The 847,460-nt window shown below is 39.6% G+C and overlaps 2 protein-coding genes, 2 long non-coding RNA genes and 1 other non-coding gene across 13 annotated transcripts in view; 2 read left to right on the top strand and 3 right to left on the bottom strand.

The window, feature by feature from the left end:
* Nucleotides 1-10,275: 10,275 nt before the first annotated feature.
* Nucleotides 10,276-138,308, bottom strand: GREM2 (gremlin 2, DAN family BMP antagonist). 3 transcript variants are annotated; one of them, XM_051821477.3, is made up of 2 exons: nt 137,099-138,308; nt 10,276-13,215 (listed from the first exon to the last, which is right to left on the bottom strand). In XM_051821477.3, exons 1-2 carry the CDS (start codon nt 137,176-137,178, stop codon nt 12,708-12,710), a joined length of 588 nt encoding a protein of 195 aa, XP_051677437.1. In that variant the 5' UTR covers nt 137,179-138,308; the 3' UTR covers nt 10,276-12,707. The 3 variants fall into 3 exon arrangements, 2 of the variants coding, with proteins under 2 accessions (XP_051677437.1, XP_051677438.1); XM_051821478.3 differs by lacking the exon at nt 137,099-138,308 and adding an exon at nt 136,286-136,888; XR_016219023.1 differs by lacking the exons at nt 10,276-13,215; nt 137,099-138,308 and adding exons at nt 92,044-92,145; nt 136,286-137,092.
* A 40,457-nt stretch (nt 138,309-178,765) lies between these two features.
* On the bottom strand, nt 178,766-766,855 carry RGS7 (regulator of G protein signaling 7). Of its 7 annotated transcripts, XM_089311637.1 has the most exons (18): nt 766,621-766,853; nt 765,487-765,610; nt 513,365-513,461; nt 405,509-405,559; nt 361,956-362,062; nt 355,910-355,961; nt 326,984-327,048; nt 326,067-326,143; nt 325,880-325,961; nt 305,999-306,073; nt 297,281-297,379; nt 295,993-296,054; nt 293,628-293,738; nt 292,022-292,147; nt 289,292-289,478; nt 285,529-285,618; nt 283,383-283,463; nt 264,349-265,057 (listed from the first exon to the last, which is right to left on the bottom strand). In XM_089311637.1, the coding sequence occupies exons 2-17, from the start codon at nt 765,562-765,564 to the stop codon at nt 283,389-283,391; spliced, it is 1,434 nt and encodes a 477-aa protein (XP_089167763.1). In that variant the 5' UTR covers nt 765,565-765,610; nt 766,621-766,853; the 3' UTR covers nt 264,349-265,057; nt 283,383-283,388. The 7 variants fall into 7 exon arrangements, with proteins under 7 accessions (XP_089167761.1, XP_089167757.1, XP_089167758.1 ...); XM_089311635.1 differs by lacking the exons at nt 264,349-265,057; nt 283,383-283,463; nt 766,621-766,853 and adding exons at nt 178,766-178,979; nt 766,151-766,606; XM_089311631.1 differs by lacking the exons at nt 264,349-265,057; nt 283,383-283,463 and adding an exon at nt 178,767-178,979 and having other exon boundaries at nt 766,621-766,855.
* Nucleotides 245,583-245,685, bottom strand: LOC127483616 (U6 spliceosomal RNA). Its single transcript, XR_007910056.2, has one exon. It is a non-coding gene; the product is annotated as a U6 spliceosomal RNA (small nuclear RNA).
* LOC103350924 (uncharacterized) lies at nt 766,625-816,138 on the top strand. Its single transcript, XR_016219022.1, has 3 exons — nt 766,625-767,208; nt 772,548-772,640; nt 815,269-816,138. It is a non-coding gene; the product is annotated as an uncharacterized LOC103350924 (long non-coding RNA).
* Nucleotides 816,139-837,603: 21,465 nt separating this feature from the next.
* LOC149122605 (uncharacterized) overlaps nt 837,604-847,460 on the top strand; it is a 15,951-nt gene continuing 6,094 nt past the window's right edge. The window contains exons 1-2 of the long non-coding RNA XR_016219021.1: nt 837,604-837,931; nt 839,969-840,042. This is a non-coding gene — a long non-coding RNA (uncharacterized LOC149122605). The remainder of the gene's footprint in view (nt 837,932-839,968; nt 840,043-847,460) is intronic.

Below are 847,460 nucleotides of genomic sequence, written 5' to 3'. Positions count from 1 at the left end.
TTACATAAATCCTGCATTAACTTGTGTACTATAAAAAATTAGCTAAAGTGGGTGCCCCAGAATATGGCAAACATACAGCAATATAATTGCATGTGGCAGGGGAAAGTAGACCAACCTGGAAAAGCTAACTTGTTGATCCGTGCCTATACTTAAAATATCTCCAGTGTCACTGCCACACAGGAACACAGTGCCACCAATAAGCCTAGTTTAAAACTGGGAATGAATGTATGTGATAGAAAACAACAGATAAAGAAAGGTGAGAGGAAAAAGAGCATTAATATCCTCTCGAGTCTGCTTCCAAATTATCCCAAAGGAAAATCATCAATAAGAAAGAATGAATCAGGTCAGCAAATGGAAAAATGAATTTACCCTCAAGAATGAAAACAAAAAGGCAAAATTTGGTAATAACTACATTTATGAATTCCAAAGGAATTTAAAATCTATAACCAAGATGGAAAAATAATACAAGTAGAAGCTGAATTAAGTCTAGATGGATGAAAACAGATAGACAGTTGTTGATTTGGAAGATAGTGCTAAGGAATCCACTGAGATTATACCACACAGACAGAAACTATTTTAAAATGTTTAAGAGAAGTTAAAGAGATACAAAATAGACTCCAATTTAAGAGGTATCTTGTAGCAAGAAAGGAAATTATACAGAAGCCAGATAATAGTTTTAAGAAATACTGTTTTAGAATTTTCTAGAGTAAAAGACATATCCTCTGCTTGAAAGTGTGTTACAAGTAGCAGTCTATATAAATACCAGTAAATAACTAGAAAGGTGAAAGTGGTAAACATATGAAAGACACAGCCAGATATGAAAACATGTTTCAAAATGTCTGTAAGGAAAGGACCCAACACCTGAATGAAGTGACAATTATCCTGAAATCCAATTTGTTTCCAGCAATGGTATTTTTAGAAAGCAATAGTGTCTTAAAACTGGAAGATAAACATTGAATTGAGGCCATTATACCCAGTTGAAGTGTTAGTCTCAGAGAAAAAGAGATACATACATATTTTTAGACATAGAAAAACTAAGAGACTTTATTGCTCCAAAACCTCACTGGAAGATCTGCTATCAGGCACATTTTGGCAAGAAAAAAAAAAAATAACTGAAATGAAAGAATCACAGAGGGTCTAGAAATTGGTAAAGTCAACTCTAGAGTATAAGAAATGCTCATTAATTTTTGTGTTTATTAAGGGAATAAAACTTTAAGTAGTAAGTGGGAGAAATTTAGTAAATAGTCCAACTGAGGTCTTTTGCATTTGTTCTTCATTCTTTTAATTCAATAGGTGTTAGTAGAGATTAGTATGTGCCAGAAACTGTTACAGGTTTGAGGAGTAATGAACAGAGAATGTCATGGAACTTACAACTTTACAGGGGTGACAAACAAAAGCTGAAGTAAGTAATGTTGGGTAATATGATATTTAAGAAGAGGGCCAAATAACTTATTCCTGAAACCAAAACACATTTGATGGTGAAAATGTGTGTTATCATGCCTGGAATACTCCATATGCTGATACTGTCCCATGAGAAGCTGGTGGGCTCTATATAAATGTTCTATATGAACCTTGAGTGCTCTCAAGAAGAAAAGTGATATTGAATATGTTTAGAGTTTGTTATAAAAATGCAAACTTAAATATATTAAAATCTTAGGGGTGTTCATTAAAAAATAAAAATTACTAAAAGAAAGGGAATTAAACAAATTGTATCATTCCAACTAAAGGTCAGAAGAGTAAGAAAAAACAGCAAAAGAAGTATGATAAAGAGAAGTGACTGTGGATAGTTGATGGGAGAATTTGGAGTTGGGGGAGAAAGAACTATTAGAAGCTATGAAAATTCTGTACAACCATTTGTTAAATTATGCCAGATTATCATAATCATTTCTACTTCCCAGTCAAGTGGTGAACTCAGATTTGGGAGGTTGTAGTTTTTTATTTTTGTTTCCCATGATACACATCTTGAGTTATATAATCAAAAGCAATAGGAGGAGGTTTAGCATTTTAACATGATGTCATAAGGGAGGCATTTACCCCTTCTCTCAGAAATCATTCCAAAGAAGTAGGAACAAAAAGGCAAATTGCATTTTTGATTGAAATTAGAGGTATGGAAAACCAAACCACAAAATACATGGAAGATCTTCCAAATTTTGGAGCATGGGAGAAGTCAAGGGGGCAGAGGGGACACAGATGAGGACACATTTCAGAGGCAGCTATCAAACCTTCCATCTTCAAGATGAAGATAATATCTAAGGTACTATCTGAAACTCCTTGGTTCAACATCAGGTATTAGATGCCAGCTATGTGAAAAAAAAGTCAAGAAGCAAAATCTTGTTGGTAGTGCCCTCCCATTTGTGTAAAAATGATGCAATGTGATCACTGAATTTGCAGGCTCTAACATACATAGAATATCTCTGGAAGTACTTGCAAGAAATATACTGATTGCTTCTGAGAGAGAGAAGCTGGTAGAATTGAGAATGGGGAGAGAGAATTTTATTTCCTTTGATTCGTTTAAATTTTGTACAATGAGAAAAATAATGACACCCACAGAATCTGTTATGTTAAATCAGACAATGTGGTTTAGGAGGTTATAGTGCTCAAATATTACTATAGCCATTCTATCAGACTTCCTCTCTAGGAGAGTTCTAACACTAGACCACTATAGAGAGCTGTTTGTTTGTTTGTTTTTAAGATTTATGTATTTGAAAGGCAGAATTACATACACAGAGAGAGAAACACACACAGAGAGACAGAGACAGATAGAATCTTTTATCCACTTGTTCAAACCCCAAATGGAAATGGCTGCAATGGCCAGGGCTTTGCCAGGCTGAAGCCAGGAGCCAGAAGCTTCATTGAGGTCTCCTACTTAGGTACAGGGACCCAAGCTCTTGAGCCATCTTCTGCTACTTTCCCAGGCCATTAGCAGGGACCTGTATCAGAAGTGGAGCAACCAGGATAGGAACTGGCATCCATATGGTATGCAAGTGTCACAGACCGTGGGTGGCTTCACCTGATAAGCTGCAATGTCAGATCCTAGGGAGCTATTTGTAAGTGTAACCATCCAACCTTGTTTCTCTATTGCATGAATGAGATGAGAGAAATAGTGATCTATGACCACTGGATACATTCTCTCTGCTGTGGTCTCTTAGATAAGATTGGCCTTTTTATTTCACAATAAGACCACTGTGGTTCTCCTTATACAAAACCCCCCTTTCATCTCATTTTTGCAGTTGCCTCATACTGCCCTCATTGATTCTATATGATTCTATATGAATATTTCTAGTTTATAGCCACAGCCTATCATCTACTCTTAAGTTTTCAAGGGATTAAGATCTTATCGTGGGGACTAACTTACATCTTACAGCTAATCAACAATGAAAATTATCTGTTGATTTTAGGCTTTGAGAGTTAGAAAATAGCAACATGCTGAAAGCATGTCACAACAGTACACATTACAGTGGGGTCCAATTATTCTAAATTGGGTTCATGATACTTATGAGTTTATACCCATAAACTGCAATTCACCTTGTTAAGCTGTTTATAATTTGTCAGCATATCCTAAAATTAAAGACTTCATTTTTCAAGCGAAGTGATAAGCAAAACTTTTAATAGTTAGCTTACAGAATTCTGGGATAGATTCAGAAATAGACACCATCAACAGAATGACTTGTGGCACATGGGAAAACAGACTTGTGATGCCTATAATAACTCGAGTTGTATATGCAAAACAATTAAAAATATGTATACCAAGACAAAAACCAAAACAGAAAGCAAGAAACTCCAGATGTAACTATCTGGACAATTCTCAAATCTTTTTGCTAAATTTTCAGACTTAAATTTAGAGTTTCATGCCTTATTTAGACACCTAATTCATAATTTAATATGCAGGACTTCCTACACACAAATTAGCAATCACATGCTTTTAAATATCATTAAGCTTTGTAGATGAAGAATGTCCTGGCAGCAAAATCTTACAGCTGAATTTGATGGTTAGGAAGATTTTATGTGAGCCAAGTTTATTAAACAAACTCTACTTCCATTCAGGAATAGGAGCTGGGAACGGCACTTAGACCATCAGTGCTTTCTCAGGAAAAAACTGCAGGGTTCAAAGAGCAGAACTAAAAAGGCTGTAAATAGGGAGAGGCAGAGGAGCTGAAATTCTCTGTGGCAGCAGAGATTTCAAGGGAATATGAGAGGGTTAGGGGATGGGATGGTGTCCACAAGTAGGGAGCAGAGAAATGGAAGAGAGTAAGGTCCCACTTTTTGTGTCCAGCAACAGATGGGCATTGACTGAGCAATATCACTCATTGCCTCTGATGTTTCCACTTTATTTTTTAAAAAAGTGCTTTCTAAAGTTACTTTGCCCTCTATTCATCTATACCCTCTATCAGAAGTTTTTGTTTTTTAACAATTTATTTGAAAGCCAGAGTGACAAAGTGAGAGAGGGAGAGACAGAGAAAGTTCACTTCCCAAATGGCCACAGTAGCCAGGGCTGGGCCAAACCAAAGCCAGGAGCCAGGAATTCCATATGGGTCTCACTCATGGGTGGCAGGGGCCCAATCACTTGAGCCATTTTCTGCTGCTTTCCCAGGCATATCATCAGGGAGAGAGTTGGATCAGATGTAGAACAGCCAGGAATTGAACCACTGCTGCAATATGGGGTACAGTGTCCCAGTCTTCATCCCAATGGTGGCCCCTTGAAGTCTTATCTATGTTCATGACATTAGTCTTGATCTGCTGTTCTATATAAGTTTCTCAAGATTTAGCTACTCCTTCAAGTTTCAATCCTATTTCTTCAAATGGGGGAAATTTTATTTAGATTACTTCACTATTACTACAGACTCAACATCTATAACTACTCAAATCATCATCATCTAATACTAGACACTCACTTAAACTTGGATCCCCATCTCTTGCTCCAACATACTTCTCTTAAAAAAAAAAAAAAGATTTATTTATTTATTTATTTAAAAGCCAGAGTTACATAGAGAGAGGAGAGGCAGATAGAGAGGTCTTCCATCTGATGGTTCACTCCCCAATTGGCCGCAACGGCTGGAGCTGCGCCAATCCGAAACCAGGAGCCAGGAGCTTCTTCCGGGTCTCCCATGTGAGTGCAGGGGCCCAAGGACTTGGGTCATCTTCTACTGCTTTCCCAGGCCACAGCAGAGAGCTGGATTGGAAGTGGAGCAGCCGAGTCTCGAACCGGCGGCTATATGGGATGCCGGCGCTTCAGGCCAGGGTGTTAACCTGCTGTGCCACAGCACCGGCCTCAACAACATACTTCTCTTTAATCACCACATTCTGTGAATAGATTTAACTTATTTTTCTCTTCTTTCCAGATCTAATTCTATTATCTAATCTGGCCCTAATCATCAGTCTATGTTCTTTCAGGATCCACTGAGCTGGCCTGAATGAGTCCAGATTCTATTCCTTTCAATCACCTGGCCTATTGTGACCAGAATAATCCATTTTCAAATCCATCTGTGTTTTTTTTTCTTTGTGAGCAAGTGAAGCTTTCTTTGCTTCTCTTTCAAGGTCCTACATGTTCTTTACTCTCAGACTCTTCTCTCATCTCATGCTCCAAGCCCCCAACTTCCCAGCACACAAAGCTATTATGGTGCTCAGCCCAAATACACTCTACAGAGCTGATGTATTCATCTCATCCTCAACCCTTGACCCCCACTGGACAGATAAGCTGCTGATGACTCATGGCTTGTCTCTCACTGAGAGTTGCCCTGAATGGATGGAAATTCACGGCCACTTCTGGTAATGGCCAGTGACAAATCAAAATTTCATCCCAGCTCTAAAACTTCTTATAGGATAATACAGGATATTAATTGCAATCATATTGCGTTTTCAGCTGCACAGTCCTATTTTTCTCACTTCCTTATGGGTCTATGCTCTGCAAGCATTTCCCTTTAGGCTTCTGATCACCTTTTGTCCCAGCATTTGGGAAAACAGTCTGGGACAGGCATTTTGAAGAGTGGTCCAAGGAAGAATAACATGTGATTTGGAGATTAATCACTTCCTGGTCAATTGCCAATGGTAGTCCCTGGCGTGCTTTAGCAGTGTATTGTTAGAACCTTCTCCAGGGTGAACTGGGATTGGATTGGATTGGATTGCTGGAGGGGGGACTCACCAGCTGGTACAATAATAACTTTTGGTACTTAGAGGCTATGTGGGGCAAAGTGACTATTGGGACTTAGGGATCGGTGACCTAAGTGGCATTGATTTGTTGAAGAGATAATAGGACTAAGGTGATTAATCAACAACTCAAGAAGGATGTGAAAGTCATAGATAACTTACATTGACAGCATTTATTTAAACTCACACAGTCTCCTGCAGTCAGACGAGGCATTTTCCCTAAGAGGAATGCTATCTGAGAGAAATTTGCATTCTCAGCTCTGACGAGTCTCTCTTGCCAAATTCGGTCTCTAATGGGGGAGGGGTGGAACCCTGAAAATGGGGGAGGAATACATGAGTACATGCAGGTGAGAATCTCAAACTCCCAAATTCCCTTGAACGCATAAGAACTGCTCTTGAGCTCACACCCTACTGGAGATTTGCTGGGTTGACTAAGGGAGGACCGAGAGTATACCATGAAGTCACTACAGGAGCCAGGAGAAGCAGCTTGGGAAGGTGTCCTGAGGCAGCTAGATCAAGGAAGGAGAGCAGAACAGTAAGTTGGATAAGGGATGCTTTTCACCCTGGAGCACGTGCTCATGATTCAGGATTTAACACTATGGCAAATACCCAAGATAAGCTTCTGCGGGGCTGGGGGATGGGGATGGGGATTGTGCAGTATTGTGACATGGTAGGTAAAGCTGCCTGTGATGCCGGTATCCCATATGGGTACTCATTCACGTCCCAGCTGCTCCACCTGCGATCCAGCTCCCTGCTGATGTGCCTGGGAAAGCAGCAGTGCTTTGGTCCTAGTGCTTTGGCCCCAGCACATGGGACACCCAGAAGGAGCTCCTGGCTCCTGGCTTCGGCCTGGCCCAGCCTTGCCATTGCAGACATTTGGGGAGTAAGCTGTATGGAAGGTCTCCCTCTGTTTCTCTTTGTGACTCCGCCTATCAAGGAAATAAAACAAATCTTAAAAGAAAAAAAAAGTAATAACCTGCTATGATGATTCTTGGAGGATCACAAAAGCTAATATCCATATTCACTGTAATAAAAATGCTGAAGCTTCCATAGTGTATGGTGGAGAAAAAGATCCAAAGGATCAGAGAAGTGGGCATGCAAAGGTAGATTTGCCATGTAAAGCTAAAAAAAAAAAAAAAAAAAAAAAAAAAAAAAAAAAACAACAACTACATTTCCAGGTAGGTCTCTTCTTTCCAACACAATGGTGTCTGTGCTTCTGAAAGTGAAAGAAGCAGCATTACCGAGAAGCTCAGTAGTGCCCATTGTTGGTAGGTCAGGGCTAATTGTTGAAAGAGATTTTGTCAAAAAACTAGGCTCCCTAATGGACAAGAGAGTCACAAATTCTCAAAATAATATATACAAGGCTGTAATGCTTATATAGGCACAAAGTATGCAATGCTAAATATAGTAACATCCAGTGGGTACCAGCTTGGAGATGGTTAAGAAAACCATGGTATTCCTGGAGCCAAAACAGGTGAGCTGCAAACAGAGGTACAGCTTAATTTACAAATTAATTTCAAAAGAAATAAATGGGAGATGATCAAAGGCAGAAGGCAGAATATGAAAAAAGCCACAATGTCTTGCCAAATCAGACATGGAATCAATCCATTGGCTTAAGGAATAACGGATTCCTTATGAGTAAAGACCCTGTGATGCTAATGAAAACTATTCATTTATTATTTTCCCAATCCTTAACCTATGTTTTGGAGAAAAGAACAATACTCAACACTGTTGAGAGTTTTTAAGTACTGGGTCTGAATTGATAGAGATATCTGGAGACTCAATGAACCACTATGACTTCCTACAAAAGTCTGAAAATATAGGGCCTACTAAAATACTAGCCAAAGTCTGGCTCTCAGTGGGCACCCTGATCCATGACCCACCCCAGTGACCCTTTCCCCATTTCCAAATGAATGAGTGGAATCACATACTTTGTACCTTGAAGAACCCTCAAATTGAGTCTTGATGTCTTAAGTAAGAGGTATGGTAGTTGAGAGGGAGAAGTATAGACCTCTGAAGCTGTTCCCCACCCCTAGCAAAAAGAATAAATCAGAAATAATACCAAAATTCCACAAGGAATGGGTCAATTAGCTCCTATCATAGTCCCATTTCCAAAAAGGTCAAAAAATGCATGAAATTAAAATTTTTACATCAAAATAAACATTTTAATTCCATTTTTAAAGTGCCCTCATCTTCACCATGCTGGCTTCTGCAAAAATTAAATGGAACATGGCAGAAGACGGCAACAGCTTCAGTTGCTACTGCACTTAGTATGATCTTTGCTAGAGTAGGTTAAAATAACCTTCAGCACCTGACCTAGAAAATGTACTATTTTGTCATACCTATCAGGAAGGAGAACAAGATATACTCTGCCTTCTCTTGAGATGAAAAACAGTTTATGTTTATGGTCTTTCCTGCCTTCTATGCAAGTTCTTATATGCTTTGCCAAAATGCAGACTGTAGAACCTGAATTTTGTGGACATATTGTAAAACACTACACTGACCCAACATTTGATTGACATGATATAATAGGACAATACGGGAGATGTGAAGCAAGTATGTTGGAAGACTTGGGAAGAACATGCAGCCCACACTTCAGAGAGATGGTGATAAATCCTTTTAAAGATTCAGGAGATTTGTGATTCCAGAGTAGAATACACACATTTTTCCTATTTCTCCCTTTTAAATCCTTTTTTTTTTTTTTCTAAAAAAAAAGGGATGAAAGGGGCCGGCGCTATGGTGTAGCAGGTAAAGCTGCCACCTGTAGTGACAGCATCCCATATGGACGGCAGTTCAAGTCCCAGCTGCTCCACTCCCAATTCAGCTCTTTGTTATGGCCTGGGAAAGCATGGAAGATGACCCAAGTCCTCAGGCCCCTGCACCCATGTGGGAGAGCCGGAAGAAGCTCCTGGTTTCCTGGCTTCCTGCAGCCAGTTGGAGAGTGAACTAGTGGATGATAGACCTCTCTCTCTTTCTCTCTCTCTCTCTCTTTCTGCTTCTCCTTCTCTCTGTGTGTAACTCTGACTTTCAAATAAATAATAAACAAATCTTTAAAAAAAGAGGCAGACCAGATAGGAAATTTTGGGTTTAAGCAATGATCTTACAGTGAATTCTCTGATTGTGTATTGTCTAATTTTCTCATACTAGAAAAGCCAGTAACCCAGAAATAGTAATAGATACAAACAACAGCAAAAACATAATGATTTCCCAGTCTTCACCTTCTTAATGAGCGGTGACAGTCAAATTGTGATGAGGGTGGCAAGGGTAGGGGTTAAGGGGTATTCAGAAGATAGCCTGATGAACAAATGGTAGTTCCATCATTTATGATTTGATCTTATTGTCATCTCTCATGTAGACATGGGTAATCAGTGATGACAGGTCAACCATTAAATAGAGCTTTTCATGAAGAGTTAAATTCTGGGTTATTCAATCCATAACAAATTTTCATTTGTTTTGACTTTGTAACTTAAAAATCAGTTAACTTCAGAAACAAGTGAATTGGGATATTATCATCCAAAGTGGAACATTTTGTCCCCTTTAATAAACTCAGATAATTATTCATGTTAAAGTAAATTAAATTTAATTCCTTCAAATTCTATACAGTGAATCAATCATGTGTCTTTGAGGGACAGATAAATCAATTCAAAGGAAAATAGAAACACTGTGAAACTAAGAAATATTTAAATTAAGAAATGGGACACTATGAGAAGAAACTGAACAAAACTCAGGACACGGTCTGGCTTGCTGTTGAGACTAGGGCAGTGCAGCAGCTGCTAAAAGGAAGGCAAGGCTTACAGCAGGCGTCTATTTCAGCAGTTTCTCAAGGAGTCCTCATTCAGTATTTCTAATTCGAAGAACAGTGAGAATATTCTGTTCTCAGCTGGTGTGGGAACTGGAAGGTGCCTGGGGCTTCAGACACCAGGATTGCGAGACACTCCCACCACCTCTACTCCATGGATGACAGTTTCTGATTCACTTTGTAAATGCCAAACCCCAAAGTATACCATTTAATATAGGTTAGGGGCTGACCTCACGGTGGCTGGACAAAAGCATTCTGAACGCACAGTGATCCTTCAGTGCCCAAAGAAACACCTGCAGGATCCACTCTGCACATCACACCAGGGTCACATATAATCCTAAAGTATCTTTATTTGTTCTATAATTTAATAGTATACCTATAAAATAATTACATTATACTTATAACTTTTCTTCATTTATAAACAAAACAGAAAAACAATTAAATACAATTTTAGCCATTATAAGGTAAACTTTATACATACAATAACCCCCAGAAGGAGCTTCACACTGCAGCATATCATATTGCTTCCATTGCTACACCCACACTTGGGTTCAAAGACAGTGTGCTTATGTGTGTGTTCTGTGAATTCTTAGCGTAATCCTTCCACTATCTGTGTGGGTTCTGTGTCATTAAAATGATAGAGCTTGGCTTGGCAGTTGGGTCGGATACTCCTGTCCATTACCCTCCTACTCATTTCACCTCCATGTGATCACATGGATTTCCTTCCTTCACTTCTTTTCTGCCACATGTCCTGCCACTAAATCTTTCTTGAGATTTTCCACTAAAGGTGGAAATCAGCTTTGACCTTGGACCTCCTCTCCATCCCTAGGTTCTAACCCTCAAGGGTTTCGTCCTAATTCTACCTCCTGATACCAGGCTGCCTCTACCCATTGCTGAAGCCAGGGCCCCCTATACAATAGTACATTCTATTCAGGTCTCATGGTGTTATAAATGCAGCAGAATGAAACTTGCCGTGCAGACACAGGAAACAGATTCACCAACATGCTGCACCCCGATCCTTGTTCTCCTGGTGAATGTGTCTAGATCGACTGTCACTGCCTGGTGTTAAGAAGCCTCAGCCAGCAGAGCAGCCCGCACAGGGTCTCTCCCACACTAGAGAACCGATCCCTCAGCAGGAGCACTTGCTTGGAAATTACCGGTGAAAGCTTTTAGAGGATACTGATCCCCACCAATGGCATCTCATTCACATTTGTCAGATTCCATAAACACCACTCACAGGGAAGCCTTCCTGGGGCAATTTAGCAAAGGGACCCAAAATTAGTATCATTTTGCAGGAAAATAAATTAGGCCAACTTCCTTATATCATGAAACCACAACATGAGAACTCTCACAGTTCATTATAAAAATGAAAGCTGAGCTAATGTTTGCTTTTGAAAGTTTTTTTTTTTAAAAAAAGGGAAGCTAGTTGCTTTCAGTAGGACAGTTCAACTAGATTACTATTCTCTCTATATTTTATCCTTTATCATCCTACGCCACAAAATGACACACTCCTTATATTTTTAAATATTTCTTATCACAAAAAAATTTCTTTTTGCTTCATGTCACGTTAGTGAAAATAATACATCTTCACCCCACAAGTGTCTCCTAAACATTATCTGTACTTTTCAGTTTCAGGTTAACAGCTTCCCACTGAATTCCCCCCTACAGCCATGCATCTCAACGGTTTCTCCATTGTGCTGCAATATTTTAGTACCTTAAGTGAAATAGTATTCAAACTATAATCATGACTCCTCCCATTTCTCTGCCCAATCTACAACAGGTGCAAGATACTGAATTGCTAACCAACCATTATTTCTGAGTAAAAACACCTTTTGGGCAGATCATCATCTGCTCTCCTCCTCTCTCGGAATGGTGCTGCACAGCCAGCGTCAAAACATGTGAAATAATACATGGATAGGTCTATAATACTTTTTTAACAGCTCTTTACAATATAAGTCAATTATAAAACCAGCCTTAATATAGAAACATTGTGTGTGATAATATTCTAACTGCAGCAATAATAGCATGCACATCAGAGTTCATCTTTAGTCCATAGATGGGGACTAGGGGGCTATGGAAGAAGGGGTGGTAGTGGAGGAAGAGGTGGTCTGCCGTGCACAAGGTTCCCAGGGGAGCCCACTTTGATCCAAGTGGCTCAAGCTCTCTTCTTGGCATCAGGTTCGTCAGGAGACCCCGCTGTTGGCACACATCTTTAGGGACGTCGACACCCAAATCACAGCAGTGGACAAGGGGAATCCTTGAATCACAAGAATTAAGGTGCCCCCACCCCCAGCCCGGCCCACCCGTCGGTTCCCCAGTGGTCCAGGGGCCAGCAGGAGATTTGGACACGGAGTGAAACATCCTTTACTTAACCCCGGAAAGGGGTGAGTTGGAGTGTTGGGTGAGGCCAGAGAAGTTCTCCCTTTTCCACATGGTGGAAACATCAATGCCGGATTCACAGCACAACACCTGCAAGGTCCTTCCTGACCACTAAGACAAGACGGTGGTCGCTTCCAGCACCTTCCTTCGGGCTGGACCCACCACCTGGGTTTCAGAGGCACAGGTGGGGCCTGAGGTCGGTCAGGAACATATCAGCAAAGCTCCCCTTGCGGTCCACGTTTGTGACACGGACACCATCAGCCCCCCCACCGGAGACGTGCTTGGGACACCAGACAGCGTGTGAGTGAGCTCGGAGGACAGAGACAGAGGCGGCGGCGGCGCGACCCGGGGCGCGCGGTGCTAAGCTGCGTCCTGCCCGGGGCGCTCATTGCTTGTCCGAGTCGCTCAGATTCACGGACATGCAGCGACACTGCTTCACCTTCTGGATTTTTTTGAGTCGGAAAGGTGGGTCCAACCCGGGGCACTCGAGCTCCACGAGGACCGAGGTGACGCGCTGCGGCTTGCAGAAGGCGCACGACTGGAAGGACTCCTCCTCCTTCTTCACGTGGCGCGGGATGTAGAAGGAGTTGCACTGGCCGTAGCAGAAGCGGTTGAGGATGGTGCGGCTGCGGCAGCCCTCCTCGCTCACCGTCTGCCGCAGTGGCTGCGTCTTGCACCAGTCACTCTTGAGGTACTTGCGCTCGGTGACCACCAGGGCCTCCTGGCTGGAGGCCAGCACCTCCTTCATCTGATGCTGCCATCTCTCCGAGTTATTGCTGCTGCCGTCCTTGTAGGGCGAGGGGATGGCGCCCGCCGGCCGGTTCTTGCGCGCTTCTGCCACCTTCACCAGCACGGCCACCAGGAACAAGGACAGGGAAAGCTTCCAGAACATCCTGCAACGAGAGAAGAGTCGGGTTGGTTGGGAAGCGCGATCGACTGCGGGATCTATCGTTTCCCAACGGCCGCCAGGTGGGGCTTGGCTGCCGGCTGGCTGAGATGCTCCGGAGCAGCTGGGGCTAAGTGATTAAACAGTACCCTTGGGGACAGCTGTGACAGCCTCTAAAGAGCATCTCAATGGCTAGGAATTGGACAAAGTGTAAGTACTTTATAATACAGTTAGAAAACACGCATACCTTGAGCAATTACAGTAGCAGTAATAATGTCCGATGTTTACTGTGTTTTCGAATGTCCCAAGCCCCCCCCCAAGTGTTTTATATGCTCACCCCATTTAATCCTCAAATAGAGATGTTATCAACAGAAACCTGAAGTCCACAGAGTTTGCGTCTTTTGCCTAAGGTTGTGCAACCACTGAGCAGTGCCCCAGAACCGGGAGTTGCTGCCCTACCTCCGTAGCCATCGAAATAACTTGCTTTATATAGATATTAGAAAAATTAATTACTAGAAAGTGAAGGAAAGCTGGGGCGTGGGTCAGAAATTTATTAAAAATCAGTACCAGGTAGAAGGTAAGCTAAAAAGCAATAGCTGCATCTAACAAAGAAATAACTTATCATTATGTATGAATGACAAATAGCACCAAGCATTTAACACTTGCACACATTCAGCTCATTCAAATGAGTCATAAGTTATATTTCTATAGTGGAAACTAATCCCTCATTTTTAATCAAGACATTACTAAGACTGCATTAAAACAGGTGACAACACAGAGGTTACCTATATGATGGATCATCTTTATAGTCTGTGTATTAAGAGTCTATGGCAGAAGTCCCACAGGAATGGGTATCAGTGAGAAATTATTCTTACTCTGTCTGAAACATGTCTCATAGAAGTGAAACCAAAGACTCTAGAATGAATGATCACTTCAAAGTTTAATCCATATGTTTTCATTTTATATTTTCATGAATTGTCTCAGGAACACTAATACCCAGCAACAGAGATAACCCCTGCCTCACTTTATAACTGTAACTCAACAGAGTCATTGTCATCAGTGCCATCATCTTCATGATTGCTCATTACTTGTCTACACATTGAAAGGCATAAATTCCCATTCCTTTAACATGTGTACTCTAACATGGACATGCAACAACCATGTCTATATCTATATAATTATGTAATTATATGATGTATATTAGTTGAATATTTGTCAGATATGAACATACAGAAATGATGAAAAATTAACTTTAAATGTGTTAAATTCCTTATATTACTACAAATGTCCTAAATCTATCCATGTTACTGATAATAGCTATTGTTCCCAAAACACACAAGACATTCTAACAGTTTCCTTTCATGTTTAGAAGTGTTCAATAGATCGGAGTTCTGTGAAATAGATACTATTATTTTTCCCATTTTATAGGTAAGGAAACTGAGGGATGGAGAGGTAGCATAACTTGGCAAGATCATACAGCCAGAAAGTGAAATATTGGAGTTCAGGCAGCCAGGTTCCAGAAACTGGAATCTCAGTGAGTGCAGCTGCCTCTTTGACAAAAATATTTATGTTGCAATATCTATACTAACATTATCTCTCTGTGTCACTGCTGTTAATCTAGGTCTATGACAAAAGGAGACTTTGCACATCACCTCTAGGCTGATTTCTTCCTTCATCAAGTATGCATGGAAAACTTATACTGAAATACACACCGTGATGGGCTTTGTGAATCCCAGTATCTCCTTCAGAGATGAAGGTGATGTTCTTACAGGGTCAGATGAGCTCTTAGAAGATCTATACCCTGGCCGGCGCCATGGCTCACTAGGCTAATCCTCTGCCTTGTGGCGCCGGCACACCAGGTTCTAGTCCCGGTCGGGGCGCCGGATTCTGTCCCGGTTGCCCCTCTTCCAGGCCAGCTCTCTGCTGTGGCCAGGGAACGCAGTGGAGGATGGCCCAAGTGCTTGGGCCCTGCACCCCATGGGAGACCAGGAGAAGCACCTGGCTCCTGCCATCGGATCAGCGTGGTGCGCCGGCCGCAGCAGCCACTGGAGAGTGAACCAACAGCAAAGGAAGACCTTTCTCTCTGTCTCTCTATCTCTCTCTCACTGTCCACTCTGCCTGTCAAAATAAAAAAATAAATAAAAAAAAAAACAAGATCTATGCCCCTGACTCTGTTCACTGGCCTCCCTACTGCTCTGCCCCCATGCTCGCTCTACTCCAGAATGCTATCCTTGTTTCTAGAAGATGCTTGGCATTCTTCTGCTCTAGACCCTACATCTGTCTTTCCCTCAAGTGTTCCCAGACTTTCTCCCTCAGTCTTCAAACTTTTGCTCACTCATCACCTCCTTAGTGAGGTCTTGGTGTGTAACTTCTCCATACTCCTAGCGTTCACCATCTCCTTCTTCCTGGCTTGCTTTTCTCCATGGTACTGATCATCAGATAAGATTGTATTCAGTGATCTGATTGATTTTTATTGTCTGACTTCCTTGGAATGAAAGTTTCATAAAAGAAGGTCCTGTTTTGTCTATTGTTGTGTTGCCTACAATTAGAACTGTTCCTGGTAAATAGTAAGCACTTGTTAAATTTGTGTTGAATGAGATGAGAATATCTTGTATCCCATTGCCTTCAACAAGCTTGTCACTGAGAAGCTACAGAAAGGCAAGCAAATACCCGAGTATGCAGTTATATAGAAACAACTGCCTGTGTTCCCAGGGGAGTGATCCTAGCACCAACAGCATCTGAATCACCTGGGCTGCTCTAGACACAGATTCCTGGGGTCCTCTCAGAAGCTTTCTAATTGGTAGAGTTGGGCTGGAGTTTAAGATCCTTATTTTTAAGAATTGCCTTGTGTAATTTCAATGATACCATTTGTCCTGAAGGATAGAAAGGGTAGAAGTAGAAAGCACCTGTTCTTGCTGGAGAGGAAACAGGAGGTTCCTACAATGTAACAACTAAGTAAGCTCTTCAAAATTCAAATAGCGGGAGCCGGAGCTGTGGCCTGTCAGGTAAAGCTGCCACCTGCAGTGCCAGCATCCCATATGGACGCCAGTTTGAGTTCTGACTGCTCCACTTCCAATCCAGCTTTCTGCTATGGCCTGGAAAAGCAGCTGAAGAGGCTCCAAGTGCTTGGGCCCCTGTACCCATATGGGAGACCCAGAAGAAATTCCTGGCTCCTGGCTTTGGATCAGCTCAGCTCCAGCCACTGTGGCCAACTGGGGAGTGAACCAGCAGATGGAAGACCCCCTCTCTTTCTCTCTGCCTCTCCTTCTCTCTGTGTAACTCTGACTTTCGAATAAATAAATAAATCTTTAAAAAAATCAAATAGAGGGGCCGGTGCTGTGGCACAACAGGTTAACACTCTGGCCTGAAGCACCAGCATCCCGTGTGGGCTCCAGTTCAAGTCCCAGCTGCTCCACTTCCAATCCAGCTCTCTGCTATGGCCTGGGAAAGCACTAGAAGATGGGCCAAGTCCTTGGGTCCCTGCACCCGTGTGGGAGACCCAGAAGAAGCTCCTGTCTCCCATCTTGGATCGGCATAGCTCCAGCTGTTGTGGCCAACTGGGGAGTGAACCATCGGATGGAAGACCTCTCTCTCTCTCTGCCTCTCCTCTCTGTGTAACTCTGACTTTTGAATAAATAAATAAATCTTTAAAAAAATTCAAATAGAATTCCTCAAGGTGATGATACTGTTAAAAGCAAAGAACTTAGATAATATTGATGACATTGAGTAAGGGGAGTAAAAAAATTGAGAGCAAGTGAGGTGTAAGGGAAGACTTTTCTTTAAATATAAAAACATTTTGTCCAAAATATTTATTGACATTTTATGGCCAAGGTTTTAAAGGGATTTTCTCATGCTTCCTTAGTCCCACACATAAAGTGTTATATGAAAGTGGCCATGTTTCCACAGAGTCATGGCAAGCACTAAGTGTTGGATACGCTCAACTTACACAAGTTATTATATTTGCTGGATGATTTGTGATCTCAATAGCCTCTTAAAAAGAAATTATTTTGTTCCATTTTAATAATTTCTGAAATTATTAATAGTCTGAGTAAACACAACCAAAAGTTTGCAAGTCCCAGCCAGGAAAGATTTACAGAATCAGCTTGCTTCCCAACCCCTCCTTTCAGTTAACAGCTCCACACGCACCTCTGATAGACTCAAAACTATGTGCTTTCATGCAACAGACCATAGTCGGTTGTCAGGAGAACAGAACTAAGACGTGCAGAGAGATGTAAGGCAAAAACCCGTTATGTCAACAGTTATCACACATGGTGATGGGCAGCATGCATGCTTTGAAGGTTTTCAAAACATCTGGCAATCATCCTTAAAAGTTGTTTCTCACAAGAACCAAAGAAGAAAAGCAAACTGCTGATGAACTCTAAGTGACTGGGGCCAAGTCAGGTTCTTCTCTCCTTTTCCCATCATCCCTTACACCTGACAACAGTAATACTGCCAAGGAGCTGGTGTCTCAGTGTTAGAACAAGTAGATAAGGCCAGCGCCGTGGCTCAATAGGCTAATCCTCCGCCTAGCGGCGCCGGCACACCAGGTTCTAGTCCCGGTCGGGGCGCCGGATTCTGTCCCGGTTGCCCCTCTTCCAGGCCAGCTCTCTGCTATGGCCAGGGAGTGCAGTGGAGGATGGCCCAGGTGCTTGGGCCCTGCACCCCATGGGAGACCAGGAAAAGCACCTGGATCCTGGCTCCTGCCATCAGATCAGCGTGGTGCGCCGGCTGCAGCGGCGGCCATTGGAGGGTGAACCAACAGCAAAGGAAGACCTTTCTCTCTCTGTCTCTCTCACTGTCCACTCTGCCTGTCAAAAATTAAAAAAATAAAAAAAAATAAAAAAAAAGAACAAGTAGATAGGCAAGAAGGGACTGCTAGGCTATATGCTCTTTAGAGACTCTACAGCAATGCAGCCAACTACTCTGCTGGTCCTTGGTTGTGGAGGGGGCATATGGGAAAGAATGTGCATGGCTCTGTCTGCGGTTCACTAACCATCCTGTGCACACTTGTTAGCACTTTGGAGTCTTACTCTGTCCCAGACCACTTTGCCACTCAGAGAAATGGTTGGCATACAATTAATCTCTCAGGAATGCTGCCACAGCTGCCAATAATGACAGCACCAGGGTACTTGCATTTTACTCTCACATTTGTGTTTGGCTTGTTTCAGAAGAAACCATAAATAAATTCTGCTGTTTTATTTTAAGCTATCCTTCTGGCCTACCAACACTGTCCATTTGTAAGGGGTGTCATGACAGTAAATGCTGATGACCTAAGCAGACTGGGTTAGCCAAAGCTGATTGTGCAAAGAGAGAGGTAGTAGAAGTACTTTTCTCATACATGAACACTCTCAGGCCTGGCATTTGTAAATACCAAAGACTGCAAGGTCAAAGCAGTTTAGGATCTTTGAATTTAATAATTATAGGCCTCTTTCCCTTTATCAAAGTATCAAAACCTGGAGAAGGGTTCTACATTAAGAGATTAAGCAACAAATGTTCCTGATTTCTAGCAGAAAGGATACAGCAGAGCTAAATCATCCTTAATAGATGTATGCAAGTAACCAAAGGTCAAGGGTACAGCTAAGCTGATGAACTCAGTCTTTGAGTAATCTTGTTCAGTTTTGGAGTTCAGGTCAAGCCAGTACTATGCTATACAGGAATGGTGAAGAGAAAGAGGCTGAAGCATTTTCTGTTACAGAAGAATTCTAGAACTTCCTTTGAAGGTTGAAGGGGAGTGCCCAGGCCTGAATATTGATAAACTTGCTTCCACCACCCAAAAGAAAACAGACTGAATACCAAACAAAAAACTCAGAAGCAAAGTTCTCAGCATTGTTAAATGTCAGAGATTATTTTTGTGAGTTGTATTGTCGCAGCCTCCACAACCAAAGGAACTTCATCCCTAACTTCGAGTCTTCGGTAGGGAAGCTCTAGAGATGGGTGTGGATGTTCCCTGGCCCTGGAAAATCCTCACAGGTTAAGATAGCTTGTCTGTTGAAACCATGCACCTCACCTCCAGCAGCTATAAACAGAGATAACTTACAGCCCACGGACCAAACCCAACCCAAGGTTTGTAAACAAAGTTGTATTGGAACAGAGCCACATCCATTCATGTATGTTTTGTCTATGGCTGCTTTTGTGCTCCAAGTGCAGAGTGGGTAGTGAAGACAGTGACCATAAAGTCTGCAATATTTGCTATCTAGTTTTTGACAGAAAATATTTGCCAAGTCCCACACCAGGCTTTTTCTGCTCAATTCAGTCATTGCCTTTCCTTTATGGTTGTGCTCTTTTGCCAGAAAAGTAGCTTTCAATTTTAAAACTTCTAACTATGAAACATCTCAAGATAGAAAAAAATGGCAAACCCTATATACACCACACTGAGCTGAAAACAATATTGATATTTCCCATGTTATTTTGCAGTCTCTCCATTTTGAAAATAATAACATAAATATAGGTAAGGCGGTATCCCTCCCTCCATTCACATACTTCCTTGAGATGCTCAGCATCCTGAAGTTGGCATCTGTCAATCCGGTTGATGCTCTTGTGTATGCAGGTATAATTGTGTGTGCAATTAGTCTTTACATTTACACCTTTCATCCCCAAATACATGTTTGAGATTTGAAGCAGGGACTAGTCATAAAAGGAGCCTGTTCATACCTACTGCTGAATATCAAAGCACAGTTCATCATTCATCCTACTGAGGAACAGTTGCATTACATCTACTTTTTCACTATTGGGAATAGTGCTGCACTGAACATTGTTGTATTTATTTATACTCATCTGTTAAGGGTGTGCCTAAGAGAAACACAAAAAGGTAGAAATGCCAGGTCATAAGATGTCCAGGTCATAAGATGGTGAAGGTAAAGAGACTGAAAAAGTTTGACAAAGTTTTCCTAAGTTACTTTACAAGTACTTGCACAGTCCCCACCACTGAACACCCTTGCTAACACCTGGTGTTACCTGATTCATTACTTTTTGCTTACCTGAAAACTTTGAAATGTTATGATTAATTTAATTTGCATCTCTCTGATCACAAGGAGATTGTACATCCAGCTCAAATGCAGTGGTCATATGACTGAAAAGGAATGATGGCAACTTATTTGAGGTGGGAACAATTATACTATTAGGTAAGGAAAAACAAGACACTCTAACTACAGATCTTCTGAAGTATCATGAAAAGAATTTTCAAAAAAGAAAGGTTAGGGCATCCCATATGACTCAGAAGTTTGAAATCCAAATGGCCTCATTTACTTTTCCAAGTGGCATTGCCTGCGTGGAACACTGATGATTATTTTGTTCCAGGAAAATTTTAATTTCATGTGGAAAAATGATATTTTTTCAAAAAGGTTTTCAACCAAATTAAAAAGGATACTATCATCATGTACTTTGCCTTCTGGGTGCCACGTGTATCATTTGGAAATTTGTAATCAAAGTTCTGAATCTTTGGAGATATCATTGGGATAAATTCAGGACAGGAAATGGAACACTGAGACAAGTTGGCAGCAAAGCATTAAATTAAATAAGGACTTGGGGAAAACTCTTTGAAAGTTGTAAGTTTGTCCACATGGGGTTACTGCTCTCTAGGTCATGTCCACTTGGGAAGGGGAGGGAGAAGGTGATTTCTGTGCCCTGAGTTGCTGGTGCATGACACTATGCAACTCACTCCCAGGCTTCTATGATTCCTCTCGATAAAATGGTGTTAATGGCACTTGCCAACCCCTATTACCATGTTGCCATTATGAGGAATTGTGGCACCAAAAGCGAGTCCTAATCTAAGAACTGTCTGAGAAATATTACCATGAGTTTTATCTGAAAGGAAGGAAGAAATTATGAGTGATCCATTCAGGGTTTTATGGCCAGTGACATTGTACTCCACAGCCATAGGCAGTCCTTAATTTTTTTTGAAATAGGAATTTTCAGGTTGTTGTCCAATACAGCTCAGACATTGCCCTCCAGCGGGTCTGCAATGATTCCACATTTCAAATCCCCTTCCTCCAACCATCCCAGGCAGAATCATGTGATAAGTGAGAGGTCACATAGCAGTCTTCTATTTCCCTGGCAGCAGAGTACAGATTTTCTGTCCATGTGTGTATAAAATTTAGAGTCTTATCTAAAATTTTTTAAGCAAAATCAAAAACACCCTGTGTATGGACTCCATCAACTTTTCCTGCTCATTCTTCCTTCAAGCCACTTCATTCTTCTTGTCTGATAGTTCATAGCAAAAGTGAAAGAGTAGAGAGTAAAGCCTTAAAAAACTATGTACCCCCTCTTCACTTCCTCTGGAATTCATGAGAAACTAAGGCTCCATTCGCTTTAGTCCATTGATCTTCCTAGATCTTTCTTTCTGTGCTCTCCTCTGAAAAGTTGGTATTCCCAAGGATCTTTTCTATAACCTTGTCTTTTCATTCCTCACATTTCTATGACAAATTTCATTCATGCTGATGGCTTCAAACACCAACTCTTTACTCATAGCTCCTAGACCCTATACCCAACTGTTTATCCAACCTTATTCAAGTGACCTATCAGCATACAAATTCTATTTGTTCTACATCTCATTATATTTTCCCATTCACCTACTCCTCCTCCAACAGTACCTGTCTCAATGAACAAGACATTTCTTGTGGGGAGCAACTCGGACTAGACTAAGTTACTGGAATTAAGACTTATTCTATGCATCTGCTTTCCCACAATATGGCGCTGAGAAGGGAAACAGCTTCTACACAGCTGCCTCCAGTTCAACCAATAAACTGTAGGACCTGCTCCTGATTGGAAGAGAGCAGCGTACTCGGCGTGTGGGTAGCAGAGTTGGGATTGGTGGAAGAGGACTATAAAGGAGGAGAGAGACAACATGCACGGGGAACATCTAAGGGGAACATCTGAAGGAACATCTGTGCAGCCCCCGAGAGAGCCGGCCGGCGGTGTGCCACTCCCCCGCGGAAGTGGGGAAAGTAGCTAGGGGGAACCGCCCTTCCACGGAGGTGGAAGGGACGGTAGCCAACCCAGGAAGAACCAGCAGCAAACCCGGGGAGGGCCGAGCAGACGAAAGAACAGCGCAGGGTCTTGTGTCGTTCCTCCACGAAGACGGGGAGCGACATAATGGTGCCGTGACTTGGATATGAAGCCTAGGCAGGGTTCAGTGTCGTTCCTCCACGAAGACGGGGAGCGACAATTTCTCTTTAACCTAAGCCAGAAAGTTGAGAGTTAAGGCAGACACTGTTTAATGTACCACCTGAGAGCCAGTGTCTCCATTCTTTCTTAACATAACCAACATTCTGCTCAAGTATTGCATTCCAAATTCTTCACAAACCCTTCCACATTCCATGGAGGTGAAAGATTGCTGGCCCAAGCCAATAGGTCATCTCATTCTCCTTGCAGATGATTGATTTAGGCATAAGCAATGACATAACTGTGATGAATAAGATGCAAGGTACAGGTTGCTGGGAAAGCATTTTATTCCCTGATTAAAAGAGACACGCCAGGAGAAAACACTAGTCTAGGTTTTGGTTATGTTTATAAAGAAATGTAATGATTAAGGCTGTTACAGCCTCCACAGGATACAAGAGTGGCATAAAAATCACATACCTGCAGTACAGAGTCCAAACTGGAAAGTAACTGGATTGTTGTTTATGTTGTTAAGTCACTGAACTAGTCAGCCCCCAAGCAACTTACCTATGGACTTTATGTTTGTTAAACTCTTTAAGAGTCAAAATACTTTTGCATAGTTACTGAAGAGTATCTGAGCTGAACCTCTCATGTATTAAATCCATTAACAAGATATCATTGTCTTTTGCACCCCACTTTTCAATCCTGCTGTCACTACTTTAGTTCAGGTCCCTGTCACCTGACCATTATGATCGTCTCTTTACTGACCACCCTGCCTCTACACTCAGATCTGTCTCAGACTCACACGCTGTCAGATCCATCATCTAGACTCCTGGCAGGGTGAACAGCTTAACAGCCAACTCATTCCTTTAAATTAAACCCTTTAAAGAATTCCCATGAATTACAAGTTCAACACCTTTGGCTCCTATATAAGTCTTCTGTGGACTTTGCTCTTGGATTTCAGCATATAGTATCAGCTCTTTACCTTCTACTTTATGCTTGAAACATATAAACCATGTGTTTTACCCTACTCCAGGCTACTTCTCTCATTCAAACATTAGCCCAATTATTTATTTTGGCTGAAAAATTGTTTCTCAGACCATTGTTAGTCATTTAGGTTTCATTCAAATGCTAATTCTTTTGTGAAATCATCATATCTTCTGTATTCTTCATTTTTGCTATTGTCATAACTGCTTTTCTATAGCCTATAGACATTGTATGGCCATTATCTGCACATTTTCTATGAGTGTAAGTAAACAAGGGAATTTAATTTAATTGTATTTACAATGACTCATGGTAGATCCAAAACATAGTTCTGAATGTTTAGTATTAAAGAATGAATGAAAGACTGGGTGATTGCAGATGTTGTGGAATAGCAGATTAAGCCATCGCCTTGATGCCACCAATATGGGCACTGGTCCATGTCCCAGCTGCTCTACTTCTTTTTTTTTTTTTTTTTTTTTTTTTTTTTATTAATAAGTTTTTATTTCAATTTATTAGAAACATTTCTATACATTTTTTTTTATCTTTTATTTAATGAATATAAATTTCCAAAGTACGTCTCATGGGTTACAATGGCTTTCCCCCCCATACCGTCCCTCCCACCCACCACCCACCACCCTCCCCTTTCCCACTCCCTCTCCCCTTCCATTCACATCAAGATTCATTTTCGATTATCTTAGTATACAGAAGATCAGCTTAGTATACCTTAAGTAAGGATTTCAACAGTTTGTTCCCACACAGAAACATAAAGTGAAAAATAATAGATGATTTTTTTTTAAATGATGATGAAATCAGATCAGACCTATTGTCATGTTTAATCCCAGTGAGAGTCAAGTTGGGAATTGATAGTTTCTTTTCTTTTTTTTTTTTTTTAACAGAAGATCAGTTTAGTGTACATTAAGTAAAGATTTCAACAGTTTGCACCCCCATAGAAACACAAAGTGAAATATACTGTTTGAGTACTCGTTATACCAGCTGCTCTACTTCTGATCCAGCTCCCTGCTAATATACCTGAGAAAGCAGCAGAAGATGGTCCAAGTCCTGCACAGGTGGGAGACCTGGAAAAAGCTCCTGGCTTCCACCTTCTTCCTGGTTCCAGTCCTGGCTGTTGCAGCCACTTGGGGAATGAGTGAGTGGAAGAAGAAGACCTCTCTGTCTGTATCTCTGTAACTCTGCCTTTCAAATAAACAAATGAATCTTTATTTTTTAAACATTTATTTTCATTTATTTGAAAGAGTTATAAAGAGAGGTAGAACAGAGAGAGAGGTCTTCCATCCTCTGGTTCACTCCCCAGATGGCCACAATGGAGAGAAGTCTGGGTGACTGAATAGATCTTATACTGGTATAGGTGTGATTAGAGGGGAAAAAAAATCCATAGGGCGATGCTATGGTGTAGTAGGCTAAGCCTCTGCCTGTGGTGCCGGCATCCCATATGGGTACACGTTTGTGCCACAGCTGCTCCTCTTCAGAACCAGCTTTCTGCTATGGCCTGGGAAAGCAATAGAGGATGGCCCAAGTGCTTCGGCCCTTGCAACTGCATGGGAAACCCACAAGAAGCTTCTGGCTTCTGGCTTTGGATTGGCCCAGCTCCAGGCACTACAGCCATTTGGGGAGTGAACCAGAGGATAGAAGACCTTTCTCTCTGTCTCTCTCTCTCTGTCTGTAACTCTACCTCTCAGATAAATAAAAAACCTACAAAACCATAATAAAAAGTTTGAAAACTATGTTAACTCTAGAAATAAGAAGTGTTCATTCACAACAACAAAAAGAACCTCCGATCATGGAGCATCTCCTTAAGAGAGGTAACTAACTGATATTTATATTCATGTATTAAATAAGTATTTACCAAAATGTGAAACAAATTTATATTATTATATCCAAATAGTTATTCACTTTAATGAGTTAGCAATTCACAGGAAAAATGTAAACAATTTGAACTTTATGGGCACAGAATTAAAATTTAAGTTTACATGCAAACTTTTTGTTACAGAAAAGAATGATAGGAGGAAAGTAAAATATTCAAAAGTAAAACATTCAAATATTAAACCTATTAGGAAAAAGCCCTGTGGATGAAACAAGAATGAAAAATGGATTCAAGGACAAAAAGAAATGGTATAAAACTTCCTTTTAAATGAGTATTTTAACATGGATTTTTAAAAATTACATAATCCTGAGCATAAAATAGTGACAATATTGAGATCCCTCTGAAGACAGTAAAAAGAGTGTTGTTGACCATTTTATTTTGAAACTTTCTGTTTGTGATATTTTTTAAATGATATCCACCTCAAATTATAACTCAGTTAAAAACATTTGTGATAGATAGTAAAGCTTGAGAACTCGAAATGTTTAGACAGCAGTTCCATGAAGCACAGGGAAGTATACTCTATATTATATCATAATTACTTGTGAGCACAAGAATTGCACTAATGATGCTGGGTGAGAAGAATCGTTGTCCTTGAACTCCTTGATGCATAAAACTGTTAAGGCCACACGTAAATGCTGTGAAGAAAGACCTCAGGCTTCATTGTGCTCTGATTGACTCACTCACTCATGTCTCTCAGATTCTGCAACCTCTCTTTCCTGACAGTTTTTCAAAACACTCTGTTGGCTAATAGGTCCAGTAAGGACTGGAAAATCCCATATTAAGTAATTTAATTGAAACAAGAAGTCTGGTTTGGTTGGTGTTAAGTCCTATGTAGTCAACCTTTTCCAAGTTAGCTCCTATTGACAACGGATGCTGGATTCAGACAAATTAGAGGGCAAATTCAAGGCTGTCAACCAAAGAAAACAAACATAATCAGGGACAACCAGGAGACTTAAAACATGCCAGTAGAAATGGAACTGTGGAAAAAATGAAGAAAAAAGTGTTGAAAACATTAAAAATGAATACAAACACCAAAAGCACTCTTCCTTTATGAATCCATAGTAAGCAGCACTTTTATTAAAGTTGCATACATTGATTCATTCCTCCACTCTACATGCACCATGTACTTTCCTAGGGGTTGAGTTACAAAGAAAAATCAGACAATGGTTTCAACCCAGGAATGAGACAAATACACAAAAAGTGATACTAACCCTGAAATAGCAGACTAGCTAATTGACTCTGAGTAATATGTGAAAGAAATGATGTGTGCTTGAACCAAGGAGTGATGGGGGTGGAGGAGAAGGGAACATGTCAGATATTTGGCTTTAACTTGTTGGAGTGATTGATTGAATGGACCCAGAATGAGGAAAGAGGGGAAATCTAGTCATCTGCTTTGGGCAACTGGATGACAGATCTAGAGCTAGGGGCTGCTATGCCCTGGGATAGAGAGGATCAGAAGAGCTGGCTGATGGGGTCAAGGGCTCTTTATGGTGCAAGGGGTAAAGAAGACAGCCCTCAAGATGCAGATCAGAAGTGTTGTCCTGCTCTGTGGGGACATAAGATCACCCAGGGGGAGGGTAAGAGCAGAAATGGGCTGCCACTGGGGCTCAGGAAGATCAGCTTTTCAAGGAAGGAGAGAAAGGAAACTGCAGAGGTAGCCAAGGGGAAAAACAAGAGCAGCAAAGGTGGAGAAAAGTCAGGCAAAGCAAAGGCAGAAAAGTCTTTCCTGGATGGGCAGAGGTGAGTGTGGCAAAGGAGTGCCAGGAAAGCCAGGAAGGTGAGGGTGGGGGGAGGCAGGATCGCAGTGTGCAAGACCTGGGTGCAAAGCCTACGGCATTCTGTTTGTAAAGTTTTCAGAGATGGCTGATGAACCGTAATTCATCTAGCCTTCCAAATAAAAGATCCACGCTGAGTGAGGTAAACGGAGTAACTGGAAAGGATTCCAAGTGTTTTCTTTCTTCAAATCAAAGCAAAGCCAAACAACAGCTTTGTTGAGACAGAATTCAGGTATCTTATCTCAGGGTTTTCCTCACAGAGTTATGCAATCATCACTGCAATTCATTTTAGAATGTTCTCATCACCCTAACAGGAAACTCCATGACCATTAGCAATTATTTCCCATTTCTCTCTCCCTCATCCACATCTCCCTACCTCTGGCCTAAAGCAATGACTTATCTACTTTCTGTCTCTCTTTGTCTATTCTGGACATTAGAAGGAATTTTAGCATTCTCTGAACCACAGCATCAAGAACCCAAATTATACCACCCCCGTAAAGCTAAACAGAATAAGGCAAGTGCCATACTGGTGCCCGTGCTTGAAGATCCCTGTAACTTTTCTGAGATTCCCCTTGCTTCTCAAATAATTAATCTTTACCCCCAGTGCCTAACTCACTTGTTGTCTCCATTGGAAATTCTATCACTGTACAAACCCAGTCTGTTTTGATCACCACTGTATCTCTGGATTTTCAGCCCAGGTCCTGGCATCTACTAGATAATAGATCACCAATAAATATTTATTGAATAAATGAATAAATATCTATTTCAGAGAAATGACAGATATTGTGTTTGCTAGTGTTCAAAAAGCCAGGATGTAGCTGATATTTGAGAAGGGGAAAGACTGAGAGCGTGGGGAGTCATCCTTTGCTTTTTATTTGGGAAATAAAGTAAATTTAAGTGTACCACTCATGCAGCAAATATTTACTGGATGCACATGTGCTCATGATGTTTGGTGTCCAGTCCACTCTATATGACGCTCTGTTTAGATCTTCCCTTGGATCCGCCTAATTATAAATAATGTGAAAAAAAGGACTCCTACTGAACTTCTGAAGTATTTGTGGAGAATGTTTCTTGTTAACATCAAAGAGATAGTTATACCTTAAGCCAAGATTATCAAATATTTTGTAATATATTGTTTCCAAGCACAAGTATTGGCATAGTTTTCCATGAAGCAAGTTCTATCAACTATATATTATTTGTATTCAATAAAAATCAATAAGGTCCCTTTTTTTCTTTTGTAAATGGTCCTCAAATTTTGTTATGAATCAGACACACCTGAGATAATGTGATAACTGTAGATTCCGGGATCTCATCCTGTGTGAATACTCAAGATCTGAGCTGGAATATGAAAAAATAGCTTTATAGTATGATGAGTCACTTAGTAACAGGGAGGCCGACCTTTGGAAGCTGGTTGGAGCTTTAGGTCCCTTCCTGAGTACTTCCTGCCCTGACTTCCCTAAAAACCTTCACCTAGGAGCTACCAAACATCTAGATCAACTCAAGTACAAAGAGCAGATTTTTGTCTCAGTTAAGAAACAATTGGTTGGAAGATGGCGGAATAGTGAGGGCGCGCACCGATAGTCCGGGAAGATAGTTTAATAAAAGTGGAGTTACTGTAGCTTCAGGAAAAGGCTCAGGAAAAAAATTGCAGAGGAAACTCTTCCGGATCTAGTGGATGTGACACAGAGGACCTATGGGGAGAGCAAGGTCACCCACCGCATGGAAGCCGAGCCACAGAAACTGAGCCGCAGAAGCCACGCCACAGAGTCTGCATGCCAGCGCTGGAAGGGGAGGTGAGACAAAAACCTCGGTAACCCGAGACATTGGCGGGGAAAGGCAGAAAGAGCCTACAGGGAACGAGGCCTGAAGCCCCACTGGGGAAAGTTCACCAGGCTGACTGGAGGAGAGAAAAAAACCAATAAATAAGGGGAACCGGCATGAACATTAGCCTCTCTCTCCACTCACCTTACAAAGCCGAGCAAGACAAAGAGCAGGTGCCATTTTACATATGTAAAGCAGTGCCCACCATTAGCCAAGCAGAAAAACCTGACTCTGGTGGGGAGAAATAACAGGAGGTTAAGACCTAGTGAAATTGTGGAGCTAACGAACTGAGATTGTGAAAATCTGAGGAGGAGCCGAGAAACTCACCAAATACACAAACTCAGTAACCTTGGCAACCTGATGAGAGACTGTGGAGAAATTTGAGACCACACTGAGGGCTGCATAAACTCTTTGTGTGGTCCCAGGGGTAAGTAGACGAATACCCACAGGGGCCAGATTTCATACATCAACTACCCTCAATTCCACTGAGCTGTGTGGAATTACTTCCCAACTGAGTCAAAAAAAAAAAAAAAAGAGAGAGAGAGAGAGAGAGAGCAAGCAAGAGAACAATCTGGGTGAGTCGCCTTTGGCACACCCTTAACCCTGAAGAACCAAACAGAGCTCTCTGGCCACACCCATCACAGCCTCTAAAGATCCATCCAAAGCAGACAGTCCACTTAATCTAGAGTCACAGTATAACGAGAAAAAACAGCACAGTGAAGAAACCAAAGAATATCTCCAATATGCCAAACAACAAACGCAGAAACCAAGGTAACAAGAACAAGGAAGACACTATGACGCCCCCAAATGAAAAAGACACCCCAATTCAAGATTATGAAGATGATGAGGTAGAAGAAATGCAAGAAGCAGATCTCAAAAATTGATGAGAACATTAAGAAGTTCTCAAAAACAAATTCTTGAACTACAGAAATCCTTAATGGACAAGATAGAAAATCTCTCTTGTGAAAATGAAATATTAAGGAGGAATCAAAATGAAATGAAACAACTAGTAGAACATGAAACTGTGATAGGGATGAAAAATCATAATGAAATGAAGAATTCAACAGATCAAATGACAAACACATTAGAGAGCCTTCAAAACAGAATGAGTGAAGCAGAAGAGAGAATATTGGACTTAGAAGACAGAGAACAGGAAAATATACAGTCAAACCAAAGAAAAGAAGAGGAAATTAGAAATCTATAAAATATTGTCGGGAATCTATAGGATACTATTAAAAAAAAAAACAACATTCGGGTTCTAGGAGTTCCTGAAGGCATGGAGAGGGAGAAAGGATTAGAAGGCCTTTTTAGTGAGCTACTAGCAGAAATTTTCCCAGGTTTGGAGAAGGACAGAGACACCCAAGTACAGGAAGCTCATAGAACCCCTAATAAACATGACCAAAAGAAATCCTCATCACGATACATTGTAATCAAACTCACCACAGTGAAACATAAAGAAAAGATCCTAAAATGTGCAAGAGAGAAACGTCAGATTACTCTCAGAGGATCTCCAATTAGACTCACAGCAGACTTCTCATCAGAAACCCTACAAGATAGGAGGGAATGGCGAGATATAGCCCAGGTACTAAGAGAGAAAAACTGCCAGCCCAGAATATTATATCCTGCAAAGCTCTCATTTGTGAATGAAGGTGAAATAAAGACCTTTCATAGCAAACAGAAATTGAAAGAATTTGTTGCCACTCATCCAGCCCTGCAAAAGATACTTAAAGATATGTTACACACAGAAACACAGAAACATGATTATCAATATGAAAGAAGGTAAACGAAGGAAACCTCACAGCAAAAGATCACAGGAAGTTCAAAGCATATATTAGAAAATATCTTTGGCAAATGGCAGGGCAAAGTTACTACTTATCAACTGTCCAGTTAAAAGACACCAATTGGCTGACTGGGTTAAGGAACAAAACCCATCTATTTGCTGCTTATAAGAAACACATCTTTCCACAAAGATGCATACAGACTGAAAGTGAAAGGCTAGAAAAAGATATACCATGTCAACAGAAATGAAAAAAGAGCAGGCGTAGCCATCCTAATATCGGACAACGTAAACTTTACCACAAAAACTGTTAGGAGAGACAAAGAGGGGCACTATATAATCATTAAGGGTTCAATTCAACAGGAAGATGTAACTATTATAAATGTTTATGCACCTAATTACAGGGCACCGGTTTATTTAAAAGATATGTTAAGGGACTTAAAGGGAGACTTAGACCCCAATACAATAGTACTGGGGGACTTCAATACTCCACTCTCAGAAATAGACAGATCAACAGGACAGAAGATCAACAAGGAGACAGTAGATTTAAACAATAATATAGCCCAAATGGATCAAACAGATATCTACAGAGCTTTTCATCCTACACATAAAGCATTTACATTCTTCTTAGCAGTACATGGAACCTTCTCTACGATTGACCACATACTAGGCCATAAAGCAAGTCTCAGAAAATTCAAAAGAATTAGAATCATACCATGCAGCTTCTCAGACCATAAAGGAATGAAGTTGGAAATTAGCAACTTAGGAATCCCTAGAGCATATGCAAACACATGGAGATTGAACAACATGCTCCTGAATGAACAATGGGTCATAGAAGAAATTAAACGAGAAATCAAAAATTTTCTGGAAGTAAATGAGGATAACAGCACAACATACCAAAACTTAAGGGATACAGCAAAAGCAGTGTTAAGAGGAAAGTTTATATCAATAGGTGCCTACATCAAGAAATTGGAAAGGCATCAAATAGATGAGCTTTCAATTCATCTCAAGGATCTAGAAAATCTGCAGCAAACCAGACCCAAATCTAGTAGGAGAAGAGAAATAATTAAAATCAGAGAAGAAATCAACAGGATTGAATCCAAAAAAATTACAAAAAATCATCCAAACGAGGAGCTGGTTTTTTGAAAAAATAAACAAAATTGACACTCCATTGGCCCAACTAACTAAAAAAAGAAAAGACCCAAATCAATAAAATCAGAGATGAAAAAGGAAACGTAACAACAGACACCACAGAAATAAGAAGAATCATCAGAAATTACTACAAGGACTTGTCTACCAGCAAACAGGGAAACCTATCAGAAATGAATAGATTCCTGGACACATGCAACCTACCTAAATTGAATCAGAAAGACATAGAAACCTAAACAGACCCATAACTGAGCCAGAAATTGAAACAGTAATAAAGGCCCCCCCAACAAAGAAAAGCCCAGGACCAGATGTATTCACTGCTGAATTCTACCAGACATTTAAAGAAGAACTAACTCCAATTCTTCTGAAACTATTCAGAACAATCTAAAAAGAGGGAATCCTCCCAAATTCTTTCTATGAAGCCAGCATCACGTTAATTCCTAAGCCGGAAAAACATGCAGCATTGAAAGAGAATTACAGACCAATATCCCTGATGAACATAGATGCAAAAATCCTCAATAAAATCCTGGCCAATAGAATGCAACAACACATCAGAAAGATCATCCACCCAGACCAGGTGGGATTTATCCCTGGTATGCAGGGATGGTTCAACATTCGCAAATCAATCAATGTGATACACCACATTCACAGACTGAAGAAGAAAAACCATATGATTATCTCAATAGATGCCGAGAAAGCATTTGATAAAATACAACACCCTTTCATGATGAAAACTCTAAGCAAACTGGGTCTGGAAGGAACATTCCTCAATACAATCAAAGCAATTTATGAAAAACCCACGGCCAGCATCCTATTGAATGGGGGAAAAGTTGGAAGCATTTCCACTGAGATCTGGCACCAGACAGGGATGCCCACTCTCACCACTGCTATTCAATATAGTTCTGGAAGTTTTAGCCAGAGCTATTAGGCAAGAAAAAGAAATTAAAGGGATACAAATTGGGAAGGAAGAACTCAAAGTACCCCTCTTTGAAGATGATATGATTCTTTACTTAGAGGATCCAAAGAACTCTACTAAGAGACTATTGGAATTCATAGAAAAGTTTGGTAAAGTAGCAGGGTATAAAATCAATGCACAAAAATCAACAACCTTTGTATACACAGGCAATGCCATGGCTGAGGAAGAACTTCTAAGATCAATTCTATTCACAATAGCTACAAAAACAATTAAATACCTTGGAATAAACTTAACCAAGGATGTTAAAGATCTCTACGATGAAAATTACAAAACCTTAAAGAAAGAAATAGAAGAGGATACCAAGAAATGGAAAAATCTTCCATGCTCATGGATTGGAAGAATCAATATCATCAAAATGTCCATTCTCCCAAAAGCAATTTGTACATTCAATGCAATACCAATCAAGATACCAAAGACCTTCTTCTCAGATCTAGAAAAAATGATGCTGAAATTTATATGGAGACACAGGAGACCTCGAATAGTTAAGCAATCTTGTACAACAAAAACAAAGCTGGAGGCATCATAATACTGTATTTCAGGACATACTACAGCACAGTTGTTATCAAAACAGGATGGTACTGGTACAGAAACAGATAGATAGACCGATGGAACAGAATAGAAACACCAGAAATCAATCCAAATATCTACAGCCAACCTATATTTGATCAAGGATCCAAAACCAATCCCTGGAGCAAGGACAGTCTATTCAATAAATGGTGCTGGGAAAATTGGATTTCCACATGCAGAACCATGAAGCAAGACCCCTACCTTTCACCTTATACAAAAATTCACTCAAAATGGATTAAAGACTTAAATCTATGACCTGAAACCATCAAATTATTAGAGAGCATTGGAGAAACTCTGCAAGATATAGGTACTCGCAAAGACTTCTTGGAAAATAGCCCAGAAGCACAGGCAGTCAAAACCAAAATTAACATTTGGGATTGCATCAAATTGAGAAGTTTCTGTACTTCAAAAGCAACAGTCAGGAAACTGAAGAGGCAACTGACAGAATGGGAAAAATATTCACAAACTATGCAACAGATAAAGGGTTGATAACCAGAATCTACAAAGAGATCAAGAAACTCCACAACATCAAAACAAACAACCCACTTAAAAGATGGGCCAAGGACCTCAATAGACATTTTTCAAAAGAGGAAATCCAAATGGCCAACAGACACATGAAAAAAGATCACTAGCAATCAGGGAAATGCAAACCAAAACCACAGTGAGGTTTCACCTCACCCCGGTTAGAATGGCTCACATTCAGAAATCTACCAACAATAGATGCTGGAGAGGATGTGGGAAAAAAGGGACACTAACCCACTTTGGTGGGAATGCAAACTGGTTAAGCCACTATGGAAGTCAGTCTGGAGATTCCTTAGAAACCTGAATATAACCCTACCATACAACCCAGCCATTCCACTCCTTGGAATTTACCCCATGAAAATCAAATTGACAAACAAAAAAGCTGTCTGCACATTAATGTTTATTGCAGCTCAATTCACAATAGCTAAGACCTGGAACCAACCCAAATGCCCATCAACAGTAGACTGGATAAAGAAATTATGGGACATGTACCATGTACTCTATAGAATACTATACAGCAGTCAAAGACAACGAAACCCGGTCATTTGCAACAAGATGGAGGAATTTGGAAAACATCATGCTGAGTGAATTGAGCTAGTCCCAAACGGACAAATATCATATGTTCTCCCTGATCGGCGACTACTAACTGAGCACCAAGGGGGAAACTTTTTTAAATGAAATGGACACTATGAGAAACAGTGACTTGATCAGCTCTTGTCCTGATGGTTGATGTACAATGTAATACTTTATCCATTTTAGTATTTTTTTTGTTCTAGTACCATTGGTTGAACTCTGTAATTAACACACAATTATTCTTAGGTGTTTAAATTTTAACTGAAAAGTGATCCCTGTTAGGAATTTGGAAAACATTATGCTGAGTGAAATAAGCCAGTCCCAAAGGGAAAAATATCATATGTTCTCCCTGATCAGTGACAACTAACCGAGCACCAAAAAGGAAACCTGTTAAAGTGAAATGAACACTATGAGAAATGGTAACTTCATCAGCCCTTGTCCTGATTGTTGATGAACAACTTAATACGTTATCCCTCTTAGTATTTTTTTGTTTGTTCTACTTAATACTTTTGGTTGAATACTGTAATCAATACAGTTATTCTTAAGTGTTGAAACTTAACTGAAAAGTGATCGCTGTTAAATATAGGAGTGGGAATAAGGGAGGGAAGAGATGTGCAATTCGGGACATGCTCAAGCTGACTTGCCCCAAATGGTAGAGTTAGAAACATACCAGGGGATTCCAATTCAATCCCATCAAGGTGGCATGTACCAATGCCATCTCACTAGTCCAAGTGATCAATTTCTGTTCACAATTGATCATAATGATAGGACTAAGAGCCAAAGGGATCACATAAACAAGACTAGTGTCTGCAAATACTGATAGAATAAAAAAGGGAAAGAACAATCCAACATGGGAAGTGAGATACACAGCAGACTCATAGAAAGGCAGATGTCCTAAACAGCACTCTGGCCTCAGAATCAGCCCTTAAGGCATGTGGATCTGGCTGAAAAAGCCCATGAGAGTATTTCAGGCATAGAAAGCCAAGACACTCTGGAAAAAAAAAAAAAAAAAAAAAAACAACCACCACCACCTAAATGAAAGATCTCTGTGAATGAGATCCCAGTGGAAAGAACAGGTCATCAAAGAAGGAGGTACCTTTCTCTGAAGGGAGGAGAGAACTTCCACTTTGACTATGACCTTGTCTAACTATGATCAGAGTCGGTGAACTCAAAAGGCTTCCATAGCCTTGACAACTCATGACAAGAGCCTAGGGTGATTACTGACACCATAAACAAGAGTGTCAATTTGTTAAGTCAACAACAGGAGTCATTGTGCAATTACTCCTCATGTAGGATCTCTGTCCTTAATGTGCTGTACATTGTGATTTAATGCTATAACTAGTACTCAAACAGTATTTTTCACTTTGTGTTTCTGTGTGGGTGCAAACTGTTGAAATCTTTACTTAATATATACTAAACTGATCTTCTGTATATAAAGAGAATCGAAAATGAATCTTGATGTGAATGGAAGGGGAGAGGGAGCGGGAAAGGGGAGGGTTGCGGGTGGTAGGGAAGTTATGGGGGGGGGAAGCCATTGTAATCCATAAGCTGTACTTTGGAAATTTATATTCATTAAATAAAAGTTAAAAAAAAGAAAAAATAGCTTTTTTATTTTTAAAGATTTATTTGAGGAATGGCATTTTCAAACAGCACTCCATCCCCTGCATAGCAGTGAAATTTATTTGTCTAAAATGTAATGATCTGGGCTCTGTCTCATTGCTTTGGGCAAATTTCACTAATTATACCCTCATTAATAAGGACCAGAGACCAATGAACACAGTGATACACAGTAATCAGTGTTCAACTTAATTAAAATTGAGATCTAACATCTCTTCGTTCTTTGAGCAATTTCTCCATGTTTAGAGTAGAGGTCTTCTTTAATGATTTGTGACAGGAAGATGTGAGGGAGATGATTGGCAAGTAATTGTGATGTGTGTTTCCACTTAGGATCCTTTTCTTGTCGTGCCTGTGTGCCAAAGCAGCTGCAGCTATGGAGGGTCATGTCCAGAGAGGCCCCTGCACAGGGGCCTGGGGAAGGAGTGTGAACGAGAGCCTTGGCTCACTGCAGTTCAGATGCAGAGAAGGTGGACGCTCATGGACAAGCAGATGCCAGCCCGGATGCACCTCATTCCATTCTCCTGACTTCCCTGTCCCTCTCTCATTTTACTTTTCCATGATGTTCAGGTGTCTTTTAGAGGGAGACTTATCCTGCTGCACTACCATGCCAGCCCAAAGACACCCACATGTATTTTGTGGTGGTAAAGGAGATGAAAGAATTCGTGGAGTGTTGAGGGAGCAATATCTCTGAGAGTCCCAGGCAGATATTTGAAGGGCTGCATTGTGGAAATTACAGTTAAGCACTCCTGGGTTAGTAAGCCATGGTGGAGTATTGGCACTCAATACATACATTTTAAAAATTGCAACTTTTAAAGGTTTTAAAAAATGAATGATGTCCATAGTATGCAAATCCACAAAGACAGCAGGATGGTGGTTTCCAGGGGCTAGGGGTAAAGGGAGGAAGGGAGAACAATGCTTTAATGGGCACAGGTTTTCCTTTGAAACAATGACATCTACAGAACTGGTAGTTGCAAAACTTTGCTAATGTCCTAAATGCCACCGAATGAATGGTACATTTAAACTGGTCAATTTTATCTCATGTGAATTACACTTCAATTAAAAGAAACTAGCTGAAGAATGTATTGCAATGGAGATTTAAAAATTATCCACTTGTTTTAAGATTATTTGATGAATAAAATTCAGTTTATGGTTAAAATGTAAGTCAGTAAAAATCAGACATCAGGGGCTGCCACTGTGGCGCAGCTTGTTAAAGCTCTGGCCTGCAGTGCCAGCATCCCAAATGGGTGCTGGTTAGAGTCCTGGCTGCTCCATTTCTGATCCAGCTCCCTGCTGATGCACCTGGGAAAGCAGTGGAAGATGGCCCTAATCCTTGGGCCCTGCACTCACATGAGAGAACTGGAAGAAGCTCCTGGCTCCTGGCTTTGGATCGGCTCAGCTGTAGCTGTTGCAGTCATTTGGGTAGAGAACCAGCAGATGGAAGACCTCTCTCTTTCTCTTTCTCTCTCTCTCTCGCTGTCTCTACCTCTCTGTCACTCTTTAAAATAAACAACATAAATCTTTTAAAAAAATCAAACGTCAATCTTATGAACAACAACAAAAAAACTATATGGATTGGGGCTGGCACGATGGCATAGTGGATAAAGCCACCACCTGCAGTGCCAGCATCCCCTGTTGGCACTGGCTCAAGTCCCAGCTGCTCCACTTCTGATCCAGTTCTTGGCTATGGCCTGGGAAAGCAGTAGTATGATGGCCCAAGTTCTTGGGCCCCTGCACCTGTGTGGGAGACCCAGAAGAAACTCCTGGCTCCTGACTTCAGATCTGCCTAGTTCCGGCCATCGAGGCCATCTGGGGAGTGGGCCAGAGGATGGAAGATCTCTCTCTTTCTCTGTCTCTGCCTCTCTGTAACTCTACATTTCAAATAAATAAATAAATCTTTAAAAAAAAAAACACACACAAACATGGAAGAAAAATTGGCTGGTGAAGAATAAAGGATGGGCTGGCTCCGCAGCTCACTAGGCTAATTCTCCACCTGTGGTGCCAGCACCCTGGGTTCTAGTCCCAGTTGGGGCACCAGATTCTGTCCCGGTTGGTCTTCTTCCAGTCCAGCTCTCTGCTATGGCCTGGGAGGGCAGTGGAGGATGGCCCAAGTCGTTGGGCCCTGCACCCGCTTGGGAGACCAGGAGGAAGCACCTGGCTCCTGGCTTCGGATCAGCACAGTGCGTCGACCGTAGCAGCCATTTGGGGGGTGAACCAACGGAAGGAAGACCTTTCTCTCTGTCTCTCTCTCTCTGTCTAACTCTGTCTGTCAAAAAAAAAAAAAAAAAGAATAAAGGATGTATGTGAGTAAAGCACCCTTACAAAAATCTCTGTAAGTGTGTTCAATAAATATCTATTAATAGGGGAAAAGTTTTGATTATTGAATGCAAAAATCTCCTGTATTAATACTACCTATGAAATGCATGGAATGAGTTCTTTTTATATTAGTGTACAAACAAAAAGTTTAACAAATAATCATATTTCAGGAAAGCAGGTATTATCCACTTCCTATATAAGATAAGTGGTTTTCAGAAAATTTTCTAGGGTTGGAAAGCTTCAAGGCCCTTGATAAAATGGCAAATGTCAATTTACTTCTAACCTGAAGGATATTTTTCTGCTTTTTTCCCCTAAACTTAAAGCTAATTTAGGCTCTTTTAAATGGTTTTGAATTTAGATCATTTATTAAAGGTAACATACTGTAAAAGAGATAGAAAATGTGAAAAGGAAAAATTGATTTATCTGGATAACTTAGCAATAGTCTCCTAGAACAATTCTGTATGTCAGAGCTAAATTTTCTCCCTATAGTCCTACAATTAAGGCCTTTTTCCTCTTACCGTGATTAATTACTTATCAATCTTAATCAGAGTTATTTAAGGTGTAGTTCCCAGATGAGTAGCACAGCATCACCTGGAGCTTATTAGAAACACAGATTTTATCCACTCACTCCAAGCCTTCTGAATCAGAAACTCTGCAGAGGAGGTGGGATGCTTTGGAATCTGGCATTCAGTGTTTTAACAAACCTGTCATATAATTTTGTAGCTTTCATTACATAACTTATAAACATTTCATTGCATCACTAATAGCTTTCATTACATAACTTATTTTAATGGTAATAAGTTTAATAATTGAATGAAATTCACTCTGCTCCTTTCTAATTGCAATGCATCCATATTAACCTGACACAACGATTGAAAATAATACTTACAAACTAATGAAAATTATAGTTCTATATAATTCCTATCAATTTGCTTGAAAAAGATTCTTAAAACAAAGTTTGACAAAACACTGCAGCAAAACTGATACGGGCATTTCTCTTTTTTGTGTTGTTTTGTTTTGTTTTGTTTTCAATTTTAGCTCCCACATACAAGAGACAACAGGCAGTATTTCTCTTTCTGTGTCTGGCTTACTTCACTCAACATGATGTCCTCCAGTTTCAACCATTTACTGCAAATGATAGAATTTCATTCATTTTAATAGCTGAATAATAATTCCTCTCTCTCTCTCTCTCTCTTCTCTCTCTCTCTTTCTCCCCCCCCCCCCACACATACACACCACATTTTCCTTGTATATTCTTCTGATGATGGATGCCTTGGTTGATTTCATATTTTGACTATTGTGAACAGTTCTGCTGTAAACATGATATTTTTCCTTTTATTTGTTGAACACTTTATTTAGTAGATCTATTAAGCTTTTGACCATAATACAAATTAAAAGTTATCTCAAAATTAATAAAATATTAAGTTGAAAAGATAAAAATATAAAAATGAAAGAATTAGCAACATCCAAAATCTTACCTTTTTCAAAGCATTGTATAAAAGGAAATGCTTTGTATTATTCTATATAAAGTTTTCACATCAAATAAATTCATTGTTTAGTAGAATTTGTTATAAATTTCTCTTTTATTTTTTGAAAAGTTAAGGCCATGATAAAATATGAGTGAAAATTTAATATGCTCTATAAGGCAGATTAATGTTCTGAATGCCCCATTAAAGTGTTCTGCTTCAGCATATTTACCTGGACTTAAATTTATTCATTCTCAACAAATATTTATTATGAACCTACCAAGTACTAGGTGTTATATATACAAACATATGATCCCACTTTTCTTGGAAATTACATTCTACTGAATTTACACATAATATGTAAGTAGATGATATAAAATATATTTTCAGATAGCTGAAAGTTCTATGAAGAACACTAAGCAAGATGAAGAAAGAATAAATGATTTGGACATAGACGTTATTAGACTGACAGGTTAGGAACAGCTCTCTAAGGACAGGTCTATAAAATGAGACCTGAATAAAAAGAAGAGATGATATCTAGATTGATGGGAATGCACTGGAGTAGAGACAATTAACCATGCTCTTAGAAAAGGAATGCCCATGTGGCTAGAGCTTACTGGTCGAAGGGGGACAATATTGAGAAACAGGACTGAAGTAGCTGGGGACCAGAATCAAGTAAGGCCTTAAGAACTCTGATATATCTTTTGGACTTCATGATTTGTTTAGTGAGAGGCTAACATAGGGTAGATATGTGATATATCTATTTTTATGTATCAAAATTTAGAGCTAGTGTTGTTCTGTAGAGAAAGGAAGGTATGGTGTGTTGATGAGAATGTAAGTGGAAGACCGTTTAGGAGGCTACTGGGATAACCAAGATGAGAAATAATGATGGTTTGGGCTAGGCTAGAATAGTGGTGGAGAAGATAAGTTAATGACAGGATGACATGCTTTAGACATTAAGACAATGTGATGTATATTCCACTAGATGTAAATGTGAGGAAAAGTTTTTGAAGGGACCGGTGTTGTGGCATAGTGGGCTAAGCCTCTACCTGTGGTACCGGCATCCCATATTGGCGCTGGTTTAAGTCCTGGCTGCTCCTCTTCTGACCTAGCTCTCTGCTTGCCATGGCCTGGGAAAAGCAGTAAAAGATGGCCCAAGTGCTTAAACCCCTGTAGTCATGTGAGAGACCTGGAAGAAGCTCCTGGCTCCTGGCTTTGGATCAGCTCAGCTCCAGCCATTGCAGCCATTTGGGGAGTGAACGAGCAGATGGAATACTTTTCTCTCTGTCTCTCCCTCTGTCTGTAACTCTATCTCTCAAATAAATAAATAAAATCTTTTTTTAAAAAGTTTTTAAATAAAGACTAGAGGAAGAGGAGAGAGCAAAAAAAGAGAAAGAGAATCCAACAAAGAATGAGAAGAAACATCTAGAGTTAGGAGACAAATCATGAGGGACCGATGCCTCATAAACCAAGAGAAGAAAGTGCTTCTGTGAAGGAGTAGTCAACTCTTTGGAATGCTATCAAGGTCAAGCAGGATATTTGACAAAACTGGCCTACGGGTTTGGCAATTTGGAGGTCATTGTTGTTGAATTTAACAAGCCTACTCTCTGTGGAGATGTTTAGAAAAGAAGCTACATTCTATACATATGAGGAAAGAAAGTATGAACAGTAAACACAAACAACATGTTTTGGAAATGTTGCTGTTCATGCACACCTAGGAACAGGATGGTAGCTGGAATACAGAGGTGAGCAGATAGTGAGGGTAAGGAAGAGTTCTGGATAATTTCTGTGCAATTGTGGTGCAGCTGTGTTCTTTTCCTGCAGGGAAACAACCAAAAATGGTTCCAGTGAATGCCATAAATCTTCAACACATATCATGCACTTAAAAGTCTAAACAAGAGAACAACTTCCACCATTCCTGACTTAGATTTATTCCATGGATCTATTAGTACAATTATTTTTGCCTCATTTTATTTCTCCATAGTTTACAATATTGCTCTTCATTACTCCTCCCACCCCCTTTAATCAGTTCAATATACATTAGAATTAGATAATATCTTGGAAGTGCTTTAAGTCTCTTGGAGGTACTCTTTATCAGCAAGGCTTTTATTATTTTTCTTCGTTTACTCATTTCCTTTCTCTCTCTGGGAGGGCACTTTAGAGATTACATGAGGTTGGGATTTATGAGTTAAACAACACAAATTCTTAACACAACTACCAGCACTTAAAGAAAAAGGGATAGGGGTCATTGCTAAATATTGTAAATTTTGGGACTAACAGTTTGGTTTTGTGGGTTTTCTTCCTGAGGCTGTGTTCCAGAGAGGGCAATAAAGGGTAAAACTCATTAGTGCATCATTATCTTTTGTCTGAAGGAAACAATGTGTGGTTTCTAGGCAGCCCACTTGGTGTTTGCATTGGTCCTGGAAGTATTTCAAACCAACTATAGTGTTTGAACAATTCCCCCTCTTGTACATGAAAAGGACCACCACTAAACCACAAAGTTGATGCTAAATTACTAGGTGATGACTCTTCTGGCTCCTAAAGGTTTCTAGATCTCAGTCATTGAAATCATGGATCTTTCTTCTAATGAGAAAGATCTAAGCCCTTATGGTAGACCTCCCATGTAGTCCGCCCTCAACATGCCCTCAGTATGCTCCACAGACTTCTGAGAAGTTTGGTTCAGGATCAAGGTCATTTAGTTCCCCCCAACGCTGATTCGTCTTAATAGCAATTCTTTAGAAACTATAAAATATTCCCAGTTCAAATCTGCAAATTCACATTTATGAGAAACTATATAATCAATTCATCAATTTGATCATGAAAACCAAGTCTGTTTTTTTCTTTATCAGAATGAAGCATTAAATGGATATTGGTGATTTGATTTGTATGTTCCTTAAGCTTACTTACCTTCTTGCTAGGATTCATTAGACTCTTGTGGAGGAGTGATATCAGAGGAATTATGAGGAAATCTTAAAAACACAGTTGGAGTCATCTGGGAAGGAAATTCCTTTCATAGGGACTTCCAGTCAATATAACACCATATACTGTGTCCCACTTAAACAGTTTATTTGATTTACCTCTTCTTGCACTGCAATCTCTTATCTAAATTTAAACAACAATAAAAACAATTACCTATCTCCTGATTTATATCAGTTCCCAACAGATGTGAAAGTTTCTAGAGTTTAATGTTGGAGACCCAGAGGACTATAGGTATTAGAGGAGTCAGAATATAGTAACTGAGCCTCAAATCTGAACCTCTTATTACTAACTTCAAATGCCTAAAGGATCCAGAAATGGAGCAGTATGAGAAGATGACAACCAACTGATGTAAGTTGAGTCTGGGCACTAGAGATTAACAGCCTGAACTTCAACTCTGGCTTCAACTTACCACTAGTGAAAATTTTAGCAAGTTTTGAAAATCTCCTTGTGTCACAGTTTTCTCATCTACAAGAGGGAAAGGACTCCTACCTGCTCATAGTGTTGTGATGGAGAGCAAGTAATTCAATACATATTAAGCTTCTAGAATAAGTAGATTTCTCAACAAATATTGCTCCAAGAAATAAATTCCCATTTTCCAGACAGAAAAAATGAGCTTCTACCATTATTAAGAGCTATAATTCAGGGGCCAGCGCTGTGGCGCAGAGGGTTAACACCTAGCCTGAAGCGCAAGCATTCCATATAGGTGCTGGTTCTAGTCCCGGCTGCTCCACTTCCAATCCAGCTCTCTGCTATGGCCTGGGAAAGCAGTAGAAGATGGCCCAAGCCCTTGGGCCCTTGCAGCCACGTGGGAGATTCAGAAGAAGCTCCTGGCTCCTGGCTTTGGATCAGTCCAGCTCTGGCCATTGCGGCCAACTGGGGAGTGAACCAACAGATGCAGATGGAAGGACTCTCTCTCTCTCTCTCTATCTCTCTCTCTCTCTGACTCCCCTCTTTGTGTAACTCTGACTTTCAAATAAATAAATACACCATTAAAAAACAAAGTTATAATTCAATCTTGCATCCTTCTCACAAAAAGTGTCATGCTGTTCCCAAACATAGTGCAATGATTTCCCTTTGTCTTTTTTTATATTTGACAATGTTCCTTTATAATCATAATACTTTACATCTAAGTAAATTTACAAATTGAAACAATCTATTGTGTCATCTTGAAATTCTTGGAAAATTTGATACAGAAATTTTCAAATTTTTGTTTTTTACTGGGTCCCACAAGCTATGGAGGTGGTCCTACATTCAGTCTTATTTATTTTTAAACTTTATCTGACAAACACACAAAAAAAACCACACTTCCTTTCCTCTGAATGGAATTTTAGTAGTGATGCTGTGAGAAACCATAGCATGGTTTCATACTCCTTATTGAGTTTAAGATAATACATGGCATACTATTTTAGGAAAATGAACAATAAAATTATTTTAAATATCTTACACATGCCAACTTAAGAGTTTACAATATGTTTAAAGCAGTGGCCGCCAAATTTTGTTCATTGTCCTGGCATGTGTGAGCATGGATACAGATAAAAAAACACAAATCTCTCTTGGGGCTAAATGCTTGAGACTGTTCATACATGAAGGCAAAGAATTCAGGGGACGGGGCCAGCGTTGTGGTGTAGTAGATAGAGCCGTAGTCTGCAGTGCCAGCATCCCATATGGGTGCCGGTTCTAGTTCCAGCTGCTCCACTTCCAATCCAGCTCTCTGCTATGGCCTGGGAAAGCAGTAGAAGATCCAAGTCCTTGGGCCCCTGCAACCACATGGGAGACCTGGGAGAAACTCCTGGCTCCTGGCTTCGGATCGGCCCAGCTCTGGCCATTTCGGCCAACTGGGGAGTGAACCAGCGGATGGAAGACCTCTCTCTCTGCCTCTCCTTCTCTCTCTGTGTAACTCTGACTTTCAAATAAAAAAAAAAAAAAATTCAGGGGCTTGTCTGCGTAACCCCATCTTGGCCAACTTGAATTTCTGAGAGGATTATATCAGCATGTGTATAATCCACAGGTGCACTGGTTCACCCTCCAACGGCCGCCGCGGCCAGCGGACTGCGGCCGGCGCACTGCGCTGATCCGATGGCAGGAGCCAGGTGCTTCTCCTGGTCTCCCATGGGGTGCAGGGCCCAAGCACTTGGGCCATCCTCCACTGCACTCCCGGGCCACAGCAGAGAGCTGGACTGGAAGAGGAGCAACTGGGACAGAATCCAGCGCCCCAACCAGGACTAGAACCGGTGTGCCAGCGCCGCAGGCGGAGGATTAGCCTAGTGAGCCACGGCGCCAGCCCCTCAACTTTTAGAAAAGAAAATTATGAATTTGTTGCAAATAATAAAACTTTCAGAACACATTACAGCTAGGAACCTACTACACAAACCCATGGCATAATCCCCCAGATTTCAAATCCCACATAGTATCAATTAAAGTCTCCAGGGATGTTGAGATAGTGAAAGCAGTACCATGGGGAACAGCAGGCTTTGTCATCAATGTGATTTCTATCCACATATGTCCTGCAAATCATGAATGTTAAACTCTTTTCATGTAAGCCAAAAAGCCAGTTTTCATATACGTAAGGGTGTGAATTCCTCACAATTAATTTAGGTTGTCATTGATCTCTTGTGTCCTGCAATGGATTACATATATTCTTGGCAGGGCAAAGGAATGGAGAGATGCTGGTGTAGACTCAGAATGTGAGTTTTGAAATATTATCACCTATCAGATTCTACTACAGGTTGGAAAGACAGGGCCTTTTAAGTCATTTGTAAAAGTCTTAATCAATGACTTTGCTGTCTACATGTACTTTCTTTTTCTTTAAAGGATGGCCAAAGATTTTTAAAGAAAAACAAATAACCTTGCTTTATATTATGTGAAGAGAAATTTGATTTCTCCTTTGTTATTTAGTTAACTAATAACTCTTCTCATGGCTAAAGATCAGAGTTGACAACTGAAGACTAAGAGTTTCTGCATTTGCTGTCCAGATGCATTCATAAAAAGGTAAATATTTGAAAATCATGTTGTGATAAAAGAATTATATATCATTCAGGAGCTTTCATCTCATACTAGGAATCACCCTTTTCCAGGCAATGCATCTGACTCTGTTCTTTTGCTCCAAAGAGATTTTGGATTAAACTATGTACGTGGTTTGGCACTACTAAACACCATTAACTGGAAAACAAAAACTCTCAAAATATATATTGTCTTTACAAATGACAACATGTTTTTATTCCTTGATTAATTTAATTTTTGACATAAGGTCGCTTAATTCCAAAGACAGGTGTTTTTTTCAGTTTTCAGTATGCATTAAATTATAATTGTTGATGGTGTACTCTTAAAAAATATTCCTGAATTCTGTAGAGGAAGCTATCAACCTCAACAGACAAGAGAGAGCTCAGAATGTATTCTTCTTGAAACATACTTAAGAATCACTCTCAGGTTTTCTAAATGTATGCTAAACACATGAGGGGGTTTTCAGAAAGTTTGTAGAAAATGCATATTTGAAAAATTATGAGCAAATTTTGAGCATGTTTTGCTCAATGAACTTATCTTTTATTTTCCATGAACTTTTTCATGTCCCCTCTAAAATAAAGGTCGGTGATGTGTATGGGTCCATTTGCTAACAAGCTGATTGTGATATAATTTTTGTCCCTGTCCGTGACAATAGCTCCTTTCTGGTTCCACTGTTTGGATTAATTCTGCTACTACAACATTCCTCTCGCTTCATTTTTTCCTTTTCTCATTCCTTTCTTCTCTTTCTTTGTTGCCTTCTTTTCCTCCCAAAGATTTATTTATTTATTTGAAAGGCAGAGTTACACAGAGACAGAGAGAGAGAGACAGAAAGAGAGAGACAGAGAGAGAGAGAGACAGAGAGAGAATCTTCCATCTGCTAGAACATTCCCCAAATGGCCACACAGCCAGAGATGGGCTAGGCTGAAGCCAGGAACCAGAAGTTTCTTCTGGGTCTCCCATGTGAGTACAGGGGCCCAAATGCTGGGGCCATCCTCTGCTCTTTCCCAGAAACATTAACAGGGAGTGCCCACATAGGTTGCTGCCATCTAAGGCATTGGCTTTACCCTCCATGCCACAGCATCAGCCCCTCTTTGTTGCCTTCTTTATTTTGTCATGCTTCTTATCTGTCCTGGTAACAAGACTTAGCTTTTATTATCACTATTTTCCAAAAATAAAAGTGTGTTACTCCCATTTATAGTTCTACCAGTAATATTGAGTTTCTATATTTATTATAGACCCTTAGTCAAATATATTTCAGTACATATGAAAGTCACTTAACACTTATTTTTTTAAATATAGAACAATATTTTGAGCAATAAAGATTAAATATTCTTTCTTCATCCTTTTACCTCTCATAGTTTTTCATTATTGTTTATTTGATATACAGGGAGCAGAAAATACAGTTTCTTGATAATAGAATAAACTTATTTCAATTTTTCACAAAAGGAACTTAAAAAATAAAAAGGCTTAACAATGCTGTACAAGAGGTCACTGACTGAAGCCAGCCTTATGGCCTAATGGGTTAAGCTGCCACCTGTAATGCCAGCATCCCATATGAGCACTGTTTGTGTCCTGGATGCTCATCTTCTGATCTGTCTCTCTGCTAATGCCCTTGGAAGGCAGTGGAAGATGGCCCAAGTGCTTAGGCCCCTGCATCCGTGTGGGAGACCCAGAAGAAGCTCCTGGCTCCTGGCTTTGGCTGGTTCAGCCCTGGTTATAGTGGCCATTTGGAGAGTGAACCAGTGGATGGAAGACCTCTCTCTGTCTCTCTGTCTCTTTCTCTCTGTATCTCTCTCTCTCTCTCTCTGTGTGTGTGTGTGTGTGTGTGTCTCTCTCTCTCTCTCTTTGTATGTGTAACTCTGACTTTCAAATAAATAAAGTCAGTAGATAAATGACATCTCTCTCTGTTTCGCAACATAACTCTTTCTCTGGTTCACTCTCCAAATGGTCACAACAGCTAGGGTTGGGCCAGGCCAAAGCCAGGAGCCAGAAACTTCACCCAGGTTTCCCACGTGGGTGACAGGGCCCAAGCACTTGAGCCTCTTCCATTGCTTTCCCAGGCACATTTGCAAGGAGCTGTGTCATATGTGGAACAACCAGAACTGAAATGGCATGCATATAGGATGCTGGCATCCCAGGCAGTGGCATCCACTATGCCACAATGCTTGCCCTGATTTTTACATAATTTAAAGATGAAACAGAGGCTGACACTGTGGCATGGTAGGCTAAGCCTCTACCTATGGTGCCAGCATCCCATATGGGCACAAGTTCATTTCCCAGCTGCTCCTCTTCTGATCCACCTCTCTGCTTATGGCCTGGGAAAGCAGGGGAAGATGGCCCAGTGCTTGGGCCCCTGCACCCACATAGGAGACCTGGAAGAAGCTCCTGACTCCTGGCTTCAGGTCAGTCCATATTCAGCTGTTGGAGGCCATTTGAGAAGAGAACCAGTGGATGGAAGACCTTTCTCTCTATATTTTCCCTCTCTCTGTCTTAAAAACAAACAAAAGGTGCAAATGAATCAGAAAAAGTACCCAAAGAAAGCACAATGGTAAGTGTTGGGTGCTAATGACACCTGTGAGAATCTTAGCTTTCATCAAAGAGAGCTTGCCTGGCACTCCCCTATTGTGCTGAAAATGGCTAACTCACTACCTGCAGCACCACCAGTGTTTAATACACACAGGTATTCACATACTCCTGTTTTTGTTTTTTTTTTTTGTGATTGACTTTTTTGATATAATTTTAAACCCAAAATAACAGTTGAAATTTCAAAGAAAATTCTGAAATGATCAAGATATGGAGAGAGAGCTCATCCTAAAATCAGAGTAGATCTGGTGGACAGACTCTTGAAATTCCCTCACCAAGAAACCCACATGTATATACTCTGGACAATATCCTACCTTGATCACAATTGACTTGTCTTCCAGCACACTCAAGGCTCTACTGAACTCTTTACTTGGTAATTAAGAGGTTGGATAGATATGTAATGGTAAATACAATTTTTCCATCTTTCTGCCAATAACTAGTGGTGATATGGACAAGCCAATAATGACAGTTTATAGTACATCAATGAAATGATTCTAGAGAAATCTTTAGAGGTCTTTAGAGAAAGTCACCATTGTCAGGAGTTCTAATCAAAAGGCACCTTTACCCTATCAGTTCTTTTTACAGGAATATCTGCCCTTGCCAGGAGAAAACATTGACTTACACATTTGTAACTTCTAGTCATTGAGGTTACAATTTTCTCTGGTGTTTGCTAAGACCAAAGTCTGCATGGTCAGATACAATACATTGCAACTTCATACTACTATTTATTCTACCATTTGGAGAACATTTCCAGGACAGAAAAACGTTATCTATGTTGGAACAATCAATACATATGTCCTTGAGCTTTTCCAGAGAACAAGGTGCCACAAACAATGAGACAAAATAAAATAAAATAAAAGATTTTTTTTCTTTTCTTTCCCTGAAAGCCTCACTCCTTTTTAAAAGATCAACTATTACTCTTTAAAAGAAAGACAGTGCTATTTATTTTTTTAATCACTAGCACATGCATATAATTCAGCAATTACAAAATGGCATACAGTGAAAAATTTCTCTCCACCCTGAATCATTCACCTAAAAGGTTTGTCATTGATGAGTTTCTGATCATCATTCTAAAGTAGTGTTTCTCAACGCCAGCTCTGTTGACATTTTGGGCTGGATGAATCTGTGCAGTGGGGGGCTGTCCTATATATTCCTGAATGACAATGTTCATGACCTCTACACAATAGATAACAGTAGCAGTCCTGTTCCACCTCTCTAGAGGGGACACCAGAAATTTTACCCAGGTATTCCCAAGTGTCCCCTGTTGGCACTTCTAATAATGTATCTTTTTTTTTTTTTTTTTTGACAGGCAGAGTGGACAGTGAGAGAGAGAGACAGAGAGAAAGGTCTTCCTTTTCAGTTGGTTCACCCACCAATGGCCGCTGCGGCCGGCGCACTGCGGCCAGCACACCACGCTGATTCGAAGCCAGGAGCCAGGTGCTTCTCCTGGTCTCCCATGGGGTGCAGGGCCCAAGCACTTGGGCCATCCTCCACTGCTCTCCCGGGCCACAGCAGAGAGCTGGACTGGAAGAGGAGCAACCGGGACAGAATCCGGCGCCCCGACCGGGACTAGAATCCCGGGGTCTCGGCGCCACGGGCGGAGGGTTAGCCTGTGGAGCCATGGCACCGGCCAACACTTATAACAATATATCTAAAAGACACTATAAATGTATACGGAGCATGTTTTCACTGTTTGGGAAGCTGCATAGTCACTTGTTAAATGTACTGTACAAATTTATTTTTTGCTTTACCTTCCTGATGACTCTTTGAATTTTTTTTTAAAAATTACATGCAAGATTATAATGAAAAATCTTACACATAGGTCACTGAAATATTTATAACTTCTACTTTAACATAAATTTCTAGGAGAAAAATCGCTAGATCAAGGGCTATGTGTATTTGTAACTTTGATAGGTATTGCTAAACAACTCTCTTTACAGCTATATCAATTTATATCCTCAAGAACAACATATTCCTTCCAACATTCTGTGTTAATAACATTTGGATTTTCACCAATCTATCATGCAAAATGTGTCTCAGAATTTATTTAATTTTCATCCCCACACTAAAAGGTTAACTTTTCATTTAAGATCTATTTCTACCCTCAACTCATTTTAATGGATTTTGAAGGCATTTACATGTTATGCTCTGTATCTATGACACATATTGCATTTTTTTTTTAAAAAAATACAGTTTGCAGCTGGCATTGTGGCGTAGCGGGTAAAGCCGCCACCCCCAGTGCCAGCATCCCATATGGGTGCCAGTTTGAATCGCAACTCCTTCACTTTCCATCCATCTCTCTGCTATGGCCTGGGAAAGCAGTAGAAGATGGCCCAAGTGCTTGGGTCCCTGCATCCACATGGGAGACCCAGAAGAAGCTCCTAGCTCCTGGCTTTGCATCGGCGCAGCTCCAGCTGTTGCAGCCAATTGTGGAGTGAACCAGCAAATGGAAGACCTCTCTCTCTCTCTCTTTCTCTCTCTCTCTCTCTCTCTCTCTCTCTCTGTATGTGTGTGTGTGTGTGTGTAACTCTAACTTTCAAATAAATAAATTCTTTTTAAAAATACAGTTTATTGTCTTTTTATTTGCTTAAAGTCAGAATAGAAAGGTCAGAAAGACCATAGTATACACATGGGAATTTAAGAAGTGATTGTGGTGGCATTCTGAATAAATGAAGAATTACACAATAAATGGTGTTGGGACAACTGAACGCTCATCTAAATAGAGTTGACTCAATGGCTCACATTTCGCCAGTGTAAATTTTCCATGAACCTGAGATTTAACTGAAAGGAAGTACATCAGGATAAGCCATAGAGGAAATATTTTTTAAACCATCTGGTTGTGAAGAAGGTTTTCCCAAGCATGACACAAAACAAAAAAGCCATTCCTGATTAAAATATGTTTACTTTTTGATGACCTTTGCTTCGCACCCTTTTTTCCATCATGATTTTCTGAACTAACTCCAAGGCAAGAACAGACATATCAGCAAGCCTCAGCCTCCATAGCACGAGCCCAACATGACCTCATGATAATAACGTTGAAGCAATGGGATTTAAAAGCTAGATCAGGAACAGCTCAGGGTTGTGGAAAGCCTATGAGCTTTGGGGTCATGCAGGCCTGCTTTTCACAGAGTGTGCCATCTACCAAGAGACTCTGTGACCTTGGGAAGCTCACATAGTCAGTCTCAGTCTCAGTTTTATCCATTTTCTCTGGAATATTAGCTGAATTAGGCATGATAAACATTTGAAACACCTGCTGGGCATAGACACTGAATAGCTACTACTCACTCCTCCATACTCTTTTTCTCTTTAGCAATAAATTATGTTTAAACTTCTGTTTCCCAAGTACACACCACCAAACAGGAAATGCCAAAAATCTCTTAGCCGCACCCCGGTACTGAGTTTCCATTTAGGAACTGTGTTGCATGTAAGTCTATAGTTCCTTTCTTGTCTTCTCTCTGGAGTCCCTTCTTTGATAGATGAGCAGCAGGCACCAAGGGTGGTTCTCAAGGCTCTCCTAGCTCTTAGCCATGAGAGACTAAAATGCAGAGATGAGCAGGGTTCCGTGTCTACAACCTGTAACTCTTCTGTTGGCTTCCTATTGCTGCCATAGCAAATTATCACAAAGTTAGTGGTTTATGACAATGCAAATTGTGGCAAGCATGTGGTATGGCAGGTAAAGCCACTACCTGCAAATCCAGCATCCCATATGGGCACCAGTTCATGTCCCAGCTGCTCTGCTTCCTATCCAGCTCCCTGCTGGATGGCATAGTAATGCAGAAGAGAATGGCCAAGGTGGTTGGGCCTCTGCTGCCCATGTGCAAGACCTAGTTGAAGCTCCTGGCTCAGCACTGGCCATTGTGTCCACCTAGGGAGTGAACCAGCAGGTGGAAGATCTCTTTGTCTCTCTATCTCTCCCTCTCACTGTAACTCTGCCTTTCAAAAAAAAAAAAAGCAAATTTATTAATGCATAGTTCTGTAGGTTCAAAGTCTGCCATGGGTTTAACAGGGCTAAAACAAGTTGTCCACAAGGTATGTTCCTTCCTGGAGTTCTAGAGAGAATCCATTTCTTTGCTTTTTCCAGTTCCTAGAGGTTGCCTGCATTCATTAGTTCACGGTTGCTTTTTCTCCATTTTCAAATCCAGGAATGTTGCATTACCCTAGTCATCCTCTAGCACGTATGTTTCCCTCTGAATACAGTCAAGAAAGGTTCTCTTCCTGTAAGTGCTCATGTGTTTATATTGGGCCCACCTGGATAATCCAAGATAATCTCCCCATCTCAAGGTCCTTGACTTAACCACAACTGCAAAGTCTCTATTGCCATGTAAGGTAACATATTCACAGGTTCTGGGGATTAGGATGTGGGTATCTTTGAAGGAGGACGTTGCTTTTTCTCTAACACCTCTCTAACATGATTCTGGGAACTCAAGTGGTTGGCAATTCATCCTGAGACTTTAAGAGTAATATTTTCTAATCACATCATGACAATAGAATTGGATGGGTTGTTGCGATGATTATTTTGTCAAAACTAAGGCCTTTCTTACATATAGCAAACCAGCTTACCAAGCTGGTTTTGCAGAAATCAAAGCAACTCTATCTCCACTTTGCCTTTATCACTAATCCAGCGAGCATTTAAAGCTGTGTTCTCTCTGGCTCACTGGGCCATCCAAGTGAAGCAGGCCAAAGGGCCCTCAGTGCAGCTGCTAGCCTTGGTGCCATGGTTTGGATCAGGTTACTCCTGCTTTCTTCTCTAACTTGAATCCCTCCCAAGAAGGACTTTGATTTAAATATTCTATTACTGATCCAGCAGGCACTCTCTGACCCCTGCCTGTCTTTGAGGCAATTCCAAATCTCTGTGCTTAGGTGGACGTGCCTTCAAGAGCATCTCCTAGACAGATGCATATTGTTCTTTCACTGCTCCCCCCACAAGTCTGTGCTCTGCTCAAAGTCCTTCAATATGTGTACTCAGCAATAAGAGGGGTGCAAGTGCTGCCAGGTTAAAAATTGTGTTTCTAGACTACTTTTCTAGGCTTATGAAGAGATGGCGTAAGTGCACTGGTTGGAAAGAAACTTGAGACTCTACGATGGGGTCAGTTATCTTGTTACCTTTTAACCCTATGAGCTATGTTCCACTAGCTAAGCAATACTTACCACCAGCAACGTTCAAAGCCCAGACTAACGATATGGTTGAGAATTAAAGAGGAGAAATAGAAAGAACTGATAAACAGGAAAGAAGAATTAAGTCCATTTTGGGATGGAGATACATCTTCAATGTCAATCATTTTTATCTATGGCATGTTGGTTAACCCTGTTTTAAGTCTGGTGGCATTTTTTCCCACTTATCTCAGTAGCCCAGATGTGAAATTCTATTAAAGAAAAGGAAATAAAATATTGAAAGGTTTGACAAGATGCACAACTATTTATTATCATATAACTCAATTTATAACTTCTGACCATTCACAAATCTCATTGGAGGATCTTAAAAATAATGCTGCATAATAGGCAAATTTTATATCACTAAAACAGGTTAGCACTAATTTTAGTGTCTTTGCTTTTAAACTAACTTCTTAAGATGTATTCAAATTTTACAAACATAGAAACATTTTATAATTCCATTCTTATTGATAGTAGAAAATATTTTAGACTTTTGTTCTGGTGTGTTTATAAGAGGTCTAAGAATAAGAAGAGCAAGGAGTCAGGTAAAGAGGAGGAGAAAGGGAATGAATTCAGCCAAAACTAATGGTCATTTATCTAACATCTAACATACATCTGAAATAGAATGCTCATGATCTCTAATCTTTCACTACAGTACACAAACGTGGTATTGTTATCTATACATCACAGATAAGTGCACTCACCATGTGTATATGTATTTGTTTAAAATCACACAACCCTTAGGATGTGGAGAAGAGAAGTCAATTTCAAAGTGCCTGCATTCTGTGTTTTTGTTTCTTCCACTATGTGATATACAGAAAATAAAATCACCATGCCTCATTCTGGTTTCTTAGCACAAAATGAATATGAAATTACAGAAAGGAAAAAAAAGATGATGTGGGAAACCCTGAGAACAATTTCCAGGGATACAGAAAATGTAGGTGAAGAAAATATACCTAAATTTACTAATCCTTGAAGCTATTACTTGGCACTGTGCTAACATTTTTATTTACTTCATCTTATTTAACCCTTACTAGGAAGTATAGTAAGCTTTAATTCCTTTGTTATATTTTGAGGACACAGAGGCTCTTAGAAGTTTTACCTCTATTTAAATAGTTACATGGATATCAAATTTTACTCAGTGGGATAGAATTGCCTTTTAAATAATGAGATTTTGTATGGAACTTTGAAAATGCTGTGGCTGATTTTCTCTATATGAGTATAATGAAGGAGGTGCTCAGTAATATTCGTAACATCAGTACAAATATTAGTACAAATAGATCCTCAATGACCATGCCTCTCACGAACCAGTCACTCTTCACCTGTCTATAATCCCTAATACATGTTTTAAAAATGTTGATCACAAGAAGAAAGTTTTCTCTGAATTGAAAGAGAAATATTTTATGAATAGGATATACTGTTTTCTCTGGATTAAAAGAATCCCAACACTTAACAGCCACAATTATATTAAATTAACTTAATCAATTTATTAAGTGATTAGCTCTGGGCCCCTTCTCATTACATTTGGTGAGTGAGATAAATCTGCACTGGAAAACATACCTCACTGGCTCCCTCACTGTCCAAGTGTTCTGGTTTCTCAGTTCCAGTATTACCAAGGACTTGCCAGGGAAATGATAAACAGCCTGCCTGCTGGGGTTTTATGACTTTCTAGCCTTAGAACAGCCCTTTATATCCAAGTAGAGCTTTGGATTTAGCATGAAGCTCTGCCAAAGCCACATCAAGAATAGTTTAACCTGAATTGTTTTCCATCTCTGTCTCTCCACATCCCTGTGAAAGGACTCTTGGGGCTTTCTTGAAGGGAATATTTGATGAATCCCTATGTTCAGCAGCCAAAGTTGCCCAAAGGTAAAATGTCATCAAAACTATGTGGATTTTGCTTTCTTTATTATGTGACTACTTCTGATGATGACATGAAGCATCTACCCTTCATTCAGTATGTATGTAGGGGTGTTGGGTAAGAAAGATCTGTAGGGCTTTCTGGTAAGGTCAACAAGATAAACAGATGGATTCTTAAGAAGCTGGGGCCCAGTGATGCCATTGCAATTCATTCTGTGCCTTACTGATCAACTCATTTGAAACACTGGCTAGACTTTTCTTTTTCAAAATTGCCTAAGATTATGACTTTTTTATAAAACTTGTTAAACTGGTGATTGCATATTTTCACCAAAGAATTTAGGAAATGAAAACAAGCCATGAAAAGTTGTAACCAGAATCAACATAAAAATATAACAGCTCCTTTAACAAGAGAACCACCCCACATTGTTCTTGTGGCTCTGGGCTAAAGCATCATATCTCTGGGAACTGAGTTTCCAGTAAAACAACACATATGGGCTTTTACCCTCCAGTAAGCTATTATAAATATAAACCTGACATACTTATTATACAATACAGTAAGTCAAGAGATATATAAGAAGAATTTTTGAAAGATCACAAGTAACTTAAATCTGCTCAAAATTCTTTTATACATGAGATTCTAAGATTACCAGCAAGTTCTACAAATATCTCTTGAACGAGTTAGAAAAATGGTAGTGGAATGAGTATTTTAGGTCTGCAAATTTCCTTATGCTCTCTGAGAGTAGATGCTTTGGTATTGCACTTCCCAAGTGATGTCATTATACCTTCAAATTGTCTTTCCCAGGTCATCAGCACAAACTCTAGAACATTGACAGTTGTTACTGGTGCTTGGATAATGATGATTTATTCAACAAGCACACACCCAAGTAGCTCTAATTTTCAATACTTGAGGGCTTTGGAAAGGTCTTTCCTGCTCAAATTTGATAATCATTGGTTCACACACATGCCAAAAAAAAAAAAAAAAGCTTTTCTCAAATTATTCCTATAATTCCTATACACCTAGTTCTCAACATTCCCTTCTAAAATATATGACCTTTTAGTTTAGGGACTAAATTGATTTTAGTAAAAGTATTTCATGTGGCTTCCATGAAAAGAAAGGTATCTTAAAATTGTAGTGCACAAAGCATGCAATTCAAGAGTAGCATTACCCACAGTTTTCAATAATAATTATCATCACTAACCTCTCCATCGTAGGGCAATCTAAAATGAAATCACTCTTTTATAAAATAAAAAGATCAATGGTACATAAGGCAATGCAATGATAAGGCACCAAAAATCCCAGAGATTTTTTTCTACAGTAGTTATCATAAAGGGCCCCATGTCAAATGCTGTCCCTTATGTTTTTTCTTAAAACATAAAGGACAAAAATAGGGCCCCATAGTTTGAAAGAATTGTTCACTTTGTCTAGCAATCAAATGGTTTTGAACAATAATAAAAAGGAAATGAACTGAATGAAAAAGCACAATGCTTTCTAAAGCTAATCTTTGCTATTTTGTAGAAGTTTCAGAACAAAAATAGACAATCCTATAAACTTTGAGATGATGACAGACATCTAGAAGCTTCAGTTACTAAGGATATTATTTTATTCTGTTAAGTCTTCAGATTTGGTGAGAAATAATTGGGATAATTGGATTTATTACCATGAAATAAGGAAACTTCCTTAACTGAAGAAGCTCCTGTTTGAATTCCCACAAGAGGGAGAAATAGTCTGTTATATACTAACTTTCCCCCTTCTGACACAAACTGATATTTTTATGTTATGTTTTATCTGTGGCATCCATCTTCTTTAATAGAGATTTCCTTTCTTTACTCTAACCTGCTGGAGTACTTCAAATAAATTGGTGATATGATTAAGCCTGACTGTCCTGGAAGATCACTTAACAAGGGAAAGCCAACATGGTTAAAGTTAGACAGAAATGGTGAGATTAAATGTGATCAGAGCTGCATGCCAGCCTGGGGAATGTGTCCATCTCAACTTAGAGTTTACAGTCACTGTAATTTTAATCAAATTTGTATGTAATGGTATTTCATAATTTTCCACTGAGTTATTTTGCCTTTATTTGGAAAAGAATAAGCCTCTCAAACAAAGGAAATTAGGAAACAGAATAGTCTAGTTGGTGTGTGGTTATGTGGCAAGGCCACTTCCCCACCCATATTGAGATCTGCCTGCTCCCTGACATAGACTTGCAGCTCTGGGTGCTCTCATTTTCCTTAAAATCTAATCATCACATGGGTTTCTTCAACCCAGGCAACTGGATGGTAGCCACTAATAGATACTTTGGTCCCAGTTTTGGATCGTTAACAACTATCCTCTAACAAGCTCTGTGACTTAAATCTTAATCTTCTTACGCCACTCTTTTCCCTATATAAAAAGTGAGGATTTCAAAGAAGTTATCTGGCCTAGTGGTTAAAATGTCTTTGTCCCATACCAGTGTCCCTGGGTTTGAGTTGTGGCTCTGCTCCTGATTGTACCTTCCTGTCAATGCAGACTCTGGAGGGACCGCTGATGGCTCAAGCAGCTGGGTCTCTGCCACTCATGGGGGAGACCAGGACTAAGTTCCTAGCTCCCAGCTTTGGCCCCTGGCATGGGGTAATTAGAGGTATTTGGGGAGTCAGTGAGCAGATGGAAGAACTCTCATTTTGTCTGTCTGTCTCTCTCTTTGTGTGTGTGTGTGTGTGCTTATCTAATAATAAAAGCAAATAAATCAGTAATCACAGGCTTTTAAAAGAATGAGGGTTTTGAACTATGTGATCTTAACTGTCACTTTTATATCTATAAAAATCTGAGTATTGAATTTAACGATAATTTTCCAAAGTTTAACACAAATTATCCATTGACTTTTTTTTAAGATTTTTATTTATTTATTTGACAGGTAGAGTTGCAGACAGTGAGAGAAAGAGATAGAGAGAAAGGTCTTCCCTCCATTGGTTCACTCCCCAAATGGCCACAATGGCCAGAGTTGCGCTGATCCAAAGCCAGCAGCCAGGAGCTTCTTCCTAGTCTCTCATGTGGGTGTAGGGGCCCAAGCACTTGGGGCATCCTCCACTGCCTTCTCAGGCCACAGCTGAGAGCTGGACTGGAAGAGGAGCAACCGGGACTAGAATCCGGCACCCATGTGGGATGCGGGCGCCGCAGGTGGAGGATTAACCTAGTGTGCCACCGCACCGGCCCCAATCCCATGGACTTTTATTCTTGCAGTGATTTCTAAATAAAAGACACATCAATTGAAAAGTACAACTTAAAGTAACTTGCTAGAACTAAAGAAAAAATAGTGATAAGTGATATTTACTGAGGGCCAATCTCATTTGTCAAGTTCTGTAATAATCACTTTGTATAAGTTTTGTTCATTGATCTGTGCAATAACCACCTCTGGTAATAATCACCATCATCACCATTATCAATTTTCAGATATGGAAGAAATGCTTGGATAACTTAAGTGAATAGCCAAAGTAGGAGTCAAGCTTAGGATTTTTACTCTTCAAAGTCATGCTCAGAACTTACGCTATTTGCTGCCTTATAGCATTCCACTTTAAAGCATACACCAATATTCTTCAAGTCACTTAACTTTCCTGAATTTAATTCGTATTCATTCATTCAACCAATAGCAATCAAGTGTTTTTACAATAGGTACCACAACTGGTGTTATAATGCAGAGGAAACTATAACAGACACACCATTCAGAAAAAAACTCAGAGTTCGTTCAGGAGCTGGATGAGAAAAGTGACACTTATTATACAATACAGTAAGTACTATGAGAGCTACAGCTCAGCCATGTCCGTGGTATGGAGAAAGGGGATCTCAGAGGAGAGTAGGGTAATAAAAATCAGTTTCTATGAGAATGATGGGGGAATGAATGAATTGGCACTTCAAGAAACAGAAGAAATGAGCTAATTGTGAAAAGTCTGGGAAAGGGAAAGGCATTCTAAGAAAGGAGAACAGGTGAGTTTAGGAGTTCATAAGTGTACTACGTGACCCGAGAATTGAGAGCAGGTCTCCATAGTTGAAACACAAGGTACGTGATAAATACTTGGAGATGAACATGGTAAACAGGAAAGCCTTTGGATCTCATGATAAAGATAATGGAAGTCTTCACTTTTGAAAATCTTAGTTAGCAAGTCCTTTGAATATTAAAAGCAATATATTATGAAATAGAGAGGTCCCTTTGGAAGCTGTGAGGAGACAGAACTCAGGCAGAGAAGTTGTGTGGAGCTGTCTAGATTTAGGAAGGAAAGATTTGAAATTATAGCAGGGCATGCAGCCCCTTCCAAAACTCAAAGAAAGAATCAATTATAGGGATAGAGAGGAGTGTGGGAGTTAGAAACATTTAGGTGGAGATGAATTTTAGGTTGATTATGAGGGGCAATGGAACTCTTTGGCTCTGAGAAGTAAGAATAGTATATTTGTAGTTAAGCGAATATACTAGTATGGAAAATGAATTGAAAGGCAGAATATTAAAAATTTTAATGATGGAATAGACATTGGAGGTTGGGTTAGAAAATTGGGTTTTCTAACTTGGTTGAAAGGTTAGATGATGACTGGGTTCCACTCTTGGGAAATTAATCTCCAGAAAGAGAAAACATTTTGAAGACATGCTCGCTTCAGCCTGGAACATGTCATTTTTAAGTTGCCTTGAAGTTTAGATCAGATGACTAAATGTCCCAACTGTACACCAAATAAGACCTGGTGCGACTGTAAGATAATATGTATTTGTTGGTAAGATTGATAAACACAGAACTTGAATCTAATGTGGATAATGCACAAAATAATTATGCATGGCTGATGTGGAGAGTGCAATTAGATCAATCTAGTTGAGTTAGGAAGCAGAGAAAAACAAGTAGGCTCTCAGATGTACAGATGACAGACAATTCAGGATAAAGAGAAGTGAGGCATTTCAGAGAGAAGGGTTGCATGAATAAAGATACAGGGCATGAGAAACAACGTTTGAGAATGAAACCATGATTTTTTATTGAAATATAAAAGGAAGGCAGGACCAAGAAATGTAGAAATCAATATATCCCATATGGAATAATTTGGATTTTATGTAGATCATACAGTGTCATGGAAGAGTTTGGCTCTGAGAAGAGAGAAAAGCACATTTGCAATGAAGAGAATGCATTAGTATGGAAATGGGGGAAAACTAACAAGAAAGACATCAGTTAGGAGTCAATTGTAACTCCCTAGATGAAAGAAAATGAGGTCCAATGGGACATTGGCATTTGAATGGGAAGAAGGGACAGAACTGTATATTTTAGAGCAGCAAACCTTTGAGTTTGGGAAACTTTGCAAAGCCAGATACTCAACTGTCAGCTGAGAAAGAGAATGTGGCAGAGGAGCAGGCCTCCAGGCAATGTCTGCTTCTATTCTTTGAGGTGCATCTCAGGAGAGACCTGTAGTATTTACTATGTCAGTCCGAATGCCAGAGAGCAGGGCTCTGCTGAAGACAACAGGTTTTGGAGTCTGTAACATCTGGGAGGACTTAAAAAAGAACTCATGGAAATATAGTTAGAAGATAAGATTATTTTGATGCAAAAAATTTTGAAATCCATACATATTCACAGGGGTCTTCAAAAATTTTACGGAAAATGCATAATGATGAACAAAGTATGCATGGATTTCAAAATTTTTGGCACCTAAATAAATTTATCTGTTAATTCTAGTTTCTGTGAATTTCCTGAAATACCTTTCTATAGGTATTAGTTAAAAATAATTACTATAACAAAAAAATAAAACAATAATTATGTTCAACCATTGAGTAATGTGTACTTTGCATTTAAAAAAAATATTTAGGGGTCAGCGCTGTGGCATAGCCGGTAAAGCAGTTGCCTGCAGTGCCCGCGTCCCATATGGGCACTGGTTTGCATCCCTGCTGCTCCACTTCCGATCCAGCTCTTTGCTATGGCCTGGGAAAGCAGTGGAAGATGGCCCACGTCCTTGGGCCCCTGCACCCGTGTGGGAGACCTGGAAAAAGCTCCTGGCTCCTGGCTTCGGATTTGTGCAGTTCCTGAGGCCAACTGGGGAGTGAGCCAGCAGATGGAAGACCTCTCTCTCTCTCTCTCTCTCTCTCTCTCTCCTTCTCTCTCTTTGTAACTCTAACTTTCAAATAAATAAATAAATAAATTTTTTAAAAAATAGTTTCTTTATTTGAAAGGCAGAGTGACAGATACAGAAGGAGAGACACACACAGGGAGGGAGAGATCTTTCATTGCCTGGTTCACTCCCCAAATGCCTGCAACAGCCTGAGCCAGATCAAGCTTAAGCCAGGAATCAGGAACTCCATCTTGTTCTCCCACATGAGTGGCAGGGGCCCAAGCACTTGGGTTATCTCCTTCTGCTATTCCTTTATTAGCATATTAGCAAGAAGCTGAATCAGGAACTGGAGCAAGCAGCAGATTAACCCCTTGCACCACAACACTAGCCCCAGTTAAGGAGCAAATGTGAAAAAGAAACATTTGTCCAGGAGACTTGGGTGAAAGGATAAAAGGCAAGGTCTAGTCAACTCTTTCATGAAAACCAGAGAAAAAATATCAAGAAGCGGGGAGTGACTCCTGTGTCAGCTGTGGTTATGTGGAACAAGATAAGGACTAAGTTTTGGAATATGAATGATATGCATGATCTTTTTCAGAGCATTGCAGTCTAACAGATGTGGAAATCAACTTGCAAAGCGCAGAAGATCGATGAGGATATGGAAAAGCAGAACCATAGTACAGGCTAGTCGTTCAAGAAAGTTGATTAAGAAGAGAAAGCAAAAATATCAGACCTCAATTAGATTGGTTAAAAGGAAGTAATTACTTCAATGGAAGTAATTTTTATTATTTATTCACTTATTTACATGGATGCAGTATAACTTTAAAGTTAAGTGGGAACAACTATCAGAAATTGTGAGGTTTAAATCATATAATCAGGGGAATATAACAAATCCAAAGCAAGCTCTATATTGACAGAACAGGAAGGGGTATATAGTCAAGTGCACAGGTTGACCTTAAATTGGCCAATGTTATTTGTCCCTGAATCTAGCAAAAATGTGCAACATTGGAATATTACATTTGTAAAGTGTTAATGAGCAAGGTGAATCACTGATGCTCATGCTTTAGCAATTTGATTTTTTTTCAGTGTGTTTGGAGGTTTGGCAATTCTTCCTAGGATAAGAGAATATAATATGTTAAAAATATTAATATGGGGCTGGCACTATGATGTATTAGGGTGCTGATTTGAATCTCAGCTGTTCCTCTTCTGATCCAGCTCTCTGCTAATGGCCTGAGAAAGCAATGGAAGATGGCCCAGGTCCTTGGGCCCCAGAACTCGTGTAGGAGACCCAGAAGAAGCTCTGGCTCCTAGTTTCATATCAGCTTAGCTCTACCCATCGCGGCCATTTGAGGAATGAACCAGTGGATGGAAGATCTTTCTGTTTCTCCCTCTCTGTATGTAACTCTACCTTTCAAAAATAAGTAAAATATTTTAAAAATATATGAGTTTAGTGTTTAAGAAAAAATATCAGTTGATGCTGCAGATCTGGAAACTATCAAAAGTGCTGTGTACAATAATTTCTCTAAGGTGTAATGTGAGGGTTAAAAGAGGCAAACTGAATCTTAGAGAAAATTGGTACTTGGGTTGAACAGAGGAAAATAGAACTTCAATGGAAATGGAAAAGTCTGGAGGAGAACCACAGCATCCCATTAAAGCAAGAGCACCAAGGAACTGAGTTTTGAATAAAATGAGATGCCATGGCATGATAAAGACAAGAAATTAAGCAACTAGTTCATAGCAGTTAGATACTTTAATTAAAACTTGCTTTGGTGAAGCTTTGACAGAGAGAACAATACAGACCCTTCCCCACAGAAGCAAGGATAGTCATTAAGAATTCCTTCCTTCCTTCCCTCCCTCCTTCCTTCCCTCCTTCCTTCCTTCCTTCCTTCCTTCCTTCCTTCCTTCCTTCCTTCCCTCCTTCCTTTCCTTCCCTCCCTCCTTCCTTCCCTCCTTCTTTCCTTTCTTCCTCATCCCTTTCCTTCCTCCCTTATTCCATCCCTCCTTCTTTCCCACCTTCTTTTAAATTTAATTTTTTTAATTTAAAATGAAGAAACTTGAATATATTTTATCATTGAGCACAAAATAGATAAAATAAAAAAGAAAGATCATAAAAAATATTGGAAAGAAAGAAAATGCTAGACAAGATTAGATAGCTCATTTTCTGAAATGAACAAAAAGGAGAAAAATAAAGTTACAAAAGGAGATATGTTTTAAGGATGAGAAGATTCTTGCCTGGTATCCCTTCTGTTCTCTGAAGCTGTTATCCAGAGATCACAGAGATGGAAATGAGTCACCACTGGATGGGATAAAGCTTAAGAAAAGTGGTAAACTCAGGAAACAGCACTGGTAGGAAAGAGAAAAAGCAGGTGAATGTCTAAGGAAACAACAAAGGAATTGAGAAACTTGAAAAAGGGAGGGTATGCTATTGTAATTTTAATATATACATGTACATATATATATTTATATAATTATTTGAGAGACAGAGAGAGAGAGGGAGAGACAAAAAAGACAGACAGAGCTCTCATCTGCTGGTTCACTCCTCTAAGTACTCACATGGATCAGGACCTGGCCAGGCCAAAGTCGGGAACCAAGAACTCAATCCAGGTATCCTACATAGGTGGCAGGAACTTATTCATTTGAACCATCACCTGCTGCCTCCTAGGGTTCACATTAGCATGAAGCTGGAATTGTGAGCCAGAGCTGGGACTCAGTCCCAGCTACCCTGACATGGGACACAGCCATCATAACTACTAGGCCCAAACCTGCCCCTGTTGTAGTACCAAAATAGAAAATATCAATACTACAAACCCTGTAAAATACTCATGATTCATGCAATGATATTCATGACTCTCTACAGAACTTTGCTTCAGATGTGGAGCCCTGAAATGATCAACAGAATCCCACCTACCATAAAAAGACTGAGCTTTGCTTAATAGAAGCAAATAACATTAAGCTTCAATAAATTTTATATCTCTGAAAACAACAGAATCCTAAAAAATGAAAGTCAATAAATGCAGGAACAAATTACACTACGTAGGGTTGTCTAGAAATAAGATTTCTTGGGTACATTTACCTTTAATTTAGTTACTCTTAGCACTTATAATCTATCCTAAAGTGTTCAGGGATTCAGACTGGATGCACCCTCCCTCCAACTTCAATGTTTTGCCATTCTGTCTTCTCTCCCAGGCTTTTTAATCTTCTTTACAATGTTGCTCATTTCTTCTTCACTGATTATTCCCCCTAATAATGCAGATCCCTTTAAATAGAACTAACAATAAGTATCCTTGTTTTGTTCCATAATCTGGGAAAAGATTTAAGTGAACATGTAATTATCCAGAAATTTCCTCCTTTTATGTTTTTAAAGACATGTTGAACAGTGTTTGGTAGACTGTATGTACTCAGTTATTATTAACTATCTATAAGATATTACATTTAATGAAATAGTATGTGTGTGTTTGTGTGTGCACCTCACAAAATGAATCTGAAACGTGGCATGCTGGCTATAAATACTTAGAAACATCTCTCAAATGAACAATTTTAAGATATTGTGTTTTAAAAACCAAATTAACAGTATCAGTTCATTGGCAGCCAAGTCACTTTCTAAAGTACTGATGCCATGCACGTGGCAAACTTCCTTATGGGTTGACGGAGATCAGAAGAGGTGAGACACCATCTCACGCTTACAAAATTTCAGAATTAGAGACATTAAGAAGGGGAAATTTAGCATCACTTTCCATGTTAGAGCCAAGCCGTGTGCTCTGAGCACCTTTCCCTCACAAGCCGCTTCATATTTATTTACCACCACCTTTGAAATTCTTATGATAGCCTGATGCATGCCAATTACAATGGCTGATTTAGGATCTTCCTGTTGCTAACAAGCCTCTGGCCTATGTGCTTACCCAGCCAGGATTTTACCCTCCTTTTCCAGACCCATTCTCTGGGCTTTCACGAGTGAACCATCTAAAAGTATTTAGAGAATAGAGAAGCATATCTACCTACTGATAAGGAGACAGGAATCATACTTTTCCCCCTTCCTGGATGTCTGCCTCCCAAGGCTCTACCTTTTTTTCTGGTATTAGATTTTACTATATTCATATCCTTTGATCATTCAGAACATTGGGCTCCCTAACAAAATGAATTTATGAATTGATATGTTGGTTTAAAATATACACGAACAGTTTCCAGGACTATGAAGGACTTTCTTGAAATAATGTATTCAGACTCCCTGGAACACATAATCCACACACACACGGTGAAGAAATGAGTTGGAGCTAATAGTAGGTTTTGAAGGGTAGAAGGAGGAAAAGTGCAATTGACTCCTCATGTTAAACTCTGTGTAACACGGATGGGGTGAAGATTTTAAACTACAATGTTATTGTAAATTTTCCAGTAATCTAGATCCCTGAATTGCAAATACTGGAAAAACCAATTCAGCCTTCCTGCTTCACACTGACAGCAACACTTTGCTTGCCCACATCTGAGATCTTGTGGCTTTTGATTCATTCTGCTGTTGATGCCTCTGCTTTTGTTTTCTGAAAATGTAAATATTTGTTCTGTCTACATTCTAATTGCTGGTCTTGGTGTCTTATTGAGTACGAGGGCTGTGGTCACTGAGCTGCGCCAGGATCCCTTGCTATGTGCTGGGATTTCATGTTTGATGACATGAGCCTGGTGGAGCTGACTGCCACCCTGTTCCTATGCCCCTGACTAAACTGCAGTTATGTCTCTAATTGAAACTCAGTATTATTTTATTCTTTTCTACTAAGAGGAAACCCAGAACTATCCTTCTGTACACAAACCAAACCACAGGAGCCTGGGTGAGGGTCTGTAATGACAGGGCCTCCTACACAGCACATTTGCTAGCTTTCTACTAATTACCTTAATTTTCTTTGTCTAGACTAACTTATTATATTGAAGAGCTCCTTTTTCTAAAAAGGGGGTGGGATGGGGAGTTAAGAGAGCATCGTTAGTCCTTCAATTCCTGCCAAGGGAGAAGGGAGAAAAACATGAATAGAACCAAAAAAGCAAACGAAATGGAACCAGCGATTTGTCGTCGAATTGGCTATTTCCTAGAGCACATATGGTTTTAAAATGGAGCAGGAAGGTTGTATTCTAGTAAGACTGAAATCACTATCATTTAACAGCAAAGGACATTTTAAACAGTTTATAAGCAAAGAGAAGAAAGGTACCTCTTAAAAGAAGGCAATTAATAAAGAGGGAAATGCCACCCAGCACTTCATTGCCTTTCAGGATCTGAGCATTGCCCAGCAAACAATGAGAACTCCTCTGCATATGTTCGGCTTCTGTGCCATCTTCCAAGATTGGCTGTCCAGATCGAAAGAAGACAGTCTTGTTTGGAATGCCCTGGCTTTTCTTTGGCTCAGGCTTGTGGTGAACATTAAGAGAAATTTAATATCTTGGCTTTAAATCCTTTTGAAATTTTCCTTGGATAAAAGGGTGGGATTAGCTCAAATAATGGCAGGTTGCATTGTCACCATTCTTAAAAGAGAATGAACATTGATGCTTGTAGAAAACAGAGCTTCAGGATTGGGAGGAGAGAACCACAGGGGCCTAGGGATAGACTCAGTGGATGCAAAGGCTGCTGAACAAGGCTGGCCCCTTTTGGGTGGGAGATGCCCCTTTGGCCCCACAAGCCAAAGCCTTGGGAACACTGGTCACAGGCCCTGGAAATGCTTTTCCTGGGGGGCATTGTCTGTAACCAAATTCTCTAGTCCCCGCTAGCTGACTTGCTTACCATGCCTCCTCTGCTCACCACCCTGCATTTTCTCCCCTACTTGCTAGGTATAAAGACTAACTGGTTTTCTAGCATAGGATGATAGGTTTCATTTTACTCGTTTCTGCCTCAATTCTGTTTCCCTTGATGGGCCTATTTTTCCTTTTAGTTGAACTCTTAGTGGGCCAAATATTTTGAAGTTTTGTACTTTTTTTGGCCTCCTTACAAGTTGTTTGTGGATTTTTCTTTAGAAAAAAAGATTTATTTATTTACTTACATGAAATGCAGTTACAGAGAGAGAGAGAGAGAGAGAGAGAGAGAGGAGAAATTCTTCTAGCTGCTGTTTTTCTCCCAAAATGGCTGCAATGGCTGGGGCTGGGCCAAGCTGAAGCCAGGAGCCAGGAATTCCCTACAGATCTCCCACATGGGTGCAGAGATCCTAGTACTCGGGACATCTGCTGCTTTCCCAGGCACATTAGCACGGAGCTGGATCAGAAGAAGAGCAGCCGGGACTCGAACCAGTGCTCATATGGATGCTAGCACTGCATGCGGTGGTTTAACCAGCTGCACCATAATGCCAGCCCCTGGTAAGGATGTTTTTCTGGAGTAGACTTGGTATGAATTGAAGAACTGATTTAGTTCATGCTTTCTAGCAGGGAAAAGAAGTCTTGGGTTTCTGTTTCTAAATCCGAGGAAACTTTGGAAGGAAAGACAATAAAAGGCCAGGGTCTGCTTTGTGCTTCTGCTCTTACATTTGGGGCAAATAATCTGGATTAAGGACCAGCAGCCCACTGTCTTTATCACTCAGTTTCCCACATCTTTACTCTCGGCTTCACTTCTCAGAGAGGAAATTATGAATTTATTAGATCTGCTGTTTTCATCTGGGTGTGATATGGATCCCCAAAGGGACATTTTTCAGTAATTGGAGGCAATTTTGTTGTCACTACTGGAGGGAGAGGGTGCTGCTGGTAAAATCTCTAGAAGGTGGAGGCCAGAAATGCTGACAAATGTCGCGAAATAGACAAAATAATCTTCTCCAACAAATGATTGTTCTGCCCTTCATCAACAGAATCAAGGTTCAGACAGTGGGTTCGAGGGAGTGAGTGCCCCCACAAACACAAGTTTCTAGGTCTGTGGGTTTAGAGCCATCTCTAGCCACTCTGCAAAAGTTGCTTCCGTATTTTCATTTCAAAGGAGATAATTCATTTATATTTCTGTTTTTTTTTTTTTTTTCACTGAGAATTATAAAGCACCTGATGCTTTGGCTTAGGAAGTTATGAACCAAACTAGTCTCCAGTGACACTTCAGTTATGCTTCTGATCTGAGACAAAAATGTCTCAAATATCTTTTTTTTTTTTTTTTTTTGACAGGCAAGACAGAAAGGTCTTCCTTTGCTGTTGGTTCACCCCTCAATGGCCACCGCGGCCAGTGCGCTGCGGCCAGTGCACCGCGCTGATCCTATGGCAGGAGCCAGGTGCTTCTCCTGGTCTCCCATGGGGTGCAGGGCCCAAGCACCTGGGCCATCCTCCACTGCACTCCCTGGCCACAGCAGAGAGCTGGCCTGGAAGAGGGGCAACTGGGACAGAATCCGGCGCCCCAACCGGGACTAGAACCCGTCTGCCGGTGCCGCAAGGCGGAGGATAGCCTAGTGAGCCGCGGCGCCAGCCTCAAATGTCTTTTGTGCAATGGAGGTTTCTATCTTTCATAGTATATTTCAGCATCCTTTAAATTGAATGTCCTTGCAAAATGATTCATTTCTTTGAGGAAGAACTCCCTCCACACTTACAAATTCTACAAGTTCCTACCAAAAATACCACCTTCCTTGCAATGCCTCCTACTTTCTTTCCTACACATTCTCAAGTCCTACTAAAATATCAGTCCCTTTGTGAAACCTCACAAAATATCTTAGTTTACTTTTCAGAGTTCAAAAGCATTCTCTAGATCAAACTATCATGGTTATTTCAATGTAATTTTGTTTCCTCTGTCAAATTGTAAATTACTGAAGACTATGGCCAGATTTGCTTCACCTACAACCTTGGAGAATCAGCATAGAAAACACACTGTAAAATTGTTAGGTCCAGAAAAATTAGCACCAAAATTCATATCAGCTTTAGGTCAGGAAGGATCCCATATCAAAGTGCAGTTCGAGTCCTGGCTGCTCCACTTCCGATAAAGCTCCCTGCTGGTGAACCTGGGAAGGCGATGGAATATTGTTACTTGGGCCACTGACGCCCCTGGATGGAGTTCCTAGCTCTTGACTCAAGTCTGGCTCAGATGTGGCAATTATATCTCTGTGTGGAGTGAATCCAATGGAAGATTTCTCTCTCTTCCTCATTGTCTCTCCCTCTCTCTCTGTTGCTTTTCCTTTCAAATGATTTTTTTTTTTTTTTTTTTAGAGAGAGACAGAAAGAAAGGTCTTCCTTTTCCGTTGGTTCACCCCTCAATGGCTGCTGCTGCTGGCGCGCTGTGCTGATCCGAAGCCAGGAGCCAGGTGCTTCTCTTGGTCTCCCATGCGGGTGCAGGGCCCAAAGACTTGGGCTATCCTCCACTGCACTCCCGGCCCCCAGCAGAGAGCTGGCCTGGAAGAGGAGCAACCAGGAGAGAATCCGGCGCCCTGATTGGGACTAGAACCCGGTGTGCAGGCGCCGCCGGTGGAGGATTAGCCTAGTGAGCCGCGGTGCCAGCCTCAAGTGAATTTTTAAAAAATCTTTTTGAAACAATGTTTCACAGAAACACAAAATACATTATCAAGGGCAACTTTGTTGGCATTGACATTTCATAGGAATTATCAATTGATTACATTTCAAGATGGATTGATGTGTAGGCCTAATACTATGTCTGAAACTTAATATCATAAGAGAAATATCACTTACAAAGTGAGATTATTGTAACTGTAAAAAACACTCTATCTGCTTTTCTATGGACACAGGAACAGAATTGTGTCTTGAAAAGCTTTTTCATCAATGAGGGCTATGTACTTTAGTTTGGGGCTTGTAAAAATTCATGTAAATTATAAACTGATTTTGGCAAAAATTAAATCTGATTTAAGATACTGATACCTTGAAATAATTGCAGGACTTTATGTAAGAGGTATCTAATGGACAAAGATGAGGAGTGAGTTCAAGACTACATTTTTGCTGGCACCACGGCTCACTAGGCTAATCCTCCACCTGCGGCGCCAGCACACTGGGTTCTAGTCCCTGTCAGGGCGCCAGATTCTGTCCCGGTTGCTCCTCTTCCAGGCCAGCTCTCTGCTGTGGCCCGGGAGTGCAGTGGAGGATAGCCCAAGTGCTTGGGCCCTGCACCCGCATGGGAGACCAGGAAAAGCACCTGGCTCTTGGTTTCGGATCAGCGTGGTGCGCCGGCTGTAGCGCGCTGGCCGCAGCTGCCATTGGGGGGTGAACCAACGGCAAAAAGGAAGACCTTTCTCTCTTTCTCTCTCTCTCACTGACCACTCTGCCTGTCGGAAAAAAAAAATACAGTACATTTTGGGCTGGCACTTGGGACACCAGCATCCCATATGGATACCAGTTCATGAACTGGCAGCTCAACTTTCAATCCAGCTCCTTTCTAATGGTCTGGGAAAATCAGCGGAAGATGGCCCAAGTGTTTGGGCCCCTGAACCCACATGGGAGACACTGATGAAGCTCTTGGCTTCTGGCTTCTGTCTGGCCCATCGCAGACAGTTGCAGCCATCTGGGAAATGAATCAACACATGGAAGATCCCGTGTAACTCAGACTATCAAAATAAATATATTAAGCTTAAAAAAAAATAAAAGACTGAACATTAGAGAAAGGTCTCCTTTGAGCCACTATAATGGATAAGATTCCGGAGAGAAAAGCAAAAATTTCTCTATAAATGAAGTTCAGGTTCAAGGAAGCAATGAGGAGGAAAAATGAAATGAATGACTTCATTTAGAAAAGAAAATTCAAGGTTGGCGCTGTGGTGCAGTGGGTTAAAGCCCTGGCCTAAAGCGCTGGCATCCCATATGGGCACTGGTTCTGTTCTAGTCTCAGCTGCTCCTCTTCCGATCCTGGGATAGCAGTGGAAGACGGCCCGGGTCCTTGGGCCCCTGTACTCACGTGGGAGACCTGGAAGAGGATCCTGGATCCTGGCTCCAGATCGGCACAGCTCTGGCCATTGTGTCCATCTGCGGAGTGAAATAATGGATGGAAGACCTCTCTCTCTCTCTCTCTCTCTCTCTCTCTCTCTCTCTGCCTTTCCTCTCTCTGTGTAACTTTGACTTTCAAATAAATAAAATAAATCTTAAAAAAAAAGAAAAGAAAATTCAAAGACAGAAAGAGTACCAGCTCTATGTAGAATATTAGAAACTAAATAAGGAAGGGATCTTAGAAGAAACTGCAGAGTAATCCCAAAGAATAATGACAGAACAAAAAATCTTTAGATTTGATTTGTAGGAGGTCACTGGTGTCTGCTGGGCAGGAGGGAAGGAGGCAACTGAAGTCAGACTGGAATGTTTAGAAGTAAAGCAAGAAGCGTACATAAAGGAGAATACAGGCAGGGAGAAGTTAGTGTGTTAACTGCCTGGTCTAACCAAAAATAGATAGATCACAGCAGGGCTACGGGAGAGGATTTTTATTTTATTTTATAGGGGATTTGAATAGATTTACAGGGTAAAAGTCACTATGGAGTCAAGATTAAAGATACAACAACAAAAACATGTACATCGGAAAGAGCAGAGTTCAAGAACAGAGGATGGATTCATGAGACTGAGACGTCTTGGGAAAGAAGAGAGGCAGATTCTCAGAGACAAGCTGGAAGAATGGGAGCTTCCAGGAGGCTGTGGCTTGTGCTTAGAGGCTGAGAAAGATGCGGTCCTGAGTCACTCTAAGGTGGCAAGGAGGAAAAGGGGAGGTTTAGATTCCATTTGTGGAGAGCAGTGTGGCCCTTAGAGCATTAAAATCACACAGAACAGATACTGTGGGCAAGATAAAAATGATTAAAGCTGTGAGGACACAGGTAAGCTTACAAATTAATAATTTGTGTAAAAAAAAAAAAAAAAACTTATGGCCAGATTTCCTGCTTTTCTCTAGCCCAGGTCAGAACACTTAGCCAATGTGAATGTGACTCAAGACTGGGGACAGCCCAGCTAAAGGCCAATTGGTGAGGTGTGGTGTGGGAGACTTGGGGAATCATGGGGAAATGGAATGACACAAAATTAATCACCTACTAGAAAGCAAGAAAGGATCGCTGTGTGTTAAACACAAGAGGTGGTGTTGGTGCTGTGGCATAGCGGCCTAAGCCTCTGCCTGTGGTGCCAGCATCCCATATGAGAGCCCTTCTTCCAATCCAGCTCTCTGGTAGGGCCTGGGAAAGCATTAGAAGATGGCCCAAGTGCTTGGGCCCCTGCACTCATGTGGGAGACACAGAAGAAGTTGCTGGCTTCTAGCTTGGGATAGGCCCAGCTCCAGCTGTTGCAGCCCTTTAGGGAGTGAACCAGTGGATGGAAGACCTTTTTCTCTGTCTCTCCTCTCTGTCTGTAACTCTACCTCTTGAATAAATAAAAAAAAAAAAAAAGAAAAAGAAAAAGAAAAAAGAGGCAGAAATAGACTTTATTAAATATTTTATAGTTTATATTCCTTTACTTTCTTGCTTAATAATGGGTTTCCTTTTCCACATTTATATTGAAGACTGCTCTGCTTTGTCAGTCTGAGAAGAATTTAATGATATTTTTGTTAGAAGTTGAATGATTCGAAATGGCTTTCCTTGGATATTACAATGCTAATGATCAAAAGCAAATATTACTCTGACAAATGCAATAAATAGACATTTTCAAATATCCTCACACTGTAGTATTTAAATTATACCCTTCACATATTTGGACATGTTATAATTATTGTAGTCAGACCATGAAGCTCAATTAGAGTGGAAACTTGAAATTTAAAAGAAATAATAATTTTGAAAAAAGAAGTCATTCCATAACCAAAAAAACTCATTGAAAGTTTTCTCTAGTGGGCTAAATATTCTGGATGTTCTTTAATTTGATTTATTCTGTTATATTCTGCAATTGGGCTGGTTTCTCATTTGCTCCACTCCATGCTTTCCGTGGAGCCGATCCAAGCACAGAATCTTCCTTAGCATTGGAAGAGACTTTGCATTTGGATCCCCTCCATGAACATTCAAAGCAAGATGAAGCACTGGTTCAGGGGATGAAATGACTGTGGGTCTTAAATCCCTGGCATCTGACAAAAGCCTGATTTATTCTTGTTGAAAACTGAGTTCAGTGAAAAATACGTATTTTGAATATTGCAGTCCAATGGTCATTAAGTTTATTTTCTAAATGAATAATTGAAAGAGATACACGTATCTATTAAGCACAAATAAGAATGAAAAAATCCACAAAAATAAGGTCTCTGTTTCATTTCTTTCCTTTTCTCTTCTTAAATGCTGGGCTTGACATTAGATGAGGATACTAAAGGCAGATATTTGATGAGTTAACAGAGAAAGAGGAAGACCTCAGAAATTCAGTTTCTTAGAGTAAGAAGGGAAACGATGCCACCCTTCCTTATTGATTTCATAGAAGAGGAAAACTGTGACTTGATGCAATTAACAGGATATGTCTATGATTACAGACCTATTTAGTGGGTAATTCAGGATTAGAAGCCAGCACTCTCCTTATCATAAGTTTCTGCAAACCTACATAATTCATAACTTGATGGATGACCTTCTGTAGAAAGCATAGGTTTTCCTTGAAGCAATAGCATTAAGATCCTAGGATACAGGAAACTGTGAAAACGTATCCAATTCAGTCATCTGCCTTAATTGATTAAGTTTAAATCGCTAAACAAAAGACGTTTCTTACTGTTGTCTTTGAAGATCATTCCAGGTTTTAGGGGCTTTTTTTAAAAAAAAAAAAATTACATTTTTCGGCCAGCGCCGCAGCTCAATAGGCTAATCCTCCACCTGCGGCACCGGCACACCGGGTTCTAGTCCCAGTCGGGGTGCCGGATTCTGTCCCGGTTGCTCCTCTTCCAGGCCAGCTCTTTGCTGTGACCAGGGAGTGCAGTGGAGGATGGCCCAAGTGCTTGGGCCCTGCACCCCATGGGAGACCAGGAGAAGCACCTGGCTCCTGGCTTCAGATCAGCGCGGTGTGTTGGCCGCAGCACGCTGGCCACGGTGGCCATTGGAAGGTGAACCAACGGAAAAGGAAGACCTTTCTCTCTGTCTCTATCTCTCACTGTCCACTCTGCCTGTCAAAAAAACAAAAATTACATTTTCCTAGACAGGAAAACGCAGTTTTTGGAAAAGCAAGAGGAAGCTGAGGGAAGGTATCCAGAGATTCGGTCATGTAGCCCAGCTGTCAGAGTCTGTGTGAGGCAAGTTCCGGCCTTTCCACATCTCAGATCCTTTGCAAGTGCAGAATGAGTAAGTCCTTCTAAACTGATGTGGATACGAATCTTATCAGATGCCATATTTGAAAGTAATGGAGGTGCCTGCTCTGTGGCATAGCTGGTAAAGCTGCCGCCTGCAGTGCCAACATGCCATATGGGCACCAGTTTGAGTCCCAGCTGCTCCACTTCCAATCCAGCTCTCTGCTATGGACTGGGAAAGCAGTAGAAGGTGGCCCGTTGGGCCCCTGCACCCATGTAAGAGACCTGGAAGAAGCTCCTGGCTCCTGCCCTTATGGCCATCTGGGAATGAACCAGCGGATGGAAGACCTCTCTTTTTCTCTCTGCCTCTGCCTCTCTCTAACTGTGCCTTTCAAATAAATAAATCTTAAAAAAAAAAAAAAAAGTAAAAGTTATGGCAACAGTTTTTTTTTTTTTTTAAAGTAATGGATATAGGGGCCGGCGCCATGGTTCACTTGGTTAATCATCCGCCTGTGGTGCCGGCATCCCATATGGGCGCTGGGTTCTAGTCCTGGTTGCTCCTCTTCCAGTCCAGCTCTCTGCTGTGGCCCAGGAAGGCAATGGAGGATGGCCCAAGTGCTTGGGCCCCTGCACCTGCATGGGAGACCAGGAGAAAGCACCTGGCTCCCAGCTTCGGATCGGTGCAGCGCCGGCCATAGCGGCCACTTGGAGAGTGAACCAATGGAAGGAAGACCTTTCTCTGTCTCTCTCACTGTCTATAACTCTACCTGTCAAATAAAAAAAATAAAAAAATAAAGTAATGGATATTTGCATATGTAAAGTGATAGAATATTAAAATATCCTTTCCTATTTGTTAAATTCTTCTTGTGTGGTGTTCTATGGATATTAATGGTAGTGGGTGAGTACATTCTAGGTAGATATTTGAAGGTTTTTAAGCTAATTTTAAGTATTTCTTCCCAGTATTTTGTAGACCTTAAGTACCAGCAAAATATTGTCTCAGAAAGAAACTCAGTGGTATTTATGGCAGAGAAATTGTATATGGCAACCTGATCTCACCATGCTTTGATGCCAATGAGCATCAGAAGTCCATTGGAAATCACAAAGACTTTGAAGTGTCTACACCCTGACACTGAGCCAAATGACTCTTGAATCAAAAGTAAGACAAAAGGGATTTTTTCAGACATCACTTAAAGCTATACAAACTCAATGGATTTTAGCAGAGTGTGGCACAAGCAGAACAAAAGGTGCTTTCCAGCTGACCATTCTATTGCCTAAAAGGGGAAATCAGCCTGGGTGTAGAAGACTTAAGCTGTTCTTTGATTCTCATGCATTTTGGCTTCATGCAGTTTTCAAGTTCACAGGAAAAGTAATGCACACAGTTTTATTGCCATTCCCCCACTCCCCAGGAGTCAGGTTATTTGAATTTCTTTTGATGCCATCACGATTGCTTCCTACACACCTACCAAGTTGTCAGGAGAATAAAGATTTCTTCACCTCCACATGAAATATGGATGTTGACAGAATCTCACAGGCCTTTACATTTAAACAAGCACACTATCCCAATTAGCAACCATACACATGCTCACATCCTTTACCCAGTTATTAACACTTCATGTTAAAAAGCAATGTGGGGTCTCAAGATTGCCACTTTTCGTTCACATTATCAGCATGTTTAAGACCAATTGAGGGGCCAGCGCCGCAGCTTAATAGGCTAATCCTCCACCTAGCAGCGCCAGCACACTGGGTTCTAGTCCCGGTCGGGGCGCCGGATTCTGTCCCGGTTGCTCCTCTTCCAGGCCAGCTCTTCGCTGTGACCAGGGAGTGCAGTGGAGGATGGCCCAAGGGCTTGGGCCCTGCACCCCATGGGAGACCAGGAGAAGTACCTGGCTCCTGCCTTCGGATCGGCACTGTGTGCCGGCCGCAGCGTGCTGGCCACGGCAGCCATTGGAGGGTGAACCAAGGGCAAAGGAAGACCTTTCTCTCTGTCTCTCTCACTGTCCACTCTGCCCGTAAAAAAAAAAAAAAAAATTGAGGGCCGATATTGAGGCATAGTAGATTAAGTAGATACTCGCAACACGAGCATCGCAAATAGGAGTACAGGTTCTAGTCCTGGCTGCTCTGCTCCTAATCCACTTCTTTGCTAATGTGCCTGAGGAAGCAGCAAAAGATAGCCCAAGTGCTTGGATCCCTGCCACCCATGTGAGAGACTCAGATGGAGTTCCAGGCTCCTGGTTTTAGCATGGCCCAGCCACAACTGTTGCAGCCACTGGGTGACTGAATCAGTGGATGGAAGATCTCTCTCTCTCCCTTTCCCTCCCTTTCTCTTTACTCTGCTTTTTAAGTAAGGAAGGAAATAAATAAATAAACATATCTTTTTAAAAAGACCAATTGAAATGGAATGTATATGGAGAAATACAAAAAAATTCTGTGCACACATGTGTAAATAATCGAAAGCAAAACTTACATTCCACAATGGATAAGTAATATCTCAACTGTTATGTTCACAGAGTTTGGTGTTCTTAATTCTCCTCTTAAAATTGCATAAAAAATATCTCACAGATTTGTAGAGAATGGGAATTTGGGCCCATGCTCTGGTGTAGCTGGTAAAGCCGCCGCCCTCAGCATCCCATATGGGTACTGGTTCAAGTCCTGGCTGCTCCACTTCCAATTCAGCTTTCTGCCATGGCCTGAGAAAGCAGTACAAGATGGCCCAAGTCCTTGGGCCTCTGCACCTGTGTGGGAGACCTGGAAGAAGCTCCTGGCTCCTGGCTTTGAATTGGCCCAGCTTCAGCCATTGTGGCCATCTGGGGAGTGAACCAGTGGATGGAAGACCTCTCTCTCTTTTTGTCTCTCTCTCTCTGCCTCCACCTTTCTATAACTTTACCTTTCAAATAAATGAGTAAATCTTTAAAAAAAAAAAAAAAAAGAATCTATTGACCAAGAAGAAAAATAAGAACATGTATGTCCAGGTTTGATTAAGCCAACGTCTGAATTTCCCCAGCTCTATCATCTTCCCTCGTCTATATAAAGATGCATCTCCCAAGTCCCATTGTGTAGTCCTTTTTGCCAAGAGTGTTCACAAATAATTGTGTTTCCCCTTCTTGATAACACATTTCAATTTTTAAAACTAACTTTCGAGAGAACAAAAAGCAAACAAGTGTTTGGTGACTCTGGAAAAGCAATAAGAAAGATTCCAAGGATTAGGTGGATAAAAGAACGAAATAATGAATTGATGAATTAAAAAATATTTTTCAATCACCACTTTTGTGTAAAAAGTGCCAGGCACTGAGTTTACAAAAAGGATCTAGGCATAGCTGGTTCTGGGCTTCGTGGAGCACACTGTCTTTTCTGAGGATAAGTGATGCCAAGACAGGCAAACAATTTCTCTGCTTCAATTAGCACAAAAGAATTGTAGGTAAGCACTCCTTCAGTATATCTCAAGTGAAGACCATCATCTTGTGTCTTCAATTACATCTCCTTTTAGATATGCCTTAGCTATTCTCTACTTGACTTTTCCTTCCACTTAATTTTAGATTCCTTTTAGAGTAGTAATAGATCTGATTTTGTCTATCTTTTATTATAACTATCAAGATGTATTGTAGCCCAAAAAGATAAATATAAATTTGAACATATTGTTTCTAATTCAAAAGAGTGATCAAGAACAAGAAGTGTACTTGTAGGAAAGGTATATTTTAATTTCAATGCTTTCAGTGACTAAAACTAACATTTGGATTTTTTAAATTACTAATTGATTTCAAAAGAAAAGTAGGATTTCAGGTAATAATTGAATAAATAAATAAAAATTAATGTTTTGATATTCTATAATATTTAGATTGTTCACAATTCTTGAATTCTACTTGTTCAATTCTTTTTTTTTAAGATTTTACTTATTTATTTGAAAGGCTGAGTTACAGACAGTGAGAGGGAGAGACAGAGAGAAAGGTCTTCCTTCAGTTGGTTCACTCTCCAAATGGCTGCAACAACTGGAGCTGCACCGATCCAAAGCCAGGAGCCAGGTGCTTCTTCCCTGTCTCCCATGCTGGTGCAGGGGCTCAAGGACTTGGACCATCTTCCACTGCTTTCCCAGGCTATAGCAGAGAGCTGGATTGGAAATAGAGCAGCTGGAACTAGAACCGGCGCCCATACAGGATGCCGGCGCCACAGGCAGAGGATCAACCTACTGCGCCGAGGCGCCAGCCCCTACTTGTTCAATTCTTTAGGCAATCTAAGAATTTTCAAACTTCATCCCAGGAATCTTAGGCACACAAACAGGTAAGTAGACAAGTGTTGAATTAGTTCAGTGTTCAAAAGCTTCTTAAAGATTAGCTTCTCCAAGGAGATAGGCACAATGTTTATATGCATGCATGTGTCTGTGTGTCTGTGTATGTGAATGTGTGTATTTGGTGGAGCCCATATTATTTGATTGTATCAGTGATAGCTCCCAAACCTAATTGAACTCACCCATGATTTTCATGAGTGACTGTTGACATGGACAAGTACACTTACAGAGGTCGAGTACCATTGATTATTAAATCATTCTTAAAAAATACCATTTTTACACTGTTTTAAAATAAACAGAACTGACACTTAAACTTCCTAATTTGCACAGTGGATTTTATGTATTCTTAACAGTTTTTATTTAATTTTAATAATTTCAGTACACTTTCCTTCTCTGGGATTCTCAGTTGCTGTATTTTGTTCATTTTCTTTTACTGATCCCCATTAATTTTGCTAGTTACGAATTGATTGCAATGTAAGAACTGTAATCAATTCCTGAGAAGCCTTCTTTTCTTTTTTTTAAGGATATATTTATTTATTTGAAAGCCAGAGTTACAGAGAGGCAGAGAGAGAGAGAAAAGTCTTCCATCCATTGGTTCACTCCCCAAATAGCTGCAACAGCTGGAGCTGAGCCAATCCGAAGGCAGGAACCTGAAGCTTCTTCTGGGTCTCCCAAGCGAGTACAGGGGCCCAAGGACTTGGGCCGTCTCCCACTGCTTTTCCAGGCCATAGCAGAGAGCTAGATTGGAAGTAGAGCAGCCGGGAATCGAACCAATGCCCATATGGGATGCCAGCACTGCAGGCAGCAGCTTTATCTGCTATGCCACAGCGCTGGCCTCGCCCTTATTTTCTAATGCTGAAGAATACAGGATTTGGGGGCAGATAGACCTTGGATCAATTCTTGTCCATTTATTTAATAATTATATGATCTTGAGCAAGTTATTTCATCTCTTTTCACAACCATAATACTGGTGTGTTAAAAGGGTTGAAAACAGTTAATACATGTGAAATACTTAGCACAGAGCCTAGCTCAAAGTATGTGTCCAAAAGCATTATCTATGATTGGCAATATGGAATGAATGATTAGATGTGGCTTCTAAAATTGGTGTGGATAATTTATATTTACAAAAAAGAAAAAGTTTAGGACCAAGTTAAACGAGAGTTCAATCACATAAGATGAAACTGTAATGGTCTTCTATGTGCTCTCTTATTGCCTCTGAAGATGGAAATGCAAGTTGTATATTAATTAGAATTAAGTGTGCACACCAGGCTATGTTGGTATCACGTGTATTTTTGATGAAGATTAGCTATTTCAGAGAAATTTGCCTGGAGATCAAGAGATAAGTGTAAAATGGACTTTCAGTGATTTGAGACTTTATAAAATTTGTACTAGTAGATACTGAAGGTACATTATCCATTAGCCACTCACCCAAGCTCTCCTTTGAGAATAACATGATTGGAAACAGATGCAAAAACTTCAGTTAATTCCTAATTCCCATAGAGTTGACAGAGTTTAATAGTCAGGATATTTTGGTCACATTCAATTTAACAGCCCTTAGCTTTGTTTTCTCTACTTGTTTTCATAAGATATGACAAAAATTAGCTTTGTGGTAGCTCCTTAGAGTTCTTTATGAGTTTCTAGAATATATCTTACTATGTATGCTTAATAAATACTGAAGATATTGACAATAACCATCACTGATTATTGAACTCCATTTTTCTTTGTCAGTAGACTCCTGTGGGAGGGGACTGTCCCCCTCCAGAAGGTGTCACAGATCTATTTACTGAACACAGACATTTATTATATATATACACACATATGTATGTCTGTGTACATATATCCATTTTTGGGAGAAGGTCAAAGTAGTGACATAGGACTCCAGCTAAAAGTGAGGCTATATGCTACAAAGAGGGCTATTGAGTGAGTGAAAATTAGAGTATCAAACCTCCATCCCCAATTCATCTCCCAGACTTAACTGCATCTTATAATCAACAAGTCATTTATATTGTGCCTCAAATCAGGCTTTAGGGCTCAGATTTTAAATTCAAACACACACTGACAGGCAGCAATCGGCAGTTGAGGAAGTTCTCTAACATTAGAGACAAAAAGCCAGAAACAATTCAAAAGACAGAAGGAATATTCAGAGTGAAGAAAGCGTCAAAACTCTCAGATCGGGGAAGTGTTGCATCAATGGGGAAAATGAAGAAACCACAAAGATAGGATTACTCAGATAATATAAGAGTTTTGGGGATTTCAAGATAAAATGGCCTGAAATGAAAAAAAAAAGGTAAAGTTGAAGAAATCTTGACAAACTCAAATGACAAAATACAGAACAGAGACTATTTAAAAAAATTAAAGAGTCACTCCAAACAGCCTGATATCTGAATGAAAGGAATGACTGAAATAGAGATCTAGGAAAACAGAACGAGGAAACCATGAGCATACAGAGAATGTTGACGCACTGAAGCATCCACCAATATCCAGCACAACAGATTACAAATACATCCCAAGGCTTAAAGTAGGGTCAAGGACAGAATCTCAAATTCTTCCAGAAAGGCAAAGCAAACAAATAATTAAAATGGCTTTAGTACAAGATGGAAACAGCATTGAACTTTTCAACAGCTCTGCTGAAAGCTAAAGACAGCAAGGACCTCAAAACTCAGAGGCAAAATTGTTTTCACACTGAAATCCCCCTCAACTTACTATTAATTTACTCATTTTGTGGTTTGCCTAGCCATATGGTTTTAGACAAGTACATTCCAAGAAATCTAGTCTTCCCACTGGACACCGTGAAGGAGATATGGACCGAGGTCCCCAAGACTGGCAAGGAAAGAAGCAGCACAAGCCAGTCAACAAGGACCGCTACATCTCATCGTGGTCTGCCTACCTGCTCATCACCAGCAAGTAGGGCCCTCTCCCGCTGTCGGACACATGCCTGGCACCCTGAATCCCTACCTTGTGTAGCACCGCATGAAGAAGGAAAGAAGCAAAAAGTGGGACCAGGGATCAGTGGCCCAGGCAGCATTTGGTGGGGAGAGCTGGATAAGCCGTGCCAAGATGGCCACTGTCCAGCTTCTCGGACAGCAGCTGCCCAGACTGGAGCAGGACAGAGGGCGCCCAGGCCAACTACCTCAGGATGATGGAAACAGAACAGGCACTGTGATTTAAATGAAAACAAGGGATTGGGGCTGGCACTGTGGCTCAGCGGGTTAATGCCCTGGCCTGAAGTGCCAGCATCCCATATGGGCGCCGGTTCTAGCCCCGGCTGCTCTTCTTCCAATCCAGCTCTCTGATGTGGCCTGGGAAAGCAGTAGAAGATGGCCCAAGTCCTTGTGCCCCTGCACCCGTATGGGAGATCAGGAAGAAGATCCTGGCTCCTGGCTTCAGATCGGCGCAGCTCCGGTCATTGCAGCCATCTGGGGAGTGAACTATCAGATAGAGGACCTCTCTCTCTCTTTCTGCCTCTCCTCTCTCTGTGTAACTCTTTCAAATAAATGAATAAATTTTTAAAAAAAAGAAAACAAGGGATTATGCAACAAAGGGAACATTTGAAGCTGAAAAGGTGATATGCAGAAAATAGAAAATAAAGAGAACTACTTATCTAGGGAAAACAAAAAGTTGAGGAATGAATAATTTCACTACAGGGTTCTTTTGGGAATTATATATACATATTTGTAATAACATAAGGAGTTAAAATTTATCTAACCAAAGTTTGGTCTGATGAGGATGAGGGCATGAAGAATGTGTGTGTGTGTGTGTGTGTGTGTGTGTGAAGTTATTATGATTGGCTCAGGTAGCAGAAAGGGAAAGAGAGCTCAAATTTACTTTCCACAATGGGGAGTCCGTAGATAGTCGCAGCAATTGGAACCTTGAGATTTCATAATTTAAGTGTGTGACATACAGGATAAGGTAAACTTCAAAAGAATGAGGGGAAACATTGAGAGCAATTGCCTTAGGAGAGCTGAAAATTTAAGGCTGAGTCAGCAATTGAGGAAGATCTGATTTCTGGACAAAGTTTTGTAGAAAAATTTACCTTTAGACACAACCAAATGAGGAAATGCAAAACAGATTTTTAAAAGAAAAATAAAAGCCCGAAAAGTATATATGACATTCAAATTATATAAACAATATTAACTTAACAAAGGAAGTATATGACATACACAAATGAGAGACACAGGAAGCTTAGCAAGTTCTGAATTATAACTACGGCTTTGATAATTAGTGAGGTACATTGATTGCTAATCATCAGAGGGAAGAGACGGTGCCTGAAAATAGAGAAAAGCCTTCCTTGCAGAACCCATAACTGTCTAGACAAGCAGTTCTTAATTTGGTCTCAGAACACATTCTGCCCTTAAAAGATAACCCAGTGGGTTAAATCACCACCTGCCAGCATCCCATTCAAGTCCTGACTGCTCACTTTAAATTCAGTGCTTGGACCCCTGACACCCACATGGGAGATCCAGATGCTGTTCAGGCTCTTGGCTTTGTCTGGCCCGACTCCAGCTATTGAGGCCATGTGGAGAGTGAAACAGAAGATGGAAGATCTCCCTCTCTCTTTCTCTGTCTCTGTAATGCTGTCTTTCACATAAATGAAAACACTTTTTATAAAAAGATTTATTAAGGACTCCAAAGGGTTTTTGTTTCTGTCAGTTCTATTATAAGTAGAAAAGAAAAATTTTAAGTATTTATTAATTCATTTTAAAATGATGATAAAGTAGTGTTGTGGTTTTTTAATAGTAACTCAATTTCCACACACACAAAAAAGTGGGGAAAATGGAATTCTTTTACATTTTGGCAAGTCTTTTGTCGTATTTGGCTTAATAGAAAACAGCTGGTTGTCATGGCTGCTTCTGTATTCAATCTGTTGTTTTGTTATTTTAGTTGAAGTATATAAAGAAAATCTGGCCTCACACATATGTAAGGATCTAGCCTTTCTAGATCAAATTGTGGATATTTTTTGGTCATGCAACAAAATTTGACAGGAAATCATCTGTTAAGGGTTTGTTGAAATGTGGAATTTAAAAGTCTACCAATGATCTTCTTCAACTCTGTTATATCAAATCCATTGGTCTACTGTGTGCTTTGGACTTCATTTTACTCAAGTATGATTTTATAGTCTCATACACTGACTCATGAATTGTCCATGTCTTCAAAATGTTGACACATATATTATACAATATTTTTAAAAAACGAACCATTAATAGCACCACTAATCTTACTGGAAAAGGTTTTAAGCATTGACAAGCTGTCAAAATGCTAGTGGTGGGTGAGATTTTATGAAATTCTAATATGTTCTTGGAAGCCTGAATTTTTTTAAGGCAAATACTGTCAGTCACTTTTCTTGAAGTGTCAGGTTTGTTGTGTTAAATTTTGGGAAAATTTCTACAGGATACCCACATCGAACTAAACAAAGCCTATCCGGTATCTTTTCTTTCTTTTTTAAAGATTTGTTTACTTATTTGAAAGGCAGAATTAGAGAGAGAAAGGGAGAAAGGATCTTCCATCTACTAGTTCATTCCCTAAATGGCCTCGACAGCCAGGGCTGAACCAAGTTAAAGCCAAGAGCCAGTAGCTTCATCTGGATCTCCCAGGTGGGTGCAAGGACCCAAGCACTTGGGCCATCCTTGCTGCTTTCCCAAGCACATAAGAAGGGAGCTGGATAGTAAGTAGAGCAGCCAGGACTTGAACTGGTGCCCAAAAGGGATGCTCACATTACAGGCTGCAGCTTAACCCACTATGTCACTATGCCAGCCCTGATCTGGATTCTTTTTGTAAATTAAAATGCTCCGAGAAACATGGTGTCTTAGAGTGCTCACTGTCTTCAACTCAAACAATTACACAAGTGCTCTCATTTTGAAGCAGTCATGGTTAAGCAGAATGCTTCCCAGGTGCTTCTCAGTTTTTCACAGTGATATTAAAGCGACATCTGGGGTGTGCATTTAGGTACAGCATATAAAGCCACAGTTTGGGACACTTGCATCCCAAATCAGACGGCAGCTTCCAATCCTCACATTTCTGATTCCAATCCAGCTTCCTGCTACTGCATACAGGAAGACGGCAAATGATGTCCCAGGTGCTTGGGACCCTGTCACCTATGTGGGAGACCTAGATGGAGTTCTAGGCTCCTGGTTTTGGCCTAGCCTAGCCTAAGTAGTTGTGGACATTTGGGGAGTCTAGCAGAAAATGGAAGACATCTCTCTTTCTCTTTCTCTCTCATTGCTTTCACTCACTCTTGCACATGAAAATGAATAAACATTTTTAAAAAGACATCAACTCTAGGGCTAAGATTTAATAAAATCAGAAATTTTTACTGCTATGTGGAAAACCTTCTTAAGTGGCACTGCAAATTTCCTTTTTCTGTAGTTGCCTGGCAGAACATGTCAACCATCACAGCTGGCTAACACTGTTGGGATTGGTACTCATGCGCCTGCAGGGGTAGCCACCACTACTTTTATATCAGTACTCTTACAATTGGCAAGTCAATGGTGATGCAGAGAAAAAGACAAATGTGGTATGATTGTTATGACTCTGTGGACTCCTCACAAAGTGTCTCAGGATTTCTGGGCTAAATCTTAAGTCCTTGAGAGAGGAGATGAGGTTCTTTTTTTGTTTCCCTAGGACTGTGTTTAGAACGTAACAAGTAGCCAAGAATTATAATGAAGTAAACTGAATGAAGGGCAGCGTTGAATGAAATAGTTATTCCAGTGGGGAACAAAGTGAGTAAACTCATGGTAGAACAAGAAGTGGGCCCTTGAAAAGGAAACTGAAATTTCTGTATGGTGTTGTTGTTGGCTATTCTGAAAATCCATCTTCCCCTCCAACCCACCCCTCCCCCAACTGACCTCATGTTGGCCTATAGAATAAAATAGCATAAAGCTAAGCCTTGCATTCAAGCCCTCCCCATCTAGCTAAAATAAATGCTTCTTTCCATACCTTCTCCTCCCTGGCCACCAATTCATCATCTGGCTCTTTTCAAATATCTAGTGATCTAGTCCCCCTGCAGGGACTATTCCATGGTTGGTTTGTTTGTTTCTAATGTCCATCTAAGATCCAAAGAGATTCAGGATACATCTCTTGGTTACTTTGACCCTTGTGATATATCCCATCTCTGGTCAACTATTTAGAAAATTTTGGGTCATATGGCTTTATAAAAGGCAATCATCATTTGCTTGTTAGCTCAATCATATGTGGTAATCTTTTTAAAGAGTTATTTATTTAAGAGGTAGAATAGCAGAGACACTGGGAGAGACACCGAGAGAGAAACAGGAAGAGAGAGCAGCAAAGAGATCTTCCATCCACTGGTTTATTCCCCAAGTGGTCTCAACAGCCAAGTCTGGGCTAGGACGAAGCCAGGAGCCAGGTCCACCAGCCTGGTCTTCCACATGGGTGGCAGGGACCCAAGTACTTAGACCATCATCCTCTGCCTTCCATTTGCAGGAAGCTGGATTGGAAGTGAAGTAGCTGTGACTCAAACCGGCACTTAGATATGGGATGCTAGTGTCATAAGTGGAGGCTTAGCTGACTGTACCACAATTCTCTCCTTCCCTACCTGTCAAAGTGTGGTAATATTATCACTCTAGGTTTCAATTTTCTGGATTGTGGAAATTAACTCTTTCAAAGTGAGACTAAGAAGTAACAAGACAGGTTCTGTGTGTGGCTTGTCAACCAATAATTACTATGTACTCTGTCATCATTTATTTTTTGCTGTAGACCCCATAGTGTTTAATGTGGTGCAGGATCACTGTAGGTCTTCAATAAACACTTGTGAATTAATTGAATGCAGAAAGCAAGGGTTGTTATTTGGGAGAAAGATTACTCACAAGGGAGTTAGACTTGAAGAACTGCATGTGGTCAGTTTGAATAAAGCAAAACCAAATAAAGTTTGCTGAATTCCAATTTTCCAATTGATTTCTATTAACAATTTATTTCCCACTGTAACAGGCACAGGCAAAAGGTAGAAATGGAGAGGGCACTTAGGAACAATAGGATCTTAGGTTCTACAAATAAGCTACTTCCCATTACATAGCTCTTTTAATAACAAAATCAAAATTTCTCAGAATCAATCATTTTAATATTCTGATAAGAGGCTTTCATGGAAAGAATTCATTAAGACACTGAAAACTGAGAAAAATGTGACATTAATTACACAAAATAAGCTTGCAAACAGAAAACACTACCAAAATAATTGTGAAATGGTACTATTTATTTGGTACTTATCACTTGTCAGATACATGGATCATGTCATTTATTTAAATATCCAAAGAAATTTTCAACAGAGACACAATTATCCAAATTCAGAAAAAAACTGATACTTAGAAAGAATGCAAAACATGTTCAAATTTACAAGGTCTCTAAATTGTGGGGACTATTGTCTGAATCACAAATCCATGCTTTCTTATCCTATTTATAAAGCCATTTCTTCTTTTAATAAGATGTCCAGAAAATAGGCTGATTAAAAATTGGCTAAATGCATTACAAGCTACTGTGTGAGTATCAAATACAACATTTTCTTCTTTTTAATTGATTGTTTGCAAAAAGGAAGAAAGTGAAACGCTTTTTGGATGAAGTGCGCATGTAGGGTGATAGTGTTTCGGGGCAGGTGATGCAATCCCCTGTTTCTTGCTGACTCAGAAATGTAGGGCAATGGTAAATATAAACAGATGATCTCTGAACTCCATTCCTTTTGTGACGTTTATGACCCCATTCAGTAAATCTACAGCAGTAGCATTGGGTGCACTTTTTACCATAGTCCTTTTACCTTGTCAGGCTAATGAAACACCTGAAATTTAAAAATGGCAGGATAGTTTGTAAACTTTAGAAGCAGTCCTGCCTCTGAGATCCAGTCATTTTGTGCTCCCAGGGATTATGATTCCTATGCTAACAGGTGGTGTCAGAACTCAAAACCTAATCCTCCAGGGGCTGCCTTGGTGTTCAGTTTCACCTTTCACTGTAGGTGTAATCCATGCCATTAGTTTAATGTTTCTTTGTGGGAAAGATGCCAAGAGACAGGATCCTGGAGAATGTCCTGGGATTTTCAGTATCTCTGGAGGAAATTTCTGACATAGGGCTTTCCCTTTATGACCTACTATATAGACATTTGGGGAACTTAGGGATGTAACGTGTGTTCGTGGGTACGTGCACAAAAACATATTTGTTTTTTAATTTAATGTCTCTTTACACACCCTTTGCAGTGCACCAAAGAAACATGAAGACTTGTGACTGAAGAACACAATGCTCCCCAGGCTAAGTTCACAGTAGATGTACTTCTGTCTGCTTGTTACTGCATATTAAAGGGTACGAAGTAAGTTGGCAAAACTTGCTGTATGAACACATTCTATAACCAATAGCATAACAAATTGATTTAGACAATAACAGAATAGCTGAAGCTGAAAAAAAAAAATGTTCTGCACCCAGCTATTAATCCAAGTATGGCATAGGGTTGCCTCCTTTTGTATGAGTTTTCCAGGACTTTAGTCAAGGAGATCCATGTGAACCTCAGGTGGTTTCCATGGCAACTGTGTAGCTGCTTAGTGAGTGAGAGTCAGTGCGTGAAGCTAGCATGACCAGGTAGACCTGTAATCCTAGATCATTTTATAAACCTCCTGTTTCCTTTAACCTTCCCTCCTTTGTATGTTTTTATTTAAATAGGCAGAAATACATCCAATAGCCTTTCAACTTTCAGTATTTGGGATATATTAAAGACAGGATCCCAATAACTATCCAGTGCTGAGATTTAGTTACTTGTTTGGAGAGAGATGCAGATGTGACCATGTTAAGCCTTATCTACCTGTCCTTCCACCCTACATCCTCTCTTCCCACAAAGGTGGATTTAGGATAAAGCTTGTGATGCTTTGGTTCTTCCTTGGAGGCTAGCAATAGAGATGCACGATCATATGGCTAGTACCATCTGCAAGGGGAAGGTACATAAACTAAACAGATGTGTGTTGAATGGCTTTCCATTTCAACCTGCTCTCCAGCCCTTTTCTCCTCATATCAGTTGGCACTGGTGTGTCCCCAAACATATTTTGCACTTTTCATCTACAGGGCACTTGAGTTGGAGATAGTCGGGCTTGGTAGGATTTATCTATGTTAGTCACAGACGCTTCTGACCAAGGGTGACTCATCTTTTTGGTAATGGATTGCCTTTCTGGAATATTGTATCAACTTCCTTTTTGTAAGAATTGCATGTTTATAATTTTAGATTTTGTTCCTTAATGAAGAGAGATAGTCAATATTGTAAGGCTCCACCATACCTGGATCCGTTCCAGGTTTATTTGATTTATATTTCTCTTGCTATTTACCATTTGTTGATATTTTATTCTACATGAATAATAAGAGATAATGTATGACTGAGAATTTTGGGTAGCTTTATGAAACTTTCTGTTCTTATTATATATTTTTCTTTTTTAAAACAGGACAAAATTCTACTCAATTTTTGTGCATAGTCTGTATGTTCTAATCACATATTGTCATTTACTTCTGAAATGGTAGCGTGAAATTAGCAATATGAATAACTAAAATTGAAAGTACCCACAATTTGCCAAAATTTGACTAAGATATTTTCATCATAAATTCCTGTTAAAAAACCTTGAGATATCAATAATATTTCACCAATAGCTTTGCACACTATGTTTTAACAAATGCATATGTTACCAATTAAAGCAATGTTTTAGGGCTTTCAATCCTATTTCCTTGTTGGTTTAGCAAAATCACTCCAGAAAAGTTTATAAGAAGTTATTTCTATTTATTGTGTCCTCCTTAAATTTAATGTCATTGAATTATTTTACACTTTAGGGAGAGTCATTCTTAACAAAGAGAAGAGACCTGACATGATCAAGTCAGATTTTTCTTCTCATTGGTTTGGGTTAGAGTCACAGATGGACACTAACTCATTTAATCTCTTTGAGCATTTCTATTTTTCTCTGAAAACAGGGAACTGTTTTTCCCTTTGATATTTGCACCATCAAGCTTTAAATTAGTGGTTAAAATATAAATACATAATATATTTCAAAAGAAAATGGAGACTGGTTACAAATTAAATTGAGAACCTCTGAATTTATGTTCCTGCCTGAAGCTACTAAAACCAAAGCCTAAGCCAAAACCAAACCAGAGAAAATACTTGAAACCATACTTTTGAAGACACGTGAACGTGAACGAACAAAGGGCAATAATCCCTGGCAGACAGAAGTACACAAAGCAAATTTGAGGACTGCCCCCGGCTTTCTGCTTTGAGAGAATGCTGTGCAGCCCTGTAAGGAGGGGCCTCAGGTAGAGTGTGATGGACTTCTGACCTATGGAGATGGAAATGTGAGTCGGAGGTGATCATGGTTGCAAGAGTCTCATGACAGAGGCTGTGAGAAGAGAGAGTATCACAGAAAGAGGGGTCCGCAGGTCTTCAGAGGGAACCTGCTCTGGTATTCAGCTAAGAACTGATCAAAGAATTCACCTGAATAAGCTGCTCAAAACCAAGAAAAGAATTAAGTCAATGGATTAGAAACTTGCTGTGGTTTGGATACTCCTTCCAAAACTCATGTTGAAATTTAATTGCCATTGTTACAGCATCAAGTATTACCTTCACGAGGTAATTAGGCAGAGCAAGCTCTGCCCTCATGAATGAGCTAATGCTCTGCCCTCATGAATGAGTTAATGCTGTCATTGTTATCGAGGGGACAGAAAAGGGTCAGTCCAGCCTCCTTCTGCTCTTCTGTTTGCTCTGGTCTCTCTCTATTTTGTGTGCGTGCATGACGCAGCAGGAAAGCCCTCACCAGATGCTGGCACCATGCTCTTCATCTTTCCAACCTCCAGAATCTTGAGCCAAAGAAAGTTCTATTGTTTATAAGTAACCCAGTCTGTGATATTCTGTTACAGCAGCAGACGATGAACTAAAATAAGCACTAAAAGGATCAAAGTGTTTCCGTGTAGCTTAATTGCTCTCCAGAAAAAAACTCAAGAATATCCAACAGATTATAAAAATATCCTGTGCTCAATGAGGCAAAACTCACAATGTTTACATCCAATCAACGATTATCAGGCATACAAAGAGAGACGAAAATATAAACGACAGCGAGGAGAAAAAACAATCAACTAAAACTGGTGAGGAACAAATGATAAAATTAGCAAGGCGTAACGTTAAAATTTATTAGAACTATAATCCATATAGTCAACAAGTTAAGTAGAAACATGGGAAATGTAAAAAAGACCCAAAGAAGCTTCTAGAGATGAAATCCTTAATAGTCCTGTTTAAAAACATGTTGAACAGGATTAATAGATTATATAATATTTTTTAAAAAAGAACTTGAAGACATAGCAATGAAAACTAATAAAAATAAAACATACAGAGAAAAATGTAAAAAAAATCCTGAATACAATGCAAATTAAAAATATGTTAATCTCAAAAATGTAGAAATAAAGGAAGGAAGGAAGGAAGGGAGGAAAGGAATGCCATTATATTCTTAGAGTTTTATCTATGAACTACATTGAATCCATTTTTTTTGCATTAATACCACATTAACATGAGAAATACTAAAAAGGTTATCTCAAAAACAAAATTAAAATGATAAGTTATTAGAAAAAAAAAAAAAGAAGGACCGGCATCAAGGCTCAGCAGAGCCCTGGTGCAAGTCCCAGCTGCCCACTTCTGATCCAACTTTTTGTTAATGTGCTTGGGAGAGCAGCAGAAGATGGCCTAAGTACTAAGGCCCCTGCCACCATGTGAGGGACTCAGATGGAGTGCAGGGCTCCTGCCTTCAGGCTGGCCTAGCTCCGGATGTTACAGTCAACTGAGGAGTGAACCAGTGGATAGATCTCTCTCTGTCTCTCCCTCCCTCTGTCACTCTACCTTTCAAATAAATTAAGTAAATTTAAAAAAAAAAAAAAAAAAAGCAAAAGAACACCCTTGAACTATGCAATAAGTTCAGTTGGACTAATATATGCACAATTGGAATAACCAACAGAGGGATAGAAAGAAAAATATTTGAAAAAATAATAGCATAAGTTTCCCAAATTTCGTGCAAACTGTAAACCAACAGGTCCAAAAATCTCCCTGAAGCTCAAGCATAAGAAGCATAAAGAAAATTATATCAAGGAGCATAATGATGGAATTTTTCAAAATGAGTAATAAAGAAAAACCTATGAGAGAAACAAGATTAAAAATACATTAGGTACAGAGAAACAAAGATAAGGATATCTCTTTGGAAAAAATACAGGCGAGGAGATAGTAGAGCGACATCTTCAAAGTATTGAAGGAAATGAATGTTGTGAACCTAGAATTCTGTACTCAGTGTATCAGTCAATCCTTTTTCTGTTGCTATAACAAAATACCTGAAGCTCAGGACTTTGTACATAAAAAGAAATGTATTAGACCATACCTTTGGAGGCTGAGAGCCCAGGATCAGGTGGCTTTACCTGTTCAGCTTTGAGGAGGGCTTCAAGGTAGAAGACACCACAACGGCAGAGGTGTTTCTGGAAAACATCACACGGGGACTCCAGAAGCCACCGACTCAGGGACCAGACTTGTGAATTTTATAACAACTCGCTCTCACGGGAAGTAACCAGGCTCCCAAAAGCCTCTCTCCCTTCTGAGAGAGGGGTGCCTCAAATGACCTCAGTGCCTTCTTCTAGGCTCCACCTCTCAATGGTTCAGCCATGTGGCAACACTGGAGAGCTGGGCTCCAGCACGTGAACCTTTGGGGGACACACGAAAAGCATATCCAAATGACAGCACTTGGCAAAACAATCTTTCAGAGAGAGAGCACACTGTGAGGAATGTTAAAGGAAGTCCTTGCAGCAGAGGGAAATGACATGAGAGAGATACTTATACAAGGAGACACACAGCATCAGGAATGGTAAGTAAATGAGTCAGTAACTATTTGACTCCCTTTAAAAGATAACTATTTAAATAGAAATAATGCATTTTAGGATTTATAATATATGTATGAACACAATACCTAACACCTATAGCATAAAGGCCAGAGGAAAGAAGTAAAAGTGCGCTATGTCTTCAAAAGTATGCCAAGTCATCAAAAAGTGCACAGAAATTTCATAATATGAAAATACTATGCACAAATTTAAGATTACATTTTCACTAAGATAAAATTATACTTTAATTTCATTTTACCACAAACTGTTTTGAAGTACCCTCATATTTTAAAGATCTTACACCATACATAACGTTGCCCATTATCACTTGAAGATGGACTGTGATACATTTTAAAATGTACTAGAGGAGTCAGTACTGTGGTGCAGTAGGTTAATCCTCTGACTGCAGTGCCATCATCCCATATGGGCATTAGTTCGAGTCCCGGCTGCTCCTCTTCCTATCCAGCTCTCTTCTATGGCCTGGGAAAGCAGTAGAAGATGGCCCAAACACTTGGGCCCCTGCACCCACGTGCGAGACCCAGAAGAAGATCCTGGGTCCTGGCTTTGGATCATTGCGGCCATTTGGGGAGTAAATCAGTGAATGGAAGTCCTTTCTCTCTTTCTCTCCCTCTCACTGTCTGTAACTCTACCTCTCAAATAAATAAATACAATCTTTTTTAAAAAATGAACTAGAAATTCTAAAGCAAAGACTAACACAACAGTTAGAGAATTAAGTCAACATGGAAGATAAAATGGACTCGTAAAAAATTTTCAGTCCAAAAGAAGGCAGAAAAAGAAGTAAACAGGAACCAAAAAGAGATGGAAAAATGCAAAATAAATGATCAGACAACAGACTGAACCTAACCATAGCAATAATCACATTGAATGTAAATGGTCTAAACCACCAACTAAAAGAAACATTTTGTCAAAATGGATGAAAAATCATATGCTGTTGTATGGCAGCCATGATTAAATATAAAGACATACATAAATGTAAAGCATATAGAGGAAAAACAGTATACCATGCTATGTTAACTCATCAGAAGAAAGCCAGAGTGCCATTTAGATTAAAAGAACCAACATTGTCTTTATTCTCAACATAATTTTCTAATTTAGAGAATCTGATCAAACTTACTAATTGGCACTAAAGTTCAAGGAAATTGCAGGATAAAAGATAAATATCTAGAAATCAATTGTATTTTTATGTACTAGTGAAAACTTTGGAGCTCAAAGTTAAAGTAACATCACTTAATAATTACAATAAAATATTTAACATTTTGGAATAGGACTGACAATGTATTTATAAATATGCACACTGAAAACCACAGAAGAGTTCTAAGAGATATTGAAGAATACTTAAATGAATGGAGAGGCATACCTTCCCATGAGTTCGTATTCAATATTGTTCAGATATCACTTCTCAATGGATCTACCAATTCAATCCAATTTTAGTAAAAACTCCATCGGTCTTTAAGTGGATATTATTGATTTTACAATTTATGTGGAAATAAAACAACATATAATAAACAAAAGAGGTTTTAAAAAGAACAAAATTGGTAGACCAACACTAATTTTTAAAAAAAATTGTGGTGTTGTTAGATACATGCTATTGTACATTAAAAATTAATTAGTTAGGATATGAGGTTTTGTGATCAATTTTCAGAAAGGTGAGAAAATTCTAGCAAAGAAAAAAAAAGCCCCTTTTAATAAAAGGCACAAGGTACACTTATTATCCATGTCCTGGCAAGTTAGCAGTATTCTCCTCCAGGGATCTTTACAGTGTTTCCCTAGAAAAAGGTCCTCATTTGATAAGGACAAATCTATTTTGTAATTTCACTTCTTCATTTATTATTCCCAGTAAAATAATTTCAAAAATAACCATGTCATGTGAATATGATCCAAGTAATCAGGTATTTTGTAGATCATGTTAAAAAACCTAAGTGAACACTTTAATAGTAATATGTACACAGATATAATAACCTTCATAAAATTTGATATTACATTCCTCATTCTCTTTTATATTAAATCATCACTGTTCTGCATTGCTGCTCCATACCCTGTGGGCTCTCATGAAGCAAAGTTAATTGTGTGATTTAGGCTGGAAACTGCCTACATGAGAGAACTGGTATGTCCAGTTTAAACACCTATATATTACCAATTTTAATCAAACAGTATTTCAGCATTAAAAACACTTTCAAATTATTATCTTTGACAAGTAGCATTCTTGATAGGCAAGCAGAATCAAAAAATAGAAAGAACTCTGGAATAGGAAGTCCATAATTCTAGGTTTATTTAAACGATGGGTGACCTTTGGCAAATTTCATCATCTATAAAAACAGAACTGTTTGAATTGGCTGATTCCTAAGATTCTACTCAAGGCAAAAATGTCTGATTTCAACCAATATATGGAGAAAGATTCAGGTCACTTTCTCATCTGACATGCATGGTCAATTACTTATCTGGCATCTCATTTCTGTCCTGTGCCAAGCATTTTAAGGGTGCTAAGTGGCCCTTCAAATGATATAGTCAATCACTTACTGGTTTTCAAACAGGGAAATTTGAAATTACCGACTTAAGAATGCAAGAAGTAAGGAAGCCAAATGCCAGTATCGGGTCCCCATCAATTCTCTCATTGTGGAGACAGCCTGACTGCCAGGACCAGTCACCTACGTCAGCACGGCCACTTGGAATTGGCTGATTCCAGAATGGAGTCCGATTGCACTCACAGGGCCCCATGAGGATTTTGGCACCTTTCGAGCCAAGATGTAATTGACACTGAACTAATGATAGATAAGCATCTTCTTCTCTGCCTCTTGTCTTTTCTAGTTTTAATTACAGCTGGAATATTTCAATGTGTTTATTAAAATCAAAGGAAGTCCAGCACTTTAAAAATGTACTTTAAAAGATGTGTGTATGTGTGTTTTTGTCTTTGTATAGCCAGATAATTCTTTGCAGTGTACATAGTCTGTTAAAGAATTCCAAGCAGTAGTTAATCAGGAAATCGATTTATTTCACTGATGTGTTCCCCTCAATTTATAGTTCTGAAACAATAATTACAGTAGTTGGCACTACTTGACAGATGAGACATAGAATGTCTTTTCTACATCTTTTCACATTATATGAAATTAGACAAAACACTGGTAACTCAAATTACGTTAAAGAAGGTAAAGTCTTCCTCATCTGCTAACAGATATATTCTTAGGTCAACAAAGAGCAAATGTTGCCAAAATTTATTCCATTTTGTCCTCTTCTGGACTTTACCTTTGAATTAATGATTATAGGAAGTTAAAACTATTTTTCTTCTGAAATTGTGAGCTACTCCTGTCCCGTAATCTTGTTCCTTGTGGGTAATGCCCTGGGTTTTATTTCTTTGTTTTTAGTGAGTTGATATGTGGTAAACTTCCAGTTTATGTGGAAAAGCCTACATATTTCAGGCAAGCAGATGACTGAAGGGGCTAGCTGGAGAGTGTCATTGGATTATGCATTTCTCTTACCTGTTTGTTAGTAAAGAATAGTCAAGGAACCTCACTGACAAAGAATTATCATTGTAATGTTGCAGCTGAAACTACCTTCAGCTTTTTTTCCAGGTGAAGTATCTTTCCTTACCTGAATAACAAACTCTTTAATATTGTATTAGAATTAGTCACTGGAATATGCAAGCAAAACCAGCAGAATTGTGCTGACCAGAGTTGAGACTAGGATGACACAAAGTGAGGCATTTGCCTCCATTCAAAATTCAACTTGGAATAAAAAATATTCAATAATTGAGATAATACTAAGAAAAAAAGAAAAAAAAATCACCAAATCAATGCAAAAACAAAATCCATGGTGAATAAATCATCAAAATTTTAAATAAAGACAGAGTAAGCATTACTCACTATTTTTCCCTTTTGCTTCAGACTTAGTATATATTGACATGCTACAAGTGGAAAATTTCACACTTGACCTCATGTAATAGATTGCAGTCTAAATATGTGTGCACTAAAAAAATTGTACAAAATTTACCTTCAGGCTATATGTAAAAAGTCTACATGAAACATAATGAATTTTGTGTTTAGAACTAGGCTTCATTCCCACAATTATTTTATATATAATGCAAATATTCTAAAATCTGAAAAAAAAATCTAAAATCAAAAACCTTTCTGGTTCCAAGCATTTTGGATAAGGGATATTCAACTGGTATTTAAAATTTTGGTATGTTGGTCATGATGATTTTTTTGGCATTAATTTTGATTTTTAAAAATATTGCATTAAAACTTTAGTTATCTTGGTTAGGCGTTGGAATCCTCTAAAGTCTTATGCCAAAGATATTCTGGCCTTACCTTTGTACAAACCTTGGCTTTCTACAATCTCTCTATTTAATATGAAGTATAAAACTCAAGATCACATAAGTGGTGAAATCTGGATTCAACACCAGGTCTTACAAGGCCTTCCACTGAGGATTGTACTTTCATGCTTTCCAAATGTCTATAGAATCTATCAGCTCTGGAGGAAGCCTCTCTGTTCTTTTCCAAGCTAGGGGTGGGGGATGCTAAATCCTGAGCTAGGGATCTTATTCCAAGACAGGAATTAAAGTTTAGCAGAAATCTACAAATGAGTGAAGGTCCACAAATGACAGATATATTTAAATTTCTTTGTTAGAGAAGACTCAATCCTAAAAAGACAGAAAAAAAAAAAAAGAACTAGAAATACTAAAAGATGTAATTTAAGAAATAAAATTTCAGAAAAGACCTACTTTTGTAAACTCTAATAATTTCTCCTATACAGTATGCCTACTTTTTTGTAGTCTCTGCTTATTTATTTATGTGATACAATCAAGAGTTCTGAGACACAGGTATCTTAGAGGAAGGGATGCTGTTCCTGTTAAACATGACAGGAGGTGGCAGTAATGATTGCATAAAAGTATGGAGAAATGCAATGAAGACATGACCCTGGGATTAACTGATGGGAAGCTGGTAATGGTGAGGACATGGATGAATATAGTAAAAATGGATAGATGGTTTTATGAGTAGTCAGCATGCCCTATGATCACCAAGATACATTAAAAGGTGTTCCCTAAAATATAACAAGATCTACCAAAAGGCGAATCCAAAATTAAAGTAATATTTTGTCATTATCCTGCTATCAAACTCTATAATGTGTTCCTTGAACTGTCTTCTTCCTGGATTTATTTAATTGTATTGGAAAACAATACAACAATATTGACTCCTCTGACTTAGCTTGTAGTCTCAGGATAAATACCAGTTCCATCCTCTACCTTTCTCTATCACAGCTAAAAGTTATTCATGAGTTTTGTCCCTTTTTTTTTGAAAATGGGAATTGCAAACCCAAATAGTTCTCAAGAATTAGGCAAGTAAAGTAATGCAGGCTGGGAGGTGGTCGCTGTGTTGTACTGGAAATCTCTTAGACTAACTAAAGCTGTTACCACCAACTCCAAAAAATGTATAAAAGTGGGATTAATTTTCCCAGATCTGCTGTAGGGTGTGGAATCTTTCTGTTGGCCAATGTATAATGTTCAGAATGCCTCATATTTTTCATTGTTTTTTCACTAAAAATCATTCATGGAAACAAATATGAGATTTCATAGTGATAGTGAATATGAATCTATAATTTACTTACTAGCAACTTTTCAGTAACTTACTGGGAATTCCTAAAGGTGAAATCTTATACTTTTTTGAATTTATATTATTAATATATTCCAAATACAATAATAGATGAATAGTTATTTTTTTATATGAAAAGCTTTCCCAGAAGGAGAATGAAGAACTTAATCAGGAATGAGCATTCTGGCACACTGGTTAAGACGTAGCTTGGGATATCTACATCCCATGTTGGAGTCCCTGGGTTTGCATCCCAACTCCATTTGTGATTGCAACTTCCTGCTAATGCACACCCTGGTAAGCAGCAGTGATTGTTCAATTATTTGGGTTCTTGCCATCACGTGGGTGATCCGGATTGAGTTCTGGGCTCCTGTCTTTGGCCTGGTCTAGCCCTAACAGCTGCAGGTATTTGGAGAGTAAACTAGTGGATGAAAAATCTCTTTCTCCATATCTGTCTCTCTAGATGCCTTTCAAATAATAAATAAATAAATATTAATTTTAAAAAAAGAGGCGAGAACTACATTAGGGCTTGTATGTTATGTTTTGTATTGGGGGAAAAAAGAGGGAAGAGCAAAATCATATCTGCAAAATCACAGAACACTATCAATTGAAGAAAAGATGCATGTCAAAAATAAGAAGAAAGATTCATCAAATTGCTGCTTGTCCTATAGGAGTAACTTTTTCAAACATTTTTTTCCAATTTCCTCCTGTGGCAAACAACCATATCATATACTTCATTTAAAAATGAACTGTCTGACGATTACAAGCAACGAAGATACCCTATGAGTTCAATAACATGTATCAGCCAACATACCAAGTCAGCATCAGATCTTAACCAGAAATTCTAATTTATAGGTAACTCAGCCAGTGACAGAATTGTCTCTGTTCTCTTTGTGTTTTTGTCCGCTGTTCCACTTCCTTCCCCTCACATGTAGCCATTTACTAATCTTGTAAGTGAATCTGCCTTTCCATCTTGATTGAGCCTAAAGATTTCTTTTGGGGAGTGAAATGATGCTTTTACGACAGCTGGCACGCTACTAGCATCACCAGTCCACATTTCCTATTCAGATTTCAGGCAAGCCACAAACCCCTGAGATTCATGGCTTTGGTTTGGTTTGGTTACAATTTTTTTTAAAGAAACCATGAAACCACACTACAAGTCCATGATCCCAAAGACTGCCAAGCAACCCTGGTTGACCTAGTTAGTGCTGTAGTGGAAAATGGGGGTGGAGAAGCCAAAGAGAAAAATTTTACTAAAAAATATGCAGAAAACTAAAATTTAACTCTTTGTCTGCAGTAAAAAACAAAAAAACAAAAAAACAAAAAAACAAAAAACCAACAACTAAATGTTTGAGCCTGATAGAGAATATATCAAAAAATTTTAAATTTCCTCTTTAAAATTCAGATACCCAAATTAGAATATAATCAAACTCACTGAATTGAAATTCTCTGAGCGTGGCTTTATTAAGTTCTAGTAGTTCTTGTTACATTAGCTTACAAGTTTTATTTTTGAAAACTCGAGTAATTAATATTGTGGGAATCCGTACATAAGAATTTACTTGGAAAAGTTTTATATATTGAGAGGCAGAGAGACAGGGAGGGAGGGTGAGAGAGAGGAAAAAAAGGAGAGAGAGAGCTTCCATCTTCTGCTTCATTCCTTAAGTGCCTGCAATGAACAGGGCTGGGCTAGTCTGAAGCCAGCTGCCAAGGAACAAAATCCAGGTGTTCAAGGTAGATGGCCAAGTATTTGGGCCATCACTGCTGCCTCTTAGGATCTGAACTGGCAAGAAGCTACAGAAAGGTGCTGGAATTGAGAATAAAACCCAGGCATTCCAATAAGGGACATGGGTAACTTAACCACTACAATAAAATGCCTACTCAGAAATATTTTTCAATTTTGTTTCTAATATATATTTCTTAGTAAACTGCTACATAGTACTCCTTACTCAATTTCATTATTTATTTAATAAGGAGATCAATAATATTTATATCTGAAATATTTATACAAATTTTCCACATTATTATTTACTTTTATTTACAGTAGGTACCAAAAAAAGTTTTGGTTTAGAGTGAATCTTTATATTTTCCTTTACAAAGTCTTGCAAACCAAGATCTCTTCTTTAATTGAGCTTTTAAAATATTCCTGGCATTCTCAATATCAAAATAAATAGAAGATCCATTCCTGAAAACTAATGTGGAATTGAGTCGACTATAAAAGTGATGTTGTTGCAATTTATTTCAACAAAGACAAGTCCTAAAATGAAAAACATGTTTCTTTTGTCATGTGTCACATACAAGGAAAAAAATGGCAAAAGAAAAGGAAATCTTAGTGTGTTCCTAATTTAGATTCCTTTTCTTTAGTATAAACATAACTTTCTCCAACAATGACACACAAAAACATTTTGTGCCACTCTTAAGTATTAAGGACATTTGTTTTTTCAGTTTTGGTCCCTACCATTTGGACATTTGAAAACATGAAGGTTATATATGCACATGTATGAGTAATGATGGGAGGTGACTGTACTATTTATGTGCATGTTTCTTACCCAGTCTTTTCTGCTTATCATTATTTGAAGGTCAGAAAGACACAGAAAAAGGTCCCATCAACTGGGAGTTGCTCAAATGCCTGCAGCAACTGGAACTGGATCAGGTTGAAGCCCACTAGGAACTCAATCTGTGTCTTCAACATAGGTGGCAAGGATCCAACTCTTGATCCATCACTTGCTGCTCTTCTGGTGCACTTTAGGAGAAAACTGGAATCAGGAGTGGAGCAAGGACTTGAATCCTGGTGCTCTGGAATGGGGTGCTGGGATCCTAAGTGACAATTTAACCACTATGCAGCCATCCACCCCTTGCTCTTAGCTTAAAAAACAGAGCTTCATAAAACATTTATTTGAGAAATTACAGTTTAGGATGTCAGTCTTAATATCAAGTTTCATATGTTTTGATCAATTCACAAACTAGTGAATTGCCTAGTTAACAGTAATAGGAAAGTTTAAACCATAACATATAGTTGCCTACACATATATTTTGTATAAAATATTTTGTAACTTTATCCAGCATGTTTATGGAAATTGGCATTGAAAATGAATCAAGTACATATTAAATCTAAGGGAGCAAATCTACACATTTAAAAGTATTGAACTAAATACGCCATTTATTTAAATAAAAAATATCCAAAAATCCAGTCATTGTCTCCTGGAGCTTTTCATGAGCTTTGCCAATGGGTGGCATTTTATTGAAAGACCAGGTTGTTGAAGGTGGAATGGTCTCAGGACTGCTGAACATTGGAGTGGGAGTGGCTTACTCTTCATCATGGCTGCTTTTCTCCATGACCTTTGGCAAGGCAATTCTTTTAGTTTCCTCATCTGAACAATGGGTATAAAAGCACTTGCTGTTCCACTCTTCAACCTTCCAGAGGCCTTCTGAGCAATATTTCTGATTAGCATATCATTTTCCCTAATTACTTTGTTTTGATTTGTTTCCAACTTGACTCCACCCAAACTCTGAGACCTTAATTACACTGGTGGTAAAATAAATAAAACTGGAATTATTAACAGATGCTATCCCCTGCATTCTTATGGGTTCCAGCCAAAGGCATGGCAAAGTTTAAGACTGCTTTTGGGAGTTAATAAGATAATCATCTATAAAAGTATTTGGGGGATAAACAGCAGGGTTAGAAATGACCACACAAATCATCTACATGGGTGCCTACTCACAGAACCATGACATCTCATTATTTCTCAAATTCTGATCTACTAATCACCTTTATCATAATAAACTGTGAGTTTATTTTAACAGCCGATCTTGAGATTCTTCAGTGGATTATAATGAATGACGCTGGGTTTGGGGAGTGGTGGTAATGGTGGTGTTGAACGTATTGAGAATTTTGTGTCAGATTCTCCTATGCAATAGAACACTGGGCACAGGCTGGAGCAAGAGTTTCAGGAGAACAAGTGGCTGCTCCCACCTACCCTTATTCTCCTTCTTTCCCCATTTCACAGCTAGTTTACAGCTCTCAGTTGAGATGCTCAACTACAATTATTTTTATGAAGATACAGGCAATTGATTATAGGGGTGATATTGTTCAGAATATAATAAATAACATGCATCCCATTCCATAGAAAGGATTGGAATTGGAAGGAAAAAACCACACTCAGGTGGGGGATTCACCTGCTATTTGGCACTTTCTCGTCTAGAAGATCCTTACTCCTTCCCTTTCAATCATTGTCAGGACACCACCTTTAAGCCTTCAGGTTGGGGAAGGGGGAACATGAGTTCCCCAGGCTCCAACTGTCAGATTCTACATGGCATCCCTTTCTTTCTGCCACTATTATAGATGGAGAAGAGTAGAGCTCTATGGAAGTCTTCAACATTGTGGAGAAGCCAAGGAAGGTTGTAATGTTGACTTAACAGTAGGATCCTTGGCTGTTCTCAAAACTGAGTAAATTGTATTTTAAATTAGCCATTTCATTCAATAAATATGAGGACATACACATTAGAATAAGCAGACTTAGGGCCGGTGCTGTGGTGTAGCAGGTAAAGCCGCTGCCTGCAATGCTGGCATCCCATATGGGTGCTGCTTCGAGTCATTGGCTGCTCCACTTCCGATCAAGCTCTCTGCTGTGGCCTGGGAAAGCAGTGGAGGATGATCCAAGTTCTTGGACCCCTGCACCCTCGTGGGAGACCTGGAAAAAGCTCCTGGCTCCTGGCTTCAGATTGGCGCAGTTCCAGCTGTTACAGCCATTTGGGGAATAAACAAAGGATGAAGGATCTCTCTCTCTCTCTCTCTCTCTCTCTCTCTCTCTCTCTCTCTGCCTCTCCTCTCTCTGTGTAACTATTTCAAATAAATAAATAAATCTTAAATAAAAAGAAGAAGAGGCAGCAGACTTGAGACAGAAGGCTCAGCAGGATACCATACAAAACATTCTCTTGTCTTACTTTCAGATTCTTCGTGTATGACAATGAATAATAATTATACCTACTTCACAGGGTAGTTGTGAGGATATCGTAAGATTTGTAGTGAAAGCATTTTGTAAGTGGTAACAGCAGAGAAAGCATTTTTGTTTTCCTTGTTGTGATAAAGATTATTGGAATGCAAATGTATTTAAGACAGTGTTCTGTGTTCCATGAAATGAAAGATTTGCAAGGGTGTTGACAGCTGCATGAGTAACTGTAACATAAATGCCATTGGAATGGATGAAATGCTGGAGAACATTTTTAAGAATTTTGTATGGGGTCACCAAGAGAGGTATAACATTTGGGATTTGTAGTGTGTTTAGGATTTCAATGGACAGGTAATGCCAAAAAAAGCGGGTACTTCCGGGGTAGGGAAGACAGGAAGAGTGACATAAAGCTTAAAAGACAGACAATGTACCTGACAAAGGACACCTTAACCCACCTTGCACGTAATTCCATCCCTACTTTAGGGTCAAATCATTACATGTGGCAGTGTGAAGATGCAGTTGTGAAAAGCAGAATGGCAGGGCCGGTGCCGTCGGGTAGCAGGTAAAACCACCACCTGCAGTGCCAGCATCCCATATGGGCGCCAGTTCAAGTCCCGGCTGCTCCACTTCCAATGCAGCTCTCTGCTATGGCCCGGGAAAGCAGTAGAAGATGGCCCAAGTCCTTGGGCACCTGCACCCGTGTGGAAGACCTGGAAGAAGCTCCTGGCTCCTGGCTTTGGATCGTACAGCTCTGGCTGGTGAAGCCAACTGGGGAGTGAACCAGCAGATGGAAGACCTCTTTCTCTCTCTCTCTCTCTCTTGCTCTTGCTCTCGCTCTCTCTCTCTCTGCCTCTCTTCTCTCTGTGTAACTCTGACTTTCAAATAAATACAAAAATCTTTAAAAAAAAGTAGAATGGCTGCGTCGGGCAACATTTTCGTCCATCCTCCATGATACATGAATCTCAAGCCAGAACACCTCCGGGGATGTAGAGCATTCTCCAGGATGATGAAGTTGGAACAATTTAAAAATGTTATAAAGAAGTGCATGCCAGTGCTATTACATATTACCTCACAGTAATATGTACAGAGATGAAGCATGAATAAATTAGGATTTTGTTAGGTTTCTGTTCTTAGCCTGTTGAAAACAAAAATGAATTTTCACAGGCTTTTCTCTTCAGACCAGCAACAAATATTTTCACCTGTTTACATGCTTCATCAAGATATAAGTTCTTGTTTAAATAACTGATGGCTTGCTTTGACAAAGTGTTTATGGGAATGCTTCCTTTAACCTGCTTAATACTTCTCTATGCATCATATTAAGTGCAAAATTTAATTGCAGTATATTCAGGATATTGTCTATTTTAAGTAAACAATTATGTTTAAGAAATTGGGATGGGGAGGCTATAGTCTGTTAGTTATCAGCTGCAGTCAGTCTGCCCAGGTTTATACCTAGCTTTGTCTTTCAGTAACTGTGATTTTGAGTCAGTAACTTAAGAGCCTGGAAAGTGATTCTGCAATATGTGGCTCTCCAACCTCAGGATGACTTGAAGATGTCAGAAAGTGTAGACTGGTGGGCTTCATCCTGACTGTATGTGATTCAGAGCTGAGAACTTCCCTTTCTAATAAGTATTCAAAAGATGTTGCTGCTGCCCATGGAGCCACACTTGGAGGACCACTGTATAATATGAAAGTTAAAAATGTTAGGTTGCAGGGGCCGGCACTGTGGCATAGTATGTTAAGCCTCCACCTGAGGTTCCGGCATCCCATATGGGCACCGGTTCTTGTCCTGGCTGTTCCACTTCTGATCCAGCTCCCTGCTGATGGTCTGGGAAAACAGTAGAAGATGGTCCAAGTTCTTGGGTCCCTGCACCCATGTGGGAGACCCGGAAGAAGCTCCTGGCTCCTGGCCTTGGCCTGGCCTAGCTCCAGCTCCATTGCGACCATTTGAGGAGTGAACTACTATATGAAAGACCTCTTTCTCTCTGTGTTTCCCTCTCTCTACCTGTGACTCTGCCTCTCAAATAAACCAATAAATACTTGTTCTCTTTGATAGGTGACAACTAACTGAGCACCAAAAAGGAAACCTGTTAAAGTGAAATGAACACTATGAGAAACGGTGACTTGATCAGCCCTCACCCTGACTGTTGATGAGCAGCTTAATATGTTATCCCTCTTAGTATTTTTTTTTGTTTGTTCTACTTAATACTTTTGGTTGAATACTGTAATCAATACACAATTCTTCTTAAGTGCTGAAACTTAACTGAGAAGTGATCGCTGTTAAATATAAGAGTGGGAATAAGAGAGGGAAGAGATGTGCAATTCGGGACATGCTCAAGCTGACTTACCTCAAACGGTACAGTTAGAAACATACCAGGGGATTCCAATTCAATCCCATCGAGGTGGCATGTACCAATGCCATCTCACTAGTCCCAGTGATCAATTTCTGTTCACAATTGATCGTAATGATAGGACTAAGAACCAAAGGGATCACATAAACAAGACTAGTGTCTGCAAATACTAGCTGATAGAATAAAAAAGGGAGAGAACGATCCAACATGGGAAGTGAGATACACAGCAGACCCATAGAATGGCAAATGTCCTAAACAGCACTCTGGCCTCAGAATCAGCCCTTAAGGCATGCGGATCCGGCTGAAATGCCCATGAGAGTATTTCAGGCATGGAAAGCCAAGACACTCTGGGGAAAAAAAATAAAACCTAAATGAAAGATCTCCACGAGTGAGAACCCAGTGGAAAGAATGGGTCATCAAAGAAGGAGGTACCTTTCTCTGAAGGGAGGAGAGAACTTCCACTTTGACCATGGCCTTGTCTAACTATGATCAGAGTCAGTGAACTCAAGGGACTTCTATAGCCTTGGCAGCTCATGACAAGAGCCTAGGGTGATTACTGAGGCCATAAACAAGAGTGTCAATTTGTTAAGTCAACAACAGGAGTCACTGTGCACTTACTCCTCATGTAGGATCTTTGTCCTTAGTGTGCTCTACATTGAGATTTAATGCTATAACTAGTACTCAAACAGTATTTTTCACTTTATGTTTCTGTGTGGGAGCAAACTGTTGAAATCTTTACTTAATGTATGCTAAACTGATCTTCTGTATATAAAGAGAATCGAAAATGAATCTTGATGTGAATGGAAGGGGAGAGGGAGTGGATAAGGGGAGGGTTGTGGGTGGGAGGGACGTTATGGGGGGGGGAAAGCCATTGTAATCCATATTCTGTACTTTGGAAATTTATATTCATTAAATAAAAGTTAAAAAAATATTGAATTCTTATTTTCTGTTTTGAATATAATTTTGTTAAGAACTACGTTATATACTTTTTCTCCTCTTTCATCCAGGAGGAAAATCTTTTTTTTTTTTTTAATACATAGGAGCAACTGTTTGGTACAGCAGATAAGCCATTTGTGTGTTCCATATCCCACACTAGAGTGCTGGTTTGAGTCCCAGCTATGCCATATCCAATCCAGCTTCCTGCAAATGTGCACCCTGGCCAGCAGCAGGTAATGACTCAAAAACTTGGGTTCCTGCCACCTAAGAGGGAGGCCCAGATAAGGTTCTGGCCTCCTGACATTAGCCTAGCCCAGCACTGCTGTTGCAGGCATTTGGGGCATGAAAGAGCAGATGAAAGATCTCTTCCCATCTGTCAATCTGTCATCTGTCTCTCTCTGACTCTGCTTTTCAAATAAAATGAAAATAAATTAATTAATTTTTAAAATTTAAGTGTACAACTGGGATTCTCAAGGACAAATAACACCTAGGAAACTGCCATTTAGGAAACTGTTTCTGAATTCCATTGCTTTTTGTTTGTTTGTTTTAGATTTGCTCCACTAAAATCTCTTGCATTTCCTTTCTCCTTTTTATAACATATTTATTTATTTTGGTGGCAATGACTCTCTTCCTTTATGGGATTTTAAGATTTACTTTGCCTATGTGAATCCTAAAAAGATCATTTCCTGTATCTACCTGCACATAGTTGTCATCTATAATTACACTGAATCACCATTTGAAAGTACAACTTCTGGAACATGACACTCTGGAAATAATCCTTAATTGCAGAAAATGTTGCTTATCTAACATAGTAAGTATTAATTTTGTAAAGGGAAAAGGGGGAAAAATGAGAATGTGTCCAGCCTCAGTAAACCAAATTATCCAATCACATAAAAATGCAGACATTAGTTAAGAAGAATATAAAGATATGAGAAATGGATGAACTCCCTGCGTCACCATGCGTGTGGTGATACCATATATCCCTGATGTCACTCCCTTACTCAGAGGCAGTGCTGCCTTCATCCAGCGGGACTTCAACTGCCTTCTGTAAGCTTGCTCTGATGACCAAGTACGCTCTTTATAAATTCCAGTTGAGAAATCCCCTTCTCCCATCCCTTTCTCCTCTCCTCTTGTTCATCTCTTTTTTACTCTGTGCCATTACTCCTTCTGGAATGCCCCCCACCCCACCCCTGGCAGCTGAATCCTTTACGAGGTGGTTATGCCATGCAGCAGCATACTGGGCTAAAACAAGAATCAGTGACAGAACGGTAGTGTGCGTCATTAGCGCCAGCCTTGCTCTTTACCCATTCCCATTTGTGTGGCTTCCTTTACGCCTGCAATACAGAACATGGTTGAGAATAAAGAAAGGGTGTTCTTAAAATGAACCTTTGAGTTCCAGTCCACCTATTGGCTACAAGACTTTATCTAAAAATTCAGATTCCTTATCAGTTGGGGGGAGGGGAAGTTATTGTAAGTATGGTGAGAATCAAATTAGACAATGTAGGTAAACAGTGCTCTGTAGGATCTGTATGTCAGGGCCAGGACAGAAGCAAGCCTATGTAGGTGCAAGGGAGGCAGCACTTTCAGGGTCCTGCACCAGTAGGAGTGGTTTGAGGGCCACATTGCTTTTCTTGCCTGTGACTGTTATTGTCAATTTGCAACTCAGTTGTGACCCAAGAGTTAAAATCTTAGCATGAATTACATAGAATGAATATTCCTATTTAAATGAACTCAACTGGCACTTACTACATTGTTTCCCCCTTGAGGATTTGTACTTAACAGAGACCACAGTTTTGTGATTAAAAAAATAAAGTTTCAGCTCATGGAGGCCACCATCAAGCCCTGAGAATAGAATGAATATGGCCAGTCTTTGGCTTGAGGAGAACTGACTGCAGTCTATTAGAAGAGAAAAAAGTGAAAGTCATAGGTTTTTTTTTTTTATTAATGATATATTTATTTATTTGAAAGGCAGAGTCACAGAGAGGCAGAGGTAAAGAAAGAGAGAGAGAGGTTTTCCATCTGCTGGTTCACTCCCCAAGTGGCTGCAATGGCCAGAGCTGGGCTGATCTGAAGCCAGGAGCCTGGAGCTTCCTCAGGGTCTCCCACATGGGTACAGGGACCCAAGCACTTGGGCCATCTTCTACTGTTTTCCCAGGCCATAGCAGAGAGCTGGATCAGAAGTGGAGCAGCCAGGACAAGAACCAGTTGCCCATATGGGATGCCAGCACTGCAGGTAGTGGCTTTACCCACTGCACCACAGCGCCAGCCCCAAAAGTCATAGTTTTCAAAAACAGAGAGGAAGGTGGTGTTTGGTGCATGGTTAAGATGTGCACATCACAGTACTTGGGTTCAAGTTCCTGCTCTGCTTCCAACCCAGCTTCCCACTAATGCAGCTACCTCAGAAGCAGCAGGTGATGGCTCAAGTACTTGGGCCCTGGCTTCGGCCTGGCTCAGCCCCAGATGTTGCAGGCTTTTGAGGAGTGAACCAGGGGATGGAAGGTCTCTTTCTTTTTGGTTTTTCAGTGTCTATCCTTCTGTCTCTCTGCTTTTCAAATACTTAAAAAAAACATATTAAAGTCTACTATGAGGAAGGAAGCATGCACATTTAAAAAGAATTTGCATTTAATGATCTCCTCCTCCCAATAGGGCCCTCAAAATAAGCTTTGAAAGAATTTTACTATTTTTAACTCAGAACCCACATTAAAAACATAAAAGACAAACAAACCCCACACACAATTAGAGTAGAACATTCCTTTCCATGACTTACTCTAGAAACTGTTATGCTTCTCAAGCGTATTTAAAGAAAATTTTTCTCTGTCTCAACATAACATTAAGACAAAGATTACTACCCAGCGACAAAGCTAAATCATCTCCGGAAGATAGAGTTACTTGCACACTAATGACTATCATCTGCCAAGAACTAGTAGGCTATTAATACTTGTAAAGCTGCCTGGACTAGAAATCCATTACTAGCAAAAGTACAAGTCCATTTTTATTCGAGGTAATTAATCTAATTTGACTTTCTCCTGATCATTACTTAGCAGAAATGGATGCTGTGAAGACCAAATAGATCTTTAGAGAGACTTCTCCCCTGGTGACTCTCAGCATCAGTTCCTCCTCTGATTCACACCTCTTCTGTGTGCAGTAAATTCTTCAAGTGCAGAAACTTGTCCATGACTAAGCTCATTAGCAGAAAAGACACCAGTGCCTGATGCCGGTGTGAGGAAGGAGGTGGATCTGGGGAGAGGAAATGAGAAGAGACACACGAGCCATTCTCCCGACCCCAAAAGAAAACAATAACCATCCACACTCCATGTGTGCGTGGTAACTGTACACAGAGAACATAGAATTGGACTGTCACATTTCACTCTTGTATCTCTGCTCCTTCCTTCAAAAAGAGCTGAAAAGGCATTTATGTTGCTATAGAAAGTCCACCTTTAAAAAAAAAAATAGAGTTGAAAATTGTTGGTTTCGGTTCTTTACCCAATCTCTACGCAAGATATCTCTGGCAAAGCAACTATTTGATTGAAGAGGCCTTTCTAGGGTTCTAGCCAGTCCTCCCCTTCTATTGAAAGTGAATTAAACTGGAAAAATAAGAGACGGCAGCAAAGGGAGGGAAGGGCTTACATACCTCATCACCAAAGCAATCAGTGCAGGATTCTTGGAACTGTATAGGACACACATTACAGACACTTCTGGATCACATTTATTTTATTTTAGTCCTTAATAGGATGATTTCACTGATCCACCTCTCAAGTCTGATTACTTTCTCCTATTCTGAAGTTAAATCTTTCTAAGCTGTATGGATCAATTAGTGAGAAATGAAAAATATAGATCAGTTAAAAATTTGAAATCATTGAGAAGCCTACCACTCAAAGATAACACCTGACAAATTTATGCTGTATATACAACTATTTCCTTTCATATTTCCTTGCATGTTTATATACTCATGCCTTCTCAAAAATTGTATTACATGTTTCCACATCCATGAGCGTGTTTCTATGTAAATAAATTAGCTTTAGTACATAATTCTTACAATCTAAATTTTGTTATATTGTGTAGATATACAGTCAGTCCTCCATATCTGTGGTTCCCATGTCTGTGGATTCAACCAACTTAAGATTGAAAATATTAGGAAAAAATTAACCTTACATCTGGACTGAACATGTAGATGTTTTTCTTATTATTTTTCCCTAAACAACACTAATGACAATAATTTACATAGTATCGACATTGCATTTGCTATTATAAGTAATCTGGAGAAATGTTAAATTATACAGAAGGAGGTGTATAGGTTATAAGAAAATACAACATCATTTTATATAAGGTACTGGAGCATTTGATGATTTTGGTATCTGTGGGGCGTTCAGAGACCAACTCTCACAAATTTTGAGGGGCAATATTAATATAGTTCATTAATTAATTAGATCAGCTTAGAATATACTATAATGAATGGTACCCAAGTCAGCACAGATTGATTGCAAAATATTTCATTTTTATCATGAAAAAAAATACCTTGCCTGTGCAAATGGGATCTTAAATTCAAATCCACTGGGGTTAGTACAGTCTCTAATATTTGCCCTGACCTGCAGGCCTGTTGCAGAAGCCTTCAGAGCTCTGCTATATCCCCTCCATCTTCCTTACCATCTCTTGTACTCTAGCCAGGCTCCCTATGACCAGCACTGTCAAACTGCCACCTGCAATCCACCATGCCTGCATTACAGCAAACTGAAAGTGCCTAGAAATTCATGTCCTCCCAGAGGCACGCCTTAATCAATGATTGACAGGCAGTAGATGTAAATATCTCACCTCTTTCACTTCTTGGGAGGTGTTTTTTTTTGTTTGTTTTGTTTGTTTGTTTGTTTTTTGTTTTGTTTTTTGTTTTTTTTTTTTGTTTTTTTTTTTTTTTTTTTGACAGGCAGAGTGGACAGTGAGAGAAAGAGAAAGAGAGAAAGGTCTTCCTTTGCCGTTGGTTCACACTCCAATGGCCGCCGCGGCCGGCGCGCTGTGGCCAGTGCACTGCGCTGATCCGATGGCAGGAGCCAGGTGCTTCTCCTGGTCTCCCATGCGGGTGCAGGGTCCAAGGACTTGGGCCATCCTCCACTGCCTTCCCGGGCCACAGCAGAGAGCTGGCCTGGAAGAGGGGCAACCGGGACAGAATCTGGCGCCCTGACCGGGACTAGAACCCGGTGTGCCGGCACTGCAGGTGGAGGATTAGCCTATTGAGCCATGGCGCCGGCCCGGAGGGTTGATTTTGAGGTGTGTATTTTGCACAATTTTTCCGTTTTGTACTACCAAATGAAGCACCATTTGTCAATTGGATTGCTGGCTTCAAATTTAGCCTTTATTGATTGCCTTCCTTTTTCAGTTCATTCTGTCAGCTGCCCCTGTTCCTTGCACTTCCCACTATACCGCTTGGACTTCAGTTGTTGGTTCAATGCCTGCTTCTGGGAATACTCAAACTAAGGCACCTATTCTGGTCACTTTGGCAACACAGATTCTGAGGGCAAGACCTGTGTTTCTTGTCACAGAGCAATTAGGGAAGTTCATCTAATAATCAGATGGAAGATTTATTTTACTTTTGGGTATTTGCATATTTTCATATTCACAGGAGAGCAGAACAGTTAAGATCATCTTTCTTTTTTCTTTTTTTTTTTTTTGAAAGATTTATTTATTTATTTGAAAGGCATAGTTACAGAGGCAGAGGCAGAAACAGAGAGAGATCATCCAACTGATTGCTCACTTACCAAATGGCTGCAATGGCTGGAGCTGGGTTGATGCAAAGCCAGAAGACTGGAGCTTCTTCCAGGTCTCCCTTGTGGGTGCAGGGGCCCAAAGCCTTGGGCCAGCTTCTACTGCTTTCCCAGGTCATAGCAGAGAGCTGGATCAGAAGTGGAGCAGCCGAGACTAGAACTTTATCCACTATGCACAATATCTGCCCCCTTGTCCTTATTTTTCATACGAAAAAATTGTAGACCTTTTGAGTTCAAGAATTTGGGGCTAGCATTATGGCATAATGTGTTAAGCTGCTGCCTGTAGTGTTAGCATCCCATATGGGCTTCAATTCAAGTCCTGGCTGCTCTGTTTCCAATCCAGCTCCCTGCTAGTATGTCTGGGAAAGTAACAGAGGATGGCCCAAGCACTTGGGCCCTTGAACCCACATGGAAGACAAGGAAGAAGCTGCTGGCTTGGCTCTAGCCCAGATCTGGCCATTGTGGCCATTTTGGGAGTGAACCCGCAGATAGAAGACCTCTCACGGGCTCTCTCTCTATCTCTGCCTTTCAAATAAATAAAATAAATATTAAAAAAAAGAATTTGTGTGTGTGCAAGATGATATAGCACACATATATAGATGATTTAGAAGTAACAGGACCAGAACCTGTGTTTTCTGACTAGACAATTTTACCTGTACAAAATGACATTTATATGTCAAAAATGAGGTTGAATTTGGATGGATATGCTGCCTGAATTAATTTTAGGAAACCAAAGTCTTCAAATAGAGACTACAAGAGTACCTCATTTATCAGTAGTGAGATCTTTCCCAGGACCCCAGCAGTAGAAACCCAAAATTGCAAAATATCAACCCTATGTTTATATGTATGTATATATATATACGTGTGTGTGTGTGTGTGTGTGTGTGCATGGTGTTTTTACCTATACAGCCATATTTATAATGTTTAATTTATGGAACAGCAAGAGAGCAACATAGCATAACAAATAATAAAATGGAACAATTATACCAATGTGCTGTAATAAAAGTTATGTAAATGTTGTCTCTTTCTGTTGAAAGAAACAAAAAAAAAGTGTTTTCATACTATGGCTGAACACTGGCAAGAAAAGATGGATACAGGCTGAATGCTATAGTTGAAGCATTTCTGAACGACTGCTATTTGTTTAATAGCTATGTTTCATGGGGGTGCCCCTACACAACACCAGCATTCCATATTAGAGTGCTTGTTCAGGGTCTGGCTACTTTGCTTTGGGTCCAGCCCCCTGTTAATGTAACTAGAAAGGCAGCAGATGGTGGTCCAAATATTTAGGTTCCTGCCATCCTCAAGGGAGACCTGGATGGAGATCTGGGTTCCTGGCTTCAACTTGGCCCAGCCTTGTTACCTTGCAGTCATTTAGAAGGTAAACTAGCAAAGGGCACATCTCTTTCTCTCTCAGTCTCTCTCTCTCTCTTTCTGCCAATCTGCTTTTAAAATAAATAAATGAATAAATAAATAAATATGCTTCACTGCTGATCCAAGTTTCCCTTCCATAGTCTCTTTTTAGTGTTAATTTCCCAGCATCACTTTCACTTTTCTTAGCAAGCAGTTGTGAACTGTTTCTATGAGGTGCTAGAAGGGATCATAAACTGAAAATTGTCATCTAACTGAACTTTAGCAGGCTGTGCTCATGGGGAAAGTGAAGCACATAAACAGGTATGGTTCAAGGCAGAGCGTGGTAAGCACTGTAAGAGAGGTGCAAAGTCCTTTGGGAGGACAGAGGAAGGGAAGATAAATTCTGGCAGAGGGAGAAGGGAAGGCTTACCGGAACAGGTGGCCTTTAAGCTGGCCTGCTTGGATGGATGGGTAGGATTTCAACAGACGGATGTCAGAGTGGGGGAGGAGGAGAAAGGAGCAGCATGGTCATAGAACATGCAATGCAGGGTTCAAGTGGACTGGGGTGATTGGCACGTGGGGAACTTAGTGGGAGGTGGGAGAGAAGTGTCAGTCAGACGGAGAATACTCCCCTTGGTGAACAGTCATCTATGAGCAGAACACTGTCAGAATTATATTTATATTTTAGGAACATTTATCTGGACACATTTTTAATTATTTGATGCTGTTGACTCTGTTTTGTTCAGCTATTTTTTTTAACATAGAACACTATCCGCTTGTTACCCATGGCTATGCCCTGATGACTATCTGTCACTGGCCTGATTTTCTACCTCCAATTGTACCACTATCAGTGGCACCCTTAAAAAGTGTATTATTTTTATGAAAGACAGCGAGAGAGATAGAAAGAGTTCTTTCATCTTTCATTTGTGGGTTCAATCCCCAGATGTCTGCCACTTCTACAACTGAGTTAGGCTGAAGCCAGATTTCAGGAGCTCCATGTGCCTAGCAAGGACCTGAGTACTTGAGCCTTCAACTGCTGCCTCACAGGTTAGGCATCTGCAGGAAGCTGGGTGGGTGGGAAGCAGAGGCAGAACTCAAACCCAGGCATTTTGACATGGGATGCAACTGTCCCAAGTGGCAGTAAAAACCATGGTGCCTCAATGCCTCCCCCGGCCTCTCCTGAGCTTATATTTCTTCCAAGGAAATTTCCCCATGCAATCAGTCTCAATTAGCAATCATGCTATTTTCTACACAGTAAATAATGAAATTATTTATTATGTACTTGTTTATTTTTCACTCTCTGCCACTGTAATTGGCTCCATGAGTGCATGACTCATGGAGTTACAATCCTCCAAGGTATTCCCAGAGCTTGGCTGAGTGACTAACACACACAAGAAACTCAATAAATGCTTGTTTGCTGAGTAAATTAACTGAGGAAAGTGGAATTAATGTTGCTAGAAAACTCGAAAGATGTTACATTACTTAGAGACAGGCACAAGTAAATGATTCACATGTGATGATGGAGGTGTCAAGGACCCTAGAACATACTAATTCAGCTATGTATGTGATTCTGCTAGGCACCCTCTTTGGCACTCAGACTAATTGGTGCATCGTTTCTGATGGAATTTCCTTTAGTACATTTGTTCCTTCTTCCTCACATCTACCACCTCCAACATTTTCTGGCCATTATTGCAACTAAGTGTTAGGCTTGGTAATTGTCCTAATGATCTGGAAATGCATTACTCTTTTGCAGATGGCCGCAGGTTGAGTTGCCCAAGACCTGGTCATAAGTCATCATTTGCTGAAAAGCAAGGGAGTTTTTTTGAAGTGGAAGGGGCCTTTGGAGGTCATCCAGCAGCTTTTGAAACAGCTCCAGCAGCCAAACTAGTAGGCCCAGGACCTGCCCTGGCAATCTGGTTTCCTGATTTACTACAAGGTATGGAGCTGTTTATGATGCTTTTCATAGAAAATAAATGGCTCTTAATTCTACCGTATGATGAAGTTCATATTTGAAATGTTTGAATAGGTTTTTCAGACCCTGGTTATACAATTGGTTATAAAATTTTACAATCTTGTTCCAAGGATATAAAAGTCTGTGATGGGAACCTCCACTCCAGGCTCCAACTCAAAGAATGCTAAAGGCTGAGCTTTAGAGCTCATAGACACTTTTTCTTGGCACTGGGACAAAAGTACTTTTAACTGAAGAGTCGATGTATAAATGTAGGTAGATTTGATTTGAGGCTACTTCTAAAATTAAATTTCACCTAGAAGTCAAATGAAATATTACTAATTAACCATGGTCCACAGTTTGTAGAATAAAATGAAATCAGAAATGTAAAACACCATTCATTTGTAAGACTAATTCACCTAAGAGGTTACCTTAGTTAAGTATTTGTATTGTACCAGCGGACACAATGAGACACCATGATAATGATGGGCTTTTGGATACCGCTGGGGAAGGAATCACTACTTTCTGAAAATATCTGCCACAAAAATATTTAAACTTAAAAAATAGCACTTAATGGAACCGATGCTGCGGCATAGCAGGTAAAGCCAGTGCCTGTGGTGCCATCATCCCAGCATCCGACTGCTACATTTCTGATCCAGCTCCCTGCTAATGCATCTGAGAAAGCAGCGGGAGACGGCCCAAGTACTTAGGCCCCTGCACCTATGTGGGAAACCCAGAAGAAGCTCCTGGCGCCTTGTTTCATATCAGCCCAGCTCTGGCTGTTCTGGCCATTTTAGGGGGTGAACCAGCGGATGAAAGATTCTCTCTCTGCCTTTCTCTCTCTCTCTGCCTTTCTGTCACTCCACTCTCTCTCTCTTTCTCTAACTTTGCCTTTCTAATAAAATTTTCAAATAATTTTTTAAAATAGCAATTAAAATGATGCTTTTCAGTTTTCTTCACAATTCACTTAGATTTGTCTCCGAAATTTTATGTCCACCTGAAAATAGGGTTTGCTGACGTCTTTCCTGATGCCCTGATTAGATGTTTGACGTGGAAAAACCACAGCAATTCTCAAATGTGATGGGAACCATTTCCTAGGGGCAGTAAAATGTGGCATATGATGATTTATTTATGTGACTCAAAAATGTTGTCAGCTTTAGGTCCTCTTCTGCTCTTTGTTGAAGAGACAGGCAGTCTTCATTACACAGGTTCCATATTGGCGTTCCTGCGGAGAAATTTGCTTTTCTGGCTCATGCACCAGACTTTGAGATTTGAAACTTTGCTTTATCCTGTCTGTTCCCTGATGAAATTGTAGATATTCTCTTTTTTTAAAGATCTATTAATTTATTCGAAAGGCAGAATTACAGAAAGACAGAGGTGGGGAGAGAGAGAGAGAGAAAGAGAGCGAGGAGAGAGTAAAAGTCTTCCATCTGCTGGTTTGCTCCCCAAATGGCCACAAAGGCCAGAGCCAGGTGCATCCAGAGGCAGGAGGCATGTGGGTACAGGAGTTCAAGGACTTAGGCCATCTTCTACTGTTTTCCCAAGAGAATTAGAAGGGAGCTGGATGGGAAGTGGAGCAGGCGGGACTCGAACTGGCACCCATATGGGATGCAGGCACTGCCAGCGGCGGCTCTACCCGCCACACCACAGTGCTGGTCCCTGTAGGTATTCATTATCTCCTTTGGGACTGTGTCCCTGCTCTTGTACTCCCCATGTTCAACTGTAATGGATAAGTGGTTTCTTTGTAATCCACTGTCACTGAGTTCTGATCGTGGCCTTGACATATATCTTAGCATCCTCTACAAAAGAGCAACAAAGTACGGTGTTATGAGCTCATGCTTTGAAACTCCATGCTTTGAGGTCTGAATCCTGTTTCCAGCAGTTCTACAAGGGAGATTTTATACGTGTACATCTTGGAGAGTCTTCAGTATTCCAATTTAAAAGCCCAGTGATTATACTACCTAGTTGACAGGATTAGGTGAGGATTAAAAAGATAATTTACAAAAGTCAATCAGCAGAGCATGTTTCATTTGGAAACACCCCAATAAACATTGATTGGTACTGTTAGTATTACTCATCTGCATCACCCGGGTGTCTTTTTTTCTCTGGACCATGAGCTTCATTAGGAATCCCTACCAGTGCCTAGCCTAGTCCTGGCACAGGGTAAATTCTCAGAGTCTGTAGACTAAAAGACACGATTCTCACAGTATGTGTTAAATGATACAGCTGATTTGCAAGGACTATGTTACAGACCAGATTACACTCTTTTTCCATGTCCTTGTGTGTCCTGCAATGGCCTAGCTTCTACCACTATTCCAAGGCAATCATTAATACCACCCTTGTTCACACTGAGAGCAGTCCAGTTTGGATGATATGGTCACTGCAGTGTTGAGAAGATTCTCATTAGCTTAATTCCCAGAAATTAAGATCCTTGTTATGCAATGCACACACAACATTCAACAGCATTTGAGGGAAGCAGTCAATCAATCACTGTGCGGAACTGAAGTTCTCCACACAAAGGAAGTGCTCAATAGATCCATATGATAGCAGAATGAAAGGATGGAAATTGGGTCATTTTTATTCTCTCTTTTCCAAGAAATAAACTAGGGAAGAAAGCTGAAATGGAGTCTTAAAGGGGAGAAAAATTTGACTGAGAACGCTTTTCTGCCATTTATTATGAGTAGTGGGATAATCTTACATGTGTAAAGTATTTGAGAATGTAGTAATAAATCCAAAACAAGATATAAGAAAAATACCCAGGCAAAAATAAGCTGCTCTTGATATCTGCTCTTTGGAATATGTTTATTTATAAATAAAACAATCACAAAATACTACAGTGAAATTCAAAGAAAAAACTTACTTCAGAGCATGTATATATATTGCAATTTAGGACAAAATGAGTTAGCCCTTAGCCAAGGTAAAACAGATGTTTTCTTTTCTTTTTTTTTTTTAAGATTTATTTATTTTACTTGAAAGTCAGAACTACACAGAGAGAAGGAGAGGCAGAGAGAGAGGGAGAGAGGTCTTCATCCGCTGGTTCACTCCCCAGTTGGCCGCAACGGCCGGAGCTGTGCCGATCCAAAGCCAGGAGCCAGGAGCATCTTCCAGGTCTTTCTCGCAGTGCAGGGGCCCAAAGGCTTGGGCCATCTTCTACTGCTTTCGCAGGTCATAGCAGAGAGCTGGATAGGAAGTGGAGCAACTGGGACTTGAACCTGCGCCCACATGGGATGCCTGCACTGCAGGCAGTGGCTTTACCCGCTATGCCACAGCGACAACCCCACAGATGTTTTCTTCATTAGCTCCCATTCTCCTTTTCTTTACTCTTTCTGCTGTCTTAGGAGGATTATACCCTTTTTCCTCCTCCCATGTTCCCTTCCTCTGTGCCTCTCTTCTCCTGTGAAGAATTTGGCAAACCAGGACTCTTTGGGTCAAACTTCAAATGCCCTAGCAGTATTTTTATTTTCAAATCATCTTCTAAATGATGGAATGGAAGGTGTTACTTCCTATTAATGGAACTTCAGGCACCAGAAAACCCCTGGGAAGAAATCTGTGAACAAGGATCCCGTACTGGAACCTGTTGGGAGGCAGTGTATTGAGTGGACAGAAAGCATGGACTTTGAGTTGGGTCTGATTTCTGGCTCCTTGTTATTGGCACTGTGGCTTTGAACCTTCATTTGTATGAAAAGGATCACCATAATACCCACCTCTTAGGCTTGTTTTAAAAATTAAATGAGATTGTGTTTATGAATACCTAATATTGAATAATAAGCTCAGGCTATAGTCTAGCATGCTCCTATAACAACAGTTACTAGCAGATGATTCTCCTATTGTTCGGGCTTAATAAATGATAGTCATCATTTTTGTCAGCATTATTATTATTGCATCACTGGTATTCTGAAATTTATTTGGGAGATGAATATCCTTCTTATTTAGATATAAGGTAGGAATTCTAAATCTAATCAACCATTTCATGGAATATTTGTTATGTATGGAAGTTTACTAAGTGTTTGAGAGATATATTCTATCTTTCCAGGTGGAAGCTAAGGAAGAGTAAAACCATGGAAGGATCACTTAATCTTCCCTATTACAATTACTTCTTACCAAAGGTGATTTGTGTGGGCACCTGCTCAATATAACAAGGTGACTGAAGCTGTCTTAACGCCATCTCAGGCCGTTGAGAACAGTTCAGAGCCTAGAATTTCAACTCAGTTGACTCCAGTCACGTAAATGTACACAAACTTATTCCCTGACAGAAAAACAAACATTTGGTTATTTCCTTGTGCGTACTTGTTGGGGAGGGGAAAGGAAAAGGATCTGACCTTCTGATAGTCACTTTCTGCATCCTGCATTCTGTCCAATGCACAAGTAAATGGAACTGGAAACTTTGGCCCTTCTCTGATGACTTTTCTCATGAATTAAAATTCAGCCATGAACTAAAGCTCATGCCAGATATGGAACCAGAAACAGAGTATTACTACTCCACTGTGGCACATTCCCGTCCTCAGTTCATATTTTCCCAAAGTATTACACCTGAATATGACTTGCTTGGATTCCAAGAACCTGTTTTTTATGATTGTGGTTATGATCCTTTACGAAAAAGCCAGGAATGAAACCACTGTCTCTAGTGCGCAGCAAAACCAAATAGCCAGAGCTTTCAGAGCCCAAAATGCCCAGGGCAACTCCTGATCCACAGGGAGGCCAATCAGCTGGATATTTTAGATGCTATAAAATATATACATTTACTTAAACCTCAAGAATCAAGGAAAATACTACACAGCAGAACTGCCTTCCTGTCACAACAGAAAAACTGAACTGTTAGAAAGATGTTTGTGAGCCATCAACTGTGCAGGATAATAACTACAGCATCTCTTCCAAGGTAACACATATTTCCCTGCCCCTTCTAAGCCAAAGCAGTGATTCAAATTTCCATTTTCATCCAGTTCTCATTTCATTTTGCTCAGAAGTTACCCCTACTGTTGAATGTTGCTGTTATTTGTTTATAAGTTTGTTTCTCCTAGTGAACTGGGAGCTGTTGGAAGACAGAATCTATCTAATCCACTTTGATATTGCCAGTGCCTGGCACACTGAGCAACTTAATAAATGCTTGTTGAATATATACAAGGGTATTTCAAAAAGTTCATGGTAAATGGAATTTTTAAAGAGTTTATTTTGGTACTAAAACTTTTTTAAATCGATGCATAGTGTTTTCATAGTATTCATTTCTCATGAACTTCTTGAAGACCTCCTTGTACAAATAAGAACTCTGAGAAAATAGGGCTAAAGTTCTAAGCTGATGGCCAATTTGTGAGCACCATCTATGACTTTGTTATAGTTAAATAATAAGAGATACTTATTTTTTATTTATATACTCAAAGCTACTCAGTTTTTCATTCACCCCAAAAACATTTTTTCTAGGCAACTCCCTTGTGCCAAATACTAAGGGGGTTACACAGAAAAATCTTTTCCCTTCTTTCAGTGAGATTACTGAGTCTCTGTCATGAAAAATACTCTATATATTCAGAAGCTACCCTAATAAATATTTTGGTTTTTTTTGACAGTCCTGGCTGTCATTTGAAACCAAATTTCAGGTCAACAGCACCACATTTAATATTAAATAAACAGCCCCAAGCCTCCACTGGCTGATGTTTTAATCATATGGAGACAATCTGAACTTTACTGCCATCAAGAAACAACAGGAATATCTAATGCAAGAATTAGGAATGCATATCAACTTTCACAGTCTAGTTTGATAATTATAAAAGTAAACTTTCTTGTCATTAAAGGGACTTTTAATAGCCATACTATTGTTCTGGTGTGTGCTGAGTCTAAAGACTCCAATGGCCTCTTTGATCTTTTGCATTTCTGAAGTTGTAGGATTTTGCATGCTACGTTGATATTCTATGAAAATGTACAATCACTATAAAAGGAATTTTTCTATTAGTCCAGGAATAATCTTTTAGAGCATAACCACCTGACAATAATATGTGAGTACATATCATCTGTATGAAGACCAAAGATATTTTTACAGCTAAGGATTATTTTCTTCCCTTTGTACAGATCCATATGGTGCCTATTCAGACATCAGTCATTAGCAATGTCATCTCATTCAATCCCAAGTATGGAGTTCAGAATTTTTGCTTCACATTTGGATAAAAATAACTTGGTATTAAGAGTTATTTGTTTTGGAACCAGCGCTGTGGTGCAGCAGGTTAACGCCCTGGCCTGAGGCAACAGCATTGATATGGGTGCTGGTTCGAGTCCTGGCTGCTCCTCTTCCGATCCAGCTCTCTGCTATGGCCTGGGAAAGCAGTAGAAGATGGCCCAAGTCCTTAGGCCCCTTCACCCATGTGGGAGACTCGGGAGAAGCTCCTGGCTTCGGATCAGCTCAGCTCCGGCCGTTGCAGCCATCTGGGGAGTGAACCAGCGAATGGAAGACCACTCTCTCTGTCTCTACCTCTTTCTGTAACTGTCTTTCAAAGAAATAGAATAAATCTTTGAAAAAAAAAAGAGTTATTTGTTTTATCTCCTACAGACCAATTACTCCAAAGTCAATGACAGTTTATATAAATGCAGGAAAGTATGTTGCATGTAGACTCAACTGGAGTAGGATGCAAGATAAATCAAATAGCTACAAAATATGGCTGTTCTGCTTTGGATAAACTCTGCTTGATCTATGCCCTGCTTCCTCCTGATTTCTGTCTTGGAGTCAAATATCTGATTGTCTATGCAATGGACAATTCCTGCCCCACAATGAGCAGTTCTGACTTCTGATTTTACATCCTTTGGCGGAGATTATGGGTGAGGACTGCTGCATGATATCCACTCAACCATTCATTCGCTCATTCATGCAATAGAGAGTGAGAGATGTGTCTACTATTTTGGGGGTAGTTTGTTCTAGTTGGATGTCTGGCTGTCTATATGAATGATTCCAGAAAAAAAAAAAAAAGAGGGATAGGGTGAGCAGGAGAAGCACTGTGCTAATGTGGGTCTGGCTACAGAAAAGCAGGGTGTTTTCCTCTAGGGGTGACTCTCCTCTGAAAAACAGAAATGTTTCTGTCCCTGAATCCTGTCCTGAGGCTGCATTTGTTGGTTAAAGGAATTATAAGCATGATCAAATAAAGCAGCCAGTATAAAACCCGAGTACACATATCACAGCGGAGATTCATCAAAACACCATTAGCAATCCCACGGTCCAAACAGAAGGGAGGAAAAGTCATTGCTATTACTTTAATAAGCCAAGGTGTGCCACAGCACTTGGAAACCTGGGAAGGTGAATCAAAGGCTACTGCTTCTAATTTGTCCATCAAACTAGCCGAAGGCATTGCTGGTTTCTAGAAATAGTTGGGATTATTTCAGCGAACCTTAGCCTTGGGAAGTCTAAGCTCTGAGATGATTTAGTACTGCAGTGAGTAGTAGGAAAAATGACCCAAATTAAACAAAAGCAGCAACATACTTTGCTGCATTTATACAAAATCCTTCTATTTCCCCCAAACAAAAGGATTTCTCCCCTACTTTGGCACATGTCCTGTGGGTTGAACCTTGCACCTTTGTGAAGTCTGTCTTGCAACACTTCTTGCACTGTTGCTTCAGGTTCGGCCTAATGGTGGAGGCTCTGGAGAAATGGAGTATTAGAAAGAGGGATAGAAAGTGAATTTGGAAATCTGAGATCTACTGCTAGCTCTGTAACAAGCTAGCATGTCATTTTAACATCCATTCAACTTTTGGGATTATCATTTCCTTTTCTGAAGAATGAAGACATTAAAGAATTGTTTCCTTATACCTCTAAAACTCTGAGAATCAGAAGACATCAAACACGGAATAGGTGTGGCAGAGTAGAGAAGTTAGAAAATAAATCATCATGGAAAATGGCACACTGCATGATGGACTCAGGCTTTTAGGAGCACATTCCTGAAATCTCCCTCAGAAACAGCATTCACTTCTTCAGCACTCAGAGTCCCTTATTCGTCCACATCCCTACCAATGCTATCCAGTTTTCACATGTGTCTTATTGCTGATATGTCTTCCCATTGAGCTATACATTCCTTAAAAACATGATACATCTTCTGATCTCCTGCCATTTCTAGTTCAAGCTCCATTAATACTGGGTGTACAAATCAGTGGCTCCATGAAGAGTGCTTGATTAGCTCTTCATCAACATTATAATTATTTCTATTTTAAAGATAAAATTAAGAACCAAGTGAAGTTTCAATTTATGTGTCTCAGTTTACAAAACTGGATTTGGAGTTTCAGTTCCAATGTGTTCATGGTGGTGAGCTATTCTTTTAGCAAAACTTTCATAGATATTCATCCTGATGTCCTTTGCTTCTCAGACTCAACCCACGGATCGCAAAAGACATCCCAACCTGCTATTACCAAGAAACTGCAAAATAGTTATGATGACAATAGTAACAATTGAATTTTTAGTCAACAGCTAAAAGGATTACCTCAAATAATCCTTAAAATAACACTCCACATTTTAGATGGAGAATATTGATACTCATTTAGCTTAACACAGATGGGAGTGGAGCCAGGTTTATCTGACTTCAAAATTCATACTCCAAACCAGCAGTGTACACCTCTCTGCATTTGACTATGTACTCAGTACAACCATGACTCTCATGCGTTCTGTCTCCAGTGTGAAACCAAGTCTGCATGAGGAGATATAACCGAAGTTATTAAGGGAAAAGTCACAGCTTTGGAGTTTGATAGTGAAAAGACAGTGATTTAATTACTTAGCCACTTAATGGTCATGTGAAGTAGGGAGACTTGCTGGATCTCATTAAGCCTCAGTTCACTGTTGGAAAAACAGTGCTTACCTCAAGAAGACATTATAAACATTTAGTGGGATGTTATTATATGTTAAAATAACTGCAACACATAGCAATTGCTCAATAAATCCCCCCTTGTCTCTTCCCCACTTCCCTTCCAACATAACCAAAACCTCCCAAAACAAATTCAATAACCATAGAGGAATAAAGGAGACTCTTGCAGAACACCTGGGCATCCTTTATTAAGAAGAAGTTCAGAGGCCTGTGCTGAGGTGTAGCAGGTAAAGCCACTGCCTGCAGTGCCGACATCCCATATGGGCACCGGTTCAAGTTACAGCTGCTCCACTTCCAATCCAGCTCTCTGCTATGGTCTTGGAAAGCAGTAGAAGATGGTCCAAGTTCTTGGGCTCCTGCATCCTCATAGGAGGCCCAGAAGAAGCTCCTGGCTTTGAACCAGCGCAGCTCTGGCCGTTGCAGCAAATTGGGGAGTGAACCATTGAATGGAAGACCTCAATCTCTCTCTCTCTCTCTCTCTCTCTCTCCCTCTCTCTCTCTCTCTGCCTCTCCTTCTCCCTCTGTATAACTCTGACTTTCAAATAAATAAATAAATATTTTAAAAAAAAGTTCATTCCTTTTCAGCTAAAATCCCAAATAAAACACTTTCCCTCCCTAGAAATCTTCAGAGCCTGCCAAAGCCCCAGCAATCCTGCAAGCTATTTGCTGTCAACACTTCCATTGGGTTGAACAGGAGAGGGGTGGATCCTTTTACCATTAACAGCATTCTTTTCTGAGGTTTTTATTTGGGTCCTTGGTGGCCCAGAATTTAACATTATGGCATTTGATTAATGTTCTCCTTTAACCTTTCCATGATAAACCAAGTAAAATCAGAAATATTCTTTCTCGCATTTTTTAAGTATAAATTTTTTTCAGCTATTACTCACTTATTTTCTTTTCATTTGAAAGAGAAAGAGAGAGCAAGACAGATTTTCCATTCACTGGTTCATTCACCTAAGGTTCACAACTATCAGTCGGGGCAAGGCCAAAGCCAGGAACTTGGAACTCAATCCAGCTCTCCCACATGGGTAGCTGGGACCCTAGTAATTGAGCCAACATCTGTTGCCTCCCAGAATGCACATTTTCTGGAAATTATCTTTCATAGTATTTAAAAGAATGGTGACCCCTGCAAGGGTATTCATTCACCAAGAATCATGATTCATGTCCATGTAACATATCAAAGACATACAAATGAAAATCAGCATGATCTGCTATAGATTTTATAGTATAACACAGGAAGAAAGAACTCGTAAAGAGGATTCCCATGCAGCATGGAACTTTAAATGGGAACTCCATACATAGTCTCTGACACTTCAGGTCTATGGTATGTGTCACTAGCCATACCTGCTTATCAATTGTAAGTTTGAGCCATTCATTTCACTCATCAGATAAGTAACTAAAAACATCCAATTACAAATACAAATAGGTGACATGAGAGAAGCCCTCAGGAACTCTATGCTGCTTAAAAAAACCCTACAATGCAAATTCAAGTAAAGAAATGCATTTTTCTTCCCTTTAAGCATATACAGCCTCAGTGTTTTGTGGTACCAACAAGGCCCAACTCAATAGCTGATGCCTGACTCCTTTTGATTAAATCCTGTCCATCCTCTCCTCTAGCACAAACTTTATGGAGGCCCACTCAATTTGGAAGCAACGTTAAGTCTTTGGAAGGTCACATCTAATGATCCAAATTTACTGCCCTGTTAGGTGGAATTTGCTTATACATTTGCTCCCCGTGGTTCCCTTTTGAGTCAGATGAAGCCTAAGGACTACATTCAGAAAAACGTTTTTAAATTCAGAAAGTATATAATATCAGGAATAAATGCAGCTGTTCCTTGATTTATAGTGGGGTTATGTCTAGATGAAGTAATAACAATTTGGAAAAAAAATCATGATATAAAAATGTATTTAATACACTTAACCTACTGCACATCCTAGCTTAGCAACACAGTATACCATAAAGTGTCAGAAGTTTCCTCTAGTGATCTTGTGGCTGGCTGGCACCTGTGGCCTGCTGCTGCTGCCCTGTATCATAGCACAATATATGACTCCATAGGGCTATTCCAGGAAAAGATCAAAATTCACAATTTAAAGTTCAAAGTATGGTTTCTACTGATTGTATATCATTTTTGCATCAATATCAAGTTAAAAATAGTTAAATAAAGCTACTATAAAGTGGGGATCATCTGTATTCATGAAATTGGATTATGGGGCCAGTGTTGTGGCATAGAGGGTAAAGCCACTGCTGCAGTGCCGGCATCCCATATGGGCGCTGGTTCAAGTCCTGGCTGCTCCACTTCCGATCCAGCTCTCTGCTATGGCCTGGGAAAGCACTGGAAGATGGCCCAAGTCCTTGGGCCCCTGCACCCATGTGAGAGACCCAGAAGAAGGTCCTGTCTACTGGCTTCATCCATTGCAGCCATCTGGGGAGTGAACCAGCAGATGGAAGACTTCTCTCTCTCTCTCTCTCTCTCTCTCTCTCTCTCTCTCTCTCTTTCTCTCTCCCTCTCCCTCTTTCTGCCTCTGCCTCTCTGTAATTCTGCCTTTCAAACAAATAAATAAATATTTTTTTAAAAAAGAAATTGAATTATGTGGGCTTCCTCATAATACACTGAATAATAAGACTTGGAAGCAGGTGTGATAGCTCTCACAACTTTGCAGTAGTGCTAAGAGTACCTGTGATATCTCTGTATCAACTCCAATGCGACATGAAAGGACCTCTGATTTCTTGATTTCTCTTGGTAATAAAACCATGTTTCTGCTAATACTTCTGTGGTTTCTTACTCGTGTTGACAACTAAAGGGAATATGCCTTTCCACTTATAGGCTAGTGGAAATCAAGATGTACTTCTTTTCCATCCAAGTTCGTTGATTCCCCTATATTTCCATTGACTTCTGAAATAAAGAACACTTATTATAGATATGTTTAAAAATCTGTCCTCTGAAACCAAAAAGAGCAAATTTTATTCCTCTGTTGTTACTTCTGAATTATCTTCCAATGCAAAGAACAACATAGAATTTATAGAATGTTTAGAAACCATATCACTTTCCTCTGTGTAACTAACTAAAGATTTGTTCATTTCCAAACTAAAGTACAAGCTGGGAAAGTTGGTGTGCCATCCAGATGGCCAGGACCAGCCCACCTAATCTGAGGTGAGCGAAGGAGGAAACTTGCAGCAGCTGCCATCCTCTGGTAACGAAGACAGTTTCTTTTACTTGGGGGAAGAAATCTATCAAAACAGTTTAGTATTTTAAAGTCTTATCAGTATGGCTTTTTAAAGAGAAATAATTTTAAGGATATATTGTTTTTGTATCGAAAAACAATCATTTTAAGTAGTTGGAAATAGGTAACACAAGGGATAAACAATCCAAAGCAAAAAGGAAAAAAAAATATTTTTCATGACAAATGATTGAATTTGTCATTAATTTAGCCCATGCTAGATGCATCAATGTAAAGTATTTGAAGACTGTGTCTTTCAGCAGATAACAGCAATCTCTGAGCCTAGCTCTAGATTACCTTTAGCTGGACCTCAAAATTCAGATCAGACTTAGATCTTTATGCACCAACTCTGTGCCAGGAAATAAAAAGAGGAACAATAAATAGACTCTGTCTTCAAGAGAATTTGAAACTTAGTGGAAGTAAACATATTACAAAAATAACCATATAAGGAAAACTAAAACCTATCTATACTGGAGATAGGGAAATAGCCTGAAATGACAAAGAGAAGACTTAATTATTATTATATTGTCAAGTGGCTTTGTTATATATGTATTATTTATTTATTTATTTATTCTATAAAGATTTATTTATTTGAAGTCAGAGTTACAGAAAGAGGGGAAGAGACAGAGAAATCTACCAGCTGGTTCACTTCCTAAGTGGCCACAATTGCCAGGGCTGGGCGAGGCCAAAGCCAGGAGCCAGGAGCTTCATGTGGGTCTCTCATGTGGGTGCAGGGGCCCAAACACTTGGGCCATCCTCCACTGCTTTTCCCAGGCCACTAGCAGGGAGCTGAATAGGAAGTGGGGGAGTGCAGGCACGAATCAGTGTTCATATGGGATTCCAGCTTCAAAGGGGGACGTTTTTCCAGCTATGGCACATCACCTGCCCAGATTTTTAAAACATTCTGGATTATAATATCCAGCAAACACCATTACATTTATTAGTTAGTCTTTCCCACTGGTATTGAACTCTTTAAGCTTTCCTGTCTGCCTCCCTGTTATACCTTATAACCTTGCACAGTGATTATTAAATAATTAGATGAAGTCACAACATGCTAGGATAAGTGTGGAGGAGTTAGTTTAAAAACCCAGTTCTGAAGCTTGCTTGGGGTGTAACTTTTAGAGAGCTCTTAATTTGAGGCCAGTGCTGTGGTGCAGCTGGTTAAAGCCATGGCCTGCAGCACCGGCATCCCATATGTGCACTGCTCGAGTCCAGGCTGCTCCACTTCGAATCCAGCTCCCTCCTAATGCACCTAGGAAAGCAGTGGAGGATGGCCCAAGTGTTTGGGCCCCTGCACCCACATGGGAGACATGGAAGAAGCGCCTAGCTCCAGGATTCAGCCTGGCCCAGCCTTGATCACTGTGATCATTTGGGGAATGAACCAGTAACGGAAGAACTCTTTCTGTTTCTCCTTCTCTCTCTCTCTGTAACTCTACCTCTCAAATATATAAGTAAATATTTTTTAAAAAGAAGAAAAGAAAGCTCTCAATTTTAGTAATCTCATCTGTAAATGGGAAGATAATATTAGTTAAGATTTTTGTAAAGATTAGATTATACTTATGAAATACTTAACAGTCATCCTTTAATGGACATCAGCTATTTTCACAGAACAGTACACAACTGATGTAGCTAGAATGAAGACTCACTTCCAACCTCTCATTGCAGAGTGGGACTTGACAGAGTGTTGTTTTCTGATAGTGTGAGAAACATGAAAACACATGTAAACCCAAGTTGCATGAGTTCTTTAGGTAAAAGCTTCTTCATAATAACGATGTAAGTCTTTTTTTAAAAAAAATATTTATTTATTTGAAAGGCAGAGTTACAAAGAAGCAGAGACTGGAGCAGGGTGGGGGTGCGGAGGGCCTTCCATCTGCTGGTTCACTCCCCAAATGGCCATAATGACTGGAGCTGAACCAATCTGAAGCCAGGAGCCAGACGCTTCTTCTGTGTCTCCCACGTAGGCGCAAGGGCCCAAGGACTTGGGCCATCTTCTACTGCTTTCCCAGGCCATAGCAGAGAGCTGGATCAGAAGTTGAGCAGCTGGGATTCAAATGGACCCCCCATATGGGATGCTGGCATTCCTGGCAGCGGCTTTACCTGCTAAACCACAGCACTGCCCCCACCCCCGTGTAACTCTTTAAGTTAAAAAACAAAGGCCAAAAACCACTTGACTTTCTGAAACAAAGTGCTGTTCCTTTTCTCGCTCCTCTGAGTTCATGGGTATGAGATGCCTTAAGTATATTTTTCATATTATTTATCAAGTTGGAGTCTTGAATACATATCTGAAGGTACACACTTCTATATCACTACAAAATTAACATAAGGAACTGTGGAGGTGGTATTTGCAGGTAGAAGGTGTGACTCCTCAGACATTAAGCATATCCTTACCGGAGAAGTTAAAAGTGAACACTTCTTTTTTTAAAAAAAAAAAAAGATTTATTTACTTATTTGAAAGTCAGAGTCACACAAAGAGAAGAGAGGCAGAGAGAGAGAAAGAGAGAGGTCTTCCATCCAATGGTTCACTCCCCAGATGATCACAACTGCCAGAGCTGTGCCAATCCGAAGCCAGGAGCCAGGAGCTTCCTCCCAGCCTCCCATGCGGGTGCAGGGACCCAAGGACTTGGGCCATCTTCCGCTGCTTTCCTGGGCCATAGCAGAAAGCTGGACAGGAAGTGGAGCAGCCAGGTCTTGAACCGGCGGCCATATAGGACACCGGCGCTTCAGGCCAGGGTGTTAACCCACTGCACCACAGTGCCGGCCCCAAAAGTGAACATTTCTTTCTTTTTCAAGGAGTAGGCCAGAGGAGGACTGTTTCATCTATTCATAGTCTTTCAGGTTGACAATCAACATCTGAGCAAATGCAATTCTATGAATATGAATCTAAATCAATTTTCAATCAATATTGAAATCATGTACGTAATTTCAATCATCTTAGGCTAGACTAATACTGTAGAAAGATATTTGCTGTTACTGCTTTTTCAAATATGAAAAACTGCAATTATGGGAATTAAAAGCTGAGATATATGTAAACTACAGGAAAAAGGATTATGTTTGTAATAACCACAGTAATATACTATCATTATACAGAGAAGATGACCAATAGATATCTGTTGAATGCATGCTGTATGCATGACTGAATGGTTAAATTTTCAGCTATCAAATGTATGGTAATAACAAACTCTCTTCATCAATAAAACTTGCAGAAGATAAACTGAGAATTTTGGTGCAAATTGTATTAGATAATATCTGTCAATGTATCTACTGTAATCTGACAAGTTACACATTCAAAAAATAGATGAATCTGAATTTTTTTTGGCAGGCAGAATTAGACAGTGAGAGAGAGAGAGAGAGACAAAGAGAAAGGTCTTTCTTTTCTGTTGGTTCACCCCCCAAATGGCCTCTATGGCTGGCACACTGCAGCTGGTGCGCAGTGCTGATCCGAAGCCAGGAGACAGGCGCCTCCTCCTGGTCTCCCACGCGGGTACAGGGCCCAAGCACCTGGGCACTGCCTTCCTGGGCCACAGCAGAGAGCTGGACTGGAAGAAGAGCAACCGGGACAGAATCCGGCACCCCAACCGTGACTAGAACCCAGGGTGCTGGTGCTGCAGGCGGAGGATTAGCCAAGAGAGCCGTGGCGCCGGCTCAGATGAATCTGAATTTTTAAAATGATTAATAAGAGAAAATTAAAAATCACTTGGAAATGTGATGAAATTTAGATGCTCAGAAATAAAAAACATCTGGTAGGAAAATCTCATTATAGAACTGTTGTGCTTCTTAAACTTATAAGTATGATGCCACACATCTATCAACTTTCACAAAATGCTACTACCATAACTAGAAAATATAATGCATTATCCAGCTTCAGGTTGTAATTGCATAAAAGCAGAGAGAGGTGGCTAGTTTTCCATAGATAAGATTGGCTCGTAGAGCCAGGTTGAATAATATTTTAATGCAGACAATGTTTGTACTAGGCAAAGTCAACTTAGCATTTCATATGAGCAAGTCAAGTGCTCATTCTGCTCAGTGTGTGCTCTTTCTTTCTTCTCTCACTGTTTAAATAAGTTATAGGAGAGGAGAATTTAGCTTGCAATGCTACCAATCCACAACATGAAAGTCATGCTTGGGAATAGTTGTGTTCTCAACCTCATGTCCTTCAAAAGTTGTCCTTCAAGAAACTTTACCATAAGCCATGTGTTTCCTTTGTTTCTAATTCCTATGTATTCGTAATTTAGACATGGTTTCTCCGCAAAACATTTGCTCAATTCTGTCTTCTTATGAGGGTTATTGTATATGCCAGAATACTATGATTTGACTTACCCTGTTTGATATCTCAGTCAGTGCCTTCAAAGAGATTCCCCTTTCAGCCATAGGCTACTTTGTTTAAACGGGAAGTAATCTAGAAAAGGGAGACCCAGGTTTTCTCTGACCACCTGAAAAGAGGAAGTGCTACACTAAAACCTAAAATCAGCCTTGGAAAATCTTGGTCTTAGACTTCAGATGATATATCTGCACCCACCCACCCTACTCTGTAGGACTTATTTCTTCCTCTTTTATTTGCAAATACCCTACAATTACAACATTGTGCTTGGTTCCATGATGACCCTGGATGAATCTCTCAGGTTCTTCCAAGTTTGGCTAACATCAGGGCACCACACAGTTCCAGACAGTTCATGGGAGTACAGCAGAGGCTAATCAGACTGAAAATGGAGGAGATACACAGTGACCTCCCTTTCCTCCCAGGCACCACAGAATCTTGACTTTGTCCTTGAAAAAATGATTTGCTTTGATTCAAGGCCACCACAGCTACCAGCAGCAGGGCGTGATATCAGAAAGAAGTAGCGATAGGAGCTTTCAAAGCACACAACTGCTGAGCCCTTGGTGGCAACCCCTGCCTCATAAACCCCAAAACCTCACTTACTGACAACGACCAATGGACTACCCTCACCCAGTGAGTCCATCCCAAACCCCAAGTCCCTTCCCCTTCTCCTCTCTCCGGAGTAACCTCAGTTCCTACCCACTCCAGAATTATTTCATTCTGGGCCTTTCAGGTGTTGTTTTAAAAGCTCTTCTCTTTCTCCCAGGACACTCATATTTAGTACTGAGGTATGCACAGCAGTCAAAACAAAGACAGCAGAGACCAGGGTGCTGCTGAAGCGAACACCTCCGACTTGCAAAACCACAGTTACCCATTCAGAAGTCATTACTACCAGTCCAAGGACACTTGGTTTGAGTGATTATTTCTTGCTTCTATGCACATTCATAGTTAGCATATTTAACATGACTTTTCTCTGTGCACATTCATAGTTTGCATATTCAATATGACTTTTCTCTGAAGGTAGCAGCAATACAAGGAAAGAGTCTATGAACCACTGGTTTTTAAAATGTTAGATTAAGATGTAATAGGTTTAACCATCTCTGAGCTCCTCAGAGGTAGATGCATAAGTCTTTGTTTGTTTGTTTTGTTTTGTTTTTAAACAATTGTCTTACACTCTGGATTCCATAAACGGGAGCTATTCCAGCCCTTTCCTTTTAAAACTAAATTTGTTGGAATTCTGAAGGTACTACTGATTGTTAGTGTACAAAATGTAGCTCTGTTTCCCTGAATTTGCCTTGGAGAGATGCTGGGTCTACTGAAAAGCATCTCATCAACACTTCCTCTGGACAATCAACTCAAGAAACCTCATTCTTTCTTTTTCCTCTTTCCCCTGATTCTGTTTGCTTTCTCTCATCTGTCTCCCAATAGAGATCAGATCAAAGAGTGACGCTAATTAAAATAAAAGACAAATTAAGTTCTCTGTTAAATATGTTGCTGTTTCCTTTATTTTGCCAGGCAGCACCAGACAGACCCTTCTGGAATGAATATCTTATTAGGACTCTAGAGTCTGTCTTGTCAAAGGAGGAGGTACATGAAGTGGAAAGACTTTTTTTTTTTTCCCAGTCATTTGGACATTGGAGTTGCTTCATGATCAAGAGGAGGCATCACTTTTTATAGTCTGCATGCTGCCCTCTCCTGGCCTATGTACAGGTGAGTCCCAGGATATTAACTATATTCATTTTAAGCCCACATTTGAGTGTAATATTCCTGTAACATGTGAGAGTTTGTTTTCAATACTTGGGACAGGTCATCATAAGTTTATACCTGAAGCTCATTTAAGGAGACAACTTCATTACTCCTTTAGCTCTCAGATTTATATTTAAGGATGCCAATTATTCTACCATCTCACTTTACACCTTTGTTGATTCAACTCCCTTATTCTCCTCTTCTTGACTCCCACATGGCTCTAGGACTGTGCTTTGCAAACCAGTGCTCCCTCAAGGGTTGGCTCTTATCAATATGCTGGACATCAAAGACATCTTCCCAGTATTAAGTAGTGCCAATGGGAAACAGAAAGTGTTTAGATGAAGGGTCTAAGGACCATAGTTTAGCCTGATATGTGATCATAATTAATTCTACACATTATTAGGTCCACATACGCAGTCACAGAAACAAGGGAATTCTGTGGTAGGAAGATAAGCTGTCAATCAATGAAGTAGATGGCACCATAGGTCTAATTTATAATTACACATTTTCTCCTTCAAAACATTTGTTATTGGTCCTTTGTGGGACTTGTTTTAATTCCAATGCTGTATATATATTTTTTTTTGGATGAACTGATTCATTACTTTTATCCTAAATACTTAAAGGACCCTGTTACTGAGAAGATTCCTACAACCTGGCACAGCTGCTGTAACAATACTGGAGCACAAGTGTGGCTGCCTGGGCCTCTGTGGTCTCTCAGTGTTTGTCCTTGACCTGGGCAGACCAGTCCTCCCCATATCAGTAGGAACTTGGGCCCAGCCTCAGAGTCTTACATCATTCCTTTGCATTAGAAGAAGAGGGCTAAGGAAGAAGTGTTTATTTTAAAGAGTGTTAAAGGCATGTACCTTGTTTAAACTTTACCAAACTTATAGCTTGAGGGTATCTAAAGCTCTGGCTGCTTATACTGAGACTTGTAGGGAATGAACTTTTCATTGTTTCCCTCAAGGAAGAATGAAAACATCAAACAATAAATAATCAAAGCATTGCTTATATTTATCTTTGAAAAGTTATCAGTGTCTCATAGTCTACATGAAATGAATATCTTCCATCTCACACTCATTTTGCCATTACCGGTATGTCCAACATTGCTTTAGTATTTGAATGGTAAGAGAAAAATTAGTCTCAAACTATTTTAAATATTATATTTATAGAAGATTGACCGATGCTCATAATATACAAAACTATCCTTTTAACTGCTAATAGAATTTAGTCAGATCAATTAATTTGTTTATATTTGAATAGCTAATTCTCGTGTTTCTGATGTAAAAAGAAAAAGTTACCAATAAAATCAAAATGTTCTCTCCTAAGTATACTGTTTACTTGTCATGTCTATTTGACAGAATTAAAAAAAAAAAACTTTTAAATCATTTACAACAGTAGGCAAAAATATGAAGTTTTCGTAACTCCGAGGTAGAGTTAAGCAGGCATTTCCCATAATGATGAAAAAACACATTTACTTGATTTTTTTAAAAAGTCAATATAAATTCTCACTTGTGATATGCAAAACTAGTACTTTTCTTATAATCTCCTTATCTTCCTTAGTCAGGCAAATGTCTTCAGATAAGGACTGCCCTGAAAAATCATGCAGCACTAAATGTTGAGTTGATTAATAATTATCAGCGGGTAGTTTAGACATATCTATGGAGTCCCACTGAGAAGAGTGCTAGTTAGACTTCAGATAACATATTTGATGGCTCCTGCACCTGCTGCAGTGCCATTCTCCTGTGAAACTAGATGCCTGTTCTATGTATTTAGAAATTGCAGAAAAAGTACTTTTTGCAGGGATTCATTTGAATACCAGTACTTGAAGATTACCCCCAAAAGATCTATCTTCTTTCAGTCTCCTCTGGTTTTTCCAGGGGAAAGCCCAAACTCATTAAGCAATGTTAATTTAATCATAAGTAATCAACAGGGGGGGAAAAGTTATATAATCATTTTCAAACTTCTGAATCAGACCTGGTAGAATTCCAGGAAACAGATTTTCTTTTTCTTTTTACAAAACTTATATTTCAAAATAAAAGTAATAAAGAAAGGAATAGACAGAAGTCTGCCAGTTTTAGGATCAAGTAAAATCAATTAAAATTGACATTTCCTTACAAGTATCATATTTACTACATGATTTCATCCATGATTATTTAATGTAGTAATATATGGAATCATAGAACCATCCTACCTGGGAGTATGGAATGCAACACTTTGTAAACTCGTAAGACAAGGTAAAAATAAATCAAGTACACAGTAGAATCACTGACAATCATAGTTAAAAGCAAATACCTCCTCTATTCTCCTTCAACGACAGCACCTTGCCCATGTGCTTCAAAAACCAAAAGCATGCACTAGTCGGCTGCGGTTCCTATAGGGAATCTATTAACCTGATAGAAAACGTTCAGAGACTGCTTTCTAACAATTTGACGACGTTCCACTCGGTATAGGTCATCATCATAACGGAGGTCATCAAGAGGTATTTATATGTTGGATGACACCAAGCAGGTACTGATGTTAAATGAGATCACCGTCAAGTTTGAAGGTCCCCGCTATACACCTACGCATAACTCAATAGGTGAATAAACCTGTGGCCCCAAATCACGCGCAAACAGCTTTAAAGAGCTAGCATGAAACAGGCAAAACATTGATTCAGGGCTTTCTGTTCTGACGAGCCCTGGAACGATTCATTATAAGTGCCTTGCAAAGGTAGAAATCAGAAACCGTGTCTGTGCCTGCTTAGTCGTGACACGCCGCGTACCTGCAATGACGTGATGGAAGTCTCCTCCTCGGGTGCCTTTTTCTTTCTCGCCCCTTCCCTCTCCTTTCTCTGGAGTTACACAGTCCGCAGCGGGGTCTAAGTTTGATCTCCCGCCGCCGCCTTCAGCTCGACCGCAGCCGGACTCCAGCAGACGCCCATAAGAGAGGCGCGCCGGCCAAGGGTGCAGGAGAGGCGAGAGCGCGCCCCGCGCCGCGCGGTCCCAGCCCGGCTCTGCCTGTAGATGGGAAAGGAGCCGGAGACTTCGCTCTGACTCCTCTCGGCGCTGCATGGGGATATTATCACAGTCTGGGATTTCTATTGGCTCTGCACACCAAACAAATCACACCAGCCACCCCCCCCCCCTTCTCTGTTTCACTCAGCGCTTGTTTCTCATCTAACCCACAAACATTGCAGCCACACACACTTCAGTCGCTTGCAATGTTTCTCTTTTCCTCCTTCCAGTCTGGGGATTTACAACCTTGTGGTCAGCTCTAGCATTTTTTTTTTTCAGACTTCCAATCCAAGCCTTCTTGTTTTTGCAGAGAAATTCTTCATCCCCTAAACCCGCAAAAACCACTCATTCCCTTCAGATCTTCTTCCCCCTTTTGTTGATGGGTTTGCAATGTGAAGAATGTGGAAAGCCCGTGTGTAATACATACGACATTCACGCGCGCGCGCCCACACATGGGGGCGCGCTCGCGCACACACAAATACACACACACACACACACAATCAGGGCTCCTTTTGTTTTGAGTAACTGAGGCCAGTGAAATTAAAAGCAAGCTGAGCCTAATAACCTAAGTGAGAGCTTACCTAATAAAATTTTGAATGAATTCAGTGCAAAACAGCCATTGCTTGAGTTTGTTTTCTGTTCCAAATAGCGCTTTGGTCATTATTGTCCTTATTTTTTGTTTATTGAATGCAGAGGTTTCTAATGGGAATCAGACTCGCGGCATCCAGAGAACATGGAACGACGACGCCAGGCCAATTCCTGTACTCCAAGGGCTTGGTGTGTGATGGCAGAAGAGTGTCGTGACGCCTGCGTGCTGCTACTTTCTGTTATTCTTTGCTCTTCCCTCCGCTGATCTCAGGATTATGACTGTGATTTGGTAGCCAAAGACTGTTCAGACAGGTTCCTGGAAGCTAATTTTCAATCTGTATGTGTCATCAGAAATAAAACTTTGGTCCCTCAGTGAGGAAGGGGCTCAAGAAAAATCTGAGATCTTATAAACTTGGCTAGGAAAATTCAGAATACAACAAAGTTTCACAGGGTTTTATAAAACAAACCCTCCCTTAGCCTTTTCCCCAAAATCATTTTCACTGGGGCTTATGGAAATTTTAATGACAGTTATTCTTGACAAGAAGCCATTGCTTCTGAAATCACTGAGCTCTGTTTTGATTTTTGACTTGAATTATTTTTCCCAGTGTTATCCTTTTTGTATACAACAGTATTTGGCATTTGATATTTTGGTTGCAGCCCAACTCATAGCACATTTTGTTGCAAAATCACGGGCAGTAATAATCAGGCTTTTGAAATTTATTATCGCCAAACAGACTACCTGTTTTTTTTTTTTTTTTCTTTCTTGGTCATATTCCAGGAATTCTGAAATGCAGCCTCATTTTCAGAATGGGCCAACCTGAAATCAACTGAAATTGACAAAAGAAATACAAAACAAACCACATTTGGCTGTTGATTCCTGCTAACATAGTCCGACTTCAAATGGCATATCCTTTTTGCTTTAAGAACTCCAGTCCATTCCATTTCTTTAGGTAGATAGTTAAAATAACAATTTTGTAAGTCTTTCGATATGTAGAGAGTGTTTTTTTCTTAAGAGCTCAACAGTCTTACAAAAAAGGGAGTCTTGGTAAGATATTCCAGACAGGTGGAGAAACAGTCTGAGAATGATAAAGTGACCAGCTGAAGGTAGACAACAAACAGCTGGGAGACAGGATGGCGGTTGTCTTTCTTATCTTTTTGAGATTACCTTTCCATTCAAGCTGTTCAAGTCCAAGGAAAGTGAAGAGTCAATACAGCAGATTCAAATTCCCGCCTGCCTTTGCCTAGAAGAGGAGAATCATGAAATCATCCACCCAGTCTGGTAAGTAATCATTTACACATTATGGCAGAGCAGATAATGATATTTTGCCAATAATTTTACTTAGACTTTCCTTTCTAGAAAAAAAGAAAAATAGCAACTGATTAACCACTCTCTCCTCCCAAAAAAATACAAACAAGTCATTATACTGTCTGCTTGTTATTTTCAGAGCTCATTATAGCTTTTCATATCATATTGGAAAAAAGTAAGTAAAATCACGACTAACTTAAAGTCACAGATAAATCTTGAGTTTCATTTTAGGTTATAGTCTAAGCCCTCTTTCCTTCAGTTAATGAAGAGCAATTCCAGATGATTTAAGAGACACCTCTTATACCCATTCACTTGTGTGATTAGGGGAATATAAATCATCAGTATTTATTTTACATTTATCTTTGTATCATTTTGCTACTTTTAAAACATTTTTTTCAAAAACATTTCCTAAATGCTGTAGTTCAATCAACCCTCTATGAGTGACATGGACATTGGTAATAATAAAAATCCTTGGATCTCAGCAAGAATAGTGGACCCCCATGAAGATCATGACACACAATCCTATTTTGTTTCCCACATATTCAGTCACATAAGAATCATAATATTTAGTTGAGTGTGATAATTTTTACAGAAAACATTCACGAACTGGCATGTGTTAGGAAAGTTGACAAGACAGTGTTGACTGTGATAATTTGAAAGAGATGATGGAGAGAATTGAGTGTCTGGTCTTGGAGAAGGGAATTGGGGAACGATGTTAATACATTTTCAAATGTTAAATGTGTTAAATATCATCTAAGTAATGCTTGAACTTTATGTAGCCCTGTGAGAAATAAAAAAGTAAATATTTTTGGCCAATTTTATAAAGAAAATTTGTATAACGAAGTCCTCTGTTTTAATTGTAATATTAGGGAATGAGAAGAACTTAAAAGCCAGATGTTCTTCTTGAAGCAGAGAGAGGATATGGACAAAATTCAGGATAGAGAAGGATGTCTCACAAATAAATTTTTGTCATTTGAAAGGATTTCCTGCAAACTGATGATTTGAAGATTCTAATGTAAGTCACTGCAGTGGTCAAGAAAGGGTTTCACAATCATCTGAGAGATTAATGTACTATACAGATCAGAAAAATGCTCCCAAGTTTATTTCAATTTGAAAGCATCTTTGAATTTATTATTGGCCTTTAAAATATTATAGAATTTGTAATTTGTTTAAATCATCTTCATGTTATTAAATATAAAAGTTGGTGATTACGATCCAATTAAATTTCTGAACTAAATAGAAAGGTCTTTTGGCCTTGTGGTTTAAAAAAAAAAAAAAACAAGATTTATTTATTTATTTGAAAGTCAGAGTTATGGAGAAAGAGGGAGAGACAGATAGAGACAGATCTTCCATCAGCTGGTTCAGTCCCCCAAGTAGCTGCAATGGCCAGGGCTAAGCCAGGCCAAAGCCAGGAGCCAGGAGTTTCATCTGGGTCTCCCACATGGGTGACATGACTCCAGGCATTTCCACTATGTTTCCCAGGCCATTACTAGGGAGCTAGATTGTAAGCGTAGCAGCTGAGACACAAACCGACGCCTGTATGGGATGCTGCTTTGCAGGTGGTGTGTTTAGCTGTCACACTACAACACGGACCCCTTTTGGCCTTCTTTTGCCAAATCCATATGTTCTGTGATTAAAAAGTTAAAAAACAGAAAATTAGACTCATATAGAGTCAAGATTTCTCCATGATTTGAAGACTGACATTGCACTGCTGGTATTAGAAGCATCATATTCTTGATCTCTATAACAATTCATTTATTTTCTTTCCAATTTAGATCAGATGCTATCCTAATGCTATTATGTCCCCCTGATTATCTCTTTCTTTCTTTTAATCTATCATTTAATGGATGATTCCATAATTGCTTATTTAATCCTTTTAAAAATATAATCATCCTCCTTAGGTTATCATCAAAATTTACATTTAAAATTGTTGAAATTTTGGCACAAAATTTAAAATTCTTTAATTTGCTGGTTATTCTATATTTATTTCACCCTCAGATGAAAACCTTTATTTTATAGAAAGTCAAAGCTTTATTAAGATTGAGCATTTACATCAAAATCTTCAAATAAAATATATTTTTATGGTTCACAAATATCAATTATTTGAATGTATGGAATAGCATTAGTCTCTCTTATGTCTCAATATTCATACACAAAATATATATGAGAAATATGTAAGAGTTCTGTGGCAAAACCCTTACTGTGTTGCAGAATAAACTCCTTGGCCATGAAAGTACCATCTGTCACGCTTGTGTCACCCTAGTCAAGCAGAGAACACAACTCACAGACAAGCTTGGGAAATTAATAGGACAAGGAATGACTAAATATTCAACCCAATCCCTATATTCTCCCTTAAGACCCAGGGAGCAGGTGGTCACGGGTGTTTTGATTCATTAGTCCGTGCTTATTAGATATCAGCTAGGCCCTTGCACTGTCCTCTTAGCTCTGAGATATGGATGGGAAGAGGTGAAAAGGGCAGATCAGAGGGGAAGGAAGACAGAGCCACCTTTGAACCTAAATATGCTTATGACACAGTGTAGGCAGTGAATATAGAATACAGACAGAATAAGATTGGTAATAACTAATGTAGCTAAAGGGAAGACCAGTACAATACTATTTGTATACTTGTCACTCCCCAAGGTCTTTCCCTTACCCAGTAGCCCACTGAAGGAAGCAGACCTAGGTAATTGCCTGAATGGGAGTAGATGTATCACATTTACTTGCCCCTATAGCTAAGACACAGGACAGGAAGAGCACATTAGACTCAAAGGCAGAGATAACGGAGACTGGTTGTCAATCAGATTTTCTCTTTTAAGGGTTTGAACTAGGGTGTTATCATTTGCATATGATTTGGCTACTGAACTAATGCACAATTTTAAACTCCAAAGTCATACTGATAGTAACAAGAAGATGAAAGTCTAATCCAATTATTGTGTTTGTGAGATGGGCCTATTCTTTAGTCATCTGAGAGTGTGCACTCAGAAGGAAGGTAGTTCTCACAAGAGGGTTGCTCTCAGATGGGCCCAGTAGCTCTCTCTGTTTCCTGGCTCACTGTGTAATCCTTTCTCTGCACAAGTTCTGCTACTGCCATTGGCTGCCCTCAACAGATGCTCACCTAAAAGGGCTTCCCAATCTTGGACCTGAACCTCCAAAACTGTGAGCTAAATAAATTTTCTTTTTGTAAAGTTAGTTGCCTCACGTATTGCATTGTAGTGCAAAAAGCTGACTAATATATAGGGCTATTCATCACCTGTCTATCACCTATCTAATTTATAGTGGCAGTTGATAGCAATAGCATAAACTTAAATTGTCAGAAAATCAGGAAAGGGCATATCCTAATGTTGTCCAGTATAAATACTGTCTGAATGGTTTAATGGTGCTTGATTACAGTATTGTTGGAAGTATTTCATTCCCTGTCCTTAAGACAGCCCTAAGGGGGGATGATGTTTGATTCTTCCCCTTACGAAAGCTCGGCGGCTCTTACTCTGGCCATTAGAACATGTTCAAAAGCTGTGTGTGTGGGTTCAAACAAAACTGTAAGATCAGTTGTGTGGAGCAACACTTCCACTCTTCTTTGCCTTCCAGGAGAAGTGCAATATCCTTGAGTCCCTGAGCGGAGATGGGATGCAGGGCCACACCGAATTGAGACGTGGATGTTATGAAGGTAAGCGGCTGACCGTAGTGTTGTCACAAGCCACGGATTTTTAATCATTTCCCAACTTAATGCAGTGCAGCCTACACTGATGAGGCTGTACATTCCTATAACCACTTTTCAGAGACCAGACCTGTTTGGCAGAGATAAGATCCCACATGTTTGTTAACAGAAAAGCATCCACTTATCTTCATTACACTGTATATTATACTGTCACGCATCGCTATTTAATGAAACGTCCACCCAAAAAGCAAACAAAAGTATTTTCAGTTTGGCTTCTGGTTCCCCTTCCATGCTCAGTTTTTTTTCACCCTGGTGCTGTGTTCTTTCTTGCTGTACAATTCATGTACACACAAGAAATTACTCAGTGACTGTGGCTGAAACTCATCTCCTCACAAATGACCCCAGAAGAGACACACTCAGTTGACAAGGACAAAGGGGTAACAGAGTGGAAGGAGCCCGTGATTCCATGGCTGAACCTCCAGTGCTATGACTCCTTGAGGTGTGTCTTACTTCATTCCTTTCCTTCTTCACTTGGATTCTCCAAATAGACTTATGCCCCCTAGGAGTACAGTAACAAAGAGAGGTTCTCATTCTTAGTGGCCTTCGTAGCTTTTCAGCCTTCTTCCTTAAGTCAGTTGCCACTCCTGTAAGATGACAATACCCATATGTCCTATTTCACTTTAAGCAGCAGCCATAATACGTACAGACATGTTGTAGTGGCACACACTGTGTGTTCATGCCTCTGTGTTTTTCCATGCTTACCTCTTTATTTCTGAAGTGGTTTTCCACCTTAAGAATTCATGTCATTCCTTTAGACTTGGCCTAAAGCCACCTTCTCACTCACCTTTCCCTGTTTACATTGGGTCAGGCTTTACCTCCTTTCTTCAATCCTCCTTATAGAAACTTTCTCCTTGTTTTGTCTTGTTACTCTCACCAAACGTAATCTGTTCTCCCCATGTGACTCTCAGCTCTCTAGAACACAGGAGTGGTCTCACAGTGAGAGATGGACTAGCTGCATCATTAAGACGGGGGACTCCAGAGCCAGGTGTCCACGTGTCAAACCCTAACTCCATCAGTGCTTGTCACCTCTCTGTCTCTTTTGCCTCCTCTATAAAGTAGGGTTATCAGGAATCCTTCCTTCTTGTGGATGTTAAACAGGACATTTTTGAATGTCGCCAGTGTGGTATGTAGGATAGTTCCTGGTGGTAGCCATCAAGTAGTCTTTGTAAGGTCGGTAGGGTCTTGACAGTAAAAACTACTTCCCCCCTCCCTCCTCCAGTATATTCTACTTAGTAGACATGTTGCCTGACCGCTGCAGAACAGCCATTGAGTGAATCTCAAAGCAATTTCTGGAGAAGCAGAGAAAATGTAAATGCTCTGGAGAGATTATTTTCAACATTTGTACTTTTAAATAAAAGCAGGTATTAATTTTTAATTCTGTTAACATCAGCAACCTGCCAAAAAAATGCTACTACTTCTTAAACTCCAGTTCAGGTTATTTACAAAGTAAGTCAGGTCAGCCGTCTCCAGTCCAGAGCCAGAATTACAATAAAACAATCTTCAGTGCAGCTTCTGTTCTCCCCCGCACACATTCCTGCTGGCTGGAAGGACCCGAAGCTAAAGTTTCTGATGTATTTGGAAGTGACCAAAAGTTAGTGCAGTACAGCATCTGACCTCGTCTTGTATTAATGTGAATCTTAGCTTGCCCTGCATGAGCTTCCTAAAGTGCCATATCTCCCTGCAGGATCAGTGACAGGGGGACAGCTGGCCAGCCTCAGAGCGAGCTCAGCCCCATAAGGACTGTAGGGCTGTCCTGATAGAAAAGCAAGGGCGAGGGGCTCCTCCCCAGCTGGTGCCTTTGAAGAGACTTTCTCATCAAGAGTCGTTACACAACCAGGGTCATGGAGTCACAGATCCACAGGGAATTGCTAACAATGGGATTCTGTCTTGTTAGTCTCATGATTTCAGAAATTCATGAATATTGAAGAAATGCATGTGGCTCACCATAAGAAAATATCGATTAATCTCCTTGATCCAGTGTCAGCATGTTAGTAGTTAATAAAGTGAACTAAGATGATAGGTAACATAGATCTCTATCTCAGGCAGCAGATTTAGACCTTGAATGAGTGAACAATTCAAACGAGGCAGAAGCACCCTGTTTCCTTATGAATTGCAATGAAATCAGGCTATTATTTTGTTTCATAATATCAGGAAATATCTCTAATATTTCTTCATTCATTTATCTATTTAGGTCTGTATGTATCTATGTATTGGCAGTCATTCTCAGAGGGCACAATACAGCATCAAGCTTCATGTGAGGACCCCAGGTCTTCATATAAATCGTGTTGTAAGCCTGAGCAGCTTAGTCTTCTGTAATGCTGAAGGGTTACACCATTCTGCATCTTTGACAAGAAGTCATTCTGCACCATCCTCCAAGCCCAGCTCATTCCCATGCAGACTCTTATACCTTCCAGGCCTAGTGAGCTCCTCATCCTCGACTGTTTATGTGTATGTATTCGGCTTTCCATTATGTGTGATCTTTTGGCATTACTTCGGTTTTTAGCTTTCTTATTTATATAAAGGGAACAAATTTCATTTATTTCATCCATACATTTTTTAAAGATTTATTTATTTATTTGAAAGGCAGTGTTGCAGAGAGGCAGAGGCAGAGAGGGAGACAGACAGAGAGACAGAGACAGAGAGGGAGGTCATCCATCCACTAGTTCACTCCCAGATGGCTGCGACGGCCAGAGCTGAGCCAATCAGAAGCCAAGAGCCAAGAACTTCTTCTGGGTCTCCTACATTGGTGCAGTGGCCTCAGGACATGCGCCATCTCCTACTGCTTTCCTAGGCCATAGCAGAGAGCTGGATCGGAAGTGGAGCAGCCAGGACTCCAATCAGTGCCCACATGCGACACCAGCACTGCACGCAGAGGCTTTACCTACTACACCACAACACCAGCCCCCATACATACAGTCTTTTTTTTTTTTATCTTTTATTTAATGAATATAAATTTCCAAAGTACGACTCATGGGTTACAATGGCTTCCCCCCCCATACCGTCCCTCCCACCCACAACCCTCCCCTTTCCCACTCCCTCTCCCCTTCCATTCACATCAAGATTCATTTTCGATTATCTTAATATACAGAAGATCAGCTTAGTATACCTTAAGTAAGGATTTCAACAGTTTGTTCCCACACAGAAACATAAAGTGAAAAATAATAGATGATTTTTTTTAAATGATGATGAAATCAGATCAGACCTATTGTCATGTTTAATCCCAGTGAGAGTCAAGTTGGGAATTGATAGTTTCTTTTTTTTTTCCTTTTTTTTTTTTTTTTTACAGAAGATCAGTTTAGTGTACATTAAGTAAAGATTTCAATCGTTTGCACCCCCATAGAAACACAAAGTGAAATATACTGTTTGAGTACTCGTTATAGCATTAAGCCTCAGTGTACAGCACATTAAGGACAGAGATCCTACATGAGGAGTAAGTGCACAGTGACTCCTGTTGTTGACTTTACAAATTGACACTCCTGTTTATGGCATCAGTAATCTCCCTATGCACCAGTCATGAGTTTCCAAGGCTATGGAAGCCCCTTGAGTTCTCCGACTCTTATCTTGTTTAGACAAGGTCATAGTCAAAGTGGAGGTTCTCTCCTCCCTTCAGAGAAAGGCACCTCCCTCTTTGAAGACCTGTTCTTTCCACTGGGATCTCACTCACAGAGATCTTTTTGCCAGAGTGTCTTGGCTTTCCATGCCTGAAATACTCTCATGGGCTTTTCAGCCAGATCCGAGTGCCTTTAGGGCTGATTCTGAGGCCAGAGTGCTATTTAGGACATCCGCCATTCTATGAGTCTGCTGAGTATCTCACTTCCCATGTTGGATCACTCTCCCCTTTATTTATTCTATCGGTTAGTGTTAGCAGATACTAGACTTGTTTATGTGCTCCCTTTGACTCTTAGTCCTTTCATTATGATCAATTGTGAACTGAAATTGATCACTTGGAACACCAGAAATCAATCCAAACATCTACAGCCAACTTATATTTGATCAAGGATCTAAAACTAATTCCTGGAGCAAGGACAGTCTATTCAATAAATGGTGCTGGGAAAACTGGATTTCCACGTGCAGAAGCATGAAGCAAGACCCCTACCTTACACCTTACACAAAAATCCACTCAACGTGGATTAAAGACCTAAATCTACGTCCTGACACCATTAAGTTATTAGAGAACATTGGAGAAACCCTTCAAGATATTGGCACAGGCAAAGAATTTCTGGAAAAGACCCGGGAGGCACAGACAGTCAAAGCCAAAATCAACTATTGGGATTGCATCAAATTGAGAAGTTTCTGTACTGCAAAAGAAACAGTCAGGAGAGTGAAGAGACAACCAACAGAATGGGAAAAAATATTTGCAAACTATGCAACAGATAAAGGGTTAATAACCAGAATCTACAAAGAGATCAAGAAACTCCACAAAAACAAAACCAACAACCCACTTAAGAGATGGGCCAAGGACTTCAATAGACATTTTTCAAAAGAGGAAATCCAAATGGCCAACAGGCACATGAAAAAATGTTCAAGGTCACTAGCAATCAGGGAAATGCAAATCAAAACCACAATGAGGTTTCACCTCACCCCGGTTAGAATGGCTCACATTCAGAAATCTACCAACAACAGATGCTGGCGAGGATGTGGGGAAAAAGGGACACTAACCCACTGTTGGTGGGAATGCAAACTGGTCAAGCCACTATGGAAATCAGTCTGGAGATTCCTCAGAAACCTGAATATAACCCTACCGTTCGACCCAGCCATCCCACTCCTTGGAATTTACCCAAAGGAGTTTAAATTGATAAACAAAAAAGCGGTCTGCACCCTAATGTTTATTGCAGCACAATTCACAATAGCCAAGACCTGGAACCAACCTAAATGCCCATCAATGGTAGACTGGATAAAGAAATTATGGGATATGTATTCTTTAGAATACTATACTGCAGTAAGAAACAACGAAATCCAGTCATTTGCAACAAAATGGAGGAATCTGGAACACATCATGCTGAGTGAAGTAAGCCAGTCCCAAAGGGACAAATACCATATGTTCTCCCTGATCGGTGACAACTGACTGAACACCAAAAAGGAAACCTCCTGAAGTGAAATGGACACTATGAGAAATGGTGACTTGATCAGCATAGCCCTGACTGCTAATGGACAACTTAATACATTATCCCTCATAGTATTTTTTTTGTCTGTTCTACTTAATATGACTGGTTTAATTCTGTAATTATCACACAGTTATTCTTAAGTGTTGAAAATTAACTGAAATGTGATCCCTGTTAAACATAAAAGTGGGAATAAGAGAGGGAAGAGATGTACATACAGTCTTAAGAGTAAACTGACAGTTCTCACTCCATCTCCTCCCTCCCTCACTCTCACCTTTCCTCTTCCTTTTTTTCTTATTTTTTTTTAAATTTTTTACAACTAAATAGTAATATTCAACTCTGCTTGCCTAAGTGCAGTGTACCATAACCTCTGGAAGGCCATGATCTTATATGGCAGAGGAGTCTCTGAGACACAAACGAATAGTTATCTCCCAAGAGCAACCAGCTGCCATAAGATTCTGAGTACCACCAGGACTGACATAATCTCAGAGATGGGTTTCATACCCTACTTCTCATTCTCCAAGTGTCAGTATCCTGCATTTCATAGCAAGATAACACAAGTGGGGTGACTTAAAAAAATTTATTTGCCTACAGTTCTGTAGGCTAAAAGCTCAAAATTAAGGTGTTATCTGGGCAGATTCCCTCTGAAATCTTTTTTTTTTTTTAGTTTTATTTATTTATTTGAGAATCAGAGCTATAGACAGAGAGAGAGAGACAGACAGAGAAAAAGATCTTCCACCTGCTGGTGCACTCCCCAAGTGGCCAAAACAGCTGGAAATGGGCTGATCCGAAGCTAGGAGCAGGGAGCTTCTTCCAGGTTTCCCACATGGGTGCAGGGGTCCAGGCACTTGGGCCATCTTCTGCTGCATTCCCAGGCCATTAGCAGAGAGCTGGATCAGAAGAGGAGCTGCTGGGACACGAACCAATGCTGCTAATGGCATGCCAACTCTGCAGGTGAAAGCTTAGCCTACTACACTACAGCATTGGCCCGTCCCTCTGAAATCTTAGGGACATCTTCCTTTGCCTCTTCTTGGCTTCGGGTGGTGGCTCTCAGGTCTTGGAGTTCCTTGGTTTGCAGTTGTAGCACTTCTGTCTGTCTCTGTGCTTACATGATCCTCTGCTTTCTGTGTGTTTCTGACTTCTTTAAAAATACCAGTTCATACTAGAGCATTCTAATGACCCAGTATTAACCTGACTACATCTGTAGAGATTCTGTTTCCAAATTAGTTCATGTTCATAAGAAGCCAGAGTTTAGGACTCCAGCATGTCTTTGGGGGAACATAAATGGACCCCTAACACCTAATAATTTCTATTCTGTGTCTCCCCAGCTTTCACAAGGCCTTTTCCATTGAGTCCCATCACTCCCCCAAATCTCTGAGCCACTCAGGGACCCCAAACCCACCAGCTGCTTCTCTTCTTTGCTTGTCTCTGACAATGCTTCCTAGACTATGTCTGGGAAAGAAATTGCCATTGAGAGTCGATTCCATTAACAGAACTGGACACACAGGACGGGACAAGGGAAAGGAGTGATGTTAAAGAGGCTATTTCTGACGAACTTACAAAGAATCAGTCACAGTATTAATAATAAAGAACCCCTGAGACTGTTTCTTTTTCATGAGAAAGATTTTTCTTCTAAAGGCATTATAATGTGAGATGATTTTATTTTGGAGAATGCCAAAAAATTGCTAGCTTTAGCTTTGTCACCCTATGTAGATTTCAGTAGTTTTTTTTTTTTTTTCAAATACTAAGAGTTGTGTTTGCTTTGTAGTGTATATTCCTAGTTTCAAAATCATTCAGACAGCTGGAGGCGCTCCAGGAGAGCATTGAGTGAAATTCACCAGGCATCTTCACTGTCAGCATTCTCACGCAGTATACTTAGCAGTGTTTTGTAAAAGAATGCATTTCAAAACTTGAGTCCATCGGCTGGGAAAACAGAATCAAAATTTTTAAATTTTGGTTCCTATCTGATAGTTACTGGGACTCCATGTCTACAAAACCTTCACTCCATGGGCAAATTACTGAATAATACAGCTTTGCATCTTCACTTGAAGAGGGATAAATTAAGAGTAAACACTAACATCTCTTTAAAGGTTTGTGGAGGCCTGTGCTGTGTCAAAGAGTTAGCTCATTTAAGTCCTGGAACACTTTAACTTGAAAGTAATTTTCAAAAAATATTTATTTTATTTATTTGAAAGAGCTACAGAGAGAGGTAGAGACAGAGAGAGAGAAAGAGAGAGAGGTCTTCCATCCACTGGTTCACTCCCTAAATGGACACAACATCCAGAGCTGAGCCGACCCGAAGCCAGGAGCCAGGAGCTTCTTCTGGGTCTCCCAAGTGGGTGCAGGGGCCCAAGCATTTGAGCCATCTTATGCTGCTTTCTCAGGTGCATTAGCAGGGGGCTGGATTGGAAGTAGAGCAGCCGCGACTTGAACCAGTGCCCATGTGGGATGCCAGTGCTGCAGGCCGGGGCTTTAACCCGAGAGCAACAGTGCCGGCTCCTAACTTGAATATAATTTTTCTAATTTTACAGCCAATGAAATTGAACCTTATCTGACCAGTAAGCTGAAGAACTAGAACATGACTTTGAAACTTTCCTCCTCCACAACTCACTCTTTGTTATACTCAATATTTCTCTATAAGAAAAATAATGCAATCATTGTTAAGCACTTTACAATACAGAAAAAATAGGATTAAGAGAAAGCATATCAGTAAATTTTAAAAGAAAAACTTTAGACAAATTAAACTGAACAGTTTATTTGAAAAAAAAAAAACTAATTGAAAGCACTCAGAGAGAGATTCCGATAATTCAGTTCGGAACGTGAGAGGTTGATAATTATAGACACAGAATGCAGAAGTAAAGTACAGAAAGAACTCGACTGATTAAAGTTTGGTGTTTGTGTTGTTCGGACATGGTCTGATTAGTTGGATTTCTGTCATTGGCTGAAGCTCAGCTGCTTGTGATTGGCTGAGACTGTGCTGTTTATTATACTTCTATATTAGGCTGCAGTTTGTTTACATAATAAGATAGGTTATAGTTTTGTTACCTTGGAACTCAAGGTATAGATTCAGTTTCATATGAAATTCAACAGTCAGAATCCCAACACCAAGCCCTTTTTTGTTTGTTCTTTGCTGAATTGAGATTGTATTTAAAATTTCCACATTGATTTTCATTTAGTATTATATCACAAGATTTTAACATTATTGACAAATCATTTCCTGGTTACATGATAATCTGGATTATGGCTATGTTTAAACAACCGCTTTTATTAGACATTTAAACTGCTATCACAGACTTGCTATTATAAACTTATGGTCCCTACAGTTCCGAGTGATATTATCATTCTACATCTTCTTTTCTCAGAAAGGAAATTTCAGATATTTTCCAAGCTCCAGCTCGTTTCTATGGAAGATTTTACTTGTCTCTATGACAGTTACTTCTGTAAGCAATTTAAATATTTTATGGCATTAATCTTAAGTATCTTACTAAAATAAAATGATGAAAAAGTGAACACTAATCTAGAAGGTAGAAGATGGAAACTATTAGATATGGATAAAATCACAAATTTTTTGCCTCATTTTGATCTTCCCCTTACTTTGATTATTTGATTCTGTGTTCAATAATGAAAGCAAAAAAAATTGAGGAACATGTACGAAGTGCTAAAAATACATTCTAAAAGATAGTATCTAAAAAGTAAGGTGCAATTCGGAATACTATGTTGATGTTAGCTACTCCGCAATAGAAGCTTCCTCCCAGAACTATTTCCTAACAGGAGGCCTGTGGCCTGTCTGCGTCAGAGTAACCTGGGGTGCTTTTCAAGAATGTAAATTCCTCTTCATCAACCAGGGATAAGGGCTGGAACCAGAAATGGCATTTAAACAAATTCTTCTGAAGAATCCTAGCCACTTTAAAATGTGACGACTGCCCTGAAACCTTATTTATCTGCTTCAGGCTGGGAGAGGAGGCACCGTTAGAAATTGTCCCGGGACTGCGGCGTAAACCTGGAGTGTGCCCAGATAAACTGAGAGATCAGCCTCCACGTGCTTGGCAGCTGAGCGGGTTTTTGGAAACACGAGATCAAGTCAAGAAATGCTGTGGGACACGCTGCCATTAAAAGCTAATCAAACACATCCAAGTTGCTTGAAAACTTACTTCCTCACGTTATGATTCCATAATATATGAAATTACTTGCTTCTTTTTAGCAATATGAATCACTGAAATGACAGTTTTTCTCTTTACCCCATTAGGCTTTGTTATATTTCTTGTTTTTTTGTTTTTGTTTTGTTTTGTTTTTTAATTTGACAGATAGTGAGAGAGAGAGAGAGACAAAGAGAAAGGTCTTCCTTCCATTATTGGTTCACTCCCCAAATGGCCGCCACGGCCGGCACTGCACCGATCTGAAGCCAGGAACCAGGTGCTTCCTCCTGGTCTCCCATGCAGGTGCAGGGCCCAAGCACTTGGGCCATCCTCCACTGCCCTCCCGGGCCACAGCAGAGAGCTGGGAAGAGGAGCAACCCGGACTAGAATTCAGCGCCCATATGGGATGCCAGTGCCGCAGGCGGAGGATTAACCTAGTGAATCAACATTTCCTGTTTTTAATGACTTGACCATTAGATGTGTGTGTTTTCAAAAAAGTCATCTAGAATGGGGACTTAGTTCAGCAGTTAACAAGCCCGTATCCCATATTGTGGTACCTGGCTTTGATTCTTGGCCCTAGCTTCTGATTACAGTTTCCTGGCAATGTAGATCCTGGGAGGCAGTAGTGATGGCTCAAGTCACTGGGTCCCTGCCACTCCTGTGGGAAAGCTGGATTGAGTTTCCACCTTCTGACTGCAGCCTGCCCTATTTACTGCCATTGCTGGTGCTTGGGGAGTGAACCAGCAGATGAGAGCTCCCTCTCTCTCTCTCTCTCTCTCTCCCTCTCTCTTTTTCTCTCTCTCTCTCTCTCTATATATATGGCACAACAGTTAAAACACCACTTGGGAAGCCTACTGTCCATATTGGATTGCCTGGGTTCAAGTCCTGGCTGTGCTTCTAATTGCAGCAGTCCTACTAGTGTGTACCCCAGAAGGCAACAGATGATAACCCAAGTACTTGGGTCCTTGCCACCCATGCTGGAGATCAGAGTGAATTCCAGGCTCCTGGCTTTGGCCTGAGCTCAGCCTTGGCTGATGAAGCATTTGAGGAGTCAACCAGTGGGTAGAAGGTTCTCTCTATTTAATCCTTTTCAAAGTTTATCATAGATATTTTTTCAGTATATTGCTTCCCTATGACCTCACCCATGCTATCTTGGAAAAAATCATTATTCAGGGTTTGAAATGTATGTTGTCAACAAATCAATATTTTTTCTTTGCTATTTCTTTCATTGTTTTGCTATTTGAAATTCATTTCCTATCCAGAGAAGAAGTCAACTTTTACAAATATTCCTCATCTATTTATTAATTTCATTGTAAAATACAGCATTTTAATTTAATGAAAGCAATGTACTAATACAAAGTAAAGTTTAGGTATTAAATATTGAGTGAATGTAACTTCTTTTAGGTGACATGTATTTTATTACATAATATAAAGTGATGGTGTCATATCGTGACCAATATCTCACCATTAATTTCAGTAGATTACATTTGTTTCTATATGTTATGCTATATAGGAGATGATTTTCTATAGATTATTATAAATACATTTATTTGCACTTGTGTGTGTGCATGTGTGTGGCTTCTTTCCTTAATCAGTCATCAACTAACAAAATACTGGTTCTGATTTTACCACCTATGGGGACTTGAGCAGTAACATTTGCATTAATAAACAGCTTTGATTGTTTTCCTCCTCATTTATTGACAATGACTTCTTACCACTACCCAGAGTTTTCCCCATTTAGTATACAGTGGGCTATTGAATTCATATAAATATTTATTAACTATGCTAGGAAGACATTCTTCCAAGGACAGAGAACATTTTAAAGTTGTAGTCAGCGTGTCTCTTCCTCACATTCAAGCTGCTTGAGCCATCCTGGCTTTAGGGGAAGGCTATAACACCAAGATGAGGGGAGAGAGTTTATTCAGCATTCATTTTTTGAGTTTCTAAATAGAGCTTCATTTATTTTCTGAACCAGGACTTTTTTGATTGTGAAAGGAGGCACCGTTAACTGTGCTGGGACAAAAGGCTTAAACCTGAACTCCCCCTAACAAACTGAGGCTTCCAGTTACCATAGCCATTGATTAAAGTATGACAAAGTATGAGGACATTTTTTCTGCTAAAGAAGAGAAACAATTCTGAGCTGGTGAGAGACAAAATAGTCTGAGAAAAATCAAGCAAGTGCAAAATTGTTCAGTATCCCTCAATACAAGTCTCAAGAAGATAAATCCTCCATTTCCATTCCAGGGATAAATGCCCTGAGGGCAGAGGGAACCTGAGCTTCCTCCTGCATGGATTCAGGCAGCAAGAAACATCCTGGGGTCACCCTTATCCTGTTAGTGTGATGCTGACATGGCTGAGAGAAGTGATCGTGGCTAGCTGGTTAGAGACGATGATAGTCAAAGGAGAAAAATAGTGAGGTCCAGCAAAGATATGTGCAACAGGATCACACGTTGTATGTGGAATATAGTTCTCAGAGTTGCAGAGGAAGTATCTGGAGAGGGATATTGATGGCATCTCTAGCCCAACAGCCCAAATGGCAAATCCTCAAGTCATCTTTGCCTTCTCCCTTGCCCTCAGCCTAACCTCCCATGTAGCTGATGTCCAAGTTTCTGTGATGCTCTTGATCTCTGTCTGCAAAACCATTGCTCCAGTTCAGACTTTATCTCTTTCATGAACTTTTATAATTACTTTATTTCTGACACTCCTCTCCTCACTTCAGTAGTTCTCAATCTTTCCACAGACCACAGAACCCTTTGAGAGTCCATTAAAATATCTCATAGTTCTGTGCTGTCCAGTATGGTAGCTGTTAGCCACACGTAGCTATAGAGCACTTCAACTGAGGCTCGCCCAATTGTGCTGTCACTGAAAGATGTACACCACAGGGTCAGTGCCGTGGCACAGTAGGTTGGTAAATCCTCTGCCTGTGGTGCCGGCATCCCATATGGGTTCTGGTTCTAGTCCCAGTTGCTCCTCTTGCAATCCAGCTCCCTGCTGTGGCCTGGGAAAGCAGTGGAAGATGGCCCAAGTGCTTGGGCCCCTGCACCTGTATGGGAGACCTGGAAGAAGCACCTGGCTCCTGGCTTCGGATTGGCACAGCTCTGGCCATTGCAGCCATTTGGAGAGTGAACCATTGGATGGAAGATCTTTCTCTCTCTCTCACTGTCTGTAACTCTACCTCTCAAATAAATAAATAAAATCTTTAAAAAAAAAAAAAAAAGAAAGATGCACACCTTATTTCAGACTTCAGGTGAAAAAACAGAATATATGATAAATCTTCGTTAATTTAAAAATATTGATTATATGTTGAAATGATAATGGCTTGAAAATTAATTTCAGCTGTTTCATTTAAGTTACTACTAGAAAGTCAAAAATTACATGTACCATCCACATACTTTTATTGAGCAGTTTTTATTTAGAAAAATGTATATGGTCACAGACACAATTGAAATCCCAATCTACTTGTTGGTGTCCCTGATTCTATTCAAGATTGGTGGAATGCACTTAGAAAACCATAGTTCTAGTCTGTTCACCAGAAAGCTCTCTGACAGGTCTTTCAAAAAAAAAAGCATAAAAATGTCATGGCTGTGGCTTAAAATATTGAATGAATATCTCATTTCCTAGAGATGAGGTATAAATTTCTGTAATAGTATACCCAAGGCTCTTCTCGGTATGACCCTAATTTACTTTTCCAGCTTTCATTCCTGAAACGTCCTGACCACACGCATACATCTATTCTCCAGTTCCTCCCAACAATTTGACCTCTTCTCAAACAGCCATGCACACAGCTTCTGCTCTTTCCTTGTTCTTCTTCTCTCAGGCTAGGTATGCCCTCTTTCCAATTTTTCACCTGTCTAAATCCTCTTCATTCGACAAGTCCCTTTTAAATATCATTTTCTCTGTTAATCCTTTTCTGTCATCAAAGATTGAGCTGCTTACTCCTCTATAGTCTGTCCCACTGCAGTTTGATCACATGGACTATTACACTGATTTATTTCATATTGCAGCTTTATGAATTCAGAAATGTGGTATTTCACATAGACACATGTATGCATCTGCTATACTAAAATATGAACACTTTTAGATCATGACCTTATACATTCCACTTTCCTCTGCAGTGCTTTGTGTATGGTGGATATTCCATAAAAATTTGTTTAATGAATGAAAGAAGTCTTAGAGGAACAATGACACACTGGATTGCTAGCTAAGTTAGTAAATGTCGAATTATGTCAGTAGAATGGTGGAAATGGGGAAAAAAGAATCAAAAAGGGGAGTTTAGATAAAGGAAGTACAGAAATGGTGCCAAAGAGCAGTTTGAGTGCACATGATGCAAGTGAATGGTGGTACAGGAACTGGTAGTGGTAAGGGATGAAGGGGAAGTAGGATTGATGAGAAAGGGTGGGTGAAGAAAGGTAGATGTTGAATTCAGTTGGCTTTCAGGTGATAGAAGCTTACATAGGAGGAAATTCTAGGAGATTCCAAAAACTTCACCCCAGATCTTGAGTAACACTTAAAAATCTATTTAAAAGTACTGGATAAAGCCTTGGAAATCAAGGGAGAGAACATGGGGACCAAAAAGAAAAGCATCAAAGCCAGAAATGGGTGATAAAATTTAAGAGTTGGAAGGAAGAAGAGCCAGAGTTGTGGCATAGCTGGTTGGGCCACTGCCTGCCATGCCAGCACCCAATGGGAGCACCAGGTTCTAGTCCTAGCTGCTCCACTTCCAAATCCAGCTCCCTGCTGACATGCCTGGGAGAGCAGCAGAGGATGGTCCAAGTGCTTGGACATTTACACCCACATGGGGGACCCAGATGGTGTTCCTGGCTCCTGGCTTTGAACTGGCCCAGTTCCAGACTTGGAAGCGTTTGGGATGAACCAGCAAATTGAGGATCTCTCTCTTTCTCTGTAACTGCCCTTCAGGTAAAATAAGTAAATCGAAAAAAAAAAAAAGTTAGAAGGAAGAAAGCAACAAAAAATGAAATACAAAGAAATCAGAAACTGAGAATTCCTAGAAGTCTAAATACAGTGGAGTCAGGTAAATGTAGTTTGTGTTTGTTCATCCCTCGAAATAGTGAACAAGGAGAAGTAAAAGGGAGAGGGAATGGACGCCAAATGCCAAAAACCTTGACTAGTGTTTTGGGACTATGAGTAACATTTGATCCCTGAGAAAGCAGTTTTAGCAAGATGGTAAAATGCAAACACAGATTGAACAGGTGAGAAACAGAGTGGGAAGAGTTGCAAAAGAAGTAGAGTATCCTTTTTAGAAGGTCACAGTATTTTCTTGAAGGAGCTGAAGAATCTCCTACTGAGGAGAGCGTCCTCTGTGTCGCTCCCCCTCTTCGTGGAGGAACAACACAGGACCCTGCGCTGTTCTTTCGTCTGCTCGGCCCTCCCCGGGTTTGCTGCTGGTTCTTCCCGGGTTGGCTACTATCCCTTCCACCTCCGTGGAAGGGCAGTTCCCCCTGGCCGCATTCCCCACTTCCGCAGGGGAGCGGCACACCGCCGGCCGGCTCTCTCGGGGGCTGCACAGGTGTTCCCCTTAGATGTTCCTCTTAGATGTTCCTGGTGCATGCCGTCTCTCTCCTCCTTTATAGTCCTCCTCTGCCAATCCCAACTCGGCTGCCCACACGCCGAGTACGCTGCTCTCCTCCAATCAGGAGCAGGTCCTGCTGTTTATTGGTTGAACTGGAGGCAGCTGGGTAGAAGCTGTTTTCTCCTCTCCCAGCGCCATATTGTGGGAGAGCAGATGCATAGAATAAGTCTTAATTTGAGTAATTTAGTCTAGTCCGGGTTGCTCCCCACAGATCCCCCTTTCTTTTTATTTTTTGGCGTTGATACGCGCCTGTCTTCGGTGTCCCGCAGCACACACTCTGCTCTACTTGCTAGAGTTGCCACAGGTTCTTACAAGTCCTATCAATCAGGCAAACCGAATCCGGGTCCTCTCTTCGCCATGTTGTGAGGAGGTTTTTAGGCGCTGATGCGTGCCTGTGTTTGGTGCCCTGCAGTGCATGCTCTGCTCTGCCTGCAGGGGCTTACAAGCCCTAACAATCAGGCAAACCGAATCCAAGCCTTCTCATTGCCATATTGTGGGGGAGACTTATTAGTGTTGGTTCGTGCCTATCTTCGGTGACCTGCAGCTCGTAAGTTGCTAGCGGCCCGCAGGTGCTCATCGCCTCACTTAATCAGGCAGACCGAATCCAAGCTTTCTAATTGCAGTATTGTGGGGAGGCCTTACTGATGTTAATTCGTGCCTGTCTTCGGTGACCTGCGGCGCATAAGCTGCTAGCGCCGCAGGTGCTCATCGCCTCACTAATCGGGCAGACCGAATCCAAGCTTTCTCATTGCCATGTTGAGGGGAGGCCTTTCTATTTCTCTATTTCTCTATCTCCGGGCATTCCTATTTCTCCAATTTTACTTCTATCTTCCAGCATTCCTATTTCTCTCATTTTACTTCTAAACTTCTGTTTCTCTTATCCCTGCGGCTTTCCGGCGGCGCTCGCCCCGAGGCTGCTTCTCGGCACCTCGCCCCGCGGCAGCTTCACGGCTCTGCGCGGCTTCCCGGCGCCTCGCCCCGCCGGCGGGTTCCCGGCTCTGCGCGCACGCTCCGCGGTCTCCACGCACTTCACGCCCGCACCACGGCCTCGCGCCAGCCCCGCGTTCCCTATTTATTCACGCCCCGTGCTCTCTCTGCACGCGGCGGCTTCCGCAAATGTTTCCGCCACCACCAGCATTCAGTCCAAGTTCCCCGGACTAACCTGGCGAATCCTGGCGGCCCACGTCTCTGCCTCTGGTTCCAGATCTTCGCCTCTTGCTCCCCGGGGTGACTTGAAGAATTCCAAGGTGGCTTATATCTCCGCCTCGGCCTGCACTCGCAGCTTCATCCTCCCTAACATTTTTCTCTACCCGGTATGTTTCCTTAAGTTTTCTTCCAACAATATTCCTCTCATTTCTCCTGGCTTCTCCCCACAGTCCGTATCCGAGTCCAAGCCTCCTCCAGGTTTCACTTTCGCTTTCAATCTCCTAGCTTCCCCGCCATAGTCCGCATCCGAGTCTATGAAAGCTTTCACTTTCGCTTTCAATCCTAACTTCTTTCCCACAGTCCATATCCGAGTCTATGCCTAGGCTTTCAATAGCTTCTTCCGGCACCTAGGCTCTTTGCTAGTCTCTCTCTCCGGTATTTTCCCACTTCTTCCCGTTTCTTCCCTCCTAAGTTTCCTATCTATCCTGGGTTTCCTATCCGAGCTAGGTTTCCTATCCGAGTCACGGCACCATTATGTCGCTCCCCGTCTTCGTGGAGGAACAACACAGGACCCTGCGCTGTTCTTTCGTCTGCTCGGCCCTCCCCGGGTTTGCTGCTGGTTCTTCCCGGGTTGGCTACTATCCCTTCCACCTCCGTGGAAGGGCAGTTCCCCCGGCCGCATTCCCCACTTCCGCAGGGGAGCGGCACACCGCCGGCCGGCTCTCTCGGGGGCTGCACAGGTGTTCCCCTTAGATGTTCCTCTTAGATGTTCCTGGTGCATGCCGTCTCTCTCCTCCTTTATAGTCCTCCTCTGCCAATCCCAACTCGGCTGCCCACACGCCAAGTACGCTGCTCTCCTCCAATCAGGAGCAGGTCCTGCTGTTTATTGGTTGAACTGGAGGCAGCTGGGTAGAAGCTGTTTTCTCCTCTCCCAGCGCCATATTGTGGGAGAGCAGATGCATAGAATAAGTCTTAATTTGAGTAATTTAGTCTAGTCCGGGTTGCTCCCCACACTCTGGACCTAGCAATCACCAGCTGTCTTATTCCAGGGAAGCGCTGTGCACTCTCTGGTTCTCCATTTTCTCCTTTGTAAAGTGAGGATAAGAGGACATAGAATGTACTATGAGAGTGAAATCATTTCACCTGTGTTGACTGCTCAAACAGTGCTTGGCACACTGCAAAATACAATGGGAGGGGACCAGCGCTGTGGCACAGCCGTTAAAGTCACAACCTGAAGTGCCAGCATCCCATATGGGCTCTGATTCTAGTCCTGGCTGCTCCTCTTCTGATCCAACTCTCTGCTATGGCCTGGGAAAGCAGTGGAAGATGGCCCAAGTCCTTGGGCCCCTGCACCCCTGTGGGAGACCTGGAAGAAACTCCAGGCTCCTGGCTTCTGATTGACCCAGCTCCAGCCATCATGGCCATTTTGGGAGTGAAGCAGCAGATAGAAGACCTCTCTCTCTGCCTCAACCTCTCTCTGTGGCTGTCTTTCAAATAAATAAAATAAAAATAAATACAATGGAAGTTGTTATTATAAAGCCTCCTCTGGTTTACCAGTTCCTTAATTTGTGCGAGGTGTTGAATTGGTTTGCTAGGATTGCTAGGAACCCTGGAGTGAGTGGTTTATGCAACAGAAATTTATATTTTCACAATTCTGGCTGCTGGAAGTCTGAGATGACAGTGTCAGCAGTGTCTGCCGAGGCATTCCTCCTTGGCTTGTAGATGCCATCTTTTCCTTGAATCTTCACCTGATCTTCCCTCTATGTCTGTGTCCTAATCTCTCTCTCTCTTTTTTTAAGATTTATTTATTTATTTGAAAGGCAGAGTTACAGAGAGGAAGGGGCAGAGAGAGAGAGAGAGAGAGAGAGAGCAGCCTTCCAACTGCTGGTTCACTCTCCAGATGGCTGCAATTGCCAAGGACTGAGCCAGATAGTCAGGAGACAGACCCAAACTCTTGGGCCATCCTCCGCTCCTTTCCCAGGTGCTAGATCAGGAGTGGAGTGGCTAGGACTTGAACCAGGGCCCATATGGGATGGATGCACTGCAGGTGATACCTTTATCTACTACACCACAGCGCCGGCCCCCACTAATCTCTTTTTAGGAGAACACTAGTTATGGTGGATTAATATTCTAATGATTCCATTTTAACTTAATTCCCTCTTTAAAGACCCAGCTTCCTAATATAGTCACATTCTGAGGCAGTAGGGGTTAAAGCTTCAACTTAAAAATTTGCAAATTTTAAAAATTCTGTTTAATGTGTTATTTGTTAAGGAGACAAAGTTTGAAACACATTAAAGAACTAAAAGAAAAGTTCTCATCAGAGGAAGAGCTCAGAAGCTCAGAGTTGTAAATTGATTTGCTAAGGGATATAGCTGATGAGTGGTAGAGGATTCCACCAAATTCCAGCCCAATGTTATTATCTCTTTGATCTCTCCAACTGCTTGGCATCTCTTCTTTATACCATTCTGATTGTGAATGCCTCTTCATATGCAAGAATGATTATTACATTTTCTGGTATTCTGATACTGGACCTTGATCAAGTAGTGCTGTTATTTCACTGGTGCAGAGAGAAGTAGGTGGTTTTACAATAGGAATTGAAAAATAAAGCAAAAAATACAAAACGGCAGGGCTGTCACAAGAGGAAAATTTGCCACTGTATGTTTCCTTCACTTCTCTACCAACTCCTCATAAAGCCTGGAGCTGGAATCATTCAGCTCAGATCCCAAGATTGCTTACATGACAGCGTATGCTCCACATGTGCCTGACTGATGTGGGCACATGCAACTTAACAATGAACTTTCTCTGTCTTGCAGATGCTTAGAAGATTCCGCCAACTACTTTGTTTACTGGACTCTTCCTCATCAAGTGCAGAAGGTGCAAACACTGCCATCTCTTGCCTACTCAATGATTGGGATAAAAGATTCTATTGGTGAAATGCACACATTCTTAACAAGTGAACTCTCACAGCAAAGTATCGAGCAGTACATGACTTCTTTCACCATTGTCTTCTGTGAGACAGTAGATTTTAGCCGTTCAAGGAGTGGACTTGAATTTGATTCCTACTTCTGTGTGTCTTTACTGGGTATATAACTTTGTGAAGTTACCCAATCGTGTGAATGCTGTTTTCCTTATAGGTAAAATGGTAATAGTAACAATATATTCTATTGAAAGTTATTGTGAGGATTAAGTAAGAAAAGGCAGGTGACACTATTATTATGTATCTGTAACACATAATATGTCTTCAATAATTGTGAGATATTGTCATTATTATTTTTCTTGGAAGAAGATGAGAATAAACTTAATAACTATGGGTAAAGTACCCAAGAATAAACTTTTGGCTCCCATAAAGCAATTACAGTATGGGGCTTACTTTTTCAACCTAATATGTCACATATAAAATTCTTTGTCAGGTGGTCATTCTCATTTTCATAGCTTATCATTATTAGATGAATGTATTTGTTATTTCTTTCCCACTTTTACCGTTTGTGTGTGTGTGTGTGTGTGTGTGTGTGTGTTTGACAGGCAGAGTGGACAGTGAGAGAGAGAGAGACAGAGAGAAAGGTCTTCCTTTTTCCGTTGGTTCACCCCCCAAGTGGCCACTACGGCCGGCATGTTGCAGCTGGCACACTGGGCCGATCCGAAGCCAGGAGCCAGGCACTTCCTCCTGGTCTCCCATGTGGGTGCAGGGCCCAAGCACTTGGGCCATCCTCCACTGCACTCCCTGGCCACAGCAGAGAGCTGGACTGGAAGAGGGGCAACTGGGACAGAATCTGGCGCCCCAACCTGGACTAGAACCCGGTGTGCCGGTGCTGCAGGTGGAGGATTAGCCTAGTGAGCCGTGGCACTGGCCACCATTTGTGTTTTTTATTATGAAACAATTCTAGCATATAAAAGTAGAGAGAATAATACGAATAGTAAGTATGTACCACAACCCACATTACACTGCAAAGCAGAATTGAAACCTACTTCTACCTACAATCCCTTGAATTTTTCTAGCTCATTCCTAGGCCTTCTGTCTAAAGCACAGTCTTTTTGCCTTAAAACTAAAATTCTACCTGGATCTGATCATGTAGATGTAACCTCCAGCAAAAGGGAAAAAAGGTGTGAACAAGGGATAGAAAAATTTGCAGTTGGAACCTAAACCCTGAACATTTTGTTTTCTTAATTAAGATTATCTTTTTATTAATTAGCTGGAAGAGAAAATTACTGACACCATGCTTATTTCATCAATTATATTTAGAGAAATATCTTTCAAACTCTATGCCTTTATACCAGAGTCTTGAAATCAATATACTAGCTAATGACCACCATGATTAAAAACAGTGAAGTCTGACAAGCTAGAACAAGGGAAAAAAGATGCAAGAAGGAATGATCAAGGTCTGTTTAGTAATGTTTTATATTTTAATTACAATTTTATTTAAATATATATTTATTTATGTATGTCATATTATTTATATATTTATTTTTATGTGATTATGCATTTATATAAATGCACATAGTTGCTAGATAAAATTTCTCTCTCCATGGGCTCTAGTGAAAAAACCCTGAAAACTGCGATGTGGAAGACTTGAGCATTTTTCTTTTTTTTTTTTTTTTTAGATTGGTTTGTTTATTTATTTATTTATTTTTTATCTTTTATTTAATGAATATAAATTTCCAAAGTACGACTCATGGGTTACAATGGCTTCCCCCCCCATACCGTCCCTCCCACCCACAACCCTCCCCTTTCCCACTCCCTCTCCCCTTCCATTCACATCAAGATTCATTTTCGATTATCTTAATATACAGAAGATCAGCTTAGTATACCTTAAGTAAGGATTTCAACAGTTTGCTCCCACACAGAAACATAAAGTGAAAAATAATAGATGATTTTTTTTAAATGATGATGAAATCAGAGCAGACCTATTGTCATGTTTAATCCCAGTGAGAGTCAAGTTGGGAATTGATAATTTCTTTTTTTTTTTTTTTTTTTTTTTTTTTACAGAAGATCAGTTTAGTGTACATTAAGTAAAGATTTCAATCGTTTGCACCCCCATAGAAACACAAAGTGAAATATACTGTTTGAGTACTCGTTATAGCATTAAGCCTCAGTGTACAGCACATTAAGGACAGAGATCCTACATGAGGAGTAAGTGCACAGTGACTCCTGTTGTTGACTTTACAAATTGACACTCCTGTTTATGGCATCAGTAATCTCCCTATGCACCAGTCATGAGTTTCCAAGGCTATGGAAGCCCCTTGAGTTCTCCGACTCTTATCTTGTTTAGACACGGTCATAGTCAAAGTGGAGGTTCTCTCCTCCCTTCAGAGAAAGGCACCTCCCTCTTTGAAGACCTGTTTTGAGCATTTTTCATCAGGCCTCCTGTCCGGTCTTCAGCTTCAGGGGGAGAAGAAAGTAATGAAGCAAGAGAACAAGATCAAGGCAGCCCTTCAAGACTCTGGGGTTAGCCTGGAAACTTGAGGCATGAAGCATACACCCTCACCATTTCTCTCTTTCCTCCCAAAGTGCTTCCTGGAACCCGACGTGAGCAGGAACATACCCGTCATGAGGAATAAGAACACTTTTGAGAACCAAGCTTGAGTCAGTCATCCATGTACTGTTCAACCCTCCTAGCGCTCAATGATTTTAAAAAGCAATATGTACAAAATATGGCCGGCGCCGCGGCTCACTAGGCTAATCCTCCGCCTAGCGGCGCCGGCACACCGGGTTCTAGTCCCGGTCGGGGCGCCGGATTCTGTCCCCGTTGCCCCTCTTCCAGGCCAGCCCTCTGCTGTGGCCAGGGAGTGCAGTGGAGGATGGCCCAGGTGCTTGGGCCCTGCACCCCATGGGAGACCAGGAAAAGCACCTGGCTCCTGGCTCCTGCCATCGGATCAGCGCGGTGCGCCGGCCGCAGTGCGCCGGCCGCGGCGGCCATTGGAGGGTGAACCAACGGCAAAGGAAGACCTTTCTCTCTGTCTCTCTCTCTCACTGTCCACTCTGCCTGTCAAAAAAAATAAAAATAAAAAAAAATAAAAAAAATAAAAAAAAGCAATATGTACAAAATAGGCATTGTGTGTTGAGAACACCTGGGATTTCTTTCCATCAAGTGTGGTAAGACACACAGATGTGGAAATGGCTGTCATGCAGGAAGATGTTTTTTATACCTACAGGTCCCTAGAAAGAGGAGACAGGCATGGGAAGACCGAGGTTAGTCAGAAAATGATCTGTTATCATTTCCATGGGAAGGAGGCGGGTGAACAGACTAAGTAAACTTCAAATTCAGTAGTGTGAACAATTTCAGTGGACTCTGGGATGTAGGGCCTATTCTTGGTTCCCCAAGACCTGGTCCTGGGGTTGATCAGGGCAGATAGCAGAGTGTAACAGCCCCATAAAGGAAGTGAGTGAAAGACTGGTTGGTTTGCATTAAGAAAGAGGAATCCTAAGAGGAATTGTTTGCTATTTGTAGGAATTTGCTAGCTCTGAGAGCGGTAGATCCTAAAGGGACACAATGGCCTTGAGATGTCAAAGCATCAAAGATACAGAACAGAAAGAAAAAGGTATGATTGAAGCTGAAACAGACAAAGGGTCTCTGATTGAAAAAGTTATTCTGTGTTAGCTATGCTGTGAGGCATAAAATGAAAAATATGCCTATATTTTGCTTTTCTCTCTCCAGTTAATATGCCTAGTTTACTGCTTGGTATATAATAGCCACTTAAAAGTGTTTTATTTTTGTCCCTTTACATTTAAACATAATTACAAATTAGTAAGTACAGATTACTTTCAGTGTGAAAGTCGATTCATTAGAATATAACTTTATCAAACCCACAGCTGTAATATTATTAAATAAATGTTTCTGCACATGAGGAAATTAGCTTTTTGGCCCAATTCAAGCAAAGATGGAATGATAATATATTTGTGAGGGTTGCTAGATAAATAAAATATAGAATGCCTAATTAATTTTGAATTTTACATAAGCAGCAAAAATTTTTAGGATCAAAGTGTCCCAAATAGTGCATGAGACATACTTTAAACTAAAATAATAATAATAATCTGTTTAACAAATGTTTTCACTGGACATTCTATACTTTGCATTGCTAAGTTTGAAATCCTCTAGCTATGGAACAACAGACGGTAACCAGGATGCCAGTAACAGCAAATGTTGAAGTAAAATACCTGAATCAAGGCCTGTTTGTGAAATTCCAGGATTTTCTGCTCACTCCTTCATTTCCCTTTCTCTTAATTTTCTGTGTATACAGTTATTCTTAAGTGTTGAAAATTAACTGAAATGTGATCCCTGTTAAACATAAAAGTGGGTATAAGAGAGGGAAGAGATGTATAATTTGGGGCATGCTCGGGCTGACTTGCCCCAATTGGTAGAGTTGGAAACATACTAGGGGATTCCAATTCAATCCCATCAAGGTGGCATGTGCCAATGCCATCTCACTATTCCAAGTGATCAATTTCAGTTCACAATTGATCATAATGAAAGGACTGAGAGTCAAAGGGAGCACATAAACAAGTCTAGTATCTGCTAACACTAACCGATAGAATAAATAAAGGGGAGAGTGATCCAACATGGGAAGTGAGATACTCAGCAGACTCATAGAATGGCGGATGTCCTAAATAGCACTCTGGCCTCAGAATCAGCCCTAAAGGCACTCGGATCTGGCTGAAAAGCCCATGAGAGTATTTCAGGCATGGAAAGCCAAGACACTCTGGCAAAAAGATCTCTGTGAGTGAGATCCCAGTGGAAAGAACAGGTCTTCAAAGAGGGAGGTGCCTTTCTCTGAAGGGAGGAGAGAACCTCCACTTTGACTATGACCTTGTCTAAACAAGATAAGAGTCGGAGAACTCAAGGGGCTTCCATAGCCTTGGAAACTCATGACTGGTGCATAGGGAGATTACTGATGCCATAAACAGGAGTGTCAATTTGTAAAGTCAACAACAGGAGTCACTGTGCACTTACTCCTCATGTAGGATCTCTGTCCTTAATGTGCTGTACACTGAGGCTTAATGCTATAACGAGTACTCAAACAGTATATTTCACTTTGTGTTTCTATGGGGGTGCAAACTGTTGAAATCTTTACTTAATGTACACTAAACTGATCTTCTGTTAAAAAAAAAAAAAAAAAAAAAAAAAGAAACTATCAATTCCCAGCTTGACTCTCACTGGGATTAAACATGACAATAGGTCTGATCTGATTTCATCATCATTTAAAAAAAAATCATCTATTATTTTTCACTTTATGTTTCTGTGTGGGAACAAACTGTTGAAATCCTTACTTAAGGTATAATAAGCTGATCTTCTGTATACTAAGATAATCGAAAATGAATCTTGATGTGAATGGAAGGGGAGAGGGAGTGGGAAAGGGGAGGGCGGTGGGTGGGAGGGACGGTATGGGGGGGAAAGCCATTGTAACCCATGAGACGTACTTTGGAAATTTATATTCATTAAATAAAAGATAAAAAAAAAAAAAAATTTTCTGTGTATAGAAGCCATCCTCTTGGAAAGAATTTCCATTACTTATTACTGTAGAAGGGTTTCTAAAAGAAGTATGCTTTCACAAGGCATTGAAAAGGAAAAAGAACACTGTGAAGGCCCAATGTTGAGAGATTAAGAAATCTGTGTACAAGATATGAGCAGAATACTCTCAACATTATTCTATCACTTTGGTTATAGAGCTAATTCAATGCTTTTTGTGTGTTCTATGGAAATTTCAATATCAGCCTGTTCCACTTTTCAGTCTACAACTGTGCATGGCTGAGGAATAGAATCAGGGGAAGATCCGCTGCTGTTAATACTCTGGCCCATAGGGCTGTGAGATGTATAAAATGCATGTTTTCATGGAGGAAGAAGTCAGTCTAGACTACTGGTTTACCTCTATAAGCCTAAGAACTCACACTGCTCCGAGACAGTGTTGCCTGAGCCACACGATATGATTATTCACCAAGGGTACTTGGGCGGCTTTTCAGGAGTTTTGCACCATTCACCACCCCCTGAAGATTCCTCTGATTCTACAAGCAAATCCCCTTGTTTTTATGATCAAGTTGATGATTCAGAGAGCTAAGCCCTTTTCTTGTGGTTCTTTTGACCTAGTAGTTAAAATCATAAGCTCTAGAGGGAGACCAACTTGGGTTCAAATCTCAAATCTAGAATTTTTCACCTCTGTGACTTTCAGCAAGCTGTTTAATTCTTCCAAGCCTCAGTTTCTCAGTATGTAAAATTGGAATAATAACCAAATGCATAGTATATAAGAATTAAATAATCTATAAATGAGGTTAGCATTGTGCTTGATTTGTATTACATTTTTAAATATATACATATACATATATATATATGTGTGTGTGTGTATATATATTTGAAAGTCAGCATTTTTTTTTTTTTTTTTTTTTGGACAGGCAGAGTGGACAGTGAGAGAGAGACAGAGAGAAAGGTCTTCCTTTTGCCGTTGGTTCACCCTCCAATGGCCGCCGCGGTCGGCGCGCTGCGGCCGGCGCACCGCGCTGATCCGATGGCAGGAGCCAGGAGCCAGGTGCTTTTCCTGGTCTCCCATGGGGTGCAGGGCCCAAGCACCTGGGCCATCCTCCACTGCACTCCCTGGCCACAGCAGAGGGCTGGCCTGGAAGAGGGGCAACGGGGACAGAATCCGGCGCCCCGACCGGGACTAGAACCCGGTGTGCCGGCGCCGCTAGGCGGAGGATTAGCCTAGTGAGCCGCGGCGCCGGCCATGAAAGTCAGCATTAAGGAGAGGGAGAAACAGAGAGTCTACCCACTGGTTCACTCCCCAGATGGCCAGGGCTAGGCCAGACCAAAGCCAGGAGCCAAGAGCTTCTTTCAGGTCTCCCATGTGGGTGGTAGGGGCCCAAGAAGTTGGGCCATCTCCCACTGCTTTTCCCAGCCCATTAGCAGGGAGCTGGATTGGAAGTGGAGCAGCCAAGACACAAGCCAGTACCCATATGGGATGCCAGAGTTGCAGGAAGTAGCTTTACCGGCTCTAACACAACACTGGCCCCTGTGTTAGGTGTTTAATAATTGCTACCTATTGTCTTTACTACTGCTGTTATTACTTTGTTGTATTGTCATCTGTTCATAAATGTTTATTTTCTATCAGGCTATGAATTACTTTGAAGAGAAGGAGTCATATCTCTCATTTCTTTTTTTTTTTTTTTTTTTTTTTTTGACAGGCAGAGTGGACAGTAAGAGAGAGAGAGAGAAAGGGAGAAAGGTCCTCCTTTTTATGCAGTTGGTTCACCCTCCAATGGCCGCCGCGGCCGGCGCACTGCAGCCGGCGCACTGCGCTGATCCGATGGCAGGAGCCAGGTACTTATCCTGGTCTCCCATGGGGTGCAGGGCCCAAGCACTTGGGCCATCCTCCACTGCACTCCCTGGCCACAGCAGAGAGCTGGCCTGGAAGAGGGGCAACCGGGACAGAATCCGGCACCCCGACTGGGCCTAGAACCCGGTGTGCTGGCGCCACAAGGTGGAGGATTAGCCTAGTGAGCCGCGGCGCTGGCCCATATCTCATTTCTATTAGTTTCCCTGAACATCTTCCATGTGCGTGGTCCATAACAGGCATTCAATAATTGTTTGCTGAATGAACGAGACAATAAAGCAGCAAATGCTTTGAAGTATTCCTGTTGGAAAATATATTTGGATGCTGTTTTTAAGAAAGGGAAAGCATGCTATGGGTTTGGGGTAAGGCCAGAGATTTTTCTTTTATGCATGCCTGGGACAACACCTTGTCAGCACCCCCGTGAACTTGGAGAGAGACTTGGATGGCATACATTGCCAGCTATGTGCCACTCTTGTCCTTTATGTGCTTTTTTTTAATTGACCAGCTGTGGCAACTGCTCTGTCCAATATCTCACCTTTTCTCTGCCCATAATCTGTTTCCCTAATTTTATCCCTACTGCTAAAGCAGGAAAACTGCTCCCAGATTCACAGCCATGTGGATGTGCCAGCACAGTGTTAGTTCATATTTTGCCTGGGGTGTAAGCCATGTGGATGTACATGAATAACAGAAAAGGCTAAATGGATCCCCAAGGAGTCCATAAATTACTTTTGAAAGCACATTTTTTAACATTCCCAAATGGGCATAGTACTGAAGTTAAAAAAAAAAAAAAAAAGCCTGCAAGCTTGTATGCCTACCTGCAAAGTTCAAGTCTCTCTAATGTAATTATACACTTTTGTGTTTGTTGTTTCCAAGTGTCTGGTAAACCAGACTCTGTGTATGTTACTATCACATATTTCTACATATTTTGGGCACATTTTCTACCTAAAAACAATTCGTATGTTTCCATGGAAATACTACAATTGTATTAAATCCCTGTGTACTTTTTATAAAGTGAGTGTCCAGGGCCAGCGCTGTAGCAAAGTGGGTAAAGCCGATACTTGCAGTGTTGGCATTCCATATGAGCACCAGTTCTGTGGGGAAATTAGGCACAGGAGGCAATTCAAAGATGGCGTCCAAAGGAAGTAAGGTGGGCGGTGCCCAAAGTCGTTTACAACCAAAGCTGATTGGCCACGCAGCATCAGGGGAGGTGACAACTGATGATGAATGTACAGACATATGGCTGGTCCTGTAAAAAGTCACCCCGTAAAATGACCTTTTAAGTAATTGGTTGGTCCTTAAGCCCTGCCCCAGTAATCCTGCAGTCTTGTTCTTTAAAAGGCTTTGCTACACATGCAATAAACCAAGTTCTTGCTTGCTTGACTTGACTCCCCGCTGCGTCTGACTGTCTCCGGGATTGGGAGGCTGGGGAATGGGCAAGCGGCGCACTTACCTTTCTTCGGACCCGGTCCCTCCTCGTTCAGGTGGACTAAGACCCAGCAAGTTCAATACTGGGCTGCTCTACTTCTGATCCAGCTCTCTACTCCAAGTCCTTGGGCCCCTGCACCCATATGGGAGACCTGGAGAAAGCTCCTGGCTCCTCGTTTTGGATCGGTCCAGCTCCAGCCATTGTAGCCATTAGGGGAGTAAACAAGCAAATGGAAGATCTCTCTACCTCTGCCTCCCTGTAACGCTGCCTTCCAAATAAATAAATAAATCTTCAAAATAAATAAATCAATAAATAAAGTGAATGTCCTACATCATTATCTTTGGAAAGAAAATGTGTTAATGAGCACATTAGTATGTGTGTATGTGCATGTATGTGAGGTGGGGAGTTAGTGTTTATGGCTAAATTATCAAAAGGATTTCAGTGATTTTTTTCTTATTTCTAGAAGTAGATCATGCATTTTGATTCTTGAAAGAACAACAACATGTCTATAGAGATATTTGTTCAACAAATTTTCATTGACTACTTTTATTCAGAGGACTCTGGTAAGAATTCTAGAAAAGTCAAAGTCCCATGAATGAATATGTGTACAGTTCTGTGTAATTAAACAAAATCCAAACAATGGCAGAAATTAAGTGGGCTGAGGAGTAATAGAGTGATATTTCTGGTTTGAGTAAACCAGGACGGCTGCAGGAGGAAGTGAAATTTGAATAGTCTTGAAGTATGGATAGGATTTTATTTGGTAGAAGAGAAGAATTATGGTAAAAGAACATTCCCCAAAGGTATATCAACAAATAAAAGGGATAAAAATAAGGCATATGCAAGAATGGCCCTAGGATCCATGAGGAATGTTTATCCAGAGTAGAGCTTTTCTGTTGGGAAGAAACAGGAGGAAAATCTGCCAAGTGGACATGGATCACCAAGAAAGGACAAGAATGACAATTGTATCAATCAAACCTCAATTCATAAGTAACTAAAAGTAAAATAATTAGTTACATAGAACTTTTCTGGAAAACAAAAAAACACAACAGAAACAAGAATACCAGACTTCAGGAAAATAAATAGGGGGGCTCATTCATTTTGGAAACACCCCTAGGTGGTTCAAAGAATAAAGAGAAGATTATAGAAATCAGAAGCATGAGTATCAGGGATTCTGTGGCTCTAGGTCTCCTAATCCCTATCCATTTCTTCCTTTTGTTTAGTTATATTCTCTTCCTGTATACAAGTCTTTGTAGCTGGAGCTACATGGATCCACAGTCAGGAGCCAGGAGTTTCTTCCGGGTCTCCCACACAGGTACAGGGGCCCAAGGACTTGGACCATCTTATACTGCTTTCTCAGGCTATAAAAGAGAGCTGGATAGGAAGTGGAGCAGTCGGGTCTCAAACGGGCGCCCATATGGTATGCCGGCACTTCAAGTCAGGGCTTAACCCACTGAGCCACAGCGCCAGCCCTTTATAATATTTTGTAATTGTGATCCCAGAGGCTAAGTTGCCTCTTGCCCTGTTCCAAATCAATAAAACCAGGAATTGGGTTCTGATTATTCTTTAGTCACATGATCACCTTAGTCCAGCCACATGAAAATGGGAAAGGGACGTTATAATTGGCTGGGCCTGTGTCACATGTGAGAATAAAGAAAGCTTTGTGAACAGATAAGTGCAATACTTCCATAAGAGTTTTATCTTTCATGAGTTACTGAACCCAGCCATATAATGATTTCTGACCTTCATCTTATAGACAGTACAGAATCATTAAAAGATCTCGTTAGTAAGGATTTCAATAAAAGAAGAGATTGCAATGATTTCCAAAACAGATTGAATTGGAAAAGAAACAGCTATGCAACAACTGTACAAAATGTGAGGGAGCCTGCACCAGGATGTGATAGTGTGAGGATCAAAAAAGAAAGCCAAAAAAAGGGTATTTAGGAGCCAGCGCTGTGGCGTAGCAGGTAAAGCCACCGCCTGCAATGCTGGCATCCCATATGGGCATCGGTTTGAGACCCAGCTTCTCCACTTCCGATCCAGCTCTCTGCTATGGCCTGGGAAAACAGCAGAAGATGGCCCACGTGCTTGGGTCCCTGAATCCATGTGGGAGACCTGAAGAAGCTCCTGGCTCCTGGCTTCAGATCAGCCCAGATCCGGCCATTGTGGCCAACTGGGGAGTGAACCAGCAGGTGGAAGACCTTTCTCTCTCTGCCTCTCCTCTTTCTGCATAACTCTTTCAAATAAATAAATACATCTTTTTTTAAAAGGGTATTTAATAAATAAATCATCATAGAACAGATAAGAAGACTATACTTTTGGGTTTTTATGACATGACTCAATAGCTTTTGGATCACTGAAGGTCTGATGTCTTTCTTCACTGGGACCTTTCCCATAACTGCAAAATTGGACTTGTAGTAAATTTTGTATGAGCCAAAATATTATGTAACAAGCAGTGTAAAGTATTTCATAAAAATCTTTAACTTTTCTTCAAATGTCTGTAAGTATCTAATGCAGTAATACAGATACAACAAGCATCAGCAAACCCATGATCTTGTGGACAGAACATCACTGCTTATCTCCAGGCTAGAAACCTGCACAATCCTGGCTGGGCTTCACCCAACATAACGTAAGTTGAATTTCACCACCCTTCAGGATGACCATACTCAGCGATTTTGTTTGAGCTTGTCAGTATGATGGCTGAATCAGAATGTTTCCTCTGGGATGTGTGTATTTCCTCTCTGAGTGAAAAAATTCTTCCATTGCTCAAGCTTTAGGAAATGGAATACTACCTCTGAGGTATTTCCCTTCAGTTTTTTCTGACATCATTAAAGAATTTCAGTATTCAGAGTTGAAGGCTTTTTCCTGAGTTTTCTGAAAAAAACAGGAAAGGTTATATTACCATTTGAAGTGAAAAACATTTTTCTCATTAGAAATTAGAAACTTTCAGTTAAGGTCCCACTGAATGTATTAGCTGTGTGACTCTGGGCAAGTCATTTCTCTGTTGCAGGCCGTGCATTCCTCAGATGTAATCAGCATTAGATCAATTCTGATCAGGTTGACTATATAATTTACTTTCTAGAGTGAGAACAAGCATGGCTCCTAATTAAACCAAGAGAGCTGGTGTCAACAGGGAAATTGGAACATGTGGTCACCCTTCTCTAAGGGGTTTTGAAGGAACTGTATGGTTTTTAGGTTCAGTCTCTATGCCCAGATCTAATCCTTGGAAAGGGCTTTATGTTATAAATTTCCTGCTGGGCAGGATATATCCATTGTGCTTTGGGGAATAGTTCAGCTTAATGAAGTGTTAATCTCTCTTTTAGGTACACCAGAAGGAAATGCTTACTCTTGGGTTGCTTCTGGGGAATTGTCAGCTCTGCTACAACTTATGTGAGCAAAATCCAACTGTAGACATACTCTTCTTATACAGGGGTTGATATTCAAGTCCTAAGAAAGAATGATTTTTCTCTACAACCTGGAAACTAGGAGATAATGAATAAGCTCTAATACTCAACTATTTGGAGAGTGCTGTTCAAAACCATGTATGGAAGCACATGTGCACACATCACTGGCTTTCATTTGTGGCAATAATTTAATAACCATGATCTTACTATCAGTTTGCTTCTCACTGAATGAATTACTGGAGTCTGAATGGAAACTATGAGCAGTTGTCTTTTTATCACCTGCAGATTGGAGGCAATCTATTACTCTCCTATTTCACTTACTTGCTAATACATTCATTCAGCAAATACTTAATGAACATGAACTATGCACTAAATATTTGGTTGGAGACCCCGCATGGACTGGGAAATGGATAAATAAAATAAATGGGAAATAGATGATTACAATACTCAGTGAAATAGAAATATCAACAATAAAGCAGTAAAAGAACATATGTTCTATGATGGTTTTGTCTTTGGTATGCTTTTCCTGTCTCCATCATCTAAAATCTTCAATTCATCAAAATGCAGGGATATAGTTAATACTCTTGTCATCCACTTATATCACAATTTATAATTCAGAGGTGTTATGTTAGATTAGGAGTAAATTTCATGTGGGTAGTATAGGATTGACATGCAGTTTAGTTACTCCAAAATAACATCATACATACCCAAGTCCTCTTTTGTTGGAAAGACTCAATCTTGTCCATATTTTTCTCCTCTCTCATTTATTTAATTGATTTTCCTCCTCTATTCTTTTACACACACACTTAGTCACACATATGGTGCCTCTCTGTGACACATATCCTTACTGACTTCGCTCACACGCTCATTGTCCTGGGCACATACGCATCCCTATCACTCAATCTGTCAGTGTCTTCCACACTGAGTTTCTCTCTCTTAAATTCCCATGACCTCAAGTTTGTAATTTCCTACAGATGCTCTCTGTCTCAGGAGGCACATTCTCCTTCTTTTGAGCTCACAGCCTTTCTCCAAGGCCATCTCACCCTCAAGTGCACACACCCACATCTGCAGGCACTCAGGCTTTTGTCGCCAGCTCCTCCTACACCTCAGGCGTCTCATTGGTGATCAGAGTAGGGACAGAAGACAGGAAGGGTGGAGGAGATACCAGTAAGTCATGTGTCCTCCACCCACATTTTCTCTTTAATTTGTTTTCTCTCATTTCTTTTTTCCTTTTTGGTAAGAGGAGAGAGAGGGAGAACTCGCTGAGTGATATGGTGTGGCTCCATCCCCAGCAGCTCTGGAACTAAAGATGAATGAGGGCAAGAATGCATTTAATGGCCCCTTAGAGTGACGTCATTGGTGGGGGGACAGGGAAGCATTTCTGTCCCCAAAGAGAGAGACTTGTCCCTCTCAATAGCTGCTCTCATAAGATTTCTTACCACGGGAGATATTTTGTTGAGCCAACCCACTGTGTCTCTACAAAACAAATGGAAACTCTAGGAAAGGCAGCATATCAAATTGTTAGAAGTGGTTCTAGTCCCAGTAGGGTGCTGGATTCTGTCCTGGTTGCTCCTCTTCCAGTCCAGCTCTCTACTGTGGCCCGGGAGGGCAGTGGAGGATGGCCCAAGTGCTCAGGTCCTGTACCTGCTAGGGAGACCAGGAGGAAGCACCTGGCTCCTGGCTTTGGATCAGTACAGCGTGCCGGCTGTAGCAGCCATTTGGGGGTGAACCAAAGGAAAGGAAGACCTTTCACTCTCTCTCTTTCTCTCTCTCACTGTCTAACTCTGCCTGTCAAAAAAAAAAAAAAAGTGGTTTAAAAAAAAACAAGAACCGACTTAGGGTTAAGCCTCTGCTGGTGATACTGACATCCCATAACGGAGTGCCAGTTTGAGTTCTGGCTCCTGTGCTTTGGTCCAGCTCCATGCTTATGTGCCTTGGAAAGCAGCAGAAAGCTGTCCAAGTGCTTGAAGTGCTGCCATCTGCATTGGAGACCTGATGGAGTTCCAGGATCTTGGCAATGGTTGCCGTCATTTGGGGAGTGAACCAGTGGATGGAAAATTTTTCTCCTTCCCTGTCTCTCTTTTGCACGTGCACTCTCTTTCTCTCTCTCTCTCTCTCTCTCTCTCTCTCTCTCTCTCCCTCTCTGTGTCACTCTTTCAAGTAAATAACTTTAAAAAAATAAGTGATTATTGAATATTGCATTTTGTGAGCAGTTGGCAAATCTTACCTAGAAATGGTCAAATAGTAAATATTTTAGGCTTTGAGGGCTGTATGGTTCCTGTTGCACCCATTGTCCTTGGTTGATACAAAGTCAAAGCATCCATAGACAATACATAAATGAGCATGTGTGACTGTGTTCCAATAAATCTTTATTTATAAAAATAACCGGTGGGCTGAATTTGGACCATGGTTGATAGTCGGAAGACTGTTAATTGGTAAAAATAGCATCATGTTTCACTCTGTTTTTGACTGGATGACTTTTTCAAAACAGATTAGGAAAATTTACTTAAAATAATTAGACATAAAAAATTAGCTATGTACTTTCAGAAAAATAAAAACCTCTTTTTGTGACCCTAGAGTCATGCCAAAGAGATGAGATAATTTGCTAAAGTAGTGACTATATAATAAAATGGAAACAGATAAACAGTTTATTCAATTATGGGTTCCAATTGGATTTTCATCAGCATCAGGCTGCTATTCCTTTTGTATGCCACTCTCTGTAGGATGCTCCTGCTGTATAAGAGGACACTGCATGTGAAAATGAGCCCTGGGGCAGAGGAATTGAGGTTGGATGTGGTTGAGGCCCTCCTTGCTGTGTGTGTGTGTATGTATGTATGTATACACACATATAAAAGGGGCACACTTCCAATATAAGAACTGGGAAATAGAAGCATGAGATATACAAGCTCTCAAATGGGAGTACAAAGATGAAGGGGTACCAAAAACAACATGGAAAGGCATCTAAGGGACTAATTGTGATTCCAGCCAGTGATGGTTCAATTAAGCTTTTTAATGTTTTTCTTTTGTTACAGGAAAATTTCATCTGCAGTTTTTTTTTTTCTTGAGCCAACTAGCCATAGGGTGTAGAGATGGACACTAGAGGAAAAAAAAATGTACTAAAGACATCCAATAAGGGCACTTGAATATTTGCATGTTGTTACATTCTTCATTAGCTTTCTTTTGCTCTTGAAATGCTATTTAAATTTGGCAATCATCTCTGAATAATAGAACACAGTGAAGTTATTACAAGGAACACTTATGCATAATGACATGTTTACATAGTATGTTGTGAAATGAAAGAGAAATACAGATTTGCAGAGAAATCCTTGTAGAAAAATCTCACAACTGTATGTGTGTGCACATGCATACACACACATTTGTCTAGGGAAAATGTCATACAAATACATACAAATTTTAAATAACAATCATTTGAGAGTTGATGGACCCACCAAGCTACTCTACTTTCTCCAATTCCATTTCTCTTTCTCTCCTTCCTAAGGTGAATAATTATATAAACATATAGTTCAAAATGTCAGAGATTTTCATTTCAAATATTTATTCAAACTGCAACAGTTATGACTTCAATTCTAAAAGGAGGACCATCCGTATGCTGGGGGATCTGGAGAAGAGAAATTTCTAGCCTTATTGACACAACCATATCTTCTTTTCCATTTCCACGTTGGTTGTTCACAATACAGTTCATTTCCAATCATGACACCAGAATTAATTTATCAAGTAAAGGGGTAACATTGTCTCTGGGTGAACAGTTGACTTCTCACGCTAAGGAAATGAAAGCAGTGTCCTGTGTAGTTTTAGGCAAATTCCGTAAATTTTTTGAAATCTTGCTTTCTCATTTCAGCAAGATTATAAATACACACCTTACAAGTATTATGGGGATTAAACAACAGTTTTTGGAAAATACCTAGTAGAGTCTGACATATGGTGAGCTAATGAATGTGAAACAAAATGTTAATCCCTTTCCCTTTCTCATTTTTCTTTCTCCTCCAGCACATCCTTCCTAAATTAGAAGAGAAAGAACTGGGTTATGCTGCCATCTTCAATAAATTCTATTACATGTTCCTCTTAAAGTCCCAAACAATTCGCTTTCTCTTTTTTCCTCTGAAAAGGCAAATACTCAGACATTTAGAATATACTAGAGTAGGGAACATGATAATCTAGCCTGTGTTTTGAATGGCCAATATAATTTTATTTCAAAATGAAACTCTGGAAACAATATTTAAAATAATCCAGTTAATCTTGATAATAAAATTTGAAAATGAAACTTGATTCAGGCAGGTTTTATTTTAAACTGAGAATTTGGCTTATTGTGTATATCGTTTCCTACTTATTTCCAAGTTTCTCACTGAATCACCATCACCTTGCCGTGCCCTTTTATACCTAAAAGGCTTCCAGGATTTATATAAGGTCCAATTTCTCCCTATCAAAAGAAGATTGCTATTCTATCTTTGGATATTTCCTAATTCTCAGTTCTCTACCTCATAGTATATGTATTCATGTGTCATACTTTCCTACCAGAGATATTGGTTAATTATAAGGGTATTAACATCAATTATGAGATATTTTAATACCAAGGTGAAGCAGTTTCAACCTCAAAATCACTCAAGATTAACTAAAAAATTTCCTTATCACCTTCTCTTCTTCCAGATGTTTTCTCTTGTGATGGTATCATATTCCATCACATCACCCAGTTATGAAGTCCAGCATTGTCTGTTGTTCCTCTGTGCATTTCCTATGTCCAAATAATTATCCAGCTCCCTCTGTCCCTGCCACCAACGTCTAATTCAGGCCCTTGTAAGAAACTGAAGGATCAATTTCCCAGAGACTTTGTTTTTGACGATTTTCCAGGAATTTAAATCCATCTTCCACCCATTCTTTTACCCAATGCAGATCTGATGGAGATGTTTTTTATTTACAGATACTCATTTGATCCTAAAGAACTCTAGGAAAAACTACAAATTGTCAGATTTGACATTCAGGACGCTGTTTAATCTGGAGTCCAGACATCTCCAGCCATTTTCTTCTTCCCACATTTCATTCCAGCAGCACTAGATGGATTCCTAGTTTCCTGCACACAGCACACTTTCTTGTGAATTCAGCTTTTGGCTTACGCTTGCTTCTTCTTCAGAAGCATTTTATTTACTAGTTGGCTAACTTCCACTTGTTGTTTAAGACATAATTCAAGTATTTACCAAACTCTCCTGGGTAGATGAAGTCCCTCTTTTTGCATGCTTTCTTATATAACTTTTTCACTGATCTCATCAACTTGAATTAAAACTATTTGAGCATTTGGTTTCAAAAAGGTTCTGTTAGCTCCTTGAGGATAAACATGATGTTTTATGGTGTCTCTGAAGTGCATGTCACAGAGATTGAATGACTATGGGCATCACAAAAATGAATTAAGTGAATTAATTCATGGGCAATGCATTTGCCATTGCTCCATAACAAATTGCTCCAAAACTTAGAGAGATAAAATAATGAACATTTATTATCTCGCATAGTTTCCAAGAGTTGTCAGGAATTCAGGAGCAGCTTGGCAGAGTGGTTCTGGCCCAGGACCTCTCATGAGGTTGCAGTAAGCTGTAAATCAGAGCTGCAGTAAACTGAGGGTTTGGCTGGGGTTCAGTCTCTACTTCCAAGTTCCGTCGTGTGACTATTGGCAGAAGATTCAGCTTGTTCGCAAAGGGCACGTTACATGGCAGCTGGATTGAGTGAGTGAACTGAGAGACAAATCGAGACAAAAGCAATCAAAATGAGGTCATGGTGACTACCATCGCTTCTGCTATATTCTGTTAGATGTTCTGACTGACCCTGGTGCATGAAGAAGGAAGGGGGACTATACTGGATGTGATTATCAGGAAGTGGGAATCACTGGGAGTCATCAAAAAAGCTGGTTACCACAGTCAGTAAATACCCTCAGTGTTCCTAAAATTCCCCTAAGTTATCATGCTCTTTTGCCTACTTCTAAGGCCATTTCTGGATGTAAAAGAGATTCAAAGAGTAAACAGGAGTGAACCATTCAGGATATGAGCAAAGTCTCTAATTTATGGAAACTTTATTTATTTAATTATTTAATTTAAGATGTATTTATTGGGGCTGGCACTGTTGTGCAGTGGGTAAACACCCTGGCCTGAAGTGCCAGCATCCATATGGGCGCTAGTTCGAGACCCAGCAGCTCTACTTCCTATCCCACTTTCTGCTATGGCCTGGGAAAGCAGTGGAAGATGGCCCAAGTGCTTGGGCCCCTGCACCCCCGTGGGAGACCCGGAGGAAGCTCCTGGCTCCTGGCTTCATATCGGCACAGCTCCGGCCATTGTGGCCAATTGGGGAGTGCATAATAGGATGGAAGATCTCTTTCTCTCTCTCTCTCTCTCTCTGTCTCTCTCTCTCTTTGCCTCTCTTCTCTGTGTATAACTCTTACTTTTGAATAAATAAATCTTAAAAAATATTTATTTATTTGAGAGGCAGAATTACAGACAAAGAGAGGGAAAGACAGAGAGAGAGGGGGTTCTTCCATCTGCTGGCTCACTCCCCAAATGGCCACAACGGCTGGAGCTGAGCTAGTGCAAAGCCAGGAGCCAGGAGCTTCCTCCGGGTCTCCCAAATGGGTACAGGGGCCCAAGCACCTGAGCCATGTTCCACTGCTGTCCCAGGCCATAAGTAGAGAGCTGGATTGGAAGAGGAACAGCTGGGACAGAAACCAGCATCTATATGGGATGTCAATGCCACAATGCTGGAATGGGAAACTTTAATTAATGAGAATTGGGGGGGGGGGGCAGGAAACATAACAAGAGGGTGAGATATATTTCTAATGAGATTATTGATACAGCAGAACTTGCTGAGTTGTAGTATTAATCCAACACATTGTATTTATTAAAACTGGTTCTGAAAACTCACCATCCTGATATTTATGCATTGTCTCCAACTTAGAGTCATCAGGAATATAACCTAAAATAGGCTGAATAAATGGACAGGTAAGGAATGACTCAGCATGATTATTAATAATCAAGAGACAGGCATTGGGGCCAGCGCTGTGGCGCAGTGGGTTAACGCCCTGGCTTGAAGTGCTGGCATTGCATATGGACGCGGGTTCAGGACCCAGCTGTTCCACTTCCGAGCCAGCTCTCTGCTGTGGCCTGGGAAAGCAGTGAAGATGGCCCAAGTCCTTGGGCCTCTGCACCTGTGTGGAGACCCGAACGAAACTCTTGGCTCCTGGCTTCGGATTGGCGCAGCTCCGGCCATTGTGGCCAATTGGGGAGTGAACCATCGGGTGGAGGACCTCTCTCTCAGCTTCTCCTTTCTCTGTGTAACTCTGACTTGCAAATAAATAAATAAATCTTTAAAAAAAGAGAGAGAGAGACAGAAGGCAAACAATGGAAATAACCACAAAAAAGTCCAATGGGGTCAAAAATAAATGATGCTCAGCTCAGGTGAAGAAAGGAATTCCATCAAAAACACAGCCAGAGGGTCAGCGCCATGGCAAAGCAGATAAAGTCAGTGCCTGCATTGCTGGCATCCCATATGGGCGCCAGTTCAAGTCCTGGCTGCTCCACTTCTGATCCAGCTCTCTGCTATGACCTGAGAAAGCATTAGAAGATGGCCCAAGTGCTTGGGCCCCTGCACCCACATGGGAGACCCAGAAGAAACTTCTAGCTCTTGGCTTTAGATCAGCACAGCTCCAACCATTGCTATCAATTGGAAAGTGAACCAGTGGATGGAAGAACTCTCTCTGCCTCTCCTCTCTGTATGTAGCTCTGACTTTCAAATAAATAAGTAAATCTTAAACACACACACACACACACAGCGAATGGTTGCCATTTGCAACATACTTTTTTGACAACAGTTCTATCAGCTAAGCTCCTCTGGCTTTTTTGCTTGCTCATTTAAAAAAAAGGTTTTACCTCTTTCACATATAACCATTAAGTGAGGGCTAGGAAAGGTAGAGCACAAAGGGATACAGGAGGATTGGATAATGGATACCAAACTATAGTTATATAGGAATTAATTCTGTTATAATCCATAACAGGCTAACTGCGGTCTAGATCAATTCATTATATATTTCAAAATAACAGGAGAGAAGAATTTAAGGCTCCCAACACTTGGAAATAATAAATGAGAAGATGGAAATGCTAATTATCTTGATTTGATCATCACACATTGTCTACATTATAATTTGTCATATTATACTCCATAAGTATGGGCAAGTATATGTGTCAATTAAAAATTGTGCATGAATAAAGAAAAGGCAAAGGTTTGAAATGATTATTTAAATGAAGGTGCAATCCTCACTTATAAACTTCTTTCTTTTTTAAAGACAAGATGGCCTATAGCCATACAGTGCAGTACAGAGTGTGGCTCCCCAAGTTTCACTTTATAGCCGAAGCCTTCTCTCTTGGACTGGATTTTCGTTTTCTCTCTAGTCTGACTTCCCACCAGGCTTATCCTTATCTTTTCAATCCCTTTATTTCTATTTTATCACACAATCTCGCTATATTGCCGTAAGGTAACTAAGTGTCTTCAATTTGACATTAGTGAACATCTCCATATCAGAGGCTTGTATCAACGTTTCAAGTGTTTTCAAATAATCTAATATTTGGGGGGAAATTATCTCAATTCACATTGCCATGTACTTTCTCTCTTAACTCAAAGACCTCTGATTACTTTTGAATGGAATTCATTCACTCATCTTATTAATTGACATATTCATTGACTCATAGTTTTTAAAGGTATTATCTGATTATCAATTAACTCAAGAGCATTCTGAAGAATCTTTGCTAATGTGTAATTATTTTCAGTAAATATTAATACTTGCTTATGGGTACCTTGTTATCTTCCACCACAACATTCATTTACAAACTACGTGTCTAATCAGGCAGCATTCCAGTATGAACTATGAAAGAAAACAAGTATAAGGCATGATCCTTGTTTTCAATTATGGAAAATTTATTTCCTTTTCTTTACTTTTTCATAGCCTTTTCAAGTACACATTTTAAATGATTTGTTCACTAGACCTACCTAAAAATTTCATCAGAACAACTATCATTTAAGATTTTTATTTTTGACAGTTTAACATGTTTCTGATACCTGGCAAATCCACAATCTCTTTCCCACCTTCACCCTTAAAGATAGCGTCTGTGTGTCTTCCAAAGGTCAGCTTAAACAGTGTTTTTTTCCTGTTCAGATGCTTATTTATTATGTCTCCCAGTTCTCTTTCAAGACAGAAGAATATTTTCTATTAAAATGCTTTCTGTATTCGTTACTTGTTTCCCTCCACAGGAGGATAATTGACTTGATCAGAGACTTTGGCAAAAGGACGACTGAGTGCAAAGCTCTCCATCTCTGGCTTTCTCTTCCATTGCTGACCACCCATATGGGCTACACCTGTTCTTCTCAATTCCTGCTTCCTCCAGGCAAAAAGCCCAGCATAGGGAGCACTATTAGCATCTCCTTTTCGACTGAGTGAGTAAATGCAATTTGTGATGAACGGGAGTCATTTTGCCTTCTGGTCCAAGCCACTTATTCTGAACCATCTTACACAAGAATGCAGCTAATATGTTGAAATCTATCAAATTTTTGTGTCAGTTCCTCAGTTGATTCCCAACACTCTAGAAAAACTCAGGTTTTGTTAGGTCCTCCAGCTATGCATTCTCATTACACCCCAATTCTTTCTCTCATCCCCCTTATTCTTTTTATTTATTTTTATTTTTTGACAGGCAGGGTGGACAGTGAGAGAGAGAGAGACAGAGAGAAAGGTCTTCCTTTTTTGTTGGTTCACCCCCCCAAATGGCCGCTGCGGCAGGCACACTGCGCTGATCCGAAGCCAGGAACCTGGTGTTTCTCCTGGTCTCCCATGGGATGCAGGGCCCAAGCACTTGGGCCATCCTCCATTGCACTCCCGGGCCACAGCAGAGAGCTGGACTGGAAGAGGAGCAACCAGGACAGAATCTGGTGCCCCGACTGGGACTAGAACCCAGTGTGCAGGCGCCGCAGGCGGAGGATTAGCCTATTGAGCCGTGGCGCCAGCCCCACCTTATTGTTTTGCAGTCTTTCTCTCTCCCTCTTTAGGCAGACAGGCAATATATCCAAGCAGTTAAGAAATACGAACAAGGGAGTCACATTTTCTGCATATGAATTGTAGCTATGCCATTTACTACACATAGAATTTTTGGTAAGTTATATAACTTTTTTTAAAAAATAAAAGTTACATTAAAATGAAGCAGAAAATGCAGTTACCATCCACTCCTTTTTTCTCTGCCCATAATATCTCCTAATGTGTGGTACATTTTTAATAACTGACAAACTGATACTGAATGCCTCATTATTAACTAAATTCTACAGCTTAATTTAGGCTTCACTCTCTGTTGTGCCATTCTTTGGGTTTTAACAAGTGCATGATTTCAGGTATCCATCATGCCAGTATTGTACAAAATATTTTTACTGTCATAAAAATCCTCTTTGTTTAACCTATTCATCTCTTCACCCAGGCTCTCCCAATCCTGGCAACCACTACTCTTCTGTCTTTATAGTTTTGCCTTTTCCAGACAGTCATTTAGTTGGTATCATATGGTCCGTATGCTTTTTTTGGACTGGTCTCTTCTGTCTAACAAGTTGCACGTAAGGTGCCTCCACATCTTTCTGTAGCTTGATAGATCATTTCTTCTTCTTACTTTTTAAAATATTTATTTATTTCAAAGGCAGAGTTACAGAGAGGCAGAGGCAGAGAGAGAGAGAGAGAGATCTTCTATCTGATGGTTCACTTCCCAAGTGACCGCAACAACCAGAGATAGGCCAATTGTAAACCAGGATCCTGGAGCTTCTTCTGGGTCTCCCACGTGGGTGCAGGGGCCTTCTATTGCTTTCCCAAGCCATAGCAGAGAGCTGGATCAGAAGTGGAGCAGCCAGGACTTGAACCAGACCGCCATTTGGGATGCCAGCACTGCAAGCAGAGGCTTTATCCACTACGCCACAGTGCGGGCCCCAGCTCACTTCTTAGGGCAGAAGAGTTTTCCACTAAATTAACATAACACTATTTTTTAAAATTCATTCAGAATATCTTGGTTGACTCCAACTTTTGGCAATTATGAATAAAACTGCTATAAGTATTCATGTACAGATTTTTGTGTGGATACAAGTTTACAATTCATTTGGGTAAATACTAAAGAGAATGATTGCTGTGTTATATGGCAAGAGTTTGTTTGGCTATGTAAGAAACTGTTAAACTGTCTTCCAAAAGTGACTTTCCCACCAGCAACGGAAGAGAGTTCCTTGTACAGTACATTCTTGCCAATGTATAGTATTGTCAGTGTTTTGGAGTTTTCACTAACCCAATAGGTACTCAGCAGTTATTTTAATTTGGAATTTCCTAATAACATTAAGCATATTTTTAAAGCTTATTTGTTGTATGTGTATGCTCTTTTGTGACACAGTTGTGCAAATCTTTTGCCCACCCTTTATTTAATTTGTTATCTTACTGTTTATTTTTTTCATATCTCTGTTTTATAAATATCTCTTAGTTTATGACTGATCCTTTCATTAAGCAAACAGTGTCTTTCACAAAACATTTTAATGAAATCCAACACATTAGTTTTTCATTACTGATCATGCTTTTGGTTTTGTATCTAAAAGCTTATTGACAGATGCAATACCTCTTACAAGCTTCTCTTGTGTTCTTCTAGATGTTTTGTAGTTTTGCATTTTACATTTAGGTCTATGATCTTTTTCATTCAATATTTGTAAAAGGTGTAAGGCCAGTGTCTAGATTCTATTTTTTCTTTCTTCTTTTTTTTTTTTTTTTTGAATGCAGATGACTAGTTGTTCCAGCACTGTTTGTTGAAAAGACAAATTTTCTCTTTTGTATTGCCTTTGCGTTTTTGTAGTTGACTGTATTGGTGTGGATCTATTTGTCGTATTTGTCTTTTCTTTCACCAATATCATACTGTCTTGATTAGTGTATTTTTCTTAAAGATTTATTTATTTTTTGAAAAGGAGAGTTACAAAGAAAGGAGAAAGAGACAGAGAAGAGAGAAATCCACTAATGACTGCAATGATCAAAGCCAGGAGCATGGAACTCCATTCAGGTGTCCCATGTGGGTGGCAGGTGCCCAGGCACTTGGGCGATCTTTCAGTGCTTTCCCAGGCTCATTAGCAGAGGGGGGATTGGAAGAGGAACAGCCCAGTAGGAATGAGCACCCATTTGGGATGCCAGTGTGGCAGGCAGCAGCTTAACCTGCTAAACCTTGGTGTCGGCCCCTTAATTACTGCATCTTTATACAGTAAAGATAGCAATCAGATAGCTTCATCTTGATAACTTTATTATTCTTCAATAATGAATTGGCTATTCAATCTTTCATCTACCCATATAAAACTTTGTCAGTTGCAAATACTTAGGATTTTTATTGGAATTGCACTGAATCAATAGATCAAGCTGGGAAGAGCATTTATCTTCACAATATTGAATGCTCATAACTATGAACATGGAATATTTCTCTACTTCTTTAGATCTCTGATTTCTTTCACTGGATTTTCATACTTTCTCTCACATAGATATTACATACATTTTCTTAGATTTATACCCAACTTCTCCCCCTCCCACATTGGGTTAACATAAAAGGGATATTCAAAAAGACCATGGAAAATATGTATAATGAAAAATTATCTTTTGATCAAATATTTTTGACCAGCATACATTTATCTTTTAATTCATATTCTCACAAATGGTTTTTTATTTCAAATTCCAAATGCTCATTGCTACAGTAAATTAATCAATTTTTATAGTAATACTATATCCTGAAAACTTGCCATAATTGCTCATTAGTTCTAGGAGGTTTTAGTTATTTAAAATTTCCTACATAGGCACTCATTTCAGCAATGAACAGATAGTTTTATTTCTTTGTTGCTCATCAGTATACCTTTTATTTTCATATTATCTTATTGCAGTACCTAGAACTTCCAGTATAATGTGGAATAGAAATGGAGAGAAGTTATATCCTTGCCTTGTTCCTGATCTTTGGTGGAAGATACCTAATTGCGCACTATTGGGTTGTTAGCTGTAGATTTGTTTGTGGATATTTTTCCTGATTCAAAAAAAATATTTATTTGGAGCTGGTATGGTGGCATAGCAGGTTAAACCTCTGCCTGCATGCCAGCATCCCATATGGGCACCAGTTTAAGACCAGACTGCTCCACTTCTGATCCAGCTCCCTGCTAATGGCCTGGGAAAGCAGCAGAGGATGACCCAAGTGCCTGGGCTCCTGTCACCCACCAAGAGACCCAGAAGAAGCTCCTGGCTCCTGGCTCCTTGCTTCTTGCTTCAGCCTAGCTCTGGCCATTGCAACCCTCTGGGGAGTGAACCAGTGGATGGAAGATCTTTTTCTCTCTTCCTGTCTCTCTAACTGCTTTTCAAATAAATTTTAAAAATCTTTTTAAAAATATTTATTTATTTATTTATTTGAAAGCAGAGTTGCAGAAAGAGAAGGAAAGAGAGAGAGGAGAGAGAGAGAGAGAGAAAGAGAGAGAGAGAGAGGAAAGAGAGCCCTTCCATCTGCTAGTTCATGAAAAACATGGGTGCAACAGCCTCGTCTGCTGCTTTCACAGGGAACATTAGTGGAGAGCTAGACTGAAAGTGGAGTGGGTGGTGAGTTATCCACTGTGCACTATGCTGGCCCCTGCTGTTTATTTTTGTCAATTTGTTAAGGTGATTTTTATGGCCAGAATATTCTATGACAGCTTGGAAAGAATGCATTCTGTTGTTGTTGGGTAAGATAGTCTAGACTTGTCAATTAGACCCAGCTGATGGTGCTTTTCAGTTCAATTATATTATATATTTGCTGAATGTGTCAATAATGGATAGAATGATATGGAAGGATGCAGTCTGCAATTATAGTGGACTTGTCTATTTCTCCTTGCACTTCTGTTAGTTTCTGGGTCACATATTTTGATGCACGTATTTTTAGAGCTTTGTTAAATACTCGATTGATTATATCTTCTTAGAGTAGTGATCTTTTTAATATTATGTAATGCCCCTCTTTATATCTGGTAATTTTTCTTTCTGTAATGTTGGTTCTGTCTCAAATAAATGTACTTATTCCAGCTTTCTTTCATTCGTGTTAGTGTGGCTTATTTTTCTCCATACCTTTGCTTTTAATCTATGTCTTCATATTTAAATTGGATTTCTTTTTAGCAGCATATAATTAAGTCTTCTTATACAAAATCTCTCCTGACAATATGTGTCTTTCAGCTGGTGTACTTAATTCACATATATCTAAAGTGGTTATCAATACACTAAGGTTAGTATTTGTGACCATATTTGTGACTTCTTTATTTATTGGCTTTTTTGCTCTCATTTCTTGCACTCATTTTTATCTTCATACCTTTTCTGCTGTGTCTAGTTTTAACAAAAGCATTTCAATAATTATGTTCTATATCCTTTCCTAGGAATTTATTTTTGTGGAAAAATTATATATAATTGTGTTACAGTTCACTTACATTTACATTTAATCCAAGTCATTTTTCAAATAACATTCTACTTTATAACAGATTATTTCCATTTATCACTTCTTTCATTTATAACATTTCTATCACTCATTTTAGTGATCCATGAGCTATCACTGAAAACAATGTTACCATTAATATTTTGAATATAAATTACAAAAAGAAAGAGTTCAGTTTACTTTCATTTATTCATGTTTCTGAGCTGTATCACGTACCTTTTCACTGAAGAATTTATTTTAGTATTTCTTGAAAGGCTTACTGGTGACACATTTCCTCGATTTTTATTTGTCAAAGGAATTATTTATTTCTGCTTTACTTTTGAAGTATAATTGACTTGGAATAACACTTTGCTTCACTGCATTGTCTTCTTGCTTCTGAACAGAAATCTGATGTAGTTCTTATACTTTTTCTATAGTTGAGATTTTTATTTTCCTTTAGCTTCTTTCAAACTTTGTCTTTTTCTTTGATTTTTTTTCTCAGCTTGGAGATGATATGCCTATGTGTAGAATTTCATGTATTTAACATGCTTGATGTTCTCTGGGCAACCCAGATCTGTTGACTGGTCTATTATTAATTTTGAAAAATTGTCAGCTATTATTACTTGAAATTTTTTTCTGTTCATGTTTACCCCTGATAGTATCAATATGCCTTGTTGCAATCTTGCAATGATCCCACATTCCTTGGATATTCTATTCTAATTTTTCCTTTTTTTTTTCTCTTTGTAGTTTTTTCTATGTCAGCTTCCAAAAAATCTACTGACATATTTTTGGGCTTACAGAAGCTTTCTTTGGCCATGTACAATAACACATTATTAATTTCTGTTACAGTTATTTTTTATTTCAATCCTGTCATTTTGGTTCTTTCTTAGGATTTCCCTTTCTTTGCTTACATTATACTTTGCCCTTCAATGTTGTCCACTTTTTCTATTTGGGCCCTGAGCATATAAATTATAATTATTTTAAGATTTATTTATTTTCCTTGAAAGTCTGAGTTACAGAGAGGCCGGGGGAGTCTTCCATCCGCTGGTTCACTCTGCAAATAGCCGCAACAGCCAGAGCTGGGCTGATCTGAAGCCAGGAAGCCAGGAGCCAGAAGCTTCTTCTGGGTCCCCCACACAGGTGCAGGGCCATAATTGTTTTAAATTCCTGATCTGATAATTCAAAAATATCTACCATATCTGAATCAGGCTTTTTGTTTCTTTGGGTTTTATTTATTCTCTTTAGCAGAGCTTTGAATCTTCTGTTGTTGTTGAAAGAAGAACCTAACACACCTGGTAAAAGCAAAGAGGTAGTTATAGAGATTTCGCTCTTGGGTTTCTACTCCTTACCAGCTGTGAGCTTTTGTAGTTGCCTGTCTCCCTAATTTTCAGGGCAGCTATTTGTGCTGTTGCTTCAATTCTCTGATTAATGTAATAAGAGTTGTTAACTTTCAATTTGTTCTTTTTTCCTAATTAGAAGGATGAGTATGAAGATTTTCTAAACTACTTACTGTTTGAATGGGATCCAGAAATCCAAATTATTTACTTTTTTGTGTTTTGTTTTTAAACATCTGGAAAATGAAGCTAATCATAATACCTGCCTCATTGGCGTGAGGTTTAAATGAGTTAAGGGATATATAAGTATAGTGACTGAATGGAGTTTGACATTGTGAAGTCACAATAAGTATTATTTTTCAGGACACAAGGACAAAGAACTGGTCTGTATTTTCCAATGCTGCTCCCCAGTGCTTAGCACTTAGTAGACTATAAATATTTGTTGACCAAATGACCTTGAAGCCTGATTAAAAAAAAAACATTAGGAATACCCATGATATCATGTGCTTTCCCTAACTTTCTAGAATAATAGAACTGTGCTCCTGTCGGTGATATGACTTCACAAGGAAGCGCAGTGATGCTGTGAATAAGGACACAAGGCATTAAAACTAACAAGTGAATAAAGAAACTCACATGTAATATTTTATATTCACCCCAAAATCCAAAAGAGTATACACTGTAGGCCTGAATCAACTGGAAACTCATTCCATAGGTAATGACTTCTGTCCTCAGTTTTGTATGAAGTCCCTGTGCAATGTTGGGTTGCTCTTTTCATTTTTCTATATGTTATCTGTCACTTATAAAATAGAGAATATTACATCTTTCTTATACAAAATTCTGTCAGTGTAAGCAATTATTAACGTGTCAAGGAACACAATCAGAATTCTTATCTGAATACATTTCACTATGTCAGTGAGAGTACATTATTGTGTGGCAAATGAGATATTCTCAACATTTCAACACCAATCAAATACTTTGGCTTTATCCTGTGCTCAAAATCATCAATATTTAAATTAAGTATTTTCCCTTCTCCTCTACTCTTTTGTTCTAGTCTCTTTTAGAATTTATTTTTTCTTTGTCATATGCCATCCAGCCTCGTCTATTACTTTCATTTTCAATAAATGGCAAGAATAACCTTTGGTTTTATAATTTTTTTATCTTTTGTTGGAAAGTTTTCCAAAATACAGACATGAAATAAAGATCAAAGCTAATTTATGCTTTTTTCAAAGATTTCGCACTTGTAAAGTTTCATTTTAAAATTTGTATCCAAAAGAGAGTGAAGTAAGAAGAAAAATAATTAACTAATTCAGCATTTCATTTCATTCTCTTAGTCATACTGTTACTTGTTCTAGATTATTGTAAGGTAGTTCACAAATTCTTATGAGTTGTGGGAAGATTTCATGCAATAAATAGAGAAAAGGTAAACAGAGGAAAGAGAAAATATGCAAGGGAATAATATAGAGGTTTAGACATAAATGTAACCAACAAAGATGGATAAGATCTTGGTGAGTCACTAACTTTATAATTACCTATCTGATTAAAACAAACCAAATATTCACAAATATTACAAATATTTCTAAGACATGAGAATTAAATGTCTGCTCAGACCTATTGTGCAATGAGATGTAGTGAGTCACCCCCTCAACAACATACTTAACATCAACACAGGGATGAAGTTCACCGAGCTTTCATGACATACCTCACTCTTGTCAGTCACATCACATATAGAAACAGTTCAGTCCAACCAGATCAGCTGAAGGGCCAGATAATATGGCTCAGAATTTCATCTTCTTGCTGGTCTATCTCCATACAGTTAGCAGAGAAAGGATTAAGTGGATAGTCTTAAAATTATGTATGTATCCCAGGAATTGCTCTCTCCACAGTTGTTTATGGATATTTTGTGGCAATGAGCTGAGATCAACAATGCAGTATCTAGCTGACTATTTACAATAGATTGGTCTCAAGATTCCTGGCCCCATGTGCACTTTACTGCCACCATTCCAGTTTAGAATCTGTTCTATTGTACCTCTATTCTGTTGCATTGGTTTTCTCCTGGGTATTTCCACCTCTAATCAGTCTCATGCATTTCTCCCACCTAACCTTGCAAAACTTCCCTTGGTCATGCCACGCTCTGTGGATCATCCTTAATAAACTCATAACTCTTAGTATTTAAGATCTTTCATAGATCTACCATTACAAATACAGCCATCACATCTCCCTGTACAAAGCTTTTGTTTGTCTGCTTGCATCCTAGTCTTATTTACCACCTCCTGTGTCACTGCAGTCTACAAAAGAACATATCCTATCTTTAAATTTAATTTCCAATACTATCTCCTCCATGGTATCTTCTGGATCCTGCTTCCTTCTCAGTCCTCTGCATTCTCATGTAAGGTATTCCTTTCATGTGCTTGATCTTGTTCCGGTTTACCTTCCAACTCACTCCACGGGGCCTCCCCACGCACATTTTGTTGGAGGCATGCCAGCTTCGCTTCCGTCTCCAGATCCACCAGGCACCTGCCTGCCTCGGAGCTTTTGCCCCAACTCTCCTGACTGCAGGGATGCTTAGCCCTGACTCTTCACAAGATGACAGCTATCTCAGTTCTCAATTCTCCTCAGACAGGTTTTACCTAGTAAGGTTTGACCTCAAGAAAATAACTTGGCTCTTTCAACCACAGTTTTCTTTTCCCTCTCACCTAGGATTGTTTAGAGAACCAAGCATTTGAAAAGATAAAGTGTATTGCCTGGCACATGGTAACTATTCAATAAGTATTATTTTTTTAATAATATACTATTAACAAAAAGAGAAACATAAATTATTATTGTTATTTAATAGTCCCCCACTGAGCAGAAACGTGCCAATTTATATGGCTCAAGAAGTAACTAATTCATATGTATTTGATTTCTCACCTGAGAACATAGTTACTACCTGGATAGATCTTCTTCCTCAAACCTTATCTTTAGTAATACTCTTTGGCATAACAACCCATTTTAAAGAAGACAACTAGAACAGTATATGAAAAGCCATCAATACCTCTGTCCTCAATTCAAGTGCAATCCATTCTGAGCCCATCAAATGCACACGAAGCAAGGTTTTTATCTGCAAACTGAAACATTTAAGAGTAGTTCTTTATTCTGATCAATTATTCAGAATGGCCTGCTAATGTCAGATGTGTGGTCCAAGCTCCAGTCAAATGAAATGAGTAATTTTCAGTTACTTGTCCCTTGGTTGAGCCAAAAAGATACTAAATATTTACAGGTTTATCCCAGGGTGCTGGCTCACAGAGTGCTGGACCTCCTCTTAAAGCAAATAAACAAGGATCCTATACAGCATTTAAACCTGTCCAAGCTTTCTCAGCCAGCTTCTCTCTTTCCTCTTCACAGTGATTATATACCACTCAATTCCAGCCACATTTTGATTGTCCTGTTGTTAAGTTATTACAAGTATTTCAGAGGGTACAAGAGTTGTTTCCCTTTCGTTTGACCACATGTTTAGATTATTTGAGCTATTGTGTTTATATCATTTGTTTTTGCTCCTTAGTTTGCTTATTCCATCTCAATAGGCCACCACAATGTTTGCTTTTGTTCATTAAGCTTTTTGAACATCATGCAAAGGATTACAACAGAAAAGTATTTTAATAGTAGAATATATAAACCGATTAAGTGATTTCATCATCTGAAATCAAATATCTAAACTTCAAGAGACTTGAAGTTGAGAGACAACAGATTTTATGAGATTCTTAGAACTCACAAAGAGTTTAATTTCCTGTATAAATACTTCATTGATTATGTTAATAAAATAATATCTTTTGCAAGCAATTTCTAACTAAGTTTCTTGTGTGTTTATTTTATTTTTTAAAGTTTGTATGTGAGTTTTCGTGACTAGTCCTGTAGTTTTACAGCTGGGAGTGATCTTAGAATTCTTCCTTCTAGTCCGAATTCTTCAATTTACAGATAAGGAAACTAAGGATCTGGGAGGTTAGTAAGGACATAGCCAGACCTGGAGATATTGTATACTTTTCTGAGATGAATCCCTATCTTTTTTGATAACATTTAAATCTTTATGTCATGAGCCCAATTCATCATTTCACAGTGATGGGATTGAGGGGGGAACCTTGACTCAATTTGAAAAGAAACCCTGGAGTATAGTTTTTTTTTTTTTTTTTTTTTTTTTTTGACAGGCAGAGTGGACAGTGAGAGAGAGACAGAGAGAGAAAGGTCTTCCTTTGCCGTTGGTTCACCCTCCAATGGCCGCCGCTGCAGCCGGCACACCGCGCTGATCCTGGCAGGAGCCAGGAGCCAGGTGCTTTTCCTGGTCTCCCATGGGGTGCAGGGCCCAAGCACCTGGGCCATCCTCCACTGCACTCCCTGGCCATAGCAGAGAGCTGGCCTGGAAGAGGGGCAACCGGGACAGAATCCGGCGCCCCGACCGGGACTAGAACCCGGTGTGCCGGCGCCGCCAGGTGGAGGATTAGCCTATTGAGCCACGGCGCCGGCCGGAGTATAGTTTTTAACTTTCTTTGCTTATAAATTCCTTTGAGAATCTATTGAAAACTCCAGACGTCCTTGCCAGAAAAAAACTCACATGACACACAAAGTCAAAATTTTTATAGAATCCATAGACCCTTGAAACCATGATTTTAGATCCATTTATGAGTCCTATCAATTTTGACTCACTCAAGTAAACAGATTTTGCCTGACATAATGGGATGGTTTGAATGTAGCACAGAATAAAGAGATATAAACAGAAAATGTCATTGATCAACACTTATGACCAGGAGACCAACTGCCCAGATTAACAATATGTTATCTGATAGTAAATGGCTAAAATCAAACTGTTGGTAGATTGTTAGACTTTGGGGATGGAAGGCTGGCCTGTATCTTTTCTTAGTGAAGCTGACTTGATCAAGTTTGTATTGATCAAAGAAAGATTCATGTCACAGATCTCAGCCACGGTACTCCTAGGGAACCTAAGAAGAAAAAAGTTCACACTTAAAGATATGGAAAAAGGTGTTAGGTTAAAAGGATCTCTATTAGCAGCCTCTAATCCCCCATTTCCTAATGATCATCCTATCAAAATAACAAAGACAGGAAAACCAGAATACTAAATTTAAAAAAAAAAATCTGGATTTCCCCTACCTGAAAAGTCAGTTAATTTTAAAATTCCTAATTTAGGAGCTGGAGCTCCAGGTTAAGCTGTTAATGGCAATAGTAGCATCTCATATTGGAGTGCTGGTTCAAGTCCTGGCTCTTCCACTTCCAATTCAGCTTCCTGCTAATAACCTGGGAAGGCAACAAATGATGGCCCAAGTATTTGATCCCCTGCCACTCACATGGGAGACCTGGATAGTGTTTCTGGCTTTTGGTTTTGGCCTGGCCAAAATCTGGTTCTTGTGGGTATTTGGGGAGTGAACCAGTGGATGGAGGATATCTTTCTTTCTCTCTCTCTCTCTCTCTCTCTCTCTCTCTCCGTTTCTGTCTTTCCTTCTCTCCCTCTCTGTCTGTTCATCTGCCTTACAAATAAATCCTTTAAAATATGCCTAATTTTTAAAATGCAGAGGCCAGATTATCCTACCAAAATAGAGCAAGGGTGATTGTCAATTCAATGGCAAATGAGAAAGAATTCTGTCTTCAAATGCATATTTTTTCATCCCACACCCAAACACAAACTCACTCAGAAGGGAAGCATTCAGGAAGAAGAAGAAGGAAGACATGTTTGTGCATTACTGTCTTTTTTTTTTTTTTTTTTTTTTTTTTTTTGACAGGCAGAGTGGATAGTGAGAGAGAGAGACAGAGAAAAAGGTCTTCCTTTTGCTTTTGGTTCACCCTCCAATGGCCACCACGGCCAGTGCGCTGCAGCTGGTGCACCACGCTGATCCGATGGCAGAAGCCAGGTGCTTATCCTGGTCTCCCATGGGGTGCAGGGCCCAAGTATTTGGGCCATCCCTCCACTGCACTCCCTGGCCACAGCAGAGAGCTGGCCTGGAAGAGGGGCAACTGGGACAGAATCCGGCGCCCCGACTGGAACTAGAACCCAGTGTGCCAGTGCCACAAGGTGGAGGATTAGCCCAGTGAGCCACGGCGCCGGCCACATTGTTGTCTTGAAGAGGAAGCCCTCATATGCAAAGGACGAGATATAGAGGAAGGAAAAAGTGATGGATATATTTCTTGGGAATTATGATTGTCAAGTAATTAAATACTCTCAAGTCAGCTGGCAGTGTTCTAGAAGATTCTGTGTCATATCACATGAATAAAACTAGGAACAAAAATGTGGGGAGCAACTCGGACTAGACTAAGTTACTGGAATTAAGACTTATTCTATGCATCTGCTCTCCCACAATATGGTGCTGGGAGAGGAGTAAACAGCTTCTACGCAGCTGTCTCTCGCCAACTTGAGTGATGACCTGCAGGAGCTGATCCTGCTCCTGATTGGAGGAGAGCAGCGTACTCGGCGTGTGGGTAGCAGAGTTGGGATTGGTGGAAGAGGACTATAAAGGAGGAGAGAGACAACATGCACCAGGAACATCTATCTGAAGGAACACCTGAGCAGCCCCCGAGAGAGCCAGCCGGTGGTGTGCCGCTCCCCCGCAGAAGTGGGGAAAGTGGCAGGGGGAGCCGCCCTTCCACGGAGGTGGAAGGACAGTAGCCAACCCGGGAAGAACCAGCAGCAAACCCGGGAAGGGCCGAGCAGACAAAAGAACAGCGCAGGGTCCTGTGTCGTTCCTCCATGAAGAGGGGGAGCGACACAAAAATCCTTCCAGACTTTGGAATTTGTTGAACAGTTTTCACACCAACTCATCTTCCCTTGATACTAGGAAAAACTCATGCAATCAGTATTAATACAAATAGAATGAGCCAAGAATAATCAAAGCTGATTATGGATTTTGAACTGGTGAGATCTTCTGTCATTCAGGAAAATTCAAGGTGACGTGTAATAAAGCAGTATGGGGCCAGGGAATAGAACTATCAGCATTGTCCAGAATCAGAGTAACAGCAGACCTTGGCCTGTGAACTGCTCCAGGCCCACGACATGTTTCTGGACAAGGTTGAACAGCTTGACAGGATGTAAGAAGATACAAGCTGCATGTAACAGCAGGTTAAGATTTAAGATTCAATGAGAAAAGTAAGGCAGACAGGTATCTATACCCAACATTGGATTAAAATTTGTATTGCAGATACCGAAGTAAAAATGAGACTTCAAAACAAGAAATCAGTGTTGTAGAGGACAACCTTTCCCCTATTCAGGAAGTGCAGAAGACTAGAGTTCATGAAAGTGATGGAGAGAAGACATTGTGAAGCACAGAACGGGCATCATAGCAATATGTGTTATTTGATTTCAAATGGCTCCTATATCCAAAAAAAAAAAAAAAAGATTTTTAAGGAACTGACCAAGGTTACGATTTCTGATCTACATCCTGTTCCAGTTCCCTTTCAATCTTATTTTATTCCTTTTGTTCTAAAGATAAAGTCTAAAACACTTATATTTCACATTTTCATTCTGTATTTGGAGTTGTTAGTAATCAATGGTTCAAAAGTTCACTTTCAAAATGCTCTTCATTATTAAACAGAAAAAAATAGGTCAAAACACTTTGTTGAGGAGTTTGAGGGGGTAAAGGAACTGGAAGAAGCACTGAGACTGAATAAAATACGACGTCCTTGGCCAGGATCTTCCTACTGTCACAGTTCCTGAAAAGCCAAAAAATAATATTTAAACAAAATGTGCTTTGTTGCCCTCTCCTAAATAAGCAACAACAACAAAAACCCACAAAACCTACGTAGGCCTGTATTTGTTTGAATTTTTTTTTGTTGAGTCCACAACTTTAAGATGCTTATGGACCTGGTTAGTGTTTAAAATCCTGTGTTTTGTCAAAAGCATTGAATTACTTTGAGGAATATTGAGGTCTATTGCAAGCAATAATCTTTCTTAGGGGTTCTGTGATCAGCACCCTCAGCTTTCAAATGAGAGATTGTTGTGGCATTTGTGGTAGCACTCAGTCTTTTCAGTCTGGGAAACTACTAAAGTCCAGTAACAACGTGACTTTTTTCTATATAATCACATCCATGCCATTGGTGCACTGTGGAGTCATTGGCCTGAAGGGCAGTGCACTATTTGTACTTATTAGAAACAATTGGATGTTTCAAGATAAGTCATGCAATTCTCAGACATGCTGTAAGCCACAAGAATACGTCCAGACTTTTGGACTGCATTTTTCCACACCCGTGGGCTAAGGCTAGACTTGTGTTAACATCACTAAAGTCTCTGCATGTGGAATAACAACTTTCATATTAGTTTAGAAAAATAATTCTTCCCACCTTATTTAAAAGTTAGCAACACTAAAGATTACTCTGTTGTCTTTTTATACAACTCATTTACTTTATTTTCCGATTTTGCTTAGAACAGAAAAACCTGTACATTAAATACAACTCTTTGTGTTAGCCTTTGTATTTTTGGAATCCTTGCTGTCAAAAAATAATAATTTATGAGAAGAGAGAGAAGGAGTGACAGATAGAGATCTTCCATCCTTGGTTCACTCCCCAAATGGCCCCAAAGGCCAGGCCAGGGCTGAGACAAAGCCAGGAGCCAGGAGCCACGAGCTTCTTCCAGGTCTCCCATTTGGATGCACTTGGGCCATCATCTGCTGCTTTCTAGCACATTAATAGGAATCTGGATAGGATGTGGAACAACTGACTTGAACCAGAGCTCATATGGTTTGTCGGCAGCAGCTTTGCCTGCTAAGCCACAACTCTGGCTCCTATCAAGCACTTTCAATCTTGACCTGACTGCTGCACTTTCTCGGGTGATGAAGTATTGACTGGGAGCTAATTCTGCTGTACTACAGGTGGGAGGTGGACAGTTGTAAACTCCCACAGAGAAGTCCCTGTGTATAAGTATTTTTGTATTGCCAGAACAGTGCTACATAACACAAATCCCCAAAATTGATTTCTTAAAACCATAATACTTCATTCTCAAGGATGCGATGGTTGAGGGTGGCTCTGCGTTTTGGGGCTGGGCTTGTTCATAAGTCAGTAGAGTGCCTGGGGTTTTTATATTGCAGATATATTGCCTTAAGATACAGGTTTGTGGATTGGACAGGAAGCAGAACCACACGTTGCTCATCCTTCTTGGAGCAGCAGGCCAAGGAGGCAAGGTCTTCAGAGGGGACGGCACAGACTGAGAGTTCATGCTGAGTCAAGCAGACACATCTGCATTTCCTACTTGCATCATGCTGCTAAGGGCCTCAAAGCCAAAGAAAGTCGCAAGACCAAACCCAAAGCCACATGGAAAGGAAGTATCCTTCCCACAGAGTAGTTAGGACGGGGAGCACAGCTTTGTGTATCCATTACAATTTAGAAGCCTTAAAAGCTGGTGGAAGTAACGTCTGCCTCTGGCCATGATGACACAGCTTCTATCCAGTTAACTCCCACACTGGGAACTGCTATGAGAATTGCTTGAAGTTATCAATGTATTACTGTCTTCTGTTACTATACTGAAATAGCCAAGGCTGGGTATCTTTGAAATTTGTAAAAAATGAGAAGTTTATTTACTTGCAGTTGTGGATGTCGCCCCCTTGCCCGCAAAGGAACGACACTGCTCACAGCTTATCAGTCTTCAGTAGACTTTTAATGAGAAAATAACAGTGACAGAGAAAGAATGAAGGGAGGAGAGTGGAAAGAAAAGCCCCCTCCTTCCTCAGCACACAGCTTATATACAAAATCCGGCCAATTGCAAGCAGGCTCAAGTCCATGCACGGAACACTCCAATCCGCTGTCAACAGTGCAAGCGTCCTCGGGCCAATCAGATGAGGTGTCACGCAGCAGGCAGGCTCACCGTATAGTCCTCAGCGCCATCTTGTTGTTTACCAGACAGGCTCAGTGCCTCTGGAAAGTCCCGACCATGAGAAAGCATTGCCCTAACCCAAACTAGCAACATCCGCCTTGTGATGAAGACACAGCAGCAGCTATCAGACCGACCTTGACGTGGGGGCTCCATGGCTGGCCATCCCATGGAGCCCCACAGTGGAGGCTGAAAGACCAAAGAGCTTGAGAGGGCTCGCTGGCTACATCACCTCATGCATCAGGCACTGTGGAGGGAGTGTGTGTGACAGGAAGAGATCACACAATGAGCCAGGAAGCCAGCATTTGGGGAGCTGCCAATAATGACCTCCCACAATGCCCTCGCTTAAAAGTTTCTGCCACCTCTTGACATCATCACACTGGGATCAAGCTTCCAACACATGTGTCTTTGAAGGACAAACCACATTCATATCCAAACCACAACAACTAGAAAGGAGCTAAGGCAGCTAGGACTTGCGAGGCCAAAGTCAACCCCAGGGACAAGAGAAGCACATTTTGATAAGAACCACATTGAATTTTTTTTTCCATTTGCATCCAATATCTCTTTGCTGTACATGAAATAGAGGTCAATGCAGAGCCCTGAATGGGGCTGGAAGCAATCTCCCTGGGCTAGAGAGACAGAGGTTAGCAGTCAATGCTTTCAAGGCACCCACCTTGTATGAAATGAAATATCAGAGAGAAGGAAATGGAATCTCAGAGGCTTGAACCTGTAATTCTGAAAGCAATCTTTCCTCCAGGCTTTTGTTAATGCTTCATATGCACATGGATGGAGCCAGAGATCCCTGGGAGGCTGAAGAGCTAGGTAGAGCTGTTGACGGTCCAGCAGTGCTGGAAAGACAGCAATGGAATTTAGAATATGCCAAGGAGGAAGAGCTTTAGTAAACACCCAGAGTCTCCAGCTGAATCCTCTGATAGACAGCTAGAGAATCTGCAAGTATTTAAAAATTAAGCAATACATTTCTGAATGATCCATGGGTTCAAGACAATGCAAAAATAGCAATTAGAGCATCAGGGAAGAAGAAAATAAATAGAAAAAAAAATAGTGACAGATGATATGCAATTTTTGAGATGCGTCTGATGGCCTGGAGGGGAATATAAGGCGTATGTTTGAAAAGAAGAAATGGTAAAAAGAATTAGTCTAATATTTATCAAATAAGTTAGGAAAAATAAGAAATAAGAAAGATATTGAAATGAAATAATGAAAGACAGTGAAAAATGAAAATAATAAAAGATAATGAGAAAACAAATGAAATAGAGTAAAATCACAAAAGCCAAAAGTTGATTTTTCTAAAATTCTTGTGTCATACATGAATTACTGAAATGATTAATAACATAAAAAGAGAAAGTGAGGCCGGCGCCGTGGCTCACTAGGCTAATCCTCCTCCTGCGGTGCCAGCACCCCGGGTTCTAATCCCGGTTGCTCCTCTTCCAGTCCAGCTCTCTGCTGTGGTCCGGGAAGGCAGTGGAGGATGGCCCAAGTGCTTGGGCCCTGCACCTGCATGGGAGACTGGGAGGAAGCACCTGGCTCCTGGCTTCGGATCAGCACAGCACTGGCCATGTTGGCCATTAGGGGAGTGAGCCAACGGAAGGAAGACCTTTCTCTCTGTCTCTCTCTCACTGTCTATAACTCTCCTGTCTCTCTCTCTCACTAACTCTGCCTGTCAAAAAAAAAAAAAAAAAAAAAAAAAAAAAAAGAGAGAGAGAGACAGAGAGATATAATGAAAATTGCCATAATAACTTAAAGTCTTCCAGATATTAAAGAGGTTAATGGGGACGAGCACTGTGGCACAGTGAGTAAAGGCCACCACCTGCAATGCCAGCATCTCATATAGGTGCCGGTTCTAGTCCTGGCTGCTCCATTTCTGATCCAGCTCTCTGCTATGGCCTGGCAAAGTAGTAAAAGATGACCCAAGTCCTTGGGCCCCTGCACCACATGGGAGACCTGGAAGAAGCTCCAGGCTTCTGGCTTCCCATTGGCCCAGCTCCAGCCATCAGCTATTTGGGGAAGGAACCAGAGAATGGAAGACCTCTCTCTCTCTCTGTCTCTCTCTCTTTCTGCCTCTGTAACTCCACCTTCCAAATAAATAAATCTTTTTAAAAATTTAAAAAATAAAGTTAGTGGATATAACGAACAACTTAGGTCAAAATGTAATAAGATGGTCAAATGGAAAAATTATTGAAAGATAAATCATAGTTTATTAAAATCAAAATAAGAAAAAGAAATTCCTTTTTAAAATAAGCTATGTTTTTCAGTTGAAGAGGGGGTGGGAGGAGAGAGAGAGAGAGAGATCTTCCACCTACTAGTTCACTCCACAAATGACCATCTGGGTCTCCCACATGGGTGGCAAAGGTCCACGTACTTGAGCCATCTTCTGTTGCCTTTTCAGGCACATTAGCCAGGATCTGGATTGGAACAAGAGCAGCGGGGGCTCAAACCAGCACTCTGATGTGTGATGCTAGTGTCTCAAGTGGTGGCTTCACCTGCTGTTCTACAACACCAGTCCCAGAAAAAGAAACCCTGAACAGTCTTTTCCTAAGAAAAAATGACAGAGGTGCTTATAAACCTCTCCATCCCCCTTCCCCAGATTCTAAGCCCAGATTTTCTTTCTCAACAGTTCTCCCCGTATTTAATGAAAACATAATGTCAGTATCTCGGAGCATCTTCAGAGCTTAAAAAGTGACAGAACTCTTCCAAGGTCACTTTGGAGACTATAATAATAACCTTACTACTTTACTCGAAAAAGTTATTACAAAAAAAGAATGTGAAAACCAGTTTCTCTCATGAACATAGATTAAAACATTCTCAACAAAGCAGGAAAAATCAGAATCTAGCTACAGATCATTTGGATAATAGATAGGGACGACATTTGGTTGATTTTGAGAATACAAGGTTGCTAAACATTCAGGAAGCAATGCAACTATGTCATTAAGGGAATAAAGGAGGCCGGCGCCGCAGCTCACTAGGCTAATCCTCCGCTTGCGGCGCCGGCACCGCGAGTTCTAGTCCTGGTTGGGGTGCCAGTTCTGTCCTGGTTGCTCCTCTTCCAGTCCAGCTCTCTGCTGTGGCCCAGGAAGGCAGTGGAGGATGGTGCAGGGCCCATCCTTGGACCTTGGCCCTGCACACACATGGGAAACTGGGAGGAAGCACCTGGCTCCTGGCTTCAGATCGGCGCAGCACGCCAGCCATAGCGGCCATTAGGGGAGTGAATTAACGAAAGGAAGACCTTTCTTTCTGTCTCTCTCACAGTCTAACTCTACCTGTCAATTAAGTAAAAACAAACAAACAAACAAAAAGAATAAAGGAGAAAAGAAAAATCAACTTCTCGATGGATTCAGTAAAACTTTGTTAAATTTAACACTTCTTAGCAAACTAGAAAAAATGAAAATGGGTAAATTTAGTAAAATATAAAACAGTACTGAAAAATTTTAACATAAAATATATTTATATTTCTTTTTAATATAAAGTATAATAAGATTATAACACATCACTAAGAAAAAATTTTAAAATATTGAAATACATGGAAGAACAAATCATACCTGCATTGTAAAAATATAAATTCTTCCCAGATTTGTTTATAGATCAAATAAGCAAATTTTTTTGTCCCTTTCAAGCATGTATTGTAAATAAGAAGGGCAAGAATAATTAATTTTAAAGGAAAAAAGAGAGTTAAGGTATTTGTAACAACAAATATCCAAAATTATTTTATAGCTACAGTATTTAGACATGGTGGTAGTGGTGGAAGTATAGGTCAGGTGAACCTGTGATACAATGGAGACTCCAGGAACACATATGCCGATCTAATTTATAATAAACTGCTTCTGCAGCATGGTGGGGAAGGGAGAGTCTTTTTAAGTACATTATTCTGGATAAATTATAGAACCATTGATCCCAATTTACACAAAATTCAAATCCGATGGGTCACACTTGTAAATATCTTTATAACTCAAGTGAGAGATGAAACTGTAGAGTCAAATCCTCAGGATTCATATCTCTACTCCTCTACTGTTACGTCCAGTCTCTTTATGCATAAAATGGGATATTTCTTAGAACTGCTATGAGCATTAAATCAGTTTATTATTGTGAAGTGCTAAAAAAGAGTATTATTGTATATCAATTTCCATAAAAGAAAAGATTGGTAGATTGAACTGCATTCAAATTGAAACCTTCTCTTCTGGGGATTGGCGGTGTGGTGCATCCGGTTAAGCTGCTGTCAGCAACCCCAGAGGTTCAAGTCCTGGCTGCTCCACTTCTTATCCGGCTCCCTGTTAATGCATGTGGGAAGCTAGCAGAAGGTGGCCCAAGTGCTTGGGCCCCTGCCACCCATGCTGGATACCTAGACAGAGTTCCTGGCTCCTGGCTTCAGCCTGGCACAGCCACTACTTTTGTGGCCAATTGGGGAGTGAACCAGCAGATGGATGATCTCTCTCTGTCTCTATCCAATTTTTGTCACTCTGCTTTTTAAATGAATAAAATAAATTAAAGAAATCTTTAGTTCATCAACATATACCATCAAGAGAGGTTAAATGCATGCCACATTATGGGAAAGGATTTTATAATGCATGTAAACTACTCACATATACGCTATATGATGAAACTAATACAGAAATAAGAAAAAGACAGACACAGAAGAAAAAGAAAACAGGTAAGAGGTTTATCTGTCCACTTCACAAAAGAGAATATCCACATGAACAATTTTAAAATGTTCTAAATTTATTTTCCTTTTATTTGAAAGGCAGAGAGGTAGAGTAACAGAAAAGAGAGAAATATATCTGCTGATTCACACACCAAACGTCTGCAACAGCCAGGGCTGGGTCAGGCCAGAAACTTAGAGCCAGGAACTCGGTCAGGATCTTCCACATGAGTGGTAGGGACCCAAGTACTTAAACCATCAAATGCTGCTTCCAAGCGTTCACATTAGCAGGGAGCCAGATCAGACGTGAAGAGCTGAGACTCAAATCAGGTGCTGGTTACAGGCTACAGGCACCCCAAGTGGTGACTTCACAACTGCTAAAAGGTAATCTACAGGACTGAAATAGACACTTTGAGATGTGATGATTTTTAACAGCCTTTTCTCTGAGGAACAATGTTTTCTTTTCCTTCATGCTATTTGTTGAAGTCTTTATTTTTTATAAAAAAAAAAAGTGATTTATTTATTTATTTGAAAGTCAGAGTTACAGAGAGGCAGAGGCAGAAAGAGAGAGGTCTTTCATCTGCTAGTTCACTGCCCGGATGGCCACAATGGCCGGAGCTGGGCCAATTGGAAGCCAGGAACCAGGAGATTCTTCTGGATCTCCCACATGGGTGCAGACGCTCAAGGACTTGGGCCATCTTCTACTGCTTTCCCAGGCCATAGCAGAGAGCTGGATCGAAGTGGAAAGCAGGGACTCAAACTGGTGCCCATATAGGATGCCAGCACTGCAAGCAGTAGTTTTACCTGCTACGCCACAGTGCCGACCTCATTGAACTCTTAGTGTAGGATAAATCTTAATGAGTATAATTTCAATTGAAAATAGATCTTTGGGGGCCGGCACCATGGCGCAGTAGGTTAATCTTCCGCCTGTGGCACTGGCATCCCATATGGGCGCTGGTTCTAGTCCCAACTGCTCCACTTCCGATCCAGCTCTCTGCTATGGCCTGGGAAAGCAGTAGAAGATGGCCCAAGTCCTTGGTGCCTGCACCCACATGGTAGACCTAGAAGAAGCTCCTGGCTCCTGGCATCGGATCGGTGCAGCTCCAGCCATTGCGGCCATTTGGAGAGTGAACCAATGGAAAGAAGACCTCTCTCTCTCTCTCTCCCTCTCTCTCTCTATAACTCTACCTCTCAAATAAATAAATAAAATATTTAAAGAAATAAAATAGATCTTTGGAAAAAAACAAAAATAGGAATAGGAGAGGAAGGAAGAAGAAGGGTGGGAATGTAGATGGGCAGGAGGGCAGAGTGGAAAATATCGCTATGTTCTTGAATCTATATATGAAGTAAATGCATGAAGTTTGTGTACCTTAAAAAAAATAAGAAAAGAAACAATTGCATGAAACCCTTCCCCTTTCAAGGCCAATTTTGAACTAGCATGATATGCTATAACTTATCAGGGAAAATCAAATGGAAATCTCAGTGCAACTCCATCACATACCAACCAGAATGACTAAAACAAAAAGTCTGATGGCAGGCATCAGCAAAGATATGGAGCAACAGGGAATATCACACCTACTGGAGTGCATAAGAATTGGTATAACCACTTTGGAAAATATTTTGACACTATCTAAAGCTTGATATATGTATTTGCTATGACCCAGTAATTTCACTCTGATACAGAAATGTTCATTATAGCTTTGTTTTTAATTGCTCAAAGCTAGAACATACAGAAAAATCCAATGAACAGATAAAGTATTCTATATTCACACAATGGAATACTGTAAAGCAATGAAAAAGCATGTATGACTTTCACACACAAGATCATTACATTTACAGACAGAATGTTAAATAAAAGTGATCCCATTTACATGAAGTTTTAATAGAAGCAAAACTAGTCTATGAGGACTAGTGTTAATAGTTAACTAGTGTTGATATTCTCTTTTCTTGTAGAGTATTAAGGGTGAACTAACATGAGGAGTTTCTAGAATACTATTAAAATTCTGTCTTGATCTGGGAGGTGATTTATTTTATTTTATTTTTTTAACTTTTATTTAATGAATATAGATTTCCAAAGTACAGCTTATGGATTACATTGCCCCCCCCCCACAATGACTTCCCTCCCACCCGCAACCCTCCCCTTTCCCGCTCTCTCTCCCCTTCCATTCATATCAAGATTCATTTTCAATTTTCTATATATACAGAAGAACAGTTTAGTATACATTAAGTAAAGATTTCAACAGTTTGCACCCCCATAGAAACACAAAGTGAAATATACTGTTTGAGTACTCGTCATAGCATTAAATCTCAATGTATAGCACATTAAGGACAGAGATCCTACATGAGGAGTAAGTGCACAGTGACTCCTGTTGTTGACTTTACAAATTGACACTCCTGTTTATGGCATCAGTAATCTCCCTATGCTCCAGTCATGAGTTTCCAAGGCTATGGAAGCCTTTTGAGTTCACCGACTCTTATCTTATTTAGACAAGGTCATAGTCAAAGTGGAAGTTCTCTCCTCCCTTCAGAGAAAGGTACCTCTGGGAGGTGATTTTACAAATGAATTCACATTTGAAAATTCCTTGAGCTTTCACTTAATATTTGTGCTTTTTTTATATGTTATATGCCAATGAAAATTTTGTCCAAATATGAGTTAAACAATTAGAAAATTATTATTATATGATATATCTATATAATTTTATAAAATTGCAGTCACCTATGTAACTGTATTAAATATACACATATAATATATTGCTATATTTCATACAGTATAACTTATATTGTTTACATATATAGTTATAAGGCTTGTTTACATAGAAAGACTAGTTTACATATAAAATTATAAGAATTGTACCAACAGATATCAAAACTTTGTTTGTATAGTACATATATGTGTGTGTGCATGTATTTGTACAAAATATTCTAATAAGAAGTAGTACAGCCATTTTTTTCTTATGCTACTTCAAATAGTGTAATTTTTATTACCTGATAGGTCATCATTGTTAATTGTACATAACTGAAGTTAGTGGTGAATGTGGATGTTAGTTTGATTCCCGTATGTACATCAAAATTCAGTTGCTGGTAATGACTATTGTGTGAAAATGAGCCCCGAGGTATGACCAGTAGCAATATACAGCATTATACCAAAAGGCAAGTTTTTCATGCTTATAAATTCACTTGTCTTTTGCTGTCAAAAACACTGACTCTCCTTTGAAATTGAAGGTGTCATTGTAAATACCTGCATTGTTCCTTCAGCTTTACAGAAAGTAGGTCACAATTGCAGTACAGTTTCAGCAACAACCAGGCATGCTCCTCTTCCTATGTGAGGATCACTTCTGTACCCTCACTATGGACGGCAGGGGCAAGCAGGCTCTCTAACACACAATGGATGCTCAGCACTGAAATGGGGCTCTCATTGCCCTTTGGAATGAAACAAAATGGAAAAACAAGAGACTTCCATTCTTTTGTTTTACAAGACTTATTTATTTATTTATTTACTTATTTATTTGAAAAGCAGAGAGAGAGAGAGAGAGAAATGTTCCATTTGCTGGTTAACTCCCCAAATGGGTGCAACAGCCAAGGCTGGGCCAGGCCAAAGCCAAGAGCCAGAAGCCAGGAGTTTCATCCAGGTCTCCCACTTGGGTGGCCGGGGCCCAAGTACCTGGGCCACCTTTTGCTGTTTTCCCAACCATTAGCAGGGAACTGGATCAAAAATGGAGCAGCGTGGACACAAACTGGTGCCCACACGGGATGTTGGGATCTCAGGAGGTGGCTTAACCCACTATGCCACCACACCAGCCCCTAAACTTCCATTCTGAAAGTGGAATACTTGCTCTGGGGCCATTTGATAAATTAATAAACAGTGTGATAAATTAAAATTCACCACTTGAAACTGATTAACTTTTTAAGCTGGTGTGAGGGGGAAACCTCAGTTGGCAGAGCAGGTATCTGACTTGGTCTGAAGGCCTTGCCTCTTTAGTTTCCAGTCAAGCAAAAAAGGATTTTTTTGTTGTTCTTGTTTGGTTTTTGCTTTTTTTTTTCTACTAACTGTAGCAAATGTTCATATTGACAGCTACCAACAGTACCCTGTAATTAGCCTGTGTCCTTGGTTTTAACTGCACAAAGTGTTAAGCAAACAGATCCAAGTCTTTTGTGTCTCAGTTTTGGTAAGAAATCTGTGCCTACAAAATGCCATTTTCTCTGAACTCTCTGTTAAGTCAGCTATTCCAAATCTATTTGCCTACCCTCAAGTGATATGTCCTCCACACCTAGGTTCCTTTCTTGTGTCAAAAGGCTTCATTTGGCCAGGATGCAAAAGGGAGATGGAGAATTGCTCAGTGGTCTCTTTGCTTGACCTTGTTATTTAGACATTTAGGTAGAGAATGGAAACTTGGAGAAGAGAACTACTGATGTTAAATTGGTTAAGCAGATCATGTTAAAGTTTTTCTCTCTGATCTTCACCGAGGAATCCAGTGTGTAAAGAGGAACTCAGTGAGAGAGGCAAGGATTCAACTATTTTGTGTTTTCAAGGCTTTGGTGGCTGATGCTAGCAGAAGCACGTTAATTCCCTGGTGCTCTGAGGTCAAGCGCATGACCTTTGTGTTCCAAAGTTTTGACTAATCTATATATTCTGGCGTTCAACGAGGGCATGTCCCAGCAGAAAAACACAGGAGCCATGCTGAGTATGAAGTCAGCTACAAATGGAATGAGTCTTTAGGCTTTTGCTGCCTTGCCATGAAATCTGCATCTAGCAAAAACTAGATCTGTGCTCTAGGCACAACATATGTTTCCTATTTGCCGAATAAATTTTCTGTACCTTTGCCTCTTGCTCACCGATTTCCCATCTGGGATGGGAATCTCTGAACGGCAGTGGTAAGTCACTGCACTCTTCCTGTCGGCATTCCCATCGAAAAGTGACTGGAACTCATTGGCCTCAGAAGGATTTGGAGTTTTTCTCCTGCCTCTGGAATGTGACCAAATGACTAGGCCATTACCACTGTAAAGTATGATTGAGAAAGTCATATTTTAGAGGCTGAGAGATATTTGTTTCGTGCCATGCTAGGTCATTGTCATAAGTAAAAGACCTAAGAGAGACACAATCATGTGAAGGTTTTCAAAGAGCATAATGATTAAAACACGCTACCAATAAGTAGAGATAGAAGAAGAAAGATACTCACGTGCCTAAGTGCCAGTTTGCACAAGGAGCATTTAGAGCTCATCACTTCTTGGTATGTCATCAACTTCTTGTAGATATTTTATTTATCTATTTTTGTTCTTTGAGGCAGGGTGAGAGGAATGATCCACCACTAACATTTCTGTAGGACGCACCTAATCACCTTCCTTCACTAATAATCTTGCTTCACCCTATCTTCCCAAGGATTTGCAATACTCATTTCAAAAGCAAAACTAAAACACAGAAACTCTGTTTTATGCAGGAGTTGTTAACCTTTTGTACCTGTAAAATAATTGCCAATGAAATTTCAAGAACTAAATGTGAAAATCATGTATAGGTCCATACATTTCCATTTCTGGGGGGAGGATACATTGCTTCCTTCAGTTTTTCAAAGCAATCCCATGGTCCCGAAAGATTAGGAGCCACTGCAATTGTAATCACTTTTTCTTGAAACCTACCCAGGCTGTTTTTTTTTACATAAAGTATTCAAGTTGTAGGCTTCTGCTGCTTGCCTAAAATACCATCATTTCTTTTTCTTTTCTAAATTATTCAAAGTAAAAGGATCATGCTGTTCTGCATTTTGAGAATTTTAAATTTTATTCTTTTGTATGTCTGCATGGCTTTTAGAAAAGCAGAAATCCACGTCTGGCCTCCCCTCTTTCTCTTTCAGAACTGGCAGAACAGTGTCTGCCTACTCCAGTAGGCAGGACTCTTCTTTTCTCACCTCTTATCTATTTCTGGGCAACTTTTTAAATATTCATTTTTCTCCTTCTCCTTCAAATACCCTTAGCCTCCATGGCTCAGAGGAATTCGTACATTTGGTATGTTTTCGAGGGACTTCATGCTGGTACATTCTGGAATGTACATGGATGGTTTGGGGCTTATTTTGAATGATAGTTGCTTCCATAATTCACTTTAATTATAGAAGCAAAATATGTAATGTTTTGAAATTTTGCTTTCCAGCTCCAAAGAGGTTTTTAGGATGTCAATAATTGAAACTATTATGAATTATTTTATTTAGTAAAGAAAGAACTTAGTCTATCCTCCACCTTTGATTTGATCGAGACCACAAAGCCACCCAAGTAGTCCACAATTGGCAATATTCACCAGGTTTATACTTGGTTTAGCCAAAGATACCAGCTGAGAGCCACCCATGACTTTCCCAACAGTTCCCTGGGGAGATGATTTGTCAACAACTGGGCCGGAGGACAATAGACTGGGGTAAAATTCTGGGTTTGAAAGTTACATTTTTCAAACTACTTTTTAAAATGTTTTGTAAGACTACTAGGGAACATCTCTTAGTGACTTGGAAATTTTGTCTCTCTCTTTTTTTTTTTTTTAAACAGACTCACATTTTTGAACTGGCAAAAAAATTGGTATTGAGTATCATTTCACAATGTGAGTATTAGCGTAGATGAAAATCAGTCGCTTAGCTAAGATTACTCATCTTCCTAATCAGTTAATGTTTGTTAGTGGGAAACCACAGACAGCCAAATGGCTCATTCTACTGATGAGGCAGGACAGAAAAGTTGGTTTAGAGGAAGGTTTCATTCCTCCCAGCATTTTCTGAAACTTGAAGTAACTGCAAGCACCTGAAATTTGCTTCACTTGAACATATACTTAAGAACGTTTTCCTCAAAATGATTTACTTTCTATTCAGTGTTCCATTGGCTGTTTTTTTTTTTTTTCAACTTATTTAAGAGGCGGAGTTACAGAAAGAGAAAGGGAGAGCAGAGAGAGGTCTTTCATCTGCTGGTTTACTCCTCAAATGGCCATAATGGCCAGAGCTGGGCCGATCCAAAGCTACGAGCCAGGAGCTTCTCGCAGGTCTCTCACATGAGTGTAGGGGCCCCAGCTCTTGGGCCATCTTCCACTGGTTTCCCAGGCCATAAGCAGAGAGCTGGATCAGAAGAGGAGCAGTTGAGACTTGAACCAGCACCCATATAGGATGCCGGCACCACAGGCAGAGGCTTAGCCGACTATGCCACAGCACTGGCCACTATTTGCTGGGTTTTCTGAGAATGAATAGTCAAAGAAAATCAAAGCAAATTGCAGACAGAAGTCTGAAGTTCAAGTCAAGAACCCATCTGGAAACATGTAAAGGTTACAAACACCATTCAGTAATGAAATTATGTTAATAATCTTCAGCTCAGGAAGTTAAAGTGTTAGGATCTGTCATCATAATTCCTCACAGGGCCAATCATTTGGAAATTTTAAGCTTATATAATTCTGTACATCTGATCACAAAACACAGCAGTTTAAGTACCACTTGCTGGTGAGGAGAAATAAAACTGGCTATAAGTCTGTTAGATTATGGAAAGGATGAAAGAACAAAACTAATTTCTAGATCTTGCAAGGAGACAAGTTATCTAATAACCCAAAAAGATAACAAAGCCTGTCTCACCTTCCACCCTCTGTTCCTGTTGGTCACTTGAAATCCAAACCTAATGAAACCCTCAAATCTTCCAGCATCACCAACAGTGCTTTTGGCTTACCGACTTCAACATAGATAAATGACCCCATTAATGTTGGGGCAGTTATGTTTGTCCAAAGAATATACGTCTGTATTTTAAATTGCATTATCCAGTTTATCCATGGATAAGAGTTGTTTACCTTCACAAATTCCAGGCTTCTGAGCTGAACTAAACAGGGCAAGTTTAAAGGCAGGAGCTCAGAGCAGTTCATAGCCTTTTGACAGCTCTGATGTGGTCTGCCAAGACCGAATGACTAAAGTTCAGGTTTATATCCGGGGTCCCTGGGCTGAGTCTAATGGGCTCTCGGGTCTCTTCTGGTACCTGTAGCCCCTGTGAAACCCCTGTAAAGTTGGTAGTTGCAAAGTGGAAGGAACAATGCTGTGAAGTATTGTCTGGAGTTGGATTAGCATTCACAGATGTGGGTCCAAGAAATTGCTCAACAGCCCATGAAGGCCAAAGAGGATCTGCCATGACATGAGTGCCACGCCTTAGTATGTCACCTCAGGCTCATGTCCAGTTCAGTCTGTTCAGAAAGCCCAGGCTTTTTGTTCATCCTCTGATTTCTAGTTTTCTGTGCCTCTGTGAAATGAGGGATTTCTTCATTTCCAGAGATGGCACAAAGGCAGACACAGAATAAGAGAGAACCCAGGACTCCAACAAACCAACACCCCTCTTTTTCTCCACTCAACCAGGCTTGTGTTGGCTTGGAAAGTTTCTGCCAAGGTTTGGAAAGTGCAACAGCTGCCTGCTGCCACCTGGTGTACTTCCTGTTGCTAGCACAGGACCACTGCTCACTGCGAAGGAGATAAAATGGAAAACAAGGAGTGGGGAGGAAATAGAAGATTAACAGCCTCTTTGCCACCCAGAAAATCTCAATAGTAATGTAACTGGATTCCTGTTACAAAAGCAGCCACCTTTTGCATCACAAATGAGTCACAGTGATTTTTTTTCAGAACTTAGAATGTGTTCTCCCTAACATCAACATGTGGTTATGTCTTCCTTAATGTAACTCTGAAGGAAGAAACTGCAAATATAGTGAGTGAGCTAGATTAAGATTTCTTCCCCCTTAAACAATTCCTCTATACAAGTGGAATCAAATTAGAGAGCAAAGAATTACTTATATGTCAGATTGTAAGAGTAAGTCTAGAAGACATACATCCAAAGATGAACAGGACTTCCGGAAGAAGTTATCACATCATTCTTTCTGCTTTCCAATAGCCCCTGTCTTTTTATTTTCTCTATTATCAGACTCCTTACGTGATTCCATTTATTTTTGGTGAACTTCCAGATGTTGACTATAATGTGTCTTCCAATAACAGTTGTCAAGTGAAATGGATAAAATAAAATTCACCAATGTTCTACTGAGTTGGTGACCGAATTTGTTCTCCTTGACCTACTCCAAATCCAATTTCCAAAATATATTCTGCTGATCTCCTAGAAACTCTGATCTCCCCTTATTTTCCTTAGTGGAATTTTTCCCCATTGCCTAATAATTTTGGAAATTCAAAAAAAAAAAAAAAAGGAGTCAATTTTATTTATTCTACTTGTAAGCAACAAGAATGAATCTGAGATTGGGCATGAGTATGTTATTTGTCTAACTCTGAACTTACTTTTTCTTTTCTATTCATTTACTTAGTTTCAGTAATGATTTTGCTAATGACTTACATAGAAATATTAAATCTTCCCTCTTAAGTGCTAAATTTCTCACTTTCTAGCAATGTGATAATGAGATAAAGAAACTTTGTCTCATCTTTCTTTCTCGCTTTGTCACTCTGCCAATCAAAATAAATAAATAAAATCTTTTTAGGGGCCTGTGCTGTGGCGCAGCAGGTTGAAGCCCTGGCCTGAAGCACAGGCATCCCATATGGGCACCATGGGTCCCTGCTGCCCCTCTTCCAGTCCAGCTCTCTGCTATGGCCTGGGAGAGCAGTAGACGATGGCCCAAGTCCTTGCGCCCCTGCGCTCATGTGGGAGACCCAGAAGAAGCTCCTGTCTCCTGGTTTCAGATTGGTGCAGCTCTGGCCGTTGCGGCCATCTGGGGAGTGAACCAGCAGATGGAAGACTCTCTCTCTCTGTCTCTACCTCTGTAATTCTGTCTTTCAAATAAATAAATAAATCTTGTAAAAAAAAATCTTGTAAAAAAGTTTTGTCCCATAATGATTCTAGCATAAGTGATACAAATTCTGAGACTACAGAGGATGTTGAAGAGAACAACCATGCACTGGGGACATTTGGCTCTTGGTAAATAATGATTTATATATTTTTTATCATTGAGTTAACATCCTCTAACCACATGTCTGGTATCCAGTAGAACACTCTTTAAAAAAGTATGCCCTCTTTAGGGGATTTACTTACAGTGAGGAAGGTGTTCTATTCAATCTCAGTCTTGCATAAAATGCTGTAAAATATATCTTTCTGAATATTGCTGCACAAATCTACCCACTTAAAGTTTACTCAGCAGCTCTCAAATATCCTGCAAATTGATGACAAAATATCAGGAACTTGATCAGCAATTGGTCCCTTTTCTGTAAAATCTAAAAGTGTTATAGAGTATAATTTGAGGAAATTGTGTTGTGATTAGCAGGCTTCTGTGATGTGTGCATCTACTAATGAGAAGGTGTGAGCGTGTGCACTGAGCTACATGTCCAGATACATTTAGGAATGTGGATCTTTAAGGAAAATTCTGGAAAATCTTATTGGGTGATTGCTTATTTTAAGAGTACCAAACCTTGTGACATGGTCTGATAAGAGCAGAATGGCAAATAAACAACACTGTTAGCTTTTCGTGAAACTTTTCCTTACAACGGCTATCTAGTAATATAGTTTCCCATTCTTTTGAGGCATCACTACACTCCATACACACTTCTACTGTAGATCTACAACAGTTACTTTTTTTTACACTCAAAAGATTAAATTAGTTTTTTTAATTTTTTTTTAAGAAAGCTTTTATTTAATGAATACAAATTTCATAGGTACAGCTTTAGGAATATAGCAATTCTTCAACCCCATGACTTTTTGTTGATGCATCTCTCTCACCATTAAACTATAACCTCATAGAAGAGAAACACTGTGCTTTAATCACTCTCAATTTCCAGGTACTATTGCCTTGCACATAGCAGCTGTTTAATAAATTTTCATTTAATAAATGAGTTAACAGTTTCTCACCCCAAACAATAGGCAAAAATGATCCAAGCACTTGGATTTCAAGAGGAGACAGAAAAGATAGGGTGCCAAATCCTGGTGTAGACAGCAGGTGTGAATATTGACACACCAAAGCAATTTCTATCACATTTTGATTCTTTGCTTAGACTCACTGATTCTTTAAGCAAGAAGGGCCAGCTGATTTAATAAATTTATTTTTTGGAAAGGGTAAAAGAGCCAAAGGTTAAGTTCTACCACTGTGTGGCTTTTCTCTCTCCCTTTTTTAAAGATTTTATTTATTTATTTGAAAGGTAGCATTACAGACAGAGGGAGGGAGAGACAAGCGAGAAAGGTCTTCCATCTATTACTTCAGTTTTGAAATGGCCACAGCAGCCAGAGTGGGGCCGATCCGAAGCCTCTTCCCAGCCTCCCACACCGGTGCAGGGGTGCAAGCCCTTGGGCCATCTCCTCTGCTTTCGCAGGCCATGGCAGAGAGCTGAATAGGAAGAGGAGCCGCCGGGACTTGAACTGGTGCCCATATGGGAAGCCAGCACAGCAGGTGGAGGCCCAGCCCACTACCCACAGCACTGGCCCCATGGCTATTCTGTTATAAAGGTTAAAAAGCTTATCCAGGGTGCTGGCACTGTGGTGTAGCAGGTAAAGCCCCTGCCTTCAGTGCTGGCATCCCATATGGGCACAGGTTGGAATCCCGGCTGCTCCAATTCTGATCCAGCTCTCTGCTATGGCCTGGGGAAGCAGTAGAAAATGGCCCAAGTCTTTGGGCCCCTGCACCAGCATGGGAGACCTGGAGGAAGCTCCTGGCTCTTGGCTTTGGATCAGTGCAGCTCCAGCAGTTGCAGCCAATTGGGGAGTGAACCAGTGAATGGAAGACCTCTCTCTTTCTTTCTCTCTCTCTTTCTGTAACTCTTTCAAATAAATAAGTTAATTTAAGAAAAAAGAGAGAGACTTATCCATGACACACACATGCTCTATCTGTTTAGAATTAGCACTAGAGTCTTCTCATGTGGAAATTCTGCATTTTTCATGTTACTAGTTATGTTACTTGCAATGTGATATTATTATACCTTTGCCTTGACTTACCCTCTTTACACTTTTGTGAAGTGTGAATACTCATATATATCAGCATCAGTTTGAAATTATAGATTTCATTGAATTAAATTAAAAATAATCAAAATCATTACTATGCTTTTCATGGTCTTTTCAAAAGACATGAGACAAATCTTCAAAAAGTTATGAGAAATGCATGCTATGAAAAACCTATACATAGATTTCCAACTTTTTTTTATAAAAATAGATTTTTTAAAATTCCATTTCCATGAACTTTTGCAAGTATCATTTGTATAATATTAACAACAATAATATAATTTACTTTTATTGAGGGCTTGCATCTTACAATAGGCCAAATCCTCCTCTAGGTGTTATATTATTTAATGCTGTTCACAGTTATGTAGATATATTAAAATGAGGGCCTTGAGGCACAGAGCTCTTATGTCAATTGGCCACTATAAAAATCTAGTGAATCTCAAAGGAGGATTTGAATCTAGTCTGATTACAGACTCAAATCATAGGGACTGTGGAAACCCATGAATATAATTCAAGGTAACAAATCCCAGGTTTAGATATTGGGAGGTCAGAGGAAGAAATAGATGGGTAATATTCACTGGACTTCTAAAGGTGCCTGGTAACCAGGACAGAGCCTCGTATAAATTTCCATCCATGGACTCCTAGGGTGATGAGACCTTTTATTTGACTACTCTTAATAGAAGCCCACTTTGTCTTCTTTGATCATCTCTTCCATGTCATCAGCTCCAGTATTAAATATGTCACTAGATTTGGAGGGAAACACCATCCATCCATGGGGTGTTCCTTTCACTAGCTCTCTGCTATACCAAATCATGTTCACTGCTGAGGAGCTCTGGCCCTTGGAAATAAGTAAGAGGAGATTTGACTACTTCCACTTCTCTCTAGACATGCCATTTATAAATTTCTTTACAGAATTGCCAACATATCACACTTATTAAGAGGTCTTCCTGATAGGATATCAACCAACACTTATGGGACTTTTGATTTAGCATTCATTAAATTCAGCATCTACACTAATGTAGTCTAACACATTTCAGAATTACTCAGTAGTGTAGTGGAGATCCTAGTAACAAGTGTTGTGAAGTTGTTTTGGTATATGAGCTGAGTACTCTCATCAGGAATGTCATTGTCAATTTTGCCTTCACTTAAATTTTCCCAATGGTAATTATAATTTCCAAAAAAATTTGAAATATATTATTGAAACTATTTCACATGTCTTTGCTTCACCTATGTTTAAAATGCAGAGCCATGTTATTGACAAAAAGCTTTACTGATTTGTTTGTTTTTCTGATGTGCTATGTTTATCCCTGAATGCCTGCACTAAGGTTGAGGGTGAAGGAATTGGGCTTGCAGAAGATGGATGAAATGGGTTCTAGATTAATGAGCTAAACCAAGAATTGAAATTCATAAAAGAAATCATGGCATCACATGATTTGCTGATTTTGGACTCAATGTGATACTTAATCAGATTCATTTAATTTACATCTCTTTTCGTATTTTATATTAAAATACCAAGGTGATTCAATGGGAGGGCCATGCCAGTGTTTCCCTAACTCCGCTACTGGAAGGATATGGCTTTGCATACATGATTTAGCCTAACTGTAAATAATTTTCCTTTGTGTCAGCTAAGGTTTGGTAGATGATTTCTGAGGAATCCACCAGCCAAGATTCTGACTCAAAAGATGTACCATTAAAAGCTTTCAAGATGAAATAAGGATATCACAAGTACCCTGTTAAAGACAAATCAACTAATATGGATATTGTGACACTGTCAATGATCCAATAAGCAATCAAAGTGAGGAAGTAGCAAAAATATGATTTTGAGTCCAACAAACCTGGTTCAGTCCAACCCTGCCACTTTCAACCTCTGTGATCTTGGGCAACATATTTTCCTGAGATATAGATTTTCCATCTATAAAATATGTTGAGCCCTTGCTCAACTCTATCACTGTGCATATCAAATTAGGAAATACAGACACAATCCTAAGCAAAGGATATGATAGGTAATCAATTCAAAAAAAGGAATTGTTTCCTTTTTCTCATCAGCCCCAGAGCAGATAAATACTCTTAAAAATATAGCCAGTTACAGAAAGTAATCAACTGAGAGTCAGTATCATTAAATGTTATTTCCATGGACTAGGGAACATAGTCTTTCAAGATTTAGTCATCCATTACTTTTGGCACAGCAGTTGATTCCACGATATCTGAACCAAGGCATAATCAGTATAAAACTAAAAACTTTGCATAAGAAATAACATGTTGATAAGTTTTATTACAATTTCCTTTTGGTATTTTTTATGAATATTTGAAGAAATAGATGTTCAAATAGTTATACAATGAAAACTTACTGTATCCACTACCTATAACCTTAATCAACATTATAGCATATTTGCTTTATAACATTTTTATCTATCTACTCCACTCTCCATCTACCTATTGATGCTGATTTCTAAATTAAAGTAAGTTATATTCATTAAAATCTTGCATATAAAAAGAGTAAGAGCTAGAAATACAATTCTTCCTAGAAGCAAACGCAAATAAGTAGCAAGTTTTCAAAATTCCTAAAAGAGATGAGATGTTCCATGTGTTATAAAATTGTTAGATTGTGGCCAGCACTGTGGCACAGCGGGTTAATGCCCTGGCCTGAAGTGCCGGCATCCCATATGGGCGCCGGTTCTAGTCCCGGCTGCTCCACTTCCAATCCAGCTCTCTGCTATGGCCTGAGAAAGCAGTAGAAGATGGTCCAAGTCCTTGGGCCCCTGCACCAGCATGGGAGACCTGGAAGAAGCTCCTGGCTCCTGGCATCGGATCGGTGCAGCTCCTGCCATTGTGGCCATCTGGGGAGTGAACCAGCGGATGGAAGCTCTCTCTGTCACTCTGCCTCTTCTTCTCTCTGTGTAACTCTGACTTTCAAATAAATAAATCTTTAAAAAAATTGCTAGATTAATTTTGTTATCTCTTTGACAACTACAGTATTTATTACAACTATTTTTAACAATGAAAGGTGGTTAGAATTGCAGAATTGGAGTGTAGAATTAGAGGGTTTAGCAGCCACAGCCAAAAGCACATGTGTGCTTTATTATTCTAATTTGAGAATAAAGCTAATTAATTACACATTCTGTATTCTGTAAAAATTATCTCTGAAAAAGTATTATTCCATGGGCTGGAAATGCCATCTTCCAAATGACATATTTTGACACTTATGTAATTCAAATACTGGGTGAAAAAAATCTTCTGGGAAAGCCTTTCTTTGTCAAGTTCAGGTTCAAAGAAAAATTTCATTAACACAGGATTGGACATATAATAGAAAGTGAGGTTCATATATTAGACATTTAAAATGCAGGATTTATAAATGGCTATGATAATAATAATATTAACTGCTATTGAGTACTTAAAATATGACAGGCAATGCCCTAGGAGGGTTATTCATGTACTTGTTGAAATTATACAAAGCTATCTGAGTTAGGAACAACAGATATGCATATTATACAGAAGAAACTGCAGAGCAAGACATTAAGCCTATGACTGTTTGAAACACAGAGATAGAAAGTGGCTGGCTACTTTACAAAATCATAACAAAGTGAGTGGCTAAGGTAGAGTGAGAGAAAGATTATTGGAGTGAAGGAGGAGGACATAGAAAAACCAGGGTGGAAAATAAATTATCTACATTGATTTAAGGTCAACAATAATTATGAGAGAAATAGCAGTGATGGGAAGAAAGCTAGCTTGGTACAAGCACTCATCAGTGCTGAGGGCAGTTAGCTAGGAGGCTGATAAATGATAATACTAAGAAGGGTAATGCGTAGAAGCTTTTGATCACCTGAGTTTCAGGGGGCCTTGGGGCTTTAAAGTTCACAAAAAAAAGGGGGGGTTAGAAGTAGCAGTGGGAACAATGGGAACAAGAAAAGTCTAGTCCACCTCTAGGGCATAAAGGGCTTGGGAATGTGCAAAACACAAATAGCTTCCTCTTAAAAAGGCCATGGAGAAAGCAAAGACGAAGGGGACAGCAAGGTTTGAGTTAGTGCAAGAAAACAAATACTCAAGGAAGAGTTTGAAGACTTTGGGTCGTTCTTCAGGACACGAAGGAAAGATTTGGAAGGATAGCTCAGTCCAGCGCAGGGGATGTATAAATGTGCGTGGATGGATTGGTGGAGATGTTGTAGTATATGGCCTGAGGTTTGAACTCCTGATGGAGTAGAGGAGAATGGGGGTGCCACAGGGAGAGAGAGACTGAGCACATTCAACGTTGTCTTAGTCTGTTTTCAGAACAGTTAATATCATGGCAAGAAACAATGTGTGTGTGTTTGTGTGTGTGTGTGTGTGTGTGTTGGTCCTTTGGTCTCTCTTGTATAATGCCACCAGTACCCAGTCAGAGGGCTCCACTCTGATGGATTAATCTAATCTCAATTATTTACCGAAGATCCCACCTTCAAACACCAAAGCTAGGTTAAATTCTACACTGTGAGTCTCTCATAATAAAGATTAAACTTCAATATGATTTTCCTAGGGGAAATATTTCCCACTCTTTTACTAAATCATGATGAGTGTTAAACTCCAACATAAATTTCAGAAGGGAAAAGCTATACTCATCCCATGGGGATGGGGCCTGCTCATGGCTTGCATACTAGACCTGAGTATTGGTTCTACCCTCAACCAAGTGATTGGCTCTCAGCAGGATATTTAAATTCTGTTTTATTATCTATAAACTTTTTAATAATACCTATATTTCTTAAGTATAATTAAGGTCAGAAATAATATATACAAAGTGACCAGCCCATGTTAGGTAACCTGAAGAATTAATTATCATTGAGATGAGGATGATGACAATGATAATGATGATTTGTGATATACAATACTCTCAAAGTCTTTAATATCTTCTTATTTTATATCATAATTCTTGGTGTTATGTCCAACTTTGTATAAGGAATCTGATATGAGGTAACCTTAAAATACATTTCAGGGGAAAAATGTACACATGAGCTACATAGTAAGACAGCAGGAATGGCAACTAAAATTTATGTGAGAAAACAGTATTGCCATTTTAAGGAACAGAGAATCAAGGAAGCAGAGCTAGTAAAAAGCTTAGTCCACAATTAGTAGCAAAAAATTGTATCTGCACCAAACACATGGCTTGTGGCACCTTTGCCTGAAGCCCTTCATGAAGATGCTAAGAGCAACCCCAAAATGTGCAGAATGCAGCATTTGAAGCCAGAGAGACCTCCGCGTTACCATGGCCGTGCTTCTTCCTGGTCCCCCGTGACAAGCTTAGAAGAGACACAGCCATAGGCTGATTGGAACATGGTTTTCCGCTTCCTGCCCGCTTGTTCTTTCTCCACACACAGATTTTATGTTTACACTATTAGTTACAAGCCAACAAAGAAAATAATTTTCTCTTAGGAGATTACTGATATTTTTGCTAACATTTATTTAGTATGATTTCTGTGATACATGGCTTTTCTTCATACATTACCTGAATGACATATTAAGTGTGATATTGGTAACAGAAACAGAGGTAGATAGAATAGCATAGTTTAAATTTTGGCTTTGCTATTTAGAACAGGGCTGTTCTTAGGAAAGTTCTTTAACTCCTCCGGGCTCGCTCCAATTCTTTGATAAAGGGAAAATTACAAGCCTGAAATATTTTTAATATTAATAAAGAGAATAACTACAAATTTTTAGTATATAAGTACTTGAAATATTTACTATTTATACATGTGTGCATAGATGCATAAATACATATAATATTGAAATGCAAATTGTTAAATGTAAAAATCAACAGGTAGCCACTGGTCCCTTAATGATGTCTAAGTAGCCCAGAATGACAGAGTTGATATTTTCTCTTCGGGTAGAACAGATTGCAGTTTATGTAATACATAAAGTAACATATATGCCAGGAGTAGAAACTAGAAAAATACTTACACTTACAAAAAATTAAAAAACAAGCAAGTGTAAATGAAGAAGATGAAAATGAAGATTTTTTTTAAAAAAAGCAGAAAATAATGAAAGGAATAAATAGGGAAATAACAGACTCCTAAGAAAAGGCATGGAAAAACAGAGTGTTAATGGCAAGAGAAAAGAAGAAAGGAAACACTTTATGCAGAAAGACAAGACCACAGAGCAGCCTGCCATAGTGAGAGGAGAAAGCATGTCTCAGAGGAGTGGAATCAAGCCAGTGGAAATGGGATTTGTGATAGGAAAACTGCTAGAGCAGAATCCTAAAGTGAGAATAGGAAACAGTAGTTCAGAGAAGGGATTAGGGGTAAAACCAAATTTGAAAATATTGTGCTTTAAACATTATAAACAACTTAAAAAGTGAAGAATAAATTTTTTAAAAAATATCTTGAACTGTTATGTATTTTATATCTTAAATTTTTATTTAGCAGTTGTCCTGGGTAAAAAGTTGGACCCAGGGTTGTCATCCACAAACACTATTTGACGTTTGACTCTTGAGGTCAAAATGTCATCAATTTTTAAATTTTAGTTTGATAATTTGGATCTAATTAGAATATTGTGAATTGGGTTAGACTAAGTTTGTTGCTCATCTTTAGCACTGTTGCCAGTGATCTCAAGAGTCCTCAACTGCCAAGATGAGATGTCAGCAGATTTTCTGACATAGCTAATCATGTCAGAAATTTGTATCCCTTTGCTCCCTCTCTCTCTCTCTCTCTTGCTCTGGCTCTCTCTCTGTAGTATGTAGTCATTGCACTTAGTTAAATAACTTAAGATGAACTTGACTGTGGACAGGATTCAGAAACGGATAGCTACACCAAAGGGAAGTGCTTTGAAACCATTTTTTCCATGATGCCAGAAAGCACTTTGACTAACAGTGGGTTCTAAGGAGCACAGTCATTCCAGACTCTTAATAATTCTTTACCTAATTCCCACTCATCTTTCAAGTCTGAGTTTGACTATCAGTTTATCCTGGAAGCGTTTTTCTGAATCCCTTCAACTAAGTTAGGAGCACCTGTTTTCTGCTTCTTCAGCATCCTGACTTCTTAAACAAGATTCTTATAAGGACTTAGTGTAGAAGTTCCCAGCCCAATCATAAGATGAGTAATAATAGATTCGGTGTCTTTCCTAGGTTGAAATCCCAGCACCTAGCGTATCTTCTTGATAGATGTTCAGCTTCTAATAAGAATATGTCAAGTTTGTGATTTAATAAATAAATAAGTGAAATAATAAAATCTGAAGAAAAATTTGACTGTGATAGGAGTCACAAGGAAGACTCTTTTATGTCCTTTTTGTCAATCTTCCTAAAAGTGCTGTGAGACTCACGCAGTACGTGATATAAGGCCACCTCACATACAAACACATGGTTGTATCACCTCATTTTTATGTGATTCTCATGCTTCCTACCTTTTGTGACAAAGAAAATATTCATTTCACAGAATTTAATCATTTGTTAGGGCATATTGTGACATTTTTATTTGACTTCCATTCTATGTAAATCAGCTCCTCATGATTGTTTTCTAACTTTCTAAATTTACTTTGAGGTCAGGTGTGTTAACTTCCAATCAGAACACTAAAGAAAATGGGGGTGAACTTTGAGAGAGTTGTAAGGATTCTCAGGACCTTTCAGGTTGATACAAAGATCAAATTGTGAGAGATGTAGATGATTCCAGAGTTTATTCACTGAAACTTATCTGAACACCAATGGAGAAGAAAATGGAAGGGACTGACAAGAGCTATTGAAGCTATTTTTACCACCACAATCAGGCAGCCAACTATCATGTCTGTAAATCTTGGCATATGCCAGAATGTTCAGTCACAATAAAAATGTCTGGTAGAAACCATCAACTGGCCACTTCACTCCCTGTAGAAAAATATCATCAGCACAGTATACAAGATCTTTCCCACTAATCCTGTAACTCACCAACCCCTTTTCTTAATCAACCAATCACTTCCAAGCATCCTGCACTCACATCACACTAGATCAGCTCAACATGCCTTTGTCCACTCAGGGTCTTTGCAACAGTGCTACATCCTTCCTTAGGAGTTTCTTTTTTGTAACACCCTGCTCTCCAGAAAAACTCATTCTCCTCTAAGAGTCACTCTAAATATTTAGGTGCTGAGGAAACGATCATTCTGGGATGACTGCAGAGAGGCAGTCTCAAATTGGTTTATGAAGGATGTGACGCCGTATCATAGAGGACAAGATCCTTTTTTCTAATGGATAATCTATAAAGCAAGAACCAGCAAGTATCATGAAGAAAGAGGGCAGAGAAGATAGCAGATGTGATGACTGCCCAACTAAAGAGAAATTCTAGTATAGTAGCCTGTTTTATTAACAAATTGAAAAAAAAATAACCCACATGGCATGACAACCCTGAATGTGCATCTTCCTTGGCACTCTGAATGTCATTAATAAAAGCCTGAGGACCTTAGTGCTATAGCTGATCGACTTGCTGTGAAAAGAGTCTTGCCCTTTTTCCCTAGATGGAATTCAGTAAGAATAATACCAAATCACCAAGTACACACACATTTATGGATTTAAAACCTCCAGAACATCCCTTAGAAATTACATAGCAAAATAAATGTTGTGTAAAGAAAACGAAAATGAACAGAAGTGTGAACCCCTTCTCCCCTCCCTGTGGACGTGCCCCTCCTCCCTTTCCTTCTAGACTGTTTGCACAAAAATCCTGTTTCATCTCCTTTGGGAATCTGGGAGTCCCATCTAGGGCCAATGCTGTGGACAGAAAGCTTGGTGAGCATCTAATGTAGAGAGGTCATCAGTGTGGACAGAGGTACAAACTGCCATATATCCAGCATCTCATCTCCAGAGCCAAAAGGAGTCATGTTCATAGGATTAGAGATCCCCTGAGTGAACGACTAAAAACAGTTTCTAGGAGGAAAAACTTATTTGGGAGAAGCTATTCTTCTTTGGAAATTTTTCTATCCTTAGCACAGACATGCAAGAAAACCGCCATGTATCTTCACTTGATGATGTCTTGAATAAAAGGAACAAAAGACAGAGGTAATTTTTAAGAGGCAAAATTTCCATTCCATTCCTTCCCAGACAGACTTACTAAAAACATTGATCATGAAGGCACCAGCCTTAGTTTTCTGAACTTCAGGATATAAAATAAACAACTATCAGTCTCCTCTCTGTCTCCTTTTTCACCCTCCTTATGAAGGAAAGTTAAATAGCACATTCTTCCCACTGAACCAGAAGCAACATAGCACAAAAATTCTACTCACAGTTTTAAAATAAATTACTGGATATAAAAATAACAGTAACAATCCTTTAGCTCAGCCAACCAATCAAAGGTTTTGCATGATTAAAATGCAGGCACAGGCTAAATCCCAGATTTAAAAGAAATAATATTTAGATGCTATTAGAATTTCCATTTCATGAAGAGTGTTAGTCTGTTTTCTCTTGTCATAACAGAATACCACAGACTGGTAATTTATTAGGAATAGCAATTTATTTCTTACTGTTCTGGAGCCTGGGCGGTCCAATATCAAGGTGCAGGCAACTGGTGAGGTTCTTGCTGCCTCATAGTATGGTAAGACGTCTTTCTTCCTGCTCTGCCTGCCACTTATCCCGGTATGGGGACCGCACTCGCAAACCTCATTTCCAACCCCAGTTAGCTCCCCTAGGACACACGTCCAAGCATCATCAACATATGAATCTGAAGGTTAAATTCCCACATGTGAATTTGGGATTGCACATTCAAACCACTGCATAAAGTAAGCTGCTTTACTAGCTGTAACCTTCAGGACTGAAGCTTTTCTCAATACCCATTGTTACATGTTTGTGCAGGCTGAGACTTGCCGTTTCAGGCCTTAATTACTGCCTTTTCATTCCAGTCTGGAGTCTTGTCTGCAAGCTTTCTTCATTTTCATTCCTAATCTGATTAATTCAACTGCTGAGCAACGGCAACCTACTTTGAGTCACATCGTCATTATGTCAGGATTCCTCACACTCTACTCCCTGTGTTGTTGAATATCTTTGCTTCTATTCTCCAGCCCCCAACAGCTTCCGATCCCCATACCAGTGACCTTGGACATATCCACCTACACACACTTGCACATGTCTTTCCCTGAGCCAGAATTTTACAAGGTTCCATTGTGCTCTGCCTCCGCTCAGAAGCCTCCCCTAAGGAAGAATTTGGTTTTGATCATTGCTTTCTTTCTTCTCTTGCAATTGTTAGTTAAACTTTTCTCATATTTTACTCAATGTCAATACCGTTTTCTTTTATGCAGCAATTTTATGGCTACCCATTTGTCACCATCATGAGACCTCAAGAGCCCTTCTTAATTTCAAAAATTTCCCTTAAATATACCTGCAAAATATAAATTGGTTCATTGGTTCACTAGAGATCTCCAAAGCCCTTACATTCCATCATTCTTAAACATTGCTGAACAGCAGAAATGAATACTAGAGACCACTTTTTAAAATCTCCCTTTTCCTATCATTCTCTTAAACAAGTTTTATTAAAGCAAATCAGCTAAGGGTGGTGCTGTGGCATAGCAGGTTAAGCCTCTGTCTGCAGCACCTGCATCCCATATGGGGGCTGGTTCAAGTCCCAACTGCTCCACTCTCTGCTAACTAGCTCTCTGCCAATGTGCCTGGAAAAGGAGTGGAGGATGGCCTAAGTGCTTGCACCCCTGCACCCACATGGGAGACCCAAAAGAAGCTCCTGGCTCCTGGTTTTGGACTTGTCTAGCCTGGTCATTGTGGCCATTTGGGGAGTGAACCAGTAGATGGAAGAACTCTCTCTCTCTCTCTCTCCAACTCTGCCTTTCAAATAAATAAAATAATTATTTTAAACAACAAACAAACCAGGGTTTGGGGGCCAGCGCCAGTGGCTCACTTGGTTAATCCTCCGCCTGCGGCGCTGGCATCCCATATGGGTGCCAAGTTCTAGTCCTTCTAGTCCAGCTCTCTGCTGTGGTCCGGGAGGGCAGTGGAGGATGGCCCAAGTGCTTGGGCCCCTGCACCCGCATGGGAGGCCAAGAAGAAGCACCTGGCTCCTGGCTTCAGATCGGTGCAGCACTGGCTGTAGTGGCCATTTGTGGAGTGAACCTATGGAAGAAAGACCTTTCTCTCTGTCTCTCTCTCTCACTAACTCTACCTGTCAAATAGATTTTAAAAAAGTCTTCTTTTAAAAAAAAAAACACAACAGTGCACAATGGAAATATTGAGAAGGAGATGATCTGTCCACATTCAACATCTTTGAATACATTTGTTCATAATTACTGACATACAATAACAAATTTTAGTCATTGGAACATTTCCCATAATTTAATCCTTTGGAATAGAGATTCTGCCTCCAACAGCTCTAAGGCAGTTTTTATGATTATACATGACCTCCTCATTCTCCTCCCTGCTCTGTTATTCCCTCTTGCTGGCCATCCTGCACCTCCTGATCTATAAATTTCTTCTATACATGGTGCTCTTTGCTGCTTTGCTGCTTGTTCAAGAATACAGTATTCTTTGGCTCCTGATATACCAATGGCAGGCACAAGGATTTTTTTTTTTTTTTTTTTTTTTTTTTGGCCAGGCAGAGTTACACAGTGCGAGAGAGAGAGAAAAAGTTATAGACAATGAGAGAGAGAGAGAGAGAGAGAGAGAGAGAGAGAGAGAAAGGTCTTCCTTTTCTGTTGGTTCACCCCCCAAATGGCTGCTACAGCCAGTGCACTGCACCGATCTGAAGCCAGGAGCCAGGTGCTTCTTCCTGGTCTCCCATGCGGGTGCAGGGCCCAAGGACTTGGGCCATCCTCTACTGCTCTCCTGGGCCACAGCAGAGAGCTGGACTGGAAGAGGAGCAACCGGGACAGAATATGGCGCCCTGACTGGGACTAGAACCAAGGGTGCCAGCGCCACAAGCAGAGGATTAGCCTAGTGAGCCACGGCACCAGCCAGCACAAGGATTTTTGAGAGATGGTTTTCACACTAGCATTGGAAGAAGGTCCATTACAGTGTCAAATCACAGTGAGTTAAGCATCTTTACATGGCCAATGTTGATAATTTTGATAAGGGAGAATCTATTGGACCTAGATTTTCCAACCCATCTCTGGGTAACTTAGATTATGTCAAATAATTGTGAATGCTATATGGATTTTGGCCAGGAAGCATAGAATTGTGCTATATATTAAGAGATTCTAGTCTAGAAGCTAATCCCATTGCCCATTTTCAAGTCACGTCAGTTTTTCTATCCATTTGCAGTCTATGCTATTTCATCCATGTGGCTGTATCATCTTGAAGTCATCATGATTTCTCATCCCTCCTCCCAACTTGTTAATTCCTCTGGGGAACTAAAAGAAGAGACAGCATCTTTCCCCAGAAGAATTCTCACATGCCACTCCTGATCCTCCCCAAACCCATGCTAGTGGACTTCTGTACAACCTCCTATTTAACCATATGTCTTTTATTCCAAGCTTGCTATGTTACTTTCCTCCAGCTCCCAAACAGCTTCTTAATCCAAACCTTCTCCAGAAAAATTTCAGGTAAACTGAAAGATCAATGATTATCTACTCTCAAATAATCTCATCCTGTCTCAATACATGTTAGCTTTCCGTCTTCTCATATATATATATTCTATAAAATATTCTTTTGCTTATAAATAGTTTACAGTTAGTAGTTATTTATTCTTCATAGTGGCTTTTCATAGAGTTCACAGGGATTTCATCTGTATTAATATTAGTCCCTCATCTCATGTCACGGACATCTTCCTGGCAAGAAGGGATACTCTACGGGTCTTGAAATACCACTGAATGCCAGGCACCACACTAGCACTTTCTGTGAATCATTACCTTACTTTCCATTGAATGGTTGTATGCTCATTTTATTTGCACTGTAAAATGTCCAGGAAATTACTTGGACTACTGTGTACTCAGTTCTTCTTTGTAGTAGAAAGAGGATGATGTGTGTGGGATGATTATATACTCTATTAAAGCAAAACTATCAACAACAGCAGCCTAAACACAGCAACAGGTCATCCCTCTCAGAACAGAGGAAGCATCTTTCCAGAGAAAAAGAGTCTTCTTAAAGGACTAGGACTATGAATGTTTACTTGTGACACAAATGAGACCTAAGTCCTCTCACTGCTTTGCATTCTTCACTGCCTTAAGCAAAAAAGAGAAAGAACAGAGCAATAGGTCTGTTTCCCAGAGCCCTCTGCCTTTATTCTTCAAGGTATGGTTTTCCCCAAATCCTTCCCAAGCAGGGCTACTCACATCTCATTTCACCTTTCAACATGTCTGTCTTGCCCCCCTTTGCCCCTGCCTCCCCAGTCTTCTTCACTCGTCTCTCTAAAGTTGGCTATAAAAGAGTCTGCATCTTGGTTTGGAGTCACATCAATTCCAAGCACAGCAGGCAGGCTCCAGGCCTGTCTATTTCCAAGGGGAGGCTGTCAGAAGCAAGACTGTCTCTGGGTAGGAGACCAGCGCACAAGAGGAAGCCGCATTTTTCAGAGCCGGAGGGGGAAGAGTGCTGGCTCCACAGTGAGGGATGATGAGATTCCACCGTCTGCTAAACAACACGGGGCCGGGTGGAGCTCGCACCCTGCTGCTCGGAGATGGCATTTCACACATTTTGGCTGCATTCTGGCTCTCCTAGTCTGGAGACATTGAAACCAGTGATTAATGGTGGGATCCAGGGATTTGAAAGCTATGCAAGTGCTCTGTGGTCTCCGGGGAGACTGGTGCCAACTCAATTAAAATCATCACATGATCTTCAGCCTCATTTAGGCACTGGCAACTGAGCTAGGTATTTTGTAGTTGAGAATGCACAAAAGGAACAAAAGATGTCATCTCTAACTTCCTAACTTTTCGTCTCTAACTAGTCTACTGTGCCTATTAAGGCTACTACATTTAAATTCTGAGATATGTAGAAGGCACTCCATAAAAGGGAGTTGTGAGGATCTAAATGGCACGCATGTTGACCAGGCTTATTCATTCATTACCAAGGTATGGATGAAAATACTGTCATATGTCCTTCATAATGTGGAAATAGAAAAAGGGATACAGGGGTAGGAAAAAAAATTCATTTTCAAAGCAGGGGGGGTTTATAAGCACGTGTATCTTTGCAAAATCATTCCCGATAACACAATGGGTGGAGAGCAAGCAAGTCAGGAGGAGACCTGATAAAATGGTTTGCAGCCAACTGGAATGGCTGGGGCAATCTGCTTTGGAGCTAAAGAGAATTGGCTTCCAGATTGTGTCCCAGTTATCTTCTCTTTTTGAGGCTCCACTTCTTCCTTTGTGAAGGCGGAAATAACAAAACCACACAGTGCTGCATGAAAATTAAGTGAAATAGAGTTTGCCAGATATCACACTGTCTGCTGTCACTTAGTGATCATTCTGGCAATAACACAGCTCAGGGCTGAACGAGAGGGAAGAAGCAACAGCCAGTTTAAGATGAAGGTGGAAATAAAGAGACTTGAGCTCAGGAGCTCTCACTTGCTCGTTAATTCCTATGGTGGTGGTGGGTAATTCATGTTGTCTCTGGGCATCAGTTTTCCCTACTGTGAAATAGGGGATTCGACTACTAAAAATGTTCTTTTTCGACTCCTACACTCTGGGTTTCTTCTAGTTGATGTCACTTTCCCTGGAATTCCACCCTCTGGTCAGGTGGAGATGGATTTCTGGGGAAATTCATTGGAAAGCTTCAGGAATTGCAACACTTCCCTTACTCGGCGACTCTAATGAGGATTTAGCCCTGTTTTCCTAAGAAAAGACTAAGCTGTTTCCTAATCGCCTCAAATTCTGCTGTGTTTCCAGGCAAGAATTATTATTATTATTATTATTATTAGTGCTGTCTCTGAATGTTATTAAATAGACACCAGATTCAACTTGGCATTTCCAAAAAGAGTTACAGAAATGCAGATTGCTTTGGGATGTAAGATTTTTCTGCAAATATAAAACATTAATACATTTCAAAACTTAAAGCATTGCAGTCTCCAGGACAAAAAGAGATTTATTTTTAGATGAACAATTCAGTGCTTATTTAATAAGTATTTAGTAACTAGGGAGTGGATTCTGTAACCCCTCTCTTTTTGTCTAACAGTGAGGAGCAGGTGCCAATTCTGAAACAGTCTTCTTGAGACCTTTGTGGTGAATGAGGATAGAATTAGTTTTCCTACCACCTCCTTGTGAGAAGCAAGCTTCCACCGAATAGCCCCAAGGTGAAACTAATTATGGACTGTGGAGGATGAGGCCTCCCTGTGAGTATGGCAGTTAGTACAGGCTTCTCTTCGCCCCCATCCACTTTGCGGAAGAGTTTTGACTTATGTTGCCAAATGAATGCACAGAAACACTGCAGCACTTCGCCTTCCCAAAGGTAAGTGAACACAAAGTTCACAAACCTAAAGATAATCAGTTTTTATCCTTGAGGTGAGTAAGAAGAATGGAGCTAAAAAGAAACAGAAAGGAAACAAGCAATTTTGTATGCCCTTCAAGGCCCCACAAAATGACAGATGCTCATTAGTAAGTCATTTAGCTGGTCCCAGTGTGTGTAGACATGGATAGGAGGGAGGTTTGCATGAACTCTCAGAACTGGGTGTGGGCGTAAATTGAGTCCAAAATAAAAATGTACCATGGAGGAACTTCTAATCACAAACTGGTATTCTCATGTAAGACAGAGTTCATTTATATAACAATTATTAATATGATTAATTCCTTACAGCAAGTTCGATAAAACAGAACAGTAAATAGAAAAAGACAATGGGTAATGCCCACACTTCAAAATAACATTTCATTGATGTAATTTTTGATATAATACATACATGTATTTCAGGTTATAATTAGATAGCTACATTGTATATGTATAATAAATATTTAGATTTATGTTATGCCTTTTCTATTTGTGTATTCTGCTTACACAAATGTAATAATCAATTATGGGCATTTACCCAGACACCCATATTTCACTGTAACATGTCCAGCAACTTTTTCTGAAGGCACATACACAATATTTTGGTTTTTTGGGCCACAACATCTGTCACTATCATTCAAATCTATTGTTGCTGTGAGAAAACCACCACACATAATATGTAAATGAGCTTGGCTGTATTCCAGTTAAACTGTATTTACTAAATAGGCAGCAGGCTGGGTTTTTCCTCTACTGGAATCTCAGTTTAAATGAGAGCATACTGTGGATGTGGATGTGCTCAAAAACAAACAAAACTCCCCTACTGTTGCACACTAGACTTTTCCAGAATATTAGCAATGTATATTTTAATAAATTTTGTGTATATATCTATACATTTCTTTTCTTGGAAAGGAAAGTAAGATGTTTGGGGCAGGGGCTGTGGGAAATGCTCGTGATACATACTGAAAGTGTACTCTTCAGAAAATACATGCAACATTCCATCAGAGGGAGAACAGCTGTGCAGATGTCCAGGAGTGACAGAAACCAGGACATCTGACAACAGGGAAGAAGCTCTGTATGACCAGATCAGCACATTCAAGGAGGGGTGGTTGTGGTGCAGCAGGTTAAAGGTGTCGCTTGGGATGCCCACACCCTATGTTACTGTGCCCACACCCTGTGTTACTGTGCCAGTTTCGATCCTGGTTACTCCAAATCCCAAACAACTTCCTGCTTATGTACCTGGGAAGGCAGTAGGTGATGACCTGCATGCTTGGGTCCCTACCACCCACAGGGGAGACTCAGATAGAGTTCTTGGTTGCTGGCTTTGGCCTAGCCCATCTCCGGTTGTTTTGGCCAATTGGAGAGTCAATCAAGGATGGAGGATTCTCTCTCTCTCTCTCTCTCCCTTCTGCCTTGCTCCACTCCATCACACTGCCTTTCAAATAAATTAATTTAAAATAAAAGCAAGTTCAAGGAGGGAAATGGCAACAAAACTACCAGCTGTCATTTTTCCTGCAAATATTTTTGATGTTTTTTCTCTATTTAGGAGGCTTGAAAAGTTTTATTTAGCTAGATTCACTGACTTCATTAATTCATGTTCAGAACATTTTTAGCTCCCAAAGTTAAAAACATCTCACAGATGCCTCAAGTGCTTTTTATTTTTTTTTTAATTGAAAACTTTAAAACACCTACAATATACTTTGGTGTTGATGTTAAAGCCAAACTTTCTCTTCTTTCTAGTCTTATTTTCCTTTCCTTCCTTCTTTATTTCTCCTTTTCCTCATCTTCTCATTCCTTCTTTCTTTCCTTCTTTCGGACAGCCAGTCATTAACAACCAAGTATTGAATAGTCCATAATTTGCCTACTACTAAGAAGTGATATGAGCTACATTCTGAATACTTGTGTGCCTCAATTACTCACATTTTGAAACCTAACCCCCAAAGCCATGGCATTAGCAGGTGGAGCCTTTGGGAAGTGACTAGTCGTGAGAACTCTGCCTTCATGAATGTCATAGTGCCTTGTACAATGGCTTGAGGGAGCCTGTTTGCCTTTTCTCAGCATATTAGAAGGCATCAACCTTAAGGAATGAGGTCTCAACAGATACCGAACCTGCCAGAACCTTGATATTGGACTTCCAGAACTAGGAGCATCTACTGATGCTTGTTATTACAAACTACCAAGTCTAAGGGATTTTGGTATAGCAGCCCAGAATAGACTAAGATGCCATACTTATCATTTAACATTGTATTATTGAACACTATATTAAATACATATGGATGTGTTTCTGAGTTATTCATACTATTCCATTAATTTCTACATAATATTTAATACTGCTTGGTAACAATGGCTTTATTGCTGTCTCTCAATATGGGCCAATCTTTCTGGCAGTACCATGCCTTCATTATCTTCACTTATTTATTCCTCAAGAATTTTGGGAAAGTTAAATTTCAAAAACCTTTTTGAACTCAATAGTGATATATTAAATTTATATGTGGATTATGGAAGAATCAAACTATTTCCAGAACTAATACATATCATCTTTTATATTCTATGTCTCTTCATTTGTTAATGCTATATTAAATATATTTAATAATTATTTATTATTTAATTTAATAAATGTATATTTTATTAATCAAAATTGCATATATTTTCTTAAATTTATTTATAACTTCACCATATGCTGCCTACAAAAAATTCACTTCACAAAGATATGCGATGACTGAAAATGAAGGGTTGGGGTCCAGCTCTGTGACATAGTTGGTTAAGCCTCCCTGCAGCGCCAGAATTCCATAAGGATGCTGGCTCATGTCCCAGATGTTCCTATTCCAATCTAGCTCTGTGCTTATGGCCTTGGAAAACAGTGGAAGATGGCCCAAGTGCTTGGGATCCTGAACCCACGTGGGAGACGCAGAAGAAGCTCTTGGCTTCTGGCTTTGGATTGGCCCAGCTCTGGCTGTTTTAGCCATTTGGAGAGTGAACTATTGGTTGGAAGACGTCTCTCTCTGACTCTCCCTCTCTCTGTCTGTAATTCTGTCTTTCAAATAAATAAATCTTTTTTAAAAAAATAAAGGAAAAAAACAGTGAGAAAACATAAACTTAAAAAAAAAAAAGAAAGTGAAGAGTTAGAAAAAGATATACCAGGAAAATGGAAACCAAAAGCGAGTAGGCATAGCTATTCTGATATCAAATAAAGCAGATTTTAAATCAAAAACTGTAAAAAGAGATAAAGAAGGACATTATATTTTGATAAAAGGTTCAATTCAGTAAGATGATATAACAATCATAAATATATTTGCCCCCAACAAAAGACCACCCAGATTTATACATAAAATACTGTTAGACCTCAAGGGAACAATAGACTCCAATACAATAATAGTGGATGAGTTCAATACTCCACTCTCATCAATGGACAGATTATCCAGACAAAAAAAAATCAATAAAGATACATTGGAATTGAAACATACTATCAAGCAAATGGACCTAACAGACATTTACAGGACATTTTACCTGACAGTTACAGAATACACAGTTTTTTCATCAGCACATGGGACATTTTCTAGGATAGACCACATATTAGGCCACAAATCAAGTTTAAGCAAATTTAAAAAGATTGAAGTCATACCATGTGTGCTTCTCATACCAGAAAGAAATAAAACTAGAAATGAACTATACAATGAACAATGGGACACTCATATATAGTTGGAAAGCAAACAGCATGCTACTGAATGATCAATGGGTCACTGAAAAAATTAAAAAGGAAATCAAAACTTTCTTGAAATAAATGAAAATGAAAACACAATATCAAAATCTGTGGGATACAACAAAGGTAGTATTAAGAGGGAAACTTATAGCATTAAATGCTTACATTAAAGATCTAATGATGCATCTTGAAGACTTAGAAAAACAAGAACAAACCATTCCCCAAATCAGCAGGAGGCGAGAAATAATAAGGATCAGATTAGAAATAAATGAAATTGAAACAAAAAAATACAAAAAAAAACAAAAGATAAAAAATTGTGTTTTTTTTTTTTTGAGAAGATAAATGAAATAGACCTCTAGCAAGGCTAACAAAGAAAAAAGAGAAAAAAGGCAAATAAATAAAATTGGAGATGAAAAAGGAGACATTAAAACGGACACCACTGAAATACAAAGGATCATAAGAAACTACTATGAAAACTATATGCTAATAAACAGGAAAATCTTGAAGAAATTAATAAATTCTTGTATTCATATAACCTACCAAGTTTAAATCAAGAAGATATAGATGACCTAAAAAGACCCATAGCAAGCAATGAGATTGAAGCAGAAATCAAAAGTCTTCCATCAGGGAAAAGTCTGGGATCTAATGGATTCGCTACTGAATTCTACAAAACATTCAACGGGAATAACTCCAATGCTCTTCAAGCTATTCCAAAATATTGAACAGAATGGAACTCTGACAAACTCTTTTTATGAGGCCAGCATTCTTTGATACCAAAACCAAATGAAAACATGACAAGAAAACTACAGACCTGTATCCTTTAAAAAAAAAAAAAAAGAATTTGTTTATTTACTTGAAAGTCAGAGTTACACAGAAAGAGAGAGAGAGAGAGAGAGAGAGAGAGAGAGATGTCTTCCATCTGCTGGCTCACTCCCCAATTGACTGCTGTGGCCAGAGCTGTGCTGATCCAAAGCCAGGAGCCAGCAGCTTCCTCCAGGTCTCCGACGTGGGTGCGGGGGTGCGAGGACTTGGGCCATCTTCCACTGCTTTCCCAGGCCATAGCAGAGATCAGAAGTGGAGCAGCTGAGCCTCGAACCGGTGCCATATGAGATGCCAGCACTGCAGGTGGCAGCTTTACCCACTATGCCACAGTGCCAGCCCCAGACCTATATCCTTAATTAAAATAGATGCAAAGATTCTCAACAAGATACTACCAAATCAAATCCAAAACCACCTCAAAAATATCATACATCACAATCAAGTAGGATTTATCCCAGATATGCAAGGGTGGTTCAACAGTTGCAAATCAATACATGTCATAACTTGCATCAATAGAATGAATAACAAAAACCATATGGTCATCTCAACAGATGTAGAGAAAGCATTTGATAAGATTCAACACCTCTTCATGATAAAAACCCTCCAAAAATTAGGTGTAGAAGAAACATTCCTCAAAATTATAAAGGCTGTGTATTGCACTCCAACAGCCAATATCATAGTGAATGGGGAGAAGCTGAAAGCATTTCCCTTCAGATCTTGAACAAGACAAGGATGTCCACTTTTACTACTCTTCTCAATACAGTACTAGAAGTTTTAGCAAGAGCAATTAGGAAGGAGAAAGAAATAAGGGGCGTCAAAATTGGAAAAGAGGAAATCAAATTCTTAATGTTTGCAGATGACATGATGCTGTACAAAGAAAAACATAAACACTCCACCAAAAAGCTGTTAGAATTGATAAGCCAATTCAGTAAAGTTGATGGTTACAAAATAAATATACAAAAAGCAGTAACTTTTTGGTATGCTAATGATGAACTCAGAGAAAGAGCAATCAAGAAAGAAATCCCATTGACAATAGCCACAAAAAATCAAATATTTAGGAATAAATTTAGCCAAAGGAGCAAAAGAACTTTACAATTATTATTAAACACTGATGAAAGAAATCATAAAATACACACACACACAAATGGAAAGATATTCCTTGCTCATGGATTAGAAGAATCAATATCATTAGAATGTCTATTCTACCTAAAGCAATCTACAGATTAAATGCAATCCCTATCAAAATACTAATGACATTCTTTACAGATTTAGAAAAACCAATCCTAAGATTCATATGAAATCACAATAGAATAGCCAAAGCAATCCTGAACAAGAAATACAAGCTGGAGGCATCACAATACCTGACTTCAAAGCATATTACACAGCTGTAGTAATCAAAATAGCATGGCATTGGCATAAAAACCGATACATAGACCAATGAAACAGAATAGAGAGCCTAGAAATTAATCCACATACATACAGCCAAGTGATTTTTGGCAAAAGTGCTCAGATCATACAGTGGAGTAAGGGTAATCTCTTCAACAAATAGTGCTGGCAAAATATACACATACATACACACACATAGAGTTATGTATATACACATATATATGTATATACATAGATACACATATATATGTGTGTATTACATATATAGATATACAGATATATGTATGCATAGAGAGAGAGAGAGAGAATGAAATTAGATCCACACCTCTCACCATATATAAAAATCAACTCAATATGGATCACAGACTTAAATTTAACACCTGAGACTACAAAGTTGCTGTAAAAAATGTAGGGGAAACATTCCAAGATGCTAGTGTAGGGAATGACTTCCTTGATAAGACCTACAAAATATAGGCAACAAAAGCAAAATCAAACAAATGGATCTATATATCAAACTCAGAAGCTTTTGCACAGCAAAGGAGATGATCAATAGAGTGAAGAGACATCGAACAGAATGGGAAAAAAAGATTTGCAAACTACCTATCAGACAACGTATTAATATCCCAAATATAACAGCAACTTAAAAATTACACTTGTTGGGGCCGGCACTGTGGCACAGTGGGTTAAAGCCCTGGCCTGAAGCGCCGGCATCCCATATGGGCGCTGGTTCAAGACCCAGCTGCTCCATTTCTGATCCAGCTCTCTGCTATGGCCTGGGAAGGTAGTAGAAATTGGCCCAAGTCCTTGGGCCCCTGCACCCATGTGCGAGACCCAGAGGAAGCTCCTGGCTCCTGGCTTTGGATCGGTGCAGCTCCGGCTGTTGTGGCCAACTGGGGAGTGAACCGTCAAATGGAAGACTTCTCTCTCTCTGCCTCTCCTCTCTCTGTGTAACTCTGACTTTGAAATAAATAAACAAATAAAATTTTTTAAAAATTACATTTGTACTGTTTTATTGTTTTATGTATTGTAGTACTTAGTTCAGATATTTGTATCATCTGTGTTCATAAATAACATATAATTCTTGAACAATGCAAAAAGTTAACACATTTGTTTCCACTATTTACATGAAAGAAACACAAGTTGCAATATTATATATAGTATGATAATATAAGATCTAGTATCAGATATATAGTAGAGCTCATTTTTCTTTACAGAAAACCCTATACTTGAGTATATTTGCATAAATATAGAAAAAGTGAAAGATGCAAATAAAACAATTAATTTTGTTTACCTTTGTTTATTCTTGAAGCGAAAGCTTGTCTACTTTGTATCCTTCTAATATTGTTTATATTAAATGAATGCATGACATGGTTCATTACTGTCATAAAAGAGCATGACATATTTCTTTGGGAAGGATAAAGTCAAATAATTAACTTGTGACAATTTTATTGTCGCCCACTCTGAGACTTTTTGCCAAGAAATGTTTAGAGTAAAACATTTACTCCCTTTCTACTAATAGAAACCTCTGAGATATGTGATATTATCATCTTTTTGTACGTTTCAAGCATGAATTATCCCCTGCATTTCCATCAGTATGTGATGCAAGCAGTTGCATTTAGGGTATTCCCTTTATAACCCTCTCTCTGCCATCCCACACCACCCAGATGACTCCACTGGCTTTCTGTGCCACGTGTAAGCAGATTTTAAATTAAATTTCTGTGTATATCTTGAGTCTGTCTCTACCTGTCTCTGACATAGTGGTCTAGTGGTTTGCAATTAAATGATCACATCCAGCAGTACTTTATAAATATGGGACAAAGTCTGAGTCACCTAATCTACTCTCATACAAATAACTCAAATAACTAAATTATAAAGGTTTCTTGTGTTGCCCCACTTTTACCTACCCCTGCTCTCTGAGGTAGAACTGTTGACTCTAAAACACGCAGGATTCCCATCCGTCAACCCTCACCCTCTTCTCACTCTCTCCTCCACCCGACAACTCGCAGGCTTCCAGTGTGACCCTCATTAGTTGCTCTGACCTCACAGCATCCCTCATTTGTTCCCCAGAGTATTGCCTTAGATCTGTAGATCACTTTGATTACTTCCACATCTGGGATTCGTCGCATGCTTGTGTTAACCATGACCATGTGCAGAGTTACCCAGCAGGATTTAGGAGACACTCAGTCAGAAAAATCATCCCTACTAAGAACAGCATCTGGAGGAGATTATAAGAAGATACTTTCCATTGAGAATCCTTTGGAAATATATTTATGATATAGAGACAGACAGACACTAGCACACAGGCAGAAGCCCTTTCTCTCCTGAGGGCTGAGAAAGAGTGACACTTTTTCAGAAGATTCCTAAACTAATTATGCACCATAAATGCAAATGCCTGGCAAGTTCACAAATAAACAAGGGATTTTCTCACAAAGTCTTGTTTAGACGCAGGCGTCGTCTTCAATAGACATGTCTTCCTGGCCTTCTGTGATACCATGTGTTTGAACAAATAAAGATTCTATAAAAGGGAGAGGGGAAGTGGGCCACGTTTTTCTGTGTTGGATCATAGAACATCTCCCACTATTTTTTCCAAAGCTTTGGGTTTGGCAAAAGCCAAAATTGGCTTTGCCGGGCATTTTTTCCTTAATTTTTAAATCCATGTGCATTAAGGGAAATTTAATCCGTATGTTTCTGATTCATTTACACTTAACTCATCAAAATATTGTTTTGTTGGAGTCATTTGGCCTTCAACAAGACTTAGCAGCACACAAATACACACATACACACTTGCAGATCACACAAGTTCATGTGCATACCTCTAGTTCTTTAGACCTAAGAGTCAGGTTGTCTCCCAAACTCACCTCAATGGTTGTCTTGACACACCATAGGTATTTAATTGCATTTAGGTGCACAATTACACTTAGTTTTTTTAAAAATTACTGTGCAATGACAAAACACAATTCTTGTGAGTATATTAGACATTAGCCACTTCAAGATTCCCCACATTGTTCTCCTCCATAGCCTTATCTATGTATATTTATACATCACTTGACATGATTGAATACTTTCATATCTATGGCTATGGAGAACAATGTAGGGAATCCTGAAATGGTTATTGTGGCTATGGGCAAGTGGCTCCTTCAAGGAACTAATGTTAGGCGGCTTACTTTCCCGTGTTCCTCCAATGTAGGATGCAATCAAAAATTGCATTACTTTTCCAAAGTGAAATATGATCAGTTTCGAGGAGAACATTGATGATGATGATGAAGATTTTGGGTAGACGTGAACAGTTCCAGGGAGACTGAGTTTGAGGGAAGTCAAGTAATGTGTATGAAGATGTAGAATTTGGAAAGTTTTTACTAAGGTTTTGCTTTTATCTTCCCAATTCCTGAACATGAAGAAATTATTTACTCACAGGCCCAGATCTTCATAAATCTTTTAGAAGAGCTCCTAAAATTAACAGTTGGAAACTATTAGAATATATTGCCAAGAGATGTAGTGGGATATTTGGGACCTCGTGAAAATATATCTCAAAGTATTCTAGGATCTCTGAAGGTGTGTGAAACTTTCATATAACATGTTTTTTAATGAACCTCATTCTCTTACATGACATATGAGAATCTGAGGTTGCAGTTAAGGGGGAAGAAGAGGGCTTAGCAGGTTTACTGAATGGAGGAATGACCCCTGCAAGTTTACTAAAGGCAATCACTAGAGATTTGGTGAGCTCAATTATGTTTTGTAAATCTACACTGGAAGCAACAGATTATTCGCAAAACCATGTCTGTAGCATCTTTTACAAAGGGATCTGCCTTCTTGTTGTTAACGTGACATCATTTGTTTTCCCTGCCTTCATAATCAAAGCGTTTCTCAGGGAAATGTCAATTGTTTAATTGTATTTTTCTAATTAGATAGCAGGTAGTCTTTTTTCTTGAAGCTGCTATTTTACCAATGAAAATTCTGTCAGACTCTGATAGAGTTTAGTTTTTTGAATGTTTAGTAAGTTTCTATAAGTATTCACTTTCAAATGACATTATGATATTACAATTTTGCTTAGGATTAAATATTATTTGTATTTCTTTTCTAAAACTTCAACAAATAGTACAACATGATGGCCTTTATAAAGGAATATATTTAATGGCCAATTAAACTAAATCAAATCTTATTCTGGAAAAAAAGAATCTGGTAATGGTTTGATTTCACCAAATTATTTTGTATATTTTCATTTTCTTAAAAACATCCGATTTCCTGAATCTTAAGTTCTTCAATTTTTTCCTCCCTCTTAATTGAAACCACTATTTTCAAGAGAAATGCAATTAAAGAAAGATATTTTCTCACTCAGTACAGCTTGTACCATGTGCACTACACAGATTCTCTGTTGATATAAGTCACCTTATTTTTTGTGTGTGATATTTTTTTAAACCATAGAAATCCCCAAGTCTTAATTTTCTTAAAAACAAAGACAATAAAAGATTCAAAGCATTCCATTTAGATTTTCTGTCCTCCCACTTTCACTCATGCCCAAACTAGGACAGTTATGTCCACTCTCTCTGCACACTGCATGTCCCCAGGCAGCCTGGCTCAGCAGCCAAACCTGTAATGCTTTTACTCTCCACCGTAAGTCTCTGCTTAACTCATGAAGACTGGTTCAAAGGGTCACACAAAACCTTTTGTTCTCATTGTTAGAACAATTCACTAATTATTTCTTCAAAAACAATTATAACATTAGCTGCTATTTATGGTGTTCTCTGCACTCTATGAAGCTGATAACATTTAATGCTCACCCTCTCACTGGCAAACACTGCAACTTTGTTGAATAAATGTAAAATAGATCTTTCTGTGTCTGGGTCCCCTTGTTTTTTTCACTGAATAATTTATTCATATTTTTGTGACAACGATTCTCTTGGTAGTGTTAGTTGGTCACCTGCTAGGTGTCAGGCACTGTTTCAGAGGCTGGAAAAAGAGTAGGAAACAGAACATAATTCTTTGGCCACATAGATCTTACATCCTGCTGAGAGTCAAAAGATTGACAGTCAAAAGATAAATGTTTATATCTATCCCTGATAGATTCCATAGGGAGAAATAAAACAGGATGAGACAGGAAAAAATGCAAAGCGTTGAGTATTTGAATAGAAGCATGAAGAGAATGAAGGGGTTGCTCATGCTGTTATCTGAGGGTTAATGTTCCAGACAGAAGAAACTGCACTACAACATCCTGAAACTGGAATATGACTTTGAGGAGAGGCAAAAAGACATAGAGAAAAGTGGAAAATGAGATTAGATGACACATGGACTTTTAGATGACAGGATGGAAAGATGGAGAGTTGTGAACAGGGTAAAGAACGCATGCCGTGGTATATTTGATGAAATCTGGTTGCTGGATGCAGAAAAGACTGAGGGGAATGAGGAGTTAGTCAGGGAGCCCATTAGATACTAATGCTATTTTTCTGGTGAGAGGAGCTGATGCTTGCACCAGAGGGTTGTATTGCAGGTGGTGATAAATAGTCAGATTCTGACTATATTTTGTAATCTGAGCCAATTTGGGAGATGTCGAAGTGTGTGGGCTGCGAGAGAAAGAAAGGAATCAAAGATGACTCCAAACGTTGGGATTGGAATGCTGGTGTTGTGGCTTATTGAGATGAAGAAGATTATAGAAGGGATTAGGCTGGGGTAAAAATTGTCAAGGTCACACAAGACCAGTCAAGGTTAGGACCTGACTTCACTGGTATTATTGGTAAAAATACATTAAATCACTTTTAGATACAAACAACTTGTTAGACACATAGATTGTGGAAAGAAGACAAAGTGCAGTGGGCAAGCTTCCTGTGATCTTTTTCTTATACATCAAAATAATGACCTAAAACAAAGGGGGGTCAGATGATGTGAGCATGAATGGGAGATGCTTCCTTGTTGAAGAAGCATTCTTGACCGCAGTACACTGGTTTCTGTAGCTCCATTCATACAGTGGCCGGCAAGAGTCTCATGTTTCATCACAGTCCAAGAGCTGATGAGAAATTGTCTCATGACAACCTCCTAGGGAAGTTAGGAAAGCAAGTAAGGGATGGTTTCATAGTTGCAATTTACATGTCTCCCGCCTTCCGGGGTTTGAGGAGAATGGTAAAGCATCTTTCAAAGCTCAGATTAACTGTGTCTTGAGCCATTGCTTATATGCCCAATTCTGTTACCTGAAAGGTCACCAGTGAAACATGATGTAGCAGTTGCCCTATGAGAGTCAAGAGCTTACATTTTGCATATGTTAGATATCTCTATGAATGGTTGAGACTGGGGAATAGGGCTGAGAGTGGGCATTGGCCAGGGGTTTATACAACTGAGAGTTCATTGGCATACACACTTTAAGTGAAAACCAGGAAACTTTGATGATTTGGCTCATCTAGGAATGAAATGAAGAAAATTGGAGTCTCAACTCAAGCTTAGTCACTAATTTTCATGTATTCAGTGACACATTTATTTTCCTTAACAAAAATATGAAGAATTTAGAAATCAGTTTTAAACTTGTTTGACTCTACATATTTTAAATGTCAAAATCAAAAACAGAGAAAAGAATTAAGAATCTACCAAAGGAGACATGAAGAGACATAAAGAAGCAAGTGTTAAGGATCTTTGTAAAAAGGAGGGAAAATTGAGTGGAGATATGAAGAATGCAGGTAAACCACCTGAAAGACTCAGACCATCTCATTTCACTGTGCTATCATTTTAAAGGGGATAAAATTGAAAACAAAACTCAGGAATTTTTCACTTCGTCTTACGTATTTCAAAGTATATTTCTTCAACATTAATGAGGACAAATTTAGTTGTGGTTAGGGCTGCATACTTTAAGAATAAAGGCAAATCTTTGGCATTTTTGAGAGAATGAAAACCATTTCTTAAAAAATGCCAAAGAAGACAACACATCTAGAGAAATATATTTCCTATTTCCATTCCTCCCTCCCTCCTTGAAAATTATGTTCTGAGAGTGAAAACCTTCTTGCCCTGATGTTTTAAGTCCCGTTTCCCTTCTTAATTAAAAGTTAAGCAGTAATTAAAATCAAAAGTACCTTCTCTGCTCTAGCTCTTCTGAATAAGCACATAGACACAGAAAGTCCAGAGAGGTAGAATCACAAAATAAAGGATTCTAACCACAATCCTGCTTCATTCAATGTATCTAAGCTGTTATTTTGTTGTAAGAATGACTTTCTTCCTCCTAAGAGCCCCAGGTTGCTATGGTTATGTGTGAAAAACCCCAGTGGACATTTCTGAGTCCAGATGGTCAGTCCTAGATATCACCATTTCTTTGAAGCAGTATCACCTCTCATGCTGTTGCTTTTGCTGCCACGTGGCCTTGCTATTGAATCCATGTCTGGCAGCCTGGTGGAATCATTGCCTCCAGGCTTAGCTTTCAGGTAACCTAACTACAATGTCATGAAACTCAACTTTCCAGGAGTGCAGAGGTCCATATAGCTGGAAAAAATGAGCATAACTTGCTACTTCTTGCTAGCCATAGTTTCTCTACATGTTGAAGGATTATGAAGACTTCCCCAATCAGTATTAAATTACAGTTAAACAACATTATTCTCTGATCACAGATTAGGCTCCCAAATCTGGAGCTTCTAGTTACTTAACCCGTTTCAATACAGATTTCCAACCTTTGACCACAGGGTACCAACCTGGAGTCAGGTGGCTTCCCAGCACCCAGAGTGAGTCTTTGTTGTGAAATCACATCCAGACTTTGGGCAAGAGAGAAAAATCTGGTCCCAGTCCTGTCTACTTTGTATCCTGATATTTCTTTCAAAGGCAAGTGACCCATCTTTAGACAGCCAACGACTTCTGTAAGAAGTGAGAGTCCAGTTTTATGAACTCCTGGACATCCACCCCCAGCCTCCTCCTGCATGCCACACCCACCCCCTTCCTTGAGATCACACACACAAACAGGAAGTCATTTGTTCAATGGGTTTCTTTGTTTTGTTTTGTTTGTTTTTGTTTTTGAGTCGTGTTATTCCTAAAAGCCTTACTCATTTATACTAGGATTTCTGACTCAGACAAGGAATCTGGGAGGACTCTCCAGATGGGTTCTTAGATATCATGGGGATTCAGAGGAGTTTTTCCAGAAATTATAAACTACAAACTGAAGAGTGCCATAGGTCATTTAAAGTGACTCAGAACTCAGCTGGTGAAGTAACTTAAGGTCTAGCTGTAGTAGTTTCCTGGGCTCCGTAATCTCTAGGTTTAAGATCTTTGAGCAGGAGCAAGTGTTGTGATGCAACAGATTAAGCTGCTGTTTGGGAGGCCTACATTCCTGGTCAAAGTGCCTAGGATAGAGCCCTATTGTTTTAAGTCCTATTTTCCTTCTTAATTAAAAGTTAGAGAGTAATTAAAATCAAAATACAGCTTTTCATTGTTCTGTGGTTGTCAAGCTTTCAATCCAGCTTCTTGCTAGTGCACACTCTAGGAGGCAAGGGATGATAACACAGGTGCTTGGGTTCCTGCTACCCACTTGAGAGACCTAGATGGAGTTCTTAGGTCCTGGATTTGATCTGACTCAGCTCAGGCTGTTGCACACATTTAGAAAATGAATTAGCAGATGGACGGTCTCTCTCTCTCGCTCATTCTCTCTCCCTGCTCATTTCACACAAACCAACCAAACTTGAAAAAAAATCTTAGAGGAGATTTCTGAGGTTCTGAGGGCTGGGCATATGTTGGAAGCACACCTAGATCATTGTGTCTATTTGACAACCACAGAACATTGAAACTAAGATGGAATGGGAGAGAGAAGGGCTGCAGATAATTCAGATGACAGCGATACATGTACTTTGCGAATTTGCTCTGTCACCAGAAAATGAGGATGGTGAGAGAATCAAAATTTCTTTGATTACCCTTCAAATTCTAATTTCCAGTGGAAATTCTGATGTTCTAAAGGGAAAAAAAGAAACAAACAAAACCAAAATAGGGCAAAGGAATTTGTGTGTCATTCTTGCCCAGGGGCTATGTGCGTCTTCTCTGTTTTGTTCCAATTTTAGCGTAAGCGCTGCTGAAGCAAGCAGTCTAATAGGATTGTCACACACACATGCCAACTGAACAATACAAACAACCGAGGGCTCTGTATTAAGGCCTTTAAAAACGTATTTTCCATCTTTCTGTGTAAATGACACTGTGACAATTTGGCAATTCAGAGAGGAAAGACTACTTTTACTTTCCCTCTGCCTGCCCAATAGTAGGAACAAAACAGTATGACGGGCAATTATGGCCTACTAAGAAAGCAAGAGACCTAGGACAGTGATTTGATTGAACTGACTTCTCTTTAAGAACTTGGGCATCTCAATAAGTCACTTAGCATCTCATCTTCTAGGAAATCAGTAATGTAATATTTATTTTACAAGGTTTACAGGAAGATAACAATGTTTGAAGCATTTTGTGTAACCCTTGCCATATAGTATCAAGTAACATAGCTATTGTAGCATTTACTAAGAAATATACATTTCCACAAACTCAGTCTCTTTCTCTGTCCCCATTTTTTTTGTGAAGTGATTGCCTAGAATCAAGTCCCTACACCCAACACCAATTAAGGTATCCAATCAAATTGAGAAATAATGAACTTCTGAATCACTTCCATGATTCCCATTCTTCTCCTTTTAGCCCAGTCCTACTGACCCTGGCAATTAAAAAGGTACCCTTGCTACTTCTACACAACACTTCCATCCTGATGAACAGATCTCCTTTAGGTACTGTAGAAATATTGTCTGGCCACTAGATGTCGGGCTTGTTAAACAGGTTTTACATTCATTCCCCAGGACTTGGAAATCACTTCTTTTTTTCTTTCCCTCTTTTAAAAAAACTTTCAGTGGTTTTGACAATGTTTCATGAGTGTCATGTTTCCACTGACTGAGAATGTGCCAATATGTGGATCAATTTTATTTGAGTCTGTGAATTTATGTTATATGGGCTTATGATTTGTCTTCTTCAAAGATAAAATGTTGAGGACAGATTCTGAGCCTGCAGCTATGTGATGGAACTGCTGACACACACTTGTCCATGGTGCCAGGTGATATTAAGAAGTAAAGACAACTTAAAAAGCCCTACGGAAAGTAAATGGTGACAAGAGAAGCCAGGCTTGGAGAATGGTCCAATGACAATGACAATCAAAACCTGGATTGCAAAGAAATCACCTCTAACGTTTTTTTATAAAACACTTCCAAGTTTATAGATTGGGATAAAAGGTATATTTTCCTTATTTAACAAGGATCCTGAAGCTGGACAATGAACATAGGCATTTGGAATCATGCAGGGGCTGGGTAAAGAACCAGTTCTAAGAGGACTTTTTACATAATTTCCTTACTTAGCAATTTTAGTGCCTTGTTTACAAAATCATGTAAGTGTTGTCTGAAAAACACGATAGAAATAAACCTTAATAGGATCTAAGAAAGGGTTATAATTGAAGAAATAAGAAAACAGGAAAACAACAGAAGAGAGACCTCTGGTTCAAGAACACACTTTGCTAAGGCACACAGAGGAAGAAAAATATATTTGATGAAATATATAGATTCTTAAGATCTAAAAAGGTATATACCAAGAAAATAAATAAATCTGATAGGAAATTATTCGATTGGTTTCTTCCTTACATATGTATAACTTAGCATACATTAGCTACATAAATATATTTAACATAAATGTATTCTTAATTTTAGACAGTCATAATCTTATAGTACAATTCAATGCTGACACAAAGTTGTCCTTTGCAAGGCAACATTATTCTGAATGGCACCCCAGTTCTCACAACACCAGAAAGCAGCCCGAGATGCCATCTTTCAGTTGCTTCAGGTATTCTGGTGTAGTAGCGCTAGACCCCATCCAGGACTCACAGGTGAACACTGCTTCCTTATTTTACCTTATTTCCTTATTTTACCTCCCTGAAACTGGAATGCATCTTGCAAACATTGACACTGCCTGTGTGTGTGGCCTTTGGTTGCCATTCCTGAATTAGGACTGGAAAACCTTTAATCATTTGGCCAACAGACCATTTATGGACTATTTGAGGAAAGAATGAGTCTTGATTATTATGTTAAAATCTTAGACTGACACATTCTGGTAAGATCAAGAAGAGGCTACAATCAGACTTAATACTGTGGTATGGTAGTAATAGTGAAAATAATGCACCATCTCTCAGAAATGCTGCCCACCATCTTCTTGATGACATCAGTCAAAACAGATGTTGGAAAGCCAAGGATATCAGTGGCTCTGGATTGCAAAGTGATTCTGTTTAATCAAATTCTGAATGACAAGAACAGTTTAGCATTCTTTTTCCAATTTCTCTGATATTTTCCTTTTTATTTATACAGAAGAATAAAATATAGCAAATCTTTGTCTAGAAATGTTCTTAAAATCTCTTTCAATAAGGTTGAAATGAGAATCTTTAGTAATAAAAAAGCACATCATTCATTTACTTGGCAATAGTTGGTTGAATTTGATGGTGATATATAATATAGCTGTGTATCTCATTGCTGCAGTGTCTTTGACATGATGAAGTATGGTCAGTGTCCCAATTCATTCTTCTCTTCAGGCGCCAAATTGCTAGGTCCTACTTTTAAATATAGAATTTTCTTTGCCTTATAAGAAAGTTAGGGGTTAGAATACAGAATCAGATTAGTAGCTAAGTAAATCACTACTTAAAGTAAATATTTCCAACTGTGGAGCAAGTGATCTTGAGCACTGAACTGGAGCTCAGCCTCACATAGCATTTTCAAACTTATTAACCAGGGCAGGCTCAGGAGTACACCAAGTCTGGCAGACATGAAATGCAGGAATGCTTTTAAGGCACCCAATGGAGTCCTGTATGGTCGCCATAGGTTCAAAGGAGCAGGAAGCACAGACACACTCTCAGTACTGGTTGTTTCATTTTAAAGGTACACAAGTGTTTCACAGCAGGTAATTAATTTTAAAAAACCATCCACCCAACTCTCACAGCATTCCAAGTACTGTGCTTACTGATAAATAAAAATGGGAGTTAAAGGGTAATCCAAAAGGAGAGTTAGGCACTCCAAAAAAGTAACACTGATGAATATGTCCATGATGCTAAAATGCAAGAAGGAAGATCTTGCAGGGCTCACGCAAAAAGATTCCTGAGGATATATATAACTATCTAACATATATATATATATATATATTAGGCATACAATATGTATGCTTTGGTGAGAGCGACTTCATTAGAAGTATGTATATGTTATACTTATGTATTTAAGTATATATATGTACATACTTCATTAGAAGTATTCATGTATATGTGTATATACTTCATTAGAAGTATGTATACGTTAGGACAGTATATGACTGCCTTAATGTGAGATATAAGACCCCCCAAATTTATTTTATTTAACCTATAATCTTAAGCATTCATTAGATAATATAAATATATTGCTTCCTTTAAACACTGAGGTCAATTTATTATGATCATTGTGCTCCAAATATCAGCTAAAACTCATTCTGATAAATGTGATATTGCTATTGATTTCCATGAGGTCAAACATCTACACAGTTCTTCACTGTGGCTTACAGTGACTGGATCCCATACCCGGGTGTCTGGGTCAAGTCCTGGCTACTGTACCCTTCTGATCTGCTTTCCTGCTAATGCACACTTGTGAAGCAACAGAAAATCACTCAAATACGTAGGTTTTTATTACCCCTATAGAAGACTCAGATGGAGTTCCTGGCTGCAGCCTGGCCTAGCCCTGGGGAGAGAAGCAGCAAGATTCTTTCTCTCTCCCTCTCTCCTTTTAAAATATGGCTATTTCTGCTCAACATTTATTATCTAATGACCTAGATGGCCTGCAATATGACACTTTAGATACTATATTTATAATTGAGTAAGGAACATGGGTTTTGGAATCATTGACTTTTGATTTTTTAAAAGGATTTATTTTATTTATTTGAAAGACAGTTACAGAGAGAGTTAGAGACAGAGAGAGTAGTCTTCCATCCACTGGTTCACTCCCCAAATGGCCGCAATGGCCAGAGCTGTGCCAATCCAGAGCCAGGAGTCTCTTCTGGGTCTCAGGACTTGGGCCGTCTTCTACTGCTTTCCCAGGCCATAGCAGAGAGCTGGATGGGAAGAGAAGCAGCCGGGACTAGAACCGGCACCCACATGGGATGCCGGCACTTCAGGTCAGGGCTTTAACCTGCTGCGCCTCAGCGCCGGCCCCAACTTTGGATTTTCAATCCTAGCTTCCACTAATTGCTGGCAGTGAGGGTAGATTTACCAAGTAGCTAATAAAATATGTATTTTCTCCCACTCTGTGACTTAATCTTTTTATCCTCTCCAAGTTGTCTTTTGAAAATTAGTTTTTAATTTTCATGGAATCCAAAATATTAATTTGTCTTTATGGATCATTCTTTTTTTAAAGATTTATTTACTTTTTTGAAAAGCAGAGTTGCTAACAGGCAGAGGCAGAGAGAGAGAGAGAGAGAGAGAGAGAGGTCGGTCTTCCATTCATTGCTTCACTCCCTAAGTGGCCACAGTGGTCAGGACTGAGCAAAGCCGGAGCCAGAACTCCATCCAGTCTCCCAAGTGGGTGGTAGGGGCCCAAGCACTTGGGTCTTCTGGTGTTCTTTTCAGGCCATTAGCATGGAGCTGGATGAGAAGTGGAGCAGCCAGGATACGCGTTGACACTCAAATGGGATGTTAGTGTCACAGGTGGTGACTTGACCTTCTATGCCACAATACTGACCCCAGTAGTATAGGTCCTGAAATTTCAATTTCTGATTGTTGCTACTATATAGAAATAAAATTGATTTTTATTACAACTATATATGTGTGTGTGTGTGTGTGTGTACAATTCCGTATGTCATAACATTTTTCCATTTAAAATGTATAGCTCAAATGATTTTTAATATAGTCATAAAGCTGTGTAGCCAACAGCACTCTAATTTTAAAACATGTTCATTATCCAGAAAATTCACTCCCACTTCCCATGGTTTCTCTAGCTCCTGGCAACCACTAATCTAATTTCTGTGTTTGCTTATTTGTAATATTTTGTTCTCTCCTTGGTGAGATATTATTCTCATCTTTTTCCTTTAATTCTTTACATATGATTTCCTTTAGTTGTTGGTCCTATTTATAAGAGCTGATGTAAGTCACTTAAGACTTGGTTCAGTGAGTTCAACTGCTGGGCTCCTTCAGGTTCAATTTCTAGTGATTGCTTCTATTTCCTTTATAGAGATCATCTTTTCCTATTTGTGTGCATACATCGTAGTTTTTTTAGTGTAGCCTAGACATTTTAAATGAAATGATATGGCAATGCTGGAAATGAGATTCACTCCCTCTTCCTCTGCTCTCTTAGTGTTTGTTGTTGTTGTTGCTTGTTCTTGTCATTGCTTTTGATGCTTGTTCAACACTTTCCTGGATTATATTACACACGTATTTCTTGTAGCAAGCAAGCACTAGAGAATCTATTCTGTTAGCCTAGTGGCCAGCAGAACATTAGACAGAGTTTTCCTTAAAATGCATTGAACCAGTAAGCCTCCATCTGTTTGCCAAGAGGCTTTTTTGTATGTTTTGGGCATGATTTTTGTGTTCCAACCGTGGTTTACACTTAACTTTTCCTTCCTTCTTTCCCATAGGCTAAAGGTCACAGATGATAGATTAGGACTACTAAGGGTTTTCCTGGGCATGGGCCCACACCTGTGGGTGGTTTTCTTGATTCAGAGCTTTTAAAACCTCCCTATGGAAGTCTCATTCCTTGGATTTTTTCCCCTACTCTTTTAAGCTAAAATTGGTATCACTGCTTTAAGCAGCTGTGATGGTAAGCAATTGCTACTAATTATTTTTTTAACAAACATCCTAGTAATTGGGTTGTTTTCCAGAGCAAGCTCTGAGTCAGATCAATTAAAGAGAAGTTCTGAAAATGGAGACTTTCAGGAGCTCCCAGCAGGCCTAACAGTGACAATCTCCTGGAGTGGGGAGCTACTGGGGAGATCCAAACCCATTCCATTTTTTCCAGTGGCTGCCAGGATGCTGGCTTTTCAAGGTTGCTATGAAGTTGGAAAAAGGAGGATGGGAATAGAGTAATTCAGAACACTAAAAACTCATTGTTCTTGTCGAAATGTGGTTGGCTTTCTTAAACACTCTTCCAGTTGTTGCAAGCCATTGGTTACTTTCCGGAGGTCAGAAAAAATTTATTTTTCTAATTTGCTATTGTTTTTGTTGTAGGCTCTGTAGTTCCAGGCTGGGCTTATTGCAGGTTCTTCCCTCCATGCACAAAAGAATTCAAAAGTTGTATAGGAAAGCAGGATTTATCCAGAGTGAAAGTACAAGTGCAAGAACAAAGTAGTGCACACCACAGTCAAAAACACAAAAGGACAACAAACAGAAAAACTCATCAAGGAAAAACATCCAACATTGAAAAATACCTCCACAAAGTAAAAAGCCCCAAACAAGACAAAGCTTCCTTAGCAAGGTTATGCCTTCAATTTACACACTCCAGAGGCATAGAGAGTGATGGCCAGAATAGAGCCACAACTGAATACTCGAAAGAGGGCGCCAGCACCACTCATTTCTGTATCCTTTTTAGAAAATATCAGACGTGCCATGGTGTCAGGTACACAGTGGAATTGTTCCCCATGATAATTATATTATAATGACATTATAATTTTGTAAAGGTCACAGGGAAGGGAAAACACATCCTGCGTCATGTTGGATTCCAAGTTCACAGCATTGTGGAATTTGGCAATTTCTGCTACTCAGAAAGGAACAAGGGCTTGCTGGTGCACAGACGTGGAGTTGACAGGTGGGCTGAACCAGGGTGTCATATAGATCAGTCATGGCTGTTCCACATCTGGTAGGCCAGGGCTGTCAAACCCAGAATCACCTGGAACTGTCAGTCACCAGGGTCAGCAGGGAGTTGTCCAGCTTCAGTTCAGCTGAAGCTGTCAGGCCTCAGCTCTTCTCCTAGCTACCTGCATTCTCCCAACACGTTCATTGCTTTTCAAGAACATCAGATATTTTGGAGATATTTATTCTTCTGGAAGTGCTTCCAATACAATTGGTTTTTTACATACACATCATTCGTCTTATAGTATCGCTAAACTTACTTATTAACACCAATAATTTTGCTTTGTCCAAAATGTGGACCAGTGAATTTCAGCACCTGACAAATCACAACTTCCAGCCTCCACTCAGTTTACTTGGTTTCCTGGATATCAGCTTTCCAAAGATTTCCCTAGTTGCTGACCAGAACTTTCAGTTTCGGGTTGTTTTGTATATCATGAATAATACTAAAACATACAGGTCACATGCAGTATTTTCAGTACTTGGAGCCCCCAGTACGCCCATATGAGAACTTCCTTCTTGGAGACACTGCGTTCTTTGTCAACAATCAAGGAGCTCAGAATTCAGGACTTTAGCTTTCAAATCTCAGGCAAAAATCACTAAGAGTCTGAGCAGGGCTCTGGATTATTCTCAACTGTCATGGCACCCTGAGATGGATTTACACTTGGATTCCTCAAGTTTGGCAAAGTCCTTACTTAAGAGGCTTTGCTGGTCTCACAATTAATTTATCACTCTTCTTTCAAAACCAGAAAGCAAGGGCAAAACGGGCATTAGACTACACAAAGATTTAATGTATTAAGTACTCAAGTGCCAGGCATGTGCTAAAAATGCAGTAAAGACACTTTGGGACACAGGCTGCCCTTATCTTTGCTACTTCAATTTACTTTTCTATACAGAGTACATTTAATACATAATTGTCTCTATTCTTCCCCCAACTGTCTTGGAAATACTATGTTTTTTTGCAATAGCTGATGGCATATCTTTACTAGCAATAATTAAAAATTATTTTTCATCCTTTTTTAAAAAAAAGATTTATTTATTTGAAACGCAGAGTGAATGAGAGAGGGAGCCAGAGAGAGAGAGAATCTTCCATCCACTAGTTCATTCCCCAGGTGAATGCAGCAGTTGGGGCTGGGCCAGGCTAAAGCCAAGAGTCAGCAACTCCTGGGTCTCCCACATGAGTGGGTGGTAGGGACTCAAGTACTTGAGCCATCATCTGTGGCCTTCCAGGTGCATTAGCAGGGAACTGGGTCAGAAGTGCAGAGTAGCCAGGACTTGAACTTGTACTATGATATGGAATGTGGAAATCTCAAATGAGGGTCTAACCTGCTGTGCCCCAATAATCACCTCCAATTTTCATTCTTATAATTCATCTGAAATGCAGCCTATTTGAACAGTAACACTGTTGCTAAAAGTGAACTTCTTTGGTGGTATCATATACCAGAAAGAAAGAATTACAGTAAATGAAATCGCTTAATAATTTAAACTCCCTGTTGAGTAGCAGAACTTCAGAGAATTTTTAGTTTCACAGAAAATAAAAGAATTTATAAAATTATATGAAACCAATTAATTATAATAATTACATGTTTCCAAACTTTATAATTTCATTTTTACTGGAAAATTTAATATATATTGAAATCAGAGATGAAAACTTCCTTCTTACCTACCAGTTGGAATTAACCAGGATTAACATCTGTCCCCATCTGCTTCTGGTCTTTTTCTCATGTTTAAAAAAATGACACAATTATTTATAAACATAAATAGTTTTTCTAAACATTAGAACGTCATTGGTAGAAATGAACTCTTACTTGCCTTTGATCTCTATCATGATCTACATTGACTCAATCTCCAAGGAGGGATAATCTCCATTATTAGCATTATTTTTGAATTTTGATCCACTCACATTCCCAGGTACATACAGCCAGAGAAAACACTTCATTCTTATAACTATTGCATAATAACAGATAATATTTCATTTCATTTGCTCATTTAGTCATTCCTCTGCTTAATCATGTGGTTACTTTCTTTTCTCCTGTTATGAAAAATACTGCAATATATTCATTTTACGTCTCCTTACCCACGTGTATTTATTTAACCTTAAATCCTGGAAGTTGGCCGGCACCGTGGCTCACTAGGCTAATCCTCTGCCTGCGGCGCTGTCACCCCTGGTTCTAGTCCCGGTTGGGGAGCCGGATGCTGTCCCAGTTGCTCCTCTTCCAGTGCAGCTCTCTGCTGTGGCCCAGGAAGGCAGTGGAGGATGGCCCAAGTGCTTGGGACCCTGCACCTGCATGGGAGACCAGGAGGAATCACCTGGCTCCTGGCTTCGGATTGGCGCAGTGCTGGCCGTAGTGGCCATTTAGGGCGTGAACCAATGGAAGGAAGACCTTTCTCTCTGTCTCTCTCTGTCTCTCTCTGTCTCTCACTAACTCTGCCTATGGGAAAAAACAAAAAACAAAAAACAAAAAACAAAAAACAAAAGAATTGCATCTACAAAGCACATTGAGTCTGTTAAAACTAATTAAAAAAATCCTGGAAGTTGAATCTTGAGAAATAGGTATGTATATTTTCACATTTAACAGTTGCAATCAAATTGCCCTCCACAATTGTTGTAATGATTTTCTGTTAGTCATTTATATCAGGTTCATTTTGATTAGTTTTTGTTTTCTCAACAATGTAGTACTGTTAGATCTTAAAATGTTGAGCAACTAAAGGATGAAAAATGATGCAACATTCTTTTCATTTGTTCTTTCCTAATAATTGGTAAAAATCTATTATCTTTTTATGTTTTTGCTGGTTATATGAATTTTGTGAATTGCCTCTTTATAGATTTTTCATGTTTTCTACTCAATTATATTTGTGTCATTTTGAATGTAAGAGTTCTTTTGGTGTCATATCTTTTAAAACCACTTCTCTGTTTCATATATTCTTCTACTCATATGCTCCTTGTCTCATCTTTGTGTATTCTATTTCTGATTAAGCAGAAGTTTAAAATTCTGATATAGCCCATTTGTCAGTACTTTTCTATTTTTTCTTATACAGAACAAATTTAATTAATCTTTCTAACCCAAGGTCATAAAGTTACAAATTTTTTCCTGAATCAAATAGTTCATTTTTCTTCCACATCTGTGGCTTTAACTATCAGGGATTTATTTTGTACTTATATTTCAGTTTTATTTTTCTGATTTTATTTTTCCCACAGAGATAATTGTTTCAGCATTATTTGTTCAGTTGTGCAAATTCTCCCCTATTGATCTATGATGTCTGTTGTAAAGTTATACTCTATATATATTTCCCTCTATATTGGGGCTATTTTAAATTACATTTATCTATTCATCTATTTGTGGGTCATTTTCACTCTTTGAAAGATTTTATTTATCTATTTTCATGTACTTGAAAGGAAAAATTTGTGTGTGTGTGTGTGTGTGAGAGAGAGAGAGAGAGAATAATATCTTCCATTTTCTAGTTTACTCCCCAAATGCCTGCAACAGTGAGGGCTCAGCCAGACTGAAACTTCATCTGGCTCTCCCAGGTGAGAGGAAGGAGAACATGCACTTGAGCCATTATCTGCTGCCTCTCAGGATGTATTAGCGTGAAGATTAATTGGAAGCAGAGTAGCCGGATCTTAAGCCATGAAGTTTGATGTGGGCTGTGGGCTTCACAAGTTGGCAGCTTAACCTGCTGCACCACACACCTGCCCTCCAGTCTTAAAATTACTATTGCTTCAGAGTAGTTAGGCAAGAGAAAGAAATACAAGACATCCAAATTAGAAAGAAAGAAGTTAAACTGTCTCCACAAATGACATATTCTTATTATAGGAAATACTAAACTCTCTACCAAAATAGTGCTAGAGCTAATATGCAAATTAAGTAATGTGGCAGGATCAAAAAAACAGCAACTGCAAACCTGTAGCATTTCTATATACTAACAATTTCAATATTTATTTGAAAGGCAAAATGATAGAAAGAAGGGGAAAGAAAGAGAGGGAGGGGGAAGGAGGAGAGAGCTTGAGAATCAGAGAGAGAGAGAGAGGAAAAGAGAGAGAATTTTTCATCTGTTTGTTTACTCTCCAAGTGCCAACAACATCTGGGACCCAGGACAAAAGCAGGAGCTAGGTGCTCCATCTGAATCTCCCAGTGGGTGCCAAGGATCCAAGTACTTGAGCCATCTTCTGCTGCTTGCCTGGGCACATCAGCAGGAAACTGGATATGAAGCAGAGTAGCCCGGACTCAACCTGGTACTTCGATAAGGGATACCAGTGTCATAAGCAGTGACTTAATCCACTGTGTCACAAAGCTGGCCCTTGGCCATATTTCTAAATAACAGCAATGATCAATAAGAAAAAGGAGATAAAACATATCATTCAAATTCGTTTTGAAAATTACAAGATAGTTGAGACTAAAAATAACAAAAGTGGAAGAACCTCACCAAGAAAACAGTAAATTTTATTGAAGTCAGACACAAATGAATGGGAATTTTCAATATAATGCACATATTCTTTTTATTGCCAATGAACATACAAAGTCAACAAAATATAAAATTTTTAATAAGATGTTTAATTAATTGTTAAGATGTTTCCTAAAGTTGTATTATTTTTCTTATGTAACTATTTGTTTATCTTAAATTGAAAACACATTACATAAGTGAAAATAAAGCCACAATGGATCAAAAATGTTAGTGGAAAATGTGTATTATGGAAAAAAAAAACTGTGCAAGCTTTCCATTTTTTTAAAGATTTATTTATTTATTTATTTGAAAGGTAGAGTTAGAGAGAGTGCAGGAGAGAATGAAAGAAAGGTCTTCCATCTGCTGGTCCATTCCCCAAATGGATACAGTGGCTGGAGCTGAACAGATCTGAAGCCAGGAGCCAGGAGGTTCTTCCATGTTTCCCAAGCGGGTGAAGGGGCCCAAGTACTTGGGTCCCTTCCACTGCTTTCCCAGGCACATTAGCTGGGAACTAGATTGGAAGTGGAGCAGCCAGGACTTGAACCAGTGCCTACTTGGGATGCCTGCACTACAGATGGCAGTTTACCCTGCTCTGCCACAATGCTGGCCCCTCAAATTTCTTTTTGAGGTGACTCTTCTTGTGGAAACTTCCCTCATTGTTCAGTCTTTTGTAGGCTATTATCAGCCTGCCTTTCCCATGGGGACATCCTGTACACCCAGTTTGGTCTCTGACATTTTATGATGAGCCTCCAATAACCATCCTGTGTATATATCTACCTTGCTCAACCCCAGCTAATGGCTTGAGGTTTGAATTGCTCAAGAAAGAAAGAAAAGAAGAGGAAGAAAGAAAAAATATGGAAAAGGAAGAGTTATTTCTTAATATTAATATTATGTATTTTTCCTATATCTTTCATTTTCATGACTAACCTCAAGATCTTTTCTATTTTGTCTTTTTTAAGCAACAGATTTTGATTTGTTGATCAGATTTGTTTTTATTAATTTGAAAGGAGGAGAGAGAGAGAGAGAGAGAGAGAGAGAGAGAGAGAGAGAGAATCTTCTATCGATTCACTCCTCAAATCACTACATAGTCAGAGCTGGGCCAGATTGAAGCTAGGAGCTAGGGACTTCATCCAAGACTCCCACAGTTGGGCAAGAACTTAAACACTTGGGCCATCATTTTCTGCATCTTAGGCATGTTAGCAGGAAGCTAGATCAGAAGCAAAAACGGGACTTAATCCCAGGCACTCTGATATGGTATGCAAGTGTCCCAAGCAGTGGCTTGACCTGCTACCCCACACCACCACCAGATTGGTTTTTCCCCCAGTTAGTTCATTTTCTCTTTGATATTTGTTTTGGCTGATTTTTTTGTTTATTGCGCTGTCCTATTTATAGATTTCAGAGTTGAACACTTGTACATATTTTCATTCTTTCTTGTTTTCAATGAATGCATTTAAGGTTAGTTCTCTCGGTGTTCTACCTCTCAATTTTCTCAATGTTCTCTCAATTTTCTACCCTGTGCTCCTGAAAGGTAGTGTTAGCTGAATCTACAGCCACAGAGATTGGAGAGATCCTGCACTGTATGCTTTGACTGATGCCAATGCCTTCTTTCCTCACATGAAATGGTTTTAGTTCCTGACAATTATTAAATAATCCCTTTGGTTATTTTCTTTCAGGAAATAGCTCTTTTCTTATTTTCATAAGCAGCTATATGTTTGTCAGTTTTGAAACTTTTGAAATCATTGCCATTTGGATAGTGTACATTTCAGAATGTGCTTATTCTAACTTGCTGCCTTGATAACTATTATAATTTCTTGAACCTAACAGAAGCTGGGAGGCTTTCCAGTGAATCTTGAGCTATGACAATTAAAGCTTACTATGAAAAAGTAGAAAAAGGATGTGTGTGTGTGTGTCTGTGTGTGTACTTGAGCACTTTAAGAGGATTGGGAAGGCCAGAGGGAAAAAGAAGTTTAATGGATAGGGATATTGTAATATTTTTACAGGGCATACAGTATCAGGGCCATACAGTATCAGGGCATATAAACCAGGACAAGAAGTACCATGAAGAATGTATTTGTGTACCTAGTTGCTGTATCATTCCAAAAAGCCAACTCAAATCCTGACTCGTAGGCAACTATTCTGGGTAGTCTCTCTGGCTCACACACTGGGTCTTCTCTAGCCTGTACATGGCAACCTCACCTGCCAAGTGCCCAGCTACCACTCGAGTGGGCCCATCACCTAGCCTGGCAAGAGCTCACCTGGCAAATTCTCCAGGTTTTCTATCATGGAATCAATAGGTTACAGAATCTCCAAGAACACTTATACCAAAACATTCATTTTGCCAATGGGATTACGAACACTTCTCCATGCAGACTAAAAGGTCTTTGGGCTGTCATTGTGTGGAGCAAAAATAAGTTCCTACACTTGTATTTTGGGGTGGTACAAAATATCTCAGACAGCTGGAGCTGGGAAAGATGTGTTATTTCACCTCTGTTACATTACCACTCAAGTCCATCTATTCATCCCTCACTTCCAGCTCATATTGACTACGTTCCCGTAAGATTTTCCAGTTTATACACAGCCAAGGCTACAGGTCCTTTCAAAAACCCTCCTAATTCTATTTTCCAGATATGCAGTTTGAAGAATACACATATTCAGGATACAATTTCCTAGACTTAGTGAAATGTCTTCCTTTTGATCCTTTATGCTTTGTTGACCCTATCTGATTACTTCCCAATGCATCATCACTGAAACTGATTGCTCTCCTTGTCTCTCCTCTATCCTGACATCCTGAACATCATCCTTTATTGTACCCAAGTTAGGAGGGGCATTTGGACACTTTTCTCGTAGTTTCACGATGAGGATGGTAAGAGAAACATTTATATATATATATATATATATATATATAAATATATATTTTTCAATTATGTACCAAGTAATATGCTTAGTGATTCACATTCACTATCTTAATCTGTTCAACCCATAACAGAGTTAGATTTCATTAACCTTTAAACAGATATCAAGCACACTCTAATTTATTAGATTTTCAAACAAGTGTGAAGTGATTAAGGTCCTATAACCTAATAAATCCATCAAGATTTATGACCCAATGAAGTATTCATGTCTACACAGTCACTAATGACCTTTTTGAAAATGCAGTTATAAACGCATTATGTTTCAGCTCCAGGGGGAATGCTTGCAAATATCCAAGAGAATAAACGTTTTTTTATTTAACTTAATTTAAAAATAACAAAATCTTATGTTTGATGCATTATTTAATGTCTTTTAAAAAGTGAGTCCTGGGATTCAAAATTCACAATAAAAGGCTACAAATGCATGGTCACACAAAAATGCACGAGATAGCTCTGTGAGGTACATGAGTTCAATTCCTCTCCAATCTTTATATTCCTTAAAATCTTCACTGTATTAAAATGACTTAGTGCTAGTAGTTACATCCTTTTAAATGTTTTCCAGGGTTGTTGAAATATGCAAAGAGGTGGTCATGTGCAAAAGAAAAACCACTGGATATTCAATGAGCTTTTCCAAATATGTATGAAAGAACACAAAATCCTGAGTGTAGAGATTATCAGTGAGTGGAACAAAATGTATAGACTAAAATCACGCTAGTAGCCAAGACTTGCTTCTTTAAATAGACCAAAATTATTTATAAACTCTCATACAAAGAGAAGTGAACACTCAACCAGGAGAACAATGAATGGTGGTGCAAGTCCGGACACCAAGATCAAGTCACACACCTATCATAATGAAGACAGAGTTTCTGCCTTCATTTATTTCTTTGGCACCTGTCAGTTTAGATAAGGTTGTTGGATGCATTTCTGTTATTCTGATTCAAGCACAAAATCCTTTGCAGATTCACAGATACTATTATTGTAACATTGTAAAGGGGAAAGTTGGGTAAATAAAATTTAAATAATAAATTAAATACTTTTGCAATGTGAGTATAGACACTCTAGGTCACTGGATCACAACTTTCAAGATGCTCATAAAGTAGAAAAAAATTTAGAAATAATTTTACACAGTTGCAAATTGAGAGATTTTTTTCTAGGCCTATAAATCAAATTGTCCTCAGATGAAGTAGGAGGCAGCTGCCAATGAAATCTAAAGTAAAGCTAAATCTAAGTAACTCCAGAACTTTTCTATGTGATTTTTTTTTAAACACCACTGTTTGGTATTTGAGTTTTTATTAGACCACATTACATGGAGTTACTAGGCCCTTAAAGTTTTTATGTACATGAACCCAGAAATTGAGTAACCTTTTCTCTAGTAGTTTCTGAAACAGGGATACTTGCTGAGTGTTTCCCTTCTGTGCCATTCTTTATTGTCCTTTTTCCTGTTGTTTCTGCTTGAATCCCTGATTTGGAATTGCCATTAACAGTGACTTTGAAGAATTGACAATTTATGAAAGACAGGCACAGAAATAGCTAATCATATCTATATAAGTCTTCCTGTTTATATCTTATATTTTTCTAATAGGATTAATTTTTTCCTGCAAGTAATATTTTTATGAACTAGAATTTTAAGCCAGCTTCAGTACTTATTGTTCCAGACTGTGATGAATTAATATCTTAAAGGGAGAAAGTCTATTAATTTGTATGCTTTTTCTTTGGTCTGCAATTTTGTTTGTAACTACCTTAAATCCTGTAATCTCATAATTTAGAAGTTTGTGCTGACAGTGTATCTCCTCTATTTTATTCCTTCTAACGAGTTGGCCAAGGCACCATTACTAAACACAAATAGACTTATGAGTTTCCAAATAGTTATGTATAGACAATCTTGACAATCTTGAATTATAACTGAGTTTAAGATAGTAAAGAATTCAAAAGTGGAATTTAACTTGTTACTCTACATGGTCACGATGACTTTCAAAGCACCTTTATATGTGATATAAAGATCACATATAAAATGTCGGAAATGTTAAATATTCTTTACTTGATATACATAAACTGCACTAAAATGCTTTTAAATAAGTAAAATTCAGCATTTAGATACAGGAATTCTAATGAGATTGACATAGCTAAGATTGGAAATATGAACTAGACGCTGCTACTTATATTCAGCTTTTTCTTTTAACAGGCTAAACAACACGAATCAGCACACAAGTCAGTCTTGGTCTGTTCTGAGACAGTAAAGTTGCTACACTTGATCTTAGCCATAAGGCTGAGAAGCGATGAGACCGTAAAGAAATTTTGCCAGTAATTAAATATAAATCCAATCCCCCAACAGGTTTTGAGATGACAGTCAACATTTTTTGAGAAAAGTTGAGCATTATTAGTTAAGTTCAATTGCATCTTTAGAAGGGGAAACAGTGAGAGCATTAACTAAACTGGGAATTATGATCAAAATGTCAATAAACCAAATCATTTATTTAATCACACGAGGCAAGCTTATGTAAATCAGGACTGTCCAACAAAAATATTCTGTGAGCCATTCACAATATGAAGTCTGGTATATGAGAATTAAAATATAGTGCACATTAAAAACATCGTGACAATTCCTGTTTTATATAAATAAGACAGTGGCCAACTACTACTTATTAGTGGGTTTTTTTGAGATATGCTATCAAGTCTGTCCTTCCCTTCTCTTCTTAAGGCCAGCAAAGATCATTTGGTTCTGGAAATTATTTCTTTGGATTTTCCAAAGATTCCAGCAGAGTGTCCTCTCCTCGGGTGTTGGCATCTGTGTAAGATAATCTGAGGGCTTGACCTATCTTTTGCTCAGACCATGGGAATTTGGTTCAGTCTTGTGATTGTCTCCATTTTCCTCAGTGTGGCATTGGGCACATCTCTAAACAACAATCTTTTCTTTTCTCAACTTCACCCATTTTTATTTCCACACTTGGAAGCCTGACATCCTGCCATGTCTTATGCAGTCTTCTTAAAAACCTACATCAACTTTTCTATTTTCAAAATAATTTACAGTGTTTAGACTACAGCCTATATACAAATTCCTCTAATCTGGTCTCTTCCATTTTTTACCAGTTTTGTTAGCCAATTAAAAGGCTATGGATTTACCAATGTTGGGAAAATACTCCAGGATTTTTATTTACTGAGGTAACTGATAGGCAATGACAATGTGATTTTTTTAAAAATAACACAATTCAGCAATACCTTGGTGCATATAAAGGCAAACAGGTCAGGCCCGTCTCCTGGCAATGCTTTGTGTCAAACCAATCCCTTAAGTGGGTCAGGTTTCTTACCTGAGGCCCATGGATGAGCTCCAGAGGTTTGTCTGTGAATGTCCTAAATTTCAGTACAAATGTTTCCTATATCAGACTACCTGTGGATTTTCCCATGAGTTTGACCAACAGAAGTGTGTGGTACAGCAGATGGTGTAGTATAATGGAGCCTGTAGTCAGACTGTGGATTTGCATGCTGGCAGGGTTTTGAAGAGGCCATCAAAACACAGCACCTTGGAATATGGAATGTTTTATGCTGAAGGAATTTAGGAAAGGCCAGGTGCAGGAAGACATTTTGATGTCTTCCCAAATCAGGTCACAAAAACCCAATGTGAGAATTGTTCTCCCTAGATGCAGAGCAAAGGAACATCCTTATCTCTGAAGTTGGAGAGACACTGAGGGGAACCTGAATGAACACGAGCCCCTGCCACCCCAAGCTTTCTCCAATTTACTATCTTGCTCCATTCTTTTCTTCCACAACTCCTCATTATTTGTCAAACGTAGTATAAGTATACTTCAGTTTAATCATTTTTTTCAGGTCTTCATTTTCTTATGAAGGCTCCTGTGTGATGTAAAACTTCTATTAAATAACTCTGTATGCTTTTTTCTCGTGTTAAACTATCATTTGTTACAGAGCTCCTGCTGGAAGTCTAGAAAGACAGAAGAACAATATTTCTTTCTTCCCTTATAACCTCAATTCACTACTTGGCTATGTGATTTCAACCAAGTTACTTAATCTCTGTATGCTCCAATTTTTTCAACATTGCAGAAATTATTTTTAGGACTGCTGTGAGGATTAAATGTAAGGATTTTTTGAGCATATAAAGACTGTAAGACAGTGGTGGGCACTAGGTAAACACTCATTAAATATTAGTGAACATATCACATTTTCAAAGAAATCTTTAACTACCAGAGAGGTGAGAGGCACCAACCTAAGCTGGGAAATCATGCTAAAGCTAATTCTAACCCAGATATTCATTAGCGCAACACACATGTTCATAGTCTTCATTAAACAGCTCTGAAAATGTGTAAGGTCAATTTGTGTTATATTTTCATGGAAGAAAAAGTATCTACTTGGTCCCAGGCTAGACCCCAAATACTTTCAGCTTGTTCCTGGTTGTTAGTCCAAGTTTGTCTTGAAACCTTGAAATAAGTTTCAGGGCAGTCCCCTAAATTGCAATTCTATGGTTGTGAATGCATTCTCATCATTTTTGTTTCAGTTACTATGGAAGTCAAAGTTACAAAAGCAATGAGATTCTGCATCTTTTAATGAAAGATAAAACAACAATATAAACATACACAAATTTACAGAGAAAGAATCAACTTTAATACATTTGGAGTAAAAGGTGTTTTTTGTTTAAATATGGTATAAAAATAAATGCCAGAAACATTAACTGAGAATGTCCAGACAACAGACAAAGACATGAGCTTGTTGTGACTGTGACTACATTGGTGAAATGAAACTTTCTGTGCTAATTTATTGTTTAATAAATGTGAAGCCATATGTATACTTATTGATATATACTTTTTTCTTTTATAATTCTTCCAGTTTGTGACTGAATTTCAGTGAACTGTGTGTCTAGTAGAAGCTTTAAGAGAAGAGAGAGGCAAAAACAAAACAAAAACAAAAAAAGGGTCTTACTTCACTTGAACTCTTTAAAACAGAAAAGACACAGACCCAGCTTAGTAGAAGGAGGAAGAAAGCAGACAACACATCGAAATGGAGGCATTGAGATGGAGGAGTCCTTTGGAGATGGCAATGCCTTAATGTACACACAGAAAAGTAACGATTCAGGTCCTTTGCTCATGCAACATCTTGGTCTAATGTCCTCTGCTCCAGGTAGCAACAAGGAGCTACAAAGTATGTGCAACAACTCCAGTCTGCTTCCATGCTACAAGATGATCCTTTTAGTAAGACTGAACAAGGCTTGTTAATCTCTTTGATGTGAGAGATTTCCCCTGAGGAAAAAATATAAAATAAGAAAATAAAGTATGATCACTGAAAATCTCCTAGTAGCATCTATTTATTGCCACTGATTTTTATGCAAGGGTCAAATCTGAACCCTTTAAGTACATCTTAGATCAATGTCATGACCGATCTTCCTCCCCATCCCCTCCCTCCACTGACACATCAAACAAAATGACCCCCACCCAGTCCTCCCACCTTCTTTCTCCCCACTGCAAACAGACTGATGGGTTCACAGCACAGATTAGCAAATCATAAAACATGTCCATAAACGTTCAATTGAGGCTTAGCAATGAGGCAACACCCAGGTTCCCAACTGGTTATAAGCATGTTAACAACAAAATTTAGTAAGCTGCTCTGAAAAATAGCAATGTGAATGCATTTTTATTCAATGATGTGTTGCATTTATAAACATCCAGAAATGTGGAAAGCATGAATTAATTAGAGAAAATCCATTTTTGAGGTGTGCTTTGTGGAAAATCAAGATTGTGTTTGCCCCTTTTCTTACTTTGTTAATACAGAAAAAATGTACCACCTAAAGATGTATACACTAAAGATAAAAGCCTGTTTTCTCCTATCTCAAATTGTTGACCTTGTCTGGTCTCTCCCACCTGACTTTTTTGAACCTTAATCCCAGGAAAATCCAATATATTCTGATTTCTTGAGTTGTGTTAACATAGAGACCACACATTTCATTTTGGGAATTCTTGAAAGTCAATGCTGTTTCTGTTCATTACAAGTATTCTAGAACAATAAAAAATCTGAAATTTTTAATTGGAATATAGGTTATTGATAGGTGGTTTCTGTTTCATTTCTTAATTTCTATTTTCCACAAAAATAGATGGTCTACTTATTTAATTGATCTTTTACTTATAGAGGATAAAACAATGAAAGCATAGCAATGCATTTTTTGAGAAATATGTGTTAGGACCAAATTACAGTCATGGCAATAGTTTTTATTTTGCTACCTAATGTGGCTAAGAGTTTGTTAAAGGGGTGGGCAGTTCTGGGAGAAAGCTCATCATTTGTTTTCATTGTCTTGGCTCACCTGGGCTGCTATAAAAACAAATCATACAATTGGCTTATAAATGATGGAAATTTATTTCTTGTAGTCTGACAGCCAGAAAGTCCAACACTACGATGCTGGAATACTTGGCATCTTCTGAGGGCTCTCCTCCTAGTTCACAGATGGTGTATTCTCTTGGTGTCCTCACACAGTAGAAGGGGCTGAGCTGTCTGAGGCCTATTTTACAATGGCATTTATCCCACTCACGAGGCCTGCACACTCAGGATCTAATAATCTCCCAGAAGCCCCACTGCCTAATACCATCACCTGGAAGTTTAGAATGTAACGTAAAAATTTGCAGGGTGGTGGCACAGGGAAGACCACAAACATTTAGATCCCAAGAGTTACATTTCTCAAAATAAGATTAATTTTAAGAAATGATTAATAATTCCATGATCAGACTTGCTTTATACACTGTACAACTGTTGATAAGGGCCCATTTGCTGACTTGAATGGTAGCAATGAAAATCAAGGACCATTTCCTCATAATTGTGAGAAAGGGTTTACAACTCAGCTTTGGGCATCTGTCTGGTAATATAAGGTGCCAAAGTTTAACAAAGTCATTTCCCTTTAGGCTGTGCCTTCGTCACTTTGTAGGAGGAAAATGATTCAAGTAAAAGCTGCTTGTTAAAGACAGCTCTTCTATTCTAAGAAAGATTTGCACTCCCTGCCCACTAGGTCTGAATGTTTGTGTCCCCCTCAAATTCTTCTACTTAATCACCAAAGTGAAGGTGTCAGGAGATGGGGCTTTTTTTGTGGGGGTAATTAGGTCATGAATGGGATTGCAGCCTTGTAAAAGAGGCTTGAGGGAGCTTCATCGGCCTTTCCACCATGGGACAACATGATGAGTCTGTGTAATCTACAAACCAGGAGGCAGGTGCTCCCCAGACAGAATCTGCAGCATCTTCACCTTGGGCTCACACAGTTCTTTTCCAGACTTGTGAAAATGGAAGTTCTCTTGTTTAAAGCCACTTATTCTGTGGTATTCTATTATAGTGCCCTAAATAAACTATGACACTGCCTTTAATTTTGTGCCTGTTTTATCCATAAGATGAGGATAATTGGGTGTTTTTAAAAAGCCTATTCTGAAGACTGATAAAAGTAAATTGTCTAAAGCTATTCTTAGAACAGTCTGTGTATCCCATTTATATTGATTAATACCTTATTATATTATTATTATTATTATCAATACTGTCAATATATGATTTCTTCATTAGGACACTCAAACTTAAAGTTACTATCCACTCTGAGAAGACCAGAAAGTGGCTCATAAATTGATAGTAAAAATTATACTACTTTTCTACTCCAAACCTGGGCAATACATTAATCAAGTGGTGTTGTAATAGAAATACTTTTTCACACTTTAAGATTACATAATTTCTTAGTGTCTAGTGTCTGCTACATACATAAATGCATGCATCTCTCTCTCTCTCCCTCTCTCTCTATATGTATATATACATATACAAATATATGTGTGTATATATACATACATATGTTCTTCACTTGAATAATTTATCATTAAAAAAGGTCTTATTCTTTTTAATGCCATTTGTGTAAAAACAGGAAATTGTTTCTGTTAAAACTACAGATTATTGTGATTTGGTTCATCATTATGAGACGACTGAAACTGTTACATTAAAATAAGAAGCCATTGGAGGTCTCTTTAAATTTGAACTGTGGAAACTGTTGTTATCTTTGTAAATTTAATTTTTAAAAAGCCACGATTCTCTTTCTGCTTTTTTAATCTTTGATTTTCAAATATCCTCAAATCCTCAGAGTTACTAATAGTTGGCCTAATCAATAAAAAATGAGATATGATACATGTTTATCTGGACAATCTTGTCCTAGAACATGGTTAAAAACAGGCTTTCTTAGAAGCACACAGAGAAATTCAGGGCTACAGTAAACCCAGGGGTTTTGAGATAACAACAACAACAACAACAACAGCAGCAGCAACAGCAACAAATACAGTAAGCGGAAATGGGAAAACATACATATACCTTTTAACACAGTCAAACACTAAAAGTTTTTGTGTTCTATTAATTTATCTAATAGGCAAGAAGAATATTTGCTTTGTGTGCTGAGACCATTAGGAATTGGATTTAGCTACAACAGTAACAAGAACTTAAGTGCTCCACAAGGTTAAATGGATGCCCAATTGGTCATCCAGATTTGAAAGTGAACATCACTTGGTTCTCTTTGCAAACCATGAGCACATTCTGCCTTCTTTACACACTGGAAAGAAAAAATACATGGGCCCTATTCCAGTGCACAAGAAACCCATTTTGTAAACCCTACATGTATCGGTTGCTCCCTCTGTTAGAGCACTGATCCCTTCCTTTATTGGGTATATGTACTGAATTTTCATCTCAGCCAGTTCAGGGTATTTCCTTGGAAGCTGTAGTATCAGTTTCTTCAAGTTGACAAATATAAGAAATTTTTATAGCTAAGTCTTGAATCTTAATTCTAGAAAACAAAGGGGCGAAAAACTACATAATAGCATTTTTAACCAAATTGCTTATGGTAATTCACTAATTTGTATCCATATCAATTTTTAACCACATGACTACACATGTTAGGTGATTTAAATTGTTTGTCAGATTCTAAGGCAAACTAAAGTGGGAACAGAAATGTATAGAGAAAGACAAATACAGACATTCAGAACAAAACAGAAAATCATATGAGATTATGTAATATGTAGATAATGGACAATATGGTGGAATAAGAAGCACATAATTTCAGGACAAAATAAGCCTGAGATTTGAGCTGGCATCTAAGTGAATACACAGCATCTTCCTATTTTAAAATACAAGACCATGCAATGAAGAGAGTATGAAATGTGTCACAATGAAACGTCACCTCCACCAAACCATTCCCTTCCTATCCCCAAGGTTTGTAGAGAATGCTATGATTTGGGGGGAAGCGGAAGGGGAAGAATTGCAAACCAAAAACAACAGCCTCTGTGTTTTTTTTTTGTTTGTTTTTGTTTTACTTTTCTTAGTGAACTATCAATATTTATAAATTTTACCTGATACCAAAAAATCACTCTTGGTCTTAAAGTGGTAATGGAAAATTGACAGTAGGGAGCCCAGAGAAGTAAACATGAGTCCAAATGCCAGGCCCTTAACCCCAGTCTACAGGCTTGCAGCACTAGGGAGATGGAAGCAGCTTCCCACATTTCTCTCCTGCAGATCTTTATTTGCAATGGAAGTAGAGAGAAGCTAAACGTATTTGAGTGACTAAGCCCACTTTTTTATTACTGCCCTGTGATACACAGCAGTCCAAGTTTCAGGACAGTGGACAGATCGAGGAGAAATAAAGGGGCAGATTTTTAGAAGAGGGCTGTAAAGGAGCTTATAGATATGACTCAAGAATTATCAGTATCTCTTACTTTTTTACAAATTTTAAATTTTGTAATACTTGCTATTCCCTTACAAGTTATTACCTGTCTCCAGCTGTTGCCTCCAAGTATCTCCCATAAGTTGATGTAGACTTGGAAGTACATTCTAGAAAGAACTATAGGCTAAAGAGGTCATGGAATGGCAGTGGTAATGAAAAAGGCAAATCGTATTACTTCATTTCCCCTGGTTTATATGATGTAATTGTACGCCCCCATGACAGGTCTCTCAGCTGACCACTTGCTGAGATGCTGTTGGATTAGAACTACAGTATTATGGCTGATCCTTTACTCTCATGTTGAAAAGCTCCCTTGTTTTACTTATAGATATGAATGTCTTAGCCTGAATTTAGAAATCCTTTAATATTTTGCTCCTCTGCCCTTTCAAACCGCCTATGGTCACTCTGCAAAATGGTTCTTAGGCTGCTCTTTGCACCTGTTGCTCTGTCAAAAAAGGTACATACCCAAAAGTTCTTCAAAGATGAGCTTTTGGCCCATGTCCTTGCTGATACCTTTTTTTTTTTTTAAACAAAACAAAACAAAACAAAACAAAAACAAACCGAAAACAACTTTGAGAGTTGGAGTTATGGGGGTGGTGGGGAAAGAAAGAGAGATCTTCCATCCAATGGCTCATTCCCCAGATGGCTGCAACAGTTGAAGCCAGGAGTCAGGAGCCTCTTTCAGCTCTCCCACACTGGTAGCAGGTGCCCAAACAACTGGGCCATCTTCTGCTGCTTCTCCCAGACCATCAGCAGGGAGCCAGATGGGAACTGGAGTGGCCAGGACAAGAACTGGCAGCCAAATGGGATGCTGGCATTGCAGGTGGTGGTTTTACTCACTATGCCACAATGCTGGACCCTACTGAAACCTTCTAACCAGCCCCTAATCACTACCATTTCCATCTCTGAACTCTTCTTGCTCAAAGAAACTGCACTAGAGTGTTTGCATTCTGTGTTGTATTACTTTGCACTTCTCATAGGCTGGTGAAGAAATCAATAGCTGTTAAACAACATTAATATCATAGAAGTCTCCGAATAAGCACTTGTGATGGTTTGTAGGAATTGAACTCCTTGCTTGAAAATCAGATTTTAAGAATAAACTTCCAGAAACCAGGATAATAAGATTCAAAAATCTTGTGATAGGTGAGATAAGTTAACATTTAACATTAAGAAAGAACAGCATGTTAGGATGAGAGAGGGAGGACACTGGCCACATCCTGTCTGTTAGCTTATAGATATAGCAGAATCTGTGCCTTTCAACTGAAAGACAGTAAGGATGAATTGAGGTGTTTACCTAGGTGTCTATCTATCTATCCTGATTTAAGTGAACTGAATTAATCTTAGGTAAACTTGCAAGTGAGTTTAATAAAATACGGTGAATAATTTTTGCAAAGCTGTGGAAAGTTGATGAGCTCCTAGAATGTTAAAGATAAGTTCAAATTCTTGAGACTTAAGAAAAAGGATCTATAGTTCATTTTGGAGAGCATACACTTAATGTTGAACATGGAAAAAATCTAATTTTATGTAAGTAAAATAGGTTATGAACATATACATTTAAGTTCTGATAACTAGCTCCATGTGTGGATTGAGAAAGAACAAATAAAACCACATATAATCATTTCTTTAGTTAAAAATATTTTACTATAATAAAAATTCTATATGAGTATTAGTAAAAATGAGGAAAATACAGAAAAATAAAAAATTATTTCAGCTACTATTTACATCCTAAAAATATCTTCCTACTTTTTAAGCAAAATACATGTTATTTGTTAATTTTACTTTTTACAAATGAAACTATATTGTGCATGTTATTATGGTTTATTATGGGTAACATGCTATATTTTCATCAATTATTAATATTCCACATTTCTTATAAAATAACATTGTTTCTAATCTCAATGCATTGCTTAGTAGGGATGTCAATTTGGAGAGATGCAACTAACTTTTAGGAGAGAACTGAATATTATAGAACTGATCAGAAAATATTAGACTGTATTGGACACATAAGGAGTTACATTATGAAATGTTATTTTAGTTCTATACACATATAAACAAACATAGTACAGTTGATACCATAAATATATTTTATATATGTAAACACAACTATGCACAAACACATATAAAATGTGTTGGCCAAATGTGGGTGCCATTTCAAAAAATAAAGTCTTGTGATCTAAAATCTGATTTTTAATTTTGAATAATATTTTATAAGTAGCTATGTCCTGATATCTTAAAGAGATCCACAGCTTTGGCATTCAGATTGTGTTCTACATTTGGCAATCCTGTGATGCAACTGATAATTTTGTACACGGAGGAATATCAGCATGTCTGCTTTTTTAGGTTTAAATTCCTAACAGTTGAATGACTGATTCAAAGTGAGAGAAGTTTTTGAGGCTTTTGTCACATTCTAACAATTTCAACTCCAGAAAACTAACTGTCATTCAGACTTTTATAAAAAGTACATGAAATCACCTATTTTCTTATTTCTTTCTAAATTTATATATTATTATTTAAATAACTAACCTATTTGAAGATGTTATTATTTGCTTTTTGAATTATACTTGCTTATTAATAACAGTAAATTTGTGTCACGTATTTGTCAAGTATTAGATTTTTTCTATATATTTATCAATTATTTTTATTTCTCCTATAAAAACAACCTAAATTCTTTGCTCATTTTTCAGATGGCAGATTTTTCTTTTGACAATGTGGTTGTGAAGAATTCCACGTATAAACTAGTAAATCATTGTCATGTCAAGATCATTTACTTGTTTTTAAAAGGGGTTTACTAGATTTAAGGTCAAGAACTTGCTTTAAACAAAGTTTCTTGGTCTAAGTAAGGCAAGTAGTAGTATTTCACGGATAGCATGGTGGATAAGTAGTCTTATCTATGGATAAGATAGAGAAAGGTGCAGTTCATAACCAAGTAAACAGCTATATTCTAGGTGCACTGATTGTTAGAGCAGTGCTAGTTTGTCTTACTCTCCATTCTTTAAGGCATGTTTAATCAGTAATTTGAGCAAACTGATGAAATTCTGATAAAATGCATACATGATACAAAGGTGTCAATCTTGATTAAGACACTGAAAAACAGAGATTACAAAAACTCATATTAAACTATAAAGATGAGCTATAACTTCCAAGATAAAACTTAGTTAAAGGAATGGCAAAGAGACAGATTTACACTAAAACAAACAAAAACTCTAGAAGAGAGACAAAATTGGGGAAATGCAATATTAGCACATTCTTGGTTTTGGGGTTTCAAATTCTATTTTAAGCCCCAAATGGCTTCTTAACATTTGGGGCAAATGTTTGCAAATCAATAGAATTTTAAGGCTAGGTTGTAAAACGTATAGGACCCAAAATCAAAGTAGCGATGTGCCCACACTGCATGTTCAGTATTTTTTTTTTTTTTTTTTTGACAGGCAGAGTTAGACAGTGAAAGAGAAAGACAGAGTGAAAGGTCTTCCCTCCATTGGATCACCCCCCAAATGGCTGCTATGGCCGGCATGCTGCGCCGATCTGAAGCCAGGAGCCAGGTGCCTCCTCCTGGTCTCCCATGCGGGTGCAGGGCCCAAGCACTTGGGCCATCCTCCACTGTACTCCCTGGCCACAGCAGAGAGCTGAACTGGAAGAGGCGCAACCAGGACAGAATCCGGCGCCCCAATCCGGAGGTGCAGGCACCGCAGGCGGGGGATTAGCCTACTGAGCCGCGGCGCCAGCGCGTGTTCAGTTTTGATTTAGGGACACTGTTCATGAACTGGAGCAACTGAGATAATGAAAAAAAAAAAGATTAATTTAGAAAACATTAGAAGCCCACTTTCCCAATGCAAGTCTTATTCAGATTTATTTTATAGCTGTTTTCAATATATCTTTATCCAGTCTTTTTAAGCATACAGCTTAGTTTTCATAGAAGTCTTTCTCTTCTCATATTCAAATTTCAACAGCTTGTATAATATTTTTTTTTTCCTGACAGGCAGAGTGGACAGTGAGAGAGAGAGAGACAGAGAGAAAGGTCTTCCTTTGCCGTTGGTTCACCCTCCAATGGCCGCCGCAGCCGGCGCACTGCGCTGATCTGAAGCCGGGAGCCAGGTGCTTCTCCTGGTCTCCCATGGGGTGCAGGGCCCAAGGACTTGGGCCATCCTCCCCTGCACTCCCTGGCCACAGCAGAGAGCTGGCCTGGAAGAGGGACAACTGGGGTAGAATTCGGCGCCCTGACCGGGACTAGAACCCGGTGTGCAGGCACCGCAAGGCGGAGGATTACCTAGTGAGCCGCGGCGCCAGCCTAGCTTGTATAATATTTTAATAAATTATGTAAGTACACTACATTCAATAATGAACAGCTATGGATACAAACGCAATTGATTATCAGTATCGTGCAACTCCACTGATGGTTGCAAAATTGTGTTGCAATAATAGGAGAGCAGACTTTCTCATCTGTGACATTGGGTGTGCCATTGACACCCATCAGTGGAGAGAGTGGAGAGCATTGGTTAGTCTAAGGCAGTAGTTTTCTAACTGTGCTCTCCAAAACCACCAGCACCAGTACAACTGAAAATCAGTTAAAAATTAAATGTTTCGCCCTTATCTAACTAGACTTTCTGGGAGAATTTGTTATTGGGTGCTGCTTATTACCCTTTGTAGTATGTTTGCCATACTCACTGGGTAATGTTTTTTATTGCTGATGAAACAGACTAAAAAACCTTTACTATCAAAGTAAGATCTGCATGACTTGAGATAAACAATGGATAGCTGAACTTTTTTTTTTTTTCCCAGAAATGAGACAGCAGTCTAGAGATTGTGTTCAAAATTTGCAATAACTTCCACAGTCTATTTTAGCAATGATCTCTGTTGTTTGAAATTACAGGTATAATGGGTGTATTTAAGCCAGTCTGCTTTTTGCTCCCATTGTTCTAAGATCCTGGTCATTGAAAACAACAAAAATAACAGTCATCAAAATGTCATGCACAATGCAGAGGACATGGGATTTTGCCCAATCTGGACATGCAGTCCAGTAACTATCAAACACATATGAAAAATGAAGCAGGATATCTGTAGACATACACAAATACATCCTTGTTTATGGATGAATGCAATTTAGAAAAATATGTCCAATTTCTAGCTGTTTTAAATTACCTATTGCAGTGTCTGCCTTTAAATACTAGTACAAATTATGGAAGAGGGAAAGCTGCATCCACAGTTTGTCATCAGTATAAAAATGGCTTTCTTTTTTGAACAAGTGTTTCATGAAGGGATGCTGATTAATATATGTAATGCAATATGTAGCTGAACAAGTGTTTCAGGAAAGAATGCAGATGAATACATGTAATGAAATATATGGCTTTAGAATGAGAAGCAGAAATTGAGAAATAGATGACTGGGGAATGATATTAAGCTAGCTACTAGGTAACCTAATAACTAGCAATAATTGATAAATGACTATACTTATAGTGGAAATTAAGTTTAGACATAATAATAAGCCCAATCTTTATCAACTTAAGTTCTATTATATTTTCTTAGATACATAAAATAAATCTATAAAGACAGGCAAACAGTTAGCCCCTAAACTGTTGATAAGATTCTGTTTACCCACTTAATTCTTTTTGATGCTATTTAATTCAATAAGGTAACTAGATTGAGAGTTGCAAAATGCTTTGTCAAATGCTGTAATGCTACATACATAAACACACACAAATATTCCTGTATCTTTTTGCTTTACTCAACTATAGTTTTGTATGTTAATATAATATTCAGGTCATATTTTGATAATTCAAGTTCAAGTATCTTCAAAAAATCAATGTGATAATACAAAATAATGCTGTTATATTACTCTTTCAATTCCTGAGTGAGAGGGCTTGATGTCTTACTTTTCTGCTGTCAAGTCTTCTAGTAAACTTGGTTTAAAAATGTCCTAGTAGGGGGCCGGCGCGGTGGCTCACTTGGCTAATCCTCCACCTGTGGCACCGGCATCCCATATGGGCGACGGTTCTAGTCCCGATTGCTCCTCTTCAAGTCCAGCTCTCTGCTGTGGCCTGGGAAAGCAGTAGAAGACGGCCCAAGTGCTTGGGCCCCTGCACCCCCTATGGGAGACCAGGACGAAGCACCTGGCTCCTGGCTTTGGATCGGCGCAGTGCGCCAGCCGTGGCGGCCATTTGAGTGGTGAACCAACAGAAGGAAGACCTTTCTCTCTCTCACTGTGCAACTCTGCCTGCCAAATAAAAAAGTCCTAGTAAATGGTAAACTTATTTGGTTAATGAACCTTGTTTCTTATTCACTTCTATTTTGCTACCCAAGTTTTTGTCATTATCATCTAATGTGTGGGTGATTGCAGTAGCTACTGATCCTGCAAACATTCCTCTCATCTCTGGATTCCCTAGCTTGCCCTCTGCTCTCATCTGCCATGTAGGAGTAGATGGCCCTTGTGTAAATTCAAAACCTGAAAACACAATATCTCCTTAATTACCTCTTTTGTACTTTCCTACTCTGTTACTGGAGATCTGCACAATAATCCGTGCCTCAGTCTGTCAAGTCTTCCAACCCTCTTTCTGGGGCTCTTTTTGTGTGTTCTTTCCTGTAGGGTCAGATTCCCCAGCTAGTTAGTGGGTGGGTCTCTAGCTTAGGCCTTCACTCTTCCCCTTGCGTACTCTGTGCCACTTTATGATTTATATTCAGAAAGCCAGTGGAGCCTTTGTTCTGTTCCTTACGCAGTTAACTTTCACAAGAAGAATGAATCAACTTAGATCCATGTTGGTCCTATGCCCAAAGCAGTGATTTTGGCTCATACCTCTCCTCATATACTTCCCAAGATTAGGGACTATGTCTTCTTATCTATGTCTCCTCCAATAGAAAACAAAATGTATATTCCATAGTAGGTACTTATATTATAGTAGTAATCTTTATGGAATGAAAGAACTCAGTAGTGCTTGAACACATGGGTATGACTGGGTTATCAACTTGTCACACAGAGGTCCCAAGATGGTCTCCAGCTGAGGCCTCTGGAGCCACTAGCACAAACCCAAGGTTTCATGTTCATGAGGACATTATGTTGCAGGGCAGGCATTGTGGCATGGCCAGTGCAGCCACTGCTTGAGATGCCTGCATCCCATATCAGAATGCCTGATTTGAATATGGGCCACTCCACTTCTGCAAATGTTACTGTTGCAGGCTGTTGTGGGCATTTGGGGAATAAATCAGTGGATGGAAGATCTTTCGGTTTCTTTCTTTCTCTCTCTCTCTCTCTGCCTTTCAAACAAATAAATAATCATTTTTTAAAGATTTATTTATTTGTTTGAAAGTCAGAGTTACACAGAGAGAGAAGAGGCAAAGAAAGAGAGGTCTTCCAGCCACTGGTTCACTCCCAGTTGCCCACAACGGCTGCGCCGATCCGAAGTCAGGAGCCAGAAGCATCTTCCGGGTCTCCCACGTAGGTGCAGGAGCCCAAGCACTTGGGCCATCTTCTACTGCTTTCCCAGGCCATAGCAGAGAGCTGGATTGGAAGTGGAGCAGCCGGGTCTCAAACCGGTGCCCATATGGGATGCCGGCGCTTCAGGCCAGGGCATTAACCCACTGCACCACAGCACCAGCCCCAGTAATCATTTTTTAAAAAGAAGAATAGAGCTTTGGGAAATGCTATTGAAACTTTTGCTTCAGGCATATGTAGCACAAAAGCGACATGTCCCACTAGAGACTGTCTACAAAGTAGTTACACAACATTTCTTAGGAACCCCCAGGGTTTCATCAGATGATCTATGACCAAAAAACCTGTAGACAATTCACATACAGAACTTAAGTGCTAATGATGCTACCACAGGAAAATATAAGACACATTGTCAGACCTAAATTAGGCTGTGTGGTCTGATATATTGACACCAATCGATTTACATCATGCTGCAGGGAAACTAAAATTGTTTTCTCAAGCAAACTATCGCCAGAAACAGTTTCAATAAAAGAAGATGGATAGCCATATCTGCCAACAATGAAATGATAAATGAGATGGGTTTCAGGTCTATAACAGAAGAGGAGAAAACAGTTCATCACTGACCAGACTCACTTTATGTATTTGCTGGTAAAGCAATAGAGATAACAGGGAAGCCCAATGACCAGCTTATAAATTATTTTCACAAGTCAGCTTTCTCTATGGATATTAAGGTGCTAAAAGAATTTTCCACTGAATTTCATCTATATTAATATACCTGTGATCAGAGGCAAAAAATGCATGGCATTCAACCAGAAAAAAAAATATGTACAGATTCTTCCTCAAGGTAAATTCATGAGGGTATAGTTATAAAACCAAAACTTTCTCTCACAGTTCCCAATCTGCTTGTATAGTATGATGTAAAGCAGGCATCTGTTTCATGATGATGGATGTTTACATAATTGAGGATTTGATAAATTCCATGGAGGTCTTCCTACACTACAACTACATTAGTATAAATGTAATTGAATTTGTGAATACTCTAGAATTGTCTCTACTTTGTTGTGGTAGAAATTAGTACCAATAGCAATGAAAGTAAGGTTAGAGAGGCTGCCTTTCATAAGGCGTAACACATAAGCAGAGACATATTAAAAATTAATATATGTTGATGAGTAAATGATCTAAGAACAGCATGATGGTATCGAAGAGCAATAATATAAATGTAGCATATGAGTATATCCCAGACCAATAGCTCGATTTTCCCCACTGGTATTATTCATGGTGAACAAACCTAGCAGCGACTTTAGAGGTACCTTTTCTGAGACTCCAAGACTCTTTTCAAGATAGCTTATACACTCTTCTGTGCCTAAAGCCCAAATAGCAATGTTCAGAGTGCTCAAATAAGAGTGTCATGACTCAATTCTAAACAGAGCTGAAGTCCAGCCCAGATGTATCAGACCTGGGCAGCTGAAGGCACTGCACAAGTAGATTTGACACTGCCCTGCTCTTCATTTAACATTTCTCTATGGTTAGACTAGGTCGGTATCTCCCAAATCTGACATCTGTATTGTTCATAGCATTACATTGGGTGGAGAGGGTGACTTGCAGGTTACAGTCAGGGTGAGTGGTGGAGTATGTAGAGATTTCACATTAGATGTTACATATAATAGAAAGAAAATTGAAATCATTTGACCAGAGACTAGAAATCATCCCTAGAAGATTTGACAGTGTATTAGAAAACAATGGAAGCCTCCCAGACACAGAATGCATTACTTTACAAAACAGGACCAATTGGGAGGGGTCTGTCATTAAGATGTAACACTAGTGGTTTTAGAAATCAAGAGTTCAAAATATGATTCTTGCCTTTCATAACAAATGTTCCATTTACTGTATGCTTTTGTGTTAAGGAAAAACTGAAGGTAAGAACAAAAAAGCAGATAGATTCCTACTCCCTTATAAATTTGCCTCCCATTTAATCAAACATTCAATTTCTATAAATATAAGAACAAAATCAATATTTAACTGTAAGGATGTTTATCATGCTTCGCTCTATAATAGCAATGAATAAATAAGCAAAGGTCCTTAAATTTCCATTAAAGAGGATTAAAAAATACATTCCAAGTTTTTTCTTTCCAAGAAATTTTGGTAGTTAATAAGTAGAATCATGTAGATAGAAGAATATGGAATGACCTGGAAGACATTCATAATGCATTTTAAGTGAATAACACATATTTCTAAAGCATATTCAACTATAATCCTATTTCCTTGTGCAAGTGCTCATTGAAGCTATATGTTGTTAGGTTAGAGATGAAAACACTGAAGTTCATTGATTTAAATAATCTCTAAAAATTAACATGGTAAGAAAGTACAGGACAAGTTTTGTAATCTAAATTCATCAAGTTCTCATGTCAAGGCTCTTCTATCATGTTTACTATGTTTGCATAAATTTTGCATAGTCTGTGTTAAGCAGGGCCTCCATAATGGGTTTAGATAACAATTTAACCAAAAATAACATTCTAAAGGAACTAAGTATTGCATCTTTCCCATTCTGGATACTTCGATGCAGTTATAGAATTCATATTTATATTTTTCCTTTCATCATATAACTGCGTTATAGAATTAAATATAGATTTAACCAGCTGATCAATTAATGACCAACTCAGCCAACTCAGCTCTTGTGTGAAAATTCTCTGCTGATGTCTTCACAAGTTTTGGCCATTTGCTGCTGTCTCCAGAGCATAACTAGAAAGCTAAATGCACTGGTGTGAGTAAACAGGGCACACGGATGAAGCAGCTAAGGAGGTCATCAGATCTTTTCTATAGATTCTTTTTTTTTAAATTTTGTTTAAGGAATACAACTTCATGCATTTAATTTGTGATAATTTATGAGTACATAAAATCTTCTAAAGCCTCTTCAGATAATTGTTTTCATTGAAATAAGGTCAAAAAGATGTTACTACGGGGAATTTCCATGTGTTCAACATTAACCTTCTCCAATATCCATTTTTACAAAATTCAGGCTAATTTAACTTTTACTCCACACAGACTGAGGAGAGGAGATGAGGCACAGAGTTGGCACTGGATATATAAACCTCAATGGCAAGGCCTGGCTGATCAATTCTCCTAGACTTTTGCTCCTTATTTCCCTATTTGTTCCTCTTTATTTTATTTTTCTTTATTTGACAGATAATGTTATAGACAGTGAGAGAGAGAGACAGAGAGAAAGGTCTTCCTTCCATTGGTTCACTCCCCAAATGGCCGCAATGGCCAGAGCTATGCTGATCCGAAGCCAGGAGCCAGGTGCTTCCTCCTGGTCTCCCATGTGGGTGCAGGGTTCCAAGCACTTGGGCCATCCTCCACTGCCCTCCCAGGCCACAGCAGAGTGCTGGCCTGGAAGAGGAGCAACCAGGACTAGAACCCGGCACCCATATGGGATGCCGGCGCCGCAGGTGGAGGATTAACCAAGTGAGCCACGGCGCCAGTCCCATGTTCCTTTTTAATATTTGTGTGGCACACAGACAGACGCTATGATATTTTAACAGCTGGAGAAATAGTGTCAGATTTGGTGATAGTCATAGAGGAAGAAAACTCTCACAATTAATAAGGTATATTAACTGTGTCAAAGAGATTGCATAAAACTTAAACAAGGCTTAAACATTTAATAATGTTTAAAGTCATAAAAGAACCTAGTAAGTCTTGAAATATAGACCTTAAGAGACCTCTCTGATGGCAAGGACAATAAAGAAGTAAAGAATAAATCACAGGAAATGAAATTCCTTGAGACACAAGCCAAGGTGAGATTATTACACAAAGGTCAGTTATTCTGATCTCACCTGTTTTGGATGTAATAAAAAGAAATAGAGTAATCTATGAAGAGTAATGAATTTAAAGTAAGAAAATTTTGCTTCTTGTCCTGCTTTAACACTCAATATCCAAATGATACTGGTGAGTGACTTCCCCTCTCTCTTCCCCCATTCGTTCATCTGTGACAGTCAAGTAGTGCCTTCCTGACTACCTCCCAGTATGGCTGTACATGTAAACAACAAAGCAAACACAAAGGAATGGATGTTCTTGAAATGTTAAAAATGTTATGTAACTCTTGGCTGTTTGCATAGTCTGAAATGCTGGCAAGGGTTTATTAGTCTGGGTAACCAAGAGAAGCTCGAAGGGTGTTGGAAAACACTAACAAAAGTTTTTTTGACTCTGGGGTTAAACAAAAACAGCAAGTCCATTTTGATTACCCAGCTTATAAAATCATTCTTTTGGAACATGTAAATAAAATTCCTAAAATAGGAATAAACTGGAAATGGGGAGGAGGACATCATCAGGTGACAGGATTGAGTGAGTGATTTTCTGTCCACTGCAAGGATATCGAGGATGGGAATTAGCAGAAAGACAATGAATTTAGGAGTCAGATAATGTTGTCACCAACATTCCTATACTATGTCAATCTGGGCAAACTATATGCTTTCTCTGGTCCTTCCTTTTTCTCACTTGTAAAATGAGTAAAATGATGGGTATTATAATAACCACCTTGCAAGGGGCAGCATATGAATTAAATCAGATTAGATTAAATAATATGAAGCCCCTAGTGCACAATTTAGTAGTACCCAGCATGTATTCAATGAATATGAATTGTCATTATCTCAGTTTTCCTAATTCCTTTCATGGTTTATATTTGTTTACTCATGTTCTTCTTTTTCCATTTCTTTCCTAGACATTGTCTATCTTGTCACCTTATTTAAACTCTACCTCTTCTCCATTAAATCTATCAGATTATAATAAAGTCATTTATTCTTTGCTTTGTTTTTATATCCCTTTATTGGTCCTATTAAGGTGTCCTATAAAATTTAGTTTACAAACTTACAGGATGCCTGACACAAAGGTTATCCTACAGATACTGATATGGAAAAATACTTCTGAAGGAGAAATTCAGAGATTCTCCATAATTTTCTTCTCCATTTCTGCAGAGTAACACCAAAACAGCATATTCAATGAAAAATATCATTTTAATTTTTCTGGATGGAAAAGGATAAATGTGAACAATGTGTTTAGTGGTTATCTGAAAATTACTACAATATTATATGTATGGATGTGTATGTCTATGTGTAAATGTTATTCAGCTTCTATTTCTTTAGTAATTACAGCCTATTTCCCCCTTCTTTTTAAAGGAAGTTTGCCCTTCTTGGCCTAATAAAATCTATTTATCCAGTAAATGGACGTTTTTGAAATTCTCAGATTGACTGTTTCTCTCCATTCTAACACCAAGTAGCAACAGTTTATCTAGCCGTCTTACATCATAACATTTTATTTATACCATGAAGTAACTTTTAACCAAGGTCTATACCTTTTTCATGGTCCTAAGATATAGCATGATGATTGAGATATAGTTGGCGCTTGTATAAATTTTGATTAAAAAATAGAAGATTATTCCTTTTTAATTTTTTAAAATTAAAATAAATTTTAAAATATATTTGTGCAATATAATTTGATAAATGTGTACCATGTGTAATATGTAATCAGATCAATTAGCATTTCCACCTCCTGAAGTAAGTATTATTTCTGTGTTGGGAAACTTCAGACTCTCCTTTTCTAGTTATTTTGAAATATATCAAAAGTTGTTGTAGAGTTTAATTTACTCTCTAGGGCTGTAAAATGTTGCAATTAATTGTGTTTTGGTACCAATTATCTGCATTTTGGGACAAGGTGGTGCTATTTTAAGAGTTGGGGAAGTGGGTCAGATTTGGGGCTGGTGCTAGAGAAAAGTCAACCTGCTTTGCTTCCTTTTATATCTTTCTCCAGTTGTATAACTATAATTATTTTAAATTATTTCACCTAAATTTCCATTCTAATCTCAAGAACAACATTCTGTCTGTTTTATTTTCATAAAGGATTCATTTGAATCAATTCTTAAACAATACACAGAAAACCTTGAAATACCCAATAGTCACTTTCTCCAGCAAAATTTGGGGGAATTTCTTTGACATTTTCTTTAACTTTGAGGCATGTTTAATCAAATTCTATACTAAAGGCCTAAGATTCAAATAAAGCCAATCGAAGTGTGAGGTTTATAGTGTGATTAATTCCTCGAGTTCCTCATTTTCCATACTTTTAATTTATGCAATCACATTGAATGTTCCAAGTACTCTCTGTTGTTTAAAATCTTTCCAACACTCTGTGTACAATCTCAATGGTAATTCAAAAATAGAATTGATTAATGTCCCCACCACAAGGATCCTGGAAGGAAACTACAAACAAAAATGGTTTATTTGTTGAATCTACTTTGTTTAGATTTCAACACTCATAACTCCATTTAATTGGCCATCACGGCAAAAGCCACAATACACACACACACACACACACACACACAGTAGCATGGAGCTAACCACACAACTCAACAGACAATGCAGACAAACTTGAGTATAAACCAAGATTTTTCTACCTCTTTTCATAACAGGTTAGTGCTGGCCCTCAGTGTTGGTGTACAGTTTTTATGGCATGGGAAAATAGGGATGTTTCTGCCCTATAAAAATAAATGTGTTGAAGGCTTTAGTTTGAGCTTACACAATGTCAGAAAGTTCCAAAGGCACTGGCACAATACACAAAATAAAAAAAGAACCCCACAAACAAATATATAAATATATATATATATATCACCAAAACACATGGCAAGGTACTAAGAAAACACTGGTGGGAAAACTACAGGTTTCCAGGATTATTTATACAATTTTCAACACCTTCCTGAAAAATAAAGAACAAGAGAGACATCCTAGTGGGTCTTTGGTGGGGCATGATGTGACCACCATTTATCACAAGTGTTTGACTTCAAACTGCTCCATAGATAATTTTGTCCCTGTGGAGACAGAAAGCCCAGAATCCTCATTTCTCTTAATTTCTTAATTGTTTAAGCCTAACAAAGAACTAAGGGAAAGAGCATAGAAATGCATGCAGTATCTTCAGTAAATACAGGGATATATGGGCTAAAATATGAATATATAATTATTCTTTCTTCATTTTATATATCATAATAAACATTTAATTTGATACATGAAGCTGCTCATGTGTGACATTTTTACTATATGTAGGACTGAGACAGGAAGTAGGAAGCATGAAGTTCTAAATTTGAAAACAGGCCATACTTTTGCTGTTTTATCAAAGAATGCAAGATAAGTTATGGGCTAGAAACAGGGGAAGTGGGAAAATTTCACTGGGCTTAATGATTTATAATTCCTAAAAAAATAAAACTTACCATATTCTGTGCAATTTCTCAAAAGATGTTCTTCGATCCATTGAGTTTCCAGACTTACATGGGGGTGGGGAGTGGGTAGGGTGAAGGGAAATAAGGGAACATTTAAAAATAAAAGAAAGAAAGCAAGGGAAACAGCAGAGATAGAATGATGAAATGATGTAACATCAAAGCCATGATCTAAATCACAGGGCCCGCAGAGGTAGGACAGTTGTCAAGCAAGGTGTCATGTCACAGGACCTGGGCGCTGCTGCCATTAGTGCTTTGATTTTTTAATACCAAAAACTCTTCTTGTGCAAACAAAAGTGTGATTTCAAGCAAACTGAAATCAAGCAGAAATAAAGCAGCTATGTGAAGCTTATATGTTGACATTTGAAAGTCTAAACATCTGAAACCCTGATGGCATATCTTCAGAATTTCCTCATAATTTTCTAACTGGGATAAATTTCTGTTTATAAATTGCACTTTCTGAAAGGATGAAAATACCATTCTATACTGTCCAATACAAACGTCTCCAGGTGTGGTTACTGGACACTTGAAATTTGGCTAGACTTTTATGTAATTTTGATTAATTAAAATTCAGAGATGAGATAGTGACTACTGTATTAGTGCAGCCACAGAATCTCTATTACAAGCTGCAAAGGCAATGGACTTAAAAAAAATCTCACTAGTTTTAAGTGATGAAAATTAATTACACAAAATTATGAGTTAATCTCAGAGTTTAAAGAAGTAATGGACTATTTTAACATTAAAAATAATGAATGATGTTGCTTTCTATGACCAGATTTTCCATATCCTGCTACATTGATTATTTAATGAGTTATGGATAGTGAAAATTTTATTATAAACATTATCTGACTAATGAGGTCTACTACAACTCTCACAAAATGTCTTGGTTCCTATTACAAGGATACTAAGTGATTTAGGATAAAAAATTATTCAGAAGCAATCATTACTATTCTTTGGTAGCTGTCATGAAGTAGTCTATTTTTAGCTACCAGGTTTGTGATATAAGCATACGTTCTAGCTTAGTAGACCAAAAGGAAAAAATGCCTCCTTCAAATTTTTGATGTAATGACATTTAAGGCATACAGAAGACTAACATGAAGATGAGAATTGATTCCAAAAACTTTGTAAAGCATAAAACAAATAATAATAAAATATTTGATCAATGAACAAAACAAAATCAACATAAATGACCCTTATAAAATGCAAAGGTTTGAGGGAGGGTCTTGGAGTATGTTCACTTACCTTTTGTCCAATAGCCTGGGCTCAGCAGAAGTATTCATGCGAGATAATTAAAAATCACAACTATATCAAAAAGGTCACAAAGCACCAATACCTTTTTCTTTGCCTGTAGAAGTTCCTGATAGGCACTGGATCGTATGAAACGGGGGTACGAATCACTTTTCATCAGTTTGTAAATGTGCTCCTAAAAAGAAATAGTGATTGAGGATCTTCTTTATTAATTCTTAGGAAAAAGAAGGATCACATTAGAGATACCATATGTGGTCAAAGAACAAATCTAGTAGAAACAAAAATAGTAATGATAATACTGATGAGAACCTCTATGTTGACAGAACAATTAGATTTTCAAATTCATGATTTCACTAATGTATCACTATTTAAATTTGTTTTGGAGCTACTGAGAAGGAAAATCATAACCACTCATTTAAAAAAAATGGAATTAGTTAATGAGATGTCATGTATAACTTGAAATTGTTGAATTATATAGACCATTTGAGTATACAAATAAACCTGCTATCTCTTGACTCTAGGACAAAAATGGATGATGTGAAATGAAGATTGAGAAATAATCCTGGATACTATTGGCCTCTACATTTATTCAGAGTGCAGACTGACCAGATGATTCATATCCTTGGTTCAAATTACATGGAAATTTGTCTTCCACACCCACTTTGAATCAGAGCACAAGTCCAAAAATAAGTTTTGTGACATTTAATTGCTAAATCTCAAAATTTGTGTGCTTGTTAAAAACTCATTCAATCACAGTTTGGATACATGTTTAATCATTTACCCCTAATAAGTCTGCAATGTCCTGTTTTGATGATGGATGATGGTGGGAAAAGAAGTTAAACACAGGGAAAAAAAAGTATTCCTTTGATTCAGTCTTAGGCCAGTGCAGAGAGAGCCTGCTTTGGTCTACTGCAGCTCAGGGAGCTTAAATGCTCCTGGGTCTTCCTAATTCGGGGAAACAACAGTTAAATGCAGAGTTTTGATGGGATGGGAGAGGGAGTGGAAGATGGGAGGGTTGCGGGGGGGGGGGGAGGTTATGAGGGGGAAAAAGCCACTGTAATCCAAAAGCTGTACTTTGGAAATTTATAATTATTAAATGAAAATTTTAAAAAAATGTAGCTTTTTGAGCTATTTGAGAGTATCCTGGATGTCCTAATCTCTTTGAGTTTGGATAAAGTAGATATTTTAAGAAATGACTTTGTTCTCTCTAGTCTTAAACACATCAGTGAAAATTTTAAGCTACTCTGAATCCACCTAATGACATTCTAGATTCAGCCTCAAGACCTAGCTCAAGGGTCATCTTCAAGAGAATGATGAATTTGGCATGTATCTGAATTTGTTTGAAAAGTAGAGTGATGAGTTTTGGAATTAAGCACTTTGGAATTCAGATCCTACCTTGCTCAAAAATCTATCACATACAAATGGTGTAAATTTAGGCTTATTTATTTATCTCTCCAATCTTTAATTTTTGAATCTATGAAATAGCAGTATTGTGAGGAATAAAGGAGTGACAAGTGTTTAGCAGAGCATGAGATGTGCATAGTAAATGCTCATATATGCTTGATGATATGCTGGGTACAAATCCAAGTGATTGCTTAGTTTCTTTAATCCTCATAAAACACCAGTGAGAATGGCAACCACTATTATATACATTTTTCAGATGAAGAAACTGAGTCAGGATGAAGTAAAGTATTTTTAAGAGTCACAGAGCAGAGCCCAGGCAATTTAACTCCAGAATTTCTGTTCTTAGCCATTACATTGCATTTCTTCTCACACAGTGGCAGGGATTTCTAGTATGATATGTTTGAAGGCAGAATTTTAAAAAAATTACACAAAAAGCAGGAGTTAAATATCTGAGGTTAACCAAAAAAGAAAAATGGGACCAGGTGGTTATGTTTTCTATAGAAAATATTCCCTTGTATTTTATTGAAGACCTATTAAGCAAGAATATTTTTCAATAACAGAAATGTTTCAATAATACAACAAAGAAATGTTCTAAGACTTCAGGAAGGGCATTCCAAACATTTTATACATTATAGACTCTATAAACATGTTTGACATTTTATCTTGTGCTAAAAGACAGATAAATCAGAAGGGGAGTGAACCAAAGGGCCAGAATTTTCATCCTGCTCTCCATCATGTGTGTCTGAAAATGTAATTACTACTACAGCAGAGACTATGATTGAATCACAAGGAATGGGGCATTTGATTAGCTGTTAAAAACTGTGTTCGTTTTCTTCACAATGGCTCATTTCTTTCAACTGAAGCCAAATGTTTTGACTACCAAGAGTAGAAAGAAGGAAGGGCATTTGTGTATCTTCATCTTCATCTTCTATATTTTATTTTATTTTACTAATGTTATCAAAAGCAAAACATATTTTAGACTTAGTGTTCTTCTCTAAAAAAAAAAAGTCTAAGAAAATGTGATGCATGTATGTACTCATTGACGAGACAACTTCAAAACATCATTTGGAGATAACATCCTCTCACTACAAGCTTATTTTTCCTCTTTGTCACCAATATGTTTGAAACAAAGTAGAAATTGTGGGGCCGGCGCCATGGCTCACTTGGTTAATCCTCCGCCTGTGGTGCTGGCATCCCATATGGGCTCTGGGTTCTAATCCTGGTTGCTCCTCTTCCAGTCCAGCTCTCTGCTGTGGCCCGGGAGGGCAGTGGAGGATGGCCCAAGTGCTTGGGCCCCTGCACCCGCATGGGAGACCAGGAAGAAGCACCTGGCTCCTGGCTTTGGATTGGCGCAGCGCCGGCCGTAGTGGCCATTTGGGGAGTGAACCAACGGAAGGAAGACCTTTCTCTCTCTCTGTCTCTCCCTCTCAGTGTCTGACTCTATCTGTCAAATAAATAAAAAAGAAAGTAGAAATTGCAATTGTTTTTAAGTCTGAGAAAAGAACATTAAAGCTTCATCTTTGAAATTTAAAATCACTTTCATTTGCTTCTGTACTCTACTAAAAAATTAACTTGAAAATGAATAGAAGGGCCAGCGAAGTGGCATAGTGGGTGAGGCTGCCACCTGAGGTGCTGGCATCCCATTTGGAAGCCGGTTTGAGTTCCGGCTGCTTCACTTCCGATCCAGCTCTCTGCTATGGCCTGGGAAAGCAGAAGATGGCCCAAGTTCTTGGGCCCCTGCACCTGTGTGGGAAGGCTTGGAAGCGGCTCCTGGCTCCTGACTTTTGATTGGCACAGCTCCAGCTGTTGCGGCCAGTTGGGGAGTAAACCATCAGAAAGAAGACCGATCTCTCTCTCTCTCTCTCTCTCTCTGCCTCTCCTTCTCTCTGTGTAACTCCGACTTTCAAATAAATAAATAAATCTTAAAAAAAAGAAAGAAAATGACTAAAAGCCTGAATCTACTATTTTGTTCTTTACCAGAGACAAAACTGGTTTGAGTTTGACATAATTTAAGCCAATTAAATAATTAAATAATAATCCAGGAATGTCAGAATCTTAAATCACCATATTGAAGATACTTTAAGATTTTAAATGCGTATGACCAGGATGGGGCCATCATTAGATGGAATTTGATCACATATTGGGTGACAACAAAGTAAAAAATAAAGTAGAAGTTTTTAAATGTTTCAACTATTGTACTTTATGAAATTGCCATATAAAAATACTGAAATTTAGAAAACATTCCCAGGGTTTAAAAAAACCATTCACTTTAAAGTGTCTTTGTCTTTTTCTGGATCATTTAGGTTATTTTACATACAATTACTTAAATTTTTTGAGAATACCACAAATAGTAGGCATTTATATTGAAAATAAAACTAAAATATTTCACCAACTTATCAACAGCACTTTTTTTTTTTTTATAAGAAGCTCAACCTTATACCAACCTGAGCATCTTCAAATGTGTATCGTCCAGGTTCCTTCACATTCTGTGTGGTTTTGTCATAACTTTTAGAATCCAAGTTAATGGCACTGGGAGCTCCTGGAGCCAGAAATTCTTGCCATATTTCCTGAACTCGAGAGGGCACTTCTCTTATTGGCCTTTTCTTCAGATCTTCCACTGCTAGCCAGAATCTACGTGAAAAGACACCAGTATTTACTCTGATAGCTCAAAATCCGAATATTCATGTAAAACATGTTTACCCTTGTCTTGCAGTGCTCAAGCATGATACATAATAGAAAACTCTGGGCTGGGGCTGTGGTGCAGTGGGTTAAAGCCCTGGCCTGAAGCGCTGGCATCTGCTATAGACGCCAGTTCAAGTCTTGGCTGCTCCTCTTCCAATCCAGCTCTCTGCTATGGCCTGGGAAAGCAATAGAAGATGGCCTTAGTGCTTGGGCCCCTGCACCCACGTGGGAGACCTGGAAGAAGCTCCTGGCTCCTGGCTTCGGATTGGCGCAGCTCCGACCATTGCAGCCACCTGGGGAGTGAACCAGCGGATGGAAGACCTCTCTCTTTGTCTCTACCTCTCTCTGTGACTCTCTCTCTTTTTTTTCTAAGAGAATTTTTTTTTTGACAGGCAGAGTGGACAGTGAGAGAGAGAGACAGAGAGAAAGGTCTTCCTTTGCCATTGGTTCACCCTCCAATGGCCACCGCGGCCAGCGCACTGCGGCCGGTGCACCATGCTGATCCGATGGCAGGAGCCAGGTACTTATCCTGGTCTCCCATGGGGTGCAGGGCCCAAGGACTTGGGCCATCCTCCACTGCACTCCCTGGCCACAGCAGAGAGCTGGCCTGGAAGAAGGGCAACCGGGACAGAATCCGGCGCCCCGACCGGGACTAGAACCCAGTGTGCCAGCGCCGCAAGGCGGAGGATTAGCCTGGTGAGCCACAGCACCGGCCTGTGACTCTCTTTCAAATAAATACAATAAATCTTTTAAAAAATATCATAATAGAAAACTCACTTTGTTTGAAGACTTTCAACATCAGGCCTGTACTGACTTCCCCCTATATGTTTTACTCACAGTGTAAAATTCATTAGAAAGAAATACGGAAAACAATCTCTTAAGTTCTGTTAAAAACACATCTGCCAGGGTTAAGCCATCACCTGTAATACTGGTATTGCATGTTGCTGTGCTAGTTCAAGTCCTAGATGCTCTGCTTCTGATCCAGCGCCCTGCTATTGCACCTGGAAAGACAGCAGCAGGTGGCCCAAGTCCCTACCTGTTGTGGCCACTTGGGGAGTGAACAAGTGAACAAGAAGATTGAGAATCTCTCTCTCTCTCTCTGTGTTGCTCCCGTTCTCTGCATCACTCTTTCAGATAAATAAATACATAAATAAATCTTAAAAATAATTTAAAACAGCACATGAGTCAGAGCCCTGATCCTATCTCAGTTTTGCTGAGTCAAAAGAGGCTACTAAACAGGCACTTATTAGAAAGGAGGAGGGGATTAAAGGAAATAAGCGTCTAGGACAAAAAGCATCCAGATGTCAGGGTGAAGCTGAGCATTCAACTGTACTCTTGGATCTTCTGTTCATGTGAATAATGAGGGTGAATATGGAGAAGCTGTGCTGGCATTTCATATGGGTGCCAGTTAGACCTGGCTGCTCCACTTCTGATCCAGCTCTCTGCTAATGCTCCTGGGAAAGGAGCTGAGGATGGCCCTTAGAGAACTTAGAGAACTACAGAAATGTCTACCATTCAATCCACTAAAATGCCAAAAATATATTTTTTTATTTTTCAATGCATTCTTACATTTATCATTCATGATATAACCTCAACAGAGAAAGTGATATTTAGTAGGCCAATTCAAATCTGCAGCAACTCCGGATCTTGCAAGAGCTCCCTCAGCAAAGGTTTCCATAAACTTGAGAGAGAATAAGAAGCTACATCCAACAATCTATGGCAAGCTCACAAAGAAAATTAAACTTCTCCAGTTTCTGTCCATGGTCACCCTGCTTCGTCCATGAGACATCTGTCAATGTTCTATGTATTTCTGAATGGTTTGGTAGTCGTACACGTTAAATCTGAAAAAATGTGACAATGCCTGTTGTTTTTTAAGTCCAACAAAAAATAAATATTGAAACCTTTCCATAATGAATTTTGCAGGACTGTACAAGTCATTGAAAAGTAAATACAAGGTATTAGGTTTCAAAAGAATAATGAATGAAAGAGCTCATGGAAAAACAGTTTCATGTAGTGGAAAGTTATCATTCATTCCAATAATCTCAAATAGAGCCATTAAAGCCTATTTTAATGTCTCATTTTTAAAATGCAATTTCCATGAAAATCAAAACCATGATGAAATATCACCTCACCCCTGTCAGAATGACCAAAATCCAAAGCACAGGGAGTAACAAATGCTGGTGAGGCTGTGGACAAAGGGGAACGCTTATACACCGTTGGTGGGAATGTAAATTAGTGCAGTCACTCAACACTGTGGAGAGTTCTTAAAAAACTAGAATTAAACTTGCCATATGATCCAGCCATCACACAACTCCTTATATATCCAAAACACATGAACACATTGTATCAAAGAGATGCCTGCATCACCATGCTTAGAGCAGCACTGTTAACAATAGCGAAAATTTTGAATCAACAATGGTGTCCATCATCAGATGAATGGATAAAGAAAATGTGGTATTTATCTTATAGTATAAGATCCAAACGTGTCTTACCTTAAGTTTTCTGAGCTGAATTCTGACTCAAGAAATTTAAGGAATTGTTCTCTTCCCACTGGATCTTTCAATGCTTCATCCATGCCAAAACCCCATCGTTTTACCCTCTGTTGGCTTGGTTCTTTGCTGTAGAGGTTAAAAAAAAAGCCAAATAAATATTATTTTCATTATAATCTCTATTGTATTACTATATTTCCCTTTAAAATTATATACATCTTGAAGTTTCTATCTTTATTTTTCAGAAAAAAACATATGATTGATTATCATGAAATCATCATAAGGCATAAGTTAGATTAATCATAAAGTCTAACATTTATTGAACATTAGGTGATAAATGCTCTGAATTAATTATGCCAATTTTTTCAACAAATTTATGAAACAGGTAATATTATCATCATTTAATAGATAAGAAAAGGCACAGAAGGAATATAATTTGGCAGTGTCAGACAAGTAATAAAGGAAAATGATCTAGATATTCTAACCCCACAGTCCCATTTCTTAACTCTACACAATACTGTCTCATGGAGCTAGTTGTGCTGGAAAAGAACATCTGTAATCAAAGGTCTTACTACCCATTCAAAGTTCTGCTGTCAAATAAATGACCTAACCCTGAACAAGCCATGGTACTTTGGAGTTCTAGCTTTCTCATCTCTAAAATCTATAACTTATGGCTGAAGAGATTTGGATTTGTCAGCTGTTTAAGCTCCATGGCTGGATGTTTACAAAAGAGATGGTCCAGAAATACAATCTACAGAAGTGCTATACAGTCCTAATCACTTCTGTGCAAAGTGACATGAAAGATTTTTCTATGACTGTTAAGACTGATGATAAATCCTTCTCCTGTGTATAGCTCAGGAAAGAAATCAGGAGACTTCTGGCTCGTTTTTAAGAAGTCTGTGTCTTGTCAGTTTTGTTTAGAATGTTTACAAGTAAGTTCATTTTGCTTATGGCTATGTAGAGTTTCAAGGAACATAATAGCAAAGACCTAAATTTCAAGAACCAAAGGTTCCAATGCTGAGTAATTATATATATTGAAACTTGTGGCCAGCGCCGCGGCTCACTAGGCTAATCCTCCACCTGCGGCGCCTGCACACCGGGTTCTAGTCCCGGTCGGGGCACCTGATTCTGTCCCGGTTGCCCCTCTTCCAGGCCAGATCTCTGCTGTGGCCAGGGAGTGCAGTAGAGGATGGCCCAAGTGCTTGGGCCCTGCACCCCATGGGAGACCAGGAGAAGCACCTGACTCCTGCCTTCGAATCAGCGTGGTGCGCCGGCCTTGGCGGCCATTGGAGGGTGAACCAATGGCAAAGGAAGACCTTTCTCTCTGTCTCTCTCTCTCACTGTCCACTCTGCCTGTCAAAAAAAAAAAAAAAAAGTTAAAAAAAAAAACCTTGTACCTCTATTTGTCCTTCTAGCAATGCAAATCTTAATGAAAATGCAGATGTCTGAAGTTCAAAAACAATTACCTTGAACAAGAATAGTAAAATATGGGATAGAGTAGATAAAGAGTAATATCACCTTTATTATTAATTAGCTACAAGATCCTTCCTATTTCACTTAGATCCTTAAATAAATGACATATTTAGAAGGAAGTAAAAATGTCACATACCTCGCTTCAAGTTCCCAGAAAGTAGTGTCATCAGATAACCATGGGTTAGAAGGGTCAGGTGGCACAAGAAATGGGTCATATTCTAAATACTGTTCCGTGTAACTTAGTAGACTAGGGAGAAAAGAAAAATTCAATCTCAGTTTTTTGGCTGAGGTTATACCCATTCCAAAGTAAGAGAAGCAATATAAAAATATCTGGCCATAGAACCCTTGCTCACTTATAAACAAAATCATTGGGCTGGCACTGTGGCACAGCGGGTTAAAGCCCTGGCCTGTAGTGTCAACATCCCATATGGGTGCAAGTTCAAACCCTGGCTGCTCTACTTCTGATCCAGCTCCCTGCTAATGCACCTGGGAAAGCAGTAGAAGATGGACTAAGTCCTTGGGCCCTTGCACCCATGTGGGATACCCGGAAGAAGCTCCTGGCTCCTGGCTTCCGATCAGCTCAGCTCCAGCCATTGCAGCCATATGGGGAGTGAACCAGCAGATAGAAGGCCTCTCTCTCTGTCTCTACCTTTCTCTCTGTAAATCTGCCTTTCAAATAAATAAATATTTTAAAAAAACCCAAAATCAATGATAATTTTTACATTTCAAGAACTTATATACAACAATTTATTGTGTATCTAAGGATTTCATCTCTCCACAAGCCATTTGGAAGAGGTTAATGAGTGAAGGGCAAGCAAGGGTAAGTTTCAATCCTTGATTCCAATCCACCTGTAGCAGAACTGATTTAAGCCAACTTCGAGAATGGATTAAAAAGGAATTTTTGTCAAAAGTATTCATAGATTAGGAAAAAGAGTAATCATTAACAAAAATTCTATTTTAAAAATAGGAGGAAAACAAAAACACCTGCAAGTTATGTAGATGTTCAGGAACAGGAAAATAGTTAAACAAACTAAGATACACCCACTACGCCCATACCATGGACTAACATTGAACACTCAAAAGGAGCAAAATTGACATATACAACAGCTTGGATGAATTTCCAGAATATTATGATGGGAGGAAAAAAAAGCCAACCTAGAAGATTTACATATTATTCCATTCTACGTATATTACCTTCCCGAAAGGACAAATGAGAGAACTGAAGAACAGTTGTGGGTGCCAGGAATGAGGGGGCAAGGTCAGGTGAGGAGAGTGAGAAGCAGTTGGAACTGCCAAAGGAGTTACATGCTGAATCCTTGTGGTTATGGAAATGTTATGTGTCTTGACTGTATTGAAAACAAGGTCCTAGTTATGATAGTAAGCCATAGCGCTGCAAGGTGTTGCGCTTGGAGGAAACTGGATAAAGGCTATGTGGTATCTCTCTGTAGGAATTTTTCCAAATGCATGTGACTATACTGTTGTCTGAAAATAAAATTTTTAGCTGAAAATTTTTATCTTTATAATAGGCTTAATCTAAATAACCAAGTTCATACTGTTTTGAGTTTTGGATTGTCTCTAATAAATAGTTATTAATTTCTTATAAAAATATATTTTAGGGGCTGGAGCTGTGACTTAGAGGATAAAGCCACCACCTGCTATGCCAGCATCCCATATGGGTGCCAGCTCAAGTTCTGGCTGTTTCACTTCCAATCCAGCTCTCTGCTGTGGCCTGGGAAAGCGGTAGAAGATGGCCTAAGTCCTTGGGTCCCTGCACCCATGTAGGAGACCGCAGGCTAATTGGGGAGTGAACCAGTGGATGGAAGACCTCTCTCTCTCTCTCTGCCTCTCTCTCTCACTCTCTTTCTCTCTCTCTCACTGTCTTTCTCTCTCTCTCTCTCTTCTGCCTCTGCCCCTCTGTGGCTCTGCCTTTCAAATAAATAAATAAATCTTTTAAAAAAATCTATTTTAAAACATATTTAAACACAAGGGGGAAAAGGAAGGAAGTTGGAGAGGTAGGAGTTGGCAATGTCCAAAAGCGAACACTATAAATATCATGAAGAATGGATTTAATGAAGAAAAGGAAAATATTCAAAATCTGAGTTTAATTAAAATTCTGAAGTCATGCAATAACAGAGCAGATTGCAAATGTTAAGACAAATTTACAGAGGAGCTCCAAGCTGACAAAAAGGAACTAGTAAGTTTCATTTCTTTCAGAAAGAGAAAAAAGATTCAACTCCTTGGAATTATTCTCTGTATCTGAGTCTCCATTGCATGATAATTTGTCATTTAGGGATTTACAACAATAAGGATCTGTCTTTTGAGCTAAAAAAAAAACTTCTTTCAAAGTTTTCTATGTGCAAAAAGGAAAATAGAAAATAACATTTCCTAAATAATTCCAATTGCTTATCTCAGCTCCCCTCCCAATAATTTTCTTACCATCTTTAACATATTTAATTATCAAATGGAATTTTTAAATTGATAGAACACCTTAGCATACTTACCTATCAGCAACCTTTGACATTTTTAACCGATGTCTATCTAACTGTATTTGCCAATATTTTATCTGAAAAGAGGGTTAGAGAATTAGTCCTCTAAGTAATGACACTTCTAGAATTTTCAACTGATATTTCAATGAATAATAGAATTTTTCATTTTGACAGACTAGGCAATTGAGAACAAAAATGCACACTCAATCAATAGAATTCAAAGTCAGCAAAAAAAAAAATTTAAAGGAGAAGGCTGTTAATAGTTAACAAAAAGCAAAATCTATTTTAATGTAAACATAACCAGCATGATTTTTAGAACAGCAATGAGTTTGAATGTGCTGTCTTACTTTACCAAAATGTAACTTCATTTTAAAAGTGTTACGGAAAATTTAAACATTTGTTTCATGGTGAACAACCAAATCCAGAATCACATTTTTCCCACAAATACGTAATTCAGAAAATAAATGCTTTTTATTTGTTACTATAATTTTAAAAATAAATCCTACTCCTAATATTATCCCCAGAAATCACTAATGACATGTGTTTTATGAATCATTTTACCAACTCATTACAAATATTCATGAACGTAAACACACACAGCAAACTTAAATTAAAAACTTTTCCTTTGTAATGATTATAAATGTACTAGAGAAGTATATATTATATTACTAAAAACTATATTATAACAAAATATTAGGTATAAAGAATAAATGAGGGAAAAAGTCCCATGACTATCAACCAAGAGTTATAACTATTATTTGATATGAAACATTATTCTTTGCTTTGAAATATTTCTTAGAGCCAAAATTCTATCAACCAGTGAAAGATAAGCTATATTCATCAGCGTTGATATGGAGAAACCTCAAGAGTTTGGAGAAATCAGTACTGTAGAAGAAAGAATAAGTATGTTTTCATCACAGTCATATTACTTCACCAGATTTGGGAAATACTGCCACTTCTTCTCTCATCTTTTAAGACCGAGTTCTGGAGTACAAAATAACTATTGATGATGGAAGCATCTATAAATCAGTATACATCATTTTTTAAAATTGGTTAGAAGAGAAAGAGAAAGGATTTAGGGACATATAAGAGTGAAAAGTTTTGAAAACCATTCTCAAGTATTGATACATTTTCAAGTGACTACATACCTTATAATTAGATAGCTTCATAATTACAAATGTTCTATATTAAACAACTGCCCATACAAGTAATCTTTTAAAATAACCACTACTGATGTCCACCATCTGCCTTTGAAGTTATTACTCTGTAAAACTTCAAAAAATCATTTTATGTATTGACTCACCTGTTGATTTAACTCATCTTCTGTTGGAGGTTTAGTTTCTGGTGTGGGAGTGTGAGTGGGACTGTGGCTTCTAATATCATTTTGTAAACCATAGACAGACTATAACAAAACAAAAAAAAAAGTCAGGACAAAATTTCATTTATATTCACAGACTTTCTTAAAACTAAATTTCTATTCTATGTTCCGTAAGGTAACTCAAAGATTATTCGATTAGGCTTCTTATCAGCATCCACAAGGAATTGCTATCAAATATTACATGAATGTAAAATAGAAGCAGAATTCCTTTAAAAACATGGCAAGATTATTAACTTGACAAAATAATTGAGAACAGGTAGGGAGATTGGTGATTGTGATAAAATCTGGAGGCTGAGAGTACTAAGGTGGGGAATGGCAACACTAAGTAACATTTAATGAGTATGGTTATAGAATAGGATAAAAATGTAATCACGGGGAGGAAGACTAAAAGTGGCCTGATTTTTCCATAGAATAGAATGGAGTAGTAAGAAGAACAAGTAAGCTAAGGAATCTGCTGATTTGGTTTCTTTCTTTTTTTAAGATTCATTTTATTTATTTGAAAGGCAGTGTGACAAAGAGAGGGAGAGACGGAGAGAGAGTTCTTCCATCTGCTGATTCACTTCCTGAGTGGCCACAACAGTGGGGCTGGATAAGAAAAAAAGCAAAGTCAAGACATTCAACTCTCCTATGAATAGGGAATTTAAAGCTCATGTGTGAATCTTATGCTAAAGATACCAGGGCATCAAGAATACCAGTGATGGGGCTGGCACGGTGGCATAGCAGGTAAAGCCGCCGTCTGCAATACTGGCACCAGTTCAAGACCCGGCTGCTCCTCTTCTGATCCAGCTCTCTGCTATGGCCTGGGAAAGTAGTGGAAGATGGCCCAGGTCGTTGGGCCCCTGCACCCCCATGGGAGACCTGGAAGAAGCTCCTGGCTTCAGATCAGCGCAGCTCCAGCTGTTACAGCAAACTGGGGAGTGAACTAGCAGCTGGAAGACCTCTCTCTCTCTCTCTTCTCTCTCTCTGCCTCTCCCTCTCTCCATGTGTAACTCTGACTTTCAAATAAATAATCTTAAAAAAAAAAAAAAAAAAAGAATTCCAGGTTTCATGAACCAGAAAATTCTCCTCTTTATTCAGTGTAGTTTGAGCAGTTTCTGTTGCCTGAAACTTTCTGAAACCCCTTCCTTGAAACATGGTTTTGTTACTCTATGATTATGAGTAGTTATCTGAGAAAACTGGGCCTGATGAAACTGGGTGCCAGTAGATAATGTAAAGACTAGAGGAATATTTATTGCTCTGGAAAGCCCCACTCCTGGGGACACTCCAAACTGCTGAGACAATGCATTGTAAGAGCGTTTCTGTGTGCTCACCACCCACCTTGTCAGAGTCCATGTGGTGCTCTGCCTGCTGCTCAGAGAATGAAGCCTAGTTTCAAAGCCCTGCCATCTGTCCAGGCAGGCTCAACCCCACTGTTTACCCACCCTTCTGTCACCTCCAAAATAGTCTTCTCTACTTTAACTAGCTGCCTCCTCTCCTTCTTTGAACCCTAAAATCCTAAAACCTAGTGGTTAGCTCTGGTACGTAATGCATTAAAATTAAAATTTACATATATTGCATACGGAAGTGAAGAACTGTTAAGGCTTTTATGTAGAAAAAGAAGTAACCACTAGCAGGAAAACTAGACATCCATTCATGCATTTGCTAATTGTTCTCACAGGCTTCGTATCGTAGCTGTTCACTAACACTCTACCTGTGAGATTAAGTGTTATAACATGCACATGAAGGCGATGGAAGAAGGAGAACAAGACAGGAGTTTACTGTTATTTTCAAGGTGAGTTCTGAGGTTAAAGGAGGCAATCCAAAGTGTGAGCTCAGTCACACACACACACACACACACACTCAAATGCTTATGTCACTTTCCTCAGGTTTGGTGTTCCAGGACACCTACAGCTATTGGTACATAGAAGGAGCCAGCTTGCGATGGCTGAATTTATGTGTCCCCCTTGTTGGGCCATGATGCCCAGATATGTAGTCAAACACTACTCTGGATTCTTTGTCTGAAGGTGTTTTCTGGATGAGATTAGCACTTAAAACAGGGGACTCTCAGTAAAGCAGATTGTCCTCCAGAAAGTGGATGGGCCTCATCCAATCAGTTGAAGGTCTCAACAGACAGAAACTAAACCTGAGCTCCCCTGGGCAAGACGGAATCCTGCCTTCAGATTCCCCTTGAATTTCAGCTCCGTCTCTACCTTGCTTTTCCGGCCTGTAGTCTGCATTATCAGATTTGGTCTCACCAAACCTCCAGAATTTTGTGAGAATTCCTTAAAATCTCTTTCTTCTTTTGTTTCTTTGTGTGTGTGTATGTTCAGAAAGGTAACTCAAAGATTATTTGATTAGTCTTCTTATCAGCATCCACAAGGAATTGCTATCAAATATTACATGAATGTAAAATAGAAGCAGAATTCCTTTAAAAATGTGGTACATTTTAAATGTACATTCATAAATGTACACACACACACACACACACACACATATATCCTAGTAGTTCCATTTTGGAGAACCCTGGCTAATGTACAATCTATTACAATACAAGTTTCATTGTCAGACTGAAGAACATCAGACATGTAGAGACCCTTAAACCTTTTCCAGGTTAGGCTAACTTTCTTCTGGCTATGCTGCACTAGCATTCTTTCATAGAGACCTGAGGGAATTCATTTTTACCTACTTTCTTCTATTTTAGCAAAGTACATTAAAATTGAAAAGGTTTTTTTTTTTTAACTTTTATTTAATGAATATACGTTTCCAAAGTACGAATAATGGATTACTATGGCTTCCCCCCCATACCGTCCCTCCCACCCACAACCCTCCCCTTTCCCACTCCCTCTCCCCTTCCATTCACATCAAGATTCATTTTCGATTATCTTAATATACAGAAGATCAGCTTAGTATACATTAAGTAAGGATTTCAACAGTTTGCTCCCACACAGAAACATAAAGTGAAAAATAATAGATGATTTTTTTTTAATGATGATGAAATCAGATCAGACCTATTGTCATGTTTAATCCCAGTGAGAGTCAAGTTGGGAGTTGATAGTTTCTTTTCTTTTCTTTTCTAAAATTGAAAAGGTTTTAAAACTAATTCTGCTGGCGCCGCGGCTCACTAGGCTAATCCTCCGCCTTGCGGCACCGGCACACTGGGTTCTAGTCCCGGTCGGGGCGCCGGATTCTGTCCCGGTTGCCCCTCTTCCAGGCCAGCTCTCTGCTGTGGCCAGGGAGTGCAGTGGAGGATGGCCCAAGTGCTTGGACCCTGCACCCCATGGGAGACCAGGAGAAGCACCTGGCTCCTGCCTTCGGATTAGCGCGGTACGCCGACCGTGGCAGCCATTGGAGGGTGAACCAACGGCAATGGAAGACCTTTCTCTCTGTCTCTCTCTCTCACTGTCCACTCTACCTGTCAAAAAAGAAAAAAGAAAAAAACCTAATTCTAAAATCCTTAAAAATATGTAAATTCAGCCATACATCTAAGCTTTTTTTTACATATTTTTGATAAACATGTTTGAAACTAAAGAAAAAAAATCCTAAAATGAAATGTAAAATAACTCAGCTAGATGGTTACTTTAGGAATTTACTGTAAATTCACATTTATTAAATAAAAAATGAAAAAAAAGAATTTACTGGGTCCTTTATACTTGTTATGACATAAAAAGTCTTCAAAAATTCATGGAAAATATATATTATAAAAAAGCTATATAATGATTTTTTTGCCTTGATTCCTTTTTTTCCCAAAGAAATCATTTATTTAATGAGTAAAGATTTCCTAAGTACAACTTTAGGAATATAGTGATTCTTCCCATCATACCTGCCCTCCCACCCCCATTTCCACCCCACCTTCTCCTCCCTCTCCATTCTCCATTAAGAAGAAGAAGAAGAAGAAGAAAAAAAAAAACTGTCCCTCGACAAGGGCTGGATATTCAAGTTACTGTTTTGCAAAGTGTCAATTTCACTGCTACAGATTTCCTTGTAGGTGCTCTATTAGTTATCACAGCTCAGGGAGAACATATGGTGTTTGTCCCTTTGGGATTTGGTTATTTCACTAAATGTGATGTTTTCCAGATTCATCCATTTGCGATATACATTGATTTTAAAAATATTTTGCACCAAAATAAGCATCTTTTAATTTAATTTTCCAGGAACTTTTTGAAGTTCCCTTGTATAATCACAATAAATATTGCTAGTAGTTCCCAAAGAAATGAAAGCAGCTCTCTACTAAAGACAGCTTCTATTTTCAAAGAAAAAAATCGTCCAGGGGTTCCACCCAACACAGTGCAGGCTGCAGGGCAATCACATAGCGAAGACAGTGGGCACAGGAGATGGCCCAGTTACAGTGGAATGCAAATGCAGCTTCCAGATGCAGTCGGTGACCTTGACTGTGTCTGTCTATAGTCCACAACTACATACAGAGCCTGTTCCACAGGTACAGAGTTGTGGAAGTTTCCGAGGATGGTTAAACACTTGCTTGCTGTCAACTTATTCACTGATAAAATGTCGAGACCCCTTAGAATCACATACTTTTAAAGGGAGGTGCCTTTCTCTGAAGGGAGGAGAGAACCTCCACTTTGACTATGACCTTGTCTAAACAAGATAAGAGTCGGAGAACTCAGGGGGCTTCCATAGCCTTGGAAACTCATAACTGGTGCATAGGGAGATTACAGATGCCATAAACAGGAGTGTCAATTTGTGAAGTCAACGGCAGGAGTCACTGTGCACTTACTCCTCATGTAGGATCTCTGTCCTTAACGTGCTGTACACTGAGGCTTAATGCTATAACGAGTACTCAAACAGTATATTTCACTTTGTGTTTCTATGGGGGTGCAAACGATTGAAATCTTTACTTAATGTATACTAAACTGATCTTCTGTAAAAAAAAAAAAAAAATTTATCAATTCCCAACTTGACTCTCACTGGGATTAAACATGACAATAGGTCTGATCTGATTTCATCATCATTTAAAAAAAATCATCTATTATTTTTCACTTTATGTTTCTGTGTGAGAGCAAACTGTTGAAATACTTACTTAAGGCATGCTAGGCTGATCTTCTGTATATTAAGATAATCGAAAATGAATCTTGACGTGAATGGAGGGGGAGAGGGAGTGGGAAGGGGGGGGTTGTGGGTGGGAGGGACGGTATGGGGGGGGAAGCCATTGTAACACATGAGTCGTACTTTGGAAATTTATATTCATTAAATAAAAGATAAAAAAAATAAAATAAAATAAAATTTCCTTTAGAACAGGTTATGTACTGAATTTGGTTTCCACCACCTTACTATGTTGAAGCCCTAACCCCCAGCGTTATCTGCAGATAGGACCAGTGAGGAAATGGCAAAGGTTGAGTGAGATCACAAGAGTGGGAACCTCATCTCATAGAACTGGTGTCCTCCAAGGAAGAGCGAAAGACCCTGGAGCTCTTTCACTGCCTTTGTGTATACTCAGCAGAAAGGCAGGGAGAACACAGTCAGAAAGAGAGCCATCACCAGGAAATATATTCACCAGCACTTGATCATGGCTTTCAGTCTCTAGAACTGTGAGTTAATACATTCCTGTTGTTTAAGCCACCTGTTCCGTGGTAACTGGTGATTGGCTGCCAGAGCAGACTAACACATAGAGCTTAACATAATAATATAATTCAACACACACGCAGGCTCCTTGTTCAATGTCTGCACCCTTATTGGACTTGGGTTGGGTTCTATTTACTGGGAAATACTTGAAGATCAGTACATGTCTGGTGTACAGTTTAGCTTCATCAATTTTGCTGACTGAATGGAATAAACAGTTCCTAAGCAAATATGAGTTAAAGCATCATTGGTGATCATTCTAAAAGACGAATCAGTCGATATGCTTTCATGTAAGGAAACCATTGTTACCAGTGCAGAGTCTAGCAAATTCAACATTTCTGACTCCCAGAAGTTGTTATTTATCAATAGGCGAGATTTCTTTTTTCAATTGTGGAAAAAGAGGGTATGCCTGCTACTTGCTGTGAGATTTTTTTTCAGAACCTTATCTTCCTCTGGTTAATTTAGCCTTGTTTTCCTACTATTATTGAGGCACAGGAAATTAGGCTACATCGTAGACAAACTGGACTAGAACTCATGGTTCTCTTTACAGCACTTCACCTTGTAGTGCCTCCTGTGTTTCCATCATTAAGTGCGTGTGGATGGTATGTAAAGGGTAGCACTAAATGAAAGCTTTCCACACTTTGTAAAAGAAGGATGTTAGAAGCAGAACAGGTAAGATATTGGTACGGGTTACAGTTATTAACAGGGCGTGAATGATCTCTTTATCAGGTTTAAGGTCTATGTTGTTAATCCATGCATTTCTCTCAATCACAGCATGTCTGAGAGAGTATGCATTCTGGCAAACACCACACACAATAAGGTATTCTGAAGAATACCTCTCAACAACTCAAAATAGTGAGATGGTGACTTCATCCACTTGGCAAGCCGGCAGCCTTTTTGAATTCTTTCTGGCCAAGCTAGTTCCCAGGGTACACAGGATGTGCTGTGAGCAGAGGGTGAAAGGAAGAGAGTACAGTCATCCCCACGAGGGACCAGCAGCTGGGCCTGCTTTGGTCTGCCTTTGCGTGTGTCTCTCAGAGCCTTTGAGCACTGCATCTGAGCGTGTTCTGTGGCACTTCCCTAGGGCTTCTTTATCATGATATCAAGAAAAACTGCCTGCAACTGAAACAGAAATAATAATAAAGGTGCTGGACTATATTGGGAACTTTGAACACGATGCCATGTTCAAAGTCTGGTGGTAGAAGACAAAGAACACCAAATAAGACTACAAAAACATGTGCAGTTTTAGTTTAGCCCAACGTATGGGCACATTCAGGAGTAATGTTATGGTTATAAGGAAAAAGACACAGAAAAAAATGACACTGAATGCGATGCCATGCCTTAATCCAACAGGGCCAACCTGCTGTGTGCTCAGTGACTGCTGGAGGGCAGACATTCTAATACGTACATGAATGATAAACATGCCTTCTATGTGCATGTGTTGCTTTAAAAAATGTAGAGGGGCTGGCATTATGGCTTGCATGGGGACATCCCATAGTGGAGTGCCAGTTGGAGTCTCAGCTGCTCTGCTTCTAATCCACCTTCCTGCTTATGTGCCAGAGGGTGCAGTGTAAAGTGGCCAAGTATTTGGGCCACTGCTACCCATAGATTTACTGGCTCCTGGCTTCAGCCTGGTCTAGTCCTGTGTTGTTGCAGCCATTTGGGGAGTGACCCAGGGAATAAAAGATTTCTGTTACTCCCTTTCTCTCTGTTGCTCTGCCTTTCAAATAAATCATTAAAAATATATAGATACTATCGCCATGCATTTCCAAAAAGATATTTGAAAGTAAGTGAATTCAGAAGTTTTTTTAAAGATTTATTTCTTTATTTTGAAAGTCGGAGTTACAGAGAAAGAGAGAGAGACAGAGAGATTTTCCATCCACTGGTTCACTTCCTTGGTGGCCACTACCACCAGAGCTGAGTCAGGCCAAAGCCAGGAGCCAGCAGCTTCATAAGAGTCTCCCACGTGGGTGGCAGGGGTCCAAACACCTGGGTCATCTGCTGCTGCTTTTCTAGGTCACTAGCAAGAAGCTGGACTGGAAGTGGAGCAGCTGGGACACGAACCAGTGCCCATATACGATGCTGGCATCACAAGCAGCTGCCTCACCTGCTATGCCACAACAGCGGCCTCAAGTTTTTGCTTTTTGTTTTTTTAATTAAGAATTCTTTCACAGTGCCGGCCCTGTGGCACAGAGGGTAAACCTGCCGCCTGTGGCGCTGGCATCCATATGGGTGCCAATTCGAGCTCCAGCTACTCCACTTCCGATTCAGTTCACTGCTAATGATCTGGAAAAGCAGCTAAGATGGCCCAAGCGCTTCAGCACCCGCACCCATGTGGGAGACCTGAAGAAGCTCCTGGCTTCTGCTTCGGCCTGGCCCAGCTCCGGCAGTTGTGGCCATTTGGGGAGTGAACCAGTGGATAGAAGAACTCTCTCTGTCTTTCAAATAAATAAATAAATCTTTTTAAAAAAGAATTCTTTCAACAGACATTGAAATACACTACCTATCCTCTTTTTTTTTTTTTTTTTTTTTTGACAGGCAGAGTTAGACAGTGAGAGAGAGTGAGACAGAGAGAAAGGTCTTCCTTCTGTTGGTTCACCCCCCAAAATGGCCGCCATGGCTGGCGCACTGTGCCGATCTGAAGCCAGGAGATACACTCCCTATCTTACGGTTACGTCACAGAATTGTGATGTTAAAAGGAGGACAGAGTTCTCATACTGTTTTTCCTTAGATTTTGTTCTAAAAATGTCCGTTCTGCATCAGTGTCACTGTTTCTCGGGTGACCTCCATCTCCTTTCACTCATCTGTGGGTACATGCAGGTGATGTGCTTCCCCATGGTGGAGAACAGAGGGGAGTTCTCCCTTTCTTTCATCTCCTCCTGTCAGAGCCAGTCAGCACCTCCGTTCTGCCCTGGGACCCTGACAAGCTTGAGAATTGGGTCAGGGCTATTTCCTGAGCAGACAGGGGCTGACAGGACATCAGGAAGAGCGTATGTGCTCTACAAAATGGGAGAAAAATGTTCTGGTGCCTGAAATTCTATAAACAGGGCAACTCAGCACCAAGATCAGCACAGCAGACATTGGTTTTACCTTGCGTGTTTTGTGTGGGTTTCTCATTCTGGATGACTTCTTAATGTCCACTTCAGTAGTATTTACACAGCCAGGCTGGAAATGAAAACAGAGACACAAAGGAATCTTTGAGTGTGAACGTTCTGACCGACCAGCACATTCATTAATGACTCACGATCCAGAACTTAAGCAAACTCCAACGTAAGGCAAGTCCCAGGGAGGTAATGGCTTGCGTCAGCACAAGCGAGTCATAAAATTCTAACACCCTTTCATCCCTCACATTTAAAAGTCTTCAGATATCATTTTCAAATAGTTTCTGGACAACACAGGAAAAAGAAATACTTGGGCTTTGCATGGGAAAAAAGGATGTTGACATTTATAGCTGCTGACTCCATGGAGAATGCAAGGGCATCCAGCAAGGGTGCTAGCCCTTGGTGATGTCTACACACAGCCTCCTACAGAATGTACCCTCTTTATGCATTGTGACACTATTATTAGATGGTTGCTTGATTTCCCCAAGTAGGAAAACGAAAATAGCATTGAGTCACACCAGCTCAAATCCCAGAGTGAATTTTCTTTATAGTGATTATGATATGCATTGACTGGGAATGCTTGTTTTCCAAAGACAGAATGTGCAGTAAAGTTTGGTTAAAATGAGAAACAGGAAGAAGTAAACTGGTAATAACCTACCATGCATCCTCCTACAAACATCTAATTTTTTCCTTTTCCTTTCCCTCAGATGGATGAATTCCTTTAAATGGGAATTGCATGAAAGCTATGGGCAGTCTACCTCTGGCTTTCTGACAATCTCTTGAGTCCCATTACTGTTCCTCTGCCAGAATTATTGTTCTGTTGCACAGAAACAATTAGCAATGAGCATCTTCTATATTTGGAGGAGAGGGAAGAAGATGAGAGAAGAGACAGTGGTGGGGAGACACTATGAATAAGGGACCGGAGAAGAAAGAAGATTCAAAATTGTGCAGTTTATTATGTCCAGAAAGGACCTTAGGACTTCACTTTTCCCTGAGACATGGTTAGAAACTGATGGCTACACGGTTTGTTTCTTACTGACTTTCATGTGGTTGGTATAGGATTTAGGGATCTCTAGAATTAGCCAAAAGCATCAAGTTGCACATCTCTGCTCAAATTCTCTATTTCTTTCCAAAGATTGCAAGAAAATTAAAGCATTAGATGCTCTTCAATGTGACTGCAGAGAAACTCTGAAGGTGGAAGTCCTTGTGGAATTGGGAAGGGGTTAGGAGGAGGTAAAAAGGCAGTGTTGATGTAGTCAAAGAAATGAGAAGCTCTCTACAACCACTGGTGGTCAATGGAGATTAGCTCTTTTCCTTATGATGACACGGGTATATTTTCATGCAAGAGCCCTCTCCTGATAGCACAGGCATTCTGACAAAACTAACAATTAAAGAAGAAACAAGGAAAGCACTATCTCAGAAATTTTTCACTAAGGTTCCATGTGAAAGGTATTTATATTGAACACACTTGTACCTTACACTATAAACATTAAATAAATTATATGTTTGGCTTGCATGCCCATCCTGAAGTAGAAATAACTGGTTAAGCATGGTGATCAGCTTGGCAGTGTAGGAGGAACTGAGTGCTCCCAGCTGGGTGGGATTTATTTACTGACACTGAGAAATTTGCTTAAACTCTCCCAACATCAGGTTGCTTGGTATCCAACATTCTGATTTGATTATCCTGTGGTTTGACTAGGCACTAGTTTTTTTTAAAAAATGACCCCTGATGATTTTAATATGCAGTCATATTTCACAACCACTGATGTAAATGTAACAAAGATAATGGTTTGCAATTGTTAAAGCATTGTGTATTCATTTCCTGTTATATTTCATTTCAGTATTCCATGCCTGAACCTGAGCCATTGGGCAAAGGGAGACACTAAAATTCTTTATTCTCCTACAGATATATCAGGAGTCAAGTATGGCAAGACAGGTCATCAAGATTCTCTTCTTTATGTTAAAGGGGGGAATGACTAAGAGACAATATCCAGGAAGAAGATGGCACATCCCTTCATGATCCAGTGAAAAAGAGAAACAAAGAGCTTAGTAGCTACTCATTTTTCTCCTCGAGGAAAAAAATTCTAGAAGGATTGGGAGGGATTGACACAAATGTCCTGGCAAGCATAAGGAAGCCCGAAGGGTAGCCATTCCCATACTCATGGAAGAAATCCCACATGTGATCCTATCTAGCATGGATCTCTACTATCAAGCTGCTGTTCATAAGGAAAGTGGCAGGCAAGGCATTCAGATTTTTGTGGCATGCCTCACAGTAATGGACACAAGGGTTCTGTAGGCAGGCAGATGCCTGAGGTGAGGACAATTGCCACAGTGCACAGGGACTTTAAGCTGGGGACAGATGCCTGGAACACAGCCTCCAGCAACAAGAGCCACAAGAATGAGATGGGTTTACAGCAGTCCTAGGAAGAGACCCTGCCGGCCTAGGTGACGTTAAAGTCAACAAGGATCTGAAATGTGTCTAAGGATGTTTGCACAAGATTCGCAAAACACAGTCTCTCTCTCTCCCAAACTGTTATCTATAAGCAACCTTGGAGAGCAGCAGGGAAAGGCTGAGGAAAACTGAGTGTGAACATCCATCCAAAAGTGACCACGACATTTAAGCTGATGAATTAAATTATGTTAGCACACAGTGCATGTCTTCAAGCAGGTTCTCAGGAAAACAGACCAATTGTACAAAGTACAAAAACTTTATTTTCTGTACACAACTCAACTAAATGAACTCTGAAACTTCTTCCATACTAAGCTGGAGTCTAAGTAAATTTTACTTCATGTCCCATGAGACAATTTAAAAATGACCTCAGAAATTGTGTTAACTATTGAAGGCATGAAATGGGAAAAAAATTTCTCCCATAGGAGCATATCTGACTAGCACTCTCAAAAAAGTACATTTTTATCCTCGAATTTCAAAGTTATGATCTTAGAAATACAATTAATGTACCATTAGTAGACATCTGAAATCCCTACTTGAGTCAATTATGTATACCACTAATCTGTAAATCAACAAGAAAGTATTGATTCTAAAAACAAATGTTAGTAAGTAATGATACATTTTATAATCTGACCTCCATCCCTAGAAAGCAAAACATACCAGTTCAAAATTTGTTGCTAATGGATGAATTATTAAACTAGTAAACTGGACCTCAGATGCTTCTCACTAGCCTCCAGCTTCCTGTCATATTTAGAGTTTCATGGGACAGCTAATTGTTATACAGAGCTACAGTATCTAAGTTAACAAGTCAATTCTTAAAGATTAAAAAAGCATGTATGCCCAAAATTATGGAATACACTTCTGAATGAGTTAAGGTCATTGCCTCATGCTGATAACCCCTGAACAACTACTTTTAGAAGTCAGGCACTGTGGAGAATGAAGTATGGCAATGCGCTTTTTTAAAAAAAAAATTATATTTATTCAAGAGATATTTCGTTCTGAACCTAATTGTCAGATCTTGTGATAATAAAGGAACAACTACACCGCAGCAAGCTTTCAATGTAGGACAACAGACACAAGATTAATTGCAATATGGGAACAAAATGACTAGGTAGAAGTTGATATGGAGCATTATATAAGAACAGAATATTCCAAACACCCATTTTTATGTACATTATGTTGTTAAGGCAAATAAATATTTTTGAGCATTTGTTTATCCCAATAAGATCATGCTGTCCTTGACTCTTTTTAAAAAAGTGTCAATTATCTTTTTGAAGTATATATAATAGGTACCACTAGCTGGCACCAGATCCACATAAAATGTTATACATAAATAGATTTTCTGAAGAACTAGACATTGCTTCCCAGTAAGATATAAGTAACATAATAACATTATCATTGCCACACAGGCTCTCCATAGAAAAGTCAAATATGTACTATTTACTGGATACATATTAAGTACATAGTAATGTTGAATTTAAGGAATAGTAAAATGCTATTTACATTGGCTTACAAGAGAGTCATAAGTCATGCCTAATGATTCAGAAGTGAATGTCTTTTCCACAGACCTAAGCTGTGTTGTAACATTATTATATTATTTATTAGAAAGTAGATTTTAATGTCATGAAATTCATTCTCAAAGGAGCAAAAGGAGTAAATCATTGAGAAATATTATTGCTACAGTGTTTGTGTGTCTTCACCAGGAGGAAAACAGAACTTAGAGTTCTTGCTTTCATTATGAACAGTTTTTTTTTTTTTAAGAGACTCTAAATACCATTTAGTTCTTTCCATGGCACAACGCATTTTTGTTACTTGTAGCAGACAGCAAACTTGCTGTTTAGCACAATTCCAGACTTCTGTGAAGAGCAGCAGAGTGGAGCAGACAGAACAGCTCTCTTTAAATTTAATCACTCTAGCTGACATGTCACTGAGTAAATATGTCCTAAATGACACCTGAGTAGAGATGTAAGACAGATTGGCAAATAGAGCTTATTGTAAGAAATATGCATGCTTTGGATGTTATTTGAAAATTGTGGGGGAGTGTGCTTGCACAGACATTAAGGCACCATTTGGGACACGAGCATCGCATATCAGAGTACCCAAGTTCTAGTCCCAGCTCAGATTCCATTTCAGCTTCCTGCTAGTGTGCACCCTGGGAGGCAGTAAGTGATAGCTCCATTGGATGCTTGTCATCCATGTGGAAGATCTGGATTCAGTTCTCAGATTTTGGTTTCAGCTTGGCCCAACATAGTTATTGTGGGCATTTGGGAAGTGAACCAGTAGATGAGAGATCTCTGTCTCTCTCTTTCTTTCAAATAAATAAAACATAAGTAAATTTAAAAAATTTTTAAAGTTTGATTTTGGGAGAATTAAGAGTTTATAAAGACACACATTAATAAAGTTATTAGTTCAATTATAATTAAATTAATGAAAAAGATTAGGTTCTTTGTAACAGTGCAATTAAAATTCAAAGTTTAGTTATTATACCTCAGTTGAAATGATCTCTTTTTCTCACATAAAGTTATAATAGATTTTAAAGTACTAAGTCTCAGGATATACTCTTTTGAAAGATCCAATTTAAGGTTTCCTGTATGTTCTCATGGAGTTTCTAGATTGGCTCAATCTGGGATCCTTCCAGCCCTCCTGATTCACCTACTTATCAAGTCCTACACACAAAGTAAAGGAAGTTGTTGGAGGAAATTACCCTGCAATTCATTCCAATCATCCCTTACTATATATTTCATAATTTTGAGTCTTATTCAGTCGCATTTGCTGATGACAGATTCTTGGCTATGTTATTCCAGTTCAGTGTGAGCTAAGAATCATTCTGTGTGTCCAAGGGGCAGAGGAAGAAAGCTGTGGCAAAGAGGAGGCACTCAAACTAAGTCAACCTGGAGTGTTGACCCCAAGCTGCTTGTAGTGGAATTCATAGAATATGCTAAGAGCTTTGATTTAATTTTAATCATAAGGGAAAGCCACAGGGGTGTACTTATTTATTTATTATTATTTAAATAAATAAATAAATATTATTTAAATAAATAAATAAATTTGAGAGAGACCATGTTCCTATTTGCTACTTAACTCCCCAAATGCCCCCCAACAGCTGAGGCTGAGACAGGCTGAAGTTGGAAGCCAAGAACTCAGTCCAGGTCTCCCACATGAGTGGCAGAGACCCAACTACATGAGCCATCATTGGCTTTCCACCAGGGTGCATATTAGCAGGAAGCTGCAACTGGGAGTGGAGCTGAGACAGGTACTCTCAATGGGATGCACGTGTTCCAATTCACAGCCTAGCTGGTAGGTCAGGCTTCAAAGAAGCCTGAGCTTCTTTGGAGAGTTTTAAACAGAGGAGAGACTTCAGGGATTTCTTTTTCTTTTTTTAAAAACTCACTCAGACCTCATATCCTTCACAAAAATTAGCTCAAGATTAATCATAGAACTAAACATAAAATGAAAACTCTATTATTCTTGCAAGTTAACACAGGAGATAATCTACTACTTCACTCCCAAATCCCGAATGTCCACAACAACCAGGACTGGGTAAAGCTGAAATAAGAAACCAGTAACTCCATCTGGGTTTCCAATGTGCATGGCAGGAACCCAAGTTCTTGGGCAATCACCTGCTGCCTTCCAGACCCATAGATGGTAAGATGGATTGGAAACAGAGGCTAGACTCAGTCCCAGATCCTCCCATGTGGGATGCAGATGTCCCAAGCAATGGCTTAACCTACTGTGTCACAATGCCTGCTCCTGGTGATAACTTTTTATTTACAACACAAAGGCATAATTCATGAAAGAAATAATTGATAACTCAAATTTCCTGAAACTTAGAATTTTCTGTTCTGTAAAATACACTCTCCAAAAAAAAAAAAAAAAAAGCATGATGAAGAAAATTTTCCAAAAAAAAAAAAAAAAAGATATATGAAAAGGGGTTGTTATCTAAAATATGTAAGGGCCACTTAAAACTCAACAATAAGAAAATGCACAACCTGATTAAAAAATGTACAAAATCTGAAGAATCACCTCACCAAAAAGATTTACAAATAGCAATAAGCATATGAAAAAAGATCAGCATACATGTTATTAGGTTAATACAAATTAGAAAAATAGGACACCACTGTACACCTATTAGAATGGCCAAAACCCAGAATAGTGACACCACCAAATGCTGATGCGAATGCGGAGCAATAGGAACACTTGTTCATTGCCAGTAAGAATGCAAAATGGTACCGTCTCTTTGCAAAGACACTCTGGCAGTTTCTTACAAAGCTAAACATACTTTTACTATACAATCCAGCAATCACACTCCTGGTATCTATGCAAAGGAGCTGTAAACTTAGGTTCATACAAAACCCTGTACTCTAATATAATGGCTTTATTCATCATTGCCAAAACTTTGAAGGAATCAGGGTGTCCTTTGGTAGGTGAATATATAAATTAAATGTGACACATCCAGACAACGGAATATCATCTAACATCAAAAAGAAACAAGCTAGCAAGCTACATACACAAAAATTGATAAATCTTAAATGCATATTACAAGTGAAGAATGCCACTCTGAAAAATCTACATGCTGTACCATTCTAATCATAAAACACTCAGGAAAAGGTAAAATTATGTAAAAATTTTAATGGTTGCTAGAATTTAGGGTAGGAGTGTTATGTATGAACAGGATGAACACAGGGGAGTTTTGGGGTATTGAAACTGCTCTGTTTGAGAGTGAAATTGTGACTACATGCTATTATACAATTCTCACAGCTCACAGAATGTGCACCACCAAGAATGAATACTGATGTAAACTATGGACTTTGAGTGATAATGATGGGTCAATGTCAGATCACTGATGGAGAGATAGACCACTCTGGTGGAGAATGTTGATAGTGAAAGAGACTATGCATACGTGGGTGCAGGCTGTATATAAGAATCCTTTGTGCGTTCTGCTCAATTTACTGTTAACCTAAAACTTCTTAAAAAATAGATCATTAACGGAAAAAAATCTCAGCAGTCATTTTTTACTTTGGTCGTGGATTAACAGGATCAGATCAGAGCAAAAGTAGAAACCAAGGGACCAGTTAGAAGGTTATTGCATTTATTCAGGCAAGAGACCATGGAGACACTGATTTATGTTGCCCACATTAGAGATGATATGAAGTGATTCACTTCAGAACTATTTTGAAGCTGTAATGATGATGATGATGATAAAACCATCCTCAATAGCCTGGTTGGGGAGCAGGCTGGGGAAAAGCTGGTGGTCAAGGGTGACTCCTAGTTTTTCACAGCACGGTGAAGTGGCGCCTTCTATGGAGAAGAGAGGAATTAAGGATGCCTCCTGAGTTGCATTTACATAAAATGTTAGTCTTTAATGTATTGTTTTATATCATATCTAGCTGTTTATACCACAGCCATCAAGATTCATGACTCAGACCATTTCCAACACAAGTGCTGGTATGGTAGTAATCTGTCCCTGGCCCATACTTCGGTACCATTTCCTTTTGGCATCAGCATTAGTGATATGAACATACCCTGAACTTGCAACATTAATATTTGATGATCTGGTTGAGCAATTTCCCATTACTTGCAGCCTCTACTATGCTTACCTAAATTCTACAGTGGACCTATTTCATTCTCTTAATGTTCTCTGATTGAAATCAAACCACTTCAGCCAAATATCTAGGAACTATCTCTGCATCCTTCTATGGCAGTCTCTTTTCATTGAATGTGGGCACAACCACAGACTGCCATAGTTCAAAAGTGTTACCAGGAGGTCTCCAATGAATGTTTGCCTATAGTTTCTTTACAATGGTCTTACCCATCTTTAGTGCTCAGTTTTAAAACAGATAAAATGTCCTCTGTTAGAACTGCTTCAAGTCACTTGGTAGAAGTGATGTTTGATGCTATCATAATTAAGATAGAAACTCCTGATGGAAAAAGTAAAAGACTTGAGGCAGGTACGCATGGATACTCCTTTTCTATTACACCTGGCCTACTGTGCACCTGAGTAATGATCTCCTTCACCTACTAGGATCTTTTCTTTTCCCTACCAAAATCTTGCTGCAGTGTGCAGACATGCAAAGTTCTCAACTGGGGGATAAAAAAAGGCCCCTCTTATATTTGAAATTCATCATATGTGTTCCCCCTGGTCCATGTCCTGAGTTGGAATATGAAGCACTATCATAGCCATCAGTGAAATTGCATTTTGATTCATTATATGTTCTTGCTCTCTGGTATCTCATTCATGGGTGAGTGAGTAGCAACACAGAGTTTGGGGATCATTGGTTCATGGGCTTAGTGCCATCAGATGCTTTAAACATTTTTATTTTGACCCATAATGTGTTTGCTAAATACAGGAGTTAAGGAGTGAAATCTGTATAATCTTGATGATAACAAAAATTTCTCTAGTGTAAAAGTGAAGCATCAAGAAATAGGAAAATGGGCTGATTGCTGAATTGGTGAAAACAATTTTTAATTTTGTAGACATTGCTGTTGTTAGTACTGGTGATCTAAATTGTATGTTTTAAGGACTTAACAGAACCAAACAAAATCCCTTAGAGCATTAAGTAAGTCACAGTTAATTCAAAAGGCCTACAATAATTGTTGTAATGGATATCAGTGGGAAAACTGGAAAATGATAAAATGAGTTTGTCAAAATCATCATATATTGGAATTTACCTTTAATTATCATAGCAGCCCCAAATTATGAAGGATACAGGAGGTTCCTAAATCATATGTTGCCAAGTGAAAACAAGTGTGCCTCCCTGTCTTAGTCTATTCAAACTGCTATAACAAAACACCATAACCTACATGGCTCATCTGCAGCAGAAATATATTTCTCCTAGTTTTACAGACTTGGAAATCTGAGAAGGATTGCTCTCTGTTTCACGTGGAAGGTGCTATGTTACTGCACCCTCACATGGTGGAAGGGGAAGGTGCTCTTTTATGAGGGCACTAATCCTTTTCATGAGGGCTCCACTGTTATGATCTACTCACCTTGCAAAGACTGAATATCTTACATCATCTTAGAGGCTAAGATCAATATCATCTTAGGGGCTAAGAATTCAACATGAATTACAAGTGCGGGAAGGGGCCCTACCATTCAATCTTTTTTTTTTTTTTTTATTTGACAGGTAGAGTTATAGACAGTGAGAGAGAGAGACAGAGAGAAAGGTCTTCCTTCCGTTGGTTCACTCCCCAAATGGCTGCTACAGCTGGCGCTGCGCCGCCAATTCGAAGCCAGGAGCCAGGTGCTTCTTCCTGGTCTTCCATGCGGGTGCAGGGCCCAAGCACTTGGGCCATCCTCCACTGCTCTCCCGGGCCACAGCAGAGAACTGAAGTGGAAGAGGAGCAACTCGGACTAGAACCCAGCGCCCATATGGGATGCTGGTGCCACAGGCGGAGGATAACCCAGTGAGCCACGGCGCCGGCCCCCTACCATTCAGACAATAGCATTCTCTTTACAGAACAGACAGAAAGAAGAGCTGTCTGCAACACCAAAGATTTAGCAAAATCTCTATAAAGAAGAAAATTAATTTCAAAGATATCTTCTTTTGCATTAAACTTGACTTCAAAAAGGAGTAAAATATAAGTATTCTAATCATTGGTGAGACTGGAAACGAAGGGTTCACATAAAGTTCTTTACAAGATAACATATTTATTGCTAAGAGCCAAAATAACATTTTATTTTCACTGTTGGGGAAAAAGTCTAAAATAATCCTCACATAGTCCCTGCATTCATACATAATCATATCCAAAAAGTGCAATCTTTTCTTGATGACTCAAGGTCATCATTAGCAACATGATTTAGTTTGCTATCCATATAACAGCAATGCCCATGAAGCTAGATGGTTCTAATTTCTAATACTTTCTGAACTTTTGGGTCATTTTGTGCAACTTTCAGTGCCGCTGCCTTCTCCCAGTTACTTGTCACTTCCATGTTCTCAGTGTCCTTGCCTCTAGTGACATCTCATCATCCCTATTTCATTACTTGGGTTCTGATGCATGGTAGGAAACCAGCCAAATACTACTTTGACACAGCATCTCACATTTCAGCAGATGAACCAGTCAAAGCACTTGAGTTAAGACTGTGGGAGTTTTAGCTACTTTGATTAAGAGTTTTCCAGTTTATTTCACTGAATTCTGGAAGAATTAGATTTTGAAATACGTGATGTAGGAAGTATAAAAACTGTTACAAATGAAATGTGGACAATTTCTCAGGGTATCTTTCAAAAAATTTACTGAGACATAAGTATTAAATAAGCCAGGTAAGGGGGTTGGAAGTAGATAAAGTCAACTGTTATCTACAGTTCTAAGATAGATGATGGCACAAAACTGGGAGGCTGGACTCATTCTGTGCTCTGAGGAGTGGGAAGAAGAGCCAACTGGAGTGACAGGCCCCATTCTCCAGCTGCATATCCCCAAATCCCGAATAAGTAATAATGTTACATACACTTTCTCTCATGGGAAAAGCCTTCCGGGCACAGCACTCATTTTGGTTCACTTTCCCAATAAAGACAAGCAATGTTCAAACCAGAAATTTTAATTTGTCTCATCTTCAATCCATTCCTTTCTCAGCTGTCTTTCTTTCAGTAAGTGCAACCATCATTCAGGATACTCAAGTCACAGCCAGGGAGTCAACACAGACTCCCGTCTCCCATGCCTCCAACACTTGAATCAGCAAGCCTTATAAACTTCACCTCCAGACACATCCTGAATCAATTTGCTCTCCACATCCATACTGCTACCACCATGGTCCAAGCTGCCATTAGCATCCTTCTTGATCTTCATCATTCCTTTCTTGCTCTCTCCACCCATCCCCAAGTTATTCTCTATACAGCAGTCAAAGCAAACTTTTTAAACCAGAGCCACATCATGGTACTCTTCTTTTCAAATGTCTAGGCATTCTCATCACACTTAGGATTAAAGACAGGCACCACACCAAATTCCATAAGCAATGAAAATGGACCTCTGTTTATCTTTGTAACCCCATTTGATACCTCTCTTTTCTTGCTCATGCCAGCCTAACGCCCACCCCCCCCCTTTTCTTTAAGATTTTCCTTAAGATTCTTTCCCTTTTACTAGCTGGTACCTCTTTCCCCTAATAGTGTATAGTTGGCTCCTTGCCATGGAGGTCTTAGAGAAGCCTTACTTGACTGTCGTGCCTACAGTACCTGCTCCCGGCCCCTCCCCCTGCCTGCTGATCATATCACCATGCTTTCATTTTTATCATAGGGCTTTTGTACATCTGCACTCTTCCTTTAATATTGTAATTGTTAACTCTGTTCCAGCACCTGCTGTGTGTGTGTGGTATGTGTGTATGTGTGTGTATGTGTTTGAAAATGTTGGTAACCATAATCTCCTGGCCAATTGGTCATTACCTATCACTATTGTCATATATTTCTTAAACAGGAATAAAACGATGTAATTTTTCAGTTAGGCTTCAAAGAAACACTTCCTGTGCAGGAAATTTAACTCAAATATTTCTTCCCTTGCAATATAATTAGTCCATCAGCTGATAACTGTAAGTGGCAGTTAGCAGACCTCCAGATTTGATGGGGTTTAGGAACTTATAGAAACTCAGTTTTAGAAAAGGCAGGATAAGCACAAAGGAAGCTCCTCTGCCCCTTCCTTTATGAGTTTTTTAAAGCTGTCTCCATTTTGACCTACAAACATCCAATGACAAACAAGAGCTAAGCCCCTAAGTATTTTCTTCATCTAGGTGTAAGGACACTGAAGAGTCGGGAAAATACAGATGAAACGTACAACGAGCACATCCTATCAATCAGTTCTTCATTTTCAAAACATGTGTATTATAGAGTAAGTGAATTAATTTCCAAAGGATTAACTATAGCATCAATGTTCTATATCATATTGTGTTACATAAATGAAGATTAAAACTGCAGAGAAAAAAATCTGGATTCAAGATGCAAAGAAAAAATATCAAATCTATCACTTTGTGGAGTATTAAGATGTTGTCCAATTGTAGAGTGATCATTTACTTTGACATTTCATAAACATTCTCTTAACTACACTTTCTTTACCCAGCTTCTCCAATCATTAACACTTTACCCCATTTACTCTTCTCTGTATTTAGGTTATTTATTGACCCTCTTTACTTCATCTATAACAGGAGTGGTCCTCAGTGTAATCAGAGCTAGTAGCTGCCCCTCCCTCCCTGATGTCTGTTCAGACTCCCTGTACTAGGAATGATAGTACTTTGAAATCGATCTTCTCTCTTACCCACCTCCCTGAGACTGCTGTTGGTACTCAAGACTTTCCTCCTACCAGGACTCTAACCATTATCCACATCCTTACCATTTCAAAAGAAATAGGACAGAAATTTAGGTGCATCACTTTAAGAGAACACCAAACCCTAGACTATAGAAGCACTGACTTAATAATAGGGAAAGCAGTTTTTATTCTCCCTCTGTTCATGGCTCACACAAATAGCATCAGATATTACATAATAATAGGACACTATATCTGCAAATCTATTCAGGAATAGAGAGAGCAGACAGGAGGAAAAAAAAGATGTAGACAGGGAACAAAAAAGAACAGCTTTACTCACAGAGGCTCATGATAGCCACATTGTCAAAATATTTTTCAATCCAAAGGAACAGATGGGAATAATAGACAGAAATACTTTCCTTTTTCCATAACACAAAGGAGAGGTTTAAATTTGGGTGAACACATTTTGGATTTTCTAAATCAGAGGAATCAGTATCAAGATCAAGGGCGACTGGTACAGAAGCATCATGAGCACGGACTGCTGTGATCATGCAGGACAGAAAACTGCACCGTTCTTATCCACGTCAACTTAATTTATTTCACACAAAATGGAAAATGCCAAAGGTTACACTAGCAATACCACTGAGGTCTTTCAAAGGAAATGTTAGGAGAGATATTAAATTTCTGCTGCAGTTGGAGTTCTGAATAAGCATCTGAAATTATGAATGTAAATTACACATCAGGTACAAAGTTATAAGGCAGCCTCAATTGTCCAATAATCTGTGGAATTCTAACCCCGTTGGTTGAAGCTCACAAGCAGACATGGACTGCTGTTTGGACAACTCCATTCTCACTTTTAAAAATACTTTCTGTGTTAATGAATACTTTCTGTGTTAAGTTATATAACTTAAAATACTTTCAATTAAGTTGAAATATTCAAGGATAAAAAAATCCATGAAATTTAAGTATAATCCTTTTTACTCTGACGAGAGCAGCCATCGCAAGAATTTAAAACCAATGGTGAGCCAGTGCCGCGGCTCACTAGGCTAATCTTCCACCTTGCGGCGCCGGCACACCGGGTTCTAGTCCTGGTCAGGGCGCTGGATTCTGTCCTGGTTGCCCTTCTTCCAGGCCAGCTCTCTGCTGTGGCCAGGGAGTGCAGTGGAGGATGGCCCAAGTCCTTGGGCCCTGCACCCCATGGGAGACCAGGATTAGTACCTGGCTCCTGCCATCGGATCAGCGCGGTGCGCCGGCTGCAGCGGCGGCCATTGGAGGGTGAACCAACGGCAAAGGAAGACCTTTCTCTCTCTGTCTCTCTCTCACTGTCCACTCTGCCTGTCAAGAAAAAAAAAATGGTGATCACATCTGTGGGGAGCAACTGAGACTAGACTAAGTTACTGGAATTAAGACTTATTCTATGCATCTGCTCTCCCACAATATGGCGCTGAGAGAAAGAGACCAAGCAACTCTACGCAGCTGCCTCCAGTTCGACCAGTAACCTGCAGGAGCTGATCCTGCTCCTGATTGGAGGAGAGCAGCGTGCTTGGTGTGTGGGTAGCAGAGTTGGGGTTGGTGGAAGAGGACTATAAAGGAGGAGAGAGACAACATGCACCAGGAACACCTGAGGAACATCTGAGCAGCCCCCGAGAGAGCCGGCCTACGGTGTGCCGCTCCCCCGCGGAAGTGGGGAAAGTGGCAAGGGGGCCCGCCCCTCCACGGAGGTGGAGGGACGGCAGCCAACCCGGGAAGAACCAGCAGCAAACCCGGGGAGGGCCGAGCAGACAAAAGAACAGCGCAGGGTCCTGTGTCGTTCCTCCGCGAATGGGGCAGCGACAACATCATAGTTGTTTTAGTGAGCTTTTGGAACAACCATAACAACCATAATAACCATAACAACAGAAAAGCTCCTTCATTATGTCGTTCATACATTAATAATTTCAGTCCACTAGATGTATTTTATATTTATAAAAATTACAGATTTTTATTGGAATAATAAAAATTATAGGTTGTTACACAAATTTATTGTATCTAAATATTGACAATAATACTTATTGGGCAGTGTTATTGGAATCCACCCTTTAGGGTGTATTTCGTGCAACCATTTCTGGCAGGAATGTCCTTGACATGGTAGTTGGGTTCCTTAGGAGATGGGTGTGTAACCTCCCTGTGCTCTGGACTTTGACAAAGCAATGAAAAAAGAATATTTGAAAATCATGAATAAAGTATGATTAGACCCCTATAAATATAACTTTATCCTATGTGGAATATGGTGTCTAACTACTTGTCCCTTCCTTCTGCAGGACAGATACACATAAGTAGCATCTCGTTTTTCCTGCAGATACTTTCTCTGCCTAAAGCCATACTACTCCCTGATTCCAGGCCTGGCACTGCCACTGCTAGCTATGTCCATGGGAACATAAATAACAAGAGCATTTGTATCAGCACCAAGAAAATCAGTAGCATGGCCTTATCTATCTTGGTGAGCTAGTGACTATGTCCACAAAGTGTCTCCAGTGGACTGCGAATTTTAGGAATCAAGGACTATGTCTTAATCAATCTTTTATTCCTAACCTTAGTACAATGTCTGATATATTTAATACAGGATAAATGGTATCATTACACAACGTTGCAGTTTTTGACAAGAGTAACATGTTGAGACCTGCCCTGTTTCATGAGTTTCAGCTTCAGTTTTTGAAGGCAACTGAGATTAATCATTGCATTGGTGGATGACTCCAGGACTAACACATTAAAAAATAACTGAGAACAAAGGTGTTCCCCAAGCAGTTCAAGCAGCTCCAGAGACAGATAAGAAATAATCCCTTGGAGGAGAGTTAACACCATCAAGTCCTTTCAAGTACACTTGTTGATAAATGCTAAGGACCATTTTGTTGTAATTCTTGCATTGCCTGAATCTAAGGTTCGGATTCCAAGTTCCAGAATAAAGACCTTAATAGAAATGCAAGCATAAAGAAACGAGTTTTAAATAAGAGATATTAAGAGAGAAGGACCCACAGATTAGCAATCAATACGATGATTACCAACTCAGCCTCGAAGTTAGCCCATTTCATGTAAAGTGTCCCCAGATGGAAAGATGGAATGATGAAGATGAAGGGAAGGGCCAACATCTGGTGGTGTGTTAGGAATTATTCTGGCTGGGATCTATTTCTGATTCTCGATTATATTCTGCTAGATTGGTAGATGTTTGTGAAATTGATCATGTGTGGGCTTTGTATTTGCATCATCTGTTGCCACGCTCTGTTTCTCTTGTGTTACTCCTTTTACTTGCAGGTCTATGCATTTTTTCATAAAGAAACACTTACTGTCATCCACAAGAAATGGGATATACTTTCTGCCTCTACATTTGCCTCCTCCCTTGATGTCCACATGACCACTGAGAAGTAGGCATGTTTCCATTTAAATAATGAGGCTGCTGAAAGTGAAAGATGAGTAGATAATGGACTCCAATCTGCGTGACATCAAGGCCTTGCGCTTCCCACTCTGACACAGATCTCCCATTCCCTTTGACTGCTAGCCATTGGCCAAAATAATTAAAACTGGAAGAGTGCCCAACTGGATGTTCTCCTAGAAATGAGACATACACAACAGTAGGATGGGACACGGCAGATGAAATCTCTGAACACTTAGAGATCCTGTCTGATATTTTGATGGGTACAGTCTAGGATTCAAGGTTGTTCAAGTGAAAATAATTTGGTGTTGGCACGTAAAGCCTGTCTTTGCTGATTCTTTTGAGAGGAAATTTAAATTTTACAAGATGACTAAACCAGGATAGAAAAAGTTTTTCATTACCATTACAGTCAGAAAGAAGAAACTCAGTTATAGGAATAACTGTATAGTTTTGACTCCAGGATACAGGATATAAGGCAAAATAGATTTACTTAGGGTTGATTACAACAGATACAGAATTCATTTATAGAGATAAATACAATAGTGTATGCATTATTGACAATTATCATAGTATTTCTGTTGTTTTCTTCTTTTTCTTTTTAAAATTTTTTAAATTTTTGAGGTAATATATATTCATTTTAAATTATAGTCAGAGGCTTAATGTGCCACTAAATAAAGAATTAAACAAACGAAAAGCAAAAATATCACAGTTCAGCAGGAACACGGTCAAGGGCCATAAGCAACAATCTAATGAAAAGATGTCAACTTCACCAATATACAGTAAACCTCAAGATAGTCACAAATCATCATAAACTAGAATAGTATATAATGCCTAACAATTTGCCCACAACGATTCAAAATAAAGTTTAGCAAAATGTATAGCAAAATAAAGTTTAGCAAAATGCTATACTTGCAGAAAAACTTATTTACATAGGATTGCTTTCTTTTTTGGGTTTTGTTTTTTGATTTTTTTAAAAAAATTTTATCTCCCACATATATATAGAAGAGAACTTCCAGAATTTGTCATTTTGTGGTCAGTTTATTAAGTTCTTCTTTTCATTGCTTAGTTAGCATTAGCTCTACAGCTACAGAATACAGTTACAGCTATTTGACTGAGGAAGCCACATTAAAAGCTTTTTGAGGAAAACTTGCCTCTAACACCCCTTCCATCATCATCTTTGGCAATTTACCCTTGGTGACATGCCAGAAGGCTACAGCAAGATAGAAGACAGCGCCTGCATGGCAGACATGGCCTTTAGACAAGGGGTTTGAATTTTTAAAATGCCAGTAGGCATTATCTGTAAAGTAATGTAAGAAGTTACAATGCAAAAGTAAGTGGCTGAAGGTAAGGTTGGTGTAGGTGAATGCCATTCTCAGAGGCAGACAGATAACTGAAGCTCTATTTATTTCTTCTGGAAAATAAAGAATAACAAAGTATTGCCAATTGACATAGAGTCCCTCAAAAGCCTCTTGAAGTTGAACATGAGAGATGGAGTCAATAGCTTCAGGGTGTTCCTGCCTCCAAATCTTCCTTGCAATGAATTTGTACTTGGAAGCCTATTGGGAAATGTAACAGGGGTCCCCTTGGAGAACACTCACATGTGCTTTTTCTGGGGGAGGTGTGGAGGACTGTATCCTGACTCCCAGTGGACACGAGCGAAATATGATAGACAGGTTCTGCCTCCAGCAGAGTGAAAGGCACTGGCTGAGTCACTCCTAGGCAAGGGAGCCAGGAAGTATATTGAGGTGGGATCAGTTTACAATGTGCTCACAAGGGAAGCAGCATGGAGGAAGTTCTCTTGGGTTGCCAAAAGGATCCAGGCCATGTAAGCAGAAAGAGACTGGACAAGAGCACCAGATATTCAGAGGGCATAAAGTGGTAAACATGGGAACTAATGTATTATCTTGTTTTCACAAGGTTGCTTCAAACAAATAAACAAACCAAAATCCTTTATATCCTTAAAATAGCTTTGTATGTGACCTCATAATCCTTTGTTGACCATGAGAAATAAAATTTAAACAAAGTTTTGAATAGGAAAGTTAGTTACCTCTCAATTTTAATCTTCTGAGAATCCAAAAGAGGGAGAAAGTTTGATAAAAAATTTAACAGTTTAACAAGTACATTGCTATATGAAAGTGAAATACATAGGTATATAAATAAATTCTAGACTCTCTATTTTTGTCTGACTCTGAAGGTAGCTGAGAGGATGATTTTTAAAATATCCTCATCAATCTTTATTTGTCTCTAGTGTTATAAGCCTGTTACTTATTCTATTAATACAAATGTAAACATTATTATTTTGTGCCTAGGCTATGTTTAAAGAAACCTATAGGAAGAAAAATATATAGCCTCAAAATAGAAATTGTGGGGAGCAGCTCGGACTAGACTAAGTTACTGGAATTAAGACTTATTCTATGCATCTGCTCTCCTCTGTGGGGAGCAGCTCGGACTAGACTGAGTTACTGGAATTAAGACTTATTCTATGCATCTGCTCTCCCACAATATGGCGCTGGGAGAGAAGTAAACAGCTTCCGCACAGCTGCCTCCAGTTCAACTAATAAACTGTAGGACTTGCTCCTGATTGGAGGAGAGCAGCGTACTCGGCGTGTGGGCAGCTGAGTTGGGATTGGCGGAGGAGGACTATAAAGGAGGAGAGAGACGGCATGCACCTGGAACATCTATGGGGAACATCTATGGGGAACACCTGTGCAGCCCCCGAGAGAGCCGGCCGGCGGTGTGCCGCTCCCCTGCGGAAGTGGGGAATGCGGCCAGGGGGAACTGCCCTTCCACGGAGGTGGAAGGGATAGTAGCCAACCCGGGAAGAACCAGCAGCAAACCCGGGGAGGGCCGAGCAGACGAAAGAACAGCGCAGGGTCCTGTGTCGTTCCTCCACGAAGGGGGGGAGCGACATAATGGTGCCGTGACTCGGATATGAAGCCTAGGCAGGGTTCTGTGTCGTTCCCCCATGAAGACGGGGAGCGACAGAAATAATATATGAGGCTAGATATTCTGTCTTAGGGGTGCTTATAACCATTGTTAATTACTTCTGTAAGTAAATAGAAAATAGATCTTTGTAAAAATTAAGAGTGGGAATGGGAAAGTGAGGAGGAAGAAGGGTTGGAGTATGGGCAGGAGGGAAGGTATGATAGGAAGTATCACTATGTTCCTAAATCTATATTTGTGAAATACATAAAACTTTTATAACTTAAATAAAATTTAAGAAATAATAAAAAAAGAAAGAAAAAGAAAAGAAATTACTCCGTAAGGTTTTCTAGCATTAATTAGGACATTTATTAATTGTTACTCTGAGGAAGCCAGCTAAGTTACTGGACACAGATCCAATGTTACATCCTTAAAAGTATGAGCTGATTTGAATTTGAGCCAAAAAACATGTTGGTAAAAGCCAACAATCAAAGCAGGTTATTGATAAGTTTTTTTAAAAAGAAACACTAGGGGACTTACACTTTTACTATAAAGTAGAAACCTTTCAAGAGGAAGCCATAAACAAATGGTTTTGTTGTGGTATTTATTCTTTCATACGGATATAGGAAGCATCAAGCACCTCAAATGCCAAGAATGAGTCAATGATGCTATGGCACGAACGTGCAGTTTTATTAATTAGATACTACGCTGTGGAAGTAGGGTCATCTCACCCTAAAGTGGCAATATTTTCTTAAGTAATTCACCTAGATTCTGTGGGACATGAATGGGGTAAACAAAGGTCTCCTCTTACTTTTACAGAGCTCCCTTTTAAGACCCAGACTACAAATTCAAGACATTATATGTCTGCTTACCACGGGTCTGTGCACATCCCAGAACGCCCTCTCTTGGCTATCAAGGATCTTCCTTTCGATTTTGTCTCTCTTCTTGTCCACTCTGTCAACATCACAGCAATGAATAATAAGTAGTGTTAATGGTAGTGCCTCCCTAAACCAAAGGCCACAACTTGAACAAATCTTCAAAAGACTCACAAGGACTCACTTTGCCTGTGCTTCTGCTTGCATGAAAATGAACTCCCACTTCCGGGCAAATGCTCTCTGCAGCCTGGCCAGGCTCTCCTGAAAAATATCCCACAGGTGAGCACATTCAAGTGCTCCTCTAGTTTATTTGCCATATGGATTTGTCAAGAAAACAAATATATAATTTCTAAAGCACTGATTGTACTCTCATTCTGAATGATAAATCGTGCTTACAGAATTCAGTGAATCTTCACATTAACAGTCTTAAGAAGAAGTAGAAAAACCTATTACAAATATTAAGTTTGTGAATAACTGACTTTAGGAAACACAACTAAAAATGTATTATGTATCTGCAAAATGCTAAAATTACATTGTACAAAAAAAGTGCTCAAGTCTAATCCATTGGATTTTTCTGTGGCTTCTTTATGGAGGAATAGGAAAGCAGCACATTCCTTCCCCTGACTTGGTCTATGCAGTTACTGACAAAAAATGTAATGCCCTGGAATACCAACACACATTTCTACACAGTGCTTTGAATTCAGAAAATCACCGTAAAGCAGCCATCTAAACAAATAATAACAAACTTTATCTGCTGATTGAAATCAACCTGAGAGCTTTGCCAAAACCATGCTTCCAGTGTCAATAATCTTTAATTCTCTGAGTTTATCTTCACTATATATCTGAAGTCTTTATAGCTATGTCAATTTTAGAAAGTAAGATATCTTTCCCCTTCTACATTCAGTTTGTGCATTTAGAATAACCATCCTTAATATGAGGGAAGAGAGGAAATTTATTAAATTTATGCTGCCTGAGTCTTGGAAATCTGATCCTTAAGATCTATGAACTCAGAACATTAGCAGAGTGCCCAGAAATGACCGTAGGTCTTATTCCTGTTCATTTTCTGACTTCTTTGCCGGTCAGTTAGTCCTTGGTACTTACAGCTTCATAGTCTGCTAGCTCTAGTCTTGCCTTGTTTTGCATTGTTCTTTTGCAGAGGTAAACCGCTGAAAGACAAAAAATAAAATTATGTCTTGCTTATTAACACCAAGACACTGTAAATGAAAATTCAGCATTAAAAATGAAGACAATTTTCACTTTTTGCCCGAGTTGTGATTTTTTTTATTTTTACCTTTTTTAGATGAAGAAATTATGTAACCTTATCAGTGAAATTAAAACATTGTGACATTCACAGTGTTGTAAGAAAATAGACATGTAAGTAAATTTGGTAACTAATTCTTTGTGTTTATTAAGTAGTTGCACAATTTTAGCTTCCTTAGCAGTGATTTAAAAAAATAAAGTCTTTTAAAAGAGATATCAGTTGAACTTAAGCAACCAGATATATAAATAAAATTGTTTTTAATAAAGAGTTTGTGTGAAGACAGAATTTTTCTTTATTCAATTATTTCCAGATTCTACTGTTCACTGAAAGGATGTGCTAAAACAATCTGAATGCTTCTTGATATCTTCTTTGCTTCATTTCACTAGAACCAATCATCAAGTAAGTATCACTTTCTGTAAGGCTAGCTCACTGGGGACACCTTATAATTATCAGCATTGCACTAAGCTGTACCATCCTTAGTTTGAGATAACGAAGTCTAGCTGGTATCAGTGAAGAAAAACTCTAAACAGAAATTATGAGACCACTGCACAGAAGAATGTTATTTACTTAATTTCTGCCCTGTAAGTTTTCCTGTATGAAAGGCAATGGAGTGAATAGCCACCAGCCACAGAATGATATTATCATTACCACCAAAACTAAGAATCCAGTATATATCATTTTAGAACACATTTTTCTACCATCCACTATGGCAATTTTGTTTTTATTCTAATATTGGTATTTTCACAAGTTGAACTTCTAGGACAGACTTGACACAATATTTTAATTGGTAATAGCTTATGCTTACTCCTAAATAAAGTTGTACTGTGGAGGCCACTATGGCTTTTTAACAATGTATCTAAAATATTCTCAACAGTGAAAGGATTTATAGTGTAGACCCAATACCTCGGAGGTTGTCTCTTATGAAAGGAGGATTGAATCTTCTTAAATAACTAATTAAATCATTTCAACTTTCCTGCAGAATTGCCTTTAATCAAATTTCAAGCAGCAGCCAAGCCCTCCATCAGTCACCCTTCTTCCGTGACTCCTCCTGTATCCATGTCTCCTTGTTTTCTTAGTACTAGGCATCTACTCTTTGTTGTTTTAAAAATCAGCCTCCTTGTGGGGAACATATTTCCAGTTTCATTAGATAAACCAATAAATTAGGAGTGGGATGATTTTTTTTAGTTGACTGATCACAGAGAAGTTATGCACCCTTTAATGCAGGTGACCTACAAGGCACGTCTCTTTAATTCTGCAGGGAACAAAGTGAAGGTGAGGAGGAGCAGCTCCAGGCAGAGAGGAAAGATTCATTCATTTAATGAATGAATCAATTCATTAATTAACAGGATATTTTCAGAAGAAGGTGTTTAGAAGTCAAACAAGTGAAATCTCCCGAATGTCTACCAGATGCTTTGATAGAGAAAGAGGGGAAAAGATGAAAGTCTAGGTTTGAGAGTAGTGAATAATCCAAGTACTGTTGAAAGTAGAATAAATATAGTCATGAATGGAAAGGCCCAAACCTCACAAGTGAGTCTGTAGGTATTTTTGTCATAGCATTTATTTTGATTGAGACCATTTCTATTATTTATCTTTCTTGCAGAATGATATTCTTGGCTTTTATTTATGACCTCGCCTAAGTATAATTAATACAAATATTTATTTGTTTATTTTACTCATTTGAGGTAGAGAAAGGAGAGGGAGAGAAAAGGAGAGAAAGAGGGAGAGAGAGAGAGAGTGAGAGAAGGAGGGAGAGAGCGAGAGAGAGAGAGCGAGGGAGCTTCCATGTTACTATTCCATTGCTGGCCATTACTGTATTTTTAATAAATGGTTTAATATATATTTCTTGAATTTTACCCTCAGAAATCAAACACTGCCTCATACTGTACTCCATAAATGATGAAAAATTAGCATATCTCCTCTCCTTCCAGTCTATTTTTTAATGACTAAAACTTATCATAGTTTCTGAAATAGTTTTTTAAATTAATTTTGCATTAAAATTGCATTTGGAAACCATTTTTTGTCACAATTATTTAGATACTGGAGGGTTTTTAGAGAAAGCAGACTTCTTGGAAAATTAAAGCCAGAAAATTTTCGGTTTTTTAAGTTTAAATTTTTTGAAACTCTTCTAAAAGGTCTCAGATCCTCCAAAAAACAGGTCTCTTGTTTATTTTGGATTCCTGTCTTATTTCTGGTTTCTCTTGGCATTTGCTAATTCATTAGGAAGTGAGTCTGCTACATTCGTGAAGTTGAACTATGGAAAATGCTGTTACTCCTGGGCTTCTAGTTCTCTGTTTCCAGCTGCTGATCAGCACTGAACTGTCCTTTCCTGTGTACTGCGTTGCTCCTCTACCAGTTTCTTCTCTTAAGATCGCGCCCAAATGTTGAAGAGACTGTGGTGCTTCACTACTTGGTCCTGGTCAGACCCTCAGGCAGGCTTCCTCTTGTAGTGCCAGTGCTCACGTCTTGGAAATCTTTAACCAAAATGGAGCAAGAACAACTTTTCTCTGCCATCCCAAGATTTAATTTCTAGCTCTCATGTATGGTTTCTGAGAATTAATGGGGTTGGTTGGGATTCATTCAATTCAGCAATTCTGCACTAATTCTTAAGAAACTGTAAGTCTGATATTGTTATGTCCTTTTCACACTGATATCAAAAAGACATTAACCTTTCATTATAGTGGTGTGTTGTACCATTTTCCAGTTCTCACTCTGCTCTAATGATTTCTTCTATTCATTATAGTTTTGCTTTCTTTTTATTTTATGCAGGAGGAGGGAACAATTTTTTTTTTATTTCTGAGAAATATGGGTTGTTACTTGGTATTTCTTACACTTATTCCTGTAGCCAGAAAAATGCTTCAATTATATCCCTTCTGAATGGAATATATTTAAAAATCTCAATTATTTTTACTTTCTAAAAAAAACAAGTACAGAAATTATCTTAATTTTACTCTAAAGAAAGCAGGTAATTGGTGTTGGAGCTGTAGCGTAGCAGGTAAAGCTGCCACCTGCAGTGCCGGCATCCCATATGGGCGCTGGTTCGAGTCCCGGCTGCTTCACTTCCAATGCAGCTCTCTGCTATGGCCTGGGAAAGCAGTAGAAAATGGCACAAGTCTTTGGGCCCCTGCACCAAAAAAAAGCGTGGGAGACCCGGAAGAAGCTCCTAGCTCCTGGCTTCAGATCAGGGCAGCTCTGGCCATTGCGGCCACTTGGGGAGTGAACCAGCGGATGGAAGACCTCTCTCTCTCTGCCTCTCCTTCTCTTTCTGTGTAACTCTGAATTTCAAATAAATAAATAAATTTTTAGAAAAAGAAAATAGGTAATTATCATCTCTAAAGACAGAATTTCCAAAATAATTTCTCAAATGCAGGTATTTTAAATTTAGTATATATAGAGTACTTTACATTTTAGCATTCATTACATCAGCAATGTACTCACAGCAATAAAAAGTTAAGGAATAATTTATAGAACTTTAGTTTTTAAATGTATGAGTCAACAGCAACTGAAACATAAATTAACTGCTAGAGAAATTAAATTTTAACAGAAAAATAACTAGATGGTGTGGGGAGCAACTCGGACTAGACTGTTACTGGAATTAAGACTTATTCTATGCATCTGCTCTCCCACAATATGGCGCTGGGAGAGGAGGAAACAGCTTCTACACAGCTGCCTCCAGTTCAACCAATAAACAGCAGGACCTGCTCCTGATTGGAGGAGAGCAGCTTACTCGGCGTGTGGGTAGCAGAGTTGGGATTGGTGGAAGAGGACTATAAAGGAGGAGAGAGACAACATGCACGAGGAACATCTAAGGGGAACACCTGAGGAACATCTGAGCAGCCCCCGAGAGAGCCGGCCGGCGGTGTGCTGCTCCCCCGAGGAAGTGGGGAAAGTGGCAGGGGGAACCGCCCTTCCACGGAGGTGGAAGGACGGCAGCCAACCCGGGAAGAACCAGCAGCAAACCCGGGGAGGGCCGAGCAGACAAAAGAACAGCGCAGGGTCCTGTGTCGTTCCTCCACGAAGAGGGGGAGCGACATAATGGTGCCATGACTCGGATAGGAAACCTAGGCAGGGTCTAGTGTCGCTCCTCCACGAAGAGGGGGAGCGACAGATGGAAACTTTAAAAATGAGTGTTAATTATTTCATTTTCTGATAAAAATTAATCATGAAAAATATGTTACAATAATGTGGGAGTAGAAATTAGCTATTATATGGGATCATAACTTTGAAAGGACACCACAATAAGAAAGAGCAACTATAGAAATTAAATACTTGGACTCTGAAAATGTTTAAATACATGCTTGGAGGGCTAGTCCTCTGGGAGGAAGAAGTCCTTTAGGACATCTTTGGATAAAGCCAGAAGCGGTAAGAATGAAAAGAATTAGAGCTGTGGATTTCTATTTCTCTTTGAGGAAGACGAAATGTCACTGAATGATTCTACTACGAGCCTTACCCTATCATAATATGTGTACTGTGTAATCTTTTACCAGGGCCTCAGATCAACTGTATTGTTACCTTCATTTAATTGATGGTAACAGTGAAACCCAGAGAGATGCACTCTTCTCCCAGTTTCAAATAAACAGGAAGGTGAGTCAGAAATCCTTGGACATCTGTGGTCACAGAGCAGATACTCATGCAATATATACCATATATATATATACATATATATATAATGTTACAAATTTTTTAATATTTGGTATAAATTTCATACCTAAGTGCATAACTACCATTGCTTCACATACAATTAGTGTGCAAGTCACTTTCTTTCTTTTTTTTTTTTGACAGGCAGAGTGGACAGTGAGAGAGAGAGACAGAGAGAAAGGTCTTCCTTTGCCATTGGTTCACCCTCCAATGGCCGCCGCGGCCGGCGCACTGCGCTGATCTGAAGCCGGGAGCCAGGTGCTTCTCCTGGTATCCCATGTGGGTGCAGGGCCCAAGGACTTGGGCCATCCTCCACTGCACTCCCGGGCCACTGCAGAGAGCTGGCCTGGAAGAGGGGCAACCGGGACAGATCCGGCGCCCCGACCGGGACTAGAACCCGGTGTACCGGCGCCGCAGGCAGAGGATTAGCCTACTGAGCAGCGGCGCCAGCCGTGCAAGTCACTTTCATATATTACCAGCTTTGAACCTTGCAGTAAGGTGCACATGGAAAAATATAGATTTATTTTATTATTTTTCTTTCTAGATATGAAATACAAAGTTCAGAATGCAAAATAGTTTGCCTAAAAATCTCAAGCTAGGAAGAGTCAAAGCCATGACTCAGAGGCCTTAGGATGAAAAGTTCCTAGGGGTCCCAAGACTCTGAGAGGATGCAAGAACCCACAGCTAAGCAAGGTATTGCCCCCTGTGGTGGCAGTTTGTAGTTTTTATTCCTCTAGTTAGTTTTCTTATAAGTTAATTAAATCAGATTCTGTATAATGCATCATAAAATTATGTTAATGGTTCCCATTGCGTATCTTATGTTTTTCTCATACACTTTGCTTCCATTCTCTTTTGAGGTTTATAACAATTATATATCCATTTAGAATATGAAATTAAAAACAAGTCTTCAATTGCCTGTATCCCTGACAATTTTGATAGATTTTTGATGTATTACAATTATGTCTATTATATCTCTTTAGAGATTCTAGGACAAGCTATTTTTGTATGCCCACCTTGACTATAATTGCAAGCTATAGAAGTGATCGATATCATTCTCTATAGCCAAGAGTCCCTAAGGATAAACATAATGCTCCTCAATGAAATTCAGAGATATTAATCTAAAATGTTGCTATTGACAACCCTAAACTGTTTTATCATCATTAATTTGAGTATAGACCATTAATGTCTATATAGCCAAGTATATGCCCCTGGACCACATCATGAATTCCAAAAGTCAAGACCATTCATTCATTTATTCACTCAATACATCTTGACTGAACATCTACTTGAGTGCCAGATATTGTCCTACACATAGGGAACACAAAGAAGAATAATATTTAGTCCTCAGAGTCTTCAGTGACTAGGAGTTCCAGGCTCCTAAGGCTCTTAGCTTTGTGGTCTGGACTAGCCCTGGCTGTTGTGGGTTCCTGAAGAGTGGACCAGAAGGTGAAAGATTCTCTCTCTCTCTCTCTCTCTCTCTGTCTCCCTCTCTCTCTGCCTTTAAAAGAAAATGAAAATAGGAGCTGGCACTGTGGTGCACTAGGTTAATCCTCCACCTGCGGTGCTGGCATCCCATATGGGTGCCGGGTTCTAGTCCTGGTTGCTCCTCTTCCAGTCCAGCTCTCTGCTGTGGCCCGGGAGGGCAGTGAAGGATGGCCCACGTGCTTGGGCCCCTGCACCTGCATGGGAGACCAGGAAGAAACTCCTGGCTCCTGGCTTTTGATCGGTGCAGCTCTGGCCATTGTGGACATTTGGGGAGTGAACCAATGGAAGGAAGACCTTTCTCTCTGTCTCTCTCTCTCACTATCTGTAACTCTACCTGTCAAATAAATAAATAAATAATCTTAAAAAAAAGAAAGTGAAAATAAATAAAAATTTTAAATTTATTATGTTCAACTTTGCTTCAAAGATGTCCTCTATATGCAAGTGATTGGTAAATGTTTCGCGCATATGCACCCACCTCAAAAAACAAAAAAACAGATAGTGGATTTTATTTTTTATTTTAAACATTTTCAACATAAATTTAAAAATCTGCAAAGTCACTTAATTTGGAAGTCTTGTAAATATGGACACTTAAAAATACAGATGATTCCCAATTTATGGTTTGCTTAAGGGTGTTCAACTTTCCAGTGCTGAAAACACGGTATGCACTGAGTAGACACCATATTCCGAATTCTGGATTTGGAGCTTCGCTGGGGCTAGGGATGTGCAGTGTTTCCCTTTGTGGTGTTGGGTAGCAGCAGCAGCCTCTGCTGTCAGTCACTCCCCCCCCCCCCCCCCCGCCCCCAGACTATGAGAAGAAATAGCTGATGCTCTACCGCGGACTGTGTTGCTGAACTGTGATGTTTGACAGGTTAGGTTAGGTGTATTAAACACATTTTCAACTTATATTTTCAATTATGATGGGCTTATCATGATGTAACCCCACTGTTAAGTCAAGCAGTTTTTGTCAATTGTTTTACCACTGTTACATGTATCCAGTGGACTCTAGATATCAAAGAAGATATGTGAAAAAGTTCTTCTGTGGAAGAAATTTGTATTCTTCTGTTTTCTTCTTGTTCTCGTAAGTCAGTAACACTATCCCTACAGAATGTATTCAGAGGATGACTTGATAGTCTTCCCTGCATTGGCAAAATATGTATAAATCAACCAAAATCTTTAAATTTCCCTGATACCAGAAGATTTCTTGTGATTCCAGTTATCATTATAATCATTATTAGTCTATAGTTGCCAAAATATCACAATAAATGTTGCAAAATTTTCTAAACAATTAGTTTTGAAAAGTGAAATTTTGTTAAAAAAATTTAATATGAAATCCTTCCCTTAACTGGAAAGCTTCCATCATGCTAAGAACAGCTACATTAAAGAAAAAGGAGAACTTGTAAGAAACATATTTCTTTAAATCTAACATTCCCTCCAAACATCTTGAAAGGTCTGGGAATACCCCGCAATGGAAAATGAAACCCAATCCTGTTTCATAATTTCTATACTGATTTATTCCTTCAGCATATTAGTTTGAAGTATTTTCTTTAGTTATAAAATACATGAAATTTAGGAGTTTTACAAAATGTGTATCTTATGGTTACCTGTAATTTTAATTCCACTTTAATTTCAACTCTGAAGTTAATCATTTTTAAAGAATCAAGCTTGTGTAGGAATTTGTTAATTTCTTTTCTTCTGACTTCTTCTTACATCTCATTATCTTAGTTTAATTTCCTCTTTATGGAAGGCTGTCCTTAATAGATCTGTTAGTCATGATCTCTGAATGGGAAACTTTAAAACTTTATTACACTATCCTATTTGAATGATATTATTTCAGGCTATGCAATTCTAGGTTAATTGGTATTTTCTCTCAGGAACTTGAAAATATTCCTCATTCCTGACCTTCAAAAGTACTTATAAATTCCTTTTTTTTTTGAAAATTTATGCATTCCTGTTTTGCTGCCTAAAACTCCTTTTAATAAGAGTAAAACCTCTTGTTCTTTGATTTTCTTCAAGTACTTTTGTGTGTGTGTGTGTGTGTGTGTGTGATGTGTATTAGTAGACTTTAAATTTTCACAAGTTGTAATCAGCACTTACTGTATTTTGAAATCTAAGGATTTATGTTTGTCTTCAGCTCTGAAAACTACCTAAACTATTATTTCATGGAAGATTGCTTATGTCCTATACTTCGCTCTGAAAATACAATTATGTGTCATTTTGGGGTCTTCTCATTTTTCCTCCTTGGTTCTCCACCCATTTTCCACCTCCTGAACTAACTGTCCAGCGTTCAGGATTTATCTTCCAATTCATTAAGTCAGCTATTTCTGATTGACTCTAACTTGTTCATTGAAGTTTTAATTATAATGACTGTATTTTTATATAAGAAGTCTTCAAAAAGCTCATAAAGCATGTGTATTGTGAAAAAAACCATGAAAGGATTTGAACATTATTTGCACCCAAATGAAGTATCTCAATGCCATTTTTTTCCACAGATTTTTTTAATATCCCCTCATACTATGAGGTATATTTGATCCTTTCTCAACATTTCCTAGTATGTGTCCAATATCTGTTTTTTCTGATACTTCCTGGTTCTCTTTTTATTAACAATTTAAAATATAATTTAGATTTTTCTAAAGTAAGCTTCTTGTCAGTCTCTTGACATTCCATTATGATATATTGTTTTCATGAGTGGTATTTCATTTTTCACTGGGAGTGCATGGTTAGCTGATTAGGGTTTTTTTGGGTTTTTTTTTTTTTTTTTTTTTTTGACAGGCAGAGTGGACAGTGAGAGAGAGAGAGAGAGAAAGAGAAATGTCTTCCTTTTCCATTGGTTCATCCCCCAATGGCTGCTGTGGCCGACCCACCGCGCTGATCTGAAGCCAGGAGCCAGGTGCTTCCTCCTGGTGCAGGGCCCAAGCACGTGGGCCATCCTCCACTGCACTCCCGGGCCACAGCAGAGAGCTGGCCTGAAAGAGGAGCAACCGGGACAGAATCCGGCGCCCCGACTGGGACTAGAACCCGGTGTGCTGGCGCCACAGGCGGAGGATTAGCTTATTGAGCAGCAGCGCCAGCCAGCTGATTAGGTTTTTCCATGGGAATTCAGTGTGCCATGGACTATGAAACAATTTGCTGTAGCAAATTCACTTTTACTTTTCTTATAGATTTTAAGGACTCATACATTTGAAGCCCATTGGTTAGCTTGTTAATTCATGATATCACATTTATGCTTCTTTTTTTAACTTTTTTTAATAAATATTAATTTCCAAAATACAGCTTATGAATTACAATGGCTTCCCCCCCCATAACTTCCCTCCCACCCGCAACCCTCCCATCTCCCGCTCCCTCTCCCATTCCGTTCACATCAAGATTCATTTTCAATCCTCTTTATATACAGAAGATCAATTTAATATATATTAAGCAAATATTTCAACAGTTTGCACCCACATTTATGCTTCTTATAAGCCTTAGTTTATATACAGGTTTCAGCAGGGAAGTTCTCTGTGTGTTCACTACAGTGGCCTGAGGCATAGAAATAGTAGATATAGATCAGGATCTGTAAAGAAATCTTTATAAAGCTCATCCCAGTGTTGTGCTGATTATTTTGAAAATAGACCATGGAACTTTTTGCTTTGATAACTCTTCATGTGTATATGTATCTGTGTTTTAGACAGCCTGCAGTTATCTTATTAAATGTCCGCTTAGAGTATGTTCCAGCATTGGACAGGATTTAACCTCCAAGTAACACTGAGCACGTGTATAGTGGTGTCTTGTTGATTTCATTCCTAGAAGTTGCTTCTTGACCCATTTTATGTCTGGTGGTTTGAACTGAGAATAGTCATATGAGCAGAGGAATTCTAGGTCCTCCCTATAACCTAAGCAGAGACATTTTTCTTCCTGAGCTAGCAAAATGTGTCTAAAACAGAAATACTGTAAGACATTTTTGCAAGCCTTACCCTTTGCTTCACCCTCCAGGGAATCCGGCCTGAGTTGTAGCACTCAAACTTGACAAATAGCACAGCAATCCAGGAGTATAATGTGTTATCATTGTCACTTTAATTATAACATCTGGGAGATGGCCAAAGCCTCACAACATAATCAAAAAGTAATGGCAGAACACTGGGGTACCTTAGAAAAATACTTCTTAGCTCAAAAAGAAATACATTTAACAAGAATCTGGCATTTCAGATTTGACAAGAAAGCACAGCCCAAGTCAATTATATGAAACACAGCTTGACAGATTTTGTTCCATAACAATGCCAGAAACACAACGATGTAACACGTTTGGTATATTAATAGCAAAAGAAATGTTGCAAGCTTTGGGACATGTAGAAACATACCAGGGGATTCCAATTCAATCCCATCAAGGTGGCATGTACCAATGCCATCTCACTATTCCAAGTGATCAATTTCAGTTCACAATTGATCATAATGAAAGGACTAAGAGTCAAAGGGAGCACATAAACAAGTCTAGTACCTGCTAACACTAACCGATAGAATAAATAAAGGGGAGAGTGATCCAACATGGGAAGTGAGATACTCAGCAGACTCATAGATTGGCAGATGTCCTAAATAGCACTCTGGCCTCAGAATCAGCCCTAAAGGCATTCGGATCTGGCTGAAAAGCCCATGAGAGTATTTCAGGCATGGAAAGCCAAGACACTCTGGCAAAAGATCTCTGTGAGTGAGATCCCAGTGGAAAGAACAGGTCTTCAAAGAAGGAGGTACCTTTCTCTGAAGGGAGGAGAGAACCTCCACTTTGACTATGACCTTGTCTAAACAAGATAAGAGTCGGAGAACTCAGAGGGCTTCCATAGCCTTGGAAACTCATGACTGGAGCATAGGGAGATTACTGATGCCATAGACAGGAGTGTCAATTGGTAAAGTCAACAACAGGAGTCACTGTGCACTTACTCCTCATGTAGGATCTCTGTCCTTAATGTGCTGTGCATTGAGATTTAATGCTATAACGAGTACTCAAACAATATATTTCACTTTGTGTTTCTATGGGGGTGCAAACTGTTGAAATCTTTACTTAATGCATACTAAACTGATCCTCTGTAAAAAAAAAAAAAAAGAAGAAATTATCAATTCCCAACCTGACTCTCACTGGGATTAAACATGACAATAGGTCTGCTCTGATTTCATCATCATTTAAAAAAAATCATCTATTATTTTTCACTTTATGTTTCTGTGTGGGAGCAAACTGTTGAAATCCTTACTCAATGTATACTAAGCTGATCTTCTGTATATTAAGATAATCGAAAATGAATCTTAATGTGAATGGAAGGGGAGAGGGAGTGGGAAAGGGGAGGGTTGTGGGTGGGAGGGACGGTATGGGGGGGAAGCCATTGTAATCCATAAATCGTACTTTGGAAATTTATATTCATTAAATAAAAGTTAAAAAAAAAGAAATGTTGCAGCATTTAAGAATAAAATATAGATAATCTTTATTGAATAACTCTCCTAAGCAGGGATTCAAATATCTCTGACTTATGAAGCTTTTCAGTGTATTCTAGACTCGGCCAATAATGGGAGGTGTGTCCTTGGTTTGGTGAATCTTGGAACTCTGTGGAACTCAGCTGCCTCATCTCTACCCAAGATGTTTGAATTGGATGACCTTTCAGACTCTCTCTAGCTCTGACATTCCATAACCAGAAAAAGTCAGGGTTTAACACTGACACTGACATCCTGGGGCAGGTGATGGGTTTAGTGCACACAAGTGCTATGCCAACAAAAACATTCAAAGCCTCCCTTGGAATCCTTATTTTCCTATATTTAGTGTGAAACAAAACAGTATAAAGTAAGAGTTTATAGCACAAAATATTAAAGTTTTCCCACTTACTCTTGAGCAAGAAAAAGATGAACTTAGACTTGTGACTCACTTTCAAGTAGAATTTAACTGTTCTTTTTTTTTATTATTTTGAAAATCACTTGAGCTTAAAAGTAGTATTGCTTCAGTGATTTGGCACAAAGAGCTTTTTTCCTCCAGTAAGGGGATATGCACAATATTTACCACTGAGGATATTGGAGAATGGCCATCTCTCTAAATTTACAGATTGAGAAAAATTCAAAGGATAACCAAAAATTAAATCTTGGCCTGTGGTAGATGAGCAATGATGCGTTTTCCCCTTTGCCACTCAATATCAAAGCAATGAAAAGGTAAGACCTCTCTTGTAGATGCACTTGCCAACTGAGACCATCTTGTCAGTTTCAATTGCCCAACCAGAGAAAATTGAGCCTTCTGGAAATAGTGTTGCTAATGCATAACATACAAGTCTATTCAAATTTATTTAAATTATAAATTATCTCACTTAAGGTCTTTTAAAATTTTTAAAATTTCCCTACGATTTTTTGACCTTCACAAAGTCTCTCTAAAAAGTCAGACCAGTATATTAGTATGGCCACTATATTAGTTATTTTTCTTTGTAAAAAATGCTTGTTTATATATTTTGCTTATTTGAAAGGGAGAGATGTCTCATCTTCTGATTCAATCTCCAAATGCCTACAACACCTGGTGTTGGGCCAGGCTGAAGCTAGAAGCCAGGAACTCAATCCAGATCTCCTATGTGGGTGGCAGACACCCAAGTACTTGAGCCATCACCTGCCACCTCCTAGGGTGTACATCAGCAGGAAGTTAGATTAGGGAGCAGAACTGGGACTCAAACTGAGGCATTCTGTTAAAAAATGCAGGCATCCAAAGCAGCATCTCAATTGCTACATCAAACAGTTGCCCTTGTAAAACTCTAAATGAAATTACTATGTATCCTGCAGTTATTAAGCCTAAAAAAAAATCAAACAAATAAACGTGTTATCTGTCATTCCTAAACCTCCATCAACACACTGACACTTTCAAAGCCCTCAATCTCATTTCCATCCCATCCTGGCCAGATTAAAGCACCCCACCTAAGCCATAGTATTTTCATTCTGATCCAGGTCCTCAAATAACTTCTCCCTCATCTGTGAATTGTCAGACTTAACTATTCTCTAAGTGTACCCACAGCATTGGAACTTGAGAAAAAGGAATAACAAGAAACCTAGAAAGAGTAGTTGCTTTACTCAACAAATGGAGACCAGGAAAGCTTGTTAATCCAAATCAGCTGCTAAATCTGTGATTCTCAAGCCAAGGTCTGAACTCTACTGCTCTGAATGATAAAGTAACCCAAAGCTGCAAGTTTTCCGTTTGTTTGTGTGGGGGCAACAGCAAGCTTAAAGGTTATGCTGAAATTTGGAGAGCATGAGCTAAAATTAGGTATAGAATTCACTAAGCCATCTAATTCAGACTTTTCTGTGTCTGACTGTCATATAATGCCTGCCAGCATCAGAAAGTTATGAATGCAGGCATCCATGGATAACTGAGATTCCAGTAATTTTCCATGGGAACATTTTGTTATTATGGCTCATTGGTGTTCTCAATTGGTCATGATTTTCAGAGACTGCTGCTCATGACTTTAATTGAAAACTAATGTTGGGGGCTGGCACTGTGGCTTAGTGGGTAAAGCTGCCGCCTGCAGTGCTGGCATCCCATGTGGTTGCTGGTTTGAGCCAGGCTGCTCCACTTCTGATCCAGCTCTCTGCTATGGCTTGGGAGGGCAATAGAAGATGGCCCAAGTCCTTGGGCCCCTGTACCTGCATGGAAAACCCGGAAGAAGCTCCTGGCTTCAGATCAGCTCAGCTCCAGCTGCTGTGGCCATTTGGGGAGTGAACCAAAGATGGAAGATCTCTTGCTCTCTTGCTCTCTCGCTCTCTTTGTGCCTCTCCTATCTGTGTAATTGTGACTTTCAAGTAAAATAAATAAATCTGTTTTTTAAAAAGAGAAAACTAATGTTTATTATGTGTTGTCCTCAGTTAGTTGGTTATATACTGTTTGATTAATTCCTATAGATTTTAATGAAGCTTATTTATATCAATGATATTCCTAGATGATAAGCTTTCAATATTTCACAAGTAAATAACATAAACATTTTACCATTCAAATGTTTGTTATCCATACTCCTTTTTCTGAAACAGATTTGTTTCCCTACTCCACAGTTTTTGTCTTCATAGTACCACTTTATTATTATCACTAAATTACATCTTTTTCTATTTAAAACTTCCTTAGGGTAAGGTAAAACCCACAGAGGTTACTATTCTATCTAACTGTGTTACAATAAGGAGTTTCTGAGACTCAGCTCTAAATTATGGCAGAAATGGGGAAACATCATCCAAACAGCCTGTTAAGAATTCTCTGCTTGTTCCTATTCTTTACTGGGCAAGAAGCTGTGCCAAATACACTGATTGCTCTCTCTCAATCCCAACCTTCATTGAAACTTTCCCTTAATTTCCAAATAAATCCAACTCTCCTCCACATTGAACACCACTGCTGAGCAGCATTATTTCCATGTTGCTAGAAGACTCTCTCTCTTCTTTCCCTCTCCCCTTCTCATTCCATCCATGCATCCCTCCACCCCTCCCTCCATCCATTCCTCTCTTTCTCACTACATTTGTTAAACATTTGGTGAAGCAGCCCAAGTTTCTTGCTAGGTTTACTTACTCTATTCTCAGACTCTTAAATCTGATCTTCTCACATCTCTCTCTTTCCCTCTTTCTCATTTTTCTTCTGGTAGTTTCTCCCTAAATATTATACCTTCTGTTTTCCAATCTGGGTCCTCTTTTGTCTCACTCCTTCCTGAATTACCTCACCCATGACCACAGTTTTAACTCTAATCTAGACACTAGTGGCACAAATCTTCCTGTCTGACACAGTCTCTTTTCTTTACTTTAGAATTCCATAGCCAGCTTCATATTAGACACAAATAGCTAACATCCAGCTAGCTGTAAATCTTACAAGCACTACCGTGACATACAAATTCCAACTCAATACACTGAAGTAAAATGGACAATGAAAGAAAAACAAGGCTGATACAGTAAGAAAAACATAAAACCCCATCAGAATCTCTGAGTTCCAATCCTGGTTCTTTCAGAAAAAGGGTAGGTCCTCTGCCATTTGTACTGTTTTTTTTTTTTCTACCTGTACAATATAATAACACTTTGAAGATTTTTTGTGAGGGGAGGTGGTACAAGACATCAGCTTACTAAGATATTCCAGAGATCTTCCCACAGAGAATTTGACAATTTGAACAGCCATTTACAAATCAACTCATCTTTAGAAGAGACAAGGAAGCCAGATAAGAGGATACAGGATCTGATTTCAGTACAAAAATAAGAAAGGATACATAAAAGAAGGCAAATTTGCCACATCATCTCTCCCCTGCTCCAAATATCACAGCACAGAGCGACCATATCTACTTGAGGGAGGGGAAGAAAATAAAGACAATACTTTTTACTTGAAATCCAGCACCAGATCTGCAGCAGTGAAACCTAGTGCTGGACAGTTTCCTGTAGCCTCTGCCCATAAAGCCAGTGCCTGCTGGCTGAGCCTTTGGCCTAGGGAATAATTTCAACACCCCTTCCAACCACTGGAAGATGACAGAACAAGACACTGTATATTGGAGCATAGGTTGGGAAAGTTAACTTACAACACTGCTTTAAAGCCAGTGCCAGGCCTGTGAGAGTGAGACCCAGAACCAGATAAAGCACATAAAGGTCATTTGTCATGAGCAAATGGGGTTCATCCCAGGGATGCAAGAATCTTTGAATATGTGCAAGTCAATCAATGTAAGGCATCACATAGCATAATAAAGGATAAACATCATATGATCATCTTAATAGATGCAAAAAATGCATTTGAGAAAATTCAATATGCATTGATGATAACAACAATGAACAAATTAGGAATAGAAAGAACATACTCCAAAATAATAAAGGCTATATATAACACAGATGTCTATTCTCACTGCTCTTATTCAATATAATACTGGAAGTTTTAGCCAAAGCCAGTAATCAAGACAAATAAATAAAAGAATATAAGTAGGAAAGGAGGAAGTCAGATTTTACCTGTTTGCAGATGATGGGGTTCTTTTTTTTTTTTTTTTTTTTTTTTTTTTTTTTTTGACAGGCAGAGTGGACAGTGAGAGAGAGAGAGACAGAGAGAGAGGTCTTCCTTTGCTGTTGGTTCACCCTCCAATGTCCGCCACGGCCAGCGCGTGTGGCCGGAGCACCACACTGATCCGATGGCAGGAGCCAAGTACTTATCCTGGTCTCCCATGGGGTGCAGGGCCCAAGCACTTGGGCCATCCTCCACTGCACTCCCGGGCCACAGCAGAGAGCTGGCCTGGAAGAGGGGCAACCGGGACAGAATCCAGCGCCCTGACTAGGACTAGCACCCGGTGTGTCGGCGCCACAAGGCGGAGGATTAGCCTAGTGAGCCGCGGCGCTGGCCAATAGGGTTCTATATACATAGAAACCTAAAGACTCCACCAAGAGTTAATTAGAATTGATAAATTAATTCAATAAAGTTTCAGGAAGCCAAATCAACATAGGAAACAGTAGTATTATTTTTAAGCAGTAATAATGAACTGAGAAAGAAACTATAAGATCAATTTTGCTCACAATAGCTACAAGGAAAAAAATAAACATTTTAGAGTAAATTTAACCAAGTATGTGAAAGTTCCTTGTAACAAAAATTACAAAGTACTACTGGAGGAAACTGAAGAGGATTAAAAAAACTGAAGCAACTCCCATGCTCATTGATTGGAATAATTAATATTGTTGGGAAAAGCATTTAGCCTAGTGGTTATGATGCCTGAATTCCATAGTGAAGTAGATTCAATGCCCAATTCTGCTCATGACTTCAGATTCCTGCTATCACAGACTCTTGGAAGCAGTGGTGATGGTTCAAGGGACTGGTTTCCTCCTATTCATGTGAGAGATCTGTATTGATTTCCTGTCTGCCAGCTTCTGCATGGCCTGATTCAGGCTTTTGTGGGCTTTTGGAGAGGTGAACGAGTGTCATTCTCTCTCTAGATATATATATATATATATATTTATTTATTTATATATAGATATAGATAAAGATATACAACATAGAGACACAACATACTTTAGATTCTACATGCTTAAGATGTGAAAATTCATTGATGTGAAATGGCAAAACTTTTTATCTTTCTCTATTTATATTTTTACAGATAGGTTGACATAAAGACAAGACTATAAGCCTGCCTACTCATTAGGAATTTTAAGGAAGGAACCAAACCGGAAACCATAGCATGTATCACTAGGCGTTAATCTCAGCAGGTTGATTTCAGTCATTACAGAGTCGAGCAGCAAGACCCTTGAAAGCTGATGCTCAATTAACTCGTGAAACTATTGCCAGTACCAAAGAGAAAATTTCCAATTGAAATTATGAGCTAGGGATATATTCCAAATGTAAGAATATGATCTTAATTTTATGGATACCATTTTTAGGAATATTTTAATTTCCATTTTGATAATTATTTTGTATTTGCACATGATGCAAATATACATGCAATACATTTATATGCATGTGAAATATTCACATACATCTATAGATGCATAAATGTGAATGTTTGGTTAAGAGAGTAAATCAAAGCTTTTAATTTTTGCACAAATCAGTCAAATCTAGAATTTTTAATGAGTTATACTTTTAATCAAGAAGTTTTGTGTCCTGGAATGATAAAAGTGTTGGATAGTCTATGAAAGAATAGAATAATTTGGGCCACAGTTTACATTTTTAAGATGCCATACATGCTTTAGTTCTTTTTAATGAATAGTCTTGGACAAGGAGTAAGTTATATACTCATTATATACATATTAGGTGTATTCCATTTTACTTTCATGTACATAGTTTTGATGTTTTGGCTAAAATTCATTCATGGTAAATATTTATTTTACAAAATAAATTATAATGCCAAAATATTCTTTATATCTACAATAAAATAATATAATAAATATGTTTTAAGTTTTTTACTGACATAGTATAGATATTCATTTCCATAAATTAGGAGATTGCACTATAGCAAACTGAATCAGTGGAAAAATGTAATTTTGTATATTTTGTGTTTTAAAATTTTAATTACATCAGAGCATTTGTATGGTGATGATAGATTCATGTTAAGATGCAACATTTTATTTTTCTTCCTTGAACCACCTCTGATCATGTCCAGAGCACTTCAATTCAGAAACAGAAGTTGATCATTAGAGCTTTGGGGAAAAATGTTGGAATATCAACATCATAATTATGATGTTTTCTGGTTTATGGTAGAATATATATAAAGTTTGAAAATATAGAACACTTATTAGGTAAACACTGCAATTTTTTGCTATTTTTTCTTTTTGACCCTTTTATCTTTTTTTTTTAGGCCAATTGAGAGGGCTAGGGTTCTCTTCCTTTCTGTTTCAGACTAGCTCCAAGGCTACATGGAAACCAAGGGAACAATAACAACCTGGAAATAGACATTTTCCATGACATTAATGATTGGATTTCAGACACTTCCCAAAACTCAGCGGGAAGAGAAAACTCATGGAAGAGAAATAATCAACTTGAAATATCCTATTACTCTCAGAGGTTGACTCAGAGACTAGCCTATGAAGAAATACTGAGGGGAGAGAAAAGCTGAAACAAAACTCAAAAAACACCACGCTTAGTCAGGCTTTGTTTATCCTTCCTTCTCCTGTGAAAATCTGCTCTCTGTTGTCTGGTCTGGCATGTGGGCAGCTTGACCCATCCTTCCAAGTGAAAAAAGCTGAATAAAGCACAAACCAACACGTCGTCTTAGATCTATGATGGGACTGAGGTCAGAAGGCAAACCACTGAGACAGGGATAGGAAGATTCATGACTTAGTGCAACAGAAACCTCTGACAAACTAGTACTGCGATAGGGCGACTTGACTACTTGCTAGGGGCTCAATGAGGATAAATCTGAGCATTACAGATTCGCTTGGCAGCACGGGGAGCTGTCTGTGTTCAAACATGGAAGAGATTTGGAAGTTATCAGATATGGATCGAAAACAACTATGATTGGGAACGCCGTCGCTCACTTGGTGAATCCTCTGCCTGCGGCGTAGGCATCCCATATGGGCACCGGGTTCTAGTCCCGGATGCTCCTCTTCCAGTCCAGCTCTCTGCTGTGGCCTGGAAGGGCAGTGGAGGATGGCCCATGTGCTTGGGACCCTGCACCCACATGGGAGACCAGGAAGAAGCTCCTGGCTCCTGGCTTCAGATCAGTGCAGCACCGGCCGTAGCAGTCATTTGGGGAGTGAACCAATGGATGAAAAAACTTCTCTCTCTCTCTCTCTCTCTCTCTCTGTCTGTCTAACTCTATCTGTCAAATAAATAATCAAAAAAAGCTATGATTAAAATATCAAAGACTCTAATGGAAAAAGCGAATGATATGGAATGACAGATGAGCAATGTGAACATGTGGATGGGAACACTAACAAAAATCAAAAGGAAACATGAGAAATCAAAGCCAGAGTACTCAAAATGAAGACTGTCTTTTATGGGGGTGGCGCTGTGGCGTAGCAGGTAAAGCTGCCACCTGAAGTGCTGGCATACCTTATGGGTGCCAGTTCGAGACCTGGCTGCTCCACTTCCAATCCAGCTCTCTGCTATGGCCTGGGAAAGCAGTAGAAGATAGCCCAAGTCCTTGGGGCCCATGCACCCGCCGTGGGAGACCCAGAAGAGGCTCCTGGATCCTGGCTTCAGATCGGCCCAGCTCTGGCTGTTTCAGCCACTTGAGGAGTGAACCATTGGATGGAAAACCTCTTTCTCTCTCTCTCGCTCTCTCTCTGTGTAACTCTGACTTTCAAATAAATAAATAAATCTTAAAAAAAAAAAGAATGTCTTTGATGGGTTCATCAATAGACTGAACCTGACAAAAAAAATCAGTGGAGTGTGAATGTACTCATATATCAATAAAAACTTCTAAAACTAGAATACAAAGAGGGAAAAAAGAATGAAAAAAGTTACAATTACAATTACAAAAGGTCTAATATATATATATGTGTGTGTGTGTATATATATATATATATATATATATATGACCAGGAAAAGAAAAAGAGAAAGGAAAGAGAAAGGAATAGAGAAATATTGAAACAATAAAGTCTAAAAATTTCTCAAAATTTGTGATAGGCATTGCTTTGAATTGAATTATGCAGCCTCAATTCATATGTTAAAGCCATAGTTTTCAATAACTTCAGAATGTGACTCTATTTGGAGACAACACCATTATAAAGGCAACAGGGTTAAGTGAAGTCATAATAAGGGTGAGGTTCTAATCCACTTTGACTGGTATCCTTATCAGGATGCCAGGGATATGCTTGTACAGAGAGAAGGCCATGTACAGTAAGAAGGTAGCCTTCTGAAAGCCAGGGAGAAAGCCTCAAGAGACACTGGCTGAGAAGCTCCTTGTTCTTGAACTTCGAGTATCCAGGGCACTTATAGACATCAATTTGTTAATGAGATAGTAAACCTCTGTTGTTTAAACTACACACTCTGTGATATTTTATTATGGAAGTCCTACCAAACTAAACCACCAAACCCACAGAACCAGGAAACTCAGAGAACACCAGACATAATGAATATTAAAACACACACAGACATGCACACACAAAACAAACTTCCCCTACATCTAAAAATATAACTTGGAGGATGGCCCAAGTCCTTGGGCCCCTGCACCTGCATGGGAGACCAGGAAGAAGCTCCTAGCTCCTGGCTGTTGCAGCCATCTGGGGAGTGAACCAATGGAAGGAAGACCTTTCTCTCTCTCTCTCCCTATCACTGTCTGTGACTCTACCTCTCAAATAAATAAATAAAATCTTAAAAAAAAAAAAAAAAAAGAAAATCTTGAAAGAACCAGAGGTAGGGGAGAATCTTGTCTAGAAAAAACAAAATACAAAAATCACACTGAACTTTTCTTATTAGCAAGAAAAAAAGTAGAGTTACATAATAAAATGTTGAAATAAAAAACCTACCAACCTATAACAGTGTCCCCTGTGAAATTATACTTCAAAATGAAGGAGCAATAAAAATTCCCTCAGACAAACAAATATTGGGGGAATGTGTTGACAACTGCTTATCTTATAAGAAATTTTAAGGAAGTGCTTCAGAGAAAAAGAAAAGGATGTAGACTGAAATTCAGATCTACATAAAGAAACGGAGGGGGCTGGCACTGTGGTGCAGCGGGTAAAGCCATCGCTTGCAGTGCTGGCATCCTATATGGGCATGGGTTGGAGTCCTGACAGCTCCACTTCCGATCCAGCTCTCTGCTATGGCCTAGGAAAGCAGCAGAAGATGGTCCAAGTCTTTGGGCCCCTGTAGCCTCATGGGAGACCCGGAAGAAGCTCCTGGCTCCTGGCTTCAGATCAGCGCAGCTCTGGCCATTGCAGCCATTTGGGGAGTGAACCAGCAGATGGAAGACCTCTCTCTGCCTCTCCTTCTCTCTCTGTTTAACTCTGTCTTTACAAATACAAAAAATAAGTCCTTAAAAAAAAAGAAACAAATGAAGAACAGATAAAGTCTCTTCTAGTTCTTATTCTTAGTTAATCTAACATAAAATTTTAGTCAAAATTATGAGATCAACAAAGTATTCACCGAATACAGCATAAATGAGAGGAATGGCAGCAATGTTAAAAGTGATAGGAGGGACAAATTAGAAATACTCGATTAGAGATACTTGTATTACAAATGAAGGGTATAATCTTATCTAATAGTGCATTTAAATTAGTTGTAAACGAATATTGCAAAATATAGGGAAAATTTTAAAATGTTAAAAAGAAGCAAAGTAATATACAAGCAGAGAAAAGAAAATTAGACTCAAATTAAAAACTCACTGAAAACCTGAAAAGAGGGGACAGTGCTGTTACTCAGAGGGTAAAGCCACCACCTGGGACACCGACACTCACTAGAGCACCATTCAGTCTTGGCTGCTCAGCATTGATCTCTCTCCCTGCTGACGTGCCTGGGAAATGGCATACGGTTACTCAAGTACTCGAGTCCCTGCCAAACACTTGGACGACCTGGATGGAGTTCCTGGGACATGGCTTCTTTGATTCATTTATTTGAATCACAGGACTTGTGCCATTTTATAATGCTTTCCTAGGCCATAGCAGAGAGCTGCATTGGAAGTGGAGCAGCCGGGACTCGAACCAGCGCCCATTTGGGATGCTGGCACTGCAGGTGGCTGTTTTACCTGCTGTGCCACAGTGCTGGCCCCAGCTTCTTTGTTTTAAAGATTAACTTATTTGGCAAATAATGATAACGCAGAGAGTGAGACACACACACACACACACACACAGAGAGAGAGAGAGAGAGAGAGAGAGAGAGAGGCAGAAAGTGATATATATGGAGAAATCATCCATCCCATCCATTAGTTCACTCCCCAAATGGCCACAGAGGTCTGGGGCTGGGCCAGGCAGAAGAAGTTTTGTATCGAAATGTCACCTCATTGCTCTGACCAAAGACTGACTCTTCTGGTTGTAACTCCTCTCTGCAAAGCATTTCCCCAACCTCCTTTCTGAAAGAAGACCCAAGGCAGAGTGGCCTTTACTTTCTGTTTCCTATTGATGAATAGACTACTTGGATAAAAAGGGAGTTTAAATGTGAACAGAATGTTTAGGATGGCAAAGTTTGATGGGCATTTTCAGTATTGTATTTAAGAAAAAAAATAGCACAGCTAGGAGCCTCTGACACTGTCTCATGTTTTATTGGTCTGTCCATAAAATTCCCTTTTTTGTTTTATAAGAATGTTCATATAACAGAAAAAAAAGTGCTGTAAATATTTATAACAAATTTTTTAAGCCAGGCCAAAAAAAGAGAAAAAGGTTTTTGGGAACAAGTTAACATATAAAATGATTTTATATAAAACATCAATTGTCTTGTATATTTTGATAAGCATCAGTACCAGCTTTCATTTGTAACACGGTTTGTGGCGTTGGAAGAAAAGGATTCTGTGATTGTTGAAGTGAATTGTTATAAATGCAAAGAGATGATAAAATATTAAAAAACATATTTTCTAAAAAAAAAGAAAAAGAGAGAAGACACAAAGGACGGTTATCACTATTGATATGATTGACTTTAAAAGGATAGCAAGAGAATATTTTGTTGGCCAAAGCTGTGGCATTGTGGGGTATATAAGCTGCTACTTGCGGTGCTGGCATCCCACATGTGTGCTGGTTCAAGTTCCATTTGCCCCGCTTCCGATCCAGCTTGCCTGGGAAAGTAGTGGAGCATGGCCCAATTGCTTGGGCCCCTGCACCCATGAGGGAGACCTGGAAAAAGCTGGCTTTGGACCATTCCAGCTCTGGTGGTTTTGGCCACTTGGGGAGTGAAACAGTGATAGAAGATCTCTGTCTCTCCCTCTTTCCCTAACTCTGCCTTTCAAGTAAATCTTTAAAATAAATAAATAAAGAATATTTTGAACAATTCTAGCCCACAGATTTGATAAACGAGGTTAAATGGACCAATTTCTTTTTTTTAAAACTAGTTTCATTTTTTCTTTTTTGTTTTTGAGGTAACATTTTAAATTTATATTTAGTCAAAAGCTTAATGTTCCACTAAATAAAGAATTTAACAAATAAAATGTAAAAAGACCAACTTTTTCAAAAAATATACTTTACCACAGCTCAAAAAGGGAGAAAGAGGTGATACAAATTGGCTGGTATCTACTAAAGAAATTGGATCTATACAATAGGAACTACCAAGTTCAGATAGCTTCACTGGTTAATTATACCCAACATTTAAGAAAGAAAATGTATTCTGTACAATCTCTTCCAGAAAATAAAAGTACATAGGGTACTTCCTTATTCATTCTACAAAGCCCACATTACCTAATATCATACTGCATAAGAAAAGATAATACAAGGAAAGAAAACTGTAGAATAATCTCTCACATGGATATTTCCATGGATGCACAAAATCACCAAAAATATTAGCATGTCTCTTCTAACAACATTTAGAAAAATTATACATCAGGAACAGATGATTTTTTTTCCAGGTATGTAAGACTGGTTGACAATTTGAAAGAAAATTAATGGAAACCATCACCTCAACAGACTAAAGAAGAAAAATCATACAATCATGTCAATACATACAAAGGACTTGACAAAAATCTACCAGCCAGTCATGACAGTAACTTTCAGAAAACTAGAAATATAGGGAAACTTCCTCAGCTTGAAAAAGAACATTTATAGAAAGATAAGGATGTGAGGATATTATGTCTCATCATTTCTATTAACATGAACTGCAAACCTAGGTAATGGAATGAGATAAGAAAAAGAAATGAAAGGTATACATATTGGAAAGGAAGAAAACTCTTTTTGTTCAAAGAAGACTTGTTATTTCTAGACAGAAAACTGAAGAAACAAAAAAAAAAAAGTATTCCCAGAACTAAATGATTACAGCAAGGCTGCAGAATACAAAAGTCAGTTGCTGGGGCTGGTGCTATGGTGTGGTGGGTTAAGCTGCCACCTGCGACACTGGCATCCCTTATGGGTGTTGGTTCAAGTCCTAGCTGCTCTACTTTCAATACAGCTCCCTGCTCACGTGCCTGGGAAAGTAGCAAAGGGTGAACCAAGTCCTTGGGCCACTGCACCTATGTGGGAGACTCAGACAAAGCTCCTGGATCCTGGCTTTGGCCCAGCTCTGCCCTTGCCATTGTGGCCATTTGGGGGAGTGAACAAATTGACAGAAGATCTCTCTCTGTCTCTCTGTAACTCTGTTTTTCAAATAAATAAATAAATAAATTTTTTAAAAGTCAACTGCTGGCTGGTGTCGTGGCTCACTAGGCTAATCCTGTGCCTGCGGTGCTGGCATCCCGGGTTCTAGTCCCAGTTGGGGTGCGGGATTCTGTCCCAGTTGCTCCTCTTCCAGTCCAGCTCTTTGCTGTGGCCCGGGAGGGCAGTGGAGGATGGCCCAAGTGCTTGGACCCTGGATCTGCATGGGAGACCAGGGAGAAGCACCTGGCTCCTGGCTTCGGATTGGTGCAGCGCAGGCGGTAGCAGCCATTTGGGGGGTGAACCAACAGAAGACCTTTCTCTCTGTCTCTCTCTCTCACTCTGTCTCACTGTCTAACTCTGCCTGTCAAAAAAAAAAAAAAAAAAAAAAAAGTCAACTGCTTTCCTGCATACTAGCAATGAAAAACTGGGATATAAATTCAAAAACATAATACTATTTATATTAGTACAAAAAGAAATACTTAGGCATAAATTTAACAAAATATTTATAAAATTATATTAATAAAGTATAAAATTCTGATGAAAGAAATCAAAGATGATCTAAATAAATAGAAATATATACCAAATATTTGGAGAGTAAGGCTCAGTATTGTTAAGATGTCAGTTATTCCCAACTTGATCTGCAGCTGTCATGCTATTTCAATCAAAGTCCCTATAGACACTTCTGGATATCAGCAAACAGATTCTAAAGTTTAAATGAAACCAAAAGACTTAGAATAAGCCCCACAATACTGAAGAAAATGATAAAACTGTAAAAATGATGACTAACACTGCCCAACTTCAAGGCTTACTATAAATTTAGAGGCAGGTATTGTGGCACACCAACTAGGACAACCATATCCCACATATGAGTGCCACTTGAAGGAGTGCTGGCTATTCTGCATCTGATCCAGCTTCCTGCTGATACGTCCTGGGGGGCAGCAGATGATGGCTGCCATGCTTGGGTTCCATGGAGGAGACTGAGATTGAGTTCCAGGGATCCCAGCTTTCGGCCTGACCCAGCCCTGGCTTTCGGAGGCATAAGGAGAGTGCCTTTCAAGTATATGAACATAAATAAACTTTTATTTTTTTTTTTTACAAAAAGTTTACTATAAATTTGAAGTAATAAAGACAGTATGGTGTTAGCAAAAGAACAGAAAAAATAAATCAATGGGATAGAATAGAGATTCCAGAAATAGAATAGGAAATTCAATGGTGAAGGGTAATATTTTCTTTTTTAAAAAATGTATTTTTATTTGAAAAGTAGAATAAAGGGGGAGGGGAGGAGAAAGAGGGATCTCCCATCTGCTGGTTCTCTCATCCACTGATTCACTCCCCAAATGGCCACAATAGTTAGGTTTATGCCACATTGAAGCCAGAAACTCTATCCTGTATCCCCCATGAGTGGCAAGGGCCCATCATCCACTGCTTTCCTAGGCACATTAGCAGGGAGCTGGGATGGAAGCACAGAGAAAAAAAAAAAAAAACAGGCAACTCTAATCCTGATCCAATATTACCATGCTGGGAAAGGAATGTTTTTTACACCTGCATAAAAATATCAGAAATCCAATGCAACTTGATTTTCACCTGTATACAATCCAAGAAAGCTAGATATACAAATAGGAATGTGTCTTTAGGAAAAACCTAAATATAATAAAGAATATGTCCATAGTTGGTTAACAAGTTGCAGGTATTATAGAATTAGGTAGAAAGTTTGTAGCTAATGCCCCTCTTAAATGGATACTGACCTGAGAGTTAATGTGAAACTAAGTGACATTCATCATTTGGGGGTGACCTACTTTGAGGGATGTTCTCTACATGATCTGCCATGTAGGCTGTGACATTTCCTGAGGCTCACCATTAAAACATCAATCTGCTATAAATTCATAAAACATGAACTTCTATTGTGTATACACTAACATATTTACAAAAAAAAAAAAAAGACGGTTCAACGGAAGCATGAGAATAAGAATTTCCTTTTCAACAATATCAGAACCAGTGTATCTGACAGGCAATAATGATGAGTTCAAAACAATAGTTTTGGTCCACTGAGTGTATGGAAGATCAACAGCACTTTCCCTAGGCATATTAATTTGAATTATTCCAACATTAAAAAGTCAATATTCTTATTCTTGTTTGAAAAAGGCAAGCTAAGGCTCAGAAATGTTGTCTGCCTCACATAAAGTCACACAGTTGGTACATGGTTTTGAAAGTAGTTGGAGTCAAGCCTGTCTGCACGCAAGACCTAGGTCTTTATCTACAATCTCTCTTTGAACTGCCGTAAGTGTTTCCTTCATGAGAAGGGTATACTCTTTAGAGAGACAGTTCCCAGGAACCATCCAAGGATAGACAAAATGCTCTAGAAAGTTCTCCAACTCAGGTCCACAAATCAGCAATTGTTTAACAACTTTCTCCAAGGCCTAAAGTTTTAAGGGATGTGTGGCTTGAATGAAGAAATCAGAATCCCCACTACATCCAGTGGCAATTTTAGATTAAAGTATCTGGGTTCTTAGATTTCATTTTTCTTCATGATTTATGTTACTATGAATCCTTTGCTAGTACCTGACTCTTTTGGATGAATTTCTAATTCAAGTTGCTAATATAAATAATATGAGATGTGGTTCCGTTGGTTTTCTTTGAACGTTACTATACTTTTTATTCCCAAGATGTCACTCCAAGAGCAAACTTCAAAGACAAGTTGCCATGATGCTTCTCATTGTCTTTGCATATTATGTTACTCCCTCTGCCTCAAACCCTTGCCCCGGCTTTTCATCTGGAAAATTCCTTTCTCCTTTAAAATCCAGTTCAAATACTATCGGTACTTTTGTGAAACCATTTTGGAACATCCCAAGTAAAATCAGTCTCTCAATCTTTTAAACTTCTATATAATTTTGCATGTACTACTGATCCCTGCACTTGCCACTCTGCAGTTGCTACATCTGTATAATTCTGCTTATCATGCAGCCTATAAACTACCCAATAGTGTAGATAAAGTCAGTTTGCTTTGTCATCCCAATACCCACTACAATACTTGACATATGAAAAAAAAATCCAACAAATATTTGTAGTAATGGCATTTTAAAACCCTATAATTTTGTCTTTGAAAACGGTCAGCTTCAGGAAAATATAAGAAGACAAGTAATTACTAGGGGGTTATTTTCTGCTTAAAAGGTTTACATGAAATCATGCTTACTGAATCATGTTTGCTCTGAGTTCACTGGACTAATTAGTGTGAAACTTCCTATTGTATATTTTATTTCACAATTGACTTCTCCATGTCTAACACAACATTCTCTTATAAAGATCATAAGATACTAATCCTCTGCCTTGCGGCGCCGGCACACCGGGTTCTAGTCCTGGTCAGGGCACCGGATTCTGTCCCGGTTGCCCCTCTTCCAGGCCAGCTCTCTGCTGTGGCCTGGGAGTGCAGTGGAGGATGGCCCAAGTGCTTGGGTCCTGCACCCCATGGGAGACCAGGAGAGGCACCTGGCTCCCGCCTTGGGATCGGCTCAGTATGCCGGCTGCAGAGTGCCAGCCGCGGCGGCCACTGGAGGGTGAACCAACAGCAAAGGAAGACCTTTCTCTCTCTCTCTCTCTCTCTCTCACTGTCCACACTGCCTGCCCCCCCCCCCCAAAAAAAAGATCCTAAGATAGTTTATATAATAGTAAGAACAGCAGAGCCTTGGGTAGTTAGGGGACTTAGCAAAAACCACACAGTTGGCTCTCTGGGACATTTAGTTTTTCTTTCTAGCAGAACAAGGTGCTATGAAAAAAACAATAATAATGTTTTAAAGCCTGTTTATAGCTTTGAACTTACTCAGAAGTGTTTCTGTAATAGATGCAAAGGGATTAATATGATGAAAGAGTTGTCACAGGGTTTGTGACTTTCCAAACAAAGCTTTTCATATGTGTTGGAAATACTAGTCCTACGTTAAAAATTATGGTTTCCCTCTCTCAATGACAAAAACAATGAAATGTAAGTACATGTTCATCTAGACATATTGACTGACAAGAATAAAATGAGGAGACATTGCACTGACCATAGTCTGTGTTTTCTGGCTCCCAACAATTTGATGGCCAAAAATAGGGTGTCTGCGGAACAAAAAAGAAATGGAAATCAGGTTAGATATTAAGAGTATTGGTAGAATATCTGGCTTGAGAAGTGTGTTTATATTCAACAATTATATAGACTATTTTGCTAATGATACATGTTTTGTAATCCAAAACAAGTTCCCAGAGAAACACAGTGAGGTTGCCATCTACATTTACTTTGCTGACCAATTGCTTGGTCTCCAAAGGAGCAGCATCAGCAGGTATTTAGAATGTTGTACATTTGCTGCAATTTTATGCAAACAGACATAAAAGTAAAAGGTATCATTGCATTATTCAAACCATAAGTGTCTATCCACAGAAAGGACTGAAAGTAGCCTATTATATTCAGCAAGGCTCAGAACAAAACATTTTAAAAGAAAACGAATTATTTTCCATGCATCCTGCATTTCAATGCTGCCTTGATATATCAAAAACCTCAACTAACAAAATCTTTCAGAGATCTGGCCGTGATTTGCCTGGGTCCATTAATTATATAATACAGTTCTCAACATTATTTGGTCAGATTAAAATAACTTGTTACCTCCTCTTCTAAAACCACCCCTTCATAAAACACTTACACTTGCTGGTCAAGAGTTTTAGATCATTTATTAAAAAACAGATAATGTTTCTGTTGATTGGTAAAAGTAATAAGAAGCAGAATTTTGGTCATGTGACATTCCAGATCTAATAGAATGAACTACAAAGAAAACATCTGATCAAGATGTTATTATTACAAACAATTTACATCTTCTAAAAGAAATCTTCTAGCCCTGCAAGCTGGACTTGCTAGGCTGCAGACCATCAAGGAATTTGATAATAACTCTCTGCTTATCTAATCCTTTCCTTTGAATGCTGATGACTCCCAGACTCAGAGAATCAGTGAATGCAGACATCAGAGTTGTGAGCTCAATTGTATTCATTAGCTAATAACGCCAATTCCCCTGTGCAATGAGCATATTGAGGGTAATCTCTGATTATCTGATAGTTCTATATCCAGAAGAGTGATTCTCCAGAAGGGGAAATAGCAGTTAGGGAGAACTGCTTGCATCTCTGAGGGAGTCTTTGCAAAATGTATGAGAACCCCCATGTCATTCTGATTTAACCTCCACTCCTTCTTGGTAGCTATTGACATATAATGCAGAACATTGCTAAAAGTCACTTTGTGCACATATGAACAGAATCACAGCAGGAATTTAGAAAAAGTAGAAAAAAAGACCATTAGATACAGGAGGGCAGTAAGGATTTAAAGGGGCCACTTTCATCACTCCAATTCCACTTGACTTGAGATGGAGCTCTGAGTATTTCATTTCTTAGAGATAAATTGGATCAGGATTCTAGGAAAACCACATGGGGACAAAGTAAAAGTTTGCTTTCACATGGGGTGCTGGCTTTTGAGATGCCTCTCTTAGAATATGTTGTTCCTTTTGGGTTGCTTCTATATTTTGTGTGTATATGTATCTGTTTATCTAGTTCTAAATATCTATCCAAAACTTCACAATTTTTGTTTTATAAATTTATGTACTTTTTTTAGATTTATTTATTTATTTGAAAGTCAGAGTTACACAGAGACAGGAGAGGCAGAGAGAGAGAGAGAGAGAGAGAGAGAGAGAGAGAGGTCTTCCATCTGATGGTCACTCTCCAATTGGCCGCATGGCCAGAGCTGTGCTGATCCGAAGCCAGGAGTTAGGAGCTTCTTCCAGGTCTCCCACGTGGGTGCAAGGGCCCAAGGACTTGGGCTAAATTCTACTGCTTTCCCAGGCCATAGCCGAGAGCTGGATCAGAAGTAGAGCAGCTGGGACTAGAACCGGTGTCCATATGGGATGCCAGCACTTCGGGCCAGGGCATTCACCCACTGCGCCACAGCGCCAGCCACTGTTATGTAAATTTAAAACTATTCTGAAATAAAGACTTGGAAAAATCTACTATAATCAGACTCATCAGACATAAACTTTTTCTCTCATTATGAGGCATGTTTCTCAGCTGTATTCTTACAATTTAGGGACTGTAAAAATGAAGAATGTATCTATTTTAGCTTGTACTACTATGTGAAAATGTCACAAAACCAACATTCTTCATTAATATTGGGAAATTTTTTCCTAGATAAAACCCTCTGCCTTAAGGTAATAGATAATATAAGAGCCTAACAGATTGAAAACCTATTTGTTGCCCTAAATAGCACTCTGACCTTGGAATCAGCCCTTAAGGTATATGGATCTGGCTGAAAAGCCCAGGAGAGCATTTAAGGCATGGGAAGCCAAGACACTGTGGCAAAAAAATAACCTACATGAAGGCTCTCTGTGAGTGAGACCCCATTGGAAAGAAGGGGCTATCAAAGAAGGATGTACTTTTCTCTGAAGGGAGGAGAGAACTTTCACTTTGCATATGGCCCTGTCTAAATATTGACAGAGTTTGTGGACTCAAAAGGCTTCCATAGCCTTGGAAGCTCATGTCAAGAGCCTTGAGTGGTCACTGATATAAAAAAATAAGAGTGCTAATTGTTAAATAAGCAACAGGAGTCACTGTACATTTATTCTCCATGTTGGACTTGTGTCCGTAATGAGGTGTACTATGAGAATTAATGGTAAAACCTGCCTTCAAACAGTACTTTATACTTTGTGTGCCTGTGTGGGTATAAACAGTGGAATTCTCTACTTATTATAGAGTTGGTCTTCTGTATATAAAGTGAATTAAAAATGAATCTTAATGAAAAATGGAATGGGAGAGGGAGTAGGAGGTAGGATGGGCATGGGGGTGGGAGGGGAAGAATGGGAGAAGAAACACTATATTCCTAAAAGCTGTACATATGAAATTTGTATTCATTAAATAAAAACCTTAAAAATTAAAAAATAAAATGTAGAAATGGAAAAAAAAACTATTTGTTGAGAATCTAAAACCCAGTTTTTATAATTTTACTAGACTTTAGTACATTTTAATGCATTGTGTCTCTGTTTTCCAATGTTGGCCTCCTTAGATATGATGACACTCAATGCAAACTTTCTTGCTCAATCACCTTTGGCAGATACTAATGTGATGGAAGTCATGAAAGATACCTGGAGAGTCATGTCAGGTTAATTCCAACCAGCAAAAAGAACATAATTAGACATCTTCAAAGTTATAGTAAATACAAAAATCATATGGTTAAAATCTATGCTACAAATTTGAGACAAATTTACTATTGAATATCAATAAAATGAAGAATTTTGTAATCTCAGTCCTGAAGCTTCTAAGATTCCTAATGACAGCTGGAATCTCTATCATTCACTGGGGGGAATTATAAATATGGCATCCTAAATTTTCTATTTTAATTCATGATTTTTAAAGTACAAGTCCATGGAAGTGAATTTCAGTTCAGACTTAAAGAATTTTCTGCTGCTTGGAATTAACACAAAATGGAAGTGAATAAAAATGAACTTGAATCAAATGTCTTGAGTTGTTCAAATATAGATCAATTAATGCCATCATAGATATTATTTTCAATAGTCAATTAACCCTGGCTTTTCTGTTTTGTTTTTTGATTTTGGCTTTAGGATTCAATGATTATTAGATTTACAGATATGTCATATTAAATATTATTTCAAATGTGGATGAGTTGCTAAAATATGGCATAATTGATATGTAACATTAATTAATGTAGTTTTATGTATATTGTGCACATGTAATGTAAATTATAGCTATCAATATATTGAGCTTTATAACCCTCTACCAATATCTTGTAGTTATATATTTCATATGTCATTTGGATCCATTCCATGTTTTGTTCTAATGCTTTAAAAAGTCTTCAGGGCCAATGTCATGGCATAGCAGGTAAAGCTGCTGCCTGTGATGTAAGCAGTCTACATGGGTGCCAGTTCACTGGTTCCTATCTCTGCTGCTCCACTTATGATCCAGCTCTCTGCTAATAGACTGGGAAAAGCAGTGGAATATGGTCTAGGTGTTTGGGCCCCTACAACCTACATGGGAGACCCTACTGAAGCTCCTATCTCCTGGCTTCAGCCTGGCCCACTGCTGGCTGTTGCACTCATATGGGGAGTAGAGCAGTGAATGGAAGATCTCTGTCTCTCCCTCTCTCTGTGTAACTCTGACTTTCAAAATAAACAAATAAATATTTAAAGAAAAGAAAGGTCTTCCTTTTCTCCTGAATGTAAGGTTGGTGAATTTCAAGCTTTGCTCATCTTTGACACATAAGCATGACTAAGACAGGTAAACCTTGTCTACTAATCAAACTCTGAGGATGAAAGAATTAGAGCTCAAGGTTGTAAATTATTACCAAGTCAAGTCATCATCACTAGCTTTGGCCCATGTTTAAGCTAGTTTATTTTATAAAAAATATTGAATTAGATAATTCTAGAGAGAAAGACAATGTTCAATGTTTTCCTAATAGGTATGTCTTTTTGCATATGGATGAGTTTATTTACAATATTTACTTTGAAAAATGACTGGTTTTGTTTTTGTAAAGAAAAATAAAACAGCTATATTCGCTTCAGAATTTGGGAGAATTTTGTTAGTCTTAAAGTTTACTTACAATCCATATAGGAGAAATATTTATAACAAAATAAGATTATATATAAAATGTAATTCTACAACAGTTAAAATACTCCTTTAAAATCAAGAAGTCTGTCACTTATAAATAAGTAATTTGCTAATCATCAATATTTCTTTAATTATTAAAATGTTAACATAAGGAGAGCAAGTTACCCTAACTTAATAATAACATATTAAGCTACCAGTACTCTAAGTTTAGCTGTATAACGAATCAAATGCCATTGTTTTAAAATGCTTTTAAATTAGGTAATCTAATTAATTTAAAATGCTTGAATGCTTAGGGCCATATCATAATTTCAGGAGACTGCATTATGTCTCAGCTATTAGGCACAAAAACTTTTTAGGATTTTTTGCCTTGGGATAAAATAGTCCGAAGGAAGACGAAATAGACTGTTCTAGGAAGACAATGCATTTTGAAAACAATTTCTAAGCATTTTTCCTTTACTGAGTTTTTCCAAGAAAGTTTTAATTACCCGAATTGCTTTCAGCCATTTATTCAAACACAGAGTATTTAATTATACTCAGCACAATTGAGAAGAATGGTCTTACCTGTGTCTAAGGGTGGGACAACTGGAGAACCTTCCATAAGATACCTTCAGGAATCAGTAAGAATTTGAACTCTGGAATTCTTAGGAGTATATGACTTAATTTTAGGGGCTAAAATCCCTACTCAATTATTAACTAACCATAATGTCTATTGAAATACAGAAGTATATTCAAGTAAGTCATTGTGAACTCAAGTGTCAGCTATATCCACAGTGAATGAAATTAGTGTTCAAAAAAATTTCTTCAAAGAGTGGTATGTAGCACCTATCTCATTTGAAAGTGATGAGAATGATGTTTCTAATTTTGCAGGTTATCTGTGGTGCTCCTGTGCCAGGTGAGTGTACACACACAGAGCATCATCCATATCAGTCCTCATGGCTTGCAGAAGGGCCTCAAAGGTAGACATGAAAACGACCTGTCCTAATTAGCTAAATTCTACCCTAAAATTAGCTACCGTGTGTTCTTTCCAGCAATCCCATGAGGGTTTGTGTGGGCTCAAGACAGTTGTGTATCATAGTCAGAGGCCAGAGTATAATAAACTTAGTTACACATCTTCCTAACTAGTTAACTACTAGTTAACTACTAACAAGTTATAGATCAAGACACTCCCATATTTCTGGAGTCTAGTAAGTTACTTTCTGAATTTTCCTTAAGCTTTTATGTAAAATAGAACTTCAATCATCACACAGGTCACTTTTCACACATCATCATAACTATGTCCACTCCTGTCTTTCCCTGTATTTACCACTTTTTAAGTGTTAAGTTTTTATGTATTAGTTTCTAACTAGTCAAAGTCAAAGTAAAATTAAGTCATTGTTTTCAGAAGTTCTGCAAAAATTTTTAAAAATTAACAAACAAAATGCAGGCTTCATGTTCACTGTTAAAGAATATTTTCATTAAACTTACTTGAAATCGGTAAAAGGTGCCATCATCCTTTAATGTGAGGACATGGTCTGAGATCGGAAAGAAGTAGCCATGTGCAGCCATTAATGTTCCTAAATGGAGCGCCTCCACTGGTCCATGAAAACAAAAGAAAATGAAAAAAAAATATATCAAAGCTTTTTAAATGTATCTTTCATTGCTGATTGATAGGATTATAATATTTTTTTCTGGTTCCCTTTGAGCACATTCCTGTATTCCAACACTTGTCATCCCACACCTAGCTTTGGACTTTTTTTCTTTCAACTCTTCAGCACAAGATACTAAGATGGATCTTGTTCCTGGTAGTGACGGTGCAGGGACCAACCTATTTATTCCATAATGAGCAGCCAATCAGAAGATAAAATTATGAAACTGGAAGGCTCTTCTGAATCTTTAAAAGTGGGATCCATTATTTTACAGATTGGATTTGTGTTTGTTCTATGTAAATGTTCTTCTACAAACAATGTTCTACTGCTGTTCAATTTGATTGTATATATTTTTTTATTACTCCTCTAAGAGTTACTCATGCTTTATAACTTTGTGATTAAGGAAAATTTGTTTTGATAATTTTGTATCATGTGTGATGGTCAAATCAAATCATTTAACTTAATATTTAAGAAAACTGACCTTCTAATAATGTCTATGAAATGAGTTTGAAGCATTTGTTCAAAGAGTAGACCAGAGAGAATGATATTATAGCCAGAAAAACTTGCTTGCATGGTATGACAAATGCCTAGGTGAAGTATCAGGGAGGCAGTTCTTCTGCTTCATATAAAACTTGTAAGATTGGCACTTAGTCTATCAATGACAAAGGTGGCTGTTGATCATATTTGCTCAATGGATAAACAAGCAGATTTGTGAAGAAATGACGGATCAAGAATATGAGAAACAGCACTGCCTGGAAAAACGCCAACCTAATTACTTGTGTTGTGATGATAAGTGGCTTGTTCTGCTCTTCCAGACAGTGTAGACGCTCATATTCTCTTTCCAAAATTCATTTATAAGCTTTTGAAGCTATCTTGTCATGGGAAGTGATATTATTGGTATAAATGCTAATGAGAAATCTCAGAATGGGCCTGAGATAGTGTTCTCAAGGTTGACTGGTTTATTGTTAGTGATAAACATTGAGCTACACTTTCCTGTGGTCCCACTGTTTCTAAATCTCAGCATCACCTTAATCTAATAAAAACCTGGAAGACCACTGACAGTCTCAGAACAAAGTGTTGAAAGAGTATAATGAGTAATCCACCAAGACTGCCCTTCCAATAAAGGCACACCAGATGGCTCAGCAACATTATGCTTCTCGGCAAAATAATCACCAATTAATCTTCTTGTGCATGTGTTATTCACTTCACCCACACAGCTAAAGTTCAACAAGAAACCTACCAAAAATTTCCAGTTAATGTTTCACTTGGAGATTTAAGCCATGTAAATTGAGAAATAAAAATTCCTCTCTAAACAACTGTTACTATGTGAACGGTTTAGTGCAACTTTAAGTCTGATACATTCATAGCCTCATTTTATCCCAAACCCTGAAGCAACAGAATTATAAATATCCTTTAAAAACAAAGGGAAGTATATACATCACAAATTTGCTTTTGGCTACAACTACTTCAAAAAGATAACAGGATAAAAAACATACTATAAAATAGGTTTGAGCTCTTCAGTGTAAAGTGTTCTATATTTATAATATAACTCCAAAACATGGCAATATTTTTCTTATCCATAAGCTTAACTCCTACTAGCCTCAGTTCATTCCAAATATAGCACATAATTAAAATTTTTTGGGTATTTATATTCATTTACTTGAAGAGTGGCAGAGAGATGAAGACACACACACACACACACAGAATGAGACAGAAAGAGAGAGAGAGAGAGAGAGAGAGAGAGAGAGAATAGAGAGAATATCTATCTCACCATGAGTTTACTCCCCAAATGCCCACAATACCTAGGGCTATACTAGGCTGAAGCCAGGAGTACAGAACTTATCCAGGCACCCACATTGGTGGCAGGGGCCCAAGCATTTGAGCTATCACCTGTTCCCTCTCAGGATGAAGCACAGCAGCTGAACTTGAACAGGCACTTCTATATGGGATGCAGGAGCCCCAGTGATGGCTTAACCCATTGTGCCACAATGCCTACCCTAAGCCCATAATTTTTTTTAACATTTTTTTATTTGACAGGTAGAGTTATAGACAGTGAGAGAGAGACAGAGACAGAGAAAGGTCTTCCTTCCGTTGGTTCACTCCCCAAATGGCTGCTACGGCCGGCGCTGCACCGATCTGAAGCCAGGAGCCAGGTGCTTCTTCCTGGTCTCCCATGCGGGTACAGGGGCCCATGCACTGGGGCCATCCTCCACTGCCCTCGCAGGCCACAGCAGAGAGCTGGACTGGAAGAGGAGCAACCGGGACTGGAACCTGGCGCCCATATGGGATGCTGGCTCCGCAGGCAGAGGATTAACCAAGTGAGCCACGGCACTGTCCCAGCCCATAATTTTTAAGTACTGGAAAAATTCCTCTGAATCAAGCAAATAAAACTCAAAAAAAAAGGTCTCACAAAATTCTCAATTTTTATTCCAGTCATAAGCTACTTATCTTTATTTTATATGTATGTACTAAAAAATATGGCTGTCTCATTTCCAACACACAGCATATATATATTTAGTGTATAGGGACAATTATTTTAGAAGTGAATCTAAATAGAAAAAAAATTATGCCGAGGATATTGTATCTAGGAGCTAGAAATGCCGGAAACTAGACAGTGGTGAGCTGCTTAATAGTAAAACAACAGACATTCATCAAGACAATTCTGAGTCATAAAGTAAAGAAATTTTTTGAATTGTTATTCTCTGTGTAAGAAGACATGGAAGTGGTCATTTTAGTAATCCTTCAAAACATTATACTTTTTTTAGAATTGACATTTGAAAAGGTAAGGTTAGTTGTGTGGAAAAATCACATATGCAGAACATTTTATTCTCCAACAAAGCCAAATAAAAGTGAACTAATACCAGAGTTAGGAACTTATGAAGTATGTCTACTTAACCAATAACAGGGCTTAGTGAAATAAGGATCTGGAATTTCAACTGTACTTTTTCGTTTTTAACATCATTTACACATGGGAAAAGAAAGTGACACTTGCTTTTTAGCAATCATAAATCAGGATGTAAAAGTGGATAGTGAATAATAAGGTGTTGTAAAATAGAGTCTATTTGGGAGAAATAAAAACAGAATGATAATTTAAATTACTATCGAAGAATGCAACAGATATTATTTCCAAAGAAAGGAACAGAGCACAGAGACTGTGCCATTCTGCTTTTTGGGTTCAGGTCCCTATTCCTCATTTGTTAGCTATGTGACTTAGGCAAGAGATTTACATTTTCTGACTTTGACATCCTCATCTGTAAGAAGAAGTTAATACAACGCTAATATCAAAGGTTTGTGGGGAGGAATGCTTAGGTTTATATGGGCAATGCACTTAAAATAAGATCTGCTGCATAAAAGTGCTTCAAAGATGTGTAATTATTAGTTAATACTTATCAAAGGACACATTCGGGGGCACTTAAAATAGTTGAAAAAGCAACAGGGAAATTAGTAGCCTGTGTTGGTCAAGGCTTCCTGCACATATTTAACACATTCAATTCAATTTCATTTAAAATCCCCAGGTGAGCAAACGAGTCATTTGTGTGCCAAAGATAATCTGCTCTGGAATATTCCTAGAACACAAAGAACATTAACAAAATCCCAAAGAGAGGTATCATCTCTACAGCAAAAACTCCAAAGACAACATCTTCTGTGCTGGGTTCACAAAACATAAATGCCAGTAGCCAATGAGAAATTGCCCCTGGATCAGTGGAAGAGTGGGAAACACTCTATGAGGACACACCAAACCTGGCAGTGTTGAGGGATGATAAGGGCAGAGGCAGCACAGGAACAGTGGTCAGAATGGAGAGGAATTCTTAGGGAGGTGTGATATTTGCCAAGGGCTAAAAAAAATTAAGGGAAAAAAATTGATCCACAGATCGTCATAAATCAATGGCTTTTTATTTTATATGAAAAAGCGGAGGCAGTGTAGTTGCCTAATATCAGCATTGTGACATTTGAGGAAATTATTCAGTAATAAAGAACAATGCAGGGGCTGGCGCCGTGGCGTAGCGGGTAAAGCCGCCGCCTGCAGGGCTGGCATCCCTTATGGGCACTATTTCAAGTCCCGGCTGCTCCACTTCCAATCCAGCTCTCTGCTATAGCCTGGGAAAGCAGCAGAAGATGGCACAAATCCTTGCGTCCCTGCACCCACATGGAAGACCCAGAAGAAGCTCCTGGCTCCTGGCTTTGAATCAGTGCAGCTCTGACCATTGCAGCCAATTGAAGAGTGAACCAGCAGATGGAAGACCTCTCTCTGCCTCTTCTTCTCTCTCTGTATAACTCTGACTTTCAAATAAATAAATCAATCTTAAAAAAAAAAAAAAAACTACATAACATTGGCATGCGGAGTAGATTTAAGATCTATGATATGGAAGCCAACGCTGTGGCATAGGTTGAGGTGCGGCCTGCAGTGCATCCCATATGGGCACTGGTTTGAGTATTGACTACTTCCCTTCTAATCCAGCTCCCTGTTAATGTTCCTGGGAAAGCAGGAGAAGATGGCCCAATTGTTTGGGGTCCCTGCACCCACATGGGAGACTGGGATGAAGTTTCTGGCTCCTGGCTTTGGCCTGGCCCAGCCCTAGTCATTGCTGCCATTTGGGGAGTGAACCAGTGGAAATTCTCTTTTTCTCTCTCTTTCTCTTTCTCTCTCTTGTATCTCTGCATTTCAAATAAATAAATTAATTTAAAAAAATCTATGTTACATAGTCTCTGTGATACCAGGATGTTCATTCTCCAGATTTAAGTATCTTTCTGCATACTTTGCAATTCCATGATTATCCAAATTGATCTGCACTTCAACAGAACTCTATTATATGTGTATGTGAAGTAAGTGCATAGGATAGTATTGAAATGAGAAAGAAATCGAGCTGAATTCATCCAAATACAGTAAAAGAAACTTTAACAATTACATGCCAAGGCAAATAATAAATTATAGTGAAAAGCAATATCCTATTTAAAAACCAGCATACACTATACTGAATTCCCTTCAGTTAATCTGGCAGAATAACCTGGAAGATAGTGCAGCATTGAGTTTACTTTGTTAATAGACAAGACTTTCTGTAACACGCGCTACTGCAAATCAGAGACAGTGCACAGGGCTAAACAAGCACGTGTGGGTCTCATGCTCAACGGCAAGTCTCTGGACCAGAAGTCTAACCTTTACTTTGCTCTGTAAGCGCTTGTTATGATTAAGTCACCTCATTTCCCTGGACCTCAGAATTGGCATCTGTAAATGCACAGGAAAGACAACAATGTTTTAAACTGTGATTCCGTTGACATGGTTGCCATCCAAATGCAAGATGGAATTTCTGGCAGAGAAATTGTCATCCTTACTTTCCTTCCCTATGTCAAAAAGAAATTGGATATCCTTTCTTCCTCAAAAACTACTGCCATTTTTCCATGTTTTCAATGCTCTAACAATGAAGAAAAAAAGTATAAACTATTAAATACCTGAGATCTTAATTTCAGTTGCTTAAAACTCCATCATTATCAAGGATTGTTTAATATAAAGTCTTATATGCACAGAACAAACGCAATATTTATTTCAAATAGATAACATCTATATTTATGTGTGTTTTCTACTTACATACTTAAAAAAACTAGTTGTAACAGCGTACATATGATTTGGAATTAGCTAATCACTCATCCCATTTGACAAAATGTCTTGAGTGCATTTGGTTTGAAAACCAAATGTTTTTCTTAAGGAATAAGCAACAAAGGCTTCTGAAAATATCCGTTAGTGGAACCTTTTTAAAAAAATCACCATTCCTTAATGACAGTTAAACTATGAAGAGGTATAAGCTTAATGTCAAAGTTGTTAGCCTTGTTCATTGAATCAATTATAGGCAAACAAAATCAGACAGTTGTAATTTTCTCTGTTTTTTTGCCGAAATAAATATTTTAACTGGGTGTAGAATGTAGAACATCAAGACTGATGTCTGCAGCTATTTATAGCATAAGCCCTTTTTAAAAAGATCTCAGTTTGCAGAAGTAATGTCATTCCCCCCCCCTTTTCTTTAACTCTGTGCCTATATGCTGTTGTAGGTATGTTTTAGAAACAAATTTGAAAATGAGTAAATTCTAGGAGACCTAGATTCTAATACACAACAGTGCTTCAAAAAGTTTGCAGACAAGGCCGGCGCCGCGGCTCACTAGGCTAATCCTCCGCCTAGCGGCGCCGGCACACCCGGTTCTAGTCCCGGTCGGGGCGCCAGATTCTGTCCCGGTTGCCCCTCTTCCAGGCCAGCTCTCTGATGTGGCCAGGGAGTGCAGTGGAGGATGGCCCAGGTGCTTGGGCCCTGCACCCCATGGGAGACCAGGAAAAGCACCTGGCTCCTGGCTCCTGCCATCGGATCAGCGCGGTGCGCCAGCCACAGCGCGCTGGCCGCGGCGGCCATTGGAGGGTGAACCAACGGCAAAGGAAGACCTTTCTCTCTGTCTCTCTCTCTCACTGTCCACTCTGCCTGTAAAAAAAAAGTTTGCAGACAAACTTTTGTTTCTGATTAAACAAAAGTTTATTTTTGATGGACAAAACCTGAAATTCAAGCACAGCTTTTTCATTTTATGCATTTTCCGTTACTTTCTGAAAAGCCATGTGTAATTCCATTGTCCAGCTTGTAGAGACTATTTCTTGTTAAAATTACTTAACAGAAATATTAGAGGGAACCAAATTATTCAGTAAGATGTATTAAAATATTTTATTTGCTGTTTCAAAATCTACTACAATCTTCCATCAACAATGATTTAATTTAAACGCCACTGTTAAAATTATGACTTAATAATCAATAAGGCAGGTTCATATGTCATAATGAAGGGATTTAGATGAGTTATTAAAATGATAAACTCTCATCCAAACATCTTTCTATTTTTGCAGTAAGCCAGTATTTAAAGACCAATTAATATTTTAATTTCAAAATTTACTGCATATGAGTGAAATGGACATCTTCTCCTTTGATTATTGTTTATAGTCTGCCTATATTCTCATTGAAGTAGGGTCTTTTTCCCTTTACTTTTTTGTTGTTGTTGTTGAACTCTTTATTTAGTGGCACATTAAACCTTTAGCTATAATGTAAACTTAAATCTTGTTATCTCAAAAATTACAAAAAGAAGGAAAGAAGGAAGGAAGGAAGGAAGGAACGAAGGAAGGAAGGAAGGAAGGGAGGGAAAAAGGTAGGGAGGGAGGAAGCAAGGTACTATTATATTCTCCCTACTGCATCTAGCAGCTACGTGGAATCTGATCGCTTCATGTTACTATCACATTAAGATAAGAATTGAAAAAAAATGAAAAAAAATAGAGATAGAAATAGACAGAGACAGAATAAGAAAGTTTTCATACTCAAATTACTGCAGTGGTATAAGCCAGGCCAAAGTCAGGGGCCAAAAATTCAATATAGATCTCCTATAAGTATTTGAATCATCACTGCTGCCTCCAAGGGTCTTCATTACATGGAAGATAAAGCCAGGAACCAGAACTGGACATTGAACCCAGGAATCCTGATTTGGAACATAGGCATCCTAACCAGCATCTTAATACTAGGTCAAATGCTTGCTTCTAAAGTATTACAATCAACTATGCTTTAAAAATGTATAGTTGCATAAGACTCTTTTGGTAAAATCTGTAGCATATACAACTCCAATTTCAAAATTCAAAGACAGTCTAGATGCTTTGCTGCATCTTAATAGTAAGTACTGAACAGACATCTGCACTCTTAGGTTTATTGCAGCAATATTCAGAATAGTCTGGAAAGTAAAAAATGTAAGTGTCCATCAACTGACGAATGGATGAAGAAAATGTGGTATACATATACAACGGAATATTACTCAGCCATAAAAGGAATGACATTTTGTGATTTGCAATAAAGTGGGTGGAACTGGAAGTCATTATGTTGAGTGTAATAAGGCACACGCACAAAGACAAATAACACATAATATCACTCGAATGTGGAGCCCTAAAAAAAAAGAAAACAATATCATAGAAGTTAAAAAATACAATTATGGTTGCTGGAGTATGGGGAGGTACGTGGAGCAGAGGGATTGGGAAAGATTGATTGACAGGTACTATGTTATAGCTAGATGGGATTAAGACATTCTGGAGTCGTATTACACGTGAAGATAAATGATGACAGATAATGGTAATTTACTGTATGCTTCTCTATTTACAAAAAAAACTACAGGTTAGGACTTCTGGATGCTTTTACTATGAAGAAATGTTAAATGCTTGAAAAGATAAATATATTTATACTGACTGGCAATTACATAATGCAAACATGTGATGACACATCACAAAGTCCCCCACAAATATGCAACTTTATGCCTGCTGCAGCTTTTAAATATAAATATTAAAAATAAATAGCACAACACTCAATGGGTTTCTAGTCTTTGTTTTCAGCAATTAAGTGCTTGCCCTTACCGGAAAAATATAGTATTAAACTGGGCAGTGGTTATGAGACTGGTCTTGGAGCCAGAATGCCTGGCCCTTCTGCACATTAGTGATCCCCTGGTTTCAGGCATTCAAGTTTTTGACATTTCAGAATACAATAAAATTTTTATAAATGTGATAAATATTCTTATGGCATGATCTTCAAATTGAATTCTCCCTTAAATTCCCCTATATGTCCATCAATCTTTGAGGTATCTTCACTTGAATATCAAAAATAAGAATCTCAAATTCATTATGTCAAAACTGAATTGCAGACTTTCTTCTCAAATCCACTCCACTTTTTTTTTTTTTTTTTTTTTTTGACAGGCAGAGTTAGACAGTGAGAGAGAGACAGAGAGAAAGGTCTTCCTTCCATTGGTTCAACCCCCAAATGGCCGCCATGGCCAGCACGTTGCACTGATCCGAAGCCAGGAGCCAGGTGCTTCCTCCTGGTCTCCCATGTGGGTGCAGGGCCCCAGAACTTGGGCCATCCTCCACTGCCTTCTCGGGCCACAGCAGAGAGCTGGACTGGAAGAGGAGCAACCGGGACAGAATCTGGCACCCCGACCGGGACTAGAACCCGGGTGCGGGCGCTGCAGGCAGAGGATTAGCCAAGTGAGCCGCGGCGTCGGCCAAATCCACTCTTCTTGCAGTCTCTCATCTCAGTTAATGTCTGTGATTTTCTTTCCACTCCACCATCCAAAAAGCTTGGATCATCTTGGATCCCTGCTCTCTTCCCAATCATCACATCCCATGCAAGGGCACATTCTACTAATTCTACATTGTTGAATATTCCCAGAATCTGACCACACATCACCCACCCAGTTCTATCAGCACCACCAGCACCACCATCTCAGTTTTACTTTGGCTGAAACACCAAAACCACTTTCAAACTACTTTGTACTCAAGTGCTGACCTTTACAAAGTGATTATCTTAAAATAAATCACATCATGACATTTTTACGAAAACTCTCCATAATTTTCCATATTTCTCAGAACAGATTTCAAATTCCTGGACATGGTCTTACAGGATCCCATGTGAACTGGCCACTAGCTGTCTATTATCCTCCCCTTCACACATTCTATTCTAGCACACAGACCGCCCTGCTTTTGCTCGAACACATTAAACATGTCCATGTTGTAGGCCTTTGTGCTTGCTGTCCTCTGTGGCTGGAATACTCGGGGCTCTTCCAAGAGCAGAACATCTCACTTCCTTCCCTCAGAGGGACTATGGTCAAATCCACTGCATCAGAGACACCATTTCTCATTGTGGCGTAGAGGGTGAACTTGCTGCCTGTAGTGCCAGCATCCCATATGGGTGCTGGTTCAAGTGCCAACTGCTCCACTTCGATCCAGCTCTATATTATGACCTGGGAAGGTGGTAGAGGATGGCTCAAATCCTTGGGCCCCTACACTCGCGTGGGAGACCCAGAGGAAGCTCCTGTCTCCTGGCTGCAGATCGGCTGGCCATTGCAGCCATCGGGGAGTGAACCAGCAAATCTCTCTCTCTCTGTCTCTACCTCTCTGTGGCTCTGCCTTTCAAATACATGGATAAATCTTAAATATATATATATATATATATATGTATATATAGGCAAAAATCGATGAGTGAGTCCTATACTATTTCACAGAACAAATTCTTAGAAATGAAACAATGAAGTAAAAATTTGCATATTTTTCAAAATACTGCTATATATTGTAAAATTAATTTCCAGAAGTGTATATTATTTAAATTCTTACAAGGATGATATAAATGTGTTGGTATCCCTAGAAACTTGTGAACCACTTATCATTATAATTTATTTTCTTATTTTTCATACATTGGGTAAAATATTGGCTTTAATTTGGATTAATTTGAGTTGTATGACACTGTAGAAATGTAGCTAAAAGGCACAGCATTTTCATACATAATATGAGAGAAAGAAAAAGACATTCAGGGAAGGCTTCAAAAAAGGGTGAGTTAGACTAGAAATGGGACAATTTTAGACTGGTGGTCAAGAGTGAGGTCCTTCAGCTCCTTTCCAGTTCTAAAAGAATGCTTTCCTTTCTAATTTTTCTTACTCTGCATTCCAGGCTTGTTTTCTAGGTTTGTCTTATGTACTTAAATAATAACAAAAAAATCCCTTCTTATTTACCCAAGTCCTTTGTTCCATTAATGATTCATTATGGGTTTTATTAATATACTCTATGAATCTCCATTTCTTCACTCATTCATACATCCATTCATCATCCATCATCCATTCTGTTATCCATCTATCAGACAATTATTCTTATTTTTAGATATTTAATTATGTGCCGTGGATATAAAAGTGTATAGGACACTCTTTCTAACTCACCTCTTAAGAGACTCACAATATAATGGAATATCCTGTCCTTAAAAGAGCAAACAATGATACCTTGTCTACATTTAGATGTGAAAAGATGTAGAAGTGGTCATTTGCATCCTTATAACAGTGGAAAAATGAACAAGCTGAAAATCAACTACATTTCATGGATCAACCAGAGAACCAAGGGGACAAACCTCTACAACAGATTCTGCAGGGACAGTTTCATTCACAGACATTATCAGTGTCTTGTTTTTTGTAGCAGAAGCTCTTGGATCCATAAACATGGGGGAACTCTAAAATAGTTATTTTGACAAAGAATTTGAGTCTGAGTGTGCACTAGCTTGAAAGTGAGAAACTCCATGGTCCTATAGTCTTAGGTGGATCTCAGGATTTTATGGGTTATATTACCAGAAATTCTAACACGTTATCAAGGTGAAAATCCAAGAATGATCCTCCTTTGCTCTGGAAGGGGTAGGGGATGCGTAATCACTGTGAAATATGTCTAGAGACTTCTCCATGACAAAGGCATATATTCAAGGAGGAGAGACATTGTGAGACCTTATTCCCAATAAGGAAAAGACATTCCTCAAACTACAGGACTTGCTAAACTTCCTGTATCACTTAAGTGAGGGAAAAAAGAGTTAACAGGAGCAGAGCTTTAATAACACCGCTTAGGGGAGGGACAGCTGGGCAAAGAAAACAGTAGTGGGAAGACAGAGGATCCATATCACTGGGAAAATTTGTGATGGTCAATGCTCCAAGATTCAAGTCCACCAAATATTGAGATTTCATTGGGAAGTGCCCAACACCTTATGACCACTGCCACACACATCACTATAAACAAGAACAGATTGCAGCTGAAAGACTTGGCAATACGTGAACACTCTCAGAGCTGGAATACTTACAGAACTCCAAAGCCAAGAGCAGGGAACAGAACAAAGCAGTAGAGGAACCTGAAGCCTCTGTCATTGGTAGCTACAGCAAACATTAAACGTAATCTAATTACTGATCAGATTAATCAGCATACGAAAAGGCCTGAGTTCCTCTTGCTCCACACAAGATGTCCAGCTTTCAATGAGAACTTATATGACATATAAAAATACATGTAAAAAGAGATAAAACATTCAAGAAAACAAATCTCAGATACAACATAAAAGTTGGAATTATATGGCAGAATAAATAAAATAATTAAGATGTTACACACCAGAAGAGAAAATATGAAATACATGCCAAAGTAGTTGAGTAATGTGAGCAAACAGAATTTAAGAAAGATATGCTAGGAAAGAAACAACAGGAAATGCTAGAAATGGAAAAAGAAGAGAGTACAAAAGAAATGAAGAATATCTCACTAGGTTCCATAGTAACTTACACAAGACTCAGGAAAGAAACAGTGACTTGAAGTTTCGCCAACTGAAATCTTCCAAACTGAATTGTAAATAGAAAAAAAATAATGAGTGAAAGATAAAGGGAAAAAAGAGCATACAAGAAAATTGGGGCAATATCAAAAGGTATCACCTAACATAATCGGAATACCAGGAAGAAAGCAGAGTGTAGCAGAAGAAATATTGATATACTGGCCAGGAACTTCATGAAATTGACAAACAGCAAGCCACAGATCTAGAAAGCTCAGAGAACTGTACGAATAAGTATAAAAAAATCTATCCCTACACATATATTGTAATTACAGGAAACCAAAGAAAAGAAAGTCTTGAAGGAAGACTGAAAAATAAATGTTCCTTATAGAGAAACAAGGATATAAATTAGAGTGGGGTTATCAGAAACTGCACAAGAACAAAGAGAACCTAGTGAGACATTTTAACTGCTAAAAGAAAGAGACCTATCAACCTAGCATTCTATAACCACTGAAATGATCCTTCAAAAAAAGGAGAAATAAGGCTTTCTCAGACAAACAAAGACTGAGGGGATACATCACTTCAGGATCTGGTTTGCCAAAAACATTAAAGTTTCTTCCAGGCAAAAGAAAGCAAGGTAAGCCAGAAACTCAGATACAGATAATAATGGAAGAACATCAGGAAAGGATATATGAAACTACAATAAAACCCTTTATTTTTCTTACTCTTAAGAAAATATAACTGTTTATCTAATAGAGTATACACTAAATACAGTAACAGTGTGTTAGATGATTCTAAAATATAGGTAAGCTAAATTGATAACAGCAGTGTTGTAAGGCCAGGCAAGGATGTAGTGGGAATATTCTTTTACAAGTGATCTGCTAGGCCTATGAAACACAATACCTGCTTTGAAGATGAAATTAAATTAGTGAAAATTTATACTGTAGCTCTAGAGAGAACACTAAATGTCTTACAAAAGAACAAGTATGATTTATATGTTAGAATGGGAGATAAAATTGAATCATTTAAAAGGCTCAAACTTAGAGACGCCAGTAAAGAGAAGTGATAAAGACACAAAGAAGAAATGCATTGAATACAAAACAAGTACAAAATATGGTACAGATTAATCCACATCAGAATCTTTCAATGTAGTAGCTATGTTAGTTTCAGACAAGGCAAGCTCCATAACAAGAAAATGTATCAAGGATAGTGGAGGACATTAAATACTCATAAGGCGATCAATTCTCCAGGAAAATATAATAATCCCAAATATATATGCAGGTAACAACAGAATGTCAAAATAGTAAGACAACTCTGACAGAACTGAAAGGTGATGACAAAGTCATTACAGTGTGAATGGGAGGAGGAGGGTGGAAGCATGGGTGCGAGGGAGGGTACAGTGGGAAGTATCACAAGGTTCCCAAATCTGTATATATGAAATACATGAAATGTGTATATCTTAAATAAAACAGGAAAAAAAGAGAAACTACAACATCATTCTCTTATAATTGACAGACCAAGCAGGCAAAGAGGCCATAGGCAGAATATAACTGACCTGAAAAGCACTATCAATCACTTGATATACATTTACATTTATATAAAATGTAGCCTATTCCACACCAGCAAAGTCCACATTACCCTAAAGTGTCCGTGAAGTATTCAGCAAGATAGAATTGATTCTGGCCATAAAACATACCTTAACAAATGAAAAGTAACAGAAATCACAGTATATTCTCATATAAAGAAATTAAACAAGAATCAATAAAAAAAGATTGTTAGAAAATCCCCAAATAGCTAGAAATGAAAAACACACTTATCAATAATACATAAGTCAAACAAAAAGTCTAAAGTGAAATTAAAAATAACTTTGGGCCAGCGCCGTGGCTCAATAGGCTAATCCTCCACCTAGCGGCACCAGCACACTGGGTTCTAGTCCCGGTCAGGGCACCGGATTCTGTCCCGGTTGCCGCTCTTCCAGGCCAGCTCTCTGCTGTGGCCAGGGAGTGCAGTGGAGGATGGCCCAAGTGCTTGGGCCCTGCACCCACATGGGAGACCAGGAGAAGCACCTGGCTCCTGCCTTCAGATCAGCGCGGTGCACCGGCCGCAGCGCACCAGCCGTGGCGGCCATTGGAGGGTGAACCAACGGCAAAAGGAAGACCTTTCTCTCTGTCTCTCTCTCTCTCTCACTATCCACTCTGCCTGTCAAAAAACAATAACTTTGGACTGTACTAATATGTAAATAGCTTATCAAACCATGTGGATTGCATCAAAGGCAGTGCTTAGAAATTATAGCATTAAATGCATATATTTAAAAGAGAAATATATAAATCAATAACATACTTTAGCACCAGGAGGATCTAAAGAGGAAAGAGTAATTTAAATGTGAGTAAATAAAATAAATAATAAAATTACAGCAGAAATCAATGAAATTAAAAACAGGAAAATATAGAAAAATCAAGATCAAAAACTAGTTCTGTGGGAGCTGGTGGTGTGGTGCAACACGTTAAGCAGCCACTTGTGACCATGCCATCCCACATCAGAAAGCTGGGTGCAGTTCCAGCAGCTCCATTTCCCATCCAACTTTCTGCTAATGTGCCTGGGAAAGCAGTGGAAAATGGCCCAAAGACTTGGGCCCCTGCTACCGAGGTTGGAGACCCAAACACAGTTCCTGGCTCCTGGCTTCAGCATGACCCAGGCCCTGCTGATGTGACTATCTGGGAAGTGAACTAAGAGACAAAGATCTTCCAGTTGCTCGTCCTCCCCTCCCCTCAACAGACCTGTTACTCAGCCTTTCAAATAAACAAATAAATCTTTTCAAAAAATTGGTTCTTGGAAAAGATCAATAAAATTGAGCTGCAGGCTTCTGACTTCAGCCTGCCCAGGCCCAGCTGTTGCAGGCATTTAGGGAGTGAATCAACAAATGGAAGTTCTCTGTTTGGTTTTGTGTCTCTCTGGCTTCCAAATGAAAGTACATAAATAAAACTTTTGGAAGAGTCACTTTACAGTGAATGTTATACCAATACTGATAAAGCAGGCACATGGGGTATGCCCTTAAGATATATTATTAACTGAAATAAATCAGTCTCAGAAAGACCATAGACTGGGGCCAATGCAGTTGTGTAGCAGGTAAAGCTGCCACCTGCAGTGCTGACATCCCATATGGGCCCCAGTTCGAGACCTGGCTGCTCCACTTCCGATCCAGCTCTCTGCTATGGCCTGGGAAAGTGGTAGAAGATGGCCCAGGTGCTTGAGCCCCTACACCCGCGTGGGAGACTGGAGAAAGCTCCTAGCTCCTGGCTTTGGACTGGCGCAGCTCTGGCGGTTGCGGCCATGTCAGGAGTGAACAAGTGGATGAAAGATTCTCATTCTCTCTCTCTCTCTCTCTCTCTCTCTTCTCCCTCTCTGTAATTCTGTCTTTCAAATAAATAAATAAATAAATATTTTAAAAAAAAAAGACCACAAACTGTATGGCTCCACTTTTTTTTCCATTCTGGAAAAAGTAAAACAACAGAGAAGGTAAACTCAATGATTTACCGATATGATGACAATGGCCCTTTACCTCTGTGGTTTTCTTCAAAAATCCCTAACTGTATTTTGAGAGAAAACACCCAGCAAATCCCCACACAGGGACGTTCTGCAAAATCCCTGATCAGTATTCCTTCAACCTGCAAAACCATCAAAAACAAGGAAAACCTGAGAAATTTTTACAGACTAGAGGATCTTAGGAGACATGACTACTGTAATGTGGTATCTTGGTTGGGATTCTGGGACAGGAAAATGATAGCAGGTAAAAAGTAAGGAAATCTGAATAAAGGGTGGACTTCAGCTATTATTAATAGTCAACATTAACTAGTATTAGTTTTGGTTTATTAGTTATAATAAATGTTTCACGCTAATGTAAGATGTTAATAATAGAGGAAAATGGAATGGGACATATAGAAAGTCTGCAATTTTTTTTTTGCATTCTGTTCAAAGAGAACCCTATTCTAAAACAAGAATTTTTTTTTTAAATAGAAGTCAAGTACAATCCTTCCAAACATCATTCTATTGAATAATCTGTAATGAAGCTCTTTGCAGGATCCGAAATAAATAAATATGATGGAAAAAGAGAATGGTCTACAGAGATGGGCAGCTGGAGAAGAAATAGGAGTCTAAGGAGGAAGAGGGCACTAAAAAGAAGAATTTGTGCAAAGGCCCAGAAGCATATGGTGGCTGGGCATACTTGTGGGATGGCAGTATGGCAGTTAATCCGGTCTAACTACAAGGGTGAAAGTATCAGGTTGGAGTAGGAGTCAGGGCTACATCATAATCCTTTCTCTGAGAAGGAAGAATCCAATAGTGATATTTGTTTATTTTTATTGAGTTCAGATGCTGCGTCAGAAACATTAGTTGCATTAGTTCTGACCTTACTACAAGATCATTCTGCAAATCTGGAGAACAGACTGGAAAGTAGCAAAGCTGAAGATTCCTTAGGGGAGGCGACTGATGCATCTTTTCACCTCTTCTCTATAGCCTCTGTTCTGTGGATTTCAAAGCAATTTTATAATACACAGTTATTCTTAAGGGTTAAAAATTAACTGAAATGTGATCCCTGTTAAACATAAGAGTGGGAATAAGAGAGGGAAGAGATGTATAATTTGGGACATGCTCAAGCTGACTTGCCCCAAATGGTAGAGTTAAAAACATACCAGGGGATTCCAATTCAATCCCATCAAGGTGGCATGTACCAATGCCATCTCACTAGTCCAAGTGATCAATTTCAGTTCACAATTGATCATAATGCAAGGACTAAGAGTCAAAGGGAGCACATAAACAAGTCTAGTACCTGCTAACACTAACCGATAGAATAAATAAAGGGGAGAGTGATCCAACATGGGAAGTGAGATACTCAGCAGACTCATAGAATGGCAGATGTCCTAAATAGCACTCTGGCCTCAGAATCAGCCCTAAAGGCATTCGGATCTGGCTGAAAAGCCCATGAGAGTATTTCAGGCATGGAAAGCCAAGACACTCTGGCAAAAGATCTCTGCGAGTGATATCCCAGTGGAAAGAACAGGTCTTCAAAGAAGGAGGTACCTTTCTCTGAAGGGAAGAGAAAACCTCCACTTTGACTATGAGCTTGTCTAAACAAGATAAGAATCGGAGAACTCAGAGGGCTTCCATATCCTTGGAAACTCATGACCGGAGCATAGGGAGACTACTGATGCCATAGACAGGAGTGTCAATTGGTAAAGTCAACAACAGGAGTCACTGTGCACTTACTCCTCATGTAGGATCTCTGTCCTTAATGTGCTGTGCATTGAGATTTAATGCTATAACGAGTACTCAAACAATATATTTCACTTTGTGTTTTTATGGGGGTGCAAACTGTTGAAATCTTTACTTAATGCATACTAAACTGATCCTCTGTAAAAAAAAAAAGAAATTATCAACTCCCAACTTGACTCTCACTGGGATTAAACATGACAATAGGTCTGATCTGATTTCATCATCATTTAAAAAAAATCATCTATTATTTTTCACTTTATGTTTCTGTGTGAGAGCAAACTGTTGAAATCCTTACTTAAGGTATACTAAGCTGATCTTCTGTATATTAAGATAATCGAAAATGAATCTTGATGTGAATGGAAGGGGAGAGGGAGTGGGAAAGGGGAGGGTAGTGGGTGGGAGGGACGGTATGTGGGGCAAGCCATTGTAATCCATAAATCGTACTTTGGAAATTTATATTCATTAAATAAAAGTTTAAAAAAAAAAGCAATTTTAGCGCTTCTATGTTACTGAGTAGGATATGCTTCGATTACTGTCTTCACTTTCTCCTCTCTCATCCAACTTACTCCTTAATGATGGCCTTAGGAACAGCTTTCATTCTTCCTCTCTAAAGAAGTTGCTCGTTGGGGCCAGTGCTGTGGCGCAGTAGGTTAATCCTCCTCCTACGCGCCAGCATCACATTTGGGAGCTGGTTCTAGTCCTGGCTGCCCCTCTTCCAGTCCAGCTCTCTGCTGTGTCCTGGGAAAGCATTTGTAGAAGATGGCCCAAGTCCTTGGGCCCCTGCAACCACGTGGGAGACCCGGAAGAAGCGCCTGGCTCCTGGCTTCGGATCAGTGCAGTTCAGTTGCAGCCATTTGGGGAGTGAACCAACAGAAGGAAGACGTTTCTCTCTGTCTCTCCCTCTCACTGTCTGTAACTCTAACTCTCAAATAAAAAAATAAAAAAAATTAAAAAAAAAGAAGAAGTTGCTCCTTGGGGCTGGCATTGTGGCTCAGTGGGTTTAGCTGAAACCTGGTATGCCTGCATCCTATATCAGAGTGCCGGTTCAAGTCCCAGCTGCTCTGCTTCTGATCCAGCTCCCTGCCTGGGAAAGCAGCAAAGAATAGGCAAAGTACCTGGCAACTTATAATACACATGGGGAACCTGGATGAAGTTTCTGGCCTTTGCTTTGGCCTGGTGCAGCCTTGGGTCATTGAAGCTATTTAAGGAATGAAATATTGGATGGAAGATTTCTTTGTCTCAGTGTCACTTTGCCTTTCAAATAAATAGAACATTTTTTTTTATAAAATTGCTCCCCAGGATGCACCCATTCCAAGCCCTGCCTTGACATTATTTTTACTGGTTCTTCCAAACTGGATTTAGTTAGTGACTCCTCGGTGCCTTTACCATGGCATTTGTGTACATAAAGAAAGCCCCTTCCTTGCTTATTTTTCCTAGATGAAATTCTGTCCAATATCCCAGATCTGCTCTAATATAGCCTTCCCTTACAAGGCCTTTTCTGATTCCACTCAAAGCAAATTCCCCATCCTATGATCTACAATTCTTGTCTTATACTAGTCTTAGGCTTGCATAAAAATCTCGAAAGACAGGAAGTTGGATTAAACTTTTTGTTTCCCTGGCCATACACTTTACACCTGGCACATGCAGAATGTGTCATCTGAGTTGAAAATAAAGTAAGTGAAAGTCAATTTAACTTTAACTGAAAACATTTTTTAGAACACTTCTTTAATGCTTATAACAAATACCCTCTTTGCTTTGATAATGTTAGGATAAATGTTTGTTTAATTTCACTGATATGTTACTTTCAACTGATTGAATTCAAAGAATCGAAACCTTGATTGATACTTCTCAAGAGTAGTCACTGGGAGAATGACTAAGAGGAAAATATGCCATATGTATATATAGATTCTTTTAAAGATTATATATTTATTTGTTACACAGAGGCAGAAGCATAAAGAGAAAGAGTCGTTCATCTACTAGCTCACTCTCCAAATGGCCACAGTGCCACAGTGCCCCCATTATATATACATTATTTTGTAACTAAAAAATAATACTGCTTACCACAGTAATGCTTGAGGATTTGTTAAATTTCTAGAGTAAGAGTATAAAAAATTCCAAATGTTATTTTCTCTGTATTTGTATGGGACCTAGTGAGCATAAAATTTATCTCGACCAGTCCATATTTTTTTTATTTTTTATTTATTTATTTTTTATTTAGTAAATATAAATTTCCAAAGTACAGTTAATGGATTACAATGACTCCCCGCCCCATAATTTCCCTCCCACTCACACCCCTCCCATCTCCAGCTCCCTCTCCCATTCCATTCACATCAAGATTCATTTTCAATTATTTTTATATACCAAAGATCGATTTAGTGTATATTAAGTAAAGATTTCATCAGTTTGCACCCACACAGAAACACAAAGTGTAAAGTACTATTGGAGTACTAGTTATAGCATTAATTCACATTGGACAACACATTAAGGACAGATCCCACACGAGAAGTAAGTACACAGTGACTCCTGTTGTTGACTTAACAATTTGACACTCTCATGTATGGCGTCAGTAATCTCCCTAGGCTCTAGTTATGAGTTACCAAGGCTCATAGTCAAAGTGGAAGTTCTCTCCTCCCTTCAGAGAAAGGTACCTCCTTCTTTGATGGCCCCGTTCTTTCCACTGGGATCTCACTCACAGAGATCTTTCATTTAGGTCTTCTTCTTCTTTTTTTTTTTTTTTTTTCCAGGATGTCTTGGCTTTCCATGCCTGAAATACACTCATGGGCTTTTCAGCTGGATCCGCATGCCTTAAGGGCTGATTCTGAGGCCAGAATGCTGTTTAGGACATCTGCCATTCTATGAGTCTGCTGTGTATCCCGCTTCCCATGATGGATCGTTCTCTCCCTTTTTGATTCTATCAGTTAGTATTAGCAGACACTAGTCTTGTTTGTGTGATCCCTTTGACTCTTAGACCTATCAGTGTGATCAACTGTGAACTGAAATTGATCAACTGGACTAGTGAGATGGCACTGGTACATGCCACCTTGATGGGATTATATTGGAATCCCCTGGAACGTTTCTAACTCCACCATTTGGGGCAAGTCCAATTGAGCATGTTCCAAATTGTACATCTCCTCCCTCTCTTATTCCCACTCTTATATTTAACAAGGATCACTTTTCAGTTAAAATTTAAACACCTAAGAATAATTGTGTGTTAATTACAGAGTTCAACCAATAGTACTAGAACAAAACAAAGAAAAAATACTAAAATGGATAAAGTATTACATTGTACATCAACATTCAGAACAAGAGCTGATCAAGTCACTGTTTCTCACAGTGCCCATTTCACTTCAACAGGTTTCCCCTTTGGTGCTCAGTTAGTTGTTGCCAATCAGGGAGAACATATGATATTTGACCCTTTGGGACTGGCTTAATTCACTCAGCATAATGTTTTCCAGATTCCTCCATTTTGTTGCAAATGGCCGGATTTCGTTGTTTTTGACTGCTGTATAGTATTCTATAGAGTACACGTCCCATACTTTCTTTATCCAGTCTACTGTTGATAGGCATTTGGGTTGGTTCCAGGTTTTAGCTATTGTGAATTGAGCTGCAATTAACATTAAGGTGCAGACAGCTTGTTTGTTTGCCAATTTAATTTCCTTTGGGTAAATTTGAAGGAGTGCTATGGCTGGGTTGTATGGTAGGGTTATATTCAGGTTTCTGAGGAATCTCCAGACTGACTTCCATAGTGGCTTCACCAGTTTGCATTCCCACCAACAGTGGGTTAGTGTCCCTTTTTCCCCACATCCTCTCCAGCATCTGTTGTTGGTAGATTTCTGAATGTGAGCCATTCTAACCGGGGTGAGGTGAAACCTCATTGTGGTTTTGATTTGCATTTCCCTGATTGCTAGTGATCTTGAACATTTTTTCATGTGTCTGTTGGCCATTTGGATTTCCTCTTTTGAAAAATGCTGCCTCACAATAGAAATTATCATAAATTAGTTCAATTTAGCTTTAAATAGAGTCTTTAGAAATTTGATGTTAATACACTCATATTTATTTTCACCTCAAAAACTGGAAACTGTTGAGGTATCAAAATATACCATGAAACAGACCAGGAATTTGCTATGCCACTTATTGACATTCTGTACCTAACTTTAAGTTTGAAATGTCTATTGTGATATCTACTATGATAACATGTAATTAGATACACAAAATGATTCAAATGTCATTGAGATGACACCTTTCTGAGGATAACATTCCATGGAAGGAAAAATATTCTCAAAGATACTAAAGCGCAGATGGCAGTTCAAAATTCATAAGTCTTTATATTTATTCCGAAGTTCCATTCTATTTTAATTGATTAATCTATTATTCAAAACTCTCCACGTTATTCTAGCTCAGATGTTAAGCTTGTTCCTCCAAATCTCTGCTTGTCTACATTTGATATTTTGTTGAAAATAGAATTCAACTGAATCGGACTCTATAAATCTTTTGCTCATCCAAATTGTATATTTTTCTTGCTCTAAATCTCTCCTATCTTATTTCACACAAAAGAGCATTTGTTTTAATTTCCAATGTTTTCCATTCTATATAAGTTTTAAATCCATTTTTTCTTCACTAGTGTGAGAACTTCGCTCACTCAACAATTTCAGGGACTGTGCTTCATCAAATAAACCCCTCTTTCTTGAGCATAATCAAGCTCTTTATTCCTATAGTTAATTGATTTTTCTTGGCATTCCTATAAGCATATACAAAGCTTCCTTGTTCTTAAAGGAGAAAGAAGAAAAAGGAGGAGGAAAAAGAAAGATGGAGGAAAAGCAGAAGAAAAGGAGGAGGATGGAATGAGGAGAGTGGAAAGAGGGGGAGGGAGGGAGGGAGGGAGGGATGAAGGAGAGAAGAAAGGGGGAAGGAAGGGGTGAAAAAACCATGTTTTTGATTTTGCTACTTTCCCAAGGACACATAACTGCAACTTGTTCCTCTTTCTTTTGAGGTCATCCTTCTTGAAAGAGTGTTATGCAATTATGTTCCTCACCTCTGACTCCCAACTTCTTTCTTATCTCACCACGTAATGTCCTCTGCCTACCAAACTCTCCTGAATCTGCTTTCTCATTGGTCACCAATGACGTTCTAGTAGAAAAGTCCTACAGCTTCCCTCCCCTCTCTCTGTCCTCTATAATTAAAAAGCTACCAGCATCTGCTAACACTAACCGATAGAATAAATAAAGGGGAGAGTGATCCAACATGGGAAGTGAGATACTCAGCAGACTCATAGAATGGCAGATGTCCTAAATAGCACTCTGGCCTCAGAATCAGCCCTAAAGGCACTCGGATCTGGCTGAAAAGCCCATGAGAGTATTTCAGGCATGGAAAGCCAAGACACTCTGGCAAAAAGATCTCTGTGAGTGATATCCCAGTGGAAAGAACAGGTCTTCAAAGAGGGAGGTGCCTTTCTCTGAAGGGAGGAGAGAACCTCCACTTTGACTATGACCGTGTCTAAACAAGATAAGAGTCGGAGAACTCAAGGGGCTTCCATAGCCTTGGAAACTCATGACTGGTGCATAGGGAGATTATTGATGCCATAAACAGGAGTGTCAATTTGTAAAGTCAACAACAGGAGTCACTGTGCACTTACTCCTCATGTAGGATCTCTGTCCTTAATGTGCTGTACATTGAGATTTAATGCTATAACGAGTACTCAAACAATATATTTCACTTTGTGTTTTTATGGGGGTGCAAACTGTTGAAATCTTTACTTAATGCATACTAAACTGATCCTCTGTAAAAAAAAAAAAAAAAAAAAAAAAAAGAAGAAGAAATTATCAACTCCCAACTTGACTCTCACTGGGATTAAACATGACAATAGGTCTGATCTGATTTCAACATCATTTAAAAAAAAAAATCATCTATTATTTTTCACTTTATGTTTCTGTGTGGGAGCAAACTGTTGAAATCCTTACTCAATGTATACTAAGCTGATCTTCTGTATATTAAGATAATCGAAAATGAATCTTAATGTGAATGGAAGGGGAGAGGGAGTGGGAAAGGGGAGGGTTGTGGGTGGGAGGGACGGTATGGGGGGAAAGCCATTGTAACCCATGAGTCGTACTTTGGAAATTTATATTCATTAAATAAAAGATAAAAAAAAAACCGTAAAAAAAAAAAAAAAAGCTACCAGCAAATCTCTCTTCCTGGGAACCCTTTGGCTTCCACTGCACTCCATTTTCTACACTGCCTTTCCCTCAGATCGCTGGCTGGTCTTCCCTAACTTTCTCCTCCCACGTTGTATGGTGAAACGTTTCTTAAATTCTGCCTCCTTAACAGCTCCTCTTTTCATCTGTAATCTCCTAGATTCCTTTTGTTTGAAAAGCTCACCTTATCACATGTTTGATTATCAGATATATATAGTTCAGTCATCATTTATCCAGTCCATGAGAAAACACTGTGCAAGTGCCATCTATTTAACAGGTGAAACTGACCAATAAATGTACATTTAAGCACCTAGTCTAATAAGAATTTCAACACAGGAATCACAGTGAGTTTGGGGAACACATTAAAAGAACATACGGGAGCAGATAGTAGGCCTGGTGGTGAAGATGCCTGCATCCCACCTCACAGTACTTGAATTCAATTCCAGCCTCCAGCTCCTGACTCCAGCTTCCTGCCAATGTTTACCCGGGAGGCAGTGGTGATAGATCAAGTAATTGGGGTCCCCGTCATGCACACAGGTGACCTGGATTGCACTGTTAATCTTGGCTCCAACCCCAATCCAGCCCCAGTCTTTGAGGATATTTGAGAAATGAAACAGAAGATGGAAGTTCTCTCCATCACTCACTCTCTCTGCTTCATAAAGAAAGAAATAAAAACATAGAAAATAATATCCTATCTCTTGGGAACTCAGGGAGTTTCCTGGAGAAACTGTTATTTAGTTCAAACTCTAAACACAAAAATAGAAGTTCTAAAACAAGAGGAGGTTCCAAGCAAAGAAAGAAACCTATGCAAATGGTCATGATCAAGAGTGTAACAACAAGGGGCCAGCACTGTGGTGTAGCAGGTAAAGGCACCTGCAGTACCAGCATCCCATATGGGCGCTGATTTGAGTCTCAGCTGATCCTCTTTCAATCCAGCTCTCTACTATGACCTGGAAAAGCAGCAGCAGAAGGCCCAAGTCCTCGGGTCCCTGCACCCACGTGGGAAACCTGGAAGAAGCTCCTGGCTCCTAGCTTCAGGTCAGCCCAGTTCCAGCCGTTGTGGACATCTGGGGAATGAACCAGTGGATGGAAGACCTCTCTCCCTTCCTCCCTCTCTCTCTCTCTCAGTCTCTGCCCCTCTGTAACTCTGCCTTCAAATAAGTAAATAATTTTTTTAAAAGGGGTACAATGTCAAATGAGAAACAGCCTGGTGATTGGAGGTATAGTGTGGGTCAAGGAATTGCGATCAGAAGAGATAATGACAAATAAAACTACTTTAAAAAGGCTTTATATTCAATATAAAAATGATGTCTATGGATTATCAGAACAGATTGTACTTATCTTGTTGAAATTTTTATTAGACAGCATGGTTAAGTGTCCATTAATTTTGATATTTTCACCTATTAATTTTTCAAGGGCAACGGGAAATCTGTTATAGTTATTGAATCTTTTAAGAGACACAATTGGATTTGAGTTTTGGAAAGATAATTTTAGATACATTGATATGAATTAACTTAGGTGGGAGAAAGGAAGAAGAAATATGAGTTAGAAGACTGTGCCAGTTCCCAGCGAGATATGACTGTAGTTGGAATGAGGAGAGGGATACCAGAGGGAGATACTGGTGGACAGATTTGAAATACATTTAGGAGGGGCCGGTGCTGTGGTGCAGCGGGTTAACACCCTGGCCTGAAGCACCGGCATCCCTATGGGTGCTGGTTCGAGGCCCAGCTGCTCCACTTCCAATCCAGCTCTCTGCTATGGCTTTGGAAAGCAGTGGAAGATGGTCCAAGCCCTTAGGCCTCTGCACCCACGTGGGAGAATGGGAGGAAGCTCCTGGCTCCTGGCTTCGGATAGGTGCAGTTCCGGCCATTGCAGCTAACTGGGGAGTGAACCAGTGGATAGAAGATTCTCTCTCTCTCTCTCTCTCTCTCTCTCTCTGTCTCTCCTCTCTGTGTAACTCTGAATTTCAAATAAATAAATAAATCTTTAAAAGAAAAAGAAAAGAAAAAGAAATACATTTAGGAGGCGAAGAATTTGGAGATAAAAATGATGAGATCAGTTTTGAATTTGTTGAATATGTGATGTTCATTTCAAATTCTACTTGGATTTACAGGTCACAAGTTCTTAAGAGAGTCTAGATGTTTATTTGTGGCAATTATCACCCAAGAGTGAGCAAAATAGGGAGCTGCAGTGAGTATAGAGAGTCAATACATAAGACATCCCATGGCTGGGCCTCAAAACGCTGATAGTTAAGGCTAACTCTGATGGAAAGGATACTAAGATGGTAGCAAAGTTATGGTACAATAAAGGACAGAAAAATGAAAGTCAAAAAGGAATGGAAAATGCTGCAATGAGGTCCAATTAAGGATCAGTAAATGATAACTGAATGTAGCAACAAGAAGGGTATTAGTGAACATAGCAAATAAAGTTTCAGTGTATAATCGGGAGATAGAAGCAACATTCAAGTACATTGAGAAATAAGTTGCAAATAGAGGAATAAGACATGTTATGTGCAACTCAATTTATGAAAAAGGAGATATATAAGGTAATGGCTAGAGTGGATTCTGGATTAATTTAGGGATATTTTATGATGAGAGAGATTAATGAATAAACTAATAAAGATACGCAGTTTAAGATAAAAAAGAGAACTATAAATGATGGGATAAGCACCCTGAGGTGATATGAGAGGATAGGATAATGAGCACAGGTTAAGTTCATTAGATGAGAAAGAAGAAAAAGAATGGGTGTACATAAAATCACAGTGTCCTTGTGAAGCAGAGAGAGAGAGATAATAACAGGAAGAAATTTCCTCCTTGATTTCTATATCTTCTAAAATATTATGATCTTATGCTGAGGATTACAGAGAAGGTAGCATGATAATACAGGGAAGTTGAGGGGATTTAAATAATTATCCCACTGCACAAGAAATAAATCTAACTAAAAATATGATTGTGAAGAAGTCTGGAAGGCCTGACTGGTGATAGGAATCACGAAGTCTTGGTAGTAGTGGTCTGTAACACTGAGTGACCTTTCAATTGCAATATACATAACTTCAGATAGGGATGGGAACACAGTCAGATTAAACAAAGATTAGATATTCTCTTGGTAGATACATTGGAAGGATAAGATAAGAGTAAATCCAGAGCATCTGTGAGTTGAAGCATCATTGTTTTGCTGTTAGTAGAATGATTTTTCCAATATTTGTCTTGCCTGCAAGAGGGGCATCTATGGGTGAATGAATCACCAATGTGCTTCCAGTAGGGGACTGGCATATTGGATGTGCATTAACTGGTCCTATCTGCAAGCTTGGTTTCTTTTCTTTTCTTTTAATTCCCTTCCTTCTTTCCTTCCTTCCTTCCTTCCTTCCTTCTTTTCTTTTTTATTTATTTATCACTATTTTATCATATTTTGGGATAATTTTTGGATTATTTACTTTATTTTTATTTATTTTATTTTATTTTATTTTATTTGACAGGCAGAGTGCACAGTGAGAGAGACAGAGACAAAGAAAAAGGTCTTTTTCCGTTGGTTCACCCCTCAATGGCCGCTGTGGCTGGCGCGCTGTGGCCAGCACTGATCCGATGCCAGGAGCCAGGTGCTTCTCCTGGTCTCCCATGCAGATGCAGGGCCCAAGCACTTGGGCCATCCTCCACTGCCTTCCCGGGCCACAGCAGAGAGCTGGACTGGAAGAGGAACAACCGGGACAGAATCCAGCGCCCCAACTGGTACTTGAACCCGGGGAGCTGGTGCCGCAGGCAGAGGATTAGCCTATTGAGCCGTGGCGCCGGCTGGATTATTTACTTTATAACCAATCAAAAAGTATTTTATTTTAACTTGAGAAAATATTTTGACCATCAGAGATGAAGGAATATCAAACACTCTCCCAGAGAGTTTATGAAAGAACATCACTTTGCCTCTTCTGACTACCCATTCAGTAAAAATAATTTTCTTTTTCAGACACTTGTTCTGTCGTCCTGGATAAGTTTTTAAGGCCTTGTCTATATCGTGGGTTCTGTTCTTGCATAGAACATCTAGTTGGTCACTAACAGATAAAACTCTTCATAGGAGGAAACATTAAATTGCATTCCTTACCTTTATACCTCTTAAAGAAAATATTTTTAACATCATTTTGTTATTTGCATACATCTGCTTCCTAACTCTTTAATGATCTCAGTGCCTCTCTTTCAACTCTCTTCAAGGTCTCTACTCTCCTCATTATTCACAAAATGTAACATCCTACAGAGGTCCTATTTAAGATGCTGGAGGATTTGTTCACACTGTGTGATATAAATAATTGCAATTCCTTATTTTGAAACTTTGTACTTTGCTGCCAGTTTGCTTGCATCTTTTTCTCTGCTTTTATGAGCCTGAAATAGATGTAGATCATTTGGTAAAATGCCTCAGTTTCCCATTGCAGAGATATTTTCAATCACACAGTGTTATGTAGCTTTAGCTGCAGCCCCTGCAGGCTATATAAATGATTGAACATTTGATAAAGTCAGCAGGATACAGGTGAAAAGTGAGCAGCCCCTGCTTCCAAGATGCAGGGTTTTAGAAGGGTCTTCAGCTACAAGTCTCTTCATGCTCCACTGCTCACTCACATTTTTTTTGTAAAGGGCTTTATGAAACAGCAGGGGTGTGATGCTGTGATTTCCAGTTAAGAAAAATTTAGTTTGTATTGGCTCCAGGCTTGACAAATAAGTTAAGACACTGGATTAAAAAAAGACCTTTAGGAATTCAATAACTTGTTCATCTTTCACATCCGGGACCCAAATTTACTAAACTGCCTTTGGGCAGCTTAATAATAAATTGAGGCATATTATTAAAGCATTAGTAAATCAGGCATATTTATCACATTTGAGGGCCCAGTTTGGAGCAGGAAAGCATTAAAGAAACTTACAGTGAATGTTCATGAAAAGGCCAGGCAGCATAAATTTACCTATTATAGAGGGACAAGGTACTCTCCTTTTTTAATGGCTGTTCATTGCACACCAGACTGAGCAGAAATATCTCAATAGAACAATTCTGAACTTTGTGTGATCCAGCCACTCAACATCTTTATCTTGTGTTCAGACATGAACATGTTATTCCAGAAAAGCTGACCTGCTCAATTCTTCTGGGAATATAGGAAAATAAACATCTAGAACACTTTTTTTTAATGCTGGAAGTGAGTGCTCTGACCTGGAATTCCATTTAAAAAGGGAATGTTTGTAATATGTCAATATACATCCCAATGGCTTTACAGTTTTGGAAAAACACTCCAAAAAATAAATGAAACATAATTCCAAGCAGTTGCTTCATTTAATATGCTGGGCCTAGAGGTAAGTTGCCAATATAAGATTTTTTTTTAACAGTTTAATGATATTCTCATTATGATCTTGCCTTTGTTTGAGTTTTCCAAATGTCACATCATTAAACTAATAAATCATGGTCTGTCTCCAACAGGAGCTACTATTTGCTCATAAAAATCATCATCCATGGAACAAAAGCCACATCCTTATGCTATTCTAGAACATTTGGAACATTTTCTTGTAGTTGGGTAACATCTCTCCTTGCTTTTAGTTGGAGAAAAATACATTATTTTAAATCAGTGGATGATAGCCCCAGGAAATTTCATTTTCTGTTCTATAACTAAATTTACTTAGTGTCATGGAAGGTCATGGGTACCTAGGGATTTTCACTTTGAGATAAACCTCCAACCAGAGCATGAACTACAAACGTGGAACTACCCCCTCATGTATTAAGTAAAACTCATAGAATAAATCACATTTTTCAATATTATTATTCCCTTAGGTAAGTGTATTCAACACAAAAATCACTTGTTACGCATCCAATATATGCCAGGCATTAAACAGAGATAGAGGCAGAACAAAGAATGAAATGAAATCTTTCTACTTTTAAAGCTCATATTCTAATGAATATGTTTTCCACCCGTTGAGCAATGTCCTGAAGTCAGACAATTGTGGGACATGGGGTGAACTGTTCACATTCCCAACAACAGGGTGGTATTTGTCATGTCAAGATGTATTAGAAATAAATTGATCTCAAAATTCCTTGGAAGACGTCAGTCTGAAATTCTGATATGAGAGTTAAGAAACTGAGGCTGAGGAAATGGTGAAGAAAAAATTTACCTTTTCTCTAAGAAGGTAAAATTCTCTGAATGGGTCACTTCAGCTCAGACTCTAGGCCTGAATATGCCTTAAGGATTTCTAGTGTGAAGGATTCTGGCCACTGGCGCTGTGATGTAGTAGGCTAAGCCTCTGCCTGTGGTGCTGGCATCCTATATGGATGCCAGTTTGTGTCATGGTTGTTCCTTTTCCGATCCAGCTCTCTGCTGTGGCCTGAGAAAGCAGTGGAAGATGGCCCAAGTGCTTGGTTCCTTGCACCCATGCAGGAGACCCAGAAGAAACTCCTGGCTCCTGGTTTTGGATCCACCCAGCTCCAGCCATTGAAGCCATTTGGAGAGTGAACCAGTGGATGGAAGACCTTTCTCTCTATCTCTCCCTCTCTCTATCTGTAACTCTGCCACTCAAATAAATAAATAAAAATCTTTAAAAAAAATTCTGGCTACTCTCCCAGATTTGAAGGGAGTCACAGAGAAGTAGCATCTATGGGATTCGAGGATAGATCTGGGCTGAAGGTGTCAGTCATTCTGTCTGCTGTATTCTTCTTTTGCTCTCACTAAGACCCAAGGAAATCTTGCGACAAGTTTGAGTCTGAGAGACCAAAAGGTAGGTCTGAGAAGGGGCACAGGCTTCATACAACCCCAGACAGGAGAGGTGCCCTTGGCTAGGGTCCGAATGATGGCAGCAGAGGGTCAGGATGCTAAGATGCTGCAATCTCCAAAGCGTAACAGAAGCCATGAAAAGGGTATGGATATCCTAAGCAGATAGGGCAAAGGGGCATGGGATGCTGATCGTGAGTGACCCAGGCAAAGTGTCAGATACAAGAAGGGGAAGAGTTGAGTGGGGCTAGTGTTACAGTGATAATAAAGTAAACAGAGCTCAGGCCTTCAAACAATACAGACATGCCAGAATTTTTGCCGTGGCTATGTCAGGTGCTTTTTGGTCTGTCTTTCATATTGTTCTTTTGCTTCTTTTCATATGTTCAAAATTGCCTATGGTGGACTTAACTGCCTTTTAAGAATTCAAAACATTTTAAGAAAAATGTGTGTAATATATATAAGGCATTACACATCTGGCATCTATTCTTAAGCAAGGACTGCTGAACCACCTACAGGGAAGTTATCAAGGGAATGTAAAGAAATATCCCAGGAACACCGGAGAGATCATACAGAGAAGGCCAGATTTTCATCAGCAAAACTACCAGGAGCAAAATAAAGAGGTACTGTGTCCATTTTAAGCACACAGAAACCCACGACTACCCAGGCTACACAACTTTTCAGGGATGCATCCAGCAGAGGAAGAGCCAAAAGTCAAGTTTTCTGAGGCAGACAAGTAACCGCTCCCTCCAGTTTGAAAATCCAACACTGCTTTGTAAGCACATTTAGTAGGGTCAATATCAAGGGAGACCTCTTTTAAACATGTATTTTAGATCTGAAGAGCAGTTACTGATAGAAAATGATACAAACCACAATCTGAGCATTTACCTCATGTGTAATGGAGTTAATCAGGATTCTACATGGTGGGCAAATGTACCCTAACAGGCCCCAGGGCACAGGTATTAGTGATCACAGCAGGAGGCAGGAAATTCTGCATAATTCAAGAATTTCCAACCAACTGCAATTTAAAAAAAATCATTTTGATCTTATTAGATGTGATGACTCCCTCAATTTAAGGGGAATTTTCAACATTTCAAAAATCATATTCTATGTTAACAATTGTGACTCCTTAGACTCACTAATTTTAAAAAGGTGATTTCTTTATTACTAAGACAATAATCTGTATGCATGATTTGTGATTGAATGATTGTGAAGAGCTGGGTACACTCGTATCACAGTAGGATCACGTTTAGATTACAACGCTTCTGTCTGCTCTCTTCTCATGTTCTCTGCACTGTGGTAGCCAGCTTTTGCTATCAGCCTTTGTTATAACAAAACGAAAAGCTTCATGAAATATGTCATAAAAATAGAACGAGTAGCATTGTTCTTAACTCAAATATATATACAGAAAAAATATTGAACTCATTCTACAACTGTGAAAAAAATAATGTGTTATCTTTAATAAAAGATAAGGGAGCTTGACTTCTCAGGCATCTCTTACAGATTGTCTGAGACCCCTTCTGAATAACAGATTTAATCACCTATAGATGTGTTCTGAGTGACAGTCCTAATGAATAGGCATATTTTTGGTTGATAGTCTGTGCTCTAGGGCTCATTAAATTTAGTAAATCCCGTTTACTTTCTTTTTTCTTTCCATTCTTATTTTTTCCATCCTTTTCCAAAAGGTTGTTTATATCCCAGTTCTTTCTCAAGACAAAAATCTAAGTTGGCTTATAAGAAAGTGAAGATCCAGAAAAAAACAAAAACAAAAACAAAAAAGAAAATACACTAGTTACCTACCAGAAGAATTAAACAATGTCATAGGATTGCTGCTCTTTTCCATCTGTCTTGGGATAATTTTCACTTTGGTTTTGGTAAGGGATATTATAGAAATATTAGCTTCTGTTGTAATAGGAAATGTTCCTCAGTAGAATTAAATAAAGAATTAAAAGTCCATTGAAGTCTGACTTTATTAGGCTTACTCAAGTTATACAAGAGAAAAGATGGAAGCTCTAATTAGATTTCCAGCTGTTTTTGATGTTTTCCTTAAGAGTAGGCAAGTCCAACAAGTAAAACATAAAAATTAAGCCAATAAGGTAAAAATGAGAGACATCACAAAACTCTACAAATGCCATCTATAGACATGTGGCTGGCCTAGACAAACCAAAATAAGGAACTAGGAGGACTAGATCACACACGGGATTTCTAACAAGCAGTGTCTGTTGGAATCATGTCCAATCCATGAGCTGTGAATTTCAGCTTTACTCCTCAGATCCCAGGGACATCATCTGTAATGTATAGAGCTGAAATGTTCAGGTTTTGAAACCAAATATATCTGAGTTTGAAATCTGCTTCTTTCTCTTATTAGTTTCATGATCTGAGACATAAATTTTTCCGTACCACCTACTTCATGAAGTCTCTCTCTCTCTCTCCTTGAAGACTGAATGATATATATAAAATTCTCAACTTCATGGTAGACACATAGATAGCATTCAGTAAATATGAATTTCTCACCCTCATTAGACTTAAAAACTAAATAGGAAGAAAATATATTGCATATGGTATATACAGGTGTAGGTACCCAATATTTTCATATATGATAGTTATTTTTCACTGGAAGTGCAATGTAGCAATAGAGTTGAAAAGTGAAGGCAGTCTGAAGTTCAAAACAGAATCAGATTCTATCAACAGGAAAAATGGCTGGCCTGAAAGAATGGTAAGTATGCACAGGGTAATACCCCAGTTTCAGCAATGAAAACTTCCATTACAGACTTCATGAAGATTGTTCATTCTGGGTTTAGAGTTTTAGTTGTATAGAGTACCTACATTATTATACTAGTCAAGGAAACAAAAGTCATTTGTTCTATACATTTATTAAATACATGCAGTACTTAAATGCAAGTGACAAACCAAAAAAAAGCTTCCTTGTGATGGTAAATATACAAGAGATCATTACTCTAAAAAATTGTACTAGTATATAGTCTGTCTGATTGTCTTTGTCCTTCCAAAATTCATGCATTAAACCATAATCCCCAAATAGATTAAAATCAGAGATGAAAATAGGGACATTAAAACTGACACTTCAGAAATACAAAAGATTGTCAGAGAATACTATGAACAATTAGATAGCAAAAAATATCCTAGAAGAAATGGACAAGTTTCTGGACACACAACCTTACCAAGATTGAATCTTAAAGAAATAATCCCCAAACAGACCAATAACGAGATTAAAGACTGAATCTGTAATAAAAATTCTTCAGGGCTGGTGCTGTGGCATAGTAGGCTAAGCCTCCACCTGCAGCATTGGCATCCCACATGGGTGCCAGTTCATGTCCTGGCTGCTCCTCTTTTGATCCAGCTCTCTTCTTATGGCCTGGGAAAGCAGTAGGAGATGGCCCAAGTGCTTGGGCCCCTGTACCCACACGGGAAACGCAGAAGATGCTCCTGGCACCTGGCTTTGGATCAGCCCAACTCCAGCAGTTGTGGCCATTTGGGGAGTGAACCAGTGGATGGAAGACCCCTCTCGCTGTCTCTCCCTCTACCTGTAACTCTGCCTCTCAAATAAATAAATAAATAAAATCTAAAAGAAAGAAGAAAGAAAGAAAAAGAAAGAAAGCTAGCTAATCACCTATGTGAAGGCTAAATACTCACTTAAGTTACAAGGGTACAGATTCTGTGAGTGGCATTAGAGCTTTTTTTATAAGAGGTCCTAGAGAGTTCCTTCTCCCCTCCAGCATGAAAGGCCACAGGGGGGCCGGTGCCGCGGCTCAATAGGCTAATCCTCCGCTTGCAGTGCCGGCACACTGGGTTCTAGTCCCGGTTGTCCCTCTTCCAGGCCAGCTCTCTGCTGTGGCCAGGGTGTGCAGTAGAGGATGGCCCAAGTGCTTGGGCCCTGCACCCCGTGGGAGACCAGGAGAAGCACCTGGCTCCTGCCTTCGTATCAGGGCGGTGCGCCAGCCACAGGGGGAAGGAAGTTGGCTATCTATGGATTGGTAAGCAGGCTCTCACTATACACCAAAGCTATACTCCATGCTTAGGCCTTGGCTATTAAAGCTTCCAGAACAGTGAGAAATAAATATTTGTGCTGTTTGAGCCACTTAGTCTATTACATTCTTTAATAGCAGCCTGAATGGACATAGATGGGTGTCAACAGAATGTATGCAAAAAGGAATAGTTTCTTTTCTGAGAAGCTAATAACACACTAAAGGAATACACAAAGAAAATTATTGCCCTTAACTCACGTGAAATAATTAGAACAACATTAAGATTCCCTGAGTAGACATAAAATTTTGGCTGTAGTAGCAGGTGTATGGTTTGGTAGCAAGTGCCCAAAGGTGTTAGGTTTTTTCTCTACTATTTATAACACAAAATATATTTCGTTAAGGTGAATGTTTGGGTAACATTTATTGTCTTGAAACTCCATCAAATTAATTAATCTTGTTAAAGGCTATGTGATAGCTCTGACCTATGACTTCTTGCATACTTTCAGTATTAAATGATGCCCTAACAACCCTGAGTGCTTTCATACAAGGATTTAATATTGCTACACAAATAACAAAGGGCTTGCTTTAATTATTTCATATTGTCACAACGGCCTACAGAATGAACAACATACATTAAAATGTATTTTATGTTTACCTATAATACATATGACTTGAAATATGTAGGAAATGGTTATAACAAAAAACTTTACCTAGCCCATAAACACAACATCAATATCGAGAAAATAAATTATTTTATCACAAAATATGGCATATAATGTGCCATCTATGCAGACTGCCCCTATCATGGTTACCAACCAATTTTAAAATAAAATATGGACATTTGGCACAGAAGCTAAGATGCCACTTGGGATGCCCACATCCCATACCAAAAAGTGCTTGGGTTTGAGTTCTGGCCCCATTTCTGATTCCAACTTTGTGTTCCCTAGTAGTTGTGTCCCTGCCACTCACATAAGAGACCCATGTAAAATGGGGTTCCTGGCTCTTGGCTCTGACTTGGCCCAACCTTGCTGTTGTGGGCATTTAGGAAATGAACCACTGGATGGAAGATTCTCTCTCACTCTCTCCCTTACAAACAAATTAAATTTAAAAACTGAAAAGAATCCAGGTCTGAAATAATTGTTCAAAAAGCAGCAGATACAGATGCAAAGGACAGCAGGTGCATCAGGAAAGTGAAGTCCTACTTCAAGGTTTTCATGTGACTTTGCACACTCACTAGCTTCTCTCTGTTGATTTTTAAACTGGAAATAGATAAAATGTCTGGTTATTTCATAATATTGATGCAATAATCAGGTGAAATAATCTATTTCAAATGACTTGGAAAAGCTTTTCAACATAAAACATTATCAAGAATAACAGAGACAGGTTATGCTTTATCAGTTCTAGAGCCTGCTTATATCCCTAGGGCTATGATCTCATGGGCAGTCTGATCAATCCATGGAAGATAAAGGCCATCTGAAATGGAGTCTGATTAAATTAACTAAACAGGATTTAGTGCTCTTTCTTCAGAGGACCTGTGGCAGCCCTAGGAGGCGGACAACAGACTCTGTGTAATAGTGGGCACAGTGGATTGATTTGATTAATTCAGCAGCAGTTAAGGTACTCAATTGTATGTCAAGTTGTTCATACCCAAGTTGTCTGATGATAAGTAGGAAAAAGATCTTACTGATCTGCCTGAATTTCTATTTTCCCTGGTGTTTCTACAACAGGTATTGCTTCTAGAGGAATAAATTTTTGTACCTATTTAAAATTTAGGGTTATGGAGGCCATTACACTAAGTGAAATAAGCTGAGCACATAAATAAAAGGACTGTATGATCTCCCTCAAGTGTGAAACATGTATAAGCTGATCTCACAGAGAGAATGTGTGTCCTCTGCCACTCTTTTGCTTATATGCAACTTAAGTGAAGACCAATATATGAGAAGTAAAAAATAAAATTAGGTAGCAAACTGAGTATTATCAAATTAAATATACTTGTTGTTCTTAAGAAAAGCCAATTGGGAGCTGAATTTTGGAGGAAAAGGTTCATGTCTGTGTTTAAAAGGTGCTATAAAATTATATGTGATATTCTCTCTGATTAATATGACATGATATTAGACAAAAAACAGGTTTCCCATGGAAAAAAACTGAACAGATTCTAGAGGTCCTAATCTAAAGATAGTAGGCCATCGTGAAAAGCAGCGTTAAAGGTAGAGGAAACACAGATGCAGGAGACTACTGCAACAATTTATTCATACACCTGCATCCATGTGTCCTTCCCTCTATTGCCTTTGGATTTTTACTTGGAATTTTCCACTGGTGGATGAGCAACTGTGAACATGACATAAGCAGAAACTTATGTCATGCTTGGAATCTTAGAGCACCATAGTAATGAAGCAATCTGACCAGGCTGAAGGATGAGAGATTGAGAAACATCTAGCTGAGGGCCTCGCAAGTGCCATATGCCACAAATCTGAGATCATCCACCCACCAGCTGGCTAGAGTGTGTCAGAGAGCAAAGCAGGAAACACAGGAGCAGACCCAGGTAGGAAAAGGTGATAAGCTGATCCACAGAATCATGAGCTAAATAAACTGATTGTTAATGTTCAGCTGCAAAGATATGGGGTGGTTTATCATATTGCAAAAGCTAATTAATAGAATAGGACAATTTTTCAGGAAATGAGGAAAACAAGAAAAAAATTATCACCAAGAAAAGAGAGCATCAGTTCTTTGCTTCACACAAAGAGAACTGGGGACCCAGAAAGACCACATTACAGGAACAACTGTGTCATGTGTTTGGGCAGAAGAGCTTTGGACAGCCTTGGATGGAATCTCATACCATAGAACAATAAGAGCGCAGCATAATTACATTCATGCAACTGAGAGTGAAACAGAAAATAACATAGGACATTAGGAAACATGGGACACTTTCTCAGTTTTAAAATAGAAATATACCCCAGGGGCTTTGGAAATATAACACTTGCCCAGCTGTTTTCCCTCACAATAAGCCTGGCCAAAGAAAGAATGCTAAAACACAGGGAACAGCTCTGGGAACAGGGAACATCATGGGAGCAACTGGGTAGACCACCAACTGCAGATGTTGGTGACAGATAATACACTTCCCAGTGAATGTGTGATGGTAAGTGTTCTATGTCATGTTGGGTAGACTCCTGTATCTAAATATTCATTGTTGGGCTGGCACCGCAGCTCACTAGGCTAATCCTCCGCCTGTGGTGCCAGCACACTGGGTTCTAGTCCCGGTCGGGGCGCCAGACTCTGTCCCGGTTGCCCCTGTTCCAGGCCAGCTCTCTGCTATGGCCCAGGAGTGCAGTGGAGGATGGCCCAAGTGCTTGGGCCCTGCACCCACATGGGAGACCAGGAGAGGCACCTGGCTCCTGGCTTCAGATCATCGTGATGCGCCGGCTGCAGCGCTCTGGCCTCGGTGGCCATTGGAGGGTGAACCAATAGAAAAAGGAAGAACTTTCTCTCTGTCTGTCTCTCTCTCACTGTCCACTCTGCCTGTCAAAAATAAAAAAAAAAAAATTAAAATTAAAAAATAAATATTCATTGTTAAACACATCTGGGTGTTGTTGAAAAGGTATTTTAGATGAGATTAAAGTTTAAATCAACAGACTTTGAGTAAAGTTGATTGTCCTCCATGACGTGTAAAGAGCTTCAATCCATCAGATGAAAGTTTTAGAGAAAAACAAAACAGACTTCCTCCGAGAAAGAGGGAAATTGTCTCAAGAATGCCTTAAACTTCAACTCTTGCCTAGGTCTCCGGCCTGCTAGGGTGCTCTGAAAATTTCAGATTTGTCTGTCCACACAATTGTGTGAGTGAGCCAATTCCTTAAAATCTTCCCCTCTCCACACACATACACCCCCCACACACACACATGCATTCACACACACACACTTCTTGGTTCTGTTTTTCTGCAGAAACCTGAAGATATAGAGCATAATGTGTATATGTGTTTACTAGGGTTTCAATTCTTTTTTACAACCCCATGCCCTTATCCAACAATGGATGTACCTCAATTTTCAACTCTGTCAAATCAAAGTAGTCATTGTGTTTAAACTATCAACTATAGTCTATAAGACCAATGAAATTGATTCTGTGTTTTGCATTTATATATAAATATAAATACAATATATACCTTCTAGATTCTTAGTGATATGGTTAAAAGTCATTGATAAAAATGTCAACTTCTGGCATGATGGCAACAAAAGGTTTATAACTATCAATGCCATACACAAATTGAAACTTGCATTGGAGCTAAAATTACGAAAGGTACCAAAGCACATGCCTCCAAAGTCTATCACTGTACAATCGAAGGGATCAGACTGCAGAGCTCTCCTGAGACAACACCACAGTGCTAAGCAGAAAAGATTCTAAGTAGATTAGCAACAAACCCCCAAAGCCAGGCTGCGAAAGGCAGTACACGGGAAAGAAGGCAGCACACTACTTTGGATGGATGCCATTCATTACAAGGGATCAGCAATACCAAAAGCAGTGGAAGTAGGGTGACAATAAAATTGCAAATATGGATAGTTTTCTTCCACAGTGGACAGCAAATATGAGAGAGGAAACCAAGCATGCATCGTGGTATGCTGGGCAACCAACAAAAATGAACATAGGACAGAAAAGCATCACTGTGAAACTGTCACACTCAAAGACAATATGATATTGAAATGAAACCAAACCTAAGGCTAGGATCGCTTAAAGTTGCATCTCACAACTGGCACCGTGGCTCACTTAGCTAATCCTCCGCCTGCAGCTCTGGCACCCCGGGTTCTAGCCCCAGTTGGGGCACCGGATTCTGTCCTGGTTGCTCCTCTTCCAGTCCAGCTCTCTGCTGTGGCCCAGGAGTGCAGTGGAGGATGGCCCAAGTCCTTGGGTCCCTGCACCCACATGGGAGACCAGGAGGAAGCACCTGGCTCCTGGCTTCGGATCAGCGCAGCGCACTGGCCACAGCGACACTTTGGGGGGTGAACCAACGGAAGGGAGACCTTTCTCTCTCTCTCTCTCTCTCTCACTAACTCTGCCTGTCAAAAAAATAAAAAATAAAAAGTTGCATCTCACTCCCTGCTATACTCAATCTGCTGAGATGCTAACATATCATTGCAAATTTTTATTAAATGGTATTCTAGCTCCAGGTGCAAAAGTGAGAAACTATGTAAATAGGTTATCCAAGGAGAATCCATCCATCTGGTCAATAACTAAAAATCAGGCCTAGATAGACACCCTCCTTTTAGAGAAGTAAATTTGGAAATACGCACAGGGCAAATTCCACAAATATTTCTAGCACATAAAACAACATGAAGTAAATTTATAACAATATCTTTTTTTTTTTTTTACAGAGTTAGACAGTGAGAGAGAGAGAGACAGAGAGAAAGGTCTTCCTTCCATTGTTTCACTCCTCAAATGGCCGCTATGGCCAGCGCTGCACCAATCTGAAGCCAGGAGCCAGGTGTGTCCTCTTGGTCGCCCCTGTGGGGGCAGGGCCCAAGCACTTGGGCCATCCTCCACTGCCTTCCTGGGTCACAGCAGAGAGCTGGACTAGAAGAGGAGCAATCGGGACAGAACTGGCGCCCCAACCAGGACTAGAACCGGGGGTGCCAGCGCCACAGGTGGAGGATTAGCCAAGTGAGCCGTGGCAACAGCCAATTTATAACAATATCTGCCACGCACCCTTAAAATTATTAATGTGAAATGACATGATAAATAAAATAAGAGATGAAAAATAACTATTAGATAACACATGATTGGAAGAGAACTTGCTAAATGGCAAGTAGAAATAAATAGATTGGAGAAAATAAAGATAATGAAAAGTTAAGCATATAGTAACAGATATATCCCTATCAGCTGAACTGACTGTGAATAAAATAAAAATGAATGCTTATGTGTATAAACTGAAAAAGTTAATCAATCTAGAATGAAGTATTTGGAGAAGAGAGAAAACAATTAAAAAGAGGAAGATTATATTCAAGGAGTAGAATAGACTAACATACATCAGTAAATTTTGTTTCAAAGAATAAAGTAGAAAATAACAAATAGGCACAGTGCACTTACTCCTCATGTAGGATCTTTGTCCTTAGTGTGCTCTACATTGAGATTTAATACTATAACTAGTACTCAAACAGTATTTTTCACTTTATGTTTCTGTGTGGGAGCAAACTGTTGAAATCTTTACTTAATGTATGCTAAACTGATCTTCTGTATATAAAGAGAATCGAAAATGAATCTTGATGTGAATGGAAGGGGAGAGGGAGTGGGAAAGGGGAGGGTTGTGGGTGGGAGGGATGTTATGGGGGGGAAGCCATTCTAATCCATAAGCTGTACTTTGGAAATTTATATTCATTAAATAAAAGTTAAAAAAAAAGAAAATAACAAATAGGCAAATAAGTAGGTACAATGACTACAAAAGAAGTTCAAAAGTAACTACAATTGTTAATAGTTTCCGAGCAACTACTTTGGAAAAGATTCAGTAACCACTAGCTTCTTTGTATTACTTATTAAATCCTTCAGAAAGTACTGTGTAATAGATGTCATTACTGTATTCATTTTATGACTGAAGAAAATGATACATATATAAAATAATAGAAAATAATTTATTGAACGGAAAAAAAATTAACAAATCATTCACCAAACATTATAAGTGAACAACAAAATAAACACTGAAATAAATATGGCCTACTTGTGTATTGCATTTGAGAGAAAAGACATTATAGGTATCTAGCCAGAACAAAAAAAAGCTTAAAATAGCATAGATGTACATATGTACAGGCATATGTAAAGAAATTTAATATTTTTCACATTTTTCAGAATATGAAAGGCACGAGCACAGTAAATCAATTTACTATAGTACTTTAAAGTGGAAAGTTTATCTCTTCTATTCAATAGCTAGCCAAGATGTTAAGACATACACAGGCCACAAATGATACTGGCAAATATTCAAAGGCTCAGAAATTAAAAAAAAGTTATTTAATTCTTGGAAAATGCTAGAGTTTTCAAATGAGTTAGTTAAAATACCTTTTTAATGACTTGTTTATTTGAAAGGCAGAGTGATAGAGAGGGATACACACACACACACACACACACACACACAGAGAGAGAGAGAGAGAGAGAGAGATTTTCCATCTACTAGTTCACTTCCCAAATGTCTACAAGAGCCAGGGTCCAGCCAGGCCAAAGCCAGGAGCCAGGAATTTCATGTAGGTCTTCGATATGGGAGGCAGATTCTCAAGTCTTTGGCCCATATCTACTGCGTTCCCAGGTGCATTAGCAGGGAGCTGGTTCAGAGGGAGAGCAGCTGAAACTTGAATAGGCCCCCAACATGAGATGTGGATGTCCCAAGTGGTATGGCTCAACACACTGCACCACAAAAAACATTTTTTGAAAATAATAAGGGGTGAGCAACAGGCATAGTGATTAAGACCCTGTTTATGATCCGAACATCTGTTATAAAAAGTGCTTGAGTTTGAGTCCACACTTTGTTCCCAATTTCAGTATCCTGTTGATGTGCACTCTGTAAAGTAGCAGGTTTTTATTCAGAGTAATCATTGATGTTTAGGAACACTTAGGATCTAGTATAGAATTCATTGATTTTTACAAACCCTACACACTGAAAACCAACTTTTCAACCTGTCATAACCATCTCTTCATATACCTTCTTTAAGGAAACTAAGAAGCTTTTTTAAAATGTTGAGCAAAAAAAAAAAAAAGTAAGCTTTTCATACACATTATAGCTAAAATGAGATCTCACATAATTACAAACAATGAGTATTTCTTACTAGCTATTATGCTTATAAATATTTTTCTGGTTTCTCAGACTATCATTTAATAAAATTTTGTCTTTAAGATACAAAGATAAACCTTCTTACACATCCACTTCACTCTTTGATCTGTAATATTTTTTCAGATCAATAGTTCTCTGGTTATCAGTCATTGTGACAATCTATTTTTTTAGCTCTGGGTTCATTATTGATTGCTGTAGTTTACAAAATTCATACTACTGAGATGTAAACTTAAGAGTGTAGCTTCCAATCCTCATAATTGTATCTTATTTTCACTTAGTAATACTATGATATTGGCAATAACGCTCATCATTACTTGTTTTTAATCCCATTTAATCTGCTAGGAAAAGTTAAAAATTTAAAAGCTCAGGCACCAAATGACTAAGAGTGTACATAAGCCTTTATATACACAATTTCAGCTGCATTTTTCTATGGCATGGTATTAAGAAGCTACCTAAAAAGGAGGAAACAGTAAAAACCTTATACCTTGAATTCCTTTTATTTCTAAATGATCCTAAATTGATAATATGCAGAGTCAGAAGCAAAACACCTGCTAAATTCCTGTCTAATCAACAGAATGGCGTACTGTAGAGGTTAGCACACTGATGTTCTCTCCTGTGCCATTTTCAGTCATTATAATCTGTTTTCCATAAGGTATTTTTTCTTTTGCTTCTCAGCTTTTTATTTTCTCTAAATGATATACATCTCATTTTTATTCCGGTGATGTGAGTTTTTGCTGCATAAAAAGTGTTCTACATTATACTTGAAAAAAAAGTCATTAAATATCTAATATATGGGAATTTGTTCCAGGCCATGCAAAAATGTGAGCCGGCTCTCCTGCTGCAAAATAAACATAATGATTAAGTTCCTGACTTACAGAAGAGCATTAAAAACCACACACACTCTACCACACTGCTGTGTCTGCATGATAGAAGAATCAGAATTACATGAAACACTGTCTCAAAAATGGGGTTCAAGCAAAAGTATACATTAATTATCTTTATTTGTAAGTATCTTATAAAGGGAAATTTCATTGTTCATAGTCATTGTTATATGTAGAATTATTCATGGACACATATATATATATGTATATATCTAATAACTACCAATCACCTGTGTCTAATGCAAATGGGGCACTTAATATGTAAAAAGGTATAAAACATATTAACTTATGGTTTACTATGTTAACTGCCATAAAATTTGTATAAATGCTACCTACATAATTCAAATGCAATGATAATTTAGGATATTTACTTGTTTGCCATATTAAATGTCCCTAAGAAAATATATTTCTTAAAAAACATAAAGAAAAAAATCCAACAATGGGAAAGTGATTCATTTACCTGGATCTTCTATAGTTAAGTTCTTTATTAACCACTGAACAATGTCTGACCCTAGAAAGAGAAAAACACAAACACATATGAATATTTTGTTTACTCATGTGAACTTTAACAACTGCCCATTTTTGGTACTCACATTTAAAAGAACTGTTTTGATTGTTAGAAAAACAGGATCTTTTATAGATAAAGAACTGAAAACATTGAGTGAGAATATTTTTTCAGTAAGGCAAGATGCAAACTAGTAAATTATTAAATACAAAATATTTAAACACAAACAAGGTTTTAAAACACTACTAGTAGACAAAGCAATTCATTCACTAAATAAATGTTTAACTCATCCCAAGTTTTTAATTCTGACAATATTTCAATTACATTTATTTCAAAGTTATCCCAAGTGGTATATTTCTTGCTCAACTTAAGTTTTACAGGTCTCTTCTTTCTAGGAAAATGGGACATAATGGAATATTGTATTATGGCATAACCAATATTGATAGAGTGGTTTCTGTCTCATTTATGGTTGTCCCTGTCTCTTCTTTGCATCTACTTGTCAGCCAAGCCAAATTTGTTTTTTGTTTTTGAATGCCCCTTTGCCTCAAACCTCTGTGTCATATAGTATTACACTCACAAGCTGAAATGTCTTTTCATTATTTTCAAGACACTCAATATTCATTGATACTATACAGCTTTTGCTCACTTTTGCCCATGAAGTTTTCAACACGTCCCTTGGAACTTCACTTGAATCCACATAGTATCATATCGTAGTGTTGGTTACTCTATGTCATAGCTGTCTATTCAATTAAATCCCTAAAGTAAGCACCTTGAAGCAAGGCATTGAATTCATCTTTAATATTTTTGGGCAAGTGAGTACATAATATGTGATGAGTAAAAAAGTGAATATGTTTTCACTTCATGTAGAAGAGATGAGAGAGGGTCTGAGAAAACACAATATTAAAATACATAATTTTGAAAGTGCCAATGTAAAAGTTACAAGCTGGAAAACAATAAATAGAAGTCATTTATTGCACGCTTTCTGTATACTGGTGCTGGGAATAGTGGGAACTTTAATGTAATGAGTTCAGAGTGCTTTTCAGCAGACCTTGAACTCAAGGCTAAAGAGTCTGATGTTTTTCTTTTATCAGGCAGAGAAAGAGACATGCAATGTTTTTCAACAAAAATGACATTATGAAAGCAAGTTTAGAGGATTTTAGTAGCAATATATGTAGAGTGCCTTGGGTTAGGCAAGGAAAAAGTGAGGCAATCAAGATTTCTACTGGTTCTTATCCAAGATTCAAGGAATTAGGTCCTTCTGTAGTTCAGTGTAAAATAAAGAGAAACAAAATAAACAACTTGTTACAGGATATATAACAAATTGAGCATAGGGGTGACAAATACCAGAGGACAAAAGGGAGGTCAATGTCATCAGGGTAGAGGACTGGATGAATAGAGGGCTGCAATTATGAGCAGAAATTGTAGTTTTAGGAAGAGGTTGATGGGCTTGAATTATTCAATTTTTTCAATTTGGTTTTCATCATAATTCATGTCTATCTAAAATTGTAAATATACATGTGAATCATCATGTATACAAAGTAAGCTATATCATGGTTACATGAATGGAATTCCAATGTGAACTGAGATTCTACTGATTCCATTTCAATCACCATTGGAGACTGGCTAAACTTGCTACCTATTTACCTCAGAGATCTGTAATATGCATTATGTTTACATTGGCAAAATGATCCTAGCTATTTCAGTTGAAATAGTTCAACATAAATGTCAAAATAAACTTGATTATAAAACTTGTCAATCATGTTCTGAAACTTACGGAAACACACAAATATTAATTTCAATACTCATTCATTTTTAAAATACTTCAAGTATTGAATGTAAATGGTATTCTTTCATAGCTGTTCCTTTTACAGTTGCCATAGATTTAAATGCCTGTGAGAAGACTGACTTATCCAGGTAGTAAAGGAAATTCCACAAAAGCAGCTTTGAGGTAGGAAGGAAAGGAGCCCAGGCAAAAGAGTGTGGGCATGTTGTGTTCATCCTTACATTCTAAGTGGTTCGGAGGCATGATCTTCCCTTTAAAAATGGCAAAGTGGAAGTCACTTTTTCAAACATATATGCAATGTTGCTTTACCAAAACTGATCACAGGTGCCCAAATCTTATGCACTACCTCTAGGTACTCCACTCATTTTCATGATTGCACATCTATTGGGGAACATTGAGCAGTCATCAGAAATTTTCCATTCTTTCAAGGAAGATAAACATTGGTTGTAGGACTATATCTTTTTTTATTGAGAACATAATTATTACAATTTTTTGAGAAAGTTAAAATCTTTCTCCCTCTCGCTTTCAAAAAGAAAATATAAAGAGGCATAATTTGAAATTACTTTTCATCCAAGGAATAGAAACCTTTCTTTCCTAGACTAGATTTAGATATTTCTATCACAGGTGTATGCTCATTACATCTCTGAAAGTGTCAATTTAATTGGAGTTGATTAACTGCCAGTTTAATGACTGCTGTTTCTTGACCACTGAGGTCTTTTGTAGTCTTGCCTCCTATAGATAAAATGTACTGAGATGTGTAAGCACAGAATCTACCCCATTTCCTGGTAACATCCATTACAAAGCAAAGCTCTGCTTCTTCAAATCCTCTTCAAGACTACCAAAGCCCAAACCCTAGAGTCTATTTAATAGCCTGTTGCTCAGATTCTCTATGGCAGCCCTTGTGAGCATTCTCCTTCATTGCAATGAGTAATAAAATATTTTTTTCAACTATAAGTATATTCCTGGTGGTCTTAGGCTACAGGACATTGGCATATTCAAGTGAAAAACTACTGCTCTCTAAGATTAATACCATAACAACAATAACAACAAAGAAATTTGAGATTCTGCATTAATACTACTTTGATCATAAGGTACAACCTTTGAGGGGCATGTGAAAACATAAACATATAAGTCTTCCAAGATGGCAGAATAGGAAGGGAGTGCACTGATAGTTGGGGAAAAGGTAGTTTAATAAAAGTGGAGATACTGTAGTTTCAGGGAAGAGTTAGGGAAAAAACTGCAGAGGAAACTCTTCTGGAACTAGTGGGACATGGTGGACCTACGTGGAGGGCATGGGCGCCCACGGCATGGGACCCCAGCAGCTGAGTCTATGCACCAGTGCTGGAAAGGGAGGTGAGGCGAATCCTCAGTAGCCCGAGACACTGGTGAGAAAGCAGCAGGAAGAACCTAGAGGGAACACGGCTTGAAGCCCCATGGGGGAAAGTTCACCAGACTAACTAGAGGAGAAAAAAAAAATAAAAGGGACTGGTACAGACATGATTCTCTCTCTCCACTCACCTTACAAAGGTGAGCAAGACAAAGAGCAGGTGCCATTTTGGACATACGTAAAAGCTGCACCACCTAAGGGCTTGCCTTCCCTCAGCCAAGCAGAAAAACCTAACTCTGGTGGGGAGAAATAACAGGAGATTAAGACCTAGTGAATGTGTGGAGCTTATGAACTGAGACTGTGAAAAAAACTGAGGGTGTGTGAGAGAACTCATGGAGTGCCTGAGACATGAGAATTCAGTGGGAGACGCCACAAACTCAGTAACCTTGGCAACCCGGTGGGAGATTGCAGGGGAATCTGAGCTTATGCTGAGGACTGCACAGATCCTTTGTGTGGTCCTTGGGACAGAGCAGACGAATATTAAACCCAGAGGGGTCAGTGCTGAGACACTGACTGCCTTCAAGGAGAATAGCTCAGCTGTACGAAATTACTTCCCTTCTGAGTTAAAGAGAGAGAGAGAGAGAGAGAGAAGATTTACCACGCCAAACCTGGGTATGTCACTTTGGCATACCCTTAACCCTGAAGAACTGAACAGAATTCTCTGGACACACCCATCACAAGCCTCTAAAGGTCCACCAAAAGCAGACAGTCCACTTAATCTAGAGTCATAGTATAACAAAAAAAGCCACCACACTGAGGAAAAAAAAAAGTAACCAAAGAATATCTCCACAATGCCAAGCAACGAATGCAGAAACCAAGGAAACAAGAAAAGGAAGATATTATGAGGCACCCAAATGAACATGACACTCCAATTCAAGATTATGAAGATGATGAGATAGAAGAAATGCAAGATATGGATTTCAAAAAATTTATGATAAGAACATTTAGAAGTTCTCTTAAACAAATTCCTGAACTACAGAAATCGTTACTGGACAGGACAGAAAACCTCTCTTGTGAAAATGAAATCTTAAGGAGGGATCAAAATGAAATGAAGAATCTAGTAGAACATGAAATTGTGATATTGAAGAGAAATCAAAATAAAATGAAGAGCTCAATAGATCAAATGACAAACACATTAGAGAGCCTTAAAAACAGAATGAATGAAGCAGAAGAGAGAATATCGGACGTAGAAGACAGAGCACAGGAAAGTATACAGTCAAACCAAAGAAAAGAAGAGGAAATTAGAAATCTAAAAAATATTGTTGGGAATCTAAAGGATACTGTTAAAAACCCAACATTCCAGTTCTAGCAGTTCCTGAAGGCATACAGAGAAAGGATTAGAAAGCCTTTTTAGTGAGATACTAGCAGAAAACTTCCCGGGTTTGGAGAAGGACAGAGACATCTTACTGCACGAAGCACATAGAACCCCTAATAAATATGACCAAAATAGATCCTCACCATGACACGTTGTAATCAAACTCACCACAGTGAAACATAAAGAAAAGATTCTAAAATGTGCAAGAGAGAAATGTCAGATTACTCTCAGAGGATCTCCAATTAGACTCACAGCTGACTTCTCATCAGAAACCATACAGACTAGGAGGGAATGGCGAGACAGAGCCCAGGTACTAAGAGAGAAAAACTGCCAGCCCAGAATATTATATCCTGCAAAGCTTTCATTTGTGAATGAAGGTGAAATAAAGACCTTTCATAGCAAACAGAAATTGAAAGACTTTCTCGCCACTCGTCCAGCCCTGCAAAAGATGCTTAAAGATGTGTTACACACAGAAACACAGAACACGGCCATCAATATGAAAGAAGGTAAAGGAAGAAAACCTACCAGTAAAAGAGCAAAGGAAGCTCAAAGCATATACTAGAAAATATCTTTGGGAAAATGGCAGGGCAAAGTTACTACTTATCAATAGTCACATTGAACATTAATGGCCCCCACTCTCCAGTTAAAAGACACAGACTGGCTGAATGGATTAAGGAAAAAAAAACATCTATTTGCTGCCTACAAGAAACACATCTTTCCAACAAAGATGCATGCAGACTGAAAGTGAAAGACTGGAAAATTATATTCCATGCCAACAGAAACAAAAAAAAAAGCAGGTGTAGACATATTAATATTAGACAAAATAAACTTTAACACAAAAACTCTTAAGAGAGACAAAGAGGGACACTACATAATGATTAAGGGTTCAATTAAACAGGAAGATGTAATTATTATAAATGTATATGCACCTAATCACAGGGCACTGGTCTATTTAAAAGATATGTTAAGGGAGTTAAAGGGAGACTTAGACCCCAATACAATAGTACTGGGGGACTTCAATACTCCACTCTCAGAAATAGACAGATCAACCAGACAGAAGATCAACAAGGAAACAGCAGATTTAATTGACACTATTGCCCACAGAACATTCTATCCTATATTTAAAGACTTTACATTATTCTCAGCAGTGCATGGAACCTTATCTAGCATTGACCACATACTAGACCATAAAGCAAGTCTCAGCAAATTTAAAAGAATTAGAATCATACCATGCAGCTTCTCAGACCACAGTGGAATGAAGTTGGAAATTAGCAACTCAGAATCCCTAGAGCATATGAAAATGCATGGAGACTGCCAGCACCGTGGCTCACTAGGCTAATCCTCTGCCTAGTGGAGCTGGCACCCCGGGTTCTAGTCCCGGTCGGGTCGCAGGATTCTGTCCTGGTTGCCCCTCTTCCAGGCCAGCTCTCTGCTGTGGCCAGGGAGTGCAGTGGAAGATGGCCCAAGTGCTTGGGCCCTACACCCCATGGGAGACCAGGAGAAGCACCTGGCTCCTGGCTTCAGATCAGCGCGGTGCGCCGGCCGCAGCATGCTGGCTGTGGCGGCCATTGGACGGTGAACCAACGGCAAAGGAAGACCTTTCTCTCTGTCTCTCTCTCACTGTCCACTCTGCCTGTCAAAAATAAAAATAAAGATAAAAATAAAAATAAAAATAAATGCATGGAGACTGAAAAACATGCTCCTGAATGAATACTGGGTCATAGAAGAAATCAAAAGAGAAATCAAAAGAGAAATCAAAACTTTCTGGAAGTAAATGAGGATAACAACACAACATATCAAAACTTATGGGATACGACGAAAACAGTGTTGAGAGGAAAGTTTAGAGCAATAGGTGCCTACATCAAGAAACTGGAAAGGCACCAAATAAATGATCTTTCAATGCATCTCAAAGATCTAGAAAAACTGCAGCACACCAGACCCAAATCTAGTAGGAGAAGAGAAATAATTAAAATCAGAGTAGAAATCAACAGGATAGAATCCAAAAAAATTACAAAAAATCAGCCAAATGAAGAAAGAGCTGGTTTTTTGAAAAAATGAATACAATTGACACAGCACTGGCCCAACTAACTAAAAAAAAAGAAGAGAAAAGACCCAAATCAATAAAATCAGACATGAAAAAGGAAATGTAACAACAGACACAACAGAAATGAAAAGAATCATTAGAAATTACTACAAAGAGTTGTATGCCAGCAAACAGGGAAATCTATCAGAAATGGATAGATTCCTGGACACATGCTATGTACCTAAATTGAACCATGAAGACATAGAATACCTAAATAGACCCATAACTGAGAAAGAAATTGAAACAGTAATAAAGGCACTCCCAATAAAGAAAAGCCCAGGACCAGATGGATTCACTGCTGAATTCTACCAGACATTTAAAGAAGAACTAATTCCATTTCTTCTCAAACTATTCAGAACAATCAAAAAAGAGGGAATCCCCCCAAATTCTTTCTATGAAGCCAGCATCACCTTAATCCCTAAGCTGGAAAAAGATGCAGCATTGAAAGAAAATTACAGACCAATATCCCTGATGAACATAGATGCAAAAATCCTCAATAAAATTCTGGCCAATAGAATACAACAACACATCAGAAAGGTCATCCACCCAGACCAAGTGGGATTTATCCCTGGTATGCAGGGATGGTTCAATGTTTGCAAAACAATCAATGTGATACACCACATTAACAGACTGCAGAAGAAAAACCATATGATTATCTCAATAGATGCCGAGAAAGCATTTGATAAAATACAACACCCTTTCATGATGAAAACTCTAAGCAAATTGGGTATAGAAGGAACATTCCTCAATACAATCAAAGCAATTTATGCAAAACCCACAGCCAGCATCCTATTGAATGGGGAAAAGTTGGAAGGATTTCCACTGAGATCTGGTACCAGACAGGGATGCCCACTCTCACCACTGCTATTCAATATAGCTCTGAAAGTTTTAGCCAGAGCCATAAGGCAAGAAAAAGAAATTAAAGGGATACAAATTGGGAAGGAAGAAGTCAAATTATCCCTCTTTGCAGATGATATGATTCTTTATTTAGGAGATCCAAAGAACTCTACTAAGAGACTATTGGAACTCATAGAAGAGTTTGGCAAAGTAGCAGGATATAAAATCAATGCACAAAAATCAACAGCCTTTGTATACACAAGCAATGCCATGGCTGAGAAAGAACTTCTAAGATCAATCCCATTCACAATAGCTACAAAAACAATCAAATACCTTGGAATCAACTTAACCAAGGACGTTAAAGATCTCTACAATGAGAATTACAAAATCTTAAAGAAATAGAAGAGGATACCAAAAAATGGAAAGATCTTCCATGCTCATGGATTGGAAGAATCAATATCATCAAAATGTCCATTCTTGCAAAAACAATTTATAGATTCAGTGTGATACCAATCAAAATACCAAAGACATTCTTCTCAGACCTGGAAAAAATGATGCTGAAATTCATATGGAGACACAGGAGACCGCAAATAGCTAAAGCAATCTTGTATAACAAAAACAAAGCCAGAGGCATCCCAATACCAGATTTCAGGACATACTATAGGGCAGTTGTAATCAAAACAGCATGGTACTGGTACAGAAACAGATGGATAGACCAATGGAACAGAATAGAAACATCAGAAATCAACCCAAACATCTACAGCCAACTTATATTTGATCAAGGATCCAAAACCAATTTCTGGAGCAAGGACAGTCTATTCAACACATGGTGCTGGGAAAACTGGATTTCCACGTGCAGAAACATGAAGCAAGACCCCTACCTTACACCTTACACAAAAGTCCACTCAACATGGATTAAAGATATAAATCTATGACCTGACACCATCAAATTATTAGAGAACATTGGAGAAACCCTGCAAGATATAGGCACAGGCAAAGTCTTCTTGGAAAAGACCCCAGAAGCACAGGCAGTCAAAGCCAAAATTAACAATTGGGATTGCATCAAATTGAGAAATTTCTGTACAGCAAAAGAAACAGTCAGCAAAGTGAAGAGACAACCAACAGAATGGGAAAAAATATTTGTAAACTACGCAACAGATAAAGCATTAATAACCAGAATCTGGCCGGCGCTGCGGCTCACTAGGCTAATCCTCCGCCTTGCCGCGCCAGCACACCTGGTTCTAGTCCCGGTCAGGTCACCGGATTCTGTCCTGGTTGCCCCTCTTCCAGGCCAGCTCTCTGCTGTGGCCAGGGAGTGCAGTGGAAGATGGCCCAAGTGCTTGGGCCCTGCACCCCATGGGAGACCAGGAGAAGTACCTGGCTCCTGCCATCAGATCAGCGCGGTGCACTGGCCGCAGCGTGCTGGCTGCGGCGGCCACTGGAGGGTGAACCAACGGCAAGAGGAAGACCTTTCTCTCTGTCTCTCTCTCACTGTCCACTCTGCCTGTCAAAAAAAAAAAATTAAAAAAAAAAAATAACCAGAATCTACAAGGAGATCAAGAAACTCCACAACAATAAAACAAACAACACTTAAGAGACAGGCCAAGGACCTCAATAGACATTTTTCAAAAGAGGAAATCCAAATGGCCAACAGGCACATGAAAAAATGTTCAGGATCACTAGCATTCAGCGAAATGCATATCAAAACCACAATGAGGTTTCACCTCACCCTGGTTAGAATGGCTCACATACAGAAATCAACCAACAGATGCTGGCAAGGATATGATGAAAAAGGGACACTAACCCACTCTTGGTGGGAATGCAAACTGGTAAAGCCACTGTGGAAGTCAGTTTGGAGATTCCTCAGAAACCTAAATATAACCCTACCATACAACCCAGCCATCCCACTCCTTGGAATTTACCCAAAGGAAATTAAATTGGGAAACAAAAGAGCTATCTGCACCTTAATGTTCATTGCAGCTCAACTCACAATAGCTAAGACTTGGAATCATCCTAAATGCCCATCAACAGTAGAGTGGATAAAGAAATTATGGGACATGTACTCTATAGAATACTATACGGCAGTCAAAAACAATGAAATCCAGTCATTTGTAACAAAATGGAGTAATCTGGAAAACATTATGCTGAGTGAAACAAGCCAGTCCCAAAGGGACAAATATCATATGTTCTCCCTGATCAGTGACAAATAACTCAGCACCTAAAAGGAAACCTGTTGAAGTGAAATAGACACTATGAGAAACAGTGACTTGATGAGCCCTTGTCCTGACTGTTGATGAACAACTTAATACTTTATCCCTTTTAGTATTTTGTTTTGTTCTACTTAATACTATTGGTTGAACTCTATAACTAGCACACAATTATTCTTAGGTGTTTAAATTTAACTGAAAAGTGATCCCTGTTAAATGTAAGAGTGAGAAAAAGAGAGGGAAGAGATGTACAATTTGGGACATGCTCAATCAGACTTGCCCTAAATGGTAGAGTTAGAAACATACCAGGGGATTCCAATTCAATCCCATCAAGGTGGCACGTACCAATGCCATCTCACTAGTAAAAGTGGTCAGTTTTAGTTCACAATTGTTCATAATGATAGGTCTAAGAGTCAAAGGGATCACAGAAACAAGACTAGTGTCTGCAAATACTAACTGATAGAATTAAAAAGGAGAGAATGACCCAACATGGGAAGCAGTATACACAGCAGACTCGTAGCATGGCAGATGTCTTAAACAGCACTCTTGCCTCAGAATCAGCCCTTAAGGCATTCAGATCTGGCTGAAGAGCCCATGAGAGTATTTTAGGCATGGAAATCCAAGACACTCTAGCAAAAAAATAAAGTAAAATAAAATAAAATAAAATAAAAAAATTAAAAAACTAAATGAAAGATCTCTGTGAGTGAGATCCCAGTGGAAAGAATGAGCCATCAAAGAAGGAGGTACCTTTCTCTGAAGGGAGGAGAGAACTTCCACTTTGACTATGACCTTGTCTAAATAAGATCGGATTCGGCAAACTCAAAATGCTTCCATAGCCTGGCAGCTCATGACAAGAGCCTATGGTGATTATTGATGCCATAAATAAGAGTGTCCATTGTTAAGTCAACAACAGGAGTCACTGTGCACTTACTCCTCATGTAGGATCTCTGTCCTTAATGTGTTGTCCAATGTGAATTAATGCTATAACTAGTACTCCAATAGTACTTTACACTATGTGTTTCTGTGTGGGTGCAAACTGTTGAAATCTTTACTTAATATATACTAAATTGATCTTCTGTATATAAAGAGAATTGAAAATGAATCTTGATGTGAATGGAAGGGGAGAGGGAGCAGGAGATGGGAGGGTTGCGGGTTTGAGGGAAGTTATGGGAGGGGAAAAGCCATTGTAATCCATAAGCTATACTTTGGAAATTTATATTTATGAAATAAAAGTTAAAAAAATAAAATTAAAAAGAAAGAAAACATACACATACAAGTGAAGGAATTTGTTAAAATGTACTGGGAAGCAAAGGTAAAGGATATATTTAGACCTCAAAGCAAATGGAAACACAGACCCTGGTGTTGTCAGAATCTGCTTTCTTGTTCTCATATTGGTTCCTTATAAGTTATCTTTATTTGCCCCAAGAACAGAACAAAATGAAACAAAACAGCCTTTACCATTTCCCACCTGCAAAGTGGATCATGAAGACTCGTGGCTCCTGGGTTTACGCATCTGTCATTAAAGACAGAGGGCAATTTTGGATAGGAAATTTGTAGTCGTATTTCCTAACTGGATCACCAGTGGCAAAGAAGGTGGTATCACAATGCAGAAATATGGCTGTGGCGGTGAGGAGTTTTAAATAGAAACATTTTCCAGACAGAATGGGTGTTCACTAGGCAAAACAAAGGGTGTTTACCACAGCTTCCTTCTAGATTCTTTAGCATTTCTTTTTTCATCATAATAAAGGCAGAAGAGAGGAGAGGTGGAGCTCAAAAGAATAATGTCAAATTTTGAATAAATTCAATATGCTATTCTTCCTTATTATGAATATGTTTTGTTTATGCAATTATTATAATCCTGAAAGGCAGAGTGTGAATACATTCTTTGTGTGAGTGAATAAAGCCACACTTCATGTGTACTACAAGAGCTGTTCAGGCAAGCCTAATGGTGTATATTTATGAATGTGTATCTTATTACATAAAGAATTTACTTCCTAAAATGAAAAACTAACATCTGACTATTGTTATATCTGGAATTTTATGTATCAGGTGCATTCAGAAGATTATTCAATTCTCATACAGTTAAAATTAACTCTGATCACAGTTTGAAATTAGATCAAACCAGATCACATCTTCCAATGACTGAAGCTAATTCAAAGATCAATGGAAGTAGAATAATGCAAACAGATATGGTTCTTTTTAGTCACCTGAGCCAAATTTTAAGACTGAGTAGACAACTCAAAAATATAAAGATGAAGTCATTTAAATGCATTTTTCGATGTGATGGCAAAAAAGCCAATTATCTTATTCATTCTTTTAATTTCTAGGTTTTTGCTCTTCAGAGTTCTATGACCCTTATTCTGAAAGCAGAATCACAGGAAATGTTGGGCTTTGTAAACATACCTAAATGTGCAAATTCAAAGGCATGGACACTCAATATTGATTAAAATTTTTACTAGTGTGCTCTGGGGTAGAGAGCACAAACATGAATATATGGCCCTACACTCTGACAAAGTACAATGAAAACAAACTAGAGTTTGAGAGTACAGCTCCTTGATTATTTGTTGAGCAGATATTTAATCAAGATGATGGGACTTTAAGAGGATTTTTAATCTTTTTATGTAAGTTCCAGAAACCATAAAAATATCTCTGTAGACATAAAGCAGGGATTTGCTTATTTTCAAAACCTAAGAAGTTTTCAATACAGGCTGCAAAACGAGTAACACAAAGATGACAGTAATAAGAGGTAAAACGGCAATTAGGACAGCCCTAAGGATTGTTTCCTACCCTCTCCCGGAGCTCACAGTGATTTTGATCAGCCAGAGAAGCTTCTCCAAAAATTGACAAAACATTTCCATTACCCGGAGGGGTCCACTACAATGCTTAATACCTGCTTGCCCTTAAACCCTGGAATTCACTCATCTATTCTGCATTTCCATAATTTTGTGATTTCAAGAACATTATTTATATGGAATCATATAGTATACAACCTTTCGAGATTGGCATTATAGGTATTCAGATACAGAGTACACAATCAAATTTCTAGTTACAAGAAAATAAAGCAAAGATTGAATGCTAAAAATTACAAAGGTGAAAATCTCTGATCACATTCCCAGTTAGATTTGGAGTAAAGGATTATAGATAAAAATTTGAGAAGCACTTTCACAAAAGTAATTGTTAAAGCTATGGAAGAACAAAATCATTTGCCATAGGGAAGATAATAAGGTCATTGAGTTAAGAGCTGTTTAGTATGGCAACAAAAATAACTGGCAGGTGGCATTGTGGCAGAGTGCTCAGCTGTGGCCTGCTGCTGCCAGCATTTCATATCAGAGAGCCAGTTGGAGTTCCAGCTACTCTCTTCTGGTACAGCTCCCTGTTAATATGCCTGGGAAAACAGAAGAGGATGGCCTGAGTACTCTGACCCTGGTACCTGCATAAAAGACTAGGGTGAGTTCTGGGCTCCTAGCTCAGACCTGGCCCAGCACCAGCTCTTGTGGCCATTTGAGGAGTGAAACAGCAGATGGAAAATGTATATGTCTCTTTCTATTTTCCCCAGTTGCTCTGTCTTTCAAAAACAAACAAACTTAGAAAAGTCTGGACATTAGAGTGAAACCATCTAAACCTTAAATTTCTTTTCTTAAATATTTCAAATTATGAGTTTCATAGTAGGTGAGTTGTTGGCAGTTTATTTATTCTTTTGAGGAGCGGATCTTTTTCATCAAGGCTGTCAAATAATGTGTGTAGTGTTTGTAGCACCCTTTTAACTTCTGAATGTCTGCAGGGTTTAAAACGATTTACTCTATTTCTTTCATGAAAATAGTATTTTTCTCTTTTCTCTATTTTCTTTGTTAGTCTTGCTACAGATGTTTCAATTTTATTGATTTTTTTATATAACAAGCTACTTCTTTCTCTCATTTCTTATCATTTTTACATTTTCAACCTCATTGATTTATCTGATTATGGTTTCCTTCTGGTTTTGGGTTTACTTTTGTTTTCCTTTGATCTTGAGTTGGGTTTAGATTATTGACTTGAAATTTTTCCTCTGTTGTTTTATATATATATATATATATTCATGCTATAAACTTCTCTGTCAGTACTATTTTAGCAGTGTTCTACAAAGTTTGGTATGTTTTATTTCATTCATTCTTGTATATAGTTCATTGATTTGTCTTTGTCTCTTGAATTGTCTACGCATATATACTCATCATTTCAAGGAGCAGACATGTTTTAAGCAACATTCTACTCCCTGTGCTTGCTCACCTTTCCCACTAGTGAAGGTGAGAAGCAGAAAGTGATACTTGCCCTGCCGAATGGTATTGTCACAGTGATTCTCAACTCCTCCTCCCTACAGGCAGCTGGGAAACCTTTAAAACCACAGATGCTCAGGTTGACTCCTGAACAATCGGATTCACTATTTCCATAGCAGGAGCTGCACATAGCTATGTTGGCAAATCTTCCTGTGTTACTAGAATGTGTTGGAAAGTTTGAAAATCAATGCTCAAATCAAACACATTTGCTGACTTTGATTAGATGACTTCATAGAAGATTCTGTTTTTACTGATAAGGTGACAAAGGTGGCCTCAACGAACTCATCTGGGAGGCTGTTCTCAATCAAGTGCATCAGGTGATCTCATTTCTGAGAGGCTGCCACTTTGCTCTATTGTGCAGCTCTTTCACTAATTATGTGTTCTGATACCATTTTTTAAAGATTGTATTTTTATGGAGGGAAAAAAAGTCATTGAAATTTTTACTTTAATTATACATTTTCATTGAATAAAATACAAATATTTTAATTTATAAAATAACTATAATGATTGAAAGAAGACAGATAACTAAGAATGCATAGCTTATAATTTTGTTTATGTAAAAATGCAAATTAGTCAATATTAACAAGAAGCAGATCAGTGATGACTAAAGATGGGGTGGGATGAAGGAAAATAAAAGAGGATGGGGGGCCAGCGTTGTGGTATAGTGGGTAAAGCTGCCGCCTGCAGTGAAGCATCCCACATGGGCACCAGTTCGAGTCCCAGCTGCTCCACTTGCAATCCGGCTCTCTGCTATGGCCTGGGAAAGCAGTAAAAGATGGCCCAAGTCCTTGGGCCTTTCTACCCATATAGGAGACTGGGAAGAAACTCCCAGCTCCTGGCTCCGAATTGGCACAGCACTGGCCATTGCAGCCAATTAGGGAGTGAATTAGCAGATGGAAACCTCTCTCTTTAATTTGTTGAGTCTTTAATTTTTCCTAAGAACCAGAAGGCATGATGATCTTTTGACACAGCTGTGGGTAGCACTTGTAATTAGAAGTGAGGGGTTGGAAATGATGCTTTAAGAAATGAGAAAGATTACTGGCAAAGGATTTTTTTTTTATTATTTTTTTTGACAGGCAGAGTGGACAGTGAGAGAGAGAGACAGAGAGAAAGGTCTTCCTTTGCCCTTGGTTCACCCTCCAATGGCCACCGCGGCCGGCGCACCGCGCTGATCCGATGGCAGGAGCCAGGTGCTTATCCTGGTCTCCCATGCAGGTGCAGGGCCCAAGTACTTGGGCCATCCTCCATTGCACTCCCTGGCCACAGCAGAGAGCTGGACTGGAAGAGGGGCAACCGGGACAGAATCCGGCGCCCCGACCTGGACTAGAACCAGGTGTGCCGGCGCCGCAAGGCGGAGGATTAGCCTAGTGAGCCGCGGCACTAGCTGGCAAAGGATTATTAAAAGGTAAAAGAATCACTTTTTTTTTTTTCTCTTGAAAGATGGAGCAGCCAGAATGTTACCTAGACCAGGGCCCCTTAGATTTTATTGGGCACAAAAATCAACACTGTTAGAGTATTGGTCAGATGAGATTTGATTCGGTAAGTCTAAGTTAGGAGCCAGAGATTCCGCATTGTAACAAGCTCCCAAGTGATATTACTGCAGCTTTCCCTTGAGTGGTAAGGGCTCGCTTACCTGAGAAATCAAATCTGACTGATTGAGTGGGACTCAGGTATTTGAGGAACTAGGAAGAGAGCCCGTAAGATCTTAGGTAAAAAGCAAAGGAAGACAAAAAGTCCTTTTAATTTCAGTTTACACTGATCTGAAAAACAAAACTACCTGAAGACTTGGAGGTTATTGTTCAAACAGGAGGTTATTGTCCAGTATGACAACAGTTCACAAATTTGTCCAGTTATCATCGAGCTGAAAACTAGTAGCATTAACTAGTACTTTCGTGATAGCCTAATGCATGACTGCAAACTCAGAAATGGGAAACTGACACTTGTGTCACCTGTAAACTTGAACAGGTATAATGGAAGGCATACTAAAATTATTAGCAGACTCAACAGTGGGGAACCATTGGAAAGCTGAAGGAATGGGTCAGATGAAAGTTCAAAAACAGTTAAGCAGATGTGATGGCATTTGGAACCGTGCTTGGAAGAAAAGGAGTACAAAACATGATAGGACTATCTAGGCTTCAGTATATCAGAAGGAAACAATGTTCTAAGTGGTTACCCTGATTGTGCTGTGAATGAGTACGTAATAATGACACCAGTCCAGACTAGGTGCTTGTTGTATAGCCAGATAACAGATTTCTTAGTGGATTAACATTACAACAAAATGAACATACATTTAATTATATAAGGCAAAAGCATTCAGCAACATCTGCATTTGTGTTCCAAACCCAAACACACTAGGAGAAATCTCAAATGGATTAGGAACCCTGATCGGTGATCTCTCTCTTTCGCTCGCTCGCGCTCTCTCTCTCTCTCTCTCACTCTCTCTTGCAGGTTCAGCACTGTGAAAGGAAAAAAAAGCTAATAATTTGTAATGTGCAAAGAATGAATCTGCATTTTAGGATATTTTATTCTGCTTTCTTCCCTAGAAGCCAACAGGCAGAAATTAAATCAAAACCTATAAATCAAGAGCTTAACTTCCATTCTATAGATGCTTCTACACATTAGTTAACATTCATAAGACTGACACCTTTATGGTTTTGCAACTTTCAAGTTAATATCTTCCTTAGTTAATGTGCCAATTTCCTGCAGATCCTATCAGTGGAGGTCATATGGGCATATTAGTGTCCAGGACATTGTTCCGGGAGAATGGGTAGTCTGCCTCCAGTGGAGAAGTGATGGGCCCCATCAGAGGCTTGATTGTCTCATCAGAAACACTGTCACCACTTTCCTTCCCTCACAGGTTTCCTCTCTATCAGTGTGGCTCTATGCCTGGCAAATCTGTATAATGACATGGTTTTCATAAATCATGTGGAATCAGCACACAGATGGTTTGGGCTTCTAACCAGGACTATATGCACTGCATCTTAACTAAATTGAATGCACAGCACTGGTGAAAAAAGGAAAAATCTGTTTTGTTTCAAGCACCGAAAAGCCTTTTAAAAAAGGGCTGGGATTGCTCATCCACTGGCTTAGTCTAAGAAAAAGAAAATATTTTATTATTTAAAAAAATTGGTGTATTGCAATACTCCAAAGTACTAGAAGGATAAGTGCCAATTCTTCCAGCATAATCCAGACAGATTTGAGGATCTAAAGTAGAAGAATGTTTATGTTGCTTCCCTCCAGGCACCAGGGGGAGCATTCAGCCAAATGGGAAGGCAGACAGCCAGGAGGGCAGCCTGGTAAAGAAGCAATGGGAGTTGCCCAACTTTGCTGGTTCCAGATCTACTGAATGCCAAATGTGGAGGCCAGGTGAAAATGAAAAACTAACTTGCCTTCAGGTTAAAGGAACTGTACATGCTGGTGGCAAGTTACAGAGAACAGAGTTAACACAGTAGAGGGGATGAGGGCCTAACCTTGATGATACCCTAAGAACAGACCATGAGCTACACCAGTGCTGGAAAACTGAACAATGGATGCAGCCAGGGCCGAGAGCAAGATGCAATGAACAACAGGACAGGACTCTTCAGTGAAGGCCTGTGAGAGCAGAGGGCCTAACAAGAACAAGGCCAGGCAAAGACTCAAGGCCCCTTCCACAAAGGCATGATGTCATTTAACATACCCACGCTCCCCACACTGGCATCAGAATGCCATTCATAAAAAGGAAAGAAAGGAAGTGGACCTGGGATGAAACTCTACCAAAATGACAGTAGGTCACCAGGAAGTGGCAAAATAACAAAGAAGTGTTATACGTAAAAGGCAAGACACCCAAAGTTCCTTTCTGATTCTTCCTATAAGCAGAAACAATGTTCATGGGGACATTTAGGTCAGTTTTACAAAAATAAAATATATGCTCTGCTGTCATTGTGTTGTGGTCAATTTTAAAGAAGCTGCATTAAGGATCTGGAAGAAACTCTCTGTTTCATAGCTCAGAAAGTTTCTTCTCTATTAGGAAGAAAACCCAGCTCAATAAACAATGCCTCTCCCAATCCAAGCCAAGCCAAAAGAAATGACCCCTGTCAAGAGATTTAAGAAGTTGTTACCTAAAAATGGAACAATAGAGACATTAGGTATATTCCAGTTCTTCTGTGTTGCAGTACATAATTAAAATGACTCTACCGTATCTTGTTAGTAATAGACATAATGACAGGAGAGGACAGAGCAAAGTAATGTCATTTCTGGCAGTCTGCAAATGAACAAGACCTTTCAGCTTGATGATGCAATTAACCTTGCTAAATCCTACTCTAAGTAAAATTCCAAGGAACAGGAGTTACAAAGATCATGTCCTTCAAAAGTAACCTTACTACCATCAGGGTAGGAGAATGGTGGGGACGTCTGTTCCAGATAAAAAGCTTTAATACACTGTTTCTAAAAAGCTCTGAGCTGTGGAAAAGTAGATGCATATCATCAGGCTTAGTGTTTTCACCTTCTTCTCTTCATGAAAATAATTTTTTTCTCTCACAATGTTTCATCTTCTGTGTTTTTCCAGTTCTATGTCTTTACTTGCAGAGACGAGACAGTCTAACAATCCCTAACCTATGAAACCAAACTCATCTGCTTCATTCCATGCTCTGTTTACTCAATATATAAAACAGGAGTTTGTCCAACAATCAGGTAGCATCACCTAATCATCTATAATTATTATCCATATGCAATGCTATTGAAAGGTCAAATTTTAAAAGTTAATAGTTTAAACAGTCCTCCAGCAGTTTTACATCCACTACAGTGACATACTTTATATTAGTTGTCCACAGATAGTTACAGAATTAAACTTTTGCAACTAGTCTCTAGTTATTTTGGCTCCAGCCTGATGATGTTACTGGACTGGTAAGGCAGCATACATTACTGGGCCAGTCATGTAACCATATAGTCATTTCCTAAACACTGCAACCACTATACTTATTCTTCATTCATATTCTTTATATTCATTCATATATTTATATTCATTCATACACATTACATCAAGAAGCATCATGATACATATATACCTGTAATTGCATCAGGGAAGTAAAAAAAAAATCCCATAAATAACTGTGGTTAAAAATTTCTCTATGGGGTAGACTTTTGATGCAGCAGTTAATTTGCCACTTGAGATGCCTACATGCCATAGTGTATGCCTGCTTAAAGTCCTTGCTACTCAGCTTCTGATCCAGCTCCCTACTAATAATGAACAACCTGGAAGGTTGCAGATGATGGTCTAATCACTTGGATCCCACCCATGTGGGAGACCTGGATTGAATTTCTGGCTCCTGGCTTGGGCCTGGCCCAGTGCTGGCTTTTGGGAGCATTTGAGGAGTGAACCATTGGATGGAAGACTCCCACCCTCTCTGAATTCAAAATAAAATGAAAAGACATAAACAACTCATGAAACACCAAAGTTAAAGAAGTTTCCATATGAATGATAGAAACAACCACTAACATTGTAGGAAGAAATATATCATTACTGGTTCTGGTAATCTGAAGGCATTTCAGACAGCTTTAAAGAATGCATGGATTGTCATCAGACCCAGATGAGACCCCCCCCCCATGGGGAAAAGCAGTCTCCCTAACTTGCATGAAAGGTATCATTCTTCAATGGAAATGACAGGCAGCTCACTTCAGCTTGGATTTAGGGAAACAGGAGTGCAGTGAGATAAGACTAAAACAGTGGCAATACTCAAGAAGAATCTTTCATTCTCTTGAATGTTTATGAGCATCAAATCATGAATTGAAAAATTCCCTCATGTTCAAAATTAATGATTAAGATACCTCTAGGGGCCGGCACCGTGGCGCAGTAGGTTAATGCCCTGGCCTGCAGCGCCGCATCCCATATGGGCGCCGGTTCTAGTCCCGGCTGCCTCTCTTCCAATACAGCTCTCTGCTATGGCCTAGGAAAGCAATAGAAGACGGCCCAAGTCCTTGGGCCCCTGCACCCACGTGGGAGACCGGGAAGAAGCACCTGGCTCCTGGCTTTGGATAGGCGCAGCTCCGGCTGTAGCGGCCATCTGGGGAGTGAACCAATGGAAGGAAGACCTCTCTCTCTCTATCTCTCCCTCTCACTGTTTGTAACTCTACCTCTCGAATAAATAAATAAATAATCTTAAAAAAAAGATACCTCTAAATCTAAAGTTTCATAGTTTAAAAAATCCCCATTTTTCATTTCCACATTCTTATAAAAAGTTCAAGATCTTCTAACTTAATGCTTTGGAAGATGAAGAATAGGCAAGGCTTTCAATGATTTATTTTCATTTCACCTGAAATTTTAAGTTTCATTATGTTCATCTGCCGTGTACCTTCTAGGCTCACTGTTCTATAGTTTAAAAGAAAAAAAATACAACGCAGATGTAAATCAATAACTGAAGGCTTTCATGGTTTTTTTATCTTGGTCTCCAGATGTAAAGTATACACAATTTCCCTAATAGTAACTTGCACAGTTGAAAACTAATTGAGGGGCCGGTGTTATGGCATCACATATAAAGCTGTTGCCTGCAATGCCAACATCCCATATGGGCACAAGTTCAAGTCTCAGCTGCTCCACTTCTGGTCCAGCTCCCTGCTAATGTGTCTGAAAAGGCAGCAGAGGATGGCCCAAGTGCTCGTGCCTCTGCAGCCATGTGGTAGGCCTGGATGAAGTTCCTGGCTCCTGGCTTCAGCCTGGCCCAGCCCTGGCTTCTGTGGCCATTTGCGGAGTAAATGAGCAGAGGATGCAAGTTCCTTTCTTTCTCTCTCTCTCTCTCACTCTCTCTCACCCCCCTTCTCTTTGTGACTCTACAATTCAAATAAATAAAACGAATATTGAAAAAAATTAAATGCATAAACCTTTTCATACTGACCACATAGCCTAGTTCTATAGAAACACAATCAAGGTGTATACTTTAAGATGACTTTGCTTCACAGGAGGTTACATACTGTTAAATTTTAGGTTAAATGACTGGTCTTGTACTGACTTATGTTACCAAATACCATCAACTCCATTTTGTAAATTTAGTTTCCTCGAAAATTTGGCACATTACTTTACCATCTTATTAACTGAATATTTAATCACAAATGACAATTATATAGTTAGAATAATTTCATTTATACATTTTCTCCTTTTCAAAGCAAGTTAATTTCTTCCTGTCCAGTGATCAATATTAAGATAATATACATTACAAGAATCAAGGTGTTATTCCTGTCCTACTCTAGGATAAGAATTCAGCATTACCCTCTGGAAAGTTCCCCCTCTCTGAAGAGCAGAGCTTTCTTGGAGACAGGATCTGGGCTCTCTCTTCCCTTTCTCCCTGATGAGCTCATCTGGGGATTTTCCTCAGACCTTCAGCAGGAGAACTTGGAGCTGTCACTGCAGGAAAGCTCACAATATAGGGAGGCCCTCTCATGACCAGGACCCCCAGGAGTTTCTCACTCTTCTACTCTGCCCTCAGCCTCCAGCGGGTCATCAGAGTTACTATTTATTGAAATGTTTCTACCAGTCAATGTTGTCTAGCATCTTCTGCTCCAGTTAACAATTTCCATATGTGGTATCTCTGGATGAACCTGACTCTGCAGATTTTAGGATAACAGGTTGACCTGCAATCTCAGTTCCTTCAAGGGGACAGGAGTCATCGATATTGAGTTTGTCTAGGATTTTCTTGTTTTTAATAAAGGAGTGACGACTTCCAAGCTCTCTTTACACAATGAAAATGAAAATGGAAGTCTCATCTTTTCTTATCAGAGAGAATTTTAAAAGTTGCTAAATCTCTATTTGCATAAGTATTTTTCAAATCTGAATGAAAAAATGTCTAAAATGATGTAACGTATGAAGAATCTGAGGGGAGTAACCTCTGAAAAAGATACACCACAAAACCTGGCATGAAATAGGAGTTCAACCAATGCTTTAAAATGCCAAGTGACCAATAAACACCTATTAAAATAAATGAATGATTTATTTATGTACTTGATGTAAATTAACACAAACATGATTCATTTTATAATTAAATGAATTTACTTTTAATTATGTGTCATCTACCTGCTTCAGAGTCTATATAAACAAAAAAATCTAATGAATTGCACATTACAGTGGTTTGTCTTGTCAATAAAATATGCATGTTTTAGTTTCTCATGGCTTTCATAAAAATTAGTGCAAGCTTGGTGGCTACAATAAGTAAGAACTTATTCTCTCCTCATTCTGGATGCCAGAAATCCAAAATTAGACTTTGGCAGAGTCACAGTCCCTCCAAAGACCCTTAAAGAAAATTCTTTTGGTCTGTTCCATGTTCTAGGAGTTCTTGACATTCTTTGTAGCGGCATAATTCAAATCTCTGCCTTAGTCTTCTCATGGCCTTTTCCTTTCTTGTCTCTTATAGACACTTGTACTTAGCAAATTTATGGCCCAATCAGCTAATTCAGTATCATATTTCAAGATTCCTAATTTAATTCTATCTGCACAGGCCCTTTTTACAAATAAGGTCACCTCAACAAGTATTTAGGGTTAAGGAGTAGGCATATTTTTGGAGGGGAGGGGTTGTCATATATCCTTCTAAAATGCATTAGCTAAGTGAACAGTGGGCATGACCTAGCCTATAACTTTGGTCAAAGATTAATGTTAAGAGTCCTGAATAAAGTTTTGGATTGCCCTAAAACAGAGAGGAGTATTTTTATTTTTGTGCCCAATACTCTAGGATACAATTATCAGGGATAGATACTCAAAGAAACTTGATCAACTTTTTCAACTTACAGTTTTTCCCTCACGTAGATCACAATATTTTACACACAGAGGCAATTCTGGATCATTCCCTTGAATGGAGAGGAAGCAAATAACAGAGCTCTTATGGTATAAATGGAAAATTAAGACAGAAGGGTAATCCAGTTAATGTTTACAGTTTAATTAGGAATGCTGACACAAAGACTTGCAGTGTTGGTAGAGCTTCTTATTAGTGCTGTCAACATAACTGTACCGCCTCATCTTCCTATTTTCTTTTTCAAATTTAAATCTCTGGAACCACAGAAGTTCTCTTTTGCATGCATCAGTAACAATGAGCAATTTACACTTAGCTCTCCTCCTCTGTAACACCACAGCAGCTGCTTGGGAGTCCTCATTCTACTGTGATAAGCAGGTTTTCTGTTTTATTTATCACTGGTTCAGTACACATGCCGAGGAGGGGTGAGGACTGGGTACAGAGGAGAGCAATGAAACAATAACATTGCATTTCTAAAGAAACAAAGAAGTTGCTTCAAAAATGCAATATATTGTTTTCATTTCCAACGTCATTTTCAAAATGTTAGGAGATTATCTTGGAAACAGGCTTTAATTCTGCTTCTGGACATATATGCTACATTTAAACAAAAAGCACACCTCTGATGAACAGCTATGGCATATTGAACAGCATACTGAAAGATGAATACAGATGAATATTTACACAGTTTCAGAATAAGAACCAAGTATTCCCTGAACCAGAGACAGTCTTAGATTCTCTATCTGTAATTTTTAAACCTATATGTGGAACAAAGGAAGTGGGAGGGTGGACTATTAATTGGAATCTAATGTCTTCTTGTTCACAAAATTTTTAAATTATTTAATTAGTTTCCATATCAAATAGGCATTAATCACTTGGTGGCCTATCTTGATAGCAGAGGTTTACTTTTCAGAACATAAGCAAGTGTTCTGCACAACCTGAAAAAAATGATGGGCAGGGTCAGCCACCAAGCACCCAGCTCAGCTCCCCTATGTTAGGGGTGAGAGATAAGCAATGAGAAGGAAGGCAGCCAGTTGCTATGTAGTTCTCTCTGATGACTTCATGTTCTGCAGTATTGTTAAGGTAGCAAATGTAAATGAAGGATAGGGACCTATAGGATGACAACAGAAGCTTCCTTTGGCTAAGAACTGATTATATGAAACACTTTTTAATATACTAGACATCATTAATCTAAACAACAGACTTGGGGCCGACGCTGTGGCGCAGTGGGTTAATGCCCTGGCCTGAAGCGCAGGCATCCCATATGGGCGCCGGTTCTAGTCCAGGCTGCTCCTCTTCCCATCCAGCTCTCTGCTATGGCCTGGGAAAGCAGTAGAGATGGCCCAAGTCCTTGGGCCCCTGCACCCACGTGGGAGACCCGGGAGAAGCTCCTGGCTCCTGGCTTTGGATCGGCACAGCTCCAGCCGTTGTGACCATCTGGGGAGTGAACCAGCGGATGGAAGACCTCTCTCTCTGTCTCTACCTCTCTCTGTAACTCTGTCTTTCAAATAAATCAAATAAATCTTTACCAAAAAATATAAAAAAAACCAACAGCTTAGATATGTATTTACAATCTCACATTACATAAACATGATCAGGGTAAGGCTTTAAAAGGTTAACTAACATGCCGATGATCTCAACAAATGGGAACTAACTTAGTGACCTGTTTAACTGCAAACCCCATGCTATCATGGAAATACTACAAGTCATTAAGAACAGCTGATACTTCTGGCATTTTTTAGCACTTTATGTGATTTTATTCATTTCAACATTATAATAACTATTAGAGGTAGGTGCTGACCAAAGAGGCAGCTTTCTGATTGCAGGCCCCTAATCTTAGCCCACAACTGTCTCTCTCAAGGTTGTGAGAGTCATTCCTTTGAAAAGTAATCATGAAAAAAGACAGTGCTTCCAGATTCTTTGGTAGGGTATATTTGTACCTATTTTGCTCCAAGTTTTAAAACTATCTTCTGTCACAAAGGTAAAGGAAAATTTACATTCCTTTCAAATTAGGCCAATACCTGAACACAGAAGGACTGTCCTATACCTACTCCAGCTCTAAAACACTCTCTCGTCCTTTGTTTCAATGGAGTTGAGTCTGCATTCTCGTTTCTCTCACCTAGTATAATAACCTTGAATAAACCCTTCATTGCCTGTTTGCATTGTCTGATGACATTCTTGGTTAGGCAGTGCATTTTTATAATCATTTAAAAGATGAATTAATTTACTGAAGATTATACCACTGGCGGTCAGGATACAGAGGTCCTATTTGAATCACTCTACTCCAAAGCAAAATAGCATATTCAAAAGGTTATGAGAAGGCATGAAAACACCTTCACATGATAGGTGTTCAAAACTGAAAGCTGTGACAATAAGACACAAAATCTGATTCATATCAAGCGGATCTTAACTGGATTCAGGGAGTACCTCTTAGTAATCCTGCAACCAAAGGGGATCACAGAACGGGTACCTCTGTTTCCCTGTGCCTGAAAGGAAGAAGTGCCCAGATCATATTTAAAACCACTTGTGACTATCTAACAGGAAGCATAAACATCTCTGAAGGATGATGGGCTAGTATGACAGCAACATTTTTGAATAAAATCTCAATCTATTAAAATTAAGAGCTGGAGAGAAATAGAAATATAAACACCATTGCAAAGTCTTAAGGAGAGTAAACGTAAGTCTAAATTATGGAGTACAAAGGCATACAGAGAGCGGAGGAAATTGTGGAAAGAGCTGTGTATTGATGCTCAAAAGACCTTGCAGCTCATTGATTTGAAATGCCTATGTATTAATTTTAACAGAATAATTTTGCTCTGCTTTGTATTGTGCTCACATTAGCAAAGCAAATGTGATACTTACTCCCCTTTATCAAGAACTAGAGTAAGTCAAAGAGACTGCTGATTGCAAATTAAAATGCAAATTTCTATCCATTTTAATTTTTGATATATTCTAATTGACAGTTGCTGATTTTAGACACTTTTAAAATGCTGCAATAGCTTTTCTTCTATTGAGCTGCTGGGAGTTTGCCTTTGGGGCCAATTGATTTTCAGCCTCTATTATGGGGAAATCTACAATGCTATCAGGAAGAACAAATGCCATCCCTTGATAAAAAAGACACATTTCAATTTATGAAAGCCAAAGTATATCAGCTAATATAATGTGCTCTCAAATGCAATGAAAGAGTTGAAGGTACCAGCTTTTAAAGAAAGCACAAACATGCCATAGTGCTATACAAGGAATATTCAAAAAGTTCATGGAAATGGGTTATAGGAAAAAATTGCATGGATTTCAAAAAATGGATTGTGCCTGTAATCCATTTTCCTATGAATGTTTTATGCACCACCACAGGAGTTGTAGAAGTAGCAGCAGCAGCAGTGGGTATACAAATAGTAGTAGTAATTTGATAGTGTTGTCTAAGCTTTATTGAATACTCACTAAGGGCTCATGACCAATCTGAATGCTTTATCACGCTCCCTGGACTATAGCCAAAGAAAGTAAAACAGAGAATTTCAGTCTCTAACCAAGGTCACACAGCCAGAAAGTTGAAAAGTGAATCCATAATCTAAACCTAGGTTAGTTATCTAACCACTTGGAGTGCCCAGCGATTTTACAAATGTGCAAGAAACTTCATACTGCACATTGTTGAAAATTAGCCAAACCAAATTTGAGGGTGAGAAGTGTGGGGAGCAACTCGGACTATACTGTTACTGGAATTAAGACTTATTCTGTGCATCTGCTCTCCCACAATATGGCGCTGGGAGAGAAGAAAACAGCTTCTACACAGCTGCCTCCAGTTCAGCCAATAAACTGTAGGACTTGCTCCTGATTGGAGGAGAGCAGCGTACTCGGCGTGTGGGCAGCCGAGTTAGGATTGGCGGAGGAGGACTATAAAGGAGGAGAGAGACGGCATGCACCAGGAACATCTAAGGGGAACATCTAAGGGGAACACCTGTGCAGCCCCCGAGAGAGCCGGCTGGCGGTGTGCCGCTCCCCTGCGGAAGTGGGGAATGTGGCCAGGGGGAACTGCCCTTCCACGGAGGTGGAAGGGATAGTAGCCAACCCGGGAAGAACCAGCAGCAAACCCGGGGAGGGCCGAGCAGACGAAAGAACAGCGCAGGGTCCTGTGTCGTTCCTCCACGAAGAGGGGGAGCGACATAATGGTGCCGTGACTCGGATAGGAAACTTAGGACGGATTAGGAAACTTAGGAGGGAAGAAACGGGAAGAACTGGGAAAATATCAGAGAGAGAGACTAGCAAACAGCCTAGGGAAAAGCTGGACGAAAAAGGTGCCGGAAAAAGCTGTTGAAAGCCTAGGCATAGACTTGGATACGGACTGCGGGGGGAAGCTGGGAGAAATCTCTAAGGTCGAAAGCGAAAGTGAAAGTTAGAACAAACAGACTCGGATGCGGACTGTGGGGAGAGGCCAGGAGAAATGAGGGAGGAGTATTGTTGGAAGAAAGCTTGGGGAAATATACCGGGTAGAGAAAAATGTTAGGGAAATTGAAGCTGCGGGGGGCAGGCCGAGGTGGAAACGAAAGCCACTTTGGGATTCTCAAGTTAGCCCGGGAATAGGGGGCGAAAAGTTAAAACCAGAAGCGGAAACGTAAGCCGGGTTGGGATCCGTCTGATTAGCCCGGGGAGCAAAGGACGGGAAGCCAAACCGTGGGGCGGAGACGTAAGCTGGGTTGAATTCGCCAGGCTAGCCCGGGGAACTTGGATTGAATGCTAGTGGTGGAGACGCAAGCTACGCTGTGTGACTCGCGGAAGCCGCCGCGTGCAGAGAGAGCACGGGGCGTGAATAGATAGGGAACGCGGGGCTGGCGCGAGGCCGTGGTTCAGACGCGAAAGGGCTAGTGAGAGACCGCGGAGTGTGCGCGCAAAGCCGAGCCGCGCAGATGAGAGAGGCGCAGGCTGAAGCGGCTCAGCCGGAAAGCCGCCGAGAAATAGCCTCGGGGCGGGCGCCGGGAAGCCGCGGGGATAAGAGAAACAGAAGTTTAGAAGTAAAATGAGAGAAATAGGAATGCTGGAAGATAGAAGCAAAATGGGAGAAATAGGAATGCCCGGAGATAGAGAAATAGAGAAATAGAAAGGCCTCCCCACAACATGGCAATGAGAGAGCTTGGATTCGGTCTGCCTGATTAGTGAGGCGATGAGCACCTGCGGGCGGCTAGCAGCTTATGCGCCGCAGGTCACCGAAGACAGGCACGAATTAACATCAATAACGCCTCCCCACAATACTGCAATGAGAAGGCTTGGATTCGGTCTGCCTGATTAGTGAGGCGATGAGCACCAGCGGGCGGCTAGCAGCTTATGCGCCGCAGGTCACCGAAGACAGGCACGTTATCAACACCAATAAGTCACCCCACAACATGGCAATGAGAGAGCTTGGATTCGGTCTGCCTGATTAGGGCGGTAAGCACCAACAGGCGGCTCGACCAGAGTATGAGCTGCAGGTCACCGAAGATAGGCACGAACCAACACTAATAAGTCTCCCCCACAATACGGCAATGAGAAGGCTTGGATTCGGTTTGCCTGATTGTTAGGGCTTGTAAGCCCCTGCAGGCAGAGCAGAGCATGTGCTGCGGGGCACCGAGCACAGGCACGCATCAGCACCTAAAAACCTCCTCACAACATGGCGAAGAGAGGACCCGGATTCGGTTTGCCTCATTGATAGGACTTGTAAGAACCTGTGGCAACTCTAGCAAGCAGAGCAGAGTGTGTGCCGCGGGACACCGAAGACAGGCGCGTATCAACGTCAAAAAATAAAAAGAAAGGGGGATCTGTGGGGAGCAACTCGGACTATACTGTTACTGGAATTAAGACTTATTCTGTGCATCTGCTCTCCCACAATATGGCGCTGGGAGAGAAGAAAACAGCTTCTACACAGCTGCCTCCAGTTCAGCCAATAAACTGTAGGACTTGCTCCTGATTGGAGGAGAGCAGCGTACTCGGCGTGTGGGCAGCCGAGTTAGGATTGGCGGAGGAGGACTATAAAGGAGGAGAGAGACGGCATGCACCAGGAACATCTAAGGGGAACATCTAAGGGGAACACCTGTGCAGCCCCCGAGAGAGCCGGCCGGCGGTGTGCCGCTCCCCTGCGGAAGTGGGGAATGTGGCCAGGGGGAACTGCCCTTCCACGGAGGTGGAAGGGATAGTAGCCAACCCGGGAAGAACCAGCAGCAAACCCGGGGAGGGCTGAGCAGACGAAAGAACAGCGCAGGGTCCTGTGTCGTTCCTCCACGAAGAGGGGGAGCGACATAATGGTGCCGTGACTCGGATATGAAGCCTAGGCAGGGCTTAGTGTCGTTCCTCCACAAAGAAGGGGAGCGACAGAGAAGATGGTCTTTTCCCTTTATTTATGTTTGGAAAACTAGAGAAATGCATGTACAAAAATGGGGGATTTCATCAGCTTTTTCTTTAATGGAAAATCATACAGTTCATAATATTACTATAATAATAATACAGACTTACCTAACTATCTTGGGGATTGTTTCCAGTGAATTCAGAGTTATGATGGAGGTAGTAGAGAGAAATGTGTGCAGGACCCAAGTGCCCAGATATCTATCAGGTAATTCACAAAATCAATACTATAAATATGTCTGAAGTGCACTAGACATTCTGGAACTTAGTACAAGCTGGTGCTCAAATTGAATCACAACAGAATGATATATATCTTCCAGGTGAAATAAAATCTAAATTCTTTATGCTGTTTGTGAAGCACATACTGCGCATGCCAAATGGAAATGCAGACATACCCTCCAATTGGAACAGTATTAGCTATATATTGGCAAGTTGTCTCTTTAATAGAATATAATATTTAACTCGTCTATAGTTCCCCAACACAATGTGTGAATAACTATCTGAGCAATTACTTTTAAGAGTCAACTCCCATACTTTGCATTTAACTTTGAATGGGTAGCATTCTTACTATATTTTGTCTCTCAATTATCTAACAGAATGACTCATACAGAGGTTATTCAATTCCATTTTTTGACTGAATCAATGTAAGTTACTTTTCTATATAATGAAAATTTATTAACTTACTCCATTATTTTTATTGAGTACCCTCTATCTGTTATCTACTACCCTATGTCCTAGAAAGCTAATTGTGAATCATAGAAACAAGGCCATGTTCTGCTGGCACTTACCTTACAGTTAGTGAGACAGACAACTGTAATGTTTGCATAAATGGACTTATTTCAGATATTGCTAATTACTATGAAGAAAATCAAAATGGTCCTGTGAATAAAAGATACAACTAGGTGAGTATGACAGAGACATTTAATACTAAATTTAATTATTTTAGAACTCTCTCTTTTAATGATCATATAAGAAGACATTTGGAGAACATCAAGGGAAAAGGATTTACAGGTAAGTGCAAATGTCCTGAAGCAAGGGTGAAGTTGGCATGTTTGAAGGAGGAAAAAAAAGTCCTTGTGTAGCAAAGTTGGGTTGGGGCAGACAAACTTGAGATGTGAGTGGGAGCTTTGTAATTTGCTCTGTAATAAGGAACTCATTTTCACTCTCACTTCAGTAGGAAGTTGATATGTGAACTTAAATAGAGCAATAGCATGATTTACATTTTGTGTGTGTGTGTGTTTTTTTTTTTTTTAATCACTTTGGCTGCTATGTTGAGAATGGCTTGTGGAAGAAGAGTGAAAGCCAGGAAACCCATCCAGAAGGAGAGGGGAGAGATGCTGGTGTCTTAGGCTAACACAGTGACAGAAGAGTTGAAAATGAGGCAGGTTTTGAGATTTTCTTAATTACAAAACTGATAGGACTTGTTGGTGATATGGGCAGGCAGTAAGGGAGCAGAGATACATAAAAGAGACTGTAGGTTTGTATTTTCACAGCTAAATGACAAGTCAAGCCATCAGTTGAGATGGAGAAGTATGGACAAACAGGCTAAGAGGATGGGACTCAAGAATTGGACTTGTTAAATACAAATCTGAGACACAATTACAACATCTAAGTATAAATGTTGAGGTTATGGGAGAATGTAGAAGTTTTGAAATCATTACTATATAGATGGCACTTGAAGCTATGGCATGATATTACTTGTAGTAGGAGATATGTGATTTTAATATCCTAAATAAATTTAATAATTTAATCCACACATAAGTTTATTTTCAACAGAGATGAGAGGATACAGTTTTATTTTGTGGGTCTACCATGAAAGGAAATGTGTTCACATATGAGCATAGCTACAGAATATTGGCCATGCTGACTACAGACATAAAAAATTGATGATGGGGACAGCACAGGTCACATAAAGTAGCTTCCAGTGTTTCATACATTACAATGACTGGCTGTTAAACAGTCACATTTCATGGCCATATAGACTCAACCATAGGGAGATCTCAACAGGATGTTTTTAGGTAGTTTTGATTTGGATTGGAAATATCTTAATCACTTTGATAGATTACTTTCTTTAATTGAATTTATCTAAAACTGTCAACATCAAGTTGTCTGCAAGGAGAGATTTTGGAATGCAAATTAAGTCTGTTTAAATAACTACAAGTGTAGTTGTGCATATCTAAGTCTTCAATGTTACAATGTTCTGCCTATTAAGCTACTAGGGATAATGTATAGCTAAAGAACAGAAAAAGAGCAGAGAACATAGCCCATGTCATTGCATTAACTTTACTATTAGGAATGTTGGAGACAGGCTGAGATTGCAGTGAGACAGCAAGGTGGTGAGTCAGGGCATCAGGAAACCACAGAAGCCAACCATAGGCGGTGTTTTAGTTGAGATGCTGCTGAAGATGAACACAGACCAGTGGAGACCAGAGAGGGCCTCCATAGGAAGTGAGTGGATTTGAGGGGATAGATCCCTTTGAACAAGTTGAAAAGGAAAGGGCAAGTCAAGGAAAGCAAAGAAGTTAAAGATCGCATTTTTAAGGGGTTACAGTCTGTGTAGTGAGATAGGACACATTCAAAACGAAATGCATTACAAATCACAACTGGCAGAGTTAAGTATTCTCTATGAAATACAGGCCCCAAAGGGAAAGGTGAAATGGAGTAGCCAGGGAAGATGCAAAATTTGGTGTTTCTGTAATTCAAGAAACTTGGGATAAGATGAATGTAGGCAAAAATAAAGAGTGTTCAGGATTGTGATCAAGGTGGTGTGGTTGATGGGTTTGGAAGAAACAGAAAATTTACCCTGGAAGATAAAGGAGAATAAGATTGAAGAGACAGAGGTCAGGCAGATAAAGAGATTTCTGGGTTGGCTCAGTAGGGTGAGGCAGATTGACTAAGTCGGATTATAGTGTGAGGTTGCTGAAATTAAAAAAAAAAAAAAAAAAAAGCTACAACATTCTACAAGGCAGTACAAATCAAAGTATTTCTTGGCACAAAATTACCATGGGGAAAAAAGTAACAACTCAGCAAAAAGCATCACATTCAATTTCTTTTAGTTTCAGGCACAGGCACCAATACTCATTTTTATTGATGTTTTATGAAAGTTTTAAAAATCCACATAATTATATTCATTCATTTGAAACACAACACTTGCCTCTCCCCACAAATCTAGCTTTTAATTGAAGAACAGCAAACAAACAAACAAGCCCCAAGCTTGACATGGAGCTTAGAATTATGCTTTACAGTGACTTTGGTGGTAAGTCAAACATTTTTGGAAGTAAGTTGCCACACATCTGCTAAAGAACCTGTTCTTGCCATTTAAGCAGAATATTCTGAGTGCAGTGACATGTGCAAAAAAAGAAAATTTAATATTTTAAGCCTTCAAGATTAATGCTACAACATCTGAACAAGAATAAATGCCATGATTATTCAATTACCTTGCATCCCAGGGTCTTATTTACCATCAGCTTTCCCAGCATGCTGATCTATTTACTGCTAAATTGAATAATTCCTCCTAAAGGGGATAAAATACTCTTACTGACAGTTTGTCCCTAAACTCCTGGATTTTATGGCATCAATATACAAATTTTCTTTACAGATATGGTTGTTTATGTGCATCAGATTTGATGTAAACAGGAGCTGCTAAAAAGCTTGCATCAGTCTGAAGTTATTTCATTTATCTTCTTATTTCATTTTGCTTTGGTGGTATTCACCTTCTCAAATATAATTGGGTTGGCACAAAATGTGAAACAGAGAGGCAAAAATAACAGACTCCTGCCTTATATAGATGATGGTTCTTCAGTTTTCTCCTGAAGGCTTTTTTGAGTGACGCACAATGCAATATTACAGTTTGTATGTTTGTCCACAATTATTTGATTAAACTATTACAGTGAGAGTAAAGATTACTTTTCTAGGTCACCTTTTTCTCCCTGGTGTTAGGCAATTTATTCATTCATTTGTTTTGGCAATTTACTTAAATGAATAAGCTTCATGTGGAGTTTCACATTCACTCCATTAAGGCAATGGCGAAACCTGACTGACTCTGAAGTTTAGAAGCAGATCCTTTCTTTTACATCAGCCATTGTCTGTTGAGATATAACAGGTGCATCCAACAGTGATTGATAGATCTGGGTTTCTACTCTTTTTTTTTTTTTTAAGATTTATTTGTTTATTTGAAAGGCAGAGTTAGAGAGTGGCAGAGATAGAGAGACAGAGGTCTTCCATCCGCTGGTTGACTCCCCAGATGGCCACAGTGGCCGGAGCTGAGCCAATCCGAAGCCAGGAGCCAGAAACTTTTTCCAGGTCTCCCATGTGGGTTCAGGGACCTGAGAACTTGGGCCATCTCTACTGCTTCCCAGGCCATAGCAGAGAGCTGGATTGGAAGTGGAGCAGCCAGGTCTCGAACTGGTGTTCATACGGGATGCTGGCATGGCAGGCTGCACCACAGCGCTGGCCCCTCTATTCTCTCTAAGAACTTGGGATCAAATTACTGAAGTCGATTTGGTTTTACCACAACTTATATCATATGTAAGAAAAAATGTTTATCTGTAATATAAACACAACCAGCCCTCCATATCCATGGCTCCACACCTGTGGATTTAGCTAATCATGGATTAAATACATTCAAAAACAATGCATTTGTACTGAACATGTACAGATTCTGTCCCTACCATTCTTTCCTAAGCAATATAGTTTCATAGCTACTTACAAAGCATTTACCTTCTATTAGATATAATATGTACTTTAGAGATGATTTATTGTATATATAGATAGATAGATTATATGTAAATACTGTGTCATTTTCATATAAGGAACTTGAGCCCCTATGGATTTTGAGAGTTCTGGCACCAATCCTTCATGCTGTTGGGAGTTCCAGCACCAATCCTCCATGGAGACCAAGGAAAAACTGTACACAAGAGACCCACATGTGTGTGTGTGTGTGTATACATAGATAAGTGTCTGAGTGTATGGTATATGTCCACTGGTACATACACACACACACACACACAACAATCTCTTTAGATGGCTCTACTTTATTAGAAGGCTCCACTCAATTGCTTAAACCCAAGTCTAGTCTCTTTGATCTCTCTCCCTTTTTTCACTGCTTCCATCATGAATAAGTCCTACTGATCCTAACAAAAGCTGAGTCATTCTCATTTCTTCTTTGGTCAACCTAGTCTAAACTACCATCGGTACTCTGGGACGCAGTTTCTGACTTAACACTCTTCTTCTTCAAGCCATTTCTCTACACAGCAGGCAAAGTAACACTGAAAAATGATCATCTTTTAAATATTCTCCCCTTATGGCAGTAAAGGTGGAATCTGACTACAAGGTGGTGATTAGAGGATGCTGGGCTCAACAGGGTCAGCCCAAGTGACACCCACCTCTTCGACCAAGGAGCCTACAGAGCACTCTTGCTCTGCAGCACCTCCAAACATAACGTGTTGAATGAATTCCTCTTATAGAAAGTGGGGATTCTGCTATATCACAAGAAAATGGAAGGAGTGTCCCATAGGCAAAAAACCATAACAGTGGCTATGTACTATATATGTTCACGATAAACAGTAGATATGTTCATGCTAAAATTCTCATTGATTCAACATGAAATGAGAAAAATTGAAATGATGCATTATAATTTTTACAAACTTCAATAAGCTTAACATTTGGAAGGTTTTTCTTATTTTTTTTACTATACTATCCACATTTATGTTGGTGATAAGATGCCCTTCCTTTTAGTACATTATGGTGATAGAAGATTACAGTTTCCTTTTTATATCTTTATTTGGAAAATAAGGTCAACAGCTAATTGACACTTCCTAAATATATTATTTAATTTTGTTTCATAGGCAAACCTTTGGGAATCCTTAACCTTGAGCATGTATTTGCAAACTGCATTATAAAGTGGAATTGAGGTTGTCTGCAAAAGAAAAAAAAAAAGACAGGGAAAATTGGTTGTCAAATATGCTCAAAAGAAATAGGAGTAAAAGTATCCGTACTGCAAAACTTATCACAATCTTAATATGCTTTAAATTTCCCAATAAAAGTCCAATAGAGAGCACATTTCACAATTATTTGACCAAGGATCTCCTTCATGAAGAATCATATATGTATTTTTTTTTTCTGTAAAGGTTTAAAAGAAAGATTTATTAGAGTCAGAGAGGCATGGAGGGAGGCTGCAAGAGGAACAAAACCTCATGGACCTTGTGGCACTGGGGCTTTTAAGTACAATTGGGAAGGGGAAAAAAAAAAAAAAAAAAAAAAAAACACTTGACAATCAGATCAGCATTCAGTTACCAGGCAAGGACAAAACCCATCAAAAGACCTGATTGACAATTCTTTATCCTATAGGCTTCCTCAAGCCAAAACAAAAAAAACATATTGATGGGTGGGATAGGGAACTTATTTTTACAAAGGAATGTGATCACCCCTCTCTTGCTATTCTCATGGTAAATCTGGAGATTCCTAAGGAAAGAGGGCAGCCTGGTTCTTGCTAAAGATGACCTTTTGTTGGGGCGGGGGAAGCAAATATTCTACAACCCAAATTCTACTGGGACCGCCTTGACCGCCTGTTAACCCATCTGACTCTTCACATTCTCCCCTTAACAAGAATGGATCCTAACATCTGTTAGGAGGGATTGGATGATGATTGTTCTGGCTGCTTTATGCCGAAAAGGGCAGTCAGGACAGGGTTCCAGCAGGAGGTGGCTTCTCCACCAAGATGCAGTGCCAGCTTGCAGAAACTGCTTCCATCAGAGGTTTCGTGTGCCTGGCCACCTAGAATTTTACGTTTTCAAGTCTGGAGAAAATGAATCTAACAGGCAGTTTAAACTCACAAGATCCAAACCTAGGACAGAGTCAATATTATAGGCCCTAGGCAAATAGAAACTGACAGAAGGGGGCCTGATAATAATCAGGTGGGCTTTAAGGCCTTGCCAGTTAAGGCCCAGGCCTATCTATCTCTTCACATGGGGTACATCATAAAGGAGATGTGAACCTTGTTAAGAAATGCACCCTGTAACTTCAATTACCTAGCTGGCCTGGGAGGACAGCTGGCTTGAAGAGAAGGTAGATGGCATCTCTAAAAGGAAAGTATTTGTAGTTAATATACAATTCTGCTTGCAATGTTGCTGACCCTACTTGGCCATGCCTTGGACAGCAGCGGTTCTTTGGAAGCTGGGCTGAGTGAAAGGCTAGTCATTCATCTTAGAGCCAACAAGGCATGTGGCTCTGACCGGGAGCCCTTAGACTCCAGGTCAGGTCTGTCTCCAGTGACTCAACTCTTGGCTGGCACAGCTTCCAGGGCTCTTCATAAGCTGACTCCTGAAGCCCTGGCTTATGATAAATCTTATTTTATGGGACTGGCTCTGTGGTGCAGCAGGTTTAAGTCCCAGCCTGCAGCACTAGCATCCCATATGGGTGCCAGTTTGAGACCTGGCTGCTCCATTTCCAATCCAGCTCTCTGCTATGGCCTGGGAAAGCAGTAGAAGATGGCCGAAGTCCTTGGGCCCCTGCACCCCTGTGCAGGACCCAGAAGAAGCTCCTGGCTTCTGGCTTTGGATCAGCTCAGCTTTGGCCATCACGGCCAACTGGGGAGTGAACCAGGGGATGGAGGACTTCTCTCTCTCTGGCTCTACCTCTCTCTGTAACTCTTTCAAATAAATAAAATAAATCTTTAAAAAAAAGAATCATATTTGAGACACACCTTGCAAAGTGTTAATTTGCAGACTCACAAGACTCTGCCACAGGTCTGCTGTTCACTGGTAAGTGTAAATGGATCATTACATCTTTTTCAGAAGGAAGAAAAAAAGGACACAAAGGAAATTATGGCACAAATTCAGACATGTGTGTCATATCACTCTGCATTACGACTTAGTATTTTCAAAGTCTCCTTAGATTGGCCTGCACATTTGTGAAAATAACTCTCATTCACATGCTTGTATTTCTCCAAATGACTTGAAATGTCAAGCCATTGTATAAATTTGAAACAGCGTCTTCAGACCTCTGCTGAAGTTACATTACTGTTGCCAGAGTAACTATCAAATATCATAGGGAAAGAGAAGACAGAAAAATATCTCCTCAAGCATCAAGCATTGAATAAAGCAAGAAGCTTAGAGACTTGTGAGGAACAGGATGTTACAAAGTTATTGTTCCTGTACCTGTAAATAAGAAGTAACCGGTCTATTCGATGACAAAGAGTCATGAGATAGTTACACAGTCCCTCTTCAAAAGGAAACAAAAAATACTGCATTACATTATGCTTCTTGCTGTAAAAGTATGCCAGTTATATAACAGAACACAAGTAGTTTTATAATTAGCACTTGTTTATAGATGTCTTACACTGTCTCATGCATGGAGGGGCAAAAGAAGTTTTGATTTATTTAATCAGCTAGAATTTATTGAGGCCATATTGGGAAGTGAGAGAGCCAATCAAATAATGTTAAATAGCCTGAACAATGGACAAATAATTAAAATGAACACAATGATGAATCAGTTCATGAACATCAGAGTACCGATAAGAAATTATATACAGAGCACGAAACAACACACATTTAGGTGGTTAGGAACATCATATTCTATTCTCTGCTTTTAACCCTCTAGCTCTTTTGTTCACATTAATAGATAGTTATAGTAAAATGATCATATTTTAAGGGAGAAAACAGTAAATAAGAAATATTATGGAGATTTTTTTCTGATATGAATTCAAGGAGCTGCAGGTCTCAGGACATAATAATAACTGTCCCTTTTTAGTGGTTGTGCTTAGAGACACAGAGTTGGAAAAGCAAGGTTAGGTCACGGAATAGATGGATCAACACTGGTGAAGCTAAACACTTCCTCTAAAGTGAAGTGACGTAAAAGGAATGTCGAAGGTCACTTTTTAAATTTTCAGGTTAGATGATATAGAAACTACAGAAGAAAGAAAGCAGAATTTCTCCAAGTACATCAATAGTAAATTTATCTTTAGCACATGAGCACAGTGACAGATGCAGGAACTTTAAAAATAAGTGCAACAGGATCATTTAAAAGAAGGACCTGTGGGAATACAAACAATAAAATATGATTTCTGGTTGGAATTACTGTGAAAAATTTCAGAACTGGGCTATAGCTCAAAATGCACTCCAATAATTATGGAGTCTGCTTTGTCAATGACATCTCAAAAAGTAACTGAGAATTCTAAGGATGCATTCAATAGTTTTACTGGACTCTTTGACCTAATGTATTCATATAATCACTAATGCCAGCACCAACAACAACACAAGTACCCACAATACTACCATCAGTACCACCATCACCATCATCACTGTCAACACTGTCACTGATATCGCAACCTCTGCCTTTATGACCACCAACATTAGCAGCCAGCACCATTACCACCATGTTCGCCATTACAACCACGACCATCATCACCACTACCACCACCACCCTTATCAACACCACCATCACCATTACACTCCCCATTCTTCCCACCAATACTACCACTTCCCCCACCATCATCTCCGTTATCATCATTATGGTTAAAATTTATTGACTTATTAGATGACTATCATTATTATAATGTATTATATGAATTACATAGTATATAACATATTACATGAATTTAGTCTTTAAATGTAATATTCTTCAAAATCCAAGTTCCAATAGCATTTTCCATGAACATGTTCCCAATCATCCTCCCTTGAATGAAGTTTTCTCCTGTTCTGTGCAGTTCTTTAATAGAAAATTGTTTTCCACATTGTAGTAGAGATGTATATTTTGTTTTTCTTTTTCAAGGACACATCTTTAACTCTTTCAAATAACCTAGTTGATTATCTTACAGGCAATTGCTCAATAAAATGTAAACTACTAACTGAGAAGATAATGTTTGGCTGGCGCCGCAGCTCAATAGGTTAATCCTCCACCTAGCGGCACCGGGACACCAGGTTCTAGTCCCGGTCGGGGCGCCGGATTCTGTCCCGGTTGCCCCTCTTCCAGGCCAGCTCTCTGCTGTGGCCCCGGAAGGCAGTGGAGGATGGCCCAAGTGCTTGGGCCCTGCACCCCATGGGAGACCAGGAGAAGCACCTGGCTCCTACCTTTGGATCAGCGTGGTGCACCGGCCGCAGTGCGCCAGCCGTGGCAGCCATTGGAGGGTGAACCAATGGCAAAAAGGAAGACCTTTCTCTCTCTCTCTCTCTCTCACTATCCACTCTGCCTGTCAAAAAAAAAAAAAAAAAAAAAAAAGATAATGTCTAAGGATATAAAATTTTTAAGATTGATACATGTTTTGGAATACAAATATATTTTTGGATTCATCTTTCATTCACTTATATCCAACTATATGTCTTTAAAATTCCTAAAAAGTAATGTATAAGTTACATACAAATATTATGTTAATTATGATACAAAGTATGAGATATTAATTGGTATACTGACATGCAATAACAGAATACTTGTGTTATTGAATATTTATACAACGCGTTTTTATATGTAAAGACTTTTAGCCATAAGCCATGCCACTTTTAGTATAAAGGGCACAGCAGTGCCATCTAGGAAAAAGCTTCATAGCAATCTTTGATGTTTGTTGTGGTGAGGGTTATTATCTTTAACAATATTTATTAGATCCAGAATATGTAGCAGTGCCAAGATCTAACTCTAAATTGCATGCTCACAATGTTAGTATACTTGTCACTCTAAAAGTGCCTTTGTCCAGTGTCATCTTAGCAATTAATAGAGTACCCCTAATAAGTCTGTTAAATTATATGGTAATTTAACATTTTACAAATATGGATGGTTATAACCAGGGTTAGATGGACTGCCTAAGTACGCAGTAGTAGGAACTGGCTAAAATAATCTTATGGAGCATTTCAGCCACATATGTCAAGCTTTCTTTGTGGTTGGTTATGACCATGTGATTGAGCACTAGCCAATATATAGTAAGCAGAAATATAGTTCTGGTTCATAAACCTTCAGATATTTTCTTATTGTTTTCCACCAACAAAAATGGTGATTGAGGATGTCACATACTTAAGTTGAACAACAATAAGGAAAATATAACATCAAAGTAGTTTGAGTTCCCAAGTCACAGACTCGAAAAATAGCAGAGTAGGGATATATGTTTAGACATTTGGGCATTTTATATGGGGAAGATGCCTAGAAAATAAGTCTCAGAGGTTGGAAAGATGGATATCTGATATTTGAGGACATTACATTCAGTAAATTTGTCATGGGCAATAATTTGGAAGACCAATAAAATGCTCAATTAGTAGCTTCTGGCAAAGTGCATGAAAAAAGTTAAAATATCAGAGTGTATTTTGCTACCATTGTCTTCCATGGCAAGTTAACATAATAAAAATAAATAACAGTTATTCTTAGTCAAGAATTGACTGGTTCTCAAGTGGAGTTACAAGCCATTGAAGGTCAAATGCCTTGCAGGCTTGTTCCGATTGTTTATGGATACCAAATAACAAAAGGTAAGACTATAAAATATCTTAGAGTGAAAAGACCTTTCAGTTGAAAGAAGCCCTGTGGCAAAGACCAGTTTAAAGATGTTACCTTCTCATGCAACCTTGAACTTCCACAAGGCTATTGCATATCCACAATTATGCTAAGAAAGTGAGACACTTGGTCAAGGAAGCAAACCAAACAGGTTTGACAAGACTATTTAGAAACCTTTGGGTATTGTCCCTGGCATATGGAACTGACTAGAAAAAACATCAGAAATTCCTATGTTCTTCAGTGAATTATCTGACAATCCTTGAGTCCGAATTTTAAAAGCATTTGACCTAATAATACTCAAGTCTCCAGTTTTGTACCAGTAACAAGTGGGTAATAAAAATCAGGCAGCATCTCTAGCAGGGAAAGTATCATGATGTCCACTTCTTATGTGACCACAGAGAATGACAGACTATTGGGTGTATGTGCAGGTTAGGAGCTAAACAACAGACACGCTCTACTTCTGAGACTGAGGCATTCATCATACCTCTCCAGCATGAATTTGTAGTTTGCTGTGCTCCTGGGAATTCTCTCTGCCTCTCATTCTCCCCTTTTCCCAATGCAAAAGTGTGCTCATTGTTTCACTACTATGAGAATGAACACTAGTGGTGAAGTAGTGACTTATCTTTCAGTTTGTAGATAGATCACAAGGAACTGTATCTAGTTCTGACAGATGGTTGCCATTGCTGGAGGCACCTTATTATTCGAGTTAGACACAGTGGCAGAGCGAGATTTAGGGTTATCTCTGGTATGTGGGTGGGTTAAGTGTATTCTACATGTCAGAAGACAAAAGAAACAGATATATGGAAAACAGAAAGTAGACTATGGAAGACACTAGTCAGGTGATCATGAACTCATTTCTTATTTTTCCTTGGCATGTAGACAGACAAGATTTCTCACGAACACTAACAGTTGGTAGTGCATAACTGAATTCCAACACTTGGAAATGAGTGAAGCAATATGTGCTGCTTTCTAGGCCTGGCCAGCAAAATCTCTGGCACATGATCCTCCACATTCTTTCTACTGTTAGCTTGGTGCAGGCAAGTCAAAGCCTCTACAATCTACCTAGTGACAGTGACAGTCATAAGATATAAGGAAATTTGATCCATGCACCATCTGAATAGGAATGTGCCCATGTAATAAATAAATTTCTCTTATATTAAAACACTAAGATTAAGGGGTTTTGGTACTGCCTAAAATATTCTTACATCTGTATTAATAGGAGATTGAGTGCAATATGATTTGAAGTGGCCCACTGCTGCATCTCTTAATATGCTACCCTAAATCTCACTATGATGATAAACTAAGGACAGAGAGTAGTCACATGGACTCTTTAAGACTGATTTTTCCCTGCATGAAAACTGTGAAGAATACCCAAGGCTAAATCCTTTGTAGACCACTGTTGGCCTTTTAGTATTTGTTGTAAATAAAGTCCAACTGTACAAAACCTCCATTTAAATGTGGATGAGATAGAACCACCAGAAAAGTAAAGAGAAATCATTTACACCCTAACCATTATACTCAGGTTCTTTTGCAAAGTTTCAAAGAAATTTATTGATTTTGACAAATGTGCTTCTAAATATAGTTGACATGCATAGGTACAGGGTGTTTAATGAACAGCTTTTTTTATACTGAATGTCATGTTTCCAAGGTTCTTTTAGACAATTTTGAAGCAATTTGACAAGTATAGATGATTAAGGAAAAATATGTAGGCTCACATTTTTTGCTTTACTTTTGTTAAAAAAGAAAAGAACTTCTCCTATTGTCAGAAGTTTTCTTCCTTTGGCTATCATAAATCTTTCCTGTTCTATTGAAGCAAGAGAATGTATAGTTCTTCCATAGGACCATACACTTGTTACTCTCTTTTAAGTGAAGTTAACTTATTATCCAATAAAGTGTGTGTGTGTACATGAGTCAAGTAAATGCAAGCCCAGAAGATAAACCAGATGTAAGATTGCACTAGAGGGGGTTGGTGCTGTGGCATAGTGGGTAAAGCCGCCGCCTGCTGTGCCAACTGGTATGGGCGCTGGTTCAAGTCCTGGCTGCTCCTCTTCTAATCCACTGCTCTGCTCTGGCCTGGGAAAGCAGTAAAGCCTAAGTCCTTGGGCCTCTGCACCGGCATGGGAGACCCAGAAGAAGCTCCTGGGTCCTGGCTCCTGGGTTCGGATAGGCACAGCTCTGGCCATTGCAGCCAACTGGGGAGTGAACCAATGGATGGAAGACCTCTCTCTCTCTCTCTGCCTCTCCTCCCTCTGTGTAAGTCTGACTTTCAAATAAATAAATACATCTTTAAAAAAAAAAAGAAATTGCACTAGGACTCATGGATTCCAAGTTTAAATTGTGAGACTCTCAGAAAATACAATCTGCTTTTAAAAGTATATATTTGTTCTGATTCTTATATTTTGCATATTAACCAATAGAAAACAATCATATAAATATAAATGCATTGGAAATATTGACAATGGGCTTATTTTTTTGTTTTAATTGCTTAGTTTTATTAGTTCCTCTGAACCACAAAATATTACTGGGATGTAAACTTCACTACCATGATCATTCACTAAGGTCAAATCAGTTCCAATAATTTCCAAATTTAGAGTTTGGTGCTACATATTTTCTTCACTCCTATCAGCTCATTTTTTTACATCATTAACTTGATGAACACAGGCTTGAAATAAACTACTTGCAATAAACTTGAAACTACTTGCAACAATTTACGTTTCTGGGCAGGTTTGAAGGCAATTTCTCTTGTGAATATTTTAAATGGGAATGACATAGAGAAATGTGTGGCATTGTCCCCTATCTTGAGGTTAAGCCCTAAATTGTGGCATTTTTTGCAGGTGGCATTTTCTCTATCTAGTGGAAAAGATATCTTCATGCCTTTGATCCCTAAACCCCCACTTTCCCCAATTCTCCTATGCAGACCTTGTCTGCAGAAATGAAGCTATCAGTCATCAGAACCTAAACAGACTTAGGCACATCTATGAATTCTGTACCACAAGAAGGGCAAAGAGGGGTTTGAGGCTTTTGTCACCTAAACATTTAAGACTCAGGACCCTTATCATGCAGGCTTAAGGTTTTAACTTGAGACCCTGGCTATGAACTAAATGATGACTATCACTGGCAAAACAGGTGATACATTTTGAGAACTATCCTACTAGAATCTGAACTTGTTAAGGACTGGGAGTATATTTCATTCATTGTTGTGTCCCCTAGGACACGGTGGGTTGTCGATTTTTATACATTAACTTAGTACATGGGGAAGAAGACTAGACACTTTTGACCAACGTTAGTGACTAAGATACTGCAGTGAAACTTGTTATTCCAACGTTAGTGACTAAGATATTGCAGTGAAACTTGTTATTCCTAAACTCTGATGATGCGAATCTACCACATGAGGCAGAGAAAGAAAATCCCTGGGAAGAAGAGGATGCCATTTCTTTCAAATGAATCCTGTCATATGTATGGGGGAAGGACAGGGCTGTAAGCATCTTTACCTATTAACCACAATCTATATGTGCATTTTGTTTATAAGGATGTCTCTCTCCCTCACTGTCTAACTCTGCCTGTCAAAAAAAAAAAAAAAAAAAAAGAGAGAGAGAGAAAAGAAAACACTCTTCATGTCAATGACTTCCTCTTTCTTTAATGTGGTTAGCTTCCTTTATACCTAACCCACTTGCATTGTCATCTCATCTTTGATATGCTCATTTGGAACATTAGATTTAAATTCTATTAAATCCCTTCATGTCATAAAACACTTGTCTAAAATTTTCTTCTAATTCCTTAGACTGCCATCTTGAAAATGTCATCTGAACTCAATGGTTTGCATACTAGTCTCCTTTCTCTCCCTCTTGGACTATGTTTGCCATGTGGGTGTGTCAGGTCCAGACATCTTTGAATACCTCAACCACCAAGGCTCTAGAAACTCACCACTTTTTCTCTACACAATCTTCATCTGACCACAGTCGTCCTTGTCAACAGACCTTTTCATCAACTTGTTTTTCCTAGAGATGAGTAGCCTCAAACCTATAGTCTACTTTTTCTGGAATGTTCTTTCTTCCTGACTCCAAGACTGACATGACCCTGATAAGCACACAAACCCACAGATTCATAGTCAGTGCCTTAAGACTATAGAATAATTAATGCTCAGGATTAGTGTGTATTTTATTTTTTAAAGATTTATTTTGTTTGTTTGAAAGGCATAGTGACAGACAAAGAGGGAAAGATGAAGAGACGGAGATTTTCGATCTGCTGTTTCACTTCCCAAATGGCTGCAATGGCCAGGGATGGGATGGGACAAAGCCAGGAGTCTGGAACTCCAACCAGGACTCCCACATGGGTGCAGGGTACCAAGACCTTAGACCATCTCCTACTGCTTTCCAGGCGTATTACCAGAGAGCTGGATAGGAAGTACAGCGGATGGGATATGATCTGGTGATACCATATGAGATGCTAGCCTTGTAGGTGGTGGCTTAACCTCTATGTCAGAGAATTTACCCCTAGTGCTATGTTTTAAAATTCCTTATATCATTTTGTTGGCCAGTCTAAGAAATTAAATACTACTAATAACACTATTGTTATAGGAAAAATGTATTATATTAACAGACTGACTGATTACTTTTCAAATAAAATCTGCTGATAATTGGGCACTTCTCTCTACTGTATTATATTTCTCACATGTTTCTTTATCTCTTACAAGTTGTAAAAGCCCTTTGAAGGCAGAAAGCCTTCTTACTTATCTATTTTGTTATCCACAGGAACCTTGCAGAAAGCATCCCTTTTCTAAAGATCCGAGGCTGCCTTTTAGAGCGTTTCATTCTTAATAACAGTTCCTTACTGGTCATCTCACCAATCTCGATTTCTTCATTTAACAAGAATACTGTTATTACAGGAAAGGTATGGCAATAAGAGAGCTATGCAGTGGCTTTTGAGTACCAAAGTGGGTTTGGAACACATTTAGTAACTACCTAAAAGATTCTAAGCATATTTCTGTTTTAAAGGGAGAAAAATGTGAAAAGATTTTTCAGAAATAGCAATTACTGAGTAATGATAATAAGACAGTAAGATGTTAAGTGAAAAATAAAATCCAGAGCTCCTCAGACTTAGCAGAGCAGTCATGTCCTCTAACAAGCTTTCCCTGAGCCCTTGAGCTATTCCAACTATTTGCAGCACCCTTCACATCCTATGTATAGTTCTGTCTCAGCACTGACCACATTATCCAAAATTATCTGAATATATATGACTCACTTGTGGATAGAACAACATCCTACTGATATTTGCAGTCTCAGTATCCAGGTCTTATGTGTACAGAGTAATTCTTCTGTAGAGTACAATTTGAATAGTTTATATGTCACCTGTAGACAGAAATCTTTTTATGTATCTCCTTCTTTTTCTTTTTTATTTAATCTAGTAATTCCCTATAAATGTAATGTGTAGAAGCCAATATAGTATGGTTGGAACACATAGAAATTTAATTTTTACCCCTCACTCCCTGATCTCAGGAGGAACAGGATGAAGGGAAATGCCAGAGCTCCTCTTTCAATGGTTTATCTCTCCAACAGCAGCAAATTTTCTAAATAGTCATGAGCCCCAAGGGAGGGCTCAGTCTCCGAGCCCCCTAGTGGTAGAGAGCTGCCAGGATGTAAAGCCCGTGTTTATGACTTTATTTACCTTTTACGTCTCATTAAAGAGAGAACCTGTCACTTGGAAGTTTGAACAGAGACCACACATCCTCTGGGTTTCTCCCAGTCAATGAATGAGCACAGTAAAATGGCCCACTGCAGGAAGACAGGGCACTCTGATAGTGACTTTAGCTTGAGAACTTCTCACTGGCCTTGCTGAATTTTTCCTTAGAGCTGAACTCAGATCTCTTCCATTCTTCTTTTCTTTCTCCCCATCTTCTTTCTGTCTCTTGCCTAGAATTAGACTTGCACCATGCTCTGACAAAAACACTTTCACAACAACACAACTCAAATGCTTCAGACACCTACATTATGCTGTTTATTACAATATCTAGTGTACTTCAGTACTATGAAATAAGTAGTTACTTAATTGAAGAGAAATATTTTCCTATTCAGATGGAAACTCAACACACTTGACGATTCAAGCAACTTAAACTGTCTACTGTTTAACTCTTTTCTGTTAAATCATCATTTACAGTTTTCCATGGCCTGTGAATGGCCTCTATAGACCGTCATGGTATAAGTGTGAGTGTGTCTCCAGGAAGGGATATCACTACCAAATTTAGGGGGAAAGACAGGACAAAAGTGTTCCTATGGCATCACCGTGTTTCTGCCTTAGGTCCACCTATGTTCACGACCATGCCTCAGGATAAATGATCCAGAACTCCTTCAAGGTGAGCCCAATGAACCACAGAAACAAAATACAAAAGTAAGTTCAATAACAACCCTATACTTCCCTAACAACTTTTAAAGATCAAAAGATACACATTAAGGGAATGTTGACCAAAAACAAAAAGGAATCTACACCTTTCATCAGCCTTCTTCCCTAACACACTATTGATGCCTGCATGAATCTGCGCAGAGAAGCCCGTGCTATCATCCAAGCCTAACATCCATTGGCCATAGTGTCACTGGTGCAAGAATCACTGTGTTCCTAAAGTTGTTTTTATGAAATGCATGAAGTTCGTATACCTTAAATAAAAGGTTTCTGGGTTAAAAAAAAAATTACGTGTTGTTTCTTTTCTACTCAAACTATCTGCAAAATATTAAATAAACCCTATTCCGATTTCTCCTCAAAGTTTACCAAAATAATCAAATTTTTCATAATATCTTTGATGCATTCAGAAAGTCAGCTAGTAATCTATCCATGATTTCATTTGGGAAAAAATGTCACATCCATATCAAACAGCAAGTATCAAGTCTCTGCACCTGCGCAACTATGTATTTGTTGCTGAGCAGTATTTAATAATATATATTAAGTAGAGATGTGACATGTTTCAGTAGAAAGAGTGGACAATTGTTTTGGGTCAGGTCACTAGAATTCTAGAGATCTGATATACTATGAAGTCACATTTGAGTCTGCAGTGTGTTCATTAATCCATTAAGAAGCTGAGGAAAACAACTGCTAGTGTCCCCCTGTTGGAATGTACCAGGCCTAATTAGGATGACATAAACAAATTCTTCCATTTCTCTGGTCTTTTCTCCCAATTGTATATGCTGTATTAGCAGCTTACAAAAATAATCTAGGTTCAAATTGAAATAAATAATTGGTTTAAAATAAAACTTTTTAAAAATGCCACACACTGGGTGGTTTCCAAAAAGAGAAGTTAATTGTCTCAAGGTTTTGGAGTCTAGGAGTCTAAAACCAATATGTCTAATAGGATCATATTTCCTCTAACAACTGGAAATGAGTCTCCCTTGCCTCTTCCCAGCTACCAGTGCTTTTCTGGAAATTTTTTTTTTTTTTTTGACAGGCAGAGTGGACAGTGAGAGAGAGAGAGAGACAGAGAGAAAGGTCTTCCTTTGCCATTGGTTCACCCTCCAATGGCCACCGCGGCTGGCGCGCTGCGACCGGCACACTGCGCTGATCCGATGGCAGGAGCCAGGTGCTTATCTTGGTCTCCCATGGGGTGCAGGGCCCAAGCACTTGGGCCATCCTCCACTGCACTCCCTGGCCACAGCAGAGAGCTGGACTGGAAGAGGGGCAACTGGGACAGAATCCGGCGCCCCGACCGGGACTAGAGCCCGGTGTGCCGGGGCCGCAAGGCGGAGGATTAGCCTACTGAGCTGTGGCACCGGCCTGTTTGATGTTTTTAAGCATGCAGCTGCAACACTGCACTCTCTCCTTCCACTGTCACTTGGTTTTTCTCAACTCCTTGTGTCTTTCTTTGCCTCTTGTTTTCACATGAAGACACCTATCATAAGGGATATGGTCTACCTCATTGACCGTATCTAAATTTTGTCTTCAAACATCTTAACGTTTTCAAAGACCCTTTTATCCTATCAATAAGGCCACAATCACAAGTACTGGGGATTAGGCCTTTAACATATCGTTTTTGGGTGATAGTCTCCTGGTATTTTGAAAATTGCTGTTTTGATTAATGCAGTATTACCAACGCCTACTACGATGTATCTTGGACTTTAGTCCCCAGGCCTTGAAACAAACCAGAGGCATTGCACATAATAAGATGTTGAATAAGTTTCTAGGTTTGACATAGCCAAGGCTTCATTACAGTATAATCCCATCCACAACATTCACTAAGATTGGAAAGCTGGTATCATTGGGTTAAGTATATTTGAGTACATTTCCGAAAAACTGCTTCCTGACTTTTGTGCTTTATACAAGAAATTGGACATTAGTCTAGTTGTCCCATATATATCTTTACAGAGTTACAAGCTATCATTATAACTTTTTATTTACAATATAGATGCTCTATAAACAAATAAATTTCATCTAGTTGGAAAATCTACCTTTTTATTACATTTGAAGATAAATGGTCTATACAGTCAACTCAAATCTCAAGAGATCTGAGTCCTCAGCCTTCTGTTAGTGTCTTAAAGATCTTACTGAAGTGGATACTGTGGGGAGCAACTGAGACTAGACTAAGTTACTGGAATTAAGACTTATTCTATGCATCTGCTCTCCCACAATATGGCGCTGGGGAAGAGTAAATTTCTACGCAGCTGCCTCTCGCCAATTTGACTGATAAGTTGCAGGAGCTGATCCTGCTCCTGATTGGAGGAGAGCAGCGTGCTCGGCGTGTGGGCAGCCGAGTTGGGATTGGTGGAAGAGGACTATAAAGGAGGAGAGAGACAACATGCACCAGGGTACATCTGAAGGAACACCTGAGCAGCCCCTGAGAGAGCCGGCCGGCGGTGTGCTGCTCCTCCGCGGAAGCGGGGAAAGTGGCAGGGGGAGCCGCCCCTCCACGGAGGTGGAGGGGTCGGCAGCCAACCCGGGAAGGACCAGCAGCAAACCCGGGAAGGGCCGAGCAGACAAAAGAACAGCGCAGGGTCCAGTGTCGTTCCTCCGCGAAGAGGGGGAGCGACAGATACTAAAATAAAGCATTGTTCCCTTCATTAATCACAATTTCCTATGGTCAACTTTTGTAATAGGTTATATGCCAATTTTGTAGGTGTCTGTGCTTGACCACAAGTAGGTACACTGGACAAACCATTATGAGGAGGAAAGATGGAATTTGATGTAATGGATTATACTGTAATGAAGCTTTGACTATGTAAAACCTAGAAAATTATTCAACATCTTATTATGCACAATGCCTCTGGTTTATTTCAAGGCCTGGGGATTGAAGTCCGAGATACATCGTAGTAGGCGTTGGTAATACTGCATTAATCAAAACAGCAATTTTCAAAGCACTGAGAGTCTATCCATAAAAATGAGGAGGCATAGAAAGTATTAATTTCTTGAGTGCTTCCCGTACTTCCCTCAGACCTGGGCAAGAGGGGCCCAGCCTTGGATTCACACCATGGAGGACCCTCTCTGGCTTTTCCCAGCTGTAACCTTTTCCATGAGGTTCCTTACAGCTACGATGCTGTGTCCTCCTAGTAACTTAGTCCAAATTCTAGAATGCATTCTTGGTACCCATCATGACCTGCCTGAACATACCTTCTCCCACGTACGGGGCCTCCCCTGCTCCCTCCCTTCAATTCTCCCTCCTGAAGAAGCAGCTTATTCAACCAGTCTTTCTATACCATGTTTGAGAGGTGGCCAAGGGGGTGGCTATTAGTTGCTGGAGCTTGGAAATGCAGGCTGTAACATCCATACACTTGTTTATGAGGCTGCCTGGCATGCTGGAAAAATCCCAGTGTGAATAGACAGCAGGAGTGGGCTGCAGGCCCAGCGACTGGCCTCAGCGCTTCCACATTCCATCATGGAATGCTGAAGTAGCACAAGAATCCCAAATGTGCATCTGGCATTCTTTGGACTCAGGACAGCAGACTTGTCAAGACGGGAGGACAGAACACATATTTTTCAATATTTTCTCAGTTTGCTTTGTAACTTAAAAGTATTTAAGCCTAGGTTATGGAGGCCTTTATTTGTACTCTTGTAAATATTCAGGGTGGGCCTGGGTCCACTGTGAACTCTATGCTAGTCTGAACTCTTTTTCATACACATGCTGGAATGCTACATGTCATACTTTACTTTCTATATTTAGATAAAAAGTAAAATCACTTTCCTCTAATGCCACACATCAAGGTTGGTAGGAAGATCTTCTACTTTATTTAAAAACATGCTGGGTTAATTCAGCTTTAAGGATATTCTAATTAAGTTGACCTAATTCTTAGCTATTCTCAAGAAAAAAATGTTTTAAACTAGGTTTCCCCTGATACAAAGCAATTTTCTTAGGGGAAATGATCCTAAAAGCTTGAATTTACTGCATAATGTGGGTGCTTTTTTATTTTTTGACAGAACACTGATTTCTGAAAATGAGTAGAAAGCAGTTGTATAGCTGAACTTAAATGTAACCTAATCATGTCATCAGTCTGCTAGAACAAGATAATTTTTTTTCACTCTAATCCTCACCATTCTCTTTGATTTAAAAGACACCTCTGTATATCTGACTAAACTCCAGGTGTTTCAAATATACATACTGTTTCCTCCTAAAGGAATGTGAATTTGGAAGAGGAGTTCCTTATCATAAAGCGGTAACAGTAAACCTATCTCTGGATATATATTTACATTAGGGGGACTAAATTAAGATCGATGTGACAAAATAGTGGCTTACTAGAACAAATGAACCTTGGAGTCAAATAAACCTTATAATAAAAATGTCTTTCCAACTGTTCTTGTTCTTAGACATCCCTGAAGTCAGTGCCCATATAACACCAGATCTCCCACTACAAGACACTACTGAGACCCAAGGATACCCCCTGAAACAGAGAGGAGTGTCCCATGACCCCTTTGAACCTCCATTGATTCCTGTGGAAGAAGAAGTAGGAGGAATACACTACAGCATCCAACTGAAAAGTGAACTCAGAGTAGCCTACCCAACCAATACCCAAAGACATAGCTTCAAGAAAAAGCCTTTTACCATCATCAGAAGTGACAGAAACTAATCTTACAGATATACAGATATCAACTTAAGGATGCAGGAAGTCTGAAAAAGCAGGGCAAATATGATGATTTCAAAGGGACACAGTAATGGTTTAATAGCAGGATTAAAATTTAAAAAAGGAAATTGACAAAATGCTTGGTAAAGAATCCAAAGGGATGATTATAAGGATATCCAGAGATACAAGAGAATTCAGATAGGCAGTCGAATGAAATCAAGAAAACAATGAATGATACAAATGAAAAATTCAGCAAAGAGATAGACATCTTGAAGAAAACCAAAAATTTTGAAAATGAACAACTCAGTAAAACAAATACAAAATATAGTTGAAAGCCTCAATAACAGATGAGATCAGGCAATAGACAGAATATCTGAACTTGAAGTAAGATTTTCTGTGATATCCAAGTCAGACCAAAGAGAAAAAAAAAAAAAAGAAAGAAAACATTTAAAGATACAGAATAACTGAGTAGGTTTTTAAAAGGATGCTCAAGCAGATGTTGTGGGGGGAGCAACAGTTAAGCTGCTCCTTATAACCCCTGCATCCTGTACTGGAGTGCCAGTTCTACTCCTGGCTTGCGCTTTCTGATACACCTTCCTGCTAATTCTTCTGGGAAGGCAGCAGACGATGGCACAAGTGCTTGGGTCTCTGACACCCTTAAGGGAGGCCCAGGTGGAGTTCTAAGCTCCTGGTTTTGGCCTGGCCCAGCCCTGGCTATTGCAGGCAATTGGGGAATGAACCAGTATATGGAAATCTCTCTCTCTATCTCTCTCTGTCATTCAACCTGAATAAATTAATTTAAAAAGAAAAGAAACACAACACTCAATGATCTGTCCACAAAAAACTCATTTCACTAGAAAAGACCTACACAGACTGAAAGTGAAAGGATAGAAAAAGATATTCCATGCAAATGGAAAAGAAAATAAAGCAGAAGTAGCTATACTTTTATCAGACAAAATATACTCTCAGGCAAAAACTGTAAAAGGAGGCAAGGCCAGTATATAATGACAAAGAAAAAGAGACAACAATTCCAACTATATATGCATCTGATCGTAGAGCACCTAGTTATATCAAGCAAACATTATTAGATGTAAAAAGAGAGATAAACTCCAACACAATAACAATAGAGAACTTCAACATCCACCTTCATCAATGGACAGATTATCTAGACAAAAATATCAACAAAGAAACATCAGAGTTAGGGGCCGGCGCCATGGCTCACTTGGTTAATCCTCTGCCTGCGGCACCGGCATCCCATATAGATGCCGGGTTCTAGTCCCAGTTGCTCCTCTTCCAGTCCAGCTTTCTGCTGTGGCCCAGGAGGGCAGTGGCAGAAGGCCCAAGTGCTTGGGCCCCTGCACCAGCATGGGAGACCAGGAGGAGGCTCCTGGCTCCTGGCTCCGGGCTGGCAGGGCGCCGGTCATGGCAGCCGTTTGGGGAGTGAAACAATGGAAGGAAGACCTTTCTCTCTGTCTCTCTCTCTCTCTCTCTCACTGTCTCTAACTCTACTTCTCAAATAAAAAAAAGAAAAAAAAAAGAAACATCAGAGTTAAACTGTACCGTAAACTAACAGAAATTTACAGCACACTACATCTAAAAGATACAAAATGCATATTCTTTCCATCAGCACATAGAACACTCTCTAGGACAAACCACATAACAGGCCACAAAACAAGTTTCAACAAGTTTCAAATATCAAAGTCATATCATCTATTTTTTTTCTGACCGCAGTGAAAAAAAAACTAGATATAAACAAAACAAGCAAGAAAGTCTAGAAGTTATAAACGCGCATGGAGCCTGAATATGCTCCCGAATAAATATGGGTCATTTAAAAAAATCAAAAGAAAAATTCAAAAGTTGCCTATAGTACAGCAAACCAAAATTTCACAGATAAAACTTTTTTTTATTTTTATTTTTTATTTTTATTTTTTTAACTTTTATTTAATGAATATAAATTTCCAAAGTACAGCTTATGGATTACAATGGCTTCCCCCACATAACGTCCCTCCCACCCGCAACACTCTCCTTTCCCACTCCCTCTCCCCTTCCATTCACATCAAGATTCATTTTCGATTCTCTTTATATACAGAAGATCAGTTTAGCATACATTAAGTAAAGATTTCAACAGTTTGCTCCCACACAGAAACATAAAGTGAAAAATACTGTTTGAGTACTAGTTATAGCATTAAATCTCAATGTACAGCACACTAAGGACAAAGATCCTACATGAGGAGTAAGTGCACAGTGACTCCTGTTGTTGACTTCACTAATTGACACTCTTGTTTATGGCATCAGTAATCACCCTAGGCTCTTGTCAAGAGCTGCCAAGGCTATGGAAGCCCCCTGAGTTCACCGACTCTGATCATATTTAGACAAGGTCGTAGTCAAAGTGGAAGTTCTCTCATTTCTTCAGAGAAATGTACCTCCTTCTCTGATGACCCATTCTTTCCACTGGGATCTCACTCGCAGAGATCTTTTATTTAGTTGTTGTTGTTGTTGTTGTTGTTGTTTTTTTTTTTTGCCAGAGTGTCTTGGCTTTCCATGCCTGAAATACTCTCATGGGCTTTTCAGCCAGATCCGCATGCCTTAAGGGCTGATTCTGAGGCCAGAGTGCTGTTTAGGACATCTGCCATTCTATGGGTCTGTTGTGTATCTCACTTCCCATGTTGGATCGTTCTCTCCCTTTTTGATTCTATCAGCTAGTATTTGCAGACACTAGTCTTGTTTATGTGATCCCTTTGGTTCTTAGTCCTATCATTATGATCAATTGTGAACACAAATTGATCACTGGGACTAGTGAGATGGCATTGGTACATGCCACCTTGATGGGATTGAATTGGAATCCCCTGGTATGTTTCTAACTCTACCGTTTGAGGTAAGTCAGCTTGAGCATGTCCCGAATTGCACATCTCTTCCCTCTCTTATTCCCACTCTTATATTTAACAGCGATCACTTTTCAGTTAAGTTCCAGCACTTAAGAATAATTGTGTATTGATTACAGTTTTCAACCAAAAGTATTAAGTAGAACAAACAAAAAAAATACTAAGAGGGATAACATATTAAATTGCTCATCAACAGTCAGGGTGAGCATTTAACGAGGAAATTTACAGGATTAAGTACCTACTTAAAGATCTTAAATGAACAACTCAATGATGCATCTCAAGGACCCATAAAAGCAAAAATAAACCAAATCCAACATGAGTAGGAGGAAAGAAACAAAGATCAGAGGGGACATAAATACAAAGAATTTTTAAATAAAAAAACACCAAATTTCACTGAAATGAAGTGTTGATTTTTTTAAAAAAAGACACACTCAAATAACTCTTAGCTAAAGTAACAGAGAAAAAAAGAGAGAAGACTCAAATAAAGTTGGAGATGTAAAAGGAAAGACTACAATTAGTAACAATGAAATACAAAGGAATATTAGGGACTATTATTAAAAAAAAAAATGAGTCAACCAATGGAGAAGCCTAGAAGAAATGGACACATTTCTGGACACATATAACTTCCCACAGTTAAACTACGAAGAGAGAGAAAACATGAACAGATGAATACATGAGTAATGAGGCTTAATCAGGATTATAGTCTCCCCAAAAAAGAAAAGCCCAGGACCAGATGGCTGTTAAACTATACCAAACTTTTAAGGAAGAAAAAGCTAATTTTTCTCAAACTATTTTTACAATTTGAAAAGAAGAGAATCCTTCCAAACCCATTCTATGCAGCCAGCATTAATTTGATTCACAAACCAGGAAAGTACATAAAAACAACAGAAATTAATAGACCAATATCCTTGGTGAACATGGATTGTCAACAAGATACTAGCAAACTAAAACTCATCAAAAATATTATTCACTAACAGCATGTGGAATTTATCCCAAGGATGCAGGATGGATCAACATTTACAAATCCATAAATGTGATACATAACATCAAGAGAATGAAGAATAAAAACTATATGAATCATTTCAATAAATGCAGAGAAAGCATCCACTAAAACTCAACACTACTTCATGATTACAAAGCATCTCTTAACAACTTAGGTATTATGGGAACATACCTCTATTAATTAAGGCTAAATGTGACAAAACCACAGACAACATCATACTAAATGAGGAAATGCTGAAAAGTTATTTCCTCTAAGACCTGAAACTAGACAAGGCTATCCATTATCCCCACTTGTGGTCAATACAGTACTAGAAGTCTTAGTCAGACCAACTAGGCATAAGAAAAAATAAAAGTCAAACAAATAGGAAAGTAGGAAGTCAAATTATTCCTGCTTACCTAAAAATTCTGTAAAACCAGCTTAAAAAATTCAGTAGCATTTTTATATGCCAATAATGAATTCACTGAGAAAGTATAAGAGCAATACCATTCACAATAATTGTAAAACAAAATAACGTGGAATACATTTAACCAAGGAGGTGAAAGACATCTACAATAAAAATTATAAAACATTAATGAAGGAAATTGAAGTAGACACACAAACACAAAAATACAGAAAGACCTGGCATGTTCTGGATTTGAAGAATTAATATTACTTAACTATTCATACTATCTGAAATGATTTATAGATTTAATGCAATCCCTATCTCCCCATCAAAGTACTAGCAAAAGTCTTCTCAGAATGAGAATACACAAACAAAAAAATCACACCCAAACACAAAATACTTCCAGGTAGCCAACATCCTTTAGAATAGAAAGAATAATACACAATTTCAAGACACACCACAGAAATACTGTAACCATAATAACATGCTATTGACATCGAGAAAGACATACAGACAACTGGAAAACAGGAGGTCCCCAAAATAACACATCTAATGTGTTGCAGAAAGAATGGTGTCTTCAATAAATGATGCTGAGAAAACTGAGTATCCACATGTAGAAGACTGAAACTAAAACCTCCACTCCCACCTCTCACCTTATATAAAAAATAAACTCGAAGTGAATCACAGAACTAAACCTAAGCCCTGAAGCTATGTAACTTCTAGAAGAAAACAGAAGAAACACTCCAAAGCATTGGTATAGACAATGATTTTTTTAATTAGACCGCAAAAGCACAGACAAAATAAAGTTTCTGCACAAAAAAGGAAATAATCTATAGAGTAGGAGAAAATATTTGGAAGCCATTCATCTGGTAAATGATTAATAGCCAAAATACGTAAGGAGTTAAAAAAATCTCATCCACAACAAACCAAAGAAACCAGTTAAGAAATGGGCAGAGGATTCATAAAGACATTTCATTAAAGAAGAAATACAAATATCCAGTATATGGAGAAATGCTCAGTATCACTAGCCATCAAGAAAATAAAAATCAAAACCACAATGAAATATCATCTCAGTTTAGTTAAAATGGGTATTACCAAAAGGACAAAAAAAAAAAAAAAAAAAAAAAAAAAAAAAAAAAAAAACCACAAATTCTGATGAGGATATGGAGAAAGGGGAACCCTTATAAACTTTCGGTGTAAATGCAAATTAGTACAGTCATTATGGATAACACTATGGAGATTCCTCAAAAAACTAAAAATATATCAAATATATCTACCCCATGAACCAATGATCCCATTCCATTATGTATCCAAAGGAAATGAAATCAGCCTATCAAAGAGATATGCACAATCTCATGTTTGTTGCAGCACTATTCATAATGGCCAAGACACAGAATCAATTTAGATGTCCAGGAATGGAAAATTGATAGAAAAAGCATGGTATATATATTCAAACACAATGTTATTCAGTCATAAAAAGGAATTAAAGCTTGTCATTTACAACAAAACATATGGAACTGGAGATCATTATGTTAAGTGAAATAAGACAGACCCAGCAAGACAAATACCACATGTTCTTTCTCATAATAAAAAGTGGGTCTGAACTTAGGATTCTGCTTACTAAAGACAGGGAAGGGGAAGAGGGGGACTAATGAGTGGGTAGAGAAGGGGTAACAAACCAGAGTTAGCTACAAGTAATAGGTTTTAGTGTTCCACAGAACAGGGGTATGACTGTAATCCACAATAATGTCTTATATACTGCAGGAGGAACTGGAAGAGACAGCTGGTAGGCTCCAAACATAAAGAAAAGATAATGAAATGCAAATCCTAATTGCCTGATTTGATCAATTTATGCTGAATGCATGTGTTGAAATTGAATATGCCATAAAAATATACAAGCATTGCATATTAACCAAACTTTTAATTTAAAAACAAATTTGAAAAGAAATAAACATATTAGTAAACTTGTTTTTTTAAATAAAAATGTTCATCACTACTATTGAGACAGAATATACAAAATTTCAGTGACACTATGGTGAACCCTTTCCCCTTCTATTAATTCTAGCTTGCAAAGACATTCAAACAATTCTTCTTTCAGTGGCCTTTGCAATAAGGCAGAGGTACAACTCAAGAGATCTGTAGTCTCTCCTTGGCTTCTCAGGGACCCATTCAGAAAAGTCAAAGCAGTACTATTAGTATGCAAAGTTCCTCCCTTTGGCTTTGTGTTTAGTCCAAGAGGCCATTGATTTTAGCACATTAAACTGTTAATTATGGAGTCTAGCTTTTCCTTTTTTTATGTGGAAAGAATAAATAGTTATTATCAAATAGTCATTTAATAGGCAGTGGTTTCTTTCAGGGTAACCACTATTAAAATTGCACAAACACATACATAAATAAAGCCATTTATTTAAAGTTAGCACAGAATAACTTAATAGGTTCCATTTCTCTTCTATTCACTACCATGTGTACCACCTGCTTAGAATATGAAGAGTTCCTTTTTATCTTCCCTCCCAATTGATTTCCTGGCTCTCAATATGCAAAACTATTGCTAAGATTTAAAATAACTCTTTATTTATAGTATTTTGCTTCCTAGATAGTGAATTTCTTCTACCATTACTGATTTGGTTTACATTCTTTTAGACACAAAATAATTTTTTAGCCATAGAGAATTAGCCAAATTGGAAAGTTTGTATTGCATCTATGACCTGGTATCTTTTCTAAGAATTTTCATTGATGTGGGGAGCAATCCGGACTAGACTAAGTTACTCGAATTAGGACTTATTCTATGCATCTGCTCTCCCACAATATGGCGCTGGGAGAGAAGTAAACAGCTTCCGCACAGCTGCCTCCAGTTCAACTAATAAACTGTAGGACTTGCTCCTGATTGGAGGAGAGCAGCGTACTCGGCGTGTGGGCAGCCGAGTTGGGATTGGCGGAGGAGGACTATAAAGGAGGAGAGAGACGGCATGCACCAGGAGCATCTATGGGGAACATCTAAGGGAACCCGTGCAGCCCCCGAGAAGAGCCGGCCGGCGGTGTGCCGCTCCCCTGCGGAAGTGGGGAATGCGGCCAGGGGGAACTGCCCTTCCACGGAGGTGGAAGGGATAGTAGCCAACCCGGGAAGAACCAGCAGCAAACCCGGGGAGGGCCGAGCAGACGAAAGAACAGCGCAGGGTCCTGTGTTGCTCCTCCACGAAGAGGGGGAGCGACAATTGAAAGTAGATGGAATATGATTTGGTGAAAATAGATAGGAACACAGGTCTAGAACAGTAAGAGTCCTAACTCTTACTGGCTGAAATATTTTGATGTGTCTTCCAAGTTCCTTGAGTCTCAAGTTACTCATTTGTAAAATAAGAGGTCCTGTTTAGATAAAATTCTACTTTTATTGGGCCAGAGGCACTATATTCCAGGCACTATTTTAAATTAATTCCCAGTTAATCCTCATAAACATTATGAAGTAGGTACTATTTCTCTCTTTTTACATATGAGGACAATGAGGCAGAGAGAATAAATAACACATATACTAAGTGTGAAAATGGTTTGAACCTAGATAGTCTTAACTCCAGAATTTGCAGTCTTACTCACTTTCTACAGAATCTATGTTCCTGTAACAGAGCTTGCGTGTTCTATGTAATCAGGAAAATTGGTCGGTGTTTGTAATTTTTGCAGAACAATACTTAGTTGGGATTTGTTATCATTTTTCTGCTCCCTTTCAAAATAATAAGGAAAGGGAACATATTTAGGTTTCAATCTTACTTTCTTTGACTCAGCATATTTCTATTTAAAACATATTTTAGCTTTTATTATTATTCTTTCACTCAAAATGCAAATGTTGAAAATGAAGCCAGGTTAAACTAAGAGTTAACTAAGGTTTAACTAAGAGTTAAACTTATAAGTTTTGAATCCTTGGGGCCAGCGAGTGTGGCGCAGGGAGTAAAAGCCCTGGTCTGAAGCGCTGGATTCCCATATGGGCGTTGGTTCTAGTCCTGGCTGCTCCTCTTCCGATCCAGCTCTCTGCTATGGCCTGGGAACGCAGTATAAGATGGCCCAAGTCCTTGGGCCCCTGCACCCATGCAGGAGATCCAGAAGAAGCTCCTGGCTCCTGGTTTCAGATCGGTGCAACTCTAGCCATTGCAGCCATCTGGGGAGTGAGCCAGCAGATGGAAGACCTCTCTCTCTGTCTCTACTTCTCTCTGTGACTCTGTCTTTCAAATAAATAAATAATTTTTTTTAAAAAAGTTTTGAATCATTTATCATATATTTATCTCATTCTTTCGGCAGACTGAAAACTAAAGTGTGGAGCTATGCCCATCTTTGAACGATCTGGAATAATTTGTTCAGGCTGTGTGTGTAGTATATTTCTTTTTTTTTATTTGACAGGTAGAGTTATAGACAGTGGGAGAGAGAGAGACAGAAAGGTCTTCCTTCTGTCGGTTCACTCCCCAAACGGCCACTGTGGCCGGCGCTGTGCCGATCCAAAGCCAGGAGCCAGGTCTTCCTGGTCTCCCATGCTGGTGCAGGGCCCAAGCACTTGGGCCATCCTCCACTGCCTTCCCGGGCCACAGCAGAGAGCTGGACTGGAAGAGGAGCAACTGGGACTAGAACCTGGTGCCTATATGGGATGCCAGCACCGCAGGCGGAGGATTAACCAAGTGAGTCACGGCACCGGCCTCGTGTAGTAGGTTTTCAATATTTACTTTAAAATATGGACAGGAGTTGAGATGGGTTCATGCAACAGATCTGCAATAAACCAGATGAAGTCAAAGGTGGTCCTATCTAAGGTTTTCAGGTATTAAATACTCAGAAGGTGAGTCAGGTATTAAATAATCTAGAAGGAGTTAGTCTATGATTCAGGTATTAAATACTCCTCTACAAGGAGTTGGCTGTATCTGCATGAATTAATCTCTGTTTACTACTCAAACCACTGAATCAGGTTTTCAGTCCAGTGATGCCACTAAAGTTATCCTTACAAAAGTCAATGCTGAACCTCCAAAGACATTTCTTGTCCTAATTTATTGCATCTCTCCTTCATAAAGCACTCAACTCCCTTGCATTGTGTGCCTTGGCATGTTCCTAATTTAAGCTTCTAGGGGGTATTATGCTTGTACTTAGTGTACTTGCAGTGCACTAAGGACACCAAGGGAAAAAAATTACAAGAGTTTAACACAGTTCATGTGAAAAAGAAACAAAACAATCACCAATGGAAAAATTCAAAACTTTATGCCATATATTGTCACTTAATATTATTTTTATTACATATGAGTTACAGAATAGTTTGGTCCACCAGTAAAAGGGATATTTAACATCTTAATTCATTCCTAATAAATGCTAAGAGACAGATAGGATGCTATGAAAACATATAGGAGGACAATTTTTTTTAATCTATCTTTATTTATTTATTTATTTATTTTTATTTTTTGACAGGCAGAGTGGATAGAGAGAGACAGAGAGAAAGGTCTTCCTTTGCCGTTGGTTCACTCTCCAATGGCCACCACAGCCGGTGGGCTGTGGCTGGCGCACCGCGCCGATCCGATGGCAAGAGCCAGGTACTTCTCCTGGTCTCCCATGGGGTGCAGGGCCCAAGTACTTGGGCCATCCTCCACTGCACTCCCCGGCCACAGCAGAGAGCTGGCCTGGAAGAGGGGCAACCGGCACAGAATCCGGCACCCCGACTGGGACTAGAACCCGGTGTGCCGGTGCCGCATGGCGGAGGATTAGCCCAGTGAGCCAAGGCGCCAGCCCTAGAAGGACAATTAAATCAGCAGAGCAGAAGTTTGGAGAGAGAAGTAAACTCATTTCAGAGAGGGTGATGCCTGAGCTATGTCTTAGGAAACAAATTAACCAGGTAAAGGTTTGAGAAGCTAGGGGATTTAAGTCATCCCTGTGGTGAGATTCATTTATCACCCAGAGTCAGATCTCCCATTGTCTCCTGCTAGTTTAGACCATAGTCTATGTGGAATCTATTAAATGTGCCCCATGGAATCTTCTCTGTGCTCAATGCTGAGTCTGTACCACCTAAATGGTATATCTAGTTCCAAGCCACAGGCTTGAATGCATTTCTGCATTCAAGAATCACAGTCCGGGATTGGTGCTGTGTTGTGGTATGGTGTGGTAGGCAAAGCTTCTGCTTGCAGTGCCAGCATCCCATATGGGAACCAAGTCCCAGCTGCTCTTCTCTGATCCAGCTCTCTGTTTATGGCCTGGGAAAGCAGTGGAGGATGGCTCAGAAGCTTGGGCCTCTGCACCCATGTGGGAACCTGGAAGAAGCTCCTATCTCCTGGCTCCAGATTGGCCCAGCTCTGGCCCTTGTGGCCATTTGAGAAGTGAACCAGGGGGTGGAAGACTCTCTCTCTCTGTCTCCCGCTCTCTGTAACCTTGCCTCTCAAATAAATTAAAAAATGTTAGAGAAAGAGAGTCCATTTGTTCCATCCTAGCAGAGGTGGTTTGCATATAGTTCCTATTTTTGCTTTTCCTATAATGATGACCTGCACTTTCGATAGTCCTGAGACAAATGTCAGCTGATATTCCTATCATCTTTCAAAACTTGATTTGTTAATGTTATCTTCTTTGAAATCTTTCCCAATGGATATAAGCACTCATGTGAAGGACTTACTTCTTATAAACAGTGACCAATGCATATTGTTTAGAACACACATTCATAAATACAGCCAATGAAAATATGCATCTGTATGGCAAGTCACAGCTAAAATTATTTACATAAGGCTTAATGTTTTCAGCTAACTGTAGCCCATTCTCATAGCTTAATGCTGTTTACCACTTCTTCAGCCATGTAGATAAACACCCACACCACATAGTCATAATAGTCTTCAATTCATTTTTAGTTTGCCTTATTTTCTTACCATTTTCCACCAACATCAGATTACAGGTGAAATTTGATCAGAGTCAGTGAGATAGGAAAGCTGCAAATTAGTTGAATCTCTTGATGAACTTTAATAGTTTTGAAGAATTAGAGCATTTCATAGGGGAGCAATATCAAAATAGATGACCTGAAACTAAAGTTGTTTTCCTCAGAATCTGCAGTTATTGAATTGTCTCCTGAGGCTGCTAATATTTTGCAACTCTTTCTGATGAGACAAGGAAACAAATACTCATACAGTCCATTTTTTCCTCAAAGCTACTCAGCATCCCAACAATCTAAATAAAAAGAAATATTACATGAAGCATGTTCCTTACATCTCTCCTCCTGTGAAGGTCTCTAAAGAATGCTTCTTTGGTGGCAAAACCTTCAGAAAACAATGTTGTATAGCCCTGGCTTGCAGATTCATATTGAATACTAGCATGTTAAAGACCACAGTATTGTGAAATCTTAATTTCACAAGCCTATTTGAGGAGAGAATATTTGCTTATCCTGCCCCCAAACAAAATCACCATCAATACCACGCCATACAATATTGGATTGGGAACAGCTGCATTGCAACTTCTATTGAATGCACGTACTCCCAGATGTGAGTATGGGCAATTTTTTTTAACTTACATAGTAATTCAAGGTAGTGAGTATCTTTATGATGTTTATTGCGTTTGGTTACAGTAAATAGGCACAAAGTAGACAGTTCTTTGATACTAGTCTTTTATGTGTGTGTAAATCTAGTATGGATTTTATCCCAACTTTTATTACTGTAGCAGTTACAAAAAAAATAAATAAATATAGAAACTCTGAGGAATGAAAGCACTAGAACGGAATCATAATGCTGCAAGCTAAGCAGACATTCCATTACTGGGTGGGTCTTGAGTACAGAATGGAGGATCAATCACCACACACATACACTTACTGGATATTCTCCTCTAAAAAGGGGCAGTAAACATTTCATTGGGGCTTGGATTAGAGCCCAACCACTGCCAGGAGCAGTGCAGCCTTCCACACAAGATTCAGAGCAGGATTACAGTGTCTCAGCAAGTGAATTCTAGGAGGCAGGTAGTTTAGTCCATAGGTGGCAAAATAGCTATTTAACACAAGGTGTGTTCTCTTTACAGGTACATGAATTATTTATTTGACAGTCATTTAAAAGTTTCTACATCTGCCTACCTTTCTCTTTTCCTCACCCCATCTTATATTTCTAAGAAGCAGCTATGAAGTAACAAGTGGGTGCAGGAATCAAAGGATGTCAACATCAGTGGTCGTAGAGTTCTAAGCTGGTTAATGTCACTGTAAATTATTGCAAATATTAAAAAAATTTAAAAACCACTAACAACAAATCATAGATATAAAAATTCAAACATTGGTCCATAACATTCTTTAGATTTGTAACCATCTTGGCATCCAAAATACATTTAATATCCTCTTACATTGAATTCCTGATTGCGTCTTGTCCTAATTTACGACATGGGGTTGCAGTTATAATATTCATGTATTCACCCACCCATACACTTGACATGTACTATTTTTTAAAAGATTTTATTTATTTATTTGAAGGACAGAGCTACAGAGAGGCAGAGAGAGAGAGAGAGAGAGAAAGAGAGAGAGAGAGGTCTTCCATCCACTGATTTACTCCCCAAATGGCCACAATGGCTGGAGCTGGAATGATCTGAAGCCAGGAGCCAGGAGTTTCTTCCAGGTCTCCTACACGGGTACAAGGGCCCAATGACTTGGGTCATCTATTACTTTCTTGGGCCATAGCATAGAGCTGGATCAAATGTGGAGCAGCCAGGTCTCAAGACCTGGCTGCTCCACTTCCAATCCAGCTCTCTGCTATGGCCTGGGAAAGCAGTAGAAGATGGCCCAAGTCCTTGGGCCCCTGCACCCAAATGGGAGATCTGGAAGAAGCTCCTGGCTCCTGGCTTCGGATCGGCACAGCTCCAACCATTGCAGCCATCTGGGGAGTGAACCATTGGATGGAAGACCTCTCTCTCTCTCTGCCTCTCCTCTCTCTGAATAACCTCTGACTTTCAAATAAATAAATAAATCTTTAAAAAAAATAAAATAAAATGGAGACTTGGGCCAGGGCAGCGTTGTGGCACAGTGGGTTAAGCCTCTGCTTGTGACCCCCATATCCCATATCTGAGTGCCTGGAACCAAGTCCTCCCTTCAGCTTCCCACTCCAGCATTCCTGCTCATATAAGTCCTGGGAGGCAGCCAGTGATGGCTTAAGTACTTGGGTCCCTGCCACCCACACTGGAGAAAAAGGTGGAGTTCATGGCTCCTGGGTTCAGCCAGGCCCACTTCCCGCTATTACAGTCATTTGGGATGTGAACCAGTGGATGGAAGATCTCTCCATTCCTCTCTCTTTGTCACAATGCATTTCAAACAGATAGAATTTAAAATAATAAAATAGAGACTCATAGGCCCTGAGTCAGGATGCAGGAATGTGCATTTCTTACCAGTTCTCTAGGTTTGTTTACCTTAAAAAACTTTCAAAATTAATTAATTAATTAAAATGTAGACAATAGCAGGAGATAAACAGTAAGATGATTATTGGGTTAAAAGATTATAGATAATGGGGCCGGGTCTGTGGCTTAGCGGGTAAAGCCATCGGCCTGCAGTGCCGGCGTCGCATATGGGCACCGGTTCAAGTCCCGGATGTTCCACTTCCAATCTAGCTCTCTAATATGGCCTGGGAAAGCAGTAGAAGATGACCCACGTCCTTGGGCCCCTGCACCCATGTGAGAGCCCAGGAAGAAGCTGCTGGTTCCTGGCTTTGGATAGGTGCAGCTCTGGCTGTTGCGGCCAATTGGGGAGTGAAACAGCTGATGGAAGACCCCCCCCCCCGCCTCTCCTTCTCTCTCTATGTAATTCTGACTTTCAAATAAATAAATAAATAAATCTATAAAAAAAAAGGATTATAGATAAGCCCATGCAAAGAAGTTGGCTTCTGTTAGGTGCTTTCTAAGTTTTAACTGTCATGTATCCATACTTTTGCCAATTTTTATACAAGAGCAATATAAAAACTACTTCTTTTTGGTATTTTCTAAAATGCTGCTCTTGAAGATGCTGGTCTTTATGTTGTATGAATCCAAGTGTTAAATTTCTTTCAGAGTTTGGTATTTGGATCAAGTTCATGGCCTTAGATAATAATTATATTTCTACTTTATATTAATGAAAATTATTTAGCCTTGGTTCCCGAGAGTTTAAATGCACAATTGATGCTTAATAACAGAAAATATTTCTCATTATCTTTAGATTACTTATAGTGTTTTAAAAAATTATATTTATTTATTAAACAAATCTTTTTTGACTATTTAATAAATTCATTGGGAGGGTATATTGTCAATAAAACTAAATGTTACTGTATGTGTTTATACAAACAATTTATTACTTGAATGCTGTTGTACAAGCTATTTCTTAGCCAAACTCCTCAAGTGCTAATTCAGGATAATAACAGTCCCTCAAAAGATTGTTGCAGGCATCAAATAAGATAAATCATTTTAGCACTTAGAATAACATGTAGCATTTGGCATGTGCAATAGCAATAATACAATTTTATTTGCCACATAGGGAATAGTTGCTGAAGGTGCATGGTAAAAAGTATATTTGAAATGTACAAAAGATATACAAACTACATAAGTAGAAGCATATCTTATTAATGAATAGTGAAGCAAATGAAATTCTCACTTGTTTCATATTGTGAAAGAAAACTCAACTATCATTTTTAGTAATTTTGATTGCCATACAGGTTGAACATCCCTAACCCGAAAATCTGAAACCCAAAGATACTTCAACATCTGAAATTTTTTGAGCATTGACATGATGCCACATGTCAAAAATTCCATACCATGGAACTTTGTCTCATACGCAAAATTTAAAATATTGTATAAAATTACCGTTAGGCTATGTGTATAAGATATGTATAAGAGGGGACTGGTGCTGCTAAGCTTCCGTCTGCCATGCTGGCATCCCACATGGGTCCAATTCCAGTCCTGGCTGCTCTACTTCCAATCCAGCTCCTTGCTAATGGCCTAAGGAACCAGCTGAAGACAGCCCTAGGGCCTGGGCCTCTGCATCCATGTGGAAGACCCAGAGGAAGCTCCTGGCTCTTGGCTTCAGATTGGCTCAGCTCCGGCAATTGTGGCCATTTGGGGAATGAACCAATGGGTGGAAGAATTTCTCTGTGTCTCTCCTTCACTCTCTCTATAATTCTACCTTTCAAATAAATAAGTAAATCTTAAAAAAAGTATCATAAATGAATTTTGTGTTTAGAAATGAGTGCTCCTAAGAGATCACACACACACACACACCCCACACACACATAAATATTTCAAATTGTTTGTATAAATCTGAAAAATCTGAATCACTTCAGGTCTAAAGCATTTTGGATAATTCATATGCAATCTATATGACTCATGATTATATTTCCAATACCCATGAAGCACTCCTCATTTACCCCCTTGAGACTATCTATATAAATGAATGGATGAGCAACCAGGAGTGTCTATGCATTATGCATGCTACCTAGACTTTTGAAGCATCTAGTCATTCTTATAGGGTCCTCACTCAAATAGACCATGCTGTAGAAGACATTTGTCACTCATTTGCTCTGATTTTCCTAGCATAAGCAATACAAATGAGGAAGCTGTATCAGCAGGACTCCTGTTAAATGATTAGTTCAAGATCTTATTTCTGTCTCCTTATCTATATTCCAGGTTCATTCCTATTAAAAATAAAACATAGCATCTTGATTTAATATTTGCAATTAGCTCTACACATTATTCTTTTTCTCCTAAGGACTTTGATGTCTTTAGGTAAGTCCATCTGCCTACTTTCTCTTCTGCTGTTCCTCAAATCCTAAGCCGCATCACATCTAAGACTTCACTAAAGGATAATGACATTCACTGAGGCGTTTCAGTTAAGATACCTGATTCACTAGGGAGCAACAAAACTGAAGTCTACTTAGATGTGTTGTACAGAACATTATTGCCAGACCTCCTAAATATTAAGGAGAGACCAAACTGCTTGTTATAATAACTCACTGCAAGAAGAAATAAGATACAATTTTTAGATAAACATGACTGTCAAGGAGTCATTGGGAAAGGTATAACAAATAAGAGATTTATAGTGGAAAGAAATGTCCCTATCTTGAACTGAAATACAGTGTGTCCTACCTACTCTGCATAGTTTAGCATCTGGAGGTTTGGGTTTTACAAAGGGCTTAAGTGCTAATTAGCTGTGTGAAGTTGCCAAGTTGTGTATCATTAAGCTTTAGTGTTTTCATTTTTGGTAAAATGCCACAATAGTTAGACAAATCTAAAGGAATTGGTTCTACTATGTGTTGGTGCTTGACAAAGTTGTATCCTCCTTTCTATTTCTACTATACCTTTTTTGATACAGCATTATGAAGATCTAGTAGTCTCTCCACTAGACTAAAAGCTCTTTCAGTATAAGTATTGTGCCTGATTCAACTCTGCATTCCAAAATCTACCTTGACACTCAGTAGACAATCAATGTTTGTCAAATAAGTTGGAATACCATGAGTACTACTGAGGACGATCTTCCTAGGGCTTTGAACACTTAAGTGTCTAGTTAGGGAACATTCATGAAAAATCAGAAACCTGCTGACAAAGGAGACCTTTCCTAGGATTAAGATCTGCAAAGAGGTTAATAATTACAGAGGTAATGATAATCAGAACAATAAAATCTGTTTTCTGACTGGTTTCTGACCTAATGGTTTGGATACAAAGGTAATCGTCTACATCTAACTTCAGACAGAGAGGAGTAGTGCTGGGCTGAGTCCAAGAAGATGGAATCACAGAAGCAAAGCCTTACATTTCAGTTTTAAAAATAGGATAAAATAGAATGAAGCAGATTTGAAAGCGTTGGTTATTGATAACAAGCTCTGCAGCAGCCAGCGACGGGATGAAGCTAGTAGAAAAGCTAACACAGAATTCAGTTGCATTAATTCAGTGAATTTACTATAGAAAGTAAACTTGATTTGCTAATTATAAATATCCATTAAATAGTACTTTTAAATCCAATATTCAGCTTTTTAAACATTCATATTGTGCTAACTAAAGCTACGGTAATCTGGACATTGCAGATTTCCTCTAACATTTATCCTTCTGCTTTGTGATAGTTAAAAGCCATAGCGAAAACTTCCTGAGCACTTATATGGGTCAACTACTAGGGTACTATATTGCATATATCAATTCATTTTATATTTACAACCACCAGGATTGCCCCCCCCCCTTTTTTTTTTTTGCATATGAAGAAACAGAAGCACAATAAACCTAACCATGGTCCTGAAACACATGAATATAGGAGCTTAGTCTAGTCCAGGGACTGTGGCTAAAACTTGTGCACCTGAAGGTCTGCACTCTGTCCATGTAGCTTCTCCTTAGAGAGTGTTGCAATTGGCAGATGAAAAAAAAGTAGTATGAAGGCTTGGCAATGGGGGAAAGGTGTTGAAAATATAGGAAGCATCCTTCCCCTCTAATCTTGGTTAATATCACATTCTTTAAATCATAAGAGATGTATAAATATTTTTCAAGTTAGTGCTGTATTTTTGTAAAGGTAATGAACTGATAATTCTGGTTCCCCTTATTCCATTTACCCAGAGATAGAATACTGACCTGTGCCTAATTTAAATGCATTACCACACAGTGGTGAGTGGCTTGAAGTACATCAGATATCCAAAAAATACTCCAATATTTCAGAGCAATGAAGCAGAAGGAAAATTTTGGAAATTCAAATTATAAGTGGAAATATTTGCATCTTGGTAAATTTCCCTACTTAAGTCAATGAGAGAAAAATAGAAGCATTAAAACATTATATGTAAAATAATCCTAATGAGTAAAAGAAATTATACAGGATATCAGATCCCTTTAGGGAAGAGAGATAGTGTTTCAGTTTTTCTAATTATTTGATTTGTTTCAGGTGTGAATTTTTGTGTTACTAAAATGGTAACTATCTCATAAGGACTTGGCTGAGGAGATGTTGAGGTGGGGATGTATCAAAATGCAGCAGAAACATTGCACTTTCTTGCTCATTTACTTTCAAGACATCAGAAAATAATCAAAAGTGCGGTTGAAAGGAACAGGATTCTGGAAAATTTCATGGACACAGAGGTAATGGAAGAAAAACAAAAAGGAAAGAAAGGTATTGGGAAGAATTTATATGTCCTGATGCTTTGCATTTTACTGAGTGCTTTGTATATGTGAGGGTACTTCAAAATATTCATGGAAAAATGAAATTAAAAGATAAATATATTTGGTGCAAAAATCTGGAAATCCATGAATGTTTTTAACAATACACATTTTCCATGAAGTCTTGCAAGACCCTTTGTATAATTCAGTCATTTAATTCTTGCAACAATATTATGAGAAAGATATTATCATCCTCATTATATTGGTGAGAAAATTTGGTTTCAGATACACTAGGTCCTTTGCCTGATGGTACACATGTTAGGTGGATTTCTTTCTTTCCTTTTTTTTAAAGATTTATTTATTTATTTGAAATTTGAAAGGCAGAGTTACAGAAAGGCAGAGACAGAGAGAGTGAGAGAAGTCTTCCATCTTTTGGTTCACTCCCCAGATGGCTGCAATGGCTGGAGCTGCAGGGATCCAAAGCCAAAAGCCACTGCCCAGATGCCTGTAATGGCTGGAGCTGTGAGGACCCGAAGCCAGGAGCCAGGAGCTTCCTCCGGATCTCCCATGTGGGTGCAGGGGCCCAAGGACTTGGGCCATCCTCTACTGCTTTCCCAGCCATAGCAGAGAGCTAGATCGGAAGTGGAACAGCTGGAACTTGAACCAGCGCCCATATGGGATGCTGGCACTGCAGGTGGAAGCTTTACCCACTACACCACAGCACCAGCCGAAAAGCCTCTTCCTACAATATGAGCCCATCCAAAGACAAGTCTATGGTCACCTATTCACAGAGAGATTACCTATATCTGTCCCCAGAGGCCAAGGTGAGTTGAACAAATGGAACACAGTTGGTGAGGGGTAATGGAGACACTGCGATGTCTGAAAACATGAGTAGAAGAAGAAACTGCACCAGGAGCAGTGGAGCTGGCCATTTTATAAAGGATACATTGACCAACTACTTGTTGACAGCTTGCAATGCTATTTCTAGACAGATCTGGCAATTTTAACAAATCTGTGGAACTCTTCACAGCTGGGGAGAAATGTAAAATAGGCTCCAGCCAAGAGGTTATTTGAGTAGGTCAAACATAGTCAATTTGTTTATGATGTGTCAACTTTTGTAGGCTGGGGAATTAAAGGGTTTCTGATGTTAGCCAAGCAATTGTTTTCTGGTGTTACTGCAAAAATGCTTCTGAAGTTCACCTTGACCTAAAGATGACCTCGCAACATGCTTTACTAAGCTGTGAAAATTGTTTTGCACATGACTGCAAGTGCCTGTAAGAAGATGCATCTTCAGATCTTTATTAGGGCCACAGATCAGGTGAGCCTGCAGGGACGGATGGGTGCACTATAGGTCAAGCTGTCCTGCTTGAGGGCATGAAGCAAACCCAGAGAACATACAAGGTGAGCTGGGAAGGGCCTGTTTAGAACAGGCCTGGAATTCTGCCAGCCACTATGTAAAAATCCTAGGACAGCAAGGTTGGAGGCTCCGTGTCTGGAAGACAAAATGGGGGAGAATCCATCCTAAGTGCATAACACAAAACAGTGGCTGATAAAGATAAAAATGACCACTACTTTTCAGAAAGTTTTCTAGAAGCTTAGGTTTCTAATACAAACAAATATTGTGAAACTAAACAAAAAGAATTGGGTGTCCTCCTTCTTTTGATACATACTAAACATGTGTTCTCTGTGTATCTTGGAGGTAAGTAGTATTTTCTATAAAAATAGAGCATTCATGACTACTTCTTTTTCCTATCTTTATAACAATTTCACATTAGCTAATAACTGGGTTATATAATCTTTTACTCAACTTTTCTTTCTTTTTCTTCCCTAATTGTTTTTTTTTTTTTTTTTTTTTTTGAAAGGCAGAAAGCAAGAGAGGGAGAGAAAGAGAGACAGAGACAAAGATCTTCCATTTTCTGGTTCACGCCTCAAATGCCTGCAATAGCCAGGGTTTATCCAGGCTGAAGTCAGAAGCTTAGAACTCAATTCTGAGTCTCCTAGGTGAGTGGCAGGGATCCAAGCACTTCAGCCATCACATCCCTCCAGGATATGCATTAAGAGGAAGCAGGAAATGGAGCAGGGCCAGGACTTGATCCCAGGCACACCAATACGGGTTGGGGCCACCCCAATTGGCATCTTAACCACTGTAGCAAACATCTGCCCCTTCACCCGAGTTTTCTATCTCCTGGGTAGGTGGTCTTGGGCTGGACAGAATAACAGGATATTTTTCAGAGTCAGCATGCTTTGTGGGGTTCTTTGAGACTTATCACCAACATCAAGTGATCTCAACTTACAACTTTCATAGCATTAATTTAGTGCAAGTTCTATGGTTTCTGTTAGGAAATGATCTTAACGTAGGCTGGAGGGCCTATGAAAACTATTACAACAAGGAGAACACGATTTAATTTAATCTTCATTTTCTGTTTTGTGCCTTAGAGAATATGTGTGAGATTAAAGGCTACTACAAGCATGTAAAAATATGCCAAGCTTGTGTTCCAAGCTTGTGTTCATTTTTGTTGCAGCAGAACATGGACCAAGTCCTTAGGCCCCTGCATGGACATGGGAGACTTGGATAAAGCTCCTCTGGCTTCGGCCCAGTCCTTGCTGTTGCAGTCATTTGGAAAGTAGATAGCAGATCACCCTCCCCCTCTCCCTCCACTCCCCCTCCCCCCTCCCTCTCCCTTTCTCTCTCTAGAACTCTGCCTTTCAAATAAATAAGTAAATCTGAAAAAATTGATCTAGGAGTCAGCATTGTGGCAAGGTAGTTAAACCACTGATACAACACCAGTATTCCATCAGAGTGCTGTTTCAGGTCCCAGCTGCTCCTATTCCAATCCAGCTTCCAGCTACTGCACCTGTGAAGGCAGTGGAAGATGGTCCAAGGACTTAGGCCACTGACACTCATATGATATGACGATCAGGATGGACATCCTTGCTCGTGGTTTCAGCCTCGCCCAGCCGTAGTTGTTGCAGCCATTACAGCAGTGAACCAGCAAATGGAAGATATCTCTCTCCCTCCATCTCTTTCTATCACTCTGCTTTTCAAATATATTTATCTATTTTTTCAAATATAGCTATGTACACTCTGCCTTTCAAATAAAATAAATAAGTAATTTTTTAAAAAGATAGAATAAGAAAGCAAGATTTATATCATCTCTCATTGTAGAACCATAATCTAGTAATCTAAATGTGAAATGTTTTAAAGATAGCTGATAAACTCACTGCACACATGATGAATTAACACAAGAGGAGGTAAAATTAAACCTTTCATTAAACATCACAATGCTAGATATTTCTGGAAAACTTTAAGAAATGATAAACATAGGAGACAGCTTTGCCATAATGCCCTGTAATCTTGCAAGCCCTCGCGTGGACCATGTAGGTGGATTCAAGTGCAATCTGAACCACGTCTTAGCAGAATGCTCTGCACTCCCTCCTGGAACACAGCAAAAAAAGGAAGGCAACCCACGGCTGATACAGGGCTTTTTCCCACCAACTGCTCTGTTTTGCAGGATGCCATGCATAATGCAGATGGTGGTCATGAGACTTTTCCCATCCATCGCCCTGGTTCTGGTAAGGCTTGGCATTTTCACCTCACCCTTCCTTGGGACAGCTGCAGATTATAAAATCTTTGAAGGCCCAGTGTGAAATCGACTTCTCTACTACATAGTGACCTTCCCTTGTGTTGTGTGTCAACCAGTAGCTGTGATTTCATGGCTTACTTTGAGAGTTGAGATGTAGGAAGCTGAGGCCCTGCTCACTTTTATTTTATTTCTATACATTATTGGGACTTTTTGTCTTAACAGTCAAGTCTGTGGACATAAGGTGAGCAAGCCTAGGAGCTGACACTGCTGTATAGGGACTGCTGACACTGCTCTGCTGTATAGGGACTACTGGACAACTTACCAACAGATACACAGAAAGGAGAAGCATGTGGTTACCATCTCTGTGTGAGAGGATACAGAAGTGGGTGGGAACTAGGTCTGATTTCAAGAAGCTCAAAGACCAAAAGGAAATAAGGATTTCTATTTGCAATGCAGTAAACAAATTATTAGAAGAGGATGTTCCTGATTGTGAGAAGTTACTAGTGATTTTAAAATACTAATAACAATAAAACGCATAACAAAATGTTTATGGGCATAAAATATCTATGAATCTTATAATACCACTGAATTATGAAAACTCAGAGCCACTTCTCTCCCATTAAAGTTTTCTTATATGTAAATAAAGAAATCCATAAAAGCAAGCAAGTTTAAAATGATCAGAAATAAACAGGTAAAGAGATTTTAAGTTCCCTCATCTACTCTGAGTTCAGAAAGCACACACACACACACACACACACACACATCTCCTTCCTGGCTGGTGTTGGAAACTCTCACCTGCAGAGTTCTTTTGATTCTGCAGGGCCTAGACCGTTGTTGGCCCTGAATTATTGAAACTAAATCAATGCCTTTCTACAACTAAGTGGGTGTGTGCACCTGTATTCCTGTATAATGACAAATTCCTTTGGGATGGAAACAAATGTGCTTATTGAGGGCCATCTGTCAGCAGCCAATGGCCTCTTCAAGAGAAGTATCCTTAAGTTCCCAGCTAGGTAGAATGTTTCTGATATTCCACACCCTGGAAGTAGGCAGCAGCAGGACTCAAAGTCTCCGAGTTCAGTGATGCAGACTTGCGCAAACATGCTTTTTCCATCCCAGGTCTCGCCACAGTGAAAGATCCCTACTCTTCCATCACCTCCCTTATTCTGAAAATAGTCACATTTCTCATTGACTGTTTCCTTTTATCTCATTCACCTTGTCCTTCTGGGTTACCATCTTTTAAACACTCCTCTATTTCCACTTCTGTGAGTTTGCAGAACAGGAGATAAACATTATTTACCAGTCTTACATCTGTAATGAGAAATCTCAGATGCAGTTGGGTGGGATATTCCTCCTCATTTTTGCATCTGCAATGCATTCACAACCCTAAGAAATCATCACTGTAGAGGTGGCCACATATGACAAATGTATACTTTGGGAACAAGTTTAACTAAGCTGGTTGAGCTCAGTGAAGACTTTCTGAGTGTGTATTCTAGAGCAGGATCATTGACATGGATACAAGAGCAGATTAAGCATAATTTTTACTCCTTGTGGTCAATGATTTGGTGAAACTCCCTTGGCAAGGAGTAAATCTACAAAATTGCAGTAGAGTCAAATACGTGTTATCACCTAGGTTTGTGTTCTAGTGTCTAGGATCTGACAGAAAGAAAAAGTCACAGAAACCTGATTACAATCATATAATTTAGAAGTTAATGTCCTGTGAAATTAATTCACATCCTTCAACATCTTGTAAAAATTCTAATTTCATTCACTGTGGCAAATCATGTCTATACCATAGACATTGGTGAAAAAAGTGGAGACTCACTGAGCTTTGTCTCTTTGATGTTTTTAGAAGAAAAATGATACTGTGTTTTTACAATACAAATAAATAAAAATATGCAAGTTTAAAAGGACATTTTAGGTCAAAGTTTAAGAGAAATAAGATGAACAAATGGGTATCATATGCAAAGGCTCTCTCGGAGGTAGATAAGCATTGAAAATGAAAGAAACGGGGGCCAGTGCAAGTAAAGCCACTGCTTCCAGTGCTGGCATTCCATATGGGTGCCAATTAGAGGCCCGGATGCTCCAATTCCAATCCAGCTCTCTGCTATGGCCTGGGAAAGCAGTAGAAGATGGCCCAAGTCCTTGGGCCCCTGCACCCATGTAGGAGACCCAGAGGAAGCTCCTGGCTCCTGGCTTCGAATCGCAGCTCCAGCAGTTGTGGCCATTTGGGGAGTGAACCAGCGGATGGAAGACTCTCTCTCTCTCTCTCTCTGCCTCTCCTTCTCTCTCAGTATAACTCTGACTTTCAAGTAAATAAATAAATATTAAAAAAAAAAAAGAAAATGAAAGAAACACACCAAAGAAGATAAATTATTCAGAAGTCAGTTAGTATTAGCCCAAATTAAGCTAACGGAAACAAGGTGGGAAGGCATTAGTTCTGTAGTTAAAGCAGTTCAGGCACAGAAGGACCGAGGTGGTAAAAAGGCACTGGTTGGATCAAATTTCATTCTACTCTTTGATTCTGCTCTTTTATGCCATGGGACCACTTTTTTTTTTTTTTTTTTTTTTTTTTTTTTTGACAGGCAGAGTGGACAGTGAGAGAGAGATACAGAGAGAAAGGTCTTCCTTTGCCGTTGGTTCACCCTCCAATGGCCGCTGTGGCCGGCGCGCTGAGGCCGGCGCACCGCGCTGATCCGATCGCAGGAGCCAGGTGCTTCTCCTGGTCTCCCATGGGGTGCAGGGCCCAAGGACTTGGGCCATTCTCCACTGCACTCCCGGGCCACAGCAGAGAGCTGGCCTGGAAGAGGGGCAACCGGGACAGAATCCGGCACCCCGACCGGGACTAGAACCCGGTGTGCCGGCGCTGTAAGGCGGAGGATTAGCCTAGTGAGCCGCGGCGCCGGCCTGGACTACTTTCTAACATATTTCATCTTTGGGTTCACACCTACCAGCTTAGCCACCAATGCAGAAAGATACTCTTTCTCCAATGGTTCTATCAAAAATACTCTGGTTTAGAACCAAGATGGCAGAATACCAGCAGGATGATCAGAATCACGCTGAGCAAAATTAATAATTAAGGCTGGCGCCACAGCTGAATAGGCACACCGGGTTCTAGTCCCCGTCAGGGTGCCGTATTCTGTCCCGGTTGCTCCTCTTCCAGGCCAGCTCTCTGCTGTGGCCTGGGAGGGCAGTGGAGGATGGCCCAAGTTCTTGGGCCCTGCACCTGCATGGGAAACCAGGGGAGGCACCTAGCTCCTGGCTTTAGATCAGCGCCGTGCGCCGGCTGCAGCACACTTGCCACAGTGGCCATTGGAGGGTGAACCAACAGTAAAGGAAGACCTTTCTCTCTGTCTCTCTCACTGTCCACTCTGCCTGTCAAAAAAAAATTAATAATTAAGGAGAAGATACACATGTGAGATAGGGCTGTAGGAAATTCACAGTGGAAAACCCAGGAGAACAGCAGCGGCTGGCCAGGTCCACATTGAGAGAGCGAGTGTGAAGGGGAAATGGTGGAGGCTCAGTCCATGGAAGTGAGTGCTAGCTCACAGTGGACCAGGCAAGAGGAGTTTGCGGTTCCTCGGAGCTTTGGTTGGGGGCAGGAGGATGAGCTTGGTGAACTGCTTTTGAAGTTCCATAAGGGATAAAGAAGGAGGGGGTAAACACTGAGGAACAGGTGGAGGGGTCGAGCACCACCCTGCCCACCCTTCCCCTGACGCCAGACTTGCAGCCAGAGGGAGTAGCCATCTTGCCCCGTTGTTTGTTTATATTCTTGTACACAAGTAGGGGCCTGCCGCCCTTGACTCTTTTTTTTTTCCATTGGGGTCACCCCGCCTCAACTCCAACCCAAGAACAAGGAGTCAACAATCCAGAAGAATTTCTTACTCCACCACACAGGCTGTGCAGCTAGGGGAAGCCCTGTCTATTGGAAGCTCATAACCGCTGCCACCACCATTGAAAAGTGAGCCAGGCACCAGTAGATGAGGCTCTGCTTACCTGAACTAGTACCTGCCCCATCATCACTGAGAAGTGAGCTGGGCTCCAGAAGGTGGGGTTCTGTGCACCCGAGCTTGTGCCCACTCACACTACCACTAAGAAGTATACCAGGCTCCAGCAGGAAGGACTCTGTGCACCCACTCCCAATGCACAGATCCATAGCAGCTCATAAAAGAGGAAAATGTGCCCACAGTAAAGTCGCTACAGAAAAGAAACCAAATCAAAAAAAAAATAATAATAATACACAAAAGCCTAAAGGCAAAGGAAGAACACTAAATAAGAATAAGGAAGACACAATGAGTTCCCCAAAGGAACACTACAACACTTCAATAGTAGAAAGGGAAGCTGAAGAAATCAAGGACATACCAGAAATGGAATTCAGAAAATTAATAGTCAGACTACTTAAAAGCAAGTTATGAAATTGAGATATTAAAGAGAAGCCAGGGGGCTGGCACCATGGCTCACTTTGTTAATCCTCTGCCTACTGCGCCAGCATCCCATATGGGTGCCAGATTCTAGTACTGGCTGCTCCTCTCCCAGTCCAGCTCTCTGCTGTGGCCTGGGAAGGCAGTGGAGGCTGGCCCAAGTGCTTGGGCGCCTGTACCTACATAGGTGACCAGGAGGAAGCACCTGGCTCCTAGCTTTGGATCAGCGTAGCTCCGGCTGTAGCGGCCATTTGGGGAATGAACCAACAGAAGGAAGACCTTTCTCTTTGTTTCTCTCTCACACTGTCTAACTCTATCTGTCAAATAAAAAAAAGAGAGAGAAGCCAAAATGAAATATTAGAATTCAATAAATCAAATAAGAAATGCAGTGCAAAACCTTAACAACACAATAGGTGAGACAGAAGAAAGAGTATCAGAACTAGAAGACAAACTTCTGGAAATTGTAGAGTCAGACCAAAGAAAAGAAGAAGAAATTAGAAAATTCAAAAACACTGTTGGAGATCTACAAGATACTATCAAATGATCCCACATACAGGCCCTAGGAGTTCCTGAAGGCGTGGAAAGAGAGAAAAGAGTAGAAGGCCTTTTTAATGAAATAACAGAAAACATCCTCAATCTGGAAAAAGAAAAAGACATCCAAGTGCAGGAAGTACGCAGAATTCCCAGATGATAGGACCAGAAAAGATCTTCAGCATGATACACTGTAGTCAAACTCTCCACAGTAAAGCATAAAATATGGACAAGTGGAGATACCACACAGGTCTGAACATATACCTACCATATGACCCATCCATCCCTCTCCTGGGATTCTACCCAAGGGAAATGAAGTCAGCATATGAAAGAGTTAACTGTACTTCCATGTTTATCACAGTTCAATTCACAATAGCAAAGTCATAGAATCAACCCATAGAATCAACCCAAATACCCATCAGTTGAATATTAGATAAAAAAAATTATGGGATATGTACACCATAGAATACTACACAGCAGTACAACAAACAAACAAACAAACAAAAAACGATGTCTGGGCATTTGCAACAAAATGGATGAGACTGGAAAACATCGTATTTAGTGAAATAAGCCTCTCTCAAAGGGACAAATTCTATATGATCTCCTTGACGTCAAATAACTAATAGAGCACCTAAAAGGCAACATGTAGAAATGAAATTGACACATGAGATGCAATGATTTTGAACAGTCCTTCTCTTGACTATTGAGGAACAGCTTTTTATTCTGTATTTTTGGTTATCCTTTCCTTTTGTTGCCTCCAGAATATTTCCCTTACCTTTTTCTCTTTCATACAAATCACTGAATACTATACTTAACATAGAGTTAATCATGTATGTATCAAGGTAATTGAAAATAGATCTTAGTAAAGAATAAAAGTGAGAATAAGAAAGGGAAGAGGATGGGGGTGGGAGAGTGGGTGGGAGGGTGGGAACAGTAGGAAGAATTGCCAAGACCCTAAAGCTATAATTTTGCAAGGTATGAAGGGCATAACTGCAAAGCAGAATAGTCCTACATACTCTCCTACAGATTCACTTCTAAGGGTACAGCTAAACAAAATGCCATAGGACCCCAAAATCCTTTAAGCTGGCTGATAAAAATAGTGGCTTAAGTGTTATAAAGACCCTATAGATAGGATTAAGTACTAAAGTGACCATATAGATAGGATCAAGTGAACAAGTGATCACGTAAATAGGACTAAGTGTATGGAAACAATAATCAACAGAATTAAAAAGGAGAGAATGCTCCAACAGGGGAAGCAGGCCATACAGCAGACCCATAGAATGACAACTGCTTTAGGTAGCACTACGACCTCAGATTCAGCCCTAAAGGCACTCTGATCAGGCTGGAAATTCCAGGAGGAGCATATCAGGCATGGAAAGCCAAGACACTTGGGCAAAAGACATCCTACACAAAGAAACCCTGTGGGCGAGACCTCAGAGGAAAGAAGGGGTAATCAAAGAAGGATGTCCCTTTCTCTGAAAGGAGGAGAGAACTTGACTTTGTGTATGGTTCTGTAGAGCTAGTGGATACAAAAGGCTTCTACAGTGGAGACAGATCATGTCAAGAGCCTTGGGCGATTACTGATATTATACATCAGAATGTTATTTGTTAAACAGCAGGAGTAATTGTGCAATAACTTCCCATGTAGGACCTCCATCCCCAAAGAGTTGTACTGTGAAATTTAACAGTAAAACTTGTTTTCAAGAATCACTTCCTTTTAGTATATTAAAAGGAGGATATTAATATGTTTCATATGTTATTGTTACGTCCAAGAGCTCACAAAAGAAGTAATATCATTGGGTTCTTCTTTAAAGACAGTTAAGTTTCTAAAAGGAAAGAAGGGAGAGGAAGGAAAAGAGGAAGGGGGAAAAAAGTGAAATCACCTTCAAGAAGCACTAACATAGAATAGCCCTTGTATGGACAGTTAAGGAACACTTCTCTCTCTTTTTTTTTTACTCCATTTGTTCCTTTAATCTTTCTCATTTTTCCTTTTATTTATTTTTATTTATTTATTTTTATTTGACATGTAGAGTTAGACAGTGAGAGAGTCAGAGAGAAGGGCCTTCCTTCCTTCCGTTGGTTCACCCCCAAAATGGCCGCTACGGCCAGAGCTACACCAATCCGAAGCCAAGAGCCAAGTGCTTCCTCCTGGACGCCCATGCGGGTGCAGGTGCCCAAGCACTTGGGCCATCCTCCACTGCCTTCCCAGGCCACAGCAGAGAGCTGGACTGGAAGAGGAGCAGCTGGGACTAGAACCCGGTGCCCATATGGGATTCCAGCGCCACAGGTGGAGGATTAGCCAAGTGAGTCACAGCACCCGCCCCATTCTTTCTATTTCTCTGTCTCAGATAAAGCAAGAGAGAGAGCAGGAAGTGGGGGAAGAATAGGTGGGAGGGTGGGTATGGTGGGAAGAATTACTATGTACATAATGTTGTATTTATGAGACACATTCAAAATAAAAAATAAATAATAAAAATAAAATATAGTAAATGTAAAAATAATGCTCCTATCAAAAAAACATAAATCACAACTCACATTCACAATGCTGAATATACATATATGCACATAATCAGTTTCTCATATACAAAGACCTAGATTGGTACATGTCAAGATTCTTACAAGTGTTCTCTGACGCTGGAAAAACTATGGATTTTGTTATTTTCTTCCTTCCTTGCTTTGTCTCTCCCAGCCTCCCTTCCTTCCTTTCTTTTTGGCTTATCACTATTTTCCATTCATTTTCAATAAAGTCACTGGCCTTTATAATTAAAAAATGCTTTGGTTTGCCAAGCACGACAGGAGCCACATTCACTCTCTTTACCCTTCATTCAGTGGCTTGGGTTGTCCCACTCAAACTGCACAGATGAAGAGCATATTGAGGTCATTTCTCAAGAGAAATCTAAGGAATTGGTGCTAGAAAAAGTGGAGAGGGCTTTTAAGCCAGCAAATTCTATAGCTACAATCACTGTAGATAACAATGGCTTTGGAGTTTGGGCTGCATGACTACTTTCAAAAAATCTTCAAGTTCTCAAGACAAGCCACACTGTTTTGCACTGAGGAGTGATTTTAAGTGTCTCTATTTTTGAATTATTTACTGATTTTCCACTGCATTTACCCCTGGCAACTTTTAGTATCCATCTTTTGCTAAAAGGCCACCTGACCAGAAAGGTTGAGAGAAATATCCAATAACCACTACAGAAAGGGTAAAATACTTATTTTTAGCTTTTTGGTATTTGATCTAAAATGCTTTCTGTCTGAAATGACTTCAGTGAGATTTGTATATTTGAAGGCTGCCAAAAAGAGAAGGGGGAGAAAGTCAAATATTAAAGAAAACCTCCTTAATCTCATCCAGAAGAGGAAGATTCCTTAAATTTTTGAAGAAAATGTTAGTCTATTTTTAACTCCCTTTTGAATTTTCTAAGGCTTGGGCTAGGAGAAATCAGTCAGGTAGCAAAAAGCTTTATAACCAAAATATTTTATTCATGGCAATCACTAACCCTTTTTAACAAGTTTTTGATAAGAGTGAGATGACAGAGAAACTAGGCCTTCCACACACAATGCAGGTCTTAGTCATCTCATAAATTTCCAGATATAGACCATGTAAGATTTCTAAAAGGGAATCTATTCTGAAAGACAGTGGACAATAACAGCACATGATCTCGTGAAGAAGTGAGGACAACTGTCCTTCCACAAAAGAGGAAAGTAGCCTGTCACATTAAGATACCATGATCTATGCAGTGAAAATGTCTGGGTACTGAATGATACTGTACAGCAAGTTACAGCAAGACTCCCCCCACCATTTTACATCAAGTATTCCCCTGCCCAAACATTTTACATGAACAGTGTGATTCCTTTTGAATGTGCCTTCCAGGTTGGCTCTTGAAATAATGCATTTATCACCAAATTACACTGCAGTTTCATTCAAAGTTGACAGTGTTTAGGTTTCTACTTGCAATGGCTTAATGCTCAGGGTGATGCTAAGATCATACTAAACATAGGACAGCCCACCTGGAGGGGCTCACAGACAGGCCATGAGGTGTGAGAATCATCTATACATGCTGTAATAGATTCATGCTTTGTGCTTCTCAGATTGAGCCTCTTCTAGGATGTTCCTAATTTCTCTCTCTCTCTCTCTCTCTCTCTCTCTCTCTGAGAAGTCCTACTCTGACTCCCAGCCCTCCTGATGACTTTCCTCCACTTTGAACCTTCACAGTCAGGAACAATGTACTGTATTACATACCTCGCTGATTACTCCTACCACGAAACTTTGCTTTTACATTTTCACTCTCAGGGTGGCTGTGATAAATACATGTTAGATTAAGACCTCACTCTGAGTAACCTCTAAACAGAAAATCTTTAGATAGGTATACAAGCATACCTATCACAGAGATAACCTTGAATTATTATCAAGTTTTAAATTCCCATGATGCAAATGATATGAGGATATATTGCTTATGCCAATAACAATTAGATGTAAAATCAAATTAAAGTGATCCTTGGACTCCGTTTAGTATCTATCATTTAGGTATACCTCAGTGTGAAGTAAGTATTTGAAGGAAGATTATTTTATTCTTAATCTCTGATGCACCTAATCCATAACTGATTTCTATTTACATCTTAATATCTCATTGAATATTAGGCCTTTTCATATCAGAATTAAGAAATCTGCAATAAGCAATGTAGAAATTCTTGCTCAGTGAGGAACTCCAAAGCCTTAAGAGAAGGTAGAGCTTTCAAAATTGTCATTTTTTGTGCACATGGTAAAATCTGACTTTGTGTCAGTAATTCTCCAAATCTCCAGCTAAAAAGAGAAACCTAAGTTCTTTCCACATAATGGACTAAAGACAAAATTAACAGGCCCATCTCACAAAATTTTTTTTCTGTCTCTCAACTGTTCCTCTTTCTCAATATAGTTTTCTTCACAGAGAAAAAAATGGAATTAGCTCAACATAAGAAGTCTGCACATAATTTCTATAAGAAAATTTTCTGAGAATAGACTTTAAAATCAACAACTACCCTGATTGTTGCTCCATAATAAAATGCTACAAAAAACTATATATATTTACACAGCAAGTAGAACCATTTCCCTGGAAACGAGTAAGTAGTCATGTAAATGGTCACTGGTCCACAGACATCTGATCCAAAGAATAAAGAGACAAAAATAGTCAATGGGGATATGAATATGTTCTGTCATGATGAGTGATAATATCTTCTCAGATCATGGTATGTGCAGAGAAGTAATGGACTTGCTACTGTAGAATTCTGTACATATTAAGAGATGGCCCAGGTTCTTGGAACAGTCCTTCTTTTTCTTCTCCATTCTGCTTCTAATGGTCATGGGTAGGCGTGAGGGAATGGATTCTGGTCCAGTCCACTTGGTACAGTGATTGGGGCCTCTCTCAGTCACAATTAGCAGAGCTATCTGAAGTCTTCCAGCCATTGTTCTACATTTTTGTTCTATTCCTTAGGAGTTGCATTAATTCCTTATGACTTACTTTTCTTTTTTTTTTTTTTTGAAATTTTATTTCTGGTATACATATTTCATGTATTTCATATATACAGATTCAGGAACATAGTGATACTTCCCCTGACCCTTCCTCCCATCATTCTCTCTCCTCCCTCTCCTATTGTCACTCTTAATTTTTACAAAGGTCTATTTTCAGTTTACTTTATACTCATAAAATTAACCCTACACTAAGGAAAGAGTTTAACAAATAGAATGAGGGAAAAAAATCTGTTCCTCAACAGTAAAGACAAAGTAAAAACAATAAAAACAGTAAAAACAATCACCGAATCTCAAAATGTCAATTTCACTTCTACATATTACCTTTTAGAAACTCTGTTACCACAGATCATTAAAGAAAGAAGTAGAATCAGACACCAAAAAAAAAAAGGGAAAAGTCTTTCATGTTCATGAATTAGAAGAATCAATATCATCAAAACATCCATACTACTGAAAGAAATTTAAAGATTCAATGAGATCCCAGTCCAATTATCAATGATATTGTTCTCACATCTAGAAAAAACGATGCTAAAACTCATTGGGAAACTCAAGAGACCCTGCATAGCCAAAGCAATTTAAAACAACAAAAACAGAGCCAGAGGCATCACAATACCAGATTTCAAGACATACCATTGGGCATTTATAATCAAAACAACCTGGTGCTGGCAAAAAAATAGACATGTATATCAACGGAACACAATAGAAACTCCAGAAAATAATCCATGCATCTACAACCAACTAATGATTCATAAAGGAGCTAAAATCCACCCTTGCAGCAATGACAGTCTCTTCAACAAATGGTGCTGGGAAAACTGGATTCCCACGTGTAGAAGTATGAAACAAATATGAAAAAAGTATGAAACAAGACTTTACATAGTACAAAAAAAAAAAAAACAATCAAAATGGATCAAGGACCCAAATCCATAACACAGTATCATCAAATTCATAAAGAACATTGAGGAAACTCTGCAAGATACTGACATAGGCAAAGATCTCTTGAAAAAGACCCCAGAAGGAGAGACAATCAAGCCAAAATTGACAAATGGGATCACATCAATATGAGAAGCTTCTGCACTGCAAAGAAAACATTCAGTAAAGTGAAGAGGCAACAGACAGAATGGGACAAAATAATTTACAAACTATGAAACTGATAAAGGATTAATATCAAGAATCTATAAAGAGCTCAACAACAAAACAAACAACCCAATTAGAAATGGGCAAAGGATTTGAACAGATATTTTTCAAAAGAAGAAACTGAACTGGCCAAAAGTTTCATGAAAAATCCTCAGGATCACTAGCCATTGGGGAAATGCAAATAACAATGAGGTTTCACCTCACCCCAGTTTGAATGGCTCCCTTACAGAAATCAACAAACAATAAATTTCGGCAAGGATGAGGGGAAAAGGCACCCTAATCCACCATTGGTGGGAATGTGAACTTGTGCAGCCATTGTGGAAGGCAGAATGGAGATAACTCAGATATCTGAATGCAAACCTATCACATAACCCAGCCATTCCAAATTGCTGTTCTCCTTCAGCACTGCTCAGCATGCTGTTTGCTCCTCCCTTATTAACGCTCATGTCTGCAAAATAAATTTCCATTTTTTCACTGGATCAGGTGAATGAAATGATGAGTGCAAAGTGATTAAGTGTCAAAATAATAATAAGAAGAAAGTCATTTGATCATTATCCATGTCAGCTTATCCTGATGATTCTCTTACTGGACTGGTTTCTCTGTAAGGAAAAGGGTAATTTCCAAGCAAAGATTAGAATGAAACAGAACGTAAAAGAAAAATCAGATTATTTTTTGCCATTCCATTGCACTGCATTTATTTTTGTCAGAGTGGAAATGATCAGAGGCACAAATCACTGAAATAGATAAATATAAAATATGTAATTAATATATTTTATAAAGTATAGCAATATTCCATTATGGACTATATAATATGTGATATTTACATTATATTTTATACAATATAACTGAATGTATGTAGGGTACATAAATATTATATAATATAAAATATGTATACAATATATTTCCATGGCATGTGCTTTTATTGAATTAGAGTACAAAGCAGAAAGAATGACAAATCAGAAATGCACAGACTACAGAAATACTATATAACATATAATCTAATATTTCTGTTATCTCTGCTGTGTTTCTGGCCTATACAGAAATATATACTTGCTTGTGTATATGTGCTTATACTTTTCACTTATGGCATAATCTGATACCATGGAAGCACAGATCACAGAAATACATATATCACATACATGTGGATTATATAATATGTGCTTAAGGATCTATATACACACAGAAGTGATGAGTGGTCTAAAAAATTTAAGCAGACCTGTATTAAGAAAACACTATGCATCAATTTAAAGTTTTTAGCACTAAAATAAACTTATTTTTTAAACAAATTTTCTTTTTGCTTCCTTTCTTTTGTAAAGGTTTATTTATTAATTTAAAAATAAGCACGACAGAGAAAAAGAGAGAGAGGGATATCTTCCATCTGCTGATTCACTCCCCAAATGGCCACAAAGGTTGGTGCTGGGCCAAGCCAAAGCCAGGAGCCCAGAATACCAATTGAAGTCTCCATTTTGGGTGGCAGGGGCCCAAGCACTTTGACCATCTTCTGTTGTTTACAAGGCATATTAGCAGGGAGCTGGATGGGAATTAGTGAAGCTGTGACTTGAACAGGTGTTCCAACATGGGATGCCAGTGCTGCAAGCTGTGGTTTAACCTGCTGTACCAAAATGCTGCCCCCAAATTTATCTTTTAATTCCATTTTCCACAAACTTTTTGAAGCATCATCATATATCTTAATCTGGTGTCATAAAATAATCCATACTCTGTATACTTCTAATAAATCTATTAGATTAATCTCAGGTCAAATGTCTGCTCTATTAATTACTAAAAATAACAGGACAAATTACTTAACTTCTCTTTACTTATCTTTACAAAGACAAAATTATAAACAATGCATTTGAAAAAGTAATATTTACTGACTGCTGAGTACACTGTAAGCACTCAATAAATGCTGATGGTTGTGATGACAACTGTTAGGATCACAACACATTCATAACCATGTATAAATTAGAGAAAGAGCTGACATTTAAAATACAATGTTCTCAGTTGCCACATGAGAAATAAGATTGCATTCTAGGTGATTTTTACTATCAGTAGGTACACTTCCCACTATTCCAGAAAGATTTTATGAAATATTTACAGTTGAATTTGAGAATATCCAATGTTTGGTAAATTAACTCTAAAGCAAATAATAAAGTCTAAATTTGGAGTGTTTGCAGGCTCTGGAAGAATTTGAAAGTTGTGGTAAATTTCCTCAATGTCTGTCCTGAAACCTGTCTGAGCCATCTTTGTGTGTTTTCTGCTGAGATGGAAGCTCCATACAGTGATGGATGCTAGCAGAGCAAATAATTAGGCTGAATGTTCTTTCCTCTGCTAATAAATTGGATAGTGAAATTCGTCGTGGATGAACCTGAATGCTGGGACATCTGCTATCCTGTGAGAAGTCATTTATTAAGTATCTACTATGTGCTCGGAACTGAGTACTACAGAGCTTGCAAATTGAGAGCTCATTCTTGATCTCCAAGTGCTTAAAGCCTCTAGTATGTTTCATACCACTCATCCATTGAGAACAGAATGTCAGGTAAAATAAAGTCCATGAAGAAGAATATAGTGCTAGGAAAATCCAAAAAAGAGGAATGATTAACGCAGGCTGGCTTGGGCTGGGGGCATGACATGAGTAACAGTTCTCTCTCCTAGAATTATTAGGACGTATAAAATTTGAAGCTCTTGGTAGGAGAAGCAGAAAGAAAGGGAGAGGGAGGACTCATGAAGCATAAGACAGAAGTTCTCCACAGGATAAAGGGGAAGTGCAATATTCACTAACTTTTTTGTGTTGTGTTAGTTCATTATTTCACAAAAACACACTGAAATTAGAAATCCAACATTTATTTATTGATTGATTTACTTATTTATTTTTCATTCTTGACAATGAAGACTTCAGTGTCTTTCAACTAAACGTCCATCCTTAGGGTTCATTTTGACCTCCTCTCAAAAGAAAGCAATATTAATTCAGAGAAATAAAGCACACCTTCACCAGACCCACTTGCTAGGCTTTCTTTTGCAACACAGCAATTCTAGGATTTTAAATACTAATTCACCAATGAACAGAATTTAGTTTTTCAGATCTATTTCTTTAAAGAAAAATCAGTATTTGTGAGCAATGATTTCCAGTAGATTATCACAAAACTGTAAACTTAGTACATCAATATCAGTTAAATCTCTCAAAGAAAATTTGCACGATTTCCTTTGACTATCATTATTTTATTCTTTCAGTAATTGTCTACACAGCACAATCCCCTGAGTAATAATAAAATTAGTGAACAAAATCAAAATGTGATTTATTATTAATATCAATCTGTAATAATATTTAGTTCAAATGATAAGATATAAAAAGGGTAATTAATTATTTCCCTAGATTTCAGATACATGTGCAAATATATGTATATATCAGATACATGTGCAAATATATGTATATATTTTTGCTGTGTGGAATAAAACACAGTACAAAAGACTGTAAGAATGTCAAAAATAACAATTAGTTAATGGAAGTAACAGTTACAAATTCAACAAATATCTCCCGAGTATCTAGTAACATAGCTTTGTACCAAATGCTACATCACATCCAACATAGGTAAATCCTTGGTCTTGCAACAGACTATACAAAAGAGAGGAAAATGTACAAATCTGGGTCTAATTCAAGTCTCTGGGGGTTATTAAAAAGTCACACATTCTAGTGATAAATACTGTATATTGAATTACCTACTGACATCACCATCAAAAAATAAAGATAAAGCCCAAATTTTTTGTGTCTGGTGTGGATCCACAGTTATAACATCTTTTAAACTATTTCTGTATTTAACAGATGTTTAGTAACAAGTTCAATCTTTTAATTACTTGGGGGATTTTTACCTCTTATGTCCCAAAGCTGCCATTTCAAGGAATATCCTTTTACTAAATCTTTTCAAGCTCTGTGATATCTGCCTTGAGGCTAGGTAAAAATGGCATGGAATAATCCTAATTTTTACCTGAGTTTCCTTATTCATATGATTTTGAATATGAGAAGGACTGTTTTCTGAGTATCCTTCCATGTGTATTCAATATCTTACTCAAGACTGTATGTGGTTTTGTTGATCAGAAGAGAACACTTTAAGGATTGAACTAATAGCAAGTTTCTGGTCCCTTTCATGGTGCCTAACTTACAGTGTTGAAATTGTTCTCCAAAAACTTGACTGCATTATTTTTTTAAGTTTTATTCTCGATGTGGCTAAATCAGATCTCTCTTGATAACTTCCAGGGCCTCCACATAGACCCAATGTTCTTATCTTTTCATTTTTCTTTCTTTAGTCTTTTACTTTACAGTAACATTTGACATTATAGATAAATCTGAAGATTCCAGATGTCTACAAAGACAACATTGCAATGCTAACTAAGATAAAATTCAACAGCAGCTGGGATTCCCCAGACTTCTAGAAAGTTGTTTGTTTATGCCTGTACTATATTTTCTGCATTTTTATATTGCTCCTTTACCATGTCAAAATAGTTCCAAACACTTCCATAGGTAGGCCTTTTTGTAGAGATGGATTAAAAGTCTTGTGAAGTATTAAATAAAATACACCAATTTCCGCATTCCTCAAAATCTAAAAATGAAGTTGTAATCTTAGAGCAGCTCAGTATTTTTTTACTGAGTATTGGCTATGCGCTTGCACATTGTGTGAATCCTGGGAGATTCCCACACAAGAATGACAGAACTAGAAGTTCGCATGAATGGTTCTTTGAGTCCTTTCCAGAGAGACCACTGAGGGTAGAAATGTAGTATTCTATGGGCACAGTGAAATTTGTCACAGAAAATTTTGCATTATGGCCCATCATTAATATTTTAGTCCTGAGTTCTGTCTACAATCTTAAGCAGAACAATCTCTCCATGGATTTATTTATAACTATTGGCCCCACAGCAATAAAATATTTTGGTGGCGTTGGAAAGTAGTTAGAAAGTAGAGACCTGTGCTGTCACATAAAAGAGCCATGATGCTCTAAGTAAGGATATGACAATAGAACTATTCCAGAATCGCAACACAGCTGGTAGTCAGAGAGGAGTCTCAGACTTTGATAGACATATTCATGTATTTGGGTAGAATTTTCCCTCTCTGAAATGCAGTTATTTGGAGAACAGAGTCCAGCCGAGTTTTGGGATAAGTCTGTTTGCTTGAGCTACTTGTACAGAAAGAACTCAAGGGCAATGTTATAATTCACATAATAACTCAATGGAGGGCTTCAAAGGTGTCTAACGTTTGATTTTCCCATTCTAACATAATCTCCAGTCTCAGTACATTCACTTAAAATATAAAATAGCAAATTTAGATGTTCAGAAAGCACCACAGGGAAGCAACACTGCTATCCCCAGTTACCTAGTAAGAGTAAATAGTTCCTTGGCCTCTTTGTATGGCTCTAAAGAAAGCTAAAACTGAAATCAAGTCATTTGAATATATTTGAGTTTGTACTATTTCTTCAAATGTTCTGTTGAAAACAGAATTTTAGAGCTTTTCATCTTGGTCATATCAAATAGATCCAACTAAATTTTTTTTTTTTTTTTGACAGGCAGAGTGGACAGTGAGAGAGAGAGACAGAGAGAAAGGTCTTCCTTTGCCGTTGGTTCACCCTCCAATGGCTGCCGCGGTCGGCACGCTGCGGCCGGCGCACGGCGCCGATCCGATGGCAGGAGCCAGCTACTTATCCTGGTCTCCCATGGGGTGCAGGGCCCAAGCACTTGGGCCATCCTCCACTGTACTCCCTGGCCACAGCAGAGAGCTGGCCTGGAAGAGGGGCAACCGGGACAGAAACCGGTGCCCTGACTGGGACTAGAACCCGGTGTGCCGGCGCCACAATGCGGAAGATTAGCCTAGTGAGCCGCGGCGCCGGCCTCCAACTACATTTTAAAATAGATCATTTCTCTGGAATGGACACTTGGCCCAGCAGTTAAGTTGTCAGCTGGGGTACCCACATCCCATATTGCAATGTCTGGGTTCAAGTCCCAGATCTGAACCTGATTCCAGTTTCCTGCTAATGAGCACCTTGGAAGGCAGTAGGGAAGTAGCTGAGTCTTCACAATCCTTGTGGGAGACCTGAATTGAATTCTACTGCAAGCGAGAAACAATGGATGGGAGTGCTCACTCTCAAATGAACTTTAAAATAAATCACTTATCTAAAAACACAACTAGAACCCAATAAATAACTAGCATTTTTCATTTCCAAGTAAGATTTAGCTTTTAGAATGAGAACCATCAAGAACTATCGAGGCCGGCGTTTGAAGTGTTGGCAGCCCATATGGGTGCCGGTTTGAGTCCTATCTGCTCCTCTTTTGATCCAGCTCTCTGCTATAACCTGGGAAATCAGTAGAAGATGGCCCAGTACTTTAGCCCCTGCACCCAAATGGGATACCCAGAAGAAGCTCTTGGCTCCTGGCTTCAGATGGGCCCAGCTCCAGCAGTTTTGGCCATTTGAGGAGTGAACCAGTGGATGGAAGACCTCTCTCTCTCTTTCTCTCTCTCTCTATCTCTCTCTCTCTCTCTCTCTCTCAGCCTCTGCTTCTCTGGAACTCTTAACTTTTAGATAAACAAATAAATCTTAAATAAAAAGAATAAGAACTATCTAGAATACATGTTAAAAGAGTCTAAGTGGTTGAAATTAAAATTCTTTACTATTTCTAACTATTTCATGATGCTACTCTATAAGTAAAGAGTAACAACTGATAGGATGTCTATAATCTTTCAGAACAAAGATAATTTATTTTTAAGATAATTTGTTTGACATCTCAGCTCCTCTCATTCTCAGCTTGGTTGGCTGTGTAGTTACTATACACAAATTGTGTTGTCACTCAGCACTGTCAGAAAGGATGTGTAAAAAAGAAATGACTAACTTCTTATACATGTCTATATCTCTTTTTCAGATTTAGTTAACATTTCTTGCTTCAAGATTTTTTTTTTCACATTTGTGCTTTAGGAACTGTCAGTAATCTTAGTATACTATTTTCTTTCTTCTTCACCTCTTGTAAATTTTTTATTTATATTTTTGAGTTTTGTTTGGAATGTTACAAAGGAAATGTCTGACAAAATACTTTAAAATGTTTTCAAAAACAATCTGCTTCTGTCTTAATAAGTATTGTCCATAACAATCACTCTTATGATGATGGAAAAACCCTCACAGAGGGCTGTCAGTTTTAGAAAGGAGTACCTTAGCTTTTTAGAAGCATCTTAAATTATGTAGGCAAAAAAAATATTACACATTACTTATACTTATCATCTTCAAGTTGGCTCCAAATATATTCAGGGTGAAGTTATATTGAGCACATTAAAAACTTCATTTCAATGTAAAATATTTTCTTAGTAAAGCATGCATTGTCCAGTCCATTTTACCAAATCTACTCCTTTTACTTCTTACCTGTACAGCTGCTCATATGACAAATTTAAGCCTACATTAAACACCTCCATGATAAATATTCATAAAACCTTTAGAAGAGTAGGGAACAAGAAGCAAGACACATTCAAAATATTACTTTCAAAGCCAACTAACTTTTTAAGCTCATACACTGTACATTTTTCATTGTACATGACTGAAAACAAGTCATCATGAAGAACTGTGCATATAGGATTAGAGGACCAAAATACTAATCAATTACACATAATTATTTCATATCAAGTAATACAAAAATATGATAATTCCTATTTCTATGCAACTACAGTAATACACGTCACCAAAAAGGTTTACTTTCTATCACTTACTGAGAGGAAGAACAGAAAGTGGGCTGTAAAGAATTAAACAAGATTTTCTAAATCCTAAATCTTCAGACGAGACATACTATGTAAGGACTAATAAGGACTATTACACAGTTCTTCAGACCACATATTTTGCTCTTGACAATTGGTGCTAAACCATTTGTAGGACAACATGACCAACTGAGATAAGGAATGGAAATTATGTTGTGACAGAAAAGAGGAAAAGAGACTCTATTCATTAATAACCAACACATCTGTGATGGAAAACCTCCTCAAGCTAACAGAAGACAAAAGAGGGAACGAGGACTATATGAAACACAGGGATGGCTGACCAGAACTTCCTGCTAAATTTTTATCATTTTCTGCCCTATTTATATTTCTTGATAACCTGCAGCAGGCTCCTGAGAATTAGTTCAGGAAGTTCCATCTTCAAACATATTCAATGATCTGGTTTAATAAGGACCTTTTTATTTGATAGGGACCAACAGGTAGCCCTAAAGACTTATTATCTCAATGTGCTGCTTTACAAACCTGGTCAAATTCAGGTTAAATGAAAACATACACCATTAACAAAGAATTGAGAAAAAGAATCCTAGCTTCTTTCCTGCTGTGATTTACACTGGAAACAGTAGATTCCCAACGACTCTATGGAAGGGAATAGACTCATCCAATAGATGAAGGCTTATTTTTTCCACACAACAGAAACAGAATTATTGAATGTCAAGAATATGAGAAAATTTTGGACCATCATGTCAACAAACATATTTCATCTTCAGCTAGGTTAACTTGGAAGGAATGTGAAAAACTCTCCTTAAAAAATTAATAATGTTATCTTCCTCTATAAATGTGTCCATTTCACCTTCCTATACTCTGCTTTTGATAGAATTTTCAGTCCATGAAATTCTAACTATTGCCTTCTGCCATCTTCTCCAGACACTTTTCCCTGCACTTTCCAAAAAGGTCATCCTTGTGTGGACGTCACTCTGCTCACCATGCCTTGTAGCCTGTTTTGAGCTGTTGCACAAATGCCTCCTTCTTCCCGGGTACTTCTGACTCATGTTTTACAAGAACCTCAGATATCACCTTCTCCACGAAATATCTCTGATCTAGATGTCCGGATAAGATTCCACATACTCGGGCAGCACTCTGGATCTACATTGATGGTGGAGATCATCTCATTTCATTTAGTTATCTCTTTACTCACTGGAGAGTGAATCCATCAAGAATAGAAATCATGCCTTCACAGTAGCTCCAGGCGTGACAAAAGCTTACAATACAGCAACTGTGGCGTGTTAAATTTATTATTATCAAAGGAACAGCCAAATGCAGATACCACTTCAAAGAAACCAAGGAATTAATGTCTGTATTCTTGTACATATGATTTATATAATGAATGAAATAACTTTGTATGAAGTTTTATCCTCTTGAGTACAATTGAAATAAGAAAAAATTAACAAAGTTTAATATATTTATTTATGTATAAGATATATTTATATATTGTATAATATATATTTATATATGATGCAAAAAACCACAACCACAAAACTGTATCTACTTTCCAAATCCACATAAATGTCCAAATTCCCCTTAAAATTATAATTAATATTTAGTCATCTGAAAACATATTTAATGAACTTTTCTTTTTTTAGATGTGATGTTTGCTGCTGGGATTACAAGAGAGAGCATATGGAAACTTCACTGTTGTCTGGAAGACAGATGCTAATCAAATACTATCACTAATGATTTTATAATTATAAAATGGAATAAATACTCTGAAACAAAACAGTGTGGATTTATGAGAGCATATAAGAAAATAAACAAGTGTTGAGCTAAGATGAATGAGTCTAAACAAGATCACTGGGACAAAGGGGAGGAGCATTCAGACACAGAAAAGGGATAGCAGTGGGAAACCTACAAAGTAAGAGGCAGCATGCAAAGTTAAGAACTAAAAAGTGACCTTGATAGCTGGAGTCAAGAAACACCAAGAGGTCTGACTGGCAGCAAGGGACAAACCAAGTAACTGCCTGGGGGTAAAAGGATTTACACATGCTACACCAAAATACACCCTTTTATTATACTGAACTATTGTGAGCAGCAAGCAATCCCTCTTTCTGCCTAAAAGTAAGGCAAAAATTTCCTATAGCACCAGGAAGAAAATATTCTTATCATCAGAGATTGTGAGTCAATACCAAGACAAGACTACAAATAAACCTGATCAAAATAACGCTTATCTACCATTAACTTTCCAAACATCCCCATGTATTTCCTAGTCATTTTCCCATGATTTACTGCCCCTAGAAGTTGCAAGTTGAAAGTCCTTTCCTTTTTGTCATCACTTTTCCACAATTTTCTGTCCAATATTCAAATTATATATAAACCCCCAAGCCTAATGGTTTTTGCAAGTAGATGTGGAAGCTAGAAGGAGTTGATGCCACAGTTCAGGTGAGCGGAGGTGATACTTTAGACCACAGAAATATTAGATACTCACAAGTGAAAGCATTTAACAGCTACATAGGAAAAAAATGCTGATGGAAAATGATATGGTAAAGATTAGTTAGATAATTTTAAGTTCATGAGCTGGGAGCCACACCTCTTTTGCTCTGTGTTGCCATGTTCATCTACCTGTCAATCATGGGACCAGGACCCCCGCCCCAGGAAATACTTCCTCTTACCTGGGACATGGAGGTGGTACCATGTAAACACTTCTGTTTTTCCTTTCCAAGTGCATAAAAAGCTAGGAAGAATGGACACGCTCGCTCCTCCATGTGAACTCAGGATGAGCAGGGCAGGGTATAATTCTTTCTTTGGCCCCATTCTCCCTTAATAAGGCCCTAATGGGCCTGTGTATTTTCTTCACTTTGTAAATAATCTTTATCACACTACATGCCATGTTTGGACCTGTATTTAGAATTCTTCTCGAAATAAAAGGCAAGAACCTGGGAAAATTAGTTAGGTCAAAACCCAGCCCATAACAGAAAAGATATGAGGGGCTTATAGTAAGAAAGTCAAAGTGACTCTAGCATTTCTAGCATATGCAACTCTTACTGAAAGAGAATAGGAAAAAAGGCTAAGATTAAGATTATGAATTTCATTTTTGGAAATGGTGGGTCTCTTTGAGATATCCAAACAGAAACACTAAATGGAATGTTGCATTTTCTGGAATTCAGAGAAAAAACTCATTCTCAAGGTAGGTTCATCCATGCCCATAGTTTTAATTGCAAATTTTATGCATCTTTCAAATGTGAATGAACCTCTACTTAAAACTTCTTTTTAATGTGTTACTCAAGATTCTCATTAATGTGTTGCTATTCCGATCACCTTGAAAACAATCTCATTCATTATTTGCTTTTCTATTACTTCATCTCTGACCCTCTCCTTTTCTTGAGCTCTCTGAATTATAGAATTTACTTGTAAAGGAAACTTAGAGGTCACCAGGTTTAAAGTCCAAATCTTAGCGGTAAAGAAAACTGCAGCCGTGTACTCAAGACCAAGCTACTTATCAGAAGAAAAACTGAAACAAACGACCTTGTTGAAAGTCTTCTGGGTAAGCACTCCAAAGGATTTCTACCGGGAGGGAGCATGTTAGGAGAACAATGAGAGTCTCATATCCCAAATCCTACAGATTCTGATATGTGTTTGGATGAAACAACACAGGCATGTCCAGCAAAGGGCACCCCATTGGTGGTGCTGACAAACGGAATGGGATTTGAAAAGAAGCCATGATGGTTTAATGATTAGTAAGCTGTGCAAAACTGGGTCAAAAAAACAGCTTCAACTCTCTGACCCTGCATTTGCTTCTCTAGGACAGCCATTGTGGAAGATAGTATGGAGATACCTCAGAAAGCTGAAAATAGATCTACCACAAGACACAGCCAGCCTACTCATGGGAATTTCTGCAAACAAAATGAAATCAGCATATTAAAGAGTTATCTGTACCCCCATGTTTATTACAGCTCAATTCACAATAGCTAAGATATGGAATCAATCCAGATGCCCATCAAACTATGACTGTATAAAGAAAATGTGGTATATATACACTACCAAATACTATTCAGTTGTAAAAAAGAATGAAATCCTGTCTTTTGCAATAAAATTAATGCAACTGGAAACCATTATACTTGGTGAAACAAGCCAGTCTCAAAAAGACAAATACCCTGATATGTGATAACTAACAGAATACAAAAAATGTAATGTATATGGGAGAAATTTACATTTTGAGAATTTATTATTGTTTATAGCCCTTGTCTCCACTGTTGAAGAACAGTGTTTTCTTCATTGTAAAAGAAAGAACAAAAAAGGAAGGAGGAGAGGAGTTAGGGTGGAAGTATCACTGTGCTCCTAAATCTATATATATGAAATGTATGAAATTTGTTCACCTTATAGAAATAAAAAGCAGAAAAGACAAAAAGAAGAAACCAGGTTAAACAGTAATTACTTTTAAATGTTGTAAAGAATGAGACTAATGTATTTAAATCCACATAGTGGGTTCCTAAATTAATATCTTCCTGCAAAATAAATGTCATCGTGATATACTATTATTGAAAAAAAATCTTGAATCCTTTCATGTACTTTTGAAACAGTGAAATATTATGCCTCTCATCAGGATTTACCATCTATTCATGGGTCAGTATTCTGATGTAGTGCATAAAGCCATGCCTGCAATGCCAGCATCCCATATTGGCACAGGTTTGTGTCCCAAATGTTCCATTTCCAATCCACCTCCCTCCTAAAGGCCTGGGAAAGCAGCAGCAGATGACCCAAGTATGTGGGCCCCTGCTACCATATGGGAGACTCTGGTGAATCTCTTGGCTCTGGCTTTCGCCTTGACCAGTAGTGGCCGTTGTGGCCATCTAAGGAGTGAATGAGCAGATGGATGATTTCTCTCTGTTGCCCCATGTCTTTCTGTAACTCCAACTATCAAATAAATAAATAGAACATTAAAAAAACCCTAATTATATGTTATATTAAAGCTCTATAAAATATTGATAAATATTAATGAAAAATCTACATTCAAATAATATTCAATATTATCATAATAAAATATATTTTCTGGAAATAAAGTACAAAAACATACTTGTCAAGCAACTGAAAACTGATGTGGTCATTTTTAATACATTCAAGTATGCATGTAATCAACTAAATGCTATAGTTACAAAATACGATCAACAATGGAACCAATACCCTGCAAAAAGTAAAATTAATCACTTCCTCATCTGTTCATAAACTCTGTGTTCCATCTGGATTTGAATCTCTATTATGCTTATATTCAGAGTTTAAATTCAAAGGATTTTCAGCTGATACAAGTGTCATAGCTTGTTTTACCAAAGATTTTCAGATGAGAGGATGAATAAACATTGTAGGATACAGGATATGAAGGCTAAGGAAATAGCTATCATGCAAAAACAAGACTTATGGGATTCATTTAGAGAAAATCCTCAGCAAAGTCTGTAAACATATTTTTAGCTTTACAGTTATGTTTTGCAATTTGAAGATACACTTGTATAAAAATTCCATGGGTACTTTTGTGAAACTCATGCAGTAATATTGAACTTCATCTTTCATTTTATATTGTGATGGAGTGCTTCAGTAAAAGGGCAAGATGTAGTTCCACATGAATGGAGAGAATTCTGGGCTAAACAACTCCTTAGCACACAAAATCTCTTTCTCAGATATGTCTTAATGATCTATGCTTTACCTGCAAACTATGACTTGAAGCAGTATTCAAATTAATGACTCCCCCACACAAATTGAATTAAAACAAAACAGCAATTAAAAACAGACAAAAAATTAGAAAAAATGAGCAAAGTAGATATGTCAGTAACAAATAAGGTGAAACATACAAATGAAACATGAAATTCAGCAATGTAGTCAGGCATTGTAGTGTAGTGGGTTAACCAACATTTTTGGATGACAACATCCTGCATCTGAGTGCCTGGTTCAAATCCCAGGTACTCCATGCTTCCAACCCAGCTTCCTGCTAATATGCCTGCAAAGCAGCAGGTAATAGCTCAAGTATTATTTTGGGTCTTGTCAACCACATAGGAGACCTGTATGGAGCTCCTTGCTCCTGGCTTTATTCTAATCTAATCCTGAGTGTTGTAGGCATTAGAGGAATGAACCAGGGAATGGAAGCATCTCTCTCTCTTTTCTCTCTCTCTCAATCTCACTTCCCATCCCTTTGTCTCTCAGCTTTTCAAATAAATAAATCTTTAAAAATAATAAGCAAATTTATCAACATACTTCCTGACAACACACATGTGTGCATACGTGCATGTGTGCACACACACACACACAAGCACACTTCATGGGAGCTTTGGGAAACTCAATAGAATATCAGGGGAAAATTTTGTGTGTGTGTGTGTGTGTGTTTTTTTTAACTTTTATTTAATGAATATAAATTTCCAAAGTACGGCTTATGGATTACAATGGCTTCCCCCCCATAACGTCCCTCCCACCCGCAACCCTCCCCTTTCCCATTCCCTCTCCCCTTCCATTCACATGAGGATTCATTTTCAATTCTCTTTATATACAGAAGATCAGTTTAGCATACATTAAGTAAAGATTTCAACAGTTTGCTCCCACACAGAAACATAAAGTGAAAAATAATAGATGATTTTTTAAATGATGATGAAATCAGATCAGACCTATTGTCATGTTTAATCCCAGTGAGAGTCAAGTTGGGAATTGATAATTTCTTCTTCTTCTTCTTCTTCTTCTTTTTTTTTTTTAACAGAAGATCAGTTTAGTATACATTAAGTAAAGATTTCAACAGTTTGCACCCCCATAGAAACACAAAGTGAAATATATTGTTTGAGTACTCGTTATAGCATTAAGTTTCAATATACAGCACATTAAGGACAGAGATCCTACATGAGGAGTAAGTGCACAGTGACTCCTGTTGTTGACTTTACAAATTGACACTCCTGTTTATGGCATCAGTAATCTCCCTATGCACCAGTCGTGAGTTTCCAAGGCTATGGAAGCCCCTTGAGTTCTCCGACTCTTATCTTGTTTAGACAAGGTCATAGTCAAAGTGGAGGTTCTCTCCTCCCTTCAGAGAAAGGTACCTCCTTCTTTGAAGACCTATTCTTTCCACTGGAAAATATACATATATATCTCACTGCTTTTAAAGTGAAAAGTTCAATCTTATCTTCAAAGACAAATTTTTCTTAGTAGTTTGTTAAAGAAGAATTTTATTTCCTTGATCTTATCTTAAGGTATTTGGAGAACATGAAGTAAATATCTTTGATCATAATGTTGGGAGTTACAAAATAGCATACAAACAATCATACATCAGTTTTCTATAAAGGCTTTGTTACTATTACCCCGCTTGATAAAGATATTTCTTTCAAAATAAAATTGGCAAATAAAAGAGCTATCTGCACCTCAGTGTTCATTGCAGCTCAATTCACAATAGCTAAGACATGGAATCATCCTAAATGCCCATCAACAGAAGACTGGATAAAGCAATTATGTGATATGTACTCTATAGAATACAATACAGCAGTCAAAAACAATGAAATCCGGTCATTTGCAGCAAAATGGAGGAATCTGGAAAAACATCATGCTGAGTGAAATAAGCCAGTCCCAAAGGGACAAATATCATTTGTTCTTCCTGATCGGTGACAAATAACTCAGCACCTAAAAGGAAACCTGTTGAAGTGAAATGGACACTATGAGAAACAGTGACTTGATCAGCCCTTGTCCTGACTGTTGAGGAACAGCTTAATACTTTATTCTTTTTAGTATTTTTTGTTCTACTTAATACTCTTGGTTGACCTCTTTAATTAACACACAATTATTCTTAGGTGTTTAAATTTAACTGAAAAGTGATCCCTGTTAAATATAAGAGTGGGAATAAGAGAGAGAGAAAATGTACAGTTCAGCACATGCTCAATCGGACTTACCCCTAATGATAGAGTTAGAAACGTGCCAGGGGATTCCAATTCAATCCCATCAAAGTGGCATGTACCAATGACACCTCTCTAGTCAAAGTGATCAGTTTCAGTTCATAATTGATTATAATGATAGGTTTAAGAGTCAAAGGGATCACATAAGCAAGACTAGTGTCTGCTAATACTAACTGATAGAATTACAAAGGAGAGAATGATACAATATGGGAAGTGGGATACACAACAGACTCATAGAATGGCAGAGGTCCTAAGCAGCACTCTTGCCTCAGAATTAGCCCTTAAGGCATTCAGAGCTGGCTAAAAAGTCCATGAGGATATTTCAGGCATGGAAAGCCAAGACACTCTGGCAAAAAAAAAAAAAAAAAAAAAAAAAAAAAACAACAACAACAAGCAAACAAACTAAAAAACACCTAAATGAAATATCTTTGCGAGTGAGATCCCAGTGGAAAGAACGGGCCATCAAAGAAAGAGGTACCTTTCTCTGAAGGGAGGAGAGAACTTCCACTTTGACTATGGCTTTGTCTAAATAAGATCGAGTTAGTGAACTCAAGAGGCTTCCTCCATAGCCTTGGCAGTTCATGACAAGAGCCTCGGGTGATTACTGACTCCGTAAACAAGAGTGTCAATTGTTAAATCAACAACAGGAGTCACTGTGCACTTACTCCCCATGTAGGATCTCTCCTTGATGAGTTGTACTATGTGAATTAACAGTATAATTAGTACTCAAACAGTACTTTATACTTTGTGTTTCTGTGTGGGTGCAAACTGCTGAAATCTTTTCTCAGTATATACTAAATTGATCTTCTGTATATAAAAATAATTGAAAATGAATCTTGATGAAGAATGGGATGGGAGAGGGAGAGGGAGATGGTACAGTTATAGGTGGGCAGGAGCTTATGGGGGGACAAAGCCGCTATAATCCAAAAGTTGTACTTTGGAAATTTATATCTATTAAACAAATAAAAAAAGATATTTCTTTCAGAAGTTAAGAGCATATAATTCAGGTTATTTGTTGAAGAGAAGACTATAAATTAATAGTGTTTAAACAATTCCACTCCACAACTGACATTTTAACCTCTGCTAATGGTATTCTCCTTCATCTATCATACCAGTTAAAGGTATGGTGATATCATATTTGTAACCTATTTCCCCAGCAAAATAGCAAAACACAGTATAGTAATCAGAACTTGATCAATGTTTTGGAATAGAATTTTAAAAACCTAAGTAAAATATGTTAAGAACAAATGTTGGCAAGGATGTGAAGGAAAGGGTATCCTAATACATTATTGGTGGGAATGCAAACTGGTACAACAATTATGGAAAACAACATAGAGATTCCACAGAAAACTAAAAATAGATCTACTATATGACCCAGCCATTCTACTCCTGGGAACTCACCCAAAGGAAATGAAATCAGCATATGAAAGAGTTATCTGTACTCTACTGTTTTTAGCAGCTCAATTCACAATAGCTAAGATATGGAATCAACCCAGATGACCTTCAAACTGATGATTAAATAAAGAAAATATGGGGTATATACATGATAAAATATTACTCAAAATATTAGCCAGCCATAAAATCCTGACATTTGCAACATAGTGGATGAAAGTAGAGAACATTATGCTAAGTGAAATAAGCCAGATCCAAAAAGATAAATATCATGTTTTCTCTTATTTGTGGCAGTTAATACAGAGAGGATAAAAATTGTGTGGCTATTATATCATTAGATATACAGTTACAAAAACTACTTCACTATTTCATATCATGTACATGAAAATATACTCATTTCACATGTTAAGAAGAAGAAATGGAGACAGGGAATAGTAGAGGCTCCTGGGGTACTGGTAACACTTTGTTCTTAATTTGGGTGTTGGTTATGAATGTGATTAGATGACAAAAAAAAACACCTCATTTGTCTGTACACTTATGTGCATTTCTTGGTATATACACTATATTTCAATAAAATATTTAAGAAAAAAAGAATGCATTAGGGTAGCAGATGTCAATCCAATATATATATTTTCTTTTTTTCTTTTTTGACAGGCAGAGTTAAACAGTTATAGAGAGAGAGAGACAGAGAGAAAGGTCTTCCTTTTTCCATTGGTACACCTCCCAAGTGGCCGCTATGGCCAGTGCAATGTGCCAATGCGCTGCGCCGATCTGAAGCCAGGAGCCAGGTGCTTCCTCCTGGTCTCCCGTGCAGGTGCAGGGCCCAAGGACCTGGGCCATTCTCCACTGCACTCCTGAGCCACAGCAGAGAGCTGGACTGGAAGAGGGGCAACTGGGACAGAATCTGGCGCCCTGACCAGGACTAGAACCCGGTGTGCCGGCGCCGCAGGCGAAGGATTAGCCTAGGGAGCCGTGGCGCTGGCCAATCCTATATATTTTAATCACTTAAAAAACACCAATTCCCTGGTTTCATGTCTGTCCACATGCATCAGAATATCAGCAACTAGAGTTTGGAAATTTGTGTTCCTAAGATCCTCCCCAATTAATCTATTTTAGCCATATTTCAGATCAGCATTTAGTACAGCCCGAAATGGTAATTCCCTTTTTATAATTTTTGTGTATATTTATGTTTTTTTAAAATCATAAGGATTTTGTGTACAAACATGTGCTATGGGAGTTCACTCCTGGTAGCAATTTGAATAAACGGTGGTGTGGGGAAAGTTTGAAATAGAAAAAGGAAGTCTAGAACACAGTAAATGTGGTAAATGTTTTACAGTGGAGGCTTGGAGGAAATGAGGAAACAAGAGGGTAGTTCCTGCAGATTGCAAGACTGTGTCCCTGCAGACAGGGGCAAGAGCTGCAAAGCCACCAGGAACCCAGCATTATCTGCCTCATCTGCTCTGTTTCTCTTTCCTTACTGTTTACTGTTCTCAGACCATAAACAGGCTTCCTTTGCTTTTCTCTGCCCACAGGCATGATCCAGACCCCAGGTTTACACCATCTCAGTCACACACACACACACACACACACACTCATATACAAATACACACATACTTCACTGAAGTTATGGGAATCTGAACAGAGTTCCAGGAAAGAAAGGGGGAGGGGGGAGAGAGAGAGAGAGGGAGAGAGAAAGGGTGAGAGAGAGGGAGAGAGTAGATGGGTTGAGCTCTGGTTAGTGTCTCCGCTGATCTCAGCCCTTGGCCTTGTGGCACTAAGTCACAAACCACTGATACAGCTGCCTGAGATACCTCAGCAACTGAGAAGGCGGTTCAGGGGAAAACAAAACAAGGGTGTTGTGATTCATTCACCCAAGGATGTTTCCCATCCTGACTAGCAGGGTGGATCTGTGCAGAGCTTTCCTTCAGTCTCAGGACCACAGAAACCAGAAGGCTTCAATAAACAACTTCAAAACCACAGAATTAGAAAACTCATGGAGCTTTAGATGAAAGAAACACATTTAGAAGGAAAAAAAAGAACTATTGTCAGGTATATTTGAAATCTAATTCTTTGGTATCATTCTGTGTCTAGATTGCAGAAATTGGGGGAAGATAGGATGACATCATATTTTCTAAGTACAGGTGTTTTTATTTGAGGCATATATGGGAATAACTTGGCCACCATGACATGTATTTACCTTTGAAGCATAGGTAGAGTTGGGAACAGCCCATCCCTCAACCCAGCTTTTGACCTCATCAATCTCAGAGGTTGCAAAGGTCCTTGGCTTAGGAGTTGTGCACCGCGCTGAACTGAAGCCAGGAGCCAGGTGCTTCTCCTGGTCTCCCATGTGAGTGCAGGGCCCAAGCACTTCGCCATCCTCCACCGCACCCCGGGCCAAAGCAGAGAGCTGGACTGGAAGATGAGCAACCGGGACAGAATCCGGCACCCCGACCAGGACTAGAACCCAGGGTGCCGGCACCGCAGGTGGAGGATTAGCCTATTGAGCCGCAGCGCCGGTCAAGGCAATACTTCTTAATCATCCTGTTTTAACTGAAGTTCTGATTTAGTAGATCTGGAGTGGTTCCCAGCTACAGCATTTCTTATAAGTTTCCAAGAAATGCTTATATCATCAGTCCAAGGATCATGTATAGAGTATTAGGGTGTCAGGAAGTATTTGAGATTTTTACTTCCCCGTGGAACATTTCACAGCAAGGACCGGCTCTTGTCTGCAACAACTGCATTATTTTCCTTGCATACATCACAGGTCTTCATCACAGGTTTGGATTCTATTAAGGGTGATATAGGTAGCAAATCTCTTGTTTCATTAGCAGCTTTTCAATAAAACAGGCTCAGGGAGAGAAGGGAAAAGGAGAAAACACCAGGAAGGAAAAAAACAGAGGTAACAAATTGGGCCAAAGAGTCACAGAGAAACTAACAATGCATAGGGACCACAAAAAAAATGCTTCAAAAAGGATATTATTAAAAAGGACTAAACACTTCTAGGTAAGTGGATGGGGTTTAGGACTTCTATTGTATGGGAAATTACTATAAAAATTCTGATAAATACCAGCTATAATACACACAAGTTAAATACACAGCAATGCATCTAACTGAACCTGTGGACAGATCCTGAAAAATTTCTAAAGAATCTAGGATTGGTTGAACTTAATTAGATTAACATGAATCATATGATTTATATTCTTTTTATTTAATAGCTACCATATTAGTTATATATTAGTGAACATTAAAACAATTTTCAGAGATTTCAGGGCCCAGTTTCAATCTGTAGTGCCAATCCCACATTTCAATTAAGATAATAATGTTGTCAGTCAAGAATTTTTCCAGTAGGTTGCTTTTGAGGCATGCTTTCCTAAAGAAATCAGACAAAAACTTTAGATAGCAACGTATAGACTAATAACTCAAACTGGCACTCTATTTTTAATTCCGTAAACAAATCCCTTCTATGACCTTGTATATTGTCATAAAACCCCTGAACTGGAATGTCATCATATAGGCTCTGCACAGCTGAACTGATCACAAATCCCAGTTCATACAGGCACATTAGTGCATTCATCAGCCCAAATTTTGAAGTAAATAATCTCATCCCTTTTATTGTCTTAACAAAATAGGAGTAATATTTTCAAATTCGTGGTTAGATGTGATATTAACTCTCTGAGTCCTTGACTGCAGGGAATTTAAGGCTTATCTGGGGTTACAGGATGTGGACAAAAACCAAGGTTTCTGAGAACACAGAGACAAACAAGCCTCAGCATTTCTATCACTAAAGACTTCTCTGAGCTGACTACTGATGAATGGATGGAATATAACAGTACAGATGGCCTGGAAGTGAGGATAATGAAAGGAAAGAGATGTGGGATATACAAGGTGTTGTCAAGGAACAGCAAGAAATTGCAATCAAATGCACAGAGAGAGAGAGAAACAGGGACAATTATTAGAGCAAAATGTCATTCCATTGTAGCTCTGTCCTGCTCCAAGCTCCCTCTTTTCTGAGAGCAACACAGCAATCAAACATCAACACCTGGACCTGCTAAATTGTTATTCAAGCTCTGACTCTTCTCCTCTTCCCAAAGTTGAAGTCGTCTTTATTAGTCTTCCCCCTTGATTCTGGTTCATGAAGAAGCATAACCAACCGTGTGAGGAAACCTAGACAACCATTTTCCCTATGCTCAGTAGCAGTCTCCTTAATCCCAATCCTTGCTGCTAGAGGCTTTGTTCCCTCCCACCACAAGCTATGGTGCTGATCCAACTGACCTAGAATCTTCCCTAAACTGGACTAGGCCAGGCCCCGGCATATGCCTCAGTCCCCAGACCAGGCCTTCCTCACTGTATGCGGTCAGAGAACAGAGTTTAAACTTACTATTCTACACTTTTTTCTTGGGTTTCTCTAGTCACTTCCAATCAAACCCAGGGAGTTTCCTTCTTTCTAATACTAATTCCTTTATTTCTCAATTAAAAATGAAAAAAAAATTGAGGGCCATATCCCTTCTATCTTGCATGCCCAGTTATTCACCAAATCCTCATGATTTCTCCTTCTTTTCCTTCAGTCCCTGGATATGAGAACTTATACCCAAACTATCATTCAGAAGCCTTACAACCAGCACTGTGACTGTCGTCCTTGCTGAAAGTTCATCGCAAGCATTCTTATCATAACACACTCTGCAAAAATTTTGAATGTGTCTATATTGCCCCATATATAAGTATCAGATTCCCTTGATTAGCTTTCCCAGGTCCTCACATCTCTATTTATCCCTGCCTGTCTTCCCTGTTCCTTCCAGCCTGGCCACTGCCCAGCTCTACACAGCTGAAGGTGACTGCTGCACTGGAGCTGATTTTTCTTTGATTTTTTTCAGCTTCCTAACTTCCATGTATAAGTGACGTAACATCATTTCACACATTTTTATATTAATAATGTTATTTTATGTTATATCATAGTTTTCTTTCTTAACCAACTAATTTAGGGCAGGGCCATAGCTTTGGAGATTTTTTGTTTTATTTTCATGATAAACATGCCCAGGATATTTTACTTATTTCTAATTATTTTAAGATTTATTTTTTATTTGAAAGCCAGAGTTACAGAGCATGAGGCACAGAAGGGAGGGGAGAGAGAGAGAGAGAGAGAGAGAGAGAGAGACAGGTCTTCCATCCACTGGTTCACTCCCTAAATGGCTACAATGGCCAGGGCTAGGCCAGGACAAAGCCAGGAACTTCATCCAGGTCTCCCACATGGGTGCAGAGGCCCAAGGACTTGGGCCATCTTATACTGCTTTCCCAGATATATTAGCAGGGAGCTGGATTGGAAGTGGAGCAGCTGGGGCTCAACAAGGGCCCATACAAGATGCTGGTGCTGCAGGTGACAGCTTTACCTGTTATGCCACAGTGCCAGCCCCACTCAGGATTTTTTTAAGTACTTTTGGAATATTGAGTGAAAGAGAGTTTCAAAAGTAAATGACGAGAATATATATACTTTAAATATCTTTAATTGTATTTATTTGAAAGGCAGAATTACAGTTCACTCCCCAAATGCAAGGTGCCCAGAGCTTCTTCCAGGTCTCCCAAGTGACTGCAAGGGCCCAAGCACTTGGGCCATCCTCTGCTGATTTCCCAGGCACATTAGCAGAAATGGAGCAGCCAGGTCCTGAGCTGGTACCCATATGGAATGCCAGCATCAAAGGCTGAGGCCTAACCTGCAACACCACAATGCCAGCCCCATGGAATAGATCTTAAACAGTTATGTGAAAAGTGCTGAAGAAAATAATCTGCTTTGAATGCAAACTCACCAGAGAAGACACTAGGTATCTTGGAAAGAAAGCTTTTGACAGTACGAATAGGAATTCCATTCTTTTCATCTTGCATGCGTGCTATGACGTCTTCCATCTAAACAACAATAGGAAAATAGTTAAAATCTTTCAAAAGTTAAACTTTTTCAAATAAATCAGTTACCATAAGAATTTTGTAAACAAATTTTGCTACCCAACTGAGAATAATGTCTTTCTAGACTTTATCACATTATTATCTAAAGCGAGGTTAACAGGAGTGGAAGAAAACAGAAAAATGGCAATTTTGGGGTCCATTAAGCTACTAATAGAAATTGAATGCTTTGAATTTGCCTCTTCCCTAGTTTCATATTCTTTGGTTACAAAGGTTGGGATAAAAGAGCATTCACTTTTGAATTTGTCAAAAGCAATTGTCACATATTCACTAACTTTATCTCTACCGAACTCAATGTAACAGAAAATAGGAGCCTTAGCAACACCTGCTTAGATGTCCTCAAAAAGCAAGAGAGTTTCTGTGATTTGGTTTAATGTTTTAAGTAGAACAACCTGCCAGGACATTCAGGATTGACTGCCAGCAGCTGCTGCTTCTCTTGCACAGGCACTTAAAGTATGATAGGAACTCTCTCTCTCTCTCTCTCACTCTCTCTCGCTCTCTCACTCTCTCTCTCTCACACACACACACATATAAATACACACATTCATACAACACAGGCTCACACACACATAGCCACACCAATGGACTGCAGACATATTCATGCATACACACATGAAAATATACACAAGAAAAACGTAGCATCTGAGCTTTCTGTCCATTTAGTGGATTATACGTTAGCTCCCTTTAAGTCTTGTTAGTACACTACTCTTTTGCTTTTGAGAATTTTCAAAGTCTAATGTGGAGTTTGGTTCTGAATAACATTCATTTCATAGTCTCAAGTGACTCTTCCCCTGTGCGTCTAAGTAGTAGGAGGAGAGTTGAAACACACTTATCCATTTACTCATCCCACAATCACTGAGCACTGAGCATAGGCCAGATTTAGTACTGGGTACTCTGGTATGAAAATGAATAAAACACTATCCCTGACCTTGAAAAATTCAGAATCAATAGAGAAAGCCAAGATGAAATTTGAGTAGTTTGTGGTTTTGTTAATACTGTTATACCAATGCATATTTGCTGTTTTGATAAATAGGCTAGGGTTATGTAAGATTATAATTTTTAGGAATGCTGAATAAAGGGCCTATAGGAATTATCTGAGCCAGGAACTTCCACTGGGTTTCCCACGAGTGTTCAGGGGCCCAAGGACATGGACCATCTTCCACTGCTATCCCAGGCCATAGCAGAGAGCCGGATCAGAAGAGGAGCAGCCAGGACTAGAACCGGCACCCATATAGGATGCCGGCGCTTCAGGCCAGGGCGTCAACCCACTGTGACACAGCGCCGGCCCCCCAACAACAAATTTTCAATGTACTTTATAATAATAGGCTTAATCCTCTATTAAATAAATAATTCAACAAGTACAAAGTAGAATGGTTTGCAACAAAAAATCCAATTTGCTTAGATATGTGTTAAAAAATAAATGGACACGCAAGAAGAAGGAGTTTTAAAGATAGGTCTGTATTTGAGTCTGAGGCCTTCGAATTATTATCCAGGTTATATACTATCTCTAGGGCTCAGTTTCCTCATCCATAAAATGGTGATAGCAATACTAATCATAATCCCTTCCTAATGTTTTCTCAGAGATTGGGTTAGAGCTAGCATGGGGCAAAATATTTTAAGATTACACGATACAATATTTATAAAGCCTGATACATAGATAGCACAGTATTAGACTTCAAATGTTCAAGACCCTGATACCTGAGAATTCTTATTGTTAGCCTCACATTTCTTTTAACGAACATTGTTACCTAATCCCCCCTTTTTGCTCCTAACTTACTCCAGGGGATCATGGCTGACCTATCAGATAGTCAGAAATGAGTCGGGAAAGTGAAATTGGCCAATGGGATTCATTCCGTTTTGCGGGCAGGTGGAAACCCACATCCAACTCTGTGGCTGGAGAGGCCAGCCCCAGTAGTGAGCCAGTCTGCTCAGGATTGGGTGCTTGTGAACAGCACACTTTCATAATAGCGGTGCCAGCAGTCAACGCGATTTTGTGACCTCATATGCACCATTCTACCTGGCTGAGTTTTTCAGTTCAGAATTCACATAGGAAAGGAAGGCGTTTTTTCATCAGGCCCCACCTCCCCCCTCCTAATAAAAAAAATAACCAAATAGTCACTTATCATGGAATAAAGATATCTAAGTATAGAAACATGAAATTAGATAGACTCTCATGACCTTTTATTCTGTTCCTATTTGCCCTGGATTCCCCTGACACAGAATTCAGAAATGAGGAATAAGCTGCTTTGCCTTGCCGAGTATCAGCCCCTAAGCCCTCACATTATCTGCTTAATGGTTTAAACCCTGCTGGATTAGACAGTCATAGAAACCTCTCTGACTCCCACTTTGATCACTGCATCACCCAGGGATGTAGCATCCATCACCTCTGCTTAGGGACAGAGTGAAAATGCATGACTATGAGTAGAGGCGCTTTCTCTGTAATGTCACAACACCTCCCTGTTCACTGGGTTTCCACAGAGTCAGACTAGGAGACTGGGAATTAAAAGTGACTTTATGATCATTAAGTAAACTGAAACTAGATCTTTGTAAAGATTAAGAGTAGGAATGGGAGAGGGAGGTGGAAGAAGGGTGGGAGCATGGGCGGGGGGTGGGGTAGGGTGAGAAGTACCACTATGTTCCTAAATCTGTACATATGAAATACATGAAACTTGTATAACATAAATAAAATATTTAAAAAATAAAAATTAAAAAGTGACTTCTGTGGTTGTATCTCAAAATCCTCCATTTTTCAGAGCCCACTATTTGAAAATAGAAGGATTTGAACTCTGTATTTTAGGATTTGTGTCCTGGACTGAAAATGTGGTCAGAGAAATATGCATTCTATTTAGACTTTTTTATCCAGATATTCCTTATCCATGAGCCTTGCCATGGACCAGGATAAGCAATAAACAAACAACAACGAAGCAAGTAATAACAAAGACAAAAACCAATCTACTTTCTAAAAACTGGTCATAAAGGCAACATATAAAAGCACACCCTTCATATCTGTTGATGTTCCTTCAAGGGTTCACTCAGAAAATTCATTTTTACATTAAGCATGCCTTAAACTTGCTTAACAATCTGCTTTCCCACAATTACAACAATAGGGTGAGAAGGACAAAGTTAAAAGCCTGCAAACTAACAGCAAGCCTGAGAGCAAGAGAGTTGAGAGATTCTAAAATGAAATCTTCATAAATATTAAAACTCCATGGGATAATTTAATTAAGGTCAAAACACTCAACTTACTCAACTATTTCTAAAGAAAAAATATATATACACAGACAGTTGTCCCTCATTATCCTTGAGGGACTGGTTCTAGAATCCCCAAATACAAAATTCATTACACAGAGTGCTGGGGTTTTTGCATATAATCTTTGCACATATATCATCCCATATAGTTATTTGTTTATCTGTTTGTTTATTAATTTATTTTGCAAGGCAGAGATTCAGAGAACCCCCATCCATTGTTTCATCCCCAAATGCCTGCACAGCAGAGACGCAGCCACGCTGAAGCTGGGGAAATGAGAAACACAATATGGGTCTCCCAAAAAGTGGCAGGGATCCAACTCCTTGAGCCATCATCAGCTGTCTCCCAGGGTCTATACTGACAGAGAGGTGGAATCAGGAACTGGAGTCAGTTGCTGAGTCCAAGCTCTCTGGCATAGACAATGGATAACCTAAACTGACTTGTTGGAGCCTGTGCCGTGGCATAGATTAGGCCTCTACATGCAGCACCAGCATTCCAACTGGGCACTGTGTCGAGTCCTGGCTGCTCCACTTCTGATCCAGCTCCCTATCAATGGCCTGGAAAAGTAGCAGAAGATGGCCCAAGTGTTTGGGCCCCTGCACCCATGTGGGAGACCTGGAAGAAGCTCCTGGCTCCTGGCTTGAGATAAGCACAGCTCCAGCTGTTGTGGACATTTGGGGAGTACCCCAGCAGATGGAAGACCTTTCTCTCTGTCTCTCCCTCCCTCTGTCTGTAACTCTGCCTCTCAAATAAATAAATAAACCTTAAAAAAAAAAAAAACTGACCCTTAACTGTTAGGCCATCCACTGCCGCCCATACACTTTAAATATCTCTAGATAGTTTATAATACCTAATACAATACAACTGCTATGTAAATAGTCTCATGCTGTATTGTTTAGGGAATAATGACAAGAATAAAATTGAGGACATATTCAGAACAGAAGAAAATTTTCTTTTATTTACATCTGCAAAAGGTTGAATCCACAGAAGAGCCAGATATGGATGCTGATTGTGTGTCTGTACTTACATATTCAGTATGGTGCCACTGCATTATAAAGAAATAGAGTGGAGGCCAATGCTGAGGCACAGCAGGTTAAAGCCCCACCCTGCAGGGCCCACATCCCAAATGGGCGCTAGTTCGAGTCCCAGTTGCTTCACTTCTGATCCCACTCCCTGCTAAGGTACCTGGAAGGGCAGAAGAGGATGGCCCAAGTCCTTGGGCCTCTGCACCAACATGGGAGACCAGGAAAAAGCTCTTGGCTCCTGGCCTCAGATCAGCCCAGCTCTGGCCTCTGCGGCCATTTCGGGGGTGAAGCAGCAGATGAAAGACCTCTCTCCCACTCTCTGTCTCTACTCTCTCTGTAACTCTTTCAAATAAATAATATCTTTAAATATATAAATAATAATAATATAAATAATATCTTTAAATATATATAAATAAATAATATCTTTAAATATATCTTTAAAAATATATATTAAAAAAGAGTGTGTTTGGCTGGTTCTGTGGCTCACTAGGCTAATCCTCTGACTGTGGCGCCGGCACCCCGGGTTCTAGTCCCTGTTGGGGCACCAGATTCTGTCCTGGTTGCTCCTCTTCCAGTCCAGCTCTCTGCTGTGGCCCCGGAGTGCAGTGGAGGATGGCCCAAGCGCTTGGGCCCTGCACCTGCATGGGAGACCAGGAGGAAGCACTTGGCTCCTGGCTTCGGATCATCGCAACGCGATGGCCATAGCGGCCATTTGGGGCGGGGGGGGGGCGGTGAACCAACGGAAAAAGGAAGACCTTTCTCTCTGTCTCTCTCTCTCCCTCTGTGTCTAACTCTGCCTGTCAAAAAAAAAAAAAAAAAAAAAAAGAAATTCAATAAAAAAGAGTATGTTTTTCCTCCCCCAAGCCTGTATGTTTCTTAGGATGAGGAAAGAACACTGGACTCCTGACAGAAGAGATGGCAGCCATGGGTCCCTAAAGCTCTCTAGGAATCTCTTCTTATTCACTTTTAAAACAAGAAGCTAGAAAGAGATGAACTGCAAGATTTATTTCAGTGTGGAAGTAACCTTCAGCATTCAGAAGTGAGTAAGTGTCCTCACTAAGTCACAGAGCCAATTTGTTGTCAGAGACAAAATCCTGAGGCTATTTCATTGAGGAGCATCTTTACAAATGCATTTGCTTCAAACCATCAACACATTTTAATTTCAGTGCTAACAGTGTTGATTAACAGCAGGCATTTACCCTGTTCAGACCTGAATTTGAATCTGGCCATGCTAATTACAAGCTAAATGTTTAAGTTAATTTACCACTCTAAGACTCAGTTTTGTCATTTGTAAAATGAACATAAAAATAAAAATAACAGCATACATCATATCGGGGTGAAGATTAGTGAAAAGACTGCTTATTAAATGTTTATAGGAATGCTATCACCATCACCATTATGGCATCAACACAATTTTCCTCCCTCATCATTCTAGAAAATCACAGTTGTGGTCCAGTGGCAAAATTATTTTATTAGACTCAATCAATTGCTAAGTATTAAGTAGGCAGAGAGGGCTATGGATAAGCTCCATCTTAGACTCCTTGTAGAAGACTGGGCCCCTGAAATATAGGATATTTGATAAGAACAGTCAGGAGGAATGCTGGTGAATTTAAGCAAGAATTGTGTGAGCCATGAGAAACTGTATTTAAAAGAAAGGAGGAAAGGAGACTGCATCCACTTTTGACAAAAAAAATGCCATTGCTCCCATATTTCCTTCATAAATTTGACTCCTAAAGTTCTTAAAAAAAAAGAATTGGATTGAGTATTCCTTGAAAAGTTCATCTTTTATTTCTATGCAAACTAGTTCATTAAGTATGAGAAAGTTGATGTAGTGGTTAAGTTGCCTCTTGGGACACTGGTATCGCTCATCAGAGTGCCTGGGTTTGAGTCCCAGCTCCTCTCCCAATTCCAGGTTTTGCTGAAGTGCACCTTGGAAGGCAGTAGGTGACTGCTCAAGTGGTGTCCCTGCCACCCACGTGGGAGATCCAGATTGAGTTATGGTTCCTGGCCTCAGCCTGGCCCATCCCTGGCATTTGGGAAAGTGAGTCAGAGGACAGTGAATGGGGGATTGATATTCTCTCTCTCTCTCTCTCTCTCTCTCTCTCTCTCTCTCCTTTCCTCCCTCCTTCTGTCTTTCAAGTAAATAAAGTAAACCCAGTAAATTTTAACAGTAAAATAACTATCTCTTGCAAAGTAGTTTTGAGACTATGGAAAGCTCAATTTGTGCAAGAGTTTATACTTGTATCATAGACACTTAAACTTAACTTCAGTAATGTAAGCATTCCTTTTCCCTGAGATATGATACTTAGAGAATAAATCTTACCTCTCATGTTTGCACTGTTAATAAATAAATTGCCTGGCCTGTAAGGAAGGCTCATTTTTCTTAAAAAATGAGGATTTCTGAATTTATATTTAAGAAAAACATTTGATTTTTCTGAGACTCAAAACAAAAGTGAAAGTGAAATTAATTTAATATTTGGTCTTGAAATGTTTGAAATACTTGTCTTCCTTTTTAGTATTTGGTGCAGAAAGTTATCAGAGTCAGAAATGTTCAGGCATGAGCAATGTTCTTTCTGTTCCATTTCATGCAGGGATTCTTTAGTTCACATATTAGAGAAATTTCTTCCTTCAGTTTATGAGTGAATCAATGGCTACTTATGAGGCTGTCTTCCTGCTTATAGATGGATACTCAAGTTCATCAGCATGTGTAAACTCTCAAGATGAAAAGTGCTATTGAACTCCAGCACAGAGCTCTTTTTACAGGAATTCACAAGTAGCCTTTTATTAAAAAAAAAAAAATGGTTTAGATGTCACTTTCATTCCTGTGATGTATTTCAAACACTACTCAGGTTAAACAGTCCCCGCCCGCACACTTGGTGGAATGAAAGGGAGAATACATTATGCAAGCACATCTTAGAAAAGAGTTACTAATTATTCAAGAGGGCCCCAGCCAGACAGGGCTCCCACATCTGACAAAAGCTGCATGACTGCCTGCAAACCTTTATAGTTCTGTAATGTTCTAAACAACAATTGGAGCTTAATTAAATTTACTTGTAGTGATATTTGCCAGAACGTTACCACAATATCATTACTATTGATTTCATTAAGCCACTAACTTTACAGAGACACTCTGACTGTAGGCAAAACACAGAAGCAAAGCTAAAGCATTTTGTACTCAAGAGTTCTGAACAAGAAATGAATCAATCAAAATTTCAAAGCAAATATCCCAACATTTCATTGTAATCCACCATTAAGCACAGGCATTTGGAGACAGAAATGAGGGGCTATTTGAGCACATGCAATGAGTTTTCTTATGTGTACATGCTTCCGAATTATGGTGTGTACCATCATTCTAAGTGCCAGATAGGAAAATGGGAGAAATGGCTGCTAAAGTGTTCTTGGAGTTCTAAGCAATTAGATGTTGGTAGTTATTACATTATTGGAATCAGTCTATGATCCTTTTCCCTTCAGGAAGTCTTTCTAAGGAAGAAAACAATTTGTACTTTGAATTCAGCAGTGAAAGCAGAGTCATGCTCTAATGAAAGGTAAAAAGAATAATGAGATCAAAATGTATACCATAAACTGTTTTCTGCTGCAATAACTCAACTATAGTTGTTTCTAATTGATACAATTTTCCTCCATGTTATAGACAATCAGTAACCTAATGCAGAATTACTCTTTCCATAAGAAAAAGTTGCCATTTTCATGAATAATGAAACTCAAAACTTAAACTGGTACAAACTTATTATATGTAACTCTATCTTAGCTCATCTTTAAAAAATAACTAATTTAAAAATTAGAGATTCTGTTTGTGATATTACAGAAATAAGACTTTTTCTTTTGAATTATGGATATTGTTTTATTATTTTCCAAATAAAGCATGTCATCCATGTCAAGTAACCTAATTACTACCTAAAATAAATAAACTGATAAATATAAATGATAGCCATTGTATTTGTTAGGATTATTTGGGTTTCAAGTGACAGAATCCCAACTTGGATTTTAATAAACAAAGAAATGTGTTGAAAATATTTTGAGATTTTAAAAAAAGATTCTAAAATTTATTTTATTTACTTGAAAAAGAGATGAAGAGAGAAAGCCCAAAGATGTATCTCCTATCTGCTGTTTCACTCCCTAGACGCCCATACAGACAGAGCCAGGCCAGGAAGAAGCTACATCCCAGAAATTATTCCAGATCTCCTACATGGGTGGCAGAGACTCAAAAACTTGAGTCATCATCTCTTGCCTCCCAGGGTGTACATTATCAGCAGCTATATTAAGAAGCAGAGCTAGGACTCAAACTCAAGTGGTGGATTAACCGCTAAGCCAACTGCCTGCCCCTAATATGGGATGTTTCATATAACTCAAAGAAGGTATGACCAGGTCTCAGGCTATCTGCCTTCAGCACATTCTTACTGCTTCCTCCAGCTCCTCTTGGCTACTGCCTTCCAAAGTCCACAGTCTTCTCTGAGTTTTCCAATGCACACAGCAGCAAATGTTGCTGTCCATGCCATCTGAGCTTAGTTTACAGTCCAGGAACCCAAGCAGAAACTACTTCTCACTTTGTTTCCCTTCCTGAATTTTAGGACAAAAACTCTGATTTATAATACGGAAGATGAGTAGAGTTGGAAGAAGGGCTGGACAGATAAAAAACTGATGTTCATTATCATTTGGTTTAATAGAAAAATTGGTTGAAAAACACAGGGGTAGAATTATATAGTAGAAAAATGTAATAAAAGTAGTCTGTATAAAAGAAAGAGGAATAAAGAGATAAAGAGACTGTTGTATAATTATAGAGTCAAAGAAAAGAAGTGACACAGCAAAGAATTTTGATTGGTTAAGCAAAAAGACAGGAGGAATTTTCAGAAATACAAAAAAGAAAAAGGAAATAATGTGACCAAATATGTTACTTGGCTAATTATAGGTGATCTTTGGCCATGGTAGTATCTGCCTGTAAGGTAGAAAATGCAAAATATGTCAAATACTCATGTATTCAGAGTAACAGGTTTCAGGAATCTTTGTTCCTATATGGAGTAATCTCACTTTTCAAAAGAAGTCTAATGACCAATATACTACCGCAGTCACAGTTCAAACAGAAGAACTGTCACCATCTCCTGAAAAATTATGGAAAAGGTTTATGGAAAAGATAAGATTAAGCTGATCATACAGGAGAGGCAGGATAAAGAGATAGAAAGGGCAGGAATAAACTTAAGATGTGAATATCTTAGTCCATGCTCCATCCTTGGCTTCAGAGTGGGACTGAGTATGACTCTTGCACAGAATGATGAATTGTGCTGGAATCCTTTGTTCTCTCCTCTCTTCTCAACCAAAAACTTCTCCAAAAGATGCCTCATTAATCTCAAACCCATTTCTAATTTTGCCAGAAACTTAGTTCACATATAATGTGCTTGCAATTTTCTCTTACATAGACTCCTTAGCTCTTGTATGTAACCACCATTGACAAATCACAGAATTAACTAAGGAACAAGTCTGAATATTCACCTCTTGTTCAAAATTTTCATTGCCTGGACAATCCCATGAATCCTCTGTAAGTTACATGGCCGCTCAAATTTTCCACAATATGATCCCAAACTGTTTTTCTATCCTGATAACTTGCTACTTCTAACTACACTTTATGCTCCCAACATGCTCAGAAATATGTCCCGGCTTCACCTTCTAAAACTCTATTCTGCCAGTTGGGTCCTTCCTTTTTCCATCTGTGTCTATGGAAATCCAATTATACTGCTAGAGTCATTGCAAATTTTACTTCCTTACTGAATTTTTCCTATCCCTTGCCCTATCTCACTCATCCCAAAATGTACAAAATCACAGCTGCTCTGGAACTCCTGGAGGTCTTGATTTGTATTTCCTTTGTGATACTTGCCATCACCTCACTTTACATGATTTATGTATGTTATTTATATAAATGCATATCATTCTCTTTAGATTATGAATACTTTGATGATTTGAATCATTTTTTTCTATCTGGAGCACAGATTCCTGTTTTTCATTTTGTATATCATTATGTATTTGAATGTTTTGTTTTACCATAGGATGGATTGGATGGATTACTTTTATAATTATTAATATTTTATTTGCATTATTTAAGAATTCTCATTTTAATGGATTAATATCTGAAAACTTAGGTCCTTTGTTTAAACACTGTCACACACGGTATGATCAAACAGCTCCAATTGCTTGTTAAACTGTAAATATTCTTTACAATTAACTGCTAAAGACCTTCAACGACTAAACTGGTCTATGAAGAAATTATCTTTTTGTTGTTGTTATCTTTTAAAGTCAGAGCTAATAGACTACATTGTTTACATCCCTTTTTATTAGTCACATCTCATAACCTTAGAGGACAGAATCAATAGTCTTATCATCAATTCCCTCTGAAGAAGGGTGACCAGAATACCTGATACATGAAAGGCCCATCCTGTGCATTTGTTACTGATGCAGGTTTGCTTGATTTCAGATTTTTTTCTCTTCTTTTAGCTTCTGGAATCAACTTGAAATTCAGAAGCCTCGAGTGTTTGGCAAAAGATAGACCAATTTTTTTGCTTTAAAATAAGATTAGCAATGAATAGTTACAAAATATCTACAGGCAGCCATGGAATTTGATGAGAGAGAAAGGAACAGCATACAAAACACACCCTGGATTCCTCTGAGATTTTGGCAAGGAAGACCAACAAAAGATGTCAAGGGGCTCTTAGCTGAATTTGCCATTTTAAAACATCCTCAGCAAAGAAAAGGACCTCATAATACCTCCACAGAGTATGACAGCCTTGGAATACAAGAATCACTTTAATGTGTCAGTGCTTTGATATAAATCCCAGACTCTCTCTGCAGCCACTTATGTCTGTGTTGTTCATAAATTCACACAAATCCTTTAAGTTATTTAAGTTTTCAGTTCCTTAGGTAATAAATTATGTTTGTAAATTGCCTGTTACCTGAATTCACACATAGCTCCTCTTAGTTAATACTTGCCTTCCTCAAGCCATTTTAGAGTTTCAGAAGTAGTGACTAACACCCGGCTTATCACATTGATGATATTCGTAAACATAAATTCTGATCCTGAGTCACTCATTTCTATACCTAGGTATAACAGGTCCACCCTTTCTTAACGTTACTTCTACAGTGGTCTGTCCTGCCTGGTAATCTATAAAGGAAACTCAAACGCTTGCTGACCACGGGGCACCACACACCAATCCCGATACCTCTCTCCCTTCAACACCTCCATGCTTCTCCAGGATGCAGCCGGCCAGAGGAGAAGTCTACAGGCTTAATTCCTTCTCACTCCTACACTGAAAACCAGAGGACAGGAATGTGCATGCACTAATGACTAAGAGTATCTCTGTTAACCCCATAAACTGATGGAGACAGCAAACTGAACCACACTGCCTGAAAGCAAGCTCTGTCATCACATTTGCCAAAGAACCCTCCACTCCCATGATTCTATAAACATCACACAGGATGTAAATTTATTTCCTGAGAATTTTTAAAACAAGTGGTGCTTCCGTCAGTTTCCTGTGACTTTGCCCTGCATGTGTTCCTCTTAAGTTAATAATTCACTTTCTCTTAGATTTCTCCCTTAGGTTGAGCTTTGTTATTGTTTTCCAGGTACCTGTGCACTCAGGGACCATTCCATTTTTAAAATCCCTTCTATTACAGCTTTAAAACATTCACATTTACTGCTGAAAAGGGTCAGAGTTACCTGAGAACTATTTTTTGAGCTCTTAGGGAAAAGCTTATTTATGTCAAACTTGTCAGATGAATTAGTCATCACTATTCAGCTTGATTATAGAAAATCTAAATGGTTTCAGAAAGATTCAGATGCATTTGTGAAAGACAGATATTAATGGTCACAAAGAGAAGACAGCGTTTAAACTAAGCCTTCACACTGATTATTTAATTAAAATATAAACTTTATTCAACTTATAATTTGGCATCTACGACCTCCAGTAACATACAAGCCATAAAATACACATAAGTTCACCCAATCAAATAACTCATATACTTCGTATTTGTGACTAGGAATGTCATTAATATACCACATTAAAGGGGAACATTCATGCTTAAGTATCAAGAGAGACAACACAACTCTTAATTGAGTTTAGTTCCTCTTTTCTTCTTCTGTGCCTATTAAAAATATCTCGGTAAGGGGAGCAGCACTGTGGTACAGCAGGTAACGCCACCACCTGCAGTGCCAGCATCCTAGATGGGTGCTGGGTTCAAGTCTGGGCTGCTCTACTTCTGATCCAGCTCTCTGCTATGGCCTGGGAAAGCAGTAGAAGATGGCCCAAATCTGTGAACCAGCAGATGGAAGACCTCTCTCTCTCTCTGTCTCTTTGTCTCTCTCTCTGTCTCTCCTCTCTCTGTGTAACTCTGACTTTCAAATAAATAAATAAATTTTTAAAAAAATGTTTCAGGGTAGGCATTGTGGTGCAGAAAACTAAACCACCTCTTGGGATGACAGTTTCCCATATCAGAGTGTCTAGTTAAAGCCCTGGGTACTCTACACTTCCAACGAAGCTTCCTGCTAATGTGCCCAGGAGGCAGCAAATGACGGCCCAAGTACTTGAGTTCCTGCTATCCATGTGGAAGATCTTTAAGGAATTCTTGGCTCTTGGTTTTAACCTGGCCCAGCCCAGCCCTGGCTGTTATGGGCATAAGAGGCAATGATCCAGGGGATATTCTCTCTCCCCACCCCCTCATATATCTTTCTGTATAGATATCTGTCTCTGCTTTTCAAATAAAAATAAAATTTTTTAACCACCTCCACATCAAATGTCCATTCACAGTCTCCGAAAATCAGCCAAAACTAAGTTTGACTCCCACATTTATACAGGAAGAGATGAGAAAGTGGGATCAAAAAAGTAGAATTCTTAAAAAGAAACTAAGGAGCCTTTATGGTTGACTGAGAAAATAGTGGCACATTGGTTGGAACAGCTCGATGATCAGGAAGGACAGGGGACAAGTGAATAGCGTACAGTAAAAAGGAATAATTTCAAGTGAGATAAGATTTAAGACAATATACCGAAACACGTTTAGAGATATATAGGTTACTGAAAAAGATTCCTAAAAGTACAACCTGTCACTGTTTTGCCAAACTTGGGAGCCAGAATTTTTATTTTCCTAATTCTCAAGAAACTTTCAAATTCAGATTTATATGTCTTTTAAATTTCAAGTGGGTGTGGAAGGAAGTCTTTAATTTTGAATGATAAGGACTTGCACATGTATTTTACATATACAACGATAAACACAAAAATATGTTGCCTTTATACTTTGCAAACAATAAAATGTGCACTTTGAGTCTGAAAAAAAAAAAGAAATTTCAAATCAAGCCTACTTAGGTTATAATGTTGGCTAGGGAGGACTTGGGTAGCAGGATAAATAGCAACCTAATAAAAACATTGAAAGATAAAGGATGTTGCACCATTCCATGAAAGATATGTATTCACTATGTTTATTAGCAGGGACATTTTCTTAGAAGATGACCTAATAGTTTTTCTATCAAGGTCTCTATTTATTAAAAAATCCTCCCAACAGCACGACAAGGTCTCTATTTATTAAATAATCTTCCCAGTAGCAGTATCTATATAAGGTGAGGACAATGCTGAGAAAAGTGGAGTAACAGAGCAAGGGATGCCAAAACTCAAGCAAAATTGTCTGGCAATGAATTTGAATATATAAAATTCGAGTTAACAAAGTATCTAAAGAAAACAGAAAATTCTCTGCTGAACAACCTGATCTGAAATAATAAAATAGGCAATGTTTAAGATCCAGCTAAAGAGCCTATTAACTTGGTGATTTTGAAGAAGTCACCCTTTTTCAGCCTCTGTAGCTTAGTCCATTAAATAGAGACAATATTACTTCTCATGTTCCTGAGGATCAAATACCAGGTACCTATATAAAAGTGTTGGGAAAACTATTAAGTATTAATACCAATATTACCCTTAAGTCAGTGAGTCTGGATCTCAGGGTTATCTCCCCCCCCCCAATTTTTATTTATTATTTTATTTATCAGAGAGAGAGAGAGAGAGAGAAATCTCCCAACTCCCCCAATGCCTAGGAGGCTCCCCTATGGGTAGCAAGGACCCAAGTACTTGAGCCATCATTCGCTGTCTCCCAGGATGTGCATTAGCAGGAAGCTGGAATCAGGAACGAGCTGAGACTTGGACACAGGCATTCCCATGAGGAATGAGGAAATCCAAAGCAACATCTTAACTCCTGTGCCAAATATTCCCACTCAGGGTCTTCTGAAGAGGAGGTGAATCTTGATTTCAGAAAATAAAGCAATGACTGGTAAAGTAAACAAATGGTAAAGATAACAAGAACCTGGATCTTTAGTTCTCATATTGTTCTTTCTATTCCACTTACTTTATTCGACAAATAAATGTGAGACTGGGCTTTGAGTCTAATCACCACCAGGTAGTATTCTAGTCTCTTTGGGCCGCTGTAACACGCGCTATAGAAAAGGGGCTTAAGCATTCCTGCTTCACAGAAGAGTACCTTCTTGGTCTTCCCTCACATGACAGAAAAGGGCAAGAGAACTCTGGGAATCTTTCATAAAAGGACTAATCTCATCACAGCAGTCCCTCCTCCATGACCTCATCTAACCCTTATCATTCCCCAAAGTCCTCACCTCCTATCACTATCACCTTGGAGTTTAAAATTTCAACATAGGGATTTGATGGGAACATGAATATTCAGTCTGCAACAGGGAAGCTTCAGACATGCGAACCATCAATAGACTCAGGACCAGAGAGGAAGGTGCATTGAGCAAGGAACTATCTGGGGACAAATTTTCTGACAGCAATGACCAAGGTAGGAAACCATGGTAAACTTTCCGATTTAGGGAAACAAGATGCCTGACTGGAAGAGCAGGCAGTCCACCCCTGTGATCCTCTGTTTCCCAGCCTGGAAACAAGACAGCACTTTGACCTTCAGCCTGCTTGAATATTTCTGAACATTTCTTCCAATAATCAGGAAACACAGGTGTAAGGTCCTTTCCAAAGATTAGAAAAGAGACTTATCCACTGGTTTCACTGACATGCAGGTTCTCCTGGGCTGGACTCATCTTTTGTAAAAAATACAAAAGACAATGCCAAATGCCTTTCTCAAGAGTTATTCCTGAATCAAGCCCATCAGAATATCACACAAAGGGTTAGTTTCTAATTCGTTCAAGTTGGTAGGAGTAGCAGCATTCCAAAAGCATCCGACAGAAGTTAACATTAGATACAATGGATGTCTCATGCTACTAGGGCTTACCATCCTCAGGAAACCAGATCAAGAGCACTGTTCCAGGCAGGACCCAACTGTCAAGACATGAAATGTTACTTTTGAAGTCACATGAAGCTCAGCATCTATTGAGATGAATTACGAGGGCTTTGGATTAAGTTTAGGCTGAAGGGCAAAACGTATTTTTAAACGATGAGCTATCAAGAAATATTTCTTAGGTAATTTACTTTTAAGAGAATTTCCTTGCAAAATAAGATCCAGTGATACCTTAAAAATGATTTTGTATAGTTCTACCAAAAGGGATCAAAAGGATAGCCTTACAGCTGTCATCACCTTCTATTTGAGTAGCGCTTAGCCTGGGCCCATCCAGCTGGCTTATTTTAAGAATTAATATCCCATCCGTGGCTCTCCTTTTCAAAAGGAAAAAGAAAGATTTATAACATGAAGGTAAGGAAAAAGCACTTTAAAAGAACAAAATATAGTACTGTCACTGAAGAATATTTATTTCAGATCCTAAAAATAGTCACACACTGCATAATGCCATTTTTGGTCAAAAATGGGTTACATATGTGATAGTGGTCCTTTAGATTATAATGGAGCTGAAAATTCCTGTTGCCTGGTACGTTGCAGCTGTCATAATGTCCTGTCCTAAACCATTACTCATGTGTTTATGGAGATGATTTTGTGAACAAACCTACTATGCTGCTAATCAAACACAAATACAGCATCATAGATCTATGTGCTATAAAGAATACTTGATAATATTAAGAAACAATGATATTACCAGTTTATGTATTTACTGTTCTACACTGGTTATCATTATTTTAGTTTGTATTTCTCCTTATAAAAATATCAATTGGGGCAAGTATTTGGCACAAAAGTGAAGTTAATGCTTAGAATTCTTGCATCCCGGGGCTGGCACTGTGGCACAGCAGGTTAAAGCCCTGGCCTGCAGCGCTGGCATCCCATATGGGCACTGGTTCAAGTCCCGGCTGTTCCACTTCCAATCCAGCTCTCTGATATTGCCTGGGAAAGCAGTAGTAGATGGCCCAAGCTATTGGGCCCTTGTACCTGCATGGGAGACCCGGAAGAAGCTCCTGGCTCCCGGCTTCAGATTGGCCCAGCTGTGGCCATAGCAGCCATCTGGGGGAATGAACCAGCAGATGGAGGACCTCTCTGCCTCCACCTCTCTCTATAGCTCTGCCTTTCAAATAAATAAAATAAATCTAACTCTGCCTGTCAAAAATAAAAATAAAAAAAAAAACTTAACCAAAAAAAAACAAAAAAACAAAAAAAAAACAAGAATGCTTGCATCCCATCTTAGAGCATCTAGTTCAAGTCCCAGCTACTCTATTTCTGATTCAGCTTTCTGCTAATGTGCACCCTGGGAATCAGTAGATAATACTCAAGTCCACAGGTCTCTGTACCTATGTGCAAGAACAATATTGAGTTCCTGAATCCTCACCTCAGTCTGGCCCAGTCCTGGTTTCAGGCATCTGGGGAGTAAACCAGTAGATGGACAATGTCTCTGTCTCTATTCCTCTGTTTCTGACTTTCAGATAAAATGAAAGTATTTTTTAAATGTAAAAAAATGTACATTGACTGCAAAGCAGTATTATGTATTATGCTGGCAAGAGCCTCGTACATCTTTTGTTTATCATGTCTCTTGATGGCATCACTTTCTGTCTTTTCACTTGTGTTTGATTGAATCTCGTGTTGTTTTGTCCATCGTGGTCCCAGGAGCAACAACTTACATCCTGTAGCCTACATATGGCAGTAGGTTGTACCACCAAGGTTTGCATAAGTAGGCTCTTTGAGATATGTACAATGTTAAAATCATCACAAAACATGGCATTTTTCAGTAAGTGCCGCATAGTTAAGTGACACATGACTGTATGCATATAGTGATTTGCTTGTTTGCCTTATTTGTTTCATGTTTTCCAATGTTTCAAATTGATTGATTTCTGCTGCTGACGAGTTTGACCTTTTTCTCTGCATGACATTGCTGGCTTTGTTTTTTCATGGATTGGTTTTGAAAATGTTCAATTCCTATAATTCTTTTGAGAATTGATGAGTAAATGAGAGGCTAAAGGAAAAGAATTTCCACTTTAATTGTACCTTTGCCACTGATCCAAAGCAATATAAAGTTAAACTAGATTTTGGTTTTCAGAAGCATTTTAACAGTCATACTCAACTTCCAGCCCAATGAACACTCAGCTTTGAAAATTCATTGTGACTTCTGATTCATCCTTCATATCCTGATTCATCTATGAAAGAAGACTCTATGCACAGAACTTAGCTGCAACTCTTTTTTCACTTTACTTTGTTCTCAAGAAAAGCATTTGGATAAGTGGTATACTAATTTATAAAAAATCCCAAAGCAATGTGTGTTCAAACCTAACACACAAAGAGGTGATATACCTCTTGTCCAATAAATGGCTCTTTTACAAACCCCACATTTTGTTATTCTCCTGAGTTCCAATGGCATCAGATCATCTGGCTACTTTCCTGCTGACAGCAATGAACAATAAGGAATGTGTTTTACTTACTGCTAGATAGCTGGGCCTATTTTCTTATAGTTAGAAGGATCATGGCCGGCGCCACAGCTCACTTAGCTAATCCTCCGCCTACAGCGCCGGCACCCCGGGTTCTAGTCACGGTTGGGGCGCCAGATTCTGTCCCAGTTGCTCCTCTTCCAGGCCAGCTCTCCAGCTGTTGCCCAGGAGGGCAGCAGAGGATGGCCCAAGTGCTTGGGCCCTGCACCCGCATGGGAGACCAGGAGGAAGCACCTGGCTCCTGGCTTTGGATCGGCGCAGTGCGCAGGCCGCAGCACACCGGCCGTAGCAGCCATTTTGGGGGTGAACCAACAGAAAAGGAAGACCTTTCTCTTTATCCCTCTCTCTCTCACTAACTCTGCCTGTCAAAAAAAAAAAAAAAAATCATAAAGCCATGGCAGTGATGCCAAATCATTTAAGATGATTTTCCCCTTTGATCAGCATTGAATTCCAATGGAGACTTCTAGATAGTACCTACTCCCTCCTGCTCTGATCCTGTAATGGACATACAACTTGGAGAACCAGGAGTTGACAGAATGTGACTGTTGTTGTCCATTAGAACCTTATTTCAAGTCTCAAGTCTGTGATTTGCTATATGATTTCAGGAAATTAATCTAGCATCTCTGGGTCTTCACAACCCTTCTTGATGCAATAAGAGTGTTGCTTCCTTGATGGAACACATGCTTGACAGTACTGTGTAGGTTTCCAAGACTGTAATATTTTGAACACAGACAGCCCTACTTTCTGAGTGGTTATTGTAACTTTCTTCTTTCTTATGGTAGGCTCTGTATTACAATTTTCTGTGTAGTTGTATTATTTCTTTTCTCCTTAACTGGAAGTTTCTTGAGAATAAATGCTGGTTTCATTATATCTCTGTTCTGTGAAGGAGTCTCTCTGTGAGAGACAGAACATAAAAAGAGACAATGGCCAAAGCACATATGACAACAGAACTCTGGCCCGCAATCCATGCAAGCAATCGGGGAAGTCAAACAAAAAGCTCTTCAACAGGGAGCCCAGAGCACTCAGGATTTGGGCAATGACTACCAGCTTCCCCAAGTTTTGCTCCAGCTTTGAACTCAAGACCAACCAGAGAAGGTAAATTGCTCTGTAAACCATTTGCAGCTTCCCTGTGCCCACAGCCTGCAACCACAGCACATTTGAAGGTTTTCCTTTACTCCATTATTAATCTTTTCCAATGCCCTGCTTGCCTTTGAGTATCTGCCAAATACCAGTGATGGTGAATGATTCCCTTCCTATACAAACTCAGAATACACATTTTTGTTCTCCTTTGAGTAGGCTTCATTTAGTCACACATTTTTAAACATTCATTTTATTCATGTGTACTTCACCACATTCAAAAGAAAGATTTGGGGTGAATCTTTATCCAAAATGCTGTATTTTTATAGAAGCAAAATCCCCTTCCAGTTTTAACATTCTGTGACAGTAGGAAAATGCTGAAGTCAAATAAATCACTAAGTTGGTAAATAATAGAACAATTGATCACAAATACATTATTCACATGTATAAAAATGGTTTTCTGCAACTCCCTGGATAAATGTTGATTTAAATTTTTAAGCCTTTGAAGCTCTAAAAAAAAAAAATTATACAGTAACCCCTTCATATTCAGCCATCCTATGCTGCTTAGTTAAGGGTCATAGGCATAAAGCCACGTGATTTCTTCCAGGACATTTATCCTTCTACAAAATTCACTTTTTCAAAATATACTTGCTTATCCTGTTAGCCCTGAAAACTAAAAACTCTCAATGGGACCAAAATTATTATCTTCCCCTCAATGATTTTGTAGTGAGACACAATGTAATGGGGTGAAGTGGCTTGGATTTGGCTTCTCCCCTTCATTGGCCACCCCTGGCCATGTGTGTTAGATCAGTTTCCTTTGAAGAGCAGAAACACTCTTTACTCTGTTTTATAATGAGCAGCCTATATCTTCTCATTGGTGTTAGATACTGACTGACATGAAAAACAATAGATATGTCCTACCCAGAAAGTCTGTGAACTAGAAAGCAGAGTTCCGGGAAATCTTTTTGTAACCTGTACTTGGGCTACTTTAAAATTTGCATTGTATGTGTAATTTCTAAAACTTTTATTAAAAATTTAAATAGACATAAAACTAGAAAACCTATATTAGGTATCACTCAGAAGGAAAAAAAATCACCAATACCAGCTTATCTTTTTTTTTTTTTTTTAATTTGTCAGGTAGAGTTATAGACAGTGAGAGAGAGAGAGAGAGACAGAGAGAAAGGTCTTCCTTCCATTGGTTCACCCCCCAAATGGCCGCTACAGCTGGTGTGCTGCAGCCGGCTCGCTGCGCTGATCTGAAGCCAGGAGCCAGGTGCTTCCTCCTGGTCTCCCATGCAGGTACTGAGGCCCAAGCACTTAAGCCATCCTCCCCTGCCTTCTCTGACCACAGCAGAGAGCTGGACTGGAAGAGGAGCAACCAGGACTAGAACCGGCGCCCATATGGGATGCTGGCGCTGCAGGAGGAGGATTAGCCAAGTGAGCCACGGCTCAGGCCCCAATACCAGCTTATCTTTCAAAAGGAATACAAGCTCCTTATACAAAAAAATTATTTTGGAAAATGTATACTAATTTTTCATTTACTGTGAGTTTCCGACATATGACGGTGCTGCTCTCACCTAGCAGGCTTTAGTTGCTGGCCCCTTGGCCTCTCCTGATATGGAAGAAACTTCTGAAACCAAACTCAACCTTTCTTATTGCCTTTATGTACCAGGAGACCCCACATTAGGGGTGAAAAAGGGGTGAAAGGGAAATTCTACACATACTAAAAAATTAAAGTTTGCATTCTTTTTCTAGATATTCTTTAATTTTCTAGCAACTGTGTAATACAGATAATGTAGTTAATGCTTCTTAGACATGATAGAATGAGGGTTCTGAAAATTAAAGTGGTAGACTCAAGATCGTGTAGTTATAAGCAGGAGACCCTTCAATGAGGCAGAATATGGTTGTATACTTGCAGAGCACGGCAACAGAAAGAATTTAAAAAGAAAATATACTGGGGAAAAAAAGTTAATCTTTTCCTCAGATAAAATACAAAAGTCCCTGAACACAATCTCCTCTCAGGGGAAATTTAGGGAGAAGATTTTTATGAGTCCTACATCAAAAATGTTCAGTTTGATTGCATACAGTCATAACATCCTTTGCGTTTCAACCAGGACTTTGAAATGATCTCACTTCATATTCTGCTTACTCAATTGCATTCCCTGAGAATAGCTGCTTGGATTTACAGAATTTTTGTAAGTATACAGAATCTAATGACTCAATGTTTATGGCAGTTGTTGAAATAAATGTGTAATTGTTCTAAATGCTTCATTCAAGTAACTAGTATTTATTGTGAATCTACCATGTGGCAACACTGAAGGCCTATTTAAGATCTGTGGTTGGTGACAAGAAAAAGGGGTAAGCAATTACTTCTTCAAGAAGTGAACTTGGGGTCATGCTTTGAACACTGAGTGCAAATCAGATCAACTGAATTAAGGGAAAGAAGCAAAATGCAGCAGTGAAAATTTTCTGAACAATTTGAGCAGGACAAATAGTTTCTGGAGTGGTAGCTGTAGGTCAAAGTGGACAGGAACAGTGGTAACAAGGAAGAAACAACCACCAGAAAAGAAAAAGTTGCAATATAATTCATATTAACCTAAAATCAGTGTGGAGAAGCCAACAAAGACATAAAGGTCCTGGTGTGAGAAATCAAGGAATGGCATTTGGATAATTGCCAGTGTTGCAGAAATCAAGACACCATGAGTTCAGAACCTACCTGGAGACTGAGATAACACAGCTCGCACTTGCAATTGCTTTCAAATGTTTGACAACACACAACAGTAAGATAAACTTTTTTCAGTGGCATATACTCCTAAATATATAGACTTAGACAAAACAAAATTTCTCCAATTGATGTGTCCCTTTACTATTAGTGAAATCTGGTATATTCCATGTTATTCTATTACATTAAAAATAGTAATTACAACTTTCTCAAATGCTTCCACATCACAGTACTGGAATTATATTCTCCCAGTAGTTTGTGAAATCTACTGAACTGTGCATATTCCATGAGGAGATAAACATATGCATATAGTTTCCAATCTTAAAATCTACCCTAATTGAACAATTAAACCAACAGAAAATAACTCATCCTCTCGTGACAACCATTTAGTCTTATTTCATTTAAACTTAGATATCTATCTCGTCTTCTAGAAAGAAGTGGCAGTTGTCACTCCAAAATGTTTTTCTAATCAAATATATTATATCTATTGATATTTTTTTTGACAGGCAGAGTGGACAGTGAGACAGAGAGAGACAGAGAGAAAGGTCTTCCTTTTCCATTGGTTCACTCCCCAATGGCCTCTGCGGCCGGCGTGCTGCGGTCAGCGCTGATCCAAAGCCAGGAGCCAGGTGCTTCTCCTGGTCTCCCATGTGGGTGCAGGGCCCAAGGATTTGGGCCATCCTCCTCTGTACTCCCGGGCCACAGCAGAGAGCTAGACTGGAAGAGGGGCAACTGGGACAGAATCCGTCGCCCCAACCGGGACTAGAACCTGGTGTGCCGGCGCCGCAGGCAGAGGATTAACCTAGTGAGCTGCGGCGCCAGCTATATCTATTGATATTTACCATTTTTGAAATTAAAACTGAGCAATATAAAATATTTCATTAAAATAGCAATGACAAATCCACTATGTGGTAACAAGTATTTATCATAAGTAATTACATTGCACAAAAATACTTAGTGAAAGGAGTAATATTAGTTTACATTTTTGCAAATTTCCTCAATGTTTGGCTTAGAAAACAGCTGGATTCTCCTATCTGTTTCTACATTCAATTGCTGCAAAGTGTTGTGCAGGTTGAAGAAAATTTATCCTCAACAAGAAAATACTTTGAAAGGAAGAAGTATTCTAATAGCCTTTTCAGACAATTGAGGATACCCTTTTTTGTTGCTATACCAAACTTCACAGTAGTAGTTTCTTAATGGTTACCTGAGCCTGAAAATCTGAAAGTTCTATCAATGAACTTTCCATACTTGACCACATCAATATTCACTGATCTATATTACATTATGCATGTATCTTTTAACCAAAAATAACATACACTTATCAATTGGAAAATATTAATTCACTGAGTTATGTAAATTTCTCAAATTCTGACACATTTCACCATATAAAATAAAAATCACATTTGTTGATATGACCATCACAATATCACTATTGAGAAGTTGTCAGGCTCACTATGACAACTGCAAGTTTTACAAAACTCTTTCACTCAAAACTCCAAATTTTATTATTGACAACTAAGCTTATTTTGTTCTTCAAAGAAGATTTGGGTGCGTGTTGTGGCACAGATGTTAACACACCTCTTGGGACACCCATTCCCATACTGAAGTGCTGGTTTGCGTCTTAGAACCCCCACTTTCAATCGAGCTCCATGGCTAATGTATCCCAGGAGGCAGCAGGTGATGGCTCAAGTGCTTGGGCTCCCGCCATCTATGTGGGATGTTCCAGAATCCTGCTATTGGACTACTCCCAGTCCTGCCTGTTGCACGCATTTGGAGAGTGAACCAGCAAACAGATTCAATGTCTTTTTTCCTCTTTCTCTCTTTTCTTTTTTTTTTTTTTTAAAGATTTTACTTATTTGAGAGGTAGAGTTACAGTGAGAGGGAGAGACAGAGAGAAAGGTCCTCCTTCCGTTGGTTCACTCCCCAGTGGCCACAATGGCCAGAGCTACACCGATCCAAAGCCAGGAGCCATGTGCCTCCTCCTGGTCTCCCATGCGGGTGCAGGGGCCCAAGCACTTGGGTCATCCTCCACTGCCCTCCAGGGCATCAGCAGACAGCTGGACTGGAAGAGGAGCAGCTGGGACCAGAACTGTGGGGAGCAACTCGGACTAGACTAAGTTACTGGAATTAAGACTTATTCTATGCATCTGCTCTCCCACAATATGGCGCTGGGAGAGGAGAAAACAGCTTCTACACAGCTGCCTCCAGTTCAGCCAATAAACTGTAGGACTTGCTCCTGATTGGAGGAGAGCAGCGTACTTGGCGTGTGGGCAGCCGAGTTGGGATTGGCGGAGGAGGACTATAAAGGAGGAGAGAGACAACATGCACCAGGAACATCTAAGGGGAACATCTATCTGAAGGAACACCTGTGCAGCCCCCGAGAGCCGGCCGGCGGTGTGCCACTCCCCTGCGGAAGTGGGAAAAGTGGCCAGGGGGAACCGCCCTTCCACGGAGGTGGAAGGGACAGCAGCCAACCCGGGAAGAACCAGCAGCAAACCCGGGGAGGGCCGAGCAGACGAAAGAACAGCGCAGGGTTCAGTGTCGTTCCTCCACGAAGACGGGGAGCGACACAGAACCAGTGCCCATATGGGGTGCCGGCACCGCAGGTAGAGGATTAAACTACTGCGCTACATCACTGGCCCCCCTCTCTCTTTTCTTAAGTGTGACTTATTAGGAATGGAAATTCTGCTTAACACAATAATCTCTTTACCTTGCATATGTATGTGTCCATATCATACTTCTTATTGTCTTAATGAGTGAGACACCTAGAGATCTCCTGAGGTTCCTTGTGCTTCCTGCTCATACATAGAACTGACCTTAGCATTGAAAAGCCAGGGCCTGCAGATAGAGGAAAATAGGAATAGCTGACTGGTCAGGAAAGAGGCTATTCCTGATACCATGGCAGCAGGCTGCAGAATCTGGTATCAAGAGTTTAAAGGATGGAATATGTAAAATTTGGAATGGATGAGTATAAGACAGGGAGATTTAAAGTAGCCTGCTTCATATCATGGTTTGACTTTGGAGAAAGACTAAGGGTAAAGACTCAAATATTCGACCTCAACAGAAGGCTTGATCCCAGGCCTAATGTGTTCACTCTCCATGAATACATCTCTCTTGATTTTGATCTCACTGCAGGTAGCATTCTGGGTATTTCTTTTTAAATCTTAATATCCATCAACTGAACATTGGATAAAGAAATTATGGGGGCCGGCGCCATGACTCAATAGGCTAATCCTCCACCTGTGGCACCGGCACCCGGGTTCTAGTCCCGGTCGGGGCGCCAGATTCTGTCCCGGTCGCTCCTCTTACAGTCCAGCTCTCTGCTGTGGCCCAGGAAGGCAGTGGAGGATGGCCCAAGTCCTTGGGCCCTGCACTCGCATGGGAGACCAGGAGAAGCACCTGGCTCCTGGCTTTGGATCAACGCAGTGTGCCGGCGGCAGCGGCCATTGTGGGGTTAACCAACGAAAAAGGAAGACCTTTCTCTCTGTCTCTCTCTTTCACTGTCCACTCTGCCTGTCAAAAAAAAAAAAAAAAAAAAGAAAGAAAAAAAATTATGAAATCCTGTCATTTGCAACAAAATGGATGCAACTGGAAAATATATGCTTAGTGAAATAAGCCAGTCCCAAAAAGACAAATACCGTAAGTTCTCCCTGATCTGTGGTAAGTAATAGAGCAACTAAAAAGTAATCCATAGAAGTGAAATTGACACTTTGAGATGTGATGTCTTTGAACAGCCCTTGTCTCAACTGTTGAGGAACAGTTTTTTTTTTTTCATACTATTTGTTAAACTCTTTACTTAGTATAGAGTTAATTTTATGTGTATAAAGTTAATTGAAAATAGATCTTAGTAAAAAATAAGAATGAGAATAGGAGAGGGAAGAGGAAGAAGCGTGGGAGGGCAGGTAGTGTGGAAAGAATCACTATGTTCCTAAAGTTTTATTTATGAAATGCATGAAGTTTGTATACCTTAAATAAAATGTTCTAGGGAAAAACATTTATTTATTTGAAAGGCAGAGTTACAGAGAGAGAGAGAGAGACAGACAGACAGACAGAAAGCTTCCATCCTTTGGCTTACTCTGAAAATAGTCACAATGACCAAAGCTGGGCCAATCAGAAGCCAGGAGCCAGGAGCTTCTTCCAGGTCCCCCACAGCTGAGCCCACAGACTTCAGCTATCTTCCACAGTCTTCCAAGGTGCATTAGCTGGGAGCTGGATCAGAAATGGGGCAGACGGGACTCAGACCAGCACCCAAATGGGATAACAGCACCAACAGCAGCGTCTTTATGCACTATGCCACAGCGCCCACACTGTTACTTTTTCTCCTGTAACTGGTGCAGCCATATATAAGACGTGATAAGGTGTGGCTTGGCTTTCCAGTATAAGACCACAGATGTGAACAGAGGGGCAGTGTTTGGAAGCTTACAGAAGACCGCACAACTCTAAATTTCTGGTCATGATCAATTTGCAACTTTGAGATGTAGAGGAAAAAATATTGTATGCTGATTCTCTTGTTGTGTAATTGTTAATACTTTACTGAAGGTAATTATTAAGTTCTGTTCCAGGACTGCTTTATTATTTTTTACAAATCACTTTGGCAAATTCTTTCTTATGCAAATTAAGTTGCTTCTTTCAGTGCAATTGTTCAGTGGGTTCACACTAAAGTAATTCAACCACTTGGCACTTCATTCATCCTGCTGGCAAGTTAAAGGAAGAAAACGCAAAGAAAGGATTATGTGACATTCCATTAGTATGTGCAGCATCCAGTTAGCGTTCTCACTGCTCTGAGCCATCCAAATGCCTTGCTTATAGTACACATTAGGTACTCAATAAATGATTGTCAAATGAATGAAAAAAATGAAGAAGAGCTCCTGATTCTCTATACTCACAGAAGCCTCTGCAACACAGCGTAGCTGCTCTCACAAGTGTCCATGAAGCCTGAAGGACAGTACAACGAGGAGGCCCCGTGATGGCTCTAGGATGCCTGATCCCACCTCCTGCCCTGCTGCAGCTTCTTGATTCTTCACCTCAGCAGCACCTGCAGCTCTGGGTGCCTCAACAGCTCCCTCTTCCTCTTCTCTTCTGCATTATCCAGCCAGCCTCCAAATACTTTCTATTCCAACTCGTCAATACCTCTCAAAACCAGCTGCCCTCTTCTGTCCATAAAACAACTGCTTTCAATCAGTCATGGCTGAACTAAGCAGAAGAAACGCCACTTCTACCCCTATTTAACTATGCTCTCCACTGGGGCAAGTGTATTTTCCCCTTAAACAGTCAAAAGTGTAAGAGCCAGATGAGAATGTAACTTTTAAGTCCTGACACCAAAAAGACTTGGCACTCCTTAACACCAGAATAATGCCAGTATGCTCCCAGTCAAGGACCCCTTGGGGTGGGCATCCCTCACTCCTTCCCTGAGAGAGAGCCTGCCTTTGAAAAGCAGAACCTGGGTCCCTTGGGGGAAGCCTCACCAGAAGCACAAGAAGAAAGGTGGAGGGGAAGTAATGAAGTGAACATGCTCAGTTATTTATCTAATAGTTACTGATTAAATGAATCACTCTCACTTTCCTGGCCAAAATCCATGGGTGAGGTTAACCCAGGAATGCAGTTGGAGAATATATCTCTCAATAAGAGTCAGAGCTAAGACACTTTCTTTTACCAAGCTTTATGAAAGCATTAGCCAAAAGAGAACAGAGTGGTTTGAGGACAGTCCTGGTATCTTCTTAGAATTTTATCTCACTCCTATGGAAGCCTGAGGTAGGGCTCCAAACCACATTCAAAAGAAAACAAAACAGTAAGTCTGTTCCATTAACACTGGGAACATCAGGTGGAAACCAACAGTGATGTTTTGGAACCACTCTCAGCTTCTTGTAGAGTGGAGTTCCACAATGTTGGTAACTGGGCTCTGGCACGAGATTCCCACCTCTGCTCAGTGGGAACATGAAGAGTTCTGTGGAAGCTGAGCTGTCATCTAGATGTGTACATCGCACCTGGAACGTCCCAGGACAGCTAAGGAAGAACCAACGGGACATTGCAGGGAGCTGCTGGCAGGGCCACAGAAACTGGATTATTATTATGCAACTGATTCTCTATGCTAGTGGATTGGTGAGGCCTGAAAATGCTAAGTTATATAAAGAAGGGGGAAGAGGGGTGTGCTCAGAATGGAATATTTTTCCCAACAAACTGAGTTTTCCATTTGGGAAAAATTCCGTCAGCTGTTAAAAGAATAAAACAGTTTCTCTCTCTCTCTCTCTCTCTCTCTCTCTCTCTCTCTCTTTCTCTTTCTCTTTCTCTTTCTCTCTCTTTATTTTTTTCCCCAAACAAAGCAATGTATACACACAGAAAGCTTAGAAAACAGAAAGCACGTAAATCCTTATTGCTCTGACCTGTGTCCTCCTCACTGTTACCTATAGTGGAAGCAGACTGCGACTGAGGGAGGCATTGTACTCCCTATCTAACCTAGCAGGCATACATTAAAACCCCTCTGCTAGATGGATCTCATTTCTTCTTAGGAGCTGAAAGTGCCTTCAGACATTATTTCACCAATTCCCACAGATTTTATCTAAGGTAGGAAGAAGCACCCTTACCTCCAATGCACGAATGGAGAAGGTAGAGATGTAAGTTAGTCAAATGATGCCCAAGGTTGCCCTCCAGGCAGTACCAGACAGAACTTCATCTGGAAACTGGAGCTTTGGTCTCATCATTCTAGGGACACAAGTCGACAGGGGCTAGTGCTGTGACCTAGCAAGAGAAGCCACTGCCTGCAAAGCTGGCATCCCTGATGGGCACTGGTTCCAGTCCTGGATGCTCCACTTCCAATCCAGCTCCCTGCTAATGTTCTGGGAAAGCAGTGAAAGATGGCCCAAGCCCATGGCCCCCTATACTCATGTTTGAGAAGCAGAAGAAGCTCCTGGCTCCTGACTTGAGGCTGGCCCAGTACTAGCCATTGCAGCCATTTGGGGAGTAAACCAGCAGATAGAAGTGTTATCTCTCTCTCTCTCTCTCTCTCTCTCTCTCTCTCTCTCTCTTCCTTTCTTTCTGTAACTCCACCTTTCAAATACATAGACATATCTTTTAAAAATAATGATAAAAGAAGCCTATGATGCCTCACAAAGAGTTTTTAGGTTGCACTGCTTTTGCTCTCCAAAATGCCAATAACAGAGTTTATCACATTTGTACTTATTGAGAGCTAGTAAAGCTTGGGAATTCAAGTGAGACACTAGAGTGGATCAGCCTAGGTAAAAACCACAGCTCTGCTGCTCTGTTTCTGATCTGGGGAAAAATATTCAGCACTGTGTTGTCTCAATCTCAGTATCTGAAAAATAGAAGGGATAAATAATAGTATCCACCTCACAGGGTTATTATGAGGATTACATTTAGTTTACACCTTCCTACCCCAAGCCCTTCATACACCCACTAAAAGCTTAGGAAAGTGCCTGATACAGAAAAACACTACATAAGTGTTAACTATAATTATTTCTTTTCAAATTGTGCCTTCTTTAATTAGCAATCCTAAGTGATATTTTTTGTCCTGATGACAGCATTGCCTAACCATAGAAATCAACCTTGCAGCATCCCAAGCATATGATTAAATCCAATATATTACTCTATTGTTCTCTTCTCTTTTCTTTAAGAAATATTTGCTGGATGCCTACTATGTGGCAAAGTTTAGCATTAGATTAGGCACATCAGTAAAGATAATTTAGAAGATAATTTTGATGTCAGGTTCTGATGATCTAAGAAGAACATGCACATAAATAACTGTCAATTCTGTATCAAAGCAAATCATATAAGGAACCAGAAAAAAAGATCATCTAATTCTGCCTGAAACTATCAGCACAGCCTTTCCTGAGGAGGTGACAGTATTATGGAGTCATGAAGGATACAAGACTATCTGTGATGTGTGGGCAACTTTTTAGGATACATATTTTTAATCTCATATACAATGATAAAAAAAATAACCATAAGCTGGTGACAGAAATGTCTCCACACTTTTCAAGGACTGAAACGATATTGAAAAATCATTCTATTAAGCTATAAACAAATTATTAAAACAGCCAACAGCCCTCACTAAACACTCATTTAAAAATAACAAATCTCCGTTAACAGCTAAATTAAAATAAATAGAATTAAGTGTTCAAATCATGTTGACTCCAAATGCAGGCTATAGATTTTAGACATAAATTTAGTCTGAAACATAAAAATGGTTTTCAAGGCTATCTCTGCAAATGAATTAATATGTTTTACAAAAATATATTGATGATTGGCCGGCGCCGCAGCTCACTAGGCTAATCCTCCACCTTGCGGCAACAGCACACCAGCACACCGGGTTCTAGTCTTGGTCGGGGCGCCGGATTCTGTCCGAGTTGCCCCTCTTCAGGCCAGCTCTCTGCTGTGGCCAGGGAGTACAGTGGAGGATGGCCCAAGTGCTTGGGCCCTGCACCCCATGGGAGACCAGGATAAGTACCTGGCTCCTGCCATCGGATCAGCGTGGTGTGCCGGCCGCAGTGCGCCGGCTGCAGCGGCCATTGGAGGGTGAACCAACGGCAAAGGAAGACCTTTCTCTCTGTCTCTCTCTCTCACTGTCCACTTTGCCTGTCAAAATATATATATATATAGATGATAAATTTCATCTGAAAATTACAAAATGATTTTTTTAAAAGATTTATTTGATTTATCTGAAAGACAGTGGTACAGAAAGAGATAGAGAAGTCTTCCATCTACTGGTTCACTCCCCAAATAGCTGCAAAGGCCGGAACTGAGCTAATCTGAAGCAAGGAGTCAGGAGCTTCCTCCAGGTCTCCCACATGGGTGCAGAGGCCCAAGGACTTGGGCCATCCTTCGCTGCTTTCTCAGATGCATCAGCAAGGAGCTGGATGGGAAGAAGGGCAGCCAGGACTTGACCTGGTACCCAGTGAGATGCTGGCACTGCAGGCTGAGGCTTTAATCCATTGTACCACAGTGTTGGCTGCCGAAGTATACTTGAGGAGCCAGCGCTGTGGCATAGCAGGTAAAACTGCCATCTGCAGTGCCAGCATCCTATACAGGAACCGGTTCAAGTCCCAGTTGTTCCACTTCCGATTCAGCTCTCTGCTATGGCCTGGAAAAGCAGTAAAAGATGGTCCAAGCACTTAGACCCATACACCTGTGTGGGAGACCTAGAAGAAGCTCCTGGCTCCTGGTTTCAGATCAGCACAGCTCTGGCAGTTGCACTCATTTGGGGCATAAACCAGCAGATGGAAGACTCTTTCTCTCTGCCTCTCTATAATTCTGCCTTTCAAATAAATGAATAAATCTTTAAAAAAGTAAATATATACTTTCAAGTATATATTTGGAGGGGAAATATGGAGGGATACATTATAAAAATATTTTATATATTTCATAATATCAAAAACATAAACTATGGGATATATGTACACATACAAGAATATCTGAATGATTACATGTCTATGAAGAATATAAACACTATATAACAATTTCTCAGAAGCTAGTTACTTTAAATGCTTTTGAATATGAAGAATAATAAGCAACCAAAGCAATTCTTCAGAAGAGTCGGTAGGGAATTTCATGTAAAGTCATGGTAACTCCTAGGATTTTTTTTAGTTTTGGTTAAACTTATACCCTGCTCCCATATGGATATGTTCTTTGGGGGCCAGAAAGAAGAAAAAATAAGTACATAGTGAACAACTACATGATTCTATTTATTTCTCAATGCAGGAATATTAGCTGGGAGCTCCTGTTTATATGCCAGTTAACATTTTGTAGAAGGCTTACACCTTACACAAAAATCCACTCACCATGGATTAAAGACCTAAATCTATGACCCGACACCATCAAATTATTAGAGAACATTGGAGAAACCCTGCAAGATACAGGCACAGGCAGACTTCTTGGAAAAGACCCCAGAGGCACAGGCAGTCAAAGCCAAAATTAACAATTGGGATTACATCTAATTGAGAAGTTTTTGTATTGCAAAAGAAACAGTCAGGAAAGTGTGGGGAAAAATATTTGCAAACTATGCAACCAATAAAGGATTAATAACCAGAATCTACAAAGAGACCAAGAAACTCTACAACAACAAAACAAACAACCCAATTAAGAGATGGGCCAAGGACCTCAATAGACATTTTTCAAAAGAGGAAATCCAAATGGCCAACAGACACGTGAAAAAATGTTCAGGATCACTAGCAATCAGGGAAATGCAAATCAAAACCACAATGAGGTTTCACCTAACCCAGTTAGAATGCTTACATACAGAAATCTACCAACAACAGATGCTGGTGAGGATGTGGGCAAAAAGGGACACTAACCCACTGTTTGGAGATTCCTCAGAAACCTGAATATAACCCTATCATACAACCCAGCAATTCCACTCCTTGGAAGATCAGAGTTGGCGAACTAAAAAGGCTTCCATAGCCTTGGTGACTCATGACAAAAGCCTCGGGTGATTACTGATGCCATGAACAAGAGTGTCAATTGTTAAATAAACAGGAGTCACTGTGCACTTGCTCCCCATGTAGTATCTCTGTCCTTAATGTGTTGTACTATGTGAATTAACAGTATAACTAGTACTCAAACAGTACTTTACACTTTGTGTTTCTGTTTGGGTACAAACTGTTGAAATCTTTACTTAGTATTACTAAGTTGATCTTCTGTATATAAAGATAATTGAAAATGAATCTTGATGAAGAATGGGATGGGAGAAGAAGTGGGAGATGGGATGGTTGCAGGTGGGAGAGAGGTTATAGTGGGAAAAAGCCACTGTAATCCAAAAGCTGTACTTTGGAAATTTATATATATTAAATAAAAGTTAAAAAAACATTTTGTAAAAGGGTAAATAGTCATAATTTTAAAGAATTTCCAAACATTACACTTCTCTAACACTTTGAAAATGAGTTTTTTCAAACACAGTGGGATAAAAGGAGGTATGTTTTCTTACCCCCATTCTCCATGCTAAATAATCTCCAAATGTACCATAGCATTAATTGCAAAATTCCAGAAATTACCCTGTATATTCAAATATACCTCTTATATGATATTGGTCACTATAAACAAAACAAAATGAAACTTAAAATGCTCTAAGCAGTAAAAGTTTGCATTTGTTTTTAAATTTCAAAATGAGAAACGGTGACTTCATATTTGATGGAAACAGACACTTTCCATAGTTGTACTCTGCTTCATCAGTATGTGAGTTCATTGTCACATACCAGCGTGCAAACGCAAAGACAAGGCCTATATATGATTTCTCCATCCTTTAAATAGCCAGAAAGATTTTCCCAGGACTTTCACAGAAGGAATTCCCTCAGGTCACATCAGCCAGATTTGGGTTAAATGCACTTCACAATCCAATCATCAGAAACAGGAATGGAAAAGATGCAACGAATGCCACAAACAGCAGTAGTGCTCAACCCCGAGTGTGCCCCAGAGTTACTCAGTTTGCTAAAACAAATTTCTGGGGCTCACCCAGAAAAGTATGTAAAGTATGGGGTCCATGAGTCTGCATTTCCACCAAAATCCCAGGTGATATTGCCACATACACACCTTGCACTGCCCTGAAGCATGTGAGAGCATAAGGATCTTTATAAAATTTGCGGTATATTACCAAAGAAACAGTGGGGAACACCTCTTAGGTAATCAACCAATGTTCATTCTAGATCTCTAAATATTACTTTGAAATTTCTTTTCAGGAACCCCTACTGCTAAATTGAATTAAGTTGGGCCTCAAGCTGTCTCAGTACATGTTTTAGTTGGACCTGAAGGTTTCTCCCTACATAGTGAACTGTAACCCAACTTCATGAGTAGACAAATTGCAACCTACTCTAATAATAAAGAGACAGTCACAAATATCCAACCGCTCAAGTCTTGTTCAAATAAGACAGATGCAAGCCCAGTTGGGGTTTTTCACTAGTTTACAGCTATTTTCATTATGTCATTTCTTTTTTCCATGACTTTTAATATAATCTGCCCATGGGGTGGGACAGATTATGCTGAACCACTTTTGGTCTAGACTGCTGCCTAATTTAAGAACCACAAATAAAAATTAAGATCTACCAAACTAGATTTGTTGTAGTTCTGCCTTTTTAACACTATTACATCAAAGTAAGGAAGTAATTGAATTTCTTCTGTGTATTTTAGAATTTCCAGTTTTTGATATTGCATCAGCACTGTGGTCAACATCTCTGAAGCAGTTATGAGGGCAAAGCCATAATTGAGCTTCCAGCACTGATCAACAACTACCGCTTTCAGATTGTGTCCTGTGTGTCTTTGAAAACAGAGCCATGAGGGGTTGGTGCTGTGGCACAGTAGGTTAAACTTCTGCCTGAGGTGTCAGCATCCCATAAGGGCGCAATTCAGTTCTGGGCTGTTCTTCTGACCCAGATCTCTGCCTGTGGCCTGGAAAAGCAGTGGAAGATGGTGCAAGCATGTAGGCCACAGCACCTGCATGGGAGATTTGGAAGAACCTCCTGGCTCCTGGGTTTGGATGAGCTCAGCACCAGCTGTTGGGGCCATTTGGAAAGTGAACCAGTGGTAGGAAGACCTTTCTCTCTGTCTCCCTCTCTCTCTCTGTAGTGCCACCTTTCAAATAAATAAATAAATAAATAAAATGGAGTCATGAAACTTCTGAGTAAAATGAATATTGTTGGATTGACTTTAAAAAGCAGGAAAAATGGAAGTAGAGGTGAAAATTTTTCTAGCTCAGCAAGGACCCACTCAGTAACCACTTTGACATGAAAAGTCCAAAAATAATACACTTCACCAGATGTTCTTTTAATTTTCTGGGGATTAATTTGAGAGTTAATTATCCATTTTAAGTGATTAACAACAACAACAAAAAGCACTAGGCTCTGAACCAATCCTTTTAATTGTATTATGGACCATTGTTCATTTCCACTTTTAAGAACTAGAATTGTTTTGACATGTTAAAAAAAAAGTCCTGGAATGAATCCGATATTCTGCTTGGCAACATTTGAAGCAAGTAATTACTGCTACAAACCTTGCCAGCAGCCTTCAATTGTTCATGTCTGTTGGTAAGAAGAGCAATGATAAGAAAAATGCTAAGATGAAATTCTGTAATGACTTCATGCCAGAGAAGCATATTTCTGATTCAATAATTCTAATTTTTTTCTGACTATGTACAGAATTGCTAGCAACAAACAGTAGAAAATGCACTCAGCTAAAACACAAAAGATTCAGACTTTGCAAATCACTGACTTCCTTGAACATTGCTTGCCTTATCTGAACAATTAAGGATTTGGATTGGTGTTTTTATTTTTGTTCTTGCTTTTAGCTTTCCTTCCAGATCTAATCCAAGGCTACAACTTCATACTCTGCCCTAGCTTGAGAACAGGTGTTAGGTGTTAATAGCAGTTAAATGCAAAATCATTTGAGAAAGATTTAATTACACAATGAAAGAAAACCAGAGGCCAGATAATAAATACTGCACTTGAAGAACTGGCGATACATGACAGCGATGACAACAATGCAGAAGGCAAATTTCACTGAATTACAGATATGTATTCAGGGCCAGTTGGAAGAATGAAGTCTTTGTAAGGATAAAGTGATTCATCAAAAAAAAAATGAATATTTTTCCCCTCTGGATTTCCTCTCTGTGCCTCAAGAATAAAAACACCTTTCCAGTGACACAGATGAGTCACGCAGATTCTCAAATTAAACCAAGTGCTCAGAGCACTGGGAAAGAAAGTCAAACGATGACTTGGAAATGTAAGAGAATTTGAACTTCTGCTCATTGACTGATTCCAATCAAATTGCTTCACTCTTTCTAGAACGATAATAGTTCTCAAACGTAGGCCTGAAGCAGATTCCCCTGCACCACCCCAACCAGGAATGAAGCGCAGACTGCTAGGCCCCACCTCCAGAATTTCCAAGTCAGCAGGTCTAAGGGAGAGGCTGAAACCGCACACTCTTAACAATTTTCCAGGCTGTCCTGACTGATATTTCTGATCCGGGGACCACAAACTGAGAATTACTGTTATACATTAGTAAAAGTTAGTGGATGAGACAAAAGGGAATTTCTTAAAAATGAGGACGGAGTAAAGAAATATTAAAAGAGTAAAAATAAGGGACACCTAAACTGCCACAGATACGTTGGTATTTTCTCTTAAAAGCACTACAAATTTCATTTTCTTCTTCTGTTTTATTCATTTGAGGACAGGCAGAGACAGACAGAGACCGCTCCCATCTACTGGTTCACTCCCCAAATGCCCACAACAGGTGGAACTGGGTAGGACTCAAGCGGAAGCTGGGAACTCAATCCAGGTCCTCCATGCGGGTGGCAGGGATCCAACTATGTGAGCCATCAATTGCTACCTCCCAGGATCTACTAGGAAGCTGGAGTTGGGAACCTGAGCGGGGACCCAATCCAGGCATCCTTATGGGGGACATATCCATGTTAACTTCTAGGTCAAACACCCACCTCTCTTTCCTTTGTAATACTCCAAGTCTAAGCAGTACAAATGTAGAAGCTGGAGCTGATTGTGAGCGATATGTAATGTATTTCATTGCTTACAAATAAAAAGGAAACAAAAACCTTTGGCTCCTTTTGCTAGCTGCCCCATAACATAATGCAGAAGAAATATTTTTTAAACAAGCAGAGAGTGGAAGAATTTTTTGCTAATGGCCTGCCTCATTACATCAGCTGGAATCATGTTACATACCCTGTTAGGAATAGATGATGCTTAAAAATACAGCAAACTAAATGTGGCATTACCATCCATCCTAAATGAAAAATGTGACAAACTGGACTTAATACCAAGTAGAAATGGAGTGTGGTACGTCTCACAGGGGAATACCAGGATCCACAGGCCAGACTTTCTGGTCACTTTTTCATTAACAAGAAACTCCCATGCACAAAATTGAAGCCTCTTTGGAAGCTTGACTTTACACTGTATTAAAATTGTTTTTATGGAGCCCGTGCTGTAGTGTAGCAGGTAAAGCCACCGCCTGCAGTGCCGCCGGTAGCGCTGGTTCAAGTCCCGGCTGCTCTACTTCTGATCAAGATCCCTGCCATGGCCTGGGAAAGCAGCAGAAGATGCCCCAAGTTCTTGGGCCCCTGAACCCGCATGGGAGATAAGGAAGAAGCTTGTGGCACCTAGTTTCAGATCAGTGCAGCTCCGACCGTTGCGGTCATCTGGGGAGTGAAGCAGTGGGTGGAAGACCTCTCTCTCTGCCTCTCTCTGTAACTCTGCCTTTCAAAAAAATAAATAATTTTTTAAAAAAGAAAAAATACACACTTGAAAAATGAGAAAATTCACCAACTGCAAAAAATAGATGTCCAGGAAGAAGAGTACTACCAACCTAAAACATATCTCTTTTGCAGAGAAATGAAATACATCCAGTTAGATCTCTCAGTTCACCAAATCCCTTCATTAACTGGTCAGTGAATCTGTCTCCACTTTCTGATTACCTGAGAATAGTCATCATTTCTACTCTTATATTTAAAAAAGGAAACTATATGCCTTGGTCTTCATTTTGTTTTCCATTTCTGCTGATTTGGGGAATGCCTCCAGTTCCGTATCAAGTGCATTTCTAAATGCATGAGTGAAAGAAAAAGTACAAATGGTAATTACATTATTCTGATTCAGTTTTCACAATGCTTTGTCATCAGACTATTTTCCTTCCCCATTGCATAAAAGATTTTCACAGTAGAGCTAGTAGGACCACAAGAGACTGTGGAGATGAACCTTCTGTTAATCTGTTGGTTGCATGACTTTTCCTTGGACAATGTTCACTGAAGTTAATGTAAACCTGTATTGTAACCCTAATTAACTAGCATGGCCAGCTTAGGTGAGGATAGTTCATAAATCCCCAAGGGCACCATCTAGGCATCATTTCTTCAGGAGGATTTCTTTTATTCTAGGTCCTCATCTCACCCCTTAAATTTAGGCTCTATAGAGCTTAACATTCCATCATCAAAGCTTTATTTTACTGGAATTTCTTTTTCTTTTTCTCTTCTTTCTACTGTAAGGTCCTAGAGGAATGCAGTGGTGTTTCCTTGGTCTTTACATTTCTAGGGCTTAGGTCACAGAGTGACTCCAAATCTCATTAAAATAATTTTAATGAATTATACTGGATTTAAAACACTGAGCCCATTACTACTACGTTAAGCTATGTGCAATGTTATTAGTATCTTTGTGTAATGTATTTTCTTATTGCTATCTACCAGATAAAAATACACACAGGCAGGGCCAGTGCTGTGATGTAGTGGGTGAAGTGGCCTCCTGCAGTGCCAGCATCCCAGTTAGAGTCCCCGCTGCTCTACCTCCAATCCAGCACTCTTCTATGGCCTGGGAAAGCAATGGAGGATGGCCCAAGTCCTTGAAACCTCCTGCATCTGCATGGGAGACCCGAGGAAGCTCCTGGCCCCTGGCTTCAGATTGGCATAGCTCCAGCCATTGCGGCAAATTAGGGAGTGAACCAGCGGATGGAAGACCTCTTTCTCTCTCTGCCTCTTCTCTTTATGTGTAACTCTGACTTCCAAATAAATAAATAAATCTTTAAAAAAAAAAAAAAAACACGAGGGCTTCCATGGTATCTTCTATAATCCTGAGCTTCCAAGTTTTATATTCATTATGAGATCCTAAAAACTCTAACTGCCATAAGTTCTCGACAGCCCCATTCACACTGTCCAATCAGGCTTGGGGACATTGGAATATGCTCAATTCCAAATGCAAGTGTGCTGGAGGTGGCACACACCTGCTCCTAAGAACTGACTATTAAATTCTCAGGATTCATGCAGCTATCTGCTAAACAACTGACGGCCTCAAGTTGGCAATGGCAGGATTATTTATACCACAGAAATTGGGAAATTCTTGAAATCAGGGTGTGTTCTCTAGAGAGCTGTTTTACTGTGTATCACTGTTCCTGTCATATCACAGAGAAGTGTGCTTCTATGCTATTGAAAGGGAACTTGGAGGGCCCTCATGGTGGCATGCAGGGCTAAGCTGTTACTTGCAATACCAGCATCCCATGTCAAGGTGCCAGTTTGAGCACTGGTTGCATCGCATCTGAACCAGCTCCCTACAAAAGTACCTGAGAAATCCATGGATGAAGGCCCGAGTACTTGGGCCCCTATCACCTATTTGGAAGACCTGGATGGATTTGCTGGCTCCTGGCATAGGCTTGGTCCAGCGCTGGTGGCTGCAGAATTTGGAGAAGTGAAGCAGCAGATGGAAAATTTCTCTCTCTCATATATATGTGTATATATATGTATATATATGTATCTCACATATATATATAAATTTCTCATATATATTATATATAAATTTCTCTCTCATATATATTACATATATAATCTTTCAAATAAATAAATATATTTCTATAAAAAAGGAACTTAGATTCTATCATATGAAAAAACACTATGGATAGACTAAAAGAAATTAGACAACAATCAGTGAAAAAATAATCAAGCTCTAAATTTAATATCATCAAGAGCCAAAAGTTATAACGCAGATTTTTTTTCTACTTTTATTTAATAAATATAAATTTCCAAAGTACAACTTTTGGATTATAGCAGCTTTCCCCTTATAACCTCACTCCCACCCGCAACCATCCATCTCCCACTCCCTCTCCCATCCCATTCTTCATCAAGATTCATTTTTAATTATCTTTGTATACAGAAGATCAACTTAGTACATACTAAGAAAAGATTTCAACAGTTTGCACCCACACAGATACACAAAGTATAAAGTACTGTTTGAATACTAGATATACTGTTAATTCACATAGTACAACACACTAAGGACAGAGATCCCACATGGGGAGTAGGTGCACAGTGACTCCTGTTGTTGATTTAACAATTGACACTCTTATTTATGATGTCAGTAATCACCCGAGGCTCTTGTCATGAGCTGCCAAGGCTTTTGAGTTCACCAACTCTGAACTTAATTAGACAAGGCCATAGTCAAAGTGGAAGTTCTCTCCTCCCTTCAAAGAAAGGTACCTCCTTCTTTGTATAACACAGATATTAAGTGATAGAGGTGTCAGGAATGGTAGATGTTGGCCGGCGCCGCAGCTCACTTGGCTAGTCCTCCACCTGCAGCGCTGGTTCCCCAAGTTCTAGTCCCGATTGGGGTGCTGGATTCTTTCCCGGTTGCCCCTCTTCCAGTCCAGCTCTCTGCTGTGGCCCGGGAAGGCAGTGGAGGATGGCCCAAGTGCCTGGGCTCTGCACCCCATGGGAGACCAGGAGGCTCCTGGCTTCGGATCGGCGCAGCGCACCAGCCGTAGCGACCATTTTGGGGGTGAAAAAATGGAAAAAGGAAGACCTTTCTCTCTATCTCTGTCTCTCTCTCTCTCTAACTCTGCCTGTCCAAAAAAAAGTGGTAGATGTTGCAATCAAATAAAATTATGGAGTAAAGTACAAAAGAGGAGGAGAGAAGAGAAGATAATGAGGCTGTAGGACTGATCGAGCTCAGGAGGCCATGTGGAGGTAAACATCCCACATGTATACAAGAGAGAGCAAAGAGGGCAACAGGAAGGAAGCACAGCCTGGTTCCTAGAGAACCTGACTACTGACAGTACCACACCTGTGTAATTGACCCAGCTTCATGTAGAGTCCCAAATACTTAACTTTTGATCATTAATATAATTTCACAGGCCATGACTCCTCTTCATGTTAGCTTACTTTCGGTATCTTCCATTTTAAAATAACATCACCTTTTTCACTTACTATTTGAAATTCTCTTCAAAAGTATTCCTTTAAAAGCTTTGGGGGCTATGTCCATTTCTCTCAAAAAGCTGTGTAGCGTCCCCTCCCCAATATGCTTTTTAAAAATGAAAAATCTCTATAATCCAGATTAGGGCTAAACCAATGTACCTGACATTAGGGAAAGTATCAACTCCAGCTTTGTTCCTGTAACACAGAATACAGAACCATGAACAACACTCAACTCTGGACCAAAGGGAAGTAAAATGTCATCAAAGATTAAAAGTCCTTTCTCTATAGGCTTGCCTGTTCTAGATATTTCATATAAATACAATGACAGTATGTATGTCAAACTTCTCCTGCTTCACATACTGCTTTGTCGGTTAACTCATGTTGCAGCATGTACTGGTCGATGTTCCCCACTTTCCCTTCTTCCCTCTCCCTCTCTCTGCTATGATTTCAATGCCCTGTCCCAAACTCATGTTGAAATTTAGTTGGGGGCCAGCGCTATGGCGTAGTGGGTAAAGCCTCCAACTGCAGTGCTGGCATCCCATATGGGCAATGGTTTGAGTCCTGACTGCTCCTCTTCTGATCCAGCTCTCTGCTATGGCCTGGGAAAGCAGTGGAAGATGGCCAAGTGCTTGGGCCCCTCCACCCACATGGAAGACCCGGAAGACCCTCCTGGATCCTGGCTTCAGATCGGTGCAGCTCCGGCTGTTGCAGCCAATTGGGGAGTGAACCAGTGAATGGAAGACCTCTTTCTCTCTCTCTCTCTCTCCTCCCCCCTCCCCGACTCTCCCTTTCTCTCTGTGTAACTCTGACTTTCAAATAAATAAATAAATCTTAAAAAAATAAATTTAGTTGCCACATAACAGGATAAATAGGTAGGGCCTTCAGGAAATCATTAGGTTGTAAGAGTTCTGCCCTTGGGCAGCGCTGTGGCGTAGCAGGTAAAGCCACAGCCTGCAATGCTGGCATACCACTTGGGTGCTTGTTCAAGTCCCGGCTGCTCCACTTCCCATTCAACTCTTTGCTATGGCCTGGGAAAGCAGTAGAAGGTGGCCCAAGTCCTGAGCCCCTGTACCCGTGTGGGAAGACCCGGAGGAAGCTCCTGGTTTCTGGCTTCAGATCGGCCCAGCTCTGGCCATTGCGGCCAATTGGGGAGTGAACCAGCGGATGGAAGACCTCTCTCTGTCTCTCCTTCTCTCTCTGTGTAGCTCTGACTTTTCAAATAAGTGAATAAATCTTTAAAAAAATAAGAGTTCTGCCCTTGTGAATTGATTAGTGCCATTATCTTGGAAGGTATTTTCCGATTTTAAAAAAAAAAGAGTTCTGTTTTTTTTCTCTTTCACATTCTCTTGCTATGTGATATCTTCCATCGTGTTATGACACAGCAGGGAAGACTCTCATCAGCTCCAGGCCCTCAGTTCCCAGCCTCCAGAACCACACACAAATAAGCTTATATTGTTTACAAATTACCTAGGCAGTAGTATTCTGCTTATAACAATACAAAATGCACTGAGATAGAAAATTGGTACTGAGAAGTGGGACTGCTGCTGTAACAAGGACTCAAAAACAAAGCAGCTGGGTAGAGGCTGGGAAAAAATGGAGGACTGGGCCAGAAAACAGCTGGATTGCTATCCATGAGCATTAAGAGTGATTATGATGAGGGCTAATAGGAAGGAAACTGTAGGGGAAGGTTCTGTTTTTTGTTTTCTGGTTTTTTAAAAAATTCATTTGACAGGTAGAGTTATATAGACAGTGAGAGAGAGAGACAGAGAGAAAGGTCTTCCTTCCATTGGTTCACTCCCCAAATGGCCGCCACGGCCGGAGCTGCGCTGATCTGAAGCCAGGAGACAGGTGACTCTTCCTGGTCTCCCACTTTTTTTTTTTTTTTTATTTGACAGGTAGAGTTATACAGACAGTGAGGAAGAGAAGACAGAGAGAAAGGTGGGAAGTTTCAATCTTCTTAGAGCTTAACGAAATGGTCACAACCTGGATGTTGGTAAAAATATGGACTGCAAAGGCCATTCTGATGATGTCTCAGAAGGAAATGAGGAAGAAGGCATTAACAACTAGAGAAAAGGCCACCACTGGCATATAATGAAATTATGTTCATATCCAAGGACATTATGGAATGCAGAACTTAAGAACAATGACCTAGAGTATCTAATGGAAGAAATGTCTCAGCAGCAAAGCATCCAGGCTGCTATATGGCTGCTTTTTACTGCATGCAGTGAGATGTGAGGAAAGAAATTATGTGAAGATGGAACTTATAATTAAATGGAAAGCAGAGCAGAAACATTTGGAAGATTTACATCCTGGTCATGTAAAGAGTGAAAAGTCTGTAAGGGGGAGAATAATATGGATGTGATTAAGTGAACATTTGCCAAAGTAGTGAGCAGAGAGAAAAGGAAGCCAAGTGCTGCTCGTCAAGATGCGGCGAGGATGACCCAACACCATTTCAGAGATTCTCAAGGTTCTCCCTCCCATCACAGGTCCAGAGCTCAAGGAGGGCAGAACGGTTTGGGAAAATTGTCTTGTAGCATTTTTCATGGACTCACTGCCCAGAGCTGTACAAGATTTTATTCCTTGAATACCAGTGTGGTGCTCTTTGGTCACATTAGCCCTGGCTCAAGTGGACCAGGTATTGCTTGAGGACACTACATTGGAGGGCCAAGTGGACCAGAATACCATACTGGACAGCATACAGGCTACACATTGGCATCCATTGGCATTAAATCTGCAAACTTGTACTATACAATAGGTGCATGTCTACCTCCACCTAGATTTCAAAGGATGTCATATATAGCCTAGGGTCCAAGGCAGATAACTGTCAGAGGGGTGGAGCTGCCACAGAGATTTCCACAACACCTAGTGGAGCCTCAGAAACAGGGCCATCCCCAAGACCACCAGAGCTTTATGCAACACCAACATGAGAGAGTGGAGTGGTGGGCATACCCAATCCTTTGGGGGGCCCAACAACCCCTGTATGTCCAAGATGTGGAACAGAAGCAAAGGAAATTATTCTCCAGCTTTAAGACTGAATGCTGTTTTCCCTTTGGGGTTTTTCACTTTTCTTACCCAGTTTTGAAACTGGAGTGTACATCCTGTACCTATTCTATTGTTATATTTTATAAATAAGTAACTTGTATTGATTTCACAGGCTTACAGCTAGAAGAGTCTACCTCAGGATGAATTATGCCTTGAGTCTCACAGATATCTGGTTTAGATGAGACTATGGACATTGGAGTTTTAAGATGATGCCAGAACTAGTTAAATGTTTTGGTTCTATTGGGATGAAATGAGTACATGTAATATGAGTATGGGGGAAGCCTCTGAGCTTTAGAGGGCTGAGGAAGAAATATGATTTGATTGCCCTCTCCAAAATTCCATTATGAAAAATTCAGAGCTGGAACTTCAGGAAGTATTTGGGCAATAGAGGTCCAATCATCATGAAGAGATTAATGACATTATCCCCAGAGCAAGTTACTTATCAGCAGACTGGGTTGCTGATAGAAGGATAATTTGGCCTGATTTTTCCCTTTTTCACACATGTTCTCTCACCATATGATGCCATTCATAGTGCTATGATGCAGCAAGAAGGCCCTGACCAGACCCTTGTGTCTCACTCCTGTTTGGGACCCAGGAAGAACAGGATTGGAGAACACTTTCCCGCTGCTCACCCCCACAGGCTGCAGTTTGGAAGTGGCCATGATTCTCCACTCCTGGTTATCATCAGTTCCTGACAGCTGGACTTTTTGACAGCTCCCACCAAGAACTCACTCCTCTTGTAACTTTAGGCCTAGAAGTGGTAAAGACCGCCTGGATGAGTAGTTCCGTATATTCTCCAACCCTTCTCCATCCTCTAGATAGAATAACTTTAACTCTCATTTTTGAGGGTATCTCCTCCTTCCTACTGGAAGCCTGACTGCCAATGGAGAGAACAGGCAAAATTTGTTTTATTTTTTTAAACCCAAGACCAGCACATGTATGCATCCACCAAAATCTTAACATTAATGGTTGTCTTGAAGTGGTTTCTTCAGATATATTTGTCACAAGTTACCTATTAGTATCTGTTCCCCTCTGATCTCATATAGTATCTGGACTTCTCTTGAAGATTTGTCACTCCTTAAGTTGCTTTGTACTCATTCACAGTAGAAGACAACTCCAGCCATCTTCATCCCATGCAAATAACATAAGTATGTAAAAGTACATTTTTTTTTTTCAGTTTCCCTAATGGATGTTATCATACAGACTGGGAACTATAGATTGTTGACTATTTATACTCTCCACTGACAAGGGCATAGGACAGAGATTGAAGGGAAGAGAGAAACAAAGTGCCAATCAAACCCCCCAGGAAGAGAAATCCAGGCAGCAGCAGCTATGAGACAGCACACGGCTTCTTCGCCAAGACAGGGACAGAGGCCGGGAATCCCCCATGCTGTAACTGCCCAATACTTAGCACACATGCAGATTCCTAGGTTCACTCTGGAGCCACTGAATTTGATTCTCTGGAAACAGGTCTAGAAGTCTGCATTTTTTTGCAAGCCTTGGAGATGATTATGCATCTAAAGTAAACCTATACTCAGGCAGCTCTGAATGGAGCCCTTCAGATAAGCAAGTGAGGAATTAAAACATTTATCAGAAATACTGTAGTTGCTGTGGTTTGAATGTTTTCTGCACCACCCCCAGATTCATATGTTGAAATTTAATCCTCAATGTGATAGTCCTAGGACTTTCCAACGTCATTAGCATACAAGGGCAGAGCCCTCTTGAATGCAATCAGTGCCCTTATGAAAGAGACCTGCAGGAGCCTGCTTGGTGCTTCCACTTCATGAGGAGGTAATGGGAAAGTGCTTATGAGGAACCAGGAAACAAATCCTCACAAAACACTAGATCACCAGCGCCTTGATCTTGGATGTTCCAGCCTCAGAAGTGCAAGAAATATATTCCTGTTGTTTATTAGACACCTCACCTATGATATTTTAGTATAGCAGCTTTAATGGACCAAAATAGTACTGTACAGGTTTTATTAAGCTTCCAACTGTGTTCCTGTGATGGACTGAAAAATAAAAACATTTTTCAAGCAGATTACCTCTGAAAGACGACCTACAGTGTTTGCTGTTAACAAATTCAAATTCTCACCCAGATTGACATCCACATGCTGGCACATATGTTGTTTATTCCTCTGGTTTTGATACCAAACTTTTCTTGCAAACACATCCATGAGACACACAGGCACATGGGCACAGGCATTCACACACATACAAACACACTCTATGCAGGATCCACTACTGTCTAGCAAACCTCAAACCCCACAGCAGCATTTGGCAAAAAGCCTTATTGGTGAGAACTTGTAGGCAATATTATGAATTACTGGGCCCAGAGTTTTAATCATACAGGAGGCTTTGTGAACCTACATAAAAGCTCACTTTACCTGGGCTGCCATAAATGTAATGTTTCACTGAGCAACACTGAGACAGGGTGTTAACCTGCTGGGCAACTGCTTTCAAAGAGCCAGCAGTCCTCTGCAGAAACCTAATCATCTCTGTGGATGTGCTGTCCTGGCCTGTCTAGATAAGTGCTGTTTAGCTGGCTTTATTTGAAAGATACCCACAGAGGGATGCTAAACTTGGTATTTGAAATCTGCTGTTCCCCATGGCAGCAAGAAGCCTGCAGCACAGAACTGACAGCCAGCCAGCCAATCTCATTGCTGTCGTTTGGGCAAGGAATCCTGGGACTCAGTAAGGTTATCGGAGTACAATGAGGATGATCATTTCTCCTTTTCACTCCCTTTTCTTCCTTGAAATCCTAGCCTCCCAAAGGATTGACTTAAGTGAGATGTTAGAACAAATATGGGTGTGTGTGTGTGTGTGTGTGTGCGCGCGCCCATGTACGTGTACACATGCATCAGTTCATTCTTCCCTCCTCTCTGTTCTTGATTTCCCATCTCAGGCTTTGGTGGTGTCATTTATATAATTACTTGCTCCAGGCAGAGTTGGGAGGTGGGGACTTATACCAATTAGAGTTCTATAAAAAGGAAGTGGGGTGACGTGAAAGAACTCATGCCTATCGCCAAGGGATGTATTCAGGCATGCTTTTTGACTAAAGATTTCCACTTTGGGATCAGTTTCGATTAGACAGCCTTCAAGGTCCTCTGACATTTTAAATTACAGGATGCTATGATCTTATTCCAGTTGAATTAGCAGTTCTAATGGTGATTTCAGAATACAATTCTCATTTCTTTTGAGCGTTTTCCCCTTCTTGAGTATTTCTTAACATCCTGTCTCCATTTTGGGGAAGACACAAATTATAACATCTTTCCCAGGGAGGATATTGGGCACAGCAGGGTAAGCCACTGCCAATGATGCCGGCATTTCAGATGAGCACAGATTCAAGTCCTGGCTGCTCCACTTCAGGTCCAGCTCCCTGATAATGCATCTGGGAAGGCAGTAGATGATGGATCAAGTGCTTAGTCCCCTGCCACCCATGTGGGAGACCTGGAAGAAGCTCCCGGGACTCAACTCAGGCCACTGAAGCCATCTGGGGAGTCAGCCAGGAGATGGAAGCTCTCGCACTCACTCACTCACTCTCTCTTCCACTCCCACCTTGTCGCTCCCCCTCTTCGCGGAGGAACGACACAGGACCCTGCGCTGTTCTTTCGTCTGCTCGGCCCTCCCCGGGTTTGCTGCTGGTTCTTCCCGGGTTGGCTGCCGTCCTTCCACCTCTGTGGAAGGGCGGTTCCCCCTGCCACTTTCCCCACTTCCGCGGGGGAGCGGCACACCGCCGGCCGGCTCTCTCGGGGGCTGCTCAGATGTTATCTGGATGTTCCCCTTGGATGTTCCTCAGGTGTTCCTTCAGATAGATGTTCCTGGTGCATGTTGTCTCTCTCCTCCTTTATAGTCCTCTTCCACCAATCCCAACTCTGCTACCCACACGCCGAGTAAGCTGCTCTCTTCCAATCAGGAGCAGGATCAGCTCCTGCAGGTCATCACTCAAGTTGGCAAGAGGCAGCTGTGTAGAAGCTGTTTACTCCTCTCCCAGCGCCATATTGTGGGAGAGCAGATGCATAGAATAAGTCTTAATTCCAGTAACTTAGTCTAGTCCGAGTTGCTCCCCACACCACCTGCCTTCTAAATAAATAAAATAAAACTTAAAAAAATCCCATTTAAGTTTTCCTTTAAAGAGAAAAGCAGAAGCATCCGACTCAGTTGCACATTTTGGAAATATAAGCTGTCTGTATCAGTTGGCTGAACACAAAGTGAAGAGGTGACCACACCTCAGCTCTGTTGGAGATGGAGTGGCAGCTGCAGAAGGTTGAGGAGGGGAAAGCAATCTGTTCTGGGCCCGAGCCCTTCCAGAATTCAGTGGTGGAGAAATATAACAGCCACACAATACTCCTGTTTCCTTGCTCAATAAAATCACAGCATCAGAAGGGACACCTGGAAAACCTGATTTTGATACACAAGCTGAGCACTGACCTTTGGGGACAAGATTATCAGCTTATATCATACAAAAAAGCAAGAAGATACAAAGAAATCCTTTTCTTTTTCCCTAGGGATGATGCCTTTCAAAAAAGATAATGCTTGTCCTGGTCAATTTGGGTGTTAGAACACTAGACTGTATGGTTTACAAACAACAGACATTTAGTTCTTGCAGTTCTGCAGACTAGAAGGCCAAGCTCAAGGTGCTGACAGATTGGTCTGGTGAGGGCTTGCTTCCTTGTTCACAGAAGACGCCTTCTCACTGTATCCTCACATGGTGGAAGGAAAGAGGGATCTCTCTGGGGATTGTTTTATAAAGGCAGGAATCTCAATCCTGCAGGCTCTACCTCATGACCTCACCTCACGAGGTCCCTCCGTCCTCATACTATCATCCTGAGGCTGAGGATTTCAATGTATGAACCTGAAGGAGACATGAACAATCAGACCACTGAGATGCTCTTTTCTTTTGATTTATTGAAAATTAAATTTTGTCACTCTGCTTGCCCATTTATTTAATACCTGAAGCATTTCTGGTATTTGTAATCATCACATCCAGGTTGCCACATGGAACTAATAATTCATACACATAGTTTCCATTTTCTATCAACAGCAACCTCCAGAAAAGAAATCATTCTCTGGTTTGTCACAGAAAGGTCCAGAGCTTATTATAAATAAAAATCAGGAGAGATAATGAATAATGCAAAGATAGCCAGGTCTTTTCCTCCCCTGCTCATTGTATCCAAAGTGAACATTCTTTATGGAACCAAACTGCATAATCTAAACTAATTCCAAGGTATAAAATAAGATCACCTTTAAAATTTGTTATAAACTTAACATAGAACCTTCACCTAGAAGTACAATTATTTTCTTAGAAAGAATTATTTATCTTGGTCTTACATTTTTTAAAAATCCACCATTTATTTTCTTCCTTCTCTAGATTTTATAATTAAGGAAAAATAGAAAAAAGAAGGTTGGATAAGAATGAGCATAAGCAATTTAGGTAACGATACCAATACCACCGGTGAATCACATGGTTTCAACACGTCACCTCCATGCAAATTACCAGTAAAACACATTATAAAATCATTTTCATAATCTACCCACAGCATAACAGATTTTTACTTTCTAAAAATATTTTATTTATAAAAGGGTAACAACTTTCATATATTTCATAGGTACAATTTTTATACTTTCCTCTCACTCTGGATTTTTTTTTTTTTTTTGGCAAAATGAGTATCCCATCCAGATTAAATTAATTTGTGTTATTTATGTAAAGAACCAATATCATAATATTATACAGGGTCTAAAAATATATATTTTCTTACTCATTCTTTAATTTTTTTATTTTTTGATTTCCCTATGTTACTACTATTTCCCAGGAAGTGTGCTAGGTATCCAGGCTGCAACTGTATCCTTAAACTAGATGATAGTACACCTTTACCTGGACTTTATTGTTGTTACCATTTATTTCACTTCTTTTTAGATAATAATGAATAGGTTCTACTGCAAAATTATGATTAGTATAAGCTACAAACACTTTTATTCCCCTGTGTGTTTTTCTTAATTTCTGATGTACTATGTCTCAATGCATTTTTCCTAGCACTTACCTCAGTGCTCAGTGGACACCGAATGGTCTCAAATAACAATTAGTTGAAATATAAATAATAATAATGCTAAAAGACAAACAGCTTATCCTCTATGAAAATAACTTCATCTTGTTTTTTTCATTCATAAAACAACAGAGACAGACAAGCCCTGTGATTCCCAACCACTGGGTTAAGATCTGAAAATCCATCTACTTTCTAAACCTTATGTGAAGACTCAGTACATTACTGCTTAAAGCCAGATGTACACACACACACACACACACACACACACACTGTATTATAACAGAGTCACATGTAGGTAGTTTCTTGTGCCTAAAAGTGGACTGAAATTATGTCCTTGTAAAAATTAAAGAAAAAGAAAAAGGAAAGGATGGAAAGAGGGAGTGGTTTGAGGGATTGATGGGGGAGGGAGAGAAGTATGGGTATCTTCCCAGAATTGTACTATAAAATACATGCTGAATGTTCAATAGAGATTGGTGGTTGCTATATCCTAAACCATTATGACCTACTGCTCATCAAAACACTTATTGAATACACCAGGATTGCAATTCACTTCATATTTTTATTTGTAAAAATTTACAGCTTGTGTAATTGGAACTCAAGGCAATATAGATAATACATTTCCCATTTAAGAGTCATTCAGGATAAACATCAACTGATAATGAATCATCATTGTGGATTATCACACAAACCCACAGATGGATTTTGTTAATTTTGTAAGACAGAAATTAGATGCCATGGTCAGGTCAATGATTGAAAGCAGTGGTATTGTGGAGAGGCACATCAGAATGTAGACAACTGCAGTGAGTGCACAGCATTCATGCAGGAACTGTGAGCCAAACAAACTGTCTTCAAGCTGGATGCAATTCAGCTTGATCCACGTGAACATCAGTAATAATCACTGAGTATTGACTATGAGTATCACATTATAATGTGTATAATGAGGTGCTGTACAATTTAGTGAAGAAGGGGGCTGTACAAATTATACTTTTAAGCTCTGATGATTTGGAAAAATGAAGTGATTAAATTTACAAAGAGTTTAATGAGAAAATGTGTTAGGGAACATATTCTGCATTGTTCCTCCAGGGGAGGACCTCTGCACCAGACTGGCCTCTGCCCCAGGCTGCTACTGCCTCTGTCCCAGTAGACAAGTCTGTCTGGGATATTCAGCAGTATCTGCAGATCTAAACCACAGTCTCTAGAACAGTCTTTTATCGCTAATAATGGAGGTAATTCTTCTCTTTGGCCTTGTTGTTTTACTGTAATTTGTTCTCAATCTGGGCTGGGAAGTGAGTGCTATTTATTGACCTCCTCAGAGACACCCTTGGAAAGCCTAATGGATAAACCCAGTGTAAAGTTGAGCTTGGAAGAAAGGAAGAATCAGAGTGTGGAAGTGAGGAGGCTGAGAAGCATTCTAAGGGGCACTCCTGCTACATCACATCAGGGACTCATATTCTCACCTGTATAGATTTCAAATTCTGTACAATTTGTGTGAAATTCTGCAGAATCTCACACACATTAATATATATATATATATATATATATATATATAGTGATTACACAGATGGTCAATGTAAGGTCCCATATAATCTGTGAACAGACAGGGGTGGTACTGCATGCCCGTGACAAGAGACAGACATAGGTTCTGTCTTTGTGGGCTACATTCTAGTGGGAAGTTGGACAAGAAGCAAGGAAAGCACAGATAAAAGTATTTTCAGCTACATATCTGTGCCATGAATAGAAACAAAGGAGGGTAAGGAGACAAAGGCTAGTAGAGACTGGTTCTTTGGGGCAGATAGCTAGAATAGTCTGGCCTGTGAAGAAGGTAGTCTTTGAGTGGAGTCTGAGTGTAGGGAGGGAAACAGTCTTATGGAGACTTAGGGAGAGAAGAACCTTTGACAGAGAGAAGAGCAACTGAATAGAAACTAAGGGAAGGAAAGGAAGAGAAAGGGTGGACCCAAAGGAACTGAGTGATAATAGGCTCACACCAGCCAGAGTAGGACCCCAAAGTCCAAGGTCAGGTCACTGCAAGGAAAGAGAAGACCAATAAGAGCCAGAGCCATTCCCAGGCTGGGTGAAGTGATAAAAATACTCTCAGTAATGAGTCTGCTGCTGGATGTAGGGTATTTCTAGGAATGTCAAGAAAACTGGCAAGAGACCATTAAAATATTTCAGCTGCAAAACCATTAGAACCTAGCCTTGGGCGGTTATTGTCAGTGTCCAAATCTGAAGACTCACACTGAGGTAAAGTTGGCATAACTGGGAGATACTTCAGAAGATAAAGGCAATGAGGCAAAGGAAGTGACAGATAGTTCAGGGTCAGTGACCAGCTCTCACCATCAGTGATGCCAGACAGGACAGGAATCCATCTAATGAATCATCACGTGAAGGGAAGATGTCATCAACAGAGACTGTAACTTGTAAAAAATATATTTGTGGTCCAAACAGATCTGTTTTTAAATTAAAAAAATGGATAAACTAAAATATAGGCATTTGAAAAGAAATGTATCACACATACACTACTTTCTAAATAAACCCCCAAAAGACAAATTTTATGCTTAGTGAAGGAGACACAATAAGCCTTTCAACCAGTTGATACTGTAATATAGTCATTTTTATTTTGCATCTTCAGAAAATAAAAATGAAGATATTAATAGATTAGCCTGGCAGTAGCAAAAAAGAAATATGAAAGCTTTTCTTTTTCAGAGACCAATGAAAGACCAGGAGATTGAAAACTCCGAGAAAATTCATTGTCCAAAATTTACTCTCACTAGGAGAAAACCTGTAAATGACCCTGGACACATGCTGACTATAAAGCTAAACCCAAGTCAAGCACCTTTAAAATAAGGTTGTCAAAAACAACTATCTTTGAAGTAAAATTATTTCCCCAGCCTCGAAATGAGGTTTCCAGTGGGCTTTTATTTATAAAAAGGAAGACAAAGAAGCACACGAAGAAACAAATTTTACAGCCAAGTTTTGCATTTCAAATAGATTGATTCTTCAAATCTAATAGTTAGGGGTTGTCTGTGTCTGACTTTCAGAAAAGACCAAACAGGTCATTAGCTGAGAATCAAAAATTCTTTTTATAGGTTCTCTCTTCTGCTCTCTAAGTCTCAATTACTTCTTAGACCTTCCTATAGAACTAAACAAAACCACAGTAACTACTGCAAGGATCATGATTCCTGATAAGACATAAATCATAGTTAATCCCACCAGAAAATTATTTCAAATGCTATATTCCATATTACAATTCTGTAAGAGAATTCTTAAATATATGCATGTATACTCACACACACATAATAGACAGATACATAGCTGATAGGTAAATGATAGTTAATGCAAATAGGTTGAGAGCTGATAGATGAGAGAGTCAGAAAGAGAAAGAGTAAGAGAGAGAGAAAGAGGCAGAGAGAGAGAAAGCGCAAGAGTGCTCCTCTTAGGCCAGGTCTGAGAGGGCAGTCAGTAGACACACCTCAGTTATCCGCCATGTTAGAGATTGGCCTCAACTACAAAGAACTTCCTTATGCAAGGTCACACTCCATCCTGGGTAGTCCACATTCTAATAACACAATCACTGGAAGAGCATGAAGACCTGCCCATTTTAGCACAACTTCAGACATCCCTGAAGATCCCTGTGGATTCTCGATCTTTGAGTTTGAATCAAAGCTCACCTTTTGACTTTCCCCATTCCTGCTTTGTTTACCTCCTTTCCACTGGCTAAACCAAAGAAAAATTCTCCAACCTCAACTAGAGTCTGCTTCCTGCACATGCATTCACACATATATACATACATACAAATGTGTATATACATATACATTCTTGAATCCCTACCAAGGATAACCATATTATCAGCCATTCAGCTTTTAAGACGGGTAAATCCATTCATTAGTGCAATTTAGAAATCCCTGTGCCAGCAGAAGTTCTTGAAGAGCAAGAAAAGACAGCTAACATGAAACTGGAGATAAGTTCCACTTCACTGACACTTCCATTGCTTCTCTGTATTTACACAAGCGTTCTTGGTACTGGCTCCTAAAAAGACTGATACTCTGGTATGTGCCAGTCAAGGGAAAAGAGAAACTGAAGCTAGGGAACCCTCAGAAAAAGGTAAAGGTGCCTCCAAAATTGCTTTCCCTCTGTGACTCATAACACAGTCTTTGGTTTGCTCCATGTGGTAAACCACCTGCTAAAAAAAGTAATTTATTATTGGTATGAGAATCACTCTCATATATACTTGAGTAAAAACTAGCTCTAAGAAATAGCCTTTTCTCATCCATGTGCTTGTAGAGATCTATCAGGCAAAGCAGAGAGTTATTCTCAGTGCAGAAAGGATCATCTTTGTTAAGGGTCAGCAAACATTGATTGGCCCATGGGCCAAATATGGCCTGCCACCTGTTTTTTCATGGCCCACAAGCTAGGAATATTTTTTTGAGATTTAAAAGCAAGATTTATTAGAGTCAGAGACCTCCAGCCAGAGTGGCATGGAAGGGGGCTCCCAGAGAGACAAAGCCAGAAGGAGCCTGTGGTAGTGGGGTTTTTAAGCACAATTTTGGGGAAGAAAAAACATATCAGCTTGACATTTGGTTACAAGCTGGGGACAAAACCCATGAAAAGACCTGATTTGCAATCTTTTAACCTGTCTGGCTTGCTCAGGATCAAACAAAAAGTACCATCAGAAGGGTGGGATAACCTAATTTGCTAACAAGGAACTGGAACTCAGAAGGAATCCCAACTCCCTTAATTCTCATGATAAGATGGAGATTCCTAAGGAAATAAGGAAGGGACTTTTGATCTCGCTAAAGATAACTTTTGGAGGGTGAAAGCATTTTGCACCCTAAATTTCCACTGGGGCCAACCTGATTGCCTATTAACTGTCTGCCTATTAACCCATCTGACTCCTCACATTCCCTCCCCCAGAAGAATGGATCCTAACTTCTGTTAGGAGAACTGGGAGGTGATTGCTTTATCTCCTTCAAGCTGAAAACGGGCACAGTTAAGACAGGGTTCCAGCAGGAGGTGGTTTCTCGAGGGGGATGCAGTGCCAGCTTGCAGACTGCTTCCATCTGAGGTTTCACGTGGATGGCCATCTAGAATTTCACTGTTTCAAGTCTGGAGAAAATGAATCTAACAAGAAGATGAAACTCACAGAATCTAAAACAAAGGACAAATTCATCATTAGAAGACCTAAGAAAGGAGTTGTCTAACCCATGATGAAGTTTTCCCATTGAGAGGCAAATAGAAACTGACAGAAGGGGCTTGATGATAATCATGTGGGCTGTAAGGCCTGGTCAGGTATGAGACCAAGACCTATGTATCTCTTCACATGGGGTACCAGAAGAGACATCAAAAGGGAGGTGTGAACCTCCTTAGGGAAGGTACCTTTTGACTTCCATTACCTAATTGGCCTGGGAGGAGAGCTGGCCTGAATAGAAAGCAGGTGGCATCTCTAAAAGGAATATTTTTAGAGTTCTTCACTGCCTGAAAAAAATGAAAGCATAATATTGCATGACATATGAGGTCCGAATTTTAGTGTCTGTAAACTTATTAGAACACCACCATGTTCCTATATTTATACACTGTCTATGTCTACCTTAACACTGTAAAAGCAGAGTTGAGAAGCTATGACAGATACTAGATGAGTGACAAAGCCAAGCATGTTTACTATGAGGTCACACAGCACCATTAGCCTTGGAGCTATGTGACTTAGGGCTCCACGGGTACAACATCATATATGCATTTACTGATAAACACCACAATGTGGGTATTCTCATAGATAGACTAGCCACCTATACACAAAACTGCAGCTATCTAGCTTCTCACAAAACACTACCCACCTTCCACAGGAAAGCACAATGATTTGTAGACCCCAATTTAGATTCAAATTTGAAGGCTGTCTTTCTTCATATATTTTTTGTTCAAAATATCTGTCTTTAGTAGAGAACTGGAAAAGTAATATTTAACAAATACATGGAATTATTTTAGTATCAAATGAGGGGTGAATGGATACATCTTTTAACATGCAAGCAGCAGGGAAAATACGTCAGCATTGGTAATACCTGTTTTGGTGTAAAGGGTATTTTACACCTGTCCCCCAAATTAAAATATGAGATGTTTTCCTGATGTTTTCCTAGCAGTTCTAGGATTTTCATTCATCCTTAAGTCAGTGACTTTGACATAATAGCACCTATACTAAAGATATTTGAAACTATATGGGCAAAGATACCAGAGGATTTGAAATGGATTTCTCAATCCCAAAGACTACATTAAAAGTCAATTAAACAAAACTGCCTAAGATTCCCAAATGCACTGCATGTCACAAAAATCAATTTTGTTACAAATATATCCACAAAACTATTTACCTACCTCTACATCCATCAATTTATTTATGCAATATTTATCAAAATAACACCCAGAAACTTATACCTAGTCTTACTTTTCAGGATATATTGAGCTTTATGGAGCTTACATAAACTCTTTATGGAGTTCACAAAGGAATATAAACATTTTAATATTTCATATGTTCATGAACACATAATATGTTTTTATTACATCCATTACCTGCCTGAAAAATTAAATGCTTTCTTTTCTGCTTATTCTGGCTTTAAAAGCCTTTGATAATGTAATCTTATTTGATCTGTCCAATGCCTATTACCCACATGATTTTATTCTATCCCCTCCACTTGCCTCACTACACATCAAAGTATTTATTCTTCCTCCTACTCTCCATTTGTTTTCATTAACTGCATGTCTTTGGCATACCCAGAATACACTTCTCTTTCCTCCTTTATTGACAAACACCTATTTGTCCTTCTAGAATAGCCCACATGTAGAAAATTTCCTACTGTTTCAGGCAGAAATGACCATTCCTTCCTTCTATCCATCTGTTCTTCCACTCATCCATTCATTTATTCTTTATTGAGCAAACATATTGGATACCTACTATATATGTATACTCAAAAATGGAGTAAAAATAAGCCACTTCAGCCTAGTTAACAAGGGTACTGAGATATGATCAAAGAGTTATGGATTCAAAAAGAACACAGGAGAAAGACTGGAAGTAGGACAGTTTGGAAAGTATTTCTAGGAGGAGGTGATATTGAATTAAGTCCAAGTAGAATAAGCAGTACGCAGTCAAGTCTAAGAGGGAGGGAAGAGGAGAAAAGAAAAAGGTGCTGGGCCAAAGTTATAGCTGCTAAGAAACTTGAACACCATTGGGAAAGGTAGGGTCATATGCTAAGAAGAAATCTGTTCCTTGGGCCATTGGCCAGGTTTAACATAGAACACTTAGAATTTCCAACTATCACTAAATAATACAGACTTGAGGCTCTGCTACCTTTTATAAATGGTCAGATACAGGATTTCAATTTGGAAACATTTGATGCTAGGTGTTGTCATGGAAAGAATGTTGGAAAAGACACATTGCATCATCCTTGCCTTATTTACTTGTGATAGAAACCATGACTCAGCCCATGGGATCAATAAACATGCTCTTACCAACAGCCTAAACAGCTCTGGCTAATCTCACCCTTTTATAAAAATTCATGTCAGACATTAAATGATAGACATTACTGCGTTCCTTTTCCAGGTGAGAGAAATTGAGTTAGTCTTTACCAGACTAGCACTTGGAATGAAAAGAAACAAAATAAATCAAAAAGAGGGATACAGAATGTGTGTGCCTGAATTTAAAATAGAATTTTACCATCCATGCTCATAAAATCCAGTCAGTATTATAGAGTGCCTTTTTACTTAAAAAATTATCAATTATACCTCAAAATATAATGATAAACAATTAATGTAGAATTAAAATGATGATTAGTCTGTTTGGTATCTATACCATCCTGCAGTTGTAGAGGAATTGAAAAATTTGTGAGTAAATATTTTCAGTGAAATTTGACTAATCTTTCTCAATGTTATCAAAGCAGTCACATTTTGCCATCTACAGCATGACTTTTCAAAGTGGACTCATGTTTCTTGACCATGATTTGCTAGTTTGGAATCAGAAGGAATATGGTAGATGATGCAATTTGAATTTGCTTAGACAAGAAATCATGACACTCAAAAAATCACTAGAAATGATTAAGAAATATTCACCAAACAAAATGCTCTGTTTTAGGAGGAGTTTCAAAATAGAAACTGCATCAATCAAAGACTGTGTTTGTATACACACCTATATCGGGGTAATTTATGAAGAATGATTTATGGAACTCAGCCAAGGGAAGGGATTACTGTCATCAATGACTTTGTAAGCAGTAGCCAAGGATCTCTTAAGTCCTTTCACTGACACAGGGAAGATCACTGCACTGATATTAGCAAAATTTCCATTTAGACCTGGTCAGTCCTCATCAAATGACTGGTGTTCCAATCTAATTGTTTAAGGAATTTATTAATAAATTAGATTATCGGGCTCACAGCAAATTCATGACAGTGACTACAATTCTCATCACTTCTCAATTTAATATATTAATACAAAGAAAACAGATTCCATATAGTGTCTAGCTAGTGTTCTTAAGACACAATTTGGAGGCCAGCGCTGTGGTGTAGCATGTAAAGCAACCACCTGCAGTGCCGGCATCCCATGTAGGCGCCGGTTAAAGTCCTGGCTACTCTACTTCCAATCCAGCTCTCTGCTATGGCCTGGGAAAGCAAGAAGATGGTCCAACTCCTTGGGCCCTTGTACTCCCATGGGAGACTCAAAAGAAGTTCCTGGTTCCTGGCTCCTGGCTCCAGATCAACCCAGCTCCAGCCATTGTGGCCATTTGGGGAGTGAACTAGCGGATAAAAGACTACTCTCTCTCTCTGCCTCTCTGTAACTCTGCCTTTCAAATAAATAAATAAATCTTAAAAAAAAGACACAATTAAAAATAGTTTCACACATGGCCTGACTATAATACTATTTAGAATATATAAAGTTCATGGTCATGTCATAAATGCCAGGAAATTTTTTTGTATGTACATCATCTCATTGAATTATAACTGTTCTATCAAGTAAGCACTGTTATTATTCCCATTTTACAGATGAAAAAACTGAGTCTATACATCATAAATTTCTTTCTCACATTCACACAGTTAAAAGAAGAGTAAGGTTTGTTCCATGGTATCTGTTTCTAAGCCACAGTTTCTAGGCTGCATTCTAATTTACATTTGTTAAAGCCTGTCTCATATTTACAGGGCAGACCCAGAGCTGGCACATTGGAAATTATAGTGCAGTTTGTAAAAACATGTAAAAAATGGAAGTGGATTGTCTTGGGATCACTAATGCAAAAAACCCTATATGATAGTAGCAAATATGTGCAAAATCAGATTGAGCAAAGCCTAGCTCCATACCAGGAAGGAAAACCACTGTGGTTTAACAAAGACAACAGATCAGAAAGGGGGTTAATGAGAGGAAGCCAGGAAACCAGGGGCCTGAAAACAGCCTTGGCAGTGGGAAGCAGGTCACCAGCTCAGCCTGTTTAGTCCTAAGGATAAGCGTATTTCTCATGCAGAAATACATAGCATCGCTCTTTTCAAAGACACAGCCATCACTCCACCTTCTTCTTACATGGTTCTCTGTACAGATAGTTTGAATTGACAAAGCACTAGTTTCCAACACCATTGCCAATTCTATTTTTTTTCTGAAAATTAATAAATTCTGCTCTGGTGTATGCACCAATATCATGACCTAGGGTGATGCGTATTTGCATGTTGAGGATGTGTTTGCTCCCTCTGTATTAACCAAATCAGATCTCCCAGTCTGAAATATCTGGCCAGCGCCTGGCACATAGTGAAATAAGGTCTTTGAAGCCAAGTTCAGTGCCTGCTTGAGAGGAACACAAAGGCAGACAACGGCACACCCAAGAGCTTTCCTTGTGTCTCTCATCCAAAACTCCTAACACCAGATCAAATCAAAGTGGAACTTTTATTCCAGCACACCAGAATAAATAAGTTATCCTGAAGGTAAATGATTTTTCCCAATTAATTTCCTATTAGGATTCTAGAATTCCTCTGAGGCTTACTACTCTTCAAATAAATGTAATTTTGATCGGGTATAAGAAACATTGTGTGTATATGGGGGGGTCGACAGCAGAAAATCAGAGAACATTGGCTTTGTTGGAAATTTGGACAGAAAGGTCAAAGATAGTCATAACAATTCTTTCCATGTACTGAGGCCAGGAGGCCAGGACCATGGAAGGAGAAAAGAATGGAAAGCACAGCAGGGCTCTTGGCAATACACTCAGTGGGGTCTCCTTAACAGAGTGGCAGGGTCCCAGTTCACAGTGCAGCCAGACACACAGCACATCACCAAATTTGCAAGATTTATTTCACAGCAGATGGGCTCTGAACACATTATTAAGCACAAATTAATACTTCATATTCTTCATTATTTTTCAGGAGTTTGGCTTTCCAGAACTGTTTGCTACACTTCTGTGAAATCTTCAGAGTACTTCGATTTGACTGCAGCAACCTGATAGCAGTATATATTTACTGATTTATATTTTACAGAGCCTTACTAGATAACTTCTTATCACCGTCTTCTTACTGAAGAGAAACATTTATCTTCATAGATAAAAATGGGACATAAAGCAATGATAATGTGAGCATCCATAGCCATGGAAATACGCCTGACAGCTGGTTAAGTCACCACTTGTGATGCCAGCACCCAAATCAGAGTGCTGGTTTGAGTCCCGGCTGTTCTGTTTCCTATCCAACTCCCCACAAAGGCACCTGGGAAAGCAGCAGAACATGGCCCAAATATTTGGGCAACTGCCACCCCTGTGGGAGATCTGGAAGGAGTTCCTGGCTTCTAGCTTAGGCCTGGCCCAAACCTGGATGTTGTGGCCATCTGGAGAACAACCCAGCAGATGGAAGATTCATACTCTTTCTCTTTCTCCCTCCCTCCCTCTCTCTCTCTTCCTCTCTCTCTTTCTCTCTGTGTGCATCTCTCTTACTTTGTCTTTCAAATAAATAAATAAATAAATCTTTAAAACATTGAAATACTTGGACTCTTTCAATTATACTTAATATCTTGCTTCCATTTTGGTAAAAATTCTTTTAAACTGGACTTCACTATATTGTTTAAGATATTCTCATGTAGGAAAATCTATTTGCACAACATCCTAAGACGTTAGGAAGCCTGAATATCTACGCTCTCTACACGATGTCTAATGCTTCATTCTTTTTCTACAGGCAACTAACAGAGCTAATCAGGTACATTACCTTGAAAGGTAATGAAAATTCCTTCAGGCAGAGGCCAGAGCATAAAATAGTATGAACGCCATCATAAATCACACAGAGACAGTGTTCCCACATGCTCCTATACTGATTCATGTGTGAAATGGAACTTCCATCATAATTACCCAGGCAAATTTCATGTTTCACAGCCCAAGCTAAAGATGATGATTCTGAAAAGTAAAACAAATAGTTGAAGCACAGTAGTTTGTAGGTCAGAGTTAGATAAAGATAAAACAATGTTGACTGAATATAACACAAATTGATAGTGGTGGTCCTGGTGCTTTTTTTTTTATTGTTGTTGATATTATTTGTTTCTGTGGCTCTGAAAAAGTAGTATTCTGAAACAAAATCTTTTATCATGTGCTTGACACCATAAAGAAAAAGAGCAACTATCTAGCCTTGTTATCATGTTGCTATCCTCAGTGGCAAAAATAAGAAGAGCACAAACTAAATGTTTTACATAAGCAAAACAGAGAGATAAAGGGAAAAAATAAAAGGAAAACACCGTGAAATTCACATTATTTTCTGAGACTTAATTCTGCATTTTTTTTAATCTTCCTCCACATTTTGCCATCTCATTGAAGCAAACTGGGCATCCCGCTAATTTTTTTCTTTCGTGTTTCTTTGCAATAATTAGCAGTAACTCTATGATACTTAATGAAAACCTCCCTTATAGCACGTTTAACATTATAATTATTTGCTTCAGTGCCTGTCTCTCCCAATAGACCATGTGCATGTGGAGAGTTAAGACTGTCTTAATCATCTCTTCCTATTGGATTTCAGTTCCTGTTACTCCTCACATGTTCACTGAGATTTACTCTACAATACAATGGCAGGCTGAAAATTCAGTTGTCTTCAGGAGTAACATAAATGGATGAAAGGCAGGGTAAGAAAGTGAGAAGTGGGGTGACTGGACTGACCCCTTGAAGAGACCCTGACCCATCCAAACAGGACAGATCCAGAAGAGTGCTGCCAAGGGCTGATAGCGTTACTTCATCTTTCACATTTTCTAGGGAAGCCAGACATCTTAATATTAATGTGAAATTTTCCACAGTTAGAAAATATGTGCAAGGGGCCAGCACCGTGGCTCACTTGATTAATCCTCTGCCTTTGGCGCTAGCATCCCATATGGGCGCCGGTTCTAGTCCCAGTTGCTCCTCTTCCAGTCCAGCTCTCTGCTGTGGCCCAGGAAGGCAGTGGAGGATGGCCCAAGTGCTTGGGCGCCTGCACCCGCATGGGCGTCCAGGAGGAAGCACTTGGTTCTTGGCTTCAGATTGCAGTAGCTCTGGCCGTAGCGGCCATTTGGGGGGTGAACCAACAGAAGGAAGGAAGACCTTTCTCTCTGTCTCTCTCTCTCACTGTCTAACTCTACGTGTCAAATAAAAATAAATAAATAAAAATAAATAAAAGGAAGAATGAGAAAGATTCAAAGACACCCTGAAAAAAAAATACCTAAATGAAAGATCTCTGCAAGTGAGATCCCAGTGGAAAGAATGAGCCATCAAAGAAGGAGGTACCTTTCTCTGAAGGGAGGAGAGAACTTCCACTTTGACTATGACCCTGTCTGAATAAGATCGAAGTCAGCGAACTCAAAAGGCTTCCATAGCCTTGGCAACTCATGACCAGAGCCTAGGGAGATTACTGACACCATAAACAAGAGTGTCAAATTGTTAAGTCAACAACAGGAGTCACTGTGTACTTACTTCTCATGTGGGATCTGTCCTCAATGTGTTGTCTAATGTGAAGTAATGCTGTAACTAGTACTGAAACAGTATTTTACACTTAGTGTTTTTGTGTGGGTGCAAACTGATGAAATCTTTACTTAATATATACTAAATCGATCTTCTGTGTATAAAGGTAATTGAAAATGAATCTTGATGTGAATGGAACGGGAGAGGGAGTGGGAGATGGGAGGGGTGCGAGTGGGAGGGAAATTATGGGGGGGGGGGAGCCATTGTAATCCATAAACTGTACTTTGGAAATTTATGTTTACTAAATAAAAAAGGAAAAAAAATAATAAAAATAAAATTTTAAAGTCATTAAAGTAGAGGGTTGAAGGATGAGATAGAGTCAATCACTGAAGGAAAGGAAGAAGAACATGAGTGGCCTGAAACATTCTGGGAGAACCACTGAATGGCAATGACCCTGAACAGAAGATCTCAGTGTATCTGAGGAAATCAAAGAAGACCAGGTAGTTATAAACCAATGAATGGAAAGAAAATGGAATAAATGAGATTATGTCAGTTCCCCCAGAATAGCTCTGAGGTGCAGTAGGAGATGCAAATGTGCCCTAATATTTATAAGAACCCTGAGACAGACAGGGAAATGATGAAGCCATGAATATATTTCAGAAGATCTCAAGGAAGTCACTCTAAGGTTGACAGATTCTGGAATGAATGCACAGATTGTATGTAAAAACTTCATAGATAGGGGCCAGCATTGTGGTGTAGTGTGTTAAGCTGCTACCTGTGATGCCAGCATCTCATATGGGCCCACGTTTGTGTTCTGGCTGCTGCGTTTCCAATCCAGCCACCTACTAATGACCTGGGAAAGCAGTGGTAGATGGCCCAAGTACCCAAGCCATGCACTCAAGTGGGAGACTCAGATGAAGCTCCTGGGTTCTGGCTTCAGCCTGGTGCAGCCCTAGCCATTTGGTGAGTGAACCAGCACACGGAAGTGCTCTCTTTCTCTCTCTCCAAGTGTCTGTGTGTGTGTATGAAAGAGAGAGAGAAAGAGAGACTCTGTCTCCTATCTAACTCTGCCTTTCAAATAAATAATCTTACAAAAACCTTCCTGGAAAGTGCCTTTGGCTATAGCTACTTGTACACAGAACTTACATGAATAAATAAATCCAAAGCCTTCTAAATTTTTGAAGTATTGTACAGCCAAATAAAGCACATTCAATGTGTACAAATCTGTCAATATCTAGACTCCAAAAGAACCCTGGACCCCAAAACTTAACTCAGCAACACATTCTGCAATGTCCTCCCTTGGCTGTGGTCAAGGATGATGAATTATGAACAATCTCCAAGGGCTGAAGCACAGGGCACAAAGATAGTGGTAGTGGAAGCCCTTCCAGAGGGCAGAACCAGGGTCCATGGAATAAGCTACGCAAGAAAAATATTCTACTTCCAGGAAAGGGAATCTTTGCTATTTGTGATCAATAGCATTTCATAATTGCTAAGGAACACTTCCTAGCCTGTGTGTCCCACTGTACGCCTCTCTGAATGAAAGCTTTTATTGCAGTTTCCTGTGCCACCATTCCATTGAATGAGGTGAGATGGGACAGATAAGTTGTCTTTAAATTACCAGTAAAAAAAAAAAAAAAAAAAAAAAAAAAAAAAAGAGCAGACCTGAGAAGAGGATGTAAATGATGCAAACTTCTGGGATTTTGGTTCAGATGCAAGAGCAGGCTGGGAGTTTGGACTTGATTCCTTTTGGGAGACAGAGTGAGGTATGTGTGTGGAGTGAATATACACATATATTCATGTGGTCAGGGGCACATTTAAACAAAAGATTATTAGATTTTCCCCAGTATTGGTACTCATCACCTTTCAATGTACTAAAATCATCATATGTCTATGGTACCCAGGAACAATTTCATGTTTTCCAGCCTTCCTTGAGGTCAGGAGGGACCATCTTTGCCCATGTGATAAAATTGAATAAGCTGTAGGACATCATCCAGGAGCCTTCCATAGGGACTGTTATATTCTTTTACCCTCCTTCTGTGTTGCCCCTTCCCTTATTCTGTTGTCTATGACCCAAAAATTGGCTTGGAAAAAGAGCATCATCCTATGGTGAATGCTGTATGGAAGCTAGAGCTTGAGCAACAAAAAACATATACAACAGAACCTTCCACTGCTTGTCTTCCAGAATTTTGTGAATGAAATAAAATTTATCTATTTAGTTTGTTTGTACTATCTGTAAATGACCTTGTCTTTGCAGGTAACACAAACTCGACCATTATTCAGAGTTTAGATATTAGTTTATGTGCACCAGCAATCCATAAAGAGTTTCAAGCATAAAGTACAAAAGAATCCTCTAAGTGTTGTATGTTTAACTCAGTGAGTGACAACGGGAAAAAGAAGTGGGAGTACAATCCATGTACAGCCTACACAAAGATGCTGAGAATGGAGATGGAGTAAAGGGAACAATTATCATATGTTTAGATATAAAATCATATTTTTATTAATTTGATGGGGATATTGAAGAAAAGGAAAAAAATATTACCCTTGGCTCACACATTATACAAATGACATTTATTTCCATCAAACTAGTTGAAGGACTGAGACTTCTCTGAGAAACAGGAAATAATATTACATATGATTTTCATCCTAGCATTTGTATCTTTGAGTAATACCTTCATCTCAAATTTAAGTTGGGACTATGACCTGCTTCTAAACAAGAAAATATGGCAAACATGAAGGGATGTCAATCCTGTGATTGTGATATGTCTATAGCAAGGGTTAAGGAATTTTATGGATGTAGTTAAAGTCCCTTTTGAGTTCATCGAAAAGACATGCTGCATAGACCTGATCCAATCAGATCCTTTGCAAGCATTTAGATGTCAGAGACTCTAAGCAGTAGATTTCCCCTCTCTGATGCTGGTTTGGAAGAAGCATGTCCCCATGAGTTCTGCAAGGAAATGAATGATACCAATACTCTGAGGGAATTTGGAAGTGGATCCCTCCCTATGTGAGCCTTCAGATAAGAACTTAGCCTGGCTAAGTTTTCAGATTTCAGTCTTCTAAGATCTGGACAAAGGACTCAGTTAAATGGACCCAAGATTTCTGACCCTCAAAAATGTGAACTAATAAATGAGTGTTGTTTCAAGTTACTAGGAAGTTTGTGGTAGTTAGTTCCATAGGAGTAGATAACCATATACCTATAGACATAAAATACATATAAATTCCTCTAAAATATGTAGAGACACCCATATATGTATGTATGCTGTATTTATTCAAGCTTATGCTCAAGAAAATCATGGTTTTATCTATCTGTGTACATGTATGAATGTGACAATGTATATGTGTATATATGTGTTTTACATATTAATGGAAAACAAAATATTATGATTTGGTGCCCAATAAATATATTTTACTGATGGGCAACATGAGATGAGTTGATCATTTCTATAAATGGAAGCAAATTTCGGTGTGATGAACATACATAGTATTTTGTTCATAAAAAATCAATTTGGCTTCTTCCTATTCATGTTCACATACATGTGTGAGTTGATAATTGGATTCCTCAATGCTTGCAATGTGTTTTTTTTTTTTTTTTTTTGACAGGCAGAGTGGACAGTGAGAGAGAGAGACAGAGAGAAAGGTCTTCCTTTGCCGTTGGTTCACCCTCCAATGGCCGCCGCGGCCGGCGCACCGCGCTGATCTGAAGGCAGGAGCCAGGTGCTTCTCCTGGTCTCCCATGGGGTGCAGGGCCCAAGCACTTGGGCCATCCTCCACTGCACTCCAGGGCCACAGCAGAGAGCTGTCCTGGAAGAGGGGCAACCGGACAGAATCCGGTGCCCCGACCGGGACTAGAACCTGGTGTGCCGGCGCCGCAAGGCGGAGGATTAGCCTACTAAGCCACGGCGCCGGCCACGCAATGGTTCTAATCCAACCTATTCCTTACACTGTCACACCTAAGAATAGGTACCTGAAGCAAAAAAGTACATAATCAAATCTCAATTGAATCTTCCAATACCATCTCTAGTGAGACCCTGTGACGACCATGACGGACAGCCACTCTGCGGCTCTCCTTTCAGAAAGGCCAGAATTTGGGGTGGGCATTCGGCACAGCAGTTAAGACACAGCTTGGGACACCCACATTCCATATTGTAGTGCCCAGGTTCAAGTACCATATTTTCATTCTAGTTCCCAGGGCACCCTGGGAGGAAGTAGATGCTGGTTCAAATACTTGAGTCCCTGCCACCTACATGGGAGAACAAATTGAATTCAGGGCATCTGGTTTCAGCCTGGTTCAGAGCTAGCTGTTGTGTGCATTTTTGGGGTGAACCAGTGGAAGGAAGATATCTATATCTTTTTCTCTCCACCTTTTAAGTAAAATAAAAATTCTAAAAAACTGATTTTTTAAAAGATAGATTTACTTATTTATTTGAAAGGCAGGAAAGGCAGACCTAGAAAGAGGGAGAGGGAGAGGGAGAGGGAGAGGGAGAGGGAGAGGGAAACAGATAGTCTTTCATTTCCTAGCTCATTCCCCAAATGGCCTCAAAGGCCGGAGCTGGGCCAGTCTGAAGCCAGGATCCAGGAGTTTCATCCGGGTCTCTTACATGGGTGCAGAGGCCCAAGTACTTGGGCCATCCTCCGCTGCTTTCCCAAGCACATTAGCAGAGGGCTGGATGGAAAGTAGAACAGCCAGGACTTGAACCGGTGCCCCTATGAGATGCCAGTGTTGCAGGCAATGGCTTTACCCACTATACCACAGCACTGGACCAATATTTTTTTTTTAAAAAAAAAGGTAGAAAAACTATCATCCATCAGCATGCTGGGGAGTCATTATGGCAGCCAACAAATACAAACAGCAGCCACCTTCTCATATTGTGGTTTCTGGAATACTCATGACATGTTAACTGTTAACTCTTAATTGTAAAGAGCATGAAGGACATCATTTGGATTTTCTGTACAAGATGCTCCAGTCACCATTTGAGTTTTTCCTTTCAGTTAATTCCCAAAGATTTGAAATAACAAGTGAAGTTAATTTTCATTTATATGCCTTTCTCTCCCTGCCTCCTCCTTTTTATTTGTCAAGTGGATAATGAGTCTTTGAAATAAAAAAAATTAAATTAAATCCTGGATTAATCAACCCTGAACTTTGTAATCAGATACAATTACAGTTTAATATGGTTTGAATCTAGACAACTTTGCAATCATCCTAAAAAGATACACTTGAGTCCTTTTTGGAGCTAGAGAAAGAGAGACTGTAAATCTCTTCTGCAGTTATTTTTAGAAACTTTAATTCTAACCTTACTATGGATGTGAGCCATTGTAGAGGGATGTGCATAATGTATCATTTCTGCTGGCTGACATCCAAGGACTGCAATGCCACCATCCCAAATCAGAGCACAGGTTTGAGTCCTGGCTGCGCTGCTTTCAATCCAGCTCCCTCTTAATGTACCCGGGAAAGCAGCAAAATACGGCTCAAATGCTTGAGCCCCTGCCACCCAAAAGAGAGACCAGGATTGAGCTCTGGGTTTCTGGGTTCAGCCTGGCCCATGTGGAAAGAGAACCAGGGGATGGAAGATTCATATCTCTTTCTCTCTCTCTCTCTCTCTCTCTCTCTCTCTCTCTCTCTCTCTCTCTCTTTCCTCTCTCCCCCTGCCATTCTCCTCATCAAATAAGTAAATGAATATTTAAAAAAATTTTTTATAATTTCTGCTCTTGAGGTTACTATGCCATCAACGAAGAGACAGACCAGCAGAGCGAATATGCCATGACAAATACAGACCGATGTGCAGAGGCTGATAAATATCTGAGGGAGAAACAGAAACTAACTTGCTGTGCAGTAGGAAACATACAAATCTAGTCTTGTAGACTGACAGAGTAACCCAGTATCATGGTGAATGTGATTTACTTTACATTTTATGTAAACTAATACTATTCTTAGCAGACTGAGATTTCTGTTTTCTCCTTTTAAAATCTATTTTACCCAAGTTTACAGAGGATTTAATATTAGAAGCAAAAATTTCATTTTTTTAGGACAGTGAGAAGTGAATGCAAATAAGAATAATATAATTAGACCAGCAAAACACTCTGGGGCCATTTAACAATTTAATATACGAACCATCAGCCCTGTGAACTTCAATCATCAAGAAAAAATGATTGCTTTGCTGCATATTTTGTAATAGTCACCATGAGTCATTAAAGTAAGGTCATAATATGCTCATTATGTTCTATTTAATAAGGGAAAGAAACATGTACATATTTTAGAAATGGTGCTATATAATTAGTTACCTTTAAAGTTACCTAAACAAGTGAATTCTTCAAAAATTTCATTCATGAAATGGCTTTTTTCATAATGTTGAAAAAATCAAATATTACAGTACTACATAAAGTATCACATTACATTCAAATGCATATTTTTTTCCTCATTCACACCACAGTCTCCTAATGTAGACATTGTGTCCATTGTGGTAATGAAGCATCTGAAGCACAACCACTTACCTTAGTCACATCAACAACTCTGGAGCCTGGCATTGCTGCACAGCGGGCTGAGATGCAGTTTGTAATGTGGTCATCCCAAATCAGAGCGCCAGTTCAAGTCCTAGCTGCTCTGCTTCTAATTCACCTCCCCACTGCATTGGGTGTTGGTGAATGTTCTTGGGCCTCTGCCACCCATGTGAGAGTCCCTAATGGAGTTCCTGACTCCTCCCTTCTACTTGGCCCAGTCTTAGGGTTGTGGACATTTGAGGAGCAAACCAACAGATTGACAATCTCTCTCTCCCTCTCTCTCTCTCTTTCTAAATATTCTTTTATCTATCCATCTGTTTATTCATTCAATTAAGGTGCTAAGCATTAATATGACCAACAGTTTCACAAAATAAAAAGCCAAAAAGTTTAAATATGAATGTAAATCTGTAATTTTAACATAGCATGATTTGGAAAACCTCTGGAGTTGGGTCTTATAGTAAAAAGTGAATTCTAGAGGATTCTAAATCACTTTATAATAGAATGTTACCTGTCATTGAGTTATGTGTAGGAATATCTTGGGTATTTTGAGAAATGGATTCATTCTGTATCCATCCATGAGTGACACAGGTACAAAGAATTCCAGTTTTCTCTATATGCTCCTCAGATATAGAGTTAATTTAAACAACTTTGTAATGTTTTGCTAATCGTTCAGTTCATTAGGTTAAAAACAAGAAAAAAATGTACAAAGCAGTAACTGCTATCCTGTAAGCAATGAACAGATTGCTTATATTTTCAATGACTTGTTTTGAGATTATATTGACTTGGTATTTGTTTTCCTCTTTAAATAGACTGTTTAGCAACCAGAGAGATCGTCACCTTAATCACTTCATGAATGGAACATGAGCAGAGCATGAGCAGATCATGCTCAGAAAAGCAAGCCCTCAGGAACATGAAACTTTCCTTCCAGGAATCAGCATGCACTAGAAGCTGCTTCCAACTGATCCTGCTGTTTACACAATCACTTCTGCATTGTCAAGGTACTTGTTGGTTTTGTATTCTGTTTCCTCGTTTATAACAAAAAATTTTAAAAGTGCTGCACAGGAGACAATGTAGATTCCTGAGCCTTGCTTAGCATTGCTGATTATGCTTTTGAATGGATTAACACTGACTTTGATGAGGGAAATGCAAAATACTAATACTAAAATGATAGAGAGGCATTGTGCAAGATTTGAGATGATTATATTCATTTACAGAAAAAAAAGCATCTAAAATCTCATACCTAACAGGGAGAGGAGAACAAAGAATAATATAGCTATTGTAACTCATATCTATGAACTCACTGAATGAAATTAAAGTACCACTCATAGTTTAAGGCTACCTGGACAGCAAGTTGGACTCACATTAGAAAGAATCTTCCATGTTTTGAACTGACAGGCCAAGGACAAAGCAAGTCTGGTCTGTGTTTAAACCTTGATATTGATAAGTGAGTTAATTTGCTGATGACTTTGAAAACTAAATCATTGCTATCTTCAAACCTTGAGAAATGAGTCATCTGTTTTTGTCAAGTGAAAAAGGACAAAAAACAGGGAAGGAAATCTTTTTTTTTTTTTCAAAGTTCAAGCAGAATGCAATAAACAATAGAGAATGCTTCAAAGTTAATGTCCTTTTTTTCAGAATTTGCAATTCTGCCTTAAAGAACACAATAGGCAAATGATTTTAAGGATACGTATAGCCATCAAATCTTTTTAATTTTTTTTTTAATTTTTTTTTAATTTTTACAAAGAGGGAACAAAGGAATTTGCTTGACCTAACAATTATTTAGTCCTAAAAAAGAAAGCATAGATTGGCTATTGCATATTGTTTCTTTAAACATCAGTAGGCTATCTTGATTTTTTTTTTACTTATTTTTTACTTAATTTTAGTTTATTTGCAAGGAAGGGATATATAGAGAAAGAGATCTTCATTCACTGGGTTACTCCTGAAATGCCCACAACAGCCAGGGCTGGCCAGACTGAAGTCAGGAGATAGGAACTGAATCTGGATCTCCATGTGGGTAGAAGGGACCTATCCACTAGAGGCATTACCTGTGGTCTCCCAGGATGCACATTAGAGGAAGCTGGAATCAGAAGGAGAGCTGGAACTCAAAACCAGGGAATCAATAGGGGATTCAAGCACCCCAAGTACCATCTTCATAACCACTGAACCAAATGATTGCTCTCATCTTGGTGAGTTAAACATGCTTCCAAGTTACTTTCCTTATAATAGATCATATACTTTTCTTAATTTCTCAATCTGTTAACTGAAGCCCGGAGGTTTTATATCATTTACCAAAGTCCCTTATTCATAAGGTGGAGGGCCAAAGAATTTGAGCTACAGTGTGTGAACTCCATTCTCTGGCTTCTACTCTAGCTCATTGTTTTCCAGGAAATCATCATAATTTGATTATTTATATCTTCCTTTCTTTTTCTGTACAAATGAAGATAACTGCCTTGCTCAGGTCATGCGAGTCTTATGAACATGAAATATCATATGTATATCAACATGGTTTAGAAAATAGCCAAAAAGCTTTATTTCAAAGCTTATAGGAAGCACGGTTTGACTAGCCAGACAGAAAAGTGACTATTTGGTTCACATTAGCTACTTTCTTGCTATATGAAAATTACTAACCTTGTTTCTTGTTCTCCACCCTCAGCTACCACCCTTCCACAAGTCAAGCTGGAGAACCCGGAGGATTCTAGGTAAAATATACAGCTGCAAGCTCACATTCATTTTCTTCCAGTACACACTCAGCCACAACACTTACTCATATTTTAACCTGGAGGAAGAATGAGTGAGAAAGCTCGAGTCATGCTCCTGAGTCAGTTTTAACTTAACACTCATAGTACACAGAGACTCTAACCAAGCAAGGCTGAAAATTATTCCCAAGTGCATTGACTTGCATAGGAGTTACAAGGCTTGCTCTCTACCTTGGGATCCAGTGGAGGAAAATCAAAGAGAAACAGCTCATAGCTTTTTCATGAATAGGTTGAGGACTTCACCAACATTTTTAATGGTTCTAAGAATTCATTTCTCAGCTTGCGGCCTTGTTTGAAGTACTAAGTTGAAGAACCTGAAGATCAGACATGGAAGATCTCCACCACTTTAATTACACTCCACAAAGTCAGTTCCTGTGCATTACAACCAAAGTCGGAAAAAATTTAGGGCAGAAAGTCTTTGCTTCACACAAAGGACAATTTTGTCAGAGGTTGATGTTTCTAAATACCAGGCAAGAAATTGATTTATTCAGATCCAAAGCATTAGAATGAGCCATTAATACTGATAAGAACCCAATTTATTGCACGGCACTACCTATTAAAAAAAGTAAAAAAAAGAAGACAATCTAAAAAGGCTACATATGGTTTAATTCCAACTATAGAAAATTATGGGAAAGGCAAAACAATGGGACACTAAAATGATCAGTGGTTGTCAAAGGTTAGGAAGGAGGAATGGATGAATAGGAAGAACAGAAGATTCTTAGGGCAGTGAAAATTCCCTGTGAAATTATAATGGTAGGTATAGATCATAATGAATTTCTCTAAACCTGGAGAATGTACAACATCAACAGTGACCCAAGGAAACCATGGACTTGGTGTGACAATGATGCATCAATGTAGCTTTATTATTTGTACCACTCTGGTGGGTGATGGTGGTAATTGGGAAGACTAAGTACATGCGGGGCAGAGGGCATATGGGAAATCTTTGTATCTTCTGATCAACTTTTCTATGAATCTGAACATTCTCTAAAAACACAATTTCATTTAAAAATAAGCAAATACCTCTGCCACAGGGTTGTGAGAATTGAATGAGATAAAATGTGTAAAAGCTATAGCACTCTGCCAGATAATTGATATTCTGTAATTGGAACTGTTACTATGACTTTGTTTCTTAGCCTACAGCAGATCAAAAGCTGCTCATTAGAAAGAAAGTCAGAGCTGCTGGCAGCAAGATGTTACCAGAGGATACACAAAAGTGACAGAAAGAAACATATGCATTCAGAAAGTGTTTTGTTCTGAGACCATTCAGTGGAGGGGAAAATAATATTGCATACCTTAACAAACCAGAAAGAATCATCACATTACAGCATCTCAACCAACAGCATCTTGATGTAAGAAAAGCAGGGCTGCAATTCTTGCAACCATGCCCTAATTCTAGGACTTGACTGAGTCACTTCATTTCCCTGAACTGAGTCTCTGCCAACACCATCTGCAGTAAACTCAGCTACTCTGTTCCACCTCAGCAAAAAGCACTACAATCTTCCTGGCCCGGCCTATCGTGTTGTATGTAACTAAGTAGACCCCGTTGTAAACAAAAGAACAATAAATCAGTGATGATCAGTGGCTCCAGTTCTAAAAATAGAGACAATATGCACCACATAAGGCAGTTAAGATAACTGGATGCAGTAATGCATACAAAGTATTGAGCACACACAATTCCTATCTTCATCAATGTAAGTATGAAATTGAGTGCTTTATAAATGATAGCTCACATTTTCAGGTGTCAGCAAAGAACTACACATCCTGCTTTTTTGATCTAGCTCTTATGCTTCTGTTTCTGAAAAGCGACGTTCCATCCCATTTCTGAGCCTTAGTTGTTTGAAACCTTAATAATGGGCTTCTTCCAGTCCATACAGCAAACTCATAGAATGACAATCAATTTAAATAGTATTCTAGCCTCAGAATCAGCCTTAAGGCATTCTGGTCTGGCTGAAGAGTCCACGAGAGCATTTCAGGCAATGGAAAGCCAAAACACTGTGGTATAAAGTGTCCTACATGAAGGACCTCTATGAGACCCCAGTGGAAAGAAGTGGTCATCAAAGAAGGATGTACTTTTTGCCGAAGGGAGGAGAGAACTTTCACTTTTGCCTTGTCTGAATACTGACGAAGTTTGGAGACTCAAAAGACTTCCACAGCTTAGGTAGCTCATGTCAAGAGCCTCACGTGATCACAAGTCATACCAAAGAGTGTTAATTGTTAAATTAACAACAGGAGTCACTGTGCACTAACTTTCCATTCAAGACCTCTGTCCTCAAAGAGTTAAACTCTGAGTTAATAGTAAAACTTGTTCTCAAAGATTTAATTCGTTTTAGTGTATTAAGTGGAAGATATTCTTAAGTCTGATGAGTTATATTTATGTTGAAGTGTTCACAAAAGATGTATCATTCTTGGGTTCTTCTTTAAAGTTAATTAAGTTTCTCAAAAAAAAAAAAAAAAAAAAAAGAATGTTTTTAAAAAACGAAGTGAGGCCAGCGCCGCGGCTCAATAGGCTAATCCTCCGCTTTGCGGCGCCGGCACACGGGGTTCTAGTCCCAGTCGGGGCACCGGATTTTGTCCCGGTTGCCTCTCTTCCAGGCCAGCTCTCTGCTATGGCCCAGGAAGGCAGTGGAGGATGGCCCAAGTGCTTAGGCCCTGCATCCCATGGGAGACCAGGCTCCTGCCTTCGGATCAGCGCGATGTGCTGGCCGCAGCGTGCCAACCGTGGCAGCCATTGGAGGATGAACCAACGGCAAAGGAAGTCCTTTCTCTCTGTCTCTCTCTCTAACTGTCCACTCTGTCTGTCAAAAAAAAAAAAAATGAGTGAAATTAACTTTGAGATGTAACGATTTTGGACAGCCCTTGTCTTGACTGTTGATAAGGAATTTTTTGTCATACAATTTGTTGAACTCCTTACTTTAGTATAGAGTTGATCTTCTGTGTATAAAGTTAATTGAAAATAGATCTTATTAAAAAATAAGACTGGAAATAGGAGAGGGAGAGGGAGAGGGAAGAGGGGTGAGAGTCGGGGTGGAAAGAGTCATTATGTTCCTAAAGTGGTATTTATGAAATGCATTAATTACTTAAATAAAAGGTTTCTTGGGGAAAAACAAACAATAGGCTCTTCTTAATACAGTATCTGGCATATTTAGATTCTCATAAACATCTTCTGAAAGAAGAAATTTATAAATGTGTATGTGCCACACTCTAATCTCCAATCATTTGCTTTCATTTTGAGAACTCTCTTCTCACCCTTGGTCTTGCCATATGCTTGTTGGTCGCTTACCAAGAATTTGAAGCTCAGACTCAGAACTGGACCTAGAGGTGGTAATTTAGCCTAGGGTTTAAGATGCTCATGAATCATATCAGAGTGCATGGGTTCAATTCTTGACTACAGCTTCTGATTCCAGCTTCCTTATGCAGAACTTCGGAAGCAGTAGTGACAGTACAAGTGACTGGGCACCTGCCACCTATGTGGAAGACTGAGATTGTATTTCTGGCCCAAGCCACTGTAGGCATGTAGGGAGTGAATCAGCAGATAGGAGTTCTCTCTCTTTATATCTGTTGCTTTGTCAAATGCATTTTACAAAAAAGAAGTCATTCTGGTTACTAGGTTATTTTCTTCCTCAGAGATTATCCAAATAACAGATTTCTTTCAGTCTAGGCATACAAGTAGATCCTGTCCAAGCTTCTTAGTCCTTGAACTTTATTACGTGCTAAGACACCCTTTTGCACTGTTTGTTCTAGAAATCTCTGTTACTAATTTTTTCCCTTAATCAATGACTGAAGTATGATTTCAGTATGTATATATGGCATTTGATATCTATCTGCAAAAGGCTCAACTTAGTCTCTGTATACTCCATTTCAGATGATAGGACTAGGATCTTTCTGAAATGGCCCATTCTGTTACATAACTAAATAGATGCTGTAGATACACAGTATGATAAACCATGCTCCATCCTTCAATTTACGGTGATACTGGAATTCAAAAGTTTAGATATGTCTGGAACATACGTGGGTCAGGCCCACAAGAAATCTGTCTACAAATGGTATTGAAGTCTCTTGGAGAAAAATACCACTCTAAAGAAAGGAGTCTATATGGATCTAATACAAGCTAAAACTATAGAGAAGAAGGATTCTATGAGTTAAATCTATCTTCCAGGGACAGGCATCATGGCATAATGGGTTAAGCCACCGCTTGAAATGCCGGCATCACACATGGCGCTTATTCAAATCTCAGCTACTCCAATTCCAATCCAGCTCCCAGCTAATGTGCCTGGGAAATCACTAGATTTTTTTTGGATCAAAACATACACATTTTAACCCCATTCATACTCACTCAAAAAATTTTATGTTCACTGAAAAAACTGTTGATGAAAGTTTATTGAGGCTTGATTCATAATTTTTAAAAGCTGAAAACAATTGAAGAATTCTTTATCTTGTGAATAAACAGCAGTACATTCATAAACACCCAAATACCACTCACCAATAAAAGAGAAATACTGATATATACAATACATGGATGAGTTTCAGTTATGTGATACCATGTGTAAAAAGACAGATTCAGAAGGTTATATATCATATAATTACATCTATATGACATTCTAGGAAAAGCAAAAATATAGGGAAACAACATGAATCAAAGGTTTCCAGGGGTTGAGAATGGTTAGAAGCACTTACTATAAAAGGCTAACATGATGGAAAATTTTGGGTGATGCAACAGTTTGCTCTAAGCCTTGAATGTGGCAACAGTTACAGGACTGTACGTATTTGATAAACCTCACAGAAGTGCAATGCAATAAAATTAATTGCTAAATAAAAATATTGATCAGATGTTCTAAAATTGAACAGTTTATTGAGCTATAATTGAAATTCACTCCATGTAAATTTATGATTCAGGGGTTGGTGCTGCGGCATAGCAGGTAAAGCCACTGTCTGCAATGCCGGCTTTCCATAGGGACGCTAGTTTGAGTCCCAGCTGCTTCACTTCCAATCTAGCTCTCTGCTAAGTCCTGGGAAAGCAGTAAAATATAGCACAATTCCTTGGGCCCCTGTACCCATGTAGGGGAACTGGAAGAATTTTCTGGCTTTTGTATTTGGACTGGCACAGCTCTAGCCATTGCAACCATCTGAGGAGTGAACCAGTGAATGGAAGACCTCTCTCTCTCTCTCTCTCTCTGCATATGCCTATAAGTAACTCTGTCTTTAAAACAAAGTAAATAAATCTTTTAAAAATGCATGATCCAATTATTGTAAGAAAATGTATGCTTGTAAGATGTATAGTCATCACCGTAGAGTTCTATAAGCTACTATTACCTTGACAAGTCTACTTGGGCTTGTTTGCAAAATTGTAATCACTCACTCCTCGTTCTCCTTCCTTAGTCCCAGGTAACTACTCTATTGATGTGATTTCTCTGACTATGAATATGCCTTTTCCAGGTGCGTCATTTAAATGAAATCACCTGGGTTCTGTTATGTCTACCTTTTTTCAGTAAGCACAGTGTTTCCTGAGGTTCTTCTATGTTGTAATATATCAGGTGATTCTTTTTTTTTTTTTCTTTAACTTTTTTCAAGCAACATTTTATTGTATCAAAGTACCACAGTTGTTATTTAACAACTGAGCTGCAATAAAATTGAAGTACAGACAGCTCCTTTATTTGCCAATTTAATTTCCATTGGGTAAATTCCTAGGAGTGGATGGCTGGGTTGTATGATAGGGTTATATTGAGGTTTCTGAGGAATCTCAAGACTGATTTCCATGTGGCTTTACCAGTTTGCATTCCCACCAACAGTGGGTTAGTGTCCCTTTTTCCCCACATCCTCGCCAGCATCTATTGTTGGTAGATTTCTGTATGTAAGCCTTTCTAACCGGGGTGAGGTGGAACCTCACTGTTGTTTTGATTTGCATTTCCCTGATTGCTAGTGTCTATTGGCCATTTGGATTTCCTCTTTTGAAAAATGTCTATTGAGGTCCTTGGCCCATCACTTAAGTGGGTTGCTTGTTTTGTTGTGGAGTTTCTTGGTCTCTTTGTAAATTCTGGTTATTAATCCTTTATTGGTTGCATAGTTTGCAAATATTTTTTCCCACACTTTTCTGACTATTTCTTTTGCAGTACAGAAACTTCTCAATTGGATGTAATCCGAATTGTTAATTTTGGCTTTGACTGCCTGTGCTTCCGGGGTCTTTTCCAAGAAGTCTTTGCCTGTGCCTATACTTGCAGGGTTTCTCCAATGCTCTCTAATAATTTGAGGTGTCGGGTCATAGATTTAAGTCTTTAATCCATGTTGAGTGGATTTTTGTGTAAGGTGTAAGGTAGGGGTCTTGCTTCATGGTTCTGCACGTGGAAATCCAATTTTCCCAGCACCATTTATTGAATCGATTGTCCTTACTCCAGGGATTGGTTTTGGATCCTTGATCAAATATAAGCTGGCTGTAGATGTTTGGATTGATTTCTGTTCGTTTGGATCCTATTCCATTGATCGGTCCATCTGTTTCTGTACCAGTACCATGCTGTTTTGATTATAAATGCCCTGTACTATGTCCAGAAATCTGGTATTGTGATGCCTCCGGCTTTGTTTTTGTTGCACAAGATTGCTTTAACTATTCGAGGTCTCCTGTGTCTCCATATGAATTTCAGCATCATTTTTTCCAGATCTGAGAAGAAGGTCTTTGGTATCTTGATTGGTATCGCACTGAATCTATAAATTGCTTTTGCAAGAATGGACATTTTGATGATGTTGATTCTTCCAATCCATGAGCATGGAAGATTTTTCCATTTTTTGGTATCCTCTTCTATTTCTTTCTTTAAGGTTTTGTAATTTTCATTATAGAGATCTTTAACATCCTTGGTTAAGTTTATTCCAAGGTATTTGATTGTTTTTGCAGCTATTGTGAATGGGATTCATCTTAGAAGTTCTTTCTCAGCCATGGCATTGCCTGTGTATACAAAGGCTGTTGATTTTTGTGCATTGATTTTATACCCTGCTACTTTGCCAAAAATCTTCTATGAGTTCCAATAGTCTCTTAGAGTTCTTTGGGTCCCCTAAATAAAGAATCATGTCATCTGCAAAGAGGGATAGTTTGAGTTCTTCCTTCCCAATTTGTATCCCTTTAATTTCTTTTTCTTGCCTAATGGCTCTGGCTAAAACTTCCAGAACTATATTGAATAGCAGTGGTGAGAGTGGGCATCCCAGTCTGGTACCAGATCTCAGTAGAAATGCTTCCAACTTTTCCCCATTCAATAGGATGCTGGCCATGGGTTTTTCATAAATTGCTTTGATTATATTGAGGAATGTTCCTTCTATGCCCAATTTGCTTAGAGTTTTCATCATGAAAGGGTGTTGTATTTTAACAAATGTTTTCTCGGCGTCTATTGAAATAATCATATGGTTTTTCTTCTGCAGTCTGTTAATGTGGTGTATCACATTGATTGATTTGTGAACATTGAACCATCCCTGCATACCAGGGATAAATCCCACTTGGTCTGGGTGGATGATCTTTCTGATGTGTTGTTGCATTCTATTGGCCAGAATTTTATTGAGGATTTTTGTATCTATGTTCATCAAGGATATTGGTCTGTAATTTTCTTTCAATGCTGCATCTTTTTCAGGCTTAGGGATTAAGGTGATGCTGGCTTCATAGAAAGAATTTGGGAGGATTCCCTCTTTTTCTATTGTTCTGAATAGTTTGAGAAGAATTGGATTTAGTTCTTCTTTAAGTGTCTGGCAGAATTCAGCAGTGAATCCATCTGGTCCTGGGCTTTTCTTTGTTGGGGGGGGGACTTTTTTACTGATTCAATTTCTGTCTCAGTTATGGGTCTGTTTAGGTTTTCTATGTCTTCATCGTTCAATTTAGGTAGGTTGCATGTGTCCAAGAATTTATCCATTTCTGATAGGTTTCCCTGTTTGCTGGCATACAGGTCCTTGTAGTAATTTCTGATGATTCTTTTTATTTCTGTGGTGTCTGTTGTTACATTTCCTTTTTCATCTCTGATGTTATTGATTTGAGTCTTTTCTCTTCTTTTTTTTTAGTTAGTTGGGCCAATGGTGTGTCAATTGTATTCATTTTTCCAAAAAAAAAGCTCTTCGTTTGGCTGACCTTTTGTAATTTTTTTTTTGCATTCAATTCTGTTGATTCCTTCTCTGATTTTAATTATTTCTCTTCTCCTAGTAGTTTTGGGTCTGGTTTGCTGCACTTTTTCTAGATCCTTGAGATGCATTGAAAGCTCATTTATTTGGTGCCTTTCCAATTTCTTGATGTAGGCACCTATTGCTATAAACTTTCCTCTTAACACTGCTTTTGCAGTATCCCATAAGTTTTGGTATGTTGTGCTATTATCCTCAATTACTTCCAGAAAGTTTTTGATTTCTCTTTTGATTTCTTCTATGACCCATTGTTCATTCAGGAGCATGTTGTTCAATCTCTATATGTTTGCATATGTTCCAGGGATTCCTGAGTTGCTAATTTCCATCTTCATTCCTCTATGGTATGAGAAGCTGCATCGTATGATTCTAATTCTTTTGAATTTGCTGAGACTTGCTTTATGGCCTAGTATGTGGTCAATGCTAGAGAAGATTCCATGTACTGCTGGGAAGAATGTAAATGCTTTATGTGTAAGATGAGAAGTTCTGTCGATATCTGTTAGATCCATTTGGGCAATAGTGTTGATTGAATCTGCTGTTTCCTTATCCATCTTCTGTCCTGTTGATCTGTCTATTTCTGAGAGTAGCGTATTGAAATCCCCCAGTACTATTATATTGGAGTCTAAGTCTCCCTTTGAGTCCCTTAATATATCTTTTAAATAAACCAGTGCCCTGTAATTAGGTGCATATACATTTATAATAATTACATCTTCCTATTGAATTCATCCCTTAATCATTATATAGTGTCCTTCTTTGTCTCTCTTAACAATTTTTGTGTTAAAGTTTATTTTTTCTGATATTAAGATGACTATGCCAGCTCTTTTTTTGTTTCTGTTAGCATGGAATATCTTTTTCCAACCTTTCACTTTCAGTCTGCATGCATCTTTGTTGGAAAGATGTGTTTCTTGTAAGCAGCAAAATATAGATGGTTTTGTTTTTTTAATCCAATCAGCCAGTCTGTGTCTTTTAGCTGGATTGTTGAGGCCATTAACATTCAATGTGATTATTGATAAGTAGTGACTTTGCCCTGCCATTTTTCCCAATTGATAGACATATGGGTTGTTTTCAAATTTTAGCTTTTAATAATAAGGTTGCTGTGAATATTCAGGTTCAATCTTTACGTACATATCTTTTCATTTTTCTTCATACCTAAGATTTGACTTGCTCACCACATGGTTAGTTATGAGTTTTGTAAAAACTGCCAAGTTATTTTCCCAGGGTCTATATATTTTATATTCTTACCACTTGCAAAGCATGAAGTTACAATTTCTCCACACCCTTTTCTACACTTGATAGCATTTAGTGTTTTTGATTGTATCTATTCTAGTGTATGTACCATGATACAGTGTCACTATGAATTTTCAATCAAATTTTACTAATGACTAATCATCCTGAGTATCTTTTTATAGGTTTATTTTCCATTTAAATTTCTTCTTTGTAGAATTGTCTATTCAAAGCTTTTGTGCATTTTATTGGATTTTATTTAATAAGCTACAATTTTTTTTACATATCTTAGATATACTTTTCTTATCAGATATATGATTTTCTCTGAATCTGCAGCTTGTCTTTTCATTGTCTTAATTTTTAAAGTGGAAAAGTTTTAAATTATGATTAAATCTAATTTATCAACTGATGCACAAGAGCCATCATCTAAGATCATTTTTCCTAGCACCTTATTATATGGCTCTTCTAAGACTTCATTCCCCATGAATTCCATTTCCTGATCATGCTTCTTATCTAGCATTAACATGTGGCTATAACAAAGAACTCCAGGCTGAATGAATCAGAAATGTAGGCAGCTGATGGATTCTGTGGTCTTTTGCGTCAGCTCCTTATTTGCCAAGTATCATGATTCACTCATATTATCCTCATAGAAACTTAAGCTCCTTTAATATCATATCCCACAGACTTCTCCAGAATGCTTAAGGAGAACAGATTATCTAGTTTAGAAATGATAAGTTGATTTTCCAGTGTGGAAAAGGGTTGCAATACAGTAAAAAATGAGCCAGCATAAATGTATTTTATTTATTTTTATTTTTTAAATATTTATTTTTCATTTATTCAAAAGGCAGAGTTACAGAGAGAGGAGGATAGAGATTTTCCATCCACCAGTGCACTCACCAGATGGCTGCAATAACTGGGATTGGGCCAGGCCAAAACCAGAAGACCAGAGCTTCTTCTGGCTCTCCCATGTGGGTGCAGGCATCCGAGCATTTGGGCCATCTTCCCCTGATTTTTCCAGGCCATTAGAAGAGACCGGATTGGAAGTGGAGCATCTGGGACTCCAACCAACACACATATGGGATACCTGACTGCAGGCAGTGGCTTAACCTGCTATGCCACAATGCCAGCCCTGAATATTATTTTTTAATGAAGTTTAGAAAAATAAGGAAAGAAGGACAGGTGTTGTGAATGAATAAAGAGAAAAACAAACAAAAATAGAGTAGTTGGTAGTAAAATTTCAGTTTAGGTTCATTTTCCACTGAGTTCCTACAAGAAGTCTGGCACCATGTTGTCACCTCATTTCATCTTCCTCACAATTTTGTGAGGCTGACAGTAGATCCTTATTTACAGACAAGAAGAATTGAGTTTGCAGTGATAAACGAGTTGTCTAAGACTTTACTGTTAGTAACTGAAGGAGCTAAGATGTGAACTCAGCATTGTAACATAGCAAGTAAAGCCACCACCTGCAATGCTTGCATTTCATATGGGTACCATTTCATGTCCCAGCTGTTCCACTTCTGACATAGTTTTCTGCTAATGGCCTGGGAAAGCAGCAGAAGATGACCCAAGTGCTTGGGCCACTGCCACTCACATGGGAGACCCACCCATATGACACTTCTGGCTCCTGGTTTCAGCCTGGCTCAGCCCTGGCCATTGCAGCCATCTTGGGGTGTAAACCACTGAATGGAAGATTCTCTCTCCATTTCTCCCTCTCTCTGTCTAACTCTGACTTCCAAATAAATAAATATACCTCTATTTTAAAAAAAAGAATGAAGCATATATACTTTTTTTCAAGTGCCATTGTTCAGGAGGAAAAATCACCAAATGCCAATATAAAACTGTCATTTCCAAGAAGGAACAATCTCCAGAAAAAGTGATTAAATTGTTTGGAATAACTGAAGCTTCCTCTTTCAATCTCAGTTCTCTATGTGGTACAACTCAGGGAATATGGAATGTCAAAGATCAAATCCCTTAGGTTCGCGGGGGCTGTCCCATTCCAGGAATGGAGTAGCCAAGTATACACAACCATTATCTATCTCTCTTGCCTCATTTCTCAAAAATATGAATCTGAATGTTACTTTCTATGGCCATCTTTACCTTTAAGCATTTGTTGGTTTGTCATCTTAGCAAAGGGATCATTCTGCTTAATTTCATTATTGAATTTGGTATTAGATCATAAAATATTAACTAACAAAAATCTACCACATGAATTGCATTACAATATTATCTGACAATAGAAATAGAGTTAGACTTTTAATCTAACTTCCATTACAGTCTTTTTAATTTCACTCTCACAAAAAAAATAAGCAAGGCTCAATTACTCATAGTATTCACAAGTGAGCATGTTTACTATTGATAATGAATCTATTTTTTGAATAATTGAGTAGGTTTTCAAAAAGTATCTAATAAACATGAAATATATGCAAGAATGAGAGGCTCTTCAAGTCTAATAACATGGGTCTCTCTTTTAAAAATGTGTTTTATATATTTGGGGCTGGTGCTGTGGCACAGCAGGTTAACGTCCTGGCCTGAAGCACCGGCATCCTATATGGGTGCTGGTTTGAAACCGGCTGCTCTACTTCCAATCCAGCTCTCTGCTATGGCCTGGGAGAGCAGTGGAGGATGGTCCAAGTCCTTGGGCCACTGCACCTGTGTGGGGGAGCCAGAGGAAGCTCCTGGCTCCTGGCTTTGGATTGGCACAGCTCTGGCTGTTGTGGCAATCTGGAGAGTGAACCAGCGGATGGAGGACCTACCTCTCTCTCTCTCTCTCTCTCTCTCTCTGCCTCTCTTTTCTCTGTGTAGCTCTTTCAGATAAATAAATAAATCTTTTAAAATAAAAAAATGTGTTTTATGTATCTGACAGACTAATAGAGATCTCCCATCTGCTAGTTCTTTCCCCAAAATGCCTGCAACAGCTGAGATTGTTCAAGCTGAAGCCAGGAATGGGAAGTCATTGTAGGTACTCCACATGAGTGACAGCAAACTCAACTACTTGAGCCATCACTTGCTGTCTCCAAGGGCTCACACTGGCAGAAAACTGGAATTAAGAGCCAAGCTAGAACTCCAAGTCAGGTACTTCAATATGGGATATGAATATCACAAGCAGTGTCTTTTTTTTTTTTAATATGACAGGCAGAGTTATAGACAGTGAGAGAGGGAGATAGAGAGAAAGGTCTTCCTTCTGTTGGTTCACCTCCCAAATGGTCGCTACTGCTGGTGCTGCACCGATCCAAAGCCAGGAGCCAGGTGCTTCCTCCCGGTTCCCTATGCGGGTGCAGGGGCCCAAGCACTTGGGCCATCCTCCACTGCCCTCCCAGACCACAGCAGAGAGCTGGACTGGAAGAGGAGCAACCAGGACTGGAACCCAGCGCCCATATGGGATGCCGGTGCCACAGGCGGAGGATTAACCAAATGAGCCATGGCTCCTCAAGCAATGTCTTAAATGCTAGGTCAAACAATGGCTCATTTCAACAAAGTGTTAAAAATAGTGATAGAAAATAATATGATTTTCTGCTTTCAATCCATGAAAATTCTATTTAAGGAATCTTACAGGTTTATTAATCCTAATCACAAGTTTTACGAAGAAAAGTTCATGTTGTTGCTCTGTGGGTTAGTCATAAGTTGTAATGCTGGCATCCTATATCAGAGTGCCAGGTCAAGTCCTGGCTGCTCTGTTTCTGATCCAGCTTCCTGTTAATGTGAAAGCAGTGGATGATGGCTCAAGTATGTGGGTTCCTGTCACCAATGTGGGAGACAAACATGGAGTTCCTGGCTTCTGGCTTTGGCCTAGCCCAGACCCAGCCATTGCAGCCAGATGGGGAGTGAACCAACAGATGGAAAATACCTCTCTCTCTTTTCTCCTTCTCCTTCTCCTTCTCCTTCTTTCTCCTCTCTCTCTCTCTCTCTCTCTCTCTCTCTCTCACTCTTTCTCTCTCTAGCTTTCACATACATACACACATACATACATATTTTCTAAAAAGATTATAAATTGGGGGCTGGTATTGTGGTGCAGTGGGTTAAGGTGCCACTTGTGACACCAGCATCCCATAGCAGAGTACTAGTTCAAGGCCCAGATGCTTGGGCCTGGGAAAGTAGAATAAGATGGCTCAAGTACTTGGGCCCCAGCCTCCCATATAGGAAACCTGGTGGTTGGACCATCTGAAGAATAAACCACAGATTCTCTTCCATTTCTCTCCAATCTTTCAAATAAGTAAATAAATTTTTTAAAGATTATAAATCAGTGACAGAAAGAGTATCACCCCAGTCATAGTTGGAAAACAGAAAAAGTCCTAGGACTGGTATTAACCAATCCCTATTCATTAAATAAAAGTTAAAAAATAAAAAGGTAATAAAAATAAATAAATAAATTTATTTGAAAAGCAGAGTGACAGAGAGAGGGACACACACACACACACACACACACACAGTAAAAAAAAAATCCCTATGGTTCTATGACAACATTATAGAGTGATCTCAGATAGTGAGTTAACCATTCCAAAAATATGTTCGCTTATTTAGGAAGATAAGTAATAAGAATCCTTACTTATTACTGCCTTTGCAGAAATATTGCAAAATTATATGAGGAAATACTTCATTTGTTAGAAATAAAGCAGACAGGAAATGGGAGAGAGAGGAGGAGGTAAGGTGGGAATGAGGGTGGGAGGGTGGTTAGGGTGGGAAGAATCACTATATTCCTAAAGTTGTACTTAATTTGTACTCATTAAATAAAAGGCTTCTTTGGAAAATAAAAGAAATAAAGCAAAAATTTGAACTATCAACTAAAAAACACATAATGTAACACCTGTAAAATACTTGATTCATCTACCTCTATATCTCTTGTAATTTCAAGATGAAGAAACAAACAAAAAAACACCTTTTATTCTTTATTTTACATTTCCCATTCCACAGAGTAGTGAGGTTTCTGACAGTGCCCTCTATACCACTTAAGTTTCTAACTGTCAAAACTATTACATGAGGCACTCTTCATCATGCTGCATCTTGTGCTGTGTGTTGCAGAGGATGTGGGAAAAGGGCATGTAAAGGATACTCTCCCTGGTCTAGTGGCCCAAATCTGGCTGTGGAAGTTAACACGCATAAAGAACAAGAAATGGCCAATGATAATGAAGTAGAAATCATGCAAACTCAAGGGAACTGGTCAGCAAGTGATTCTAGGTGTCAAGTTATTGATAGGTTCAGTCTGTTCCCCCCCACAATAAATCCCTTGATTGTTTCGATTTAATCAGAATTTAAGAGTTAATTGCTGATTCATAAGGAGTTGTAAGAAATGACACAAAAAGGTTGATTCTGTGTGCCTTTACTCAGTTTCACCCAAGGGTAACATCTTGCAAAATCATAGCATAACCTGACAGAAAGAATATTGACAGTGATACAATCATTAATTGCATCATCACAAGGATCCCTTGCCTTGCCCTTTTATAACTGCACCATTTCTCTTCTCTACCCTACTTACCTTCAGCTCCTGGCAAGCACTGACCCATTTCTATAAATTTGTCATTTCAAGATAATACAAATGGAATCCCACAGTATGCAGTATTTCAGAATTTTATTTTATTCACTTAATAAGGCTCTAAAGAGACACCCAGATTATTGCATAAATCAGTCATTTGTTTTGCCATTCATGGGATGAGTATGCCACTGCATGTTTAAGTGTTCTCCCATTGAAAGGCATCTGGATGGCTTCCATTTGGAGCTGTGATGATTCAACAGGCTGCTGCAACAAAGAAAAAAAGATGATTCTCTGAAAAGACTAACATAACTGATAAACACTTGATAATACTGATTATGAAAAACAGGACAAAAAAGATATTATTAATAGTGGAAAATTAGACATTATGACAGATTACACAGAGATAAGATAGGTAATAAGAAGATATTTTAAACAGCTGTGTGTCTATGCTTTTGAAAATTTTGTTAAAACGGACAAATCCCTAGAAAAACACAAGCTAGCCCAACTGACACACACAAAATACACAAAAATATGAATAATTCTGTATTTATGAAAGTTTTTAATTGAAAACTTTTCCATAGTAAACTTACAACTCAATTGCCTTTCATGAATAAATTTTACCAAACATACAAAGAAAAAATCTATGTCAATCTCACACAAATACATCTAGCAAACAAAAACAACAAAAAACATGAAATATTCTCCAGCTCAAATCAGACACGCCTTAGATATAAAATCAAGGAACAATCATTATCATGAACACATATGTAAAAACACTATTTTTTTGTTGTTGTTAACTGAATCCACAAAGATAGGAAAATGACAATACATCAAAAACTAGTTGGGATTTATTACAAGAATAGAAAATTGGCAAAGTGTTGAAAACTTTCCCTCTACAATCAAGAGCAAAACAAAGACATATGGATATTTGAGATGTACTCAATGTCCTAGGTAGTAAAATAGGCAAAGAAAAGCCATAAAATACATAAGGATTGTATGGAAGAAATAGCCTCATTATTTGCAGAGAACATGATTGTGGATGTGGAAAATCCAAAAGAATAAGATACTACAAAATACTGAGATATAAGTATTTCTTCCCTTCCCATCACTGTATAGAACCATGGTAATAAATCAAGTGTCCATGAGCTTGGGTTCATCTCAGGTCTCATTACTTTGTATACTTGATCTAAATGTCTATACACCTCCTTTTTTCAGAACTTTTAAGTTACTATATAAGATGGAATGCACCACAAATCACTTAAATATTTCTCTTAAAATTAAGCATTTCTGAAGTTTTACAGTCACCAACTATGCTGCCAAGTATGTATTAGTGCACAAAGTGCATTATATATTAAGAATTATATATTGAGATTGAAATATATATATCGAGAATATATAATGCACAAGGTGCATTATATATTGACAACTATTTCATTAGGACTAAATATCAAAAATGAAATTTTTGAGAGATGGCATCAACATCTTCAGTCTCCCAATAGACATATATTAATAGATTTATTTAGGAAAAGTTGGTACAATGTACATATCTATCAACCAAGGACAAAGTTAGCCATTTCACTAACTCTTGTCAGAATCAGTCTATCTCTTTCACCTTTGCTTGTTGGTACACAAAAATCAAAATTTATGTCTTTTCCCTTTCTCTCTGTCTCTCTCTCTCACTTTCCACTCTGCCTGTCAAAAAAAAAAAAAACGTAAAAAAAAATATGTCTTTTCGATTGGTTATTGTTGTTCTTATCATTTACCCATTTTCTATTGTTGGACTCTTTATTAAAAAAAAAAGACATTAGCTTTTGATCAGTACTAGTTGTATCAAATTTTCCTTTACCTGTGAATTAATTTGAGAGAGCAGATAAAAACCTAAATATGTTTTCTTTATTTACATCTTAAATCATCTATAATCTTACATTTTATGCTCTCTGAAAAGGTTCTTAAAAATATCCTCTCTTTTCTACGATAAATTATTTTACTCTTGAAATGATGCTTTAGACCTCCTGATGTTTGTTTTGCTTACCATGAAATGATAATTTAAGCTGAGTTGTATATTTTATGAAAAGAGAACATTTTTGCAATCAGGTATCTCTATAATTTTTGTTCAGAAGCTAAACAGAATGAAATGGAGATGAAGATATCATTTTTGAGAAGCAACTCTGTAAGTCTGAACACCTGACCCCTGGAGTGTCATCCAAATGCCTACATTTCCTTCAGTGGCAGATGATAGTTAACTGAAATAAGCACTTTCTCCAAAAAAAAAAATGCTTTTTCAATCAATTGCACTGTGAAAAATGGTATATCGTAAAAGAGTCAAAGAACTGAGCATTTTCCCTTCCTATAGAGAAAAGGAATTACTATTTCCACATAGACAAAACAAAATGTCATGCTTTTTATCTTCATTGAAATATATTTCTTTTATATCTGGAATAAAATGTTGATTTAAAATCAACATTAGCAAAAAAATTTAGAAAATATTTACCTTAAAGTAAACTCATGTGAGGTTATTAAATTGATTCTTTTGCATGACCTCAAAAATTAAAACATCACACAATCTCTATGTCTAAGTTCACATCATCTTTAGCAAAATTTCTAAGGGCTAGGCCAGGGACATAATTTTTCCCCCTCACTTCTCTCTCTCTTTCTCTTTCTCCCTCCTTCCCTCCTCTCTGTGCTTTTCTTTGATTCTTTTCTATTTTTCATGTACTTCCTATTGGTGAGGCAGGAAGAGGGTTGAGCCTGGCTATAGAAACTCTCAGTTAGTTACACTTCCAAAATAAGAGAACTTGTCTTTTCTGACATCAGCATAAACAACGCCAGTGGTGCAGGTGTTAAAAGGGGACATGTCATATGTACGTCTGTAGTTTGAATAAAGTGAGGTGGAGAATAACTGTCACCCGATCAGAACCAAGCAGAATGATAGAAGGCTAGTCCCCCCAAAAAAGAAAGTGCTGTGTTTCTGGAAGAAGAGAAATGATGAGAATGGAAACAACAGGAGACATTCACTATTTTTCTTGATGATTCCCAGCACTTATGTATTCATCAAAATAGCTATTCTGTTTTTAGCTAATAACCATTCAGTGTCAAAAGGGTGATGAAATTCAGCTGAGAAAAATCACTACTGTTGCACAGAAAAGCCAGAATTCAAGCTCTACTGCCCCCTAGCTGTGGGACCTTCAGTGGGTCATGGAACATGACTAGAATTCATGTCTTTTATTTGCAAAATGTGGATTACCTTAGTCTGTACAAAGATGAAAAAAAAAAAACATGCAATGAACAATCAGCAGATAGACATTAAATGAATGTTATTTTTTTATTAAAATTATAAGCAGCCTTGGTTCCTTCAGTTAGGGCAGGAGTGGGGAGTGTCCCGCTATATAAGGCCTGCAAAAATCATTTGGTCTAGCCCTGCAAGGCAAGCACAGGCACGACTTGAAATTCAACAAATCTACAAAAGGCTAATGTTTAAGTTGATAATTTGGATGACCTGCAAATGATTTTATAACTATCCATATGGCCTTCGGCAGAAAAAAGGCTCTCCACACCTGATGGGAAACCACCAAGGTTAATCTTATGTGTGAATAAATTATACCTCAACTCTAACACACACAGTTGTAACAGGTGACTTGGAACTAACAATACCAAAAAATTACTGAGGCTCACGCTCATGAGTTACTTAAATATTACCCCTTCCACAAGGTATTCTTTTTTCTCTGCCTCACAATTTTTCTGCAAAAGCTTTTTATTGATGCCTATTAGCAGAAAAACACTTATGTCTTAAATGTGCATTGTAATGGATTTTCACAAACTAAACACACACACGTAACCAATATCCACATAACATTTCTTCCCATGACTTGCTTATTTGGAAAATCTTTCTGGTTGACAAACTTAGTTTGGAGTTAGACAACTCAGATTCATATCCTGGCCCTGGTTGACTTTAGTTCGGCCTTTCCTAACTTCTTATCATTGATAATTTTCCTCCTCTAGAAACTAAAAGGTCACACCCTCCACTTGTTTCACACAGAGTTCCAGGAACACAATTCAGGAAAAAAAAAAAAAAATCCCCCTTCTCAGAACTCCCTCTCCTTCAGTTTCCAAGATTCTGGATCTTCCTGAATTCCATCAAGTCTCTCTGGATCATTGCTTAGTTTAGCTTCTTCTCACCCTTTGAATGCAGACATTGCCCCAGATTCTATTATGATTCCAACGGCTGCTCACTTCACACTTTCTCATTCAGTTCTTCCCTGGTCAATTTCATCTGCTCTCTTCAATGCCTCAGCACCCTAGTGTAAATCCCTACCCTGATTTTTCTCCCCAACTTCAGTCCAGGATTTTCAACTGTCTGTTGGCTATCTGAATCTCAAGTCCTGTTGATCAATCTCAACCAATCCATCCTTCCCCCTAAAACCTTCTCTTTGTTAGTCTTTATCCTAGTTATCACTTCTAGTCACTCAGACAGGAAATCTTGGAATGGTCAATCTCCCCTGACTCACTTGCCAAGTCTTGTTAATTTTACCACCATCATGCCCTTTGGAATGACCCTTTCCCTCCATTCCTCTCCCACTTCTCTCATTCAATTATTCACTTCCTGCTTTGCACTAAACAGAAAGTTGAAAAAATTCCATGAAAAAAGGAAATTAAAAGATACGTTTATTTTGGTGCAAATTAGATTCCATGTATTTTTTTCATAATAAACATTTTCCAAGACCTTTCTCAAGTGTCTTTATATTTCAAGAGTTTCCTGAATGAAATGCTACTTATCAGTCTCATTTTGCAATCTATCTTTCATTCTCTAATAGATTTATTTTCCTAAATGTGCATCAGATCACAATAATCCTTGCTGCACTTGTTCTGTGCAAGATGTGGAATAAAGAACAACCACCTTAGCCTGTCAACTTGACTCCTTTCCAGCACCATCCACCATGATATAACTTTATACAAATTACAATGGAGCGCACCAGAGTGTTCACTGCTCCTGCACTTTTTTTTTTTTTTTTTTTTTTTTTGGACAGGCAGATTTAGACAGTGAGAGAGACAGAGAGAAAGGTATTCCTTTTTCCATTGGTTCACCCCCAAGTGGCCGCTACGGCCAGCACACTGTGCCGATCCGAAGCCAGGAGCCAGGTACTTCCTCCTGGTCTCCCATGGGGTGCAGGGCCCAAGCACTTGGGCCATCCTCCACTGCACTCCCGGGCCACAGCAGAGAGCTGGACTGGAAGAGCGGCAACCGGGACAGAATCCGGCGCCCCAACCGGGACTAGAACCCGGTGTGCCGGCGCCGCAGGCAGAGGATTAGCCTAGTGAGCCACGGCGTCAGCCCTGCACTTTTGTAAATCCATTCTTTTCTGTCTTATTTTCTAACCCTTCCCTACTCACTGTAACAGTATGTGTTCTCCAGGGAAGTTTAAATCCTGTCTCTGATCTTCACAGTCCAAATAAATCACTCTTTCATCTCACAACCAAAGTTCTTTTCAAATAATTAGTAAGAATCTTAAAAATAAAACTATTTTGTGTCTATTTTATGCCAGGCATTCTAATAGGCACTTTATACACTATAATTAATGCAATACTAATTAATTTATTCCTCATGGCAAATATATATTTTAGAAATGAGAAACAGGAATAATGTACCTCAGATCACACTACTACCAAATGCAACATCGAGGCCATGATCAGAATCCAGAATATTATGATTCCAAAGTCAATTTTCCTTATATTTTACAGAATAATTTCTGTAGTTAGCTATTTATGCATATCTCCCTCGCAAGACTACAAGCTCTTAGAGAGCTGAGAATGTGAATCATGTATATTAGACCACTCCACTTCCTCAACCCTATAAACACACACACCATAGTCGGGTTACTTCCACAACTTGATCTATACATGTTAAAGAGGTGAAATTATCAAAATTCATTCTTAAACATCTACTCAGATCTGACGGCAGATATTAATGACAGAAGAGGCATCTCTGTCCCTGTCTTTGTGGGACTTACATAGTAAACAACACCAAATAAGATCAGTTGGCAGAGTTTACTAGAACAGAAGTAGCTCACCTGTGAGGCAAACATAATTTCAATATATTTCCTAACCCCCTAATAAGGAAGTAGGTCTTTCTGTATGAACAATAAAGACAACTAATTAAAGCTACAGTACCAAAAACACATGGAAGGAATATAGCAAAGACAGTCCATCTTGAAACGCTTTGATCTGAACATTTAGCATGTGATTTGCTGCTTAGAAAATGCTTTACCCTTCCCATGTGCTTTTTTTCATTCCAACTCAGGCCATAATAATCCAATTCTGCACTTCCTTCCTCCTGCTAGTTGGCATTAGCATTTTTGGCTGCTATGGTTTTGGTTCTTCTTTCCAAGACAGGTCTTCTGATATCCCACTGATTCTGTGAGCATCAAATGCTCCAAACAATTTCCTCTCAACAAATATTTTTCTGCTTAAACTTATCAGTTAGATTCTGGCTTGAAATCAAGAATTGTGTGAGATACAATCAGAGTCTCTTGATTAAAACTACAGGGCAAACATCAAGCCAGCCCCCTAATCTCCACAACATTATTTTTTAAATTGAAAATGTATCAGACTCCCTTTGTTCTTATTTATTCAGTCATTCATGGCAGGTACATTTCTGTAAAATGAAGGTACAGTAGTAGCGGGAATTTACAACTCTTTTTTGGCATTTTTATTACTGGCAAACAGAGGATGCAAAATGTGTGGTCTAGATCTGGAGACTGCTTGGAAAGAGTTAAAATTTATCTTCCTGATACCATAACCTGAATAGTCAAACATGACAGAAGCTAGAATTGCCCTGTCAAATGGTCAACAATCTAAACATATTGACTAACTATCAAATGTGACTAAAAGTAAATATAGAAGTTGCCCAGTTTGTTTGATCAGAGCTGAAGGAAAAAAATTAGAAAGATAAACCTGAAATGATGGGAGGCACTTGGATTATCTATATTGAGGAGAAGGGCTGAAACCACATATAGTGAAACATTCTGTAAAATGGCACGGAGAAAGGAGATAAGGAATCACAGTCAACACAAGGAGAAGGATGAGTGGTCAGATTGAAAAGGATCCCAGAGCAAGAGAAAGTTGGAGAAGCAAAGCTCAGGCTGTTTTTGTTTTTGCCCACCAAGCTCTGGAGTATTATTTTATCTTATAGGTCATGGAAATAGATGGGTTGAGGGTAGACAAGATGTGATGTGCAAGTGCTTAAAATATATACTGCATGTCACAAGTTTTCAGTGGGTACGGTACATTGGTGAATGAAAAGTCCATTTAACAAATAAGTTAAAGTAACTATTACATTGCTTTTCCTTACTCTCTGAAAATCTAATAATGGTGATGTCTGCCAATTTAGACTAGAAATGTTTAAAAACAAAAGAATCCAATTTAGAGAGCTCTTTTAAAAAGCCAGCTAGATTTATCAACAAAAGGGGAAGAGACATTGTCTCAGCTGTCTTTTTTGTTTTTTTTTTTCTTTTGTTCTTCTTCCTATCTACTACAAAAGTGAATGCATATATTAAAAGGAATGCTAACAATGGCAAACTCTGGAGTTTTCATGAATGCTTTAAATAGGCTTTTTGTAGAGCAGTAATTGTGTGAACTATAACAGATAATATAAAAAGTATCAATAATGAAATACTCATTTAAGCACTTTAAGACACCATACAGTAAAAATTCACATTTGAATATCTTTCTGACTTACTACTGATTTTATAATATGCACACCCAAATACACACCCAAATATGCATACAGTTCATATACACTCAGGTACACAAAAATAAAATTATTATTAATACATTCATCTCCTTTTATCTACAGTCACAAAATTCAAAAATCAATAGTAGAATCCACAGATAAGCCCCTAAATTCATTTCAGTCATTTTTAAACATCTGTCCTAGTTCATAACTAATTAACTAATGGAGAAGAGAAAAATAATTAATACTTTCAGAATTTATCTTGATTCTTTCCCTAATTCTAACTTGAGGAAGCTACTATGAATACTATAAGGTACCAGGTAATGAGAACAAACTGTAAAGTGTCTTGATAATTCTTAGCCTAAATAAATAAAAATGTGGAGAAGTATCAAGACAGCTGAATTCTCATACGTAGTGCTTAAACCAAAAATCTAGATAGTTTTTTTTTTTTTTAAAGAAAAGTTTATTTTAAAGGTGGATGGACAGGGAGAGGTATCCTCCATCTCCTGATTCACATCCCAAATGCTTGCAACACCCTGAGCTGAGCCAGAATGAAGTCAGGAGTCAGGAACTACATCTGGGTCTCCTAAGTGCGTAGTTGGACTCAAGTATTTGAGCCACCATCTGCTGCCTTTCATAGTGCTTATTAAAAGGAAGTTGGATTGAAAACGAATGTGAGGGGGCCCACGCTGTGGCACAGCGGGTTAAAGCCCTGGCCTGAAGCGCCAGCATCTTATATAGTCGCCAGTTCTAGTCCCAGCTGCTCCTCTTCCAATCCAGCTCTCTGCTATGGCCTGGGAAAGCAGTGGAAGATGGCCCAAGTCCTTGGGCCCCTGCACCTGCATGAGAGACCTGGAAGAAGCTCCTGGCTCCTGGCTTTGGATCGGCGCAGTTCTGGCCATTGCAGCCATCTGGGGAGTGAACCAACGGATGGAAGACCTCTCTCTCTCTCTCTCTCTCTCTCTCTCTCTCTCTGTTTCTCCTCTCTCTGTAACTCTGACTTTCAAATAAATAAAATACATCTTAAAAAAAATGAAGGAGAGATCTGATATCAGGAACTCTGATATGGGATTACAAGAGTCCTAATTCGTAGCTTAACTCATTGAGTCACCATACCAACCCTAGTGATTTCTTGTTCATATTTATACCATGTTTAATCCATTATCAGATTTAGTAGACTCAGCCTCCAAAAAAACATCTGGAATGCAGCTATTTCACTTCATCTCCTTTACAATCACCGTGGTCCAATGCACCATTATCTCTGGTCCTAAGTAATGCAACAGTTTCTCAACTGGTGCCCCTACTGCCACTCTTACCTCCATTCCCCATGGACTATGGTTTGGATATGGTTTGAAGGTGTCCCCATTTTTAGTTACTAAAAGGGTGTGAATTTAATCTGACCACAGTGTTTAGAAGTGGGGCTCTTGGGAGGTGATTATGATTAGATAAGGTAATTACAGTGCAACACCTGTAATGGAATCCTGGTGGCTTTATTAGGAGAGGGAAAGACACCAGAGGACAAACACGCACACTCTGTCCCTTACGATATGATGCCCTATGCCACCCCAGGACTCTGCCAACAAGAAGGCCATTATCAGATGTAGTTCCTTGATGTTGTACCTCTAAAACCATGAACCAGAACAAATATCCACTCTGTATAACTCAAGTATTCTCTGGTATTGTGTAATTAGCATCAGAAAATAGACTATATACCAGATGACCCAAAGAGTGAACATTTATCTGTTTATTTATTTATTTGAAAGGCAGACAGGATGTCAGAGAGAGACAGAGAGAGCTCTTCCATCTACTCATTCTCTCCTCAAATGATAACAACAGCCCAATCTGGGCCAGGCCAAAGTCAAGTGTCCAGAGTTCCATTCTGATACCCCATTTGGGTGCCAGTGACCCAAGTACTTGAGCCATCATTAGTTGCTTCCTGAGATGCACATTAGAAGGGAGCCAGAATCTCCAATATGGGATGTGGGTGTTCTAGGCAGTGTGTGTTAACCACTGCACCAAACCCCTACCCCTAAAGGAGTGTTTCTAAAAACATGGTCAAGTGGAATCATTCCTTTTTAAAAGCTTCTCATTGCCTTTTCAATGCTGTCAAAGTAAATTAGAAGCTTCTCCAGGAAAAGACCATGTTTCATATAATTCCCATCTTTGTGTCCATCTTTATTTCTCATCACCATCTTTTTCACCTATCATGTTCACCCCCACTGCCTTTCTTCAGCTGCTCAAAAACACCAATCTCAATTCCCCTTTGGATATTTAGGTCAGCTACCACTCTGCTTCGAACTTTCTTTCTGGTCACCTCTATCTCAATCCTAACTTAAATATTATCCCCTTGGAGAAGTCATTTGACCATAAAATTAACATAATTCTCCAGCCACCTACATTGCTCAACTTTAGTTCTCCAAAGCACTTAATTCTGTCTCAAATTATCTTCCCTCCCTCTTTCCTTCCTTTCTCATTTTCCCTCCCTCCCTTTCTTCCTTTCTCTTGTTCTTTCATACTTTCCTTTTCTGCTTTTTTCCTTTTTAAAACTGAGAATCATGTAATCTTCCCTCACTAATGGACTGGGAATGAAGTATGCACCTAAAATGTAATAGCTTATAAATTGGTGTCATAAGGCAAGATAGCTAAAGAATCTGATTACTTGTCTAGTGAGTATCCATTAAGTATATATATATATATATATATATATATATATATTCCATGCAGTGTAGTAATGTGAGACAGATAGGGTCTCTGTCTATATACACTAAGTTTACCTAAGGGAGACAGAGAACAAACAAGCAAATGGGTAAGCAAGAAAAGGTAAGGCTGTGATAACTGCTAGGAATGAAATTAAAAATCATGGAGAGTTATGATAGAATTGTTCAAAAGGTTATTAACCAAACCCACCAAAATAGTCAAGTGAAATGTTCAAGTCAAAAATGCTGTACAATTGTTTTACATCTTAGTCTCTAAGATCTTCAACACATCCAGAAGCAGTCATCCATAAGCTACCTTTAAAATGAAAGGCTCACTGAATTGCTGCCACTGGAATAAAAAGAATGATTCAATGGTCAAGATTAAAATGCAGAATGATAGAATGATACTGAATTGAAACCCCAGTATCTTTGCACTCTGTTTTTTCTTCTCTATGATCAAAACAGTAGCAGTTCTTGTATTGGACATATGACATAATCTTTCTGATTTGGCCTTTACCCCACATCAAGCATCTCATGTTCATGACTAATCCAAGCCTTGACCACAGACATGGGATTACTATGCTAGGCTTGGTGATACCCATGGAGCCAGAGGCATTTTGGAGCCACACTGGCATTTTTTGGCAAAGAAGATAGAAAGATGACACACACTCTGCGTGTGTGTGTTCTCCCTGGCAGACTGAATTTCCTCCCAACACCTGCCCCAGATTTGTCACCTCAGTAACAATAAGAACCTCCGTGAGCTAGTCTAATTTTAATCCTTACCAGTCTGCTCTGTCCCTAAACCTTTGTCTCCACCATGACAAAGAGGAACAGTCCAGGTGCAAAGCATATGGTAGTTCCCCTATTCCACCTGTCTCACCCTGTCCAGCCCCATGCCAGAAAGACAAATAAGCCCCCAAACATCCTCTGTAATACTGCAGAAAGTAAGCATCTAGTTCTTCTGTTCTGTCAAATCTGCCTACGTGATCTGGCAAGCACAGGAAGAAAGCTTGAGAGATTAAAAATCACAATGAAGAGAGAGGCAGGTGTGGTAAGAGAATGCTTGATTGTTTTAACTACTTATCAGATATTGAAAGAACTTGCCAAAGAAATGACAGAAAGTTTGAAGTATAAGAGCGCTCAAGCAGAATAGCAGCTCTTTTGCAGGCAGAGACTATGTTTTCGTTAATGCTACATCCCTGGATGCATAATCTATCATTTCATGGAATATAGATAGGCTGAATGATAATGAATTCTGGGGAGCTTCTTATTGGGAAAGCATCCGTCCCCAAAGGTAACTAATTACTAGATCAGAGTCAACCTAGAGAGATGTCCCTGGCAGTCTGCTGCAGGGCACTGTCTGAGGCATTGTCCATTCTGACACTTGTAACAGTGATGTGATAGCCTGTGGCACACAGATGACACACTCAACCACGCGCAATAACACACAGCCTAGAGAAACACAGAATGTACTGGATAAGAGGATCCTGATCCACACAAAGTAGCATTATCAAAATTTAACAAGATATTTAATAAACCAAAAAATTTACCATCAAAGTAAAAACAATAACTTCGTGAGAATGGATGGGGAGCCGGCGCCGTGGCTCACTAGGCTAATCCTCCGCCTTGTGGCGCCGGCACACCGGGTTCTAGTCCCGGTCGAGGCACCGGATTCTGTCCTGGTTGCCCCTCTTCCAGGCCAGCTCTCTGCTGTGGCCAGGGAGTGCAGTGGAGGATGGCCCAAGTACTTGGACCCTGCACCCCATGGGAGACCAGGATAAGTATCTGGCTCCTGCCATCGGATCAGCGCGGTGCGGCGGCTGCAGCACGCCGGCCGCAGCAGCCATTGGAGGGTGAACCAACAGCAAAGGAAGACCTTTCTCTCTGTCTCTCTCTCTCTGTCCACTCTGCCTGTCAAAAAAAAAAAAAAGAAAGAAAAGAAAGAAAGAAAGAAAAGAAAAGAGAATGGATGGGGAGAACAAGATAGAACATCAATACAATTAAAACTTTGGAGTTTAAACTGACCACTAACTAGAGTAATAACATTTATAACAACTACTATGTATTGAAAGCTTACTATGTACTATGCTTTGCTATAATCACTTAAAATGTATTATTAAATCATTTATTCTGTATAAGATTCTTGAAGTACATTCCTGGTATTTCCCTTCTACAAGCAAAGAAATTGAACCATGAAGATGTAACTTAAAATGAATCAATAACATAATGCGATGGTCCAAAGTATGAATGTGACCTGACATGTTGGTAAAGAATAGTGTCTAGAACAAGAGAGAGAATCAATAAGACGTCTCATGTTTGTCCACATCAGAGTGCATTAAAATTACCATATGCTGTTCTGGGCAAACTGGAGCCTTGAGGATCATGAGGAATGTAATCATTTTTAGAGAGCAATAATAAATAGAAAAGACTGGTGAATTTATGTGAATAACAAAAACAGGTGAGGAACAGCAGAGCTTGAGGAGAGTGTTCAAACCCCTGCACATGTCCTCTGTAAGTGGTATGAGACTTCTGCTATACTGCTTCAGAGCTTGGTCATGGCAAGTATAGCAATCACATTCCATAGAACATTTTCTCTGAGTTCCCCAGACTATAAAGAAGAAGGATTCAGTGTGGCACAGAATCACTATGGGTTCAATGAAAAGCTTTCTAGTGGGACTGCTTTATGAGATGGGACTCACAACTGGCTGAGAAGGTATAGGCAGTGGCTAATACCAAATGGCATGCGGCCAAGGGAACTCCTAGGAATGCTATGCTGTGTACTTAGAAGGAATAAACTGCAGATACTATTTTGGTAACAGAGAAAGATAAGAAAGTTCAAGGCTAGATGCAAACTGTGGTAATCAAATCAAAAGTCCACTAAGAAGGCCTCTACCTGAACTTCTAGGTGTTTTAATTAAATTCAATAAATACCAACTTTTATGTGTCAGACTACGCAAAGCAGGAACTATGCCTTATTTTTACAAGCTTAAAGGTTATTGCTCTTTATTTATAAATAACTATTTTAAAAGCACTCATACCTACTACTTTGGAACATGCTACAAATAGTTATTTCAAGAATACATTGATATAGAGCAAAACTATAACCACACGATTTGAACTTGGCTACAAATAACTTTAACCTTATTTGTTTTCAACAATTTCTGAATCCATTTTGCATTTGTTTTAAATTGCTTTTCATTATGATGGGTGTTCTGGGTAAATAAATTAATTGAATATCGTACTTTTTATTTTCTTACATAATCTGATTTAGCTTATTTTACTTTTTGACTTTATTCCAGATATTTTTGTTTTGATTCAATTTTTTATGTTTTTGTCTGCTTGGATTTTTTAAGACTCCTTATTTTGTTGAAAAGCAAAGTGACAGAGTGAGGCTGAGAGAGAGAAAAAGAGAGACAGAGAAATATATTCCATTCACTGGTTCACTTCCCAGAGTGGACCAGGTCAAAACCATGAGCCAAGAACTACTTCTGGGTCTCCCACTTGGATGGCAAGGTCCCAGGTACCGGGGCCATCTTCTGTTGCTTTCACTGGAGCATTAGTAGGGACCTGGATTGGAAGCAAAGAAAGCTGGAACTTGAACCCACACTCCAATATGGGGTACCAGAGTAGAATGTGGCAGCTTACTCTGCTGCATCACAACACCAGCCCCTGCTGGTTTTCTGCTCCTTATTGTTGTCATTTCCCCTTAAATTTGGGTTTTGTCATTTTCCTTCAAATTTTAACATCTTGCTATAACCCCACTTTAAATACTATTCACCTTATTTCACTCCTGTTACTGGATGGACCATCAAACTTCTACACAAATCACTCTTGGAACACTATTCTATTAACTCTTATTTCTATCTGTTTCTAACAAATGAATCAAAAGTCTAAATTTGGAGGATACGGTCTACATATCAATTAGTCAACACAATAAGTCTTTCTAATAGGTATGGATATTTCTCTATATTTCAAAGATACAGAGGGATTCAGTAATTTGCCTAAGGTCACCTAGTAAATCCTGAGTCCTCAAGCTAATAGGATTTTAACTTTCTTGGTTTTTGTTTTGTTTTGTTTTGTTTTAGAGAGAGAGACAGAGAGAAAGGTCTTCCTTCCGTTGGTTCACCCCCCAAATGGCTGCCACGGCCGGCGCACTGTGCCGATCAGAAGCCAGGAGCCAGGTGCTTCTCATGCGGGTGCAGGGCCCAAGCACTTGGGCCATCCTCCACTGCCTTCCCGGGCCACAACAGAGAGCTGGACTGGAAGAGGAGCAACCGGGACAGAATCCGGCGCCCTGACCGCAACTAGAACCCAGTGTGCAACCAGAACCCGGTGTGCCCGCGCTCCAGGCAGAGGATTAGCCTAGTGAGCCACAGCACCAGCCAGGATTTTAACTTTCAACTTCAGCTGTAGTCATCCAAAGATGTGATTTAGAAAGAGCTCTTATGAGAAAAGTTCTTCTAATGATCACTATTAACCAGAGTCATTCCTCTGTTTTAAAGGTCGAATGCCCTGTAACATCTGCTTGCTTCTGGTTACTTTTCAGCTACTTGAATTTTTTTTTCTGTTATCACCAGAGTCTGTAATTATTATCAGCAGAAGGCTTAATCTTATGCAAGCTATTCTGCTATCATCCATTCTTGATTGTTTTCATTAGTTGAATTTTTAACCATGTTTTACGGACAAAATTATTTTTAAAATGAGCAGATAAAATATTTCATGAGCTTCTCTATCCAATAACAACAACCTGTATTTACTCTACACCCATTTTCTTTTACAAATGCTTAACATAAATTAACATTCTCTGAGTAAGATATTTTATTTTTATTTTACAATTAAGGAAACACAAGTCTAGAGAATTTAGGTATAGTGTCCAGTTCCCAAAGCTAATAAGTAACTGAGCTCCTTCAGGGTTCCTGATTTCAGCACCAACCTCTCCTGCTTTATTTTCTAGAAAATATGAGATGGCTCTTTCTCTCAGTCTCCTGATATCTCTCCCTGTCTCTGTCTCTTTCTCTCTCTCTCTTGATTTCTCTCCCTCTCTCCGTCTCTCTCTGTCTCTTGATTTCTTTCATGCTCTCCTTCTTCCTCTTTTTCTCTCTTTTCCTTTGCCCCTCCCCTCCGATTTGTCAGGTTTCCCCCAACAAACCCTTTCCCTTTAAAAAGAAAAAATTGATAAAATATGAGGTGGCTTTACTTCTCTGTGGAGTGAACTATTTCCCAGCTTATCCTTCAAGTGAATGTCCCAACTATGACTTGTAGTCACCAATACACATCAGTATAGTCATAATCACAGTTAGATCTTTTATATTAGCTGGCAAATATCCAATGCCTGAGTTTCTTATCTCTTATAAGAATGAGGAAGGTAATATGCTTTTTTTTTTTTTTGACAGGCAGAGTGGACAGTGAGAGAGAGAGACACAGAGAGAAAGGTCTTCCTTTGCTGTTGGTTCACCCTCCAATGGCCGCCATGGCTGGCGCGCTGAGTCCAGAGCACCGCGCTTATCCAATGGCAGGAGCCAAGTGCTTTTCCTGGTCTCCCATGGGGTGCAGGGTCCAAGGACTTGGGCCATCCTCCATTGCACTCCCTGGCCACAGCAGAGAGCTGGCCTGGAAGAGGAGCAACCGGGACAGAATCCGGCGCCCTGACCAGGACTAGAACCCGGTGTGCCGGCGCCGCAAGGCGGAGGATTAGCCTAGTGAGCTGCGGCGCCGGGGTAATATGCTTTTAAATCTTTAACACAAAACAAGTACACACCAAAAAGTGACATTGCCAAAATATCTCAAATTTCACCTCATTTATTTGCAAAGATAGATGACTAGTTAACTTAGAAATTTAGAAATGCAATGAAACTAATATCAAAAATAAAATTTGGAAAACAAGTAAACTTCTACCCAAGAATACTTAAAAGGAAAGACTTCAATGTCCACACATATTATAGATTCAAATTTTTTTAAAAAATTTTATTTAAGGTATACCAGTTTCATGTATTTTATATATACAGATTTAGGAATATAGTGACATTTCCCACCTTACCCTCCTCCCACACATGCTTCAACCCTTCCTCTTCCTCCCTCTTCTATTCCCATTCTTAATTTTTACAAATATTTTTTACAAATATTATTTTCTGCATACTTTATACTCATAAGGTTAACCCTATACTAAGAATTCAAGTGCGAACTCAAAAGGCTTTCATAGCCTTGGCAACTCATGACTAGAGCCTAGGGAGATTACTGACACCATAAACAAGAGTGTCAAATTGTTATGTCAACAACAGGAGTCACTGTGTACTTACTTCTCATGTGGGATCTGTCCTTAATGTGTTGTCCAATGTGAAGTAATGCTATAACTAGTACTGAAACAGTATTTTACACTTTGTGTTTCTGTGTGGGTGCAAATTGATGAAATCTTTACTTAATATATACTAAATCAATCTTCTGTATATAAAGATAATTGAAAATGAATCTTGATGTGAATGGAATGGGAGAGGGAGCAGGAGATGGGAGAGGTGCAAGTGGGAGGGAAATTATGGGGTGGGGGGAAGCCATTGTAATCCATAAACTGTACTTTGGAAATTTATATTTACTAAATAAAAAAAAATGTAAAAAAAAAAAAAAAACACTGTTCCTCAACAACAGAGACAAGGGCTGTAAACAATCATTGAATCTCAAAATGTCCAATTCACTCCAAAACATTCCATTTTAGGTACTCTATTAGTTATCCACAAACAAGGAAAACATGGTATCTGTCTTTTGGGGACTGGCTTAATTCACTAAGTATAATGGTTGCCAGTTGCATCCATTTTGTTTCAAAAGACAGGATTTCATTCTTTTTTACAGTTGAGTAATACCCCATAGCATACACATACCATAATTTCTTTATCCAGTCAATAGTGGATGGACATCTGGGTTGACTCCATACCTTAGCTATCATGAACTGAACTGCAGTAAACTTGGGAGTACAGATAATTCTTTCATATGCTGACTTTATTTCATCTGGGCAAATCCCCAGGAATGGGATTGCTGGGTCATATGGTAGGCCTATATTCAGATTTCTAAGGTTATCTCCATAGTGTCTTCCACAGTAGTTGCACCAGTTTACATTCCCACCAACAGTGGATCAGGGTAATATTTCACCCACATTCCCATCAATATTTGTTGTTTGTTGATATCTGTATAAGAGCCATTCTAACTGAAGTGAGATGAAACCTCACAGGAATTTTAAAAAGGTTATTGGAGATTTATACTAATTAAAATTGGTAATGGCCCATACCGCTTGAAGAGAGGAAATTTCACCAAACTTTACAAAGAAAGGAAGGAAGAAGGCAACATGGCTAGCTTAGTATTATATATTTAAAATATATTAGATCATAAATTATAAGCCTTCAAATAGTGTTTATATAATCAATATATATCCAGCTCACTTTCAGAAAAGATAATGGTACCAAAAATACAATATTTTATCAACACCTTCTACTTGTGGGAAAATAATTGCAGTTTTCTAGAGAAAGGTCCACTCTGCTGAGAAGTATACATTACCAGCATATAACCATGCAAGTTCTTTCATTACTTGTCCTTCACTCTGTGTTCATGCTATTGCACATGTCCACCTCAACGTTGTTTAAGCCATACTGCCCAGGTCTGACGAGTTGGCCCCCTGCTCAACATACATGAATTAAAAATAAGCTTGTCATCAAAATAATTGGAAAGACATAATCTTGGGATTCTTAATTCAACAATTGGACAGGTGAAGCTTCATTTTCACTAAGGTCCACAGCTGAATATACAATTGAGCCTGGTCTGGCTATCTTGCCACCTCTTGGAGAGAATCTGCCTAGTAATGAAAATCAATGCTAAGAACATAGAACAAATTCCTGATGACACCATTTCTACTTTAATCCAATAACTCTAATATATATCCCCAAACTATTAGTTATTTGAGTCACTTAATTATTTTCATTTTCTATTGAGTTGGTGTTATAGAATGAATATTTATGTCCTACTATGAGTCATATGTCAAATACAGTATCTCTAAGAAAGTAATTCCAATGAAATAAGATCAAAGGGTGGGAGTCTCATCTAATAGGATTACTGTCCTTATAAGAAGAGACATCTGAAAGCTAATGGGCTCGCTCTCTCTCAACATCCATGCACTAGGGAAAGGTCAGGTGAGGACATAGTCAGCAGGTGGTCTTCTATAAGCCAGGAAGGGAGCTCTCACCAGAATCAGAATTTTTGTCCACCTTGATCATGGACTTGCAGTCACCAGAACTGTGAGAAAATAGATGTCTGTTGTTTAGGTCACCCGATCTGTGATATTTTGTTGTGGCAACCCAAGAAGACTGATATAGCTGGGATCACTGACAACTATGGTACAGGAAGTGAGGGTCCAAAGGCATACTTGTATTGTGACTTTCATGCCAACTCATTTCATTGGCAAACTTCCCTTCAGTTAGAAACCAAATGATTTCAAAGAGTTCATAACCAGTTTAGGAAGAAATTTCACAGACTAAATTTCACTGTGTCAACCAAAGTCTCACAAATGCACATTTTAAACTTTCTTTTTACCCATTTAAGGCTCAGCAGCCAAAATCAGGGCTCCCATTAAACCTAAAGGGCTATCCAGTCATACAATTGGTACCAATTATTCATTTATCTATATATGTGTTAAGCCTAAATTAATTACATGTCCATCAAACCAGGGTCATTTCAGACTAAGCCATTCAAGATTCTTTCAACTTGGCAGAAAGGGTAGCACTACAAATGGTAATAAAAAAAACTCCCTACTGCAGGAAAAGCTTTCTGGCATTTTCAACCAATTTTACAAGTTCCAAAATTTAAAAGAGTGAACAAAGCTAACTGTGTAACTTATGTTCTCACTGTCTAGATTGTGAGACAATAATGAAAAGGATTCATATAATAAGTACCTTACAAAATTTCAAACATATACTGTCTAAACTTATATTTTAAACGTATAAATATGTTGACTTTATAAATTTTAAATTATGTGTTTTAATTACATATATGTATATGTATATATATATATATATACCTCTGCTTGCATGTATGTTCACATGTTCACATACACATCTTTTGCTGCTTCCCAGATGTATTAACAGGGAACTAAATTGGAAGTAGAGCAGCCAGGATTCAATTCAGCACTCAAATGGGATGCTACAGCCAAAGGTTAACCCACTGCACCCAATGCCAGGCTCAATTTGATTGATTTCTGAAACACAGAGTGGACATTTAAGCTTCTAAATATTCTCCAGTTGATAGTGCTTTGCAGACAAGTTGAACAATTAATCGTCTAAAACATGACAGACAACAAACATAATGCTTAAGAGAAACCAAGAGGATACAGTAAGTGACAAACAATATGAACAGAGTGATATGCTATATTATCATTGTTGTTAATAGCATCAAGAAAAGTACACACATTATGTCACTATCTCACTTAATCCCCATGACAAAATTGCTTTGTAAGCAATATGATTCCTTTGTTTTAGGTGAGAGAACCAAAATTCAAGTTGAGAAATCAGTGTAACTTGCTCAAGGTCACACAGCCAAGGGACAGACTCCCAAGCTTCGAACCCAAAGATATAACACCCCCCCCCCCAAATATGTCCTAGTTGAGCTAAGTAAGGATCTCAGTGTGTAATACACTGGTCTGGTACTGAAATTTTTGCATTCAGCTCCTAGGACGCCAATTTAAAGAAGATTATGGTGAGCTTGTTTTTAGAAATGAATGACTAGATTGTTGGACATCCTCTCAGGCAGATTGTGTAAAGAATAGGTGAGGGGCCAGTGCTGTGGTATAGTAGGTAAAGCCGCCGCCTGCAGTTCTGAAATCCAATATGGATGCTGCTTCGGGTCCCAGCTGCTCCACTTCCAATCTAGCTCTCTGCTATGGCCTGGGAAAGCAGTGGAAGATGGCCCAAGTCCTTGGGCCCCTGCACCTGTGTGGGAGACCCAGAAGAAGTTCCTGGCTCCTGGCTTCAGATTTGCATAGCTCTGGCAGTTTCAGCCATCTGGGGAGTGAACCAGAGCATGGAAGACCTCTCTCTCTCTCTGCCTCTTCTCTCTCTGTGTAACTCTGACTTTCAAATAAATAAATAAATCCAAAAAAATTTTTTAAAAAATAGGTGAAAGGAAAATTAACCTCCCTAAAATGGCTAAGTGAAGTTTTTGCGTGAAGAGAATGAATTAATTATTTAGAGAAAGAGAATATGAAAGTAGCTTCAAATATCATATAGGTTGTCATGTAAAAAGGGAATTGGCCTATTTTGCTTATGTCTTAGAGGGTTACTATTGGGACCATAAGTTAGATGTTGCCAAAAAAAAAAGTTCTGGGTGAACTCATAATAAATAGCATTCTTTTGTAAAAAGAAAAAACTACCAGTATTGCTGGGAGAATTTAATAAGAAAATATGTTTTGTGAAAGCATAAAAATAATAGATATTTTTGCTTCTACTATCACATTTGTCAGTGACCCATCCACTGAAATATTCAAGTACATTCTGAAAGTGTGGTTCTGCAGAAGATGGAAATAAGATAGATGAACCTTAAGGCTCCTTCAAATGCTAAGATTTTATCCTTATATATCTTGGGTTCAAAAAAGGCAATGCTTTGTGAAATGCCTTTTATAACTGATAGAAAATCACACACTGTCTATTTATACAGTATATAGTTTCTAAAGCAATTTCACAATATAATCTCTTTCATTCATTAAAATTAGAAAAAATTCACAGAAACAATTTGGTCAATTACAGTTTGCTGAACATTTGATAGCAGCTAACTCTGAAATATTCACCTTATTTGCATATAAATACACACCATATATGCAATGAATAAAATACTTTCTGAGATAGAATCAAGGCCCATGTGGCTCCTCTTTAGGTTCCACCATGGTCAATCACCCCATTTAGTTTTCTCCAATGTTTATACAAAGAAGACCACTACATTTTTTGCATTCCCTACACTGTATATAGCAGAGTAATTACAACAGAGTAGATGTTTAGCAAAGTTTGATTTGGAAATGGCCTCATTCAAAAAAAGTTGTTAGTGATCCTGTACTCAAAGCACTGTAAAAAACTACATTTTAGATAGGTAGTCTAATTTAGAGAAAAGTAAAAGAATTAGGCTTAAATTACCTAAATAATTCATGCAATTGTCCCAAAAGATATGTGTGGCACATATATGAACTGTACCTGACAGGAGCTTTAAACACATCTTCAAATTCTATGCTCAGCTTCTTCTCTCATGCACTAGGGCAAGGCAAACATGGGCAGGGAGTAGATTTTACATTCATTGCTACATTCTCAGCTCCTTGAAACTAACAGCTGCTCCACAAATGTAGGCTGGATGAATGAACCAACGAATGGGTAGACTTTGGATGTGGGATGTTTTATGCGCCTTTTAAAGAGATGTTACAGGCCTTTGGAGTGACTGTGATATTTCTATTTGAGCATGACTTATTCAGTATCTTAAAGTTCATGTTGACAGGGTGAGTGAAAGTATGAACACTTTCTTGAGCTCAGCTATTTTTGACTTGTTAGGTACAGTATCAACAGTGGTAACAGTCCACCAAGAGCTGGATATAAACAGGAGATATATGCCAACTTTCAAATTACAGTTTCCATGTTAAGTTGGCTCTGTTTTGTTGCCACTGTATAAAGAGTGCCATTTAGAAATGGTGAGAGTAAAAAAAGTTGATACATTGGTACTAAACATTTGAGACCTCCTTGAGGGAACTGACATTTGCGACACCATTCAAAACCTGGGCTGGGAGCCAGTAGGAAGTTTGCATATGACCAAGAGAACACGGTATCATCCATGAGGGTAATCCTGAGCCCAGACATCCAACAAAGAGTGCTAGAGGTGAGAGCAGCCTAAGTCCTTTCAGATTCTTTACTATGCTCATTTGCAAAAGAAGAGCATAACATTAGCCAAATTAAATTTTTAGAATCTGACAGCAGATACGATTCTGAACTGACCATATGAAGGCTGCTTGGCTCTGGTGAGAAATTCCAAGGATGACAAAATTCACTTATGTCAGCTGTGGAAAATTTTCCTAAGAAGAGATACTCCATATCAAGAGAGAAACCATGTGTAGAGATAGACCCGTGTGACATGAGAGAATGTAGGAGCTTCAGGGGACCATAGGACACATCTACCTCAAAGTTCTCACAGCTCAGGTGAGGAGCTCATTGAGATTATGGAGATAATTTGGCCTATCCAGGAAGTGACAGAGGCTGAAAGTGCTGCCCATGTCAGTGTGATGAAATTTATCTGAAGATAGAATTAAGCCTATAGCAAAAATTAGAGGGAGAAGGTAAGATCGATTAGGTAGCAGGTGATTGATCAGTAGAGAGCCTGATAGCCCAAGCCAAAAATTGTATTGGCCTTTATTATGCAAAAGGACAGGTTTCAGGATTATTGAAGAAATATATGAAATGAAAGGTTCAAGCAACCCTAAGAGCCTGAACAGCAACAGTGATTTGATTAACCAGGTACCCTGAGGGAATATGCTATTCGGCTTAGACTCTTTATTATCATTATTTTATTTAATGTGGAAGCAGACAGTGTTTTCTAAAGATGCCCCCTCCACAATATCTCCAATACCACATGTTCTGTTTGATGCAAACTTGCCATGCCCCCTTCAGGAGGTGAAGTCTAACTGTCCTCTCCTTGGTTACTTTATAAACTGCTAGTGACAGAGAGAATGTGGTAAAAGCAGTACTGGATGATGTCTCTGGGTCAGAAAGCTCATGGAACTTCTCCTTGGTTCTGCTGGGGCACTCACTCTGGGGAAGTCATCTGCCATGGACACAGGCTGACGGCCTTACACCACACACTGGAAAGGGCTATATGCATGGTGACACTCTGTTTGGCAGTCCTAACTGGGCCCAACCTTCCATCCTTCTGCTCACTTGCCAAAGCATGGAGATGGAGAAACAATTTAAGAAGTGATAATTCCCATGGGGCTGGCGCTGTGGCGCAGTGGGTTAACACCCTGGCCTGAAGCACCGGCATCCCATATAGGCGCCGGTTCTAGTCCCGGCTGCTTCTCTTCTGATTCAGCTCTCTGCTATGGCCTGGGATAGCAGTAGAAGATGCTCCAAGTCCTTGGACCTCTGCACCTACGTGGGAGCCCTAAGGAGACTCCTGGCTCCTGGCTTCAGATCGGCGCAGCTCCAGCCATTGCAGCCATCTGGGGAGTGAACCAGCGGATGGAAGACCTCTCTCTCTCGCTCGCTCTCTCTCTGTCTCTCCTTCTCTCTCTGTGTAACTCTTTCAAGTAAAACAAGTAAATCTTTAAAAAAAAAAAAAAAAAAAGAAGTGATACTTCCAGACATTTGAGTCTTTCTACCCAAGCTGTCAGAAATAATAGAGCAAAAATAAGTCACCCCATGATGGCCTACCTAAATTTGTGACTCACAAAAGCTATGAGCAGAAATACATACACACACTATACTGAGAGTTTATTATACAGAAACAAATTAGTAGAACAAATGCTACATTATTCTTCTATAAAGGTTATATTGGGCATTGAGCCCATTGAACAGATGAGAAACCCAAGGCACAGAGAGATAATACAATTAGGTCACAGAGTAATACACAGTAGCAACAAAGTACAATTGAGAATGTGAGGGCCCAGAGAAAAATTACTCAGATGCAGATATATAGTTAGTAAAGGAAGATCTAGGAAAAGAATGTAGATTTCCTAAATAGTCCTGGAATCCACAGCTTTTTTGAAGGTATTAAAACAAGTTGATGTGGTAAAATAAAATACATGCTGTACAATAAAACCTAGGCTGACTGTATCCTTAGGGAAGGATACTTACTGCCTGAGTGTCTTTATCTTTCAATGAGAAGAGTACAGAAAAATGAAAATAGTGACAAGACCAGTGAAATCTGAATAAAGCCTTTAATTTCATAGAATAACACTCATGCTATTTTCCTGGTTTTGATCATTCAACTATGATTATGTAAGATGTTAATAGTAGGGGAAACTGGATGAGGGGTAAATGAGAACTCTGCTATTTTTGCAACCTTTTTGCAAATCTAAGATTAGATAAAAATAAAAAGTTATTTAAAAAGAAAAACCATACTTACCTTGTAGGGTATTTGGAAAATGGAATGCCTCAAACAGCACTTAGAAAGCTTTCAGATGCAATTTTCCTTTGGTAGCCCCACCTCAGCTCCCTGATAAAGCCAGAGCAGATGGTTTACTCACTTTCACTTTGCGTCTTGCTCTCTGAGGAAGAGGCCTCACACTCTGGAGCGATAGGTTAACACACTGCAACCAGACGATTTCTGAGAAAACGATTAGGGCAGCAGCCGATGGTAAACTTCCCTTGGTAGTGAAGTCTCGAACCCTTTTCACCCTTTGGCAGCCACAAGCTCTTTCCTTCTGAGCATCCTCACGCATGCAGCTCCCAGGTCTACTGGTCCTCACTTAGAGAGCAGACATTCTCCCCACTCCAGTCACCTGATGCCATCTGTCTGGGGCCACGAGCTCCCTGAACGCTCTCGAAAAACTGCCTGCCAAAACTAATCGAGCTGCTCTAAATATCTGAAGAGACAGAAATGGCCTTGCACCAGAGATAGTTTAACAAAATATTTAGAGCACTCGTTCTCTAATGGTGTAGCAGTCTACTGCCTACTTTCCTCCACAGGGAAATACACATCTCATCAGTTTATCATCAGAATTGAACTTGACTGGTCTGAGAACTGATACCATACTGAAGAAAGTGAAGAAGAAATTTATCAGAATCACTTACAAATAATTCTGAGAGCATTCATAAAACTTAACTATGATGATCGACATTGAACATAGAGAATAGCGATGGACTTGGCCTCCTCTCTCAAAATCACATATATTAATTGTGTTAATATATATTGTTGAAGATATATAATGGAAAACAACCTCTATAGTTCAGCATGAAGGATCGCTGCTCCACAGTCAGATCTGGTGACAAGACAATTGGTCTTTACCATTTTGCAAAATCAGTAAGTTCCCTCAAGTCATATTCAAAGTTTTTCTTAATTTAAATATGCATTTATTATTTATTTATTTGAAAGGCAAAGTGAAACAGACAGAGGTAAAGACAGAGAGACAGCGAGACATTATCATCCACTGGTTCACTCCTCAAATGCCAACAACAGCAAAGACTGGCCCAGGTTGAATCCAAGAGTCAGGAAATCAACCTGATCTCTCACATGGGTGGCAGGAGCCCAAATATCTGAACCATTATCCATTGCCTTCCCAGGTGCATTAGCAGGAAGCTGGATCAGAAGAAGAGGAGCACAAATTTGAGCAGGCATTCAAAGTGCAACTTGCTGTGCCACTATGCTCACCTCTCAAAATTATTTTTTACTGTGTTATCATGTCCTTACATCAGGTTGATTCTTTTTATTTCCAGTCCTTACCTGATTATTCTTAGAAAGCCTTCCTTAGTTTGAGTCCATACAGTCACTAAACACAACTACTTTGGGGGCACATGAGCTAATTTTTCTAGAAACAAATGTTGGGTATACCACAGGGATGAGAAACTGTGGGCCCTATACTTCACTTCTCCACTCTCAGCAATGATGCTGTCCCCGAGGTCTGTGCGGTATCTTCATGTTTTCTGAATCATTAAGTGAAATCAAATGTTTAACAGAGCCATAGGAGTCAAATATGGTTTGTTTTATCTTGATTCCTTGAAAATTCATTATCTTTAGGTTTGTATAAAAATCTGTCAGAATCATACATGATTATCAAACATGATTATCACTATTCTCCAATCATACTAGATAATGAGAGGTGATCAGTTTTACAAATATTACATAATATAATTGCTCATTTTCACTTTCTTATACTCTGGTGGGAAGTATTTCTCTCTTACATCTGTAATTCATTAATTACTTTATTATTCATGAAATTAGATCACACAGAACTATCTCCCTAAGTCAGGTAACTCTGAGGAGCTTTATTACTGTTCTGTATAATACCAGTCACCCAATCAGACTGCCCTGATCATATCAACTATCTCCTAGGAATAATATGAAACAATGTGATTCTGTTAGTAAGTAGAGTTTTATAAAATAATTAAGAGGAATACACTATACATTGACAAAGACATTATCACAGTAAATGAATTTTATTAGAACTGAAGGTGATTCTATTAACTTTGCTCAAACAGCCTGTTACAGTGTATATCCTAGAAAAGGATGAATTAACAGATACTCTTTAACTTTTTTAAATGCAAAAATACTGGAGAAGTTTTCTCTCACTCACCTCAAGGAGCATTTATGTCATCTTCCTGTCCAAACAATAGATTTTACGAAAAAATTAATAAACTAGAAGCCATTCAGATTTAGTTTTATCAAGGGCACTTGAGAAACTTCTGACCTAAGGGAAAACACAAGAGTGTAGCAAACTTAAGGAGGTGTGGGTTCTGCACTAGTCAATGAGGAGAACAGAAAGGATACTGCCCAAGAACAAATAAAGGTATTTATGGTCACGGCTACAATTTGAAAATATGAGGAAATGATAAGTACAGCACTAATTTGCTTCTCCATCCTAGAATACAGGGCCAGAGTCAACGTGGGGATGGCCAGTGTACCTGTTTTCCATCCTAGCATTCCTACCTTCTGCTACCCACAAAACATGTAAGATTATATAAGTCTTAGTATCCCCAAATCCCCAAATCTACATTTCCTTAGCATCATTCAAATATACATTTCTCAGCCCTAGGCATGTCCCAAACTGCTGCAGCTGCTAATGATGGTAATAATAGCAACTGCAAATGCTTATGTAATACTGTGTGCCAGCAACTGTTTTAAGCACCTTATGTGTATAGATTTACTTATTCATCCTAAAGCCTTATTCACACATAAAGCCATTTAATCCTCACAACTGTATGTAATAGGCCTAAAAAAATGAATCTATTCCCATCATATAATAGATGAGGAAACAATCATTTAAGATGCCCTGAATTGAGTCTTTACCACTTTTTCCCTAAACAGGTGCCACAGATTCCTAACAAATCTCTAAGCCTGCAGATGAATCACCTGAAAAAATCTACCCTCTGCAACACCATGGCTCTATATCAAAAATATAAATGTAACTATGGCCCATGCCCAACCACCAGTCTTCAGAGTCTCTCTACTATATTATTATCTGAAGGTGTAAGACCAGTCACCTGAGATCATTTTCACAGAGTTCAGGCCAAACTTAAGAGACTCAGACTCCTCAATGTGGAGTCTGACCGTGTGTGTGAAGAAGTCTTCCAAGGGTTTCTGATGGGTATGACAATTCAAACCACAAACCACACTCTAATTCAAACTAGTTCCGTTTTGTTTTGTTGAGAGTTTCACTGAGGTTTAAATTTACATTTCATAAATCTCATCCATTTTAAGTGTTCAGTTCAATGATTTTAGCAATTTATAGAGTTGGGCAACCTAACCACAATTCAGTTTCAGAATTTCTTACATTCCCCTAAAGGAGTCTACATGTCCACTTAGAGTGAAGTCTGCTTCCTAACTCCACTCGCAGGAAACTATATTTGCCTTTTCTCCCTGTAGATTTGCCTTTCCGGTCATTTCATATAAATGTAGTAATATAATAGATAACCTATTAATTCTGGCTTTTTTCACTTCATTAACATTGCTTAGGTTATTTCTTTGTGTAACTTATATCAGTGGTTTATTTTTTGTTGCTAAGTAATATTTCATTGTATGCGTACATACCATTTTATTTCACCATTTGATGGATACTGACTGTATTTTTGGCCAATATGGATAATTTTGACAAGAACATGTAGTTACAAAATTTTATGTGAACATAGATAGATAATCCTTGACTTAGGATGGTTTGGCTTATTATTTTTTTAACTTTATCATGGTGAGAAAGTGATATACATTCAATGAAAACTTTATTTCCAGTTTTAATTTAGATCTTTTATTGGACTCACAACATACAGTACAATACTTTCTTGAGATGCTGGGCAGGGGTAGCAGCTAAATAAGTCATGTGATCATGAGGGAAAATAACCCATTCTCTAGGATGTTTGACAGGTTTGGAGAATTAACTGTAACATCAGCATATGATATGTATTTTAAACTTTATCTACTTATTTACTTGAAAAAGAGAGAGAGAGAGAGAGAGAGAGAGAGAGAGAGAGAGAGAGACCTTCAACCTTCTGATTCATGGCCCAAATTCCTTCAAGAGCTAGGCTGGGTCAGGCAGAAGCAAGGAGTCTGAAATTACATCTGGTCTCCCACTTGGGTGGCAGAGACCCAAATATTGAGCCATCACCAGCTATCTCCCAGGGTGTGTATTAGCAGGAAGCTTGGTGGGAAGCAGAGCCTGGACTCCAACCCAGGAACGCATAACCACTTCGCACAATATCCAATTACTCCTTAGGATACTTTTAACTGATGATGGGTTTATGGGGCTGAGGAAAATTTATATTTTCAATTACCTTGGGTAAACCAAGACAGTTTCATTTTCTCCACTTTTTAACTACATTTCTTATGTCTTTCTCATCTTCTTGCATCTATCTGATAATAGCCATTCTAGTGGCTGTGAATGGCATCCCATTGTGGTTTTAGTTCATAATTTTCTAATAATTAATGATGTTCAATGTCTTTTCATGAGCTTACTGTCCATTCATATATTTTCTTTGGTAAAATATCTATTCAGATCTTTTCCCATATTTTGAATGATTTTTATCTTATTATTGAGTTTTAAGATTTCAACGCACATACTGAATTCCTGTCTTTTAACAGATAAATGATTTGCAAACATTGAATCTTGGGCTGCAATTTGTCTTTTTTTTTAATGATTTATTTATTTTATTTGAAATGCAGAGTTACAGAGAGGCAGAGGCAGAGAGAGAGAGAAGTCTTCTACCTGCTGCTTCACTCCCCAGATGGCCGCAATGGCCGGAGCTGCACCAATCTGAAGCCAGGAGCCAGGAACTTCTTCCAGGTCTCCCATGTGGGTGCAGGGGCCCAAGGACTTGGGCCATCTTATACTGCTTTTCTAGGCCATAGCAGAGAGCTGGATTGGAAGTGGAGCAGCCAGGACTCAAACCAGCGCCTGTATGGGATGCCAGCACTACAGGAGGCAGCTTTACACTTTGCACCACAGTGCCAGCCCCCACAATCTGTCTTTTAATTTCCAGGTTGCAATTTGTATTGTTATTTTCAGGCTGTGGTTTGTCTTTTTGTTTTCTTAATGTTATCTCTTAAACAAACAAACAAAAAAAATTACAATTTTGACCAAGTTTGATTTTTTAAATTTTTCTCTTCCTGGTTATTCTGTGGCTGTCATATCCATGAACTCATTGACTAACTCAAGATGACAATAAGCTTTCTATTATATTTTTTATTAGAAGCTCCATCATTTTAGCTCACAGTTAAGTCCACGATCCATTTTGAATTAACTTTGTATATGATGAAAGGATCTAAACTTACTTTACATGTGAGTATCTGATTGTCCTAGCATTATTTATTGGAAAAAATATGATGATTTCTCCTCTTTGAATTGCCTTGATACCTTTGTTAAAAACCAACTGTACATAAACATGAGTTTATTTTTGGGCCTCATGATTCTGTTCCACAGATTTATCTGCCTATTCTTAAGTCAACACCATGCCACCAGATTTATGTAACCTAACAAGTTTTGAATTCAATAGTGTAAGTCTTCAAATTTTCTTCTCAATCAAAATTACTTGGAAATTCTGAGTTTTTTTACATTTATATATACTTTTTAAAGATTTATGTATTTATAAGTCATTGCTACAGAGAGAAGGAGAGAGAGAGAGAGAGAGAGAGAGAGAGAGAGAGAGAGAGGCCTTCCAACAACTGGTTCATTCTCCAGATGGCCACAACAGCCAGGGCTGGGCCAGGAAGAAGCCAGGAGCCAGGAGCTTCATCTGGGTCTCCCATGTGGGTGCAGGAGCCCAAGCACCAGCTGCTTTTCCCAGGCCATTAGCAGGGAACTGGATCCAGAATGGAGCAGCTAGGACATGAACCAACACCCATATGGGATGTTGGTTTCAGAGGTGGTGGCTTTACTTCTTACACTCCAGTGCTGGCCCCATGTGTATTTGAACATAAGTTTACCACTCTTGTGGCACAGCAGGTTAAGTTGCTGCTTGGGATGCCTACATTTCACATCAGATTGCAAGTCTGAGTCCCAGCTACCCTGAAATTCTGATCCAGCTTCCTGGGAGGCAGCAGATCATGCCCAAATACTTGCATTCCTGCAGCCCTTCTCAGTGACCCACATGGAGTTCCTAGGCCTGGCTTTGGTGTGGCCCAGATTTGGGTGGTATGGACATTTGAGAAGTAAGCTAGCGGATGGAAGATCTCTCTCTCTCTTTCTCTCTCTCTCTCTTCTCTCACTCTGCCTTTCAAACAAATAAACAAGTATTTTTTGAAAAAAAAGATAACTTTGCCAATTTCTGTAAAAACATCCTTTGGGGACTTAGATAAGGATTGTGTTGAATCCTGGATAAACTGCAGAATTACCCTCAAGTACCCTGGCTCTTCAAGTCTGAACATGTAACATTTCCCCATTTCTTTAGGCTGTTTTAATGTCCCCGTCCACTTTTGTAGTTTTCAGTATTTACTGTGCACTTCTTTTCTTACATTTATTCCTAAATTTTTTGTACTTTTTGATGCTGTTTTCATTGTTGGGTTGTCTGTTGGTAGTATACAGAATCAGAATTAGTTTTATAGGCCACTGGTTTTATATAAAATAAGATCTCAGAATCTTTTTATAGAAATCATATGGTAAGATGAAAAAAGCTCCATGACATAATCTCTGACTCCTACTTCAACATCATATCCCAGCACCTATAGCTCGGAACGTATGTTCCCTTAGCACTGAAGTTTTGCTTTGTTTTGTTTTCCAATGTATTTATTTATTTGAAAGGCAGAGTTACAGACAGAGGGAAAGACAGAGGTCTGCCATCCTCTGGTTCACTCCCCAAATGGCCACAATGGCCAAGGTTGGACCAATTTGAAGCCAGGAGCCAGGAAGCATCTTCCAGGTCTCACACATGCGTGCAGCAGCCCAAGCACTTAGGCCATCTTCTACTGCTTTCTCAGGCCATTAGCAGAAAGCTGGATCAGAAGTGGGACAGCTGGGACTTAACTGCTGCCAATATGAGATGCTGGCACCACAGGCAGAGGCTTAACCTACTACGCTATCGCACCAGCCCCGGCACTAACATTTTGCTAGTATCTAACAGCCCATGATGCTTCTTGCTTAAATTTAATTTACATCTCAAGTTTCAATTTGTGCATTAACTTGCCCTAGGAGTTTTTCATGAATTCTCTTTACTTGCTCCACCACTCACTTCCCATTGTGAAATTGTGTGTGTATGTGTGTGTACATACTGTTATTTCAATTTTGCAATTTAACTAAGTACTTCCATTTTAAGAAAACTGAGTCACTGTATAGAGCAAAGCCTAGTAGTTGTCCATCAATAGCCATATTCTTCCAAAGTAACAGGACCTCTAATTTCTTGCTAGGCACCCAGCAAAATAATAGTGATAACAATAACAATACCCTAGACTTTATATCCCAGCTTCCCTTGCAGCTGTACGTAGCAACGTGACTATCTTAGGATTAGTGAGCACAAGTTACTGAGGCACTTTCAGAGACTTGCCCTAACACACAGCCAGTATACACCTTCCCCTTGTTTCCTTCCTTATCTCTTTCTCCTTCTTTCAGGCTAGAACTGGATGTGCTAATGTGCTACAAGAGTACTTTAAAAAAACTTAAAAATGGGGCAGGTATTCAGGGCACCAGTTAAGATGCCACTTGGAAAACCCTAATCCCATATCAGAGTACCTGGTTCATGTCCTGGTTTCTCCACTTGTGGTCCAATTTCCTGCTAATGTGCACCTGGAGGCAGCAAGTGCACCAGCTAATGTGCACCTCCAGGCAGCACCTGGGAGGACTCAAGTACTTGACTCCCCTGTCACCCACATGGGAGATATAGATGAGTTCCTGGTTCCTAACTGACCTGGCCCAGCACTGACTGTCAGATATTTGATGAGTTAACCAGCAAATAGATCTCTTTCTCTCTCCCTCTCTCTCTCCCTCTCCCCACCCCACTTCATTCTCTGTCTGTGCCTTTCACATAAAACAATAAATAAAAAAAGGAAAAGTTTATGGGAAAATTGAATGAGAAGACATTGTGCCTTTTCCTGACTATAGATAACTTTGGGAACAGAGAACAATCCATGGCAAAGCAAGAATATGGAAAAACCTGGATCTCTATATAACACCCTACACTGCCTGCTTCTGGGATTTCCATGAGAAAGACAGACAGACAGACAGCTCTCCCTGCTGTAAAATGGTATTTCTGGGGCAATTCCTCTCCTGGAACCCCCTTCATCCTGACTGCTGCAACAGGAGGCTCCTTGCTTTCAATAAAACTGCTTTGCTCACCAAAAAAAAAAAAAAAAAAAAAAAGTTATTTCTTTGGTTCTGTTATTTGTTGTCAAATTTAATCCAGTGAGACATACATCACATCCTACTGCATCCTCAGTATCTGGTGCTGTGCCTGATATTCAGTATCTATTTAATTAATATTTGCTGATTTACAGAAAAGAGATAAAAAAAATTTTGAAGGCAAAATACTTTATGAGATATCAGCTTCTAATTTCATGCTGTCTCATGAGAACATCAAAGCTATTTCCAGCATACTAAAATCATGACACTTTACATAGTTTGGCCTTCAGAAGGCTCTCCAGTTTTTAAATCTAATTTATATTCTAATTTATTTATCACGATGTAAATAAGCTGCTTGTTTTATGATGTAGTGGGAAAAAGCAAATTGATTCAATGAGTCTATGAGTATTCAAGAGGAAGAAGGCCTATAATTGAAGATAATAATAGATTTCACAAAAATCACAAAACTGATAGTGACAACAGTTCAAGCCAATTAAACAATCTTGCTCCACAAATAAAAAAGCAGAGGTTTGGAGAGGTCACATGACTAATTCCAGGTCACAAAAACAATAAATGGCAGAGCTGATGTCAGAATCCACATTATCTAACTTACAACTTGATACTCTTGGAAATCAGTTACTGCGCCTTTGGTTTTAAAGAGCAAAGTGACTAATATAAACAAAAATCCTTTCAAAATCTGGGAATTTACAGGATCCAAAGCTTGGAACCAAGAGGAACCAGGCAGTTCTGTTGCAGCCCGGTTTCCATGACAATATCAGCTATGGGGCTCTTACTGATGTGGCCAATGGAATGAATAAATGAACTCCAACAATGTTGACTGTTCTTTTTAATTCTGATTGTAGAAGACTTTTCTTTTTTCATTTAATGACCATTCTCCCCTGTTCTTCCTTGCTGATTGAGTCTACTTCTCAGAATAGTAACAGAGAATGTCAGGTACCACTTTTCCCTGTTTCCTTTAATCCAGTGTCAGGAAGTGAGGTAAATGGCAAATTATACATACATACATACATATATATATATATAGAGAGAGAGAGAGAGAGAGGGAGAGGGAGAGCGAGAGCACACTGATAGTTCATTACCATTCCTGGTTGCCCTTCCCTTATGTTTTGACCTGATATTTTATTTATTTATATATTTTTAAAGTCTAAAGTTCAGGGGCCATAGGCTGAAAAACTAGGAAATTAGAAGCCAACCCTGTGAGGACAGTTGAAAGTTATAAAGTGAATGAGTTCTCTATGATATCACTGAGCCAATGACCCTTTCACCCTCTCTGAACTACCTCCCTCCAGATCTCTTGTCATGTGGTATCACATTTTAATTGCTTAGACCCACAATAAGTTGGCTCATCTGTTTGCAGCCACAAAGTATCTCAGTTGATACATCACTCAGGTCTCTAAGTCCATGGTCGGAGGGGTCAGTTGGACAGCTCTGGATTTTGTGCTTGCCTCTGTGTGAAAAGGGAACAGAAGGAGGAGCAATCAAGCAGAAGGAGCCATTGGGACCTTCCAGGCCTATTAACATGAAGCCAAGCACTTTGATGTCTCTCCCTACCAAGGCACAGTGGGGAGAGGGGAGGGAACAGAACACACAAAACAAATGTGCCATAAAGATACATATAGCAGTGTTCTACATTGCAAACACCTTGGAAACAGTCAGTAACTGAACATAACTACATAACTACCATAAAGTAAATTGGCTAGGACATGGATAAACACATGCAAGCACTTAAAAAGAAACCATTGTATTAGTCTGTTTTACTTTACTATAAATACCTTAGGCAGGCTAAGTTTATTTTTAAAAGAGGTTTGTTTAGCTCAAGGGTCTGGTGATTCAAAGGCATGGTGCTGGCATCAGGTTGGCTCTGGTGAGGACACTGGTAGGTGGCACGTGTAAGAGCACACGTGGGAGAAAGAATCACATCTTGAGACAGGAAGCCAGAGAGCAATTCAAGGATTGAGGATTGAGCTCACTCTTATAACAGCTTTCTGTCCCTAAGAACCGACTGAGGGTCCCCTGTGTACTAAATTAATCCCTCCAGAGGCAGCGCCCACAATAACCTAAAGATCTCCAATTAGGCCCCTGCCTTATTATTATTATTTTTTTGACAGGCAGAGTGGACAGTGAGAGAGAGAGAGACAGAGAGAAAGGTCTTCCTTTGCCGTTGGTTCACCCTCCAATAGCCGCTGCAGCCAGCACACCGCGCTGGTCCGAAACCAGGAGCCAGGTGCTTCTCCTGGTCTCCCATGGGGTGCAGGGCCCAAGCACTTGGGCCATCCTCCACTGCACTCCCGGGCCACAGCAGAGAGCTGGCCTGGAAGAGGGGCAACGGGAACAGAAACTGGCACCCCGACCGGGACTAGAACCTTGGGTGCCGGCGCCGCAGGCGGAGGATTAGCCTATTGAGCCACAGCGCTGACCAGGCCTCTGCCTTTTTAAAAATAAAGATTTATTTTATGTATTTAAAAGGCAGAGTTAGAGATAGAGAAAGAGAGAGAGAGAGATCTTCCACCTGCTGCTTCATGCTCCAAATGGCCAGAACAGCCAGAGCTAGGCCAGGTGGAAGCCAGGAGCCAGGAGCTTCCTCTCGGCCTCCCACATGTGTGGCAGTGGGCCAAGCACTTGGGTCATCTTCCTCTGCTTTCCCTGGTACATTAGCAGGGAGCTGGATCAGAAATGGAGCACCTGGGACTTGAATTGGTGCCGATATGGGATGCCAGTGTTGCAGGTGGCAGTGTAACGCCACAATGCTCACCCCTAGGTTACATCTCTTACAGGTCCACACCCTTCCCAACATTGCCACCCTGGGGACAAAGCTTCCAACACATGAAAGCTTGAGGAATAAACCACATCCATACCATGGTACCTAGCACCATGTATTCTCATCTGGAGAAGAATGAAATGTGAATTGCATCCAGGAAGACTAGGCAAAGGTACCTCAAATAGTTCATTGGAAAATGGATTTAAAATTTTCAGTTTATTTTGTGCAAAAATTTTGAAACTCATACAGTTTATTTTATAATATGCATTTATCATGAGAGATTTCACATTTTCCATCAAAAATAGCTTGTCTTTTAATTCTTTTGCAAAGACATTTTGAAGAATTCTTTTTAACACACAATTTCATGATTCCAGGTTTTTATTTTTCTCAGTGTGTAGAACTAGCCATGAGGCAAATTTAACCTAGATAAACCTGAAATTTGACCCCACAACAGGACTTCTGCATACTTCTCACATGAGTAGTATGTTGTTTGCTTCATGATTTTGTTTTTTTTTAAGATTTATTTATTTATATGAAAGGCAGAGTTATAGAGAGAATGAGTACGACAGAGAGAATGAGGGGGATTTTGTGTTTCTAATCCAAAACCACATTGGTTATGGACAAGAATGGCCTTCTATTTTATTAAATGGTGCATATTGCCTGCCACCAAGCCATGTTTGATTTCAGCAGAAAAGCTACAGAAGGAAACCTTCCATAGAGCAAATGTTCAGCATAATGCTACAATCTAAAAAAAAAAAAAAAAAAAAAAAATCTATCTGCTCTTCAATGTATGTAGGTTCCAGAAGCAAAACCTATGCCTTGTTAATGTTACAAAGAAAAGCCATCTTCTTTCTTCCCCAAAGCTCTGCTTTGCCCATTTTAATTCATTACATAGCATTTTCCATGGAGACCAGCGCAAGGAAAATGTACCATAAGTACCTGTTAGTGGTCTTTGGAGAAACCGATTTAAGTACACAGACAAGTGCTAGATCAAAGGTGACTGTGCAAACCAGAGAAAGAAATAAAACATGGACAATATTAGCCAATAATGCAACTGTAGGTATAATTATGAGGAAAACAAAATAGAAGTATAGTTTTTAATTCACATTCCTGAAACATTTAAGAATTAGGCATTAATTCTGAACCACAGAGCATTTAATTTAAAGTTAATTTACCGTCAGAATAATCTAGTGGAAATGAAATTTAGGGTCTCAATTCACATGCACTATTATTCCAATTCATTATAATGAAAATGGCACTAGAAAGGCAAATGTTGTGTCAGTTGGTAGAGCTGCCCCTGAGGCGCCATCATTCTATTTGGGCGCGATATGAGTCCTGGCTATTCCACTTTTGATTGAGCTCCCTGCTAATGCAACTGGGAAGGCAGCAGATGACAGACCAACTGGTTGAGCCCTGCATGCAACTGGGAGACACAGAGAAAGTTCCTGGCTCCTGGCTTCAGATCAGTCCAGCCTCAGGCAATGCGGCCATTTGGAGAATGAACGAGTGAATGGAAGATCTCTGTCTCTCACTGTCTCTTTCTCTATGGCTCTGCTTTTCAAATAAATTAATTAATTAAAAAAAACCAGGCAAGTGGAATGAAATTCTGTACAGCTCCCTTGTGTACATATCAGTAGTCTCAGAGTTGGCAACATCTTAGGAGTCCCCATCAGAATGTCTAGAAGGGCAAGTATATTTATGAAGCAAAGTTTAGATCTATAAGAGAAGATGGAGGAAAAGAGGAGCTTACTGCACTAGTCAAGGGAAAGGTAGTTAAAAAAAAAAAAAAAAGAAAGAAAGTAGAGAGGGTGCCATCTCAGGGAAGAGTTAGGGAGCAAACTGCAGAGGAAACTCCATACAAATTAGAGGGATAATGCAGAACTCCAAGGAGGATGTGGATGCCTACAACTCAGGACCCCAGCAACAGAGAGCCTCAGCACGAGCTTTGAAGTGAGGTGAGAAGAGACCACATCAGCCCAATCCACTGGCGTTAAAGCTGCAGGAAGAGCCTGGCATGAGTCCAGCTTGGAGCCCTGTGGGAGGCAGTGTACCTGGCAACCTAGAGGGAAAAAAGAGGGGCATGTTTTTCCACCCTGCCCACCTGGCACCAGCATCCCTTAGACTAGCCAAGAAAGGGTGGGTACCATTTTGGACACATGTAACAGCTGTGCCAATTCATGTCCATGCACTCAGGAACCAGCCAAGAGGAGCTCCCTGAGTCTGGCTGGGAGAAGTGACAGGGGGCTGGGTGTTCCTGACTGTGGGAGCCTTGTGTCCTCTGTGAAAACACTGTGGCTGTGTGGGAGGGTGCAGGGTGTGAGTGGATCCTTGGGCAGTCACTGTGGGTGTCTCCACATGCTGGTGGCACCCTGATTCCCTGGTGAGGGTCATTGCTATGGGATCCATTCTCACAAAGAAGACTGTGTGGATCCTTTGTATGGTTCTTGTGGCAGCACAGGCAAATATTGCAGCCACTGGAGCTAACATCCAGGTTTTGGTCTACTTGGAGGAGAGGAGATGAGTGTGTGACTGCACCAACAGAGCAGAACAAACCTCCCCTCTGATTAAAAAAATAGAGAGAGGGATTTACCATGCCAAACCTGGAGGTCGTCTTGGACACACCCCACACAGTGGAGCACTGTTCAGAGCACCTTGACAACACAGCACATGCCTTTGAGTATTCACTGAAAGAGTAGACACTCCACGAAGAAACAGAGGCATAGTCCAAAGATAAAAGCCATCACAAGAAAAAGCAAAACAAGTATCTCTACAAATGACTAAAAATAAATACAGCAATTCAAGAAACAACGAGAAGACAACATGATGCCCCCAAAAGAACATAAAATAATAGTAGAATGTGAAGATGAAGAGACTAAAGAAATGCCAGAAGCAGAATTTAAAAAAATGATCAAAGGATTACTTAGAAGGAGTAGGAAGTAAATTAATGGAGTAAAGAAATCTGCACATGACATAGATGAAAAAGTTTCCAACGGAATTAAGATGGTAAAGAGAAATCAAAACAAAATATTGGAAAGGAAGAATTCAATAGAACAAATGAAAAACTCAGTGAAAAGCCTTAACACCAGACTCAGTGAAGCAGATAAAAGAATATCTGAGTTGGAAGACAAATCTCTGGAAATTTTACAGACCAAAAAAAAAAAAAAAAAAGGATAAATTAGAAAGCTAAAAAACAGTATTGGAGATTTATGAGATACTATCAAATGACCCAACATATTGGTCTTCGGAGTTCCTAAGGACACAGAAAGAGAGAATGGAATTAGAAGGCCTTTTTAGTGAAATAACTGCAGAAAGCTTCCCTAAGTTGGAGAAAGAAAAGGACGCCCAGGCACAGGAAGCACACAGAACTCCTAACAGACATGGTCAGAAAATATCTTCACCACAACACACTGTAATCAAATTCTCTACAGTAAAACATAAAGAAAAGATTCTAAAATATGCATGAGAGAAATGCCAGATTACTTTCAGAGCATCTCTAATTAGATTCACAGCTGACTTACCATCAGAAACCCTACAGACTGAAAGAGAATGGCGAAAAAGATTCCAAGTGTTAAGAGAAAAAACTCTCAGTCTAGAATACTGTACACTGAAAATGCTCATATATGAATGAAAGTGAAATAAAGATCTTCCATAACAAACAAACAGACATTGAAAGAATTTGTTAGTACTCATACAGCCTTACAAAAAATGCTTAAGGATGAGCTACACACGAAAACATGGTCATCACTATGAAAGAAGGTGACGGCAGAAAATCTCCCAGTAAAAGTACAAAGGAAAATCAAAGTAAACAAAAGGAATATTTATGCAAAAATGGCAGGGCCAAGTCTTTACTTATCAATAGCCACCTTGAATGTAAATGGCCTCCACTCTCCAGTTAAAAGTCACAGACTGGCTGAGTGGATTAAAAAAGAAGACCCATCTATTTGCTGCCTACATGAAACACATCTCACCAACAAAGATATCTGCAGACTGAAAGTAAAAGGATGGAAAAAGATATTCCATGCTAACAGAAACCAAAAAAGATCTAGTGTAGCCATCCTGATATCAAACAAACAAAAAAAAAAACTGTTAAAAGAGACAAAGAAGGGCACTATGTAATGATTAAGGGATCAAATCAACAAGAAGATGTGACTATAATAAATGTATATGCACCCATTGAAGACCTAAATCTACAACTAGGTGCCATCAAATTACTAGAGAACATGGAGGAAACTCTGCAAGACATTGGCATAGGCAAAGAGTTCTTGGAAAAGAACCCAGAGGCACAGGCAGTCAAAGCCAATATTGACAAATGGGATTACATCAAATTGAGAAGTTTCTGCACTGCAAAAAAACACTCAGCAAAATGAAGAAGCAACTGACAGAATGGGAAAATTATTTGCAAACTATAAAACGGATAAAAGATTAATAAACAAAATATATAAAGAGATCAAGGAACTCAATAACAACAAAACAAAACAGTTAAGAAATGTGCAAAGGATTTAAACAGATATTTTTCAACAGAAACTCCAAATGGCCAACAGACATACTAAAAAATACTCAGGATCACTAGGCATCAGGGAAATGCAAATCAAAATCAAAATAAGGTTTTATCTCACCCCCATTATGATGGTTTTTATACAGAAATCACTTAACAACAAATGTTGGCAATGAAGTAGGGAAAAGGGTACCCTAATCCACTGGTGGTTGGAACGTAAACTGGTAAAGCCACTATGAAAGACAGTATGGAGATACATCAGAAATCTGAATATAGGCCTACCATATGTCCCAGCCTTCCTACTCTTGGGAATTTACCCAAGGGAAATGAACTCAGGATATAAGAGTTATCTGTACCCCCATGCTTACTGCAGCTCAATTCACAATAGCTAAGATATGGAATCAATCCAAATGTCCCTCAGCTGAAAAGTGGGCAAAGAAATTATGGGATATGTACAAAATGGGATACTACACAGCACTAAAAAATGAAATCCTATCATTTGCACAAAATAGATGCAAATGGAAAACATCATATTTAGTGAAATAAGCCAGTCTCAAATAGACAAATACCATATGATCTCCCTGATCTGTGATAACTAACAGAATACATAAAAGGTACTCTATAGAAGTGAAATTGACACTTTGAGATGCAATGACTATGAAGATCCCTTGTCTTGACAGTTGAGGAACAGTTTTTTTCTTTCTCATACTATTTGTTGAACCCTTTACTTAGTACAGAGTTAATCTTATGTGTATAAAGTTAATTAAAAATAAATCTTAGTAAAAAAATAAGAATGGGAATAGGAGAGGGAGGAGGAAGAGGAAAGGGCAGGTACGGTGGAAAGAATCATTATGTTCCTAAAGTTGTATTTATGAAATGCATGAAGTTTGCATTCCTTAAATAAAAGGTTTCTTGGAGGAAAAAAGTTCATTAAGAAAATCATATTTTATATACTTATTTCTTCTAATACAAACCAAGAAAACTGAGATTCCAACAAAATTTCTAGCAGACATGAATATGTAAAAGATAAATTTTAAAACCTTTACTGAATTAATTTTTTTCTTAATTAAAAATGTAGGGTAGGCTGTGGCAGTGGGCTTGCCTGTCCTCTTGGGATGCCCACACCCTATATCAGAGTGTCTGGGATCCAGTCTCACCTCCACTTCAAATCCAAATAACTGCTAATGCACACTCTGGAAGGCAACAGATAATGGCTCAAGTACTTGTGGCCAGACCCCCACATGTCAGACCCAGATGTCACTTGGCTTCAGCCTAACCCAGCCCTGCCTGCTGCGGACATCTGGGGAATGAACCTGCAGATGGAAGACTCTCTCTCTCTCTAGGGTGTGCACGCACATATTGTGTGCATGTCTCTCTATTTCCTTTCTTTTCCCTTTAAAAAGAAAAAAGATAAATATCTTCAAACATTCAGAGAAACTTCTCAAGTAGCGAACTATAGAAAAGATCCCAGAAAACATAGTCTTATAAAAGAAATCTTTAAAAATAATCTTAACATAGGCCTTTTAAAGAAATATATATGTAGAAATGATGTCTGTGGATTGGATAGAGTTTCCATCTAAAGAGGCAAGGAGTTATATCCAGGCAACCACAACAGCCCTACTTGTACCTGGTTTTAATTGGGTATTTCTGAACACTGTCTTTGAGGAAAGGTTAATACAGCATAAATCCACCAGATATCACTGTGGCAATATAAGTTTAGCCAGGAAAGATACAAATGCAGATTTTTACTCTGTTCTAGAATCTGGGAAACAATTTTTTTCTTGGATTCCTCTGAGAATTCCAAGCAGCTTGGACAAGACTAGCTTTATCAAATACTTTGCAGATAACCTGAAATACTCTCTCTACATAAACTTAAAATTCCATTGGCCACGATTGTCTCTAGGACTAAACTCAGAATCTGAGTTATAATTCACTTCCTCTGCTCCTCTCATTCCCTCCACAGGCTTGTAGCTTCACAGGCTCCCAGGAAGCAGATGCACATAGAGAAAGTAGCATCACAGTATGGAAAGTGTTCAGAGAAATGTGGTGCAGGCATTCTGGGAGTAAAGAAAGGGGAGCCCCTGGGGCAACCTAGATAGTCTTATATACTGTGTGTTGTGTGTGTGAGTGCATGTGTGCACACAAGCACACATTTAGAGGTCTGGGCAGGTGAAGGAGAAAAAAAGAAAAGGAAGTGGTAGTGGCACAGGTTATTTTGACTATCACATGGCCCTATTCTCACCCCACCATTTGGAATCTGCTTATTGAGGACCAATTACCTTGGGATCAGCTCACTGCATTACCAAAGCAGACTTCAAGGACAGCTTTATTACATACATAATTGCCCCATGATTTTTAATACGCGTAAAATCTATTTTCCCCTATGGCAACTTTACTAATCCAAACCACTAAATCTATTGAACGATCCTGAAAGAAGCAATTTGAAAAAAAAGAAAATTAAGAATTAAGAATTTCACAAAATGAATATACGTATAACGTTCAGAAATATTAAAGGTGGAAAGACACAAAGAGATAATGAGATACTAAAGATCCTGAGGAATTTTTGAGATTTGTTGCAAAATATTTTTATAACTTCCTTCTATACAAACATAATCCAGTGTCACAGAAAAATAGAAATAAAAAGTTTACTGTGATGCAAAAATTTTTTTGAAATGCACACATACTTTTTTCATAATACATTTTCCAAGATCTTCTTGAAGACATCTCACATTTAACTCTCCAAATAGCATTTGAATCTCTAACTTTTAGTCCTCACTGCCACTATATTGGTTCTACGCCAGTAACCACTCTTGTTCTACTCTAGACGACTGCATCTGCTCATTCGCCTTCTCGCTTCCAACATGGACTCCATCCAGGAGGTTCGTCTCTACCCAGCAGGCAGAATAAGCTTTGTAAATTTCAAATCGGATCACATCCTTCCTCCACCTAAAATCCTTTGATATCATCTACCAACAGCCTTTCAGGATAAAATCCGAACACTTTAGTCTCATTTTTATGGCCTGCCATCCTTTGACTCCTCTTATTACTTGCTCATTTTGTGACACACTACAGAAAAATGAACCTTCTGGGACAGCCCAAGCAAGCCACAGTCTTGTGTGTTTCTATCTCATTTTACTTGGCACTCCATTCCAGGGATCTGTTCTTAGAACAGATAAATGGTTCAGAGGGGTATTGGCAGCATCAGCAAATGGAACTTACATGAAATTATTCTCCCCCAGAGGTAGGTTTTTGACCTAGCACTTAAGATGCCAGTTGTGATGCCTATATCCCATAGTCAAGTACTTGGGTCCCTGTCACCCACATGACAGACCGGGATGGAGTTCCTGGCTCCTGGCTTCAGCCTAACCCAGCCCTGCCTGTTGTAGGCATTTGAGGGAGTAAAACTGCAAATAAAAGACTCTCTCTCTCTCAGGTGCGTGTGCTGTGTATATGTCTCTTTCTCTCTATTTCTTTTGCTGTGCCTTTAAAATAAATAAAAGAAATAAATAGACATCTCTAAACAAGATAAGAATCGGAGAACTCAGAGGGCTTCCATAGCCTTGGAAACTCATGACTGGAGCATAGGGAGATTACTGATGCCATAGACAGGAGTGTCAATTGGTAAAGTCAACAACAGGAGTCACTGTGCACTTACTCCTCATGTAGGATCTCTATCCTTAATGTGCTGTACATTGAGATTTAATGCTATAACGAGTACTCAAACAATATATTTCACTTTGTGTTTCTATGGGGGTGCAAACTGTTGAAATCCTTACTTAATGCATACTAAACTGATCCTCTGTAAAAAAAAAAAAAAAAGAAAAAGAAATTATCAATTCCCAACTTGACTCTCACTGGGATTAAACATGACAATAGGTCTGTTCTGATTTCATCATCATTTTAAAAAATCATCTATTATTTTTCACTTTATGTTTCTGTGTGGGAGCAAACTGTTGAAATCCATACTTAATGTATACTAAGCTGATCTTCTGTATATTAAGATAATCGAAAATGAATCTTGATGTGAATGGAAGGGGAGAGGGAGTGGGAAAGGGGAGGGTTGTGGGTGGGAGGGACAGTATGGGGGGAAAACCATTGTAATCCATAAGTCGTACTTTGGAAATTTATATGCATTAAATAAAAGTTTAAAAAAAAATAATAATTTTAACATAGACCTTTAAAGAAAAATATATGTAGAAATGCTGTCTGTGGGTTGGATGGAGTGCTTGGGTTCTGGTTCCAGTCTTTGCTCCACTCCTGATTCCAATTTCCTGCTGATGCTTACCCTGGGAGGCAGGAGGTGATGGCTCAAGTAGTTGAGTCCCTGCCACCCATGTGGAAGACCTGGACTGAATTTCCAGTTCCTGTGCCCTCCCTGGCCTGGCCACAGCTGTTGTGAGCATTTGGATACTGAATCAATAGAAGAGATATAGAAGGGAGATATTTCTCTCTCTCTCTCTCTCTCTCTCTCTCCCCCTCCCTGTTTATCTGCATGTCTCTCTGCTTCTAAAATAAATCAAATACATAAATAAAGTTTTCAAAACAGAAAAAGAAATGCTTCTTTCCAAACCTCCTGAATCAAAAATTCTGGAGCTAGGGCCAGAGACCATAAAGAGGGACTACTAACAAACACTTGTGTTTGTTAGACCTGCTGCCACAGGCAAGCCACAAGTTATACAAAGCACACTGCCTGTATTTTAGCACATACGTGGCAAAAATGAAGACTCGGGTCACTTGTTCAAGTTAGAGCAGAAATGGGTTAAGGCGAGTAAATAGATAATGAGTAAGAGCCCCTGTAGCTTGAGGAACCAAATAAACTTCATAGAATTAAACATTCCTAGTCTCTCAAGGATCTAGGAGTTCAAACAGTCCATTCTCATCATTTCACAGAGAATGAACACAAAGCCCAGAAAGGTGAAGTGACTTACCAGTGTCAGACAGATGGTCAGGGGAAAACTGAAACTAAAGTGTTGTAGGAGGAAAGGCTGCATGGCAAAAACAGTTGAGTCATCTAATAGTCACTGACGCAGGCAAGTGCCTGGGTGGGCACCGAGGTGGAATGAGAAGCATGACACGCACTGCTCTTAGCAACTCAGGGAACTGGTCTTGCAATTAGGCGCCCTGCCAACAGGCTAGAGGTATATAGTGCCATCCAGTACTGGATGCGGAAGATAAATCTGATGGCACTAGAGAGTTTGTTCTTTAAACATGGTTGCAGATACTGTACATATAAATATGTATGTGCAAAGGTATAAATAAAAATCTATTAGATTCAAAGTAGGTTACCACTCTTAAGGTAGCAACCTGTAAAAGAACATACCTCATGGAAATATGTGAGCCTGCTAATGCTCCTCCTGTGTGTGCACATGTATTCTATTATATGCATAGTTAGGAATTTTACATATATATGCATATATATGTTTAGGACTATAATTATAACAATAAAATGTAGTGAAATTATGACTTTATAATTTTAAATATAACACATAAAAATGATAGCACTTTTGACATAATTTTAAATTATAACATTAAAATTGTAATGCCATTATTTGGGAGCAAATGTTACAGTAAACAAATGGATCCTCGCCCCCTGAGTCATTTGTGTTTGCATGAAGCACTCTCCTGAGGACCCTCACTGGCATCCTGAGCTTCAGAAAAATCTGACACCAGAATGCCTTGCGGTTCTGTCCAACAGCTGCCATCACTTCTTCATCTGCCTCACAGGTAGTCCATTTGCCCTCCACAGGAGGTCAGAGCTCATTAAGAGGACAGCCTCCACTCAACCTTTCCCCACTTCTCATCAGCTGGAACGGCCTGTTTCCTGCACTCCAGGGCCTCTGCAGTAAGACCCCCTGCTTCTCCCGAATGAGGGAAAACCAGACATAGACAGGAGGTTCTGCGCCCAAAGGGAAGGGAACGTTCACATTTGACAATTCAATAAAAGGAATACGACTTTTTGAGCCTCCTGCCCCATTTCTGCCTTTCTAATTTTAAGTAGGGGCTGTTTTTTTTTTTTCTATTTTCATAAAAGGGCTCTTTGATCTTCCACCTCATGGTGGTACCTGGTGACCCCATGGAATAGTGACTAGAGTTGTGCCACACTCAGCACAATACCTCTGGAAGTTGGTGAGCTTGAAGAATTCTTAGCTTGTGGGTATGCAAGAGCCACAGAAGACCCCCATATTCCCACTTTACTGCCAATGACCCAGATACTGGGGCAAACTTAGAAACCTACCCATGAACATTAACAGACCTCTGTTGGCCATGTTTCTGTTTTAAAGGGTTACTACTACCTGAGAAGCAGCAACCTAGGGTGAATCTAGTGCCTTTTGTTTTCCTTCAAATGAGGAAATGCTTGATTTCTGAAAGTTCTTTCCTGAATATTTGCAATGTTCTTTGTTATCATTTTATTCTCTTCTGTGTCTTTTTTACACCTCCTCCACCCCTCTCCAACTCAGCCTTGATTTCTATCCTTATCCTCTAGAAGGTGAGTTAACCAGAAGCCTGTGTATAGCAACTGAACTGTGCTAATTTGTATTACTTGAATTATGTTGGATAATTCAGGAAGCACTGTCCATCTTGATACCTCCCCTCCCTCAAGGCTAACAAGTCACCATGAATCAAGGATTCTGGTGGGTGTATGGTGCCAGTGGTTAAGCTGTTACCCGGGAGGACTATAGCCCAAGCTACTCTACTTATCATCGAGCTTCCTGCTAATGTGCACACTGGGAGGCAGCAGATGAGAGTTCAAGTATTTGGAATTCTGCCACCCACATGGGACATCTGGATGGAGGTCTAAGCTCCTGATTTCAGCCTGGTCCAGGACTGGCTGTTGTGGACATATGGGGAGTAAACTGAAAGATGGAAAATCTCCCTCTCTCTGTCACTCAGCATTTATACATACATGCATGCATAAATTTCTTCAAAAATTAGTTAATAAAACAATTAAGGATTCTTCCCTTATTATAGAGAATTAGGTAGAGCGTGGATAAAAGCCTGGATGCTATTCTCAGTGGTAGGAAAGTGGTTTTTGGCAGAAAATTGATGTGATTGAATTTCACTTTAAAAAAATCACTTAGGGGAGCCAGCACTGTGTCTCGGTGTATTAATCCACAACTGTTGCCGGTGCTGTGGCTCAATAGGCTAATCCTCCACCTGCGGTGCCGGCACCCTGGGTTCTAGTCCCGGTCGGGCACCGGATTTTGTCCCGGCTGCTCCTCTTCCAGTCCAGCTCTCTGCTGTGGCCCGGGAGTGTAGTGGAGGATGGCCCAGGTCCTTGGGCCCTGCACCCACATGGGAGACTAGGGAAAGCACCTGGCTCCTGGCTTCAGATCAGCACAGTGCACCGGCCGCAGTGTGCCAGCTGCAGCAGCCATTGAGGGGTGAACCAACAGCAAAAGGAAGAGCTTTCTCTCTGTCTCTCTCTCACTGTCCACTCTGCCTGTCAAAAAAAAAAAAAATCCACAACTGTGACACCAAAATTCCACAGAATTCCAAATCAGAGTGCACATTAAAGTCCCAGCTGATCTGCTTCTGATTCAGCTTCCTGTTAATGTACCTACGAAGGCAGTGGAAGCTGACCCAAGTACTTGGGCCCTGCCAGCCTTGAGGGAGACCAGCATGGAGTTCCTGGTTCATGGCTCTGGTGTGATTCAGAGCTGGCTGTTGCAACCATTTGGGGATGGTGGCAGGGGGATGATATCTCTGTCTCTTTCTCCCCTACTTCCTTACCCCCACCACGTGTGTGTGTGTGTGTGTGTGTGTATGTCACTCCTCTCCCACTTTGCCTTTCAAATAAATCTTGTAAAATCACTTCAGTTTTTAGGGAATACAAAGAAATGGAAGCACAGAGACCAATTAGAGCATTAATCACAGGGTCATGTGATTAGAGGAGGGAGAAGTTAGTAAATTTAGGATATATTTCATGTAGAGCCAACAAGATAAGAGTTAACAGCTTCAAGAGATGGGAAAAAGGAAAGGGAGAAAAGGGGATGAATCAAAAAAGATACTTAAGTTGCCATTGAAAAAATCAAATCCTTAGAGTTTCCCTTCCACGAGATGGAATCCAGAAAGATAAATGTTGGGGGAGAGAAGGAAATCAAGAGTTCTGTTTTGACTACAGTATGTTTTGGATGCCTACTAAACACACAAATAGAAATGAATAAAGACAGTCACCTGTTTTTAATGGAAACACAAGAACCTGAAAATCCTGTCATATTGGAGCATCCAGCAGAAAAATTTTCTAATTCAAGAAATAAATACTTGATTTTGCCTTGGAGGCAGATTATCTCATTATTCACATAACTTTTTTTTTTTTTGCAGAAGGACCATGAGATATGCAAATATGCAGCAAAGATTTTTCTGGGTGCAGAGGTGTCAGCAGCTAAAAATAATAGAGCATAATGATGTAAAAGAAAGCCTTTGCAGTGGGCAGACTGGAATGCCTGCAGATTGTTCCCTTTAGAGTAAGATTCTCTTTCCAAGTATGGACTTATGTTGACTTACAGGCGTATATTATTAGCTTCTTAGAAAATATATGGGTGTCTGTGGTGATAGGGTGTGAATGAAGACTAAGTAGACTATCACAGAGGAGATCAGGAATTGATTTCCCCAAAAATACCACAAAGGACATATAGGCCGCACCGTTGCTTGAAAGTGAGATACAATTGTAAATAGGAACGAAATCTGGCTTGATTAAGTTTATCTTCTCACACTTCTCATGTATAAGTGTACTTCAAAAAGCTTGTGGAAATGTAGAATTTAAAGACTGGTATAAAAACATTTTGAAATCCATGAAGAGATTTTTTCATAATACATATTTTCCATGACCCTTTTGAAGATTTTACATTTGCATGGATATCAAAATCACTTTTCCCCAAAATAAATGTTTATCTTTTAAATCCTTCTTCTGTAAGCTTTTTGAAGTGTCCTTTCCTAAAAAATAAGAGAAATGTATTGGTGCCTCACTATTGTGGCCTAGCATGATTGACAGAAATCCTAGGACAAGACCATGCACTTGTGGGTAAAAGGTAAAATTTCCTCCTACAAAAAGGTTGATATTTTCACTGTCCGTGTTCCAATGGAGAGATGCGTAACTGTACCCATGCAAGGTTTAGGAAGGCATGTTTGAACTAACAGAAATGAGAAGAGAACAAATTTTCCTCTTCCAAAGAGATCTGCAAGAGGCATGGCTATGGGCAATATTTACATGTGAGCAGTCCTTTAGGGGGAGGCAGTCTGGTTTGTGGAATAGGAAAACAGTCTGGAAGCTAGGGGTTTGAGCATTAATAGTGGCCATATCTAGCACCTATTCTGAATTATTCTCACTCTTGTTCTTTTCTTCTGTTACTCATGAAAATATTGTGAATCTTATAGAATTAGGAGTCTGTGCTTGGATGAAGCATCCCACAGCAGAGCGGCTGCAGTCCAACAGGAGCTATTCCAGGAAGTGGGGACACAGCAGGAGCCACAAGTGACACTTGGGCACAGCTGAGATGGCTGTGTGGGTGAGGAACACAGCAGCAACTAGAAGGAATCCATTTCGCAGTAATCATCTGTTAAGGACTCCAAGAAATATATGGAAAAATAACTTTTCAGAGAGCTGGAAGTACTGCACTCAAGCATGACAGAGGCTGCAATCATTATTTATCGGGTCTCTAAAAGAGACTGCCTGCAAAATGAGGCCCACCTGGAATATTTACCTATCTCCTTGTCTAGACTATAAATTAAATAAATATTTTATATTCAGTTAAAAGACATGAGAAAAAAATTATTTCTGAATGAAAGGCTCAAGACAAACTTAAAACATTTTTAAATCTTTTTTTTTTTTTTTTTTTAATTTGAGAGGTAGAGACAGACAATCAGAGCTCCCATCCAGTACCTTACTCTTTAAATGTTTGCAACAGCTTGGGCTGACCCAAGTCTCCTGGGTAGGTGGCATGAACCCAATTACTTGAGCCATCACCTGCTGCCTCCTAGGGTCTGCATTAGCAGGAAGGTAAAATTGGGAATTTGAGCCAGGACTTAGACCCAGAAACTCTGACACAGGATGCAGGTGTCTCAAAAGCATCCCAACCACCAGACCAAAGGTTGGCCCCTAAACATTTAATTCAAAGAGCTCAATGTATTTTAGAGAAGCATAAAATCATACTCCCTGGATTCAAGTATCATGAATTCCATGCTATTAATATTGTGAAGTAACTGCTTTTAAATGATCCTGGAGTTGTAATAGAAGGATGAAAGGGATTCTATGTGCATAAATTATTTAGCTGTAAGAGATGGCCACATGATGCTGCTCTTTACCAATTGTGGCAGGGAAAACCAGCCAAGGAGGGCCCGAGGTAAGGCTTTGTAACAGTTTGGTTTTTCTTTTTATATAATTAAATCATATAAGTGATGTATGTGGCCACCAAGAAGGAGAACCTGGATTTAACTGAGTAACTTGGGTACTAAATGAGGTTCCTTTTCTCAACTGATAAAACAGAAATGGTGTTGTTTTTTTTTTTTTTATCTTTCATTAACATTATACAAAGACTAAAAAACAAATACGGCTATGTGCCGCAGGTTAAGCTGCCAGCTGAAATGCCTGCGCCCCGTATCTGCGTTCAAGTCCTGGCTGCTCTGCTTCCTATCAGCTTCCAGCTGATGCATCCTGGGAGTCAACCAGTGATGGTTTAAGTACTTAGGCCCCGGCTCCCTACATGGGAACACAGATGGAGTTCTGGACTCCTGATTTCAGTCTGACCCAGCTCTCTCTCTCCCTCTCTTTCTTACCTCTCCTCCCTCTTCCCTGTCCTCCCTGTCTCCCTCTTCCTTACTCTGTCATTCTGCCTTTCAAGTAGGTGAAAAAATTAATAAACATTTTTGAACTGTGTACTAGGAATGGAATTTAAAAATACAATAATGTACCATATGGGCAGATCTGTTTTATGGACCAGCATGTAGGCTCTCTTGACAAATGTTCCGTGTACACTGAAGTGAGTGTGTACTGGATTATTGCTTTATAACTGTCATCATGGTGAAGACTATGGATAGTGTTTCTTGTGTCTTCTATTCCTCACTGATTATCATTCTTCTTGTTCTGTCAGTTCTAAGAGAGGAAGGTTAAAATATCTGAAAATATCTTAGTATGTTTGTGAACATATATAATTGTATTTCTTCCTTTATTTCAATTTTTGCTTTATGCATATTAAAGTTATATTATTAAGTATATAAACTTCTGAAATTGTTATGTTATTTATTAATTAACTTTTTGTCACTATGATTTACCCTTTTTATGTCTGACAATATATCTTGTCTTGAAGTCTTCTTTGATATTTGTATAGTCCAGTGAGTTTTCTTATGCTTAGCATTTGCATTACATTGTATATATTTTTTTACCCATCACTTAGCATTGTTTTGTGCCTTTGTCTGTAAACATGATATGGTTGGATCTTTTTTTTTCTTTTATATATTCAAATAATCTTTTCCTTTTAGATTAACTTGGCAGTCTATCTACATTTAATGCAAACTGATATGATTGTGTTTAAGTCTCCTATCCTACTGTCTATTTTCTATTTGGTTCCTCTGATCTTTACTGCTTTGTACCCCATTTTTTGTATTTGGATTAAGTGATATTTTACACTTTTTCTTCATATTTTCTCTATTGACTTTTAAGCTACACCTCTTTGCATTTTTAGTCACTCTAGAAATCAAGATATACATACATAATTAACTTCCAACAGTCTACCTTAAATTAATGTTAGGTCACTTGATGAATACAGTGAGAACCATAAAGCAAGTATAATTTTGTATACATACCCTCCCATCCTTGTGCAACTGCCACATATTTTAACTTTACATATTATCTACATCATAATACATTTTTCACTTTAAATAACCAATTGGCTTTTAAAGAATTTTTTTAAAAAGAAAAATAATTCTTTATATTTATTGATATACTACATACTCAAATATCTTCTTGCAAATGTAAATTACCTTCCACCATCATTTCTCTTTAGCCTAAAGAAGATCCTGTAGTGATTCTTTAAGTAAATATCTGATCATCCATGATAAATTTCCCTAGCTTCTCCTTATCTCAAATCATCCTCATTTTTTTAAAGATTCACTCTGAATACTGAATTACAGATTGATAAGCTTTACTGGATATTGGTTGCCATTTTTGCACTCAAAGATGTTCCTTTACTTTTGGATTCCCTTGCTTCCAGGGAAAGATGACAGCTGTTAAGTCCCATCAATATTACTGTGCACTTAACACATTGTTTATTGGTGGCTGCTTTTGAGATTTTTGTTTTTCACCCAGTGTTGTGGCTCAGTGTGTTAAACTGCTTCTTGCAATGTCTGCATCCCATATCAGAGGGCCAGTTCCAGTAGAGTCACTCCACTTCCTATCCAATTCCCAGCTGATGTGCCTGGGAAGCAGCACAAAATGGTTCAAGTACTTGAGTACTTGAGACTCGAATGATGCTACAGCTATTTGGGGAGTGAACCAGCAGATGGAAGATATTCTCTCTCTCTCTCTCTCTCTCTCTCTTGTGAACGAGCAGATGGAAGATATCTCTCTCTCCCTCTTTTTCTCCCCCCACCCCAGTTCTCTTTCAAATACTATAATACCTAAATAATAATATTAAAAAAAAAAAGATTTCTAGGGGCCAGCACTGTGGTGTAGCAGGTAAAGCCGCTGCCTGCAGTGCCAGCATCCCATATGGGCACCGGTTCGAGACCCGGCTGCTCCACTTCTGATCCAGCTCTCTGCTATGGCCTGAGAAAGCAGTAGAAGATGGCCCAAGTCCTTGGGCCCCTGCACCGTGTGGGAGACCGGGAAGAAGCTCCTGGCTCCTGACTTCGGATTGTCACAGCTCCAGCCGTTGCAGCAATCTGGGGAGTGAACCAGTGGATGGAAGACCTCTCCTTCCCTCCCTTCCTCCCTCTCTCCCTCTCCCTCTCCCTCCCTCTCTCTCTCTCTCTCTCTCTCTCTCTCTCTGCCTCTCCTTCTCTCTGTGTGTAATTCTGATTTTCAAGTAAAATAAATAAATCTTAAAAAAAATTTCTAGGTTTTTTTAAACTTTGTTTTCCAAAAGTTTCATAATGTTCACGCTGTGGTTTTATTTGTTATTATTCTGGCTTTTGGATTCTCAGGTTCTTCAAACTGGGGATTTTGTTCATGCACACAATTAACTTTCCTAGCAAAGGTGACAGTATTGGGATGCCAGCAATTATGAATACACGTAAGATGATCTGACGAGTCTAGATCCACGAGCTATGTGTTCGGGCCGGTGCCGCGGCTCAATAGGCTAATCCTCCACCTGCGGTGCCGGCACACCGGGTTCTAGTCCCAGTTGGGACGCCGGATTCTGTCCCTGTTGCCCCTCTTCCAGGCCAGCTCTCTGCTGTGGCCAGGGAGTGCAGTGGAGGATGGCCCAAGTCCTTGGGCCCTGCACCCCATGGGAGACCAGGAGAAGCACCTGGCTCCTGCCTTTGGATCGCATGGTGCGCCGGCCGCAGCTCACTGGCTGCGGCGGCCATTGGAGGGTGAACCAACAGCAAAAGGAAGATATTTCTCTCTGTCTCTCTCTCTCACTGTCCACTCTGCCTGTCCAAAAAAAAAAAAAAAAAGAGTTATGTGTTCGGATATAAGAAATAAATTTTATGACTGCCTACAAAGGCTTTTAATGGAATATCAATAATCACAAAGAAAGTAGTAAAAGAAAAAATGCCCTGAGCCCTTAGCTCTGCTCAGCTTCCAAAGTAACCACTGTTGCTGAGGGAACAACCAGTAGGGTCAACAACACTGCATGCAGAACTGTAAACTTCCTGTTAGAGATACTACCTGCCTTTACCTGGCCAACTCTCTTGCCAAGCCAGGTAGGTCATGGAAGTCAAGAGGGTGCTATCCCTAAGGAGGTTCACACCTCCCTTATGATGTCTCTTCCAATACCCCAAGTGAAAAGATAGGTCTGTACCTCATATCTGGCCAGGCTTTAGCCCATCTGATTGTTATCAGGTTCCTCCTGTCAGTTTCTATCTGCATCTCAATGGGAAACCTGCTGGTTTAGACAGTACCTTTCTTAAGTCCTCTACTAATGACTCTGTCCTTAGTTTTAGACTCTGTGAGTTTAACTGCTTATTTGATTCATTTTCTCCAGACTTGAAGCAGTGAAATTCCAGATGGCTATGCACAGGAAACCTCAGATGGAAGCAGTTTCTGCAAGCTGGGACCTCACCCCGCTTGAGAAGCCACCTCCCACTGAGAAGCCACCTCCTGCTGGAACCCTGTCTTGACTCTCATTCCCAATGATGCCCCTTGTCAGCATGAAGCAGCCAGAGAGACCATCGCCCGGTCACCCTAACAGATGTTGAGGGGGGAATATGAGGAGTCAGATGGGTTAATAGTCAATCAGAGAGGTGCCAGTGGAAATTTGGGGTGTAGACTGCTTGCTTCCCCAAAAGTTATCCTTAGCAAGGTCAGAAGTGCCTGCCTGCCCACTCCTTGGGGGCTTCCAAATTTACCAGGAGAATAGCAAGGGACTGATCACTCCATCCTCATGAGCTCACAGTTTATCGTGAAAACAAGTTACCTTTCTCACCCTTCTGCATGTTTTTTTTGTTTAATCATGAGCAGGCCAGACAGGATAAAGGATTACAAATCAAGTCTTTTGTTGGGTTTGTCCCCATCTTATTGATTGACAGTTTCTTCCACAAAACTGTACTTAAAGATCCCCCTATCACCAGCCCCTTTGTGATTTTCCTCTCTTGGAAGACCCCATCCATGCCGCTTTGGCTGGAGGTCTTTGACTCTAATAAATCTTTCTTTTTCTGAGATTTAAAAAGCAAGAAAAAAAAAAGGAAAAAACAATTTTTAAAAATTGGGGCTTATTGGCCAGCGCCGTGGCTCAATAGGCTAATCCTCCACCTGCGGCGCCGGCACCCCAGGTTCTAATCCCAGTCTGGGCGCCGGATTCTGTCCCAGTCACTCCTCTTCCTGTCCAGCTCTCTGCTGTGGCCCGGGAAGGCAGTGGAGGATGGCCCAAGTCCTTGGGCCCTGCACCCACATGGGAGACCAGGAGGAAGCACCTGGCTCCTGGTTTCGGATCAGCGCGGTGCGCTGGCTGCAGCGACCATTGGGGGGTGAACCAACGGAAAAGGAAGCCTTTCTCTCTGTCTCTCTCTCTCTCTCACTGTCCACTCTGCCTGTCAAAGAAAAAATTGGGGCTTATAATAAGTAATTGGAGATCAGTACTAGTAGGGATGGAAAGGCCTTCAAGAGCTGCTATTATGGTAGCAAAAATATACAAAAGAAAAAAATAACAACAAGATAAAGAGTACTTGTGAAAGGAAGAGATGTATAGAAGGCAGAATCAACCTGCCCCTCAGTACTGCAGTGTGTGAAGAAGATAAAGTAGGAAACCTTACTGTATATATTTGTTTCCAGGGACATCCTCTAATGCTCCAACCTCTAATGTTCACCTCAGGACTGAGTTAAGATAGAATGTGCATAATTACTGTGGCTACTGGTTGAGTTAATATTCCACATACCACAGTTGCATTTATATTTACAGCCGTATTTTAGCATAGGACATGCAAGGGTAATCATATGCCTTCTTCAAGTTATGCACAAAGTTTTAAAGGAAGATTATAATCTAGTGTATTACATTTAAGTTAAGGAAATATCTGACACATTAGTAATTTACACACACAGACCACCACAGTTTTAAAGCTTCCTTGTATATTGCATATGTACTTTGTATATACCTCATTGTCGCTCCCCCTCTTCGTGGAGGAGCAACACAGGACCCTGCGCTGTTCTTTTCGTCTGCTCGGCCCTCCCCGGGTTTGCTGCTGGTTCTTCCCGGGTTGGCTACTATCCCTTCCACCTCCGTGGAAGGGCAGTTCCCCCTGGCCGCATTCCCCACTTCCGCAGGGGAGCGGCACACCGCCGGCCGGTTCTCTCGGGGGCTGCACGGGTTCCCTTCAGCTAGATGTTCCCCATAGATGTTTCTGGTGCATGCCGTCTCTCTCCTCCTTTATAGTCCTCCTCCGCCAATCCCAACTCGGGTGCCCACACGCCGAGTACGCTGCTCTCCTCCAATCAGGAGCAAGTCCTACAGTTAATTGGTTGAACTGGAGGCAGCTGTGCGGAAGCTGTTTTCTCCTCTCCCAGCGCCATATTGTGGGAGAGCAGATGCATAGAATAAGTCTTAATTCCAGTAACAGTCTAGTCCGAGCTGCTCCCCACAGAGGAGAGCAGATGCATAGAATAAGTCTTAATTCCAGTAACAGTCTAGTCCGGTTTGCTCCCCACAGATCCCCCTTTCTTTTTATTTTTGGCGTTGATACGCGCCTGTCTTCGGTGTCCCACGGCACACACTCTGCTCTACTTGCTAGAGTTGCCACAGGCTCTTACAAGTCCTATCCATCAGGCAAACCGAATCCGGGTCCTCTCTTCGCCATGTTGTGAGGAGGTTTTTTAGGCGCTGATGCGTGCCTGTGTTCGGTGCCCTGCAGCGCATGCTCTGCTCTGCTAGAACTGCCTGCAGGTGTTTACAAAACCTATCAGGCAAACCGAATCCAAGCCTTCTCATTGCCTTATTGTGGGGGAGACTTATTAGTGTTGGTTCGTGCCTATCTTCGGTGACCTGCAGCTCATACTCTGGTCGAGCTTTGCTGGCGCTTACCGCCTTAAATCAGGCAGACCGAATCCAAGCCTTCTAATTGGCATGTTGAGGGGAGGCCTTATTTTTCTCTATTTCTCTATCCCCGGGCATTCCTACTTCTCCCATTTTACTTCTATCTCCCAGCATTCCTATTTCTCTCACTTTACTTCTAAACTTCTGTTTCTCTTATCCCTGCGGCTTTCCGGCACCTCGCCCCGCCGGCGGGTTCCCGGCTCTGCGCCGCTTCAGCCCGCGCGCCTCTCTCATCTGCGCAGCTTCCCGGCTTTGCGCGGCTCCGCGGTCTCCACGCTTAACCCTTTCGCGTCTGAACCACGGCCTACGCCAGCGTTCCCTATCTATTCACGCCCCGTGCTCTCTCTGCACGCGGCGGCTTCCGCGAGTAACACAGCGTAGCTTGCGTCTCCGCCACTAGGATTCAATCTAAGTTCCCCGGGCTAGCCTGGCGAATTCAACCCAGCGTACGTCTCCGCCCCACGGTTTGGCTTCCCGTCCTTTGCTCCCCGGGCTAATCAGACGGATCCCAATCTGGCTTACGTCTCAGCTTCTGGTTTCAACTCTTCGCCCCCTATTCCCGGGCTAACCTGAGAACCCCAAAGTGGCTTTCGTTTCCGCCTTGGCCTGCCCCCCGCGGCTTCAATTTCCCTAACAGTTTTCTCTACCCGGTATGTTTCCCCAAGCTTTCCTCCAACGATATTCCTCCCTCATTTCTCCTGGCCTCTCCCCACAGTCCGCGTCCGAGTCTGTTTGTTCTAGCTTTCACTTTCGCTTTCGACCTTAGAGATTTCTCCCAGCTTCCCCCCGTAGTCCGTATCCGAGTCTATGCCTAGGCTTTCAATAGCTTCTTCCGGCACCTTTTTCGTCCGGCTTTTCCCTAGGCTGTTTGCTAGTCTCTCTCTCCGATATTTTCCCTAGGCTGTTTGCTAGTCTCTCTCTCCGATATTTTCCCAATTCTTCCCGTTTCTTCCCTCCTAAGTTTGCTATCCGTCCTAGGTTTCCTAATCCGAGTCATTTCTTCCCTCCTAAGTTTCATATCCGTCCTAAGTTTCCTATCCGTCCTAGGTTTTCTATCCGAGTCAGGTTTCCTATCCGAGTCACGGCACCATTATGTCGCTCCCCCTCTTCGTGGAGGAGCAACACAGGACCCTGCGCTGTTCTTTTCGTCTGCTCGGCCCTCCCCGGGTTTGCTGCTGGTTCTTCCCGGGTTGGCTACTATCCCTTCCACCTCCGTGGAAGGGCAGTTCCCCCTGGCCGCATTCCCCACTTCCGCAGGGGAGCGGCACACCGCCGGCCGGTTCTCTCGGGGGCTGCACGGGTTCCCTTCAGCTAGATGTTCCCCATAGATGTTTCTGGTGCATGCCGTCTCTCTCCTCCTTTATAGTCCTCCTCCGCCAATCCCAACTCGGGTGCCCACACGCCGAGTACGCTGCTCTCCTCCAATCAGGAGCAAGTCCTACAGTTAATTGGTTGAACTGGAGGCAGCTGTGCGGAAGCTGTTTTCTCCTCTCCCAGCGCCATATTGTGGGAGAGCAGATGCATAGAATAAGTCTTAATTCCAGTAACAGTCTAGTCCGAGCTGCTCCCCACAGAGGAGAGCAGATGCATAGAATAAGTCTTAATTCCAGTAACAGTCTAGTCCGGTTTGCTCCCCACACCTCATATATTACTTTCATGATAATTGTGCTAGAGCAAGCAGTGCTCTTATCTCAAATCATTAAATGAAAATTTCAAAGCTCAGACAGTATGTGGCTTACCTATGTTTGCTCCAATATTAAGGGCAATGCTGAAAATCAATCTAAATTAGTTCTCATACATTGTATCATATTTAACTTTTAATCTGAAGCAATTATGGAGCTCTAGCATCTAATCCATATTGATCTCATATCCACAGCAATTCAGAATTACTATTTCCCTGTAAGGTCTAGGTAAGCAAATCTAATTCTAACATTGTAAATTGCATTTTTAAAAATTTTCATGTTTGTTAAATATACTTATTTGTGAAATTGACAAGGAAAATATTAGTATTTGTATCTCAAAGATGAAGAACATAGAAATAAAATATTTAAATAATTTGCTTAAGATTACAGTGAATTTTAAAAAATTAGGAGCATGGATTACAACAATTGACCATGTCTCAGGACTGTCATATCCTGAATATAATAATGTAGACAGTGCCTTCCTCTCCTATCTCTCCCATGATGTTACTAAGCCTCTCTCCTGCAAAAGCCATCAGTACTTACAGTAAGCACTGTGTCTTTATAGCACTAAGCCTCCTGAAAAATGGCTGTTCAAGAAGTGTTTGCACACTTGTCAGAAGGTATCTGTCATTTGTCAAGTAACAAATAAAAAATCCAATAACTCAAAAATATAGCCTGTATCAACCAAAGAATATTGGTAGCATCAGAAGTCCAAATTATTAGGCTGAGTCCTGTGGTTATCTGAAAATCCCCCTAACTAGTGACTGGTTCTGCTGTATTATTTACATGATTATCTGTTCTGCTCACCTGAAAGGCAGTGCCTATGCCTTGTTCATCTTTGAATCCTTAACTTTGAGAGTCGGTGCTCAACAAGTGTCTTTGATTGATATTCTAACATCTGTCTATTGATCTTTTTTTTTTCTTTTTGACCGGCAGAGTTAGACAGAGAGACAGAGAGAAAGGACTTCCTTCCGTTGGTTCATCCCCCAAATGACCGCCACGGCCTGTGCACTGCGCTGATCCAAAGGCAGGAGCCAGGTGCTTCCTCCTGGTCTCCCATGCGGGTGCAGGGCCCAAGGACCTGGGCCATCCTCCACTGCCTTCCCAGCAGAGAGCTAGACTGGAAGAGGGGCAACCAGGACAGAATCCGGCGCCCCGACTGGGACTAGAACCTGGGGTGCCAGCGCCGCAGGCAGAGGATTAGCCTAGTGAGCCACGGCGCCGGCCTGTCTATTGATCTAAAATAATAAATGTTAAAGCCATCTTGCATGGGGTACTTCCAATTCCTCTATATTCATGTCAAACCATGAATTCTTCAAAAATGTCTCCATATTTTTAAAACATTTTGGAGTCATTATTTAAATAACCATTTAATACTGAAATGATATGACCAGTGATACAGATAAAAACCAGAAGATACTGCCTGTGATGTAGATAAATTTTTCAATGTTTTTAATTAAGTTTTATATATGTGTGTGGTGCTAATGAAAAAATCTGCCTTTAGCCTTAACCTATGACTTGGGCTTTAAAAACATTATTTGTTACTCAGATGTGTTACCTCCATCATGGCTCAACAAGAAAAGAATCTATGCCAGAATGTTTTACTTTTATGTGGGGAAACTATAATTAAGAGGAAGAAAGTGAATAAAAGAAAACATTCTAAAAGTTAAACACCTGATGTTTGCCTAGCATTAAAAAGCCCTAAAAGTCCAGGGACTCAGATGGTTTTTAAAACTGTATACTCATGTTCCAAACCTTTAGATCATTGCAGGAAATGTTATTGCCACCAAGTTATTTGAGGGCTCTTGAGGTACAAAGGAGCCCACAGCAGCCACATGCAGATGTGCAGGGTGGGGCTTCAGAGCCTGGTTTTGCAAGCATGACTTTTTGCAACCCTTCATAAGCACAGTCAAGAAGAAGATGGCTTACTGTTGGCCTTCTTTCTTGATTAATGTGAAAGAAACCGGAACATAAGACGAAAGGAGAGCTCCCTGCCTTGAGGTAGAGTCCTTAGTTCTCAATCTCAATAACTCTTTATGCCCATCAGCTGACATCTCCATTGAATGATACATTCTGCTTTTCTTACCTTGAGAAATACCACTTTGTGATTTTTCAGTAAATAGGCAGTGTGTCAAATACTGTCTCATGTATTATCAGTTCATTTAGGAACAAAATCATAAGTAATCCTGTAGAAAAAGTCTGACGTAATGCCCTCTTTCCAGAAGTCACACAAAATGCAAAGAACAACTAAGCCTGAAGATCACACTGTAGTTAGTGGTCTGAATTCTGCTAAGCTTCACATTCCCCCACTGACATGCTTCAGTAATTAGTTTCTTCAAGTAAATAAACTGTGAATCCTTTGAAGATAGGTATGACAGCTTTTTTCACCTTTGCTAAGATGACTCTGGGATGGCAAATGCATAAGAAAGCAGAGCTTCTTTTGCATCAAGTCTGAGGTAGAAGACCTGGTTATCTGTACCCTCCCGAGACACACTGCCCATCGTCATCAGATGTGCTTGTGAAGGTTTGCTGTCTTGCTATGAAATTAGCAATATTCACTCCCTGAAGATTCCAAACTTACTAGATACTCAGGGAAACTATGTATAACATATGGTATCCTGGGTCAGAAACAAGCCATGAGACAGAATTCTACATCAGTTGCTTATTTTCTTCCTATTCTGAGCAGCCAAACATCAACTGCAAGGATGACTGTCAAATAGGTTTCTAACTATGCTTACACACATACTTATGTAGCTTCATTTCAGAATTTATGAAAACAAACAACAGTGTTGAAAATAACTTAGACAAGAACCATCATCATTTACTTGACATAGCTACATGTAGCACATCACTATTGGGAGATAAACAGTAGATTTTGGTGTTAGTCTCTGTAAGTATCTTTTAACTAAGAGACAGATGTAAAACGAAATACAGTGTAGTTGGAGAGTGTTTTTGGTCTGGCTTGGATTGCCGTGTTGTATATTCCTGTTCTGTGTAGTCTGATGTGAACTTATGCACACTTCTTGCTCCTTAAGGGATCCCTGGTGTTTACAGATATCCAAGTCATAAACATCCTTTTTTAATATCTATTTCTTTTTTTTATTTTATTTGACAGGTAGAGTTATAGACAGTGAGAAAGAGAAGAGAGAAAGGTCTTCCTTCCATTGGTTCTCCTCCCTAATGGCCACTACGGCCGGCGCTGTGCCAATCCGAAGCCAGGAGCTGGGTGCTTCCTCCCAGTCTCCCATGCGGGTGCAGGGACCCAAGCACTCAGGCCATCCTCCGCTGCCCTCCCGGGCCACAGCAGAGAGCTGGACTGGAAGAGGAGCAGCCGCGACTATTACCCAGCACCCCAACCAGAACTAGAATCCGGGATGCCAACACCACAGGGAGAGGATTAGCCAAGTGAGCCACGGCGCTAGCCATAAGCATCCTTTTGAGAATTATGATGATGGAGAAGAATTTAAATCACATTTCATAGGAAGAGTCACTTTCTACATGGAGTAGAAATGAAAAGGGATTCCTAATGACCCTGTGACCCTCCAATAAATAGCACCTGGCAGTAGAATTACTATGTATGACTTTGGCTAAACATTGTGATAATTTTACAAACTGGCCCAAGCACATGTTCTCTAACCCTGCAATTCTGAATTATGGTCAGAACACTGTGGGCCATGTGGATGGTGAAAAGCTCTCCCAGAGGCTCTGATTCTATGATCCTCCCTACGTAAAACTAAGGGTTTAGAGGCAAGAAATAGGGGAGGCTCCTCTTCTCCTATTCTTTCAATCAAACAGGCATAAAAAGAACAGGCAGAGATGCATCTAAAAAGCAACAATTCCACGAATAAAAATGACAATGACTCATATGATTAGGAAACGGGGAGGGGGGGGGGGTGTCCCACTGTGGCGCAGCAGTGGGTTAAAGCCCCGGCCTGCAGTGCCGGCATGCCATATGGGAGCCGGTTCAAGTCCCGGCTACTCCAGTTCTGATCCAGCTCTCTGCTATGGCCTGGGAAAGCGGTAGAAGATGGCCTGAGTCCTTGGGCCCCTGCACCCGCATGGGAGACTGGGAAAAAGCTCCTGGCTCCTGGCTTTGAATCAGCTCAGCTCTGACTGTTGTGGTCATCTGAAGAGTGAACCAGCAGATGGAAGACCTCTCTCTCTCTCTCTGGCTCTACCACTCTCTATAACCCTGTCTTTCAAATAAATAGATAAATCTTAAAAGGAAGGAAGGGAGGGAGGAAGGAAGGGAGGAAGGAAGGAAGTTAGGAAGGAAGAAAGAAACTGAGGGGGCCGGCACTGTGGTGTAGCGGGTTAAGCCGGCTGCCAGCATCCCAAATGGGTGCCGGTTCGTGGCCTGGCTGCCCCACTTTCAATCTAGCTCTCCGAAATGGCCTGGGAAAACAATAGAAGATGGCCCAAGTCCTTGGGCCCCTGCACCAGTGAGGGAGACCCGGAGGAAGCTCTTGGCTCCTGTCTTTGGATCAGCACAGCTCCAGCCAATGCAGCCAACTGGGGAGTGAACCAGTGGATTGAAGACTCTCTCTCTCTCTCTCTCTCTCTCTCTCTCTCCGCTTCTTTCTGTGTGTAACTCTGACTTTCAAATAAATAAATAAATCATTAAAAAGAAAAGAAACTGAGGAGGGGTACAGTGTTGTGGCACAGCAGGTAAAGCGGCCACCTGCAAACCAGGCATTCCAAATGAGTGCCGGTTCACGTCCTAGCTGCTCCACTTCTGATCCAGCTTGCTGCTAATGACCTGGGAAAAGCAGAAGATGGCCCAAGTGTTTAGGTCCCTGCCATTCACGTGGGAGATCCCAATGAAGCTCTTGGCTCCTGGCTTTGGCCTAGCCCATTGCTGGTCCTACTGGGATCTGCAGACATCTGAGACATGAACCAGTGAATGGAAGACCTCTCTGTCCCTCTTTCTCTGTAATTATGACTTTCAAAATAAATAATAAATACACCTTTAAAAAAAAAAAAGCTGAGAGAGCACTAAGCAAAGACCATTGATTCTGATGGTTAATGGATATTTTTTTTTTTTTGACAGGCAGAGTGGACAGTGAGAGAGAGAGACAGAGAGAAAGGTCTTCCTTTTGCCGTTGGTTCACCCTCCAATGGCCGCCGTGGTCGGTGCGCTGCGGCCGGCGCACCGCGCTGATCCGATGGCAGGAGCCAGGAGCCAGGAGCTTTTCCTGGTCTCCCATGGGGTGCAGGGCCATCCTCCACTGCACTCCCTGGCCACAGCAGAGGGCTGGCCTGGAAGAGGGGCAACCGGGACAGAATCCGGCGCTCCGACCAGGACTAGAACCCGGTGTGCCGGCGCCGCAAGGCAGAGGATTAGCCTAGTGAGCCGCGGCGCCGGCCGGTTAATGGATATTATTTAAAAAAAAAAAAAAAAAAAAAAAAAACTGCTGGGGCCAGCACCGTGGTGTAGCAGGTAAAGCTGCCACCTGCAGCGCCAGCATCCCATATGAGCTCTAACCGTTTGAATCCCGTCTGCTCCACTTCCGATCCAGCTTTCTGCTATGGCCTGGGAAGTCAGTGGAAAACGGCCCAAGTCCTTGGGCCCCTGCACCTGAATTACAGAGAAAGAGGGACAGAGAGGTCTTCCATTCACTGGTTCACATCTCAGATGTCTGCAGAACCCAGCAGGACCAGCAATGGGCCAGGCCAAAGCCAGGAGCCAAGAACTTCATTGGGATCTCCCACGTGAGTGGCAGGGACCTAAACACTTGGGCCATCTTCTGCTGCTTACCCTTACGGGCGACCTGGAAGAAACCCCTGGCTCCTGGCTTCAGATCAGTCCAACTCAAGCCCTTGCAGCCATCTGGGACGTGAACCAGCAGAGGGGATGGAAGACCTCTTTCTCTCTCTTCCTCTGCCTCTCTGTAACTCTGCCTTTCAAATAATAAACAAATAAATCTTTAAAAGAAAAACCTGCTAAAGCCATACTGTAAATAGACAAGAAGGACATAGTAGTAGTTGACAAGGGGACAAAAATCATGAATGTAGACTATGAAATCCAAATAGAGGAAGAGTTTTTTTTGAGTTGTGGCTAAACCAGTTGGGGTTTCTTTAACAAAAAATAAAATACATTGGTTGCTTAAGCAATAAAAGATGATTTCTTACAGTTCTGGAGGCTGAAGGTCAAGATCAGGGTGTCATCACGACCAAGTTCTCATGAGGGCACCCTTTCTAGTTTGCAGATGGCATCTTTTTCCTGTGTCCGCAAATAATGATGAGCTCTGGTCCCTTCCTCATGCTTGTGAGAGCACCAATCATGACCTCATCCAAACCCAAACACTTTCCAAAGGCCCCATTTCAACTTAATGTCACATAGGCATTAATTAAATTTTGAAGAGATACAAACATTCAGTGCACAGTTTTTGAAATTCTAATTATGTAATCTTATTAGTTATAAGATGCTACTTCCAGAATAATATTTTAAACATTGAGCAAATTGTAAATCCATAACAATATAGTAAAAAGTGTATTGTTAGACATTTTACTATCTAGAAAGTACTAGAAACCAACTTTCTTTTTTGTATTTCCCAAGAAATATTCAACTTAGGCCTGAAGCTGATGCTAAAACTTACTAACTCTATGCTTAATCAAGCACAGTAGTACCAGTGCTGCATCAGCTGGGAGCAATTTAATAAAGTATAAATAAATGTATTTTGAGCAAGTGGGAGTGAAAAACTCAACAACATCACATTATAAAATCTCAGAACTTAGAGTTCATCCCACCCAACCACCTCTCCTTACAGATGAAGAACCAGGGGTCTCACATTGGTTAGAAGATGATTGCTGATCCTTTCCTGATCCTTAGGCTCTTAGGAACCACCTTGCCAAAGTCCTCACTATTCTCCTAAATCAGTGAAAAATACCTTCTGCTGATCTTGATTATATAATTATTAGTCAGCAACTATTGTTTTTCAATTCATCTGGGTGATAAATGTGAAACAGTACAAGCAGAGCAGCACTAGTTCTGAGTCAGCTGTATCCAATTTTATGAGGTATAAATAAATATATTTTGAGCTTCTCCTGAGAAGGAGAACCTAGCTGCAATGTTTCTCTTCTGAAACCAGGTTTTATAAAAGAAAGAAATTAATCAATCATCTAAAAACCTTCCAGCATACCACTGACAGGTGTAGTTAGTTAGTGATGCCAATGACTTGCCCATATTGTTGTTCAGTCCAGGCCAAACAGAATTCCAGGAACTGACTATCCATGAGAGGGAACAATAACCAAACAAAAGGCATTCTAAGGACAAACAGAAAAATGAACAGGCCCTGAACTTGGGGAACAACAAAAATGCTAACAATTACTGTGTTTGAACTGAGAGTGGGGAAGAGAAGCTACCAGAAGCAGTTAGGGATCTCTAAGTCTGACTTTAAGCAAGCAGGGTTTAATTCCTGAGAGATCTGCCCTGTGTGGATTCCTTGTTCAGACCAATGTGGATGGAAAAGAGCTATGAATTAGGGCTTGACTAGAAAGAAGGCATTTCATACCTTTACAAATTTTACTAATATTCCCAAATGCATATAAGTAAACATGCAAAAGAATGTAATTCCATTAAAGAGAACAGAAATTCTTACCGGGACCCCAAAATGATCTACATATTCTGAAATTCTGAAATAAGAGATAGAGAAAGAAATAGATTGAGGAGTCCCTGCAAAATAACAGAAGTCAAGGGTATCAAACAAGTAGCCCTCAGGAGCAACTCTACCTCTCTCTGTGACTCTGTCTTTCAAATAAATCTTAAAAAAAAAAAAAAAAAAGAGCCAGCCAGCGCCGCAGCTCACTAGGCTAATCCTCCACCTGCAACACTGGCACACCAGGTTCTAGTCCTGGTCGGGATGCCAGATTCTGTCCTGGTTGCCCATTTTCCAGGCCAGCTCTCTGCTGTGGCCCAGGACTGCAGTGGAGGATGGCCCAAGTGCTTGGGCCCTGCACCCGCATGGGAGACCAGGATAAGTACCTGGCTCCTGGCTTTGGAGCAGCGCATCATGCTGGCCGCAGTGCGCCAACATAGCAGCCATTTTGGGGGTGAACCAACGGAGTGGAAGACCTTTCTCTCTGTCTAGCTCTGCCTGTCAAAAAAAAAAAAAAAAAAAGCCATCCTGCCCAGAAAAGTATCAAATAACTGGTAGATGCTGAAACTCATAACCACCAATCATTGAGATTGAAGACCCATTGTAAGTGTGACTTATTCCCACTGGTCATTTATTTGCAATTTGCACTATTCCCTTACAGACTGTCATAGCCAATTCAGGCTGCTATGATGAAAATACCGTAGACTAGGTGGCCTACATAGTAGAAATGTATGCCCTAAAGGACTGAAGGCTGAAGTTCTAAGAGCAGAGTCAGATCCGGCGTTAGGAAAGAGGACCCTTCCTGGCTTGTAGATGGCTGCTTTCTTGCTGTGTCTTCATCTGGTAGACAGTAGAGAGTGAGAACACACACTTGTGCCTTTTCTTTGGAGGACACAGTTCCTATGAGGCCTCCACTTACGAGGTACTCGTCCCTCAAAGGCCCAAGTCCATAGTCCATCACATTTCAATATGTGAATTCTAGGGTTCCAACATATGAATCTTGGGGGATATACTCAGTTCATAACGAGGACATTTTCAACCTTTTCCCACTGACAAAGGCACTGCTTATTTATTAACTACTAGTACAAAATTATACATGTACATTACTCTTCCACAACTGGTGCTCAGCCCAATCTGGCAGTGATAGCAAAATACCTTAAGCTGGGTGACTTACAAAGAAAAAATTTATTTCTTATGTTTCTACAGACTGGGAAGTCCAGGATTAAGGCCACAGCATAGTGGACGTCTGGTAGAGGCTTGCTCTCTGCTTCACAGATGACACCTCCTGCTCTGTTCTCACGTGGCATAAAGGAAAAAAAGAGGGGGGGCAGGGACCCACAGACTCCCTTAAGCCCTTTCAAGGGGGCACAAATCCCACTCATGATGTTAGAGCCCTTGTAACCAAACCACCTCCTAAAGGCTTCACCTGTTCACAGCATTTCATCGGAGACTGAGTTTCAACATGAATTTTGGAGGTATATAAATATTGAAACCATAGCAACTACTATCTCCTAATGGATAACTTGGAATACCTTCCAGAAAAGTTAAAACAACCAAGGTTGCACCAAGATAAGCCAATCTGTAAAATAAAAATTTGCGAATTTTTGAGGCTGTGCCCAGAATAATCTTAGGAAATACAGGGAAACTACACTCCTTGCCTCAAAAAATTAATAGTTTAAATTGAGGGAAAATGCATATTTTCCTCTAGGGAATTAAATTATGTCCAAAGTGGTGGGTAAAACAACAACTTTAATTCAATGGACCATAGCAAGGAGATTCTTCCCCTCCTTCTCTCTCCGCCCCTCATTCTCCTATGCCTTTGCAGGCACACAAAGGAAGGAAAAGGGAACCTGCTCTGCATTGCCTCATAGACAAGGTACTAGAGGCACAGAGAACTGAAATGCCTGGCCAGATTTTATACAGAAAGTATATCTTAGAATTAGTACTAGCTTTTACATTACTGTACAAAACACTAAATAAGGAGAAAGATCAGTTTCTTTCTTGTCATTAAAAACTAACAAGCACAGGGCCAGCGTTGGGGCATAGCAGATAAAGCTGCCCCCCTGCAATGCTAGCATGCCAAATGCCCTCTGGTTCATGTCCCAGCTGCTCCACTTCCAATCCAGCTCCCTGCTAATGGCCTGGGAAAAGTAGTAGACGATGGCCCAAGGGCTTGGGTCCCTGAACCCATCTGGGAGATCCAGATGAATCTCCTGGCTCCTGGCTTTGGCCCAGTCAGCCCTGGTCATCGCAGCAGCCATTTGAGAGAGAACCAGCGGTAGATATCTCCCTTTCTCTCTTTATCTCTCTCCAACTCTGGCTTTCAAATAGATAAATAAATCTTTATTTTTTCAAAAAAAAGAAAAAATTAACAAGGTATAATGCAATGTGGGTAGAATGATGTAAACAATATATTTAAAGACACTGCAAATTTCATTCTCCTAAAAAGTTAAATGCCTCAAAAATCTCAGATACAATTAAAGAAAAGTCTGGTGACTATCTAATGAGCCTATCTCTGATAATTGCCATATACTAGGTTGGCAAGAGGTTTCTTTCCTTCTTTTATTTTTTCCATTTCATCTCATTCACTTAGATCTATGGAAACTGAAAGACTTTCCTTTTCTTATAGGACTGGAATTAATTGCAGTACTTCAATAATCTCAGTGAACTCCATTTTCTTTGAGAAAATGAGGAAAAAGCCCTAAACATAATGTAGATAAAACAAATTGAGTGGGAGAGAAACGAGAAAACTATTCTAGACTGAAGGTCTTATATGTTTCAAACACAAGAAGTAATAGAAAATTTAGTGGTAGAATTTTGTTTCCTTGAATCTTGTAACTTAAAATGTTTAAGGCTAATGGTGACCTTTTCCAAGGCAATTAATTTACCTACGTATTTAGTGAGCACTACATCAAGCTTTCAGTAGTTATGCATGCATACCATGTATTTTAAAGAACATAATTAAGTAGATAAAGTGAAGAAATCAGAAAATGTACCATTCTTTCCAACACAGCCACAGCTTATTCTTAATCCATGCTGCCATTAGCAAAGACCAAGGTCACACACAAGTCAGACCACTTACAGTCCTAACAAGGAAAAGACATATTCTGTAGATTCTAATTGAACTTATTTGGGCTAGACATTCAATGAATATCACTGAAGCCTGAATTTTCACGAGCAAAAATTCAGTGTGGGATGGAGGAAGAGGAATAATACTCAAATGAACATCTATGGGAAGCAAGATATGGTAATATTTTTTACAACAAAGAACTTTGCCTAGCAACACTGTAATTCACATTTCCAGAATGTTATCCTATAGGACCTCAAAGAAAACAGTTAAGTCTAAACTCTACACTTCCTTTCTTTTTTTTTTTTTTTTAATTTCTACAGCAGAATAGGAACAGTGATGTTCCAAGAACGTAACAATAACAACTGCAACAGGGGATCATATTGCACAACAGGAAAACATTAAAGGTCAAGGCATGAGCCTTGTTCCTTCTCACCCCCCACATAATGAAGGCCATTTTTCTCTTCTTTACCCACTTCCTTCCCTTCCTCCCAGTTAGTAGCACCAGTTACAAAAACTACTGGAGGGGCCAGCGCTGTGGCACAGCGGGTTAAAGCCCTGGCCTGAAGTGCCGGCATCCCATATGGGCGCCGGTTCCAGGCCCAGCTGCTCCTCTTCCGATCCAGCTCTCTGCTATGGCCTGGGAAAGTAGTAGAAAATGGCCCAAGTCCTTGGGCCCCTGCACCCACATGGGAGACCCGGAGGAAGCTTCTGGCTCCTGGCTTCGGATTGGCACAGCTCCGGCCGTTGCAGCCATCTGGGGAGTGAACAATCAGATGGAAGACCTATCTCTCTCTCTCTCTCTCTCTCTCTCTCCCTCTCTCTCTCCCTCTCCTCTCTCTGTGTAACTCTGGCTTTCAAGTAAATAAATAAAAATAAATCTTTAAAAAAATTAAGAAACAAAGACTACTGGAGTTTTCTCAGGTTCCAGAAAGTTGACAAGTACTTTAAATATTCTGTTCAATTCTCTCTGGAAAGTACTTATTGAACAGCAGATATATAGCAGAATATTAAGTATTATGTTGCCTTCAACAAGCTCACCAGCTAGTGGACCTTTCAGTAATGATATATAAACATATGATAAGTGCATGGAACAAAAATAAATCACAAAGAATAAAATTAGAAACAAAATAGATACCACCAAAATACAAATCTACCAATGACAAGATCTTTTGATGACCAAGACTGAGTTTCCAAGACACAGTATGCAGGACCCCAGGTCCCTGTGCCATCCATATCTGTCTCTCTATCCTTGGCCCTCCTAGCCTGTTTTCCAGCCTCAACAGATACCACTCTACTTTATTGGCACAGTTTAGAATTGTCATGGAAGGGCTCCTAGAGATCAGCTAATCTCTTCCCTGACTTCAGGACATAGTTTGAAGATTAAAATGTTAGTTCATTGGGATTGGCATTGTGGTGTATCAGGTTGAGCCATCACCTGTGATGCCAACACCTCATATGGGCACCAGCTAGTATTCCTGCTGCTCCACTTCTGACCCAGCTCCCTGCTAATGTGCCTGGGAAAGCATCAAAAAATGACCCAAGTGTTTGGGCCACTGCCACCTATGTGGGAGACCCAAAAACAGTTAAGTCTAAATTCTACACTTCCTTTTTTTAAAAAAAAAATTTCTACAACAAAATGGGTTGTTCCTGTTTCCTGGTTCCTGGCTTCTGCCTGGCCAGGCCTTGACTGTTATAACCATTTAGGGAGTGAGCCAGTAGATATAAGACTTCTCTCTCTGCAACTCTGCCTTTCAAAAACAAATCAATCAATATTTAAGGAAAAAAAAAACTACTGATTCATAATCTCATGACTGATTTTTTGGATAGTGAAGACCAAGCTGAATGCAAACTACCTGAATCCCAGTCCTGTGTTCTTTTAGCTACACCACACTGACACTCATTCATATGGAATTTGTGCTTTACTCACCCAAATTCTCACACTTGGTCCACCCAAAGCCCCACCTTCACCATAGAGCTCTCCTAACTACCCTATCTACCCATCTCACTCTTCTTTTTTGTTTAAAAAAAAAAAAGATTTAGTTATTTATTTGAAAGTCAGAGTTACACAGAGAGAGGAGAGGCAGAGAGAGAAAGAGAAAGTCTTCCACCTGCTGGTTCACTCCCCAGATGGCTGCAAAGGCCAGAGCAGTGCCAATCCGAAGCCAGGAGCCAGGAGTCTCCTCCGGGTCTCCCATGTGGGTGCAGGGACCCAAGGACTTGAGCCATCTTCTTCTGCTTTCCCAGGCCACAGCAGAGAGCTGGATTGGAAGTGGAACAGCCAGGACTTGAACTGCGCCCATATGGGATGCTGCAATGGCACAGCACCAGCCCCGCCATCTCACTCTTCTTTGAGCACCTATCACACTCCTGGGCTAGGCCACAACAATTGTCCCACCAATTACTTTACTGCTTCTTGTAGGAAACTCTTACAAACACACTGTTAGGTCCCACAAGGGCAGAGATGGATTGCTCAATACTGCTTTCCTGATCCTAGCTTCTTTTGGGCACAACTAAGGCAGCTCCGAATACTTGCATAGAGGTTGAATCACCATTTAATCTATCTTTACTATGTCTGTTTATACTAAGTATATCAAATACCAATTTTCACTTGGAAAAGCCATACCTATCTTCAAAATGGCACATCTGTTTTGCAAAGAACAGCCAATGCAAGCATGTGTGCTTCAAAATTCAAAGCTTAACGCAAGTATAGATAAGGAAAAGTAGTAATATATGTTATAGTTGCTTATTCTGGTATTTGTTTCTTGGGTTTTGTATCATAAACGTGCATTCTCTGGCAAGCACTTACTTCTCTGAATCTTGAACTCCTCATCTCTATTGTGGAGATGTGGAAACTATTGCGAATGTCCAGAACAAACCACACTAGTGCTCACTGGCACCATCTTACTGCTCCCTCTGCCACAAGACTAGGCCATCCTTTGTCTCATGCTATCAAGCCCCAGGAAGTTGCAAGCAGATATCTAAGGAATAAGCTGAAACAGGCTTAAGGAGGGACTCCTCCCTAAGATCTTTGTGTTTGAACAGAAGATTTCTAACATAAAACTTCTTCAAACCTCAAATTGTTGTTCCTATGGATTCAGTAGGCAGTGAATAGGTGTTTGGAAACAAGGGCCCTGCTGGCTCCACTTCAGGTCATGCTGCCTGCGCAGCAGCTTCAGAGTATCTTGGAAAGTACAAGAAATATTAGACTAGAACCCTGTGTTCTCATTTCAGTTATTCTTGAGTTTTAAGTTACTCCTTTCAAAAATATAGGTGGGGCCGGCGCTGTGGCCAAGTGGGTTAAGCTACCACCTGCAGTGCCAGCATCCCATATGTGTGCTTGTTTGAGTCTTGGCTCCTCCACATCCAATCCAGCTATCTCTGATGTGCATGGGAAAGCAGGAGGATGGCCCAAGTCCTTGAGACCCTGCACCCATGTGGGAGACCCGGAGGAAGCTCCTGGCTCCTAGCTTCCTAGCTTGAGCCATCGCAGTCATTTGGGGAGTGAGCCAGTGGATGGAAGATCTCTCTGCCTCTAGCTTTCCTTGTTTGTACTTCCACCTTTCAAGTAAAAAATAAATAATTCTTAAAAAAATATAGGCAATGATGTCGACTGTCATCAAAATGCTTTTCAGCTCTGTGACGCTACACCTTTATACATGGAAGACATGCTAAATGGGACAAGAAAAGAATCAATTTTTTAAAAAGATTTAATTTAGGCTGGCGCCGTGGCTCACTAGGCTAATCCTCCGCCTTGCGGTGCCAGCACACCGGGTTCTAGTCTTGGTCGGGGCGCCGGATTCTGTCCCGGTTGCCCCTGTTCCAGGTCAGCTCTCTGCTGTGGCCAGGGAGTGCAGTGGAGGATGGCCCAAGTGCTTGGGCCCTGCACCCCATGGGAGACCAGGAGAAGCACCTGGCTCCTGCCTTCGGATCAGCGCGGTGCGCCGGCCGCAGCGTGCTGGCCGCGGCGGCCATTGGAGGGTGAACCAACGGCAAAAGGAAGACCTTTCTCTCTGTCTCTCTCTCTCACTGTCCACTCTGCCTGTCAAAAAAAAAAAAAAAAGATTTAATTTAGGGGCTGGCTCCATGGCGCAGTAGGTTAATCCTCCACCTGCAGCGCTGGCATCCCATATCGGCGCCGGCTCTGGTCCCAGCTGTCCCTCTTCCTGTCCAGCTCCCTGCTATGGCCTGGGAAAGCAGTGGAAGATGGCCCAAGTCCTTGGGCCCCTGCACCCATATAGGAGACCAGGAAGAATCACCTGGATCCTGGCTTTGGATCAGCGCAGCTCCAGCCACTGCACCCACTTAGGGAATGAACCAAGGGAAGGAAGACCTCTCTCTCTGTCTCTCCCTCTCACTGTCTGTAACTCTACCTCTCAAATACATAAATACAATCTTTAAAAAAAAGATTTAATTTATTAATTTATTGGAAAGTTAGAGTTACAGAAAAGGAAAGACAGAGAGAGATGTCTTCCATCTACTCCTTCACTCCCCAGAGGGCCACAATGGCCAGGGCTGGGCCAGGCCAAAGCCAGGAGAGTCTTCCAGGTCTACCACATTAGTAGCAGGGGTCCAAGCACACAGGCCATTCTCCACTGCTTTTCCCAGGCCACTAGCAGAGAGCTGGATCAGAACTGGAGTAACTGGGACACATACTGGTGCCCATATGGGATGCTGGCATTGCAAGTGGCAGCTTTACTCTCAAAGCCACAATACCAGCCCCCAGAAAAATATTTATTTAATGTTACTAGTTAGTTAAACATGATAGTCAGCAAAGCCAAATATCAAAAAATGTGATCTTCCCTGATTCATTATAGTTGGTTTATTTGCAGGTGAAAAAAATGAGGAAAATTTTCTGATTGAAATTAATATAATAAACATATATTGCATGTACACCATGTGGATAGGCCAGGGGAAATAGTATTAGAAAAGGAACAGGTAGAAGAAAAGTATTTTGCAAATGAAATGATATTATTATCAACTTGAGGGCACATTTTACATATCCTCAAAGTCTGAATTTCTTACCCTCAACCATTAGATTGGAACCCTTCTGTCGCAATCCATTCCCTGTTCTCTTTGCAATGTCTTGGTATTTCACATTTTTTCCAGCAAGGAGAAAGGAAGCATGCTACTTTGAATGGATCCAAAATACAGGAGAGGCTACAGGAGAAATACAAGTGTTTATGGCTAATGTCTCATTGTTTTAGTTCTTTAAATATTTAGGGTCCCTTTTTGAGACAGTGGCTACAACAGGCATTCTATGACTCTAAGATGGGAACCAGGAAGTATTTCATTGTCAATGAAATAAATGAATATTTTATCTTAATAGCAGTGTACCTAAGACAGCAATACCTTTCAACAAAAACAAAGATGCTAGAAGTCCATGGAAACTATCAATTACCTCAAAAAGTCTCAAGAGAGAGGTTCTTTTACCTGTCCTTAATGCGTAGCCCTCAGGGAATAAAGATTTGTTTGCAAGCTTTAAAGCAAAACAGAAAATGAGCTAAGCCTCTGAATCAATAGTTCAAAACTGTGGCCACATTTTACATTGTTACTATTTCTAGTACCTACATAACTATAAAATCAAATTTCAGAGCACAAAATCTGTAGGTTAGTTAGTCCCAAATGAGACCTCCTTTAGTCTGTATTTCCTAATTCCTAAACAGAGATACTGCAAGAGAATGACAGTTACAGTAGTCTCTGTTTTCAGTGTGTCCATTTGCATTTTACTAAATGGGCACACCTACTATAACTCTTCCAACTTGCTTCTAGCCAACAGTATACCTCCGGGAAACAGGGTAACCAGCAGGAATTTATACTTTTTCAGGATGTCTCCAGTTAGGACTGGTACAGCATGGTGGGTAAAATCAACACAGCTGGCCCCTGGCACTTCTCTGCCTTATTTTATTTCATAAAAGCACAAAGTTGAGCAGCTCTGTCACGTCTGTCAAGTACAGAGATGAACCTACAGTCTTCTGAGCTTGGTAGGTTCCATATTCCTCAGCTCACGAGAAAACTCAACAGTAGGTGGACCTGCATGGAAACCGCTGTGGCATAGCAGGTAAAGCCACCGCCTGCAGTGCTGGCATCCTATATGGGCACCGGTTCAAGTCCCAGCTGCTCATTTCCAATCCAACTCTCTCCTATGGCCTGGGAAAGCAGTAAAAGATGGCCTAAGTCCTTTGGCCCCTGTACCCACATGGGAGACCCGGAGGAGACTCCTAGTTCCTTGCTTCAGATCAGTGGAGCTTTGGCATTGTAGCCAACTAGGGATGGAACCAGCAGATAGAAGACCTCTCTATCTCTCTCTGAGTAACTCTGACTTTTAAGTAAATAAATAAATCTTGAAAAAAATAAAAAAGGAAACTTCTCCTTTGTGCATTCATCATTCACCAGGCATCTACAAGGTGCCTGAAACATCCCAAAGACTGACAATGTGGCAGAAAATAAGAGTCTAAAATGACAGTGCCATGGAGCTTAGAGTTCCCAAATGGTTGCATAACCTCACACTGCAAATTCAGGAGCTAGAAAGAGAAAATGGGCCAGGTTGCTCTTACATGGAAAATTCAACAGGAGTGAAGTCAGAAGCCACAGAACTCCACATCTGGGATTCTTCAAATAAATGATGCCTCTATGTTTTTAACTAGGAAGGTAGAGAAATCACCATTGTTTCCAAATTATAAGGAGTAGATAATCCTAGAATTGTCCATATTTCTTATTAATAGCCACTGAGGACCACCCTGGATATGCAGAGGTCTTATGAACTTAGCCAAGATATAACATATTTGCTTAGCTATTACTATTTTAACATGTTTGAGAAAATTTTCAATTGCTATAAACTACAAACAAATAACTTTACCAAGAACAGATATTACTTCATTAAAATATGACATTAATTCTATGTATTGATAAGAAAACTTTAAAACTTCATATGCAGGGCCAATGCCGTGGCTCACTTGGTTAATCCTCCTGTGGCACCAGCATCCCATATGGGCACCGGGTTCTATTCCCGGTTGCTCCTCTTCCAGTCCAGCTCTCTGCTGTAGCCCAGGAGGGCAGTGGAGGATGGCCCACGTGCTTGGGCCCCTGTACCTGCATGGGAGACCGGGAGGAAGCACCTGGCTCCCAGCTTCGGATCGGCACAGTGCCAGCAGTGGCGGCCATTTTGGGAGTAAATCAACGGAAGGAAGACCTTTCTCTCTGTCTCTCTCTCTCTCACTGTCCGTAACTGTACCTGTCAAATAAATTTAAAAAATTATATAAAAAAAAACTTCATACGCAAGCTTTCAGGAATGTTCTTTCTGCTCATACCTGGCTATGTGACTATGATCAATGCATCCCATAATTCCAGTCTCAAAGCTATGAAGTCTGCTTGTCTGCTGGACAATCTTGAGGCCTCCATCAAGCTATATTGTATTACAAAAGTAGATTAGTGCCGGATATGGACTGACTTCCTTCCAGGATGTACTGAGAGATGGAAGGGTCAATGCAATGGCTGGGGCAGGAAAAGATGAAGTAGATATAAACACAAAAATAAAGCAGGAGACAGGTATAATCTTGGTCATTGCTCATCCCTGAATAATGGACTTCAATTCCTGACCAACTCATGAAATTATCCAAACCAGTCAATCACACCCTCTCATGGGAAACAAGAGTCATCCCAATCTCTTCTTATTACAGAGGCAGCCTCCTACATCCCTTGCTTATGCCCTGCATTTGTGCCCAAGTACACCTTCTTTGTGGCTTTGCGTGGTGTGGTATCCTCCTCCCCCAAGCCCATGAACACATATGACTAATAAACTGTTGGTCCTCTGTCATCTGTCCAGTGTTGGGTATTAGGTATTGGGCCATTTCCATAACCCTAGAATGGAACTCCTCCCTCTCCATGGAGTGAAGAGAAGGCAATCAAAACAGACTCATTTACAGTTGATTGAGAGCAGAGAACAGGGAGTGGGAAACAGTAGCCAGGTGAGTAAAAGACAGCAGAGGGGCCAAGAAGATGCAACGAAGTTTCCTGACAGCAAGCAGAGAATAGTCACAAAAGTATAGCCGGGGCAGTCCTGTGAGATTGACATCTAAGGATATTCAAGATATAGAGTTCACACAGCAGGGCTGCAGCTGGGGGCAGGACTCCAAGGTTTGTATAAATCAAACAAAAGACTTGGACCAGATAAAACAAGGACTGAGGCAGACGGAGCAAATACAAATGAGTCAATGGACACTCGGTGTTGGGGAAAAAATAGAACTTTGATTACTCAGATTGAATCATGAGGTAAAACATTAACAACCAGGTCACCTTGATCCCAAGTTGTCTGAGTGGTAGACTAGAGCAATTTGTATTCACTTCCCTTTTTTGTCTCCCTTCATTTCAGTAAACATGACAGACTTGTTCCAGGGGCTGGAACAGAGTTCTAGAGGGAGTTTGAAAAGAGCTCAAGGGGAATTAGGAGTCATGAACAATTCAGAATTTTATCCTTGGGATTCAAGAGCCACAGAGCCACTTGCCATTCTTGCTTCCATATCTCTTTTTAATCATGCCTTTATTCTGGGGATTAACACTAAATTGTTCAACACTACTTTTCAAAAGCTAGTTTGCAGCTTCTATGCATAGTTCTGGTATCATTCCAGACCTCCATGATTTTCAAGATAATTGGAAATGTCTTATTAAATCTGTCAGATAAACTGTTAGGATTGGGGAGCTTGGTATTGTCAAGATCACATACTCATTCCATTCTCTAATTTCAGAAAGTAGCTTTTTCAGAATTATCTTGGCTCCATAATTGGCTAAATTTCTCCATTATTTTTCATTTAATGTACTCATTCATTTCTAGAGCTTTCTCTGTTGGATCCAGGCCTACTGTCTTTCTCCAATATACATTTATCCCTTGGTATTCATGCAGGATTGGTTCCAGAATGCCCTCAGATACCTACATCTACAATACTCATTCCCTTATATAAATAAAATAGTATTTGCATATAACCTACCTACATCTGCCAATATACTTTAAATCATCTCAAGAATACTTGTAATAACTAATACGATGTAAGACGTATGTAAATGGTTGTTATACTATGTTGTTTACAGAAAAATGACAGGAAAAATATCTGTATATGTTAAGTATATATGCAATTTTTTTCAAATAGTTTTCTATCCGCTATTGGATGAATTTTCAGATTCAGAGCCCTGTGATCTGGAGGAATGACTGTTTACTAAAAGCTTCTGTGAGGTCTTCTGTATTCCCCCAGACTTTGTAGGAATATTGTACATACTTAAAGTATTCATTCTTTCATTAAATGGGTAATTCCTCATGCTACACCTAACACTTGGTAACCACTGGGCAGAAACTTCAGGAATATAATGAAGAATGCAGGGTTGTTTCTTGATGTTATTTTGTTTTGTTTTTAGACTACACGCACTCCTTTAGCATAGAAGATGTGACAACAACACTAAAACATATTCTCTTTCTCCTTTTCCCTAAAACCTCCTCAGATCATGGATCTAGGATTGCACTTAGAACCACAGGACTAAAATTCAGACATTTGCCATCTGCTATCATTAAACAAGTAAAGTCTTCAGTCTGCCCAAGTTACAACACTAGTCCAACAAACCAGGAAGTTGTTCAGTTTCATTGTTTTGGCCCTGGAAACCTCAGCTTTCATCTCCAGGTTAGATTAGATAATTGCAGGCCACCTATGCAGTTGTCATGTCCCTGGGCCCCAGACTTGCTCTGAGTCAGATGCCTCACTTCCAGGATCTTGAATCAATCTTTATCTCTCTCCTTTCTCAGAATCTTCCTATAAAAGGATACAGAGAAGGTAGATTTACACTCTCATGACTGTCGTAAGTGTCTTTATTTCTTCCTCACCTCTCCTGGAAGTTATGACTGGGTCCAGAAATCCAGTTCCAAGGGCTTCAGCTGGGTCATGCCTTGTTCTTCAGGACTCAGAAACAATAACTCCATTGACTTCAAGTGTAGGCAAGTGCTGCTGAGAAGTCAGATGGTGTTCCTACAACCCAAACTTCAATTCACAATGATTTCCCTTGATTTTTCTCTTTCAGTGCTTGGAGCTGGCTACTTGGCTATCTTTGCCCTCTGGAAACTGTTATTCTTTGGTTCAGAGTATTAATCTCTCATTATTGTTTCCACTCATTTCTTTGGTCTTATTATCTCTAAATCATTCTCTCTGGAAGTTCCTGCAACCACATGTTACACCACAAACTTTCAATTTCTTTGTCTCTTATTTAATTCTGCACATTTCTCCAACTTTCTTGTTTAATTCTCATTTTTAGCACACCTTTTCTATTTCAAAAAAATTCCGTTAGGTTCTCTGATTTCTCTCATTACTGTATTATTACTCTGATTTCTCTCATTACTGTATTACTAAGAATTTTTTGAAGTGTTCTTATTTCTATACTTTTGCAATTTCTTTGTTTATACTTCTGAAATTTCAATTTTGGTTTATTTTATTTTTGGATCTTTCTTTTGATACATCATTCTAAAATGTCTGGTTTTAAACTGTTTCTAAACATCTTTCCTAATACTCATATTTAAAATTAAAATATAAAAACGCTGATTGGACTACTGTACATGTTGGTGGTATGGACCATTGGTAGTCCAGGATGTTGAGTGATTGGGCAATACAAACTTTCTTGATTGGGCCACCCCTAAAGTCAATGTCTTTCTCCTCTTTTGCACAAAAGAATCACTGGAGCTCCTGCTTGCATTTTGCATTCTGGGGGCAGAGTGAGGAAGGCAGCTGGGCTCCTACTGTTCAATATGCAGACTTCAGCTCCATTCCTTGCATTCGGCCCTGAGCACCTCCCCAGCCTAGGGCAGAGTTTCTCAGCCTTGACAGAACTGGCATCTTAGGATAGATAATTGTTTACTGTGAGAGGCTGTCCTGTGCACAGGAAGATTTTTTTTGAGTTTTTTAAAATTTTTTAAATTTTATTAATATAAAGAGAACAAGTTTCATGTATTTCATAGGCACAACTCTAAGATAACTATAATTCCCTTCCTCCCTCAATCCTCCTTCTGCCTTCCTTTCTTTTCTTTAATTTTTGCAAAAACATAATTTTAATCCACTCTATAATCACAGGCATAATGCACCACCTGTACCACTACATGCCAGAGGCACTCCTGTGTTGTGACAGACAAAAATATCTCCAGACATCTCCAAATGTTCCTTGGGATGGGCTACTGCCCCAAGCGTGCTTGGGCTCACTGAGGGCCAAGTCTTTCCAATTGTGTTTCTTTAGTCATAAAGTTGTAAAGTCCTCTAGAAGAAAGGGTGAGATTGTTGCCTGGATCTAAGTTTGGCAATGACTATGGAGATCTAAATATTACAAATGTAGATTTTTTTCTCTATTTTTGCCTCATGAATTATCCTTGCTGATAACTTATGAGGCAAAACTGCCAAGGGCTGCTCAATGACACCTACAGGCACTGAGTTACAACTATTTCTGCTAAATCAGTCTCCAATGCTTCAAGTCCTCTATGTATTCAAAAAATGTGTAGACACCTCCTACACACTTTGGAGTCCTCTTTTCTTGGCTGTTGACCTTACTGTTTATGCCTTTGTTGTTACTGACCTAGGCTTTTGGAGAGAGGCAAAGATGAATCATGTGTTTAATGTGCCATGTTTCACTATAAACCTGTACTGTTTAAAAAACTGACTTCTTGCTTATTTGTTTAGATAAAAATATAAGGATTTGCTTTAATGCTTATTCTAGAGATTCTGGCTAATTACACAGTGATTCTAATTACCTACACCATTGTTCCCAACTCAGATCAATTCCTTCATATCCCTAGTAGATCAGTTTTAATAGTCTAATGGAAATTGCAGAGTTGACAAACCATTGAATCTCTTTTTGAAAAAAAATTTTTGTAAACGCCTACAACCATGGGCTGACCATGGTAGGAAGACTGTGAATAGTATAATGCTCCCTAAACATAGCTAAATTGTGTAGAAATGTGGGCAGATGCCTCCTAGTGGACACATATGGCAATGCCTAGAGCAGGCCATCAAATAGAACTAACCCAAACAGGGTCAATCCCAGGGAGCCCACAAGCAAGGCCTGTTGCTGAACCATACATTTTTATCATGATAGGTTCTACTAGGTGATATGAGTAATACAATTATTGCAAAATTTTTCCAAAGCATTTTTCAAGAATAATTGCCAAAAATGTGCATTCGGTTTGTGTCCATATGCTTCTCGTCAGATTGAGAAAGCAAAGAAAAAGGAAAAAAGAGTTTGTTAGGAAAACTGAAAGACAAAAATAGAAAAGGAAAGAAACTGGAAAAAAAATTTTTTCTGCTATCTGCTCTCTGTTTCTCTTTGAACCACAAATATATTTCCTCCGCCTAAATGCATCATAGTTAGTCTCACTTGGATCCACCGGTTTTCAAAAACTTAATCTATGAACTTTCAAGTGGAATTTTACACTGCTGCCTGAACAGTGGAAGAGTGAATCCTGCAGCATTGAACATCATCTTAACCACTGAAGACTGTGGACTCCAAATTGGTTGGCAAACATAGGGCATTATGAAGCTGAATTAAATATAGCTTATTCTTCCTGCGCCTCATTACTTTTGGCAGTGTATCTGTTAGTAAGTGAAATGAGTTGGATAGCACACAGGAGCATATATATGTTTTAAAAATAAACACAGGGATGCTGAGTATTACAAAATCTTACTTAATTCACCTCATGTTCTTCAGAATTCTGCTTAAGCTTTATCCCCTTTGGGAGGCTTGGTGTGCCAGCCCTACTTCCCCTCTGGTTCCATTTATTAATGCCTGTGCCTATCTCCTGACTCCTCCTACTAATGCTAGGTTTAGGCTGTCCATCTCCCATAGGGCCAATTCCTATTGAACTGCTCCACTTCAACTGGGCCAAGCAGAATGGGTATCTCAGGCTATGACACAAGCAAGCCCAAGTCCATGGTCTGACTAGAACTATGTATTAAACTGGACACAACCACTAATCGCAAGATAGCAAAATAGGGAGGGAGTTTGCCGCTCAAGTCTAGGGGAAGGTAGTTAGAAAAAAATGGAGAGAATGCAGTCTCAGGGAAGACTTAGCGAGAAAATTTCAGGGGAAACTCCATACACATTGGAGAGACACTGTGGACGTATGTGAAGGGTATGGACAGGCACAACTCAGGACCCCAGCAGCTGAGAGCCTCAGCACAAGCTTTAGAGTGAGGTGAGACCAAACTGCAGCAGCCCAAACCACTGGCAATAAAGTTGTAGGAAAAGCCTGGTGCAAGTCCAGCTTGGAGCTCTGTAGGGGACAGTATACCCGCAAACCAAGAAGAAAAATGGGGGGGGGGCACGTTTCTCTCTCCAACCACCCAGAACCAGTGTCCTATAATTGGTGGAGAGAGGTCAGGAAGCATTTGGGATACACCCAGCAACCAGCTGTGAGGAGAAGTCCGAGTTAGGCTGGAAGAATTGACAGGGAAATGGGTGCTCTTGGCTATGGGAGCCTTGTCTGCTGGGACGGACTATGAAAACACTACGGCTGTGTGGGAGGGCTCAGGGTGTGGCTTAGTCTCTGGGCAGTCATTGTGGGTGGTCCCACATGCTCCGTGATTAGCCTGGTGAGGGTCATTGCTGTGGGATCCATGCTCACATTGAGGACTGCACAGATTCTTGTATGGTTCTTGTGGCAACACTGATGAATATTGATTGGTCTCCTTGGAGGAGAGGAGGTGAATGAGAGGCTACACCAACCGAACTGATCAAACCTCCCCTCTGATTAGAGAGAGAGAGAGAGAGAGAGAGAGGGTTACCACACCCAATTTGGTGTAACCTTGGATACTCCCCTCAATCTGGAGCACTGAATTGAGCTCCTGGTCACACCCAGTACACCCCTATGGGTATTCACTGAAAGAGCAAACACTTCACTAAGCCACAGAGACATTGTCCAAAGAGAAAAGCCATCAAAGGGAAAAAAAAAAAAGTATTTCCACAAATTCTAGAAATAAATGCAGAAATTCAAGAAACAAACAAACAAACAAAAAAAGACAACATGATGACCCCAAAGGAACACAACAACATTTCAATACTAGAATGTGAAGATGAAGAGATTAAAGAAATGCTGGAAGCGGAATTCAAAAAGTTGGTCATATGATTACTTAGGAGTAATCAGAAGCAAATCCACAAATTAAAGAAATCCATACATGACATGAATGAAAATTGTTCCCATGAAATTGAGATTTTAAAGAGAAATCAAAATGAAATGTTAGAAATGAAGAATTCAACAGATCAAATGAAAATTGCAGTGAAATGCCTTAACAACAGACTTGGTGAGGCAGAAGAAAGAATATCCAGATTAGAAGACAAATCTCTGGAAATTTTACATTCACACCAAAAAAAAAAGAAGAAGAAGAACAAGAAAAGGAGGAAGAAAAGGTAGGAGGAGGAGGGGGATGAGGAGAAGAAATCAGAAAACCAAAAAACAGTGTTGGAGATTTATGGGATATTATCAAATGACTCAACATATAATAAGTCTTAGGAATTCCTGAAGGCATGGAAAGAGCGAATGGGTTAGAAGGCCTTTTTAGTGAAATAATTACAGAAAACATCCCTAATTTGGAGTAAGGGATGCCCAAGCACACGAAGCACATAGAATTCCTGATAGACATGACCAGAAAAGATCCTCACCACGACACATTGTAGTCAAACGCTCCACAGTAAAGCATAAAGAAAGATTCTAAAATGTGCATGAGAGAAATGCCAGATTACTTTCAGAGGATCTCCAATTAGACTCACAGCAGACTTCTCATCAGAAACCCTACAGGCTAGGAGAGAATGGCAAGATATATACCAAGTCTTAAGAAAAAAACATGTCAAACCAGAATACTGTACTCTGCAAGTCTCTCATTTATAAATGAAGGTGAAATAAAGGCATTATATAACAAACAGAAATTGAAAGAATTTGTCACCATTCGTCCAGCCTTACAAAAGATGCTTAAGGATGTACTACACACAGAAGCATAGAAACATGGTCATCACTATGAAAGTAGGTGAAGGCAGAAAATCTCCCATTAAAAGTACAAAAGAAATCCAAAAAAAAAAAAAATGGCAGAGCCAAATAAATGAAAATAAATCTTTTATTAAAAAAAGAACATTAAGCATTAATTGAGCTCTCATAATTATGTTTTCTCTCTTCAGGAGAGGTTATTGACCAATGTCATGAAAAATACAGAGGGCCTGATATTTAGAATGACTAGGAAGTAACTTTCAAAGAAATAAAACTCCCTGCGCAGGCCTATAACATCCTTTTTAACTTCTGCACAGCTTCTATTTTAAATATCACTGCAGTCACTGAAGCATTCTTCACCCTATTTCTGGCCTATGTGCAAAGCAAACCTGTGTGTTTTCTGCTGGTGGGAATTCACAAGGCTAAAATGTCTCCTATATAATATCAGTTGGTGAATCTAAAATTATAAACAGATTTTTAATATTGAAAATATGCTGTTACATGAGGATGGCCTGAAGGCTTCCTGATATTCTTAAGAGACTGATACCACAGGAATACCACGGACAAAACCTATAAAAAAACCTGCATTTTTAACATTTCAAAGGAGGAAAAGGAAGTCATATGTGAAATTCTGTCCAGGTGTTTTTATAATCTAAACAATTCTCAGTAAATGCACTGAAATTCTCCAATGGCTTCCCATAGCAGGACTCTCCACCATTTCTGTGGCAGTTAATTTCATGTGTCAACTTGACTGAGTCACAGGGTACCCAGATATTTGGTTATGTATTATTTCTGGATGTGTCTGTATGGGAAGTTGTGGCAGAAAAAACATATGAATTGGTCAACTGAGTAAAGCAGGTTGGACACTAGGTTTCCAGGTCTCTAACTTGGAGACATCAGGCTCTGGAACTTCTCAGACTCCATGATCACAAGATCAAATCCCTAATGTGTGTGTGTATGTGTGTATGTGTTCAGTCATTTCTCCTTTATTCACAGTCTCATTTTCTGTGGTTTCAGTTGAGTATAGGCAAATATGATCCAAAAATATTAAATACAAAATTCCAGAAACATGATTCTTAAGTTTTACATTTCACTCCACTCTGAGGAGCATGACAAAATCTCATGACCTCCAGCTCCATCCTGAGTAGACATGAATGAGCCCTTGTCCAGTGTATCCATGCTGTAAATGCCATCTACCGTTTATTCAATTATTAGTAACTATTGTTATCAGACTGACTGTGGTCACATTACAATGCTGGTGTTGAGGTAGCCTTATTGTACTTATTAATGGCCCCAAAGTACAAGGGTAGTGATGCTGGCAACTTGAATCTGTCAAATAGAAGTTGTAAATTATTTCCTTTAAATGAAAAGGTGGAAGTACAATAAGATACTCTGAGAGATACATTAACATAACTTTGATTATAGCATATTATTATAATTACTCTATTTTATTATTGACATTAACTTCTTACTATGTCTAATTTATAAACTGTTTGATAGTTATATATTTATGATAGGAAAAGAACATAACAAACTCCAATAGGATTTGGAGTTTTCCTTTCTCTCAAGCATCAGCTGTAGGTCTTTGAACATACCTCCTCAAGATAAAGGGAAGACTATTACATGTGTGTGTGTATAAAACAGTACAGACATGTCAATGTATACTATTATTTATATGTACATATACTGTTGATTTTTGTTTCTCTGGAGAATCATGACTAATATAATTTTATGATGGCCAACCCAAGGTCAAACAAGATCTCATTCCTGTCGACCTCTCCAAATTATAACCTACAATGTTCCCTAGCCAGATTCCGGACACCCTCTGACATGCCAGAATTAGTACAAATTCAGGGGTTTTATACTTATTTCTTCAGTATAGAGTACTCTAAACTGTATTTTATTATGGTTTACAATTGCTACTCAATTATTATACTTCATAAGGGCTTTCCTTAAACATTGTTCCTAATCCCATCTGTATTCAGTCATTCTGTTTTCCAGTGATTGTGATCTTTAAATTCTCAGCTGGCATTTTTTTCTCACCTCTCCTTCTTTAGAATCCAATTATCTCTAATCAGATTATTTGAAATTATCTTCAGGTGTCAAATAGCCGGCTTCATTTTTCACTATTTTTATTTTACAATTTGGATAGTTTCTTCCCTTTTAAACTGGCAGATAAAACTTGTACAACCCTACGGAGTACAGAGTGATGTTTTGGTAAGTTTTTATATATTTACTGATTAGCTCAAGAGGCTTACATTATGAATCACTTCAAACATTTATTATTTCTGTGTGATGAGGACATTCAATATTTTTCTTCTATCTGATTTAAGTTATATAGTATTACAATATTGTATTATGTAACTTACAATATTAACTACAATACAATATTAACTACAATCACCCTCTGTGTAATGGAACAACAGAACTTATTCCTCCTACCTGGCTGTGACTTTGTTCCCATTAACCAATGTCTCCCCATCTCCCCACTACTTTACCTTCCCCAGTCTCCAGTCATCAACTGTTCAGCTCTCTACTTCTATGAACTCATCTTTTTACTTTTTTTTTTAAAGATTTATTTTATTTATTTGAAAGTCAGAGCTACACAGAGAGAGGAGAGGCAGAGGGAGAGAGAGAGAGAGGTCTCCCATCCGTTGGTTCACTCCCCAGATGGCCGCAACAGCCGGAGCTGTGCCAATCCGAAGCCAGGAGCCAGGAGCTCCCTCTGGGTCTCCCACATGGGTGCTGGGACCCAAGGACTTGTGCCATCCTCTACTGCTTTCCCAGGCCATAGCAGAGAGCTGGATCAGAAGTGGAGCAGCCGGGACTAGAACAGGCGCCCATATGGGATGCCAGAGCTTCAGGCCAGGGTGTTAACCCACTGCACCACAGCGCCGGCCCCTGAACTCATCTTTTTAAAATACTAGGTATCAGTGAAATCATGCGATATTTATTTTTCTATGCCTGGCTTATTTCACTTAAGATTATGATCTCCAGGTCCACCCACATTCTCACAAATGAAAAATTCAGAATAGATGCAGGATACAAGATTAACATACAGTAGCGTTTCTATGGCAATAATAAACTGCCTGGAAAAAAAATTGAGGAAGAAATCCCAATACAATAGTAACAAAACAAACCTGAAAAAATTTAACCAAGGAGTTCAAAGATCTCTACAATATATACTATGAAATATTGAAGAGCAAACAAATTCATGGAAACATATCATATGTTCATTGATTGGAAGAATTAATAGTTAATAATGTGTATATTACCCAAAGTGATCAACAGACTTACTGCAACAGATTTAATACATTCCTTGTCAAAATGTCAATGTCACAAGGACAGCACTGTGGCGAATAGGGTAAAGCTGCCGCCTGTGGCACCAGCACTCCATGTAGACGCAGGTTCGTGTTCTGCTCCACTACCAGTCCAGCTCCTTTCTAATGGCCTGACAGGGACAGTGGAGGATGGCCCAAGTCCAAGTGTTTGTGCCTCTGTTACCCATGTAGGAGATCCAGATGAGGCTCCTAGCTCCTGAATTCAGCCTGGCCCAGCCCTGGCCATTGTGGCCATCTGGGGAATGAACCAGTGAATAGAATATCTCTTTCTCTCTCTCTCTGCAACTTGAACTTAAAAAAAAATCATATCAATTTTCCATGAAATAGAAAAATAATTCTAAAAGTCATATGGAAATATAAAAGTCCCCACATTTGGAAAATTTGTATTTACTTATTCAAATTTACTGACCCTTTCCTGTGCTATCTCCTGTTTGTTTCTTAGGCTCACTGAATAGATTATTTATTTCTCATATTGTGCCTTTAATATCTAGCATGGTGGTTTGATACTTTTATAGTTTATTTCTCTGTTTAGATTTCTTCTAAATTTTTATTGTCCATTTTTACACACACACACATGTATATGTACATATATAATATGTATACAAAAAATTTCAAAATTTTGAAGAAAATTAGAATACTTCAAACTTTTGTAGAAAATGGAATTAAAAGAAATTTTATTTTGCTATGGAAGAACTTTGAACATACACAGCTTTTTTTTAAAGAAAAAGATTTGCTTATTTATTTGAAAGAGAGTGTTACAGAGAGGCAGAGCAAGAGAAAGAGAGCGAAAGAGAGAGAAAGAGGTCTTCCATCCTCTGGTTCACTCCCCAGATGGCCACAATGGCCGAAGCTGCACTGATCCAAAGCCAGGAGCCAGGAGCTTCTTCTAGGTCTCCCATGCGGGTTCAGGGGCCCAAGGACTTGGGCCATCCTCCACCACCCTCCCAGGCCATAGCAGAGATCTAGATCAAAAGTGGAGCATCCAGGACTTGAACCAGTGCCCACATGGGATGCCAGCACTGCAGGCAGCGGCCTTACCAGCTACGCCACAGCACCAACCCCACATACACAGCTTTTAATAGGCATTTCCATAAATTTGTAAAGACCCTTTGTATATATGCATTTCAAATCTTTTTGCACCAAAATGAACTTATCTTTTTCAAATTTATTTCTGTATTTATTTCAAAGACAGAGAGATAGAGACAGCTTGATCCTATCCACTAGTTCATTCCCAAATGCCTGCAATGGCAGCTGAGGTTAGGAGCTGGGAACTCAATCCAGTTTCCATAAAGATGAAGGAACCCAACCACCTGAGTCTCCACTGCTGCATCTCATAGTCTCCACTGGCAGGAAGCTGGAGACAAGAGCCAGAGCCAGGCACTGAATCCAGGCACTCAGATATCTTAATTGGCTTCTTACTTGGAAGGCTAAACACCTGCTCTATAAACTGATCTTTAAATTGCATTTTATATAAGCCTCTTGTATACTTTTATGTATATTTAATCTATATATCAATAATTCCACTACCTGGTCCATCCCTTGCTCTGCTTCTTTTGGCTATTTTCTCTCATGACTTTGAATCATAATTCTTGTTTCTCTATAGATTTCATTAATTTTTATTGTAGTTCACACATTATAGATTTTAAAATACAGAAAATAAAGTATATAATGGTAATCTCTAGAAAAGTATATACTCTTTCTTCTGTAGAGGCTTAATTAAGCTAATCAGCATTTGCATCTGAGCTTAGTTTAGCCTTAGTTACATTCTGAAAGCCACCAGCTTTAAAAATTTGAAGACATGATCAGAACTTTCTCTTAAGCAAAATTGTGTATCTGAGTATTTACAAGTCTCCCAGAAATATTATTCAGCTTTGTAGCCCAGTCACCAGCTTTCTGTTTTGGGAAGCTGCTATCTACTTTCAGCTCAGCTCATCTAATACCTTTTTCTTATTTGTTTTTGGAGAAGAGAGTGGTTTCCCCAAGGAATCTCTATCTCTCTCTCTCCCTCTCCCTCTCCCTGTCCCCCTTCCCTCTCTCTATCTTTCTCGCTATCTCTCTCTTTATCCAGTCCCACTCTGGGTTTGCACTCCTTAGAAGCAGTGCTTTCCTCTTAGCACTACTGCCTGAATCACTAGCCTGTAGGGTCTCTAATACATTTGGAGGAGGTCTCTATCACTTTGGTGGAACTGCTCCTAGCTTTTCCATCCCACTGCCTGCACCCTTCAGTGAACTTAAGAATGCCAAAATAAATGCTTCAGAGGAATTTATCTCTTATCTCATCTCTCCTGCCCTTCCCCTGCCTTTCCGTGGCTTTCTGCCCTGTATGTCAAAAAGGCCTCTCATACTTCAGTGGTAAATTGACTCAGCAAACTTGTTTTGACTCTATCATTTGGTATTATACCTCTGTGAATTTGGTGAAAGTCTCTGGTAAAGATTTGGCAGTTAGATGCAGATTTTCTGCCTCTGCAGCTATTTGAGATTCTAATCCTTCACAGCAGCTCATATCCAGCCATCAGAAGTAGTGATCGCTCTTTATCCCTTTTCTATGGCACGTTTTTCTTTTTCTACTAATCTATCAGAAACAAAAGCAACTGTGGCTACTTTAGCTTCCAGAAACGGCTTGTTACTTTCTTAAATTTAATTAATCTTTCTTTGCATACTCATCACTGATGGGTTTGAAAGCATAAAATGCTGTAAATTATCTACCTTGGTGTCCAGGTACAATAGCCTTTTGCAACTTCTTATATCTTCTTATATCTATCTGGAAGAGGAAGTTCCTATATGTTTTCCATCTTTAGATCTTCACTTGGTGCTTAGTATCCATTCAATAAAAATTTTGTCAAATAAAAAGAGAATAGTGGTGTTAATTAGACATATAATTGGCAGGATTAACCAAGCACATACTTGGACAAAAATTGCTAACCTAAAATTTCCCTGAATTTTTTGAACAGGAAAGTGTCATACAAATAACAGAACTATTAAGTCAGTTTTAATAAGGAACTAATATGTAGACTGATGTCTATAGAGACTTTACAGATGAAAACAAATCCATGTAATCTATGCAGATATAATTATGATACTGAGAAAAGAAAAGTAAACTCTAATGTATTTAAGTAGAAAATATAGAAATTAAGTTACAAAACTTTTTAAATGGAAAAGTTGGACTGGTTTATTAGTCACAACTTTTCTCAGTTTTTAAACTGAATACAATCATATTACTGGTAAAACCTCATTACTGCCCATGGAAATGCCTTGTAGTCACACTCATCATTTCCTCCCAATCTCATGTTTGACTATGGAAAATTGTAAGCCTAGGTTTCCCCTGGATCATATTAAGCTTAGAAATTATACTGAATTATCTGTATCATTCCTCTTCTAAATATGTATTTTCAAATAATACCACAACCAGAGCACTGAGACAACACTTCCTTATACAGGATGCACTGATTATTCAAATTGACGCTGGCAGAGTGAACACACTCCTATATTATCTAGATGGCTACTTGGTTTCACAGACAGAAATGAGAAGCAAGAGTCGGAACAGTCAGTATTCTATGAATGCACTTATGGCATCAAATACCACTGGAATGGCCTGGCAGGATCAGCACAACAATTTTTTTTAGACCTTCTTCACTATAAAGACTGACTATAACTGGCCTCTGCTCAGTTCTAGTTGAGGGAACAGAGTGGATCATTGGGAAGACACTTTAAATGTGGCCACAGTCACACATTAATAGCCAAGGTCCAGCAATAACGTCTTGAGCCAGGACTGACAAAGCATTGCTCAGTTCCTACTAATTTAGATTATGAGTCCAAAAAAAAAGTGTGTTTTTTTTTTCGATCTGAGGAAAGGAAATTTTTGCTAGAACTAATTTATGCAATGAGCATTTGCATCCATAAAAATACATGCTATAACACACTCTTAGCAGGATATTCAGTTGTCTTGGGAGTATGCTGCCTTCCTGCCAGCATCCTATGGTAGTTGAAGATGATGACTTGATTCTTTAACACCCTCCACAGTAGGAAACCTCGGTGACCACTGACAGCATCTTTTTCTCTCTCTCATAGCAATTAAGAGCAGCTGGCAGATATTTAACAATGGTCCCCAGGAAGGGAAAACGGGAGGTAAGAACAGACAGAATATTTATCCACATACACTTGTCAGGAACTCCTTCTTTCAATGATTTCACAGAGCCCAACTCTGATAACAACTGGAAAAGAATCAAGTATACACTTTCAACATGCTAGGGTGTAAGCACTGGCATCCCAGATGGCATTTTAGCTCCAACTCTACTCTTATATTTAATCATCACTTGCATGTACATTGCTCAAAGAGCTGTAGCAGCAAACAAAATTAAACCAGCAAAAAAAAAAAAAAAAAAAGACACATTTGTTTAGCAGGGGTTTAGCAGCTGAGGCAAACCTACCAACAATTCAAATGAAGAACTAGGCATTTTAAGCGTTTAATGAATCTAAGTATGTGCCTTATGCAGACGTGTGGGTTAAATCACAGCTGAAAGCTGCCATGCTAATATCTGAGAGTGTGCAGTTCTATCTAAGACACTGAAGGCATCGAATTGTACTTATCACCTTCCTCCTTTTAAAGCCTTTCACTCTACCTACTTCTTGGGTCAGTGGTGGGAACACGGAGGTTTGCCCTAAAGAGTTGGAAAGATTGAAATATGAGTCAGACTTTAAGATCAGCACAGAACGGACCAGAGAGCAGAAGACCCTTGGGACCTCATCTTTCGATTGCCCTGATAAAAAGCAAGGGTCAAGATAGTCTATAAATGGTTTAGCCTTAACATAATTAACATGGGGCAACTCCTGCCATTAGTACATTTAGCTCTTGAAAAGCCTAAGAGGTTAATATGATTCCATACAATCATTCACAGGCAGAGAGACATCTTTCTGGCTAAAGAGGAAAAACACAGTTCTTAAAGCAGAGTAAGAAATGGCTTGGAAGTGATCATTTTATTCCCAATTCTCAATTCCCTGTTTCATTTTGCAAAATGGGTTTAAGGGGCAATGCTGACAATGTGCTCAAATTTGCATACTCAAACAACAGTATGAATCATCTTAAGCATCATCTTTCGTTGTTTCATTTTACCTTGGTGAATGTCCAAGCAATCAGTGTTTATTGGAAATCTTCTCTGATAAAAGTATTCTGGAGAAAAACAAAAGAATGCAATGGTCCCTCTCTCTTAAGGCACTCACAATTTGCCTGGCCTGGTCTATGAATAACTTGTATCTTACTATGAAAAGCAGTGAAAAAAACTGAGAAACAAATCTAATGGTGGATTTCCAGGCTCTAGTGCAGAAGATATTTTAGATGGACATATCTTTTATTTCTTTTCACTTCTTTACTTTAATGGTGCTTAAAAGAACAACAATAACAAGAGACTGAGAAAGATTGATTGCTTGATTGATTTGTTGGTTGGTTGACTGAAGAATTCCTTGTACCTCTGCCCAAGAACAATTTCTATCATCAGTTCTTAAAATATATCCTGAAATAACACACGCAAGAAAACTGAAGCAGAGCCAAAACATCATACAGACAGGCAGGTTAAGGAAAGTAGGTCATTGACTGAATTTACAAAACTTCGACCTAACATTTGATAAAATATAATAGAGCATACTTCTCAAATAAAAAACTAAAATAAAATGTATACTAGGGTATACATACAAAATAGCATCTTACTATTTTTCACTTAAAATGGGTGTTTGGCTCATTGCTTTATTTGCCATTTGGGTCACTAATATAACATTCTGTGTTGCCTGGGTTCAAGTCCTACTTAGTCTGCTTCTGATCCAGTTTCCTACTGATGTGCACACTGGGAGACAGCAGGTTGTAGCTCAGGTGCTTCTGCACTGTGACCCACATGGAAGACCCAGATGGAGTTCCAGGCTCCTGGCTTTAGTCCTGCTCAGCCCTGGTTGTTGCCAGCATTTGGGGAATGAACCAGCAGATGGAAAAATCAATCTCTCTCTCTCTCTCTCTCTCTCTCTCTCTCCCTGTGTGTGTGTGTGTGTGTCTACCTTGAATAAAATGAAGAAATAAAGAAATTTTTAAATGTATCTTGAAAATAATTCCATATCATTACTACTAGAATTACTATACCCTTTAAATAGCTATGTGCATACTGCACCATTGTATGTCGTCATGTGGACTCCTCCATTTTCCATTTCTGCTCTAAATAATTCCCTGGAAAGGCCTAGTGCTAAGCTTGTTCTTTTCATCTTGTCATTTAAAAAACTCACTCTAACATTTTGCTTATGTTATTCTTCCATTTTTTTTTTTTCTCAAAGCTATCAGTCTTATATTGCTAGCCATATTTTCAACAATCTCTAACATCCCTTGTGTTGTTTCCAAATGAGACTTTGGTTCACGGTTTTATTTTTTCTTTCATTTACTTCATGCACTCAATCACTCCATGCTTCACTTCTTTCCTTTGCTTCATCGCATCTTCCATGACTTCTTAAATGCATGGTTTAAGCTTGTTTTTTAAGGAAATTACTGCTTTTTTAAAAGGATTTTCAAAACAGACAACTATTTTAAACACAAATATCAGGAAAGGCCTTGTGGTGTAGTGGGTAAAGCCACCACCTAGGATGCCAAGCATCCCATATGGGCGCAGGTTTGTGTCCTGGCTGCTCCACTGCCTATCCAGCTCCCTGCTAATGGCCTGGGAAAAGCAGCGAAAGATGACCCAAGTTTTTGGGACCCTGCTACCCATGTGAGAGACCCAGAAGAAGCTCCAAGGTCCTGACTTCAGCCCGGCCCAGCCCTGGCCACTGGGACCATTTGTGGAGTGAATCAGCAGATGGAAGATCTCTCTCTCTGTCTCTCTGTCTCTCTCCTCTCTCTCTCTCTCTCTGTAACTCTTTCAAATAAATAAATGTTTTAATAAATTCTACTTCTTGAAGACTTTTTTTAGGTGCATGCCCTGTTTGCAATTTATGTGTGTTTTTTCTAATTCATTCTACACTACTTCTACAGAGAACTTGGTCTTGTTTCTTCTTCCATTAGCACAGCCCTTACAGCCCTTCAAGTCACCATTTGCTCTGAACAAGGTGCGTTTTTGATATATTGCACTCTCATCTTCATTCAGTTCAGCACCTTCTCCAGCTCTTTCTTTGGTCTTCCTTTTTTACCTCTGATTTGGAAGTGTGTTGTTTAGTTGCCAAGTATTTATAGATTTTCCTATAATCATGTGATGATTGATTTCTAATTCCTTTACACATTTTCTATGGGTTCAATTCTTTTAAATTGACTGTGGTGTATTTTAAGTCAGAAAGAATATGGTCTGTTTTGATATATTTCCTTCAGGCACTTGAAAAAACATGCACAGATGGTCCTCAACTTACCATAGTTTGACTTAGCATTTTTGGCTTTACCATAGTGTGAACATGGTATGTGTTCAGTAAGAACTGCACTTTGAATTTTGATCTTTTTCAGTCTGACAATAAGAACTACTGATTTCTTGTGATGCTGGGCAGTGGCAGTAAGGTGCAGCTCCCAGCCATGTGATCACAAAGATATTCAACTGGTTCTCTGCTTTTGGATACAGGGATTCAGTAAGTTACATGAGACATTGAACAATTGATTACAGATTAGGCTTCGTGTTACATTAACTTGCTGAACTGTAGTCTAGTTAAGTGAGCTCAGTACAATAAAGTTAGGCAAGGCAAAGCTATGAATTTCAGTAGCTTGTGTATATTAAAATACATTTTCAAATTACACTGTTCCCAACTTAAAATAGATCAGTTATTAGGATGTAACAACATCATAAGTTCGGGATCATCTGTATACTTCTATTGTTTTGTGGACAGTTGTTTAAACGTAGATTAGATCTTGTTGGTTGATGCTGATGCATTTTTCTACATCCTTGATGGTTTTCTGCCTAGTTATTCTATCAACTTTAGAGAGAAGAGTGTTAGTCCCCAGTTATATTCATGAATTTGTCTATTTCTCCTTTTAATTCCAACAGATTTGTTCAAATATCCTGCAAATTTTTAGTTGCAGAATAAACTAAACAATAAATTATTTTTAGTTTATACACCTTTAAAATAATTCTTTTGAGGCCAGCGCTGTGTTACAAAGGGTAAAGCCATTGTCTGCAGTGCTGGTTTCCCATGAGGGTGCCAGTTCAAGTACTGGCTTTTCCACTTCTGATCCAGCTCCCTGCTAATTAGCCTGGGAAAGCAGCAGAAGATGGCCCAAGTGCTTGGGCCCTTGCCACCCACATGGGAGACCTGGAAGAAGCTCTTGGCTCCTGGCTTTGGTCTGTCCCAACTCCGGCTGTTGTGTGGCCATTTGGGGAGTGAATCAGTGGATGAAAGATCTCTCTCTTTCTCTCTCTCTAACCCTGCCTTTCAAATGAAATAAATATTTTTAAAAATAATTCTTTTTGCTATACCGAATTTTTTACCATTATATAATGCCACTCTCTGTCTCTAGTATAATTTCTTTCTGCTGAATCTAATTTACTTATTAGTAACATATCTACTCCTTTATTTCTTTCCATTAATATTTGTTTATAACTTATTTATTATTCATTTCCTATATGTTTATCATTATGCTTGAATTATCAGCTACTTATACACAGCATATAGCTGGGTGATGCTTTCAAGTCTACTCTGATAAGCTCTCTTTTTATTGTTGGGTAAGGTCATGTACTTTTAATGTCATTTTCAATATGTTACAGCCTAAGTTGCCATTGTGATCCTTTTCTTTTCTTTTCTTTTCTTTTTTTTTTTTTTTTTTTTTGACAGGCAGAGTGGACAGTGAGAGAAAGAGACAGAGAGAAAGGTCTTCCTTTTGCCGTTGGTGCACCCTCCAATGGCTGCCGCGGCCAGCGCGCTGCAGCCGGCACACCGCGCTGATCCGATGGCAGGAGCCAGGTACTTATCCTGATCTCCCATGGGGTGCAGGGCCCAAGTACTTGGGCCATTCTCCACTGCACTCCCTGGCCACAGCAGAGAGCTGGCCTGGAAGAGGGGCAACTGGGACAGAATCCGGCGCCCTGACCAGGACTAGAACCTGGTGTGCCAGCGCCGCAAGGTGGAGGATTAGCCTATTAAGCTGTGGCACCAGCCAATCCTTTTCTATTTTCTCTTTTTTGTATATCTGTTTACTTTTTCCTTCCTTCCAGTAGATTATTTTAAATTTTTTATAATTTTCATTGTGATGTATCTGTAGTCTTTCCAAGCAAATCTTTTTGTACAATTTTTTGAGTTATAACTTTTTTCATTATATATCAGAAGTATGATAATTTACTGGTGCCATATTTTTAGTAGTTTTTTTTAGAGGCAGAGGAACAGAGATAGAGCTAGACAGAGATGGAGATGATAGATAGAAAGGGAGACAGAAAGACAGAGCTCCCATCTAGTAGTTTACTCCCCAAATGGCCTAAATGGCTGGCACTGGGCTGGACTGAAGCTAAAAACTGGGAACTCAATCCAGATCACTCATGTGGGTGGCAGGGACCCAACTGCTGAAGCCATCACCTGCTGCTTGCCATGATGCCTCATTATTAGGAAGCTAGAATTAGGAGCCAGAACTGGGACTGGAACCCAGGTACTCTGATATGGGATGAGGGCATTCTAATCTGTGGTTTAATCACTAGGCCAAATTCCTGCCCACTAATTTCTTTAAAACTTGTCTTATCTATTTATATATTTATTAATTTATTTATGTTTATTCAAGATACATTGGTTTATGTATTTTGACAAATTTGGCAAATTTTCAGCCATTATTTCTTTGGGTGCTTCTCACCCTCTTTTCTTGTCTCTTTACAGGACTCTGATGATATGAAAGTTAGATCTTTTCTCTGCGAGTGAGATCCCAGTGGAAAGAATGGGGCCATCAAAGAAGGAGGTACCTTTCTCCGAAAGGAGGAAAGAACTTCCACTTTGACTATGACCCTGTCAGAATAAGATCAAAGTCGGCGAACTCAAAAGGCTTCCATAGCCTTGGCAACTCATGACTAGAGCCTAGGGAGATTACTGATGCCATAAACAAGAGTGTCAAATTGTTGAGTCAACAACAGGAGTCACTGTGTACTTACTTCTCATGTGGGATCTGTCCTTAATGTGTTGTCCAATGTGAAGTAATGCTATAACTAGTACTGAAACAGTATTTTACACTTTGTGTTTTTGTGTGGGTGCAAACTGATGAAATCTTTACTTAATATACACTAAATCGATCTTCTGTATATAAAGATAATTGAAAATGAATCTTGATGTGAATGTAAGGGGAGAGGGAGTGGGAGATGGGAGGGGTGCACGTGGGAGGGAAGTTATGGGGGTGGGAAGCCATTGTAATCCATAAACTGTACTTTGGAAATTTATATTTACTAAATAAAAAAAAGATTTGTTTGAAAAAAAAAAAAAAGAAAGATCTTTTTGCTATAGTTCCACGGGTCCCCAAGTCTGTTCATTTAACTTCAGTCTATTTCTTCTATTTTTCAGATTGAGTAATTTCTATTTTTTGAGTAATTCCTATTAATTTTATCTTCTTGTCCACTGATTCTTTCCTCTTTCCTTTGCCCTCCACATTCTGCTTTTAAACATGTCCACTGAGCCTTTTCTTGTGACTATGGGTTTTAAAAAAAATGGGTTCTAAAATATGGGTTCTAAAACTTACATTTCGTTATTCTATGTATTTTATAGCTCTGTTGTGATACTTTGTATTTCTTGCTAAGGTTTCTAGTTTTTCATTTGTTTCAAGAGTGTTTGCATTGCTCATTGAAGTATTCTTATCATGGATGCTCTAAAATAATCATCAGACAATTCTAACATCTTTATAATTTTAGTGTTCGCATCTCTGGATGGTCTTTTCTCATTCTGTTTGAGATCTTCCTAGTCCTCAGAATGGTAAGTGCTTGTCATCTGGAACCATATATGGATCTCACTAACTTCTGTAAATCTTATGTCTCAGATGGCTTTTTCTTCACATCTCAGGCAGGGAAGTAAAGTGCTACCTCACTGCTGCTGGTTCGAATTACAAGTACAAATCTGCAACTCGGTCTCCATTAACACCTAGGGGTTGCAGGGGCACTCCTCATCACAGCTGGGCAGGGATGCTTGTTCCAGCTCACCACCAGCTAGGCACAGAGATTGAGAGTCTCTTCCTTACCCCGGGCCATGCTTAAAGCCCTGAGAACATCCCAACAGGCCTTGCTACTGCCAGGTAGAGATTCAAGTTCAACTGTTAAATGTGGTGGAGTGGTGGAGGGAGTCTCAATACCAGTGACTAGGATGAAAGTACTGGTTGCCTATTGGGCTTTCCCTCGTGAGAGTTCCAGCATACTCTATCACAGCCTTGTGAATGTGGAAGTTTAGCCTCCCCACTTAGCTTTTGTTGGAATAGGTGAGAATAAGACTATAGTTACTATGTATATTTGATTGGAATATAGCAGCTATTATTGAATTGTTTCTGTCTTTCTGGGCTGCCATTTTCCTATTCCTTTAACCTTCCTAGATCTGGCATTTCTTGAGGACTTGTTTTGTCCATGCCTGATGGCATTTATGCACTGCTAACATCTTCCATTCCAAGACTGAGCTACAAATTCCACTATTTGTTGAATTCTTTATTTAATGGAAGGTTAAGCTTGTGATTATAAAGTTGAAAGTATGTCACTGTAAAAATTAAAAGAGGAGGGGCTAGCGCTGTAGCGCAGCAGAACAGCAGGTTAATGTCCTGGCCTGAAGGGCCGGCATCCCATATGAGCACCGGTTCAAGACCTGGCTGCTCCACTTCTGATCCAACTCTCTGCTATGGCTTGGGAAAGCAGTAGAAAATAGCCCTAGTCCTTGGGCCCCTGCACCGTGTGGGAGACCAGGAAGAAGCTCCTGGCTCCTGGCTTCAGATCAGCACAGCTCTGGCCGTTGCAGCCAACTGGGGAGTAAACCAGTGGATGAAAGACCTCTCTCTCTCTCTCTCTTTCTCTATCTTCTCTCTCTGTGTAACTCTGACTCTTGAATAAATATGAACCGGTACCCATATGGGATGCTGGCATCACAGGTGGTGGCTTTACCAACTACGCCACACCACCAGACCCATGATTGCATCTTTGTAAATTAAACACTTTTTAATTTTCAACCAACTTTGCTGCACTATCTTCAAGATGATCTGTCGCTCCCCCTCTTCGTGGAGGAACGACACTAAACCCTGCCTAGGCTTCATATCCGAGTCACGGCACCATTATGTCACTCCCCCTCTTCGTGGAGGAACGACACTAAACCCTGCCTAGGCTTCATATCCGAGTCACGGCACCATTATGTCACTCCCCCTCTTCGTGGAGGAACGACACAGGACCCTGCGCTGTTCTTTTGTCTGCTCGGCCCTCCCCGGGTTTGCTGCTGGTTCTTCCCGGGGTTGGCTACCGTCCCTTCCACCTCCGTGGAAGGGCGGTTCCCCCTGCCACTTTCCCCACTTCCGCGGGGGAGCGGCACACCGCCCGCCAGCTCTCTCGGGGGCTGCTCAGGTGTTCCTCATAGATGTTCCTGGTGCATGTTGTCTCTCTCCTCCTTTATAGTCCTCTTCCACCAATCCCAACTCTGCTACCCACACGCCGAGCACACTGCTCTCCTCCAATCAGGAGCAGGATCAGTTCCTGCAGGTCATCACTCAAGCTGGCGAGAGGCAGCTGCGTAGAAGTTGTTACTCCCTTCTCAGCGCCATATTGTGGGAGAGCAGATGCACAGAATAAGTCTTAATTCCAGTAACAGTCTAGTCCGAGTTGCTCCCCACAATGATCGTGCCTTAGAAGGCTCTTCTTTAAGGCACTTCATTCTCCACGTTGTCATTCTAAATCATCTCCACTCCTTTTAATAAAACTTTGCCTATTTTGTTACCTTCTCCCACATCTAAAGTCACAGAATCATTGATCTGGAAAGAGACTTAGGGGTCATTTTCCAAGTGATCAGATAATTTAGAGACTTGGGCAATCCTACATTGCTTTTCAATGATAAAACTAACAGCAGATTTTTTAATAGCACTGCAAACTACATACTGACTCCCTTTTTCAGCTCTAATAAAGTTCTGTTGAGATTATTTCTTATACTTCCATTCCTTGCATCCAATCCTAACTGAGAAAACCCACTAAGAAGAAATCCCACTGTTAAAAATGGGGGGGATAGCGGGATAGGGTAGGATAGATAATGGTGCCATTCCCATCTACAAGCCTGAATGCACAGACTATCTGCTTGTTAAAGCAGAGATCTTATCAAACCTGCCTCACCAGGAATCATTCTGATTCAACCTCTTTGCTCCTGCTACTTCTCCTTTTCTCCATCTGGCTCAAATTAGGATCATTCTCTCAGGTCTTTTCGGCTTCCTGAACAGGAGCCAGCCCCCTGGGGCTTGCTGCTGCCAGCCTGACTACTGTAATTTTCCAGAAGTCTCTGGTTATGCCACATTGCTCAAGCAAGAATAATATTAAAGAGACTTCACAGGTCCATAAACAGGCCACTTGCAGCTCTTTTGTTCTGTTTGGTGATCTATACTACTCACTACAAATAAGGGGCATCTAGACTTCAGTGTCAATTCCCTAAAAATCTCAATCTGATAACTGAAAATGAATCTTGATGTGAATGCGATGGGAGAGGGAGTGGGAGATGGAATGGGTGCGGGTGGGAGGGAGGTTATGGGGGGGGGGGGGAGCCGCTATAATCCAAAAGTTGTACTTTGGAAATTTATATTTATTAAATAAAAGTTTAAAAACTCTCAATCTGAATGCACTTCTGTGAAAGCCTGCATAATATAGATTTCTGAATGGAATAACCTGTCCTTAAGGCTTAACGAAAAAATGATTGAAGTACTTTTTAAAAGCCGGGCAACACTGCCAAATGTAGACACCACAAACTATCCTAAACTCATCAATGCTGAGATAAACCATGATCCATCCAGGAGCCTCAGCACAAAAAGGAGCAGTTTCTGCCCATTAGCATAATGAATTTCAGTGAAGGTTGGATCCCTTTTCACAGGGTATGAAAGATAAGCAGCAATGAGATCATCAGTACAGCATATGACATTTAAGTTCCTGGCTCTGGTTCCCCAGTTCTATTTTTCTGTAACCTAGAGATGTTATGCCTTATATAATGATCTTAGGCAAAAGAGGACCTGTGTGGTTGTCCCACTGCACTCACAAAGCAGATGGGTTTCTCCTGGATAAATACCATATGCACTGTCAGGAATCAGATTCTTGCCCTGTTCTAAAGCAAATAACTGTCAAGTTTGGGCATATGTGGCAGACACATTTTCTGATGAAAAAAAATCAAGATATATGACATTAGACAAATTATATAAAAGTGAGACTCTCCTAAAAAAATGGGAAAATCTAGTTGCAAATCAATTAACATTTTATATAATGTAGAAATGAGGGGCCGGAGCTGTAGCACAGCAGATAAAGCCACCACCTGCCGTGCTGGCATCCCAAATAGACCCGGCTGCTCTACTTCCAACCAGATCTCTGCTATGGCCTGGTAAAGCAGTAGAAAATGGCCCTAGTCCTTGGGCCCCTGCACCCATGTGGGAGACGTGGAAGAAGCTCCTAGTTCCTGGCTTCGGATCAGCACAGCTCTGGCCGATGCAGCCAATTGGGGAGTGAACCAGTGGATGGAAGACCTCTCTCTCTCTCTCTCTCTCTCTCTGTGTGTGTGTGTAACTCTAACTCTTGAATAAATAAATCTTTTTTTAAAGAAATATATGAAAAATAGTGAAAATTTTCACAATACATTGTAAAGTCTTAGCCATTTAAAGTAATTAAACATTGACAGAGCATATATTTTATGTGGCTAAGTATTCATTTCATTACTCAGAAAGTAGGTAGTATGTCCATTTCACAAGTGTGAAAGCTGAAAGAGGTAACACAAGTTTCCTGAGATAACATGGCTAGTGCCAAGAAGTGTCAGGACTGAACTCTAAAGCTTCTATTCGTTCTCATGGATATGTTCAGACATCTCTAAGTGAGTGAGAGATCAGCATGCCAGCTGTTTGCCCTTGGAAGGGTTTTCTGAAAGACCTGAGAGTCTGAAAAGCTCACTAGATCCTCCCCCAAACACCACCCAAATCTGTTAGATGTGCAGAAGTGTGGACCAGTGATGGAAAGGGAAGGAACCTTCTCTCTGATCCTCAGACACCCAGATGAAAGCCTGCTTTGCTGCAGCGTCCAAGGTTATTAGTCAGTGTGCAAAAGTAATGGAAGTTGGCCAGCACCGCGGCTCAATAGGCTAATCCTCCGCCTGCAGCACCAGCACCCCGGGGTTCTAGTCCTGGTCGGGGCACCACATTCTGTCCTGGTTGCCCCTCTTCCAGGCCAGCTCTCTGCTGTGGCCTGGGAGTGCAGTGGAGGATGGCCCAGGTCCTTGGGCCCTGCACCCACATGGGAGACCAGGAGAAGCACCTGGCTCCTGCCTTCGGATCAGCTTGGTGCGCCAGCCTCAGCAGCCACTGGGGGGTGAACCAACGGAATAAGGAAGACCTTTCTCTCTGTCTCTCTCTCACTGTCCACTCTGCCTGTCAAAAAAAAAAAAAAAAAAGTAATGGAAGTCACAAAGTCTACCTCCATCTTCAAACTGAGGACTCCCAATCACTACAAAATCCTATAAAGGAATAAGCCCACCTCTGATATGTCTTGAAAATTTTCATCATTTTGCCCTGGTCAAGAAACTGAGAACTATGAAAGTTCCTCGGTGCTTGGCCCAAGCATCGTTCCACTCCCAGCCCTCTGGCTACTCATTGGGAAGTAAGCACTTCTGGAGCACACCTATCACAAGGCTGCCTCCCGGTGACAGTATCCTTCTGTCACTGAACACAAGCCTGAACCTAAACCATCAGTCTACTCAGTGACTCCACAGAGAGTTTGTAGGAAATGGATTTAAAAGATAAGTCCACTTCGGCACACACAAAAAAAATTTAAACTCAAGCACCACTTTCTTGGATCTTTTTTTAAGAGCTTTACTGAGACACTATTGACATTAAAAATTATAGTTATTTAAGGTATGTGTTTATTGATTTTATCACATTTAAATATTGGTAAACTTTGAATTAACATGAAATAGCTGCACATTTTACGATATAGTACAATATTTCAGTAGACATATACAGCATAAACCAATCATACAAGTCAATTAGCACTTCCATTTCCTTTTTTGCAGACTATAATTACTAATGTTCTATGGAACAACAGAACCAATGACCTTCACCTGACTGTATTCTAGTACTCATTACCAGATACCCACCCCTCAAACACAAACACGCCCTTCCCAAGGGAAGCCTAATACACTGCTGGCAGGAATGCAAATTAGCACAGGTTTTTTAAAAATAATACATTTTTTCATGAAATTTTTGAAGATCCCCTGTATCCATTCAGACACTACAAATGCTCCGACCATCTGTTACAACTGTACAAGACTTAATATGCCAAATAAGTCAGGGTACCAATTCTTTCCTCCAGTAAGGGTCACTGCTTTCAGAGAATTCCCACACCTGGGACAATACATGTCAGCCTTTCCATAAGACTTAGCTTACAGGTCCTCCACAGCCCAGCTCTTGCTCTTCTCTGAAGCCAAAGCATATAAATCTCACCCAGCTCTACAATTACAATTTTTCTACATTGTTCCAAAGTTTCTGTGAGGTTACTTTCATAATTTAATTTTATGTTTTAAGATAGGGGCCAGCACTGTGGCATAGTAGGTTAAGTCTCCATCTGTGGTGTTGGCATTCCATATGGGCACCGGTTCAAGTCCCAGGTGCTCCACTTACATTCCAACTCCCTGCTAATGCCTGGGAAAACAATGGAAGATGGCCCAAGTGCTTGGGCTCCTACACTCACATGGAAGGCCTGGAAGAAGCTTCTGGCTCCTGGCTTTGGATCGGCATTGCTTCAGCTGTTGCAGCCATCTGGGGAGTAAACCAGCAGATGAAAGACCTCTCTTCCTCTCTCTGTCTTTCTCTCTCTCTGTAACTCTCTCATATTAAAAAAAAAAAAAAAAAAAAAAACAGATAATGTTTACAAATGTACAGAAAAATGGTGGTTGAGAGAGAAAACCTTGAAAGCAAAGGGAAAATGTTGGTAAGAAAACACAAGTCATGTCTGGAATGTGTCAGGAGAACTAAGGTGTGTGGCAATAAACAGTTATGGTAAGTAGGAAAGAGAAACTGGACTTAGACTGAAAGGGACCTTCAATGCCATATTTAGGATATGTTCATAGCATATTTTGAATATTATGAAGGGTTGTGTTAGAACAGTATTTTTTGATATTACTACAGTCAGTCAATGTCTTAAATGGATTACAGATGAGAAGCTACTGTGACAGTCTATGTGTCAACAACACCTGCAAAAGTGGCCTTTGTTGACAGACAAAGGAGAGGAGGTGATGGATGTGAGTATAGGTTATAAGACTTAATCTCAATCAGTGGTTGGATATAAATGGCCCAGTCAAGCCAAAGTGTTGCAGTGGATTCGTTTCTGAGAGGAGGAGCGTGGTGGGGGCAAGAGGCACGGAGTCACCACACAGACCCTGGGAGTCGGGTGAAAGTAGGCCGCCTGAGGCAAGAAGCCTGCAGACTCATTTATTTCAGTTGCTACAGCTGCTTATATAGCCAAGGCAGCCAATCCAGTCAAGGGGCAGTCTATGCCCTAACCAATCACAGCCTGTTGCCATGCAGTTTCTGAAACCATCCAATCACAGCCTGTTGTCAGTCAGGTTCTGCTGTCATGTGGTTTCCAAAGCCATCCAATCATGACCTGTTGTCAGTCAGGCTCTTTTGTCATGTGGTTTCCAAATCCATCCAGTCACGGCCTGTTACCAGGCAGTTTCTGTTGTCAGTGGCCATCTTGGCATGACCTTCTCACCTTCTCATGACCTTCGCACCTTCTCATTTCACCACATTTCCCCCTTTTTGTTTATTTTTGAGCAACGGGAGGCATGATTCGTGGCCATACCATTGTTGACCCCATTTCCATGTGGTCTCCATACGTGGCTGTGCCTGACTTAGGGAGTCCCCAGGAGTAGGGGAGGTGCGTCTGTTAACAAGGCGGACTCTCACCAAAGGACTGAGGGAAGCCTTGAAGATTCAATTCTAGATGTTGAGTTAGAGAACTGTACTATTTACAGAAGTTGGGGGAGGAGGATAAGAAGTTTATTTTGAATGATTTGAATTTAGGTATCCACAATTTTGAGAAGATTCTAACCATTAGAAAGGTGAAGTTGCAAGTTGAGAGAGGACCTGGGCTTGTGAAATGAATCTGGGAATCATCTATCTAGACAGCAGAGGTGGTCAGATAACAGAGGTGGAGACAAAGAGAAGAGCAGGAAGAGGAGGGGGAGGTAGAAGAAAAAACGATGCAAAGGGGTCAGAAAGAGAGAATAGGAAAACAGATCGGAGAACTGCAGAAGAGAACATTAGCCTCTGACAGAGCCTGAAGAAGCAAACAGAAAGGCAGGCACTTATTGCAGTGCCACAGAGGAGGAGCTGAGCATGCCAACAAGAAATCACCCTCCCTGCCAAATGCTGCACAGGTTTCAAGGAGGCCGAGAACTGAGAGACCACTACTGGAAGCGGCAATTAGGAAGTCAAGTGACATAAAAAAATGTTACAGGAAAAATAAAACCAACCTGTGTTTTGTAACTTGACTAGACATGTCTCTGTGGGAACTGCCATTTTAAAATGCATTTGGAGTCCAGTACGCTCAGCATCAAGTCATTTCTGCTTTATACTGAGGGATGAGAGATGTTCATCTCTGAGTATTAACAGTTTGAGGCCATTGCCACAGCAACCAACAGAACAACTGTTGCATTTTAACTCTGCCCATCACCAATCAAGCCCCAGCCTGTGGCTGCATAAGAATGAAGCTGTTCTTTCAGACACTGTTGTGTAGGTCTCAGTCTGGATGCAGGTGTCTGTGAACACTGCCTGATTTTGGGTATTTTCTATAATTATGAGAATGATGAAATCTGTCATGCGGTAAGGTAGCAGGCAGGAAAGACAAATTAATTACTAGATTCCTGAGCTAAAAATATATATTTATCAAGTCAAATTGGATTTGTTTTAATTAGCTCATTTTTTAAAGTCACAGTTTTAGCAATTCCTTTATCAAACTGTTTTCTTTAATATTAAAGAGGAAACTTCTCACACCTAAAATATAAAATAACTTTTCACACGATTTAGGCTAGATTAGCTTGAGGACAAGAATCACTTATTTATCTATTCTTTTTTGCATTTAAACTGATTTTGCCCCATTCATTCTCATGAGCTGATAATGTTTAAAAATCATTTGAATCTAAACTGCCTGTTTAATTACGACTAATAATAGCACGAAAACAAAGAACCAAACCTACTTGAGACACAGTCCAGAGTAACTTAGAGGTGAAGATCTACATATTATGTTTCTTTCCACTGTCAGCCAGTTTCAATAGAAATATACCATGAATGCTGTAGAGAACTCTCCTAAATCCCAATCATCAGACTAGAATCTTGCAGCATGAAAAATCTACAACCCACAAGAAACACAATATGCTACACAACCTCCCAGGTATCAGCCATACATTTGAATAGGGATTGTGTTCCCCAAACTAACATTTACGTCCCAATCTTCATAATTTCTGCTATAATCATGATCTACCTGTACCGTTATTTATTTAATTTCTCTGTAATCAATTTTTTACTTTAACTCTTTCAAAACAGCAATAAAATTAATCTTATAAAATAAAGCAAGTACATATGACCAAATACAATGGAATACATCACACCAGTGACATACTAATGCCTCTCAGAGTTATGAAGCTTTAAGACTTATTCTATTTACAAATGTAAGATTCTATAGAACATTGTTTTCTTTCATTTAAAAACTTACAACACAAATTTCAATGAAATCAGTTGAAATTAAACCCAATCTCAGAAAGAAATTCGATGTCAAGGAAACTCCACTAAAAATGACTGCACAGTCAAAGACTTCTACGATGAGAATTAAAAAATCTTAAAGAAAGAAATAGAAGAGGATACCAAAAAATGGAAAAATCTTCCATGCTCATGGATTGGAAGAATCAATATCATCAAAATGTCCATTCTCCCAAAAGCAATTTATAAATTCAATGCGATACTAATCAAAATACCAAAGACATTCTTCTCAGATCTGGAAAAATGATGCTGAAATTCATATGGAGGCACAGGAGACCTCAAATAGTTAAAGCAATCTTGAACAACAAAAACAAAGCTAGAGGCATCACAATACCAGATTTCAGGACATACCACAGGGCAGTTGTACTCAAAACAGCATGGTACGGGTACAGAAACAGATGGATAGACCAGTGGAAAAGAATAGAAACACCGGAAATCAATCCAAACATTAAAGCCAACTTATATTAGATCAAGGATCTAAAACCAATTCCTGGAGCAAGGACAGTCTATTCAACACATGGTGCTGGGAAAACTGGATCTTCACACGCAGAATCATGAAGCAAGACCCCTACCTTACACCTTACACAAAAATTCACTCACCATGGATTAAAAATCTAAATCTACGACCCAACACCATCAAATTATTAGAGAACATCGGAGAAACCCTACAAGATATAGGCACAGGCAAAGACTTCTTTGAAAAGCCCCGGAGGCACAGGCAGTCAAACCAAAATTAACAATTCGGATTACATCCAATTGAGAAGTTTTTGTACTGCAAAAGGAACAGTCAGAAAAGTGAAGAGCAACCAAGAGAATTCGAAAAAATATTTGCAAAATATGCAACCTATAAAGTTTCAGTAACAGGCCTGAGCCACAGCTCACTAGGCTAATCCTCCAACTGCAGCGCCAGCCCTCCAGGTTCTAATCCCGGTTAGGGCGCCGGTTCTGTCACAGTTGCTCCTCTTCCAGTCCAGCTTTCTGCAGTAGCCTGGGAGGGCAGTGGAGGATGGCCCAGGTGCTTGGGCCCTGCACCCACATGGGAGACCAGGAGGAACCACCTGGCTCCTGGCTTCAGATCGGCGCAGTGCGCAGGCCGTGGTGGCCATTTGGAGGGTGAACCAACAGAAGGAAGAACTTTCTCTCTGTCTCTCTCACTGTCTAACTCTGCCTGTCCAAAGAGATCAAGACACTCCACAACAACAAAACAAACAACCCATTTAAGAGATAGGCCAAGGACCTCAATAGACATTTTTCAAAACAGGAAATCTAAATGGCCAACAGACACATGAAAAATGTTCAGGATCACTAGCAATCAGGGAAATGCAAATCAAAACCACATGAGGTTCCACCTCACCCTGGTTAGAATGGCTTACATTCAGAAATCTACCAACAACACATGCTGGAGAAGATGTGGGGAAAAAGGGACACTAACCCACTGTTGGTGGGAATGCAAACTGGTCAAGCCACTATGGAAGTCAGTCTGGAGATTCCTCAGAAACCTGAATATAACCATACCATTCAACCCAGCCATCCCACTCCCTGGAATTTACCCAAAGGAAATGAAATCGGCAAAGAAAAAAGCTGTCTGCACATTAATGTTTATTGCAGCTCAATTCACAATAGCTAAGACCTGGAATCAACCTAAATGCCCATCAACAGTAGACTGGATAAAGAAATTATGGGATATGTACTCTATAGAATACAATACAGCAGTCAAAAACAATGAAATCCGGTCATTTGCAACAAAATGGAGGAATCTGGAAAACAACATGCTGAGTGAAATAAGCCAGTCCCAGAGGGACAAATATCATATGTTCTCCCTGATTGGTGGGTGACAACTAACCGAGCACCAAAAAGGAAACCTGGAGAAGTGAAATTGACACTATGAGAAACAGTGACTTGATCAGCCTTTGTCATCACTGTTGAAGCACAATTTAATACTTTATCCCTTGTGGTATTTTTTTGTTGTTGTTCTACTTGGTACTATTGGTTGAACTCTGTGATTGGCACACAATTATTCTTGGGTGTTTGAAGTTAGCTGAAAAGTGATCTCTGTTAAATATAGGAGTGGAAGTGGGGGAGGGAGGAGATGTGCAGTTTGGGACATGCTGAAGCTGACTTGCCCTGGGTGGTGGAGTTGGAGGTGTGCTGGGGGATTCCAATACAATCCCATCGAGGTTGCGTGTGCCGGTGCCATCTCGCTGGTCTGAGTGATCAATTTCAGGTCACGATGGATCGTGGTGATAGGTCTAAGAGTCAAAGGTATCACATAAACAAGACTAGTATCTGCTAATACTAACTGATAGAATAAAAAAGGGAGAGAACGATCCACATGGGAAGCAGAGTCATAGAATGGCAGATGTCCTAAACAGCACTCTGGCCGCAGAATCAGCCCTTAAGGCATTTGGATCTGGCTTTAATTAACACACAATTATTATTATTATTGGTCATTTAAATTTAACTGAAAAGTGATCCCTGTTAAATATAAGAGTGGGAATAAGAGAGGGAGGAGATGTATAGTTCGGCATATGCTCACTCGGACTTGCTCCCAATGGAGAGCTAGAAATGTACCAGGGAATTCCAATTCAGTTCCATCAAGGTGGCATGTACTGATGCCACCTTATTTGTTAAAGTGATCAGTTTAAGTTCATAATTGATCAAAAAGATATGATTAAGTGTCAAAGGGATTACATAAATAAGACCAGTGTCTGCAAATAATTGATCGAACTAAAAAGGAGAGAATGATCCTACATGGGAAGCAGGATACACAGCAGACTCATAGAATGGCAAAAGCCATAAACAGCACTCTGGCCTCAGAATCAGCCCTTAAGGCATGCGTATCTGGCTAAAAAAAACCCCTGACAGTTACGCAGGCATGGAAAGCCACAAAAAAAAAAAAAAAAAAAAAAAAAAAAAAAAAAAAAAAAAAAAAAAACAAACCTAAAGGAAAGATCTCTGTGAGTGAGATCCCAGCGGAAAGAACAGGCCATCAAAGAAGGCAGTACCTTCCTCTGAAGGGAGGAGAGAACTTCACTTTGACTATGGCCTTATCTAAATAAGATCAGAGTTGGCGAACTCAAAAGGCTTCCATAGCCTTGGCAGCTCATGACAAGAGTCTCGGGTGATTACTGATGCCATAAACAAGAATGTCAATTGTTAAGTCAACAATAGGAGTCACTGTGCACCTGCTCCCCATGTAGGACCTCTGCCCTTAATGTGTTGTACTATGAGAATTAATGGTAAAACTATTACTCAAACAGTACTCTATAGTTTGTGTGTCTTTGTGGGTGCAGTCTGTTGAAATCTTTACTTAGTATATACTAAGTTGATCTTTTGTATTGAAAATGAATCTTGATGAAGAATGGGATGGGAGAGGGAGTGAGAGATGGGATGGGTGCAGGTGGGAGGGAGGTTATGGGAGGAAAAAGCTGCTATAATTCAAAAGTTGTACTTTGGAAATTTATATTTATTAAATAAAAGTTGAAAAGAAAAAAAGAAATTATTGCTATAGTCAAGGGAAAAAAAATGACAGCACAGGGGCCAGTGTTCTGGTGTACCAGGTAAAACCTCCACCTGCCACACTGACATCCCATATGGGCTCTGGTTTGTGTCCCAGCTGCTCCACTTCTGATCCAGCTTCCTGCTAGTGGCATGGGAAAACCAGCAGGTGATGGCCCATGTGATTTGGGCCCTGCCACCCATGTGGGAGACTGGGATTAAGTTCCTGGCCCTGGATTCAGCCTGGCCCAGCACTGGCTATTGTGGCCATCTGGGCAGTGAACCAGCAGATGGAAGACTTCTCTCTGTGTGTGTGTGTGTCTCCCTTTCTCTAACTCTGACTTTCAAATGCATAAATAGGGCTGAGGATTAACCAAGTGAGCCACGACGCCGGCCCCATCTCCTAAGGTTTAAAAGCCAAAATATCCTGGTGGTTGCCCACTCAGCCTGACATGGTCTATCATCCATCACATATTTGATCTTATCCCCTTTTCCCACTCCAATGCTTCTGATAGGCAGTCTGCTAGGCATCCTTCCTCATTTTGGCTTTGCCCTCTTCTGCTCTTTCTGTCTAGACAATCTTCCCTTTGGTAGCACTTCCTGACTTTCTTTATGTTATCCCTCAAATGTTAAGTTTCTCAGTGAGATCTTGTCCTGGCCACCATTTTTTTTAACTTTTATTTAATGAATATAAATTTCCAAAGTACAGCTTATGGATTACAATGGCTCCCCCCGCCCATAACTTCCCTCCCACCCGCAACCCTCTCCTTTTCCTTTCCCTCCCCCCTTCAATTCACATCAAGATTCATTTTCAATTCTCTTTATATACAGAAGATCAGTTTAGCATATATTAAGTAAAGATTCTGGCCACCATTTTTAAAATTTCAGTTTCCTCGGACCGGCACTGTGGCACAGCGGGTAAAGCTGCCACCTACAGTGCTGACATTCCATATTGGCACCTGTTTGAATCCTGGCTACTCCACTTCTGATCCAGCTCTCTGCTGTGGCTGTAAAAGCAGAAGATGGGCCATGTCCTTGGGAGACCTGGAAGAAGCTCCTGGCTCCTGGCTTCGGATCAGCTCTGCTCAGGCCAACATGGCTATTTGGGGAATGAACCAGTGATGGAAGACCTCTCTCTCTTTCCTCTCTCTCTCTCTCTCTCTCTCTCTCTCTCTCCTTCTGCCTCTCTGCCTTTCAAACAAATAAATCTTAAAAAGAGTTTTCAGTTTCCCACCAATACTCTATTTCTCTCCATTATCTTCCTCCCTGTCCCTCATTGTCATCTTGCATGCTAGATTTTTACTTATTTGTCTTATTCATCACCTTACCCCTTTAGAACATGAATTCCATAGAGAGAATGAGCTTTCTGCATTCAGTTGAATACTGTACCCCTAGAACCTGATTAATGTCTGGCCCATAAAATGTGTTCAATAGACCCTGTGGCATGAATTGACAGGAGGAATGGAAAAAACAGGTAGAAGGGGCCCATGTTGTGGCACAGCAGGTGAAGCTGCTGCCTGCAATGCCAGCATCCCCTATAGGTGCAGGCATGAGTCCCAGCTGCTCTGCTTCCAATCCAGCTCCCTTTTAATTCACCTGGAAACACAGTGGAAGATGGTTCAAGTACATGAGCCCCTGCCACCCCCATGAAAATCCCAGTTGGAATTCCAGGCTCCTAAGTACAGCCTGGTCCAGCTCTTGCCATTGCAGCTACATGGAGAATAAATCAGCCAATGGAAGATCTCTCTATCTCTCTCTCTCTCTGTCTATCCCTCTGTGTAACTCTGCCTTTCAAATAAATAAAATAAATCTTTAAAAAACAGACAGATATGAAAATGAATCCTCAGAAGGATAACAGCTCCACTGTAGAACCAGTGTAAGGTGAGTAGATTGAATATAGAGAAAATTACCAAAATGACCCTGCTATGTCGGGAGATGTTTCATGAGATATAATAATCACTTGGATTTCCTTATATAGAACTTGGATGTAGCTTTGATACTTCAGTCTACCAGGGGTAAATCCATAATAAACTCTGTGATCCTATATATCTCATTTCAGAAACTTAGGAATTTATTAACAAATAAGAGTGGCCACACCACCAGGAGCATCAGAGCCAGGTAAAAGGCCAACAGTAGAATTGGCCCATGCTAGGAAGAACTGCATAACAATCCTTGAGCTGTTGTGAACTCTACATGAAAACAAATTCAATGCTTTTGACCTTATAAACCCACAAGTTTCCCATTGCTTTACCTCATGTCTTCAACAACTGGTGGATTTAAGGAGTTACATAATTTATTAAATATCCTAATCCTAAGAGGTAAGTGTAAAATCCTTTTCTAATGAAAAATGTCAAAGACAAAATCAAACAACATGCCTCAAAATGGCAACCTGTCCACACATTCACTTCAACCTGAAGACATAAATGAAATGGTGAAGGAACAGTTCTAGTATGTTGCAAAGTTTAATCATTTCTAGAATAAATCAAACATTTAAGCACAGCTGTGCTATTACCATAGGTTGAGAAAAAATATATCAATACTTTTTAGGAAAGGACAGTCAGAAAACCACTAAAATAATTCATTAAAGAGAATTCAAATATCAAAGGAAGATACTCAAGCCAAGCCTCATTAATTTCCTATTGGATCATCTATGAGCACATTATATTGCTCCCTTCAAAAGAGAAGTTGGTTGGACAGTGACCAATGAGACATAAAGGAGGAAGTACAAATCACACCTAAATACTCAAACTCAGGATGATAAAGAAGAAAAAAAAAAAAGAAACTCATGATTGGGGTTACCATAGAAGATAAGAATTCATGACCATTAGGAAATCAGTATTCCAAGTCAATGTGATACTCTTGTGTGAAGACCTTGACCACAGCACTTGTATTGTCTTTGAAAACTTGAAATAAGGTCAATTAACCCAAGTCAGGGTTTTCCCAATTGACATGTCATAGTTTTTCAGGTCCCCACTACATGTCACCACTCAGGGACACAATTTACTCCCTCACTATCCCAACTAAACCTGGTCTTTCCATAATACCCTTATGGCATCTTCAATTGTTTCCTTACAGCACTCAGCACAATCCTATGTACTCTCTTATGATTACTTGGATGCATAAACTAAGCATAAATCAAGACACAACTCCAGAGAATACTCTGGAGTCTACAGAGAGTAGATCAGAGAAGTGTCATACAGAGAAATCTTCCCCAAACAAACTATTGCTTTCCATGTTTGTCAAACATTAAAGAAAACACTTGTGCAACACCAACCACAGGGAAATTATGCTGGCTGTTTATTGGAAGTAGCAATATCACTGAAGGTCAAGTCTGTCCCAAAGTCTCCAAAATGGCTACAAAGTCACAGAGAACAAGTTTAGTGTCAATAACTTTTATGCCTTTCATGATATTGTAACTATCTCAACATAGTTCAAAATATAAAATAAAATGGGAGTTAGATTTCAACTAAGCTGTGCCTGTTACATCAGAGGGCACATTCAGCATCGCATAACTCAGCACTGAAGAACAAGATGCCGCAAAATGATATCTCCAGGGCAGACCAGATCTGGCACAGTAGTTTCTGTAGACATGAGGAGCACCTCTCACTCATTTTAATTTCAACTCAGCTGTGTACCAGCTTACATACAGGATCAGTCCCAAAGAAATGATACACGTTTAAAGAGACAGAAGGATAGCTAGCGTGAGTCAGTACAGTTCAGGCAAGTCTGAGCCTCTCTTTCTAACCTCTGACACTTCAGGCTAGTTAGGAGTCCCCATATTGTCCGGGAAAGTCAGTGTTTCCATTATTCTGCCCTGTTATCACACTTTGACTATTACTTTGATGATATGCACATACTTGTAGTTCAAAAGATACTACTGCCTCACTAGCTAGAATAAACATAGAAAACCGCTAAGAAAATAAATGTTTTGAAGGTGAGTTTATGAAAAAAAAAATAGCAATTGAAAAATTCCAAAGACTTTTTTGGCAAATCTTATTTCTGAGAGCTTGTATATAAATTCCATCATCAGCTTCAGCTGCTATGGCAACTAGAATATTTCGGAAGTGATTTGAAATGAGTATCACTACATATCCTGCATCTTTTGCAGGAAACAGAAAAGACTATAAGATCTAATCCACTCTAAATTTCAAAATACAGCGTCAATTTTCATTCCTGAAATCAATTTATGCTTCTATTTGCAAATTAACAGATAACAGCCTGATACAATTACATATAAGCATAATGGAGGAGCCCTTCATTTATTCCTTAACTAGGCACAATAAATCATCACTTAATACTCTCCTCTCAGTTTTATGAGGCCTTACAAGAATAACAGACTTGTTTTTAAGTTTTACATTCACAGCAAAAATGAGTAGAAAGTACAATTACCATATACTGCTCACCTCCCCTCTTACTTTCCCACTATCAACATCCTGCATTAAAGTGCTACACTTATAATCAATGAACCTACATTGGCATAGCATAATCACCAAAAGTCTATACTCAACAGTAGGGCTCACTCTTGGTGGTGTGCATTCTAGGGATTTAAACAAATACATAATGATGTGCATTCATCATTATAGTAACATACTGAGTCTTTCTACTGACCTAAAAATCCTCTGTGCTCTACTTTTTCATTCCTCCCTCCTGCCTAACCCATGGAAATCAGTAACCATGGTATTGTCTGTATATTTTTGCCTTTCCTAGAATGTCATACAGTTGGAATAATGTAGTTTCTGGTATTTTTTATTGATTTCTTTCATTTAGTCATATATACTTAAGATTTCTCCATGTCATAATAGCTTGACAGCTCATTTATCTATATAGCTGAGTAATATGGTATCATCTGGATGCTCCACAGTTTTTATACATTCACCTATTAAAAGATATCTAGGTTTCCAAATTTTGACAATTGTGAGTAGAGCTGCTGAAAACATTTGTGCATATGTCTTAGTTGGGATGTATGTTTCCAACTCAATTGGGTTATACCAAGGAGTTCAATAGCTAGATCATGATGAGATGATGTTTGGTTTTGTTAAAAAAAAAAAAAAAAAACTGCCAAAGTGTCTTCCAAAGTGGCTGTACCATCTTCCCATCAAAAACAAATGAGGAGTTCCTGTTGCTCTACCTACATTTTTGCCAATGGTGCTGTCAGTGTTCTGGATTTTAGCCATTTTAATTGGCATGTAGGGGTGCCCCATTTGGTTTGAATTTGATCCCTAGCAACATATAATCTTCAGAATCTTTTCATATGAGTATTTTCCAGGTCTTTCCTTTTAGTCATATCCTATATCAAGGCCTGGTGGGCTGATTGACTTCTATGCAACAGGATGAGAACAAGCCCTTCAGTGACCATTTGAGCGTGATTTAATTAAATAAGCCATCGTTCGAACATTCTCACTGCATAGCAACTATTTCTAGGACACCGAAATAACTCATTCTGTTTTCTGCAGCAAAGAAAACTGTGTGAAAATTATTAGTAATGTAACAGTTGATGAATTTAATACAGAATTTAGGCCCAACTTAGTATTTTTAAAAAGTATCAACTTCTCAAACTCATGATTAGATCATGACAGGAGAATTCAGTTAGAATCATCAGTGTTTGCTTGAAATTCCACAAAGTAGATTTGGTCTTTAAGTTCTCTAAATGTGTTTTCCCGAACATTTGGAGAGAATGCTTGCAGGATAAGGAGGATAAGCCACCCAGATGAACTGATAAAGAAGCATGTCAAGTTGTGTAGGTGTGTCCTCATGGACAATCAGAGAATGGGACATTCTGCAAGTATGATAGCATCCTCACTAAAAACTGTGAATTCATTAAAATGATGGTAAAGTTTTCTGGAAGCAAAATAATCAACTGTCATCCTTTTCCCTCTTGTGTTTTTAAGATAATTATGATATTATAGTTTCTTAAAAGGTTTCTATCTCTGCATTTTAACATACAAACAGCTTATACTGACATTTTGAAAAGATTCTAAAGTAATGTGCACCACTTTTATCAATATGTTTTAACTATCTCCAAAAATTTGTTCCATGGTCTAACAATCAAATGTGACAATATATCTCATCTAGTACATTATATAATGGCTTTAAAATATCTGAACCTTCATTTATAAATGGTACAATTGAGGCTGGCGCTGTGGTGTAGCGGGTAAAGCCACTGCCTGCAGTGCCAGCATCCCATGTGGGCCCCAGTTCGAGACCTGGCTGCTCCACTTCTGATCCAGCTCTCTGCTATGCCTGGGAAAGCAGTGGAGGGTGGCCCAGGGCCTTGGGCCCCTGTACCCATGTGGGAGACCCGGAGGATGCTCCTGGCTTTGGATCAGCACAGCTCCAACTGTTGTGGCCAATCGGGGAATGAACCAGCGGATGGAAAGCCTCTCTCTCTATCTCTCTATCTCTCTCTCTCTCTCTGTCTCTCTTGTGTAACTCTGACTTTCAAATAAATAAATAAATCTTAAATAAATAAATAGTACAATTGCCTAGTTTTTCTGAAGACATTTCATGTTTTCTCAGATTCTTTTAGGAGTTTTTAACTGCTTTCAATGGTTAATTTCCATTCCCAAGCTTTAATGAAATAATTTATAAATGTATATGTGTTTATGGTTCTTTTAACTCTATTGACTAGTTTTCCCTTACTTATTAATAGAAAAAGCATAACAGGAAAAACATAAATTTAAAAAAAAATTTCTGAACTCTACATCATAGTGAACCTCAAGTTTCTAGATCAAATTCTATCTCATCAATCATCCATGCTCTCACAGGCTCAGACACGGCCACTGTTAAAAATGAGTATGTTGGGACCGGGGCCGCAGCGCAGTAGGTTAAGCCTCTGCCTGTGGCACCAGCATCCCATGTGGACGCTGGTTCTAGTCCCGGTTGCTCCTCTTCCAGTCCAGCTTTCTGCTGTGGCCCGATAGGCAGTGGAAGATGGCCCAAGCGCTTGGGAGACCGGGAGGAAGTACCCGCATGGGAGACCGGGAAGAAGTACCTGGTTCCTGGCTTCGGATCAGCATAGCTCCGCCAGTTGCAGCCAAACAGCGGAAGGAAGACCTTTCTCTCTCTCTATCACTATCTGTAACTCTACCTGTTAAATAAATAAGTAAAATCTTTAAAAAGAAAAGGAAAAACTCATCTGCTGAGGTGGCTAAGACCTCCAGCCAGATTGAATCTTTTAAATAAAATTTTTTAAAAAATGAGCATGTCAACCTATTAAGAAAGGTGTGCAGAGAAAGGTAGTATTTTTTTCCTGTAAGTCACTTACAGAAATTTTTAAAAATCTTATAGCTGGATGAGCTATACAGGTCTTCTGATAACTTCAATCTCCTCACCTTCATTTATAGAGAAGGAAAAAAACTGTGTAACAGAGAAATGACTTCCCTTGATGTCACGTAACCAGCCAGTATAAATAAGTTGAAAATGATTTATGGGTTGTGATACATGGAATTCAGAACAGAATAAAGAGAGGATAGATTAAGATACTTTCCAAGTAACTACAAATAACTATTTCATATCTCTCTCTCTCTCTCTCTCTCTCTCTCACACACACACACACACACACACACCTTAGACACCTGGTTTAAAACAGAAGATGCTATGTGACAGACTGTCCTGGTATTTTCTTTCATAGCACACTAACAACAAGGTAATAGATGGTTTGTAAGGGAGAAAGAACGTAAAATTAAATAAAAACCCTTGGCAGGCAAATCAGCATTTGTTCATCTGTTGAGTGTATTTTGCTTGAAGAGATTTTTATTCAAAGATTTTATTGTATTTCTCGTGGTTTAGTTATTGTTTTTCCAGATTTGTTATAAAGGTGACCATAGAAAATGCTCCAGTCCTTGTCCAATATCTATTTTCAACTTATTGAATGAGTCATTTGTAGAAAGGACCCTGAGAACATCCAAACACTATGAATGAATCCTGAAAGTGCACTCTCTCATACTTCCTAATGAATTTTAAAGTGGTTAAAGGAAAACTCACTCAATTCGTTTCCCTATTAATAATGCCACAATGAGGCAGAATCTAATGGAAATTCAGCATGACCAACCAAAATTGGAGATAAATAACAAATGCGTATTAGATAAAAATAAACATTAGGCTGTTCTGAGTGCCTCAATTATCCTGGTACTCATCAGTGAGGAAAGTCAGTAAGTAGGACTTTTGAATACACTTATACAGCCTCACAAGCAGATCTCAACATGATAAAATACCTGTTGGTATTCATTCAAACCAACTAAAAACCGTAGGTGTCCACTAAAAAGTTAAGGTCTAGGTAAGGAGAAATAAGTAAGAGGAGCTTGTTATTTTCAAAAATTATATGGCAGGTCTGTTTTAGCCCTTTTTAATGAGTCATATCAATACATGAATTCCATCTTATAAATATCTAGAAAAGTGTTAATCAAAATTGTTTTCATGTTTAAGGAGATGGAAATGCTAACTAACCTGATTTGATGATCACACATTGAATACATGTATCAAATTATTACAACATATCCCACACATATATATGATTAAAATAACACTAAATTTTTTTTTTACATCAAGAATGTCTTTATCATGGAACAGAAATTCCACAGGGGGCCAGCATTGTGGTGTAGAGGGTAAAGCTATGTCTGCAGTGCCAGCATCCCATATGGGCGACAGTTCCAGTCCCAGTTATTCCACTTCCGCTCTGGCTCTCTGCTATGGCCTGGGAAAGCAGTAGAAGATGGCCCAAGTCTTTGGGCCCCTGCACCCATGTGGGAGACTGGGAAGAGGCTCCTGGCTCCTGGCTTCAGATCAGCCCAGCTCTGGCCATTGGGGCCATTTAGGGAGTGAACCAGCAGATAGAAGACCTACCTTTCTTTCTTTCTTTCTTTCTTTCTTTCTTTCTTTCTTTCTTTCTTTCTCTCTCTCTCTCTCTCTCTGCTTCTCTGTAACTGTGCCTTGCACATAAATGAATAAATCTTTATTTTAAAAAATTCCACAGGAGTAAGAGCCTTATTAGCTTGTTTCTTTGCCAGCTCTCTCAGAAGTTGCATTACAGGTGCTCAGGCAATGCATTTGAATCGATGGTTGAATGAATGAGAAGTCTTCTCAGAGGAATAGCTAGCCCCAAGCTCCACAGAATTAAAAACAGGATTCTCCACAATCAACTGTTCTTGGCTTCAGGGTACAGAAATAGGAAGCAATAAGAAAGTGTGTTCAATGAATGTTTCAAACTGTGTGTTGACAATTGGCTTTTACCTCATTCCAACAACGTATTTAACAGTTTTGATTTGATACTAAAATATTTGTACATAGTTATGTACACATCCTTAACAAAGGGAAATTAGGAATAACTTTGGAGATAATGATCTTTATTCTTTTTCAAGGCCACTTGGAAACAGTGCCACTGTTGTTGCTAGGGAGATGAGGAGAGTGTTGGAGGGAAGAGGGAAACATTAAGTGTTTTCTTTAGCCTTCAGTCAAGGGCACAGTGACCAAAATGAAGAAACAGACTGGCCTCCCAATCAACTCCCTTAGAGACCCTTTAGAACATAAGTAGCCATGAATTTGTTTTGGTATTTAATCTAAAACCACGAAAATATTAGCCTAAAAAATCTAAATTCTAAATCCTTCAGTTTTGTTTAACTTATCCATTGCTAAAAAACACAACAGTAAAAACCAAAACAACTTTGTGTTTTCACCCTGCTGTGGAATCAGCATCTCAGTGAAGCATCCCACTTTATACATCTGCTCTGCAGGGTGACAGCAACAAGCCTGATAGAGGGACTGAGCAAACTGTCTTTTATCAGCTGTTCTATTTCCTGAGAGACTCAGAGAGGACTGTACTCTGCTGTGTGAGCATTTTAGAGAGCTTGGGCTAGACAGTTGCTAAGTGTTCTCTGATGGCCTGGATACAAGTGCCCTTAATCTAGTAGATTTGACCATGACTCTGGGCTGCTTTTTACAGCATGCTCTCCAGGTTTAATCACTTACTTACAGTGAGTCTACTGTGTGTGAGTCCTCTTAGCTTAATGCACACAGATAAGACAGCTCAGCAAAGAAAGGAAGGTTTATTAAGGGAAAGTTAACTGATGCATTTTTCCCAAAATTGAGGTTATTTTTTAATTGCACAGGCTGATTCTTTTTTTTTTTTTTTTTTTTTGAAGAGTTAGTTATTTATTTATTTGAAAGTCAGAGTTACAGAGGCAGAGGCAAGAGAGAGACAAAGAGGTCTTCCATCCTCTGGTTCACTCTTCCAATGGCCACAACAGCCAGAGCTGGGCAGATCCAAAGCCAGGAGCCTGGAGCTTCTTCCAGGTTTCCCACAGGGGTACAGGGTCCCAAGGACTTGGGCCATCCTCTACCGCCTTCCTAGGCCATAGCAGAGAGCTGGATCAGAAGAGCAGCAGCCGGGACTTGAACCAGCACCCATACAGGATGCCAGCACTGCAGTCGGCAGCTTTACCCGCTATGCCATAGCTCTGGCCTCCAGACTGGTTTTTATAATAACTATTTCCTTGGTCCTTTCACACTCTTCACCCTCTTTAAACATAGGAAAGTGATCACCTGTGTCAGAGGGGCATTAATGAATGAGTACATGGACAAACAAGGACCTCAAAGGTTGTTCATTTTCTTATACTTGGCTATCTCTTGATAACCACTCCTACAATATTCAAGGTATGAAAATACTGAGTTGCAAAGAACATGAATAAACAACCTAATGAGTCCATATGGAACAGAAATCCTCCTGATGACATTATAAGCTGTTATGAAGAAAGTTCATTATCAAAATAAAAATTTTAAGTGCTGTAGCATCTGGAGTTAAAATTATAGGCACCTGACATTTGCTACTTGATATGGGACATTCAATAAGCTCATCTTTTAAATCATTATTAGAATGCATTATGTAGTACAGTAGGTAGACTGCTAACACCTGAGGAACATCGTGTTATAATGTTATCCTTTACAGTTCCATTTTTTCTATAATGGAGTCTGGGTTTACTGAAAATTTAAGAAAGGGATACAGATTGTGACATTTGATTCTCTGGCATAGGAGGCAAAGGAAAATGCAAATGTTAAAATTAATCTCAGATTACAACATTGCACTTAGCATGTGCATTGAAGTGGAACAAATTCACAATTCACCATGATTGCCTCAGTTTAAGAGCGCCTCACATACTGCCCAAATTCTTTTGAATTTAATTTGAAAGAATCAATTTGTCACACTGGCATAAGTATCCTTAAGAACTCCAGCAAGTGAGATTGTAACACCACAGTTGTGCTACTCAGAAAAACATATTAGCCTTCCAGAATAAGATTAAAGATGCATCATCATCCTCCCCTCAAAATAAATAATCCTGTCCTTTAAGCAATCCCATTACAAGTTTAAAAGGCAAATTTCAAAGGCAGACAACATGTTTGCTTCTTCTTGATTTAAAAACACCATGTTTTTTCCCAATCGAAAACACTAACTTTCCTTACAAGAAGAGTGAGAAAGCGATTTTTACAGTTATTTCACTCCTTTTGAAAACAATCAAGAATTTGAGAAATTGGGGCTGGCATTGTGGAGCACCAGGTTAAGCTACCACTTAGGAGCTGGCATCCAAGATCATAGTGCTGTTAGAGTCTCAGCTGCTCTGATTCCTCTCCAGCTCCCTGCTAATGTATCCGGGAAAGCAGAGGGAATGGACCAACTTCTTGGGCCCCTGCCACCCACATGGGAGATCAGGATTGAGTTCCTAGCTGCTGGCTTCAGCCTAGTCCATCCCAGCTGTTGCAGGCATCTGAAGAGTCAAACAGCAGATGAAAGACATTCCAACTTTCACAGCTCACTCTCACTGCGCCTGTCAATTAAATAAATAAATACTTTGAATTATTTCTATTACTATAAAAAGAACAGATTCATGTAGTTCATAGATAACAATTCTAAGGATATAATAATACTCCCTTCTGTCCCTCCTCCTTCCATCTTTTTCCTTTTTTCCTTTTCCAATAACAGTTAACTTCACTATACCTGGGTCTTCCTCAGTATATTATTCACTTTGAGACTCACAACGAGATTTGATTAGGGAATTAAGTTCACTAACTGGTAGATTAACAATGACAGGGAGCTCTTCCTATCATATGCCAATCACTGAACAAATTTTCCTTTTCTAGTCTTTATTTATTCACTGCTATAAAATCTATTGAGCACCTACTGGTTACATTCTAGGTACTGGGGAGGGGAGGCTGTAGTGAACCCAACAGACAAATATAACTGCTCCCATGAAGCTTATGTTGTGCTGAGGGAACTAGACTACAAACAGTAACACATTGCTATACCAATAATAAATAAATCACATATAATGTTAGAAGGAAAAAATACTATCCATGAGAATAGAGTGCAACATGAAATGGAAATAAGAAGTCGAAGGACCTATAGAACATGACTAGATATGGTGGTCAGAGAAGTCCTCATGGAGAACTTAAAGTCTGAGCTGAGAGCAGTTAAGAGTCAAATGAACATATGAGGAAAAATAATCTCATGCAGCAGAAGACCAAATGCAAAGTATCCGGGGTAGATACAACCTAAACATACTATAAACCCACCCAGAGACCAACACAGGCATGGTAAAGGATTTGATAAGAGCAATAGAAGGGCAATGGTCAGGCCCAGATCCCAAAGGGAATTGTGGGCCAAGGCTGGGTTCTAGAATTCACTCATGATTTTTAGATGGCTGTAGCATGAGCTACCTTAAATGCGGAAAAGATCATTTTGGCTGTGCCTTGGAGAACAAACAGCAGGTAGGAATAACAGGGTCCACTGAGGAGCCCTTTGCCACAGTCTGTGCAGCAGCTGACAGCAGCAGCCATGTGAGTGGTTTACTGAGGATGGAATCATGGAATTTTAAAGGTATTGCCAGGGTAAATTGCTGATGGATTGAATGTAGAGTGAACAAAAGGATAAAATAAAGAACAGCTTTGAGGTTTCCTTATCAAAACAATGGAATTAAAACTAGTATCATTTCTTGAGCTGTAGAAAATGGCAAGAACAGACTTGTAGATCAAAATATACTTCATCAAAGGCAAAGATCAACCTAACAATAAAAAGAAAAGCTTCACATTAAAATGTTTTAAATTAAATAATGGTCAATTTCACAATCATTTTATCTCATTAACCAGGGAATTTTAATGTTTTGACTTTATGTATCTCTTTATTTTTAGTGAGTAACTTAAAATGGTCCTCTCAAGTTCTATATATAGGTCTATTTTCTCCAGCAAGATTTTCCTATTAACTGCCACATGCTTGATAATAACTATGACCCATTGCTTCAAAATTTAGAATACAAGACAAATTTCAAACTTCAGGCGTATTGAAAAATTGATAAACAATGAGTCATCTCTTGTGAAACCAAATATTTGAATGCATAGACTAATAATGTGATTTCTTTTGGCAGTTTTAGCTAAAATACATTCCATAATATTGATAATTCCTGCTTTATTAGCGCTCCTGCTCTATATTCTAATAGTTTTTTGGGGAGTCTTTATGGCATTCCTACATATAAGATCATACAACATGTGAACAATGACAGTTTTAATTCTTACTTTCCAATTTAGATGCTGTTCATTTCTTTTTATTGCTAAGTGCTCTACTTAGAATTTCCAGCATCAGGATGAATAGGAGTGATTTACAGTGGGCATCCTTGCTTTCTTACTGATTTTAAAGTTAAAATTTTCTGTTTTACACTACTATGATGTCAGCTGCAGGCTTTTCATATATGACCTTTACTATGTTGTGGTAAATCCTTTTTATAACTAATGTGTTGAGAGTTTTTATTATGAAAGGGGGTTAAATTTTGTCAAGCGCTTTCTCTTCATCTTTTGTGGTGATCATGTGATTTTATTCTTCATGCTATTAATGTGGTGTATCATACTAATTGATTTACATTTGTTGAGCTATTCCTGCATCCCAAAAATAAATTCCACTCGGTCACAGTATTTGATGATTTTGATGTGCTGTTGAATTTGAGTTGCTAGTACTTTACTGAGTGTTTTTACATCTACACTAATCATGGATATTGGCTTGTGGTTTTCTTATCTTATAGTGCCTTTGTCTGGCTTTGATAGCAGGGTAATGATGCTAGCCTTAATAAGTTTAGAAGTTTTTCTTTAATTATTTCTAGATCAATGTCAAAACTTTACTTGTTTCTCATTGACATAAGCAACTTTCTTATTGCTAAATCAGATAAGAGTTTAATAATCTTCAAATATTGAACTTATTTTTGCCATTTACAAAGTAATTACTATAGGCATGATACATTTTCCAGTACATAACATCATTAACATTTTCTCTATCACTTTTTGAAATATGGATAATCAATAAAATAATCAGCCAAGTGCTGGTTTGTAAGTATGCTAATTCCTGTGGGATAAATACTACCAACATGAGTGATTTCAAGTTTCCCATGCTTGACATAGGGTCAAGAGAGGGAACAGATGAGCAATTTATTTACAATATGTTAATAACTTAAGAGCACATGAATTTTCCCTTTTTAAAGGCTATATACTATTCCCTTGTGTGTGTCTAAATATGTATATATATGTGTATATATATATATATATATTCCACAGCTCCATTATCCATTAATCTATTGATGGACATGTTGGTTGGTTCCATACTTAGGGCTACTATAAATAATTCTAAAACAAATATGGGAGTGCAGATATATATTTGACATACCAATTTCAATTCATTTGGATATATTCAGAAACAAGATTGCTGATCATATGATAGTTCTATTTTTAGGGTTTTTTATTACTCTTCATACTGCCATTTGTGACAACATGGATTAAATTGAAAGACATTATGCTAAATGATATAAGGCCGGCACAGAAAGATAAATACTGTATGATCTTGCTTATATGTGGAATCTAAAAGTGTCAACCACATAGAAACAGTATAAATGTGATGACCAGAGGCAGGATGGAAGAGAAGGATGAGGAAATGGAAGACACTGACTGAAGTATATAAAGTTTCAATTAGATTGGAGAAATAAATCTAAATGATTTATTGCACTGCATAATTTTCACATCCTCATCACAAAAAAAAGTGTTAGTGAAATGACCGATATGCTAATTAGCCTTATTTAATCACTCTACAATGTGTATACAAAGCAAAGTATCACACTGAACCAGTAAATACATATAACAATTATTTGTCAATTAAAAATGAACAGTGCTAAAAAATTAAGGACAGATAATTACAAAATGCAATAAAACAATTTAGACATAGGTTTTGAATATTACAGTATTTTAATATAATTTTATAAATTGCAAGTTTATGTAATTTAATACCTAATGATGGTTATATTTAACAACCAACACACAAACTTCTCGAGACTGACTAGTGAAACTGTGCAAGTCACAGCACACCATGCAGGCTGGTCTCCAGTAAAGAACTTGCTTGGATGATCAGTAGCCAAAGGTGGGGAAATGAACTGCCTCTTAACATCTATATTCCTCTTTTCCTGAGTTTCTGAATGTGCCTGAAGGAAGCCACCATCAACCCTTCAGTTGAATCAGTTCCCGAACCCTACGTCATGCTTCTTAAAATTACTCCCAGGAACTTACGACACTAAGGACCACATGCACAGCCAGGCAGGATTCCAATGGATTTGAGAAGCAAAGTCCATCTCAGATTATCCCTGCATCAAAGAAAGTGCCCTATATAAAATATCATGTATAAAAATTTCTGTTGTTGAATATATATCTCCTTGGATTATCAAGGTTTCAGATTTCTCTTTCCTGCCCATTATTCACTGGCTGACATTGGATGTATTTTTAGGTTCTGTATATATCTTGCAAGGACATTAATATCATCATCTCCTTTGCTGAAGTGAAAGATAACATTTGGCAGTAAACATTCAATCATACGCCATCCATTTTTTTATCTGTCCCTGTCAAGGCCTTAGCTTCACTAATTCTTTTCTTGTATAGGACACACAAAAATTATTTCCTACCATTCCAAAATCTTTGACTCACTTTACCTTCTTGACTGAGAGTCTGAGCATAATACTTACTCCTTGTGCAATCCATTTGTCTATGTATTATAAATATTGTCTCTATCACCCAGTGGTTCATAAGCAAAGAGTAATCATTCTGACAGATACTGGCAGTAATTATAGGATTTGGTTGCAACTTATCAAGTGGACAGCATCACACAGCTCCTTATTTTAAAAAGTCACTTCCGGGGAATCTAGCATTTAGCTTAGCAATTAAGATATGCATGACCCACAAGAGAATGCTTTAGTTTGATTCTCAGTTACATCTCCTCATTCCATTAGTTTCATACTAATACAGACCCTGGAAAACAGTGGTGATGTCTCAAGTAATTGGGCTCTTGTCACCCAAATGGGAGACCTGGATGGTGTTCTAGACTCCTAGTTTCAGCTCTCTACCAGTATTGGCCTTGAGCATTGTGGGCATTTAGGGTGTGAACCCGAAGATGGGAACTCTCTCATGCTTACTCCCTCATTCTCATAAATACTATTTAATAAGTAAAAATAAGTTATTTTTAAATTTTTTATTTAGTTATTTTTATCTTCAAAAGCAGAGTGACGAAGCTGGGCCCGGCTGAAGCCAGGAGCCTGAAAAATCTACCCATGTCTCCATATGGTGCCAGGACTGAAGGACTTGAGCCATCATTTGCTACCTCCCAGGTCTTTTCCAATACCAGGAAGCAGAACTGGAAACAGAATGACCAGGACTCAAACCAGGCACTCCTATATGGGATGCAACATCCCAAATGGTGATGTAACTGCTGAGCCAAACACTTAAGACCAATAAGTTTATTTCTGATAGCACTGAAGTATTTTATGTGCATGTATGCACTTGTCAGCATTTAACTGATTCTGTCATGAAGATTTCCATGATAGAAGTATTATTTTACAAAGAGAAATGATCGGCTGGCGCCGCAGCTCAATAGACTAATCCTCCACCTAGTGGCGCCGGCACACCCGGTTCTAGTCCCGGTCGGGGCGCCGGATTCTTTCCCAGTTGCCCCTCTTCCAGGCCAGCTCTCTGCTGTGGCCAGGGAGTGCAGTGGAGGATGGCCCAAGTACTTGGGCCCTGCACCCCATGGGAGACCAGGAGAAGCACCTGGCTCCTGCCTTCGGATCAGCGTGGTGCGCCAGCCGCAGCACACCAGCCGTGGCGGCCATTGGAGGGTGAACCAATGGCAAAAGGAAGACCATTCTGTCTCTCTCTCTCACTATCCACTCTGCCTGTCAAAAAGAAAAAAATGATCAATACTTGTATTATTTTTTAATCTTTCAAAAGTGATCACTATTTAATTATTCAAATACTTATTCAATTGAATCATTTACAAAAGGCTTTATTGGCTTAACCCTTTAAATGCATGGCACTTAACTCTTATTTAATAAAAAAAAGTAGAAAGAGATTATCAAATGAAGGGCAGTCATCCTTAAATTACTCAAGTAAGACATTTGGGTAATCTGTAGTTTTTCAAATGATTCATCTGACTGCTAAAATGATTAGTGAACAACCTGAGCTACATCAGGAAATTCATATAAACATAACAACACCCATAGGTGCTTTTTATTTTGTAGAGATTGAAGATTGCCTGTGGCAACTTTAAGTTGTTTGCATAATAATTAATATGAAAAGATTTGTATGTTGTCAATAGTTAGGTTTCTTCTTCCCTAAAATAAAACACATTTAATAATTATTTACTACAAAAATGTAACTTGAATCTGATTTTCCCAAGCTTTATATCAATAAAATAAACAAGAAATATTAATACCAAAGAAATGTAAGAATGCATAATAATAACAATAAAAACATGTTGGAAAAGATACCAAGATATTAATAGTGATAGTGTCTCTGAATGGATAGATTCTCAATGGTGTTTCATTTTGCTTTTCTGTATTATGCAAGTTACCTTAATGATTGGACATTAATCTTGAGATAACCACAACTGTATTTTAATAGTCAAAAAAGAAAGAACATAATCTTATCTCATAACACTTATTAAATATTTTCCAAAAACACTTTCTAATTCAATTTCTGTTTTTAAAAGCATTCAAATGCCAAAATGAAGCTAACTACTTTCCTGGCCCTTTTGCTCCACCATGCTGAACTAATGTGCTTCCATGAACTATCACACTAACTCCAATTCTCTGCCCTTGGAGTCATGTCATCTCCAATATCTTACACACATTTCACTGTGTTCCTTAATTAAGTAACTCCTAGTTTTCTTTCAAATCCCTCTCCAGGAAGCCCTTCTTAGCTTCTATGTTTAAAATAAATGATTATCCTTTAGAGAGAGCTGCTTATACATTCATCAACAGTAACCACTATCACATTGGGATAACTGCAGAAACTGTGTTATTCCCAAGTGACTGAGCACAATGCTTCCTAAAGAAAAAGAATAGCGAATAAGTAAGCAACTTTGACATTTTCATAATTTAAAGATTTAGTTGAATTTTTTTTCTTTCTGCCACTCAAGTGATTGGCTGTTTCACTGAAGTGGTTAAACCAAATAAGTGTTTTAACTTAACAGGGGCTATACTTACTTACATAAACTCAACCCATATACTTGATAAGCTAATTCAATAAACTGGCATACTAAGAGCCAGGTTCTGTGGTTAAGCAGTGAAATATACAAAAGAGAGAGATCGTGTGACTTTCCTCAACAGAGAGACTAATAGATGGACTAACAGAGTCAGGTATATCTAAGCCACAGTAGAAAGTGCACGTGCTATATTGAGACATGCTCTTTCTGTAGCAGTAATGAAAGCGAGTAATGTAGGATGTGGGGACAAGCCTTCGGGTTCTAACAATGTGTAACACTCAAATGTACATAAGGCAAAGCAGAGATTGGACTGGACAACTGTCTAATGTCATTGATATATATACTCAATGTAATTGGAATGAACAGAAAAAAATAACAAAATCCACTGTTATTAACTCAGGCTCACATTAAGAGATTCAAAGATATGCTGACTCCCACTGGCTACAGAATCTGTAAATTTGGAAAAGAAAATTTTATGAAGATTTTATATTATAAATATATGATATACTATATAAATATAAGATATTATATTATATAGTAATGTATTATCTCAAAATTGAATTCCTAAGTCCAAAGTTGAGGAGTAAGAATAAAATATAAATTTCGCCTTAACTTATACCACCATAAGGAAGTAATCTTTTGTGTAGAATAACAATGTAATTTTTTGCTATCTCAACCTTCAGCATTATTGCCTTTCCTATCTCTCAAAGAAGTAAATTAAAAGTAATAATAATAATAAATTTGCATCTGTTTTAAAAATCCAATAAGCATGAATAGTTTTTCATCCTCACAGCTTTCTGTTTACAAGAAGTTCAGAAACCTCATCTGTATTCAAGCCCGATTTCCCTTTTACCTCATTCTGACTCCATAAGCTTCTATAGAAGTTGATTAACATAAATAAGACTGTCAATTGTTAAATCAACAACAGGAGTCACTGTGCACTTGCTCCCCCTGTAGGACCCCTGTCCTTAATAAGTAGTTCTATGAGAATTAATGGTAAAACTAGTCTTCAAACAGTACTTTATACTTTGTGTGTATGTGTAGGTGCAAACTGTCAAAATCTTTACTTAATATAGAGTTGATCTTCTGTATATAAAGAATTAAATATGAATCTTAATGAAGAATGGGATGGGAGAGGGGTAGGAGGTGGGACAGTTTGAAGGTGGGAGGGCGGGTATGGGGGAAGGGGAGAGAGAGCAGGAAAGGGGAGGGCTGCGGGTGGGAGGGAAGTCATTGGGGTGGGGGGGAAGCCAATGTAATCCATAAGCTGTACTTTGGAAATCTATATTCATTAAATAAAAGTTAAAAAAAAAAGAAGAGCTATAATCCAAAAGTTGTACCTATGAAATTTGTATTTATTAAATATAAGCTTTCTATAAAAAACAAAGAAGTTGACTAAGCATATCAAATTCACTTTCCAAAAGCATAATGAAAATTCTTTATCAGAATCATAAGCCATATTTTTTAACTACTTCAACTTTCATTTCTTTCAAACTCTTATTTCTTCAATTGTTACTTCAACCCACAGAACATTGCCATTTATTTGGAAAAACATGAAAATAGGAGGTTGTGGTTGCTTCAGTTATATCTGGAAATTACCACGTGTCCTGTGTTTCCACTAAACTTAAAGAATAAACTGCACCTTGAACTCATGACCACAATCCTAAATAATCTTCTGTAGTTTCTGCTTCATATGGTAGCCAGATAGAATTCTTATGTTTGGTTTCCTTATTACTTGTAAAATAACAAGCCTCTGGTCTAGAATTCAAGTTCTGGAATTCAAGTGTCTCTGATTTTCTGCCTTTACTGACTAACAATCTGCTCCTTGTAAAATATCTACTTTTCCCATAAGACCCAGTGTTGTTCTCTAAGCAGTCAGAGAACTCGCCAACCTCGGTATCTGCTCTCTCATGGTTTCTTCCAATAGACTAACCTTCCTCCCATTTCACCTATTGAAACTCAGCTCATCAAAAGCCTCCTTCCATGGATTCAGATTATCCAGGTTGTCCCACTTGAGAATAATGTTTCTGCCTGCTGCACTCTCTTCTGATTAGTATCTCTCTTGCCACTTCTCCTGTATTTTACTCAAGTGTGATCACTGACCACCAGTTAGCATATAGTACATATACAATAACAGAACTATAAGTTAGTGGCTGAATCCTGTAAAACAATGACGCAGAAGGCATTGCAGGATTATTTCCTCTTGTTACACAAATACACATATCTACTACCATTATTTGATAGTTTCAGATGTTTTCAGATATTGATTGACTCTATATTGACACATCACCTGACATCAGAAATTGTTTTAGTGAATCATTCTCCAATAGCAACTTATCTGCCACTTATTTTGTTTCTCACATAATGAAAAAGTATGAGGAGCCGGCGCTGTGGCGTAGTTGGTTAAAGCCGCCACCTGCACTGCCAGTATCCCATATGGGCACCAGTTCGAGACCTGGCTGCTCCACTTCTGATCCAGCTCTCTGCTATGGCCTGGGAAAGCAGTAGAAGATGGCCCAGGTGCTTGGGCCCCTGAACCCATGTGGGGGACACGGAAGGGGCTCCTGGCTCCTGGCTTTGGATCAGCACAGCTCCAGCTGTTGCAGCTGACTGGGGAGTGAACCAGCAGATGGAAGACCTCTCTCTCTCTCTCTCTCTCTCTCTCTCTCTTTGCCTCTCCTTCTCTGTGTAACTCTTTCAAATAAAGACATAAGTCTTTAAAAAAAAAAAGTATGAACAATTCTGCTGTTTGAATATCCTACTTGCCCAAATTCAAGAGAAACATGATATCAGCACATCTATCACCCTAAATTCAATTATCTGCTGTCTGTGTTACCTTTCATGGGGAACTGAGACTTGATACTCAGCAACCCATCAGCATTCTTTATGTTCCAACCTCAGACAACATAAGTCCTCTTTGTTACTGAATGATCAATACCAATAGGGATACAACTGAAGCTGATAGTTTGTAAATACTTTTACATCATAGAGTAGTTAAGTATCATGGCTACAAGGTCATATCACCAATAGTCTTACCTTTTCCTAGAAAAATATTCTACAAAATATAGAAGACATTATCACCGATTAATTCCCATGTTATGAACAAATAAAAACAGAATCACAAACATTCCTCAGACCATGAATTTTTATATTGAAATATTAGAACACTATGAAAGCCATAAATCAGTTTGGCAGTACCACAAAACAAAATGATTCTAAATTCTATGGATAGCAAAATACAGACATGTAAATCTTTTAAAAGTGGAAAATCATAACCAAGCAATTTTGATGATCTGATTTAGTCATTTAAAGATCATATTTATTCTTGCACACTAAAAACTCCTCAAACTACTTGAATATTTTCATCTGAAAACAAGAAAGAGAGAGAAAAATGAAGCATCTGAATTTGTGATCATATAAAATATGTGATAATATGTTTCTGTCACTATTAGTGCTAATGGCTATACCAAGTTCTGGCTAATGCATAAAGTCTTAAATATTAACAGATATTGTGACAAATTCTCTCACTTAAATAGTGATGCATTTACATAACACACCATCCACCTTCCTTAAACAAAAGAGATACTTGTCAGAGCCCTTGCTATCCACTGCTGTTGCTGATGGAGCAAGTCAGGTGGGAATAGGCCTAATACCACAGTGCTCTTCTGCCCCCAAAATTCAGTTGTAAGGCTAAGAAGTGGCACTCACTCCAGGATAGCCAACACACAGGCTTGCCAATGATAAATTTATTCCTAAGTCTTGAAAGAAAAACTGGGCTAACAGGTTACAGTATCAAAAATTTGATTAGAAAATCAGGAGGTTTTCTAAAGTAAGTCAATGTAAGTCCATCATTAAGGAGGTAAAAAAAAAGATGAAAGGGTGAAAGCCAAACAGTAGAAAAAAGGCAAATGAAGACACCAGGCAAGGCAAAAAGAACAGGCACGACAGCTGTCCAAGGTCCTGACTCCAGTCAGCCAATGGGCTTAAAATTATCCAAAAATATAGCCCAACTCCAATTCCACAGTCATATGTACCCAGATAATTGATTTCACAGGTTTATAATAATATTATCATCCTACTGATATACCAAAGCTACAACGAGGAATAGGCCAAGATTCATAATTATTACAATTGTTGGGAAAGAGAAAAATAATTTTAACAATAAATATTTTCTATATTTCAACATGAAAAAGTTTTCCCAATAAGTTAGTGCTCTTGGGAACTACTGAAACCAGAAGTAACAAGGCAACGCAGCTCATTTCAACTTATTCCAAGGTATCACAGTGAACCAAATTGGCAGGGATTCTTCTAAGTACTAGTTACACAGAAGTCAGACAGTTAAGTACCAGTTTGCTAATTGAATCACAATATGGCTCTTCACAAGCTGTGAATACAAAAAATGTCGAATGACCACGGGACAGTCAAGGAGGTATTTATGTTATTAATATGACAATTAGAAGTAGGAGAAACTTAAAAGATCTGAAGAGCTTCATGGTATCTGCCACATACACCTAATACACTGCCAGATGTGGACACACACTGGAACCTGTTTCCAAATAATCTTTACTGACCTTCCACATCATTCCTATGGAAATTAGCAACATATGCTGACTGGCAAGAGTTTCCTACTGCATTTGTGTTATTGGCAACCTTTATACAGAGACAATTTGGCAGAGTCCATGGCATCATGCATGGCTTTTAGATCCAATACTGACTGTGCATATGTCTCATATTTTGGGACAACATTCTGCACACAACCTATCCTTTTTTAAAAAAACCACCATCAACCATCAAAACAGAGAGAGTGAAGGAAGAGGGAAGAAGAGAAAGACAAGGAAAAAATAAAACAGAAAATCTATAAGTCAATTATAGGAAAATTTAATTTTTCTTTTTTTTCTTTTTATTTTCTTTTTTTATTTTTATTTATTTATTTTGACAAGTAGAGTTACGAGAGAGAGAGACAGAGAGAAAGGTCTTCCTTCCATTGGTTCACTCCCCAAATGGCCACTACGGCCGCGCCGATCCGAAGCCAGGAGCCAGGTGCTTCTTCTTCGTCTCCCGTGTGGGTGCAGGAGCCCAAGCACTTGAGCCATCCTCCACTGCTTTCCCAGGCCACAGCAGAGAGCTTGACAAGAAGAGGAACAACCGGGACTAGAAGATGGCGCCCATATGGGATGCTGGCGCCACAGGCGGAGGATTAACCAAGTGAGCCACAGCACTAGCTCCAATCATGTTTCTTATATGCAGCTGCCAGCAACACACAACAGGCATCTGTCAGTGTAGGCCATCCCTTAAGAAGTCTCCTGGGGAGTCTGTGCAGGGAGATAGATAGCAGTGATACACCAATGGGTGAATCAGTGGACTCCTTTAGCAGTGCTAGTCCATAAGTCTACTAGATGTTATTCTAATTCCCACATGGCAAACAGCAGATACTTTCTGCAGGTAAGCTTTATCTTTGCCTTTTTCATATGATCTTGTATGTAGAGAACACTCAAGATTCCTCAATAAAGCTGGTACAAAAACTAAATTCAGCAAAGCAGTACAATACAAAATAAACATAGAAAAAGCAGTTGTGTTTATATACAAAACTGAACCACCTTGAAGGGAAATATAGAGAACAGCTGGATTTGCAATAGCATCAACAGGGATAAATTACTTAGAAATAAAGTTAACCAAGGAAATAAATTATTTAAACACCAAAAGCTATCGTGTTAATGAAACGAATTAAAGATGACACAAATAAAAAACATTTTAAGAAGTTAGTACCACACTAAATGATCTACATATTCAAATATATAAAATGATCTACATATTCAAAGCAATCCTTCTAAACACATCAACATTTCATTTTAGCAGAAAATGTTAAAAACTTAGAATTCATATAGAATATAAGAGGACCCCAAACAACCAAAATAAGTTTGCCCCTGCTTGCACCCCAAGGGCCCTGTCCTGGACACCCCAGACGCGAACCCAAACCCTGCCCAGATCCCCAGCTCCTGCAGGAACTGCAAGGGCCCACAGGCACAGTGATGGCAGGTGCCGCAAGGGCCCCGCCCTAGGCACCACATAAGCGACCCCTCGCTCCTCCCTCACCCGGGGCTTACTTCTCCTGGCAAACAGGATGACTCAGAACAACCATTACTGTTTCTTCTTTCTTTCAGCACGCCCCAAGTACCCTATATCCAAGAGGCTACACTTTTGAATATACTAAAATACAGGGTAAAAAGGATCTACTGACAAAACAAAGTAGTCCTTTGCTGTCTCAACCGGTAAAGGTCAACTTCCCCAGTGACTATTAGCTTCCTCAGGAAAGTAATAAAACTCAACATGGAAACTTCAGTTTTCCCTGTGGGATTCATATACAAACAGAAGCCTTATCTTGAGTTTCTCTGCTAATTGGAAAAAACTGAGGGGAAGACAAAACCCCTCAACATCCTCCTCCTGGGGTCTCAACTGTGTTAGTGCATCAATTCCTGAGAGGGGCAAAGGAACACTACAGTTAGCTGGCTTCATCTCAGGACCCTCCAGAAAGAATAGGACCATACACTGTCTTCTGGGCATAAGTGACCTCCTTCTTATTTGCACATCAGTTTATCAAATGTACAGAATCCTCCAGCTAACACTTCCTTTCTTCATTTCTCTATTAAAGTGCACCTGTGTGTATGAATAATCTATCCACAACAGTTCTACAAAATTTCTCATATTTGTTATTTGTACTTTATCTTGTTCTACAAAAAATTCATTTGAGATTTATCTAAAACTATAATTTTTAAATGCAGATAGTCACTTACATATATGCATCAAATATGAATGCTTTGGAAGTCCCAGGGAAATGAAGATAACAGTAGAAAAGTCAGATCAAACCATAGGTATGGTTAGGTAATTACAGTGCCTGCCACATAGCCCCTAGCACTCTATTAGAGGCAGGTAGCAGAGACAACTTCTGAAGATCCTACTATTTGAGGGACAATTAAACTGATTAGTATACAACATATATCATACATGTATACTACATACACATAGTATATAGCATCAGAAACAAGCTCCATAAGACAATTTGTTTACAATAGGTATTTTCATATTGTGATTTTTAAAGGAGATGAAGAGACTAAAAGGTGAAAAACATATTGATATAGTAATTTTTTTAAGATTTATTTATTTGAAAGGCAGGGTTACAGAGATGCAGAGGCAGAAAGAGAGAGAGAGAACAAAAGAGAGAGAGGTCTTCCATCTGGTTCACTCCCCAGATGGCTACAACAGCCGGAGCTGTGCAGATCCAAAGCCAGGAGCCAGGAGCTTCTTCCAAGTCTTCCACGTGGGTGCAGGGGGCCAAGCACTTGGGCCATAGTCTACATCTTCCCCAGGCCATAGCAGAGAGCTGGACAGGAAGTGGAGCAGCCAGGACTTGAATCGGCACCCACATAGGATGTCAGTGCTGGCCCCTAGAATTTCTTTTTTATACAATACATAATAGGTGAGATGAAAAACCTACAGAAGTTTTCATATTTCAACCAAGTATATGGGCATCACTACCTGAGTTACTTATGTGAATCCCTAATATAATGACAGAACTAGTGGCATTAAAAAATAGATTCCTACCATTCATCAATTTGAGAGTTGACATCATTCAATGGCAAATGTGTTCAGAATGTGAAAGAACGCTGCTCTGGTCATAAAAAAGAAGGACAATTACAGTGGGAAAAAAAAGTAATCAAGAATAAATTTACTGCACCCAGCGTTTTGGCGCAGTGGGTTAAAGCCCTGACCTGCAGCACCAGCATCCTAGATGGGTGCTGGGTCAGCTGCTCCACTTCTGACCCTGCTCCCGGCTATTGTGCCTGGGAAAGCAGGAGAAGATGACCCAAGTCATTGAGTCCCTGCACCCAGGTGGGAGACCCTTTAGAAGTTCCTGGCACCTGGCTTTGGACTAGTTCAGCTCTGGCTGTTGTAGCCATTTGGGGAGTAAGCCAGCAGACAGAAGACCTCTCTTTCTCTGTCTCTACCTCTCTCTGTAACTGTGTCTTTCAAATAAATACAATAAATCTTTAAACAAAAAAGGAATAAATTTACATAGGGGTATTCAGATTGTAGGACTACACATTTAAATGCATTTTAAAAACTCTTATTATTGAAATTGCTACAGAAAAAAAAAACTAATTAGATATCTGAAAGTCCTTACTAGCATTTTCCCAATGAAATAATTATCTCAATACTCTATTATGAACACAAAAAAATTATCACAAAGTGTAAGTATCGCATTAAGTAGAGACCATAAGCCCAAGTGACCATATTTTTCATGGCAGAAATCAGGACATATGGCTTAAAAATGGTATTTGAGTTCAGAGGGTTACATTTATAAAAGAGTATCATTTGAGTACATCCTAAATTACATTTCATTTTGCATTTAGTGAATTTTTGGAAAACTGAAGATATCAAGATTGTCACAAACAAATCTGGAATCAATATTTGGCTAGAAATGGATCTGCTTAAGAATTTTAAAAAGGAAAAAACACTTGGGTTTTTCATAATAATCTGTTCACATCAACATACACTGGAATTGGTGAGCGACCAGTTTCCAAGTCTTCACTTTGCTACCAGCTAGCAAATTCAACAATCTGTTTTACTTCCAGAAAATTTTATTTCTTTACATATAAAATAAAAGACTACATGGTCCATTGTATACACTACATTTTGTGATTCTGTAGGCTTCTGAAAAGACTACTACTAACTCACTCCCAGTAAGTCCAGCTGCTTAACTACCAGAAACTATAGGCCGAAGTGCACTTCTAACATGGAGTTAATATCTGTCCCAGAATACTTAAATTAAATCTTTGCATCAATGTGAACTCACATAGCCACACTCTGCTAGCCAGCACTTTGATCGGATTAGTCTGTCTGAATTTCACCCTGCTGCCTGCTCTCACTTTTATCTGCCCCAAAACCAAACTGGATCACGGCTGTTCTGATCCCTGAGAGCTAGGCACACCTGAGGGCTTGCTCATCTGCCAGGCTTGACTGCTGTTGGGGATGTTTGCTCTAATACCTTATCCTGCATTCTTGTAGATTATTAAATCTTAGGTCTCTATAGGAACATTTCAGAAAAGGCCTTTATTAACTACCAAAAATAAATCCACAGTACAATGTTTTTTATGGAAACAAAGTGGATGCTCAGGCAAGTGGTATAACAGAAATAGCAGGATTTTTTTTTCTTCTTCCAGAAAATGTATACACAGTCACATCTAAAAATCAACAATAAATGCGAAATAGAAATCATCACCATTTACTTCCATAAACAATGCTTTCTCTCTTTTCCCTTATGGGTAACAAAAAGGGATGAAAATAGCCAACTGCTTCTGCTATTCCCATTTAATAAAAAGACTTTATATCTACATAATGCTATCAGCAACCAATCCACCCTTCCTCACAAGTCAGCTTTGGGTCTCTCATTCATTCCCTAACATTCCCAGTAGAGTAACTGGAGCCTGTGTCCATACACATAGCACACCAGGGAACTGCAAAGGTAATCAACAGATATCATGGTAATTACAGAATTTGTTCCAAATTTATCCTGATGGGATACAAAGTTATCATCATTATAAAACCCAGAAAAGCATATTTGAGAGGGAAGACAAGCATGCTATCAATGAAGGTCAGAGAGGATGCAAAGTATACTTAATTGTTAAGGAGTCTGAAATTTCCAAATGCTAACAAACACAGTTATCGCTGTATGGAGATATTCGTAGTCAGGATAGTCATCACAAACGTGAAAAACATGTATCCTTCCAGCATTGCCCTACTCAAATAGTTCCAGGAAATTTAATGTTGTGATAATGCAACAAAGATCAAATCTTCCAACCATGGCTTGATGGTAGCAGCATTCCATACGTTCCCTTTAATGTTTTTCCATGATTAGCATTAGGTGCCCATTCAACAATAACAGGTATGTTGTTTGGCTCTGGAACTTAGCTCAAATCTTAAAAGACACTTGACAAAGTTTCTTGTTTGCTGCTGGTAGTTGAGATATGGATACATACACGATGGTTTATAATTAGGCTTTACAGCTGCACATCAGAAAGTGCTGATCAACATGTCAATGAAAACTTGATAGCAAGTTCTAACTCAAGTGAATCTCCACTGGCTCTCTCATCTGATATCATCTGCTTTAAGTGGCAGATGTCATACATCAGAGGCTGAAAGGGAGGATATCATATGACCTAAAAGATTAAAAAAATCAACACTATAGGTAAATGAACTGAACTTTAAAAATCAATTACACAGATTTTTTTTTAACTTTTATTTAATGAATATACATTTCCAAAGTACGAATAATGGATTACTATGGCTTCCCCCCCATACCGTCCCTCCCACCCACAACCCTCCCCTTTCCCACTCCCTCTCCCCTTCCATTCACATCAAGATTCATTTTCGATTATCTTAATATACAGAAGATCAGCTTAGTATACATTAAGTAAGGATTTCAACAGTTTGCTCCCACACAGAAACATAAAGTGAAAAATAATAGATGATTTTTTTAATGATGATGAAATCAGATCAGACCTATTGTCATGTTTAATCCCAGTGAGAGTCAAGTTGGGAGTTGATAGTTTCTTTTCTTTTCTTTTCTTTTTTTTTTTTTTTTTTTTTTTTACAGAGGATCAGTTTAGTATGCATTAAGTAAAGATTTCAACAGTTTGCACCCCCATAGAAACACAAAGTGAAATATATTATTTGAGTACTCGTTATAGCATTAAATCTCAATGCACAGCACATTAAGGACAGAGATCCTACATGAGGAGTAAGTGCACAGTGACTCCTGTTGTTGACTTTACCAATTGACACTCCTGTCTATGGCATCAGTAATCTCCCTATGCTCCAGTCATGAGTTTCCAAGGCTATGGAAGCCCCTTGAGTTCTCCGACTCTCATCTTGTTTAGACACGGTCATAGTCAAAGTGGAGGTTCTCTCCTCCCTTCAGAGAAAGGTACCTCCTTCTTTGAAGACCTGTTCTTTCCACTGAGATCTCACTCACAGAGATCTTTTGCCAGAGTGTCTTGGCTTTCCATGCCTGAAATACTCTCATGGGCTTTTCAGCCAGATCCGAATGCCTTTAGGGCTGATTCTGAGGCCAGAGTGCTATTTAGGGCATCTGCCATTCTATGAGTCTGCTGAGTATCTCACTTCCCATGTTGGATCACTCTCCCCTTTATTTATTCTATCGGTTAGTGTTAGCAGGTACTAGACTTGCTTATGTGCTCCCTTTGACTCTTAGTCCTTTCATTATGATCAATTGTGAACTGAAATTGATCACTTGGACTAGTGAGATGGCATTGGTACATGCCACCTTGATGGGATTAAATTGGAGTCCCCTGGTATGTTTCTAACTCTACCATTTGGGGCAAGTCAGCTTGAGCATGTCCCAAATTATATATCTCTTCCCTCTCTTATTCCTACTCTTATGTTTAACAGGGATCACATTTCAGTTAAATTTCAACACTTAAGAATAACTGTGTATTAATTACAGAATTAAATCAGTCATATTAAGTAGAACAGACAAAAAAACTTTTTAAAAAAAGATTTATTTATTTATTTATTTTAAAGTCAGAGTTACACAGAGAGAGGAAAGGCAGAGAGAGAGAGGTCTTTCATCCGATGGTTCACTCCCCAACTGGCTGCAATGGCTGGAGCTGCGCTGATCCGAAGCCAGGAGCCAGGAGCTTCTTCCGGGTCTCCCACGCGGGTGCAGGGGCCCAAAGACTTGGGCCATCCTCTACTGCTTTCCCAGGCCACAGCAGAGAGCTGGATCGGAAGTGGGGCATCCAGGACTTGAAAGGGTGCCATATGGGATGCCAGCTCTGCAGGAGACAGCTTTATCTGTAATACCACAGTGCTGGACCCAACAGATTTACATATAAAGCCAGTGGTTGAGTTTAAATAATAAATCACCGCTTGAAAAGGATCTAATTATTCAGAAATTCATCTGGAAAATACCTGGACTTTTCCTTTGATTTCAAGCCCAATAGATCTAAAAGTGAAGGGAGACTGATAAAAAGTACCTTGAAAATATTAATGTGTTGACAGAATTATAGTGCCCAGAAAATAGGTGGTAAGAGTTCCAAGGTACACTCTACTAAGCAAGCTATCCCTATACTTTACTTTGTTTATGAGAACTGTATTTTACCCTAGAACTTAAATACATGTTTTCCCACATTACACTGAAAATAAAACCCTGTTTCTACTTTCACACACCAAGCTCTTTTATTGGTGTATCAGTTAATCTCTATTTAGTTTGGCTTTTTCTATGATTCCTATGTTAAATATGTTCTTCAGTAGCTTTTTCCTCTTTGGAAAAAACTGTTTGCTCTAGCAAATGTCAAAAACCAACTAATGAGGCACTTCAAATATGCTGCTGAATTCAGACCCTCTTTATGACAAATTTGAGGATGAGTCTAATTTAGGAAAGAGGGTATTTTCCCAGATCACACATCCACTCACCCATTGTGCTGTGGTTTATTGAACTGAGAGTCACAGCTAAGACTGCAAAACCTCTTTATTTTGAGGGGAAAAATATTGTTAATGAAAATGCATTACAAATATATAGAATTTAAAAAATTATAATACAATGGTTGAGTTTTGAGCTTTAAAAAAATTTAAGTGCACATCCTCGCTTTGCTACATGAAGTTTGGCCCTGGCATGTTCTTTATCTTCTCCAAATCTATGAGTTATTGATGGATTAGTTTATATAGCATATGTGAAGTGCTTAGCCTAACAACTTGCTTATAGCAAAGAAACGATGCATTTTCATTCTGTTACCATTATCGTTATTATTTATCCACTTCTGCATACTGTGAAACTCAGATTAAAACTTCAGATCTGGCAATCAGATTTGATACTTTATCTCTGTATTTAATTATTAGTTTCACTTAATTCAAAGTATTTCTAATGGAAGAGATATAATAAGCCACTGGTCAAGAGGAAAACATAGCACAATTTTATTAATAACCAGAAGTTTGACAGGCAATGTTTTACAAAGAAGCAAAATGAACAATTTTGCTTACATTCAGATACCCCATGTTAGGCAGTCATAAGGTAATTATTCATTCATTCACAGCACAAAGATTTATGAAAATGCAGAAATGATAAGCGATCAGTGTCATGAGAGAAAGATCAATTAAATGTTGGAGGAGGTCAGCAGTACAAGAGGAATTTTTTTGGCCCAGAAATGTTTAAACTATCATGGACTGAGACAGCAATCTTGTTTCTAAAATTGGTCTAGGGTTATTTTCATTGCTGAATACCCCTTCCACTCACTGCACCTTCTAGCTCCTCTGTATTCCTTACATCAGCCAGTTAGGGTCCGTCCAGAGGAGCCAATAAGAAAGATAATGGATCCGTAAACCACATCATGTGAGACATGGTTAAATGAAATAGAAGCATTAATCCTGGAAAAGCAAAAGTGTGGGGAAGCCAGGGTTGATGTTGTGGTGTAGGTGAAGTGTTCTTGCATGAAATATTAGATGTCCTGTGTAAATTCAGAAATGTAAATTAGAACCATGGAAAAGGGTGTCAGAACACAGATTGTATATTAATTTAAGAAACTAGTTTATAATGGCTTAAGGTATCCGACCTTGACTTTCTCCTGGGAGTGTGAACTCCTTTCTACTAAAACAGTAAAGAAAGGATCACATGGAAGGGAGAAAATCCTCACCATGGGGAGGAATGGGTGAATTAGACAACTTCAAGGCCCATGCCTAGTCTGTTGATGAAGTATCTAAAACTTAAAACATCTTCCTCTGAGAGAAAAGTAACTGTAGAAACCTATTTTATGTGTCTATGTTCTATATTTTCCATTTGCATATCTGTGAGCAAACCAGAAGTAGAAAATTACTGGGAGCTTGACCTTCCTTAGAGAGTTTAGCTGTAATATCCAACAAAATGTGGCCTCTTGAGGTAGGCCTTTGGCCTAAGAGTTAAGATATCCATGGACCACACAGGAGTCCCTGGATTCAAGCCCTGGCTCTGGCTCCTGACTTCCAGCTTCCTGCTACTGCAGAATCTGGGAAGGAATGATGATGGCTCAGGTGACTGAATTCCTGCCACCCACATAGGAGACCTGGATTGAGTTCCTGGCTCTCTACTTCAGTGCAGTCCAATCCTGCCCATTCCATGTGTTTGGGAGCGTGAACCAGTGCATGGGAGCTCTGTCTCTTGAATAGATGCATTAATTAATTAATTAATTAAACCTCTTGACTCTCAACACAAATAGACATGAGCAGAAGTAAGGAAAAACATAAAAATCACAGCTTCTGAAAAACCTAAGGGGAGGAGGTCTGCCATAGTACCAGTGTAACAAACAACCCCAGTTCCCCGCCAGGCTTTATTTTCACTGCCTCCTGAGAAGGATAGAGAGTTTTATTCCAAAATGATGAATAGTGATGTCAGGCTGTGCCTTCCACTCTGTCTCAATCCACTGCCCATCTAGGGGGAAAAGGATAACAAATACAAGGGTTTATTTTGTTTAGAAGGGTCTTTCATAGAGAGGAAATTCAATGGTTGTAGTTTAGAAACAATTTCCAAAGCCAACCAACACAGAGACAGACCCCGGTGCTCCTTAAAGACCGTGACTATGACAGTACCATCATTTACCTCCCTTAGCTTTCTCCACCACTTTATCCTCAAGACCTGCCAGACTACCGGTTCTAATAGAAAAACCCTCAGCTGGTAGGATAAAGTGTTGAAAATGAAAAACTCCACATATAGAAATTTGCCACTGGTAATTCAATATAGCTTGAATTTTTACTTTGAGTCCATCATAATGGATCTACTCAAAAGGACAATACCATGGGTGAAGGATGAGAAGAGATGGATTGCGAAAATAAGAACTACCTTGTGAGTTATGAAACCCGGGTTCATGTCCCTATATCTATAACTTTGACTAAGTCTGAGACAGGTTTTTCATCTACCTACATAATTAGGATAATAATGACTACAGGACTACTGGGACCTAAAAAGGAAAAGTATCTATGAAAGCACTTTATAAAGTCCAAAACACTATTCAAATCTTAAGAGGCAGGCATTTGGCACAGCAATTAAGATGCTGATTGAGATGCCTGGATCCCATATGGAAATGCTTACATTTGCATCCTGGCTCCACTCCAAATTCCAGCTTCCTGCTAAAGTGCACCCTGGAAGATAGTAGGTGATGGCTAAAGTGGTTGGGTCCCTGATACCCATATGGAAGATCCATATTGAGTTCCTGGCTCCTGGCTTCAGCCTACTTGGGTAGTGAACCATCAGATGGAAGACCCCTCTCTGTCTCTATCTTTCTGATTTCAAATAAGTAAAACAATTAAATTAGTAAATATTAACATATGACCATATTATACTACGCCTGATCATTGTGTTCTGATTTCTCATATCTCAATAATTTAACAGGAAGTTAAGGGAACTTAACAATATTTTGTTTGTTTGTTTGTTTGTTTTTTGACAGGCAGAGTGGACAGTGAGAGAGAGACAGAGAGAAAGGTCTTCCTTTGCCGTTGGTTCACCCTCCAATGGCCGCTGTGGCCAGCGCGCTGCAGAGGGCGCATCGCGCTGATCCGAAGGCAGGATCAGGTGCTTCTCCTGGTCTCCCATGGGGTGCAGGGCCCAAGTACTTGGGCCATCCTCCACTGCCCTCACGGGCCTTAGCAGAGAGCTGGCCTGGAAGAGGGGCAACCGGGACAGAATCCGGCCCCCCGACGGGGACTAGAACCCAGTGTGCCGGCACCACAGGCGGAGGATTAGCATAGTGAGCCGTGGTGCCAGCCTATTTTGTTATTTTTTGTATGAGTATTAAAAGTATTTGCTTTTAGGCCGGCGCTGCGGCTCACTAGGCTAATCCTCCACCTTGCAGCGCTGGCACACCGGGTTCTAGTCTCAGTCGGGGTGCCGGATTCTGTCCCGGTTGCCCCTCTTCCAGGCCAGCTCTCTGCTGTGGCCCGGGAGCACAGTGGAGGATGGCCCAAGTGCTTGGGCCCTGCACCCACATGGGAGACCAGGAGAAGCACCTGGCTCCTGGCTTCGGATCAGCACGATGTACCGGCAGCAGCGCGCCGGCCGCTGCGGCCATTGGAGAGTGAACCAACGGCAAAAAGGAAGACCTTTCTCTCTGTCTCTCTCTCTCTCTCACTGTCCACTCTGCCTGTCAAAAAAATAAAAAATAAAAAAAAGTATTTGTATAGACTCTATGATCTATTAGCAAGAATATGAAAAAGTTTGTTTATGTTTTAGGATTTCTTCTCCAAGCCAAATATTTTCTTTTTATCTTATGTCTTAGTTTCTCATATTTTTAATAGAAAAAAATTCCTTGATATTCCTCTATGTTAATAATTTTCTGAGAAAAGTAGATGACTTTTACATAAAGAGCAATATAACATTATAGTTTCATGAGTTTTGTTTGGTCTACAAGGTTTAAACAATACAAAAATCATAACCACAAGAGAACTTGCTCAGAAATCTAATACTTGTGGAATAAGTCAGTGAGATTTATATACATAATTTGAAAGTATTTTAGTACACACACACACACACAACAGAAAAGGTAAACTAGAGATCAACTATCTAGAACAAGCAGATGATGGATGAGAGGAGTGTAACCTTTTCAGAATTTTCAGCTTCTGAAGCTGTGAAGATAGTGATTAATTGAGAAATTAAAAACCCTTTTCCCTTAAAAAGTCACTATGTCAGAAAAAGCGGTATTTCCTCTGCTGTCACATCACAGTCAACACAGAAGATTTTTGTGACCCCCAAGTGTGCAAGGATTTCTCTTCAGCAAGCAAGCAATCAATTCTGCAGCAGACACCAGCTGAATGTCTTCTAATTCAATCCAATTCTGATGCTATCGCCTTGAAAACAGTGTCAGATCCCACAGCTTGAAGGCTCAGTCCCACCCCACCCCCATCTGAGATACCAGTCAAAAGAACCTGCTCTCTCCACGTGCACCACCCTCCAGGAATTAGCCATGGGCTTAACTATGTGGAGGCTCACTGACCCTGTCCATTTGGTTTTTATGAAAACTTCATTGCTTAGGTATGATCATTAATAGACAACATCGGGACTCCCAGCAAGGCCTGCCTGTCTGGATTCTTTAGCTGTCCTTCCTGTGGGTATGAGGCAAGGCCCTTGTGGAATGAGGAAGGTCTCACAACCTACTATGTTTCTATGGCCTACCAGGAATGAAAGACAAAATATATACAGCACCATATCCCAGAAATCAAGATTTCCACTAATCACAAGGGCAATGGCTGAAGTAGCATGGTTCATCCTTAGATTTGCACTTCCTTGCAGATGGAAGAAAATGGAAATGAAGAGCATGCTAGTGCTAGAATCACAGAGCTGGCCAGAACATTAAAGTCACCTTGACCTTGGGATTTTTTTCATGGCACTCCCACCACCCCCAAAGGGTCAGTCCCTCTGAGCTGGTCAGGAGAGGAAACCTACTGTCCTGGAGAGACCCATTCTACAGCTCAATGACTATTCTAGTTAGAAAGCTCTTTTCATATTGCTAGGCAATAAAGTGGGAATGGGCCTCACAGCAAACTGAATATTCCTCCCCAAAACAGTAGTACCTACTCAGTTCATAAAGCTGTCTGCTCATAAAAGTAACATGGAGAACTCCAGGATTTTTCTGTTTCCTTTGAATGCTAAGGCCACTCTGTATTTTTACTAATGAGGAAATAGCAATGAGAAGGGTGGCATTTCGTGGAGAAAGGCCCTATCAATAGTTCTAATTATAGAATCACTCCAGGACTCATCAGCTGAGTTACACAAAAACTTTCAATAAATGCAAACACAAAATAAAACAAACATTTATATTTCCACAAGCATTATTAAATTATGACATATTAGTAATCATTAACAATCAGCAGGCAAGGGCACTGGGCTCTGCCAGTTTAATGTGCTAAACAATCAAAAATAATATCTATGGGGCAATTAATTTCCTGCACATTGACTATTGCAATCTCCACACTAATAAGTAGAGCTAAACCAAACAAAATTAAAACAATGCAAGGAACTAAAGACAGATCCAAGGATAGGCATTTGGTGCAGAGGTTAAGATGCCACTCGGGAAGCCTGCATCCCAAATCAGAATGCCCAGGTTTGAGCCTTGGCTCTACTTTCAATTGTAGCTTCCTGCTAATGCACACCTGGGAAGGCAGTAGATGATGGCTCAGTCCCTGCCTCCCACATGACAGACCAGATTGAATTCCTGGCTCCTGGACTTGGCCTGAAGTCCCAGCTATTGCAGACATTTGGGGAATAAATGAGTGAATGTAATTTCTCTCTCTCCTCTCTTCTCTTTCTTTCTCTCTCTCCCCTCTGTTTCTCAAATAAATAAAAATAGATTTTTTTAAGATTTATCCTACTTGCAAGGGGGAATCTGTAAACTTGGGAGTTGTATTTCTCAGGTTACCAGAGGATAATTGGGAGTTCTTCCAGCACCCTAAATCATACCTTGAAAACTTAGCACAGTATGAAAATCTTCTTCACATCAATTATAACTCTTACACACACACACACACACACACACACACCCTGGCATATTTCACAAATTTAAGAAAAAAGTTGCAATACATTGTCAATGCCCTAATAAAAACAAGCAAAGTCAGAACTAGAGACTTCCGATCAGTCCCATGCACTTTAAACTCTGTAAAGATAACTGGATGTTTAATACTCTTGGAATTTAAGCAAATTTAATTTTGTTACTTCAGCAACTTCCACAGAAAACTGTAAAACTGCCATTTCTCTGGTTTTGCAGAACTGCTTATTAATAAAACATTAGCCAACAATAGTATTGAATCTGTTGTAAGAATCTTAACCACAATTGCAATCCCTCCTTCTTTCAGACATTATTTAATCTGTCAGACATTTGTTAAATATCCCCCTAAATCTGCCAGGTAATGTGTTAGGTGCCATAGAAACTCAAAGAGAAATCACAAACAAATCGTGTTCATCAGCAACTCAACAGATGCATACACACACACACACACACACATGTATACACAGAATAACATGCTGGTATATGTCCATCAGTAAGTTTTCTGGGGAAAGGGGTTGGGGATGGGAGACCAGATTAATAGCATTTGCCAGTTCGTGTGATAAAAACCTTTCTGCAGTGGCTGACTTCAATCTTCCAATATCAGGGAACGTGCAAGTGGAGAGTTAGAGAGAGACACAAGTAAGCTTGTCTAAGCTGGCCATAGTAAACCAGTAACAATCTACATATTGCTGACTGAGTATTTAGGTGTCTGTGTCTCATATATACACAGGGTATGTCCAAAAGTTCATGGAAAATGGAAATTAAAAGATAACCTTATTTTGGAGCAAAAATAGTTTAACTGTATAATTTTTAAATAGAATACCCATGTTCCATGAACATTTGAAGAAATTTTGTGGTGATCTTTCATGTACATATAGGTAGGGAGGTGGAGGGAAGTGTGTGTATGTGTCTGTGTGTGTGTGAATTTACCTATTTTACAATTGTTATCTTAGTGGGATTGTTTCTTTTTCCCCACTTTACACTTTTTTTAAGCATTCAACATTTGTTACAAAGAACATTTTTTTTAAAGATTTATTTATTTATTTGAAAGTCAGAGTTACACAGAGAGAGGAGAGGCAGAGAGAGAGAGAGAGGTCCTCCATCCGATGGTTCACAAAGAACATTTTTTAGAATAGTACTAGTAGCAAGATTCTTACCCTGGATCACTTTGTCTACATAGCCTTGGCATTACCAGAATGATGTGAGTTCAGAGGCTGAAATATCTTGATGGAACATCAGATTAGCTTTGGAGCCACTTTTCCTAGTTGAACTAATGACAGAAATGCCATGCAAAGTATCCAACTTTCTAGAGGTATCTTAAGACATCATAGCACAGGAAACCTTCGTGAGTCCCACCTCAATAACCACATGACTATCTAAAGTCCACACAATGTATTTGCACTGCAAACTTTTTATGATTTTTTCTTTTTATTAATATAAAGAGAACAGATTTTATGTATTTCCTATTTAGAATTCTAAGAATTTCAAATACCCAATTACAAAATGTGAAAGAAGGGAAGGGACAAGGAAACTAGAAAAACAACTCCTAAAATACAGAAACACAGCAAGAATATTTTGCTTCTGGAAAAAAAAAAAAAAAAAAAACCCTAAATAGGACTGAATCAGATGCCACCTGTTTGGTTTTCTGGTTCAATTTCCACAGTGTCTGCAGCTGTCATCAGTGGTTTCCCCTTTGGCTTTCTTGACACACAGATGCGTTTTGCTTTGGGAACATTTTTGCCTCTTCCCAGAAATCCTCTATCTCTTCTCCTTTCTTATAACTATACAAACCATTAACCCTGTCATTCCAACACCATTTATACTATTGATTTTTAATTTAAAGAACTTGGAGTTTTGTGGAGGGAAAACAAAATGTGTTACTGCTTTTTAACATTTCAAATTTCATGCATATGATTCATGCATATCATTGTCACAATGATCCTTTCAAGTAGAATATGCCTAGCATCCTTATATGGAGGAAAAAGAGGTTGAAAGATCTAAAAGACTTAATCAGTTTCACACAGCCACTGCCATAAACACAGGGGCTTCAGTCTCCATATTCAATCTACTAGCAGAGTTTGAAAGACCAGGTTGTGCAGCCATGAAAATTTTATTTCAAATCTCAATGGCACCATTTTCTATCTGGATGACCTTGAGCAAAATCCTTAATACTTTCTAGGCCTTGTTTCCCTTATTTATTCAGAAGGGAAATACTACCTACCTCATTGGACTGTTATGAAAATCAAACAAAATAAAACTCAGTATATAATGGGTTTTCATTTTCCTTTTTCTGCTTTTCTTTATTGTACCACTCACATCTCTTTTCCTTTTACCACCCTGATTACAAACACACTCACTTTTTTCTTGTCCTGATTCAACAGGTCTCCTTAGTTCAACAACGAGAAGTTCCATAGTCATTTGATGGTCAGGGTACTTGACATAGAGTACACTGCTGTAACAAGAATTAGCTCACATGCCACTGACAATTTAAACAATTATGGTAGTCCAACTGAAAAACCCAATGGTTCTTGCACAATTTTCCCCAACACACACTGTATATCATGTCACCAGGATACACTATCCCAAGAACATCACACAGGCAGATGAGCAAGCCATGAAGGAACACAGCACCATGTGTGCTGCCCATTCATCCCACATCCTCCCCCGAGGCTCAATCTGGATAAATGCTGGGTTTCAAAGCATTTATTGCACATTTCTCTCAAATAGCTGTACAAAACAAACAAGCAAATACTACAGAGAACCACTTCATGCTAAGCTGTCACTGTCCTCCCGCCTGCAAATTCTGTCTAATATTCCTCTCACCTTGTTTCCATAACTCAGCAGACTTAGTGCTCCTACCCATACTCCTCCAATCAAACTACCTTCTGCTTTGCCTTGTAAAGGCAACCTCTTTAATTGACTACACCATTGATTTACTTTCAGAGAAGTTAGCATATTTTTATAGCTGTGCTAGTATATTTAATAAGAGTGCTATTGTGTGGGTTACTGCTTAGTGATAACACTGAACGTTTTGAGTGGTTAAAATGTTCTCAGTGATCTCTTCCAATTCTAGTTCTTTTAAAATGTCAGTTATTTTAGAGTAACATTTTCAAGGGGATGTATGTAATATAGTATAAATGTACATATATTGCTTCCTCATGTGAATATTTTTTAATATGAGTACTAAGGCATCACAAATTGAGGGATTTGTTTAACTCTTTTTTGTTAAAATTCGAACTCTGCACCTCATCCCCATGGTCAAGAATGTATAATTCCCACCAAAGATAGCAGTTAAGGGGGCAATTCATACTACTTTTCATAAATGTGTTCAAGCCGGCGCCATGGCTCACTAGGCTAATCCTCCACCTTGCGGCGCAGGCACACCAGGTTCTAGTCCCGGTCGGGGCGCCGGATTCTGTCCCGGTTGCCCCTCTTCCAGGCCAGCTCTCTGCTGTGGCCCGGGAGTGCAGTGGAGGATGGCCCGAGTACTTGGGCCCTGCACCCCATGGGAGACCTGGCTCCTGCCATCGGATCAGCGCGGTGCACTGGCCGCGGCAGCCATTGGAGGGTGAACCAACGGCAAAGGAAGACCTTTCTTTGTGTCTCTCTCTCACTGTCCACTCTGCCTGTCAAAAAATTAAAAAAAAAAATACATAAATGTGTTCAACAAAATGCTTCTACCCATAAAACCCTCACATATATTAAATACAGTGTTCACATAAATATATGCAATAGTAGCCTATCTATAACTTTCAGTATCTTCTGTTTTACTATGCAAAATGATTCCATTTTAAAATCAACTAAGCCTCCAAAAAAGCAAAGATACTGTGAGAAGAGCACCATTAGCCATAGAACTTGGCACATGAGTAATTAATTTCAAGGGTAAATAAGTCAGTTCAAATATTTTTAAGTTTTCCTTTTACCCTTAGGATACTGAAGTGGAAGTAAAATTGATCAGAAGATTTTTATCTGCATGTATTCTTTGATATGGGCTCTCCAGTTTCATTACAGGAAAACAGGGATTTCTTTTAAAAAATTTATTTATTCATTTGAAAGGCAGAACTACAGAGAGGCAGAAAGAGAGAGAGAGAGAAAGAGAGAGAGAGAAGTCTTCCATCTGCTGATTTACTCCCCAAATTGCTGCAGCCAATCCAAAGCCAGGAGCCTGGAGCTTCCTCCAGGTCTCCCACACGGGTGTAGGGTCCCAAGGACTTGGGCCATCTTCTGCTGCTTTCTGAGGAACACTGGCAGGAAGCTGGACTGCAAGTGAAGCAACTGGGACTCAAACCGGCACCCATATGGGATGCTGGCACAGCAGGCGGTGGCTTTACCCACTATGCCACAGCACTGGCCCCAGAATATAGGAATTTTTTAAAAAATTGAAAAATTACCACATCAGTCTTATACATACATACACACACTCTAGAAATTACTTGTAAATCTATTTTTCTTCCAAACTTAGGATTGTACAACACTCTGATAAAGAACTTATTATCATCATCACTCATTCTTTATTCTCTGACACTTCTAGCAAATTGCCTTGCACAATAAATATTTGCTAAATTAAACTGAACCAATGTATAATTAAGTCAGAGTCTCTGAGCAAAGTTGTTTAAAAGAAACAAGGTTTATCCCTAACTAACAAGCAAATAGACTGTTCAAAAAATGTATATTCTAAATAAAACTTATGTCCTATTACTATCCTAGAGACTGAAAATAAAAGGCATTGGTTACAGTTGCTGAATTGGTTATTTTTCTTCTTGGTTACAAGTGGCAGAAAACTCAAGTTACAACACCTCAAAGAAGACATAAGTTAAATTTTCTCAAACGTCACAGTTTATGTAGACAAGTCAAGCTAATATATTTACTCTAATAATCAGGGGCCCAGGTTTATTCTCTTTTGTTCTACCATCATCAACTCAGCCTCTATCTCATAAGCAAGATGACTGCATTATAGCCAGCAGGAGCGAGGAGAGGTGAAGTAAGAAGAGAAAGACACGTCCTCTTTCTTTACAGTAAGCACTTCTCAAATACTTTATTGCACCTGTTTATATCCGATTGACCAGAACATATCAAATGTCCATGCCTAGTTGTTTGAGAGACCAAGAAATGTCACCTGTATTCTAGAGGCCGTGGGCTTCAATGAAAATGGGTGTGCTGGTACAACAGAGGGAGAAATGAAAAAGCTAGAACAGCAAGGTTTATCACAAGGAGTTTTAAGTCAAACAAACAGATTCAAAGAAAACAAATTAATTAGTTTTGAATAAAATTCCACAGTAAGAATATCATACGTGTTTTAAGGCTGTAGATTATGTTATTTAACAGGGAAAGTTAGAACTGCTTTTGATTGAAGCCATTAAAATTTCTATCCCAAATGTGGAATGCTTAATACTAATACTTAATACTAAGGCACTTAAAATCAGTTAAAAGGAATAATATTAAAAGCATAACTGCTTAAAACCAGAGTTTAAGATGAAAGGAGAGATTCATTTGAAATTTTCTACAGTAATCCAAATGAATACTAACTTTTTTGGTAATATTCAAATACACCTCTCTTCTTATCATCAGAATGTACTGAATACTCTGAAGTTACAAAAACTGTCTAAATGTAAATGCATTGGGAATAAAAGGACATGGAAATTAAAGAGAGCCAAGGAAAATGATAATAACAAAATGTGCAGAGATAAAGCATTTTCATGATTCTTTAGAAGATACAGTTGCCCGCCCTATTTCAACAACTACAAAACAAACTATTTCACTGATTCAAAACAAGTAAGACTGAATGAAGCTTTCAATTTGCTATTCTCTTAAATTGTTTATGAAATAAGCTTCATCACTACCACCACCCAAAAAGGTCCAGAGAATCTTCAGCATTCACTCAGCTCGATTTCGTTCATTTATCACATACTTCCTAAGTGTTCAAAGCTGTTACACCCTGAGCATTATGCTAAGTATTCAGAACTGTCGGCAGGGATCAACATAATATTTATTTTAGAAACTAGATGAATAAAAATACATTTTCCTGTCACCCACTTCTTCCCCTTTCATGGCATTAATCACTCAAAGATGAGTTTCTTGACATCTGTCTATGTCACTGTAAAATCAGCTCAGTGATGGCTACAAGTAGATCTGTGTTCTCTGCAACTCCATCATCAGTGCCCATCATAACTGTAGCCTCTTGAGACACAGCCAAGTTTGGACCTACCTGTAATGAATGAAATTGAGTTCCTACTCTTCTCTCCATTCACTCCTTTGTGCATAGCCTTTTGCACAACCAGAAAAGAGAAGCTACTCAGGGGTGGGCATTTAGTGTAGCAGTTAAAACACTGCTTGGACCACACACATCCCATATCATAGTACTTTGGATTCAATTCCCTGCTCCATTGCTGATTCTAGCTTCCTGCTAATGCTACCTGTGTGTGAGACTAGAATGAGTTCTAGCCTCCTGACTTTGGGTTGGCCCATTCCCAGCTGCCATAGCCATTTGGGAAATGAATCAACAGATGAGAGCTCTCTTTCTGTCTTTGTCTGTCTCTAACTCTGTTTCTCCGTCTGGGTGTCTCTGGGTACTTCAAATTAATAAAAATAAATGAAAACATTTTTAAAAATAAACTACTCAAATTTCTCTTCTAAATTCATTCATTTATTTAAGACACAGTGAGACAGACAGAGGGAGAAAGAGAGAGAAATTTCTCACCTGCTGGTTCAACCCTTAATGCCTGCAACAGCCAAGGCTGGGCCAGGCCAAAGCCAGGAGCCAGGAAGTCAATCCGGGTTTCCCACTTGCGTAATGGGAACCCAACTACTTGATCCATCACTGCTACTTCCCAGACTGCAATAGAAGGAAGCTGAAATCAGAAGCAGGACTGAGACTCAAACCTATGCACTCCACTATGGGATGCAGGAGCCCCAGTGCCACTATGCCAAATGTCCATCCCTGACCTATTTATTCAGAGAGAAGCCACAGAAAGACAAACAAATAAAGACCTGAATTAAAACTGTGTGAACTTAGACAAATTGTATTACTTCTCTGATCTTAAATTTCGTAATCTGCAAAATGAAAAAGCAGATAAATTCTGGGCTCTCTTTCACCTTTGAAAGTCCTACATTCTAAGGCACTAATTAATTTCCATAACAACCATAAAGGTATGCAGACTTCAAAGATACAACAAGACTGCAAAGTTATTATTAACTAGTAAGCTGGCTATATAGGAATAAAGAATATAAGGCAGCACATTAAGTGTCATGAAAATGGTGTTACCAAATACCTTGCAGAATCTACCTCCTTATACTAATAAGAAGATATGAAGATATGGAGGCAATGAAAAATGATCACTTTTTAATTTTTATCAAAAATATAACAACCTATTTTACTCCACCTGGCAAATACAAGGTATTTAAAATTTTTGTCAACAGATTAGTAATAAATAAGATAATAACATTAATTATAATGTTTATCAAAGACCTAGGTTCTATCCAAGGTTCTATGCTAGGTTCTATCCAAGACACTTTGCCTAGGCTATCTCTTTTTATCAAACACCCCTATGAATGAAACTTTTTTACTTTTCAGCATTCATGGATGAGTAAACTGAAGCAAAAGGAGTTAGTTTGCTAAGCAACAACCACACAACTAAATAGTGGCAGAGGTCAGATTTACAACCAAGACTTTGGGGCAAGTATTTGCTTAAGACACCAATTAAGACACCCATGTCCCATACTGGAGTACCTGGGTTTGACACATGGCTCTGTACCTGACCCCAGCTTCCTACCACTGCAGAACCTATAAAGCAGTGATGATGACAAAATTGATTGGTTTCTCTGCCACCCAAGTGGAAAACCTGGATTGAGTTCCTAATTGCTAGCTTCAACCTGGTTCAGTCCCAGCTGTCATGGGCATTTGGAAAATGAACCAGGGAGGGAAGCTTGCTCTGGCTCTTGCTCTTGCTCTCTTTTCCCCCTGCCGCTTTCCACTGTGACTCTAAAATTTAATTTAAAAATCTTTAAATCAAAACTTCCAAATTCCAGCATACACACTTCTTCAAATTCAACATATAGAGTCCTTAAGAAAACTTGTATTTGCTAATCACTGGAAAAGACCAAAAATAAATCTTGTAGTCTTCTTAAAAACCCAACTAATTTCACAAAGCTGCCATTTTCGTATATATTTTCCTGAAAGACAGAATGACAATTTATATTTCTTTTTTTTTTTTTTTTTTTTTTTTTTTTTTTTTTTTTTTTTTTTTTTTTTTTTTTTTTTTTTTTTTTACAGGCAGAGTGGATAGTGAGAGAGAGAGACGCAGAGAGAAAGGTCTTCCTTTGCCGTTGGTTCACCCTCCAATGGCCGCCGCTGCAGCCGGCGCACCGCGCTGATCCTGGCAGGAGCCAGGAGCCAGGTGCTTTTCCTGGTCTCCCATGGGGTGCAGGGCCCAAGCACCTGGGCCATCCTCCACTGCACTCCCTGGCCATAGCAGAGAGCTGGCCTGGAAGAGGGGCAACCGGGACAGAATCCGGCGCCCCAACCGGGACTAGAACCCGGTGTGCCGGCGCCGCAAGGTGGAGGATTAGCCTATTGAGCCACGGCGCCGGCTCTGACAATTTATATTTCTACACAGTCCCCTCAGCTAAAAGATTTTCTGGTCTAGACCATCTGGCCATTTCAGTGGAGCTAGAATTGAGTTCCTGAGTGTCTATGAGCGTTCCGATGTCCTGAGACCTTTGTTAATTTAGTTAGGCACAAGACAGAGAAGTAAAAGAATGGCAATTAAGTTCTTCTATGGGCAAGTGGCAGAAGAAGCAGGGACATTTTTCCTAAGGAACTGGGCACTCACCCTACCATTTATAATTAATTTATAAATAGATTGATATTTTATAAGATAGAAGTCTCCATAACCCTGACATTCAAATGCCTCCTTATCATTGCTATGAAGTGGGAGCAAGAGCCAATTATTTGTGTTGCTTATTTTCCACAATCCTGTTTTCAAGGATACTTAACATTTATGAAGTCACTAAACTGTCCAAATCCAAAATATTTCCATATTCTCTGCAGTGATCACATTGTACCACCCACACTGCCTAAAAATACCCTGCTCTCCATCACTCAATAGAACCACAAAGGCTAATAGAAGATAATAATCCCTAGATAGCTTCTCTTTTGTACATCTGCAGTTTCCTATGATCAATTAGATTCAAGAAGACTGGAGATAGGAAATGCACGAAATAAAATTCAGGCCACACAACCTTATCTTAATCCCACAAATAGCACTCACAAGCAATAACTGGTAAGAAAAGATTTCAACCATGGAAGCCTTTCCTGCCCTGAACTCAAGTTAATTATTATCCATAATCCGTCATTAAGTTATCACTCAAGAATGTTTCCCTCCTTTTCTCAGTGGAAATACATAGATGATAGTCTTAACTTATCTCAGGGCACAGGTCAGTATCCATGTGACCGAGGGAAAGACAGATCTAAATATACTTATGGTAGAAATCATCTCTTGTTCCAGAAATATTTTTTTCTAATCATCAAAATTGGGGCCGGCATTATGGAGCAGAAGGTTAAGCCACCGCCTATGACACCAACATCCCATACACATGCCAGTTTGAGTTCCAGCTGCTCCATTTCCAATCCAGCTCCCTGGTAATGCTCCTAAGAAAGCAGTGGAAGACGGTCCAGGTACTTTGGCCCCTGCACTCGTGTGGGAGACCCAGATGAAGCTCGTGACTCCTGGCTTCAGCCTGCCAAACCCTGACTATTGTGGCCATTTGGGGAATGAACCAATGGATGAAAGATCTCTATCTCTGACTCTCCCTCTAACTCTGCCTTTCAAATAAATAAATCTTTAAAAAAATAAGTAATCAGAAATAAATAAAACATTTTATAAATTTTCAAAAATGCTCAGATATTTCTCTTGGTACCTGATTCCATTCAGTGCCCCTAATTTAGAAGTCTGAGGGGTTGATGGCCTTATGTGATAGTCTCTGCAAACATGACAGCCTTTTCAAATGAACCTTGCTGTTGTCTTGTTATTAACTGCAAATATTCTTCACTATCCTAACATATATAAAACCTAGACAGATCCAGAAAACTAAGGCTCAAAAATGTCAAGGTATGGCCGGCGCCGCAGCTCACTAGGCTAATCCTCCGCCTTGCGGCGCCGGCACACCGGGTTCTAGTCCTGGTTGGGGTGCCGGATTCTGTCCCGGTTGCCCCTCTTCCAGGCCAGCTCTCTGCTGTGGCCAGGGAGTGCAGTGGAGGATGGCCCGAGTGCTTGGGCCCTGCACCCCGTGGGAGACCAGGAGAAGCACCTGGCTCCTGCCATCGGATCAGCGTGGTGCGCCAGCCGCAGCGCGCTGGCCGCGGCAGCCATTGGAGGGTGAACCAACGGAAAGGGAAGACCTTTCTCTCTGTCTCTCTCTCTCACTGTCCACTCTGCCTGTCAAAAAAAAAAAAAAAAAAAAAAAAAAAAAAAGTCAAGGTATTTTTTTTTTCCCACAGCAGGGGTTGAGGCAGGAAAGGTTGACTAGGTTAGCAGTCCTGCAGAGACGAAGGCAATGAGTAGAAAATGGCAGCCAACTCTCTACCAAAGGACTAGCTATGCTGGGGCTCAACTGCTTCAGAAGAAGAAACCAAACCCCTCTCCTTTCTTACAGGAATGCCGACTTTCAAATAACAGACTGCCTTCAGAAATACAGTTTTCAAAGACAATACCTAGGGGCTGCTGGGGATGCCTGCATCCCATATTGGTGTTCCTGATTTGATTCCTGCCTTCTCCATTTCCAATCCAGCTTCCTGCTATTGCACACCTTGGGAGGCAGCAGATAATGTCTCAAGTGCTTGGGTCTCAGCCATCCACATAGCAAACCCAGATGGAGTTCCGGGCTCCCGGCTTCTGCCTAGAAGAAGTCAGCTGAGATGGGCATTTTGGGAATGAACTAGCAATTGGAAAAGCTTTCTCTCTCTCTCTCAAATAAAATTTAAATAAATAAATAAAAACGGGGTAGGGAGGTGGTGTTGTAGCGTGGTAGGTTTGTGTCCCAGCTGCTCCACTTCCAATCTAGCTCCCTGCTAATGGACTGCAAAAAGCAGCAGAAGACAGCTCAAATGCTTAGGCCCCTTGTCGCTCCCCCATTCGCGGAGGAACGACACTGGACCCTGCGCTGTTCTTTTTGTCTGCTCTGCCCTTCCCGGGTTAGCTGCCGTTCCCTCATTCGTGGAGGAACGACGCCGTCCCAGGTTAGCTGCCGTCCCCTCCACCTCCGTGGAGGGGGCGGCACCCCCGGCCGCTTTCCCCACTTCCGCGGAGGAGCGGAACACCACCGGCCGGCTCTCTCGGGGGCTGCTCAGATGTTGCTCAGATGTTGCTCAGGTGTTCCCCTTAGATGTTCCTCGTGCATGTCGTCTCTCTCCTCCTTTATAGTCCTCTTCCACCAATCCATGCTCTGCTGCCCACACGCCGAGCACGCTGCTCTCCTCCGATCAGGAGCAGGATCAGCTCCTGCAGCTCATCAGTCAAATTGGCGAAGGAGCTGCGTAGAAGTTTACTCCTCCCCAGCGCCATATTGTGGCAGAGCAGATGCATAGAATAAGTCTTAATTCCAGTAACTTAGTCTAGTCTCAGTTGCTCCCCACAGCCCCTGCCACCCAGGGGGGAGACCCAGATGAAGCTCCTGGTTCCTGGCTTTGGCCTGGCTCAGCCCTGGCTATTTTGTCCATCTGAGAAGTGAACCAGCAGATGGAAACACACAAATTCTCTCTCTCTCCCTCTCTTTCTCTGTGTGTGTGTGTGTGTGTGTGAATCTGGATTTCAAACAAATAAATAAATCTTTTAAATAAGTTTTAAAGCACAGACTCTACATCTAGATCAAGCACATCAGCATCAACAACATTCCTAGTGGGATGTGAGCTCCCAGTGCTCCTTCATGTAAGAAAGGCCAGTGGTCTTTTGTTGCTCTTCAAGAATGGGGCAATCTTAACCCTTCAACACTGACTGTTTACCACTACCACCAAATGACACCTTGTTTAAAAGTGCATCTCCAAGTCCCTGTAACAGGTACTCATGCAAGGCTGATATCTATTCTCCTCTCTAAACAACACTGTTTTCTCCTTTACAACTAAAATCAACAGTATGCTGAGAAAAATTTTATCTGCATTCTTAAGGCTTTTAAAAAAAATCAAAAGAAATAGGAGGCAAGGAACTATATAAATGAGGAGACAAGAGAGCAGTGGAGGAGGGGAGAAAGGCATGTGGGAAAGAATGGAAGGGGAGGTGGCAGGGAGACGCATGGTGAACTTGATGGGTTTGTTATTTCCAAAAGCATGTTCATTCCAGTAAAATAATGGATGAGGAAAACATTTTCATTTTCTTTTCTGACAGCTGGAGCATAAACAGTTGCTGCAATAATATCAGAAATTATTGGACATTTTGAGCATTCTTGCTAGTGAGAAATCAGCATTCCAGCCAGTTTGAAATGGCAGCCCCAAGGTGCCCTAGAAATTTTGTTTTTCAAATAAAGGCATGTCAGCTGCTGGACAAAAAGTGATGTATACTGTCTACTGGGCAGCATTCTGGCCAGACACCAAATTTGGAGAGTGTCTCCCTGTACTCTGGGTTCTAGCGCGGTCATCCTTTACAGCCGGTGCTGCCCCCATGAATGAGACTCTATTCCAAAGAAGACCAAAAATGAAAGCAGCGTTTAAGACCCATCAGCCCAAAACAAAGCAATTCTAACTTGTCACCTCTAAAATACTTCAAGAGGCTGGAATAAAAGTACTTTTGAATCAGCTGCAATCAAATACATAAATGTAACTACTCTAATCACCTGCTTCTGAAAAAAGCAGCAATATAAATGAAAAAGTCAGAAAGGTAGGGGCCAGCTTTGTGGCGCAGTGGGTTAAGCCACACCTATGACACCAGCATCCCATATGGGAGCACAGCTCCCTGCTAATGAGCCCAGGGAATGCAGCAAGAGATGGCCCAAGTTCTTGGGTCCCTGCCACCCAAATGGGAGGCCTGGATGGAGTTCCTGGCTCCTGGCTCTGGCCTGGCCCAGCCCCTACTGCTGCAAGCACTTCAGAGTGAACCAGTAGATGGAAGATTTCTTCTCTCTCTGTCTCTCTCTCTCTCTCTCTGTGTCACTCTGCAATTCAAGGAAATAAATCTTTTTTGAACTGGTATGACAAATATTTGGCCCAAATGGATTTTTTAAATGTACTGCTGACAGTAGAGACTCCTGATCTTATACTAAAAAGCTACCAGCAAATATTTGAGACTGACCTGCATGCACTAACACTAATCAGGAGGAAGCATTATTGCCCCCTGAAGCCTTCCCTGTGTGATACTCACTTTGCCTGAGTCAAAATTTATCCCTCTACATTTTTAAAAAAGATTTATTTATTCATTTGGAAGGCAGAGTTGGAGAGACGGAGAGAGGGAGAGGGAGAAAGAGAGACAGAGAGAATCTTCCATCCACTGGCTCATTCCCATATGGTCACAATGGCTGTAGTTATGCTGGGCCAAAACCAGGAGCCTAGAACTCCATCCAGTCTCCCATGAGGGTTGTAGGAACCCAATTTCTTGGGCCATTTTCTGCTGCTTCCCCAGGCACATTAGCAGGGAGCTGGCTCAGAAGTAGAGCAGTAGGAATTCAAACTGGCACCCATATGGATGCCAGCAGCACAGGCAGTGGTTTAACCCACAGCTTCACAACACTGGCAGCAATTCTATACTTTTTTCCATGAAATACCTATGAACTTCTCCATAGAAAAAAGATCCACGAAATTTTTCCATTATTATAATCCTTAAACCCATCTGAGGATGATGACTGTTAAAAGAGAGATATTCTACAAACACAAAAAATTTGCACCACCCAGAGTTTCTGTGTATTGCACCTTGGTAGCCATTGACTATTTCCTATTCCTCACAGGAATGTCCATGTGTAGCTTTAATAGTCTGTGAAGATGTAACAGAAACAACATATCCCTATCTTGAATATGTGTAAATCATCAGAATCCTTAGCAGTAAACAAGAAGTAGCATGGACAGGGGCTGGGAGACGTGGTGAAAATCCCATGGATGTCGCTGTACCAGAGCACACTTTGCAGAACTGGGTTTCAACAGTGAAGCAGAAGGGGAAATTGGCAAGAGTTAAAAAACCAGCGATTTCTCTACCCATTTTCTTGGCTGTTACTGAGCGGTGTACTGTTGGGAATGAAGTTTATTTTCTTTGACTGACTTTCTGATTAATAATATTGCAGTACAGTGATTATTCTTTTATAAAGAATTGAAATTGAAATATGCTAATACATACATACATTTGAACTACACTCATCTCCAATTTGGTGATTTTCACACTAAAATTTGCCACTACTGAGATGATACTTAACAGAAAGCCCATAAAGATACAAGAAATGGAGGTACAAAAATCACATGGGGGCTGGCGCGGTGGTGCTGCCAGTTAAAGCCAGGGCCTGCAACACCAGTATCCCACATAGGAGCCAGTTCGGGTCCCAGATGCTCCACTTCTGATCCAGCTCCCTGCTAATGCACCTAGGAAAGTGGTGGATGATAGCCCAAGTCCTTTGCCCCCTGCACCCATGTGGGAGACCTGGAAGAAGCCCTGGTTCCTGGCTTCAGCCTGGCCTAGCCCCATCACTGCAGCCATTTGGGGAGTGAACCAACAGATGGAAGTACTCTGTCTTTCTCTCTCTGTCTCTAATTCTGCCTTTCAAATAAATATATATTTTAAAAAAATGAAATCTATGTTGTCATAAATGTTTGTCCATGCAAAGCACATGGACCAGAGCCGGTGCTGTGGCATGGTGAGTTAAGCAGCCCCTTGCTATGCCAGCATCTTATATAGAGTGCTGGTTGAAATCCCAGCTATTCTATTTCTGATCCAGCTCCCTGCTAATGCACCTAGGAAAACAGTATATGGTGGTCTAACTGCCTGGGTACCTACCACCCATGTGGGAGACCTGGATGGAGTTCTGGGCTCCTGGCTTCCACCTGGCCCAGCCCAGGTCATTGTGGCCATTCGAGGAGTGAACCAGGTAGCATATGGAAGACTTCTCTCTGTCACTTCCTCTCTCTCTGTTACTCTGCCTTTCACATAAATAAAATAGATGGCAAAGATATGGACCATTTGACTTGATAACTGGAAAATTATAACCAAGGATACTGTTTCTCTTTATAATTATCTGAAAGTTTTTGTATATTATTTATATCTCAAACAAAAATTTAAAAATGTATTCAGAGACTAAAAGCATTGATAGCCAATCCACAGTAGATCATTATAAGTAAAATTCATTGAACCAAGCTATTTTTCTCATAATGAATTATGATGGAATCTTTACCTGAAAAATAACTTACATGTCTCATTAACCCCAAACAAAGAGGTAATAAAAGAAGGGCAAAACGAATAGCAGCCCCAAGCTTAACTAACAGAATAGCAATGCGTAAAAGAGGTATCACATTCTCTCCCTAAAATCATCACAGTCTGTTAACTTAAAAGTAGAACTAAGAGCAATTTGATGCCAAAGACAATTTATAAATTAAATTCATAATTGGTCATGTGAGAATCAAGTACACTAAATGTCAAAAAAGTACTTCTGAATCCACTATCCTCTCATTTCATTTGTTCTCAGGATGATTGACTAAATGAGACACATTGGTGATGCCATGTTTATTTTTAATCGAAACAACAGTTGGGGTGTCTGATCAATTCAATTCTTGATCTTTTATAGGGAAATAGAGGATACACAGCCTGACCAAACAAAAATCACTTGCTACTATCATCTTGCTTCTAAAATCCAACTCTTCACATGGAACACATCCACACCATACATATTAAAACATTCAGTCATATAAAGCATTAGAAATTACTGTAACTTATTTAAAAGCACCTTACTACACCCAAACCATTTCCTTCTCAAAACATTTACATACAGAATAAGCACATATCCAGTTATTTCTATCAACATAGGATTGCAGTAATAATAATTCAGCCTCAAGTGGATTATATTCCTGATCTATTCAGTTGGAATGATTAAGACTAAAATAGACAACTAATCCTAAGTTTTTCTTTCTCATCATACTGTATTGTCATAGACATGCAAAACTGGTACACAATATAGTGCTATTCACAAGGCTAGAAAACAGCTAGAACTGTGCTCAAATACCAATACATCTTCTCATTAAAGCAAAGACAATATTGCCTCCCATGCACATTCACTACTGCCTTTTAATGATTCCAAGCTACCTAGATGAAAAGTTTTATTGAGGGCAGGTCAAGGTAGCACATAGGCTTTCGTATTTATTCACTCTAAGCTCTGATCCTCTCAGTGATAAAACAAATGCAAACTCATCCTGGACTCTATAGTGGACCCACTCTAATCAAAACCTTTATCAATTTTCTTGGTTTCAAGGAAGATTTCCTTTTTATCACTGTCAGTGTTAACTAAAGAAATCTTGCCCAATAAGCATTCCAGATAATATGCTAGAGAAAAATAATCCTAACATAAAATGCAATAAAAAACCTAGTGGCTCAGAAGTTAAAGGACCCTTAATTTTAACAATATTGTTGATTATAACCAATGTAAAGTTACCTAAGCAAGCACTCTGAGGCACACAGTTGTCATATGTATCTTTATCATGGGGACTAAATGTCTAGAAGTTTGCTGCTGATAGCAATGCTATTAAGTGCATAAAACTGACAGATCTGATGGTGGCCTCCCCCAAAAAAATCCTGAAATGGAATGATGTATTTAATGGATGTAGGACACCAGAAAATAAATCCATAAGCAATGTCATAGAAATAACACAAAGTAAAAAAATACTGTAGGCTAAGATTAAAAAAAAAAAAAACTAGAACTGTTTAGTTAGGGGAAAAAAATCACTAAAGCACATACAGTCACACCAGCACGTTCAGTCTTGTCACAGAACTGCAAAGTGGACTGTTTCCAATATCTAGAATGGGATATCCTTAGGTAATTATTATAACCCAAACGTTTAGGGAGTCTATAAGGAAAAGATCCTAAAAATTTCACATGTAACAGACAAAATCTATAGAATGCCCAAACTCGGTGTTATTATTGATGAAAGATCAACCTATGTAAAATCAGCAGGAAAGAGGTGAGTCTTCATTTACTTAAGTGGGTCTCTACCTATGGATCACTTGAAACTGTCAGGTCATCATTATGTATGGAATGGAATCCTTGGTGATCTGAGGAATCCATGAGGCCACAAAGTGGATATATACTCTGATGTAGGGAGAAAAATAAAGCAAGCCAGAAGTTTCCCTTTTTTCAAGAAAGGGAAGAAATCCATACCTTTCTGTACACCAGCATGTTGGGTGATTCATCTGCCACACCGTTGCTGCTCTGTCCATAATTGTTCCCCTGGGCCATGTCAGCCTAATCTTGGTCGCTCAGGTGTAAGAATTATCAGGCTGCCCTGCAAAGGGTCAGACAGACTTCAGTGAGATCCTAGCAGCGATGCTTACTTACAGGGTTGACATCATTCACAGCACCCACCCCACACGGAGCACACCAAAGCTAGCTGGAGCAAGTGCCACAGGACACAGATTTAAACAAACAAAAATGAATTTACACCTCTAGTATCTCCAGGGACTGTAAGAAATTATAATCTATCGGTTAAAAATAGCCACTTGCCTATGTTTAGGCTGACTTCAATTTCTAAGAACACATTTTTTCTCAAGTGTTTGATGTTCATGGCAAAAACCTGGGGTTACCATTTCTGTCGTACACAGAGTTCTCCTCTCTCTCAGCACTTGTCTCTCCACTTGCTGATGCTTTCCCAAAGGGACGACGGGCAGCCCCCGGGGCATTACACTTACTCCCAGGTGTCTGTCTGGGGTCCCCACACGCAGGTGAAGTGGAGAGGCCCGTTCCCGGTGTCATTCCCCAGCCCATGTGCGTCCTTTGCTATCCCCCTGGGTCTCCCACACAGAACCAGGGTGCACGCTGCGCCTACTTTCACCTGCCTGCGCCGCCAGCCACTGGCTCCTCTCTTCTCACCAGACTCCGCTTCGGAACCGAACCCTGCCTAATATTTGCTAAAAGACACCAGAGTAGGTCCCGAAAGAAGTGGAGAAAGGTCAAGCCTTCAGTCAATTTCCAGGGTCGCCATGGGTGAAAATCTAACTGCCAAAGCAAAAGAGCAACCAGCCTAAGAGGAGAAAACAGAGGCTCCCGGCAGCAGCAGCAAATGGCAGGCGAGCCCGTGCCCCACGTCGCGGCCGCCGGCTGACGGGCAGCAGTTTCAGCACTGTGGACCGCGGCGTGCGCTCGGCGCCCGAGCCCAGCCCCGGCGCGGGGCTCCCGGGGGCGGTCGCCCCGCGCCCGCGGACGCTCCCGCAGCGTCCAGGGAGGACCGGGTGCCGGCCAGGGGCCAGGCGGGCTCTGGCGAGCGCCGCCTCCTCCCCTCCCGCCGCCCCTATTTACCTCCTCAGCCAAGGTCACGGCCCCGCGGCGTCTCCGCTCCCGGGCGGAGTACTGGGTGCAGGCGGTGTCAGCTGGCGGCAAGCGGAGCAGCGAGGCAGGGCAGCTTCATCACACTCGGCGGATGCGGATTCCGCGCCGCCCCGGCTCGTGCTGCTTGAGGCGACCGCCACCCTCACCACCGCCCGTGCACAGGCGGCGCCGGCAGCCGCCGCTCGCGCCCGCTCCCCGGGGCCGCCTCACTGGCTCCCCCCTCCCTCCCTCTCTCCCTCTCTCCCTCCTCCTCCTCCGCCTCCTCCTCCTCCTCCTCCGCTGCTCCTCCCGGGATCTGGGACCAGCGGAGCGCGCGCGGGAGTCGAGACGCCCGGCCCGTGCGCGCGACTGGGAGGAGGGAGGAGGCGACGGTCACGTGGGGCAGGGGCGTCCGAAGGTGCCGGCTCGGATCGGCTCGGCGCTGGGCCGCCGCCACTACGCCTGGGCCTCGCGGCTTCCCCACCCTAGTCCCGCAGCCGCCGGCCCCCGCCCCACACACCGCGCCCGCCCGGGTGTGCGCGCCGCTGAAGGCCCCCAGACCGGAGCTGTATGCCGAGTGTAAGCCGGAAAGGGAGGAAGGGCCCCGGTGATGGATGGGTGGGTGGGTGGCTGAGGGGATGGGTAGATAGGTGGGTACCAGGCTGGTTCATCACGTGCCTGACGACTCCCCTGGCACCACCGGGGAAGCAGGTCATTGATTAATGTTATGCTTAAATAACAGATACCGAAACGTCCTAACAGTGAGAGGAATGACCAGGACCCGATGAATTATTCAGCTACCTGCCCCTCCCCCCACTCCCACCCCATTTGCCTGCGGCTGTCACAGCTCCCTCCTAAGTTGGAGAAAGGGGAAAAGCTTTGGAGGCTGCCAATCGGAGATGAAAAAAATCTTGCCACCTGTGAAAGTGGAGGAACGTCCCAGTGCTTGGCTACTGCTTCCACCAGAAGGTGCTGAGAGGGATTTTCCTCTTGTCCATTGTCCTCATCCCATCCTCCAGCAGTGCTCAGGGAGGGTCTGGGGTACTCACAACACCCCCCCCCCCGCGCGCGCGCGCGCGCACACACACACACACACACACACACACCAGCCCCCAAATTCCTCAGGTGTTGCCACTAGTTCTCCTGTAAGGCTTAGAAGAACATGAAGGAGAAAAGTCGCTTTTGCCCGTATTCTAGAAAAGCGATCTGTTCCTCCGGCTTTCAGGGCCAGGCTTTGAGAAGCTGTCAGTGCACCTCAGAGTTTTCCTTCCTGGGGAAGTGAATCAAGCCAGCCTTTTCTTAACTCTGGGTCTAAGCAGAGCCTGAGAAGCTCAGACCTGGAATTCAACCTTCCCCCAGGGCCATGTAGACCTGATTTCCCCAAGCCCACCCAGGCCCCAGTCAACTTTATCAAGAAACAAATATTTATCTAACTGAACCCCTGTTTTCAGGTACCAGGAAGCAAAGATCATTATCCCAAACTACTTGCCCTGCACCCTAATCTGACCCCTCCCTCACTCTTCCCCATTCCCCAAACCATTCTATTGTACTCTCTCAAATGGATGATTCCCTTTGTTTTCAACTTCTCTGAATATTCCCTTCCATTCTTTTTTTCTTTTTTTAAGGATTATTTTACTTGAAAGAGTTACAGAGGAAGAGAGAGGGAAAGAGATCTTCCATCCACTGATTCACTCCCCCATATGGCTGCACTGGTTGGGACAGTGCCAGGTTTGAGCACTGCTTTCCTAGGTGAATTAGTAGAAAGCGGGATTGGAAGTGAAGCAGCCAGGACTCCATCCAGCACTCACGTGGGATGCTGGTGTTGCAGGCAGTGGCTTCAGCTCTGTGCGGAAGTGCTGGCCCCTTCCTCCCATTCTTGCTCTAGCTACTTCTTCCCCTTCAGCCTCTTATTCCCTTTGCTCATTTTACTCTTAGGGATTGACATGATTTGCATTAATTAATTTGGAAAGAAATAACTGGGCAAGCCCATTCAGTTTTGCAATTTCCTTGTTAGCAGGGAAGTACCTGAAAGAAGCAGGTTTTCTCTGTTGCATCTCTAGAGATTCTATCTTCAGGGAGAACTTCCTAACAGAACTGAGCCAACTGACTTTACATGTGCATATGTGTAAACTTGTCTAGATGTGTATATAAATATATAGAGGCTTCAAAAATCATGTAAAATAGGATTAAAGGGTGGAAATAAGAACATAAATCTTATTTTTCAACATAAGCTTCATCAAATTTAAAACAGTTTTGTAAGCATTTAGTGCCTTCCCATAGAACTGAGGGTCCTGGGAATTCAACCATACCAATGCACTTTTTTTTTTACATTATTATATGAAGAAAAAAGGGTGTCCTTGAAATATTTTTTTTAAGATTAAAAAACAAAAAGAAGTCAGAGAGCCAAATCAGGACTCTAAGGTGGATACCCAGTGATTTTCCATGGAAGCGCTCACAAAATCACCTTTGTTTGATGTGAAGAATGAACAAGAGCATTGTTGTGGCAGGAGACTCTGTGATGAAGCTTTCCCAGGTGGGTTTTGGGGTTTTGCTATTTGTTTTTTATTTCTTTTTTTATTTATTTGAAAGACAGAGTTACAGAGAGAGGTAGAGACAGAGAGAGAGATCTTCCATCCGTTGGTTTACTCCCCAGATGGCCACAACGGCTGGAGCTGCGCCGATCCGAAGCCAGGAGCCAGGAGTGTCTTCCAGATCTCCCACGTGGGTGCAGGGGTCCAAGGACGTGGGCCATCTTCTACTGCTATCCCAAGCCATAGCAGAGAGCTAGATCGGAAGAGGAGCAGCCGGGACTAGAACCAGTACCCATATGGGATGCCAGCGCTTCAGGCCAGGGAGTTAGTTAACCCACTGTGCCACAGCTCCAGCCCCATGTTTTTTATTTCACTAAAGCTTTGACTAACTTTCTTAAAATGCTCTCTTAAAAATCAGATGTTCTTTCTGGTGCTTTAAAAATTCAACTAGCAAGCTGCCTTTGGTACCCAAAAATCTGTGGCCATGACCTTCACCAGACTTGACCAGACTATCCTGCTTTGTACCACCTCCACCTCTTGGTAGCCATTGATTTGGTTGTGATTTGTCGTCAGGATTTTACTGGTAAAGCAATATTTGATCTCTTGTTATAATTCTTTGAAGAACTACTACAGAATCTTGATCTCACTTGTTTAGATTTCCTTTGAAAGCTCTGTTCTTTACTGTGGCTGATCTGGCAGCAACAGTGTTGGCACCCATGGAGCAGAAATTTTGCTCTATTTTAGTTTTTAGGTCAGAATTGTGTAAGATGAACCAATTGAGATGTCCTCAGTTTATCTATTGTTCCTGCTGTTCATTGTTGGACTTCAATTAGTGGATGAAGAAGATTAATTTTTTCTCTGCAAGTTTATGTAGATTGTCTCTGCAGGCTTCATCTTGAACATTTTGTCCTCTCTTAAAATAAGCTATCTAGGCCGGCGCCATGGCTCGGTAGGCTAATCCTCCACCTACGGCGCCGGTACCCTGGGTTCTAGTCCTGGTTGGGGCACCGGATTCTGTCCCGGTTGTTCCTCTTCCAGTCCAACTCTCTGCTGTGGCCCAGGAAGGCAGTGGAGGATGGCCCAAGGGCTTGGGCTGTGTGCCTGCATGGGAGACCAGGAAGAAGCACCTGGCTCCTGGCCTCAGATCGGCATGATGTGCCGGCCACAGCGGGCTGGCTGTAGCGGCCATTTGTGGGGTGAACCAATGGAAAAAAGGAAGACCTTTCTCTGTGTGTGTGTGTGTGTGTGTGTGTGTGTCTCTCTCACTGTCTAACTCTGTCTGTCAAAAAAAAAAAAAAGTTATCTATTTGTAAACAACTAAATTCTTTGGGACATTGCCCATAAACGTTTCATAAAGCGTTGAGGATTTTTTCCATTTTTCCTTCCAAGCTTTGCCATGAATTTTATGTTTGCTATTGTCAACAGAATTTATATTATTCTGATAAAGGCATTTCCAGAATGATGTCTTACCCTTCTTAGTGTCTTAAACCAGATACTGTTCTGACATGTTGTAACAAGTTCGTTTGAGTTTCCATGCAAACTGTTTTTAATGCATACATTAATTTTTCCATAATATGAATTTTCATGAACTATTTTAGACTCCTCATATATTTTTAATTAATTTTACTTGACATACTGTCCACTTATTGCTACCCTATTTTTTTTTTCGCCTTTCCAATAAAAGTTCCTTTTTCCATTCTATCTTAAATCAATTCCATTCTGTAATGACTTCCATGTTGCTAAAGTACTGGTCAGTTCTCAACTGCCATGTTAACTGACTTTAAATAAAAGTTAAAATAGATACCACCTGCTTTGGAATTTGGAATATATTAAAATAAGTTCTCACAAACTTTTTACGTTAGACTCTCTGGACACCATGCTCTTATCTCTAGCTACATGACGGTCTGGTTTCTGGTTTTTCAGTCTTTGTTGCTGGTTCTTTGTCTGTTTGATCCTCAGCTCCTGGATTGTCTTGAATCTAAGTCTTTGACCCTTTTCCTCTCACAATTAATGTGTATTCTCTAATTGAGCTAATTCAGCCTCACACCTAAATATTTTCAGCACTATCTAAATACTAACAACTCCCAAATTTTAACCTGTACGTATCCCTTGAAATCCAGTGTGTCAGCTTCTCCCTTTATTTCTCCACCTGAACAATCTAATTCCTACCTGATTCAGTTTCATGGTAACATAGATATTGTCCATTTAGTTTACTGCTATGTATCTTGGGCATAGTCTAATTCCTAACCTACCATAAGTGAGCAGTAAATATACACTAACTGAATGAATGTGTCTAATAACAATAGTTTCATAAGTTATTTTATATTCTGTAATCAATTTTTCACATTAATATTCATTCAATCCTAACTTAGAACCATACAGAGATGGTTATAATTATCTCTTTTACATCAACACACTAATAGGGAGAGAGAGGATCAGAAAGGTTGAATAAACTGCCCAATGCAATTGACATAACCAACAGTGGCTGTAGTGGTTTTCACCATGTTAACTTATTAGATGAAACTCTGTTTCCCAGGATCCTCTTGTCTGTATGCATGTGGCTGCAGGTGGCCAAAGGAGGAATTTGTGTATGCTTTGGGAAACAAGGAAAAACAGCATATGTTTCTCTCTGGAGGTCTTTGTGATTTGATGTGTTGACACATGCAAAGTCCCAAAGTGGTTCTCCTCACCAAAACCATCTTCCAGACTTCCAGTCTAATTGGCCAAGTAGCCACACACCCATAATGAGAGACTTAATGTGGACCTGAAGGGGCAGTAGCTATGCAGGAGCTTTCCATTGTATTTTCTACCAACTTACCTGAATAATCCTCCTGCCACAACTAGATGCGCCTTTCTTCCTAGATTCCCCTGTAAGTTCTATTTATTTATTTATTTATTTGAGAGGTAGAGTTACAGACAGTGAGAGGGAGAGACATAGAGAAAGGTCTTCCTTCCGTTGGGTCACTCCCCAAATGGTCACAACGGCTGAAGCTGAGCCGAAATGAAGCCAGGAGCCAGGAGCCAGGAGCCTCTTTCTGGTCTTCCATGCAGGTGCAGGGGCCCAAGCACTTGGGCCATCTTCTACTGCTTCCCCAGGCCATAGCAGAGAGCTGGATTGGAAGAGCAGTAGCGGGACTAGAACCAGCGCCCATGTGGGATGCTGGCACCGCAGCTGGAGGATTAATCTACTGCGCCATGGTGCTGCCCCTCCCCCGTGTGTCCCCACCCCCTCCTGTAAGTTCTAACTTGCTAACCCACCAAAGGTCTCAAGATGTCTGATAGTGACGTTCCTTAATGCCCCTTCTGGAAAATAACTTTTTCTGCTTTCTCTCTGATTATCTAAGTCTTTATAGTTTTAATATATTTCAAATTCCATTGTACTCACAGTGTTTCTGCTTCCATGACCAAGTTGCTGGCAGAACTCAAATCCAAGTCTTCCAGGACCTTTTCATTATTCCACAAGAAATCCAACTTAGGAAGGTAAGGCTTACCTATGTATCTAGTCTTACATAGCTGTGGGTTAGTAAAGAACTGAAGGAGAAACAGTATGAGCTGTAGACAAGAAATGCTGGAACCCACTGGGAAAAGTGCTAGTATAAAACTACCATTTTTTAATTGAATTCCTGCAACCTCTAAACTAATAACAAATAGTCTCACCATTTCTGACAGAATTCACCCTATAAGTTACATGAAGAAACCAATGCCCCAGTTAGGACACCTGACCATGATCATATACCTTCCAAATGTCAGAAGCTACACTCAACCATTCCTCTGTGACTCTAAAGCCCTATGAAGAAATTATGCAGAAATGCCTCCTAGCGACAGGATGAGTTTGAAAACATTCAGGTGCCTGTCATTCTAGTCTCTGTATACTACGATACCTGCCATTCTAGTCTGTCCCATTGCCCTGCTACCTTTCAGCCCTCCATAGACCTAATGCACACCTATTGTCTGGCCAGTTATGACTGAGGATTATTTATGTCTAGTTACTGTTGCCAGGCAAATATCAAGGAGGAAGATTCAAGCAATAGCATATATTTCACCACTTTTTCTACTGTTATTGTTAAGGCTCATTAGACAACTCATAATTTGGTTACTGTGTATTGGAAACAAAATTACTTTCATCACCTTAATGTCTCCAGGACTCAACATTTTTCAAATACACACAGGAAATTAGACTAGATCACCTCCCAAAACACATCTGGGTCTTAGAACATAGATTTTAACATTCTATTTTGTACTTTCTGCTGTGTAGTAGGACCTTTATACAGTAAACAGGCAAAAAAGAGGTGGGAGAGGAGACATGGATATTGTATTTTTTTCTATCACATGCTTTCAAAACCATGTAAGTACATATTCCCAACCATCATTACTCAAAATGGATTTTATTCTTTTCCTAGCAAACCCTATATTTCTGTGACATTTTTGTCAAATTAAATTATAAATTATAATCACATATCCATTTTTCAGGCTATATAGAACTTAGAATAGCAGTTAGAACACCTGTAAGCTCACCAAAGTAATGAAATTCAGCTCAAACAAAGACATCTAAAAGTTTTTCTTTTTAGCTTCAACAGTCTTACTTTGGAAAAGAATTGAATTTTATTTATATTTTTGGAATACAGGAAATGATGTCTATTCTTGCAAATCACTAAGTATACAGAAAACTCTTGTTGTAGACCTACATTTTCCCTTCTTTAATTCAATAATACTTATTCAAATATGTATTGTATATGAAGCATTATATTTCTATAAAGAAGATACAGAAATATAGTAGATAATTTCATCCTCAAGGACTTTCTAGTCTTGTTTACAAGATTAAAACTTTCTTCTTTTTTCTCACAGTTAGCAACTGGTTCAAAACTCCTAAAACTCATTTCTACAATTTCTCAGCAACTCTTCTGCTCTTCCTGTGTGAGCTGTGACTGAATCTATCCTGGATGAAGGCCTTGACCTAACTGGCTTCTCTGCTTGCCTCTCTTCCCATATGTGGCTATTCTCAGCACAGCCCCAGAGTGATCATGTGCAAGTAAGTTATGTTGATTTTCTACTTAAAATCCCTAGTCCATGCAACTCAAAGTGAGAGAAGCCTGTATAATGCTATCAAGGCTGGTTGGTGCTACTCTCCTTCTTACTCGCTCTGATCCAGCTACAGTGCCCTCGTGGATTCTTGGAACACTCTAGGTGTGCTACCACCTCAGGGCATTGCACTGGAAGCAGCCTTACCACTGCTTTTTTCCTCAGTTATTGCTCCCTTCCTGTCTTCAAAGTCTTGACTCAACTGGTTCCCTCTTGGTGAGGCTTACTCTTATCTTGTGCAAAATGATATATTCTATATTCCTCTTCCTCCTTACACTGAGTCCTTTGCACTGAGAGTTTTTTTTTTTTCTCTTTCTAACATACTGGTCAGTTTGCCTATTGACTATGTTTATTGTCTGTCTCCCTGTATAAGAATTCAAGTTCTATTATGTCAGGGATTTTTACTCTGCAGTTCACTGCAATAACCCCAATGCACAGAGCAGGATCTGACATATAGAAGGCCTCCAGTAATTATCTGGAGGATTTATGGAATGAATGAGTCCATGAGCATGATTCTATGTCAAACATTGAGTAGATTGGAAAACCCAATCAACAACCCCGAAGTGAGCTGAATTAGTTTCCACAGTGGATGGAAATGATCTACCCTTCAAACCTGTTTTCTATGTGTCATAAAGAGAAAGAATAATTTTTTTCCCACATAACAGAGGAATGCTTTGAGAACTAATTAAATGGTAACATGGAGAAAGCATTTTGATTTTCTAAGAGAAAGCACTTTGTTAATTTGAGGTTTCTATTGTATGAAGGAATTCTAAGTGACACAGGGGCAAGTACAAAGACAAGAACAATGTTAAAGGGATTATGCTGTTCACAATGCTACACTGACATTTTACAGGATAATTGATTTAAGCATGATATAAGCAGGGTGGAAAAAGAAAATGGTTTGAGAAATCCTACCCCAAATGACAGGTTTTCAAGAAATACCTTCTTCTTTGTAATGACTCTCAATTATTTAGAATATAATACCTTCTTTAATGAATCGTTCTCCACTTTTACCATCCTTTTGTCCATTTTGTGGCCGTTTTCCTGCTAATTAGAACTTCCAGGCCAATGTGAGAGGACCAGCAAAGATAAAGAAGTAGAAACTAAGAATTGTACTTATCATGAACTTATTTTGTGTTCCTTCCTGGAAATGTTTAAACTTGATCTAGAATACTTTTACAGTTATCCAGTTTTTAGAAGTTACACTTTTTTCAGTTAATTGAGCAGTATTGTGAGTGAGCCAGTGTGCAAGCCAAGGAGCACAGAAAGTGATGAGATTTTGTTCCTGCCCCTTCTACAGATTGGCATGCTAGATAAGGTGTCAAAACATCTGAGTTTTCACCCTGACTCCCCTGCTTAAAATCAAGGCTACATTAGGCAAGCAGCTTGATCACTCTAAGCCTCAGCTTCTTTAACTGTGGACAAAATTTCTACCATGATTTGTTTAGCTCTGCTGCAAAAATCTTGCTACTCCAGAATGTGGTCACAGCCCAGGGGGCTGAATTGGAATGATACCATCAGATTAGAGATAGTGTCCCAGCAGAAGAATTAAATGTTTAGAATAAGCCATCCCTGGGGCTCTCACCAGCAGACTCTTTTTAAAGATTTAGTTATTCATTTGAAAGAGCTAGAGAGAGAGGGAGAGAATCTTCCATGTGTTGATTCACTCCTCTGATGGCTGCAATGGCCAGGGCTGATGCAGCAGGAAGCCAAGAGCCAGGAGCTTCATCTGGGTCTCCCATGTGGGTGGGTGGCATGGGCCCCAAGCACTTGGGTCATCCTCCACTGCTTTTCCTAGTCCATTAGCAGGGAGCTCGGTCAGAAATGGAGCAGCCATGACAGGAACTTCCATCCATGTGGGATGCAGGCATCACAGGCAGAGGCTTGATGCCATACAGAGTTTTAAATTAGATCAGGAATATCTTCCAGATGGACAAAAACAAGGAAAACACAGCAGTATTTCAGATGGGTTGGACAACATGTGCCTAGTTACAGAAGCATGAATAAAGCTGGAGGTTTGGTGGACAGCAACAGCTGATGTCACTGGTTTCAAAAAGAGGGAGTGGCTATCATTGGAAAGGAAGCTGGTCTATAAATTGGTGCCGTATCGCAAAGAACCTACAGTCCGGACTTGGAAGCTTAGATTTTAGCCAATTAAGAAGTGGATGTGTTCTGAACACTTTAAAAGGAAAATGATGGACACTAGCCCAATAAGGGTCCACCAAGCATGTGTCATGCCAGACCAGCTAAATTTTTCTCATTCAGTATGATCTCTAGACTGGCAAGAGAGTAGCATACTAAAGCAATAGATATTATTCATCAAGGCATTTCACAGGTTATTTTGTGTTAGTTTTGTAATCATGGTAGTAATATAGGAGCTAGGAAAACAATTCTCTGGACTTTTTTTAAAAAAAGATTTATTTATTTATTTATTTATTTGAAAGTTAGAGTTAGAGAAAGAGAATGAGCACTGATTAATTGACCAGAACACCCCAGAAAGGAAGACTTCATGGGGAAAATTAACTGTCAGAATTTCTCTGTTGTAATTGGTCTGGGCAAAGAGACTCAAGCAAAAGAACAAATTGCCCACTTGTGAGTATCAAATTTATGAATGGAACAAAGCTATGAGGAACAGACAATGCACTGTATAATGGCACAGGCCCCAAGGGGATCTGGGCAGGCTGAATGGATGGGCTGAACCAAAGGAATGAAATATAATAAAGATAAATGTTAAATCAAGCCTTATACTTAGATCTGTGCAATCATGTGAATGTCTGTGTCTTCCTAGAATTCATACATTGAAATCCTAACCCCCTTAAAGTGATAATATTAAAACATGAGGCCTTTGGAACATGAATGGGATTGGTGCCCTTATAAAAGAAGCCTAAGAGAGCTTGTTTGTCCCTTCTGCCATGTGAGGTCACAGTGAGAACACAGTGGACTATGAGGAAGCAGGCCCTTATGGGACACCAACATATCAAGTCTATTGGTACATTGATTCTGAACTTCTTAGTTTCTACAACTGGGAGAAATAACTTGTGTTATTTATAAGCCACCTAGTTTGTGATTTTTTATTATAGCTATGAGAATAAAGACAGTGGGAGAGGGCTGGATTAGCACTAAGCACAGTATGGACAAGGTAGATTATATCATCTCAAATGAAGAAAACATTTGATTTTTGCTGTTTTTTTCTCATAGTTGAAAGCAAACACAATATTGTTCAAAAAGAGGGTATGTCTGCCTACCCCCAAAAGATAATGTACTTCCAAATTGCATTATTAGAAATTTAATAGGGAAGATCCAGCGCTGTGGTATCATGGATTAAGCCACCACCTGCAGTGCTGGCATCCCAGACGGGCTCCTGTTCAAGTCTTGGCTGCTGCTGTTCCACTTCTTTTTTTTTTTTAAGGGAAAGGATTTATTGAGGGGAAACCTGACTGATCAGAGGGAAGGGGCAAAGAAGGAAAAAGAGGGAGGAGGAGAGCATAAGAGAAAGAGCAAGAGAGAGAGAGAGGGAGAGAGAGCCAAGTGTTCAGAAACAGGTCCTTTTAAAACTTTTCCCAGGGGGTGGGCAGGGAAATAGGAGCAGTGACTCCCATTAGGATGGGGGTGGAGCTGACACCTGTGGTTGGACCATGGGGTCGCCTGGCTTCCAGCCAGCCATGGTGGTGGTATCCAGGGTGTAGATCATGCCATAGATTAGATTAGCTGCTCCACTTCTGATTCAGCTCTCTGCTATGGCCTGGCAAAGCAGCAGAGGATGGCCCGAGTGCTTGCTTGGGCCCCTGTACCCATGTGGGAGACCTGGAAAAAGCCCTGGCTTCTTGTTTTGGATCGGCTCAGTTACAGCCATTGTGGTCATTGGGTGTGAACCAGAAGATGGAAGACCTTTCTCTCTGTCTCTTCCTCTCTGTATCTGTAACACTACCTCTCAAATAAATAAAATAACTTTTAAATTTATTTTTGTTTATTTATTTGAGAGGTAGAGTTACAGACAGAGAGAAGCAACAGAAGATGACAGAGAGAAGGAGAGACAGGGAGAAAGGTCTTCCATCTTCTGGTTCACACCCCAGTCACCACAATGGCTGTAACTGAGCTGATCCAAAGTGAGGAGCCAGGAGCTTTTTCCGGTTCTCCCACTTGGGTACAGGGGCCCAAGGACTTGGGCCATCTTCCACTGTTTTCCCAGGTCATACGCAGAGAGCTGGATCAGAAGAAGAGCAGCCGAGACATGAACCGGCATCCGATGCTGGTGCTGCAGGTGGAGGTTTAACTTACTATGCCACAGCGCCGGCTCCAGTAAATAAATCTTAAAAAAAAAGAAATATAGTAGGGAAGAAGTATAGGTTAACAGAATGGAAGTATTAGAAACTGGGTCTGTCACCACACTGCTTTGTGTAGAGATATCTAGAATATTCTGGATGCCACATGCCACAGTCATAACCTTCCAGAGTCAGCCCTTCATTTATCCTCCACCTCCACCTCGGTGATAGAGGATCCTTCAGCACAAGCATTTTGTCCTATCTTCACTAATTAGTGTACCCTTATCTTACACTCAGTGCCTTTAACTGTGCCAGGTTACAGTAGGAGCACAATAGGTATTTATTGAAGGAGTAACTCAGAGATTTGGACAAAAACAACAAGGATGGTGAAGTTGCTCAAAGCCATGCAAAACTGGAAGAAATAGAGACACTTTGTGAAAGTAAAGGTTTGGGTGATTTGCAATAATTACTTCAAAACATTAAAGGACACCTAGGTGGAAAAAAAATCAAACATTGTATTTCAAGCCCAAGAGGACAAATTTAAATTTGATGGGTAGAAGTTCTAGGCAGAGAGATTTCAGTTCAATAAAAGGTAGTACTATTTAGCAATTAGAAGTATCCAACTTGGTGTTAATGAGTAGATGAGCTGCACATCCCTAAAGAAGTCTGAGGACTCAATGACCCTGGTCTCCAAGATGGTGCTGGGCTGCTGTTATACACAGGTGACCACAAAAGTTACTTCCAACTCTCAGGTTTTCTGATTACAAAAAGAGAAAATGTAAGAGGAAGTGATTCAAAATCTGCGCTGTGCTGTTTTCCTAAAAGGACTTAAAATGATTTTCATAGTTTCTCTCTGCACTAAGTGTTTCTCATGGCACTTCAATGATTTTCATAGTTTCTCTCTGCACTAAGTTTTTCTCATGGCACTTCAAATCAACTACTCTGCAGCTTTTAATCTACTTAACACATGACAGTGTTTCCCAATTCTCCTTAAAGACTAGACTCATAGCAAGAACTTTTTCATACTTATCATGAGTAATTCCAGGAATAATTTTTCAGTGGTGTTTACCTTGAACTAACAGAGTTTTTAAACAGGATTTTTTTTTCAGGGTTCTCAGAGTAGCCAGGTACCTTCTGGGACCCAGCCCCACATCAACACAAAACCAAGTCCTTAAAACTATCTCTTTCAATCCTTTTGAGCCACTAAACTCATGTCACTGAGCTCCTACAAATGTCAGAGCTCTTAAACACAACACTTGTCTATTCTTTGATTGACAAAAAAAGTTTTTGCTTTAGTGTTTTTCTTTCCACTGCCTAGAATGCTGTATGTTACGAAAGAGCTGAAAAAAGTTGAGTGATAAGTAGAAGTGCTGTTATGACTAATGAACCATCCTTACCCTTGGTGAGGAATATGACATTCCTTCAAACTAATCCTGGCTCATGGTTGCCTCTCCCTCCTGGGACAAATATATATGAGTTGTTGCAGATGGGGGCAGTCCAGTTCCCCATCCCAAAGATGCATGAGAGGGATTCCTAAACTTAGCTCTCAAAATTCTGCTGTAGCCAAAAGCAGAACATCATGCCAGGAAATAAGATTGAAGTCTCCCCATTGAGCCTTTGTAGGTAGAAAGAGGCTTGGGAAGCTGCCTATAATACCTCTTGCTGATTCTAAATCTTCTACTGCACAAATAACAGTAATTTTTTTTCTGAATCACAGTCAGTCTTTTATTCATTAAGCACCTACATTGGGCTGATAAGTTTCCGAATGCTCAGAATCCAAGTAGAAGGAGCATCATCCAGACCCAAAATAGGAATACGAGCAAGCTATTGAAGTACCCTGAGTACTTTGGAGAACAAGTGCACCCTCTTTCTGGCTCACTCTGTGCCTGCACAAGGTATAAATCTTGAGATTTTTTTTTTACTTCTCTCCTCTGACCATTGGTGATCTCAGCCACTTCCACGACTTCAAATACCATTAATACACTGATAATACTCTGTGTCTCCCTTGAGCACCAGACTTCCATTTCTAACTGCTTACTGTGCATCTTCTCTGTAACATTCAATACACATTTAAACAGGTTCAAAACAGAATAATATGAGTTTCCCTTCATACATTCCTTCAAAGTATCTCTTTTTCCAGAGTTACCCATGTAGGCAGGGCATTCTATACCAAGTGATACAATCTAGGTAGATATCATTCAAGTAAACCATAATCCCTCCCTTTTCCTTACTCTTTTAGAAAAATCCATTAACAAATCTTGTTAATAGATAAAAATGAATGTCATATAGAGATAATTCAATTCTTCTACCCCCTCTGCCTTCTCCTAGCCCAAGCCACTATCATCTCTTATCTCAACTACATAAGTGACCTTCTAATTTGGTCTTCCTGCTTCCATTCTTAACCACTTAATGTACTCTCCAGATGACAGATACACTTAAATATATACTTAAATGATATACTTAAAATATGTAACTGATCATGATGCCATTCATCAACTTAAATCCTTCATTAACTTCTCAATGTCCTTAGAATAAAATCTAACTTCTTTCTGTGACCTATAAGACCACATGCATATGAAGGATCTTCAAAAAGTTCATGAAAAATGGGCATTATGAAAAATGTACGTGGATTGTAATTTTTTAAAGATTTTATTTATTTATTTATTTGAAAGGCAGAGTTACAGAGAGACACAGAGAGAGACAGAGACCTTCCATTCACTGGTTCACTCACCAAATGGCCACAATGACCAGGGATGGGCCAGGCTGAAACCAGAGTCTAGAACTCCATCCAGGACTCCCATATATTTTGTGGGGGTCCAAGGGTTTGAGCCTTCCTCTGCCACTTTCCCAGGCACATTGTCAAGGTGCTCAATAAGAAGTGGAGCAGCCAGGAATGAAGCCAGAGCCCAGATGAGATTCAGGCTTCACAGACAGAAGCAGTTAATCTGAAGAATGTAAGGTTAGCATCAGAAAAAAACTTTATCAGAAAAAATTTTGTATACCCTATAAATAAATGCATTGTTAAGCTTCAGAAAATGATATCCAAAAATATAGTGCATTGACAGGCTGCATACTTTGAAGGGAAGGACACTGGAAGGCCTCAGAAGCAAAGTCGCTGTCTCATCTTTTCTTAACCTCCTCTCTTCTGCTCTCCTTTATCCTCCAAGGTAGGTCACAGAAATGAGAACCTCTCTTCCCCAAAGCAGCCATAAACCTAGAAATATTACAACATTCCCCGACCTTCTGTTAGGAGCTGGCGATAAAATCCTGTGCCCTAACTTTTCTGACAGTGGGTCATCAAACCTTCATTCCAGAAGAGATCTTGCCCGACACATGGGAGAAAGGACTTGCCACATGGAGAGGCCACGAATCTGAAGAATCTGAACAGTCAGGCCTTGCTAAGTTTATCCATCAGTCTATTATGTTATATGATACGGTTTTTTTTGTTTTTTTTTTGTTTTTTTGTTTTTTTTGTTTTTTTTTTTGTCCAGTCACATTTCTGTGTGGCTATCTATTATTTACCCAGTCTAAACAGAAGAATGGACAACTTTCTCTGGGTCTTTGGATCTTCATTCTGAAAGCTCCTGTGTCGCATAAAACTTTGATTAAATAAATTTGTTATGCTTTTCTTTTTTTTTTTTTTTTTTTTTTTTTACAGGCAGAGTGGACAGTGAGAGAAGAGAGACAGAGAGAAAGGTCTTCCTTTGCCGTTGGTTCACCCTCCAATGGCCGCCGCGGCCGGCGCGCTGCAGCCGGCGCACCGCGCTGATCCGATGGCAGGAGCCAGGAGCCAGGTGCTTTTCCTGGTCTCCCATGGGGTGCAGGGCCCAAGCACCTGGGCCATCCTCCACTGCACTCCCTGGCCACAGCAGAGGGCTGGCCTGGAAGAGGGGCAACCGGGACAGAATCCGGCGCCCCGACCGGGACTAGAACCCGGTGTGCCGGCGCCGCTAGGCGGAGGATTAGCCTATTGAGCCGCGGCGCCGGCCTTGTTACGCTTTTCTCTTGTTAACCTGTCTCTTGCTATAGAAATGTGGGCTGTGACCCCTGGTGAATAATAAAGACAGGTGCCACACTTGTCTGCCCCTATAACATTAAGAAAGAAAAATATATAATCTCAATAGATTGATACATTTAGGATAAGCAGGATATATAGTGATAATAGAAAATCCCAGAATCTTGGTGATTTAAAATAAGATGAACTTATTTCTTGTTCAACAAAAGTTCATGTTATAAATTATATGTAGAGTATATAAAATATGTCAGATTGAAAATAGAAAAATTATGAGCCATCTACTATTTCACAGACTTGAAATAACTGTGATTAACATGGAAAATGCATTGGACTAGAAATCAGGAGGCTTGAGTTCTCTAACTTTAGGCAGGTGATTTTGTCACCAGGGGAGCTCAGTTTTTCCATCTGAAGATGGTGGATGATTTCTGAGCTCCCTTCCAGTTCTGACAACTGTGATGGGTCTGTCCCAGCACCAGTAATGGAGCTGACATGATACAGTCATCAATATCCTGAGCTTATGTGGCTTTTCTTCTTCTAGTCAGACCTGAGCACGAGAAGTTTTGCAACTCCCCTCCACATTCTCTGGTTATGCTTATAGAGCAGCAGAAATCACATCCTCTTCTTTCATGAGCATTCTAGTCTCTGACCCATTTGTAAAGAGTGAAGTGACCCAGAAATGCTACCCACAAGGGATCCTTAGTAAAGCTGACTTAAAAGAGAAGCTTCTATGCTGCTTAGCCTCCTCAAACAAAATATCCATTTCCAGTGAGCTTGTCTAAGAGCGTGAGAAATAGCCTGTGGCCTAGAGAGGGTGAAGGCATTGAAAATCATTATATATATATACATATATATATAAAAATAAAATTATATATATGTAAAAATAACTTGACATGAACCACAACTTAATGTATGACATGAACTATAAAACTCTAAGAAAAGACCGGCGCCGCTGCTCACTAGGCTAATCCTCCACCTAGCGGCGCCGGCACACCAGGTTTTAGTCCCGGTCAGGGTGCCGGATTCTGTCCCGGTTGCCCCTCTTCCAGGCCAGCTCTCTGCTGTGGCCAGGGAGTGCAGTGGAGGATGGCCCAAGTGCTTGGGCCCTGCACCCCATGGGAGACCAGGAGAAGTACCTGGCTCCTGGCTTCGGATCAGCGCGGTGTGCCGGCCACAGCGCGCCGGCCGTGGCGGCCATTGGAGGGTGAACCAACAGCAAAGGAAGACCTTTCTCTCTGTCTCTCTCTCTCTCTCACTGTCCACTCTGCCTATATATTTAAAAAAAAAAAAAAGAGTAAATCTTTGTGGCCATAGGTTAGGCAATAGTTTCTTTTTTTTTTTTTTTTTGACAGGCAGAGAAGACAGAGAGAGAGACAGGGAGAAAGGTCTTCCTTTGCCGTTGGATCACCCTCCAATGGCCACCGCGGCCGGCGCACCGCGCCTATCTGAAGGCAGGAGCCAGGTGCTTCTCCTGGTCTCCCATGCGGGTGCAGGGCCCAAGCACTTGGGCCATCCTCCACTGCACTCCCTGGCCACAGCAGAGAGCTGGCCTGGAAGAGGGGCAACCAGGACAGAATCTGCCGCCCCGACTGGGACTAGAACCCGGTGTGCCAGTGCCGCAAGGTGGAGGATTAGCCTAGTGAGCCATGGCGCTGGCTCAGCAATTGTTTCTTAGGTATGATACCAGGAACCTAAACCACAAAAGAAAAAAAGTGGATATATTAAGATATATTAAGATTCAAGGCCGGTGCCGTGGCTCACTTGCCTAATCCTCCACCTGCGGCGCCAGCACCCCGGGTTCTAGTCCGGTTGGGGCGCCAGATTCTGTCCCAGTTGCTCCTCTTCCAGTCCAGCTCTCTGCTGTGGCCCAGGAGTGCAGTGGATGATGGCCCGAGTACTTGGGCCCTGCACCCACATGGGAGACCAGGAGGAAGCACCTGGCTCCTGGCTTCGGATCAGCGCAGCGCGCCGGCCGTAGCAGCCATTTGTGGGGTGAACCAACGGAGAAGGAAGACCTTTCTCTCTGTCTCTCTCTCTCTGTCTAACTTGCCTGTCAAAAAATAAAAAAATAAATAAAATTTTAAAAAGATTCATGGAAATTAAAAATATTTGTACTTCAAATGATACCATTAAGAGTGAATGTATAATGCACAGAATGGAAGATTTCAATATTATGTATCTGATAAAGAACTAGTAAACAGAATATATAAACAATTCTTAAAACTCAATAAAAATATAACCCAATTAAAAAATAGGAAAAAGATTTTTGCCAAAGAATATATATCAAAGGTAAATAAGCACATGGAAAGATGCCCAAAATTACTAGTGCTTGGAAAGTGCAAACCAAATCACAATGAGGTACAATATCACATGTACTAGGATGCCCATAATTAAAGACAGATGATAAGTGGTGGAAATTAAGGAAGTAGGGAAATTGTTAAACATAGAATTATCAAATGACCCAGCAATTCTACACCTACATATCTAGCCAGAAGAAACAAAAGTGTAGTCAACACAAAAATTTCTTTACAAATGCTCATAAAAGCATTATTTTAATAGCCAAAAAACATAATTAGCACAAATATTTATCAACTGCTGAATAAACAAAATAGTGTGTGTATATAATAAGAAATTGTTTAGTAATAAAAATGAATAAAGTACTAATATACACCACAGCAAAGTTTAATGGATGAACCTTGGAAACAGGATGCAAAGAGAAAAAAAACACAGTAACGAAAGGGCACCACATTGTATGATTCCATTTATACAAAAGGTCTAGAATAGGTAAATCCATAAAGATAGAAAGTAGATTAGTGGTTGCCAAGAGCTAGGAGAAAGAGGAATGGGGAATGACTGATATGGTACAAATTCTTTTAGGGTGATATATGTTCTAAAATTATTTTGTGGTGATTGCACACATGTCTAAGGAGAAGAAATTGCAAGAAATATTAACAAAAATATCTGGTCCAACAATTCAATTTCAAGAAATTTATCTTGCAGACAGAATTTGCCCATGTGCAAAATGATGTATGTATGAGATTATTCATTGCTCTTATCTTTGTAATAGCAAAGTGCTAGAAATAATCAAAATGTCCATCAATAGAGATCTGGTTAATTACCTTATGGATGGCCATAAAATGGAATATAGTATAGTTATTAAAATGAAAAAGCAGTGTTTGCATACTGATGTTAAAATATCTCCAAGATTTATTATGGCAAAATACAGAATATAAAGTTGAAAAGCCTGTACTAACTTAATAATCAGCATCATTAGTCATCAAATATTTAGTACTCCTAACATCCACTGAAGGCTGTACTTCTCTACCCCATTGACTTGATGGGGCCATGGAACTTGCATTAACTAGTACTGTGTAGATGAAAATGTGTCAGTAGCAAGGAAAAGACTTAGAAGCAGAACACATTTTTGCCAAGTCCTCTGGAGCTCCCACCATCTGTCCTAAGAAGATCATGCCCAAATAGCTGGGCTCCCTCAACTTGGCTGTCAGAAAGGCATGCAAGGCAGATCTGACTTGAACCCACTAAGTCTAACGGATACCTAGTGGAGCCAACAGAGCCATAGCCAATCCACAGATCCACGAGCAAAAGTTCCTTGGTATATGCCATTGCCATTTTGGAGTTGTTTATTGTCACAGTAAAATCTGCTACTGAAATGTGGAATAAAAATAATATACAAAATTTATTTTCCTTTTTTGCATATCTATAACATACATTTTCAAATCTACACAAGAATATAGTACAGGTAACCCCAGGGCAGGTGAATTGGAAAGTCTATTGACAAGCTAGCATGGAATATTCTCACAGTATAATGCCCATTTTTTAAAATCATAAACTATAAAAATAAGTTATTTATTAAAGAAATTACATAATAAAGTATCATGTTTAGGAATTCTCCCAAATAAAATAGGTGTTATCAATTTGAGTTACCAGTACCCTATGGCAGAATTATTCAAACAAGTAAGCATAAAGAACGGCCAGTACCGTGGCTCACTAGGCTAATCCTCCGCCTGTGATGCCAGCACCCCAGGTTCTAGTCCGGTTGGGGCGCTGGATTCTGTCTGGGTTACTCCTCTTCCAGTCCAGCTCTCTGCTGTGGCCCAGGAAGGCAGTGGAGGATGGCCCAAGTGCTTGGGCCCTGCACCCGCATGGGAGACCAGAAGGAAGTATCTGGCTCCTGGCTTCGGATCGGCGCAGTGCCAGCCACATCGGCCATTTGGGGGGTGAACCAATGGAGGGAAGACCTTTCTCTCTGTCTCTCTCTCTCACTGTCTAACTCTGCCTGTCAAAGAAAAAAAAAAAGAAATAAAGAAAAGAAAGCATAAAGAAGAAACAGCAGTTAGTAGACGTGGAGACCCCCATAGCCTCCTGAGGGCTCATATCACAGGTCCTATGCAATAAGGTAGAAAACTACAAGACAGCTCTTTATTATTCTCAACCTTTCCACCAATTATAAACCACCTGTGTATCTTTTGGTAAACTCTTTGATTTTGGGCCTAGTTTCTTCATCTGTTAAATGACTATGAGTTTTTGATGACTTCTAGGAATGTAATCATGCAGAATTTAAAAAAATACTTAATCATAGTGACGTTAAACGATTGGAAGAAAACGACTATAAAATCAATTTTAAATATTGGACACAGAGCTGGAGTCAATCTACAAAATTTGTGAAATATTCTGTTGTCTAGTTCTCGGAAGATAATTACACTAACCTGCTTTTGCAGTATGAGACTGTTAAGGTATTTGTCTTGCAGCAGGAATGAGTTTGTCTCATTTTTTTCTCTTCATGTTTCCCAGAAACTAATTACCACATAATTGTCAACAAAACCAATGGAAATGATGTGTTTTATACACTATGTAAGAGCTAATAATGAGTTCTACATTTGTGAATTGCTTCTAAGCTACTTTTAGCTTTAGATATTCTACAACCCAAAAATAAAAGGGTGAAATCCACAACAGCCATCAATCATGCTGTTTTTTCTTCAGTCTCCAATTACTCTCTCATTTACTTGTAGACTTCAAAGGTGGAAATTCTTTTTTCTCAAAGCAACAGTACTACAAACAGACATTAACATCAAGCCAAAAGAGGTTTCAGCCACTTAGAACCCTACTTTTTCCTGCTGAAGGAAACCAGGCATGAATGTTTGCACTTGTTAGATTAGTAGAAGGGGAATACAAGAAACACAAGGGACAAATAAATTCACTTCTCCCATATAGGGGAAGTGAGATTGGGAGTCATGCCTAGCAACAAATCACATCCACCCCCACCACTGTGGGTAATCACAAATACAAATTTTCATCACTGATGAGCAGAACTAGCTTTATATATATATATATATATATATATATATATATATATATATAATTGCAGAGATTTGAAGGGCTGTGGAGTACTAGAAATACTGTCATAGAGGTTTTTTTTTTCTTTACATTTCTTACCATAAAATATCTTTATAAGATAAACACTCCAATGGGATGCTTGGTACTTCTCAAGAAACATTCTGGCCGGCGCCACAGCTCACTAGGCTAATCCTCCACCTTGCGGCGCGGGCACAACGAGTTCTAGTCCCGATCAGGGTGCCGGATTCTGTCCCGGTTGCCCCTCTTCCAGGCCAGCTCTCTGCTGTGGCCAGGGAGTGCAGTGGAGGATGGCCCAAGTACTTGGGTCCTGCACCCCATGGGAAACCAGGAGAAGCACCTGGCTCCTACCTTCAGATCAGCGCGGTGTGCCGGCCGCAGCGCGCCAGCTGCGGCAGCCATTGGAGGGTGAACCAACGGCAAAGGAAGACCTTTCTCTCTGTCTCTCTCTCTCTCTCACTGTCCACTCTGCCTGTCAAAAAAATAAATAAATAAATAAATAAAAAGAAACATTCTAATGCCACTCTCCAAGTCCCAAAGGACTCAAGGAGACCAGGTCATTGGGATTTACTGGATCTTGGATTAGCCTTACTAGATCTAGTTCTAAGCAATTTTACAAACTCAAATAATTATTACTGTTTCCAAAGGTATTCCATTATACAGACAAAAATATTGAAGATATCATAGATTCTGCAGTCTCATTCCACTCATTTAGTGTTATCACAATTTAAAATATAGTGGCATCTATTCCAGGCTTTATCCATTGCTTCTCATTTCATTCATGACAATTTTCTCTGGACTCAGAATCTGAGATCATTTTCCTTTCTTTGTAAGTCAACTACTTCAACATTCATGCTCAAGTTAACATATCTCTCCTTAGGAAAAGCAAAGGCTTTCTTGAGAAATCACGATTTGACATTTTTCACTTCAAATGACAGTAGTTTGAATTTCTGTTCCTGGGTAGGTTGAAGTGGCATGCAATAGAACTATAGTACTTAAGACAATGAGTAGAAAAAAAAATCCAAAGAAATTGTAAAGTATATCTTAAATAGCCTGACAGTTGCCCAAAGAGCAAGGATTGAAGGAGCCAAGATCTGGGCTTTGAAAAACTGCAGAAAGCTAAGCTGAAAGGAAGGTACTTTGTAATTGAAAGCTTTTGTTGATGCCATTTACAAGCTAAGAAGCTGAGAATGTGGCTTTTCCCAGACAGAGGCCCTAACTGGAGGACAAAAACGAAAAGAAACTATGAAAACTTCCTAAGACTAGAGAGGGAAAGTTGAAAACCTGAAAAAGCAACATCCCAGTTAGAAGGGAGGAGCAAAGACTGACCCCATCCAGAACCATTTTCTCATTAAAGAATTTGCATTTTCTGAATCTGAATGACTTGGGAGGCTCCAAACCTCAGCATAAGTGTACCATTGTTTTCAGAAGTCACATTGCAACATTGATATAAGAATTATAGTTCTGTATTTGCCAGAAAGAAAGAGTTCCATAAATGTAGTAAGCTCTCATAAGCACTTAAAAATCAATATCCTAGGATTTGGGATGAGCCAGAGATTGACGAAGTCTTTCAAAAAAATAAACATATCCAGTCTGTGACTGGAATAAAATTACAATCTCCTTTCTCCTTCCCCAGCAGAAAAAAAGGTAAACCCTCTATGGAGAAATATTACCTGTAGCCACATGAATTTTTATATATGCTGGCCGCTTTGAAGTGATTTTAAAGACATTATTATAAGCCAAGAGAGGGAAAAATAAAATAAACATATTAAAAAGGAATCAAGATAATAAGTTAGCAAACAAGGCTCTTAAGTGCAATGAGTGTGTACAAGAATATAGTGTTTAAAATGAAGAAAATAGATCAATAGGTGGAAATCATCACCATAAAATTGTTAGTTATTTGAAAGTTTAAATTTTATAGCATAAAAATATAACTGAAATTAAGAAGTTAAACAGGATATTCACAGTAGTTTTGACACTGTAGGAGAAAGGATTATTGAATAAGTAAACACCAACAGAAAATAATCAAAGAAAACACCAAGATTCAAAATGAATAGGAAATACAGAAAGAGTGGAAGAGAGGCCAGTGCTGTGGTGCACTAGGCTAAGCCTCTCCATGCAGCACTGGCATCCCATATGGGTGATGGTTTGTGTCAGGGCTGCTCTACTTCTGTTCTAGCACCCTACTTATGGCCTGCGAAAGCAGTGGAAGATGGCCCAAGTGTGTTGGCCCCGCCCCTACACAGGAGACCTGGAGGAAGCTCCTGGCTCCTGGCTCCTGGCTTTGGATCGGCCCAGCTCCAGCCATTGCAGCCATTTGGGGAGTGAACCAGTTGATGGAAGACCTTTCTCCCTGTCTCTCCCTCTCTCTGTCTGTAATTCTGCCTCTCAAATAAATAAATAAAACCTTAAAAAAAAAAAAAGAGTGGAAGATATTTGTGGTATACAATGAAGAGTTCCAATAGACTGAAAAAATGAAGGAAATAGGAGCAAAATTTGGAGGGAAACATGCATGAGAAATCTCCAGAATCAGTGAAATATTTTAGCTGCAAAGTAACCCCTAAGCTAGAATTCTATATCTAACAAAATTATCCTTTAAAAAAATCAAGGTGAAATAATGACGTTCTCAGGGAAGTAGTAATTGAGGGAATTTCTCACCAGTATGCTCCCCTTAAAACAGATGTTGGAAGTTCTCCAGAGAGAAGGAAAATGATATAAAGGAAGCACTGCCAACCACAACTAATTAAATCAAATAAGACATAAGCACATAATAGTAGAGCCTTTTCATACCAAACAATTAGATCAAACAGATCTGAAGCTACTGTGTGTGTGTGTTTAAATGAACACTCCCTATTGCTTCATGCCTGAATGCTATACATCTATTTTGATCTATATATTGTACTTGTGTGTTTATGCTAGATTCACAGTAACATTGCATGCTATGGAATTGATTTGTTATAAAGGCTTGAGTTGGGCCAACTGCTTTCTATGTTTCCTGGTCCATCATGTGATTCTTCCTCCACAAATCTCTGCCATTACTATCTGCCTCTCTTATCAGAAGCCAAACCAATGGAGCCACCTGAACTTGGATTGTACTCCCAAAATTGTGAGCTAAGAATACCTTTTCTCTTGTTTCAGGTATTTTTGTTGTAGTAATAAAAAGCTGATTAATACAACAACTCATCAAAATTTGAGGGATGCAATAAAAGGGGTAATTAAAGGGGATATTATAGCATTGAGGGTATTTATTAGACAGAAATATCTAAAAACAATTGTCTAATCATTCACCTTAGAAAATAAGAAAAAGAAGAACAAATTATTAAAGTTATTATTAGAAAGGACAATTAGTGTCATTGTTTCTCATGGATAGATATCAAATCTTAAACTAGGCAATAGAATCCAATGATATAAAACAAAAATACATCGCAAAAATAATGGGTTTGATAACCGGATGTAAGAGTGTTTTAACCTTTACAGAACAATCAATTTAATTCATTAACAGAAAACGTTAATGATAATTTTGATAAATTCAGGAAAGTAAAGTCAACTCTCATGAATGATAATGATTATGATAATAATAATAAGGGGAATTCAGCAAAATAGAAAAAGAAGTGACCTTTAAATATCTACAAAAAAATCTTAAGCAAATATTGTAGTCAGTTGTAAAATACTAAAAGATTTTCCCTTGAAATCAGGAATGGGAAAAGAGATTAGCAATGTAAGAAAGGCCCAAGCCAAGCCAATAAAGCAGCAAGGGTAGGGGGCAGGGATAGGACAACATGAGGACTTGATTATATATGTAAACAATACAAAGGAATCTGCAAACTATTAGAATTAATAAGTGCATTTAGTAATATATATCCAATATATATGTCTGCAAGATCCTCAGGGCCATCAAAAAGAGCTAGCCCATATCACAACCATTATCATTATTCTTGCTCTAATATCAGGTGTAACACCCATTTGGTCTTTCATCTTTCCTTCCACCTATACCTTGCCCAATTCAATGCATGTAAAAGCTCTAGTATTCTTTACATTCTGTGTGCCAGAGCAGTTTTGCCACCATACTCTAGCAACAGATTTCTTATTTCCTTTATACATGGAAAACCCATTGTTGTCTCCTTTTGAGAGCCACTCTTTGTACCAAATGGTATAACCCAAGCTCCCTGGAAAAGCAGAGTTCAAGTCAAAAGCCACAGACGAATGCTTTATTTGGGTAGGAGGCATGATCCAGGAAGTCAAGAAGAAAGGGAAAAGAAAAAGAGGGAAACACACATAGATTTGTACCCGGTCAAGTCAGCCTCCAAGAAAGCATAGCTCTTTTGCTCACTCACATCAGTATTTGAGAAGATAGGAAAATAATGCATCTGCTGGCTCTCTTTATCTTTTGTCCTTCATTAATCAAATTTCACTGCATGGAAAGCTTACTGTCCTATACTTTTAGGTCATGAGAGGCTGATGGGTCAGCCAAGCTCTCAGCATAGTATTCCTTCAGAAACCAGAATGGTGGAAGAAATCAGAGCCTCTGGATCTGCAGATGGCAGCTTTGAAGGCCAAAACTGTTGGATGCCGCCATTCTGAGGTCAACAGAAGCTGTGGAGGCCCTGGTCTTCCCTAGTGATGAGTGAGATTGCTGGCAGTGTTGATAGTCAAGGTGGTAGCAGTCAATACTCTCCATTAAGCAACTGGCTAAGTGCTTGGAACAGGGGTAGTCAAGCATATCTGGAAATGTGTAAAAATTTTGACAAATGTAGCTACCATTTAGACAACTGTGTACTACACATCTTCACAGGCATAGAGATACAATCAACATGTCCAAAACTGGACCCATTATCTATACTTGAGTGTATCCCATTTATCCTGTAACTGTCACCACCATTTACTCATTTACTAAGTCACAAATGTAAGTGTCATCTATCCCATTCCCCTATATTCTGCATCCCCTACATCAAATCAATCAGCAGCTCTATTTAAATTCTATCTACTTAATATTGCAATCCCCTTCCTTTACAGTGTTCACCTGTGTCAATTTAAGTGTGTGTTTCTTTCCTTTTACAAGTACAACAAAACAATCTCTGAATTATCTTATTGTCTTCATCTTTGCTTTGATCTAAACCATTCTCTAAATGGAGAAGCAGTGGAAGTAGGGTAGAGGTTAAGAGCCAACTCTTTTGGAGTCAGTAAGTTTGAACCTAGCTCCTTTGTACCAAGTTAATTAACTTTATTTACTACGGTTTCTTTTTTTTTTTATTAATATATTTAGTCTTACTTTTATTTAAAAGGTGAAATGCCAGAGAGAAAGATACAGAGGATTTTCTGTGCACTGGTTCACTCTGCAAATGCCCACAACAGTCAGAGCTGGGTCAGGTCAAAGCCAGTAGTCCAGAATACCATCTGGGTCTCCTATGTGGGTGAAAGGGACCCAGGTACTTGAGCCATCACCTGCTCACTCCCAAGGTGTGCATTAGCAGGAAGAAGAGACTCAAACCTAAGCACTCTCATTGGCTGTAGGTGTCCCAAGAGTTGGCTTAACCATTGCATCACAAATTTCTAATTGCCATCAGTCATAGAAATCTGAAAAGGATCACTAAAGGCAGGAAGTATGACCCATGAATAGATCCAGTTGTGCGTCACTGAGGAACAAAGTTTTTAGGGCTAGAAATCTACTTTTAGGTTGCTTTACTTTTGCTACACCATGATGAAGAAATGTTGATCATAGTCTTGCCTTGTGAAAGTTTAAAGAAACCTAGTCATATAATGTCTGCTATAAAAAGTACTGCATTTCATAGCCTTCAGCCATTTTCAGGTTACTAATGCAATTGTCAATTTTTGTGAGTCGGGTTCTCTCCAGGGCTTAGACATTACTGACATAGCCCGTTGAGAAGTAACAAATTCAGACAAAACTGAATGGTTACGGTAACCTTTGATACTGTCATTTGTTCTGTAAAATGCCTGGCTTGAGAAGTCAACAAAAGGTAAGAACAAATGAGGGTCTTTTTCAAAATTCAGATAGTTTTGGATTTCAGAGGTTTGTTAGTGAAAAGACATTTTAAAAGACCTTGTATGGTAGGGGTTTGGCCCAGCATTAAGACACCAACATCCTAAATGGGAGTGCCTGGGTTCAATTTCTGGACCTGGCTCCTGTCTCCAACTTTCCACCAGTGCCACCCCTGAGTGTCAGTAATAATGTTTTAAATAATTGGACTCCTGCTACCCACACTGGAGATCTGGATTCAGTTCCTTGCTCCCAACTTTGGCCTCACCCAAACCTGCTGTTGGAACATTTGGGGAGTGAACCAGTACATGAAAGTGCGCTCTCTCTCTCTCTCTCTCTCTCTGAAATAAATAAACTTTTTTAAAGATAAAAAGGTAGATTGAGGAGCTTAAGAACTGCTGGGTACTAGTTCTAAAAAATGTGACAAATATAAAGGCTGGCACCAAAGTTACCTTAAGGAAAGGCATAATTTAGGATCATACAATGACAAAGATGTAGGGGCCTTCTTTATAGAAAAAAATATGGCCCAGAGAATAAGAAGGATAATGATTTCCAGTTTAGCTGTTTCTATTATACCTTGTATAGTTTTCCTAGACTTGCTATAGCAAATTAACACAAATTTGGTGGCCAGGACCACACACATTTATTCTCACAGAGCTCTGAACCAGAGAAGTCTTAAATCAAAGGGCCATCGCGATCATACTTTCTCTGAAAAATTTAGGGAAGAACCCTTCCTTGCCTCTGCCAGCTCCTGGTGCCCCAGGCATTCCTTGGCTTGCAGCCCATTTCTGCCTCCCATCTTGTCTCCCATCTCTGCCACCGTCTGCAGATGCTCTTCCTTTATGTGTGTCCCTCTAGATCCTCTGCAAGAATACTAGTCATTGGATTTGATGCTCACTCTAAACCTGGTGTGATTTCATCTTGAGATCCTTAACTAATTATATGCAAAAGATCCTATTTCCCAAAAAACGTCACATTCTGAGATTTTAGATAGATACTAATTTTAGCAGGGGAACTATTCAATGCCACTACATATTGTGTGAACCCTCCTTGACACAGAGGGATCATTGATGGATTTAAGAAAGCAGGAACTAATACTGAACTTCTCTCCATACCTTAGGCTATAATTCATGCATCGTTATTAAAAGTCAGACTGCCTGAATTCAAAGCACATTGATCTTCCACCACAGGTAAATCATTTCTAAGCCTCAGTTGCCTCAGTTACAAAATGGAGAATACAATTCTTCCTTCCTCATGGGAACCACATATGGTTGCAGTGAGAAAAAAATGATATAACCCACATGGAGCACTTAGCCCAAAAATGACCCAATGGCTAAGAGTCAATAAATATTACATGCTCTCAATCAAAGCCAGCACTGATGCTTTTGAAGGATTTGCATAATGCACGAAGTAAAACTCAATCATCCCAAGGGCTGTGTGAAAAGTACCATATGGAAGCTAGCTATTTATTCCTAACCATAGTGCTCATTTTTAATAATTGTCGTGGGAAAGGATCTGACCTCCCTACCAATAATTTCAATGAGGTTTCTTTCATCAGCTCCCACCTGATCTGTGTGGCTATTAGCAATTTCTGGTACTTTCCAACATGACTCTGATTCATATTTGGAGAGTAAGGTCTATTGTCTTTACTAAAGTGTAGATGAGCAGAAATGTACAAAGATACCCAAGGTAAACAGCTTGATAACCGAGAACATGGAATTTAAAAGCTGATGGGTGTCAGGCATCTCTCAAAAATAATCTCTGGATGAAGTGGTTGGATCTTGCTTGAAAAGGCTGGCAAGGAAGGAAGCTGGAACTGAGACCCAGAAGATAAATAAAACCTTGGGTGGACCCCAGTGCTGGTAGCTCAGAGTCCAATTAAAGTGCCTTAAATAAAAGTACAGCAAGACTGGAAATGAGAGTGAGGTGAGGAAATATCCACTGAATCATGGGACTGAGATAATACCTCTTCTAGCGGAACCTGTGGGACACTGCCCAGATCCTCCTTCTCAACTGAAGCACTCATTCTCACTGCTATTGGGGAATCTGCTCTTGGAGAATTTGCTTAAAATAAAAAGAACCACCCAGTCAAGGCCACACATCCTCCCAGGATGCAGCTCACATCCCATGTCTGGTCCACAGAAGAACATAAAGGCTTGGCCCTTTGCCATAGGGAGGACAAATCTCAAGGGTCATTCCAGCTCCAGAACTCCTGTGGGATCAGGTGAGGTTTCTGCTGTAACTGCTCAGCAGGTCTACCTTCTGTCCCTCTCTGAGACAGAGATCCTGAGACCAACTCAATTAAACTCTTGTGTGCAAATTGCTAAGTCATTGTGTTTGCCAGGAACCAATCCCAGACCCTACCTTTCACAAAATCCCTGAAAGGCAGGTTTTTCTCTATCTTGGTTTACAGATGAGAAAATTGAACTTTGGAAATCAAGCACTATTCTCAAAGACATATAGCTACTAAATGGCAAAGTGTGATTTTTAAACCCAAGTATGCACAGCCCAAAGCCCATAGTCCTTTCACTCCAATCTCTGCCTTCAGTGAGTCACAAGTAATAAAACAGAGATTAAACATTCTCAGGATGAGAAAATAGGAAGCTAACCACACTGTTATATTGGTAGGATTCCTTTTTATGTTCTCTCTGGCTTGCTCAAAGCCCTATTATTATGGCTGTGGTTCTTTTTGTTGTTATCTCATTCAACACGGGATACTAAATGTTTGTTTTCTTTTATTAGCCCACTGTATGCTTAGGAGCAGGCTCCAGTTTCCTAGTTATGTTTACCTAGCTCCTTATAAGCTTGAGCCATCTGTTCCTCTCATGGTAGATGACATTTTCCCCCCAGAGGTTTCCCCCTTTGTATTTTACAAATGAAGTTAGGCTAGACCATTCATTGTCATTCTCTTCACCTCTGCTCTCCTTCTCTTCTTGCATCTTCTCCTCCTCCTACCCCTCTTTTCCACCCTCTTCTTCAGCATTACCATCATCATTGTCAGCATGAAAACACTGAGAAGATGCCTCAGGAACAAGACAGTGGCCACATCCATGCACTTGAAATTATGTCAGAAATATATCATGTTTGGATTCAGAACTATGATCAAAAGAAAGTAGTGGAATTTTGTAATTAATCAAACCTGATTTTTGAACCAAGACATTCCAGGTTTGAATTTCTGTTTTAACAGACTTGATACATAATCCTGAGTAAGTTGAACTGCTATCTGAGATCTTCTCCTGTAAAATGGGGTACATATTAGAAATTATCATTGTACATGGGAGGATTTACTGATATACACATAAAGGGCTTAACAAGAGTGCTATAAATATAGTAAATACACAAAGTTACATTTTGATGCACAGAAATTACAAGTGAAGACATTTGGGTGTGTAATTTAAAAATGCTGCATAGTTACAGCAATTCAACAAAAGGATACGCTGAGTTCGAGGGAGAGCCAGCTTTCTGAGAGCTTCTGGTCTGAGCATTGCAAAGAACTGAGATGATCATTAGCATATATGTCTTCCAAACACCATATTATATTCATCGAAATTGTCTGGATATGGTTGGATTTCTTGAGATTGCTTCTCATAGATATAGAAACTTGAATACTCAAATGATCAATAAACATGAACTTAAAAATAGCACCTGTAGTTTTGTGATATCTTAAATTCAGAGCCAGAAAAGATCATTTACCAGGAAAAACTTGGAAAGATGCCTTTGATTTTGGAATTGAAGCATTAATTATTGAGTTGAGATAATTTGGGCAACTGGTTGCTCAATTCCATGAAAATGGCTGGGTAAAAATATACTTGAAGAATGTTCAGGTCAAAAGAGAAAATATCAACCCATCAATTCTTGTTCTTTAGTTTTATCCTGAAAGGTGATAGATTCCCACACTTCCAGGTTGCATATTTATGGACACCATGTAGCATTGAGAGAGAAGTCCTAGATCTGGATACATACAAAACATATAACGAAGTGTTACAAATGAATAAGAAAACATAAAAAAATTAAAATGGGAAAAATAACACAGCACTTCACAAAAAGGGATATTTAGATGAGAAATAAACATATGGAATAATGTTCATAACCATTAATTATCATGGAAGTATGATTTATTTATTTTTTTAAAAGAACTGCTACTTTTTGAATGATTCCTGATGCCTCAGTACACCTTGCCTTTTCTCTTCAAGGTTTATTTATTATTTTCAAAGAAGAGTTTACAGAGAAAGAGAGGGAAAGACAGAGAGAGAGAGAAGGATCTTCCATCTGCTGGTTCACTCCCCAATGGGCTGCAACAGCTAGAGCTGGACTGGTCCAAAGCCAGGAGCCAGGAACTTTTTCCAAGTCTCCCATGTGGCAGCAGGGGTCCAAGGACTTGAGTCATCTTCCACTGCTCTCCCAGGCACCTTAGCAGGGACCTGGATTGGAAGTGAAACAGCCGGGACACAAACTAGCACCAATATTGGATGCTGGCATGGCAGGTTTCAGCTTTACTGTACTGCTATACCACAGCATCAGCCCCAGAAATGGAAATGAAAACCAAACGAGGAGATGTTTGGCCTAAAGATTAACACATCATTTGAGTAACCCACATGCCATATTCGAGTGTCTGGGTTTGAGTCTGAGCTCTGCTACTGATTCCAGCTTCCAGATAATGTGCATCCTGGGAGACTGCAGTAATGGCTCAGGTACAAGGCCCCTGACACCTATGTGAGACTGGGTCCTAGTCCCTGTTTCCCAGCTTCAGCCTGGCCCAGACCTGGCTATTGTGGGCATTTCATCTGGGGAGTAAATCAGCTGCTGGGAGTCTCTCTCTCTCTCTCTCTCTCTCTCTCTCTCACACACACACACACACACACCTCCCGACATCACCTACCCCAATCTGTTTCTTAAATAAGATTTTAGAATATTTTTTAAAAAATAAAAGCACAAAGAAATGTGACTACCCAACCACCAGAAAAAGACTGAAGAAATATGTTGGTGTGAGGGTCAAGCAATTGCAACTGTCCTGTCCTGGTGGTGGGAATGTAAATTGGTAAAATCCCTTTGAAAAACTGTTTGGTCATATGTTTTAAACAGGAATATATGCCTGTTCCATTACTAAGAAATTACCTTTGTAAGTATTTACCCAAGAGAAATGCATACATGATTTATCAAAAATACATACAACAGTGTTTGTAGTTGAATTGCTATCATAGTCCTAAGTTAAGGTTTCTCAACATCAGCTCTATTAACATATTTGAATTAATGATTTTTTATTATTATTATGGGGAGCTTTCCAACGCTCAGTAGGATAGTTAGCAGCACTAACTCACTGCTCACTGCTGACTGGATTCCATCAGCAGTGCCTCAGTTGTAACAACCAAAAATGTTTCCAGACATTGAAAAATGTGCACAGAAGCTGCAAATGTCTCATCAGTTGAAAACCATTGTCCTAGATTGAAAACAAGTCAAATACCTATCAGCAGCTAGTAGTATGAATAAACAATGGGAAACATATTAATTCATCAAAATATTACACAGCAGTGAAAAAATAGTCATGATCTTAGGAAAAGGTGCCACACACAAAGGGCTCAGACTTTAACATTTCTCTATATACAATGTCAAAACCAGATAAAATGAAACTGTGATTGTAGAATTCAGAATAGTGGCAAACTTTGCAGGGAATAATAGCTTGAAAGGGCCATAAGAGAGGCTTCAGGATGCTGGTCTCTCAGTATTATATTAAATTTTTGTGAAAGTTTTAGAGCTATAGATTTATGATTTGTGTACTTTCCTGTGTATATTTTGTATTTCAATCAAAATGTTTCCTGCAGATTTATTTTCTACAAGGATACTTTTAAGATACAGATGTTAATATATAGAGATACAGATACAAATATACAGAGAGAGACTGACATTATTTTCTTACATGGAAAACATTACATAAACCCACAGACACTTTTCTTATGTTTCAATAATTTTATGTTTCAAAATTTTTCAATTTTAGACCTCTCTGCCTCTCATCGTCAAACAACCTAGGTGAATCGTGACAGTGATTTGGGGCATCATGGAATTCTATTACAGTATTATAGCAGCTCCGCCCTGTAGTTTCCTCTTCTGAAGAGTACCATACAGCATAGAGTTTTCAAGTTAAAATGTGTTTATTGAGAATTTCACACACTTTGTGAGATAATTAATACCTTCTTGTGTTGGCAGTCACCACACTAAAATAATTGATAAATTTTATTTCCATTAAGTCTGACAACAGCTGAATTGCATTTGATATTCTAGGACCTAACTTTATATCAATCTGTTTACTTAGAACATAATCCCCATGTTTTTGTCTGTCTCTGTTTAGCTAGTTGCAAATGCTGTGTGATTTCAGTCCCACTAGAAACCTTATCTTCTCAAAAATGTATTCATCATGAAGCATCATTCTTGAAAATCAAGAACTATTCAAACTATTCTTTCAGTTCTGAAAGCCATCTTTAAAATGAAAACATTCTCCTTTAGAGAAATGGTATATTTATTTGTCACTGTGCAGTGAATTAGTTAGCAAATAGTTAATTTATCAGTTAAGAGTGGAATGGAATCCAAAGAATATAAATGATAATTTCCTATAAGGGCATAAGAAGAGAGACAGCAGAAAACTAATATGAAAGATCACGTGAGGATTTCAAACCTTGTCCACACATTTGTTGGCATTTTTTCCCATTTAGAGAAAAGGTGTATCTCTTCTCACTTTGAATCTGGGCTGATCATAGTGTCCTTTATCAATAAAATGCAGCAGATGTGACTTTCAAGGCTGTGTGGTTTCCAGTGCTAAGTCAGAAAAAGCCCTACAATTTCCATCTGGCTCTCTCAGGACACTTGCTGTGAAAAGCCAGTCACCATGGGCGGGGTCTGACTTCCCTGAGAACACCAGGCTGGAGAGGAGGCAGTTTGGCTGTTAGTCTCAGTTGAACCCCCATCCGAACTACAGCCAGCATCAACTGCCAGCCACACAAGAAGCCATTCTGGATGGCAGCTGACTATAGTTGACAACTGACTCAACCACATGAGAGATCCTGCTAAAGGATAATCTTATACAACTCTTCCAGAATTATCTACTGACAAAATCATAAGGCAAATCAAATGGTTGCTTTAGGCTTCTACTTTGGAGCTCATTTGTTCTGCAGTAATTCTGATCAGAACAGGAACAATCATGTATTCCTTCTATAGAAACCAGTTCAGTCCAGTTGCACTTGACAAGCATGCACTGATTTCCTACTCTGTGTCATGCACTGTATTTTATTTATTTATTTGAAGGAGAGGGAGAGTTCACTTTGTTAACTTACTGTTTCAAGTGTCCATATTAGCTAGGACTGCATAAGACCAAAGACAGGAGCTTAAACCTCAACTGGGTCTCCCACGTGGGTGGCAGCAACCCAAGTACTTGAGCCATTATCTACTAACTTCTAGAATACATGTTAGCTGAAAGTTGGAAGTGAAGGTGGAGCTGAGACTTGAACTCCGTCTGACATGGGATGTGGGTGTCTTAAAAAGTGTGCCAAAGGGGCCAGTGTTGTGGTATAGCAGTTAAGGCCACTACCTGCTATTCCTGAATCCCGTATAGGTACCAGTTCATGTCCTGGCTGCTCCACTTCCAATCCAGCTCCTTGCTAATTGTCTGGGAAAAGCAGCAGAAGATGTCCCAAGTGTTTGGCCCCCTGTCACCTACGTAGGAGAGTAGGAAGAAGCTCCTGGGTCCTGGCTTCAGCCTTTCCCAGCTCTGGCCATTGCAGCCATCTGAGGAATGAGCCAGTGGATGAAAGAACTATCTGTCTCTCTGCTCTGGCCCCCCACCCTCTGTAGCTCTTTTAAATAGTTAAAAAAAATTTTGCCAAGGCCCACCCCTCTACCATGCACTATAGCAGGTGCCAGAGATTCCAAGATGATAAAGTCATGGTCTTTGCCCAAAGGGAGAGTCAGCCTTCATGTTAATAACTACAACTGAGTGCAATCATAGATGCAGCAAGGGACAAAGATGTATAGATGAAGCAGTGCTTAGCTATTTTTAGAGGTATCACTGCAGTGCCTTTGGAGTTGTCCAAATTCCAGTATTAATACCACAGAATGCTACAATCTTCCACAGATCACCTAACTTCTTTGAGTCTAATATTTCATTCCCAGTGTGAAGGGATTTCTTTGTGTAGCATTCACTTCTTCCCCCTCAAAAAAAAGAGAACTATCTTCTTTAAATCAGTGTGTTTACAACAATAGATGGGCATATGGACCAGCTCCTTTCTCTGTCTTTTCTGTTTGAGTTCAAACTGCTGGCAGGACCCAGGAATTTGCTGTGCACCCTGTCACTTGGTAGTAGAGATCTGTCCCTTTTAATTTGGGGTTGGGTATAGTGGTGGATCAGCACAGCCTGTTATTGGTGAAGTCAGCCTAACTCACTATTAGAAGCCCATATGCCCAGAGATATTCTAAGGAATAGCTTTATTAATAACAAAACTGATATGTGTTTCCAATACAGCTTTTTTTCTCTTTTTTTCTCAGTTGGTATAATATTAGGAGGGGGAAAAATACTATGTTCTAACACCCTTGGTGTTGAGCCAGAAATCTGAGAACCAGACTGAATTAACATGTGCTGGGTCTTCAGTTCAGACCAGAGCATAGGAATTTGGATTTCAACAAGTACATAGCTTTGACCCTGATAGCCTAGAAAGCCTATCTGAGTCAAGTGATTCTTTCTTAAAACTACATATTTATTTGCCCTCACCTAGTTATGTGACTTTAGGCCGTAGGCACCATCACATGGGATTTATCACCTTGGTGGTTCACCTAGGCTTATGGCAGCTTTGTCCATGATGAGCTGCTGTTTCCATAGATACAGAGCTAGTGTCTCAGCAAAGGCACTAAGTGCCATACAGTTCCAGGCACCACAGCTTGACCTTAAACTAGAACACGATTTTTCTAAGCAGTTATAAGGTAAGAATTCCACTTTAGTATAAAGAAAATCTGCCCATATATAGGTCTTTTAAGCACTGGTAGGCAGAAAAAATTACTGCTTTTCAATTCCAAGGAAGTTGCATCACAGGTATGTTAAAGACATTAGGTGGAGCTTACCCTTCAACAGTGAATGCCAAGCCAAGATGGAAAATGCTGGGTCTGCTTCCCAAATTCCACCCTGCTTTCAGGTCCAAAGAGCAAATGGTGAATGGATAGTCTTGAGTTTATAAGTATATAGCTTGTCCAAAGACTGAAGGTTTTTTTTAAATACTTCAGGGGTAGCTGGATGAATTTCAGGGAAGTGTGGTCAACTCTGTGGCATTCAGTTTTTCCCTGTACTACGAGGGCCCTGAGAGTTTCAGAGAAGGGAAGGAACAGATAAAAGCAGTGCATTAGTGTTAGAAACACAGCTGAGCGGTTTGAAAAGGAAAAGAGAAACAGCAGAGCTGTACCCCACTCCTGCAGGAAAAGGAGTAGCAGAGGGAAGTGCTTTGTAGTGCCCAGAACATTGAAGCAAGAAAGCAGAAAATATGGCCAAAACTATGTCCAGAACTATGTGATTCCAAAGAGAAACCAAAATGAAGACACATGGACTATGCTGAGAAGTGGTAAAAGCACCTCAGATAATACCTGGTCACTTGGTGGTCACCCTGGTAAATTACTCAGTGTTGCATAATTGTGGCAATACCTCAAATGCTACTGTTCCTAAATGAGAAAAATGGTGTGCACAGGTGTGCACAACTTCCCAAAATCTTGATGTATACATTAAACCCAAACTAACCACTTGGTGAATAATTTTTGTTTCTTGAGTTTAAGTTTACTCATTTGGACTCTCAACAACTGATATCCATGAAAAAGTTTAAATCAAAATTATTTCTTTCATGTACCTTCTTTTCCTTACAAAGCGTTGAGTTTTTTCCTAGACAAAACTAAGACAGGGATTCTCAGGAAATAATTTTACCTGGGTTAACTATTCTCATGACTGGGGACTGGCTTGAATTTGGAAATGTGAAGTTGGATAATGGACTTTTGAGCAGCCTGTGCTTGTATCTTGGCACTTCCTTAAATCAGCTGGAACATCTTAGGCAAGTTTCGTGATTTCCATAACTCATTTTTCCATCTGACATGAGAACAGCAACATCATAAAAACAGTTAATACAATTAATAAGGTAAAAAGTATAATACTCAGAAAAGTGTTTAGAACAGAGTAAGTTACTCGATAGTACTTTTACTAGTAGCATTTTGATCTCTTCTGCAAGAAGGCACATCCAAGAATTACTGCAGGACTGGTGTAGTTTCTGTGTCCCTGCTTATAGCCTGCCTGTGAGGTCATCCGAACCTTGCCTAAATTCCCTCTAGTTGACCCTGAACAGAATAAGATGCTAAGGAGAATGGATTTTTGGCTTTTATTTTCTTCAGTTTGTTTTATTAATATTATTAAAGAGGCAGAGAGAATGCTCCCATCTGCTGGTTCACTAACCAAATGCCCACAATAGATCAAACTGGCCTGGGGCCGAAACCAGGAGCTGGAAACCTATTCAGGGTCTCCAATGTGAGTGGCAGGGATCCAATTACTTGAGCCCATTGCTACTGCCCACCAAGGTCTGGGATAGCGGGAAACTGCAGTCAGGAGCCAGGCATTGAATGCAGTTACTCCAATGCTAGGTTAAATGCTTGCCCCTGGTTTGTAATTCATGTAGACAAGGAAAATTGACCCATCAGCCTTAATTATGCTCTGCAAATGTGATAATGTGAGAGAAGTTGTACCTGTATGTAAGACATCTCTTTGTTGCCATTTTATAATCATCAAATATCCGTTTGTTGAAATTTCTTCATTAAAGTTTCATAGAGTTGTTATCCAGTATCATTGCAGAATTTCAGAAAGTATTTGGAGACATGGTTCGACATGGTTTGGGATAGATTCCCTGCTTGCAATAGAGCGGTAGATAGAATACAGTTGTCCCTCAGTGTCCATGAGGATTGGTTCCAGGAAGTCCCATATATACCAAAATCTTTGATGCTCAAGGCCTTATGTAAAATAGCATAGTATTTGCACAGAACCTATGCATATCTTCTCATATACCTTAAATCATGTCTACATTACTTATAATATCTAATGCACTGTAAATAGTTGTTATACTATACTGTTTAATGAATGGTAAGGGGATCAAGTCTGTAAATGTTCAATACAGATACAGTCACTGCATACCTAACTATATAGTACGTCGTGTGAAACTTGGAGAGAGGAAAGTACAACTCTATAGAACAGGAAATGAACTTTCTGTCTTACAGATTGATTTTAGAATTGATTTTAATAATGGTTTATTACGGTTTATTTTAATTTCCTTTGAGAGAAAGTATGAATTGTCCACCCTGATCCCTGAGGATATACAAATGATCAGTGCTGAGAACAAGACAATTTTGAAAATCCACTGATTTTCCTCCTGGAAGTGGTTAAGTCCAGTAGAATTAGAAAATAGCAAGCTAGGGACAGTAGGTGAATGAACACTTCTTCAATGCTGCTGGAATGTCATCCTTGTGGAGGCAAGGATGAGTGTCACCTCTCTCTCCTCACTCATCAAACTAGAGCGATGCCTATGAGATGAGAAAGGGGAAATGTGCAGCCCAAGACCATCCTTGTCAGTTTCTCTCTGGGACAAGACTGCCAGCAGAAACTATCCCTTCTTTGCCAGAAAGTGAAGCAGACCACTGTATGGTGATCGACCACTGCCCTCTGTCCCTCTGTTTTGTGAGGAAGTCTGCTAGGGCCCTCGTCACAATGTCATATTATAGGCAGGACTCAAGGAACTGGAATGGGAGAATTGGAGAGAGAGGAAAAGAAAATTGTGTCGCAGCCAGCTCCTAAAGAACTGTCCTGAAAGCTGCACCCAACAACTTTCATGCCATGTCATTGTCAACCTCTAGTTGAGAGGAAGGTAGGAAATATTGTCCATCAGATCAGCACATTGATAGCCCCAAATAAAGCTGAGCTTGTATTGGGGCTACAGAGAAGTAAATTTTGGACAAGCAGCTAGTAGTCTCTGTCAAGGAGCCCTTAGCAGGAACCCCTAAAGGAGATAACTCCTTATCCTTCCCTCTTCCCCCAGACTTGAATGAAGAGTGATGCCAAGAGGTGGAGTGATCTCTTGCAGCATAAGGCGATGAGCAAGGGGTGACTGCATAAGGCAAATGAATCACAAGGACTCTGACCTTGTCGTTATTGAGTCAATGAGCCAACACTAACAGCTGCTTGCCTTCCCTGAACTTACCATGTGAAACATTCCTATTTGTGAAGTCGCTGGAGTCACATTCTGCTGCCTACAGTCAAACATATTCATAATTGATATAAATCCTGAATGTGAATTTTGCTTTTGGTTTTAGCTCACTCCACACCCTGTGTGTGTGTGTATGCACATATGTGTATATGTGTTGCTGGGATGTTGTTGAAAATGTTAGAGCCTTGTCTTATTTTCTCCTCACAGAAATGAGATTTATGAGATAATTACAATATAAAAGTATTCTCAAGGATCAAGAAGATCCTTTGAATGCATTTAACCCATTTCCATGTTTATATTGTCTACATTTTGTAAAGAAAATATCCCCTTCAGACATATTTCACATCATTTCAAGCCCACATATATATCCAGAGAGTTTTCTTAGTATTTAATTAGCAACTTGCTGAATTATAAGTCAATTCCTCTTTGTCCTGGCCTCAGTGAATAGGGTGAACAGATGTGCCACCTCTCTTGAACCGAGTCTGATCACCCCTCAATGACTGTAATTAAGGACCTCTTCAGCCTTCTCTTCTGGCCAAATTAATTCAATTCCTTGAAATATGGGCCTCAGAGAAGTAACATTTCAACCTTTTTGGTCATCACTATCATGCTGCTCTGAGCCCCTCTCAAGCAACACCTCTATAGCTTACCTCATATTTCATAAATACTAAAATATGTGCCTGACAAGTGTCCATGATCAGCAAAGAATGATCTCAAGCTTCTTCCATGATATTCTGGCCTTAATTATGAAGTAGTTTTAGGGAGTTGTGCCTGTTCACGGAAGTCGTCTTGGAGAGGCTTTTAAAAGTTGTTTTTGCTTATTTTGAAGGCACAGAGACAAAAGAAGGAGAGGCAGAGAGATCTTCCATCCACTGGTTCACTCCCCCCAAATACCTACAACCACCAGCGCACAACCAGGTTGAAGACAGGAGCAAAATACATGCATATAATTGCTTTCTGGCAGTGTAATATCTGGCCAGTATTTCTTTTTTTCTTTTGAAAGCTTTTATTAAATAAATTTAAATTTCATAGGTACAACTTTTGGAATATAGTGGTTCTTCCCCCCATACCCACCCTCCCACCCCCAAACCATCCCACCTCCTACTCTCTCTCCCGCCCCATTCTTCATTAAGATGAATTTTTAATTATCTTTATATACAGGTCAACTCTATACTAAGTAAAGATTTCAACAGTTTGCACCCACACAGACACACAAAGTATAAAGTACTGTTTGAAGACAAGTTTTACTGTTAATTTTCATAGTACAACTCATTAAGTAACAGAGGTTCTGCATGTGGAACAAGTGTGCAGTGACTCCTGTTGTTGATTTAATAATTGACACTCTTATTTATGACATCAGTGATCACCCAAGGCTCTTGTCATGAGCTGCCAAGGCTATGGAATCATTTTGAGTCCACAAACTCAATCAGTATTTAGACAGGGCCATAAGCAAAGTGGAAGTTCTCTCCTCCCTTCAGAGAAAAGTATATCCTTCTTTGGCCAGTATTTCAAATGTGATATCCACAGATTGGGATTATTTTCTCCCTAACATCCCATTCATCTGCTCCTGTCTTCCCTTGTCTTTGTAAAGCCCCTTACCTTTAATTAACTCTCCCACCTTTTTTCATGACACCACTATTTACCCAGACACCTAACAACAAATGCCAAGTACCATGTCCTACCTTCATTTGTAGACTGCTCCCATATTTTGTACTCCAATCTCATGAGTTCTGCTTCCAGAATCTCTCTCTTGAAATTTTTCTCCTCTGCTTATGCTTTAGTCCAAACACTTAACTCAGAAGTAACATTTAGCAGTCTCCAGTTCATCTCCTGCCTTAACTTTTGGATTTCTGTCATACATTTACACACAGGTGCTAGGATTATCTGCATAAAATCAGAATGTGATTACATTGCTTCCCAAATTAGAAAGCTGCAAATGCTCTTAATCTCATAATGCATCATTCTCTTCCTATGTTTTCATTTTCACTTTCTATCCATGTGTCTCAGGCACATTGAAATAACTGGAGATTTCTAAACAAGTCATGTCTTCATATCTTAGCCCACACCATTATTCTATTGCTAGTGATATCACAAACAACCTTCAATCCAACAAACTCATCATCTTTTATGGATGGTAAGCCCAATAGGCTTTTATTATCTCCATTTTATCCATAGTTCTTAGTATAGCATCTGGAACATAGTAAGTGCTTGGTGAATATTTACTCAATTAAACTTTTCCTGCTCACCCACCCTATACTACAGGTAGAGTTACCTCTGACCATGAACATACAGCTGTGATATAGCATTTATCCCATTATATTGTAATTATTTATTTTTCTGAATCCCCTACTGAAGTTTGAGCTTATTGAAGGAAAAGAATGTGTTGTGCTTGCTTTAGCATCCCTACCACTCAGCATGGTCATGAGCTTGTCATAAATTCAAAAATTCATAAACTGCTGATTTTTAGTAAGTTCATTAATTTATTCATAGTGCTGTTAAGATGGATGAATTTGAGAACTTTAAAAAAAGGATGCACAACTTTCAAAAAGAGAAGAGACACCTAGATATTAAATTATATATATAATGTAGATACCATAAGTGTTGAGTGTATACATGGTTGAAAGAAGTAAATTGCTCTTAAAATTGTAAGATAGGCCGGCGCCGCGGCTCACTAGGCTAATCCTCCACCTAGCAGCGCCGGCACACCAGGTTCTAGTCCCGGTCAGGGCGCCGGATTCTGTCCTGGTTGCCCCTCTTCCAGGCCAGCTCTCTGCTGTGGCCAGGGAGTGCAGTGGAGGATGGCCCAAGTGCTAGGGCCCTGCACTCCATGGGAGACCAGGATAAGTACCTGGCTCCTGGCTTCGGATCAGCGCGGTGTGCCGGCCACAGCGCGCCTGCCGCGGCGGCCATTGGAGGGTGAACCAACGGCAAAGGAAGACCTTTCTCTCTGTCTCTCTCTCTCTCTCACTGTTCACTCTGCCTGTCAAAAAAAAAAAAAAAAAAAAACTGTATCTACAAATCATACTGAATCTGTTAAAAAATTTTAAAAAACTGAAAGATAAATTTTTCAGTGACGTATAGTGGATGTTAAAATATAATATTTCTTTTTTAAAAGACATTTTATTTTATTTTATTTATTTGAAAGACAGAGTTACAGAGAGGTCTTCCATCCGCTGGTTCACTCCCCAAATGGCCGCAACAACTGGAGCTGCGCCTATCTGAAACCAGGAGCCAGGAGCGTCTTCCGGGTCTCCCATGTGGGTGCAGAGGCCCAAGGACTTGGACCATCTTCTACTGCTTTCCCAGGCCATAGCAGAGAGCTGGATCGGAAGAGGAGCAGCCGGGACTAGAACCAGCGCCCATATGGGATGCCAGGGCTTCAGGCCAGGACGTTAACCCACTGTGCCACAGCGCCACCCCTAAAATATAATATTTCTAAAATATGATAACACATGCAATCAAATTCTTTTTGACTCTTGTTTAAGAACAGAAGTAAATTGTTCAGTGGTCCCATTTGGCATATCTATATGAAGGAAAGTTAGAAAATACTTTGTGAAGTCAGAATTCCAAAGTTGAATCTGAGCTGTATAACTTAATACTTGTAGGACCTTGGGAAAATAATTTGGTTCTGAAGTGTAGTCTTCACCTTTTATAAATTTAGAGTTGTTGTGTTAAGTAATATAATAAATATAAAAAGTTCTTAAACATGGGTGGGTAGAATTAGAAATTCATAACAGCTACAGCCCGTTTCTTTGATGGTAGCTTACTTTGGCTATGGCATGAAACACATGTAATATAAAGTTCAGAAATGGTCTCTGTTTTCTGGATAAAATTTTCTTCCAACAAAATTTACACAGATTAAATGACAAAGGCACAAGAAGTCTATCTTAGATTCATGAACCCCTAACCATTGTTTTGTTGTTCTGTCTTTCTACATTTGATATGGGTATGCTTCCTCGAGAGTCAAACTCACTGCTGTCTTCTGATTGTTCCCTGACAGACAGGGCATTGAAGCAGTCATTTAAATATGTTCTATGAATCACTATTTTAGTTTTATTTTTATCACAAATAAATGAAATAAAAGGATGCTAGAAGCTACCTTAGAGACAGTCTCATAATGCTTTATAATAATTTGACCAAGATCACATAACTGCAAAGACAGGGTCAGAACAAATCTGTGGCTGGAATTATAGGAATTCACATGAAAGGATGAATTAACGGGTCCAGTGAGACTTCATTTGCCAGCATTTCATATTCAAAGGGCTACTACTGAAACAAAAATAATGGCAGATAAGCTGTACTTGGGGTGTATAGGAAATGTGTCACAAGAACATTTTATAAAGCTAGTTGTATGGGGTTATTGCTAGGAAATATAATGAATTGAAGAGTGAGAATCTGAACATGTGTGATCCCAGACATTCCATGGGAAGCAGGTAGTCTGAGTCACCTCCATGGATGCGAGTCTTCTGCTCTCCTTCACCAGCAGGTACCTTTCTAGGAGGAAAGCAAGCGCATGCTGTGACTTCAGGGAGAGAGCTCCTCTTAAGTATCTTCTATTTGACCGGCGCCGTGGCACACTAGCCTAATCCTCCGCCTGCAGCACCGGCACACCGGGTTCTAGTCCCAGTTGGGGCGCCGGATTCTGTCCCAGTCGATCCTCTTCCAGTCCAGCTCTCTGCTGTGGCCTGGGAGTGCAGTGGAGGATGGCCCAAGTGCTTCAGCTCTGCACCCGCATGGGAGACCAGGAGAAACACCTGGCTCCTGGCTTCAGATCAGCATGGTGTGCCGGGCCGCAGTGGCCACAGGGGGCATGAACCAACGGAAAAGGAAGAACTTTCTCTCTGTCTCTCTCTCTCTCACTGTCCACTCTGCCTGCCAGGAAAAAAAAAAAAAGTATCTTCTATTCTACCATATTATTTTATTGCTATGTTCACCAAGCAATGTTTTGATATTTTGTTTTCCAAGAAAAACTTTGCTCCTTTGAGTACCACACCCTGACAAGATGACATAAATGTTTGTTTTCCCTTACCAGTTGCACGGCTAGGAAAAAGTCATACATCATTGTAGTGGATGCTATGGAATGCTACCAAGATCTGCCCCCACCCCTATCCCACTGCCCAAGACTGAAGCAGCCATTCCTCCAGCTGCTGGGAGCGTTGGCAGCTGGCGGCTCCCATATGAGTCAGCCTTTGGGATTTGCCTTCATCTGTAGAGATTCACTGCACCCAAGGTCATGCCGCTTTTCTGGGGCAGCCTAGAGCCCACAGGAGAATATAAAAGCTTGGCCCCCACACATCCGTGCTCCAGAACTCCCTGTACCAGCAGGTGAGACCTTTTTTTTTTTTTTTATCATTTCATCCCATTCAAAATTTTTCTTCTTTCCACTGCTACTTTCTTTTTTTTAAATATCATTACAAGTTTAGTTTTTTTAGTTTTAAAATGTAACAGTGTTTAACAGCTTGCCATATTCACTTCATATGTGGACATTACATACATACACATGTATACTGTTTTTCCTGAAAACAGAGGTATGAATATCACAAAGTGAGGGATACGTGGCAATGATCGTAATGTGGGGAAAGAAAGGTATATTATCATGTGCACGGTATGATTCAGTGACACAACATTCATTACTACATTTCAAATGATACAACAGCTACAGTTTTTATACTCTCTATACATTAACTTCCACAAATAAGAGAAAACATGATATTTGCCTTCCTGGGTCTGGCTTATTTCCCTCCCACTCCACTTTCTTCACTCTACAAATATGCTGAGAAAACTCTTCACTAAATTTCTTGAACGCAAATCTCCATTTCAGAGATTGCTTCCCAGGAAGCCCAAGACAATCATACAACTCCATTTCCAGTAGTTTTATGTGGCATTAGAACCCATGACCTGATCTCCCACCGCAAGGACTATTTCTGAATGTGGCTGGGTGAAGTTCAGGCCCTGGACTAGTAGTGACTCTATCATGTTGCAGTAGAAACTTACTGCGTGAAAGTCCCAAACATTTCTTGTTGGAAACTCCTTCTTTGCAATCACCTTTTCTCTACTAACAGTACTCCAACTTGTGTTTTGAACTCCAGTCCAGGTCTGTGGATACGGCTAACTATCTCCATTTTCAGGATCAGATGTGTGAAATAAAACTGAGACCTATTAGTCCAAGGATATACTTCTTATCCAGTTTGAAAAAAATAATGTTCATGGAACATGGAGTAACCCTCTTGAAAGAGATAAATCCTCCTTCCCACTGTTTTTTTCCCAGTTGATTAGTACTTTAGTTTTTAGTTCTTCATAAAATATTGACCTTGTAACAGTATGTGGGGATATAGATTCTGGAAACAATAGCTTGAGAAATAAACTAATGTAAGGGAGACCAGATGAGAAGCAGAAAAAAACATATCCAGAGATGGTTGTATTTATGAGCCTGGGTCAAACTATTAGTTAAAAATTCCGTTTGGTTTTTCACTTGTGGAAGCCAAAAACTCTTTTTGGGTAGGCTAGTTTACATGAGATTATTCTGTCATTTGTACCAAAGAGTGCTACTGATTGATACACAGGTTATGGATATCCTATGGGGGGTAGATAGTAAAAGAAGAGAAGTATAGTAGCTAACTATCTTATAAATCAGCTGTACCTCTTAGAGACTGATCAGTCCATTTAAATATGATACATGATGTCTTGAGGTTTTTATTTTGCTTTTCAAAAAGTAAAATAGACCAAAATTTAATGCATAGTGATTAGTTAAAGATGGTAAATGCTTTGATTTCAATAATTGTGAAGACATTTTTAGAATTAAACATTTTCAATAATTCAAAAGACCTAGGCCAGTGCAAATCTCCAGATAGCTAATCAATTAGAGCAAGGTTGAAAATGTATATGTTCAAAAAATGTATATGTTCATAACAGAAAAGAATAAACTGTACCTGATATCAAATAATAAGAACTGGTTAGGGACTATGTGGCAAACTGCACATGAGAGAACCCAATTAGTGTTACCTGGAAACAAAAGCCCAGCATTACCCAATATGTCACATTTTTTCAAAAGAAGATAAACCCAGATTTTAGGCAAAAAATTATCTCGTGATTTTTAAGTATTGCTAATGAGATAATGAAAAATGGCAGTACTGACACCCAGACCACAATGTTGCCAAAAGATCACAAATAATGGCTCAGTACAAGATATATGTAAGTTCACTCCATAATCATGATCAGAGAAATACGGTTTAAGCCACCCTGTGGCACAAAAATGACTAAACACTTTCTCTTCTGACCAAGTCAACTGTCTCCAAATGGAAACTGCTTCTGTAGCCATTACACCTCTAAACCCACTTTAAAACACTCTCTCCTCCTAGATAAAAACATTAATATACCAAATCTCTGAAATGACCTAGGTTCTCCACAGTCTGAAAACCAGAACTGGTCTCTGCTTCCCAATGCCTCTCCAAAATCATCCAAACTCAACCAGAAGACTCTTCAGTTGACTCTTCACCAAGATGTCCCTGTGGTTTCCCCAGAGTAATACCATCCTTGCTGCAGTAATATGAAGAAACCAAACACTTTTGTACTCCATACATGAGTACCTGTTAGTCCCTGATCCATTGTATTAGCAACAAGTAATCAGAAAAATTTTATAAACTTCAGAGCAGGCAGTTAGCCTATCAGTTAACATGACTACTACCTCCCACATTGGAATGCCTGAGTTTTACTCCCAGCTCCAGTTCTTGATTACTGCTTCTTGCTGATGCAGACAGCAAAAGGCAGCAGATGATAACTCAAGTAGCTGGGTTCCTCTCATCCACTTGGGAGACATGGATTGAATCACCAACTCCTGGTTTCAGCCTGGTTCAGTCCCAGTCATTTTGCACATTTAGTGTGTTAACCAATCAATAGGTGTTCTCTCTCTATTTGTCGATATCTCTCTGCCTCTCAAATAAGTAAATACTTCCTGAAAATAAAAATATTGGCCTCTGAACCACATCTAGACTATAAACATCTACCTTGTCATCTCTGTTATGATGGTTTTATCTTGTGCACCAACTTGACTAGGCCATGGGGTGCCCAGATATTTGAACATTATTTTGAGTGTATCTTTTAGGATATTTCTAAATGAGACCGAATTGAAGTCAGTAGACAAAAGTAGAGAAAATTTACCTCCCTAATGTGGGTGGAATTCATCCAGTCAGCTGAAGGCTTGAGGAGAACAAACGAATTGAGTATGGGTAATTCCTTCTGCCTAACGGCTTTCAGGCTGAAACATCAGGTTTTCTCTTCAAACTTGAATTAAAACAGTGGCTCTTCCTAGCTTTTGAGCATGGTAGTGTTTGGACTGGAACTATGCCATCAGCTTTCCTGGGTCTTAGACTTTTGGACTTTATACTGGGACTCTATGAGTCTATTCCTTACACTCTAGTATAAGTATATAGTATATATAAGTATATATATAAACATATAGTATATATATACACATATGTATATATCTTTGTGTGTATATTATATCTTATTGGTTCTGCTTCTCTAGAGAACTGTGGCTAAAACAATCAAAAAGGTAATATAACAAGAACAGGTACATTTTCCCATTTTTTGTTTTTCTGAGTATATTAAAGTAGAATGGAGAACTGTAGTAATGCTACTTAAAGTACATGCTACTAAAGTAAAGGCTGCAATCTTTTTTATTCATTTTAGGAAGGAGGACTTTATTTTGCTTGTTTTGAGCAAATCTGCTATCAGTGTTTTCTATTTCAGACATTCCAAATTTAGGTCCACTCAGGGCTTGGAACATTGCTCTATCTGAGTGTGTCTCCCTTTGTAACTTTTTAAAATACAAGAACAGAAGTCAGGAAACATTAGGAGAATCATCAAATGATTCAGATATTTATATAGGTTGCTAAGATGTTGCTCTTTTTCTTGTATGGAACTCAGTTGTATCTTCATTAGACAAGGAGACTTTAATCCTAATGTCACTTCTGACTGTCAGAAATGCAGCTAGCAAATAAAAAAATATGTGAAAGGTAAATAAATACCATCCCAGGTTGTAGAGAGTCAAACAGGTTCAACTGCATGATTTTGGAGGCTTCAATGGTGGCTGCCACTGCTTACTCAACCCAGCTTCTCTCTAACTTTGCAGAAGCAAGAAACTGGAGTACTTAGATTCATCTGAAGAGAGCATGGATGGCTCTTCAGCCGGCTGAATGACGTTCTCATGCATGTTATATTGAAAAACAGAAGACCAGAAGACCCATCATATTTCCAGATGCATACCAACTCAGACATGCCTCTACAACAGATTTCAAGAAGATGGGACTCCTGGGTATATATCCAAGAGAAATGCAATCCACCTGTTGAATAGATATCTGCACTCCTATGTTTATTGCAGCACTATTCACAATCATCAAGAAATTAAAACAACCTAAGTGTCTATCTACCAATGAATTAATGTAGAAAATTTAGCTCATACATGCAACAGAATATTACTGAGCCATAAAAGGGGATGAAATCTTGTCGTTTTCAGCCACATAGATTTAACAGGAAGTCATTATGTCATGTGAAATAAGCCAAGCACAGAAAGATAAATATCACATGATCTCACTCATGTGGAGTCCAAAAAAATAGGTGATCTCATACAATTCAAAAATATAAAGGTGGTGACCAGAGCCTGGGGATGGAAGTTGAAAGGAAAAATTAGGAAAGGTCGATTGAGAGATACTAGGTTATAACTAGATAGAAGGATAAAGTTTTATGGTTCTATTGCACAGTAAGGTGACTGTAGGTAATGTTAATTCATTGTATTTACTTCCATTTAAAAAACTCCTTGAATATATTATTTTGTATGCTTTCACCATAAGGAAATGTTAAATGCTTGAAATAATAAATATATTTACTCTGAATATTATACAATGTACATATGCAATGAAACATCACATAGTACCACATAAAACACATTTTTAAGCTAAAAACTTTTATAATAAAAATGATGGAATTGCCCCTTGTTAAAAAATATTTATTTATTTATTTATTTGAAAGAGTTATAGAGAGAGGGAGAGAAAGAAACAGACATCATCCATCCCCTGGTTCACTCCCCAAGTGGCCACAAAGACCAGGGCTGAGCCAGGCTGAATCAGGGAGCCAGGAGATTCATCCAGGTCTCCAATATAGGAGGCAGGAACCCAAGCACTTGGGACACCCTCCACTGCTTTTCCCAGGCCATTTGCAGGGAGCTGGATCAGAAGTGGAGCACTCGTGACAGGGACCAGCACCCATAGATGATGCCGGCATCATAGGCTGCAGCTTTACCTGCTATACCACAATGCTGGCTCCACCCTGCTAAACTCTTCTACCCACAAACACCAATGCACAACTCAAGATGCTTTCTGGAATATATATGAGCCAAGGTAGAGTACTTCTGTTGGCAATCAGTCCACATCTGCCCTGAATATCTTAACCAAAGATAGCACCAGTGGCCCCTCCTTGGTCTTCTACCCTTTGACCATGCTCCTGCTTCTCTTTCTCTAGTGCTGTTTTGGCTCCAGATACAGGTCACATTTTTCTGCCTCCTCAACTTGTTTAGAGATGATCACATCTATCTGGCCTTCATTGCCTCCTGCCCAACCCCACTGCCAAGTCTATCACTTTAGTTACTGCTTCTACTGACTTCCCAAATCTGAGAACATTTGACCTTCATCATGTCCATGAGTTCTGAATTATTTTGGCAGTCAAGCCACAGTTTATTGGTATTTGATCATAAACACGTAGTTATACAATAATTCAACTTCAGAGGACTAAACAAGTCTCTTTTTTTAATATAACAAGGAATTTGGAAGTTGACAATGAGTCTAGAGCTGGTGCAAATGCTCAAGGAAATCACCTGGAACTATGATCCTTCTAGCTACTTGCTCCTCCATCCTTAAAATGTGGCTTCTGTCTTATCAACCTCCTGATGACTCATCCACCTCCAGACACTAAGTTTTAATTTCAGCCAAAAAAAGGAGAGGAGAGAAAAGATGAAGGGCAAATAGCAAATGCTGTCCTATACTCTGTTTTTTTCATGAGGAAAACAAAATCTCTGGAGGCCCTACTGATAGGTTTTTACTTGTACTTCATAGGCCGAAGTGGCTCATAATAAATAAGAAGGGCAGAAAAAATTTAGCTGTGGCTGTCACAGTTAACATCCCTCTACCTAACATTCACACGTACCCTCATTTTCCAAAGTAGAAAGTACTCAGCACCACTTCCCAAAGGCAACAACTGGAAAGCCTAATCCAGTTGCTTCATTCAGCTCCACAGAGCCTGTGGGTGCAGCCCTTCTAGTTGGAACTGACATAGTCTAGTGACTGGTAAGCTGAAAGACAAGTTCTTTTGCCCCAGAACACTCAATATTTTTAAAAGATTATTTATTTAAATATCAGGATGAGAGAGAGAGAGAGGGAAATCTTCCATCTGCTGGTTCATTCCCCAAATGCCTGCAATAGCCAGGGTCAGGCCAAGCCAAAGATAGGAACCTGGAACTCCATTGAGGGCTCCTGCTTTCTTGGGTAACTAAGAAAGGGAAGCTGGAAGCTTAGCAGGAAGCTGGGCCAGAAGAGGAGCAGCCAGGACTCGAATCAGCACTCCAATAAGGGTTAACCCACTATGCCACAATGCTGGCCCCAACACACTCAATATTTAAGGATAAAAATGGAGCCGAGTAAGTGCAGTATTCACCCATTTCCAGAAAGAAGAGCAATGAAAAGCACCCAGCAGAGACAATGACAGAGGAACCATTAAACACTGCTCGGCAGGAAAGCTGCCATCAGGTGCTGCCCTGGGTCTTCCATTGCAGAAGAATTGGGCCCTGTTCCCTAGAAGACTCTTCCATGTCTGATGTCATTCATAACCACCTCTGAAGTGGGAATTGTGGGTCACTTCCCTTTGGGCCCCCAGATATTTCGGACCTGCTCCTTTCATCTGTCAAACTTTGGGGGTAAGGAAATGCCTTAAAGTTTAGCAATTATGAGCTCTTTGGCAATACAATTTCCTCAGAATTCCCAATGTTGGAAAAACTGTTCTTAGTCCACGAATTCTATGTATGAATAACCACAGAAAAATATTTCAAATAGACATGGTATTTAGCCCCAAAGCCCCTTTCCCGTACCTCCTGCCCCTAGAGGTTTGCCTAAACCTCTGATTTGTAGCTTAATGGCTAATGCTTTGAGATCATCCAAAATAACTATGGGAAAATACCAAGTATAATGCCAATTTTCATTTGTCTGAAGACCTCCTAAGAGTCTAGATGGAAAAGTACCAAGCACCAATCTAATAACGCTGCAAACTTGCTGTCACTCTCCTTGCCTGCTGTTTGATAAGAATAAATTTCTTTCTAAAACTCTGCAGTACCTAAAATAAAGGTTCCTCAGTCAATTTAGAATGCAGGCTGTAGGTAAATATACATCTCTCATTTCTGCTTGCGTGTTGGCTAACTCCAGTCTCAATGCATACCTCTCCTTTAGGGGAAAAAATAGGGCTAGAATGGCATGTCAGGATTCTGAATTTTTCCTGCTGCTTACCCTGGTAGCAAAGCTGCCACAACACATGGTCTGTATCCCAAAGAACAGCAGGTGACAGTCTCCCCAAACGTTTAGTCACCGCATAAGGATCACCAGATTTGCTGCCTGAAATATCTGACATCTCACTGCCCAAAGTCCCACCTCCGTCCACTCAGCCAATGCCACATTTTATTTCTAGGGACCCCTTCCAGGTGGAAGATTCTATTGAGTGAGCTGAATCAGCTGCAACTACTGAGTAAATCAGCAGGAACACAGCTGCCTACAACATAATCCTACAAAGGGGCATCCGACAGGGATTGGCCAAAAGTAATGTGAGATTTCTTATCCATAAGTCATACCTACCTTTCTGAACAGCAGCTTGGGTACACGGTGTAACTTATTCTTCATAATAACCCATTCAATGGTTTCCATGTGATCCCCATTTTGCAGATGAATAAACTGAGGCTAAGAGCCTACGTGATTTGCTCAAATTCACCCATTTGCTAAGCAGAAGAGCTGAGATTTGAACCAAGATCTGAGTGATGCAAATGTTGATACTTTTCATCATTTAATCATTTTCATCATTTAATCTGTAGTTGTGGTGTAACTGTATCACTGAAGACCAAAAGAACTGCAGTGCCAATCAGGGTGCCTGTAGCCTTGTCACAGCCATGACTTAGTGCTTACATTGTGAAAACCAGATGAGCCTTTGTGTCCGCAGAATGGAGCCAGTCTCCTATCACTGTGAGTCACAGCCACATACAGGCACCACCACAGAATGCATGATATTTCTGATCTGAGTATACAGTTCAGGATGTAAACATAATCGGAAAATAATGAGTCAGGCTCTTCTAAGCCATACGCTTCATCCTTGAGCCAAGACAGTGTGATTCCTGCCAAAGCTAAATCACCACAGAGGATCATGGCTTCCAGGCCTAAAATAAGGCCAGGAAACCTGAAAGAGTGCCTGACTGAGGTGGCTAACAGGATTACATCTTTATAGGTAAGCCCTAGCGCTTTCTCACTCACTTTCCTTTATGCGCCTGTCCTACAGCGGGGGTTCTCTGTGGAGGCCTGAGAGCTTAGATCCTCTAAACTGACACCTGCTGTCTTTGGAAATGAGTCACACTCTCCTGGTTTGACTTCTTGTTACTGTTTGTCTCCCACATCTTCCTTCAATTAAAAGGTAAGGGACAGCATCCACTGGGAAGTGAAAAGTAGACAGTGTGAGCATTTTGTGGCTTTTCACAGCCTGGAGCCTCCCAGCAGTAGGGTTGGAGGGCCCTGGGGAAGGGCACATTCTTTCAACCATGAGCCAATCAGCCACGTTGATCACAAGAGTCCCAGAGCCAAGTGAATTTGAAGATGCAAACACCCAAGGGGCATTAGCTCTCCAGACACCTGGACTTGTCTACATATCTTTCCAAGGGACTAGCAAGTTTTGCTTCAAAAAGAAAGGGGAGTGTCTCCTTCTTGACATTAGTAATTGAATTGGTCTGCGGGTGTTGCTGCTCGGTTTTCATATAAAAAGATATACCAGGACATCCAGGTACACACTCATCTGCCCCATCCCATCTCTTCTGTTTCCTGCCAGTAGAAACTGACTTATTTGCATCTAGCCATGTTAAGTGATTGGATCATATCTTGAGGTTTTGTCCCTTTGGTAGATGATAAACTTTAAGAAGATGTATTTGTGTATGAGTGTGTGTGTGTGTGTGTGTGTAATCCCCACAGTATCTAGTACAGCAATGGTACTGCCATTGCTTTTGCTGAAGTACCCTGGAATATGATATAAGAAAAAGTAGAAATAAACCATAATAATTTTTCACTTCTGAAGTGATTTTTGTGCATTAGAACTAGGTTCCAGAGGGGGCTAGAATTAGAAATGTAAAGATTTCGTGTAAAATAGTTATTTTGAATACAGTTATATATACAAACAGATGATTTATAGGTAGATATAGAAGTACGAGGTAGTAATCTTTTATGTAAATATAAACATCTGTATGTATATAGACCTATCTAGGTGTATAGATAATATTCATATACAAGAATGAACACAATCACAGAAAAATCATTCAAAGAGCAAAATATCATCTTAAAAACTGTTCCTTTTGTTGGAGCAAGTGGAAAAGTACAGCTCGTTTTTCTTCTCCTCAGTGTGCCCTTGAGGGGATGAACTTCTCCCTCCCATCCCCTCAGTTTGATGCAATGAACTACCTATGGTTTTTGTGATAGAAGTTTTTATCTTCATGGGGTCCCTACCTCCAATACTGTATGTTTTCACTTCACAGAGTAGTTAATACTACACACTGGGAACAACTATACCTCTCTGTAAGCACTGGTATCCCTGGAGGGGAGTATATCAATTGTGATTATTTAATGGATTGAATCATATTTTAAAGTGTGTAAGAGGATCTTGCCTCTTAAACAGTTATGAATCTTTTTTGTAAAATGATTTGTTAGTTATTGACTTATTTAAGAGTGGACTTGTATATACTGATTTCAAATCTACAAGATACTCCTGCAAGTCAGAATTCCAACAGGGGTTTTAGAAGATCAGAATGAACAAAGAAAATCACCAGAGTGAAAGGTGACTGCAAGCTATACTTTTTCTACCTATGGGAGGGTTTCCACAGTCTTATCTGACCTATTCCCTCATACTATGAGGGAGGTAGTACTGTGAGGAGAGGTAGTCAGAGTCCCAGCCTTATTCAATTAGTTCCGTATGGCCGTGCTGCTGGTTCAAATGTTAGAGAAAGGCTTTAACAAGGGACCAATACAAATGTTCCCACTGGAGTTAGGTGACCATCAGCTTTTGAGCTCCTTGAGCTTGGAGGGCATGCCTGCCCATGGTCATATCTCAGTCTCCAGTATGGTGCTGTAAATGTAATGGGTACTTGATAAATGCAGTCTTCATTTATATTTAATAAATAAAAAGATTCATGGTTTAGATAAGAAGGAAAGGAGCTTCAAAGCAACCCACATCACTCTTTGATAGCAGGGATGTTTCTTTTACTTACTTTATAAATTCTAATACAAGGGACCAGTGCTGCCTATAGCAGATAAAGCCACCACCTGCAGTGCCAGCATCCCATGTGGGCACCAGTTTGAGTCATGGCTACTCCACTTCTGATCCAGCTCTCTGCTGTGGCCTGAGAAAGCAGAGGAAGATGGCCCAAGTCCTTGGGCCCTGCACCCACATGGGAGACCTGGAAGAAGCCCTTGGCTCCTGGCTTCAGATTATCACAGCTCCAGCCGTTGCAGCCATCTGGCAGTGAACCAGCAGATGGAAGACTCTGACTCTTTCTATCTCTTTCCCTCCCTTCCTCCCCCTCTGCCTCTGCATCTCTGTAACTCTGCCTTTCAGATAAATAAATAAATCTTTTAAAAAGTTAATAAATTCTAAGTCACGAGAAAAGGAACTGACTCAATAAAAATAAGACAGGAGACAAGACTGTCACGTTTATTTGGAAAACTATTCATCATATATTGGAAGATTGAAAACAGTGAATACAAGAGAATAAGTCAACAGGTATTAGTAGAGTACCATGTAACTAATGTCATGCTAAGAATATATGGATTAGACTCAAGTTCGCTGTCTCTCAGTCACACTGAAATTTCAAGCTTTTTGTGCAACTTAAAATGGAGGGTTTTTTTTTTTTTTAAAGAGAATTACATTTCTTTTTTTTTTTTTTTTTTTTTTTGACAGGCAGAGTGGACAGTGAGAGAGAGAAAGGTCTTCCTTTTGCCGTTGGTTCACCCTCCAATGGCCGCCACGGCCAGCGCGCTGCGCTGATCCGAAGGCAGGAGCCAGGTGCTTCTCCTGGTCTCCTATGTGGGTACAGGGCCCAAGGACCTGGGCCATCCTCCACTGCACTCCAGGGCCACAGCAGAGAGCTGGCCTGGAAGAGGAGCAACTGGGACAGAATCCGGCACCCCGACCGGGACTAGAACCTGGTGTGCCAGCGCCGCAAGGCAGAGGATTAGCCTATTGAGCCGCAGCGCCGGCCGAGAATTACATTTCTTAAACTGAAATCTTTCCACAAGATGGAGAAAAGACAGCCATAAATCCACAAAAACAAAGTTGAGAGTAAAGCTGAGATTATAAATTGAGATTTCCACACTTCGCTTTTCTGATTGTGCCTCTGTCCTTTTGGGTCCTATACCTATCACTGTATGAATTCTAGGCTTAATTCCCAGCCAGCTCTTCTCAGTGGCCCATCTCAGCATGATGGACTTTTGCAATGATTTTTATCTTGTTAAGTCTAACCTAATGAAGTATGATGAATACAACAACCACAAATTAGATATATTTAGAATATTAAACATATTTAGAATTCTCAATATTTCCTTAGATGCTATTCTCAGCAGAGCAATTTTTTAAAGATTGATTTATTTACTTGAAAGGCAGAGTTACAGAGAGAGAAGGAGAGAGAGAGAGAGAGAGAGAGAGAGATGCAAGGCCAGAGAAGCTTCCATCCACTGGTTCACTCCCAAATGGTCCCAACAGCTACAGCTGAGCCAGGCTGAAGCCAGCAGCCAGGGGCTTCTTCTGGGTCTCCCATTTGAGTGTAGGGGTCCAAGTAATTGGGTCATCCTCTGTTCTTTCCCAGACACATTAGCAGGCAGCTGGATCAGACTGGAGCATCTGGGATTCGAACTAGCACCCACACGGAATGCCAGCGCCACAGGCAGAGACTTAGCCTACTATACCACAGTGCCAGCTCCTGTGAATCTTCTTTTCTTTGCCCTACTTCTTTGCTCTAGTCCACTTATCCCTTTCAATGTACTATGCAACTTACTTATGACTCTTATTTTTAACTCCTCACCCACTAGAATATCACTTCAGTTCCTCGGAGTAGAGGTGAAATTACTTCATTATTCATACTGGATAGCCAGAAGGACCATTAAAGCTAAAATGTGCTTTGTAAAAATGTTTGATTCAATGTTGCACTGTTTTCATGGACACAATGAACAATCAACAGCAGGCCAATATGAATGTTTATGAATGAATATTCCCAAGATGTACAGCCATGAGCATGTGAGCCTCTCACACAAACAACAGTTTCAGTTTTGACCTCTCAACATTCCCACAAGGAGTGATTTTGAGTAAGAAATCCCTCAACATGTGGATTGCTACTGATTTTTTTAACCTTAGATAAGAATGACATATTTTATATTTTAATAAGTAGCTGACCTATTAAGCCCTCTTTTATAAAAATATTTATTAATGTATTTGAAAGTAGTAGAAGTTACAGAGAGATGGGGAGAGATATCCATCTTATATCTGCCTGTACACTCTCCAGATGGTTGCAACCACAAGCACTGGGCTAGGCTGAAGCCAGAGCCAGGAGCTGCTTCTACGTATCCCATGAGAGTAGCAGGGGCCCAAACACCTGGGCCATGTTCTGCTGCTTTTCCCAGGCCATTAGCAGGGACCTAGATCAGAAGTGGAGCAGCCAGGGCTAGAGCCCCTATAGTCTGGTGGTGTTGCAGGTAGTGGCTTTACCCACTTTGCCACAGTGCTGGCTCCCTGTTAAATTCTCTTGAAGGAATTTAAAAAATACAAAGCTGCTGGCACTGGCATTGCGGCTCAGCAGGTTAAGCCACTGCATGTGATGCCAGCATCCCTAATGGGAGTACCAATCCAAGTCCCAGCTGCCCTACTTCAGATCTAGCTTCCTGTTAATCCACCTGAGAAGGCAACAGAAGATGGTCCAAGTCCTTGGGACCCTGCCATGCCCACGTGGGAGACCCAGTTGGAGTTCCTGGCTTCTGGATTCAGGTTGACCCACACCTGACTGTTGCAGCCATTTCAGGGAGTCGACCAGTAGGCAGAACCCTGCTCACTTGCTCGATTAGGGGTGTGTGTGTGTGTGTGTGTGTGTGTGTATGTGCGTGTCTCTCTCTCTTGCTTTGCCCTTCAAATAAATAAATAAATCTTTAAAAAGAAAAACACAAATTTGCTGCTGTCTGAAGTGTTAAAACCAGGTGCCAGTGTGAAGCTGAAATCAGAGAGTTCAGGGGCATCAACAACCTCTGCTGGAGCCACTGAGGCTGAAGAGTCTGGCTCACACTTCACAGGTTCAGAAATTTGATTTTTGAGAATCACATAGGGATGTCTGATTTCTAATAAAATTGGTCAATGAATGGGAAAAATTAAACTTTGGAAAGTTTGTGCTATGGTGCAGCAGGTTAAGCAGCAGCCTGTAGTGCCAGCATCCTATATGGGCACCAGTTCAAGTCCCGGCTGCTCCACTTCCGATCCAGCTCTCTGCTGATGGCCTGGGAAATCAATGGAGGAAGACCCAAGTACATGGGCCCCTGCACCCCCGTGGGAGACCCAGAAGAAGCTCCTGGGCTCCTGGCTTCAGATCAGCCCAGCTCCAGCCACTGTGGACATTTGGGGAGTGAACCAGCCAATGGAAGACTTCACTCTCTGCCTGTCCCCCTCTCTCTCTCTCTGTGTCTCTGCTTATCAAATAAGTACATAAATCTTTTTAAAAATGAAAAATTAAAAAAATTAATTGTGCCAAAAGAATATTCCATGAAATAGTCACTGCTCAGGATTTTAATAATTTTTCTTTAGGGCAGGGGAGGAAATGTCCATGAACAAATAGTTTCAGAAAATGTTAGAATGAATGATGTTAAGAATACTGTTTTATTGCAGGAGTTCATACTTTGATACCCAATATTCTATGTGTATCACAAAGGGAATCTCAAAGAATATAAAGTGTCTGCAAAAGTTACTTAGCTATAAGACTCTTGACCTTGAGCAATTTTCTTTTACAATTAGTAAGCTGTATATGTGTGTGCAGATTTCAATTTACAGAAAATCTGGGGAAAAAGTACAAAGTTCCCATATACCTTCTTAAACATCCTCCTTCCACCGTCAGTTTTCCCTGTTCTTAACATTTTGCCTTAGTTTGGTACATTTGATATGACTTGTGAGCTGAGACTGATGCATTGTTATTAACCAGAAGTTCATAGTTGACATTAGAGTTCACTCTTTGTGTTGGGTATTCTAAGTTTTGACAAATACATAATGACACATATCATAATTACACTATCAAATAATAGTTTCACTGCCCTAAAAACTTCCTGTGCTTCTCATATTCATCCCTATCTCCCCCAACCCTTTATAACTGCCAATCTCTTTTTTAATGTCTCTGCAGTTTTGCTTTTTCCAAAATATAGAGTTGGAATCATACAGGAAGCAACCTTTTCAAATTAGTTTCTTTCCCTACTTTTATGCATCTGAGGTTCATTCATGTGTGTTGATGGTTTCTATTCTCAAATGTCATTCCAGTGTATAGATGCATCACTGTTTATCCATTCACATATTAAAGACTATCTTGTTACTTCTAAATTTTGTCAATTATAAACAAAGCTCAACAAACATTAATGCATAGGGTATTGTGTGAACTAAAGTTTTCATTAGCATAAGTACTAGGAGATTGTCGCTCCCCCATTCGCGGAGGAATGACACAGGACCCTGCGCTGTTCTTTTGTCTGCTCGGCCTTTCCCAGGTTTGCTGCTGGTCCTTCCCGGGTTGGCTGCCGGCCCCTCCATCTCTGTGGAGGGGGCAGCACCCCCTGCCACTTTCCCCGCTTCCGTGGAGGAGCAGCACACAGCCGGCTGGCTCTCTCGGGGGCTGCTCAGGTGTTCCTTCAGATGTTCCTGGTGCATGTTGTCTCTCTCCTCCTTTATAGTCCTCTTCCACCAATCCCAACTCTGCTACCCACATGCCGAGCACGCTGCTCTCCTCCAATCAGGAGCAGGATCAGCTCCTGCAGCTTATCAGTCAAATTGGCGAGAGGCAGCTGCGTGGAAGTTGTTTGGTCTCTCTCTCAGCGCCATATTGTGGGAAAGCAGATGCATAGAATAAGTCTTAATTCCAGTAACTTAGTCTAGTCTCAGTTGCTCCCCACAGGAGAGCAATTGCTGCATCCTATATTAACAACACCTTTAATTTTTAAAGAAATTGTCAGGCTGTCTTCCAAAGTAATTACACCTTTTATATTCATGCTCCCTTATCAGCATTTGGTGTTGTCAACGTTTTGGATTGTTAAGTGAGTAATAATGTGTGGGGAGCAACTCAGACTAGACTAAGTTACTCGAATTAAGACTTATTCTATGCATCTGCTCTCCCACAATATGGCGCTGGGAGAGGAGTAAACAACTTTTACACAGCTGCCTCCAGTTCGACCAATAACCTGCAGGAGCTGATCCTGCTCCTGATTGGAGGAGAGCAGCGTACTCGGCGTGTGGGTAGCAGAGTTGGGATTGGTGGAAGAGGACTATAAAGGAGGAGAGAGACAACATGCACCAGGAACATCTATCTGAAGGAACACCTGAGCAGCCCCCGAGAGAGCCGGCCGGCGGTGTGCCGCTCCCCCACCGAAGTGGGGAAAGTGGCAGGGGGAGCTGCCCTTCCACGGAGGTGGAAGGATTGGCAGCCAACCTGGGAAGAACCAGCAGTTAACCCAGGGAGGGCCGAGCAGACAAAAGAACAGCGCAGGGTCCTGTGTTGTTCCTCCACGAAGAGGGGGAGCGACAATAATGCTTTGTCATTATTTAAATTTTGCAATTTCTTAGTAACCCTTGATGTTGAGCATCTTTTCATAAGTTTACTTACCAACTGTATATCACATTTGCTGAGGTGTGCATTCAGATATTTGGTGTTTTTAACTTGGTTTGTTTCTTATTGTTGAATTTCAAGATTTTTTTTATATACATTCTAGATACTAACCCAATATTAGTTCTATGTTTTTGAAAGATTTCTCCCAGTTTCTGGTCCATTTCATTCTTTGGACAGTCTTTTATGGGAGGGGGAGATTTTTAATTTTAATTAAATCTAATCTATCAACTTACTCTTCTTTTAAAAAATGATTATTCATTTTAAAAGCAGAGTTACAGAGAGGCAGAGGCAGAGAAAGAGAGGTTTTTCATCTGCTGGTTCACTATCCAGATGGCCACAACAGCTGAAGCTGTGCCAATCCAAAGCCAGAAGCCAGGAGCTTCTTCCAGGTCTCCCAAGTGGGTGCAGGGGCCAAAGGACCATCTTCTACCACTTTCCCAGGCCATAGCAGAGAGCTGGATAGGAAGTGGAGCAACTGGGACTCAAACCAGCGCCCGTATGGGATGTGGGCACTGCAGGCGGCAGCTTGACCCTCAACTTATTGTCGAGCCCAAAGGCACCTACATCTCACATGCTGTCTTCTAGTCATATTATCATCTTATGGCTTACATTTAGATATAGATTATGTATTTTGGTTAATTTTTGAAAAATGTATAAAGTATGCATTGAGATTCACTTTTATATGTGGGTGTACAGTTGCTCTTGCAGACTGAATGCTGTGCTGAGACTTTTCATTCTGAGGGAGACACTGGGGAGACGCTAAACTAATCTCACATTGTAATGGTACCAAAAATGTGTATTTTCTTCACAGAGAGTGAATTGATTTTCTCAAAGTCACACAATTAATACCAGCAAAATTTAGACTTAACACTAATCTGCAAAACAAAAATTCAACTTTAATAACCAATGGGGCTATCTTTTCAATGACAAATGTACTTATTTCTGTTGCCTGATGCCTTTTCCAGGCCGGAAGATTTTCCCATACAGACTAAATGATCAAATGGTTATTTGGTAGAACAGAACAAATTGCTTAGAGAGTCTTAAGAGATATTTCATCTAGGTCAAATTATAACAATTTTTTTTCTACTTTACTCCATGATATACTTCTTTAAGAACTTGAGAAATTGTGTCTTTTTTTCTTTAGTTACTATATATAACATATATATAAAGTATATCTATGCAAAATCTTCAAAATGTTTATGGAAATGCATATTATAAAAACTATGCATTTTTAATAATATTTTACAAATTTTTCAAAAATTTGCACACTGAAATAAACATCTTTTAATTCAATTTCTCATAAACTTTTGAACTATGGATATATCTATACATACTCATATATATACTCTTTAATTTTTTTGTCCTTGATTATGCATACCGCAGTATTTACAGATTGTTATTCACTGGAAATATAACCTCATTAATAAGTTTACAATTTGTCTTACACTAGTCACTGATGATACTGATAAATTTGACATTCAGTTCAATGTATTTTTACTAAGCCCCTGCTCTTTGGCAGATACTGTAAGAGGGGTGGCAATTTCAGAAGCAACTGAGTATTTGGATAAATGTTTTGGAGATTCTTGTATCACTTTGATGAGATTTTGAAAACATTTATAATCTTATGTTTTATGTTTGGTTATGGTGTTTAATTGATATTGACTTTGCTAACACTGTATTCAAATTCAAGTAACCCTTCTTGTTGGGGGCCTGGTGATCCCTAGGAACTGTCAAGAGAGAGAAATCAGTCTTCCTTGGGCTCTGACTGTTGCTTCCAAATAAATATCTTGGTGAGGGCTGTGCATGAAATCTCTCAAATGTTCTATTATAGGTAATTCTATTTTCAAAGGAAGCAAGTAATCCAAAAACATTCTAAAATTGGTCCTCATTCTCTCTGGGTTTTTTCTTTTAGACTTTCAAATAGATGAATCTAGAATTATGACTGGCTGTTTCAAATAGGACATTGCCCTTCTGTAGGTGAAGTTCTCCTGTGTCATCTTCAGAGAGACCAAATCAGCTTTATAAAGTGGGACCTTGTTGCCAACAGAGCATAGCATTGAATTACTGCCTCTGCTGGGCATCACCTGAGGGTGTTAATTACTTTTTCCAAAACCCAATTATCTTACCACATTGCAAAGTATTTTAATTTAGCAATTAGATGTTTTGAGTTGGGGTTAAAATCCATTCTTTATAACTTTAAAAACCATCTATTTTTTAAGTTGTTATGTATTCTTCACTCAGTTTCCCCTAATGTTAACATTTGTAACCATAGTATGAGTATCAAAACCAGGAGATGAACATTGGTACAAAACTGTACTAAACTTAATCCTATTTCACTGATTTTTCTCCTAATGCCTTTTTACTGTCCTGGGATCTGATCCAAGATCCCACCTGTCATTTATTTGTTGCATTTTCTTAGTTTCCTCCAGTTGGTGACAGTTATTCAGTCTTTCTTAGTCTTTCCTGACTTTAGTCTCTGATCCCATGATAGTGAAGAAATGTAGATCAACTCAGTATTTTTCTTAATATCCTTAAGTACTGATTTCTCAGTTATTCTGTGTAAATCCAAAACTAACATATATTCTCCAGTGGATTGCTTATTAATTTTTAAAAATGTTATTAATAATTATTTATAATCATGGACCACATATATGATATTTGTGATATTTCAATGCATGTGTACAAAGTATACTGTCCCTCAAGTTTCTAAAGATCTGCTCAATTTTTCTGTGATTCCATATTGGCGATTTATATTATTTCTTCTTCAAGTTCACTAATTCCTCCTTCTATCATCTCAAATTGACTATTGAGCACCCACGCTGCAGAAACAATGGTAGCAACTCCAGGCAGTAATGTCCCAAATGATTCTTACTCAAGTTTTGACGTTTTCATTGTGAAAAAATTCCTTTCAAATTTTATGACTAGCAAAGAACTTGGCTGAATTGCATCTGTGTCCTAGCACTTTGTGGAAGGCAGAACTTGAGATTCTATTAACTAGAAATATTTGGTGGAAGCAATCCCTAAACAAAGCACCCAAGGTGCTGTATGGTTTTGCTTAATTGTGTATAGTAAAGTACAAGAAGAGAGGAATGGATTAAAGATGCATTTTTTAAACAAAGGAGAAAGATAAAGACATGCAGAATTATCAGTCTGGCCATGGAAAGGATGAGAAAGCATGTCTGGGAGAGAATACCAAGGATGTATCCAAGTGACCATTTGATAATGAGAATAGTATGTACAGAAAGAAGCCAGATGTTAATCATGACAAAGATGCTAATATGAGATGTTGACAAGGGAGATGGTTGGAGGGATATATGTGGACTCTTTGTATTACTTCACAATTTTTATGTTGTCAATTTAAAATTATTCTGAAATAAATTGTTAAAAGGATGGGGGCAGCACTGTGGAGTAGCGGGTAAAGCCACCGCCTGTAGTGCCAGCATCCCATATAGGCACTGGTTCTAGTCCTGGCTGCTCCACTTCCAATCTAGTTCTCTGCTATGGCTTGGGAAAGCAGTAGAAGATGGCCCAAGTCTTTGGGTCCCTGCACCTGCATGGGAGACGCAGAAGAAGCTCCTGGCTCCTGGATTCAGATCAGCCCGGCTCCAGCCATTGCAGCCATCTGGGGAGTGAACCAGTAGATGGAAGACCTCTCTCTGTGTCTCTCTGTCTCTCTGCCTCTGCCCCTCTGTAACTTTCAAGTAAAATAAATAAATAAATCTTTACCAACAAAAAAAGACAATGCGAGAATGACTGAAGGTATTTCTGAGTTCTTTGTATTTACTCTACTCACCACAGGTCCGGAGTTCCTGGCCCTTGAAGGAAGAGCAGTTTCAAAGGAGGGGTCCAGTGCACCTGTGAGCTCACTGTCCAGAGTCACTCCAAGGATCTGCTGCTGGCATTCTGGTGCTGCATAGCTTGGGTACCTCAACTGTTCCTCTCTTGAGCCCAGAAACTGCCAAGAAGAGAATTGCCATAAACTGTTATGATGTCCATGCTGCAAACTCTGTAAGCATACAGAGTTCAAGAGCTGTGGAGGCATGACTACCTCCACTTAGAATTCAGGTGGTACCTGGGAGAGCTTTGAGGCCCAGGCAGAGAACTGCCACAGGGGTGGGGCCATCCCAGAAAATCCCTGCTAAGGAGCAGAGCTGCTGCAGACAATCCCCACTAGGGCAATGCCCAGCAAAGTTTTGGGCTCAGGGCTACTGCAGAGAGTCCCTACATGCACAGTACTTAGTCAACCCATGGGGACATGGTAGCCTCTGAGTCCTCAGAGCTGTTTAGCCACCAACATGCAATGGCAGCCTGGGGGAGGAGAAAGCACCTGACTCAAACCCATCAGAGTTCTTGAATATGTTGCACTTAGCAAAACAGTGTAGAGCCTTCAAAACTTAACAACTGACCCAATGGGCCTGGAATATGGGACATGCGGGTCAAACAAACCACAAGATTTAATGCTGTTGTCTTCTTGGGTTTTATACCTACTTGACACCTGTTACCCTTTTCTTATTTCCTCCTGCTTTTGGGAATGCCTGCCAATGCCTATCCCACCACTGTATTTTGGAAATACATAACTCATTTGACTCCACAGGCTCACAGCTGGTAGTGGAATTTGCCTCAAGATGAGATTTGAATCTCATTCATATCTGATTTAGATATTTAGAGGAGACTTCTTGCTTAGATTTTTAAATGATAATAGAATGATTTAAGGCTTTAGGGGCTATTGGAATGAAATGAATGAACTGTGCATGTGAGAAGAACATGAATTTTGAGGTGCCAATTGTCCAGTGAAATAGTTTCAATGTGTAGATTCTCCAAAATTGATGTTAAAACTTAATCTCCACTGTGGTGGAATAAAGAAGTAAGGACTTTGGGGAAGTGATTAAATTATGCATGGATTAATGCCTTATAAAAGGGTTGGAGGGAACTAGCTTAGTCCCTTTTTGTCCTTCTCTTTCCTGTCCTGTGAGCCTGCTACAGTAAGGCACTATATAGGAAATGAAAGCAGCCCTCACCAGAACCAAGCCAGTACCTTGATCTTGGACTTCCCAGCTCCTAGAACTGTGAGAATTAAGTTTTTATGCCTTATGAATTACCCAGTGTCATGTATTTTGTTACAGCAGCACAAATTGACTATGTCATAGTATCAGTAAGGTAGCATCCATTCCTCTTTACTCCCAAAAAGCATTGCTAAGATGTCAGGGATGTCAAGTGGATCCCTGGCCTGAATCAAAAAATTCCTTGTTCTAACTCCATCACTGGATCATACTGGCAAAACCAATGTTGAGTTACTTGGGTGAGCCACAAATCAAATCACTCTCACAGAAAGGTACAAACAAATGCAAAATAGAATGAGATTTGGGGATGTTTCTTAGGACAGAGGTTATCATCGTTTGGTTTTCTAGACCACTATTATCTGCTGACAGGAGTTGTTTTCATAGGGCTGTCATTTGTGGGTTTTTTGCCCATAGTAATTCAGAGCTCTCTTAAAGAAACATAGATCATACATGCCATCCATGACACAGAGCATATTATTCATTTCCTGACACTCATTCGTCATCCCCTCCATGAAACTTCTAGAGAAAATTAATGTGGCCCTTGCTTTTAGATTTTAAAATCTACAGTTAAGGCATGGTAACTACCATGTGACAGGGACAGAGTTGGGCATTTGACAGTCTCTTGTTTCATCCTCACAACGCCTTTATAAAACGTTCTCCCTTACACAGATGAGTTTTCTCAAAGCTATCAGGGAGTGAGTGACCAAGGATTATCTAAGTTCAGATCTGCTCTAGAGTCAGAACCATTATCCTTTCACAATGAAGTGCTGACCTAAAGAGAGGTTGCTTGGAGCGGGTGTTGTGGCATGGCAAATTAAGCTACTGCTTGGAACACTGGCATCCCACATCAGAGTGCCAGTTTGAGTCCCAGCTGCTCCACTTCTAATCCAGTTCCTTGTTAATGTTCCTGGGAAAGCAGCAGAAGATGGCCCAAGTGCTTCAGTCCCTGCCATCCACTTAGGAAACGGGCTTGGTTCATGGCTTCTTAGCTTCGGCATTGTCCATCCACAACATTTACAGCCATTTGTGGAGTGAACCAGTAGATCAAAGATATCTCTCTCTCTCTTCTGCCTTTCAAATACATAAAATATTTTTTAAAAGAGAGAGAACCTTGTTTGCAGGTGTTCCTCGGCCCATCTATTTTTTTTTAAGATTTATTTATTTATTGGAAAGGCAAAGTTAGAGCCAGAGAGAGAGAGAGAGAGAGAGAGAGGCCTTCCATCCACTGGCTCACTCTCCAGATGGCCACAACAGCCTATGTGAAGCCAGGAGACAGGAGCTTCTTCTGGGTCTCCCATGTGGATGCAGGGACCCAAGGACTTTGGCCACCTTCTACTGCTTTCCCAGGCCATAGCAGAGAGCTAGATGGGAAGTGGAGCCACCAGGACTTGAACCAGCACCTATACAGGATGCCAGCATTGCAGGTGGCAGCTTTACTCTCCATGCTACAGCGTCAGCCCCTAGCCCGCCTATTTATTCATGTCCTCTCACCAGCTTTTCCCATCGCCAGTGGACAAGGTGGCCAGTCTTCTGGCTCCTTGAAGGTCTCTCTAGGTCCTTGAGATGAGTCATAATGACCTCATTCATGTCAGTGTATTGATTCTTGGCATGGCTTGACATATAATTTCTCACAATAATCTTCCTGTATTTTGAGAGGAGCCATGGTTAATAATCCAAAAGAATGGGTCATGGAAGGATAACATTGTCCAAAACTAACCTGTAAATGAAGCTGTGTTTTCCTCTTAACCTGGAGGCTCTGTCACTACTGGCTGTCACTGGAATTTGACAGGATAAACAAACTATTTTTTTTGGTAAAACTGTCATATCTAACAGTGCAAAGTTCAATTTCTTTTTTTTTAAGATTAATTTTGTTTATTCATTTGAAAAACAGAGTGACAGAGAGAAAGGGAGAGGCAGAGAGATAGAGAGATCTCTGTCTCCTGGTTCACTCCCCCCAAATGCCCACACCAGCAAGGACTAAGCCAGGCCAAAGCCAGGAGCTGGGAACTCCATCTGGAAGTTAGCAGGAAACTGGATCAGAAATGGAGTAGCTGGGACTTGAACCAGCACTCTGATATGGGATGTAGGTGTCAGAATGGGCAGCTTAAGGCACAACTCCCACTCCAGTTCAATTTTGTATCCATAGTGTTTCTTTCCTCCAAAGTATGTGCCTTCCCAATTTGCCCCCTTAGGTGAGTGCAGGTGGGAATTTACGGTGTCTCAGCTTTAGCAGAGGGGTCTCTGGTCCTTCTGCCTGGGTCCTTCCCTCCTTACCGTGGGTATGTAAATCCTAAGGGCTGGGTGCTCTGGTGTTGAGAGATCCAGGTCACATCCTGATCCCAGGAGCATTTTTTTTTTTTTTAATATCTTCCATCTGCTGGTTCACTCTGCAAATGGCCGCAACAGCCAGAGCTGAGCTGATCGGAAGCGAGAAGCCAGGAGCCTCTTCCGGGCAGGTGCGAGGGCCTTACTGCTTTCCCAGGCCATAGCAGAGGATTAGAAGAGGCTCAGCCAGGACAGGAACTAGCGCCCATATGCCTCAGGCAGAGGCTTCGCTTGCTAGGCCACAGCACATATCCAGGAGCATCTTCTCTGAACCTCTTTTTCTCCCTCCCCTGTAACCCAGGAAAAGTTTCTACTTCCCCAGTCATTGCCTTCTCTCCTGCCCTGAGGACTTCCCTACCTGCCTTTCGCTAGAGCAATAAATCTCACTAATTTGCTGTAATTGTGAAAAAAAAAATACAAGGCAGAGAGAAGGGGAGAGTGAAATAAAATTGTATTACAGAGTTGCAATGCTTTTACTGGGTAAAGGGGATGGGGGAATGGATTTGTAAAATGTTTTGTCTCCACCTGTAGGTGGCAAAGGAATGGTTCAATTGAATTAATCTTGTTACTTCAGGATTACTACAGGCCTGTTTTCCAATCCAGGCCTAATTAAAAGTTAATAGGTAGCAACTGGCTCTAATACAAAGAGCAAACACTTGGGGTCAGAACTGGATTCAAATCCAAATCTCACCAATTCACACAACATAGTCCTTGGGCAAATTACTACATTTCTTTAGGCTCCAGGTAGCCTTTTAAAAATGGTGTTTATATCATAAGAGTGTTGTCAGGATTCAGTGAAATATTCCACAGGAAACACCTCACACGGGACCAGGAACAAAATCTCAATACTCATATGTGTTTGACTCCATTCCACCACCATTTTTCTTCATGGGACAAAACAAGAAAATCTATGCCTCTTGGGAAACAGCTGTCTGCAAAGCCAGGGTGCATTCCACTGTCTAGATACACTGCCTGATCCTGACAAACAGTACCGATTAAAAGTTCCAACAGAAGAAGAAAAAACTAATTTGGAAGAAGTAATCAAGACTCTCCATAGTCTGAAAGGGATGATTTCCTGGTTGTGCAAAGAACGAATAAACCTCCGTCCTGAAGACAAAAGTAATTTTATGAAACTGCATGAGGTTTCTCGGGAGAAGGAGGCTTCACAAAGCTCCGTGGTCACAGCTGTGTGGTGGAGCTAAAGTAGCCTGAATTTGTGCCAGCAAAGGAAAGAATCCTGGGATTTTCTGCTAAAGATTCAAGGTCTTATTTAAAATGCTTAAAATACTGTTTTAGTCGGGGTTTTCCAAAGAAACTGAAAATCAGAGTATATATACATATATGTATATATATATGTGTGTGTAGATATAGCTACATAAATGACAATATATATACATATACATATTGCATATATACGGAAAGTGAGAGTATATATTCTTATGCATATAATGTATATGTGTATATACACAAATGTATTCATAAGGGAAAAATACTCATAGTAATTACAGTGCTCTTTATGTAGCTAGTCACTTATGCTTAACAGTTTCTTTTTTGACAGGCAGAGTGGACAGTGAGAGAGAGAGGTCTTCCTTCCATTGGTTCACCCCCCAATGGCTGCTGCAGCCGGCGCGCTGCGTTGATCTGAAGCCAGGAGCCTCTCCTGGTCTCACATAGGGTGCAGGGCCCAAGCACTTGGGCCATCCTCCACTGCACTTCCGGGCCACAGCAGAGAGCTGGCCTGGAAGAGGAGCAACCAGGACAGAATCTGGCGCCCCAACCGGGACTAGAACCTGGTGTGCCGGCAACGCAGGTGGAGGATTAACCTAGTGAGCCACTGCGCCGGCTTGGCTTATGCTTTACATTTATAAATACCTCTTCTACCTCTCATTCCTTTGCCTTTGGAAGCACCTCAGCTGGGTATAGTTCTTTATTTAGCAGGCCACCCTAAACTTGCAGGCCACTAGAGGTCCTTCCAAAGATTCCAGAGAGCATCCCTATCTACCAGTGACACTTCAATCACCATTTAATCCACTGAATGTTAGGGCCCAGGTGTCAGAGTAGCTTGCACAGAAGCGTGGACCTGTTTCAGAGCCTGGTCTTGGTCTAGACTCCACTCAAAACCAGCTGCTTTTTGGATCACCTGGAACAACACATCCAAATGAAGAATATGTTGCCTTCCGCATCCAAAGAGGCCCACTATATGTTGTGTGTCTCTTTGTGAGAGGGGCCAGATGCAATATTTGTCTTGTCTTATACTTGGTTAGAGTGAACAGTTTTTAAAGAAATAATGGTTAGGGGCAGGCACTGTGGTGTAGCAGGTAAAGCACCGCCTGTAGTGCCGGCATCCCATTTGGGCGCCAGTTCGAGTCCAGCTCTAACAAAATAATAAATCTATATTGAACTGTGCTCAGCAGCCCTCAATGACATCAAGTGAGGGTAGAGGTTAGCAATTGTCCAATGAAAGCAGGGGATGTTCTCTCTCAAGAAAATTTGGGATTAATAAGGATTAGGACCTGATTCATTCAAACAATTACACGTGCTAGCATACTGATTTTCTCCATTCTTCACAGAGTCTGAGGATGATACTACTACTGACAGGCATAAGTCTTTGTGAGCTGGCTGGGAATTGTAGGCTTCTACAGAATGCCTTGGTCAGAAGCTGACCAAGAAATAGTGGGTTAGAATGGGGAAGGACTTGATGTCAGAAAAGGAGAGTCAGAGATCTCACTGGATTTTGTGGGGAGCAACCCGGACTAGACTGTTACTGGAATTAAGACTTATTCTATGCATCTGCTCTCCCACAATATGGCGCTGGGAGAGAAGAAAACAGCTTCTGCACAGCTGCCTCCAGTTCAGCCAATAAACTGTAGGACTTGCTCCTGATTGGAGGAGAGCAGCATACTTAGCGTGTGGGCAGCCGAGTTAGGATTGGCGGAGGAGGACTATAAAGGAGGAGAGAGACGGCATGCACCAGGAACATCTAAGGGGAACATCTATCTGAAGGAACACCTGTGCAGCCCCCGAGAGAGCCGGCCGGCGGTGTGCCGCTCCCCTGCGGAAGTGGGGAATGTGGCCAGGGGGAACTGCCCTTCCACGGAGGTGGAAGGGATAGTAGCCAACCCGGGAAGAACCAGCAGCAAACCCGGGGAGGGCCGAGCAGACGAAAGAACAGCGCAGGGTCCTGTGTCGTTCCTCCACGAAGAGGGGGAGCGACAGATTTTTTATTGTTTGGGTGATGATGGGTAAGTTACCAAGACATGATGTACATTGATTTCCTTGTCTGCCAGTCCATAGAGGGCAATCATCTGTAAGAGTTGATTCACCAAGATTAAGGTCATGGGATGTACAAGACATTCTATTAGAGTGTTTGAGTGTGTGGAGAACTGATTACATTTCCACTTGCATTTCTATATATGCAGACTTTTGTGGCAATATGGTAGCACATAGATCACTTGACGATCATGTGACCAAAATAGCCTGGGTCCCACTGGGGTAGAGCACTATGAGTCAGAAAAGCATGTGTTTAAACCGCTACTCTTCCACTTACTAGTTTCCAAACCTGAGGAAAATTCTTTAATTTTTCTGAGCCTCGATTTCAAAGTGTTATTACAAAGATAATAATAACACATACGTCATAAGGTTGTTAAAAGTATCGATTGAGTGCTGAGTGTAGTGCCTGGCAAGAAACAAGTGTGAAATAGATAATAGCCTTTATTACTCATCACTAAAATGGAGATGATCATTTCCCTCTTGCCAAATCGTTGTGAAATTTAATGACACGGTATACTTAAAGTGCTTTGTAAAACATACATTATAGAGGGATTAAAATTACGTCTTTGCAAAAATTAATGAAAAGTAAAGAAGGGAGGGAAGGAGGGGGATGGAGAAGGGAGCAAAGTATGGTTATCTTCTCAGAACTGTACCTATAAAATACATGAAATCAACAATAAAATAAAATAAAAAGGAAAAACTAAATTCAAGTAAATTTAAGACACTGTTTTTACTGCATGTTGATAACACAGTTATTTTCAAGTGCAAGAGTACAAGGCCATTTAAATTTAACTCTTTCTTTATAGAACTACCTTGCTCTTCACATTGTAGAGTTAACATGGGGATGCCTGTCGGAAATGCTCCTGGGGCTAATGCCCTGATATTGTTCTCTGAAAACAGAGTTTGGACATCACCAAGGTGACTGCAAGTTGGCCTTGTGAGGCCACTTCACTATCTATATGCTTCAAATTTTAATTTTTTGTATGTTTTGTTTATTTGAGAGAAAGGGAAAGAAGAATTTCCCATCTGGTGGTCCACTCCCCAATTGCCATTGCTCAGCTGGGGCTGAGCCAGGCCAAAGCTGGGAGCCAAAAACTCAATCCAGGTCTCTCACATGGGTAGCAGGGACCCAACTACTTGAGCCATCACCTGCTGCCTCCCAGGGTGCCCAGCACTCTGATATAGGATATGGGCATCCCAAGCAAAATTGTAACCACTATCCCAATCACCTCCATGCTTCAGATTTTAGAACTTTCTGATGAAGACAAATATATTCCTTGTATTCCCCAAAGTTCTTATCCTTTAAAATTAGAGTGGCCAGTGCCACGGCTCACTAGGCTAATCCTCTACCTTGCGGCGCCGGCACAACGAGTTCTAGTCCCGATCAGGGCGCCGGATTCTGTCCTGGTTGCCCCTCTTCCAGGCCAGCTCTCTGCTGTGGCCAGGGAGTGCAGTGGAGGATGGCCCAAGTGCTTGGGCCCTGCACCCCATGGGAAACCAGGAGAAGCACCTGGCTCCTGCCTTCAGATCAGCGCGGTGCGCCGGCCGCAGCGCGCCAGCCGCGGCGGCCATTGGAGGGTGAACCAATGGCAAAGGAAGACCTTTCTCTCTGTCTCTCTCTCTCACTATCCACTCTGCCTGTCAAAAAAATTAAAAAAAAGAAAAAAAATAGAGTAAGAACTTGAGGTAGTTTGTTCATATAAAAGCAGTGCTTTAGAAAACATGAGATTTATGTATTTAATAGTATCTACAGAATACTGGGATTCAGAGCCGAACTAGGACTTGGAACCAGGGCTGGCTCCCAGAGCAAGCTATCTAAGTGGAAGAAAACATAACCAAGTTAATCAAGTGAATTCCAACTTTCTTTTGGGATAGTATGTGATTTATAACTGAATTAATTGCTGTTTTAGCTCTGGTAATATACAGCACAGTGGCTGGCAGAGCAGTGAATAAGAAACACATATATTCTGACTTCCCCCACCGAATCACCTTCAATCTTTCTCTTTCAGTGACCCAGAGGAAAAGTGGAAAAGCGAGATTCAAGAGCCTGTGAGCTATGTGGTCAATGGAGACACTCTAGGGTGTAAGACTTCTAAATTCAGTTTGTTTTTTGGCAACACATTGTGATAGAGGGAGCAGCTCAGTGATGGTCCCATAGCTGCAATTCTCTGGTCTTGAAGTTGATGTAAGACCTCACGTGACCAAAATCCTATGTGCTAATTGTCGCTCCCCCTCTTCATGGAGGAAGGACACAAGACCCTGCCTAGGCTTCATATCCGAGTCACGCGGAGGAGCCGCACCGGACCGGACGCTTGTTGTTCCCCTTTTTTACAAGTCTTTTCTATAGTAAAGTAAGAATAAGCAAACAGCGAACTCCCAAAGCAATAATGAGTAGAGAGAAATGAGAAAGAACGAAGCAACGAACTTCCCCGCGAACTCTCCAACGCACTCTCCAACCAACCCACACCACCATGCCGTCTCTCTCCTCCTATATAGTCCTCTCCACCAATCCGTGCTCTGCTACCCACACGCTGAGCATGCTGCTCTCCTCCAATCAGGAGCAGGTCCTGCTGTTTATTGGTTGAACTGGAGGCAGCTGTGTAGAAGCTGTTTCCTCCTCTCCCAGCGCCATATTGTGGGAAAGCAGATGCATAGAATAAGTCTTAATTCGAGTAACAGTCTAGTCTGAGTTGCTCCCCACACTAATGATGTGGAAAACATTAGTTAGCAAGACATCCTGCCACCCTTCTGTGTTCCAGGCAATAACTGGGCTGCAGAGAACTGTCCTTCACCATATGAACTTAGCAGAATTCAAGAATGATATGACAAAGCTTACAGCAAAGCCAGATGCAGCCCTAACTATGATCTGAATGACTGTGTTACCTCCAAATTCACATATTGAAATCCTAATCTTCGGGGTGATAGTACTAGGAGGTGTAGGGTCTTTGGAAAGTGATTAGATCATGAGGGTGTGGCCCTCAATAGTGGTGTTAGTACCTTTATAAAACAGACCCCAGAAAAGCAGAGGTTTGGTGCAGTGGTTAAGATGCCTGCATTCGCCGGCGCTGTGGCTCAATAGGCTAATCCTCCACCTGTGGCGCCGGCACACCCGGTTCTAATCCCGGTCGGGGCGCCGGATTCTGTCCTGGTCGCTCCACTTCCTGTCCAGCTCTCTGCTGTGGCCCGGGAGTGCAGTGGAGGATGGCCCAAGTGCTTGGGCCCTGCAGCCGCATGGGAGACCAAGAGAAGCATCTGGCTCCTGGCTTTGGATCAGCGTGGTGCGGTGCGCTGGCCACAGCGGCCATGGCGGGGGGGGGGGGTGAACCAATGGCAAAGGAAGACCTTTCTCTCTGTCTCTCTCTCTCACTGTCCACTCTGCCTGTCAAACAAAAAAAAAAAAAGATGTCTGCATTTCCATATTGGAGTGCCTGGGTTCAAGTGTCAGCTCCACTCCCAATTGCAGCTTTCCAATAATACCCACACAGAGAGGCAGCAGGTGATGACTCAAGTACTTGGGTCCCTGCCACCTAGATGGGAGATGTGGACTGAGTTTGTGGCTTCTGACTGTGACCTAGCATAGCCCAAGCTGTTGTGGGCATGTGGAGAGTGAACCAGAGGATGGGGCCTCTGTCTGCCTGCCTCTTTGTCTCCATCATTTTCTCTTGCCTCTCACATAAATAAAAACATGCTGAAAAGGGTTGGGAGCCTCAGAGAGCTGCCTCAATCCTTCCACTCTGTGAGGACATAGACAGAAGGTGCCACCTATAAGAAAGCAGGGTCTCACCAGAAACTAATCCTGCTGGCACTTTGATCTTGGACTTCACTACTTCTAGAACTATGAGGGATAAATTTCTGTTATGAGTCACCTAGTCCATGGTATTTCAATAGAACAGCCATAGCAGACTAACAGACTAAGATAACCCTACTCATTCTTTAGCTTCCACGGACCTGTCTCACTTAACTTGATCAAACTTTTTATTAGGCTTCTCTCTTTCCCCCAGGTTGCTGAATTTTGGCTCTCCCCTCACATTAGGCAAGCACTGAAATGCAGAATCTCTCTCCCACAATGGCCATGCCTTGTTCAAGTTGCCTGTTTTTTAACACCTGCTTATTTCACCCCTGCAACTCCAGTTCTCTAGACTTCTCTACTCCTCCCTATATAAAAGAAAAGCCCTTTTTATGCCTGACCTCTGAAATACTTGCCAGTGTCAAAGCATTCTCCCCCATGCAGTAGTATCCTGCTCCAGTTTTCCATGCTACTGTAAACAAATTTATTTACAATCATTCCTTAGTATCCATGGAGGATTTGTTCCATGACCTCAGTGGATATCGAAGTTCTTGCATGCTCAAGTTCCTTAATATAAATGAACAATATTTGCATAAAGCCTATACACACCCATCCATATACTCTAAATCATCTCTAGATTTCTTATAATGCCTAGTAAATGTAAATGCCATATCAATTGTTGTTATACTGTATTGTTTAGGTATTGGGACAAGAAAAAAAGTCTACATGTTCATTGTAGGATTAACCCTTTTTTTTTTTTTAACTTATTTCACAGGCAGAGTTAGACAGTGAAAGAGAGGTCTTCCTTCTGTTGGTTCACCCCCTAAACGGCCGCTAGGCCGGTGCTGTGCCATTCCGAAGCCAGGAGCCAGGGGCTTCCTCCCGGTCTCCCACACAGGTGCAGGGCCCAAGCACTTAGGCCATCCTCCACTGCCCTCCTGGGCCACAGCAGAGAGCTGGACTGGAAGAAGAGCAGCTGGGACTAGAACTGGCGCCCATATGGGATGCTGGGGCTGCAGGCGGAGGATTAGCCAAGTGAGCCACGGCACCGGCCCCAGGATTAATCTTTTTTCTAAATGCTTGTTTATTCGATCTGCAGTTGGTTGAATTGCGGATGCAAATCCTGAGGATAAGGCAGTTTGACTGCATACTGATACAAATCATGAGTTAGAGGGAGATCTTCATAAATTTTGGGTGTCAATTCCACCTGCAGAAATCTTATGAATTATTTAAATAAAGAAGACCTAATTACTTATGTCCAATAATTATTTAATTAATTATTTAATACATTTAAGCCAAAAATTTATTTAACCTTGTCTGTTTGATCTGTTTCTCCTGTCTCGTGCTCATTTTGCTTGGCCTCCAGCCTTTGCATTTTGTTCTCTCGACCACAATTACTAAAAATACAAGGTACAAGGCACTAGTCAAAGTGCATATCAACACACTGCTTTGCTTCTTCAAGAAAGTTTTGTTAACTCCAGAGAAAAATGTAACTGCAGTGAACAGTGTGCTTAGTGGTACAGCTGTTTTGCCTTTGGGTCAATCTCCTTATCTTATCACTGACTGGAAACAAACATTTGATGATGGTCCACACTTTGTTTGTTTGGCACATATATGCTATGTAATAATACAAATGAATGAGTAAGAATAAAATGAATGGAGTTTACTAATTTCAATTTAAAATGTATTTTCCTTTATATTGGGTCTATCTAATGAATTGCTGACCTTGTTTATTTTTTTTATTTTTTAAATTTTATTTATTTATTTGACAGATAGAGTTAGCCAGTGAGAGAGAGAGAGAGAGAGAGAGAGAGAGAGAAAGGTCTTCCTTCCATTGGTTCACTCCCTAAATGGCTGCTATGGCCGCAGCTATGCCGATCCGAAGCCAGGAGCCAGGTACCTCTTCCTGGTCTTTCATGCGGGTGCAGGCGCCCAAGCACTTGGGCCATCCTCCACTGCCCTCCCTGACCACAGCAGAGAGCTGGACTGGAAGAGGAGCAACCGGGACTAGGACTGGCGCCCATATGGGATGCCGGCGCCTCAGGCAGAGGATTAACCAAGTGAGCCACGGCGCCGGCCCGACCTTGTTTATGTTTTTTTGTTTGTTTGTTTGTTTGTTTGACAGGCAGAGTGGACAGTGAGAGAGAGACAGACAGAAAGGTCTTCCTTTGCCGTTGGTTCACCCTCCAATGGCTGCCGCGGCCGGCGCGCTGCGGCCAGCGCACCGCGCTGATCCGATGGCAGGAGCCAGGTACTTATCCTGGTCTCCCATGGGGTGCAGGGCCCAAGGACTTGGGCCATCCTCCACTGCACTCCCGGGCCACACCAGAGAGCTGGCCTGGAAGAGGGGCAACTGGGACAGAATCCGGCGCCGGACCGGAACTAGAACCAGGTGTGCTGGCGCCGCAAGGCGGAGGATTAGCCTAGTGAGCCGCGGTGCCGGCCCTGACCTTGTTTAACAGTTGATTTCCTTTTCTTAGCTATATTCTTTCTAAATAACAAAGAATGGGATTTTGGATTGTTTGGCTTTGTTTTTAAACAATCAAATTTTTTTTTTTACTTTAAGCAGGGAATATAATTTATTCACTTTGCCAAACTGATATGTCTAAATATGCCAATTATCATTTTTTTTGCTTTCTTTCTTTTTAAAATTATTTATTTGAGTGCAAAGAGACAGAGACAGACAGAAAGAGCTCCCATTCTCTGGTTCATTCTCCAAATGCCCACTGTGGCTGAGATTGATCCAGGCCAAAGCTGGGATCCAGGAACCCAATTCAGTCCTCCCATATGAGTGGCAGGGACCCAACTACTTGAGCCATCACTTGTTTCCCAGGGTGTGCATCAGCAGGAACCTGGAATCAGAAGTGGAGCTGGGGTTTGAACCAAAGCACTCAACTGTGGGATATGAGTAGCCCAACCAGTGGCTTAACTTTTAGGCCAAACACCTGCCCCCTTTCTTTTCTGCTTTTAAAGATGACTTTGTTCTTCTTGTGTTTTCATATAGACGTGCCTGAAAATTGTTTCTCGCTCTGTTCTGTAGTTTCCCTTAATTCTCCCATCAAGGATGAAAGGTTAACTTGACTTATCTCTATTATTTAAGATAAAAAGTAACTTTTACTTTGCCTAATCTTTTGGCTCTCAATATTTATATTTTTCATCTCTTTGTAATTTTTTCCTGTCATAAAATTTTCTTCATTTCATAAATGCCATAAAATCATGTGCAATAAAATCATCATTTTGTTAGGACTTAGAGTTTCCTTTGTCAGTGAGGCAGAAAATCTATTTCAGAAGAAAGCAGTAGATCTTACTATTTTGGAATGATTCATTTTATGTGAACTGCCATGTATTTTCATAGTTACTATAATATTTTAGTTTAATTCATCTCATGGTGAAGTTTTGACTCAAACAGAAATTAGGATGAAAACTTAGTTCCAGCCTATATATATTTTTTAAAAAGTCTACAAACCATTTTCATGACCTAACAAGTTGGCAGGTGGAGAGGGACAACAAATGATAAATTCTCTATGAATATTTATCTGTGCCACTAATATTGTCACTGCAATGTAGAAGAAGCCCCTGTCATTTTTCTGCAGGTAGTATAATGAATGTCAGGAGAAAATGTCATCTGTATCTGTCTTCTAGAACTAGGAATCAAGAGTGAGCATGGGTACCTATGAGTTTCCTAGTGAAGTCCAAATGCTACTGGCGGGTAAAGTTAAGATTGACAGGGTTTGTATTTTATAACTTGTCAGAGGAACTCTTCAAAGTTTTCTTCTTATCCACTTGCTCAATACTCTGATTTCTTAAAAAGTAGATAACCACAAAATCTTTCCTCCCAAACAAAAATTTATAATGTATATTTGATATTTATCTCCAGTTTTCAGCTGTTTAAAATACATATTTGATACATATTTGTGTATTTTACTAGTTATCTAAATAAAAGTCTGAAAGGAGGAACAAAAATACCTTTCCCTGGGGCTGGCACTGTGGCATAGCAAGTAAAGCCTCTGCCTGCAGTGCTGGCATCCCATTTGGGAGGGAGCCAATTCATGTCCCAACTGCTCCACTTCCAATCCAGCTCTCTGGAATGGCCTGGGAAAGCAGTAGAAGGTGGGCTAAGTTCTTGGGGCCCTGCACCAGGAAAAAGCTCCAGGTTCCTGGCTTCAGATCAGCCCAGCTCCGGCCATTGCAACCATTTGGGGAGTGAACCAGCAGATGGAAGATATCTCTCCCTCTGCCTCTGCCTCTCTGTAACTCTTCCTTTCAAATAAATAAATAAAACTTTTTAAAAAATGCCTTTGCCTTATGTCACCATCTTGCTCAAAAGAAATTGGTTGTTATTTTATTCAGTAAAAATGCCTGGGAGGAAAATCTGAGGGTACAGCATTGTTGAGCAGCAGGTTAACCTGGTGCTTGCAATGCCCTCATCCCATGTGAGAGTGCCAGCTGAGTCCTGGCTGCCCTGCTTCCGTCCAGCTCCCTGCTAGTGCACCTGGGAAGGCAGCAGGAGATGACCCAAGTGCTTGGGCCTCTGCCACCCATGTGGGAGAGCTAGATGGAGTTCTGGGCTCCTGGCTTCTACCTGGCCCACACCTGGCTGTTTTGGTGATTTGAAGAGTCAATCAATGGATAGATCTCTCTCTCTCTCTCTCTCTCTCTCCCTCTCTCTCTCTCTCTGTCACTTTGCCTTTCACATAGCTAAATCTTTAAAAAACAAAACAAAGAAAAAATCTGAGAAACAATTCTGGTAAGAAGTTTACTATCTGGTGATAGCAATATTTATCTAATGATGTTACTGAGTCAATTTTCATTGTCAGGAATGTGCAAATATCAAGATACACTTCTCAAAAACCTGCAATTATACAAAAATGACACAGGAACAAGGGATATGGACCAAGCAACAGGAAAGAATGAATATAGAGAGAAATGAGTTATCTTTTTTTATTCACCTTAAACTACCAAGGGCTAGAAATGTGGGAGAAAAATAATGGCTTTTCTCAATACCTATTATCCTCCAAAATCTAAGATACCAATAAACATGATATTTATCAAAATAATGCTAACAATAGCTGAAGAATAAGGTAAATCTATATGTCTCTTCTTGAGTTCTGATAAAAATGAAAGCAGTAGACTTTATGTTCCAGTGTTTATTTTTAAGCTTTGCCGATCTTAAACCAGTAACCAGGAGCTTCTTCCAAGTCTCCCATGAGGGTGTGGGGGCCTAAGGACTTGGGCCATCTTCTACTGCTTTCCCAAGGCCACAGCAGAGAGCTGGATCAGAAGTGGAGTAGCCGGGACTTGAACCGGCGCTCATATGGGATGTTGGCACTGCAAGTGATGGCTTTACTTGCTATACCACAGCGCAGGCCCCTCCACAATTTTAAATCATCTATTAATTTTTGTATTACACCAAACATGAGCAATTAAGCAAGGAAGAAATGATTTAATTTAAATTGCCCTAAATTTCCCCTTCTGATGTCTATTCATTACATCACTCATCTTCATGTCTGGTTAGAACTCTGGGGAAATGGCTTCTCAACAAAGAATATAATAGTTCTATATCACATAGGTAGCTGTTAGATTTCAGTGGTGGGTGAAGTTGGTCATTTAATTTAGAAATCTCAGCAAGACTAAAGGCTAGACTTATGGAGTTAATCTGAAAGAACAATAGTTTGTTATCATAACAAAATGCATGATTATCATTAACAAATAAT

Source organism: Oryctolagus cuniculus, chromosome 13 (assembly GCF_051225735.1).
Source record: "Oryctolagus cuniculus isolate XC-2025 breed Fujian yellow rabbit chromosome 13, ASM5122573v1, whole genome shotgun sequence".
Lineage (NCBI taxonomy): Eukaryota > Metazoa > Chordata > Mammalia > Lagomorpha > Leporidae > Oryctolagus > Oryctolagus cuniculus.
This window is presented reverse-complemented; position numbering and strand designations above follow the sequence as displayed.

Coding starts and splice junctions, on each gene's coding strand:
- GREM2 (XM_051821477.3), bottom strand. CDS start 137,178: ATGACCAAAGCGCTATTTGGAACAGAAAACAAACTCAAGCAATGGCTG. Junction 13,216..137,098: donor TTCATTCAAAATTTTATTAG/GTAAGCTCTCAC, acceptor CTCTCGTTGCAG/GATGTTCTGGAAGCTTTCCC.
- RGS7 (XM_089311631.1), bottom strand. CDS start 765,564: ATGGCCCAGGGGAACAATTATGGACAGAGCAGCAACGGTGTGGCAGAT. Junction 327,049..355,909: donor GCCAGAAAACACAGACTATG/GTCAGTGCAATG, acceptor TTTGTCTTTCAG/CGGTTTACCTCTGCAAAAGA. Junction 296,055..297,280: donor AAGATGAGTTAAATCAACAG/GTGAGTCAATAC, acceptor CCCTCTTTTCAG/ATAAAATATTGGCAAATACA.